The sequence below is a fragment of the Larus michahellis genome, chromosome 7 (assembly GCF_964199755.1).
Source record: "Larus michahellis chromosome 7, bLarMic1.1, whole genome shotgun sequence".
Classification (NCBI taxonomy): Eukaryota; Metazoa; Chordata; class Aves; order Charadriiformes; family Laridae; genus Larus; species Larus michahellis.
In genome coordinates this window covers 17,106,362-18,247,288 of record NC_133902.1, presented here as the reverse complement: position 1 = coordinate 18,247,288, position 1,140,927 = coordinate 17,106,362, and the positions used below count along the sequence as shown (strand labels likewise).

The 1,140,927-nt window shown below is 45.0% G+C and overlaps 8 protein-coding genes and 1 long non-coding RNA gene across 33 annotated transcripts; 5 read left to right on the top strand and 4 right to left on the bottom strand.

Moving 5' to 3' along the window:
- Window positions 1-74,464: 74,464 nt before the first annotated feature.
- On the bottom strand, window positions 74,465-86,196 carry COPS8 (COP9 signalosome subunit 8). The gene is made up of 8 exons (XM_074595449.1): window positions 86,022-86,196; window positions 83,242-83,312; window positions 81,683-81,731; window positions 80,051-80,183; window positions 78,986-79,093; window positions 78,462-78,524; window positions 77,245-77,286; window positions 74,465-75,927 (listed from the first exon to the last, which is right to left on the bottom strand). The coding sequence occupies exons 1-8, from the start codon at window positions 86,097-86,099 to the stop codon at window positions 75,848-75,850; spliced, it is 624 nt and encodes a 207-aa protein (XP_074451550.1). The 5' UTR covers window positions 86,100-86,196; the 3' UTR covers window positions 74,465-75,847.
- Window positions 86,197-211,942: 125,746 nt separating this feature from the next.
- On the bottom strand, window positions 211,943-235,536 carry ACKR3 (atypical chemokine receptor 3). Of its 3 annotated transcripts, XR_012588419.1 has the most exons (6): window positions 234,717-235,536; window positions 226,391-230,511; window positions 224,696-224,775; window positions 222,952-223,060; window positions 221,510-221,655; window positions 211,943-212,153 (listed from the first exon to the last, which is right to left on the bottom strand). XR_012588419.1 is itself a non-coding variant. In XM_074595451.1 (2 exons), the coding sequence occupies exon 2, from the start codon at window positions 230,482-230,484 to the stop codon at window positions 229,390-229,392; it is 1,095 nt and encodes a 364-aa protein (XP_074451552.1). In that variant the 5' UTR covers window positions 230,485-230,511; window positions 234,717-235,536; the 3' UTR covers window positions 226,342-229,389. The 3 variants fall into 3 exon arrangements, 1 of the variants encoding a protein (XP_074451552.1); XR_012588420.1 differs by lacking the exons at window positions 211,943-212,153; window positions 221,510-221,655; window positions 222,952-223,060 and adding an exon at window positions 226,155-226,245 and having other exon boundaries at window positions 224,727-224,775; XM_074595451.1 differs by lacking the exons at window positions 211,943-212,153; window positions 221,510-221,655; window positions 222,952-223,060; window positions 224,696-224,775 and having other exon boundaries at window positions 226,342-230,511.
- A 38,949-nt stretch (window positions 235,537-274,485) lies between these two features.
- Window positions 274,486-384,660, top strand: DRC11 (dynein regulatory complex subunit 11). 2 transcript variants are annotated; one of them, XM_074595003.1, is made up of 19 exons: window positions 274,486-275,533; window positions 287,004-287,328; window positions 290,908-291,021; window positions 292,325-292,513; window positions 293,247-293,318; window positions 304,775-304,962; window positions 330,176-330,260; window positions 337,723-337,842; window positions 342,682-342,757; window positions 346,760-346,866; window positions 347,076-347,171; window positions 354,268-354,329; window positions 357,134-357,216; window positions 360,060-360,167; window positions 363,607-363,806; window positions 372,938-373,021; window positions 375,918-376,095; window positions 379,389-379,627; window positions 384,082-384,660. In XM_074595003.1, the coding sequence occupies exons 1-19, from the start codon at window positions 275,523-275,525 to the stop codon at window positions 384,193-384,195; spliced, it is 2,451 nt and encodes an 816-aa protein (XP_074451104.1). In that variant the 5' UTR covers window positions 274,486-275,522; the 3' UTR covers window positions 384,196-384,660. The 2 variants fall into 2 exon arrangements, with proteins under 2 accessions (XP_074451104.1, XP_074451105.1); XM_074595004.1 differs by lacking the exon at window positions 372,938-373,021 and having other exon boundaries at window positions 384,082-384,619.
- LOC141746467 (uncharacterized) lies at window positions 324,755-392,266 on the bottom strand. Its single transcript, XR_012588368.1, has 5 exons — window positions 392,143-392,266; window positions 332,987-333,073; window positions 327,798-327,946; window positions 327,391-327,577; window positions 324,755-326,176 (listed from the first exon to the last, which is right to left on the bottom strand). It is a non-coding gene; the product is annotated as an uncharacterized LOC141746467 (long non-coding RNA).
- Window positions 392,267-397,139: 4,873 nt separating this feature from the next.
- ASB18 (ankyrin repeat and SOCS box containing 18) lies at window positions 397,140-413,148 on the top strand. 2 transcript variants are annotated; one of them, XM_074594569.1, is made up of 6 exons: window positions 397,140-397,277; window positions 400,599-401,137; window positions 402,068-402,335; window positions 410,589-411,087; window positions 411,743-411,856; window positions 412,711-413,148. In XM_074594569.1, the coding sequence occupies exons 2-6, from the start codon at window positions 400,897-400,899 to the stop codon at window positions 412,891-412,893; spliced, it is 1,305 nt and encodes a 434-aa protein (XP_074450670.1). In that variant the 5' UTR covers window positions 397,140-397,277; window positions 400,599-400,896; the 3' UTR covers window positions 412,894-413,148. The 2 variants fall into 2 exon arrangements, with proteins under 2 accessions (XP_074450670.1, XP_074450669.1); XM_074594568.1 differs by having other exon boundaries at window positions 412,708-413,148.
- An 8,284-nt stretch (window positions 413,149-421,432) lies between these two features.
- GBX2 (gastrulation brain homeobox 2) lies at window positions 421,433-423,098 on the top strand. The gene is made up of 2 exons (XM_074594534.1): window positions 421,433-422,045; window positions 422,425-423,098. The coding sequence occupies exons 1-2, from the start codon at window positions 421,535-421,537 to the stop codon at window positions 422,946-422,948; spliced, it is 1,035 nt and encodes a 344-aa protein (XP_074450635.1). The 5' UTR covers window positions 421,433-421,534; the 3' UTR covers window positions 422,949-423,098.
- A 20,947-nt stretch (window positions 423,099-444,045) lies between these two features.
- AGAP1 (ArfGAP with GTPase domain, ankyrin repeat and PH domain 1) lies at window positions 444,046-829,308 on the bottom strand. Of its 18 annotated transcripts, XM_074595878.1 has the most exons (21): window positions 746,310-747,632; window positions 714,677-714,735; window positions 709,219-709,306; window positions 708,502-708,513; window positions 690,701-690,786; window positions 687,313-687,348; window positions 686,381-686,522; window positions 682,390-682,524; window positions 655,346-655,473; window positions 644,077-644,232; window positions 638,996-639,088; window positions 597,028-597,132; window positions 581,508-581,676; window positions 564,381-564,542; window positions 544,937-545,098; window positions 503,307-503,384; window positions 492,714-492,868; window positions 490,357-490,447; window positions 483,925-484,147; window positions 446,630-446,885; window positions 444,046-445,614 (listed from the first exon to the last, which is right to left on the bottom strand). In XM_074595878.1, the coding sequence occupies exons 1-21, from the start codon at window positions 747,487-747,489 to the stop codon at window positions 445,411-445,413; spliced, it is 3,720 nt and encodes a 1,239-aa protein (XP_074451979.1). In that variant the 5' UTR covers window positions 747,490-747,632; the 3' UTR covers window positions 444,046-445,410. The 18 variants fall into 18 exon arrangements, with proteins under 18 accessions (XP_074451979.1, XP_074451991.1, XP_074451990.1 ...); XM_074595890.1 differs by lacking the exons at window positions 687,313-687,348; window positions 746,310-747,632 and adding an exon at window positions 829,072-829,308; XM_074595889.1 differs by lacking the exons at window positions 708,502-708,513; window positions 746,310-747,632 and adding an exon at window positions 829,072-829,308.
- Window positions 829,309-829,909: 601 nt separating this feature from the next.
- TRPM8 (transient receptor potential cation channel subfamily M member 8) lies at window positions 829,910-983,089 on the top strand. 3 transcript variants are annotated; one of them, XM_074594834.1, is made up of 29 exons: window positions 829,910-830,235; window positions 831,050-831,151; window positions 884,530-884,644; window positions 901,460-901,610; window positions 937,447-937,551; window positions 939,170-939,243; window positions 942,096-942,252; window positions 946,689-946,866; window positions 947,224-947,396; window positions 948,531-948,705; window positions 949,747-949,814; window positions 950,381-950,578; window positions 953,037-953,139; window positions 953,946-954,064; window positions 954,410-954,700; window positions 955,851-955,946; window positions 960,124-960,253; window positions 962,747-962,892; window positions 963,637-963,749; window positions 964,220-964,436; window positions 968,032-968,123; window positions 968,383-968,524; window positions 969,979-970,150; window positions 970,390-970,567; window positions 973,357-973,547; window positions 975,846-975,945; window positions 977,244-977,277; window positions 979,209-979,295; window positions 981,217-983,089. In XM_074594834.1, the coding sequence occupies exons 4-28, from the start codon at window positions 901,545-901,547 to the stop codon at window positions 979,257-979,259; spliced, it is 3,369 nt and encodes a 1,122-aa protein (XP_074450935.1). In that variant the 5' UTR covers window positions 829,910-830,235; window positions 831,050-831,151; window positions 884,530-884,644; window positions 901,460-901,544; the 3' UTR covers window positions 979,260-979,295; window positions 981,217-983,089. The 3 variants fall into 3 exon arrangements, with proteins under 3 accessions (XP_074450935.1, XP_074450936.1, XP_074450937.1); XM_074594835.1 differs by lacking the exon at window positions 884,530-884,644 and having other exon boundaries at window positions 969,979-970,154; window positions 970,394-970,567; XM_074594836.1 differs by lacking the exons at window positions 884,530-884,644; window positions 948,531-948,705; window positions 953,037-953,139; ... (14 more) ...; window positions 979,209-979,295; window positions 981,217-983,089 and having other exon boundaries at window positions 950,381-950,519.
- Window positions 983,090-994,862: 11,773 nt separating this feature from the next.
- SPP2 (secreted phosphoprotein 2) lies at window positions 994,863-1,008,500 on the top strand. Of its 2 annotated transcripts, none has more exons than XM_074594562.1 (7): window positions 994,863-995,021; window positions 995,126-995,250; window positions 996,608-996,730; window positions 998,305-998,415; window positions 1,000,474-1,000,528; window positions 1,000,763-1,000,870; window positions 1,008,092-1,008,500. In XM_074594562.1, the coding sequence occupies exons 1-6, from the start codon at window positions 994,973-994,975 to the stop codon at window positions 1,000,858-1,000,860; spliced, it is 561 nt and encodes a 186-aa protein (XP_074450663.1). In that variant the 5' UTR covers window positions 994,863-994,972; the 3' UTR covers window positions 1,000,861-1,000,870; window positions 1,008,092-1,008,500. The 2 variants fall into 2 exon arrangements, with proteins under 2 accessions (XP_074450663.1, XP_074450664.1); XM_074594563.1 differs by having other exon boundaries at window positions 994,864-995,021; window positions 1,008,088-1,008,228.
- The last annotated feature ends 132,427 nt before the right edge of the window (window positions 1,008,501-1,140,927 follow it).

Sequence of the window (1,140,927 nt, the reverse complement as noted above, 5' to 3'; positions counted from 1 at the left end):
GTTCATTGCTGCACGTGATCCACAGGGCTCCAAGAGGCTCACCCTGACTTGTCCATGTGCAGATTCCTCGTGGCAAAGGGAGTGAGCAGGGCTGCTCTGGGCTTCGTCCCCGTGGGGATTTACATTTTCAGGTGGCCCGGCTTTTATGCCATTCCCGGCACGTGGAGCAGCCTAGCTCCCAAAATTTCCCATCAGTACCAAGTCACTTGCTCCGGGCTTGGAGGTGGCAGGGACATGGTTTCACTGGGCACAAGCTGAGCCCTGGCAGCCATGCTCGGGAAGCTGTGCTGTGGATTTGGCCCCTTCTCCGAGCATGCCGCAAGGGCTTCGTTAAAAAAGAGGGTAATGGGTAACTTTTATTTATTTATCTGTCATTATAATTGGCTCTTGCAATGGCTGTGGACACTGCGGAGGACAGAGCAGCCTGCCCTGCAGTTCACCGTGCACAGAGACATGCTGAAGACCCCTTTTTTTGCCCTCACGGGATAAAAGTTGCAGCTAGGTTAAAGCGACCCGCAAACCACCCTTCCCTCCGCCCTCCCACCCCTTTGCAGCATGGCAGAGGTTCTTCCCAATGTCAGTGCCGCCTCCGTTTCCCGGGAAAGCCGCTTTCCATGGACCGTGCAGCGCTCTGGGATGCGAAGGCGCAGCCCGGGCTTTCACAGTATGCCGGGGGGAGCAGCGGCTTGGGAAGGGGCCCCCCCGCTCCCCTCCATCCCCGGGGCGTTGCAGTCGCCTCTCCCGAGCCTTTTAAGGAAGCACGTTACGCCCCGGGCCCCTGGCCAGCGGCCGCGCAGGATTACACATGGAAGTCATCTGCAGCTGGGAGCGCATCTGCCAGCGTGGCTGCGGGACCAGACCGGGAGTAAAAATAGCTCAGCCCCGGCCCGGCAAAGCCCCAAGCAGTGCGTTCCGCTCCTGGCTGCTGATGGTTAGCCCCGACATCCCCACCCTGCAGCTCTTGGGGTGGCCTTCGCCATCTCCCACCACCATTTATTAGCGCCCCCCCCCCACGCTGCAGATTTGGCTAGCATCCCTCCAGTCGCCAAGCCCCCTGTGTTAGGGGAGGGGGCTGCTCCCCTACTGTGTTTTTTTGGTAGACAAATTAGATCTGGATAAATAGTTCCCATCCCTTTGTGAAACCATTTCTTAGCAGCATCCTAAAAGAAATACAGACACTCTGGTAATGAACTCAAGAACGGACGGGATGGATGTGCTGTAATCCAGAGGACGCAGTCCTTTAAGCTGGATTTCTGATGCAGGCTTCCCATCTAAATCTCCTGCATCAAAAATGCCCACGGCTCCGTCTTCCATCCCGGCCTGAGAGCCAGACAGCAAAGACATAAAAGCTGGACTGAAACCTAGCATTTCCCCATCAGCTGAGGGCACATAGCGAAATAAAAGAGCTTCACTGGAACCAAAGTATCCTGGTGACGACCTGTTCGGTGGCCTAATGCTGTTTAGAAAGTCTCTCCATCTTTCGGCATAAGCCCCGAGCGAGCTGCTGGAGGACGTGGAGAGCCTGATGCTCTCAAACCCTCAGGCTGTGGCCCAAAAAGGACTCGCCTGCCTGAAAGCTTGCTTTCTTGAGGCACATCAGCCTAATAAAAGACACTCTCACCCCCTACAAACTACATCTCTCATTGCCAGACCACAACAGCTACATCACTTCTACTAATGGCCAAGACGTCTTGTAAAAAGGTTCAGTGTCAGTGGAGAGGGTAACCTGACGTCCTCTCCCTACCCTGACTTCGCATCTTCTTCTGGATAGGCTTGGCCACACGTTTTAGCCTAACTCTCCTGCGGGATTCATGCCCTGAGGCACCCCGAAGGGACACTATGAAGGTCTGACCATCGATATAGACTGTAGGGGTGGGATGTGTCTAGGTGTGATGTGTCATTTCAGAAACCCTCAGGCACCAGTTACACGGTGCATGTGGGATCTCCTTAACCTTTATCGCTTCAAACTCCATGCAGACACTGTCGACCACCACTGAGCACCTTGACTTGCAGCAGGGGCTTGCGTTCAGGCAACCAGGACCCACTCCTAAATGGGGGTGTGGATGGAGGAGGGGATGTAGGCCTTTGTGGCTTCCTCTGGGCTACTTACTGTGAAGGCTCACAGGTAAAATAAGGGCTGGTGGCTCTGCTAACTGCGACAGAGTTAGCATTAGGACTTGAAGACAAATCATTAAATCCAAGACTCGCTTGGACTTTATGTGGATCTCCAAGGCAGGGTCATCCTGACCTTGTCAGCTCTACAAAGGTTCGCCTAACCTGTTCACAGAAAACTCCAGAGATTCAGGGCAATTCTATAATTGCCCTACAGGGTGATAGTGGGCAGTCCCTGGGACAAACTATTACCTGGCTTTCGCCATTGCCAGTCTCAGGTCTCCCTGGCTCTAATTGAAAGCCAGAGACTTTTGGATGAACATGCTGCCCTTGGATGCAGACAAGCTACGAGTCCACTGGTGAAAACCACAGGGTTCAACACCAGAGCAGAGACATAACCTTTTATGATACTGATGGTATCGTAAAAACGAGGAGTAGGACATGTAGCAAACTCAAGCATCGCAGCCAGGCCCTTAAAGTTAGGATAGCACCAGCATTTAATGCTCGGTTACGTTCTCTTCATGCTGTAGCTTCGCATTTAATCATAGCCTTCTTGGGAAACCTTTACAAGGAGAGGCAAAGTGGCTCTGACACATTTTATTAGCCAGTATTACATTTATTACATCAGTAAAAGAAGTCAGTCTAAAAGCATATAGATGTACACGTGTACCTGCCTGGCTCCTTTCAGTTAAAGTGGGTTTTCCAGCGACGCAAAGCCAAAGCAAGGCCCTACACCACCAGTGTTGACATTGCAAGGTCAAGAGTTTAAGGAAAAGGATGTCTTCCGCACCAGGCGTTCCTGGAAATTAGGACTGAATCCAAGTGCTTCAGCATAGATGCAGATAAACTTGAAGCAGCTGAGCCTGGCGAAAAGGATTTTCAGATAATTGAGACATAAGCGTGGGCATTTCCTCGGCCACGGGTCTTCTGCGCGGCCACCACCCTACCCTTGGTCCCTTCATGCATCAGCCTGATGCTTGTGAGATGGAAATAATACATCTCCCAACCCTAAAATCATTAAACCTCTGAGTAACAAGGAGCTGATAAGCTGAGATGAGGGGATTTGGAAGACGCTAGATTTTGTAGGTCCTCATTTGCTTTCTGCCCATGTCTTACAGCCCCTGCACGCCCATAAGCTCTTTGGGGCAGGGTGGTCACTGCCGGGGAGCAGCATCTCGCAGGGAGCTCACCGCAAGCTGCTGGCGTGCCTGCGACCAAGACCAGCATCCCGGATGGCTTTAAATCCCGAGATAATTTCAAACCCATGATAATTTCTCAGCCCTTGCCACCCACCCAGAGCCCCGTCCCAGCAGCCGGGGACAGCTCACAACATGGCAGCAGGCAGCTGGCTGGAACGGCGGCCTTTCCGAAAGCAAACCCCACGGCTAAATTGGACGTGGCGGGGTAAACAGCCCCAGCAAATAGCTGGGACTGGGCTCCAGCTGCAGGATGATTTACGAGATGGCAGGAGCGGGTCTTTTCTTTGGTTAAACAGAGCAGATCCGAACCAGATGTCTAACCTTTATCTCGACTGCTGCGGAGACAGAGGAGCAGACAGGGGAAAGAGAAAGACATTCGAGTTTCCATTAGCTGCCGCTCCGCTGTCTTCCAAAGTCAGCTCATAAAGAAAAATGAACACCATTAGCCAGGAAACTTTGCTTTGGTGAACTATATGTTTTGTTTCGACCTTCGCTGCTATAGCGACCGTGCTGAAATAAAAGTGCAGCGGGCTGTGATGACCTCACCCTCTTACTCTATTAAAAGCTGGTATTATAGAGATAGGACCTGGGGAGATCATTGAAGATTTACACATAGGCTTGGCTGTGGTCTCCGGGAAAGAGAGGATGGGGAAGGGCAAGCACAGAGGGAATGAGGGCAGGAGGTTGAGGCACCCATCTCTTGGGATTTTTCCCACCCAGTGAGACAAGTGGGAGAGAGACGGGCCCTGCCTTGTGTTCCCAGGGAAGGGGCGACTTTTGGCCACCCGTGATGAAAAGCTCTTGGGAAGGTTGTGCCGACGGGGGGACCACACGGGGTGGTTTCACAGCCCGGTGCAAGCAATGGGGATTTCCAGAGGGAGAGCCTGAGGCATGCACTCTCCAAGCTCAGCGCCTCCACAGGCCGGGGAATACCCTGGGAATAACATCCAGCTCTCTAACCCGCTGAAACCGGCTTCCGAACCTGGTGTTAAAGCATCCCAGTGCGCTGCTGGGAATCTCAGCGGAGGTGCGAGTGTCTCAACGTTAGGACATCCTAGTGGGAAAAGACCAAATAAGTTGTCACTCTTAAAGAAAAGGTAGAAAATATTTAAGCCTGTAGGCAATTAATACTTATTATGTAGCTTATAATGGGGATCTGCGAAATTGTGAGCGCGCTCAATGAACTGAAGTGGACCTGAAAGGCCTGAAAAAAGGTTGCTAGGGACAAAAGCAGTAGTTTGTTAGTTCTAAAATACTTGTCTAGTTTTCCAGCGGTGATTAATTCTGCAGATGGGGAGGTTGCGTCGGAGGTTAATGAAAAAAAATGAGCATTGCATTAGATTGACTGGAATATTGCAGACAGCATGACACAGCCTGCTTTGGAAAGAATTGGACCGCTGTGGCCGCTCTTCTACAGCGTACGTGTTGCAGGCTCCCCGGCCCAGCTCGTTGCTGCTTCCCCGCTCCAGCCCTTTGAGCATCCTCGTCTTTACCGATGGTTTAACTGCAGCGCACGTAAAACCTCGGGTGACAGCATTACCGCTTACTCTCTAGCAGCTAAAAGTTTAAATGAGCGCCATTTGGAAAGGCAAGTTCAATATGCTCACTCATTGCTCACACTTTTTCCCCTGGAAATCTGGCAATTTTTGTGGCAAGAATGGTTTTCTAAGTAAAAGATGATCAGTGGTTTAAAAGAGGCATTTTTTTTTTTGCAGTGGGAGGATTAAGTACAGCGAGCCTGACATTTCCCATTAACCCAAGGCTCTGCTGCTCTCGTGGCGTTGCATTTTGCCCCGGTTCATTTTTTATTTTTTTTTTAAGGCCTGCTAGAAACAAAAAATGAGTTTGGAAAAGCCAGTGGGCTTGACCCCCTGCTCCTTCCCTGGGCGGGTGTCCTTGCTCCTGCTGGGGTCCCTGCGGGGCTCACTGGGTGAAACGTCCAGCTCCCCAGGCTCCTGGGCTGGCGGCGCTCGGAGTTACGCAGGGGTGGATTTTGGACGGACCTGCCAAGAGTTTGACACACAGCAAAAAAGTTGCCAGACCCCAAAGCCATTTCCAAAATAATTACTCAAAAACCCCATCAAGCCCGGTTAAGTTCTTCGTTTTCGCTGCGCTTTCTTGCTCTCTGTCCCTCATCCCTCTTCTGTGGGATGCGGGACCAGGGGCAAAAGCTCTGCAACGCTCCCGGTGCCGTCCCCCCCCCAGCCAGCAATGGATGCGGGTGGTCCCAGACTGGCTCCTGACTGAGCTTAGCTGTTTTATTTAATGCTATTTCTCCCCCAGGATGGAAGAAGCCACGGGAGAAGGGCAAAGGGGCACCTCCAGGAGCAGTCTGGAAGCTGGACTCCTTCACACCCGAGGCAGAGCAGGTTGTAGGTGTCGATCTGGGACTAAAAGCAGCAAACTGTCCAAAGGGGAACCTAAAAATGCAAATGTTACCCTGAAAAACATCAGTGGACAAGCCCACAGGGTCTCAGGGAACACTAACAGCTTTTTACACCGTGGTATAACACAGACTATGCGCAGCTTGGGAACCTCAGAGCCTGTGGTAGGTGCATTAGGTGATACCTGCGTGTTGCCTATAACCTTAGGAAACACGTGCTAATTCTCCCAGCAAGGAGAATTATAATTCTCCTCCCAAGGGAGGCTTTTTATTGAAACAGGCCAAGTCAGAGCATCCTCTCAATGCAGCCCGAGGAGCCCCTTTTTGCCCACTTCCCAGCAGGACAGGGCGGATCAGCCGGGTTTAGCAGCCAAGTGCAAAAGGCTTCTTAGGGCTAGAAAAATATCTGTCATTTGGAAGAGCTTACCGAGCTCTGAAGTGCTTGGAATTGAAGCCAGCTTAATCCTGAAAGTGGGAGGTGAGTAAGGAAGCCAGGGAATCGGGGATGGGGGTTAAGCCCAGATTAAAGAGCCTGATTTGAGGGTTACCTCCCATTTGTAGTATTTTTTCCCCAACGTGACCAAAGCTGTATCTACTGCGTTTTTCTGCCTGCAACACCAGCCAGCCCCAGCTGCCTTGGAAAGGGGTGTGAGGACAGGGAGACAGATGGGGACCCTTTCCACATTGGGCTTGCAGCACCATTGGGCTTGTGACCATCACTGGCAGATCTCCATTTAACACCCCAGAGGGTGGATTTCCCCCAGTTCGGTGCCATTCATAGGTTTCTCAATCCCTCTAAGGTGTCCCTGGTCCGTTTGGCCCGATCCATCTGAAGCCCCCAGGGGTTGAGACCTCAGTTTTGGCCACTGGCATTTGAGCATCGCTCGGTTAGGAAGCAGCACGCTGAAAAACGGCACCTCATTTCCACCCCTCTGCTGCTGCTGCTGCTGCTGCAACAGGCAGTTGCTGGAATGCTGCCTCCTTTTTTTGGGAATAAAAAGGCATTTTTTTGTTTGCAGTCCGGAGCCAAGCTCATTGCAAAAGAGCAGGCTGTACTCCGATCAGCCCCGCGCATCGTCCCTACAGCTGTGTTCCGTCGCGGGGCCATCTAATGCTGGTGGTCACGTAAAGACGGGAAGGAGAAAATCCCCCTTGCAAATTTTCTTTGACAGCCTGTGCCTGTAAGTGGGAAGGCTCAGCCCTCTTCCAAGGGGGCTCAAGGATTCACTAAACCAGTGCCGTGCTGATTCCCGAGGTCTTCCCTCCTCACAGGTGTGGGCTCAAACCTTTTCCTAGAGGAGTTTCCCTGTGCAGGGACAGGTCCCAAGTTGGGACCCTGTGCTCTCTTGATGGGACATCCCACCGGGCTGTGAGAGGCTGCGTGTGATGAGTTCCCCAGCTTTGGCAGCAGCCGGGGAGGAGCTGGCACAAGGGGCGGCAGCCACGCACCGCCAAAATCCGCTACCTCCCATGAGCTCTCGTCACACCTTCGCTCCTTTGGCGTTTCTCAACCGCACAAGGAAATCACCTGCACATTTGGAAGCTGGGGACAGCATCTCCTGCCTGGCAGGGACCAGCAGGGCTGGTTCAAGCCGACCATGCTGTGCATGGCAAGGAGAGGTCCAAGCCCCCTTTCCAAGCTCCCAGCTTGCCAGGGGCATAAAAGTAGTTAGGAAAACTTGGCACAGCGGCAAATGCTTAAGTCTACCCGCAGTTCTGGTTTAACATGGGTTGACCAAGACTTTTACAGGTGCAGAGCAGAGAGGATGAGTAGAAAAGCTTTGTTTCTGCAGAAGAGCCATCTCCTAAACTGCTGCCTCCTCCTCCCCAGCCCCAGCTCCCTTCATGTCTGTCTGCACCAGAAATCTCAGGAATTTCCACTGCACCGCTCTCAGGAAATCTCTGCATTTTTCACAGACGTGTCTACGAAGGGACACCGATTGCACAAGACGGTCTGAGCACTGGGGAAGGGAGAGTCCAGAAAAAAGAAAAAAAAAACCCCAAGCAACAACTCTGCTCGGAAAAAGCAGTCAGAAGGTTGAAGCACATCCAGACCACTGCTCTGGAAATCAAGCTGAAAAATCTTGTGACATCAGGCTCTCTCAGGAGGCCACTGCTATTTCCCAGCTGTAAAGCCCTGGGAATGTCGCTAGCGGCCCATGGTGGACTTTGGAAGAGCTAGGAAGACGATGCCATGGTGCCCAAGGAGTGTCCTGCAGCGAGCTTCCCATGGAATGCCATCACAAGACTCCAGCAGCACAGTATTACAGAGCACAAAGGACAAATAATTCTGCATTGGGAGAATTAATGCTTCACAGCGTTAATTTGCTCTGAAGGTCCAACACCTGGAAGCTGAACAAGCGCAGGGCTGGACAGAGAAGGAGAGGGCATCTTCCCGGCCTCCTCCTGGTCATTTCTTTGCTTCAAAGAGTCTCTTTGTCTTCAAAGATAAAGTCCCAATGCTTGCGAACAACAGGGGATTACACTTCTTAGAGCATTTGGAAATAAAACCAGAGCAGGTTTGTATTGCACAGAGACAAGGGTTGCCCACAGGTCTTACAGATGTGAAGCAAGAGATAGAGGAGAGAGACGGTCAAGCGGAAAGGGAGCTGAGAAGGTGTTTTCTTTGCCTTTTTTACATACGTGTTTCTGTGCATCACTACATCTGTGCTTGGGGCAATCTCCCTCTTGCTCAAAGGAGTGCAATTTGCATTTTTTAAAGCAAGCACACACTTGTTCCAAGAAGTGTTGCTGAAAGTTTATGGATATGTTGGAAAGTCACTTGGCAATTGATTGACATGGTTATCCCAAGGGAGAAAGTGCAACCTCCAATTTGTCACTGATCATATCCCCTAGGAATAACACCCAGTTGTCTCATTTCAGAGGCTGGCAACAGGAAAAATGAAATTTAACATTAAAATATACAGGAGAGGTTTGGCCGGCCTGCTGAGCAGCTGGGGAAGTTGGATACACCATGGAAATGAGTGATAGGATGGAAATGGAGGAGAACACAATCAGCCAAGAAAGCAAGAAGCCTGGGCCTCAAAGGGTGTCCAGCTTTTATGGTGTACATCACATCCCCCTACAAGCCATTCCGCTGCTGCCTAATCCCCTTACTCCTGTGAGATGCTCTGCACCTCTACAAACTGCTGGGACCCCTCATTTCCCACTGCTGTCCCTGGGAGTCATGGTGGCTTGGCCACCTCAGACCTTGGTGGCCAGGAGGTCCTCCTTAAACATAAGGAGCTGCCCAACTCCTCCCTGGTTTGATTTTTTTGGATTTTTTGGTTTTTTTTTTTTTAATTTTTGATGATGAGAGAGTCTTTGGGCAGGAGTGCTTGTTTGCCAAGTTAAAAGCAGCTTATAGAGGAGAGCACCGTTTGCAAACAGCCAGGGCAGTGCCGACACACCAGAGCTGTTTGCTTCCCTGGGGTCCCCCTTTCACACCCCACTGTCAGCCCACCCTTCCCTCTTTTCGGTGGCTACCATCACTTCTCCGTGCTGGCAATTTCATGCCACCCTGTTGCCATCAGCCTGGCAGGACTTGCAGGGGTTTACATCTTGCTCAACACCCTCCCACGGGCTTGACCTCCTCGCAATGGGATGGGCTTGAGGCAGAGCCCAGGGCCCATCACCCCGGCCTTGGGGCAGCCAGCCCCACTCCCCTCTGTGGGGTGCAGCGATGCTTTTCCCTTGCGTTCCTGCATCCAGCTGCCAGGACCAACCCCACGCTCAGACCCTGTCTGACTTTTGCAATTCTTTCCCAGCCCCACAAGCACTTGGTTGCCTGGATATGCCCCTCGCCTGTCGTGGCTCTGACGGCACACAGTAGCCCGGTGCTCGCCGGGCTGGGGCCGGACCCCGACCGCGGCCAGCACCGGGCTGAGCCGCAGCTGAGCATCATCTCACTGCCTCCCACGCAGATCCGGGACCCAGCAGCGAGCCGCATTAGCTCATTGCTGGGGTGCTGCCAGCCTGACTGAGGAGGGAAGGGAAAGAGAGCAAAGGCAGCCCAAGAAAAAAAGAAGACTAAAAAGAATGAGGGAAGGGAAAAAACCAAGAGAAAAGGAAAAAGGAAAAAGGAATATATATGTATAAAAAAATAAAAGAAAAAAGCAAAATAAAAAAAAAAGAAAAAAGAAAAAAGGAAAAAGAAAAAAGGAAAAGAAAAAAGAAAAAAGGAAAAAGAAAAAAGAAAAAAGAAAAAAGAAAAAAGAAAAAAGAAAAAAGAAAAAAGAAAAGAGAAAAAAATGAAAAAAAAAAAGAAAAGAGAAAAAAAAAGAAAAAAAAAGAAAAAAGAAAAAATTGAGGCCAAATCCACATGGGTCTACAGCAACTCACAGAGGGGACAAGGGGTGGGATGGGGACCAGGGCAGGGCACCAAGCCAAAGAAGTCCCTCGCCTGCTGAAATCAGCTTCCTCATCCAGCCCAGAAATAAGGGAAAAATTCATATGAACTTCAATGCCTTTTGAGGCCATATGAAGTTCTTTGAGCCCTGAGTGTATTTAACATACGTACGAGCAGGTAACTCTGCCTCTCTGCACCAGAGAGGGGCAAGGGGGGTGAGCGTGAGGCCCGCGGCGGGGGGACGACCGTGTCAGCATGCACTCAGACAATGAGGGATGCAAGTAAATAACTCACTGTTTGGAAAAGTAACTGTTTTTAAAGACCCTGCCTGGCCGGTCTCCTCTCTGAGCTGGTTAAGACAGGAGGATGATTTGCGGCCATGAATCCCTGCATGAGATTTTGGATGAAGTCCCTTGTTGACGTTATGGCCACTGTCTCTTGCTCTAAGGGCCAGGCTGGTGGAAAAAAAAAAAAAAGGAGAATTTGATAAACAACAGCAACAGATTTAGTATTTGTGCGACTACGATCGTATTCTCTGGCTCCTGCATGACCGCAACTACCACGTGGAGACAGGGTCCCCACGGAAAGCCTATGGGGTGGCTTGTCCCCTGCTGCTCCACATCCCAGGCAGTCCATCCAGTGAAAAATACCATTATCTGTTTTTCAGAAAAACTGAACAGATTCTGCAGAAACGTGCTTCAGCCACAAACGAACTCCTTTACCAAAACGCCATGTATCCTCATTGCTCTGTTTGTGTGCAACAGCTGTTCCTCTCATCATCTTGTACGATGGCCATGTTTGGTGCCCCCGTTCATGACCTGCTTCCCCACGTCAGCTATGACATGGCCTGATGGAAGAGGCATCATTTATTTTCGCACATCGCCCATCACCTATACCTTGGGTACTCCGCTGCCCCTCATTGTGTAATAGATCACTGATCAAGCCTCTTAACCACCCTCTGGGAATCACAAAAGCATCTGTAAGGCAGGATTTCACTTGTAGTGTCCAAGTGGGAGCCAGCTCAGAGGACACCCATAGGCTGGCTCGTCCTCAGGGGGTGGAGGTGGGTTGTATGCCGAGACCCAGCAAACTGTGCAAACAAAATCGATGATGCCAACACGGGGTGAGTAAGAAAATCCATCTCTTGCGTAGCTACGGCCGTCCCACCCGTGCTGTGATTTTCTGGAAGTGATTTTATTAGCAAGGCAAAGGCAGGGAAGGAGCCTTTCCTCCTGATGGCGAACCCTGCCCCACTAATCTCTTGAAAATGTGCAAAAAGTGAGAGAGGTTCAAGACTGTTTTAAGCTGTTTCTCATTAGCGTGGGAACCAGTGGCGTGCCGCGGGGAGCTCGGAGCAGAGCAGGGGGGCTGCTTCTCCGGGCATCACCCAAGGGGATGCTGCCCTGCCCCAAAACAGGGTGTGCAGTGCACCCACCAGGATGGGGCTTTCCATCCTCCTGCAGTAGCGACCCTTCTCGTTGCAGCTTCCTCCCCATGCCTTGGGGTCCGGTAGAGACACCCCAACCTCGCAGCTTCTCACTAAAGGCTGGAGGTGGAATATCGGATTTATGGGCAGCTCGTCACCGCCACACTGCCACCTGAAGCCCCTCTGATGCGCCACCACCGGGGCCAAACCCTGTGCGCAGCCAAGGGTCAGGGCAGGACACCCACAAGAAGAGATGGGAGGGTAGGAATGTGAAGAAGGGAGTGCAGCAGAGATGTTTGGGAAGAGCAAAAAAAGGAGGAACGAGAATCCTGATGTGAGAGCATCAGCCAGCTACTGACCGAGGAAGGGAGCTGCGTGGCCGAGCGCATCAGCCCGTTTGCGATGGGCCCAGAGGTGGCAGCAGCCCGGCTGCCGGGGACACGCACAGCCAGGTGGCAATCTGCTGGAAAAAGCCTTGTTTCTGATGCAGAAAAAGACGTGATGACCTCATGCATCTCTTCCAGCCCTCGGTTTTAGGGCACCAGCACACATTTCCTATTAAAAATGTAAGCCTAATCCTCCTAACGATGAGTACCAGGTACTGCAACCCAGGGAATTATCACTTTCGCTCCCGCACTCACCCCATGCTTGCAGGAGTTCAAAAAAATCACTTCTCCTGCATCAAAATCAAGGACAAACCCCAACGAAGAGCATGGAAAGGCCTTTCCTCCTTTTTATTCCCAGTCCATGTGTAAAACCAGTAAATTACTGTCTGTATAGGACTGGAGATTAATTAGACTGCAATTTAATTGCAGCAGGGGAGTTTTAGGTTAGTTATGAGCAGAGGCAGCCGCTTTGCTGCCGTGTATACGGTCCCACATTACACCAACGGGCTCCAGGGATGCTGGCCTTCCCTCCTGGGGACCACGTGTGGCATCTATAGATATATAAGAGAAACCAGGACTTGTCTGTCTGCCGAGCCACCTTCAGAGACCAGGACCAGGCCTTTTACCAGCTTGCTGGAAATAAGGAGCGAGCCAAAGCACACAGTCAGGAGATGCCGAGGGCTGCACTAGCATCTCCTAAACCTTTCATAGCCCAGAGCCCGAGGGCAGGCACAACCCTCAGGCTCTGGCTGCAGCAAAGGGCGCGTGAACTTGTCGCAGTTTTATGCATCAAGCTTCAAGGTCCACCAGAATGAAACCAGGCTGTGAGCCTAAAATAATCTATTTCCCTCTTTGACAGCCGGCAGTGGGAGAAGAGCACCCACTTGCACAGCCCATGGGGCTGTGGCAGACAGAGAACCCCCTGTCCTTGGTGAAGAGCCCTTTCCCTGACAAACCAGCCACTGTGCAATGCAATTAGCCATAATTAGCAGGCTACAGGCCAGTGGCAGGATGTTTGCACTGCAAGTCACTGTGCCAGCGGCACCTCTTTGCCAACGGGGCCGGCTGCCCTTTTGCAGCTCCCCTCTGCTGCCAGTTTATTTTTGTGCTCAGATGTCCTGGGGTTGGGGAGCTTTGAAAAATAATTGTTTTACTCTTTAGGATCATAAACTGATGTTGAAAAGCTGGAGAGTAAGACTCACCCAACTCTTACTGACACAATCCTACTCAGGGTAAATTATATCCTTTTTTTGGTCTAATTTTAACAACCTTCCTAGGAATCAGAAGGCAGAAACAGTTCAACAGTTCAAGTTCCAGTGAGCGCAGCAGCTTCAGGGACTGAGATCTTCCCATGCCCAGACACCTGCCCCGCTCTGGGGCCAGAAATCCTGCAGGTTTCGGCTCCCGTGCAGCCCTATATATGCAGAGATCAAGTAGTAGGAGTGCCATCTGCTGACAGTGGAGATTATATAGTTTATATACAGACTATATATATCTGTACATTAATCCCTCCTCTCCTGAGGTCATCTCACCTGTCTCCGAGGTCAGACGTCCACCGTGTCCATCCAGCACGTGGTAGTGCTTAGGGAACCACTGCTAGCGATGGTGATGGTGGTCCTCACCCTCCTGGCAGGAGAGGACAACATCGGCTGCTCTGATTTTGGACCCATCTGCAAAGCAAGGGGAGGAAAAGCGGTAGAATGGGATGGTTTTTTGGAGGGGAACCACCATACCACAAGCAGCTCTTGCTAATACACTCGGTTGGTGGTAGCACATTTTCAGGGCCTTTCATTTGTAGCTGGTGGCTTTGTATTTTTTTGATAGAGACAGGCTGAGTTAGTTATCCTCTGGAGAGGCTCAAGGACTCACAAGGCATCACTGAAAACCCACCAGCATCTCCCCACAGAATGGGGAGAGTGAGGCCTTGGTGGGGTGGGAGCAAGAGGAGGAGCTCTCTGTTTAAAACGGAAAAATATTTTATGACCCCTTCTTGTAAGGCTGGCTTCTCCTGGAGGCTCACCATGCGAACCTTTACTGCCACCTTACAGCTTTTACGGGTTGAATTTACAGAGGGAAACAGCAGAAGCAAAGACCCAGCCTGATTTGATCCCAATCACGGCGTGGTCCTTGCAGGGCTCTGGGCAGCTGGGGAAGCTTTCGGGTGTCCAAATGCTGGAAAAGGGATGAGAGCTCGGGAGGGAGGAAACCTCCTCGCAGCCCAGGTGGGGCCAATGCAGCCCCAGACGGATTCGGACCCCCATAAATCACGAGCGGGAAGACCCTCCCTGGCCAGCCCCGCAAGGACAGACAGGAGATGCCTTTTTCCAGGGCAGCCCCAAGCCACTTCGCTCTGAAAAAAGGAAAATATACCAGGTTTGACTCCAAGTGATTCAGATGGCTACTGCTTATTTTACCCAGTAGTCTTGCTTTCCTGGCCACAAGCTGCTTCCAAGAAGCTATTTGCAAAAATGACATAAGGTCTTTTTTTTTTTTTTAACTCACACTGCACTCATACCCACCCCAGTCTTTTACCAAGCTGCTAAACAAGCACGCTGGATGCCCACCACAGCCCTACCGACGTGGCTAATCCTCAGGAAACAGTAAAAACAAGCCAATAACCCACCCGGCACCCTCAGCCCTTGGCTGTGCCGTTTTCCAGAAACTCAGGGCTTGCTGCTGACTGATCTAAGGCAGAATTTCTAGTAATTTCCTCCAATTAGTATCTTTTTCCTTTACTTCATTTACACTGCTTTCTGCAGAAAGCTTTACTGTAGCGTGCGGTTTCTCATGTTTTACAGGGACGGCCAAACACCTCCTTGCAACAGCGACCGACCGCCCAAACTGGGCTTAAAGAAACTCAGTGCTTTCTAGTAAAACCTTAATCTAGGAATACCTTAATATGGGAAAAACTTCGAGCTTTACTTTTACTTTGCCCCCTCTGTTTTCCTGGGGACTTTGCCATATGGAGAGAGAGGGCAGAGCCCTTCACTCCTCTGAAATCCCTCTTCCACCTCCCAGCTGCGCAGGGGTTGACTGCTGGGCTGAAAACGTGTCCTCAAAAGCTTCCTTATTTGGCTGCTTTCCCTGTCTTTTTTTTTTTTTTTTTTTTTTTTCAGCAGAAATGTCCAGGCGATATTTCGCAGCAAAATAAAAGCCAGGCGTGAGAGCCCCAACTTTCCTGGCAGCCGCTCGGGCGTGAAGCTGGCAGGTAACCGCATGCTGCTGGGCTGCACTGGAAAAAACGTCCCTGTCCCACTTCTGAACTGATTCAAAGCTGAAAACCATAATCCTCCCTCCCTAACCCTCTGGACAGGAGAAAACAAGTCTTTTCTACATAGCGGCTTAAAGGCAAAAAAATTAGTGAAAGCCTAAACACCCCACTTTTACTTCTCACAGGGGCAGGAAAAAGCCCATACCCCGAGGAGGGGGGTGATGCTGAGCTTGCTGGCAGCAAGGTTTCCCAGTTCCTTCCCCACCATGGCTGCGGATAAGCAGGAAAACCCCAGCACCCAGCGCGCCAGGGATGGATTATCAAGGCCAGGCTGACGGATGAAGGAGCCAAAGCCATTCCTGCTAACTTTCTTAATTTTTAAAAAAGTTCAGGCTTGCCCAAACCCACCCTTTTTGGAGGTTTCATCCCCTTGGTGGGGTTGGCAAATGCAACCAGCCACCCCGCTGAGAGCCTTTTTGAAAGGGCGCAGGGGGAGAGATGGGCCTACAACACGAAAACTTGTCCACAGAGATCTCTACAACATGAAAACTTGCCCACAGGCTGACTCTGGAATGTCCCAAGGAAGGAGAAAAAGCAGAGAGCTGGCATGTGGGCAAAAGGCACCAAAATGAATGTGGTTGGGAAGTTGAGAGATCCGCACCCCTGGCAGCCGCCAGGTTTCCTACAGCTCGCGCTGGCGGCAGGGAAACACGGCTTCTTTGGGAAAAAGCATCTGCAATAACGTGCCGTGCTGGGGGACCGCGAGGGGACTTCAGAAACTGTCACCACTGGTCTCAACATCACCCTACATACACACCTCCCTTCCCACCGATACAAAAGGTCCTGTTTCGTACCGCTGCAAAATTGGTTGGGAAAGACTTAAGCTTGCTGAGCCCAACTTTAATGTTATCAGGTGCGTAACAGAGCCCAACAGTCCTGCAAAGTTCTTTACAATTCATTAAAATCCTTGGAGGAGGAGCCACGTGGGTGCCGCTCAGTTCCACGGTCGCCATTGAACAAAACACAAAGGAATCTCCTTTGCGCTCAGGAACAGCTCCATTCTGGCATGGAAATACCACAGGGGATAAGCGGTCCATTAAAAAAAAATGAAAATTAAATAAAAGTCAGCTTGCTAGATGCTTAGGAGAGTTCACTCCTCGTACCTTGCACCCTGCACTCAGCCCACGCACACTGCCCCGGTGATGCTGGAGCTTCCTTGGTGGTCCACAGCCCTCCACGGGGATTTGGGTCCTCCAAATGTGGGGAACATTCCCCTCAGACACAGGAACAACGGGGAAATGTGCGCCGGACGGCCAGGCCAATCACTGAGAAGCCAGCCTGCTGTTTGCTGTGTATTTTTGTTGCTGAAAGGAGTAGCTGGTGTCCCCATCCCAGTACGAACCTGGTGATAAGCCAAGGAGCGAAGTTTGCAAAGGAAAACTTTTAATTATTTAATCCAGTTCTTTAATATTCTGAAAACGAACAGGGGCTGCCAAATCAAACAGAATTAAAACGCTGGCCCGAATGGAAAGGGAAAAGTTAGGTGAATTTTTTGATTTATATGCTGGCTGAAAACCTCTCCCTAGAGATGCCTGTCCTTTCAGGCTTTAACAGTTTGTCTCACCGAGTGAAGACAATAACGACAGCGCTCACGTGTTGGGATTCTTCGTGTTTCCCTTTGCCTCCCTGCTGGCGCAGGATGCCACAACCCTTGCTCACGCTGGTGGCAGAGGATTAGTCCCTTCTGCACAGAGAGGAAACAAAAAGAGAAGAAAAAGAGCAAAAAAGCAAGATTTCCAGGTCCAGATTGATCTAAGCATGCAGCATCTCCTCCACGCGGCTCTGAACCTCCGCTTAGACCCGCACAGGCAGCCTCTGCGTTCTTGGCAGAAGAGGATGCTCTTCTCTCCTCATCTGTCATGAGGCTTTCGGAGAGGCGTAAAAATCCCTGCCTTGTGCTTTGTCACCCTCCACCACCCCAGTGCAGTGCTGCCATGTCAGGTCCTTGTTTTAAAGCACTAGTACCTTATGTACTAACTGCTTTTACTGCACTTTATGGTTCAATTACATTTTTCATAGAATCATAGGATGGTTAGAGTTGGAAGGGACCTTAAAGATCATCCAGTCCCACCCCCCTGCCCTGGGCAGGGACACCTCCCACCAGACCAGGTTGCTCCAAGCCCCGTCCAACCTGGCCTTGAACCCCTCCAGGGATGGTGCAGCCACAGCTCCTCTGGGCAACCTGGGCCAGTCTCTCACCACCCTCACAGGAGAGAATTTCTTCCTAATATCTAATCTAAATCTCCCCTCTTTCAGTTTAAAATCATAACCCCTTGTCCTATCGCTCCACTCCCTGATCCAGAGTCCCTCCCCATCTCTCCTGTAGCCCCCCTTTAGGTACTGGAAGGCTGCTATAAGGTCTCCCCGGAGCCTTCTCTTCTCCAGGCTGAACTTCTTTTTCTCACTTCTTTTTCTTTTGAGATCAATTATTTTAAGTGGCTGATTTGCCTGGTACAAAATATTCAGAAAAAAAACCCACAAACAAAACCCAACCCAAAACAAAAAGAAAAACAATTCTTCCATTTATATATTTACTTTTTGGCCAGATACTTCCAGTCTTGCAAAATAAGTTTCAGACAATTTGGGTGGGGACTACTTGCTGTTACGGCTTCATGCAGCCTCGAGCGCGCACAGGGTCGTCCTGCCCGGTGGCTGCCAGGGCCACAGGACCAACACAAACCCTGCCCTCTGTCAACGAGGTGGAAGAGTTGACATGGCTTGATCATGGTGAGAACAGACAGCTACATAACTCCTTCAAACGAGTGACAGCCAGGTAGACACCAAAAGGGAAAACCAAGGTGTAGGAGGTGGATGGTGAGAGGCATAATTTGCCTGTGTCCAGAGCAGGAGCACGATACTGCTGATGGTGCGATGACCATCTAAGCAAGAAATCTTCCCCCAGTTCAGCTTCCATGGCCTAAGGGATTGGTAGCAGAGAGCAAGCTGCCCAGTGAGGCAGGGCATGAGCTAGAAGTGGGGTGACATGGGTTTTCTGGGTGCCTATTCAGGACCAGCTTGCTCGACTAAGATGAGAGGAGGTGACGCTTGGCCCCTCACCATTTTGCCCTTTCTTCCAGCAAAGCCAGGGAGCTTTCTGCAGCGTTTGCTGCAGCCTGAGCTGAGCTCAGCTGGAGCCAAGCCATGGGAGAGGTGTGACCTGGTTTAACATGAAAGCCCCGGGATGGCATTTTTACAAGCCTTCCATCGGTTTGTAGGAAAACATGAAGAAATGGCAGAGGGGACGGACAGCAGGTCCTGGGTCGGCGCCAAGGACTGCTAGCATGCACCACACGTTCCTCCAGCCATCTCCAAAAGGATTTTGGAAAGAGTTCAGGGGAACTCAGTCCTAGGAAGGCCGTCGGTGGTGGTACTTGTAAGCGAGGACACACTCGTGTCAGTGCCCCAGCATTCCCCAGCACCCCTCTCAGGGCACAGGAAAGCAATCAGCTCACCTTCTCTGAGGGTGACCTAACCCACGTGTGCGCATCAGTGGGGAGAAAACACAGCAGGGCATTTTTTTTTTTTAATTTTGCAGCTGGGCTAAGTCCATCACAAGGGTGCAAGCACCGACTTCGATTTTTGGAGGAGGACTGTGTCTTTGTCCTCCAGGTGGGTTTCCGCACTGGGTTTGAGGTGCTCCAGTACTGCCCACCAAACAGCAGCTCCCCAGGTCCCTCCTGGGACAGAAAAGGAAACGAGGTACAGTGAGTGAAATTATACCCAAGGCCAAACCCACCCTCGTTAACAGAAGCACAAATAAGAAGCCAGCTTCACTGACAGCCTTGAGACATGCCTTTGCTAATTACTGTAAGGGAGAGTGACTACTACCAGTGCCTCTAGCACGCTCCGTGGTTTCTCAAAAGAGTGTGTATAAGTACTGTATTTTTAAAATAGATATATATATTTCTATATAGTATCTTGGTCAGCTATCTCTAGAGTCACTAAGTAATGCCGAAGTGAGGTATCTACATTGTTATCTCCATGATTTCACTGTCAATATCAGCCTTTTCTTAAGTTTCAGGTTGCTGCTGAAGTCTCCCAAGGCCGCACGGTCATAGACACCAGCTGGGAGCTCCTGGACAAGCTGTTCCTCTTGGACCCAGTTCACAGAGTTTGTTGAGCAAACGGCTCCAAGATAACACCCAGCTGACCTGGGCAGCTTAAGGATAACAGACGTTTCCCCGAGTCCTTAAACAACCGCCCATCTGCACCTCTTGGGGCTCCCACCCTCCAGCACTGGGCCAGCCGGGGCTGGTGGACCAGGGGAGAGGTTTCTGGGCCAGCCGAGGAAAAAGGCTGCAAATACCCTTTGCATTTGCCCTTTGCTCTTGCTGCTACTTCTGCCCAATACCAGAAAGTGCCAAAAAGAAACAGCCTTCGCTTGAATTTTGCCCAAGGCTGCTTGTTTTCTTCTGCAGTCTGACGTGCAAAGAGGTCTCCTATTGCAGATGTGATTCTTCAGCATTTTTCTCAGCCCCTGAACGTCTCACACGATTGCGCTGGCACCAAAGCCAGAAAAGTTTAGTCACGGCCCATGTCCCTCCTGTGCCAAGGAAGACAGAAATGAAAACAACCACATTTGAAGTTAGTTGATGGACTGAATCCCAGCCCAGAACTAAGGAGTTAGAGAGGCGCTTACCCTGGGAATTCACCCTAGGCAAGAAAGCATCAGCCACATGGTCACCTTCTCAGGTAAATAAAAGGACCCTCCAATTCCAAAAAACTTAAGCTTTCAGGCCAAGGAGAGAACAGAAAAAACCCACGAAGCGAGGACTTTGAAAAGAAGTTTCTGTTATCAAGTATTCCCCAAGCAAGTGAGAGCTGAGCTCTACCTCAAGGAAATGGAAACCATCCTCCTTCCCCACAGCAGCCAACGCTGGAGCCCCCTGCTCGCCTGCCATCGCCTTGCCATCGCCCCTTGGGAAGCTCTGGCTGCAGCCCTTCCAAAAAAAAGATAAGCCAAACCTCAAAAGGTTCCTTAAAAGTCAGAATTTCTACAGAAAAATTTGTGTCATCTTTATTTCACTTGTTCCCGTGGGTTTTAGGGGTTTCATACTGAGGCATACCTGTGAGTCCTTCCCCAGGAGGGCTGGAGACTCCCCACAAGCTGGGATTTCAGGGCAGACCGTGGACCTGCGAGCTGTATATTAAAAGTGGGCAGCTCCACAATCCTGGTGGCCACTGTGGCTTTCATTCTCGTTTTTCCTATTTCTGAAAGAAAAAAATAAAGCAAAGAAAAACAACAACCCAAACCCATTAAACACTTCCCTTGTTTTTAAAGCAGAAGTTCCTAGTTTGACTCCTGACACCATCTGAACTGGCTGCCCCATCCCTGAAGGGGTTCAAGGCCAGGTTGGACGGGGCTTTGAGCAACCTGGTCTGGTGGGAGGTGTCCCTGCCCAGGGCAGGGGGTTGGAACTGGATGATCTTTAAGGTCCCTTCCAACCCGAACCGTTCTGTGATTCTATGATTCAGAGGGTGCTGAAGTGAAGTCCACCATGGAGCAAGGGCAGCTGAAATTTAGGCCTCCCCTACGCTAACCCTCACTCCTCCGCCCCCATACCCAGCTTCACGGGGTCTTTGTGCCGGAAGATCTGGCTGCAAACGTCCATTGCATGAATCAAGGCAAGACTTTGCCCCTTTTTTCTGCCAAACCACACTGACTAAAAGTGTGTGTACGTATCTACACCTAGAGACACATAACGTGTTGATCCACAGACTAACTTCAGCAATCAGGGGTGGATGTGTATGAATGACTCCAGTGGTTTCTTTTTCTGGAACAAATATCCCTGTTCCTGATCCCTGATCTTAAAATAAGTGGAAGAAGAATGTGAAAGCAGCCATCCTGACATCCCTGCGGCGGATGCGGCTGCTCGCCTGCACCCCGCTAGCAGCAGCCTGACCTGGATTAGATCCGGATCTCTTCCGATTTGCTTGTATTTTGCTCACACATTCAGGACAGGAGCAAATGAGGACCATGCACTGTGCAAGAGAACGATGAAGCTCTGGTTTAGTTGCACAGCCATGCCTGACACCCCAGTGGGGACACCTTCGTGGAAGCGTGACACGTAGCTTTGGCTGTGCTGGTGCCAGATTTGGTTCTGAAACCAGGCTATGGAAGGAAGCTGTGGACTGGGTGCAATTTTCATCAATTCTGTAGAAAAACAGATTTTTGCAGACCTTCTTTGAAGGTTTTGAAGGTCTCCACTGAACCATGTAGAGGTTCAGCCTCTAAGAGATGTAAGAGGCAGGTGATACAAAGCTGGGAGCTGGGATGACAAACACATATGAAACGCCAAGTTGAGCTAGACGGAAGGGGCAAACCAGTGAAACTCCACATGATGCATCACAAAAGAGATGAGTTTTGCCAGAAGGCTCCAGAAAGCTGAGGCAACAGGTCTGCAGATACCACCATCAAGGAGCTTTTGTGAAGAAAATGCGCGGGCGAGAAAATTCTGGAGATGAAGGGCTGGGCAAAGCCATAATGGCGTGAACAATCGTGGAGAGAAGTTAACTACAAAATAAGAGCTTGCATTGGTCAAATGGCTAAATTATGGGCAACTTCATGTGGAAGGACAAGCAATTCAAGTCCCTAGTCCTTAAATGGATAAAAATGCTCAGATACATTGGAAGCTACATCAGGACAAATGCCGTCCACAAGCTCTGGCAAGGCAGTAACTGCACGATTGATAGATAGCTGTGGGCCAGGCACTCTGCAAGCTTCAAGAACATCTGGAAGGAACTAGTGTCCAGAGCTACTGCTAAACAAATACGCTATTTGGCTAAATATCTTATCCATGAATACCTTCATGATACAATCCTGCTGCAGTCATCTAAGGGAAAAACAAGAGGTAAAAACTGTGATAGCAAAACACAATGGGCACCTTGGGCTTTGCGTTGCTCAGGTTGCCCAAAGCCTCAGGGCAGGCCTAAAAATGGTGAGAACAGTTAAAACTAAAACCAAAGACGACCTGAAATCTTAGGATCCCAAGCAGAGAGAGAGACTAGCTGCTCCCCTGGCCTTGACAGATCATTCCCAGGGTGAGGAGTCCCATAATATATTTGGGTTTCCTCCACCCACCACTCATTTTCCCCACGTTGCACAGATGGACCCTTGACTGCTCTTCACTGTTGAAGAACAGCCTTTTGCTGCTAAACTGTGCAAGTAAACTCCCTGTATAGGATTTTCCAAGTTCCCGTTTTAATTTGTTGTGCTAACAACATGCCCGAAACATTCAAGACTCAGGGAATATCAAAGCGACATGAGCAGCGACAGACTAACCGGCAGAGGTTGGATCCCAGAGAACAGTAGCTTCTTTTCAAGAAAGATACGCTATTTAGGTTAAAGTCCATTTATTGGCAGTTACAGTTAAACTAGGGATTTTATAGGGTGCAAAGTCCCCCGTTACTTGTCAGACCTATGGCAAATAGTGCTGTTCTCCTTCCGTCGAGCACCACGGGGGCCGGCAGCGGCGAGGGATATACTGCAGTCACTACCATCCGCTTGCGGATCTTGCCCCCGAGAGCAGTCCTCAGCCAGGAACAACATATGGGGATATTTCCATTTTAGGAAGCGAGCTGTTATTTCACTTCTTCTGGCCCACATTGATTTATGGAATTTGATACTGATGAGGGACAGAGCCCTTGCACAACACGCTCTACTGTCTACAGCACTTTCAGTTTTCAGCAGATCTCCCTGTCTCCTTTGCTGGGAGTGGTTACAAACCGAAAGGCAGATGCAAGGACTGGCTGCAGAACAATCTTCTTCATAGTTAGAGTGAACAATTATCGTGAAGACATGAAATATTGCTTTGAATCGTTTACTAGATGGTAAGCGAAATGGGTTTGATCTGAGCTGCACGACATATCATCTAAGCAAGAAATCACAAAGCACTGCAGACAGAAATGATGCCTCAACGAGGACGCAAAGCCCCACCTGTCCCACTAAAGGCTGAGGCTGTAAATAACACAAGGGCAGCTGCTCAAAGGTACAAGAACCAGGTAAACCACGTGTATGACCAATCCAGGTCAGCCTGGCCCCCTGCGTCTTCACCTCATTGAGGAGACAACCAGATCATTTTTCCCAGATATTCCATTTCTGCTTTGCAATGCTTCTGCAGCGAGGCTACCGCAGGGCCGCACACAACTTGCCACCATGCAGAAGCCCCCAGCCAGCCTTCCCGAATGAGGGTGCTGCGGCTCTGCTCTATGGTCAAACCCCTGCACAGAGTCTCAACAGGGCCATAAGGAAAGGGGGACTGTGACAAGGGTTTCTCCTTGCAGAAACTCACCAAAACCCTGGCTCCACGCTAACAGCTGGGCCCAGATAATACTAGACCAATAAATCATCCCCCTGAGGCAACGTATCTGGCGGAGCTTTCCTACCACAGGGGATTAAACCCAGGGCTGCCCCAACACCACCAGCGCCTGGCCGCCCCACCAGCAAGAGCTTCCAAAGGAGGCACCTCTGTGAAGAGTGGTAGCAACAGGACACGTGATGGGATGAAACCATTGGAGAAGTATTGCTCTTCTTCCCCTCAACGGGGAAGGAAAGATTGCTGCATCACCAGAAACGGTCCAGCAAAGGATGTGGCTTCTGGGCCACTGGGACCACAAAGCATCTGAAAACTTGTCTATCACCTTCCGCGCTGATGGGCAGGTCGCCATAATGAGCTCCAGAGAGCTGGGGTTCAGCCGCAGGCCTATAAGGAGGGAAGAAGAAAGGGCTGAAACCTTAGGGATCGGGGCTGTTTTGAGGTAGGACATACCGCACTTGGCTCAAAGCACGCTCAAGATAGCAGCTTGGATTTCTCCTTGAATGCATTAACGTGCAGAGCGGAAATATCTGGCGTTCAGCTGGGACAACATACAGCACAGCTGGGGACCCTGGAGGAATCTGAGGCTTTCTGAACTTCTACAAACACTTCCTCCTTCTTTTTTGTTTTGTTTTTTTTTTTTTTTCCCTTTTCTTTTTTCCTAAAAAGTGTTTCTTTTCCCAGGGAGAGATATTAAGTTCATGATGTAATAACTGTGGTGAGGGCTGTACGTTAAGTAAATAGGGATGCGCAGTCACGGAAATATGAAAAATTATGGGAAAAGTATCTTTGTTAAAATTAGCCTACTCTCACTCAGCGTTATAGAGAATCAATCTTTAAATCCAATCTCTGCCTTCAGGTACACGCAACATTAACCAAAACTTGCAAGCATCATTCGTATGTGACCAGATAATCGTACCTGCCTTAAAAAAATAAGTTTTACATGCTTTACGCTATTCTGGTCCTGCATTAAAGCACGAGCCAGCTGCTCAGCAGCTGGGCTGGCTACTACCAACCCACAGAGGTACCAGGGAAGTAATGTCACTTTGTCCTGGCTTGACAGCAAAGAGACCCATAAGAGGGGAATATATTTGCGCTTCTGAGACTTCTCACAGATATAACCGAGTCTTTGCAATGTAACTGAAGACTTCTAAGTCTGTAGTTTCTCCAGGGGAGAAACCTGTGCTCACCGGGGAGCCTCTACCTGTGCTTCCCCCCAAGATGGGACTAGGGGTGTCCTGTGTCCCTAGATGCTCGTTTTCCAGGCGGCCACCCCAGCAGTGGCCGTTTTCTTTCCACCCTCACCCACTAAGATCAGGAGCCTGAAAAGAGCCTGGGCGAGCTCCTGATGCTTTTTACTTCTCTGTGCATTGTGCTAGACTGAGCTGAAGCTACGGTTCAATATTTCTCAACAGTTTTTTAACACGCTATCTAGTGACTTGCTAAGAAAGCGCACCAAACTCCTTTGAAAAGGGAAATTAAGATCCCGCGAAGATCCTAGAAGTTAAGCACCCACCTAAGGGAGGCATGCAGGACTCTGTGGCTGATGGAAAGAGAGAGAAGCAGCCGCATAGGGTGAGTCAGTCTGTCCAAAAGTTAGGTGGGAGGGATGTATATTTGAGCCAGCCTGCTGTTCTCTTGGAATACAAACCCCGCTTTGCAATTTTTTTACATTTTATCCCAGCAATACAGTCATTTCCAAATTACTTTTGCCCTTTTTTTGCAACATGTCCAATGTCTTTGGGAGCCTTCTGGAAGAAAGGGCCTCTATCCACGTAGGCCATGAGTCATTTGGAGGAAAGGGAATCCCCTTGGACCTGGAGATGTAACTGGTTCACAGGGCTGCTCCTAAGTCTGAGAGAGCTGTAGGTGTCCGCGGTCACAGAATTCCACACAAGGGACTGGGAATGGTCACCAGTTAGGTCCTGAGCCAAACCAGGGCAAGATTTTTGCTCAGTGAGTCTGACGACCACGTCCGTTAGCCAAGGGAAGAATTTGACATGAATGCCACCAGGATGTGGCGACATTTAAATTTAATTATTTAAATATCCCTGGAGATATTTAAAAGACTGGTAGACATGGAGCTTAGCAACATGGTCTAGTGGTGGGTTTTTGTCAGAGTTAGGTTGATGGTTGGACTCTATGATCTGAAAGGTCCCTTCCAACCTGGGCAATTCTACGATTCTATGTCGCCATGGAAATTGCTCGCAAAAGGCACAGAGCCAATGGAGTGTCAAGAAGAGAGTCCCCACAGAGTATATCCCACATACTGTCTTCCCATCAGCAAGTATTCATTGGACATTTAACAGGCTGGGGCGAGCTCAGGTTTTCCCATATGCTCCTTTTCATCCCTGAAAGAATACCGCAGGCTTCTCTTAATTCAGTCTCCCTTGGCAGGAATTATAAGTTCAGGTTACACGGAAATAGTGGGACTGAGGTTTCAGGGCACACAGAAGCTCACACACAATACGTATTTTGCCAGGCTGACAGCCCACGCAGTTGACACAGTGCCTGTGTCAAGATATTTTAATTAGATACAAGACTTTGAGAGAAAGCCAAATTTGGTGAGGTGTGCTTTTTTTTCTTGCTTCAGTTCTCCCATTTCTGGAGGCCCGAAAAACCTGCAAGGTCAGTTCTAGACATTAGGAGGAGGGCAGGGAAGTGGCAGGGAGCAGCGAGGATTACAGGACCGCTCTGGGTTTGTGGCTACATGAAAAACATTTTTGCCAAGAGAGGAGCACACCTCGCCCTCAGCGCTAGTGGTCCCCACACTGACAAGCAGCTCAAGGCTATTGAATGGCAAGAGGTGGAAAGACAAACCGCAGGGCTGGGTGGGCCATGTAGAAATGGAATTTTCATACACAGTCATCATCTTTACCTCTGGTTTCCCCTACTAATGAAAACAAGGTTGTAACAGCATCAGCAAACGGCTTTCCACAACATGTTGCATTAAGAGGGAGTGGGCCAGGTCATTGGTGTTGGGGACAGAGAGGTTCCCTTGTGTGCAGCTCTCCTCATCAGCTAAGGCAGATGTGCATCTTGGTGGCACCAATCTGAAACGGGCACAAACTTGAACATAGGGAGTTCCATCTAAACATGAGGAGGAACTTCTTTACCCTGAGGGTGGCAGAGCCCTGGCACAGGCTGCCCAGAGAGGTGGTGGAGTCTCCATCTCTGGAGACATCCCAAACCCATCTGGACACGTTCCTGTGCCACGTGCTCTGGGTGACCCTGCTCTGGCAGGGGGTTGGACTGGACTATCTCCAGAGGTCCCTTCCAGCCCCGACCATTCTGTGATTCTGTGAAACTAAGACATAGATACAGCTGGTGAAAACCTTGCAGAAGGGAAGCCAGCCCAGTAGGGTCAAGTCCTACCAGCTACCAAACGTACATGGCAGACGTCCCAAAGGCAGGCAGCACCTCCTCCAGATAAGAACCTCACGCTTGTGACTCCCACATTAAAGGTCTGGGGCACAAGTTTTCTGCAAGACGCAAGGCATCTTGCATGCTGGCATTATCTCAGTTACGTGAAGGGGAGGATGGAACATCAGCTAAAAGCACTGGGCCGTGTGCAAAAGAGAGCGTTATCATGGATTTCTCTCTGCGGGGGGAGCAACAAAAATGCAGCAGTTTTTAGAAACAGAGGTTCCTTAGAGAAAGATAGCCGTGGCCAGCTGCCATGCCGTGTAAACCCTTGCACATCACCAACACCTCTTCCTCAGATTAAATACCTCGGGCTCCATTCAGAAGTGATGTATGAACCTAAGACACAATAAATACGGTCTAGGACTGATGTATTGACTGACATTCAGCTCTGCATGAAGCCACAGGTGCCACATAAGATACCTGCATACTCTCTCAAAAGGCTGCCAGGTGAAGCTAGACAGGTTTCAGGAAGAATCAATTTTTATCAGCTGAAATTCTCTTAAATTCACTGAATTTTCCTACAGTCCAAATAAGGGAGCTTGCATTACCGCAAGGACTGTCCAATCTAAGTTTTTATTACATGATAAACAATGACAATTCATTTTGCATTACAAATATTTCTGCTACTGACATGCTAAAAATGCTGTCATGAGTCTACAGGAGACTAAAGGTTTAAATATACTGGGGTTTGGGGTTTATTTCTTTTGATGGAAAAGTATATAAAAAAAATTAGGAGCTGTCCCTGGATACATTTGGGAGCACTGGAAAGATGTGGGTAAGCGTCTTTATGCAAGCCACTAGCATGAGGTAATCCCTTCCGGTTCAAAGAGCAGTCTCCAAAGTTAAAGCTAGCGTTTTTGTCAAGATAAATTCCTCTTGGCTTTGAATAGGAGCTCCAAAGGGACCGAGAGGTCTATTTACTCACGTCACTTGACCTCTTGTTTCTCCCAAGTTTCATTAACAGTATCCCGCTTCGATGGATTTGCTTTGAACAGCACATCAAAAGTGTTGTTAGTGTAGGAGTTAGAACTATATTTGGTTGCAGAACCTTGCAACAGGAATTGTTGTGGTTTTTTTTTTCCTAGAAAGCTCACACGGAATGCTAAAAAAAAAATACGTAAAGAATGGAGCTGGCCTGACCCAAACATTTGGTAGGTGAGACTTGAACGAAGCAGACCCCTGGCAAGCCGCATGCTACCATGATATCTTAACAGACTGTTTATTCTAAGCCTGGGTAACTTTAACATGATGAAAGGCTGGAGGCTGGGCTGCATTTCTCATCGTGTAAACCAAATTAAAGGCAAACACTTTCCTGAGATCTTTTACTCTAGCATTTGCTTTACACTGTAGCATCTAACATTTCTGAACAAAGGCAAGACATCACAAAGCGTAAACGTCAGGCTGAAATGTCCCCAGGCTCCTGGATTTCCATGAAAATCTGGAATTTAAACTGGGAAAGCCTGAGGCAGGCTTCCTTGAATAAAGGAATAGCTGTTTAAAAGGCAACTAGAACACTTTGAAAGCTGTAAACCCGACAAATCATGCTGCAGGGTAGTCTGTCTCCAATCACCCTGTGTGTAAATCTGTCCTCAAGCACTAGCAGGGCTGTTTGTCAACTAATTCCTTCCACAGGACTGTAGGCACGTCTGCTGAGGGAGCAGGAGTTACTCACTTCAAGCTAGACTCCACTGAACCAAAATTTCTACTCTGGCATACCACAAATATTGCAACCCCGACCCTCGTGTTGCAACCTCACTGGCCAATCCTCCCCATTTCATCCAGTTTCACCCAGATGGAGTTAAAAAAAAAAAAGTTTGCTGGCAGTGAAATCCTTTGGATGAACTGGAGTAGAGGCTGTCCATATGGTGCAAAGATGCACTTATCTACCTGAGTAGGACCATCAAAACACAATAATCTGTTTAAGCACTTTTATTCCTCCCAAGTTTGGCTTTTAAGTTTGAACAATCCTGGTAAGCCACTAATTCTGAGCAAGTTTGAAAGGATGCACGTATTAACCATCACTCTTGGGATAACCCTCAGAAAATAAGAATTTTGGATGGAATGAAGCTGTTAAGAAAACAATTTTACACAGGATCATATGGATCGATTCCTTGTGATGCTACAGCTGAAGGCATCACAAGTTGCAAGAGGAGGAGGAAAACTTCTGTTTCGTCGAGGACGCAGCAAAGTTTTAAACAACAGCACAGAGTGGTTGCTCCTGAAAGAGCTTCACAAAGTCTCTCACTACAGAAGGTTGGGATCTGGAGAAACCATCGGCAAGACAGAATGGGAAACACAGGTAGCAGCTGGTGGGGCTCCTGCTGCTGTGTGGGAGACCTGGGACCAGCATTCATGGTTTCGTCTCCCCCTCATTCCCCGCACAACCTTTGGAAAATAATTCTCTCCATTCCCAAATTCCCCGGACGTAAAATAGGAGGATTAGCAATATCTCTCTTGGCTACTTTATGTAATTACAGTAGGCAGGGACTCTTTGACTCTGTATGGTATCTAACCTCAGGGTCAGTTAAAGCCCCTGGGTGCTGTTGCAATTTAGGTACATTTAATAATCGATACGAAAGCGGTAACATTAAATTACTGCAGGTTCTTATTGCCAGACCATATGGATCATGAAATAGGTTGATAAAGGGACTCTCGCACTAGTGAAATGAAGGCATCCTTATCTCTGCAAAGAGAATTACACACAGGAGGGCTGGCAGGTGTAATTTTTGTTCTCTGGAAAGCCCCAATATTTTTGTATAAGCTCCAGATGGAATAAGGAAATTAAATAAAAATTGCATTGTGGAAATTTGTCAGTGAATTGCTTCAATAACCCCAGAAATATCAGTATAGTTTGGGTTTAGTAATGTTATCAGAAAAAAATCAGCATAAAACATCTCCTTTTCAAAATAGTTTGTTGCAATAACAGTAAAAAAATAGAACACACTATTCTATTAACATACTATAGAAATAACATGGTATACAGCATACTGAATTCATATTCTAATAAAAGGATCTCCCTCAAGAAGGCAAAGTGGGACATAAAAGTGAAACCTACGGCAGCCTAGGAAAACTAAGCTCCCTTTCTTGGCTGCAAATGAAACACCCAGACATTTTTTATCACGAGCCTTTTTGCCTCCCACTTGAGTCAGACTCCTAATAATTGCTTCAGGAGTCCAGCCTGGTCCTGCCTGTCCCAGAGAAGTCAACAGCTGCCTTGAGACAGATGTTGATGGCCAGTTGCAAAACCAAGCGAGCAGAGCACATCTCAGCCTGCCCCCGAGCACTCCCAGCTGCCCGGTGGGCAGCGGGTGGCTTGGACACGAGCGCCTGGCAGCCACACTAAGTGGCCTTGCCCCATAGAAGCACATCTTTAAGGCTTCAAAGGGTGATTAGGTCCACGGGACCCCACGTGCTCCTGGTAGAGCCCTGCTTCCCATCTGGAGGTGAGCTCTTCCTAACCTCCAAAACACTACCCTAAGGGACAGGGTGAGTATCCCAAAACAGAGTCATTCCACTGGCTTTGGGTCAGATTTGCAGAGAGCAAATTAAATCGAAGGCAAGCCCTCGAGCATTTCATGGAAAGATTCCCACTGGCTTCAGCAGGCTTTCATTTGGCTTTTCGGGCTACAGCCCAAAACACCAAGTTTTCCAGATAAGAGATGGGTTTGAACAACAAGATAACACCTGGGAGATCCTTGGCTGCAAGCAGAGGCAGCCCTGTCCCTTGGCTGAGCAAGGAGCTGGGCGGCACCCCTGTGTGGCACACCAAGGAAGAGGTAATGCAGATAACTCCATTGGTTTTGTCTTTGTCATGCAAATACACATCATCTCCCTAAAGTGCTCAACAGCTTGAAACAGCTGTGCAGCTTCCTAAGGCAAAACTGCTGGAAGCCACTCCACTGTAATATTTCATAAAATACTACACCCTGGTCTGTTCTCTTGCATACATATGTATATTATTTATTTGCCCTACACATCGTACACCGCCGAAGTATTTTCTATTTCCTGGAAGTCATTAATGACCTCAGAGAATAACAGATGGTCTTGAGCCTTGCTTGTTAAAAGAAACAAAAAAAAAAAAAAAAAAGAAGCAAAGTTTGCAAAACCTGGAGCCCTATGGCTGACTCTGCTAGTGGGAGCCCAGCGGTCCAGAGGGACCCAGCTGCTCGGCGTATGCACAGCCTGTCCCAAGGCACGCTGTGGGCTGAGACACAACCTTCAGGGACCTCCCTCTCTGAGCAGAGATTGACTCAATGGTTTTTTGGTGTTTTTTTTTTTTTTTTTTTTTTTACAAAGGTTTTTTCGGCTAATTTGTGCTGTGCGGCAACGCTATTCAGACATACATTGGCTAGAAGCTGCTGTGTTCCTCTCCAGCTCAGGCAATGGATCTGCGTGAAGTCCAGGGTTGCTTCACACTTTGACTGGCACAACGCGTGCTGTGCTTTCACACTTGGACAATTTAGAGTCAAAATCTTGTCGTCTTGACCCGGTGCAACTGCTGTGATAGGAAACCTGAAGGGGAAGAACTGGCTGACCCTGAGCAGAGAGAGGAGGACATGTGCTCATTCTCTCATTAAAAAAAAAAAATGTCCACAGGAGCAGGTACAGCCAGGCCCAGGCCCTCCAGGAGATGTACACAAGCATAAGAAGGAACAACCTCTGCTTTAGAGAGCTAACAACCCAAACAGCTAAAAAGAAAAGTACTATCCTATTTAATTGCTGGAGAATTGAGACGGAGAAGGGTTTAAAAGACAGGCTTAACATCACGTGGAAAATCCTCTGGCAGGGCAATGATCTGAACTCACTGTCCTGAAAGAAACCCAGCGTCCCATCCCAACCCTTCACGCTATCTCTCTGCCTGACCCCCAGCACAACTCCCGCACCGGATCCGTCCTGCTAAGGGTGCCAGCAACGCTGGGGAAACATTTTCCTGCTGGAGAAGAAAACAAAGGGTGGGGTGAGATGAGACTGACTACGAGGGAATTGGGGATTATTATTATCATTGTGGGGAGTCAGACTTTCGTTTGGTCTCCTTCCATTTTCAGCTTTGCAGATGGAGGAGAAACTACAGCTATCACCACTGAAAGTTTTCCCTGGCACTTCGGTTCTTGCCCTGACTCTGACCCCTCGTAGAAGCAGAGTTGGGAAGTAGAAGCAGCTGCGAGCAGCACAGCCGGGCGGCTTCCTTTGCTGCAGCCTGACAGCCCTCAGAGGCTACGTGCCTCCCTCCCACTGTACAACTGATACAGGACCCGGCTGACAAGGATGCAGCCATCCTCAGTCCTACCTTTTAGAGCAGATGAGCTCCTTTTCACCTCACTAAAACCCTTCTTGGAGGGCCAGCTCCATTCAAGAAGGCACCTCAAAGCCTTCTTCAGCATCCACACTTGACCAATCCTCCTGTTCCTTTTCAGGGTTTCAAATTTGAAGCAGCCCCTTTGTTTCTACCTCTCATTTCTTTCATAAGCGGTAAGTTTCTTGAGGGCAACAGACCATCCCTTTGACCTTGCTCACGTAACACTGGGGGCTGTGGCCGCTATCACTGCACAAATAATTCAAGGGATTTCACAACAGAGCCAACGCCTGTTCCCCCAGAAACAGTCCGGCAGGACAGCAGTGCCTGTCAGAGTTCGCTGGTTGTTAGGATTGCCATAACATTTTTAAGGCCTCTTTTACATCAGGGATGTCACATGTATTCAATCATCTCCCAGTAGCCACCCCCAGTTCTCCCAACAGCTGCACAGAGAGGAAAATACCCACAGCCATGAGTCAAGCAGCAATAACAGTTGAAAGATCCCAAAGTCTAATTTTCTCTGTTGTTTGGGGCTTTTTCCCAAGCCTGCTGACTCTTTGCAATGACCTAAAAGGTCAGGGATTGGGCAAATGCAACCAGGCAGGGACTGCATCCCCACGGACTGCTGAAAAGCATCGGTCTGAAAGGTGAACGTGGTAGGGCAGGGTGGACTGTGCAAGCTCCTCTGAAAACCCTCCCTTTTAAGTTAGTTCCTCTCATGCTGCTTTTTCTGCTTCTTGCTCTCGCCAATCGGTCCGTGAATGGGGTTTGTTACCAACATACCAAAACTTGCTTGGTCAGAGTGCACCTGTTTACTGCCAGGGGCTGGAGCCCACCCCTCCTACTGAACACAGCTGAGCTGGCAGGAAGGGAGCTTGCTCAGGCATGGCCACCCCGTGGTCTCTGCCGCTGCTCAGCACACTTCATGTTGTTTGCTGCTGACTTGCTCCTCACCATCAAACACTGCAGCGTTGGCTCAGGCTGCTCACTCACCTCCTTCACTCCAAGGAGCAGCCTCTGCCTCTGGTGCGGGGCTTCCAGCAGGCAGGCAGTCTGTTCCAGCAGCCCCTCAAACTCCCAGGGCCACCTCTGTTTTCTGTAAAACCAGCTGCTTTCTCCAAAAGCCAGGATTTCCTAAAAGGGAGGAGCAGAAGGGCAAAGAGGTGAAATTCTGTTTACAGTTAACTCCATCCCTCTCCGCCTGCAGTCAGGGCTGAGCTTTTCTCTGCTTCCCCCAGGCTTTGCAGAGCAGATCCTGGCAGTGTCTGCCCTACACCGGGGTGGGGTTTGGTTTGTTGGGGGGGGGTGGCGGGGTTTCTATATATATTTTTTTTTTTAGAATAGGAAAAGCCCTCTCACAGCCTTTCACTGGTGATGCTTGTCTAGCATGGTCCACTCAGAAAGCCAACTGAGGGCACACAAGCAAAAAAAGATAAGAGTAAGAAGCTGGATGCAAGAGGCAGGTCCTGCGGAGCATGGAGATCTCGCATAAGGAGCCGCAGGGAGGTCAGCTCTCGATGAGAGGGGAGCCTGCCTTTGGCAATGACATTAAAGACCATCCTCAGGAGAGGTGATTTCAGCTCCTGGCTCTGACGCCGGCCTCCTGCCTGACTTGGCCAACTCACTTAATCTTCCCCCTCCAATGGCAGCAATATTTCTTTTGCTTTGTCTTGTCTATATATATCACAAGATTTTTGGAGGAAGGGTAGGCTTAGGCATGTGATTTCTGGGCTTTGATGAACCACGGCTCTGATTTCCCGGAGCTGCTGGGTACGATCCTAATGTCTGCCTTGCTGGCAAACTGTAAATGCCCCTTCAGCCCAAAGAGGATCCTGGCTCTGCTTAGGGTTTTTTTAAAAACCAATTAGTTATTACAAACGTGTCTCAGCTATTAGCACATCATTAATCAACATATCACAAATACAGCAGCTTTTTTTTTGCTATTTCAGGCCCCTCTCCAAGAGACTATTCTAATTGTTGATGACTACTTCGCCCATATTTTTGTGATACGCTTTCTCATTGTGTGTTTTTTGGATGCAGTTTTCTCACCTCACAAAAAATTTTTTTTTTCAGGATAAGAAAATGCATTTTTATTAGAATGGAATTTATGTATATCAGGGAAGGGTTTTTTTCCCAGGTCCAGGAAACAACATTTCCTAGTTAGATAGAAAGAGCACAGCCCAGCATATGCAGTGCTAACATGAGGAGCCCCAGACTAAATTTTGATTCATGCATCTAATGAGACAGAGCAGCACTTTAAAGAAGTCTTCCCAGACTCCACAAAGTGTTGGGATCAACTAGGGTATTGACTCTTATGAATGCCATTCCCTCTGCCCCCATCCTCATTTGGAAGAAAAACAAAACCTTCCAGGAATATTTCTGAGATGACTATTATTATCACGATGTATAAAAACTGTTCAAGAGGCAAAACACCATTTAGTGTTTGCTAGCCTTGATTATAACAGTGCAATCAAGGTACCATTGCCACTACTGCAAGCCAAAGGGTGCGCCCTCTCTGCAGAGTAGCTATTAGCATCTCTTCCATGGGAGATGATGGCCATCATGCTCAGACTTGGGCAGCAAAGGGAATTAAAGTAGCTGTAAGGAGGAGTTCAGCTCTGTCTTCTCATTCTCCCAGCTATGGCTGCTGCTCCAGTTTCACAGAGCAGCCACAGTGTGAGGTATATATAGGAGGCCTGTTTCACAGCCAGTTTTCCCCACCTGCCTGTTGCATCTTCCCTTTACATTACATTTCAAGCAGGAGGCCTGGAGTCCTGGCCTCAGTTTCTTTAGTTCAGCTGTGGGAAGGAAAGATGAGGATCTTGTTGATAAATGCGACCTTACACCAAGAAAATACTGCACCGTTGTCTTTGGATAGAGACTTTTGGCTCAGGGGTTTTTAAGCAATTGCTATCCTAATTTTTCAGCTTTCTCCTCCACTTCAGTGTTCAATATCTCATGGTTAATTTCAGCCATGACCTAAAAAAGAAAAGGAACTACATTCATTCTTTTTGTATTTCTTTCCCTGCTCCTGAGCCAGCAGGCAAAGCTTTATGAGCTTACATTTTTCCCCCTCACCTCCCTTGTGCCCTGAAGTTTGCAATAAGCATTTGCCTCAGGATTTCATGCACTCAGCCCACGAGAGGTGCTTGGTCTCTTACGCTATGAGGATGATGCTGTCCAGGTCTGCACACTGTGATTCCCAAGAAGAGCGAAGCCAAGAATTGCATCTCAGCTGCTGATAGGCGATCAGTTCCCATCAGCCTTCCAGAGGGTGATTCAAGGCTTGAAAACTGACACCGAGAGCCAATGGCTCAAGACAGACAGGAAACACAACCGTTTCTATTTCACAAAGAGAACGCTCCTGAGACAGGCTGGGATGAGGAGGAGGAGGAGGGAAGGGCCTTTCCAAGACTCTACCGTGGAAAATGAGGAACCTTTGGTGTTAACAGGGCTGCCTTTTGCCTCCTTCCCCCTCAATTTCTGCAGGTCCTTTTAATAGAGATGAACCTAAATCACAGACAACACAGCCGAAGGCTCTCTGCTGGTTTTGCTGCCCTTATGTTTCCGTTTCCATCACCATAATAATCCCAAGGAAATCCAGATTAGCACCTTTTCAGCAACGTATATATTTATAACAGGACCCTTGAGACACAACGCTGCTTCTGCCGTAAAAGCAAAGGTCAGCTTAAGCACAGTTAATTCTATTGACTGGAAGGGAGTAACAGCACTTATTTTTGTTCGCTGGCAATAGCTAACCCTTTAAATGATATCAGATGGGCATGAGTCAACAGCATCGCCTTGAGTAATGTGCCGCTCAGACTGCCTATAAATAGATTTTACTTTCCCTCTTTCATGTAAAGCTAGCTCCTACAACTGCTAACACACAGCCAAGGGGTCTGCTGGGGACAGACACAAAGACACCTGGACCAAGGTATTGAAGTACCTGCATCCCCTCTAATCTCGTCCTGCCAGAGGGGCCACTAAAAATACAGTAGCCACCAAGCTGCTTTAGCTCTCATTACGGCTGGGTGGTGCAGGAGCAGAGAACAGCAGCCAAATTCTTCATATCTCCTTAGTCTCTGCTGAAAAAAAGCTCCAAAGCAGATGATAATTAAGCCCTTAGTATTTCCAATAGATTTAAAATATGGCTATTTTTACCAGACGGACATGCAGAGCCAGGAACACACACTGCACACAGACAGGGAGCGGCCGCGCTATTCTGCCTGCTTAGGCAGCTGCGGTCTTTACAGTGGTACATCTGGGAGGGGGAGAACTTAAATAAAAGTTAGCTTTAACAGGGTTTTTACTCAAACTTCAGTGTTTTGCCAAGCCAGGTGATATTGAGGATACTGAATTATTATTGAGGAAAAAGCTGCATTACCTCTTTCTGAGAGGACACAACAGTTTCTAATTAGGACTCAAGGAACAGGCCCTAGGAGCCGTGAAATTGAAGTTCAGTCTTTCTCCGAGAACTGGACCCAGTCAAACATGCCTAATGGCCCTCTGAGCTCGCCAGCAGCAAAGAGGCAATATAGCACCATACCCTACTGCCTGTCATTCCTCAAGCCAATGGAGAAGGCACCCATAGGCAGGCGAGTCGGCCTGGGGTGAATTCTGGTAGGAATTCTAACCCAGCAACCACTTACTGTCTTACTTTTCAAACAATCACATCACCTTCTGCCCCTCTCCTTCACCACCATCTGCACGATCTATCTACGTTACGAACTTTTTGGGCAGGAACCGCTGCCTTCATCTGCCTGTTCAGGGCTTATTACAGCAAGCCTCAGTCTTACGTACTGTCATTATACAGAACAGAACTTGAAAATCCCAATCTCTTGATTAAAAGAAATAAGAGAAACATAACCTACCCAGTTCATTTTGTTCAAGTGTTAGCTCTACAGCACAACAACACAGATTTCAGGGCCAGGATTGTTACTGGTGATTAATTTTAGCAGAAACCTGTTTCCCCGAAGACTAATGTCACTATCTCTACTTTACGGCAGAGGCCACTCACAAGTAGTCCTGATACTTCAAGACTAAGTTTCATTTAACCCAAAGTGTCACATTCACATACCTGAAAAGTTCATAATCTTTTGTTCAGATTATTTCTTTTATACCTGTTTTACAGGACAGAGGCAGGAGCATTCAGGCAAGTTCTCAAGAGCTCTCTTCTCCCACATCGTGTGCCGAAATGAATGGGGAAAATTTTATGTTTATTTAGGATCTCTTGTTGGGATTTTCTTTCTAGTCTTTAAAGAGAATTCAGGATGGTGAATGCTGAAATCTTGGCTTCATCGGTGGGATTTTACAAAACTCCTATTGTTGCTCTAACCCTGACCCACGGAAATGAAGATTATTCACCACTTATTTCAAGAGAAGTGGAGTTCATAGGGTAAGTGCTTTGGAAAAATCACATCTTATGTCTCACAGCTGCTAAGAGTTTATGAAAATCTTGTCCCCCATTGCAGGCCATACATAAAAGATGAGACATTTGGAAAAATGTCCCACAGAACTCGGGAACGATGATAAGAAAGAGACTGAGACCACACGATTAGGTTAGAAACTGCTCATTCCTCATCACATGTTGAGAGTAATGAAGGTCTAGCTCACACCACAGTGCACAGAATAGAAGCCGTCAGAGGATTAACAGGATATGATTTTGCAACATGCAACAACAAAAAAAAATTCCCAGTAAGTGAGCCAGCAGAAATCAATCTTTGTGTCAAATACTGTATGTACTGGGGCAGGGTGACCAACTCTGCTGGGAGTCTAAGTTTGGTGACCGAGTCATCTCTCTCTCAACCTGTTGAATGGGATCCAAAGGTCTTCCCACTTGGTTTGACAGAAATAGATACACAGAACAAGATTGCAAGGCAAATTTCCTTCCACTGCAGCTCAGCCAGGGCCAGGTTGCACCACAGAATATAAATCAGTCACAATTTAGAGTCTGTCAGATACGGTCATATTTCTTTACCTTTGTGCTTTTTTCCTGGCCACAAGACTGAGTCTGAAAGGCATTTAAGGTTTTCTCCATTAGTCAAAGATTTCAGCAAGTATCTGAGACCTGCACAAGGGTGAGTGGCAGCTCAGTGAAATCCAGCTCTCGGAGGGTTGTGCATACGCCATACAGTCAATTTGTGCATACAGAGTAGACCTGAGCTTCTCACGCAAGAAGTAGACTCATCGCTGCCTGAATATGCTGGGAAATCCCAGAGCAAACAGCGGCCACCCTAGGAAGGGGAAGCCCCACGTTGCTGGAGATCATCCGGTCCAGCACATAAGGGATTACACAAAAACAGCCAAGAAATCCCCAGGGAAGAGTGGTTGGCAGAAAATTTCTCACTATTGTCAGCCCTAAGAACAGAGCTGAAATGAATGAGCATAGTCTGCTCATGCAAAAATGTAATGTAACATCGGTCATGCAATAAGGGTGCTCTGAGACGCTGTGGATAGCACGTGAGCTCCCACCTGGGCCAGATCACCCCAGCCCACTATAAGATAGGGTCTCCTGCAATTCAGTGTGACGTTCTTCTTGTCCTCCACGCTTAGATACTTCCCACTACAGCCTTGACACTAGGCCCTGCGTGTCCTTCAGTTATAAATTCAGAGACTACGGCCAGAAGGAAGCATCACATTACCGCAACCAAACACTGGTTTTAATCCAGTTATCCTTCATCAAGCCTATCTTCCACTCTTATTCTAAACTCCACAAGGGGTGAAGAATCTACCATTTGGTGAAAAGTAAAAGAAAAAGCTATACACAGTCCAAAGAGTCAAACGCAAAAGAAAAGTCAGTAGAAATATCTTCTTGTTTTACTCCAGAACTCAATCTCCATCTTTCCAGAATATTAAATGCACAATTACTTTGGAAGCTGGTAATGACTGACTCAGACCCACAGTCGATCACAGACCTAAAGAAAGGCAGGGCAACATGTCATTCAAGAACCTAAGCAGAGGAGAAAGCCTAAAGGAAGAGGTGGGAGGCAGCCTGTATAAAGAGGCGGATAGACACAGCTTCTGGGGCACGGAGCTGAAGAGAGTTGCAGATTTCTGACAAGGAAACTGTTTGTTTCTTTTGAGATCATAGCAACAGGACATCATGAACACAGCATGTAAGTAAATCATGATTTTTCCAAGGAATACCTCTTTCTAAATAATGTAATCTATTTCTCCTCCTAATGGAAAAAGAGCAATTCAATCCTGCCAGGCCAGAGGGACAACAATATCCTCATCCAGCACATCTTCTGTTTTTCCAAAAGCATTTCCCAGCTTTAATTCCAAGGTGGTGAGTCCTCTCAACCAGATAGCAGCCTACTCACATAAATCACAGATAAGGAGGTGACTTCCCCCTAAGCCTAGGTTAAGACGGGGATTTCAAGAGACTGGGAACTCTCCTCCAGTCGTTGGCTGGCTTCAGTTTCAGGCACAGATCATTGGAACGCATCCCAGGTTACTTCCCATCTTGTAATAAGGAATGCATTTCTACTCTTTGACCACCTCTTCTCCTTGCAGAGCACAACGGAAGATCGTTACACCATTTTATATGTGGATCGCAAGAAACTGAAACACTTCAAACCTGTGTGCTACTTGTATAACTCACAGAAAACACGGCCTTCTCCAACTCTATCAGCAAAGTGGGGAAATAATTGCTCCATGAAAGCATTTTGTCCTACTAATTAGTTCCTTCACTGACTGGCAATTTCAGCACTGGCTCAAGAGAAACAAAAGCGGAGACTAGCCCTAGAACCAAAGATGAGTTGGTGTAAACTGGTACCATTTTGTTGCTATCAGTCTCTCTCTACTGCTTATTGAGGGTCTTGCTCATTGTGCTGAATCCAGTGAATGCAGGGAACGTGAGGTGTCACCAGCTATCCTGAAGCAGGCCGACAGCAGAAGACTTCCTAACATGAAGAACAAAGTCACTATCTATGATATGACTATGGTCACACTCCTGTATGTTTCTGTTCACGTTCCTCCTTTCTTTTCCATCTTCTTCTGGCCTTGCAAACAGAAAGAAATAAATGGTTTTTTCATTTTATCATTTCAAATAGTTTACTTCAAGGGTTTCTTTGGAAATACTTGCAGAGGTGTGATTCCCACTACAGACTAAGCTGCTGTGACCCTTTTATGTGGGAAAACTGAATGAAAGTCACATTAATCAGAAGCTTAATTGAACTCTTTTGCTCAGCCTGGAAATATACACTCTCCTAAGGGTATCTGTAATATCTGAAAAATTTTAGGGCAGAGACATAGTAGTAAAAAAGCATGGAAGAACCTGGAGATAGACAGATTCAAGTAGTTCCTGGGTTGGTAATTGCTGAAGGGCAGGAGAAAGTAAGGGGGAAATACCACATATACCAACCTTGAGCTTCATCTTTCTCAAGCATCCACTGCTGTAGTCTTGATGTTGAGCAAGATGAACCTTTGGAACCATCTAATGCAGCTAACCTTATCAGAGTGGGTATCACCAGATCTGCAAGTATTATAAGATATCAGACTAAGAAGAACAGCTAAAAACATTATTGATAATTTTATAGGAAACAGACCAGGGAAAGGGGATGAGTAATTGATACACCACACTGGTGTTTTGCAGCAATAGAGATACACAGCAACAGAGCCAGGGTGAAGCTCTTCATCCTTGGGCAATGCATAGTAAATGGTGCCTCAGGTTTTATTACTATTATTTGACTTTTCCTTTTGCAATTTAGAAGCGATTTAAAACACTGAGAAGTGAGTGGCAAATGAATCAGGCCTGTACAGATGTGCTGCCCAGTGTCTTCCCAAGGATTCTGATGTCTGCGAAAGGGCAGGGGGGAGGAGTTTTTCCTTTAAATTAACTCCCAAGGCGCTCTAATTTTTCCAGAGATGAAGACTGTAAGATAAAGGAGGGGGTTAAAAAGATGAGGGCATTTCAGAGCACTGGAAATTTTTTTAATTTTTCTGAAAAAATAAACCAAGACCAACAAAAACTTTTTATTTCATTTTACAAACATACTCCCACTTGGCAGTTAAGGAACTAATGCCAATGAAGTCAAACGTGAGAGATGCATTGCAAACTCAGGGTCACGCGTACCGTTTACTCTGTTTCTTTGCTCCCTGACATGCCACGATGTTGTTTTAAGTGCACACTGGACAGACATCGCTCTCTAGTTGATTTGTTTGATACACACGATGGTTGTGAATCAATGGCAGAAGTAGCAATCAGGTACTGAAAAGTGCCTACAATTAACATTCACAACTTAGCATCCCTGAAGCGATGCAATCTTAACAGTACACTTAAATTCAACAATATCAGTTTGATTCTTACCTTATCTTCCATCCAAATCCAATAAATACATAGTTTAGTGGAGTAAGCCTGGGTGATTATCTTAAAAAAGATACTTCAAAAAGTTTTTGGTTGAGGGTTTCCATACTGTATCCAGATGCTTTCATGACTTCATAAACATTGACAAAAATATGCATCCAGCCTCATCTCTGAATGCCCTGTTCTTAACAAAACAAAAACGTTAGGAAAGCATCTTAAAGGAAATTTTGTCTGTTCTTGGAATATAAACAGAGGAACCTTTTTTGTTTTAGGTTTCAAACTTCAGATCCTGAAAAATAGAATAGACATTTCTCAGTAGATAAAAAAACCCCTATTTTTCTAACAAAGCATACTGATAAGAATGCGTTCAGAAAAGCCAGAAATATTTAGGACTTTAACAGCTGCAGTTGCTTTGGGAAGCTAATTCCTTTGAGCCTGTTTGTTCATAAACACAGCAACTTGCCACAAACTCTCATTCTTGTATTCAAATGATTTGGAAAAAAATCCGTATGCTATCCGTTTCAATGTGTCCTTTGCTATTTAGGTACCATCCGAGAAAAAAAAAAGTGACACTCGAGTGTACAAAAATAACTGCAGCAAGCACAAACCTTACAGCAGCAGGTTGAAATGACCGACCGGCATTGCTATTCAGGATAAATTATTTTAAAAGAGGAAGGCAGGGTTCAGTTGTAAAGAACTTCAGAAGTCTAAGACGAAAAGTGTATCTCTAAGGTGGGAATGCGCTCAATGAGGAACTCATCCTTTAACTCTCATCCACAGCATTACTCTAGCAGGATGTTCAAACTTATGCCTAACCTTAAATATAAACAGCGTCATTGGGCACAAGGCCTCCCCTCTGCCCTGCCTAAATGTCTTCTTAAACTCAAAGGAAAGCTTCACTGTGAGGAATTCTCCTATCGCCCTGCCAGCCAGGTGACTCTGCCCAGGGAAAAGGAAGTCTGCTCCAGGCTTTTACAGCATCCACATCCAGTTCCTCCACCACGCTTTCACCATGTGAAAGCTCAGCACTAACATTGGACGATACCTAGTAACTGCAGGCGCCCTCTTTTTTTGGCTCAGGAACCAGCCTTGTTAATTTGGTCTGCTCTTATTCAGCATTCCCATTGCCAGTGCAAGGCCAGGGAAGAAGCGCCTTAGCTTTTCCTGCAAGCATTATTCAGAGGCTCATCGGTGTCTGAGTCATAGCTGGTTTGGGACTGGTCTGTTTGTGACTAGTCACTGGAATCTGGTGGGAGGCTATATTTAATAGCACCCTTCACTCCAGAGAAACAGGGAGCCAGAGAATCTTTAAGGACCACAGATGCATTATAAACTCTTTCCACAACCACAGAAATGTAGCCAGCAAGAAGACAGCCAAATTAGCAAAAGAGCATATATTTAGGCAGGAGGACCGTACTGTTGTACCCCCCTTCTGTACCACGAGCAGAGCTTTAGCCAAGCATCACATCTCCTGGCCAGCCTCCACGGTAGCACTGCTACCCTCTTGCTGTGGGACCACTTAAAAAAGACCCTGCAAGCACGGGGCATCCCCACTGAATTTAGTTCAGACTTACTAGTATGAGACACGATCAGATCAGCATCTGAATGGATGTAGAATACGTGCCACTGCTCTGTCCCCAAAACACAACACACACGTAGAGACCCCTACCTCAGTGCTTTGGTGAACTAAATAAAGGGAAAGAAAGCAAGAACAAGTGAAGAGTGTGCTGTCAGGATAAGGTCAGGACCAAACATCAGAACTGAAACAAAAAGCCTAAAAAAAATAACAGCCATGAAACTGTATATAGAAGTCACACACGCACATGGGCTCTACTTGTGCTTTTCCAGCTTCCCTTTCTCCCTGCCCACCAGCAAACAGCTTTGCTAAACAAGTAAGGGTCTTGTAGCAAACTCAATTAATGCTAAATCTCTGCTTTCCTCTGGCACTGTCACCAGCTTCTCCCAAGCCATTCCAAGCTAAACAGATGAGAATTATTGTCTGTTCACGATCCAGTTTTCCCATCTGAAAGAGGAGGATAACTGTTAACTTTTTGCTCCACCGGGGCCAATGGAGACATAGCTATTCATGCTTGGAGATGCTTGGACGTAAGACAGGTTGGCCCCCAGCCAAGGGTTGCTGCAGTCAAAGGAAGACTTCACTGGAGTTCAGGGGACCCAGTGCCTTTAGACCTAAACACGAGAAAAAGATCGGCATCAGCAGTGACACATCATAGTAACTTGATGTCACAGAAGAGACATCTCCCAATGATGAAGCCTGTTCAATATTTTAAACAAATTTGAAATGTGTTTAGTCTGGAAGTGATTACTTTGCTTATTCGGATGCATTTGATGTTTGCCCCCACACTGCAAATATGGTCAGCTGGCCCAGTTCCAACCAAGGAAAAAGACCACAGCACCATAACCAAAAGTGCATGACATAAGACTGAATACTACCTCCACACCATAATTAAAATACCACAATTTAAACTGCGGAGCCGATGTTTTATGGTGGCTAGGACAAGCGTGATACATGTTCTCCATTTTCAAATACTGCGATGTTTCAGGGTACATGGGAAAGCAGATGTTTTTAATAGTCTGAACCTTTAAAGAAGCTTATTCTTCCAAACTAACTACATGCAGTCAGGAGTGAGACATTGCTGCAGGAACGGGTCAAAATGTTCCATCTGTCCTTATTCCAGTGGAAAATGTTTATTCTGACCAAAATAGATATTTTTACATTAAGAATGACTTTTCTCCAAAGCAGCCAGATTATCAATTAGATGCAATTAAATTTCTATTCACTTGGGGTTTGTTTCAATTTGTTAAATCTAAAGGTTTTCAAATAAAAGTTCTGAGAAAAACATATCTAGGGGAAAAAATTACTTAAAGCCTACATTCCTTGTGAGGACTTTGCCCTTTTTGCATATCTGACTACAATATGAAGCTGTATATCCCTATGGATATGTTTATCCCTCAACTTTTAATGCTGCGGTTACTTCATACTATGCCTCCTTCCTTCTGCCACCCTTACTTAGGCAGAGTAAGTCCCTGGATGATGCTCAGCTATTCACCGCCTGTAGCATTACCCAAGGTGGCAAAACCAGTCCCAGATGTAAGAGGATCCCACAGACCTCCTGTGTACTAACTTAAATCTGTTTGAGAGCGTCACCGTATGCATCCACTGACACGGAGGACCTTTCTTTGTGTGCAGACTGGAAAAAGCAGTGGACAGGTTGAATCTGAGGAAAAAAAAAAGAAATAAAAAATATCTGAGTGCAATGTTTTCTCTACGGCCTTACATAAAGGCTTGCTTTCTTTTCCAGGCTGCTATGGAGTACGGAATAGAGACTGACAAAGAGCCTCATGGCACAAAGGTCACACAGAGCTGCAGGCATATGGCCCTCAGCTGACTGCATGTCAACGTCATACATGAAAACACGTTGCTCAGACATCAGTCCTACAAACAGCTGGGACAGGTTCAAGCAAACGTAAGGCTACCCAAGAGGGCATGCAGAACAGGGAAGAAAGAGAGCAAAAGCAACCCCAAAAGCAAAAATGGAGAGTATCAACCACCAAGGAAAGAAATTGCAGAGGACCATTATGAGCAACGATCTCAGGAAGCACAGTTTTACAGGCAGGACCACAAGCATTTGACACAGGAAAGCTTTCAAAATAAATGTGGTGTGGGTTTAGACCAGAAGCTGTAAAGCACAGTTGCCCTGATCATCTTACACTATTAAGAGAGAAGGAAAAGATGTCTGTTAAAAGTATTGCTCCTTCTCATCACTCAGAGGATGCAGGCTGCGCTGATGACCCTCCCCTCCTGCTGTGTAGAGAAGGCAGCGACCCCTCTAGTTAAGCCAACCAAATCATCTCAAGAGCAAGCAACCAGGAAACAATTCCCAAATAACAAGTTAGGGCCTCACAGATCTCTGTCCATATCTTCTACCATGTCAGACCACTAAGACACCCACCCCCTGCTCCCTCTGCCAGCCAAAAGCCTTACCGGGTGAAGATGCTTACATACTGCTTGGTCTGATATCTTCCTCAAGATCCAGTTTTTCACTGGAGGGAGTTTAAGCACACATGGTAGGAGCACACAGTAAGTGCCAGGCGACAGGCTATGAAGGGGGCAGGCAGGCAGGCTGCTCTCTGTGCTTCTCATTCAAACCTATAGATTTAGTATGAAGTCCCTTTGCTGGAGCAGGAGCTGGGACTGAGCCCTCCCTTCAGACCAGGCGGGCATTCAGGGCGCAGGGCTGAGCTCTCCCTGCTTCTTGCACGCAGCAAACGTTGGGCTGGAAGAGCTAGACCTGCTCTGCCGTCTGTCTGGGCAGGCTCCTAGCAAGGGAAGGGTTTGAGCGGCAAAGGCCAAATGTTCATCTCCATCACTTAATAAGCTAACCACCATGGGAGGATGCTGCCTTCTGTTACGTGGATTTGTGAGGAACCTCAGCGACAAGGTAAATCCCGTGCTCTGGGCTTCCCTTATTGGATCCAGTGAGAGATGGAGACAGGTTGTGGAGGTCTGGGATGTCTTCTGCTGCAGCTACATCCAAAACCTTAAAAACTGTCCTCCTTTCCTAGCAGCAGCCAAGTTGGGCACATGCCACACCAGATGCAAGAGTTATCATGTTACAAGAGGCAAAACACTGCAATTAATTCATGTTTCTGACGTGAGGCAGCTCCTAAAGAGGGGGACTTGAGGATCTCAGTTTTGTGTTCAGCCACCTGAGACTGTGGTCTAAATATTGCAAGCTGCTTACCGGTGAGCACAGCGCTCCTATGAATTCCAGCTCAGCCACACTCGGGAGGTGGGTTTTCCAGGCATTTGTAGGAGCTGCACAGCTAAAATGACAGGACATTCATACTCAGAAGTGCTGAGAGGACTACGCATTGAATTAGGACTCATGGGGGCACTACCAGGTTACAGAGATGGCAGGATGAGAGCGGTGGGCGCTAACAGAGAGCAAATCCCATTTATTCCCTTCCACAGGTTCCCACTAAGCTATCCAGTGACACACATGAGATAAGTGCTTCATTCATCAGAGCAGCAGCTCAGCTCCTTGGTTTCCTTAGGCCAGAGGTTTTCATCCGGAGCAAACCACAGCTGGGTTGCACAGGCAGAGAGCAAGCAGCATGTGGCCCTCAGGGGCAATCTGCATGTGAGCAAGACAGACATCAGCAAGGCCTCTGCCTCCCCAACCTCAAGAAAGATGCAATTGCATCATGTGAAATCCTTTTAAATGCGTTCCCTTGCTTTCCTTTGCAGTGACAGCAAGGAGGGAGGAACTGGCAGGATCCCTGTCTCCCAGCTGCACACTCCTAATCCAGCTGAATTTTTTTCCATCCTGATTCCCGGAAATATTTGCTGTGGAAGAAGCCAAGCCTTTTACTGCTTCCAACACCAGAGATGCTTCTGCATCATCCATTTTCTCCCAGCTGTTTGAGCTCATGACCAGTCAGACCATAAGCAATACTGGACAAGTGAGCGAGGTCCCTTGATTGAGCACAGGCTGCCGCCTCCATCCCAGGTACTTTGGCCTTGCCCTCCCTCTTCTCCGCTCAACTCCTGCCTTTCTCTTTTGGGTACCTCTTTCAAATCCCAAGCATCAGCCAAACTGCTCGGAGTTTCCTAATAAAGCCCTGTCTTTCCTGGAAAGCCCCAGTCGGTCTCCAGCTCAGAAATACGCTTCCCTCACCCTGCCCATAGCACACCAGCGTGGGGAAGCATCACCTCACTCTTGGACAGTCAGAATGGCACAGCAAGACCTTTTCCTCAGCAACCACATGTGCTATTGGAGGTAAACTGGGTGCTACCATAGGCAAAAGTGTCTTTGAACTGTGTCCATCAGCCCTGCTTGGTTTCAAGAGAGATGATACACACCAGGGATGTGGCACTGGGACAGGGACAAGTGACAGAGTCACCTTGTAACTCAGGCTATGAGCAACCGGCTGAGCAAATGCAAAGGTAGATAGACCCTCAGGAGATGTGGGCTCTCCTCCACTTTATCACTTGCCTGATGAAAGAGCTTACAGAGGAATCAACTCCTTTCTCAGGGCTTCTCTTTCCTCCTCTCTTTTGTTGGCACTTCTCATCTCTTTAGCCATCTTTGAGCCAAGACCTGGTTCTCACGGGAAGCAAGACCTTCAGTGATTTAAGAGAGCTGTCCTCCCAGATCTTTCCATAGCAAAGATGGCACAAAAGAGAGAACATCTGCTCCTCAGGCACTGATCTATCCAGCCCAGCATATGAAGAGTTCTCTTGGGCAAATGGACCAGTCTTCCCAACCTGCTGATGTTCCATCGACTAGGAAATAGCACCAGTTACTTTGGAGAAGGAACTGGAGTTCCTGGGGAATGACACTCGCTGCTGCTCTACCAGAAAGCAGCAACCTCCCTGCAGCAAAACAAAGCAAGCAACCACTGTTCTCACCTTGTCAGCTTGGTGCTCAGTACAGTGAGGCCTTAACATCTAGCGAGGCAACAAAAGACAACATGACAGACAAACTCTTGCCTACATGATCCAAAAACCAGGAAAACAGACCAGTTTCCCCATCTCCCAGCTACTCACCCTCATTTGAAATGAAACCCTAAGTGCCAAGTCGCATTTTCCAGCCCTGCAAACATTTTCCTTAGCTAACCAAATAATAACGGTATGAATTCTTTTTCTCCATCCCACCCCACTCCTGAATTCCCACTTCACAGCTCATCAGGTCTGGTGCTAATTAGAGCAGACTGTGAAGCTCACTACATCTGTGCAAAATGGCAGGGGTGGACAGACACATGATACAAGCATTGCGAAACCTCCAGGTCCCAAAGAACTGACCCATATGATGCTGCCTGCTTCTTCAGTCACTTCTTTTGGAGGAAGTGTGTGGTATTTATCTTCCCATGAAGCTTACTAAGAAGTAAAAACAAAACAACAACAACCTCAATCATTTTGAGGAGGAAGAGGGGTTATTTTGTTCGAAGGCCTTTCATTAATAATCCCCTTAATAACAGGTTTTATTTGTTTGTAAATGTTCCCTTTCACTCAGTCATTTGATGGCATCCTTGGCAGCAGCAGCCCATAATTCTTCATAGCATGCGCTTATGTCTACTGTTCGAAGCAGACCTAATTAAAGCAAGGCTTGTGGTTGAGGCTCTAGCATTTAGTTCAGTGCACAAAAAGGAAAGGAGGGCATCAGTCTTTAAAGTAACAGTATTTTATTAGTATGGCAGCTCACCGAGACACAGAAAAATCCTAAAAGATTGTGTCACCCATTTTGCAAAGTACTTACTCTTCCTAGAGCCCCCCTGGCAAAATGCATGTCACCCTCTTGAGTGCTGGACCCAAACTCACCCTAAAACCTTCCTATCCGTTCAGATCTGCATCCACGTCCACTCTTCCATCAAAGAATCCTAAGCACTGAAACAACTGCAAATTTATGCTGGGAAGTAAATATTACAGTATCTCTTTTAGAGGTAGATAAACAGGGTAATAAATAGAGCTGACTACTGGATTAATCCAGTTTAATAATTACTGGATTAATCCAGATTAATAAATCCAGTGATTACCGGAAAAAGAGCAGTGTGTTTCTGGGAATCATACCTGAAGCTCTTTCTATCATATCGCAGTTTGGGTAGAGAGGAAAAGTGTGCCTTTCTACCTGGATCCCGCTGACCTCACTGCGATGCACTGAAACCAGTGAACTGCATCTTCTGCACCAGTCAGTTCGGTGCTTGGACTCTCTCTCTGGTCTTCCAAAGCCACAGTGGAAACTTCATGGTGCAAACAAGGTTGGAAGGTGTAAGACATTGGACCAGCTCCTGAAGTCCCTTCTGTTCTCTTGGCTTTGCTACCTAGGAGGCTTCTGGAGAACAGTGCCATTAATTAGATTGATATTCCCAGGAAAAATTTGAGTAGGAGGCCTGGCAAGTAAGTTTTCAGTCTCCCTGTGATTCATGAGGAAACCAGACAAGGAATGTCTCCATCAGCAGACAAATGTGCTAGGCTTAGTGGCACCAATAATGGTGACATATTTCTTTACTAACTACCAGTTAATTACTGCAACAGCCTCAGTACAGAACAAGAGTGACTTCTAGTGCAGTCCAGGGATATGGCAAGGGTTATTATTGCTTGGCATTATCCTTACATGTGTTTGACTTCATCGCTCCGTGATGCCTAATGGAAATTAGATATGGTCTGAACTGCAAAGTGCCTGTAGAAGCGCTGGGGATGTTGCTGCCCTGGTGAAAGCCAAAGCCTAGTCATGTTCCATCTTACACATACAGAAAGCCAGGGCATCCAAGGTAACTTCATGAAGACACAGCACACATGGCTGCTTGTGGCAGCAGTAAACTGGATTTCCTAACTCAAGAGCTAATTCAACCTCTGCAGAGAGCAGTCTTTTCAATTACAGTGGCAGATACAGACCGCAGTCTGGGTTTGCTTAATTACCAGTTTAAAAGCTGAGAGCGCTGCCTGTGCCGATATTCCTTGCCTGATATTCCTGAATGAGGCTAAAGCAGCTCCTCTCCATCCCACCTCACTTCAGACCTGCCCTGGCACCACGGGCAGGAACCAAAGACAGCCTGGCACCTCCTGCACCCCATGATCCCAAGCTGTCCCCTGGCAAGTGACAACCTCACAGGGAGCACAACCAAGCCAACCTGTATGCAGAAGAGATGTTAGCAGTCCTGCCCAGGAGGCCCTGCTGCATCCAGGAAGGCTGGTAACACCACTGCTTCCACAACCCAGGACCCACTGCAATTCCCTATGCTAAAGGAGAGCATAAATATTTTCTGAAATCAAAGTGAGAATTAATAAACACAAAGAACCCACCTGTGGCTCAGGAAGCCTCCCAAATTGCTGGAGATTTGGAGAATATCTGGTTGAAGCGTTGCTCCACACACACTTCATTTTTATGCACTCTCCAGATCTCTATCCCCAGACCATGCTAGGAACAAGATGCCAAGTCACGCAGATCTGTGATCTGACCCAGCAGAGCCATTCTTACGTTCTTAAATGTAGAACAATTTCCGCTTTCTCCTACTATTGGTTCACACTAATTTTGCTTTGCCATTTTCAAGTCTGGCTGACGGACTTCACACACAGCCTTTGCAATGGAGTACTTTAATCTAGCTCTGCCCAAGCTGCGATCTGCAGAGCTTCCATTGATATCCCACTGCTGGTACCCAGACAGGACCATGTCACCAGCTCACCAGGAAACCATGGGACACTATGTGGGATTCAAGGTCTCGGTGTTTTCGAGCCTTGCCAGGTGCAGGGACGAGGAAGAGCGAGACCCAGGAATTTGATCTGCACTGGCCAGCAGGGTTATTTCATACCATGAACATCACATCCAATATAAATTAGAAAATTTTCCAAGGAGTTCTCTCTCTCCCTTGATGGCAGAGGTCCAGAGAACTCCTTGCCCTGGTGCCGGAGCCCTGAGCTCTTCCCTTCCTCCCGAAGCCCCAGCGCTCGCAGTGTCCCACATTTGCTGTCCCCTGCTGGGAGTGCACGGCTTCCTGCTGAGGGAATGGGATGAGTATAATCCTGTATATTTTATGTTGGTATCAGGATCAATATCGGTTCTTTAGTATTATTGTTAATTATTTAGTCTTATGCTATTAAAACTATTTATATTTCAACACTTGTGTTTCCTTGGTTTTCCCCGATTGCCCTTCACAGGTGGCGAAGGGTCATTGGGTGATAGTGTAATTGTCTAAACAACAATAAGTTGTTCCAGGTTTCTCAAACCATGACAACAGACTGCTCCCACAGCATGCATCAAGTGTCACACAGGGTCCTGCTTCTCCCTATTGCCCAACGGCAATCTGGGGGAAAGTTAGACAGATGATGGCAACCTGGTTGGTCTAAAAACTTTAAGAACCCTAGTCCCATCATCCCCAGCACCACCATTCAGAGCCCTGTTCTCTCTGCCTGCATGCTTACAGTCTTACACTGCCTTTGACTAACGGCAAGAAAAACAAACCCTCAGCATGCTTCTACTCAAGGTGTTTTATATAAAACAGTAGACAGAGAGGAACAGAAGAGAATAAAATTGGGAGATCAGAGAAAAAAAAAAAAGAACTGGTTAATACAGTTCCTACTTTCATGCTACCATGATGTTAGCTGAAAACTGCTGGCAAGTGAAACCAAGAGGGATGTATCTCAGCTGAAAAGCGTATATTCACTGGGAAGCAGAACACATAAGTTGACCATAACTGCACACGGCTGTCCCGTTTTTACAAGATCAAATTCTTTCCCGCGCACGTAGCAGCCTTTAAAGAATCACAGTCCACCACGTCACCCAGGAGGCACAGTGCCAGATGTCTTCCTTGTGGCCGCGCTTTTAACAAACAGAGCCCCCCAAAACAATTGGATGGAATGAAAATGTCACAGTCACTGCGGGTAAAACTCTGGGTGCATGGATGTCAGCTTCACTTCTGTGAACCAGGATTTTCCCAGGGAGATTATCACATCACCCTCATCTAGGGATCCAATGCTGCCAGCCAGAATCTCTCTCCAATCACTTAACCGAAAAAGACCACTCCAGAAACCTGCCCTACGCGCTCCAGTTTGCCCCAGAGCCAGGAACCTTTCCCCACACCGGCCTGAAGTACCTTGGGTACCTGAGGATAAGCGACAGGAAAGTTTGATCAAGTTCTGATACTCAAGAGTATTCAAAGCATGGCAGCATTTTCTGGGACATTTCTAGCCAAAAAGTTAAAAACAGTAGAAAAAACACAAAGCACCGAGCCTTCAGCACACTGGTGTCTTCAGTCTTGAGTATATAGTATCCGCCAGCTGATTAGAATGACTGAATGGGGCTTTGAACTTTAACTGCTCCCCAATGCAAATACACCTTGACATATCTTCTCCCTTCAAAAAACATTCTTTGAATAACAGTTGGGTTGCATGCAAGGCAGAAACGCATTTTTTTTTAGGGGCATAAGAGTTATTTAGGAATATTTCACTAAGACATTGGAGCAAATAGAGACCTCGCTAAAAATGAAAATATTCATAGGAAAGAGTTATTCCAGATGAGTCTTCAGTTTCAAATTTCTCAAGATGTTTTGCTGTAACATTTTTCAAGTGAAAAGTGCCAAGTTTAGAGCCCGAAATGGCTTCATTTAAAACAATGTTTCTTTCTTCTACAGATTTTTTTTTTCCAAGCTCAGCTGTTGAGGCTGAACTGAAGTGTAAGAAATTTTTCATGTCCTCAACAGGTCCAATAACATACTTTTCTCCCTTTTTATTAGAGGTGTGATTTCTACCCCCTCGGATTCCAAATGGAAAAAGAATTACAGCTCATCTTTTTTCATTCCTATTAAAAAAACCTCTTCCCCGCCCAGGCACAGTGAAAAGGGGGAAAAAAAAAACCAACAAACCCCAGTTTGTATTAGGTGTGTTTGTACCTCTGTTTCCCGGATAAAAAAAAAAAAAGAGTGTCTGCTGCTTTCTAATTCAAGTGCCCGAGATGAATGACTTCACCTAGAGCAGTGGAGCACGTTCACCTTGGGGAGCAGAGTGGGTTTAAAGATTTAAGACAATGGCTAACGAATGGCTGGTTTGGTTTAGAGATTCCCCCATGGCCTTGTTGAGTCCCAGGAAGCCTCCAGCAATTGTTGCAAGACAGACTCAAAGCTTTTCCTGCAACAGTAATAAGTAATGGCATCACATCCCACACCCACCGTAAGTACTTGCTGTACGTTCCAGGCTGCTGCCAAGGCCACGACTCTGTTTTTCCTGCCTCTTTAGTTCTTGGGCAAAGTTACTTTTCAAATCTGCACACAATGTTCAGCTTAATCTCTCAGAGTTTATATAGACTTTAACACAGAGGGATTTCTCATTGCCACTGGAAAGAGTGAATCTCCCCTCGTTCCCTGGAAGAGGAAAAACTGTCAGGGCAGATACTCTAAGCTAGCTTTCTTTTCATATCACACAGAGAAAACAAAGCACCTCCAAAACTGCCTTACAGTGATGACGACCAAGTCTCTGGAGACATGGGTTTTATTTCTAGCTCTGCCACAGATACCTGATGTGAGATTCTTGAAGACTTGACTCTGGCTGAACCAACTCTTTAAAGCCTGACTAGCCCATCACACTAAATAAAGCCGTGAGTAAAATAAAACGCTACTCAGTGGTTGAGAAAAAAATCAGAACCACCTCCTGAAATTCTCTGTATCTCAGTCCTGAACAAAATAAGCATCTTGACTCTGTTTTCTAATACTGAATTTCTTTCCAAAACAAGTGTTCCTAATCCTTCGTACTAGCCAAACTTGTCAATGGTTTATCATTGAGGTAGGGAGAAGAAGCTGGCTCTCACCGTGGCCAAGATTCAACCCAGCTAACCACAGGCATTAAGCTCCACTCCCAGTTTGCTCAAGCTCATGACATGGTTAATGAAGAGACAGACATCATGGTAAGCATGGTAGTTCAGATGTTGATATAACTGAGTCACCCCCTTTCTGTAACCTGAACGCCCTGGAGACTACTAAGCAGGACCATAAACAAAATAACCACCCCCTTGGGGGCCAAGGTCAACTTTTTATCCATCAATCACCAGAAGGCCACACTAACCAGACTCTAAGCTCAGAGGGGTTGGCTCCCTGCTGTGTTTTATTAAAGACCTGAACACAAGCAGAGTGCAAGGAGTGCCTGAAGCCTCAGCCAGACCCAACACAGCTAAAATTTCCATGGAAAGCTTTAGCTTGAGGGAGGGGAGCAGGGTGGAGGTAATAGTATCAGTCACTTATTTAGTGACAAACTCCTGCCTGGCATTGCCTCCTCAAAGCATGAGCCAGCTGCTGTCACTCCTACCAGTCTTCAACATCATCAACCAACTGAAGTGGCCCTATTCATATTTGAGCAATACTTATTTTAGCTAGCAGATTCAGCCCTGGGAATCTCTCTGAGGACAAGATATGCCTAGTGGGAATTAGTCAGTTGATGCCCATCCCTTTCACTGGGTATACAAATACCAACTCAGAGTACAGGGCAAATAATCCTTCCATTACATCTACAAAGATTAACAGGCAAGATGACCATCCTTATTTAACGGATACAGGAAGAAAAAAAGGACCATGGCAAGAACACCACCTTTACCCCTTTACCACCCCAACACATGGTAGAAAGGGCTATCAACACCTATACCTTCATGTTAACATTGCAACAATACGGTTGTTTCCATCACTTCACACCAGGAAGAAACACACAGTCTTTTCCTTTCCAGGCTCTGCTAATATCATAAGACCACAGGAGCTTCGGGTGTTGCCTGACACTCACACCCAGGTCCTTCAAATGCTCTGTGCCAGTAACACCACCATTACCTGACTTTTCTCTACACAGTGAGCTCATAAATAGTTATGGAGAGAACCGATTTTCTGAAGCTGAGCTTCCAGACCATGAAATATCAAGGGTTCAGACTGGTGCTATGTTCTGACATTGTCCCTGTGCCAGAATACGATTCACGTCTGGCCCAGCAGAAGGGTTAAGATCCACCTTTGTAGCTTCAGGCTTGGTGTTTCCAGATTGTGGGTCTCCATGCGTGTTGCCTCCACCCTGGATCTTGTACCGGCTCCCTCAAATCTCAGCCTACTTGCCTACTGCATGCTATACAGTCTCGCTTCTGATAGTCAGTTCTGTGCAGACCAAGGAAGCACTTTCCTCTCAGACCCATCCTATCTTTAAGAAACACAGATTTTAACCACTCACAGCAGTAGTACAGACACAATACCATCAGTTTCACCAAGTATGATTTTTCCAGTGTCTAAGAGTTCAGCCAAATGATTGAATGGGTCCTGTCTGGCATCGACACACATGAATCTTAAAATCAAGCCATTTTAGAGTGTCTTACACCAGTCAGCATGTGCTTTAAGGTGCTTAAAATAGGCCATACTGCAACAAATCCTTGCCACTAGCTAAAGACCCAAAGGAAATATCATTTCCGGCTTACCATCAAATATACATCTGATGAAGGATTAGCTTTTCAGCTAATTCTAGCTGAGCAGAAAGCTAGCAGAGCTGAGAAAGCTTCTCAAAACATCCAGTTAAATTGATAGTGTTTCTTGTCAAGCTGCAAGATATTCCTACGGCCAAATTGATGGGTAACTCAGTTCTCTTTCTGCTGTCATCCTGGTGCTGGTGATAGCAGCTGACAGCAAGAATAGAAGAGAGCAAAAGTTACTAAGGAAACTTAAATGTCTGATGCAGGTACCCATGGCTTCAGGTCAGCCATCTTCTCAGAGAAGCCCCAGAGCCTCTCATCTCCTTTATGCACAACAGCCTACAGGATGGAAAAGATTCTCCAGTAAAGGTGGTATCTGGTGTGAGTAAGGGTGAAAGTATTTTGGCTGGGAATTAGTGTCATGGGAGTTGTGATTCATGAAATGCTTCCCTTCCACAGCAGTTCCCCACCTTGCAAAGAGCAAACAGTTGGCGCTTGGGAGCAGAAACTCAGTAGCGAGGCATTTGGCAGAAGCATTTCTGGAGCAAGTACCAAGGCTTTGAGCTGCTGTCAGCCAGAGCGTCTCCTCAGAGCAACTCTGATGGAGCATCACCAGGAACAAAACAGCATTTCCTGAAGCTATTACATAGGAAGACACAAAATTCACCCAGCCCTTGATCCAAAAGGGCATAAAATGCAGAAGGATTACGCTTTCTCTCTAGTTCCAAATAATATCCCCATTATAGATATGCTGAATGGTCCCAAGGAACAAATTCAATAGTAGCTGGGTCTGACAGATCACAACCATTAAAAAACTAGAGTGCAAACTGAGCTGTAGCAGCCCAGGATTTATTTCTCACTGACATCACGGGCTACTGTAGCTGTACATGCCCTCGGGGCAAGACTGGAAATGATCTTTCCCAAGTGCACTGGTGCTTGTCCAGACCTCAGTTTTCCTGCTAGGGAAAGCATATACAAGGGGGATGCTGAATGTGCTCCACACAGAGCCTAAATTTTAAATGCTGGAAAGCTCACATCAGGGCCATCCCATCTGCCTGAACTTCAGCCCAGGTATTTTCCTCTTGTGTAGACAACTTGAGGATAAGCACATCAATATTTTAATGATATTCTGAGCAATATACAACATCACTGAATGTTTAGAATTGGCACAGAGAACAATAAACCAACAAGACCCTGCACAATCACCATTGTCAAATTTTGCAACACGTAATATTTTATTCAAGATCCTGCTCTGGCAGTCATTTTACAAGAAGAAATAGTTTAGCAGTTACAGTTCAGGAAGGCCTTGTGAATGGGAACTAACAAGCTCTAGAAGATTTAGAAACAGAAAATGTAGAAAGAGGAATTTTGCTTTACTTTTTCAGTCTTTGACTTCTTCAGTCTGACTTATAGTTGCTAAACCACTAGGGACCAACGATACTTAGTTAAGAGCTTGTCTGATTAGAAAAGTGTCAAAGGCAGTGTCAAAGTTAAAGTATCAGGAGTCAGATTTAATTGTTCCTAAGGGGAAACTTCAAGACTAGGAAGAAAAAAAAAAAGAGTTCCTCATTAACTGTGGAATTATCCCATTAAATATCAGTAACTGTGTAGAGCAGATGATGAAGTAGTGAAACCAAGCAGTTTGAATCAGGAATGATAACATGATATGCACTACTTGCACAATTTGAAATGGAGTCAGTTCTCAAAGGCTAGTCAAATACAGACCAGTCATAAGTACAATGTTCCCTTGCTTGCCTTTGGAAGGAAATACGTATCTGCTGCTCTATAAAGGAACAAGATTTCTGCAAATCAAGAGTTCACATCGATGCACAAATACTAAGTTCCATTTTCCTGAGCCACTGGCAAAAGGACTGACCTTCCATGCCCAAATTAACGTTTCCCCTACTGTGCGCTCTTACAGGCTAGCACACAAGTGGAAAAGCCCCAGACCCAGGGTCAAAACCAGAACCCACAGATTTATTTGGGGAACTTACAGTTCCTGTCACCGTGAAATTATCTGGGAACCAATTAAACCACTCCTGCAAGGCTCTGTTGCACAGAGTGAAGCTGCACAGCTTCTGCTGCAACAAAGACGGGTCTAAGAAGGGAATGGCCCTGCTCTCTCCTGAGCCATGAAGCTATGAATTGTTGAGGCAATCTTCCTTCTTAGTGTTCTGGCAAAGCAAGTGCAAGAGCATCAGATGTGTCCTGAGCACAGGGCACTCCTGTGCCTGGCACTACTCTTAGCCAAAAACATTACTAATGCAAGCGTGCTGAGCAACCACAAGCCTGTGCTGGTATTGATTCAGGGATGGGCAGATGCTGGGGGAAGCTTTCATCTACATCCATGCAGGGTGGAAAGAGCAACAAAAATGTCGTAAGAGCAGGGAAGATCGAACAGGAGTAAAAGTATTTAGATTATTCATAGCTTCTATTTTTTGCCTCCATTTGTAGTTAAGCTGCTAAAGCCAAAATAAAAATGTCATAAAAAAGACCCTATAGACTTTAGCATCTGCCCTTCTCTTTCCTCACAAGCACTAACAAAAGGCTTTGCTGAATAATAAAGTAGTTATGTACAAAATAGAGCTAAAACGCCACGATGACCATTGCTGGAAATACAGCAGATAGATCTAAATGTGTCCCAGGGAATTTGAGGTTGGTTGAGAGACCAGAGAGGGGATGGAGGTGAAGCCCTCCCTTCTCCTCCTCTTGTCATTAGGAAATCCATGGGACATGGGAGACCTCAGATACAAACTCCTCCTCAACCTGATATAAACCTAAACTTCAAGTTGGATCTTGTGTGTCCTAGAAGGGCTGTTCACACATCTGATATTCTGGCCCGGGGCTCTCTTTCTACAGCTCCTGGTCCTATACAATAGAAAAATCCATAAACAGCTATCAGAACAAGATTTGGAAGCTCCCACACCCCAGGATCATATTTAACTAGTAGGTTAAAGAGAGCAGTGGCACCTTCTTTCATGAATTATGGGCTTTGTTTTTAGCTAAGCGTACTCTCAAAATGGCTAAGCGATCTACTTTAACTGTCATGGGAAGAATTAATTTCCATTCAGACACCATACAAAACTTCCCCAGCTTCATTTACACTACCTGCTCCTCATGACCAACAGCTTTGCTCACAGTCACAAGCCAGCTGAGCTTTATTGTTGCCCAATAGGAACATAAATAGGACCATTAAAATAAATCCCTTTGCCCTGCCCCATTTCCTCAGCTGTTCGTATGCCACAGGAAGGGCTAGAAGAAAGCAAGCTTGTCAGTGAATTCATCAGGAAATGGGCCTAATAAGAGTGTCACAGTCACTGGTAATCAACATTAGGGGTAGAAGGTTTCATTCTCTCTCTTCTGAAAGGCACTGGGGAGATGCCTCACAGTGGACTGGTGTTGCAAGGTTATCAGTTTCTCTTCAAACTGAGGGGCAGAGCTTCTCACTGCTACAGAAGCCAAGCAGATTGTACACCCAGAGCCAAACACCACACACTCATGGATTTTTCCCCATGCTGAAACCCAAGAGTTTGAAGGAGCCGGTAGGGCTCCTAGAAATAGAAAGCTTTGACCTACCTTGGAAAACTTGGCTGTGTGCTTTACAGTACAGTCCCTGCCCATGTTTGTGAGGACACTTAAGGTCATGAATGAAAAGCTTCAGTGCACATTTCTGTTCAATTCTGCAAGGAAGGAAACAGCAATATTTAAAGCAGACTTGTCATAAGGGTATCGTGCAATCCCTTTGACAATCCCACCAGGGCAGAGTACTTCCCATGGTGTAAGGTGTACAGAATATTCAGTATATGAACATCCTGACCAAAGGATTGCCACAATTCCGTGATCACAAAACTACTCCTCCGTGTGTGTCTCCAAGTTAGAGTGCCTCATGCTGTAAGTGGGTTGAAATTTTAAGTGGTAGCAGATGTTGGCAGCGTGCTCCAGACCTTTGTTTCATGGATTCCCAGATAACTGCTGCTTTTGTGCTAGTCCTTCTCTAGTAATAACAATAATTAAGTGCCATTTATATAAGGTCTTTCATTCAACAGTCCCAAAGCACTCAATAAATTTAACAAACCATTAATACTCAACAGATGTATCACTTTACATTTTTTAAAGAGGCTGCATGCATCTCAAGTAATCCCCCACATTCCCGCAAATGGTAGGTACGATAATTACTACCTTCAGTTTGCAGACAGAGAAGCAGAATTAGGGAATGCCAAAGGCCACAGCGCACTCTGCTAATAACAAAGGGATTTAAACAGCTCCTGGCTCTTTGCTCTGTTCCCACTGCAAGCAGGAAATCACCCTGTCTCCAGAAATTCACACGCACTGATAACTTCAGCGTTCTATCCAGAATGCTGAACTGAAAAGCAAGGATGCATTCCCAGAGCACATGAAAAACACACTGGTTAAAGCGAGTCAAGTCCAATCAAAGCAACAAGAATTTTTTCATTGGCACAACTTAACTAGCTAGAATTAAATTTAGTGGCTCAGGCAGGACATTGGAGAGAAATCCAATTGTCACCAAGTAACTACGATGGTGTTACAGCATCGGTGGATAAGGGGAGAGCAACAGACATCACCTGCATTTGACACTGTCCTGCATGTCCTTGCCTCTAAATTGGAGAAACATGGATTTGACGGATGGGCCACTCAGTGGATAAGAAACTCAAAGAGTTGAGGTCAATGGCTCAATGTCCAAGTGGTGAGCAGTGACAAGTGGTGCTCCCCAGGGGTCAGTACTCAGACCAGTACTATTTAGCATCTTTGTCGGCAACACGGACAGTGGGATTGAGTGCACCCTCTGCAAGTTTGCTGACACCCAAGCTGTTTGGAGCAGTCGACACGCTGGAGGGAAAGGATGCCATCCAGAGGGACCTGGACAGGCTTCAGAGGTGGGCCCATACAAACCTCATGAAGTTCAACAAGGCCTGCATATAGGTCAGGGTGCAAGTAGCAGCAATTCCTTCAGCTGCGTCTGAGCCCAAACAAAGCAAAACATTTATTTGATCTTTTCAGATTCCATTTGCCTTTTACTCATACTATGCTGCTTCTACCAATGGCAGTTCAAGCTCTATCACACAATTGGAATTATAATGCATTTGTTCGTATTTCAGGCAAAAAAGTAGTATTTGCAGAAATTTCAGATAGTTTGAGACTATTGCTCATCTGTAGTCACAGTCACACAAACTAACTTAACTGTGTGTCTCAGTTCATAATTGGAATAATTTTTTGTTTTGCCTTTACCTACTTACAAAAAAAGCTGCAGACCTAAAACCACATTGAAATCACTTAGTAACTCACCATGCAATAAAACCTGTGCACCTTATGCTGGACACAGAAAGTGAGAATGCTCACATCTTCTCCTAAGCTTCCTTTCCTCTAATTATCTGATATTACTTCTCCTGTTGATATGTTACGCTCTTGCTCTGCACCTGAAACAGGAATTAAAAGTGGGAACCATGGCTATTAGAAGTGCTTCCTCCTCTACTTTCTACCAAGCATACCTTGGACAACTGATCAGCAATGCAACCAGCTGCCAATATAACCAAATGGAGACATTGCCAAGCTCTTCTCAGCTGAAATAAAATAACAGCAAATAAGTAACACGGATTGTATTTAGAAAGTCACAAGACCAGCGCTTGGCCCTGGCTGGAGGTGAGGGAGAAGGCCCATCCAAGGTGACGCCCAATTCTTTTCAGCTGAAATAAATTGAATTTCTACCAAGGGGAGCCAGGTTTCATAACCTATCATAGGGAAAGCGTTCACTGGACAGATTGTGTGAGTGCATAAAGGAGGTTAGACTGGGGCCCGTTTTTTTCACCACGCAGAAATGTAACAGCTTTTTATTTCGTTTTATGACTCAGTGTTCCCAACGGAAAGAGCACACACATCATGGGTTTGGCACTCTGCACCACTCAATTTCCTACCAGCCCCATCTTGCAACGAATCCAACACAGCCATTTCTTTAACCTCTTCAAAGAAGGGTTTGTGGCAGCGGCTGTCTCCAGGAGCAGGAGGGGTACAAGGCAGAGATGTGTCAGAGGAAGACTGCTCTCTACTTGCAGTCCGTGCAGCATAAACCACCACTGTAAGAAAAACAAATGAGCCCAAGAGACAGTTGGGGGAAACTAGAGAAAGGTCCCCTCCTGGCATGAGTCAACGCAGCTCCGAAATAGTTGAAAGAGCTATTCTGTTTTGCATAGGGTAAAAAGTGTCCACCATAACCTATTACAGCTCTTCTCCCCACTGATTCATTCCCCAACATGCCACAGGTAATCAAAGTCAGCATGCAGGCTACAGTCAGACTTGCCTCTCTACCTGAACACAAGCACACCCTAGAGTTTCAAACAAGAGGTTGCCTTTCACATTTCTTTGTGTGTTGCAAACACAGCAGAGTATCCCTGAGCTGCTAAACTGGGAGGGTTCCTATTTGGTCCATAGTGTGCACCTGGGAGGGTTGCAAAACTGCAAAAATCCTCATGACTTCGTAAAAAAAAAAAAAAAAGAAAGAACATCAAAGGAACCAGCTCTAAACCAAATCTCAAACTTAATGCAAGCTTTTGCTGAGTTAATAATCTTGCCAAGAGATTTTTGGATCCATACTGTCTTACTTCTTTCAAATTATAAGATTCTTTCCCAGGATCTCTTGGCTAAATCTGTCTCACCTATCATCTCAGGTGCATCCTTCCATAGGGTCCAGTGAGGGGGGAAGAAATGCGGGGGAAGTGCTCTAAAATATGGGATTTCTTAACATGTCCTTCCACCCCTTCTTTCCCCTAGTCACATACTTACACTGTGAATATACTACTAAGTGTCACAGCTCATCCTCAAAGTCCCAATTTCTTTCGATCTATAGATCTGACCACTCCAACACATGCGTGACCCTACAAAAGTTGCAGTGGCAGGGGCTGGTATCAGCTCCGCCAAACACAGGAGAATACAAACAGCTAAAAAGCCATTAGCTTTCAAACATGCACATTGAAGGGTCAGAGCAGCACGTCCAATTCTATTACAAATGCTACAGGGACAAGAAGCTGAGTTGTTCAGGGTTTGCCAACTGCATCTGTGACATACGAGGAGAGTCCTCTAATAACTCTGAGCAGGAAGACTTTTCTTGGAGTAAAGAGGGTTTTTTCTTAAGTTACCCCACCCACTGCATGACTGCTGCCCAAGAAGGCTATTGTTGGGAAAAACATCATTTGCCACTGTGCTGGACATGACACAAAAGGGAAGAAAGTGGTCTTGTGGTGTGCTGTTAAATTGATCAGACTCTAAATATGCCAGTATTTCTGGAGTTCAGCCTCCCCCACTTAATATTCTTGGTGCCTATATCTGGGAAAGTTACTCATTTAGTAGAGCTTCAGTTCTATACTAAATGCATGAAGACAAAGTTAGAGGCAAAGGAGAAAGCAGCACCGCCATCTCCCTCCTATGAAAGATACTGAAAAAGAGAGAAATAAATTTGAATGAAGGTTAAACATGTCCATACCTTTTTTTCTTCCCCCTTTCCCTCTGCTGTTTTCTATGCTTTAGGTTATCTTGTTCTCAGTGGCTTCCAAGCAGAGCCCGCAAAGTTCCTTACCACAGTTCTCTTGCCATCTGGCCAGATGTGTTCTCTAAACATTGTGCTAAACTCAAGGTAGGAATCCTTGCCCTCTCTGAAGCCAGTGGGTGATTTCCCATGGGCTTCAGTGGGAACAGGACTCCATCTCTTGTCTCACACGTTCTAGAAGATGTATTCTTCCTCCTATCTAGTTGGGTCTCAAAATATAAGTGGTGAAGCCAACTCTCAATTCCTATTCTCTTCCCAAAAAGAGAGGCACAATAAAACATATCTACGACAAACATCACAGCATAATTTTTCTAAAGTGTTGATGCTGGGTTTCCAAATAGCTAAATATTAATTCCTTACTTCTTGTCTAAGAATAGTATTTGTTTTATATCCATGCATAAATCAGGACAGTGCCCCTTACACTCACCTTGACTGTGTTGATGAAGGTTGTTTTTTTTTTAAAAAAAAAAACAAAACAACCAAATAACTTTGAGCTAAGCATTCTTGATTTTAGTTTATAATAGCCTAGATCACTGTAAAAGAGTCTGGAGAGGATCCATGTTTCTAATGGGACACATCTTACAAAAGTCTGGGAACTCTTAACCACAGGAAAAATGACAAGGCTTCAGAATGACTCATTGCCGATATTTGTGAAGATGTTGGAAGAAACCGGGTAACAAAGACTAATCATTTTAATGCACTTTCCCCCTCTTTTGTAGATTCCCATCTACTCTGCCTCACTTTCTGAAGACCTCAACACACACAGAAGTGCACTTTTTTGCTTGTAGACGGGCCGCATAACTAGGACTTGTGCCCCTATCACTCCTTTTCTTTATCAGGGTGATACTCTGAAAAGTCAAAGCAACCTTGGTCACCTGGGGAGCTGAGGATGCCCACCCATCTGGCACAGGCATTGCAGCCAAGATTCCAGGACAGGCACTAGGGCACACTTGGGGTCACAGCTTACGAGCAGGCCTTCCTCTTTGAACGCTTTCAAAGATAACCTCTTCCTAGATGATAGTGCACTCCCACCATAATTGTGTCTTTCTGGCCTCAAGACACAGGCACAGCAACCTATGGAACAGCTGAAAAGCAGGACACTGAAGCCAGACTTGGCAGCCACCTACCCAGAGCGCATTGGCTTGAGATCCACATTCCCTCCAGCTACCCCCCAGTGAATCCACAACCACCCTGCAATACGAGCGTCTGGCAGCTTTGCATACTTTCCCACTCAGGGGCGTACCGAGTTAAAGCTTTAGGTAAATGCTGGAAATGAGAAAGGATGTTTTTCAGTGCTGATGGATACAGAGGAGCAGGCACAAGCGCAGAGTCAGATATGAACATTATCAGCTGGTCTTCAAAGCTTTCTTTGGGGATGCTGCTAACAGGGAAACACCTTGCCCTCAAAAGAATTCACCAGACATCCTGCAACACTCCCTGAGGCTTTCCCACCTTCTTCAGACGGATCAGCTACTGCAGTGACCTTCCTACAGTCTGGTATTCTGAGTACTAACTATGGAAGGTGGATAAATTAAATAAACTGGAAATTCTTCCTAAATGGCTTTTTCTTGAGACTATAAGAACATTTTTGCAAATGCTGCAGAATCATGTTCTAGTGAAGAATCAGTTATGGCTTCATTAAAAGCTCTTCGGATACCAACAAAGACCTGAAACTTACATAAGTACAAGTAACAGTAAAAAATTTTTAAAAGGGAAAAAACTTTTAAGCTTGACCAGACTCCCATATCCTTCCTAGCTTGTCAGCTCTGGAGCAGTGTCTTATAAGGGAAAGTAAAGCAGTGAAGCTGCTCATAAAAAAATAATAATTGTGGTAACAATTTATACCTTCTACAAAAAAACCAGGGAAATTATTAATTTCCCAGTGGACTAAACCAAGTCTTGAGAATCCGATCACTTGTCACTTTTAGCAAGGAGAAAACGCCAAGAGTGGAACCAAGTTTCAGAGTCAATATTACTGCTCATCTTTGCAGCAGCTGGAAGAAAAAAAAATCCATTTTATTTGCCACAGCAGAGCCCAGAGGGCCCTTGATTTGAACTGTTAATTAGTCAGTTCTACTAACCTCCTCCACATTGTTAAAATCTTGTGTCTTGATCCAAGTCAACTTCCACTCAAGTCAGAAGACTCGTAACTGACTACAGTGGGAACTGGATGAAACTCTTAAGAGATAAACTGAACAGGAAATGGTTTTTAAAGAGAGACCTCTTGCCCCCAAGGCGAGACAGTCCTAGGAAACTACAGAAACACATTGTTCTTTTTCAGCCTTTTGCTGAAGCCAAAAGATTTAAAACAAACATGGATCTAGGACAGCAAAGGAAAAGACTTCCATTCCTCCCACAGACATTAGCTCAGTTGAAATATCCTACTGACTTTTTGCTATCACTGCAGAGTATTTCCAGCTTCAGCTAATAGTACAGAAGAAATGAAAACTTGTATTTTGCAGCATGTCTGGGAATGAAATCCCTAATGCTCTATGTGAATCAGTTATTCACAAAAGGGGTTTCAAACTTCCCAAATATTCACTTGGCACTTGCATTACATTGTGGGGAATTACATTCACTTCAGAAACATTGAAAGACTTTAGGCTTATGAGAACAAAAAATGGAAGGTTTCCATCAATAGTGACAACAAAATCTCAAAGTGAACATTCAGGGATCTCTCAACGTGGAAGTAAAAGCCACGTGAGCATGCAGATCTGAGAACACAAGTCCTTCCCATTTCTCAATGCATGTTCAATATACTAACGCTGAACAAGGTGAGCACATGAAGGTGCCCCCCGAAGAAGTCCAGAAAGATTGCATATTAGCTTTACTGATCTGAATCTCCCAAAGTCTGTAATAAACTCTCACAGGACCTTGCCTTACTATCTGCACAGGAACAGAGAGAATCTGAACAAATGACATTTCCCTATGGTATCACAGAGGAGAAAATTCTCTCTATAGAACTAGGTTGCTCTGAATGTAGCCAATATAGGTCTTGTTTTTATAAATTAATTGCATTCCTGGATCACACTATAATGCACTGATTTGCTGTTCAGTCTTTTTCTACACAACAGCATGTTTTCACTTCTCATTCGAGGCCACATTTCTCCTCTATTGCCTCAAGCTGGGCACGGTTTTCTTTTACACCAACATCTCTTCTTTTAGTGTGAACACACAGGCTGCAGGATGGAAGAGGACTCAAAGATCTGGCTGCCCCTCAGATTTCTCACAGGGAAGAATAAGTCAGGTCCTTGTGGTAAACTCACCATCATCCAACCGAGGGTTCAGAACTGACTTCTTACCTAGACAAGTATCTGGGTGCCTGTTCTCCACTGAGCTGAACATAACTCCTCCAAGACAGGCTGCTTGAGTAACAGGCAGAATTTTGAACAATACATAAAATTCACTCCCTCCCTGTCTATAAGTACACAGACTCTCTTGTCATGTTTTTCCTTTTCAGGTTCACCAACTGTACCATGACTTTTCTCCTTTAGCAGCATCCAGATGGAAACAATGTACTCCCTACCACCATGAAATTTCTTCTGATTCTAATCTTGTTATCTTGGCTCTTATACAGTGGAGCTGCTCCAGAAAAAGTCCTGTCAGTTTGCAACTCCCACTCATGCCTTTTCTGCACATCCTTTCCATACACTTCTGCATATCCAGGACCTAACAAGATTAGAAAAGGGTCTGCTGCAGTGCTTATACTCAAATTAGGGTCACCCAGCACGTTCTGTCAAGAAAGAGAGTCCAAAAAGGGAGAGCAATACTCCCTGAAAGCTTGTCTTCACAGATACTTAGCAAGAGAGATTTTAGCTGCTGATAGCAATCCTCCCAGTCCACGCAAAAATTACTGCTTGTGTGAAAGCTACCACAGAACCTTCTCCTGTGTCCTGCTCATACGTTAAGCAGGAATAAGCACTAGACTCGATGGCAAAAAATGGGGTCTAACTGGCTACTGGCTGCAACAATCAAAAAAACCCCAACTTTGATCATTAGCAGGAAGGGGAAAATGAGACATGAGTGTACATTCACACTTCCACAAGCACACAGATCTGCTAAGACTATATTCAGAAACATCCAGCATAAACCAGTACTTGAGATCAAACGTAGAGCGTGACCTTCTGAAAAATCCAACAGTATCTCTAGACCTTCTGTCCCCATCATGAACATCTGCAGTTCAACAACTGCAGAGAATCTAAACTTCATTCCACCTCTCCTTCCCTCATGCTTCAATTCTTACTCCTTCAAAAAAGGAAGCGGGTGGTAATAAATAAACTTTGCAAGCCACGGTTTGCATCACTCTGCCACACCATGCTGTACACACCTTGCCTCATCATAGCCTAAAAATAACCCATCCCCACACTGCAAAGTTTGTATATGTACTCTGCAAATTCAAGGAAACATTGCTTAAAGGTGATGTTGATTCAAGAGAAAGCCTCAGGTTCCCTTGAGAGAGCAGCAGACCAGCTGATGTTATTTATAGCACTTAGTTGGCACATGTCTGCAACCTCCTGCAAATCAAGAAAGGGGATACCCTCTGTGCAAGGTGTCCCACAGAAAGACATGAGAGAGCAGTTAAGGCACATAACTCAACATCCATTTGCTTCATGCACACAGCCAGACTCTCCAGTGCCACCTGGGAGTGATCCATCAAAGCAGGTGGTTAACCACTCCACAGCTAGCCCTTGTGTGAGGAGGAAATAGCATGTTCTCACCATCTAAAAAAAATGGGCAAGGGTAAAAACCTCAAGAAGGTACTAAGAAAGCTACTGGTAACACCACCTGTCACTTCACTGGGGCCTGTGGATTTATTTGCAGACCATACAGGCTCACAACCTACTAGAATGCTGATTTTTTTCCTTTCCCCCAGGCTTTGCAGTGACAGGCACTGACCCAAGGGCGATTTGAAAGGACACCATTTAGTGCAACCCTACCAGGTTTTATTTCTCAGCCAAGAAGAACATGAGCTTTTTCAGGTTTTTTTTTTTTTGCAACAAGTGCTGAAAATCATCCATCTTTCAGATTCACAAATTCAGACTGAAGTTTTGAAATTCAGGCTGCGTTTTGAAAGTCTTGGCAGAATTATGGCACTTGGGCAGGTCAGGAAGATGACAAGAGCTACCTGTTTTGCATTATTTTAACTCCCAAACCAAACAAAACTTGGCAGTGTTTGGTTTGCAGACTTTTTTCAATCACTAATTATATTAACAAAAAAAAAGCTCTCAAGGGATGAAAGTTTACTTACTGTTACAAAAGCACTCCAAACCGAAACAAGTATATTGCAAAAGCATTAATCTTCTCTCTCTGGTACAAAGGTATCTGACTAGCCAATAAAGCTCTCATCTTCTTCCCTGGCTGGTAATTAATACTGCTGATAGAAAAAGAAACATCATTAGATATTCATTGTGCACTCCATAGCCAAAGCTGTGCAAAACTATAGGTGCTGCCTTCAACTGAATCAAATTTCAGCCTGAGCCTCCCACCTTCCAGAGATCAGCAAAGCAAGTCTCCTTCCCCAGGACAGAGACTTCCTACAAACTGCTCAAATGCTCAGGGTAATAAAGCTACCTTCATTGTCATCCTCCTCTTCCATGCTGGTTGGCTGCTTTCAGTGTCTTCTGAACTCAAAGTTGGGGCCAAGGTGCTAGTTAGGAGATACTGCAGTGATTATACACGTGTCTTTGGGTAGACAAACACCACTGACTAAACTTTGGGGAAAATTAAACTATCCAGTAACATCATAAGGTGAATATGTCTCTCCCTCTGTAGGTAGCAAGGATGATTCTGAACTGAAACACAGATTAAACCCACCTGTCAACAGCCTTATCTGTGTTAATAACTCTCCAAGATTTATTCTCCAAATCAGAGTCCTAAAAACTTTCACTCACTTCTAGTACTGCTGGTGGTCTTAGCAGCTTTTCTGGCACACGACTAAAGGCAGCAAGGCAAATCCCATTCTTGCTGAACGAGAAACAAGTTTCCCCTCAAAGTTCTGAAAGAGCACAATCACCTCCTCACTTAATCCTACCTCAGGCAACTTCAGACCATCAACTAGTTGACAGTCTAGTTTCAAAATCACACATCATCTACCCAGCCCGCAGGCCGTTCCTGCTGCAAATCTCCAAGCTAGCCTTTGTACATGAGAAAAATAAAACTCTCCTCTCTCTTCTGTTCCCAAAGGTGTGCTCACCTCCAGCATCCAAAGAATTCTCACCACAATCAATTAAAAGCTCAGCTGTGCTCTGTTAAATCCTTAAACCAGCTGAGACCTGGACAGGCAGCCAAAGAGGAGGAAAGAATGAGTCTAGATAACCCCCCCAAGATGATTAGAAGATGGTGATTAAGGCTGTCCCACAGAAATCAACTATTGCAAAATCAAGTAACAACTGGAGACTCAACACGTGGTTTGTATGAGTCACTGAGCAGCAGGGAAAATGATCAAAATTTTTTGGCATATCAGACAATCCTACCCACTCCCAATTTCACTCCCACATGCTTCCTCACTTTTTATAAAATATTAATTGGAACCTAAGTAGCCCAGGAGTCAACTGCATTCTGCTAGACACTAGATACTGCACACACAGATTATAACAGAGACACTCCAAACCTTTGGATGGTATCCAAGCAATTCACTTTGACCTAAATTTTCCTCTCCAAATACCCAAAGTAGCACACAAAAGGTTCTCACACAGACTGTACTTGAAGTTACACAAACTAGTCCACAGTAATGAGACCAGGCTGGGAATTTAAACCAAGACAAGACCTTCAGCACAGATACAGACTGTTAACAGAAGGAGGATCTTCCCTCATAATTAGACATTTTTCTTGTAATCAAATCAGCTAGTATTTTAATACAAAAGTAGAATTTGCTCTTCAGGACCTCATGGGAGCATTTACTAATCCTGAGCTTTACTCACCAGATGTTAGAGGGCCATGAACCTGTGAAGGCTGTGGGAGGCAAAGTGCTGAGCTAAGATGTGCCACGCAAATCAGGGAACACTCATGTCCTTTGGGTCTCAGTGATCTAAACTAAGCTTTTCATCCACTGACTTCTTGGACATATGGCAAGATGATTCTTTTTGCCTAAAATTTAGAAAATAACCTCCATTCTGCTTAGAAAACAAAGTTCTCAGATCTGACAGAATATAAGTGCACACTTCATTATATACAACAACGCAATTAGAAACTCGTATTTCAGTACCAGTTCTTTCAGCATTATATGGAAAAATTCACAGGCCTTTTTACCAATGTCGCCCAAGTAAAACGTCAAACAATGCTTGAAGGACACTAAAAGACGAGAGAACAAACATACTACCTGTGAGAAAGGGACTTGAAAGTTAGGAACATATGAAATACTACACTGGCTCAGAACAAAGGTCAATGTAGTCCAATAACCTGCCTACCATGGTGGTAACTGGAGATGGCATTTAAGCCTGGCTCTTCTCAATTATCCTTTCTTTCCTTAAGACTCCTCCAGCATCCACTAAAACAAGGATATTAGAAGGCACAGTGCCTATTCTTTCTATTATCTATTTACAGACCTGTTACCTGTGATTTTGTAATCCCTTTGAGAGTACCCAGATATGCTCTGCCTCTACCTTATTCTGCAGTAACAAGTTCCAGAGGCTTATGACATGCAATACAGAAGTACACTCCTTCATCTGCTTTAAACCAACGTCCAACCTCTAGAACTACGGCATCTGCCAAATGAGCTTTGCATTCAGCTTATCCACTGCCTTGGCAGAACACCCATTTACTTTGTTTCCATTGCTTCTGATGTATATTCTGAATTAAGAGAAATAAACCTAGGCTTTGATTTTAGCTTTCGTAAGTGGATTGCGGGAAACCTGCCAATCTACAATCTCTTTACTACATTACAAAAAAGTTCCAATAGATTACATATGAGAAGATGAGCATTTAAGTGCATTGGAACGGATTTGTGATGTCATTCATTTTGGAGGCCCCGCAAGATAGTTATGGTGAGAGGAAAGAAGCTAACAAGATGTACAAAGCACAGTGGTTTGCATGGTGTGCCTGTTGCTACTGTTGCCAGTCACCTGAATAAACTCAGGCCACTGGAGGAGTAATAAGCACCAGGCTGAGCTGATGCCCTTTTCACCCTTAGAAGGAGCTTCTCAAATGCTCAGAAACTGGACTGGCCAGTTTCTGCACATACTTTATAGACTAGTAATGCAGAAAAACCTCCACTGGGTTTCAGAACGAATCCAGATTACGAAAACAAGAAGAATATTATCTAAGCATGGTATCTGCACTAGGATTGATCAAAATGCATTACAACAATAACAGCACCGTTCTCCTGCAAAGCCCGGTGAGGTGTTTTTCCACAAATGCATTCTGCTTTCATTTCCTTAACTGAGTTACTGACAGCTCTGCTCAGATCCTGGAAAAACCACTAGGTTTTGTTCTTAAAGCCTATTCATGGTTTCCATCAGGATCTTCGTTAAGGAAGCACACTCTACTGTTCTGCCTCCAGATAGTTTCTCCTTTTTCACCTTTGAGCTGAAAAAGCTTTCCTCTACAGAGACTGAAACTGCAGGTAGACGAGCATCACTGACCTATATAGGAGATACTAATAAAATGCAAATAAACAATGTTCAATTACATGTGGGATGCAGACGAAAATGGAAAACACAAAACTGAAATGGAATTTCTTTTTTTCAAATCCTTCATGAACATCTGCTCCCAACTGAATTCTTAATGGTTTCTTAACCCAAAGGTCCTCCCACTCCAGCACTGTTCCAGCACTGCGGACGGAAAAGCATTTGGAAGAACTCCCAAAACACACACCAGTTGCTTCAATTAAAAAGGCAAATATGACCACAAAAATACTTCCTCTTTGTCAAGTTGAAAGCACAGGGTTAAAGCAGCCCAGGTTAAGTATTCAAATGCCGAAAGATCTCACTTTAGGAAGTAATTTACATAATCTGTTTACCAGGAGAGGGCTCTGGACAGGGAAGCAGAGAGCTATGCTGCTTGCCAGAGCAGTGAAAGTGTCAATTGCAATCCTTTAACACAGATCATGTCTAACAAATGGACTGACATTTCCTCTCAGTAGAATTTTGGTTATTGACCCCTTTGAGACTGCAATATTTTAGCACAAGATAGGCCCAAGCCAAGGGAGAAACAAACTTTTCTACAAATATGTCTGATTTTGGCTTTTGTAATGCCATGTGTCACAAAGTTATTTACACTTTTCCATAACATCAAAGTACACTTAACTGAAGACCATAATACGAATTAGAGCAACCCTAAAAATATCTACCATAGTGAGACTACTCACTGCCATCACGAGATTTCTCTGACCTTCTGTATCAAGCTCAGCTTACATCTTTGCTTGCTAGGTTAACCTCTATGGACAGATTTCTCCCTACATTTCAGAGGCTAGTTAAGTCTTCTTCATCTAACTAAAACTATGCTATACAATAACATCTGTCTTTCTACCTAGTGACCGTCTGCTGATACAGAAAAGCTGCATTTGTCTTCAGCCATTAAATCCAACTGTGAATTTCACCAGTGACCTGCTGTAACTCCAAACTTTTTGATCCAGTATTTTTAAACTTAAGCACATCATTTCATAGTACTTTGAGATGGCTCTCCTTCCCATTTTGAGCATCCATGGCACAGTGCAGTACAGGAACCAAATCAATCATGACAACGTATCACAAAATCTCCACAAAGAACTACAATAAACTTGCCACTGGCTGTAAGTTTCCTATTTATAGGTACTGTGAACCAGCCGATAGCCTGGTGCAGGATAAAATCATTCACTAATTTTAAGAACACATTAGAAAAGTAAAAATTTTACTTCATTAGCTCACTACACGCCAAACAAGTCCATTCAAGGCCTCATGACAGTTATTAACATCCCTCAAAGCCATTTATATTAAGCTGTATCATTGGCAGTAGATTAAGACCTATTAATTTCAAATATCAATACAGCAACTTGTCCCATTTGCCTTTCCCAGACATGAAGCACAGCATTCCATTTGGCTGGAATACCCCTACTTCTCCAGCATTTAAGACCTCTAGCTCCTTTACCAAGTCTAAAACTCAGCCTGCCACCTCACCTGCTCATTTAAAACCTAAAAAAACCAAGCTGAGTGTCTAGACAGGGGAACCAGGCAATGTTTTCATTAGTAAAAAGGAGAAATACTAAAACTACATAGAAGAGTATTTGAGGAAGTGAGGTTTGGCTTTGTAAGCTGCTTCAAATCTACTAACTTTTTCCATAAAGAATCAACAAGTGTGGATTAAGTGGTCTACTTCATATACAACAGATTATTTCCAAAACTGCACAAACTACTAGACTGAAGGGGAAAGGACTGGCTAAGGGTAAGTAGCAGGTAGTCAGTTTTTACAGTGGAGGAGGCTATCATAAATTACCATAATACCTGTTGTGTTCAACATTGATAGAGTTCATGTTAGCAAAGCAACAATGCCAAGATTGTAAAGTTACTCAAGAAGTCAAAAGCAAATCTGATTATGAAGACCAGACAGAAGCATCTTAAAGTACTGAAATCTCACTTTGTTTCACTGCCCATTTGTTACCCATGCATGCCCTGCACTAACCAGAGGGGAAAACCCTGACTAAGGACATGCAATAATGCATACCGATCTAGTTATCACTGCTGCTGAAAGATCCCCAAGTCACTGTCATTACTACACTGAGAAAAGGGCAATGCTCAAGAGGTGTTAGAACAAAGGCAATCTTAGAAAGGATCAGGAACAAATAGAAAATATTCTGCTGCTGTTACAAGCCACACTATGTCCACTACATGACTAGTAAGAATGGCAAGAAGCAGCCCATCTGAAAAAGGGTATTTGTGAAGCAGAAGCCATGATAAGGAGCAATGAAGATGAAAGATCTGAAATAGCTCAGATTCCAAAGAAGCACAAACAAAAGTCTGGCTGGGAGCACAGTACTCAAGGCAAGTTAGGAGTTAATGCCATACTCAAAGGCGAAAGCCAGCTTAAATTTCACAGCAGACCAGAGATCTCAACATTATGAGCTTGTCAGAACTGGACAGAGAAGAGTCAAACTTACCACATTTGACATAGATTTGATACTGACACAGATTACCAGTGCCCACATTGCTCCTCTATGACCATTAAGTGCAAATGGTTAGTAATCCTTTAATCATGTCTAATTTTCATTGCTGCAAGCAGAGTTGTCCCTGCATGCTACAAACAACTGCAGAGTTGCACAATACATACACAAAAGGGGAAATTTTCACTTAGCTCTTCAAGTACTTTACACCTTTGAATATTTTAAAAGGCATCTGAAGGCTACCAGTGTTTCTTTTAATATAAAACCATACAATTGCTGCACACAAAGCTGTTCAAAAACCCCTGTCTAAGCATAATGTATTGCAGTAACCTTTAACTAGCTCTATCCAAGCTAGACCAACAAGAATTCATTAAAACACTAGCCAAACGAGAACTGTAATCTAAGGAAAATTAAAAAATCAAGTACACAAGGTCAGTGTAAACATGTTCTTTAATATCACTGAAGATAAATTTAGAAATCCAAGTCTTAGGTGGGTTTCAAATAAATAATCATTTTGATTAAGTGTTTACATACAAAAGGAGCTCTCAAAGCAGCAGTGCACAGTTTATAATTCCTCCCTGCTAACACACCCCCAACAAGAGAATGTACAGTAGGTAGTGCACACTGGAAAAAACAATCACAACATACGGCACGTCTGCCATCTTCGATGAAACCACTGAATATGATATTGAAAAGGGAGGGGAGAAGCAAATGAAGGCATGCACTGCCCTTTAAAGCACCACTATCTTCCCATAGCCTTTTTACCAGCGTAACACAAATAAGACTGGGAATACAAGTCATCTTTCTGCTTCTAAAATCCACTCTCAGCTCAAAAGACTAACACAGCAGTGCTCTGATACAGAAAATGTATTCCTCAAACTGACACTGCAGCATAACCTGTTGTGCCCAGCCCAATCGGTCTCTACTCAGGGATACCTATGCTAATTTTTAAATTCCCCTCCAATAACTGCAGAGGTAATCCAGAAAGCTTAAAGACAGGTAAGAGTTGCTGTTCCTTGTAGATCCTGGCCCAAGGTACTGAAAAGAACCAAGACATAACAGGCCTCAAGAAGGTGTATATTTACCCAGCAAAGTGTCTGGTGTCTTACATCACTCAAATACAACCTTCCAAAAGTAAAAATTCCTCCTTAAAGTGAAGATTTGGCTTTCTTAAATGAATCCAATTATTCTGCCGTAAAAATATGCCCGATGTGAAATTTCTCACATCAAAACAAGATTTAACAATCCGGAAAGACCAATAAGAAAAAAGATCAATTATAAATATGTCACAAATATACTTGCAAAAGAGTTATTGTAAATTGTTTTCTTCTTAAGTTATGTTTCAAAATATTTTCTCTCTGCAGGTACAGGTAGGGCAGTCTTCCACTCTTTGTACTTTAGTTCCACATGCAATCCACCTGTGATAAGCACAGCGGTACTCACCACAGAAGCACATAACCTTCTAGCATAAACTCCTCAACACGGTTAACCTGCTTCATTATTCATTTTTTTCTTCTCTATTTCTAATATACCTGAAAAAAGTTCTGCCTCTCTGTTATGAGTCAATAAAAAAAACTTGCTATGTAATACTGCTGTGTACCTACTGAATAAATATTACAGGAGTTAAAGGACTGTTTCAGTTGCTAGCTTGGCTTTGGCAAAACATGAATTGGGATAACATACACTGTATATTTCACACATTTGAGTAGGAGATGCTGCAATATTTAACAGATAATGAAATAAAATAAATCTTAGACTTCTAAAACTGTCAGTACACAGGATTCCCAAGTTGTTCTGAATACAGGAGCAGGATAATCAATTTTCAAGGAAAGCCACATAGTCAGTCAATCTGGCCAACTGCTGTTCATTTGGAATTGGTGGAACCGGAGCAGGTTCTACAAAGATAAAACAAAAGCATCATTAATGAAACTAAGAAAAAAATGCATTCGCAATACCACCCATCACAACAGTAAGGAAGAAATTAAATGCATGAGACTGTTTAACAGTCTTATGGGGGCATATCTTAACTGTATCCCCTACCTGTGCAGCTTTAGTTGACATTACTTTTTTGTTATCTGCAACATTAAGTAAAAACAAAGATAACTAACAAGTTCCAGTTGTTAGCAGCCTCCATGTATTTGTTTTTTTCTTTAACTATACCAGAGCCTGAATAATGAAGACTGACAGTACTTCCACTTGACAAAAAAGGCTCCTGGAGCTCTGCAGTTGCTCCTTTCTTTACAAGTTGCCATACTGAAGATACCAAATAAATCTACTGTGTTATCTGATTAACAAAACACAGCAAAGTACTGCACGGGTCGAAGGAGAATGCAGTGCACATTCAGATCCTTATATAAATGCCAGCTAACCTGAGATTACAGTTAAAGAATAGGTTGGAAGACAAGTGACTAAAGCCAGGGAGGTAAGTTGGGAATTAAAAATCAGAAATAAAAAATAGCAGGAAAACTGGCATTTATTCCCCCTGAAGAGCTAGCAGATTAGCATGCAGGATACAGTTAAAGTAGACACGCTGCTTAGGACTGCAAGTATGTGACAGAGGAGGCTGACAATGAAAAGAACGTTTTCAAAAAGCAAGACCCTGGCTCTTGAAACTGGCTTGGAATTAAATCTGTAAATTTAAGACGCTTTTGGCAACTGTGTTAGACACAGCAACCCACCAATTCAGATGTGCTGTCACCATGTTGTGAACAGTAGAGACAATAGCGTTTTGAGAATCAGCACGACATAACACATTACATCTCAACCCATAGTTGAGCTCTGAGGAAAACCAATTGCCTTCTGCTACAGGGAAGACTTCAGAACTCCCACATCACACAAAAGCAACAAAACCTACTCCGAGTTGCTTTGTGAAGAAATTGCCCGTAAGTCAGAAGTTTTCATCAAAATCCTTTTTGGTGTACGGGGCCTGCCTACCCCTGCTTTGGAATCCGCTCCCTTCTTTACCTATAGAAGTAGAAATCTCGGGCACTCCTTAAAATATGAGCTGAAGATTGGATAGAGGGAGAAATATATTTACTTAGCAGCTGATTGGGGTTTGTTTGGGTTGGTGGTTTGTTGGGGTTTTTTTGAGTGGAAATGACAACATTCATCTAAGACCCAATTCCTATTTTGTGGTGCTGGTGAAATTGTGTTCATTGTAATCATGCAAGTTTTAGAAACATGCAAGTAGACTACATATACACAGGAAGTACCTGATGAAGGAATAAATCTGTTAAAGGAAGCTTCCAGCACACCTGAAGGAAGAACACAACAGAAGTTAGCCCAGTGGACCAATTTTAAGCAGTTCTATACATCAAGCCAAAACTAGATAAAAAGGTAATTTAAATTAAGGCTGTTGATTTACTTGTTTTACTTCATAGCTAAAAAGCAGAACACTCAAGGCTTAGCTGGTTAGACACAGCTTCAAAATAGATTCCAACCTCCTGCCTCTTTCTTTTGCCTCTAAAATAGTTCTTGCACTCACTTTTGGAAAAGAACCACATGTAATCAACTCTCAGCACTTGTAAGCACTGCATATTTTGCAACCAGTTCATGAAAAAACTGATCATATGCAAAAGCTCAGGACTGCAGTTGGTTATGTGACCCTGAAGGATAAATTTCAACACCTTGCCTGGCAAATGTTTATTATAATGTTCTGGGCTCTGAACACCTAAAAATTCTGCCCATACAAACAGTGTATTTTTTTAGCCTAATAGATGCTGCCCTTTTAGATATACTGTGATTCGGCTCCTTCTTCCAGAGCTGCACTGTGCAGTTTAAGAGCAATCATTTCATCTCTGCCTTCACAGTTCAATATTTATTTTTGCCTCAGCCAGCCATAGATACTTCTTTAGCAAAAAAAACCCAAACAAAACCTGCAAGTATTTCTGCGGGATGAGCTTTGCGGGAACAGATATTCTGTTATAAACACCATGACAGTGAAGAAAAGATCCAGTAGAATAAATTTTAAAGAGGAAAGGAAATTATACCAATAACGAGCTCCTCAGAACATAAGGATCCACTAGATCCTTGCCCAAAGAAGTTCTACATCTGAAAAAATTTCAGGTTCAAAATGGTATATTTTTACTCATCTTTATTAGATTAAGACATGTCATTTGAGGTCATCCAACTTATGTTCCGCTGACTCAGAGCCAGCAGCAGAGGAGGAGCAGGAGAAATCAGAGCACATCCTGCCTGCTCTTGTTTAAAAAAGTTAATTTGAGGATATAGTTTAACCCAGACTACTTGTAACCCCAAACCAAACCCACTACTTCATATTTCCTATAAACATCCCACGTTTTACACTGGCAACCTGACACCCCCAAAAAATATCTCAAAGAATATTGTGCAAAATTTTCATTAAAAACCTAACACTTAATTAATACAAAATGCTAAACTTAATGTCTAATGAAATAACAGCTCCACCTACCTGGCTTTTTAGGCATTACCATCCGAGTTGAAAAGTCCGCTTGCCAGCCCTGTTCTAATACACCTGAAAAGGCATTTTTTACATTTGTAAGAACAAATACCTTATATGATTGCTAGAAATGCAAAATAAAGACTCACATTAAGAACAGCAGAAAAGCATCTCAGTACAGTGCCTATATGGCACATCTCACTTATTTCTTGAAAGCATTTAGACATTTAGTTTGATAAACAAGCTCATGAAAGTAATAATAGCTGACAAAACTGGGTTAACCCACTACCTTCAGTCTTCCCTCATTGTGGCATTGCTTTAACACTTCTATATATATAAGGGGAGGATAACCAATGGTAACTAGTGACAAATAATAAAATTAAACACTTATCCAGAACCAAGATATTTTTCTCTATTCACTGCCTCGTTACTTCTTTATAATAGTCTCAGAATTTGTATACATGTGTATTTACTATCACAGCTCTCTGATCGCAATCATCTGTAAAAAAGCTATTCAGTGAATAAATGCAAAGTACCTTTCACAGCTTCTTCTACAGGAAGCCCGACAAAGGCTGCAAAATCATCTGCAACTATTGAGGTATAAGCCTGAGAAACCAGTCCAAAGGCTCGTCTCCTAGTTGCATCTAAGATGAGATAAACACTGTAAGCAGACAGTTAACTAATCTCCATAACTAGGAAATCAGAGAAAATTTTTCCAATTCTAACACATTTGCAAAATCACTACCACACTTAAAGTTAGCACTTTAGAAGTTCCCCCTCCCTTCCCACAATTTACTGAAGTACCACAGTCAGCAGCCAGAGACAACACCTTGCTTTATGCAAGGACAAAATTTCTCAGAGACCACATTTAACTTCCAAATCTAGTTTGCAGCACCTTGGGCACTACCACCAGTATGTAAACCAGTTTAGGAAACTCTGCTTCTGATAGCATTCTCCATTTGCAATAAGCTTGTGTGTCAAATAGTTCAGAATCAGAAAAAAAATAACAAAAAAGTCAATTAGTCCACATGTGCTTTGATACCAAGGTGTCTGCAAATCAGTTGTTTCTAAAGCTACACAGAATTTTTTATTGCAAAATACTTTGGAAGGCTGTTTAGCAGTCTGTGCTGCCCTCTAGTAGTAAGACTGCATGTAACTGTTGCACTGTCTATAAAACATTTGTCTAAATCCACATTTAAGAGAAAAACCTTCTCATAAGTGTCACAAGGTTCTGAAATGCCATGCCCAGTTCCCTAGATTACTGGTTAGAATCTGATAAAAATGGATAACTAATGGTCTATTTCGCTATTACAGAACAAAATATACAGTGTAAGAAATTCCAATATGAAAGAATATACAATCACACACACGATCCTAATAAAAACAGTTTAGTTTGTTTCCACAAGTTATCATAATAAGCTTTTTATTTACACCTGAAATCCTTTAAGTAAAACCTACAAAAACTTAGCAACAATCTTCCTGACGACTTCTGATTTTTCATAATAAGTAGTCATTTGTCTACTTGTCTATTTGTGTTTGAGCAAACAAATAATTTAAGGCAACTTATAATTCCATGCTACCTGTAGGAGTTCAATTTGTACCTCTAAGTGCTTCCATGATTGGTTGAATAGTCTCAGACCACTGATGCGCACTGATTGTTGTATAGATTCCTGGAAAGTCTCTTTGCCAGATTCTTTGTCCTACTGACCAAACTGCACCAAGTTCAGCATTTGCCTGTTGTGACAAAAAAACCCCAACCCAGTTAATCCAGAATGGTGTATTTTCTACAGTGACCATTCTGTATAAACCCATCTCCACTCCCCTCCTCTTCCCATTGCGAGAGTATATCACAATACCTGTAATGATGAACAGACAAGCATTGGGAAATTTAGTTCTAGCAGGTGTCACTGCTGCAAACTCCCTAATCCATCCTCTGCCTAAACTTTATCACCCACATATGCGAAGTCTGCTCACATGCCAGTTACACCAATCCAGGCGGATATACCAGCTAAAACAATCATGGAGGATAGTTTGCACGCAGGCTGGAGTTGCAAAAGGACAGGTACAGCTTATTTTCTGCTTAGAGAAATGCTTGCCTCTTCAGTAGAGGCTTTATAAAGTGCAGAGGCTGTTTGCACAGTGCAGGCAATTTTCAACTTGAAATTCTGTCTTGCAATCTTGATAATAGGTCACACTTAATATGGTGCCATACTCACTACAACTCCTCTCCCATGACTGGCTTTAAGGGCTACTTCTACTGTGTTACACATTGTCATTTGGTCAACTGGACCCCAGAACCGCCTGTCAGAATAGCAACCGAGCACGAAACTAGGTAATAAAGTTAATATTTTCAGTTGTAATGAGAACTAACTTTTTTCTGAAGTTAAGACTCACACTAATTATTACTTGACTCAATTAGTACAAGATTCATCAACAAATACACGTAAGAAAATACTATGCTTTGAGGTGTAACCTTCCCAAAGTCAGTCATGTAATAATTTTCCTCCACCAAGAATTGACACTTCACTTGAAATGCAAGTTGCACCAAAAAAAGCCAATTATATAAAAGCCTAGAATATTGGTGTGCAACAAATAGAGCAGGTTTCAGAGAAAGTCCAAGTAAAATTCAGTCCAGATGACTGTTGAATCAAAAAAATTATTTCAGGACCACCTTAGAGATCCCCATCTTGACCATAAGGTTTCTTAATACAAGACTACAGAACAATTGTTTCCTTGTAAAATACATGATCTCAAACTAAAAAATTAACAACAGTAAAGTCTGGAAGAAATTCTGGTATTGTATTTACCTAAAACCTCAAAATGCATATTTGATCCAAATGCAGTGCAAAACAAACTGCCTTCGGAAAGTTAATCAGTCTGAAGGTGTATCATATCTGAAACGTGATTTTTCACTGCACAAGGTATTCTGCACCCTCCTGTGGAATGTGGCCCCATCCCAGAATCAGATCCATTGCCTTCCTCCATCTCACTACCCTTTATCATGAGGCTTTCTACTGGAAAGTCCTGCACCAGATTATTTGGGAAGGAAGAGAGGGAGCAGATGAGCAGTTAGGGAGATCTTAAAAACCAGTGTGCCATCTGCTGGGCAAGCAGTTCACAGCACACAACTGAGCCCAAGACTACTCACCAAACAGAATCCTTGGGGGAAAAAGTCATTTGCAAGCTAATATCTAACCAGTTTAGTATCAAATTACATTTTACAAAGCACTTACAGATTTGATAGCAGGAGGGATTCTTTTCCAAAGATATCGTGCATTGTTCCTAAAAAAATTAAATTAAAATACTTCTCAGTAACTCAATGTTTGCCACAAGACGACACCAAAAGCTTTGTTCGGATGCTATAATTAACAATCTCAGTGCTTTAAAATATTCCTTCTATGCCTACTGAAGTAGAAAGCCAGTTACTCTCAAGCAGACAACATGACATAATAAAACAAAATAGTTCATTAACTGCCTCATTTAACAATAGTTTAGAAGAGGTTTTTCATTTGTCTACCCTAGGCAGCATTTCACAAAAGTTAGTTTTGCAGTTTTATTTTTGGAATAGCTGCATCTTTGATGAACGCATGTACAAGTAACAACTTTTCATACCATCAGTAGTCATTTACACCAGTGGTCTCCAAATTTTGATCATGCCCTTCTAGCAGAAAAACACTTTTGAGCATGCACCCCCAGTACACGCATATGTATTTACAAATTAGATACATGTACTACTGTATTAATATATATGTACATTACAAAGCATACAAATACAGAAGTTTTAAAGGATTAAATAAACACTATTTAGAGATATTTTTATTTTACTTATTAATAGCATAAAAATACTTTCTTCATGCGCCTATGCCCCTCTTCGCATTTCAAAGATTTAGCCTGTTTTGAGCATGTTCTTCCCAGCTTTCTCACAGACATTCTGAAGAATTGGACATATTGAAATATTTAGTCATTGATCTTTAGAGCACAGAAGTCTAAAACCGAAATGGTTACAAATTCTCAAAGATTTAAAATGACAAATAGAGAAAAAGATTCATTGCTTTTCATTAAAGCACAATTCTAAAACTCCACGTTCATTTAAACCAAGGTTATGCACATTAAACCTAATACTCAGTACCGGTGTTCAGGGAATCTGCTCTGAAAGAATATACATCTACAATGCAAGGAAACGCTCAAATCTTTGAATCCCCACACCAATGTTTAATTTGTTTTGATAACCAAACACAGCAGTGTCATTTTTCTACCATCAATTTCTCAATAAAATCCTAAACATAGCAAATCAAGTCCACACAGGGACATGGTAGTAATCCACCAGATCAAACTCAAAGGATTGCTGCTTCATGCAGATTTAGCTCATTCAAGCCAACAGCATCCCTCATTTTTAACAGGGACAGTTTAGAACTATCCTGGTGTAATTTAAACATATGGAGCAGCATGCAATCTAACTCAAAACAAAGGCAGCCTTGAAAAATCAAAACACTGAAGTGTTCAACACTTTCCAAAGGAGTACATTTCACTACTTCAGGAACTTTCTTCCTAAAGCCAATCCGCCTCCCTACCATTCAAAAGGGTGGGCAAGAGCAAACAAAGGAGAATAATTTTCCTGATAGAGCAAGGGGTGAAAGAGACTTCATTCTGTGAATTTCTTTTTAAAAACATAGCATTGTCTATGTGCATTTTGTTAGTCACACATCCAATTACTAATATTCTGAAAACTACAGCTCAAGCTACTAATGACAAATTCAGTATATGAAGTTAAAAATGAATACAAAATACTTACATGTCATTATGCAACAGATATAAAGCTAGAAGTTGGCCATAAACAAGGGGTGTTGCAATTCCTCCAGGGGCCTGAAAAGTAGTACAAATAATTTGGTTACCTATTTTAAGAGTAAGGTATTTTAACAAAATCCACCAGGTAGCCAAGTTTAATGAAATCTGAATAGTCCAAGACAGCTGATGTTTTTCACATCACATAATAGGTCTGGACAAATTGTCAGAATTGCAATGTTACATTAATACAGTTGTATCTTACGATGAAGAATTAACTTGCACGTGCCAGGTGTTTTACTCAGAATACTTAGTTTGTTTTGCTGCATGAATAAAGTAAGGTTACATCTTTAATCACTGTAATGTTCTAGCTTATGCTCATGGAAGTGGTAACCATCTTGCTTCATAGTTCCTCACAAGCAACTGGGTTTAGGCACCCATGACTTCATCTACCTTTAGATGAACTTCAGCTCAATTCAGGGCACTGCACTAGAGTAAAATTTCTTTGCTCATTTTTTAAAAATCCAAAGTAAGATTTGACACTTGCAACATTTCAGCAGACCTCAGAAATCATACAAGTAGGGAAAAAAAGATTTATGATACAGTTATAAAATTTTGAAAGTCTATAATCATTTAAAAGCTGAAAAGATTTCCAATAAGGTTTTAGAAATTTATCAAAGACTAGTGCTGCAAGCACTCACAGGAAGCCAATTATGCAGCTATTTGATTTAATTACATGTGTGATTTATAGGCTCATCTAAGCCAAAAGCAGGTGATTAGGTGTGTCATCAAGCAGACACAATTGTTCCAGCTATTTTTACTGTTTCCACTGCTCATCACCTGTGTACAGATAGAACAATTTCTGCAACTGTTCTTTCGATCATGCCCACTAAAACAAAGCCAGGTCCATTAATACCTCCTGCTTAAACTGTTTAAGTTCACCTTTGGTGCTTCTCTGTACTAAATAAAACAAAAATCATTAGTTTATCTGACAGAAGACTAGTGGAACAGAAAGGAAAGCTAACCACCACCAAAACAACTACGTTTACAATCTACAGTCTTACTGAAGGAGGCTCTATGGCTGCATCTAAAAAAAAAAGTCAGCCTACATATCAACTCATGACCTGAAACACAAAGGCTATCAGGAGACTTTAGCATGCCTACAAAAATCTTGATGTGGATGTAGACACACACAGCGAATAACTTACTGGCTTTGTCAAAGCATCTGGGAACAGTTTGCCAGGAGTGCATCTGTTGCCATTGAGTAGGAGACTCTGCTGACAGACACAGCAGAAACCCTGAGCAAAGCGCAGTCTAAACTCAGTGGCTTTATAACAGCCCCCAGGGGCCCATCGAGGTTCAACACCACACACTCTGCAGCAGGGAAGTGAGGAGGATACATTAAACTTCCTCAGATGGCCACCGAAACAAAGCCTAAAGCCTCCTGAGCTCTGTCACCATCACTGAGAACTCAGCCTGACACAACCCTCCCATTGCTCCGCAGAAGCCAAAAAGACAGACAGAGACATTACAAGTCAGGTTCAAACCACATATCAATCACTGTTTTGAAACTTATTAATCTGAATGGGAAAAAAGGTAAATCTATTTACAGAAATACAGTGTATAAGAACCAATGTTCCCTCATAGGATGCCATTCAGTGACTTAACGCATACTGTGGTTAGGGGAGTAAGACCATCTCATAACTTTTAAATATTCTTCTACACATTCCTCTACTCATCTAATACACATTAGCAGTAAATACTGTACACATGTGCTCCTCTAAAGGATGGGAACATACCTTCAAAGGGAGTACTAAATTGCTCCCAGCAGGAAGGGCTAGCCACACTCAACTCTCCCACATGTTACAATGGCACTCTTTGCTCCCCAGGGAGCCCTTCCATTTAAGGTTTATATTTTCCACTGCAAAGCAGCACAGTTTGTCAACACCAAAGTTCTGTTATGGCAAGTGATGACACACTGGAACAGCCCTCTCCCTTCAGTTGCTAGCGTAGAAAGATCTAAAAATCAGAATTGCTGAAGAGCACACAGAAGAGGAAAATTCAAAATTCGCTCTTACTTCAAATGGCTACAGTGGAATCCGTGAGCTTCACATTTAGAAAAGCACTGGAAACTCTGCAAGACGAGAAAGGGTCTACGGACCCAGGAAGAGCCTTTAGCACTAACGTGGTGCTACTTGGATTTACCACAGGCTGGAGTCTGGCACACGAGCAGTGCATGCAGTCAGAATCAAAAACCCATCGAGCAATAGAATTTAAAACGGCACAGAGGAAGCTTCCAGTGTGTGCTCCCACAACCAGCGCACCACTGATTTAAGAGTAATCCAGTGCCCCACTCTTCTTTTCAAAACCTTATTTTTCTCAACTACGTGAAACACATGGAGACATACGAACTTCTCTCTCTCACATGCTCTCCTGCACAAAGGCCCTAAAATGCAGTCATTTATTTGTCCGCAGCTTCAGAAGTTTCTGAAAAGCCTTTTGGCGGGCGTTTGCACAAGCGGCAGGTTTAAACACCGAACCCTCATCAACACAAAGAGGGGCAGAGTGCCACGAACCTCCTTCCGTGCAGGACCAGATCAGACCCTCATAACACCACTCTCAGGCGACAGCACAACCCACACCGCACCCGGCTGCGCCAGGAGACGCTTGGGCCCAAACCCACCGGCGCTGCGGGGCGGCACCGAGCCCCGAGGCCGCGCCGGAGCACACGGTGCCTCAGCCAGGCCCCCGGCACCACCGGGCCCGCCCCCGCAGCGCGCCCCGTGTTACCTCAAGCTCCTGGGTCTCGCACTGCTCCAAGAGCTTCTTGAAGCTGAAGGAGTTCTCTGCCATCACCGCCACGGGCATCTTCCCCTCACGGCGCCCCGCTGCCGCCGCACAGAACCGCCTCCGCTCAGGAGGCGGCCGCGCCGTGACTCACTTCCGACCCGAGCAGCGCGCACTTCCGCCCGCGGCTAAATTACACGAGCCGCTCTAGCCCCGCTCTTTTTATGCTCTGGAGGACTGCGGGGCGGGGATAGAGGGCGGACGGGCCGGGGGGGCGTGACCAAGATTGGGGGGCGTGGTCATGTGGGGTGGGGGCGTGGTCACGATCGCGGCGCGCCTTGAAGGGGGGGGCTCCGGGCAGCACATGGGTCAGACCCGCATTTTTTAAAGGAAAAGGTAGATTATACCTTTTTTCCCTCCCATCATTTGCGTGTGTTTGTGTGTAATACACAGATTTATGTTTAGTTTTTTTATTTGTATACCTCGTATATTGTGTCAGGTTTGAGGTAAATACACTACATCCTTTTATTACGCATTACGTGTACAATATCATACAGCATCTATATGCATGCATAGATCCTATAAAATAGTATAACTGCCAAAATTGCACACAATATACTAAAATGGCATATAACAGCATGACTGCGGTTTCATAGGTAGGACACCCCTCCACCATGGTCTTTCCCTGGCTCCGGTGCCCATCCCCAGCAAGGTCCCATCTGTGGGGACAGTATCGGGACCCCCTCCAGTACGGCCCACTTTGCCCCAGAATCGGTCTCAGGAGCCATAGTTATGACTTCATGGGTTTTGTTTTTTTTACTTATTTATGCCTGAAGGACAGGGCTTGAAGACTTTTGCAGCATGGAGCACAGCCCGGTTGGAGGCATGAAATTGTGGAAAATGGCAGGATTGTCACCAGATCTTTGAAACTACTGGGTCCACAGATGGAAACTCTTATTTTTTAGGGTAAAATTAACTCAGAGGCGTCATTTTCTGCACACCCTTGCTTTCCAATACGATGAATTTGCTTTCCACTGTCATCCGCAGGCCCATATCCCTTGAACAAAGCCTGACCCCAGCGTTTCCCTGCCTCATTCCATCCCTAGCACTACCACAAACACCATCCCCAAAGTTATTTATTCTTCATATTTGGCTGGGGACCCCCTCCAGCCCTTTGCAAGACAGTTTCCCCCATCCCAGCTGTGCTCAAGAGCTGAACCACCTCGATGCACAATTAGGGTGCCCTGTGCAAGCCTGACCCAGCGGTGGCAGGGATGTCCAGCGGCGCTCCCCATGCTTTTGGGTTGAAAAAAGGAAAGAACAGGGATGCTTTGCCATAAGGGAAGGCTGGTGTTAAGCTTGGCCCCTTTGCTGGGGAGCCTCCATGCTCTGGGAGAGGTCTTGGCTATGGGAAAGTAAAAATAACGTGTGTTGTGTTTGCTTCGGGATTCGCCCGGAGGAGAGCTTCTTGGCGGAGGGCTCCAGGCGATGGCACTGCTGCTCCACCAGCTCAGGCACCACTTTTCCCAGCAACTGACCTCACATCCCACTCCGATCCCTGCCGGCCACATCGATCCCAATGGCTCTTTGTTGCTCCCAGCTCCCTGCCAGCATCACTTTGACATTCGGCCATCTGAGAGGAACATTGTCTTCACCTTTTGCTCCCGTTCCCAATTCCCTGGTGCTTTTCGGGAGGTGAGGGCAGGGAGCAAAGTGGGCGGCAGCTTGTGATGGTTCCAGCCGGACACCTTCCCTTAGGACCAGCGGGGTTGGGGTCAGAGCATCCTGGATTGCCACCATGGAGCACGTTGATTTGGGAAGGCTTCATTTCGTTTCAGGTTAAAAAAAAAAACCACAGTAAAAATGGAGGAGATGAGAGGTTTCCGCGAGAGGGCACTAGCTCCAAGAGAAAGTGTCTAAAAAGTCCAGGGAAACTGGAGCGGGAGCTGTGGCTGCCGCCAAACGTCCCACCATCCCTTTCATGCGAGAAACTTTCCATTTGGGGGCAGTTAGGCTTTTTAAAATATTTTTATTTGCAGGATTTCATTAAGCTTTTGGGACAATGAAGGAAGTGTTGCTTTCCAGTTTGGTTAGCTGAGCCTCCCAAAGCCACCAGGACCTCTCTGGAAGCAATGCCTTGGCGTCGGGGCAGCCGGAAAAGCTGTTTCCTCTCTATTTTTTTTTATTCTTCCCTCCCTCCCTTCCATCTGTCTCTGCTCACCTTAACATCCCAAGGGACGTCCCCCTGCAAGCTCTGGGGTGCTGCGCTCACCTTGCTCCCTGCATGCTCCGGCTCGGCCAGCGTAATGCACCAAACCGAGCCACACACCAGAAAAATCCCACTACTGATAGAAAATTGCTCTGTGCTGCCAACTTCAGTGCCCTGAGTCGGCTTATCATGGGATTTTATTTCACCCCTGTGAGAGCTGGGGATGCTGCCACAGCAGCGTGGCAGGTTCTTCAGACCCCTTCCCCGCCCCATAAGCGAAGAGGAAATCCAGCATCATGGCTGGAAGGTCAACCCTTGAGCAAGATGCTCTAACAACCGACCTCCCTTGCCTTCCTGTCTTGACCAACACGGTTTTGCTCAGCCCTGGGGAAGGGGCTGGTTGCAGAGGGCTTTAACCGGCGTCTCGGCGGTGGGCCAGGAGATGCCATCTGCCAGGGATGTCCAAAGAGCCCAAATATTTGCTTTGCAAGGGGCTGTGGCTGGGTAATAGGGGAGCAAGGCCCCGGGTCCCCGCTGGCACAAGGTGAGGTGGCACGGCCATACCTGGAGGGGTGTCACCAGAGGGTGGGTTTCACCGTTAGGAGCTAAATTCATTAAGAACATTAGAACACTGAGGTCTGCATTTTGGTCACGGGCCGAGAAGACCCAGTGTACATTAATTCTGACTTCCAGAAGCCCAGACTTTTCAGCATAAAGACTTAAATTACAACAAACCCAGCCCTTTGCAAATAAGGAAACTCGCGGGTGTATAGGCAAACTATGGCAGCTCCATCCCATCCCATCCCATCTCATCCCGCGAAGGGCTCTCCCTTTGCATGGCCTTGCAAAGCCTGGAGCACAGCAGGCTTCGGGACCAGAAAGCTTAAATAAAAACACCACACCAGCACCACAACATCGTTTTATCACCCCCTCCCGAATAAATTTCCTGCGGATAAGAGAAGAGCCCTTCACAAGCGGAAATCTTCAAGCCACGTGGGTCAGGCTGATGTCCCGTTGCCCTGCCGGCACTGCTTTTATTCCATGGAGAATGGCTTCTGTTGAAGTTTCCTGAAAAATTATGAATTCAGCCCAAACCTGCCCCTTTTCCATGCACATGCTGCATCCTCCCTCTCTTTTTCCCCCCTTTCCAAAGCTGTTTAAGACTCTGATAATATTTCCAGGGAGAAAACATGCCAGAAGGGAATATGTTTCTTTTCGCTTGCTTTACGCTTTTTGCATCACCAAACTAAAATACAGCAGATCTGTTGCATTTCCAGGATTATTCTAAATCTGGGAGGTTTGGATGCTGTTCCTGGGATTGTCCAGAGCTAGTGCAGGATGAGCTTGACCCCTGTACGGTGGCATCATCCAACACCTCAGGGCAGTGAAGAAGAACAGCTGAGCTAGCATCCCAGGAAATTCTTTATTTTATTCAGGAGTTTCTCTTCAATTCAGTCACCAAAAGGAAGAGGCCGCACTCAGAAAACAGCCGAGCACACTGGAAAATCTGGCCGCTTGGTAAAGCGAAGCACGTTAAATTAACAGGAAAACTCCTTGGCTTGAAAGGATCTCGATTTTTCTTTGGCCCAGGGGCTTGAAAAGCACTTTATGACATGGCTGCCAGCTGTTGCAGAAGTGTCAATTTAATGTGATTTTTCTTCAGCTCCTGGTGACAATGGCATGAAAATCTCAGCAATTCGCTTGTGCCTCGTGTGAATTTGAAGGCGGCAAGGAGATAGATTCCAGTTCTGCCGTCCTGGAATGTCCCAACAAGCCATCGGCTGTTTTCAAAGTCATTTTCAAAGCAATACCAAGGCATTTCCAAGAAAGATTAGCGGAGATGTTGTGACAAGGATTTATTTTCCCGGTCATTTCCATGTGCTGCCTGTGATCTGGAGGTACCCTCTGGAAAGATGATTACAAGAGGTTTCCCTTTCTCGTTGGCTTCAAAAGCTTTGCAGGGGAACAAAAGAATCAAGATGGGGAAAATAAGATGTAAAGCGGTGATATGGAACAATAGGAAAGTTAATTTAATATGAAAGTTAAAGAAAACGGTGGTAAAGGGTCAAGTTGAACCTCTCCACACCCTTCCCGGTCCCCTTGGTACCCTGATTTATATTAGCTCTGCCTGATCTGAGCAAAGTGTGTATCTAAATACGTTATTTCCTTCCACGACATCAAAGCTCGTTTTACACCAGCCATCAAAGGGGACAAACGCCTCATTTTTGGGAGTTGCCCCCAGCAGAAAGGAAATGGCGAGTGGCAGATGGGAAATTATCATTTCTTTTTCCGAAACAATTTTATCTTTTTTTTTTTTTTATCATTTCATTTTGATAGGGGCGTTGGTTCTGGCTCCAATAAACAAGAAGCTGGCTGGGAATGATTTTTTTTTGTTGTTTTTTTTTTTTTTTGCATACCTCATCCTTGGTTTTTCAAGTCCAACCTGAGGTCTCAGTTATATGGTGGGATAACTGAAGGAAAATCCCTAAACTGGGGAGGCTGGGGAGCTGGGAGGAAGCACAGTGACTGGTGTGAGGGTTATCCATCCAGGTGTCCGTGCCTATGCAGGCTGTGTGTCCTTCTGCTGCTGCTCCGGAGCAAATCTCCCCCTGTGCTGAGATCTGGGGGTCGGCTGAGCCCCATTCTGCCCACCCTGAGCACCTCCATCTACCTCCTCTTGTTTTTCTCGGGAATAAGCGAGAGCGATGGCTTCTACCAGCAGCTCTGGAGGCAAAGACTGCCCTTTCTTAACCTGCCAAGAGGAAAAGAGACCCTGTGTGTATTTAACCTAAACTTTGTTTTTATGACTTTCTAGGCATGTCTATGCATTTTCCTGGTTTTCTTTTGTTCTGTGGGATCCTCAGCCAAGTTTCTGTCCCCTCCCTGGCTCCTGGGCCAGCAGTTCTCGTTCTCCACATATTTTAATCCTCTACAGTGAAGACCTTTGGTATCTTTGAGTAACAGAACAGCTCTTCTCCTTGCTGTGTCTCCCACCCCACTGCTCCCTTGCTTGGAAATCCCTGAAATCCCCCAGATTTGGGGGTATAAAAGGGAGGGGATCCCTGATGGGTGTTTGGGGGGGTCAAGCATCCAGCATGGGACATTGAGGGGGATGGAGTGGGAGGATCCCAGGTCAAGCATAGGGTGTTTGGGGGATGGAATGGAGGGTCCCTGGTCTAATAGAGGGCACGTGGGGGACGGAGCCAGGGGGGTCCCTGGTCCAACACAGAGTGTAGGAGGTTATGAATTGATGTGGGGGGGCTGCCCCTGGTGCAGTAGGGAGAATTTGGGGGATGGAGCATCCTTGTGCAGCAGCCCCTCAGCAGGCTGCCGCCACTCTCCAACCAATGCCCATATCAACAGGATGGGACGCAGGTCTCAGGGCTCCTGCTCGCACTGTGAGCTCAGAGGCTTCCTCGGGGATCCATGGCCTCCTTTGGCCTCCCAGCTTGTGCTGAGGCCGGCTGGGGACGCATCTCTGCCCCACGCTGCCCCATGGCATCGGCCGCCTGTGAGGTGGGATGAGCCTCCCGTGGCAGGGAGGGAGATGCTTCTGTAGAAACCCCTCTGCCCAGCTCGGCACACCCCATCTTAACAGGAGCATGATGCATTGCCGTGTCTCCTGGGGCACGCTTTTAAATCTGTTAATCCCCTGTAATCGCACACGTGTTACAAAACACCTGTTCCCTCCGCAAAGCCACCGGGATACCCGGCAAGAGTTTGGGTGAGTGTAATACAAGATACGATTAGAAAGGCGGGCTTTGATCTCCGGGAGGTAAGGAGTTCAGGCAGCTGTGCCGAAACCTCTCCTGCAGTCACTCTTCTACTTCGGTAACATCCTAACAAAGAAGATCTTGTGTCCGTGGCGCCTCATTACGGTCCTTCTTCCCAGCCCGCGGCCACCTGTCCTTCCCCGCCGCCAAAGCCTGCTGCCTTCGGGGTCCCTTCCCCATCGCTGCTCGCGGAGGGGCGCGAATCGGATTTCACGGCCCCGACGCTTGCTGAGAGCTGCTGGGCTTTGCTCTCCGTGACTCAAAGTCCGCCCTGCAATGGCCCCTTTGTTCCCGCAGCCCTGCCTGCCAACAGCTGGGTTCTCCATCCAGCTGTGCTGGGATGCGGGCGAGGGAGCGGGGAGGCAGCCAGGATGTGGGTCACTGCCCGGGACACCCTGTGCACATCCCCGGCGACCCCAATGGAGGGATGTGTCCCATTCTGCGTGGGGAGAAGAGCTCCCGCTCCATCCCATCCACATTCCACTCAAGGATGCTGTCAGCTAAAGAGCTGGCCCAGAAGAGATCAAGGGTTAAAGCTTCTTCTGATGAGGTGCTTCTGTGAGACTGGAAGAGGATATGTGTGGCTTGTTTGCTCTTTGATTTCCAAAGGTCAGCTCAAATCTGAGTCCTGTTTGCAGGATCAAAAAGCCAGAAATGGCACCACGATGTCCAGGGGCTGTAGAAATAGTTAGATCAGACCCTGGGTAGCTTTGGGTATGAAAGGAGCAAGAGTGAGATGCTGACACCTTGCTGCACCCAGCAGTTTGCTGTCCATTTCCACTGACAGCAGCGTGGAATGGAATGGAAAAAGCAGCTGGACACACTGTCCAGCTTTTCCCTCTAAGCCTTTCCAAGGTTATATAGTTATATTGCAGCCCCCTGGGCACTTAACCCCCCAAAACACCCCAGGCTGTCACCACAGGGGCCTGAGGCAGACCCTACCTTGCAGCTGGGCCACCATGGGAACCATGCATCACACCAAAGACTTCTTATTCCCCAATTAACTATGCCATCTCTGCATCCAAGGATGCAGCGTCCTGGGCTACAAGCGGCTGCTCTTTCCAAGCCTGTGGCAAGAAACAGAGCAGAAATTAAAGCCATATTTAGGGTGTCTACAGCTGGCGTGCTGGTGGCCCAACTTCTGTTCTGCAAGCTGAGAGCAGGAGAGGGACATGGCTGGACAAGATTTTTCACCCAAAGAGACTTTCTCTGGCTTTACACCAGCATTGGTAAAGCAGAATTTAGCTTTGGGGGAAGGTTGTGACTCCCTGTGTTGACTTCCAACCTGAGCCAGTCCTGCTGGTGGCCACTGTGTTCCCCAAGGAGCCAGGGAATGGCAGCCCAAAGCCAAGCCCAGGTGACCAGGCAGCCTTTAGGAGAAGACATGCTTGTGTCTCCCTGTGCCTGTCCTGGAAAGCCTGAGCTTTCTTCTCTGCATCAGCGATACACCTGGGGCTGTTAAACCTTGAATAACTGAAGTGCTAGAGATTGCATCGCTGCGGAAAGTCTTGCCTTGGCAGGAGCACAAAACGCAGCCCTGCAGGTCCCGTCCATCCCTAATTTCCACGGGTCTTTGTCAGCAGGACAGCGAGGGGAAGTACTTCTTAAAACAAGGACAGGGGGCGGGGGGGAAACCCAAAACCCTTCTGGTCTTTTGCCATGTAGTTCCCATAAACGCTGGAATAAGGTGGGTCTGAAAAGGAAGAGAGATAGCTATAAAACAAGAGGAGGGGGAAAAAAAACTTGGGAAAAGAGATTAGGTATGCCACACGGAATAAATATTTCACAGTGCAGGCAGGCATGCCCAAGGCTTTTGGTTCGAGCCCCTGTGACAGAGAGGTCACTTCCCATCACTGGGTGGCTTCCTGCACTGGGAGGAGAGTCCTGAAGGGCAGAGATTGGAGGTTGTTTTTTTGGTTTGTGTGTGTGTATGGTTGGGCTCGATGATTTCAAAGGTCCTTTCCAACTATGAAGATTCTATGATTCTATGATTCTGTGAGAGGATGTCCCCAGCGCTCCCCTCCCGTCTCGCACAGGACACATCCCTGCGCTCTGCAACAGCAAGGTCTTGAAGAGCCCACATGCCTTGAAGACCATAATTTTGCAGCATCTTTGCTTCGAGCCCGGACAGTGCGTGGTAGGAAGTTCTCCTTCTGTTCCCCACCATCTGCGCCAGTTTGGAGAGGGTCCCGACCCATTTCCTTGGTCGTGGGGGTCTATCACCTCCATGGGGATGTGGGATGGGGATCAGACCTGCCACGCTGTGTGTCTCCAAAGGCACAGGGGAAGGGTTGCTGCCAACAGACCCATGCAGCCCACCACCACTGTCCCACATGGCTCAGGCTTTGCTCAGATAGTCCCTAAAGTTTGCTTCAGGCAGTGCTTCCCAGGTGAAAAAACAAAACCCTTTCTCTTTTTTTTTTTTTTCCCCCCCTTTGCTTTTCATGGAAAAACCCAGAAGAAAGGGAATCCAAGAAGGAAAAAGACACCTTCCACTCATGGGGAAAAAAACATGTTTCTTACCATGACTCAACGTGATTTTCACTGGGTGCCTGGTGCAGAAGAAGGGTGGGATCTCCTCCCCGTGCGTCCTGGCTGCCTGCTCCTGGCTGGCTGCGGGAGGAGAGCAAAAGTTTTTCATTAGAGAAGTTTGGGATTTATAACAAACGGCGTACACTTTTGTAAACATTTTGTATCTCAAGGAGGCCAAACGCGCTCTGGGAGAGGTTTTGTTTTGATGAAAAGCAAGTCTTCCACCAACCACAGCGGACCTTTGCCTGTTAAAAGGGATGGGGAGGGGGGGTGCAAGCAAAAAATGCCCCTGAGCCACCCTGCTCTTTGGGGCCGTGTTTTGTGTGCTGAGCGGAGAATTTTTCCTTGTTCTCTGCAATATCCTGTGTCAGGCGAGTGCAAATCTCCCCCTTGGAGCTGAAAAGTCTGCGGATGTACCTTTGTCTGTGACACGATCGGGTATTATTCTTTATTAATTTCTCCTGTGTAGGACAGGCTGGCCAGCTGCTCCCAGGCGAGATCATGATTTTTTTGTGTAAAATTATGTTTTCTCAGGAAAGAAAAGATGAAGAGCGAAAGGAAAAGGTGCGGACATAGAGACCACGAGCTGGGCAGACCCTGTGCCAGGGGACGCGCGCCGAGACCAAAGCCACCTTGGCAGGGCTGGAGATGCGTCTCTACAAGTCACTGCTGGCACCTTGGAAGCATCCCTTGATGCAGGAGCATCCTTGATGCCAGGGATGTGGGACCATCCACCCATGACGTTTTTTCAACATCTTATGCTTTTTGCAGGATTTTCATGCTGGGATTGGATGTGCAAAAAAAAATAAAAAATAAATAAATATCAGGGGACGTGGACCAAGCTAGGCATCTCCAGAGCCCACCCGTTCTGCGCTGTGGTGCCAGTGAGCACCAGTCTCCGAGCAAACTACCCATGTCCCAAAGTAATAGTGTCGCCGTCAAGGTGGTCAACGCAGAGGACGCCCGCCGGGTGCGGTGGGATGCGGGAGGGATGTCTGGCGGAGCAGAGGATGGTGTCTGCAGCCTGTGCTGGGGAGGGGGGAACCGCTACTGCCCGCTGCAACTGTGCCTCATCTCCGGCCACCGCAGCGCAGGGCTCTGAAGCAGGCAAAAAACTTCTCTAAAATAAGTCATTTGAGGAGTGTAAAACCCGAGCCTTAAAGAGGAGGCTGAGCCCGAATAAGCGCAATTCACATATGGACTAAGCATCGTCAGATGCAGCTATGAACTAAGCATCGTTAGATGCCGATGGGGAGCAAAGAGATTAAAAAGGAGGTTAAATATAGGTCTTTAAGGTTGGGTTTCTCATCACTAGACAGACATGAGCTCGCTAGTGCTGCAGGACGACACCCCACAGGAGCCATTTGTAGAGAGCTGGCAACGGGGGCAGTGAGCTGCAGCCGGTGTAATCCCCCTTATAAATCTGCCTCCATATCAGAAACGATAAAGCTGGACATAGCCAGCTGGAAAAAAATCCCTGTAGCGTTGAGTAAAAGTTCACCAGGCAATTAGCATCGCTCATACATGTTATCCGCGCTAATACAGCCCGGTCTGGGACGAAACAGGCTCCTGTCATCACCACCCTTTGATGGAGGGGAAACTGAGGCACGGCCACCGGCTCAGCTTGGGCCAAAGTCAGGACTTGACTTTTCTTAATAATTTCCTAATGATGGGAGGACATGGGTACAGGATTCTGGGAATACCGACCCCGGTCCTGCTCTCTGCTTCTTGCTGTTAACAGCCCCTTTTACACCAGTAACGTAACAGCAGTGTAGGGAGACGGGCTTTTAGCACAGGCTGGGCCATCAAATTTAAAAGGAATATAATAATCAATGAAGGAAAGTCAGTTGTTTAAAAGACTGGAGCAATATCAGTCAGCATTGAAATGATTTTCTACAAAAAAAGAGACACGCACGTTCCATAAATGAGGAACTGGAAGAGTTTATGACAATAACAGCATCAAGAGTATAATTGTTTGATCGATTTTCCTCAAATGGTTTCCAGACTAATGACTGAAGCAGGAGACCAATAAACAAGATCTCTACATTCAGCTTTGATTTCTGCCTCCGAGCTGGCACTTAACGTCGCAGGAGCCCTGCAGAAAAACCTGACTTCCAGAAACGCTCCGTGCGAAAGCATGTCTGCCCTTGGAAAAAACAGCAAACTCCATCTGAGCTTCTGCTTTGTCGCAGAAGACATCTCCCAGGCATCAGCAGGGACAGCTGAGGAATGAAATCCTTTCTTCACCTGCCAAACACTGCAAACAGGATTACCTTCCGATGCAAGCATTTCTGTTGAGGGTTTGGGGTATTTTTTTGGCTTTTAAGAGCTTCCAGAGAGCAATGCCCGTGGAAAAATAGCCACTCGAAATGAAACAGAAAGTTATTCTGTTTCCCCTCCTTTCTATAATCTTAGCAAATCATTGCTAAACTACCAAATTCCCAGCTTCTCTGGACGTCACTGTTGCTGGGAAAGGCTTTCCCTGTGTTAGTCTGTGTTTTGCCGCTCTGACGCGGCTTGGCCTGGCAACGCCATACCCATCGTACCTTAATTCTGACAAAGCCTGTTGGAGGTGACAACGAAGCCGTCACCGCTAAAGCTGTGAGCCCTCTCCCGATGGGGATTCTTTCTGCACCTCCCACCCACCCCACTCTCCTCCCTCCTCACCCCCTTCCCTTCACAGTTACTGGCACTCAAATGCTCTCAACGGGGAATTTCTTCATCAAAACTGTGTCCAAAACTAGGCCGAAAGCGTCCTTCCCAGGGGGCTGGGGGTGCTGCACAGCAGGGAGGACCAGCCCCACAGCTGCTCGGGATGGGAACCTCTGGGAGCTCTTCTCGGGGGGGGATATTTTGGGATGCATCCAGCATCTCCGTACTTCACTTACCTATTTAATTTAGGCTGCGGAGCTATTTATTCTGTAAGAACACTCCACTTTTATTAGCCATTTATTTACAGGACGTGGCATTCCCCATGCACATGACCTGTTGGCGAGTAGAAAAGGAGGCTATTTATTTCGGAGCCGTGTCCGATTTACACTCACCACTGAGCAGGGACACATAAAAAGGCTGGCAAGCGGAGCAGAGCCGGCCCATGGGCTCTAAGAACATGGCTATTATAATGTCCTCGGCATCCCTCCCCTCTAAACCTGCGCCCTGGATGGGCAAGAAGGACGCGGTTTGGGAGCAGAGATGCTTTAGGGGGATCATTTTGTAATGTATGTCCCATGGGCGGGAGCTGGCTGGGAGGCATAGAGCCGGTGACCCTGCACCACCGGTCCCCATCACGTCGCTTCCCACAGGGTGCTCAAAGCTGGGGGAGAAGATACACCGGCACGTCTTGCTGATGGACATCCCTCGGGAGGGATCTGGCTGCAGGCACATGGGAAACACTGGCTCAGGGATGGGAAAGGAGGGTCGACCCTGTGGTTCAGGTTTCTTTGGCACCATGGGATGTCGAATTTCCTCGCCATGCCTCAGTTTCCCCCTCTGCCAAGCAAAACGGTCCTGCTTTTCACAGAGCCCTACAGACGAAAAGACACGACGCAAACGCTCACCAAACGCTCAGCAGCGCCATCGGCTCCAGCAGAAACTCGCTGCTGCTTCATCCCTTTCGCAAATACTCGTCATTTCGCTCTATGAGGACAAAACGAAGATTTAGGAATTGTTTCGCAGGATGCATCTCCCTCCGTGGCACCCCGAAGTGCTCTTAGGGAACCCTGAAACACCAAACATCTGGGCACAGCAACAGATAACAAGAACCAACAGTATGTTCATTGTTTCGCAGCCTTTTATAATCCATCCAATGGGTTTTAAATAAACTGGATGGAAAATAATGGAAATTTCAGGCCCTGGAACCCATTATTCCTGCGTGCCAAGCCCGATGCTGCTAAATGCAACGAGGACCCTGAAGTTAATGAAATTCCTGCCTCAACAAACTTTTATCATGCTGTTTGGTAAAATGACTTGTGCATCATAAAAGCAACATCACTCAAGCTGTTAAAATGTCTTCTGCGGAAAGTAAGGCAAAGGAGCAGGAGGAATATATTTGTTAAATTGCATATAACCGGTAATATATATTTAAAATCTATCTTTATTAGGTTACTGGACGTTGTTGAGTTTAAAGCACGGGGGCGAACTGATCAGCTGCTGTGCCAGCAACTGGAGTCTCCCATCTGAATGGGAGGCTGAAAAATTTTAACTGATTTTCATACAAAATATCCATCCATCACCCCACCGCGCCTGGAAAGGCTCCATTGCCAGAGCAGCTTTCTGTAAAAAAGAAAATGTTTCATTGACAGTCGAATGAATAAATAACCGAATCACTCCAAAGCCCCCAAAGGAGTGTTTTGGGTTTTTTTTTTTTTGAAGAACGCATTTTAGATGACAGGATCCGCCTCGTTTCTAAAATTCCTAATAATCTTCCCACTCTGACCAAAGATCTGTTCTGCACGAGAGGAGCTTTGCAGAGAAAAAAAAAAAAAAACAGCCGGCCCTAATTAAATTCTCCTTTGTCCTGATGAAGCACATTTCTAGAGCTGGGTTTTCAAAGCCCTTGTATCTGCTCCAGTTTCCCTCCAAACGGCTGGAAAACACACTCCGAGGGCTGGCGAGTCCTGATTGCTCCTTGGAAGCCCTCACAGGTGATACATACTGATTATTGACATCCCATCCTGCTCTTGCCCAGGGGACACGCGGGACCATTTTATCCTTTTTCTGCTGGACAGGAGTTGGAAAATCGGGGAGCGTTAATTTTAAAGCCCGGTTTATTCCGCCTCTCCACCCCATCCCCCCGTTAAAGTTTTTTAAAGAATTTAGCTGGAATTTATTTTCAAGGTCACTTATGCACAGTGCCTGTGAGTAATCTACCCTGGCTGGATAACTTTGGGTGTCATTTATCATTTCCCCTCTTCTTTTATTTATAGAGCTGATTATAGAAGTGCGTCCAGAGCCAAGGGCTCCCTCGAAGTCCATGAAGTTGTGCCAGTTTACACCCGCAGAGGAGGCGAGGGACGCGTTTTCAGAAGGACTCGTTGACACAAGGAGCCTTCTCCTGCAGGGAAAGGGCACAGCAGGAGGTGGACAACGTCCAGCATCAGCTGGCGTTGAGGACGTGCCTAAGCTTTAATGAAGCGCAGGGCATTTAGACCTGTGCCCGTGCGCGTTTTGAATATGGGTGAGCCCACGCACTCCTGGATCTGGGCTCAGAAGAGGTGTAAAGGCACTTACTGCATGGGCAACATTGAGATGAGGGTGCCCAGGAACCTGGAGATGGTGCCAGAAACTGTCATCTCCCTGACGTTTTTTCTGTCAGGGTCCTGGCAAGCTCGAGGGCACCTGGGATAAGTGGTGGGAGGTTATTTTATGTGGGATGAGGTAAAGAGATTTCTAGATTTCAGGCTGGGATAGACACCCCCACCCCTTAGCAAACGCCCCCAGAACGTGGCTGTTGCCCATGCCTCTCCCTTCCCTGTGAAACCGCTGCATTTCTTGGGAAGAAAACCATTTCCCCTGGAGAACGCTGGTCTGCTGTATTACTCTGTAGTAACTAAGGCACGGGAGGTATGTTGGACTGGAGTTTTAAGGGAGGTTCCTTGGAAGAAATCAGTTTTTCTCCTTCTGCTCTGCTGACATAAACCTGGAGGGCTTGCTGTGTTTTCTCTCTCATCATTGGAGTTGTCACTTCCAAGGCCACGCCTTGGAAGATACCAGCGCTGCACAGTTCCAAACCCAGCTCCCTCCCACCTACGGGTTATTTGGGCCTCCATGTGCCCCAGCAATGCCCCGTTAGTCTTTGCGCCCATCCTACAGCTCAAAAAATATGAGCTGTGGAATGGAGGCAGATGGAAAAACACCAGCAGGAGGGTGGTCAGTTGATGTCTTTAACACCTGCAGAGGCTTCTGCCTGGAGGATGGGTGGAGGGATGAACACCTCGTGCCGTTCCCAGGTGGAGGGGAGGATGGAGCGTGCCTGAGATCACGACACGGCCGTCTCCCGACAAGTCCTGCTCCCCACGCAGTTGTCTCTCCAACACATCATAATTTTTGCCACGGGCTTAAGCCACAGGCAGGTCTTTTTACAGTCTTCTCCATCACCTCTGAAACTACCTGAGGCTGATATTGAGCAGCTCTCTTCTCTTTAGAGAATAATCTTAAAAGGCAGAAGGAGGTCTCCCAGATGATGGGAGATCATCATCTCCCAGATGATGACTGTCCAAAAAAAAAAAGAGAAGAGAACAAGCTGGGCAGATGCCTCCCCCAGCACTTCCAGAAGAGACTGCTGTTGTGGGCGGTGGCAATCATGGGAAGTGTCTGCAGCCCAGGGGCTGCTCTGATGGGACCGACAACAGCCCTGATGCAAAGCCGATGGGCAGCTCACCCACCCCACATCCACCATGCATCAAAACCTCATTTGCCTTGAATGAGCCCGTCAAGGTGCTTGTTTTAGCAGCGGACCAGTGGTGACTCGGTTCACTCTTCCATGGGCTTGGCATGGTTGCCTGTTCCTCCAGGTTTGCCAGCAAGGTTAAGGGTTTATTAAGTCTTTGGGAGCTCAGCCTGCAGAAAAGTGCTGTGTTGGAGTCCATCCAAGCCTGAGACTGGTTTAGAGAGGGGTCAGAAATCCCCAGGAGAGAAGGTGAGAAGATGGGTATGTGTTTACATATCAACGAAAAAGCGTCATTGATGCTGCCTCTCCCCATTGCTGTGAGTTGTTGGTCTCCTCTGAACTGCATCAGGCCCCAGGCACGACAGGAATGCTTCGGCTTGCACCAGCAGTTGGATGTTTTGACCCTGATGTCAGCTCCGCTTTGCTGCTGGGTCCCTGGTGTAAAGGCAGAGCGTGGCCAAGGGGGGCTGAGCTCACTTGCATCCTGTCAACCCGAGGCCAGGCAGCCAAGCGAAGGAACCGATCACCTTGTTTTCCAGCTCTGTGGGTGAGGGGACTGCCTGCAACGGAGGGCTGTGACGGCTGACACCGATGCCTCTGAGTGGCTGCCCCCAGGAAAGCTGCCAAGAGCTCAGCTGAGGAAAATGTGCGCTCCATCTCAGTTTGAGAAAACGAGGGATTTAGACTCTGTGTTCAATAGGAGTGAGAAGCCCTCGCCTCACACCTCAATCCAGCACCTTCTTCATCAGGGAAGAGGGAGAAAATGTAGTCCTTAGCAGGGCTGACGCACCAGCTCCTTTTGGGGATGGATGGACGGATGGACGTACCCTAATCACCTACTGTGCATCCTCCTGCTAGTCTGGCTGTCCATGCCAATGTGGGCACCTCTGGGCATACCCACATAGCGCTCAAGTCCTGCTGAGGAGTACCCTGGGGGCGTCAATGTCCCAGGTGTCCCCTCCTTACACTGGGGAGGGGTCCTGCTGCCTCAAGACCTGTCCTACCGCTTACTGGTGCCAAGGGAAAACGTTTCCCCTCCTCTAGGTCATTGGTACCACCTGAGTCCACCTTAAACACTTAAACACACGTAGGTATAAAATCTCACAAAGCAGACAGCTGAGCACAAAACGGATATGCAGTTGCAAAAATACCTCCACAACCATATGCAAAAAAAAAAAATTAAAAAAAAAAATCAGCTTATTCCTGAAACCTTTCTCCACCCCCAGCTCCCTCCTGAGTCACACCTACCTGTCCCTGAGCGCTGCCTGCCTGAACCAACCCCATACCTGGGTTCTGCTTGATGCTTCTCCTCAGAACTTTTTGGAAATAAATAAAGCCTGGAGCCCTCTCCTGCCATTTCCCTTCTCATCCAGGGCCGTGCCTGTACCGGAAAGGCAAATGGAACCCCTTTTTGTGTGGCTGGCTCTCCTGGGCTGCGCAGAACTGACTTTCAGCCCCAGCCATCAGACACACTGCAGCAAAGGAACTGACTCTGTAGGACTTTGCAGGCTGTAGTCTCACGAGGGGTAGTTTTGCCTTGTTCCCTCTTAAAACCAGCGAGCACACGTAGCATTCAATGAAACAGATGGCTGGCTCGGCGCTCAGACCACTCCGTCCTCACCATCACCTCCCGGCAAGTCGGCTTGCAGCAGTGTTGGGGGTTCGTAACCTCGCAGATGGTCTGGGTAAATGAGGTATAGGGAAGGAGGAGAGATGGATGGAGGAATGGAGGGAAGGATGGGGTAAACGCTCCAGGTCCTCCCTGCCTCACATTTGGTGGCCAAGTGTTCCGTACTTCGTGAATCTGAAGGGAAAAAAAGGCTTCATCTTGCAAGGATTTACAGGTGAAGCAACCAGCCACCACATTACAGCTTCATTTTATGTGAAGCCAAGAGTTTCAGCTGGGATGTTTCACACCTGCAGTGAAAGTCATCGGTGTCCAAACACTGGAAGAGTCTCCAGAGAGGGCAGAGGAGGGGGTGAAGGTAATTTCGGTGGTCCTGGAGAGCATCAGGTTCATGGATGGGGACATCCTCCGGTTTTCTCCTCTGTTCTCTCCTTGCTGTTGACCTTGTTCTTCCGCAGCCGGCACATCCAACTGCAGCCGCGCAAAGATCCATCCTCAGGCCAGATGTCCAGGGCTTCCCAACCTGACCCTCGGCTGTGCTGGACTGGCTCCATGCTGGCCCCAGGGCAGGTGTGTTAAGACAAAACCACTGACCCTGCGGTCCCCCCAGGCTCCGGCAGGCAGGACCCGGTGTTCCCCGAACAGCGTGTTCTCTGGGTCGGGGTCATCCCTGGCTTGTCCCAGTCTGGCTCAGATTCACGAGGCAGGTCCAGAAATAGGGGCCAGCACGGGAAGCAGCTGAGCAGGCTTGTTTCCAGACCGGTGCAGCTGGGGAAAGTTTATTTTGCTAGGATGCTACTGTCCCAGGGTTATTACAGGCACACTTGGTGCATTAGCCCCTATTTTAGCCACGCTGGGGAAATGCAGAATGGGCCAAACAACATGGCGAAGCTGGAGGAAATGCTTTTTTTTTCTTCTCCCACTAAGTGAGCCTCAAAAAGATGTGCCACCCCATCGCACCGAGGGCTGCTGCATCTTAGACTCATCACCCCCACATCCCTGCCACCAGCACTGATCCCAGCACCCCGAGCAGTGGATTCCAGGGGCTTGTGCGTGGATGGCTTGGCCCTGTGTCCCCGGGAAGGGGCAGCCCCATGAGCGCTGCATGGGGAAACTCATGGCAGCAGCCTCCCTGGGTGGGATTTCAGCCCCTGGCACCAGCGTGTACCAGCCCGTGATTAAAATCATGCATCAGGCTTTAATTAACGTCACTCGATCCCAGCAGGCTCCGGCGCATCAGGAAATAGCATGCCCTCCCTTCCTATCCCCTTCCAACCCAGTGATTTACAGTGGGGCTGTGCAAAACACAATCCACCCTGGGAAACCCCTTCACCGGTCGCAGCATCCCCCGGGGCTCGCAGCTGACCCCAGGGGTGGGCTGAGACCTTGCAGAGGCTTTGCACTTGTGACACTGGCAGGGAGACGAATTTGTTTGCTTGGGGCTGCCTTATCTGCTACAGGCAGCAGGAAGCTCCCGGTGCCGGGGCCGCAACGGTGCATCGTGAACCCGCAAGGTCATCTTTTTTCTGTGGTTTTAATGACTGTGTTGGGATATGCTGGACTGGCTCTCCCTTAACCCAGCCTTTTGCAAAAATCTACTTTTTTTTTTGAATCAAGATTTTGTTAGTGGCGTATATTTATAAACCCTGTGCATAGGGCTGATGCTGCCGGAGAAACCCTTGGTTCTCCCCTCAAATATGCTTGTACAAACCCTTGGCTACCTTATTAACTGTGAAAAAGGTCAATAACAGAGAGCCCAACAGGCTAGACAGACGCCTTCTCTGATAACTCCTGTATTATTTGTGTTTTAATCAGCCTATTTACCAAGTCAAGCACCTCCTACAGCCTACCCTGGGGTAACACCAGGAGTATAACCCCTTATCTCCATGCAAGACACACTTTCAATCCTTATTTCTTGAGCACCTTCTAGTCCGTGTGTTCTCCTGCCCTCCACAGTCCTGTAGCTTTTGTATTAGCTAAGGGCTGGACAAAGCCCATCCAAGCAGGTTTAAAACGCCACGGCTCAGATCTAGAAGCAAAATATCATATGAGGCCAGACACTGCAGGAGCAGATCTTCAGATGATGGATACCCTTGAACCAGGGGGGTGATGCAGGCAGACAAGCAGATAGATAATAATATTTACCGAGCCACAAACCTTTGAGAGGAAGAAAATACATGCTGGGTGCCACAATACATCTTAGGCTGCCCACGTTGTGCAAGGAGCGCCAACTCCCCTGCGAAAGCGGCGGCTGTAACCACGAGACAGCAGCCGCTCACCCATCATTTCAAAGGGCGAGCCTAAGAAAAGCCCCTCAGGTAAATACATCCACCGCCAGAAATGGGTAGCTGGATACATGCAAATACATGCCGGGATTAAAGGTAAGTCTAGATATAATAGTTTCATAAATCGCTTTGTTTTCTTGTTCTTGCCGCCCTCTCCGTGTTCCATTCATTGCCTTGTTCTCTTCTCTGCCTGCAGTGCCTAATGCAATGGGGCTGCGGCGCTGCCCTTGCCAACACAATAATTAGGAATACACAACACGATAATTAGGAAGCCTTTTCTTTGGTAAGAATTTGGAAATATTAAGTATTTTACCATTGCTGTTTCAGTGCATAACATTCCCTTTTTGACTACATTCCTTCAAGCGCTGCGGGTGGGTGGGAGACAGCATCTGTCCCCAGCCTCCGATCCAGCTGCGGTGGCTGATACAACATCCCGGTCCTGTCCTCGCTGCATGGAAAAAGGGATTGCAGGAACTCGCCGGGGCCCAGCTCCAAATGTAACTTTGGAAACAACTTGAGAAACTCCTGTAAATGAAATTCAGGGAAGAGGGCTGCGTCTGAGTCAGCCCTGGCAGAGAGGAATCTACCTCTGAATGGGGCTTTTCCCTTGTGTTTTCCTTCTGGCATCCTTCTAATATGACAGCAATTAAAAGCCCTGAAAAATGGATGGAAACAATTTGGAAGAGGTCTCTATTAGATTTGCTCCCATTAGCACTGCAGGCTATTTTTTCAGCTGCTAATTGACAGCTGCCTTCCATATGCAGTGTCAAAAAATAAAAGCCCTGAGGCACTACACCAGGGTAATTTTAACGGGGGCCGTCTCGTCAGGCAAGCGAAGGAGCACAAGAAGAGAGACAGCCACACGAGCCCACCATGGCCAAGCTGATGTCAGAAAGCTCCGGTCTGGGGCATGCCATGCCTTGGCAAAGCAGTGAGTTGGGGTGTGAATGAGGACTTGGGACACCCCAGGTCCTCCCACCTCCTGTGGGGACCACGCCCGGGGACATCGTGTGCGTCCACAGCAAAGAAGGGATACCCTCAGCACCCAGAGGGTTTTGGAGCCTGCATATTCAACAGCTGCCACAAACACTCCAAGCATGGCTCCAGGTGTTTGCCTGGCTGCCTTGGGGCCGTCAGGGCAAATTTTATCATGGTGACAAGGGCCACGACTACTCTCTGGACTTGCCCTTCCTTGGGAAAGCCACGGAAGCCCTCCAAAGCCAAAGGTTTCCACAGAGAAAGAAGCATCAGGAGCAATTGCTGCATCTGGGCAAGTCCTTTGGGTTCCTCTGATCTTGAAGCAGTGGGTCCTCGCCTGTCCCCATCACCTCATGGCCATGAAACCTCCCCCTGCTCACTGGAAGGGCCAAAAGAATGCCCACCCAGCAGCGCCATATGGTAAGTAGATAGCACCGCTGAAGCAGACCCAGGTTTTTTTGGTCACCTGGAAAGAGCAGTGAAATCCTTGCGCCGAAAGTCGGAGGCAGCCAGAAACACACTTTTAGCAAGAGCGATGTGAATGGAAGCCTGCGTTACTAAGCGCTGCCACCATTTCTCCATAAGATGAACGAGGAGAGAAAATGGATCAGCCCTTCCTGGCATGCCTTTTGCCTGCTGGTGTGCTCTCTGAGGGTGTCATGGATGCTCGTTGCTGCTCCGAGAAAAACGTAAGACCACACTGAACGTAGCCAAGAGATGAATCGCCACACATTTTTGTCAAGGATGCTTACTTTGCACTGAAAATCCACATAGATGGGTTAGCCAGCAGAGCTGGAACTGAAAGGGAGACAGAGGTGCCTGGATGGATGTCCAGACTCTGGAACGCCATGCAATGAGTGCGTGGGTAGTAGTGCGAGATGTTTGCCCGGTAGATTTACACAGCAACAGCCTTGGAAGTGACTGAAAAGCCAGGAAATGGGAAAAAATGATGGTATGCCAAGGTGGGCATTCCACTCCATTGTTTAAACCAATCATTCATGAACTGTTGTTTTTGCTTTAGCAAGGCTTCTCTGGCACTCAACCCACACTTACTGCTTACTGAGAGTATTTACTTATTCCATTTTCTTTTTTTTTTTTTTTTTTTTTAAGAAAAGCCTGCCGATATTCCCAAATTTCAGCATGGGAGCTCAAACTGAGTGTCTCAGACACAAGAGGATCCTGGATAGTGGAACTTGTACTTCCTTCCTTGGGGCATGGGTAGCCCAACCGTTGGACACGCTCCATGAGGACGCCTCTGTGTCTGGCTGATATCCCCTCAGCTGGAAACATTGCCTTGGCTTTTCTTCTGGCTGAGCTGCAAAGGTCAACAGTGGTAGGACCAGGGAGGGAAAAGCCAGCCGGAGACAGCACTAATCTAGCCCAGCTCTGGTGACGCCTGAGGAGATATGTCAGGTCAGTCTGTCTTTTCTTCAGAATGAAATGAGATTGGTATGGGAAATGCATGCTGAAACACTCTGGCCCGGTGTTAAATAGCTGCTTTCACCTGCGCCTTTGATCTTTGGGAAATTACAGGTCTGACCATAGCTGTTAGCTCCGTTAAGCAAATGCCAGCATCACCACATGTCTTTTATTTCCCCTTTGAGCACTCTAGGTCACCTCCAAAAGGGGAGGATTCTGTCCCCAGGCTATGGTGTGACCCTCCCAGTGTCCAAGTCACAGCACCATCACTTGTCCCAGTCCTCTCCAGATGAGGGATGGGATGACTAAAGGCAGATGAGCACCTGGAGATGCAGACAGACATGGACAGTGCACCAGAGAACACCAAGCACCTAAGTCATTGCTTCCTCCCCAGCCAACACATCCCAGGCAAATTCCCTCCTGGATAAGTAATGCCTTCAGTTGCTGGTAGAAGATTATTTTTTTTTCCTCCCACCAGAAACTACAGTGCCACCAACACAGAAAATCAAGTCGCTCAACACTTGGGCATCTACAATCAGGCTTTTCTCATCCACTTGGAGTGATGTGGGTTAGTTTTCAGGCTCTGGCTTGCAGGCGCTGAGCACTCCCTTCTTTTGGCCTGTCAGCACCGATATCCGCAACCTTTGCCAGTGGGTGGGAAGAGCCCATCAGCCCAGTACGTGGAGCTGCTATGATTTACGGAGAGCCCGCTGAGTGTAGATCTCACGTCATTTCAAGTAGGAATATTTTTATTTTTTTTTTTACTGTTGCTCCACATTGTAAATTTTTCTTCGCATGACATAATTAACAGCATTGCCTCACGCAGGCAAGGTGATTTACAGGCGCGGAAATAGCTGCAGTAAGGTCATCGCTGGGGAATTCGAGGAGAGGCAGCGCGGGGGCAGGAGAGCAGCCTGGACCACGCAGGTGGGTGGCTGCCCACATGCTGCCCCAAACATCCACAATTTAGGGCTCCGACCCACAGCCCAGTGAGGAGAGGGCTCGCAAGACATCGATATGGCCTCTGCCACCTTGACATATTATTTTACGGTAGTTGTCAGACGGAGAGACTATTACATTAAAGAAAATCATTCCTTGGGCATAAGGGAACAACAAAGGTTTTCCCAAAACCGAGGGCAGTTATCCGAAACATAAATAACCACTAAGTCTGTTGATGGCTCTGTTGCTATTAAAGAGAAATATGTAAGAGATCAAATTCTGCAACTAACTTAGCTAATAGTCGGCTGCGTCGCTGACATCTATACAAAAGTCCACCCCTAAATAAGTGGGCTTCAGAGCTGACTGGGAGTTCTCCACTGAAAATAGCTCTTTCAGGCAGACAAACACAATTTCTGCAGAGTTTTCTGCGGGAAACCATTTTGGAGAATCCATTTTCCCTCAGGAGCAAAGAACAAGGAACCCCACAAGCCAAGCAACGGCTAACTTCAGTTCAGTTTTCTTGGGATTAAAGCCCCACGGTTTGTGAAGCTGAACCAAGGTGCTAAGTTTCACCCATTCTGCATTAACCACAATCCGCAAAAGTTTTGCAGTGGTGCCATCCATGAGCTGCTATGCAGGCTGGGTTCATTTCCCCTGATGATTTCCATAGCTCTGTTTACCTGGGGTGCTTGGGAATTAGAACAACTATTGTGTATCCCTGGAATCTGAGGTAGAGAGGATATTTAGTCAGGTTTGCAAGCCCCTCACTGCTACAGCCTGGAGATATAAAGGAGCCCATTAAACCCCGAGCAATGGCCCTGAGGGTCCCAATTTCCTAATTGCTAAATGATACAGAATGACAAAAGACGCAAAGAACGATAAACCATGGGAGTGTGGGACACAGACTGTTTTATTGCATTTAACTAGACCCACAGCCTTGAGAAGACTCGGTAGCTCAGTTGATGGCAACACTGTGAGAATCATACACTAGTCCCACAGGCTGCCAAGTAGGAAATTACTGTTATTTTAAAAGATACAAGCAACCAGTAACAAGAAGGAGAACCACAAGACAGTGTTTTCCCAAATACGAGTAGCCTCATTCAATGCACAACAGAGCGCATGGGATGTCATCTCTGTGTGCTTGTATAGATGGATTAGCTAAATGGATCTAGGACATCAGTTCTTGGTCATCTGCATGTACTGGTGTAGCTTCCCGCACGGACACTTTTATCCTGGTATACAAATACCTATTTTCACGCAGATGATCTCAGTTTGGAGGAGTTTAAAATAGATGTCTATTCCTATCCTGGAATGAGCATTCCCCTTGTGGGACTCCACTCATAGGATCAGTTTGGGGTATCTACCAGCATAACAGAGAAGAGAGGTCTACTTTTGGTGAGGAAAATATGCTACACTGATTCATAGCCCAGGGAGCACCCATGGGTGCCCAGCACCAATATAAAGTAAGATGGCTGTTCTAGTTGCCCCTTGTTTCCCCATCATCCTCTACAAAATCAAGCTCAGGTCAGCACCTGACCTATCGGTCACTCAGGTTGAACTCTTTAAAACACAGAAAAAGTGCTCTCCTTTTAATTTATACCCCTAATGTGAGAAACAGAAGTGCTGCACACTCTTTGGAAGAGACCACTCCATTAACGGCATTTGCTGAAGAAGCAAACAGAGAGCAGTTTTTGTCAAGAGCAGCTTTTTCCATCCATGTGAAAAGAAACCTCACCAACTACTAGCCCACAGCACAGGCTGCCTGCTCAGTACTAACTAGCAATAAGCAGTCTATACATTAACAGCCTCCAGCCACCCCCAGGAGTCCCACCACCCTAGGCATGCCCTGTAAGGACTCTAAAAGCTCTGTCAGTGGAAAAGTACCCTCATCTGGCCAAGCTCCAGCTCAGGACCCTGCCTAGCATTTTTTGAGGGTTGGACTAGATGACCTTTAAAGGTCCCTTCCAACCCAACACATTCTATGATTTTTTGGTGAAGCAAATGGGAGAAAATACAGTAGAGAATCAGTGCTCTGAGCTTGCCCTCCCTACCTCCATCTGCACACACACATCCTTCCACCCATCCATGCTTAATCACTCAACCCTCCTGCCTCCCCAGCCAGACTTTTATAGGCAGCTGCTGCTGCCTAATTGTCTCTGCCCAGCCCTGCCTTCACGCAGAGCACCTGGGTGAGGTGCAGCTGTAATAGGGTTTGCTGAATCAAATGCCCACCCAAAAGCTCTGCTGTAATGAGTTCCATTAGGGGTGTATGTCTATCTAGCTACCGCCGGTCTCCCAGGGGCTCATTTGTCAGTCTTATGCTCAAACACGCTCACAACTGTCTTGCTGGTGCTTTTGCCGCTGTGTTCTGCTGCATGAAACAAAGTCCTTCCATGGCCACTAAGAGACTGGCCAGCTGGAGAGATGAAGCAAGGATGGGGGTCCTCATGCTGAGGCCACAGCCACACCAGTGTCACTGACCCACTGGATTTGCTGCATCTACTGTCACTGTGAAATGCATCTACTGTCACTGGGAGAATGGTATTTTTCCCTTAATAAATAATAATTCAACAGCCATGAGACTGTCTTGGTGCTCTGAAAACCTGGACTTCCCCTTTGGGTCTCTATCCTGCTTCCCTCTATGCCTGTCCTCCCATATAGCTCTCTTGACCTGTGGTCTTTGCGTTGGCCACACTCAGTTCTGCAGAGAGGTTGTGAGCTGGTGCCACCCCTGTGTTGGGTTAACGTGATCAAACATAGAGCCACAATAGGGGTTGATTAGGACCAGGATCATCCTATTTTCCACCCCAGCTGCTCATTCCGACATGCTCCCCCGCAAGCAGCTGCTCAAAAAGCAATAACAGAAATCCTCCCATCTTTCCTATGAGTCAAGCAGTGATCACTACCGCGTTGTAAACTCGCATCTTCCAACAGCCAGCAGAGAGACATCAGACCTGAACTCTTCATGGCGATAGATCAGAAAGGGGTTTGGAGCTCTTTGTTTCTCAAGCGTGATGACAATGTTTTTATTCGTTATCCCTCAGACTTTGGGGATTAGGTCTAGGAAGGCTAACACACCAGACTTCTCAGGCAGGGGAGTTTGAAAGGATGACTTCATTGGGCTTTTTGTAATTCTCAGACCATGAAGCTTTGCAAGACATGCCATGGCATTTGCAACAGCACATGGTAATTGGGTGTAGCCTGAAGATTTCGCTAGCACTCGCTTAGCGCAGCTAGCATTAGTCAGTGCTGCCAGTGTGTGAATAAGTCTTGTAGCCTTGGCTTATGTTTCTGCAGAAACCATCTATTATCAAATCGCTGGAGCTGCATGGTTAGCTCTGCTTGTACAGATTTCCTCTCTAACTGGGAAATGTGGGGGAGGAGGAGAACTGGAAGGTAACCCCTACTTCCCTGCGTTTTCAAACTTCCTTATAGAAAAAGCAGAATTTCCCAAGACAGACATTCCTGACCGGGAAAGTGAGGATTTCCCATGGAAATTTCCACGAGAAAGTCCCTAGTTTTCTGCTGTGTGTTAATGGAAAAGCTGTTGTGTAAGAGAATGTTACGTTTTATCCGGTTCAGGTAGGTCAATGGGCAGCGAGAGAATGACTGGGCTCTGTCTGCGACTCCGCTGTTGGGTGACCTTGGAGAACCACTACCATGTTGCGTTCCCATCTGCGAGATGGGGATAAGAAAGTGTCATACAAGAGATCACTAGGTTATTAATAGAGGCCTCTGGCTGGGGTTTCGAAACAGCCCAAGGGGTTGAGAAGCCCGTTTATTCTCTACAGTTCAAAGCAGGCAAGTGACTCAGATTTCCTTGACGCTTTTGAACATGAGAGTTAGGAAAAAGCGCTCTCAAAAGCATTTGTCTTGAGGGAAGCAAGTGTACGAATATGTGACTTTCTTTTTTCCAAATACAAATGAGAGCAAATTACAAATGAAGCCGAAATGTTTGGTTTGGTTTGACTTTAATGCTAAAAAACATCAGATAGAAATCTGAGCATCAACTGCTCGGCATATTATAGTCATGGTAGAAAAACAGCCAATGCAGTGGTCAAAAGGAAACACTTTGACTCTATGGGATGGAAATGTTTCCATAATTTCCTGTTGAAACTGTAGGTGAAATTGATACATTCTCACAAAATGTTTGGATTTCATTAAATTGCCATTTTTGGCCAGATTCAATAGTAGCAGCAGCAGCGTGGGTTTGGCTTAAACATCTAATAGATATAGAGGAGTTTCTCCAGCACTGCTATAAATTACTTCCTTGGTTGACGGGTAAAACCCTGGTTAGAAAGTGGGTGACAAACAGGACACGGGAAGGTCATGGCGGGATCTTGGGTGGGATCAGGACTGGAGCAGGGCAGGAGCCTGGGCAGGGACCAGGGGAACTCCAACGGATGGCACCCCGTGCAAGGGGCCACGATCTGGGATGGGATACTCTAATTCACATTTATAACTATGCATTTAATTCAGGTCAGCTAAAATCCAGAAGGAGCAGAGGGTGTGCAACATGCAGTAGCAAAGCGACGCAAAGAAGGAGGTTGCAGCTTGGGGAAGGAGACGCAAACAAAGCAAAAGGAACGTCAACATTTCTTGGCATTTTATCTGTACCCTGAAAATATTCGATCCCATGTAGGGGCAGGGGAATGGGCTGTATAATCTTCCTTTCCAGCTCTATTTTTAATGGCGAAATGGATACATCTTTTTTTTTTCCCCATTGTGACTTTTACAAAACCTGATATGGCTCTATGACTTCATTAAAAAGACATTTGGAAACAAACAAATGAAAGACTTGACCAAAATCTCTGTAAGCTGATTTTTCTTCCTGGAAAGTTTTCATTTTGACAAAGGGGAGTTTACCACGGGGAAAAAGAAAAAATAATCATTCCCTTGGAAAGCGTTCAACCACTTCCTGTTTTCCTCGTCCCTGTGCTTACTGCAATCTCAGACGCAGCAGCAACACCACGCTGAGATGCCAGGATTGTACTTTCAAGTCACTGCTGTGTTGACCCCTTACCCTACCCGTAGACCCACGTCCCTGCTGCCCCAGCTGCGAAGACGGTCTTTAACCTCGCCTGGGTGCAATAACACTTCACCCACGTTGTCATGCGTGTGTTCAGCAGATGGGCTGATGCTTCCTAATCGAAACCCCACGGCTAAATGGAATTCAAGGTAAACATTTTCTTCCAGCCAGAACGGGCAGCGGTGATAATTGGTTCTCGCCTGAGATCATTTTTCTTCTGCAGGCCATTGGGTTGATGTATACTGGAAACCCTAAAAAAAAAAAGAGGAGAGAGAAGAGGAGACCAAGAGTCCAGTTGCTAGCATTAGAGAAGCCAAACTGGGATGGATTACTTTCACTTGGATGCAACATAATTAAAAGGAATTTGTGAAAGAGAGACACACGGGGAAATTCCTAACAACATAAAAGGGAGGAAGGGACGGCTCATAAAAGAGTGATTCCCTCTGTTTTTTTTGGCAGCCCAGCCAAGCTCCCTAAACGCAAGGTTGTAAAAGGACTCCACGCTGAGCAGAAGACAATAACAAGCAGGTGTTATGGAAAATGACCCGTCCCTGAGCAAACAGATTTGATATCCCTGCCATCTCACTGCATCCTTCGTCTGCTTCTTAAATCTGTTTTCAATGAGCAGATGCAGCCTTCACCTCGCGTCCAACAAACGTGGTGCTCAGCTGCTGTGTTTCTGCAGCAGAGCTTGTGTCTCAGTGCCTGCACCGCTGGGCACTACACCATGGATGTCTACCCACCACGGCTTGGCCAAGGTGCCCACTGCCTGGGACATCCAACCAGCAGTCCATGCTCCAGGCAAGGGAAGCTTTGCATCTGAGCCTGCACCAAAACCGGTAACTTATATCCAAAAAAAAGGATGGGTCAAGCATGAATTCCCCAGCGCTCATAAACACCTCAAAGCATATAAGGATTTACATCATTACATTTTAAAGGGGCCGTATGAGCACCAAAAAAATCAGAAATAATATTTTCCTGCCCCGTGCCAATGTAAAGTGAGTTCAAAAATGCTGGGGTTTCTCCTATGAGGAGGCAGCTGACCTCAGGTAGAGGTTGGTTTGGAACACGCAAAATGCGAAACTAGTCACGGGCTTAATTTTACTAAACTCAAGTTTTGAGGTGCCCGATGCTCCAGTTTGATTTTTACTCTTCGACTCAGTAGCACTGTGAAACATAATTCAGCATTCATCAAGAAATAAAGAAAGGCGGAGGGGGCAGTTTTGCATCTGCAAAACTCAGTTATATTCAGTCATAGTAGTGAATGGAAATCTTCATAATCTAATTCAGTTTTTTCTTATTCTTGAGTTTCCGTGTTTTTAAGCAAAAATACCAAAAATGTAACTGCAATTGGAATCCAGAAAAGGAACACCAGCCAAAATTAGCAAGTTCGGCTCGGATTCAGGATGCTACTCTCTTTTCCAACGGTTTCTCCTGAAAACCACAAATTAGCACGACATGACTCAAAAACACGCTCCTCAGCCAGGATCTCAGTGGAAGCAATGTTCGTTCAGCCTGGGGGTGAGCTTTGCAGCCGAGCAGCCCAGTGGGCTGATTCCGAGTGCCTCCAGTCCCAGAGGTCGGGGATTTTTGCTTCCAGCTTTTCCCCTCCCCTGTGCCGGCTCTTCCTATCCGCTTAGGGCAATAACCTAAGCCAGAAGGATAAATCTTCCCCCCTCTTCCTTCGCTTGCTCTGGCGCTGTGTTTTGTTCCACTGCTGCACAGACAAGTCAAAAAAATAAAATAAATATTTTTGTTATTTTTATTGCATCTGCAGATTTGAAGAGTTCCCATGCTTTTGGGATGTTCTTGTGTGCCACTGAGATCCCAGGAAAAGTGGCCAAAGCCTTTCAACTGGATGAGAAGCCCTCAGTTGGAGGCACCGGCACAGCTATTTTAAATGGGAGTTATGTGACATACGAGTGGAATTTCCCTGGAAAAAAATGGGGTTTAATGGAAAAAAAGTGTGTGGGAGGGGGGAAGGGCTTGAATAAACCCTGCTTTGCTCTAGGACTGGATTTCTCAGGAGGTCCCAGGACTGCCCTAAGCCTGCTGCAATGGGTGTCAGCCCAACTATCATCAGCATCGCTGGGCACAGAGTCAAGCCAAGGCTGAATGCTTCACTTCTCATTTTTCTGGGTTGGGTTTCCATCCACTTCCTACTCAGCCTGGGCTGCTCATTGTTTTCCTGCTGTCCGCGGAGGATTTCTCATACATGTGCAACATCCCTTGTTCTACAGCTGAGCCGCAGAAATAATAACATGAAACAAAAAATCCACCAAGCACTAAACCCAACAGCGAAGCACTTCCTGGAGAAATTTGCTGGCCGGCTGAAATCAAAACATTCTCCCAAGGTGGGATGATGAAACTTTGACAGAGCCCAGGCAGGTCCCTGCCCAAATGGCCTGGTGGCACCTGCCCAGCAGCCAAGAGGGGGAGATGCCAGCTCTGATCCTGGGGACGCTACACGTCACGAGCTCCATGTCTGCCCACCCAAGGAGATCCAGGGACTGCACCAGATCCGGGCACTGCAAAGCAACTTAAACTCTTTTTTAACTACCGTGCTCCAAAGGCTCGTTCTGGTTTAGGTTCAGCGGCAAAGCGGGTTGTTTTGGCCGCGATCCCCTTTCGAGTTCAGTTTCCGTTTACGGGGGAAAACCCCAGCGGTTCACTCTGCATTTGCGCAGACTCGTTGCATTGATTTCGGTTTCGGCGTAGGCAGGAAAACCTGGCAAAGCAGAGGTGAAGACGGATGCCTGGGTATTCCCCACCACCACCGCGCCACGCTCATAACCCGTCCTGTCTCAGGTGCTGTTGCAGGAAACAGCCCTAATACTGCCTACGTGTATTTGACACAGAGGCTTAGATCGCACTGAAGTCAGGTTTAAGCGTGTGCTTAAATGCACTTGAGTGAAAGCAGCAACAACAAAAAGATATTGCACAAGGACTACGCACTCCAGGCACTGTCAGTTGTGGGAATTCGTGTGCTGACAAAGGTTAAACAGATGGAAAATAAACCATCAGGCCATTGAATCTAGAACAAAACAATGAAAGCACCTAGAAAACAGAGCAAGAAAGAATTTGGACAGAAACAGCAATGTTAATTGCAGTCAGCTTGGCTAAAGCACCTAGATGTAATGAATTATTATTATTATTATTTTTTCTTGTAAAAAGCACCCAGTGTTCTGAATTTGCTTTTACCTGAAAAGGGTAAGAGTCGTTCACAGGTTTAAAGCAATGAGATGGTTTCACTGTGGCTAATCTTTTGAAAAAAAAAACATGGAAAATATTGTTCAAATAAACGAAAAGGCTATAGCGAACCTTCAGACAAAGCTGAAACGAATCTGTCAGGCACGGACTCTTTGGCCCCAAGAACTCACGGAAACAAGGAAATTTGGAGTTTGGAGCAAAAGTTGAGTTATTAGCCCAAGGTAAGTGCTTAATGGGTGCTAAATATACATGTCAGCGAAAGACATACAAACTGAAAGTGGCACCACTTCTTAGCCATTATGTAGGGCAGGAATAGCCATAAATGAGGTCTATCAAGCTGCCCTTTGGGACAGATTCACGACATAAACCCAGCAAACTGGAGTCATGATCCCACCATTTTTCCTGCTCCTGCCTCCCCTCCGTCCCCCTGCACCCACCGCCACCAGGCCAGCCCTGCCCTGCACCCACCCACTTCTGGCGGCTTCTCCGCTCCTCCCCTTCTGTGTTTTAAGAGGGGTGAGGGATGGCTAGAAACACCCGCCGTCCTCTAGTCGAATATCCCAGCTGCCGTGACGCCAGCTCCTTCGAACTGTGGTTTATTTCTGGAGGAGGACAGGGGATGCCTGGGTCGCAGTGTTTAAAGGGGAGCTGCCAACCAGCCTTTCGTTTCGGTTCGCTTTGCCCGTTAGACTAAACAGGTTAGGGCTCGGCTGAAAGTCATCGCCCGTGCCAGGTGATTTATCATCCTCCACAGAGCCTGGGGAGCACAGGGCCCCCCAGCACAAGCCCGGCTCCCATTTGAAGCCTCGCGCAGGGTAAGGGGTAGAAGGACCTCAGGCGCTGTTTATTTTGGATGTCATGTAACAGTAATAAATAAGGCCAAGAGGCAGCACGTGTTCGCACTGAGTCAGCTTTGGACGCCAGCAAAACAGATGATCTCAGAGCTGGGGGGGACCTGACTGGGGTGGCTCCGCTGGTTTCTGTGGGGTGGGACATCACGGCAGCCCGCCAAGACCCTGCCCGCCGCAGCCATGGCCACAACCTCCAGCCCCATAAAATCCAGTGGCAAAAGCCTGGCAGGTAACGGGGTCAAACACAGGTGGGAGGGTGCTGGATTTTGGGACACCGAGTCCTGCCTGCTGCTGTCTTATGTCTTTTCCGCATTTGATTTTCAATGTCGACTGATGGACGTGGTGAAAATCCCGTCACCTGCGGGCAATTCCCGAGCCAGGATGCCCTCACAGTTCAGGGAAGGACTTTTCAGCCTTCCGGCCCTTGAGATGTTCACTTTGAGGATGAGAGACCGTACTACCAGCCCCTTTGAAACAGAAAGGGGTATGGGACCTAAAAAAGGAAAAAACAACATTTACAGGCAGAAAATTATGATAGCGAAAATTTTCCAGCAGCATTTTGATGGGAAGTGCCCAGCTGCTTCCATTTCCAGTTCAGCCTTTTGCTAAAATGTGGTATCTCAAACTGCCTGAGATTTCAAGATGATCAGGGCTAGCAAAGTGCTGATTATTAATTATAGTGAGCAAGCTGGGAAACAGATCTGCCCAAAAGGGGGTTTTCCAGCACAGTTTTGAAACCGATTTTCAAGCTCTTTCAAAACTTGTGCAAATTTTCAAATAAGAGAATTGAAAAACAGACTATTTGCCATTGAAGAAACTACAGCGAGCCATCAAACGAGAGGGGCTGGGAGGCTGAGGGCAGGGAGAGGGTCGCACCGAGCATCGCTTGTCCACCTGCGCGAGTACACGGCACATTGAGCTTTGCCAGCTTGTCACAGAAACATTATCTTGCTGGCAGGGAAAGTCTCCAAAGAATTGTTTCCTCCCCAAAACACAAAGCTGTCGCTCCTGGGAAATGGTATGGAAAAGCCTCCCCTGTGCATTTTTTTCCTCTCTCTCTCTTTTTTTTTTTTTTTTTTTTTTTTGAAAGATGTCGGTGAGGAGTAGCATTACTCATCCTGGGTAACTTAACACAGAAGGGACACATTGGAAAGAGGAGAAGAGCGCATCTGGCTGGGCGGGGGGGAGGGAACCACAAAACACCCACCCCTCCACCCTGGCTGCCTTTGCTGCACGGGAAACCTCCCTCTCTTTTTCAGAAAACCCTATTTACAAGCCCGGTGTGGGATGTCGCACGTAATTTATTACGCTTACACGAAGGAAGGGGAGCGGAAAGGAGCCCGCCAGCACGTTGTCATCGCAGTGGGGATGAACCCCTCGCCATCTACGCTATGACACGTTGTCTTGCCTGCGACCATGGGGCTGGGATGCCCCAGGCAGTGCATCATGTGCACGCTGTGCGTGGGGCAGAGCTGGGGGCACGCGGAGCCCGGGGGTGACAGACAATCCCACATCAGCGATGGGGAGCCAGTGGCATCGTCTTCCCGTGGTGTGGTTCCACATCACGCGATGCCAGGTGCAAGGCAAGACAGAGACCAAAACCCACCTCACGCTCTCGCTACGTCTTCCCTTTTTTTCCCCCCCTTGAATAGAATTTTGGCATTATTGCAGTTCTCCTACTAGAGGGAGAGCCTTTCCAGATGTGCTTAAATTTAAAAACATGAGCTGAGAGCCTGAACTTTTAATTTATGGAGGGGTTTTTACCAATTAAATTAGCCTGTATTTTCCTGCTCTTCCCTCCAGGCTGAGGACCCCCAGTGTCAGGCTCTGCGTAAACTGCGTCTGAGCGGCTGTAAGCTCAGGGAAGGAGAGCAGGCAGCCATCCTGACAGCCAAGGGAAGTAAAGGGTGAGAGAAGGGCAACGTCATCCTGGCTCGGAGCTGGGGGGATTAGCAGCTGGGTGGGATTCAAGAGCGAGCTTTGGTGTGCAGGTAGCGACTTGCCTCTCCTGTACGCGCCCGGGGTGGCTGCGGTCCCATGTCACCCCGAGGGGATAATGCTGGGATGCTTTTCAAAGGTTGCAGGGTGGGGAGACAGGTAATTCAGGGCCGTGGAGCTGACAGGGAGCCATGCGAGCTTCAAGTGCTGGAGCAGCGTGTCTTAAGCCGGCTGCTGAGAAACAGCATCCCTGCCTGCTTCCCTCGCTCTTCCCCAGAGCTTAAGCCATTTGGGGATCCCTCTGTCAAAAGGGACCACTGCAGCAGAGAGACACAGAGGCAGCCACTTGGCCAGAAAAAGTGACTGTGACATGGTTGTGTGCTCACCCTGGCTTATGCTTGCTAGCGGAGGGAACAAGAGTTTGCACCACGTATGTTACAGGCTTTTTGGTCACTAAAGTAGGGGTTCCACATGTTGGCTGAATTAAAGCATCACGGCTGTGCTCCTATCGCTTTCCTTTCAAGGTCTGCAAAGGTGCCCAGGCTGCAACGCTGATCTGAGCCCAGCTCTCCTGAAGTCTGCTGTGGCGGCTCCAATTTACCTTCTCATTCTCCATCCGCCCCATGAAACCACTCCTCGGAGCAGCCCTGCGGTCACCACTGCCCCAGACCAGCTGCCTCACGTCTCTCTGGGCTCACATCTCACTTAGCCATGTCACCCCCCATGTTCGGTCTTCTTGGGAGCGGTCACCCAAACATGCACCCAGCCACCATGTCCACTAAAGGACATTTTGTAATCGGTGATCATAGAATCATAGAATCTTCATGGTTGGAAAGGACCTTTGAGATCATCGAGTCCAATCAAACAACCTACAATCTCTGCCACTAGAGCATGCCCTGAAGTGCCACATCTAGACGTTTCTTAAATACCTCTAGGGATGGTGGCTCAACCACCTCCCTGGGCAGGCTGTTCCAGTGCCTGACCACTCTTTCAGTAAAGTCATTCTTCTTAATATCTAAACTAAACCTCCCCTGCCCCAACTTCAGACCATTTCCTCTGGTCCTGCCATTATTCGACTGGGAGAAGAGGCCAACACCCACCTCTCTACAACCTCCTTTCAGGTAGTTGTAGAGGGCAATGATGTCTCCCCTCAGCCTCCTCTTCTCCAAGCTAAACATGCCCAGCTCCCTCGGCCTCTCCTCATATGACTTGGTCTCCAGAACAAAGCTCAGCACTGAACCACTGATGGTGACCAGCCCTGGAGCCTCTCCTTGCCTTGCAGACAAAGTGGCCGCAGCAAGCAGAGCAAGGCATGCATGGGAACCGGCAGAGGCAAGGGAAGAATGCATACAGACCTTTCATCTTTGGAGAGGCTGAATTTCCTCCTTACCCTTAACTTGGCCCCTGAGCCGTTTTGATGGAGACTGCCATCACAAACAATGTGCTCTGTTTTCCTGACCAGGATCTGAGTGAGAGTCGAAATCCCCTTCATTAGCAGGCTAGGTTTTCTCCTCCTGTTTTCAGGAAACAAAAAAGAACTCCAAGGGCAGGCCATGACAAACTGAGTCTCCTCCATCTCTCTTCCAAATCCTCCAGAGATATTATTTCATTCTCATCGTGATACAGAAATAATATTTATCTCAGCTGCAGCCAATATACAGCATCTGTAGCGTGGTGCGTGTGTGCGTCTCTCACACATCTGGATGCCTGGGATGACAGAGATGAGCTCAAATATGGCCCTGTAACATGAGTCTAGCAGGAACTGCTGGCCATCACCCAAGGTAAATGGCCGGTACTGTCCATACGTGGAGCGAAGGCGGTGGTCAGCCGCTCATCTAACTACGCTCACACCACGCTTGCCAAAGCAAACTGGCTGCTTTGACCCCCGACTGAGATTCCCAGCACTACCCTCTTCATGCAAGCCACAGAAAATCTTGAATTATCCCGAAATACAAATAAAGTCTGTGAGCTGGGAAAGCCCCAAGGAAGCCTGCTCCATGCTTGAACATTGGACAGTTGTAGCCCGGTTTGGACACTTCCTGAAGGTACTCGTATTTCCTATCGTAGATTTGAAAAGAACAAAATCCTTAAGATGGGAAATGCTACACAACTCTACAAACGTGGTTTTTCTAGGAAATGAGAGGTTGGGTTGGGGGAAGAAATGACATATCGTAGGCTACCAGTGACAGTCAATACTGTTCTCTTCTGAAAGTTTTCTACCGGGAAATGATGATCTGTGGAGCTACCTTGCTTTTTGAGAGCATTGTGTCAGTACTGATTGATTTTATCGGAGTTTACAGGCTTGATTTTTATCCAAGTATTTTGTCTTTTTCATTTAAGTTTTGCATAAGCCTACATAATTCAAATTAACAGAAAAAAAATCAATTCAGTTTTATCAGTGAATGATTTTTTTTCGCATTAAAAAAAAATCACTTTGTGGGCAGATTTGATAGTCCGTTTTGACAGGGAAGGGAAACAAATTTTCCTTCAAATTCCTTTTCAAATTACGAAAATTTTCATACAAGACAACATCTGGTTCCCACATGCATCTGATTTTTACCACGATGAAGCCTTCAGTATGGTGTCTCTTCATATCACACAAGATTAATTCAAATTGGCTTGGATGGGAACGGTCCATGAAGGCTAAGAGCTAGATGAGAGAAAAAGCAAAAAGGCAACCAGCGGAGTATACTGTTGGCAGAGCTGGGGGATTCCATTGGGAGGTCAGTGTTAGGTCTGATAGTTTTTTACATCTCTATTAATAACATGAAAATGCAACACAATATACTAGCAAACAAGGAAAAAAAGAGGAAAAAAAAAAAAGGCTAGAGAAGACAATAGCAAAAAAAAAATTGTATTTCCATGACGTCACCGGTTAGACGACACCTGAAATAGGACAGTCCTTTCTGGGCACCCAACACTATAATCTGGAGGGAGTTTGTAGAAGAGCGACAGAGACGGTGGAGACGGAGGTGTTGAACTTGGCTCAAGGAAGGGCTGGACAGACTAACAGGCTATGAGCGCTTAAAGAAAATAAACACCCAGGGAGAAATCCTGACCTGTCGAAGCTGATGTCAAGGCTTTCATTGACTCCAGTGGAGGCAGGATTTCACACTGCAGAGGAATTATTTAGTGGTGGAGAAGGCCACATGCAGGAACCATGGGATGAAAATAGAGGAGGCAGACTGCAAGTTCAATATCAAGGGAAAACAAGGCAAGAGATTTCAATTTTGTTTAAAGGCAGCAAAATCCAGAGTGCCAGCTAACTGATGCAGAAAGAGCCAATTGTAGTTTTGTAACCCTCTAATTAAAACAAGGTTAAATAAAACTAGTGTTACACATTCAGCTCTGACAAGAGGGGAAAATTGGATGCTAACAAAAGCGACGCTACACCCCCTGCAGCCAAACTCCCAACTGTAGCAAGAGACAGCATCTCCTCAGTTCAAGCACAGATGGTTTTATATGGGAAATGTAAATAAGATGTTACCATCTGGTTAATAAAACATGCATCTAAGCTAGATTTGACTACATGTTCCCAGATGTTAACATTTTAAAATACTTTTTTTTTTAAATACATTTTTTAAGGTTTTCATCCAGAATGCCCATGGAGGAAGAATTCCCATTGACATAAAAATTGTTGAACAGAACCACAAAATGCCCTATCTGTCTGTCCTATAAATTATGAATTTATAATAAATCTCATTGCTATCTGTGCAGAAATATAACTGTGCTCTACTGCCAGAATGTATAGTACACTGCTCAATATCTGATGAAATCTAGAGGCTATTGGAGAAGCTGGCTTCCGAAATGTATAGCATATGTAAAAAATAAGGCATAAGACAAGTTATTTTTGGAAAATGGTAACTTTGCTGGAAAAGTCTACTTTGGAGATGGAATCTATTTGTGCATTTGAGTTGAGATTGTCAACCACTTGTTTGTTATAAAGGGAAACACATTCTTCATGAAGTGGAAACACTGTTGGTTATTTTTTCAAAAGTCTTTTTTCTTCCCAAACTGAAATACTATTAAAATAAAACACAAAAGGACTAACTGACCCTACCATGAAAGGAAAATGGTTTACTCCAGGTTGCACAGAAAGTTTTGAGTGACTTACTTGAAGGAAAGGTTTTTGTCTTTCTCCTTTTCTTGCAAAGGAACCAAGGAATTTCCAGTTTGGCTTGGCCACCTACCCAGGTGGTCCACTACATCCATCTCTCCAGTGAATGCTAGCTTCAGCTCTGCCAACACCTCCTACAGTGCTCCCCATCAACAGAGGGTTTTACTCAAGATTAACATTAGAATAAATGACTGAGATGGACGATAGGAAACCATTTAGAGCAAGGAAAATGGGCATAGCCCAAAACCCTTTCAAGTCAGAGGATAGAGTCCAAGTGATTGCAGGGGTTAAATACAGCCCCGACCCCCCACTCTTACCACACCGGCATACTAGCTGTTGGAGTCTGCTGCCAATTTTTATCTTTATAAAGGGGCTGAGTTAGCAGGAGGACTGCCAGAATGCAAAAGAAGGTAAGATAGCATCGCTCAAAGTCTCTGCGTGCATGCAAAGAGGAAGCACACTTCAGCAACAATATTAAGAACCTGCCAATTTCACATGAGATAAATAAGCAGAGTTACCCTCCTATTTGTGTGTTTTGGAGGTAGCTTTAGCGCTACACATTATCAGCGTTGTCTGTTATAAATCTCTTCCCATCTTACTCAAGCTTTGTACAACTGGGGTTTTTTAATCATCTTTCCAACCACCATGAGGGGCAAAGCTGTGGAACAGCAGCTTGTCTCCTCTGTGTGTCTCATTGACCCTCGCTGAAAATGAAGCAACAATAATTTGGCTGTCCGGGTGGAGAAAGCACGGGGAAGGTAGGACGTTTCTCCTGAGGACCACACAGGAGGTTTTTAGCAGGGTGTGATTCGATCCACCACGTGGGCCACCACAATCTGTTTGTCTCCCTGGAGGTGTAAAGTTTATTACCATGAGACTGTGTTACCAGAATAGGACAACAATCAGATGCTTCTGAAGACTCTCGCAGAAAGGCACAAGGGATCAACGCTGTGTATTTATCATATTGGTAAAAATATCCTCCAGTTTTATTTGTTTTTAAACAAACATTTTTAAAGCTAAGAATAGCACACTGGCACCATTCTACTGCTTTTAGCTATAAGCTCTTCACCGTGTTCGAGAGGCACTTGTGAGGGTCTCAGACCTCATGATCAAGTCCAACCTCATGGTTGGACTAGATGACCTTTAAAGGTCCCTTTCAACCCAAACCATTCTATGATTCCAGGAGGTGGTCAAAGGTTGGACGCAGCGTCTCCAGGCAGACCTTGGAGAGCTCCCACGAAACCATGGCGCTCCGGTGCCGGAGACGGCATTCCAATTCTCCCCTTCCAATAAAAATCTCTATTTAGACATTGGAACATCAAGAGGAGATCTCTAAATAACCCAACAGTTCCATCCTTCCAGCTGGGTGCACAGCTTGTTGAGAACAGTGGGAAAGAACCCAGTGGGCGCCTTGAAGCACAGGTAGTGGCCAATTCAAGTCCATCAAACATCAGGATCCGCATATCTGGCTGGACATTGAGAACCACTGCACTGTCACTGGCCCTCCTTGAACTAGGTGAAACCCTACTGAGGGCTTGCTGCTTTTGATCACTCTGGATATTTAAAGCTAAATTACGAGGGGAAAAACCCCAAAACTTTACTCTTGCTTTCCTGGTAAAGTAGATGAAAACTTTTTTCAAGACCAAACTGCTCTTTGAGTCATTGTACCTTTGCAGAAAGATTTTATCTTTCGCTTTAATTTTTACAGTTGTTACACTTTTTCTTTTTTTTTTTTTTAAAAGGAAGCTGCAAACATTTGCTGACATGAACCACACTTGGTTTGTGCCTTTTCAAGTACCAAAAAAGTTCCATTGCAGGCACTCTTTGAAATGTTTCCCTTTTTCCTGCATGCTCTTTAAGGTTATGTCAAGTTTTCTCATTAGAAGTAAGAGGTGATTTCTTATCAGCTGCCTGGCATGATGTAATGTTTGCATTACGTAGCATGATGGATATTACATTTTATCTAAGTTCTCAAAACCGTGACAGGAAGGATGGGGGCCAAGGGACTGGCATTATCACGGGGCAGTCTTCCTGCCTTGGTCAATGGTAACTTCTTTAGTTTTCTCCAAAAGAACAACTTTTTTGTTTTAGTAACTCAGCTGCACAGGAACCATGGCACAGATACCCATTTAGGATGCCTTTTACCCCAAAACACAAAGAAATCAGCCTGTTCTAATGAGGGGAATTGCTTTACTCTCATTGCAACTCTCTTTTAACAGTTACCAAGTTCATTTTCCTTTTCATCCCCATATGTCTCCCCAGAACATTGCCCCACCCAGTGCCCCTTTTGCCTCCAAAGCCAGCTCACTTGAGATGGGGGAACGTGGCTGGCTGCACTGAGTGTGCCACCAGTGCCACCCCTCTGCTTACCTTCTCACCAAGACCTACCAGGACCACAGATCTTTACAGTCCTCTGCAAGGTCATCCTCCAGAGCTGTTTTTTGCAGGGAGGTGGTGAGGGAGGAGATGACCTCAAGCATTTTCTTGTTTCTTTCCCATTCCTCCAGCAAATGGTCTCCAGACTCTATCTGGCAGGGTGTGAGCAGAAAGTCCTCGTGAAGCAACTCAGGCAACGCCAGAGCACGTATGGAAAAAAAAAACCTGGAGCTCTGTGCAGAAGAGGAAAGGCATGGAAAAATCGAAGTGAAAACCTCCACTCCCAACTGCTGAAGCTCCGTGTGCTAGCAAAGACTATGGACGCCTGTGCCCAAAAGGAAAGGACATGGGCAACCACCTCCAGCTGGGGAGGGAAGGGAGGGTTTGTAGAGCATTACTTGGTGCAGGGGGACAAAAGGAGACCTGCTCTTTGGCGTGGTGGCCAGTCATGGCATGCCTGGTCCCCTGATGCGCTTGCAGGGAATGATGACAGTTTTCAGTGGGATGGGCTGGGTCTTAAATAGCCTCTCGTGGGGCTGCAAGTCAAGACTATGGGGCCTTCTGCTAAATTTATGGGATTAACATCTCAGGTGTAGACAAGCTACAGCGGAAAGGGTGAATCTGAAAAAACAATTAGGGGGGGAAATGGGCTGCTCTTTCCTTAATTAGGGGGTGTGTGAGAGCTCCCCTCTCCCATAAAAACAATGGTTACTAATGCAGGCACTTGCCAACTCCACTCCCCGCTCTGTTCTGGTGCTGGGTGTGAGCTGGCAGTGTTGTGGTGCGTGGAAAAAAGGGAGTTTTGCCACATGTTCAGGGTGGCCCAGCACATTGCACAGAGCCTTGCCTAAAGGTCCGTGCTGGGAAGCAACGGTGGGTTGGGCATGTCGGGGCAAGCAGCCCTCCAGATGCCCAGGGCATGTCGGACATCACTGTGGGAGGCCGGTCATTCAAGCACCCACCACCACCTGGCATCACACGACCACCGTGGTGCAACGGCAAAAGCTGTAATTAACATGGACAACGGCTGAACCCCGTTCCTGCAACGCAACCTGTGGATCCTCAGTGGCAATACACGAGTCACACATGGTGACTGTGCACCACCTCAGTTTCCTAGAGGAGTTCAAACCAGCCCCCAAGTGTTATTTTAGCACGGTTTCTTGTGTATAAATATTTAGAAAATGCTTGCTTTGAATACCCATTTTTTTAAAAAAATAATAATTAAATAACCCTCCAAACCCCACTACCGCTTATTGCATCTTTAGCACAATATTTTCTTAACCTTTCCAATCTTCAACCCTGGGGCTTTCACGAGCTGAGCAAACCTCTCTCCTCCCAACACGCCAGCCTGCCTGTTCCCCTTCTGCAGAGCAGCAGACTCCTTGCCTGGCGGCTAATGAAGTTACATTAGGAATGTAGGAATATCAAGATTCAGGAGCAAAAGGAGGTGGAGGGAGGAAAAGAAGCTTTTCAAACTCATAGCCCTATCACAAGCATTTGGTTTTCCTCCACAGGGGTCACTGGGAGAAGGAAAAATTTCATAGATGGTTTACTGACATGCAGCATATTTGACTTGCAAGGGCTGGGACCTTGGGCAGGATTGAAATGCTGCTCTGGGTGCCCTGGGCAGAGGACACCCTGTTTTCTGTAACTCTGACAGTTATCAGCCAGCTCTGTGATGATGTCCAGTGGGCTGGACATCATAACAGAAGGGCTATGGGGTCATTTCTTTTTATCCTTGTGTCTGGGCCATCACAGAAGCGGCATCACACCAACACCAGAACACCCAAATGTCAGCCCGGAAGGCAGCGGAAAAAGCATCTGAAATGCTCAAGCTCAGTGATGAAGGTACCATCTCTGGCTGGAGAATGCTGCAGTGAGGACCTTTTGGGAGGCTCTCAGGACGTGGATATAGCATTACCTATGCGACGACCAGAGGCGGACAAAGGTTCCCTTGGGGACCAGAGAAGGTTGTCTTCCCTTTTCCTCCTGGGTGGCTACCATCCCTGACCTGGGACTCTAGTTCTTCCCAAACTGACCACGCTCCTAGCTCATCCAGGGCAGCAGGGCTTCAGCCTGTCACCAGTGAGCCTTGACACCTGAAACCGAATCAGCCCGTTTTTGAAGTCTTCTTATTACTTGGGATAATATAACTCATTTGATGTCCGTAGCATTTGCCCCTTTTTGTTCTTAAAATCGTCTGGTTAGTGAATCCCAAGATAGAGCTGTCAGTCTGCCCCCGGCCATCTCTGCTGCTGCACATGAATGGGGACAGACTCATTTTGAAGTGTTCCTGGGGTAAGGGTGACCTACTTTCATGGCTGCGGTACAGTTCATTACGAATTCCTAATGATCTCATTGTTCCATTAAATGAAGGTTGCCACCTGTCCCGAAGACTTTAGATCAAGCTGGGATTAACATATCTGCTGACCCATTTCTCCTTTTTGTAGGACGCAGCCCCATGATCGATAGGGTTTTTTTTCAGACCATCCAGGGTTGAACCTTAGCAGTGTTGGGTCTGATCCGCAGGGGATGCCGAGCAGCAGGGCTCCTGCTGGTGCTGGGCACTGCCGAAAATCCTGCCCAGCCGATTTGGGCATCAGATTCCACCTGCCTAGATCCCACCAGAAAAAAAAAAAAAAAAAAAGAAGTCGAACCCTATCAATAATTTACTATGGCAGAAAGAAAAAAAAAAAGGAGAAGGGAATTGCCAAGGCTGCATCTAGGGCAAATTAAATTCTTCCAATTTAAGAGAGAGTCTATAAGAGACTCTATTAAGGACCTGGAGGCTGCCTGCAGTTTTTCCTCCAGGCAGTCATCCCTACTGCAATATTATGGTAACAAAAAAGCCCAGCTTAGCACCCAGCAGCCATCCTGCCTTGCGGGCGTTCACGGGGATGCTCGTTCCGCAGGCTGTCCTGGGGCAGGCAGCCCCCCTTGGCCTCCCCGGGGACGAAACCCAGCGGCCAAGAGGGCTGGAGATGGCAGGTTGGAAGCAGAAGCCATGCTGCACGAAGAATAAAACAAATAAAGAAAGAAAGAGAGAGGACTAAATTCCCATGGACAGGCTCAGCGAGCGCATTGCAGCCAAATGACCTCAAGTGCACCGCTTGCTTCTCCTGCTCGCAGAAGGCAGTACAGCTGCATTTTTCATAAATAGGAACACCCTAGCTTGATGTTTTTTAAAGCTGTCTAGACAGTAGAGCAAGACCTTATTTCAAGTCACATAATCACTTTCCCATTTTTCTTTGCAGCAGAGGACGTTTTCCAAGATTAGATAGAAGCTGGTGGAGCAACATGTTATTAACCTTGGGTGTGCCTCCCTGCTTTAGGCTCTCCTTGTCCGAGCTGGAGGTGCCTTTCTGTCTGATCACGTCTCCCCTTTATTCCTGCCTTCCCCCCCCCCCGCCCCGACAAAAAAGCTGCTTCTTGCCCTAGCTCGCAAAACTGAGATAAAATTACATGTGGGTTGCAGGCAACTGGCAGCACGGCGGGTGCTCTGGTAAAACGCCAGCTCCCTTTAGCAGAAGGCAAATGTTATTTTGTGCTTCCCAACACGGCACTGATGCCTCCACCTGAAAATAGCATTAGAGGGGGGAAAAAAAAAAAAAAAAAAAGCTTTGGCCTGACCACCACCGGGCCAGCACACCCCAGGATGTTGGAAGGAGGCGGTCAAAGCTGCTAAATAGGAGAGACGGTGGAAAAAAAGCCCTTCTGGGGAAGGATGCTCTCACCGGAGTCACATCCCTCCCACATGCTTTGCATCGTGCAGCCTGCGCCTTCCAGGGCTGACCGTCCCTGGGCATTTTTCTGGGCATTTCTCAAGCCTTTTCCTTTTCCGTCTTCCAACTGCAACCCATTCCCATGGAACAGGGAAGGCAAATAAAATATGCGTGTGTCGTTTGACTGCAGCACGCGGCCTCACCCAGCAGCAACAGCGCGTCCCCATTGCCTGCGGATAAGGAGCCACCCTGGAGATGTTGCATCGGGCACTTTTGCTGCAGAAGATGCTCCTCTAGGGCCAAGGATGAGGCTTTCTGAGTGTGAATGGCATGATACGGGAGTGCGATTAGCATCGTGTACCCGACACGGACCATTTTTTGCTGTGGTGACATGCAGCGATCTGTGTTCAGGTTATCCAGGTGAAGCAGAGTCCAGCCCGGCTCGTTACATTGAGTTATGTCAGCAAAAGCTGAAGACAAATAGACCATCGCAAATGAGATTATTTCAGTTTAGAGAGTGGGGATGAGAGGTTTGCCGCCCTGCCAGAGAAGCCCCGGGTGGGTGGAATACAAAGTTAGTGGTTTTGGGGGAGTCAGGGAGGTGTTTATAGCCGAAGCGAAGGGCGCGTTGCTTTGCTGATGTTACAAGAGCGATGCTGACCCTCTCCCTGAGCCCTGCATACGTAGGGTCACCCATCAGAGGCAAAACAAGCGGACTGGGAGAAGGAGGCTGCTCTCCTCCCCACCTCTCTACAGGATTGCCACGTCTCCCACCGGCTGCTAAAGTGATTAGCCACGCACAGTAGCAAGCCCGGGCAGGGATTTCTCTTTTTTGCTTGCTTAGCATTTTGCTTTAAAGGATGCAGAACCTGACTTTGGGAATAATTTCATCTGAAGAGTATCCGGTATTTCTCTGCTCCCTACAGTAAGCAGTTAAAATCGTCCAGGGGAGCTGCCTTTCCTTAAACAAATTCTCTGCTGCTGTGCAGCAAGTGAATACACGAGCTGCCTAATATTAATGCTCTACTCCACAATTTACATATCAAGTGCTTTAATGAATTGTTTTCAGTATCATTGTCCCTACCATGAATAAACTTAAAAGTAATGGATTTGCAATTCATAAAAGTTTAATTACAATAGTTTGTCATTTTATTATTTGCAATTATTACCATAAAGGTAATAAAAATTGCAGGATGTCACAACTGAATACAAATCCCTAATCAGAAGCAATCAACTCCTGCTGTAACCTTGAACAAGGGTGATTTTATTAATGCAACAATTCTGGAGCCCAAGCCACTGCCTTGCACGTGGCGGCTGTGGCATCCTCGGCCCTGGCCGGGGCCACATAGTGCTTTGGATGATCGTGGCAGGATCCTCTTGTCCCAGCCCTTGGGTGGCCCTGGCCATTCCTCCCCTTTGAATCTCTTTCTCCACAAGCTTGACTGTGGACTGACTAAAGATGCATTCACCCACCACCTGTATATTCCCCTTTGTTTGGGCACATTGATCTACTAAAGCAGTTATCTACCATAATCCTTATTTAATTATTAGCTATCATTTCTTCCAGGTCCTTTGGATGAGTTTTGCATTTCTACTAAGTTTAAAACTCTGCATTACATCCTAATTTCTGCGTCATACTCTTCTAATATTTAATTTTCAAACAACACTTTTTAGTATTACAAAAGGTCATTCCTAAACCACCCCAGTATTCCAGCTCTGACTTGGTGACCCCTGCAGCAGAAGTCCTTTTGCTCTGCAGTATGAGGGATAAAAGGAGAAGGGTTAAATTTTATCTGTGTTTGCTACTGCTGTCCCCATGACTTTCCAGGCCTCGCAATACTCATGTTCACATGCAGTTAATTCTTCCCACTTGAGGGAACAAGATACGCGTTTCCTCATCCCTGCATCTTGATAGGCTCCAATCATACCCACGACTCCCTGGCATATTTCCTTCGGCTTGGCCCGGTATCTTAAAAAAAAAAACATCTTTTAGAGTGGTTTTCCACTGGCCAGTCTCAAGATATCTTCAAAAGGCATGAGAACTGCACCCAGAGCAGCAATTAGGCTGTAATTAAGCAGAGACTTTCCCAGTGAATGGCCCCGAGGGTCTATATTCCTGATGTGGGAGGGGGTCTTCAGGTTGGCTTGTCCCATCCTGCTAAATTTAGCCCTTTTCACCATCCTTTGCCAATCTTTTCCACAGCCCAAGCCCTCAGTCGGGTTTTGTTCTTTGAAGTCCATTAATTGGTTGGGAACAAGTCATTCCATTTTTAGCTTCATTTCCTAGGGAAAGTGTATGTGCATTTGCCTGTCCTCTCTTAATGATTTCTGAATGTATTGGCCAACTTCACGCAAAGCCCAACAGAAGGAGAGAGGTCTCGTTGCCACTCTGTGCCTGAGTTACACAAAAAACAGGCAGCTGGGGGGAGGCAAAAAAACCCCATTTGATGTCCCCAAGTCAAGTGGATGACTCTCACAAGGCCTGAGAAACCCAACACTCCTACGGACCCCAGGCAGACCACAAGCCTTCAAGCCATCATATTTCAAACGCAAAAAGTTTCTGCTGCTTCTGGTTGGGAACTCAGCCACCACTTCATAAATCAACACCCCTTCTATCGCATTTGCTCTGCCAGCAGACAGTTTGATGTGAAACAATACAGTCCTGGAGGCGTCAGCTTCCTTGGGTTATCTTAGGGGAAGGCTAACATCACAGATCCGCTGTGACAGTGGTATTTTCAAGCTCCTCACCTCCAACTGAAATTCCCTTCCACGACACCTTCCGAGGTCTAAATACCCACTATTTTTAAGCTGTGATACAACAGCATTTTCAAAGAGCTTAAGATCTCTTATATCTTAGCACCTTCACCTTAGAGAGGTTTGCAGATACGTTCAGCTTCAGGCACGCAATCTTTCAAATGCCTTAGCATGAGCTGAGGCTTAAACGTGTACATAAAACCTGCAGGATCAGGGGCTAAAGTTAGGTGAAGGGTAGAAAACAAGCCCACCATAGTCCCGGGGTATTTGCATTTCTCGTAAACATGCTTGCAAAACCACTTAGCAAATGAACGTTAATTGTTCTGCAGAAATCCCTCCCTGTTCAAAGGAGAAAGGAGGGGGGAAGCCGTTGGTAGATGTTGCCAATTTTTCCTTTGACCCCCCAAATGAAATTCAGGTGATCTCATCCCACACTGATCAGCAGAGACCAAGTAAGAAAATAAAAAGGAAATTACTTCATCTTAACAGCCTATTAACTGATGTTAAGCGATAAAAAACAAAAAAGAAAAGCTCTGTTTGACAGTAAAAATCCATGTGACAAGACCCAAGAACACCAGAACAAGCTCGGTATGGCTGGAGCTGTCAAAGGTACGTAACTGCAAACCTTTAAACCAATTTAAGTGCCTTCGGTTGGGTTTGCGAGACAATTACGCCCCGAACAAACATTTACATGAAAAAGGCTGCGGGGGCCTCCGCTTTTGTTGCTTTTCCAGCCCAAGGCTGGCAGAGTATTTTACACCCACTGCAGCTGCTGGGGTAGCAGAAATAGATAAAATTCGACAAATTAACACAGCATATTCCAAACAAAGAAAGAGACCTTTGAACTTCAGCCTTGCGGCTGCAAGGATGCTGACCCAAGCCTAACGCATAGCGATGCTCTGGCTTTTAGACCCGTCCCCACCACTGCATCTGGTCTCGTTGAGGAGAAATGCAGCAGCGATGGTGTTTGAGAGGCCAGGAGCGGGGATGGGTTTGAGCATTATCCTTACCCGGGGTCAAAAGCAGAACGAGCCTCAAAACTGAAGCGCATTTCTTGGGATTCAGGGATTATCGAGATGATTCAGAAACCCTCATTCCAGAAACGCCTGAACTCCAGTACTTTTGCAGTTGTTTCAGGCGTGCTCCTGCAGAGCAAAGTGATTATGCTGCATAAAAGCAAACTGAAATTATTATCGTAAGCCAAGGCATACGCAAGAACAAGGAGTGACTTTGGGGAGAGTTCAGGCATTAACTCTTGAACTTGGTTTGACCTTCTGACTGCCTGGACCGGTGACTCTCAAAGCAGTCAAGGCTGAGGATGAACATCCCTCCAGCTCTCCTTTTCTCTCCCAGATCCTTCCTACAAGCTCTCCTCCATTTTTTAAAGCCTTCCTTGGTGAAGTTGACTTCTGCCTTTCTTTTGCTTTGCCCAACAGCCCCACATCAGACATTCTTAAGGTGGAACCTCTCCCTCCCTCATTTTTCCAGAGTTTTTTGTGTCTGCAACATATTAGTTAATCCATTGTCCAAGCCATAACCTTGGCTCTTATTTTGGAACAAACAGGAACTGGGGTGGCTTGACAGCTCTACTGCTTTCTTCTCTCCGGACTTAGACTTTCATAAATGACCCTGTCAAAGCTACGCCTTGCAATGCCACAATGCTAATTGTTTGCAGTATGGATTGATGACACCGTATTAAAACCACTTGGCAGGGACAAGGTTTGATTTTTTGGTGTTCAGATGAACAGCAGCGTGGATGCTTCAGCAGAGAGTGCATCACTTGGCCTGCCCCCACGTCTGGCCACCAGCACTTCCACAAGCCAACGTCTCTGTGGTTAAGTGCTTAGCATCATCTCAGGGCATCCTGGAAAATGCAAACTGTTCTTCCTGAGACAAACCCTCTGTTTCAGACCTTCTTCTTTATATGGAAATACTCATCAAGTTCCTTAAAATACGAACAAACAGGAAATTCTTTATATGCCACTAAAATAGAGTCAAAATCCTCACTAGATTGACACAAAGGTAAACAAAACATGGACTATGTAAAAAAAATATTACTGCAGTTCTCATCAAATAACTCAATTTTTTAAAAGTAAAATAGATTCATCTTTCTGTATTTCGCCCTTCATCGCTGCAACAAAAGCATTGCCAAACTTTGTGGCAATTCTTATTTTCAAGAAAGGGACCCATATGACAATCTCTTCTTATTTTTTTTAAAAGCAAGTTTTGCGACCATTCCCTTTCTGTAACATCTTCGGTTCATCACCTATGTCATTCAGTTTCCAGACATTAAAACCAAAAAGAGGAGCCGTAAGCACATAACCCACTCCTGGTGATTCTTGCACAGGGAAGGTGCACCCGGGAGGGACTGCACAACTCATGTGCAGGTGGAGGAGACAGATCGTCTGCAGAGATGGGAAGGGTCTGGGGAGCGTCTACCTCCACATGTCCCATTACGTCTCTCAGCACTAAACACTTGCAGCACATGCTGGTCATGCTGTGGGGTCTGGAGAGGTTCATGCAATAAGGGCTCTGCTGAGGGTTAGTAAATACAGAGCAACTACCAGATCCAGAGCAGCTGTTTTTGTGGGCTAACACCTTAAAAGCAACATCACTCCTTCACAGTCATCCCCACAAGTCCTACCAACCTTGGCAGGGGTAGCGTAGATTTGGGCTGGGTGTTTCTGAGAGCCTTTGCATCACCATAATCCCACAAAGACTCTCTTCTTTCTTTTTGTAAAGTCTCCTCTGCCAAAACTACGTGAGGTTTTCGCTTTCTTTCAGTAGGGAATTCGAAGACCTGTGCAGATTCCCTCGTGCTGTGCCGGGAGAGGGGAGCGATGACTGACTGATACAACTTTCTCCCATCAAGAGCACCAAAGGAGGTACCGAAAGTATCTGTCTTCTGGAAGAAGGTTAATTACAGAAGCTCGGCTTGCACACAGGGGTCCCACCAGTCAGCACAAGATAAGCAGCTTTGGGAGTATAAATTATTATAGATGATAAGGCAGAATTTCCCCTTAAACAGCTTTGTACATATGTTCCTAAGATTGACTCCAGAGATGCCTGTCATCAGATGTCAAACAAGAAGCTACAAAACTGACGGAGAATTAATTTATTCTATTTTTTTCTTGTAAGCGTATGACACTTTCTCCCTTGTTTAGATTAGCGGAGTGACTTCAGAGCCTAACAAGATGTGGCGAGATGATGGGACCTGGGATTCAGAACTGATGGGTATCACCTGTACTTGATCGCAGCAGGAGGCAAGAGCTCCGCCACTCCATCATGTCTGCAGGAATGGGGACTGGTTTTAGCCCTAGAAATAAGAGAAATTACAGGCGCCAATTGCTACAGTTCTTGTTGTGACCATCTCTTCTGCGAGCGGTGTATAAACAGGAAACCACGGCTGCATGGCAGGGAACGGACACAATACTGGTGAATACTGATAGAAATCAGGTCATATTGACATCCTTTGTTTAGTCACTGCTTTGTTAGCACTGTTTATCCTTAGCATCTTGGCCACATGTTTGGAAAAACTCCCACTTTGCCATCCATCTACTGCCCTTTTGTCCCCCCAAAACCGTGCCACTGTAAACCCCTTGCCTCTAACCATCCCCAGTAGCGGCTCCTTCAGACCCAGACCTAAGGGGATGCGTGCTTTTGGGGTACAAACTGACTTACTCCACTCTTCCAGGAAGGTTTCTTTCCAATTTCCGGGAGCTTGCTATTAGCTTTTTGCCTGCAAGCGGGAATTTTTCTCCTACCAAGTAGCCAAATCTATTTTAAGCAATGGACCTACATGAAATGCAGCCCACCGCAGAACAAAGCCACAACTGTGCATTGCACAGCAAGGATCAGCCTACATGTGGCTGTTGGCTCTTTATCTCTACCTGGTAGTTAATTCCAAGCCTGAATTCATCCTGCTGGCATGAGGAGTTTACACGCGTTATAAATTTATTCTAACATTATTAACACGCCAGCATCTGCACTATTGCAAACGTGATTCATTCACGATGTTCTGTATTTTACAGCAGCAGTTCAGCTGTTCCTAAACACTTTCCTCCCCACTCCAGATATGCCGGAAATATCAAGGTAGCGTTCCCACCGCCATCTCTGGGACATCAGAAATAGATGACACGAGAAGACCCTTGAATTCCTGCATTCGTGTTTTAGGGATTTCTTTACCCAGCTGGCTCCACAGCAGGTCACAGGCTTCTGCCGGCGGCTCCTTTGGCCTTAGAGGAGGAAGGCTGTTGCAAAAGCCAAAACTTTTGAGATGAGAGGAGAAAGATTTCAGGTGGAAACTCTTATTATTACACCCCCATTTTTACCTGCTAAGGAGCTGCTTCTTCACCCCCAGACTTCTGCTGTATCACATTAGCTCTTAGTCTTTACAATTGTTGCAGTTTCAAGAACCCACAACAATTTATTGTCGTTTAGACAATTGCCCTATCACCCGATGACCCCTCCCCACCTGGGAAGGGGAAACAGGAAAAAACAAGGAAACCCGAGGGCTGTAATATAAACAGATTCAATAGAACGATACAAAATTATTAACATTAATAATAGTAAAGAGCCAATATTGATCCCGATACCAATATAAAATACACAGGAATATACTCATCCCATTCCCTCAGCAGGAAGCCGTGCACTCCCAGCAGGGGACAGCAAATGTGGGACACTGCGAGCGCTGCGGCTTTGGGAGGAAGGGAAGGGCTCAGGGCTCCGGCATCAGGGCAAGGAGTTCTCTGGACCTCCGCCATCAAGGGAGAGAGAGAACTCCTCGGAAAACTTTCTAATTTATATTGGATGTGACATTCATGGTATGAAATAACCCTGTTGGCCAGCTTGGGTCAAGTGCCCGGGTCTCGCTCCATCTCGTCCCCGCACCTGGTGAGACCTTGAAACCTGCATACCATAGCTGGCTAGAAAGTAAGTATTTTTACAAATTCAGACACTAAAGTCTTCTAAAAATGCGGTTTTCCCTAGCATTAGAAGAGACCTTACTGAAAAGTAAAATTACCGAAAGACAAATTAATCCCGTGTTGCTCAAACCAGGACAACAATCTAATTGGATTCATTTTTAAGCATTGCCTGTCAAGGGAGTTTTTATTAACCACACCGCATGAGGAGTTTAACCTTTACTGGGGGTTAGCTGTCTGCTGAATTCCTCCCTGCAAATCATCCCCTCTCCTCTGCATTTACGATGAGTCAACCGGGCTCAGCCCTGAGGATCTGCCCAGCCCTGGGGACCTGCTGTTGGACCCTCTACAGATGGGCAACATGTTGAACGTTGGTACCCAAAGTCACCGATCGCGTGAGCAGGACCTACACACAGTTATTGACCGGGGTCACAGAGACCAGCCCCATAGCAGAGAGTTTGGGAATAAGCAGCTCAATGCCTCAGGGGTCACAGGGTGAGGAAGAGGATGAAGGCTGGGAGGCATTTTGTTGGTCAATGACCTACTACAATTAGTGAGCTGGGTCAGTAGGCATACGCAGAGAAAGGCTTTGTTCAGGGGAATTAGTGCCTGGGGAAGCCTCTATCTCTGCCTCCCCATGTATAATACCGGGACATTAACCGGCCATGGCATGGTAGCATGAACACCTTGCAGGGCTTCTTGGTGGGCTTTTAAAACAAGAACCATCAAGGTTTGGAAAATGAGTGCTAAGACCTTTGGCATTCAAAAAGATAGAAGCCATCTCAAGCTTGAGGGCTTAACAACGTGGGAAATACCCTACTGGTCTCTGCCAGCCCAAGGACCCACCTTGCCCAATGCTCAGTCTCCCATGGCAATAGGAGATGCTGGTTTGGGTGGTCCATGAGCCCCAGCCTCTCTCTGCTGCCCTTCCCCTCGGACGCCTCCAGCAACCCCAGCTCCTGCGTGCGTCCCTCAAGGAAGCAATGTTCCCCCATTCGCTTTTCCTGCAGCCATCACGATTTTGCAAGCCTCCGTCATCCCCTCCAGCCTGAGCAGCCCCAACATTTCCAGTCCCTCCTGGGAGGGCTCCGTTCCCTCTGTTGTTTTGGCTGCCCATCCTGGTCCCCTGCTCTACCTCCACTGCCCTCCTCAAGATACCAATACACATCCCCCCGCTTTATTTTAACCCCGAACCAACAGTGTGGGGCAGGGTCTTTCCTGTTCTCATGGGCAACCACACAGTTAAAAATCTTACAGATGATCGGAGCAGTCAGACGTTATCGCTACAAATTTCGTCAGCCCCACGCTCCTCAATAAGGGGAAAACTCTGGCTTGAGCTGCAGCCGTAAAAAAAGGTCTACTAAAGATATAGGGTGCATTTGGTTTTGTGCTCCTTCAAGGCCGTGCTGGCAAGAGCAGCTCTGCAGATGCTCGGGTGTTCCCAGCTGCATCCCAGCTGAACCGGTGTGAACTTGGGAAACCGAGCTCAACTGGGGCCATGTCCAGCCTCCGCCCCGAGCATCTCAAAAGGTTAAGAAGGGCCATACCACCGCGTGGGGCAGGGTTTCATCCTGTCCTCAATTTGCTGGTGGGATACGAAAGGAATTTTTTCCTATTTCTCTGCCAGGCAGGAAAAAAAAATTACTTTGTTGTTGTTTATACTAGACGGGATTAAAGTTTTCAATATTAGTTATATTTAGATGTCTTTCAGACCTAGACTGAGGGAAGCATTATGCATGGTTTTTGCTCTGTTTATCCTTCGCTCCGTTCCCTCGCTTTTATTGTTCTTCCAGTTTATTCCTCTTCCAATTTAGGTTACGTTTCCCGAGGACCAGGGCATAACCCCAGATTTCCCAGAGAAACCAGCACCTCTCAGCAGCAGCGAGCAGTTTTGCGGCTCCAACCAGACCACCTCGGCTGTGCCCAAAGCGAAGTGCATCCTCACGGCAGAAGCATTATTGCCAGCAATCAGCCAGGCAGAGACGGGGCAAATCGCTCTTTCCTGAATCCCAGCCCAAATGACCCCTTAAAATGGATAATTCATCCCCAGATAAAGGCATCTATCCACGTGAGCACGATGCCCCTTGTTCCTCCCCCAGAAAGGGGCTCGCGACACTGCAGGGCTGGGACCAACGGTGCAGCACAGCCCTGGCTTCTCCAGGGACTGAGGAATTTTTGTTCCTCTTCCCCCGCTGAACTTCTTGGGGAGGAAAGGATGCCGATCATCCCCGCAGTGAAGGACTTGCGAGCAAAGCCCAGGCTGCAACATATTCTCGTAAAACCTTCCCAAAGATGAGCATGTGAACCATCACTTTATAGACAGGGCGGACGGGAGAGTAGTTTACATCCAGTGCTCATTTTCCAGTAAATCATTCCCTTCAATCGAGCTGAAAACCCTTTTTTCTTTTTTTTCTTTTTTCAAACGTGTCCTCTACAGTTTCCCAGAGCAGACGCGTGCTTCGGTGCGCTCTTCCTTCACCCTCCCTCACAAGCGAGGCAGGACGGAGTGCCTGATACCCGATCTCTCAGCTGTGCCCTGGCTAATGGAAAAAAGCTGCTTGCTTGGAGCTGCTCTGATTTATTCCGCAATAATCTCTCTGACGGGGAGTTTTTGACCTCCCCAAAGAGGCTCCATTAAAACCGAGCCTGGTAGTTGGGTAGGGACAGGTAGTTATTTCCTCCTGATGGCGACTGTTGTGCACAGTAACATACCATTTCTGCACATCATCTTCAGCTTAAACGTAAAGGCAGACATTGGGGTGGAAACTTTCACATTCACAGAATGGTTTGGGTTGGAAGGGACCTTAAAGATCATGTAGTTCCAATCCCCTGCCCTGGGCAGGGACACCTCCCACCAGACCAGGTTGCTCAAAGCCCCGTCCAACCTGGCCTTGAACCCCTCCAGGGATGGGGCATCTACAGCTTCTCTGGGCAACCGGTTCCAGTGTCTTACTACCCTCGCAGTAAAGAATTTTTTCCTGATATCCAATCTAAATCTCCCCTCTTTCAATTGGAGGCCGTTGCCCCATGTCTTATCACTACACTCTCTGATAAAGAGTCCTTCCCCATCTCTCCTGTAGGCCCCCTTTAGGGACTGGAATGCCGCTATAAGGTCTCCCCGGAGCCTTCTCTTCTCCAGGCTGAACAACCCCAACTCTCTCAGCCTGTCCTCACAGCAGAGGGGCTCCAGCCCTCACATCATCTTCGTGGCCCTCCTCTGGACCCGTTCCAACAGGTCCATGTCCTTCTTGTGGTGAGGGCTCCAGAGCTGGACGCAGTACTCCAGGTGGGGTCTCACCAGAGCAAAGCAGAGGGGCAGAATCCCCTCCCTCGACCCGCTGGCCACGCTTCTTGTGATGCAGCCCAGGATGTGGTTGGCTTTCTGGGCTGCAAGTGCGCATCGCCGGCTCATGTTGAGCTTCTCGTCCACCAGCACCCCCAAGTCCTTCTCCTCAGGGCTGCTCTCAAGCCATTAACTTCTCAAGCCATTCACTTCTCAAAGTCTGCTCGAGAACCTGCCGTTTGCTTTAGCTCAAAACCCCGGGCGCGGATCCTGGCAGAGCCCCTGCGGGTGTTTAATTTGAAGAGCGCAGCTCATCCGTCCCCTCAGCACTGAGCTTGTGCAGAGCCGCACGGAGGAGCAGGATGCAAAAGGCACTTAGACTCCAGCTAAGCCTGACCTATCCCTTCTGGCCACGGGAAACTCAGGAACAGATGTTTGGTGCCGGGATTTTTCTCCCAAAATATCTCCGGTGTTTAATTCACACGTTACGGGTTTGCTATTGCTGCGTAGAGCACGAAGGGGAGCACGCTATGAGGCTGCGGGGAGGTGAAGAAGGTATCTAACAGCCTTCCTCCTCTTTTTAAAGATGACTCAAGACAAGTTTTTGGTTTTGCAAGTGATGGGCAATTTTTCAAATGCATTCGCTGTGACCTCCTTGGAAGTCTTTGTTATCTTCCACATTTAAAGCCATGTCCTTATAGTCTGAACAGCCACGTGTTGAGCGTTTACAGAGAGGGGTGCCTATCTCACTAGCCCAAATGATGTCACTGGGTAAAATAACCAGGTGAGGTTTCAAACACAAAAGTCCTTCTGCAGCTCTTACGTCCAACTGTTTGCCCAAAGATCACTGGAGCGTTTGGGTTGAAGGTTTGGTCTTTTTTCCCCTTCAAGCTTTAAGCTGCTCGCAGCGATTAAGTGATTTCAGACTTGGTAAGGCAAGATTTTTTGCTCGCAGTTTGTTGTCACGTTCAAAGGAGGCTCTGCTGCAGCAAACATGGCAAACTTTAAGACCTCCCTGCTTGCTGCATCCCCTGATTTATTGTGTCGGTGCAGAAGCCCACCTCTAAGATGGCACAGAAATATTAAGGTGTGTGGCTGGTTTTGCTCCTTTTTGACCCAGAAGGGAAAACTGGCTGCATGCGCTAACAGCTATGGAACGAAGCCAGACTATTCAATCAGAAGACAAACGATGTGCAGGAAATCTCTTAGGTGACCAAATATTTACTGCACCAATGAAACTCCCAAAAAAAGAGTTCCCACTCCAAAATACTTGAAGATATTTTTCCCAATTTTTCTCTACATAGTCAAAAAGCGTCCGCCGGGAAGACCTCGCAGAGCTGCAGCTGTGTTCCCCGCCCGCCGAACGGCTAGGAGCATCCTCCGGACATGGACAGCGAGGCACAAAGAGGTGCAGGACCCCACGCTTCTCCTCCAAACCTGTCCCCCAAGGACAGGGGAATCTCACAGCCCTAGTTGGGTTTTTAATCTTTTGTTTTGGGGTTTTTTTTATGTAAATAAATCAATGCTAAAAATAACTCGGGGTTGGGTAGAGCCTTGCTGCACCTCTCCATTAGGGCTGGAGGAGCACCAGTGGGGTGGTGGGGAGCTTGGCCATCCTCCTCCCCCGTGCAGGCGGTCTCTTCCCAAAGTGCGAATCTATGAGGGTTGTTTTCCCAAGCATTGCAAAAAGCCAGGTTTTGTTTGGGTTTTTTTTTACACCCCACAGCTCTCTGATTAGAAGAATAATGCTGACAGAGCGAGGAGTGACCGGTGTCTGTCTCTGAACAGCTTTTGGCTCCGTTTAAAGCCCCCATGGAGCTACAGATGTGCTTTAACCTCCACAGCAAAGGCACCCATCCTGCTGCCACCTCGGCTGCCCGGCTTGTCAGGCAGTCGGTGACTGTCCCCAGCGTGGCTCAGGCCCCTTGCGGCCATGCCGGCCACCGATGCAGCATGCGTCCTCGACCCGCCTTCACTCTCATTTTGGATGGGAGAGAGGTCGTGGGTATTTTACCAACCGAATTCCTTGTGGGCCGGCCAAACTGTCTGCAATTACAGCATTTTCGCAGGGCATAAAAAAAACCATTTTCTGCCAAACCCTGGGGAGCTCAGAACGCTGGCCCTGCCCGGGGAAGGGGGTGGGGGGGGGTGGAGCTGCAATGTTTCCTGCCCTCCCCTGGCCAGGGGGCTGCTTTTTTTGACGGCTGGCCGCCAGAGAAGGCTGGCTCGACAGCCTTTGCATGCTGTATTTTCCACACGGAGCTGAGCCGCCGGGGATGGAGCCAGGGGGACGCCAGGGCTACACCCAAATGCCCACAGGAGGGACGGGGCTGCAGCAGCTGGATGAGTTGCCATCTGCTTTCGTGCCCTTCGCTGCTCCCTGCAAAAGCTTTTGTCAGCCTGACATGCAGCGGGGTGGGGGGCACAGGCAGCTGCCAGCACGCACCGGGGCTCCGCTGAGGCTTGGAAACTTGCAAAGAGTGTTTGAGGCTTGACGGCCAAAGGCAAGAAAAATAGAGGCTGGGTTGTTTTTTTCCCTTCCTGGCTGCTCCCATCGGACAGCCGGTCATTGCTAGCTCCTTCCCCTGGTTCCATCCCCATGGACGGTCTCAGGCTGGCAGCTGCTGCAGGGGACGTGATGCTCTGCCTGCTCTGAGGTGCCCGGGTGGCATTTGCTTCAGGACGGGGCCCTGAGTCTTCAGCAGCCTTCAAGATCCCAAAGCCACAGCATCTCGAACTCCCACCAGAGTGCCCAGACACCCACGACCCGGCTTCACATCCCCCCCCGCTGGACCCTGCAAGCAGGAGGAGTCCGGCACAGCCAGCCAAAATGCTTGGACCCAAAAAGCAACTAAATACCCCCCGGGGCCAGTGCAGCTATGCCAGGAATGCTCCGGTGGGCTGCCAGCCAAAAACGTGAACTCCTCCGGCAATGCAGCGCTGGATAGTTTGAATCGGGTGTTTTGCTTCTTCCATCACAATTCCTTTTTTTTTTCTGGCCTGGGTTCCGCTCCTCGGTAGTCCAAGCATGCTCATCCCTTGTTTGCAGTTCCTATACGTGTGTGATGGACCTGTATTTCCATCGATCAAAACGAGAATAAAATAGAGTTCAAGAGCTTGCACTGTGCAGGTGGGTAAATGCAAAGCAGAGAGCAAGGGAAAGCTCGGCGCTCCTTGGTGCGACTGTAGGTATGGGACCCTACAGCCAAAGCCTTCAGAGCCCGGGGAAACGTGGGCTTTGGGAACAGAAATAGAAGAGAACAGAAAGCTAAACCCTTAGCTCCGAGGACCTGAGCCCAAAGGTGGCACCCCGAGTGCCATCGGGGGCAAATTCCTGAGGGAATTCACATCGGCCCCACCACGGGACTGCATAGGACCAAGCCCTGGCTGTACATCTCACCCCACAGCAAGGGAGGAGATACCACTTAAGGTCACATACGGATGCAGGGATTAATACCCTGATCTCCCTCCATCCCGACAGAAAATCCATCCCGCCAGAAAGCAGCACAGCCCTGCTGCCACCATGCCAACCTGAGGTATTCCGTTAAGTTTGTCCCCACCAAAAAAATGCTGCATTTCAAAGCAAATCCTCCTGCCAGCATCTCTATACAGTATCAAGCACTGATGCCGTTTAACAACCCCCTCCCTTTTCTTGACATTCTCTTAAACCGCACTGCTAAATTAAGCGAACCCGCTGCCCAGCGTATGTTATTTCTCATCTTTTTCTCCTCTCGTCCCAACCGCTGCCACTATCATCCCTCAAAGGGACCAAGCACAAATAATTCAGCCTCTGCCACTTGGGCTGGTTTTAATCAAAGGATTTGCTGGGTTTCTACTGCGTGGGACACCTCGTTAACAACTTCACACCCTTATGAAAGGGGGGGAAAAAAAATAAAGAAAAAAGTGGTGTTATCCATTTCAGCATCGCTGAGCTTAATGCTGGTACCCAGCGTTTTGCGCCAGGGTCTCCTCTCCCGGGACAATTCTGATTTAGGTGGGGAACAAAACAACAACAAGATTAAAAAAAAAAAAAAAAAAAGGCATTGCTGGGTTGAAAGGGCTTAGAGATCGGTAGGAGCGTATTCGTCAGAAAGGAGATTAGAGCCTAATGAAATTTGGCATTGTGCGTGTGTCTGTTTCTGTCTTTTTTTTTTTTTTTGGAGGGGGGGGCGGGGAGTGTCTTTGTAAAAAGCCAGGCTTATTAAAATGCAGGGAGAACGCCACACAAAAGACATTTCTTAGGGTCCAAAGGCGCACTTATTAATGCGGAGGTTTTTGTGCAGAGCGTGCCAGTTTGGGGAGATTTTGGGTATTGTTTGGGGAGAAGAAAGCAAGCCCCACTGATCATTTTCTTTCCCAGTTTTAATCACAGCAGCTGAAGCAAGCAGGTGCTGCGATTCAGAGCCCACAGAAAAGGGCAGGAGACGGCGGGGTGAGGAGGGGCGGGAAGGGAAACGTCACGGGGAAAAACTCATCTGCGTGAGGGATTTTTACTATTTTGGCTCGTTAAATTGCAGCGCAGGCATATTGTGGTCACGCTCCTCGTTTCCTCCGTGAGGATGGTGAGTAGCTGCCGGGGCAGCGTTGCACGGGCGCACCACCACAAGTCAAAGCCCGCTTCAGCTGCAACCGGTTTGCATCCATAGCCAGAGGTTCTAACCAAGACATGCCTTTTCCCACGTGTGCCTCTGATGATGCCAAGCTGTTGGCATGGAGGAAAACAAGGGGCTGTGGACAAGATACTGGTGTGGAGCACGACTCTGATTTCTTCCGTTCGTTTTTCAACACGCGCTGGGGTCTACGCCCTGCTGCGGCAAGCGTGCGTGGTCAGCATCTGCAGCAGAGTAGCTGCATTGGGAGGGTTTACCTTAACAGGGTCTTGGCACCGGGAAAACATGATGATGGCATGATGCACATGGAGCTTTTGCACGGCCGTTGAGGCCTGAGCGACTACAACAGCGATGACGGCCCAAGCACATTGGCATGGGCCAGGGGAAAAGGAGGAGAGGCACAGATTTGCCCCTGTCCTAAAGAGGACCTCGGTACACCTGCGAGAAAAAGTTTACATAGTCACTCCCTCTTGGCGAAACAACCACAAGGGGAGGTTGTGCAAGGGATTGGGACTCCACCAAGTCCTTGCCTGCAAGAGGGGAAAGACTTGAAGGTCTCCGCGAGGCACTTTTAGCACTTCCCATGACTCTCAACCCAAAGGGGAAAACCCACATCTACCTCAGGTTGGGAAACCTGCCCGAGGCTCCCACTAACAAGTGCTTCTCCAGCCTGACTTGTTTGCTGTCGGCTGCAAAGCCCTTGGGAGTGTTTACTCAAGAAGAGCAGCAGTAGGAGTTTCTACTCACTATCTTTTGACACTGACAACAGAGCTGGGTCCACCCAGCTGGCTCTTTTTCCACACTGCTTGCACGTTTCCACCTGCTACGCTATGAAAACGATGAGAAAAATCTCATGTGTTTTCTTATGAGATTTTTCTTTTGAGAAAATGTGGGAACCGGTCCCATGCTGCCTCAGCCAAGAGAAGAGCAGTAAGTACCGAGAAGGACACAAACAGAGGATGGAACAGCAAGCCCTGGGAACTGACCAGCACAGAGAACCGATGGAAAAGCATCCTGGAGAGGCACAGCTGCAAACTCCCTTGGTACGGATTTTTCTCTTTATATTTGATCTAATTTCATTGCAACAAAAACCAGAACTGACGCTCAGGATAAAATACCATGAGCTACCTCTGTTATTGAATAATTCACACGAATTATAATTCTATACAGTATGCGATGACTGTGTAGAAACACAACAAGTAGTGACAATAAAATTCACTGTAAGCTCGTTACACAACATCACTCGACTTGTTCTGCAGAGCCCCAGAGACAGTCACAGTGCGTCCGCAGCAATGCCATCCCGTTAAGATATAACAAATTCATGGGTTATATTCACTTATGTCTCCAGACTGTTCTGCCAACGTCATCGCTTGGAGGTGCAGGAGCACAGGCAGAGCAGACCATGGCAAATGCCTTTGCTTGTTTTCTAAATAAACCTGCCATCAGCCACCCGTCACTGCCAGCCCAACAAGGCACCCCACGCGCAAGGGAAGCAGAAAGCTGAGGCCAGGCTAAAATTGTTTAGTGAGTCTGATTGTTTTCACCTCTGCTCGGAAGATATTTTAATGGAAATCAGATGGACTGAGTCGGGATAGGACCTCAGCTCAGAGATGCAAGAGCTTCTCCCCCCGGGGCTGACAGCAGCTCCAGACCTCACAAAATCTTTATTGTTACTGTACTCTTCATATTGCAGCCCTGCTCAAGTGCCCCCCTAAAGCTGAGGTCCCCAGTTTGTACCAAATTGCGCAAGCACATAGAAAGGCATGTTCCCTGACAGCTTGCGTACAAGAAACACTTGGATGGATCAACATTTATATGATAATAGCATAAAAAAATACCTGGGATAGTTCGTCCCTCGTCATGCTGGATGCAGTAAAGGAGGGACGTCTTGGTCAGACCCATGGCCAGAAGCAAACAGGGAAAGGAGCTTCAACGTTAAGGACCATCTTTGACTTACTTTCATACAGGCAGAAGGAGGATCAGCTGCCTGGCAAAAGCCATGTGTCATCCTGGGAGGATGTCTCCCACCCCAAAGCACGTGGAGCTCAGGGGTTATGCCTAACGGTCAATGAAAAGATTGAGGTTTTAGCAATGGTGTATGATTTGCATGGGGTTCATCTGCTTTTTGAAGGTCACCTTTTCTAGGTTTTGTTCAGCACCGCTAATGGAGGGTCTTTGCAAAAGTTAACGGGCTGCCAGAAGGCTCTGGACAAAACCATGAGGACCAGCAATATTGTGGCTGGTCCGAGTAACTCAGGCTCTGGTAAGTCACAGAAAAAGGCTAGAGATGATAATGTTGAATATCAGCCAACCTAAAATGGATATATATTTATATATATGGAAGAGAAATGCGTATATTCATATATATATGTATATAAATAAAATCACAAACCAGTGGAACTCATTGCCACAACATAACAGATGTTTAGATTTCATCCATGTTCAAAGAAAGGGTGGATATTTAAAGGTAGGAGCTACGTCATCCCAGTTAGGGATTTCTCCACACTTCAAGGAGCACATCAAGCTCCGTCCGTCTAAAGGCAGGAGAAAATGTTATTCCCTAATAGCTGCCGTGGGGATTATTTCCACCTTCTCCTTGAGGCTGCCAGGTGGTGTCTGTGGGAAGCCAGACCAGGTGGACTACAGCCACTTGACGGCCCTGTCCAGATGCACTTCTGGGTTGCTTTCAGGCCCCAAGCCCATCCTCGGCTCCAACTGCCCACGTTATCTGGCCCCATAGCCCACCAGATGGTGCTCTCGGTATTAGTTAATATCAAGTTAATCCACGCCTTTTCCTTCTGCACAGAATCTCCAGCACAGGTCGGGTGTGGAGAAAAACCACCAAGAGCAACAGATTTTTGCATTTTCCTAGAGCACCAGCCAGATCCCATGGCTTTGTCTGAGACGTAACGTGATCCAAAAACCAGAAACAGGTTTTTGAAGCATCTGGAGGTGATGGTGCGTTACGGTGCTAGTGTACACCTTCAAGCCCAAACTCAATGCGTGGCCCTTTGGCCGTACCATGGTGTTGAGCCAAAACAGTGGGTGAGATGGGAGAAGCAAAGTCAACGGGGAATGTGAGTGTGCCCCAACACTCAGGACAACCGTACCACATACCAATGGACCTGTGAGCCCATTGGAAACCCTCTGGTGCATCATTTCTCGAAGGCCTCCTCCACAGGACCAGATTCTTGAGCTTTTCAGGAGTGATACCCCACAGCCAAGAAAGCTGTCTGGGACGTTGGCAGACTTTGATATTTCTGCTTGCCAGAGATACGAAACATTTTCTATTTTAGGGTAAATGTTGTAATAGCAGGGAGAGGCTGCGCACAGGGCCATTGAGGGGTATCCATCAGCCAACATGATCACCTTGCACCGACATCCACCAGCTGTGAGTTTTGATGAATTCCGAGGTCCCTTTCAGCCTTAGTTTCTCCCCAGTTTTCTACAAGAGGAACATCTGCCCTTTGCAGACTGCGATGCTCATAATTATATCAGGTCTGGAGAACTGGGCTAATATTGTAGGGTTGATCCTGAGGCTGTTTCTTTGGCCCAACAGGATGGACTGTTTTCCTTCCGTGTTTCCAGCTTAACAAGGCTCTCTTTAATTTCTCCTTAATAAAACTTGGGGCAAAGGGGAACATTTAATGTGCAGTTAAATAAAAACCAGAAAGCATACCATACTGGCTGACTTCCTAAAAACTAAGCGCATTTTCTACAGTCATCCATGGGACATCAGCAGCAAAATAAAACCTAAAGCACAGAAGCCTGACCACTAAGCAAACCGGCAGCTAACTCTATGGCTTTTGTTTTTTACTGGTAATGTATTTTTATCGCTGAGAAGCCGGAAAAGGGAGAGCATTAAAGGTTGCCTGCGCGGGTACACGGGAGCGCTCTAGCCATTTACGCCCATAATGAGTTTTGTTGCCTCTGAGCAGAGCACAGGTAATAACAGATCATAAAGTGGGTTTACCACCCGAATTGCCAGTCTCTGAAGGTTACTAAAAGCCCATTCAAATGAGCACGGTCAGATCTTCCTGGCTGTTTTGAAATGACCGCTTTCTTAATGGTTGAGTGGAAACCTCTGTTTCTCCCTTCATTGAAACGGCTGAAAACCAGGAGTGGAGCAAACGGAGCCAACCTGGTTTTGGCCGGGAGAAGAGCCTGGCCAAAATCACTGAAATTTGTCTGATGATGCTAATTGTTTACTTCATCCAGAGCTGTCCCATCAGCTTGTTAACTCGTTATAAAACTTCCCTGTTTTATGAAAACTGCTTATAAAGCGTCTCCACATTGGATAAGGTTAATCCAGCCCTGGCATTTTTTTTTCAAGTGTCATGCCCTGGAAAATCCTCCAGGGCTCAGGGACCCTTGCCAGGTGGAAAGAGCCACCACTGTGTCCCAAGGGCTGAACCTTCCTGTGGCAAAGGGCCCCCCAGGGAGTGGGGCTGATGGAGGCTCTGGGGATAAAGAGGCCCCACTCCCCTTGCTCCCCACTGCAGGAAATTGCCCAGAAGAGCCATGGGTTGATTATGTCTAGTGAAAAAAAAAAAAAATCCATCTTTCCTTTTCTTTTAGGATATGCAGTGGTGCTGGAGATGTCTCCAACAGCCTTTATTACAGAAACCCTCTGATTATAGCACTTTTCCAACCCAAAAGGGCCCGAGAAGGTGGGAAATGCTCTGTAAAAGAAATAAAAGCCTACGACACATTCTGCTGTGGTTTCAGTGCCATGTTTTGCTGCCCCTCCATGGGATGTGGAGAACATCCCTTCCTAGCCTACCTTCCCCCATCCCCCTGAGCTGGCATCACTGTCCCTGGCAAAGGAATCACCTTCAAACATCCACTGAGACCAAAAACTGCTCTTTCTGCTCAGCCTGGAGCAGAGGTTCTCCTCTTTGACCCAGCCACTGAGAGAGGGGGAAGGATTTGCACTGATTTGGTGGGTGTCCTGGCATGGCCGTGGATGCCACAGATTGCTTCGCCTCGGGGTTTGTCTACTCCTTCGTAGAAAAGCAGGGCACATCCCCACCCAAGGGAAAGCAATATCACTGCGGCAAAGTTGACGCATCAATGTTTTGCTTCAAAATTTAGCCCCTGAGCGGCAAAGTGCCGGGGATGCAATTGCTTAGGTGTGAGGTGTATGAAGCTCCTTGCAGACTCATTAATAATATTAAGAAACAAAATAAATCTGCTTGCATCAGTCTATCTTTGGTTCTTGCATTAACAGAGAGCTAGGAAGGCTACATGGTCCTAAGACATTGCCAGAAGGGTGTATGCAGCATTTGTCCTGAGGGACGATGTGCAGCTAGTTAAGAACAAGATGTTAAAAACACCAAGACATCAATGAGATTAAGGGCTCAAGCTTGGACTTGCCCCAAAGGATGGTGCCCTGGGCTTTAGACCACCTCTGCAGCATCCCATAGCGGTCTTGATGCGGGGCAGAGTTTGTGCTTCCGTGCATTTTATTTAAGAACCATTTCGCCTTTTGGAGAGCCCAACTCCATCTTGTGCAGATGCTTTTTCATTTACAGCCAAAAAGAGGAAAAAAAAAAAAAGCTGCATTTCAATTGTTCATTTAGCGCTTTGATTTCTCTCCATTTTCCTTGCCTTTGTCTGTGTGGGAACGCGCATTTGTGGGAACGCAAAATATATTTTAATGTTTTCTGCAGTTGTTTAGTGGGTCCCCTTCTGAAGCCTTATGGACCACCATGGGTTGAGAAACTGGGGTAGAAGATCCAGAGAGACAGCCTCATGCAAATCCAGTGTCATCCCTTTGAAGTCCTTGGGGCTTCCATGGCAGCCAGAAGTAATTAGTAAGAGAAAGGGATTGTAAGAGCCGTGCTGGCTCGCCATCAGCACTTCCCGCTGACTTTGAATAAAGCAGAGCTGAGCCAATACCGAGCACTGTTGGAATTACGACACCAAATGTCTAACCTATTTACCGAGCACGCTGTGGGCCTTGGAGACAGCCCTCTGCAGCAGGACTTGCACCGTCAACCTCGCATCGCATTAGTACCAAAATTATTTAGCCAAAATACACCAGACGTTCAAGGTGCTGTGGCTGAACTAGTTCCACTGTCCCTCCTATGCCGCTGTCCCATCCACTCAGGGGTGGCTGTAGGCTCTCATTTCCTTAGCAGCCCAAGTTCAAAGAAGACCAGCACAGCTACCAGCGCAACCAAGAATTACCAAGTGACTTAATGCAGCTCCTAGATTTGCAGAGAGAGCCAGCACCAGATAATCAAGATGCTCCTTCTTACCTTACTGAACCTCTCGATCTGTCGAGTGCTCCCTCTGCCGCGGGGTGCTGAGCCTCGCCAACCAGGACCGCTCCTCCCTCTTGATTCACGCAGTGTCTTCTGCCGTATGATTTGGTATTTCTGCTTGCCATTTTCTCCCCACTCTATAAAGCGAGGTGGGTAAAGTTAAAGACATTCGACCTACTGCTTAACTAGCCAGCTCGCCCCCGCCTTCCCCATTAACGGATGCTCCCCGCAGTTGGAGATATCACCTTCCCAAAGATGCTTCATGCACCTGGGAAAACCCCTCCTCCACAGCTGAACTGAGATCAGGTCTGTAAGGTGGCTGGAGGAGATGACTTTGGGGATATTTTGGAAGAGAAGAAGGAAAAGAATTTTAAATTTGCAGCCTGGAAAGGTACACGTGCTCTTCCTGCTTTTTCCCTTCTAGGCCTGGCTTTGAGAACCATGTTCCTATACCATGTTCTTCTGCTATCTTGCCTTTTTTCTCCCCTCTTGCTCCCTCTTTCCCTCCTTTCTTCCCCATTATCTCTTAGCAAAGTTACCGTTTTTCATGGCAAAGACTGTGGGCATCACCAAGGTGAGAAGGGACCTCGAGAAGTCTCCTGCTCCAACCTCCTGCTCAAAGCAGGGCCAGCCTCAAAGCCAGATCCCAAGTTTTGTATGTGCTAATGAACCCTGCACTATCAAGATGAGCACAGATGCAACAGCAAGCTCTGTCCCTGCTAAAATTCCCAGAGCAGTTTTTCCACAGTAAATTCTGATTTATCCAAAATAATTTGACTTGGGGGAGAATTTTGATTTTGAAGGAGCTGCGTAGCAAAATCTCAGAAACATTTAAGTTTGAAACCAAAAGCTTCATTTCAGCTTTTTCATGTTGGTTATTCCACCCTTTCCTTTCATTCTGAGACCCGTGTTTTGTATCACTTTACCTGGTGTTTAGACTGAAACCAAATGGCCTGCTTCAATAAGGTCGCTCCCATGTTTCCGACTCTACATTTCCCAACAACCTCTGCTCAGTAGAAAAAACTTTGACTTTTCTTCCTGATCTGCAACAAAAGCAAACAGAAAATTGTCAGAAAATTTCATTCCCTGCAACGGGAATTCGACTTTCTGGATGGCTTTCGTTGCTGTCAAGCAGAAGGGTGGCTGGCTGAGACAGCTCGTGAAAGCTTTGGAAGTTCATACAAAGGCTCGAAGCTGGCAACGCGTCCCCCGATCCTTGCATCGACTGCCAATATCGTGTGGATGGGATTTCTCAGGGTCCCCTCAAAGAGCTGAATATATGGCTCCCAAGATGCCTGAGGTCTCTAGTTCTGCTAGGCTCCTTTTGAAGACTCCTAGCCCTTTTTTTTTTTTTTTTTTTTTAAATTCTGCTTTAGATAACCAGCGTGGGCCTCTCGCTCATGGGAAGCATTGTTAACGTGTCATCTCCCACCAAGTGAAGCGAAGAAAGGGGGAAAAAAGCCACATGAAGATATTAAAACAAGAAACTGGAATGTCTACAAGCTGCTTGGAGAGTTAGTTCTTAATTCACATATCCCTATTTACTATTGAAAATGGCTATTTAGCTATTTATGGCATTGTGAGCAATCACTCTTGGATTCCGCTTAGCCTCAGATGGGTGGTTGGCCCACGTGTCTCGTGCTGTACTGAAGTAGGAGGGGGAAATAAAAAAAGAGAAGGTATAGAAGTGAACAAGCCTTTTTGGATGGCCACATCTGGTCCCCATGTGTAAGCCCAGCCTTGTGGAAAGCCTGCTGACAGAGAAAAGCTGCATACTACGGTTCTAGACAAGCTTCTTTTATAGATTTATATATATACATACACATCATTTTTACATATATATATGTGTGTGTGTATATATATATATAAAGATATATATTAAACAAGAAAGAGCTTTCAACATTTTCTTTTCTGAGGCATGCGGAGCATGCTTGGCCAGATGCAGGCCGCTGGGCAGCACCCATTAATTGCGGAACAAGGATGCTATTCCCTGTGTGCTGCTGGGTGGCAAGAGGCTGGGGAGAGGGGAGTGGAGGAGACCCCTCAGTTTGGCATGGAAGGACCTGGGGCAGAAAGCAGAATGACTGATGTGAAGTCTTAGATAAGGTTATGTGAAATTCCTAATCTGCGTCCCTTCACGGAGCACAGGTCCTGAGGACGGGGGAGATAAACGCTTTGCCAGCCAGACAGACCCTGCCCTGATGCCCAAAAAGCAGAGCTGGTGCCACTCTCCAGTCTGTCCCACTCCGTTCCCATGGAAAAGGGACACCTGAAGATGCTTCCACTTAGTTTCACAAACACTGTCAGCATTCATGCACCTCCTTCTTTAACTCAAATCCTCCAATTCATTTGTCATTTTCCCCATATTTACTTTTCAGCCATCTCACGCTCATCAGCTGGGGATACCCATGCCACCAGCTGTGAGTCCATTTTTTTAAGGTCACTTTAATGCTGACACCCCTTTCCTTAACAAGGGAAGCCATCTCTATCTCCATGGCAGAGTTGGTGTCTTCTTTCCTTAGCACCCCAGGACCCCCATCATGACTGTGGCAGAACAAATGATACTGCTGAGATGTTATGGCTAATCAGCAGGCCTTCTTTAACCTAGTATTAATTTGGACAGCAAACAAAATAAACAGGAACAAAACCGACTTGTCTCCTCGCTCCAAATATGCGTCTCCCAAGGAGCCCATGCTCAATATGGTATTAAGAAGGGAGCAAGCCATGAAAGCACAAGCACTGCCGATGACCTGGTGCTTTGCTGAATTAGGGCCAACATCCTCCTAATATTAAATCCTTGTCAGAGGAGAGACCGTTGCTGCAACTGAAATACAGTTGGATGGGATAAACTGGAGCACGAAACGGGCATGTGAAGGAGCACTTTCCCTTTGTGAGGCCGTAGATTTGTTCATTGGAAGGCCAAAAGGCATCTACATATTTCCGTAAATTCGAATTTTTGTGGCAGTCAGAGGGGAGATGAGGGGTGTAGCAGGATAAAGCACTCATTTCCCTTTCTGCTTTCGTGTTGGAAATGGGTGTCTGATGTCCCTGCGCCTTTCTGAACCCTCGTCCTCAGGAGACATTCCGCATGTCCACATCCAGTGACCCCTGCAGCAGAGAGAATTAATCCTCCCTGCCAGGCAAAGGCACACAGCAAAACCCAATAAACCAGCCCTGAGCTAGCAATTACATTTGGAAGTACACATCAAGCACCGAGCCAAGTGATCTCAAGTGATGGAGCAGCCTGCAGCCCCCAGGGCAGCTGACTCAGGAGCTATTTACACTCACACTATCAAAAACATTTCATCTCATCCCCCAGTTCTCCATGTGCCGGGGCATGGAGGGGGCTCTCAGCCCTCCCCGTGCAGGGAGCGGCTCCTATGGCTGCCATGAATCCTCACCCCAGCCTTCGGGGAGAGCTATAAGCATCAGCTTGTGTTTCCCCGCTGCCATGCAACAGAATACACTTGGGTGCCTGCTACCCTGGGAGATATTTTTTGGTGGGATGGGGATGCCACAGCCCAGCTGCTGCCCTTTCCAAGGGCAGGGATCTCACCAATCTCCTGTTTTCCAAACCCAAAATGGGATGGGTGGAAAGATGTGCCAACTTCTTGCAAGCCCAGGAGACAAATTGGAATATACTGAGATTCTCACGAGGGAAAGAGGATGGGCAGAGAGTAGAAGAGGGGCTGGCAGTTGGAGAATTTTTTAAAAATAGTGGAATTAGTGGAAAATATTAAAGATAAAACCACCACCCACTTCCTTCCACAGACAGCAGAGAAGACTTTCTTCTCCATCTATCACATTAGCAGCATCTTGGGGCAAAATCCCTTGAGGACCAGGTCTGAACAGGCTGGTTTGTGATGTGCCTGGTGACTTGCTCTGGCGTGGCCATGCTTGCCTTATGTTTGCATGCACCGAAGGGTCGGCCTGCCTGCAAGGCATTTTCTCCATCCCCGGCAGCTCTTTCATGCTCCCGAGCTAGTCTGCTACGGAAACTACGTCAGGAATTCACATCAGCGAGGGTGATGCAGGCTTACCCATCATCTGCTTTTTCGGGAGAACCTTGCTCACGGTACCTCTTTGTGCCATATTGGAGCAAAAGGGCCCAGGACTGATAACTGACCTGCTTTTCTCTGCTGGAAAAAGACTGTCACATCTTCCCGTGAAAAACTTCCCCCTTTGAACCCCCGATTTAAACCAGAAACCTTTTCCCCTCCTGCTTTTTTCAAGGACCTGAAGATGATCTTTCAATAAGGTAATGATAAATACCAACGAGTCTCGAATATTTGCATTAGAAGCTGCCGTTTGTTGTAGAAACAAAGAAAAAAAAAATCCCAATGCGTGCTCAAAGCCTGCAATTTCCCCCTAGCAAGCCTCAGGTTGCTTTTCAATTTTTTTTTATTTTTTTTTTTGAAGTTTTACAAGTCAAATCCGTCTAGTCTGAAATACCGTATGTTTGCAGCATCTACCGATATTGGACATGCTGGTTAAATAAGCCTGCCCATACTTGTGAATGAGCAACACGTATTAATTGCTTCTGGATTTTTCCAGGGACAGGAGCACGGTTCCACAAGGGCATTAAAGCAAACATTTCCCAAGTGATTTATCTTTTTTATGCTACAGAACACCAAGTAAACAACCAAAAAACCTGTTGTTAAGAAGTTACGTAAGTATTACATTTTCTTTTCTTTAGATCGGGCCATAACTCTTGCAGCAGGGGGAAATTTCTGTGGCTAAAAATGATAATGAGAACCAGGGTTGGAATAAATTGTCCTTACACCCTAGAGACGGGTGTTTGCAGCGTGGTGTGGACCCTTGGGTTGGGAGTGGAGGGCTTCTTTGGGAGTTCAAAGGAGATGATCTTTGTTCATATACAAATTTCTTTGCATTTCCAAAGAACACACAGAACCTTTCCCACTTTCCTCTAGAAGTAAATTTGACTCGGATGAAAGCAGAAGCAATTGGATTAGGCAAAATGTACATTGGAGTTGAAAAGATGTCAGGTTTCCCCCCCTGCTCTACGCTACGCACAAATCTGGAAATCGGCAGTTTGCAAGATAGAGAAATTCCTGGGGGTCATCCAAAATAAAAGTCATTTTCCCATTATAAGTGAACTGAAACTAGAGCTGCAAATCCAACCCTCTTAAAAACTGAGCTGCGGTTTGGATGAGATGCCTTGAATCTGGATCAGTTGACTCCTATTTTCATGTGGAAACCCAAATCAGACCAGTCTCATAACACTGTTTTCAGATGTGGTTGAAAAACTCATAGAAGAGACAGATCTTCCAATGTTTTCCTGCTTGCATAATGGCTTCAAGTCTTGGTTTGAGACAAAACCCATGAGTACCGCTAGCAAAATCTGTCAGCATCAAGTCTAGGACCATTTTTCAATGAAGTTACGAGCCTGAACCCAAATCCTTTATGAAACCTAATTCCCAACCAAACTACACCACAGCAACTTTCCATAGCTTTCTTGGAGGCTAGCTCAAGCATCCTTTTGGAAAGATGGTTTTGGAGGCAAGCATTTCCTTCATTTGCTTGGCTCTCCTTCCAGTAACTGCTGTTAATGTTCCCGTCTGTTTTGCAAGCTGCAAAACCTTTCCCATTTGCAAACTGAGGAAGTTTTAATTACTCCCATAATTTTGCCTGGAAGGGAAGAGCCAACCCATTGGGGGTTGGACTAGATGATCTCCAGAGGTCCCTTCCAACCCTATGATTCTATATTCATCAGATAATGAGAGCAATTGGTCTGAGTACCGTACTCCCAAATACACAAGCCAGGGTATGATCTTGAAAAATAAACCTAAAGCACTATTTGGATTATAAGAATGTGTATTAAAACAAAAGAAAATTTACTTCGGAGCCTTCTCTTCAGCTTTGGATCTTGCATACCCTTAGGGATGTCTATACTACTCCATTACATCTTCTTCCTCCATCCCCAGCCCCTATCTGTGCAACAAGGACCTTTGCCAAACAAGACTTCTAGCTATATCTGAAGGATAAGGCACCCAAAGCTATAGTACATTCAAATAGAGATTGGAAATCATTTCCTTACAGGAAGGAGCTACCCTGGTTTGTCTTCCTGTCCTTTTGATTATACAACTCCGATTAGGGATAGTCAGGAAATTACATCATCTTCAGAAAAATAAAAAAAAAAAAAAAATTAAAAAAAAAAGAAAGAAAATAGAAGAATAATCAAGGAAAAGGAATTTTTTTCATTTCCTGCCAAAAACAATCCCATGACTTTTTTGAGGTTTCAAAGGCCCGGTTACATTTCTTTCTTTTTGTTTGGTTTTTTTTTTTTTTAAAGATTTACCATAACAAATGCCACTTTGCACATGCTCCTTGTTTTTAAACAAAACATGGGTCACTATAAGAATCCGCGTACATTTCCTTCCAACTTAATATTTTGATATTGAAGACAGATGGATACTGATGGAGCCATCAAAAGCCAACAACCGCCCCATGATCTAGAGTAGATCCTGAGCATTGTTGAGAGGACTAACTTGGCTCTGTATATTTATCACCGGCATCAAAAGGCTCTAAAGAGGGATCTGGACAGGCTGGATGGAGGGGCCAAGGCCAATGGTATGAGGTTCAACAAGGCCAAGTGCCAAGTCCTGCACTTGGGTCACACCAACCCCATGAATGCTACAGGCTTGGGGCAGAGTGGCTGGAGAGCTGCCTGGTGGAAAAGGACCTGGGGGTGTTGGTTGACAGCTGGCTGAATATGAGCCAGCAGTGTGCCCAGGTGGCCAAGAAGGCCAGCAGCATCCTGGCCTGTGTCAGGAACAGTGTGGCCAGCAGGACTGGGGCAGTGATGGTCCCCCTGTACTGGGCACTGGTGAGGCCCCACCTCGAGTGCTGTGTCCTCACCACAAAAAAAGACACTGAGGTGCTGGAGTGTGTCCAGAGAAGATCAACAGAGCTGGTGAGGGGTCTGGAGCACAAGTCTTGTGAGGAGCAGCCAAGAGAACTGAGGTCATTGCGCCTGGAAAAAAGGAGGCTGAGGGGAGACCTTATCACTGTCTACAGCTGCATGAAAGGAGGGTGCAGCAAGGTGGGGGTCTGTCTCTTCTACCAAGTAACAAGCAATAGGACAAGAAGAAATGGACTCAAGTTGCACCAGGGGAGGTTTAGACTGGATATTAGAAAAAATATCTTCACTGAAAGGGTTATCAAGCATTGGAACAAGCTGCCCAGGGAAGTGGTTGAGTCACCATCCCTGGAGGTATTGAAAAGACATGCAGGTGTGGTGCTGAGGGACGAGGTTTAATGGTAACTTGGCAGTGCTAGGTTAACTGTTGGACTTTATGACCTTAAAGGTCTCTTCCAACCAAAACGATTCTATGATTCTACGATTCTAAGTTATTATGTGACAGGCTATACCACGCTCAGTTTAACTCGACCTGAATGGTCTTAGCACTACCGATTTCTTGCACTTTACACATATATACGATTTTGCTGTTGTACCATTGTGGTGAAAAAGCAAGTCAGTTGTGTGCTTCTGCCAGCCACATCTCTCAGCTCTCCATCACCCACATGTAATAATTTGCAGCCATCACTTCATAGGCCCTTGAAATCTGCTCAGAGATGGTCACCCAAATCCTTCCTCCTTCTGAGTACGGCACAGGCAACCCTGGCTCCAGTTTTCAGGGCTGAAACTGCAGTGAGGCAGGACAAGCCCCCTGCAGAAAGCGAAATGAGGGCGAGACATCAGCACTGAGTTGGCAAAGGAATAAATCTTCCTTTCAGAGATAATCAGATCAGTCTCATCTGACGATACAAAGCCAAGGACGGCACGTGCAAAGTTGGCTGCACATGGGACAACCAGGGGACTGGAAACACGGTGAGGCTCGTACACAGCCCCCATTTTAACAGGAGAACAGAGCGCAGTATAATTTCCCAATGGGATGATACACAGTGTTTGCCTTCAGACCTTTCCCTCCAGGAAGTAATATTTCATATATCATAGACCTGGTTACATCCAGCCTTAAGTACAGGCACCATCACATCACAGGAATTCATGCCTGATGCGCAGCTGGCAAAAGGGATGCTTTTACCCTCAAAGACCAAAACCTCTCTTATGGAGGATAGGCACAACATTGGTGGAAAAAAAATTAAAGTATATCCAAAATTTCTGGCGACTCAATCACTTTTCTATGCGTAGGGTAATGAATTTCTCTGACATAAACCACAACTCCCTTTAAGAGTAAGGCATCGCTTTCATTGCATTTTACACTTGAAAAATATGCAACCAAAACCTTTGATGTTGCTGCTACTTTGCCCTTTCTAACTGGAGGAATGCAGCCTGAGCATCCACGTCCTATGGAAGAGGGATGCCCCATCTCATAGCTTGTTTCCAGTTCTACAGCAGCAGACATCCTGCTGCCTTTGGCCCGGGGGCCGTACGCTGCCATGGCTCACCTGCCAGCCCCCCCTCCCCAGGACCAGCCCCTCGGTGCCCAGCCACCCTTGATGCTTGGCTCCTGAGCTAGGCCGGTCCTTTTCAATGCACCAATGCATCATTTGCCATGTCCTGACACTACCAGGTCTGCACGCAAAACATCTAAGCTGTCTTTTAAGAGTTCAGCCCTAGGAGAGGCTTACATCCCAAAAATCTTGGCAAGTAGAGGCTAGATTTCCATATCCATCAGAAACTATTTTGGCTGCCTCATGGGGAGGGCAGAAGACTATCCTGCAACCCCTCATGGACCACAGAGACGTGCTCCTGCGAAGGCCTGGGCACCATCCGTCCTAACATCGTCACCCAAGAACAGCCGGAGTACTGACATACGCTCATAAAACATTTCTTGCTTTTCTACTTTAAACATTTGATTTAATGTTATATATAAGTATTATCTAAGATTCCACCCCTCCCTCTGAGTAACATCAGGTGTCCTGTAAAATATACAACCTGGTAGACAGCAGTGGTTTCTTGACCTTCTCTGCACCACTAACTGTTTCACAAACCTGACCAAGGCACCTCTTATTCTGCTCCTCACTAAATTAAACAGCCCGAATCTGTTTAACCACCTCCTCCTCCTTCACCTGTGGAAGATTTTCCAAGCTCCTCGTCATTTCTCCTCCCTTTGCTGGCCTGGCAGTTACATTTCCCTCTGGCTTGGGCACAGGAGAGATCCTCAAGGTGATGGTGCTCCTGTCAATTTATAGGATGTCATCCAGATACCCTCAGGATCGCTCTCCGACTCTCAAAGTAGTCAAACACCTCCTGGGACAGGAGCCAGGCACCATGACTCAGTGCAGCATCTGGGAATAACCAGGGCTAGTGTCACAAGTTATTTCAGGAAAGCATATTGCCACTTGGAGAGCGTAAAGCTGAACATGTCTGCCACAGAAGGAAGAGCTGAAAGAGTTAAACCTGCCTCTAGGATTGTCATTTTGGGGTTTAGAGTTAAAGGTTGATGGGGAAATTACCACCTCACTTAAGTCCTCTGCCACAGATATCACAGACCCCAGTTTCCCCCATTTTGTGTATCCTCAGGACATATTAATGGTGCTCATCTCGGTCCTACAGCTGGAATTGAAATGTCACTTCTGGAAGATCAACAACACAGCACCAATGCACTTGGCAGCCTTCACGCGGTCCTGGCAGCTCCTGGCACACGGGGACATTCAGGGACTTCAGTTGCACAAAAAGGATGGGTTTGGCAACCCTTACACCCCCAGTGGCTCCTCTGTCGGAAGTACTTTGCCATGCGGCATCCCTATAGCGGAGGAAGAATAATATTTTCCTCTTCCACGCTGATTTTCTCTGGTTTTCCAATAAGAAAACAAAGCAGTTTATTTAAAAAAAAAAAAAATTAATGAAACCAAAAGCAAAATGATTTTGCTTTTCTCACAAATCCCCCTTCCCCTTTTTCCGGTGGGGAGATGGAAAATTATAGGGGAGGTGGAAGGAAAATAAGGAAAAAGTGTTATTTAGAATAATACTTTTACTGCATGAAAACCTGGAAAAAACCCCAACTTAATCAAAAAGAGCTGAATTGCCATGCCTCTCCTGGGGTCAACTCATCCCTCTAAGCCTCTCACCCTGCAGTGATCCAGAGATTTGCATGCCTGGTCACGCTGCAGCCTTCGGGCTTTCCTGAAGTACAACGGTTTAAACCAGAGGCAGAGGTTGCGGACAGAGGAAGGGGAGGAAAGAGCAAATTGGATCCCTCCAAAGATAAATACCACCTTGTGGAAACTCGCATGGCTGTAAGCCTCTCGCAGCTCATTGCTCCAGTGCAAATGAGCTGGTGGTCTCCATCCAACGGTGGGCAAACATCCAACCCCGTCCCAAAACGACAGCAGCTGTCGAACGTCCTAGCAGCGTCTGCTGGACAGGGAGAGCACCCGGAGATGGGACACATGCACAAGCCCTCTCCATCCCTGAGGGAGGGCAGAGGAATCCAGTGCTATTTTGGTGGTGCACAGTAGCCCACAGCGTGATGAAGATGGTCCCTGGATGCACGCCAGCCGTTCCCTTGACAAACTGCTGGCTTTCTTTAAAGGGTAACAGAGCTTCCCAAGAGAAGCGCATGCAAAAGAAATTAAGGACTGAGTCCAGGACCAGGCAGGATCTAATCAGCCCAGCTTAAATTCTGATGTCACATCCAATTGGCCTTCATCCCAAGTTGGGATGTGCAACTCAATCAAGCCGAGGTCCAGCACACCAGCGGGGTGGGCTGTTCCACCTCAGACAAGGCAACACCCCCAAGACGACACCAGCAGTGGACAGACTAGCATTGCCTATGACTCTTGGGCCAAGCCGGTGATAGCTGCTGCATCCAACCATGAGACAACACTGAGCAACTGAAGTGATTTTTCCAACCTGTCGCCAACCTATTTCTCAGTGTACAGGGATTTCCTTAACTTTTCACGCATATGGAGATTTTATTTTTCCCTTCTTTTTCAATTACATGTTTCATTAACCGCCTGCACCTCCTGATTTGCTGATGACTAGCTGAGGTTTCCAGACCGAAGAGGGAAATAAAGCAATGATCTATTACCATTTACAGCTGCCATGGGATGATGCAAAACTTAATCAGTTGTTTGTAAAGCGCTTTCAGTAGCAGGGAAAAAAATGGAAAAAATAGCGATCCCTTGCTAAAGATAATTTCCAACCCATCTCCCTCTCAATTCTCTTTTAAAGAAATGTCTAGGGAAGCAGAAGTCCTCAAAGTGCGTCCCACTGATGACAGCTCTAGGCTCTCTGCTAGAGAGGGCTCCCAAATTCCTTCCAGCAATGCCATTGCTGCTGGCCCTTCCCACTGGTCACTAGACCATGGGGTCACGTTTCTTCTGGCCACACACAACCCTACTGCAGGCAAAAGCTACCCTTGAGGACCAGAAGATCTCCCTCTGGCTTTGCCCAGCAGTGAAGCATGAGCCATCATGGGCTCTCAGCAAGACATGGTGTTATCTGCATCAGAGACCATGCTCCGAAGTCAATCCCTTTGGCCTTGCTTTGCTTTGCCTCAGGCTCAGAAGTCCTCTTTGGTCATCTCTGCCCATGACAGATGGGTTTAGTCAGCACTCCTCGGATGGGCTTTTTGAGGACAAAGCTGTCATCCCCATCCAATAAGATTTGTTGACCAGACGCAATCTGGTCAGTCCAATCCAACTAGTCCAATAAGATTTGTTGACCTGATGCAATCCTGCCAGGACTGACAGCTCCGCGTAGCTCTTCCTCCAAGAGAGGGATGGCAGATAGATACGGATGTCTGAACTGTGCGAAGAGCAGCTTCAGCTCACTGTCAGCCATCACCGCTGTCCCAGCAGCGTTAGAAGAATTTGGCTTGCACGTTCCTCCCTGATAATACCTCTCCGCTCCCTGACTCAGCCACGTTAATTGTGTACAACGTCTTAAAGACCACCCAGCTTGAGCTGCAGAACATTCAGCAATGGATAAAAATAACAATTGCATTGAGTGAGGCTACACTCCTTGCCAAAAAGATTAGCAGTGGGAAAATTCCTCCTTTAGGGAGCTCTGCAGCCAAGGACCAGCCCGTAGGGTTCATGACCGACAGCATGCCCCATGTACGCTTAACAGCTATGGGTAAAATGTGGGAAGAATTACAAGTCTAGTGACTTCCCCTAAATCTTGCTTTTGTCCTCATTCCTAAAAGGGAGAGTGTGGTCAGGTCAGTGATGCTGGCAGGACGGTAGGCAACCGGCACCGAGGTTCATTTATCAAAGACATTATAGAGGGAGCTGGTGACAGTAACGGGAAGGCTCTACCAACTGGACCATCAACTTTTCCTTCAGTCCATTTGTTGTTAAAATTAAAGAAAACAAATCAAACTGTGAGGATATTAGAGAAGGAGGAAGAATCACTTCATTTGTTTGTCAGATTTCCACTGAGCATCTCCGAGGATGGGTCCGTAGGTAGCCACTCCAATGTGCCAGTGAAGAGCGTGTTGTATAATGAAGAGCCATGAAAAGGCAGGAATCAAACCATGGATTACCGAGAAAAATATTCCCTGGGGGCGAGATGAATACTGACCCCCCCTTTGAGTATTTTTTATCTTTGCAGAAATGCAAAGAAAGGAAAAATAGCCCTGAGACTTTTGTTAGATACAAGTGAATTAACTTGTCGCTGTGCTGATAGACACTGCTGTAGTAACCAGAAAGGTTGGCACGATCTTATCTGTCACCTAAAAAGATGAATTAGAGACCTAATACCTCTGCTAGCTTTGAATACGTGAAAGTCTGTTAAAAAAAGCTTCTCTTCCTCAGTTATCTCAAAGTCCGGCACCGTTGAGTCCAGCCTGTTTAGAGAAGGTATTTGAAAGTCAGTTGTTCTGATGTTTGTAACTTTAACAATCCTGTTAAAGGAAGGATTTGGTGTGGGCACAGAGAAGCTTGTCCTCTACAGATCCGATTGACAACTGTTAAAAATTCCCTGTGGGGCTTAAATGATCTGTCCATTCTCCAGCCCTTTCCAACACTTGCCCTCAAAATAATTCAGGAAAGCCTATTACACGGCCTTATGCCTGCTTTGGCTGGAAAGAGCACTTCTACATTGGACCACAGAGGACATTGCACTTCATGCACAGAATTGGATTTCTCTGGCTGCCTTTCATCCTTCAAATCTAATCAGAGGTTACTTGGCTAATTTTACAGCGCAGTGTGGACGCCACCTTTATGTTACTTTAAAAAGAAAAGGACACGTCACATCAGAAACACAGCAAGGCCTTGCAGAACTTTTAGCCTAAGATGCAGAAGCCCACGCATGCATAAACTGCTCATGGTTTTCATTTGTTTTCTGCTTTTCATAGTTAATAGAGTTCCCTTTCCCCACGTCCATCCAGTTTCTAATCACTGCTATAACCGACGCCTTGACACCTTGTGAAGGAACAGCGAAATGTTGGGACAGGACAGCAGGCAACAGTAATATTTAACGATTAAAATAATTTCTCTGAACCTCAGACTATAAGGAACCTGCCAAAAATTCTTCCAAGTTAGTTAAGAATTACATGGGATGACAACTGTGTCTAGATAACCATGACAAAAAAAGCCCCTAAACACCTTCCAAATTAATTAATAAGTTCCTCCTCGCCCCGACCCCCCCATCACACCCCAAGCCTTTTACTAAGAGCCCAGGGCCCAGATTTCCTGGTTTTGATTGATTTTACTTAATCACAGAACTCGTTAGTCCCTAGCAAGCACCCCAAATTAATGGGGCTGCTGCATCATGCTTCACCTCCTTTGAATTCCACGTATGGGATGCAGTGCTGGTGCCACGCACCAGATGTTTCCAGTGCCTTTTGAAAAGAAATGCATCTTTTCTTTTATTGGACACCCTGGCAAGAGAGAGCCCATGTGGAACGTAAACTCTGTGTGCAGAGATATATATTTTCTCTCACTGTTTATAAACACATAGAGCCAAGTTCTTCTCCCACTGGGGTTATATGAGCCCAGAATTTATCAACGTTGTAGAATATACTCCTGCTCTACACTGAAGCGAGCGAGCAAATCGCTTGCAGGAGAGGAGAAAAAAAAATAGATTAGGCAAGCAATTGCTGCTTTGCATATAGGTTTGAATACACATAGAACACAATATTTAGATTGCTTGCAATAAACAAACTTTCCTTGGTACCCACAAGAGCAAACCTCAGACCCTCCTCTCCCCCAGCAGTAAGGGAGGCTGCTCAGACATGAAAAATGCCCTTGGCAACACCTCGATGTGGCATCTGCTTAGACATCCCTGAGCCAGCCTCAAATTTTCTTTGCCAAAAGAGCAGGGCCAGGGTGTCGCAAACCATATGCCCACATTCCTACAGAGGTCTTGCTGGCTTCTCACCAGCTTGCTCTTGTTCTCCAAGCTCCCTTTCCTTGCTGCTTCTCCTGCCTTGCTCTGCTCCATCCCACCTTTGCTGCCCCACAGGACCACAGGCTGGTCCCACGAGCCACCGAAGGCAGATTGCCTGGCTGAGCCTAACTTCTCCCACCCAACTGCCGTCCCAGCCTTCGGCACCTGCAAAATCACCCCGTGATTCTAATCGAAGCAGTCATGGGGTTTCTGTTCATGGGCTGAAAAGCACAAAATCAAAGTACATTAATTAGATAGTTGGCGTGCATATGGATGAGGTAATAAGGATGATTAGCATCGCATGTCCTTACATCACATTAGAGAAGCCACTGATATTTTGACATCAAAAAATTTATGATACTTGCAAGGCTGAGCTCTGAGAACGATGCATTTTCTGGCCCCAGTACCGCTGTTATTGTTGAAATTACATGAGCGCACTGGTAACAGAATAAAGCATTCTATATATACAGATGTTTACACACACTCGTATTCATAGATGTACTCACACACATATAGGAGGGGATAGATAAATATCTGTAGTTCACAAACGAGCAGTTTTAGGAAACCGCACGACACAAGGGAAGATTTTGTTTAGAGAACAGTTTCCCCCTTCCTCCCTCCAAGACAAGATCTCTAACATCTGCCACCCATCGTCTTCCAGCCAAGCCAAAGGGGTCACGAGCACAAAACAGACACCACACAGAAAGGACGAGTTTTGGTATGGTATTTGCATGATTTCAGATGGGTGAGGAGCGCTAACCGTGCGCATCCCCTGCAGCTTCTGCCTGCCAGGGCTGCAGAGGTCTGGCGGGGTGCTGCTTCCCTGCTACATTGAATTAAAGGGCTGGGGATACCTCTCACAGCCAAAACTGGCTAGAGGTAAGTTTAATCGCCAACCCTGGACCTCCCTCACTCCATCCTCAGGCACCATTTCACAACTGTATCCAAATATGGGTGGAGATGCCTCACTCCTCTTATCCATTTTTTAATACTCTCATAGGGGGGATCTGGATTCATCAAGCTTAATAAAGCTCAACATGTTTAGAGAAGCAGAGGGGGGACAGAAAAAAAGGTAGATAAATATACCTAGATATATACACACACAAATAAAATCCCAGAGTGAGGAGGAAGGGAAAAGCCGTACTACAGCGAAGGAGCCCTGCTAGCACAAGACGTGGGTGCACGTGTTGCCAGGAGCAGGGGAAGACTGAAACATGCAGCTCACAAATGTTAGCACAACTACGGCCGGGACAGCATCCCTCCAGGAGCAGGCAGAAAAAAAAACTCATCTGCTTTAATGGTGGAACCAGACCAAATTGGTTTCTGAAAGGGCTCCTGGCAGGGAGAACGTGGAGAGGGTCTCCACGGCCCGGGGACTCACCTTGAGCTCTGACTCAGGGCCAGAGAAGCCCCACAGTCAAGTGCCACGTTGGAGCATCCACCACCACCACTCTCGAGGGACATCTCCTGGAGCAGCATGGATGCAAGGCTCCTTCACGTCACCTGTGCTGGGGTCCCTGGCCCATTCATTTATTATTTGCAAGGCAGCATTTGAAAAGCACCCAACAGACAGCGCCCAGCAGAGCCTTTTGATGCTTGCAGGACCTTAATGCTGGAAGAGCTTGAGCGGCTCCTTGTGAACTGACTGCTCCAGACTGCTCATAGCTGGGGGATGCAGGGCTGAAGCAGTTCAGCACGGGGCCGGGGAGGGGGTTAGGCAGTAGAACCACCAACCCCCATCTAAGCCTTTTCCCCTGCAAATGGTTCTGGTAATGCATCCCCCACTGGATGCCTGCATAGGTACGGGTGATTCACCCAGGGGCAGCAACAGTCTGAATGTCTCATTATCCGGTGGCTTCTGCTGCTGCACAACAGGGTAAGTGGATGGCCATCAGTCAGAGGGAGAGGGCCACCACCAGAAGCAGAGATTACAGTAGCAAAGGCGGGTACGCGCTGCGCCCCGAGAAGGGGAGAGCCATCACAGCTTGACTTCAAGCCCAACCGCTCCTTCAGGAGATTAGATCCTCACCGCAGCAGGAAAAGATTGATGTCAAACATCTTCCCCTGCTCTGGGATATTCCTTTAGGAAGGTGGTGCCAAGCCACATGGAAGCACACCCTTCCTTCACGTTAAACCACAGGGAACAGCATCCAGCACGGCTGCTCAGAAATCTCTGCAGGGGCTGAGCGGCAATCCAAACCGTGAATCATACGTGCTTAGCAAATTCCTATCGTAAGCGTCTGGCAGCTTAACTTACACTGGGCTTCTGCAGAACGAGAAGTGCGTGCCATTTTTCCTAGGAATAAAAATCAAACAAGGCCTCCTTCTTCCTTCCATTATCCCTTTGAGGGGAGTTTGAGATTTCTCTTTCTGTTCCAGGCTGTCTGGAGGCATATGATGGGACAAAAATGTGGGGATTAAAAAAAAAAAAAAACCCAACCAACCCACCCTGTCTGTACTCATGATACTCCTCCTTCGCAGCTGACCCTCTCGATCCCAGCCCAAGACCCATCTTCCTTTTAGCCCAAGAGAACCATCGCAATGAAGTTGCATTGAGTGGTCAATTAAAAAGCGCAGACCAGAAGATGAGCTGAACACGGTAGCTGCTGCCACAACCGTCTTGTTTTTAAGGCTTATTATTCTTTCGTGCATTCTCACAGCTCTTCACAAGAGCCCAGAAAGGACAGGGAAATTATCCCACAATACATTGGGCTGTGCCACGAGTCCTCGGTGTCAAATATATGCACCAGGGACAGGGTGGGTGCTGCTGTCTGAGGGTTATTTTGCAGCATGCTTGCTCTCATAAGTTAGCCAAACTAGTGTAAATTATCAGCGAGCTGTGCTCGGGGGCACTGCCAAGCACCCCCAGAGACATGAAAAGAGCAAACTTGCTGTGAAAGCCAGCCAGAAAGCTTCTGCAGGAGAAGTTTTCTGACTTAAGAAGCATAAAATCAAAATCCTTCCCTGGATAATATCCTTTTTGTTTAAGGGGGGAAATAGTCCTGAAACTGCAAAGTTTTTTCTGTTGGAAAACTTGAATAGCTGAGCCCTGGGAGATGGTTGAGCTCAATTTCCACAGCCATCAGGAGGAAGGTGAAGCTGAAATACTCCATCCAGGAAAGGCCCTTGGGAAAACAAAACCTATTTGTTCATTGCCAATTTTCCTCCTCTTTCTTTATGAGAGGGAAGGGACCTTCTTGAGGCAATCATCCACATGGGGAGCAGGGCCCTTTTTTTTTGTCCTACTCAGCTCCACCTGCCACCAGTCTACACACCCATGCACAACATCCTTTCCCTGCCGACACAGGAGCTGCACCCATTTAGCCCCATTTCTGTGTCACACAAAGACCCCTTTCCTGCAGGTCCAAGTGCCCGATGGAGACCGCAAGCCCAGCGAGGCAACCTTCCCCCGTGTAATTGTCATAACCCTCCTCGTTCACAGAATCACAGAATCTTCATGGTTGGAAAGGGCCTTTAAGATCATCGAGTCCAATCAAACAACCTACAATCTCTGCCACTAGAGCATGCCCTGAAGTGCCAAATCTAGACGTTTCTTAAATACCTCTAGGGATGGTGACTCAACCACCTCCCTGGGCAGGCTGTTCCAGTGCCTGACCACTCTTTCAGTAAAGTCATTCTTCCTAGTGTCTAACCTAAACCTCCCCTGCCCCAACTTCAGACCATTTCCTCTGGTCCTGTCATTATTCACCTGGGAGAAGAGGCCAGCACCCACCTCTCTACAACCTCCTTTCAGGTAGTTGTAGAGGGCAATGAGGTCTCCCCTCAGCCTCCTCTTCTTCTAAGCCTCTGACCACGCTGCAGCAACAGTGGAGAGGGAAAAAGAGCTGGAACAACGCGATTAGCTCCCTCGCACTCAAGAAAAGCCTTTGGGGGAGGCCAGGAGCTGCAGAGCATTGAGGTACCTGGCCACCAGAGATATGTCCGCACTAGATGCAGGATCTAGGGATCTTTTTCCATGGGATGAAGCAAACAGCACCACACAAATACATGGCAGTTAAAAATTAATAAATAAACATATAAACTCTCTTTCCAGACCAGCTCAGGGTGGGGCTGGAGATGTTCCTCTCCCAGTTAAAGCAAGGGATGTGGGGAAGAACCCGCATCCCTTTTGTATGAAGCCAAGCACCGTACATGATGCTGTTGACACAAAACTCTTATCTGCACATCGCAAATGCCCCAAAGCTAAACATGCCTCCAGGACAGATGGACTTCTCACCCCCTAATCCCCAAAAAACCAGGAACAGAAGTGCAGGTGCCATGGAGGGAGGAAGCAGAGCAAGGGAAACGAGCAGGGACCACCGCATACCCAGAAGGATTTGCCCCACCAAAGCGCGTACACAGCAAACAGACTGGGACTCAGCCCGAGCACCGTTTGCTCAGCGACACCGGCTGTAGATTTGGGGCAGCCTTCTCAAAGGACACACGACCGCGGGTCCTGCCCGGGCTCTACTCCCCTTTGAAGCCAGCAGGACTTTTGCCAGCAACGCAAAGAGCGGCAGGCTCCAGAGACGGGCTTCTCATCCCGACACTCGGAGCTGCTTTAACTCACAAACACAGAAGAAGAAAAAAAAAAAAAAAAGAAGAAGAAGAAAAAAATTCAGTGTTTTTGTTGGATCCCTTTTTTGCCAGGTTAGTGAGTTAAATCAGGGTCCGACAAGCACTGAAGCGAGCACTAGATAAACAGAGGAAGTGCAGGACTAGAGCAAGGATGATAAAAAAGGGAAGCCTCCGTGGTTTTTTTAAGGCAGTGCATTGTTAGATTGCCTCCAGCTACCTCCCAAACGCAACCCCTGGGAGCCTAGAAAGAACCGAGGAGAAGAAGAGGGAAGCCACACACGGATTGGTACAAAACTTGGAGTCATCCACTGTATTTCAGCACATCGTAAGGCGTGGCACATCAACACAAAGATAGGAAACCAACCAGCAAGGACGAGGCGAATTGTTAAAACTACTGGCAAGCATAGAAAGGGACAAGTTTTTCAACGTTTTGCCTTGAAAGCAGTGGGAGAACAGACCACTCCAGGATGGTAAGAAACAGCCAGCTGCTTCTTGAACCACCACCCATTAAATGCAAGGATTAAGAAAGAAAGGAAAGAGAACAAAATACAGCCTGCCCAAGGATCAAGTTCTGGGTTGGGCGGCCTAAGAGCTTGATAAAGCCAGCTAGGAGAGACAGCCCGCACAGATGCATTCACAAAAGAAGTGGCTGTCTGGAACCATTGCATTTGGCCTCAAGATCCAAATTCCAGCCCAAAACTCTGCCTGTGGGAGGAAGAAAGCAGCCAGCCAAAAGCAGAAGATAGAAGGCTCTTTGCATTTTTCAGGTTGACCCCCAGAAACAGAACATCGGAAACCCTAAAATGCCCCTCTCAAAACATCCCCAGACACCTACTCACATGTTACAGAGAGCTGATATCTGATGATCATGATGGAGGTGGTCTTGCACAGGCTCCTGGACCAGGGAGGGAGTGAGGAGTCCAACAGCTACTCCTCTTCCAGGTTCTGGCACCCACACACATGACAGCTAAGCATAAAATAAGTCTTCGTGAGGGGGGTGTAGACAAGATCCTCTCTTGTAGTGCTTTCCCGTGAACAAAAATTGCTAAGCCGTATTCAAAGCATCAGCCACGATATTTGGGGTGGGTGGAACAGGAGAGACGCAAAATAAAAATGACTGAGAAACGGGGAAATAACTTCAAAAATAAAGCAGAAAAAGCATAAGAAAAATGTTCTCACACCAGATGGAGCAGGTTGTGTCTCCTCCCTGGCTCCCTTTGCTTTCACCAGGTGCGTCAACTTATCACAAACAGGGGGTGGTGAAGGACAGGCCCACATCTGCCTTTCCTGCTGACTTGGTGATTTTGTAAATCTCTCTCTTCCCTCTCCAGACAGTGCAAATCCAACATTTTCAGTCTCCAACTGCCTGCTTTCCACCATTGTACCTACCTCCACCACACTCCTCCTCAGATGCAGGGGCAAGAAGCACCCTCAGTGTTCAAGACATAGCAGCACCAAAGCTTTATTTTTTGGTAAATGGCACTCTGTCTTGCTCTCCATCACCCTCCTCTGGGAGATTAAAGATCTTAAAACACCTGGGCCCAACACCTGGGACCTCATTGCCTTTGCTACTTCTGAGCATCCCTTGGACCAACACCTCCTGACCTAGGTCTTGGATACCACCAGGACCCAATCCAGAAAGGCATCTTTTCTTGTTGGTTTTAGGACTGTACAGGTTCCTCCTATTTCTAAAAGATCCCTGGTTCCTAACACAGCAATAGCCTTCCCTCTATGCTGAGCTCAGGCTTACCTTCCACGCATACGTAGAACCATCCTATGTGCAGGTGATCAGACACACCATGGGCTGGACAATAAATAGGGTGGCCCTCGCTGTGTCAGGCCTTTCTGCCTGGCTCCTGAGTCGTGGATGTTTTCTTTCTATAGCTAATTAGCGTGGCTTCCCCTCTAATGAAGATTACGGCTGTCTTTCCCTTCTCTATGGGGCTTTGAGCAACCTGGGCTGCTGGGAGGTGTCCCTGCCCAGGGCAGGGGGGTTGGAACCAGATGATCTTTAAGGTCCCTTCCAACCCGAACCATTCTACGATTCCATGCTTACTAACCCAAGCGGGAAAAAGCGAGGTGTAGCCTAGCTGAACCAAGGATAGCTGAGACAGCACAGACAGAGACGGGAAGAGCAAGAACCAAGCTCAGCTGTGGTCCTCAGTAGAATCATAGAATGTGTTGGGTTGGAAGGGACCTTTAAAGGTCATCTAGTCCCATACTAACGCAAACAGCCATAAAATCCTCCTTCTCCTCCCTTGCTATCCCCATTGTCAGGCTTCCTGCTGGCCCAGCTCCTGCCCTATATCCTCTCCTGAGCCAGCTCCACCCTACTGTTAGGAAAAAGTCCCATCTTGCTTAGGCCCATTGCTCCCCTTGAAGGAGCAGCCCCATAGTGAACACCCAGAGCTGCCCCAGCCCCCTGCAGCTACTGGCCATGCCAGGCAAAGCCCATTCCCTTGGGGCAGCTCTAACAGCCACGTGTGTTTTGCGTTAAGGTCGGGGGATGTTTCCAGTAAGTAATGCCCACGCGGTCTCCCGAGTACCACAATCGGAGATGAATTGCAACAAGTCGTCACACATTTTGTACTGCTGATAGCAAGATTCGGTCCTTAATTTAACTGCATGTCCCCTTGGAAGCTCGGAGGCAGGGTACGACCACACTTCCCAGCCTTTCCTCAGGAGTCTTGAAGTACCGCGTAAGAAAGAACTTCATTGCTGCCATTTCAGCAACTGGGGAAACTGAGGCACGGGAGGTGATGTGACTGTTCCCGCTCATCCAGCTGGCCCATGGCGGAGAATCCATCTCCCTGCAGTTATGGTCCAATCTGAGACCCACAAGGCCAGGCACGGGGTCATTTTCCGTTCACTACCCAGCGTGAACATCCCATGGGGGAGACCTGCTCTGAGCAGACTGCCCCCAATCAAGCCACGAGGATTCCTCTTTGGCAGATGTTCCTGCGGGGAGGATTTATTGGATTTTGCAATGTCTACAAGGCCGAGAGAGGCTGAAAACTTCTATTCCAGATTTAAGGGAAAAGAGATATACTTCAGTTAAGATTAAGAGGAAAAAAAAGAAATAGTTAGAAAGCTCTTCATCAACATTTGACATAGGGGATGTAGCAGAACGATTTTGGCTCCCAACAGCAAAGTGCCTGTTGACAGCCAGGGGAACCATGTGTTCAGCTAGCACCAGGACATATTTTTGGAGGGTGAAACCCTCTCCTTTAGACCCCTACTCGACCCTTATTCCATCCATCTTTGCCTTTGAGAGGAAGATGCTGAGCTTTGCAAGCATGGGCCGCCATCCAGAGCAGGCCTGAAGATACCGAACAGCAGCCACCTCGTGCCTCCTCACCCTGGAAATAATCTCTCTGCTGCAACCTTAGGGATTTAAATTCTAATTCCTCAGGAGACACCTCCTGCCCGGCACCTGGTTGGCACAGTTTGGTTTGTACCAGCGTGCACCCGCTACCCTCTAGAAGGTCCCAAGGTCCGTGTGCCACACATCAGCCCCTGAATCGCATTGCCCTGGGTGCGAGCCGAGCACAGGGAGTTAATAGATGGGATTTTCCAGGGTGTTCCCACACGAGCCGGGCAGCAGCAGGCATGGCTGCCCTCCCATCTCCCGGCACCACTCTACATGGAGAGGTTCAACGCAGGCGAGTTGCATTTCATCCGGAAGAAAGGTGGAAAGCTAAACATCTCCCCCCTTTGTAGAGAGATACACAACCCTGGTGTTCCTGTTTATAAAACTGCAATCAGTGCAAGCGCAAATTAGGCAGAATCGGTCAAGAAGAGGAAATTGCCATCAGAATTTCTTCTTTTTTATTTTTTTAAACAAAAAAAAAAAAAAAGAAAGAAAGCAAAAGCAATTTAAAACCGCTCTGGCTGCTGAGCTTTCATAAAAGCTTTCCAAGCCTGCATTTCTGTGTTGCATGTCACCATGGAAGACACCCGAGACGTAGTGAATTCCCCCAAGTTAATTTGAATTATGCCACAAACCAGATGTGTCCTTCGGTGCACGGAGAACCTTTTTTTCTCCCATTTCAAAACGACTGCTGCCGCATCCCGTCAGCTCTTATTATCCCACCGCATCGTCTGACGTGACATAACGAGTCATGACACCCTCGTATATCGCCAGGAGAGACAGTAGCAACCCCAGTCGAGTTGGGAAGAGCAGTTACAGCACTGTTACATTGTTGGAGCAGGTTTGATGGGAAACGGGAGCTGCCGTCTTGAAGGTATTTGGGAAAGGAGAGATTCCCCCCTCCGCAACAATTAAGACTCACAATCAGGCAGTGTGCAGGAATGAAGGTGGAATTAATCGGTGAATCATATGGAATTTCACCCTCTGGGCTCAGCTCTCAACTTGTGGGAAAAGACACAGATTTAATCAGACGCTTTGAGAGCAGGAAGAAATCATTAGAAACACCCAGCCTGGCCTCCTGCGTTAGAGCGGGTTGTGCTTTTCACCCAGAAATTCCTCAATCAAGTCCAATAACCCAAGGCAGAGGAGGAATCTGCCACTGCATGATGGATATAAGCTTGAGACAAAGCTGAGAAAAAACACACAGGATGCTTTAGACATCTATTCCAACGGTTAAAACCCGCTGATCTTCAAAAAGCACTAATCTAATACCCATTTTACGACTTCAGCTTGCAGTCATTGTACCTGGCTGGGTCTTCTGCTTGGTTGAGGACATGTCTACAGCCAAAGCTTGGTGACATGCCGGCGGCTGATCCAGATGCCGCGAGTGCAGAACCATCCAGGGACGTTTTCCAAGCACCGTATGGCTAGAAGCAGCACCGCTCCCTTCTACAATGTCCTCTGAGATCTTTCCACCTCCCAGTGGTGGTTCAAGGGCCTCAACACGCTAAATTGCCACCAACCATGCTTTTCTCCGTTCTTTCCCTGGGTGTCCTTAGAGACCGGTTACAAACGTGTTGCATTCGGTGCTTTTGCCATCTCCGATCGCCGCATTTCCAACATTCTCTGTGCCTCCAAATAACCTATTCAACTGTATCATCACATTTCTCCTTCCCACTCCTGTTGCGCTGAGTGTAGATAACCATGACCACAGGGAAACGTGCCCTTCGGCGTGACCTAATGTTGATTTAACCAATTCTCCCCCGTTAGAGTCTAGAGAGCCTCCGCATAAGCCCGTATCTCTCCATTTCTGCTATTACCGTGACTCGAACTAACCCTGAGTACACAAAGGTACATTTGCACACCCACACTTGCGGGGCAGCAACGCACAGGGTCACGTCTGATTTCTTCCCTTTAGGTAAAGCTGCTGTAAGAAGAGCTCAGTGCCGAGCTGTAAGGTAAATTTTCCAGATGCGAGTCATTCTCTGCATCGTGTACTGGGGAAAAAGTCCAATTTTACAGCACTTCTGGTAAAGGAATGCAGAGAATGTGTCGTAAACACTCCCCCCATCAAATAGGTGGTAAATTGAGCCACGAATGTTTGAAACACTGTACTTCGGAGAACTGGTGGGAATGGTTTGAAGTTATGAGGCTGCTCTTTCAGTCAAATTGTTTGTTCTTTCCAGTCCTCAATTTCTTTTTGTTGTATTTGAGATCAGGAAGTTTTTTCTCTGCCCGATTCTCCATGCTGGTTACTCATAAGAAGGCTACCAGACTTGCTAAGCAAGAAAAAAATTGTGCCTATAGAAATACATATTTTGTCATTGGCTCCTCTAGGAAATCACAGCCCAAACCATGCCCAGGGGCTGCACTGGAGAGCCCCATCCTGCCTGTCAGATGGAAGAGGAGTGTTTTCCCACCTTCAGAAGATCTTTATCCACAAACAGACAAACAAACAAACCCCCCCGCCACCTTTCTTCCCCTAGCGAAAATATTTTAACTATCCCAGATAAAAAAGCCAAGCTTGACAAGGCATTACATGTGCTTTTCATGAATTTTTGCAGGAGGCGGTTTCTGGACTGACTTGAGGAATGCACTTAGCATGCTGTTTCCCCTATGTAAAAACACTGAATTAGCATTTCTCCCTGTGATTCTCAGCATGATAATGCTACGCGCAGAACAATACAGGAAAAGTAAAAAAAAAAAAAAAAAACACCAACATAAAAAAGGCTCTCGTAAAATTGCACAGCGTTTGGTTTTCTTTCCTTAATCCCTTGGCTTCATCGGTTGTTCTGTCTGCTGATAGGAACAAGGGTCTCCTCCACAGCGCTCTTCTGCTTATCAAAAATCTCTGCTCTCCAAGACGCGGGTGGCAAAGGTGGCCCTCAGCCAGCTGAAAACAACGATCCCAAAGGATCTGGAGATGCTATCCCTGCTCGGTTTGTGCCGTTATCAGGCATGGGGTGGGCAAGAGGAAGACGGGACACCCCCTTTGACCTTATGGGCAAGCAGACCAAAGGAGTGCAAGGCGGCATTAACGAAAGGAACACCAGCATTTGATGCTTTTATGAGAGGCCAAAGAATGTCTGCTGGGGAGCCAGTCTTCGGGGTCCATCTAGTTATTCCTTAAGAGCATTTTAATTCGTAGCTGGTTCTGCTCTTGTTTAGCAGCTGGCGTCTAATTTATGGAGCAATGTTTCTTTAAGACTGGCATTAAAGTGCAGAAGTAACAATGTCGGGTTAAGAAGGTTAGGCATTATGTCCAGATTAGTATTATCAGATGACCCGAAGCAAGGGTTATATTAAAAAATGCCTTAATTAAAAAATACAGGTCAGAACCAGTTTAAGCTCCAAACCTCCGGTTATATTCACTAATTAGAAGGCTCGGGCACATGCCTCAGAGTGATGGATGAGCCGTATCCGCCTCATGGCATCACATGAAGGGATGGGACACGGCTCCCCAGGCGCGGGGCTCGGGCAAGATTGCACGTTTTCTTCATTTCAATTCACCTCTCTCTCTCTTTTTTTTTTTTTTTTTCCTTTCCACAGAAATTAATACACCGCAGGCATTCGGGAACCAGAAATCGGTGGGGCACTAACTCCTTTTGGTTGCTTCACTCTCAACTTCAACTTATGCACTGAAGCCATGCCAGCTGTTTTCTCAAGAAAAGCAGAGGGAGCCCATAGTTCAACATGTTGTTAACTTACTGCCAAACCTCCAAAGCGCTTACGCAGGAGTCAGATGTATTTTCCTTCCTCGGCCCAAGCAGAAGAGTTTCGTACCCTGGAGGATGACCTACGCCTCTGCAGGGTGTTCTCAAGGTCTTCAGCTTTGCTCTGATAGAAGTCTACGTCTTGTGCCCAGGAAGGGTTTGCTAGGAGACAGCCCACAAGCAGCCACATCTAAAGTGCGTGAGTTGAGCAATCCTGAGTGAGAGGCAGGTCTTCAGCCTCCATCCCAATGAACATCTCCTGATTTTCACCAGACAGCAGGAGAAGACACAATGCTGACCGTCTCCACCCCATTCACGGATGCGGATGCCCCTCCCTGGTTGAGATGCAGGTTGTGAGTTTGTGGTCAGGACACAGGTTTTACCCTGGTCTCCTTGGGACCACCACACACATACAAGACCCACGCCAGAATCGCCAAGGACAGTCTTGGGCCCTATGTAACCCCACACTCGAAATCCAGAAGATTTCACCGGGTGCTTTCAGGTGAAACCAAACCTCTTCTCACCAACACCATTGCAATTCCTTGTCAGAAGAGAGGGATCCCTCCCCATGAACCTCACCAGAGCGGTCCTGCTTGAAATGTCCGCCTGGCAATTGGACAAAACTGCTTTTTCACTAAAAAAAAAAAAAAAAAAATCTCATCGTTTGTATGACAGAGTTAGAAAAGGCCATGGGGAGGTGTCAGGGGACAGGGCGAGCACCTGAGCAAACCTGCCCTGGGAGGTGAGAGAGACCTACAAGAGACCTCTCCTAAAAGGAGAGAAAGCAAACCGCTCACCAGGCTCTGCCCTAACCCCTGCAGGTTTTCCCTTTCACTTTAAGACTTCAGCTGCCAGAAACCAGATTGTGCCCTCAGTAAGAAGCTTCTAAAAAAAAAACAAAACACAAAACAAAACAAACCCTTCCTTTTTTCTTTTTTCAATACAGCATATTATAACCTACAGCAAATTCAAATAACTTGCATGTTTCATTTGTTTATCTGCTGCCCTAAGTAGAGATGCTTCTATATGGCTTATAATTCCTTTGGGAAAGCCAATTGGTAATCTGATAGAGCGCGCCATAAATGGGAGACGGGCTGCCAATTTAGAGAAAAAAAAAACAAAACATTTCCTCGCAAAAAAAAAAAAGGTTCATTACTCAGTTATTTCAGCATGCAAGCGAATTCAGCGAGCGCTCGGTAGGTATTTCACATAAAATGGGAAAGGGAATTGTCACAGCGACAATTGATTTGTTTGGTATTAGTTCTGCTGCGCTCTGTCGGTGTGCTTCTCCATTAAGGGCCGTTATTGCTGTGCTCCTGTTTCATTTACGTAATGAAAACAGAGGAGTTGTCAAGGCCCGCGTGGCGAGGCACCTCATCCCTTTTCAAGTTGTAGGAGGAGAAAGCAAGGTGGTCTTCATCCCACTACCTTGTCAGTCTGGCCAGGGCCCACCTCAATTGACAACAGCACACCTTTATTAGGCAGAGCATCAGGAGGCACCAAGCAACCAACCCTAAATTCCTCCTGCCCACCATTTCCATCATCCTCGCTCATGCAACACAAGGAATAACCCCGTAAACATCTCTGCATTCACTGGCGGTGGCAGAAATGACCCGGAGCCCCCACGGTGAGATTAACAGCCAAGCACCACAAGATCTGTAGGGCAAAGAACATCTCCATCAGTAGCAATTTGTACGGCCCCTCACACCGTCAGGCCTCCGGCTTGACAGATATTACATTTCTTTGTAATCCCCATTCCTTTAGTAATCCCCATGGGTCCCAGCCCATGCCTGGGGAGCTCTACATGCAAGTGCTCATGCGTGACGGAAGAAGAATTGTGTTTGGTGAGAGCTGGTGACAGCTGAATGCGTTAGGAGATCATTGAGTCAACGGCACCTTCCAGCCAACGCGGTCATAAAGCTCCAGCATCCCAAAAAGCTGCAGAGGAAAGAAACAAAGAGCCAACATCTCCTTTTGGAGAGCATCGTCTGGGTGTTCGGTTCTTTCCCAAGACACCAGAGCATGCACAGAGGATCAAAGCAGGCTTTCCTCTATCCCAGATTTATTGCTGGAGAAGACATCTCCTAGGAAGCCTGCGGGGTTTCTGGTTCTCATCTCCTCCTCCCTGCAGCTGCGGCATCGCTCAGCGCCACAAATTGCATAAATCAGCAGTAGCGGCCGGGAGATGAAAGCATAAATTGGCCGTCAGAGAAGTTATTGACACCAAAGGGCACTTCCACCAGGCACCCTGCAACCTCCCGTTCATCAGGAGGCAGATGGAAGGGGTGTACGTCAAGGCGAAAGTCTGACCTTGGGACTCAGGTTGCACTGACGGCGGGTCCAACTGATGCGGGCGCCCGCGGCTCAGAGGGAAAGATCCGTCAGCCCCATCTGCTTCCTGCTGGCTGAGGTTTGGTTTTAGTGAACCCACCATTTAATCACCTGGAATCCCATTCCCATCTCGCAGAGCCCAGCGATTCATGCGCCACCGGAGCTGGAGCAGGACGGTGGTGCTTTGCAGTGAGGCTGGTGAGGGGAAACCACGGAGAGACTCAGAATTTAGGGAGATGCCAAGAAATCTCAAGTGCCTTGTCTGAGACCTAGCGAGGATGGGGGAGAGGGGGAGAACCTCTAAGTGCAGAGCACTGAGCCCTTTAATTCAAAACTCTGCTTTGGTACTTGTATCTTAAAATCTTCTGCTCTTGACTTGTGGATGAAAAACCCAGCTTTCTCAGTAAAAAGGGGAAAAAAAAAATATCTTTCTAAACTTCCTCTTTAAAAGCAGTGAACTGAAAAGGAAGAACCCAGACATATTTACATCTAAAACTCTGGGATTTTAAACACTGCTCCTGAGCTAAGTGTTGGGAGACTTGGAGAGTCCCCCAGGGGGAAGCTGACTCCCGAGGCTTCAACGCCTCGGCTTTAGCACACTGCAAATTAATAAAAAAAGACAACAAGCCAAACGGATTTGAAATAACCCTGAACCCCAAAGGGGGGTTTCCAAGAGCTTCACTAGAGCGTTTGCATTCAAACGGCCACCCAAGGGAGCAGCAGGACTGGCATCACCCGATACCTGCACCAGAGCCCCAGCTTTTCCCCAGGGCAGAAGACCTCCAGCTTTTCCCCTCTCTCATATCTTGCTTCTTTTCACATCACACTTCAGGCTTTCCTGGGACCACTTCTCCACCCTACCAACAGACAGGAGGAATGTGGCGCACCAGGTTTGTTTGGATAAAGCAAGAAGGGGGGCGGGGGGGGGGATTACTGTTAGCTTCCTAATGGAAAACTGGCACCGCTGTGAGCTCTTAGATTGGTACGAGGTTCTGTAAATAAAAATTGGACACGTGAGGGGGAAGCCTCCGAATTCCCCAAACAGAGCTAATTACCGATACTCCAGGAAGAGTGATTAGGCAGGATGCCAAGCCCTAGCTAACGTTTTCCAAAAATAACTAAGCCAAAAGTCCATAAACGTCAGAGTTTTCCAGCACAGAAACTACGGCCCACGTATTCTCTGACAATAAGCGAGGAGCAAGCCTAGCAAAGCCTTAAGCGATGGTGGGACTCATGCCACTGACTTTGGTGGTCCCGGGAGCCAGCCCCAAGGAGGTGTTTACGTGGCCTGTGTTAGAGCTAAAGCAAGCCACCTTTTGCCTGATGCCCTCTGGCAAATATTTTCCTGCTGGTGAAAAGCAAAACAGGAGAGAGAAGGGCTGAAAGGAGCTAAAGGTGAAGTTCAGCCTGCTGCTGCTGCATCCCCTGACCCTGTAAGCCAGACCTTTCGCACACCAACAGGGAAACCGAGCGGAGAGGGTTAAACCCTCGCTCATCGAGCCCACCATAGAGGCAAGGTGATGCTGGCAACTGCTCTTCCCGCACTCCAACTACTACTGAGCTACTTGTCTAAGGGTTGCTGAGGTAGCGCCTCTACTACCCCGCAGCGACTCTTTCTTTCCAGAGGTATCTCTCTCTCGCCAGCAGCACTGTCTGCTCTGCATAGCAGGGGATTTCGTAGGGAACAAAGATAAATGCAACTCTAAAACTACTTTTAAAACCTGCCAGAAACAGGGAAAGAGATGGGAAGAGTTTCCTATCCCTTAACCCCTTTTTGGGGTCCGGGTGCTGCCGCCACACAGTGGGGCAGTCGCTGCCCAGAGGGCGGGGGTGGTGGGAGACCGCAGAGGACAGAGGTGGAGAAACACGAGTGGATGCTACGGCTCCTCTTACAGACATGCATGGCATCGGTCAAGGTGACTGCTTCAGAGGTTTTCTTCCTAAAGACGACGACTGCCGAGGTTTTCCTCCTCTGCCTGCAGACAGTCGGTTCCTGCTGCCCCACAGCTGGCGGCGCAGTGAGGTGGCAGCATTTGGGGCACAACGTACGCAGCTAGGTCAATAAAGATCTGTGACGTGCCGCGTTTGAAATTTGCAGGTGTGTTTCTCGCCGAGCCTGACCTTGTTTGGGCCGTCGCTCAGCAGAGATGAAACTCAGGACACAAAGTGGCTCAAGGTTTTTGCTTGGAGATGCAGAGTCGTCTATGTGAAAACATTTACAAAGCTCCATGCTTTCCCCTGAACAACCTCAGGAGGCGCGTCAAGTGATCGCACTGAAGGTTTAGCACAGTTCCTATATAAATTGTGTTCTTCCAATGGAACAGTTTTACTTTCCAAAGTGATAAACCATAATCTCATTAGCTCGGCTTCTTCAGCAACGCAGAGTAACCCCTATCTGATTGGCAAAAGGAGGCAGGGATTCAGAAAGCAAGCTTGCATTCTCATTTAAAGCATGGGCAGTATGTTTGTCAGCCTTCTCCTGTTCCAACGAGACATTAGTATGTACAATATGTGCTCTGGAACTAGTTTGGTCTAATGCTCTTCATTGTTTATCTTTCAGCGTTGCAGCTTTTAAACCAGTATGGCATTAGCCCAGGGAGGGAAACGCAAAGCCGGCTCACTCTGAGTAAGTTATAAGAGCCACAAGCTTTGGTTACATGTGACGGCACTTCCAGAAGCAAGTCCTGCACCCAGACAGGTCCAGGAGAAGAGCACACAGCAGCCTGGGATGGGTTTCCATCGCCAGTGACAATACAGTACGTTAGTGGAGAGAACCGATGTGAAGTAAAGAAGTCCCTTCCCAGAATCATCATTATTTTTTTAAGGAAGCATCTCAAAAAAAAAACAGCTGACAGCATTTCACAGATTTTTCCCAGCTTTGCAGTACCAAAGTTTCAAGTGAAGTCGTCCAAAAGTCTCATTATCAATAATTTAAACTTTCTGTTAAAAAAAATAATTGCAGTTGCAATTTAGTTTGACATTAAGTACTTCTAAGAAACTCTCTTCAAATTATACCTATTTCAAACCCTGGGGGGAAAAAAAAAACCCGGAACTCGAAGTTTTGAAGTCAGATTTGAATTCAAATTATTCTCCTTTTCATATGGAGAAAATACTGGTGATTGATGCAGGATTTCAAACGCTTGGCAATGAGACATTTATGAGGTGAAGTGCAGACAAATACAAAGAAAAGTCTGCTTTTAAAAATCCATTTTTAACACATAAGAACAGCACCATAAAATAAATGTAATGGCACTCAACCAGCAAAGGGGGTTCCAAAGGACATAAGATATAGAGGCAGAGCTTGGAAGAAATAAAGAGAGAGCTGGTGTTTACCTGGAAAAGAAGGATATGCATTACCAACTGCCTGTTAATCTCTGTTTTCCTCTTTTTTGGGGGGGAGGATTACCCAACTGCAGGATTTCTCCAGTTTTCCTCGCTTCCACATCACTGCCATGCCGTGGGACTGCAGACCAGAGCCACCCCCGAATAACTCCCTAAATCACCCCCGAATAATTCCCGAAGTTCACCTGCAGAGAGCTGGAACACATGAATTACCTCTCTATTTAATAAGACAATAGGTCTGCTGAGATATTCAGCCTGGCGTGAAGTTGTATTAGTAAAATCTGGAGTTAGAAGAGGGTATGGCATGTGGCAGGCGCCACAGAATTTGCTAGCCCATCCTCGCTTGTTCACCACAGGGAACACCGGGAGCATTTCCAGAGCAACACAGAATATGCACCGGTTTAGGGTTTTATTAAACGCTTTCCCCTTTAGTAAAGTTTGCAGATTTTCTGCCTCTGCAACCTCCAAAATCTGGCATCCTGGGAAAAAGTCAAACGCAAGGCTCGTCAAGGTGGGCTGGTGTGATCCAAAGAAATGCAAATTAGCCCTAGAGACTGCCAGAAATTGCTCAGCAGACCCTCTGGGTTGGCGGGCACATTGAGGAGACCCCCCACCCCGAGCTCCCCTGCATGGCCAACAACGAGCCCTAGGTTCGGGGAGGGTAATGCAGAGCAGGCAGAGACCCAAGCGCTGCCCTGGCTTCCAGCTGCAGAGACCCGCTGGACGGCCCCACCGATGGAGCTGATGCGCCATCTCCCAGGGCTCCATCACTGCTTTTTCCTGCCAAAAGATGATGGCCAGGAAGAAGAGAGCCTTCAGATGTCCTTGGACAAAAAGCTAGGACAGGCTCCCAGGGAATTTGCCAAGCGGCGAGATATTTTCTTTCTCCAGAGTCCAACTAGCTTGTTGCCAACAAAGGAGAGGCAAATTGCTGAAAGGAATCAAAAATACCTCAAAGACTATCAAGCCCCTGAAGCCTTCTGTCTTCAGAAAGATGTCCTGCTCCCACCTACACCACCCCACTGTCTCCGCGGGCTGTGTGTGACTCCATTGATCCAGGGTACATACTGGATGGTGGTAGCAGGGCTTTTCAGTCCTCCTCTACCAGGTGACACCCTAGAGGAAAGCAGTTTCTGTCCTTCTTTCTTCTGTTTTCTTCCCCTCTTCCTTTAAGCCTTTCCTCCAGAACCACAGCAACTTTACCGAAAGAACAGCAATACCAGAGCAGTGGAAAGGAGGCAAAGCCCCACATGAAGTTCCTCTCCCACTTTCATACCAAGTCAACCTAATTTTTTGGGGGATGGCTTCCAAAAAGGCCCTCAAATTGATTTTTCAACTTCATTTGCAAAGCTAACGACTTCACAGAATCATAGAATCTTCATGGTTGGAAAGGACCTTTGAGATCATCAAGTCCAACCATACATGCACACACACACACACAAAAAAAAACCAAAAAACAAACCAAAGAAACCCAACAACCTACAATCTCCGCCCTTCAGAGCATACCCTGAAGTGCCACATCTAGACGTTTCTTAAATACCTCTAGGGATGGTGGCTCAACCACCTCCCTGGGCAGGCTGTTCCAGTGCCTGACCACTCTTTCAGTAAAGTCATTCTTCCTAGTGTCTAACCTAAACCTCCCCTGCCCCAACTTCAGACCATTTCCTCTGGTCCTGCCATTATTCACCTGGGAGAAGAGGCCAGCACCCACCTCTCTACAACCTCCTTTCAGGTAGTTGTAGAGGGCCATGAGGTCTCCCCTCAGCCTCCTCTTCTCCAAGCTAAACATGCCCAGCTCCCTCAGCCTCTCCTCATGTGACCTGGTCTTCAGACCCCTCACCAGCCTGGTAGCTCTCCTCTGGACACGCTCCAGCACTTCAATGTCCCTCTTGTACAGAGGGGCCCAGAACTGAACACAGTACTCGAGGTGAGGCCTCACCAGTGCCGAGTACAGAGGCTCGGTCACTTCCCTACTCCTGCTGGGCCATGCTATTCCTCATACAAGCCAGAATGCTGTTGGCCTTCTTGGCCAGCTGGGCACACTGTTGGCTCATGTTAAGCCGGCTGTCCACTAACACTCCCAGGTCCTTTTCTGCCGGGCAGCTTTCCAGCCACTCTGCCCCAAGCCTGTACCGTTGCTTGGGGTTGTTGTGACCGAAATGCAGGACCCGGCACTCGGCCTTATTAAACCTCATACAGTTGGCCTTGGCCCATCAATCCAGCCTGTCCAGGTCCCTCCGTAGAGCCTTCCTACCCTCAGCAGATCAACACTCCCACCTAGTTTGGTGTCATCTGCAAACTTACTGAGGGTGCACTCAATCCCCTCATCCAGATCATTGATAAAGATATTAAACAAAACTGGCCCCAAGACTGAGCCCTGAGGGACACCACTGGTGACCGGCTGCCAAGAGGATTTCACCCCATTAATCACAACTCTCTGGGCACGGCCATCCAGCCAGTTTTTAACCCAGCAAAGAGCACACTTGTCTATGCCATGATTCCAATCAAAGGATGGAGACGAGCACTGCTGGCTGGTGGGGGAGCCAGTGGGTGGCTGCACACCTGCAATACCCTCCACCCACTATCACCTCCCCACCAGTTACTGGAGCTGATAGAGAAACCCAGCCAAACAGATAATTCCTCAGCTCAGGTGCAAATCAGCACACAAATTGCACCAATTCAGGTAAACAAGGAGTCACAACTTCAACCACGGCAACCTCTGCAGTTGCACATCTTCAGCTACAGCAGCCCCAGCGACACGACCGCTTGCCGTCCTGTTTCAGTACAGAGCATTTTCAGTAAAAACCATGACCTACCAAAATAAATTACTTCAGCCTAAGCACAAGTGCAGAACTATCCCAGGCTTTGTCATCGGGTCCGTTCCAGTCACTGCCCCTGGGTAAGCTGGTGCGAGCCCTGCGGCTGGGCAGAGCTGGTGGCAGCCACCCGGGCAGGAGAAGCCAGGGCTGATCTCATTGACCAACACACTGGGCACCAGATGGTTTAACATCCATCTCAGACCAGCTTCTGGACAAGTTTTTGCTGGAGATGGGTGCAGGGAAAGAAAATTACTAAGAGTTGCAAGATTACAAGTTACAAGGCCTTGTAAGACGTGCAGATCCACAGTCCCTGATTTTGTGTTTCACTCCATCGCTACAGCTTTGGACTGCATGGAACATCCATCAGCTGAGATGGTGGCTCCTCCATTGGCCCTGCAATGAAACTTATTTGCCTTTAAAAAAGAACAACAGCAAAAATGTCAAAAGCAACTATTGACACCAGATGTCATTTGGACCTAATGGACAGACTACACAGAGCTAGTGGAGGGGAACTGTACACGACATTAAACAGGTTGCTGGGTTTCCAACATCATCTGCGGTGTTTTGAAAGGCAAGCAACATTTCTCAGGATCACAGCACAGTTTCACTAGAGCTACATCCTCAGCAGACACAAATCAGACCTCTGCCGAAGTCAGTGGCACTGCACCCACTTTTTCCAGCCGCGGGATCTGGCCCCCAAATTTTCTGTCTCAGCATCCTGCGATCCTGACGGGACTCTACTTCTTCCAAGACAATCCGAGTCTTGGCACGAATGCCCCTCTGCTCAAGCAAAAACACTCCCGTGTTGTAATTTTCCATCCATAATTACCAAGAGATTAAATTCCTTCATTGCGAACAACTGTGATTGCTCCCTTAAGACTCCTCCATGCACTGATGTGCGTGCTTTCCGAGACGGGGAGAGGGAAGAGCAGGGGAAAGGAGAGGAGCAAAAAGGCTGAAAAAGAAAATCTAAGCAAAGCATTGATTTGCTTTTTGGAATTGGGTTGCAGTAACCTGATGGATTGTCCGAAATTGGTATATTCCTTGGCTCAAGAACAACTGGCCCAGTGGAGGAAGGTGATATCAAAGCCACGTTTTCCAGCAAGCAAGACAGCTACTCTCCATTCAGCTTTCTGCAAGCCACGAGCTTTATTTGGAGGCTCAGCTAGCACAAAGCAGCGCCCTTTCACTCACGGATCCAGCCTGCCTGACAGTCAAATAGACTTTTTAGAGGTGGACCATAGAATCGCCCAGGTTGGAAGGGTCCTTTCAGATCATCGAGTCCAACCATCAATGTTAACTCTGACAAACCCATCACTAAACCATATCTCTAAGCACTGTGTCTGCCCGGCTTTCAAATACCTCCAGGGATGGTGCCTCAACCATCCTGTCCCAACCTGACCAGATGCTTCTGGTCAAGTAGCCCAGTGGGAAAGGTCATGAAAAAGTTGCTCTTTATCCTGCTGCCCTCCCCTGCCAACAAGCGCATTTGAAGGCACAACGGGCTGAGCTTCCTTCCCACAGCCCTCCCCTGGATGGTTGCCTCCAGCCTGAGCTCTGAGGCAAATCAAGGCCATTTACCAATGTTTGGGGGGGGGGGGTGTTTAATCTTTTTTTTGCTAATAGCAGTGCAGATTGGAGCGTGAATTACAGCCAGCAGTAATAATGAACTCACAAGATAACGCCCCCGGGGAGAGAGCAAGGAAATTCAGGGCCAGGATACAGAAGCTCTCACCGGGCAGATGGAAGGCTTGCTAACGAAGGGTTTTACGGCAGGGGACAGTTTGGATTCAAGCAGACTGACACATCGAGCCTTTTACGTTTCATACAAATTTTTTTTCCAGGCTTTCTACAGGCAATTCTTGCCAGAATTTTTCGGACTCCACTTGGCGGAGAAGTGTTTAATCAGCATTCATCCTCTTCACAGGGCTGTCTCTGAGGGAACAGATTCAGGCTCGCAATAGCAAGTGGTAATTTTGGCTGCTTAATCAGGGTTGATTCATTTTAACAGTCTGCTTAACAATAGATACCATGTGGCCAGGACCAAAGAAGTTTCATGGTCTTTACTGAGATTTAAAGGAGGTGTGAAATGCTTTAAAAATGCATCATTACTGCCGGAGCGATAAAAGCTTCATTGCCCTAATGAGGAAAAGGATTGGCCCAAGTTCCAGAGACATTATTGCTTTTCTCTGTAAGGTCGCTCCGTGTCGCCGGATTCCTGAATTTCTGTTATAAAGTTGCAGAGGAAAAGACTGAAAGCTCCAGATCCTGGAGTCAAGTGATCATGTGCGTCATTCAGACTCTTCTGAACTTCTGCGCCACCTGGGAAGGAGAAGTTTAGACCTTTCTCTCAGCCTCGGAGCATGACCTCTGTAAGGAGGTTCAACTAAGGGAATTACCAGTCTCTGTAAGACAGACACCTCTTGGTCCTCCCAACCCTTTAGTCAATACTCAGATGGACAAAGTGTTATGCACTGGATCTTAGCTTTGATACAGTATTATTCTTGCATTGCTCTGGAATTTTTAAATTATTTTTTTTTGACAAACAACCACTATAGCATGTCTTATCTCACATTACAAAGTATGACAGATGTGTTTTCTGTAATGCATTTTGCAATTCAGAATTGCAGACAGTCAAGGAAAAGGTTTTGAGATGAGAGAGTAATAAAATAATTTTGCATTCCTAAATCAATGCGTGTGCTGGTTTTAAATTACATTTAAAAAACTGATCTTTACTCCAATAGTAAAGTGGGCTATTATATGAGTAACTGAAGGTCCAAGACCAGAGCTGGCTCAGGTATTGGGTTTCCAAACCACAGTAATGCCAACATTTTTGGAAAACAATGTCATCTTTGGTCCAGCTAAAAAGAACAGAACTCCGGCATTTCTAGACATGAAATCCCACTGCAGGAAGTTGCTTCTGAGACAACAAAATACCACTTTTTTTTTCCAAATCATGTAGGATTGTCCCCTCTGACATCCTTAGCCACTGCTGACCTAAACTGGCCTAAGAGACAGTTACAAAACTGACAACTCACGTTCTTGTGAATGACTGCTGCAGGTTATTCGTGGGATTTCTGGTCCAAAAGGCAGCTGTTTCTTCAAGCTGTGGAGCTTAGCTTGGCTGGGAGACACTTGACTCAGGACATCACATCCCAGGGCATTGCCTGTGACGTTCAGACCTGGAAAGTCCAGCGATGCTCGGCCCCAGGGCAGCATGCAACAAAGCTGCCTGAAAGCTGAAGACCCCAAGGAGCAGCAGTTCTCCTCCTATTTCTCCTTCATGGAAGCAGCAGTCTAAAAGCTTTGATCATTGGCAATGGCTTTAAACTAGAGCAGGGCAGGTTTAGATTAGACGTGAGGAAGAAGTTCTTTACACTGAGGGTGGTGAGACACTGGCCCAGATTGCCCAGAGAGGTGGTGGAGGCCCCATCCCTGGAGACATTCAAGGCCAGGCTTGATGAGGCTCTGAGCGATCTGATCTAGTTGAAGATGTCCCTGCTCGCTGCAGGTAGGTGGGACTAGGTGGCCTTTAAATGTCCCTTCCAACCCAACACATTCTATGATTCTATGATTACCTGCATGACACAAGGACAAAACCTGGAACATTTATCAGAGCATCATTTAGGTCTGAACTTCCCAGCCCTCTTTAAGGTTAGCAACAAACACCAAAAACCTTGGTGAGAGAGCTGAACTTGAAATCCCTAGTGCTCATCCAACTACAGTCATTCAAGTGTTTTATGCATAAAATCAGCGTGGCTCCAAAGGCACAAACTGTAACCAGGTCAGTCCCCCTCCACCGAGGGGTTTGTCTCAGTACAGTCCAGCTGTTGCACTTACGTGCACATATTTTCCATCATTTCTTAGAAAATGTGGGCAGAGTGCAAGCGTGTGTGTCAAGAGAGGAAAAGAGGACAAAGGAAAGGAGGAACCCCATCTCCACAAAATCACTGATTAAAATTGCTCCCAAGTTCCCGTTTCCTCCACAAACAAAACAGCTTGCAAAAGTCCAAGCTGGGGTGGATAAAATATCAGCCACGTGCCTGACTTACAGCACTGGGACTGAGGTTTGGGCACCACTTCAAGACTTTCCCCTAGGAGTCTATCCAAACTCTCTTTGCTTCTGATGTGGAATAATTTGGAAGTGTTTTTAGGCTGCCGGCTGGGATAACACAAGGGCTATTGTAAACACACATGCAGCCGATCAGCACCAAACCCACACAAATATGGTCTTTACACACATAAGTAACTAGTTCATACTCCTTTTGAAAAAAATAAAAATAAATGATTGAAATGTTGAATTAAAGACAAAGACAGAATCACTGAGCAGGTCTTAAGAAAAACAGTGCTCATTTATGGGAAGGGTTATGTTTCACCATTTTAATAAATGAAATGCACTTAAATGCAGGCCACTAGATTTAAAGAGCTACAGATAACACACAGCCCTAACCAGCTATCATCCGAGCACGTGCAGTGAAGCAAGACCATAATTTCCACGGATGCTCTTTCAAAAATACTGCTGCTAGCCAAGAAGGTTTGGAAATGTAAGAGAACGTAACCAGATCACGGAGACCTGCACAGATTCAGAAATAACCTCCTTAAGATACGTAACCCAGCCAGGAGCTCTAACCCTGCATAACTGCTGTTTGCCTGACCTCTGCTTTGGGTGGAGAAGAAAAGAATTGCTCTTTCAGAGTCATGGCTGTCTGGGATACTTTGGGTTTTCTGCTCTACAGTGGCCAGGAAGAAATTCATCTCACCTCTGAGACGTGCCCCAGCTGGCTTGAATGTAGAATGGCCTTTTGGACCTGTCCCAGCTTTCAAGGCAGGATGATGGGAGCCTAAAAATGGGCATCTTCATAGGTGGCCTCAAGGGAAGCCATAGCCAGATATTGGCACCACTCAGGCAGGGCCACAATAGGAGATGGAGCATCCCCTCCAAGATAGAGCATCTCCTCTGAGAGGTGTGATGTGACAGAGGTTGACACACCTCTCATCGAGGCTGCTATCTACTAGGGAGCTGCTTTTCTTGCAAGGAGCAGAGTCTCTCCATACCTAGGCCCAGAAGGACTAAATATCTCCAGGCATTTCTGGAGATGCACCAGGCATTTCTGTCCACCATGCCAAGCCTAGACTGGGATTTAAAGACAACAACAGCAAACCAGCCTGTCAAGTTTATAGATGTTGAGTGTTTACGTCTTGCCGCTGGATGGATTTTGAGCAGAACCATTCCACACGTTGGTGGGGAGAGCAATCCTCGGGAGAGGGAAGAGGGGAAACAAGATAGCAGAAAGATTTCTCTGCAGTAATAAATCCGTCTTGATAATAATGGAGCTGCGTACAACTGTGTTGTGACTGCACCATCTGCAAACAATATTTCCCTGTAGGAGGCCGCTGGAAATTGAAGTAACATTCCATGTGGAGAGGCATACTTTCTTTGCTCTTCCACCACCAGCACTACTTTGACCAACCTTGTACTTGAAGCAATGCTTAAAATAAACAAATAAAGGGAGTCATTCAGCCCTTGCATCGGTCTTTGGTATCTGCTGTAATCATAAAGCTTATGGGTTGGACCTCACTTAACAGGCCAGAAGGACTGATTAGAGCCCTCTGAAGGAGAAATCTTGTGATTCCTGCTCCAAGCTAGGCTGGTTTTGCAGGAAATAGCACTAGGTTGACACTGTCTTCTTAGAACAGCTTTGTTGTAAACTTGATCCAAAGCCTGTTGAAGACTCTGATTAGACTGCCTCCTCTGGGCAAAGCAATGTCATCAACTTCTGGCCCATTCATGGGGCTGGTCTGATCCACTTCCCAAACCAGAAGACTGGTGCCAAGATCCCACAGCATCCCACACCACCAACTACTGTAGAAAGGAAGAGAAATTCCTGATGTTAAGCACATCTAAAAGAACATGCAGAAAAGGGTGTAAAACAATTAGAACACCTAATAAAGCACTGAGGGAAGTTGAGAGCATAAATTTTACATGAGTTCATCATGCACAATGCTTAGTTTAATTTAATCAAGATAGCAACCAAAGTGTGATCCTCCACAACAGAATCCTTCCTCTAATCTTTGTCTTCGACCTTGCCTGAAAGGCTTTGCTTAAGCAGTCAAGACTGTAGGTTGAGACAAAAAAAGTCTGAGTTGCCCTTTGTTTGGTGACCAGTCAGGGTCACACATATACAGGAGGACTGAGAAGAATTCAAGATAGAATCAAGCGGCAGAGAGTCTCCCAAAGCTTTTCTAGCAGCAGGGAAAAGCGACTAAGGAGAAGAAGTCCAGTTTGCAAGGCTTGCGTGCATTCAGCTTCAGGCAGCTGAAGGTTCACCCACTGCAGGGTGACAGGAGCCTTCTGCCTGTACTGATATGGGTTACTCTGTTAATACCACACAAATGCATTAAATCACATTTAAAAAGGAATTTACCTACCCAGCTCCACCACAGAGAAGCCCTCCCTGTTTTGAGCTGTCCTGACAACCATGTCAGATGACTTCAGGCACTACTTTTATCCAGAACAAGTTCACATGTTGCGTATGAAGCCATCAGGATCTTGCTTTTAGCTCCCCAGATTCACCATTTCACAGTAAAGCCTCTAACCTGAACCAGGAACGAGTTTAAATTTGAACCTCCTTTAAACTTAAGCTCCTGTCCTGAGCCAAGGTGTGGGGTGCAGGTACTGGCATATCTCCGGCCACGTTCCCAGTCAACAGTAGGTCTTCAGGACAGAGCTGTTGGGCTTGGTTTCTTCATGCTGTGACACATAGCACCGCTGAGAAGACAACTCCTGCAAGAAAACTAGCTCCAAACTGGGAGCAGAAGAGACATCAGGGTGGCCACAAGGGTCTTGCTTTGATCAGCAATTTGCTAAACCATTTGCAGTGCACAATCACTTTCCAAGGAGAACCTGTGTCGGGCAGAACAGAGGATCCGAGGACCTTCAGGGCAGCATGACAACTGCTCTAGAAAGGGGAAAGAAAGCCAAAGACTGACAAGAAACACATAGGCTGCTGTGCTGGGAGAAGCAGCAGGAGGCGATGATCACTGCAGGGCCCATATTCATTTGGACTTATAAATAGATACATTAAGGAGACTCTCTCCAGACTTCAGTAACTTTTTTTTTTCCATGTGAGAAACATTAGGAGTACATGGTCTGCAAAGTCATTATCACCATCCACAGGAAGATAAGGACCATTAACCCAACTCAAGGCTCAGGACAGTTGAGCATTGTAGAAGCATCCTTCACCAAGCCAAGGTTTAGAGGCAGTGGGAAGGAGGGGGGCCAGGGTTCATGCACATCCTTTGAAGGGTTGATTAGCAAAACAGCTGAGAATACTCTCAAGGCTGGAATAAATTAAGACACACATTTTCTTGAGATGACTGGGATGCTCTGTAATTTTATGACATCCAAAGTGCTAAGAAAAGCAAGGTGGTACTAAGATCGCATTGCTATTCATGTGTTAAAGGTCAAAGAGTTGCAAAAAGGTCAGTTTTGCAGGTTATGAACATCTGCAGCAGTTATGATCAAAATGCATGCAATATCTAAAGCTCTCCTTATGGTTAAGTAACAAGAACGAACTATGGTAATGATGTAATACGCAACTTATAGCACCCATCGATACCAACTTAGCACATGAATCAGTGTCTGGTGCTATAGATACATTGCAGCATACAAATAAGACCTCACTATTTGCATAGCCCATTAAGCCTTGTCTAGCCTCGGATGGGGGGAGATGGTGCACTGTGTTGGTTAGCATGACCTAGAAACTTAGCTAGAAGTCTAAGAAGGCCTTCAGACGACTCAATGTTTTGTTTGTCTTAAGGTCATTAGAGGTGTCACCTAAAGAGCCTCCTTCCCACCTCCTCTTCTTCCCACCTGCGTGAAGCTGTACTACAGTGAAATGCCAGATGAGCAGTGAGATGGAAACCACCTCACCAAAGGTCAGAATTTAGAGAACAGAGGAGGAATTCCTATAAGCTCTTATGGCAAGAAGATGAAAAAAACATATTTCTAATTTCTTTCAGAGCTGCCTCTTCTTGACAATGAACAGCAGAGCTGACAGTCAGGTTCCTGCTATTCCCAGCAGCCACCCAGTTACTCACAGACAGCTCAAAAGCCACAGATAGGAGACAGAAATGGATGCGGTTTCACTCTCTTTTTCCTGTAATGATCATTTTACAGGATCTCAGCTCCATTTTCCCCCTCCTCCATTTCTGCCGGTGGAAGCACTGGTGGTGAGGACACACTAACCCTGCTTCAGCGAAGCTGAGCTCTGGCTGAGGTCACTCCCAGCTGGAACAAGCGATCCTGGAACGCCAGATGCAAGTCCGAGGAAAAGAAAAGCAGCACTCCTGCTCCTTACTCTGCCACAGACTTCTTGTGGGACCTTGGGCATGTCACTTAGGGGAGAAGGTGGCAAAGTCAGGTTAGGTGTGTGCTGAAAAGAGTTTTTTGCGGGTTGGGTTTTTTTTTGAAGCCGCGATTTTGCACAACCTCTCCAGTCACTTCTAGTGCACGTTCAGCGCACTTTCAGCTGGAAATTTCAACCTGCAAAAATCACTCTATATCAAAGTTGGGAAATTCCCAGTCAGCTCTAATTAACTTGATAATTCCAATATGACGGGGTGTGGCTGCATGAACTTCATTTTAGACAAAAGCAGATGTGCTTCCACATCAGACACCATGTCCTCTGAGATACACAGAAATTCCCCCTGCCCTTTTCCAGCTTCCTTCGTGGCGCTTTGGATCCCAAGACCTCAGGCCAGCTGCGGATGACAAGTCCTAACCCCACTGCCAGGTCCTTGCACAACACGAAAGGGAGGGAACTCTACCAGTAGGAATTCAGCTAAAAACCTTAGCTTGGAGAGAAAAAAATAGAAAAAAAAAAAAAAGAGATCTGCCTAAGGGAAAAGCATCTGGTGTGGTAGCAGGGTGGAAAGCACAACTCTTCAAACTGCCAGCGCATATTTTTCACTGCAAGTCAGTGCAAAGTGAAACACCCAGGAAGCAAGAGGCCAGAACCCCAGTCAGAAACATTTTCACAAGATATCATCAGAAATCCATAGTCTCGGCACACCAGAGGTGCGTTCCTTCCCACTTCAGAGTAAGGCATTGCCTGTTGTATAGGAAAGAGTAAGCTGAATAAAGCCAGCTTGACTTGCGTATGGGCCAGGATTTCAAGAGCTGGATCAGAAACTGGTAGGAGCTACACGACAGCCCTGTAGCTAAACCCCGCGTTTTGAGCACATCAGCCTAGGCTCTTCAACGTGAAGACACTCAACTATTCAGCCAGCATTTTGTCCCATGTCGTGATGACAGCACGAGCTGTTCCCAACACTGGAATACCTCCACAGTTATTAGCAGCTAATAATCCAAGCATTTCTGGGCTTATCATCAGAGTATCTGAGGCTCTTTCAAGGGTTCAGAAGTATTGAAAAGTTTGGTTTGCTTTAGCTTTGGAAATTCCAAACCGGAAATCTGTGTGGCTTGATCCTGGACACTCCTTGTCAGGAGACATGGTGCTGGGCTCTCCAAAGAGAAATCATGACCCAGAGGGCAGCCGCCTTGTAGTGCCCAGGGAGAGGCAAGTGCTCCAGGTGGTGGGAGGAGAGGTGCTGGTTGCTTTCCTTGCCCATCAGTCTTGCCATCTTTTTTTTGCACAGTAGCCTAGATTCAGAGGTGGAGTTGTGGTGGGGATCTTTCAGGCTGGGGAACAAAAGGCAAGTGGCCCAGGTTGCCTGTTCCCTAGGGCAAGTGTTTCAACACAAGTCCTTACAAGGGAAGAGGGAGCGCACATCATGTCCTGCATCCTGTCCTGGTTCCGGTGGGGATAGGGTTAATTTTTCCTGGTATTCCATGCCATGTGAGCCACGCCCACCCTGAGCTGCCGGGGGAGGGGGCAGGAAGTTGCTGCTTAAAAGCGGGCTGGGGCGTCCCGGGTCGGGCCGGCGAGCGGCGGGGAGCGGCGGTTCCGTAATCGTGTTTGTATATTCCCCTATCCGTGTTGTTGTTGTTGTTTGCCTGTTCCCTTTGCTGTTCTGTTAAACTGCCTTTGTCTCAACCCAAGAGTCTTGCCTTTTCTTACGATTCTTCCTGTATTAGGAAGGCGCGAGCGAGCGGCACGTGGTTCTTTGTTGCCATCTGAGGCTAAACCACGACAGTCCTTTTTGGCTCCCAACGTGGGGCTCGAAGGGTTGAGATAACGACAGAATCCAACTAGAACGTGGAAAAAACGGGTTTGGGTTTTTTTTGTATGCATTTATTTTATTAGGTAAATAGTCACTGGTCATCATGTTGCTTGGTTTGTTCTCATGGCTGTGTTACATAAATTCCTATATGGCTTATGTACTCCCTGCGATGCTGTTTACCATGTCTGGAAGAGGGATGAGGATTATCATTCTGCTGTCCTGTGCGATATCTGTTTATGATATGATAACATCACTGTTCAGACGGCTATTTTGGGGTGTTTATGTGGTTTTGCTGTCCTGTCCGTACATTGGACACCGTCTCTCAGAATTTGTTAATAATTTCCCCAGCCCTTTTGCCTCCCTTTTCTCCTTCGGGTCAGGTATGACAGCTTTTGAGAATTTTGAATATCCTTGGGATACTCAAACCAGCGTGTTCCTAGTACTATGTCTCCTGAATACGTTCCAGGTCTTGTTTAGGGTTAAGCGACTATTTAAGACTACCACCCGGAGATCTGCTCCGAGGCTGGATAGTCAGGGGTGGCATGGCATGTGGGAGACCATGGGCAGGTACCTAGAGAACTACTCACCTCCAATGGTCTGGGACTTCACCCCTGAACAATTACAGGACCCTGATAAAAGTGGTAGAATATTTGAAGGGAAAATGCTGTGGCTATTCTAGAGAGGCACAACTCACCGCGCTGTGCTGGGCCCTGGCCAGTATCTACCAGGCACTGCTCAGAATTATGCAGCACCCTCAAGGGGAAGAGATGGAAACCAGACCGGCAGCCACTGCGGCTGCTGCAGCCCCTGCATCAGCCACTGCGGCTGCTGCAGCCACTGCGTCAGCCACTGCGGCTGCTGCAGCCACTGCGTCAGCCACTGCGGCTACTGCAACCCCTGCGGCAGCCACTATAGCTACTGCAATCCTTGCGACAGACACTGCGGCTACTGCAACCCCTGTGGTAGCCACTGCAGTTACTTCAACCCCCATAGCAGCCACTGCCACTGAACCAGGGAACCAACCCGTGCCGGTATCAGTTGCCCCCATACAGAAGAAGAAGTACACAAAGAAATCAGTTCGCTTAGTAAGAGATGATGATGAACCAGGGTCATCGCGAGAGCAGGAGGAAGAGGCAGAACCAGAGATAATTACTCGATCCCTATCCTTGAGTGAGCTGCAGGATACGTGAAAAGATTTCAGCCGACTTTCAGGCGAGCACATTGTCACCTGGCTGCTCCGGTGCTGGGATAACGGGGCCAGTAGCCTGGAATTAGAGGGTAGGGAGGCCAGGCAGCTGGGATCCCTGTCTAGGGAAGGCGGCATTGACAAGGCGATTGGGAAAAAGACCCAAGCCCTCAGCCTCTGGAAACGACTCCTGTCAGGCATGAGGGAGAGGTACCCCTTCAGTGAGGATGTTGTATGTCAGCCAAGCAAGTGGACTACCATGGAAAGAGGTATCCAGTACCTGGGAGAATTAGCCGTGCGGGAGATGATTTATTATGACTTGGACAATGCAGACTTACCCACAGACCCTGATGAGGTGCGATGCACAAGGCCCATGTGGCGGAAGTTTGTACGGAGCGCACCATCGTCATATGCCAACTCCCTGGCAGTAATGGAATGGAAAGGTGAAGAGGGACCAACGGTGGATGAGGTAGCTGGCCGGCTCCGGCAATATGAAGAAAGTCTCTCTTCCCCCCTTGTCTCAGCTGTGGAGAAACTGTCGCGGAAGGTCCAGCAACTTGAAGAGAATATGTCCTACTCCCCACCTGCATGGGCCAGCGTCTCAGCTATTAGAAGCAGGCATTTCCCCACTCAAGAGAGAGAGTACAGAGGGTACACACCACGAGGCACCTTGTGGTTCTACCTGCGGGACCACGGAGAGGACATGAGGAAGTGGGATGGACAACCTACTTCGATCCTGCGGACACGGGTACAGGAGTTGCAAGGAAGGACAACCACAAAAGGGGATCCCTCCAGGAAAAGTGCCGCCCCAGTTTCCAGTGGGCCGTTCCCCAGACAAAGCAGAAGGCCTGATCTTGCTTCTGATCCTCTTGAAGGAACTTCCGAGTCATTTATGCAAGAAGTGAGTAATGGATACTATGACGAGTATTAGGGGGGCCCTGCCTCCGTCCAGGTGGAGGAAAGGGACAACCGGGTTTATTGGACGGTGTGGATTCGATGGCCTGGCACGTCAGACCCACAGGAGTATAAGGCTCTAGTGGACACGGGTGCGCAGTGTACTTTAATACCATCAAGCTATAGAGGGGCAGAACCCATTTGTATTTCTGGGGTGACAGGGGGATCCCAAGAGTTGACTGTACTGGAGGCAGAAGTGAGCCTAACTGGGAATGAGTGGCAAAAGCATCCCATTGTGACTGGCCCAGAGGCTCCATGCATCCTTGGTATAGATTACCTCAGGAGAGGGTATTTTAAGGACCCAAAAGGGTACCGCTGGGCCTTTGGCGTAGCTGCTTTGGAGACAGAGGAAGTTAAACAGTTGTCTACCTTGCCTGGTCTCTCGGAGGATTCTTCTGTTGTGGGGTTGTTGAGGGTCGAAGAACAACAGGTGCCAATTGCTACCACAACGGTGCATTGGCGGCAGTATCACACTAACCGAGACTCTCTGATTCCCATCCATGAGCTGATTCGTCAACTAGAGGTTCAAGGAGTGATCAGCAAGACTCGCTCACCCTTTAACAGTCCCATATGGCCGGTGCAAAAATCTAATGGAGAGTGGAGGCTAACTGTAGACTATCGTGGTCTGAATGAAGTCACGCCACCGCTGAGTGCTTCCGTGCCGGACATGCTAGAACTCCAGTACGAACTGGAGTCCAAGGCAGCCAAGTGGTATGCCACGATTGATATAGCGAATGCATTCTCCTCAATCCCTTTGGCAGCAGAGTGCAGGCCACAGTTTGCTTTCACTTGGAGGGGCGTCCAATACACCTGGAATCGACTGCCCCAGGGGTGGAAACACAGCCCCACCATTTGCCATGGACTGATCCAGACTGCACTGGAACAGGGTGAAGCTCCAGAACATCTGCAGTACATTGATGACATCATTGTATGGGGAAACACAGCAGAAGAAGTTTTTGAGAAAGGGAGTAAAATAGTCTGAATCCTTCTGAACGCTGGTTTTGCTATAAAGCGAAGTAAGGTCAAGGGACCTGCGCAGGAGATCCAGTTTTTAGGAATAAAATGGCAAGATGGACGCCGTCAGATTCCAATGGATGTGATCAACAAAATAGCAGCTATGTCTCCACCAACTAGTAAAAAGGAAACACAAGCTTTCTTAGGCATTGTGGGTTTTTGGAGAATGCATATCCCAGATTACAGTCTAATTGTAAGCCCTCTGTATCAAGTAACCCGGAAGAAGAATGATTTTAAATGGGGTCCTGAGCAACGACAAGCTTTTGAACAAATCAAACAGGAAATAGTCCATGCAGTGGCCCTGGGGCCAGTCCAGGCAGGACAAGATGTTAAAAATGTGCTCTACACCGCAGCCGGGGAGAACGGCCCTACCTGGAGCCTCTGGCAGAAAGCACCAGGAGAGACTCGAGGTCGACCCCTAGGGTTTTGGAGTCGGGGATACAGAGGATCCGAAGCCCACTACACTCCAACAGAAAAAGAGATATTGGCAGCATATGAAGGGGTTCGAGCTGCTTCGGAAGTGCTTGGTACAGAAGCACAGCTCCTCTTAGCACCTCGACTGCCAGTGCTGGGTTGGATGTTCAAAGAAAGGGTCCCCACCACACATCATGCAACCGATGCTACATGGAGTAAGTGGATTGCACTGATCACACAGCGAACTCGAATGGGAAACCCCAGTCGCCCAGGAATTCTGGAAGTGATCATGGACTGGCCAGAAGGCAAGGATTTCGGAATGTCACCAGAGGAGGAGGTGATGCGTGCAGAAGAGGCCCCACCATATAATAAACTGCCAGAAAATGAGAAGAAATATGCCTTGTTCACTGATGGGTCCTGCCGTATTGTGGGAAAGCATCGAAAGTGGAAGGCTGCTGTGTGGAGTCCTACACGACGGGTTGCAGAAGCCAGTGAAGGACAAGGTGAATCGAGCCAGTTTGCAGAGGTGAAAGCCATTCAGCTGGCCTTGGACATTGCTGAGCGAGAAAAATGGCCAGTACTTTATCTCTACACTGACTCATGGATGGTGGCAAATGCTCTGTGGGGGTGGTTACAGCAGTGGAAGCAGGGCAACTGGCAGCGCAGAGGCAAACCCATCTGGGCTGCTGACCTATGGCAAGATATTGCTGCCCAGATAGAGAATCTGGTTGTGAAAGTACGCCATGTAGATGCCCACGTACCGAAGAATCGGGCCACGGAGGAACATCAGAACAACCAGCAGGTGGATCGGGCCGCTAGGATTGAAGTGGCTCAGGTGGATCTGGACTGGCAACATAAGGGTGACCTATTCATAGCTCGGTGGGCCCATGACTCCTCAGGCCATCAAGGAAGAGATGCGACATATAGATGGGCTCGTGACCGAGGGGTGGACTTGACCATGGACACTATTGCACAGGTCATCCATGAATGTGAGACATGCGCTGCGATCAAAGAAGCCAAGCGTTTGAAGCCTCTTTGGTATGGAGGACGATGGCTGAAATACAAATATGGGGAGGCCTGGCAGATTGATTATATCACACTGCCACAAACCCGTCAAGGCAAGCGCTATGTGCTCACAATGGTGGAAGCAACCACTGGATGGCTGGAAACATACCCTGTGCCCCATGCCACTGCCCGGAACACTATCCTGGGCCTTGAAAAGCAAGTCCTGTGGCGACATGGTACCCCAGAGAGAATTGCGTCGGACAACGGGACTCATTTCCGAAACAGCCTCATAGACACCTGGGCCAAAGAGCATGGTATCGAGTGGGTGTATCACATCCCCTATCACGCACCAGCCTCTGGGAAGATAGAACGATACAATGGACTGTTAAAAACTACACTGAGAGCAATGGGTGGTGGGACTTTCAAACACTGGGATACACATTTAGCAAAAGCTACCTGGCTAGTTAACACCAGGGGATCTAACAATCGGGCTGGCCCTGCCCAATCAAAACTTCCACGTACTGTAGAAGGGGATAAAGTCCCCGTAGTGCACATGAAGAATATGCTAGGGAAGACAGTCTGGGTTAGTCCTGCCTCAGGCAAAGGCAAACCCATCCGTGGGATTGCTTTTGCCCAAGGACCTGGGTGCACTTGGTGGGTGATGCGGCAGGATGGGGAATTCCGATGTGTACCTCATGGGGATCTGATTTTGGGCGAGAATAGCCAATGAATCAGATTGTGTGTTGTTAATTGCTAAGTAACACTGTCACTGTATGTCCTCATTGCTATAATTGCTATCAGTTGTACTACAAGTAAGGCACAGGGATGATGGGATAAGAACTGATCTCAGCAGCTGGCGCCCAGCAGTTTCCTCAAGATCTACATCTTCAGCCCACGGACTGCGTGCATGAGCCACACCAGGTGCACCAGTCACAAGCTCCGAAAAATACAGCATGCAACAGACCAGCACCACCCAGCATCTCACCTGCCCCGAGAGACTGTTCTAACAGATGGAGCCCAAAGCCATGGATTAAAAGAACTCAACGGACACTTTGGAGGGATGGCCCATAAACTAAGGGCATTATATGTGTGTATATATATATAACAGGGGAAAGTGGTGGCAATTCATTGGAACCTGCTGGGCATGGCATAGATGGTATGGAATAAGGGGTGGATAATGTCCTGGTTCCGGTGGGGATAGGGTTAATTTTTCCTGGTATTCCATGCCATGTGAGCCACGCCCACCCTGAGCTGCCGGGGGAGGGGGCAGGAAGTTGCTGCTTAAAAGCGGGCTGGGGCGTCCCGGGTCGGGCCGGCGAGCGGCGGGGAGCGGCGGTTCCGTAATCGTGTTTGTATATTCCCCTATCCGTGTTGTTGTTGTTGTTTGCCTGTTCCCTTTGCTGTTCTGTTAAACTGCCTTTGTCTCAACCCAAGAGTCTTGCCTTTTCTTACGATTCTTCCTGTATTAGGAAGGCGCGAGCGAGCGGCACGTGGTTCTTTGTTGCCGTCTGAGGCTAAACCACGACAATCCACATCCATGGCCAATGGATGGAGCCACAGCTGGATTTACAAGGAGGTCCCATCTTACACTGGAGAAGCTGAGCCTTCAAACCAAGACATGCAGGTACCTGAGTTCTGGTAAGAGCATGGCCAGCAGGTCGAGGGAGATGATTCTTCCCCTCTACTCCACTCTTGTGAGACCCCACCTGGAGTACTGCATCCAGTTCTGGAGCCCCTACTACAAGAGAGATATGAACGTGCTGGAGCATGTCCAGAGAAGGGCCACGAGGATGATCAGAGAGCTGGAGCGCCTCTCGTATGAGGACAGTCTGAGGGAGTTGGGGTTGTTCAGTCTGGAGAAAAGAAGGCTCTGAGGAGACATTATTGTGGCCTACCAGTATCTTAAGGGGGCCTACAAGAAAGCTGGGGAGGGACTTTTTAGGATGTCGGGTAATGGTAGGACTAGAGGGAATGGATTAAAACTAGAGATGGGACGATTCAAATTGGACATTAGGAAGAAGTTCTTCACCATGAGGGTGGTGAGACACTGGAACAGGTTGCCCAGAGAGGTGGTGGAAGCCCCATCCCTGGAAGTTTTTACTGCCAGGCTGGATGGGGCTTGGTGCAACCTGATCTAGTGGGAGGTGTCCCTGCCCATGGCAGGGGGGTTGGAACTAGGTGATCTTTAAGGTCCCTTCCAACCCTAACAATTCTATGATTCTATGATTCTCTGTCCTGATCATCCTCAGACAGTAGATAGACTACAAGATGTTGAGACCAACACAGAGGCAGAACCTTAAACCACCCTAAAGACTCCAAGTTCAACCAGGTTGAGGAGAGGTACTGACAGCATCAACTGGGAGGTGAGTAGGGAGGCCTGGGCAGTTTCCACTTTGGACTTTGGACCCTCATTTCCTGAGGCTGTCTCTAGAGAGGATCTGTGCTGAATCACAGTGTCTTGCAGACAGTACACTGAAGCCACTACTTTGGTGGTGGTTTCATCTGAAATGCTTGCCAGCGCTGCTAGAGAATAAAACAGCTCAATGGTTACCTGCCACCTGGCCCAGCTCCAAAGGGGTACAAGTCATCAACTGCCATGGGATGGAAAGCGAGGGTCCTCCGTTGCAGCCTGTCCCGCAGAACTAGAGCTGAGCACCAAAGCCATTCATAACACTTGTCTCCATATTGCAGTTATCGTCCTAGAGCTCACACACATCTGGAAAAGAAAAAAAAAAAAAACAACAAAACAAGAAACATACTGCACTGAACAAGATGCCTTTGACCTGAGTCACCGAGTGGGACGCAGAGTTAAAAACAGTCATTTGGAGACAAGGTGAAAGGCGTTAGGCCAAGGAATTGTGCAACGAACAAAACAAAACAAAATAAAAAAAAGAAAATCACACCCCACCGGGGAAGCTGCCTGCTTCAAGGAACCCCACAAATAAGAACCGGCCACGATAGCTCAGCTATCTCTCAACATCCCCGTAACCTGCAGAGCCAAGACATATAAGCATGCTGGGATCTCCTGGAAGAAATTTCAAGGCTCAGCGGTGAATATAAATCATGTCTTAACGCACTTACACTTAAAGGTCTCCAAAGCAGTTCTCGGTATTGCAGCACAGCCCTCTCCCGTTAGCTTTCCAGTGGGATACATGCATATCGGAGGCTTGGAAATGTAATCACAGTGCATCCCTTAATCGCCACGAGGGTCTTCAAAAGGTAGCCAGATTGGAAGGTGAAAAGTCAGCTTGCCATCACTTGTAGAGACGGCATTTCTATGAGCTGCTGTTGGGCTACGACACCAAGCCGCGCTTAGCAGTAGATCACAGCTATGGGATACTTTCTACCTATAAAAAAAAAACAACAAAAAACAAAAAAAAACCTGTTGCGTTTATTTGGTTTTTTGGGTTTTTTTTCACATATTAGTCTTAAAAAACTTAGTTCTTCACTTCAGGGCAAATGAAAGATATTGAATCAAAAGCATTTTAAACTTTTCTCCCAAGAGTCCCCCAAAAGCCTTCAATAGTGTCAACAGAAATAGCTTTTGGGTTGGTTGTTTTTTTATTATTTTTTTTTCCCCTTAGTCCAGCTAAACAACAAACACTTCAACTTTTCTTTAATCCGCATTTCTTCTTTGGCAAAGTTGCATGGTCCTCAAGCAGGTGTTCTTACCAACTAACACAGGGACATATTGGCACGCTCTCCAGCTCAGCAGACTTCGAATCCTTGATATTAATAAGGTTTTTCAGACACTATCTGCTTTTTTTAGGTATTTCTCTCATCCCTAGGGGACTCTTATTTGTCCTCTGACTCTGGCAGAACAAGTCCTACCGCCTGTAGATTTATATGGAGGTACATCAAGTTCTCTTTCCACGGAGGGCTCCAGTACTTAGGACTGTATAATCAATTCCACATCGAGATTTGTGAAAAAAAATAATATGTTCTTTGACAGAGCCTTCCACAGAAGGATTTTTAAACTGCTTCCAAGTAGTTATTAAAAAAAAAAAAAAGAAAAAGAAAAAAAAAGAAAAAATAATTTATGCAAATAATGAAGTGTTAACAGCTCTCGTGATATTTGGCGCGTTTCCCAAAGCCACAGCTCACAGTGGTTCACACGAGAATCCGAGTGATTATGTGTGCCCCTGAGCCTCGCGTTTGCAAAAAAGAACATTTCAACAGCCCCAGAAACAGGTTGAACGAAACATTTACAAGGAATCACACAGGTATCGGTGAGCTTGCCTTGGAATGAGAGGAATCTGCTGCATGGGGTCTCTGGAGCCTATTCTAGGACTATTTTCTCCAATCCTTTTTAAGTCTGTGTTTCCGAGAGTTAAAACCTCACTGGTTTTAGCCAAAATCTCATTTTATTTAAGGCATGAAGGGAATGATATTTATCATCCAAACAAAGGAGCCAGTTCTCTTTCTTTCCTGCTCCCATTTTTGTCTTCTGCCTCTAGACCAGAGCGTCCCTTCCCTGTGCTAATTAATAGATGGATAAAGGCTCACCTTGAGGTTGAGAGTTTTATAGAAAAATTAATTACAGATCCTGACTTTACAATTACCAATTGAGATGCTGACATTATCTGCCACAAGACCCCTCCAGGCTTTACCTGGCTAGAAAGAAGCTTGCAACGTGCCGAGAGATGACTTTGAAGGCTAGATTGAAAGCTGATCTCTAGAGAAGGTGTAAGAGCATAGGAAGGGCCACCAAAGACCTCCGTAATGATGACCCATAGCTGGGGGACATCAACAGGTCAGAAGGAGACAGAAACAATAATAGGTCAGATACATCATAACGTGCTTGCCAAAATTTAAGAGTATGGAGACTAAGACCATAAGAAGATAGTGAATCTACTGCACTGACAACGTGACATTCAGCATCTGTTGAGGGTGCTGAGTAGCTGTAAGTCTATTAAACAGGCTGAGACTGAGAGCGATTGGAAGAAGATGCAAGATCACAGCAGAGAGAAAAGCTCTCCTTACACAAGGCATCTGAAAACGCCAATATGCAAACTGTGTTGCATGTTCTCAGCTCAGCCTTTGGACCCAGCAATACGGGGTGGCTTAAGAAGATCAAGACCACTTGCGTACTTACATCTCCAACCTGCAAACGCTTACATCACGCTTTGGTATTTGCTGAGTTGGTGCCTCACGCTCCCTATTCCATAAATCCTCTTCCCTTTCAGGCTCAAGTGATGGAAAACGCTCTCTGAGCACACAAAATACTCACTGAAGTCAAAGGGGAACTTCAGTTCGAGAAGTACAGCAGAAAGTCACAGTCTGGAGAATGCAAAGGACTCCTCATTTATAAAACCAAACTTTTAATAACCAGGAGACCGAGACAGAAATGTCATATTGGCGCTGCGCAGCCGGGGTTGCGTGGACGGATCCGCGTGGGTTTTACCAGCACCCTGGGAGCTTGCGCTGCCGCTTTCCTTGCACCGCCGCTTTCCTTGCACCACGTGTACAGCCCGTGACACACGTGGGGTCCATTCTCTGTATGCAGCTTTGGGCACATGCGTAACTTAGAAAGCAGTTTAAAGTCAACGCCTCACCTATAGAGGTTTATATAGCCAGACAAACACTGCAGTTCATAACCTGGTACTAATTGTCCCCCATGCCCAAGGTGCTCAGAGCAATTAGGAGCACATCTCCCAGCTTTAAGAGGAACCATTCATTAAGGATGAGTTCGTCCATTGTAGAAAGAGCTGCATTTCTCAATGTATGCAAGGCCTTGCCAGCCAATTCTATAAATCAACTTGTTGGAAAAAATCACCAGGAAAAAAAAAAAGCAATTAAGTGTCATGTCAGCAACATATCAATGCAAATGGGAATTCCTCACACCATTTACTCCCAAGGCATTTTTACAGTCCTTATTAGAGGCACTGTTTTGCTGTGGATAAATCCTTTAAAATTGTCTTTCAAAAACCCTATAAGATTTAAAAAAAAAAGAAAAAAAAAGTTCCTGAGTGACTGTCACAGGGAAACAAAGCAAGAAAAGAAGAGGAAACAGCGAGTTGTGGACCACCGTTGGTGGGCACTTGAATAGGAGCCCTGTGCTTGACACCACCGCCACTTTGAACAAAACCAAAGTCAAACAGCTATTTGTCAAGGGGTACAAATGCACACAAGTGGTGAGAACCTGGCCCTGCTGTAAAAACGTGTCAGGGACTTTTCTGTAGGGCTGTGCCGAGCCCCCTGATGGATCGTTGTACACGGAGGACAGCATTGTGAGCAGCAATAATAAGACATCTGGTCCGTTCTCTTTCTGAAAGAATATTTTGGCTCGGCTGAAACCACGTGAGCAGCTCCTCGTACAATGCCCAGACGCAGCGTCTCATCGCCACTGATCCGCAGTGCCGGGTCCGTCCTCCCCTGCACCCGGCAGCATCCCTCCAATCTCAGCCCCGCGAGCCCGGCTCTGCGAGACGCAGCCGGAATCCAGCGTGCCCTTCGCATCCCTCCGTATAGACGGCTGCAAAAGCACCGCCATTGCCTCATCCACCGTGGCCTCCATCACCCCACCACATCCCTTCTTGTAGGTCTTGCCAATTCCCCTCGCGTGGCCACACAACGATGAGCTGGAAGAAGAGATAGGCATCGGTACCAGCTATTTCCACCCACAGAATTTCCCCAGCAAAGGGCACAACCTCTAAACAAGAAGGGTTTCTCAGGCACGATGCTCAGGACACCACGTCCAAGCTGACACACACACACACACCACCTTAATGCAGCACAGCCCCTCTGCGTTAAACCCGCCTCGCGGGCGCAGGACCACAATGCAGCATCCTCTCCCCAGCCGGAGAGGGAAGGACGTGCAGCAGGACCTGAGGATTTTAGCAAGCTACCGGAGCAAACCTGCTTCCCATCCTCCACAGGTAAACCAGCAGCTCCCGGGAAGCCATCCACTTTCCTTCCCACGTGTGGGCAGGACCCAAGGCGGCCAAGCTCACAGGCACAGCCCCAGGGAAGTGGGCATAAATTATAAAGCCTAATTTATGCAAAAAGCACAAAGTTTCTACAGAGTGTTTCAGTTCTGAGCACATTTTACTTAAAAAAAAAAAAAAAAAAAACAACCTGGAAAAAAAAGGGACTTAACGCACTTCAGCAAACCTCTCGCGACGCCCTGTGCCCTACAAGCGACGAGGGGAGCTGGGAGCTGACTCAAGACATAAAGAAAATAAGCGAGATAGAAGAAAAGAAAGGAACAGCAAAGCGGAGGAAGTAAAAAGAAGGATGTCTCTGTGCTTCACGTATTTCAAAACAGAGGCCCCGCTTTCCAAATAACGTTTCACTGGGGGAGGGAGGGGGAGGAGAGGATAGGCTGGTTTTCATTTCATTTTCACTTTGAAAACACCATTTTTCCCCACGTCCACTGAAGTGCAAATTTCCACCGAAGCCATTGAAAAAGAGAGCATGCCTCGGAGCCGAAGTTTTCAAAAACCCACATCTGTTTGAATTTATAAAGCCATGGTTGAGAAAGCTCCCAGAAGCCCCTGGCTGAAGGAGCCGCGAACTGCGTTTCCCAAGCCCAGCATCCGAAAACAGGGGGCACTAGCACCCAGGACCCACCGGCTGAGACAAGGGCTGTGGAGATGACACGGAGACCAATTTCTTCTGCTCCAGCCTTTGGCATGGACCACGCCAGTGCTGGGAGGAGAGATAAGGAGCGGCAGCAGCTGGGTGTGTGGAAGGGTGATAAATGGGGTGCGTGGTCATGCAGCCCCCGCGCTCCCAGCACTGACCACAAACACCTCCACAGCTCCTGGCTCGTCTGGAGAACACGAGCCTGCCCATCTTTTCATCCTTTTGTAAGGAGCTGAGCAGCGCAGGCAGCCGCAGGCAGGACGTGGGTTTAATATTAAATGGAAGATGGACGTCGCTCATCGCTGCGCCTTTCCAGGCCATGCCAGTCCCCGGCTCGGCACCCAGGGGCAGGCAGATGCCTTTGTACAAATGGCTCGTGGGGTCCAAATTTGGCGGCGGCGGCGGCAGCCTCCCCCCTGCCTGGCTGGCAGTTGGCACTGGCAGTGCTGTGCGCCCTGAGATGCTACGCGCACAGAGAGCCCTCACCTCACAGCTGCGAGGGGCCGGGAGGGGAAGGACATGGCAGCTGATGGCAGGGATCCCCGGGGGAAGCAGGTGCCCCCTTCCCGACGGCTGGGTGGGAACACTGGCACCCAGCGCCAACAGTGCCTCTGCAGAGACGTGACCTGCTGGCTGGGTGCCCGTTGCCAGCATCTGGTGCCCTGACAAAGGATCCATGCATCCCCGGCAGCTGAGGGAGCTCAGCCCTGGTGCACTCCATGAGGCTCCTTCTCCCTCTGAGAAAAGCTAACAGGAGGAACACAAACCATCGCACCCGCACGGTAGCCACAGAATCATACAATGGTTCGGGTTGGAAGGGACCTTAAAGATCATCTAGTTCCAACCCCCCTGCCCTGGGCAGGGACACCTCCCACCAGCCCAGGTTGCTCAAAGCCCCATCCAACCTGGCCTTGAACCCCTCCAGGGATGGGGCAGCCACAGCTTCTCTGGGCAACCTGTTCCACTGCCTCACTACCCTCACGGCAAAGAATTTCTTCCTAATATCGAATCTAAATCTCCCCTCTTTCAGTGTAAAACCCTTCCCCCTTGTCCCATGGCTCCCCTCCCTTATCCAGAGTCCCTCCCCAACTTTTCTGGAGCTCCTTTAGGGACTGGCAGGGGCTCTAAGGTCTCCTCGGAGCCTTCTCTTCTCCAGGCTGAACAACCCCAACTCTCTCAGCCTGTCCTCACAGCAGAGGAGCTCCAGCCCTCTCATCATCTTCATGGCCCTCCTCTGGACCCATTCCAACAGGTCAGTGTCACCTTCTTAGAAAGCCCTTTGCTGCAGAGCCCATTGCTTGAGTTGTCTGCTCCTACAGGATTTCTTCTCTGGGGGCTTCTCTCCCCCCAGCCACGCGCACCCATCCCCCTTGCAGCCATGTGGCCAGCGCTCCAGGTGTATGATATTTTGCATCCCCAGCTCTGCCTCTTCCCAGAGGGCTCTGGCGGTGGAGCTGGCCAGCTTCCTGACACCCCAGATCTGCTTCTGGAGGAGATGTCCCAGCCACCAAGCTGTCTCCTGCCACTGCGTGGTCCTACCCTACGACCTGTGCCCCCTCCTTTCTGAAGACTCTCCTACTCTGTCTGCAATGGGACAAGGACAAGCAGACCCTCCCAACTCCCGCCAACTCCACTGCAGCTTACCTTCTGGCTCAGCAGCATTCCCATCATCAGCTGTGGAGACCACTGTCCCAGAGTCCTCCCAGCCTGTAAAAGCGTGTATTTGGGGTAACATGGCCACCAGACCCCAATTAGGTGGCATTAGAGCTCAGTAGCTGGTCAACACACTGCTCCTTTCCTGGAAATTTTAAGGTCCATGGGTTTTGCAGTGCACAAAGGAGTCCTTTGACGTTCAGCTGAATGTATCTAACCGAGCCTACAGAGCAAACACACCATGGTCTTTAAAGGCATCCAAAATGGCTCCTAATTTTCTGCTAGAAAGACCTGAAGAGGACAGTAATGCCTGTCCCAGTCCAGTCTGATGAGGGTTTCCAAAATACAACGCTGTTCAGAGTTGAATAAAGGCAAAGGGTCTGAGGCACTTCTGGTGAACAGCTACCAAGGAGAGACGTGACACTGCCTTTCTGCTTTCTTGCTTTCTTTCACCATGGGAGCATCTCACTGCCATCCTTTCAGTGCCAACATGGAGAAGGGGGACAGTGTGGCCAGCAGCACTGGGGCAGTGATGGTCCTCCTGTACTGGGCACTGGTGAGGCCCCACCTCGAATGCTGTGTCCAGTTTTGGGCCCCTCACCACAAAAAAGACACTGAGGTGCTGGAGCGTGTCCAGAGAAGGGCAATGGAGCTGGTGAGGGGTCTGGAGCACGAGTCTTGTGAGGAGCAGCTGAGGGAGCTGAGGGTGTTCAGCCTGGAGAAGAGGAGGCTGAGGGGAGACCTCCTTGCTCTCTGCAACTCTCTGAAAGGAGGGGGGTAGCCACGGGGTGTCGGTCTCTTCTCCCAAGGAACGGGCAGTAGGACAAGAGGAAATGGCCTCAAGTTGTGCCAGGGGAGGTTTAGACTGGATATTAGGAAAAATTTTAAACTGAAAGGGTCATTGGAACAGGCTGCCCAGGGAAGGGGTTGAGGCACCATCCCTGGAGGTATTTAAAAGCCAGGCAGACACAGTGCTTAGAGATATGCTTTAGTGACAGGTTTGTCAGAGTTACGTTGATGGTTGGACTCGATGATCTGAAAGATCCCTTCCAACCTGGGCAATTCTGTGATTCTATGCCATTACAGACCTCCCTCCCAAGCGAGCAGAGGCAGAAAGCTAAGGGGGAGGCTAGCACAGGATCCTAACTTCTGGTGAGAGGCACCCCCCAAGCTTTGGATGTTATTTAATTCATTATTTTTTCTCCAGAAGAATGAATGGGGACCAGAGAATGGGCTCACACACTGATTGCCTGCACCATTCAATTCCTAATGCTCCCCAGTTCCGTTCAGACCATTAACCCACCTTCTTTGCAAGCATGGGTAGACCCTATTAATCCATTTTGCTGAATTATGTGACTCCCACATCACACTCAGATTTCCCTGTGCCCTCTCTTTCCTTCTCAGCATCACCCAGTGCCTCTGGTCTCCCCGTTTGCTCTTCGCCAGGTGCCAAGAAGGGCCTACAAAGTGCTTTTTGGGGTTTTTTATTGCACAAAGCTCCTTGCAGCCGCTGCGCAGCAAGCTCAACATGCTGGGCTGAGCAATCTCCAATTTCCCAAAGCCATGCCCTTGGAACCAGATGGCAAGCCAAAGTTTTCTCTGACAGGCAAAGGAATCAGAACTGACGTGACTGGAAAAACCAAGCTCAATTCCTCTTGGCAGGATATTAATTTAGAAATCTCTGGTGTCATCACCCCAGTTCGCAATGAATTTGGATCCAAGCTTTCCTAGTGCCAGACAACACAGAGGTTTGACAGAGAAGGTAATTGGAGGAAATGGCTTTGCAATCTCGCTATTGTGCTGGCAAGATCTAGCTCTCCTAAAGAACTAGGCTTGCTTCCTGGCACGGCCGATTCATCACCCTTTATTTGTCCCCAGTGCCTCTTCACTTTGCCCAGCAGGGACCGCACAGACCCTTCAAAGCAGCATCAGAGGTCTGGGGGGGCATCCAGGCTTTCTCCCATCCTGGTGAGCGACAGCAATAGGGTCAGGAGCCCTGCAGGGTCCACGACTCCAAGTGTTTCAGGGGCAGGGCGAAGAGCAGGCTGGAGCAAGTCTCGTGGCCTCCACACCCCTTGGGGATCACGCACACCATGCAGATGGAGCCAAGCTCTGCCGGCGGTGTGGGCTTGTGCCACGCCAGTGGCAGGAACAAGGAAGATGGGGGACGTTCAGGTGGGAGCAATCCCTCCCAGAGAGTCCCAGGGCCTCCGTCCACTCCACATCAATAAGCAGGAGGGTGGGGAAAACCCTGAACTGGAGCAGAGTTTGGACCAAAGCTTGTAATCGCATCCTTAGTGACATCCCAAAGCAGCACATACCACAGAAAAAAAGAGAGTGCCCTCTGTGGGGTTACCTGTCAGATACAGGTCCCAGTCGTTGGATCATCCATTCTTATCCTTCTTCTTTAAAAGGTACCGTAGATACCGGCTGCAGTAGAGAAAAAAAAAAAATAAGCATCGAAGGACAAAAGAGTCTGCCTTGGTCCCACCGGAAAGAGAGGAAAAAGGGGAAACAGGGTGAAGAGGTTCCAATCCAAAACGCATTCTGCGCTGAGCAAAGCTGAGCAGCACTCGTTGAGAAATGCTCATGTACGCAGATCCCAGATCATCATACGCAGCATTTTTCTACTCTAATAGCAACAACCACTTTGTTGACCCGCACATGCATGCCATCCCACTAATCACTGTGTTTTTCTAACTGCCAGTATCTAGACTGGATGGTGAGCTGCTCTGGATGGACGTCAGACCAGGACGTCTGAGATCTGATCATTCTGGGGGCTATGGCAACGTGAAACCCTATACCTGCTAGCTCTGCGGATCCCACCCATGGCCTGACGTCCGCTTCGGGAGCCCTATTAAAATGAGCTCTTGCCCTTCAGAAGGTTCCTCTCTATTTAAAGAAACAACTGGGAGGATGGAGCATAGCAGCAGCCTAACATACCCTGGGATCTGCATATATCTTTTAGCTCCACGACCTGATTCCCTGACGAAGCTAGCACCAGCACACAGAGCCAGGGATTTTATGGAGGAGGAGGGGAAGAGCTCAATTATTTTTCTTCATCTGCTAGCAAAAAAAAAATATTAGGATAGTAAACAGCTAGCAATCACACAGGAATGCCTGGGAGAGCTCTTACCTACTGGCACGCAGATCTCTCATCTGGAATTCATTTATTCATGTTCACTATTGATGATATTAAACTACAGAGGTGGTTGGGGAAGGACCCATTCAAAAGAGACCTGAAGGTATTGAAGAGACCGTTCTCCACTGCCAATGTCTCCTCGGGAAATAACGTAACCGAACCCGCAGACTAATGTTTCAGAAGAAGAAATGCCTTTTTCAGCAGCACCAGCACCACCTGGAAATCCAGCGTTATCAAACAGATACGGCTCCCACCCCTCCGAAAGGCAGGACGCTTCTGCCTCCTGTGTGCAAATTCATTAGCGTCATCAGAAATAGAAGGCACGTCTGTTACACCTCGAGTCTCAAAGGTCCAAATTTATCCATGGGATCAACCAAGATGAGCTAGTGATGCCGTGTCTGGTTCTGCAGCTGGTAGTGGCCCATCGCACTTGGCGTTACCACAGAACACCTTCAGTGGGATGAATCCTGTGGGTTTCTAAACCTCCTGGAGGAAAGACTGCAGGGAAGAACGGCGTGTTTGCCCAGTGGGTTTTATTGTGCATCCCATTTTGCTGCTAATTCCCTCAGAAAGCTTTCCTAGCGCAGAGGGTCACCTGCATCTTGTTTAATTACGCTCAGTTACTTAAACTGCAAGAGAAAACCCGCTTTGGCTATCATCATCTTGAGATATGAAGAAATTCCATCGCCTGGTGGAAAATGTAGATCTAATTTGTCTATTCCCCTGAAGTGCCGTCTCATCTGTCTTGCAATGAGTCATACGTAGGTATGTACCGTCATTCGCTCAGCTTATCCTGACCGTGGTTCCTCCAGGGTCTGACAGGCAGAAGATACGCTGCCTGCCTCTTATTTTGGGGGTGTTAAGTGGAAGGTCTGGCGGGAAAGCAGATGCCTCCGGGCAGCCCCGCAGGGTTCTCCACCACAGTTTTCTCCAGGCAGCTCCAGGGCCGAGACTCGGGCCCAGCGCTGCTCCGGGAAGGGACCACACAGACTCAGGTTGAAGGGGAAAAAAAACCGCCCACGACAATCATGGAAGTCTCAGGGCAAGTAAATTACTGTTAATTGTGAGATATTTGATTGCAAGAAGCACCAGATGGCCAGCCATCTGGTTTTTATTATAAAATTAAACAAGATTAACCCAAACAGGATTTCCTCAGCATTCTTCTCTGACTGGCTCACAAATACATCTTTAACACCTATGCTACAGATACAGCACAATCAGAAGCTCTTCCTGCCTTTCCCTAATCTACTTGGGCTAAATACTCTGCTGAGTAATGCCCTTCCGCATGAAGATTTCCAGGGGGTGGATTAATTAAGAGATGAGAGAACCAGGAAAGTTCAAACAGAAGTAAAGTAACCCCAACAGAACCCTTTTACCCTGCTACAATGCCAAACCCGGGTTTGAATGGAACAAACAGGAGAAGATGTCGCCAAGGGCAATGAGTTGCCAGAGGCAACCACAGCTGGGGTACCAACCTCTCCTGCCACCCAGTCAGTGCTGGGAGGAAAAGGGACAGAATAGCAAAAGATGGGGAGAGTGGCCAGAGCCCTCATCCTCCGTTCGTCTCCTCTCCAAGGCAGCAAGACCCTCCAACCTCCCGTCGTTCTTCTCCCCAGCTTGGTCCCCCTCCATCACCATCCCTACGGCAGGAATGGCAAAACCTCTCTCCCTAAGACTAGCTCAATCCTGTGAGGCACCGCGGGCAGCTTGGCGCACAAACTCGTCCCACCTGCAGCGAGGTGGCAGCACGCTCCTGGCTGGCGAGGGCGTGCTGACATGTCCGTGTAAGCCCGTGGCTCGGGTGCTACACACACAGCATCACGTCGCTGCTCAAAAAACATCTCTCTCTGTTGTGCCTCTACAAGCTCAGGCGTTTTCTTTGCCTTTCTACACATATGCCTACAAACTTCAGGAATTCCCTCCTTGCCTCAGTATCCTCTGCATCACCAAAACACCGCTCCCGCCTTTGTCCCAGGAAAGGTAGCTCTGCAGAAGCTCATTTTTGCTTTGTATCATTAGTGAAAACGCTGTTTTTTGCAGGCTTTGACCACTCTTTGCGCCAAGATGTATGCATACAGAGACCGAGCCCAGCAGAAATCAGCTCAGAGACGTTTTGCCTAGCAAGTCAGGCTTGCAGGACCCGCTAATTTTAGCCCTCGGCTACCAAACCTGCCCTGGGAGTTTGGCTGCGTCTCACGCTCTCCCTGGAAGCTGGGCTGCCACCAAAAAGGCCTTTCCAAGCCCACTCCGTTACCCCGTGCACAGGAACAGTGGTACGTGATGGGATGGGATCTCAAAGCTGGCCTCTGTCCCTCCGCAAGCTTTTCTCATGCAGATTACGCGCGTCTTCGTTTGTGGAAGCTAATCAGTGGTGAATTGAACACAAAGGCTGTTCCAGGGGAGACGTCCCCTTGCATCATTCCCCGGCGTAAATCCCCAGGATATTGTGCATCCAGAAACTATCAATAATACCCCACTCCCACCCTCCTCTCTTATCACGTACAGGCAGACAATCCGTTGGGAGAGGTTAATTGCACATCGGCCGACAGACAACAGCCCAGGGCTTTCACTCATGTAAACATGATTTTTTTTTTTTTTTTTTTTCATTTAGCTTTGAATATCTTCACTTTCAGGGCTACTCCAGAGAGAAAAATACCCTGGGCATCTTTTTGGGATGGTAGCCAGCCAGCTCACTGCACCCCAGGCTGTTTTCCCCCCTACTGCTGCTACCAGTGGCTGGGAAACACCTGATTCCAGCTTGCTCCCCTTCACAGGGTGACACAGCTCCTCGAGGGACATATCCCACAGCCACTGCCCCTTTGGATCTTCTCCAAAGGCGAGAAGTACAGCTGGGTTTTGCCTGGCTACTCACCTGCGATCAGGAGGCCAGCTTCCTTCTGGGCAAGCTCATGGTTTGCATCTGGACTCAGCTCTGGCCAAATACAGCAGACCTGGAAATACGGCCTGACTCCCACCCCGTTCACTTCTAACCTTGCATTTGACTGATTCATGGTCATTTCGCACGCTAAGACACACGTGTGCTGCAGGATCACTGCGGTTTGGGATGGAGTCCCTAATAAGCAACGGTTTGACTCCACAACACCAAGGACAATGAACCTGAAAGGCAGATGCTGACGGAGCTGATCTTCCCACTTGCAAACGCTGGATGGCCTGGCTCAGTAGCCATTAGAAAAAGGGGCAGAGAGAGAGGAACCATCCTCTCCTTCCCAAACTGCAGGTCCCAAGGCTGGAGGTGGCCCAGCAGTCCAAGCTGCCCATCATCTGTTACCCTTGGGTGCTCCTTCCCCGACAGCCACACCAGTTCTTCTCCTTCCCAGAAACACAGGCTGCCTCCCGGGCTGCTGCAGGACCTGCTGCCTGAATGAAGCCAACTCCATCCTTCTAGTGGGCATCCCCAGTGCCTTTGGGATGATGGACTGCCCCAGGCACACCCCAGTGTGATTAGCTTGTCCAGATTTTTATGTGTTCTGGAAACCATATAACTTCTTCTATTTTGTGATATGGCTTGTCTTTAAAAAGAAAAAAAAAAAAAGTCTCAAACACAATAAAAGCATGAACTACAAACTGATCATGTTTCCAGCCAGTTCACTGCTTCTTTTCATCCTACTAGAAGCCACCAGAATGGAGATCAAGTTCCCCTCAATAACAGGCCATCCATCTCTTCCAGGCCAAAGCCCTCGGGCTCACACAAACACAAATGTAAGGACAGTTCTGTCCCGTATCCCTGGGTGCAGAGGGAGACGTTGGCGAGATAAAATACGGTTCACGTATAGGCATATTCAGGAAAGTAACTTGAAAAGCTCTAATACGTCTTCTCTCCTTTTCCCCCCTTGCCTTTTCCACAAGAGAGAGCCAGACCAAATGTGGAGCAAATTATTTGATTTTCCGCGGTCTTATTCTCAGAGAGGACCGTTTCGCTCTGAGCTGCTATTTCTCCAGGAGAACTTGGTCCGAGGCAGACAGCTCAGGTGGAAAACTCCAGGCCCAATAGGCAAAGGCTGACAAAGGTATATGTAACCGAGAAGACCATCCTATCATAAACCAGAGCAAAGAATTACTATAGAAGCAGCACTATACTACAGACTTACAAAGCACAGCTTAAAAAGCCAGCTTTTAGATGAAGGGAACAGATGCTCTGAGAAAAGCCCTGTGCAAAATGTTTCCTTCGCCAAAAGAGTAAAAGGAAACCCACTTTAGCTGAAGAATCAGCTTTTAAAGGCAATCCCCGGTAAATGAGGTATAAAACTGAATTCGGAGCATCTCCACTACTTCCTTGTCTTTCCAGCAGAGCATCCGCTGGGCTGGGCTTTCGCTGACAATCACCCCTCCACAGCCAGCTGGGGAGATGCCCCAAGAGGTAGAAGCACACAAAAAATAATTAAAAAAAAAAAAGCAGTTAAAAAAAAAAAAGTGACAACCTTTTTAAACATGATTTATCCACGCTGGGTACTTCTCTAACTAACCAGATGCTTCCAAATATCTGGCACTAGAGAAAAACCTATAATTTTACCCCATGATATATTACTAACATGTATTAGACTTGCACAGAAACAACTGGCTGCTGTTGCAGCCAGGAAACAGAGGGGAAAAAAATACATGGATTACACTATAAAACAAAAGAGATTTCAAATAGATACAGTATTATCTCAGAGGAGTTTTATAAAAAGCCGGTTGAGTCTGTCTAACGTGGATTGGAAGGAGGATGCATGCAACCCTGGCTCTCATGAGCTGCCAGGGGAATGCGCTTCCAGGGATGCTTTCCACCAAGAGAAGAGACCTTTGCGTCTCGGTAAGGAACTGAGTAATGGAATATGGATGGGAAGCCCCTGCCCAAGCAGGGATCATCTACCAAGGGGATTTCAGACAGAGGCACATAAGAATTGGACTCCACCAGATCACAGGTTGCTGCCAATAACAGGCAGATAACTCCTGCAACATCTCACAGCGTTTGATAGCGTGGGGACCACAGTGCCTGTCTTTTATCAGCTGGCTATACGTGATGCACAGATACATACCACTGGAAAAAACCAGATATGCTTTTAGCCCAAAGAATGGCTTGTCTGTTTTTTCCCCCAAATCTATCGACTCATCTAACAAGAGAGATGGCTTCCTACAAACCTCGCCTGAGTTGTGGGAGCACTGCAGGCAGCAAGACCAGCAGTGCACCAGGGAGGGACCTGGCTTGAAACGCACGTCGCCCTTGTTCCCACAGCGGAATGGCTACAAAACGGCTTTTACAAAGCATCCTCACTTGTGCGTGTTTGTGAAGGGGCCCAGAGAAATGACCCTCAAGAGGATGCGACCTGCAAGGGTAAGGGAAGAAATGAGCAGAGGACTCGGTGGTCGCTACCAGCCCTGCTGTTAGGATTTCAGGTGACAGCTCGTGCAGAGATAGGACAGGATCCTGCTCCCAGCCATCTGCGTGCAAGGCAGAGATAAGGCCCCTGGGACTGGTGGAAAAGCAGGACACGAATCGGCCCCAGGTTTGCAGGAGGAGGTGAAGATGACCACACGAAGCAGAGGAAAAGCACAGTCAAGCCAATCCAGCAGAACACGCCTGGAGTTTTATCTATCCCGATGAATGCAGCACTGGTCATGAAGCAGATGCTGCTACAAGAGAAGGATGCAAAACCCTACCGCTTCCCCGTGGACTCCAAACCGCCCCCCCCATCTTCACCCCTGCGAATGAACAACAAGAGCAATGAAACAGAGAGACAAAAAAACCTCCAGCAACACTTCAGCTGACTCCAAATCAGAACTGAATGTGTTTCTGGTTATGATGGCAGCTTAACTTACATCATACAGCAGCAAAGGGCAAAAACCGTCCCTCACCTGTGAACCGCAGGTCCTGGAAACAGTCAGCAGCTTGGCTGTTCCCCCATCAGTTATCTCCAACCGCCTCCTTCTACAAGGCACGGGATGATGGGAACCTTGTTTTGAACCTCTCTCCCTTGCTGTCTTACTCAACTTCCATAAACTTCAGCTGTCAATGGAAGGGGGGAAGGTGGTGTAATTGGCCAACAGCGACTCCCTGCAGGAAGGTTTTATGTGCGTTACACAAATCTGATGACTTGCGGTTCATGGAAAGTTCCCGTTTCCATCACCGTGCAAGCTGAGACAGTTTTAGCTCCTAAGCGATGGGGACGTAACCCAATGCCTTGTAAAGTGGAAGTGGTTGGTCACTCACGCGAGGAAAGGAGGAGGGATTTGTGAGAGCCCAGGTAGGATTTCTGGTACTGCATGCCATCCACCCCCAGGACTAGATCGATATTAGTAAAAATATATGGTATAGTGTATACATACACACAGTACAAATAGTATAAAGACGCCAATTTCATTAAGTTCTAGCAGTCTGATTTATTGATGACCACATAATTCTTCTTAGTAACGACTTCTGCTGACCTAGTATATCAGACTGAGACCTCATTATGCCAACCCCACAACAAGCCTCAGGAGAGCTTGCTGTACTTTTGCATCAGGCCCCAACTTTCGGAACAGCCAAAGATTACAAGAGGGCACAGGGAACCCCTTGAAGGCCCCAGGGAACCCCTTGAAGGCCCCAGGGTCTGATCTTACAAGTCAGAATTAGCTGAGCAGAGATCAGTTCCCATTTGTCAATGACATCCCATTGGATTCAGCCAGGCCAAGATTTCTTGCCCTGGATGGCAGCCATAAGCACAGAAGCACCACCTGTAACTCAGGAGTGGGCATCCCTTGACGGAGACGATGTGCCGCCGATGTACGGGATGTCCCATTATTCACAGGAGCCATCTCTGCGTTGGAATAACACTCAACACATGGAAGCGGATCAGAAGATGCACGGCCAAAGAGAAGGACCCTTCAAGGCAGGGCTGCTTTCCTGCCAATGCTAAATCACCAAAACTTGACTCATAATCCCAAGCTTCCTTTCATATTTTGCGTAACAGCAACTCATCTTTGGGTCTATACCATCTCCAAAGGCATCTTTGCCTGTGTAGACTTTCCTTACATGCCACGCAGACAGCTCAAATGGGAAAAAAACCTCCCTTTCCCCCAAACACCTCTCCCAGGTCCAACACCCACCTCAAGCAACAAGCTGCTGGTCTCATAGAGCAGGAGGGAATCAAGAAGCCTCGTACAAGGCCAAGAGGCATCTGGGACTTTCTCACTGACATAAGATAAAAGAGGTGCCATCAAGAACAACGGCAAATTGCAGGGAGAAGGTTATATGTACAGAAGCGCTTACCCACCCACGCAGGTAAATCCCATTTACTTCCACCAAACGACCTGGACCAGACTTTCCAGCCACATAAAGGAGTATAACCCACCGATGCTGACGGACAATGGCAATTTATACCTGAAGATGCTCTTAACCCTTACACAAACAGCACCTGCGGCTGAATCCAGTTTGAAGAATGGGGTTTCAGCTTTAAAAGAGCAAATCTACCCAAGTAAAGTGAGAGACTTCTGCAAGCCTAGGATATCAGAGGAGTCGCGGAGCTGAACCTGTCTCAGGGTCTGGTTTTTGTTCTTTATTAATCATTTTCACGGGCCTTTGCACTTTTGGATTCCAGCCTGACTGGAAGCAGCAAACACTGGAAACCTCGCAAAGCTTTCCAAGTGTGAAACCCCCCCCACCCCCTGGAGAACGTTTAATGCACTTCAGATTTGCATCCAGACTTTCAGGGGCTGAGCCAAGCAGTCATCCCTCTCCGACACTCAGGATGTTCACCTGTCGGAGAGTTTCCAACCTGAAATACGGGCTTTCATCCTGAAGCATCTTTTGCAGAAGCAGGACCAAGAGATGACGGGGTGCAAAGGAGCGATGGGGCTGACAGGTAGAGCCGAGATGGTGCCCAGAGAACAGCTCGTGACAGCGAGCCGTCGGGGCCACTGATCCTTTTCGCGCTACACACCCACTTTTCCTCCTTTCCCAGAGCTCTCCTAGGCTCCATCACCCTCATCCCGTAACTAGATTGAACAAACAATGCCTGCTGTCGGCCTCCACCGACATGACTCTCAGGCGAGGTTTAGAATGCCTCAAGCGATGCCAAAATCAAACGCGGCCGAGACATTGAGAGCAAAGCTGCCTCTTAGCCAAGAGAGCTGGAGCGCGCAGAGGGAAGAGCCTCCCTCCCTCTCTCTCTTTGCTATTTTATTCTCCAGACTTACAATGAGGTCTATTCTCTCCTGGAAAGAGGAATCCAAAACACTCCAGCTTTTTATTGATTCACTGCAAAAGGGAAGGTATAGATTCTCCTCTGCCCGCCAACTTCCCATTAAAGCAGCCACCTCGAGCCCATGATGAACCGGTCGAGCTGAACCAAGAGGAAGCAGCGGCCGGTGGCTCTCAGGAGCTTGCAGAATCGGTGTTTCCAACTGACCGCCTCCCTCGCTCCTTCGAACCCGTCAACCAAAAACACCACATTCACCCAGCCAGATGGGATGGGAAATGAGAAGAAAAACTTTCTCTCCCTCACCACTCTTCTTTATAAAGCTGCCACCCCCGCCGCCCACCAAAGCAACAGGGCAACCCTTGAAATTCAAGCCAGCCATTGGAACAAGTTGGCTGGGTTAGAGACAAGAGCTCTGGACAATGTCTCCGAGGGCTCAGCATCCTCCGCAGAGCACAGGATTCCCGTACCTTTCATCCCGCATTGGTTTTAGTGTGAGGCCATGTGGAGAAAGAGAGCCAGGAGGGTGCGTGGCCACTCTGCAGAGGGCCCACGGGCTGCTTCGTGGAGTCATGTCCTGTGTTCAGGTGGTGTGGTCTCAGACATTTTACCAGTCCTTGACGAAAAGAGGCAAAAATGATTAAAATGCCCGCTGGAGGAGGTTTGTATGGCCGTCATGGATAACACCAAACTGACCAAATCCACTTTGCCCCAGTCGTTACCCAGGACAGCGAGAGGCAGTGAGGGTGCGATGGGGTGCCTGGAGGAAGGGAGATGCCAGCTCGCCAGTCGAGAGACCAGCAATCTGATTTTCCTTCCCTCTCACACCTTCTGCTCTCTGGAAACAGCATCCCCCAGACCTAAAGCAAAGCCTCCTGCGGCAGCGTCTGTTCAGGAAGCACCCATGGGATGCCTCAGTCCCAGGCTGGGACTCCCCGCCAACCCGTGCGCTGGCAAGTGCTGGGACCAGCAGGACTCCCCCGTCTCTTCCTGCACCCTCAGCAAGTTTGCCGATGACACAAAGCTGGCGGGGTGGCTGACACACTGGAAGGCTGTGCTGCCATACAGAGAGACCTGGACAGATTGGAGAGTTGGGCAAAGAGGAACCTTATGAAATTCAATAAGGGCAAGTGTAGGGTGCTGCACCTGGGGAGGAACAACCCCCCGCACCAGGACAGGTTGGGGGCTGACCTGCTGGAGAGCATCTCGGTGGAAAGGGTCCTGGGAGTCCTGGTGGACAACAGGATGACTGTGAGCCAGCAATGTGCCCTTGTGGCCAAAAAGGCCAATGGCATCCTGGGGGGCATCAAGAAGAGTGTGGCCAGCAGGTCGCAGGAGGTCATCCTCCCCCTCTACTCTGCCTTGGTGAGGCCGCACCTGGAGTACTGTGTCCAGTTCTGGGCTCCCCAGTTCAAGAGGGACAGGGAACTGCTGGAGAGGGGACAGCAAAGGGCTACCAAGATGATGAGGGGAACTCAAACACCTCTCTTATGAGGAAAGGCTGAGGGATGTGGGTCTCTTCAGCCTGGAAAAAAGACGGCTGAGGGGGGACCTTATCAACACTTATAAATACTGAAAGGGTGGGTGTCAGGAGGATGGGGCCAGGCTCTTTTCAGTGGTGCCCAGCGACAGGACAAGAGGTAACGGGCACAAACTTGAACATAGGGAGTTCCGTCTCAACGTGAGGAGGAGCTTCTTTCCTGTGAGGGTGGCAGAGCCCTGGCACAGGCTGCCCAGAGAGGTGGTGGAGTCTCCGTCTCTGGAGACATTCCAAACCTGCCTGGAGGTGTTCCTGTGCCACCTGCTCTGGGTGACCCTGCTCTGGCAGGGGGTTGGACTAGATGATCTCCAGAGGTCCCTGCCAACCCTATGGTTCTATGATTTCTATGATCTTGAAGCCCACCTTACCCACCTTCAGCAGCATTGGGACGTGAGCTCCGTGGGCCAGGCACCGCCTCCGGCTGTGTTTGCACAGTCCAGCTCTGTGGGTTCACTCTCCTGGGGCTCCCACAAGCCAAGTCCTAAATAATGAAGATATTCCAGTGTTGTGTGTTCGTTGGACTAAGACCCACGGTGTCGCCCCAATGGATACGGAGTCGATGGGAACGGACCCTGGCAAGCTGGTGCCGATGGAGCTCTAACCCTGAGATGCAGATAGAGCCACCCTGATGCTCGATGACCATGACTTTTTACCTTATTGTGTATCCCCATTCCCCGCTGCAGAAGACATAAATGTGCCTGTAGGTGGCCCAGAAACACTGACTTATTAAAAAGAAAAAAAGAAAGGCGGAGGGGGAGGTGGAGGGGGGGGAGGGGGTGGAGAATGAATGCAGCGTCTGTCACCCTTTTGCAGAATTGTTATTTTTTTTCTGTGTAGTTGGTGCTTGTTTTCCAAAGATTTACATTTTTGTGTGTGCGTCATTCGCTTTTCATGCATTTTTGAGACCCTGGAGCTTAGAAATTCAAAACACTTGTCAGTCACATCAATCCTTCTGGACAAAACAGAGCTGCCACTTGGATGGGTAAAAAAAAAAAAACACAACAAAACACAACAAACAAAACACACTTTTCTATCAAGCTGTGACTCGGTCACCCTACTCAACGCAAGCAGGACAACGTTTTAGAAAAAGCAAAAAAGAAAGATCTGAATTTTCATACTCGTCGGTGGAACTAAATTGATTAAGGCCATTTCCTAGGTAGGTTTGAAATCTTCTGCAACAATTTTTTGAAAAGAAAAAGAAAAGTGTCCCCCTGCCCCCCCAAAAAAGGGAAAAGCCACTACTGCAAAAACATTAAATCTGCTTGGGTAACTCAGAATATATGTTGGCAAGGCAACATATCTCAGCTTGAACAGTAAACCTGCTATGTCAGAGGCTCTGTAACATATGAAAGAGACTTGGGTTTCAATATATCATGCTGAATTTACTTCTTTTCAGCCTTTCACGGCGAAGTATTTGATGTCTATCCTTTCACTGTTGCAATCGATAGGGTGACCTTACTCGCAAGTTTCCTGACCTTTGCTGTTGTCGGTATTGTTCTGTTAAAATGTAATTTAACTCTTTTTCTTTAGTCTGGCAATAGCACTGTACACACAGCAAACATGACAGGAGTTTGATTTCCCTCCCCCGCCCCCCCGCCAAACTAGAGGCGAGAGGTAAAAACATCCATCATCAGAGTTGGCTTAAAAACAGATGATGTCAAGAAGCAAACAACATACAACGGCGCAGAACCTCTGCTGAAGTGGAGCGATTGAGCTGCACCGATTTCATACTTCACATCGGCGCTGAGCCCCCTGGCACCTGCAGAGGGTCGAGTTGGTTTCCCAGTACTTTCCTGTAAAGACAGAGACCTTCTTGCTATCGTAAATAACCAGAAAGGCCTTATTCTGATGCTCTTGCTCCAGTGCTCAAGAGCATCCTGCTCCAGTGCCATGGTATGTCCACTTTCTGAGCAAGCCGTAAGAGGGAAAGCACCAAAACCTGCCTTCCATGAGCTGTCCCTCCCATCGTGATGCTGTGAGGACGGAAGTACTTGTGTGGTAAACCCCACAGCAGACCAACTTCAGCCGGGCTCCTACTTTTGGGTGGAAAGAGCTTAGCTCGCTGTGGGACCCCTCCGGAGAAGGCTAATTCACCCCTAGTTCATCCCTGACATACCTTTTTCTTTCCTTTTTTCCTGCCCGTGGGGAGCAACTCCTTGTCACCTTATTTTCGATTCCAGCACCAGCTTCTACCACCTTGGGAAAAGACAGAAAAGACAGACAACTCAGGCATTGTGGCGGGGATTGAACCTGAAACATTCTCCCCATCGGATTGAGTGGTCTCCCTGGATTTACAGCATCACTGGGATGGCGGTATCTCTTTGGTACTGTGAGGTTGTAACGTTTCCAGGATAGAGACCTTTAGCTAAGGTCTTGCGCCGGTTCCACGTAATCCCGCAAAACCAAGCAGATCAAAACCTACACGGAAAAAGCGAACTGTTTTCAAACGGCAACTCCCAGAATGGAAGGAGACGGATTTTTCTCGTGACAGCGGGTGTTAGAAGAGTCAGCCACGTGCTTTAGGGTTACAGCTGGATTATCCATCACAGCATCTTGGTGAGCCTGGTTTGAATCGTATTATAAGCCTGCAACTCAAGTACTTTTGCAAAAGCAAACTCACATCATTATTATCTGTTGCATTGCTATTATTACGTCTTTGCGTTATGGCTGTACATGGGTATTACCCTGCATTAGTAACGCAGATGCACACATCCGCACTCACACCCGTACATTTGCACAGGATTATGGCTATAATCCCTCGTCCTACTTATAAAAAAGCCCTATAAATCCCGGATAGCTCTCTTGAAATCAGCAGCATTATCCTACTGTAAATCCGGGGGGCAAATCAGAGCTCAGCTGCTCTTCACCATAACGGAGCGGGGAGGCCAAAAGCAAACCCTGGGCTCCGCACACATCGGTTCCCCCCAAAACCCACTCCCGTCGCGTCATGCCCTGCTCAGCCCCACAACCCATCAGAGTCCCACTTCTCAAAGCACCAGCCCAACTCTTCTCATCGAGAAGCTCTCCAAAGCAGATGAAGAGCTGGCTTTGGCAGCGCTGCGGCTGCCACGTGCTTAAATATTGCTCACAGCTGAGTTATTTCTTGCTTCTTAGGAACTTTAAATGGCTTTTATGCTCAGTGAACTCGTGAAAAGCTAGTATCTAAAGTCAGCAGCATTGAAACGACGAATTAGCCAAAGCAGAAACAGGCCAGTTAGGCGTTTCTTACAATACATTATCTAGATGGTTGCCAGAGGAGCTGATTTAAAGTCACTGTGCTACACCTGAATGTCGTTTATGGCTCATAAAAGGAAATCTGTGTTTAAGTAACAATAAAGCAGGACTGCACTTTCTGTATTTAAAAAAAAAAAATTCAAAAAAAAAAAATCCTTTCTCAGGGAGCAGATGTATTTTTATTTGCTCGGTGCCTGCCTCCGAGGCACGCGGAGTCTGACAGCACTGGGATGCTTTCCGCCATAAAGCCCATGAGTTAATCAGCACGACTCACTCCAACATGGATTATGTGCAATTTTTCACTCATTTTTCCACCGAGGCCTTTACGTAGGGAATTTTACCTCCTTCCAAAGGGAGGACCCAAACGTCCATGTACACTTGTAAGTGCCAGAGGAACAAGGGAGACGCCAGTCCTGCCCCAAAGCCACAGCCCTGCAGCGGGAAGAAGCAGGGACCCTTCATTAATGCCCCCAGGCTCCAGGGCTGGGACATTTGGCCAAACAAGGTGACAGCAGCTATCACATCAATCACTGTAAGTCACAGTCACATCTACCTGCGGACATGTATTTTCACTCACCTGTTATCTGCTGATAAAGTCCCTCATACCGGATTCCAGGGGGTCCAAGCCCACTTTTTTGGTATCGGTGCAACCACCAGCTGGGGTACTGTGTCACACACAGCCGTGACAAAAGCCTCCTAGAAGATACACATTTTTTTTTTTTTCTATTTTACCTCTGCCAAAGTCTGATTTTTGAGAATTTTCTGCAGGAAAACAAGCCCTAATGAGAAATACGCAACAACAGACAGACTCTGTCCTTCTGTCCCTCTGCCCTCCACCAGTTTCCCCATCATCTGTCCTCTACCACCCTGCTCCCAGCGTCATGGCCACCTTGGGGCAACCCACCTCCACGCAAATAGTGACCATCCCTGGAGAGACCTCCTTATAGAATCACAGAATGGTTCAGGTCGGAAGTGACCATAAAGATCATCTAGTTCCAACCCTCCTGCCATGGGCAGGGAACCTCATGCACCCTTCCCAAGCCCCAGTGCTGCTGGCGTGGTAGGGGGCTGCCTCCCAGCTCCATCTGTCCTTTCAGGGACCAAGGAGACAAGGTGGGTGCTCAGCCCTACATCTTTCCACCCGAGGGGCTGGGAAGGACCCACAGCACATGCAATGCTGCAGCTGCTGACGGTGAGGGTGGCGGTGGCAACCTTTACCTGCTCTCTCAGTCTGACCCCACTTTTGGAAAAGGCGCTGTCCCACCGCAATTCACCTCCACAAGGAGGAGGCCTGGAGACTTTATCAGCCCAGTCTCCGCAGCAGGTCTGCAGGACCTCCCGAACACTCAGCACCCCCGGGATATCTCCAGGGCTGACGCTGCGCTGCAAACACCGAACTGCAGAGAGAGAAAAAAAAAAAAAAAAAGAATAATCTGTGAGCTTCTGCCAACTCAAACCTTCAAACCAGCTACAGCGTTGCAGGAAGACATCGTACTGCCTGAGACAGGACCTGAACTGAAATAGTTACGCCGCTATAAACTGAGAAATACCCTGCAGGGATACGGGAGAGGGATGCCAGTGCCATAAGAAAGGCTTATGGGAATCTCAAAATACCCATCTCTTATAAGAAACGTCTGCACAAAAGGCTGTATTTGTGTAGCGATGTCGTGACAGTCATGGTGGCAGCCCTTCTCCACAACCGGCTCCTCCATTTGGGGATGGACCAGTGCTTTTTCAGAAACACCAAGGTCCAAGTAGGGGATGACAGACCTTGCAGCACTAGCAAACATCTGTTGATAGGATCATCTTTGCCAAGGCAGTAATGTAACACGGAGAAAGAACCAAAATAGTCATTAGAAAATTTTTAGGCTGTTGGGATGTCAGAGGGATGAGGGCATGCTTTGATTTAACAGGAATTTAAGCGTAGCCTTCACAGCAAAGCAGTTTGCACTGCGCCAGAGCTGCAAAACACGCAAACCAGCAACAGCAAGTCAGCGTTGGTTGTGAGACATCATTAATTTAACATCGGTTACCTTGTCCTGAGACAAAGATGACCACAATTCAAGTGCTTCACCGCCTTAAAGATGATCAACTTCATACGTCCCGCGGTGGCTGAATCTTGCCCCACACACTTTGGCAGCACGGCATTGCGAATTCAACATGAGCCATAACAAAGAGAAGAAGAGATAAAAAGGGATTTAACGCTGTCAGGACTGCTAACCCCCAAATTCCATCACAAGCAAAAAGGGCAGCGGACTGAACCTGGATTAGTCCAAATATCCGCTCCATCTGCGTACTTCCATATTTTTCTTCCACGTGTTTATTCCTAAGCTACAGACGCAGCCTTTCGACACTCCCAACAGCTTTCACCTTATAAATCCATCAGCTTTACCTTCCCAAACGGCACAGCCTTCCGCAGAACCGCTCCTCCCACCCCTTCCCCTCTCACCACACACCGCTGCTCTCTCGCATTCCTCCATTCAATGCCTTCTGCCCACCCCCAACAAACACCAGGAAAATACAGATCGACCTGTTTGCTCCTGCACCAAAGGAGAGAAGTCAGCTTTGGGATTTCTTCTTTTTGGCTTTTTTTCTTCCCTCCCCTGAGGAAGAGGACGACAGCTGCAAGTCAAACCACTGGGAGGCGCAGATTTATTTTTTTTTTTTCCCCAGATCTTTATTTTACAAAAATAACTTACAAATAGAGACAACTCTCAGAAGTAAGATCATTCATTCTGTGCAGAAGGATACAGCTGTGTGAAGTACGGGCGCAGGAGTTAACAACTCTTACAATACTGTTCATTTTAACATGATGGTAACTATATTACAGTACATACATTTCATGCTCCAGACACGTGGGTATGACCGCCACAGAAAGCTACGGGCGATAAAGTGTGCCAGCCAGGGAGGATGCACCTAAGAGATCATTTCCATTCTGCTATTTATCGTCATCCTCTTACCTACGATAGTTTAAACCGCACGGCAATCTAACATTCCGAATACAGCACTCTGGATACACTCATCAGCAATAGACTTCAAATACACGATAAAAATATATTTAACTTTCAAATACAATTGTATAAGGTACACCAAGAGCCAGAAAATAGAGTCTCGAGCTTTTAAATACAACACACTATATATATATAACATATACAAGGAGACAAGAGGGAATCTACACGTGGAAGAAAAAGCTTATCCTGGAAATGCAGGTTATCTGTGGTACACAATGGCTTTGTCTGCTAGGAAGTCATTGCCATTTGCATAGCGTTGTCGAGAAGTCCAGAGCGGGCCAGGAGGAGATCAAACAAAACACACCAAACAAAAGGCTTAATTTTGGTACCACTTCCATTTTGCACCTGATTCTACTCTTAAATTACAGTTTGCTATTTCTTTTTTTTTTGTAGGCTTGAATTCATGCCCCGTTTGTAAGAAGCACAGGGAAAGGGGGGGTAAAAAAAACCAACCAAACAAAAAAAACCAAAACAAAACAAAAAAAAAAAAACACAAAAAAACCCCAAACCAACACGCAAAAAACAAAGGTCAGAGAGTCAAGGAGGTTTCTTTCTGGGGTTGCAGTCATTTGGCATTTTGCTCCAGAGCAGAGTATTCTGCTTCTGACACTCTGGAAGCATCAATAAGTTTAGTGAGACCAGTTTTGGCAGAGTACTTGAAAATAAAGGCCTTCATGAGCTCGTATCTGTAGTTGCGGTTAATGAAGCTGTACAGGATGGGGTTGACGCAGCAATGGACTAGAGAGAAACACTGAGTGATGTGAAGAGTGGCATATAAGAAGTTCTCCATCTGACAACTGAAAGGTATGAAATGAAGGCTATAGAAGATGTCAAGCAGGACAGCTACATGGTAGGGTAGCCAGCAGACGAGAAACACGACAACGTAGGAGAAAATGATCTTCCCGTTGCTTTTCCTCTCTTGGTCACTGGAGGAGGAGATGGTCTTCGCAAGGAGGAAATAAAAGAGGGCGATGATTGGAAAAGGGATAAGAAAGCCCAGCACGACAGAGATGAGCTCCATGCCGATCAACCACTCTTTGAAGCTCTCCTCCGGATAGACGGGGCGGCAATAGGTTTCGTTGTTGGAAGAGACCGTCTTGAGATAATACGTGTCTGGGAGAGATGCAGAGAAGGCAAGAAGCCACACTAAGATGCAGATGCAGCGACGGATTATCTTCTTCTTGCGATTGCTGGAATTGGTGAAATAGGCAACTGAGAGGTAGCGGTCCACACTCATGCATGCCAGGAAGAAGATGCTGCCGTACAAGTTGATGGAAAATATAAGGTGAGTTATCTTGCACATGATTTCTCCCATGTGCCACTGGTTATGCTGGACAAGGGAGACAACCCACACTGGAAGGGTGATAACGACACACAGATCAGCGATAGCCAAATTAAAGATGTAGAGGTGGGTTTCATAGCCAGTCATTTTGGCTTGGAGGTTGACCCACACCACAACCGAGTTGGCCACCAGCCCTATGACAAAGATGAAAATGTAGAAGAAGGACAGGGTGTATAGAAGGGCGCTCTTGTTGAGCGTGCCAGGGCATGTTGTCGCATCAACTGTGATACAGTCACCGTTGTTACACGTCCAGTTGATTTCCGTCAAGTTGGCTGTTTCCAGAAAATCGAGGATAGAAGTCAAATCAAGTGCGCTCATGTTCGCTCAGTTTGGAGTTCGAGTGACCTACAGGCAAAACAGGATCAAAATAAACAACCTAAGTTAACAGAGACATTTCTGCCGTCATCTTCATACCACAAAGCACATGCAGGACAAGCTGGTTTAGTAATGACCTATTCTCGTAAGGCACTTCCCATTAAAGTGAACTGTGAAGTAAAATAACCAAAACAGACACATAGCAAAACTCATCTGGTCGACAAAAGAAGAACGGCACTAGCTTTTTGTGCGATTTCTTTTTTTTTTTTTTTTTCTTTGCAGCTCACATCTGACATCATCAGGTTGGCTATCGTCCCCGGGTGTGAAATCTGCAAAGTACACCGCGGCCAAATAAACGTCAGGCGACTAAATCTGTCCTCTCCAGCATAAATGATGATACTATCGCTTTCAGCAGGGGAATCTTTAAGCCATTTTATCTGCACTCCCTCAAGTGTAGTAGAATTGATCCGGCTGATACACGGTACTGTAAAACATTTACCACAAGCTCTGGTCAGCATCTTGTCAAGCCCAGCTCCAGCTGCATCAAGCAGAAACTGGGAACTAAGGGGCTTTGTACCCTCTTCCAATTTTAAATTTAAATCCTGCTCTTTCCTCCCCCCCTTCCCTTGAATTCTATTTTACAAAGCATCCCCTGCGTTTAACGATTATCACGTAGCTTTGAGAAAAGAGAAAAGAAGTCAGAGCTTGACCACTGAGATTTGCTGGGCTTAAGTTTGCCTTTTAGGAGAGTGCTTTGATTTACAAAACACTCCCCCATCACAGCTGGCTCCACAACTGCTTCCTCCCCACCCTTTTGCTTTTCTACATCTACTTTTCTTGCCTCTTCAGCGCCTTCTTCCATTGGCAGGCAGCGGACAAAGCGAGGGGCTCCTCATTAACTTCCTCGCCAGCAGAAGGAAGGGCTCCAGCAGACCCACACGGCTTACGCAAAACCCAAAGCTGGGCTGCTGATTACCATTGTGCTTTTGGGGCAGCATAAGAACGCTGCCTCCCCTGGTGGGACTCTCCCATCCCACAGGGCCAACAGTACCACCCACGGTAGTAGCCAGCTGCCTTGGCCCGTGACTGCCACACTTTGGCCAAGCAAGTTTCAGAGCTCCGTGTCTGCAGGCTCCAATTTGGGGCACACCAAAATAAAGATGGAGAGGTGGGTTTCCAAGAGATGGACCCCATCTCATTTCACCATGGCTTCACTTGAGCCGGAGCATCAGGTGAGCCAGGCAGCCTACCTGTGGTCCCCCATCATGGACACTTCTAGCATCCTGAACAGGGGCCACCTTGCTCCTCCCCACGTCCTCAGCCCCTGCAGTGAGCAGAACCCCCTGATGCCACCCTGGGCCTGAAAGTAATGCCAGCATGAGCGAGCAAAGGGGCGAAAGACTCACGTGGCCACCTGTACCTCTAAACATCCTCATCCCCACCGAAGGACCTCCTGGCAGTGCTTATGGGAGCGCGGAGGGGATGGTGAGCAGGGAAGAGCTCAGACACACTCCGGTGCTGAGCATCCTCTTCTCGCCCCACTCCCCAAAAACGGACTTTGGTTGACATGGCACCTCTCACTCCTCCACCTGCATAATTGGCTCTTTCCAAACCTCCCACCTCCCGGGGACACAGGCTACGGAAGAGAAGGGAGATAAGGGGGGAGATTACAGGGGAGAACTACAGGCACTATTGTCCCAGCAGAGGAGATGCCAGTGGCACTAACAATGAGGGGGGCCATGCACACATCCAGCAGAGATCAAATCTCTCCACAAACAGGGCCCCAATTGGCCCTGCGAGGAGGTCTAGCCTATCGCTTCAAACTACGCAGCCTTCCAGGCTTTCATCCTGCTGGCCTGCTGAAAGATAGAGTTAAGATTCAGACCAAATTAAGCACAGATTTTGCTCAAACGCTGGCTAAAGAGGGAAACGAGACAGCAGCAGCTTTCTGTCTTGGGTTAGACGAATCCCCGTCTTGAGCTCAGGAGAGCAGAGGATGATTTAACGCATGTCTACGCAGGGCAGAAGGGCTGATCCTGCCCCCCGCAGAGGGTAACAGGCCACCCTCAAACTGCTTGTCCCGCCCGGCTGGTGCGGGCAGCAGGGATGCACACTGCCCAGGATGCTCGCTTCGACCCAGGGCTGCAAGCGGGAGGGAGGGACGGGTCTCCTGCTAGACCTCATCCAAGGTCCCACCACTACATCCCCAGCACAAACGCTTTTCAAGGCTTCTCAAGCACAGGGAGAAGCAGCACCGTCCCTAAGTCCCTGTCTCACAAGACCCCACAGCAACTAAAGCAAACTCCCTAAAAGCCACAAAACTCCCAGCTCCGTGGCAGGAGACCTGCTGGTATTTGTGGACAGCGAGGGGAGCAGAGCAGGAGGGCTAACCCCGTAACGCCCCACAGAAGTAGCACAGGTGGATCTGGACATCTTCTGGGAAGGCACATGGTCCAAGAAGGGGAGTGGGCTCATTGTGCATCTCAAGACCCCAACTCAAACCAGGACGGGGCTGTGACCACCCACTGCCAAGCCCCCAGCACATCCCCTGACGGAGAAGAAACTCAGAGCTGGCTGCAGGGTGTTGGATCCCCAGTGCCCACAGAGAGACAGCAATGCTGGGGACATCAGAGCCACCAGCCTAGGACAGCAGCTAGCAGAGGGCACCACCATCCCAGCTGCTCACTCACAACCACCCTGGGGACCTTAATGAAGGCAAAACGATGCTCAGCCCCAGTCTCAGCCTGCCTCCGCTCCAAGAGCGGGTCTGCTGCATGCACGTGCATCCCTCTCTCTGGGGCCACCCACATGCCTGTGCGCTCTCACATCCCCAGCGCGGTAATAAAAACGTGAAACCGATATGGCCTCCCAGGCTCCGAGCCCTGCTGGGGAGGACGGTTATATTCAGAGATTACAGCCGGGCTCTCCATAGTCTGGGATTAGCTGCTGTAACCCGAGCTCCGATTCCCACCCAGATTAACTGGGAGGTGTGGAGGGAACCCACCAGATAAACTCAATAAAGCCACTCTGTGCTCCTAAAAAAGAAAAAATACCTTTAGCGCTCTCTGCAGACAGCACATCATCTTAAAAACTTGTGAAGGCAGTTGGAACTGCATTTTGTGTCCACTGCACTGCAAAACTCTTGCACGCCATCACCCCTTCTCCTGGCAGGCACATGTGCTGCGGCCAGTCCCTGCTAGTTCACAGGAGTTACGCCATAAAGGAAAGAAGATGTGCCCGAAATCCTGCTCCAAGCACCCAGAGATGTCCCCGGAGCCGATGCCGCCTGCAGGACTGCACCCTCCCCATCCCACATCCCGTCCGGGACCCGCTACAGGCTATGGAAAAGTAAACAGGCACGAGCAGCCCTGCCTCAGAGGGCAGCCTAGCTCCGCGTGGCAGCATTTGAGCCCTCGACACTTTTGGGAACTTCTCGGCACCCCTTCTTCCACCCAGAGCACCTCCCAGCCCAGTCCTGCCTGCACTCAAGACCTGCGGGCAAACTGGGCTTTGGCCTTCCCGAGTGGAGAAGGATATGAGTTACGGCAGGAAAAGCCAGGATAGATGGTTGGGTTGTCACCTACACACCTTCACCTTTCCCATGTCAAAGGTTCCCCAGCACGGGGAGGTGGGCAGCACAGCCCCTTCCAAGCCATTTGGCCAGGGCAGGAGGACACCCAAGCCCTCAAGGGGTTTTGCAAGACTAAGCCTGCCGCATTTAAACTCTATTCTGCAGTTCTAAGTCGAAAAAAAAAAATAATAATTAGGGAAACAAGCGTCCAGCACAGCTCTGGATGGCACCCAGGTAGGCGGGGGAACAGAGCGCCCAGAAGCGAGCAGTGCTCGGTGCCGTGATGCTGCAGCGGCCCAAAGCAGGTGACTCCGAAGCCCCAGACCCCCCCAGCACGCCACCGAAGCCCGCCACGGCGCCGTGTGCCAGCCCGCGAACCCGGCCAGGGGAAAACCCGGCAGGCGGGGGGAAGAGGCGGCTCCCCCACCATCACCCCCGGAGCGAGCCCGAGCGGGGCCGGGATGCGGCGGGGACGGCGAGGGGCTCGGCCCGAGGCTGCGGCGGCCGCACGCTCCCTCCTCCCGCCGCTGTCACCCCGCACGGCCCGGGGATAGAGGAGGGACACACACACGCACGCACGGACGGACGGACGGACGGACAGACGGATGCACCCCCCGCCCCTCCAGCCCCGGCCGGGGGGAAGTTCGGCTTCCCCAGCCCTTACCTCCCGCTGCCTGGACACCGAGCGCTGGCGGAGCAACTGAGCGCGGGCGGCCGCAGCCGCACCCCCTATATCGGCGGCGGGGGACCGCCCATCGGGGGCGGCACCGGCACCGCCCGGCCCGGCCCCCGCCGGGGAGGGAGAGGCGACGGGGCGCCTCGCTGTACCCCGGGAGGGGGCGTGGAACATGCTGGGGGTCTTCCTTAATGATAACGGGAGAGAGGGTTGGGGGGTAGAGAGGCTCAGGCAGGCGGGTGCAGGAGAGAGGGAAAGGGGGGTGACACCAGGACGGGGGAAAAAAAAGAGGAAAAAACAGAAAGGAAGGAAAAAACGCAGGAAAAAACGCAGGAAAAGAAAAAAGAGAAAAGAGAGGAAAGAGAAAAGAGAGGAAAGAAGAAAAAAGGCGGTGTGTGGGAGTACGGAAGGGGGAAAAAAAAAGGAGAAAGAGAGGAGAAATAATTTTAAAAGCAAGAGGGAAAAAAAAAAAGCAGGTTTCTAGGTGGTTTCTGTTTTGTTTTTTTTTCCTGCACCACTGTAAAACATCGAGAAGACAAGGCAAGGGGAGGCAGCGGGTTCTTACCTCTGCGCCCTCACACCTAGGGCAAGACAAAACTAATGCTAAGGAAAAGTGACAGGAAGCCAGAAACTCATGAAGTAAGACTGAAAATCCACTCCTTTATGCTCCTCCTCAGCACAGGAAAATCAGGGGATTAAAATGGCCTGTGGAGAGGAAAGGGGTAGGTCTGTATTCATCTCCGGCGCGGTCAGCCTGTCTGTCCATCCTGCAGAAGATGCTGGGATTTGATGACAACCTACCTGCCGCACAGCACAACTTGCTGGAGCCTGACCACGGCGCTGACAGCTCGGAGGGACCTGAGGCACGTACCGCCAGGCTGCTCCCAAAACACCGGATAACCCAGAGCAGGGGCCTGGCTCCCCCCTGCCCAAAGTGTGCCGCGGGAGCACACACTGACACGTTTAGCTCTGAGAGCCTAAATCACCTTGCCATTACCGAGCCACTGTCCACCCAGGAGAAATGGGCTTCCTGGCACATTTGAACCGGCACTTTTTGGAAGGGTGTTTTAGCACTTGCAACCTGAGGTCTTCACACCCCCCCCCGAGAAAGCATATATTTTGTTTTCCCAAAGATGCTTAATCCTATTTCCACAGGCAATTAAAAGCTTGCATTAAAAACCTGCTGGCAAATGCAGGCTTAAAAAGAGAACATGGTTTTTTCCATGAAAGCACCTAGCGCAAGTTCTCAAGCTTAAAGCAAGTCAGGGATGTGGCAAAACAAGACATTTTATTTCTGTGGCAGAAGGGACCTGTTTAAAAAGAGCAAGGGCGTGGGTTAAAAGGACTCCCAGCTGCCAGCAGAGCAGTCTTAATTATTTAAAAAAAAGAGATTCCTGTTTTAACTGTGCTCCATTTCTCAGCCTTAGTTCTGCCCCCATCAAGGAGCGGAGTCAAATGTGTCAAATTTACACCCCTGCAGGTGAAGGCACAATTAGCTTCAGCTTTTCTGCCAGCAAAGAGAAGATTCAGCTGCAGGTATTACAACTCCTGCAGTGAAACTCACCCAGTGCTCACCCTGTCCTGCCTCCCAGATCCCCAGAGATGCCCCATGGATCCCCAGAGACCTCCAACATCTCCCAGCAGACACTGCACTGGGGTGTCCTGGGGAGCACGTGGCAAAGAAATGCGCTGGAGAAAGGCCCCACCTGTTGGGCATTTGGTGGTGCCTCGGTCCCCACCAAGACCTGAGCTGCCACCGGCTCAAAATGCCACCCTGCAGCAAGACCAAGCCACCTTGGACCATGCCATCCACCACCACCTTGCTCGCAACACTGCTGGGTGTTTAGGTGCCAGGGAAGGAGAAGAGAGAGACGAATCTCCTGCCATCCCTCGGATGGAGAGGGCGAGACGTAAGGTACCTTGTCCCCCCTTCCTGCCCCCTGTTCTCCCTGGATGAGGTCCTCCAAGTTTTACAGCTGTTGGTGAGCAAAGAGTTTCAGCATCCGCTTGAATTCCGAGCGCTTGCCCAAGTCTGTGGACGCTGGCGGAATTGAAGCACAATGAGTTCAGACAACGACAGGATTAGGTTTAAAAATAAGCATGTACTGAAGCACTTGGCTAAACTGGGCTCTGAAAATCCTCGGGAACAAAAAAATAAATAAAAATAAAGGCACTCTAGCAGAACTCCAAAGTCACTTAGCCAAAAAAGCAAGCGGAGTGGTTTTTCCTTACTTGGTGTGCCAGAAAATAACAGCAAGTAGTACAATCTCTTCCACAGCTCTCCAAAAATACTGGCCAACATCTGCAACCACAAAGCTGCCGTCTGTCCAGGAGTCGCAGGCAACCTCCCCTCTCCTGCATTCGCTCAGAGCAGAGCCCTCCCTGCCCTCTCCAGGTTCCTCCCTCCAGTTATCTTTTCACAGCAAGCACGTTCCTCACGCAGGAGAGATGGAGCCCGTTCCCTTTCCCTTATGAAAGCCAGATTTTGCTCGGCGTTCATGGATGAAACGCTCAGGCGGTAAGCAAAACAACACAGTCTTGAAAAAAAACCTGCACGATATGAAATCACCTCCCTAAAACGCAGCAAGCAGAACTGGGGAGAAGCTGGGCACCCCAGATAAGATCAGCAGAAGGTGGAGATGCTACCTACTTGCCATGATTAGTTGGCATCTGCTGCCAGTCCAAGCAGGTGTCCCAAGAGATGTGATTGGAACAGGTTGCCCAGAGAAGCTGTGGCTGCCCCATCCCTGGAGGGGTTCAAGGCCAGGTTGGATGGGGCTTGGAGCAACCTGGTCTGGTGGGAGGTGTCCCTGCCCAGGGCAGGGGGGTTGGAACTAGGTGATCTTTAAGGTCCCTTCCAATCCAAACCATTCTATGATCTTCAGACAGTCCAGCAACTAGAAACTCCTTGTAGATGCAGCTCCCCAGGCAGGGCGATCCATTGCTCATTGAAAATGAGTCGTCTCCAGTTATTTAGGAAATAAAAAGGGGAAAGCAAAGCTCCGCAGCTCTTTGCGCTGCTACAGAGGAGTCTGTGGCAACGTGCCGGGGAGAGACCGCTCACCTTCACGGGGCACCGGATTGGCCTCGCTGGGTTTTTCTTGGGGTGCTTCCATGACGAGCCTCTGCTTCCCCCAGACCACGGGAGGCCCCTCGCAAGGTCACAGCTCCACATGCTCAGCGCGGCAGATAAACACACCTAAGGGCGAGCTCTGACCCGCGGAGATAGGTACGGCAGGAGGGGCAGGCACAGCGTGTTGAGCAAAACGCAGCACTGAGACAGATTATTGTTTTAACTGCTTATCCAATTGTTTTGCATTTATATTTTGTTTCACTGCCCAAACTACAGCAATATATTTATTTTTTTTTCTCCCAACAGCACAGGTTTTTACTAACAGGGGCGGGGCAGGGGGGAATAGGGAATTTCTCACAGTCCCCGCAGCCTCTCCCTGCTGGCATCAGCAACATGGGCTGAAAGCATCCTTGTTTTCTCTTAAGGCTTTCCTTTCCAACTGGGAGGCAGATGGAAGCTAACACCCAGCCCTGTCAACTCAAGTCAATTAAAGAAAAAAAAAAAAAGGCAAGTTCACAGCTTTAAATGCTAGAAAGTTTTTTTGGGGGGAGTGGTGAGAGGGAAAGCCAATAAGGCAAAGTGCATATATGCGTTGGGTGGGGGAGCATTTCAATACCGCAGCAAATATCAAAAAGGGACAAAGGGAAACATTTCTCCATTGCACAAGAGAGGATTTGCAATTTGCAAGCAGCAAGAGCCAGGCAGGAGCAGCATCACCGCGCGGGTGTCCAAAAGCAACAGCCTCACGCGCAGGCGGAGAACGACGCGCCGGCCAGGAGCGCAAACACCCACATCGAGATGATGAAGCCAGGGAGAGCCCTGAAGGAAATCAGGCTGTGATCCGTGAAGTGTACACCAAGGTAAAAAAGAGCTTCCTGCAGTCCTGGGAGCCAGCGCCAGCGGGCTGCTGGACGAAAAGGCAGCGCTCGTTTCCTCCCTCTTCCAAGACAGCTAGTTCTCTGTCCTCTCCCGGTCACGTTCCTCGCCGCATATGTTGGATGATGGATGGAGGAACAAGCCACCGGACTAACAAAAGGAATAAATAGATGACTACATCAGGAGTCACCTCTGAAATCGCAGGCAGAAAGGAAACAAGCAGTGAAATTTCCAGCAGGCAGCAACAGCGGTCCTGCCCAGCTTCACTTCCCCTACCAACAGAAAACAATCAAGTCATGTAATGCCAAGCCATGCCGTAAGCCGCGTAAGCAGCCCCCGGCAGCCGTCAGGAAAGCCACAGGGCTGGTCTTCTGTCCAGCTCCGTCCTGTCTGGTTCGGAAGAGACACAAGATGAGGAAAAACCAAGGGCAAGAGAGCAAGGAGAAGTACCCTCCTCGCTCCTGCACCGTGGAAAGGCACTACTCCTGCTTGCAGCAGCACGGGAAAGGCACTCATACTCGTAGGCAGCTCCAAGGAGACCAATGTCCTCCTCTGCAGAAGGACAGAGCGAGCCAGAGGTGCCCTGACCTGCAGGAGCTGCCATAGCTTGAGAGGGTGGGAAAGCCAAGGTGAGGGGCATGGGAGCAGCGCCGGGTGGGATGCTGAGCCCGCCCTGGGATGCCGTGCTCGCACACGGCGTTACCCTGTTTTACAGCTAGGGAAACGCTGGCAGAAGGAGGCTGACCTCTTAAAACCGGAGAGCAAAGGAAGAGATGTGCTGGCAAAGGCTATCAGGGTGACCACAACCCATCCTAGGGCAAGGCTGACACTTCCCCTAGCCCAGCCTAAGCCACTAAACCAAGCAATAAAAGAGAAATCGCAGTGCAGGACATCCTTTTCTCCTCTGTACCACCCACCTGTTTAGTTTAAAGGTTCATGAGATATTTTGTTATTTACTTCTTTATTTTTCAGAAAGCCCCCTTTGGCCTGTTTTCCGTCTATGGAGCTCCAAAGCTGTATTTTCAACTTTACCACCACAACAATAAGGACCAAATTTAAAAGGAAGATTTTAGTGCAGAAAAGCTGAGCTCCTTGGGATGTCACAGGCCTCCGGCATCTGTGGTTTGAAGCCTGAAAGCTGAAAGCCTGGTGAAAACCTGCCGGTAGAGATCTGTGTTTTCCAGGCAGACTGTCCAGCCCGGGGACGCTGCCGTCAGCGTTCACCTCCTGACAAGTGATGGTGAACAGTGCTGATTCAGAGAGACAACGCAAAGCACACAGCGCTTCACGTGGGTCTCCACCAACTGGGCCACCCAGGATTTTAACCATTCTTTGTCTTTTTCCCCCCAAAGACACAGCAGGAGAGAGGTTAAAGTTCCCGTCCAGCCCCCCAGCAGCACGCTTTCTGTCAGTCCCGGTGGGGACCACAGCCATTGTCCCCAGCGAGCTTCCCAAAAGCCAAGCACCAGTATGGCACGCATCCCAGCAGGATCCGCTGAGGAGAGGGCTGGCAGAGCAATCAATTTACCATTTTCAAGGCGACGAGAGCTTTTAGGAGAAATCAATTGGTGGTGTAATTAGGAATATTACCCATGTAGCTAATAATTATTGAAGATGGCTTTCTCCTTCACAGTTCATTTCCATCTTACCCTTCCACTAAATAAAGGTGTTACCTATGGATGTTATTTGCGGCTTCATATTCTACTGTCATAGGCATTATTGCCGTTTATTTGAGAGCGTGCTGGAGTGTGACCACAAGGAAGATAAAATAGGACCCTGAGCCAGAAATCCTGCCTGGAGCAACTAAGCAGCCAGCAGCGAAGATTCTTCAGAGGCATTGAACATAATGGTCAGAGGCATAAACACTCCTCATAAACTTCTCTCCGCACAGCGCTGTCTCGAATTAGCAAGGTGACATTAATGCGTCGGGGGGGTAGGTTTTGACAGAAGCCATGCTACGGAAAGCTGGGCTCTAACTTTGCATCAGCAGCAAGCGTTACAAGTGGCACACCGGGGACAGGAGAAGGAAGAAGGAATTTTGAATTAGGATGATGGGATCCCACCATCCCCCCCCAGCCTTCACTTGCTTTCATGGGAAAGAGTCCTGCTAGGTGTAAAACGACTAAATACTACACGCCGGTAAGAAATAAAAAATTCATTAAATCATAAATCTTTTGGAAAGGGGATCTACTGGGGAGATTATATTCACTTTTCATGGACATATTAATTCAACGGTGGCATATCATATTGTTCTCTGTGGGGGAAAAAGACATATTGTTTTAAAGTATGATATTTAGAGCAGTCCTTTAGGAAGGAAAGCAAATATAATCTTGGCAAGGAACACTGACTGCATGAGCACTGAGTAAGGGACATTAAAAGCAGGGCCCAAGTCCCAGCTGCTGAAAGTCAGCGTGGCTTGACTGGAGTTGTTGGAGCTAAGCCCATGCTTGGGAGCTGAGAACCAAGGTCACCTCCATTTAGCTGCAGCTCCTTGCAAATGTTAAGTAAATGAACACAAAGGGTAATTCTTTGCTGGGTCCGTTGTGAACACTTGCTGTTTGCCCGCTAGCAAACACCAACAGTAGGTGAGAAGACAAAGACATTACAGCTGCATTCAGTCTGAAGTTCATTAGTTGGGAGCTACCTGGCCATCTCCTCCTGGATTGCTTCTGGCTCAGCAGTGGGAATTGCTGAGCTCTCCTGGCTGTCAGGCCAGCCAGACACTGGACATCCAGCTGCAAAACACAGGCTCACCAAAGCCCTCCTTTGGCTGCTGCCCAATTGTCCTGGTGTCACGACACCAGACTAGACTCCCTACGTGCTCGGTCCCTGTTCTCCAGGAGGCTCCAGTCCTACTGTGGAACATGCCCAGAAGCACCTGCAGCAGACTGACACCTATCTCTTGCCTAAATTGCAATCAGATCGAGGCCAACAAACACCCTCCTCCCTTGAGGGACCATATCTGACAGACGTTTGAGGAGCACCCTGCACACAGCCAGCCACAGCATATGGACGAGGTCTCCTCACAACAGACAGCTTCCACACAATGCTGGGGTGGGATTGGTCTCACAGCCCCCTTTCACAGCTGTGGTCATACTGCACCTTTGGCTTCCCACCTCTCTCCGGACCCCACAAATCTTGTATTCCTTTGAAATGGGCAAATCCTTCCATACTTTCTCCATCCATACCTTTTGCATGGTGGTCAGCGCAGCCCCACGGGTGATGTAGGTTTGCATCTCCTCCAGCTTGGCTCCAGGCATGGAGGACACTGGGATGGGACTCCCGCCCACTTGCATGTTCTCCACACGCTCATCCCCATGCACAAGTCCCCAATGAGCCCCGCTGTCTCCTGGAGCGTATCTCCCCTCATGAGGAGGCTGTAGATCACAGACAAAACCACATGCAGACCTGAGCTCAGATCAACTTCACATAGCACCATAAGCACAAACCCAGCTATCCCCAGCAATGCTGTTCTGCTATGGGAAGATCTTCAGCAAACATACCAGCTACTGTACAGTAACCGTTCATGACCACGTCTTTCCTCTGTGATAACTCACCGTCCAAAATAGCTTATTCCAGAGGAAGAAGGGGAGAAGACACCTTAAGTTTACCGCACAAGATAACAGCGACTGCTGAGCAGCTGTTGCGCCGTAATACAATTCACACCAGTTTGAACATGTCGCGCTCTTAACCAGCTCAGGCACAGATAACTCAACTTGGCCCACCAGAAAAGACGGGATTTGCTTATCACCTGAATCACACAGGACACTTTGCACAAGAAAGTACACACATGCAAACATCGGCTGGACTTCTCACTTTTCTCCTTCCTTTTTGCCAGCCCAGCTATCTCCCTGAAAACTTTCCCATCCATTCCAATGAGGTGTGAAATTTGAAGCATCATTGCTCCCAACGACAAAAGTGCACACAGAAGTGTTCCAAGGTAATTAAAGGGCTAGATGAAATAAAAAGGGCTGATGCAACATTAACCATGAACAGTCAAAACAACAAAGTCAGCGCACACAAACCACAGAGATTCTTAATGCAACATTAAGTCAGTTGTACGTTATTTACGTATTTGCCAGAAATGTATTCAACTACCTGCTTGAGATAAAAAACACTAATAAGGCTGTGTTTTTCTCCATACCTGGGCCAGGTTCCCAGTTGAGACAAGCAGTTTATACTAGCCAAACGCTTGGACAATTTTAGTTTCTGTAGAAACCCTTGTTGCTGGGGTCCTTAACATTGGCTTTAGGTGCAAGGCACGTTGGCGGCAGCTCACGGCCCAATACTGTAGGAAGCCAGAGAGGTCTTAGACTACTCAAATTATCCAATGCTAGCACAAGAAGGAGGCAGCCTGTGCTTTAGCTTCTGTCCAGGGCCCCTGGAAAGTTAATCCTATCCGATTACACTACTTCTTTTTTTTCCACAGAAGAAATAAACAGTCTTTTGTACTAAACATAAGGCTGCCTTCTTTTGAAGGAAGATTTATCATCCAGGATAAATTCATGAGTTCATTCCATTTTTGTCCCAAGTCTTCAAAGCAGTGGTTTTACTTCGTGATGCAATATCAGTTGGTTCTGCCTCTGTGCCAGGCAGTCCCCACAAGACATTCCACTTTTCCTTCAAAAAAATTTAAAAAAAGAGTATGAATGCAGTATGAATTGCTTAAAGCCTGCACACCAAATTCCACACGCGCATGTTAGAGCCATGCAAACACGTACGTAAGGAGCTGAGACCAGCTTCCCCTTAGGCCGCAAACACCAGGAATGCAATCGATGACATTGGTCAATGAGGAGGAGTGACCGGTGCGTGACAAAATCTGCTGTGAGTTGCCCCAGGAGAGGGCCCGTCTCTGATTTAAGAAGGATGGCTCGGTTGCCTTCCCCACACCAACAGGGACTCCCGTTGTGCTGAGCTGAAACCTTGACTCATTACAATGTCACTCTGTCTTTGGATGCGATATCCTGTGAGGGAATCTTCTGGGAACGTATTTTGGTTCAGACTTGGGTCAAGGAGAGTTGACTTGACCTGAAAATAAATCCAGGCAATTTCAAGCTGAAGAGCTATTGACTACTGTTTGCAATACAATAAAGTGAGATCAAACTCGGCTGAAACCCAGGGTTAACATAAATCCAAGGAGAAAGGGGAACAAGAAAATTCATTCACCACCGTGACAAAGGGGACATTTTTTGCACTGGCAGAATTCAGAGCAGGGACTGAAATTGCTTCCCCAGCAGCATTTTTAGCGTCCCATATGGTAAGTGTGTGCTGTTTAGCTGTGCTGATACCTTCAACAGACTGGCAGTAAGATAAGAGGTACACGACTACATGTGTGTGAAAAAGGTTTTGTGGGCTTTTTTTATTTTTTTTCCCCTTTTTTAACGTCACTAGATGGAGTTCCTCCGCTCGCACACAGGGCAGCTTTTGTGAGAGGTATTTTATATGGATCCCCAAGGAAAGATCTCGGCGGACGGGCTCTGAGCACTATTGTGTGCACGTGTGCATAGTAACTCTCAGCAACTTTTGGTTTACAGTCCAGGAGAAAAACTGGTTGTACTTGCTGCAGCTCCAAGATGAAATCCTGCTCCTGGCTCATGCTAAGGGGAGTTGTACCATTAACTTCACTGAAGCTAGCCTTTCTCCTTTTCCAGGAGCTGCTTTTTTAATGTTTGTTGGATAAAGCAATTTTTCAACCAGCTGATGCTTCCTAGGTCTGTACTGCAGGGAACCTGAGAGATGCTCCCTCTCCATGCTGCAATGTAACCTCAGAAAAAAAGTAGAACATCATAGAATGGTTCAGGTTAGAAGGGACCTTAAAGATCATCTAGTTCCACCCCCCTGCCCTGGGCAGGGACACCTCCCACCAGCCCAGGTTGCTCCAAGCCCCATCCAACCTGACCTTGAACCCCTCCAGGGATGGGGCAGCCACAGCTTCTCTGGGCAACCTGGGCCAGGGGCTCACCACCCTCACAGAAAAGAATTTCTTCCTAATATCTAATCTAAGTCTCCCCTCTTTCAGTTTAAAACTGTTACCCCTCATCCTATGGCCTCAGTCCCTGATACAGAGTCCCTCCCCAGCTTTCCTGTAGGCCCCCTTCCTTCCCAGACCTCAGATCCAGAAGCAGCAGTTTGACTCACCAGCCCTTTGCCCAGACCTATAACACATTACCAGGACACCCACTCAATAAATTTTCCAGCTTCTCAAGGTGGCTGAAGTTGCTGGTTGTCCAGCAAACGCTTGGTAGGATCCTCTTCCAGGGCCAGGGAAGATGCAGAGCAGCTCAGCTCATTGCAGCCCAGAGATGCACGGGGCTGTGCCCAGGACTCCTGGCAACATGGACAGGGCAGGAGCTTCACCGGGGACACATCAACCCAGACAAGTCTGACCAGGGTAGCTGCTTATAGGACACAAAGCCAATCTCTGTGGTAAGACACGAGCGCCACATTCCATATCAGAGTGCAACTATTTCTAAACACAGCCCAGGGAAAGCTGCATTATTTATTTTTATTTCGCTAAACCCCATTTTATTAACTAACTTGCGCTGTAATGTAGATGATCCCTTTGCTTACGGAATAAATGATGCTGCTTCTTCCCATCTCCCACTGTGATTGCACGATTCCTGGTCAGATTGTAAAATGTCTGATCTAAGAATGTATAAACTCCACTAAACAAAGCTGCAATAGAAAGTTGAATAATAAGTCAAGACTCCAACCTCTCCAGGAATAAAAAAAAAAGGTGGGTTTGACAAAGTAACATGCTGAGAGAGCCTGGGAATGTTTCAGATGAAATAAAGTATTTTAAGAGGGACTCAATATTCAGACTCAGCATTTCACATCTGCACCCTTTAAAACTGTCAGGAACGTCACCCCCCGACTCAAGTGAAATGTTTGCAAATTGGGATTCTTCTGCCACCGTGCAAAAATTAACACTTGCAATTAGCAGTACCACAGCCCTGCTCGCGCTTTTGCTCCAGAAACACGTTGCACATGAATATTCACAGCCAACCAACACCATTTAACAGTAGCTTTCTAGTACAGACGTTCCCAACACACATCCCTCCTCCAGACTGGGAATGAGAGAAGAAAGGCAGGTATCGGTCTCCCTACAGCAGGTAGGTGCCCAGCCACTGGTCATCTCAGGGAGCTCAGGGATGATCTCTTCTCATCTAACCAGCAGTGCAGTGGGGATTGCTCTGCTAAGGAGAGATCTAGGGATTAAGGGGTTATATACATAGAAGCACAAGTATTTTTCACTAGGCACATCTTTCCTTCACAAAAAATATCCATCATCACAGCAGCTCTGCTTCTCAGCCCCTATCTTCCCCAAGACATACGTTTGCAGAACCAACTTAACCCTCCTTTTTAACAGTCTGCTCCATCTACAACAGCAAAAACATGAGGAAAAGCGATCCTGGAGATTTTTCACCCAGCAGCAGAGGTCACAGCGAGGAGGGGACCTGCGAAGTCATTTATCCATCACCTGCCCCTTCTCAGCTCAGGTATCGAGTGCGCTGCAGTCAAAGCATCTGAGCCCTTTCTGCACGGCATGACAGCTAGCTCCAATAAAACTATTCAGAAGAGCGGGAGAATTATTGATTTTAAGATCATAACAGGAGAAGTTAAGTGGTTCTTTTAATGCAACAAACAGTCTCCAACTTAAAGCTGCAGCCATTTCTACTTCATCTCTCCTGACCAGTGTAATTAAGCTTGAAGTAGAGGAAGCAGGACAAGAAGTGCAAAGGAGAAGAGGTTGGAAAAAACCCCAGTACTACCTCACAGGTAGTCACATTTCCAAGCGAACGAAGAAACCCCTCGTGAAGCAGTGAAAGCCAAGCATTCCCTCTTAAAAACATAAAAACTTATGAGCTCAGTTAGAAGCCTTCCCAGTGCACACTGACATGCTACCAACCAGACAGACCAGAGACTCTGCCTGGAGCTTTAAAAACACAAGTAAAATATCATCCCTTGGTGCTGTTTCATCCCCAAACCAGTCCGAAACCATGCACAGAATCTAACGGGGGGTGTTACATATGATTTACTGGGGAGCTAAAGAAGCCAGCTCGCTCCACCCTTTGCAGACAGGATGGCCCATCCTCTCCTCCTTCTGCAGGACCTTTGATTTCCAGGGTCTGCTCCATCACCTTTCAGCCGCACCAAGTTCGCGAGGCAGAAAAGGAAAAGAAAAGTAATTGCTTTGCAAGTGTGATATTACTGGCACTTGTCAAAGAGAAAAAGCAGATTCCCTGAGGCTCCTTTCCACTCTCTAAACAGCCAAAAAGTTGTCCTCCACCAGAACAGCTTTCAAATGAAAGGCCAGAAAGAAATTTGGAGCTGATCTCAAGCCCATCAGTGTAAATCAGTGGAACCCTTGCTGTCCTCAAGGAAGCCAGGAGAGCGGAAAGCAGAGAACCATGCTCCTCCGAGTTTAAAATATCTACTTAAAACTGCAAGCCAGGAAGGTGAACAAAAAAATAAGGCTTGAAAGGAGAGGGTGGCTATTTAAGGGATGGAAAGAAAGATTATATTGACAGGGTCATGGGATAAATTTAACATGTTGTATCTGAAACAAACTGAGAACCGATTAGGCACCCAAAATGAAACAAATACCTAAGCCATTTATTAACTCCCACTTATGGCATTAGAGGAAATTCAGTTTTAAAAGCAAGTTGCAGATAGCTCTGGAAAATGCCTTCTCACTTTGCAGATAATTCTATAAGGAGGAATCAGGCACTAAATTTCTCACCAGCAGTTGTTTTGCTTGGCTGCCTTAAAAAGCAAACAAACAAACAAACAAAAACCCCACCAACGCCTTGCATTGCCTAATGGAAACTTCAGGCTAGCCCTAGAAAATTCCCTGGCCCACCAATAGAGATGGTGGGGAGTTTTCCAACAGGCGAGCTTTGGATAGGAAAAAAGAGTTTTCTGCAGGAAAAAAAAAAAAAAAAAAAAAAAAAAGAAGTTGAGTTTCATGGAAATATTTGAGTTTTCCAGAAGGACAAAAAATTGAAGGAATGAGGACTTAATTTTCAGGCAAGGTTAAGTCATCATTTGGTCTAGATCAACTGCTACTCCCCACCCTTTGCGGGTGAAGCTTTCTGCTGGAGCTCCATTAACATGATTCATCCAGCTCTCCCCCAGGAGAGACATTGCTTCATTGGCATCCCTCCTGTATCTTGAGAAACACAGGCCGGCCAGAGGAGAACGGAGGCAGCTGCTCCAGGCAGATTGCTTTTTTTCTTGCACAGGCCCATCATGTTTCTTGCACGGAAACAGGAGGAGTTAATCATGTTCTTGACACGCAAAAGAAGAGAATAATTTGGGTTTTTAAGCCAGGCTGCAATGATGAGAGTTAAGATGCTGATGTCAACTACAGCAGTGTAATCAGTACACACCCACAACTGGCTCCCGAAGCAAGGGAGGGTTATTTATGAATTATTACATGAAGCCAGGAGACAAGAGCTGCGAGCAACAGGATTGCCACCAGTCCAGCTGCAATTTCTGCTGGTTGGTCTAAATCCGCTGGATCCCCAAACAAGCTATTAATGGCCAGATGGATGAAAGGAGGGTCAGAAGGCACTTCCAATAGGTCTGCAAGATCTTCATCGAGCAGTTAATTGTGCAAGGCACGAGGCCCACACATCAAGGATGACTGGTCTTGCGAAACAGACATTACACACGCTTTTGGGGCTTTTTTCCAAGGCAGGCATTTTGGTTTATTCTTCAAGATTTGAAGTATTTATTAGCATAGACAGGTGTTTGGTTACCAGGGACAGCCAGGCACGGAGAGGCAAACATCTGGAGACCAGGACCAGTCGCTTCAGAACAACTTCTTGAGCAAGTGAGGACACGCTGGGAGGTCATAAGCAAAACGAGAATGAATTCAGGGCAGTCACCGGGACTCATAATTGGTCTCACAAGCGTGCACAGTATGTTTGCACAGAGCAAAAGGTACTGCTTACTGCTTTTGTGCTGTAACTATCAATAAGGCTTTGTGGTTGCCCAGGAGTTCAGGGCAGGTCAACATGCCACAAACAATTCCTTCGCTACAGAGATCAATGTTCTGCCATGACTGGTAGTTACTTTATGCCCTGAGCGATACAACCACTACGAGGTTCTGCATCAGCTAATATAAGCAGACGGGAGGGTGCTGATGGTATCTCAACTCCTCAAGATTTGTTTTGTCAACGGACCGCTGTGCCCTGCCTTACCTACAAGAATTTGCTGGCATTCAGTAAGCACGCCTGGAGGAGCAGTAAACTAGAAATCCCAACATCAGGCCAGAAATAAAGACTGTTCCTCTCTGTTTTCCGTACTGAACAGCAATCATTTGGCCTTCCCACTCAGGAAAAACATAGCCTTGCAAGATTTCAACTAGCCTTTCTTTACATCCCTGTAACAAATCCACACAGATTAACGCGGAACTTCAACAGGGGAAGGCAGCCAGTTTAAGTGGCTTTGAGTGTTTTCAAGGTCATTACGGTTAAAAGCTACATAATACAGATGATAAGGAGCACTGAGAAAAGCAAAGTGGCACTTTAGAGAAAGGGTTGAAGACAAAACAACACATCTGACGCTCTGATTCAAAGCCTCAATGGTCAACAGCCTTATGGTCAGTAATTTGGGGAGCTGTTAGACAGGACTGCTGAACTTTGAGACTCTTGCGCAGTCAAGTCCCTTCAGGTGCCTGTCATTTTAGAAGCCAACAGAGCACCCTTCCAGCAAATTTCATGCTGGGCTGCTCTCAAATAATGGAAAACAAAGCCATTTATTTACTCTCAAAAATTATCTGGGATGACATAAACCTACGCTCATCAGCAAAAGGCAACTGTAGCCTTTCATCCCTTGCATACTTTTGGGTCACTGAGGTCTTCTCCGAGCCACACCTGGAACTTCACACTTGGGACAGTCAACTTTTGACATCCTTTAGGACCTGATGCTACCAGCTCAACGTGAAACAGCCCATCAAGTACTTAATCAGAAAGAGGATAAAACAATGTTACTAAGAGTCAAAACACGGAAAAGGTAATACAAATTATTGTCTGAGCCACCCAAGGTTAGACCCAGACAAACACACTCTTTGGTGTGTTTTTGCTGACTGTAAAGCTGTATAGTTCTAAAATGCAGCTGATCTCGTCCACAGAGAATGACACACTCTGAGAAAAGAAATTGCTCGCCAAGCCTTGCAGGCAAAAAACTGAGCTGCTCATTGCTTCTGTGGCTGAGAGTCCCACCAGCAGCAGCTGTGCTCGGCAGACAGTCCTCTCTGCAGAGACAGCCCTCTCCGCAGAGACAGTCCTCTCCGCAGAGCCCTCCACTTCTCAGAGGAGCGGCAGGGCCATTAAATCTTTCACCTGTACCTTGTCACCAGGGCACATATTAGGCCACATAAGCACAGATGCTAATTGGTCTTAACAGTTTGGCTTGTGCCTGCCTAGACTCTTACCAGGTCAGACAGCAGCTTGCTTCAGAGCACGAGCCACAACGCATCAAGGAGAGATTCCAGCGGGGACCCCAGGAAGAGGATCCAGGATGCAAAATTACCAAGTTTGTAACCTTTTTAGGAGCTTCAGTGGCAGACACTTGCCACACAAGTTCAGGAAAATTTTAAATCTATTATTTTTATATTTCTTTTCTTCTTCCCACAGATGACACAAGGGTTTTCATGCAAGCCTGGTACATGTCAGTGCCATTTGTAAGGACCCTCATTTCTGGGTATTTACAAATGTTTTGTTGCATAGCTGAAAAACACAAGAAGAAATACATTACAAAGCATCTTGAATGATCATGCAGTCCCATGAGGCATTTAAGATACTTATACGAATAATTTACAACTGCATTATAAAATCCCTTGTCCTTTAAAATGATGCTGATGCTGCAGAAAAGTATAAATCAATACAGCAGAGGGCTGTTACTTAGGGTTTATGAGCGTGCTATGATGTCCAAGTTACACGTGGGGGTTGCATGCCTAACAAACCAGCTAGGTTCTTCCCCTCCGTGGGCTTTAGGCTGTCAAATCAAATGCAGAAATAGCTTCAAAAAGGGTTCAGAAGATGTAGGCGCACTCCAAGAACCTGAGAAATTGTGCCTGCTGCTCTTACAGACACAAAGCCATCTGAACTACTGAGGAGCAGGAAAGCTTTAACACATGGAGGGTTACAGCTCCCGATGACACAGAGCTATTGGCAGCTGCCCAACTCATTATGCCCAGCCATCCTTTGAAGGTTATCGTTTTGTGAAACAGAAATCAATACCCCACACGCTGCTACAAGCTAGGCCAGGGGGTCAATGACATGATATCCCCGGCAAAGCCAAGACTGAAGCGATATGTCGGCAGCCGCGGGTATAGCCAGGTCCTCCTGGGCGCAGGGTAACGCGCAGGTAGGAAGCGCGGCGTCGGCTGATCCTGCAATCCGGAGCGAAGGAGGGGAGCCTCCAGGCCACTCCGCAGATCTGGCTAGCATCAGAGAGCCCGGATTGCGGTGCCTGCGGGCTAGCAAAGGCAGATGCTGCTGACGGGTATCTGCAATAGCCCTGCGTGGCCTGACAACATCAGCCTGGAGCCAGATCGATGACTCCTACAAGCACTACCCCCACTCAGAAACAACATCATCTTAATACAAGAACGCTCCTTTATCATGAAAATATCATTACAAGTTGCAAAGGAAATGCACCTTTAAGTGAAGCGTTTTAACATTGATCAATGAATCTGTGTTAGCAATGGATGGAGAAAAAAAAAAAAGCTTTAACCACATCCGACACGATCACTGTTGTCTAAGTCTTTGGATCTCTTTGTTGCCCAATCAAGACACTATGCTGACCCGCTGGGCTCATACCCCTCAATGCCGGAGGCTGGCTCCAGCCGCTTTTCCTCACTGTCTAAAAAATTATCACAGGAGACTTCATGCAATTAGGCCTCAAAAATGGGGATGTCAGTCCTCCAGGGGAACTAAGCCTGCCTCATGAAAGTTACTTCAGCCTTTGCTTTCGCTGCACAAGGTGGTTTTTTTTTTTACCCTGAGGATTTATATCAAAGCAAGACACTAGTCAAGGTGCGCCAAGCCACTGTAGTTTTTACCTCTTTGTAGCTTGTCAAGGTGAATGTCAGTGGAAAAAAAAAAATCTCAGAGGTGACCAGGCACAGAGATGGCCATCTAAAGTTACCTCCGTACAAGAAAAATAAAAAACCCACCCCTATGTTTTTAGTAAAAGCAAACCTGGTCTCTCTCAGCGACAGGACTCCATTTAGAAATCAGCAACGGGAGCGTAATGAGCTGCACAAAGCCAGCCATCTCACACCTCGCCATTTCTCCCCGCGGACCGAAACCTCTCTCAGGATCCACTGCTTTTTACGACCTGGCTGAACACTGCCCGGCCCAGGGACACTGTACCTTTCAGCCACCATTTGAATTTTCCTCTTAGCTGTCCTGCTGGACATTTTTTTTTTTTTCTTTAAGGCGATATTTCTCAGGGTAGCTCTAGCGTCTTATGGGATTCAAGGTACCCGCTGCAAACTGCTGATCCTGCACACAAGAAATAACAGGGAGAGGATGTACAGGGATAATATTTGTACTGAGTGTATGTTTTTCAAGAGCGTACTTAAAAACCAGCTGTGTAAGCAAAGCGAGTTAGAAGTATCTCTGGTGAAGCCCAGCTCTGCCGCACGTGGGCTGGAGGTCAGCTCGAGAACAAGGTGGATGGTGGACGAGGGAAGTTTAAGGCCCTGGATTGCGCGTTCATTTTTCCTGACCCTCTCCGATCTGTGCAATCTCTCAGCTTAGCTCCTTGCAGAACAAACAAAATAAAAAGGCTGCAGTGACACAACAGCTTTAAAAAAACCAAACACCGAATCCAGGCTGCTCCTTCTGGCACATTCGACCTACCTGGACAGGAACTAGTGCCCCAGCAAGATGCACCGTCTGAAGCGAGATGATGCTTCCACTTACGCAGCCACCTCTTACTCAGCCCATGTTGAAATCCCAAGACTGACAAGATTAGGCAGAGGAGACGCCAGTTTTCACTTCACCACTCCCCTTCACATCTTCCTCTGAAGTCTAAGGTTTGTAACTTGGCCAGAACATATCTTGCATTCCCTCCAGTCATGAAAACCAGCAGCAAATTGAGAGATGGAGTAGAATCGAGGTTTTCTAAAAGAATTAGCTTTGTAAAGCTTTCAAAAGCTGCAGCTGGATAGATCCAAGCCATTCCTAAAGAAATCACCTGGAAGGCAGACAGTCCCATCTAGAGAAAAAACTACACGTTGCATTTTGGATGGGCTGGGCTCCCATGGCATATATTTCACAGGCAATTTATGCCTACACAACAGCTGTTCACCTAGAGCATCCATCACCCCTCCAACTACCCAGGCATGCCAGAAAACATGGTCCAATCCCTCCCTTTTTCCTCCCGGATATGGCATTTATTCTGAACTGAGAACAAAAGAAAAACTAAGTCTCTATCAGCTTGAACGACTGCAGGGTTTCGCTGTGGAGGTTTTATCCACAACATTTCTTAAACATCTTCGCTCAGCAAAACAGGGCTGGTGTTTTAACTTCTTATTGCGCTTTAAATTTTTATTGCGTCTCTGAAATGGAGACACTGTAAAAAAAAAGCTAGTCTTAATTCATTTCTTCCCTAACTCTGTGTTTAGGGGAAACTATAGAAAGAACTAAAATAAAAATTTACAGATAAAAACCGTATTTAGCTTTACACAGGAGTAAAGCTCTCCATTGCTGGACAACTGTTTTTGACCCTGATGTTGCCCTACTGTGGCTGATCTCAAAAATATCCGCAAAATTTTCCTTTCGTTTTTAGTCAGGTGCCAGTGATACAGAGGATACCAACATTTGTAAAATACCAACATTTGTAAAATCTCCATCCTTTCTGGCCCTCACCAACATGCAGAAATTGTCAGAAAACAAGAAAGAAAATGAGAAATTGATTCTTGGCTGAACTACAATTAAGTTGTAGCTTTCCCTGAACTTCCAGAGCTTTATTACATAGATTTTATTTGATGAGATCAATTATACGGTACGCTGGAGATAAGTTAGTGAATTAGCTTTTCTTACGCTAACGCCTATCACTTCAGGGTGGGTTTTGCCTGGCAGAGAAGACGGGGAGAAGGTGTGGTATTTAAGGTGATTCATTTAGGCAGGAATGTGCCCCCTTATTCTAGGACAGGAAGATGGCTGCAGGGAGGCTTCTGCAGACGCGAGCAGAGGGCAGAGCTCCTCGCGACCATCACCCGTGGCATCCGGACACAACTCCCTGCCCAATCTAACAGCAGCAGTGCTCATTTGCTAATGGATTTTTCCAAAGGCCAGAAGTTTTTTTTGCCATTTTCAACACTGGAGGGGATGGAAAGATGTCGACTTCTTCTGGAGCTTTAGGTTGGGTTTTTTTCTTGGGCTGACTTTCGGCTGACTATTTAGTTCTATTACTACCAGTTCTACTTCATAGTGATTCAGAATAATACAACCAGCACTAGAATACTGGAAAAGTGCATGACAGAGCCAGAAAATCTGCTTGTGCAAGTAGAGACGAATTGCCTTCCTCTTTTCTAAAAATGGTTCAGCCACCTTTATGGAGCATCTAGTGCTAAAAAAAAGAAAGGACAAATTTTCAGATGCTATTAATCTATCTCATCTTGAGATCCTTGGGAACTAATCCTCTCTGGACAGGACAGAGAGCCTTACAGTACTCATTTGACACCGGACAAATCAAAGGCAAGTCCAAAGACTTCACCTGATTTCAGAAAGGGACGATTATCTGCTAACGAACCTTGCTGCAAAGCACTCAGTCGCACTGAGCTGGACACAAAGCTCAGCAAGCACAACGCCACTGGCACTAGGAAAGAATGGTGCTACCTTTCCTTTAAACTTAATTACACAGAGAGCACTAATAAACGAGACCAGGGAGAGCAGCTCTCTCATACCCCATCCTGCAAAACGCCGCGTACTCTGATCCCGATCCAGCAAACACACAGGTCAAACAGCTTTCTCATGCCATTGGCATTGGGTAAAGTGATGGCCACCATGCATAACATATTGCAGGATGATGTTGATGGTGACTAAGTCCCCGAAACACTAAATCTATTAGAGGGGCTGGTGGTCCATGCTCAGCTTGCTGGAATCAATACACAGAAAGCCTTTAAAATGAAAAGAAATCGCTCAAGTGTCCTGTTGCAAACTTGAGTTTTTGGAAGCTTCCTGCGCCGCTTGATAAAGCAATAACATTTCCAGAAAAACAGAAAGCAAATGAGCAAAGTCAAAACCAAGGTTTTGTTTGCTTTAGCAAAGGAACCAACCCCCAGGAGTGAAACATTATCCTGTGCCTCTAACAGTCTGGATTCCTGTCTTCACCTTGCTCCTAGACTTTCCTCCACCAAGGCTGGCTCTGTCTGTCCCTGGAGAGTCCTCCTCCAGCCACATGAAAGGCTTTTCACACCCCTCCATGGCACCAGCCTTTAATACAGCCTGCAAGTCAGACTTATGTTTAGTTCCCTTCCTGCTAGATCCGAGCTCAGGCCGCTGAGCTTTAAGCCTCCAACACAGACACAGAGCCTAAATGTACCGTGGAGAGATCTGGAAAGAGAGGCACTTAGGGCTTTCGTAAACGGAGATTTACTTAATTTGAAACTCAACATCAGATTTCTGCTGTACCTAAAGTAAATACTACCCGTTAATGGAGGAAACATGGGTTTGGGTTTGTTGGGTTTTTTGGAGCTTTTTTTCATAAAAATAAACACACAAGACATTTAAAAGCTACAACCCTTAGCTTTCTAAGCATCGCTTCTAATAAATTGTACATTTACCCATTTCCAGGCATGGAAATGCATCAGATTGCAAAAAAAAAAAAAAAAAAAAAAAAAGAAAAAGGCTGTTCAGGAACTATGCAGCCTTTTTCTCCAGCTTCGTAGAAATGATGCTGGGTTCAGACTGCCCAAAGTGAGACACACACGAGGGAAGGTCCCTGCAGCTCAGCACCACGTAAGTCCCTGTGTCAAGCAAGCTCATACTTACCCCTGCTGTACTGCTGGGGTATGTGTAAGTAGATGAACCAGACCAAGCAGGATGGAGGGAGCAAGCCTGAGAAGACAGTGGAAATTTAAAAAATAAAAATAAATTAAAAAATCAAAGCTTCCTGACTGGGTTCCCAGCTGATATCAAATACCAGCACCAGCTGGTTGCTAGTGGATATATTCCATATGAAAACGAGAGGTCTGGTTTCTGTAATTCACAGCAAAAGCGCACGGGCTAAGCCCCACACATGCAACGACTTTGGGGAAAGCATTTGCGAGGCAAGCTGACTCTTCTTTCCACACGCCAGCGAGGGACACCCGCTTATCACCAGCACTTCTGCACTAGCCAAGGGCAGTGCACCACGGGACATGGTGCCAGAGGCTGGTGCCCGAAGACAGGGAGCCGGCGCCCACGTTTCTCTGACAGCAGAAAGTAATACCAATACCCATGGACTGCACCCATTCGCAAGTGTAATAACCTCATTTTACCCTCTGTGGCAAGACTTCCTCATGCATTTCACCTTCCCAGACTTCCCCGCCATCTACAATAGCACTTCTTACAGGTCCCACATCCATGACCTTTCCGTTGTCCTGCTCCCCCCACCTGTATATGTGAATGCCACCTGTAAAAGAAAGCCTCCATCAGATCTCCCTGACCTATCTGCACCACACAAAAATGCCTCATGCTGCCGTTAGACATGCTTGAATTAGCAAGGAAATGAAAACAGGCCACAGGAAAGAAGTGGGCTGGGGGAAAAGATGGAGATGTAATGCCAAGCAACCAATGTCAAGTCACGACTGGCCACATCCCATTAGCCATGTTCGAGGGTATCTCCCATCGAAATAGCACCTCTGTAGCAAAGGAAGAATCCTGCATGCCCAGTCCTGCAGCACTTTGGGCTCTTTTGTTGGGCACAGACTCCTTCAAGGCATTGTCAGCCAGTGGCTACACGTCCCATGGCTCCGCGGCTCCACTGCTTCGCACCAGGAGAAACCACCGAAGGTTCAGTAAAAGCCTGTAAAATCAACGCTTTCAAAGATGCTTTACAAAGTTACTATGCAATTCTGGGAAAGGAGTTCAGATAGGAATTAATGAATTTTGTTTGGTATTAAAAAATTGGAAAGTTCTGATAAAAGTCATGAAAATTCCAGGAGGGACGATGACCCCAAAAAACTGTTTCCAAAACAAGCTTGTTTTCCCCATTGCTAGTTCTAGCACAAACACCAGGAAAGATTCCAGCACTGATACAAGTAACTCTCTTATCCACCTCAAAAAAATGGCTGAAAGGGAGAATATAAGTTCATTTTCTTTTCTTCTAGTATCTCCTCAGCCTCCTTTTGTGCTTGAGGATCTCAGGAGACAGGGCAGAGGCGAAGAGAACATCGATAACCCCCTTTGAAGGTTGAGTAAATTGAGGCATTGAACGGTTTCTGATTTACCCAAGCAGAACCATAATCCCTACTTATTTGCATGTGAAACACCATCTCCCAAATTAACCTAGCAGTTGAAAATACGGTTCTGTGGCGGGCAGGGGAGACCTGTCATTTAGTATATGTATATCTATATTTCCTATCTCAAGGGGGTATAAAACTATTACCAACACTCATTACGCCCATTTCATTAATGTATTTTTAATACTGCGATGTAGTTTAGTATTTTTTTCATCATTAATGCTCTTAATAGCCCATCTCCTCCAAGCACCCCCTTCAGAAGAACACAAGCTGCAGAAGTGAAAACCCCAGCTGGAAGAGCTGGGATCCTGAACATGCAGGTTGGGCTGCAACAGCAGCTCTGCAGCCATCCAAAAGAAAAAGAAAAAAAAATTAAGTCTTTGGCTCTTCGTAGGTTAATTAACTGAGAAATGAGGAGGACTTCCTTCCCAGGACGGACTATTTGCTCCCCACCACATAAACTGGAAGGGTCTCTTATGTTAGAGGACCTTCTATCAGTTGTTCCTAAGTTTTCCAGATCTGACCACGCTGCCATACTGTAATGTATCCAAGTAATATGGAAAGAAATAAAGCGACCACCTCTAAAATAGCTCCACAGATTATAACCCTGGGAGGAGACGCTCAATAAACAGTAAAGGTCAGATTTAAATCCACAAACATAATGAAACGCGCAGTTAGAGATGAAACTCCCTCCTTAACAGACTGGACCAAATTCAACCCTGCTACAAACCACCCAGCAGATGAACCTGGCCCAGCCATGGCTCAGATCTCCAGCCATAATGAAAGCTTGTCCATGGTTTGAACCCAGCAACAATTAACCTTGACAGGGGGAGATAAGATTCAAGTTCCAAAGAACAGAAAGTTTACTGGGTTTTTTTGTGCTTTCATGAGGCTTTGATTATTATTTTAATGCAGTTGTTTGCGGTTTAATTTCCTTTTTTTTTTTTTCCCTTCTCCTTAATGGTCACATTGAAAAGATAACAGTCTGTGCACTCATGGCAGAAGCCAAAGGATGGCTGAAGTCCAGCCTACCTCCACCCCACCACGCTCATCTGATATGCTTCCAGAGAAGGGGGAAATCAGACAAATAGATGCTGTGGATAGTTTAGGACTGACTCGCCTCAGACTTTTTGGAAAAGGGAGAACTCCTCATTAGGCTAAAAGGAAAGCCAAAAGTAGTTATGAGAACTCTCTTTTAGGGGACTAAAATAAGAAGCCAACAGATCTTTACATACTTCCCAGCAGGAAGCCTACAGTCATCCGTAACACTGCTGATAGCCCTCCATGCTTGGCAAGACTCCCACTCAACCATCTGGAGCTCATCCATTGAGGTGCAACTTTGAGGAAGGAGACCGAGTGCCTGGCAGAGGTGTTCACATCACAGCTGGGAAGAGGGTTTTGGCTCCCAAGCTTCCGCACAGTTTTACTTGACGGCAACTGAGGGTACATCTCTTCTGCAGATGGTGCAACTGCAGATGATGGCGCAGGCAGTCCCAAGCTAACTTTAAGCTAACTAGCAGAGTCGCCGCTGACAGCGGCAGTGGAGTTCAGCATGTGCATCGAAACCCTCCTGAGAGACTAAGCAAGTAGTTGGGCCGTTCGCCCAAGCGGCTGCTTCTACTTTTATGGGTACCAAAGCTAGTTAAAGCCAGTTCACCTCATGTCTCCAGGAGCCACAAAGCCACCGCAGCTCCTGCATCATAGAGAAATACCTGCATCACTTCTGTTCTCACCAGCTGACGTTTTGATCTTGCTGATGTCTTCAGCAGAGCACCATCCGACTGAGGGCCAGGAGTTTGCTCTGCACCTCTGTCTCTCCTTTGAAGATAGCAGCAATATTCACCCTCCTCGAGGGCTGTTAATGAGAGCGTGTTCTCTAGTTAGGGGGAAGTACGGCTCTGAAGCCTCTACCAGAGCTGTTCCAGACAATGCAGCCACGGGAGGTCTTTAAATAAGAGGAAAGAATCAAAGATGGGGAGTGACCTGGTCAAATCAGCTGGGGAAGAAGATGTAGGGGGGAGGTGGGAGAGAGCAAGCGCACTGGAAGCATTGTGGTTTTCTTCCCATGTCCTTGGATGGCAAATAGCAGTGGCATAAGAGTTCACAAGTGCTCTCAATATTGGCAAATATCACATAGAAGGGCTTGCCATCTCCGTTGCTAGAAAATGTGCCATCAGCATAAGAGAAAATCAAATTACAAGGTAATACAGTGCATATCTATATGCTATTTATAGCCTCTCCCAACACACATACACGCATTTGTGTCCCCACGGTACTTTCTTCTCTGCACTTAAAACCCCTGCTTTGCATTTACACAGCATGTACTGAAACCAGCCATTAAGTTAAACACGTAGACTTTGCTTCTCTTGTCCTAAAGTTAACTTGGAGGACACCTTGCTGGAGGTGAGGTGAGCAGTGGGGGAAAAAAAAGGAGAGGAATGAGAAAGGGACATGCTTTTTGCCATGAAGCCACCACTAGAGCATGTAACAGCCACCCACTGCAGCAAAAGATTGCCTAGGTTGAGCTGTTCCTCCCCAGCACACACCTCCATGTTAAGATGAAGCTGCCGTATCCTCCCTTCCAGCCCATACCTCCTCCCCATGGAAGCCCTCAAAGATGCAACTCACCCACCTTCAAGTAAGGCTTAGTCCTCGCTTACCCGCAGCAGCTCCTCAAGACTTCTTCCCTGTACTTTTAGGCATTTTATTCTTTGCTGGCATGCTGTAGGCACACCCAGTTCTCTCCTTAAAGCTTCTGCAGCTCTCCCGCCTCATGCTAGGAGTGACCACTTACTCTTTGATGACCACATTTGGCCAGAACCTGGGAAACTCTTTCTCCCAGGGCTGTAACAAGGCTTTTAAAGCATACTACTTTCCCTGAGACCACTAGCCAAAGTTAAAGCAGAGCCTTGTTTTCTAAATATCAATCCTACAAGGATCTGCTACTACAATTATATGAGCTGGCAGAGGAGACTGGCAGGGGAGAGGAGGGCAAGACCCAGGGATGCACTTGGCCAAGCCCTGCAGAACAGATGCACCTACAGACAGAACTCAGCCTCCTCCCAGAGCCCAAAAACGGCACCAAACCCACAGCTGCATCGTGTCTTATTTCATATTTTCAGCCGCTAGATCAAAGGACAAAGGCACAAGGGCACAGTAGTAGTTGGCAGTCTGACCTGCCCCAGATTTTTTGAACCTGAAAAGCTACTGCAAGGGCTTTAGGAAAAAGAAACCCTCCCAATAACACAGAAGAGACAGGTTTTAATATTTCGTGCATCGTGGTCTGGCTCACAGCAGGTCACCAACCTTGGACAAAACCTGGTTAGAGGGGAAAAGCCTTTCTAGTGGCCCAGGAGCCTATAAAAAGGAGGAAAAAATGGGGCATCACACCTGCAGGAAAACAAGACACACTAACAAACCGACGGCACGCAGCTCCCAAAACATAAACGAGCCATGGGCAGACTTGATTTTTATGAAGAAATCGGTAATGGTTTAGTACAGACCTAAAGAAGTAGCTCCTGGGGCCAAACCACCAAACCAGGACTACTTAAATATACCACAGCTTGTGAAACCTTGCAGAGCAGCACTCAGACCTGCTGCTGAGCACGGGATGATTCAGCCTCTGCCACATCCTCCTCTTTACAGCTTTAAAGTGCCATCCGAGCACAGCTTTTTTCCTGCTGCTTGATGCTTTCAGATCCTTGACCTGGTAACAATATCACATCTGTTAGCTATTATCAGAGGAGGAGAAAGGCTCTCCCCTCCTCACTTCCCCCCCATACGCAAGCCGGCGTGAACCCAGCGCGGCATGGTGTTGTGTCTGTGAGAGCTGAAAGCCGTCAAGCTCTAATTCAAACAAATCAGATCTAATCACCCTTATCACAAGGGCGATAAAACCAGCAAAACTGAGAGGCTACAAAAACACAAGCCAGGGAGATATGAAGCAATGGTCACAGAAAGCCAACACCTCTGAAGAGCTGTTTTCCCATAGAGATCTCACCCCACAGAGGACATCAGATCACAGTGGGGCATTGCTGAAGATCAGTGTCTGTGCAGGTTCTCTGCCATCTTTTGCAGACCTAAAAAACATTATTTCCCAAACTCTGCTGCTGGAAGAGGGGAATGAGATACAGAGGGCTGTGTTCCAGAATCTCCTATGGCTTCCACATTTTGGACAAAGCAGTCACAAAACCACTATGGATGGATGGACACCACGCTGGCCAGATGCTTAATAGGTGCGATGATGTCCAAACAAAACACAGGGACAGATCCAGGTGCTACAGAGGTGACCACAAGTCTTATGTTGCTTGCATACCTCCCCAGCCCAGAGCTGGACCCTGGCACAGGCACACAGCTGGAGACGACGGTTTTCTGAGACCGAGACCCCACTTTAGAGGGCAATACCGTCCTGGATGTTCAGATAAGCACAGTGGGGCTGTAAGCGTCAATCCTATACCTGCATGGAACAGTATCTCACAGCTGGTTCTCCTTTGCCTGGTCAGCAAGCCATCACCAACCCCTGATCCCAAATCCGCCAGCTCAATGGCACCGTACCGTAATAGGAACAGTCCTTGGCTGGTTTCCTGCCTTGGGCTGCCCATACTTTCTGAACCAGGCTTGTGATGAGTTTTTTCTGGTTAAGGTCAGCTCCAGAGGAACCACCTGGAGTCCTTGGCCAGCTAAAGGAGAACCTCTGCCCTCGTATGACTCACGTTCCCACTGCAATAGAGCCTGAGAAGCGTTTAAGGGAAGAGCACTTTGCAGGATGAGCAGTACGCAGATGGACAGGGAACTTCCGACACACGCACCCCGTTAACTGTCTGTTAGTCATGACAGCCGCCAAGCCCTGACCTCCCTCTGGCAGGCATGACGCAAAACAAAGCTCCACTCACCAACTTCAACACTAGCAGCGAATGTCACGCAGCAACGGAAAAATAAGGGCTGGAAAAGACCTCAGGAGGTCACCTAGTCCAGCTCTGTGCCCCGTGGAAGAGTCAGCGCTGCATTATCCCCATCAGGCACACGTCTAACCTATTCTGAAAGGCCTCTGGTGATAAAAGCAACATATTCTAGGCTTTTGCTATTTTTATCATGATCTTGAGCACTACTTGAAGAATGGAGGGCACAGAGGGGAATAGCTGCGTAATAGCTGAACACTGCATTACAAAAATTTTGCAGGACCGGGGCCGGGGGGGAGAAGCTGCTGAATAGATACAGATATCTCAGCCATACATCAGTGCAAAGGTAAGGACTGGACCACCAGCAAGGTAACAAGGGCGTGAGAGTGGAGTGTTCTCAACCGATCTGGCCAGGCCACCTGGCAGGGTTGTAACATCTGGTACAGCCAGCAGGGACCGACCCTCCTTCGCCGTGCAACATGCAGGTACAGACCTCTGCACTGCCCACATCCCGCAACTGCTGCCTCCCACAGAAGCTGGCCTGACATCTTTCTTGAGGATTAAAAAAAAATCCAGATAAATAAAAAAAAAAAAAAGCCGTGTTCTCAGCTGCACGGGAGAGGGTGTCTCAGCAAAATGAAGGTCTGGGCATATTTACACACACATGCAGACTGTTGAAAAGAACAGGGGAAACGCTTTGCACAAAATCCCATTAGCAAATAACGGGATTTCTGGGAGCACCATCTGTGCACCACATTGAACACTTGCCCCAGAGCATAGAGGCTAAAGCACGTTGCATATAGAAACCCAGACAAAAGAATATACAATAATACACAAAGGCAGGGAGAGCACATATAGGATGGGGAAAAAGCCAGAAGAGACGTTTTCCTCCCCATCCTCACAATACCCGAATCCCATTCTCTCCACAGCCTCCCCACAGCGGTTCCTGAGGCATCTCACGTCCCTTCTGTGCCCACTGTCAGGCCCCATGATGTTGCCGCAGAAGGGGAAAAAGCCTTGTCATGAATGAGAATCAGCTGGCAAACCAAAACCGTCCAGTGCGAAGTGACGCAGAGGTCTAATATCAAAAATTTTTCTTTTCCTCAAGTGTTTTCCAAGGAGGTCTCCCATACTTCTAAGCCAAGAGGTTACCCGGAAAAGGCTCTGTCTCATCTGTGAGCTCCTTTCAGCTCCAACTCAGCAGAAAGGGCCCTGGGAAAAGTCCAGGAGCAGCCACGCTGGGGTAACTCTGAAACAAAACAAGAGAAGATTTCATGTTGTGTTGGGTTTGTTTTGCTCTCTAAAATCCACTCACTTTACAAATCAGCAGCTTGAATGAGCCATCGCCAGTGACTCTCAAGCACCCCTTCTCCTTCGCACTTCCAAATGTCTCCCTCTTTGTCCGCCCTCCCAAGGGCTCTTCAACAGCATCCTCCAAAACAGCTATTACAGCAATTACTGCAATTAATTGATTTGCATATCCCCAAAGCCCCATCATTAGTGCAACACAGCCAAGCGTGTTAGTGTTTAATAATATCAATCAACAATTATTCATAACATCCCGCCTTGGCAGACCTAAATATAGAGACAAGCATTCATGCGAAAACAAAAAGGAGAGGGAAAAAAAAAAAAAGCAGCTAAACAAAAGAATTAATTTAGAACAGAATTAGGATCATAGAAACTAGACAGACAAGAGACAAGGTCAGATGTCTCGCTCCCAGCTCATGTATGACTCTCCAAACCTGCCTGCTTTCAGTTACTTAGCTAGCTGCAACTAAATAAATTGATTTTCTCCTTGCAGTAAATAGCCAGCGAGCCGCAATAAGCATTTACGCGGTGGGGCAGAAACAACAAGAGACAACTTTCACAGCCTGCTGGCCCTGGTTCAGAAAAGCACTTCAGCAAAAGCTCGAGAGGGTCTCCATTCAGGACAATGCTTAAGCACACGCTGAAATTTAAGTACGTGCTTAAATCCTGCAGCTCCTCAGGCCAGGCGCTAGTATAAGGGAAAAGGCTGCTATCCAGTTTTCCAGGCATTTTTAGCAACACGAGTTGCACCTCTTAGGGACCATATGCTCTCACTAACCTCTGGATTTGAAGCCAAAGCCCATTTGCTTAACGTGTGAGCCCTTCACGATGCAAGCGGTCCTCTCGTGCTGGGAGAGGAGAGCACATCGCACCAACACCGGAGCCCGGAGGTACCATCTCCACGGAAATAGTGTACAACACCACAAGCCAATGGAAAAACTAGCATCAAGGCTGCTCTTTATCAGCTGCCAAGCAAAATTCAGGTGTTCGGCTCCTCCACTGGTGTAAACTGATGGACTGCAGCAGGCACCAAAGGCAACGACTTAGTCTGCACCACTGGAGGAGCTGGCATGACCATGGTGATACAAAGCCACAGCCTTGATGCAAGTCACAGCTCTTCACCAAGCTGATGGAGTCCAGTTCTGACACCATATCTTATTTACTAAACAAATTAAGGCACGAGAGGCTCAACAGTGCTTCCCGCTCTCGAAGATGCGGCCGTGGGGCAGTAATGTCTTCAGCCTTCATCACTCACTACATCCCAACCATTTGGCAGTACCCCAGGCTGTGGCTTCAAAGCCATCTTAATCTTCCTTCATCCTCATCCAGTGCCCCCCGAGGTCCCACAGATATCACAAACAGTCCAGATATCACAGAGGGCGGCAGGAAGGACAGACTTTCCAGCTCTGTCAAGAGCTGTCCCTCCATGCGTGGGTGTGAGGAAGGAGCAGCTCTGCCCTTGCGTCTCACCCTCCGGCACTGAGACAAGCTCTCCAGGATACATTTCCCTCTGCTTTAGCTCCACCGATCCCACACCTGCGCTAGAGCTACATCCCAACACCGCAAGTCACAGAATCACAGAATTGCCCAGGTTGGAAGGGTCCTTTCAGATCATCGAGTCCAACCATCAATGTAACTCTGACAAACCCATCACTAAACCGTATCTCTAAGCACTGTGTGTGCCTGGCTTTTAAATACTTCCAGGGATGGTGCCTCAACCACTGCCCTGGGCAGCCTCTTCCAAGGCTTGACAACCCTTTCGGTGTAAACATTTTTCCTAATATCCAGTCTAAACCTCCCCTGACGCAACTTGAGGCCGTTTCCTCTTGTCCTACTGCCTGTTCCTTGGGAGAAGAGACCGACCCCCCCTGGCTACCCCCTCCTTTAAGGGAGTTGCAGAGAGCGAGAAGGTCTCCCCTCAGCCTCCTCTTCTCCAGGCTGAACATCCCCAGCTCCTTCAGCCACCCCTCATGAGACTTGTGCTCCAGACCCCTCACCAGCTTCATCACACCAGCTTAAGAAGGAGGACACGCTGCTTCCCAGCTCAGCGCCCAGGGCTCGTGCTAAGAGCAACCACCAGCTACCGACTGCAGACTAAAGCTTTTTTTATACTGCCCGCAGCCTGCACCCCTAACTGGAAACTCATCCGGCATGAAATCTCCTATTCCCATTTTTTTCATACCCCTCCCTGCCTCCATCAGTGCTGATGCTGGGGGAGATGTTGGGCCTTGATGGTAGGAAGGAATAAAATGCGATGCCTCGTTAGCAGCATTCTAAATAGAAAAAGAAATAAATAAGGTTTAAAAGCCCCCTTGCCTTTTGTTGGCCTTCCAACTTCCCCTACCGCCTGTTAACCACACACAACCCCCCGGGAGGTGTGCCCAAGAAATGAACTGCCAAAATCATGAGCAGGAAGCAAGGCAAACTACAATTGCAGTAAACCACTTCAAAAAGGCTTGGGTTTTGCTCAGAATCGCCTGAAAGGAAACTTGCCGCTCACGGATGTTCATCCTTCATCTTTCGCCCATTTTAAAAGAAACACCAGGCTGATTGTATCTGTTTTGTCTTGGGCAAAAAGGGTTACTGGAAGGCAGGGTCTCAAAGCAAAACATAAATAGGAAATATAAACGCTTCCTTAAAACCCTATTTGGTTTGTTTGTGAAAATGCCCAGCAGTTTTCACTGCCTCCTAAGAGCAATTGATACATTTTAGGGGAAAAGTAAGACATTTGTAGCCACAATGCTATTTTGCAGAATAGCATGGAAGGGAAAATCCAAAACAACTAAGTGCAGAACTGCTGAAGCCTAGACAGAGGTTCGCCTGGGGCAAACATCTTCTAACTGCTGTAATTACCGTGAAAGGTCATCAAGGACACCTCCCTGTGCAAGCTAGAAAAAGTCATGTAAGCATTTCATGTGGTTAGCGCAGTTTTTTTAGTAAATGAAGCAAACCTCTGACATTGAGCCATAGGAGATGATATCAGCAAACAGGCATTTTTCTCAGAAAGGCCATGCATGAGAAAGCTGAGGACATTAAGCACCTTCCAGCTCCTTGCTATCTTGCTTTTAAACACGGCCATTAAAAACAAAGTTCAAACCAACCAAAACGCTGGGTAAAAAGGAGATGCTGCACACACCGGACTTCTCAATGACAGAGCCGCATCCTGAAAGGAGTGCAAAAAGAGTTCGGTCTGCAAATATAATTAGATTTAGGAGCCAAATTCCTCCTGGGTGCTGGCTATTGAGAGGTTATCGTGTCCCACCTCCAGCCCGGGAGGGTCCCCTTGCATCCTGTGCCCCAGTAAAGGTCGTCTCGTACCAGCTCTCCTGCCTGTGGTGGCTATGGGCTGGTAACCTCCAACAGCCAGGTAACGACACACAGGCTACGTGCCGCTTGCTCGGTGGTCCAGAGACAGGGTGTGCTCCTCTCACACGCGGACGTCGACACATGCCAACATGCTGCTCTGCATTGCTTTTTTGTGTGTGGCTTAATTAAAGGCAGATGCAAAGGGCGGTTCGCACGAATATTGATCCTTCGGTGTTTGCCTCCTTGGGCCCCCTCCCGAACAGCCTGTGGGTCCCTCCACAGCCTCACCCAAGAGGTGGGGCAGTGTTCTCTCTCCTAGGACACTCCTAACAGACCAGGGGGGGCAGGAGGACACATGGGATGCTCTGAGCAAGGAGTCCTTCAAACCCTGCCCTGCACAACATCTAGGGGTGCCAAGGGGCAGGCCACATCTGTTCAGCAGGATGAAGCCACAGCACACACAGGTCTGGCCACCTGATTTCACCTGTCTCAGGCAAAAATGCATATTTTGGGGCTGGACTGCTTCCTTTACAGTTTCAGATCTCATTTTCAGAGGTGGGGGAAGAAAGCCTTTGATCCATTAAATACCTTTGTAAGGTACTCACTGTTGGCATCCGACTCTCTCAGCAAGATAAATATACAGTAATTTAGGTTGGAAGGGACCTTTGGAGGCCATCTGGTTCAATCCCCAGCTCAAAGCAGCAGTAAATAAATCGCAGCACGTCTCCTCTGCTCATGCAGCCAAAGGCACAGGTGGGGAACGCAAGAGGAGCAGGGAAGTATGCAAGAGACCTCAATACAATAAAAATCTCTCTTGCTCTGAATGACACCCTGGAAAACAAGTCTCCTGTCTGAGAAGAGGCTGCTAAACCACACCTTGCCCTGACTGACCACCTCAACTCTCTAACCTCTCGCTCCAGAGCCTTGGAGGGTCTCCTCTCCCCAAAAAGCAGGTTTTAGCCCTCAAGTCCCGACCAAAGAAACATTCAGGTGTGTAGAAGGCGCATAACTGACCTGTATCTGCAGAAACAAGTGTACTTGGTGCCTTTGGTCTCAATTTTACCCCTTTCTTCCAAGGGCTGATGGCATTATTGCGCACCTTGTAACGCAGTCCTGTCCTGGCAAGGGTCTACCCTGACTTCATTTACCCCACAAAGCCAACCTGGGAAGAGCTGTAACTGCAGTCTCAAAGGTGTTACACCACCATATGCTAGCATCAGATACAGAAAATGTTGCAAAGCCTCTGCTTAACTGAGCAAATTCACCTGGTTTGTGCTTTGATCTTGATGCAGGAAGCAGAAAAACCCCGTGCTACCTTTCTCCAACTCAGGCAAAACCTTTCCCCGTGGTCGCTCCCAGCTACAACCCCACAATAGTTATGAGCTGTTTTTTCTCTGGCTTTTTTATTTCATCTCATCATACCAAAAGCAGAGACAGGCCTGGAAACTAAATTACAGCCACCGGTTTCATTCATAAATTTGGCTGCATCCTTGCAAAGTGAGCTGTTGTTGTTATTTCTCACCATTTACCACCTCAAAGCCAGAGAGCATTGTTTTTATTGCTATTGTGAGAACAAGAGCAGGGGGAAAAAAAATAATCTTGAGCTTCCTTTCCCCTCCCAATCAAATATAATGGAGAAAAAAAAAAAAACAGGGCGGATGTCAGATCCTCAAGGATTTTTTTTTTTTTTTTTTGAGCTATCTACAGGAGCTCAGCCTGGTGCTGCAGGTTTCTGAGTCTGAATTTTATCAATGGGCTGCGTTGGGTCCGTTTGAAAGGACAGCAGGTGTTCGAACAATGAACCCAGGCTGCCTCTACATCTGGGCTACAAAAGGCATCACGGTGTTTACAAGAAACAGGATAATCAAGAAAACATCCTGCCGCAGGCACCTAAAAAACTACAGCCCCTTGTTATTCATTTTTTCTCTCACACTGCACTGTTTATTTATAGCACGAGAAGTTGAACCAGGAGGAGGAAAAAAGAAAAACCAAAGTTTCACACTCATTTCCACGCAGAAGTGACGCATGTGCAACGCAGAAGGGACGGGACAGCCAGGCGCTTGGCTCGTATTGTTCCTTCGGCTCTAGGTGGGACATTATTAACCCTTGAGCTCTTGCTGTAACTAATGAATTAGCTGGACATAAGTTGTTGGTTTTACTTCATTCACGCAACCGTATCGGTTGAACCTAACTCATCCTGGGACACTCTAGATGGACATCGAGTCCTCACATACTGGATATAATGTCCCTAGAGCCTAAACACAAAGAGATGGGCAATTATGGAAGAGGAATCACGTAAATTGCTTATGCATCTTAGCTTTCAGCACTTAAGGTTGGATTCTGGTGGACAGCAGAGTAAGAGGCTCTTCCAGAGCTTAGAGAAGACACAGAGGGTCCTCTCCCCAGATACCCTCTGGAGAAACCTCTTTCCCTCCACAGGCAGCCCTGGCTGCCCAGTCTTTGGGGTCACAGAAGTGAATACACAGTATATCAAGCATGTTTGCAGAACCAGATTGCCACCAAATTTCAGCTGCTGATGGATTACGGCTCCCTACAAAATCACTGTATTTGGAGCTTACTTACTTACTGCTGACATTTTACTCTGCTTCTTTTAACTTTTCAGCACAAACGAAGTAGGATGCATCCAATTTAGTAAGAGGCTTTTTTTTTTTTAAATCAAAATAGTTTTCATTGAAGATGCAGATGCACCAAAACAGAACCTCTGGAACATTTCTCACCATCCTCAAGAACGACTTGGGAAGCTCCAAGATATCTCCCCCTTCCAGACTAACATTTCGTAACTCAGGTCATCCTTATGTCCAGTAAAGTTAAGTATTCCCTCCCCTCATATCTTCCCTTTCCTGCTTTAATAGTTTTCCTTCTGGAAGCCTCCAAAACACACCAGCTAGACCCCCCCCACAGAAACCTGGGGAAATGAGAGCTGAGCTGCTCAGCCACTCGAGGAGTTTGACTTCCTTGCTTCTGAGTTGAATCAAAGAGGATTAACTCAACAGGTGCTTTACTGGAGAGTGGGAGGGAAAACAAAACAGAACACAATGAAACAACAGCCTACGTGCACGAATAGCAGATGAATTCCTCCTCTTCTGGACGATGAACTGCCAAAGCAGCTGGCTAACATCCCCTTCTCCTTTAGGCCAAAGTCACTCTCAGCTGCTAACTTTAAAAGACATCAAGTCCCGGAGCTCAAACACTTCCCTTCAATCAGACAGTGGGTCTCAAAGAGGATCTTCCTGATCCAGACCCGACCCCTGAAGTGTTGAGCTGCCTCCCCTACCCCTTACTCTACCCTGGTCATCCTCAGAAACTCCAGCTCCCCAGCTGGAGAGCAAAGGACCTTCCAACAGCCTCTCCATCTCACTCATTGACTAGGATGGCTGAAGCCAAGACTGCTGCTTTGTAAATTCAGATATAGCCCCACAGCTATTTTTTCCATGAAAAGAAAGACATCAAACAGCGCAGGTATAAACTGACCACAAAGACCAGCACCTTCATCCCCCTCCTGCTGTGGGAAGTGAGTGGCACTTTGCCGTTCTGAGTTCGCACCAACCCAGGACTCCCCAGCATGTTGGTCCCACCAAACCTCCTGCCCGTTTACCACGGCATGAGACGTGGGGGCTTAGGTCAGCGAAAATCCCACCCCAATTGAAAGGAGCAGCTAGCGGCTTATGTTGTGCAGCATTTTCTTGTTTCCTTAAAAACGTGAGATTTTTTTAAGTTTTTGGAGTTTAATGTGCACACATAGCCAGTATTAACAGTCAAACTTTCTGTCGTTTTTCTATCAAAATCATAAGAGAGAAGCATCTACAACATTCTAAATTGCTGACTGCTGAGCCTATAAAGTGAGTAAATGGTTAGAGTATCTGTATATCTTTAACGAACTGAAATGGGTCTGTCCAGAAGTGCCATTTCACATGCGATATTGAATACATCTTCACATTACACAACCAAAAGAAATGCTACTTATTTCCAATATTTGCTTTGCAGAATAATATAGAAGCGACCTTTGCCCTCCTAAGTGACTAAAGCTTGACACAGTATTTGTGTTCATTTATTAAAAATTTGCTAGCTGAAGCCAAACGTTCAAGCCAACCGGTTTTCTAAAGCCTCTGCTAACAAATTGCTTGGATAATTGCCAGAAGCCCGAGCCCGATCCCTTTTTCTATTTCTTTCTCGCCAAAAAAAAAACATCTGGTACACGGTAATTGTCAATCTGTATCAACTGCTAGATTTATGCTGATAGGCATCTTTAAGAACAGCATCCTAGATAATTAAATAGCTGAACACCGACGTACAATTGTCAATACAGAATAAAATCAATACGCTCCCCCATGCTTCCTAATGATAGAGAGCTGATGCTATTTGAACCGTCTTCTTTTGAAAGCTTTAATTTTATCGAACAACATTATTTCAGGAGACATGATTTGGGGTTTTACTTTTTAACAAAGAGAGAAGTGGAGTGTGGCATGGCATTTAATATCTGGCTGAGATTTAAAACGCACGCTCCTTATGAAGTATGACATTTTATACCTGAAACCACAGGAACATTTCCCACATTTAAGTGATAGAGGGAAAATTCTTCAAATTAGATTTGAACTTTATACCTTCTAATTCTGCTCCAGTCCTCCTCCTCCATGTACCACGCTCAGGCCTGATGAACACACTGGTGCTGTATCAAAGTCTAATAGACCCGACTACCGACAAATCCCCTTCACTTAGCCTTGAAGTAAGCAGCAAACCTCCTGTAGATCCGGTAGTAAATGTTAACTGGCAAAATAGCTCAGCGACTGATGGCAAGGCTAAATGAACTGGTCAGTGCAGCCCAGCTGACAGAGCCGTCCCTCCTGGGTGTCAGCACAAGCTGGAAGCCAGCACTGAAGCCACAAGGCAAATCTAAGTCCCCAAGCTTGCACAGAAGGGCCACCCAGAACTCCTTTATGCACTTTAAAACCAAACACCTATCTGCAAGCAAGTCCTGAGCAACATCTCCCCAGGCTTGCGCATCAGAGATCCTACTTCTCCCTTTCCTGGACTCACAGGTCTGATGTGCAACTCAATTGTGACCAGGTCCCCATCTGGGGACAGCTGCTCTGCTCTAAGTGCTGTCACAGCCACTGTCCCTTGCGGGAGAGCTCCTCTGCCAAGCCCTCCAGGATAAGCGGGACACCAGCACTCCAGGGTAGGGCTACAGAGCGAGGTGGTTTTTCAGCACGAGACACCCAGCAAAATGCACCCTCCTGGCACTTCAGGACCTCAGCTTTGCCCAGCTCATTAGTGGCATGCAAACAGGCCCTTCCACAATCCCTCGTGTGGGCAAAAGATGCCTCACGGAGCACATCACATCTTACACCCCAGGGAGATGCAGCACAGATATCTCCCATGGCAAAACAAGCAACAGGATCCTTGAATCCCAAGCAGTGGCCCAAACCTCAGTTCATCCATCCCACGTGATGGAGAAACCCCTGACCCACAGCCTCTCTCTTTGGGGCAGCAACATGCCGAAAAAACCAAAACCACTCCTCTTTCCGTCCTCTGCCTTGAGGGACAATCCAGACCTTTGTAATGCTTTGAAATATGAGTTGCAAAGGCAGAACATTTTTCCTATTATGTTCCTTGCTTTACTTAAGCCCCTACTCAATAAGAGACAGGTGCACTAAGCTCTTTGCCAGGGACCTGCATTCAGAGGAACAAGGTCCTCCAGTTTTATATGTTATCCCCTTCTAAGCTCACTAGTCGCCTCTTAAGCTCGTAATAAAAGACTTTTTTGAAAGATGATGGCACCTAGTTTCCAAGGCAGCAGAACTTTTAAGCTCATGTTTGCAAGAGCCTAAGGAATTAGGGATGCCAAAAGGAACACACTGTATAAAACCCATCACCTATTCCTGCTGGATAGATTAAATTACACAGTTTTATTTTTTAATGCAACATGATCTGGACAAGGAAGTTGCTATCAATGCTATTAAAAAAAAGTACAATATGTGGAATAACAACTACAAATCCCTTTAATCTCTGGTGGTACCTAGAGATCTCAGATGGTTTGGTGCCCGTAGGGATTATCGGAGACACGTGATCCTGGACTGGAAAGACTGAGATGCTCCACAGTATGGACTGACCATCAATGGTCTTGCTGGACCTCAGCTGCAAATCAGGCTGTGGTGCTCCAGGGTAAGAGACAGATAAAGGAAAGAAAGCTGGAGACGGGGACAGAGAGCAGCTGTGCCAAACCCAAAGCGGAGATGCATCCACAGCAGAAAATCCATCACAGTGCAGTCCTTTGAGGAAAGCAGTGGCCGAATAGCCCAGGCAGTCCTGCCTCATCTCACTTCAAATTACCTGTAAGCTCGAGGATTCAACTAGAAACCTACAGCAAACCAGAACATCTCACACTCCCCTGTTTCTCTGTTTATAAATATCTATTTTTTTTAGGCTAATCCAATTACTTATTCTCAGTCGTATGCTACTCCCATTTCAGCTACAAACAGGCTCCTTTCCCATAAAAAAAAAAGTATCAACTCTGCTTATTTCATAATTTATTTTACTGCGTGACTTTTCCCAGCAATGCAACTCATTATTTTTTTTCAAGTTCCCTACAAACTGATGAAAATAAAAAGCCCCTCAGCTCGTGCACAGGCTCCCTGCACGTTCTCACACACATCACTTTTTATGGTTTAATTTCCCATTTTTAAAAGGAAGATGTTTACTTTCCTCCAACTTTTTTTTTTTGGGGGGGGGCGAGGGGTGGAAAAGGCGCAATGGACATTACTTCATCTTTAATACAGTTTCCGGCACAATAAAGGCCATCCTTTGCATTGCAACACTGAGGTGCTAACAGGGGGCAATAAATTCAGATTAATAATTAACATCCATATCACATCAAGCAATCTTGTTACTCTCATTTCAATTGCTTCAGAAAGCTTCCTACTTTTTCGTCTCAAACACACACAATGGGTTGCTTAGCTATTAATTTTAGAAGCTATTTTTGAGCGATGCACTGCAGAATAAAAGAACTGAAGTAATTTTCTATTCTGACTCCAATTCCTGAATTTAATTCTTGAATTACAAGCATTACTCCCCTTCTCTTGGAGATTTGGGAGCAGTATCTTGAGGTCCATGGGAAAAGGCATATTGCTTAGGGGTTACAGCCAAATCGGTCCTTAAAACCACACGCACCGATGGAGACAGAACTGCTGTGCCTCTGTGGGTAAAACTCTTGGCTGAAAAAAACCCAATAGTTCATCAAAAAAAAGTGATGTACAAATGCCCGCATTAATGGAAACAATAAATGTGAGGTTCCCATCCGAGCTGTGAAGGCTCTGTTAAGGTATTAAATAAGAACAAAACACAAGTTTTGTTAGTTACTGCTTTTGAGACCCTCCAACCTGTAGATGGATGAGAAACAGGCACCGAAAAGAAGCAGGCAAATTTCTGATGCAAGCTGCACCAGCACAAAGAACCACTTTCGTATTAACACAGTGAATTACAAGCTGATTTTACACCATTTTCTGACACACACACACCCCCCCAAAGAAATAGTAAGTACTCAAACACCACCGATCCAATACACCAAAAGAAATCATGCGATGGGCGCAGCCATCATATGGCTCGAAAAATAATACACCTTAGATGCTTTTTATTACGGTCTTGATTGATTCTTCAAGGTTCACATTTTCAAGCTTTTCCTCCAAAACCATGGGGGCTAGGAACTCTATTTCAAAAACTTGATAGCCAAGAGTCTCACCTAATTATATGAGCCGGAGCTTCAAGGGGCTGGGGGCGGGGGGGAAGCAAAGGAACGCAGGCACCCAGAGATTTATGGCAAAAAATGCAAACACTGGCAAAACATTCATTGTCCCAAACTTCTTGCTTTTTCCCTTCCCTACCCGCTCTGTGGAGGAGTGCATTTTTTTCCCCCAAAAAAAAAAAGTGTGATGCACTGTAATCCTGTCTCATTAGCTTTGATTTTTCCCCTTTTAAAGTAGCCTTTTAGTGTTCTGCCACGGATGCTTCTCGCTCCGCACACAAACAATAAATTAAAACAATTATTTTCAAAAACTCCTGCTTCGCTGCCAGCTAGACATCACTTACAAGGAGGTGAAACTGCTGCATCGCCCTCGAAGCCAGCCTCCAACCAAACCAGCGCTCAGAAGTTACCAGTGTGATTTTACCGGCTGCATCACAACATGCTCGCATTTCCCCCATTACTGATTTTTTTTCCAGTTTAAAAGAAAAAAATAAAAAGAAGCAAAAAAAAAAAAAAAAGAAGAGCAAATCCTGTGATGAAGTGCCAATAGGTGGGATGGATACAGACCTTGGCGTACGGATGTACCCGCTTTGGGGATGCAACTGGTGGTGGAAATACAACACACAAGGCAGGTTTCCAGCTGTCGAGAGGGGAAAAAAATAAGAATAAACTGGTTTTTAAGAGGTAAGGGAATGGAAAACCACAAGAAATTTGCTTCGCTAGGTACTCGGGGAAAGAAAAGAGAAAAGAAAAAATAGAGGGGAAAATGTGAACACAATCGGGACAACAACTTGGAAGGAAAAGGAGAACAGAACAAAATGAAGGAGAATACAACAAAATAAAGGAAAATAACCTGCTTTCCCCCAGGACACCTCCTGAGGCAGTCCCGGGCAGCGGAACAGGCCCGTCCCGCCCCCTCCCTCCCCGTCTCCGCGGTAACGGCGGGGCGGCGCAGGGTGCCCGGTTGCCCGGGCCGCGGACAAGCTGTCGCCAGCCGGGGCAGGGCGGGCCGGGCCGGGCCGGGCCGGCTCCGGGATCGGTGTCGGGGCGCCGTGCCGGGCGGGGGAGAACCAGCCCCGCGGCGGCGGAGCGGCCCCGAGGCACCATGTCTCAGGCGTGAGTAGCGCGGCGCGCGGGGGCCAGGCCGGGCGAGGGGCCGCGGGTGCCTGGGAGAAAACACCGTTTAAGGGGGTAAAAAAAACAAAACAAAACAAACCGCCCCATCCCCTTCCAGAGGAAAACACCTGCCGGGACAAGGGCGGTGTGAGCGGTTCCGGCGGGGCTGGGCCCCTGGCGCGAGGCCCGGGCGCCCCCCGCCGCCGGGGCAGGCCGCGCCGCTGGGGCTGAGGCGGGCGCTGAGGGGAGGGCGCAGGCCAGCTCACCTCAGCGCGGGTTAGGCCGTATTAATATTATTCCTACTCAGACACCACGCCCTGTTCTGCTTAAAAAAAAAAAAAAAAAAAAAAATTACTTCTCCCTCTCTGGCAGACCAAAATTTGCACATACTGGGGTTGGGTTTTTTTCCCTGTAATGAACTCCTCATGCTTTCAGCACAATACAAAGCTTTAAAAGTTTGTTTGCAATAAGCAGACACTGATGATGGCAGTGGATCAAAGTGCCTGCAAGGAGCCGTACTCGCTCCTCCAGAAATACTACCAAGACACCGAGGCCCTATGTTAGGAAAGTGTTATTACTGCAAAGTTGGGAACCAAACTCAGAGTGTCTCCTTAACCTTATCATAGAATCATTTAGGTTGGAAAAGACCCTTGGGGTCATCAAGTCCAACCATCAACCCCACTCCATGAAGCTCTCCCCTACATCATATCCCCTAACACCACATCTAAACGAGTCTTAAACACATTCAGGGATGGTGACTCCACCACCTCCCTGGGCAGCCTATTCCAGTGTCTGACCACTCTTTCTGTGAAACATGTTTTCCTAAACGTCCAGCCTAAACCTACCCTGCTGCAGCTTGAACCCATTCCCTCTTGTTCTATCACTAATTACCTGTGAGAAGAGACCAGCACCAACCTCTCTACAGTGTCCTTTCAAGTAGCTGTAGAGAGTGATGAGGTCTCCCCTCAGCCTCTTCCTCCTCAAACTAAACAGTCCCAGCTCCTTCAATCGCTCCTCATAAGATTTATTCTCCAGGCCGTTCACCAGCTTCGTTGCCCTCCTCTGCACTCACTCCAGCACTTCGATATCTCTCTCATATTGAGGTGCCCAGAACTGGACACAATACTCAAGGTGTGGCCCCACCAGTGCTGAGTACAGGGGGACAAACACCTCCCTACTTCTGCTGGTCACACTATTTCTAATACAAGCCAGGATGCCATTGGCTTTCTTGGCCACCTGGGCACACTGCTGGCTCATGTTCAGCCGTGTGTCAATTAGAACCCCCAGGTCCTTTTCCACCAGGCAGCTCTCCAGCCACACTGCCCCAAGCCTGTAGCGATGCATGGGGTTGTTGTGGCCCAAGTGCAGGATCCGACACTTGGCCTTGTTGAAGCTCATTCCATTAGCATTGGCCCATCGATCCAGTCTATTTATCCCTCAGTATTTTGCTGTTTGCTGCCTCCAGGTCCAGCAGTACAAAACCCCAGGGCACAGCCAACCCAGTTTGGGGCAGTTCTTGTTCCCAGTTCTGATGGGGAATGCTCAAGTTCACTAAAATAATAATACATTGGTGGGGAAAGAAGAGAAAAAAAACAACCCTCAGGCAGTAATTGCTGTCTGTTGCTGCTCCTCTCCTGCTCTGACCTAGTCAAACCTGACAATATCCACACTGCTGCCCGAGCACAGCCTCTGCTGGCTTTTTACCCATGGTCTTCTCCTCTACCATCAGTGGTACCAGCCTCAAAGCCTCCTGCTTTGGTGTCCTCTTCCCAAACTCCAGCTCTTTGCCAGGTAAAACCCCTCCGACTCTCAAACATCCTTCCAGCCTTGGAACTAGAGCAGCTCTCCTCAGCACTTCCACGTTGGGTCTGCCCTAGCCTAGCCTCCTGCCACCTGCCTCAATGCATTTGCGGTCCCAGCCAGATGCCACCGCTTTCCAGCCAGGCAGCTTCCTTTTCCTGGCTGCTTGGCTCAGGAGAGAAGGATGACCTGAGAGGAATAAAGAAGATGTCACCAAGAGCACAGCAGAGACTGTCTGGGGGCTCTGCCCAAGGACACAGACCCACCACAGCTTCCAGCAGCTGTAAATTTGAGGAAGGCTTGGTTAGGTCCCAGGGTAATCCAGTGCAGGGCTTAGTTTATAGCAGCACTCATTGTGCCTTATGCTGGCATGGTGACACAGTTAAGGGAAGTTCACAAAGTAATAGATAGTTATGTAAATTGTGTTGTTTAAAAGGAAAAAAAAACCTACCAAAAAAACCGAATCTCACAAAAGTGGTGTTTAACCTCTTCCCAAGAGAGTTAACGCAGCATCTGTCATTCCTACTGAGTGTGTGGATCACGGCTGCTGTTATTTGAGCTAGATTCACACTAACGGAATTGAGTACAGTTGGAAAATACTTCTGCCTCAACTGTTTGGCGTAACTAAGTTTAATTTTAATAGGGATGGGGCTCTTTAGCATTTCCTATAGCATTGCCAGCATTGAACAGCAAACCCGTATAAACATGATACACATCTCCACGCCGCGTGACAAAAAATAGACAGTTCCGGTTCCAAACAAAGGTAGTGATGCTGGTAAGGGACTCCAGTCTGACGTTGATGCTGCTTGGCTCACTTAACTATAATCACTCTGTAGCTGTGCACAGCACGACATTTATAGCTAGGCTAATCTGGTCCTTCAGAAACACAAATCTGAATACACTAAAGTTCACCAGCCACTGCATCTGTAGAGCTCGAGTTAAGCAATGTGCTGGATAGTTTTGTTTGCTGTATTCCACACCTCAGTCAGCGCACCAAGTTTTCTGGACAGTTTGTGCTTTTTTTTTTTTTATTGCCCCAGCAACTGGATTCAGGTTATCACCTGAGAATCTCAGCATCCCTTTTAAAAACTAAATATTTTTTTAAAACCCCAGAAAAATAAGTGAAGCAAAAATGCTTCCAAACCATCAGGAAAATAAAAAGTACTGAATTCTTACCTAAATATACACAGCCTGAAAGGTTTAATTTCATGATTTTTAAACGGTTGGGGGCTGACAGTGCCGGCAAATCTTTAAAAAATAATTATCTTAATGTTTACTGTTCAAAGCCTAGTGTGTTCCTCCGCAGCACAGGCCTGAGTTGCAATCGACGCCCATAGTTATGAAATAGGAGCTCGCTTTCCTTTTGTCCTAGGCTATCTTGTTTTGCAAGGTACAGCTGAGTTGGTTCTCAAGTAAGTTACTAAAGCTGCTGTTACCTGATTGTATGTAGTGAGGTTATCCTGCCTGCGTACCGCAAATCGTGCTAAATGAAAAGTATTTTAAAAGCTAATTTAATATGCTAATTTAAAAGCATATGACAAAAATGCCATATAGCAGACTGCCTCACTTGAAGGCAGTGAAACAAAGAGATGATAATGCATGGGGTTTATAAGATAGAACTTTAGTACTTCGGGCAAAAATATTTTAGGGGACACCCTTATTTGTCTGTGAAGGGGGATGTCTGCCCATCTTGCCGAGGCACATGGAGGATAGACTCCATCCTACAAAGAGGTAGGCACATCAATAAGTCCCCGCCGAGTCTATAATACTGACTTCTCAATACTGTACAGTCACATCCTGTGTACTGTATAGAAGCGCTACACAGCACAGAGCTTTTTTTGAGCTTGAGGTAAACAGCTGCTTTTTAGACATCTGGAAGAACAGCTGCTACACACATACACAGAGAAAAACGGCAGTCGGACGTGCTAGCCCTGCTAAGCGTGTGCACAGGGCACTCGTCTTGCATCCACCCCGAGTCAGAGTGGTCAGACCAGCAGCGTTTGCAGCGCAGTCACACTGCACACAATTTATGTGGCTGGGATTTCAGTATTTCCATGAGTTTATGAGGCCCGTTCACCATCCTCAAGGCCCCGCGATTTTAACGGAGGTGTTGTCTACAGCTCAAGGAGGTATTTTACTCCACCACTTTAGTAAGCTCTGTATCAGGAGAGAGACAGGACGCTCAGAAAGCGCTCAGCTACATTCTCTTAGGGTCAGTAAGATCCAGCAGCCAGCCGAAAGAAAGGTTGCTTGTCCAGACGTGCTCGCCATTTTCCAAGGACAGCTGCAGTGCTCACGAGAGAACGTGCCCATTACATTTGCTCTCGAGTTGATTAACAAGTGCTGAACGTATCGCACTTCCTAAAGTACTCAAACCCCGGCATTTGCATACAGATGTACGTTTTGTTCCAGACATTGAACAGGAGATTTACATAGAAGTTTTTGCATTTATGTTTTCCTGCTGCGTTTCCTCCTCTTTTATGAATTTGTTTACCATTTACTTGACCTGTAGAACCTTGACCAATAATTTCTTAACTTGCCCTAGTCCAGACACTTTCAAAGCTCAGTCTTAGCACTGCTACCATTTGTACCAGGTTTTAATCAGCTACAAGACATTTGCCGCTGCCACCAAGGAGCTTTAAACAATCAAAAAGCTTTAAAATTTAATCTCATGTCACAAATAGAACTTATATTAAGTCAGTGGTTAAATATTAATCTAAGACAAGCGTCTCCCCCTCTGCTTCTGACAGAAACAACCAATGGAGAGCTATATATTTTACATTACATCCACAACGCTCAGTTGAAGAACATTAAGGTTGCAAACCCAAAATGTAAGAAAATCTCAGTGCAACTTTTAATCCCCTCTTCTCTCCCCCACTTTACTGCATTACGATGCAGTTTCTTATGTTGTGATCACATCTTATTTTCTTCCCATGGGGCCCCAGCCTCATTCAGCGATTGGGCTGTTCTTGAATATTTCTTTTTATCCCCTCATTCAGCGTGTGGCCCCAGGCCATATTCTTCAAATTCCATCCAAACGCCACAATTATTAGCTTCCTCCTGGGCATTCCTAGCATGTTCTCTCTCATACATCTCCCAAGCATTCACAGATTCATCTTTGCCCCTCTTTTTCCACCCCTGGTGAGCATTAGCGTGTCATCCTGCTTATGTTAAAGCAGGAAAACAGAGACAGAATCAAAATGATCACGACTAAGACTCAAAGCTGCAACTCCCTCCTGGTGCCTCATCCTTAATGAGCAGGTAGGGAAAGATCTCGCGCATTGCTCGTACATTGTCTCCTTTGGGAAAAAGCATGGTCAGTGGAAATATCCCAGAAGCCCTTGTGCTAGAAAACAGTTTAAGAAAGGAGGCTACAGTTTTCAAGAAACTGAGTAGACCGTGTTAACTTTGCTCTTAAAGCCTCCTGATCGGAGCAGAGGCAGAGCAGGACCCAGATGCAGCATTTGCCCTTTATGCATGCAGCTGGATGGGAGATTGCTCTTTCCTTTTCTAAGGAAGAAAGGGGGGAAAAAAAAAAAAAAAAAAAGAAAATGACACACATAGGATGGTTAATGCTGAAATAAACTTCATTACCACACCCAGTAACGCATGGTGTAGGCAAATGCTGCTTGGAGCTTGAGTAGGTAGGGTCTTCTCAGCCCTGGCCTATTTCTGGCTATCCATCTCTCACTAAAGAGCTCACTACAGTGTCTGCTGCAGCAATGCTACACAGTAATGGAATGCAAGTTCCCAAAGCTCTCCTTCCCCGTCCTTTCGTGCTTCCCTGGCCAGGAGGAAAAGAGCTTGCAAAGGAGAGGAGCCTGCTCTTCTCCTCCTGACCTCAAAACAAGAGGGCAGCCTCCAGCCCAGGCAGGAGCTGCAGGCCGACAGAGAGAAGGATGGCCTCTGGAGCATGTGACAGCAAAGTTCAGCCTAGAATAATGTCTCCCCCCACCTTAATCACCTCCCAATGGCCTTCTGTCAGTAAACAGTTATTTTTCTAATCAGATGTGTGAGTTTGGCTAGAGCGGGTGCTTGAGCCTTGCTGAGTTGTGGTGGTGGCACTGCTGCTTAGTGGCCTTTCCTCACCTTCCATGCAGTTTCCCATTACATTTATGCCATAAAAATCTTTTAGCCCCTATTCTCTTTCTGTCATAGTACCAAAGAGCGCAACTGGAGATGACAGGAGCATAGAGCTGTTGATGTTAACAATGGCAGCGGGCTGTATATTTTCCTTCCCCATCACAACCAAAGCTTATTGCTGTTTACCCTTTATTTTCCCCAAATGCTTCAAACTCCGTAAAACATCACAGCTAGAGCAAACGTGCTTAAGGGAAGTCAACTGGCAGCCTTACATTCACCACCAGCTAAGTTTGGCAAAATTATAAGCCTAATCTTACTTAATGAGCAAGGCAGGCCTGACCAAGCTCAGACCCACAAGTCAGGCTAAAGGCTTTTAAAACAGGAATTGATTCAGACAAACTCATGGTCAAATTTGGTCAATAAGGCCACCCGGATCTCTGTTTCTGTCTGCACCTCTCCACCCCTAGAAAAATTTTGTCTGTAATAAGACAAAAGAAAAGAGAGGGCTGCTCATATAATATATTTAGTCCTGCAACCTCTGCGCAATACCTGAGCAGGTTGTAGTGGGGGAACAGGTAACTGCTGACCTGAAGAAGCCAGCAGTCACTTTAAGTCTGGTGATTTTTACAAAGAGAGAAGGAAGAAAAGAAAAGCAGCAGCATTTGTGCAAGCCCCTTTTCCTCTCAGGGCCTCACTTTCCCCTCCCAACCTTTGTCTCTTGTTTCTTTATTTTGCAGAGGCTGCAGGGCAGGGTTTCCCGCCCCCATGTTTGCCCAGAGCTTAGCACAATGGCTGACCTGTCAAGCCCCGAGTATCTAGAGGAGACCCTGAGGACTGGCCCCTGCACACACTTCCGTGTCGCTAGACCCACGTCTCAGTCTCCTCTTGTCTGCTCCGTGACCGTTGGCATGATCTGCGCAGTGGAGAATTACGTGCTGGGCTCCTTGTGCCCTCCTCTAGCGCACAGATCCCTGGCGTGGCCCAGCTCCGCACCCCCTCGCTCCCACAAGCCCTGCTGGTGCTTCCTCCATTCCCTGGTAGATGGCCCAAGCCAGCCCAATCTCACCTTCTGAGAAAGAAGAAACGCAGGTAGTTTGCAGTGGCAGCGTAGATGCTTCAGAAATGTTTTAAAAACACACACCATTTAGTGCTCATTTAATCGAACGGTAGTTTCCATATTAGGTGGAGAGAGCTGGGCCAAGTCAGAGTCAAATGTTTTCCCTTCCATCTCTTTACACATGCCCATCCATCCAAAAAAAAAAACCCAAAAAAAACAGTAGGGCCTGTGCAGTACTACACTCTTCATTTACATGGTTGGCGTGTGAAAGTGTGAGATATTTCTGTCCTCTGAGGACAGCCCAGAAAAACCAGGCATCAAAGAAGCCTGAGTTCAACCCATATACAAATCCAGAGACAGACACAGTTTGGAATGCAAACTGCGCCATGTCCTGGAATAACAGAAATAGTGTTCCCTTTGGCAGCTAAGTAAAAACACCAAGACACTTCAGGGGAAAAAAGAAAAACCACACACACACAAAGGTAACCCCACTGATGCCAGAATTCCACTAGGGGCTCAAGAGTGGTCTGAGGGACAGTTTGCATGCTCAGCACAAATCCTTCCAAGAAGGGCATGCTGGAGTCCCAAAACCAGTTCAACACAAGTAAGGCAGGCTAACCTCAGCTGTACTCAAAACCAACACATTTTTCTAAGCATAAAAAGAGATGGGTCAAGCAAACATGCAGAGTTAGAGGGCCCTAGAATATTAAAATGACGCAATGCATAATTTGGCAGGATTTTAAACATCTCTTTATAACTTGATTAGAAAAACGTATTTCTAAGCTTCACTCTAAATAAACAGATCCGTCTTTATTTTGAGCAATGAAAGCGAGATTCAAACTAGAAGTCGTGCTATGGCAAGAGAGTCATCTTAAGCCCTTGTTCTAGGCTCTGTTTCTACTTTGTGGGAGCAAAGAGAAGATAACATCACTTAGGAGGTAAAGCCTTGACCTTCCCTCCAAGCTGTAGGTTGCCAGAAAGCACTCTGGGGGCTCTGGAGTTAAGTCACTTCATGTGGTTTTTTCCTCATCCCATTACAACATTGCTTATTTTCCCCATAACAGTCCTATTTTGTAGTTGCTATGACAATTTGCAGCATTACTTATACTGCTTTACACATGCAGAGATCGAGACAGGCTTCTTTCTTTTCCAGGATTTAATAATCTTACGCCTTGAGTAGGAAAATTATGCTCAGTCCTGCTGGTTATCTGCACTAATAGGCTAGTTAGATGCTCTAATCCAGTCTAATTCTGATGCGATATCATCCTCGGGCACAGATACAGCTCACAACCTACCCTTTACAGAACAGGATCAAACCTACCAGATGAACCAGTAACAGTAAATAAAAAGCCAGCGCGCTCAAGGCTGCATTGTACTCCCCCTTCGGTGCGTGGAAGCAGTTTTGAGGGATTTTACAACTTAATGCAAAGGGAAACTGAGCAAATAGGCAAAAATTCAAATAGGGACTTAGGGGTCGCATGCTGTCTGATTAACAGGCAAGGAGAGTCTGTCCTGTCCTTTGCTTTTAACACGTAACCTTGAAGACATGCGTTACTCCTTCTGACTCCCTTGAACACGTTTCTCTCCAAAGCTGAAAGGCTCCTTGGGATTATACCAGCTCTGCCAAGTCCTCCAGAAAGGGCTATAAACACCAAGCACATCTGATCCCATTTGGATGCTAGTAAGACCTGAAATGATTATTTTAACCCTGTTTTGGGGAGGGAAAACAAATGGCTGGGCATGTGTCCTCTAGTTTTTAATCAGGGTGAACCAAAGAAACACTCAAATCACATTTCTGCTTGCACTGTCCAATTATCAAGTGTCTGCTCATCCCCATCACATCTAATAAACTGAACCACTAGGGCCAGGTCCCCCCAAGGTGTCAGTCACCCTGACCGCAAGAGGTACACAGGAGCTGCCAGCTCTTCACAGCTGAAAATTTAGCAGTTCTACATCAAACTTTTCCTTCAATACTTCATTTTCCAGTGGGCCCGTCCCTTCTTTTGCCCTCAGTGACGCAGAACATCACTGCTGCAAAAGCTAAAAACATACCATAATATCTGTAGTCTTAACATCTGACCCACAGCAACGTGCTTGCAATCATCTTAATGCTTATCTGATAAACTAATGCTTTATGGAAGCAATTATGTTCCATTATATTGCCTTCATATTAACGTACTCTGAAGGGCTAGAGCACTTTGTCCCCCTCCTCCCTCAAAAAGTCATTCAAAATATAAAAAGAAACTGGATATGAGCTGGCTCAGCAGGAAGAACCACTTGACATTCCTCAGTCAGAGGAGGCAGAAAGGGAGGTTATTGTAAATTGGAGTGGACAATCGTGGAGTCGGTTCTCATCGCGGTACGATGTGTTGTCTCCATGCAATAACCTGCATTCGAAATGCTCTAGCCCGAGGATACCCGCTGTTCGTAAATCAGCGGTACGGTTGTGGGGACAACCTACGGGGCTAGGCTTCCTCAAAGATTTATAACCTCCCGGCTCCCCAATGGTCTGCAAGCGGGCACAGCTAAGTCAGTACAATACCGCCTTGTTTCCTTCTGTGCTGGAAAGCCCCACGAACCTCACACCAGCGTATGTTCTTCCATGTCCTGACTTCAGAGGAAGCGCACAAAACTCCCATTGATCCACCAGCCAGAGCCGTTAGGGTCAAAGCTAATACTGCTCTTGTTTGCCCCAGTCTTCTCCACTCTGCTGCTTTTATTTTGTTTATCTCCTGCACCTGGGTTAATTGCTGCAATTGAGTGATTTGGGTGGTGCAATGGGATGTAAAAGAAGTAGGAAAAAAAGGAAGGGGAAGGACCTGGGTGGGCTGCAGAGGCATTAGGAAAAGCAAGGCCAGCTGCATCCTGCAGAAACTCATATCAGCTGAAAAGTATACTATGCACTTTTAAAAGTTAATGGTGCAAATTCAATGGCAGGGTTCAGATTGTAGGTGTTTTTGCTGACTGCTGCAGGGAGTCCCGGCAGCATCCTGGACCTGCAGCACACACCCGGTGCTCAGGGCGCTTGTGGGCTGGAGTTTGTCCTCTCCACCCCACTGCTGCACAAGCCCTGAGTCATTCTGTACTCCGAGATTGGGAATGATAAGATCAGCTGACAGAGGTCCGATTTAGGCATTTATTATCAAGCATGAGCAACATTAACAGCTGCCCTGTTTTCTTATTAGAATTAATACATAAGCACTCCCTCAATGCTGCTCAGACCAGCAAGAGGTCTGCTCTGAAAGCTCATCTGATGCTGGCAGGGCCTTTTACTGCCTTCATCCTTCTTTGAGAGGCTCTAGGAACAGCAAGCAAGGGCAAGGTTGAGTCTAGATTGCACCATTGAGGCCAGCGGCCTTTATTTCTAGATCTAAGAAACAAGTGTCAGCTTTCCCTGTTACCTCAGCCCACTGTTTCCCCCTCCTTCTAGAAACCTGACAACATGAATCAAGAAACTGTTTTTCTTCCAGCATAACTGAGTCTCAGCGCCAAAGAAATTTCTGAGCTCTGCTGGTAGAGAAGCATTTTCAGAGACGTAAGATTTTTTGACGCCTGTCACTCCCAAGAGAGAGTCTCCACCAGCAAACAGAGGTTACAAAGTAGAACAAGACCTAAAAGGGTTTTTTGCTACCACAGTTGTTAGCACCCTTCAGTGACAAACCTCTTCTCTGAATAGAAACCTCATTGCCCAGAGTCCGTTTCTGGTTCCTTTAGGATGATTTCCCATGATGTTCTGCACTGATCTGCTTTTACCATGAAACACCACTGACAGCCAGTCCACGCTCACATCAGAGCTCCACCTATTCCTACCAAAGCTACCAAGTAAGGAGCAGTATCACTTCTGGAAATGCAGCTGGCCTTAGGTGACATCTTCCATGTCACATGGTCCCCTAGCCACTAGACCAGACATTGAGCAATTGCTTGGAGTGCAGCAGCAGTTGCTTCTATAGAAATAAATTAAATTCTTTTCCTCGCTTCACATCCAAAATAGTGCCCACAGCTACACTTTAGCACTGGTGCCAATATAGCCCTTACCCTACAATTAGCTCTGAGCAATCACGCAGAAAGGCAGAAAAGCAATGCACACTCTAGAAACATCAGCTGGTCCTCATCTCAAACACAGAGAGACCCTCACCCCTCATAAGGGCTTTGGGGGGAAGCATCTTTTCTATTAAACCATCTTCTCAATTAGCACAATTGAATGAAACTCGTGGCGCTGGTGGGGGTTGTAGCTTCAAGCGTTTGAAGGATGCTTCAGGCATATTAAGGATGAAGTTGAAAAGTTTTTAACTTTAAAACTTCCATTAATGAAACAGCATTTTAAGATTCCTATTGTTAAAACAATCAAAAAGAGAATCTTTTGCTAATGGTTTTTGAAATACATTGTAGTTAAAAATCCCTGTATAAATACAATGGCTCACATTTCCAGGGTTGCTTTTTTGAGAAATCCACACACATAGAGCCCTGGCATCGTTGTGTGCTAACTCTTGCTTTCATGTCAGGTTAACATTGTCTCCTCTTTTCAATTAGTACTTACAATAAGATGTGGACAGATGCCCAGAAAGACCTCGACATCCAGCTCCGGAGAGAAAGAGAAGAGTTCCTCCAGCCAGAGAAGGACCGTGTGAAAGCATTCAAGACATTAGCTGTTTCCTACATCAAATACATGCAAATCTTCCGTAACTTGGAGACGGCCCATGACCAACTCCTTCACCAGCAGAAACGGACAGTGATTCGGCAAGTGCTAGAAGGCGTGATTGGCCGGATCCTGGAGATGAAAAAAGAGATGGTGGAGCTGGAGAACTCAGAGTTTCATTACATCGATAATATCCTGGAAGATCTAAAGCTTCTCCCTGTAGGTCTACCTCTATTACGAGCAAATTCATAGAAAGTTTGCCTACCCTGTATTTTAAGGACTGTCACATTTACTTGCAGTCTGTGAAGGTCCACCAAGTAATTATGCTTCCTGCATGTTCACTAGTGTACCGGGCGATCAGTAATTATGGCATTTTTATTAAAAATCAGAGTATATTTGATCTATGATGAGCATTAGATATTGGTCCAAGATTTTAAAAGCTGATCTGCTTGATCAATATGTTGCATTTCTGCATCTCCATAGCAGCACATGCTCTGTGGACCTCTCCCTTGCACATATCTTAAAATGAAGCTATATTAACTTAGACAGCTTCACTGTTAATGACAGCAGTTTTACTCCTCTTCATTTTAGTGTGGGATTAGACAGAAGATGGGCAAGTGATAACAAAGGTACAGTCCACTTCAGTCTGCCCCATGCATCACTGTGAATCAGCCTGGCCTCAGGCCTCTTCCGGAGATTACAAGTAATGCTAAAAGTTGCATAGTCTGGTCTGCTAGTTTGTAGTACTACTAAAATAAGAAATCTGCGACAAGTGTCATATTGTAAAGGAGACAGGAGCTGGGAGCATATTCATCGTCCAGGGTTCAGGTCTGCCTGGTGTAAAAGCAGCCCCCTGACAGAGAGCCCACTGAACCCGAGGGATGTGGCAGTAAGGCAAAGTCTTGAAGCTGTGCTCTAAAAGCAATATGAAAAATTAGCTGCGAAAAAGGTGGTTACTTCTCTCGCAGACAGCTCCACCTATTGTCAAATTTAGGTACCGCTGCTAACAGCTTTTCCAAAGAAAAAAGAGTTGGAGCTTAAATTACTGCTGTTTTCAGGATCCCAGTTATAACGTGAGATAAATTGCCTAATGTCATTAGAGCATCGTTCTGAGATTTGTAAACATGTTTCTGTTTGCAATTGCATGTGTATCTCACTGTGAAAATTTGGGATAGTAATTGCCATGAATTTTCACTAGCTCTTTACCTTCGCCGTTAATCGCGGCAGATTTTAAATAATGTGAGAAGGCATACTGGGGAATATAAACATATCTCCAGGAAAACTGATCCTTAAGTCATCTTTTGAAATCATGAAGCACTGCTGTTCTAATGATGTATCAGTAAATCCACCTGCGGCAAAAAGTTGGCAAGTCTAAAAAACCATGCCTGGCGGCTATTTAAAAAAAAAAAAAAAAAAAGCATAAACTAAAATTCCTGCACCACACCTTAATTTTAAGAAGGCATGACATACCAACCTATTAAAACAAAAAGTTATGAAGACATTCTAGGCTTTTTTTCAAAGAAAATATTATTTTCCATAGTAGACAGAAATACAGATTTCTGGGTTTTTTTTTCCTAAAATAATCACATATTCCCAGTTACAAAAAAATATTACTGGACAGTACTTGACAAATAACTTCTATTTCTTAAAGAATCTGCCCAGATAGGATAGCCCTTTCTTTCACTGTATTATCATGGGCTAAAATTTAGCATGATTGCAGGTAGAGAACACAACAGAGTAGTTTCATTTTATACCTCGTGCAATGATAGTGTGTGCTTTTTACTATGTCACTGTAAGGCCAAGCTTCATCTTTTTTTAGTTCTGTGCTGCCTGTTTTTGTACAGTTGCCTTCCAACACTCAGTCGCTCCATTTCCTGGGGTAATTGTAAAGGTATTTGGATACACAAATCCCATGTAGAGCTGGGAGTGGCTAAAAGGCTGCAAATTTGACTTGAGGGTAAACATCACAAACCTAACTTTTCAGTGCTGGGCCCCAAGAAGAGATTATGAAGAGAAGTAGTCCCCCTACTTCCCACTCCCTCCAGTCCCAGTAGTACAGCTTTGATCAGTAAAAGTCACAGCCCAGAATCACTTGTAACTAAAGCTCAGGTTGGACATCAGGCATACCATCCCTGCCTTGACTGACTCACTGCTGCCTGACAGCTTAAAGGTCTCATCCTGTGCAAAGGTGTCCAGACAAACCGCTTGATTTCTGAAACCTAAAGACAGCCAGATTTGTAATCCATCCTAGAGCGATTTGCACTCTTAAAGTACGATATATAATCATTTCCATCAACAGTCAAGGATGTTAGAAGGTGCAAACAGGGAGCTTAACAAGACAAATACTTAGAAATTTTAGCAGACCGGACCCCTGCATTGATAAAATCACTAGGGATAAACACAGTCCTGCCTGGAAGCTTTCTTATGCTGCTGTAATAGAGATGTCTCGGTCTGCACAGTGTGCAAGCGAGGGAATTAGTAACGAAATCTTTAAGCTGGCAGATCACAGGGGCTGTTTTCATTGGCCACAGCCTTCCTTGCAAATTCTTGCTCTAGGTATTAGAAGGCCTTCGGGCTCGCAAGCAGCACATATACCATGCGCCTGTGTCAAGGCAGGAGCAGTGCTGCTTCTTTACGGCCAGCCCTTTTCTTCTCGGTATCTCTCCACACTAAAGTTGGCGTTGAGGCTGCAAAGGATCGAGTCAAAGATCTCCCTGAGCAGGTCAAAGCCCACCAGTTTCCATAGCAGACAGAACAGAGAGCACTGATAGCGCAGCATCAAGTCTTGTACCTGGCTTAGGCTCCTTGGGCAAATGGATGCGTGTCCATATATAACTGGGGACAAATTATCGTATAACCAGACTGTGCAACTCCTCGTGAGTAGCACAACAGGCTAATTCTACTGCCTGTCTCCACCGGTCCCTCCGGGTGAGCCATTCACTTGAGGAAATACTCTAGATGTTCCTGAAACAGTACATAAGGAACGTGGCACCAGTATGAACCAGACCTATGAAGACACATTCCCCTCCCCAAAGAAATATACTTACCAGTAATTATTCTTGGAGAATTGTCTCCAGTCTTCAATACAATGCGAAGAACAGGTTATGCCACTCCACAGCATGTTAACTTTCGGGGCGTGTTTTTTTGTCTGCCCATCTGTGTCTTTTTTCATTTCTCGACGAGTAAAATTCTACAGGAGAAGAACTGGTAGAAATGTCAATCAGTTACATCTTTTTAACAACGGAAACAAGTAAAGACGGCCACTTCTTATCGTGCCTGATTTTGAGAAGTCACCGAGATACCACAGTCACAGGCAGTGACAGTTTGTCTACCTGTAGAAATAGCTGTAGATGAACAGAACTGTGCTTCGGTTCCTTGTAACGGTTAAGGAAAAATGCAAGAGAACAGACCTATTTTTCATGTTGATTAAAAAAAAAAAAAAACGGGATGATCACACAACCAGAGGTATTCAATTCAGTGGAAATCATGCTCAAATTTCCAGCAACCCTGCCAAATATTTTAACAGTTTGATAATATAATTGAGCTGTTATAAAAAGAAAGATTTCTGGGCTGCCGTGGTTCAGAAACCGGGTTGATTTATTTGTTTTTGTTGAATTAGGCCTTAAGTAATTGCAAAGTAACAGCTCAGCAGCTGTTACAGAGGTCAGATTCCCCAACACTCCAAAATAGTCAACAATCCCAGTCCAATTTTATTGCTTTGTAAAGGTGTTCAATTAGTAACTAATGTGATTTTAACGCAGTTCTAAAAAAGCATCTCATGACTATTTCTTCCTCTAGGAAGAGGTAGAAGTACCTATACCAAGGTATTTCATTAAAGAAAAGCTGGAAGTCCTGCAGCAGAGGGAGAAAATCCTTGATCAGATTTTGCTCGATGCTGGATTGCAAACAGAGGTAAGCATACAGCATACCTATGTAACAGCGTGCCTAACTTTTTAAGTTTATAGCCACACGTCTGAACGCATGAGCCACTGAAGTGAAAAGCATTTTTATAGCAGTTCAGAAGTAAAATTCTGTTTACACATAAGGCACAAATAGAAAGTAAGATTAATTTTTCCTGTGTAACAATATCCAGTCACATCTCGAGTCTGGTTAAGACCGAAATGAATCGACTCTGCTTTATGTGTGTGTGAGAGTGTCAGAGAAAGGGCAGCACTTTGGCCAGGTTTAGTAGGTGCTTTATTGGTCCAGCTAACTCTCATCACATCATTAGTCCTACTGAAATCAAGTCGGGCTTAAGTTTTACTGAACCAGGATTCTGAACCAGGAATGGGCAAAACTCCGAGTTCAGGTCAGCACAACTGTTAGTATTCAGTTGTTTATAACCTCTGAACAGCGACTGCAGTCTCTTCTGTGCAGCTATAGAGCTGCAGCTGCTAGGAGGAGTAGAAAACTGAGTTTTGGCAGAGCAAAAGTCATTACAGAGAAGTACGTGAGCACTCCAGTGAAGACTGTTCTGGATTTGATATACTTTTGACTTTTGGGAAATGGTGCAATGCCTACAAGCAGCCATTGCTAACCTCCCGGAATAAACAACTGTGCCCACACATCTAGCTGACTTGGATTCATAGATGTTATAGCCATAAGAGACAGCCTGCATCAGACCACTTAGTCAAACCGCTGCGCTGTCCCAACCATTGAAATCTCCACCAGTAACTGTGCTGGTGGGGGAAGTCTGTGTATTGATTGATCCAACAAAGCAGTGGTGGGAAGGCTCCAGGGAAAAAAGCCAGCACCAGTCAGTCAGAGGCAGCCTGCGGAGACAGAGCACAGGCTCTCTGCTAGACTACTTCCATGGGCAGCTGCAGTCCTCTTGGCCTCCACAGTAAAGCTCTGGGAAATTCTCTGCTCTTCTTACAGTGTGATGTTGATCTGTGGAGATCCTCTGTTTCAGCACATGATACCTTGAAGCCTTTTTGTTTCCCCACATCAGGTTTTCCTTGTCACACATCAGCGCACCACGTTCACTTTCTTCTAAAGGTCCTCAGAAAAACATCTCTCAAGATACCAAACTTCCAAGATACTGCAAGATAGCACTGAGACAGAAGTCTCTGCTGTTTCAGACAGGGACTTTTTTGCCTTAGAAAGTTTCTGCAAGAAGTTCATTCGTTGTTTCATTTGCTGAGGTAGGCAATTAACAACACACAGAACTCTAATGCTTTGCTTTGTCCATTCCTTTTTGGCCGTGCTGTTGAAGAAACCTGTCAAGGCTATGACATTTGAAGAAGCCATTAAAATAATCCAGGTTGCAGAACGAGCTCGCCAAGGCCGGTGTCGAGCAGCATTCATGAAGCAAATTTACCATGAAAAGAAGAGAGAAAGACAAACTAAGCATGAGGTCCAAACAGGTCCAAGTCCAGATGATGCTGCCACTTGCATTCAAAAGGTGAAATCTCTGATTTAACAACACTTCTGGTAGAAACAAATAACAATGTTTTGTTCAGAAGGACAGCAGTAGACAGAAACACAGCTTATGGGATGGGAAGCGTTGTGAAATGACAGCTTTCAGGGTGTCTAGCAAGGTGAAATACATCATTTAAACCACTTAACAACATGAGACAGGACCCTAGATGCGAGATCAATGGAAGCAGTCCTGCACTGGCGATGTGGGATGACTTTATAACCTACATGTTGTTTTTCCATTCTGATTTTTATGACCTCAGTTGCTCTTTCTGGCATCCCTCTGGAATCCAGTGCATGTCAGGGAATTCATGCCTTTTTCTGTGATCTCCGGGGAAAGAGTTCATTCCATATCTTGTAAAGATAAGAAAGGGAGATCACTGCTAAATTCCAGAAAAAGTCCTTACACATGAATAATTCAGATAATTCAGCCTGAGAACAGGAGCTCGGTCTAAATTTTAAGTCTAAACACCTTTTGAACCCGGCTGATGTTGTATTTAGAAGCTAGATATACCAGTATGAGGGGATAACAGACTTCAGAATGGTTTTTTTTAAAAAAAAAAAAAAAAAAAGTAGCAGATGGCAACCTGTTAAAGAGTAATAGTTTCAATTGTATATTGTGCCTTTCCTTCCTCTATTTGTTTTTTCCTGTGTCTGCCACAGTAAAGGAAGCTGTAACAAGGCCCATTTATCTCATTAGAGTTTTGTTTACAATTCAGGTTTGGCGTGGATACATCCAGCGCAAGAAAACAGAGAAAATGAGAGAAGAGGAGATGATATTTCTGGGGATGGTAAGTAGTGCTGCCTAAAGAATATAAAATGCCACAGTCTGTTTGTTCCTCAGACTTTTGCAATTTAGCAGAAGATGAGAAATTAATTTCTAAGGTTCTTCCTATTTTAAAAGGAGTCCCTAAGGAATACAGAACTACACTGAAATGATAGATGGCACAAAAGTAGCACAATTTGTCTTATGCTGCATGCATGTGTGCTGTATATACATAGCCCAATGCATATGGCAGATGTGGAAACAGGCGGTGTAGAATTTGCCCCAGGTTCTAGGGAATTTGACCCAGGCGTGACAGAGCAAGGAAATTTTATTTTTTTAATTCATAATTCCAAGACGCTTGAGCTGCCTTATTCCCGAAGTAGAATTAAAAGCAGCAAAGTCGTCTTCTCCCACCCCTTTGCAAACCAGTGTGTATGTATGTCAAGAGCAGGGAAAAGGGACATTAAAACTGCCATATTAATAAATCGATATTTCCATAAGTCCACATGGAAAGAAGCAAAATATTCCTCACATCATACTGAAAAAGTACAGGGAAGTGAACAGCTGTCAACAGTCAGTTAGATTGCATGAAGTGAAAGACAAAAATGAAAGCACGCCTTCCAGAAGAAGGGCTGCTTTCCTTCCATAATCGGAGAAGGTACATCTCCTCCCACCGACATCTTCCTTCCTGGCAAGAAGATAAACTCTTTACAGCTGACATTTTCTTTGGCCACCACCAATCCTTTAGGTGCCTTCATTAGGCATTTAATGGGCATCAAGCCTCACAGCTCTCTTCAACTCCAGCTACAGTAGTGCAGCCCTTGCACCAATTTCTAGTAAAGCTGCTCTAAAGCACCGCATTACAGAAACATTCATTGCCGCTCTGTGTTTGGTAGGTTTATTAATACCTCCATGTTCTGCAGTTCTCAAATGATATTTTATAAACTAACCATTTAATTTTGAATTAAAACGTGCTTTCTGCTTCTCCCAGACAATCTGGATGATTTTCTTACCCAGTAAAGGGATTGTCCTTAGCTATGTTACAGGTTTGTGAAAACTAATTGTGCCTATGGCATACACCTGACAAACGTGCATCATCAGTTAAGAGTGATCTTAAAATCTTTTCTTTAGGAAATAACATGTACATTTACCGAAGTTTTGCCATGTTAAACACAGATAACCCCTTACGGATTATTGTCTTTAATTTCTGCTCGTCATTAACAGTAAATGTAGCCAGCATAGCTAAACAGAGCTTTGGGTGATGATTCTGCCTCTGTTTAAGACAAAGAAAATTCCCAGAGTGAACCTGAAATAGTGAATATTTGGGATGTACTGAAAATGAATTAGAAATTATACCTTTAGCAAAACAAAGGATCGTTTCCTACCAAATCCCAAGACATTTTCTGTCGAGTCTTAGAACTAGAGTTTTAGGAAGGAAATCTAAGTCTGGTGTCAGTTATTGGAGGGTTCACAGCCAAGCGCTCTTTTCATGATGGCTGATGGTAGGAGTAACTGATAACTAGGATGTAAATAGCCTAGTTTATGGGGAGGAAATCCATATGATCATAGGGATGAAGGGAATTAAAACCAAACACATGTAGCATATTCGTTCCTGACCTGCATTTAGGAGCAAGAGAATTGATGTTTGCAACTCTGCACTTGGAGTCATTACTCTCTATCAAGTATATAATCAAAGGATGTAGGGGAAAAAATTGGTATCTCTAAATAAAAAAAATCTGTTTGTCTTGCTAGTGTTTTTATATTCCCCATTTGTGGTTCCCTTTTACTTTTCATCCTGCCTTCCCTTCCATGGTCTCCAAAGGAAGCGAGTGGCAAGCAGGCATTGGTTCACACTGATAGATAGGCTGTGAGCTCCAAAGGTCAAGTCCCTTTGATGTATGATCATGTCAGCCCTCTAAAAAATGACCACAGATCTTCATGTGTAAATATGTTGAATTTGCTTTTCTAATGCTGCACGACTTAGATAAATTAGAAGACCTAGCCATCCATTACTCCAAGTCCATCCCAAAGGAGACTTGGCTTTTACTGCAATAAATATAATTTCTCTTACGATTATAGGTATTTTAAAAATGTCTATGTTATTTTCATATGAAGACTGCTTTGCGAAAAGAGTTAGGCCATTTGAAGTCTGAATAATGTGGGGTTTTTTGAAAAATTCCGTTATGTTGGCCTAAAAAAATATGGAAGTATGTGCAACAAAGACCAGGAATTGTCCAGTCTTTTACTTAATCCAGTATTATTTTCTTTACTGTCTGCTTACTTCAGAAAAATTTATATATCTTTTCTGGAATTTGATTCTGTTTCATCTTTTGCTTGATGACAGAGTAGAAGCCTATGTTCCAGAGATTTTTCTTGGCTCAAAAATAAAGGCTCGTTATTATTATTATTATTTATTAAAGCTTAATTGCAGAAACAGCATGATTCCCTCAGCACATGTTTTTCTAAATCTCCAATAAATCACAATTTGTAATACCGCTTTAATTTGTAAAGAGAAGCGAGCCTCACTAAGAGCACATATATCTTGATAACTGTATCCTGGCCTGTTTCCTGATCTTCCTCACATTGCTGCCACAATGCTGTTTACCACCGGCTCCAGCGTGACCACCAGAACCAACGTTCCAGGCATAGTTCTGTGTTTAAGCCACACCGACCACACTGGTGTTGCCGAAAAAAAAAAAAAAGAAAGAAAAATCACATTAATTTGTCTTGAAAACATGCATGTACAGCCCAAACAAACCTGTCTCTTCTTGCTCCGACTATTTTACCGTTACAGCCCAATTATAATGTACCATCTTTCCAGTTTTTAAACTGGTGCATAATTCCACTTGTCTGTTTCTGACGTTTACAAGTTCCCTGTCATTAAACACCACAGTTAGAGGCTGTGTGAACAGGTTTTTGGCAACTGCTTTGTCTCAGGGTGGTGCAAAACAGCCCAAGTCTAATAATGGATCCACACTCATTGCTCTTACCAGCAGACTCTCCTAACAGGGTAGAGCCCGCAGGAAGTTATGCTTAAAATCTCAGAACACAGGCTACTGGCAAGAGGAAAAGCCGTTTTTACATAAAATGTTAGGATAAACAGTTTGCAATCAGACTGATTTATGGAAGGGTAGGCAAGAGCCTAGGAACAAGGAATACAAAAAGAAAAGGCAAAATCCATCCCAATTTAGGGGCTCAGCCTACTGTTGAAACTTTGAGGCAGGAGTATTATGAAGTCCTGGACATCCCCTTGCTCATGTTTTCTCTTAACGAGCCCAAGTAATCAATCCCATTGGAGCCAAGCGCTCTCCATGCCTAAGCAATTTATAGGGCTGAGCCCTGTATGCTTTGGACATGTACACACGTAAATGCCTTCTTGTCTCACGGATACATGTATTGATTTACAGTTACACACCCCTAACACTCTTCTATTCCATATTTTCAGCCCTTACCAAAGAGCAAGTGGCACAAAACATGCTGATCTATGATTTTCTCATATAATATTTCCACCATTCTTCCTTATTCTGTATCCTTTTCACATGAAAGGATATATGCGGTTTTAAATAAAAAGCTCTTCTCTCCTTCTTACCTCTTTTAAACATACCCTAATTTAGGCATGTTGTCTCGGATAATGCTTTTATTTATATCTGAGAAAACAGTCTGGCAAACATTCCTTGTTCTTTGAATTCCTGATAAATATAATTCATTTCATCCAGTCAGGAAAAAAAAAAAATTAGCATTTCCCAGAATAGCCTTCTGTGTAAACATTATAGGTTATGGCTAAATAAATATTATATGGGAATTAACAAACCACAAAATCCATAAGTAAGTGAAATTTAAAATATTTCTTCGGCTCTTGAAAGTGGTTAATTACAGTAGTGGTACACACCAGGCCTGTTTTTATCAAGCATAAGATTAAAATGACTTTTGTTTTACGTACAGCCTAAATGACGTTTAGATGTCAGCACAAAGTTATAGGTTATTTCACCCAGCATCCATATACATCTAAACAGCGATATCTAATCTGTCCTGTTTTCCATAGAAATCTTAAACTTGCTTATTCTTGAAATAGACACTGGGAAGCGAGAAGCCTGCTAAATAATTCGGCTTTCATTGGCTGGAGTCACACTAACAATGCCTTTCAGAGTCCAAAACGCATTTGCCATTTTTAGCAGAAGCTTGACATCATGCCCAGGTATAATATTGGAAATAAACATAACCAATATTATATAAACTTATATGGTCATGAATATAAATGTTTTCTTCACTTCAAATGTTCTTTCTCTTATCTTATTAAAAAGTTTGCATGTCAATATTTATATATATGTAGATACATAATATAAATCTATAAAACAGCCATTTTCAATATTTTTCTAACAAGGCCTCTTACTACAAATGCTTTGTTTGAGTGCATATGACAATTACTTTAATTGGCAAAGCCATTGAAGTGAATCATATAGTAGGGAAGCTTTAATGAATGCAATATATTTTGCTTAGTTGTTCCTTTTTTGTGCCTAATTTAGCGATTCAGCCATATAATTGATGTGGCTATCACCATTTGTGTACCATGGAACCTATACGAATACAATCTGCGTAAGAGAAGAGACCTCTTAAAAATACATTCTTCCTGCAGCCAGAGAAAAGTACATCGAGGAAATGAGAAAGCAAGGGCATAGCTAACTCCTATATTAAACTTTCAAAGAGAATTTGGATCACTGTTTAAAATTCAGTGGAATAATAGTCATGAGTAAAGAACAGGACCTCAGTTACTTAAGTGGTAAATTCCTTTATTCTACTAGTAAGGAGTTACTTGGCTGTGTAGTCTAAACTTTAAAAAAAAAAAAAAAAAAGAAAGAAAAAAAACCTCACTTTCACTCCTTGTGAAAATAAGTGACCACCAAAAATACTTACTTTGCTTACAAAATAAAGCCCTTCAGAGAAGCAAACTATACTGTTTCTGAAAGTAAGCAATCTACAGCAAAATGCTACGCAACCAGTATGTCTATTGACACATTACAATTTAGGACAATCTTGTCTGTAGCAGAACACGCACCGAAGAAGTCCCATAAAACCATTCAGTGTGTGTTTCAGCTGTGCTGTTTCAGGTCTAAGCAAAGAAGCTGTCCTAAATTAAGTACCCGTAATAAAAGCTGCAGTAAATCTACCTTTCAGGCATAATACGAACGTTAGCCTTAAAACGCCAAGTAAAAATGAAATGCGTTTATTTCATTGAAATGAAGACTATCTTTCCTTGTAAGCGTAGTCGTAATGGAACAATTGAAGAGCAGTTAGTTCCACAGCGTGGGGCCTCCTATATGTAGAACTGTAGCCTTAAGCATGCTCAGCCAGCCTGCACACCTCTAAGTGTTTTATAATGAACAATAAAGCAGTCTGCGTCGGAAAGAGCTGTTGAGCTGACTAAGCAGAAAGGCAGGCTTTTCAAGCTAGGAAAGAGCAATCCGTGCAATCGAGTTCCTATGTCGAAAAGGGAAAACGTACAGAGACTTCCATGGCGTTGGCTTACCGGGGAGGTGGAGGCAACTCCTTCCTTCCTTCTGCTGGTGGGTCTTCCGCTGTCACGAAACCTAAATTCCCTTTGGGGAGGGCAGGGGGAGGAGGAGTAAAGAACAGAAGACTCAAACAGTGCTCTCATCAGCGTACTTCTGACTGATGAGTTGGAATAAAATTCTCTTTTAGACAAATGTCCATTTTGCCTTATTAATTTAAACAAGGATTTTAAAGACAAAGCCCATCAAGCATTAGATAAGCATTTTAAGTTAATGGACCATGTAGTCCTATTTTCCCACAAACTCAGGAATCTTCATGTTGTGTCCTATTTTTACAGCAACATCAATTATTAATATGTATACTTTTGCTGACAGAGGACCACACTAAAAATGTGAGTTTCGTTATCCAGTTCTGGGTCATTAACTGTGAAAAGCTTGTAAATATAATGGTTTATTCACATGGGAAGCCTTCATTAAGATGCATTATTTTACAACTGATGGGGCAGCATTGCATTATCAAGTTCACTGTCTCCATCTAATATTTGTAATTTGTTTCTAAATGAGTTGCTGTTTGTAGGGCAAGTTAACAAATTTGAATTTCACGTGGCCAAAGAAATTTCTTAAAGATGGGAAAATGCTTCTCCCCCCAAGGAAAAGCTATTTATTAGCGTCTTACTGTAGAATGCCTCCCTTTGATTCAGAAGCAGAAACATTAGCGGCGCTGAGAGAAGTCATGTTAGAAATAAATTGGCTTTTGTCTTCCTTAACGTGCACATTAAGTATAGGGGGCTATAAAAGCAGCAGTCATCATATCGTCTCAGCGTAACTCTTTGGAGCTCCAGAACAAACATGTGGACACATGGAAAGTTGATCCGCAATCCTGGAAGGCACAGGTCAAAGGCTGGCCACCAGGGAGGTGTTCGAAACCAACCTCTCACACTGTCTGTCTGTCTCGGCAACCTTTCTACTATTTCACTACCTATTTTCTCTTGTGTTGTCGGGTGACCAAAGTTCAGACTTACTTTGTTCTGAAGTCTACTCCTTGACAAGAGAGCACAAACTCCACCTGGGCTGTCATATAGGCTCTGTCCCTGTTTGAAGACCCAAGAGTGCTTGAAGATTAATCTGAGATGCCAGGTTTTGCAGTTGCCTCCTCGCTGCAAAGGCAGGGTTAGGAATGGCTTGAACTCTGAAGCTGGTGAGGTTTAGGATGACATATACTTTTATGTTTAGGACAAGAACACTGGAGAAAATAAAGCAAATTAACACACTGGCTTTCTTAAATTGCAAAGCTAGAAGCAGCACTATTCTCTAATCCGGATTACCTTTGCTCTTCAAAGCTGCCTTCTTTTTTTTTTCCTAGAGGTGTTGCAGTAGTCTAAAAGAATTCATACCATCCATTGTGTGCCTGAGAATTCCATTTTCTTTCCTCAGTTGGAGTCTTTTTTTCTTTTTTATTTGACAAAAGAAGAAAAGCATTTTCTATGAAAATGCATCAGAAATGCACAGCAAATGGTAGGGAACTAACACTGACGGCCAAAACAATGGCACAATTACATCATCTGGACATTTTGGTGTATCTCTTCAGCACCTCCTGCTGCTGAAGCATCTATTTTTGGGGTAAGTTGCTAAATTCACTTCCACACTCAAATTTTACATAGTTCATCTTCTTATTCCATACCTGTACTTTACCAACCGATTCCTTTCCTTAATCATTCATACCCTTAAATACGCTTGGATTAGTTCTTACAGACCAGGGAAGCAGTTTTTAAGATAGCCTCCATTTTACTTAGCCTGTGTACACCTAAGTTCTTTTGATGTTTCCTCATCCCTGCTTTTCCTCAAGTTCAATTTCTTTTTTTTGACATAACTGCATCGATTTCAGAGTAACAGAATGGAAAGCCGGCCCAAGTTGTACATCCACCCATACTGTTTTACTGAGACAACCATAGCATGATTTCCTCACTGTCGTTCACCGCTTGCCACCTCCTCCTCCTCCTCCTCCGCCTGAACAGAAGCCAGCCTTCAGTTCCTGACACACATTGGCCTCCTGGTCTTCACTCATAAACAGGACACGATGCGTATGTTCCACATTAGTCGGCCACGAATCCTTCAGGACTCATTTATCACAGCCAGCTCTGCTCTTTGTTTCGCGTTCTCCCTCGCCCATCGGAGCTGGAGCCTGTTATTGCCAAAGTTTGCACTACAGGAGGAGCCCCTGGTTTGGCAACTGTCCGTCCACCACCAGGCTGGCTTCAAAGGATGTCATTTGTTATTAACGTATCTCTCTGCTGCTCATCACAACAGCTTACCTGGCAGCGCCGACTCCCGCTCAGATAAATTATCTTTTTGTACCTGCCATGTCCATCCATCTTTTGGGCTCCTCTCCAACACCTACCCTCCTCCCCAGCTTATCTGGCCATCTAGGTGTGAGCCAGCCCTGCTTTCCCAGTGATGGAAGCAGTCAGGCAACAGCACATCTCACATCAGCAACGGCTTTTTCTTTCATGTAAATAAACCCTTTTCCACGTACCTTATTTTAGAAAATATTAATATTAAAATATTAATCCCATTAAAATATTAATGAGCATACAGTCTTACCATCTTTCCCTTCCTCTTTCATTCCTTTCTTTAGGGGGTTAGCGAAGGGGGGTAACTGGACTCTCATTGGTAGAAGTGGCTCCTGTTTCTTTTGTTTTCTTGCAGTAGAACACTCTTTGGAAAAAAAAAAAAAAGGGAAAAAAAGGTCAAAATACAACAGACCTTCTTTTCATAAGCTGTTCTACAAGGTTATGTTTGTATGTCAGCCTTAGGGCTTTGCGTGCAGCTCATAGACTAGTATCAGCAGGTATATTGGTAACTGTATGATGCTCAGAACGGTAGCTGCACAAATATTTACTCAGGGCTCGGCTGGATTTTGCAGACCAGAGCACGTTCTGTAGCCCTGTTGTCATCAGCACCTGAGCCACCTGGTTTAGAGCTACCTGGGCTGTGTCCACACCACTTTCACAACTCCAGACTTGAGGGTAGATATGGTCTGTATTAATTCACTTAGAGATAAGAATTTTCTGCTTATGGGCTTGCTCACGTGGGCATGTTCTTTCCAGTTCAAATAGTTCTTACCTCATCTGGCTTTGGTACTGATGAGATACACGCTGGTATATCACGGCGATGAGTTGCTGGTCATCAAACGCTCCCTTGGGGCTCAGTGGAGAGCAGTTCAGAGGGGAAGCTGAGCAGAGGAAAGGTTCAGAGACGGCAAAGAGGAGCTCTCCTGTCTGCTGCTGCAGGGGCCATCCTGCTCTCCATGTTGTTCTGGTCCCACACCTGCCCACCCCTTCCCTTGCTATGGCTCTGGGCCTCAGTTGCCTCCTTGGCTGGCTTGCGGACCTCGTTACACTGAGAGAGAATTAACCCAGGGGAGATAAAAGGGATTATTTTCCGCTTCTTAGAGAGCTGTACTGGTTCACCACATTGTCAGGTGAGTGCCAGAGACTGTGCAGGAGAAGGGAGGAACCACACGTCCAGCAGTTAGGGCAGAGGGGGAACTGCCCCTTCCCAGCACCAAAAGCTGTTCATCTGGTGAGCCATCTCATGGCATTTCACCCTTAAATGTTTAGATGTGTGCTGTAGAGGAGGCTATCTTTCTCCATCGGCTGCAAATTAGCATCACTAAAGCTGGAGATATCATTGTGCCGAGGCTTGACTATTGCTTCTGTCACTGCCCAAAGGAGACAGGATGGGAGAACTGCTGCCCACCCAGCAAGACACCATCAGCATTCACCGCAGCTACCTCTGCTCATGGAAATACTCATTCGGTCCCTTTCTTCTGCTCCCAGATTTCTTTCCCTTATCTTCTCACCTATCTTCAGCAAGAAATGTTGGAAAACATGTTTCTAAATGAAACAGCCCTTCCCCTGGCGAGGACCTAGTTAAGAAATCTCGTAGGTTGTCCTCTCAGTGGCTGTTCAGGCTGTGCTATGGCAGTACACAAAGACATGGAAGAGCCATGCTAGCTCTAGCTGGCTCGTCTCTTCGTAAGCAGCCCTGCTCCCCATACCTCTAGGCAGCAGCACTCCGATGGGAACTTCTCAGAAAAGCGATCCCTTGAGCATCGTTGTAGTGAAGCAAAAGTTGAGTGGGAAACCGCCCGAGGGAAGCGGGTCTTGTTTCTGGATCTCAGTCTGGGAAGCAAGCCTCGTGGGTCCTCCTCGGGGTTCCACGTGAGCCCAGAGAAAGCATCATCACATCTGGCTATTCTGAGGTTCGTTTCGTATTAGTAAGGCAGACAGCGGTGAAATCCAGGTGAAATACAAATAAATAGCATTAATATTAGTCATGCCGTACTTAAAAATATGTGCTGGTGAAGAATTGGAAACGCTTCAGGGGAAACTGAAACATGAGTGAAGGTAACATCTCAGGGGGAAAGGCAACATTTTGGGTCAGATATTCAGGAAGAGAGCACGTCCAGCCGCCTTTTGAAAGCACGCTGCTCTTCTTATTTCCTCCTGAATATTTTCTCACTGGTGGCCTTGACCAATTCCTTTTGCATACTGCGAGTCACACATGGCAGATGCGGGGAAGGCAGTAAATTGCGTTCCTGAACAGGGCCTCTGCACTTACTTTGGATACCGTGCAGTCCCGCTGTGTGCTTTCTGAAACCAAATTTGCTTGGCACTTGTGAGTGATTTTTGGAACCTGGTGGAAGCATGGAAAAACACCGAATAACAGCTCTTAAATATAAGCTGGCCAGACCTTTGGTCGAAGCTTTTTTGTCTTTGTGGGAGACCTCTGGAATTAGGACTTGGAGCACACTAGAAAATACGTCACCGGAGCAAGGAGAACGTATTACTAAATTATTCTGAGATGTGCCGGTTTAAGCACAATTTCTGTACGTTCTGAAGGTGGAAGGACAGAGCGGAATAGTACTGGCCTTTTTCCTAGGCTTGTATTCACATGTGCTGCCACCTATATGTCAGATAGGCACTAACTTCGAAGAGTATAACACCATACCACAAAAACAGATAATCAAATTTTCTCCTGTTCTCCATTCTTAAATTTGACATACGCTATCAGATAATACAATCACTACTTCTCAAGGATGTGGAGAATATTTTGTTCGAGAATTTCAAAAAAACCACAGCTAATTTACAAGTTAATTTTTAAAATATACTTTTCTCTACACTTAGGAGGTAGTAGTAGCTCGTAAAACACCGGGAACATCTTAACTTTATCAGCCGTTGCAAGCTAAAAAATGCAAAGTTTCAGACCACCCACACAGATGGTATTTTTCATGCTTCTGTATTTGCATACCAGAAAGACTTTCATTTTTCTCTCTCAAAGTACACATGTAAAATCAATCACAAAGCAGAAATCACTGTAAGACTTTAAACCGTCTTGCCAAGGTTATCAAATCATGGGAAACTTGGGGAGCTATGATTTTTATTGCACTGTTTGGGGGTTTGTTTATTCTTTTTTTTGCTGCTGTTGTTCCTCGAGGGAAGTCAATTTCCTAAAGGAATATGACCAGCTGCAACAAAATACCAGGAAACCACTGACCAAGTAGTGCATATAAAAATTTAAGTGAACAAATTAAAAACAATACTGGCTAATTAAAAAGTACCAATGGGAAGTCCAAACATTTGAAAATTCAATTAAAAAATCTCTGGCACCCTTCTGACATGGATAAAGTTGGCATTTGCAGAACAGCAGCTTTCTCACCTGTCTCATTGAGATCCCAGGATCCCACGCTGGAAGGGTTGTTTTTGTACATTGCAATGTTGTTAATTAATACTGAAACACTAACAATAGACCATTGTGTGCATCCAGGCACTTTTTATGAGCACAGGGTTTTTTTTCCTGGCTTCCTGCAAATAAATTAAGGCTTAAGCTTGGATTCACTGTCAACCTGGCATTCCAGTTTATATTAAGTTTCTTTTAATTTGTACCTTTTGTTTTCTCCTCTTGTTTTCAGAGCCTACCTCCTCATTTAAGGGCAACGAGTATTTCGCAGATGCACACTGGGCAAGTAAATGCCCTGCAAGGTGAGGTCCCGGCAAGACACGAGGAGGTATCCATCAAGGACAAGCTGAGAGAAACAGAGGGACGCGATATCAAGGAAACTCTCCAAGATCAGATCGGGCAGTGTTTCATCGAGTGCCGGTGAGCAGAGATAAGCACTTGCCCCTCAGTAAGTCCGTTTGCCCCAAGGAGCCTGATTTTGCAGTTCTTACGAATTGCAAAAATCCATTTTACAGTGGTGATGCCAGTCCCAGCTGCAGAACCAGCTCTGCACCAGTTGCAGAACTAAGGTCCTGAGCAGCAGGACTCCTAAACGGGGGGGGGAAACCAGAATAGTACATCGCTCCTTGCACAGTCCAGCAGGGCTCAGAGGTCACCTTGAACAACTGACTGCGGAATCAGGTCCACAGACACTGAAGTGGAGATACGTTCAGATTGCATGTTAGCTTGGGGTTTGGCTTTATCCTTATAAGAGGCATACTTAAAGTTTAGGAACAGTGACTTTTTTTGTCCCTGTCTGAATGCATAAGGTTTAAAGAGAGAGAACGCAATCTTCCGTGAGGTAGAAGTATAATTATTTGCTGTAGCAAATCACATCACGTCACTGGTACTGCAGTCCAGGTGCCTGCTGCTGGTGTTATCCAGCAGCTGATATGAATCTGAAGCGCTTGAGGCCTGACCTTCAAGACGCTCCCCTAAATGTCATTTCACTTAAGCAGTGCTGCCGATCTCAGTAAAACGTGACGTCTCAGCACAGTTGAGCACATACTTAACATGTTTTTAAAATCAGTCTGACACCTATAGTTCTTTCAGGAAGTTTACTTTAGCTGAAGACATTTTGAGACTGGCAGTTTTAGTAGGGCAATACTGTCAAGCCTTGTACTAAGGAATATAGACTGGTTTTATGATATAGGTAATTTTTTCCAGGATTTACCCCATCCAGTGGGTTTGTATGGAAAAGTAAATTGGGAAGCAGCACTCAAAAGTTCCAGGATTTAGCAGCAAGGTTTGAGCTGCTCTGCAGAAAACTGCTCTGCAAAAACAATTCCAGTGGTTTTGTGCCTTGAGCTGCTCAGTGGTGTTACAGGGCTCACGTTTGTCTGGTGGACTAGTGTCACGTCCATTAATCGTTCAGTCTTTTTTCAGCGTGCTGGACCTGCCTTCAGCATGCAGTTTCCATTTGGAAATACAAATGCATTGTGATGAAGTCCTGCTCTATTTATTCCCTGACTACTTTAATCGGGTTTTGGTAGCTATATGACAGTGTAGTGTTTGTTAAAAAAAAAAAAAAAAAAAAGCAACCATAAAAATAGCAGTCTCACAGGTCTACCACGATCTGTTTCTCTTCTTTCTTGTACTTTTGCGTCTTATAACCACTCAAGACTCTGGTCTATTTTTACCCCATCTAGCTCTCCTTTAGAAAAAACTGCTGGTTTTACAAACCTCGGTTATTACAAAGCACTTCCCCGTTCCCTAAATCAACCCCGTTCCTAGGGCCGGGGCTGCACACTTCTTGAGCTGCCATTTCCTGCCGCTCCCCGCAACTCCCAGCGTGTTCAGAGGTACAGAAAGATCTTGTTTCCTTTGCTTAATATTACTCATCTAACAGTAATTCTCTAACATAGGTCAATCGTGTCCAATTAACTTGGCTCTAGAGCTTGAGGAGAACTAGCTGAAATACTGTGTGAACCAATAATGATGTTTCTTTAGGAGATTAGCAGAGAACAGTCAATTTCCTAGAGAATAAGGCTGAGCCATAAACCTCTTCAAAGACAGTTACGAGATATTATTAAAAGTAAAATCCATTCCACGGAGACGCTTAACAGCAGAGCCAACCAAGAGCCTGACCAAGCCAACGCATCATTTGGAGGAAGCCAAAGCCATCGTTCGATCAAGGGAGTTGGAGAGGAATGGCTGAACAAGCAGTTCATCAAAACCCTTGCTACCTAATGTATAAGCAACCTCGGTCTCACGTATCTATGAAACGCTCTGCAGATGTAAGGTGGAGTGTAAGTGCTGAGCTTTCTTATTCAGTTGCCCTTACAAGTGAAATGGGACCTTGTTGCTACGTTTATATCCCAGATGCGCCCAGGGGCCCAACTGGAAGTGAGACTTCAAGGCTATAGGCAGCCACAGTCAGTATCCCAGCATGTAAACATGTGATTAAACAAGTTCTAAGGAATTCTTTAGCTAACCTTTAAGTTGTCTGGTCTAGTCAGGCTCAGTAGTATTGAACTCATCTAGACTTGAGAATTAACAAAGATTAAAGCAGATGTTTGAATATAAGCACCACATTAACTGACCTTGGATTGATTTTCCTGAGCAAGTGATTGTATTAAATGGGACTACGATATACCCACACACAGTTAATTGACGACACTACTGCTTGTAGGCAAGCCTTTAGTCAGACACGTTCTGCTGCAGCCAAGAGACTGAGAAAACAGCTCCCCTCCAACCTTGTAGAATAACCACAGACAGAGCTGCTTCTCCACCCACCCATCTGAAACAATCTGACATTTTAAAAAAAAAAATTAACCAAAAAGCAGTTCTAAGCTAAATCAGACCATTCTGATAGAGCACAGTTAAAGAAACGCTGCGTGTGCGGGGTCACCACTGAAGGCAGAGGGACAGGCTGCGGGCAGAGCAGTGTGTTTGACCACACTCCCCGTCGCTCTCTGCTTGTAAATTAACTGCCCAGCATCATCTCTACAAATCAGTAAGGCGCATTTTGGCCGTGACTAGACAGATCATTGGTAAAAGCCATTCTGGTGACTTAGCATAGCGGTAGATAAAATTCCGTCCCCAGTGAAGCCAGTGAGAAAGCTGCCATCAGCTTCAGCAAAGGCTGGACATCACCCGCGATTTTCCACTTCATATGAATCTGCCTGAGTGATGCAGTGATTTACGGGACCAAGAGGAGTCAAAGCGAGCTGCCTGACGTCCTGCTCTTCGCAGGAGGCCTCTATTTAAGCGACCGAAATAATTTTCACCACAGACGTATTCACTTGCATCCAAAATACGTAAAAAAAAAAAAAAGTCAGCAAGTTTCTACACACGGGGAGCACATGTGTCACACAGAGCCAAGCTTTCCATGTGGCGCATGTCAGAAATGCTGCAGAACTATCAGGAGCTGTGTCCTTGTGTCCTGCAGAACAGTGGCTAGGTCTGAAGTATCAAGGCTTACATTAATTATTACCTGCCAGGATATATTTTGGCTCTCCACTAAGCCCATCTACAAAATCAACGGCTAAATGTAGTTTATAAATTATTCTTTAACTAGGCTTTTTGACAGAGTTTACCGTTTTCCATAGTCTATTAAATAAACAGATAGCTAAAGGGGAGCAAAGATTCTTTTGAATAATTTTTACTGTATCTACCCAAAAAAAAAATAATAAACCCAAACTTCTATACTTTATCCTTCAATTGGAAAAGGATGTGATAGGAAATACAATTAGCAGGTATTGTCTTTCAGCACAGCTGCTATTAGATTACAAAAGCACTGAGCATGTATTAAATTTCTCCACTTGTAGGAACTGCTATAAATATTTACCACTTTCTTTGCACCAGGGAATAGGCATAGCTTCAGTCATTTCAAAGCCCCAGACAGCTTCTCATCAAGATAGGTTGTAAAAAAAACAAAATAAAGGAAAAACCCAAAGGAATAGATTAAATGAAAACGTACCGGTTGTTTATAGTAATCCCACGGCAGAAAAGACAAAATGTTTTTGATAGAACACTATGCATTTTGCAGCCTTACCATCCATCATTCTGTTTATCTGTATTGACTTATACAGAGCTGTTCTGATTGAGCTTGCAAATTATTCACATAAAGCTTTCTAGATTTCTATTTGGCCTTGTCCCTGGGCACCATACTAGAAAAGAAAGATAATTTTTTTTAAAGCTTTTTTAAAAAGGCATCATGCAGTGTACCTACAGGCCTCCCTTTTTTTTTCAAGGCAGCTCTATAATTCATAGAGCAGGAGTACAAGTGTTGCAAAATTAACAGCTGCTGTGATTATATACATCTGAGTCTGGATTTTAATCCTGTGACTCCCACAGATTCCATCCGTTATATTAACAACAGCGTTCCATATTAAAATATAGCAATTGCATAGCTGGGGGCTTAGTTTCAATTTCCTGTACTATTCCAGACCAGAAACATTTTTTCTCTGATTTCACGTTTAGGGTTTTTTGCGCTGCATATGCAAAATCTGTCATCGTCGTCTTCTCCGCTCTCTACCCACTGTACCCACCAACAGTTCCCAAATCATGAATCTTCCTTGGAGTCATCCCTAAAATAAATTTTAAAAAGGGGTGGGGAGAAAAGGGGAGAAGGATCCCCTTGTTATACAGAAAAAGAGAGTAGTATCTGCGTGTAACAAAAGTCTTCCCTGACAGAAATCAATACAAAGGATAAGAAATCAAGATGAGGTTTTTATTACCAGAGATAGCCTCAAGAATCGCAGGGGAGAGTCTGATACACAGGCTTTACTGTAATGCATCTTATGCCCTCTAGCTGTAACAAATTATGCTGTGAATTTCTTGGAGGATTTATATGCTGCCGCTCAGTGCTCTGGGGAGCATTTCATCAGTGGCATTGCTGACCTAATAACAGGGGATCTAAGTAATAGCAACTTTTATGTACGTTATGTGTTATTCCCACAGATTTGGGGATTGGTTTTCTGGAGGGAGGAGGAGGCGAGGGGTAAATGTGCTTTCATAATAGGTTTACACTTTACTGATTAGCTTTGAATGATCTTCTCGCGCTGCCTGCTGACTCGAGTACTGTCAGGAAAAGAATTGGCCAAGCTTCATGGTGAGTGAATGAGACTCCTTCTTGAAGCCGGGGGGGCTCCTGCACTTTATTTATTCATTTTGAACATTCCTGACAGCCAGCCCAGGCTTTGATGCAGAGGAAAGGAGAAAGAAATAGGAAGTGAGCGTGTTATATTTCCCTTTTTCACCAGACTGTTTTGTTGAGCTGAGTTTACTGCCAATAGGCCCGTTCAGGAGGCTCCCTAGGTAGCGGGGGGTGGGGAAGGAGGAGGCAGGAGGAAGATGAATGGGGAGAGAGGTTTTGCTCTGAAACTCCGCAGAATAGGGAAAGTATTCATTTGTGTCAGGCACTGCCTGTATTACATTTCACACTCTGTACACACTGCTTTTTATGAAGTTAACGTTAACGTGTGTGAAAGCTGCCAGGCAATCCATCAGCAACTGAAGTCTTGCCAACAGGACAGAGACAGATGACGCCTCAGCGGTGCCGAGCACCGACACCCCCTCCCCGTCCCGCCCCAGCTCTGCTTCGCAGGAATCCTTGCTTTAAGTCCATCCGGACTCGTGTCGTTTTTCAGTCCTGTCTCGCTCGCTGTACGTGCCCTCAACCCGCCAGAAGCACCTTCCAGGTAACCAGGGCGTATGGATTGAGGTCTCTACACAGTATGGCAACAGTTCACAAAACAGCTGATAGGAAAAATTCTTAATAACCAGTTCTAGGGCAATGAATGTCTATGGCAGACAGTCCTCTTAAAGAGCGAGCTCCAGGCTGGAAATCCTTGGAACACAATGAACCAGAGACATCACCAGCCCCTTAATCACAGTCCTCGTTCCATACGATTCCCCATTACTCTGGAAAATGCATTCCCTTCTTCCCGACACCCCTGCAAGGGCATTTCTCCTGTAGGAACCTACCTGAAAAAATGCCTCTCTGGTATCTGGTACTTTATATTCAGCCAGGAGTTACTGCCCACAGGAGTCATTTATAGATGGGTGATGAACCGCTCTCTTCCACCTAATCCGCATTGTCATTACTTGTTTTCCCTGTCATCATTAAAGGCTTGTCATATGCTCACAAGCTACTCGTATGCGACATTCCACTACGGGAGCCAAAATTACCAGACAGAAGCACCTGTGAGCTCAACGTAGAAATCAGGATATTCTGCAAACAGGGATAAATGAGGAGTTGTCTGCTAATTCCACCAGATAAGGAAGAGCCGAACTAAATTAGAAGGAGGTCTGTATCTGCACCACCTTTTTCTCCTGTCCTTACCTGTTCACTGGAGTCGAATGTATCTTCTCCTACCCGCTTGTATTTTGCGCACTGAAAGCCTACACAAACTAAATGCTTTAGGAAATAACATAAAATTAGTAGAAGCTTCTTCTGCATCACATTCTGCAGCCAGGCTGGGTCGGGTAGATTCTGAGTCTTGTCATTTTTCCTCAGGAGAGAAAAGGCAAGCTCTGAATTGTGGAGACAAAGTTCCGAAAGAGGATGGCACAGGCTTGGGCGTCCTCCTCTGCCCGGACACTTTGTCTTCCTGCAAAACCACAGAAATATTAATAGGTACAGTGAGCGGGCACCTTTGATGAATATTGGCTAATTAGCAAGACTTATATGTTGTTCTTTCATCAGTCCTGCTGTAAAGAAGAAAGCAAGCTCAGGAAGAGCTGAAAAATAGTATTTTTTTTTTTTTTAAAAAAAAAAAAAAAAAAAGACAGAAAGCCAAAATATCTCTTCCACAAAGGGGTTATTCCCATTGGTCTCTAAATCAACTGACACAGAATAGTTGGCATTTCACATTGGGACAAGACCTGTCTTTTACAAAGCTTCCAAGAAAGCGATAGAAGAGACGTCTGGTTTTTCTATCAGTAGTTTCACCTCTGCTTTTTTTTTGTGACAGAGCTAACAACTTCAGCTTTTGCAAAGGCAGTAATCTCTGTATCATAACAATTAGTGCTGGTACAAAGTGCTCTCTGAATGCCGTTCTCCCGTGCCAAAAGGCCATTCTGCAGGAACAGCTTCCATTTAACATCCGTCTTCCTGAACGTGGCTCAGCCCGCTCCCAGATGTTTGACTGTACCTCATGTAGACAGTCAAAACTAGCTTCAGTATCCAACTGGAACACACCACAGCCGTGACAGCACAATGCTCTTGACAGCAAAACCTGTCCAGGGCCCTGCATAAATCTTCTGACAGCTAAACCACGCTGAGCTCCTCGCTGCAAGCAGCCGTGCCACTGAGTCTGAGCTGGTTAGTTTAAAGTGCATCTGTGGGAACTAAAATCCTGCCTTTGGGCTCCTGGGTGAGACAACCTCTAAGACTGATTAATTAACATAATTAGGAGCTGTAAACATTAATGGGTAATGTTCAGGCCTTTCCTAACACATTCTTAAAGCTTCCACTGAGTAGTTATCTATTGACTAATTTTGGCAGACATCTTTAGGGCTGGAGGGAGCAAGGGAATGGAATGCAAATGCATTGCTGGCTTACCGGAGGAGTACCAGAGCAAACAACCCACTGGGTTTCTTTGAACAGAGGGAAAATAAGTTATCATAAACAAGAGGATTGTTTGTGTATGGTGGGGAGGAGTGGAGCCCACAGTTCTGCAACCTGTTTTCCTATTGATTGCAATCAACTGTCTAGCTTTGACAGCCATTTAAAAAAAGCAACCAAACAAACAAAATACCCCACAAACCTTCAGGCCTCCTTCCTTGCTTATGGAACACCACTTAGAATCATACAATCTGTTGGATTGGAAGGGACCTTTAAAGGTCATCTGGTCCAACCCCCCTGCAGTAAGCAGGGACATTGTCCTCTTTCAAAAGAGTGAACCCCTCTAATTCCAAAGGAGGGACAACTGTTATTAACTCCATCTGCAGTTAATCTACTTTATAAGGTGTCCGTGGATTTACAGGAGGTAGGGGACACCTCTGGAAGCTTCTGTGCAGTGCCAGAAGTTGCCTACTTCAGTGCATGCTCAAATTTACGAGTGTGCTGACATTAATGGAGGCGGCTTGATGGCTTTTGGGGGGATCAGCCGGAAGCCCCTGTGTTCATATATTTCTCATACTTGGTGAAACACAGATAAATCTTGGTGGCGGGTATCTGAAACAGTAAGACCAGTTGAACCCTGGTGTCAGGCCTCCGGAGAGGCATTGATAACATCACTAGTTCTGCTTTCTAAATCACCACAAGCTCTGAAATATGTTGCCTTTCCAGTTTTGTAAGGCTCCTTGAATTTACACTTCAATTTGTGATTGCCGCTTCTGTAACAGGATTAAAAATGTATGCAAAGGACTCTGCTGCTGATGTTTAGTTTTGCTCACTGAACTATCAAAAGTTTGAAATAATTACAGAACAAAAAGAAGATTCTTAAAATATCTCCAGTGCAAATCAAGATTCCCAAGGGGTTTGTCAACATAATTCATCCTCGTGAACTATGATTTCATCACCAAGTTCACCAGCGCTGCACATCAGCACATCTTCACCAGCTTTCCAAATGCTACTATTCCCTTCCAGCAAACTTGCTGAAGGTGCACTCAGTCCCACTGTCCACCTCACCGACAAAGATGTTAAACAGCGCCGGTCCCCGTACCAACCCCTGAGTTGTACAGAAAAATATAGTAGCTGCTTTTCTGATGAAAGACTCAAGCATAGGCTTTCTGCCTGTGATGGGGCTTTTCCTCAGCCTCATCTCGCAGGAATGTTCAGAACTTCAAGTATCTGCAAGCCCATATTCATCTGTTCATCAGGCGTGATTTGCATCGCACACCTCTTGCCGTGCTTGCATGCAAATTATGCATTAGCCGCATTAAAAGCTCGTTCAGATCTGAACAGTCGCACATTAGCAAAGCCATAATGAGCATGGTTCTTCTTCAAACCAGTCTTTCCTCCTCCACTCTTCTCCTCAACCTGCTTGCTTCTAAATTACTTTGCCCAGAAAGACTTAACCTTTTCCCCACCCCATTTCCAGTCCCGGTTTCTGTCTCTGCAGTTTTCAACTGTAAAGCTCTGACCACTCTGGTGACTGTAGACCAAAGGCAAGTTGCAACTTCTTTTTCTAAATCTTGGGAGCAAAAGGGCAGATCCAATTAGACATTCTCTTTTATTTAGCATAAGCAAAATTAGGAAATCAGGAAAAACCTGAATCACACGAGCCAGTATTTTCAAACCTATTTATCCTAAGTTGAATATGGAACATCTAAACTTTCAGCCCAAATGGTTAATACCTTGACAAACCTGTGATCCACTGAGAAACAGAGCTTTGTAATGGATAGCGTCAAGCCGTGACACCGGGGAAGTGCTAAAACCAGAACTGGAAAATGAGCACAGCTGGGTTGGTGCTGTCAAGCCCTGCCCAGTGCACTGCAGAGCGTGCACAGCTGCTCACAAAAGACAAGAGCCAGGATAAGGTTAATCATGAGAGGTTAGAATGCAAGAGGAACCACAGCCAGCAGATACATGAAGACACGTGAGAGACATTCCCCATGAAGCCCCAGATAAGGCAGCAACAGATGAGAGGAAGCAGGTCTTGCACCACCTCCCCCCCAGTGCTGCCAGTGACTGGGCTTTCTGAGTGCCATTTTAGGTGCATAACTTTTTCAAATATTTGATTGGGATCCATAGCCTCCCCATTACAGGCCAGTTTCAGCAAGTTAGGCAGTGTGGGGTGGAGACAGCCATAGGTGCAGTTCTGCATGGACAAACAGGACGCCTCTCTATTCTCTCACTCTCATGCTTGAGAGCACAGTATAACATAGGAGTAAAACGGATGCAGTGAGCAAGGCCAAAGCAATCAAGGAATCATTTATGTTGGAAAGACCGTTAAGATCATCAAGTCTGAGCAGAAGAGCCTCAGTGCGTGAATTTGGTGGTACAGCTGCTCTTCAGCAAGGAAAAATAAGAGGACCTTGTCTTAGTACAGAACAAGTTGTGCTCTGTGCTGTCCTGCTTGTCATTTCGAGCCCCGTTCTTACAGACGTGCTCATCCTGAGCTCTGTTCTGTAGGATGACTTCCCGACTTCGTTTGCTTTTTACTTTTTGTAGCACTACAACAGTAACACTGACAAATTTTTGTTAGATCCCCTTTTCTGCCTTCCTGAAATGGCTGAAAGTGACCCACAGCCCATTGACCTTGAGTCCAAGCCTCCTGCTTAGCATTAAAGCTCCTAAAAATATTCACTCCTTTAGATGTCTAGAAGTCTGGAATCAGCTTAAATAAATAGCATTACTCGGAGTCGGTCCCACTTGCAAAGAAGAAAAAAAAAAAATCTTATAACTAATTAGTTCATTTTCCTAAAGTACTCATACCCATCTATAGTAATACTTAGGAATTAAAAGTCTGAAAATGCTAAGTGTTACCAGCATAATGCAACCAACCCCCCACCGATATTCACTCAAGGACACTTCCCAAACATGCGATTTATTTGTTGTCATAGATACTTACACAGACACAAACATCAATTACATTCAGGGACTCAGACTTGCCAGCAGCTTATTATAATACAGCTCTACATGTTTTAAAGACTGAATTGGGGTTTTTTTCCTGGAAAATCCTGCAGTAGTGTGCCCTATTCAATGGGTGTGGGTTAGGTTGCGGTTCTCCCACACAGCACTTTCTTTATTCCCTTCCCTAGCAGAGTCCTAATGCAGCAGACGGGATTTCTGAAGGCAGGAACAGACAAATGGGGTGTTTAACGTTGGTAGCTAGGCCTTGATTTTCACCTCGGAGATGGTTTCTGTTCCAGTAATCCAGCTCGAAACGTACCTTGGCCCAGTGGGGTCCGCTGTGCCATCTGATCTATTCTTGGTTTGGCCAGCATAGCATAGTCCTAATCAATAAGAAAGGAAGAATGGAATGAATCCCAAGGGAAAGAGGAGGAGACCCAGCCCAGCTATTTTTTTCTCCCCACTGTGACAGGGAGAGGTATCTTCTCCAGCAAGTTAATACAGAGCAGGCAGAAGAACCAATTTTCCCACTTCCCCATTTCCAACAGCAGAGTGAATGAAGATCTGCTGGGATACAGGAACAAGAAACAGACAGAGAAAAAAGAAACTGAAGTCCCACTGGTGCCTGGCGGAAGGACAGAGAGGCACTGAAGAGTCAGTGCCTGGCACAGGAGAAGTGTTTGAGGGATATTCTGGGAAGAGAAAGACTAAGGAAAAGCTTAGAAGTTAAGGAGAATAAAAAGGAACATGAAGAACAGAGCAGTGGCTCCCAAGCTACAGCCCTTGCTCCACAGAACGATCTCTTTGGAGAAGCAAGCAGAGGAGGTAGAAAAGACATTTTCAGCCTTGGCTCTGTAGAACGCAAAGAAGAAAGGAGGCAAGTAGGGAAAAATGAAACATGGCGCAGACCGACACAAGCGGAGCAAAGGGGTAGCAGAACCAGTCATGAGGAGCCAGAGAGGCAGAATCAGAAGAGGGATGAAAGAGGCACATAACTGGAAAAAACCGTCCTATAAGTTACCAATTTGAAAAACAGGGACAGTTAGAACCAATGACTCATAGAAAATATTAAGCGTGTCCCAAAGAGCAGTCCTCAAAGGTGTATGCCAGCAAGCAAGCTCAGGTAGATACATGAAAAACGACTTGATTGTCAGGATGCCAGATTTGACCATGGACATGATGAAGGCATGCAAGTGATGGCTGAGAATGAGGTTGTGAATAACAGCCTCTTATTCTTTCTTGCAAGAGAAAAGGGATATGTTTAATTCTGAAATACAGTTGTTTCACTGTTTTCACTGGCAGTGGGTTTTTTGGAGTTTACGTACTGGGGAGTGTAGCAGCAGAGCACTGAGGCTGATGCAGGGCATTGTGGCTTCAACGTGCCGGCATGTTTATTTAACAGACTGTTGACAAATCACTTAAGCGCTGAATTTCAAGTGAATTCCACACCCAGGAGACCTGCATCATCTGGCGTAGAAAATCCAGGCTTACACTGAAAATTGGTGTAGTATCTACCAAACCGCTGAGAGAGCTTCCCCTCCAGTCTCATTTCTCCTGGCCCTCCCTCACCTGTACCTTGGACAAAACAGCTCATCTCTTCTTGAGTCAAATGTCAAATACACAATTAGACTCAGCTGCCATAAGGTACCACTAAGGTTGAGAGCTCAGCTTCAGTGAAAGTAGGTTCTTAGGTGGTTAATAAAACATCCAGAGGCGTTTAAATAGAATGAGTTTATGCCCTTCAATGGGGGGCAGAAGTCAAATTCCAGTATGGGGAAACAGAAATGATGAGGAGTCGAGGGGGAAGGAGGACACAGGCAGCAGAAGCAGGTTATAGAATCACAGAATGGTTAGAGTTGGAAGGGACCTTAAAGATCATCTGGTCCAACCCCCCTGCCCTGGGCAGGGACACCTCCCACCAGACCAGGTTGCTCCAAGCCCCGTCCAACCTGGCCTTGAACCCCTCCAGGGATGGGGCAGCCACAGCCTCCCTGGGCAACCCGTTCCAGTGCCTCACCACCCTCACAGGAAAGAATTTTTTCCTAATATCCAATCTAAATCTACCCACCTTCAGTTTGAAACCGTTACCCCTTATCGTCACCAGCCTCTATATCTCCATAGTGGACTAGCTGGTACATGTGAAGGGTGCATGAGGCAAGGCAATTTTTTTCCATTGATTATTTCCCTTGAGAGGACCCACAGTATCCCTTTGCTAGGTGGGCGGCATGCCGCGTGGTTTGGCGAGCATCTAGGTAAACTCCTCCCAATGCTAAGTTAGCGTTAAAGTTGGTCCATCCAACTCCTATATTGGATTGAATCTTGACTTAACACTGAAAAGGTTTGAAGGTAGTATTTCTGTGGGCAGAACAAGAACTTGCCTGAAACCTGAGTCTCATCCACTCCATCCAGAGTCAATATGTTTCAGTTTTACTGAGAATTTCAGCGCAGGGGAGATTAGTCCGACTCCATCAAGCAGGTTGTTTTTATTATCCAGGTCAGGGTCCGGGGCTTTTAAGTCATGCTGCATTTCAGCCCTGTGCAGATACAACAGGAAATCTAATTATTTATAGTAATTCACTTTAAACGCACCCACCTAATAGCATCACAAGCTAGCTGTGTTTTGTCTGCTGTGTCAGGCATCACTAGGACTCATGCAAGAGCAGTATGAAGAGTTACCATCCCGGGTTGAATAAGAGACATTTAACAGTGCGTATGAAAGAGGTTGCTAGCTCTCCTTAGGCTCTACTTGCACAAAATAACTGTATCGACATAGTACCATTCAGTAAGATACCATACCAAATACACTATTGTTTGACTTGGGCAAAGAGCATAGAACCATAAAAGAGCTGGTTCAGTATTTACCGGGATATTTATGTAATACCAGGAAACTGCATTATCCTTAACTAAAACCCATTCAGGTGCTCCCCTTTTCTCTTCTTAGAGTGTCTGACTGACCCAGTAGGCTTGGAAAGGAAGTTTACTCTCTTGTTTTGTATTCCCCATCACACAGGGAGACTGGCTCTTTCCTGCAGATTTTTCTGGAAAGCATCTAATCCAGCAAACAGTTTTGAAGAAGCTGGTTTAAAGCGTGGCTATAAGTTAAAGGCTGCAGTCTGTGTAGCTGCAGGAGTCCTCAAAGTATTCCAAGTCAAAATACAATTGCTCTGAGGGAGCAAATTCCAGAGCCGGAGCTCTGCCATCTTTCGTATTGCATACATGTGCTTCCCATCATTGGCTCAGCTCTGATAGCCGCTGCAGAGGGGGTAACGCTATGCCCAAAATATTGTTTCACCTTCATTCTCTTCTGGGAAATCATGTATAACGCATAGTTTTATTCTTTATGTATTGCAAGGTTTGCAATTGCGGGAGGCCTAGGAACTAGCAGGAGCGAAGGTGGGAGCAATTGATTGTAGTCTCTCCCATGTATATGCCTATATTTCATTCCTGTCCAAACCTAATCTTTACGTTCTTTGCCCCGGGGAGCTCCGCTATCCTATAATAAGGCCATTCCAGACAACTGATCCTCTATACAAGCCCAAGAAGCAATATCTCCAGTACTGAAAAAAATACAAAAGAGCCCTAAGATTTACCAAGCGCGTAAACCTGCCCTTCAAGTCTCAACCTTCTAATTGCACTTCCCACACCCATTTACCTGTTATGGCACTTCTGGTAGAAGGAAATTACTGATGTTTGGGCACTTTGCTTCTACCAAGAGTGGGCTGCAGGTCCAGTTCCAAATTCCCAGAGGACAATCCCATACCTGTCACAGGCTCTCCAGCCAGGTGTCCGCCTCTTCTGCCACGTGTACAGCAACTTTCTGCAGCACCAGCCTCATCTAGCAAAGATATGCTCAAAAAGCACCTTATTAAGCCATCATGTAAACAAACAATAATAAAACCCCCTCCATTTTATGCTTATAATTGATTACATTTGATGCATCTCAGGTGGGTAGCACATGAGGAAGAATTTAGTCATTTCGAGAGGCAGTGCCAAAGTTCTACAAAAGACGTTTGATTCTTTACCAGTTGCTAAGACGGTGCACATTTTCAGCCAATTTAAGGCGACTATAGAATACACACACGAGACATACACCAAACAGGTACAAAAATAATGCACTCCAGCTTTTCTTTCACAAAACTAAAAGGTGAGGGTTAATGAACTTGGCACCTCAAGGCATTACAATGTGTTTCTTGGACTGCAGAGATGACTGGGTTTTTCAATTAACACTGTTGATAAATGGATGCTCTTAATACCAGCCTGAGACTGGCTTCTAATTGAGCTCATCTAGAGTGTCTTCTCCTTGTCTTTTTTCTTACACTTTTTTAAATTGCCAAAGCAGAGATCCTAAATTATTTTTCTTGCTACTGAGCTATGTGGTTATTAACATTGACCATCTCTTAACTTTATATTCGGGTTCTCTGCACTGTTCTTCAGTATAAGCCTCTGTTTTTTTCCTGGTTTTACAGTCTGCGTACACCTGATTGTGATTTATTCAAATAAGGCTGCCCAAGCCAGTTGGGATGAACACTGAAAAATCAAGCACTGTGACTGCTTTCATATGCATGAAATTGACTCGGATTTACCATTAAAATCGTTCATTTAAACACTCACGCAAACCACAGAGAACCGGGTCTCTTGAAGGGGACAAGAACCTTCGCAGCAGTGAAATACAGAGCGGCCTGTTTGGTTGCTGCCTTTAAAACTTAGGAACAAACTATGTGCTTCTCATTCCCCGCTGAAGTTTTTCTTCAGCACAAGTGCTTTTCAAGGAAGTGCAGTTTTAGCTACAGGTAGTGCCAATTAGCACAGCGCTACGATAGCCGTCTTGAGCGAAGTAGCGAGTCACTCTCCCAAGCAGTAATGCGATGCCTGACAGATGCTGATTACACATTGTCCTTTGCAAACGCTTAAAGTCAAATCATGGGCAGGCAGCAGGTCGGAGACACAATGATCCATGAATGGGACAGCCATGATATAGTGGTTGAAGAGGACAGTACGCACATACAGATCATTTTCATCCAGGGAGGCGAAAAACAAGGCAAGTTGAAATTATGCCAGACCAGACGGTATTTCTGCATTGGTACCAGAGACGTGAGACAGACTTAGAGATCGAGCTACTGAAACGTGTCTGATGCCACCTTCGCTATCACCTCAGATTTACCCATCTTCTTCACGCCGAAGTGATGCAAAGATACCAGAATAAAACCAGATAGAGAACGAGATAAATAAAGAACCAGATAAAAATCACATCGTTTTACCACGCCTACATTCAGGTAGGCTGGCTTGTTTTAACCACTAACACAAAAGGCTACGGATTACTCTTCCGTGCTGTATTTATTCCAGTATTTAAATAAGCGTAGACCAAAGCACAAAGCTCCTCTGTTCATTTGCAGCCTCTTAGTCCCCAATTTTCCGGACAGATATAAAGGGTGCATGTGCTGGGAGTTTGACATGCCCCAAGCGCGTTGAATTTATTATGCACACACTCAACTACCCATCCACCATAGGAGCAATAGGTTCAGGGAGAGCGCAGTCGTTTCAGAGAGTTTTTAGTCAGCTAGTACAGCTGATACCCTTGAAATACTTCAAGTACCTTTCACAGTCAGGTGGTGGCAGAAGAAATACAGCATATGCAAAACTATTTCAGAGCAAGGAGGAGGGCAAAGTCCTGAGAGAGCTTGGGTGCAAGTGGCACTTTTCCAGGTGGGCGACCCGTCTGCGGCACCATTTCTTAACCCTCCCCAAAGCTTTATCTTCAGGTCAAAGTGACAGGCCATGGCAAAACAACATCGAGCAGCCATGCCCAGCTTATAGCCTTTTTTCCCCTTCCATAGAGGTGCGTTTTGTTTCACTAACACCTCAACTTCTAAGAAGCAAAAAGCGATTGCTCAAATTTCTCATAAACAAATCCAATAAGACAAAATGCTCTCTATACTCCGTTTCACTCCAAATCCCAAAGAAACTTGTGATGTTGGAGGGCAAGTTATTTCTTTTGGCTGGCCTTGCTACAAAAAAAAAAATCACATGCTTCATTTTCCTCTTTACAGAATTCATATTGTGTTAATAAAGTAGTGTTGATTCCCTCTGGCTGACTCTGCAGGAAAGCTATTCTCACAAAGCTTCTAGTCTGAGTTAAAGTAATCTTGCTTAAAACTGGCCATAATAGTTTCAGTCTCCTAAGTTTAATACTAAGCACAGGAAATATTGCCAATTTGAGTCAGGATTTGGCAATTCTGTGAGGGCAGGATAAGCTGACCAAAGGTAAGGAATTCAGTAAATGCAAGGGGAATTTGACCTGGCGTTTCTTTGAGCCAGCTTCTGTATTGTTGACCTCGCTCTAAAGAGAATGGAAAGACAGAAGAAAACCAAAACAGATGAGAGTTTAATGAGAGTTCCGCGCTCCAAAGTACTCATTACTCCATCAGCCAAGTCCCCCAGACCGTGGTGCTGGGCCCTGAGGGGAGTTCTTCCTCCGCAGGAAGGATTGGCTCAACCCACTCTTCCTTACCGCCATCGCATTCCTCAAAATGCTGTAGACAGTCAACAGGAAGCTGACACTGGAAACAAGCCTGGGGACAGTCTGACTGTGAAAGAGGGAGGAGCAGCCTTTCACCTTTTGAGCCAGCCCCTCGAGGAAGACGGCCTGCTTCACAGCTCGGGGAAACAGGGGATGATGAACGAGTCCAAAAGAAAAGGACAGGCACCAAAAGAAGTGTAGACCTCAAAAAGAAAACATGGGTGCAGCGTTGGATGTCAGTATCTGCTCTGTAGCTCTCAGAGAAGCAAAAAGGCAGGATTTCTGGTTTTCTCAGACCTGTTTCTGATAAGTAAGGTTTTCATAGAATCATAGATTCTTCACGGTTGGAAAGGACCTTTGAGATCATCGAGTCCAACCAAACAACCTACAATCTCTGCCCTTCAGAGCATGCCCTGAAATGCCAAATCTAGACGTTTCTTAAATACCTCTAGGGATGGTGACTCAGCCACCTCCCTGGGCAGGCTGTTCCAGTGCCTGACCACTCTTTCAGTAAAGTCATTCTTCCTAGTGTCTAACCTAAACCTCCCCTGCCCCAACTTCAGACCATTTCCTCTGGTCCTGTCATTATTCACCTGGGAGAAGAGGCCAACACCCACCTCTCTACAACCTCCTTTCAGGTAGTTGTAGAGGGCAATGAGGTCTCCCCTCAGCCTCCTCTTCTCCAAGCTAAACATGCCCAGCTCCCTCAGCCTCTCCTCATATGACCTGGTCTTCAGACCCCTCACCAGCCTGGTAGCTCTCCTCTGGACACGCTCCAGCACTTCAATGTCCCTCTTGTACAGAAGGGCCCAGAACTGAACACAGTACTCGAGGTGAGGCCTCACCAGTGCTGAGTACAGAGGCTCGGTCACTTCCCTACTCCTGCTGGGCCATGCTATTCCTCATACAAGCCAGAATTCTGTTGGCCTTCTTGGCCACCTGGGCACACAGGTTTTACCCTAACACAAGCACATGCAGTCAAATTTAATGAATTCCTTACTAACAAAGCAGTTAGTGGTGGGCCTGGCAAGGCCAACAACTAGAGACTGCTGTGTGACACCATGACGTGCCCTGCTTCTAGCTCAGAAACCATCCCCTCCAAGGGCAGGGATGGTCCCATCCCATGTCCTCGGTTCCACCAAGAGATGCCTTCACTGTTACTGCAGAGAGCCTCACACCAGGCTTGCCAGCAGCTCTGCCCAAGACTGTTCTGCATTGCAGGAGTCAAGGCAAAAAAAACCCTAATAAACCTTCATAGAATGGTTTGGGTTGGAAGGGACCTTAAAGCTCATCTAGTTCCACCCCCCTGCCCTGGGCAGGGACACCTCCCACCAGACCAGGTTGCTCCAAGCCCCGTCCAACCTGGCCTTGAACCCCTCCAGGGATGGGGCAGCCACAGCTTCTCTGGGCAACCTTAGAGGACTCTGTTTTCCAGTCCCTTTCATCTTCCATTTCCATGCCATGCTGGGTAAATTTAATACTCATCTTTTCTAGGTTTGTCTAAGCTTTCCGTATGGGTTGGACGTTATTAGCTCTTGCAAAGGGCTTCAGTTACATAGGTCAGGATGAGATTTCTCCCAATCCTGAGTTAATTCAGATTTGAGCTCTGAGGAAACTTTTGGCAATAGTTTTGTGGGTATGGAGGAACATGCAAAATCAGAGCACCAGAACATTTTGTGAGTGTGGATATTGCCAAATTTTTGTTCTCATTTTTCCTCTTTTTTTTTTTTAATTTAAGCTAATATTGGAACTGTAAAATAAATCTTTTTGTTTCTCCTCGGCATTATTCATGCCCATATCACCTTTTATTTTCATTCAAAAACTTAGCTGTAATTTGCAGTGTTACCTTCCCGTGTCTCTGATTCAATTCAAGGAGAAAAGCCTATTGGCATTTTAAACCAGGAATAATTTGTCAGAATTTTGAAGGTACCAATCAGTCAAAAAATCCTTTTTCCTCCTTTTCCCCTATGGTTTACAGCAGGATAACCAGGAATACTGGCAGAGGAAGTTCATGCCCAAGCCTGTCTGAAGGGGAACAGAGATTCCCTTTTTTCCATTATACTAATTACCTATTGCTATCTTTAAAATAGTAGGAGGATCCTTGAAAAGATAAAACAACTTCATGACAAAGCATAACAGACTGTTTCTCTGTAAGAACTCAAGAAGCTTAAGAACAACTGTACTGGGTCAGCCAAAGGTCCACCTTTCCTGGCCAATAATACTACGTGTAATAAAACTATCAGAGAGAATTACCACATTTAGGTCTGTCCCCTCCAACAACTGTTCCCAACAATTATTTGGCTTTGAAGCTCACTTCTACCATTTCAGATCTAAGGCGGGCACTGGGTACCCAAAAGACCGTCTGTTGTTTCTAATTATGATAGTTACGGTAATAAAGGGTATCACCTTTCCCCACAAGCCTTTCACACTCATTCCTACCATGGGAATGTTTCTTCTTGCACACTGTTGGCCTCACAGCACTTTATCTTAAATTTTTAAAGCCAAATATTTATGCAGAACAATAAAGTTTCCAATCCTCCAAACACTTCTCCCTGCAAGTCACTCCACTGAATCACTTCCATGCACAACGATCACACATACAAGGAAACACTCGGAGGATCAGGACCTTAGATAAAACACAAGTTGTAATATGGTTGTGTCCAAAACCATTAAAGATGACAAGAAGCCTGTGGAAATTCATCTTGCTTTATAAGTCATACTGTATTTGCGTGTAGGTTATTTTTTTCTGGAAGTGATTTTCAAAGAACTAATGAAAGGACACACACAAAAGGAAAGAAAATGCCGCACCAGAGACACCTAAAATAAACCAAGACTGCTCTTTAAGTAGTTTGAGAGAACCCATATCGGGTGGGATTACAGAAATAGGCAAGAACTACAAAACAACGAGGGGTTTATTTCTTTAGAGGGTTGCCCCCACCCTTTGGGTTTGTTCCTTTTCTGTGCAGAACACTCTGCTGTCCCTCCGCCTGGAGCATACAGCCATCATTCATGCCTTTTCTTCTGCACACAGCCCACATCCTTTCTTGCCCTGAAAAGAGTTAAACGCTCTTTTTCCTCCAAAGAGCAATTTTTTATTTTTCCTGACAAGGCCTTTTATGCAATTAGCTAGAGAAGCCATGGCCAAAAAAGAAAGAATAACACATGTAAAATCATGCCAGAGAACAGAGTAGGTAGTAACTTGTTGAGTCTATTACCAGACAAAACGTTTAAATCAATGGTGTGTTCTCATAAATCAACAGCCACATTTAGTCTTAACTATAACCATCCCCGAGCAACATGGAATAGAGAGAAAACACTTAAGAAACAAATGGTGATGCTCCTGAAATGAGATGGGGAGGAAGCAGCCGATGAGACAAGTACAGTGGAGGGTCATCTCCCAGCCAAGGAATTTATTTTGTAGGTCAGAATTGAGGTGCCACAGCCTTCAGGGCTGAGTAGAGACTTCAGCAGAGACTGCCAATCACACCAACTCATACCAAGTTCTGGTCGTGATTTGGAGATGTTAAAGAACCACCCGAACCTAGTTAAAACTTGGACGTTTCTGTGGGTTGTGCGCTAAAACAAAAATTGAGGCTAGAAGAGCCAGAACTATGTTACACGTTCAGAGACAAAAGGGTTTGCATTGCAGACCATAAAGGATCATTCCTCTTCAATTACACTTGACAGATCTAAGTTACTATAAGAGGAATAGGTTTGGAAAAGGGGAGAGCAGTAAGAGGGAACCAGAGAACAGGATGTAAACTTGAGAAACAGTGCAAAAATCTCATCAGATCCTTTTCTTTCTTAGCTGGGAGTGGAAGATCGTCTCTTTTCACTCCTCCATCTTTGTTCATCCCCTTACTCTTCCAGTTGAGCTGGTTTGATTCAGATTTAAGGGCCCCCATTCATTCCAATTAGATGGCTTTTCCCGGTGACAGGATTTCACTGCTTTCCAGAAAAGTAATGGATTTCTCACACACCACAGTTTCTAAAAAGCTTCCTTCTTCAGCAATGTCCTCTGCAACACAGAAACATTTAGCAGTTCTGTTAAAGCAGTGGCTCCGACCCAAAGAAAGGTTATTTTGCCTACCGCCAACTCTGGCCCTCGTCAGTTGGATTTGCAGCGGTGCAAGCAAAGCTCCCAAACACCTCTTTCTGTTCGGTGGCCTGTGACTACGCAACAGGGAGCCCCCAAGAACCATCCTCAGCTCCTCGCCTGCAGACTAGGAAGCAGCAGGCTCTGGGGGCCTTAGTCTGTAAGGGCTTCCCCAGGCTCCTGCTGAAGTTTGTCTCAGAAGGTAGAGGTTTCTTCCTACCCCTACCCTTCCGTCTCACCTCATTTGCTTCTGTGCAGCCACCGAGTCGAGTCCTACCCAAGCAGCCATACTTTTACAGATGTCATTTGTTCATTTAGGCAGACGGTTTTACTAGAAGTGCATCCTCCATATGAAATCCAACAGAATTTGCTTCTGCTTTTGCTTGCAGTCCTTAACACATTGTCAGCACTCCCACTGAAGGCATCGTGTTGAAAATAAGAGTTGCTTCTTCCAATTCCGGCATTTGCACATTTTTATGAGATGCTGGAAAAGCACAGTTGGATATTTTTTCCCCTGCAAACGTTGAGACAATAATAAGTAACAGATTCATTGAGTTTTGACTTGCCTTGCAACCAGGTGTTTCTGACATGTACCATGTCTCACAAATATATTACACGCTCCAGTATTCTTCTTATCAAGAGCTTAAGCTTTTTACATTCTCCTCTCCCCATCAACATGCAACAAGACTTTCAGACGTTCCTGAGCACCAGTTTAGTTTTTGCATAGTGCTTTCAGCGACGTGCAGAGAAAGCACCAGGGTGTGTGAACTTTGTGGGTGATCTGTCAGCTAGATATAGTGACTCGTGTGTAAAGAAAGCGTCATGGTACTATGAGTAACAAAAATAAATGCTGGGCAGATTAGAGAAAATGTAGACCAAGTAGTTTTCTTTTTTCCCACAACCAAGAAAGCAATCTAAATAACTAACACCAGTCTGAAATTCATGCCCAGTGATCTCTAATGAGCTAGGGTTACAGTGAATGTATTTGCAAGTCAACTTTTGGAGTCAACGAAAGACACAGGTGCAGGTATAATGCTCTTCTACTCCCCAGTTAATTTTCAGGCTAGTTGGTGACTATGGAACCTCTGCAGCTCCACCTTCTGTAAGTCTCAGTTTACAGCGTGGTTGTGCCATTAGTGCCACACGCTTGGAACCAAGGATTTCCACCACAAAGCTCTCCTCTACACTCTCAGCAAAACGAAACAGCACGCTAGGCTCCAGTTTGGAGCAAGTCTTTACATCATCTGCATTAATTTTCTTTTAGTATTATTGCCTTAGAACTGGCTCTAATCATGAATACTTCATTGTTTCTAAGAAGTTTCAAAAGGAAAGGTCGGTTTAAAATTATTTGAACAAGTTTGAACTGTAAAGCAAGCTCAGAATCATTCTACATGTTTGGAAGATCCTCCTAAACTCAAGAGCTGTTCCCTGTTCAACATGGGACATACCTCATGGAACCCTCTTGAGCCACAGATGATGCAGTGCATATCTGATGGAACAAAGATATAGGAATACCCTTGGCTGCTTGCGGAGTGTGTGCTGGCTGCTCATTTTATCCTGATGTTTTGTCATTATCAACAGCTATAAAGCAAGCTTATACAAAACAGTTTAGGTCCAGTGGAATCCAAATTAGCATCTTACAACAAATGTATGAGGCAGCCCTTTGTGATGCCTCCGAGTAGAATGCTGCCAAAAAGTGAATGAGGAATGAAAATTGAGATTCATTACCTTTGAAATGGACTTTTGACCAGGAAGATCAATGACTGCATTTTTCTGTGCAGATTTACAGGCCAAACGAATCCCTGGTTTAACCTCTGAACTCAGAGGGTTTCATAAAGAGAGGAATTTGTCTAGAAGGGTCATGCATATGCACGCTTTCCAGGCATTACAAGATTGAAAATGCAGTCATTTAAACCTAGAAGAGAAAGAGGAAAACCCACATGAGGTCAGATAAGGAAATGAGACTTATGAATACTGCTCCCTGACCATCCGTCAGCGATTGATACGCTAAACAACAGCACACACGAAAGGATGAAGTACAGAAAGAAAAAAACAGATGCCCCCGAAGAATTAGCTCGACTGAAACGTGTGGTAGCTGTCTGCTCTCAGGGTCACTGATGGCCATGGGAACTTACATTCTGCATTGCCCTCGACCAACGATCCAGTCCCCGGACACTGACTGGTTAGTAAATGGCTGACACTTTTCTTCCACTTGTGCAAAGAGATCGGCATTACCTCCTCTTCACCTCAGGCTATTTTTCAACATAAGCGCTTGTTGTAGCTCCTACAAAAAGATGGGATAAGCCACGTCATCCCAAACAGCTGCAGAAGAATCACACAGAAAACACAGATTATAAACAGACTGGAACCCAATTCCAAATTTGAGAATTTGATAAAATTTCTACAGCACTCAAATATACACTCATCATATGCATATCCAAAGCGTAAATATTTCCATCTCGAAGCACTGTAAATGATTTAAAAGTGAAAAGCTAGTACAAACACCAAATGTAACACTAATACATATGGAAAGCTGGCAGCGATACTGCATTCAGTGGGCGGTGGACTCCAAACCAATTCTTCACCCGCAGTGTATATTGCCTTTCCTTCCTCCCAGCTGGCATTAGTAAAGTAGGAACAGACTTCGTATCAGATTTTGAGAAATTTGTTGCTGTAAGCCAGACTTGTAGCAGCATTTAAAACAAGATTGCATTTAACATAAAATTGAGCTATTTTCTGGCTGTGTGTAAAAAATGAAATATGATCTATCATTAAATAAACTAGAGGATGCGGGTTTCTGAGGCCAAAACACCATTCTTGCTAGATTTAAAAGAAAACACACTAAAAATGCATCATGATTTCAGATGGGATAGAGTTAACTTTCTTACTAGCAGCTGGTATAGTGCTATGTTTTGGTTTGGGGATGAAAACAGTGTTAGTAAAACACCGATGTTTTTAGTTGTTGCTAAGCAGTCAAGGCCTCCTCTGCTCCTCACACCACCCCGCCAGCGAGTGCACTGGGGGTGCACAAGAAGCTGGGAGGGGACACAGCGGAGACAGCTGACCAAAGGGATATTCCATGCCATATGATGTCATGCCCAGCATATAAAGCTGGGGGAAGAAGAAGGAAGTGGGGGAGATGTTTGGAGTTACGGAGTTTGTCTTCCCAAGTAACCATTACACATGGGGAGCCCTGTTTTCCTGGAGATGGCTGAACATCTGCCTGCCCATGAGAAGCAGTGAATGAATTCCTCATTTTGCTCAACCTATTAAACTGTCTTTGTCTCAACCCATGAGTTTTTTCTCACTTTTGCTTTTCCAATTCTCTCCCCCACCCCAACTGGGGTGTGCAAGCAAGCAGCTGGGTGGTTCTAGCTGCTGGCTGGGGTTAAACCACGACACAATGACATCCCTTTGTTCACGCAGACTGGTTTCTGGGAACGCAGTGACCAAAGTGTCGCATCTGTTTGCATACAGAACTAGTAATTGTTGAGCATGCAAGTCAGAGCTTACAATCAGAGAAATTATTTGTTTGTTTACTCTTTTGTAATTTGTATTACATTAATACTAACTGGGGATCCAAGCCGCGCACATGATACTATAGAAACGTAACTGATGCTCTGTTCCAAGGTTCTCAGTTTAAAATTGAGCCTGCTGCTTAACAGTAGACTCAGAAAATCCCTTACGGTACCAGTTGTTTTAAAAAATATGAAAGCAATTTTTATGAATCACATTGACCTTTCCGAGCTATTTTCTTACCAAGGGAAATTTCATTTAGAGGGAAGGTTACCATTCTGTTTGAAAGTAGCACAAGTATTTTTCTGCAGTATCAGAATTTTATTTGGAACAGAAAATCTTCCTGATACTACCAAACAAAACAGAAAAATCTTACAGATATAATCCAAAAAGCTACAAAAGTGAAATAAGTGAAAGAATCTTACCAATATTAATGGCCTTTGGACTGTAGTTATTATTTATATCTTTTAGTCTTTCTGAAAGGTCTGGAAGCACCCTATGTTATCTATACCATCCATGATACCTTACCACAAAGCCCTTAATTCCCCACTCCCCAGCTTCCGCCGCCACCCAATTGTGCAAGTACATTGGAATATTTTGAGAGTGGAGATCCTCAAACAAAACACAATCTGGAATTTGTAGACCAAAAACTGATTTAATTTTTTTTTTTTTTAATGATGAATGTTGAAAGCAGAGACCAGAGCTATAAACATAAACTCTTTAAACTAAGTCTCTCGGCTATGAAGTGATATACGGTCTTAAGAAATTCCTTAAGAACTTTCAGTGTTTGACAGGCCACAGGACAAGAGACAGGCTGGCAACTGTTTTAATTAATTAATTTCATGGACAAAAAGCCACTGTCATAGGAAGCGATCCAGCTCTCTGTTTTTGTATAGCAGGTAAAGGAGGGTATGCTTTCCCACCGTCTAACATCTTTGTCAACCAGATGAAAAATTATGGATTTTAATTCCTTTTCTATCTTTTGTTTCTCACACAGGCATATCCTAGGCAAGTTTCCTGACTATCCTACTAAAGAGGCAGGCGGTTCAATGGCTATTCTTTCCCAAAAAACTCCAGAGCAGGTACTGTCACTCCTCTAATGAGAAAGATTAATGGGATTGGGCAAGGAATTGTCCCAAAACATGTCTGTTTATTTAAGTAGCAATTTTTAATAAAAATGGCCTCTAGAACTCCAGGAGCCTTGTGGTTAAAGAGCTTTTTTGCTGCAAGTGAAAGGATTGTTTTCTTCCAAGGTAAACCACAAAACTCACATACCAAAATTTGTTCCTTTTCAGGATGCACATCTACTTAGTTGTGGCAGAAGGTGCTCAGGCATGCAAGTTATGGACAGATAAATATCCAAGGGAGCTCAAAAGAAAGACCTCAGCTACAAAGAGTTTGTCTCCTGTCACAAAATCCACGTAGTTAGGCCGGTGCTAGCTACTATTAGAAATATATATTAAATGGTTTAAAGAACCTTGGTTTAAAATAGGCATCCAGAGCTACCCCAGAGGCTGAAATAGTGTGTTTGTATTCAGTATCAGCACAGTCTAGCAATAATTAGTTTAGCTTAAGCAGAGAAGAGCGTCTATGCAGGCAGGCCTACATCTTGAGTTACTGCCAAGGGTCCATTAAGTCAGCTTAAACAAGGGGCACGTTCAAGTGAAGGAAGTATTTTAGTTTATCTTATGTATTTTTGTAGTGAACTCATGTTTTCCTGGTAAAATCCCTCTTCTGGCTTCTCTGGCTAATAATCTCTTCCTCCGATCGTCTGGGTGTCATATAGAGAAGGCGATTAAAGCCTGTTGAAGCCGGGAAGGCAGTGGTTGGCACTCGGAGCCAATTCCACTCTCCACAATGATCTTAGCAGGATGATGAGTCTGTTGAGGGAAATGATAAACAGGAAGCCCTGCACATGGGAGCAGGATTTGGCCCCTGAGTGAACCAGGCGTGATGGCTACCTGTGGGTTAGAAAAACTAAACTGTCAAAAAATGACCTCTGTGGTCCTTAAAGCTCCCCTGTTGAGACAGACTGTTGTGTTCATTAGCTGCCTGCGACTGATATCTACCACAGGTATGGTAAAACAATATTTTGGATTCAGGCCTTCCCAGAATCATAGGGCAAAGCTCAGGGCATGCCAGCAGCATCTGTGGTGTTTGAGGGGATGCAAATATAAACCTGCCCAGCATAAAGCACAATACTCTCATCATTAGTTATTTTGCTTACAAAACACGCAAGAAAACTGCTACGAATAGCTCTCCATGCCTCACGGAACTCCGGGCATGCTCCTGGTTTTAGCCAAGTTCAGAGTAGGCTAAGGTCAACCCCACCAGCCTCTGTATCTAAGCCACGATGTTGTTCAGTCCCAGACAGAGTGAAGGGGACCCGTTGGTTAAGTTTTCAGCTTCTAAAGTAGAAACACATGGCAGAGTCAAAAGAAGGCTTTGTTGGCTGCTCCAAGCAGCAGGGGAGCCACCCAGCAAGTACAGCGTATTGCTGGAGCAGGCTTCAGGGGGCTTTAGGCTAATTAGATCTGCTACCAACAAGGATAAACACAACTCAGAAAGAAAACATTACAAGAAATTATACAGAGCAAAACTGGATAAGGTAGTAGATTCTAGAGAAATATATTCTTCCTGTCGTCCTCCCATCTTTGAATTCCTACCTTCCGCTATTTTGCTGTCTTTCCTGGGCATCTGCTTTTTCTTTGCATTAAAAAAATAAATAGATAAATAAAGGAAGCCAAAAGTATAGTACCTGGAAGGAAAAAAATGTAGCTATTTTCCTTGCAGATCTTCACTAGCAATTATCTGATTTCCAAAGATTTTCAGGCCCATTTTTTTCCTCCCATTTTAGCCAGCACAACCAAGAGCAAAATGTTTTTTCCCATAACCTTAACAGATAACTTTGGCAAAAGAAAGTTCAGTACATTCGTGATTTTACCTGAATGTCAGACAAGTAAAGTATTTTTTGTTCATCTGAGTCAGCCTGCATATTAAAAATCCCTAAGGCAACTGGTTTTGTTCCACACTGGTCTACTGGGCAACATAGTGAATGAAATCCTGGCCCCATTGAAGTTAATGGGAGTTTTGTCCTTGACTTCAGGGAAGACGAGATTTCACCTCTTGTATGTATTAGCTTCTGTGAATGGGTTGGTTACTCCCAAGTTAAACTCCATGAAAAATCCAGACCGAACTGTATTTAAAAAGTGAGCATTTTATAAGACTTAGGTAAAGACACTTTGGGGAAAATAAAATACAAATTAATCACTTCACGAACCATTGCTGCATTATTATATATTCTATATTTCTTTAGCCTGTGACAACTCTGACCTTACTTGACTTTGTAATGGAGCTGGCCTTCCGCACAAACTGCTTTCATGACTTTTGACAAATACCTTTCAAAAAGGTATGCCAAAGAGATCCCAAAGCAAAGTACTCGGTGGTTTAGCCAGAAAAATATGTACTGTCTCTTGACTGGAAAGAAGCTTTTCTCTACTTTAAATACTCTTCAAGAGAAATTTAAGATTCTGAGACATCAGTGTAATCTCCCTGCATCTGTTCCAGATGTCTATCCCTAATGGTTTTTTATGTTTGGCTCCGGAGATAATCATCAGATGTGACAATTTTTAGCTTTGCCCTTATACTGCTGCCAACAAAATTACGATCTCTTCCTGTAGTTCATTAAGACTCATCACCATGAAAATAAACCAAGAGAGTTGCCATTTAGCAGACACATTCCCCCTCTCCCAACTCCCCCTCACTTCCAATAGTAAGTAACTTGTCGGAAAAAAATATGCTTACTTACCAAGATTTTGGTGGTACATTCAATTGCTGCGTGGAGGTCAAAGTCATTTCCACATTACTGTAATCGCAGCATCTGATCCAGCAGCATCTAGAGAAGGGGTGAGAAAAAGTATGCGTTAGCTGTCGTGCAGACATATGCTCCTGGATCCTCCCTTGGCACTCTGCGCAATGCTATGCTGCTAATTAGCGTTCATTATTACCAACAGCTAAAGATCCCCACGAATCCCAGAAATCTGTTTGATTGTGAATGGAGGTGCAAGAGATTCCCAGTAGTTAGTTAATATTTAATTAACATCCCTGACTATATCCCAGGTAGGGACAGTAAAATGCTATTATGTGATCAAGTACTTCAATATTCACACACGCCCCCAAATACCTTACTTATTTTTACCAAATGAATGTATCACAAATAACTTTAAAGTGTCAGAGGAAGTCTCAAAAAGCTCTAGAGTTGTACTTTTTTGTATCCAGCATTTTGCAAACATACTTTTATCCCACCAACAAATACACCACATGTACTTTTCAGTAATAGAAGTAGATGCCTACAGTTATGTTGACCTTTATTTCCTGTGTTCCACACTACCGTGGATGCTCGTTTTAGAAATTACCAGGCTGGATTTTCACAAGTGCTAAACACACAGTACCATCAGCTGGAGCTGGGCACCTCAAAGCCTTAAAATGTCTTGATTATTTCAAGTTAACCATGCAGGAGGTTGGAAATGGTACTCAGTCTCTGTTAAGATACAAAATGGGCAGATGCGTTCACCTCCAGATGATTCACTGCAATGAAGTCATACAGCAGGTAGACTCCTAGTCCAGCAGCTCTACCACCCATCTTACCTTAAAAAAAAAAAAACCCAAGCCTACACCGAGCGAAACCAACAGATTTTTCATAAACACATTCAACGGAGACTAAGGTTTTGAAGTGCTTGCCAGAAAACAAACTGAAGAGTGAAGGAGTTTAACTGGCGAGTTAAACTACATTTGGGCAACATCTGCCTGATGAAAAAAAAACCTAGATTGTGTATCAATCATGGACTGAAATTCACGACGCTCAATTAAAGCCAACCCTAAGATTTTGCAAGATCCTATATAAAGCTATGAAATCCTACCTAACATTTTGAATTCAATTCCTGCAAGAAACAGCTCACTCAGGTCATTTTTAACGGCTTAAGCTTTGCTTGCAGGTGCACACCCCAAGAGTAAACAACACTCAGAAATGCTTTGCCCAAGAACACTACATTGTTAAAAGCTACACAAATGGATTTGCCTGCAAGAAGGAATGAATCCAGAACACTGCTCCTCAGCTAGCTCGATGGGACAGAGCCCCAGGCCCGCCAGGATGAAAATAACCTCTCCAACTGACAAAAAAATAACATCACCTTACAGGAATAAACCAGCTTATAGGAAGAGGTGTAATTAAGTGTCTTCAAGTTAGGGGGAAGCATGTTTACAGCATACAGCGTGTTATGTACAAGTGACACAAATGTGCAGTCCAACGTTTGGCATGCTGCTCTGGGACACTGGGATGGCACCTCTTCCCATCACAGTCCTGTTTTCTTGAAGAAACATGGATTTTATTTTTTTTTTGATCTTAGATTTCAAAATAGCTTCTTCCTGTAGAGTTAATACTCAAAGAGAGCATTTTCTCTCCAGGAACACGAGGCTGGGGGCGTATAAAGTGTTTCTGTTTAAAATGGTTTTAGAGACAGATTTACAAGATTCTGAGGCTGTCTCTCACCTGCTGCAGCTGGAGATCCAGAATTCCCAAACTTGCTCTATTCTTACATTTCTTTTATGCCCTCACCTCCAATACATACAAAAAAGTTCAAGTAAGGTCTTCTTTCAAGGGATGAGGGAAGGGCTTATTCTTGAGGAAGAACGTTTACCTCAAGCATTGGCTTGCCTGAGCCAGCACCAAGCTTTCTGTGGCTGAGGACCATAGGACAGGAGTGAGAGTCCTACCATCGACTGTGGATTCTCCTATACTTGACTCATGAACAAACATCAGGCATCTCCATTCATGGGCTGCACTCAGTTTGAGTTCCCCTCCCTTTCCCAAAAAAAAGGGGGGGGATTTGCACTGCAAGAGTTTGGAAACGCACTTGAAATGATGTAGAACAGGAAGAAAAAAAAAAAAAATCAATTTGACTTTCGTGGTATATCAGTTAGAGGGAAATGTCTATTCTTCAGTAACACTTTCTTCCAAGGCTGAAGAGTTGGCACCAGCACGACAGGAGTCCTACAGCATGACTAGAAAAAAAGGAGACTAAAATTCATGTATTCTTACTGAGGCATGTTTTCTTCCCCAATATTAAGAGTTTTCTAAGTGCTTTCAGAATCACTTCAAAAAGAGGCAACCTAGCAAAGAAAAGGGCAGAAGGGCAGTCTAAAATAATTTAGGAAGACATCTGCTTTTATTTCCACTACGAAGTTTCTTCGGGGGGGGGGGGGGGGGGGGGGGAAACTGTATTATGATGTGGGTGAATTGCTTAGTATCTCAAACTAACCTTTACTTGCCCTTCCCTTTCTTTCCTCTTCTTATGTCAGATTCTTCAGGCATCTTCTTTTAGCTGGAGGGGAAATTGTTCTGTATAGAACAGTACAAACTATTTGAGGTTAGATACACAGCCAGCTTCACCCCGGCTCCTGGTCCTCTGCAATTTCAGAGCTGCTTAGAGCAGAGGTGAAAGCAGAGCTGGAGAAGCCACGCCGAAGGAGTAGAGAGGAGAAGGTGTATCTGACACGGAAAAGGAAATATTATATTTGCTCTGTCACTCTCTTTTGGGAAGCAGAGAGCCACCTCAGAAAAGTCGGGCTCCACACACTGATGGCATTGCCAGCCGCGTGGCTTTGGAGCATTTCACCAAAACTGCTTGGCATTGCGGACTACATATACGTTTGGCCAAGGCATCCAGGAGAGAGACTGTAGGGGTGTTATTTGGATGTGGGCAACCTCTGCCTGCAGTCACCGTGCATGTTTCTAGACTTGGCTTTTTGCGTTGCTGTGCATGGCACTCGGCGCTAACTGCAGGCACCGCTTTCCTCTGTTTCCTATGGGAGTAGTTACTTCAAAACTTAGCACCATAGCTATACTGCAGCTCTGAAAATAGTAGACACAAACATTTTTTTCTTGCCACCTTACAAAACTGATGAAGGCAGGGCAGAAGGATAAGGACAATTTGACAGTTCAGTCCCATTAGAGCAGGTTCACGAGAACAGAAACTCTATATAACCCCTTTCAGTACCATTCATCTCTATAAAGACATGAAAGTAAATAATTCCAGTGTAAATAAAGTAAATAAAACCCATGAAAGTAAATAAATCCAGAGGCTGGATATACTTAAAATATCACCAGTAGAACTCAAAAAAAGACTGCTTAAAACCTTTTGTCAGCAGCATGTGTGCTTGCATTTATCGTGCTGGATAAACTCAGCCCTGGAGACGCTGGAAATGGTTAGGGTTACCCTTTGGTGGGCAGTCAGAGCCCCGGGTGGAGGTGACAAGGCTGGATTTCTAGCAGGGTACTCGCGCTACAGTGGGGGATACACTTTGAGTAGCTCTGTTGGTTTTGGATACACCAAGCCTGCTGGGACACTAAAAACCTATTTTGAACTCTAGTCAATCTGTGAATCTATCCCAGGGAATGCAATGCTTCACTGCTTATCACCGCAAGCTATGACTGAATGGTGCTTGGTGTTTAAATTACCATATTTAATTAAATGTGAGATACTGAAATGCTTGGGGAAATCTACTAATGAAATCTCACTAGCTGCAAAGTATAGCCCTCATCATCATTCCCTTTCCACTGTCCAATCTTCAACGCATTAAAAGGCATTCTTTAGAAAACAAGTATTTTTACTGTTACAGGAAACATGTCTTACAGTCGGAAATTTTTTGTTTTCTGCTTTTTCATGGTACTGCCAATATTAACGGTCTATTCATAAACTCCAGCAGCCACAGATTTTCTGATTTACGCTCATCTTACAAAAGAACACGATGAAAGTTGCCTTGGAACAAGAGAATGGTAGAAGCAGCGAATTTCACTCTCCACCTTTTTTGCATAATAAATGGCCAGGAACTAAAGTTACAGAAATTGATGTACCTGTGCCCAGTTATCAGCTGCTATTGGCTTGCAGGGATAAAGATGCCGGGCAATCCACGTATATCTATCAGAGTTTGTCACAATATCTCTACTGAATCTCTCTCACCCACTAGAACAATTTCGGTCTTTAGCCACATATTGAAATTAGACGTGCCCCAGGGCATGCTCTCAAAAAATCCATCTCTATAAAATCAATCTGCCTTGGAAACACTAGGACAAATTCATAATCTGAGTCCAAGTCCAGAGGGAACTTTAAGTTGTACGTCATTAGGATATTGTGCATCTACGTGGTTTCAGGAATTTGTCTGACTCCATAAAAGCCCTAGCAGCTTGGGACAGAAGTCATCTCTTTTCCGAGGATATACTGGGATAGTCAGCACCTATGTTAAAGTTTGCAGGGAGGAGTGCCCTGAGCACAAATTAAAAGGACTTCTCTGTAACGGTCAGCCACTCCAGAACTCAGAGGGCTACCAAGCAATGTGTTGTGGGTATTGTGTTTCCCCAATATTGGAAAGCTGAAAGCAAGGGAGGAAAAATACATGCTGCTTCATAACTCTTACAGCACATGTCTAACGCACCTTGCACGTGAAAATATTTGACCAGCTTTTCGCATTCCTTTCCGTCTCTTTCAGGTTGCTGCAGAACTGGCTCTCAAAAAAGAGATGGCTTTGCAGAAAAAAGCCCAAAAGGAGAAAAAAGAAAAAGAGAAGGAAAAAACAAAAGGAAAAACGCCACAGAAAACTGGAAAGAAAGTAAGTCTTCCTGCAGTGAAAGCCATTAGTTTATGAAAACAGAGCCAAACTCCAGCCTATTCAGCCATGTGTGGGCAGAGGCTATTAATTTACATTAGACTGGTCACAAGGCTTCAGGCTTGGGTTCAGAAAACAGAAGAACTGGCTGAGGCCAATCCCTCTCAGCCTTTCCATTACCTTGAGGTGATTCTGGGGAACTGAATTTTACCTTTCGTATTTTAGGAATGACCATTTGCATGGCCATGACTCAGCTCAGTGGGAAGAGCTGATGTAGGTGCGGGACTGCCAGAGCCAGAGATGAGTGGAAAAAATACACTTTATGGCTTTGACATTGTTGCCAAGACAGCATGCGTGCACTTTGCAAAGCACCATTGCTTTTTTTGTGTGTGTGTGTGCAGACAACAAAATGGTGCCCAGATGTCTAACCAAGCATTTCCCCTTTTCGTGTTGGGTACAGAGAAGTTAGTTACTGCCATCCCTTCCCATAAGAACTAGGAAATGAGGACCTTAGTCTCAGTCCAGTACCTGCATCAGAACTTGCATGTCTTTCAAACTAACTTAGAAGTACAGTTCCATATAGGCCAACTGCTTCTTTTGTACCGCAAGCCGATATTTTGTAAGCCTGTAAACAGCAGTCGTGCATTTTCGGTCCACATTCTTTGGCTGTGAACTCTTTGCTTCAAGTCACAGCGGCCACCCACCTAACGTATGATATATTCCCTGAAGTCTTTGATATACTAAAGGGCTGGTTTCACAGGAGGTATGCTTCCACATTATTTCAGGAGCAGCTTCGTTGAGGAAAACACCTGTGAAACAGAGCAGCGACCAAAGGGCACCTTTAAAAGCGAGCTATGCAACAAAAAAAATGTAGGCTTTTGCTGAAGTGGCAACTTTTGTTTCTCATTTACTTTATCGTATAAACAAAGTTGAAACAATATATAGTTTTTTTAATAAGGGTCATTAATCTCTCAGCAAGTATGTGGAGGAGAGGGGTGAGTTTTCTGGGGCAAAACTTACTCCTCACTGCAAGTTTTACACAAATTAATTTTCATTCCTAACCCTGGAACAACCATATAACAAAAAAGATGCTTTTCTTGGACAACATCCATCAACCTGGCCAAAGCTCTCCTAACAGCTAGCAGGGAACCTAAACTACACGAACTTAGGAAGCATCAGTCTATCTAATTTGGAGGTAGATATCTAAGTGTTAACTTATAACTTAGATAGCATCTTTGCCAGATAAAACCACTGTTTGGGTCGTATGAAACAAAGTTTGGGGTTTCGGGAAGGGTTGCGTTTTTCTCCCTTCATAAATCAAGAGGCGCAGCAGGCTGAAGGAGCAGCAACCCAAAATGTGTTTTCCAAGCTCTTTAAGCCTGATCTCGCATTGCCAACTTGGAAGGGCAGGGGCTGCTTCTGTGCAAACAGGACGGTTTTTTAAGTTCTGGTGACACGTGTCTTCAGACAGCCGTTTGCCGTCAGGGTGACACTGTCACAGGGTGTGTTATCACAGCATTAAGTGAAGGCATCATACTGCCTTGATAGTGATTACTGGTACCACACCTCCTTGTATCTTAGCAGCAGAGCCAACCTGGAGGAGCAAGAGGAGAACGAGGAGCTCGATGCCTGCAGACCTAAGCCAAATAATACTGATACCAACTTGTTTGTTGTCCGTAAGACTTCTAGTAACGGGTCTCAGTGCTGAGTTCAGCTCTGTAGGACCACTTCAGGGTGTGACCCCTTAAATCAGCACTTGCACTGAAGAACTCCATGGGAAAGATCAGATAAAGTACCTGTACGAAGGCAATAGCTTAGAAAAGCTTTTGACATCAGAGACTTTAAAGTCTCTTGTCATTCACATTTATAGAACCCTGTAACATCTCGGACAGCCCAGTTCCTTTGGAGGGCATTCACGAGGGTGTCCTCTAATGGTTTTCTCCTTCTCCTGTCCTTGCTCCTTCCCAACTCAGCGGGCCCAGAATAACGCCCTGGGATGCCTCTGGTCTCACACAGACAATGGAAAAGGCTGTTCCAGATACTTCAGTCTAAGTCAAAGTGAGATGCTAATGTTCAGGCTCCCTAAAAACATCAGACTCAACATGAGCTTTTGAAACTGGATGGCAACTCACCTATCGGCTTAAAAGCCTGACTTTCCCAGGATAAATTTGATTCCTTGTTGGTTTTGCACATTTCACTAGATAAGAACCAACAATACCAAAAAATTAATCTCAATCCCCTCGCAGCCTCTGCAAGGTTGTTTTGAAATGGGGTGAAATAACAGTATAGAGCTCTGGGGCTTTATGACTTCACGTCGTTCTCATCTCTTCAGCCATCACAAGTCCTGTCAAGTAAAATTCTGAGCCATTATATCAGGTTCTCTATGGTTCATTGAGAAAGAACAAAGGAAACATTCTCTCCAAGGTTATAATACTGACAGGGGAAAAAAATAGTATCTAAGACCAGCTGAGAAGTATTTGGAAAAGTTCTAACAGCAGGACTCTTATTAAAATAAGTATAGCCTATAAGTCATAGTGATGCAGGCAGAAAAAAAAAGCCCTGCTCCTAACTTCAGCTCTTAAAGAAAACAAAAGTTTGATCCCAGAAGGAAATTTAAATATTTCTGAAAAAGCCTGATAGCAATCTTTAAAAAGGCATATTTTGTATCAAAGCAACTTCGTTTTCTTTTCTCTGTAAGGTGCTGATTTGGTTTCCCATTGGGCACCTAAGGGGGGAAAAAAGAAAACAAACCAACAAAACCGTTTAGCGCTGTACGATCCCTCTTTTCAATAGCAGAACACGTTAGACCAGTCTGGTCTGCTTCACCCAGCGCCGTGCTGCAACCTGTCTCGCTTCCCAGACACACAAACAAGGCTGCGCATCCCTAGATTTCACCCCGAAGCGTTAAACAGCGAGAAGCATTTTACCCCCAGCGAAACCCATTAGCAAAAAACAAAACAAAACAAAACAAAACCCTACCTCCATCGCAAAAGCGCACACTGGAATCAATTCAAAATTTTCCCTGCTGCTGCATGAGAATCACCCGGTGTGGGGCTAGGCTTTGGAAAGCTTCAGAAATATATTCAAAGTGTTATTTCCATATCTCTGCTTAAATTCAAAACGTATATTGTTGGTTCCAGGTGTCTTAGTGCTTATCTCTGCTTAGATTCAGCCGTGTATTGTTGGTTCAAGGTGTCTTAGCATACTTGAACAAGCGTGGAATCAATCAACTGAACGTAGAAAAATACATCAACTGACTTCAAAGGAAAAGAAATTCTTTACATTAACTCTTAACGCTGTTAATAGAGGCAAGAGGGAATACAGAACAGCATTCTGCAACCGCCCTTTAAACAGCGGTTTGGATTAAAATCAATGAAACTGACACAACGCTATTATTTACATCAGTGTATAAAAATCATTGAAGCTAGTAATTAATATGATTTATTGGCTTATTTGTAACAATAAAAGAAACATTAATATGTCCTATGCTATTAAGAGGCTAAAAATGAATAACCCGTTTTTAGGCTGTTCTGGGGTGGGTTCTTTTTTCTGCCTGTGTTTCTAAATAGTTAGCAATTATCAGTATTTCCTCTTAAAACGTCACGATTTGATCATTTTCTATAAAATATCACGGGAGATTGTTAAAAGGAATGTATTCTGCCTACTGCAAAAGATGCAAGGATGAATTTCAAAGCGCCGCACCCTGCAAAAATTGAGGATGCATTAGAGTAACTGGGAATTTGAGTTCTGGGTGTCAAATCCACCAACACTCGCTTATGCTTAACCAAAAAGGTTCTTAATGTTTGGTGAAGAAACTCCTGAACCTTTCAAATATATCTATAGAGCATAGAGGAGAAGTGATAAACGTATTGAGGTTTCGCATATCCTTCTGGGCCCAAACTTTAATTACTGTAATAACACTCTAATGAAAAATAAATACTCAATACTTCACATGACCTGGCCAAAACTGTATCTGCTGATAGCAGGTATGCAACGGCACCTAACTACGGAGGCATATTTAGGGGGTTTGTTTCATTTTGGGTGATTCCAGAAGCTGTGCTTTCTATCTCACTGATAACTGGTGACTTACAGACTACACACTGGTTAGCAAAGCCTTCTACAACTTGTGCCGTCTCGCATAAATCCACATTCACCTCCTCCCCAAACAGTCAGCTAATTTCTCACTAATAACTACTACCTTACTGACATTTTGAGGGCTTAACGACTGACACAACATGAAGAAACTGTCATTATTTTCTGACACAGTTTTTCCATCAGAAATACTGGTTCAATGAGATTAAATTCTTTCAGGACCACGCCAATGTTCCGTTTACTTTACACGGGAAAATGTCAGAGTGCCTTGATAAAGTTGAAACAAAATATTTTGTTGTGCAAGGTACACAAAGATGACTATTTTTCTTTCTGATTACAAATTAAAATGAGGTTTCAACATCTTGGAATTATCCCCAAGTTGGGAATTCCTTTTGAGTGTGGGGGAAAAACAACAGAATAAGAGCAACTGAAAAAACAGCAAGGTGATTTCATTTACATGTTGCAAGTCTCCTACCTATATTACATGTCAGAACAAGGTTAATTCTTGTAATCTTAGTAGTTCAGCTGATGAACTGACACCCTCTCTTCACTACAGAAGGTAAAAATTCCTTATAGCCTGCTAGGAATATTTTACTTGTTGAATCAACGCTGTCTGATTCCTCAAATTAAAACGAATCTTTAAAAATCCAAGGAAAATTATGACACTTACATACTTGCAAAGTTTCTACATCTTAATAATTCTAATTTTTCTTTTCACCCACACCCTGCTTCCCCACCTCCCCAATCTAGGAAGAGGAGGAAGGCTGGAAAATGGCTCCCAGTAATTTCCTTTCAATAATGGAGGAAGGAAACAGTCAATACAAAGGTCAGTAGAAAAAGATAACAATTACAGCTGGAATGTTCTTCCAGTTCAGCTTAATCTGAATACCATTTCTATAAGGTCAAGCTGGGCAGCTGCCCAAACTACAGAACATTAGAGAAATGAGGACATTAGGTGAAATGGTATTTAGGAAAGGGGTCTCTCAGTACCTTCAAGTCTTAGGATTCTCTCAAAATCATCAAGCTAATCATACAGGAAGGTACATTTCCATGAGTGAAAGTGGCCAAACTGGAACAAAGTGCTTAGATGTACATGCAGGGCCTTCCTTGGATTTTCTGAGGGCAATAAAAATGACATCTGAATAGCAAATAACTCAAAAGCATTATACTATAGATCAGAATCAATTTTTTCACTTTCCTGTAACTCTTTATCCTCTCTTCCTCTCACTCATGGAAAGCATCCACAGCTTCATTCTCCTACAGTCTACAGCTAAAGAAATTATTTTTGATTACATGTTTCAGTAGGAGGGTCATCTTTTCAAGCAGGGCCATGAGAAATGCTGCTGGAATATGAATATACTTGCTTTAGTCAAAGCATGTGGAACTTAACAAACATAATTCAAACTTATAGCTAGGAGACTGGTGGTTTTTTCCCTTTGAGAAAGCATCCAAAACCAGGGATTTTTCAAGTTTAAAAAGCGGTTTGCACAAAAGGACATCTTCCTCTTTTCCATCTCTCTTCTGCCCTCTCCTCTGCGCTTGATACCTTCGTCTGGCTCCTAAACACTTGCCTTCCGCGTGCTCCCTCGATGCACGAGGGCGTCAGCGATCCCTTCTGCTGGAGGTGAGCATGGAAGTCAGGCACTGGCTGAAATGGGGAGGAGAACCTCTCCCATGAGCTACAAGCAAACAGCACGATAGGACTCCAAAGGTCAGATAAGCCAAACTGAAGTCCTCCGTTGCAAAAGTGTGCCTGATCAAAGCTTTCAGGGGTGATTTTTCCCCTATTTTATGCAGATTGTCTTCTGAAAGAATTATTAAAAATATCTTTTCTGCTCCCCGCTCTGCAGAGTTAGTGGCTTGCTAAAATTCTTCATACGAACAATCTCCATTATTTTCTAAAACAACCTCTAAAACACTTACTTTATATACCATTGTTGGAAACGGCCAGTTTCTGCGTGACATCTACTTTTACACACGTGGAGCAAATGTGAGCAGTCTGAATCATTACCTCCATCTTCCCGGTGTTTATTTTTGCAGTACCCTGTGCTGTAAGGCATTAATGTGCTATTTTCCCCCCATTATACAGATGGCCAGTTGATATTTGACTTGCTCGGTGTTGCAGAGCCTATTTGAATTCAACCCAAATACCCCACGGCCCAAACTTTAAGGTGTGGCGATATTACGGATTTTTAACCAGGCATCAAAAGGTTCCAATCTTTTTGCCAGGAGGTTGAAAGTAGCCATTTTAAGAAAAGCCTCATGCTTCAGATAAATATATTTCAATCATTAGTCACAAGCTGTTCTCTGAAGTTCAGGGATGTTGGAACGACCTACTAGTCTGCGGAGTGAAAACCAATACCGCAGAGATGGTGCTGTTAGCAGTCCCATTAGTGGAACTGGGCTGTCTTTTGAGTCCGCAGCTAGGGGTATGCATATGAAATAATCCAAAGATAAGCATGCACTATTTTAGAAGAGGTGATATAAATTGCACTGCGTACACACACACACGCAAAAAATAGCTCCCGTAGCTGGATGACCCTGTCTGTAACAAAATACCAGGCTCTTTTGACCAGCCAGTGAAAACATAACATCCTTACCCTCCTGACCTTAACTTTAAAAATAACTCTGAAATATTTTGTTGATCTATAAAAGAACAACATAGCATCTAACACCTATGAGTTATTGATCTCTTTTCTAAAATTAGGGACCTTTAACCTAGCGGCTAATAGAGCACTCGGAAAACTCATTGCCAGGTAATATCAGAGGCAGCTGCCTAATCTGCAGGGACTGTCGCTGGTTTGCCTGCAGTGGATATTAACTGCTAATCAATTTACAAAATGATAATAAACAATTATGAAAACAGAATTAAAAAAAATCTATGGATTTCTCTATGAAAAAATAAATATCTAAAACCTAGTACTCCTGTGAAAACATAGCGCTTTCAACCTGTTGACCCAAGTCAGGAAAGTGTTTAAAAATTCACATAACTCCCATGTAACAGACCCTTTCCCCAAGGCTGGAATTCCAGGCTGGTAACCCTGGAGGAGGTACCTTTTAACTAGGGCAAATCAGCTTTCCCTCTTGAAATATTACATGACATCTGTCATGCCATCTGATGACCTGCAAGTAATTTAAAGAAATTAACGCCTATGCCTTTGTGTTTCTTTCCTCATTACCAAAAAAATCCACTTTCCTTCTCCATCTCTACCCATTTGCAGTTAGGAAATTAAGACTACTCACCTGCAAAAACTATTCCCTATGTGTAAAGCCACAAATACTCTGCACGTAATTGGACTCTGAAAATTCATAGGGGACGGAAATAGCAACCAGTGTTACATTAACTGGACTAAAACTTGAATGATGTCCTGTGGGTACTGTGAAAACCTCCCTGAATTTATAGTGCCTCAGAAATGGCAGCGGGTAGAGAAAAGAGTACCCTGTACAAAACAGATCCGTAAAGGAACCTGTGCCTTAAAGTGGAAAGCTGTCATTTTCAATCATCTGGAAATTGAATTAGCACATACTGCTGGAGATTAGCTGTCATTTATAAAGATACTATCATGGCTCGAAATGCAAGACGTGAATTGTCTTCCTTCAAACGAGCTCAAAAAATGTAGAGAGAAGAGAGGCATTTCCATTAAAACGGTACCTTTTGCTAATAACGGAGAATTCAAATAAGCACTGAGCTTGCCAGACTTCATTTACCTTTATTTCTAAAGAGCAAATTGCAGTTTTCCACAACAAAAATAAAGTAGCTAATGATCCTGAGGTGCAGTTATTTATTATAAGCGGCGTGGTTTAGGTTTTTTGTTGGGTTTTTTTTGGTTTTGGGGTTGGGGTTTTTTGTTGGTTTTTTTGTTTGTTTGGGGTTTTTTTTTGATCATCAGTTTGCATAAGCTTGCTTTGTTCCTGGAGTTAGGTCTCCTTATTACTTACCCTGTGCACAGCACTAAGAAATAAAGGTGCTATGTCAGGTGGGCCTTGTCCCTCTTTGGAAAAGACTTCAGCTGCTTCTCAATTACTGCACCAAGCTTAAAACTCCCCAGAGAGTTAAAACTCTGTGTCCCTTGTGAGTTGGATGCAGGTTGTTGCTGTCAGACTCCCTGTCCTCTCACTCCCATTTCCATGGGCTCCATTTATGCCTATTCCAGTGCTCCTGGCCCATATTTCAGCCTCAGGCTAATTACTACAAAGGCTAACTAGCAAGCTTACAGCAGCTTTAACTTAGCATTAGATAACTGAGCAGGAGAGAACAAGGAAAATTCCTGGTTTTAAATTAAACACCTTCCTTTGGTCCCCAAGCTTTCATTATGCCAGCCAAGAGTCATGCATACAGAGCACGTTTCTAAGGACAGGAGTCATCTTTGACTTCTTCACGGTAAAGATTTAAGCACGATGCTGTTGAAGCAGTGAGGAAGAGAATGCCAACATCAGGCGCGATGTGGTTTGGCCGATACTGTACTACCTGCTCTTGAAGGCGAACGCCACTCCGGGCCTTCAGCTTTACAGCCCAAAAACGACAACCTCGATATCCCATTATCCTCCTGAAATCTCATACCAATTTATGGCCCAAGGCAAAAAAAAAAAAAAAAACAAAAAAACAAAAACAAAAAGTAGTAAAAGAAGTTAACCTCACGATTTACGGATCCTAACACAACAGGGCTCTGAACTTGGTAAGGGTCCATAGAGCCTGCTACTTTCATACACATAATAATTTAATAAAGGCTGCCTACAACTACCTATTTTTTGCCTCTACAAGCAGTTGGAGAAACCGATGGCTTCTGTAACTTTTCCCCCCTTTTTTTCCCTTTCTTTTGGATAACAGCCGTTTGGCAGAACAGAGATGAGGGATGGGATTTTCTCCAGGATCATGACCCGGAGCTGATCAAAGAGGAGAAACGGGAAGAAGTGGAGGAAGAGATCAGAGTGCAGGTGTGCTTACAATAGTAAGAGGACACTAATAACGTGCCTTGCCTGGGTATATTTCTCTACAGCTGTAAGAACTGGCCCTGGCATAGACCTTACCTCCTTCCAGAGTCCCTACTGTCTGTTTTTTGCTTTAACCCTTGTTTAGCTGAACATTTGTCTCAAGCGTGGTGGCAGAACAGAAGACTTAGATTCAACTGTGTTTGTCCGGGTAGGTTGATGAATTGATGCAACAGAAACTGGAGAATCTCAAACTGGCTGTGGATGGAGAGAAGAGCAACAAACAGAAAAAAGGAAGAAAGAGTGAAAAGGTAAGAGCAGCAAGTTGGGAGAATTCAAGGTGAATCTCCCATTTTCTGCCCAGATACAGCAGTATTCACTGCAAACCCTAGTCTCACAGATACCCATATGAAAACATCCGCCCTTAAACATTTACTGACTCTCAAGTCAGAAGCATTTAAAAAAAAAAAAAAAGAAGCATTTAAAAAAAAAAAAAAAAACTATTCACCTGTGGCTTTTTTCAGGGCCTTTTCCCTTTAGCTGTTGTTATTCCTTAACCTTTATAAAAATTGCTTAGGAGAAGTTGAACTATTCCAGAGATAAATCATTACAAGATAGATCCGATTTTCCAAGAAGGATACGCGCTCCTTTGAAAACCTGTGATCCAATCAAACAGGAAAATCCAAGCAACCCCTCTCTAAGGTGACAGGTTCAGGCTAATGCAGTCTTCCAAGGCAGGCATGGATCTGGCTGCCAGTAAGTTTTCCAGCTGATGGCTGTTTTCCTACCAGATGAGGGCTGGTTAATGTGTTTCAAAACTGTACACCAAAAAAAAAAAAAACCAAACCCCAAAATTCACTTTGAATATTTTCATGTAACCTTTCATTTATCTCTAACACATAGATCATGGCCAGCCAGGCCACATTAATTATGTTACTACTTACTATTGAAGGGTTTGGAAACTCGCAATTGAGGCAAGTTTCTTTAGGCACATAAAATAGGTTAAAGACATACAATACTTTTAATGTGTGTTACCCAGTGAAACACAGCACATGTCGTGTTCACATGTAGTTCCACAGCAGTACCATATGCAGAGTTCCTTACCCAAGCATTTAAACTACAGATCACATCAGTGCAAAATAACTCGGAGCTTACAGACCCTACCGTTCAATCAGCAGATCCACTGAAAATCCTCAGGGCAAAATAGCCAGCCCTAATCTCATCTTGGATTTCATCTCTATAATCCTTTTAGCGTGCAAATACTTGCTGTTGCTGTGCTTCTGCTCAAATTATCTTTGAAAGTGCTCTTTTCACCTGACAAACGTGCGGGGGCAATTTAATAATGCAAGACTGGCGCGACTCTGAAAACCGATACCAATTGGATTGCTAAATCTGTTTCAAAAATAGGGAGGCTTAAGATACACAGACAAAATATGGCAACAGTCTTCCCAAAGTTGTGATGGGCAGATGCAGTTAGATCAGCTGGCAGAACTGCTTCAAAATGTCCCACTGGAATTATAAAGCTTTGTGTTAGGGGTTGGGTTGGATCCCCCCCACCCCACCCTGGCTTCAGTGATAACGTTGGAATGGTTTTGGGTGGAGGGAGGTTATTTAACTTTTGTTTTCCCAAGTTGTGCCAGTAGCCTGAGAGAATGGCGGGGAGGGGAGAAGGGGGGAAAGAAGTACTAATTAAATAATACAAGTTCCCTAAAGATTTTATCTGATAGGGAGGAAAAAAAAAGAAAACCACACAGTTCTATTTTAGGGGTGGGGAGTGGAAGAAGATACACAGTTTTAGTCAAAACACATTTTCCCTGGGCAAGCCTATTTGAAGTGTTCAATTGGCATTGGCAAAGCCTTTTTCTAATTAGTATTTGCATAAATATCTCAGTCCATAAACCAACGCAGCGCATGCATACCTGAGCACACAGACTTCAGATCTGCTTTATGAAAATCTGGCCAATATAACAAGAATAATATGAGCTGGAAAGTTTTGGAAGCAGCTCATTAATTTGTTATTCAGAAAAAAAAAATAATCCTCTAGTTTTTCAAGGCCATATCCTAGGTCCCGTACGTCTACCCCCAACTACACAACGTGAAATAACAGTGGGTTTGGGTCCTCACTGTAGGCATGATCATGTTTGGACCACGATGTAAAACTTTTTGCCCAAAAAGAGATATTCTGCAAAGAAAAGCATTCTCGGGAGGATTCAACATCAGAGAAATCCAACCTTTTTCTGCACTCCGGCAGTGGGAATGGGCAGCAAGGGTAATTCCTCTAAGTGAACTCTTACAAGTGGAATTTTCAGTCTAGGGGCAGAATGTCTAGGGGTGTCTAGGGCACCCCTAATTCACGATGCCGCATTTGGCCGCCCCCAGTAGAACTAGGGCTTTTTTTGTTGTCAGGGAACAGTCACTACCCAGAGGTGTACAGGATAGATGTCCTCTGCGTTTTCCAGCACACCTTAGGATAAGTGGTTTACAACTTAAAAAAAAAAAAACCTCTGTCGAGTCTGTATTTAAAAAAATAAATAAATAAATCTGCCTGATCCACAGGAAATAATTTCAGTTTGAAATCCTTTTTGGAAGTCCTTTTTGTGGGGAATCCAGCAAGGATATTTTAGAATTGGACTCTAAAAGGAAAGCATAAGGAAGCTAATTGCTCCCTCCCAGTCAGTGTTTGAGGTGTCTCAGGTCTCAGATAAACAAAATTTAACAACTCCAGGCGTATGTGTAGGCCACTCCTTTATTTCCATGCACTGACTTTCTAGGCTGAACTTTATCACTGGCTCCCAGACCTTCAAATACCACTTAATACTAAAAGCTGACACTTAACCCTATCAAGAATTACTTTTCCTGCCCCTAAGATAAAGCGCCCTTTTGCCACCTTTGCGGAAAAATCATTTTGGGTGGAAGGACAAATTGCTTTTCACATTACAAATGGGTCTCCAGACCATTAGGCTAGTCTGGAAATCCTTAAACTGATTAGATTGCACGTAGTGTGCAACAAGCCACACTTCTGTCATTTGAGGCATAAATCCTGTGCCTCTATTTGTGTTGGAAGCATCTCACCCCACAGATTGTCCCACTTATTATTTGTCTTTGTGGTCCAGCATTAAGTATAGAGCGCAAGCGTCCTCGTTAAGAGACACACTGTGCTGGGCTCTGATTGCTCCAGATAGCTCCTGCTCCGATGACTGTCAGAGGAGAGGGGATAAGGATACAACAGAAACAAAGGAACGTGGTTCAGCTCTGCTGTAAATTGTCTTTTTCTTCACTACGCACAGTGGCAGCTGGTCATCTGCCCAGCCACGGATCAGCACGCTGGGATTGTAAGCGCCTGTGTAAAAGCAGGCTGAGGAAAGACCTGAAGGGAGGTTGCCTCCTAGTGAAGGATATGGCATTGATGCCTAGGAAGGCTGGCAAAGAGAAGTCAGAAGGTCTAAGTCCCCACCCAGCCTCAAGGAGCCTGTTATAAAGTACCTGAAGTACTAGCTAGCGTTTTCCAAAGTATTTGATTTCTAAAAAGTTGGTGTCGCTCTTGTGCCAGCACAAACTTTTTAGTGAAATGCTGTGAGTCCATCCCTTTCTGCTGACAGCCCAAGCTTCTGATTTGGGCGGCTCAACAGAACCCACCAGCTTTACAAGTATTTCTTCTAGATGGATGCCACGTACCCAATGGGCTTCGCAGCCAAAGGTGCTTCTCTTGGGAGTCTGTAGCCAAGTAAACCACCACAGACTTGGCTCTTTAAACTGGCTTTACACCCAACATAAGAGCTGACAGGTCAGCTCTCTGCAGTTACTGACCTGGAAGTTACATTTGAGTGTTTATCAGAGTGCTTTTTATCGGGCCCATTGTGCTGCGTTTCCTGCTCTGCTCCCCCAAGGGTTTGTTTCCCATCCAACTGCAGGTAAAGCAACCATTGCAAGTGAACGCCCCCACACATACACAAAGGCATGGCCAGAATTCAGAAAAAAAAAACAGAAAGAGGTGACATGGGAACCTAAACACGTAAAAGTTGCTTCTGAAATAGGCCTTACTAGCATCTCAACGTGGCTTTAGATACCCCTTTTTGATGCAGCCAGGCAGAAGTAAAGAAAAGCGCGAGAGGTTAACTATAGCAACGGCTACGACAAGAATATGGACATCAGTCAAAGACTCTGTAAGAACAAAGCCATAGTGAATAAGGCCAGGAGACAGGCTGGGCCAGAACTGAGGAAAGGCTGGGTTTGAGGACAGCAATTCACAATCCCAGTTGGATTTTCTGTAGTTGATGGAGATTAGCGCCCAGAGCTCTCAGCCAGCTGTGGGGGGTGGAACCTCTTTGGTTGATGTAGCTAAATCCAACAGGGATTACAGATCAGAGCCCCTCATTCAGCAAGAGCTTAATAATCAGCGGAAACATCTTTCTCTAAGGACTTTTTCAGTATGAGTATGAGAAGCTGCTCTCTCTATCTTGGTATTGCCAGAAAAGACTTCTCGACTCTGGAGCAAATCTGCCCTTGCTCAGACTCCCATCCAAGCATCACACATGATCCAAGGAGTCCCCTCAAACACTTCAGACTGCTGCTTATACACTGTCATTTCCCTTAAACCCCAGGAATACTTTCCTGTTGTTACTTTCCACATACTTGGTGGCAGAAGCTGGAGACAGCCGATGGCAGCAGGACTTGTATCGTCACAGCCAAAGAGTGACGCAGATCCTGCAGTTCCAACATGGAACGGTTCCCTCAATGAGATGTTTTGGCTACCCTCTCCCTTCTGGTGCCAGAGATGACTCTCTGGCTCTGGAATCTGCTCTCAAATCAGGTCCGTGTTTGCTCATAGCAACCTCTGAGCTACTCCAACCATTTCCATGAGCCTACACGGTAAGACAAGATACCACGCTGAGAACAGAAGGTCGTCTTCTGTCATCTGCCAGCTAATAACTGATGCAGTTCACTACATGTGACTTACCAAAGCAGAAAATAGCCGAGTAAATGGATGGCTACACAGAAGCTAGACTGACATTTCAGAGATAGAAAGAAGGAGATTTCCATTATAAGTGATGAGCGTGTTCACATTCATTAAACATTATAATTTTCTAAATAAAAGCAGTTCCCAGTAAGACATTTTGGAGAAAAGCCATTGTCTACAATTCATATTTCCCCTTATCGCATCTCAGTGTTTGCCAAATTTCCCATAAATGCTGATGTTAATTAGGAAAACACATTTTCCCCTTGCATAGTTCATTTTTGGTTTGCTGTTGAGTTTTTTATTGGTGAAGCTGCCTTGAGGACAATACCAGTTGGCCAATAAATTCAACATATGCTTAGTGTCTTTACATAGGTAGAAATGTGCTTTTCTTCCCAGTCAGACCCCATGATATGTAATTTCTAGCTTGTTGGAAGAAAGGTTAAAGAGATAAAGCTGGAGGAACACCAGAAAAACTGCTGACAGTCTCAGTATTTCCTCGGCTGTTAAAACAGCATGGCATATGCTTTGTTCTTCCCATTCCTTTTCTTTAAAGCAAAACCCCACTGGCGCATTCTAACAAGTATTTGCTGCCAAGCTTATTTATGTAAAGAAACCTGAGGTGTAGTTTTGCAGAAACGGAGTTGTTTGCATTATTCTAATCCAAGACTTAAAACCATCACCTTTTCCCAGATAGCATATCCATATAGCTCTGGGTTTAATTTACGTTTTCATCTAGATTCTCTTTGTTGCATTGTAAACACTAACAGGTGATTGAACCATAGGTTATTTACATTGCAAGCGTCCCCCAAAACTTTAAATTGATACATTTCTGAATATTGCTGATCCACTCTAGGAAAAAAACAGCATTTTCCAGCTAATTAGATAGGATTATTTTTTTTCCTCTCTACAGACCTCTGCAAAAGTATTCACTATTAAAAAAAATAAAGTAAACGATTGTATTCCCAAGAAAGCGAACATAAACTTTTGGAAAGAATAAGCTGTCTTTATCAGCTGAACTTTTAAGCACATGCCTAAATTTAAGCCATTTGAGGAAGTGCCATGGTACATAAATGCCGCTTCAGTTCCACTGAACTAATTCCGAAGTGCTTTGCAGAACTTGAGTATGGACACCAGTGGTGGGCACTAACATGGATTAATTATGCGCTTTCCACTACTAATTATCCCTAACCATATTTATGGCTTGTGAGCTGTAATTAATGGAGAGGCTTGACATTACTTATTCACATCTTTCTTATTTATGTTTTCCATGGGTTTTTTGCAGTACGTAAGAGAAACTAGTCACCCAAGTCATAAAATCTTCCCATAGTGAAAGCGTGGTGAAAAATATCGAGAGAAGAGTGGGTCAGTGTTTTTCTGACCTCTTCAAGCTTCTCCCCCGAGGCATTAGGAAAGAAAATCTGATGGATAAGAGATTAGCCAGAGAACTCAGGAGGGTTGGTTTTGGGTTCTGGTCCAGCTGTAAGCACCCTGCAGGACCTCAGGGAATCACAGAATGGTTTGGGTTGGAAGGCACCTTAAAGGCCATCTAGTTCCAACCCCCTGCCCTGGACAGGGACACCTCCCACCAGACCGGGTTGCTCAAAGCCCCATCCAACCCGGTCTCGAAGGGAAGCTGCTTGTATATTTTACCCCAAAGTTAAAACAACAACAAAAAAAAATCCCAAACAAAGCAGCACGAACAGCTTATGGAGCAGCTACTTGGACTCCACACCTTTTTACTTCCTGCTTCCCTCTTGGGTAAGGGCAATACCCACTCAAACCACAGAGTCGTGCTCCAAAAGGGAAGGAGAGAAGAGTTTTCTCTTGGGGCAAATGACTCCGGGATTCTTTTGTATGCAATCTCTACTGGAAGGAGCAGGCTGCCCAGAGAGGTGGTGGAGTCTCTGTCTCTGGAGACATTCCAAACCCGCCTGGACGCGTTCCTGTGCCACCTGCTCTGGGTGACCCAGATGATCTCCAGAGGTCCCTTCCAGCCCCGACCATTCTGTGATTGCTTTGAAATACGATGCTCTGGGCAGTCATTGAGAAGGTGACAGACGCAGATGATGTATACAAGCTCCCCGAGCAGCTAGATTCTAGAAGGAAGCAACACCCACTGGGTTCCTCCATGCCAAGTACAGTTCAAGAACACCTGCCACAGGATCTGCCCGAGATTCCTGGGCCGGACACAGCTCCTCAAGCCCAGGGTGCTCCACCTCTCTCATGCCTTAGTGAGGCACTTATAGATGGGAACATCTCCTGTGCTTTTATAAAGGGGAACATAACGTCCTTCCCTCAGGGCATTCAAGGATATGATTGTTTTCCCCTTTGGGTTCCTTCAGTAACAAGGGCCACATTCAAACGCTGAAACATTTTCTCTTCTGGCCCTCACTTTGCTTCAGTACACTGTATTAATGTCACTAATTCCAGCTTGTTTTTGCGGTCCTCAGAAAAAAAAGACAACCACGAGGAAAAAGACATCCGAGATGGAGGAAGATTTAACTCCTGACAGGTAAAGAGAGGCCCTGTTTACTTGAGATTCGGACAATGAGAGGCTGCATCCTCTTTGCGTTAGATATGCTGCCAACCCTTTCAGTTTTTAATTACACAAGGAGCATCTCAACATTGCTATGCTTACTAGCATCAGGAGCCCTACTATAAATAAAACCTCTTTATTAACAGCTATAAACATCCATAAAGTGCCTAGACGATAAAAAAAATATATATCTTTCACAAACTTGACGCGCATACACTTTAGCTAAAAAAAAAAAAAAACTTTTTTTGGCATTCCCAGTGAAGATTACAACCTTCCCACTGCCCCTCCCCGACTGATGGCTTCACGGCACCACAAATTACAGGGCTACAAAGCACTGCTTTAATGGTACACAGCACAGACCTCGGTTTTCCCCCCCACCATCTTCTACACCGCATACAAATTAAGATCACCATTCTGCAACAACACACCACTGGAGCCGGTCTCCATCAACTTCAGCCAGGTTAATTCCAGTATGCAAGGTTAAACACACGGAACATTTCGGCAGGGTGTCGTCCCTGTTTGCCATCCTCTCCGCAGGTGCAGGAGCACCTGGCAGTTTTGTTGACTGTCAGATTTTCCATCCCAGCTGAAGCCTGATAAAGCAGGCTGCAGACAGGCCCCTGGACTCCATAAATCACCCTTTACGTCTTAGGTAAAACATACATGTCATTAAATCAGTCTCATTTATCAATAAGAGTTCTGGCAGGTCTGGCAATTTGTGTATCCTTGCTCTTTTAAGCACCCTTATTTTATTTGGAGAATTTGAGAAGGGTTCTTCTTTTAACGTTACGTTTTCAGTACGCTCATGATGCATTCACTGATAATCCAGCTGTTTTTCACCTGTGCACATAACGCAGACATCTACGCAGAGATATCACTGCCGAGACCTGCCAACCCAGCAACAGGGCAGGGCAGGAGCAGACCCAGCATGAAGACACACACACACGCTCCATCACTGCAGGAGGAAACATATGGGATTCACCCCACAAACCCATTCGTATAGGACACACACAGCAAGACCCGGACTAGATCACCTGGGTGCTAGCACTACACAACCAGTCGATGATCTCTTTACCTGCTTTAAAATAAAAAAGCTCGCCAAGCGCATATCTGAAATAAACACGTCATGGATGGCAACAGAGCATGGCCTCTTCTGCAAGAGCAGTACCAAAGTCCAACAACTGTGCATATATTCTGTGCTTTCAAAATTATCTTGCACATACCTGCTGCTTATAAACAAACTTAATATGACATACGGCCACTTAAGAACACAAGCTTTTTAGTAGCTGGCGTTTAATCAGAGCTTATGTGGCATTTTGGCCCCAATGCTTTGCTCTTCCCTGCTGAGCGGGGAAGGAGGAAACATTTCAGAAATAACCAAGAGGAGCTCAGGTTCATCTCATTTTTGACATGGTGGAGGGGGCACAGGAGGCTTTAGTCAGCAGAGACTGATCACATCACACTAACTTGGAGGAGACTCAGGGCATGCATCATTAAAAGCTTGCGCAGTAAAAATAAGACAGGAAAAGCAGAAGTCATGCTCCCAACAGATCTGTCAAGTTAGTCCCATTCTACCTTCTGCTTGTTTTATGATGCATGCTCCAACATAAAATCACTGAGAATGAAAGCAAGAGTCAGAGTGACAAAGTTAACGTTGTTGAGGGCGCGTTAAATTTTGTATTTCTTTATTACTACTCTTATATTAATTGTGCCACTAACACTGCATAAACATAAAACTTCCCAGCTGAAATGGAAAAGGGCTGCAGACCTCAAATTATATATATTGTTTTATTAGCCAGCTGAGAGTTACTATTAAATATTGTTATTGTGGCGGTACCAGAATGTTCCAATTAAGATAGGTAACAAAGACAAAAAAACCCGTCAGATATTGAAGGAGAAGGATGTGAAAAGTGCACAAACAGTGAAAGACCTAAAAGGTTCAAATCAATATTGTTTACATGAACAATATAAGAATAGTTTCCAACAGGCTTATTCATTTTGTGTAATTCTCAAAGCAGTGTCAATCTGTAGAACCTGGTGCCAAAAGTGTCATTGAAATTGATATTTAGATAGAACTGCAAAAGAGAGACTAAGGAGAACATCTCCTTAGGTCTCCAGTAGAACATCTCCAATAGAAAACTGGATACAAGCGTATTAAATCCTCAATTATTGGGAACTATTTCCAACCACTCATGCAGATAGGAAGAAACCGTTCCACCAGAGAAGTTATGCCACAGTTTCCACTGCGGTTTTCCCCCTGTCTTCCTTTGGCCAGCATCACCCTGAGACTGCAGTAGATGGACCACTGGTTGCTCCGAGTCGTTTCCAGTATGTTCCTGATGAGATGAGGCTGTCTATTGCAAACAGAATAAATTCCAGGAAGAATTAATGAGTTACTACTAATTGGAGAGCTAAGTGACTAGGTATAGTAGTGTTAGGGTTGCTATTATTGTATAATTTAAAAATAATTTCCCAGTAATTTGTATTAATGAATGAGTCTATTACCCAAGTCATAACTGATCTTGCATCACCTGGAAATGGGTGATGGAACTCATGTGAGAGGGAGCCACGCGGCCTGTGAGGCAACAAAAAAGATTCCTTGCCATAACGCAGAAAACTGTACTCATATTGATGGAGATGATCACCTTTACTTCTGAGCTACAAAACACATTTATAAAGCTGAGGAAGCATAAATAACTCTGAAGCTAGTTCGGTTATTGAAGGACTAAGCTTTTACTTACGGTTCCCTAGAATTTCTGACTGATGTCTCTTGCCCATAGGACCATCGATTCCCTGTACAAAGAACTAGTGGAAGAAGGATTATTAATAAAAGCCAAGACTGTGAATCTCTCTGATTATATTGGTAAAGTACACATTTTACAGCTAATATTGGGTTTAGTCTCACCAAACCTCCCAGCCATTCAATATTCACTGACCCCTATTTCCAGTCAAGAATGAGTTAAAAGAGTAATTACACTTTCAGGACTTTCCGACTTTAGTATCTAAAGCCACCTATGCAGATGAAGTCTGTTTCTGCAGGGTGCTTAGCACCTTTCACTTCTGCTGCTGAAACCAGGACCTGCTTGCAGAGCTTAGCTCCAAGCACTAACACCTGGAAGCCTTGCATGTTTTGGGGCATCACAAGCCACTCGTAGGTGGAACCAGGACATCCTTTAAGGAGCGCTGGCCAGGCACAGGCAAGACAGTGCAAGTCTGTCAGACTAAGGGTCATAATCCATCCAGAATATTTCCCAGACAACAGCAAAAATCATACCTTCAGCGTTTGTTCATTCAGCAGAGAAGACTCACCCCCTTACCTTCACCTCCCTGACTGCCCCTGAACTTTGAGGCATGTCTGGCCCTTGGTTTGAGTAAGATGTACCTCTGCCAAGTTCTGCATTTCACAGTCCTCTTGCCCAGTTTCTGTTACCTGCAGCTGCAGACGCGCTTGCCCGTGCTCCACACAGAGCAAAAAATCCCCTACTATGCAGGCTGCACAGGGGTCTGACCTCTCCAAAAGCATTTAGTGACACACAGCGAAATCACAGCAACCTTAGCAGTAAAAAACCCCAAAATTCAGTCCTTTCAGAGGCCACCATTATTTGAACTTACAGCCATCCAGAAATCACAATGCCACTGGCTGTTAGTGTAGTATGTAGCTGAGCCAGAAAAGCTGGATTCTCATACATCACCTCTAAATGCCACGTTGATAAAAACTCTTAGAAGCACCAATTACTGCCTTCAGAGTCTTTGGCCGCTCTGTTGAAGGCTGAATTAACAAGTATTCCATCCATTTTATGCTCAATAACGATCGCAAAGTAAAGCAATGGAAGATTTTCATTATTCCTTCATTCACCCAAACAGTACCATCAAGGTCACTTTTGTCCAACAAACAATTCCCTACCCCAGATGTTTTGAAAGCCCATCTTAGCCAGCAGATAACAATTACCAGCTGGTAACGTCAAACTTGGAAGCAGACTGAGATTGCTTTGGGCCATCTTCCCTTGACCCTGAAGTTTGAAGCCTTGGCTCCTCTGCAGCCGAGAACAACACAAGGGCTGCTCCAAATTACACAGGGAATATTCACGTCCCAGCAGCAGGTGATTTTAGGCACAAAAGCGCACGGTCTGGTGATATTCTCACCTGGCTGCCTACACCCGTGCCAGGTCGCCCGTGTGTCCCAGCACAGCCATGCAGACCAGGCAGCTAGGAGGTGGCCCAGACTGTCAAAGCCAGCTCTTCCGCACTCAAAACCCACTCATGCTTCTTGAGCAACCACAACAAGACACAGAAGGCGTTTAAAATTGGCCTACGATTCGGACCTAACTTTTTCTTTTTTTTTAAAAAATACCAAAAAACCTCCCCTTTTAAGGACGCAGTCAAAGCCTGCAGAAAAAATAAGCCACCTGCTCCGCACTTACAGGGCTGAAGTCCAAGGAAGGTCACTCACTCCTGGTTCCTGGGGAAAGGACAAAGGAGTGGAATTGCGCTACACAGCGAGTAAAGGCACCAAAACGTCCCCCCTCTATGACAAACCGACATCACTGAACTAATTTTCTTGGTGACCTTATCTAAATTAGTCAGAGAATATCCACTGTGATTTATGTTCAGTTGCAATTAAACCCTTTGATGCCTTCTAATTAAATCTGTGAAGATTAATTCCTATCCAGGTTTTTTTTTTTTTTGATTTCTCCTTAAATAAAAGATAAAACCTGAAATGAATTTTATTCTTCAGAGGGGAGGGGACAGTTGCACCAGGGCTTGTCTGCCTTTTTGCCCCCAGATTACAGCTCCACTTTCTCTCTAATTTACCTCTGCTCCAGGGAGCTCTAGCGCTCTCCCTTTTTATCTCCAACAAAACGTAATATACTATTATTTTTTCCATAGTATTCACCGTAACGACGTGTATTTTGTGCTAAAAAATAATCATTGGCTACGTTGTCACAACTAGTTTTCTTGCTGGTGGCCCATCCTTCTGGATCTTTGTTCCCTAATGCGTCTCGTATATGGGCTTTGACAGGGCAAGCAACGCGATTATGGCTCTGTAACAAGAGCTGAGGCAAGATTAGATTGTTTCAGTTCGTTTCAGGGATTTTTTTGTTTTAGTTTTCTTGGGTTGTTTTGTGGAGGGTGTTTTTGAACAAAAAAAAAAAAAAAAAAGGTGAACTGCAAAGCATAGGAGCCCCACCAAATTAAGTGACACGCTTAAACGTCTAACATAGCGAGAAGGTGAGATGTGATGCAGCCAGGGGAAACGCTTGTTAAAATATCTTTTCCCCCTTTCTTAAACCCTTTTGATAGAGCACGGTTCACTGGGATTCCAGCCCTGCAAAAAAAAAAAAAAAAAAAAATCGCAAATCTAAAAATCCTTTGCCAGCAACGTGATTTATGGTGCTACTAATGATTCTTCTCCACAAAGTTTCTTTAAAAGGTTACTCAAGAGCGACTGCTCTGCTGAACGCCTTCTGCAGGCTGGAAGGGAAAGTCCATGGTGTGTTTTAACTTCATTTTCCTTTGCAGTTCACCTTTCCGATTTCTCCGGGCCGCATTCCACAGCAGTATTGCCCCGTTTGAGCCCCCCTTCCCTTGCTGGTTTGCTGAGAGCGTGTTGCATTGGTATTCTCTGGTAGTTTTTCCATTGCTTGAGTTATGCATTTTATAACAATGCAGTGTCACATTTATTAAGAACGTGCTTCCTCCCCACAGGCGAGTACAGCTATCTGGGGACCACACTTCGTCAGGTAGATGTAGAGCCAATGCCCTCTCTGGCAGATGTCAGGCAGCTAATAGCGCTGTATGGAATATTGCCATTAGGTAAGAGCACAGCAAAAAATTACTAGAGGGCAGAATACAACAGCTTTGCTTCCTGTCACTAACCTGCATTTTTACTGGCTTTGACAGGGCTTGATTAATCGTAATCTAAAGCATTTTGCAGTCTAATTGTTTTTCAATTAAGCCTTCTGAGTGAAGACCGTATCATTTTAATAGTGCATAAAGGAGCTTGCACATGCTATTGTCAGGTATTGCATTTCCATGCCGTCTCTGTTTGCATGTTAACAGTTTGTGAATGGCAGCACATAAAAGGAAATCACTTGGGAAAGATAATAGCTAAAACAAGCTCCAGTGATCAAAATTAATCAAGTTAAGGGAAGGGCTAAGGTTGCAATTTACCTTTTACAAGCTGGCTAATGTTACTCAGTACTAAACAACGCAATTTAAGGAATTAGTCTGAATACATTTTGTACATCAGAGAGAACACTTTTTAAATGCCCTTGCAGTTTTAGTGCCAGACTTAGCCAATATCCAACAAGGCTTTGCTGGGTCAGGTTGTTTGCTTTGAATATAAAATCTACCCCATATTTTACTTGGGAACGGCTCAAAGCCAAACTCTAAAGATTGCAAGAAGTGCCTGTCTCAAGGGCTTCTACTCATACTTGCCTTGCACCCTGTTCCATTCCCAGTTAAATTTCAGGGAGCTTTTAACTAGGCATCTTCTCCCCCAGGCTGTGTCACTGCCTGCTCATCCCCTTTATAGGGCAAAATAGCCAATGTCTCCCTGCCTCCCGTTCTGGCAAACGGAGCAGAGATGACACAGAGCTTCTGCTTTTCCCTGCCTTCCAGAAAGACGGGTGCTCAGGCTGTTCTGTACATGCATACTCTTGGGGCTCTCCTCGGGCATTTCCTGGCTGCCCCTATCCCCAAAGCAGGCTCGGTGTGTTGGAGAAAGCTTGGTGCAGAAGTCTTGCTTCGTTTGGGTGTCAGGAAGAGAAGAGTGCTCATCTGGAAGAGTCGGGGTGACAAACAGGATGCCAGCAGCACCCCTGCCTTCCACCTAGACGGGTCTTCCCATCTGAAACACTCTCGGCTGGTTTTTGGATAAACCCTCTGGGGCTGGCTGTGAGTCTGACCACAATCAGCTGAAGAGAGCTCAGCACTTATCCCTGTCTGCAGTGACCGCAACGCGGTATTCCGCATCCAACTCCTCCAGTGTTGTGTTTTAACACCATCTAATCTAATGAAATCAAGCCCTGAGACACCCCCCAAGGCAAGAGGAAAGGGAACCCATAAATTTTCTGCCATTTATACAATTGGTTAAAAATCCAATGCAGGGAGAAGAGACCCTAGACTAGTTAAACAAACAGAATACATTTGCAATCACAGTTTGAAAAATGCCTTTGAGTAAAAGGAAAGAAAAAAAAAAAAAAGGTCAGTCTTACATGAGCCAGAAAAAGGCAGAGGAATGGTTTCGTCTTTTGGGTGATATGTTATGGATGACATTTTACTTAATTGGTCTTAGAACTATTTAATCATCATATAATTGTGTATCTGTAGAAGGGAAAGTTTTTCCTCAAAATAGTCACCTGATGGCAAGGAAAGCTCCAGCTTAAATGGCATGGAGAAAATTATAAGTAGCTGAAAGGAGAAATAACAGTAGAAGACATACTTCATTCTTTAACCACAGAGGAGTCTGCTGCTCCCCTCATAATAAATCTATGTGTAATAGTAATAGATTGGTATGGAACGACCAAATATTAATAAAGCCTGGGTGGCTGACAACTTCACTACATCCTGCACAGTGCTGAGATAATGGCATTCATCTTAGCACTCAGTGCGTTGTCATTTGTTTAGGCCGTTAAACCATTAGGACACAGATAGGCAGCCTGATTGGATTTGTTTTTAAATACCATCCTTGAGGGACCAAGCTGTCCCTCTTAACCTGGAGAGCTTTTCCAGGCTAAGCCACAGCCCATCACCTTTGGGGCCAGTTTCCCCCACTTTGGGGCCAGTCCCATAGTCTGATAGATACCAGTCTCAAAGACCTTCAGAAGTACTGGATGCTCACACAGGTTTTCAAATCTGACTTTATAACAGCCACCACGACTGGCATAGGATGTTTTTAGGCATCAAGGCAGCAATGTTACCGGCCTACTGGTGGGGATGGATAAAGCATTTGACATTTCCTGATACTTCCATCTCCAGAGCTTCACCTGTACCTAATTCATACAGCAACAGACCCGCAGGGAAGACAAGTTCTATCACCATCAACCACCTCAGTCTCTCTCTGTGGCTCTTCTTTCACAACACGGGCATTTCTGCTCGGCTTTCCTCAGGTGATGGCACATATTTCTTACAGCTCGTAATGAATTTACCTGGAGCAGCCAGAGAGACAGATTTAGAAGTGCTGAGCAGTCATCGCTGCTGGCAGAGCAAGCAAAGCATAGCAACCCTGGCATTTGCTCACCCAAATAAAATGAAGCAAACGGAAAAGGATCCACTCTTCTCCTAGCGGATATATCGTACCTGCTCTGCAATATGCATCTGCCACATTCCCGACTGGGGAATGACATTGACTCCTCTGTACATGAGCTAACACTCAGCAGCCACACGTAGAGGGGATATCAGCAGTGCAGTGAAGGATTTTGGAGCAGAGCTAGCCTAAAGCGACAACAGTCGGTCTCTCCAGCGCTCACTGAACAGCAGTAACATTTAAGAGGAAAAATTACCCCAAAAGGGAAGTGCAGGCAGAAGTTAAAGGAGAGAAAACAAAACACATGGTAACATCTGGTTTCAAAATCACTGACAAACACAGCTCCAACAAATAGTCCCATTAGTTTGTTTTCTTTAAAGATGGGGAAGCTGGAAAGTAGCATTTCGGACAGCAGGAGGAAGGAATTCTGCTAGACCTACGTGCAACATGAGTCTATGCCCTTGTCCTGTTGCAGAAAGCGAGGACCAGCTCTGACAACAAATGGAAACGCTAAGGCCACGGGTACATCTCTAACTATTCAGCCTGAGAGCTGAGGGAGGATGTTAACAACTGACAGGAACTGGAGGCAAGCGTCCCTCTGCAAAGCGCCAAGCTTGTCTGCACACATAGCCACCGGCAGCAGTTGCCTTTCAGTGCTCTTATCTTGTGTTCGTCCTCGAAAATTTAGCGATAAATTACTTTTCTTTTAGTTAGATTTAGATTTTAGATATCTTTGGACATAGATTTAGAGCTGAAGTTTGCCCACCCACCAGAAGGTGCAAGTAAGGGTGGTTGAGTTTTGCTGCAAACAGGGATGTTAACTTGGATGTGCTACGGCCACAGCTCTGGTTGTACAGAATTGAACTCAAGAGCACTTATGCCATATTAAGGAAACAATGAATTCATGTTATAAATTATTTACAGCGAAGAAAAAAAAGAATCGTTCCATTACCTTTACGGCAGACTTAAATGAAAGCAATAATACTGCCTTATGACTTTTTCCAGGTTCCCAAATAGTCCATGAGAAGGCTCCTGTGGCGAAAGCCTTGTTACTAGCTGGACCCGCTGGTGTTGGAAAGAAAATGCTGGTCCATGCCATCTGCACAGAAACAGGAGCCAACCTCTTCGACTTATCTGCTTCCAACATCGCTGGGAAATATCCAGGCAAGAGTGGCCTGCAAATGATGCTTCACATGGTTCTCAAGGTACTGTGGTTTGTGTACTTCTTTCTCTACAAAGTTTCTTCAGGTCTTCACATCTTTTGAATTGCAGTTCCTCCATAGCAAGGAACATACACACCAGTCATATGAGGGCAAAGCTGCCCAAGGTCCAAAGGACCGCCAACCCTAATTTGAAATTCCCCTCCCTGCTTTCAAGTTTTCCAAACCTCTTGTTGGCAGCCTGGCGTGTGCAGCGCTGCAGAGGATTTAATGCCCTTCAAGAAATCACTCGTAGTAGCCATATTTTTCATATTAACATTTATGCGAGCTTTGTGTTACCTTGAATATGGAAAGCATAATAGATAAAGAAAATTCTGTTCTCTGTTTATATGCACATCAGTCAGGAATGCTTGCCATGCAGCATTTAATCAAATACTAGACTGGGGGTGGTCAAAAATTTCCTCTCTGGGACTGTTACCGTAAACCAACTCTCCCCTATACTGCTCTGTGTTTACCTATCAGCAAGCTTTTCAAAAGAGGGAATCCTAGTTCAGGATTACATTAGCAGAAATGTATGAGAAGTCTGGAAATGAAAGAAGGCATATGAACTGTGAAGAACATATCCCAAATCCTCTTTAGGAAAAAGACACCATCCTGGCAGGATTTGTTCCACATTTTAAGTCCTCAGCATTTCTGCTAAGGAAGGAAGCTGGTAAACATTTCCAGACAAAATACTCTTAGAAAGAAAAAACACAGGACATGCACTAGAAAAAGCCAAATACAATATTTTTCCAGTGCCAGAGGCCTACTAAAAGACTGAATTCAAACTGGCCTTCCCTGGGATTTATCAGATGTATTTTTATTAAACCCAGTATTACAGCAGGTTTTGTGACAGGTGCCTCCATCCCCAGAAAAGACAGGTTTCACAGTTAAAAGCAAAGCAATCCCCGAGGGCCCCATTTCTCGCTGGTCAGAGCGGTGCCTAAGGAAGAGCAACGGTGCTGTGATCCTGCCCCTTTGATGCCGTGACACTAACGCTGGCTCTAGCACTCCCCGACGCAAGCTAGTGCCATTAGACTGAGCTACTACTCCCTCTCCTCTGCACATTTCACCCTTTTCCACTTAGTTTCTCTGCCCTCATCAATAGCAAAGTACGTGCCCGGCTGCAGGCACAGTGCACAGACCAGCCTTTCCGTCATTGAGTCCCTGCTAAGGCCTTTAAACACAGGAGAAAGGAAGGCAGCCTTTTTACTCCTAAAGAAGGTTCCAGCTGAAAACATTAAGGTTTTTTTTTATGTATACATGCAGATATATATATATCATACATACAATAACTGAAACGTATGTAAAACGTGTGTATATCTATGCACATTAGATCTGTAAGTATACATACATCCATTATAGATATATGTACATAAGTCTAGATATAGGTATATAAAAAGCCTTACATTTTTCCACATTACTTAAGAACAAATGGAAACATTACCCAGCACCTCCCCCAAAACGATGGGGAGCCGTCCAAACTTACATCTCTACTGTAGCTTTTACAAAAGCAGCAATGACATTTCGGTGAACCTCCGCGAGGTACCGGGATGGAAGTTGCTCACAGTCAATCACATGGAGCAAGGGGGTCTCCAGGCACTTGCTTATCAAAAGCTGACTTGTTCCAACTGCAACAGCAGCGCTGCTTCAAACTCAGCTCCTCTAACAACACAGCAAACAGCACAGTGTCTCTTTCCACGGGATGTATCACCTGCATGCTCATTTCTCTGCAAATTCATAGTGACATAGCACATCCTGTCTTGGCATCGTTCAAATCAACTACGTTCAATTTCCATTCCTAATTCCTTTGGTTGTTCCACCTTTCCCTGCCACCTTCTTTCCCCATAGCTGAGTCCAATCCGCTGATGATTTCAACTCAGATTCTGTAAATTCTCAGAGCCAGGCTGGAAGCAATCCTCCATCCACACAGGCTCTCACCTCTGCAGTTACAATCATAGAATCATAGGGTTGGAAGGGACCTCTGGAGATCAGTTAGTCCAACCCCCTGCCAGAGCAGGTGGCACAGGAACATGTCCAGGCAGGTTTGGAATGTCTCCAGAGATGGAGACTCCACCACCTCTCTGGGCAGCCTGTGCCAGGGCTCTGCCACCCTCACAGGAAAGAAGTTCCTCCTCATGTTGAGGTGGAACTTCCTATGGTCAAGTTTGTGCCCATTGCCTCTTGTCCTGTCCCCGGGCCCCACTGAAAAGAGCCTGGCCTCATCCTCCTGACAATCCTTTTTTTTTTTTTTTCGGTCTTAACAATGCCAAATGCATCTCATTTTCCCTGTCTCCGGCATCTCTCAAGTCCCGGACACAGCCATCCGCTCCATTTGTCCTGTCACCTCCATGTCCTCCTGCTGCTTTACAACATCCAATGCTCCCATCCTGTATTATAGTCTTGCCCCCAGGATGGAGTCGCTCTGTGCAACAGCACGAAGAGGTCCAGGCTGCTGCCCACCAACCAGACAACAGCTTTGCAGGAAAGGACTGCGGCTTCTTAAGGACAGTAAGTGGAACACGAGTCAACAGTGTGTCCGTGCAGCAAAAGGTCAGCCAAATACTGAGCAAGAGGATAGCTAACTGCTTAAAGTGGTTAATTATTCCTTGCTATTTGACACTTACGAGACCACAACTGAACACTGTGTCCAGTATTGGGCTACCCTGTTACGAGACAGGCTTTGACAAGCAAGCAGGTCCAGCAGGGAGCCATGAAGATACGGGGGCTGGAACGCATGAGATCAGCTGAAACAACTGGATTTGTTGTTCAGCTTAAGACAAGGCTGGAGTGAGAGGGAGTCAAACGGCTGTTTTCGGGGGCTTTATGGGATAATACAGAGAAGAGAGGGCCAGGCTTTTCCCAGAGGTGCACAGCGATAGGACAAGAGTCAACGGACACGAGTCACAGCAAGAGAACCGGTTCATATGTTAGGGAAAAAGTTCCACAAGGAATCAAAGGATAAGGAGTCTTTCACTTCCTAATTTACAGGAATCTACTGTTACCCAAGCTGAAGCAAACACAAGGGCAATACACATTGAAAACAAATTCCTTGACAAGAGGAAGCTGAACGCTGGTATTTGCCCAAAAAAAGTTTATTTTTCACCACGGTAAAAAGTCTGGTGTAAACATATTTGGATTATTGTAAGACTACAATACGCGGTGGCACATCCAGCAGGCAAGCCCTGGAAGCAAATGGTATCTTGCATCTGACATGTAGTATTTAATATTCACGGCTCTCGGTGTACTGGCTGACACACCACAGCACACCTTGATAGAGGGCGTTGCATGCAGATGATCCCTGAAAGATTCACCGCATCTCCATAGTCAGACACTTCTGGTCATGTGTTTGGGGTTTTTTTGTTGTTGTTTTGGTTTTTGGGTTTTTTTGCAAACAGCAACCGTGGCTGCTTTCAAGCAAGGTTTCTACCCCGGCTTTCCAAAAGTACCTTTATAGAGAGTTAGTCAAGCAGAATAGAGACCTTCCACTCACAGCTGGAAGTGAATGACAGGAAACACGACAGTTCTTTTTCTGTTATCTTATGATCCACGTAACCATCGTTAAACACCAAGATTTAGTAAATAAGAATTAACGGTGCTCTGTGATAAAGGTGAAGTAACCTTGCACTTCCGATTACCTATCACATCTGCAAAAAACGGAGTTCCTCTAATGAAAGGAAACTCTGGAGAGCATAAAATGACCATTAGGAAACTTTCCGTCCATAACTGAGTGTTGGCTGCTGGCAGTTTTGTGGGAGACACCCTAAACAAGTGAATAGCATTGGAAAAAATGAAGCTTTAATTTGTTTCAGATGTAAGAGCCAAATTCTTTTTTTTTTTTCCCCTCCCTTATTTCAGGGAGGAGGACTTGCAAGAGACATACCAGCCCTCACCCAAAAGAGAGGCTTGTGTGTTACTCGGAACAGGCATTTTAAATGTCATACGGAGGAAATGACTTCTCCTACCAGAACAGGAAAACACCGACATTTCAATCTCCCTACTCAAAGGAAATGGAAGGAAGATTAATATCAAATAAGAACGCTATTGAAAGAAGCTGCAAACACCAAGCCCAAGCACTTGAGTTCTCCAAAGAGACACAGCAAAGCCTGCCAGGTCAGCTCTGCTTTGGAGTGGAAAGAGAGGATCTGTCTCTAATAGAGAAGCACTTCTCAGCAGTCCCCAAAAGAAAACTCATCCTTCAAGCGTGAACCAGAACATGCTGGAATATGCCAATTAAGCCACATTTTCCATGTATTGAGCCAGCCTGAACTCAGTGGAGCTCTCTGCCAGCCCGTACCAACCGATGGCTTGGCTCTCCCGTCTTCCCTTTAAGGCGCATAACACGGCAGCAGCACCACAGCTTATAGAAAAGATGCAAAGAAAGGGAGCAAGGGATGCGTAGAAACAAAAGCAAATCCAGAAAGGATTGAGGAGAGTGACACAGAGGTGCAAAAAAAAAAAAAAAAAAAAAAAAAAAAAAAGCAGGTAGTTCCCTAAGGCTTAACTCCAAGGCAATAAAAGTGACAAGTGCTGGCCTTCCATTAGCAACCACAAGGCAGCCATCGGGTTAATCACTACCAGAGCAAGACAGCCCCTCTCGGCTCCTTTCCCAGGGCCACGGCAGCACACACAGAAAGCACATTGTACAAAAAGCCACACATGGAAAAACGTTATTAGCGCAACACTGACCAGGCTAAAAGGTTGGGAAAGAGGTGGCCAGGAGGAAATACCAGCAGAGGAGTCGTATACGTGTATCAACAGCTCGGTGTGTGCTGTGCAGCTGTCTCTGCCGAACCAGGAGTTTTACAGAGCAGCAAGCTGCAGAAATATTTCAACGCTATCGCTGTTAGGAGGCTCTGTTATCAAGCTATTTGATTTTTTAGTTGCAAGTGACTATAAAAGTGTTCCACCAAAAAATGAACACAATGAAATTTAAGATTAAATTATAATCCCAGCGTTTAGCAGCAACATAATTTTGAAGTCCATTTAATTAATTTTTTTCCACTGAATCAGGTTCATTTATTCATAACCATTGCTGCATTATCCCTTCAGGCAGGTCAATTTTCTGGCAGCCTGAAGAACCAGGTACAGTTTACCCTAGTACATTGACAGAAATCTCTATGTATTTCACATTTCCGTGCCACACAGAACTCTTCCTTTACAGTTGAACTTCAGGAAGAGCACAGTCACCCTTTCTTCCAGGCATGCCAGAGCCAGTCTTTTCTCTTGGTGCAGTTCACCTGCCAGAAGCCTAGACCCTTGCAGTGTTAGATACCACCAGTGCTCAAAAATACAGGGTTACTTTTGCCACAAAGCAGCTTTACACTGCGTAATGTCAAAAAAAAAAAAAACAAACAAAGCACATGAGATGCATCCTGTTAGAAGGCAGCATCTATACTTCTTTTCTGTCTTACAAACCAGAACACAGCGGCATCATCACTGTAGCACTGGAACATTTGCCTGGTGAGACTCCCACAGATAAGGTCTCATCACAGGTTTCAGCATCTTGCTGCTTTGGAGCATTTCTGTGAATATAAGCTACAGAGGAACGAGTAGTTTTCGGCAACAAATTGAGCTTCCAGAAAATCGTACTCTGGGGCCTTTTAAAATCCATCAAATCCTTCAAGTTTGGAGGAGCCTCGTGGACATGTCCCCTTGCAAGAATCAGGGTTGCGTATTTTCACGTGCAGCAATTGAACTGTTACAACTCCGGCTTCTCCAGTTTGAAAAGTTTAACCCAAGGCTTTCCAAAATGCTGTTTGATCTTTGATCAACGGCGATAGGCAGCGGCACGAGAAGGCTTTTCCCCCGCCAAGGATTTTCCTGAAGAGCAAATCAAGGATGAGAGCGCTTTTTTCCCAGTGCAGGCGGCTGGTGGCTGGCTGCGGTATTAGAAGGGTTAAGGAGCCATCTGCTGGCAGCTCCCACAAATTGTTAAATGCAGCAAAGCTAATAAAATTTCAATTACAAATTAATTATGTACCGTGCATTTAATTATCCATGGATTCAAACTGTCCATGGATAATTCAAATGAAGCACTTCCACGAGGGATATACAGTCTGCTACGGATCTGCCAACAATTTAAATTAGATGCCGATGGATTCTGGGTGTCTGATCCGTCTTCATAAAAAAGAAACAGCCGGGCCCAAACACAACGTGTTGAATTGGGTCGTATTGCTGCGTATCGACACCAGAAAAATACACAGAGGCCACTTTATACGTTTAGATCATTGCCTCAAAACAGAAAGCTTTCTTTTAGGAGAAAGTTTCTCTTTAAGAAAGAGACAGAACTGAGGTTATTCGTTGTATTTCCACTTATTCAGTGGGGAAATAAAAGGGACAAAAAAGATGACACATGTGACAACAGTGAGCATTCTTCCTTAAGAGTTAAAAGGAAAGTATAGTCTGATTTAAAAATTTAGGCTCTGTTTCAGAGGGCTGCTAACCACAGAAGTCATCTCTCGGCCAAATGGGGCAGATCCGCACCTCCCTGACTGCGGTGGCCCCAATGAAAGGGCAACATGGTTCTCTTTGAAGTACACAAGCAGAGTTTAGTCATTTCCAACAGCTTTTATAGGCTCTGTAACCTCCCCCACCCTTATTCCCCACCCCTGTCGCATCCCACTGCGGCATCCGGCACCCAGGTATGGAGAATATCTTGCAGGACAGCTATGCGGCCCCTCAGACATCGTACTGCTGCATTCCCCACACAAAGCAAAAATACCAGAAGGGGACTGTTCTCCTTAGGAAGCAAACCCACAGCACCTCTTTGCATTCACATTAGCACATGCGTTAGCAGAGAAGCAACCCTTGCCAGCAGCTCAGACATTAACAAGGTCGTAAACACAAGCAAAGTGGGGAGAAAGCACCACAATAACAGCAGATCCCACAGTGGCAGAGCCTTTCAGGGCAGTAATGCACGCACACAGGGGCTGTAAACTTGAGTAGGCAGCGTGCCACCAGCCCAGACTTCACTCGGGGGAAAGGCAGGCTTCAAGGCCAACTGTTTTCCCAGTGCCTCATCTCCTTCCTGCCATCCTCTCCAGGCACGCACAGAGCGGGAGTGAAAAATGGTTGTTAGCTTGTGTTTCAGAAGGTAAAAGTCACCACCAGAAACGTCAGAAAGCCCCAGCTGATAATCCATTCATTAGCGGTGCCAAGTTCGGTGAGGGTCTCTGAGTCAGAGTTTCCATACATCACAGCAGATTCCGTAGTGAGCGAACGAAACGCAAACGCCATTCTTTAAGAAGCCGTAGGTTTCTTTTAGCAACTTAAACTACACCTATATTTTTTTTCCCCAGTCTTAGTTTTTTGGGTTTTTTTGGTTTGGTTTTTTTTTTGCCTTTTTTTTTTTTTTTTTTTTTTTTTTTTTTTACAAAGAATGTCAGTTGTCCTATCTCTGCTTTGCAGAACATCCAGGAGCTAACTGAATTCACCTGCGAGGGCCGATCGGCAGGACTGACTGGCACTTTCTGCAGGTGTCCGAGCCCTGGACCAGGAGGACACTCAGCAGAAAGTCCCCCAGGCTAAGGCTGCCGCGCAGCTCCTTTCAATGAAAACCACAAACTCGCCCTCTCAAGTGTACCTTGGCAGAGAGTGCGCAGGCTTATAGAAGATGCCAAACATACCTCTGAAAATAGATAAAGTGGCAGATATTATTGCTGTACAGTTATAATTTGTCCTTTCGTTCCCGCTTGCATACTCAATACACCGCTGGACCGAGAAGTTACCCCTTAAGGTGCACATTCACAAAACTGCCTAGGTCCTCACATCAGTTTCTGCAAGATTTTCATACTGTCTTTCATGATACGATGTTTTCCTTTTTTAAATCCCCATTATTAATGCTAAACATTTGAGTTCCTGCCTTCCAACAAAGGAAAAAGCTCATTTTTCCTTAACGAAACCGTTCTGAACTTGGAGGTACCACTTGACATAGTCTAGGACTGACAAGTTACCACAAATAGAGTGTCACATACCGAAGGTGGCATTGTTTCCACTTCACCCCATCGGCAGCACAGCAGAGTAAACAAGTTTAACAGCCCTCACCTACTATTCTTTTCCCTCCCATCTCCCGTCCATTTTTACAGCACAGACACACACGTGTGCTTGGTGTTTTCAAAATGGGCCCATAAAAATGAACTTTGATGGTTTGAAGAAAAGCGTTCATGACTTTTTTTTCCTTCATGACTTAATTCTTCCTGCACTGGCTGTCAATCAGACACTGAGCTTATGAGATGCACGCAACCTATCGATTTGGTAAGCTCCCTCCCTGAAAGCAGCGGTTTCAGTAGCAAGGGGAACAGGATAGAAGAACGCTCGCGCTCTCTCTCATTGCCCGTTGACTCCGCCAGCCATGACTTTTGTTGCTGAGCAAACGAGCACGGCTCTGAGAGCCGCTGGGAAGTGATTAAAATTTGGCAGCAGAACGTCTAAACCACCGGCGTTTCTATAGCAATAGGGAGAGTGCAAGATGTGAAAAAGCCTGTAGCATTGCTGCCATCCTGCTGTGAACCAGAGGTATAGTGCCTCCGACTTTGGAGCTGGAAAGACCATTTGTATAGACACACGCACCCCCCCCTTCAAATTTAACAGGTTCTATTTTAATTTGGGGGCTAACTGCAGATTGAACGCTGTTTTGTAAGCCAGAAGATTGCATATCAGCCTATGTTGCTTAAAGATTAGTACCCTCGTTGCCTCTCTCTGTCTTGCCTCTCTCCCCATCTCTTTTGCCCCCCAAAAAAACAGGGAGGGATCCCCCAGGCAGGGCAGCCAGCCTAAAGCTGCCAGGGGTCTATCATTTGCCATTGAACTCCAAGGCCAGGCTTCCTTTTGCAGAACTGCAACTGAATTTGGGCTGAGAAATGCAACATAAAGCAGCGTAGCAGTCGAAGTGATCCCGTTTGGGTTAGGTTCTTAATGTTAGATCCTTACTGAGAAACGGTTTGATTTGCCGAGACTGCTGAGCAGAGCCAGTGCTAGCCATGAGTGCTGAGCATTTCTGGAAAAAAAAAAATAATAAACCAGGCTAATTTTAACTGCTGAAATATGGATTCAAAAAGCATAACTATGAGCACCCAGCTATGAAATTGTAGCCATTTTAATCAACTTCTTGCCTCCTCTCCCCCATTTTCTCTTAGGTGGCTAAGCAGCTGCAGCCTTCAGTCGTGTGGATTGGAGACACAGAAAAAATATTTTCTAAAGCAGTGCAGAAAGCTGAAGTAGTGAGTTGCTCCTTTTTTATTCCAGTACAGATAATTTCTCCTATTGCATTACATCCGAGACAAAGGGACAAGTGTATTTCTTAGCTTAGCACATACCTGTATGACCAGACCTGCCAAAGCTTGCTTGATAATAGCTTGTCTCACTAACATTTTTGTCTTTTAAGAGAGTCTTGTGACTTCTTAAGAGCCCCCAAGAGGTCACATTTCTCTCCTATACACCTATACTTACTTTACTTAAAAACAGTCCAATCACTGCTCATCAATGCACTGAAAAGTAGAAGAGAATAATGGGGAATTTCAAAATGCAAGGCAAGAAACTAAAAGTTAAGATGAGCTTAAATTGTTCAGCTCTATTAATTTGAGAAATTGGATGGAGCCAGAGTGAGCAATAAAGTAACAAGGATAAATTTCCACTGTGAAAACAAAGAGCCTATGTTAAATAGTTATGTTTACAGATTATTTTCTTTGGGCTTCCAGAAGTCCTATTGCCGTTGCTTCCATTCCTTCCTCCCTTGTGCAGCTTCCCCGCTAGAAAGAAAATTAAAACACTGCCCAATAGGCACAGCGACTCAACCACCGCAGCAGCCAGCAATTCACACAAAATCCTGATTAGATTCCCGCCGCTTTCAAAATATTTTACCCTTAGAACTCCATGTGAAAAATTAAACCTTTTTTTTGTTTTAAGGCAAGTCCCATACATTTAGACTGGGGGATGAACACAAGCCCATATTTTGGAAGTCCAATGAAGCGTCACCTTGGATGAGGCTGTTACTTCTGTGAGGGCTGCAAGAGCTGATGGGTGTGCAGTGGTTGATGCCCTCTAGTGGTCCCCACACCGAAAGGGAGCCTTTCCCTTTGGCTCAAATTTTGACATCGAGTGCAGATGGGAATTAAAATTAAGCCTAGGGGCCAAAGATTGCCTGGAGTACTCTTTTTTTGTCTCCTTTGATAGCCACCGGTGTGGAAAAAATTTCTCCTCCTGCCCACCTCATAGGTGGGGGTATCACCCCTGCTATCGCACCCCGAGACCTGCAGGGATTTAACAAAAGGTCTCTTGTGTTCTGGGTGGGAGTGGATGGCTCCAGGCTTGAAATCACTCATGTCCAAGCCAGTTCACAGCATAACCAACGTTTGGAGCCAGAGAGCATGAAACAGGAGGGACAGGCAGTGGTAAATGGCAGTCTGGGGAGCCTTCCACTAGAATTTTGGAGAAGATGAGCTAAGCTCAGCCCATACAAGCCAAAGTGAGTGGAAATCACTTTGCTCATCCCAGTGTGACATTTATGGCACCATGACTGAGAACCTGGTACCAAAAAACCTTAAATTCTTCAAATACCCTCTAGAAAAGTAGTCTGGCTTTGTCCTCCCCAAAGGATGCACAGCAGTCAAATAGCAACTACGTTATGGTGAACCCAGTTGCCAAGGTTCAGTTCAGCCACTCACAGTTAAACAGACAGGGGTCACCTTCACAATTCACCCCACTTTTCTCCAGCTCAGGTCCACATGATGGCTGAAATCATAGCTTGGCCCTTCAACAGCCCTTCTTACTACTGACACATTTCTTTCAAAGTGGAGGAGATATTATTAGCTTTCAGGACATATCCCTGAAATGTGCACGCTATGGACACTCCTGTTTCACAAGAGTAACAGGAGCTGCTGACACATAAACGCCACTCTGGCTTAGTAGGCTTAACACAAGTGGAGCGTTTGGCTTGGTCTCTGATACTGGTTCAATCATTTAAAATTTTAAAATTAAGATTCCTACATGCTAAGCAATGAACACAACGAAGCTCAGGTTTCTCAGGTTGATGCTTCTTATATAGTAAAAAACAAAAAAAGGTAATAAATAAATTACAAGGTGATCTAGAGAGTAAAGTTTTCAAGTGAGTGTTAGTGACTTGGATGTTAAGTCTCAATCCTTTCTGAAAAGAGGGTTCCAAGTCATTAGACTTCTGATACGCTGTCCTAACTCAGTTATTCACTTACAGCTTTGTTAACAGTCGAGTGACACCACAACAATTTGATTAAGCTTCTCCAACCAATATTCACCTGAACAATATTCTGGCCCAGGTTGCCCAGAGAAGCTGTGGCTGCCCCATCCCTGAAGGTGTTCAAGGCCAGGCTGGACGGGGCTTGGAGCAACCTGGTCTGGTGGGAGGTGTCCCTGCCCAGGGCAGGGGGGTGGAACTAGATGATCTTTAAGGTCCCTTCCAACCCAAACCATTCCATGATTATCAAACATAACTATCCAGTAACAGGTTTTGCTTGATACTCATCTGTTCTGTAAACAGTAGTTAAACATTTGTTCTAAAGTCATATAGTAAATTATTACAATGAAATGAATCCTGAGTTCAAAGAGCTTGTGTTCTCAGGTTAGAGCCTCAGCAGGCTAGAAGTCACAGCAAAAACTAAGGGAGTGTATTTCTCACATTTAAACCATGGGTGGGAGTTGGTAGATCATAACCTCCGAAAGCTGGGAGGATCACATACGTGGTTACATGCCCTGGCAATTTTTCTATCTGCTAAGGTCCACCAGGTACACAGGTCCAAGCAATAATTCTCCTTGAACTGGAAATCAGGATTTCGTCCTTTAAATGAGTTGTTTCCGTCCTGCTTTTCAGTAACAGGACAGGCAAATTCAATAGTGAAAGGCACTAGCACAAACCCACAAATACATAAGCAGAAATCAAGTGTTTATCTGACTTGCAGAAGACAGAGGCTTTCTACTTTGGTTGAGCATCTAGTCTGCTCGTCCTAAATGTAACTCGCCTACTAAAAAAATGCACAAAATCCTGTGGTATATAGTGTATCTGCATATAACTTCACCTCATTAACTCGAAACTGTCAGCATCGATAAAAGCTCTTTCCTCCTTGTATTTACATGTCCACACTGAAGGTGAACCCAAAACGACTGGAAAAGATGCTCCCTAAATTCCTTAAGGCTTTGAAAGCGCAGGACAGAGTGCTGCTAGTGGGAACCACCAACCGTCCCTTCGATGCTAACCTTAAGCCTTTCTGCAAAGTCTACCAAAAAATCATCCTGATTCCTAGGCCTGACTACGCTTCAAGATTTGGCAAGTATTTCAAGCGATTCTGTTGATTACTACGGTTTAAAATCCAGGCTCATTGTCTGATTATCCTCAGAGCTGCCTTTAACCTCAGTTCATATGCCAGGTGTGAATTTTCAATTGATTTCTGTAGCGCCTAAATTTTCAATTCCTGAAAGCTTAGGTAGTACTGATACAGGCTACCCCAAAGATCAGATAATAAAAGCGGAAGTTAGGAGGGAGCATTTAAAATACTGTTCTGCGGTGATTAGCATTTCTTTGCGAGTTATTTAGCGTGCACCAAGTTTATCCCAAGGTGTTTTTTCACTGTAGGAAGTATAAGATCCTACTTCAATACACACTTTCTATTTTCAGCTTCTCTTTTGACACAAGGGTTCTGAATTTCTGTTATTCCTATCCTATTCGGAAACAATACACTTTGGGCATCTCCATAAACAGAACCATGTCTTGGGGACTGAGTTTTGTCACGATCAAATTCCATTTTTGTCTTACAGATCATGAGAAATTGTAGAAGCATCCACAATCTCGCATGTCTAGTTTATCAAGTGGCAATAGACAAGCCCTCCCAAAGTCTGACAAATTCATCAAGGACCCCGTATGCTGGGTCAAAGCTTGTAACAAAAAACCCGCTATCTTTTATTAGATCAATTTACACGGGTAGAAGAGGGGCAAACTTTCAGGCATGCAAGTTTGTTTTCAGATTTGAACCACCTTGAAGTCTGCAGGAGCTCAACATTGACTAGGAAGAAACGCTCCAAATTAAGCTTAATAATGTGAATGAATTACTGCAGAAAAAAACCCAGTAGTTTGGCAACACCCTTCAGAAGCAGCTGGTAGAAGAGCTTTTGTTCCCAGAGGTATAATCATTTTTCCCGTGGTTTTATCCCAGCCATCATGTGGTTTAGTACACTTTTCTGGGTACTAAGGAGTCTGGACATGGTGACTCATAAGCAGAAGGGCTGTTTTGGTTCAATCTAAAGAGAATGTGGAAAAAAAGGGTTTGGCTATTCAGAATGGCATCAAACACTGAGTTAGGACTCTTACTGGTGCGCTTCTCCTACCATGAATATCCCTATTGATCACCACATCAAGGAAAACAGACTCCCTTCATCCTACTGATCTCTGGTGGATCGTGTCCCAGCAGATTACAGAAGAGAAGCCACCTCACTACAGAGGCCTCACTACAGTTGTCCCCTTAATACGGCATTGCTCCGCATAGTCACCTTATTACAAAATCACGCAACTGTATCATGAAGTCCAGTGCCTTTCACGGAGGCAGCCAAGGTACTGAGATGATGCACATTCGGGCAAGCTCAAGCCAGGTTTTGACTGCCTAGCACATTGTAAATCTCTCCCGCATTCAATAATTTTCATAGTGTGGATGGGAAATGGCCTCTAAGCAAGCAAACATGTGTTTCATGTTATGTTACAGCTCTGATAAATTGCTAACCGATAAGGGACATGAATACGACCTAGAGAAAGGAGGTGATAGCAGCTGAATTTAGCTGCGTTCACTCCTGGGGATTGAACTGTCGCATTCTGGGATTCTCACCACTAATTTGGAGTTTAAAAAAAGCCAGCTGAAGGGGTTTCAACTGCAAACCTAAGAATGTCCCAAAAAGTTAATTCTTGACCTTTTTAAAGTAGATTAAACTTGTAGCTTTACTTCTTTGACATTGCCCCATTTGAGACGGTGCCTGGCTAGTTCTTCAGCTCCAACCTTCCCTGAAGTTCAATGGAAATACGATCTTTACAGTATAGGGCGCTCACCTTCCAATCTTCACAATTTTCAGTGCCTGACACCCAATTTGAGACCTAAAGAAACTTGTTTTGACAGAAAAGCCATGACATAAATATTCATAGCCACAGCGCACAGCTCCCTGTCTGCCACAACACTTCCTTTTGTTACAAACCAGAATATTCCAATCTATGCACAATGGAAACAGTAAATATACAGTGGAAATCATTAAACTGGAACATTCACAATCCTATACTGGTTTCTTGCTATTAATCACCCAGCAAGTCAGTACCTCATATTATGCATGATCCCACCTGTAGCGGCAGCTGTGGCACGCAATTCATGGCTGTGCAGAATTGGTGCTCGCTGTTGTGTGCATCAGTTCCTCTTTTATGAATTAGTGATTCAGCCAGTAATCATTGAGCATAGGTATATATTTCAATTGGAAGATCACAATGTGCCTGAGTGAAAAATGTAGTACAATGTCGTCAATAGTTACGGGCACAAGTCCATAGTATCAACACTGTAATCGAAGGCAGAATAAGGCAGGTTTTCTCCGGTATGTGACTGCCCCAACATCCAGTACCATTAACTTCCCACCCAATGTTTTCATACTACATATGAGCATTCAAACACATGATACTCAAATCTCAAATTGTCTGTCTCATTTGTGAATCTTTTTAATCTCTACGCATAATACTTCCTATTTTTTCCAAATGTTTTCATATACAGCTTTAAAGGAAAGCGTGGTGAGATGGTATGAAAGTTTTACTAAGTTTCTCCGAGACAGAGCCAAAGTGAGCATGGCAGGGGGGCTGGAACCAGATGATCTTTAGGATCCCTTCCAACCCAAACCGTTCTATGATTTCCATAGGATAAAACAAAAGATGTTATTACTCCTAGTAATTTTTTTTTGGAAGGAAAAACCCAGCCATTTCACAAACAGTAAGAAAACCTCCATGTCACAGAGGTTCAGAGCTCAGAGATACAAAGAGGTTCACCATTTAACTAACAAGCAAGATACCAAGCACAGAAATTTACACCTGGCCTTTGCAACATGTGCCTGCATAGTTGGAAGCCTTTGGCTTGCAAACCAGACATTGAGTCCCCATAGCAGCCCTCGGTTCAGCAGGAGTAACCTGTGGTCAGGGTCACCGAAATAAAACCAGGCTGTTAATATAGCTACTTAACTCTACACAGCCAAATGGGAATATTCTGGACAAGTTCTCTTTCTGTGTACATGCACAGGGATTTTTAAGTAGTTCTGCCCATTTTTACACACATACCCACCTGACATTATGTGTCCATTATGACTTTCTGAAAAGTACTGACTGGTAGCCAACAAACGATCACTAATGGTTTAAGAACAGATGTGTCTAAAGGCCTCTATGCTACAAATCTGTAGATGAAAGAAAAGGCAAACAAGAAAAATTTGAATCTTGGCTTTCCTGACTGATATCCCCTATTTTCCCCTTTCAATTTCCAAATGCAAAAATACTTCTCCTGCTTTCCTCAATGTATGTCTTTGGTGTTCTCTCTTTTTCTGGGTCCTGCCGGACAGTGCTGTGGAAACACATCATCCTGCAGAATGGTGGAGCCATCACCGACTTGCTGAACATAAGCTGCCTAGCAAAGGTGTCTGATGGTTTCACCCAGGGACAGATTGTCCAGGCGGTTCAGGCTGTGCTGAGCGAGCTACGCCTCCAGCAGATGACCAGGAAGCCACTGAGGACTGCTGAGTTCGTGACTGCTCTGGCCAGAGAGGACCCAGTGTACAAAGAGGAGGAAGAAACATTTAAGGTGACATTAAGAGCTATGTTAACTGGCTGTCTTTCATCCTCCCCTGCCATGTCCTTGTCCAGGCACATTTGATCTAGAGACCTGCTAATTCCGCTGATGGGTTGGCACATCACTATTTGAATGATGATGTATGGCTTGACAGCGCTGAACACCCATCTCCCCCATTTTGGGATGTTTGGCAGCCCGGGCTACTGGTCAGCAGGACGTGCCAGGCAAACGGTCATTATGCCAGGCAGCGGCTCCACACGGGCAGCACGCCTAGCACACTGCTGTCCTGAACTACTGCCTGCACCCGGCTCCTCTTCAACAGGGTGGGCCTTGACACGCACAGATCAATTACGCAGGTGCCATTAGTACAATGCATTGGTCCTTCTTCTTTCAGAGCTGTATTACAGCCTGGCTGTATTATCTTGGGAAGGCAAATAACCTGGACACGCGAGGTCTGCGGGGTGTTCCACGTAGGCATCAAGTTCCAAGTCCTTATTTTAAATTAATTCTAAAAAGAATTTTCTCATGACAGTTTTCATCTCAGGGTTTTTAAAAAAAAAAAAGAAAAATAGTTTCTGCCTCAAACTCCATCCCTCTCCTCTATAGCCCCAGGGGCTATAAAATCCTGAAGGCAAACCCTAGGAGTTTGAGGTGCGTTACATGTACCTCAAATACACATGGATCACCCTGCAAACTACTACTTTTTCCACATGTAGCTCAGTAATAATTACTCTTTCTTTCCCTAGACTAGAATTATCTTCATATAATGGTTAATTGCGCTTTCGCTGTATTGCTTTTGGTTTTCCCATCGATGGGAATGGTTTACCAGGCTTAAGTACAGGTCTACAGTTTATTTACTGTAGTTACTTCAGCGTAGCTTAGGGACAGCTGAACTGGACTTGAACTAGCTAGTTGAGTGCAATGCTACAGCTTAGCGGCACTACCACCCCAGAAAAGAGGTACAACATTTGACTGAGGCAATTTCAAGCCGACTAAATGCTAGTATAAGCCTGGGCCACCGAACAGGAAAACCCTGCTGTGTACCAAAGAGCCCACGCCAGGGCCTCCAAATGGGATGGGACTTCTGTAACTGAAGCCAAGAGACCCCAAAAGAGCTTTCTCCGTCCCGTACTCCCCCAACTTCTACCCAGACCCGCTTATAAACCGTCCAGTTCCCCTGGCTGAAAGGTTTCCTTTCCGTTCTGCTCTTTGAATCCCCTCCGGTTTGGAATCCCCGCAGCGCCTCACACAATAAACAGGATGCGGTTTCTAACAACTTTGTCCAAGTCTTCTTCCACTGCTAACCTAATGATAGCGCATATTTCTCCCAGCCCTGTTGAATACTTTCCAATATCCATTTAGAGCCATTTGGCTCACTCAATATACGCAGCATTTGTGATATTTGGCAAATTACTCTTCTTTTTCCTCATGCTTCCTATCTAAACCAATATCTTTCCTCAGGGAAAGTTTAATGGTTCAGTGTTGCAGCAAAGAAAAAAAAATTATAACTCCCAGCTCCAAGTAGTAATCCATTTGTACCCTGAAATGTGAGAGCTAGTATTTAGTGCAAGTTTAGCTTGAAAGTATTATTCCACTTACTATAAGTGTGCCTGTTTTGTACAGCACAAAGTATGCAGGCAGCACTTCAGTTTGGACACGGCTAAAGCGAGACTGTCCTCGGCATCCCATGGCAATCGCATCCTTGCGTTAATTACAGCCCTGAAGAAAGTATTTCCTTTTATCCTTTTTAAATTTGTTTCCCTGAAACGTCGTGGAACCTTGCCCCAGCGCCTGTAATACGGCACAGGGGAAGAGGATTGTCAAAATGGCCTTGTGCATTCATTGACTCCAGTACGTCCATCTCTCCTCGCACAGAAGCCCCTCTTCCTGAGCCTCTAATCATCGCCATCGCTGGGCCGTTTCTGTTGGCTTGGCTTTGTCCTTTTTGAAGTGGAGCGGGTAAAACGCGGTATTCAAAGTGAAGATTAGCACTGTGATGAATCTTTGATTTCTATTCACTGGAAACATGAATCTCCCTGTTTGACATTCATATTCCGCCAGTGTTCCAAAAGGCATATAAATAATGCAAAATTTGTGATAATGTGATTTCTTCATGCAATTTACTCAAATTTCTGCCCCAATTATACATCCACATTTTTGAAATTATAAATTATTGCACCAGTGTGATTGATACAAATCCTTACCCAGCGATAACGGCAGTCCTAGAGGAGCAAAGGGCAGTCCAAGTAGCACACTAGCTCTGCCAGGCAACGACTGGTACAAAATACTTATAATAATGTGTAAGAAAACCCATACCAAAGGCCGTGGACATCATTCCTCCAACAAGAAAACATTTTCACTCTCATCAGTCACTTAACTGTCGGTAACTTACATCCCCAGTTCAGATGCTGGTCCATTAGTGATAAATCTATGTTTATTTTAACCATATCTGAGGAGCCGACTTCATTAGTCCCACACAGCAGTTACACTAGCTAAAGGGTCAAGAGCAGCCCTTATCACATGCCAACGGGCAGGTTAATTTTCTGCATTGAAATATATCCACAAAGAAACGGGAAGAGAAGAAGAGGAGGCACCACGAGTCGCTTGGCTCCTCCTGCCACATGCAGCAGAACCCTTTATCAGCCTCTCAGAGTGGGCAGTGAAGTGACCTCCCCAGTCCATACCCACCAAACACCACTTTCCACCCTACCAAGCTCCCCACAAGCTGTTGGCAGGGTTTTGTTATTCTTTCCATCTCCCACTTAAGGTCTGGAGAACGTTATAACTAAGACAACAAACCTTGGAGGGGAAATAGGATTTCTATGGCCTCGTGGCCTATCAGGCATGGAGACATCGCTTGATCACTGGCTACTGCTGGGGAAACCAATTCCTCCCCGAGCCAAGAATCATAACCACCACCTTGTCCTTCTTATCCCGCTCAAGTGAAGGACCAGAAACAGCCATCTCCAGACCTCTTCCTGCCCCATCCTCTCCCAGCCACAGGAGAACCCATAGCTTCGCCTGAGACTATCTTTAGAACAGCAAAATTCAATTGCCCAGGCCACTGCACCGGGACCCCAGGGATTGCTCCCAAACACCTCCCGTGACACCATCCCGATGTGGATGCACGACATTTTAATCAGTGGAGTCCATGTTCTTGGAGGAGGTGTGCTCGGCTAATTCAGGCAATTAGAGATCCCAGTGGCGGGGCCGCCCAGCAGCCAGCTGGACATTTGACAGCTGTCAGACTTCATTTACCTGATGACAGTATTTAATCTCCAAGACAAGAGATCCCAATAGGGTGCCTGTCATCAGCCCCTTTCAGGGACCCAGAGGAAGCCTTTTAAGCAGCATGACACTAAGAAGGACCACGTGGGGCCGGGAGAGGAACATCAAGGGCTGTTCTTCCCTATACACTTCCAATACCTCTTCTCCCAACTACTTCTCTTGCTACTGCCTGTCTGTAACACATACTAGGAAACTGGACAAGGCAAATTCCCAGGGGCAGCCTTACTGGGCTCAAGCTGGAGGCAGCATTTTTGGATGGATTATATGGACAAAGTCAGACTTTCCAGGGTACTGCATCGGTAGGAAGGTTGAAGGTGACTGGGGCCCGAGTGAAGGGCAGAGGAGACACAGTCGTGGCATTAAATAGTGGTCTGTGGTCAGAGGAAAGACATTCATTCCTGGGGCAGCGCATGGATGAATACAGTCGAGAAGGAAGGCATTTTATCAATCATGTCAACACCTAGCGGCATTTTAATCTCTGGTGTGGGCAGGAGTTTGTTCATAAAGGTTCCTGCACGTACATATGGGGAAAGACTAATTCCTACACACCACTAACTTTAAAGCATTGCCTCTTCCTTCACTTTACATTATTTTCACATGGCCTAGAACCGCCTCGTTGACATTACGGTCCAGGAGCTTGGCAAGTTTGCAGAGCAACTACACCAAAAAAAAAAATCATTTACAAGCCACAGGACTGTGAACAGGCATCTGAAAGCAATAAACAGGTTTTTAATGTACGGGGTTTGTTTTGCTTCTTAAGCTCTCTCATTGAAATAAAAAACTGTCTGGATTGATTTGCAGAGCCCCGAGAAGTATATGCTTTGTCTGTTGCCAAGTTTCAGACCAGAGGAAGTTTTGACAAGAGCTATATACCTCGGAAATAGGGTTGATCGTAGAAGTTCTAACATTTCCATAACTATAGCAACACAAACGGCCCAGCTAAGTATTCCTGTTAATGAGACACACTTCAAGCAAGCAATTGCTATACTTCTTGTTATAATAATGTTCTCAAGAGATCTGAGGATTACATTTCTGCTTCTCCACAAGCCAGCCAGGATTTAAGATTTTTTTTTTTTAAGAAATGCTCCATTGTACTAGTAAAAAGTTTCTGAAGTGATCTTCCTTTTTTTTTATTAAACTTTTATTAACACACACACGCTTTCTTTTTGATTCTCCAGGCTTGGTATGCCAAGACACCACTGGGTAAAACGCGACTCAGAGCACTGGCGGGCAGCGACAAAGCAGGAAAAGGGAAAACAAAAGGCGGCACTAAAGGAAAAAAGAAAAACTAACTCCCTCAAGAATTTTGCAGCTGGCAACATCGGTTGCAGCCCTGCTGCACTGAAAGGGGGGAGGTGGTGAGAGAGCAGACACTTCAGAATAATGCACCCCGAGTTACAGCCTTTTCAGGAAAGAGAATCCCTTTCTGAAAGAATTTTAAGAAGTTAAAAAGTCAGATGAGACATCAATGTGACATGTAGCTCTCAGAGGATGAAGAGTTAATGACCACTGACTTGCTCAAGCATTATTTATTCTACGAGGTTCTGGGGGGCAGAGAGGTTCATTACTCAGGACTGTAACATGCCATCAACTTTTAGGCTATACTCATTTATTTCAGCGAGTAACTCTCCTTAAAAATTGATGTCACATTAATGTCTTTCATTACTTTAATATCCTATATGCTTTATAAAACTAACTGCTTTATATATCTGTAAGTCTAACGTGTTAACAGGTCTCAATAAAACTATTACAGCTATAAAGACTGCTTTTTAATTGGGATGGATTATAAGACACTTAATGCAATCTACCACAAGCTGAATATTTACACAGCCACATGAGGACCGGCGCTGGTTCACCTTTTGATGCCTCATCATGGACGAATTCACGTATGTGGACATTAGCAGAAAACATTAATAAGCACAAAAGCAAAGTGGTCAGGTAAAGTTCGTTTTGGTGGATGCCCCAAAAAAAATAATCTATTTTTCAATAGAAAACGATGCTCAACTACCTTATTTGCATAAATAGAAATATATCTGTTGCTTAAAAAGAACCCAAACATCTGTAGCAGAACAGCGGCTGTAATGGCATTCTGGAACAGGCCTGTTGAGCTTTCTTCAACAGTTGTTTCATGCTGTGTTAAACCCAATTCACCAAGACCTGCTTCAGCTTCTTCTAAACCCAGTTCTGCAAGTCCTGTTTGCAAGTCCAGGTGACAATCAGCCCCGTCACATCCAGAGCTCAGGCATGAAGCTGTATACAGACAGAGCCTGTAGTATCACAGCAGCTATTTCCATGGGCTTGAGAAGCAAAACGTGAAGCTGTGTTGGCCCAATATCCACATACCACAAGTAGCAAGTGCAGGGAACCAAACCTTCTCAGAAACACGATGAGTCTAGTAATCCGTGATAGCATTTCAGTTGATGGGCAATCTTGTTTGCTCACAAATCAGCAATTTTAGGGGCAAGATATTTATAAGCAGTGGTTAGAACACCCTAAAGCTTTGGGACATCCTACGCGATACCGATGGAGCCGGCACCACCTTTATGGCAAGTGCAGGATCTCATTCACTGGGATCTTCTACAAACAAGAGCCACAAATACCTGTTTTCACCTCTAACTGCAGCACACCTATGTTGACTTGACAACAAGTAACTCACAATACCTATTTAACTGGAAATACAGGGTGTACCGTCCCCGGGGAGTCGAAGGACCTCTCTACCACCACTACAGCCAGGCTGGGAGGTGCGAGGAGGGCTGCATTGCTGTAGGAACGTGCTGAGGTTTCCTCCAGCACGGACCAGGTCCACCTGCCTTTGGGCGAGGGCAGGCTGAGGGCAGTACATCACACCTGCACCACATAATACTCTGACAGTTACAACTCTGAGCATAGTTCTGGGTCAGAGCAGCTACTCCCTGCTTACTAAGATCTTCTCGATACGTCTTCCAGGTAAAAGGGAATGATCGCATTCTAAACACTTCCATATCTCGGTACTATACACCCCAGCCCCTTGCTTCCCCTGCTAGAACAGTGTCATTTAATCAAAAATATGATGCCAAGTGCCTTCTGGAAAATGTGCTCTTACCCAGACAGCAAGTACGCGACATGTTTTAGGACAGAAACTCTACAGAAAGACAAAAGCCCACCCCAAAAAGCTGCTTGAGAAGGTGCTCTAACAAAGCTTGCTGGGAAAGGGATGATGTTGACCTGCCCTTAAGAAGAAATCCACTGGAAAAAGATGCTCCTGAAAATAGCAAAGTCTGGAGGGAAAAAAAAAAAAAAGGCCAGAAAAGATTCCCACAGGCAACTACCTGCACAGAAAGCAATTCAAGGAATCCCATCACTGAGCACAGCAGAGGGAACTGGATGGCTCTCGTTAATAAAGTGAATTTTCTTCTTGAGGGAAGAATGAGCTGCCATGCTATTGAGCCACCCCAGCCCGGGGCCACCGAGCCACCACTTGGTTTTTGTGGTCCTCTTTGGTGCCATTTTGCTGTCCGGTACAGGGCTCCCCTAGACTTCAGCCTTCCAAGCTTGAGGCTGCATCTCCAGCCCTGCCAAGGGGATCCAAACGGCAGGAGAGGAAGTGCTCGCTACATCTCCTCCATGCAACACCGCAGGACGTTTTCCGGTGTGCACAATTCCTTCCCCCAGCCATCCCAGCAGGAATCCGGCTGCTGGAGCCTCGTCACAACCCGCACAAGGGACCCCATGAGTACGAGCTGCTAGCCCCCGGGCTTAATCATTTGCAGAGCAGCTACAAACTTTGGCTTTCCTTTCTTTCCAGAGGCTCGCCTGCTGCAGGCTGCTGGCTTCACAAATTTGGCAGCACCTCCTAATTAAGAGAGGGGTAAAAAGAAAAAGGTACTGTACAACTCCATCCCCTGCGAGAAGAGCCAGACGCTCTCAAAGAAGCGGCAGGGTTTGTGTTAAAAGCCTTATCGCAGCTCTCGTCTGCAAGAAAACTAATTTGGATAATTCTGTCCTTAATCTTGCCGACAGTGGAATACTCCTCTCCACAACAGGTTTGACAGCAGAACGTGATGTGATGAAAGGACCGCATTTAGGTGGGACGTAAGCAAGCCCATTAACTCATATTTCAGCAGGTTCAGTGCAATCTCAATAGCAGAGGAACACACTGACTGACAACATCCATCTCCGGGGCACGACTCTGACCCCACACAGGAAGGATGCATGAACTTCTAACCATCCCAGGTGCGCTTGGCAGGGCAGAAACCTGCAGTTCTTCCTCCAGTATTCACCAGTTTGTAGGGGAAAAAAAAAGCACTGGGGCAATTTAGTCTCTAGATGTAGCTTGCGATGGTGGCTGCATTTTTTTTTCCCCCCATGGGGATGTGGAAGCCACAGCTGGTGTATCTACAAACAGCTCTGTGGGCAGGGGGGTGGTGACAAGGAGGCGATAAAGCAGACAAACTCTGCCCTGCGTCGTGCCAAGCCCTTGCTCCCCTTTAGGGAGTCTTCTTCGCAGGATGGGGAGGGAAGAATGAGGAGCAATTCTGATGCTATTTAATTATTATTATTACAGGAAGCGTGGCTACTTGAAAAATGAAGCCGGTGCATCAAGCAGAGCCAACACGCGGTAATTTCGGTGTCAATAGCTCAACTATTCAATTAAGTGGCCCTGGCTGGATCTCCAATGCCCATCCCACTGTGAGGCTAATAGTGCTCTCCCAAGGAACGCCGCTAGAGATCCTCTACCCGGCCTGGGCAGAGCATCGCTACCCACAGATCCTTCACCACAGGAGGATGGGGCGGGGGGGAACCAAAGAAAAAAAGGAAAAGAAGGTTGTGGCTTTGCTGGCTTAGCAACAGCCACAGGGCAATTGCACTCTGCTTTCCGGCCAGAGCAAGCCCAAAATCTGGGATGGAGGGAGGAAAATCCCCTTTGCTACCCCCTGTCCCCTACTTAGGCTTCCAGCATGAGGTGAGTTTTGGGGGATGGCAGGGAGGGGTGCCAGGCCGCTTTGCTTCCTGGCCTGGTGGTGAGAGGTAATCCAGAAGTACCACCAAAGCTGAGAAAAGAAGCTGTCGTGCTCATTTATATATGTAAGTGATCTAGAGAATTATCGGCTAAATTATTTAAATGTCCCATTACTATTAAATTACTGGGCATTCATTGTAAGAACAGTCATAATACAGTAACTAATTTGGTATTAATGTGAATGTCAGCGTTTCATTGCAGTTATTTTGCACTTCATCATAAGATAATTTACCAATAAATTAATTGGCTTAATTGCTTCCTCCAAACCCAGGAGAACTACATATGACGTGACTTTTAAAAAGTGTTCATGCTCACTCCCCATCTTTCTCCTTTAACCACACCAAGTGGGACCAACGCCACCCACCCCCGCCTTGAAACACTTGGGGAGGAACAGCTGAGAAAGAGGGAACAAAGTGTGACTTCACTCTCCCAGAGGCAATAAAGTCTTGGCATAACCCTGCCCTGTGGATTTTAACATGCTTTAAATATAGCCCCTGAGGCTTGGAGCAGGTGCCCAGGTTTCGGTGCCAGCTTCGCAGGGTCCTGGGTGGTGAGGAAGGAGCCCAGCCCCAGCACCCAACCTCCATCCAGGACAGGGGAAGCACCTGGGAGCCATTCTTGCCCTCCTCCCTTTTGCACAAATTCCCCACATCCCCTTTGCCTCCCCAGGGTACCAATAACCCCCACTGCCCATCAGCTGGGTCTCAGCCAAACGAGCCAGAGCAGAGACTCAGGCTGCAGCTGACAGACCTGATCCAGTTGGAAATAAGCTGCTACCAGTTTTCCACAAGGCAAAAAAGTGCCATAACCGGGATTTCAGGTGTGTAGCGGATACCCTGCCTCAGGTGAGACGTCTACCAATTCTCTACCAACGCTATCAATAAGCCTAAGAATCATAGAATGGTTCGGGTTGGAAGGGACATTAAAGATCATCCAGTCCCACCCCCCTGCCCTGGGCAGGGACACCTCCCACCAGCCCAGGTTGCTCCAAGCCCCGTACAACCTGGCCTTGAACCCCTCCAGGGATGGGGCAGCCACAGCTTCTCTGGGCAACCTGGGCCAGGGGCTCACCACCCTCACAGCAAAGAACTTCTTCCTAATATCCAATCTAAATCTTCCCTCCTTCAGTTTGAAACCGTTAAGAAACACAAGCAGGTTACCATAGCGCTTGGAATAGGATGAAAAAGAAACCAAAACTGAGTGGAGCCTTAAGTCAGGAGGCATCAGCTCCACGCTGTTCTACGGCACCCACCAAGCACCCCAGGGAAGACCCCCCCCAGTCCCATCCCTGTCGGCATCCATGCCGCAGACACCTCTACCTGCCGGCAGCGAGCTCTCGGGGATGCAGCCCACCCAGGGCAGCCCCGGTCCCACGCAGCCAGGCAGGAGGGCTGCATCCTCCCAGCAGGGGGAAACCGCCCTCGCTGGGTAAAAGGCAGCGGCCACCATGAAGTCAGGCTTTCGCAGTGTGCCTTGGGTATTATTAGGTCCCCGGCTTACGTCAAGCGCTCAGGTTATGCCGCTGTGGCCAAAGCCCTTGAATCAGACGCTGTTAACTCCTGTTGAAAGCGGTGCCAGCCCTTGTCTCTGATCCCTGCCAATTTTACATGAGCTATTTCGCCTCGCTAAGCCTGCACGGACTGATTGAGAGATAGGGTTACTGGGAGTGCCGCTGCCTTCCCAAAAAAAAAAAATTTTTTTTCTTTTTTCAACTGCTACCAAAGCTCTCTGACAACCACAGCGAGTCTCCCAGAGCTTCCACATCTCCCCTCCCCAGGAGCTTAGGAAAAGTTTATTACTGTTTTCTTCTCCAGGAGATGGGAAAAAAGCTCCGTCAAGAGCCCAGTGGGTAAGGACGGCTATTTCCCCTCCCCGCCAGTTTCTTGTTTTAAATGGTTTTCAATAAATTTAACAGGGCTCTTTTTGCAAAGCACTGGGAACAGATTGCACCAGACCCAGCAGTTTGGCATGTGCTCCTCCACCACCGGGGAAAGATCAGCCCAACTGCAAAATGCTGCTAAATCTGTATTTATGATGATCTAGCCCGATCCTGGGCAGCCTGCATCACACCAGGCTGGCAAACGGTCCGAATCCAGGTGGGAATGGCCCAAGGGAATACATCTCCTCCCAGCACGCCCTGGCCAGAGACAAGTCCCAACTACCCTGTGCCTGTTGTAGCTTATTGTTTAAGTTACCATCAGAATTATAAGAAAAAAAAAAAAAAAAACAAAAAAACAAAAAACCCATGACATTTCTCAGCAACCCCCCCCAAATCTTGTAATACAAAGTGAAGCTGACTGTTCTATTAACTCCCATCCTGCATCAGCAATTTTCTAAAGTGTGGAAACGTTATAATTGACTTTTCTGCTAGTAGCAAAATGTCATTTTTTCTTAATACTTCCTAAGTCAGTAATGCATTTCAAAAGCCTCCAATGCCACCACCACAACAGGGCTTACAAATTAGCACATTTTTAGCTTTTCATTAAATACAATACCAAAAAAAAAAAGTCTCATCGTATTAGGGTTTCTCTCCTCATTATTGAAAGTACTGTGACTTTGGAACTTCGCGCAGCAAATTATAATGCACTCAGCCTGGGTCCATTGTAAATCAGGGCTTCAAAAAAGGTGTCACGTAGTCGGGCCCTCTTTAAGCACTGGAAATATTGGAGTCTATTTGAAAACGCCTCATGTAGTCTCTCACTAGCCTTGCAAATCATCACAGCACCGGGTAGAGCTTCCTTTTATTTTTTTTGCCTCACGGCATCAAGCCGTTTCTATTCCGACCAGAAAAAGAGGATTATTTCTTGCTGGGATTTTGGAAAAAAAAAAAAAAAAACACACAAAACCTACACCTAAGATAACAAGCTGCATAAAATCCCCAAATCATTTAGGGCTCTTGTTCAGCTTTGCACGGCATCCGTGGGGCTGTCCTCTCCAAAGGAGAGGGGGCTTCTCCGGCAAACAAACGCCAGCCCATTTTGCGCACAGTTGCCTCCTACAAGCCCTGGTTGGCCTTTGGTGTTACAGCCTTCAGCTGGAGTCCCCTTTCTTGGCAGGGGGGAATAATAGGAATTGTGCCAGCATAGGAGCAGGGAGAAGCTCACACCCCACTCCTGGATCCCCCCTCGAGCAGGTGCTGACCCAGGGCAGGGCATGGCCAGGCTCTGCTCCCAGCAGCCTTGAGGCCACAGGATGGGAAGCGCAAACTCCGCACCCTTTCCCCTTTTCCTAGTCCTCTGAAAAGATTACTGTGTCCAGTTCTGGGCACCTGGTTCAAGAGGGACAGGGAACTGCTGGAGAGGGGACAGCAAAGGGCTACCAAGATGATGAGGGGAACTCGAACGCCTCTCTTATGAGGAAAGGCTGAGGGATTTGGGTCTCTTCAGCCTGGAAAAAAGACGGCCGAGGGGGGACCTTATCAACACTTATAAATACTGAAAGGGTGGGTGTCAGGAGGATGGGGCCAGGCTCTTTTCAGTGGTGCCCAGCGACAGGACAAGAGGTAACGGGCACAAACTTGAACATAGGGAGTTCCACCTAAACATGAGGAGGAGCTTCTTTCCTGTGAGGGTGGCAGAGCCCTGGCACAGGCTGCCCAGAGAGGTGGTGGAGTCTCCGTCTCTGGAGACATTCCAAACCCGCCTGGACACGTTCCTGTGCCACTTGCTCTGGGTGACCCTGCTCTGGCAGGGGGTTGGGCTAGATGATCTCCAGAGGTCCCTGACAACCCCGACCATTCTGTGATTCTGTGTAAACGCATCCCTAGTCTCCTCTGCACAGTTTCAGATGATGCCAGTACTGCACGGTTTCCCATTCATGGGATGCTCCTCTCCTTGAAAACATCTGTGCTTTAAGTTGCTCCAACTAGCAAGAAAATCATCACTAGCAAGACAACTAAGCGCACACAGCAGCAAAGGGAAAGAGGGGCATGAAATAAGGCTTTTCAGGCAGGCAGCTGCAAGCCAGCAGCAAAAGGCATCCCCTAATGTCCTCTTCCAACTTCCTACTTCAGTCATCTACCCTGCTTCGGTCCCCCCAACAGGAAAAAGGCAACCAGCAGCAACAGAAGGCAAGGATGAAGGCCAACACTGGGAAGGGCTGAAGGACATCTCACAGCACAGGCAAGAGAAGCACTGAAGCCCAAAATAAGCAACAGAGAGCAAGGAACTGGAAGGAGGAGGATCTGCAGAAGAGAGCTAGAAACCAGCATCATGAAAAAAATCAAACACAAGGAACTCACCTTCTCTCCCTTGAAGGATCACAGCTTCCATATGGATGTAGTTAGCGTAGGGTTACCACAAAGGAAAAAAAACTGTAAATGCTGCTTTGTCCATTGTTGCCCAAGAAACCATCTAAAGTCCTCATCCAACCAACAAACCCTGAAGACCTCCGGGGCTGAGGCTTTTATCTGGCTCGGTGGATCCCCTGCAAATGGGAAACCCAGATCACCTGCTGCCCTCACAGCAGGAGAAACTCCTCAGCTGCTGCAATGGGCCATTAGCAAAGCCAAGGGCAGGTTATAAACCTGGGGACTTCACCTGGTTCTCCTCTACCTTTTTCTCTAGCAGGTGTCCAGCATGAGATCTCGGCATTCACGTGAGGCTGTCACAGCATCTCAGTTGGGTCTGGTGCTGGGTAGAGCCTTTTCTAGAAGCTTCCTTCCAAAGGGCACTTTGGGAGCAAAAATCATTTTGATGATAGCAGTGAAGCAGGCAGGTCCTGAGGGCATGGGAGAAGGGGGTGTGAGGATCTCCACAAGGTCCTTGCTACCCCATTGACCTGCTCATGAAAAGAAGGAAAGGCCCTGTGAAGAATGGCCACGCGTGGAGTGGGGATAGATATAGGTGTGAGTACAGGACCTCTTCCACCTGCAGTCCCTCCTCCTCCCCCATGCTGTGGGTTTCCATCCCTCTCCACCCAACCTCTGTCCTGCACTGGAGCCACAGCACAGTCTGGTGGGCAGGGGCTGATCTTGGACCACTTGTGGGGTTTCCCAGTTCTCCCAAATGAAAGCAGCGCAGGTCTGGGATGAAATCAGGCTGCTCCAGCCACCTCCATCAGCTTTTTCATCCATGTTTCAGAAAGTCCTCCTTACAGAAGAGGACCAGAGGTGCTGGCTTTCAATTCCAGGCACTTCATTATTTGTCCCAGCTCCTGGTATCCTGAGTCATATGAGGAGAAGCCACCACAGCTGCCCATACAAGGGCTCCTTAACGGAGTGGGGCTTTTGCTTTCTAAGTAAAAATAAGATCAAACTCCAGGAAGAAAAAAAAAGATGGAGTGGAAAGAGAATGGGCTGAAACAAGAGGAAAAACACCAAGAGAGACTATGTGGAGAGCAAGAGGAAATCTAGGCATCAGCCATTCAGACCAAGACAGTGTGATTGGCCAAGCCCTAGTGAAAGCTTGACAAGAGGTTAAAGGCTGGGTGCGATCCTGTCCTCTCATTAGGAGTAATTGGAGTGGTGAATAGACTGGAGGATTAGGAGGAGGAGATGGAAATCATGCAAATGAGCCCTTTGGCCAGCAAAGCCAATAGCCCCACTCCACACAAGGTTCGGCAAGGTTACACCCATAATTGCTCTAATTAAAGGTGTGCTCAGATGGCTCCCAAAAAACCTGTCACAGCAGAGCCCTTCAGGAGGGAAATTATAGGCAGGGAGAAATGCTAAAATGCACCAGGCCAGCCTGAAATTTGGGGTCTCGTCATCAGTGATTCAGGGCCCGATGGAAGCCTGTGGTGGCCCCCCCATCCCACCACCCACGTCAGCCTAAAAACACCCAGCAGAGAGCGACTCCTCGGGGTGGGTTGGAGGGGCCGTGCGTACTGGCACAATGTGGTGCCACTTTACGGCCCAAAAACCTGCCCCATCTTTACATCATCTTCCCCAGCCCACCCAGGAGATGCCGCCAGCCCTGAGCCCCTCAAGCGGGGTCCTGCCCTGAGCCAGCATTTCATTTTTAGGCTTACAAAGCCACCCCTGCTCCATCATCAAGATAAAGCTCCCAGTTCTGGGATGTCCCTGACCCGCTAGTGACGTGCCACCCCCCTCTCCCCCAGCAATGCATCCCACTAACGAAGCCCCTCGCAGGGGGATTTCAGGAGCAGCCCAAAGCCCCAGCCCCCTGCATCGCCTGCCCGAGCCACCCTCCACGTTCAGCGGGGAAACTCCTCAGCACGGCGGCTGGAGGAGGGCAGGGGATGCAGGGGGCCACGAGCTGACAGCTCGCCCTGCCAGCATGACGGATGGTCCAGGTGCCACGGACGGGCCCCAAGAACCGGCTGCCTCATCCCGCCGTGTCAGCAACCTGTAATTTCCGAGGCGGCGTTTCTAGCCTGTACCCCACAAGTGATGGGAAGATTGCGTGCGGGGGGGAAAGGCAGGAATGGAGGCAGAGCCGAGCAGGCAAACCAGATGGCTCTCTCGTTAAAGTGCAGCTGCGCCAAGGAGAGGTCGTAGCCGTAATGAATCGGGCCGAGTCCCCACTAATTAACGCTGACAAGCAAAGTTCAGATGTGTCCACCGGTAAGGAATAAATCAATCCCCCAGAAATGGATACAGCCAATGAGGGATAGTGGAGTTTGTTCTTCTGTGTCCCAGAGGGCACGCAATTATCTCCATAACTTTCTAGTTAGGGTGCACTTGGGAAACACATCTTCCGATCCATAAATACCTTCTTTCCACAAATACATGACACTTTCAGGTGTCAAAAGCTAATTTTGCTCAGGAGCAAAACAGCACAGGAAGGCACGAAAGCGAGAGAAGGGCTTGTGGAAGCTCGTGGTGCCATCCAGCTCCTCTGTTTCTTCCCACCGTAGCCTTTTGGCAAAGAAAAGCCTGTTGGATGGCAGAGATGCTCCTGGTGGGGCTTTGGCTAGGAAACAGGGCAAATCTCGTTCAGTTTTCATGAGTCTGGGGAAAAGGACTGGGTTGGAGTCCTGAGGTAGCCAGCGCTGGATCCCCACCCTATATCATTTCTAAGTCCCTTTTTAGGTGGTCAGCCTGCGAGCAGCGGTGTTGACACATGGCACGTCGCACCCCTGGTGTCTCCTTATCCAGGGAGGGGGTCCTGCCTTACAGACCCTACAAGGAGCCTCTAACCCCCTCCACCTTCCTCCTTGCCCTTTCCTCCTCCTCCTCTGCAATCGCACCCTCTCTCCTCCTCCCCAGGACCACCCCCCCCAGGGATGCCATGCTGGGACCCACAGGGCACCTGGCAAGTTGGGGGGGGGGGGGGGGGGTCACCCACCTTGCCCCCCCTGCCCCAGCAGCCGTGGGAGAGCACTGGCTAAAGCGAGAGCAATCCCGTGCTGCAGGGACGCTGGACCTTCCCCTGCCCCAGCTCACCCGGCAAAAACACCCCCATTTTTCAAGGTGCGCAGAGCCGTCGCCGCCCTGTGCTGCCCTACCAGCCGCTTCGGCAAAACAGGGTGTTTGCTTTGCTCTTCCATCCCACCCCGTTACACAGGATGATGTTATTTCACGTGCCTCCTTCCCTCCTCTTTTGGCAGCCGACCCAGGCAAGCTGAAAATGAAAATGATGCTCTGGTCCCATTAAACTGACGGTGGAGCCCAGTCCCCTGCTGAATCCAGAGCTTTTGAAACTGTAATCGCAGGAACAAACTTTTTTTACCCCCCCACCCAAGCTCTTGAGAGATGCCTCTTGCCTCATCTGAGAGACGGTGTCGAGGTTGGTGGCACCTCCTGGGCAAGTCACCACTGCACACAACGTTCACAAAAGAAAACTGCTTTTCAGAGCAGGGTTTGTTGTGCAGGTTTCTTTTCAGCATCTCCTTCACCACTGGCTGCTCCTCTGCTCCTAAATCCTCCGAGGTTAACCAGAGCAGGGCTGGCGGGGGGGTTATCGCCTCCCTATGCAGGCAGATGCTTCGATTGCAGCCTTGGGGCGCCAAAGTTTGAGGCGGGCATTAAAAAAAAAGAGGTGTTATGCAGCAAAACCAGCTTTCACGCGGAGAGGGACCAGCCTTTGCGCTGCTCACATAGACATTTGGCCATCTGCCTTGTGAGGAATTGCGGTAATAAGAGAAAGAGAAGGCAGGGAGGAACTCAAGCCCCTGCCACATCCCCAAATCTAAGGCCAACCAAGCTGAAAGCTTTGCATCCTGCATCCGCTCATCCCACTCACCCAGAGCCTTTCGCAGCCCAGGGTGGTACAGGCATCACCTCCTGTAGAGATGCTCGGTACCTCCCTTTGCCAAAGTGGCTCTAATATTTTAAGGTAGAGCCGGGGAGGGGGATGGGGGGGCGGGAAATAAATACACAACCCTTACAACTCACAAACCAACAACCTCAGGGGCGGTTTCTAAAAATAAGCCGGTCTCCTTGCTGCCAGAGACGAGCGGCGAGCGCGCCGGGCAGCTGCTAATTAGTAAATGCCATCACCCAGCCTCATACTGTACGGGGGCCACGTGACGGAGGGGCAGCCGGAGACGGTTTTCCAGGCTGGCACCCGGCGTGACATTTCACCAGCGCATTACTGAGGGGTTAAATAATTGGTAGGGCTCCCCTTCGCCTTTAAAAGAGGATGCGCACCAGGACTGAATTCCCAGGGGATAATTAACACAGCTGCAATTCTCCCGCGAGGGGAGGGGAGGTGGAAAGGGAAGCTGAGTATTTTTAGTTAAGCTAAGAGCTGTAGTTTTTTTTATTCCTATAATTGGTGGGAGAAGGGGGGGACGAAGGAAAGCACTGCACAGTTAGGAAAACTGGAGAGGGTATTTTTTTTTTTTAATTGAATCAAATTATTTATGTTTGGCAAAGAAGGCTGGCAAATGAGGCCACTATAAACCAGCATAGCACAGAATTCCTTTCCGTATTATATAGAGCTGTTAAAGGGAAATGTTTCGGCACTATTTAAATATTATCTAATTTCCAATAAAAACCGGACAAAATCAATGCAGCCTCAGGACAAGTTTATATTTCACTGGGTGGCAGTTTTTAAAGGAGATCTGGTCCAGCGGCGGCTGCTCGGCTGGCTCTGCTCATGCAATTGCAGCCTCAAAAGTTTTTTTGGGGGGGTGCAAAGCATTATCCCCCCCCCACACCTCCACGGCACACCAGGGCGGGGGGGGGCACGTTAATCCTGCATCTGACCCCCTTGCTCAGCCACCAGCCGCATAACTGGGCAGCGCTGTCACATGGAAGGGGGGAGGTATGGGGGGTGGGGGGGGAGAGTGCTGGAAATATAAACGTAGGGACGTTTTGGCAACAGGTTGGCTGTTTGCAAGGTGACACCTGGCTCGGAGAGAGGAGCTCAAACCTCCCACCCCGCGCTGCCCGGCCGGGGATGGTGGCCTGGGGACAAGAGCAAACGTCGCCCTGGAGAGCCACCCTCACGCCGCCGTCCCTCCAAGGTAGGCTTGGGCAGCCCATGGTTTATCTCCTGGCGTGGTGGGCTCTCCATCCCGCCTGCCCACCCCCTGGTCCCCCAACTGTGGGCACAGCATCCCCTCCCCACGGCGCCGAGGGGGACACGGCCGTTGCCCCATCGCAGGGAGCTCTGCCACTCGGCCAGCTCGTTTTAATTATTTTGGGGGGTAAAGGATGTGGGGTGAGGGGGAGTTGGTGCAAGCTTTAAGTCAGTCAGGCATTGCCATCCACACTCGAAAGCAGCTGGAGGAGGCAGAGCCGCAGGCTGCCAGCCCTCGGGCTCCTTCATCACACTGGAAATTTCCCTGGGAAAAAAAGAAAAAGAAAAGAAAACGTAAAAATAAAAATAAATAACAGCGTTCCCCGCTGCCGGAGGGCGGCTGTAAATCACAGCGATGGCACCGGGAGCTCTCAGCACAGACACATCTGGACGCGCTGGACTTTTTTAAGGCAGGCTCCCGGGGTTTTTTGAGCTGGCAGGGCAAGTTATTACGGGCTGAAATCTCCCCGGTGCGAGGACTAAGTTGTTATGCGGCAGCTCAACCTGGGGAATGAGCTCGCGCTGAAGTCATTTTGCTTCTGCGTATCCTGCTCTTCCGTGTGCCAGCAACGAGTTTTCCTCGTAATGTGAAGCCAGCGCAGACAATTTAAGTCATTATTAATAGATACACTTGATCTGAGGAAGTAAAATGCTTAATGTTTTGTTAAATGAGGTGTACTCTGCAAACAGTCGGATGCGGGGAGAAGGTTAAGACACTACCCCCGCGTTAGAGATTAATGAGTGCGAGGGTACTGCTAATGAAGTGCTCGTCCTCGCCAGCACCTAGGGCCCGAGCCTGCGGAGGAACATCTCTGCTCAAGTAAGGACACATAAGGACCATCCCAGGTTTAATTGGCTGCAGGATCAGTCCCTTGGATCCTCGAGGCGCGGGGACTGGGATGCTCGAGGTGACATGCCCAAGGCTGTGGCAGTGGCAGAGCAAAGGTGGGAGGGGGGTTGGTGGGTCCCAGCCTCCCCCCAGCACCCAAAATCTCTGCCCGAAGGTGACAGGTAGTTTATAAGCAGTCAAAACCCCCTGTTCTCCTTCTAAACACAAGCAGGGACTTCTCCCCCTCTCCTGGCCAGCCCCAGGATTCTCCACAGGGGTCCTGGCTGCCAGCTCCTCTCGGCAGTAAATCACTCCCGCCTGGACGGCTGCGTTTCCCTTCAAACCATGGGAATATTGTTTCATCCTGACATCACTTTCCACTCATCGGTGGAAAAAGCACTTGACTTGGCTGGCAGGAGCTCAGGCGCTTATATATCTGTGCCACTCAGCTACAGGAGGACTTCTTCTTCCTGCTCTTGCTGGCCCTGGCTATTTTTAACCCTCTCCTTCAGCAACGCTGTTAATCCTGTCATTACCGCGACCCGAGAAAGCGAGTGTCGTATGCAAATAGGCACTGATTAAAAGGCTCAGGAGAAGGGGTCACAGGGTATTTCAACACGCTCTCCACAGCGGTTTAACGCCACACGCATACACACACACCCCCGTTGCAAAATTAGTCCCCGTCTGATGGAGAAGGTCTAGACTCCCCACTAAATATACCCGGCTGCCGGGGAGGGGGGGTGGTCTGTGCCACAGGAAGGCCATCCCCTGGGTGGGAGCGAGGGCACATGGAGGCAGGCTTCCTCCAACGCCACCGCAAAAATGTTTCAGGATGGCTAACAAGCGGAGGGGGAAAGGGAGCCAGGGGCTGTGAAAACACCACCCACCACAAGTCCCTGGGGAAAACAATCCCAGCCTGTGCCTCTCCCTGGGGCTCCACGCCTCCTCCTGTGCCAGCCGAGGGACCCCAGGGGATAACGAGGCCATTTTTCATCCCAAAACAATGCTTTTAGGAGGTCGTTCAGTGGATACCAGAAGGGCGAAGGGAGCAGAACAGGAACAAGTGGTAAAAGAAGAGAGAAAGGTGATGGGAGCTGGAGGTTCACACCAACTGAGCAGTTGTAGGCAGCCAGCCAGGTGGGAAGGCCACCCTTGAGTACGGCAGGAGAAGCAAAACAGGAAAGACCACATAAATTGACCCTAAATTGGCTCCCGCTGCAGCTGCTCATCAACAGGGACCTCAAGGAAGGGGGTCCTTTACACAAGGACTCCAAGTTAGACCTCCCCCAGCTCAGTGCAACCCCATCCTGGATGGACACACCGTGGCATTTTTTGTGGCTCCACGCTTTCCCCCATGGCCTCCAGGGCCAGGTGGTTGGATGTCATAGAATCATAGAGTAGAATCCTAGAATGTGTTGGGTTGGAAGGGACCTTTAAAGGCCATCTAGTCCAACCCCCCTGCAGTGAGCAGGGACACCTTTAACTAGATCAGGTTGCTCAGAACCTCATCAAGCCTGGCCCTGAAGATCTCCAGGGATGGGGTTAGGGAAGCAGCCGTGCTGAGAAACCTCAGCTGGCTCTTGCAATACAGATGTGTTGGCACAAGGATGCTCATGGTCACCTGCAGAAGCCCAGCAAGGTCCCCGCTTGCAGGGGGCTATGGAGAAGGTCCCAAACTTCTTCCAGGCCCAGGATGACTCCACATGGAGGGAGCCACGAAGTGTTCCAGCAATGCCTCCACAACTGGTCGCTTCGATATAGTTTAACACCTTCCCGAGATCTGCTTTGATCACGTTCTATTCCCCGGGGAGGTGGGGTGGGAGGGCTGGCAGGCAGCGGGAGTTGTGTCACCCAGAGCCTGGGGCTGGTGGCAAAGCCACCAAGTCACGAGACGAGGAGGTTTAATTCTCGTCCCCGCGGACTTCACCCGTGACCTTGAGGAAAGGAGCCACAGGCCCGGGGGCAGCGGGAGCCAGGGACGCTCCGCTGACATCCCTCCCTGTGCTTAAATGGCAGCAGAGGCCGAGCGCTTTCTCTCTCCTATACAAGGCAGCAGCGGTGAGAGTGGCCACGCCCCCCACCCCCGCCAAAGCCCCAGGACTGGGGGGGGGGGGGGGGAGGGGGGGGGGTTGTACCTCGCTGGCCTTTGCCAAGTGCTTTGCATCCCTGCGGGGATGTGCCAGCATGCCAGCCTGCGTCTTGTTGGCCGCTGGCACGCTGCCCAGATTTTTCCATAGGGCAGCCACGAGACTGGAAACAGGTATGAGCCCATTAAAGGGAAAAAAAAAAAAAAAATAAAAATACCATGCTAGGCAGAGAAAAAAAAACAAAAACAAAACAAAAAACATTTTCTCGGAGCACACAACTATGATTATACGGGGTCGGGCAGATGGGAGCTGACTAAATAATTTATTTTTTTTTCTTCCTTTTTTACAGCTCCTGAATTCTAGGCACTGTTTCCCTCCCAGCCTAAACACCCGTATCCCAAGCTGCTGCCTGCAATTAAATCAGCAATTTAATCCAGGAGGTGCTGCAGCAACACAGCCCGCTGACCGATTGACCCTCATTGTATCGTGTGCCTGTTATCACCTGACCCCTCCGAGTTATAAATACAACAACAATAGAGCCTTAACTGGATTATAATTAGACAATGAGCCCAGGAGGATGGAAACAATGAACTATAAAAGCCCGTCGATCCTCCCAGCTAGGACCTACGCACACGGGAAGCACTGGAATGGGTGAATTACCGGGACCTGTAACAGAAAAGCTACAGATTTCCCCCAAATTGGATTCGGCGCATCCTCTAACGGCTCACGCTCCCGCCACCAAGTATTACACAGCCCTGGTCACGGGAGACCTGAGGAGCCTCGAGATCCTGACTGACCGATACTATCAAGATGTCAACCTGGTTTTTGAGATCAATAAAAATGAGCTGGAGTGGCAGGTGAAAAGCCAAGCCTCTTATGGACTCTCAGGTACTTCTCCTTTAAAGGCCAGTCCAGAAAAATTTAAAAAAAAAAAAATCCAGGTATTTACTAACCCTAAAAACAGAGAGGTGCGGTGCATTTAAGCGCCTAACGCTGCTTTTATAGAGGCTGTTCCTGAGGCGGCTGGTTGCTGGTTAGCTGCCTGTGCCCTGCAGACTTAGGCATAAGCATTCAGAACTTTCTTTTAGTATTTTCTCCTCTTCTGCACATACTAACCCACCGGAGGGGCAGGGAAGTTTAAGAAATGCATGTCCACATGGTTTTTCCAGGTTGGGATGGGGCACTCCATGACTTAGGCATGCTTGCAAGAGGGCTTGTAGCCCAAATTCCCCGTGCAGGGGCTCAGAAAGAGCAGCCTGGTCCTATCTGGCAGGAAGGAGACGCTCCCAGGGTAGCGGTACCTGGTTCCTCCCGACCCCAGCCAGATGGGTACCGCAGCCCCAGATGCTCAGCAGGCACTGTGCATCTGTGGATAGCCCCAGAGCTGCCGGGAAATGTCCTTTCCTTTGCTCCAGCCAAATCCAAACCTAACGCATCCCACGCTCAGCCTGGTGCAGGTGGGGAATTCACGAGCTGCCTTTTAGCTCCTGCCAGCAAGGTCTTGCACGCAGGGTCTCCTGTGCAGCTGGTTGTGGGTAAGGTATTGGTTTACCCACCTCGTGCCATCTGAAATTCTGCTCCTGGATGTTGACTCAGTGGGGTAGTTTTTCTTCCCGTCTTGCCAACAGCGCTCAGAGCAGCCACCAGCTGTAACCGGGCTCTTCGAAATACCTAGAGATGCCAGGGAGCTAAAAGAAAAACATGGAAGAAGCAGTGTCTTGATGTGATTTATTGTCAAGGCTGGCGCAGAGGGGACGGCAACCCAGCGGGTCAGCCCCAGGCATCAGCCCCGCTCCCTCCTCCTCTTCCTCCCTGCAGGGCTGTGGTCGCTGGAGTACAAGCAGGAGTTGACCACCCCGCTCTGCCTCGCCGCCCGCTGGGGTCACACCGCCTGCCTGCGCCATCTCCTCCGCCGACGGGCCGACCCCGACCTGGCGCCGGGGGGGCGTGGGCCCCTGCACGAAGCCTGCCTGGGGGGTCACACCGACTGCGTGGAGCTGCTGCTGAAGCACAAGGCTGATCCCAACCTGCGGAGCGACGAGGGCCTGGCCCCGCTGCACCTCTGCACCACCCAAGACTCCCTGGGGTAAGGACAGTGTCCCCCATCAGCATGCTCCCGCCCCCCGCCCCTCAGCTGATAACCTCCCTCCGCATCCCCTGCACGCAGAACCCAGCGCTTTTGCTTCTGTGGGGTGCAAAAATTATGCCACGATCCCTGGCAAGGCTTCCCACATACTCCCACATCTCCCGGCTGTATCAGCTGCCGCGGCACATGCAGCACAGATCAAAAAGGGACATTTTGGTGCCAGGAACGTTGCACAGCCCAGGTCTCCTTCCCATGGACAGGAGCAACGCAGCCCAGCTCCACATGCTTTTCCTTCCTCCCCTTTTGTGATGATTTATCCCAAAAATCACTATGTCCCACATCCCAGGTCCAGCGCACTTTCCCCCAGGAGATGCTGAGGATGGGTCCAGTCACGGGCCACACAGGTCACCCCAACCTCCTGCACCCCTCAGCCCATGCTGACCCCATCTGCAAGGGATGCCAGTGCCCATAAGGTCTCCCACTCCTCCTAAAATCCCAGCCCCAGGGCTGTAACGAAGGGATGAAGTCTGCGGGATGGGGAGCGATCCTCCAACCTCCTCAACACCCCCCCAACACACAAGCCACATACAGGTCCACCTTGGTTTATAGTTGGAGCTAAGGCTCGGCCACGGGCATCTGCTCCCTTCTCACCTTGGATCAGCATCACGCAGAGATGAGTATAAACATTGCCTCGAAAAATAAGCTTTTCATGCACACGTGTAGGATTTTAAGTGCCTAAATCATTAGACTTAAGGAACTGGGTTTTTGCTGTTTGGGTTTTTTTGCAGTTTTGGGGTGGGTTTTTTTTTGTTTTTTAAATAAGGAGATCAGCCCCTTGATATCCTGATGAAACTGCGTAGGGCCGTAGCGAATTTCATCACCTGCCAGCTTCAGCAAAAAGCCACCCTGGCTTCAATCCTCTCCCCTTTGGGCAGGCAGCAAGCTGAACTAGGAGTAGGTGGTGAAGGCAAGGCTCCCATTACGGATCCGACGTGCCGTGGGCCAGCAGTCAGGGAAAGGGCCCTGCAAAAGAATAGCAGCTAAAGACGAAAAGGTTCGCAGGCGTAAATATCTTGAGCCCGGCTTATAAATACAAGTCTCTGCAAGATGGCAAAAAGAAAAAAAAAATTAAGTATCAATCAAATTCTCTTCCAGCCAAAAATCTAGGAATTAATCAAACGCATCCTTGGTGCAATGAGGGTTGGAAGGAGAGGGATGAGTAAGGGAGGGTGCTACCAGCAGCCCTCATCATTAATTTTTTTTTTTTTTTTTTTAAAATTCCTTCACCTGAGCTCCCTTTTGACCTTAAAGCCTTCAGTCTCCAAACCCCAAGCCATCCTAAAAGCCACAGGGAGGTATTTTAGGCTTCACTCTCGCCCCATAGAGATGGGGCACGGAAACCAACCTGGTGCATGGAGAGGACCCCATGGCCCACAGAGGTCCAGGTGTCCTGGTTTTGACCAAGTGCTTCCCAGCGTGGGGGGGAAAAAAGTGTTATATATATTTATATTAAAATTAAGCCACCGTCACCAATTTACATGTTATTTCTCCCAGAAGGATGGAGGGAGATGGCAGGTGAGCCAGCAAACTGCGACGCGGGGATCAGACAGATGCAATGTGGAAACAGCTGAGTTATAAGCCCTTGAATATTGGGGCTTTATAATGGAAATGCTGAGAGACCCTTAACTACGCTACCTGGCGCTACGGGGGCTTCTACAATAACTAAGCCAACTCCCTTGAAAGATCAAAAATTAATAGACATTTCAGACAGGTTTTGAGGTTTCGACCACTGCTTTTCAATCGCAAAGACTTTGCTAAAGTTAGAGACTGAGGAGGTCAAGCTTTAGGTAACACAAACATTTCCTCTTTGATTAGGGGGAGACTACTTTACCTTGCCTTTTTTTTTTTATTATTTTATTTTTTTTTTCATTGAGTAGTAGATTTTAGGTCATCCTTAATTTTTTACTGACAATAAAGAGCAGGTCATTGACCTACATAGAGAGCTATTTTATTTTTCTCCCTCTCGATAACAATGGCCAGAACACCTATGTGCCGGGTTCTTCTGTATTCCTATATACTCGGCAATTCACCATGGGGGCAGGACTTAAAACCTTTGAGCCTCTCAGTGACTGGGATAAAAAAAAATTATCTGGGCTTCCTTCCAGCCATTTGAGCTTCAGAATCCATGAGATTTCAACAAAAAGGATATCAGAGCTTTAATCTAGGAGCTTTTTGAAGAGATGGGAAAAAAAAAAGTTCCAGTAAAGTTCAGTCTTACCTTCTTCACTTTAGGAGCTGTTCATGCCAACGTCGGCCTATTTAGTAGAGTTCCTCTCCTTGACCTCTTTTTTACAGCAGAGATAATTAACATGGTGGGGTAAGATGAGTCTCTAAATTCACTGCACTCTCTCCCTGGCGCTCTCCTGTTTCCCTCTTAAAGCCGGGATGATTAAAGGAGTTTGCCTTTATTGGCACCCCGAAAAAAAAAAAATAAAAATAATTGAGGGGGAGAGGAAGAGTTTCAACTCTCCCGGCGGTGGCGGGGGGAAGAGCAGGCATGGGGCGGTGGGAAGGCACATCGTGGGGATGCGGGACGCAGCCCCCGCCTCCCATCGCGGTGCCCGCAGCAGAAGGGATGGCGGACGCTACTGCGTTTGTGGAGTCCTCCTCCTTCAGATCTGCGAGTCAGAAAAAGCTCTCTGAAGATGGCAGGTTTCCCATGCAACGAGGTAGAGCTTGCCTGGAGAGAAATCCCCCAGGGCTCGCCTTCCCCGGCCTTCCATGGATGGAAGAGGGCTTAGTCAAGCTAAGGGATGAGAAAAGAAGATGTTACCCCTGCCTCTGCGCAACTTCGGCTTATGGCTGAGTGATACCCTTGCATTCATGTCTTCAAGCTTTCTCTGCACCCTGGGAGCCCGAAACTGGAGTTGTCTTCTGGCTCCCACCCTCCAGCTCTGAGGGATGGGAGGTAGACGGTGAGGTGAGGCAATGCAGGAGGAGACTCGGTGTCCAAGGGGGCTCCGTGCAAGAAACGACGGGGTAGGGAGCAGCCAGCTCGAGAAGACAGGACAGATTTTCCTTAGGGGGTGTTGGATGAGGATAGCTCATCGGGGGAGGAATTAGCAGAAAAAAGAAGCAAAGCAGGAAGGCAGGTACCTAAAAAGGCAACGCTCTCAAGATAGCAAGGCTCCCAAATGCCAGGGAGATGGGCATTAAGCCACCATTGGTGGATCCAGCCCCTACAGCTATTCCAGCATCGGCCCAGGCACGCTGTACTTTTGGCTGCGGGAAGGAAGCGTTACTACAAATAAAAAAAGACCACGGATTTTAAAAGCCAGCATTTAGCATCATCTGGTGCTAAGCCTCATCCTCTGCTCTATTTAGTGTTGCTAAAATACAAAACTCGGAGCCTTTGGAGCCATCATTTTGGGAAGTCGTCCCCCCCCGCACCAGGGAAGACCAGCTCCTTAATGGGTCCTGAGCGAGAAATAGAGAGGACAAAAGCAGACAGAGCATAAAACAAGGCCTGACCCTGCTCTTTGGAGAAGCTGCTTCCCAAGTTGGAAGTTGCCAAAACGAGGGCTCAGACAGCCGTGTATCCACAGCTCAGGAATCCTTGGGGTGCAGAGAGTGATGCTCCTGGGCCGGTGGTCACCCTGCGGCAACAGAGCTGTCCCCACGCCGGCACAACCAGCCCCCACCACGACCAACCCTCGGCACTGACATTGCCACGGTTCACCTCTGGGCTTGTGATTTTCATCTTTTAAAGAAAAACAGGCTTCGTTTCTCCTTCTTTCAGGAAATTAATAAGAATAACCCTTGCACTCAGAGCCAGGCTTGGGAAATGCTGGGGTTTCCCCCCCCCCCCCGCCCCTTATCGAGATCAATCCTGCAATAAATCACAGACAGATCGGAAGACGGTCACTCAGATGCCACGAAAAACAACCAAGCGAAGGATGGGAAAGCCTCACTCCAGCCCCAGGGAGGGGATAAAAACACAAACAGGAGATTTCTTCCTTAAGAAAACTGAGTGCCTGAGCAGGATTTTGGGACAGGAATTTTCCTCCAGCCTCTGCTGCCCTAACCTCCTGCTCCTCCTGCTGGTTATTCATCACATCCCAGTTCAAGCTAAATCCCACTTTCCCAGCCTGGGCATTTTTCATCCCAAGCTGAGCAGCATCCCGCCGGGACGCTGGCAGCCGTGGCCAGCGGGAGTTGTCCTGGCAGTGGGAGGGCAGAGGAGGGCAACGGGCACATCCTGACCGACGTAGCACTGACGTCCGCCCCGAATATATTGATGGGCGAAGAAGGAAAAAAGAAACAACCCAAATCACTTTATCCCACTTATTTGAGCCAGGATCCCAGTGCAAGGCGAACTTGTGGTACTAACACCAGTTATCACAAATCAGTGAGACTTTGACCTAATGAGTGACTTGCCCAAGCAAGGGGACATTCAGGTTTCTTATCCATCATGCTCAAATGAGTTAGGAAGAGCTTGGAAGTGAGTTTGAACCAGTCAAAATTTGGCTTAGCTGTGCGCCAGGGTGGCTTTTGAGGACTTGGCTCCAGGGGTATCACTGCTGCCGGTGAGCTGCTTGGCCAGGTCAATGGGACCAGGCTGGATGGAAAACAAACTGGTTTGCTTTGCCACCCTGCGTCTGAATTTCTGCTGAACTAAACGCCCAGCTCCTTGCGATATTCCCAGAAAATCGGAGAGAAGCCCTCAAAAAATAACAAGGGCTAGCCGACCCTTTTTTAACAGGAATTTAGTCTGATCTGATGGTGAACAACAGGGCATTGATAAAAAAAAAAAAAACAAAAAACACCACACACACAGCAAGAAGCCATAAATGCTGGCAAAGTGTTGGAGTGTATGAGTTCATCGGCAGAGATTAGAAACTAAAATAAGAGCATGTAGCCAGGGAATATGAGCGGCATCTACCCAGTGCCTGCTGGTGCCCCGTACATCCAAACAGGAGCCGCATGCTCCTCACGGGGGCCCACCATTTCCATTAACTGGAGCAGATCACCCCTTATTTATAGCTCCTCATTAACACTCCCTCTTTGCCGAGGGAGGAGCATCCAGGGCGGGGAAACTCAATATAAACCGTCTTGGGTTTCTTCCAACAAATTAGCCATTGAACTTGGTAACAAGTGAGAATTACCCTCCAGCAAAACAGCATCTGGGAAGGGTGGCGTTACCATACTGGTATCTCTAGAAGAATATTTGGGATGTCTAGCAGGAGGCCAAGAGGAACTGAACTCCCACCCTGCTCTGGGTAGGGGAAAAATCCCATGGCAGAGCGAGGATGCTGGGCTGGAGGGCCTGGGCTCATCTCTTGGCTTTGCTGGGCAACCCATGATGTACCTACCACCCTTTGACTGGAAATCAAGGGCAGGGGAATATTCCCTCTCGCTTGCCCATGCGGATGTAAACCTTCAGCCCGAGCTACCTGGATGCACAGCGCTTGCCAAAACCGGCACAGTGCTTATGCTCAGGGTCTCTAGGCACAGCCGCCTCCCTCTGTTGCCTGGGAAGGGGCAGAGATGCTTGAAACATGATCTATAAAAAGAAGAAAAAAAAAAAAAAGGGGGGGGGGGGGATATTTTTCTCCTGGACTGGGCTGCTGCATGTTTTGCATCCAAGTCAGAAATATATTTTTTTCCATTTTTCCCTGCAGAATGATCCCTTGGGTTGCCCCAAATACTTTGTTTTAGGGTGCCAGAGCTAACTGTGACCTCCAGATTAAGCTAACCTAGAGAGGTCCCAAGAGAGTCATTATAATTAGGGCTACAAACGCTGCCAAGGGCGGACAAGACCAGTAAACACGACCGAGGCGCAGTGTGATTTTCTTCAGCAACAGACTCCCTGCAACAAAGTTTTACCCACCAGCAAGCACCAAAAAAAAAAAAAAAAAACAAACAACAAAACCCACCTCAGCAAGATAAGCCATTGCTTGAGAAAGAGATTCAACATGTTTTAGAGCAAAAAGGGAACTGCAGAGGAAGAATCTGAGGGTTTGGGGGCTGGCACAACCCCACGCTCAATCCGCTCACCCACAAGCGCGTCCCCAGGGTAAGCCTCCAGCGAGGTCCAGTGTGAGCTGGCAGCATCTAGGAACGTTAGACCTGCAAAGGCTGCAGAAATAGCCTGTCCCCACAGATCCTGCAGGGTTGTTGGGGTTTTTTTGTTTGTTTGTTTTTTTTTCCCCTGGCAAACTCAGGCTTGATACGCACGGGAAAAGCGGCCTGAGGAGGTATTTGCAGACATTCACTGCCAAGGACGGTGAATGTCTCACCAGCTCCTACCAAATCTTAGAGGAGGTGATGCTGCAGGTCTAGAAAGATACAAGTAGATTATTATTATTATTACTACTGCTATTTTCTTATTATTATTTTCCCTACATATATTAGCATTCATCTGGGCCAGGAAAAACCAGCAACGCCCTGGCACCATCCTTCCTCCTCTTCTTCCCCATCCCTCCTGCGGAAGGGATCAGGCTGGGACCCCGCTCCCCCACAGCTCCCCCTCACTTTGCTTCTGTATCAGCCCAGAACCTCTCGCAGGGCTCTGGGTGATACCCGAGCTAACAGAAAAGCTTATTAGAGGAAAATAAAACAGGCAGGGGTTTAAAGGTTGATAAACCTCCCTAGACTCCAGCCAGCCACTGCTCAGGTTTCCTGAAGGACCACGCTTCCCACCTCCCCAGCAGCCTCTCTTAGGAAACACGAGCTTGCCATGTTTTCAAGGTCTTGCTGGGACAGCACGTGGGGCTGTCCCCCCTCCAAAAAATAACTCGTCCGCGCCACAACGGTGAGCTCAGCCCCACACACTGACCCGGCCACCACCAGCCCTGCCCAGCCAGTGACATTGAGCCGTGAGACAGGCCCCGGCAGCTCCCGGCGGGAGATGGAGCAGTCACTTTGATTCATTCAGACTGGCTGATCACATCCGTTTACTCACATACGGACCAAAAAAAAAAAAAAAACCAACACCAAACAAACCACAAACATGTAACAAACCCATCAGGGCATACCAGGCATCTTTAACCCCTGTCTGCTGTCAGAAGGATGCAGGTGAAAAGCTCTGATGGGAACTGGTGTTCCTGCTCCACAGCAGCCACGACCCCTCTCTGCAGCCATGCGCAGTGATGCGAGGGGGGAAGGAGAGGTAGAAGCAATGATTTGGGATGGGAAGGATTGCTTACTTTGATTTATTCCTCCTGGGAAGTGCAGGTGCTGCCGCTCCATCCTTACTGGGTGCCAAACAACACGGCAAGACTTTGCAGTTTCTGCAGACCTTAACGATCTGCAAAAGTGTTTCTTTTCAAGACAGGTGGAAAACACGATCCTTCAGTCCTCTCTGGGGTAGGAGCCCAATGCAGGCGTTTGAGTCCCTTAAGGGGAGAAGAGGAATCCATTTTTACACCCAAGCAAACCCACGCCAAGCTCTTCTGCTGCACAGAGGCGCTACCAAGGGTTTCCCTCCGTGTCAGCTCAGCCCCAGCAGAGATTAAGGTGGAGGCAGTGGTTTGGGATGTTTTCAGCTGTGAAACTCTTGGATGTCAGCCAAGGGGTGGGATTGTGTAGATCATCTCCATAACACCCCAGGGCTGCGGCCATGCCGGGAGATGAAACTGCAGCTGACAGATTGATGGCAGGAAGGGGTCCCTCACCCTAAAATCAATGGCATGAACGGACCAATCACTCTGTGTGTCCTCATCATGGCTAGATGCGTCCTGCAACCCTCACCTGGCCAGGAGAGACCTGGCAGGTATGGCTAACCACAGGTACCCGTCCCAGTGCTGCCCAACAATTTGTACAGCTGCGACAAGGATCACCATTCCCTGGTGGGTCCAGGATGGTCAAGGTGGCCGAAGATGGTCAAGGTCAATCAAGGTAGTCAAGCATGGTCAAAGATGACCATTCATGAATGATGATGGTCAAGGTAGTCAAGGATGATCAGGGATGACCATTGATGAATGATGCTGGTCAAGAGCAAGAGAGTGACATTGCCCAAAGCACTACTGCCATGGTGGGCACCAGAGCACAAAGTCACCCTCCTCAGCCTCTGCTGCTCCTTCCCAAAACTCTTGAGTGCCACAACTCCCATGGGAGCCCAGCTGCAGCCTGATCCCCATCCTCACCCCATTCCATCTCCCACCCCATTGTCCCCTGTGGCTCCCACTCCAGCCCATGCCCCCCAAAAGCCATCCAGGCGGTGCACCCCCAAGCCTCCCCGTCTCTTTGCAGATGCGCCAAGCTCCTGCTGAGACACAGGGCCATCGTTGACCTGCCCAGTGAGGACGGGGGGGAGACGGCACTGCACGTGGCAGCCAGGCATTGCCTCTATGACCATGCCCGTCTCTACTTGCGGCATGGGGCGTGCGTCGACGCGCGCAGCGCACGGGAGGAGACGGCCCTCGGCATCCTCTGCGGGCAGGCGCCGGACACTGGCGAGGTCTGCCTGCAGTTTTGCCGGCTGCTGGCTGCCCACGGCGCCAACATCGATGCCCGGGATGAGACACGGAGGAGCCCCTTGCACAAGGCGTGCGGGGCCGCTAACGCCAGCCTGGCAGGCTTCCTCCTGCGGCGCGGGGCCGATGTCAACGCCATCGACTACAATGGCGTCTCCCCGCTGGGCTGCGCCCTGCAAAGCGCCGCCTTCAAGAAGGAGCTGCGGCCCCACCTCGCAATCCAGCTGCTGCTCAACCACGGCTCCCAGAAGATATGGCCCCCCGCCTTCGTCAAGGTACCGACCCCAAAACAGCCCCTGCGCACCCCCTCACACCTGGGATTTTGCAATTGGGGTTGGGATGCTTCGGGAAATAAAAAGCCGAGGGGTTGGGAGGGTTTGGGAGAGCCTCCCAATCCGGGCAGGGAGAGGGGACCGTGGCATCAGGGTTGGTGATGCTGCTGGGAATGATGGAAATGAAAACACCCGTGGGGAAAAGCAGGCAGGGCTAAGGACGGGATGCAGCTAGAACAGGTGGAGAGGACCGGCAAGGAGGATTTTTCTCCTGTCTGGGGATGTCAATGACAGGCTTGGTACATCAGCCATCAGTGCAGCCGCCTTATGGCTCTGCGTTTCATTGATTTTACATCAAACAATAAAGAAAATATTATCCTGGCTTAGCACGCACGAGGCAAAAATGTAAATAAGAAGCAAGGGCCACATCCAGAGGAAGATGTGTCACAGCAAGGCAGGTCTTCCCACCACTTCACAGATGGAGAATGATCTCCAAAGCGTGCCAGGACAAACCCTTCACCTGCCTTGTACCAACACGGGACCGTCCCAGCCTGGACCGTGGTGGGGTGGGACGAGCCTCAGCTGCAGCAGGTGGATGCTCGGCCCCTCTGGAACATGCACCTCAGTCTGAACCCCCCCTCCTGTCACCCACATCTAGGTGCTGAAGTCCTGCGCGGCCGTGCCAGAGATCATTGAAGTCCTCTTCAATTCCTACTCGCAAATCCACATCTCCGAGAAGTGGGCTGAGGCCGTGCCAGAGGAGGTGTTTCAGGTGAGACAGCGCTGGTGTTTTGGCAGGGATGGATGAGCCTCAAGGAGGGGATTTTACCCACTGAGCTGCCTTTTTTTTTTTTTCCACATCCAAACTTCATTTGGGGTGGGGGGGGTGGGGGGGGGAAATGAATAGTCCTCAAAGCACCGCCGCGCGCTCAATTCATCTCAGCAGCTTTGCATCCCTTTATCTCCATCAACACCCCGTTCCTGCCCCTGGCCTGCAATCCCAGCATCTGGAAGTGACCCGGGAGCCAGCCCACTGCCCGGTGGGAGCCCACACCACTAATTGTGGTTTTAAAAGGCTTGTCCCCAGCCGTGAGACAGGTAGAGCCAGCCTGCTCTTGAGTGAGCTCGGGTGGCTGCCTTGGCCCCGCAGGTTAGCTGGGCTGTGAGGGAGGATGGCTGCTGAAACGCAAATAAAGCTCTTCAGCACGTTCTAGGGGATGGGAGAAATGATTTTTATTCCCAGCCAGGATAAGGCTGAGGCTGCACAGACCAATCCTGCTTTGTTTCCCCCTCTTAGAAACAAGCAGGTCTCTTCCACGGCGGCTTGAATGCTTTCTGCAGGGATGCTGGGAGCGAAAGCATCGTCCCCAAACGCTGCCTGCAGTGGGGCTGGGCTCCTTCTCGTGTGCTTCCACAGGAGAGTTCCTCACCCAGCCTTTGCTAGCGGGAGCCGCCGTTGTGCACGGATCCCTAACCCACAGGCAAACATCGCTGAGGGGTTTCTTACCTCCTCCCCTTAGATATTGATCTCCAAAGTCTCTCTGGCTTGTTTGGCTTAATCAGGAGCTAAATAACCAAAACCACCTGATGCTCATGTGTTTTCTCTCCCCCCTCTCTTTGCAGCAGCACCAGCTATTCTACGAGTCCTTTTTCCAGCTGGCGGGCACAGCCCGGTCCCTGCAACATTTATGCCGCTCCACCATTCGGAAAAAGTTTGGCAGCAAATGCCACTGCCTTATCCCCTTGCTGCCGGTGCCCAAGCCTTTGCACGATTACCTGCTGCTAAAGCCCGAAGGAGTCGTGCTTTGAAGGGCCAAGAGGAGCCCACCGAGGTCTGTCGTCTCGTCCCCCCTCCCCCGTACCTCGTCCTCCCTCGGTGCAGCACCAGCAGCATCCATTTCTGTCAGCTGAGCGAAGGAGCGCCGGTTTTCATGATAGATGGTTGTTTTTCAGGGATTTATAACGTAACTAAAATGTGCTTTCGGCTGTAACTTTGTATAGATTTTTTTCTAATTGTGTTTTAAATAGATTATAAAGAGTAATAAAATGATTAGTAGCTGTTAACGGCGTGCTGCGGATATGAATACTATTCATTATAAAGGATGTCTACAAAGCAGCGGGGCTCCTCAGGTGTGCAAAGGCGAGCACGCACAGCAGATGACTAAAATCAGCCCACGTGGGCATCAAATCCCTTGGGATAGATCTCCCTTGAGTGGCACGAGCAGAACTGGGACCAGAGGTGCATCGTGGCCACTGCTAACAGAATGCAGTGTCCCGTGGCGTTAATACAGACTGTAAAATAGAGCAAAAATCTTTTTTTTTTTTTTTTTTGATGTAGAAGCCACCAAGAAAGAGCTGGAGGGCGTGATACAGCCCCCTATTTCACCTGGCTCCCCGGGGCCCAAGGGATGCACCAGCACCTCCCGTACCCACGGTGCCCACCGCTGCTCCCAGGATGGCACGCGGAGGGGCTGGAAAGCCCAGTGGCCACCCAAAGTGGAGGAGTTTGGGCTTTCGTTTCACACGTTGACTCGGCAAAAGGTACTGGGAGGAGCAGGGATTTGTTTTCCCAGACCCTCAGGCTCCCCAAATTAATTTCTGTTGAGCCAAAGCAAGCGCGTGCATGTGCCCCTTAGAAGAGCAGCTGTCCTCGTGCTCTCAGCCCTGCCACAGCGCTCGCCAAATCGTCCCACTGCTTAATTACACTCACTGTTTAAAAACGTATGTATAAATAAAGCAACCTTTTTTGCATGTTTGACTGGACTTGGCGCCAGCACCCGACATGACTGTGGGTTACACCGCTGATGTGCGCAGGGTGCAGGCGGCGCCCCTGGCTCCCACAGCCAGTGCCCATGGAGCAGGGAGCTTGGAAATGGGGAGGAAAAGGAAATTCCATCCCCCTCCCAGCTTCCACCTGCTGCTTCCGCAGCTTCCCTCGCCCTTTAAGATGTTCGAGGACGTTGCCGAGCCCCCTGTGTTCCCCATCTTTGGTGCCTGAGCCCTGTCCCGCAATGGGAATGCCGCATGGTAAAGCCCCATGCCAAATCTCCACGACAGCTTGAGACCTGGCACTTCGTGACTTTAGTGGCTGTTTTCCTTTACGGTTTGTTTCAGTGGTCAGAGCCGGAGGGGGGTGGGAATCGAAGGGGATTTAGTAAAAAAACACGTCCTGGCTGAGCCACTGAGTGTTTGAACCAGACAAATATAAATTTTGGTGCCTCTAACGAGTTTTTCATCTTTTGTGCGGTCCCGGAGCGGGAAGAATGATGCGTTTTACATCCGTATTGGGCAAGTTTGCATGGAGATAGAGTCCCACCAGGTGATCGCAGCCTCCCCCCAAATCCGTGACCTCGGCTGGCCATCCTGCAGCTACTGTTTGGGGGAAAAAGATGCATATCAAAGAGGCGGGGCGGGGGGGAAGCAGGTCTGTGCCAGGGAACGTGGGGCAGGGGGGTGGCAGGGGCTGCGGGGAAGGATGGAAGGGCGGTGGGAGGGCTGAACGGCGGCGGACACGACGCCCCGCGGCCAGCAGGGGGCGCCCTGGGCACGGCAGCCGCGGCGGGGCCGTCGGGGGGAGCCCGCCGGTACCCCCGGGATGCGGCGGGGAGCGGCGGCACCGGCCGCCCACGCCGGGAGCCGGGGGCGGCGCGGGGAACACATAGCCCAAAAAAAAAAAAAAAAAAAAAAAAAAAAAAAAAAAAAAAAAAAAAAAAAAACCAAGAAAAAAACGGGGAAAAAGGTTTAAAAAATTACTTTTAGGGGTTTGGGTTTTTTTTTTTCTCCCCCCCTCGGTTTAAGCCATTCTGCCGGCGGCGGTGGGAGCGCAGCGGGCGCGGGTGGGAGATGATGTTTGGGGTTGTTAAGTTTGGCGGGCGGGCAAAGCATCCTTTGGGTATACAAACACACACACATATATATATATGTTTTAATTTTTTCCTCCTGCCGGCGCCTTGTTTTGATGCAGATATTATGGGAAAGGATCATTTTTATTATTTTTTTCTTTTTTTTCTCCATCAGCTTAAGACGGGAGGTCACATTAACTTATAATACGGAGACACATAAAAATGCGATTATGCCTGCTAAACAGAACACAGTAGGCTGCTAGTTAAGACAATGAGATTTCCAGGAAGCGATGCATAAATTCTTCAAAAAATGACACATTTTTCACGTTTCATTCCAATTAAATTACTGAGGCAGCTAACACAGCGCTGCGCACACCATACATTTGGGTGAAATGAAGGCTTTTCTGCTCTTTTTTTTTTTTTTTTTTTTTTTTTGGTAAATCTATCTGGATGCGCGTGTTTTATGAAAGGCGGTTAATATTAAGCTGCTATTAAGGAAAAAATGTCAGAGACCTTCGCTCCTCGCCTTTTTTTCTTGTGGCGGGGCTGGTCCGTCTCGGTTTTCCACCCTGCAGCAATAAAACGCCGATTGTCCTGGCCGGCAGCGGCTGCAAAATAATTTCCAAATAATAGAAATTACCCGCCCTGATGCACACACGTCTCTGTTTGCAAGGAGCTGGTTAAACAGCCGGGGCTGGGGAGAATTAAGGAGCGTGTCCCCCCCCCAAAAAAAAAAGGCTTTGCCGACCCGTCGGGTGTTTTCCCACCCGGGGTCCCTCCGTCGCCGCCGGAGCCGCCGCCGCGGGCAGGATCGGGCCCCCCCGGGGCGGCTGCGGGGACAGAGGTGATGTTGAAGGAGGGAGTGGGGGCGGGGGTTGGTGTCCCGGTGGGAAGCCGGGCTTGCTCCCCACAACCTGCTTGGTGCATGAAAAGAGGCTCATCAGGGTGATAATCAAGCCCCCGAAGTGGCCCCGGTAATGAAATAGCATTTGATTATTATTATTTAAAAAAAAAAAAAAAAAAAAAAAAAAGGAGAGAGGGAGGCATCGCGCAGGCTGCGCTGAGGCGGGCGATCCGCAGAGCAATACAAATCAGAAATGAGATTTTTGAAGTCCTAATGAACCTGATTGCATGAACATTTATAATCCCCCATGGCTTTAAATGAAATCAGATATAATCAGGAGCTATGGGGAAAGGGAGTGTTTACAGGCAGAGATTGGGAAGTGCTGCTGTATTAGTAAAGATGCAGTTCCTTCTATTGATGTCTAAAATGATGGATAATGTGAGAATGGCAAATATACTATTTGTCTAATGGCTCTGCAATTAAATTCCCCTGTAAATGACCCATGCCTCATTTCATCCTAATCTATGGAATTTTGATTGAATTCGTCAGCTCTAATTGAAAAATACTGCACTTTAATGTCTGCAGTGCAGTTTCAGGACCGCGCTGGTTTTAATGAGACGGTGCCCCTCTGACCTGGGAATATTTTAGACTTTTATTCGGGATTTTGAAACTGGCGGATTTCTCAACTATATTCCAAGAAAAGCCGTGAATGGGAATGCATGTGCGTGTGGGTTTTCCAGTGCTAGAGCTAATCTCTCCATACCGATGCATTTTATTAAGGTCTCCTTAAATGCTCTTAAAATATTTGGACTCAGGTTATTTAAATACATATGAATTTAAAAGAAAGAAAGAAAGAAAGAAAAAGATCGCCTATTTCCCGTGATCCGAACGAATTTCGGGATATGAACTGGGATTACCGATGCCAAATTTCTTTCTCCCTTTTTTTTTTTTTTTTTAACCGGCACGGCGTTATTTCTACCCTTTTGCCTTCCTTTTTTTCTAACCTTAAGATTCCGAACACCTTCAAGTTTGTTAAAAAAAAGAAAAAAAAAAAGAAAAACAAAAACGGGGGGGGAAAACACGGGGGGGGAAAAAACAAACGAACCAAAAAACCAGCACATCTGCCGTGCATGGGGTGGAAGTTGAGGGGAGAGGATTTCCCCCCCCCCGCCCCCCCGGGAGCCGCGACCGAGCCGAGGCGGCGGGGATGCTCCCGGGGCGGGGGGGCAGCCGCCCGGCAGCCCCCGCTCCCTGCCGGAGCCGGGTTCCCAGCCTGAAACGAGTTCAAACGGGAACACGCGAAGGAGTTAATGGGATTAAGAGGCGAATGAGGGTTTGGGGGGGTTATTCCCTGCTTGGAAACCCAAGGGGGCAGCGGGGGTAGGGGGGGGGAAGGTGTTTCGCGGGGTTGCAGCGGGGGGCGGCGGGTCGCATCCCGCGGCGGGCGCCCTCCCCTCTGCGCCCCTCCGCGCCCGGCCAGCGCGCCTCGCCGAGGGACGGATCCTGCTCCCGCCTCCTTCTCCCCGCTAAATCCCAGCTCCTGCAGCCCCAAAACGCCGAAATAAATCCACAGCCACGCAGAAAACTGCCCCCCCACTCCCTCCCCCCCTCCCGGCCGAGCCCTTAGCTGCAGGGGTGGCTGGGGTGCAGCACGGAGAGCCCCGGCTGCAGTTTTGGAGTCCAGCACCCACACCGAATCGCTGCACCGTGGAGTACACACTGATTTTTCGGGGGGGGGGTAGTTTTGCTCATGGTCTCCCCTCTTGCCCACCCCCGCCTCCCTAGAAAGAAAAGCACTTCAAAAGCACAGTCGGGTGAGCTGCTTTCGGTGACGTTTCCCATGCAATTAAAATTTCCCCAGCGAAGGCAGAGGGTCTTGCATGAATTACCTCGCCGGGGTCTCCATAAGCCTGAGTTTTGCTTTTGATAAAGTCATTGGTTTTATCACGAGCTGCAAAAAATACCTGTCCCCCACCCCGGCCCCGACCCCTCCTCGGTGGCCCAGCAGCCTCAGGCACCAGCAGCGGCGCATATCCTGCCCCAAATAACACATCCCCCCCAACACAGCTGCCCCGGTGCCCGGTGGGAGGATGGAGACGAGTCCGTGTGCCCCCTGGAAACCCACAGCACAGCTCCCTACAAACAGGCTAGAGGCATCTTCAGCCCCCTCGCCGGGTGCGCGGGGAGGATGGAGCTGCCATCCCGTGAGGAGGGATGCTCTGACCTCTGCCGCCCTACGGACTCAGGCCCGGAAGGCTTTGAGCACCTCCCGGTTTTCCTCTTCTTCCACAGCTCCCATGTTTCACTTCTTTGCTCCAAAAAACCTGTACCTTCTCTCTACCAGGATTTGGGGGAAAAGCCCATGGTTTATTTAGCACGGTCTCTCCAGCCAGCTGGAGTTGCCTCAAAATCTGCCTGGTTCAAACACGCCTCCATATATTTGATGCTCCTTTCCTGGGAAAGGGTTTTTTTGGGTGCAAAACCTTCCAGAACCCACCTGCTCTTCAGCAATCCCTACTCTGAGCGATGCAGGAGCCTCCTCGAGCAGGATTTTGGTGCCACATTTTGAGCTGGGGCCACGCAGGACCAGGTCTGCACACACACTACGGCCCAGGGGGGGAAAGGTCTTCTGCCCCCCCCCACCCCCAGCCAAGTGAAATACTGATTTCTGCCATCTACTCAGATTTAGACCCCCTGGGAAAGGCCGTGTCCCGCTGGTGGTGGGGGTCCCTCTGTGGGGCGTGGGGGTGGCTGGCCGGGCTCCCCTGCCTGCCCTGCCTGCCCTGCCTGCCCCTTCGCCTCCCTCCCGCCTGTTACACTTCCCAGGCACAATCACGCTCCGGTTGCTTCTCCAACAATCAGAGATCGCCGACGTTTTTCTCCGGGAGAAAAATCAGCTAATTATGTGCCGAACAAAAAGCCTATTCTTGTCTGAAATAATACTCCTGTCTTGCAAAGGCACTTGTTTGTGGGCAAATTTTGAAGAGGGCTGACAATAAAAACAGCTGCAGGAGCTGGGTGTTGGTACACATTTCCATGCCCTGCCAGATTACCATGCCTAATTATCTCCCCTTTCCGCAATCTAACGCAGTTTCCTGAAAAGAGATGATTCCTGCACACACCCCAACCCCCCCTGCACTCCTCCTTTTCTATTTAAACGAAAGCTTTGCTTCTCCGCAAGGATTTCCAGCCCGCTCTTGTTGGTTTTGGAAGGAGCAGGGATGCTGCTCATTTTGGGGGGCTGGAGGGTTTTTAGCTCGTCTCCATCCGCCATGGTGGGAAGAAGCGGGAGGCAGGAGAGGGGTCACAACCTGAGGATGCCTGCTGGATCACAGGGGGGGGGGGGAAAGGAAAAAAACCAAACCAAACCAAACTAAAACTGGAGAGAAACAACCACGCGTGCGGCTACGGTGCATCCATGGGGGAGATGAAAACCTCACCAGCGCTGTGCTGGGAAAAATCCTGAGCGCCGCGCTCCCGCACATATGGTGGCCTCCGCAAGACGGAGCTGGGACATATGGAAATGAGCTGTATAAGTAAACTTTTCCCAGTCCCTTGAAGTCAGAGATGGGCCCCAAAAGTGTCTGTGTGTGCGCACACACACACATACCCCTGTTCTCCCCTCCCCGTCCCCAGGAGCAGCTGCTTCGATGGCGATCCACCCTGTCCCATTTGCCACATCGCTGGGAAAAATTTCCTCCAGCAAATAAAACAGCACTGGGGGAGGGGGGAGGGGGGGGCTGGAACAACGACACTCCCAAAATTCATGTCCTGGGTGACCAATGGGGATCTGTATCCCAAAAGCTGCACGGAGCCAGGGATGGGCAGCTCTAGCCATGAAGGACTGGCCAGCGATACTGCGCCGAGGCCCAAAAGCAATAACGCCCCCCCCCAATACTTTCTGCCAAGAAAAGAACGGTTTCAGATGTTGGCTGGAAATGTGGAAGGATAAACTGACCCAGATATCCGGGAATGGGGCGGGGGGCAGTTCCCAGCCCCCCATTTGGAGAAGCCACCGAGATTCAGTGCTGGGAATTAGCAGTGAATGGATTTTTTTTGGGGGGGTGGGTACTGAATGGGTGCTGAAAATGCCATTTGCTTGAGGGTTGGGTGGGAGGTCGTGACCCACCAGGGGACAAACCCCAGTGGGCACACTCTGGGTGGGGGTAAAAGCCCCCCACTGCTTTAAGAGGGGGGTGTTCCTTGGGATGTGCCACTGTGCCAATGCTTGAGGGACCACCATCACCCCTTGCCTTGCCCCCATGTGCCCTCCAAGGTTTTTGGGGGCCTGGAGGGTGGCCAACCAAGAGGCGTAGGATTTGGAGGACAGAGCGTGGCTCTCCCCATCCTTGGCACCCACCAGACCCTGTCCTCTTGGGGTGCACAGACCCCCCCCCCTCCCCTGGCCTGACATCTGCTGTCCTTCCCCTGAAAATAGGAGCATCAATTAGCTAGAAACGAGTGGCAGTCATTTAGAACTTCCCAAGTGGGCAGGCCAGGCGGGAGCGGGATCTCCCGCCGATCCCTGGATTTGAGGGGGACCCCCCTCAGCCAAAAGCCACTTTTAGTCGGTGTTTGTGCCCAAAAGCCCCCCAGAACTGAGCCCAGAGGCGCAGCCAGCGCCATTGTCCCAGGAAGGCTTCAACTTCCCAAAGGCAGGAGGGATCCCACCCCCAGCCAACCCCCCTCCTCTTTTTTTTTTTTTGCATTTAATTTTATTTTCCAAACCACTTGATCTTTGCTTGGGAACCTCCATTAATTGCCTGGGTTTGCCTCTTCGCCTGGTCCCTTTATCATTATTTATGGCCTTTGAAATTGTGTAAAGTTCCCTTGACGTTCAATTTACAAGTTTGGGGGCTTTTTTTTTTTTTTTGTCTTTTTCCCTTTTTTTTTTCCCCCTTTTTTTTTTTGTTCTAGCTTTTGTCCTTGCCAAAGACATCGTGTTGGAAAAGGCTTTGAGCCGGCCAACATGAGAGGCTCGCCGGAGAAAAGGGAGCAGCCCTCCATCGCTTTTAATTCCGCCGTGTTGCTGAATGGCTCTTTTACATAATTGCAGAAGCAATTTCAAAGCCAAGCCAGGGGCTGACTTTACCCAGAACCACATGGAGCCTATTTGGGGGCCTTTCAAAAAAAAAAAAAAAAAAAAAAGGTGGGGGGGAAGAGTGAATAAAATAGGGGTTTTTTTTTAAAAAAAAGGTGGGGGGGGTCAGTGCTTTGCAGGCACCAAATTGGTGTGTCTGATGGGGAATGTCACACGCCCTGGGGGAGTGAGGGACCCCACGGAGGGGTCCCACGCAGGGCCCAGAGGGGGGGTAGTGGGCGCTGAGGCGTGGGCCGCCCCGTCCGGCGGCCGGAGGCGGTGAATGGGGAGGGAGGGGGGGGTGAGAGGAGGAGCTGGGGGCGTGGTCTCACCGCTCGGCCCCGCCCCGCCGTCCTCCCGTCCAATAGCAGGCGGCCGCGGCGGCCACGTGGGGCGGGCCGGGTTCCCAGCCGGGCAAAATGTGAATGGGCGCGGGCGAGCGCGGGCGGGCAGAGCGGCGCGGCGGCGGCGGGCGGGCTCCGCGGGGGCGCACGGCGGCGGCGGCGGGCGGCGGGCAGCGGGCAGCAGCAGCCGCCCCGATGTGCGGGCGGCGGCGGTGGGCCGCGGCCCCGCTCCGCCCCGGCTCTGCCCCACGCGTGGGGGCTGCGCGACTCTGAGGAGGAGGAGGAGGAGGAGGAGGAGGAGGAGGAGGAAGGTGGTCGCTGCTGCCGCCGCCGCTCCGGCATGAGCGCGGCTTTCCAGCCCTCGCTGATGATGATGCAGCGCCCGCTGGGAAGCAGCACGGCCTTCAGCATCGACTCGCTCATCGGCAGCCCCCCGCCGCCCGCCCCCGGCCACTTCGTCTACACCGGCTACCCCATGTTTATGCCCTACCGACCCGTGGTGCTGCCGCCGCCCCCCCCGCCGCCCCCGGCGCTGCCGCAGGGCGCCCTGCAGCCGGCGCTGCCCCCCGCGCATCCCCACCACCACCAGCTCCCCAGCCTGCCCACGGGTTTCTGCTCCAGCCTGGCTCAGGGCATGGCCCTCACCTCCACCCTCATGGCCACGCTTCCCGGCACCTTCCCCGCCTCTCCCCAGCACCAGGAGGCCGCCAGGAAGTTCGCACCCCCGGGGAACTTCGATAAAGCCGAGGGGATGCCCCCGGACGGCGGCGGCGACGACGGCAAAGCCTTCCTGGGGAAGGACGGAGCCCTCCTGCCCTTCCCCGCCGCCGACGCCGTCCAGGCCTCCCTCGGTGAGTGAGCGCCGGAGCCGGCGCGGGGGAGCGGGGTCCCGCTGCCCGCTGCGCGCATCACCCCGCGGCGGGGCGGGATGGGAGGGGGTCGGGGGAAGGGGCGGCCCCGGCGGCGGGGGACCCGCGGGAGGAGGCAGGGTTGTCCCTCGGGAGCCGGTGGCCGCAACACCGAGGAGAAGGGAGGTTTCCAACCCCTGTCGCTTAAAAAAAAAAAAAAAAAAAATTTAAAAAATTAATAAAATCAACCCAACTGAAAAACACGCGTCAAAAAACCCAAACTCAACAATTTTCGGGTGATGGACCTGTGGGCCGGGGGGGCGCGGTGGCCGGGGGACGGAGGCTACCAAATGCTAACGAAAGGCCTCTGCTTCGCTTCCAGCCGGGGCTCTCCGGGGCCAGGGGAAGGAGGATACCAAAGCAGAAGAGGATGCGAAAGGCAAAGAGGAAAGTTTCTCCATGGACAGCGATCTAGACTATAGCTCGGACGACAACATCCCCGGCCAGGCGGCTCACAAGGAAGAGGACTCTGGCAACGCTCTGGAGGAAAACCCCCAAAACCCCCCCAATTCCACCAACACCACGTCCACGGGCAAAAACCGGCGGAGGCGAACAGCCTTCACCAGCGAGCAGCTGCTGGAGCTGGAAAAGGAATTTCACTGCAAAAAGTACCTGTCTCTGACGGAGAGGTCCCAGATCGCTCACGCCCTCAAACTCAGCGAGGTGCAGGTGAAAATCTGGTTCCAGAACAGACGAGCTAAATGGAAACGGGTCAAGGCGGGCAACGCCAACTCCAAGACAGGGGAGCCCTCCCGAAACCCTAAGATCGTGGTACCCATCCCGGTGCACGTCAGCAGGTTTGCGATCAGGAGTCAGCATCAGCAGCTGGAGCAAGCCCGACCCTGATCTCTCCCTACGCTCAGAACCACAAGTTTTTGAGGGAAAAGTTTCCGAAACGGGGTTTAAAAGCAACCCACCAGAAAAAAAAAATGAAGCAAAAAAAAAAAAACCAAAACCCCAAAACCACCAGAACCCAAACAAACCTAAAGCAAACAATCTCCAACAAGAAAAGGAAATCCCACCTGAGCACACGGCAAATCCCCACCACGAGTGAACTTTCAAGTGAAACTTTCCACTTAACCGAGTCAAGTGAGAGTCTGCGAAGGAAAGAGGCTTGGAAACTGTTTTGGTTCGGAGCAGGAATATCAAACCCTGGAAAAGACACACAGATATTTATTATTACGCTGCCCTCACTTTGTACATACCCGTGCTGTCTTGGCTGCGATGGGGACCACAGATGCGGTACAGTGTCGGCGTCGGATCCAGCAGCGATTTACCCGTGTCCCCCCCCCACCCCCGCAACCGGCAGAGACATCCCCAGCGAAACCCGCAGCGCGCCTTTAGCCATCTTTTGGGTTTTGTTTCTTAACGGGGGCGACAGGTAAAAAAAAAAAAAAAAAAGACGAGAGAACAAAACCGAAAGAAAACTAAGAGTTTCATTTCATGCCTTTTTTATTGTTTGATTTTATTTCCGATGGCTGAGTGGCAAGCACTGGGGGACGATTTTTTAAATATATTTTTTGCCTGGCTTTCTGTCGATTTGGTTTGCCTATTCTACCAAGCCATGTTTAAAAGAGAGAGGGGGGGGGAAAATAAGCACGATCTTCTCTATTGTGTTTAATTTATTTCAATGTAGCTTATTTCCTTATAAGTTATGAAATTTAAAAGCAAACTAAGTCTTGTGAATAAAAACCGACAAAGAAACAAAAAAGACAAAAAAAAAAAAAAGCCCTCCAGCCCCCGGCTGTTCTGTCCAGAATTTGGCGTGGAGCTGATTTTTCCTTTCCCCTCCTGCGCTGCCGGAGCGGAGCGATGCTGCTCTCGCCTTTTTGCGAAGCCACATTTATTGTCGGGGAGTGGGGAGGGGGGAGAAGGGCAAAAAGTTTCCTTTCTTTTTTTCTTATATTTTTTTTCTTCTTTTTTTTTTTTTTTTTTTTTTTGGCGGGGTGGGGCGGCTGGAAAAAGGGGCTTTTTGGGTGAATAAAGGTGGATAGCCTCGAAAGAGAGGGGGCGAAACAGCCTTGCTTCCCCCGGGCAGCCGGCTGGCTCCCCGCACCGTGCTTTGAGGGGTACAACCGCTCTCCCCCCAGGCCGGCGGCCAGCCCCCGCCCCCAGCGCAGCCGGGGTGGGGGCCCTTCGGCGGGGCGGGGGGCTGGAGCCGGAGGGTCCCGTGTTGCCCCCCCCCCCGCATCCTTTTAATCCCGTTTTGGTTGTTTTTCGGTTTTTTTTTTTCCATTTTACGCATCCCGGTTGCATTCGTGCCGGTGAAACCGTATCATCGGCGGCGGCGGCTATTTGGAATTAAAAAGCTTTAATTTCTCGAGGAAAACGAGGTACTGGAGGGGTGCGTCTGTTAAAATTAAATGGGGGGGGGGGGCATTCAAGGGAGCGATTCTCTCCCGAGGTAACGGCGGGGCTCCCGGGGCAGGCTCCGGTGAGTAGATCAAGGCTTGGCGGTAGTCACATCATTTATAGCCCAATTAATAATTTATTTATTAGTAGTATTATTATTTTGTAACGCCGGGATGGGAGGGGGTGCTGGCGGCGGCTCCGGGGGATATCCCTGCTCCCGTCTCCCCCCAGCGGCTCCCCCCAAACGACCTGGCCCCGGGGTCGCTGCCGGCCCCACGGGCAGCCACGGACTCGGGGCGGGGGGGGAACCCACGGGTAATTCCAGGCTTTTCGGCAGCCGCCGCCACCGCCCGCTCCTTTGCCTCGTTAAAAAAAAATATTTATTATTATTGTTAATAAAAATTTTTGGTTTCGTTTCCGCGCGGGAGGGAGCGGGGAGCCGGGACACGCGTGGGGCAGCCCCGCCCGGGCCGTGTCCCCCCCCCCCACCGCCTCGGGTGTCCCAGCGCTGCTCCTCTTCGGAGCAGTTTCCTTTTTTTTTTTTTTTTAAATAATAATAATTTATTTTGGTTTGGTTTTGGTGCAAAAGGGATGCTGCTTGGAAAGCACGGCAACCCACAGCCGGCTCGGGCGAGCGGCAGCCCGGCTGTACCCCCACCCTCCCAACCCCGACGCGGGGGGGTGTCTGTCTGTGTGTGTTGTATTTTAGGGAGGAGCAGCTGCTCCTCACCCCTGTGTCGCCCCCCCCACCTCAGGGCACCCCTCCCTCTACAAGCCAGCATCTGCCCCAGGCGCAGGAAAGTTATTTGCTCGGCGGGTTGGGGTCCCCCACCGCTCCCCCCCAACCAGGAGCGGGGCTTTGGGGCTGGAGGGGGGGAGCCCCGGGCCGGGGACCGGCGGAGAAGGAGATAAACAAGCGAGGGGGTTGATAGCTGTCATCATCACCATCATCATGGCTTTCATTTGGCTGCCTAATGAGTCAGATCACAGGCAGAGAGAAAAATTGTCAATCGCCCAGGCTCTAATGAATTTTTTTGCAAATTGTAATCAAGCCAGGCCGTCTCAGCTCGCTGATTAATGAGACCCAGGAGGCCCGGCCAGCACCTCAGCTTTTTATTCCATCCCGTCCTCCCTGCACTAAATTAACAGCAACTTGTCTGAGCTTCAAATTAACTCCCAATGATTAATTCTGATGGGGGGGTCTGAAGAATAGCTCGTCCTAATAGGCACTGGCCTCTGATGCTGTTTGAAATTAATACACTTCCCCTTTGGCTGCCGGCTTTAATCCAAGGTTGGGTTTTGACATCACTATATTTGTTGTTACAATAAATTCCTCTTACATCTGCAGATCAAATAATTGCACTGCTCGGGGAGCGCAGCGGGAATGCCGGCCCGCTTCGCAGCAGCCCAAAGTCGGAGGGGAAGGAAAGCTGCCCGCTCCTCGCTGCCTCGCCTCCAGCCTGCCTTAGGAAACCCCCTTTTTTGAATGTATATATATAAATGTATAGATTTTTTTTTTTTTTAAGCGCCCAGTCACTGGGATGCGGTGGCCGGAGGAGGCCACCCGTCTCCGGCGGGGCGAGGAGCACGCTGCCTCCCTCACTCTTAAATAAGACATCACAGCTTTTAAATCCTCCCCCCAACCCCTCACCCCTTTGCTCCCCGCCCTTTACCGCCTATGCCGCAGCGACCGGGCAAACTCACCGCATGCCAGGGCTGCCGCAGGGACCGGCCAAACTCAGCGCATGGCAGAGCAGGGGGCGGCATCGGGGCGGGGGGGGAACCCCAGCTGCGGCCCCCACTTCCTCAGAGGCAGCAGTTCTGCCTTCCGCCTTGTTTCTGTTTGTATTGACTTAATTGGTTTAATTATTTCAGCTGGGACTGGCCGGGCTCGGCTTTGTGCCTTTTACCTGCCCCTCCTGCCCCCGGGGATGCGGCTGCCCCGCTGACAAGGACCCCTTTGTGCCCGGGCTGGCGGTACTGGACCCCCACCGCCACCCCCCCTCCGTTGGGGTTATCCCCTGTGATATCAGGGGCACCCCCACCAAGCATCCCCCAGAGAGGGGCTGACCCCAATATCTGGAGAGATGGGCGAGGGGGTCCCTACCCCTGCCAGGAATAACCCCACCCCCCCCCAAAGGACTGAGCATCTTCCCCATTCCCCAGTGGGCACAAGTTACCCCCTGCAAGAGACACCCACCCACCCCTGCGGGCTTGCTGTCCTACAGGGTGGGCTTCCACGGGGCCGTATGGATCTCCACGTGCGGGGAGGCAAGCGATGAGGCCGGTAAGCAGCCGCCAATGCAAATTCCCGCCGTCACCGTCATAAAGCACCCGGCACCCTGACACACAAAAGCAACACCATATGTACGAAGACAACTTGTATGAATTATAAATTGCATCATAAAAATTGATTGCCTATCCCAACCCTTCGGAAACACACGATGGGGGGTGGGGGGACGCGAAGGAAGTGGGGGAAACCCACCCCCTGCGCCCCGAACCGGCCGCCCCACGGCAGAAGGGGATGCTTTGCCGAGCTACCCCGCGTCCCTCATGGGTGCGAGGTCCCTTCCCGTCCCCCTCCCCACTGCCGCGGGATGCTCACCCGCCCCTCGCTTGCTCTTTTCTCCCTCCTGCTACGCCCGGCCCATAGAGAGCCTTAATCTATTTATTTCAAGCCACTTCATCCTCTCTCCCGCTTTTGTCCCAGCCCCAGCCTCTGGCTTTGTGGCAGGACCACTGAGGTTTTAAAAGCCCCTTCCCCTATAGTTTGAGGTCTCCTTGGCTGCCTGAATTACAATGGCTAAAACAGGATTACACTGACCTGATCCCATTAAACTCGCCAATCGATCTGTGCCGCCCTCCCTCTGCCTCGGCAAACTTACTCGCCCAACTTTCCCGGGGGCTCAGCCTAAGAGGAGAAGCAAGAGGCCGCCTTTCCAAGCAGGCCTGATGGATGAAGGAGGGATGGAAGCTTATTTTCTTATTGGGTTTTTTTCCTGTTGTTGTTTTTGTTGGTGTTTTTTTGCGGACCCACGTGGATTTTAAACCTCGGCTTTTAGCTCCTAGCTTCTCGGCCCCAAAGAATAAACGTGGCGTTTTCTTGGTCTCCCAAGTGCTCTGACTCCCGGCCCCGGCAGGAGATGAAGTCATATAGATAAATCGTATAGAAAAGGGCGTTTTAGCTGGAAGAGAAACGATTCTCTCCCCTTTTGGTAAGGGCAACCCTGAAGATGCTTGTTGTGGGGCGTGCGGGCTCCTGCTCCTCCTTCTGCAAACTTCCCGGTGCGGAGAAAACCTTTGGGAATAAACAACCTCAGCCTCTCGCTGCAATGCCAAGTGAGCCGGACCGAAGCCCGGTACCCGCTGGGGCTGCGACCCCCAATGCGGCCAGTCGAGCATCTCCTCGCCGATGCCCCTTTTCCCTCTGCATCGTGGGCAGGGCTGACCCCGCGGCAAGCCCTTCCTCCCCTTTCGTTCATAAAAGGAGGGGAGGAAGAGGAGGCGCAGACCCGGCAGAACGACGTTTTCCTCGTCAGCGGCTAAACGGACCTCAAATCGGCGGCGTTATTCACTGCCAGGGGGATGCTCGGCATCGCCTCAGTGCTAGGGCATGCCACCATCTGCAGAGGAACGGGCGCCTGGAATTAATCCCCTGCCGTCCCCCGGGAAAATAATCACAAGGCAGGGGAATAATCTAAAAATGGCAGTAAAATATGGGGTGTTTACGCTGACCTGCCAGGATGACTGAATTAGTGGCAAGGGGCCTGAATTAGTGGCAAAGGGCCTATCGCCGACTCTGGGGGAGCAGTTTTAATGCTCAAATCCTATTAATTAACAGAACGAAAGACAAACCGGGGACTCCCATTTATAATTTTCTAGGAGCATGTTATCAACAGCGAGGAGCTGGAGCTCACGGGGTGAATCTGTGTTGCCAAATGTCTGGAGCTCTTCCCTCTTCACACCCCCAAGCTGCTCTAGGGGTACCGATATCCCAAAACCGGCCACCCAAAAAGGGTAATTAGCAGTGATTTTTTTAAAATTTTTTTTTTTTTTAAAGGGTAACGTATCCTGATGCTGTCTGGGGTGACCAAAACTGCATCTGCCCAGGTCTAAATAGAAATCTTTGCTTTCTTCCTTCCGCGTGCGGTCTTGTTCAAGATGTCAATTCTTGCTGCAAAAGCGTCTGAACTCAGAAACGATGCAGGAAAATGTGGGTATGGCCCCAAAAACCACCTTGAGGGACGTCTGCCTCCCTTGCCGGCATTCCCAGAACAGCCAAAAGAAGCCACGGGCACGGTTAGAAGATTAAATAATGGGTTGGGGTTTTTTTTGCTGGCAACCTTGACTCAAAGTTGCCAGGCTGACTTCTCCAGGCAATGACAACGTCTCTACCCGAAGCCCTCTCGCGCGCATCCCTGAAGCATCCTTAGGGCATGTCCCATCTCCCCAGATTTGGCAGCTGGGGGCGGGTAACGCACCACGTGAAATACAAACCCCCTGCATTAAAAATTACCAGGTCACCCTCTTGCCAAATTTCAAAGGCCTGCCCCAATGCTGGAAAGCACCTAAGAGTTTTTAAGTAGTAGTAACTGTTGTGGTTTGGTTTTGGTTTTTTTTTCCTCCACTGCTTGGAAAAAAAAAAAAAAAAAAAAAGCATCTTTTTCTCAGTGTTTTTTGCCCAAAACATCATGAGGATTCAGGTTGAAATTTCCGCACACGCCCCACCCCCCCCAACACCCAGGACAGACCCCCAGTGTGCAGCAACACACCCCAAATCATTAAAACTCTGGCGCAGCCCTGACGGCACGGACCAGTGCGACCAGTTACCCAGCCCAACTGGCACCAGTAACAGCAGCTTTCTGGTCCTCCCCCCCAGCCGCCATCCACGTCTTTGCACAGAGAGGTAGCAGAGACCTTCCGCGAACCATCGCCGCCTGTAGATATGCCACCGAGCGCCGAACATTTACAAATAGCCTGTTCATCGCTAAGAAGCCACTTGGGCTTTTATGAACGTCGTTATGGCCGTGATCTAATAGTATCTATCAAAAACATTGCCTTTCTGAATTAAGGTAATGGTCATTTTTAAGACACACATCTGTATTTTTTTTTAAACAGATGCTTGGCTCCTAAGCCCACAACTGCTATTTCTCCCCCTCCCCAATTATTTTCATATTTCCCCATTTCCAAAGTGGCAATAAGTTCCCGCGGAAGAAGGGTAATAGGAAGTCTCTCTCTAAGAGAAATTGTTAATTTGGGATTTATAAAGGACTTTCCTTAATGAATAATAGTTGAGATCAATCTGTCTTCCTGCCTCATTCTGCAAAGTAACATTTGTAAAGTAAGGTGATCCCAATTATTCCCTCTAATAACCCTCTCCAGCAGGAGATTTCAGCGCCACAGCCATGAAACTCGCCCGCCTGCTTTCGCTCCCCCCGGGCGCCGCCAGCATCGTCTGCGGCAGGGCTGTCTGCACCCATCCAGCTCACCGTTCCCTTTCTCCCTGGCCCGTGTGGGCCGGCTTCATCACCCAAAAACCCCCGGGCCAGGATGCCCTGCAGCCCTCTGAGGAAGGTGCTCCATTCGGATCCTCCCCAGTCCCACCGCAGACATTGCCACTGGCTGCTTTTGGGAGGTCCCACGCTGGGATCGTCACCCCTAGTCTCCAGGGTGCCAGGGTCCGGAGGGGGTCTGCAGCCCCTCAAAACGCCTGATGGTCTGACACCCACCCACCTCCTGCCTTATCAGAGAGGGCTGATTGAGAAATGACTCGATTATTGCTGGTAAGCACTTTCGCGGGGAGAAAACACTGGCACTAAATCACCAGGAGGATGGCAGTGCGAGAATCGATGCCAGACAAACTCAAATTTGTTTTTTTTTTTCTTCTTTTTTTTTTTTTTTTGCTTAAAATATGGAGGGCCATTAAAAATCAGAGCCACCTAACAAGGTGTGGGGGCTCTCCAGCCCTCGGGGTCCTCAGCTCGGGGCTGGATGCCTTTGGGGCAGAGGTGCTTTCGCCAAGTGCAGGTTTTTGCCACAGCAAGTACCTTCCCTGGCTGTTTTGCCCCATCTCCCCTTCCATCCCGCCTTCCTTCCCTTTGGTTCCTCCCTAAGGCGGGGGATGAAGGTGTGGAAATCCCGCTCCCTTTCTTCCTTTGCTTGGTGCCATCCCACAGGCATGTCCCCATCCCACATCCACAGACTGGTGGGACTTCTGGGGGGACAGGAGCTGAGGGAAGGGACCTTTTCACCGTGCTTTAATTAGCGAGTCCAGCTCCCCAGCACTCGGGAGAGAGACAGGCTCTGCCACAGCACCAGCACATCCCCTTTCTCCTCGTCTCCTCTCAAGAGACATCCCGTATCAGCCCGGAGACGCTCCAGCAAACCCAGGGAACACTAACGCCGCTTTCCTGCTAATTCCAGGGGAAAAGCAAAATCCAGCAAAATTCCCCTAGATTTTTGAAAAGCAAAATAAAATTCTCTTTTGTGTCACCTCCACACAGCTGGAAGCAACTGAGAAGCACGAGTTGCAAGAGGCTTGCTCCAGGTCACCTTCAAAAGGGGTGACCCAGGGACGACACTGCATTTGGACGCCTCGTCCACGCCGCAAGAACTATTTTAGGTGTCTGAGCTCTGTTACTCTGCCGGCGTGCAAAGGGCAGAACGTGTCCCTTCCCTACCCTTGCCTGCAAGCAGCATCCTCCTGACGGGCCAGAGCTGGTCTGAACTGGGCACGGCGCTCGGACCCCCCCTCTCAGCCCGCAGGGAGGGGATGCTGCAGGTACACCCTACCCGCACCCGAGCTTGGCCGCTCCGCGGGCTAATTTTGCCAGCTCCCAGTGCTAGAAATGGTGAAATCCTGACATTATTTATTTGTTCACCTGGCACAAACCTCAGCACTTGCCGGTATTAACTGGCCAGGCTGATTAGTGGCAGCCATCAGCCAATAAATAAATTGGAACCATCTCCAGACCTGATTAGCTTGCTAATTAAGCTCAGTTACAGGGAAATCTGCAGTCAATCAGCCCGGCCATTACCAGTTGGATCTGCAGAGCGGGAGCTGTAGATGCTGCATCTCTGGCGAGGAGGAGGAGGAGGCGGGGAGCCTGCTGGGGGTGGGAAGGAAGGGGGTACCAAAATCCGCTTTTCCTGAGCATCGTTGATGCTCGTCTGTCTGGGGAAATTCTCATAGCCTTCTGTGCCCCCACACTTGCCCGGGCTTCTTCCCTGGTGCTGTTGGGGTGGCGCAGGGGGGAATTGCCTTCTTCTGCCTCGGTCGCCGAGCTGCTTGGCAGCACAATCCCTTTCCAGGCCACAAACTCCCAGAAACTGCAGAATGCCTCCAAACACAGCCCGTTCGGAAGGGTAAACACAGGGATGGGTGGGAAGGGGGTATAATTTTTTTTTTTTTTTTCCCATGGCAGTGTGCAGCTCTGACACCTCAACTCCACCTCCCGGCCCTTCCTTCCCGCACCCAGCTGGCGTTTTGGGGACCCACACCAAAATGCTTGATGGACATCTTCATCCCGGCACAGAGGCCAAGGACTCTCCGTGGTTTCTTCTTGCCTGCAAGTAGATGAAAGCCCTCCTGTACAGCCCAAAGCAGAGGCAGGATTTCAAGACACGTACCCATCCATTGCTGTCAGCGTTGCAGGCGTTTTGGCGTTCAGGGGCCCCCATCTTGGCAGCTGCCGATGGGCATCAGGCATTTGCTTGTCTCTCTACCGTGTCCTTCCTCCAGCTCTGGCAACTTGAGGTTGGTTGGGATGCCAGCCCTCGCTTCATCAGATGGAAATACCTGGCCTCTGATTTCCGCTAATCCGGCGAAACGATATGAATTGTTTGCTCCCGCGCCAAAGTGACAATAAATGATTATTTTCTACTGCAAACGGTGAGCAGGCGGTTCTCTTCCAACTGAGTAACAAGCAGCCCTCGGTGTCGGCAGCACCGATGCCGAGCCATTTCTTAAAAGTCTTGAGCGAGCCCCAGGCACATTACGTTCCCTCGGAGCCCGACATTAATTCCCTGAGCAATGGGAATGCCCTGCAGATGGTTTTGCGGCTCCGAATCCCTCCATCGCTCCTGCCCCATGGCACAGCACCTCTTTTTTTTTTTCTTCCGCTGCTTTAGCTCCTCTCATCCTCTCTTTGGCAAATGCAAGGAGTCTCTCTGGCTTAAAAACAAACAGATCTGGAAGTCGGGGAGCAGAGATCGGTGGGGGCAGAATGCAAATAAATAAGTGCTAATTGCTGGCAGTGGCGCTGCGTGTCGAGCGCTGTTATTGTGACCGCATTTATTGGCCAATTAAGGGCTTTACTGGACGTTAGGCGAGATAAACGACCGCCTGGTGGGTTTCCCGGTCCCGCCGTAGGTTTGTGGTTTTCCTACTGCACATTTAGTGGTTTCAACAGGAGTAACCGCGTTTCCCTAACGTGCTCTCCCAGTAACCCCTGTAGTCTCTGCTCTCTCTTTACAGTTGGACTCGATGATCTTAAAGGTCTTTTCCAACCTAAACGATTCTCCAAAGTCATATTCTGGGCATCGCTGGGGTGGGAATTGCAATGCTATAGGAATACTTCAGTGGGGAAAAACCACATTGCCTGCTTCTCCCTGCAAGCATCACCCACCTCAGATCCATCATTGAAATAGTGAAAAAAGGGCAAAATGATGAGCTCGAAGGCAGGTGATGCTGGGCTCAGAAGAGCTTTGTGTGGAACATGCTGCTCCCCAGCCCAGATTTCTTCTGGGTTTTTCACAGTCAGGGTAACATCAAGTTTCTGAGCAGCATCTCTGGACACTGATTCCACCTCCTGCCACCAAGTCATTGAGCAACTCTGGGCATGAGCGACATGTGCCACCCTCGGGAAGGGCGCTCAGGAAGATAAATTGGGCCAAGTCACTCCAAACCAGGGGGTCCCACTGCCACCCTTCCTCCCTTAGGTCCTGCAAAGGGAGGGAGGAGGAAGATGGTGGTGGTTCTTCACCACCACTGCGGCTCAGCTGAGGAACTGCTTAACGCAGGATGGTGTAGATGCTCAGAGCTTTCAAGACATTCAGGGGATCAGCCAAATTGATGGAAGAGAAATCCACTGAGGATTACTAACCTCGCTGAAAACAGGTGGCTTGGAAGTCCCTGGGATTTTAAACAGCTAGAGGTTGGGGAAATACATAGCAGAAGCCCCATATAATCTGATTTGACACTCTCCTTCAGCATTGGCTTTTGGCCACAGGTGGAAAAAAGTTGTTGGTGTGGGTGAATCTTTGACCCGTCTCTTTAAGGCTGCTCTTACCTGATATTCATGAAACATAAAATGTTTTCGTTCACAAAAACAGCTGAATTTGGATGAGCTGTTTACCAGGGAGGGTCAGGCCCACCCTACCATGGCATTGCACGTGACTGCTGTGTGTGCTGTCCTCAGCTGTCTCACCCCAACACTCCCGTCATACCAGTTTGGATTTGTGTTCAAGAATAAGTAAGAAACAGCAAAACTACCAAGGGGATATTCTGAATGAGGGCTAAAAGCATGACGTGCCTATGAAGCAAGCGTCTGCTGGGCTCTGGAGCAGGTTTCTTGAGCTGGTGCTCCCAGCATCCATCAAAGCAAAACCTTTGTAGGCAAGGGTGGCAACACACAGTGAGGCCTTATGGCACGGCAACAGTCCAGTGTTTACAGTAATTTCTTTTTTCTTAAAAAAAAAAAAAGTGAAAAAAAAGAAAAAAGGAAAAAAAAGGAAAAAAGGCAAAAAGGAAAAAGGGAAAAAGGGAAAAAAAAGAAAAAAGGGGTAAAAAGGGGAAAAAAGGGGAAAAAAGGGGAAAAAAAGAAAAAAGGAAAAAAGGAAAAAAAAGGAAAAAGGGAAAAAGGGAAAAAGGGAAAAAAAAGAAAAAAGGGGTAAAAAGGGGAAAAAAGGGGAAAAAAGGGGAAAAAAGAAAAAAGGAAAAAAGGAAAAAAAAGGAAAAAAGAAAAAAGGAAAAAAAGGAAAAAAGGAAAAAAAAGGAAAAGGAAAAAAAGGAAAAAAGAAAAAAGGAAAAAAAGGAAAAAAAGGAAAAAAGGAAAAAAGGAAAAAAGGAAAAAAGGAAAAAAGGAAAAAAGGAAAAAAAGGAAAAAAGGAAAAAAAAGGAAAAAAAGAAAAAAAAAGGAAAAAAAAAGGAAAAAAAAAGGAAAAAAAAAAGGAAAAAAAGGGCACTTTTCCCTACTCTTATTATGGGAATCAATAGTTTTCCTTCAGAATCTCTTTCTGACCCCTGGTGCTTTGCAGTAGGGTATTTTCTTTTCTTCCCTGGCAACCGCACATGCCGCCAGCTGAGAGCATTTCAGGGGTACACAGGGGTGGGCTTGGGGTAGGTGAGAAATGTGGGAATGAAAGATATCCTTAAAGCTGCTCCCCCGTCCCTGGCACCAGGTTCTTCCAGGAGAAGCCAGAGATCTTCAGAGGGTTGTCAAAGAGAAAGAGAGCGGCCAGCCATGCCCATCACAAAATCATACCCCATGCCCCTTTAGGAGGGCAAAAGAGGGGAAGAGATGGATGATTCCTAAAAAAAAAAAAAACCAAAACCAAAAACACTACTATAGCTTTACACCCAGAGGGAATCCAAAACAAGTTCTCCCCCCATTTGAAAGTTCACATTTCAAATGCAGAAGGGGGGAACACAAAGCACCCACCTCCTGCTTTGGCGCTGGTTGGACGCATGATGGGGTTAAACAGGGGTGGGAAAACCTTGCAAGAAGGCAGGCGTACAACTGCTGCATGACAAAACAGTGATGCAGACCCCCAAAAAAGAAAAAAAAATAAAATCGACTAACCGTCCTGTAGTTTTTCATCCCCCACAGTGCTGCTACAGCCTCCCTGGAACACTTGGAGAACCAAAGAGCAGAAAAGGAAACGGAAAACCTCCCCCAAGCCCAAGACAAATCCCTATCAGACAGGACAGAACCAACAGCTTCCTGCAGCTGGAAGACCTGATGGGATGGGTGATAACCTGAGGAATGAACAAATTTAGGCCAAGGCACAAGCAGACACAAAAGATAAAACAAAAAAAACCAAACCCAAACCCAATTCCACACTCTGGGCAGCCCAGCTCAGTCTGTGAAGACGCAAGCTCACCTTTTAATCTTGGCCAGGTCTTCTCTTGAGCAAAATCCCGCTGCAAGCAAGGTCTCCGGTCCAGCGATGCGTCAGAGAGCCCATCCGTCATGGTATCGGTTTTGACCGTGCTGCCCTTTGGTACCAGCCCATGCACCACGTTGGGAGCACATCCAGGAAAAGAGACACCCCCAATCTGCTGCTTCTCCACTGCTTACCTATGGCTGTCATACCCCCCTCTTTGCGCCTCTTTTCAAGAGAAATTCCCCATTTTTTTCACCTCTTCATAGCTCTACTCATTTCTGAATATCCCTAATTTCTCCACGTCTTTTACGCGGTGGGACAAGCATCGCTGGCCAAACCGCAGCATTGGCTGTCTCGCTCCACGGTGCTCTTACAGATCTTAAAATCTACGATTTCTTTCTTCATCCCATGGCACGTCATTTAAGTCATCTCCCTTCTTTTCCCCCTTAATGCATGTTCACTGAATTTTATCCGCTATTCTCTATGTACCCACCCCTTACGTAGTTTTTCCGTAGCCATCGCTATGACTAACCGTATCGCCAGCCCCTGGAGACACGCTGGCAGGGACCCCTTTGCCATGTGGCTAATTACCAGGCTGCTCAGGTGAACCCCCATCACCTCTTGCTTCCCCCTCCATCCCATCTCTCCACTTTCCGCACCAGGGCAATATTTCGTCTACTCCTTGGCCCTACTTAGATTCCTGATTTCTTCTCGTGACATGCTCGGGCCAAGACCTTTCAAACCATAAATAAACGTCAATCAGTTGCTCGTTGTTCAATGCTTTAAACAACTTGTTCAGAGACACCTAATAAAGAGCCACGACTTTCGTTCAATACCACACCATATCATGACCTTAAAGATGTTTTATTATTCTTATTTTAAATGATCATTTCAACCAATTTAGCGGATACAGATGTAACCGTTACTGGCCTAATTCCTTGGATCTCCTCCAGAGACTCTTAAAGCCGAGGTGCAACATTTACTACTCTCTCTTCCTCGGGGAGAATAACTGTTTTTAATGAAAGCTCGCATATTTTTGCTGGGAGATCTGTCATTCAGTTCATAATCACTTTCAGAACTCTTAGATATACACCATTACGGTCCGGTTGACTTATTGCTTTTTAATTTATCAATTTGCACCATTACTGGCTCTTCTGACATCCCAGGTCTCGGATAATACTTCATCTTTATTACTGGCAAAGAGTGACAGTATCTCATCATTAACACGAGAAGAAAGTGGGGCCAGGGCAGGTGTATCTCAAGAACACGGCAACGAAGACCCAAGCAAAGAAGCAAGCTGCGACAAACAAGTTTTCTTGTCTTTATTAGAAAGAGACCTATACAATATAGCAGCCTCTCTCTGCAGTACTTTACAACTTTTTTTTCCTTTTTTTTTTTTTTAATTATTCAGAATACTGTACAGCTGACACACAAAAAAAAATCTCAACGTGGAGAGAGAGGAAAGGGAAACATAATACAAACTGGCATACTTAATCAAACCAAAATCATATGAAACAACAAGCAAAGTGAAATGTTTGTCAATCGGTTTAATTACAGTACAAACAACATAAATAAAGCATCATTGAATCATTGTAAAACCAACTCGCTGAATGAGGTAATATAAAAACAACAACAAAAAGACGTTTTCTTTTTTAATAATTTCCACACTGTCTTGTCATCATTTATACATTACTATTTACAGAAACAGACAGCCCTTCCCCCCTCCCCCCCGCCAAACTTGCTATAAAGCCTGCCATGTGCTAGGTATCTTCTGCCTCTACCCCAAACACAGGTCTCAGGTGTCCCTACTCACCTGGGCTCCCTTTCTCCCCATCCCGACCAGAAAGACAAACATCACGAAGCAGAAAACCTGAAAGGCTTTGAGGGCTTAAACGTGGCCAAACGTAAAATCTAGCCTTTGCAGGCGGTCACAGGGTATTAAGGAATAAGAGAAAGAAAGAGCGTACCCATCTGCTTCCACAGTGATGACACAGACGACACTTCCCAAAATAGAGGGGCCGGCTAGATTGAACCTCAAATCACAACCTTGCTGAAACCAGGGGCCAAACTCGGACCTGAGAGGGGTCAGGATACAGCCCACCCGCGCCCAACTCTGCCGCCCAAAAGCTGTTTTGCCTCGCACTTGGCAAAGCGTTTGGTCTACGCTCAAACCCCGCTGAAGTCGAGAGGTTTAAGGCAGCAGGAGCTGCAGACCCAGGCCCCTGCCATCCCAAACCAGAGTCCAAAGGCGATTCGTGACACAAAACAAGTCCCTGGTGTTTTAAAAGCCACTCCTCTCCCAAATTCCCCTTCGGTTTGTGCACCCACCTATGTAAGCCATCTACAAGTGGAAGATGCTCTTGACATTAAAATAGCAAAAGAGAGCTGGACCGAATGCGTGCGGTCCCCTGGAAACTTGGCATTTCCATGGAGCACAGGGCCGTGCTTTCTAAGGACGGTACATCCTATTTTCCCCCCCGCAATCGCCAAAACGAGCTCTGTAGATTCAACGCTCCTTGGATACATCAGAAAAAACGCTTGGAGGGGTTTTCAACAGCATTCCAAAGAAATTACTTTGTCACAGGCGCAAGAAGGGGAAACTGGAGATCCTCCCACCATCTGCGTGCACCCAACCATGTTTCCGACCATACCTTGCCTAGCTCAGCTCCAGCAAACATCCCTCTCGCCCTGCCAGGCTTGCCCTCTCCCTGCTGATTTCCCCTGGTAGGACTATAAACCGAAAGGAAGGGTAGAAACACCTCTTCGTCACATCTTCCTGGACTACTCGGTACACACAAAGCCTTAGCTGAGGTTTGGGGCTCCCTCACGGCAATATCTTGGGGCCAGAGTTTAATGGCCAAGAACACATGGAGGGAGGGACGAGGAGCTGCTCTCGGGAAGGGACCCACCTTGAGAACGCTCTTCAGAAACATCTCACCACTGTCATCCCCAACGGCCCCGCGAACAGCATCAGGAGCCAAAGCGTCACTGAATCAGCTACAGGAGGGCAGCCCGTTGGTTCCACATTTAAATTCAGCCAGTGAGCTGAGTTTCAAGCACAATTATATTAAAAAAAGGGCCTCTGAGCAGCAAGTCCCCTGTCCTTTCCACCTTCAGCACCTCCTTCCCCAGCGTTTCCCATGATAACACCTCCAGGGCTGGATTTCTTCTCTCAAGCAAGAGGCTACTTCAGTCCCAGTGGAGAAGTTAAAGGTTTTCTGAAGTTAAGAGCTGGGACGGCTCCCCTGAGCCGCCGTAAGCCTGTACATTGTATTCCCGCATCTCTCCATCCTTGAGCCCCATCCTGAGCCTGTCTCCCGCACTCTTGGAAATGTCTGGTCTTACTCAAGTGGGAAACTCGCCCATTTAGAAACATCTAACCGAACATCTGGCTCTAGCTATTGATTTTGATTAATGCGTAAATGTGCGCGCGTACATTCCCACAATTACATACAATTGTATGTAGAGCATATATGCATATATAAGCACACGTATGCACACCAAATGCAAAGCGCGTGTAGTGACCTCCATGTGATACACCGCCTTTACCTTTGGACTCAAACCACCTTGACTGCACTTCACCCACCAATTCAACCCAACTCAACCCCCGGACCTGGGAACTAGTTGCCAAATAACAACCCACCTTCAGCACCAAAACCCTTCCTTGGTCCTGCATGAGCTCGGGGCTTGCCTTCAGCACAGACCAGACCCTAGAGCAAGCTGACTGCTGTGAAGGGTTTTACTCCCTGTACCTTGTCATTCAAGGGGACCAGGAAAGTGTTTTCGGCTACTTCAGTTCTCAGAAACAAAAAAACCCCACCATTCGGTTCTGGAAAACAGGGCATACACAAAAGAGCTGATGGTGCATTCACTGCCAGCAAGCAACATGGTCATCCCAAATGCATGCCATTAGACCTCTGTAAGCTTCCCCCCACCCCCCGCCCCCCCCTCCCCTCCCTTCACATTTTGTACATAACACACAGGTAAAAATTACTAGCTCTGAAGCACTGCAAAATTGTCAATCCTTAGTACTGGAAGCTAAACACACATCCAGAAAGTTCATGGTCAAGAGAAAGCTGAAGCTCTGCCCGTCAACAGAACCAACCGCTACCGCTTGAGTATGCCACAGGGATTTGGGAGATAGGTGGACATACAGAGATGAAGAGGCTAAAATTGCTGAAATGCACAAAGACATTTTTATTTCATCTGCCCACAAGCAAAAGTTCCCCCCCAAACATTCAGGGAACGATTTTGTAAAAGATGGGAGTTAATTCACCCACGTATTGCTGCCACCTAAAATGAAACACGGGGACCAAGAGGACCAGAAGCATATGCCTAGTGATTTGGGGCTTAAGATGTCTCTAAAAAAATTAAAAAAGCAAACCAACCTTTTATGTTCAGAAACATGCAAACCTCCTCTCAAAACATGAACTATTCATAGCTCCTGAAAATCTTGGCCAAACCCCTTCAAACCTCCCTTTAAAACGTGAGACAGATTCAGTCAACTCATGGTAAACTCTCAGGAGATAAGACCACCCGATATTTACTTTAAAAACTGGCCCATGCTAAACAACAAAACCAAACCTAGAATGTCATAACACAACAAATCTACCTACCTACAGCTTTGGATATTTTCCTCTATTAACCTCTATATTTTTTCAAACAGGAGATTATTCTCTAATAAAACCATTCAAACCAACCTTCTTTCTGCCGCTTAGAATTTAAGACGTCAAAACTCATTGCAGAACCTTTTTAATTGGGGGTAGTTTAGTGTTTTTCTACCTTGAAAAGAACTTTAACGTGGAGGTGGGTTTTTTTTTTTGTTTTGTTTGGTTTTTTTGCTAGGCAGCAAACATAAGAACATCCAAAACCGGCTTTCTATGCAATAAATTTTACCCACAAATCACCAAGAATGGAAGGAGATGTTGAACTGAGGATCCAAGACTAATAGCCAGAGATCCCATGTACGCATCCCTGTAGCAGCCACTGGAGGGGGAAACGTAGATGCCGGATGATGAGATGGGAATGAGCAAGTTGTCTCCTATCCAGCCAAACTGCCCCAACGTTTGGTCCCCAACGCTGTCCTCCTTTACCTTGAGTCCCTCCAGCCACCGTGACCATTTGTTCCCTGTTAAGGTGCAAACGCGGCTCCCCGAGACGTTTGGAAAAGGCCCCTTCGGGACCCCCTTGTGAAATCTGTGCTTGTCTCCACTATTACTACTTTACACTAGAAACTACAAATTACTTCATTTTTCCCGATCTCCATACAAATATAAAAGATGAAGCTATCCAAACCCCAACAATCTAATTATACTACATTACAGTGCCAGAGATCATTTCTAATCCCGTATCTGTATTCCCACCTCTACTCCTCTCCCTACGTTACTCAGCTTCCTCTGGCCAGGGGAAATCTCCAAGTGCAGCTATAGCTTTTTTTGCCTAACACACATAATTTAAGGAAACGGGGAAAAGACGGCAAATTAAACAATATTAATGTTTACACAGTTATTATAGACTATGCCCAAATGCTTAAAAAATCCTCTCTACTTTCCTGGAGCTTGCCCAGCTTTCTGAGCAGCACCTAGCCCAGAATATATCAAGATTCTCCAAAACCAGCTTTTCTTCTGCCCCCTTTTAGCAATGAAATTGGAAATCTGGTAATGAGAGCCCTTGGCCAAATCTCTGCACTGTCAGGACCCTGAATTTTCCCAAGCTTAGATCTTCTTTCTTCATGAACAGCGAGGAGAAGTAAACCCCCCTCAACTCCTGGAATATCAAGGGTCAGATCCCAGGTCTGACGCATCCGACTCGTCCCCACCATTCAACAACAGCAGTTAGCTTAAAATAAATAGAAGGAAGTGCTGATGTTAATAGCAAAGGCCGACTTGCTTCTAGTGTTTTAGTTATCATGGATAAAGTGCAACAGTAGGGGGATTTAAAACTATCTGGTGTGATGAAAAGGGTTAAATGAGGGACAAAGAAAATCACAGCCGCAGACTCCATTTTTGGAGAAAACAGCTTTAGCTAACATGTTTCTGCTAGGATTTCTTATTGACTGGATCTCAATTTGTTTTTAATTTGCTCATAACATGCTCAAAGGGCATAAACAGCCTGGCAAGTGGGTTCCATAAAAGCAACGAGAGGGGCTAAACGCGAGATGAAGAACAGAAAACGGATGGGTTAACAGAGCAAAAGCAAGGGGAACGATTCCTGCAGGTTTTCCAAGTGTCAGTATATATTGCCTGTTCCTGCACCTGGACGGCTTCAAGAACATCCTTTGCAAAGTGCAAACACATCCCCTGAAAAGCACGCAGAGCCCGGAAACCTCGGCTCACAACGCCAAGCCCTGCTGGGCTCTAGCCATTAAAGAACATCCTCCATCCTCACTCTCAGCCGTGGTGGGAAGGGGTTTCCCCGGCTCTGCCTCACCATGCCAGAAGGGGGATGGAGTCTATGCTAGCCCCACTTCCGTGCTCAGGAGGTGCCACGCAACTTCTCACAGCCATCCTACCAAACCCACGTAAAAAGGGTATGCTGTAATTCTGCACCCCAAGAGGCTAGGACCCTCGGTGTCTGTTCTCCTGCGGCTGGAGCATCACCAGCTGTAGTGCCAGAGAAGGTCTCTCCTGACTTGGAGAGACGGCGCCAGGTGACCTCCTCTCTTTCAAAGGGATCGCCACTGTGTGCACGACCCGGTATCCTCCCCGCAGACTCCCAAACACTTGGGGGAATTCATCACATAGTCTATGCCACTTCAACATAGGTACCGCCAACGCTTACGTCTCCAAGGGAAAAAAGCACTACGTTTAGGTTAAAAGCAATTGTGTTACAGCCTAATTAAAGTATGAGGTTATTAGTTGGCAAACCCGGATATATAATTTTTCCTATAATACAGTGGAGTTTCCTCCCCTAAAAACATTCTGTAGTTTTTTTCAATGTTCACCTTCAGAAAATTTTTTATGAAAGGAGTGTATATTTCTTCTACCCGAAATCTGCATGACAGCCTGGTTGCCCTTGTTTCTCAAACATCACTCTCAGCTTTGTAAGAGGAAGGTGGCCCAAAGAGGGCATTCAATTATGTACAGAAAATATTTTCAATTAGGAAAAAAAAAAAAAAAAAAGCTCGTAAATGGAATACACATTGAGAACTTAACGGTGGCAAACGTGCCTACCACATATTTGAAACAGTGGACTTAGTTTTCGGATAAAAATGCCCTTGACGCTCCCAGGGGAACAGCAGGCAGCTATAGCACCTCTGGGACCACGAGCCGCGATTCCTGAATCCCTGCTGTGTCCCGCTCCCCCCCCCCGCCCCGGGTAGGGGTGCAAAGCTTGTAAGCACCAAGACAGAGTGGGCTTCACAGCATCCCCTTCAGCTGCACGTGAGACGGGTTGTCCCGTTGCGGAAGGACCACCCGTCAGTACCAAAGATCAGGAAGCTGCACGGGAATGATGGAGAAATAGCAATTCTAAACAGACACCCTTCCTCGACTTAAAAAAATAAAAAAATAAAATAAAATTTAAAATTATCCCAGTACGAAGAGAATCAGCTGTAGCCTTACTCTGACGCAGCCAGCTTAGGCTGGTTGAAGAAAGATTCCCTCCCCCCCACATAGTCAAAGGTCTATACAGTAACAAAGTACAAAACAAGAACACCACCGAATAGGAAAAGCTGGTCAATATTCTCGCGCTTCCACCTTGAGGCTCACTTTCCTTCCACAATTTGATGATTTTACATCAAAACCATAATTTTCCGATTTTTTTTTTCCTTAAGATAATCAGATTCTGTTCTTTTTCCTTCACGTTTTGTCCACATAGAGTTTTCTTTAGCAATGGCTACGCTCCTGCCATTTGTGTGCCAAATGAAATCCAGAGCCCCAAGGAAGAGCACCACCGAAGGCTTGGGAAATACGTATGAGCAGGTAGATTTGCAAATTACTATGCGGTGTGCACCTCACTGCCTTCACATAATTGCTCCTTTGCCATTGAATTCAGTTGAGTTTTCAACTTGCTCCGTGATATACCCTTCCCCCGCTTCACATTGCCATATGCCACTTAAAAAAAAAAAAAAAAAAAAAAAAAAAAATATCACTTTTCCGCCTGCCAAAAACCGTACAAGCCTGCGTCCCTGCGCCAGAATCCTATCGCCTTGAAAACAGGAGAAGCTGGGATCTGCCCGGTAATACCAAAATAATCAAATCGAGTATTAAAACTTGGAATTCAAATGAACTGTCCAGGCTACTTTCACAAGCCATTTTTCTTCCCGAAAGCAGCCAAGTTGGGAGTCAAGCGCAGCCATGTCCTGCCCGCCACGGTGAAGGCTATCAATTCTGAACTTAATCAAATCTGATCTTCCCCCAGCCAGGCTAGGGCTTTTTGTCTTGGCTTGTGAAAGCTTTGTGTCTTCTGGAGTAAAATATATTTACAGCGCTGAGAAACAGCCTCTTTTGCCTTTCTAAAAGGTCTTGTACATTTTTTTTTTTTTCCGTGCCAAACGTGCCACAATCTCCTTCTGATATGTTCCTCAAAGGCTTGTGATGGAAACAAGAGTTCACTGCTGGGAATATTTTCAGCATACAATGATCTGTAACCCACAGATCCTAACTAGTTGCACATTATTTAGTTCACATCCATTATAGTTTATAAATTAACAGAGATGTCATTTTCTGTACAAAAAAAAAAAAAATCGATGCATATTTACGTTTTTTTTTTATTCAAATAGATTTTACATACATATAATCTAGAGACACAATACAAAAATCTGTATAAGTTAGGCAATGCATCACAGGAGTGACCAAAAACTCAACACATTTACCTTGGCAAAATGACAGAATCTATTTCTGCTGGCTGAAAAAAATATTAGCCTTTAATGCATTTATTAATTTCACTAAACCTACTTGAAATGTTTTTCCTTAGCGGTATTCATTATTCCTTTTTGTGTTTCATAGTTACTCTTATTTATTTTTTCCATTTTGTTTTTACACCAAGGAGACTGCAGTCAAATAACACTCAGCAACTCATTTCCTCTCTTTGGACTGAAAAATTAAACAGATACTAAATTATGACAGTGAATTTAGAAAGGAGGGCTCCAAGGGGTTGAAAGAACATGTCTGAGATAATATGATGCTTCTAAGAATATTGCAATCACATCCAAGCAATCACCGAAGCGTGCCATGTAACTACCTCCTCAGCTAATATGCTTTTTTCTCCGTGATGACTAATCATGTTCTATTAAACAGCGGTAATGCTGGAAGAACTCAACTATACAAGTGTAATGAAGCCAGTATTCTCCCCGGACAGATTAGCTACAACTGATTTGACACATACCATCATAGGAGCTTCAAACCTGACAAACTCTGTGCTTGCTTCTGATTTATGCCGTCAAGCTCTTCAGAGAAGAGAATGAAATCCAGGCGTCGCGTTTGGTAGAGGTGAAATGTACTGATGTGCTTAACTGTCAGTTATGGAAAGTCACCATCTCTCCTTCCTTCTTCTCTCGCTCGCCTCTCCCTCCGCCCCTTCCCTCCGCACTCGGGGAGCCTGCGTCCCCCCCGCCGGGGACGACCGCTCTCCCATGGTCCTGGTGCCACGCGCGGCGTGTCCTGCTCAACCCACGCGCTCTCGCCCGCTTGTTTCCATCACTTGAGAGCTGTCACTCAAACAACTGCTTTCCCTGCAGCCCCTTTTGCTCCTTCTCATCCCCTTGTGCCGTTTCTGGATGGGACAGGGATGTACCAAAGGGAAAAGGGAAAAGGAGAGTTACCAGACTCACAGAGCAGAACTGTGATGGGGATGGAGGAATATGAGGCTGCGGATGTAATTCAGGTCAGCGAATACATGAGTGAGCTCCTCAGATGATGGTGGGCATCCTTCCGCTGCTGTTGTTCCGGTTATTGTTCTTCCTGGACAAGTTTGGAGTGGCCATGAGGACGAAGCGCTCATCGGGGCAGCCATACTGGAGGAGAACGTCAATGCACTCCTGGCTGGAGGCCTGCCGGGCGTAGGCCAATGCTGTGTTTCCATGGGCATCACGTGCCATCACATCGACGCCATACTATGGAAAGAAGAGATGTGTTGTTGGAAGCTGCGGTGCCAACAGAGCATTAAACTGGAGGGAGCAGACTGGGGACAGACTGGTTTGAATGTGACTGAGGATGGGGAGAGGGAGAAGAGAGCAGGCAGGACACCAGCCTGACAACATGAGCAGTACCGAGTCACATGGGCTCCTCTGTACAAGAGGGACATTGAAGTGCTGGAGCGTGTCCAGAGGAGAGCTACCAGGCTCATGAGGGGTCTGGAGACCAGGTCACATGAGGAGAGGCTGAGGGAGCTGGGCATGTTTAGCTTGGAGAAGAGGAGGCTGAGGGGAGACTTCATTGTCCTCTACAAATTCCTGAAAGGAGGGTGTAGAGAGGTGGGTGTTGGCCTCTTCTCCCAGGTGAATAATGACAGGACCAGAGGGAATGGTCTGAAGTTGGGGCAGGGGAGGTTTAGATTAGATATCAGGAAGAATGACTTTACTGAAAGAGTGGTCAGGCACTGGAACAGCCTGCCCAGGGAGGTGGCTGAGTCACCATCCCTAGAGGTATTTAAGAAACGTCTAGATTTGGCACTTCAGGGCATGCTCTAGTGGCAGAGATCGTGGGTTGGTTGGTTGTGTTTTTTTTTTTTTTTGGTGTGTGTATGGTTGGACTCGATGATCAAAATGGTCCTTTCCAACCATGAAGATTCTATGATTCTATGACATATGTAAATGTTTCTACAGGGAGAGGCTCATGTGTGGAACAGAATTTGCCATGTCGGTGTTTCAAACAGGTGCTAGGGAAACCTCTCCTTCCTCATTTCCTACGCTCTCCTTTACTTTCCATCGACTAGGAGCAGACAGGCAGAAATACACTTTTTTATCACATTGCTCTTTTGAGAGCACGCAATGAGGAACACCTAGACTTGGGACACCAGCAAAGGCTTTGTGGAACTCGCAAGTAGGAGGTTTGGGACATCCTGCTGAAGGACACAGCCAAGCGAAAGCCAACCCACTCAGCCCCCTTGCCTGGGCACCAAGTACTTACCCAAATCAAGAGCTGCACTAATACCACATTTCCTTTCCTGCATGCCAAGTGGAGGGCAGTACGCCCATCACCGTCTCCGCAGGTCTCGTTCACCTCTTCCCGGGTCCCATGGGCAAGGAGCAGGATGACTGTCCGCAAGTCCTCCTCAGCTGTAGCCCTCAGTAGATGCTGGCCCAGAGAAAGCTCCAGGCACTGCAGCGGGGCAAGGAAGAGCTTCTGCTCGTATTTCGCACGTATCCAGCGCTCTTTTTCTTCCCTAGAGAAGTCAAAGGAGATAATGTCACACTGACATGGTTTCACAGCCTCTAAATGGCGGCATTTTGGCTATCGGTGTGCTAACAAACAGTGGTTAACCAAAAAGAAAATTATTCTCCCTTCAAATTTTTGGCAAGAAAGACCCCGTAGAAACAGTTCATCCAAACCTTATCTTTGCAGTGATATTTGCGTCACCCGTCTCATCATTACCGAGCCTTATTATTGCAATGTCTGAGATCCCCCACGGCAGACGCCGTGAGCGTGGAGTCGTAAGATCACAACAGCCAGGAGGTCTTAAACCCCCCTGGACTTCCCTGAGGGCTGGCAGGAGGTCAGTGCAAGAGCCTTCACCATTGTGAAGACCAAAGACAAATCAGGCAGCCTGGTTCCACGTTAGGGTTAAGGTGGGCTGCAAAATACATCACAGAAAATGCACCAAATTTCTGTATCTAAGACCAAAAGTGACCAAACACCTGGGCTTCCATTTTCAGGTGGGAGCCTTGCTTGCAGGGGTGCCTTTTCCTTCTGCAAGCGGAGCAAGGCTTCCAATGCAAAAGGCATATGGACGGTTCCTCTGTTTGTTTTTCCAAAACACAAACCACCAAAACAATACTTTGAAGCGCCATTTCCTCCTGATACGTCAAAGAACTATCAAAAGCTTCCTGGATGCTATTAGGTTACGGGATAACAAGGACTACAAACAAGTCTCTCAACTCTCCATTAAAAAAATTACCATACAATTATGTGATCTAAGAGATCTAGCCCTAGACAAAGTCCCATTTAGAGGTACCTCAGGTGATCTGTCCAGCCTGTGAAAACCATATACATCACCTAAGCCAGGCGACTCGTTACTGGTGACAGATCTTCTCCCCTGGAGTACAAAAGGCAAAGCTCTGTTTACGCCTTTCAGCCCTGTTTACACTACTCCCAGTAATCTAGTGTCAGGTTAGCCCTAATCTGTTTTTAAATACTTATGTAAACAGATCCTTCCAACAGCAAATCTGGATTAGTTTTGCATCATTTCCTGGTACATGTGGAGTGACCTTGCTTTGACCTCCCTGGATGCTTTCAGGCCCGGCTTCCCAAAGCATCCGCTTCTCTGCCCCACCGCAATCTACCTTACAAACAGGTCCACCAGGGCTTTTTTTTTTTTGCCTTTTTTTTTTTTTTCCCCCTCCCCAGAGAAAAAAAGTGCAAACAGAAAATTAACACAAAGAGCGCTTCCTTTAAATCAAACCTCTGAATGACTCTGGCGAGCTAAAAGACACACCAAAAAGCCCCACATTTGGGGAGATGCAAATTAACCTTTGATGGCAGGATCTGATAAACAGAGTATCATTTCATGTATTCCAGATGGAGAGGAGGAAGAAAAAGACTTCTGATACTACTGCATCTTTAATTCGTGGTTTTTGCATTTGTATTTTTTTAAGGTAAAAAAACCCCAAACCAAAACCAGTGCCATGAGGAGGATAAAGTAACACATATGCAATTATTTACAATAAAATGGGCATTCTTGTCACACTGCAACAGTTCCTAGCTCCAGTATCCATCTAGAGTACCTTCAAGAAATTTTAGCAAACATTTAATGTTTTTCAAACGCTTATAGAGGTATTGAGAGTATAACCAATATATCCAGTACGTGTTTAAAACGTGGCAGACTGAAAAATGAAGTGATTCAACCTGCGCTGTTTTACAACAGAGGCACCCATCAGGGCTTAGGGAATTTATTTCTCATACGCCCATACGTCCTAAAGGCAAAATACACCTCAGACACATAACTAATAACATTTTTTTAGACTAGTCAAGAGTCTGCAAATGAATTTCCCCTCTCCCCCAGACCATCTCTTGAGCGATAGTAACTTTTGGCTCCCATCAGAGCAGTGGTTGCTGCAAACACCGTCACTTAAGCAGAAGTGCCTTTCTGTTTAGAAATCTACCCGGTTTACACAAGTCTCCTTCCACTCCTAATTAATCTCAAACCTTAATAATAATAAAATGGTATGTAGCAAAACAGAGATGGTAAGCGCCAAGTTCAGGCGGTGGCTTTCAGAGCTTTAGGCTGCCGGTTTACAAATTCATCAGCACGAATTTCCCATGTGTCACGGGAGCAGCACAAAGGCAGGTCAGACTAGGCAAGGCCGCAAGAGAGCGGGACAGACACTAACGACCCAGTCCTGCTCGGGTTTATCCTACTGTCTCAAAGGGCTGAGAAAAGAACAGAAAACCCCTTTGAAAAATAAATCTAACAGGGAGGGGAACACACTGCCACCTGCATCAGTGATGGAGAGGATGCACATGGTCATAGAATGGTTCGGGTTGGAAGGGACATTAAAGATCACCCAGTGCCACCCCCTGCCCTGGGCAGGGACACCTCCCACCAGCCCAGGTTGCTCCAAGCCCCGTCCAACCTGGCCTTGAAACCCTCCAGGGATGGGGCAGCCACAGCTTCTCTGGGCAACCTGGGCCAGGGGCTCACCACCCTCACAGCAAAGAACTTCTTCCTGAGATCTAATCTAAATCTACCCTCCTTCAGTTTGAAACCATTACCCCTCGTCCTATTGCTACACTCCCTGACAAAGAGTCCCTCCCATGGGGTCCCCATAAGGTCCTTCCTGAAAGCACTCTCTTGCAGTATGATCAGGTAACCCGTAAATGCTCGGCATTAATGCTGACGGTATGCTCTGGCCAGGAATCATCCCTTCACCGGAGGAGATCTGCTGGAGAGCCGGGCAGCAGGTAAGAAGATGTTGTGTCCCTCAGGAGACGCTCAGCGGCACGGCTGGCCAGAGCAGGGCCCTGCAGCCAGCAGCAGGCTGTGCCACTGGGCTACGTTCACCTAAAAATCCAACCTTCGCACGTGGTTATTTTACCTCACTTCAGTTTCCCTTTCCAGAAAGCCCACCTTATTTTTCTTGACCGCGCAAGGCACCAAATGACTTGATTCATTAAGGCCCAATTCTACCTTTGGAATCACATTAAGGGTCGTGGTGGGAACAGAGCAAACGCTTTATACAAAAATAAATGTGTTTTAAAAGCCTCAGACATTTGGGGGCAGCACGTCACTGACATCGACTATCAAATGAGATTTAGATCTTATTCAGCTGTACAAACTGGGCACAAGAAAGATACGTCATTCGCATTTTCTGGCAGAAAACAAAACTTTATCATGGAGGTAGGAGGAAAAGCGTGCTCGCCCATGTCTCACAGACAGCCACAATGTAGAGGGACTGTTTTTGAACGAGTACCTAGAAAGCCAACGTCCATGGACATCCTCCCTCCACCTCCAGCACAAACCACTTCATTTTGAATGGGAAGCCCCGTGAGCTCCACCGCTCACATTCATCTTAGAAATCCCGACAACAAGACATAAATACTGTAATTGTTGCTCTGATGCCCCAATTTCACTTCTGGGATCCACAGCTTGTCTTGCTTGAGGTTTCATTTCCCCCAAGGAAGGCCAGTCCAAGAGCAGAGTTGTCAGCAGTAGATCACTTAACCTCATTGCCGTTCCCTGGAGGACCACTGTTCACATCCCCTGTTAGCTAATGAGCTAAAAAATGAATTATTGGAGCGGTCAGCAATAAGCAGGAAGAGGAGGCACAGTGTTTCATTTCAGCCAGCGCTGACATACCTTTAAATAAATCAACTGAATAAGAGTACGAGGAAATGTGAGGGAGAGCAACTAATCAGGAGAAAGACGCCGAACCAATCCCTAAAAATAAAGGAAATGTACATCGGCTAGTAAATATTTCCCTTGTTTGCTTCCCTTAGCTGTAATCCTGGTAACTTCCACTCTAAATGACCCCCTCACCACCAGAGACTTTCAAGACAAGCTAAAACAAGACTCTTTTACTGAACTTTTAAAATCCAGCAGAGTCCTTTTCTCAGGACCAGATTAAAGTGAGTGTTAAAGGAGAGGCTACATCATCATGTGCTCATACAGTCCCGTTACGATACGGTCTTTTTAAAAGCCGGGTAGACATAGCGCTTAGAGATACGGTTTAGTGATCGTTTTTGTCAGAGTTACATTGATGGTTGGACTCGGTGATCTGAAAGGTCCCTTCCAACCTCGGTGATTCTATGATTCTATACCTAATGCTAGAGAATGTGTGAGCTGCCTCTTCCTCAGATCTACTAAAATGACTTCTCTCTTCTTCAGTGACCATGCTAGCTGCTATTTTTTCAACGCATGTGCATAACGGACTAATAGATTATAAAGAAACTTAAGAGTTTCTTTATAATCCTAAATAAAATTGAGAGAAAGCAAAAAATAGAGGTATAAGATCAGACTTTCTTTGAGCCTCTTATCTCTGAAGCTGTGCATTCAAAGCCAGACTGCTGATCCAAACTTCACACAAACAATACATACACATATATTTAGCCCTTATACAAGGGCCAAATACAACGGAGTAAGATGGCAAAATACCCTGTGGTACCAGGAGAGGAATAAGCCACTAAGCCTTGGACAAAAAATACCACCAAGCTCTTTGCTCTTGCAGGAGTCTCCATCACTAGTGAACGCTAAGCACACACACTGGTGTGAATAACAAAATCTCTGCCACGGCAGTGGTACCCTACATAGGTAAAAGGTTATTAGAAACAGATGAAAATTTCAGTTCTCAGTTTATTTTGATCTAATTAGGTGCTTGCTTCTCAAGATAATGTCCAATTATTTAAATTACTCTGCCAGCCACATCACATTGTTATTATCTGGAAACATAAATACTGGGCACTGTAAGGGGGGAGGGCTAACTAGGTAGCATGACAGAATATAAAAAGCACATTTGCTTAGAGCACGGCTTCGCTCCAGGAGCTACGCTGCGTTCTCCACTTGAGGGTTTGCACCAGAGATGCTCATTTAGGAGCCCATGTCCTACAGAGCTCAGCCCCGTAGAGTGCATCGTGTGGCTCTCCCACCTCGGTTAAACGTGTGGGGTTTTACACTGGACAAATCCAAGCAGGAACCACGTCCCGCTGGTATCGACTCTCCATCCTACCCCTCCTCGACTCTCCATCCTACTCCTCCTCGCTCCTGCCCACCCTGCCTTCAATTTCCTTTGCCTCTCACATATACTTGGCAGAGAGGCATGCAAGGCAAACACGAAAAGGATATGCAGGGTGGAAATAAAAGCCATGTTCACACGGCGACTCAGAATTGATTGTGGAGGCAACAGCATGTGGATGGAGAGACTGAGAACTTGCCATCAAATTCAACAGCTCCAGCGCAAGAGCAGCTCTGTTCTTAGCAAAGTGATAACAAGGATGACAAAAATGTTGTGTCACTTGCTTGTTCTCTGAAATGACTCACCGTTTGTTAAAAGGCTCTATGAAATTTTGAAAGGTTGCATTAAAAACATAATGGACAGCAGGTATTTACCACGGCAGAGCACTGATTTCCTGCAATCAGAAATACTGAACAGGTTTGGTACCGGCATTTTGAAGTTTTAACCTTCACGCTTCTGACAACACTAAAAAGCTCTTGAAATTTTTTATCTTTTCTTCTCTCTTGCTAAAGAAAATAATTCTCTAACTGTGGAGGCCTCTAAATGGTCTCTCTAGTGTTGCCATGCACGTGCTGTGCCCATGTGTTGCCATTTCTGGTTGCTCACTGAAGTACAACCATTTAACGCAGTAGTAACCTGGCCAGCTCAGCAAGAGCACTGCCAAATTTTCTCTCCTGTTGGCCAGCTGACAAGGTTAATGTGTCTCTTCCAAGAAAATTAAATAAATCTAAGCCCCGTACCTCCCAAACTCCTGGAGAGTCCCAGAATGTGTCATTAGCTTTGTGGTCCAGCATGCAAGAAGCATGCATCACCTAATGACCAGCGCTGGGCAGCTGGTTGTGCCAGGGTTTGCCATTTAAACAAACCCCTTTGCGATGACCCGGCGTTTATCCGATAAACCGCATGGCTTTGGATAGAGTCGGCCATGCGACGTTGGGATGGGTGAAAGAGAAACATCGGGGTGGGGGGAGAGACAGGACTGAAATGTTGGGAAAGGTTCACGATGTTTTTAATTGCAACTGGCAAAGGGGGGAGAAGAAGAGAAGGCGAGAAGAAAGGGCTAGCAGCAAGGAATTTCCAAAGTGTCTTCCTGCCCCAAGCAAAGCAGGAACTGGGAGGAGAGGCATGGAAGAGGAGCTGGGAACAATATGCTGAGAAAACACAGGGGCTTCCTCTCTCTGCAGGAGAAGACCCCACTCTATTGCAAAGTAAGTGCTTAGCAGTTGACTGCTTCCTAGCATGCATGCCTTCTCTCCCCAGCTGCGTTGCTAAGGGGGAAGGCGCACAAGCCCACCGGGGATATATAAGTCCCCGGCAAACAAGAGGGCTCCAGACAGCAAACAAAGACCGATGGGCATTTATTCCTTAATTATGAAAAGCTTTTAAGGAACAGGCCACTGTAAATCCCGCCTGCCGAGGAAAAGGAGGCAAAGGACCAAGATTTATGTGCGCTGGGGCAAAGAGGAAATAAATATCTCCCTGGCTCCTGATCAATATTATGAGTATTTTGCCAACCTACAGGGTGTTTTATGAGCTGTAAGGACAGAAAGGGATCATTAATAATTAAATAAAGTCAACCTATTAAGCTTATTACTTCTTAGAAGTTAAACATCCCTGACGGACGAAGGGCAGCCCTATAGGAAAGTTGCAGATAAGCCAACCTGCATCTTGTCCTGGCCTCTGCACCAGGGCTCTCCAGGTGAGCAGCGCAGTAACCCAGCTGGGAAATTATTTAATTACTGTCTTTGCCGGGGGAAGTTATCTGGCTGACGACAAAGTTCAACCCGCTGTCAAACCTGCCAAGTTTTGTCCATCAGCCAGGAGGGGCAGAGGGAGACAATCCAGTGCTGTAGAAATATTCCGAATTCAAGATACTTCTCCTACCACCAGACCTATTCAAGCAACCAAGACAAAATATCGGCCCCAAAAGACAGGAATAAAGTCGGTTTCCCATCAGAAGCATGCCCAAAGCCCCTCGCACCGTCAGGGAGCTGTTTTCTGAAGCCCACAGGTCAGGATCTTCTCCACCATTAGCTCTACTACTACATTTTTCAGTTTTCCTTTTATACCTGTGTGTATAAGGAGGAAAAAAAAAAAAAAAAGCCCTACTGAGCATGACGGACAGAGATCGCTCATACGTGCAAAGCTGAATGTGCTTCTCAAATTAATCACGTCTTGCATGACACTTACCGGTATAATCGTAATTTGGATTCAGCGGAGCTTCTCCACTTTCTTTGCCCTCTCTTCTGACAGCATCCCCTGACACAGGGCTCCAAAATAGCTGTTATTGCTGCACATCTAGGTTAGCCTTCCAGTCATGCCACAAAGTAACCAGCAGCTCTCCCTTAGGTGTTAAGACACCTGCAGGATTTATTACTGCACAACATTAATTACCAGCCTGGCCGAGACATCAAGGTTTACGGATTTCAGGCTTTTTTAGATAAATATCCTGCAATTGTGGGCCCTGATATATCACATAGAATTGCAGCAAACTTATGTTCTCATTGCACAGCATTCAATCTAATAATTTTTAAGGTATACTGGATAAAATATATCACATCTGAGGTTGATGCTGTATAAAGTTAAGCAAAAGCTACGTGACGTACAACGGTAGGGAATACTGCAGATACTGAGAAAAGGCTTATTAAGTTGAGAATAAAGAACGTAAGTGTGACAACTGTAAGCCCGGCAAGCTGGTTAAGTCTTTTCTCAACACAAATCCGAGCTTTTTTTTGTTCCGTGCAACTATGTGAAATGAAAAGAGTCCCTAGAGATTTAACAAAAAGCCTGAAGAATGCCACAAATTGTACTTTCCCCCCCCAAAAGCCCCGGAATTTTTTTTAAACAGCATTGCCAGCAATGTTTAGGAGGAAAAAAACCCGAACAATGGTGAACTCTACGGATTTTTAACACTTAGCTTGGTGAAAACAATTAAAAAAGCACTGTGAACAGCGGAGGAAGATGGGTTTCTGTTAAGATGTGCAAGGAGAGACCTTATGAGAATCTGGAATACAACAGCCATGAATCAGTGCTCCCTTCCACCCACCCTCTGCTGACCAACAGAAGAACTACTGAGTTCACGATCCCATTCCTTTGACCTAGATATTGATGTACAAGCATATACACATCCATGGAAAATTTAAATCACTGTGCTGGCTACCAAAAACCAAGGCTAATAAGTGAGTTATCAAGGTGTGGTTCTACGTACAGCCATGGATGGCTTCCATTTTTTGGGTAGTCAACCTCAACACTCGGGCATACTACAAATATAACCCAAAAAAAGCCAAAGGTTGCTCTACAACGGCTGCATGAAAATGTTAAAAGCCAAGGAGTATATTTGCTTCTTGCTTGTTTTCAGTAATACAGATACATATACACGCAGAGTACAGTAACTGCAAACATGCACCTAATGCATTTCATTATTCACGTGTAACCGTATTTAACCTGATGCCTTAAGTGTATAAATCAAATTGCACCGTGCCAGTACCTAAACACTGGAAATTTCAGTTTACAGTCTGACATACAGTCACTCAGTTTAGAAGATTCCATTAACTTGCAATTTGTTAACACTAATTTTCTCCTATAGGAAGGCTATACTTAACGCAATGTTATTTTAAATATAGCTCAAGAAATCATTACATACCTTCTTCCCCCCTTCTAAGGAAAAAATATGAAAAGTGCATTTGAAATCAATTTTCACACAAAACATGGAAGTAGTTTTGAACTGATAACGGAGCTAAAAATGAAACGTGTTGTGGAAATGAAGGTAGTCTGTTATTTTGGTTATTTATGTTTTAAAATCTGTTTCTTTTCACCCCAAACCAGGCTCGTGCTTTCATATTCATATTAGAGGAAGCTCTTGTACAGTATTCAAAGGCAGCGGTGGGGAGAAGTGACATACAAATATTTCAATGCATAAATCTCAATAATCTGTGCCAGGTGAGAGACGGAGCGAGGTCGCCAAGTGAGGTTCCCACAGACCCTGAGTAATGTGGCATGTAACAGGGACGTCCATCAGCGCCGCGCTTCCCGGCAGCTCCTCCCGCGCTGCCACTATCACAGCGCATTAAGGATACCATAACAGTCGCTGATGTGATCTGCTTTGGAACATATCACATCATAAACAGATGAGAGAAGAGAAATGGAGCTTTTCCTCTGCTCATCACGCTGTAAAGTCAAGAAGCAGCATAACTATGAGTGCACCAATGCCTTATAAATAATGAGAGAGGGGGGGAAAAACCCTCCCAGGTCTACCCAAAGGGCTGACAAACTTGCGGCGTAGAAATTAAAGAGATCTCAAATGAGAGCTTCCTTAGCACAGAAAGGTGGCTTCGATGATCCAAAATGGAAAAAATACGTTGAGGGCTGCAGAAGGGGAACGCAATCCTTACCCGAGGATCAGGCACTGGAAGAGGACAGTCTAATTGTAACACTTCATAAAGACCTTAAAAGAATTTTCTTGACAATTTTGATCCTTTTGTTACCAATAACTCCTGAGCAAGCCTATAGTTTGGTTTGCAAGGAACAACAAAAGCCCTTTCAGGGGGCTTTAATATTACCTTAATTCCAGCAGAAGCAATAAGGTGATACTCTGGAGTATTTGGAAAAAAACACCCCAACATTACACTGAATTTATATAAGACATAAAAGAGAAAATACAAGTAATAAACATTGTATTTGAGCATAGACTGTGAAGAAAAACACATTTGGAGCGGCAAGCAAATAAAAACAAATGCCCGCTCCGCGCGAGTCAGCAGTGGAAGGCAGGGATGTTTGCAGCAGCAGGTTTCGAGGGCTGGGAAGGACCTGGACCATCCCTGCGGGCAGCATTTCTGTGACCCACCTTCTTCAGATGCTTACAGGGACCTCTCCGCTGTCCAACTCTCCCCTCACCTTCCAACGTCTCCTCATCGGCAATTCCAATATATCCCCTACCCTCGTCTTCCTCTTCGACACATCTTCCCTTCTCCACCAACACACCTTTGCCTGTTCCACTACACGACCTCTAATGGTTAATTCTTCAGCTGCTTTGGTCACCTCTTCCATCTCACTGATGCTAAGGACTCTACAGAAATTGGGAACGCCATCAGACTCTTCCATTAGTTGCATTTTTTTAATGACTATTTCCATTTAGTAAAAACGATGCCTGTCTTGGCAAGTTAGATCTCCTGAGGTATTTCCTCCATTCCGCAAGTGATGAGACTTCCCTCTACCTCAGTTTTAGTGGGCTGCAGGTGTTTGATCCCCTTCTGAAACCACAAACGATAATGAGTTTAAAAAAGGCTGATGGTAGATCAGCTCGCATTTCTGAAAAAGCAAAGGAGGTGAAGAATTAACTTGAGTAACTAAGACTAAAAAAAGAAACAGACTTGAGGGAACCTCAGCAGTCGACATCTCCAGAAATCCATGAGGTTTCCTCTGTACCTAAGAAATGAAACCTCCGCGTTGGTTTTTTGTTTGCGTATTTTCAACAACGGGACACACCACATTGCGGTTGCCCAAACGTGCCACAAAAGGTGAGATCAGGAACGGACTCAGCTTTCAAAAGACACTTGAGTGCTGAAGTACTTCAGAAGCATTTCTAATTGCGCACCTCTGCCTATTAATCACTTGCAAACCTTTAGGCTTTTATGATTTACAAGCCATACGGTTGGTGCTTAACAGTGGGAAACCCGCATAAAACCTGACAGCAAAGAAAATCCGTACCGGAGACACCTGCCAAAAGTGACAGCAAGTTCCACTTGGAAAGCACCTCAGGAGAGAAGTGTCCAGAGATTTAAAAGCCCCGTGCCAGAATTAAAGAATTAAAGCCTCTTGCCCAAGTGCTCCCAGTGCATAAGTGCCCCCCCTCTTTCAGCTACTTCCCTGCAAATCTCTCTTCAGGACACATTTGGAAATTATTTAAAAAAGATAAAATATCCCTAATCTGTTACCAATTAGAAGAAACATGTGAATATTATTTTCTAATTTGTGACTCAATCTTAAAAGCAAAGTCACTGAAATAATTACATCGGCTCCTGAATATTTCTATTGTGCTCCTGAAAAAAAAAAAAAATAAATTGTGGGTATGTCCTCTTCTGCCCGATGTGCCCCAGGGCTGAATGGATCAATAAGGACATCAAAGCCCTGAACGCCAACTGCCAAAAAATTTGTAATTTCTGGTTTGTGGCAGCTGCAGCCCAAGGGCTGCCAAACTGATTAGTTACCTCCTAATGGTCTTTGCGCAACTCGGGTTTGTGGCAAGGAGGTGGGAAGGAGGAAGAAACCAAGGAGGAGAAGAGTTGAACAGCAAACACACGGTGCTCAAGTTGTCCACCACAGAAGTGACCGATTTCCAGCCGTCTGTTGAGGTACAAGCTCTAAGCCGGGATTTATTAGAGCGGCGATGTAGACTTCTTTTTAAAACCCAGACGCGGTGCCACTTGAGTGACTAACTCCTGAAAACTGGTAATTTCCTGGTGGTTAGCAGGAGAAGGTCCGCCAATGGGAAAGCAGAAGCTGCTAATAAATTTATAGTGCGTTATATGCCAATTAGACCCCTTCAGCCCTTCAAGTGGCAGTGCCACCAATCAGGTTATCATTCCACAAATGCACTCTTTAGAGCTGATCTCATCACAAATCAATCCTGCATTTAAAGTGCAATTCTCATTAGTATTACCCGGAATGCACTTGTGAAATAATGCACGCGGGGATTTTTCTTCTCCCCTTTAAGTGTCCTTCCCCAATGCCTTGTGCACAGCTATTTACTTCTCATACACAGTCACGTCTGAACTTCAAATGGTAAATAATCATTTTGAATACCACATTAATTCTGCATCGAACCAGATTTATTACGCACGTCATACTTGAGAGTTTCACCGTCATTCACAAGCCAGCCGCGAATCTCCCAGTTAAATTACATCCTTGTATCTGACCACGCACCATGCAATATTCTATCAATACCGTGACTCAGAGCACGTCCCTCAGATTCCCACCCCGTGACATCCCCAAGTGCTAAGACACCCGACGCTGCTCATTTGGGCATTCAGAGAAAGGGAAAATACAGAAGCAGAGAGAAATAAATAGTCCGTATGGTTTACCGTCTTCTGCGTACGTACAGGTTTACATTAAAGCTCTGCTCACGGCTTAAATCACATCTTGGTTATTATAGTCTGTGTTTTGGATGCGCTGCAAAGCAAGTTTGCCTTCCTTTGCTGCTGATCAAGGCTAGAAACAGATTTTAGTTTCAGCTTTGTAGCCTATGGCAGTCCAAAGATGCCTCCTGGTCAGGAGCGCAAGGCAACCTGACTCACTCGTAATGCGTTTCCCTTTTCTTTTCCTTCTCAAACTAGGTTCAGTCCTTGGTGAAGCGCACCCAGAAACCTGACCCAACCCTAGGTGGCCTCCGCATATTTCAATTTAAAATTACTTCAAATTTATTCTGATTGAGCTAAATGCTTTGTGATTTGCTCTTGTCAGCTGCCACAGCACGAGCATGGGTAGCAGACAAACGTTGTTACGACTGTAGTTGCTTTGGCTCTGAGCGCTATGAGATGTGCTCATGAGGGCTCGGGAAAAGCATCACAGGATCTTCTGAGCTCGTGACAAGAACAAACCACCATCTTCTTTCATGGCGCTTTGTCCTCCTCCTCCTCCACTGGGAGTGTAGAGCATCAGGAAGGGCCACGGCAGCCAGCGCTGGAAGCTCACCTTGCTGCACCTCCTCGATAGACGTAACATCCATGTTATGTAGATGTAAGGAACAGGAACTCTCCAAGGCAAGAATTACCAAAGCAACCTTCATTCCCCTGCTCCCTCTCATGCGCAGCCAGGTAAGCTCATCGATAGTCACGGTAGGACCAATTTTTACTTGCAAAAAGGCCCCTGCCCCCATTCATTTTAAATTTTGTGGAGGCTCTTCACAAAAAATAAAAAGACCCTTAAGAAAAGCAATGCGTGATGCCCCAGCCTTGGGCTGTCACCTGCATCTTATTTCTACTTAACCTCTTAAATAACATTGGAATTCACTTTGTCCCCTGATGGGTGCTGTAATGAGAACCACCTGTCAATCACGGCTCCATTAGCCTGGACAGACTTTCACTTCCTGAAACAATTTATTGGATTCCCAGAAGCGAATGGACCTTCTTCCTTTTGAGCCGGGTCTTTTGGGGGGAGCTATTCAGCGGGAGCGGGTCTCCCTTCTGTTCCTGCTGAGCGGTCATTGTTTCCCCCGTTTGCTCATGAAAACGGTTTCCTGAGTTGACCCACCTCTTCTTGTCCCGGGCAGGCCGAGTGTTTGCCAAAAACTTCTTTCGACTGCTCAGTTCACCGGCGCTATACAAAACCCACCAGCTGTTTCCAGCCACCGGGGCAGGGCAAAAAAACCCATCGTACTGTTAACCCCTTCCCAACAAAAACCCTCTGCAGAGGGAGGTCTGCTTGGGTTGGGTGGTTGGTTGCCCCATGCATGGAGCTAGAGGGGCACGAGCCTGTCATCCTTACGGCAGATGAGCGGGACTCCAAAGTAGCTCCTTCTTACTTAGGAAAGAAATATCCGCTCTCATTTAGCGTGAAAACTAAACATATAATTTTGTTTTCCTCTTCCTTTCTCTTGGTTACACTCAAATTGCAGTTCAGAGAAAAAATCTTACTAATAGAGGCTAAAACCATTTTTGTTGAAATATTATCTTTAAAGTAGTATTTTCATTTCCCCGAATGTGTGCAGTCCTTATGAGGTTCATTTGCAATGCGCCTATCTGTTTTGATGAGATAATAAAATGTATTTTATTTTAAAATATTTCCACTTTCTCCCAAAGGAATTTAAATGGTCAGTTAATCTTTCTGCTTCGGAACAACTCACTGAGTAAATAAGAGGGCTCAAGGTTATATAAAACCGCTGTCTTTTTTCGTTCTAACACTGGTCTTGAAGACTAAAATACAACTGTACCTGAGCATCAGCTGTATGCCCTTTTAGTAAAAATCAGTTTAACTTTTAGCCTAGCAAAGAAAAAATGGAAACAATATGATAGTTATCTCTAGCCTTCTGTGATTCTCAAGTCAGTAGTAAATGGGGGGACTTGTTAGTGCCACAGTGATCCAATCAGGATGAAATTATGCAGTCATGTAAGAAATAATATCTATTAGGCTAATTTAATCAACGAATACTTTACAGATGAATTAGAATGCAGAATCCAATTATTTCAAACATTTGGACTGTCAGGCACTGTGTTTTTGAAGCGGTGGAAGGGGAGAAAAGGAAGGTTTAAGGATCCTTTCAAGACGAGGGTGGCTGGGCTGTATTTATAGCAGGAGAGCTTCTAACAGCAGAAAAGTGACAACTACAATCAGCACCTTCCGCGGCTCAGAGGGCTCGCGCCCAGGCGATTCTAATCTAACCCCTCTCCGTGGCTCCTGGGGCACCTTCCTCCGGGATATTGCTATGGACAGCTTGATTTGCTATTTTCAGTGGCTGATAATTACCGTCTCAAGTCTTGATAATTTCCCCCTTGCCAGTCACCCTTTTAAAAGAAGGCTTGCACCCTAATTACAATAGGTCTGGTTTTATTTCGAAGAGAAGATGTTCCCCTGGATTGGTGCAAAATACCCCGGTGCTGCGTCAGTTGCACGTGGTATTTATTCCCCTTGAAAAGTAAAAGCTTGCTCTACGACGCCAAGCGAAAGGAAGTGGTGTAACACGTAATTACTACTAGAAGGGGAAATTAGTTTAAAATGCACCTTGACTCAAATAGGAGAGGACAGAAGAACTGAGGGCTGCGCGTACACACTCATCATATCCTTGATCCAGCGCGACTCAACATCTACTCCGCTGCGGCTTTGCCAGATCACAAGAGGATCATAATGCTCACCAGAAAACCATCATTCCTTCACCAGGGAGGTTTTTGGTTTGGGTCCTTGGACACAGGAAACCTCACCTCCACAGCCTCTCCGTGGAGAATCTGCTCCTGAATCCACTGGAATTAGCATTTCATAGAGAAATACAGCAGCCACCCGCTGCCTGAGAAGCGCCTGTGAGAAGTGTCATCACCTTTCATAGTTCAAGGTGGGCTCAAGTCCCCCAGCACTTCTCAAGAATCAGTGAAACACCTTACGCACACATCTACGCCAGCCAGTCCTCATCACGTGGGGCCTGCCCATTGGATTTACTATCAGAGCAGTTGTTTCACGAACTGAAGATGGCAAATGAGTATGCTTTGCTCAAGTCTACAGGATAAAAATTACTTCCCCCCCTGCCCCATTAAGACAGGCTACTCCTGAAAGCTATTACTAGATTGTACAGAAGAAAACAAGGCTACAAGAAAGCGATGAAGTCTTTAACTATCTCCTGGACTACATGATCACAGAATTGCCCAGGTTGGAAGGGACCTTTCAGATCATCTGAGTCCAACCATCAACCTAATTGACAAAAACCATCACTAAACCACGTCGCTAAGCTCCACGTCTACCCGGCTTTTAAATCCCTCCAGGGATGGTGCCTCAACCACTTCCCTGGGCAGCCTGTTCCAACGCTTAATAACCCTTTCAGTGTAAACATTTTTCCTAATATCCAGTCTAACCCTCCCCTGGTGCAACGTGAGGCTGTTCCCTTTTGTCCCGTCGCCTGTTCCTTCAGAGAAGAGACCGACCCCCCCTGGCTACCCCCTCCTTTCAGGGAGTTGTAGGAAGTGATAAGGTCTCAAAAGCGCTGAAAGAGCTTCATACTGCAGCTTAAGCTAAAAAAACCGCATGGCATGCTGTTGGCTTATATATTTCTTTTGACTATTTGCGCAATATCAGGAAGGATACAGAAAACCCCGTGCCTGTTGCAGAATGTAGATGCCCCATTGCTCTCTAAGTTCTGTGCTGCAATTCCCAACATACCTGTGATCCAAACATTTTTCTGCCCTGTCATCTGGAGCGGTTAATGGACTCTCTCATTGACTGGCTCTTGCTTATTTAAACATTTAATGCTCTTCTGATGCCCAAATTATGCCTGTTTCATGTGATGGATTAGCCCAGAATACAGCAGTGACAATTTTCTGCAATCTGTGGAATATCAAATTTTGATTACTACAGGAGGAAAAAAGTAAAGTTATAAGTAAACAGTTTTGATTGATAAGGAACAGAGGAATGCTTAATGCGGTGGTTCATCGGAAACCTTGATGAATGCCTGGCAGGACTATGATGAGTCTACACAGAAGACATACAATAGCTCTGGGAAGATTTAAGGTATTTATTGCTCAAATAAAACAAAACCAAGTGAGATGAGTAGGTGAAGCAGCACAGGGTGATGGCAAGCTGCTGATCAAGACCAAGTGCAATTCTAATTTTTGCAGAGCAAAAACAAACTAATTTTCCAGCTAGAACACTGATGAAAACATAGAACACTGATGGTTATTTTAGGAATTTCAGATGCTGCCTGCCTTCAACAAGCAACTGAGGATCATTCCAGATTCAGGTCTTCATAGCAGATTACCTTCTAGTTAACGCTGGCAGTTGTTCTACTTTTGCGCGGTAAATTATTTCGCAGTACCTTTTTAAGATAAAGATGTAAGATCCCCACGGGCCTCGCTCCTTCCAGTGGCAGCATTTCCAGCTATGAAACTACCAACTTCAAGCTGAGAAAGGTTTTCCAAAAAGAGCGTTCCTAGCATGGTGATCCGGCTGCTACCTGCTGAAGTTTGTCTGCATTGATGTCTAGTAGAAGTACTAACTCTCGCTCCAAAGCAAGGTGCAGAGCTTCTCTGAAGAGACAGGCTGCTTTCTTATCAATTACAAATCTCTCTTATTCAGGGCTTCGATGGTGATAACATGTCAACAATCTTCCCTGGCTTCTTGTGATGGTAAAAGCAGATGTGACCCTTCCACTCCGAAAACAGTTGCTGAACTGCATCTGTGTGAAAATCCCTAAAGCTCTCCCTGACTGTGAGCAAGGAGGGGACTCTATTGAAAGCATCTTCCCAAAACAGTTCAGACTAAGGGGAATCTTCTGAGAGATACAAGGAAGAAAAAAAAGCCACCAGTGAAGAGTATGATGCATTTGAAGGGAGGGTTGCATCAGAAGCACCTTCTCCTCCTCCAGAAAAGGAAGCTTACCTGGGTCCGCAGTGCTGTTTTGCTATTAAAAAAGGGACAGTTATAGTTACATGGTGAAGAGAACCAAGTTTTTATTTTCAGTTTACTACTACTGGTGGAGTTGATGGATGTTTTGGACAGAAGAGTCTGAAAGGAGGCTTTTGTGACCCGAGATGATTAAAACAGTTGTTTTGAGCAGAGTTTGTCTCTTCTGAAAAGAAGTGGGGGAAGACTCCAACTAATCCATCAGCGATGTACCGCTGGCAGACAGATGCGCTGATTAGAAATGACAGCTTTGCAACAGGTCCAAAATCAAAGTGCAGTAAAACTAGCGAGCTGTCATATGTTGTTGAAAAAGCTGTCGGAGAGCTACAACTATCCTGGCGATTTTCAGCTTTTCTAGCTCACCTACTCCCAAGAACTAATACGTGTGATGGGAACACCAGGGGCTTTGCTGGCACTCCAAGGAGGATAAAGAAGACGCTGGTATAAAACGAAGGACGCTTACAACTGTATTTGCAGGCTGACAACGCAGTGGCTTTGGAGGACGCATTGCCATTTCACATGCAGAGTAGAACCCAACAGCAGGCTCTGTTATTGCTGACAATCAAAACACACCATGCGAGAGGTGAGACTATGGATCTCTTGTCTTCCCTGCAAAACGCTTGGACTTTCCAGGGCTATTAGGCTGGGCCATCACACATCCCGAGTCACTTGCGCTCCGCTGATAATGTTCAGGATGAGATTCTTAAGCTGTAAGTAATCAACTTATTTTGTTTACTATAAAAGGTTGTCCCACCCTCAAAAAAATAATAATTAGTGGTTATTCTGAGATCCAAACAATGTGATGAACTTAGCTGGTTATTTCATATGGATTTTATAGTGAAAAAAGATGTTCCTATTATTGATGTGATATGGCAATTAAAATGGATGTTTTAATTTCTTGTCTGCGTTAGGCAATTTTGTATTTTCCATCTGACAAAAGCCCAGCAGCTCCCACAAACAGTCAGAAAGAGGTCTATCAAGGCATTTATTTTTTTTTTTTTTTAGCTCCCAGATCAGCTCAGAAAGGATGGACCACTGAGAACTGCCAGGTCAGACCCTAAATTGCATCTCAGTGGAGAACTGATCCTAGTCCTGCCTCGCCAAACCAGACCCATGCCCGGTGAGCTGAGTGCCGTCAGTCCCAGCAATCCCGCCGTTTGCTTGCAGTCCTTCTTTTGGGAATCGCTTCCGCTTCTGAGGAATACAATACCTGGCAGCTACCTCGAATCCTGCCTGGATGCTTTGAAAAAAGCTATTGCTCCCTTAGAGATCAAGTGGGCAGCAGCCCCTTAACAGGAACTGGTCTATGAGCTACCACCACATGTCTAATTAATGACCCTGCCGGTCGCAGCTGGAAGAGCTGAGCTGGGGGTGATTAATTAAATTAGCTGGCAGAGGAAATTACAGTGGAAAAGCCAAAGTTTGATTGCTCCATAATTAACCGCAGTGCAAATAATATCTGCATCTATAACTTCCAGCGATGAGATCAGAAGCCAATTGAATTTGGCACTGATTGAAGCTGTAAATATCCTGTGGTGAAAAATGATAGGTTTGTTCTGAAGGGAAAACTTACAGAAATGGACATCCAGCGGATGCAAGAGGGGAGCAGGGGACACAGGAGGAAAGAGCATTGGAATTAGATCTTGATTTCAGCTGATTTCTGTACCCTTCTGGAGTGACGGAGGACTCGACAGAGAACAGGAAGAAATATTTTAAAAATCAGCTATAGCTGCTGAGTGCTGAGCGAGTCCTTATCAGAGATCCAGGGAATCTAGAAAGGAAAGGTCACCTAGATCATTCGGTCCCTTGCCTTGTTCCCCATCATGTGGTTACTAGTGGTGGGACTCATTGCTTTCCCTGGGAGATGCCTGCACAGCTTAAGGCAACCCAGTCCAAACACATCCTCTCAATTTCATCCTCGACTCCTAGAAGCACTTCCTTGAACGACAAGAACCTATTTTTCGAAGGAGCGTATCGCCTCCAAATGCCTGTGAACCCCTTCATTCTCCTCCCCTCCCAACTATTATCATTTCATTAACCCCCTTTAAGCACTTCCTTCCAAAAATACTCACTGCAGACCTGAAATCTCTCTTATCACTCTTCTCTGAAATTCCCTTTCTATTTTGGCAAATTATGGTCATGACATGCACTCACCTCAATCCCAAAATGAAGCCGAATTACTGTGAGTCTTATCCCACTTTCACTGCTGATGTAGTTTGGGCTTAAAGGAAGCTCAGATATTTAACTAAAGCCTGAGATGGACACCCCCCCACACCCCCCTGCGCAAATGAGCCAAGTTTTATTTACGTGCTTTGCAAACTCCTGCCCAATGTACTCTTGGATAAAAACTACACACCTCAGACTACACCGTACTTATCAAGGTTGCATTAAAAACCCATAATCAAATATGCTAAGGCCAGCAAGAATTGGACGTTAGTAAAAGGCCCCCAGATTAAACTACAAACCCTGAGGAAACCTCGAAGCCAGCACTTCCAATGAGAGCTGGTTGCTGGGTTCGGGCCAGGTGGCATAATTCAATCTACTGCTTTTCTGCAGAAAACTCAGGCTCTGTCTACACCAGCAAATAAACAGGTGCAATAGAAACAGATGTGTAGGCTGAAGCAGGTGGTGCCAAGGACCTTATGTATTAATGATTCCGGCACATTACCTTTAATTGACTGAGCCTCATCCTTTGAATCAAACATTCCCAACCGTACAAGAGGGTCAAAGCACCGTGAGTTGGACCCTTATGTTCAAAGCAGGGTCTGGAGCACATTGGGTGCACGTGGAGCTTCTAGTTGGGTTTCTCCAAAAGGGGATCTCATTTGCGTGCACCAAGACCATCCTGTGAACCAAACTAGTGCCTTCTCCTGCTCCAGACCAAAACACTCATGTAGATATTGGCACCTACTTCCCCATCCAACCCTCCTCACCGAGTCTGTTGCCTTGCACTGAGTGGTACAAATGGGCCCACGCAAAAGCGTATCAGCATATCGCAATTCCTCTATCTGCATGAAAACAAAAGCGCGATATTGATTGTAAACACAGAAGTCCTGCTCTGCTTTGTCATTTCTTTTTAATGGATCTGAGAGCCCAGACCGACCATAAAAAGTCTGAGAAGACCTCTCAAAGTACATTTATAAACAGCACAGTTATTGATTGCTGTCAAAGAAAATAGGCACATTCAAATTTACAAGCTAACCTGCCCACATACACACTCATAAGCTGTCCATTAAATACTGCTCGACAAATTATTCTCGTGATTAACAGAGGAGCCAGGCAGTGCATCCCATTCCCCTCCTCAGAAACACATAGTCCTGTTCTTGCTTGGCGAGCTTCAACTCTGGTGCATTATACACCTTTCTGTAAGGCAAGAAGCTCTGTCTGTTATTTGTCAAAGTTATTTGTCTCAAATCTGAGGAACAATAAAACCAGCTTCTTTTTTTTTTTTTACTACTATATGACTCTTGTGCTGTCAATATTGTTTTTAGCTTTACCCTGAAAACCTTCCCTGTAGACTGGGTTGATTCCTCTATGTCCCACTACAGCAGCGGCATGGTCTGCCACCCCTCGATTGCTCCCCCAGGGTATCCCATGCACTTGCCCCTTAATATAGTATCACGTTTGATGTTGGTCATTTTTTTTAAGAGTATTTTCCTTTCTCTGCTGAAACATCCTTTCTGAAGTTCACAGTAAAATTTACACCGTGACATCTCATGTTCTCTCTCCCTTATTCCACATTTTAACACATACAATGGTATCCAATGATCTGTCCGGCTCCACAAAAATGCAAATGTGACAACAAAAGCCAGCTAAAACATCGGAGTTGGACGTATACTAATTTCACAAGTCCCAAAACTTTATCAGAAGAGTCACTTTCTGTATAGTCTCTTCTCTCGTTCGATTTCAAGCATTCCCATCACACGTCGCCCTCCTCTGGACCCTCTCCAACAGGTCCATGTCCTTCTTGTGTTGAGGACTCCAAAGCTGGACCCAGTACTCCGGGTGGGGTCTCACCAGAGCAGAAGGGAAGAATCACCTCCCTCGCCCGGCTGGCCACACTTTTGATGGAGCCCAGCAGGTGGTTGGCTTTCTGGGCTGCAAAGATGCATTGCTGGCTCATGTTGAGCTTCTCAACAATGAACACCCCAAAGTCCTTCTCCTCAGGGCTGCTCTCAAGCCATTCTCCACCCAGCCTGTGTTTGTGCTTGAGATTGTCCCGACCCACTTGCAGGACCCTGCACTTGACCTGGTTGAATTTCATGAGGTTGGCATGGGCCCATCCCTCAAGCCTGTCAAGGTCCCTCTGGATGACATTCCTTCCCTCCAGCGTGTCGACCACACCACACAGCTTGGTGTAGTCAGCAAACACTGAGGGTGCACTCAAACCCACTGTCCATGTTGCCGACAAAGATGTTAAAAAGCACCGGTCCCAGTACTGACCCCTGAGGAAGGCCACTCATCACCACTTGTATTGAGTCATTGACCGTAACCCTTTGAATGCGGCCATCCAGCCAGTTCTTTATCCACCGAGTGGTCCATCCATCAAATCCATGTTTCTCCAATTTAGAGATAAGGATGTCATGCAGGACAGCATCAAACACTGCATAAGTCCAGGTAGATGACGCCAATTTGCTCTTTCCTTATACACCAACCCTGTAACCCCGTCATAGAAGGTCACCAAATTTGTCAGGCATGACTTGCCCTCGGTGAAGCCATGTTGGCTATCACCAATTACCTCCTTATTTCCCATGTGCCTTAGCAGAGTTTCCAGGAGGATCTGTTCTGTGACCTTGCCAGGCACAGAGGTGAGACTGACCTGTAGTTCCTTGGGTCTTCCTTTTTTCCCTTTTTGAAAACGGGGGTCATGTTTCCCCTTTCCCAGTCAGTGGGAACTTCACCTGATCGCTCTGACTTTTCAAATATAATGGAAAGTGGCTTAGCAACTTCATCCGCCAGTTCCCTCAGGACCCATGGATGGATTTCATCAGGTCCCACAGACTTGCGTACCTTCAGGTTCCTTAGATGGTCAAAATGTTGGTGACTTATTTGTAACAGAACTGCCATTGGTCATACAAAATAGATAGTTTTCATTTCAAAGGGACCTTATGCAGCTGAGTTTATCTAGCCTCCACATACATTTCACAGAGGCACCAGCAAACCCGTGTCCCAGCCACACACTGCTGTACCGGTCCCAGGGCTGACCTGCGTGGGGTGCCACAGGCAAGGGGCTTCACGAAGACTGGGTTTCGAAAGGACATGAATTAAGAGAGAAATTCCACAACTTAATTACGAAATGTTCCCCTTCCCCAATTTTAAATTCTCCGTTGGCTTTAATTAACTTGCCCTAGAGCAATATGCCAAGCAATGAGGTTGGCGAACGCTTAAAAGTATAAAGCAAGTTGCCTCTGCACGGCTCCTATCCTGCTCACATCTGAAGTTATGGGATATTACCTTTTTCGCTCCCTCTCTTTTTTTTTTTTTCCTGTTTTTTATTAATGTGGTTCTTTAACATGTAAACTCAGCGATATTTTACAGCCTGGCTCCATGGAGAAAGCCCTGTATCTGTCTGCAAAATGCTAGTGCCAGTGGATTTCTATTTAAATAAGAAAGCAAACAAGAAAAGATCCAACCAAACCGTAACTGAACGTAGGACTTGCTTTACAGGAGGGAATAGCTATTATTTCCAGACATGACCTGATAAGCTGAACGATTTCACCGTGTGTCTAAAAAGGGCCCAATCCTTAGCTAGAACATGGGCAGCTCTTTGACTATCACAACCCATTAACGCGCTACAGATCACGGTCTACACCTCTCCAGTTGGGAAACCTGTTCTCTTCTATAGTTTGCAATGGAGATTACTGGCCAGCCCTACCGAAGGCAGCAGTGCTCAACCCCTTCTAGGCTCACAAATACCTGACTAGTCGAACAGCAAGGAAAGGCTCTGCGCAATAATCCTGGGCACCCCATGCACAGGCAGAGGGTTGGACATTTCCCAGAGACCGCGGGTTAATCTGCATCCATGCAAATCACTCGCAGTGTGCCTGCAGCACGGGCAACTCCAGTAAATCCTTGTCTTCCCCCAAGGGTCACCAGCCAAAGCAGCCAGACCTACACCGATACTCTCCCGCTAGCGATGGTGTCCCCAGCAGCCAGCTGAAACCACGGCTGGGTGCACGTGTACCAGCCAAAACTGCAGTTCTGCCACCTTCTCAGAATTGCAACTGCGATAATGTTTCCAAGCCATTAAAACTTCTGTTCTTCCTTGACTGGAGGCCTGAACAAATAACTTATTTCTGTAGCTGCTTTTTTTTTTTTTTTTTTTACCCTCTTTTTTGCCTTAATGCAACAGGCCAATCCAAGCAACCTCTGGTATCTCTTTATGACTGGTCTGAGCTGCATGAGTTGCACAAATGGCCAAAGATGATCTGACCTGGAAAGACTGAGACAGGAGCACATGCACATAATCAGCAAAGGATTAGAGCTGCACATTTTTGCTTCTTGAGACAAGAAAAGAAAAAAGTCAACTTCTGGATATTATCTCAAGCTGGAAGCTGAAGATATCCTTCACTTTCATCACACAGTCACACAATCCTATTCTTTCCACATGTGGAGTAGTCTTGAAAGTGTTAATTGAGGTCGTAATAAATTGTGCATGCACCTGGGTTTTCCAAGTCTGGCTGGTGCTGTTGGGAAGTGAAAATACAACAAAACCGTTCCTTACAAATTCTGATCTGGATGAAACCAGGAAAAATTTAAATCTTTGGGGGAAAAAGAAAAGTTAGCTGGGAGATTTCTAGGCCATGACATAATCATCTGTTCAGCATGAAGACTTTTTGAAGCATATCCCATCCGTACCTTTTGAGGCTTACCAATTATTAAGAGATGGCTTCTTCTCACTACCGTACGTCTCTGCAGACTCGCACAAAAAAATGCTTCAGCGACAGGACTTTGCACTGTCTGCACAATCTAGTTAATAGGCACAGTAAGGCATTTCATTTCACTCTAATTCCTACCCTCTAAAGGCTCCGATTTGTCACCTGTGTTCACCTCAACACACTTTAGCCTGCTATTTAATTACTTTAAAGCCGGAGTGATGATGGTCTTATTTCTTCTGGTCACTTTTCTCTTTCAGGGGTTCGCTGCTGGCTCCCCCACCAGCACCCGCACATCTGAAAATCCAGCAGTAAGCGCATTGCCTCTGACAAACGGATAATATTCGAGAGCCGTGGGGAAACTGCATTTGGGCTGATGTGTATATCAAGTTTCAGTCCAGTCAAAAGCCAGCACCATCTTTTCACTGCTGCCCTTTTCATTTAGTTATCTTACTGAAGTCTTATCTCCCCAGTCCCTTGCCATAGGCTACCAGCTTCCTGCAGAGCCAGAAACAAAGCTCAGTCTTAAACAAAGGAAAAAAAGGGAAAAAAAACACAAAAGAGAGAAAGTTGGTCACAGTTACTGTTATGGAGCCCTGCAGGTTCTGTAGCCACGACCAAAGCAAAGACATGCTGCTGCTTCTGTACCTAGTGTCACCGGCCAGCAAAGCCACCAGTAGCACGGCAAGGCACTGCCTTTTTTAAAAAGTACTGTTAAGCGTCACCGCTGCTGGTTTTAGGCATTCTCTTTTCCCTGCTATACCACAAGCTCAAACAAAGTGATCCGCCATCCAAACAACCTCCAAAGGCTGAAACGGTCAAAACCAATGCGGGAGGGTGAAAGAACGGAACTACCGCCGTCGCTAGTGACCGCTACCGAAAGCTTGTTGCCTGTGCAACACAGCCACCCCGTAACGTCCCATCCCAGTTAAGCCCAGAAAAAGGTGACGGGAGGACCACCTTCCCATGCTCTCAGCCTACCCAGCAACGGCCTGGCCCCATAGTCAACCACAACTGACTTCTATCTCTTAACAGCAGAAAACACGTGTAGAAATGTTAAAAATAATTTATATAATAAAGCTTCAGCAGCACAAACTGGCTTTAGAGTAACTGCTCTTATGCCACGGATAGCAACCAATTTGAATTTTATGTTTAGTTAAAACAACTTCATGTTCGATGAGACCTGACATCCAGAGAGACAGCCATGACCTTAGGGCAGGAGAAATGAAAACTACAGGTTAAACGCCAAGTACACAGAAAAGCTTCAAATAAAAATAAAATGTTCTACATAAGATCTCTTTTAACAAAATATATATATTTTTAATATGCCGGTTATTTCCTTTGCCAGCTAAACAGCTCTGTTGAGTTCCTCAGCAACAGCAAGCGCTTGACTTACAGTACTCTCCGAAGCTGAATGCATCGCACAGATAAGCCTTCGGATCTGACCCGAGGGACCTCGTAATAGCTTTTTTATTTCGGCCTTTTTATTACTACAAGTTTCAGCTGCACAAACGTCTGAATTTCGATAGCAACACAAGTGTTAAATGCTTTTCCTTTCAGAAATAACTGATTAAGTAGCGAGTATTAAAGACGGCGAGGGCAAAGATCGCTTTGGTAAGGCTGCCCAATGCTTTATACAGTAAATTTCATTTTTTGGTTGTTTTTAGCTTGCCATATTTAAGATGAAACTCTCCATATTTATTCCTCAGGTGTTGTGGAGTAGCAGACATGCGCGCATACGTTGAGCGTCGTGGAACTTAATTTCAGCGTAAATGATTAAAAAATGGGTTCAAGTAAGCCTAGCTGATGTAAACGTACTCTCCTGGAAAATGTTCTATCGCAAAGTTCAATCATTTCTGTGTTTTTAGACAAGGAGTTGCTCCTGAAGTGACAGAAGTATCTGTTGTCCTCCCAGTAAAAACCCATTCGATTTGACAGACGCTAACTCCTGAAAATAAGGAGCACACGAGCATAAATCCAGTTTCTGGTGGTGTTTCAGGTTTTTTCTTAATACTCGTCTTAATACTCTTGCCCCATCTCAGAGTTCTGACTGTGAAGCTGCACTAGACTGTGCTCCTAATCCAGGTATTTCATCCTAGGCAGCTAAAACAAGCACCATGACTAACACCTCACAACGAGTGTGGTTTCAATCTCCAGTTCATGCAGCAAACTCCAAGCTTGGCAAGGCAGCAACTTTTATTTTCTTAAAAATATATCCAGAGAAAATGTACTCCAGAGTCCCCCTGTTATCTGCTTCACAGCTCTCCACCACCAATCTGTACTTTGATCCAAATGAGCAATAGCAACGTGCCCTAGCTGTGGGCTGCTGCGGGAATGGCTGATCTAGTTAAAGATGTCCCTGCTTAATGAAGGGGGCTTGGACTAGACGGCCTTTAAAGGTCCTTTCCAACCCAACACATTCTATGTGCCTCCATCTGCCCCCTTGCCCCTGACCATGAACTCCCACCGCTTCCTTTACTCTGATACAGTGCTGCCACAGGGCGGAAGGGACCTGTTTGTCGAACCAAAAAAACCCTAATGCACCAAAACTATAGATTTTGACGGGATCCTTGAGCTGATATGACAAGTCACGCTTGAATGATTACGGGGGAAAAGACAGAAACATGCGGTTGTCGGCGGAGGGAGAAGATGGATGGCACATAAACCACCCTACCCAAGCCTGATGCCACTTTCTCAGTAAAAGGCTTCCAAATCTCTTGAAGACCCTAGAGAAAACTATCTTATACTTGGTCGTCTTCACACTTCGGCAGAATTGTTAACCATCATCCTGGTCTGGGTTCTGGACTGAAATACGGCATTTGCTTATGGACCTGTCTCTTTGCAGGTTTGCAATGATTCTGGGCAGCAGTTAGATGGGTGGGAGGCTACTGTCACCAAGGATGGGAAGTGTCACTGTCACATAGGTATTGTTGTCCGTCTTTTGTTATGGCTGAATTTGCTGTGGCATGTGATTGAGTCACATTTCTATTTTCTTTCTAAATGTTTATAAAGGTATCAAGGAATTTTCTGGGGAAAGACTAGCCCACAGCGGCTGGCATCTGATTTTACATGGTACTCGCCTTTGGCCATTAGCTTGATCTAAGTTGTATTTTCCCCTCAATTTATAAATACAATGTCCAATTTTTTCTCATTTGAAATTAATCTCTTTGTTCTAATTAGCTCCTCCATTCCCCTCTTGTAGTACCACAGTTAAACATTGGCCCAAGTAGTTTCTAATAAAAGCAGTGATGCTTCTCTCTCTATCAGTAAGTTCTGCGTTGACCTTTTCAAGTAGCTTATGGCCAAGCAGATGTGAAGACACTTTGGTTTTCAAATCTGAGATGCTGTCTAGCTCTGCTGGGTGTTTGGGAGAGAACTAATACGAAACAAGAAATAATCAATCCATACCTAAACCAAAAGTTAAGCTTGGAGCCAAGACCCTACACTGTTTTGAGACCTTTAGAACAGGCACTCAGCCAACAGACTGGTTCTTATTCCAGTAAACAAAACAAATTAAGCAATTTTTCTGATAGCTGATTATTTACTTACGAATACTATTTTCCCAATATATCTCCCCCACCGTCTCGCTCATCACTGTCCATACAACAGAAAGAAATCCTCCTTGCTTGGGTCCTGAACTCGAAATCCTGGATTTCCCAAAGTGTAACAGCTCATTGACTTCTTCTTTAGGTGCTTTTCAGTGTGGTAGCCAAATACACAGGAAAATAGAACCAAAAATTGTCAAGAATCTCAGCAGAACAAAGGTACCTTGAGTTGACTGTACCTCCAAGGTAAAACATTTCAGTCTCTTATCACCTGTCCTACTGCAGAAACCTCAAGAGGCAAGATGTCCTCAAGCAGCATTTTTGCTTTTTAATGTTTTGTTTTTTTTTTTTTTTTTTTTTAACTTGTAAGCTTAATAAACTCAAGGATGTCTTTCTTAAGTCTGCTGGGTGTATTCAGAGGGGGCTTCTCATTTTTTTAATCAACACTGAAAAATACCTTCAAAAACAACGGGAGAGTGTTTTTAACAATTCCTGGGGATAACGTTACAGGGTAAAAACACCAAATGTCTCAAGACTTGTAAGCTGATAAAATATGGACTGTTGTCTTCCTCTTTCTTTGTCTTCTATTTCAAGGCCCCTTGAAGGCCCTTCCCCTCTTTCTATCTTTAGTTCAGTATTCAAAGCTTGACCATTGCCTCCAGCCCACTACTCTGATCTTCATTTTTGTATTGTCCCCATACCCATAAAATCTGGGTTTGAGGAAGGATCTTAGCGTCTTAGCGAGGAGGTATCTTAGGTAGCAGGTATCGAAACAAGGCCAAAACATGCTGCTCTCCTCTCTCCTCTTCAAAAACGTTTTTCAAAGGACAAACAACAAATGGGTGTATATCTGACATGTGAGAGACATCAGGAAAAATGAGAAAAAAGACAAAAGCAATGAGAATTTCGTTGGCTCTTCTCTCCAAAAACTCTATAGATGACACCAGCAATATTTGGGCGAACTCTCCAGATTGTAGGTGGTAAACAAGATGAAAAGGACATACTGGAAACCGAGTGTAACTGGAAATCGCCGCTGACCACGGGCTATACGGGTCCATAACATACTACGTCGCAGTGCCCACATAGCGTGTGTTTGTTCCATGGAAGGTACGAACGCAGAGAGCAATGTGTCACGTCTATACGCATATACAAATTAAATATTCAGAAGATTTAATAAAAGGTGTACCTATGCTATTTAGATTAAAAATAAAAACATCCAACCACTGTGGTTTTTATACCTCTGCTTTTTAACAAAAGCTCTAATGCATGGCAGGAGACAGAAACACTTCTCCTTTGCAGGTTTCCTCTTTCCCAGGCAATGAGGAGAATAACAATAACAATAATAATAACAACTGCAAACTAGGCTTCTGTTTACAAAGTGGTTGAGTTTTTATCACAGATTTGCACAAAAGAAACGTGCAATTGAACCAGGAAGCATTTTATCTAAAGCGCTCATTAACTTGGACAACCGGTCTTGAGGGGGGTTTATTTTGTTGTTGTTTGTTTTTTTGTTTTTATTTTTAATCATCCAGGCATCTCCCATGCCACCAGTGTTTTACTGGATCAGCTCCTGGATGACAAGGTCTGCCAAGCAGCTACAGGGACAATAAACTACGTCATACTCCTACTACTAACCTTCATCTTTGGAGTATTTCATTTGAGCTTCTGAGGCCTCCAAATGGTGAAATCTGACCAGCCGTCACCCAAGCTGCCATTGCATTTGCCTCACTTAGTTATTCTTATTAGATGCATTTCCTGGAAGCTACTGGTAAGTGACAAATTTTATTTTTTTTTATTTTTAAGATTTAATTTTAAAACAATTACAATTACTCTAATCTGAAACCATGCAATCTCGCATGTCAGAATCGGTTCATTTCTACAGCTGTACGGGGAAAGGTTTTAGTTTACTGGCAGCAATGAATCAGTCTTTTTATTTACGTGTGTGTTTCCACACGCAATACTGTTGTAACTAATAATTTATACATTTCCCTCATTATCTTTATGAAATATCTGCTGTCCAAAACAGAGCTAATATAACTCCAGCTCACAGGGAGATGTGCTGCTCAGGGTAGATCAGCCACCAGAAAGACTGAGAGTGAGTTACGACTCTGAGGGTTTGTTGGTGGTTGTGGGTTTTTTTCCCCCCTCTCCTTTTAATGAATTCCTTCCCAAAGTCTCCCCTGTTCACAGGACTTGCTGAAAGATCTTAAGTCAAATCTTAAGTCCCCCAGCAGCTGTTGGTTCGGCAGAAGCCCAGCTGTCTAAACTTTATTGGCAGTAAATGTCATTCTTGCACACAAACTGCATGCCTGGAAAACCCAAAGGCACATCTTGGGCTATCACATCCCATCACGTTCCCCGACGAGATGTGAAAACCAAAATGGAAAACGTCAACAAACTCCGGCCGCGGCGAGGAGCGGGGCATGCCCGCTGACAAGCGTGCCGCAATGACAGAAATGGACTTGGAGTTGCAATTAGTGGCACTGTCATTTTCGGGCGCTCCTGCCAATTAATTAAGCCTGTCAAATGGAAAAACAGCGGCATTCACATGATAATTTATATCGGGAGAGACTAGCCCAGCAAAGCTGCCGCTGCAGCCAACAAAATTCCCTCCGAGCGCTTAAAAAAAATAATAAAAATATAAAGAAGTAGAAGCGGGGAGGGGGGGGGAGAAAGAAAGTTAAACTGTCCTTGTTATAATTGTTAACTCTGATCGCTCAAGTAGAAGACGGGCTGATTAAAACTCCAAACGAGCCCCTAGCTCGCTTAAATCTCAGAGTCCGGAATGATAGAATCAGAGGAGTTTATTCATACCATTAAGCCCCAGAGAACTTAATTGAAAGAAGAGCATAGCCTGGACCTTGACAAGCGGGAGGTCACAGTAATTGCTGCCGGACATATTTAACATTAAGATAATCAGGCCATTAATTACCCTTTGGATCATTAAATCAGCCAGTTGCAAAATGAAATTTCTGCCTCTATTACTCACTTGAGAGACCACAGGGGTGGCTTTTAATTTATCAGTGAGCTTGAGATACAAAGGACCAGGCTCGGGGAGGAAGGAAAGGGGGAGAAAAGGGGGGGGTTTGCTTCAGCAGAGGCAGGAATATCAATCCGCCATGCTTGGTGATCGTGGCAAATTAACTAGGTAAGATAACCTCGGCTTCTAAAGGCAGAAGCTGGGGGTATGTAAATAGATGAGGGCAGACAGGGAGATCAGAGCCTGCACACCACTTAGCAGGATAATAAAGGAAATCATCCTTGATTATCAGTGCTAATTTGGACACTGCCGGTAGCTTGTTATGCGTGTTCTGAGTAGCATTTAATTAATTCAATTGCTTGTTAATGAGGGAAGTGACATGTGGGGAGCAGATGCCACCCAACTGCAGATGGGTTCTGGTCATCCCTTCACAATAAAATCTTTTTTTTTTTTTTTTTTTTTATTATTATTTATTTTTAAAAACACCCTTCCCCCACCCCTGAAATAGGAAAGGTGTCAAGCACGGAGGAGCACTGAAAAGGCACAAAACACTGACCTCATCAGGCCAAGAACTGCTAAGAAACCAGACCTGACAATTGCGGATAGAGAGGTCCCGATGTTCCCCCAGGCCCCATTTGTAACGCCGCGGCCTTATGCCAGGAATCGGAGACCAACAGGACTATAACAGCAATCCGATGGCCAAAAGGAACGAGAAATGAGAGAGAGATGAAATGGAGCATCCTTACAAGATTCAGGATACGATACCGGGATCTTAACTACTCTGTTTCCCTGGGCTTTCCCTTTATCTGTGCTGTCCATAATGAAGGAATAATTATTTTTACCCCAAAAAAAAAAAGAAGGTATGGTTTAATATTTTTCAGCATAAGTGGACGCTAGCCTGGAAATGGCACGCCAGGCTTCAGCTTTGGATTGTAAGTGTCTGCTAAATATAGTCGAGCTGCATAATGTTTTTTCTGACACCATTAAATTCAGTTCATTAGTGAGCGAGGGATCAAACTGGATCTTACATCGTAAGGTGAAAGTCAATTCCCAACACCGCCGGCTCCCAACTCCAGACTTCTCAGACAGCGCGAAGAACCTCTCTATTTTCTTATAATCTTTGGTAACCAGAATAAACAGGGGGACTGCTTTGCAAACGGACTACCCGAGCACAACTGCAGTGGATGCTCCAACCTCCAAGCTCCACTTAAAGAGCTGCTGCTTGGGGATGCCTTGGCAGAGCTTAAAACTACGCCTGAGCTTCTACTAACCACTCATCCCTCGCTTTAAAAATACACTTTTAATGGAGTTGGAGGTTCTTCCTATTTATGAATATTCTCAAAAAGGCGCCAAAATGACGCCTTTTAATGTTTTTAAGGTTAAGGTAACTTTAAGGTTTGCACATAGCTAATGCAAATATTCAGCATCACTTGAGCAGAACAAAAAACATGGCTGGGATGGTGCCTGGATATGATGCTGCCCTCCCTTCTCTTGGCCATACGCTTCCAGCTGGTGGAGGCAGTCTTGTTGCTGGCACATCCATCCCAGCACTCCCAGCGAGACAGAGGTGGAGACCTTGGGAGCTCAGAGAAAGAGGGTGAGGGCCAAGGAGCAGATAATCACCTCCTGGAATGGGCAGAGGGATAGTGGCAGCTCATCTCATTTGGAAAAGGCCAACAACGTCTTAGGAAGTCGATGGTGGCAAGCAAGTCTGCAAACCAGAAGCCACGTGGGCAAGAGTAGTATGTGGAGAATGCAAAACACGTGAGGTGTGTCCAGAAGAAAGCTGAAGATCTGTTAAGTCTAAGTACCAGTGCAAAAGGCCCAGGCAAAACATGGCGCAGACTTCCCAAGCTGGTTTCACCGCATCTCTGACATTCCTCCATGGAGCGGTTCTGCTCCTGCCCCACCAGGCTACTCCTGTGTCGCACCACTCCGAATCAATGTTTTAAGAGTGTGCTTAAGTAGTATCAATAGCAATTAGAAGGGAAAATCCTGATCTCATCCCCAGACCCAGTTAATTGTCGCAACATTGATTTACTCTAATTTGACTTCTCACTCCAAATTAAACCCGCATTACTGAAGGAGGGACCTCAGGCAAACTCTCCCCACTCAATGCCTCCCCTCCAAGACAATAAATTTAATACTGAATGCACTTGGAAAAAAAAAAAAACGGCAGTTGTTGCAGGATCCATACTGAAAGATCTTTTTCCTTCCCCCCCCCTTTTTTTTTTCCTTACTGTGAGTAATTAAAAGATGCTTTTCTTGACTAATGATCCCCCTGTTTAGAAATGGGAAGTCGATACTCCTTCACCAGCAATCAGCTTCAATTTGTCACAGGGCTCCCGAAGTTTGAGCGGCGGTTCTCAGGGCTGCTGGTAATTGCTGGAACCAATTACCAGCCTTCCAAAGCTGACCTAATCATGGACCCACAGACACCACCGTTCAGAGGCCAGCTGGTCTCCCTTCCTTTCCACATGCGCGTATTCGCCCACACTTGGGTTTTCTGCCGCTTCGCCAACTTTTTGTGCTCACCGGGAGCTTGTGTTTATTCCTCTTTCCTCCCCGTAATCACACCAACACCCTCAGCCTGAACTTTGCCTCACACCACCGCTTTGCTCTACGCCGCTTCCTCAGGGATCCCATTGCACCTGTGCTCCCATAGCTTGCGCTGCCTTCCAGTTTCATGCTAGAGGCCATCCAAGGTATTGCCTTTGATCCAGAGGCGCCGGATGACCTGGAGATCTGCTTATTTTATAAGCAGCTTCTCAGACTTGATGAGACTTGGCATGTGTTAACGTTAGAGGACATACCTGGGCAATAGATCCTTGACAAAAGCAACAGGAGTAATGCCTTTTGCTACAAAACCCTCAGGCTTTGAGTTCACACCCGCCAATCTGAGAGCCTTTCTGACCCTCAAAATATGTTTTCAGGTTTATCTTTCCCCATGAGTTTCTCGGAGAAAGAGTTTTTAAGAGAATCTGAGTGGACTAGGAAAGGGCAGTATGGTATGTTTGATGTGGCTTAAGCGTGGTATCAGTTCAACTTATTTTTGAATGTATAAAATTAAAAATGGGAGCTGTACTCACAGCCTGGATTGGCTCTATTCTTATAAAGATTGGTGACGTTTTCCCAAGTAAGACTCCTTAATTATGCCATGGCCTGCATCAGCCATTTGGCAATCCCTCCTGCAAAACGCTGGGTCTCCCTGGGTCTCTCCACCCTTCCCTCTACTCAACAGAAACACATGGGAAGCCACTGCAGTAATTCAGTGATCAGTGCAGACTTCTCCCAAGCTGAAGGGACTCCTTTTGAAGCCATGTCAAGACTTCCAGGCTCCTTTTAGCCCAGCACGTCAATGCTCCTTGAACCTCCCAACCCAAGATTCAGTCTTTGTGGAACAGTCAATAATACTTTTTTTTTTGCCCCATAAAGCCTATGGGTTTCCACTGATGGCTTCATCTCCAACAGAAAGATGCAATATGAAATGGTGAAACCCATGTATGTCTCATCCCCTCTACAAAAGTCTATTAACGGAAGGTCCATAATTGTGCTGACAACTTTTGGGGCTTTGCGGGAGACGAAAGAGTTAAGAGACATGCCTATCATAACGAAAGACATGAGAAGACTGTATTTGTCTAAGGTCTTTCACTGCTGCTTGGTTAAGAAATGGTTAAGAAATCTGTTCTTGTGTTTCCAACACTTCGCTTGCAGGAACCACGTGAAGGTCCGAGCAAACATGTGGAAAGCCACGGAGGATGAATTAATGAGTATATTTAGTGGAACTGAAGATGGCAGTGCTACACGAGACAGATGGAGTAAGTGGAGCTGCGAGCGAGCTGCGAGAAGGGAACGGGGATATGAACAAATTCAGGAGAAACTTGGAGGAAAACATGGGAGTACTGTCCTCTCCCATCTGATGGGGTTTTGGTGAGAACTCATTAAAGCAGGAGCACACTGAATGCACAAACCTCTGCATATAGCAGCTCTCAGACTCCAACTGACCCGTTGGAGCAGGGACAGTCCCACAACACAAGCTACCAGCTCTCTTCCCCTTCAGGAGAAGTTTTGCTGAATGATTCTTTCTTCCCTGATCTCCAAATATCCTTGGACTCCCTCCATCCCTCCTCCACCAGCACTCCAAATCTCAGCTCCGCAGTCATCTTTCTACTTGCTTCTTTCTTGCCTCTTCCCCCTTCAGTCCCTCAACAACAACAGAAGGGGGGTTTGTTTAACCCCATTTCAGGTCCTTTGTAGTTGCTTCTGATAGGATTCCTCATGCAAAACTTCAAACAGCAGCGAGATATCTAAAGAACCTGAAAATATTTCTTGCCACATCTTGGACAGAAGGATTATGATCCTAGTAGAGACCAAAGTAAAGCACAAAAGGAGGCACACACTTTAAAAAAGCAGACCTTTCAGATATTTATGTGAAAAATATCCCTTCAGTCCCCACTGCAAACAATGGAAAAAACGGGAGTAACACACCAAGATTACAATTTCTTTGTGGGAAAGTTTTCACCTAATCTTAATTCTATTTTTTCTAACAGCTCTTCCATCACGTAAGTGTGCGCTCAGACACATGGATGGAAATGCATATGTAAAACATGAATCTTTATACCTTTTGTTCAAAAATGTTAGATTCCAGGAAAAAAAGTGCAATTATGTCACTGACAAACATCAACAGCTGAATATAAACACAAAGATGCACAGAAACAAAGAAGAATTAAAATAAGCTCTGAGCATGAAATACGAAGAGAACAAAGTTAATTTTCTAGAAGTAAAACTCACTTCCAAACATAAAAACCTGAATAATTTAATTAAAATGGATGGCTCTTTTTTCATCACAGTCACACGTATTTTAGATTTTTCATTGTAATATCTTTATTATATGTATATTAAAATAATATTTAAAAAAAAATCCAATTGAGAGCATGCCTTTTCCTTTTAAAAGTATTTAGTATTGAGGTATGTCTACAGCTCACCTCAGTAGTAAGGAGCAACATGTATTTGTTACTTGCAACAATATAAGATCTCTGGATTACTAATGACTGAAAGGCAGCAATAAGTTGATTTCAATCTACCCGATGAAATCATTCTGTTAGCTGTCTAATAATATACATCTACAGAGCAGACATACAGCTTACGTATGAACAAAATCTCTGCGTAGGTCTCCCCGAACATTTTTATACGCATAGTCATTCATCTAAGTAGCCTGATTAATGTACTGGCTTCATTCTCGAAGATGAACCAAAGGTGGCACCACAAATTCATTTTTCAGTGCTAACGAAATAATGCAATAAGAAACAGTTGATTTTATTACAGACAAGAGTACAAACCTCCTCCTACACCCTAGGGAGGCGGCCCAGGTATGTGCTCCCAGGTTATATTTCACTTGATCTGGTACTGGGAAAAGCAGGATCCAGAAACACGCATAAACAAAATCAGCACATAATTCCCTCAGATTCCTCTCATACGCAGGAGGCAAACAGTGAGAGATAAGGCTTCACCATGCCGTTTGCTGCCTGGGGACCGACCCGGTGCTCGGATGCCGGCCGCTCCCCTGGAGCTCACTCTAAGACAATTATAACGCACTTCTGAAGATGACTTCAAAGACTGGCCCAGCTGGGCAAGGTAGTCCAGAAGGTTCTTCTGCTGCCTGAACCTCCCCTGCTGAAATACAGTCTGCCAGAGGTCATTCTGCTCCTCGCAAGCCAACACCTTAGTTATAACTATTATCACTTGCATTTTCTATTTTCAGAACATCTTCCTCCTTTGACACTGATCAGGTAAATTAAGTATAAAAAACTTTTGGCTTTTGGTAGACCACCACATCGCATAATGAAGATTTTCACTGTGCTTAGCGATGACTGGTGGGTGAAATACTGTTCTCTCAGGAAAAACATTCCCCCATCAACTTACGCCTTCAGATATATCACACAGAAAAAAAAAAAGCAAGTCCACAGTGAGCAGGACCTTTCAACATCCTTGATGAGAACCCAAAGACTTGACGGCCAGGTACAAATTCCTGGGTGAGCCTGAACTACTGAAGGCAGATTATGAATCACCAACTGATAGTCCAAGAGCCAGGAACTTTGTGTCTTCCCGAAACAAAGAGACACATTACAGTATAATTCAGATTGAGGAACAACCAGGCAGGAGGTTTCAATCTCCCGCTGTTTTGTCGGTCAGTCAATCGAACAAAAAAAAAAAAAATTAAAAAAATTGTAGAGCTGCTAAGGAAACCTTCACAAGAGTGAAAAAGTAACGGGGTCACTCAACTTTCGACACCTGCACCCCCCCCTTTAACACACCTTCTTCCTGGGCATGCAGTGTAGATATAGATAGATTAATTTTTATAAGGCCTACTCCAAGGAAGAATTTTAAAAGTCCATATTGTAAAACACTGTCACGCCCTACCACCTCTGACTGCAACGTCAAAATGAAGATTTATGTGCTCATAGCTTCCAGCCTTGGCCACAGGCAGCGTCACATCCTGCTTGCCCGCTCGCCCATGGTGAGACAGAGTGGGAAAGCCTACCTTGTGGAGTCTGACGAAGGTTTCATGTGGCCTTGGCTGCTCTCCTCCCAGACGCTGTTTGCCAGCTCGTTCCCGATAGAAGACATCACCTTGATGAGCTCTATGGGCCAGTCATCCAGGTCAAGCGAGCGGACCCGGGAGAGGTGTGTGCCAAGGTTGCGGTGTATACCTGAGCATTCGATACATATGAGGGCTCCCAGATTCAAGCTGGCCCAGTCGGGGTCTACAGAAAAAGGGACACAAGCAATTAGTACAACGAAAAACCTAACAAAACTTTCTAGTTAATATTTGTGGATAAAGATTAGGGCCCCAGGGGGGAAAAAATGCAGGCGTCCCGTTCAAAAGCGCAGTTGGAAGGTCTCACAGAAGGGTCAATTTTGCCCCGTGGAGATGCTAACACTCCTGAGAAACCCTCAAGGAGTTAAAAAAAAAAAAAAAAAAAAATATTGTGGAGGGGGGAGTCACAAAAGACGCATCATTCCACCTTCAGTCAAAACAAAAACATGAATTAGAGAGAAAAGAAGAAACAAAGAAAATATAACCGCAGTGGCAGGCAGCTGACGAGGAAGTAGTGGAGAAAGCCCCTCCTTGGGAATGCAGAGCCACTCATAGCCAATTACAGGGGAAAAAGGAGGAAAAAAAAAAAAAGGGCGACTAGATACAATGTCTCTGTTGCTAACTATATCAACTGCCTTAATAACCATCTATATCATCACCTACATATGGCTTTTACATCTAACACACTATGGGGTATGTTTTCATCTCTGAGATCAGGGAGATAAGTACTCAGATGAAAATGCGATACTCTGAACAGTTCCGGTTTTAGTGTACGAGCCAGAAGGATTCCACTGACACACACACACACACACAAATAACCCTGCAAACGATAAGGCTGTGCCAAACCTGACAAAAGCCGGGAAATTCAAAGTCATCTCCCAAGATGCTCACGTTTTTTTGTCGCTGTCCCGTGTTTTTTAAATCTGGATTTTTATGAGTCTCCCTCTTTCCAACAAACACTCATTTTAACAAATGCAATGAAAGGCATATGGGAGGAATTTTTGGTGGCTTTTTTTTCTACCCCCTGCTGTCAGATCTTTTCTTCTCGCCTTACCCTGGGCCTCCCAAAGAACTAGTAGGCTATTGCGAAAGCCAAGCAGGAAAATGGTGATTAATCGAGAGGGCAGGCAATTTTTATTCAAATCTAAATAAAATTTAAAGCCGACAGAAAATGATTTTCCAGTGTCCCCTTCTATTCGGGGAGATTTCATCCAGAGATTCATACCTACTTTATGTAACCCAAACCCAGAAAGTTATTTTTGGCAGGTGAAATACACGGAAACAAAAAGTTTCCTAGTTCTTTGCCACGTCACATTTGATCAAAAAATATGAAAGGAAAGCAGATAATATTAATTGCAAAGTCCCACATTTCACTGAAGGCACTGACTGACATTTTTCAGTCGGTCGTTAGAAATCTAAAAATATCCCCAACAAGAAAAATCCCCCACGTAATTTCACTTGAGCAGAAAAACACATCTTTTGTTTAAAAAGTTCTTGTCCGTACCAAGTCTTATACTAGGAATATACAGCATTTCAGATCTCCAAAAAATAAGGTGAGATGAAACTCCTTCCATGCTTTCCAAGTCCTTGGTAAAACAACCATACCAAACTCATTTCCTGCATTTTTCTTCAGGTCCCCTTCATCAGTGGTGAGACACTTTCAGTGTCTTGCCAGTGGGGGAACCAGTAGTATATTTGAAACTCACTAAAAATCCCCAAATACCAATTTGTCAGTAAAAGCTTAAACAGGGCAGATAATAATTTAAAATTTGCAAACTGTGCCTTGGAATGAAATCTCTGTTCACGACCTGCAAAGGCCAGGGTCATCTTCACAAAAATAAGAAGTGCAAAGAGCTCAAAGAAGCGTGAGCAAAAATACTGATTAATATTTTCCCAATTATTCTAACAGAACCGATGTTAAGAATCTGACCTCCCTACCAAATACCTCTGCGTAACTTGAAGCCTAACTGAATAAATTTTGTAAATATTCACTGACTTCCAACTGACAGTGCTGGCGCAATTGAAGGTGTCCACCAAAGCGATAACCAAGAAGTTACATGGAATTTTGTCAAGGTGGCATTTTAAAATTCAGTAGTCTGATAACACACGGCTGAGTTGGAAGGTGGCAAACTAGGAAAGGCAAGTGTCGAACTTACTATAGACATCCAGTGAAAAAAAATAGACTTAGTAACCACTGGATAATGCGGAGCAATACAAGGCTCAATAAGGAGCTTGGACAAGTGCCATTGTTCGATGGATTCTGGGAAAAAACCTGACATGACACCACTGATGACATCTGTTTTAGTGTATGCACGTGAAAAATTGTTCTCAAAAGGAGGTACAGTATATGACAGAAGTCCCTACCCACCGATAATAAAGGCAAGTTGCTCACAGATGGCCCGGATTTCAATTCGTTGCTCCTACCTGCATCTTCCTCTTCTCATATGTAGTTGAGCGCTTTTTAAATCTCAAGCCTGAAATTCGTTACGACTGATTTCTACTGAGAAGAACCGCACGTGCTTAGTAAGCCAGAACTATTCAAGCTGGTTTTTCTTCCTTTTCCTTTTTTTTTTCAGATGATCAAAAATCAGCTCACTTTTCCTGCTGATGCTAAGAGTAATTCTGAATGGGAGGATGCTCAGAATACTTACAAGCATGTGGTAGGCTCTTCTCCATAATGCATAGACCCAAATTTGATGGTAAAAGAAGGAAAAAGCCCATTCAATGCAGCTATAGGTGCTATAAAGCTAGTTTCCTTTCTGTGTTTTACTTACAACTTGTTAAACAAAATATGACCTTTTAAACATCACTGAACAGTCCCAGATTACAATTTTCAACTGCCCATATTCTTAAAGGTGCTTTGCTCTCTCCTTCTCTAATAACCTCCTCCCCACTTTGCCTTGCACCTCCATCAGATCGATCATTTGAAGGTGAAAGCTCTTGGAAGAGATCTTTTAGGGGAATAAGCCCTCCTTGCCATCTCCTTCATCGCTTTGGACGTGAGGTTGCTGGTGAAAGGCAACCATGGCAAATCACGCTAAGTCCTGATGAGTTCAGCACGTGCAAGGCAGTGCTGGGCTGAGTGGGAGGAGCAGAAAAGCCAGAGAAAGAAGGAGATGCAGGGGGTGAAGACACCTTGCAAGGAGTTGCAGCAAAAGAGAGAAAAGTTTACATCCTTTCTGTTCCTTAAAAGTTTGGTTTTTTTTTTTCCTATTCTGAACATAAAATTGAATCTTGTGATGGGTCTGATAGGCTTCTCAGGGCCACCCAAACTCTTACTTCAATGTTTGGCTCTCAAATATAAAATGCACCATAGCCAGTTATTAGACGCCTGGACTGGAAAACTCACGATGAGATTCTCTCTCTAAGCCCTCCCTGTTTTCTCCTACAACGGAAAAGACCTGATATTCCATGCTCTCCAGATATCTTGAAAAAGTGACATGTATTTCTCCTCTCATCTGCTCTTTAAGGGGTGAGACTGGAAGAGCTAAAATCCTTCGGGGGCAGGAATTTGTCTGGGTTTGCCTAATGCAATTTCATCATCTTCAGTGCCTTCTCCAGACAGAAGTCAGCACTGGGACTTCAACGCTCTGGGAAAAGGCAACATCAGTTTCCATCTGAAACATGAAATAAGACCTTCTCAGGCAAAAACTCCAGCACCTAAAGAGCCTCGTCTACTGCTCTGCGATGGGACGCTTAAAAAAAGGACTTAAAAACTTAAGTCTGAGACTTCCAACGGGCCAGAAGGCTGGTGGCACACAGATGCTGCTGGTACCACTGCTGCTGATTAACATACAACAAGGCAGAAATCCCCTGGTGAAACAAAGTGCTGTGATGAAGTGCTAAAAAGGCAAAGAGCTCCAGAAAGAGGAAGAATGAGACTTCTGAAGTGGAAGATTGATGGCTTTTGAATAGAGCGGAGGGACAGCAACATCTCATATTCCTTTGCTCCCAAACATCTGGCTTTGTGAAGATGCAAACTACGTAAGCTTTCCAAAGGAGTGCTGGTGTTTGTGATGCTAAACGCTCTGGGGGTAAGGACTTGCCCATGCAAGGCAGAAAGGGAGAGAAGGAAATAAAGCAAAGCCTGGCAGAAAAAGCAGCAGGCTGAGGCTCACCTCACGTGCATGTTTACATTTTAAGATACATTGCTTTGGAAATACAGCAAATTTTTCAAAAGAAAAGACAGGGGCCTGAAAATTAGGAAGGCCAAATGGCAAGAAGAGTCAAAGAAGGTTTAAATCAACTACAAGAATACAAACAATTAAGGTTCCAGCTGAGATTCCCAAATCAACCCCCCTGTCCCCCAAAATGCTACACAACGAAGCGCTGAGTGTTGCCAAAAAGGGCAGTCCCACTCTGCCCTCTCAGCAACATGTTCTTGGCACATCCCTTCTGCTGGCACCGTGCACGCGTGGCCAGCTTGACCCATGAAGCAATCTGGATGAAAAACAACCTGGCTGATGGAGGGGGAGAAAAAAAGCGCTGCTTTCTTGCAAAATCATTTTCCTGATGAAACATCTAGCTTGGCTGCATAAATACTGGGGTATGTGCAAGACCGGGGAGAGAAACACACACCTTAGGGACGGCGTGGGCTCCGGAACGGATCATGGATCCATTGAAAGGACACGGGTGGGTGTGGGAAGTTGTCTGCAGGGATTGCGCCTTCCCACTCTGCCTGGGTGACCACAGAGGGACTGGGAAAATGCCACCCACGGGCCTACAGACAGACTGGAGCAGAAATCAGTAATGCTCCCACGGCAGTCTGCTCACAGACGGCAGCCAGGACTTCAAATGAGCTAAATATACATCTAGGTCACTTGAAGACTCCATCCTTCTCATATACAGCACGGCATGTTATATGCCTTTTACTTGAACTGTATCAAATCTGAATGACTACCAGGTCAATATGAAAGAACAGTAACAAATAAGAGACGCTTTGGGCTGCATATGGTAAAATACCAGCCAAAACAACATTTTTCCTGGTTTATCACCTGCTGGATTACTAGCCAGTGGAACGTAAAGACCTTAATTTATTCATGGTTCTATTATTTCTCTCTGTCTGTGAAAAGTCCCTGTGAAATCTCTCTTTGGGATGTCCCTCCAGCAGGTCAACAAGGTGGTTTGACAGCATCCCAGTCCTGGGGCTCAAAGCCCAGTCCAGCCAGGGCTCCCAATCCCAAACAGGGCAGCTGCCTTTGCTCTTGATCCACCTCCTACGGACGGAATACGAATATCTGACAGTTTTCAAAAGAAGCAATTAAAACCAGTCTGCATGTGAAGCACATTTTGACAGTACAAAAAAACCTTTTTGATTTTAAATGGCTCTTAATGCGCCTTCCCTTCCCCTTCATGCCTTCCAAGGAGGAGGCAGGGGATGACAGGTTGGTTTGGCGGGTGACTGAATGAAGAAGATTGCTAAATACACAGATAGCAAATTAGTCATGCAAAAGCACTTGAACTTCCAAACGAACATTCATTTTAAAGTTAACTGGTATGTTAGAATGGCTTAGACCAGTAGCCAAAATCCTGAACAGCAAGTCTTAAAAAAAAAAAATTATACCCAAAGAAAAATAAATGAATATTTTTCCATTTTAAGCACATATAAAAAAATCACAGGAAAAGTTCTGACTTTCAAATATCAAAGAAATAAAAATGCACGAGTTCTCTCAATCCTTCTGCTTCTACAACTAATTGCTTAGAGCAAGAGTACTTCCTTTTTGTGGCTTTGTTGCAAACCCCTGGAACTAAAGAGCACCAGAATAATGACCTCAGCCGGGGTTAGTGAGGTGAACCACAGCTCAAAGTATTCTCGAGAACACTTTTCTGAACACTAAGTATATGTTTTAAAAAAATAAAAAAAAAGGGAAAGAAACACAAAGAGGAGGAAAAAAAAAAATCCCAAATCAGTTTTCTAGTATCCCGATATAATGAGCAATGACTTTGGTTTCTTCTGACAAGTAACCCTAAAAAAACCAAACCAAAAAAACACCAATCAAGGTCTACCTCTTTGAAAATATTACCATGGCAAATGTGCCCTCTCCAGGCAAAACGGGAGGAAAACAGAAATAACTGATGTCAAACTTCTTCATTTTCTTCAAAGGAAAGTAAAGAAATGCTGACATTTGAAGCAACATGAGAAACAACAAGGGGAAAAAATAGGATGCATCTTTCACAGCATATATTAAGTATGAATTAACCTAAGTCTGATTAAGCAAACTCCATAACGAAGAATAAATGTTCAAACAACATATGGAACGTAACACGGAAAAAGACAAAGCCCATGGTGGGCGTTCACCTGAGTCTCGGCCAAGAAGTAGTCTTGGCCAAGAAGGAGAAGAGGTCAACTTTCTGAAGCCAAGCGGCCGTACTTACTCTGTGCTTCACAGTCCACGCAGTGGGAATTGCCTCTGATGTTCCTTATGGACTGAAGGGCCATGGCCTCGTTCTGACTCGTCAGACGGGACTGCATAGATTTAAAGAAATGCATAAGCAACAAATAAAAACCCAATAAAAAGGGTTAGATGATACAACTGTCAGCTGAACGAACGACAAAACCCAAAGCTCAGACCAAGGTTGAATGAACTTGATCAAGGGACCCAAGTCCTTGGTTTGCCTCTCAAGAAATGGTGATCCTTTGGCGTCTCCAAGTACTGCACATCCATGCCAGGCAAGCAGGGACTCCTCTTTCCTCCCATGTTTCTGACAGGTGAGGATTTCTCCCAGGGCTCTCTCCACCCTGCCCAGGAGCTCCCAGTGTTTTGGTAACTCTTGTGCAGAGGAAAACCAAGCTTCAAAATGAACCCTGCTATTCACAAGTAAAGTGGTCACAGTGTAGGTTTACTTCTTAAGATAAATTAGATAAGAATATTATTTTATAAAATCAATTTATTTTATTGATGTTTATGCTTTTGCTAATGAAGACTAAGGGGTGGTTTGCAAAAGCACCTGAAACCTTTTTATCATCAAAAGGTCAGACTTAACCAGAAGGCTCTCCATGATGACCTGCCAATGACCTCTACTCGGACCTGGAGAGATTGTCACAATGTGCAAGTCGTTCAGCTCTACCCAACTAAGAAAGCTGTGAGCTGTACCAAATAACGGACTCTTCCCAATGAATTGACTTAAGCACGATAAGGATCTGGTCTTAAGTATGGCCACGAGGAGATAAGCGCTCCTGATCTATCAGTAGGACATCTACTAAACCTGCCCAACCAACTACACTTTGCTATTCCAGCTAGTTCTTCTGACGTGTTTTGAGACCTCAGTAATACTTGAGACAAAAAAACAACTGAGTTGAACATATCACCCGAAAAGCTCCTCATGCACACATGATCTTATCAACAGATTCTCTCTGTCAAAAGAGTATTTAATATGCACAAAGGCCAATCGTCTCTGTGGGTCCTGCACAGTAAATACTACCAGCCGTTCTTTATCCTCTTTTGTATTAGCATTTTTATATAGGTGTTAGCGTACAAATTTCCTCTATTGAGCTCCCTTAACATACATCCATGAAAGCCAAAAAAGCCGTATAAGGAGTCACTTTTCTCTCAGAAATATATATAAGGAAATAAATACATTTTTTAAACAAAATGGGAAGTGAATTATATTATGATGACGATAATTACTGGTGTCTGATCTGCTCTGGTAGATCAGGGCAATGGAAGCAAGCATTCATTTCAAAATATGAGTCTCCTCCTTGCATTATAAAATCATTAAAGACATCTGTTAGGTGCAAAATGTTAAAAGGATCTATAGGTCTGAACAATTACTCCTCGCTTCTCTCCCTCCGCTACCACTCGACACCTTGCTCTCTAGTAGTGAAGTGTCTGCAAACACAGAGACTCAAGAAGCAGAAGTTCTCTTGCCCTTCCAAAAAGAAGCAACAGCTGAAAAAGTCTCAGGTTTTAATCATTTATTTATTTATTTAGACAGGAAAAGAGAACAAATTACTTCTGTTGTCATATGAAAGCATTGCAAAGTAGAAGGCCTGGGCCTCTTAGACAACATTCATCTTCCCCCAAAGGGCTTTGATGAACTGTTCCTGGGTTTGCTTTCTGTTATATTAGTTAAGGCAGAGAACCATAAAAAATTAATTCAGTAGAATTAAAAAATGTTGTTCATATGCTTTGTAAAGCAGACACGAAAGCAATAGCTTAATTTTGATTTCTGCGATCTGTATTGCTTCATCACGGCAGAATGCTACCGCATATTTACGGTTAGTCCAACCTGAACATTTAGTTAAATTTTGCCATGCAGGAGCTCAGTAGATTTAACTAGAGATTTGACTAGTAACTACGCTGCCTCCTGTGTATTTTTTGCGTCTGCCTCCACTCTTCTCCAAGACAGGCTTTTCCTCAAGGGCTTTCTGCAGACTCACCTGAAATAAACCTAATCTGCAGCAGGGACTACACTACGCAGCTGCTCAGTAGGGAGAGTCCATGACCTAGCCCCAAGTTTCAGTCGGAATTTTAAGAGCAATACCGAAGGCAAAACAGATAATCCAGGAGCTCCATCAATTCAATTGCTGTAAAAAATAAACTGCGAAACAGGCTACAGCACCAGCTGGCTTGAAATACTGATACACATGCAGCTCTAACGCTGCTCTGTCGTACGCGTAAGACATGCGCGTCTCCAGGAGCACAGGTTTAAAATTCAGGGTTCTGGATTTTGCTTTCACCTCAATGATCATCCACCTGTTCCTTCTTTCAGTATTACTCCGTGTGCCATACCTTGTTCTTGCTGCTCTCACACGACTGTAAACTGGCCAAGATCTGACTCTCTATGGCTTGCACCCATGCATCTCTTTCTTCGTATGTGGTAGCTTCGAAGTGCCAAGTCTGGCCAGTGAGAGAGACAATGATAAACTCAAAGTTTTCTTCTTGTTCTGAAAAAAACCCAAACAAACATGCAACAGGAAGAAGTGTTAAGTTTAAGGATATCAGTAGCTAGGCTCAAACAGTCCTGTTAGATGAGCATTTCTGCAACGTCACAAGCAAACGCAGGTCCGGACGTTTGAGTTTTAAGGTTAGACATATCCAATGTTAGATATATCCAGCTACCCCGTGGCTGCACAATGCATCAGGAAACAACTTGCGGATCTGCTGCTTTTTCTCTCCGAATGTTAGGCGGAGAAATTACTCTTCTGGGTACGTATTAAGTTCCTGTGCACATTGGTGAGTTGGGTATCGAGTCTATACCTTTCTTGAACACTAAGTGGCTAACAAGCGTTACTTAGATTGAAACCTGAGGTGCTAAGAGCTACATCATATAAAAATCAAAGATTGTCACAAAATAACTTAAAAGATGAATGGACTATGAAGAGCTGACAATACAGAAAATGTGACAATTTACCCTCTTCCTTCAAGCAGTTGTTTACACACACAGATATATTAAAAGTGGGTGCCTACATTTTCTTGTCTACAACATAAATACACTGGGTTACAATACAGGATAAAAATCAGTTCAGCCTATTCAATATTCACGTTTGACACGGGAGATGAGAAAATGATCTGAGAAGCTAGCAGAAAGGGTCAACGAAATATCCTTCGGGCTAACTAGAGTATAAGGACAAGTAGTCAGGCCAGAGGACTGCAGCATATGAAAATACCAGCAGAACTGAACTAAACGGACACATAATCTTACTACACATGGGACACCAAAGCCAAATTAAAAAAAAAAAAAATAAAAAAAAAATATCAGGGAAGCTGAAACAGAGCGAGTGGAATTGGGAAGGGCAGGCACGAAGCATGAAAGGAAGAGAATAATAGAGCACAAAGTTCTGGTGAACATCAGCCATAATGGGCTTTAGAAACAGCATTTACATTCGCTTGTCTGCTAATGACTTACTATATATTCAGAGCCATGAAGTTCCTGCATTACCTTGTCATCCATAAGCATGCAAAGATAAGCGACAAATCCAGCACTAGCTTTAAAGATAGTCCTGTTACTCACTGGAAGTCATTTTCTCAACCTGCGGGACAACTGGTTTTCTTTGATAAACTCCACGCTAGTGAGGGGCCAGTGCCTTAGGCTGCTTTAATGATGTCTCAAAAAATAGCAGAAGGTTACTTTGCACCTTGAGGTGGGAATAAACATGGAGGTGAAGGTTATTTCCAGGTGCATGAGCTGCATGAAGCAGCAGTTTTATTAAAAAAACATAGCGTGTGGGCTAAGTGGGAAAACAAAGATAAGAGAAATGATGCAACTGTACAGCTATAACTACTTTTCGCTTTCGCAACACTGTGTTAAAAACGAACAAGTCGACTCATTATCCAAAACGCTATGATTAAATCACGAAAAAACCCCACATTTATCAAACGGAGCTTTCAAGAGTTTGAGGAAGATGTAAAGAGGAACTACCAGCAGGTCGAGAGAGGTCATCCTCCCCCTCTGCCCTGCCCTGGTGAGGCCGCACCTGGAGTACTGTGTCCAGTTCTGGGCTCCCCGGTTCAAGAGGGACAGGGAACTGCTGGAGAGGGGACAGCAAAGGGCTACCAAGATGATGAGGGGAACTCAAACACCTCTCTTATGAAGAAAGGCTGAGGGATTTGGGTCTCTTCAGTATGGAAAAGACGGCTGAGGGGGGACCTTATCAACACTTATAAATACTGAAAGGGTGGGTGTCAGGAGGATGGGGCCAGGCTCTTTTCAGTGGTGCCCGGGGACAGGACAAGAGGTAATGGGCACAAACTTGAGCATAGGAAGTTCCACCTAAACATGAGGAGGAACTTCTTTCCTTTGTGGGTGGCAGAGCCCTGGCACAGGCTGCCCAGAGAGGTGGTGGAGTCTCTGTCTCCGGAGACATTCCAAACCCGCCTGGACGCGTTCCTGTGCCACCTGCTGTGGGTGACCCTGCTCTGGCAGGGGGTTGGACACGACGATCTCCAGAGGTCCCTGCCAACCCTATGATTCTACGATTCTACTCGACGATAAAGGAAATGATGCTCAGTCCTGTGTGCTGTCTCCCACAAGACAACACAGTTGTGGGCTGCTACTCCAGTAGAAGTGGTATGGCATATGGTCAGTGGGGAGGGTACACGCATGTCCAGTTATGCATATGTTGATGAAAACAGGGAAGGAAGGTGAAGGAAGAGAACGTGAAAAACCAAATCCCACCTGAAGCAGCCCCCTGTAGAGTCCAATTTAGGAAATTCATCCTTCTTAGGCTTTTCAGTGGCTTCTAAGTGATAAAAGTTTGTACTCTTGAAGTCTTACTAAAGGAAGATTTCCAAGTGCTGGTCATTACATGTTCAGAAAATCCGTCTAGGTGAATTACTCGGGGTACGTGGTACTGAGATACGTGTATTGTTACAACGTGCAGTAACACAAAGGCCCTTTTCAGCCCTGCTCCGTTTTCTGCACCTCATGCCCTTCTCCACTCACAGCCCTGCTCCAGGCTGCATCCATTTTTCCCTGCACATTTCTCCCCCCTGACCATACACCCTACCGCTCTGACATAAGCCGAAGGCTTGGGATAAGCCGAAGGAGTTGGCTATCAGAGAAAAGGGTCAGTTTGCCACCTTGAGTTAAAACTTCCCCACACCTCCTTCTCAGGCAGGGAGGAGGCCTTGCAGGGATGCGAAGACACAGAAGAGCACGACGAGAGACTTCTCCAGCACACGCGGAGGGCTGACTTCTCAACACCTAACACCTCAACAAGTATATGTGGTATATAACTAATACTCAACAAGTGTATACGGCGTATCTTTAGAGAGTCTCTCTGCACTAATCCTGAACCAGTTCACACCTGCATTTAAATACTGGGTGACTTTCCAGACTGACAATTCCAGACCTTAAAAGAAATATACAGAATCAAGATGCAGCATCAGTGAGTCCTCCTGTCTGCCGTTAGTCCTTATCATAGACATGAAGCTGGTTTGCCCAAGAAGGGCTTATGAGAAAAACTCAGCAATTCAGCCAGCGTACCCTTTAAAAGCGAGGCTGAAATACTGTCCTTGCAGCAGTACCTCTGCAAGCTTTGTTTTCCAGAAACACTACACAAAGTTGTTCCCCTGCTTACGGGAGACCTATGGCAGAGGACACAAACCCAGCTATTCGGGCGACCGGAGACCAATTCAGGAAACACCTCCAGCCATTTCCCCGTGGCCGCTCTTTTATACACCAAGTCTCCTCTTCCCAAAGGAGAGCCTCCCGCTTTTCATCTCCTGACCTTTTCTGCTGTGACCAGCTGACACCGTGACAAAAGCCGTAAAGACCTCGCACAGCCTTTGTGGCTCGGGATAGCAAAGTCCAAGTAAGATGCCGGTGAGTCTGTCCTGGTACAGCCCTGCCGCGGGTTACGAGGGCTGCAGGGTGTCTTAAGGCTGGGCTGGAAAGACATTTTCAGTTCATCAGTCAATTAGCCGAAAACTTGTTCCTCGCTGGTGATACGTTAAGAACATACAAGTTTGCACTCTCTTATATCCACTGAAGCTTCAGGTTTACTCCCTAAAAAACTCAGATGAAAAGCAACTGTGCCAGTTGAAGATGTGTTCAATAATACAGTTTCTGCTTAAACACACCGAATTTTTTTCGTAGGCACAAGTGTGAAACAAAGGCAGCAACAGCCTGCTCCACATCACCCACAGGGCAGTGCCTACAAAAGATGAGTAGCAAATGCCTACATCCTTAATCACCGCATACACGAACAGGAAAATCCGGGCAGCAGAATGAAAATGTTCAGTTTGACTCTTCGGAAAAATTATAGGTTGTGCTATTTAAATCCCTGGGAGCCCAATCACAAAATTTTATTAAACAGTTTCCCATGTTTAACAGTTATTCATAGAAAGGTCCACTATAATAGTATTTTAGCACCATCAACCTGTCGAAATCAACCTGCCCAATTACTCCAAACTACATTAATAACACCGGATATTACACTAATTGTGTCCAGTTTCTATGCAGACGAGGTCCTGTGGGGCTAATTTTGCATCCTCAGGGGTAAGCAACTCAGCCATCAACCTGATTTCACTAGGAATCCCTCCTCATTACACAAGTCCAGGCTGTCAAACTTTTTTTTTTTTTTTTTTAAAAAAAGGTTAATGGGACAACCAGTCATCAATTATTTCCTGGAAGGCCAGCAGACAAAGGGTTAAAGTGTGAAGAACCAGCTGCAACTGTTTTCCATTTGGAAGTTATTATCAACAGGAGATGTCTAAAATGTTGGTGGTGGTTTTTTTGTTTTTTTTTTTTTTTTTAAGTGGGAAGGGGTGGCTAGGATGGGAAATGAGCTGAAATTATAAGATTACGATGATACGGAACCTAAAGCATAAGTGATTTTTAGGAAAATCACCACACCACTTTCAAGAAGCTACACGGTTATCACTGTTTATGCTGCATATACCATTTTCACCAATATCTTTTCATAGCAAAATTACTGCATTTAACCCAAATTAACATTTATTTTGCTCTGCCAAAGGACAGACATTGCTACAGCCCACCCACTTACGGAAAACAAAATATACAATTTCTTAGAAGCAAAGGATTGTGCAAGGGAAAACAAACATTTAGGCATGGTCTGACTGCATTCCCGTACCAATGCCTGTGTTTATGGTCTGTAACAGAGATCAGACTTAGAGAACTACACTGAAAATAACTACAGGATACAATTAGTCTGTAACTCGTTCCAGAGAACTCAACTAAGTCTACTAAAATGTAGGGAAAACATATGTCCAGAAGCAGTTACGCCTCTTGGCATCCTGTAAGAGCGGGTCTAAATGGTGTGCATATATCACTTTGCTCACAATTTCCACTTCCCACGTGTTTGAGCTGCTTGAGAGCAGCCCTGAGGAGAAGGACTTGGGGATGCTGGTGGACGAGAAGCTCAACATGAGCCGGCGATGCGCACTTGCAGCCCAGAAAGCCAACCACATCCTGGGCTGCATCACAAGAAGCGTGGCCAGCGGGTCGAGGGAGGGGATTCTGCCCCTCTGCTCTGCTCTGGTGAGACCCCACCTGGAGTACTGCGTCCAGCTCTGGAGCCCTCACCACAAGAAGGACATGGACCTGTTGGAACGGGTCCAGAGGAGGGACACGAAGATGATGAGAGGGCTGGAGCCCCTCTGCTGTGAGGACAGGCTGAGAGAGTTGGGGTTGTTCAGCCTGGAGAAGAGAAGACTCCAGGGAGACCTTATGGCGGCCTTCCAGTACCTAAAGCGGGCCTACAGGAGGGATGGGGAGGGACTCTTTATCAGGGAGTGTAGTGATAGGACATGGGGTAACAACCTCCAATTGAAAGAGCGTAGATTTAGATTGGATATCAGGAAGAAGTTCTTTACTGTGAGGGTGGTGAGGCACTGGAACCGGTTGCCCAGAGAAGCTGTGACTGCCCCATCCCTGGAGGGGTTCAAGGCCAGGTTGGACGGGGCTTGGAGCAACCTGGGCTGGTGGAAGGTATCCCTGCCCAGGGCAGGGGGGTTGGAACCGGATGATCTTTAAGGTCCCTTCCAACCTGAACCATTCTGTGATTCTGTTTTATTCTCAATATTAAGAATTGCATAAATAGCCACCGACATCTTGCACCGATGGTGGGTAACCACAAGCACAGTTTGAAGTCAACAGAAGACAGGGGTCCCTCTCCGCCAGGCACTCTACGGTCAGAAATTACACCCGTCCCTAAAGTTTGCTTTTAAACAAACAAACAAAAAGTCTATTTTTCCATGGGTATGAAAACAAGGACTTGCCAGGCTTAAGGCATTTCTCATAGGCATAAGGCATAGAGGAATATTTTGCCAGAATCAGAAATAAAACTGGATCTTCTGACTTCCAAGCCAACCAGCCTCTTTCACTAAATGCCAGATTGTGCATTTGCATCTTTGCCCAACATAGTTGCCATCACAGGATCCTGATGCCGCTGCTAATTAACAGTAACTCACTGTGCTCGCCTGGTGGATGATGCCACTCACACAGGAAACACCTTCCAGAAACAAGAAGTCAAGTGCAGAACCAAAAGATTCTCAATGATGTATTTCAAACACCCCTAAAGCACCTTCAAGAGTTGAGGTTACGGCTTGAAACCTAGTCAAGCCTGCCTCAAGTAACGCTGAGACCTATTTAAACTCCCTTTTTATCACGCTCTCTCCTCCCTCTCGCAAAAATCGCTTCTGCTCAAGCACTTTTCCTTAATAACCCTTCATCTTGTCAAAAGGATGAGGATGAAAAACTGCTGAGGTGCCCTAGCAATCAACATTAGATGTTTACAATATAAAATTTGTTTACAACGAAGACGTGCATTATTTACATACTATATAATGTTAACTATCATTACCTTTTGCCATTTGGTGTAAATTATCCCTGTAAGTTGGAAGATAAGTATGTTTATTAGCAGCCTCAATTAAGGAAATATTTGTGCCATGTCCCACTGGGCATGGCTATGCTAATACTTCTCTCCCCTTTCCAAACCCAGTGTCTAAATCTAATTAGTTTTGAAAATCAACCCTATCAGGACAATATAGCTCTGCTATCGGTTGCCCACAGCTCTTGATAAAGGTTGTTTTCCACTGGAAGAATTTTTCAGCCGTACCGTTTTATATCGCTACCCGTGAGTGACAAACTGGTGATGAAAGGCCGGTTTCTAGCTCAAGGGAGTAAGCTCCCCCTGCCATATGTACTTGTTTTATTTGGATGTCAAGCCAACACGGCTTGAAGAAATCCATGAAGTCATTTTTACATTCAGTTCATACTCTACCTGAGTCTAGACTCGCATTAGGTGTTTCCTAACGTGTCTTGAGCCTGCGGTTTACTTTTTAAATGATACGCGTTTCAAAGCTGAAGAGTTTGCTTAACCGAGAGGTGGTGCGAAGCTGAGTCTACTGGGCAGAGCTTATCTTGGGTGCTCTGAAGAGCCTCCCCCCTCCAACCGCCACTGTTAGCAAAACGAACTTTCTGCACAGGCACAATGGCAGCAACGACATTGCTAACTTTTAATCAAAAGGTAGTTTGGGAGTTAATGAATACGCAGAAGAGAAGTTTTCCATGAGAGCCTGGCAACTCAGATGCAGCCCTCATCAGCACCTCACATACGTAACCACAAAGAGTGGAAAAATCAGGAATTAATTTCTTTACGCATGTTAAACCAAAGCATGCAGAGCGCAGCCATTTAATTTCATAAAGACACTCCTTTCTGCTGTGCTGCAAAATGTGTGGATATAGGAAAAATAATTCTGTATTTTAACAATAATGCTATGACAGCAGGCACAAGCGACTCCAGCTTGTCTTAAAATCACAGCGGGGTCTGTTTTAAGTATAACACGCTGATATTACATCCTTTTCCCCTGGAGAACCAAAGGATTGCTTAAAGCCTGGCCACCTGCACTAAGGAGCACGTGGGGCTTTTGCATTTGTCAGTGGCTCCCTTCAGAAAAAACTCCACAACATTTGAAAACTAAGACTTTTAGGCAAACTCTAAAATTAAAGAAAGTCAAATTTCTTGCAACTGTAGAATCATAGAATGTGTTGGGTTGGAAGGGACCTCTAAAGGCCATCTAGTCCAACCCCCCTGCAGTGAGCAGGGACATCCTCAACTAGATCGGGTTGCTCAGGGCCTCAGCAAACTTGGCCTTGTTAGTGTCTCCAGGGATCGGGCCTCCACCACCTCTCTGGGCAACCTGTTCCAGTGTCTCACCACCCTCATTGTAAAGAATTTCATCCTAATGTCTAATCTAAACCTACCCAATCATACAAAACTGATGAAGGAACAGCAGCGGACATATAGTTGTACAATGTCCTGCTTCTCTCTGCCCATGGAAGTTGGGGTGATCTTACACCCGGGCCACCTTGGCGTAGATTCTGCCCTTCCTCGCTCCTCTGTGATGAGGACAGACACAGCAGTAACACAGTAATTTTGGTATCAAATAGCCAAGAGAGCGGAGCCACGTTCAGGGAGGACTCTGAGCATTGCATAGTGCACAGCAAAAGGTGGCCCCGCGTAAGCATGGGAGACCCACCACGCAGGAGGACCATCCATACACCTGCTGCTGCCAGGCTGCTACAAAAGACTGAGCTGCGGATTTCTCCCTCTTAATTGGATTTTGCTAAACATAAATAAATAACAGGACCAGTGTTAAAAATTCTCAAAGAGGCTGCTTTCTAGATCAAGCTTTCAAAAAACCGGAGTGTACACAATGGGAATCTTTCTGGTCTGTAAAAAGGTGTACGTGCAATTGAGCAAACATGCGCTAAAGACTAAAGCAGATTTGTTATTCTGGACTGTCATTTCCTATCACCGTTCTCCTCTTTGAAGGCATAATTATCTAAACATGTGGCTTTTAATACTTACAATGCTCATTAACTCGACATTTGCATGTCTCGCCATCCCAGCTTCCACACAAAGGCTCAAGGTACCAGCTCAAAGATGCAAAGTTATGGAGAACATTGAACTTTGTTCAAGTTTTTTGTGGGGATACTTCCAAAAAAAAAAAAAAAAAAAAAGATACATTTGCCTAATTTCAGAATTCCGTTTGGATGATACGTCTCAAAACTCTTTGGACCATGGCCATCAGGAACATGTTCCCATACAGTTACCCAAGGTGCCTTTGATAGCCAGTTTGATCAGTAAGATAAAAGAGTCCTCAAACTAGGCAGGCCCTAAAAAAATTAAGTCTTTATCTGTAAAACACAAGGGAATTCTTTATACTTGTCTCCCTGTTGCAATTTAATAACAGGTAGAGATATAAAATCACAAGATTCTCAAGCAGTAAACCTGTAACAACAAACATGCCTCCACACGGATTGGAAGAAAAACCTGGCTAGGAAACAAAAAACAGCAAATACATACAAAATTACAAATCATTTAAAAGTATCTAGTTAGTTTCCTATTAAATTGAAAAAAAAAAAGAAACCTGCACTTGTTCATGTCCAACAACCATTTTCTCTCATTTCATATTTCACACTTCATACTTGAAAAGGTAACAAAAGGCTCAAAATAGACGGTTTCGCAACTATTACTCTAAAAGGCAATAATTTTTGCATTTACACTGCGAAATAAAACAAAATTATAATTAAAAAAAGCTTCCTTAACAAGCTGCAGTAAAATCACACTTTTTCTTTCCTACGTACACTTTGTTTGGCAGCCAGAGCGAGGCATCCGACAGCAATACAGCAGTAATTGTGCAAAAAAAGGACGGTGATATAAATCACCAAAGGTTAATGATCAGGATGTGAACAGAGGGACTTGTTTACAGAAATAGCATGCAATTTAAAATTTACAAGAGATTTAATGCCACCGCTTGGCAATCACTAAAATCAACAGCCCAGAAAACAGTGACATTATGAAAAATATTACAGTTATAATCATTCCAAAATAAGTCAATTAGTGTTAGGGCATGCGCTTGCGATTACTTGACCCATTTGGTTCGCGCTTAAGTGAAGAAAAAAAAAAAAAATCCCCCCCCTTTTATACTGAGATTACTGAGTTGTGACCTATTTTGCATTCCCTGTTTCTTACAGCATCCCTCTTACATGCTGCTGGAGACGGTGGAGGGTTTTTGCCCCCCACCCTCTCCTTGCCTGGCTTCCAAGTAATTCTGACCTTTGACATTTGTAAAAATAAAAAAAAAAAAAAAAAAGAAGGAAGTTTATAATTGTGTTGTTCAAATGAAGGCGGAGGGGGGGAAAAAAATATAAATATAAAAAATTCAATGTGCTATTATACAAAAGCCGTGACGGCTGTCTTCGGTGGAAAAAAAGCAATGTAAGTCAATTTGTGAACTTTGGCACCAGGTGACCTTTAGAAATACAACAATATACAGAATTTACAAGCAAGAGTAGCACATGCAAATGACCCGGCACTGTCTCGCCTTTGGATTAGAGCTGCAAAGAGCATTATGGAGAAGGCTTGCACAAAACAAATTAAGACTGTTACTTAAATGTCACGGCACACTATTGTATTTGGCTACAGATCATTACACCTGATACTAACACTTTTAAAAACTGTAATAACTTGGGAAATATTACATTGAGTGCCCACATGGAGAAAGGGAAAATATATATATCTCTATAAAAAAATAAATAAAAGAAGAAAATGGGTTCCTGAAGTAATTTAAACATCACCAATCCACGACTAGAGGGAAAGGTCAAAATTTAAGTAAGCTGAAAGGAACATGAATGGCAAAATAAAACGCACAAACAAAAAGATGAAAAGACCAACTGGAATGACTCTGCAAACACGAGATGAAAGCACGCATGCTTTGGGCAAATTTGATTTCCGTGCCCACACCAGGGAAGGGAGAGAGACTCGAGGAGGATGATTTTTGGAAAAACAGGTTAAAAAAAAAAAGGGGGGGGTAAGAAAGGAGGTGTTCATCTAAAACGGGTGGGTTTGTTACCTTCGGTGTTGGTGCTGCTGCTGCTGTATATATTTCGCAGGCTACCAACACGGTTTAGTTTCCAAGCTTTGCGTTTGGCTGCGTCCAGAGAGCAGAAGGGGAAGAGAAAAAAAACAGAGAATAGAATAAAAATAAAGAAAAAGGAGGGTGGGGGTGGGGGTGGGGGGGAATCAATGAAAAAAGGGGAGAAAAGAAACATCAAAATAGCATGTGAAGTAAAATACAAGCAACGAGCCTGTTAACACGTGAAGAGCTACGCACAGAAAACGCACACAGGACTATACAGCCTCTCCAATCCACAGACGATACGGAAAGCCTCTTATCAAGAGGGATATTTTTTTAAGTCTCTACAACATGACACAATCTGACAAGATTAAACGGATCGGCTATTGGAATAGACAAAAACAGAGCAGTAGAAGTAAGGAGGTATTCGTACAGAGGCTACACGGCTAGACAAAACAGCTACTGTAAAATGCGACTTAATTAATAACAAAACACAGCCAGGCAAGAGCTCCTTTTCCTCCAAAAGCCCATATTGATCACCTGTAGCTCACCTTTAGCACACCTTTAAAACATTGTTTCACATCATCCCCTGTAAAAAGTTGAGGTGATGGTGTAAAGGCCTTAAATCGTTAAAACAGCGTGTTATTTGTAGCACTGAGCTCAGAGGCATTACTTAATTATTTCGCAGAGTGTCAAGTAGACATGGATGCAAATGATGTCTGTGGTCCTCCCCTCCTCCCCCAGGCAAATCACTGCAAAATCAAAGTGTTTGTTTGGAAAGTGAAAAAAAAAAAAAAAGTATATTCTTTATGTAAGAGGCAACACCCTCGCTTTATTAGAATTGCGCCAAACTTCCAGATTCTGAGCTCCCAGCCGCCGTTTTACAATTAGCAGAAAATATTGCTGAAAAGCACTCCATTCCCGTGCTCATTAGGAGAGAGCACATTTTCATGTTGTTTAAAATCGCCGTGTTTTGCCTCCAGAGCGAATTCACAGCGTGAGAAGCAGGTTCAATCAACAAAATGTTTAGCCTGAGTTTCACCGGGCGGGAACCACATGGAACATCCCAGTATGCCATGACACTGCTGGCACCCACCAGCAACTTCCAGCGAAATAACAGAGACGTCCCCTCTCCTTTACCCACAGACATCCCCACAGCCGAGGAGGAAACCGCGTATCTGCTAAGAGTGGTATCTCTACAGGTTTTCCAAGCCTACCTAGTCAAGAAATAATGATGCAGCACTGCCTGGCGTGCAACTATTTTGTAAAATCTGTTCTACGAGCTCAAGGAAGGGATCACTGGGGTCAGGGACGAGTGGAAGAGCACCCAGACCTCCTTCTCAGCCACCATTCTTAGCAGGTGAGCCAGCCCTCCTGCCCGCTGACAGTGGAAAGCCTTGAGTTTGGGCCTGAGACTTCTAAAAAGGACATTATCGCTTACGTTAATTACGATTCATTTCTAAGATGTGTATGAAAACCCAGCAGTCTTCCACTCCCGTTCAGCTTGGAGTACATTATGAAGAAACTCATACAGTCAAACTGGGGTAAGACCATCCTCCCTCTCACCACAGGTACTCCTTACCCTTTAGGATGCCACGAACATTGCAAAACACAGCGAGTGCTGCAATGCAACCATTTACAAATTTTTCTTTCTATATTTACGAGAGAACTTTTTTAACGACCCACGAAACTCAGACCAAACGGCTGCCTCCACAGAACAGGAACAATGATGCGAAGTCATTCCAATCTTTAACAAAAAAGCTCATTTTTCAGCTAAAGAGCTAAGGCTGGAAGAGAAATGCCTAAACACCCTAGACTGTTAAGCTATATACTGCTTTAATAAAGTCATCCACAGGCTTTAATGCCATATACTCGAAGGGAAAATGGAGGGATGGTTATCAGAGTGACATTCTTTAGAATGCATCGCGCTGAAATTAAAATAGATAACGTCATCTGGAAGGCTACGTTAGATCTAACTAACAATTAAAGTTTATCAAATCTAAAAATATCTTAACTGTGTGCATCCTTCAAGATGAAAAAATCTTCAGTTTTACAACATGTTTAACAGGTACCAGCAAACTAGACAGGCACAATTTTCCAGCAGAAAACTTGTTTTTCCGGAAAAAAATTTACATATAAATAGGCAAAATCGAGGTTTGGCAACCCTCGGAAAGGAAAGACTCTCTCCAGTACATAAAGACCCTTTCCCAGTCTCTTTTCATTTGTCACACTTTAATGGCACGTTAGAGTACGGCCGTATGAGCAGGAAGTGAACTCGCAGCCTGGTTTTCTATTAACCTATTGATGAAATAATCCATTTTAATGTGTTACGTGTCATGCCTTTTCCTTCTCTTTAAACAAATGGACTTTCTTCCCAGTGATGCTGAGGTCCTGATACATCCAAGTGTGTCCTTTAGCATCGATTAGGCTCCAGCCTGCTTCCTCGTGGTGCTGCGCTGTCTTTGAGGATTCCAGAACGTTATCATCAGCAGGGTTTGGGCAGTGCCAAGCGCGGCCTCCACGCGGTGACTAATGTGTGTGCGAACACCAGGGCCCAGCTCAGCCATCCTACCCCGCCAGCCTTCAAAATTACATACTATCTATATATTCTTGTTACCTATCAACACGGCCTTAACAGGCACTGGAGGCCACTACTTGCCTGGCTTGTCTTTGACTTACGTCCCAGGATATTCAACCCCATCCAGTCTGGCTTCACTTGCTGGTTCAAAAGTTAATTCAATAAAAGCTCTTGTTGCCAACTCTGGATATCTACATTTATATATATATATATAGTACAGATCCACTTAAACAAACAAATAAACCCCAACTGGTTTCCAAAAAAAAGCTGTTAAGAAATACTTACTTTGTTATTTAACAGCAACAAATCTCCTTAATTAGAAAGATCTTTAAGGGAGACTGAAGTATTTTCTGGAAGCCTGTTTTCTTCAGAAAAGACACCAAGAAGCATCTCTAACTAGAGATACTAACCTCTCTGAAATGTCAAATATCTGTAACAAAGTTAATTATTTCCCAGAAGACACTGGATATTTAATTTAGCTTGTACTGAAATGGCAACTAGTATTCTGTCTAGTGTGTTGTGCTACCACGGTCTGAATGACTAATGTATTTTAATAATGTTTCAAGAAAATCTTTTATTAAGAGTGACACTTGCCCTGATCTCTGGCTTCACCGTCAACAGAAAACCAACATCTTGGAGCAATCAAAGCTGTCCCCCCATCCCCACCAGTATGTAGACATGGAGTAGCAGCACAGTTTCTGTTCTTATCCAAGGTCGTTAACTCCAGAAATTTAGATTGCCAAGATTAAACTCCTATTTTTGCCGGGCAAATTAATTTGTGCATCCTGACACTCTACCCTGACTGGAACAAGAAGTTATTATCTGTCACCCACCAGCACGGAGTTCGGCTTTTAACAACTCTGCAAAACAATGCCAGGATTGTTGCAACCTTTGACTTGGCACAAGCCATTGTCCGGCTGTTCCTCCCAGTAGTGACCATGGGAAGAAATCACAAAGCACCCAACCCTGAAACTTTGACTCTCGGAGCCCAAGATGTGGTTTTTTTAAGAGGAAGGGTTAAAATGATTTCTTGAGTTCTTGAAAGGAAGCTGCCCTTTATGATGCTGATAAATATTTTTCAGTGCACGCACTCTATAAAATCATCGAACGGTTTAGGTTGGAAGGAACCTTAAAGACCGTCTAGTTAAATCAGGCTATCACACCAGTGGTCTGTCATTTCAGAGGGGGTTGTGTTACCCCTGACAGCTGTCAAGTGCTCTTCAGTATTTCTTGTGCATAACATTGTATGAAAGCCAGTTCAAACTCCACATAACCCTCATTCCAGCCCCAAAACCATCGTGCTGATTCACTGAGTCCTGCTCAACAAAGCCCTGCCGTTTTGGGGAAGCAGCAAGGCGCACTCCTCACACCTATCCCTCTGCAAACATAACTTGAAGAGCCCTGAAATGGGGCAAGTTGTGTTTCCAGGAGCCATAAATCCCTTCCCCTCCCGACTCTGCTGCCATCTGCCAACAGTGCCAGACAAACGCCCTGCCACGGAAGGGTGCGGAGATGCGCCCACCTCACGCATTACGGGCACCAGGAAACAGTCCGTAGACAGGGTGATTTCTAAAACCATTGGGCAAAAGTGAATAATTAAAGACAAACTGCAGGCAAAGGAGTGTTGAAGCTCACCAAGCAAAGTCCTGGACATCTAGCTACCTAAAAATTGCTAATGGCGTAGCTTCCACTACAGGAAGTTGATCTTGATTCAATAAACTCATCTTTCCAGAAAACAGGCTTTGACCTCTTCTGGAGTTAAGGCAAACAAGGTTCCCATTCTCCTTTTTGTTCCAAAAGAACTTTTCCTGCTTGCTTGTTCTTAAAATATATTACTCCCACCAACCTGCCCTTCTGCTTCACCAACCGCACGAGAAGCTCACGCTTCCAGATCTACATCTTGGCCCTTTAAAAATCCATACAAGCCTGGAAGGGTCAGCAGTGTTTACTACTGTGGCTTTCCTCTGAAGAGCCTTACCCAACTGCTTAAATCAAACACGGCTCAGAACACTTGTGGTTTGACATGAAGAAACGCTACAGACTGGTCATTGCAAACGGGGAGAGGATCTGTGGCTGTGGAGCACATAGAGCATGAGCGTCGTGAAGGTCCTTGCCATGACTCTGTAGGTACCGACTGGACTCACTGTGCTGGACCCAGAGGCAATTCCACTCTGCTATTTCAATTTTCTATGTCCTTTTCTGCAATTTTTCAGTTTGTAAGGCAGGGACTGTAACGCGCACAGTCCGAAGTGGAAGCTACACAGGTTATTTAATGGCTGTACAAGTCTTTGAACATCCAAACACCATTGAAAGAGAGCACTAAAACCTGAATCCAAACAGAAGGTACTTAAATCTAGTGGGAGATGATTACATGTTAGGTCTCTTGTCCATTACAATAAAACGGTGGTAACGGCTTGCCGTTTCAGCTGAAGCTCTGTGAGACCATCCAGCAGGACTGGGGGATGCAGGCAAGCCTCTCAATACTCTGCTTTCTGAGCTGAACTATAGTCATTTAGCATGTATGCTGTATGTAAAATAAGCTTGCTTGTATGTTTTAAATGTCTACATCTTAAAGTGAGAGCAGGTAAGTGGGTGCACGAAGAAGAAAACTAGGCTTCGGTACAGCCTTTTGTTAAGATACGGAGTAACTGGGAATCAATTAAACTTAATGACTCCCAATTACCACATATCTTTGTATTTGTTCAGGCAGTAACTTTGCATCTGTGACCAACCCCTTGCAGACAGAATTTCTGTGTTTGCTTTCTTTAATAGGGATGCTATTCATTCGGTGTTAATGGATCTCCTTTTCCTGTCTAGTTTTGATTAGTTCGTCATTGTACTAAATATGTTTGCCACCACTACAATCACATACCATTATTTCTAAAAGTAACAGATGTTTTTAGAAAGCACACTTACCCATGTGTGAGCTGAGGATATATCTGTTTGGTACCTGTGAAGTTCTCAAAGGATGCTTAAGATACTATATTTGACCAACCACCAGATTAACCCCCTTTGACTTGCGCAAATTCAGTTCTTTATACACTTTGATAAGCAGAAATAGGCTTTTATTCTTAGGAGGGTCTTAATATCTACGGTCTCGCCCTAAAAATCTTCCTCCACGGCTGTACTGAGGAACTACGGATGTGTTAATGTCACCTCTGGTCTCCATGTGACAGAGTTCTTTGTTGATTAGATAAATAGTCTTCAGATAGCTGATTAAAAAATGATGTAGCCGTTCGGTTGTGTGTCCAAGCCTTGTCAGCCATGTTGGATGTTAAAGTGTGCATGAATTACATCCCTAGAGTGTGCTGAACAGTGCTGATTAAATGAGGCACGCCACAGCCCTCAGCATCAATTATCAGAAATAATAGGATCTTTTCACCTACGCTGGAGGAAGGGGGCTGGGGATGGAGTCGGCATGCCACTTGCTTTGCAGAACATCTCATCATCATCCGCACAAAATAAATAACGCTGTCCATTCACCTAAGGACGTTTGTTTATTTATTCTTATTGTGCAACAATTAAAGACCGAGAAGATATATGAGGGAAAACCTTCTCCCATAGCATAGGCCAGGGGAACATTTGTCATATAATATCTGTGCAACATCGATCTAGAAAAAATAGGGGTACATAAGATCCGGATGACAGGCAAACTCGAGCATCAGAGGGATGTTTAAGGATAAACTCTGGGACCACCTAGTTGCCACCCCACTGCGGAAAGGATTTCACCCTTCAGCCCTCCTGCTCTTTTTCAACTCGCTCTGTATTACACATGGTTTCATCAGGGGCTGTAAAATGGCAGACCGGGGATTTTTTTCTTTCTCTATGGTCAGCAGAACAGCGATTTGCTCTAAAGGCCCATGCTCTTCCATAGGAGGCTTGAAATTATTTCATTAAGATGCCACTCAGGAGATTCTTACACGATGTAAATCTGTTTCTGTGATTGTGGAAGGGTTTGATGCTGTCTGTTTTATGCTACATGGAAGCAGCAATGGCAAAAACTCCTCAAAAACGGTTAAAAAGGAAAAAAAGAGTAAGCATATCAATATATGAAATTTTAAAAGTAAAATAATCTGTATGCATTGTGCTCCTAGATGTGACCAACACTAGATTTTAAAATAAAAAAACCCCAAAGTGCAAGGGTGTCATAAATATGTGCACTGCTTTTCTATAATTCCTATCAAATGTATGCAGCTTATCTATGAAACCAGGTTTCCATAGTAAAACATCTTTAAACACTTGAATGCGACTCTAAAATTTCCAAACATTTCTGTTTAGTGTATTGGTGTTAACAGGACGTATATCCCAACAGACCAAAAAAAAAAATGGAGCCGAAATACAAAAGATTTAACCGCTGCCAGTTATTCCATATGGTAACAGCCCCTAGTACATCCTTTTTGGTCACCAGAATACTCAGAAAAAGAAGAACATCAAAGGAAATGAGTAAAAGTGCTGAGTAACAAAAGTTGCCCAGCCCAAACCCAAGTAAAACAGTATGCCTGATAAAAAAAACCCACCACCAAACCTCCCCTCCGAAACTGAAATCCTTTCCAGTGCTCTATTTTAAACCCACAAAACATTCTAAAAGTAATACTTCAAATCACATTAATAGTTAATTACATTTGGCTTAGATTCAGGTTTGCACATTTCAAATGAGGGAAAAAAAAATAAATGAAAACACATTCATACTTCTACTCGTGACAGGGAAAAAAGTTCCTTTAATTAAGGATTTCTAAAAAATGTTTTTAATTCTTTCCCCGTCCCCCCCCCGTAAGATTTCTACATCAGGACTTTTGCAGTAGGTAAAGGACCCACTGAACTATTTCGGTGCATTTCCAATACGCTATAAACATACAAGATTCAGATCGACAAAAGTAAATGTTAATTGGAAACATTTTTCTCAGTTTTTCATTATCTGAAGCAGAAAATTATGGGTCTTTTAAACACACACAAAAATCCTTTTCAACCACCTAGAAAAATTGTCTTTTAATAAAAGCTTTAAATTATACTATCATATTTCAAAGGCAACGAACAGTTAAAGCAGCTAATCAAAGGTATAATTATTTAATGACTACTACTCATGCTATCTAACAGGGCAGTAATTGCTTGGCTGTGATCACTAGACCACCAGCTTCAATACTGGAAAACAAGTACTTTCCTTGTAGCATTTGATCGACCGATTTCTAAGGTTAGTTTCTCCAATCGGGTTGACTTCACCAGGCTGGCTGAGTTATTACGGAATTAGGGAATCAGTTTGTCACCCTGCCTCCACTTTTTTGTACACGTTCATACTGAAAAAAAAAACAACCCCAAAACTGCGGAGGAAAACAAAATATTTCCCTGACAAAATGCAATTTGTCAAAATCATCATTGATTTTTTTTTTTCCCCCCTTTTAATGCCGCATCACAGTTTTCCGTAAACCCCAGCTGACCCCACTCTAGCAATTCAAATGTAAAAAACACTCAAAATGTGCTTATTGAAAATTACATTTTTATTTTAATTGCATTTTAATATTTATTGTCCATATTAATCTACTCCAGATAGATGGAGCGAAATGTAAGCAGACCTTCTGACTCTGTTCCATTGTTTATATCATGCCTTTTACAACTGGAAATATGAGAAAAATAACCTAGCGTCATCATGTATTAATTACCAGAGCTACCCAGAAGCTAAGCAAGCGTACGTTGCACGTTGGCTTATTTTTTGGTTTAGTAACACAGCACTTAAGGAAAAGCGGCGTCTGTCATTATATCTGAGCATCAAATGCTAAATATGAACTACTGCTATTATACTTCTTTTGTGGTACTAACTTTCTTTTTTTCCTACACAATTAGATTTGATACAAGATATTGGGCCCTCTGGAATTTCAAAGATATTTGAATTCCTATCCAATTATCTAGTCAACATCTTGATTTCAAGATCAGTCTCGTGCTTGTAATTAATATCATTGGAGCTCAAGTAACACCCCCACCTGGGACGCCGCTCTCAAAACCAGCCATGGCAAGGAAGCCACCCGTCTCAACTCAACAACTTGCAGCCAAATATGACTCCAGGATGAAAAGGGACACTGACGGAGACCTGTTCATACCGCTACATCTGGCTGAAATGACATTTGTGACAACAAACCCTTGTGACATCCAAACCACTTGGGCTTTGAGATCCTTATTGACATGGATACCATTATATAATGTAAAATGCACCACCACTAAAACCAACCCAATGTATTTCACAGAATCACAGAATGGCAGGGGCTGGAAGGGACCTCTGGAGATCATCTAGCCCAACCCCCTGCCAGAGCAGGGTCACCCACAGCAGGTGGCACAGGAACGCGTCCAGGCGGGTTTGGAATGTCTCCGGAGACAGAGACTCCACCACCTCTCTGGGCCGCCTGTGCCAGGGCTCTGCCACCCACAAAGGAAAGAAGTTCCTCCTCATGTTTAGGTGGAACTTCCTATGCTCAAGTTTGTGCCCGTTACCTCTTGTCCTGTCCCCGGGCACCACTGAAAAGAGCCTGGCCCCATCCTCCTGACACCCACCCTTTCAGTATTTATAAGTGTTGATAAGGTCCCCCCTCAGCTGTCTTTTTTCCATACTGAAGAGACCCAAATCCCTCAGCCTTTCCTCATAAGAGAGATGTTCTAGTCCCCTCATCATCTTGGTAGAGAGCAGGAAAAAGCATTGCGTGGGACAGCTGAAAAGGAAACAGAGCATGGGGGAAGCCTCTGGGACACGGAGAGGAAGATCAGAGGAGCCAGGAGTGGGACATACGGGGGGGACACATGTTATTCACCATCAGCCTATCTTCTTTCTGCTGTTCAGACACAGTATCGACTCAGTGAAGAGACAACGCTTTCTCGCTTACCCTACGGAGAACCACTACTTTTATGGCAGGATGGATTTATTCTGGTTTCGGACCATCAGTTTCATCTATGGATAGGGAGACGACAATCTTGCCCGTTATAGGCTGATAAACAAGGAGCATTTAAATCCATTAACCAAAGACGCATTGTTCTGCACCCTTCTCTGAACAAAAAGCAGCCACATTTTGTTGATAGCATGAGCAATTACTGTCAAGAAAACAGTTACAAAACAGCAAAAAGAGCCGTTTCTGCTCAAAGGAGTTATATTCTCACTGTTCACTTGTAAAAGACATATTCAGTGCAGGCATCTTCAAATTTCCCAAGTATTTGGCCATGGCTTTTTCATGAAATTTCTTTTCCAATGTATATTAGGTGTCAGAGAGGAAATACCGCAACCTAAAAATAAAATATACTACAATAAAGTAGTATCATTGGGCTGAATTAAAGCCAAAAAGAGCACCACGTTTGTTTCCTCACGTGGGAGACAAACCGTAACTTGTCTGAAGATAAAAAATCTTTCTGTACGAAGCAGGACGGGAAGGCGCTCTCTGCGCTGATCGATGTGCTGCACAGCAACTCCTGTCAAGGTACCGTAGGAGAAACAAGCCAGCACTGAGCCAGTATGCAGGCAGCAGGGAATACCGATATTTATGTAATTCTCGCAGTTCTCATTTCCTTGAGATTTTTTGTAGATACAGGTAATGAAGAGTTAGATTTTTTTCCAGAGACCTGGGCATACTGCTTATCTTGGATTTATTTTGTTCAGCATTCAAGAAAATTATCTGAAAATGATACGGGAGACTTCCCACTACCCTCATCGTTATCAAAGGAGGTATATGAGTAGTCTATAGAAGTCTTTTAAGATAGCATAAAGCTGGATTAAGCATTAGAGTCAGTTTGTTAGTTGAGCTTTTACTTATTCTGAAATTTAAAACAATTATAAATTTGAATAGAAATCAGAATTTCCATTCCTACCATCTCCCATTTTTTCCTCACGTATTTAATCCATACCATCCACAACTCATATACCTCCTTTGATAACAACGGGGGTAGCGGGAAGTCTCCCTTATCATTTTCAGATAATTTTATTAAATGCTGAACAAAATAAATCCAAGATAAGCAGTATGCCCGGGTCTTTGGAAAAATCGAACTCTTCATCACCTGTGAAAGGTAAGTTTACACTATGCGAATAAAAACTTGAATAAAAAGCACAGCTGCATAAGATTTCACAAGCAGTTTCCTCTTCTGAAAAAGCCACCGTTGTCCAGATCAGCTCCCAAGGATCATTAGATAATAAAACCGCAAAGCGCAGGCAAGATACCTCCACTAGAAGATCCAAACCTCGCTCGACAATGCAAGCCAGCTGAAGTTGTGCAAAAGAACACCTTGTGCTACACCATTTTCGTAAAGGTGATCTATAAGGCATCTTAGAAATAGGCTTATTTGAAGCGTTTCCATCCTTTGCAAAAATCCGCCCTGTGATCCGGGCTCATTAGCAGTTTGCCCTCCAGCAGGGTGAGCAGCGACAGGCAGGGCTGAGGAGCACGCACGCACAGACCGCTTCTGTTTCTTCTTGGGGAATCATGTCCATATGTGAGCAGACACAGCCCTACTTTCCACTGGAGCTATATATAACATGAACTCTTCCTTAACTTTCATCACTTGTAAAAATAAGCATGAGACAATCCGCCAGTATTAGGTGTTTAATAGCTTAGTGCATTATTCTGCTTGTGGTGCAACTTGCCATGTTAGCATAGGGATTCCTCACTGGAGAGATTCCACTTGGAGAGATTTATTGTTCCAAGGTCTTTACGTAAACTACTAAGCCATCTGTAATTATTATTTCTCTATAAACCTGAACACTCGTGCTGAAACAGGAAGGTCACCATCTCCCCGTTCGCTTGAGCTTCTACATCAGCCTGCACCGACACAGTTAGAAGACGACTTTTGGTTCCTTCCCCTGGCTTCATCAGAAAATACAGACCCACAGACGTCGGGTCTTACATTGCAAGGAGGACAACCTGAGGCACAGAGGGTTTTGTTGTGGCTATGAACTGAGTAGAAGTTTGTACCTAGTAGCACACCCACAACACCTGCACTTAGGCATGCTCTCAGTAAATCTATTAATTTGCACTACAGGATGCCCCAAAGCTTGAAAAATTAAATAGCTAGCTCAAAGCTCCTAGCTCAAAGAAGGCAATGGGACCAAGAACGTTGTCCTTTCGTAAGTAGTTTACAGATTAACCAACCTAACTTCCAAAACTCACTGCTCAACCAATGGATATTACAGGGACCTACGATGGAGCGTGAAGGTCTCCATCTCTTTGGGCAGGTAGTCTTAACCCAGGTCTTCTCCTACAGAGAATGGAAGGAAGTATTAAGACTCTTCCACTTGAAATTTACGGTGGGAATAGAAAACTTCTTTCCAACGTCAGATTCAGCATTTTGTCTCTTCTCCGTAGGCTGCATCTGGATTTCAATGGGCTTCACATGCAGGAAGCTACTGTTATCCATGTTTGCATTGGATGGGGCTCCTCAAATTTACGGAAAGTTGTTCATTTGAATGCAACCAGTGAAAAATGCAAAAATTATAAGTTGAAGACATTCTGGATGTGCTATTACCCAACATCCGCCCAGATACCATTCTGGACAAATCCAATGAGATCAGGGTTAACTTCTGCGTCTGCTCTTGCATAAAGGTTATCATTCCTGTAATCTGACTTTTTTCAAAAGCTGCGGCTGCAGAAACTCCCTTGGGAGATACTGAGATTAGCTTTAGAGTGAAGAAGTTGGAAAAAGGAGGATGCGATTTTATATTTGCATGTTTTAAATACTGCCCATTTTGTCAGGGCATACACAAACACCACATGGCTGCGTGATAAAGCAAAACCGGGAGGCTGAACAAATTAAGAGACTCATGTCTAAGTGGCGCTGCCTTTCACCTCCCAGTAAAACACTGAGTAACAACTGCGTTTGGCCCGGAAAGATAAATATTAAATCTTGCATTTACATCAGATGCTAGTGTCAAAGGCTTCCTTCCTAGCCAAAGCTCCGAGTTGTTAACTACTAAATGGCTAAATGACAATGGCTGTTACTAATCGCTTATTGAATAATGAAAGTGACACAACTGATAAAAGGTTTCAATCCTGGAAAAAAATGATTTATAGTATTTCACTCTACTGGCACTGTTATTTGTATGACAAATGGTTGGACAGACACCAGTTAATCTCTGCACACCTCCAACTCAGATGTGGCAGCTTCTGCCGGAGCAGCCAAATAATCAAGAACAGCTAACAATACAGCCACGCTGTCGTCAGGGGCTGAATGCTGGTATTTTATCAAGGCTGATCCCCAAATCAATTTACGCAATGGATTTTTTTTTTTTTTTCCCAGTGGGGGGAGGGAGACCATGGCGAGAAAGAGGAGGAGTATCATAAAAATGGGAAGCCGCAGCTTGCAGCTAGGTAGATTAGCCACGCTCCTCTAGCGCAGAAATGAAATCATCAATACAACTAAGGCATTAATGATTTCAGAAAGCGCAGTATAGTTTATAGATTTTTCTTGACGGCAAAATCTGAACTGCAGCATCATACAGAGCTGTCAAAACGTTGTAGCGTAATATCAAACAGCCTGCTGCGTACCACAAATCCCATTTTCCCCTCAGATGGGAGAGAAGGATGGGGCTGCTTTTTAGGCAGTATGAGACAGGATTCCCCCCCCCCCCCCCCCCCCTTCCTTGAAGAATGAATAAAGCTTTATATTTATACGCAGTCCATCAATAGTAGCTTTATCTCATTGGTTGTATCGGTATCATCCTACTTCCCGCAGAAGTCAAACGTGTTTTATCAAGCCAGTCTTTCAAAAGCAGCAAACCCCTCAGAGCGCTAAAGCTTCCTGGAATCTGCCTTCTCTTGCACTATTTTTTAACTTTGCACCCAAAAGTTTTAATTTTTCATATTAAAAAAAAAGATGCCTACTTCTATTTAATGAGGAAAATCAGCTTAATGAAAGAAAAAAAACAAACAAAAAAAACACGCAGAGGGAGAATAAAAGCATTCCAATTTTGCCAGTTGAACAAAGTGACAGATAAAGATTTTTATGTTCACACAACGCAGCTGGACGTACTTTGTTATAGCTCACACCTTGCAAACGATTAACTAAAACCCCAACAAAACCCCATTAGGCTTAAAAGTAGTTTCACATCCAGTAGCAGTAGTAAGATGATAACTTACTTCCTTATCCCATTTTGTTGTTAAAAAAGCGAAATATAAAATAATCAGCATATTACAAGCCACCTAAGCCACAATAAAAACCAGCTTTTATATCGGTGACAAAGGGTCGAGGAGTCCCATCATATTTCTAACGGTTGCACAACACTTGAAGTGTGTGCACTTAGATTACAGCCTACACAGACAACTCAAGTTTTCACTTGATTATCTACTATTTGCAAATATAAAGTAGTGCAGCCTTTTGCAAAGGTGCAAAGATTTTTAGGCTGTCGGAGACCTACAGTAATGTATTTTGATCACCTGCACTCAACCGATGAAAGAGAAGAACATTTTAACAAACAGATGTTGAGGTTGACACAAGGCAGATGCCGGCGTGGCAAAAGTGAATCACAAAGACTGGATACTGCGATGGGTCTTCAAAGCGAAGAGCTTTGGTAGCCGAGATATAGCAGAGGAGGCCATTGGGAAGGACGCCAAGTGAAGGGTGACCCAGGAAAAGCGACAGGCTGAGGGACTGATCGTTGTAGTAGCACCTAGATGGAGCTGAATGGGTACCAGAGTCATCAAGGTCAGGAAAAAAGATGCTGTAGCGATTGAGATACAAGGTGGTGAAAGAGGTCTGAGTCAAGAGATGAAGCCCAGACCACATGCTTCAGTGACACATGAAGAGCTAAAGATGGCATTTTTCTCGGTCGTAGTGACACGGAAGGGACCTAGCAATGAGGAGTTCAAGGTAGGTGGTTAGGCACACGAGGAGATGTGCACCCAGTGGTGAGTTTGGATAGAGAATACGAAGTCCCACACAGATGAATCTGCCTGAGTTGGCCACAGAAGGGCAAAAGCTCCGTTTGCATGTGCACTTGTGAGACTGTTCAAAGGAGAGGAAGAGAAGAGGATCTGACGCAAAAAGAATTTTCTTCAGAAGGCCTAAAAGATCCCTGGAGAGGTAAAAATCTTAAAGGCCACGCCCCTGCTAACAGAAGAAACGAGGATGGAGAATGGAAATAACAACTTCTTTTTAAGTTCATGTTATCAGGCAGGACTAACTCAATATATTTGCTCTTGAAAGCTATTTATGATAATGTAGCATTAAAAATTGCTCAGCTTTTTATCACTTGACAATCTCCTGTAACAGATTTAGACAACTCTGTTACCTACTCTGCCAACGGAAATTATTTTCTGATCATATCACATATCATCCTTCCCACTATTTTGCACAGGATCAATATGAGGTTAAATAATGTATAGATTCTTCAGGATCCCTTCCCTCTTTTCAGCTACAAGCATAATATCCATTTTATTCCAGTTCTCTGAAACATTCTCACTGCTACAAGAACCCTTCAAGATTATATGACAGTTTGTTAGAAAGTTCTCAAGCCAACTCTGTAGTTGGCTTAAAAAATCAGCTAATCTGGTTGTGCAGATATTAATATTATTATTAATAATAATAACAACAACAACCATCACCACCACCTAAATAAACAAACACTGTAGGTGATGTTTAGCTGCTGCTTAGCTGTTTAGAAGAAGTACAAATTTAAGGTAAGGTGAATTCTTATTCTTTCCAATGATAGAAAATTTCTTGCTTTTCCTTTTTGAAATCAGGATTCGTTATTATAGTCTTCTGTCAAGCATGAGGTTGTATCATGGCTAGAATTTATTTGTTGCTGATAAATTTAAGAAATTCCTCTTTCATCAACCTTTTAGACCTCATGTTCTACAGACCGTCAATTCCTTCTAACACCTTTAATTTCCTTTATCAACAATTTACATTTTCTATCTACTAATTCGTATTCACTGTCATCACCTTTGCTATCCTTTCCATTGACATTTTCTTAAATTGTTTCCTCCACTTCCACTCTTACTCATAACGCTTATTAAATTACAAGCATCCTTTCCAGTGGAGAACCATAGGTCTTTTGCACCTCATCTCTCCCAAACATTTTCAGATTATTCACATAATTATGTTTAACCTCTCCTCCCACACAAACTCTCTTATCATTGTTCACGGTGGTAGAAAATAAGCCTAAAAAAGGCTGGAGTTTGTGTACACATATATCTGTATTAAGAGAACTGCGCTGTGTTTGTTCAAGGCAGAGGAACTAGGCTTGTCTTGTACTGTACAATCTCAACTTCAAGCACATGCCTTATTGCCCAGGTGGAGTGGGACTAACGACATTTAATTATTTACTCTGCATCTCTCCGGCATCGTAAGGTATTAGCACGACCCTGCTGTATTCTTCTAAATCCATCAATCAGCTCTCTAAAAGAAAGCAGAGGCTCTCACCCTTCCACGTGGAGTTAATGTGCAGGTAGCCGCAATAATTGATGGCACAGAAAAACCATGACACATAATAGTATGAGATTACTGACAAAACACTGCGCAATCAAATATAATAAAGGTTGATGGACTAGCAGATTCTTTCTTTTATTGGGCACGTCTGCGTGCACGCACAAGTTAAGGACTGCTTGCTTGGCGGGCAAGATCAAATGGGTTTGGTAAAGAAACTAAATAAGAAAAAACAAGCAAAAGCAAGCTGCTATCATAGCTACTAGCCTGCTCGCAAGAAAATCAGAGCTATCAACCAGAGACTGATCGGCTGAGTTCCCTCCAGAGCGATAAAACACATTTTCCCCAGGTAAGCCGTAACGTCACCGAGAGGGTACAAAACTCTTAAAAATGCTGTAACCAATACAGTCAGCTTTTCCTTCTTGAAATGGGAATACACTGGATGTACTGAAAAATCGTGAGTAATTGATTTAAGCTCTCAGGTCAGTATATCTGGTAAACGGGAGAACCTCACCCTATTGATTGATCTCGTGTAGACCTGGCTGGAAAGCAGTTTCAGCCAAAAAGTGGAGGGGAAATAATGAAACCTGTCCACAGAGACATACAGCTGAGATATAAACAGGGATTTAAAGGGAAGTTTTCCTTGTAAATCTCTCAGCATTTCCACAGTTCTCATTTCGACCCAGTCCATTCCTTCCACCCCCTTGCAAAAGTGGCTGGACTTCTGACTTGTATTACCATTACGGATGCTGCACGGTATCTGGCAGTATGTTCTACTTGCAGATAAAAATCTCCACCTCCTCTCTCCCCAAAGCTTTTTAAGAGAAAAAACAAAACGGGGGGGTTAAAAGAAAAAATAAATTAATTTCAGATTTGTCTATCAAAATTGCTTCAGCGTAGCGTATTGGTTGATGTGTTAAGACAGACGTACAATGCTCCGAAAAATGAATACCTGGTAGGGACTAAGAGCTAAGGGGTGACAATTCCTAGATGCTGAACGTGGCACTGCCCTTGAAATGACAAAACCCCTCTGTACCTCACAGGGTCTCCGTGACCTACTTCACTCGGGAAGGATAACTGGAATGAACAAGAATCCTCTCTTCTTAACATGCCACAGAGTTAAGTTTCTTGTATATTCAATGTCTTCCTACAAGCAGGACCAAAGCACAGAACAATTTTCACAAGCAGAGCCTCAAAGAGACCAATGCGCCGGCTCCTGCGTTGCTCAGAAAATAATTTTGGATTTTATTCCGGCTCTGTTCGGGCTCTGGGGGACAGTTTATGTCAGTCTTTTCTTCTTTTTTCAAAAGTATTGTAGGTTAAACTTTAGGCCTAACAACCTTGACAGCGTCCCTTTACATTTTTTTATACGAGCCATTGAGTAGCATTACGACAAATTGTGGGAACTGATGATATGTAACAAGAACATCTCCTCCAGTCAAAGGCTGTGGAGGAAATAAAAAGCCTGAAAGAAATATTTCTGGCAAAAAAAAGAAACTTCTTCCTTAGTATAAGGAATTGTAGATGGTGAAATACTTCAATTAGCCATTAAACAGGGTTTCCATGTACGATGACTGTATTCACTTGAGACAGCATGTAGAAGACACAAACTCTTCTTTTGCTTGTGGAGCTAAACAGACAACATGTGAAAAGCTTTGAAAATCATCTTATTTCGAAGCAAAGTTGCCATTACGTAGTATTTTCTGTACTACTTGGCTATCATTCTTCGTTATGGAAATAATCTGTAGGAAATTGATATTTCTATGGGAGTCAACCTGCCTTTATCGTCTGAAAGCAACAGTCTGCTGGCTGTGACGTCAACTGGCTGGTGAAGAAGCTGTTGGGATATCTTGCAGACAGAGATGCGGTAGCGTTCTTTATTAATAGATTATTTACAAATATTTTCTAAGCGTCATCAGCTGTTTGCCTGGGAATAGCTTTATAATAACATTCATGAGATAAAGAAAAAACCTATGAACTACATTGATATTTTTATTACTAAAGGCAGCAGATAATAATCGATACAGTTAAGAAAAAAAAGTAAAACCGTACTTCCAATCTCCTCCATATCTATTTTTTCATGTCACAATAGCTCTGAACACACCCTGTACTCTCTAGTTGGTAATAAACCAGAGCACTGCACTTAAAACCTTTGGTATATTATTGTTTTGCAGGAGCAGATCTTGACGTAGACCTGCTCTGAGGAACTTCAGCCATAGCTCACAATCACGCCTCTAGAAAACAGAGGAAGTCACTAATTACGAAGCTAATTTTTACCCAAACCTTAGTCATCTTCAGAGTCCAAACACCATCTCCCATAACAGTTCTCATGTTTAAGATGACTGGCTAAACGATACAACTTTAGAGGTAAACATCAAATTTACAGGTAAACACCTGCTCCACTAGCCCACCATTAGACACATTTTTTTTTTAAATTTTTATGTTTTTAAGATCACGACGTAAGTCAAAGCCTGAGTCTTCTCCTTCACAGTGAACAACCTCCCCACCATTCCAGTACATCCCACTACTCCATGGGACACTACCAGTCTGTTACCAAAGTTTACCTTCTCGCTTCACATCAGAGATCAAAAGGTTATCTATAAGCAATGGTGACCTAATTATTAATATGAATTTTTCCCAGGCAAACTGGTATCTAACTGTACACAGAGAGTCTGAGAGATAAAGAATATAGTTGACAAATCCCTAAAAATTAATCGATTTTCACATCCTCCTTATTATCACTATGGTTCCTCACACCAGATTCTTTAAGTAATCTGGCAAGTATTAACTTACATTTTACCTTATTATCAAATACATTAAGCACATATTAATCTATGAATTATTACAATTAGGTTTGTTCTAATTTAATTAAACACCCAGGCCTCTTAAGTATTCTATGAAAGTCAGGCATGTTGCCTGGCAAGAGGGGATTTTCTGAAAACAGTTCTTCAGGAATCCTTGGTGATATTTTGAAGATCTTGCTTGTGGACTATCTACCATCCATGGGTGCTTAGTTTTAGGACGAAGATGTACACGTTTGTTATTTACAGTATTTCAGTGGAATCTCTCATTTCATGCTCCAGCTACAGAAATACTTTGTATTTAAACAGACTTCAACTCTCACAGCATTGTTTCTAAAAATTCCCTTCAAAATAGTCTTCAATCTCCATAATTACCTCTACTATTTTATATACGGTTCCTACAGGTGCCTATTTGATAAGACGGTATGTCACATAGTCTGTTGTGAAGCCCCAAGAGCACAGTTAAATAAGAAAGAGGAGAAAATATAAGTATCTTTGGGGCAAGCTACGTTATGCAAGGGACTCTCCAGCAAGACTTTCTTGCAAAGAAATTTGAAAGGATACAGATGGGCTCAAACAGAAAACGGTAGTGGAAACAGACGTGATAGAAAGGGACAAAAGAGCAAAGTGTCATGAATTTTCCTGCAGTGTGTTGAAATTCAGAATCACAGAATGGTTTGGGTTACAAGGGACCTTCAAGGTTCATCTAGTCCAAACCCCCCACACCATGGGCAGGGACACCTCCCACTAGACCAGGCTGCTCAAAGCCCCGTCCAATCTGACCTTGAAAACTTCCAGGGATGGGGCAGCCACAGCTTCTCTGGGCAACCTGTTCAGTGCCTCACCACCCTCAACGTGAAGAAATTCTTCCTTGTATCCAATCTGAAACTGTCCTCTGTCAGTTTAAAACTGTCATCCCTTTTCACGTCAATGCAGGGCCTGGCTAAAAAAAAAAATTAAAAAAAATATCTCTATCTTTCTTATGAGCTCCCTTTGTACATCATTCATCTAGAGGTAAAAGGAATATGCAATGAGCACCAGCGCAAGGAAAATGAAACTTCCGCAGACACCGTTCTGGTTCAGATGGTTTCGACAAGCAAAACATGTTTACTACCTGGAGAAAGCTGAGGTTATCGCTACAGAGATGTATCAGGATGGCATTTCACTATGGGGAGAGAGTAAAGCACCCCGAGCTATAGGCCACAGGCCATACCCCTTATGTTACCGAATTATATCACAAACGATGCTGAAATGTCAACTCCACGGGCAGAATATTTCCCCGTGACAAACTGAAGTCTTTAACTTGTAGCTGGAGTACGAAGATCCACGTGTAAAATTTCCCAGCCTGTCTTACAGCGATGGCTGGTTCTTCCGCTTGTGTAAAATTTTATTAGAAACACCCACCCACGTTCCTCTGATGACTGCAGACAACACACGGCAACAATGCACTGTAAGCCTAGCATAATGAGTTATTGGAAATGTAGAATATGCTGGTAACTTCACATTCAAAATACTTTGCTTTAGTAATTTGAAACTCAGCACATCCCTTAACCAAATAAGACCCAAATAAAGAGTACCAAGAGAAAAAAAAATGTTATAAGTCAATTAACACTGCTGGCTGTGAGATATCTCCAGAAACTGCAGAAATATTTAAAACACCCCCCCCCCCCAGTAATGAGTAGAAAGACGTGTATTAGTCACTGGGTAAGTATTCTATAATTTCCTTCACTAAATCCACCTTTCTACGCTCAGACTGCTGCGACATTCATGTGATAAACAGCATGTCTCACCATAAAATTTGAATTGGTTTCTTTTTTTTTTTAAAAAGTTATTTATAACTGACCATTCATAGCCCGCTGACTGGCTGCCATCCAACCAAAAAGTAATTACGCGTGCGACAATGATGATATTAAGCCCAATGCAGTAGGATTGCTTCCAATTTTAAGGTTAAGTAAATCATGAACTGTACTTTTATGTATAAATATGTTGGTTAAAGCATTCCGTTTGTCTGGAAATGGTCTAGATCAGTTTGGTGTTTTGTTTACCACGACAAAGTATTACCTTGGCTGAAAAGCACTGGTGTTTATGATAATCACAAACCAGTCACCATCACTAACAATTTTCAAATGATGATTTAAAAACTAAAATGTCCTTCCCCCCCCCGCCCCGGCCCTTGAAATACTAGCTTGCGTGACAATTCCACACTGTGCACGCAGCCACTGAAGTCCCCAGAGGAGGAGCTTGGGAAAGGAGAAATAAAAGGGAGCTGAAACAGTCTTCGAGGGAGCTGCCAATTCCTTGTCAAATGAAGCAGAGTCAGAAATCCTCCAGCCTAGCTTCGTAATCCATCACCACAAACTGCAGCACTTCCTCCCCAGATTAAAAAGATGGATTCAAAGCACTGGGGAAGGAGGTGCAAAGGAAGCCAAAGTCAAGTCAATGCCATATCGGTTTGAAAACCCCAGTGAAGATGACGCCTGTGTGGTAGCAGAGCTGACAAGCACCAAACAACACCTTTTCAGACGTACCCTGGAAACTGAAGTCTACCAGGTGAGAATCATATTCTATTAAACATTATTTAAAAAAAAAACCCCATAAATATTGGCCACATTTCAGCATCCCATTCAAGTGGAAAATTTGCCACGATACGTCTGAGCTTCCCAGGAGTTGTTGACGTCACTGCACACATGACGCTGTTAAATACGTTATGAGATGCTTGCAAGGTACCTTCTGTTACTAAGGAATGTGTTCCATCATCGTCTCCTCCCAGCCCTTAGATAAATAACCCTTCGGGGAAAGCATGTACTCCCATAGCTAGAGTTGGTAGCAGGCTCAAACAACTGAGTCCACCAACTGAAGACAGTCAAAGATGTAGAATTTCTCCCCCTTAAAAGTTTATCTTTCTAAGGCCTTTATCCCATAGCAAGGTTTGAAGACACTAGGATCTCTCTGCTGCCGTGCCTGCTGTCTGCGGATTGGATTTGGGAAGTAGAAAGTCTGTTGCCGTACCGCTAGAGAAAGATGAGCTTTCCATGTTCGCAGACAAGGAATGACACATGTTGGTTTAAATCCATCTAAACAGACAGATTCTCAGGACTATCACAGACTTGTAAAGCCTGATTAGCAAATGCCAAGGATGGAGATCCTCAAGTCCCCAGATGCACTTGAAAGACTGTTGTGGTAACATTAAAACCATTAACTAGCGTGACGTTTACCAGGTTCTGATCTACATCCCTGTGAAACAGCTCCTGTTGGAGAAAGGAACCTCCTCAATGGAGACAAATTCGGAAAATTAGGAGCTGACCACAAACCTTCTCATTTATTACAACAGGAACACTCGAGGCTTGGTTTAAAACCTCACCAAGGAAGAAGCATTGAGGCCCCCCCAGCCCAAAGAACTCGCTTCTCGGTGCAGGCTGCATACGGCAATCCTGGCTCTGGTACAGGGATCAAACACACACATTTAGAGGTTTGTCTTCCAAGGGAGAAGGAAAAAATAAGATTCTCCCTTGTGGGCTGCCTAGAAGTTGTAAAACAATACTACAAAATGAAGCACATAAATCCCCCTAAACTTAGACATGGAATTTCAGACAATAGACCCAAAATCATTGGAAGAAAAACCAACAAGTCTGTTTCAAAGAGCAAAAAGACTGCCTATTTTTTTTTTCTCTTAAGACTGGTTTGGCCCCTAAATGGGAAGTGAAAATTGATCTTAAAATACAGAAAAAATAATAAAAAAAAAAAACCAAAGCTGCTTTTTAAGGGGTGGGACTGGTCAGCATAGGATTAGTTTTAGGGGAAACAAAAAAACCAAACAACAAACCCCAATCCAATCAAAAGGGAAGCAGCAGAAGAGGGGTAGGATCCATAAGGAAGGTTTCACTTGCAAGTTTAAGGAGCAACTGAGCTTTTGTTCAGATTTCGCCTGTTTAAGCAACCCTGTAAATTCCATTGGACCTCGGAATGGAGCAGTCCCACAAGGGAGACGTTTAGTGGTGGAAACACCTTCAGAAAAGGCTGAAAGCCTGCAATGTCTTTTTGCAGGACTGCTTTATTATTTCAGCCGGCAGTAGGCAGGTAGAGCAGAATTATACTGACAAGCGGAAATAAAAATTTGGGGTGCCACTAGAATATTTTGACCGCATCATTTCATTGCCAGTCACAGCATATTCCAGGAACACAAGCTCTTCATCTGACACGTGGCTAATACACTGTCATACTTCAACCTACTATAAAGTCTGACTCCCATCTCTCCAAACCACACACGCATCCAAAAATTATATATTGTACGATATTCAGATGTGAGACACAAGATGGGTGGTACTGAAACAAGAAGCATCACTTATGATTAAATATTTTCTTATATGGAGCTCTGAGTTCGATATGCATGCCTTTAACGATCATCTGCTCATTTTAGGAGGCATGTGAATTAAGAAAGATGTGATGTTTTTATAGGCTAGAAATTAACAGAAGCCTAATCAGACAAGAGAATCTAAACTAAGAACCCAGCTACCGACCCTTTGCTTCTTTTAAAGCAGGCAGATTTATCCTCATTACGGCATGAAAACAGCGCCCACTCTGCTTGGTAACGTCATCTTGGTACCACTTGCAGATAAACCTAACGCTTGCTGGAACAGGTGCCAAAAAAGACGTGCTCCTGCAGCCTGAAGGTTAAACTGGATTAATTTGGAAAACCTGAAAATTGATACGCCGTAATTTAACACGTGCTCAACATGCGTGCTCAGCAGGAACTGAAAATAAAATACCTTAAATATTATCAAACGTTACATCATTAAATATAAATTAGATGGAAACAGGGGAAAGCTAAAAATTGACGAGGAGTTCAGCTACTCTAAATGGCTAATACATCCATTTTTCACCTGAAGCCCTCTCCAATACAGTTTTGCCATTAAGCAAAAACCTAAAGAAAGGTAATCAATTCCAACTAAAAAGCACTTCTCCCGGAATGACTGCACTTCAAACCCCTGGCTGGCTGCCAGCCCCCCCAGACAACAGCTATCAATGTTTCTGACTATCACAGGAGCACAAGGGGCCATGCATAATTGACTAGAAGATGGGCTAAAACTGTGCCCAATCAGTGTGTGATCAAAAACGCGTGGAATATTCAGCGCCACTTGATTACATGGAGGCACGTCCTTTCGCTCTCCTCATGAAATCTCTTCAAGGTCCAGAGTACTGTAATAAGATCATTACTGTCAAGCGGTACGAATCGCAGGCAATGAGTCTTGGGATAGGAAGTCATACTTCACAAGCTCCTCTGGTCTTTTTTTTTTTTTTTTTTCTCTTCTCTCCCCCCCTTTTTTTTTTTTGTATTTTACTGCATGTTGAGGCAGCAAGGCGACGAGGTGACAGATAATGATCACATCACTGTGTGGCAACTAGAAAGGCACTTTTAAGAAAGAGCACAGAGAAATCAGCTTAAGAGAAACTCAAACATTTTTTTTGGGGGGCTTTTTTTTTTCCCCCTCAAAAATTAAATAGAATTAAACTGTGCAGTATTCTCCTTTCATGAATTGTGATTTAATGTCATTGAATTTAATCATTTGATAGATTTTCATATTATACCAAAGCCTATTGCCTCACAGACAAATGGCCAATTTTCTCCACCTCGTGCTCACAAAAGAAACCTTTATTAATTTCTTTTTTTTTTTTCCTTCTTTTTTTAAGGGGGGGAAGTGGTGGAAAACGTCAATTACGAGGCCTGTTCAAGTTTTCTTTTTACCTACTCATTTTGCTGGTGTTGCACACTACATATAATGTATAACATCTATCACAAGTAAGCTACCCGTAAAGAGAAAGGTGGAGGGAATGAAAACAGGAGATTAAAGCACAGAGTATAAAACAAACATGCAGCAAGCTCACCACTGAAATCTCACGCACAGCACGTGTATCTGCAGGAGAGACTTCAGATGGGAAGATACCAAGTATCTGCTCACTGAATTTGACAGCTAATTTAAGGCAACTATTTGATGAAAACTTGGCAAAACAACACAGGTTTGAAATGACTGAGTGGTCAGGATTTGGAACGAAAAAAGAGGTCTACATCACTCCTACAGGGTTGTCTTGTACATGCCTGACAAGAATACCACAGAGCATCAAAACTGCTCTTGCTCCAGAGCTGCATTTTTCAAATGGAGAAGGCTGCTATGATGGGACAAGAGCCTGCTCCTTAAAGCGAAAGAAAAGTCAGCTTAGTTAAGAACGTGCATCAGCACCTGCATCTACGGGCACCTGCATCTACAGGCACCTGCATCTACAGGCACCTGCATCTACGGGCACCTGCATCTACGGGCACCTGCATCTACGTAAGATTAAATCCCATACTGTGGTTCTCTCACCCTGGCATTTCAGTATCAAGAACTCCACCCTCTTCTTATATTCGTTGCTCACCTTTTCAAACGCATACTGTTCAGAGACTCCTCCTCAGGGCAAGATGAGGATCCACGCTTCACAGCATGTCATGCTGCACTAACACGGACTCTCGTGGGCTCCATCACCAGGCAAGAACCCAAAGCTCACAGCTCTGGCCAACACACGTTGCTGATATTGTGACTGGTGGTCGAAGAAACATTGAAACATCACGCCCAGTTCAGCCTTACCTACCCTTTGAAAGTCACCGTATGATGAGACTAACATCCATTAGTGTACAGAAATGCGAAACAACACCTAAAACTGTCAGTCTATCTTCTCTTTGGAAGAACCAAAATAACAAAGCGAAAACGAGAGGAGAGAAGAATTGCCATCTCTTCAGGGAAAACAACGTGAAATTGCTCAGGCTTTTGCACTTTGTGCACTTCTCTTAAAGAAAAATTCTGGGGAGCAATATATACATATTCAACAACTTGTTTAGTAAAATTATTCACATACATTGTCACCTTCCCCAGTTTTGGTTTGGACCTGCTTTATAAAAGGTGCCACAAATATTCTGACAATGAAACACAATGGAAAGGGCAAAAATACTTCTTGATCTATAGGTTGTTATTAAATCCTAGAGCCTAAGAAAGAGGCAAAAAAATCCCACCAGCATTAGAAGGGAGGGGAGGAAGTATTTGGCTGCAACTGCAAAAGTGTGAAGAGTTTATCTGTGTGCAGTAAAACCAGCAACTTCCCCAAACCTGTAATGCCTACAGGGTAGGAAAGAGGGCATCAGACTGCTGATGCTGGGCAAATCCTGTATGTGCAGATTCTTGAATTGGAATCAGCTGGAAATGTCATCTTCACTCTCACTTCCCTGTAAGCAGACAGCATTAGGTACACCTGAATTCACAAACTTTCTCAAATGAGACTTTCTACATCTCTCTTGCTAATTGCCATGTCCGGAATACCTTTATTTGGAGAGTGGAGGGGGTTGGACCAGATGACCTTTAAAGGTCCCTTCCAACCCAACACATTCTGTGATTCTATGACAACCTGCAAAGCTGTGCATTTGGGAAACATCACCACTTGTTTCACCTGGATTTAAAAGCAGATGAGGTTTCACTGCCCACTGAGGTTCTTCAGACCTGGAGCAAGGAGGCCAATTACGCGAGGAGTATTTTCCGACACTATACCCATGTTGCTTCTTAGCCCTAAGAATGCATTGAGTAGCAGCATATATTCTTCAGGGCTTACCCATAATTGACTAAAATGGAGGGTTCTGCAATTAAGAAAACCCAACTAACTTGTTATTTCTACATTCAGTTCTGTGTGTATACCTCTTGACTACGAGTTCTTTTTAGCATAATGCCAAGAGCATGTTTTATAACCCTAGGGCAGATCAGATCTATTGACACATTCCCCCTCGAATTCCAGCTTTGAGCTATCCATGGCAAACCTCCACAATCAAGCCGTTGTCACTAATCTCACGTTACACATTATGAATAACAAAAGCACGCCTGTAATCAACAGGCATCCCATCAACCTTCCCCTCAAAGCTGCCCTGTGCCTCCTAAGGCCAGCGTCACTTGAACAAGGCATGCTGTAGACAAGCAGGGCATACGAAGAGCCACAACAGGTTGGGGCATGAGGTACACCCTGCCTGCTTGCTTTCATCAGCAACTAGTGGGAGATGCCTACAAAAAGATGGACAGCAACAGATACTGCAACATGTGCCCTGCTATGCCTTCCAGAAGAGTCCATGGTTGGGGGACTTCTTGGGAGAGGCTGCAAACTTTATTTTGAGAGACCTTCATGGATTTTTCTTCTTCATATTTGTCTAATCTAGTGCTTCTGTTTTAGCTGCTTAAGATATTCTGAAGGGAGTTACTTATGACTTTGTCCTGGTTCCGGTGGGGATAGAGTTAACTTTTCCTGGTATTCCATGCCATGTGAGCCACGCCCACCCTGAGCTGCCGGGGGAGGGGGCAGGAAGTTGCTGCTTAAAAGCGGGCTGGGGCGTCCCGGGTCCGGCCGGTCGGCGAGCGGCGGGGAACGGCGGTCCCGTAATCGCGTTTGTATATTCCCCTGTCCGTGTTGTTGTTGTTTGCCTGTTCCCTTTGCTGTTCTGTTAAACTGCCTTTGTCCCAACCCAAGGGTCTTGCCTTTTCTTACGATCCTTCCTGTGTTAGGAAGGCACGTGCGAGCGGCACGTGGTTCTTTGTTGCCATCTGAGGCTAAACCACGACAGTCCTTTTTGGCGCCCAACGTGGGGCTTGAAGGGTTGAGATAACGACAGAATCCAATTAGAACGTGGAAAAAACGGTTTTGTGTTTTTTTTTTCTTGTATGCATTTATTTTATTAGGTAAGTAGTCACTGGTCATCATGTTGCTTGGTTTGTTCTCATGGCTGTGTTACATAAATTCCTATATGGCTTATGTACTCCCTGTGATGCTGTTTACCATGTCTGGAAGAGGGATGAGGATTATCATTCTGCTGTCCTGTGCGATATCTGTTTATGATATGATAACATCACTGTTCAGACGGTTATTTTGGGGTGTTTATGTGGTTTTGTTGTCCTGTCCGTACATTGGACACCGTCTCTCAGAATTTGTTAATAATTTCCCCAGCCCTTTTGCCTCCCTTTTCTCCTTCGGGTCAGGTATGACAGCTTTTGAGAATCTTGAATATCCTTGGGATACTCAAACTAGTGTGTTCCTAGTGCTATGTCTCCTGAATACGTTCCAGGTCTTGTTTAGGGTTAAGCGACTATTTAAGACTACCACCCGGAGATCTGCTCCGAGGCTGGATAGTCAGGGGTGGCATGGCATGTGGGAGAGCATGGGCAGGTACCTAGAGAACTACTCGCCTCCAATGGTCTGGGACTTCACCCCTGAACAATTACAGGACCCTGATAAAAGTGGTAGAATATTTGAAGGGAAAATGCTGTGGCTATTCTAGAGAGGCACAACTCACCGCGCTGTGCTGGGCCCTGGCCAGTATCTACCAGGCACTGCTCAGAATTATGCAGCACCCTCAAGGGGAAGAGATGGAAACCAGACCGGCGGCCCCTGCGGCTGCTGCAGCCCCTGCGGCGGCCCCTGCGGCTGCTGCAGCCCCTGCGGCGGCCCCTGCAGCTGCTGCAGCCCCTGCGGCGGCCCCTGCAGCTGCTGCAGCCCCTGCGGCGGCCCCTGCAGCTGCTGCAGCCCCTGCGGCGGACACTGCGGCTACTGCAACCCCCGTGGTAGCCACTGCCACTGAACCAGAGAACCAACCCGTGCCGGTATCAGTTGCCCCCATACAGAAGAAGAAGTACACAAAGAAATCAGTTCGCTTAGTAAGAGATGATGATGAACCAGGGCCATCACGAGAGCAGGAGGAAGAGGCAGAACCAGAGATAATTACTCGATCCCTATCCTTGAGTGAGCTGCGGGATATGCGAAAAGATTTCAGCCGACTTTCAGGCGAGCACATTGTCACCTGGCTGCTCCGGTGCTGGGATAATGGGGCCAGTAGCCTGGAATTAGAGGGTAGGGAGGCCAGGCAGCTGGGATCCCTGTCTAGGGAAGGCGGCATTGACAAGGCGATTGGGAAAAAGACCCAAGCCCTCAGCCTCTGGAAACGACTCCTGTTAGGCGTGAGGGAGAGGTACCCCTTCAGTGAGGATGTTGTATGTCAGCCAAGCAAGTGGACTACCATGGAAAGAGGTATCCAGTACCTGAGAGAATTAGCCGTGCGGGAGATGATTTATTATGACTTGGACAATGCCGACTTACCCACAGACCCTGATGAGGTGCGATGCACAAGGCCCATGTGGCGGAAGTTTGTACGGAGCGCACCATCGTCATATGCCAACTCCCTGGCAGTAATGGAATGGAAAGGTGAAGAGGGACCAACGGTGGATGAGGTAGCTGGCCGGCTCCGGCGATATGAAGAAAGTCTCTCTTCCCCCCTTGTCTCAGCTGTGGAGAAACTGTCGCGGAAGGTCCAGCAACTTGAAGAGAATATGTTCTACTCCCCACCTGCACGGGCCAGCATCTCAGCTATTAGAAGCAGGCATTTCCCCACTCAAGAGAGAGAGTACAGAGGGTACACACCACGAGGCACCCTGTGGTTCTACCTGCGGGACCACGGAGAGGACATGAGGAAGTGGGATGGACGACCTACTTCGATCCTGCGGACACGGGTACAGGAGTTGCAAGGAAGGACAACCACAAAAGGGGATCCCTCCAGGAAAAGTGCCGCCCCAGTTTCCAGTGGGCCGTTCCCCAGACAAAGCAGAAGGCCTGATCTTGCTTCTGATCCTCTTGAAGGAACTTCCAAGTCATTTATGCAAGAAGTGAGTAATGGATACTATGACGAGTATTAGGGGGGCCCTGCCTCCGGCCAGGTGGAGGAAAGGGACAACCGGGTTTATTGGACGGTGTGGATTCGATGGCCTGGCACATCAGACCCACAGGAGTATAAGGCTCTAGTGGACACGGGTGCGCAGTGTACTTTAATACCATCAAGCTATAGAGGGGCAGAACCCATTCGTATTTCTGGGGTGACAGGGGGATCCCAAGAGTTGACTGTACTGGAGGCAGAAGTGAGCCTAACTGGGAATGAGTGGCAAAAGCATCCCATTGTGACTGGCCCAGAGGCTCCATGCATCCTTGGTATAGATTACCTCAGGAGAGGGTATTTTAAGGACCCAAAAGGGTACCGCTGGGCCTTTGGCATAGCTGCTTTGGAGACAGAGGAAGTTAAACAGTTGTCTGCCTTGCCTGGTCTCTCGGAGGATTCTTCTGTTGTGGGGTTGTTGAGGGTCAAAGAACAGCAGGTGCCGATTGCTACCACAACGGTGCATCGGCGGCAGTATCGCACTAACCGAGACTCTCTGATTCCCATCCATGAGCTGATTCGTCAACTAGAGGTTCAAGGAGTGATCAGCAAGACTCGCTCACCCTTTAACAGTCCCATATGGCCGGTGCAAAAATCTAATGGAGAGTGGAGGCTAACTGTAGACTATCGTGGTCTGAATGAAGTCACGCCACCGCTGAGTGCTGCCGTGCCGGACATGCTAGAACTCCAGTACGAACTGGAGTCCAAGGCAGCCAAGTGGTATGCCACGATTGATATAGCGAATGCATTCTTCTCAATCCCTTTGGCAGCAGAGTGCAGGCCACAGTTTGCTTTCACTTGGAGGGGCGTCCAATACACCTGGAATCGACTGCCCCAGGGGTGGAAACACAGCCCCACCATTTGCCATGGACTGATCCAGACTGCACTGGAACAGGGTGAAGCTCCAGAACATCTGCAGTACATTGATGACATCATTGTATGGGGAAACACAGCAGAAGAAGTTTTTGAGAAAGGGAGTAAAATAGTCCAAATCCTTCTGAACGCTGGTTTTGCTATAAAGCGAAGTAAGGTCAAGGGACCTGCGCAGGAGATCCAGTTTTTAGGAATAAAATGGCAAGATGGACGCCGTCAGATTCCAATGGATGTGATCAACAAAATAGCAGCTATGTCTCCACCAACTAGTAAAAAGGAAACACAGGCTTTCCTAGGTATTGTGGGTTTTTGGAGAATGCATATCCCAGATTACAGTCAAATTGTAAGCCCTCTGTATCAAGTAACCCGGAAGAAGAATGATTTTAAATGGGGTCCTGAGCAACGACAAGCTTTTGAACAAATCAAACAGGAAATAGTCCATGCAGTGGCCCTGGGGCCAGTCCGGGCAGGACAAGATGTTAAAAATGTGCTCTATACCGCAGCCGGGGAGAACGGCCCTACCTGGAGCCTCTGGCAGAAAGCACCAGGGGAGACTCGAGGTCGACCCCTAGGGTTTTGGAGTCGTGGATACAGAGGATCCGAAGCCCGCTACACTCCAACAGAAAAAGAGATATTGGCAGCATATGAGGGGGTTCGAGCTGCTTCGGAAGTAGTTGGTACAGAAGCACAGCTCCTCTTAGCACCTCGACTGCCAGTGCTGGGTTGGATGTTCAAAGAAAGGGTCCCCACCACACATCATGCAACCGATGCTACATGGAGTAAGTGGATTGCACTGATCACGCAGCGAACTCGAATGGGAAACCCCAGTCGCCCAGGAATTCTGGAAGTGATCATGGACTGGCCAGAAGGCAAGGATTTCGGAATGTCACCAGAGGAGGAGGTGACGCGTGCAGAAGAGGCCCCACCATATAATAAACTGCCAGAAAATGAGAAGAAATATGCCCTGTTCACTGATGGGTCCTGCCGTATTGTGGGAAAGCATCGAAAGTGGAAGGCTGCTGTGTGGAGTCCTACACGACAGGTTGCAGAAGCCAGTGAGGGACAGGGTGAATCGAGCCAGTTTGCAGAGGTGAAGGCTATTCAGCTGGCTTTGGACATTGCTGAGCGAGAAAAATGGCCAGTACTTTATCTCTACACTGACTCATGGATGGTGGCAAATGCTCTGTGGGGGTGGTTACAGCAGTGGAAGCAGGGCAACTGGCAGCGCAGAGGCAAACCCATCTGGGCTGCTGAACTGTGGAAAGATATTGCTGCCCGGATAGAGAATCTGGTTGTGAAAGTACGCCATGTAGATGCCCATGTACCGAAGAATCGGGCCACGGAGGAACATCAGAACAACCAGCAGGTGGATCGGGCCGCTAGGATTGAAGTGGCTCAAGTGGATCTGGACTGGCAACGTAAGGGTGAACTATTCATAGCTCGGTGGGCCCATGACTCCTCAGGCCATCAAGGGAGAGATGCGACATATAGATGGGCTCGTGACCGAGGGGTGGACTTGACCATGGACACTATTGCACAGGTCATCCATGAATGTGAGACATGCGCTGCGATCAAACAAGCCAAGCGTGTGAAGCCTCTTTGGTATGGAGGGCGATGGCTGAAATACAAATATGGGGAGGCCTGGCAGATTGATTATATCACACTGCCACAAACCCGTCAAGGCAAGCGCTATGTGCTCACAATGGTGGAAGCAACCACTGGATGGCTGGAAACATACCCTGTGCCCCATGCCACTGCCCGGAACACTATCCTGGGCCTTGAGAAGCAAGTCCTGTGGCGACATGGTACCCCAGAGAGAATTGAGTCGGACAACGGGACTCATTTCCGAAACAGCCTCATAGACACCTGGGCCAAAGAGCATGGTATCGAGTGGGTGTATCACATCCCCTATCACGCACCAGCCTCTGGGAAGATAGAACGATACAATGGACTGTTAAAAACTACACTGAGAGCAATGGGTGGTGGGACTTTCAAACACTGGGATACACATTTAGCAAAAGCTACCTGGCTAGTTAACACCAGGGGATCTAACAATCGGGCTGGCCCTGCCCAATCGAAACTTCCACGTACTGTAGAAGGGGATAAAGTCCCCGTAGTGCATATGAAGAATATGCTAGGGAAGACAGTCTGGGTTAGTCCTGCCTCAGGCAAAGGCAAACCCATCCGTGGGATTGCTTTTGCCCAAGGACCTGGGTGCACTTGGTGGGTAATGCGGCAGGATGGGGAAGTCCGATGTGTACCTCATGGGGGTCTGATTTTGGGCGAGAATAGCCAATGAATCAGATTGTGTGCTGTTAATTACTAAGTAACACTGTCACTGTATGTCCTCATTACTATAATTGCTATCAGTTATACTACGAGTAAGGCACAGGGGTGATGGGATAAGAACTGACCTCAGCAGCTGGCGCCCAGCAGTTTCCTCAAGATCTACATCTTCAGCCCACGGACTGCGTGCAGGAGCCACACCGGGTGCACCAGTCACAAGCTCCGAAAAATACAGCATGCAACAGACCAGCACCACCCAGCATCTCACCTGCCCTGAGAGACTGTTCTAACAAATGGAGCCCAAAGCCGTGGATTAAAAGAACTCAACGGACACTTTGGAGGGATGACCCATAAACTAAGGGCATTATATGTGTGTATATATATATATATATATATAACAGGGGAAAGTGGTGGCAATTTATTGGAACCTGCTGGGCATGGCATAGATGGTATGGAATAAGGGGTGGATAATGTCCTGGTTCCGGTGGGGATAGAGTTAACTTTTCCTGGTATTCCATGCCATGTGAGCCACGCCCACCCTGAGCTGCCGGGGGAGGGGGCAGGAAGTTGCTGCTTAAAAGCGGGCTGGGGCGTCCCGGGTCCGGCCGGTCGGCGAGCGGCGGGGTCCGGCCGGTCGGCGAGCGGCGGGGAGCGGCGGTCCCGTAATCGCGTTTGTATATTCCCCTGTCCGTGTTGTTGTTGTTTGCCTGTTCCCTTTGCTGTTCTGTTAAACTGCCTTTGTCCCAACCCAAGGGTCTTGCCTTTTCTTACGATCCTTCCTGTGTTAGGAAGGCACGTGCGAGCGGCACGTGGTTCTTTGTTGCCATCTGAGGCTAAACCACGACAGACTTCTACTCTTTAAAGGCAGCTTCTTCCCAATGTACCACCTCTGTAGCTCAGTTCCAATAAACTGATGAGTCCAAGTACAGAGAAAGCTGAGGACAAGACATCCTTCAAAAACTAAGTCTTCCTCCTACACCAAAACATCCTGTTCATTTAAATTGTGACACCTTGACTCAAGAGTTCAGTTATGTGGGGAACAGGAGAACAAAGTTATACTTAACACAATGACTTTATTTCCATCTTTTCATTTATTATAGCTTCATAATATATAATAATCTCATTTTATTTTTAAGATATTTTAATTTAGGTATATAAATTCATAATGAAATTATGCAGTCTTATGCTCTGGAAAAACTGGCAGGAACTTTCAAAGTAGACACTCTTACTTAAGTAACAAAAAGGAACTAACTTCTCTAGCAAGATTAATATCTTACAAGTACTTCTTGCCATCTTGTAAACATCATCTTGTGAACATTAGGAACCTTTTTCATAATCAGGATCTCTGTCTCGGGATGACAGAATAGTTCTATGGATACTAATTACCTGAAGCCACTAAAATGCTGAGGTGCCACTTGTTTTCATTCAATTATAAAGCTACTGAAAACTTCTTCCTTTTCCAAAAAAAACAGGCCAAATCACAGCGCAGCACTTGTACCGAGGATACACAAGCAGTCACAACACAGAGCACTTAATGTACTAAGAATGGGACCACTTTTCAGAGAAATGTAGGGGGGGGAGGGGGGGAAGTGTTCTCTTTCTCTAGCTATCCAGATGTGCCCCTGTGTACAACCACCACCAATTCATCCTGGGACTCATCCTTTCCAGAATCCCCTTTCCTGTTGACCACCACTGCGACACTTTTCCTTTCAACCAGGTAGGAGGAACCTGCAGCCTCTTCTGACCCTGAGCTAACAGTGGTTTTAAAGAGAAGAAGGAATCTTTCAACTTGTTTAGCCTGCAATGAAGTAGGTTAAAACAATAGATGAGCTTCACCTCCCTTGTCTTTTACTCCTCAGCATCAACATAAATGTCTTTCAGCAGCAAACCTTTCATGTCAGATCGGCTGTGACGACTGAGGCTGAAGGTTTCCCAACAAGTGACCTTGGCCTCGGTTGAAAGTAAGTCTCTGAAGGTTCAGTCTCGATTTTATTAATTTCTGCCCTCCTGTTTCTCAGGTGTACAGCGATCGGCCTGTACTCTAGCTCCTACGAAGCAGTGAATAAGTTACCAATGATCAGTGGAATTACAACCAAAGAGTGTTTTGACACTGAATAGGTGGTAACCTCTGAGACACTTGCAGTATGCTTAAATCAAAACAAGCATTCGGCATTACAGACAACAAATACGGTCACGTACTGTTGGTTGTTTTTTTTTTTTTTAAGTTCTCATGCAGACAGAAGAAAACACAGCTAGATATTTTGCTCGCTTTTGTTTCATTTTTAATGTCAACTAAGACCTGTGCTTTTTTTATTTTATTTTGTTTTTAAGAGATTTTTACCCACAAAGCAGCTAGAGCAGAGAATAGCCGGATCAGGCAAGGTCTACGACTCTTCCGACATAATCCACAAAATAAGCATGCAGATACTTATCAAACCACGCTCCTAAAAATCTTACTAAAAGCAAGCTTGTTAAACTCCAGATTTAGTGACGATTAGCAAAACAAAGCTTGGGTTTTTTTTGTGTGCAGCATGAAATTCAGCAAAATGCTATTTGCTGAAATTTCTGGAATGTTTCATGCACAAGAGGACTACACAAATGACGTTATGATGAAAAAATTGTATACGAAAATAATTCAGCAGTAGCCCTAAATGAATTACAAAACCCCAACGCCCCTAGCTATCCGCTTATACTGCAAACTCTTGCGGTTCCAAATAAATGCTTCTTTTCTTCATTCAACACGGTGGTCAAAATGCCACTTTTGTATCAATCACACTTTAAATACTGCTGAACATTTTTTAAAACTATGGAACATTTACTTCCTAAAATTTCCGGCACTTCAGAGACCAGAAATAGAAAGAAAACCTGCTCTCACTAAACCGTCCATATCACAGGATGCACAGAAATACCGTACGACAGGATGGAAACACACTCCTCTTCTGTATGACACGGGTCTGCATTTGATTTTTTGATATTATATTTTTTTTATTTTAGCGGGGAAAAAGCTTAGGATATTTCTTTAAGGAGAGTATAACCGCAAAAAAAAAAAAACAAAACTGGGTACGGAAATAATTCAGGAAGAACTGGTTACTACTACAACTGGAACTACCGAGTTATCTCCAGACAAGATTACCAGGAATAACTTTAGTGGAGTTCCTACATGGGCAACATCTATTTGCCTGTACAACCACAGGAGTAGTATTAATTACCCTGTAACGGACTGGAAAGAGCTTTTACTTGAACAAGTTTTGGTGGCAGCTTAGTTCTGTGCATTACTTCAAGCAACACAACCCATACAGGGACCTTGACATCTAATAGATTTGATTCCAAAGGTTACAAACTCCTTAATAGGGGAGTAGTTTTGCCCTTGCTGCAGCTGCAGGTCAAGGTATTGGATTTCACATCTTCTTTGCCCAGAAAAGGGAACGACAATGCTGTGACTTTTTGTGCTGGAAAGGTTTCTGAACACAGTGTCCTCTGACAATGTTTGAAGGTTTCTTGCAGACCACAAAAAGACAAAAAAAGAAAAAAAAAAAAAAAGAGAAAAAAGAGCACCAAGTGAAAGTACCTTCCTTCATCATGGTGCTTAATTCAATGTATTATCAATAAGTACTAGCTATTAGCATCAACAATGTCAAGTCCATCTTTCAAATGAAGAAGCTACTCTCCCACCATCGCTATAGCTCATTGCTTGCATCTGTTTCATGGAACAGGCTTCAGAGGTGTTTCCACCAAATTTCCAAAATTCCCAACTAACTCTGTCTTTTTTTTTTTTTATACATGGCTAGAGAAATTTCTTTTTTTTTTTTTTTAGCTCAGTCTGGCGACAGCACACTTACTAGAACTACGCACCTAAGGAAACGTATATTAAAATTGTCTGCAGCAGACTGTGTACGGAGCCGTGTTACATGCGTGCCGTGTACAAGCACGTTTAAGTCACTTCAGGGAATAACGCCAGCAGGTAAATCACGGCGACACTTGAGGGATTAGACTAAGGAAAGCTTAGGGTGAGAACATGCAGGTAAAACGCACACCAATTTTTTCATGCATCATACACTGCACATCCAGTTAACAGATGTATTGCTTCCAATTTACACAAAATATCCCATTTTCAGGTATCATACAGATTCCAGAGACCAATACTAAGAACTGCATTTCCCTAATTCGCTTTGTCATTCTGGTTTTGGGATGGCTGAAAAGGGCCAAGAAGTCTTGGGAATAAACTGGCTTTCTGCACATTGTCCCACCCTCCTCAACTCGAGTTCCCACGGAGCTGAGAAACCAGATGAAAGCAGTGTAATTTTTGCTTATTGCTAAAAGCATAAGTGAGAAGTCTGACTAAACTCTGTTCTTCCATCCGCAGAAAACAAACTTATTTTCATTTCAAACTTAACTATAGCTCATCTTCCACGCTCCCTGAGACTGGGAACAGAAGAATGACTTTCGGTGTTATAAAACATGCACGTGAAGAACACAAGCTTTTGAAATACCTGTACCAGTTCACCCCAGGAAAATAAAAAAAGAATACCATTTCTCAGTAAACGGGGGTTCATCCTTAGCTACAAGCCAGAAAACGTACACCTAGAGTTGGGGGCTAGACTGCACAGATCAGAAGAGTACGGGGAAAAGCAATTACTTTACAAGGGGCAGAGAACAAATATCTTTGTGGTAAGAAAACAGTTCTAAAAAGTAACGTAAAAGGTCCTTCCTCATCCTTCAAAAGGTCTTTAGAAACCAGCGATGAGAAGAAGGTGGAATGCAGACCTGCACAGAAAAAACAGAGTTTGGAAAGTCTACCAAGTCGCTAATCGCATTTATTACTCCCTCATCAATTCCTGTTTCCCAGCTCCATCTGTGTGAATGGGAACATGCTTATTTTGCCTCCGCTGATAAGAGAGAAGATAAATGAAGAGCGCTCTGCCTGCAGCCGCCTTGCATCTCCCTGACCGAAGGAGCCGACTCGCCCATCTACATGGACGCAGTGGGACCAGCCCTATGGCAGACAGCAACGTTGTCCCCGTTGGCCAGAGCTCCGAGTCGATGAAACACTTGCAGAGCACGGATGATCTAGATTTGATGCTGAAAAACAGCCATACCTTGGGCTTTCTATAGCTCCTAAAACCTCAGAGATGGATTGAGGGCAGGAAGGTTCAAGCTGGCATAGCCATGAAGCTTTAAAACCGTCTAACGAGTAAGAAAAATAAACACTGGGAACAGTATTTCTGTGAAAAGTATTTCCAAGAAAGCTTTTTAATTTTTCCACTTGTTTTCAAGCTGAAAAACCTTCCTATTATCACTAGCTGTTCCACTAACTGCAGCAGCACAAGGGTACCAAAACAGACTGGGCTCTGAGCAGCTATTCCTCTTTGAAACACAGCACTGTGTAATCCTGCTCCGAGCAAGTTTAGACAGCATGGTGGGAAAAACACTGCTGGTTGCTGGCACCTTGCCTAATGTGAGCATTCCTGCTGTTACCCTCAAAACCACTGAGAAATTTTTTCAGTGACAAGTTCTGTACAGAGAACTAAAAAAAACAAAAGAACTTCTCTCTGGGTTTCACTGCACTGGAAAAATTTCACAAGAATCTCATTTTCCAAAATAGGAACGGAATTACAATTTTCATCCAGCGGCAGCACAGTTGCTTTAGTATTTTTGTTGCTGCAAACATTGTCTCGGAAAACCCACAGAAAGATAAACCAAGTAAGATGAAAGAGTCAATCCCGGAAAGAGAGGGCTGTGCATGTGCAGATAGTGTGGAGAAAGAAGCAGCAGCATGACCTTTATGGAAGGGCATAGAAGAGATGAGCATCAGTCCTTGGAATTAGTGAATCACCCTGGGCTCACTAGTGTCCATCACCGTGGTATCTGAATACTTGGGCAGAGGTCACTGATCAAAGCAGGCACGTTCAAGGGACAAAAAAAAAAAAAAAAAAAAAGACAGCAAAGTGCAGTAAAAATGCTAAGAGTTTGCTGAAGACCAGATTTAAACCTCATTGAACACCTAAGCTTTGCTACAGACAAAAATGAAGGAACCCAGAATTTCTGACTGAAAGCTGACGCTTGAAATGTGGCCAGACCCAAAGGAAGGCATTACAAAATCCAGAATTACCCAAATCATTTAACTCTGATCTATTGTAACTGCCTGAGAACAACTACTGCAGGAGGATCCTCCTCCTCCTCTTCACAGTGAGCTCAGTATTTCCAGAAAGAAGGAAGACATGGTTCTCCCACAATTATCACCACAGTCTTCTGTAGCTCATTTTCAATAAAGTCACCTGCTGTATCTCAAACACTTGATCAAAGTTGCCAAGGCAAAGCATGCATCTCTCAGAACATCTTCCTTCTACTGTTTAATTTGGATTTGCGGTCTTCAAAACTGCAGTAATCTTCTGAGGGTTTAAATCTACGCTTGTGGCAAGTGTGGAGGAAGAAAAATCAAAAAGGAAATCTTTTAGGTCATTGGACAGATTTGTAGCCAAGCGCTGAGGAACAAGGAAATAAGCCTTTTCCTGAGGAAAGGCTGAATTATTGAACTGAAAACCGCTTTGAATTGCAAGACAGATGTAAAAACACTACATTCAACTGCTTGGAGAAAAACCCTTAGGAGCCTGAAGCATCTCAGACACACAGCAGACTGGCTTGTGACATGGGTTGTCCCGGGACTGAAGTTATTCCCATCATTCAGCATCACAGAGAGATGAACACTACCTGCCTGGTCGACCGTGCATGCTTTATGCATACCGAATGTAACTTCTGGCTCGCACCAACACAAATACCAGAAAACACAGACAAAGGTTGCAAGTCCTAACCGTCAGCCACCTCCTCCCAACCTTGCCCAGTAAGATTAGTTGCCTGCTGCAGGATGCCCAGGGTTCCTCTCACACATGGCAAGAGCGCTGCGTAGAAAACTGCAATTCTATTCGTGTGGCCAATCACCGTTTTTCACTGCGTTGTGCTTTAAAAGTGATGTTACAAAACTAAAGAATTTAACAGCTGCTGCGGCCCACCCAAGACACAACTGTGAGCCCCAAGCCAGAAAAGAGTGCCCATCTCAGAAGGCGTGTAAGAAGAGGCAGGTCAAAGAAAGCTGATGGGCTAATGTAGAGATACTGTAAGACTGCAAAAGCAAGTGTTGGCACTCACTATGCTTATAAGACTCCCTGTGTATTACTTAGCTGCTGCTTACCACCCAGCTGTTGCCCTTGCGGAAGCATATTTATCCCATTGATATGAGAGGGGACATTTTGTCGAGTTATCGCAAAAGGATTTCAGACTAGCATGTTACAATGCTGGAAGACAAGGAGAAGAGCAAGAGAAAAACAGAAGGATGAAGGAGCCCGTACTCCCCACTCCAATCAGAACAGGGATTTCAGGAGCAAGATGCACAAAACTGCAGATCCCCCATTGCTCGCTGCGGGTCAGAAGTCTGCGCCTGCAGACCAGGACCACACAGGCTCCAGCTCCAGTGACTTGTGAAAATAATCTCCCCAGGAGAAAGAAAACATACACGTATTAACCACTTAGAAAGAGATTTTCAAAGGCTCTTGATATCCAGCTGGTCTTGATTCACGTTGACTTCAACAAAATAATCTTGGACCAATGGTGAGCACTCTGAAAAATCCCTTCTATAACTTGCCATTGAGGTATGAAAATAAGTGGTGTAAAAGGGACTGTTAAAAAAAAAAAAAAGACAAATTAAAAATGAAAGGTTAAAATAAAATTTGGCTTCAGGCCATAAACTAGGGGGAAACTAACAGTAAAGATAGTTAAATGACTGGAAAGAGAACGCAACAGGAGCCATTATGAAAAAAAGCTGATAGCTTTTAAAAAAGGATTTGTATAGATAGCTGGGGAAATAAATTCCGTATGTGATAGAAGTGCAATTGAGAAATTAAATAAATGGAAAATAAGGATGACTAAGTAGTAGTTAACATGCCCCTTCTCAGTTGTATACTATTATCACATCTATTTTTAATGTCTCTTCAGCTGTCTGCAATTGTCACGCTTTTTTCAGAACTTGTTCCAACGCTCTTTGATACTGAATTAGCTGTTTTTCACTCTTCGATGCTTACAACCGCATCTTTTTCTTACTCAACACTCCCCCTTTTCCCACAATGTTATTCCATTGTCTCCGTTTTTCATCTCTCCTTGTATGTTGACTCCCCAGTTTCTGAGCCTTCCAACTACCCTTGTTCATCTTTTTTCTGGAGCTCTTTTGGTTGAATCCTAGCATGTTTCTTTTCTTCTTTTCTAAAGATACAAGCATGTTTTATATCATATCTGGCTACTGTACACATTGTTACCCCTTCAGAAGGGCATTGAACAGCTATAGCACTGTTCATGTTGGAAAGAGTAAGCTAAACTATGGGAAAAAAGAAGTTCTTTTTGGCTTTTGCTTTCTGGTTTTTAAAAAAGAACCCAAACATTTAAACTCTCCCCTTTTCCTTTTTATCCTCAAATAACACAATCTTTCCATGAGCAGCTGAATATTCAAACAATAACAGGCATCAGAAGTGTCCGTGATTCTAGAGCTCAGGATGTGTCTAAGGAGGAGCAATAACGCAAGATTTAATAATACTGAAAAAACACAAAAGTTGTAAGGCGATGTATGGGCTCCTGAGTGAACCTGACTTTTTCTTTCTTTTTAACCTTACAAGTAGGCCCGTTCCTTAGCGTTATAGCCAATGATGCTCCATATTAACTTGGGGACACTTTTTTATTTATTAAAAAAAGCAGTTCTAAACACGTTTCAGATAGTCGAATTCACCATTGTGCGATGCCTCAGACCATTCAGCTTCATCATTAAAAGATCAGCCTTTAATTTCTCTACTTTAGCACAATTCTCTTTACCTTCTGTATGCAAAGCCAACGGTGAGGTTGAGTTGTATTTTACAACGGTCTTTGGAATGTTATTTTCAAAATTTGGACTTCCACCACAGAGTAAGCTTACCTTCAGCTGTGCCCGAAATACCATCAGCTTTGAAATTGCTCGTACTTTTCTTCCTGCGGTGCTTCTTTCTGTTGGCGTGAGGTGAAGGAGGTGGATCGAGTTTGGGGCTCGTCGTACTGGATATACTTGGGCTTGAACACACAGAATCTCCTAATCCAGTATCTGCGGTTTTGGAGGAAAAAATAAAAAACAGAAGGAAAAATAAAAATACTGCATAATTTAAATTAATGACTGCTAGAATCCAAGATATAACCCACTGCTCGCCGTTAGCAGCTGACTTCTAGAGCTTATTGACTTCCAAAGGCTACAGAGAACTTCCTAACAATACCCATTACTTTTTCAAAAAGGTACAAAAAAGCAACTTGGCTGAAGTTCTGATTCAAGCCCTATTAAATCACCAGGACTCTGCATCAATTTTAGAAGCGGGTCAGCTTGAATGCACTTTATTACTTCCATTTGCTGCTTCTTACAAAGATCTTACTGATCCTCAAATTAACTCAAGTAATGCTAGGACATTTTAATACATAATGGCACAGAGATACCCCAGCATCCTCTGAATACTATCTGCCTTCCTTAATATTAGAGACAGACGCACAGAAAAGGTGGTGATGGCAATAAAGGTGGGAAAACAAGGTAACAAACGTATGCCTGGTACAATTAATATCGTGTGATAAAGCGTCACTTACTACCTGCTCCCAACGAAAAAAATAATCCCATGTTTTGTGTGTTTAGTTTCCCACTGTACTAGGTATGGTAGCATAACACGTAACAATTTTAAGAACTAATGACAGAGTCATTTTCTACCCTCTCCTACCAATTAGCTCGCTCAACCAAATCAAAATCAAAGGTTGATGACACCCCTCTCTCATAAGCAGAGACCCACAGTCTATTCCCCAGTCCATGTAATGGCCGGTAATACATAAATGCCTTCTCCTTGAGTAGTTCTTCTCTTTGAATAGTTCTTCTCTTTTTAAGTCAAAAAACACTTAACAGCAATATTTAAGAGAAGTTTAGCAAATGAGGACGTACTTGAAATTTTAACTCTCCATCTGGGTCCTTTCACATAGCAAATGCTCAAGTAACCTCAATTGAGTACTCTTCCCCAAGGTTGGTAATACAATTTTAGTTTAATGGCAACCAATCTTTTGGGTATGATCAGTGCTAAATGCATTCATTGGTTTGGTTTTGATTATAAAATTTAGCATACCATCCTGCACTTAAATTAAAGTGCTTGCTGTCACGTAAAGCGAAGCTGTTTCCAGAACCTGTGTGAGACACCATATTGCCCTTAAATACAATACCAAAAGTGTTCTTATGATGAATTAATATGTTAGAAAATTATAAAGCCAAAGACTATGTAAAAAGTAGCTTTTGATTTTTTGAATAGTTAAATCGCCATACAACCACCTATTTGATAAAGAAACCCTTATTTTGGTTTTTTTTGGTTTTTTTTTTTTTTCTGATAAAGTTTACTTACTAATTACCCGCTAAGCACGGTTGTGCTGCAAGGTATTAGTGGGGGATAAATTATGTAGCTAATTGCCTGGCAATAAAGACTAAATCAAAGATAAGCTTTATATTAAGGATTTTTGTTCTTTTCCCTATGTTCCCTGTTTTGAAACCAATCATCAGATATTTAACCCCAAAAGGCAACCATGGAAACATATTTACTGTATATCTCTATAGGAGTATTTTAAGTATCTGACCCAGCAATGCTCAAAGCGGCTATCCTGCAAGGGTTTGCTGTCTCTCCAGGTGAAGAGGAAGGCAAACCCTGAAGAGAATCCATGCCAGGGCTCAGCATGCTCTTGGTAAAGGGGACACGGGCAGCTGTGACTCCCCTGACGCTGGAAGAAGAGAAGATGCCAAAGAGGATGCCAGCAGCAGAGAGGCATGGCCAAGGATGCAAGTTGGTTAATGCTAGCCCTAAATATTTACCCTCCTGTTGGAGACTTAAGAAGGTTTCCAACGTTGGGTACTCAAAAAGAAGAAAAAAAACCAACAACAAATCCCACAAAAAAAATCCTCCTTTGCGGCAACAACATGAAAACTGGTGTGTTGAGACAGGCCAGCCGCAGCCACAGTGCCCAGCAAGGAAGGGGCCTGGCTGTGGGGGCAAGGTCTGCCACGGGGCACCAAAAATGCATCTAATTGATTTTCACTTGCTTGCAAAAATCCAGAAAACTCATAAAAATATAATGGAGAAATCCCAGAGAGCACACCAGTCAGGCAGGCTTGCTCAGATCTAACACAATTTCTCAAAATGCTTCACTTTTTCCCCTCAGAAAATATGAGGCAAGTGGCATACGGACAGGCCTCATCCTCATCCTTCACTTCAGAAAGAATTATCCTATTTTACTCAAAGGGAGAAAAAAACAAAAATCAGGAAAAACCAGCTCTACCACCCTCTCCCATGCCTCTCAAAAAGCTTGTTTTCAAATATTCGCGATGCCACAACGCGTGCCGAAGCGCTCCGGTCCCCAAGGTGGGCGTAGGAGGGCTGCGTTCGTGGCCACATGCAACTCCAGCACCAACCACGATGCCCCGGATCCGTAAAATGGTGAAGAAACCACACCCTGATGCAAAACCACCGAATATATTTTTCAGTGGGATCCCTGTTACAAAAGGTTAAGGTAGACCTGTACGCTCACTGTGGCTTAGTCTAATTTCTAGGCTATAAATTGCACCAACAGAACCTGCTCACGAGCTCTGAAAAATGAGGAACGTACAGTTCAACTACTCACGTCGTAGAGCTGAAGAATTAACCTCCCTACGGTAACTCCTTGTGATCCGCAGCCCTTTCCAGGTAATAACCTGCTGTCCTTGGGTCAAACAGCTCTGAAGCGAAAAGCCCGAAGCTTTCCCTCCCCCTCAACCAGAAAAGAAACGCGAGTGGCTTGTAAACGGGTGCGGAGCTGATATTGTTGGTGTATTAATGCCCCGTATTCCCAGTTTCGGAGACCACCCTTTGAAGATGGAAGTTATTTAACATTCTCCCGGTTTAAAATATGAGCAATCAAAAGGCGCCAGGCTTACACGCTGTGCTTTCCCATTTCCCACTACTTCTCTTGCCTGACAAGGTATTCTTCAAATTGAAAAGAGGGCTCCTGAAAGCCCGGCTTCGGAAAACTGTAAATGAGTTCAGGCTTCAGCCCACTGAATGCAATTTCATACTCCTGACTGAATACAAATAATGCATTTTATTTTGTATCAATTACCACGCCTGAGAACAGACGACCACTGCTGGCGCTATTAAATATATAAAAATAAAAAAAAAAAAAAAAAAAAAGGCAAGGAAAAAGGCACGCCAAATTAAAAAAGCAAGCGCCTCATTACTCCACATCTAAACCAGCTTTGACAGAGGCACTGGAACTCATAAGACGCGTTTCACTGGGTTGGGATGGGCTGTTTTGCAGCCATCCCGCGCGTTCAATGTCAGCCATTAGTTCTTCCCAATCGGGCATCAATGTTCAACGCACACCCGAAAAAATATATAATACTAGTAATAATAATAACAATCTGCAGTCTCTCCGAGCTTCAATACTTGAAGTATGAGTCAAAGAAGCAGTTTCACTTTTCACTCGGGAAGCTGACAAGCATGACTAGAGGGGGAATAAAATAACATTCAGTTCGCATAAATATCAAGCGGGCTGCTTGAGACTGATGGGCCAGGAATGTATTCTTAGCCATCATTCTGGCAGACAGGCCCAAGGACACTCATAACTTATTTTACAATCATTTAGTTTCAGCTCAAGTGGAAAACGTGACAACTTATCTCTGCTGACAAGATGCCATATCGAACCTTACAATTAACTCTCCCACGATTATCTGCCCAGCCCATCATTAGCTTTGCAGTTTTTGATTGACGGTACAGGCAGCTTTCCTTGATGATGCTCATCATTTGCAGGGTGTATATCTATATCATACAACATTAAGGACAAAACTCTCCCCTTGCCACGTAGCTGGGGTTGTCCTGACCAGCACATCCTCTGTTCTGCAACTGCTGGGCCACGTTTCTAAGGGATGTACGGCAACACGCTACTGAAAAATGTCATCTTCTCCTCCAAAACAGAGCATCACCATGCTCCAGCCTACGCCTGCTGCTGACTGCAATGTACAGAAGTGAGCTAGAAATGCCCATGCCCTCTCCCAGCAAACCGCCAGCCTTCCTCCCTGCCCTCTCTCCCCACTGTAATTATTAACTCCACTCAGCTGGAAGTGAGAGCTGACACGAGCCGCGTCCTTGTGGTTTACCTCTGCATGCTCACGAGGCGTTAAGGAGGACGCCATGAATTTCACGTGTGCGTTCGGTGACTTTCCGTACCGCCGAGAAAACGTTCTTTCTGATCGAAAGCTGAGTTTTCTAGTTTTGCAGGGTCGTGAAATAACGCCAATCTTATACCAAGGGGTAGGAGAGCTTCTGTGCAAACAAAGCGGAGGCGCTCATTCCAGAAAAAGTAGTAAAATAGTCAATTCGGAGTACATTGAGGGTAAGTTTATGTTTATGCAAGTTATTTGAGGCCATTTTAAAATATGCAGTAGCTCATGCTATGCTCAGGAGCAACAAGAGACACGTGGTAACCAAACCCCTTAAGTTATCAAGAGATGGGATATTAAAAAAAACCCCAATCGCTCTGCTGTTTGAGAAGTGGTATTTCTCTGTAGGTGCACGACACGTGGGGTAAGACAAAGGTTCTGCTCATTCAAGCCTGACCCTCCTTTGCTAGAAATTACAAAACAAAACAAAAAAGCCAATGCAGCTTTTATTTTCCAGAAAGCAAGTCCCATGTCTGCCTCTCCCCTAGATGCCTTTTGTAATTACAGTCATAATAGAAACTCCTTTCAATTATGACGAATTCTGGTAGGAGAAACAAGAGGCGGAAGGGAAGAAGGATGCTGCCTACAACTACAACCCAGAATTACGAGACCAAACATTAAATGAAAAAAGAAAGCAACCAATCTTTCTCAGAAGAGTCTCGAGGGCCGTGCTGTTGTACTGTGCTTTATTTGCCATTTGAAACAGTTACGTTTGATATCCTCTCGCAGTATTATACGATGTTTGTAAAACCTAACATTCTGCACAAATCTCGCTTATCTCTTTATAGGCTTGTTATTTGGAAGCTGCATGCGCTCCAGAAATGGATCTCACAGACAACTCCATTTGTGCCCTCTGAGGACATCACGAGAGCCCTCCTGGATCTGAGAAGGGTAAGGAACCCAACTCAAACCCAGCCTGTGCTTCCTTGGTGCCCCCAGCAGAGGACACGGCTGACGTGCATCCTAAACTCCCAAGCATCTGCTCAGAGAGCGTCTGAGATTCGGATTGAAGCCATTTCTCCTTCCCCCCTTGCAGTGCCTGCACAGCAGAGCTGCAGGAGACACCAAGACAGGAATCAAGGAGGCAAAGAAAAGGAGGGACAATAAGCAGGTACAAGTGTCCCATGCCAGGGTAAAAGGGCTGGGGGTGCAAAAAGATGAGGAAAGGAGGCAACATATAAGGTACGGCAATAGCACAGCACAAAGGCTGAGACACAAAAATCTGAGAGCAGAGCTTCATCTTTGGCCCACGGTTCCTATTCTCTCTCATACACACAGAACCCTCTCTCCTGGGTAACCATTTGCAGCGGAAACAAGGATATTCTGACCTCTTCTATCTTCGCGTCTTTTGATTTATTTCATATTTTTGTCAAATCACCTATTTACAAAAACTTGAAACGAACTCAACAGGTGACGCTATTCTCCACAGACCAAAGTCGAGCTTGATCTGGTTTACATTTTTCTTGCATCTTCTTGTTAAAATTTTCCAACAGGCTTTCAAAGTGAAATTAGACTTTTTTGTCAAGCCCAGCTCCCCAACGCGGCCTTATTCTCAAGTAGCTGGAGATTGATTAATTTGGGTTTTTGATTTGCCGAAGTGACAAGAAGTCAGACGTTACAAAAGCGGGACCAGTGAATGGGATCAATTAAAGAGCAGAAGCAGCAACACAATTAATAGCACCAGGTTCAAGGGGGAAAAGAAAGCGCTGATGACGAAAACAACAGCAACAGCTCTGACTGCAGCAGGAATCTTTGCCGCGACCCAAGGAAGGCTGAATCCAAAGAGGGTGTTTCAGAACTTTTACTATGCCATTAGCGTTGAAATGAAATAAGGCAAAGATGTCGGTAGCTGGTGGACTGAATAATAAAAAAATAGCTGGACACTTTCATCTTCTACACATGTGTTTTAAATAGAGGTGAAAAAAGCAATCCTTTTATTTAAGCAGGGGAAGCAATAGACTAAAACCATCTGTAGTTGTATTTCAGACCCATTTCCCCGAGCTGAGATTTTTCTGGCTGTGAAATCCAATGCTCTACAGCTTCCCTTTACAGCTATTACCATAAACGTTCTATCAAGGTCTTTATATTCCTCCTCTGCCTCAAACCGAAGTTAAAGGGATGCTGCAATTGCACAATGACTGCAGAAGGCTGGAGTCAGGCACGGACGTACAGGACTGGCATTAAAATCCTGTCAAAACTGCAGCTTGGCAGAAGTCTGCGGATAATAAACACTCGTGAGTAGGGGAGACGAGGTTGCGTGAGATTACAGCCTACAGAAAAAAAAAAAACAAACCAAGAACAGGCAAATACTTTTTAAGTACACAGAGCTCATACCTTTGGTAGGAATTAGGCGCATCCGGTCATCGTTTAGCTGAATTCAGCTTGGACACGCAAGCTATCGAGGGCTTAAATTAACCTGCTGCACTGAACGAAATTAAAAGGAAGCTCTGAGCAGAACTGGGGGACGGAGATGAAAGAGCCTCAGGAGTATTCGCTTTCCACGGCGCCTGCCATTTTTCCAGCCTTGTGCCTAGAGCCTGTAAATCACAAAAGCTATCCTGTCATGTACAGAAAGCCCCACTGAATGCCCAAGTTACTGCCTCCCTTCCTTTAATAGCAATTTCAATTAAATACGAAAAACAAAGCTTCCTTCTTGACAAAAAAAGATCTCCCGGCTTTTGGAGGGTCTGGCTTTTGATAGGTGGTAGCACGCCTCAAGCAAAGCGGACCTGAAGGCACGTTTGGCCTGACAGGATCGTTTCCACTCGGCAGCCTAATAAGCCACTTTGTGACAAGCGAGGGACATCATCCCCAGACCCACGAAAGAAAGCCAGGCTCATGACAGTAAAGCACAGATATCGGAAGGACCGTCTTCAATGACTTCAGAGACAGTAAGACCCTCGTTACCATCTCCCTTAACCAAAGGAAAGACAAAGTTACCTCTAGCTCATTTCCCACTAACAGGCAATGTCTGCCCCATCTTAAAGGAAGCATGAAAGCAAAAATGCAACACAGTGTTTGAAAAAGCCCCCACTAAAGTACACTGCTCACTAAATTTTCCCTCCTAAGGAGCAAAATATTACGGTGCTAGAGAAACACCATCCTGCTCCCCAGAAATCAGAGTATTGCTAGCAAGGAAAAGAAGCAACCCTGTCCTGTCCCATCAACTCCCTTTCAAAGCCATCCTATGAAGTAAGCTCCTTGCACCACAGAAGGAATTTACCATCTTTTCCTAAGAGACCCTCCTGTGTTGCCACTCAGGTGACAAGCATCAGCAGTAAGGACTAACTGTATTTTAGAGGAACAGCAAGCCTCAGAACAGGAACAAGACACTAGGTCTTTCCCTCTGTACATCTTGCCTAAAGCAGGTTCAGGTCAGGGGCAGAGATATTATAAACCTCTCCCCAGGTTAACGTAGTTTGCTAATTTATCTTATCTTGCGTTACACAGATGCATCTTTGTGCTTGCCTCCTTTGTACCGTGCGCTAAATATGCCCTGTGGAAAGACCAACAATGACAATTTGTTTGAATACATAAGGACAACAAACCAGAAAGAGATGCAAGCCTTAGATGGTGCAGGATGCCACCACATCCCAAGGCAAACTAGCTTCATGGCTCCCACCGAGCAGACCTACAGTCTAGATGTATAAGGGATGTCTCTAATTCTTCTGGCATAACGCTTTCACTGGGCAGCATCAGATCTGTTAAGAAGATGTGATTCTTACGTGGTGTCACCCTGAATTGCTACAAACAGGGTGTACAATGCTATGGGCGTTGCTTCTCCTGGCCATCAACTGTATACAAAACGGAGAGGGGAGGAATATTACAAAAGGCAGCTGGTTATGGGGATTAATTTCAGGTATCTAGTTCTTAGGGACCCCATGAGGCAGAAAGAAGATGGATGGTCCTTTCGAAGTCAAACCGTACAGCGGTGGAATGGTTTCAGGGCAGCATCTCTTGGTTTCTTTCCAGGTCATGCGTTGGTTAGTCTATCTGCCGCTTTTGAAGCCAGGTAGATAATCAGACACCTCAAGAATAGTTACCAGCTGCAGCACACTGTTCCCAGTGAACCCATCAAGATGATCCCAAGTAATGGCGATTTGCAGAAAAATAAACACTTGCAGCATGTCTAAAAGACATCTTGGATGAACAAGCTACACCATGATCAAGTACACACAATATTGTGTGACGAACACTATTTTATATCCTTGGTCTAAATGATACGTGTAATAAATTCACCTCAATTATACAGAGTGGGTGAGAGCTCCACCCTGATCTAACAATCAGCATTGTCTTCTAATTGCAAAAAAACCTCATTTCACAATATTTTGCTTTGAAATAGAGCCTTCAGGTCTCGAGGCACTTGGAAAATAATGAACCCGTGCCTTACTGAATCATTTCCTACTAAAATATTTACCTTGTATTTCAAGATAGGCAAAAGAAGACAGAAAGGAAGAACTGACTCTCTTCAAAGAAATGCTCAGAGGCAGAGATAGCGCCACGTCTCTTGTCTCTACTCTTGTACTTTAACCTTCAGTCTGTATAACCTGTGGATAACTTCAAGCATCAAACCCACTCACTGGTAATTGAGAAGAGGTTAGGAAACTCTCCACTGTTAGCCCGCAAGACTTCAGTGACAAGCCCTAATATCAGTGTTCTGGAAAAAAATAGAGAGACTTTCACTATTAACACTTTACAATTAAAGCTGTATAGCAAACAGGCAGTTAAGTGCATCACGCGAGGTGGGAAATGGCTAAGGCTTTGCTGGTAACGTATGCCACGAGCAGCAGTGTCAGAAAGGGAAAGAAATAATGGAAGCAACAGCAAAGATACTCTTAATCAAAGGGAAACCCGAACATTTTCCTATTGCAGAAACCTATAGCCAAAAAGTAAAGCTTTTAACATAAAGCTATGTCTTTGCTGCCTTTTATAGATGTCAGGTGACATACTGGCATTGACAAACTTTTTTTTCTTCCTTAACTTCTAAATGTAATCAAGCACTCTTCCTAGCTCTTACCAGCTCTTCTACGGGTTTAGATAACCCAAGTCAGGACCCTCCTTTTGCCCTCACAAAACCCACGCATCGGAAAAGCCACTCGCCTAGAGCAACTCGCGAACTGGATACTCCTCATCGACCCGGACCGCAGGTGGCACACGCGATCACCGAATTAAGGGATGATATCAACTGTAACAAATGAAGGGCCCAGAGACTTGAAAGGAGATGCTTTTCCACCTGCAGGAAGGCCAGGTCTCTGCGCTTCAGCTGTCCCCCAACAATCGGCAGGTTGTGAAGGAGCTGCGTATTGGATTTAACACAGAAGCTTCTTTCACTCCTTGAACCGCAGATGCTGTGAAGAAGCTTTGAAGCGTTGGATTCCATAGGTAACGTATACACAACATTCCTCTGCCCCACGCTCTGTGATCTGGGCTGGAAAGAAACTGAGCCTGCAAACAGACAGGCTTGATGAGACAACTGCTCTCCTCTTAACTGGAACAGAAACTTCATTAAGCCGGAGAAGAAATAAAAGCATCGTGTGTGTTTAAATGTTAAACAAGAAATCTAATTATTACAGGCATCTATTTGAACTACCAAAGTATGGACATATGATGACAAAATTCTGAAATCAGGAATTACTCCAATGGTAGCTATACAGTAACTTTTCGCTTTCTCAATTTTATGTTTAAAACTTTACTAAACTTTATCTGAATTTAAAATGTAGACTATTATTATATAAATTTAGATAAAAAGATTAAGAAAAACACAAGTGTACTGATCTGGGAAGTTTACTAATTTCCCTGCCTAAGTCTTACTGATAAAGTCCTTAAATATGGAATGCATTGGGCTTGTTAAATTTTTAAGTCATGTTACTTGAATTAGCAGAGTTTATAGCATGCCACGCTATGCCCTTGCAGTATTATGTCTTTCCTGGATGTTTACTTGAAAATGTGTCTCTCAATTTATATTACTCTCTGTAAACAAGATTTTATTTTTCAAAGTTCATAAACTCCTGTAGGACACTGTGTGAATCCGGCTCATGGACTTATTTCCTTGCAATTGTAATTTATCAAGATACGTCACTCCTGAATACATACAGGCATCCTCTCATCACATGCAGCTCTTCGGCTTTAAATAGCTAGTGCCAGAAGATTCGTCCTTCTGCTGCTGCTGCTGCACGCAGTCAACGTGTTCATGTCTCGGCCACTATTTAAGCTTTTTAAGACCACAGGTCACATTTATTCCTGAGATACCAGGAAAAACAGTCACAGCTGATCCTCTATCTCACACTATCTAGCGGCAAGACCAGCCAAGAAACATCACAGCAAAACTCATTCCAAACTGCAACCATTTAAGATTACAGCAATCTTAGACTACAAACACACAAAACCCCCAAACCAATAACCCTTTGAAAGACTAAACGATCTTTTTATATAAATGAGGTTACAGGATGGTGTCCCTGATAAAGAGTTTGCTTTGTACGGGGGCGCAATCACCTTCAATATTAACCCTTCCATTCTGACAGATACTAATATAGAAAGAGAACAGAATTTATATTTTACAGACTTCTAAGTGCAGTATCTGTCAAACGTCGAGCACCTGAGCTACAGGGAACCAGCTTGCAGCTGAAGTTAGACAAGGAGACAGCTGTGGAGATATATATATATATATATTTTAAAACACAACCTGGAGTTAAAAGCACCCCTGTTTCTAGTGATATCGGTGCTGTGTATCTGCTTTCCATACTTGATAAGCACGGATTTTCTGCAGTGGTTGAATACCACGAGTGGGGTACCGCTCCCCACTAACCCTGCACCCAGAAGGTCAGGAATGAGGAACGTCTCCCAGACACAAGCTTGCAGACCTGATAAAGGGAACATTGACTATTCTCACTATCCTGTCAGGCTAAAGTTTATGCTCCATAATAAAAATAAAGTGCTTTGGTCTGAGGTGTTCCGTTTTGGTTTTTTTTTCCCCATTTTCTTGTGAGTGGGGACAAATGGAGAAGGTGTGACAACTAAACCCACCTACAGGCAGAAAAGGCACTGATTTATTGAACATTGCTAGACAATCAAGTCAGATTAATCAACATCAGTAACCACACAAAAAACCCAACAACTTTTTTCTCCCTGATTATAAGGAACGTGCCATACGCTTTCCTATTCAGTTTAAATTTTAAGCAAAATTAAATGCAAAATACCCGTTTAGGCATCCGTAAGTTAACATCAGGAAAAACCAAAGCTTTATAGTTACACTCAAAAAGTTAATTTAGTCACATAAACAATTTATTGACAGACATTTGGCACTTCAGGCTGTGAACAAGATTAAGATGAGCATGAGGCTGCCAGTGTCAAATTATCCGAAGATGAAAACTCTTGCTGTTTTGGAATCAAGCTCAGGATTTAATTGCTGAATGCAACAATTCTTTATATTTTAATCGGGGGGAGGGAGGAGGCAGAAAGAAGAGGATCTCAAAGAAGAAAAGCAGATGGGTTTCTGGAGAGCTGCAGAATTGTAAAAATCCATATAATATAGTGCAGGATCTAAACAGCAGGACTAAGTAATCCAGCAAAGTTGCACATAAATGCCCACGTACCAAGTATCTTCCTTAAACCAACATCACGATGCAGCTCAGTTTAAGCCTCAAAGGCTTATTGGTACAATTTCCCCCTCCCACCACGGACACAGAAACAGAAAAACCGCTTTCATATCTTCCATTCTTTTAACTCGTCATGAAGCAACGCGCTCCCCAATGGATGCAGACTCCAGTTGGACCAAATGGCAATGGCTCATCTACAGTTTGACGTTCACTGAGCTGCAACCCACAGCGTGGATGGCCCGGTGAAAGGCAGACTGAAAGTTGTAAGCAAACCATCAGTGTCTGAACCACTATTCGCAGATGTAGCAAACTAAAGGGGTTTTGCCCCTTGATTACTTTTTTTTTTTTTTAGCATGGCACATGGGGCAGAATTTCAGGAACACACAGAATCACAGAATGGTTAGAGCTGGAAGGGACCTTAAAGATCACCTAGTTCCAACCCCCTGCCGGGCAGGGACACCTCCCACCAGACCAGGTTCCTCCAAGCCCCGTCCAGCCTGGCCTTGAACCCCTCCCGGGATGGGGCAACCACAGCTTCTCTGGGCAACCTGGGCCAGGGGCTCACCACCCTCACAGTAAAGAACTTCTTCCTGATATCCGATCTAAATCTCCCCTCTTCCAGTTTGAGACTGTTACCCCTCATCCTATCACTACACTCCCTGATTCAGAGTCCCTCCCCATCTCTCCTGTAGGCCCCCTTTAGGTACTGGAAGGCCACTATAAGGTCTCCTTGGAGCCTTCTCTTCTCCAGGCTCAGTGCCCTCCTGTATGACAGGACAGGTTTTCCCCCATCATTTTGGCAACACGTACCTAGAGAACACAAGGTAAGAGCCTCTATTTTGTGAATCTGGTAGGAATCTCCCCAAGAAAAGCAACCTTACCTTCCCATTCAATTGAGATTCTTATGGTCTACAGAACAGAATGGGTAAGCATTGGGTCCTGCTACTTCTGGATGCTAACACATTCCTACAAGAACCACCCATTTAGTTTAACACTCTGAAACCCTTTTCAGAGAATTTATCCTTATGCCAACACCATTTTGGAGAAGAAAGCTCAGCGAAAAAACAAATGGGATGTCTGCCCACATCTCAGAAACTTTACGTTTCCCCTCTCCATCTGCCTTCAATCTCAGGTAGGGCACAGGCAACATGACGCTCTCCTGACTAATGCTCAAGCTGTCAGACAATAATCAGATTTCCTTGCCGACCTCCTCTTTCTAGCTGAGGACTGAAATGATATGGCTTCCTCCTCCTTTAAAAAGTTCTAGAAACCAGTATGAAACACCACCACTTCTAGGGTCTTATTTAAATATCAGACTGTCTTTGGTATCTTCCTCTTCATCACGCTGCAATGGAAAAATGATGAATGACACAACTATGAGAATAGTAATACTGAACATCTAGCTGCAAATGTCTTGTCTCAACCTCACATACTTTATGGTAAGAACCCAGAAGAAGACAGGCAACGCTCAGAGAGAATGCAACTTGCACAAGGGAAAACTGCTGAAATGATAGTCTAAATGAGGTGGTGCTGGCAGATTGCTTAGGCAATTTGGCAAATTCCGTTAATTGTGAAAATATGATAACGATATTCCTGTCCTTTTACTCAAGAAAGAGGAGCAGCAACACACAATTTTCTTTGAAACCAAGGATGAAGTTCAAGACCAACTTACTATTATAAGGAACTTATTGGTCTTGCAAGGCACAGCAAGCATTCTGCCCTGCAAGCCTTACAATATTTTGGGGAGCCATAGGTTGCAAAACTGCATTTCCCCCCTGTATAAATTAAAATCGATTTGAAATGTGAAGTCCTGCAGGGCAGTTCTTGCTGCGCAGCATTAGCCACAAGGAAGATGCTACAGCAATTCTGAGAAAATACCCGTTTCCTGTTCCCTTTCTTCACAGAGTAAAGGCACAGACACTACACTGGTGGGAGTCCAGCTACCTAGGACATTGTCGCATAGGAATTTTTAATATTTCTGATTGACCAGGCTACTTCAGCTAAGAGCTCATCAAAAACGCCCACTAAATTTTAATCCTGGAAGTTTTGGAGTGTGCAACCTTGTGCTGAAGGAGGAGCATTTTCCAGAAATTGCTAAAAAGTAGTACTTCATAAGCCAAGTTTCCTCAAGGTATGGCAGGCTGTTCAGAAAGCAAAGTTGTTGTTAGCAGAGTTTACCCTGACAAAGTTTCCCTCTGGAAGCATTTGCCAGAAGCAACTTGTCTGTTGATCACAAAAGGGTGTGAAAAATGCAGGAATATTCCCTTTTCCTTCCTATTTGTAAAGACAATGTGAACTGCTTGCACACATACTGTCTTATACGTGGCAAATTTTAAAATATTAAATATTAGTAACTGCAGGAAACCCTAGAGTAGCTCTAGAACAGCCAGGAAAAAAAAAAAAAAAAGAAGAAAATGACTTTATATTTGATTTTCAGTAATTACTTCCTTCTTTAAAAAGGAGGAAAAAGCTCTTCCAACCCAGACCATCTATGTACACTTAACACAAATAATTCTGAAATTCTATAAATCTATTTAAAATTATATAATTTATCCTAGTCAAGAACTCGCCTATTGAATTCAAACAACTCTGAGCAATGTTTTCTGGGTCACTTTTGAAATGGAAGTGTTATGAAAGCAAGTTGAACCATGTTTTTTTTTCAAGGTATGGCACAGGACTGCACCATTGAATTACTCCAAGTGCTTACGATGAGAAAAGTAAGGCAAGTTGGAAGGTCTGCGTTCCTATAAACACTCCGATGTCCTCCCATACCCCACAGCACGGTGAGAACTCAATTTCACATTAATAAACCTTAACACCAAACTGTTAGGAACTCAAAAGACACCAGGTATTACAACTTACATAAATTACAGCCAAGATCAAATGGCCCGTACAAGCAATTGTACAGTGATAAAGCCTAAGTGGATGATATTTAAACAGATATTTGATTTACTGCAGAATTTTATACCACGCTAGAATTCAAATGACAATTTACAAGTCCAGAGGCAAGAAATCCCTGTCCCATGCAAACTACTGTTTGCAGCACTGTTTCAGAAGAGCTGTATTTTATAACTTTAAGAAAGAAATTCTTCCCTCTGATATGCTCAGGACAGAGTCTGAGAAGCCAAACTATAAAACCTGACATTTAAAAAGAGAATGAACAAGCTACTTCTTCATCCCCAGGTAGGAAATAACATCCTCAGCCTTCTGTGAGCTAAGCCTCCTGAACCTAATTTTTGCAATCTAATACACCTAGCCGTGATTTCTTCCATTAAAAAAAAAATGCTCCGATGCTAAGTTTGAGGGTATGTTTCTCAAGCTCTTTAGAGACGTACAAATTGTGAAGACTGTAGAACAGACAACACCATCTCTTATTAATGGCAGCAGCTCCACTAGCTAATACGAATCTGTTTTCCATCGGAAAAAACTGCATTCTGTACTCAAGTTTGAGATGCCTCACAACAGTTCTCCCGGCCAACTTTTCCTCGATTCCTCGAAACAGTCCTGCCTTTTCCCAGCCAAGAAAATTTGCAGAAGAAAAAGAACGTACGGAATAAAATAAGAGGCGAATTTGCAGAGGAGGAACGGTGCAGATTCACATTCTTGAACCAAACTAACACCTGGACAGGATACGAATGGCTCCCCTGAGACCGGACAACCCCCTTATTCCCCAGCAGTGAGCAACTATAGATAATTCTGGGTGGCGGGGGGGGAAAAAAAAATCCATCAAGGAAAATATTTATCAAAAAAAAAAAATAATTGCAGACTTCCAGTGTTCCAATGCGATCCAGGAAAACCTCTTGGCCAATAGTGGCAGCAACAGTAATTGTTCTAAATCTATCAATAAAGCTAAGCTGGTCCTTCATTGACTGCAAACACCAATTTCTTTCATGGAGGATTGTAAGTTGATGTTCATGGTTTCTCTACCACCATTAGGGTGATAAACAGTTTAAACTACACCAGGATCTGACATGTAGATCAATTCTGGGTCCATAAAGAATCTACACAAGAGGTTCCCGGACAGGGATTTACTGCCCCCAGTTTTTATTCTCTCTCTTGCTGCAAAAATGACTTCTGTCAAGTACTTACAAGACTAAGGAAAAAAAAAAGTAAAAAGAATTAATTTTTCATGTGCTGCTGGAACAGCCGTTTTAAATTTCTGAGTTTTTAAGGCAAATATGTTATTGCATTTAAAATTATGCTGAACAGTGGGTGGTATTTAGCTAAATAGTGAGCCAGTTGCATGATCTGCTCACTATCAAGCAGGCAGCAATTTGAAACACTGAACTAAGCTGCCTGGATTTTCTCCGAGGGCAGTCACAGGCTTCATGTTACCAGTGCCAAATTATATTAGACATTTAATTTTAAACCTCAGGTACTTAAATGTAAAACCTTACAACAGTAATAGTCATAAAGCAGTGGGGCATTCCATTTCAGAGAATGGATTTTTCTATTTTTCCCCTTTAATTTAACCAGCACCTCCTGTTTTGTGGCTCTGCCCACTACAAAGTAATTTATCTAATTAGGAGATGTTCACAGCTGCTTGAAAGACAGAAGCCCCAGGAAACCAAAGGTCTGGTTCGGAAGACTTTGAAAAGTTCTCCAGAGCCACACAAAGTATTAATTTAATGTGAAAAAAAGGTGCAGAGAAAAATTGAATCCCAATATGTTATTTTGTCTACAATAAAACCATGTGACAATAAGCAGGCATATTCTCCAGTACATTGGCATTTGAATTCCAAAAGATGCTTAGCTTCTCGCCATACCTGCTGCTTTCACAGTATTATCTTTTTATGACTAAAATTCAAAAATCTTTTAATGGAGGAAAAAACCCCTGAAATTAAAGAGAGTTTTTCATGCGTCAACTTACCGGCGTAAAGGACACATCTATGAGCTTATCGGAAGATGATACACCGATAGCAATGAATTATTCTTGAGGCTTTGTAGCAGTTTTATCGCGATACTTCTGTTTCTGCTGACCCTTAGTTGCCTAAAACTCACCATTAGTCCAATTTTTCCCATGTATTTATAAAAAAAAAAGCTTTTTTTTTTTTTTTTTTTTTAAGTTAGAACCTCTGCAAGAAATTATTTGAGTCAGGCTTATCCAGAAGTACCCACCAGTCACGTGCATTTTTCGAACACATATTTCATAGGTAATTCTAGCTGTCGTCTCTTTTGATCCAGAAGTAATCGCATATGAATGTCAAGTCAAAAAAAGGTATCGCACATACTTGGAGTACAGAGTTCACGTAGGAGAAAAGGTTCCCTTCGCCAGGAATTTGAACCTAGCTGAAGTGCAGCATCCGGAGCAAAAGACGAGTCCAGCAAACATCTCAAAACCAGAAAGCGCGTTACGAAGTAAAAGGGAAGGGAGAAGGCAGGAATTTAGGTTACATTTCTACTTTTCCACATAGTAATTACTTGCCATTTTTAGGAAGTCTTGAATTCTGCATTTTGAAGATTTTCCTCTACTGCAGCCTCAGTTGTCACCTCTGGCACTAAGGAGCAAGGGGGTGGCATCTGCTCCCCTGTCCATAGGTATGTCAGGTGTCAAGGACCAGAGGCTACATCTTGGTTTTTACTTGCCTTTCTTCTAGTGCAAACAATATTCTCCAACTTTTCTTTAAAAAGCTACAGTACAAAAGAAAGGCGCGAAAAGCTGAAACTTTGATACAGCCTTTTAAAAGGGAAGTAGAATTGGGGTGGATTAAAATGATGAAGCAGCTTGGGAAAAAGAAAGAGAAATAAATTGCCTTACTGTGAAACCAGTTCAGTCTAAAGGAATTTGTGTAGGGCAGTCGTTGCCCTAAAAGCCTAACCAGTTTCCAAAGGAAGGGGTGAGCTGGGTTGACACAGAAGAGAACAGCGCTGAAGCATTTTATCATGCTGTTTAGCAGTATCTCTGGCTCTCACCATGGCTGAAATAAAGGATGCTTGCTTAAAAAAATTCTCGGTCAAAAATCTGTACCATTTTGTTGCAAGTATCACGCTCCTGAAGATGCTGCCCACAAATTTAGAGCTCCAGAAATGTATGTGCTTCAGGCACTATGAACTTGAGAGCTAACGGCACTCAGAGCCAAGCTGACCAAGATTTTAAACTCTCTGTTCTCATAAAGTGGCACTGAAACTGTCCAAGCTTTTTAAAAACACAGAGACAGCATCAGAGCTATATACTCAATTCAAACCCTATGCAGATGCCTACATACATAGACATATATATATGAAAGGAGGGTGTAGAGGGGGGGTCGGTCTCTTCTCCCAGGTAACAGGCAATGGGACAAGAGGAAACGGCCTTAAGTTGCACCAGGGGAGGTTTAGACTGGATATTAGGAAGAATTGTTACACGGAAAGGGTTATAAAGCATTGGAACAGGCTGCCCAGGGAAGTGGTTGAGGCACCATCCCTGGAGGGATTTAAAAGACGGACAGACGTGGTGCTCAGAGATATGGTTTAGTGATGGGTTTTGTCAGAGTTACATTGACAGTTGGACCGGATGATCTGAAAGTACCCTTCCAACCTGGGCAATTCCATGATTCTATGAGATGTATATATATACTTACACATATGGGACATGTGAAATAGTTTTCATACTCTTCTAATTCTCACTACCTTAGGGATAGCCATCAGAAACAGCTTTCTTCCCTCCTTCTCCTATCCTACTCACATTTCTCCCCGTTATCCATACTCTCAATTTCTTCTCAGTTCATTCTTCTCTTTCACACACTCATCGACCTTTCCCCTTCTGTTTCATGAAATTTCCACGGTTTCTCCTCGTGCCTATTAAACCCCATGCTCCTGGACACGTGTGCTTCACTGGTATGAGCGATCTCCTCAGCGCACCACAACAGAAACACCCGAGTCCCAGGGCAACCACTATGGCTGCTCCAAGGATGCTCTCGTTTGGGTAGGCAGCAGGTCGGCTGTAGGTGAAGAGCCCTGTCTATCTCCATCCTTCCCAGGCACTCTTTCGAGGCCAGAGGCACCATTTTGTTACTGAATATCACACATGCCCTTTAAAAACAACAACCCCTCTCTCACTCTCACAATCTGATCACTGCAAAACACCATCTGGAACAGCGTTTGCTCCTTTTCATACTGTTAAACACTCCACAGAGACAACACTACGACTACGCCAGTGCTGTGCATACATTAAAGCAAGAGCACAGACGAGAAAGGACATGCTGATAAAAAGATGTGAAGGATAATTTACTGCCAATACCCACCACGCAGAGTAAGGAAATAAGAATATGAAGTGAACAACCTACGTTACATACCTGAAATTAAAATTAAGCAGTATTAGAATTACATTATCTCTCTTCCTGCTGAAAAAGGATTGTATTGATCTGTTCTCTTTTATCTAATTCCTCCTTTTTCTCTCAGATGCTGGAAGCTTGGCTTCCCACAGAGTATCTGGGTGAACATCAGGTCTTTTTTTTTTTTTTTTTTTCTCCTTCTCTTTTTAGAAAATGCAAACCACCAAACTCCCCCTTCACCCCAAAGCAGGTAACCCCTCCCAGCTCCAGGTTTCTTACCACTGCTAATGCCAGAGTTTGCAATGACTGTTGCCTCACTCCACTGATCTGCACTGGAGACCGAGTAAGAGCGCTGATGCATACCATCCGGACGACTGTTGAAGGAGACTAGACTGATCCCACTTGCCATCTGAGACACAGATGTGCTAGTAGTCACGTTCCCTAGACATAAATGGAAAACAAATTGTGTCAATAGAGAAGACAAAGTTGATTTGCATGAAGATGGATGGGGTGCATCTTTACAGAGCAGAAAACGAGATTACTTAACCAACACAAAAACCTCCCTGAAACTCCGAAGACAACCGTCCTGTGACCAGTTTGGGGCACCAAAGATTTCAGTAGGCCACTCAAACCCAGCTAGGAACTTCTGACAAAAGAGCCTAAATTTTCAAGATGTCAGCTCATTCTGTCCATTTGCCTTCCGGAAATCCACAATCCTGCAACCAGTCACGTTTCGTAGAGGTTCGCCACTTGTTACAGGTAGAGCACAAAAGACAGACTGTGCACAGAAAATACATTTATTCCTGAAAACCACTGTTTACACAAGCAACCGGGATGAGACAACTAAGCCAACTCAGAGAGTTTAGAACAGTCTCCCTCTAAATAATATTTCACATAAGTATGTCCCCAAGTGAAGTCAAATACATAGTGATGGGGAGGCAAATAACTACCAGCATTGCAAGACCAAGCAAAAAACTTACTCAGATTTTTTAATCTTAAAACAGTATCATGACACAAAGCACGCACTAGAGGCTTGTTCCATTGATTGCAAATATCATTCCTGTGTCTCGTCCCACAGCAACACACCCTTCACAACTCTAACTGAAGGCCTACAACACAAAAGGTGAGATACAAAGAATAGCCTTTACCCAGTAAACACGAGAAATAATTTTAGTATTTTCATGATTGTTGAGGTCTAGAACAATAAAATGCTGGGAGGTGTGTGCGAGGGGGAGCAATAGGGACAGGTTTCTCACCATAAAACAGCAGAAGCGTAATCTGGTTGAATAAATTTTTGAGTCAGAACAATTAACATCTTTCCAGAAACTCACGTTTCTCATGGTCTTACTCACAACTCGATACGGGCCAAAGGGTGCTCTACGGTTTTGGTTTCTCAGCACGTTTTACTCCTTTCCTACCACAGGACTTGCACATTATAAAGATACAAATATTGCACAATGCTAGTTTCATTCCTCACGGCAGGCTTTCCAAAGGTACCCCACAAATCTTCTATGGATTTAATAATACTCTGAAAACACACGTAAAGGGAAGGAAACAGACACGATTTTATAAAATACCCTAACACTTCGCATTTCCATTGCACCTTCTACTGATGAGTTCAGAAAAATTAATGAATTAATTTTCAATGCTCCTGTGAGGTTGTTAATTATCTGCTATCATTTCCCCCATTTTTCAGAGGTTAAATGACCCAGGGCCACAAAGGAAGATTGTGGCAGACTTGAAAATAAAACCCAGATCTCCTGACTCCCAGTTCTATCATTATGTCTTTTCCCAGAGCAGCCTTTGGGAATACAGCAGAGCTTAGTGAACTACTTTGTGTTTATTAGAGTTGGCATAATTGTCCCTTTCTCTCCTCCCCTTTCCCAAGACTAAATCTCGTCTTTAGTCCTTAACACAGATCTGTCACTACAGCATCTGTCCATCTGAGTCTTGAATGCACTTACTCAGTCTCAAGAACTTCTGTTTGGCAATCTCTACTTTGTAGACATGAAATACGTACAGAAAAACTAATTTGCTCAATTATGCAAAGTCTGAGGTGGATTTTGGAACCATGTTGGGACCTCTCAAGGCAGTGCTTTAGCTACTAGCACATAATTTCTCTCTAATCACCTTCCCTGGGCAACCCTTTTGTCCAAAGGATTCCATATATAGAGCATCATCCACCAAACTGTTGAAAAAAATTATGCCTTGAACAACTGGTCCGCTTCAGGACATTGTGTGCTTGACCCCCATCAACCGAGAGCAATTTGCTAATACCAATGTTTTAGCACCTTCTGAAGACATATTCCAAAGAAATGTTCAGCAAAGAAATCAGGCCTACAGAAACGAAGGTACAAAGCAGAGGATCAAATTATAGCTCAGTATTTTAAAGTCACAATAGAAAATGGAAACACTAGGTGACAGTATGTATTTTGAGGTCTCATAAGAAATACCTCCTTTGACATGAATTTCTGTGACGCCGCTGATGCTCACTTTGAAACAACCAGCGGGGGTTTCCTCTGGTTTTCACAATCCAGAAAAACTATGAACATTAACAAGTTATTTTGATGATACACCAAATTAAAGGGAGTGGCTGACATGAATGACAGAGCTTAAGACCAAATGGGCTCTAGAAACTTGAGATTCAGGCCAATATAAACACCATGTGGTTCAACAAGGAGAAGTCCTAACCTCTGCTCCTGGGGCAGAACAACCCAGTGTAGTAGCCGACGCTGGGGACCAGTTGGTTGAGTAGCAGCATTTCTGTGAAGAACTCAAGAGTCAACAATGGATGTCACAACGTGTGTTAACACTGTACCCAACACAAACCACAAGCTGAGCACACCATGATGGGCATCTGAAACACTGTACTCAGTTCCGGGTCCCCCACTGCAAGAGGACTGTTGGGAAATGGGAAAAGAGCCAGCAAAGAACCGCCAAGATGGTTAAAGGTCTTATACACATGGCCCATGAGTGCTGAGGGAGCTGGGCTGGTTCAGTCTGGTGAACAAGAGGACAATGGATGATCTAATAACTGCCTATAGCTACCAGAAGGACATTTATAAAGATGAGGGAGCCAAAAGCTTTTTAGTTGTAGATGATATAAAACAGCAGCCGCGCTACAGCTTGGCAAGTTCACATGCAGTACTGGAAGAGGTGACCAAAAGAGGCTGGGGGACCTCCATTCTCTCACATTTCCAAAGCTTAGCTACACAAAGACACAGCTGAACTTACCCAACGCTGGTGACAATCCTGCTTCTTCAAGCAGGAGGGTGGCACAGATGATCTCCAGAGGTCCCCTTCAACCAACGTTTCCAGGGGTCTCCGAATTACTAAACAGGCTTTCTCTTTTTCCTTCCATCCCAAAGGAAAACAAGACAACCTTTCTGAACTCAGAAGCTGCTCCGCATTCCCATTTGATTCCAAACATTTTCAACAATTTGCACTTTGACACATCTTAAGCAGCAAAATGGCTGCAGTCCCTTTGACTGCAACATGAGTTGCACCCACAGGATAAGAGATACCTACAGGTCCTTTAGATCTGCATTGTTTTTAAAAGAACTTACAGAAAAGTTACCAACTTTTTTCTGGTCTTGTTTCTGATTTTGCTTATTAGCCTTTAACTTCGCAGATCAACTTTACAAAATCGAACTTACAGGTGACAATTACACAGCAGATTAATCCAAACTCTTTTGTTTTGCTTTGTTTGTGCTGTGGAATCTTTTCGGGTATCCTAAGTTGGGCATCCTAAGATTGTTAGTGGTAAACGGTTTTGGAAACAACTAATTTTTTCACAAGGACCTAACCCTGCCAAGACCCAAGAGCAAAGCCACAAAAGCGCACTTTTAGCCCGTAGCCATCTTTCACACTGCACCTAGTAAAGTGGGAAGCTACACATGATGAACTCCTGCAAGAGCGTCTTCGTCACGAAGATCACGAAGGAGAAAACTGGTACATGAAAGCCGAGATGGAGCATTTCCTAGGTATCATGGGAAAACAGAAACAATTACTGGACACCTTCACCTGGATGACATATCCCCATTACTCTGTGCCAGGTTGCTGAATTACAGAGAGCAGCCATATTTGTATGTTGCCACCTTCCACCTAGTTCACGAATTTTTGAACAAAAGTCTCCGGTCACATTCTAACCATGATGCAAAACGAAAAATTTAATAGGACGCCCAACATAATATCAAGAGTTCTACATCACCATGTCAGCACCAAAAGCTTTATGTTCACCTTAGTGCCATTATTCACAAACTCCACACCCCCCATTATGACATCAGCCTGTTGAGGAAGTGATTTATTCAGCAAATCAAATAGGAATTTTTCTTTCACTTCACATTTCTGAAAGGCGTGGGCTGCCAGCAACAAACAGGTGCCAAGTCCCATCGTCTAGTACTTTACTGATGAATGAGGCAACCCAGCTCCCCTCTGTCTTTTATACTGCCATAGTTTGGCAACTCCGCTACCTGCAACCCTTGTGATAACATTCATCCAAGGTTAAATTCCACTTTGTTCACGTGCTGTATGATTTTCATGATATATCAGACCACGCAAGCCAGAACTCACGGGTAGACATCAGAAGGGCTGGACTACAGAAAGCAGTGTGCCCTTTCCTCTCCCCCTCCTGAACATGTTCTGCTCTAGCACAAACTTGTTACTTACCACCTTATTTGAAAATCGTTATTTCCCAACCCATCGCTCATTTTTCAGTTTCATGTGTTCCATTCAGGACATGTATTCCACCACCCAAGTAGGCGCTAATGCTGTCACAGCAAAACAAGGACCGCTGGAAGTCAGCTGCTGTCCTTGCACACTTTGTACACTGCACAAAGCTTCTACAAAACAGTCCTGTATTTTTTTCCCCCATCTATAACAGGCAAACCTCAACGCAAACCTCCACAAAGCAACTGTCCTTTATTTTTGCTCGAGGATAAAGCCTCAACAGCAGAAATCACCTCGGCCTGTAGCAGACAAGCAAGAGAGAGTTAAAAAGAGGAGGCCGGCAATACTCATCGAAAAGTAAGCCCGGCTTGTTGGGTTGTGATGCCTTGATGCGTTCTGCATCCGTTGCCTCCCCCATGTGTACATGTATACGTACATACGTGTATATATATCTCTATATCGATATATATCTCAACATTAACAAGAAATCCATGGTCAGCTACCCGGCCCATTCTGGAGCTGTGAAAGAGCGCCTCTTCAAATACATCATATATGCATCAGCTGGTTGCTTAAGTTGATTAGCAGGGGGCAGTTAAATTACTATGCTAATCCATGTATTCTCAGCACTGTTTCCTTGATATGGATATGTGTATATGCTTACTGGGAAGCCTTGATTAGTTCAAGCTTCAATGTGTCAAAGGCTCCAGATTCTTTCCAAAGAATAATTTTAGCTGTACTCACATCCCTAAAGTGTGGGAGCTGATTTGAAAAGGTACTTACCTCTACCATATGCTATTTTTCTTTAAACAATTTGCATTTCAAAGTGAATATGGCATTTATATTTGAATGAATATCAGTATGTTGCCAGAACCGGTCTCAAATGAGCAAAAAAAGATGCTGGTCTCCTATTGAACAAAAATGTTTTCATCTACCAAAGGAGCATCAAAGGAAGAGTTCCTCTTTCTAGCTCTAGACAGCTTTATTAAAACTATCTTTTCTGATATTATAAAATACCCCGTTATGATCGCGCTTACAAAACGTTCAAACAATTAAGCTTTACAAAAACCATCCAAATTAAGATTCAAGGTAATTTCCAGGTTTGGTCAACGCTCAGCAGAAGAGCCTTTGAGAAAAGTGAGCACGCTCCCACAAAGTCCAATTTATATCTCCATCTATTCAGTGTAAATAGCCACCGGCAGCAAAGAGCAAGTAAAGACAAGAGACTCGGCACAAGAGGAATTAAGCAGAGGAGCGCGGGCCTGCGTGGATGGATGGAGATATGCATTAAGAGGCTGATAGAAACACACGCGCTGGGGGCAGAACGTGTCTCCCCTTCCTACGCGCAGAGGGACTCTCTCTGCTCTTCAGACTCAGTTGTTTCAGATTTACAAAACAGCATACCAAAAACGCCAGGCCAGATTGCAATACTTGGAAACATTATAAAAACAACCAAGATTTATCGAAAGTTTTAATAAAATATGCAATAAATAAAGCGCAACAGAAATGTTATCTTACATGTACGCAGTAACCCGCCCAACCAAAATAATAAACTATTTAGGGTTTTTGTCATGTTACTCTTGCAGCAGAAGAGTAGGGTGGACAGCATTTTAGCAATTCCTCTTTTGCTGTATTTTAACTTAACAAAAATAATACAGCGCCTCATCACTGGGCAGCACAGGCTATTTTAGCAGACGCATCGCCTCAACCTAAGCTTTCACCAATGATGGTACCCATTAATTACAAATGCAGAATGAATATAATTCACACCTATACCCTAAAAAGTGGGATATAAGTGACTTAAATCCATGGAGGTGGTCGCCGTTTCCTGCTGCAGAGAGAGCTGTGATTTTTCCCAAACAAATCGGTTACAAGAAGTTTTATATTCAGGAGTGCAACTAATATAGTGTTGAATTTATGAGACAAGGAGACACTGCAAGAGTCGTGAAGCAGAACTATATTTTTCCATGAAGCAGCAGCGTATGACACCCGCAGAGAGCGGCTGCACAGAAGCACAGAAAGACCGAATCAGATGAACTACAGCCTACCGCTCTGCTTTCACCACGGCCACGTTTTATTTGTGTTAGGCTCTTCATGTTCACGACAAGTTTCTCTTCCAAAAAAAGAAATAAACCTCTGAAGGCCAGAGGGCTGCGCTCACCAGCTGTTAGAACTAATGAAAAATGCATTAGAGTTGTGGGTCAGGAAATCCTGACTCTTGATATCAGAGGGTTAATTGTTTCAAATCATGTTGGGTCAATTTCTGTTGCTGGAATACTGCCTATTCTTGAAATGTCCTCTAATTCAGCAAAAGGCACTGTTAGATCGGCTGTTGGTCGCCTGCTCAAAACCCATACCCAGCCCCGCTCCCTGAAGTTCCTTCAGACATTAGGGTGCAAAAGGGAAGTGAAAAAGGCCACTTTGGTAGCTGTAAAAAGCCAACAAGCGTTCTCTTCCCCGTTCTTCAATTCTGCATTATGTTTATGAATTAATTCCCAGAGTCGTGCAGAAATCTTCCCAGTGGACGAAACTTTCCTAAGAAGTGGATAACCACCCAAGCAGTGCCACTTGCTGCCTTCTGCTTTGCCAATATGAATGTTGGGACAACTCCTGCTTTAGCTGAGGAAAATTCAGGAACGGCGCTTCTGGGTTCCGTCAGTGTTCTGCTTCAGATCCCAGCATCCATCTTTTACAGATGCATCCCCCTTCCCTTGCCAACTCTGGAGATCACGCCCTGCATTGAAACGTGGGAAAACTGCTACTCGCAGCTCCTTGCTTCTCCAAGTGAGTAACGTCCGCATGGGAAAGGAAGGTACTGCCCAGGTCTCAGGGCACTGTCTGGCCACATTCTTGGGAAGATGAGCTGTGGGACCAGGGCTGGAGAGCTCCAACTTCCATAACCAGGTTCTTGAATGCTTTTATTAACAGGGGAAAACCTACTACAGTATTACTACGGATTCTGTTTCGATCTGACAGCAGTGTGCAAATAGCACATCATTCCTGCCTTGGGCTTATCAGGGACCTGAATAACTTGAGGTTACTTGTACATGGACAAGAAAGAGTGAGACAACAGTCTCTTTCCAAAACACACCGATTCCAGTATTGCAATTCTCCTTCAATACACTGACAATCATTTTCAATACTGTAGCAGACAACTCGCTTTGGGTTTAACTGATTTTTATGTTTTTCTTCAGAAGCATTTATTATCTGAACAAATTTCCTGAAGATAAGCAGCTATTAATGGAGGAAGACCTTCCATCTCGCAGCCTGGCAGGCAGCCTCTGCGAACCGAGCGTGATTAGTAGTGTACAAAGCGAGAAGGGTCAATACTAATGAACAAACAAGGCAATGCCAAGAAATATCCTGGCAGTGAAGGACACGGTGCTGGGAGTATAACAAGAAAAGCTATTATTCTCAGAGCGGGCCAAACCAACACAGCAAGTGTGGAGGAAAATCAAGTCATCAGAGGAGACATCTCTCCCAAAAGAAAGTTAAACCCAAGATCTTCACCAAGGGCTTCTGCTCCAGATCCTGGACTATTTATTCTGCTGGGATCAAAGCATGCTTTCCTTTCCCAGTAGGCATATTACTATTTTTCCAGTAGTTTTAACGAATAACAGCAATAAATAATGTATCCTCCACCTTCTGGCCAAGACCTCATTGAGGTTACCTGCTTGTTGAGGGACTGCATCTTTAAGACCCAGAGGTGACCATTTTACACCGGCAAATGCTTTACTTTGTCCTGTTGTTATTTGGCTATGAATCCTATTAACAGTTGTGAATTTAGCTTTGCAAAAAAAATAACAGTGCAAAATCAACTAATTCCGTGGTATTATGCCGCTCGCATGTCAAGCAATGCATGTGTAGGGGCCTGAGGCAAAAGATATAAAATGCTTCCTAATCCCTTTGACTGTCTGTGGAAGTTAATATGAAATTGGAAAGAGGGTGGGAGGGGGGGGGTCTTACCTGTGCGCTGGATCCACAACAAAACCCGGTAAGATTAACCGACCTAACTTTGGGAGCGTTCCGCCAGCCGACAAACCTCCCCAAACCCTGCGAGCTGCAACCAGAGCCTCTTCGGGATGGGGCAGGACGACTGCCGGCATTCAAACATCCTCCAGACTCTTAACAAAATGGAACAAAGAAACTTTATTTTTGAAAAAGACACAATAGATACGAATGCGAGATGACTTTTTTTTTTTTTTAAATAGCTATTGCCACTGTAACAGCAGCTAAGTGAATGCATGTCTGCAGTGTGAGCAGTTTTGATAAACAGCCACTGCGGGCCACACAACGGGGATAATGTATCCTTAAGTACTGCCAATGAGCTGCCATTCTGCACAGCCAATTACTTCTGTGCGTCTGTCACTCAAAGGAAAAATGACTGAGCCCATTAGATCAAACCTTTGTCACTGTTCCTAATGCACTCTTAGGCCTCATTAATCTGAGGGAGCAGCAACACAGCCGCCGGTGCCTCATTGCCTCCCCCACAACAGGCCCACGTGAATCTTCTCATCTCTCCCCCAAGTGCACCACGTTAATCAAGCTCTCCTTATTACCCCGGTCCCTGTCACGGCGGAGAGCGCTCTCTCTCTTAAATGCTCTCATTATGGTCCATCTTTAGAGCCGGCTGAGTGGGGAGAAAAAAAAAAAAAAAAAAAAGAGGGAAAAAAAAAAGAAAAAAAAGAGCCAGAGAAAGAGAAGAGGAAAAAGCAAGTCCGATCACATTAATATTCATGACAATAATTAGTATTCTAGGTCACTGAATATTCATGCTATTAGTTTGGTTTTTTATGGGTTTGCTGGATGTCCTGATTGCTGGAGTGTGGAGGAAAACAGCATGGTTGGGACTTTAGATGTCAACGGCAGTTCAATACTCAAAACACATTTGTGAATTTTTTTTCCCTTTTGGTAAATCAGCTTCAACCCTCCTGATGGCTTTAATATTTTAAAATCACTGGGGGAAAAAGAACGAGCAATTTTGCAAAGGTCTTAACATCCAACCGGTTAGTATAACAACGTGTAACCGTCAAAACTCGGTGAGATCGCATCGGGTGGACAAGACAGATCTGTGATTTTATTCAGGATACGGCGCAACGCAGGCATGAAAATCAACCCGAGTGAAACAGGCACAGGCTGAGCAGCAACGACTGCATCTTGTCCGGCATCTACAGTCATCTGCCTGAAGCTTCACAACACATTTCTAACCCTTTATCTACCCTAATTGTCACTAGAGATGGGCACCATTTGCCCACTGTTAAGAAAGAATCATAAGACAGTTCATTGTTTCCTTCTTTCCCTAAAGAGAACATCAAGCAAACTCTTTTTTTCCCTTTCAATATTTAACAAATGCAGGGTTTTTTTTATCAAATATTTATTTCATTAGCACTAATATTTGCCTTGCTCCTTTTTTCTCCAATACTAAGGAATATAGGGTACTAACAGTGCAAGTTTATTTCTCTCTAGTTATGGAAAGGGCAAATTCTTCTCCAAAGGAACTGGAGAAGACTACTTTGAGGGATCACCCTCTAGTGGGATGAAAGGAAGATCTCCCAACATGCTTAAAATTGGGCTTTTTTTTTTCCCCCCTTCAAAACGAGCAAACTGACAACTTCTTCCGTTCGGTACAGCTGTATATCACTGAACTAACAGCAAACCCAACCAAATGGAAAATTGACTTGGGTGATTAATGACAAAAGTAAGTCACAAACTTGCGTTTGTGATCTGTGGCAAAACTGTAAACCCCACGCTCAAGTTGAAGCATGGAAAATGCTTCCTGTTAAGTCAAGTCACCTCACGTACCACATCAGGCTACAAAATTAGTAGCAAGTAACTACCAACTACGAACTTCTGGCCTCGTGGGAGCTCCACCAGATAAAATATGGCACTGTCAAGTCACACACTGCTCCAGTACGCAACCTCAGTCACCTATGAAGGAGGAGTTCAGAGCAGATTCAAGAATTTAGGACTCAGTTCTGCATTTCTTTGCGAAGGCACCCAAGATCTATAGGCTTTGGAGCAATTGCCTATGCTAGCAAGCTCTTGGCTTGCTACACGTTTTTACTGATTGTCAGCCTGATCATAACATCTAAATCCTCACAGTAACCTCCAATTAAAAAAAGATTATGACATGATCTATACAAATATCGATGGATTCAGCCTAGTTTGGATCGAGACTTGAATTGACAATGCATCACAACAGAGGAGTGATCCCACCCGCGGGTTTCCATCAGTGTTTCCCCTCCTGCGCGCGACACGCCGCACTTCGGAGGGTGCTGGCCCTCAGTACCGCACTCTGCGGCTGTTAATTTAGATACTGCCGAAAATGGCTACCCAATGTGACAGGTAGGGCTGTAGATGTAAGGTAGGCTTAAAAGGTAAAAAAACCAATGCAATGGTTTAAGAACAGAATTATTAGACAGGTACTACAATCTAAAGACACCGTGTCAGAAATCTTACTTCGAAGGTATACCCATCTAATTGAAACATCAACTCTCTACCTTTTTAAAAGGAAAACCTGGAAGACAGTCCATTCCAACTCAGCCTGATTCCGAGCACTTCAGTGTAAAATAAGATTACTTAACGACCACTGTGTTGATTTGATAGATGATCACAATTAGTAACAGATAGAAAACTCACATTTATAAAAATGTGAAGATGCGATTCTTATAACATGTCTGAAGTGTCACACAGAGTTAGTGGATAACAACCTTTAGCATACTTAACGATGGCTATGTAGCTAACACATTTTAGGATACTTCACATACTGTACAGTCACTATTGTAAGTAAATTTAATAGCACCAAATTATTTAAATGAAGTGTTAATCAGGAAACAATTTCTCTCTACACTATAAGCTATTTTTAGATGTGAACTTTCTACATCAGTGGCTCTTGCTGCAGCTCAGGCTTTGGGTTGTTTGTAGAGGAGAAGAAATAAATGACTCCTGGGAGAGATTTCAGGAATAAGTTCACCTTCAGGTCACCGGCTCATATCCAACCCAACTCGGGAGTAATTGAAACCCGGACCCACTCCTGCTCCAAAGTCAGCAAGAACTGAGTCAGCTTCTAAAAGGCGCAGAGACTTGGCCAGTGGCTGATTTACAGGACTGCTGGCCCTTACAACATTGTCGCAATAGGCTACCAACTATTAGATAAAGTTGGAACCAAGCAAGTCCACAAGTTACCCTTCTCTGAAGTACTTCCAAGTGAGACAGATCAACAGAATGATGTTCACCGCCACGTAAATTTGATTTAAATTTACGTTACTCAAGCATCATGCAACAACTTTGATTTCAGATAACACAAAAGCAACATAGCTGCAGATTAAAGGGAACGAACTTCCATTTACCCCAACCAGAAGTTGCTACCGAGTTAGCGCACTAGTACGAGCACCCTTCATAAAGCCACAAAGATCTGTTATTTAAAGCCTTCACAGAACAAAACCAAAACAACCCCCCCACCCCTCTCTATTGCCTGGGAGAAGCAGCCACATGGAATCCCAGTTCTTACGTGATAAACCCCAAACTGCACCTCCGAGAACCTAAAAAAGCCCAGAGACCAGCTTTCACTTTTAAAGTGTCATGGCAAAACTTCTAGTGAGAGAAAAACCAACCTCTTTCCAGGCAGGGTGTCTGTCTTTGCAAAAGAAGAACCAGCTTTACCTTCTACTTGTTTGTCTGTTTTCTGACAGGGCACAGAAAATACTCCTCTCTCACACGGCTGTTTCACTTCTAGCTTGGCTCCTGTCCTACCATGACTATACACATCAAGGGAAAAGTCTTTTTTCCCAGCTCTTGCACCCACGTGTAAACTGAGCAGGAAAGAGTCACCTTGGGTTTTTTTCTTCATAAATTCTCATATAGGTCTTTTTATTATTATTATTTATTTTTAACACCTCTGAAATGGAAACTCCCAAGAAGGACTGGAACTTCTTGGCTTTTGTTCTTAAGATGATTATTTCCCAAAGATGTCTGCTTCCAGCTGTTTGGGATGTAAACCCATTTACAGATTGGCATAGCTGTCACTGAGAGATGGTTATTAGGTGTCGGCTTACCAAACAGCCTTTAAAAACAGAAAAACAATCTTGTTCAGACAAGGAGGAGTGCCACAAAGCACGTCTAAATTCAACGCCCCGGGAACAACATGCTTTTAAACTTTTCCTTCTGCATGTGACATCTACATCCATTTGATCTAACAGACAAAACTTTCACTTAACCGTTTGCCTGTTATAAATCATATTACCAAATAACTGAGTATACTCCTCTTGAATTCAGGACATCTCCTTAATTAGCCTAATTCCTTCTATTCTTCTCATAGCAACACTACGGGAAGTGCCTTGGGCAAGATCTTTACAGGGCTTAAACGTGCAGGAGAAAGACACTGAACGTGTTTGATGCAAGTGATCACTTAGGTCCAAGAAGGCCTTAGACAGGGAAGCTGATGAGGAGGCGGTAGAGCTCAGGCTGCCCTATTGCCTCACAGAACGCGGTGGGGATTGGAAGAGATGAACGAAGCTCTGAGCTCTCTTACGTGTGTAGCGTTATGTCTTCTAGCAGCAAGCACTGCCTCGCGGAGACATGAGGCACCAGTGATCATCCCTGCAGAAATCAAATGGGAGCTAGCAGATCAAAGCTATCCCCGAAGCATCTCTCGGGAGATGACTGCTCCTACTCCCTGAGCCAAGCCATCCCAAATCTGCCCCCATGCTGTCCCTCACACCTACGCCGCAGGGTGCCAATCTCTGAGACAGTATCCTCATGGAATGTATTTTACGTCCCACCAGTTGACAGGCAAGAGCCTTTGCCTTTACCTCCTTATCAGACCAGATGATGCGCTGGCACCTACCCAAAATACAAGAAATTCCACTAAGAGACAGAGAAATCTGCTGGGCACTCCTGAAAGACTGAACTTAAAACACAGAATCATTGAATGGTTAGAGTTGGAAGGGACCTTAGAGACCACTTAGTTCCAACCCCCTGCCATGGCAAGGGACACCTCCTGCGTGTCAGTTAGAGGCAATCAGACAGACATCAAGTACATGTATTTATGGGCAAAGTTGGCACTGAAATCCATATTTAAGGGGCATTTCCTGAACAGTGTTTAATAATAGACCACTGATGACTTCAAATGGATAGCACTATTTGACAACACAAAATGCATTGACTTTTTTTGTTTCATGTTTGAATGAAAATAAGTTCAGACATTTCTAGGAACACAAGTTAGTGGAAAATGGGTAATCTCAGCTGAGAAATGCTTTTAGTGGGCCTGTGCTATCACCATGTATAAGCAAAGACAACAATTCTATTTCCAGGGGCAATCTTAAGCATGACATTTTAATTCAGCTGTGGTATTCTTTTAGTATCTTAGCTTTTTCACTAAATTGTATGCAATTTCATAACAGCAGAAGGAAAATGAGTCTGTTCCTGACCACATCAAACAATTAAATTAAATACCGCCCTCATTCCTAAGCATGGAGAATATTACTGCAGGTACCAAGTCTGCACTGACAAGAAGCACGGAAGAACAGAAACCACCACTGTTTTGAGTAAGAGATAACGTGTGAAGCAGTAAGAATGTAGTGTATTTGCATGCTTAAAAATAAAAATAACAAGCGCTGATTTTTCCTGTGCTTGGTCCAAACTTCCTCCATACAGTGGGTCCGTGTACAGAAACCTCCCAATGAAAACATAGTAACAGACAATTTCAGCCTTGCGATCAATTTTAAAGCATTGCTCAAGATGAAGACATTTCGCCAGCGCTAACAACAGAAAAAAAAAAAAGCTCTGGGACAGCACCACAGACTGCAAGGGATAATTTCCAAATGTTTTTAGTTGCATGACAGGCGACTGCAGAGATACCCGAAGTCCTCCCAGCACTCCACAAGCTGAGCGCTGAGTCCCTACGGGTCTCCCATCCAACAGAACCTGCGACCTTCTGCCTAAAATCCACTGGCAATATACTTGACCACATGAAAGCTCGGATTGACAAGCCAGACACAGCTTGTGACAATATCTTTTCTAAAATATTAGGGGAGTATTAGCAGCTCTTCAGTTCTACCTGACCACAAGAGTATTGAGAGTGATGCATGGACTGATGCACAGCTGAGCTGCTGACAGTTATTTCCCAGACTCAGTCTGTCCTACTACTATTTTTTTCATTTTTCTTTTTTTTTTTTAATTTTTTTTTTTAAAGTAATGCTTTAGTGATTAGCAGTTCCTTCTTTTATTTGTTTTTAACTGAGTAACCACTGGTTGGATCAACCAGCTTTCTAAAAAAAGCTCCTCCGTCCTGCTGCTGCCGGTCATTCTGTCCACTAACGCGATACCGGACAGACCTCAAATGTGGCCTTTTAAGTAAGAAAGAGTTAATGAAGGCAGCTTCTTCAGAAGAAACAAATTCTGTGCAGAAAAACCCCAAAGAATAGCTGATAATGCATTGAATGTACCAACCTGAATTCCAGAAGCAAAGGAAAATACCACAGCGGGCCTCGCGTGCTGCGTATGCATCTGAACTAATGAAATACAACCTTACAGAGACGTGCGTGTCCTCACTGACCCTCCTCTCACGCCAAAACCTTAGCCATCCCCCTTCTATATCCTCTGACACCCAAGGTGGGCACCAGAGAGCGGGTAGCACAGTACAAACAGGTTGGCCGGCTGCAGTGCAGGACATAAAGTTGTTCAGTCCAGCCTGTCTTCACCTGCTCCCCCCAGCAAGTTATGAAGATGCTTCAAATCTGTTCTGCTTCCAGCCAGCTGTAGGGGTAACATAATTAAGACATCAATCCTTGCTTTATCTATGGGAGGAGTGCCATGCAAAGATAAGCAGGTCAAGAACTTGCTTAAAATTAAAGAAGGATCAGCGTAGCGTCCCAGCTGCAAGAGAGGGAAAATGAAGGTATTCAAGTGGGCAATGACAGAGAAATCAGGTAAAACTTCCCTTGGATACAACTCTTTTATACAGTAGAGGGCATTAATTACTTTAAGACTTAACCACAGTAGATCTCTTAAGCTGTGCTAACCAGACATCAACAACAGAAGTCTTTCAGTATTTCTAGGCAACACGATAAAGACGCCAAGAGAGAGGACAGAATCTCCAACTGCTCCCACCATGCTATTTGAAAAACGCCATCTAAAAGTAGAGCTGTTTTCCAGCATTTGCACTTTCTAGCACAATTAGCTTTTCTCTTTTAAAACAACCGCTGTGCAATAAAACCTTGGGCTAGCCAGGATACCTGGCAATCTAAGCCTATGCCAAAACCTGTACATTCCATGCTATGAACTTTATATTACTATATTATTATGTACCTCTGAATATCTTTTCAGAAAGGTACTTCTCTGGAGCAATCAAGTAATTTTTGCCTATGTTCAAATGTCTTAAAAGCAGAAATCTCTTACTTAAGTGTCTTACTGCTGGTTTATTGACTCAGTTCAGCACTTTTCTTCCCTGTATTACGGAATAGGTTGAAAACCAAAACCACTGTCTGCGCCTGGTCATCTAAATTAAATAGCAAAGTGGAAAAAACCAACCATGAATAATTTTCTCCTACGAGCTCTTCCAGTGACAATGCCAGCTCTGTGCCTCTCGAGGGGTAGGTTACAACTTGAAAAAGAGTCTGATAAAATCATAGTTTCAGACATTTCAGGTCCCCAGCCAACCTAATATAACGTGCCACACAAGACCTCCAAGGACGTCTGCTCACTGGCACCACTGTAAAGCCAAAAGGTGCTTTTTTTTTTTTCCTTTCTTTTTTCTTCTTTCAAACGTTGAACTCAACGAGCAGCATCCGCAGCTGGAAGGAAAATCCTTCTCCCTCTTCCCCTAACACAGGGGATTGCACATCGCAAAAACACAGGGAATTACATCTTGACTCGAAGCATAAGAAAACTGTTGCCGGCCAAGAGAAGGCTCTTGAATAGCAGGGTGACCCGAGTTCCTTCTTGTGGTCACTCATCCTGCCTCTGTATTGCGTACTGCACAGGAACAAAAGTCTGTTTGGATGGTTTTGTTGGCACATGCTGGAAGTGTCTATGCTGCTCATAAACGCAAAGACACTCGGCACTTTATGGATGTCATCCCAAACATGCTGACAAAACTTCCATACCAACACTATACCATTATGAGGTTTGTATAAGCTGTGCGTTTTACAAGATAAATAGTCTTCAATGTTCTTCCTTAATGCAATTTTTAAAATCCACTTAGCTGTATGGACAACTACTTCAGCAAACAATAAACTTCTTTGTTTAGAGCTCACAAGGAGCTATAAACGACTTCCATAAACGAACTAAAATAGCTTTCTACAGAAGAATCTTGCTGTTGGAAAGTTCAAAATTATGCTTCCTTCTAAAGGTGGAAAGAAGTGCTGTGGATCCCACCAGGAAGCCACAAAAAGCCCTTTCAAATGATACATCTCCTGTTTTTCCAAAACATTAGATCTAACAGATGAGTCGTAAGGCAGCATCAATTCTTCACATATGTTAATTTCTATGAAATTACGTAAGGTTTTGGCAAGTATAAGGCCGCAAATATAAAAAGACAGACATTGAAGGTTACTCAGAAACTTAGAATCTCTCATGGAGGACAGATCAGCAGTTAGGGCTTAAAAAGTTACACATCAGTGGTTATTTGGATTTGTAAATTATTAATAGATGTCATCCCCATCCCAGCAGTACATGACAACTACCTACAGACACTAGAAACGTCGTCTTTCCCTTTTTTTCCCTAGCATGGTATTCTCTTACCTGAATTGGGCGAGATGTGTAAACTGCTCATGTCCTTGGAGAGGCCGTTTGTTTTGGGGCTGGAAATGGGTGCACAAGCTGACGTAGCTCGGGGTGGCCTCTTCCCGGGGACTTTCACAGTGGTTCTCAGCAAGTCGATTTCTTTGCCGTGAACGTTCTGCATATAGTCCTGGTGAGAGGGAAAAAAAAAACCAAACCCAAACCCAACATCAAACAGTAGTTCTGTAAGCAATAGAACTATTGAAACCTGGTTTCATAAGACTCTTGCCCGACATCATCTGCCAGCACCCACTACGTGGTTTTCCCCATCCTTCCATTTTCTTGATAATTCCTTCCACACCTCTCGCTACAAATACTCCCAAAAGTCTGGAGCTTTCTAATATCAGTTAGTTTCCAGTTCTAATACCAGTAGTTTCCAACTACCAGTTGAGTAAGAGGCAATTCTTAATGTGGCTGGTTCTGAGCCAGATCACAGAATGGTCAGGGCTGGAAGGGACCTCTGCAGATCACTCAGTCCAACCCCCTGCCAGAGAAGGGTCACCCAGAGCAGGTGGCACAGGAACATGTCCAGGCGGGTTTGGAATGTCTCCAGAGACGGAGACTCCACCACCTCTCTGGGCAGCCTGTGCCAGGGCTCTGCCACCCACAAAGGAAAGAAGTTCCTCCTCATGTTTAGGTGGAACTTCCTATGCTCAAGTTTGTGCCCATTACCTCTTGTCCTGTGCCCAGGCCCCACTGAAAAGAGCCTGGCCCCATCCTCCTGACACCCACCCTTTCAGTATTTATAAGCATTGATAAGGTCCCCCCTCAGCCGTCTTTTTTCCATACTGAAGAGACCCAAATCCCTCAGCCTTTCCTCATAAGAGAGGTGTTCCAGTCCCCTAACCACCTTTGTAGCCCTTGCAGGAGTAGGGTAGCAGTTCACCAGGGAGGAGGTCCCAAACAGAAGGAGAAGACAAGGCTGACTGTCCCTCGTGAGCACCTATGGCTTCTCCCTGCCAATGTTTTATGCACTTATCTCTTTCTCCCTCAAATTTGGCTGAAACTGGCCAGCTGGCACAAAAGTTATGAAAGGCCACTGACTGGTTAAGGTTTCTGCAATTACAACATTGTTTCCTTAGAACATGATCCTTCATGTTTGATTCAGACTGGACGTTAGGAAGAAGTTCTTCACCATGAGGGTGGTGAGACACGGGAACAGGTTGCCCAGAGAGGTGCTGGAAGCCCCATCCCTGGAAGTTTTTAAGGCCAGGCTGGACGGGGCTCTGAGCGACCTGATCTAGTGGGAGGTGTCTCTGCCCATGGCAGGGGGGTTGGAACTAGATGACCTTTAAAGATCCCTTCAAACCCGAACCATTCTATAACTCTATGATTCCTCCAGTCACAGAAAAATTCACAGAAGGAAACAAATTTATGCAAATTGTGTCTGATTAGAGTAAACACACTAAAAGCTGTAAGACAGAAGTGGAAAAGACTTTTCCTAATTCTTGTTTGGAAAGCCCACAAAGAGAAAATGAGCAGACAACCCCAGTCAGCCATGGAAAGACAGCGAGTGGTCAGCTGGCTGGAGCCAAGCCACTGCTTCCCGAGAAATCCATGAGAAATTCCTCAAACTGTAAATAGCTTCTGGAAAAACAGGCTCTTGAGATTCTGCTTTCCAGCTTCAAAGGCATTCCCTAGATTGTCTGTGGGCTTCTCCAGATGACAACAGAAAAGCAAATAGACATGGATGTCTTTATCAGAGGGCAAATAACAACTCATTAAGGCGAGACAGCCACTGAGGCTGCAATCCTGGGGTGCATCAGAAGAAATATCTCCAGTAGCGACGGCGAATGTTAAAGCCAGTACACAAAACATCAAAGTCGTCACCTCCTGGTACACATGATTGTGGTTACTCATGTGCCAGAAAAAAAAAAAATTGAAACTATGAGGATGCTAAAAGAAATGAACAGACTATATTTTATGAGAAGATGTGCAAGGCGGGTACCAGAGGACAGCAAAGTAAAGAGTGAAAAGAGGTAAGAGCGCTACACAAAAATACACCCGGGTATACGTAGCCCAAGAGGAAAACAGCAATTTGAACTAAAGACTGGGCGAGATCTGGGCTTAAACTGTTGAGTTAAGCGGGAAACCAAGGGAATGGTATTCTTGAGCGATCTTCTATGCGGAGCAGCTGGGGCACAATATCTAGTTGCTTTTCAGATAGAACTTGACCAACTTAAGAGAGGCCTGCATGATGCTGTGGATGTCTGCAGGAGCAAAGACCGCCAGCCAAGACATAACTCCCAGTTGCCCAAGCATCCAGGGCAAGATTTAGCCAGGTTACAAGGTGTTATATGAAAAACTACCAATATTTAACTAGGTTGGTTCCAAGTCTGCAGCATATAGACCTATACACTACCAGAGCATTTATCTCACAAGGAAATACCCGAATGGACCAAAAGCATACCCGAGGTCTACATCACTGCTGCCACAATGTGGGGAGCAATCAGCTCCCTCATAGAAATCCTTCCACCTTTGACGGTTTTTACAATGCAAACTATATATTCCGCTCAAAAATCTACTACCGGGCCAGCATTCATTTCCTCACAGCTAACAGTAATCTGTGATAAACCCCCAAAACTAAACCATCAAACCAGCTTATTTTTCCCTACCTGTTTACAAATTATTAACAGTAAAAAAGGGGGGGGTCTGAACAGTTCACGTGGTGAGGACACAGAGCTCTGCTGCCAAAAGAGACAAAGGCGATCCATTAATAAAAATTCATTCACTCGGTGTTAGATAGAAACGAACACACCAGTTTCATCCATAAATTATCAAGTTGGCATAACTTTCTTGTTCAGTGGCAGTTCTTCACAAATTAAAATACAATAAGCAGAACATAATTGAGCATTTATTGCTTATGGGCTCTAAAATGAAGCTTTAATCAGATAGTGACTAAACCTCAGCATGTACTCTTTTTTTTTTTAATAGACACATTTTATTTAACGTACAACAACCAGCATACTCCCACTTAAATCTGAGGAGGCGGTGTTTATTCCAAATTCTTCAGATGAATAGTGTGTACAATTTCCCTGCTACCTTGCCAACTTGGGAGACGTGACAGGGCATTATTAAAGCCCTTTTAATTCAGAGTAAACCAGGCTTAGGTGAGCTATAAACCATTTGGGAGAGCAAGTGAATGCTGGTGAACAGGAAATAAATGCGCTGTAGCCATACCGTTATTATACGAGAGTGTCCAAACACAACAGATGCCATGTAGGTATTAATGTCAGCTTAAATATTTATAGGGATATATCAAATGTAAATAATAAAGCCTCTTTCACTGTGTGCAGGATGCATAGCGATAATCTCTGCATTTCCCCAAGGAGGAGAGGCAAGCACCAAGTTTCCAGTCGGCGGAGCATCCGCCCCCACGCGCGCTCCTTCAGATCTGCACTTTGGGGAATAAAAGTTAAAACTACAAAATAGTGTCGCGGCTTCAGAAGCACAACGGAGGGTTTGATCAGATTAGAACAGATGAGGGTCTCGCTGTCATCTGGAATATGCTGTGTTAAAGAGAAGACAGCAAGCCTGATTTTGATATGCAAATGTTACAGATATAACTCCCCTAGATGTTAGTTGTAGAAAATGCTGATCCGAGAAAAAAGGGGAAAAAACCCTTTAACAAGGCATGAGGGTAATTCAAAGCCAAGTACTTTTAAACAGCACTTAACAAGTCCCTAGAGCCCACTCAACAGTGGGCCACCCCAGAAGTGCCATCTTCTGCCCCTCAACAGCTTGAAAAAGTAGTAATTGCAAATCCATTTGCATTTTTCTTCTCAACTTGTCCATGTTCATCATTCGGCAACGCAGAGGGAAGGAAAAAAAAAAAAAGCAAGCAGTAAAGGAAAGGGAACCCTCCCCAAACGTGAGGATAAGAGGAGAAGCCAGCCCCCCCCAACGCCCCGCACCCCTGCGCTTGCACCTTCGCCATCACTTGTTTTTTACATTTCACTCCTAATTATGTTGCATCTATTGCCATACACTTAATTAGCTGCATTAATGTGATTTCTTTTCACATAGTCAAGCAATTAAGAGCTATGATTGAGTTTCATTCAATTAGCCTCAACAAACATGCTAATTGATGTCCCAGATGCAAATGAGGTGCAATGAGAGAAACCTGCTAGCAATTGAGAGTTGTGGTGGGGAGACCCACAGCTCCCAGCCTGCCGACAGCAGCGCAGCTGAACGTGGCTCCCACCTTCCGAGGTGGCGGGAGGGGTGGTGGGGGGAAACAAGCCATTAGTGCCTTGGTTGTCCCAAACAGATCCCTACAGGAATAACGGGCAGCGCTGAATCAAATCAAATCAACGTCATCTCCAATCCTCACGACGAACGAGCCAGGGAAGAGCGCAGTGTTTTCCTGCAGCCGGGTAGGCATTGCAGACCCTGCCGACGCCACGGTTTCTTCAGCTAAGGACTATAAAAGGTCTCCATCTAATCTCCAAGCTCGTGAAATACCACGCAGGCAATGGCCCGCAGTTATCAGTAACTGGCATCTTAATCTTAGTCAGCTGTGGGGCAATGCTGCCTCTTCAAGTTAAGGCCAGAACGCATCAATCAATCAATAATCCCTAAAAATAAGCTTGCTATATTGATTCTCATTGCTTTTAATCCTGAGGTTACCGTTAGCGGTTTGCTCAAATATAGTGCTGCTGAGGTGTTAATTTGACTACTCGAGGCCATTGACCATTATCTAGAGGACTAAATAAACTGTTAAAATACCAGCGAAAATCATAAAAGCTACATTGACTGAAGACGACACAAAATAGTATTTGACAGCACCACAAAATGAATTGCCTTGAGTAAGAAAGAAACGATGTGCCATGACACAGAATAATGTAAAGTAAGATTACTTTAGTTCTGCTCTTAATACAGCTCTCTGTTTACAGCAGCAGAAATTAATTTAACCAATTAACTGAACAGAAGCCTTTCAGACATGCAAATTGAGCAAATGAGTACGATGTGGTTTTCTAAACAGACGTACCAAAAAGAAACTGCTATTTTGGGGGGCTCCTTTTGTTTTGATCCTCAGCAGTTGTTAACCTTGCTGCCATACATCACAATGGCTTCTGATTGCCCTCAAAGCCAGAGAAGACACCCCACCAAGGGCCACAAGCCCAACCTAGGCTACATGATGCCTCCAGCCAGTTGCCTACTTTCTCCCAACTGAGAAGACTGAAGACAACAGCCAAACATCTCTTCTTCCACAGCCATGGTTAGCCCTGCCTCCCGCCTGGCCCCTTTTTCAGGGGTGGAAGGGCATAGGGGTCAGATTGAGGGAAAGGCAGAAGAACGTGCTGGCTGCTGCTTCCACAAAGCTGTGACTCCAACTCACATCATCCAAGTCTACCACAGTTACCTCAAACACTTCGCTGACGGACCACAGAGCACGCGGCAGCACGGATCCTTCCTAGAAGGATGCTCAAGTTAAAGACATGGCTCATGTTAGGTGTGTAACGCTGTGGATCTCAAAAACATTATAGAGTTTGAGGATTTCTCTACTACAAGTGACTGTCATCTTTGTCATGCCCAAAGAAATGCCTTTCTGCTACCTAGGTCGTATTTAAAGAACATAGTATTTCATTATCAGCGTATTAAGGAAGAACATCCATATGAACGCTAAATTACCAAATATAATAATTATCAGTTAGTATCCTAAGAGCTAAATCCCCCATACTTTTCCGTATGGCTGCCTGCATTCAAATCCCTTTGTCCTGAAGGTAGGTCTTTGCCTCTTGATTTGCACAATTGCAAAATATTTTCCAAGGTAAGAGAAAACAAGCCCGTGAAGAACGCGAGCTGAACCGCCATACTCAGCCAGGTTTCCACCACGCCGAAGCACCCAAGCGGGCAGGTTCGGGCAGCCTGCCCGTGCAGGCAAGTTCAGGTCTGCTCTGGCAGCAACAGAAGATGGAATCGGAGTCTTTCTGATTGAACTCGCTTTGGACTGTCCTTCTGTCCCAGGACTGTGGTGAAAAGGATAGCGTTGCAACCTAGTCGTCTTGTCCAAGAAACCTCACCAAGGAGATGGAAGGATCAAACTGTAGAAGAAAACCACCAAGGTCTCCTGTGGCTGGGCTCAATTGGACTGTGGATAGAACTACCTAGCACAGAAATTCCCTTCACTGGAGTTAATTTTTTATATCATGGCACTTGGTGAATGGGACTCAAAGCTCACATCCAACTCTCTCATTTCAGGATTGCCATGTATCATAAAATTAACATACAAAAAAGTAATATTCTCTCTCCTAGAAAGCCACCCCATGGATTTCTTCCACCACGTACCTCTCCCACTGCCTCCCTTTTCCAACACACAACATACCAAACAAGACAGACTGAGAGAACAATGCCCTTTTCCATGTCTTTAATGGTACACAAGTACAAACGTCTTTTTTTCTTATCTTGACCTATTAAAATCTCTCAGATGAAGCCTGTTTTTCCAACACTAGGAATCGGTTTGGGCCCAGGATCCTTCCCAGATCTGCCTCCAGTTTACACTGAACTTCCAAGAAAAACACCTTCATTTTGTACCAGTTTTTCCCCACTGTTCAATCGGACAAAACACTCCTAAGGCTTAGTTTACTGAGGTTCATACAGCGTTTCCTGATCTGAGGTGAAATAAATATTATTATGGAAAAGAAGGTTTATGGTCACACCTCTGGATGACATTTGAAAGACTGTGGGTGGCATGTTTTCTGAAACACAATTCCAATTTTGCGAGCTGACCCTACTGGACCCACTAAAACCTATTGTTCTCCCTCAGCAACAACTGCTTCTGAAAAAACAAAACCCAATCCCCTTCCCTCCAAACCAGACCAAAACCCCCGGCAGACCGGTAAATGGATGGAGCCTTGACTTTTGTGCTTTTACATGGCAGTCAGACATTTTTATTGCAAAACGCCGTCTGGAAAAGATGCAAAACAAAATTGCTAAACTACAAAAAGAAAAAAAGGGAAGGGGTGGGGGGGTGGGAAGAGAGAAAAAAACCAAACCACAAAAGGCCCCCTTCCCTTTGCTTATTGAGTTCAAAGGCATAACATGCAGCACCCTGCAGCAAATGGGAAGCTACACTAATTTTAAAGCCATAAAACGCTATAAAGTGCCCTGCGGGGCAGGACTACACTGAAGCTAGTTGCACCTAAATAAGACATGGTTCATTTACTTCGCAGCTTAGCCTAATGTAATCATCAGCGGATTTCTAGCCTAGAGTTGTAACAGGCAAATAGCCGATACTGCGGAGGCGACACTCCCAGCCATTGAGGGGCCTCAGCTAGATTGCTGTTGATTAGAAAATTTTTCAGTTTTGACAAGCACTTAATGAACATAAATCGCTCCTTGATTGGTTTCCATTTGGGGCCACAGGCACACCTAAGAAGAAACAAAAGTCTCCAACTCCTCTCCCCCCTCCATCTTCCCGGGAAGGACCTCGGCAACAAACCTACCATCAGGTTATGAGCCACAGTGGAATATATTCATCAAATGTTCCTGTTAAATTAGCCATCCTCCCCTCTCGCATATAAATATGGGCATAATATCATCCGGCTTCATAATATATAGTTAATCTTAAGAAAAGCAATGATATGTTATTTTCAGAGGAGCACATAGAACGAAAATGCATTCTGGAAAACGCTGATCACCCTAAAGCACTCTGTCCTGGCAAAAAGAAGGTCATCTCGAATCTGTTTTATTCACATTGGGAATCAAGAACATTAAATTTCAGTAATAAAAAGCACTGACTCTATCTATGCTATGGTGTTAATCGGTTCGATCAGCGGGGCAGGGGAGGAAGTTAGGGCAACGCTTTCAATACAAAAGTAGTTTCACAAAATGTTGCGTTTTTTAAATGGATGACTCATTTTCAGAAAATTCTTCCATCTGCACTTCACTTCTCATTCAGACTTTGTAACAAGAACCACTGCAAAAGACAAATCAGAGTTTTACCATCCTGAGTAATTTATGAAGCATTTATATCCACAGCAGTTAGCTCTGCTGGACAGGAAGCTCTAATTTTATAAAACCCCGTGATTAATTAATAGCTTGGCTTTTGCCATTTAAATTGCAACTCATTCTGATACCAAAAACTTTCCCTGCCTTTTTGAAGAGGGGGTAGACACAACACTGAAATGTGTGTTTGCTGCTCCTTAACGCATGCTGCAAGTTTGCACGGCTCTGCAATAGCAGTGTCACGTTCATCACAATATCCCAACGCTAATGACGTGATAAATCTTGTCATGCCCTCCGAAATGAATAGACTTGAAACAAAAAACCACTTCACGTTCGCCTTGTCTGTGCATTTGGCGACCTGCGAGTATCTGTAATAAGTCACAGAGGTGACTGTAAGAAGTTACTGGGGATCATCATCTTCCCCGTCGACTGGGATTCCACATTGGAGGAGGATTTCAGAGGGTGGCTTGCTGACCATCAGTCACCACAGTCCGATTTTGCGCTAAGCAGAACTGATGCAACGGCACTTTCAAGCAAGCATATTTCTAGTTTGAAAAGCCACAAAGCCAGGGGGTGGAAAATAATTTGCCCTGACAGCTATCCCAAATGATAGATCTCACTTAAGGACTGCAAACACATTTTAGCTTCTATTTTCCCCATCTGTTTTGGAGTTTTTCTCCCAAACTGAGCTTCACTCCATTACATCTTTAAGATAATAAAGAAGTTTTCCGGGAAGCTATGAAGTGAATGAGTGATCTCTACAGCTATACTACTTTATAAAAGCCTCTTTTGCTTTTAAAACATCATAGGTTATGTTTTATTTTTGGTATCTTTACCGAAAAAACGTTAACAGCAGCATGATTAACTCTTATTTTTTCCAAAAAGGTCAGTTATACTCTACCCTAGAAGCAAATTTACAGTGAAACACGCTAGAATTAAGAAAGGAAAGCTCTGGGAAATTTAACTCAATGCTGTCAGAAAGGAGAATGTTGCTCTGAACCCGGCTTTGATGAAAAGGCTTCCAGGAAGAGCTTGGTTGTGGTGAGTGGAAGAAACACAGCATCAACTCATCGGTTGTAATAAGCAATTATATATATATATGTAACTGTTCTTATCAATTTTTCTTTCTTAACCAATGTTTTAGGCGTATCAATAGATGCAATAACTATAATAAAGACTTAACTTGCTTCAGACAGATTTATCTTCATCACCACTCAGACTGTGTCCTCAGTTTTGCTCTGTAGAATTTGCTTTGATGGCTACTCTTTCAGGAGGTAGAGATATGTCTAATGTGAAAAAGCAACATATGCGTATCCTTTTGGCAGCTGAAATACATATTTACCGAGGCCTGATTTGAGCTGTTCCTAGGAAAGGCCAACTAGAAGGGCCTGCAGAGCCAGCCAATATCCAGCTTTACATTCCTTCAAAGGAAAAACAAGGATAAAAAAAAAAAAAAAAGGACATACACAATGGTATTTTAGAAATATATAAGAGCATGAATATTTCTATTACCGCAACACAAACAACACACTTCGGAGCTATTAAACAGCCTGAGGTAACACAACCCTGGAAACAAGGCTGAACCCAAACGATGTCTGTAGGCAGCGATTCATAAACATGAAGGCGAGCGCTGCTCCCTCGGATGGAGCAGCACCCAGCTCCGCCGCCAGACAACCCCGCTGCCGACGGGCCATGCACACAGATGCCAGGGAGCCCAGCCAGCACCGCGTTCTCTTAAAAATGAGCAAAGATGGAACACTTTACATGCAAGCATGCTTGCCCTTTTCAAATTATTCACGAAAATCGTAAGAACTAATAACGGTAAAAAATCTCAACTACAGCTCTAAGAAAACTGCTGCATATTACAGGACCTGAGAAAAGTGCATGGATCTGCCATACTTCCAGCTACCAACATACAGGGCGTTTTCAACAGCCCTCCCTTGCTCACCAAGTCTGCTTTCCCCATAGGAAACAGCCAAGCAAGAAAGTTCAACTGAAATCCTAGTCCCCCCCCGTCCCAAGTCTTGAAGAGTTTTATAAGCTCACAAATTAGGCCTGTTTTGTGGAGAAGAACATTTTGTCCATAGAACGGTTTGGGTTGGAAGGGACCTTAAAGATCATCTAGTTCCACCCCCCTGCCCTGGGCAGGGACACCTCCCACCAGCCCAGGTTGCTCCAAGCCCCGTCCAACCTGGCCTTGAACCCCTCCAGGGATGGGGCAGCCACAGCTTCTCTGGGCAACCTGGGCTAGGGGCTCACCACCCTCACAGGAAAGAATTTCTTCCTAGTATCTAATCTAAATCTCCCCTCTTTCAGTTTAAAACTGTTACACCTTGGTCCTATCGCTACACTCCCTGATTCAGAGTCCCTCCCCACCTCTCCTGTAGGCCTCCTTTAGGTACTGGATGGCCACTGTAAGGTCTCCCTGGAGTCTTCTCTTCTCCAGGCTCAACAACCCCAACTCTCTCAGCCTGTCCTCACAGTAGAGGGGCTCCAGCCCTCTCATCATCCTCATGTCCCTCCACTGGACCTGTTCCAACAGGTCCATGTTCTCTTTATGTTGGGGGCCCCAGAGCTGCACGCTGTACTCCAGGTGGGGTCTCACCAGAGCAGAGTAGAGGGGCAGAATCCCCTCCCTCAACCTGCTGGCCATGCTCCTTTTGATGCAGCCCAGGGTGTGGGGGGTTTCCGGGCTGCAAGCATGCATTGCTGGCTCATGTCAAGCATCTCATCCACCAACACCCCCAAGTCCTTCTCCTCAGGGCTGCTCTCAATCCATTCTCCACCCAACCTGTATTTGTGCTCGGGATTGCCCCAACCCAGGTGCAGGACCTTGCACTTGGCCTTGTCGAACCTCATGAGGTTGGCATGGGCCCACCTCTGAAGCTTGTCCAGGTCTCTCTGGATGACATTCCTTCCCTCCAGCACGTTGACTGCACCACCCAGCTTGGTGTCACTAGCAAACTTGCTGAGGGTGCACTCAATCCCACTGTCCATGTTGCTGACAAAGACGTTAAACAGCGCTGCTCCCAGTACTGAACCCTGATGAACGCCACTAGTCACTGGTTTCCACTTGGACATTGTGTTGAAGTTCTTGCACAAAGTTTCGCCTAGTGTTGGATATGACTCCTTAGGCTGAAATTTTGGGCTTTTTTAAGAAATACGTTCAGTTTGCTTGAGGATAGAACAAAAAACATTGCTAATGCTCCTTTTGATCTAGCTCACGTAGGCTGCTCACCCAGCCAGCACTATTTTTAAGAAAGAGTTTTGAAACTGCAGCTCGTGTCAGATGAACTGGGCGGACCAGCTGAATCCACACACTTCTCAAGGGGAAAAAGGTAAGTTTACCCCCCAATCACTGCTACAATCCTAGACACCTCAAAGCGGGTTATCAAACCAGATCAGTGAGGATGGGAGGCAAGGTTAAAGAGCAGCAATACCGCAATACAGACCTCAGCAAGCAACAATCAACCTTGTTGTGTAGGTACATGGGATTTACACACCATGCATGTTCTAGATGGGCACCAGAGCTTCCTTCTCATGTATTTAAGAAGCTGCTCTTCCCCCCTGAGGTGCCACAGCACTGTGCTTTTACTTGAAATCAAATCTAGAACAGATTAAATATAAAAGGGGGGAAAAAGTGCCCTTCCTTAAACAAACTGGGTTTGGCTTTTTTTTTTTTTCTTCTTTTTTTCCCCCCCTTCTTTTCATAAACGAGGGGCAGCGATGATGATGGGGATACAAGAGCAGCAAATGGACATCCACAGCTAAAGCTTTGTCACCTACTGACTCGTGGCATGATGGCAACCTTCTGGCAGAGAGAGAGTGGTGAAACATCATCAGCTATTCATCAGGGTAAGGCTTAGATAAAGCAGCAGCATGTAATGCTGCCCAGCAGGTATCCTGGTGAATACATTTCGGGAGCCCTCGCACATGGCATTCTGCCATTAAAAGCCAAGAGATGCCTAGACAAATTCCCCCGGGTCCCTTTGGGGAGGCTGACACTGAATTTGTCGGCCAGAATTTTAGTCATCCACTCAACGGCTATACTCCAGAAGCGTAAGATGAATAGGTAGCTATGGTGAACTTTGAAGCCTGCAGGTCAAAGTTCTCTCTCATTATCCCCACCATTTTCTATTGGCATAGCTCCTCAGCATCCCAAGGGACGGGAAGGTTTGAGGCTCTTGAAAAAAACTGACATGACCAAGTCAGAAAACAGTAGGGTGCTTATGTACATATATTTTTCTTTCCTCATTTTTCTCTTCCCCCACTTTTGTGAAAAGAAGGAATATGAATTTAGCTATTGTGTCAAACGTCAACCTGGTGGCATTAGTAGTTACTCATTTAGCTGGCACAATACAGCAGTCATTTCAACCCGCTGCCCTGCCAAACAGGCCTGACCCTTCCAGGGCTACCTCCTCTGTAAAACAGGTACTAATTTGATTTTCACTCCCCACCCCAAAACCCTTTCATTTTGTAGCCCACTCTTTCAAGGAGGATGACAGTACTGATTTCTGCGATACAGACACGTTCTCTACATAAAAAACACCGCCTTCGCGTCTGAGCTGCTGCTGAACGCATCTGGCAGACAACTGATCCGCTTCTGCCCAAATTCTCAAGCAGTATTTAACGCAGTGCTCCCTAGCAGCCATTAAATATTATAAAATAGGTTCTTCCAATGCAGGTGTTATGTTCTGACTCACACTGCAGTCTGGAAAGAGCAAATTATCTTCTAAATTCACTACTTCTTGCCACCACCAGAGGCCAGCCCACCTTTCCCTTCCCAAAATTACAACTGCAAAATTTGGGATAACCAAAATGAGCTGCATAATTTGAGACAACCCAAATCTAGCTAACGGGTCAGATTAGAGTCAGGCTTTTTTCAAGTTTAGGAAACTGACTTTAGATGGTTAACAAAAGTTATTTTCTTCAAGGCTACTTAATGGGAATGTTGGTAGGAATAAGGAATATATGAAATTATCCAAAATAGCAAGGCAACATTAAAAATTTATCAGTTTCTTTGGCTTGCTGTGAAAAAGGCAACAAGCAGTTACGGATAAACAAAAACCGGCAAAATCAAACCAGAAACACATTATCAGAGTCCCACGTGGGGGAAAACCCGTTCACTTGGCAATACCCAAGAGGAAATTCTGGCTTTCCCGCTTTCCTGCCTACAAAGTTTGGCACAAACCGCGCTGGGAGTGCAATGGACGTAAAATATCTGTCCTGCCTCTTCCACTGTGGTTTGCACAGGGCAGAAAAGATGCTACTCATATACTATTGCCTGATGGGATGAAGAATGATCCGCAGAGTATATTAACAATGGTTAATTGACAATAAGTAGTCCATCGACAGTGTGGAAACGTACTGCAGAAGCAGCACAGTGATTCTTTGAAGGCCGAAGGCAATAGAAATAAGGCATTAAACCAGCATAATTTGCAAGAGGAATCACATCATGGTAAGATTTTAACACGAATACGCAGAACCCTAGATGTTCCTGGAGAGTGGATTCAAGTAAAGGTGTCTCAAGAAGCCCCTGAATGAGTCCGACATTTTCCCCAGCAGCTTCTTGTCAGCTAGGAGCTGAGTATGGTCCCTCACCACCACCTACCCACAGACAGCCAAGAGAAAAGAGGTACGTTACAAACCTCTCCGATCTACACAAGGAAGGCTGAGCAAATGGAAACAGGGAGCCGTGTACCTTTTTCTTGTGGGTGAGGGGTGGGGGGACACACGGTGGGGGATAGAGGGAAACAATTACAGGCTAGTAATTACTTCTTCTTTAAATGGATTCTCTCTAATCTCCAATGGATTTACCTCTAATCTCAAAGTAATTACCTTTAATCTCAATGGATTCTCACTCTGGGGAAGACTAAGCAGCTCCAGGGAAGCCTACAGAGAAGGAGTACTCCATTGTCTGGAAGAGGCAATGAAAAACTAACACGTGCACAGCAACCACCAGGAACAATAGAACACTTTTACAAAGCGAGGAAGGGACCCAGGCGCAGACAATGGCAGCTCGCCTCCTGCTTGCTTGATGACCCAGAGTTGGCCAACACAATCTGAGGGAAACTCGTGTGGGAGCTCCATGGGGGCTGCCTCAGATGCTTACCTTCTGTGAGCAATACCAATATATGATTCAGGTGTTTCGGGACTACTTCACGGCAGAATTCCCCAAATTTAAAGGCCCTAAAAGTGGCCAAAGAAGAGAGACAGACTTGTACAGTTTCACAAAAAGGAACAGTGAAAACCTTGCTCCAAAACACAAGGGCTGAGGGACAAGATTTCTGATGGAAAGCAGCAATGCCTTGAAGCTAGCTGTCATCTAACTTACTAAATAATTTTTAAGAGGCATGGACGTACCATCAGAAACTACAGCAAAGCATTATTAGGGCAGGATCTGAGACTATGAAATCTTGTGTCAAGCCAGAGAAAGGGCTAATGTTCAGCAGATAGGGAACAGCAAGCTGGTGCAAGCACAGCATCAGTGTGGCCACGCTCCTTAGACATCACCCACTTTAAGCTGAAGTTTCCTGCCAGATCCACGTGCAGGTCTTTAAGCTCCAGAGCACATCTACAGAAATGCATCTGATTGAAACCTTGATTTTCATTCCTTAAAAATTGCCCTAGAGCTCAAAATGACACCAAAAGGTTCGGAAACAACTGGCCCTAAAATGTTCCAACTGGCAACCCTCTGATTTTCATATGGGATACAATGCTAAAATATAAGACCAGATACAATTCCAAAGATCTCGGTGAGGCACATACTATTTTTTTTCTGTATTTTACTGTATTACAGAGCAAGCAAAAGAGCTGGAAATCCCCTGGGATTTTTAAGATGTAAAGTCTCCATGTTGGCTCTGTCCTTTGAACTGCTCTGGCATGGAACGAGCTCTGACAAATCTCACCTTTCCTCCTGCTGGCGTGGCCAGGGCAGATGGGGTAGGCTAGTTCTGAGTCAGATCACCGTGCTCCTTCCACCCCCAAAACTGTACCTAGGGATTGGGCTACACATACACAGAGAGGGACAGACAGGATCCCTGGGCAGAGACAATAATCAATGGCACGTATTTTAATAGCTACACCATTTTCAAAAGGCTGTTCAGAATTACTTCTGAATAAACCATAACCGCTGCACACTGACAAATACCAGAAACTCTCTTCACTCTTTACTACATCTAGGATGCTTTTTTTCTTATAAAATGTTTCTGTAGTTTTTTTAATCCTGGGATCAACAAGAATTCCATAAAAGCATCAGCACAAAACAAAAGTTTAAACCGTTTGAGCTGCCTCTTGGGACGCAAGGGGGCCCTGTCGCAGGGTTTTCAAAGGAGCTTGACTGTACTTATAGACTTGCACCAGGTAATTTTATTTCAGATTATGCCTTTTTGAGAGGGAGAGGAATGAAAAGGGAGAGAGAGGAGTTTCTCGAGCAAAGAGGGCTCAACTAAAACGCGTCAGGAAGAACTCGCTAACGCTGCTCCATCAGGGCCTAACGTTGGTGAACGTAGAGACAGCACGGTGTACTTACATGTAAACTAGGATGGTAGGTCAGCACACCGTTGTCGCACAACGTCACGTATTTCTTCTTCCACTCTTTATTCAACGACTTGCCACTTCGCTTTAGCAGCATACCCTGGCAGAGGAAAAAAGAAAACAGGTGAAATAGTCTTTTGCCAACACACAATTATTTAAGACGCAGAAAGAGGTAACTATAATTGCCAACATTTTTAGACATGCTTTCTCCTGCAAGTTACTCATTTTCCCCTGTTTCTCCCATGATGCACCTTTTCTCCATCAGCAGCTTCGGTGCTTGCAATTTAGGAGGAAATCTCCAAGTGCAGCTTTCATAAAGCAAGTCACGTAAACAGAAAAGACCACATCAGCACTGGCTTTGTCCACCAGGTAGAGAAAACCCTTTTGTACTGAATTTCAGGCCTCAGGAAAGCACGTTTTAATGTGACATAGAGTAAGGTTAGCCATATGCACTGCTAGTTGATAAGGACACCATGCTCAGTGCATTTCCCAACCCTCTAAAATAAATGATGAGCCCTAGATTGAGTGAGGACCCTACTGTGGGGCTTGTGCTCCCTTCGGCTTGTTCCTGGTGACTCCTGGTTGTCCAGGCTCAGCCTCTCCACCAGCAGGGAAGAGCGTATGTCTATGTTCTCATTCCCTTTTCAGAAAGGTGACACCGCAATGGAAATCCTCCTAGCTATTCATAGAATGGTTTCGGTTGGAAGGGACCTTAAAGATCATCTAGTTCCAACCCCCTGCCCTGGGCAGGGACACCTCCCACCAGACCAGGTTGCTCCAAGTCCTGCCCAGCCTGGCCTTGAACCCCTCCAGGGATGGGGCAGCCACAGCTTCTCTAGGCAACCTGGGCCAGGGGCTCACCACCCCCACAGTCAAGAATTTCTTCCTAATATCTAATCTAAATCTCCCCTCTTTCAGGTTAAAACCATTATCCCTCATCCTATCATTACACTCCCTGATCCAGAGTCCCTTCCCATCTCTCCTGTAGGCCCCCTTTAGGTACTGGAAGGCCACTGTAAGGTCTCCCCAGAGCCTTCTCTTCTCCAGGCTGAACAACCCCAACTCTCTCAGCCTCTCATTCCAACAAAAGAGACACCAATTCCAGGCAAGAGCAGCAAAATGGAAACCGGGCAACTACAAAGTTTTCCCAATAAATTCTGGATGATTCAATGAAAGAGGTATGATCAGAGAGGAAGGGAGGTGGACAAGGCAACCCACCTTTCCACAAATTGTATTCAACCTAAGCATCAGTGATGAATGCTAACAACCAACAGCTGAGATAAGTCATCATCGTGTTTGAATGGACAAGGAGCACTACTGCATATTAACCTGGTCCCAGCTTAAAAATAGAAAGTCACTTAGAAAAGCAAAATATAACATGCTGTAGCACACTGGAGGTGGTAAATCAAGCCATGCTGTAGCAATGCACCTCCCTAGAAAATTTTAATTTCTAAAACCAAGTCAGAAGGTAGTTCCTAATGAATTCACACGGTACTTCGGTTAATGAGAGTCTTACTGAAATGTCCCAGTGGAGACACTATGTACAGTACCTACCACGGGGACTCACAGCATCCACAGATCAAGTTCAGATAAAAGCGGACACTTAAATTCATTTCATTAAATCATAGCCAGGAATCTAAACCAATACAAACTTCAGTGCTCTAATTCCCGTGAGTTTTTCCATTCTCATTTTCCATGAAACTTAAAAAAAAATATATGGGAGAACGTAACATAGAAAGATGTACTATCAAACATGGTGCTTCCAACTCCCACATAGTTGCTTTTGTGGATTAAAACCTTGAAAGCAAGTTATGCTATCTGTTTTCCCATTAAACCCGCAGCTTTATAAAGCGATCCCTCTGCAGACCCAATCCCAAAGCCAGGACGGGACAAAAGGCAGTTCTGCGCGAGTAAAAGTCATCCAGAGCTAGGCAAATTTTTTTCTCCCTCCATTCCAGATGTTCTAACTTTCGGCTGAAGTCCCTCGCCGACAATCCACGCCAACTAACAACTCTCCTTTTGCAAGCAGCGATGATCCCAGCGGAAAAGCCAAGTTCACAACCGCCTGTTCCTGGACACACGCTTTGAATAAAAAACTTCAGAGAACAACCCTTCATGATTCAAAGCAATCTGCGGATGGGACCGTAAAGAAAAGCTTGTGTTGGATGACTGAATTACACAGCGGTACAAACTCCCGAACTTTCTGACCCTCTGGAGGTCAGATTTCTGTTTTTTGTGCTGTTCCTTGCTACAACTCAAACTTTTACAAGAGAGAATGGGGTTTCTGAAATGCTTTCTTACAAAAGCTTCTCTGAGTGCGAGGCACACATCCCAATTACCGTCTTCCAGCGGTTAGAGACGTTGTTTTTTTCTATTAAAAAATGAAAGCTTATTTCTGCCTTTGACTTGTGTGTTTGTCTATAGTAGGTGATCTGTGGCTTCACCTTTCCAATCTTTCATACTTCACCTGCAGCACGTTCGCCCGCATTTAGGGGGGCCCAATACTAGTTATCGCTGTGCTGTGGGCATCAAAAATTACTGTTTCCCTGCACTGGTTTGTACTTCAGACCTTTTAATGGGGAAAAAGCCGTAAGGATCACAACGGTGATCTCCTCTTCCCCACCTTGTCTTTTTTTGAAGTTTTAAAGAAAGTAATATATATATATTTAATACCTATTTAACTGTCCCTTTTCTATACAAAAACCACGTCATTACTTACATAATTTTCAATTCACAGCAATTATCAAGTCAAATAACACTAAACCCCCACTACTTTCATGATTTTTACTACGTAGAGCTTTTGCTACTATCTAGGTGTGAATTATGGAATCCTATTTTTGGATCTAAATGAAGAAAATGATTCAAAATGGGGTTTCACCTTGCTTTTAAAATGGAATTGTGTGCTTTCATGTAGAACAATAATACTCAGCCTTAAATACATACCGTCTACTGATTTGTGCCTAACTAACAAAGATTTCCCACTCCATTTTCTTTAGGCACTACCTTTGGCAAAAAAAGAAATTTTTGTATTACGGGAGAATTAAAAATATCTTCCAGTACCCGCAGAGGAAGCTGCTCTGAATACAAGGATCTAACTTAAAGTGTTATGAAGCAGAGAAGCCCATAGAAACCACACGGTTTTTCCTCAAGGCCAAAGACCGCCACTTTGTCTGCGGTAATTATATAGAACGGTCTGGAGAAATGCTCTTAGTATCAGAGTTTAGATCAGTTATAAATGCACTTCAACATTAACTAAACTTAAAAAAAAATAAAAATGGCCCAGATATGACAAGAAATGTTACTTAAAAAAAAAAGAAAAAGCCCTTCACTTCAGTCGCATTATGTCTACATTTAAGTCACATCAGATACTCTGCCTAGGAAACGAGATACGTGGGTTCCCGCTGACCTTTGGTACCTCCAAGGCAATTTAGAGGTAGGTTGGGCATGTCTCCAGTCACGGCCAAAGAGGCCCCCACGTACGCACAGCACATCGGAAAAATCACATTTAGTCTCCAAGCTATGCAGTAAGGAACTAAGTAAATCAACTTCCACTTCAAAATTCTGATTTCTTTTGCCGAAATAATCGCCGTCTCAAATTATTATTAATCAGATAACATTATTTCTCCTAATTCGTATAAAATCTTTCATCGTTACAGTCTTCCATCTGCAATTATAGCCCTGCAGTTCAGCGTAACTGACCCAAAGCCTCCAGATTCAACACTAAGAATTTAACACCTCCAATTTGCTCACGGACGGTGAAGAATTTCACACTTCAAATTAAATTTTTTTACCACCTTCCCTCCAAAATTGCGATTCTGTGTCTAACGGAGGAACGCTTCTCCTCCCAGACCGCGCTGGCTGGACTTTCAATGAGCCAGAGGAAAAAGGCTTCAACCGGAGCGCACCGACTGCGCTCCCCGGGTTTTGCTCGAGGAACTGCGTCACCGTACAAAGCGAACGGAGGAACCATCTGTACGTACCGCAAGCTCTTTATTAGTAATGTGTATGCTACGTCTAGTCCCAGGAGGTCATTGCAAGCCAAAAGCAATGTTAAGTGTACAAGCTTTAAATAACTTACAAAGTTAATGTAATGAATGTAAGTGTTATCTGAAATCCATCACTCAGTGGCTTGCTGTAGCCTCAAGCTGTGATAAAACACCACTCATAAATTTATATTAAAACTCTGTTCAATAGCAATTATTTACCAACAAAGATTTATTGATTGCATTTGCTGTTAGAGACTGGGGCCCTAACTGAGTCAATCAGCTTCTGTTGTTGAGCTTCAGGGCACCAGGAGAAGTTACAGACTGCCATCAGGCTCTGCATCCCAATCATTACTGTGAGAGCAGCTAATGAAAAGCCACCCGGGCAGGATTGATTGGATTTAAGGTAAAAAAACCCACCCCAACACCGGTCGAGGGACCACTAGGTATAATACACACAGTTCATCTGAATACACAATAATCGGCTAAATCTCCCGCTCCAGATGTCTTCCCGTGAGCTACAAACCTTGCTTGCTTAAGCAAATGAAGACAAATGAGGAAACAATTATGAATTTGTTTTATGGAAATATTTCAGGTTTTAAGCGGCAAATTATCAGCATTTAAAAAAGTGACCTCTTAAAGTTGCTTCGAAGATGCTGGCAGGTGAGCCACCTTAATTTTTCAGGCCGTCCGGAGAGATGGCAGCAGCACAGACTTCCACACTTCCCCCAAATAAATGTCATCAAAACGCACATGCTGATGACCATCGAGAGATGTCTACAGCCACCGCTCGGCCCGCAGAATTAATACCGTGTGTGGAGCAACATACTTTGCATACCCCATTGTGCTCCATTTCAATTTGCTCACTTTCCTGTCTACTTTGGATTTTCCAGGGGCCGCAAGATAGAAAGGTTTTCACAAACCAGACAACACCAGTGATCACAGCTTAACTGAACGCACTTTTTTTTTTTGCATTTGCTCCAGCTGTGGCACTTGACTTTTTGTGTTGCTTTTTTTTTTGGTTGTTGTTGTTGTGTTGGGTTTTGTCATCGTTGTTTCTTTTAATACCGTTTGGTACATTTGACTTTTCTTGGCATGCCAAGAAAAAACGGTAGAGCCCTTGAAGTCAGCAGAGCTGAGACTGGACTTTCTGGAAAAGGAAACACGGTACTTTGCTTTCTATTTTCTTTCAGAAGCTTACACCACTGCCACGGCTGAGGTACTGGCGTCGTGCAAGCTTGTTTTTTTTCTTTCCCTCTCTAATTTTTGGCCAACCCCATACTGTTACTCTGATGTTGTTTTGACAGAATGAAATATGTAATCTCACACTTAATCATTAACAGCATAAATTCTTCATTTTACACTCAGGTCTTTAGTTCTCCTAACTATGATTAGCAGCGCTGTGAGTCTCCTCCAGCTCTATCATTGGCATCCCGTGCACAATGGAAAACTCACGCTTGCCAGAAACATCCCTCCCTCAAATAACTGCAATGGCAAGCATTCGTAGTCAGGATCACAAACTAACTGTTACATATGAATTCTGGTCAATAAAACATTTGCTTCTTTTATACCTATTAATATGGTGGAAGAAATGCCGGTACGTCCTCCAGGTTTGCATGACTAGCCAGTTCTAGGTAGCCTGGCTGGCAGCACTGCGACTAGTCTAGCTTATCCTAATAACAAACAAGAGATTAATTCTTAATTCGTATTTTTTACTTCCATAATATTTAACCGTAACAGGTTCCTAGTCTCAAAGTCCATCCTTCCAGCATATGGTAGACACCAGCTCAAACTATTTCACCTACAAAGAACACCTGCATGCTCTAGGAAGCTTATGGTTGTCACTGCTCCCTCTTCAACTATTAATTTGAGTGGACACCAAAGCATGCAACTAATCCTCTAGGGAATAAACTGCTGAAGATGCCCAATGTATTTGGAACCCTTCTGTACAAAAGTAACTTGTTTTCCTGATCTCTCAATTATTTTTTTTTCCCCTGGAATTTAAGGGAACGCTACTTTGTCTTTTGGACAATTAGCTATGAAGCTGTTTAACTTTTTACAGTTGGACACCTGTAGTAAACACCTGATGACGATACAAAACTGGGTGGAATGGCTGACGCACCAGAAGGCAGTGCTGCCGTTCAGCGAGACCTGGACAGGCTGGAGACTTGGGCAGAGAACCCAATGAAGTTCAACAAAGGCAAACATCAGGTCCTGCACCTAAGGAGGAATAACTCCCTGCGCCAGTACAGGTTAGGGGCTGACCTGCTGGAGAGCAGCTCTGTGGAAAGGGACCTGGGAGTCCTGGTGGACAACAGGATGCCCATGAGCCAGCAATGTGCCCTCATGGCCAAGAAGGCCAGTGGCATCCTGGGGGGCATCAAGAAGACCGTGGCCAGCAGGTTGAGGGAGGTGTCATCCTCCCCCTCTGCTCTGCCCTGGTGAGGCCACATCTGGAGTGCTGTGTCCAGTTCTGGGCTCCCCGGTTCAAGAGGGACAGGGAACTGCTGGAGAGCGTCCAGCAGAGGCTACAAAGATGATCAAGGGACTGGAGCACCTCTCTTATGAGGAAAAGCTGAGAGACCTGCGTCTTTTTAGCCTGGAGAAGAGAAGACGGAAAGGGGATCTCATCAATGCTCATCAGTATCTAAAGGGCGAGCATCGAAAGGATGGGGCCAGACTCTTCTCAGTGGAGCCCAGTAAAAGGACAAGAGGTAATGGGCACAAACTTGAACATAAGGAGTTCCACCTAAACATGAGGAGGAACTTCTTTCCTTTGAGGGTGGCAGAGCCCTGGCACAGGCTGCCCAGAGAGGTGGTGGAGTCTCTGTCTCTGGAGACATTCCAAACCCACCTGGACATGTTCCTGTGCCACCTGCTCTGGGTGACCCTGCTCCAGCAGGGGGGTTGGACTGGATGATCTCCAGAGGTCCCTTCCAACCCCGACCATTCTGTGATTCTGTGGTCTCTTACAGCAATACTGCACAACTGGGGACCTACTGAACCACAAAACAAAGACAAGAAAGTGGAGTTCCTCCAAAGAGATCTAAAACCAGGAGACCTCATATGTTCTCAAACTTCAGTATTGAACAATAACATTGCAAAAAACCCTTAGAAGACCCTGTATATTCTTATCGCAGCCAGGCACACAGGAAAAATTCCACATGCCTTTCTTAAAAAGAGGCACTACAGCAGTAGCAGAGTTTTGCTACAAAGATGCTTCCCCATCGAAGAAACTATTTGAATTTATGTTATGTACCAGCTTTAGGAGGAAACAAAATCAGAACATCGAACCCAATTCTCTTAACATTCCTTAAACACAAGGCAGTGCAGCAGGTAATTACACCATGAACGGCTACCTACTGCTGAGGCTGATCAGCCACTATTTCCATCTCGAGCGGAAGAAAAGAGAAGCTCTAAGATCTGACTTGGAGCAAAAGATAATAGCTTTCCTAAAACCTGAAGGACAATCAACCCACAACCCATTACTTTCCAAGCTCTTTGCACACAGGCTATTAAAAAAAGAGATAAATTAGAAAGCTTTACTAAAAAAAAATAAATATCCCAATGCTGATTAAGCAAGTCTTACAGTTCATTGTAGCACCAGCAATGAAGATTGCCACCTCCAACGACGAATGGCTACTGAATTCCTGCAAGCAACCTCAGTACTAAAGACATGGTAAATGAGAAGAACAAACTTCGTGCTCACTGCTGTTCTGTTTTTATTTTTAATGACTGCCTCAACAATTCAGCCTCCAGATTTTGACCTTACCTGCCAACTGCGGGTAATGCACAAGTTCCTCTGATACACCGCAAATAATTTTAAGCAAGTTTTCACAACTCCCCAGCTTGCAGCTGCAGTTTTTTTAAAAGGCAGGCTACATATTTCCAACATGGCATGGACAAGGATTCCTTAGGATCCTTAGTATTCCTTAGGTTCCTTAGGATTCCTTAGGCTCCTAGTAGCATAGGAACCTACTAACCTTACTTAGAAGCATGATACGGTTGAGAAGAGAAAAGTGCGCTGCAGTTTGGGGACTAGAGAACAGTAAGCCATCATCTAGCGCATCACATTCACCCGCCTAATGAGCAACTTTCTTAAGAGGCAAAAAGATGACCACGCAAGAGCAGTCGCTCTAGTGTCCAGAGAAGAATTTGAATGGAAAGCTCTAGACTCAGCCCTGCTGCAGTACGCAGGATGGGGCAACAAACTGACCGCTCTGGCAGAGCACTGCAAGTCCAAAGCCACACCCATCTGGAGAAGGACCAGGATAACACTCCAGAGCCCCAAACAGGCAGGTCAAAAGACAATGCGATACACGTAGCTAAAGGATGGAGATGCTCAGCAAAGTAGGAGACTTTGTGAGTACTCCTTCGATCGGCGGCTTTGTGAAAGGGGCACTCTTTTGTTAGCCCTCGTTTACATTTATTTCTAAAATTAGACTTTATAAAATCAAGAGCACATTGCATACTCTAGTTATCTACATGCCCCTTCTATAGAGTTTGATATTCACGTGTGTTACAAAATGCAATTACGTATTTAAAGGAATAGCACATTGCTCGCTCTAAACCTCATTTACCACTCTGAACAAGGCACAGCACCTAGCAACTCACAATGTTTTTCTGCCTTACAGTAGTTCCTGCCTCTGTTGCCTTCCGAGGTTTGTTCCACTTACCCTGGACTGTTTAAAAAAAAAAAAAAAATAATCACAGCCCTTAATAATCTCAAGTAGTCGGTTTATTAACCCCTTGGCATTGGCAGTTGTGGTTTCCCTGACACCATCGTCAGCGCTAATGCAAAATGCACTGCGATGCAAATCATTATCTTAGCGTCGGGAGAAAGCAGACGGCTGATGCCAAGGGGTCTAAGGCAGCAGTGGACGAGCCGGCAGCGCTCGCCTGGGTTTGAACTCTTACCTCTCGCTGCGGCTCTGGCAGCACGCGCTGCGCTCTAACTACGCTGCCTGCAAATGAAGTTAGCGTCCACACCAATCAGCCCGGTGAAACACTGCCGCTTAGACTAAAATTAAAAGGAAAAATAACGTTGGGAAACTGATTCTGTGCAAGCAAACACGACTGCATGGCACGGTTAATTTGGAAGAGGCTCTAAGAGCGGAAATATTTGCGGCAGTAGAAACAGTTGTAGGGTCAGGCATGAAAATAGAAGAAACAAAACATTTATTTCCCTTAAGAAATAAACTGAGTGTTGGGGGGGGGGGGGGGATGATGATATAAAAAAGGAAGCATTGTGCAGACATTACTACCTCTAAGTAGACGATACAGCTCTCGTTATAGTGGTGCTCCATTTCCTGAACCCTGAAATTCTCTTTATCATATTTTATATAAAATAGGGATTTGGGGAGGGGGGGTTCATGGGAGAAAAGCCATGAAAAGCTTAAAACCCAATTTTAACTTTCTATCCTGATACTATAGTGTTTCCATAGAAACATCAGGAAGACCACTTAAGAGCAGCTTTTTTTTTTTTTTGTAGCCATGTTTGGCACCATACCCCTCCCCCGGACAACCTATTATTTCACAAATGGATGCTTTTTGCAGCTTGTTCTGTGCAGGCTCCGATGAAGGGGGGAAAGAAAAAGAATACTGGATCTTTAACCAGTTCCCTTGTGGCCCCCTCCCTTTTTTGTTGGTAATATTTCTGTCATTCTGCCAGGGTGTATGGTACAAAGGGTTACACTTTAATTGAGCTGTCAGCATCTCCAACAATCCTATAAAACTCCGATTATGCACGGCGGGGTTAGTGACACACTTGTTATTGTGGATGCCCTATTTGCTAAACCCGAGCCCCCCCCTCGCAGGTCACATAACCCACGCGACCTTCCTGTCATTAGCCGCGTCTATTCCTACCTCACTGCTGTGAAAATCACACGAGCGAAGGCTTCAAAGCCCTTGCCAGGACTGAATTCGACCAGGAGCTAATCACCCACAAATCCAGCTCAAATGGCAATAATTGGCTAAACTGCTCACCTCTCCAGAGCTCAGCAGTAATTTGGGATAATAAAGAAAAGAATTATTCAGCTAACTGCCCTGAAATGTATGCTTTGTGACCGACACACTTCACATTTTAATAATGATGGACACAAAATCCAATTTAATACAGCATCTACTGAATAACAAAACCAAGAACACTGGCAGGAAAAAAAAAAAAGTATGTGTGGGGTTTTTTTTTTTTTAAACTGCGTTCCATATTATTGTGCAGAAAAGATTCACACTTCGTGTTGTGAAATTTTGGGACCAAAAAGGTCTTCATGAGCAACCCTCAGAAACTCTGCGCTACAATGGGATTTTTATTATTTTTTTTATTATTTTTTTAATCAAAAGGAGTGTCCTGCATTAAAAAAAAATAATGTCACTGAACAGTTATACCTCTCGTTCTTAATCCTTTGTAGGGGTAAGATAACGAAAATATTTTTTTTTCTTCTACTGTAGAAGAGTACCTTCTTCGTGATTCTCGTTTACAGTATTTCCCAATTGCCTCATTTTTCTTTACTTTTACCCCTTGTCCTCTGGTCACAGGATCGTTGGCATCAATGACCCCACTACGCACACTTGCTGGGTAGGTAGCGACACTCCCTGCACTGCTTCCTGATGTGAGGAGCCTCCCAGGACACACTGCAAAGATGCTCCGTCACTCTTCCTTCCACCCACCCCATTCTCCTTCCTCAAATCTCTGCTAAGACCATGAAAAAAAAATGTACAAAATATATATATATGTAGACCCACATGTGTGTATACAAATACAGGCACAATAACTGCGTGCTCTATCTTGTCCTAGTGTATATACCCGAGATGTCCAGTTCATTCAGAGGAACGGGAATGACGATGACAACCTTTCAGAGATGGAGTTCATGTATGCTGGGCAACTAGTATCCTCTCATCATTAGGGCAGGGAAAAAAAGTAAGGAACCTAATGAGAAAACACTCCTTCACCCTGTTCAACCAACTCACCTTACCTTCTAAGGGAAATTGCGCATACTGAATTAGCATCTTCCAGACATAGAGCTGCTTCAGGTATTGAAATGTTATGAAAGGTACCACTCGGCGAGTGACATGTCTCTGCACACCAGGCACATTTTCTTGCCGGCCTAACAGCAAGAGGTACGTACAGATGGATTTTACAGGAAGATGTGTCAATGTCACCGCCTGTCAACTGCCAAAAAGACACAAAAATCAAGAGGCAGCCATTGTGCTTAGTTTGGAGAGGGATCAGAAGTACTACATTGGTCTCAAGAAATTAGTTTAGAAATGCTTTGTATCTCATTTAAGGCATTCATATACCTGTGGTTTTATAAGAAGGTGAATCAGAAAGAGCAGTCGCACGAGCAGATATGTTAATGGGCTAAAATGGTTTACCCATTAAAATGGTTGAGTCTAACATGACATAACATAAGCCAGATCCTATTTCCTGAAGTTCACACAACCATATTTCATGTTCTTAAAGCTGCAGAAGATGGGAAAAAACATTTAAGTCCTAACCGTATTTCTTGTATTACCTGATCGTTACAACAAGGATCACTTTGGAAAGCATATATTAATATAGTTGTAACATAAATATACACTTTGTTTTCCTGAGAATAGACTCTCTGATACAGCTTTTTTATGTTTTACGAAGAGAAGAAAAACTGTAGGCACTACTCCAACTCCATGCTGAGATGGCACCTGAGCTGGTAACACGGAGGCCACCATGCTGTTCCAAGAGGACACAAGGAAGAGTAAAGCCACCATCTTGTGACACCTGAGATGTAATATATACTCTGAAGACCACAGCCCATTCTGGGCATGATGAACTGCCAACTAGAGCCCACATTCAAGAAAACACCTTGAAGCACTTGATGCACTTGCTTTTATCTTAAGCAAGGAGGAAAATATTTTGATAAATGTAGAAAATGTCCAGGCAACTGTACGAAGAGACAGCTATGACCACAGCCCTTTGTTATGCACTTGACATCTGAGTAGACACTGAGCTAAACAGTTTAGAAAAAATGATGACATATTTACTAGGAGCACCAGAGACACGTCTTCTTAAATAATCCCTTTTCAGAACATACGCAATTAGCTTTTTTTCTTGCAAGCAAATCTGTACTTTACCATCTGAAAACAAAATCAATCTGACTTCAGCTTGAAATATATAAAATGTGTAGCTATTCAACCCAAAACCTCCTAGCACTGGTCAAGAGCCACGACTCAAGTTGCACTCTTTGGTACTTTGAGTGAAGAAATGCATTTTACTGGGTGTAAAGTTTCCCTCAAAAAACCCAACACGCAACCTTAGATGACTTCCGCTGATCAACAGGTCTCTAGGAGAAGAGAGAAAACAAGGGTCTGTGGGTTTTCGCCTTTGTCAAAGACCAACTCAACGCCTCGTGGAGAAGAAAGGAACCTCCCCAGTTCCCAGAAGTAACCTACAGCATCAGCTGGGGCAGCAAAGGAGACTGGCACCTCTCTTTAGCACAAACTTGTAATTAATGTTTCTGAAGCCTCCTCATTGCCTACTCTACACTATATATTTGATGACTCTTCCATATCAATGTAACTCCACGGGTACAATGCCTCCCTGAATCCCAGTGAAAACCTATCCAAGGCCATTTCCAGGGATTTAAAGGTACAAGCTAAAGACAACTTTCAAATACAGGTTTATTACACTGTGTTCTTAAATTGTTACCGCAAGAAGGCAAAGCTACTTCTGTCATTAACAGAAGTAACACATTTTTACTGTGATAGGTGTTATAGAAATTACAGTTAAAATATGAGACACTCTGCCAGTGTCAGTCATTTGAAAGAACTTTCCTGACAAATTATAAATCAATGCTTTTGGCAAGGATATTCATAGGATTCCTCTAGCCTTCCTTATTACTTCATAGGCTAGACAACCCAAAATGTATTTAAGATGCCTCAAACCGGTAATTCTGAGAAAAACGGCTAGTTTTGTCTGGGCCTGCTTTGCCTTATACATGGCATACACTCCTCTCCCCCACTTACCAAGCTTAGCATTAATCAGTGCAATTTCAAAATAAAGGATTGTGCATATTGTGTCAGCAAGTTAAAAACTGTAATATTGTTTTAACGTTAAAATCACTCCAGATACAATACTTCCTATGTAGTATATTTCATGGCTCATTTGATACAACAGATATTAAGTGTCAGTCAACAATTAACTACTGACACCTTTTTTTTTTTAAATTTTTTTAAACCAAGAAGATTGAGCAGAAAAGCTAAGATTTATTAGATGGATGCTAATTCAATGTCACTAGTTTATTTTCTTCCTATACAGTATCCATTCTTGAGAATGATAGGGTCACTTAATCTGCATTTCAGCTGAATTGAAATTCAGATTTGAGCCATACAGCACATCTTTTAGTCAAAAAATGCTGTAAGTGCATCAGTTTAAAAGATCATTTAAACCGTTAATTGTTTTTCACTTACCATATAAGATCATTCCCAAACATACCCATTTAAGTGAACATTTAAATGGCGTTTCGTATACAGCACTTGCTCTATTTATACTGATAGGAAAACAGCGCATCAGAGGATACTAACATCTGGAGCCATTTGCCGGTTTTCTGCAACGAACCCACCAGCCTTCCCTTACGCTTCCAGCCTGGCTGTACCTGCAGTTTCACGGTCCTTCTGCTTCAAAGCCTGGACACAAGACGAACCGCCTCACCTCCTACTTTCTGAACCAACCGAAGGACATTTTTATTGTCATAAGAGAAAGACCAAGGTGACAATGGAAGATCTCCTCCCACCTCTCTACCCACTCAGAAGCACGTTACAGCGCACTTGGGATGCAAACCCAAGCCATCACGTGGATGTAAACCCGAGCTTTATTTTACATTTCACAAGGCATTTCCATCTATCAGAAGCCTTAAGAATCAGGAAGCAAATAATACATTTTTGGATCACTGGCTCGTACTCAAATGATGCCAGAAAAGGCACTACCTGGAGCAGTCTGGCCCACAAGCCCAGAAGAGTATAATTAACACAAGATGTTGGAATGAAGGTGACAGTGACTAAATTCTCTTGGAAACATCTACCCCTAGAAATGGCTGGTATCCAAGGAGGTGACAAAGTGTGGTGTTCCAGAAAGAGTACTCCATTAGTAAAAGCACGCAGCTAGACCACGGTCCACTTTAGGCATTTCCGGTAGCATCCGATTTTTCCCCGTGAAGCCGGGCTCAGCTCTTTACGCGCAATGAGTAACACAGCACACCGACTGCTTTGTCATACCTCTGGTAATTCAATGCACCGGTCACTCAGCATTTTAATGTTTTACAATACTCAGTAGCAACAGCAGGCATAGCAAAGGCTGATACGCAGTGCTATATATTTCTAGGAATGAAGACTTATGTCTGAAGGAGTCATCCCAGGACTTTCTAAAGCAGAAAACCAAAAGATCTTTCCAGAGACAAAGATATTCGCTCCCCCCAAAATCAAGCAGAGATACACAAAGTACCTTTTTCTTTAAGGGTAGTCTTTCACACATGTTGCTCACTCAATTTGAAGCATATACGCAACATCATTAATATTTTAGTTGAACAGGCAACAGAAGAATACCACACAAGCAAGCTGCTCTCCTCCAGAGGCTATTAGTGTTTTATGCGAGAGTATCTGAGAACCAACCAGCTTGCAGGCGACACAGAAGAACACTATGTTCACAAAAGGTAATTTATAAAGATCATTTACGGATTTCTGTGTGCAGTTACTTGGCTGTAGACTCGCTGTGTTACAACACGTTGGAGGCAATCTCCCTCACAAAAATATAATCCACTATTTAGCTGTGTAACCAGCCACGGACAAGACGAAAGAACTAATTTTTAGCCCCCTTTACCAACTTTCTATAGATAAAGAACGTGTTTGCAAAGACCGAAAAAAAATTATATAAATAAAAATGCAAGGTACCCAGAGTGCGGCTAATGGGATTTGACGCTGGCTTTAATTTTAATGAAGAAAGTTGCCAGTAGCAACAAAACTGTCAGCAGCAGCCAAGCACCATTAATAAAGACCCAGACAACATTAGTGGCACGGCAACAGTACAAAAGGTTCCCCCCGGTTCATGCTGTGCTAAATTGGCTGCCCAATTTTTCTTAAGCGTCCATACTATTTAGAAGACAATTTATTAATTTTTGTCATCCATTGTCAGTTGACAGGCCATCATTTTGCATCCCGAATTTGAGATGAAAACTAATTGAAAAGACTGGCAGTATTTATGAGGGGTATTATTTGTCAATTATGGCTGATGATGATACTTGGTGCTACCAACTTTAATACCCCCATGCTCGGGTGTGTCACTCAGACTTTTTTCTGTCATTTCCGTGTTAGTTCTACAAAAGCGACAAAAAGCAATGAGCAAATCAATTTCGAAAATTTGTTAAGGAAGAAGGGCCCATCAATCCCCGCATTGAAATCACCCAAGTGGGGAAAAAAGCACCGATGTCACCCAGGAAATAACAGGAAATAACAGCTTTCTCTCAAAGACACCTTCCAGGAAAAAACCCCACTCTCTTTGTTTCCTATAAACAGAACAGATTAGCAAATATGTCATCATCTAAATTATCCCTGCAACATTTATCCAGGCTGCCTACTGCAAGGACAGAAGGGTTTGCTATCTTATTCCTCCCCTTAACCTGCTTCTTTGCAAGTCGGAATGCCTCAAAGGCACTCAAATTCCTAACTGCAAAGGGTAAATCTTAAGTCCAGTCATTCCAACTTTGCCTCTTATCACATCAAGTTTGTTACTTAAAAAAAAAATAAATTTAAAAAGCTTTCACCATTTGACAGCTTCCGTCACCATCCCTCACATCTCTCAGGAGAACGCCCTGTAAAACGGTACCGTAATTTGAGCGTTTAAAAAGCAAAACAAAACAGTATGGACCTAATCGTGTATCCTAGAGATTTAAAAACAAAAAATTAGTACCCTGGAAGAGCAGAAATCTGACTACCACAGGCGATACATCATACCCTTCTAGGACAGCAGGAGCGCTCGCTCGCTGAACTGCCTGAAATGCCGTGGCATTAGCTGCTATCAGTACCAGTGCTGGCTTATAATCTCTAAAGGATGTTTATTTGCATTCTTTTTTGCATGACTCTTGCCTAGACTTTCAGAAAAATTCTATCTTACATACTCACAGACACTTAAGACAATGGTGATACTGTTATCAGCAAATAGCATTAAAAAAAAAAAAACCAACAGGAAAATCACAGCTTTGAAAACAGCAAAGAAAATTAGGTTACTCCACCCATCTCTAGGCCCTGTTTTCTGTGTTTTGACTTAAGTGTATCACCCCAGCGCTCCTGGGACACAGCGCCACGTGCGACACCGATGCACAGCAGATGTCAGGACTGTGGACGCACACAGGACCTAACCATCTAACTCCACCTTCAATTTTGCAGCAAGCGTATTAGTGAAGTGCCACAGCACCACGACGAGACATTTTTGGGTACTGGCATAATGAAAAAAAATCAACCGGTATTCCCCGTGACTCCAGCAAAATAATGAAGTTATTATGCTGTTGACAGTAGAACCAAGAATTTGATTCATTTGACCAAAGGCTGTGGCTGGTGGCTGAGTCTGTAAGAGCGAGGTACCTCCCAGCTGCAGCCTGCTGCTTCAGACATCGCCCTCTGATCTTCCTGGAGATGTTACTGTTTTCCAGGTTTTGAAGGGCTACAAAATTTACATTATCTCTTTCCTCCACACTTCTCTAGTTAGTATAAGTAAATCTCAGTATTGATTTAAAGCGTGGACATTCTTTAACATGTCCTGTAACATACTCCACTTGTTTCTGAGGATTTGACCATCTGAAGATGACAGCAAAGACCTCATTTAAACATTCCTTTACTAACAAAGCGTGTCATTTTCCTTTACCAACAGCAACTCAAAAAGCCTGAAATTGATCTACTATAGTAGATCTACCATACACAGAATTTTCTCTAATACCTGTAGTACGATTGGTATTAGAGAAGAAAATGTGTCCGGTTTTAAAGAAAAAAAACTTGAAACCACAACTACATTAATATGTAGTTTATTATTAGTCCTATATATATGATTTATTAGTTTTTATATATGTAATATACATACACGATACACTGTTAGTAAAAAAAAATAAATCCAGTGAAAACTAAACAGGAAGAATGTTCTTGTATCATAAAACTAACCAAGTAAGCACTAGTCCAGTCCAGACTAAATCCATCCTATTAATCCACACCCATTTTCCAGAAGACAATGTCAACTTTGCCTTAAAAAAAAATTGTTCAGGGATAGCATTTCCCATCACCTTACATTTCAGACTCAAATTTAAAGGAAAAGCTTTTTTCCCCCCACTGTTTCCTAGAATTAAAAGTAATGTGCACTTAGCTATCCTTCTGCATGAGACAGTGTAATACAAGGTTGATATTCATTTGAAGTACAAATTCGCAACCTGGAGAAAAATTTGGCACAGTTCTTACATTACAGAGATGATCATTATCATCTTTTCTTCCACCGTATTCATGCTTGGTCTCTCTCACATATATAACACAACTAAGTGCCTCTTTGGGGGATGTGAAGGCTGTTTGCTCCCTTCCATTCACTTTGCGACGCAAGATTCAAACCCAGCCCTTCTGACTCACAACCAAGATCTGCATGTAGGAAAATCCACGCGTGTTGCACGGGGCTCCCCTAGCTGCATTAAAAGAGGGCAGAAAGATTGCTGATCACCAGCAGAGAGGTTTTTTTCATCACAGAATTAGCGAAATGGGGCTGGAGAGCTTGGTGAAGGTACTCCCAGTATCCCACTGGCAACCCTGTCTCCATATACTACATACAGTCGAAGAACTAAATACGTAGGTTTTGTGGTGGTGGGGCTGTTAGGGCTCATGTACAGAGACTATTTTGTGTTCAGACTTCCTTGGATACTTGTATTTTTCTCTTATCTGTGCCTTATTGAAAAGTGCCAGCAAGTTGCCTCCATGAAGCCCTTCAGAATGGCAGCGGTATTCCCATCAGAAACGAGCAGAACCTGCCATGTCGCAGGACTCCGCTAGAGAAGAAAGGTCTTCTTACTAGGCTACCATAGATTCACTCTTCTCAGAAGCGATCCTCCAGCAATCCCTTCTTCCTGTTTTAACTATTTTAAAAGAAGCTAAATTCACTGAAATACAAACATGTATGTCACGAGTGTTCCAGAAGCATCAATGTCAGCAATGTATAAAACATGACTTTGCTCACTAGATTACCTGAACACCCCCAAGATTTATAGAATCAGAACAACACACGTTGGAAAGACCTCTGGAGGTCATCCAGTCCAGCCCTCTGCTCAGAGCCAGGCCAACATGTATCAGGTTCAGGGCCTTGTCCAGTTGACTTTGGAGAAATCCATCTCCAAGTCATCCTTGGAGCCATCTCCAAGGATGGAGATTTCACAGCCCCTTTGGATATCTGCTCCAATATATGAACAACCTCTTGGTGGAGGAAAAAAAAAAAAATAAAAATTTCTGCATCTCCAATTGGAATTTCCCCTGTCACAACTCACGTCCAAACACAAGTCACAGAACTGCTTCCTTTACTCCTCCATTCGATGAAGCAGTTGGCAGTGAGGTACATGAAAACTTGCTTTCCCGTGCCTGGATAAAGTACACACCTCGCAAAACTGAAGAGCTTCACAAACCATAAGCAAAAGAGCACAGCAGCTGTGGGGGTCTTCGACAATCGCTAAACTATTATTCCAAAACAGAACAGGTTTGTTCTGCCATCAGTAATGTCTTTTCTGCACTTAAACTATCACCTCAAATGGAGGTTAACTAATATATTACTGATTTAACTTTCAGTAAGAGCCTAGAAACGTGTGGATGTGCCCAGGGAAGCTTCTGCTGCTTGAGTCCAGAAAGAATTGAAGCCAAACTAAAAATGCACATTGCTGTTGAAGTGACAAGGAAAAAGGAAAGCTTCACCAGCCTACTCGGAAATCAAGGAGACCACAGAAGAATAATGCTTTATACAGTTTCAGAAAGTATCAACATTTTCTTGCATCAAGAGACTTAGTTGTGTTTTCTAGTGCTAACGCTCACGTTAAGGAGAAACGGCGCTCATCTAAAGCCTGAAGTCAATACTGTAAGACAAGGGAGTCTTCATCTCCAATTCAAAAACTCCAGCTGAAGAGAAAACCCACAGAACTTGTTTCTGAAAATTTCTCTCCTCCAGCAGGTAAACCTGCCTGAAAACCCCCAGCTCAATGCCACAAGCCCACTGTAAACACAGCAAGAAAGCTCCTGTTCTCCAATGCATCCATAAAAGAACACTGTTTTGATGGAGGATAAATTCGACGTCCAAATGCCCTTAATCTAGCTCAACGGGTGGAAAGACTAGACACTTTTTACAATCTTGATCCTTTTAAGATACGTGTCTAAAGTTTCTGCCCCCACTGCAAGCAGGCTAGTTCAACCTACAATATAAAGGAGATAAGGTCACCAAAAGAAACAGTGTAAAATCTAATTTATTTCCTCGGTATTGTCGAGGAGAATTGCACAGCAGAAGAAATTAAGGGTTCTTTGTAAGCATCCTAACTTTCTGGAGAAATGCACCATTTCTTTTACTAAATCTACCTTTTTAACCTCTTTGTTGCAAAGTGTCAGCGGCGTATCAGCGCCGGGGAGAGCGACTAACACACAGAAGCTGCTCTGCGAGCTATCGGGAGTCCAATCTGGAGTTCACCTACATGTTAACTCCTACCGCTAATTCATCATCCCAGCACCCGACAGCTAGGCTGATTGTGAGCCTTACAGGACAATAAGGGTCTCGGCTGACCACCAAAAACCAGCCCAAGGGAGGAGGGGTTGATGGGCACAGACCTGGAGAAGGCCTAAGATAAGTGCTGGCTGTCAGTGCAAGGACAAAGAAGGGCAGGCCCTGGGGAGAGAAAGGAGATAAAAAAAAAAATACCTCGACAACTGCTTTATCTGATGAGGGTTATGGCTAATTAATTATAAACTCAATTACCTAACCCTTACTTCAGCAGTCTCTATTCATTAAGAGATAAAACCTGACTGACTGCGAACTTTCTCTTGCACACATGCACGCACAGCACGCTTACTTCGGATTTGCACACTTTAGCACACAATTTCTTAAAAAAGATCTCCAAAAACCTTCGTACCTGTCAACTTTGTGCTTGCAGGATGGAAGATTTCTCCTTTTTTTCCCCCTACCACCCAAAGCACCCTCTGTTGCACAATGGGAGGGCCAGGCCTCCATGCTGTGCATTGGCATTTAAAAGCAAAAACCAGACATTAAACAATAGACATTATGGACATCAAAGCCCCTCTTCACAGCCAAGTTTCTGCCTCCATGGGCTTCTGATCTAGTTCACATTTTCAATTGAGCTTTTAATTTTGGGTGCTAAAAGTTTGGCAGTGTGGCTCACCGGCATCAACTAAACATTATTCTTCCAAAGTTCGAAGGCAGCCAGCAAAAAGGAATTGCATTAAGGAATGAACTCTAAAAACCCTTAGCCAAGCTAACACTTGCTAATAATCCAAACTGAATTTTGCATGTAACGTATTAAAGATGTCTGTTTTATCGCTATTCAGATTCCACTTGCATTCCTGTGGTGCTTGGCCTCTCCTCCAGCGTAAGTTCTTGCCCCCTTGCGTCGCGCCTGACACGAGCTCAAACAGCCTTGCAGAATCAATCCTGGCCATTAAAAGAAGGCTCCTCTTAATCTCTTTCCAAAGACTGCAGACCTGTCTCGCTCTCCCCTTTTGAATACACGGATATTCTCAAATCCCTGTTTCACTCTGGTTGCCCTCTGCTCTAGCTTTTCCATTTCTACAGGATAATGTTTTTTATATATACATATATATTTTATTTTTTTTTATACGGGGGTGTAAAATGTGCGTGTGTGTATCTATATATGAAACGACACGGTGATCACGCTCACATGATATTTCACATCATCTCAGAACTTTTTTAAAGAACAATTTCTTCCAATATGTAGAATGAAGTAACCCAACTTTGTGCCTGTTTCTTACATTACGGCCTATTTCAGATCACCGTAAAGTATATTTATGGTATGGCATTATGGTTCAGTCAAGATGTGCAGCCTTTTAGGTCAATTTTTCATACTTTGTATTACAACCAATGAAATAAGAACAAAACAGTAAAATGATCAGGCCAGCCAACACACATTATGCAAGCTCTTCACTGCAAAGATGTAATTATGTGACAGTATTTGAAACTAATATTTTGGTCTTGGTTATTACCTTATTAAAAAGGATTTATTTTGCTAATACTTATGGCTTGGGACTTGAACGATGTAGTCCGATGGTTCATTTCACTCCCATGATGCTTACTTATTTTTCTGAAACTTGTTCCTGCATCTGGTTCCCTTCCTTGCTGATACCTGACCGAGAGCTGCAGTATATACCAAGCTTGCTCAGTTCAATCTTTAGAGAATTTCCTAAGAAGATGAAGTCTATCATTATACAAACTTACAACATGTATCTTTTCACTCCATAATTTAAAAACTTCAGTTCGACTTGTATGTCTAATGACCTTAAAAGCATATCACATGGACAAATTCAACTGTAACTAAAGGCTGTCTGCTTTGATAGAGCCTTTAAAAATTTGAGAAGAAAAATTCTTGAACACCATAATTACATTAATTAGCCACGTCAACTTTGGCTATCTTTTAGATAAAGCGTCAGACAATAACACAGCCTTCTTTCCATCCTGAGCTTCTATGTCTATTATGAATATCAATTCCATACTTTCCCTCACCATAACCAATTTTAAATCCAATTATTATGTTAGTATTTCATATTACTTCCTTGCTCCCCTTCTGCATTAAGTTGAAAAGCTTACGCCATGCTTTTATGGCCAGGTACTTTCCCCTGCAATATGTACATCTTTCTTTTGGGGCAACAGTTTTAAAGCTTGTCATATGAATACTACACTTGATCAGCTCCTTGCGATTCTTTTTAACTTCCAGTCTTTTTCACTTGATGGCATATAGCACATTTCAAGAACACGCGTGTCTGAATACTCTGTATTGTCTCTACTCTCTTTGACCAGCAATTCTGACCATATTCCACAATGTTCCATTAACAAGCCAACCCATTCTCTTCAGCTCTCACTTAATTCTTCACCCATAAATGCTATTACAGGTGATTATATATATATTGAATAAAAATACAGAGTTTTCTGCTTGTATTCTGGAAGATAAAAAAAGGTATGCGTTAAGGTTTATTGCAAGTTATGTATCTGACGTTGCCTCGGTAGCTGACATCTCTGGTCAAATCTGAAACTCAAGCTGTTACAAAAGGGAGATACACCCATCATCTTGCTTTTCTTTCCCAGAAATGTTACAGAATCATGAAATCCCTACTCAGCAGAAGGCAAAGGAATGAGCACGTGCTAAGCGACAAAAAACCAGAACATCTCACTTGCTTCTAAGCTCCCTTCCATCACAATTCTTCCTCTTTTCTGGGGCCCTAAACTCTTCCCTGTTTCTGTACATACGTCTCCAGTCCTCGAACCCAGTTGCGTTCTGACTTCACTTTTCACTAGCACGCGAGAAGTTAATTGTTCCCTCTTTAGTCAGTTTTACAAGTTGTCGCGAATACTGACCATTTTAAGTCTCTTTCCCCATACATATTCACTTTATATAGTCCTATAACTTTTTATCTGAAGGAAGATGATTGTACTTTCAACAAATTATGGCTTAAAAAACCCCAAGAAACAGGAACAGAAACAGTAAAAAAATCCAATGCCATTTTCCATCAACAATTTCACTCAGCTATTTAACTTAAAATTATAAACTATGCTTGAAACAACCACGCACTCTGCAATACTCTTCTCTCAATTGCCTTCCCATCACACTAACAGTGTTAGGTAAAAAGGAAGACTTCTCCCATTCATCAATAGAGGAGTTATTCATCCGAAGTTTATTATCTCAGGTAATTCGATCAATACACTTCACCTTTATAGTACAGTTGTCCTTGTGAGCAAAGCATTTTGCGTTTTATAGTGAGATGGTTATTATGAAGGCTATTCATAGGGAAATTCTCTGCAGTTAAAAGTTTTTCCAATTAACTACATTTAACATCATTTAAGCCATAAAATGGTGGTTACATTTCACATCATGTTGTCTAAGCGTGGCAGTGCTTAGAAAGCAGTTAGCGCACATTTGGCAAATACACCAACCAATACTTTGGAAGGGAAAGCAAGAAAACCCTGCCAGCAAACAGAAAGACCCTTTCAATACAAAGTCACGAATATGCACAAAAAAAAGCATGCGTCTGAAGAAACCCTTTACAAAATTGCCAAGAACAGCCTCAAAGTTTCCACAACCCCAGGAATGCTCCTCGGTATCAATTCTTCTTTTCCCTTTGTGCAACGCGTCAGCACACTTTCATCATGTTTATTTGTGAGTATTCGTATTTCTTTTCAATTGTGGTGTTTGCGTAATTGAACTATGAATTTCCAATGAATTAGGGCACGTAAGAACAAATTGTCTGCTGTCCTCTGGGATGAAGATCTCTGAAATCTACTATCCTCACTCTGTATCTGAGGTTTGTAACACTCCTGAGCTGCCTTCTCCATTGCTGGCATTCAGCAATAGGCATCACAAAAGACGAGGAAAAATTCTTCGAAACAGACGCAAAAGAAGGAATTCTCTTAGATCAGCTATTCTAAGGAGAGAAACCTCGAAAAACTTGCTCAAAAATAAAAAATTATTATTCCTTGTGAGACATACTCAGAACAAACTAGTTCATTAAAGTCGTATCAGCACTTGTAATTGGCCCTTGTTGGCCAATAGAAGGAGACATTTGCAACTTTCCCCAGGAAATTATATTCTAAATCCTTCATGAGGTGGACCTTGTCCTTTTCTGAGGAAACTTGATAGCAGTCTTTAGTATTCACTGGCATAATTAGGACTGCAGTTAATTTCATTAAATTCTCTTGCTGCTAAATGAAGCAGATTATGAGACATCTTTTATTGCAAGGCATGAAATTACAGCCTGTCAGCTGCCAATGGTAGAGTAAAACTAATGAATTACAGGGTAAATAACACCAGAATTAACCAGCCAATTTAACATAGCAGAGAACAAAGTCATTTTTACTTAGAGCTCTGGCGAACGCCATCACCACCGGGATGCCTTTCAGCTGAAAGGGAACCAATTCAAAGAGCCTCAAAATTAAATAACCAGGGGGAAAAAAAAAAAAAAAAAATCACATTTAGCACACAGCAATGTTAAAAAGCCAATGCTGCCAATAAGTTATTAGAAATCGGTCAGGTTAGTAGATATCACATTGCTAAAATGTTTAAATCATGGTCTTTCCAAGTAGTTTGTGCTAATGTATTATTCTTTACACACCCCAAGAAAAAGGGCAGACACGCATTAATTTGTTACTATTATAACTAGTTTAATGGTGACAGCTCTTCACAGAGAGTACTAAACACAATCCCCATTAATGAGGGATAGATACACTATGGATAGACAATTAAAGAAAATGGAAAGCCAATAGAACTAACCAGTCCATTTCCTATGCCTGTCCTTCCAAACCTCTAACGCAAGACACAGAGGGTGCCTCCTCTCTGCATGGCACCCCAGGCTAGGGAGGGCAGGCTGGGTGCTCTTCCGAACTCTGACCAGGAGCTTCCAGAAGGTCTGGGGGTCACCAAGATGATGAGGGGACTGGAACACCTCTCTTATGAGGAAAGGCTGAGGGATTTGGGTCTCTTCAGCCTGGAAAAAAGACGGCTGAGGGGGGACCTTATCAACACTTATAAATACTGAAAGGGTGGGTGTCAGGAGGATGGGGCCAGGCTCTTTTCAGTGGTGCCCAGCAACAGGACAAGGGGTAACGGGCACAAACTTGAGCATAGGAAGTTCCACCTAAACATGAGGAGGAACTTCTTTCCTTTGAGGGTGGCAGAGCCCTGGCACAGGCTGCCCAGAGAGGTGGTGGAGTCTCCATCTCTGGAGACATTCCAAACCCGCCTGGACGCGTTCCTGTGCCACCTGCTGTGGGTGACCCTGCTCTGGCAGGGGGTTGGGCTAGATGATCTCCAGAGGTCCCTTCCAACCCCCACCATTCTGTGATTCTGTTACTCTTCCTAACAGCCTTATGAAGCCCGTAGGGCTGTTAGACACGTGCACAGTAGAAAAAAACCAAGAGACGCTGTTCATCTCCCCCCGCAAATTAAATTTAGAATTCCAAATGTAAACGGCATTACCTATAAACCCTAGAACAACTAAAAGCAAACAAAAAAAGAAAAACTACACAACAGCATTTGTTGGCCAGCAAAACTGCCTACTGACTGATGACCCATTGTCAGAAAAAAAAAAAGAATTTCTACATCAAACAGATGCTAATGCTAATAAAATTGTGCACCTACTGCTACTTCTTCTGTAATACAAAGCATACAAACACCTGTGCCATCAAATTATTCAAAACCATGGAAGTAGCTGCAGGATCTTACAAAATAGCTGCGCTAAGGACAGCAGCGTACTTCATGTACCACTTACTGAAATTTGGTTTTAAAATGAGTGAATAAGCACACCTTATCTGGCAGTAAGAGTTTTCCACTGCCTGGGTCAGCATAATCTTCTTCAGGATTTTAGATTTAAAAAATTATCCTTATGCGTGTCCCAGTGTTGGAGCGGGAGAAGGCGAGAGCAACTGCCAAGGAAAGCAAACCAGGCACGCAAACACCGTCAGGTTATAGAAGGGTAAAACTGCTGGGCCATCGCTGACGTGTAAGAGCTCTTTGGGACTAGGACACTGGCACCATCCAGAAAGTTCGGAGAAGAAATCACCTACGCAAAAAAGCATTCCGGCAAAAAAAAATAAAAACTTCAACCAAACCTGACTTTAGAAGTTATAATCCTGGAATTAAGACAGGCCTGCATCAGTCGTGAATTCAGAAATGAGATTTCTCTGGCAGATTCTCCAAGCACACATAAAGACCCCCTGCTCCCTGAAGCTTTTATCTAGCATAACCGAACTCACTGAACCCCTTTGCTCAGTCCAGCATGTTAGCATTTCTATGAACTGGTCTTGCACTGGGAATTAGCCCTAACCCACGCAGGTGTTCTACACTCTAGGCAGAGGGACACTGACTCTCTTAAGTCCCTCTTTGTTTGCCCTCCACAGTTTCAAATTACCATTGTATGTATTTTAGGCAATTATTTTAACACCACCAGAACTATTCCGGATGTCTTGCCTTCCAGATTTCAACAGTGGAAAGATCAGCGCTCTGACAGCGTGCACGCATCAACTCCAATGCGTGTTACTGAAATCTATAGGCTGAAACCTCTTAAGCCTCTTGAATCGGAAACAGCCCAGAGGCATTGACAAGGTGCCGAAGCAGCAGAGCACCAGAGGCACCGATGCATTGCTTCAAGCTAGCAATCGATCACCATGCTTCATGCTTAAAGACATCAGCACCTTAAGAACCAGATGCCTGGGACTGAAGTGCCACTTTCTGAAAGACACTCAAGATTTTTCACGTTACTGACAATGGCACCTGTTTGTTATTCTCACTTCCCATCTCCTTCACAGGCTTTGTTCAATATTTGCTCTCCTTCCTCTTACCTGTTTTAATACAGATTTTGCTTCTCACCTGCCTTCTCAAAGCACCAAACAATTTTCCATTTGAGTTCTGCCCCTCCAATTCTGTTATCCATCGCATTGGCAACTCTTTCCCCTCTTCTCTTACCTTTAAAGCCCCTTACTTTTGTCTGCCTCCTCATCTTCTGCAGAAGCAGGAAGCCTGCAGTCTTCGTGCCCCATAAACATGCGAGAAACCTCTTGCTTCATAACATCACATCGACATTAAGAAGCGTCACTTAATTTGAAGTGTGACTTAATCTGTTTCAAGACTTACTTACAGAAATCACCGTGCTGCAAGATTAAAGCACTAAGAGTGATCATGCACGTATTATTTCTCAGCTGCGAATACCGTATTGCCGTGAATTACAAATTGACAGCAACATTTGCTGTACAAAGGGCCAATTCAGAAAGTACTCTGAAGAAGTTCTTCGCCTTGCCATTAGCTTCAACAAAACCAACATGTCAATCTTCAAAACGCTGAGTACACTTCAGCAACGGGCGGACGCATGTGCTCTCTTACTGCAGCAGAAAGGGTTCGTGTGGCTCATCTGCCAGACATGGCACTGGAAATCTGAAAATCCACATACTTCAGGAGACCGAGCTCACAAAAAAAAAATAAGTATGCACATATATTTTCAGCATCAGACTTGTTTATTTTATACGAAGCACGCCAACAATACATATTTCTATACTTACTCAGTCTGCGCCCTGAGAATAATTTGTTTTTACCCACTTTGCTCAAAGCTCACTACTTTACTTTTAGTCTAGCATTTACAGGGCATCCCCCCTCCCCACAAAAAGTTTTGTTGTTTTTAGTTTGGCCATGAAACATCCTGTAAAATTTCGATTCCTAAAGTGATGATACCTGCCTTCTTAACCAGTCTCTACTCTTCTCTGTTCCAAAGTATTGCTTGTTTTCAGACAGAATTTCCAAACAATTCAACTACTTTCTTTGCTCTTTTAATTGATTTTTTTTCTTTCCAATACCTCCTGCACTCCAAGACTTCTTAATTTTTCCTCCCTAAAATATTCACACGAGAAGAGAACATTAAATGTTAACCTAGCTACTTGATTTGTAGCGGTTCTCCAGTTCTCTACCCAACCATTTAAATACTGTCATTCATAATAGGGTGATATACTGTACTATAAACCCTTTCGCAAATGGTACGTCTTGGTATTTTTCTTTTGTGACAAAGAATCATATTACTTATAAAGAGGAAAGAAACATCCTCAGTGCTCAGACTTACCTACAGAACCTCACTGTCTCAACAGTGCGTGTCCCCCCCCTTTTTTAAAAGAAAGGCAATCCCCTCCCTTTTTTAAAGAAAAACCAAGTCACTAAGCTTATATTGTTTCCTTATGGAGAAATTATACAGTCTGTGAGCCCCCAAAGTCCCAAAGCTTTCTTCGTCTCCTCCTTATCACCCCATACCTGTGCACACGCTTCTTGGAGCACAGCGGCAACGCTCCTTTTTCCTGGCAAACACTGTAGATTCCTATGTATAATTACAACTGTTCTGTCGTAGCTTAGCTAAACCATCTGTAATTAGCCATCTAATCTTGTAAGCGGTGATCTGATACGGGAACTTGCATCACTGCTGCTAACGTGCCCCGATTACCACGATGGCCAGTGGAAAACACCTTTAGCCAGAGCCACAGAGGTGGGATTCTCTCCCCAGCGCTGCCTTGAACCCTTCGCCTAATCAGTGTGTGTCTCTAATGAGCTTGTCTGCATCGTATGACTCTCAAATGGCCCATGTGTCATTCCCAACGCTCAACTTGGATCTCCGTTACGCTGCGATGCAATGGCTTTTCCCCCTCAAAGCGTACCCACCCCTTGCATTCACTTCTCACATAGAAACCCAAGTCCAACTCAAAGGCACTTGTCACCTCCAGGTCTATCTCAGCAAGAGTAGGAGAGAGAAACCAGACACGGGTTTCGGGAGGAAAGCCGCCCAAATCAGGGGCGGCTTACCACAAACCTGGCTGCAATGGTGAGTGTCTGCTCTAAACACACGCATGGGTTCCTGTCACTGGGGGTCATTGGAGAAGCATCTTGGTGAGATACCATAAGCATATAAAGGCAGAATACCATCCAAACTTGGGTTAAACCAGCAAAAGTTTGGGCACCTGGGGTTTAGCTCAGGTTAGCCTGACTTCACCTCCCATTCTGGTTTATTCTACCACATTGCCTTTGTTTTCATGGTTATTTTAAACAAGGATGAAAATATGCTTTTTAAAGCAGACACATTGCACTGGTAAGAGAAAGAACCTAGTGCTTTGTCAAGAGTTTGCTGTCAATGGTGAAAACGGAGGAACAAGGAAAAGTCTGGCATGTGCAAGTAGTTAGGACAGACCAGGACGATTTGGCTTCTATTAAGTGAACAGCATCTTTTTCATTGAGTCACCAACTCCAACCCCTCTCCCCTTTCAGATGAGCCTCTCTCGACTGATGTTTCAGCTTTATCCCCATGTATTTGCTCGCGGTTCCAATGCGACCGTTAATGGCACTGCTGAATGGCACCAGCCCTAGATCCGAACAAAGCTCCGTCCTCCTTCCAGCCAGCTCAGACCGTGCTCTGGCTTTAGCTTTTGTTTACGATCTTACAGACCATTTTCAATCCACACCGCAGTTTTTAGCCAAACACATTTGGATAAACTCTCAATGAAGGCATAGCGAGGCAGTATCAAAATGCTTTACTAAGATCCAAATATTTTACATCTGTTATGTTTGCCTCATGCACTTATTTTGAAATTCTATCAAAAAAGCAATTAAGTTTTTCTGGCAAGTTTTAGTCTATATAAACCACTCAGTATTCCTCACAGTCATATTAAGCTGCTCAGAAAAACCGAAATTCTGCAGCTGTGTGCTTGCATTTATTTAATCTCCCTAATACTAGTTACAAGGCTCGTTTCAAGCTTTACAGCTCTAGGACAACTGTAAGTGAAATATATCTTTGTCATCTAATCAGATCACTCATCTCCAATTTATTGTAACATGAAGGATCCTTCATAATAAACACAACATTCAATTATATGATTTTTCTCCTTGTTCTAACGCATGCAAAATAAACTAAGATTTTATTTTATTTAAGAATTGCACTACTGAATATTCCCTTTCAATTAAAAAATATTTAAGTGCCAACATCTGGTCTGGCTGCTGAGACTGCTCTAAAGACTTGTTGATAATTACGGCAGTCAGAAGGTTTTTGAAGAATAAAAGTAGGATTACAGAAAATAGTGTTTTCACAGAAGTGCAAGGATTTCCATAGTGGGAATTCTGAAGATCAACAACAAAACAGTCTGAATACCTACATTTCCTACCTACATACAGTCAAGAGAACCTACATTTCAAAGCCACCCTGCTCCCGCCCAAGCAATATCCCTTCTTCATGCCATTTACTATTTTTTATTTGCAATTGCTACTTATACTCTGGATAAATGCTTGCTCACACATCTTAAATACTAACAGCGCCAATGCTTTTTTTTTTAAAAAAACAAACAAGAAACAAGGGATGTTGGGCCAACACCCTTGATTCAGATTCACATGCAATTACCACACAATTAAAAGGTAGCAAAAGAATTATTATTATATTTAGAATGTCCAAAGTTTGCCTCGTTCAAAAAATTAGGCTAAAGGGCTTTAAATGCGTGCTGTTCAGTTTACTCTTTTGATTGCTTTACCACTATGTAAATCAATTTGTTAATGTTCCTTACAAAATGCATGAGCCAGTTATACTGACAAACACACAAAGCTCATTCGTAATTAGCAGTTAATTAGTAAGAAGGAACAGATGCTGTTAGAGTTTCAGCAGGCGAACAGGTTCTGTAAACAATGCTTATAAATCTAAATGAATTTATTAACCACAATGCAACTGTCAACATTTTGCTGGCAACCATACAAATATGGTGGAATCCCCCAAACATCTTTACAACATATTAATAATCATTGTGTCAACCGACGTCTATCAGGCAGTCTCACTTGCTAACTGTCATAAGCTTTCTACTTAATCTTGTTATGTCACTTCTCCGGCCTAATTCCTCATGCCCTCAGAGGAAGAGCTCCAGTCACCAAAGTTGGGCCAGATGCACACGGACTCACCTCCAACACACAGCGGCCCCTCGAAACAAAGGCGTTTGTGCAAGAGGGATGTTTGTTTTGCGCCGAGACCTGGAACGAGCTTCCCCAAACTGAAAACCAACCGGCAATATGCACAGCTCTGACAGCACATCTCGGTCCGGAGAGAGCCTGCCGTCATCTCCTTTGCAATCATTATCGCTCGATGAGAGATCGCTACTATGAAGGCATCTCCAGCTCTCATCCACTAAAAACAACTAAAGGACAATTATTTCCACTCTCCATTTATAAAACCACGCACTCAATAAGCCACCAAGTGCCGCCATTGGGGTTTTTTTTCAATTATCTCGGTAGCTGTAGATGGCTCAAATAAAAAGAATGCCTCTCCTAAGCATTTTCTAGATGCAACTATTAAAGCAGTACCTAGACACAACCACCTTGAGTTAAAGGCTCTTGGCCAGGGGCCAGTTCTTAGCCTAAGGGCAACAGCGAAGATGCCTTAGTGACCTCATTGCTGTCAATCTCTGCATGCCACATTGAGATGCCGCCTTGATATATTACACCATTTCAGCACTGGAAAATTCTAATAAATTTTTTAAAGTCGTATTATGGCTTGCTTTATTGATGTTCTACTTTATACCTACATTGCTTTCGATCATTCCCTCCTCCTCTCCCTCAAAGCATTCTGACACCTCTTCGCCATGTTCTGTACTCACTTTCAACGTGCAGCTCCAGGATTTGCAATACACAGGCACACAGAGCAGGATGAGAACACCCCAAGTGGATTAAATTCTCCAAAGCTTCACTGGAGAGACCGCTTGGCTTGCTTTCTGCAAGCTCCAGTCCTACTTGCTGCACCATTACAGGGACCAAAAGCACAGAGGTTGGGGGAACCCATTCTCTGCTGGCATCAAGCACGGGGCGAAAGAAGATGAGGATATTCATGGTAAAGCGTCAAAAAACACCCAAATACTCTCTCCCTTCTCTTACGAACACAGTGCTTGAAAAGAGATCCCTGACTGGTCTATCCTATGAAAAGAGCAGATGCTCTTTTCATACAAACATGGTCAGGTAGATTTTTTTGCCTTTTAAAAAAAAATAAATTATTGTTTATATAAGATAAGCTCCTGCCTTACTATTTCTGTAGATGATAGAACTTCTGGCACTCTCCTCCTCCCTCTTCCCACAGTCTCTCAAAGGATGCTTAAGCTGATGAACATTCCATTCCAAACACAAGCTGAAATACCTCCTTTTGAATCTTAATGATGTGCAAGAGCTATAATCGCACCTGATGTGGCAGCTAGGAAATCACTAGCTACTAGTCAAACCCAGACGTTTCTCCTCATTTCTTTTAAGAAACAAGAGTGTAACATTTGGATAGGATTAAAGAGGATGAACTTGAACACCTCTTACTGGCAATCATAAGCAGTCTACAAACTCTTACAGCGTTAACATGGATATCAAAACATTAAGCAAACAAAAAGCTTTCGTATTTTTTCTTCAGGTTGTTTTATACTATTACCTTCCACTGTTGCCCTAAAAGGCAATGCTCTCCTTTTGCTCACTTTGGAGGTTGTGTCATACAGACAAAGAGAATGTTATTTTTGAAACCTGCCAAAATCGACACTAATAAACATTTACATACCTTTCTTCATCAAGTAAAATTCAGTAAAAAATAGCATACTATGTTTACTATCTAACGAGTTGTATCACTAAGATAAATTTTTGATCTGGGAAGAGTTATGATCTAGTCACCCTGAAATGAAACTGGTTAATTCGTTCACAAACCACCACCTTGTTTCGATTACAAGGACCAGAGGCTCTTGTTGGCTTCAGCAATAGTTGTAGCTTCTTCAACTCAGTCATACACAGTCCAAAAAGCAAATGCTGGAAAAGTTATTTCTCTGAAAAGTTATTTCTCTGAAAAGTTATTAATATTTCATTTATAAATCTTTCGAGCTTTGAAAGTAACATACAAGTCAGTCTAAACTTAAATTTTAGGAAAATAGCATTGCCGTAAGGTCCCTAGAACTCTTGCCCATCACCTCAACAGCCTTCCAAGCATTAATTGGAAGTAGACAAAATGACACCTTTAAATATGTCTGTGGAGCAGCTGTAGGCTGCTCACCTTGGTCTCATAGCGTGCTTGGGACTATCACTCCACAACGTAGCAGGCATTTAGAGATAAAATAAGGGCAATTTATAAGACAGGAGACAGAAAGCTCGTATTTCAGGGACTCTCAAAAACTAGGAAGAGACCAACTAAAAGAAACGCGGTAGAAATTCAATCCTTATACACCAGAGACCCAAATTCCAGCTTTCTCCTGCAACCCTGAGACACATCAGGAAGGCAAACCAGTAGAACCCAGAATGCGGGAGGAAGCAGATGACCCGGTGGGACAGACTGACAGGCAGAGAGGGAAGAAAGAAGAATTGTCTCAGTCCGAGATGCTGAGGCTCCTGCCCAGGCCTGCCTGCTTCGGCTAAGGGCCAGGCTGTAACGCCTGCAGCTTGCAGGGTTAAACCCCGCACACCCACTGAACCACACCGTACTCTCATCTCCTTCCACTGTTCGGAACCAGAGAGGTACAAATTAAAGTAAGCTTCCTGAAACTGGTGGGGAAAAAAAAAATAATAGTCCATTAAATCCAGAAACTTTTAAATGCTATTTTTTATGCCAAATACTTAGGACTACTGCGTTTCTCGGGATGGTATCTGAAAATCACCAACAGTAAAACACACAAAAACAGCTCTCGCAGTCAAACGAAACATTATTCCAGGCAGGTACATGGAGCTGTAGCCGTTCCTTTGATGTAAGGGCACATTTGATCTAATTGGAAAAAATATTTCAAGTGCACTGGGAATAGTCACTGTTAACTGAATGCAACAACAAAAAAGGAAAAAAGAGCATGCAGACCCGAGGGAATTACCAAATCAATTAACAACTAATTCAGGAACTAATTTCTGTATTGCCTCTTAGCACAAAACTGTATCTTTAATTTCTCCTGCAATAAGCATCACCATGATAGTCCTAACACACTCTGACGCTTTAAATGAGTTTACAAGTATCTCTTTTTGATTGGCTATATAACATTATTTCTTCACAGTTCAATGCAACCACAGCCAAGCGCTCTGAAATATTTAATTATACTGGTAGCTACCAGTTAACAATTTACAGAACCACAGCGAGTACAAAACATTTTATAACTAGTAATCAGCTAATTAAAAACACGGCAAAATGTGTATATTCTGATTATAAACAATTGCGGAGGAATTACACAGAAGATTTCAGCACTAAGAGCATTTGGCTAAAAACCATACCCTCGTGTTTGTACAAGCAGATCTGGACACTGATTACTGTGATTAGGCAGAAGTGTGACAGAGGAAATTACACCTCATGCTAGATATAAATAAATAAAACTATGTCATCTGCCAGTTCTTTGTTAGTGGCATCGTTTCTGTGTTTTGGAAAGCTGCTCTCTGGAGACACGGATACTGGCTTGCTAACAACTCTTTAGAAGCCTTAAACGAACATCAATAAATAAAACCCAAAAGCTGTCGTAGTTGTGGTGAACGCTTTGGCGTTGAAGATGGAGTGGTTGGTGTCTGTGTGTCACTGAAACGGGTGTTGGGTGCCGGAGCTCTGCAGGTAGTGCCTGTGCAGAAGGGTGCGTTACGTACAGAAGAGCCACATGTAACCAAGGCAAGTAAATCCTGGAGCTGTGTGTGCCCTTCCAGGTGTTTTCTGCCGTCCTTCTTTTGGTCATTACACGCATTACCCATTTTTTACTCCATAACGTAAGTGGATTTTGTATGGGGGTGGAAGAAATAAGGGCTAGCGCTCGGCAGCGGGTGGCAGGGTCTGCTAACACTGCAGCGTCGTGTGTCCGTCCTGCTCGTGCCGTGCTGTTTTCTTTCGCCCTGTCAAGCCGTATGAATTAACCAAGAATAGACGCTAAGATGGTTGCTTATTTGTTCTCTCTTTTTGGTAGACTCCAAGTAAACATTTACATTCAGGAAACCTGCTGCAAAAAGCATTTGTTGTTCTCGGGTCTGACACTTGCCCGAAGCATTACAGTGCTCTTCTGCCAGTGAGGAGGACTAAGGACATCAGTTTGACTGACTAGACGTGGCAGACGATCTCTTTTCACAACCTATTTCCAAGACACTGCCATACTCGCTGCAATGCTCTAACAGCTGCGCAGACAGCCCTGGGTATTTTAGGGGAAAAATAGATTTCAGGTACGGTGATCTCGCTCGTTCAATGGGAAGGACCAAGATAACACGGTGGTGTGTGTTATTCCACACAAGAATCACGTAACCGTGACCGTACATGTAAACGCCCCATCTAGAGCTAAAAATTAGTGAAGGAAAAGGTTAGGAAGAAGAAAACCACTAGTCAAGCAGCTGCACCTGTAGGGGACTGAAGGGAAGGAGGCATCTGAGCAGCATGGGGTAGGAGGCAGGCAGGGGGTCAGGAAGATAACATGGGGCAAACAAGGTTACAAAACGAAAACGCTGGAAATTTAGTGATCAGAAATAAGGGAAGAAAGGCAAACGGGCAGCCTAAGCTTGGACATGCTGAAGGAAGAAAGGAAGGAAAAGGGCTAGTACCAGAAGATCCTGCCTCACCCTACGGGTCTCCTTGCCCTCCACAGTACCGATGGCCGCCGCAAAGCGTTCTTTGGTGGGGCTGGAAGAGGCACGAGGTCACTAGCAAAGCTTCTCCCCAGACACACATCAAGAGCGAATGCTAAAACTAAGTCTAATAAAAACAAAGTTTGAGACAAGCTACATCAAAGTCCTTCTCTTTTATTTGAAAGGCGCTTCCTAAAGCCCTCAGGCCAGGGGCTGCCATGCAGGTGTTGACAATCTAAGCGAGGAGTGCCCAGGTGAGACCAGGATGGGGAAAAAAAATAGTAATTGAGAAATACAGCAATTCCCAATTTCCCAGAGATTCTTTCCACAGAGCAGCACAAAGTGGCAGAAGAGTTCACTAGGCAAAAACCCTTAACTAAACAAAAATTCTGTATTTTGGCGTTATGGACGTCAAAAATAGCAAAGATTTTTTCCCCTGAATAGGAAGTTTTTGACAAATTGCTTAACTTACATTCTTCTAATGCTAGGACAATTGGGAAAGGATTGAAAACTGACAACGCAATGGCCAGGCTTGAAACAAAAAAGTTAATAGGAAATTCTTAGCGATACACGATTTTTTTAAAGTTACTTTAAAAAAATTGCTGATAAGGGATCGTAAGTTGCAACACAACTTCTCAAATATTTCAGAAGCTACTTAACCAAGCTGACTTTTTTTCATGCAGAGTTTCACATTTGTTGAAAGCATTTTCCAATAGTTATCTTTGCCAAGTTTAATGGTATTTTTTATAAAATTCAGATGTATGTTGTGAAGTTCCAGTTTTGTTTATGCCCATTTGAAGGAAAAACTTGTGCCTCCAGGAACCAAACTCTTCTTCACGAAAAGCAAATCAGTGATGCCACCCCCATTTGGTGACAAAGCCTTTATCCTAGCCCTGACCTGAAATATATTTGCCATTCTTAGTTCAGTTAAAAAAAAAAAAAAGACAAAAAAGACAAAAAAAGACAAAATACCTAAATTCAGTAAGATTATTTTAATGTACTGAAATACGTCAAACTGGTAGGCAAAGAAGGTCATTTGAAATATCACCGAAAACTAAAGCCTGAATAAGATATTCAACTTTCTCCATTAACACAGCCATTTGCAAACTGAGAGAAGCGAATGGATTCTGAAGTTCACCTTTGCAAGTCATGGATGGCAAATTTTTCACTATGTCATCAGTGCAACATTAACCATTAGAACATTTATTTTTTAATCCAGACTTCAAGTTTGCTATTCCTAAATGATGCAGGAGTCTGGGGACACGAGAGGTGCAGCACCTCCCAGGGTAAGCCATGGGTTGTGGCAACCCGTCCAAATCTATTTTGACCAGTTTTTGGTAGAAGAACAGTCAAGGTTATATAGTTGGACTATAGAATAATATGAACATCTGTGATTAAGTGCAAATGGCAAATAGAAGGAGGTCTGAAAGCTGAAAATCAAGGCCAGCTCTTATGTATTTATTTACACTCTAATCTGGGGGGGATATGGGTAGGAGAGGAAGAAAAAAAAAAAAAAAAAGCGAGCACACAGCTGCCATCCCAAAAACAGACCTCCCATCTGCCACCCACGATTTGCATGTCACCTTCTCCAGGCTCATTTGTACTTCATTAACTGCCATTGACTTAACAAGATTTATGCAAATGACACCATAGGAGCTCGCTAACTCCCACTGCAATCAAGTGATTATGTATGTACAATTCTCCACAGCAATGAAAAATTAATACATGACAAGCCCACTCACCGCTGAGCTGAGCGTCTTGCTTTTATTTTTCTTGTTGTGGGTTGTTTTTGTTTTTTTTTTTTTTTTTATTTGAATATGCCCTACAAGATTTTAGCAAGACCACAGAAAAGAAAGTAATCTTCCCAAAATGCTGCAAAAAAACCTCCCTGTCCTAGAAAGTGTGCCACTCTAAACTGGACAGCCTAATACACGCTTCAAAATACGCACTCAAGCGACCAGGAACACATCTTCGTTTTCAGAATAAATGTTTTTGCACGGAGGACAGTCCAAACGGAGTAAGCCATTCACCCCGACTTGGCTTTAAGAGTAGTATTAGCATGGCTACAGAATATTTCTAGTTTAAGCACCTCTTTCTCAGAAGTACAGAACTTTCTATGGATTTGAACTTTGGGCTAATATTGTTCCAGACGTTTTTCTGACTCCATTTGATTAGCCGAAGATATTTAAATAGCACGTAAGTGAGACTGCAGAAAGAGCAATTACGTTAAAACCCAATCATTTTAAAGTTAGATTGTAACATGTAACAAAGCAAAAGCCAAGAACCTCTGCAGTCTCCTATAATGCCCTCCAAAACATTAGAGGCATTAAACATGGGATCTTACCATTCTTTCACATTTTTTTTTTCTTTTTGGAAAATTACAGCACCCACAGCTCTCAAAGGATGCTAAAAGCACAGGATTTAAGGCATGCTGGTACTGCTACGCATGCAAAAGGTTTCTGTACCTCCCCGGGAAATTGGCCTTCCCAAAATTTCACTCACTTTAGAGTATTTTGGCAGAAGTTAGCAGTCACGTTTTAAAAACACACCTGCTTTTCATTGCCTACATTTTGGGTTTCTGCTGGGCTAAAGAAGGTTCATCAGAACCGTTTTATATGGCTTAGCCCAGTAAAACCATATTTAGCACTGCAGTGAAAAGTGATTTTTAACATTTGGAAAGGACAGGAAGAGTAAGAACATTAAATTAACTCTTTTCGACCAGACTGCTCTGAGTTAAGGATAAAGCCCTGAATGAGTGAGGTGTTTCCTTGGAAGGAAATACGCCACTTACAATTTTACCTATTTTTCCCAAACTCTCAGGGATTCAGGGACCAAGAACACAAATTCAGGAGCAGGTTACAACTCTTGGCATCTTTTGACCAAAAACCGTACCAAACTCTAGTAGCTGTGTAGGTCGGTATTCGGGTCCCAGAAAGGACGTAATAGAGAATTAGAAGCGACTCTTCATGCCACAAGATGTATATGCGCATTTAGAGAGAAATCAGGAAAGGAATTAAATGCCCCTACAAAACCCCACTCCTCTACCAGTGTAAACCATCTCCAAATATACAAAAGCATCACTTTGACAACAGACATCAACCACAGTTGGTTAAACAGCTGGAATATGGACCTGGTTCTTATGAAACAATTGTAGTTGAGATGAATGACAAACTCCTCGCCATCACATTTTCTACACTTCCTAGAGAGCTGATTTTTTTCACACGTTTATCCTGTGCTCTCCCCACCACACACAAACTTGACTAATATCAGCTCTTCCTCCCCCCTTTCACGAGTGCCTCTAGTGCTGGAAGAGATTTCATTTTTTTTCCTCAAAACCAGAACATTTCTGATCTCCAATTAACTTGTTTTGGTTTTAGTTGTGTTTTGGTATTTTTATTTCTAAATTGTTGTTGTTTTGGGTTTTTTTTTGTTTTGATTTGGTTTGAAGTTGGGAAATAGTATTTCTGATTTTTGGGAGACCCTCAGTAGATAAGAACGACCCACAGGCATCATAAAATACCCTGGATAAATAAGCCATTGATTCCAACACCTGAATAGTAAGGCTTTTCTTTTTTCTATTTGCTTTTTTGTAATTACCTTTTCTTCAAGTAGCAGTGGACTGAGAACACAAAGTCCACTGTATGTGAATCTCAACCGTAACATATTATTTTTTTTTTCTGGTTAAATCTGCGAATAAGCTCACCCAACCCAACTGACGCACTGGTCTACCAGTATGAGCTTGGACTTCTACCTTGCACCAGAAGCACAGCCTTGCCAGAAGCCCTTTTAAAGTATTGCTGCCACACACATAGAATGAAGACCAACGGAGAATAAAACAAAGTATTGATAAGAGATATTAAAAAGGCCTGGTCGCTGCATACTTTTGGAGATGTACCAATAGAAGAGTACGTGCATGAAGCCAGCAAAGGCATTTTGCTCAAGAGCAGCTTAAAGAAGTTGGAAAACGTTTCACATAACCGGAGGTTACTCCTGATCCTGGCATGGGGTAGTGCAGCAATCTGCCTTTCGGACCAATAGGAGGATGAGCATTGGAAAACACGGCAAAAAAAAGATGAAGAGTCTTTTAATGAAATAATAAGCTGGCTCTCCCACAGCAACACCATGAATACTACAATCTGCATTCGACTTCCTCAAAAGACTTCTCTTTCTGTTCCCTGGCCGCTTCTCACAGAAGCATACCCTGATGGAAGGGGTGTCTCATTGCAAGAAGGCACAGTAGCATGATATACTGAAGTGTTTAGCTCAAAAAGTTCCTTTTCACATCCCTCTGCCTTATTCACAGTTAATGCGTAAAATAAGAGAATTCCAGCAGGAATTTCTGCTGCCTCAGAGAAACATCCAAGTATCTGGCACCGATAGAGCCCACCAACAACAGCAATTTAACTGGGTGCCACCTCTCCTGATAGGAGCCCTCCGTCTAATTAGTGGGTAGACAAAAACCCATCCCGCTGGTCAAACTTCAGGAGCCATTTTTCTGCTTGAAACCGTGTAGTTTGTAATCAAGCACCACTTCAAGCTAATGTATGTTTTTTAACAGTAACGAAACATTGTCAGTATGAATTATACATCGTATTTCAATTTTTAGTTAACTGTTCCCACGTCAAAAAGTATTTTGTCCTATTCCATCTTCTTTTGCTTCAATTGCTAGGTGATGCTGGTCTCCTACGCTTTACTGAAGACCATCTCTAAAGCAGAACGACAGACCAGTATGATGTGAAATACCACTGGTAGCAGCCATCCTACAACACTCCATGCCACTCAACCTCCCTCTCCCTAGCACCCTTCCAAAACCCCGATGAATAGGACGGATCTGCTGACTACAGACCTGCTCAATATTTGCTGATAATTGCTTGCGTGTGACAAAATGAAATTACCATAATTGGGATTAATAACAAAAAGTACACGTTCCCCAAAGATTGGTCACACTCAGTATACAAGCGGGGCTTGCAGGGAGAATTTTTCAATACAGAAATTCAAGAGATGGTAGGAGATATTTCATTATAACATGGTATATCTTACAATACTCTTCCTACAGGTGCATTTTTAATCAACCTAATTTCATACAACAGCATTTTAGAAAAGAACAGTAGGTATGCCTTGAATAAATATTGAAAAGTATACTCCTCAGTTTTTCATTCTCAGCTGCATTCGCAGACACTTCTGTTTAATTAGCATTACCCAAAAGAATTTCGGCCGGTCTAACCCATCTCATACCATACAAAAGCTGTAGAAAAAAAAATTGTGTCTTGTTTTAAATGCCTGGAATCTCCTCCCCTGAACGCAGAGCCAAATACTGAGCGCTTATCTGGTTTCAAACTGCTCTTCTGAATTGCAGTGTGTTTGATTAAAATTTTTCTACTAGAGATTCACAGACACCGCAGCACTTCTGCTGCCTGATGGTCCCAAAAGCTCTTTTTAACTGCCTTTAAGAAAGAAAAGCCCTGCAAATACTTAAGGGTACAGAACCATCTCCCCCTCACTCCTCAAAAGAAAAAAAAAACACAACCAAAACCCAACCCCCCCCCCAAACACGTAAACCCACCCGCAAAGAACAGACCTGGGGCTACCTGGAGAGATGAACCATGGACTAAGGAAAGATGAGAAGCGGCAAGTGACCCTCTGGAGGGCAGGAAAGCCACCAAACGAAACAGGAAACAACTGCGTGGGAAGAAAATAAGCTCCCTTCCCTCGGCACTTCGGCTATCTCCAGCAAAGTGACTCACACAACAGTAAATACTTGCAAACACTATCACAGAGACTATTTGTAAGCATCCCGTACGAACGCCTAGTGTGGTGTTCTCAACTGTATGAATTCAGTGTAATTTAATTTGAGAAAGTAAATGATCTCATTCACCTAAATACTTCGCATCAGATGCTGGCATTGCTTTTGCCTTTCAAAGGAGTGTTCACAGCTACAATTTAGCATTGAGTTTCCGGGCTAATGAAAGCGCATCTAGGCTAGTAAAACAGACCAAAACAAATCCTTGAATTCAAGTCCTGTTGTGTAATGAGGAAGTTTAATTAAGGCCACACATTACAGCTGTAAATGTTCTCTTATATAATAAGGTCTAAATGAAACTGAACCTAATCAAAGTTACAATTCCTTCATTAGCAAATTACAAACAAGAGCGCACAGCTGACACACCGGCTATGATTATCACAACTAATTGCCTCGTTGTTACAAACCAGCCCGAAACTGCGTTCAGATGTCCGTCTGCAGTAGCAAATTAGGGCCACATCAGGCTATTTCTGCGATCACAAGGGGCTCTTGTAGAGCGATCTGATTTACCCCGCCGACTGCCAGCACACGGCCCAATCAAAGCCCTCTCTACAAAGGCAGCTTTGAAGCCAGCACAGCCTAGAAACCCGCTCCATATGCAGGCCGGCAGACTGCACTTCATTAGGCCTGTTGTCACATTTTCCCTCTTCTTATTCTAATGATCCTATTTTAATACACATAGGAACCTCTCCTAATTGATGTCAAGTGAGTGACTTCCACATTCATCACCGGAGCACATCAAACGCGTCTTGGCGCATGGGCCCCGCCATCAGAGTGCTTAAGACCCGAGGTGTGTCTCCAACTACCGAAAGCAAAAAAAAAAAAAAGGGCAAAAAAAAAGTATTTCAGCATTACCTGTTTAATTGGGATTGCGCGACCGCTTCCAATGCTATCTGTTCTGCTCTCCAGGACCTTCTTCTCTTTGTCTGGGTCACTCCCTTTCCGAGACTGCAGAGCAAAAAGAAAGTTTGTGCTCCATTAAATGTAGCAGTTCACACAGAGGATGCTTTTTTTTTTCCTATTTTTTTTTAAAAGCAATTTTACGAAAAAAAAAAAAGTATTTTGCCACATAAATATAGACTCAAAAGGTGCAGGTGAGAACCTACAAAAGTACCCAACCATCCAAAACTCTGAATACTAAAATACCACCTCTAATTTTCAACCATCCACTTGTTTGAAACGACATTTGGGTGTAAAGAGTTAGAGTTTCACTGCCTGAAGACCCAACAAATCAGAGGACACGTTTCTGAAGTCTCCAATAATAGCTTCAAAGAGGAATGAAGGTTCCAGCTTCTCATTAAAAAAAAATAAATTGATACACACATGCATACATTTAACTTCCATCTGTGTCGGTTTTAGAATTGATATCAACCACTTAGAAATGCGATTTTATGATGCTGGTTTTGATCATGTTGACTTTAACTTGTTATTTTTTTTCTACTTTTGGATGGTCAGAAAGTGGGAATCGCAAGAAAAGGTAGTGAGTGAGGCTGAAAAAAAGTTATCTGAACACAATGAAGAAAAATCAGCATGAGGAAAATTTAACCAATGTTTAAAACCTGAATTGCCTGATCTTGGCTTTCTATAATGCTAGAACTGCCCCAGGAGTAAGCTCCCAGTGCTCACTTCATGACTTTATAAAGTTATATAGTAATTTTAAGAAGTTATCGAGATTCCAGTCCATTATTGTGAAAGAACGCACGAGCATAATGATTGTGACAGATTTATTTTATTACGAAAAGAAGACCTGAGAGTCGTCCTCCTTAATAACTGAACTGACAAGTGACAACTTCACTCCATTACTTTTCAATAGGAACATTACTCACACAATATCGAAAATGGGAAAACATTTTCATGTGCTTTTCAAATCAGAGATGATATATGAAACGAATACATTTGCCATGTCCGGCACCACAATGGGAAGTTAATGAAAACCAGAGCGACACAAGATCCCGCTTTTCATTTGCGGTAGAAAGAGATGTTTGAAAGACACTGAAATTAGGAGACCGATTAGGATTGCGGATAGCTAATATCCATTTTCCACATTATATGAAGGGGAGGAAGGAAGAAAAATAAAATAAAAAAAAATAATCCCCAAAGCAGTTGCTTTCAGGCGCGAGAGGAGGGAAGGGGAGGGAGAAAACCCACGGAGGAGGACTTCAAGCAACACCATTCTAAGGAACACATTTACCCAGCAGGGATCCCGTGCTGCTTTCCCCACTCCGCCGGGAGCGGGCTCCTATCACTAGTTACTATGGTTCGGGGCAATGGAATGACGTGCCAGGGAATTAAACAAAGAATAAATGAAAGCAAGCAAAACAAGTGGGAGGGATGAAATCCAATGTTCAGGATAACTATTGTTCCCCATCCTTCAAAACAGATTTCTGAATCTGAAAGTGCCACTTCCCAATAATACAAGGCAAAACAATGCTTCAATGGTGCAAAGTGCCCGTAAGTGACATTTTAAAGAAACTCAGTGAGGGTAGCCAAATCCTGGGGAGGGAAGTTGTCAACTTGAATGTTTCTTTTTTTTATGTGACTTTTTTAAAGAAAGGATCCCGCTTCTGAAAAGCAAGCTAAATATCTATGCACTATTTCTCATTTTTATTTTTAAATCACCATGTCTTCCATTCCGTAAAAGTAACTGCATCTGGAAATAGGTGCATCTGCATAGAGAAGGGAAACATCCATATGCAAAATGTTGTCAAATACCAAAAGTATAGAAATGTAGAAATTTCTGCTAGGCAAATTCTATTCTAGCTTCTAGAATAGACTAAATTTTCAAGGGGAGAATCTTAGCAGCCTCTGCTATTTATAAAGACAAATCGTGCAGTGAAACAGAGATATATTCCGATCTTTTATGCTTTTGTACCTATGACACAGGCAATGCATCTTTCATCCTATAGCATAAAAAAAATAGACTCTAAACCATACTGGATCAACATTTGCTAGGACTTTTTCTGATGTCACGACAACACGTGAAGTCGTTCTATTTAAAACTTCTTCAAGCGAACCAGAAGTCCAAAAAAATTTAAAACACCTGCATGAATATAATTTGACTCATTTCTCCTTTTTATTGGAAGTCATACGCAGACTTACGTCAACTTGAAACCTTCACCAAGTTAGGTCTGTGAAATAAGTTTTAGTCCCAGAAGGATACAGCACCCGGGTCTGGGCACAACCAGAATCCCGGATCAGCACTCCAGAGAGTCCCGAAAGTAACAACGCTGATCTCTTAATAGTAGAGACTGAGACAGAGTTCATCTTAACTTTTTAAAAAAAGTCTTGCTTGCAATTCTGCAAAGATTTAAGATGGGCAATAACGAACATGGGAAAGGAGATGCACCTCACGGTACCCGAAGTTCATTCACCCCGTTTGGGATTGAACACGGTTACAGGCAGAGTTCTTTGCTGAAGTGACCCTCACACCCACCTGAAATCCCCACCTGCGCTACACACTGTTTGTTAGTCGCCCCTGTTAAAACACTGCACAAAACAAAGGACATTTAGCCTTCCGCTAATATTTGATCTATTTTCTTAAGTAGAAAGTCAGCTATTGCACCAAGAGCTTTACAGCAAATATTAATATTCAGAGTAAAAAAGATCAGACACTGCGTTTTATGCACTTAAACATGAACATGCTTAGAATTCCCAACCCTATTCCAACTCAAAAGCTGTAATCAATTTTAAAAAAATTCACAGCTGTTCTCAACTTAATTTTCTTCCAACGCTAAAAGAGCTTAATGTAGGAAACTGAACATATTACCTATGCTAGATAACAAGGGGTAATTTGCAATTAAACAGAAATATTTATTTTAATATTTATTTATTTTGCAATTAAACAGAAAGATTCTGTAAGGGATAAAGGCATAAACAAGTAACAGGCTGGGAAAGAAGCACAGCAAGAAACTCTGAGCTAAACAGTAACATATTTTGATTAAGCACTCTCTTCGTAACTAGACAGAAAATACTTGACATCTATTTATTCAATTAAATAATTCCAGGTTATAACTTGGCCGCTACGGCGTGAAACCCGGGTTATAGCAGGGTCAGTGTTAAATACCTCAGGACACGGGTTACAGGGCGACTCATTACACAGCATTCAATACGCCCAGATTTTAAAAGACTGAACTAATTCTGAAAAGTCAAATTTTTATTTTTTTATTTTCCAAAGAACTTGTTTTCCCCCCAATTTTCCCTCAGTTACTAGACATTAAGACAGCAATCGACATCCTTTCATATTAGCAAATCTGGTTCTTACTATGCTATTCTCACAAACCAGAGCTTTACGTTTCCAGCAAACACAGCTGACAACGTTCTTCTCAAGCCTTTTCCCATGATCGTAGATGGTATATGTTTCTCTTTATTCACTTTCTCAAATTTACACCAACTCCAATTGAAAACATCCACAATTTCCCAAACGTCAACACCATCTATACAGCCCTTACAGCATTTTATGCATCCTTCAGACCAGAAGTGGTCGGCGAATGGTTTTAAGGGATGCTGTAGCGTCTTGGCTCTATTTCCAGAGGTATTACTCTGCTGGCAGTTTCTGGGCTGACACTGACACCTAGTGGGACTGGTAACTCCTGAGTATATCCAAACAGCAGCCAGTATTCCCACCAAGAGGAGGAAATCCACACGATTGCTATAAAATATCAGTGTCAAAATTGGCAACATTTTCACCTACCGCTCATTTTCGCACGCTTTGTTGTTTTGCACCCAAACGTTTGCACCTAAACCCAAATGCAAGGTTTTCATTCCTTTGTAGGAGTTTGAAGACCTACAGTTTTTAAATCAAAATATCACTGTCGAGGTGGGCACATGGAATACGAGCCCTTGGGACTCTGTGCTGTCACTCTGCACTCAAAAACGATGATAGAACTTTCCACTTGCTAAAGGCTGAGAGGTCATATTTTATTCAGATACAAGGAAATGGTTTCACCCTTTTTGTATGTGGTTCCCTGGATACAACAAAGGAGCGAGCTGGCTTTGGGAAGTGAACGTGACATCACCTTTGAAATAAAAAAAAATATAAACTTTTTAAGATGACAGGGAAGATGGGGCTTTCTAAACGCAACTGACATGGAGCTACAATTACCAAAGGACTTATATGGGAGCCCACAGGGATTCTATGTTTGCTATAAAGCATGTCAAGAGCGTCAAAAAACTGCTTAGAGAACCACAATTACGCACACAATACAATCCCAAAGCTTTCGGCAAGACTGCTAAACTAAGGAAATGATCACTCAAGGCTTCATTATCATTTCCCAAACTACTTATGCATAACAACGACCCATCATATTGGACCACTCAAGCTTTCTATTTAGTACGGGGTTTTTTTTGCCTCTCAATGAAGCAAAAACCAGATGGTTTGGGAAGGAAAAAAAATATCTTTATCATCTCCATCATCTCTTTTAACCCTGGAAATGAAAAGTGAGTTGAGACTGTACAGTAATAAAAGTAGTAAAGTAATAAAAGGTTTGCAGTACCACACGGTATTCCCCTGGTAGACCCTGAGACCTCTCTACAAACACAGGAGACTCGAGAAGGAAGCCTCGAGTCAGCAGTATTATTGAGAATAAGGGCAGGAGCAGGGAGCAGAGGCCCAGCTTTCTCTTCAATTTCTGCCAAACCAGGGAATCTAGACAGGTCTGAGAATTAAAGTCAGACAAAGGCTCCAGAATTCAACCGCGGATTCATTTGTTTCACTGCAATTCCCAGTAGGATAACTTCACTGTATTTAGTTTCTCTTTAAGTTCTTGAACAGAACAGCACCACGGTAACTCTAAGATGGTTTAGTTTTCAAGCCTATAGATTCATCTCAACAATTCTGTCTGGATTAGACCAGCTGAACTCAACAGGTCTGAAGTTCAGGCCGTCACCACAGAGCACTATGTAAAACACAGCAATGGTCTCCTCCTTGGCTCACTCACCGTGAAGAGGTTGGATCGGCGCTTGGACTGTTTACGGACAGGAGTTGGTGTGTTGGCAGTGGGAGGAACATCAATCCGTAGCTCCTTCTGGCTGGTGCTTGGAGTTGATGGGACAGAGGAGGAATAATCACTTAAACTCCCTCCTCCATTACTGGTCTGCAAGGATTAAAGTTAGTTTTAAACAGTGATACACTGCTTTCAAGAAATTACAATCCACAGCTGTATCTGATTTAGTCCTGATATGCGAGAACAGCAGCCTAGGCTCAGGCACACAGCGGGACTGCTCTACTGCCACTTTTCCACACGTTTCTATTCCAAGCTCTTCAATATTTTCCCTGCCATTATTTTTCGAAAACTTAGACAGTTCTGTTGATATGGCAAGGCACATTTTCATTCTACACAATATAATCTTAACTGGATATAAACAGTTTCATTTATTTTACTAGTATAAAAGTAAGCAAAACACTGGGGCAAGGCTAAATTCTCTTTTTCTACTTTGAAACTGCTAAACAAAATTCTGCCTTAAGCCTCAAAAAAATACCTAGTGCCATAGAACTGCATTGCTAGGCTTAATCCTAGTCTGGAGACATTAGTTCACTGAAGCCTAATCAAGAAAACTAAAATAATTCAATGGTATAAAATGGCTACCAACGCATTTGCTGAAGCCATTGGTACAGAGATTCAGAACTTTAAAGGAAGACATTCCAATTTATCCAAAGTAGCCAAAAATGTAAACTTACATCACAGCCTTGTAAGAAATAAAGCAGTCACTCAGCCTATAAAACAATGAATTGTGGCAACGAGTTACTGATAGCGGGAAGGTAAGGAAAATGGACAGAATGGAAAGAACCAAAAAATGATTAAGACCAAAGTCTTGATTTCTTTTTTCTTCTTTCTAATTACTACACACAACACAAATGAGTACTAAGATCATCATTAAAAAGGATGTGGAAGTAGCCTAGAAGGACAAAAGTAGAGATTTTTTTCCTATCAGATACAAATATACCCTTTGAGGATACACTGTATACGCTGATGGAGGACCAAGGCATGGAAAAAAGGTGGAAAATTCTGCACGCTGCAGATGAAAAGCTCAGAAGAGCAGCAGCAGGTGAAGGGTCTGGGCAGCAGCTTACAGGTAACTTCGGAGGGGGGAAATGAAGGTCTGAGAAGCACACGAAAGGGTGAAAGAACATCTTTAAAGCAGCCAAGTTTCCAACAAGAAGTGAGGAAAGAGGGTATTTCCAGGATGCCTGAGGAGAAGAATTCTCCCACGACGCTTAACGCGTGACTTGGTCTCATCTTAATTGCTGTAGGTAGGAATTCACCGGGTGAAGCTGGTAAAGAAAAGCAGGGATTCCAGTGCCTACTCCTCAGCGTCACTCCTACAAGAGTGACGGATCTTACTCAAACTCAAAGCTGCCATGCAGGGAAGGCACCAGCAGTGTGACAGGACTCCTCACGCACTCCTTGGAGGTCAGGGTATGGACCGGGATTTTCAAATTGCAAGCAGTCAAGATGAAGGCTCTGAAGGAGCACCAAGTATGAGACAATCCTTGATATCATCCAGTTGAAGTCTCTTTTAATCTTTTTTTTTTTTTTTTTTTTTTTTTTAAAAATTCAAGAAGCAAAGGATATAAAGGAAGAGGCATGAGACAAGCAGCTCATGTTTGGGCTGAAGGGCCACTCAATCCAGGAATGCCACTCTGAGAGTCACTCTTTCTCTGTAAATGACAACATGCTCCTCATCTCATTCCTGTGTGACAGGATAGGACTGACAACACAGAAAAGGAGCTTTTCAATGGAGAAAGTTCTCCTCTTCCCCTCTTTAAATAAAGATATATCCATATATATAAAGGACACTGAATTTCATCTTCCCTTCATTCTGATGGAATTGGAGAAGTGTGGCTTGTGAGGAAGCCAGAGGTAAGGATTCTCAAAGCAACAGAGGATCTTGAGAGAATTTTTCTACATTTTCAGGTGCCCAGAGGAAGCAGCAAGCGGAATTTGGAGAGAGCCCAAGCTGCATGAAACAAAGGAGATGAAAGAACGAGAGCTGAAACGATCATTTTTAGTGTCCTAAAAGAGAATGGTAACACCAGAGACAGGAGTAGGACAACCTGGGAAGAACTGACCTTAATTTACCCCTCATTCACTTTCCCTTTCTCTATGGCATCTTGCTAAGACACCAAGTACCACGAACAACACACAGGAGAGTAAATGACCTGCAGGAAGACGCACACCAAACCCGTGGAAGTCAGAGATTACCTCTCCAAAGAAACACAGAGAGTCCTGCATGAAAAAAAAAAGTAATGAAAAAACAACCTGTAACTAGGACACAAAGTAATCGCCAAAAGTTTGACGAAGTTCAAACAGCCGAAGACTTTGAAAATGAGTACTCAAAGCACTGAATGTGTGAGAGATGAGGAAGGTGGTACGGAAGCCTTAAAACATGTCTGACAACAGAAGGTGGAGGAGGAGGACATCTGAATGCTCATCAACCGTACAACAGCATTGGAGGAAGAGACCAAAGACACTGGTGGCAAGGAATGGTTTTCAGACTAGAGTGGTGAGGGACCTACTTCCCACTCTGCCATGAATCAACCAAACTGGGGTGAGAGAAATGAGGGAGAAGGAAATCTAAGGAAGCAACCATTAATGGGAAGAAGGCACTGAACACATTGAAGATTAAAGCCATACAGCTGCAAGGCTCACCCGAGGAGAAAGAAAAAAAAAAGATGACAAGAAAGAATGAAGACGGTGGAGAAAAGAAGAAAAATCACAACAGGGTTATGCCTCAAAACATTCAGAAGCCTCTTCTACAGGAAGGCCAGGAAAGAGGCAAGAAGGAAGGATTCAGATGTTGTACACTGATGACAGGATTTGCACCACGAACTGCAGAAAATAAAAGGATGAAGCTATGTATGTTTCATAGTATTGATCAATTTGATAACTATGCACCTCTACCTTTTTCTTTTTTAAACTCCACTTTTTTTTTTTTTTTAAACTCCAAATAACAGATTTCTACCCTAAGGGCCTATTTCCCAGACAGAGCACATAAAGGATTCCCTAAAATTTACCTTTTGAATCTTTCGTCATCTTATAGCATCTTTTTAGTTTTTGCAGTGAGGCACTGTCTCCTGGGTTTTTAAGTGATTTATTTTCCAGGAGTGAGTAACTCCTGAAGGAAAACACACACATGTTGGGCATTCTAGTCCCCAAAGACAACATTCCTTTACAGACAGCTTCTACAAAAGAAGTCCTGCAGGCAATGTTTCTCTTCCCACATACTAACCCCACTGGATTTCCAACTTTGTTAATAAAATTCTGAGGTGGTTTCAAAATAAGCCATGTCAAATCCGCTGGCTGGAAAAAAAAATATTAATCTATTGCAATAAAAGACTTAAAAGTGGAAAACTTCAAGGCTTCCACAGAATAAAAGCATGGCTACCAACACTGAACAAGCTCCAACTCCGACTGAGGGGGCCAATAATTTGCAAACACAGAAAACTACACGGCTGCTCTGAAGCACCTCCACAGACAGAATGGGTTTGACAAGAAAAAGCTCAGATGTGACTTCCAAGTTACAGCCTGCCCAGACAGTAGCAATGAAAAAATGCAACCAGACAAGCACTTGCAAACCGTATTCCTGGTAACATCTGAACCTAACGTACTGATGAAGGAAGGAAAAGGTGGGGAGTGGTCTCTGTCGGGTTGTTTGCTTGTACCGAATAGAAGTCTAGGGACCTTGCCCTATTAAGATTGTAAAGAGCAATCTCCTGCCATCAGTATGTACGCATTTAATAAGAAGTTCATTGGAGTGAGGTACAGAATTTAGGACACATGACAATAACTATAATTCACAGAACTGAACGTTTGTCCCAAGTCATAAAAATCAAGTCAGCAAATCTGAAGAACAATGTTCCTTACAGCACATGTAACCCAACACGTATTGAATATAAACCCATTTGCTGACTATAGACAAATTTGTGGCAGTCAAACCCAATCAAATAAGCACTCTAATACCCACTGGGACATTGCACAGCTTCACATTACCTTTTCAATCAAGTTTTTCCACTAAGCTGCTCTCAAGAGTTGGACAGACCCGAGACGTCAGCATAAAGGGCCAGTTCTGTGAGTCACTGCTCCATCCAGAGTCATGGCAACAGGAACAGAGGTCAATCAAATGACTCTAGGTAGGGAAACTATTAGCCCCAGTAGAACCATTTACACTGCTACATCCCTGTTTGGCTTTCTCAGGTGACAGATTTTCCCCTTCTCATTAAGGCAGCGTGCCCATTCTGAAACGCGCTCGGCTTCTGGACATAGACAGTACAACCTTGAATTTCCTTCCTGCTAGGAAGATACACAGCCTGACGGTGGTCAGTGAACTTCAGCCCATTGCTACACAAAACCCTGGAAGTCTTTAATTTCGGTGATATGTTATTTCTAGAACAGACTTTCTGTGAACAGCCAATACTTCGTTTACAGAAATGTATACCTTTAGTATCTATATGGGCTTCTAGCTTTGTTGCCACATAGACTGATGCTGTAAAAAAACCCCTCAGGGTCACAGCAGCAAGCACAAATTTAGCAGAATATTGTCACTACACTGTTACCAGACCAGAAGAAGGCAGACGAAGCTATCAACCTGCCATAACTTGACCAAATAGGACCATTCAATACCTCAAAGGCAGACACTACTGCCAGTGAAAGCGTGAAAGCCTGTAATGAGATTCCTGCTGGTACAACATGAAAAAAATAAAACTTTGTACACAACGTCCACAATTCCGTGCAGAAAAAGGATCAAAACCCACACTTTCAAAGCTCTTATGTATTTCAGATTTCCTTAGTAAACAAACCGGTGAGTAATTTACCTGGCATGACAGGAGCTCAGCAGTGACCTGCATTAAGAAAAGGTTGGATTTGTCCTCATATTTGCGAGGGGCATGCTCCTGACTGGCCCAATACACAAAGGCAGCAAAATATTCACCTTATATAAATTATCTGGTATTGACAAATGATTCATAAAGCTTACGCAATCAAGCCAAACCACCGAATGAGAGCATCGGAAGAAAAAAGCTGGAATTTTTCTTCATGACAAGTAACCTGATTCAAACCGAATCGATGTTTTTTTCTGTTCTCTGGGTATACCAGGAGCCTTCCAGAAAAAAAAAAAAATCACATCTAACCACTGCTTGAGAAGAAAATGAAGGCAGCAGGTCTTACTTCTAAAACAGGCAAGAGATTGCCAGAGCTTCAGCGAGCCTGGGAACAGTTGGAATAAAACAAGCCTTGATCAAAAGCGCAGACTACATACCCTACGACAGAACGCATTTGGTATATCTGCACCTTCTGTTCTTGAGAAAAACAGGGAAAAGCATATTTCTGTAGAAACACAGAAGCCTCATGGAAAATCCTTTAGTCGGGGCGCATTTTTCTTTGCCCACTTGCGTACAGTTTCTCTTCTGAAAGTCACATTATTTCAGTCTTTCATCTGAAAACACTATAGGTGGGAGTCCAATTTATCCAAGGGATTTTGGTGATATACAGCCACACATCCGAAGATAGATCAAGGAGGAAACCAGTCCTTGCCTTAGCAAAAGCCAGAAAACTTTGAGCGTGCTGCTGTGGAATACAAATTTGACAGCTGATTTCAAACCTAGGTCCAGATAAATGACTCTGGAGATGTCAGCAAGTCTATCCCTCCCCATTATGACCAAATTGTCTTGTAATAATTGTATTATTTCCCTGTATTTAGCAGTTTAGCCTCACCCTTTGGGACATATTAGAACTTGTCCGTCTTGGGAGCTTTTGTCTTTTCTCATTGCAACAGCAAGGTAGAGGAAAGAGCAGATCTGTCCTCTCAGAAAGACCAAAGAGCACCAAGAGAATCTGAAGACAACACCTGAAGATAAAGTAAGCTAGCACATAAAAAAAAAAAGAGTCACCTCGGTGAAATAGCATTTAGTTAAGCAAAAGTGACAACAGGCTTCAGTGTTACAGTGGCAGCAACTGTGTTGTAAACTGGAAAATCTAAGAAGATCAAGTCTGAGTCTGAAGAACTTAGAAAGGAAAAGGTAACACTGGGCGTAACAAAAACTAATCAGGAACGTAACTGCCACCCTGTGAAGGTAAAGAAAGGAAGAAAAAGCACACCTAGAGATGCACTGAGTTTTAACATTTGAGTCCCGGAGAACGCACTTCCATATACATGTGTGCTGCGTGGAAAACTATGCACGCAAATGAAGGGGAATACGTACACACATATATACACACACACACACACACACATAAAAAACCACTTTTTTCAAATAAATGTTAGAGATTACTTAGAAATAACCCTGTAAATACAAAAGGATTATGATGTATGTTGCAACAGTATTAAATATTGTTTTCATTTCTCTTGCAGCTTCTGGTTCGCAATTACATGACAAAGCAGAAGGAAAAGCTAGTTAAGCTCTTCTTTATTCAAGTGCCCAAAATACTACAACAGAGTATTTCATCCCAAATGACCCCCGCTATAAATAAGATAATTGTACCCTACTATTTAGTGCTTATCCATAATCAGGTCTCATATACAGTATAATAATGGATGATTAAGCTGACTGCACTTTTAATACTTTAATTTACATATTTAGACAAACATGCTGTAGTAAAAACTTTATGGAGGCATAGCGCAAGCGTAAATAATGCGTCTTTATAGATTTGCAGCAGGTAGCAGGGAGCAAGCTTGTGTGCTAGCCATGCCTGAGCTGCAGTTTAGTAAAAATCCACGTGAAGCTCCACAGCTTTCTCAGGAATAATGCAAATCTCCTAGGAGAGTGACACTGCTGAGCAGGAAACACATTTCTGTGCACTGCAGTCCATATGTGTAATGATTTTACGGATGACTTTACACAGCAGCACTCAGTACTCGCTCAGGTAATATTTTTAAACTCAGAGCACGGAAGGTGTGGTGTCTAAGGCCCCTCTGTCACGGTGGAGTATATGTAGTACAGGTAGACATAGAAAAGCGCAGGCACGCACGGCAAGGACATGGTGCCATCTCAATCCCCTGTCACAGCAGAACGGAAACAGCTTAATTCCAGGGGAGAGAGCAAGTGTGGAAATACATGCAGACTATAGATTTCAAGGAAGTGTAGTCACTGGTAAATAAGCTTTTCATTTTGCCTTCAAAACTGGAGTCCACAAGTAAGCTCACACTGCTAGGGACCCCGAGCTGCCACCTCCACATCATCAATTTGTCTGAAGAGGGGCCCAAAGTCTTTCACACAAACAGCAACTACGGGTATCGTGCCACGTGATTTTCAGATGTTTTCACAACCGCGTAAACTTAAAAACAGACACACCTCCAGGTAGCTACCCAACAGGCTATCCAGTACAGGGCTATTTCACACGGACTTCTGATGCATCTCGAGCTCGGGTGGAATGTACTGAGGACCAGAGGTGGTGCCCACCTGAGCAGCCTCATGGTTTTCGGAACAAGATGATCCCCCCTTCCAGAGTCAGGGCAGAGAAAAGAGCCCTTTGGAACTGCTGGATATTAGCACTATTCATGTAGCTTAAGTATCTTAAACTGTATCGCAAAAATGCCTTCCTGGTATGCCAGATGGAAAGGACGAGCAAATTCCATCAGTGCACGAACGAGTAGGGAAAGGGAATGCCTATATGGTTTTGTGATGTAAGGGAAACTCATGCTCTTTTGAAATAAGATTCAACATGGTCTACAAGCATATCATGTGTAGAAAGACTGGCAAGAGGTGGGGTAGAGGGAAAGGAAAGGTGGCATAGAGATGGGGAGGATGCAAGATACTGGTCCGTAATCTCCTCAGTGTGCATTTCTTGTTGATGGCCAAAGTAAAAAGACCTATCCTGAGATACCCTGTGGCCGATAAGAGGCCTTCAATACACTAAACATCATTTCTTCCTCTCAAAACAACCCAGTCTACTCTCTTGAAGCATTCAGAAAAACCAGAAGGTGATCTGCTGACTGAAGTACTTCTCAATGCATCAGACAGATCAATTCTTTCCTAGCAGAATACAAGCAATATTGCACCATCCTTCTTGTTGACACGGTATACAATTGTTCTGTCCATCATGAATTGTGAATGATATCCTTGGGTTTGAGAATAAAATTCTTTGCATGCATTCTGTGCTGCCCTGAAAGCCAACATATGTCTGTGAAGTACTTGCAGCAAGGGTTATTGACTCTGGCTATTCAAAGGTTTCCAAGTAAAACCCTCACCTCGACTGACATACTTGTATTATAAACAAAAAGTCAGAGAAGGAACACAGAAGGAGCACCTGCTGCAAACACAAGTGGATTTCGTCATTGGAATAGGAAGCATCTCATTCTGTGAACCAGGTCTCTGGAAATACGTTAAGTGCATGAGTGGAATGTAGACATATCTGAAAGCATTTTCTAGACGGGGATGACTGGACATGAGTACAGGTATGCACGCAAACACACAAACAAGTCTTTCACTGTTTGAATACTGAAACTACCGGGTGGAGAAGCCCTTGTTGGTATTAAAACGTAGAATTTCCCCCAAGGTATGCTAAGGACTAGACTGGGTAAGGTGACACTTTTCTTTGTTTCTTTTTTCCTTTCTCTAAAGCCTAAGCTCTTGACTGCAGAGTCATCTGAGGAGTTTGCAGGAGTTAGATCACCAGTGGTCCAACCAGAGAAGGAACAATATCTCACTCTCTCTGAAGTTATCTGTGTAACCACTACTTCTGAAGGCTTTCACTCCTGTAGAGAATGCAAGTGGCAGGGCACTGTAATAACAACATTTTTGATTCGTGGAGGAAATCTTCAATGAAACATCATTATGTCAAAAGAGATGTTCTAAAGGGCAAGACACCAGCCAGTCTTCCAGCCAAGATCAGAGATGGTAAATCTTCCCCCAGATCATCTTAAACTTGGAATTGCAGTTGCAAAGTTCTTTTAAGTCTAGGATAAGGATTCAGCTTCCTTTCCTTAAACAAGGTCATACTGCCTTTAAGTGTAGCACAAAGGCGATAAAACATGAAACAGATTTATGGCCTATACTCTTAGGCATGACATCAGTCTCGGAAAACAGACATCTTTGACTGGTATTGCAATTGCCCCGTTAGATAATTATGCCAGCTGGTAAAGGAAGAACATTATTTCACGTTTACTGAAACAGACTGTAAGGATCCTTATCAGAAAAGCTACCTTGGTCTTGATTTTCCTAAACAGTCCTTATCACTGGCAAGAAGTTTGCTGTGTAGGTGAAGTACTGGTCTCGAATTCAGTATTTGTTGCTGGCTTACAAACTGGACTTGTGCAGGAAACTGGTGAGAACCTAGATGTTTGATGTTTTTTAATCAAACAAGCTTCATTAACAAGAAGGGTGACCTCAACTGCTTTAAGACAATGCAGAACAGAGATGCAGCTGGCTAAGACTGGGTTGTGCAAAGCACCATCTATCCTCCTTAGAAAGTCTTAAAAAACTATACATTCATCAAGAGACTGAGTAAACTAGATCATTCTTGGATCCATGAGTAAGATCAGTGCTGGAAATGGCGCTATTTGTTCTCCACATTTCTGTGACAGCACGTTTCCTCTTTCATCACTGAATAGGATGGGTCTCAGGTAGCCCCTACAGACAGCATAATTCCTCTCTAAAAGAATGAACATACACAACTGCCTGGAGGAAATTGTTTGGAACAAAAACTTTTCATACAGAAGGTCAGTTCCAAGCACTTATGGCAACAACCTGGTCAGAGAGAGAGTGGCTGAGAAAACTTGGTGAATGTCACATACGACAAGAAAGGGGAGAACCTCTTCCATATGAGGAACTTGTACTTCATCAGAAGAGTCATGGACCTTAGCACCTGCTTTAGAAAAGGGGATCTGAACTTCAGCATTTTCTTTTGGTGTAATCAGCAGAAGTAAGAGTCATAATCTGAGGTTGGTATCTGGGCCCAGCTCAAGGCAGAACATCCCACAGCAAAGAACTCTAAGATCATACTGGTATCTGCATCTTTAGAGTTAACCCAATGGTGGAAGTTTTGTCGAGGGCATAGAAAGAGCCGTTCACTATGAGCAAAGAACTACAGCCTTCATCCTGTGGTATAAATCTAACCAGAGGGCTTTCAGAACATGTCAAATGGAAGAAAAAAAGCCACCACCACCACCAAACTTTCCCCCAAAGACAGAACACTTCTTCACTACACTGCTTTCTATCAAAAAGCAGACATTCTCAGTGTGGGAGAAAGGTCCATAGATAAAACAAAACCTCACACGGGTGGCTCAAGACTGCAACGTAACCTTAGGAAGACATTATTGGCACGTTATTGAGTTTAAACTGAAAAACACACCAGGAAAGCTGGTGGTTATCAGACTATTCAGACTGCTATAGTGGAAATTAGGCCACAGTTCTGGCCACAGATTGTCAGGGTCAACGTGACGGTCCTGTATGTCCATCTGCCAAGAGTGAGAGCACAGAGCCGGACTACAATCTGCCTGGCTGCAGAGGTCTTGGATCTGAATGACAGAGCTTATATGCATCCTAACTGTGAATGTATGCAAAGATTACCACTTGGCACTACAAAACAAAGATACCGAGGAAGGGTATCACAAGGGAAATAAAGGAGAGTGTATTAATGTATGTGGGTAAAAAAAAAGTGTAAGTTAGGAAATGCTGGTATTAACCGTGTTTCCAAAAATACCATCAAGGCCACCAGCCTTTCCTGCCATACATTAAGGTAGTGTTTTATTTTTACACACAGTATCTACAAGTCAATAGCAACATATATGGCTATGTCATTAATGGGAATCATTTCAATTGAGCATAACAGAGACAGGCAATTACAACTGCGCGCAGTGCTCACAAATGTAAAATTCTAGCATGCTAACCACTGAGATACACCAGCTATTATCGCTCAGCACACAACTGAATGAGAACAATAACCAAAAACACAGTGAGGTAATTTTAAAACACAGTACAGCAAATCCCGCTATCGTAACAATTGATCTACTTAGAACAGCATGCTGCTGGGCATAAATCAGTATGATCAAAGATGCTTTTATAGCCAAACTATTTTACTGCAGCAGTTTCTTGAAACAAAGTCAAGCCAATGAAAAAGAAAAAAAAATTTGCTTCAAACTACAGATCACTGATACCTTTCAAAAAATGCCAACTACCTATCATGCTGCAAAAAGAGCACTGGCATTAAACACATTAGATGAAAAGCAACCTATCCGTTCCTTTTTCAAGCAAGCATTCATTGTAGTCTGTACCTGACTGATATGTACGGCAGAAACCTGGGCAGAACACACGGATGAGTGGCTCGGAGAGTTTGGTAGAGATTTGCAGGGTCCAATCGACAGTTGCTGTTTCTTCCTCGTTGCAACGATCTTCTGAGCAACTAAAGAAAAACAAAACATAGAGGCAGGTAAGCTAAGCACTGGAAAACATGGCACGTCGAAAATACAAGAACGCACAAAACACAAAATAGGGGTTTCCATTGCCAAAGCTTGCTCCAAAAATTCATTGTAATATATCCAATTAAGGTGACAGATGCTGGTGTTTCACAATAAGCTCCACGTGAGACTCCAGCTCTGTTCTCCACATGGATGAAATCACCCTGGAACTCTCTCTCCACCAGAGAAGCATCCAAGTAGAAGGGGAAAAGTCAGGTGTGCAAATTACAAAAAACAATACCAAGGATGCTGTAACAAGTCTGTGCTTGTAATATCACATTAACAAAGTTTATGGTAGTACACATTTTCCATTCTTCTTTGGGATGTTCTCCTGGCAGAGAGAAGATAAATATAAACCACACTTGACTAACAATCAAGTTCAAGTGCATCTCAGTGCTATTTACTGGTATGACCCTGGAAGGTGTCCTACATCAGAGAGTGAAGAAAAGTGGCACTTAGGAAACAGAGGCAGGGATCAGAGTCATTAACATCTCTACATGCAGCTTAGCAGACTCAAAATAAAAAACAGAAACAGAGCTGATCTGAAATGCAGCACCCTCCACACCTCTCCTGTATATTTTCCATTTCAAAAAGTCAAACTATTTCAGACATTTGTTCGGTGATACACTGGAATTTCAGTTCATTCCGCTGTTCAGCTTTGGAGACAGCTCTTTTTAGGTCATAAATACCTAAAAATAAAATCCTTTACACTACATTTGTTGCCTACCTTTTGGGTCACAAACTAAAAAGTAAACAAAATTGCAGTTTTCAGAAACAGAGACTAGCAGAGTGGCTAATCAAAAATACCACTAATTAAATTTAGCTTCCTTGCATGCAGTAATCTTCATGAAGTGAAGCACTTCATGCAACTTGTGCGAAGGAGTCTGTCGTCACTTGCACCGTGTCTACCAAAACCAGTGAGGCAGAACGGCAACAATTATCGGCATCTACTTAAAAAGTCACACAGAAACTTGTAATAATCGGACTAACAGCATTCAGTCTGTCTTATTCAGAAAATATAAAAAGATTTTATGTAAATTCCAAGATTATTTTTTCCTCAATACATTATAACACAGGCAGAGAAACTGCAGCAGAGTAAGCATACAATTTCTCCTCAAATGAATGGAATTTTAATAACTACCTGGTCTGTGGCTTATGTTTTTCATGTAAATGAATGATGGCATAACCATGATTTAGTGAGAATACATTGTATAAAAAATGGCTCCTATATACGAAGAAGCAGCTTCATTAGTTACATCCCACCTCCAATAGGCCTCTTATCATCCTGAAAGGATGGTATCAATTAATTTATCTTTCCCTGGCATATTGATCATAACCTTCATCAGCTAATCATGTTTAAATTACAGAGGAATATTGTAGCACTCTGTCATTTCAGACCCATTGGTTTATTGATCTGGAGCCTGGAAAGCCATACATTAAAATATTTTAACACGCATTAGTGAATGCAGAGAGCAAACCGAAGGTCAGATTTTAACATATGCACACGGATTTGTCTTCATCATATGTGGTAAAGACCTAAATTAAGACCAAAACTGAATTAAAACCACACATGAACGAAAACTACCTTTTCAGCAAAAGCTTCCACACTCACATTGAAGAGGTAATTAGTCAAGGAAAATATTTACCTCCTTCCTTCAATCTGAATATCGGTGTGCTTGTAGCATCACGTTAACATACGTCATTCAATCTGGCCAAATTATCACTCTCGGAAGACACGAGGCAAAAAATCTGAAGAGTCTGAACTCACCTACTCAAACGCACAACCTGAATGCTAACTAAGTACTACAAAAGCAGAACCTAAAAAAATAAATAAATTTTAAAGAGGGAAAAAAAAGGCAAAAACTGTTACTCTAGAAATACACGGATTAGCATGTTAACTAGAATTTTGAAGAGTAATCCACAAAGCAGCTAGGAACTAAACCTTACCCAAAGCAGCACAAAGGGTAATTTATTCTGCGCATTGTAAAAATAGTAAAATTGCAGCAGAAGATCTAACACTACCTCCTTAAAATTGTGCTACAAATCCTAGAATAGGCCGTTCTTACCCTCAAATTTCTTATCTCTTCCGTCTGTTAGAAAAACGATGTGCCCCCTAACGGAAATCCCCTTCTGAGCTGCCAAACCTTCCCAATTCCCCCTCCGTTTCAGCAACCAGTCCAATATCCCCTCCCGGAGCACGATTCCTCCCGCCTCTCCCCGCTCTTCATTAGGCAACCGGCTCTCCTTTGAGACACCAAACAGTTTTTGCTTCTTTCATTGCAGTCGCATAGCCATCACTCCATAATTAGATCGCATTCAATATTCAAGTGCTCAGGGCTACTTGCCCTTGGATACGATGGTGATACGAGCTTCAGAAGTACCTAAAGGAGTACCCTGACCCTTCAAAGTTTGCAACATATGAAAGACGTGACTGATCATCTGTGGGGCAATCGCTGGACTGTCAAAAGACCTACTGTGCTCTTTCTAAAGCTACCTTGAGAGAAGAGATGAAACCTAAATCTTGCCCATCAGAAGTCAATAAAAGGGGTTCAGCACACATCTCCTCAGCAGTGTGCTGCTGCAAATTCACATTTTCCACATCTTCTGTTTCCGAGAAGAAAGCCCTGAAATACACAAAACTTAAAATGGCTGGCACTGAAAACCCCACAGATCTGCTGACTCCCGCTGCTGACATCTTCAGACACAGTAGTTAAGGAGGAAAAAAACACAGTTAAATGGTTGTGTAGCAAGAGAGAAATACACCATAATTATAAGGACTAACACCAGATCCAGAGGACAGCCATGCCATATCGCTCGTTCAGCCCCCAAACCCGTTTCTGTTACTACATCTTTGTTAGGATGCAAAGCGACGACTCGTTAGTCGTTTAGGAGCAGTAGGAAAAATCCTTAAACCAACATATTTTATTTCCGAAACTACAACTATACACAGGTTCACACTGGATGTATGAGCAACTTTGTCAGAGTATTCCTAGATTAGAATATGTCCACAAATGCGAATTATTTTTTTCCAAAAGGCAGTACCACCACTAGGCAGCTGAGTGGGTAGGTGGGATCTCTGCTGAAAAACATACAGCGAGAAATATTGCTTTTCAAGAATGCTGGATGTAAGCTCTGACCATAGGTAAATATCATTTTGCTGTTGAGAGAAGCCAACTAGTGGATGTCATTAACCAATTTAAGACTATTCCGAGTCAAAAACCTTCAGATTAATATCGAAGTGTCTGTAATTGAAATGTCAGTCCAGAGAAAGTTATACAATTAAAACAAATGTTCTTCTAGAAATGTGAATAGAGAACACAAGAAAGCAGAAATATTTTTGCCCTATAGCTTTCAGGTTCCACCTCATCCAAAAGATGATTCAGTCCTTTTGAATTTAATGTGAATATACTTGCTAAGGTCTTTCTCTAAAACAGATGAATACCGACTTAATCTACGTGGCGGATATAAACAATAATCAAGATAGCGACAAGCATTTCAACTACCTTTAAAAATCAATTGCATTCTCTTTACTTTTATATATTCAATTAAGCTATCAATTTCTGAGAGATTCTTATTGTAACCATCTATCTGTAGTATGAAAAGCTAAACAAAGTTTATTTGCAAAGTCAAGAACTCTTCTACAAATACACAGGGGTATGCCAAGGATATTTAGAGTCGTAAACCAGAAGAATCGACGTTTAGCAAATATTTGGTCTTTGGGGAAGACTGATGCTAACTTCTAATACATTTAAACTTAATTTCACAAGCCGGAATGACTAGAAGCTATATTTTGCTTTAAGGCCTTGTTAATTAAAAGCATGTGAAATTCCCAGTCTGAAAGATGAATAAAACGTCCAAGTTTGGAGAGAAAGCTCTTGACTTGAATGCCTCTCCTTCCATGCCTGACCTAGCTCGCCAAAACAAAATTAACCTTCCCACCCCCTGCCACTTTCATCTGTAACGCTACTTTTTTGTTAGTCAAAGCACTCGTTGGGAAGCAGCCCCTACTACTAACTTCTGTCTGGGTTGTTTCTTGGAAGGACAGTGGCACTAGGGAGGAAAACTCAGCATTCCGGCGGTCTCTGAGCTGCCAAGCAAGGTTTTGGCACTCCAGCACAGCAGCTCTGCCTTGCAAACCGCCACCGCTCCCATTTGCACATAGAAATAAGTTACCCGTGCACTAATTTCCCCCTGCAAAGTTCTCCTATTCTGCCCTCGACAGCGTGGGGCTCAGTACCAGAGGACTAAATCCACTCGCAGGAGGAAGAGCGGGTCACCTCCTCTCCCCGAAACCCAGAGCTGTGCCTCCGTAATGAACCCGGCTCCTCTTTGTGCTCCGTTTGGGAGCTAATCACCATTAGAAATACTGTTGCCAGAGTAACTGCTCTGACAAGAGTTGTCTTTCCTTGGTTCAAAGGGCTGTTCATCACATGTCAACTCCTCGTGCAGTGCCCAGGCTGCTTCGACTGGGGCAGCCGGGTCTCTAAAATCTCATTAGCACAGCTTAATTCAAGTATAAAGACAAGAAAGGCAGAGGCCTGGGGGGAAAATACTCCTTACAAGAAGTTCAAGACACAAGGTAAGACTGTCTCATCTAGCCCCACACCTATTAAAACTGAAAATACAAAGGTACCTCTGCCTCGCACAATAGATGCATTTAGGGAAGCCTCATCTGGCCCAAGACCTGATCAGTTTTAATACAGGTCCTGGAAAACGGATCAATGACCTGATCGCTGCTCTCTTTCCCAAAAGGCAGTGAATGGAGTTACCGCTGCGCCCTTTAATGGGGCTTTTTACCAAGAAACACTTGAAATAATAGAAGGGAAGACTCCAGGCATATAATACCTGTAACATCTGGCAATATTTCTCTTCTCAGTTATCACCAGTACAAGAGGATTGCGTATTCAGAAGATGCACACGGTCTTCCTGAATTACTGCTAATTTAAATCAAAATTGGTTTCTCATAAAAACGTGTGTAAGATAATTTATCTTTGCTATGTGTCCAAGTATGAGTGAACACCAGGTTCAGTTAAAACCTGCCAATTTGTGCAAAAGATGGGAATGCAACTCCCATCTAAATTTTCTTCCACTTACTGACAGACAGAAAATAGCTTTCAGCCGAAGTCAGAATGCTCACGGCTGGCTAAAAAACAACAGAAGGGACAAATACTCATGAATACCTATTTTAATGCTGGGGAGAAAAAAAAATTAATCTGAAAGTTTACACAAAGATTACCTTTCAACTTGAAACATCACCTCCTACGCTCACAGATCACTTTGAGTGCCGAACAACACAGTATCTTTGCAGAAAGTCTCTGTTCAACTCACATCACCCATTAGTGATTAGATCTGTTTTAAATTAAACTCAAGTGCTCTCGATAGAAGGAACGCCCAGACCTCTGAATATGAATGTTGACTTTGTCAAATTCTACAGCAATTTTTTGCAAACTTGTGGTTTGGAGTAACCTTCACGACGATTATTGATCTGATGCTTTTGCAGACCATCAAGAGAGATCTCTGCCTACAAAAGGCACAGAATATTAACCTTGCTGCAACTGCTGCCAAACAAGACTCTTGATGAGATCATGATTTATAAGGAAGTCTGAGCAATACGCATGCTATACTGCATCTTCGGGAAGGGCATGCTCTTACTCTACGGTCAAAGGCCATAGTGATGCTTTTAAGTGAGAAAATTAACGTTTCATCAAAGGCTTACGTAAGAAACCTGATCCTGATTAATTGATAAAAATGGTGAAAAATGAATTTTACATGAGCACAGGGTCAAAATACTTGCTCAGTGCCTAAAATTGCAAGGAAAGGAAAGAGCTTCAGAAACATCCCAAAATTTGTCACCCTTCATTTTCGGACCGCAGGCTTGAGGACAACTGTGAGCTTGGCCATCCAGCGTGACCCCGCACCGCTGGGCACCCGCGCCCTCCCCAGCCGGGCACCTGCTTTTCTTAGAAGATGCATCATCCCGAGGTTGCAGTTATTCAGGCGCATCCCAGTGTCTGCGCGTACAGCGGCCAGAGCATCTCTGCCAGCTGGCCTGAACAACGTGCAGGACACCACACACTCTTTGCATGTTTGACACCTTGAACTTTTCCTGCCTCCTTCCATTCCACGGACTAATCCTTGCTTTTAAAAAGTATTTTACAGTATCAGTAGCGGGCACCAGCCTTTACTGCTGTAATTCCTATAGAACAGAGAAACTGATACAGCAGAAAACATCTCCAGCCAACAATACGAATCACAGGGCACAAATACCACTAGACAGACCTTAACTAATACACATCTAAGCCCTGGTCCCTAAAAAAATCCCAGTAACCTCAACAGAACCTGGAAAGGGAAAGTAGAAGCAGCATAACTAGAATAACTGACACCTCAACAAAATCACGGTTCATCAGATGAACAAATATAATTTGTTTCTGCCCATAAGCCCTGTTGAGGGTTTGTTTCATGCGAAAAGCCCTGCCTAAGGAAAACACGCTGTGGGAAGTTACCATATATAGCAGCTTACATTTTTACGGCAACTGCATTTTAGCTTAATATTCCACGTTTACAATAAGTAAGTGTTCAATAAAAACAAATTTATTCCACAATTACATATTACAGGCAAAGCAGTAATAATTACAAGAGCAAGCACTAACCACAAACGTTTTTGAATGGGAAACACTAATGGAAGTACCCACTATTAAAACCATTGTGCCCATTTTAAATTCAAGCCATTTTTTTAGGCTAAACTACTTTTATACTTCTCCCTTTAAAAGGAGAGCTTGGCATACCACATGCCAGCTGTAATGCAGAAATAAGTGCTAGACTCCTATAGTCTTTGGGCTTGGATATAGTCATTTCTCAAGCTAATTTCTAGGGGGATAAAAAAAGCCAGTATGTATCTGTGTGCGTCCTAAATGTGTTGCCAATAAAAATTCTCTGTTCCCCTCACTTCTCACATAGTTAAATACTGAGCTTCCGCATCACTCTTGAAATCACAGTAACACCGGATACTGCTTCCCAGAACCTGTTAAAAGATGTGTTAACTCGGTAATGCTAAATAAACCCACTTAGTTTTCTAAGTTAGAGAGAAGCTATCACTCCTACACTATGCAAGTAAAATTACGCAAATAAATTAATCTTCTAGAAGCGTCGCTATACTGTATGCCTGTTGTCACAAGTTTCTAAGAAGTAAAATCCTTCATTAGCTGGGAGTGAATACTATATACTGATAAGGATGACTGTCTTTTCTGATTACACGTGGTCTTCCTTGGGATATCTAAAGCTAAAATGTAGACACAAGCTTATTTAAGATGACTCCAGGGAGAGTTTCAAATTTGCTCCCAAGTTTTAATATAGGATCCAATTCTTACCTGAATTCCCTTTGTCTTATTATGTTAAAACAAATTTATCTTCATTTCTGTTTCCATTACCTTGTAGGGCTGTTAATTTGCTAGAAAATAAATTAAGCTATAGTGTGATTGCTCCTAATACTTGGGGGATTTAAATGCTGACCGTAATAAACAGTTACCTTCAGGGTGGAACAAAGTCAAGGCTACTCATGTTAATTTTGGAATGAAAAAAATTGCCAGGACAGCCAAGTACACAGCTATGAAGCTAGAGACAGAACCCCCACAAAACATGAACAAAGCAGGATACGCAATGCTATACACCTGTATTACTCTTCACCTTCCCTAACGTGGGATGGTTAAAACTTCAAGCTGTACACAATTGTTCGATAGATCCATTTACATTCTCCCGGGAACGATGGGCTAATAGGCTGCTCAGCAGCAAGTCTACTTGTAGCAGAGCGGGCTCTTCGAACTCACCCTGGCTGGAGTTAATCAACAGAAGAAATGAATACACTGAACATAACATACATTACAAAGAACAGTTGGTAGCTTTATTATATTGTCATTTTATTGTATTCTTACACAGGCTCCTCAAAAAAGCTTGAAGTTGCATCTTATTACTAAAATGCACAATTCTTTCACCCTACGAAAACAATTCTGTAACTCCTCACATACAGATAGTTTCAAGAGCTATAAGGCTATTCCATAACACCCGTCAATAGGAAATCCATGTATGAACACAGGAATTTTATACTGAAAAATACTGTTTCACCATCACCACAGTTAACAATCAAGCTCAGCTACAACAGGCTGGTTCAGTGTTAATGTTTCTAAAAGACTTTAACAAAATTCTCCTTAAAGTAAATTTAAAACCACACTTTAGTGGTACTGTTTTCGTGATGCCTTCATTGAAATACACATTTCAGCTCTGGTTCTCAGAAGTAACAACTGTTCTTGTTTTACTAGATACAAAAATACAGTTATAAATAAGGCTCAGTATTAAATATCTCTAATCAATGCCAATATGTATTTTTTCCTCCACAGGTAACTATGATGAACACTGCATATCACTTATTTCCAACTTGGATGCAAATCACTGTCTCCGAAGATTAGGTAAGCAAGTATGTCAATAAATCCGCTAGACAACCTGGAAAGCATCTGGCATCTAAGGAAATTTAAAATACAAACCTATGCTTTCTTCACTACTCAAGCCACGTTGCAAGTAGAAGCACATGGCTTGAGGACTGATAAGGCAAACACTGTGTCAGACGTACAGGTAAAGACTTCTGCAACATGGATTTACCGAACCAGGAAATCATGAAGTTCTGCTGATCTTTCCGTCACAACAGAATCAAGTCATACACCCTGTTACTTCCCACACAAAGGCACAATTTTAAACACAAAAGTTAGAAATGTTCAAACAAGGAAAATAAACAAAACCAAAAACCAAACAGAAAACAGCCCATTCAAATACAATAACAAATTGATGTGTTTCATAAAATCCCCATAAATAAAATAATTGGGGTTTTAGCCATCCTTTAAGAACAAAATTCTTAAGCATAGTATTGTTGTATGTTATTTGATTCTATCTCAAAACACAGAATTATTTATTAATCAATATTAATCATGTCAAAACATAGAATTAACTAACATACTACAATACCATGCTTAAGAATTTTACCCCCCGGCAAGCAATTTCACATCTACATTTTGAAGCAACTTCATGGCAAGACCATTTTGTAGGGCACGTTATTGAATTAAAGGTTTCATAGACAATATTTATACTTTCTAAAGACTTAGGCACATACAATAAGCTCCCTAACAGCACACAAAATGACAGAAAGCTTCTGGTTACATTAGTGAGAATCAGACATATCCGTCATTGTAGAAAGAAATAAACTTATTCCCATTTACTAAACCAAATTCACCTTAGCTTACGCCTCATTCAGAGAGTTCTATTAATTCACCTGTGAAGTAAAGGTTTTGTTACCAAAAAGAAAGGGCCTTTCATCAGAACAATCAATGATTTATTTTTTTTGAACTTCCCTAAAAATCCAAAGTCTCTGAGCCCAGAGGTGGCACCGTGCCTATAGCACATCTGGTCCCCAAACAAGGGCTGTGTCCCCAGTGTAGCAGAGTGAAAAAAAATGTAATTTGTGAATAGAAATTATGTATCTTCAAATTCTGAAGTATTGTGGCAGTCCTAAAACTAGCTTGTTTGTAAGCCAGGCGGAGTCTGGATGCTCTAAGGGCAGGGTTTAGCACTCCCTCCACAGCTCTCTCTAGAGCCAGTGACCACCGCAACCATGGATGGCCCAATCTACTGTTTTGCCCCAACTCAAGATGGTCCACAAACTTTGGACATAAACTCCCTTTCCAGCCAGAATTGGCAGAAAGCAGACAGAAACTAATCTCTGAAGTTGCAAGGTGATGCGGCTGGACGAGAGAATGAAAACCAGAATGCGGTTTAAGGGCACTCCAAACACAAGCTACACTGTCCACCTTTCTGATGTTCTGCTAATGGATCTTGTGGAAAACTACCTCATTTTATTTAGTGTTTAAATATCCAGTCTTATGCTCTGTTACATCTAGGTATTAACTACTTACCCAATGAATACTCAAGACTTTGCACTGGTATTCTGCGGCAATTTTGTAAAAATTCATTTTCATTCAAATTCATGCAAAAAACCACTTCAAAATTCATTTTCAGGCAGTATGTATTTGAAATAATCCATGGAGGTGGCTCTGCCGCTGAGATGTTGGTTCTCTTTTGTTTCCATGTTTTTAATACCAAACTTCACACAGGCAGAGAAGCTGTAATGCATATGTTTAATCAGACCCGGCATTTTTGACTCCTAAACTAAATTGTTATTTTCAATCCTGCTTTCCAATAGTATCGCACTGTCCCTACCACTGTGTGATGCCAGCCTGATGGTATTGCACCAAACTGCAGCTTGATTAATAAAACCATAGAATTGAAGGCATGCTTCAGTTCTGTAGCAGTGGATTAAAATTAACAGAGAACTATCTCTGTCTTCTCCTGCCTTCCTGGCCCATCTGGTAGACAGAGTCATACAGCAGGCCAAACAATACAGAGCAGACAATTTATATGTGGAAGAGTCATCCATGCTTTCATTGTCAAAATAAAAGAATTTGAGGTACTTTTAAAACACTCAGACTTCATGATTATGATGCTCATGCAGCTGCACCCAAAGGTGACAATCTCCTGTGTAAAAGCGAGTTACAATGTAAGAACATACACACTGTGCAAAGCAAGACCAACACTAACACTCCAGCAATAGCCAAAAGATGCACAAATACATCAACCCTTCTGGAGCCCAAGTTATGTACATTTTTCACCATTAAAATTAAGAAACACAGCAATGTTGTTTTACTTCAAAGAAAAACCTTCCTCAAAACAAACGAGCAAGGGTCTAAACAAGATTAAATAAAACACCTCAGTTGATGAGCTCGTTGTCCACTGAGCCATCAAAATCCACCTCTCGGACACACTAATTCCCATTAGAAGAATCGTTAAGCTTATTGTTACCAAGACTGCTGCTTCACTCGCAGGTGAAATAAATACCATTCCAAAAACGATCTCCACAAATCCAACAGCAGATATAAAGTCATCTATTGTATTACTAAAGGTTAAATAATTCTTCATTTGTTTTTGTGGCTTTTATGCATGCTCAGCTGTCATAGAAGGAGTAACCCGCCAGAGTCGAAGCATCATACAGCGTTTAACATAAATCTCACAAAACATAAGCCCCCCTTTGCACTTTAATCATTTGCTAACAGTTACAATAAGATTGTATTAAAAATTTAAACTGCCCTACTTAACGCAATTTACCTTCGAAGGTCCATTTCCAGAGAATGAATTCCAATGATATAAATGTCGAACACTTGATCAGATTTATTGCACCGAAGAATATTTCTCTTGATACAGATCTGACGAGTGGAAGCTAATGGCTTTAGTTTTATTACTTTTTAAGCACTTAATGGGAAAATTTAGACATTTTCACAAGACTAAGCTCCAGCAAGAATGGTACATTTACAGAATGACAGCACAGAAGAAAGCTGTGCAATCTCTTTAGAGATGGTCGGTTCAACGGTGTTATTAATAGAGAGATTAACGTAAAGTATTTATCCAGATGATCTGTCACACAATAGTTAATCCCGAGCACCCCTCTGCTAAACAGGGACAGGGAAGATACGCCAAAACTGCTGACTACAGGCAAGTTTCCATACTGAATTGGGGCCAAAACACACAATCTTGGGGGGAAGACAGCTGAGGTCACCCTGAGATTGTAAAATAAGGAGTTAAGTGATACTGCTGTAGGTACAAATTAGTCAGCTCCTACAGGTAATTAGGGGACACACACTAGTTACCCAAGGACTAGCAAATTACCAAGAAAACCTACCCACTTCCCACCTTTCCATACCAACCATGTTTTCCAGAAACATGCAAAGTCCTTGTGAAATACTACAAAGCAATAGTTTTGCTTGTCCAAGAAATTTTTTTTTTTTTTTTTACTGAAAGACAGCTGAGAGTCTTCAGATTTCAATTAACATCTAGGTACTTATCCAATCAATCATCAAGTGCTATAAATTTGCTATATTTCTCATTAGTTACACTATTGCATGGCTTAAATCTAAACATACCTTTCCGTGAGACTGTAAATTGCGATGCATAAGACACAAGCAACGGTGTCAGCCATCAGAAGAGGCATAAATGATGAGAGCAAGTCAATTATATGCATGCTAAACTGAAGATGATTTACTCCTCACAATTTTTTTTTTATAAAAAAGTATCACCAACAGAAGCACCACTAACACACTACATCTCTTCAAGTTTGCATATATGACTTGAAACCAGTAATGACCTGTCTTTATTAATATTAACAAGGTTTATGCACAAAATCCAATCTTCTATGGAAAAAGATATTTCTTCAGCATCTGCCAGTAATGTTCCTTCATTAAGTGCAGATAGGTGAAGGTTTGGTTTTCTTCAAGCTCTGAAGTTAAAAGTGGTTTTGTGACTCTGAAAACCATCTGCAGCCTTTCCAAAGGGCACGCACGTGGCGAGACACTCCAGAAGGTACTTAATATTTTGCGCGCCTAGAAATCCTGGGGTCTATTATGCCGAAGCCAAAAGCATGTGCATTCATACATTTAGTAACAAAACTATTGGCTTTTTAGTCTTATACCAGCTTTTTAATAATTCTTCTGAATTAATGCTCTCACAGCGCTCATGCTCTGAGTGAGGCATGGCCTTCTCTGCAGTTGATACCAGCCCCTCAAAGCCTGGCCGAAAGCAGAGAATCCCTTGACTGAAAACAACTCCTAGATACTACTTTTAAATTCCAAGATAAACAACATTTGTTTCACAACCAAAGCCCAAGCAATTCACAAACAAATGGCAAATACGTCACCACCACATGAAAACACATTTCCATTTTCCTACCACATCTGCTTCATGCCTAGTTAGATTAATTGTTGATTTTAAATCCACTGACAAGGGACCACACTGGCTTCCCCAGAAGGCAGGACAACTCCTGCCCACATAGGAGCACTACGGCTGCAGGTGCCGTCAGCTCTGTCTGGTGCCCACGGCCACAGCAGCACCCTCACCTCGCCAGGTACGGCTGGGTCTCACCCCAACGTCATAAGGACAGAGATGACTTGTCTTTCTCGGAAGAAGCTCTACTGGAAATTAAGGCTTCGGTTGCGCACAGATGTGTAAGGTACAAAAGAAATTTAAAAACGGAAACTTTCATTCAAGGGCTATAAATAAACAGCCAAAAAAAAAAAAAAAATCAAAGAAAACCAGACAACAGCAAACTGAGAGACAAAGCACAGGGCCCGGCTACTCCACGCTAGTTACCAATTATTAGCAGATAATTAAGTGAAGTCAGATGTACTGTCAGGGTACCCATCAAGAAACCTCTTCTCACCCCACCTGGGTGGGGGCTGCCCTGCCAAATCACGGATGCTTGGCAGTTCAAATGAGCAAGAAAAAGCTCTTCCTGGCAAAATTTTTATGCCACACTTGAAAATTTAATCATCTCTTCCTTACATATCCCCCACATTTTTAAATCCAATACCGGTGGTGACCAGAGTATTGCTATGACATTTGCAGTCCCACAAGCACAGACACTGGCAAGAAAAGGGAGGACCAAATAACACAAACCAGCTGTCAGCATCAAAGCAGGCAGCGACATCCAAGAAAACACAGCACAGGTATTTTAACCCCAAAACTCTCAAAATGCTTTCTGAACCCCGGGCACATCCAGGGAGCAACCAGTTGACACCAAACAAATTTGCTGGAGTCCCCAGTTTTCATAATCCCTTAATAAAACTAGTTGAGCGACTGTGCCCAACAGTCACAATTAATAGTCGGGATAATTTTCGTAACACGGTCCCATTCATCTGATAACTAACTTTCCAGCTTACTTCTTAAAACAAAATAGACCATGCATTGCTAAAAAAAAGTCTACATAGATCACAGGAAAATTATTACCTCTGGAATGACAAAATTAATGAAATGCCAAAATACGTAAAGAGAAGCTATTCAAAAAGTAGTTTCATATTTTACAGACTTATGTCTTTGAGTTGTACAGTACAATACGATGCTGTATTTTCAGGTTCCCCCAAAATACTACTAGATCCTTGTTGCGTGAAAAGGGGCAAAGCAGTTTTGGCAGAAGATAAACCCCCTTGCGTTCTAACACTCCTCACCGAGGTGGGAGGCTAGGTGCGGCTAGGTTTAAATTCTGAGTGATGCCCAATTCAGCACTATCAGTCCAGTCGCGTTTAATATGTATTAAACTATTACGATTTGGATACACTAATAGTGGACTGCACCTTCAGTCTAGTCGTGCTCATGAACCACTCTCGAGTCTTTGGTCGTGTTCAGTGAGAAACCAAAACTACTAGCTACTTAAAAAAGTGCAGTTTATTTAAACAACAGATATATAGGTTCTTAGGATTGCCAGTGATAAACACACTGTCTGCAAAGCACGTGCAAATGAAAGTATTGTTACATATACAAAACGCGTGACAAAGTTATAAATGATACAGCCTGGCTCTAAATGTAGAAAAGAGATTCTCTAGAGAAATTTCTAAGTTTCCCGAGAAAGCACTCGGTATAATCTAAGTCTTACCCCAAGGCGTCCCTATGGGGGGGAAGAGAGGCTCAGCCCGGCGACTGATCCCCAGAAGTCAGTGATGTAATTCTTTGCGATAGTGTCTTCCCTGGGTATCCCCCCTCTCTCGGGCTATTTTTATACTATTTGTTATCTTCAAGGTGGAGTTTGAGTGACTTTAGTCATACATACTTTTATCATGAGTGGTGTAAATTTTTCTCGCTTCACAATTAAAGGTATAGTTTATGAGAAATTCAGGGCGCAGACTCAAGAAGGAGTGGTCGCACCTTGGAGGTGGGTAGCCTTCAGGATGGAGGTGTGTTTTGGTATTATAATGACATTATAATGAGCAAAGTTCGCACAAAGGACAGCATTTCATCAAAATTTGACAAAATGTTGGCTCTGAGCATCTAGCGGGCAGCTAATTGGCAGCTTATCTGTTTCATGGTATCATCCCATTCCCATATCCGCTATACATCATAAGGTAAAGCCGCGGAATAATTGCATCCCGTCCCGTACCTCATGTAGCTTATCAGGGAACCACAGATGTTGTGTCCTTCATGCCAGTTGCGGCTATTTTCTACCTCAGAAGCCTCTTGATTTTATACTTTTCCTTAATGTGTGAACAATGCTGTACTTTTGTATTCTTTAGCCAATTTAGTATTTATTCCACAATCCTACAATGGACATAGTGTGGCCACGTTGCTTTGGGTATGTGTGCATGCACAACTCAACTAAGGAAAAGAAAGAGAGGTTCATATAAGCAAACAAAATATACATTAAAGGTTGCTCTACCCCAAGAATCTAAGTGTCATTAAAGTAACCATATGAACAGGACAACAAGCTGCCATTAACTATCCAGTTCAAGGGATATTTTGATCCTTGGCAAAGGATTTGGGATGCCCAGATGCCAAGAGCTATGCCAGCCCAATGCTGCATCCAGTTAAGGTACATATCCCTCAACGAGCTTCTCAAAACACTCCACCTGACCGTCCACCCACAGTCTTAGTGACTACCAGTAAATAAAGTTACCTGTTAAGCAACTCAGTGTTTAAGACTGGTCACCACACAGGGCAATCCCACCTTCTCTAAAAACCAAAGTGAGTGGCTTTCCAGATAAAATTCACTGTGCATTTACTATTGATGGAAATCACATTACAACAAAAGATTGGTGCTTTCTTTTTTATGAAGTGGGAAGAGGCAAAAGTTCCACCTTCAATGGTCACAAGTTTCCTTCTGCAACACCAGGGACTTACCACTGCATGTGACCTCATCAGACCAAGCTTCAATTTTAAACTTAAATTGTATGCAATTAGTTTAAGGATTCTCTACTCTAGAGAATGAGAAAAACGCATGTATTTTGAACTCAGGAACAGCCCTGGATGTCTTCTGGCATAGGAATTCAGAAGATCAATGCCAATACTTATTGTGTTTTACTACACACCCCCCCCCCCTACATTCAGGCAGGCCTTTAAACTCTGAAGACACAAGTGCTAATCCCAGCACAGCAAACAGTTTCAATAGGATTTGCATATGCAAAAGGATTTGTTGAAAGGGAACGATTTGCAATGCATTTCAGAAATGGCTTTTGAAGAACAATCTATGCTAATAATAAACTTTAATGTTTAAAATGTGTTTGTTACACAACAGAGAACATTACAAAAGGATTATGTTTATTACACCAGTTCTAAATGTTTGATAGCTCAGACAAAAGCATCCCTTTATTATAAGAGGAAAAAGCGAGCTATTCTCTTTAATAAATGTTACTAAATACACTGCAAACACACACAGGAATGGACAAAACTGTAGAAGCTAAGAGACAGCAATGTAAAATCAGCATTTTGACAGAGTTTTTCATTTAACAACTCAGATGAAAGAGCTTTGGTATGCTGTATGCCAAAAATAACAAATACGTAAGAGCAACAGTGACTCTTCTGGAAGCTCAAGGGATGGCAGGAAGCACCAGGGCCCGACGCACCAGCAGAACAGCGCACGCCACGGCCCCTCCCAAGGTGAAGTCCAAGCTCCTCATGAGGCTCCCCAGGCTCAGGATCGCCCCCCGCCTTTGTTCTGACAGCCCCTACTTTCCAACCTGAGCACAGGTTTTTGTTTTCCTGCTCTGAGCAGGCTGGTGTTATTCTCACAGTTTTATAGCAAGGGGCAGGGGGAATTTTCCCTTTTGTCTGGAGACAAGGCACCTTGCCTGTTAGCTCTTATTCTTTCATCCAGCAATGCTAAGCCAGCAAAGTCATTTTGTACCAAAAATTTTGAAGTTAAATCCACAAAAGACAGGTAAAACCAACGACCAAGAGACAACATATAAGGGACAACTAAAGAAATCAAGCTTTAGACATTTTGCACTGCCCTCTGTATTTGAGGGCTTGTTGGACCGGCTGTATAGAACACACGCTGTAAGGCAGCAGATGGGATGTTAACATGTTTTAAGATTTGTCAATAAAAAAAAATTTTGGGGAAAAAAAAATCAGATTAAGCAATCATGCCATAATAAAGAGCACAGCAGTAGGAAGAGCAATAAAGACCTCCTGGCAAGCCAGACTACACCCCAAAAAGCAGCATATAAGACACAGTTTAGACAGGCCTCTTAGAAGTAAAACAGATGCAAGTAAGAAAAGGGTTGTCGCTGGAATAAAGAAAGTGTAAACTGGCACTTTAAGGAGCTCATGCTCTGCTGAAGCCCTTTTTGGCCCTTCTCTAACCTTGTGGTCAGCTCCGCCACCCTCCATTACAGCATCATTAGCAACTGCAAAAGCAGGGCTAAAGAACCAACTCGCTAACAGATATTACCAAGCACTATTTTTTTTTTTTTTTTTTTTAAAATCCTCGCATTTGGATACATCCCCAGCAATTGAGCCCTGTTAGCAGCCCCGCTGTTACCATGTTACTCACTATGCAATCAGTTTGCTGTTCAGGTCACTTGGCTCGAAAAGAATCGCAGAAATTGCCACTGCTCTTTTCCAGCTCCTGTCACCAGCTCCACCAGGAACTGCAGCATGATAAAATTTAGCAAAGGGATGTTTTTCCATAATTCAACCTCTGCCAAGCTGACAGGACATCTGACTTATTTCTAGTCTGTTTTTTCTTTTTTTCTGTGCGGAGAAGACTCTGCAAGATGCAAGACAATTTAGCAGCAGCACTACTTTCCCAAGATACTAAACATAACAGCAACAAAACACTCAACGCAGACTGTAAAATGACAAAGCAGAAATAGATTAGAAATTAAAATTGCAGCACAAAAAACCTGAAAGCATGCCATTTATTCAGAGGGGCTTCTATCTACAATATGGTGCATTTTAAAAAAGCAGTACTTGATTACGATAGATTGGAAATGATACTTAACAAAAAACGAGAGCAGATACTGTCATCTTTTCAGATACACTTACCAAACTGAACACAACCTCCATTCCTGGAGAAAGAACAATCGCATTCTTTCAGATTAGTGCCTATATCCACATCAGCACACAGAACTATAATTTAATTTATGGCTACAGTACAGACATTACTGACACATACATGTTCAACAGTAATTTTTAATATTTAGTGGAGGACAAATTAATGTGTACGATGGGACAGTAACAAAAATCACATTTTATTCATGGTACTGGATGCATAAGCAGGTGTGGCAGGACACATCCAGAAACAAAATCTCCAAGTTTACAACACCAGCTGCAGATAAGGCAGAGATTTTAAGAAGTAAGAAAATTTTCAAACTTTCTGCCTCTTCCAGAATTTGTTTTCACTTCAGCTTTTGGTGTTAATGGAAAACAATTCCTAATTGCTTGCAAGACACTCCACAAATGTGCTTATAACATTTTACCTCTGAAATACAGTTTACATGATCCTCTAAAAGGCGCTGCTGATGCCTCTCACTCTCAGGACTATTGCCAATAAAAGCAATTGACCACCAAACAACTGATACTTCCTGCCCCGGAGTTTTTCTTGAAGTTTGCGTTAAGGGATATAAACCTACCGGAGCAATTCTGAACCTTCAGTATTGGAAATCTTATTCTTTCACATTTTGATGAAATGTATCAACGTTCTTGTTTCCATTTAGTGAAGAATTTTTGCACACAATGTTTCTCCAGGAAGTGCTCGATTCGTAAAGCTCAGTTTGAGACTTTCTATATGACACTGACTTCAGATATTGAATAATTTCCTCCTACCGACTAACGTGGGACCCTCCCATAACAACGTAAAGTCTGATGTATGGTACCGGAACTGGTGGAGAACACCCCATCTAAGGGTATGTGTCTGAAAGATTAAACGGAAATCAGTTAAGTCCGGGGAGAAATTCTGTAGAGACATAAAAGGAGCCACTACAAAACCACCAATTAAGCTAAATTCTTGTTTCCAGAACTGCACAAACGAAATAAGATTATTTATTGACGGTGCTTAAGAGTTATGGCCAGGTAAGAGTAAGGGCAAAGTTTCATAACATTGAGTTTAGAATAAAACATATGCAGAAACAAACTTTGCAAGACAAGACGGATCAGATTTGTGTATTTATGTATTTTTTTTTCTACTGACTTTCACTACTAAATGCTTAGAATTTTCTGATTCAGTTATACATAGCACAGAAGAAAATTGTCTAAAGACTGTTTATAAAATATATTAACACCTGTTTAAAGTTTGCTGTCTTCCCCAAGCAATGCAAAACAGGAAAAGAAAGAATACCACGTGGAGGTATTCAAGTAAAGAATTTCCCCAAGTAGGGAATTACCCCTCCCGTGCACGGCTATGGTGAGGTGCCGGGGAGACGGACAGCAGAGAGCCATATCCTCCAGCAAGCGAGAGGTCTTGGAAAGGGCTGTTCCACTGCGTTCGGACCTAAAGTCCTACTACCGTGAAAGGATATGGGTTGTTCTGGTTGATTTATTTATTTATTTATTTATTAAATTGGGAAGTACACAAGGCACCTAAAAAAGAAAAAAACAGCTTCTCCCGCATGCAATGAAGAAAAATTGACATTTTGAAACCTTTTTCGAACACTAACAGCTTAAATGTCACTGACGGTCAAACTTAAGAGCAAGGATGAGGTGTAGAAATACTGCCCACCAGCGTCAGGAAGGGGGCTGGTGGCAGGGCCGGGCCTCGGCTGGCAGGGCCGGGCCTCGGCTGACAGGCCCGTTCCTCACACCCGGGCTGCTGCCCACGCAGGGAGGCAAAACCCAACCCTCCCACCGCTTCGGATAACCTGATGCCCCGTGAAACTCGGGGCACACAGACAGGCTGCCGGCAGCCCCTCTGGCCGGCTAACGACGAGCGGCACGAACGGAATTACCGAGCTTGCTGGCCCAAGCACTCAGCCTGGAAGAGGCCGGCCGCCAGCCGGGCCCTCGCGCACGGGCCTTTCGCGGAGGAACGGGGCTGGCGGCGGGCAGGAGCAGCCGGGGAAAGTCTCCACGTCCCCGGCGAGGAGGGAAGGGCGGTGGGGGGGTGTTTCGCAGCCCCGGGGAGGCGGCGGGATGGGCCGGGAGGGGCCTGTCAGGCCCGGGGCTACCTCAGCCCCCCGGCCGCGGCCCCCGGGGGGAGGCCGGGGGGCAGGCACCGCCCCCGACACCGGCCGGCCCTGCCTTCCATGCTTTGTTTGCACTGAAACGTTAGATAAAAGCCTTAATTTTATCCTCATTTAAACACCGATTGGTGCTTAGAGTGAACGGGGGCAGAGGGTTTGTTGCTCCAGGCTAAGCCATAGTATTAAGGACAAAAATTACACCCCCTTTATTCCTCCTGCTTAAAAAATTAAGGAATATACAAATATCTAGATATAACAAACCAAAGATTTGTTTCCCCAGTATTGATGCAGCACGGAGGAGCTTGTCAAAGTTTCGCCAGGCTGATCCAGACCATCTTTGACCAGCCTAAGGGACGAGTAACCACAGCAGCACATTGCTGGGGGTGCTGTACCGCAGGCCCCAGTGCGCTCCAAAAAGTCACCCAAATACAGGTAATTCCAGGAGAAATTCCAGAGGACCTGCTCCCCAGCCCTGCAACCCACTGCCCCAGCCTCCCGCTCCCAAACAGAAGCAGCCCTCGGGCCACATCTAGTGCAAGAGTGAATGTTGCCTCCTCTTCCTAAAATAGCTGTCAGCAGAATAGCACTGAGACTTTATTTACTTCCCATTAGACTGATTAACATTTCCTAACGAAAACACATCTATAAAAGCTGACTTGATAATACTGATAGCAAGTGACAGCCTTTCCCCGCTATCCGCCTGTACAAGGATTAATTTGTCATCTTCCATCCCTTAATGGAGAATTTGTACTTCAAGGTTCCCCTTTTAGAGTTGTTCAACACAACATTAGAAATATTATTTGGATTTGCAAATAAAAGATTTCTGGTAAATGTTCACACACAACAGACACAATCAATAACAAAAGATTAGTTTAATTTTCAAATAAAACCCCCACAAAAAACAGCACAACATCACAGACAAAGGTCCAATCTGTGAGGGAGCAACGGCCTCTAACTCCTGCCTCAATATTCACAGGTTTATTGGTATTCTGGGCATTTTTATTTCAAAATTTGTGTGTTACAGCCATCCATACAAGGTAAAACCTCCCAATTCTGTGTTTTGATGACATATATGTGACAGACACATATATCCTACAGCCTGCAGAACAGAACGGTGTATTTGAGCTTTCACCTTCTCCCTTGTTTAGGATGCATGCCAAAGCACTAAAACCCAAACCTGAACCCCAAATAAACACCAGCCCTAACCAACGCGTTTTTCTTAAGACAGACATGGCAGCAACAATGCCATCCATGCTGAGACAAGTAAGTTGCATCAAAAATCTTCCACCAAGTGTATCTTCACAGGATGTGATTTGTCTGACAGGACCTTAACTGGAAGCCTCTAAATCTTGATGTTGCAGAAATCCCTTCCCAACAGGGTTCATCAGAACATACATATATACATATATACACACAGAGACACAAATACATACGTGTGTATATATACACAAGACAAAAAAAGAAATACAGTTCTATGCATTCCTACTAGCCACACAAACACGTCAGACTGCAAGCCCTTGAGGTTGGAAATTAAGAAATTTTAAAGTTATAGTACTATAAGATGACTAACCAGTGGGTTTACATCATTTTGCCTTACACATAGAGGGTTAGAGTAGTAATGACAGCAACATAAAGGATCTCCACACTGAAAGTTTGTGTTGAACGATGTAAATACCTTCTACTTTGATCACTAGCAGGTATACAACCAAAGTGCAGCGCTAAGCTACTGTAACAGGCTCAACTCAATCGAAATCAGATCCAAACCCTTTTGTTTCACACCCAGTGACGCAAGCTATATTGATGGTAAAATTTTATCTTCTAAATATTTGAACATTTGCTTCTCCCCTGCGATGTCAGAAAATTGCACAGCACACAGTTAAATGGGTCAAAGAAAATCTGAACATAAAGCAGGGAAAGATGTGCAATTATGAATACATCATGAACAAAAATAAAAGTCATTCTTATGCATTAATGGTACATCAAGCTAATTCAATAAGGCTAAAATCATTAAAAAGGCATCCTGGGGCAGTACACAGTCATTACAATACTGTGCTGACAAGAAATATTAAAATAATCATTTCCGATGTCATTGATAAAATCCATTCTGATAAGCAGGAACTCCCCCCCCTTCTTAACTGGGAAATCTGAAGTAAAATGGATCTTATTAGCATTTGATTTATTTTTAAAAACATAATTCCCTTGTCCAACAATTCCCAATTCCAAATATCAAAAGCTACAAAGAATTTACTATCCTCCATCATTGGGCACATTATTAAGCTAATCCCCTGGAACCTGGAAGTTTTCTTTTTAATTTCAGACTGAATTTCAGGGCCTGCTCGTGCAGCTCTGACTTCAAGCAGCATCAGAGATAGTCCCAAGCGGGAAAACGCTGAAAGTTAAAAACAGCCCTCTAAAATGTTCAAAATCCTGCATCACTTCAGAGTATAAACTTTTACACAAAACAGCTGATCGTCACATCACAGGGTGCCTGAATACTTACCGCACTTAGGAAATTACAAGCTCTATCCTACTACAAATTAAACAGTTGAATTTGTAAATTATTATTAGGGTATCAGAAAACAAGTGATTCATCATATGCACGTTCCAAAGGACTACGAATAACCATCCTGACAACTACTGCTTACAAATTACAGTTTTCAGTTTCTCAAAGCATTAAAAACCAGTTATTTAAAAATACATAGATGTGCATTAACTACACATCAGCCTTCATAAAAAGTTTCTGCACACAGAAGTGAAATATTATTGTAAAGCAGTTCGTATTACAAAATAAGAACCTACGGACTCAATGATCTTCAAGGTCTTTTCCAACCTAAATGACTCTCTGGTTCTATACTCTGTTACAATCAATAGTGAGCTTATCAACTGTAATCAAGCATTGTAAACAATGTATTTGTGTTGTAAACAATTGTGTTGTAAACAATGTATTTGAAGTTAAATTATTCTACCACTCAACTGCGGGGAAAATAGGAAATGAGTCACAACAGACAACCACTAACAGAGTTCAGTGGATGCTTGCAGGGGAAAAATTAGAAATTTACTTTCTAATGTGCGCACAATGAAGGAGTAAAAGACCCTTCAATGCCACTTCCAATTTCTTCCTCAGAAAGGTAGGTCTACATCACATCAAGGCAGAAAACAGAAACAAGAAACTAGATTTTAGAGAAATCTTGTAAAACGGCACCCTTTGCGACAAACTAATAATTGGTATGTTAAAGAAAAGTCTGCTCTAACTTGGACTGGTAAGAGGGGCTTAGACAATGGAAGTTTACAGACAGTTTCAGGTTTACCAACTCACTGGCAATTTGAAGTTCCTGAAAAACAGAAGGGGGAGAGGAAGAACAGGGTACATTTGGACATTTGGACCATAAATTATGTATGTAAATCCCAGCTGATGCAAACCACTGCACAGTGTTTGACTTGACTAAAATAAAGAGTGTGCAATGGGAGCATTAGCATGACTAAACCAAACCTAATCTCACCTATTGCGTCCACTGCAATATCCACATTAAAAAAACCAACCAAACAAACAACCCCCCCTGCCCCCAAACAAAACAACACCTAAGCAACAAACCACCCATAGCAATCAACATTATTCTAAAAATTTAAAACAAGTGAAGCATTCAAAGTTACCATCCAAGAAAAGCTGTGGGACCTTGGCTGACATACTGAAATACCCTCGCAGACCTACCAAAGCAAACACTTGGAGCATCTAAACACCAAGCATTACCTACCCTGGAATATAACAAATAGTGATTAAATCCCGTACCTAAATACCAAGAACAGGTACCCATCCAGCTGGGAGCAAAGTCTAAAACCAATTTCAATACACAAAAAGCTGTCTTAATAGGTATAATAGCTCCATGTCTTGCATCCAGCTACTAACTTGTTCAACAACTATTTTTCCTCAGCAACACACAATAAAAAAAAAAAAAACCTTTCTTGCCCATTCACCTATTAATGAAATGCAATAATTGGTCTGTACCCCTTTCAAGTTTGCTGAAAAATGCAGTTAATTCCTGAAGGCTGCTGGCACTGACTCGAGGTTTCCTCAAAATAGGAAGAAATGCTTAAGAGTATATTATGTGAACACCTCTACTTCGCCTGTTCCTCCTCCCCTCAGCCCTTCTTTTCCTTGCTCATTGACAATATTTACATCAAGAAGTGTTTTTTTCAAGTCACACTAGACTTTCTGATGTTGGATAATTGGCTCCATTTATTTTGGAGAGGATCTGAATGCAAAGAGAAGTTATTAACCAATGCTGTGTGCTGTTGAGCAAGCAGGGATGAAAGTCCATTGAGGGGGGCCGAAGAGGCAGTCCCTCAAAAGGTTATATTGCAGAATTCACTTGCATTTAAAAAAGCAAAAATACTAAACTATGGGTGTGGGGTCCAAGTCATGCAACCAGGCAGACGTTTGGCTCCCTTGTTGAAGAAGGGGCCTGACTCCTTTAGCATAAGATGAGGAAGAGCCACTCCAGTTTAAGAGCAGCTTCAGAGAAGATGCGACACTTGGCAGAAGCCAACAAGGTAACGGACTGCCTGCACGCAGACTCACAGAGCACTAACATGTTCTACAGTTGCAACAGCAAGTCACAAGCCATTACGTTACATCAGGTGTGGTTATATACATTTTATATTCCATGCCTATCAACACACAAAGAATTTGGAACGGAATTGCAGCACATGTGCAAAACTTCCGTACATTTCATCACACAAGCTTTAATTTCCTATTGAATACAATTTCACAAAAGAAGTAACATATTTTTTGCTGAAAAAGTAAAAGAAGCGAAGTAATTGTCATTAGTCAAAGGCTTTCACACTATTAGTGGTCATTAAAGCAATGGTGATATAGCCAGCCCCTACAGTGCTTCCCACCATCCCACTCATCTCCCACTAAGTCAGCCTGCTGACGTACATTACAATGATATTTCACATCCTTTTTCTGAAGGAAGGATAATTTAGAAATTTTCTTCACACTTCTGCACTTCTACCCCTTGCCTTTCAAAGGTCTGCCTATAGACTATATGAACCCTCTGGAGAAGCCACTAAAACCGCTCTTCAGCCTACATTCAACCCAAACGTCCTAGAGTTGCACAAACCAAGCATCATTTAATCAAGCGCTCCCTGTTAACAATGTGCGCTGTTCATTCACACCCCCTCACATAATGGGCTTAAAAAGTTGCTTTGTTTCTGGCTGAAATAAACAGCAAAAATTATCAGGAATTGGATTTAGGCCCAGACGTGTCTGGCGACTGTAACACACTTATACAGAAGCATTCTTAATCCTATTAGTTGGCAAATGTTAAATAGCTGGTTGACTGCCGTGTAGGAAAAACAAAACCTTGATATTTCTTAAACACACACTCTTTCTAAGTTCTTTCTACTTACTGCTGAAATTTAGCGGAGAGACAAATACGCTTCCTGGAAGCTTAACAAGTTTATCACACTACCTTTGTGCCAAAAGACTTCTCTCTCAAAAGTGTGGGGGGAGAAAAGTAGACTGTCAAAGACCCACAAACACCATGACTTGGAATATAGAATTAGAAATCTAACTATAGCTAGCATTCAAAAATAAATGTACTAACAAAAAACCCTAATGGTTCTTTGAAACTCGTATTCAAAACGGAAAAATCCAGGCAGTGAAAACAGTGATTTCTGCAACTTGTTCAAGCGGAAACAGTGAGCAAAGCGCAAAGATGCGGCTTCAAATGCATTCCTCTGAAATCCTACAAACAGGATGGTAGGACTGGAATTACACCTACCGCAGGGCACGTCAGTATTTTCCATTTAAGAACTTGAATGTTTTGCTTTCCTTTTTTAATTTTTAATTTTTTTTTTTGTACATACAGATGTGACACTGTCTCACATTACCACAGACAGCACAGGTCTTTGCTGTGAAAAATGAAAAGCTGGCAACAAAAAAATAAAACAAACCCAGAACTAAGGAGCTCTGAGAAGTATTTCAACATAATTAAGAAGGTTTTTACATGCAGAAGAACCACTGTGAGGAAAAGCGGACGCGTTCAGCCACTGGACAACCCTGATTAGAAGGGAAGACAGCAAAGCCCCAAGACACCTGGCTGAATTTCCACTAGAGGGTGCACGAAGCCCATCTCATCCAGCACAGACAAGCAAGCAGCCCTTCTCCAGGCACGCAACTTCTTCCATGGGGGAGCTGATCCAAAATAGTTACACATGGTCAGAAAGCACTTTTTTTTTTTTTGAGATGATACACAATGATCCCAAATGATCCCCAAACTAGAACGTTGCTGCTAATGATGTTTTAAATCACCCTTAAGCAGCCAACTTCACTTCTACACCTGTACATAAGACTCCCAACCTCTAACGCTCCATGAACGCCGTGTGTTACTTCTCATGATTACTCTGTCGCTGTTTTCTCCATTTATTCTGCATCTCTCAAGTGTGGAAGACAATTTTCAACCACTTTGCACAAATTGCCTCTCTGTGTCTCCATGAGCACTAAATCAAAACTAAGAAAATTTTGCTGAATTAAACTGAGCAAAGAAATCTGAAAAATAAATGAATACTAAAATCAAGTAGCTTAAGATACTCTAGCCTAAAAGTGCTGATAGGGAACACAACACCATGCACGTGCCATGTTCAGCCTAATGAGCCCTCTAGTTCACTTAAGGCAGTATTAGAAAATAAATCCCTAAAAACGAGCATCGTCTTTAACTAAACATGAGTAAATACTTGCACAACAAGTACCTGAGCTATCAGACGCTGGTCATTCTTTAGAAAACCAGCTACAGGACTGTGTGATATGCTAGATAAAAAAAAAGTCATTTTTACCGTCTTGGAAGACTCTCTCCACATTGAGCCCGTAAGTAGCACAAGTTTCGTAGTAAGTGCATCTCTTGAGATCATTTGATAACTTTCTCGCTCTGGCATCGTCTATGACACGCGGATTACTGGAACTTATAGCATCTACAGCAATGGCAGGGGAAAAAAAAAAAACAATACATGTTTAAATATAATTTGAAAACAACATCTTATACTTACCAGTACCGTCCCAGTGAATTTAAGCACAAACCCCGAGACTTTCAGAATTTGTAGAAATTGGTACATTTTCTGGGGTACACGTCAATTCCAATTTTATACTTTGTTGATAAACTCACCAGCATACTGATTAATTCGAAAAAACAGGAAGAAAACTAAAATGCTTTTTTGTCACCTTAAAAATATGTTTAAGTTGCTAACTGTGAAATATACACAACCCCCTAAAAGAACATGAGCTTTGATGTAAAACATACTTAGAAAAACAAATGGCTGATGATTATAAACATCTCAAATGATTTTTAGAACTCCTATAAATATCAGCAGTGGCTTACAAGTGACCCGCACCTGTAGAGCATGAAGCACGGAATGTGACCTGTTTGTAAGAACAAGAACATTTTCCGTAGAGAAATGGGACACGGGCAGAAACAGTACCAGGTGTTACCCTAACACTCAGGGAAAGCATTAGATTTACACAAGAGATGCTTTCCTTAAAAAACCACCAACAAAAAAACCAATAAAAAACCCCTAGCCAACACTAAGACCAGGGCAGGGGTGGTGGGTAAAGATAAGAAATAACAAAGCTGTACAGGACTGCAATTATCACGCAGCTGGAAAAAAAAAATAAATAAATCTAGAGTCTGGCTTTTTCCCTCAGTTCCTCATGTGTGCTTTTTTTTTGGTCCTTCCCATTTTCTAGGCTAGTTCTCTCAGCGTTTTGCGTAGGCAGAGGCAGCCAACAGTGTGCCAGCGAGGCCGGGCTGGAAGCAAAAAGCACTCTGCTGAAGCCTAACCCCGAACCCTCAGCACACACTGTGCCTCCGTCCAGGCAGACACTCACCAGTTTAATGTAAAACAGAGATTTTTCATATATTTACAGTTTGCACTGCTGACCTTTCAAAGTCACAGCCAAGACTGGATTGAGAAACTCATCGTAAACGACTCTCTCAAACCTTGATTTAAATGCACCCATGAGACATTGTGTGAACACACTGCAAAAGCCAATAAAAATTCTATTTTTCTAAACAAATAATGATACTTTGTACCTCTCTGAAAGAGCTACTTTTCATGTATGCTTTTTAACTTCAATTTCTAGACTCTGAGCTGAAAAAGACTTTACATCAGGGAAAAAAAAATAAATCATGCTAACCAATGAAAAAGTTTCTTCATTGCTGCTCCATCGTAGCGAAGAACTCTACAAAGGTTACACAGTTTGACTATTTATAAGTGATAATACTCTGAACAAATCTTAAAAAGCAACTTTTTTTTTCCCCCCAGGAGTATCACAGTAATCTTTAGCTGTGGCAAAAAAAGTTCTAAGGGGAGACAGCAGCACAACCTGTCCTACAAAACTCTGCAGCTACCACCTTGCCACCACAACAGGCACCAATGCCAGCATTTAGAGCTGCTCAAAGTTTTCCTAAAAATCTGCTATTTTCTGTGGCAGCAAAACTGCCTTCGTTCTTTGGAAAAGCAGCCTGACTTTAATGTGAGCATGAAGCCAGTGACTACTGCAGTGCTGTACTTGAGGCTCACTTCTGGGCATGACATGTCCACCACTCGACTGATGTTATCACTAACTCCTCACAAGGTCTAATTAATAAAACCAGAGCAGTTATTTGGAGAGCTAACAGCAGAGGGTGGTGAGCCCCTGGCCCAGGTTGCCCAGAGAAGCTGTGGCTGCCCCATCCCTGGAGGGGTTCAAGGCCAGGTTGGACGGGGCTTGGAGCAACCTGGGCTGGTGGGAGGTGTCCCTGCCCAGGGCAGGGGGGTTGGAACTGGATGATCTTTAAGGTCCCTTCCAACCCGAACCATTCTATGATTCTATATTTTTTTTAATCAGCAGAGGGCGCTGAAAACATTTAACCAGAAAGGAATGGCTCAGCAAATGCATGGCTTCAAGAAGTTTGGCTTCTGAAGCAAATTCAGCGCTAGAGCCCGGTCCACCACCCACAGGAGAACAACAAGGCAGGGGAAGCATCAGGCGAGTGCTAACATTTTCGGAGAGACTTCGTTTCGCAGCTCATTTCAAGAATACCAGTGAAAACCAACAAGCTGGATGTCAAGCAGCTATATTTCAAATATGATTTTAGCAGGTGTATTTATATATTTCATCTTACTGCACTGTTTGACAGTCAGGGAACCAAATAGCTTTGTTTTCTTCTGATGCTTACTCCCAGAATTAGCAGTGTTTCCACCTTTAGTCATATTTAAATAAATAAATCAGTGCTGCAACAGAAAATGAACTTTGAGAAACAAATTCCTCTCTAGTAGAAAGCAGGATGAGATGGAAAGCCATACCCCAAAGTGTCAGAAGAGCAGAAAGGGAAGCACTTCACAGAAACGTTTACCTCTCCTTTTTCAACTCCAGTTTTAAGTTGGCAGCATGGCCCTTCAAAGCAGTTTCTTTTCTGCTTTTTGGCTGTAGTTTCTGCTATCCTAGGACTTTTTGTGTACCTACTTCCCTTTTCATTTTTTATCATCTGTTTCCGCCTAAATCCCAGTTGCAATTTCTCCTTCCCTGCTGCCCACACTTCCCCTGCCTTCACGTGGTGTCACAGCTCTGCAGGCAGACAGGGGAAGCAAATTGCTCTCTGACCACAAGCCTGACAAAAGATTAAGCTGAGAAAGCAGTGAAAAGCTTCAACATCACCAAAATACCAATGGCATACGATAACAGGGAATATGTCCAAAATAAAATCTACAAGAGGAACTCACGACGCTTGCATTGCCCTTCTAATGTGGTGCAGAAATATGTTGAGAGCAACGCTTCAGTATGGAGACACTCACAAAAATGTCTGTACTGTGCTTCCAGAACAGCAGCTCTGTAAGTGTAAGAAGTCTGAAGTCCGGCACCTATGCAGAAACTCCTCATTTTTGGTAAGAGTTATCACAGGAGGAGCGTCTACATGGTTAGATGCAAAGCAGCCTCAGCTCTTGGGTGTCTACTCCATGCAGCAAACCAACCACAGTGTGGCCAACTGCTGAAACATTAATGCGAGGCACTGGCAAAACAAGGAAGGGAATACCCAAAAGACAGCTCACATGCGAAAAAACCTGAAATATTGCTGGCTCCTTTCCCTTCCCACATTTGCCCACAGGATAGCTGCAGCTAGCTGCTGCTCCAGGAGGGGGTCCGGACAAACAGAACAGGGAGGGCGGGCTGTTTCAGGAGGCTAAAAGCTACATTTCCATCTGGTTTGAAGAACGTTATACCTGAGAGACTGCACAAGGGCATGGTTCAGTTCTGTTTGTTCACCCTGTGTTGAAGGTTTTTGAACCCTGATGCGTCTACCTCCTTGGAACGCCACGGTATTGATCAGTTCTAGACTGCCAAGCTGAAGGAGACCAGTCTCACCTCAGAACTTCATTACACAACTGATTCACCTGCCCAAATTCAACACCACCATCTCCCTGCCGATGCAGAAAACCACCAAGACTGGCAAGAATATTTTTGTTAAATCATCATTCTGAATCATCATTGCTGAAGTCCGACACTCCCTGTCCCAAGAGTCCAGCGTGGACATTTGTGTCTCCCATCTCAAACCAGCCCTCCCTACACCACGGCCCTGTAGCCAAGGAAGCCCAGATGGCCACTACCAGCCAAGGAAGCCCGGATGGCAAACCACCACCCTACTGATGAACTGCTGGTTTATCCACAAGCTCTCCTCATCAGATGAGCAGCAGTGCTGATGCAAGAGAGGGGAAAGGACAGGACATGGCTTTGCCAGCTTGGAACAGGCGATACAGTCACAGAAATACACTTGTAAGTGAAGACTGCACTTACCCTGGGTTCCCACTAGTACCATTGGAATTTCACTAGTGTTGCGATAGTTAGCCATGCGGCTGTAGTAGTGGTAAACAGTCTGGAAGCTAATTTCATCTTCCAAGCTGAAGACAAATATAACAGCATCCACCCACATGGCAAACTGCAGAATAAAAACGGAAAAGCACACTGTGAGAAAAGCAGTAAAGAGGGAAAAAAAGAGAGAAACGTTTTTACCTTACTTGGAGGGAAATACACTTCAGAAAAACTTTAAGTACAATAACCAAGGCCTTAAAAGGGGCATATCATTACTAAAATGATGAATCAACATTCATCGCTCTGCAAGTGATGGGGATCTGAGATAGAGAGAGATTTTTCCCCCACGCTCACAACTGCATCTCTTTGTCGCTGGTATATGGTATTACAAGCCCAACTACCATCAGGGCTCATTGGTTTTGATTCACAGAAACAGAAAAATTTGCAGCCTCAGATTTCTGAATTTGTGAATTATAAGTGAAAAACACTTCTGTAAGTACCTAAACGCTTTATTTAGTGTGTTATTTCCCCACCCTGTGCTTTACACGCATGCCTGTTGATGTTAATGCCAGGACAAGTATTAACGGTTGTGCTTGTACAAGCTTTGCTAGTAATTCTCACATCTTGATTGGCATCCAAAAACATGAATTTCAAATTTCCAATTCTTCACTACACAGACACCGTAACTGAGCAAACAGTACTGAAGGTCTCATTCAGTTTTCAGCGTGAAAGCAAACTGTTCTCTCCCGGCATCAGTAATCTGCTACAAAACATGCACACACACGTGCCAACACAAGGTGCTGCTCAGGGGACCGTGCAAGTGAAAGAGTTTTAGCTCAGAAGTGCATTGTTTAAACACATTGAACATAACAGTAAACGTAGACAGGACATCAAAAAAAGACTGAAGTTAAGCTTACCTCACTGCCTTTATTTTTCCCTAAGTGACTCCATTCCTACCCAAATTTAGAGCAAGTTTCAGCCATTGATATTCAGACATTTTATTTTATTACTACTACAATATGCCAGGTAGGCTGGGGACACACCGAACATTCAAAGAGCCGCAAGAAGATTCATTTGGGAAACATTTCTATGCGTTTTGCTGAGTTTTACAAGACTAGCCTAGATTTGTAAGGTCTTCCTTCAGCCCCCCCAACTCCTGCAGTTCTGCTTCTGCTATTGCAGTATTTAAACTGCGTCACTCCCTAGTTTGTGGATTCACACGATCTCAGCTTTTATGAAGGAATCCCAAGCTGACATATACAAAGGGAAGAAAAAAGAGCCGGCAGTATGAAGTTACGTACTGAAAGTTGCTGAGCTCATTACATTTTCCTTTTTCAGACATAAGAGCTAGTAGTACTTCTTGCCTATTTTTCATACAGCCTATTAGCTAATTAATTTAAGTTACTGCATGTATTTATGACTGTATTGGACTTGAAACCAAATGCACCTCTTACGGTTACAGCGTAAAAATAGCCAAAAATGTTTTGAGGTTTTCAAGACAGTCATAAGGACAATCATCTAGATGTTAAGAACAGGACTGTCTGCACACAGCATGGTTACTGCCAGCATAAAGTCAGCTACCACACTATTAAATTTGAACTATTCAAACCAGAAGATCTAACCAAAGGAAGCACGGATGGCGTCATTATTGTGGACTTGGTTTGGGGTCATCTTATAAAATGGTTCTCGCTGACTGGACTCAGCGGCAGCATCATGCCAAGAATTTTTCCTTACAGCTACAACATCCTTAAAGCATCAGTTTGGAAGGTAAAAGTCTCTCTACATTTTCGTAATGTTTCATCAGTGTGCAGCAGCAGCCTTCTAATGAAGATTATTAAAAAAATCCAGAGCATGGTTATTCAATGTGGTGTCCTCCAGACACAAAACATTCCCAGTAATTTCTTACTTTCTTTTTATATTAACAGAAGCTTAGGCTTTGTGGATACCAGACCCGTGATATTAAAAAACAAAGGAATTTTGGAAAACACGCAGAAGGTCTGGAAACCCAGGATTGTCTTATCCACACCACTACAGAGAACAGCTTGAAACAAGGAGAGCTCAGCGGCTGATACACAAATCCATTTTCAGACTTACTACTGTGACTGAGCAGATCTGTTTGTTCCAGGTAAGTCCAAACAGAACCAAACCATATGCAAAAGTTCTAAATTTAAAAAAATAGCAGGGACAGCTCATTACAGCTCAGTTATGTTAACCGAGTTTTCAATAGGAGGCCACTACGTTTGTTACAGATCACGTCAAGAGTGAAATCAAACCTGGTGAGCAAAAGAAATGGTCAATATTCACAAACTTAAGACAGTGGCAAGAGTGAAGCAGCATCAGCTGGTGCATCTCACCACCTTCTTGTTCTACGAAACGAGCTATTTTTTAATTATTTTAATTTCCTGACAGTCTTATGTTAGACAAGAGGGATCATAGCTCCAGAAAGTGAGTTTTCGGGTGGGTTCATTTTCCTTCCCTTCCTGCCAAAAAAAAAAAAAAGGGGGACGGTGAACCGAGCCCCCAGCTGCAGCCGCCTTTGCACCAAAGCGAAGACGACACCAACTGGGCAAACTCTCCCTGACCCCACGCCGCCCCAGGAAGACCCCAGTTCAGCTTGTTACTTATTGAAGTCGTCATTCTATCCCGACTATCCACAAAAATATACTGTGCTGTTGCAAAAAGCAGAACCGCAACCCTTTCTATATCATAAGCAGATAGTGGGAAGTAAACTTTTTGCTTTTCATAATATTGTGCTATTTTCATTATAGAGTTAGAAATATTCATGAACCCAGGAGTAAAATTTAATCTGTTTATTAATTCCTGGAATAAAAAGATCTTTAATATAACACGCAACTTGAAATTATAACCCAAAAATCCCAAAATATTTTACATGTGAAACACATCTCCCAAAAGATGAAATAGTACTAAAACTTTAAACTTTTCCATACTCGTTATTTGCTGAAGAACAAATCTCAGCCACAATAGTAACTAAACCCCCCAAATTTACCTAGCATAGATCAAAAGCAAAACACTTTGTCTGTTCATCAGCCTGCAGTTGGTTCAAATGAACTCTGCAAAACCAATTCTTCAGATAAAAAAAAAAATATTTAGATTGCTGTGTGTACCTTTACAACTCCAGTATTTATGTTTTTCTACAAGCGAATGTTCTCTAAGCATGGAAATTGTTGTGTACCACAGCCAAATTATTCACAGCCTAAAACAGAGCACTTCTTTTAGGCCCACGCCTCACAGGGCTGCAGATGTGTCAGCGACACTAATTTTTTGTTTTTATTTTAACTTCCTTCCAGGATGTCTCTCTCGGTCTCCGCTTCCTCCACCTCCTTTCTCTTCTCCTTTATCCACAGCACCTTCCCCCACGCTCAAATCCTCCTGCAGCTCACGAGCGATAGTGGAGCATTGAAACACAAGCTGCTGCTGCTGGCACCGCTCCCGTTCAGCTGTTTGGCGACAGCACAGTTCCTGCTGCTAAATTTTTATTTATTTATTTACTTGAAGCTGATCCACCACTGAAGAGCCAAGCAAAGCAAGGCCAGCGGCAGCCAACACACTTGGGAAAAGCCCCAAGCGCTCAGGTAAGAAGAGGTAGAGGGGAGACAAGGAGGACGCCTGAAGACAAGGACACTGCCTGCGGACAGGCTGGCAGAGTCGGTGGCGATTTAAGCATCCCCTAAGCAAATGCTTCACTTCATGTCACTCAAAAGAGAGTGAGAGAGTTAAGCACACCAAATCACAAATGTCTTCTCAGAGGCAAATCCCGATGAGTCACCTCCTACAAGACAAGGAGGTAACACAGCGTATGCAGAAACCGAGTCAGAAACCCCAGAACTCAGTGGTGCCCAACTGGAACTCGCAAAGTTGAATCTTAAATGGCACAGGGAGCAAAACATGGAAGCAACGGGGAACACAAAGATTTGTACGCAAGTACGCGTATCATTGTGCATACACGTAATTTGTATTTTAACAATTTAGAGATTCACACTCAGAAGAAAACTTACAGCTGTAACATGCAACTTTGCCACCACTGGAAGCATGTTGATTAGGCATTCAAGTGTAAGTTAACCGTATATCTGTCCTTCCTACACAGTTTCACATTGTAATTGAAATCCCAAATATTTTCTAAACCGAGTATTTTTCACCCGAGGGCGATGTAATACATTTTCCCAGCAGAAAGATGAGAAGGACCCAGGAAAAGAACAAAACCAAACCAGTTCTCTTTAAGGAAGGTTTTTTAAGAGAAAGGAAACTGGTGTTAAGCTGGTGAAGCTCTATATATGCAATGCTCACCTGTGCCTCTGGAGGGCCCCCTTCATCTCTGATCAGCAGCAGATAGCTTTGTCCATCAACTACTATCTCCTTCTTGAATCTCCCACCTGTCACACAAAATAACTCATTAGAGAACAGAAAAGGCAAAAAATACAATAGAAAAAGGCTTCGCTTGTGGAAACAAAGGTGCCCTTAAGATCTTTCGCAAATTATTGAACTACTGGGAATATAAGTTAAGTTCATATGCATAAAAATTACATACGGAAATTAAGTCACATACTTTAAAAATAAGGATCATGTGGAAAAAGCCAATTGCATTACAAACACTAATTCCCACGCAAGGTGTACTTGGTTTTGATACATATAGTTAAAAGACAGTCACCTTTGTTCTACACAATGGTGAGAAATGTATCTCTTAAGGCAAACATGGGACAACTGCGTACAAACAACATCACGTGTTAGAACAAAAATAAATTTCTTGTGTGAATTAGCATTTCCTCAAGAGAAGCCCAGTTCTTCCAGCACACATGTAATGTTATGAAAATGATACTTCTATATTCACAAACCACAGTTAGGGGAAAATACTAGACACATGTTAGACAAAAAAAACTACAATGGTGGTACCTCTGTACAGATGTACTAAGCTAACAGAGAATGTTGTGCCACGTACTAGCAGAATGAATTCAAGACCTGTTTTGGAGATCTAGATAAAAAGAGCAGAGTCGCAGCCTTCAGCCAACTTCTGTTCCCGACCCTATTATTTTCAGGGAGATGGAGAATACTGAGTGCTTGTGGAGACCAAAGAGCTGGCACCAAACCAAAGAAACCAAACGGGGGGCTGCAGCTGCACCGTTACCCTCTCTCTCCCCTAGCCTGATGGGGACCTCAAGCATCACCCAAGGGCAGAACTGGGATTGCTTTCCTTTGGGGTTAAGCATATTTTAGGTATCCTGCTGTGTGTCAGGACAGACTTCAGATAATGACAAATCACATTTAGGGTTTCTGGTGTGACCAAGCCTAAGCCAGGATTAGCAAACTTGGGTTGCATTTGGGCTCCTCTCCTGGAAGCAAAAGCACCCTTATCTCCCCCCACCTAACCCACAAAGGCCCCAAGGCCTCCATGCTCAGCATCCTCCAACCGCCTCACATCTGAATTTACCAGACTAAGATAAAACATATCTACCGACACACACTAAACTTCTGTCTTCACCCTCTTTTTTTTTTTTTTTAAATGGGAATTATTTCCAATTTGAACCCTATTTCCCAGCTACACTTCAAAACTTGTCATACTATCAAAATCAATGCATTTAAACGCGTGATAGGCGAGCGAACAACTCTGACTGGGTCTCCAAAGAAGCTCTCTAAGCAACTAAGTCAGCACGTACACGCTAACGCTGATCCTCAAAACATTTGCACAAAAATTGCTAGCCTTAGGGAAACAACAAACTGGCTTAGGCCCACCATTCCCCCAGTCCAACCGTTACAGCAGGCTGTAAATCAAGATCACTCAGTAGTTCAGCTCTGTGCAATACTGAAGCGTGTTTAAACGTATTTCATGTTTAAGAGAAGCCATAACAACAGGGTAATTTTGTTTGTGGTTTTGTTGTTGTTTTTTGTGTTGGCTTTTTGGTTTTGGGGGGTTTGGTTGGTTTTTTTCGTAATTTATTTTCTTTATCACCCTACCCTATTACAAGCAGGTTAGCAGTACCCGACATGCAACAATCAATACTGTTGCATTTCTGGTTGTTTCATTGCACAGGAGTAGTACAGGAGCTATGTATAATTTTTCATTATCTTGCTCACAAACTGTATTTCAATTTTGCCTCTGAACATCAAGTGGGAGATAAATATATATCATTAGTGAACTTGAAAAGAATAATCAAAACCAAGCATAAAATTTTGAAAGAACTAGTGTCAGGTCTCAGGAACTGGATTTCTATTTAAGCAGATCATTATTGCTATATGTCGTCAATTAATTGTATACGCTTCATAATGAAGTGTTAAATAAGAATAATTACTTAATATACAGACCTCTCGAGGGGCTCTTTAAAGCTGTAAGTAACAATGGAAATGCGGTATATGTGTGATCGAAGAGTGAAAGTTCTGTGTAATTGCCATTTTCTATTTCCTCCTTTTAAACACTGAAAGTTCACACAGCTCATTATAAAATACCATCAACTCAACATATTTAAGAGCCAACTCATTATTCCCTCTCGCAAATAGGATGCCTTGCAAGTCTTGCTATATCTTCCAACCATCCTCAGAGGCATAAAGAAGGTACAGACAAGGTGAAATACAAAACTTCAGTAAAGAATTGAAGAAAAAGAGATAAAATCCATGGACGTAGTATTAAAATGTATATACACAGATCATAAATGTGCACACTACGAGATTTATTCTGGAGAGTTACTTCACGGTCAGTAAAGATTTTGTTTGCGAGGAGGTTTGAGAAGTGTATCATATTTAACAAATACAGTAAAATTATTCAACATCTCTCTTCCTATGTGAATCACGTTAGGTGACCAGCTTGTATACCTGTTCCTTGTCTTCCCCAAAACCACTGTGCACGGAGCTCAGTCCAATGACAATGGACTTTTATTTCCATTATTGAAATCCAGTCTTGACATCCTGTACCACTTGACGGTCTGTCATGCTGCAAGAGCAGTGCTGCAGTCAACAAGCACACAGTCAATTTAAATCTATTCAAGTGGCTTCTTTACCCTTAAAAGCTGAGCGTGCTCATTATCTAGAACACGCACGAGTTCCTTGCACACCCTCATGCATTTATTTATTTTTGTTTGGGTTTAGCTATTTCATGATAAATCATTTAAATCTAATAACCTCCCTAACCAAAATACTTAAAAGAATGCCCCGCATTCCCAGTCTGTAGTATTTCAGATCAAATCTGAAGATCCAGAAATGTAACAGCAGACTCACGCTCATCCCCCAAACATGAAATATTTTATGCAAATTAGAGATCAAATTAGGATGCATTGCTATTAACTTAGGTTTCTACACCACTAAAGAGCCCTCATCATGAGCACAGCACAACACTAGGTACTACACAGGACAGAGACTGAGAAAACCTACCTCAATATCAAGAATTTACACAACCAAAAGTATAAACACTAAAGAATATGCAGACTTCCGCGAGCGTTTGAAAGCAAGGCAATGTGGTTTTCCTGCAGATATCTCTGGTCATAAGATTACGACAAACAACAGACTGATTCTGCCTTTGACTTGGTGAGCCCTGATGTGACCCATCTCCAGGCCAGGCCGGTAAAAGCAGTGCGAGGGCAGTGATTTGGGGATGGTTCGGCTTGGACAGCACCGCACTAGTAATTATTTTTAAAAGATATACATCTTTGGAGTTTGTAAAGCATCACAGGGCCACCAGGAGAGAGGAATTCACCAGATGAGCCACTTCGAATATTGAACTATCACAACCTGTCAGGATGTCAAGAAGTCTCCCACGGCTACAAAACACCACTGTATTTTTCTAAATATCTGTATATGTGATGAAGCCACAAAACAGCATCTAAACTGATGACACCGAAAACAAAGAAATGACCTTCTTAATTTAAAGAACGAGCTCAAAAAAACCTGCAGCACTAGTCCCAAGGGAGGTAGCTAGCTTTGTTCTAGTCCCATCAGTATTATGACACACGCAGCTTTTTAATGAGGGAATTTCTCAACTCCCACATGTACCTGCCAAAGGAGGTCACTGAAAGAGAAAGGCTGGCAGCCTGGACCATGCCGCTGAGGGACGGAGTGATCGCTCCTGCTATGTTCTAACAGGCACCTCAAAGCACAATGATGCAAGAGCCAACAGCTGAACGACACTCACTTGCAGCCCCAATCCCATCTCTAAAGCCCTATGAAAGACGCGCCAGTGAACGCCTAAATAACTCTCTACAGCCAGACAGATGGAGCTGGAAACTGTTTTCATGAAATATCACAGCCAATTTATAAAAACAAATCATTGAGACTGTGCGAAAGCTTTAATTAGGGAGGACTTTAGTATGTGGTTTATTTATTTTCTGTAAAACTCTGTATTTTCTCTAAAACGCTGCATTATTCCCAGCTTTCCAGGGCAAGATCGTTATCAAGTCACACAGACTCATTTTCAGGCACGTACAAAATTTCGCATAAGGCAGCAAATATTAACTCCTGCATACGAACCACACACAACACCCACCAGAAGAGAGAGGGGTGCTTCTGATGCAACCCATAAAACCACCCAGTCTCTTATGTGCATTAGGCCAGATTCCAACTATAAAACGCTCCAGATAAAGTTACAGCTTTGATCAATATAAAGCCAAATAAATTCTATCCATCAGCGATTTACAACCACGGCTAAAGACCCAGCACCAGTCAGAATACCAGGCTGAGGGAATCAACAAAAGCTTCCTAATCTCATTTCTATGCACGTCATTCCACACACGTTAGGGCTTTGCATCAGCTGTAGGAAGAAACTGTCCTTCAGTAAAAATTGATACTAATTTTAAATACCGCATATGTTTGTCATCCAAGGTGAAAGCTTTATATTACAAAGGGAATTCCATGGATGAAGGTTTTCACCCGGCTATGAAAGCCTGGCTGCCTCTTCCTCTAGCTGATGGCTGTTTCACTGCGTAATTGCTCACCGAAGCAACCGCTGATTTTCATACTGTATCCCCAGGCTTGACCGCATTCGCCAGGCTCTTTATTCAAGCAAATTGCCACGGGGATGAAGTTATTTGGCCATATGAGAAAGATAAATTTGGGGGGCTGGCCACACGACAAACCCACGTGGCAGCTGAATGTCTACCACTGCCGTGGGGGCAGGGCAGGCAGGAGAGACAGAAGATAAGAGTGAAGCAGCGTGTAAAAGCCTCTATTTTATATTCCCAATGGCATGTGAATTTTGACAACGGTGGTCAGTTGTCTTACGAACGCAGATTCTCTCCTTTTTTTCCCCATAAGATAGAAAAGACAGTGACAAGAAACCAGCTCCTCTTCAGGGAAACACGTTAAAAAGTCATTTATTCCCTTCGTTCATACATACGTCATTTCAGGACCAAATATATGAAAATTGTTGGTTAAGCTCAGAAGAAAAGAAATACTTGCAAGATCTTCTGCAACTACGCAGAAGCACTAAAGAATGATGACTGCAACAGCCCAGTAAACCAATGCCAGCGTTGCAGTTCATTGTTACCCCAAGCTTTTATTGAAATAAACTACTTTTAAAACGTTTTTCTCAGCATTTTCCAAGAAAGCGTATTATTACACAAGAAGTGTGAAAACTAAATTTTCACCAAACCAAGTTGTGCTCAGTGCCTGATGTCAATTCACATTGGTATTAGCAGCAGAGAAGCTATCACAAGCTAATCATTCAGCCACACGTAAATTAGCTTTGGGGTATTTCCTTAATGCAAATATTGTGCTAAACAATGCTTCAGAAACCAAATGTGGTTGAGTGTGTAACCACAGAAGTGCAAAGATTGGGGAACCATTGCAATTGCCCAAGACTACAGCCGCAAGCACATAACTGCAACAACTTCCCGACAAAGTACTCGGGTAAAAAAAACCCAAAACCCAACAAAGCAACCTAGACTGAGCTTTCCAAAACCCACCATCTGCTTCTCTCAACAGGTTTATGGTATATTTTAGGAAATACATGGATCAAACCACGGGCTAGAATATTAGAGTTCTCTTTGAAGCATCAAGCCATACCCAACTAAAGCAAGGTACACCCACGGGCACCACGTATGATGTAAAGTTATTATATCATATAGATAACCTTACTACAAAGAATCATAGAATGGTTAGAGTTGGAAGGGACCTTAAAGATCATCTAGTTCCAACCCCCCTGCCCTGGGCAGGGACACCTCCCACCAGACCAGGTTGCTCCAAGCCCCGTCCAACCTGGCCTTGAACCCCTCCAGGGATGGGGCAGCCACAGCTTCTCTGGGCAACCTGTTCCACTGCCTCACCACCCTCACAGCAAAGAATTTCTTCCTAATATCTAATCTAAATCTCCCCTCTTTCAGTTTAAAACCCATTACCCCCCGTCCTATCACCACACTCCCTGATAGAGTCCCTCCCCATCTCTCCTGTAGGCCCCCTTTAGGGACTGGAAGAGGCTCTAAGGTCTCCCCGGAGCCTTCTCTTCTCCAGGCTGAACACCCCCATCTCCCTCAGCCTGTCCTCACAGCAGAGGGGCTCCAGCCCTCTCATCGTCCTCGTGTCCCTCCTCTGGACCCGCTCCAACAGGTCCATGTCCTTCCTGTGGTGAGGGCTCCAGAGCTGGATGCAGTACTCCAGGTGGGGTCTCACCAGAGCGGAGCAGAGGGAAAAACTGGCAAAGAAGCAGTAATATATGATCTTGTAATTTTATGAAAGAAGGTTTAGAGGTCTTTACTGCTGGAATTTTAGTAGCAGCTGCAATGACATTCAACAACTTAATTTTGATATACATTCATTGACATCTTTGCAGTGCTTCTACAGAAGTTCAGATCTCATGGGCCCACAAAACCTGATAGCAATTTCAATGGAGAACAACTGAATTTTAAGCGTTCGGGAAAATACAGCTTACGTTTTAAAAAAACATTAACTACCCAAGTTGCATAGAATCAGAGACCATAATTAATGTTTAGATAGAAAATGGGGGGCAGGGGTGCATCACCTTGAGGATATATCAAGGCAGTGATGTTGAATGACATTTCTGCTTTTGGTCCCATTTCCAAGTAGTATAAAATCGTTTCACAAAGAGTAGAGGAGTCCTGAACAGCCTGACCGAGACTGTGAATTTAGCAAATAAGGAGCAGCCATCAGAGGGGGACGTCCTGCTGCAACCCCCCCTTGGCTCAACACCAGCCAACCGGAATGAAACACACAGCAGTTGCTTCCATTTACTTCAAGCAGTTGCAGGCATCTAAAGAAAACAAAAAATTGCGGTGTTTCACAGACCAGTCTGGAAAGACCATTTATTTGAGCCAACCACACGTTACTACACACAAATGCAGTTATTAGACATTTGGGTGCAGGGAAGAAATACTTCCACGGCAGATGCTCTCTCTGTTAGAAGAGCTGGGTGAAAGGGAAAGGAGAAGCCAGAAGTGCAGTAAGGAGGCTGAGACTCCCATCCGAGATAATATTTCAGACAGAAGGAGAAGGAAACGATGGATTAAACACCAAGTAAATGAGTAAAAAAAGAGCCAGGCTCAGAACAATTATTTCTTCACTACAAGGAGACGGGAGTTGAAGAGTAGTACATGTTATATTTTTCCTATAAAGCTTTTGACGGTCAGTGGAATACGGCTTGTAAACCAATTAGAGAAGCCCAGTCCTAATAAAATTACTGTAACGTGAGTGCAGAGGGAGAGGTAAGCCACACTTAGTACTCATAAAATGATTCATCTTTAAAAAAGCATGATATTAATGCAAGTTTCTGCAGGAGTTTCAAGCCTCATGTAAGTATTTTATTAATAACCCAGAAGATGGAAGTAACAGGCTATGCAATTTCTAGATAATGAAGCAGGAGGGATGGCAATTATATTAGAAAATTTGATTGTACTTCAACATGACCATAACAAGTTAGAAAAACAGAGTGGAAAAAAACAAAAGCAGAATCATAAGGACAAATGAAGAGCCTTCCACCTAAGCAGGTCCAACCAGCTGTGGAAACGCGGGGTAGGATGGCAAAGCCACCCATGGCAGCTGTGAATTTCTGTGGAGTGCAGACAGGCAGAAAGCTCATCCCAGCCCTCCTGTCGCCAGCAGCTCCCAGAGCCTCAGCCACGGCTCCCTGCATTGCTCTGGGTAGCGCATTACACCAAAGATAAGGACTGAATTAAAAGTACTTGTAAGCACTCGGGGGGGGGTGTGTGTGGGGTGTGGAATCTGCCCAGAAAATACGCAGTAAGAAAAATAATTGTGGTTATTTAAGAGAACAGACTAGAAAGAGACAACGGGTGAGCATTCTTACTAAGAAATAATCTGCTGATCCCATTTTAGGGCAAGGAAAGAACATTTACAATTTTTTCAGTTCCTATTTTATTACAATCCCAGATAAACAGGCAAAAGCATCAAGTGGAAGCGGACATACAAAGGTGTGAGCGTTGAGATCTGCAGTCCAGCAGCAAACCTGACGAGGAGAACTGGGATTCTGGAAAGCATGCACCCCCAATGGGCATTTTAAAACAGTTTGCCTTCAGAGCATTTAAAATCTTGTATGATTTCAGTCTCCTGGCTGGAAGCATCCCTGCACCTCAGAGTACCCGGTTTATCACATAATTAGTATTTGATTAGCTGTTTGACAAACCAGAGACTCGACTCTCTGAAACTTGTCTGGTTTAGGGACTTGTACTTCATTTCCCTTTTCTGCAGAAGCCAGAGAGGCAGCACCACTCTCTCAAAGACGGCTTAAAAACGTGGTTAGGTAACCCTGAAGTAAGAGACACAGCAGAAATAGTACCATAGTACCATACAGACCTTAGCATTTAACATTCTAGACAAAAGAATTCATATTTAAAGCAGCACACTGATTTTTCGCGCACACACCAGAATTAGATCTGCCACTTCACACTTGCCTGGAAAGAATCTGTAGTTGTCTTTCCTCCTAAGAAAGGCACAACACCAACCCATATGTGAGTTGTACATATGATAAATAGGTTGGAGATTTTAATACTGTTCAAGGTTCTAGTGTGAATTTGCAAAATTCTGACGCATTTTCCACAAAGCGATAAAGCACCCGTGCCCTGCACGCAAGCGCTCACATCTCCCCAATTACACCACAAACAAACTATTAGACACCCATCAATTCAACATGATGAATTAACACGTTTTCCTCTGACATCTCCTGCACATAAATATACAAAAATTGTTGGCACTGAGCAAATAAAAGCTGAATACATTACCCGTGGTGAGTATGCCCTTTTTCATGGTTCATTCATGTGAGGAAGTATTTCTGACAGTTTAAACGGGAGGAAAATAACCAGTAGGAACCTCCTCCTCTGCCAGTCACCCAGATCCCTTGTGTTCACCCCAACCTCCCAAGTGCCAGGAGCCTCCTGGAACCACACTCACTGCAGCCAAACCTGCAGGACTTTTGCTGTACACTGAATCCTGCCACTACAATTCGAAAGTATTTTAAGATTCCCGCGCTGCTTCTTTTGTTCCTTGTATTTAGCGTTCTCTCCAGCAGCGTAATCTCTTCACTTAGCACAGCTTTATTTAAATTTCATCAGGGCACAACTATCAACATCAGACGTTCGAGCTTAATCAGACAGTAAAACTCTTCAGATGAACATGCTCAAGTATTTTAAAAGCTATGCCTTATTAAGTATTAAAATGGAAGAGGGGAAAAAAAAAAGGTATTTCAACATTTATAGGGCTGTGACCAGTATCCCCTGCTCCCGAGCCCCGGCCAGCAGAACTAACTCCATTTGATAAGGCGAACGGCCATACATAGTGCTGTCCTCCTCCTGCCGAGGACCCATCTGACCCCACTGTGTCAGGTGAGAAGGGCCTACAATTGAATTCATGGTTCGAGTTCTACTAATAAGATAGGAAATCTATATGTAGGGTGTAGGGTGCTGCACCTGGGGAGGAATAACCCCCCGCACCAGGACAGGTTGGGGGCTGACCTGCTGGAGAGCAGCTCCATGGAAAGAGACCTGGGAGTCCTGGTGGACAACAGGATGACCACGAGCCAGCAATGTGCCCTTGTGGCCAAAAAGGCCAATGGCATCCTGGGGGGCATCAAGAAGAGTGTGGCCAGCAGGTCGAGGGAGGTCATCCTCCCCCTCTACTCTGCCTTGGTGAGGCCGCACCTGGAGTACTGGGTCCAGTTCTGGGCACCTGGTTCAAGAGGGACAGGGAACTGCTGGAGAGGGGACAGCAAAGGGCTACCAAGATGATGAGGGGAACTCAAACACCTCTCTTATGAAGAAAGGCTGAGGGATGTGGGTCTCTTCAGTCTGGAAAAAAGACGGCCGAGGGGGGACCTTATCAACACTTATAAATACTGAAAGGGTGGGTGTCAGGAGGATGGGGCCAGGCTCTTTTCAGTGGTGCCCAGCGACAGGACAAGAGGTAATGGGCACAAACTTGAGCATAGGAAGTTCCACCTAAACATGAGGAGGAACTTCTTTCCTTTGTGGGTGGCAGAGCCCTGGCACAGGCTGCCCAGAGAGGTGGTGGAGTCTCCATCTCTGGAGACATTCCAAACCCGCCTGGACGCGTTCCTGTGCCACCTGCTCTGGGTGACCCTGCTCTGGCAGGGGGTTGGACTGGGTGATCTCCAGAGGTCCCTTCCAACCCTATGATTCTATGAAATCAGGCATATATCATAGTGCTTTTTTAATATTACTTTTTGTTTGTTTGTTTATTTTATAGCCAGCAGGTGCAGCCAGCTGCTTACACACATCAGACACACTAATTGTATATACACTACAAGTCTAATTTTAAAAACCTATTTTTATCAAGGCAGCTGGAGACAAACAAAACCCAAACAGCAGCAAACAACTACTCTGGGAAGGATGTGATACTACTTTAGTACCCTCCTACCTGTTTCCATCCCCAGCCCTTTCAAGTTTAACAAGTTTACGCCCCAAAACACCACTTTCCAAACAAAGTTCCTTACAAAAAGTTAACCCCTTTGACTTGAAATACCATCGCTCTTTTTTACTGCGGTTCCTTCAAAATCAGTTTATCACACATTTCGTCTTCCATACACTACCTCGGGTTCAGCCAAATAGTCACACAGCTTCTACCTCTCAAACTAACAGATAAATCACCTCCTGTCAACATCTGCTCAAAACTTCTGTAAGTTCTACATGACAAGCTTCCAACAAGATTTCACAGATCTTAACATACCTGCCAACAAACCCTAAAACGCAGAACTGAGATAAGCCAAAAGCTTAACTCCTATAAGCACAGATTTCAGGCTTTTTATTCTTTCCCTTCTTTTTCTTTTTTTTTTTAAATATCTCTTTGCTTTTTATACTTAGTTTATAGCCAGCTTCTATAATATCTGTCCTTTCATTACAGTATTACATTACAAATAGTAACTCTGAAGTTAAAATTGGACTTAGCTAGCTGTGATTATACTATAATCTGTCTGAATACACACAAATATCATACTGAGATCTGCTAAGGAAACCCAGACAAAGCAACCAGCATAATTTATTTTTTTTTAAATTACCTCCCAAAACATTCCAATTCAAATATGAGAACAGAAGGGTCACTACATAATAGCATACTGTATCTTAAGGGGTAGGAAAATCTATTTTCCATCTGTATTTTGTATTTCACTGAACACCTTTCCTATCAGTGTCACTCAGAACTAAGGGGGAGTGGGAGGGAGAAAAGATAATAACAATACTAAAGTAAATTACAAGTTTTTTTCAGATGGATGTTACCTAATGCCAAGTGGCAGCCCTACAAATACACATGAGAAGTTTTAAAATTAGCAACACTGAGGAAAACAGGCTGCCTTTATAAAAGTCTCCCTCGGAAGGAAAGCCAGACCGTGAGTCGGGACCACTCTCTCCCTCCATCCCTTTTCCCTCCTTTCCCCATAACACGCAATGCTGATGGAGCAGGGTCAGCTCCGTGCCTGCGGAATGACCTGCCTTTGCAGCAGGGTGGAGAAGGCGGAGCACGGTCAATCAATTAGTCAAGATCTAATCTTGCCATCCTGCAAGGTGGAAGGCCCTTGGCATTCCTAAAATGGGTAGAAAACGTAGTGACAGCCTGCGCTATAGCAGAAAATAAAAAAAAAAACAACCCAAACTGTTGAGAATTAAACATATTGGGAATAAAAACAACTAACTACTATGGCCTACTTTCTGGTATAACTTCCCAAAACAACAAAAGATTAAACGGAAGGCAACCCCCCATACATAAGAAATAAAATACAAGCTGAAAAAGAAACATGTTCAAACAACATACTAAAATTCTGCTTTAAGATCGAGAGCTAAACATTGGGCTATGCCTCAAATACATCCAGAAGTAACATTTGAAAAAATATAGTGGAAGGCAGGGCCCTTCTTCCAGCAGCAGCCACTCCAAACCAGCTTCTGACTCAACAGCAGCAGAAAGCAAAGAGCGCTGGAGATCTAAGAGCCTAAAGTTGTAACAGCAGCTAGAAATTGGAATTGCAGTTTTTTTACCTGGGACACAGCCTTCAGAGGAGCCTGTTACGAGAAGGGCACAAATCCCGCAGGCATTATTTGTCAAAACCCTTGAGTATCTGAGGTGCGATGCGTTCAAAAGACATCATCTTAAAGATCAGTCGACCCTCAAGGCACACAGCTGAAAAGGTACATCCTTCTAGGGAACCGCTTTTTCAGCGCCTTCTCCCCAGGAAAAGAGCAAAGGCTTAACTTCTTCCTTTAATTAACATACTTCCTTATTTGTGCAAGACTTTAAACAGTAGCCAACTCGACGGCTAGAACAGAGAGGTTTTCAAAGAATTTGCGAAACCACACAGCCCGTCTCGGGGGGCCAAGGCGAGGGAAGGGCTGGAGAGGGGAGATTGCAGAATATATAAACACACTCTTTTATGCTAAGCCCGAAAGGCTCCAAAAGCCCAAGAGAGCCAAATGCAGCAACACTTTAAAATGATCAAAAGAGACAAGCGTTATCTCCTATCTGGATGTCAGCATGAAATGCCAAATAAAAATAATCACCTGATGGTATTATAATGAAACAGAAGACAAAGAACTGAAAAGAGGTAATTTTGAAACACATGTCTAAAGTCATCAGTGTCTCCTGCACACAACGCAGTGTCTGTCTGCGTTTTTACAGGCAAAAAAAAAAAAAAAGTGCTCTGATGGCTTCAGCTGCCCCCCAAAGTCCTGTGCAAAGCTTCTGAAACACTGCACCCAGGATTTGAATTTAACATGGAAAAATTTCAGCTTCCCCACATTTTGTGGCCTGAGCACCCAAATGGGGACTCTAAGATTAATGTTGCTTTTTTGAACTCGTACGGACTTGGAATTCTTGCAAAATCTCCCCATATAAGATACATGTAAATTTTTTTACACGTATGATGATGATTTTATGGAATTCTGAGATATCATGAGTGAAAAAGCATGGAAGTTTCTCTTTAGGAAAAGCAAGCAAGTGCATATTCAGAGGACAGATTTCTCTGCTCTTTGTTTACATTTCAGCCAGCTTGAGAACAGACTGTGAACAGAACACACAGATTAGTCTGGGACACATCCTCTTTTTACTCATGAAAGATAAAATTTGGTTGTTTAGTAAACATGTCCTCCAGATCCCTACATATTTGAAAAGAATTAACTAGATAAAAACAGCTAATGGCTTCTGTGAAGACATCTACAGCCGTCGGAACCTATTTGTTACCAGAAGGAAGAATCACATCTTTACCTGGCACATGAATCGCGGGAAGAAGGGGACAACCACTGTCACAGCAGAGGCTTTCCAATTCTGCTGTAGCTCCCGCGTTCTCTTCAACCTGAAACACCAATCTGTGATCCCCATCTCACTATGGAATCTCCTAAAACACGGTATTCCTTTCCTTGTCTGAACACTTAAGATTCTTCTTTGCTTACATTGTGTTAAATTTTTTTTTTCCCCCCAAGCTCCATTCTTTATTTCATCACAGAGTCCAGCAACTGAAGCATTGGGCCTTTTCCATGAATGAAGCCAACTGGAAGGTTATCTAGGTTAATAGATCATGTCTGAATTTTTTTTTTGTATACGTATTTTATAAGAGTCTATGGCCAGAGAAAAATCTCATGAGGGGATGCTGAACAACAGCAGCTGAAATTTTGAAGTCGTCTTTCTCAATCCTCCTTGCATAATTACACTCTGCTGAAGTAACATGATATGGAAAGAGTTATAGATGTTAATTGAAAACCATGGACATCCATCCCCCAATGTGAAATTTCTACACGTTTTGATAACAGGCTAGCAACTTACTGCCATTACATTCCTCCTCCTTTAAAAGGAAAGGCTGAAGGTGACACTTTGTTGAGTATTTTAATAATAAATGTTAAGTTTCTATGACTATTCCTGTTATTCAAGTGATACACTGTTCGTTGCAGGTACCGAACACAGTTATTCGGTGAAGGTTGCTATCGTATAAAATAATTTTTAGGTCAAGTTTGGAAAGAAAGTAAATGATCCCAGCTTTCTGGAAAACACATAAAGGCTTTATTCTATACCTCTTACCGGGGGAATATATTTATTGTAGTCCTTAACACAGAAGAGGCCTCTAACTGAAATTAAGTGGTAATTGAAATGCGATGGGTCTTACCCTTCAGGGACAGACTAAGGGTTCCTTCCAGTGTGCTAGAACTCTGCTGAGCTCGGAGCTCACCTGGGATGCAGCAGAGGCTGCCCCAAAACCCTAAGTGCTAAAGAAATCACTTCACCCCACTCACAGCGCAGCCTGGTCACAGCCACAACACCCCACCTGCAATAAAACACCCAATGCAATGGCTTCCAACACCTTCTACCAATGAGAAAAAGAACTCAAATGGGCTATAACTACAAAAAGAAAACAGGAAAGAAAAAACCGAAGGCAACTGAATAAGCTTATATCATATAAGCAATAAAAAAATACATAGATAAAAAAACAGAGTTAAAAAAAGGTACCTATTAGCTCTTAGGAAGCTCTCTAAGAGCTTCCATTGCCTGTCTTTTATACTCTGTACTACAAGGGAAGTCTAAGCATTATTAACCTAGAAAGCAAGGAATAGACAGTATTGCAAAGATTCACATACTACATTTTCATTTATATTATATTCATAAGTTCTTCCACACACAGATACATGAACTCTCCACCGACTGCAACAGCTACTTGCTGGCGCTGGACTGCCTTTATGTTTTTGAGAGCACAGAAATGTTTTACTCTTCCAGGGGGAAAAAAAAAAAAAAAAAAAGAAAAAAAAGATCTTAAATATAACCCAACGTTTAGTTCTTAACCTACTTAAAACATTTGTGTCCCGTTTGAATGCCAAATTAGAGCATATTGCCACTAGATAATCATCAATTCTGAGAAAACTAGCAGCAAAAAAGGTAATTTCCAGTTTCAGCAGCGAAGTTATGCTTTAAGTTACTTTAAAGCCAGACTCATATGCATACATCATACTGGAGACCAGCACCCTTAAAACTTTTTCAAAAATTACCGAAGATACAACCAAAACAGTTGCTGTGCCTCCTGCACTGGCTTTCTCCCTTCGGTCGTACTGCTCTTGTCCTCACTCGCATTTCAACTACTCTGCAGCTTCAAATTTAAGGGGATTTTGTTAACGTGACCTCATCTCCCCTTCCTGGTTTTCTTCAACAGAAGATATACTGGGCAGATTCAGCAGTTCACGTTCACGTGAGCTGTCTGTTCTAGCATCTCACTTTGCTGTGGCAGTGGGGCAGGAGAGAAAAAACCCTTCCTTTTTCCTCATCCCAGATGAGACACCTTGGACCACAGCTTACCTGCTTTTTTTATTAGGCTCACTGGAAAAAAAAAAACCTGAAATAATCATGATATGAATTAGGGTGTTCACAAACGTACCAGAGATGTGCAAAAGTCATGTTTCATGCCTCTGTGGCTTTTTGGAAAAAAAAATTCCCAAAGAGTAACAGAATACTCCTGACACTATTCCTGTAAACTTCAATTCACCTTGGTCTGCAAAGTACTTGGTCTCAAATTCTACACGCACCACGTTTCCTTTGGTTCCTACAGGTAGAATTAAATTTTAGACAGGTGAAAAAAGATACCAGGTTGCATGCATCTCACTTGTTCTTTCAGCTATGTAAAACACCCAGCACGCTGTTGAGTAGCCGTTTTCATTCCAATCACTTGGAAGGTTCTTAGAAGATCACAAATCACTAAAGTACCCTATTTCCCATCACTTCCTTGTTGTATCATTACAGAAAAATATTGCAAGTCCCAGACTACTGAAATTCCCACTTGTTACAGGGCAATACATCACTGCTTTTCTTACATCAAAACGCAACTGATTTGAAAATGTGTCACAGGAGTACAGCTATGTGCATGTAAAATATGGAAAGGAAGAGCCTAAAAGTCAATTTTCTCCCCAAGACAAACTTATTCGATGAAAAAAGTTTTTCATCTCACAATCACACTAGACACTAGAATTAATTCCGAAGAGAAACAGAAGTTGGGCCAGACAATGACAGAAAGCTGCTTTATACTTTAATGCTATACAATTCCTCCTCTTGGTGGGGAGGTGGATCAGGCAGCAAGAGAAGTGTCTTGTCTTAAAGAAAAGAGCTGAAGGAAACATGAAACAATCTTTATATACTTAAGATTCATTTACTGGAATGCTGAAGCTACCCTAAAGGTCTACAGGAGCTCTGGCACTTGTCTAATTCAGGGCAGGTTTCATGGTAATTGTAGTAATTTAGAAGGCAAGGGATGGCAGAAATAGCAGTCCTTGATGGTAATCACCGTTTTCACATGAAGTATGCATCCATCATTTTACCAATTAGATAATAATTATATGATGCCTGATAAATTTTGCTGTTAGTAAGCCATTAAAAGTCAATAAACTTTGGTTTTTCTTAAACAGTCAAGCAGCTGAGACCTTAACACCTGATATACGTACTACTTTTTACCAATTAAACAATGTGGAACATTTAAAAACCTCAAAAAAGGAAAAGAGGAAGATCCACACGCGTCTCCAACATAAAGGCTTACACCTAACCTCAATTTATCAAAAACTATATTCCCATGCAGAATGTAAAAATCAGAAGTCCCGCACCACAATGCGACAGAACCTTCTGCACTGCTGCTGTATTTTCTATAGAGTGGACTTCTGCTGGGATGAGAAAGAAATAAAACACTAACAAATCACTACTATGTATGTTCACTACGCAGAATTCATATGGGTTGAATTTCCTTTAATACTAACTTGATTGGAAATCTTGACCCTATCCCTTACAAGGTGAATTAGAGCTCTTAATTATTCCAGTTTTTCTACTGTTAATGAAATGGAATGGTGTCATTAGTGAGGCTTGTCAGCTACACTTACGTGCAAAGAAATGACTTGACACTGCTTTTGTCACCTAATCCTTTCAGGAAAAACACTCTGAACATCACTCAAGCACTGTAAATAAAAATCCTTGAAGACAAAGAGGACAGATGGCAACGTTCTCAAGGACTGCCATCTGAAATATTCATAGTTTGGGAGGAGAGGCCTGTTAAATCTGTGAACAATCAATACATTTGAATCTTACAAGAAAAAAAACCTAAAATTTTCAGTTCATGGAATGAGGAAAGAGGTCTGTAGAGATGCTCATATTTGCTGAAGACTTGTTGTATTCAGTGGATCTCCATCCTACATAACCATTTCTCACTACCAGCATCCAAAAGCAGCAGGCACAAACGTGACCTACACCCAGTTGTGTTTCAAGGCTCAATTACCACCCCCCCACCAGTACTAGCTACAAAGCAGCAAAAACATTTAAGGCAAGCTTATACCCTGGAAGACTTCACTGTTACTGCAATTTCACAAGAAAAAGCCTCGTCCATCCCTCCCTTTCCCTCTCCTCCCAATTTAACTACAATTTGAGACTGTTAAAATGTCAAGTATACTATGCTTAATAGCTTCCGTTGGTAAGAGTTAATTTGAAACAAATGTTATCGTAGATGCATGAAGCTACAAACTATTGCTGAAAAGACAACTACAGCAAGAGACAAAAACAGTGAGATGTACTAAAGACTTGAAATCAAAAGGAAACAAATCAAAATGATACACAAAACAAGGGGAAAACGCTATAGTACAGAAACTGCCGTCTCTCTCTTCAAAACAAGAGCTGCCATGAAGACAATGTATAGTTACCTGCATCCATATCTGCAAAGAATGGAACAGCCAGTAAGGAAAAGAAGGAACCAGAAATTCAGTGTCTCAGAGTTGGATTTAAAAATTCATAAGGAGAATAAATACAAAAAAAAAATAATCAAAAAAGTATTTAGTGTAAGATACACCTCTATAAGGTACTACGATATTTTTGATTTCAAGCTATAAACTTGGATTAATGTTAAACACTACAATGTATTCAGGTAGAAATTAATTTTCTATGGAGTGAGAACATTTTTTTTAAAAAAACTTCAAGACCAAAGATTTAATACATTAAACAAGGAACAAGTTACATCTTTAGTTTAGGCTTTGAAGTTTTTTATTCTCCCAACAACACAAAGCAAAGGGCCCGATTCTACAGAAATCCAGTACTAGATACAGCAACTGGGGCTTTCAGCGGCCAAAGAGAAAGCAGCAGCACTACTGAGAGCAGTCACTCCGTACAGGAACAGACGTTTCCCATATGGACACATAACGGATGCCGAAGTATTTAAGGATGCTACGCAGTTATGGAATAGGTACAATTAGACTCATCATATACTTATCTCAGTCTGGAGAATGTTAAAGCAAAAATCTCCATGGACATTGAAACAGTAAATCAGATTCTTTACTGATTCATTTCTGCATGATTATAAATGAATAAAGATGTAGTTTGTGGGGGAAATAAAAAAAAATAGTGAAATTTGCATATCCACATACCTTCAGGTGATTCCTCTTGGACATACGTGCCAGTCAGGTACCGGTGTACCAGTGCAGACTTGCCACTCGCCAGGTTACCCACAATCCCCTGGGGGGGAGACAAAGGAAAAAGTTAAACTCCAGTTAGTCTCCACAAAAGTAAAATCTTAATGCAGAAATAACTTCTCCGCACTCGAGGAGAAAGCCCACACAATAAAAACACTCTGAAATACATCAACAGATAAAGCATCTGCCAAAAAGTTAAGGCTACAGGAGAGCATATACATAACAAAACTTATGAACCCAAACCAGTTTCTGTTAGTGGCACTCCTTTATTATCTCACCACTAGCGCTAAGTGGGAACATCAGGCAATATATAAGACTGCAGGGAAGAAGCCCGAAGCTCAGAGCAAGCTTGTCACCTCTTCAGCGAAAAATATAAAAACATCACTAAATTCTCATACCCCTCAGTAGGCCATCCGCCATGTGATTCACACTGACTCGCGACTTAAGCGCCCACGTGAGATAGATATAGAGAGGTATATCTATATATATATAGCCACAGGCAGATAGATCTTGGCATGTCAATGATGACTCGAAGTCCCTTTACCAATGCCCAAACATCTGCAGCATTGGGAACATCTGACAGTCAAACAGAAGCACGCGTGATTTTTCTGTTAAGCTGATTAGCTAGCATTTGTCTTTAAAAACCCAGGCAGAAGTAGCAGAATGCAGACCATCACCAAAACAGTTTTCTTCCCAGAGGTGCTCAAATGCCAAAGACTTGGAGATTTGCCTTTTTTGTTGCTTTAGAAGGGGTGCAAGGGAGTTGTGAAGGCTGCGTTACTCCACCATACCAACCAAGCCATCCCTTTCAAGTCACAGCTTTGTGTTGCCGGCCAAGACAAGCCCTGCTGATTTGTGCCCAGGCCCGACCATCAACCAAAAGCAGACAGGGATGGAACAAGCAGGATCCAAGCCTGGCTGCCTGCCCTGCTCTGCACAGTCCAGGGGACAGGAGCCTTGGAGAACATACCTTCTCCATATTTTAAATAATTGTCTTTTTTTCTTGCTCAGTTGTCATCTGCTGATTCAGATCATCCTGTTGAACACAACTCTGAGGACATTCTGCTTGCTCCATTTTTGGGGGAGGAGACGGGAACTTATTTTGTCCTTTAAACAAACCTAAGCCTACTCTGTTCTTACATGTTTATCTTGACCCTAACCAAAAGGTTCAGAACATAAGATCCCTGGAGACAGAATGAACTTTGCTGATCCCAGTTTGCCAAACGACAGAGGCAGCACGAACAAGTCACACATTAATAGGCATTCTCTACTCCATTTTGGTAATCCTAATCGGTGAGCAACTATCCTCCTTACCAAAAATTACTTAAACCAACACAGTGGTGCCACCTTACACTAATCTAATGACAGTTTTGGAGTCGGGGGGTGGGAGGAATGGGGACCAAAACTGTTATTTATCCTTTACAATGCAGCACACCCTTCAATTAAGACAAGGGTAACTGTGCTGCAGAGGATGCCCACTTTATCTCTCCAGATGATGTGCAAGAACAGCTCAGATAAAGCAGCAACTCAAATGGAGAGCAAATGGAAGGAAGTCTTGCATCCCCCTCCAGCCCCTGCCACAGCACGGGCTTTAAGTGTGATGAACAGCGTGGGCTACAGGGAAGGAAAAAGGAAAAACCCCAAAACATAACTCAAAAGTAATAGCAAACAAGACAAAAACATGACCTAAACTGGGGGTGTGTGCAGGGCAGAAACGGCAGGGGAAAAAAAAGGCACCAGATCTTATGATAAAAGCATAAACACAATCAGTTTTGTGTTGTAATACTAATGTTAACTTCTCAAAAATCGTAAGAACCGAAAGCAAGGTTCCTCAAGCCTGGCTATGAAAATCTACATTTGTGGCATGGCTTTATTTCTTCCCTAGACAACTACTTCAGAAAGCATTCAGGAGACATTCACCTCCTCATCCTCTTCTCATCTGGGAAGACAGAGGATTCCTTAGGCTCTCACCTCAGTGCCCGCGTCTGAAGAGACAAGGCAGCCATCTCTTTTCTACCAGATATGAAACCAGTACGTGAAATTAAAATTTAGCAGAATCAGCCTTCTATTATTCAGTGCAGTGCTTGGCATTAGTGCTCCGGATCTCTGCACGCTATTAACCTCTGAAAACTAGGAGCAATAAACTTTACACTGGAAAAATCTGACTTCTACGACAGTTACTCTCTTAGTAAGGATTAATGCTTGTTTTAAGGATGATCCCTCACGGTATGACAAACATGCCAGCATGTTTTCAAAGCAGTCATATTCCTGTCATATTTTATGTACAAACAGTCTGAGTCATTTCTATTTATTTACGGACACATAGGAAATGCACGAAGTTATGACAAGCATGTCACGGAACAAAAATACCACCACAACCCAGTTCAGAAATGAGAAAATTCAGCTAACAAGGCTGCAACGCAAGGCTGTGTCAGTTATGACTTGTGCAACACTGAATCATTTATTTGCATGTGCCAGATAAAATAAATCCAAACAACTATGCCCACATCCTACTAAAGCCTGTTTGTAAAAATGCATAAATGTATTGATGGTATTTGGCATTTTAAAGCTATCCAGCACAGAAGCCTGACTGTGCTTTGCATATTTTTTTGGAACAAATTAAAGCTATTTTGTCCAAAAAGATCTCATATTTATTCTGTCTAACACATCCTTATTTTACATTTGGATAAAGGGGATCCAGGAACACCACCATCGTTCAGGAAAGGGACTGGTCTCACCCAGCTGGCCGAGCACGCTCTTGACCTTGAGAAAAGTATCAACATCCATAAGTAAAACTCTGTGGTAGTATCTGATCAGCAGAAATAAATATCCTTCTGAAAACTGGAAAGAAATCAAGCCCAATGTTGTATTGCTAAAAAAGGAGGCAAAGACTGCTATTCTTTCCTCAAAAGTACGTTGAAAAATACATCCGTTGGCTTTTCTTTCGTGCAAGGCTGCGCGCTGTTGCTGCTCTCCCACAGTCCATTTCTATTCCCCTTAAACTTCTGTAGAGCCCAAGGGTATAACAACAGCCGCTATCAAAATCCAACAACCACCTCAATTTAAGAACCTCCCAGCCTCTCCAGAGAAGACAATCTCCCCCAGCATGCTAATAACCACCTTCTCCTGAAGAGTGCAGCCCACTCGAGCAGCTAAAGCTGGGGCTCCTTCATAACCTTGCAATGTTAAGCCTCACCTCCCCACCTGCACTGCTGCACTGCGCAGCCCCGGCGGGGAAACACCCCACGCTCCTCACGCTTCTGACACGGCCACAAGCTAGAGCAATGCACCCACCGTCACCCTTCGTGGTGACTCTGATGATAGCGCTGTGGCAGAAGAGGCAGGTTTGGCTTTTAACATGGCCCTTTCCTTCCTCGGCCATAGGGGAGAGCCGAGGATGAGGCTGGAAGCAGAGGAAGGACACAGAGACGACACACTGCACCAATGCCTTCCCAAGGGCAGACAGACAGGAAAGGCAGAGTGGATTTCAGATGGAGTTCCTAATTCGCCCTTTCTGCTGGAGCACAAGTTCACAGCCCCAGCTGGTGCTGCTAGCTTCAACAATTTGCAGTGGTATAATCAAATTATTATTTTTGTAATGGTAAGAGTTCTGCTTTTATCCAGGATTATACCAACTGAAGCCTTAGACAGCCCGTGCATACTGACCACTCAAAATCAATTCTCTACAGCAGCTGCTCAGCAGAAGTTTATTTTCCTACCGCTCGTTCACACTACAGCGGGGGCAAGATACTCAAGGGAAAGCATCACATAACGCAGCCATGGAAGCACAGACATACCTGTAACCCCAAGCCCATCGACTAACGCTCTGCAGTCATTTGTGTTCTGTATTATAACACATAATTGCAGCTTTGGTCTCACCTGCAAGTTTATTGCTGAGTGTTGTGAATTGGTAGGGCTAAGAGAAGGAGAAGGGATGAACACAGAAACCCTCTCTAGATCCCCCACAGCATACGCTAGCTAATACCAGAGTGGACGGGACTCACATCCAACCAACACCTTCCAGTCCTGAATTCTCAGTATTTTCTCGTGCAAGCTATTTTGAAAGATAATTTGCCTTCCAAATTACACGATCACTTAAACTGAATCACAGAATGGTCGGGGTTGGAAGGGACCTCTGGAGATCACCTAGTCCAACATCCCTGCCAGAGCAGGGCCACCCAGAGCAGGTCACACAGGATCGCAACCAGGCGGAATATGGTGACTCCCTGCAGGCCCTTCTTGTATTATATAGTTACATCTACTGACTATCATATTTCTCTTTTCCTTACCTTGTGCATTGCTGAAATCAAAACAGAAGCATAACTGCAGCCGTGAGGAAGCTGCTTCAATTAAAATGTCATTCTCTCTCAGTGCATTTATTGTGTTAAGTGACCTGTGCTTTCTTTCCCCTCCGTAAACACTATTATCAGCTCGGATTTGGAAAGAGACATTTACCACATGAGAAATGGGCTAGTGAAGCAAGGCCCCAGCTGCCCACTCCTAAACTCGGATGGTTTTGCCCGATTCACTTTGCCGCTCAACAAACAGGTGCTGGGATCGGAGCAGCTCGCCCAGGTACAGCTGGAGAACAGGAGCTGAGCACAGACGGTGTTACCCAGTTCTGTATCTTGTGTACCGCGGTCGTTTTGTAGGGTTTGAGAAACTGACGGTGTTTAATTAAACCCGGACTCCCATGTGGTAAGCTTCACAGTGATCTGGCCTCAACAACTCTGTGCCACCAGCTTGACAAGCTGCCGTTTTGGTATCCACTCTGAGGAGGTATCCACTCCTCCAGCCTCCACATTCACAACGTTTAAAAAGAACAAACATGGGAAATTCCCCCCATCTGTCTCTGTGTTATTTTTGCCTTTTCTTCCACCTATAGGGAAAATGGCTCAGCCAATGGAAAGGTTATTGTAAGCAGCTATTAAATCACCGCTCGTTCTTATAATAAAACGTAGTTTTTGATTCACTAATGAATCTTCAAAACATTCTTTTTTTTATTCAGTATAAATTCTGTTAAATTCTCCTAAGAGAAGGGAGACAGATATTTGGTTCTTGAAGAAACTGTGAAAAGTTACTAAGGTGAGAAAGAAGGCGTTTTACATATCGCCTGCTAACTGTCCCTTCCCCTCTTACAGAAGCGTAAGGCTTCCCAACTCAGAAGGCCACCCAAGGAAGCTGGCTCATGTAGCCAAACAAGCAGAAAAAGCAACAAAACAGATCTTTGAAGCATGATTATAAAAATAGAAGACACAAACTCCATAAAGATAGTTTTGTTGAAGAAAAATGCTTTACTTTTTAAAATTGCTTTGCATATTCCCCCCGCCCCCAACAGTAGATTTAATGAAGCTTACAAGATTTTTTTACTTGTGCATAACATTTTCAAAGATACAAGTAAATATAAACTCACCACTTTCAGTTCTGGTACAGACCGGCTTAGTGTCCATTCCTGGCTATTTACGAAGGCATCTGCAAAAGTGGACAACATTCACAAAATCAGTATAATGACATTTAATGGTCTGTCGCACAGAATTTCATGCTAAGACTTTGGATACATGAGATCAAAAGTCACACCCAGACTGACAGTTCAACGTGAAAAACACTAGGAGCTTGGATAAATTATACAAAAACGCAAGAATACCAGAAATTAACATTCCGCAGAACGGATGCGCTCTCTGCAGCAAGTTTAGCTGTATCATCTCCACTGGCATTAGCAAACTCAAACTAACTCCAGTCCTTCTGGGTTGTGAAAGGACTCTTCCAGTCTCTACACGGCTAAACTGCTGCCCATCCACCACAATACATTTCTTCTCTACAAGAAAAGCCTCGGACAGCTCATCGAACAATGCAATTGCCACCATCAGCAGTAACTTCTCTGCCCAGGTAAACAAGAATATTTGTTTGCCTGTTCTAAAAACATGCTATTTTTTACTGCACATCATACTTAATGTCACCAACTGCAACTAGCAGTGTCAGTGGTAACATCCCTGCCCAGAGAGAATATCTGCTTATTCTAGAAACACGCTATTTTTCAGTAGCACAATCTAGATGGAAATAAACCACAGTGCCACCTACTAAGAAATTAAATAAAAACTTTCTAGGGGCAGAAGGAGGTTGATTTCTGGAAAACTAGTGAGTTAAGTTCATCATTGCTCCCAACAGAAATGGAGTCCCTTAGGGCTGCAGCCAGGCCCAACCTCATGGACAATTCCACACCAAAAAAATAGAAATAAGGGTCCATTTTTCTACCTCCAAAAACATTTATCATTTTGTTCCTTCTGTAAAGATCTAGTCAACTGAAAGCAAACAGATAATAGCGTTTCCATTACAAATCCAAGCAGCATTATTCCGAACCCTCATTTAACCCTCCCCAAAACCACGCAAACCAGATGAATGGCTGCATATCGCACGCACAGAATGCTCCTATCAAGCAGATCAGATACAACTCCACAGTAATTAAACAGCACTGAAGAAGTTCCAGTGTCACAATCAACTCCTAATGTTATAGAAAATAACAGGGCAGAAGTTACACCTGACCACATTGTCCATAACCAAACAAAGGTTTTGCAAGCCATTGCTTCCCCTCCGATACACCAGTCAGGAAAGGAGATGGCTATTTCATTTTATCTTTTGATCTAGAGAATAAATAAATCAGAAGCAATTTCCTACCCCAGATGGTACCCTCACTAACTTAAGAAACCATCAACTTGTAAGCAAGCTTTCCCAGTGCTCAACTAAAACCAATCTCAAAGCAAACTTGTGTTTTGCATTGCACCTCTGTTCCCCACTAAATATATTACTTTTGCTAAATATTACATAGTAGCCATGAATTTGGAAGCCTTCTCCATTTTTATTTAACACATCTCTCTCATTTCAGCTACGAACAGAAGCTTGTGTGTACTGGTGGGATACTAGCCCATCCCTGGAGGGGTTCAAGGCCAGGCTGGACGGGGCTTGGAGCAACCTGGTCTGGTGGGAGGTGTCCCTGCCCAGGGCAGGGGGATTGGAACTAGATGATCTTTAAGGTCCCTTCCAACTCTAACCATTCTACGATAAATGTATTTATATGAAAACACTTTGAAAAGAGTAAGTATTTGGGTATATTACAATCTTGAGCTGCCTCCCACTCACTCAGTGGAAGGAGAAGGGAAAACAAAGGCTCAGATTAAGATGCTCTGAAGACTTGGGTTAACCTTTTGCTATTCCAGCTGCAAGAGAAGACATGATGGTCACTAGGCTCTTGTTGCATGACCTGAAGAAGTCCAATTTGATCAACACCTGAAGTCCCAGGTTTATGTCTATATTGGATGGGGCTGTGCACCAGTTAAAACAAGTGCCTCGTGTTAGTCAGGCCTGACCACAAAGCAGCACACAAAAAATTTTTCCACAACCCAATGCTTGTTAATTCTGGTTTACCTAGTAAAGGTTTAAGAAAGGAGATCTCCAAGCTCATCTCCAGATTCTCAGGTATCGAGGAAAATCATTAGTCTCAGGCAAGTATTATGCCTGACTGGCGGGGTGTGTATGTGTGAAAAAAAAACAAACATAAGAACTCTCTATTAACGTCAACAAGCTTCAATAAAAAGAAAGAAGTATTGGATCGTATCACCACAGAATATTAAAAAAAAAAGACAAGTGAGCAGATCACTATTACAGACTTGGAGAACTGCAAAAAAAAAAAAATCTACCATTTAGACTCACAAGGGTAACAAGAACATCAGAAGCCCTGTCACTTTTTTTTTGTAAATAACCTTAAATATTATTTTGTAAGATCTCTCCATTTTAAAAGCAGAAATCAGATAGGAGAGGCAATAAAAGGTAAACTTCCAGAAAGCCAAGAGGCAAAAGACAAAGCAGAAAGGTGGCAGCTGGCCAGAGGCAGAGCGATGCAGCCCAAGGGCATGGATTTATTCAACCTGCTCGGTCCTTCCTTCCTTGAACTGCCTCAAGAACCCACATGATGACTTTCCAAAAGAAAGTGTCTCAGGCAACCAGTACCCTCAATATGGGAAATACACACATTTTAATTCTGATCAGCTACAGGATAAAAGAAATATAATAACGCTAACTTGACATGGTGCTGGTATCCTTGACACAGCTGCCTTCTCCTTTTTGTTAAGTACCTGGTTATTGCTACATATGGGAGCTTTGAGTGTCCAAAATAGTTGAGAATATTTGAAGTACCATTTTATTGCAAAAATATGCCTGTTAAAAAAAAAAAAGCTTGACCTTAACCCAACTAATTTCAGCTGAAATTTCGCGATACTATTTGCAGTTAAATTACAGAAGGTAATTGCCCTTTAAAAAAAAGGCAAAACAAACCAACAAACTTCTATTAGGAGATCTACAAGTTAATCTTCCCTCCCCAGTATAATTTACACTGGCATGTTTACAAGGAATAATGACAGTTAAAAACAGAACATGTCAAGAAACAACATCTGGTCTCTTTAGCAAGAAGAGGTTAATGTACCATCATTTGTATGGACGTTGAAGCGCCCAGCTAACCAATTTAGTTCTAGTACAAATACATCAGAAAGAAGTGATTTATTCCAAGTTAATCCCAAAACCCAATGGAAGTTAAGGTGAAAAGGTCAAATACTTGCAGATAGAACATGACAAACAAGCTTGGGGATTTGCCTATTTTTATTTTTTTTTTTAATAAAGAAAACTTAACTTATAGCTACAGCGTGACTGTGAAACATTGGACGCATCAGACTGCAGCCTGCAAAGCACAAATTGAGTAGTCCACAAACAGATTCTGCTGAAGAAACAAAAACCCCACTACCGCATGTTGATTTAAACATATTGGAAGAGATTTGCATAATAAATAGAACCACATGTATGAAGCTGATCAACTGGAGTCTTGTTTGCATTACTTTCTGGCTTTGGAATTCAAGTGAACTCAACCTTCACATCTAACTACAGACTATACATATGAAAGGACTGACTTTTGTCAATAATTAATCACAGTTGTACATCCTGTTCATTTAACTTCTGCATCAATGATCAAAAGCTTCAAATATGGATGGTGTCAATCATTTATTTTTAAAATGTGCACCAAGACAGGTTAGGTTGTGTTTTACTCACCAAGTTTACTTTTCCACAAAAAGGCCTTCATTTTTTCATATTTCTTTTTCCCTTTTTTCTTTTTTTTCCCTTTTCTATTTTTCCCCGTCAATTTCTACCACTACATTCAGAGTTTCTCAGTTCCACTTACACATCATTACACCCAAGCACAAACTACAATAAGATTCTTGACTATTTTAAAAACCTCAGTTGAGTAACCCATTGGTTCCAGTATTAAAAATCAGGCATATGTGCTATTTTGGTTCCCCGTTAACACAACATTGTGGTGAAATCTTGGGACTCGATGGCCGTTTTTGGTGAGATCCATGTACTCGATGGCATAGCACAGCAGCCAACTTCCAAGACGGTCTGACTGACTATTTCACCCCTGTATACACAAGTCCTGCTTGGAATAACTTTCCAAATAGAAAGACAAATTTCCTTCTTCAAAAAAGGTAACAACCACTAAAAACTAAATAAATATTAACAAAAAGTGCTATTGAGAGACAACAGGTTCAAGGTTAATTCAACCGCCCATGATTCAGAAGAGGGGAGGGAAGTCACATAAAAACCTTACAGGTTCCATAGAAATTACAGAAATAACCCCAGGAAAAGTCTGTCTTAGGTGTTCAGCAGCCTGTTTCATCCCATATTTGATTTTTAATGCTGGAGGCCCTCCGCTAACCTAAATGAACTCCATTTACCGCCGTGGGCAACAGCAGCAAGAAAGCTAATAAGACCACCGAGTAAATACTTTTAACTGGGGACAATTAGATTTATACCACCCTCGCCATCCTTTGGGTCCCGCTTGCTTAAAAAAATCCACACAAGCCGACGAAGTCTGCCTGATGAGTAACACTTTGGGAGACCCAAAGCTGCCCCAATATGATCACAGCAGTCCACAGCCCACCGTCAGCAGTGCCAGCACAGGAGCTGCTGCTCCGTTCCTTGTACTGCACCCGTCCTGGCTCCACTAACCTTGTTTTGTCCTTTATTGTCACCAAAGTATCTCACCCTTGACTAGCAATTTAATCTGAAGCCTGAAAAGCTCACAGATTTCTCTTTGTCCGATTGAGATGAAAACCTAATGGCAAACCTGTCCAAAAGGAGGGATGAGCGAAGACGGGGCAGATGTCTCTGCAGTATGACATGAAAAGACTTAAATCTTCCATGATTCTTGGAAAGCTTCTTAGTAAGAGCTTCCCTGAGGCTATCCCAAAGTCCCTTTGCTGTCCTTTTAAATGAGGAAAAGCTATAAATAAAAAAAAAGCAAAGCCAAGGGATTTCTCTGGAAACCCTTAGCAAAAGATGCTTTTCTTTTTGATAAGAACAGGAGCCCTGAACCATGCGTGAATGAAGTTAAAGTACCAATAACTGCATCACACCCTGATCCCCCCCCTCAATAATTTCTGCATTACAAGCAATACTTAGCGTTACTTCCTTCTTTGAAATAAAAACCTGAGAGCGACCAGGCACAGAAAATATTCCTACAAGCTCCCACTCGCCCACAGAGATGCAGATAAAACCACACATCTCTCTCATGGAACCATATCAAAGGAGCACTTTCAGAACGTACTTCCCAAAGCTCATGTGCTGATTTTCTCAGCAAAGAGGGAAACGTGCAACTTTTGGGTTGAGACTTGCGATACTAATAAACCACGCATTTTTCAGAGGAGGGGTAATCTCTCAGCATACATCCTCTCCAACTCAGCTCCCAGCTTTTCAAGTCAAAGCCCCAACTCAATTCCAACACAGTATAGCAGAAAAACACTCTGACATGCTTATTTTTAAGCTTTGCATAAAATATTATTTGGAAGAGTGTGTCATGTTCCAAAAGGCCCTTTTTATATATTAATTTTCTCATTCATCTTGTACTTGCTTTAAAAAAATCAGGCAGATTTGATATTGATCCTCTCTGCTTATATGTTCAGTTCTGTATACCAACAACAATTACAAAGCAGTAACAAATAAAATTTTTAGAAAACCATCCACATCAGTATGAGGAAAAGTTAAGTTTTTTCCCCTCTCTACTCACTCAGTTTGATAGAATTATAGATTATACGGCTTTCCCCTTACACCACATAGAAATTACTGCTGCAACTACCAAACTCCAAACATTTCCCTTTTTCTCCAAGTTGTAGAAGTGTCATTTCTTCTTCTTACGCAGTTTAACCCAAAATCAGATTTGCAGCATGGCCCTGACATCCCTTCTCTAAACTTGGGCTGGGAACTCCATCCAGGCTCTGGTTAGAGCACTGGGAAGTTACGTCCCATCACATACGATGCCGTTAACGTGCCGTAACGTTAACGATCACACACATTTCGTTAACAGGATTAATACACGCATTGCAGAATAAGTCACAAAAATTGCCACAAAGCAATTCAATTACAACCCTAAAACAAGAGGGATTTTTGTGAGCTGTCAGTTTAAAAGACTCCTCCATTCCTCCCAGTGTTCTCAGAAAGGATAAAAGTCCCACAAGCCCTTACAGTTCCAGCATAAATGTTTGATATTGGTCAGATTTATCGCTGGCAAGACCTACTTGCTAATTGTAAGAGGGAAACATGCTCTAAGCCTGGCTTCTTTAAGGCACCAGATGAAAATCATTAGAGTCACACATACATTTGACAGCTGAAAAACCATGCCCCGTTACTGAGAACTATGTTAAATAGATATTTAGGTCAAACCCAAAATCTATTTTCCAATAGCAACTGGCAGCTGCAAGAGCGTTATCCTTTGTGCTGCCATGGAAACAAAAGGAGGACCAGTGATGGAAAGCGCTATATAAACCGTACCAGTCAACGAGTCAGTCTTTCCTAAAATACGCTTCTGGGCTTGGGAATTTAAAAAGCCTTTCCCTGTAACCCCGTCACTTTGGTTTTCTCTTGAATTTTTAAATTGTTGAAATTGAAAAGTATTTTGTTGTTGCTAATATTCACACTCCCCCCCCCCCCCCCCATCTGTCTTATTACCTACAGCTATATTTCACCTCATTGAATGCACAGCCTTTGGGTTATTTCAAAGACCTTATATCTCTTTAGCTCCCACGGCTGGAAGAAGTCCCATGCTTCCTACAACAGGACTGAGAGGATGTATGTTTCCAAGAATACTCCCCAAACCAGTTTCATTTTTGAAGTTTTACACCTAACATCACCAAAATATTTGCTTTGTCCTTAAATATAACATAGCTCCAAAGCAAGATAGTCATCTTAACACATATCCCCCCCAAAAAAAATACCCAAACCAAACCAAAAACAAACAAACAAGATATTTTTCCTTGTAAACAACTTACAGCCTAAATAAATGACATAATCAACATGAAAAAAACTTCACATTCCCTGTATTTTCACAGTGGGTCAGGTTCCGGAGCTGACACACAGTTAGTTTAAGAAAAATTAAAATCCCACAGATAAAACCACTGTTTACTCTTGAGGCAACTCTACCATCAGAGAGGAGAACTGCACTTCTAAGAGGGATGTCCTGAGCGAGGACGATCGGGATTACAACTTCATTCTAAGAAAATGCACATTCCTTAATACTCAGCGGCAACCCTAGGAGAAATGTGACACTGAAAAACACTGGCCCCTTTTTACAACAGATCACTGATGACCACAATAAGAAGTTGAAAGGAATATAAAAAGCTGAAAAAGAGACAAATGAAAGCATCATTGTATTAAAACTGTTCCCTGCCCCAGTAAAACCGCGAAAGTAAATGATCGCTTTGAAACTAAGAATACCTTAACAGCTTTTTTTTTTTTAGTCTTATGAGTTTGGGGTTTTTTTTAAGTTTTATCAATTTTTATTTTTAAAATGAAATGTGCTACCAAAAAGACCCTCACCAACAAGCACAACAGAAAAACCATCCCTGCCAAAGTGGATTCATACAAGCCAGCCACCCTCCACCAAGCTGACTGTGCCACCCCATCTATCCCACCCATCCCATACATCCCACCCCCCCCCTCGCCTCTCCCGAGCCTTTTCTTTCCCCAAGCACGTGCACTGGGCAAAGCCAGAGATATCAGTGCTCTCGTGTTCAACACAGGAGGGGAATAAAACGCATCCTTAGCTTAAATTGTTTCTACAGTTACGTCAGCTAGAGCAATCCTATCAAATACACGCGGCTAAGATCTACCACGCTGCTTCATGCTCTCACAAGAAGAGAAGCACCAGAAAGCAGCACTGCTCACTTACTGGGGCTCTGGGCTGTCCTGATGCCTCAAGTTACATCTGTGTCCTGCGATGAAATAATATATTTTTTTCCAGGCAATACACAATATTTCCGTAAGAGCCTCCAAAGCCTTAGAGAATGCAGCTGAATGAGTAACCATAGTAGTACTGGGCTCCAGGAGGAAAAAGAAGCCGCTGGAGATGAAGCGTATGGTAATGCGTTGGGTCTCACTAGAAAGCAGGTCAGTGTCAAAGGTGAGGTCTGTTTTATACCATTCTCTTGTCTCAAGGGCAGGGTAGTGCCAGCACAGGAAAGATTACCCCAAATGTAACTAAGTGAAAAACCTGGTGATGAGATTTTGAGCTGTAACAAGCCATGCTCAAAACATCAAGGGAGTGACGTGCTTCTTACAAACTGCTGAATAGCAGTGGTGAAAATACAGGACAAAACCCACATTGTAGCAAAGGTGTTCGAAGCATCCAAAACAAGACACTTCAAAAATCATAGCCTACGTTGTCTGTCTTGACTACAGGCACAAACAAGGAATTAGCCTTTCTTATTCAAATCTGAATGTTAATGAGAAGCCCCCCTACAATGCATCAAAGATGAAGAGGGACAGCTTATACAGTTGCCAAAATAAGAATCAATGTCAAAGTATAAATTAAAAAAGACGAAGTGGGGGAAATAAGAACGTTCTAAGTGAATATAGAAAAAGATTTTATCTGGCAAGCCAGAAAGAAGAAAATCACAACAAGGACGCACACAAAAAAAATAAAATTACTGAGACACATTGCTTGGCAGGCTGAAAAGACTTCCACTTTTCAGATAGATAAGAATGGCTCTAACTCAAAAACAAAGCAAAAAATAAACAAGGGGAACTTGGCGACTACTTGGTAGAGGAGAAAATAGATATTTTTATAGGTAAAACAGCAACAATACTAAATGAAAACCAAGTATGCAGTGAATAAGTCAGCCTACTCAGGATTTCCACCCCTGGGATTCCACAGAAGAGATTATACCGGGGCAACATCTGAGCATCACCAAAATCATCACCCTAAGCAGTACAACGTGAAGCAGGTAGCTTTACCTTTGGAGGGGGGAGAGGGGGGAAGGCATAGGACGAAGGAAATAAAGTCAAGCTTAATAAAACAGTGACAAAAGCACAAACTCTTAAGAGTGGCAAACACCAAAACCCAGACCAATAATTCACCTGCCTTCCTATTCCGGCCCAGGTCAGCAGCAGACAAGAACGGACAAGGTGCTATCACACACCTTGCCCCTGCTCTCCCCCAGTTTAGCTCAACGTGCAGTTCAGATACAAGCAACCTCTTCATATAAATACAGTCCTTCACGTATTTTATCCATCAGCTAATAGCTGTGCCTCTCTGCTAAGGACTGACACTCCCAAGGTCCTACAGGGACTCACAGCTCAATTATCTTTTGGATTATAACGAAAGAAAAAAAAAAAAAATTTGGCTGTTTTTTTAATCTGCCTCTTACTAGTTTCGCAAGACACTGCTTAATTCTTGCGTAAGAAGGGATGATCAAGAGTGATTCCATCTTTAACCCTGCTCCTCTCCCACAATGATCCCTCTTGCCTTCCCCTTCCCAGGCTGCACACTCTGCTTAGCTGGACTGGTTCTTACCTGACCAAACATATTACCTTGCTAATGCACCTTCTTGTTCTCCTATACTTATTTCCAGATGCGAGGACCACAGTCGCCCCCCCCACCGCCTCCAGAGATGGGCACACTATGCCCTTTTAATGGAGGCATGACAACGTGCTCTGTTTTCTGTTCTTAACGCTCTTTGCTTTAAGCCCTGCAGAGCACTTCATTCACGATTTCCACAAAGCTCTTACGGATGCCAGGATCGGATCTCTGCCGAGTCTTAAAGCTCATCCAGAGCTGCGAAACATGAGTTCGGACTGCCTTCTCCCTGTGCCGACTCTCTGCACTCAAGCCACATTACGTTTAATCTGCCGGTACATTAGCCCCTAAACCGTCACGAGATTTCTCCACAACTCCGCACAACCAGCTCCAATTCTTTTTAATACCTTGAACGGACAGTAAATTGTCACCTTATGTCATCCCCTTCCCCAGGGCACTTATCAATATTTTAACCAGAAGAGGCTGCAGCACAAATTCCTCTAAGACTTGCTGCTGGGTTGTTGTTTTTTTTTCAAAGGTAAAAATCAACTATTTATTCCTATACGTTATTTCCTACTTTTTAAAGAGTTATACACACAAGAGGACCCTCCCTCTTATCTGCTGGCAGCTCAGCTTGAGTCTCCAGCGAGAGCAACTCTTTCAGTCCTCAAAATAAACACATTTCCCTTGTCCTCCCCCGACGAACTCCAGTAAACATGAGCTGTGACTTCCCCCACAACAGCCAAGTCCACCCTTCCCCAATCCATCATTTATCCATTCACCCATCCATAGGGTTTACGCTCAGTTTCTCAGCTCGGTGGTTGCATGCTGTGTGACTAATGGAGAGAGAGGCAAATTCTACTCCCCCATCACACCCCCGCAGCCCCAATGAAGTCAATGCGGTCAAGATAGGTGTGATCCAGTAACTCCGCTTGCAAACCAAGGCTCTTCTACATGCCTGGTTACCAAAACGCTCTTCCCTTTCAAGTAACCCGCAAGCAAGGGGTGCTAAACAAGACCGTGAAGCGAGCGATGGTGCGACCAAGGAAGCCTTATTCTTCTGCAGGGGTATCAACGGTGTTTCTGAACCATCTGGTGCAGCCACAGCATGCAGATGCAAAAATACGCAGTTTCAAAGTTCAATCACTTAAAAATTGACTTATGGCCCAGCTTCCCTGCTTGTCAACCAAAATCCACGCTCTGGCATCATACAATCATCGAGTTACTTTCTCGGTTCTTTAAATTGCGGCTACAGAAAATGGGTCCAGCGTGTTTGTACAGAAGTACATCTAGAAAAACATTTTGCCTCTCCACAAGGGAAATTATGACTTGTTTATGCAACACATTTCTGAAAACATTTTTTAGAACTCGAGTCATGTCTCTGAGATTGCTATGCTGGTTGTCAAAACAGAGCCTTTTTTTCCCCGACTATACCATATGTAATACTAAGTCCACTTTCCCTAACTTGATATCACCCATGCAAGATTTGGAGATGATTAGTGGAAAATATACAAATGAGACGCTGTTCTTCAGAGAACAGCACAGCAGGAGTAATCTGATGTTTCTATATTTATTAGCCTGATGCACATCTAACTTGTTTAAACAAGGCTTTTGTCAAACGTCAAAAAAAATGTTAATGCAATCCAAGGCATGCTCTCAAAGGGAATTAATGCTGAGCTGGAACCAATGCAAAAGCCTTAGTTACAGCAACAAGGAAACAGTGAAAAGGGGCCCCTTTTTATTCCAATTGCAAATAGATCCCCTAAGATAGAAAGATTTACTTCCTAACAGCTGAGACAGAGAACCTAGAGCAGGAAATTGGGGTGAGGGCAGGTACTGGAAAGACCCAGTTTGTGTCTGCTCAGCAGACCGTCTCCCTGAGCTGTGGGACAAGGAAAGGGATGGGCAGGTTTCCTGGGATGCTCCCCGGTGCCCTCCATTCTCCTTCCCCGCGACTGCCCGGGGACCCCCACGCTCAGCTTCAGCAGCGCACGTTGAAGCAGTGCAGATACTCACCTCAAATGCTCCTTCAGGTGCCCAATTAGTTTTTATTTTCTTGTAATGAGGATAACGCCCACTTACTCAATTTCATTACCATTTTGCCTGAGAGACTGTGAAGCCAGCAAAACATTAAACCACCGTGAAAACATCAAAGCATCATTAAAAAACTGTGTCTTAACACACTGCACAGCTGAGCAAGAGACAGGGTCCGGAAGCAGAGAGAAAGCAAAGAGGGAAGGACTCAGTGCCGCCATTCTCTTTCGCCTTAAAACTGTTTATAATATAACAGTTAAAAAAGGTAATATGTGACTAAACGCGCCATTAGAAAAGCGGCTTCCTTCCCCAGCTTCCTATTTAAAAAGCACCTGCTAGTACAAGGCACTTCAGAACAACAGCAGAGCTATACAAGTAGGAACTATTTATTTTGGAAACTCAGAACATTTGTCAGATGAACTTTAGACTCAGTGACTAACTGTAACACAAAGCCTTTTTCAACTTCCACTCGCAGATAAAACTGCGAAGTTTGCAGGGAGCTGAAGGCAAGCAAATCAATCATTACGATCCCAGGATCTGCAACCATCCGCTACCACTCCTTCGCCTTCTCCTCCCGGGCAGCCTGTGTCGCGCCTCATCCAGCGCTCTGGACCAGCACCAAGAGAATCTGGCAGAAAAAAGATGCTGCAAACCACACGTCGGCTCATGTTAAGTTAAACTTTTTCCAAAGCTCAACGGTTACTGCAAAGTTTGAAAGGTCTGATGTGTCACATCACTTCTGCGAGAGGAGATGGAAAGAATGATTACCATCATTACTACATTGATTATCACCATCACACAAGTCACGTTCCCACATCACATGAAGAATTTAGTGCAATACCTTGAAGTGCTGGGACCTAAATCAAGGCAGAACCAGACATGCCTCTGAGGCCACCATGATAATTTTATCGGAAGCAAAAAAATCCAGGCTATACACTAATATGAATTTAGTGATACTTCTCCATTTGAAGTTTATAAAGCTGAATTTTCAGCTTTGCTAGAACTGGTAATACTACTTTTATTTTATTTTTTAAAAAACGTTCACCCAGGAATAAAATTGTTCCTCGGTCTTTGCAAAAATCTTGCCCTCTGGCTATATTCTCATTTGTGTTTCCTGGGTGAAGCCAAGAAACTCAAGTATGTTTTCAGAGCTTCATCAGGTTCCCATCACCTGAGGCACATACTTTAAACTCAAATGGATGTACTAGAAATGGTATCTTTAAAGAAGCCCATGCAGAGTCCAGGAATCAGAAAACAATTTAGCTGCACCTAAGAGACCTACACCTCCTTCCTTACAAACCCGCTCTAATGCTTTTCGTACCCACTATTTACAACGTGCAAGCAAGCCCTGTTAAAAGGAGAAATTAGAAAAAGAATCAGTTTTTGCAAAAGTCCTCTTGCTGCATCTTCGCGCTGTTCTGGCTTGACCTGTGACATGTTGTACCAAGCCACGATGTAAACTGACCCCTTGCTAAACCCCTGCATCCAAACGCTTAAGAAATAACTCTTCATATTCTCTTCCCTGTTAATACTATAATGTCCTGTTGCCTCTTCACAAGCTGAGAAAAGAAAGCTGGAGGCCAGTTATCCTATCACAGCTTTTATTCTTTCTCACCTTCGTACCGCTTCCTTAGGTAAACTCAACCGTATTAGTGACTGAAATTCATTATGAGAATTTTTTTTTTTTTATGTTTGGAAAAAACCTGAAAGTCAAAAAAACACATAAAGATCTAAAGCATACTTCAAAGCTAACAAGAAGGGTGTCAGCCTCTACTCTAGCAACAACACTAGTGCATACTCTTAAAAAAAAAAAATAATTAACACAATCAAGTGCAGCCTTAGACCCGTAATAAAACACAGCCATTTGGAAGCAGTACAATGGAAAAACAGAAATCAAACAGCTACAGTCTACGTATCTCAACAAAATCACTCAAAAAGCAGCAGCAGAACACGCTACACTAAAAGCGCGCTTCCAGCGTCTTGGAAGCCATCAGAGGGACCAGCTCTACGTGAAGCTGTTCTGTGGGAGCCTTCAGACGGCTGCAGCGCTACCTGACACACTGCAAGCTTCATCTTCAGGGTGCAAAACCGGCAATTTCTCCTTTTTTTCCATTTGGGGACTTCCCCTCTGATTTGGCAAAACAAGGCTGTGCTATGAAAATCCCCTGGTCTCTCCACATCGCCCCCTGCTAGACAGGAGCACCAGGAGAGGGGAAACCCAAGGGCAACATGCACCAGCCAGCCAGATCTCAAATATTTTGACAATCCTGTTTCTCAGGGACAGAATATCAAGGCCGGGTTCAGCATATTTACCCGATCGATGCATGCTCATTATTTGGAGTTAGAACAAGCTTGACAATTTCTGTCCAGCCTTCCACGGTGCTACCAAAAGCTGAACCTGAACAAAGAAGGGGGAACTCAAACCATCTTTGGGATAGCATCTAGGGAGACAACATGTGGTTAGCACATCAAGTCAGCTATTAGTGCAGATCAAAACAATTTTTGGCTGCTCCTTCCCATTTAAAGCGTTTTATTTTTTCCCAGGCAAAAGCAGGACGAGCACAGTGCACACTGCAGCTGCTGACAACAGCTGTAGCCGGCCCTGTCGCAGCTACACCATTATCTTTTATTTTTTTTTAAGCTACAGTGCATAAGAGTTCACATCCCAAATTGAAAACAAAGCAAACCCCAAAATAAACTCCACTGTCTTACTAATTAAAGGGACTCGTTCCTTCAGCAAGGCTGACATAAACCACTGCCGCTGGGTTAAGAACATAATTTTAGCACTCCGTCCTTCCAACGTTTTTACAGAGACTGTGTGTGCAAGCGACTAGCCATGTAGCATCATTAAAAGCTCTCTCTAGGAAGTGGGTTTTCACGTAGCTTTATTTGACATGCCACAGGAAGTTTGCATAAACGAGATCTCCACGATACAGGAATTTCTTCCTGCAGCATCCAGGTTTCCATTCCCAGTACAGCAGCCAGTAGACGCTGGCAGTTGCCTTCGAGGTGCCTTGCCACACTGGGTCAGGCACAGACACCCTGTGGTAAGAAACTTTAAGGAGCACAACTGGGTATTACTGATCAGGTCATACCTCGCAGAGAAGAGAGCTGGAAAAGCAATGCGCCTCCTGCTCGGCATATTCTATCTAGAGAAATCCAAAGCTAGTTTAATACAGAAGTCTTCAAATTAAGCAGATGGGCCTGTTAAACATACATGCAGGAGAATAATGGGACAGGCCTTTGCCTCTGCTTGTAACTCGAAAAATGACATATCCCCAGGAGTGAAATCTCCCCATTCTACACAATTGTAATGTTCTTCTATGCTTATGGATAAATAAAATATTTTATACCCTAAATACCAACAACAACCAGCCAAGAAAACCCAATTCACTTTATAATAGGTGGTTTGGGTAAGTGATTCACAACACTTGAAATACAACTCTCCAGACCATTTAATATAAGGTAGAGGTAACGCAATATGTATCAGCTGGCTCCAATTAACACTTCACCTTTATCACTTGCAAAAGTATTTCCTTGTGGGCTGAGAACCACCCATTACTCATGCCTCTGCTGACTCACAGAAATATTAAACAGCCTTTAAGAGGTGGTGTTCCACCACATTATGCAAATTACTGCCAACTCATGAAGAAAGGGAGACCATAGTTAACATTCAGGATTTGACAAGATACATCTATCCAAGTATATAAAGGAATAGCCACTATAAAATCAGAATTAACAGCTTTAGGAGCTTGTACTTACTTATGTTAAAACGCAGTTCTTCCAGTTAGCAAAATATGCACTAAAAAGGGCAAAAGAATATGGTTTTCAGATAATCCATATTGTCCACCTCACCCTTCCTCTTATTCAGATAATAAGACGAGTACCTCACGACAATTTGTTCAACCTTATCTGCCTCGGTGCCAGCCTCCAGTGCAAGTGCATAATATTTACGTATCATTGGGACTGGCCAGTGCACTGGGGCTGCAGGTTATCAGGAAACCTAATGGAATAGTAAGAATATGAAATGATGCTGCCCTTTCCTCTGGTAGAAGCTGCAGAATCAATATAATGCTAAGAAAAAGGTGAAAATCCACATAGCGGTTTTACGCAGGATCATATTGCTCGGTTGCATTAAACATTAAATGCTGAACACCAGCCTGGTGTTTTTATAAAAGAACCAGACAGCAGAGATTTACAAACTCGAAACATCACCTTCCACCCTCAGGCACTCCCATCACCACTGCCCCAGAAGCAGCCTGCAGCAGATGCCTTCAGGCCTCGTAAATGCTGCCTCCATGCCGGCCAGATGCTTCTCGTAAGATAATTTTAATTAAACCTGCTCATCATTGCAGCTGACATAGATGTTCAGGGTGCCCTGTTCTATCCCATCCACTCTGTATAGGTATCAGTAATTGTTTGCATCTCAGTTTCTAAGCAGCTAAGCAAGGTGTGTATATAGTCGGACATTCTTGTCAGGTATAACAGTTTGAGTGATTATCATCATTGGAAATCATGCCGAGAACACATTGGGGGTGGGGGGTGGGGAATCATTTTATTACCTGGCTTTGGGCTGGTATTGTCTTTGGGTATCATAATACACAACAAGAAAGAACAAAATTATCTAGCAAAGAGATTAACAATGCACAGCCAGCATTGCAGTAGAAATCAGCATCATCTGAAAAAAAGAAAAGAGAGCCCCACAGGCTGCCTTTCCCATGAGAGATGTTTTTTTTTTTTTCCTGAAAGCTCATGCACTACCTGCAGAAACTAAAGCAGCAAACTCAGTCCTGCCAGCTGACAAACAAACAGAAGGATGGTCTTGGGGGGGATGTCTCACACCATGATTTTATAATCATCCCGACATACGCATAATTCACATCAATCAGCAGCACCTGTGACTACCGCATTGATTCACTCAATCCACTTTTAAATAATTCAAATAGTTAAACTTTTCGCCCATTAAAAAAAAATAATTAACAAATAACCAGCAGGCAGTCACAGCAGGCTTTCAGAGAGCTAGTGAATGAAGAAGTCTCTGTCCCGACAAGTCTCTATGAAGGAAAAGTCTGAGATAAACGCAATGAGTAAGAAACCCACTACGGATTTCAGGCTGAAAACTGTGCCACTGAAGTAAACATCTACTCAAGATTATATCTAACACCTGGAAAATCAAAAAATCTCTGATCATTTTAAGTACTGTACCATCGCACCTTAAAGTATCTATTACTGGCCTGTTCACAAGGTTTTGATCTACTATTCGGGTAATCCCAAACTTTACCACCTATGTAGATAACCTCTTTCACAAAGCCTGGCCCTCCATCCTTCCCAAGTATTCATCATCCGCTGTGCTAATTCACACCAGCAACAAAGCTTATTTTCTCTCAACTACTTACTAGATTTACCTGAACGAGCTAAGAGCCAAGAACTTTAAATACAAAAAAATCACTCTACTTCCCTACTTTCAGACTTCATCATCGCCTGCTGCCCATTAGCCCCCAACCTGCTTCACTGAGGAAGGGGAGCTGAAGTTCTGATTTATTATTATTTAAAAAAAAAAAAAAAAAAAAAAAAAAGACAGACACACACACACCTCCCACTCACCAGCTTGCATTTAATCTAAAAGCTATCGCAAAAGGGAGAAGCAAAAAGTACTACCACTCTAGCGCATTTGTCACACCGGATGCCACCTTCAAAATTCATTTACCTCTCTCCCCAAAGTATAAAATATTGTAGAAGTCTCACGAGTAGTGAAGCTAAGAGAAATATGAGCGGAAGCTATCAGAAAGTAAGATGAGGGGGGAAAAAAACCAAGAAAACAATGTAAAAAGGCCATCCTGCCGCTTATCCAACCAGACAACTATCTTCCTGTGCATCCCAAAGGATGCTACACAAAAAATGTACCTCCAGAATGACTGGGGAGCTAGGCAGCTGCAGCCCAAAAGCAGTACATAAATACCACTAAAGTAGAGGGCATTTTCATCTAGAGAAAAAGCAAGCTTATGAAAGTTGAAGGGCAAATTGACACAGGAAGATATACGGTCCATCTGCAGTCATGCACCTTATCTTTCATATTAAATAGAAAAGTCACTGTAATACTTACTGATCTTTTTCTAAGAAGAAATCCACAACTAATTGTGCTCACTGATGTCAAAAGGAACTGCTGGGAATCACATTTTTAAAAATGGACAGCTGACATCACCCAATTCAAATTGGGAAAGTAAAAGGTTAGATTAGAAATGACAAGATCTTCTGCAGAAGCGTAAAACAATATAAATATATTGATATAGACATGGTATTTGAAAGTTGGCATCTTAGCCTGTTAACGCAGTACAGACATAAAAAGTAAGCATTATGTTAAGTATTGAAGTTAATATGAAAACATTTGCCAACTAGATCCACAGAAAGTCAGTCATCTATTCCAGAATACGAACAAGACTTCTACCACCATTACAGACTCACATTAAACCAAACACTCACACTAAACATGCTCTAACACTGCAGTAAAAAAGTCTGAATACCCTATGCCAAAAACCATAGGGAGACTGAGCCCCTCAAGCTATGTTAAAGGAGACTTTTTATCAAAAGAGCAATACCTAAACCTGAGCGAAGCTACTCCAAACCACAAAAATCCCCCACCTCCCCCTAAATATAAAATCAACAATAAAGGAGAAATATGATGCCATTCTTTCAAAGCTCCTTCAGCACAGGATGTTTTTGCCTTGCAGCAATGCGAAGGCTGTTGAAGTTCTTTGCAGTAATTTCCAAATTATTTCCAGAAGTGATTTATAACATGCCCAGGGACAAAAGCTACAAACACTAGAAGAGTCTACTGAAAATTTGAACTTTGTGTTTTGTTTTTCACATATGCTGCCCGAATGGCAGGGCTAGAACATGCCGAATGTGCACACAACTCCAGTCAGATGTCCAGTATGTCAATAAGACCTGAAGTGGGCTGCCAACCTCCTGCAGGTTCAGAAACCACACTTCAGCTGAATAACAACCCAACTGCTGCAATTCCCAAAGAATACCCTATACTTAAATAATCTCTCGCTGTATAGAAAGTTAGCTTCTAGCTCAAAAATCTGCCATAGGAATTAAGTGACACACTCATTCCTGAAGATTCAGGTGACCAGAAACTCATAGACTTCACAAGCTATGCTGTGATTCAAACTGCATTTACATTAATTGTCTCCATTTCAGGTATTAGTTACAGTGTCCCAGAGACACTCCTTAAAAGTATTCCCAGCATCTCTCACAGAAGTGCTAAAAAAAATGCCAAACAACCTGTAAAGCCCCAAACCTCCTTGAGGCTCAAGGTTTCAAGCTCAAGTCATCTACTGGAAAAAAACAAGACATCACAATTTTAAAAGATGAGTGCTAAAAGACTGCTTATTTCAACGCCCATGAATCTTCAGCTAATTTTATTGGTTCCGCAATCATATTTTCCTAGGTTTGGCGTGTCGGGTGCATATTTTGCTAGACAAACATTACGAAGAAATGATGGTGGTAAAACTGAGTATAAGTGATTTCACGATCTGGAGTTTAACCGGAGCTTTTATAACTCAAAAATTCCCTGCCTCCCAAACCCAAAAAGAGAGTGCACCGACTCCAAAACCATATCACAGATCTCACTAGCCTGACACAACCCTAAGATCATTAAATATGCACAGGAATGTGGTTGAAAGAAAGACACTGCAACCAGACTTCACATTTTTTAATATATGAATTTATGATAGAAAAATTGGCGTATAAAATATATTATATGTAAATAAGTTACACATAACGCTCCTCAAAAATGCTAAGCCATGGAAAAAGGGAATTTTAAAATAAACCTCCTCTGTGATTGGCAGAAAAGGATAAAGAGCTGACACATAGGCTAAATTTTAGTGGTCTGAGCACAAGCGTAGCCTTGGTACACGAGGGAAGACCCTTGTGGAAGTTACATGAAACTCCTGGAGCTCTCATCGCACTCATGGCTTGTTCGTCAGGTATTTGTCCGAGGTAGTACTATGAATGACTGAGAAAATAAACAGAATTCCATTTTTACCAACCTAAAGGGGGAAAAGATTCCATTTTTTCCAATGGAAAAAGAATTCCATTTTTACTAACCTAAGGTGGGCGGAGAGAAGGGGGAAGGTAAGGTTTTGCTGTGATTTCTGTTCAGTTTTTACTGCAGAGTTCTGCAAGAACCATTTCCAGCATCCTCCCCCGAGGATCGAGGGCGTTGCCAGAGCTGTTTGTCATGCTGGTACTACAGTGGAGGACAAGGGACAGCACATGTAAACAGAAAAGGCCAGCAGTGTTTGTGATGACTGCAGCGACACATTCCTAGGATTATTCCACAAGAAAGGAACTCGGATTGGATCCAGAAAGAAAAGAACTTTTTTTACTTTGAGTCTGAACCCTGTAACCCTGCTGTAATGGAGTGCATGCACTACGCAAGAACAGGGGTACTGGGAATTTTACGTACTGAATGATTCCGCAAAACTCACTCAGGTTTCACTGGGTAACACAGCGCTCCCTCTTGTAGACAGAGTGAAGGAACAGTTAAATTCCTCTTTTGTGTTTTTTTTCCCCCCCAAAATGCATCAGCGGCAGCCATGTGAGCGGGCTGGCAAAGGAGACTGCAGCAGAGATGGGAGCAGACTGGGCTGGAAAAGCCAGTACAGAATAAGAGACAGTCCTACACACACACGCTTCAAAAACTACCAGCAAAACTCTTGCAGCAAAACCACGCAAGCAGTGGAGTATTCTGGGACAGGGATACGACCTTTGGAGAAAACTAGAACCAAAGAAACACTGGTTTAAATCTCGTGGAAACAGGATTATGCACATTGTTCTAAGTCAGCAGTATGTAGCAACCAGCTCCATCAGCCGCTACCGAACGCCATCAAGTCCCCAACATCAAACTGTTTTCATCAGTGGTATTTTCACACAAAATAGGTACTGTGTCTCCTCCATACTTTATCTGTGCTATATATGGGCAACGTTACATTGACTACAGTTGATGTCTCAACCTGGGGCCCCTAAAAATACAAACCAGCATGCATGCTCAAAACACACTCGATTTCTTCTTTATTTGGGGATGGAAAGGGATTTGTTATCAGTCAATTCCTTACATACTTTGCGAGGGTAGAGGTTAAGGCAAGCTGTGACAGGAACATACTCTGTAAGTATAAAGAAGCCTCGTCCCAACACCCCTTCTTAGAGGAAAGAAGGGATGTGGTGTTACTGCAGAAAACCTTGATGCACACTGTCTATGCTTCTGCCAAAGTAACTGCCAGGAGTGACTAAGAACAGTCTCCTTCAATGCGCTTATTTCTTTAAGTCACATGAATAAAAGGATTCCCTAGGTGAAGGCCCACAATGTGCCCACGTGCACACTGAGGACCTGCAGGGATTTCAGAGTTAAGTTCGAATGATATAGTGTGCTTACTAACACATATGACTGAAAGTACATAATCCACAAGCACAATGGAACCTCCGTTTTGATGGGAAAAGGCATATAATCATAGGAGAGAGCTAACATAGTATCGCTTAACGGTTACCTAGAGTAAAACTGTAATTAACACAGCAACTAAATCCCACTTCAGTCTCTTATTCTACATGCAGGTTTCTGTTTCTCCTACCAAACTAATTCCAGAAAAATCCTACTTCCCAGGTGCTCCCGTGAACCACCAGGAGCCCTCAGGACAGTGAGTAACAATCACATTCGTTCTGCAGATGTTGCAGTGGTTGTGTGAAGCAGAGGCAGATGTTGGAAGACAGACAGTTGCACCACCTGGCTCAGCAGCACTATCACCTTCTTCCTCCCACCGACAGGGATTAACAGCCAAGCCAAGGAATTGGGCTGGGAATGAATTTCTGTAGCAAGGGAGCAGAAGAAAAGGGCTAATGAAAAGAACAAATAGGCTTCCTAGTCTCCAGGTAAAAATCATCACCTCATTCTTTGTAGACCTTCAGACTTGATTCAGAACTTAAAAAAAAAAAAAAAAAAAAAAAAATCAAGTATTGGTATTTCACTGCACCCAAATCGGGAACAGTTTCAAATGCATCAGATGAAAACTGCCCATAAATAGCTCTGGTAAGAAAGTTTCTCTTCCTTCAACAAAGCAACTGGTGCAGATAATAAAAATACCAGTGCTGCTCTGATTGACACTTATGTGGAAGATTCGGGGGAAAAAAAAAAATCATGAGTGGTACTGGCATCCCACTCACCTACCCAGGAGGACCTGGATCAGGAATGCTTCACATGCAAGAAGCATCTATGCACATCAAGAAGCATCTGTTTGAAAGATGACCACTTCTGCAAGGTGTACCTATGGCAAATGACAAAAACAGACCTGTACTTTAACCCCCACTGTCCTTAAAGGTGATTTGTTTCTGCTAGTAAGGTGCAAGATTGGGTAGGGCATTTTGAGCTATAAACTGTTCTTACGCAGACTGAGAGAACCAATAAAAAGATCTCTTTATTTTAGCTTAACCACTGAAGTATAACTTGGCAATCACAGCAGGAATACACAGAACTGAGGACAAGGCAACACAGCACAACCACCTCACGACAGAAAACAGCATGTCTGTCCAGGACCTCTGATATCTAAACCACAGTCAAATTGAATGACACCACTTGTCAAACTAGAAACTATACAGTTTTACAGCATCGTTAACAAAACAGCAACCATTGTGCTTGTATTTCACAGGCACGACTAAACTGAGAAAAAGGTTTAGATTCCATGACAGTAAATTCATTTATTTATTTAAAATTTGGGAACAACTCAAAATGCTTTTCAGAAAAAGTTCTTCGATTCCATCAGTTCTGTTTACTGGAGGAAGATGGCAAAGTTACAACAAGTCTTAAGATGACTGCAGTGCACTATGATCAGCCTCTGCTTATCATGAAGTCTCCTCCCTGCTTCAGCTTTAAAGTTCAAAGGGCTGGAGGTCAACTGCATTAGCAGGTCATTCACTCGCACACAGAAATCAGAAGACACATTTAAAAGTCTCTGCTGCTGCAGACCTTCCACAAACCCAAGGTGCCTGACTGAAGAGGTAAAGCAGGTGGTAATACTAAAAGGTGGCAATAATCTCAGGAACACTTAAGTCTGAACATAAAGCAAACCAACTACATGATTTTGCTTTTCACTCCCCACCCATTATGTTCACAAAGACCAGGAGATAAGAAGGGGTGAGAAAAGGGAAGGATTCCCACAACCAAGTTTTCAACCCAGCTAAACGCACTCACAGTATTTCCATGCCCACGGTACGGTACATACATACAGTAATAGTCAAGCCTGCTTACACATCTTTATACATAGTCAAGGCGCCAAACATAGATCTCCCTTATCTGATCTCAGCCTACTCTTTTCATAGCCTATCATTCTCAAACAACTTCACAACAACTTCACCTTGAGTCACCCAGGAAGCTCTGCAGGTATCTAAACTGAAAATCAAGAATTCCTTCAGCGAACTCCATGTCCCCTCCCAGAGGGCCCCATCCCCACCTAACCCAGCACCTGGAGTTCACCTCTTCATTCACCACAACATTATCATGCCAAACACCATCATCTGCACTAAGCACTGACTTTTCAGCTAACTTAAAAACATCTAAGACTTTCTTAGACCTAAGATGTGCCCAGGTATTTTTAAGAGATTAAAACTGAATTCAAGAATAAATGTTATTTTGCCCAGAACTGCTTACACCCAATGGCATTTAGCTAATGCCCAGGTTAGCCCATGCCTTGAGAAATGCAGGCCGTGCTAGCCATCAAGAAGAAAGCCACAAGGGCCAAGCACTGAGAAGAGCCAGCATTATCCTTGTTGAAAGACAGTTCCCGTGCTGCATGGCTTCCTTGCATTAAATACAGATCACACGAAGAGCACTGAAAACTAACCACTTCTCTCCTTTCCAAGCTTCTGCTTTCCCACCAGTACCCAAAACGATGAGATATTGTTATTGATTTGATTTCTGGAAGGCTGGTGCCACCTTTGACAGCCACCTGGAACATACACCTGAACAGAGACAGCATTCTGCAACAACACTGTACACGTGAGCTGAAAGAGGCTGTTCGCTCCTGTGGACTTTTAAAACATGCTTTCAAAATATCTTTTTCAGAAAAAATACTTTAGCATTATCTTCTTTCTTTGACATTCAGCAAACAATCCTGCCATGCAGAACTCCACACGGAAACAAAGACTTCTCTAGTGCTCTGCCACTCGCCTTAACTCTTGAATATCACAAGCCTGCCCAACACAACACTGAAAATCCGAAGAACTTCATCGCCAACAGGACAAAATCAAAAATAACATGTTCTCCTGAGGATAGAAATGAGCCTCTTTTTATTAACAACGTACTGTAATGGAGATACAGGACAGACAAAGAGGAGGGGGCCAAGAGGATACACAGAGCAAAAAGGATACCAGTGACAGCCAGTAAAGATCTGCCGTACTGGACTGCAAGGGAGGGCAGCCTGAGCAAGGAAACCAACAATCTGCTGCTGAGGATGTGGCAAAGTGGGTGATTTTTCAACTCAAGCGAGGTTAGAAAAAAATATCAAATTCCTCTCAAAGTCCTGGGCACAATTCCCTAGAAGCTGTGAAGAGCAATGCACATTCAATTTTAACAGCTTTAATTACTAAAACTACAGAAGAGTTAAATCTCATATCTTGCATGAGTACAGAATAAGATTATTTTCCCCCTGCAGGACACAGAGATTGAGACAGAAAAGTCGTTGCCTTGCCAACATAAATATTTCTGTATCGCTGAACAGAAGAGCTTCTGAATTAGGACGTTGCATAAGGAGCAGTGAGGTCAACATCCCAGTTTCCCAGGCAGTCTACCCTTGATACAAATGCAATCACATCCCTGGAAGAGCAGGAGATGTTTCGGGCGGTATGTCATTCTTACGCTCATCCCTAAGAAGGCTTTGGTTTTCGGGAGCTACAGGGAGAGCGTCATCTCGGCAAGAATGTTCCATAACAGCAACACCAGCAGTGCTAAGGGGCACCGATTTTTTGGGGTTCAACCTAAAAAAAGAAGCGCCACTTAATAGTGAGAGTAAGTAGTAACTCATTAATTCCACATCCAGACAGAGATGAAAAACAATGCTCTCAAGAGCCAAATAACATACGCGCCCACAGAAAGCAGCAGAGGAACTACGGAGCACGTGCATCTTGACAGATGCATTATACAGCCTTACAAATACAACTGCACTAAGTGGTTTAGCACCCACTTTTTATAATAGTCTTCCCTTTTGTTTAATACATAAGCACTGCCAGTAAGTGACTCCCTGCAAGGGGAATAAGACGAAGAAAAATAAACTCATCAGTGTTACAGAATCCTCTCCTCAAAAACCACACGTGTATATGTATATACACACTAAGTCCAACACAAGTAAACCAGTATTTTTAGGAATCCAGAGTCTCTATCAAATCAGCCAGACAAGCCAACTGACAAATACCTGCAAACAAATAAAGAGGTATTATAAATAACTTGGAAGTGCCAGAGTTGGCAGCAGTCAGCACAGTATTTGAGCTCCCCTTCGTATGCAAGTTGCAAAACATCAGCATCTAACACTTCCAAGAAGGAAAGATCTGCGATGGGTCTTCATTCACAAAATGGAAGCACAGCTCTTAAGCATTCAAACCACACTGCATTTTGGGTGCTGCGATGAACCTTTCCAAGAAACTTCCACGTTATTTCTTAATAAGCACCTCCAAGCCTGAAATTAACTTCACCAAGCTGAGATACATCATGAAGTCATCTAAAACTAAAAGTTGTTTGATGTTAACTAGAACTGACATTGCTGAATTTTTGTATTTCATGTAATAGTTCTCTCTATAAGCTAGTGAAAATAAAGTTACAAATAATGGGTCTCGGGTAATTTGCAAATAGCGTCTCCCATATCAATTAGATATAACTTCGTATACCGCCCAAGTGGAGTATTTACAACCAGGAAATACAGACGTGCCTGCCTCATAAATCACAATTACTGTATCTGACATTACGGCTGGATCCTATGGGGGTTCCTCATAAAGCCCCTTCTGTAATGTCTTAAAATGCTTAGAGATTTACTCAGTGTTACAACTTCAGACAAGTGACCTTTACATCTCTGTGTAAACCAAGCAACCTCAAAGTAAGGAAGCCAAAACATATGAAGACAAGTACTAACCATGAAGTTAAATTTTAACTTAAGTGAACAAATATTCCTTCACATTAGCCTGATCAAGATTTTCAAGACTATTAACCAATGCAGAAACGAACACGACTAAACTCATGACAAATGCGTGCAAACCCATTACAGCTGTTACTGAAGATCAACAGCTGGAGCACGGAAAGCCGTGTCTCCCTGCCTGGCTTGCCTTCTTATCCCCACCAAAGAAAACCTCAAAAAATAACAAAGGCCACCATTTCAGTTTTATTAATGTCTTCTGTGATTAGTAAAAAAAAAATTGCAGGAAGCTACATCACACTGTGTGCTTATTATCTTGATGGTATTTGTGGCCTCTTTTGCTGTAAGAAAACATTTGGTACTATTTTGTCAATAAAGCAGAAGTATTTGTCAAACACTGTCATTATATACCAGTCTGAAACATCAAAATCATCAAACACCCTATTTTAAACTTCCATCAAGATAATAGCTTTATGTTGGACGCTTTTCATGAACAGAATAGATGATAGTTTCTCAAGTTCAATATACTGACATTTCTTTTTCCTCACACATGAAAAAGCCCATTCTGTATTTTTTGGCAGAAACAGCCTTTCACTGTGTGTTTACTGCAGTTGCCTAGGGGAAATGGCAACACCAATTATCAAAAGCAACACTATTACATTAATAGTTTGCATTAATGCCTTTTTTTTTTTTAACCCTACGCAGCTCAAAGTGAAAATGAACGTGCAAGCATTTGAAAGAGATTTGCCCTCACCCACCACTTTCCAAATCTCTTTCTAAGGCTCTAACCATGCCAAAGAAAACAACGGTTACATGCTATTTCAGCTATCATCTTACACAAATCATTTGGTAACTGGATAGTTGTACTTCGGCAATCAGTATTAAACTACCAGTGGCCATCAGCACAGTAAGATCAAAATTAGCTCCGCTCTGCAGAAAAGAGCCAAAGCGTTCACTCAAAATACACCCAAGTGATTCTTCAGTGGCGATCTAAGAAGCCAAGATCTGAAAGCATCGCTACTACCAAGCTTACACTGCGTGGCATGCAACATACTGCTTTGAAACTATTATTTTGTCCAATGAAGCAATTAAAAGTTCTGGCTGCTTAACTACTAAAGAGAGCAAGGGTTCAGCAGCTGGTACAAGTGATTCCATTTTCTAGGGCAAAACGATCATTACGTCCAGTAAAGAACTGCTAACAGCTGAAGGAGCAAAGTTCGAAGTTCTCCTCTATTCGCAGCAGCTCTGAGCAACTCAAACCCTTCCTTCGGCCTGGGAAAAGAGCTCCCACATGCTACCCCACATACAGATTCCACTTCTGAAAAACAAGCCAAATTCTCGGTCATTAATTGGAGACTCACTAGGATTAGGAAACAGTTCCAGAGTAACCTTATCCTTCTTGCCACACTGAGCACCCTCCAATCCAGGGCAAGTAAATACCATGCTTCAAATGTTCTTTTCCTTGTGCAAGTTGCGTTTTGGTCATCTACATGAGCTTCATTAGGTCAACACACTTTTACCTACAGCGGTAAACCAAGCAACGGGCAGATCTCTGCCAAATGAAGAAGTATGCTAATTTAATTTACAGAGCTTGGTTTGCGAGGGAATGGTGACGAATGCCCGTACGACACTTTTACACAAGTATTCAGCAATCCGTCCCAAGAAAGTTACCCACTACTGCCATCAGGTATTCAACTGCCAAGTTAATAGAGAGCAACATTAAAATTCTACATTTCTTTTCAATTTCACCAGAAAAAACAAAGACCATGACCACTAGCATCTGGCATACACTTCAATATTGTGCAAACTTTAATCCATCTCATTCTCTAATTCAGCCAGTGACCTTAATACCAGTTCAGTTCTTAATCATCTGGTTCTATCAGTGCAGCTGGCATTCGTTTTGCTTGACACAAGACCTACCCAATAAATAATAAAAACCCTCTTAGACAATGCTTGACAATGCTTAACCCCAATTGCAATCTATTTATCTGCTAGATTTTGTTTTCATAACAATGCCTAGACAACACTCACTCACAATAACTGAAACAGCTAGAAGAGTCCTAGAAGTTTTAGTCCATTAAAAAAGGGACTCTCCAGTGTTGAAAAATAGTATTCTTATACCAGCACATCATCAAAAACCTTCAGCCAAGAGACAGGGAACAATGCGGGACTAGTTCCAATATATTTGCACCACGTTGCCCAAATTTCACGTGCTCCAAAGCTTCGCCTGATCACCCAACACGAGCGCACAGAAAGTTTACTGGGCTGGCGTTGGAAATGTCAGCAGCGTAATGCACCAGGGCAATAAGCAAGAGATGACACAGAACTAACAAGAATTATCTCAAGTGAAGCTTTGCAAGAAAAGACCAGAGGCCTCCAACAGAGATCACCTGTCAGCTTCCTTCTACTTCCCATCACCACAAACTGCAGAGAGTTTGAGATAAGAGCTTAAAACTAATTCCTCTAAAACCTCAGGGGGGAAAAAACCTCAAAAGAGCAGTTTATAATGATACTCCTTTTGATAGTCTACAATTTTGATTCACACATCTGCTTAATATATCCTGAAGAGGGGTTATTCAAACAAAGTTATCTCAAAACAAAAGCACAAAGTCAGAACCCCTGAAAAAGAAACTGCCATTTTAAAACCCCACTGCCCTGGAGCCATCCTTCTCCTCCAGAGCAGCAAGAGTTCCTCTCATTATGAAAGAACCATGAAGACTTCAAGGGGAAAAAACAAAACAAAACAACAATAACAAAAAAAAACCCAAACAAACAAACAAACCCAAAACTCCAGGAACAACATTTTCCTTGACAAGTTCTCCATAATAGTTTTAAGGCAAAAATAGCTTCTCTTGTTTCTCTGACTTGAAGTTGACGAAAATTTCTCTTTTTCTCTTTTTTTTTTTCCTTTGGGAGTAGTGGTGGTGAGTATGTAAAGACTTTTCTTGCTTCAAATAAATGAATTTACAGGTTGAACACCATGACATAAGACTCTTAAAATCAGGGACAAGTGAACTTCAAAACCAATCATTTGATATTTAGATAGAAGAATACTCCAAGATTAGAATAGCAGCATTAGTACAGCATTAGCCTACCGTATAAAAAAAAAAATTTCAAAACGGACAAAAACACTTACATGTTTTCAACACAAAGCTAGCCGTGAAGGTGGCAGCTTGCTAACATCACCTCCGTAGTCCAGAAAACATCACATTAACACGTTGCAATCCTCATGAAAAAGCAGAGACCATGAACAACATCCAAAAGATGGGCACCAGCTTGGCTGGCTGACAGACCACTTCATCTTCCCCACCCATGCCTTCAGTTTTTCCTCTTTTCTTTCCTACAAGCTACCTTTTAAATTTGGCCAACACTTAAGTCACCTGGAAGCAGTAGTTCCCCTTTGCTGGGAAGTAGGTGTTTGAACCTCCCCCCCACTGCTAAGGAAAGCTTTGGGAATCGTTGCTTACATGGGACTTGAGGCCAACGATGCCACAGCAAATGGGGTTTTGCAAGTAGAAAACGAAAATGCTTGATGCCCAAAGACTGCTTACTGACACCGTGAAGAATAATTCCCCCCCCCAAAAATCAACCTTTACCCACTTCACAGCATAATTAATAGTAACATCAAAAACATATAGATTTAAATATTCTTCTTTGCTTTAAAAAAAAAAAAATCTGTAACTTCAGCTTGTTCAAAAGTATATTACCCGACTAAGGTAGTTAGGAACAGTTTTTCGAGAAACAGAACGCAAGCAGATATTGTGACATCTGGGCAATTATTTCAAGTTGAAAACGCCAACAAGTACGACATTTGAAACGTCTACTTTCTGTACAGACCTTAGGCAGGCCTTGTATAGAAAGTACAAAGTCAATAACTCAGGCACAGCACCAAACACACAGAATATCAATGGCACGCGTGAAACAAGTTTAAAGTAGTAAAACTTCTTTTTTCCTACTGGTTACACAGGGGGAAAAAAACCAAACGCTAAAATCAAGATTGGACCTGTGTCTCCATCATTACTCTAAAACGTATGCACAGGACTGTCAAGAGGATACAATTTCACATCAACCAGAAGAGGCAAGAGACAAGTCTTGGCTGAACAGCAGCTCATTCCAATCTCGAAGTACTAAAATATATTTGGCATGCTAATCATAACATCCCATTAAACTTTTTCTTCCTAAGAAATATAATAGGAGAAATTAAAGACAAATTCATTTAAACTTAGCTTTCTGGAGGACAGCAATAAGCAACAGCTGAAACTGTGCACGAGCTTTTTCTGATAGCAAAAGCCTTAACTTCTCTGGAAAAAAGCAGAAAGCGGCAGAGCATGCCAGACCCGCTAACCCATAACACAAGCCTGCAACACTGCTACCAACCTGTAACCACATGGCTGGTCCCAACACGCATTTTTTTTCTCTGGAAAACAAGACCCAAAGCTTACTTTCACCAGATAAATGTGACACTGGCACATACAAGGAAAGCTGCCCCAGAACATCTTAATGCTGCATATCAACGGTTACTGATTAACTGAAATCTTCAACTTATCCTGGGCTGAAAGGACTGTGCTCCAACTATATGACTGTACGTTGTTAAAACAGAGTAATAGTTTAAGTGTATTGGCACAGGACAGGCATAAATAGTTGTATGAAGTAACTCTCTGTTGTGGTTACCTCAAACTTTAACCAAGGTCAGACCACAATTTCCGTCAAGATTATTATAAGCCCACATGAATGCCTCTACATCAATAAAATACTACAATCCTCAGTTACTAGGTTTAAATATTTGGCTTTGCTCCTTGTGCCTCAAACTCTGGGCATACTCCACTCACAGCAGGACTCCTGGATCTGTAACAGGCTGGTAGCACCACGAAGCAGCTCCTACTCTTGCTTCCCCACAATAAACCTGCCCATCCCAATTCTACATCATCCTTTGCTGTACCTGTGGGCTAGCAGAAAGCTTAAGCTTTCTAATCGAGAGCTGTATTTGCAGAAAAGCAGCACTTTACAGATCACTTGCCACTTTGATAAGTACTTAGTGCTCAAAGGACGCTATAATTACTGGTTAAATGTTTCATCACAGATACCTGTTAAAGAGTTGAAACGAGCAGCTAGGAAGAAAGCACACTGTCTTACAGTGAAGCTCCACAACCAGCATTTCTGGTTTAACGATACTGTGATCCTTTCACATCCTCACAGAAAGCGGCTAGTCAGCTCTTGACTTCCATCCCACAGTAAGGTTAATTTTCAAGTTTTTCTTGTATCCTAGGGATTCACAAACCCCAGAACTTTCCAATCTGTTTTCCATTGAGAATTAGCAACACTTTGGCTAGTTAAAGATTTGTACACACCTATAAACACAACTCAAAGAGCACGGTTTCTGAATTTGTTCTGTTTTTAAAAAATATCAAACTCTGTTGAAATTCTTTTGTTCCTAAGAGGTTTAGGATTTACAATACATCTACATCATCAGTATTTACCTACTCCTCTAAAGCAAGCAGCCACATTTCTGAGCACCGTAACTCATCTTTAGGATTACAAGTGTCTTTCCAAAAGGGGAAAGTCCTAGTGTTGCGCAGCACTGGGCCACCCAGTGACCTATATACAGCAGCACTGTAGTTCACCTTCTACTCCATAATTAAACGAGCTACACTTGCATCACTCAGCTGCCATGGAATGCATAATCAACCAACCCAGAGAGCGCTTTTTGGTTCAGGAGGTACAGAGCCTAACCTGCCCCCATCAGAGCTGCTAGGCGATGCACCTGACAAGAAAGCTCTAGCACACACTTTAAAGTGTGCCTTATCCCCTACTGCATACAGCCATCATATATCCCACTGCAGCATCTCCCTCTCCTCACGCATAAAGGCCCACCAGCCCTTATCACGGATTCAGAGCTTTGGAGCAAATACCCCCCCACACGCACACACACCCCCAGATAAGAGAAGGAAGGGCACCTTTGTGGGGGGACCCATTGATGCTCTCGGAGCTAGACTGCATGTCCACGGTGGCTCTCCTGAGGCTGCTAAAATAAGCCCTGGACCTGGAGAAGCTGCTGCGGGGGGAGCGCCCGTGGGGGCTGCCGAAGAGGGCGGAGGTGCCGTCCTTGCGGGCGAAGATGCCGCTGAAGAAGCGCAGCAGCCGGTGCTCGTGGGCGGCGGCGGCGGGGCCCTCCCGCCCCAGCCGCTCGGAGAGACGCTGCAGGTCGCTGTTATCCAGAGTCCGGTTCTTGCTCTTGCTCCGCTCCCAGCGCTCCAGCTGGGAGAGCGGGTCCGCCTGGCTCAGCACCTCGCCCACGTCCAGCGTATTGCGCTTCTCCGGGGGGACGACGGGGACGGCGGCGGGCGGCGAGCCCTGCGGCCCGGCCTCCTGGCTCGGCGGCGGCCCGGGGAGGCAGCCGGAGCTGCTGTGCCGCCTCACCCGGCCCAGCGCCCGCATCCGCGGCAGCTCCCCCCCGCCGCCGCTCCAGTGCCTGAAGCTGAAGCTCCGCCGCAGCAGGCCCGGCTGCCGCCAGGGGCTCTGCCCCCGCTCCCCCGCCTGCGGGGCCTCGCCCGAGCGGCCTGACGGCGGGCCGCGGGCCCCCGGACCCCCATCCTCCTCCTCCTCCTCCTCGGGGGAGGCTGCGGCTTCAGCCCCGCCACAGGTGGCAGCCGGCTCCTCGCCGCTCGCCTCCGGGGAAGGGCTGCCCCGTGGCCCCCCGAGGGCGAGCTCGGCGGGGAAGGGCTGCCCCGCTCGCCGCGGCACCTTGAGGCGGCCCAGCTCCAGCTGCCCGGTGCTGAGGGTCCTGAAGTTGCGGAATCCGCAGGGGCTGGGGACTCGGTCCCGCTCCTCGCCCTCCTCCGCCTCGCCCTCCTCCTCCTCCACCAGCAGCAGCCCGGCCCTGGTGAGGCTGGAGGAGCCCGGCGCTCGGCTGCCCCCGCGCCGCCCGCGGCGGGGCAGCTCCGGGCCGGGATGGCCGCTCTCCGGCCCCAGCAGCTCCTTCTTCACCATGGTCACAGAGATGCGGTAGACGGTTTTCCTCTGGGGGGTCCCCCGCTGCATCCTCTCCGGAGAAGAGGCGGCGGCGGCCGGCGGCTCGCTGCTGTCCAGAAGGTACATGTCCCCCCCCGCCGCTCTCCTCCCCTCAGGCAGCAGCATCCAGCCCGGGCATCACAGCGCGCCCGCCGCCGGAGATGGAGGTGCCGGAGAGACGTGGCTTTCTGGAACCGCCAATCGGAATATGCAGAACCACAAACCACCGCAACCCAATGGGGGGGAAAGAAAAAAAAAAAAACCCTCCCGTGTGTCACACCCCGCTCGGGGAGTCACTCGGCTGCGGCGGGGTTAGGCGGCAGCTCCGCTCCGGCATCGCTGCCCGCCGGCGGACGGCGTCCATGTCAGCGCCATCCAACCCTGCCGGCCCCTTCCCGAGACACCCCGGAACGCTTTAAATCCATGCGGCGACCGCACGCATCCTCCTGCGGATCTCGAAATGCATCGCCGGGGAGAAGCACGGTCCGGTATTCAAGGGATTAGAGCAGAAGCAGCCTTCAATTTCATTGTTTACAGCCAGCCTGCACGTTTGCGGATCTTGCGTCTTTTTTTTTTTCCCCCTCCCCTCCGCCGGGTAAATCCGATTAATATCCGTCCTCAGGACAGCAGAGAGGGCGGGCAGCGTTCAGCCCGGCAACCCGCTGCCCGGGCTGGGCTGGACGGGGGCCCGCTTGGAAACGAAAACGCCGCCGTTCGCAAGCGCAGCGGGGGCAGGAGCGGCCGGCCCCGAGGCGCACGCCCCTGGGCGGGCAGCGCGGCGGCGGGGAGGGGAGGGCGGGCAGCGCCGGGCCGCGGCAGCCCGGGCTTCCCCAAGCGCCGGACTGGAGTCCCGCCCGCCCCGGAGCGGGAGGAAAGCGGCGCGGCACGATGCAGAGGGTCTTCCTCCCAGGTGAGTCCAAGCAGTTTTCTCTCGATTTCCGTCTTCCAAATCGAGCCTCCGAAGGGGAGCAGTGCAGTTACGCCTCACACTTCCCTGCCAACAGCCCCAGGATGGACCCAGGCCCATGAAGGGCACGGGCACACATCACCCATGAGTTTTGGCCAAGACATCACACCTGAGCTCAGCCTTCCATGCATCCCAGGGCTGTGAATCCAGGCTGAAGTGAGGGCAGTGCCGCCTTCTTGACAACAAAGAGTCACAATTCCCAGAATATAATAATTCCCATTATTTTTCATCTATGACAACTGTAATTGTCCTTAATAAATGTTAACCATAACACTTCACACAATTAAAAAGCCACATTGCTACCTGGTTAGTCATGCAAAAAACTGACCTGCCATACCCTCCCCAGCCATTGGTTTGACTCTTCTGCAAAGCTGGGAGACAGTGTGACACACACCTTTCACACCCAGCTTGCCAGTTCTCTAGCAGTCCAGATCAGGAATGCTGAAATCATTAACAACCAATAGGTGTCCCTGTTAAAAAAGTCATTAGTAAGCCATGGTGACAGACACCAGAAATTAAACAATACTGGGAATAAGGTTTCTAGGTCCCATGCACAATATGCTTTTTAAAGTCAAGCTTCAAAAACTACCTCCAACTGCCTTGCACGTCCCTTCCAACTCTGCAGTCAAACATCTTTTGCCAATGCCAGTAAGGTTCAAAACCAGTAAACATGTAAAAAGGAAGGAAAGTGAAAGTATAACTCAAACAGAAAAGCAGCCCAAAGATCTCAAGGCAATTCACTCCCAGGATACCTCCAAAAACCTGGCAGAAGAGAGCAGAGATGGCAAAAGCTTCTACTTGGGTGCTCCCCCAGGCAAGTATCACAGTTGCAGACCACAGACACAGGTGGCATGAGCTGGGCAGGACCTGCCATCAGGAGCACTTCCAGGTGGGAGGTTGTATTCTCACCCCAGGTGCACCCAAGAATAAAGGGTGTGCTGGGTTCCAGCTACCATCAACATTACTTTATTGACAACACTGGGATCCTACAACACATGCTGCAGGCCAATTACCAGCTGGAACACAATTAATTGCTGATTTAACCCACTTGTCCAGGTATGACAGATGCTGTTGTCTCTACCCCTGAATAATTAACATTTATTATTCATCTTTGCTCTATTCATCACTGAATAGATTTGTACATCAGATACCTGATCAAGACCAGCCCTAGCAAAAAAAGTCTTAAGAACAACCCAACATGAGCGCACTCCACCAGCAGAAAAGTTTCCAGTTCCTTCTAAATGCTTGTTCACTACCATAGTACAATAATAAGGTTTTTCTATTTCTCTGACATTCAAAAGAACATTTCCAATAGGTATTTCTAAATGGGACGGAGGGCAGAACCTGTAATGAAAAACGGGTCTAATAAAGAGGAAAAAGAGGGATACAAAGAAAAAAGAGGGATACAAGGAAAAAAAAAAGAGGGATACAAGGAAAAAAAAAAGAGGGATACAAGGAAAAAAAAAAGAGGGATACAAGGAAAAAAAAAACAAACAAAAAAGATACACTCTTGCAGCGTGTCGCACCGACTTTCCGGACCTGCCGATCGCATCCCCCAGCCGGATCCGTGCCGCACTTTCCAGCGCGCCGCTCCGGGAGAGCGGGCTCCTCACCCGGAGTGGAACCAGCCATTTTTCATCCGCCCGGGCTGACAGACCCCTTCAGAGGAACCACTTTTCAGCGCAGACAAATACCCGGCGCATTCCTTCAACCCTCTCCGGAGCACACACACACACACCCCCCAGCTCCCCGCACTCCTCCCGGCGGCGGGGCCGCTCCGCACCGCTCCCCGCCTTCGGGGCCCGGCCCCTGGTCCCTGCGGTGCGGTCACGCCGCGGGTGGAAATTGTCACGTTGGTCATGGGTGCGGGATGCTGCAACGGCTCTTCTACAGGTAGTAAGTCGTGCTGGGAGGTGGCTCTGCTGCTCCAGCTCATCACAACCGGCCACCCTGCAGCGTCCTGTGAGACTCCTCGTCAATAAGGCTTCTTGTCACAGCCCAGAGACCATCACCTGCGGGTCCTCTCGTCTCTCCCCACCGCCGGACAGAGAAACTGCACTAGCCTTCAGAAATCTGACATTACTTGGCCATACAATATCAGGTTATCTCAGAGCAGTAGCTTAATTCACAGAACAAGGGATTTCATGTTTAATATTCTGGAAGAGCTCCAAAATTACCACAGAGGCCTATGCAATACCTCAACTCATGGGATTCTGCCCGTAGCCCACGCAGAGCATGGCGTCGCTGCGCCCACCCCAGTCAGGCTGAGACCCAGCAGCAGCACATTCCCTCCTGCAATTAGCACAGATCCGGTCCCAGAACAGAAGTCCCTCAGGCCCTGGGACAAGAGCAGCCAGAAGTCACAGCAGCCAACCCAAACAACTCATTTGGCTTCGAGCCTACGCCTTGTGTCCTGAAGGGCCCTTGGCTGCAGCTCCCGGTTACCTTTTATTCCGCAGGCTGCTGGAAGCGCGGAGCATGAGGCACATGCCCAATAAATATGGGGCTTCACCAACAGGGCCTGATGACACAAGAGTATATATATACACCCCTCATTTATCCCACCTAACTCAAAAATTGCTAATTGCCATACTACCTTCTGCCACGTACCCGAAGTACCTCCAAAATAACTGTGCTTGACAAAGTCTCATTGTCTCTCCATGATATTCACACTGAAAAGCAGTTGCCAAGCAAATCCCCCATTCCACGTAGCCATTAAAGGGTCATATTTGCCACTTTTCATTCTACTGCCAAGGTCAAGCCTATTTACACTACATTGAAGACCTCCACCGCCAACAAAACCAAATTCCAGTGCACCTCTAGCAGCAACGTAAATCCATTTGAATATATGGAATGTAATATTTTGATTTTTCACACAAGAAGCTCACTCACATCACAACATTGCCAGCAAACTAGCAAAACCCAGCCTGATGACTTAAAATGCATCAACATGTTCCATTCAAGAGAAGCACTCTACTATAATTTAGTCTCACGATTTTCAGCAATAAATCCCAATGATTTATTTAAATCAAGACAGTGAAACACAGGTAACATGAGTGCCTGAAATCTTTAAAATGCTTCAAGCAACCTTCACGTGGATTTCTGCCTCACACAGCCTGCTTTACTGCAAAACCGCAGTGCTGCAGTACCAGCTGCATCTGTAGCTAGACACTGGGCACTGCTAAAGGGAAGCCAACAAGTTAAATACTCCAGATTAAAAAAAAAAAAAAAAGATGAAAACTAAAATGATCAGGAAAAGTGCAGAAAGAGCCCTGTGAATACAGCATTCATTGCTTCCCACTCTGAATGATGTTCTTGAGTTTCACAGCATTGCTGACCAGGTCACCAGCACACAGCACTGACTGCTGAACATCAACAACTGGACAACTTCTAGTCATTCAAATATTCACTGCTCTCATTGTCTTTTATTTTTTTTTTTTAAAGAAAAACAGACCTAAATTTAATGGTTTTGCACACTGCAGGTTAGACTCTAAACACACAGTATCATTTCAAGTAGTTGTTCCTTTAACAAATTGATTGTGGAAGATGAAATTAGGTCACCTGAACAATTCTTACAGTAATTCAGACATGATTTCACTTTTCTCTTCTAGAGATACAGTGCTCCATCTGCTGTTTGTCATTACAGATCAGTGTCCAACGAGGAAACAAGAGAAGGCATCTGGACGAGAACAACATTGTGCTGGAGGGTACCAGCAATACGGAGACCAAACTCGAGGTCTCTCTCAAGCCACAGGGTTTGTATTAAGCCCACTGATCTGTGTTCTTCTGTCACTATGCACTTGTCCATTAAAACAGGCCTGAATTCCACTGTAGGCAATTCTTTACTAAGATGAAGAACAGAGACATCTCATAACAATACAGAGAATAGGAGCTACCAGCAAGAAGTCAGCATTTGCTATCAATAATGGTCTTACTGTCAGCACAATGAAATCAGATTTCTGTCCTAAAAACAATGGATGCTGACCAGGAAAGGGAATAAGGGTGATGGGATGTGCAGTAAAAATGCAACTCGATAATTTGTCTCTCTCTCACCAGGAGAGAAATAAGATGTTTGCACGTCTGTATTTAAGGGAAAGCGAGGTTGCAGTAAGCCCACTCGAAGCCCTTAAGAGTTAAATATGCCTCCCATCCATTGCAGAATCTCCGAGGGGGTTCACAGGATACCAGGCATCAGCTTCACCTGGTTAACTGCGTCGGGAAAAGCCAATACAGAACCACCATACAGCTTTATAAAAGCTCTTACATACTTGCAAGAAACATCCTAGAAAGCTACCCCTGTTCTTAGGCAAAGGTCTCGGCATCTGAACAGAAACTCTCCCAACTGCAACAGCAGTTCCTCAGGAAAATTCAGGGCGCTTCCAAGCTTCAAACGGTTGTCATCGCCACTCCAGGAAGGTGACATGTCTTATTGCCAGGGCTATGCTGCCATATGGGAAAACACCATCTACAATACTTTTCCTAATTTTTAAGTGCGGATTTTATTGCCTATTTATGCACCTGATAGCCTAAAAGGCTCATACTTCATAAGAATGTAATATAAACCCAATAATGAAATATCTTTCACTCATACCCATTTATTAAAGATGAGTGAAGGGGAAATGGGAAAAATAAGAGAGTTAAATCAATTAGGATTTTTTTTTACCATAATGCATGCTAAAGATGTTGTTCTAAAAAAAATTAGCTTATCAGACACCTTCAACCAAATTCCAAATTGCATATAGTTTCTGATGCTCAAGCGTGGCAGATTTCATCACTGCAATTTACTTAAAAGAACAGAATAAAAAAGGGGAAAGGGGAAAAGGGGGGAAAGCCCAAAAAGTCTTCAGGTTTTCTGCATGACTAAGATTATCCTTCCAATTTCTGCCCTCAATCTGCTGGAGCCATTACCACTACTATAGTTTGCCTATCCATCTGCTTCTCTTCAGCTTAAAAACAAAACAAAATACCTGACTGCAGCTGGATTTCTATTGAATAAAACAGGATAGTCCTAAGTTATCTTCTCACTAAACAAACAGGCATCCAGAGAATTAAGTCCACAAGATTCATCTTCCCATTTTATGTAAAGTGTTTTTTTTCAGATGACATCCTCTGACAGAAGAGTTGCAGCCTTTTGCTGCTACAGAACTTAATTGAAGCAGCAGAGCAGACAAAAATAAAATGAACCGTAGAAACTGCATTATTTCCTTCATTAATACTTTAAGCTAAGACATGAAAGCCTGCAGTACGCCTGCCCTGATAGCTACACGGTGAATCTTCACAGTGGTAAATCTGCCCGGTGAAGACAGCACAATTAACTTGGTTTGTAATTCCATCACTCCCCCCAAAGCCTTTGGTACGGAATGGCCAGTATTAAAACCGCCCCCATTTTGTGCTCTGCTGTACCCCGGCATTTTGGGTACGTGGGTAGCAAAAGCTCAAACACGTCTGTCAGCAAAGTCCAGTAAAAGGCTGTAGGTGAAGCAGACTATTGTAGAAAGCCAAACCAAATCATTATGGTACCTCATATACAAATATTAAATGTTAAAACTGAGACAGCAGGCAGTAATGCTATAAATCATCCTCCTCCTCAGGCGCCCAGAGCTGCTAGAAGTCACCCTGCCCCTGCCTGCGCTGTTACCTGTGGTTTCATCTGCTCTTCTGGGGAAGGGAACAAGTGTTAACACTCTTGGCAGCCCTGCCATCAATTGGCCACTCGATCCCAAAAGTTGGCTTCCACTTTAATCGAAGTTTTTATCCCAGTTGTCAACATCTATCATCTATCCATCAAGATAACTTTAGAAACATGAATTCTGTAACTTTAATTTGCTGCTAAGTAGGCTGCCAATATAACCTGCTTGCTAGTCTTTTGGTTGCCTAAACCAGAACACGTCAGGCACCGAAAAGCAGCAGCAAGGCACTGCGGCCATGGGACAGATGTTCAGAAAAGGATCATCTGGAACACCCTGAAAGGACTGCTGCTGTCACCTGGCTGCCCTTTCTGCTACTGGTAGGCAAAGCTTCCGAGAATAAAGTAGAAGGTAGCTCACCTTTCTACACATGCAGTGCTCCCGTAGGGGCTATTAACTATAACCAAAGCTCATATGCACTTTGGAATCTCATTTTAAATACATGGCTAATAAATAATCAAGTCATGCATGCCTCGATAAGAACCAGTATAAGTTTCCAAAAATCCTAACCTCATTCTGGATATTATTAATTTTTCCTAAAAGGTAGGTGCTTTTCAACTCAGACTATCATACATTTTCTTTAATATTTTACTGTAAATATTCTGAAAGGCAGCATAAAAACATACTTTCAGTCCCTCAAACTCAGGATTGCAACTTTTGGTTATTATATATGGTGTTTCGGTATCTCACAAAGCAGGAAGATTTCCTGCTGCCTGCCAGCTACCCAGCGTTACTCATTTTCAGGCAGGCCGCTTTCCACCTCAAATCATTTACACACTTGAAGAGACTGCACTGCAGTGCGGAAAACAAGGCATCAGAACTCTGGAAACCACTTCTGGCTGAACTTCCATATCACAAATATTAGAAGTATGTGAATTTGTCATTAACAACCATCTAGTTGAGTATTTAAAGTCACATTACAATCTCCATGAAGCCTAGCCAGCCTCCTTCAGTGCCATGAATTCAGAGGCTTACGTTTTTATGGAAGTGTTCTACTCAAAGCATGAACTTTAAATCATCAGTGTAAGAAAAGAATATGCTACGACACCTGTTATTGACACAGCCATCTATTAACCGAGCAGCCTAAGAGCTAGCGGGTATGCTTTTTACAAAAATGTTAGAAGTTTTAACCAGGTATGCAACATTTCTCTGCAAAATTAAGTGTCATAACATGTAGCATATGTTTGTCTTCAGATTTTTGTATCCAAGAAAATGAAGAAAGCAAAGAACAGGAATATAATGGGGAGTATAGTCTGGTCTCACCTATAGGTAGATAACAGACAAACTCTCAGCTATTGTATTTGTAATATGGGTATCGTCCTGCATACAGCTGATGTCAGTTTGTGGTGCATTTACAACTTTACATCACCTTTTACAATTTTAGAAAGGGAGTGCTGTTTTTTGACTCAAACATAAGACTCCTCCAGAACCCTCTCTCTCTATATATAATCTCTACAGATATATACCTACACACCATATATATTGTGTATTTTATATGCATATATCAAGTGCATCTGCTTGCTAAGCCTCTTTGTACCGAATTACAGAAGCATGCCTTCTGATTCCGTACAAAAGCAGATTGATGGAAGCCGCTCAGAGCTCTAGCCCTCCAGTTACTGTATTCACTAAGCCACCTACATATTACAGAAGACTTGCATTAAAAGTCTGCGTAATGCCATTCTGTAACTAAACAAATTGTGACATTTGTAGAAGCTTTTAACATCTGCTGAAACTTTTTAAAGCTTCTGTTTTCAAAAATGTAATACAGTACCAAAGATAATGTAATGTGCTGTGGACTTGAGTAGCAGTGTTTTCAAGCCATCCTGGAGCTAACAAGACAAAAAGATTTAGCAGATACAAAGACCGTGGTTCTGGGTAGGTGCTGAGAACTACAGACCAACCCAAGGGGCACTGAAGCATGTTAACAGAGTGGTAAAGTGAACTATGTAAATGAGCCAACCCAAACAGGTTCAACTCATGAGCAACTTGCTGAAGTCTTTATTTACCCAGCAGCTACATCCACACACCTACCTTTAGCTTCACAGCTCTGCCACTTCTGCACCTCTAGCCTGCTTCTGCCCTTCATAAATTATATCAAACAAGCTTTTTTCTTGTCCACCACAGCGCCTTTTCCTTTGGCTTCAGCAAGTTACACAATATCGTACAAGTATTTGTGTCAAGCACAGGCTTACTTACGTGTGTGCTCCACACACAGCCATCAAAGAGAATGGAACTACTACCAGGCATTTGGAAGAAGGAAAAGAAGGTGGAGAAGGGAAGGCTAGAATTAGACCAGAAAATAATTCTTGAAAAATCCACCCGGTGAGGGATAAGAGTTGCTTGTATGTACAAGCTAGCTAATAATAGGCCCGAGAGCCTGTCAGAGTTGACTCGTCAAAAGTAATGCAGGACACGGGAAGTTTAAAGCCAACGGGTAGGAGCATGGAGAAAACCCTCTGGCTAGCTTTGGCTAACACAGGGCCATGCACCAGGCACCCTAGGAGAGCACAGGCATACCACCGCCACGTTCTTCCCAGCCCTGCTCTTACCAAGGGGCTGCTGATAGCACTTACTGATAGCAGGCTCGCTGCCGCTTTCTCTCAGCCCACGTTCTCGCTCACAGTCCACTGCCCTCCTCTATTGGTCTTCTCAGCAGCGCAGCAAGGTTAGAGGTGAGAAACAAATCCAGTTACAAGCACCTCCACGCACTCCAATAATCTCCTCTGACACAACAGACCGGGTATGACGCACCACTGAGACAGATTTTTCCGTAACTCTTAAAGAGGCTATGGGACCGATTCTGCACACCTTTTTTGAGGCGTTTAAATACCACAATACAGTGGAAAATTTTCAAGTCCTTATGACACTGAAGGTGCAACAGTGTGAGGCAGTAATCAAGGAAGCTGGAGGGGCTTGGCTGTTTTCTTCCACATTTGCAGAACCATTAGGCAGGTGATGGGTGGCAGGAGGCAGAGACCTGAAACAAGTTCACATCAGCTGCAAAAAGCTATTAAATACCAGCTTTCAGCTTATTAAATTCTGCTTTCAACAGAATTCTATATGTTCAGTCTGTCTTTAAGTAATAGCCAAAGATACTGCTTGAGCACAAGATTAAAACCTGAAGACCAGTATTTTCCACTGACGAAAGACATTTCTTACAGTAACCTTTAAATATATGCATTTGTCTCAATGCAGTTAGACAGTACACAAATTCTCCCTTACGGATATACCATTTCACATACCATTTTTCACACCACATTGCCAGTAAGATGCATTACGACAGATGACCTGGCTGTTAACTGAAGACATACCAAGTAGTTTGAACCTAGAAGACTCATCTTTTACCACTTCAGAAGACCTGCCTGAAACAGAAGCACTTATTAATTCAGAGACCATCAGGAAATGCAGCTCTATCTATGAATTTTGATTAGACTAGTTCTGAAAGGATAAGCTAATTCCTGAAGCCAACCCTTTCACCATACACAAGACTACAGAACTATAGTGCCATTTCCTCCCTGTCCTCCACTTCTGCTCTTGTCCTCCCCCATTATTCAAATAGTTTCCATGCCATTTCATTAACAGGATAAAAAAATTAACATAATTTTCTAACACGCATAAAAAAGGGGGGTGGGGGGGTTGGAAAATTCACTTCCTTGCTTTTGCTGTTTTAGCTCCAAAGCTAAGCAAGCCCAGCTGCTCAGGAAATACCATTGTAATGAACACATTATTGAACATGGAAGAATCAATCGAGATTTCTGTCAAAAATTTCACATGCTGCAAACAGGCCAGCAATCAAGTGGCTCTTACAAAATACTTCTCAGCCACGTTTAACTGCTTCATCTTTCAAAATTCAGGCACGTGATCAAAATTACTTTAAAAAAAAATCACACATAAAAAAATGAATGGGAGTAATTTCAGTAGGAAGCCAGGAGCTACTTTTCATTACTAACACCTGACATAAAAGCAGTATCTAGAAAACAGTAGTGTTATTTCAAACGAGGAAAAAAGTTGTAGCTAAAAATTACTTCCTTTCAAATAGCAAAGCCTATTCAATTTGCGACTGGTTTAATCTTGGATTCTCTTTACCAACACGTTTGTTGACAACACACAAAAGGCATTAACTATTTTAGAGGGCAACTTCAACCTATTTTGTTATAAATACCTTAATACTACAGAGGTTTCTCTTATTCAGCTGACAGTGATGAACAGTTTTATGGTGCCAAAGTTCCTGCAGCTGCTCGGGGCTCTCCACTACAGCTACGATGAAGAAACTTCCCAGAACACATATGCTTTTTATCTGGAAATTTTTTAACTCAATGTCACAAACACTTCCATCAGTCTTAAGATGAGAAAGCCAAGGGTAAATATAGCATCTACAGCTACCTAATGGCAAGGCAGAAGACAGAATAGGACTTTTCTTGGAGCTGCACACCAAAAGCACAAGGCACAGAAAGCAGCACAGCTGGCAGCAAGTGAAATACCAATTAGATACTCAGAGAAAAGAAAAAAACAAAAACACAACAAACCAAAGCCTGAGACCACACTTCACCATCATGGTAGCCATAGATCAGAACAGATTGGTGAGACAAGTTGTGAAGCCTCCATGCTTCAAGGTGGCTCTGCTTTTCATGGGGGCTAGACCCAGGAACTCCAGAGGTTCCTTCCCAACTGCTTCCATTCTGTAACTAAAATACCAGGTTTCACACATCCCAATGCAACAGATTGGCTTGCTTATGGTTTCACTTGTGATTTTCATAATGCTATGCCACTCTGAGGGAAACATCTCTAGCAAGTCTGTTCTTCCTTGCATGAGCAGATGGAACGTAACTGCCTATTCAGCTCCTTTTCCACACAAGTCATTGGGATTCTTACTAATTTCCCCAGAAGAGCCTTTTGGTGACCTCCAAAATCCAACAGTTCAGGTCTTGCAACACAAAGGAGGATACTGTGAAACTGAAGTTGTTCTTGCAAGTTATATATTCCTCCATTACTAAGCTGAAATAACAACATTTTGCTGTGTTTTCTATTTTTCTCTCAACTGTGTTGACCATATTGCATTATCATCTCATGGAATACACTTCTAGGATATTTTATTTTACAGTATTTGAAGTTTTTAATTTGTTTAGTATCTGATATCTTGTGTGGTTAGTTACTCAACCATTCCTAGCAAAGGTGCCACCTCCTTCAAAAACTATATACTTCCACAGGAAAAACCAGTGCATCATGAAAAATGAGCAACCAACCCACAGAGTACAGTATATTGAACAGAGAAGTACCCTCAAGCACCTGCCCTTTTCTCTCCTCACCCCAGCATCAAGATAGAAAGTTCTCCATGAGAACAAGAGAATACCACAGAACCTTTGCTGTCCTCTATTGCTCCATTGATCCCAGAAACTGTTTGCTTATACGGTGTTTTCTACAAGCCATCACAATAACTTCACATTGATATAGGCATATAGATACACTGCACTACACATTGACATCTCCTCCAGTTGCTCGTGAGATGTTAAACTCCTAAATTCACACAAACACTAAGTTAGCAGTTGGTGATTTTTTTCTTTCATGGAACAAGTGTTTAAAATCACTTATCTATTTTCTAATCACAGAAGCCTGATGAACTAACAGGTGCTTTAAGAACAGCTTATTAAGGGGCAGTTTCTATACATATTCTAAGATATTTGTATCCCTCAGAATACAATAAAAGCAAAGTCTCTACAGGGACCATTGAAAAGCCTCGTAAGAAGCAGAGTATCTGACATCCGGACACGGAAGTCAAATAATTACTTAATTATTTCACGGCTTGAGAAGCTGAGAAAACATTGGCTTTTCTGTTATTATTAGTGCTTTGATGTTTAGGAATCAAAGGTGAATTTTAAGTGAGATCCAGAACACTACAACAATAGGAGAAACACTACGGAAACACTGGCACGCATACGTTTATCCACCAAAAATCTTACATACTGAATTGCTCTCATGTCAGAAAGCCACCCTGGGCTACGACAAGCACACGTGCCGGTAAGAGATAACAAATGCCAATTAAGCAAAGAATCTTTAGTAGTTATTACGACCAGGTAGGGTATGACCACTCAGAAGTTATTTCATTTAAAGGTCTTCAATTTCTTAAAGAAGGGTAACACAGACAAATGATTCAGAGACGTCATCTTCTACATTTTCACTCAAATGGAGAGACCGTGATTAATACAGCGCAACGGAGAGCATCTTCACCTTCACCCACAACAGCTTGTTTTATCAATGGTACCACAAGGAAAGCTTAAGAGATGCGCAGATAGCTCTGCATTATCATCTTTGGATATTTCAGCACAAAATTCATCAACTATGCATTTTCAGAGTTTTATTCAGGACAGAGCTCAGCAGTTCTTGTTTTCAAATAATTTATGTAATACACTTGACCATAGGGAGCATAGCTCAAGCTATATACTTTTGCTACTACAAGAGTACTTTACTACTGCTGTATAACAGTTTTGTTATGGTAAGCACAAAGAGAAACAAAGCCATTCCATGACATAATTCTCTGTGTGCAAACACAAGTTTGCAAATTCATCCAGCAAGGTCAAGCACTCAGAAGAGTTCAAGTTGTACAGCACATTCCTCATCAGGTCAGGGAGAACGCACCCTGGCTCCCGGTTCTCAACTTCTGCAGGCACGCAGCACGCTGCAGCCTTGGAAGTCACTCACCTGGAGTTACACGTCCATTCCAACACCAGTCACACCAGCCTACCCCAGCGTCACATTAAGTATCAGTAATAAAACCGCTAGTTTGGGCTGCTTAGGTATTCTTTTAAACTGACTTCTCTGTAGAAGAAATCATTGCTTTTAACATAATTTCTTTTTTTCAAGTTAGAAATACTTAACTCATCACTATTTCTTTGAAAAGTAGATTTGATTTATAGAATTCCTAAATTTTGCTACATAAACTGAAATACACCTGGAATGGTTCTCACACTGCTGCCTGTAAAGCTGATGACACAAATCCTTCAGTGAAAAAATGGTGCCATATCCACACTCTGTCTTTTTGTCCTCAAACTATGATCTTCAGGCTTACTTCCTTCATCACAACTGTCACCTGTAACACTCAGACGGCATTTGTCCTAAATGAATCTTCTAAAGCTACACGGAGACTAGCTTAAACAAGGAAACAACCTGTACTAAGGCAGCTTCTAGCTATCAACAATGTGATCAGAAGGAGGATGGAAGCTCAATTTAAGCAAGAATTTTGACTCTGCTAGAGCATTTTGATATTCAGTGTATTTTCTTTGTCCTTACTCTGAAAATTTTGTAGAAGCTTCATGTATCAATCCAGCCAACAAGGTTAAGGTAAGTTGTGCACAATTTGAAATGAAGTGCCAGCCTTATACAGATATTTGTCCTTCCTGTACCTGTGCCTGATCAGATACAATGCCCCCTTTTCCTTTATCCCTAAAGACACAGCCAGGAAAGGTACAACTCAATCTGACAAAAAAAAAAAGAAAAGGGGAAATCAATTCCAGCAAATTCTCCAGAAACGCAGGTATGTTCATCCTGATTTAGTTAGCGTCTAAGTACTGAAGGATGCCTCAACTCCCAGTGAATGCCTGGTTATTCTGTCTTACCTGTTGGTTGCACAGCATTTTTGCCAAGCTCGTTCCTACTTTCTAGAGGACGGAGTCATACAGAACCAGCCTTCAACCAGCAATGGAAGATTATGTTAATAACTGAGGTCTACAAAATGCTTGGGTTTTCTCTTGCAGAACTATATCGTACTTTCCTACAATGAGTAACAACTGAACAGATTTACCACAGGTCATGCTAATCCTGTCTCAGCACTTTTTCAGGCCAGGACCTCATTAGTGATCCTCACAGGTCATCTGGGAACATTCAGAGCTTGGACATCTACTAAACCAGATAGTGCAGCCAGTAAGTAACAGATGCTGCAACGCAAAGGCAAAGAAGTCACACCAGGTACTACAGCATCCACACACCCAGAAATCTAACAGGGCACATCTCAGTACTTCTTATTCTGGGCTGTTAGCAGAGAGCTTAATCAACTAAAAAGAGATCCCAGGATTCAAAAGCAAGACTCCTTAGACAAATAAGGTTCACATGCAGCCGAAAGGAGGAAATATGCTAAGAGCCAGAGTTCAGCGCTGGACAGACACACCTTTTAATTATCACCAACTCTAAAACAAACTTAGAGCATATGCACTAGCCAGATTTCTGTGTTTTGTTTTGTATTGACTTTGACGTCAAGCTATTCCTAGCATTAGCAACTTCCATATCTAACTTTAGCAATACAGGGAAGTGCATCTTTTTTTCCTCTGATTCCAAAACATTCAAGTTTCATCCCACATCACCCTAAGCTACCATTTATATTTAGTGATGCCAGTAAGCATTCTGACCTCTAGTAAAAGGCTAGCCATCTAGCCAGCTATTATTCATTAGCTTCCCAAAGCACTGCCCCCAATGTATATTTGAAGATTGGGTCATCCAAATTGTTGCATGAAGATGATGCTGCCTGTGCATCCTTCCATTTAACTGGCAGTCATATAACAGATAGGGGTTTGAGTAAATTCCTCGTAAAAACAAGGAATTCCTGAAACCTTAAGCACTCTGCTGCTCCTAATTTGAACTATTCTTTTAACTTGAAGTCACAGCAGTTTCTAATGGTCCAGATTACTTAGCAGAAATTAACTTTTGTCTTAGAGTCTCTGAAGTTACGACCTTGGCATAGAACAAGCTTTGTGAACTGGTGTCCTGAAGATTCTGAGAAGCACAAAAAAATAAAGTGAACACAGGTTTCAAAACTGAAGATTAAAAGTCTGCTTTTAAATTAAGATTAGTCATAACAGATGAAAGCTGAAAATAAAATGCATTTGCCTTTCTGAGGAGAGAGAATGTAATATGTCAGAAATTCATTCAAAAAATTCAAGTCTCATCCACCTTGAAAAACAATGAATGGCTGTATTTTTCCTTCCCTTCTTATCAGGAAAGGATTTTCAAGTATGCCCCTTCAACTTCTGTTATGGCTTTTATGTCCAAGTTAAATAGTTTGCTCTTGGCATTTGTGAAATCAAATACCAACAGCTAATGAAATTTTTAATTGGATTATTTACACCCTCTTGATCCTAATGACAATTTTGTAGAAATGTTAAATCACACACACTTGCACTACGATTCTCCTTTTTTTTTTTTTAATTGTACTGCAAAAGCTCTCAGAGTTACACCTTACAATAACATAACTAGACAGTCAGAAGTTTAGCAGATACACATTAAACATCATTTCACCAAGGAATGACAGAAGACAAGAGTCCCAGTGAATGCTCAGTATCTACTTCTGAACCAAGTACGCAGCGTAGCTACTCTCCATGTCTTATAGTCACCCACGCGCTAAGCTCAAACTGCACAGCCCATCTCCATTAATACTTAATAGGTTAATGCAGTTTTATTAATATGCTCACTATGTAAAGCAATTTTAATAATAGATACTGTAAAATGTGTTAGAAGTAATTCCATTACAGCAACTTGAGATTCAACACAGTCAAGGCTGCCTGTGCACTTCTTATCCAAGGCATACGAACTAAGACAGGAGGGGAATAACGCAAACCGGGGCTGCTTCGCGTTGGGGTTGACGGAGTGCACGCAAACAGTTGCTTAAGGCAACCAAGTTGCGAGCTGTAAGTTCTTTTAATGCTTATTCAATACTTTACGATCATCCTGTGACAGGGAATTGTATGAGAATTTAGACAAATATTATTAAGTCCCAGATTCAGGTTGTACACACAGCCAGAATGGGCAAGCACTGGATAAAACTTCCCCATTTCCCACCCTAACTTTAAACATCTGAAAAAAAAGTAGCCTTCAGAAAAGGATTTCTGAGAAGGAAAAAAAAAAAAATCACCACTGTTCACCAGTTCATTGAAAAGTAGATGAATCAAGTAAGCTGAAGATTTGTCAGTTTCTTGCATTTGGGAACTTTTAAGATACTTTATTTCAATTAACTTGTAACATTATGACTTGTATAATCAGAACACTTTTGCATAATGTTTTAATTAAGACACAAATGCCATAACAAAGGTTATCAGGTAGAGGTATATTTAAAAGCACATTTTACCTGTGAAAAACCCTTCTTTATTCAAACTATGAAGTGATCTGAAATTCAGTGAATTTGGGGAATTATTTAATAAAGTAGAAGACATGGATCTGCTGAAAAAATACCGACTTCCAGAACACACACTGTTTGCTGAGCAATTAGTATATATAATTTGGACCTCACCAGTAGAAAAATTAAAAAAGCAAATAGCAAGAAAGCCCTCAAATCTGATAGCCTTTAGTTAACCATTATCCACGGAAGTAATTTTTATTTTGTCTGCTAGCTCCTTTGTAAAGAATCACCAGATTGATGGTGGCCGTTTAGCTAAGAAGTGCACACTTGAAGTGGAAAGCTGGAAAAGGATGACTTAAAGATATCTTGGCAAAGAAAGTGATTCACAAAGGTGACTACTGCCTTACTTGCCACCTTTTGTCCAGGTAATACAAAGCAATATATTACATGTCTGAAACATTCACTCTGAATCAGTGTTCGTAGACTTCTAATCTGGAATACCTGTCCTTATGGCAACAGACGTAGCCCATACTGCCAAAGACTGTAAACGGGTTCGTGAGGTTTGCAGCTTTTTGGTGGGCTTAGAGTTTTGGGGTAGGTTTGGGGTTAGTTGATTTTTTTAATTATTTTTTTTTTCTTTTGGTTGGTTGGGGTTTTTGTGTCCATGTTTTGGTTTTGAGGTTCTGTTTGTTTGTTTTTTTCTAATATTGTGGGTAGGAAAGAAGTAGTAATTCAATTCAAAACTACCTGACAGCAACGCAAAAGCACACATCCCTGTCTTGAAAAACCTGTCCCTTTTCATTGTTCACTGAAACTGGGAAGCTAATAACATGAGGAATTTACTTAGGAGAGAAAGACTGCAATTGCTGTCCCACTAAACTAGCCCATCAAAGAGAAAGGCAAAGAGTTCAAACTGGTTTTAGGATTTTTTTAAAAAGTTATGACAATTCTAGTTTTATGTATTCATCTTCAGCAATACAGTAGTAAGAAAACTCTGAATGATGTCATTCTGTCCAAAAAGAAGCAGCAGGAATACAGAAGACTACTGCACCTTGGGAAGAAGTACTCAAGTGCAAAACTCATTTACCCACATTATGGTTTCTCTGGTAGTTTCTTCAACAGCCACAGTGTGCTTAATGTGAAGAACCTGAAGTAAACCTATCTTTGCAATTAATATCAAAGAATATCATTACATGCTCACAAGTGGGTGAGAACACCAAGAGGAACTGGCTTATCTAAAATTCGGATTTTACACCCAGGTTAGTGACTGCAGTTCCTCTGAGTAGACACCGGCTGAACTGGCTAAAGGGCACAAAACCCACGACTGATTCATCAGAATTCACAAAGCTACTGGTGAGGTTACCCAAACCACACAACGCATCTGCCATCTTAACATGAATTTGGTTGGAAGTAGAGGGTGGAAATCACACTGAAGGCAGGCAGTGACCTGCCACAGGTGAGGAGGCAAGGACCTGAGTGTAGGGGGTAGAAGGACCAGGGCCAGCCAGCTAGTTCACTTTCACGACATCAGCAGAATCAAAGCAGCTCTGTGCTGCAGGACAGCTACTCCACTCAGAAACAGATGTGGAGACTAATCCATCAGGTAAAGGCCAATGTATCAGGTGGGCAAAGACTGGCCCTCAGAAACAAAGAGGCAGTAACAAATCAGCAGACCTTCCACCACAGTCAAAAGACAACTAGCAGCCTGTTTTCCCAATGCTTTCTAATACAGCTTCTGCAAAATGTTTTACTGAATTTGGAGGGTCTCTGCTTCAAAAATCATAAATAGATGTGTGGGGTTATAGTCACACACAGAGCACCAAGACTTCGCTTTCACCATGTCACCTGTCACCTTTTACACTTAGTTGACAGCCACAGCTTTTCCTGGAGCAACTGGGGAGAACACATGTGATCGCAGTAGCAGAAAAGGCTGTGCAATCACCAGGCAATCTTTCTTTCCTTGCCTCCAGCTGCTCTCACAGGAGATTAGGATCACATTCAAAGAAGCCAGGAAAACAGAGACAGCTACCTTAGCAATCCTTTAGTGCCAAAGACTACAGCTCAGACCCAGTCCCCAGCAACTTACACAAAAACCTTACTGACTGCTCACCTGGGCCAACTGGACCTAATGGGGTGGTGATTCCTTTTCGAATCTCAGTTTTCATGTATATTCTTGTTTATGCACGGGAGGTAAAACAATACGACAGAAAACCTACCTGAAGAAGCTTTCTGCTTTGCTGCCTTGCAAAACACCAGGGGTGGGGGGAGAGCAGAGAGGAAGGCTAGAGAATGGAGAAGACTTCCAAAAAGTTATGTCAAACATGAGAAATGTTTTTTTCCAGCTGCAGGACACAAACAAGATACATTTTACACAAGTTTTAAAACACTTGGTCTAGCCTTTGAGCGGGAGGCTGGACCAGATGACCTCCTGCAATCTCTTCTAACCCAAATTTTCCTATGATGCTATGATGTATAGGTGAAGGTTTTAAAACTGTCAAATAGAATTTGCCTTTTTTAAGTTTCATATCAAATGAAAACCCCTAAAAAAAGGAAATCTGAATATTTATATAGTAAAAGGAAAACTAACTTGTATCTGCCCCCTTCTTAACATTCTGTATGGTATAACAAATGGTACGATGCTCCACTGGAGAAAAAAAAAAATCAGCCACTCATCAGATGCTTTCGAAGTACACACAAACCTCGAAAGATCACCTTGGATTTCAGAGTCCAGACCGCCTGTATGCATTTGGTTATCTTATCCAAGGAAAGGGAATACCTGACTACTTCAACGCTCACATTACATAGAAACAGCAGTAGTTTGCTAGCATACTATCTTATTTTGCTCCCCTTGCTTCATCCCCTTCATGTTCGAAGACAAACTGCATTTCACTTTTTCCCCACTAGCTGTTCTGCAATCAAAGACTTAGATGAAAGCTACTCAAAAATGTTTTCTCCCCTGCTTCTGGATCATCATGTTAAATTTTCCTATACTGAAGTTCATTGCCTCTTACAGCAAAGAGATTGCTGTACTATGAAATATCTTCTCAACCAACTCTGTGGTTACTATCCTAGTTCTTGCTACCAAAGTACAAGGGATACTCTGTTACCGAATCACTAAGGCTGAATCCAGTTCCCTTGCATCTACAATTGATGCCTTTTAAAAAAAACACAAAAAAACCCCCTCAGCCACCCTTCTCTTCAGTAAATTCAAGAATACGTGCATCACAACAGATGACCAAATCCTAGAGAATAAAGCAATTCAAGAGAGATTTGCACCCCTCCTAACAAGCACACATATCTGACGAAGGTTTAAGCTTAAGAAAACAAAAGAAAAGGACTACTCATAACATATTAATGTTACATGAAAAAAATCTCTTTAAAGCCATGGTGATGTTGTAACAATGCCTCCTAATGTAAGTAATCAAAAATGATTAAGCTTAAATTGTATTTTATTTTGGAGTATCATTTACAGAAGAGAAGAACCATGTTCAGAATAACATTCTTAACAAAAGACACTGGACCGTCTTCTTCAAATATTTTGAAGCAAAAACAAACAACTGCTCAGTACCAGAACTAAAGAGGCTTTACATCAAACACTAGATACTACTGTGTGGAATTAGAGGTCATTCCGTCATACGCGCTCCATGTGAAAGGCTGCTAAGTTGAGTTCCCATTGCCTCCCAGCCAGAAGAGTGCTGAGAAAGGACAAGGAACTTACCCTTACGTTTGGAAGAGCAATATTGAGTGTTTTAGCTACAGGTAATGTTCTACCCTGAAGCCTTTCCAATTTGCATGGAGGTGCTTCTCCCTTCCTCTCGCTCCCCCCTTCCCAAAAGCTTCTCTCTGGCCCTTCAAGATTGAAGCTGAAATTACATTTGTGCATGATCTCTCCCCATTTTCCCCCTGACAACCCAAGTGTTAAGGCAGCAGCTCTAGAGCAGGGACACCACACCTGTCTTTGATTTAACATGTAACATTAGGTATTCCTTCCTGCCTAAAAAAGCAAGCTACCTCTTTTAGCCCCTATTTTTTATTTGCCTATAAAAATTCCTAATTACTTAGCTACACTATTTTCTGCTGAGAAAACCAGTTATTACTGCTAAAAGATGTGGGCACTCTCACAAAATGTACTAGCTTGCTCAATCACTAAGCTAATGTAACTACATGAAAGATTAATCCTATGATAAAACACAGTTTCAAGTGCATCACGCAAGATGCAATTGCAAGACACAACACTTCCTTCCATTGACAAAATTAGTAAGCCTGACCTACGGATCACCAAGTCTTTTACTTCAGAGACTGTCAAGCCTGCTTGCATCTCTGCAGCAAGTTATATGACAGTTTTTCTTAACTACTTTTTCAAGTACTTTAAGTAAAACACAAATTGTCAATCAACAGCCCTGCCTTTTCAGCTTCTTAATTACAATTAGAAATTTGTACACGTTCTTATATAATTTGGGGCAGGGAGGAAGGCTCATGCACCCTGTCAAGTAAAAGCTAATTAACAATTGCTGTAGAATTGTGATGGACACTTAAAATATCTAACACAGGTATTTAGACAGGTAACTTTAAAAAATGTTTTCCTGCAGCTAACAATAAGCTTTAAGATCATTTCAGAATATTCTGAAATTAACAACAAGATACCCAAAAGCTCAAGGTCATGCTAAAAGTTTGCACTCCTGTGAATCACCCCGCTACTCAACACTGAGCATCAGCTGTCAGATTTAACACAGCAGCCAATAATGCTTTTCTGCTGGGGTCGTGTAGAAAGTTTAATGCAACTGGAACTTGCTACTCAGACCAAGTAACATGCAACTTCACCTCCCACTCCAAACGTGCTGACATGGATTAAGCAGACTCTACAAGCAGAAATACATTTAAAATTCTTGATTGGTTTCTGCTACATGCAAGATGTTTCTCCTTTTAGAAGCTGAGTATTAAGTCATGCTAGCTTGCCACCCAAAATATTAAAGACCCTGGCTTAAGAACAAGCTGCATACATCTTGTCTCCTCTGCTCTTCCCAGTCAGACACTCAGAGAAAACTTGAGGCTGGACAGGACCTCTGAAGATCACCTACTCTAGTCCACTGCTCAATACAGGTCCAATTACAGCAGGTTGCTCAGTCCCATGTTCCCTCAAGTTTTAAATATCTCAAGGGATGGAGATCCCCCAACTTCTCTCATCAACTTGTTCCAATATTTGACCATCCTCGTGGTCAAAAAGTTTCTCCTTACATCTACTCAGAATCTCCCACTTCCCAACTTGTCTGTTGCCTGTTGTCCTATCGTCGTGCACCTCTGAGAAGAGTATGACACCTTCTTCTCTATATGCTCCTATTCAGCTTATTGCCCATCCCAGATCTCACCAACTTGGCTATACGGGTACGGTAGGAGATCATGTCAAAGGCCTTCCTAAAACCCAGGTATACAACGTACACTGCTCTGCTGTTGGCCACAGAGCCAACCATGTGATCATAAAAGGCAACTAGGCAAGGCACAATTTTCTCTTGGTAAACTCGCCCTGGCTGTTCCCATTCACCTTCTTGTCTTTCATCTGCTCAGAAATGGCTTCCAGGAGAATTTAGTCCATAAGCATACCAAGAACTGAAGTCAGGCTGACAATCCTATCATTCCCTGGGTTTCCCCTTTCATGTTTTCAAGAAGAGTGCAGCGTTCACCTTTCTTCTGTCACCAGGAGCTTCCCCAATTGCCATGATCTTTCAAAGATGACAGAAAGTAGCTTTGTGATTACATGGGCCAGTTCTCAGCATCCTCAGATGCATCTTTTTTGACCAGATATCAACTGGTGGAGTACCTTCATAATACTATTGAATTCAATTTTGCTCTTGCTAAGTAAACAAGCATTCTTGGGTTTGGTAGTGGAATTTCAGGAACCGAAACTACTCTCAAACTGACTACATCTACATTTTAGGGAGCTTACAGAACTAGAGGCAAAATAAGAAGTGACTGATCTAGATATTTGCATTCTGTCAATTGTTTTACACATACAAAGAGCTTTCTCTTCACACAAGCCTCAGAATGACCCACTGATAGAGTAAAAGCCGATGCTCACATCCGGCATTTTCATGTACTGAAAATGCATATTCATGCATATGAAACTCTTAATTCATGAAGATTTTATGCAGGTACTTAAAGACACCTAACAAAACATTCATTGCTCATTTCAAGAGCTCATGCCTTTTCCAATACATACAGTCCCTAGCTTAAAATATTATTGAATATGTATATTCCTTCTTTGCAGCAAATTATAATCTTGCTTATCTATTGCTTTAGGTATTTATATTCACCATGTAAAGAAAAAATCTCCAGCAGTTTCACATGTATTCATTATTTAACTGTTAGGCAAATGTAATGCTAAAGGTTAATCTTGAGACAGGGAACAGATGTTCAGTCAAAAGGAATTTTTTCTCAAGAGGAGATACCCAGGAAGTTTGTCTTTCCAAACTGCTCCAGCCCACAAAATTTCCCACCACACTTATCCAACTGGGAAAAATTATGAATCAGCCTCCAATTTAACTGTGTATGTAGCAGAAATACCAACTTTGAGGACTTTAGCACATAACATTATAAAGCACTTACGTGAGTATCACACTAAGCATACACGCTTTCTGTTGACAGCATAATTCTTGTCATACACTTCAAAATAAATTTTCATTAGTCTAAAATCTAAGCCATTTTTTTAAGTTTAAAAAAGAAAGTTTTTTAAGCTTAAACGATAAACAGAGCACTCTGGCTTCTAAACAGCACAACATTTCACAGGTAAGTTAAACACCTTAGATAAGCTTGCTAAGTGTGGAAGAAGGCCTTCACAAAAGGAAGGGGTAGTATTTTTTTCTTACCTAGTTACATGTTTACAGCTGGAGTATCCAACCAAACAACATCAGCCAGAAGTTCCAAAGGCATTTAGAATTCATAGGAATCCTCTTTACACCGCTCACAGAACAGCTGAGGTCAGAAGGAATGTCTCCAGATAACTAGTCCAAAGCCCCTGCCGAAGCAGGGTCACACAGAGCAGGTTGCCCAGGACTGTGTCCAGTTGGGGTTTGAACATCCTCACAGGCAGAGACTCCAAAACCTCTCAGGGCAGCCTGTTTCAGTATTTGACCACTGCCGTGGCCAAAAAGTGTTTTCTTGTGTTCAGATGGAATTTCACGTGTTTCAGTTGTGCGTTTTGTCCCATCAGGAGACACTAAAGAGCCTGCCTCCCTCTTCTTCATTCCCTCCCATCAGGTACTTAGACACATTGATACGATCATCCCAAAACCTTCTCTTCTCCAGGCTAAGCAGTCCCAGCTCCCTCAGCCTCTCATCATATGAGAGATGCTCTAGTCCTTTGATCGTCTTTTGCTTCTGCGCTGGATTTGCTCTAGTAAATCCATGTCTTTCTTGTATAGGGAGCCCAGAATTAGTGGTAGTACTCCAGATGCAGCCTCACCAGTACTGGATAGAAAGGAAGGATCACCTCCCTCTGCTTCCTTCTGAAAAGGAATGAAATTGTGCCTTTCACTTCTTACAACCATGGCAATCATTAGGAATAAGTAATTTAAGGCTGAAGCTAGGTTAAGTACTGCCTTATCATGGTCTACTACGTATGTTTCTCATGTCTAGCAGAACTTTTGTTTATGCTGAACTTAGCCTCTTGTACTTGCCAGATCTTGTTTCATTCGGCATGAGAAATTAAAAAATGCTTAGGTAAATCCACAATAACATAACATCATCATAACACACATTGCTAGCTCGCAAACCCTACGAAGTTACCTCTGGCTCAAGTTTAGCATTTTCCAATTGCCAAGATGAACTACATATCAATGTATCTTGTTTGGCAAGCGTCCAACCGCAGTTGCAAATAGCCATTTCAGTTACTCGCGATAGCGGAAGGCCATCTTTCAAAGTGAGGATAAAACATCTATCCCCCAAGAGAAGAGGATTAGATATTTATTTAGGGTTTCTCATCTTATAGCCAGATCCTACTAATGATAGGATGGCCTCTAAAACAGTTCTAAATCCCTTTGTGGCTCTAACATGTTCTGTCTTTAAGATATTTTGCAACAGAACAGAAGAGCTCCTCACCAAGCCACTGTGCACAGAAAGAGGAGCTGAAGAACACCACAAACACCTTTTTTTCCAGCCTGTGCTGGAAAGATGAAGTTACTGATGTTCTCAGTAGAAATAGTCTATTAAATAATTGGCATTTAAGTGTTTAGGCAGAAGTATGACAGAAACATAAACCACTTCTAGCATGTTTACTACTAACTACTACCTAACATCTGTACTTTTTTTTTTTAAGGGGAAAAGGGGAAGCCTGTAGCATTGGACAGCTTCTACATAGGACTTCCCTGCTAATGCACTGCGTTTTGTGGACAACCACCGCCAGCCTTATACAGGCTTGGACATATATTAACACTGTTAACAGCATTATCACTGTAAGGAAAAATCTACCCAAGAGCTTCAGTTGCATTTTGTTTTTTCTAGACTGTTTTTAAGCCAAAGCATTGCAATTGGACGCTATAGAAAGCCACGGGCAGCAGGACATGACATGACTTGTTTCAAGCATTTAGAGAAACGCCTTATTGATATAATATCAGGAAGCAGCAGCATCATACTAAGGAGAGATGACCTTACTCACCTGGCAGAGAAGTATGTTTCAGTAGCCTAGTGAGTACCTTAAGGTTGCTGATAATAATAAAATGATCAGCAAAGATAGCAAAACATACCAACTGAACCACAATTCAAAGTGTAAATCTTGTACCTTAACATAGCTAAATAAACCTGATCAAATATTTAGTTTGGAAAAGCACAAGAACATGTTTCACGTTTCTCTGAAAGAGACGACACTTGAAAAGGCATAGCCCTTTCAGAGCTTCGCACAAGAAGATACTTGCACATCTACAAATATTACAGGAATTTTCAGTTCAGTGTCTTCCCAAACAGACAGACCATAAAGGACATACCCATACTACAAACATAGCGACACCAAACCATGCTCGTCTACCATGCAATTCATTGTGGGAAATATTTATTTCCCACACTTGATAGGCACAAAAAAGCCTCTCACCAAGTAGCTGCTTCAACTGAAGCATTTATTTTCTTCAAATTGGTAGTATATCTGCCAAGACAAAAAAATTGTCATTTTTATATTTTCCAATTTATGTATCAGAAACTCTGTAACAGCAAAAAGATTGCTTTCACTGATAGCAATTGATACCACTGATACTATGATTGCTTGTTTGCTTCTCCAGCCAAGCTGTAAGATAGATACAACCGTTCAGTTAAAGCTGTAAAAGTCTATTTCCCAACTGTCGTGGTTTAGCCTCAGATGGCAACAAAGAACCACGTGCCGCTCGCACGTGCCTTCCTAATACAGGAAGGATCGTAAGAAAAGGCAAGACTCTTGGGTTGAGACAAAGGCAGTTTAACAGGACAGTAAAGGGAACAGGCAAACAACAACAACAACACGGATAGGGGAATATACAAACGCGATTATGGAACCGCCGCTCCCCGCTGCTCGCCGACCGGCCGGACCCAGGACACCCCAGCCCGCTTTTAAGCAGCAACTTCCTGCCCCCTCCCCCGGCAGCTCAGGGTGGGCATGGCTCACATGGCATGGAATACCAGGAAAAATTAACCCTATCCCCACCGGAACCAGGACATTATCCACCCCTTATTCCATACCATCTACGCCATGCCCAGCAGGTTCCAATGAATTGCCACCACTTTCCCCTGTTATATATATATACACACATATAATGCCCTTAGTTTATGGGTCATCCCTCCAAAGCGTCCATTGAGTTCTTTTAATCCACGGCTTTGGGCTCCATTTGTTAGAACAGTCTCTCAGGGCAGGTGAGATGCTGGGTGGTGCTGGTCTGTTGCATGCTGTATTTTTCGGAGCTTGTGACTGGTGCACCTGGTGTGGCTCATGCACGCAGTCCGTGGGCTGAAGATGTAGATCTTGAGGAAACTGCTGGGCACCAGCTGCTGAGGTCAGTTCTTATCCCATCATCCCTGTGCCTTACTTGTAGTACAACTGATAGCAATTATAGCAATGAGGACATACAGTGACAGTGTTACTTAGTAATTAACAGCACACAATCTGATTCATTGGCTATTCTCACCCAAAATCAGATCCCCGTGAGGTACACATCGGAATTCCCCATCCTGCCGCATCACCCACCAAGTGCACCCAGGTCCTTGGGCAAAAGCAATCCCACGGATGGGTTTGCCTTTGCCTGAGGCAGGACTAACCCAGACTGTCTTCCCTAGCATATTCTTCATGTGCACTACGGGGACTTTATCCCCTTCTACAGTATGTGGAAGTTTTGATTGGGCAGGGCCAGCCCGATTGTTAGATCCCCTGGTGTTAACTAGCCAGGTAGCTTTTGCTAAATCTGTATCCCAGTGTTTGAAAGTCCCACCACCCATTGCTCTCAGTGTAGTTTTTAACAGTCCATTGTATCGTTCTATCTTCCCAGAGGCTGGTGCGTGATAGGGGATGTGATACACCCACTCGATACCATGCTCTTTGGCCCAGGTGTCTATGAGGCTGTTTTGGAAATGAGTCCCGTTGTCCGACTCAATTCTCTCTGGGGTACCATGTCGCCACAGGACTTGCTTTTCAAGGCCCAGGATAGTGTTCTGGGCAGTGGCATGGGGCACAGGGTATGTTTCCAGCCATCCAGTGGTTGCTTCCACCATTGTGAGCACATAGCGCTTGCCTTGACGGGTTTGTGGCAGCGTGATATAATCAATCTGCCAGGCCTCCCCATATTTGTATTTCAGCCATCGCCCTCCATACCAAAGAGGCTTCAAACGCTTGGCTTCTTTGATCGCAGCGCATGTCTCACATTCATGGATGACCTGTGCAATAGTGTCCATGGTCAAGTCCACCCCTAGGTCACGAGCCCATCTATATGTCGCATCTCTCCCTTGATGGCCTGAGGAGTCATGGGCCCACCGAGCTATGAATAGGTCACCCTTACGTTGCCAGTACAGATCCACCTGAGCCACTTCAATCCTAGCGGCCCGATCCACCTGCTGGTTGTTCTGATGTTCCTCCGTGGCCCGATTCTTCGGTACATGGGCATCTACATGGCGTACTTTCACAACCAGATTCTCTATCCGGGCAGCAATATCTTGCCATAGGTCAGCAGCCCAGATGGGTTTGCCTCTGCGCTGCCAGTTGCCCTGCTTCCACTGCTGTAACCACCCCCACAGAGCATTTGCCACCATCCATGAGTCAGTGTAGAGATAAAGTACTGGCCATTTTTCTCGCTCAGCAATGTCCAAAGCCAGCTGAATAGCCTTCACCTCTGCAAACTGGCTCGATTCACCCTGTCCCTCACTGGCTTCTGCAACCCGTCGTGTAGGACTCCACACAGCAGCCTTCCACTTTCGATGCTTTCCCACAATACGGCAGGACCCATCAGTGAACAGGGCATATTTCTTCTCATTTTCTGGCAGTTTATTATATGGTGGGGCCTCTTCTGCACGCGTCACCTCCTCCTCTGGTGACATTCCAAAATCCTTGCCTTCTGGCCAGTCCATGATCACTTCCAGAATTCCTGGGCGACTGGGGTTTCCCATTCGAGTTCGCTGCGTGATCAGTGCAATCCACTTACTCCATGTAGCATCGGTTGCATGATGTGTGGTGGGGACCCTTTCTTTGAACATCCAACCCAGCACTGGCAGTCGAGGTGCTAAGAGGAGCTGTGCTTCTGTACCAAGCACTTCCGAAGCAGCTCGAACCCCTTCATATGCTGCCAATATCTCTTTTTCTGTTGGAGTGTAGCGGGCTTCGGATCCTCTGTATCCCCGACTCCAAAACCCTAGGGGTCGACCTCGAGTCTCCCCTGGTGCTTTCTTCCAGAGGCTCCAGGTAGGGCCGTTCTCCCCGGCTGCGGTATAGAGCACATTTTTAACATCTTGTCCTGCACGGACAGGCCCCAGGGCCACTGCATGGACTATTTCCTGTTTGATTTGTTCGAAAGCTTGTCGTTGCTCAGGACCCCATTTAAAGTCATTCTTCTTCCGGGTTACTTGATACAGAGGGCTTACAATTAGACTGTAATCGGGGATATGCATTCTCCAAAAACCCACAATACCTAAGAAAGCTTGTGTTTCCTTTTTACTAGTTGGTGGAGACATAGCTGCTATTTTGTTGATCACATCCATTGGAATCTGACGGCGTCCATCTTGCCATTTTATTCCTAAAAACTGGATCTCCTGCGCAGGTCCCTTGACCTTACTTCGCTTTATAGCAAAACCAGCGTTCAGAAGGATTTGGACTATTTTACTCCCTTTCTCAAAAACTTCTTCTGCTGTGTTTCCCCATACAATGATGTCATCAATGTACTGCAGATGTTCTGGAGCTTCACCCTGTTCCAGTGCAGTCTGGATCAGTCCATGGCAAATGGTGGGGCTGTGTTTCCACCCCTGGGGCAGTCGATTCCAGGTGTATTGGACGCCCCTCCAAGTGAAAGCAAACTGTGGCCTGCACTCTGCTGCCAAAGGGATTGAGGAGAATGCATTCGCTATATCAATCGTGGCATACCACTTGGCTGCCTTGGACTCCAGTTCGTACTGGAGTTCTAGCATGTCCGGCACGGCAGCACTCAGCGGTGGCGTGACTTCATTCAGACCACGATAGTCTACAGTTAGCCTCCACTCTCCATTAGATTTTTGCACCGGCCATATGGGACTGTTAAAGGGTAAGCGAGTCTTGCTGATCACTCCTTGAACCTCTAGTTGACGAATCAGCTCATGGATGGGAATCAGAGAGTCTCGGTTAGTGCGATACTGCCGCTGATGCACCGTTGTGGTAGCAATCGGCACCTGTTGTTCTTTGACCCTCAACAACCCCACAACAGAAGAATCCTCCGAGAGACCAGGCAAGGCAGACAACTGTTTAACTTCCTCTGTCTCCAAAGCAGCTATGCCAAAGGCCCAGCGGTACCCTTTTGGGTCCTTAAAATACCCTCTCCTGAGGTAATCTATACCAAGGATGCATGGAGCCTCTGGGCCAGTCACAATGGGATGCTTTTGCCACTCATTCCCAGTTAGGCTCACTTCTGCCTCCAGTACAGTCAACTCTTGGGATCCCCCTGTCACCCCAGAAATACAAATGGGTTCTGCCCCTCTATAGCTTGATGGTATTAAAGTACACTGCGCACCCGTGTCCACTAGAGCCTTATACTCCTGTGGGTCTGACGTGCCAGGCCATCGAATCCACACCGTCCAATAAACCCAGTTGTCCCTTTCCTCCACCTGGCCGGAGGCAGGGCCCCCCTAATACTCGTCATAGTATCCATTACTCACTTCTTGCATAAATGACTTGGAAGTTCCTTCAAGAGGATCAGAAGCAAGATCAGGCCTTCTGCTTTGTCTGGGGAACGGCCCACTGGAAACTGGGGCGGCACTTTTCCTGGAGGGATCCCCTTTTGTGGTTGTCCTTCCTTGCAACTCCTGTACCCGTGTCCGCAGGATCGAAGTAGGTTGTCCATCCCACTTCCTCATGTCCTCTCCGTGGTCACGCAGGTAGAACCACAGGGTGCCTCGTGGTGTGTACCCTCAGTACTCCCTCTCTGGAGTGGGGAAATGCCTGCTTCTAATAGCTGAGATGCTGGCCCATGCAGGTGGGGAGTAGGACATATTCTCTTCAAGTTGCTGGACCTTCCGCGACAGTTTCTCCACAGCTGAGACAAGGGGGGAAGAGAGACTTTCTTCATATCGCCGGAGCCGGCCAGCTACCTCATCCACCGTTGGTCCCTCTTCACCTTTCCATTCCATTACTGCCAGGGAGTTGGCATATGACGATGGTGCGCTCCGTACAAACTTCCGCCACATGGGCCTTGTGCATCGCACCTCATCAGGGTCTGTGGGTAAGTCTGCATTGTCCAAGTCATAATAAATCATCTCCCGCACGGCTAATTCTCCCAGGTACTGGATACCTCTTTCCATGGTAGTCCACTTGCTTGGCTGACATACAACATCCTCACTGAAGGGGTACCTCTCCCTCATGCCTGACAGGAGTCGTTTCCAGAGGCTGAGGGCTTGGGTCTTCTTCCCAATTGCCTTGTCAATGCCGCCTTCCCTAGACAGGGATCCCAGCTGCCTGGCCTCCCTACCCTCTAATTCCAGGCTACTGGCCCCGTTATCCCAGCACCGGAGCAGCCAGGTGACAATGTGCTCGCCTGAAAGTCGGCTGAAATCTTTTCGCATATCCCGCAGCTCACTCAAGGATAGGGATCGAGTAATTATCTCTGGTTCTGCCTCCTCCTCCTGCTCTCGTGATGGCCCTGGTTCATCATCATCTCTTACTAAGCGAACTGATTTCTTTGTGTACTTCTTCTTCTGTATGGGGGCAACTGATACCGGCACGGGTTGGTTCCCTGGTTCAGTGGCAGTGGCCGCCGCAGGGGTTGCAGTAGCCGCAGGGGCCGCCGCAGGGGTTGCAGTAGCCGCAGGGGCCGCCGCAGGGGTTGCAGTAGCCGCAGGGGCCGCCGCAGGGGTTGCAGTAGCCGCAGGGGCCGCCGCAGGGGTTGCAGTAGCCGCAGGGGCCGCCGCAGGGGTTGCAGTAGCCGCAGGGGCCGCCGCAGGGGTTGCAGTAGCCGCAGGGGCCGCCGCAGGGGTTGCAGTAGCCGCAGGGGCCGCCGCAGGGGTTGCAGTAGCCGCAGGGGCCGCCGGTCTGGTTTCCATCTCTTCCCCTTGAGGGTGCTGCATAATTCTGAGCAGTGCCTGGTAGATACTGGCCAGGGCCCAGCACAGCGCGGTGAGTTGTGCCTCTCTAGAATAGCCACAGCATTTTCCCTTCAAATATTCTACCACTTTTATCAGGGTCCTGTAATTGTTCAGGGGTGAAGTCCCAGACCATTGGAGGTGAGTAGTTCTCTAGGTACCTGCCCATGTTCTCCCACATGCCATGCCACCCCTGACTATCCAGCCTCGGAGCAGATCTCCGGGTGGTAGTCTTAAATAGTCGCTTAACCCTAAACAAGACCTGGAACGTATTCAGGAGACATAGTACTAGGAACACGCTAGTTTGAGTATCCCAAGGATATTCAAGATTCTCAAAAGCTGTCATACCTGACCCGAAGGAGAAAAGGGAGGCAAAAGGGCTGGGGAAATTATTAACAAATTCTGAGAGACGGTGTCCAATGTACGGACAGGACAGCAAAACCACATAAACACCCCAAAATAGCTGTCTGAACAGTGATGTTATCATATCATAAACAGATATCGCACAGGACAGCAGAATGATAATCCTCATCCCTCTTCCAGACATGGTAAACAGCATCGCAGGGAGTACATAAGCCATATAGGAATTTATGTAACACAGCCATGAGAACAAACCAAGCAACATGATGACCAGTGACTATTTACCTAATAAAATAAATGCATACAAGAGAAAAAAAACCCAAACCCGTTTTTTCCACGTTCTAGTTGGATTCTGTCGTTATCTCAACCCTTCAAGCCCCACGTTGGGCGCCAAAAAGGACTGTCGTGGTTTAGCCTCAGACAGCAACAAAGAACCACGTGCCGCTCGCACGTGCCTTCCTAATACAGGAAGGATCGTAAGAAAAGGCAAGACTCTTGGGTTGAAACAAAGGCAGTTTAACAGGACAGTAAAGGGAACAGGCAAACAACAACAACAACACGGATAGGGGAATATACAAACGCGATTATGGAACCGCCGCTCGCCGACCGGCCGGACCCAGGACACCCCAGCCCACTTTTAAGCAGCAACTTCCTGCCCCCTCCCCCGGCAGCTCAGGGTGGGCGTGGCTCACATGGCATGGAATACCAGGAAAAGTTAACCCTATCCCCACCAGAACCAGGACACCAACAGACTCACGAACTACCTCATCATGGCAACACCCATACATCTATTTCCCTGTGTTCATCACAGTAATACCCATTAAGCCATCTTCCCTAAGTTCGTTACAGCCATGTACTATCATCTGACCCTCATTTCTTTTGCAATATTGCATGATATAACCCAGCATCCTAAGGACTTTCTTCAAGTGCATATACTTAGTCACACATACAACGGAATATTTCTAGTCTTAGGTGATTTTTTCCAAACAAGGCAGGAAAAGTGATCTGTATTTCATTTCGTATGATCAGCCTTTCAAGGCAGGTCTTTACAATACCAGAACACCGCAGGTAATTGAGATTCTCCTTCAGTTCAAACGTTGCTACAGCGAACACGAGGGACAGGAAAGATACACTGACATGCCTGCTAGAATACGAAAGAGCGGTATGACCTTCCCATCTAATAATATTTTCTATGTGTATTTTGTAACAGGATTCCACATCTCCGTATCCACAGCTATGGAGTTCAGACAAATACATCAGCTACCTAAAGTTACTTCTTAAGTTCCTCATCTGTCAATCAAACAGAAACCAATTCTACATTTCCTTATGTACGCTGAAGTCCAGAAGCACTCGTTTCTTTTTCAGGTATTTTCACTATTTTCAGCTAAATTAATTTTTTGTTTTCCTGTCTTTCCTGCCAGCCAGAAGCCTGTTTGTCCACAGTGCATTTCTGCAGGGAACATTTGTGGCTTCCCCTCCCCGTAACTAAATTATTTTAATTCTCTTGGTGAAGCTCGGTGGAACAGCTTCCCACTTTGTTCATAATATCTAGACAGAAGAGAAATGGTCGCCCAGCATGACGATTTTTTTCATGACCTTCAACCCCACTGTACTAAGCTTTCTAAAGTATTTGCAGAAGAAGAAAAACTGCAGGAAAAGCATCCTTTTCCATCATTCTTTCTTAAAGATATAAAATCCACAAAATGTTGAAGTGCCAAAAAAAAAAAGACTATTTTTTTTAAATACATTCCAGTATCCCAAACAAAGGCTCTTTTTGCCAGCCACAAGGGACAAAAGTGACACTCTTTCATTGTCTATGGGAAAGACAACTGAATTTGATGTATGTTGATAAACACTGAACAGGAATAAAAAGCTTGCAGAAAGCCAAACACTTGCTGGAAGGCAAATCTGAGGATCTGTCAGCCAAAATAAATATTAACATGTGCCCACAGAGCCACACAGATTCCAAGATCAGGTGCTGAAGAATGGATAAGAGTCCCAGATATTCCTACATCAATTTGAGAGAAAAATTCATAGGTGCAAGTTAAATGCCAGGATTTCAAGTGTTCTGCATAGCAAAGGCCATCTAAGTGTTAAAATTAAGTGGCAAAACACAAGCCCAGTAAATTCCAAGTACAGTTGCTTCAGCCAACATGACACAGCTAGCACTGTTAAACCAAAAACCTGATAAATTGATTTTCTTACTGTTTACTGTAGAGAAGTACCACCCTGATGAGAAATAAGAGGAGGAAGGTATCTGGAGCAATCGCAAACCAGAGCAACACGTAGTTCTGCTTCAGACATTTAATTACCAAAGCACGGGTCTGGAAAAACAAGCAGGAGAGCTGCCTGTTGGAAGACCTGGGGTCAGCCTGCACTGGGGGGAGGGAGGGCCAAGAAGGGAAGGAAGCAAAACAGGCGACTGATAAGATCGGACTCCTGCGCCCAAGAATCTGAAGCGACTCCAGCATTCAGCCTAATAAAGAACATCTTTAAAAGCGATACTGAACATCTATGGAGAGAGAGCAAGCGCAAAGGTTCATCCCAGAGGTCACACTACAAAACTGGCCTTAAACTCTGCTCCTGAAAGGAATGTAAATTAATGTTCTTATTCCGCTGCCTACTGCTAAGACTGAAGGTGCCTTCTGAGGCTTCACTGGCAACGTGACAAGGTACGGTTAGGATTCATTTTTCAGCAGCAGTTTGAGCAAGCAGTAAATAGACCCACTTCATCTTCTGAAACCCATTTACGACATTGAAAAGTACAGGAACATACGATTTCAAAAATCAAAAGCAACATCATAATCCAGTGAGCTTGTCTGTCTCGAAGGATTTCATCTTTGTGGAGGACCTAGTAAAAGGATAGGACTCTTGAAATGAAGAGAGCTGCCACTGCTTCTCTAACAAGCTTGGAAAAGAGTCCATCCCTCTCCTCCGGAGTGACACAGGGCTGCGCAAAACAGCAAGACCAAGCAGCTGGCAGGAATGGTTGCAACAGAACAAAAATAAGTGCCTTCACTTTCCTAAACACATCAGCAGCTTTTCTGAGAGATGTGAACAAAGGTATTAAGTCCCATTACCTTTTTGAAGTCAATGTTTTCTGATGTGGAACAGTTTAGAAAATCATTCTAACTAGAAACAAGTCAGAAGACTTACTCCCAATTTAGCAGTTTTGATAACAAAGCCAGGTCTCTTCACCTTGTCTTCTGCTTTAAGTTTATTGTTTGATGTTTAGTTAGACATTTCTCAGCAATCCATAAGTAAAAACAATCATCCCTTTGAAACTTGTTTAGGGTAACTTTGTAATTTCAGCCAGGTATCTCAGTACTCTGAGGTCTACTGAACATTTTCCATTTCTTTACTATATAATTAGACCTCCAGTATGCTATGAATTTTTACCTTGTCCCAATTGTTTTACTTTAGACACCACCACTTCATTTTGTCCGCATTCCATACCTTACACTAGTTTAACTTGGTAAATGACATTCTTTGCAAAAAGTGTCCCTGCTTAAAACACAAGCTTCACAAACTCAATGCATATCCACCATGTCAGACAAAAATGTTGAGGAAGGGAAGGGTGGCTCCCCCAGGCATGTGTTATGCCCTTAAATCCACTAAGAACAGTACACTTCAATTCAAATAAAAATACTAAACTGTAAAATATCTGCAGAAATGATGGCACAAACTCAGGAAGAAGTGCCAACAAGCAATGAAGAACTAGTAGAGGGAGAGGTGCAGAGCTAGGGGCAGAACTGGGAATCACATCTTGCCTCTCGCCAAAATTCTGCATTTTCCAATAACCCAGCCTAGGTAAGTCATAAGTCTGTGTCATGAAATCTAGTGTTTGTAGAGCTATCCTCAAATAAGCAGAAAATAGAAAATCGCTATTCTTTAATAGAAGTAGTAGTGACCTAAAAGAAAAGCCAATGTACAAAGATTTTGCTTGTAATTATTCCCTGTGCTCAAGAAAGTAATTCACAGTTTACGCAGTTGTTATTCATGCCATACTTGCTCCTGTGCTGAACATATTTTAGGAAGCACAACAATAACTGTATAAACAGGCAGTATTTTAGTTGCATAATATTTAAAATTACACTTTTTTTTGCTTTTGTATAGCATTAAAACTGAAAGAAGATTGCCTTTACATGTAAGGGATCTAGGAATCCACAGAACCCACGACACAGCCAGAAGGCAAATGCTTTTAAGAAGTAGGTCACTCCTGCTGCTTCAAAATTATTTACAATCCCCAAACAACATGTTATAAACACAGCTAGCATTAGTGTTGTAGGCATTATGGTCAAACCAAGCACATACACTTAAAGATAGGAAATAAAATGTTGCTTTTCAGAAGTCACTCTCAAATGATACATACTGACTTCAAACAGCCACCTTAAAACCACACTGCACTAATGCAATAGCAATTAACGGTACATTTAGGCAAAATGTAACTTAAGAGGTACAACTCTCAAAAGTATGCTACACAAAACACCTAGGAGCATTCCACGAGAATTTGGACTTGTACTTTGGAAAGCAGACATTTGGACTCATGAAAAGTTTGTCGCTTTTTGCCGTTTTCTAGACAAGAAAAAACCAATTACTTCCAAACTTCTGATCCACAGTAGCCCACATGTTTTTTACCAGGTCCCCATTAGCATCAGCTCTTCTGGAATATCAACAGCAGCATTTGAAAGACTAAGCCTTCACCACAACACATTGCTCTCAATTTTCTCATAGCTGTGTACAAATCATCATTTACAGACAACCATCATACACCAGAGAGCAAAAAACAGAAGTTGTAAAAGCCAGTCCTTCACAAAGCTGATATTTAGACTACTACACCTGAAATAACACTGTAGCACAATATTCAGCTTTACTTGGAGTCCAACTCCTCCCTCCCTGTTTTCCACATCAGAGTACGCTTTGAGCAGATACACTCTCTAAACCTACAAATTGAGGTCAACTCACAAAAGAAACGTGACTTCCTAATATTTCATTCAGCTGGCAAATTAAAATGCTTCTGCAGCTGTAATAGCCTTTGGACCTCGGTCATATATATGCTTTCACTTCCCAGCTAAAAACTATTATCGTCTTTCCAGGATACGGTACCATCAACAAGGAAAAAACATGTCACCAGTACCATTTATCCTAAATAGGATGTGGATGTTGGTTTACCTAGAATGACCTTTCATACCACACTCAGCTAGGCACCAGATGGGATTTAAATATGACATTCCCCCCATCCTAATACTACTTAAGCATTTCCCACTGGGATATAATGGATGAATTAGTACCTGCTACAGAACAAAGGAAATGCGGTTCAGACCAATTCCTTCCTGAAATGATTTTAAGTGTAAAAAAAACCCCTATGGTCATGCAGAAAACAACATACAATAGAGTCACTCCACAGAAATCGTTAAAACCAAAATCCCTCATTACTTCAAACAGTGATATTAATGTGGAATTAAAACTGTATGGGTAGCAACAACACGTTTTTCATTTTACATACACATTTTCTTACAGGTATGCCAAGGTACCTGAATAATTAGTAACTTTCCTAAACCTGGCTTGGTCCAATAGTTGGCTATGATCTGCAAAGCGGGGGACTTCAGGATTCCTACCAAATGCCAGTCCTGTCTGTTCAGTTGAATAAAAATCACCACAAACTTGCAGAGTCCAAAAGCTTACTCTCAGTGCCAAGAACTCCAAATTTGTTGGCTACAGCTCTTACTACTTGCCACAGAAAATAAATTAAAAGCTACCTTGTGGTTTGGAAGGTCAGCAAGGCGGACTACAGGTACCTCAGAAATAAAACATGAGACCCAAATCACAACAGAACATTGCGGGGTTTTGTTGTGGGTTTTTTGTTCGTTTTTGTTTGCTTGTTTTAAATTACTACTGTCTATGACCTTATCAAAAGGAAAAAGACTTTCAAGGGAGACAAAGATCAACTAAAATACCACAGTTAGAAAATCCATGCCCTTTTACTATAGAGGTAAAGATTCATTGACAGGATGCATCTTGGACATGTTCTGACACGAATATCCACCCAGCATGAAGTCACAATGGAATAATATATGCCCCCAAAATGAATCCTGAAGAGGCAGGTCAGGAGGAAGGCAACGATGACTTCCAGTCAATTGCACCAGTGGATAAAACAAGGACTGGATCAGCTTCTTATCAAGTCAACCATTACTTTAGCCATATCCTCATCTTCTTTCAGCTTGTCAGAAGTCAAACTCCGCCAGGTGCTCAGGAACATGTTCAGGACAACATATTGCCTAGGGAGGCTGTCCATGGAGCAAAAGTGGCCAGAAGTCAAGTCTATATTCAAGTAGCTATATTTTAAGTTACATTAACAAAATTCAAGCCAGCTTCTATCACAGTCTTGATAATTTTTGGTTTTGAAAATCTTAAGATTTGTTCAGCTCCAAGGTCATGTGTATATTCCATAGGGCGCCTGCTCTGTAAGCACAGCTGTACGTTCAATTTAAAGACCACTTCCAAGTGCCTAGAATGTTTTTTTTTTCAGCCTTAGCTAAAATACCAAGGTATTCAATTATCACTTATCTCTTAGGAGTAAAATTTATTTTCACCGCTAACTGAGACAGAAACCAGTTTCTTAAAATGCATCCATCAATTTTTAAAGTTACAGTTCTTCTGAGAGTGAGAGCATGAGCTGAGAGGGGCTTTTTTTTTTTAGTGGTGAAGGCATGTTAAAATAGACATAAAAAGCCTGGCATATTAGAAAGCCAGGTGTCCAATTTTTTCCCTTAATGGCTGGAGGCAAAGAGGAAAAATAGCTTTGACCCACTTCTGCAGAAACCCATATGACCACTGCACGTTAAGCACACATGAAAGCAGAATGCATTCCTATTCTGTTAATTCATTCTCTGCAGAAAACAGCTGAAACTAAGGGATTTTTAATTCTCTTCACTTGCCATATACGGTCACAAAAGTTATCTCTGGTAAAAAAATATTTTAAATTAATATTATCATTTTCAGACAAAAAATTACCATAACCTAGGTCTTACTGGAAAAGCTTGGCAGGAATAAAAAATAAAATCACAATTCTCTTTCAAGAATCATAGGTAAAATCCTCACTGTAACAGCAGGGCCTGTATCATTCCCACCAGGGTTACTTTGCTGCAAAAGCAACACTTAGAGTGCATAATCATCAGCATACATACGGAATACTGATAACTGCTCTTGAGAATATGGAAGCTCATCAGGATAACAGAATTACAAGAATAAAGGCGGGTTATTTACATATTTTGAGCTATCCCTTACACATCGAGCTTTATCTTTATTCTTAAAGCAACCCAGCCTCCAGCACATTTTTTTCTAACACAGCAAAACCAAGAAGCTACCCACATGCAAGCAACACGGGATATTTCCACATTCAAGAAAAATATTACATCTTTTTATAGAATAGATAAATCTGACATATCAAGCATACATTCAATTTTTCTCTGTCAAGTTGCAGATGTTGAGGAGAGTCCTGTCAAATACCTTGCGTTTGTAACAAACCCATTCTTCTTCTCTCCATCTTAGAAGACTTAGGAGCCTTATCCTTGCTTTCGAGGTCAAACACCAGACCTGGTTTCCCCACACTGACCTCAGCTGACTTGAAGCCTCAGCAGTTACAGACAACTGATCAAAAACTCCACACCTTGATTTAAAATGATGACCAAACCACCTGGGTTCACCTCCTGTTCTGTGTGTCTTATATATATTGCACTATTACTTACAAACACTACTGTCCTGGAAGTATACTGCCATAAATTAGACTTTTAAGGAGAGCCAAGAGCAAGTGAAAGGACAAGAGAGAGAAGAGCAACCAGAAAAATCACTGTAAGCACCATAACAACCTGTAAGGAAGAGTTATTGTGAACTGCCCTTCCACACACACTCAAGTTTAGTGCTCCAAACAGATACGTATGCATCAGCATTAAACAAAATGCGGACAGACATGAATGTGACTAACAGCAGAGGAGACGCACAGAGTCACAAGAGTTCCTAGCAGATCACTTTTCACCTTTCTGTTATCGGGGAAGCACAGCCAAGTGCACAAAGCACATGATAATTATTTAACAGAAGTTAAAAAAATATCTTTCTTGCCCACTATGTGGTGTACATTTTAAACATTCTGGAAGAGAAAAAACGCATGAACCTCATCTTTAATATCCTCAAGCAGATTCATACACAGAAGACTGACAAGCCAAGCATCATGAGCAGCAGATGGGATAAGGTTCAGCAGAAACCACAGCCATATGCTAATTTGCTATTAATTACAGAAGCTGTCAGGACTACTGCAGTACTATACACTAAGAGAGAGTGTCAGTTAAAAACACCCATTAAGGACCATTTTTGACTAATAACAGCTTTTGATAAAAATATAACATTTTTGGTGACCAAAACAATAGGGTGGGGGACCTCCAGTGATTAAGTTTGCCTTCGCACACAGAGAATATGAGTTTGTGATTGGAAAGAGATGTGCAAGGCATCAGCTCAAAGGCTAAACCCAGTCCTTTTTGGTTTAGGGTAGAACATTTGCCATGACACGCTCCCAATTAATCCTTCCTTGTATCAGCCTCCTTTATGATGGTTTTAGACTGCTGACTTGAAAGCTCAGGAGTATCAACAGATCTTGAACAAACATTGTTACTCATCTCTTCGCTTGCACACAAGTTGGCAAGAAAAACATGCCAATAGGCGAAAACTAAAGCTTACTTCTCAGTTTCTTACCTCAACATCCTATCAGTTGTGGAACTTAACACAAATTACTTAATTTGTCCTGCCAAAGTTTGCCTAAAGGGAGGAACAAAGCTAATCAAAGCTCCACATTCCTAAAAAGTTTAATGAGTATGTAAATAGATGCAAGTTTTTTCCATCAACACTTTCATGACCTTCTCAAAACAGAGAAAGGCCAACACCTCTCCATGTATCTATCAACTTTCCTCCCCTTCAAAGACAATTTCAATTTCCAACAGATTTTCTAAGGAGCAGGTTGTCAATAAAAGCATAATTTAGATTTATATCCCTACCTATGTCACTTCCTAGAGATTTTAACCCAGGGGTAGTAGTCATTTGTCCTTCCAAGTCTTATCAGCCAGAGCTGCTCAAAGCTGAGACAGACAGGGAAAAGAGATGTCAAGGAAGTATAGAAGCAACTAGGAAACTTAAGGAATTTCCTTCCCCTCAACACACAAATCCTTAGCTGCTAACTAAGTACTTGTCAGTGTGAATGACTAACAGCAAAGAATATTTCATATATCATCTGGAAAGAGCCAAGCCCCTGAGATCTCATTATCAGAACCAAGTGCCCCAGCTGACATGAATTATTTACTACAAACCAGTGCTTTTGATGATGCACATGCATTATATGCTGAAGGTGCATCTGTGCCCCAGTTTTAAAACAACCATGTGGAAACAAAGCCAGAAACTGAGCTAAAATATAACATTCATTCCACAGGAGGACAAGATGATGCTCTTGGCTGATAAGATGAAGTTTACCTATCACATGTGATAGTACACAGATGTTTTCAATACAACCTGAAGGTAAATGATAATAGGCTGGAGAATACATGCATTTTCTTTCCTTTGCTTTTGACAAACTGACAGAAAATAAAATTCTTGGTCTTAATCACATGTACCCAAAGCACAAGGTAATCTATTTCATTTATCTGAGTGACATTACACAGGGAGACACAGAGACATCAAAATACACTCATTCTTGTTACACTCCACTGTTTTAGGCCTGTTTTTATCCTCTACAGTGCGCTTTCAGAAGAAAATCTACTAGCCATCTCAGACACACGCTGACAGCTTATGGACTGCAGCATCAAAGCTCTGACAGTGGGACTTGCCCCATCTCTTCTTCTTCCTCCATCAGAAAGCAGCCATACATAAGCAGGTGAACTCACCACTGTTTCATTAAAACAAACAAAATGAAACCTTACTTATTTCTCTAAGACCATACTATAGATTCAGATTCATTTACTATTTCATTTCATTAACATCACCAAAGTCAACAGATGTCTTCATACAGCACGTTCGTGCCTATAACAGCCATCAAGGTGACTGCTAAACAGGAATATGGTATCTTCCATTTTAATATTAAATCCAGTCTTAAGTTTACACAGAATCATTAATTTAACAGAATTTAGAATATTTGTAACACTAGTCTGAAAAACAATCCAACTATGTATTAATACAACAGTCATTCCTTAATGGAAAATGAGCAATAATTGTCACATCAATACTGGGATGCTCATTCCCATCTCTTCGCTAGGCTGATTTAAGATATCACAAGTTAGTTTTCACACATGTGAGTTGACTGAGAAACTTTCTGAAATTACAGCACTAAGTAAAAGAAATTAGAACCACCCCCTAGCCACAGGACAGTATTTCTTCCATCAAAACCTAGGGCTTGGAGGCAAATACACTTTCAGACAATTTGTAACGTTTACTTTGTCTTTTCAAAAGCTTTCATTTGTGCAACACAAAACATTTGCTCCTATACAAGGAACTCCTCTTCATTCTACTGCAAGTCTTTATTCCCTTGTTTAGTAAACACCACACTGACCTGAAGGTAGAGAAGTTCACGCACACATGTAATAAATAGAAAGAGCAGCTCAGCTCCCAACACCCACTTTCAAGCACAACTCCACACCGTGAAGAGTTCAGATCCATTCACTGCAAACATTTAAATTTGTTCCCTTTGCTCTTTACAGCAAATACCTAGAGTTTTTTGGAGGGGCCAGAGGGAGGGAGGAGGAAAGGGAAGCCAGCATTGGTCATGCTGTGGCTTAACCAAGTGGACCAGTAGGAACACCTGTTCATAGAACCTCTTCAGAACTCCTTATCAACCTGGAGATATTTACAACCAAAACACAGCATGGAGCAATTACCAAGCCAACAAGGAATAGAAACTTGTCCTCTGGGGATCTGTAAGCATTCTACATTGTTAATTTTAACCACCAAACTAGACATCTCACAGGGGATCTTTTAAAAGCAATGGGATTTCATGTCCACAAGCCGTTCTGAAAACCTATCTATAAGCTGAGAGCAGCCAAAGAGAAATAGGATATACCCAGAGAACAACACCTCAGGTTACCTCCTGTTTGCAGTGAGCACAGGAGAATAATATTGGCACCTGAGAACAAACCAGTACTGACTTCTGCTATCTTACTTTCTAGGTTTACGGTGTTAAGATTTATTTTTCCCTAAATTACACAAAACTACATTAATACATCAAATAAAGAACATTAGTTTGTAAACATAAGCAAAATAACATTTTTAAGACTGCTGGTGCAAACGCAAAATACTCCTATGTCCCTGCTCTGCTACTAAATACATCTAAAATTAGTCATGCACTTGAGAAATGCTAGTGAGACAACTCTTTCCTATTCTTGCCCTCCGTAAAGCCTGCCTTCTTCCAAATCTTCACGTTCCCACCATTTACGTCCTCGAGCCCCTCCCCAAAATACCAGCTTTCTTCTAAAAGCACCGTGCCAAAGACATTTTTCCTTTCAGATTTTTACATTACATCCTCTCTTGCAACAGTCACCAGTTGTCTTCTACGGGCTTTCTCCCCCAAAACAACGGAGAAAGGACCCTGCACATTCAGTTAACAATCCTCGCATACACAAGGTTTTAAAATCTGTGGATTTGGAAGGTACATTGCCACAACTGTTCTCGTGTAATGCACTGCCTGTTGCTCTCCCAGCTCCGCAGGCGAGAGAAAGGAACTATTGAGCTCAGCTCTTGCATCTGTACTCGGCTGCATCTTTACAGTTAACTACTACCCTTGTCTGAATGAAAGAGTATGGCTTTAAAATTCAAGTGACCATTTCAATGAGCTTCTCAGCACTATTGAGCAGTGATGAGAAATATAACTTCTTCCCAAGCTTAGTCGGCCCCAGATTAATGGCCAACACACCTCGCATTTCTAATCTATCACTGCAAATTTGCAAAGAGATTTTAACAAGTATTACAGAAACAGAATTCTTATAGATAAAATTACTGTTCATAGGAAGTTTGAAAAGCTGGAATAAGCACAAGACATAAATTAAGATTATTTTGACTACAACAAAATTCACAACCAAAAGAGATATAGAATGAGGCAAGTCGGACACAAGTCCTCCCTTTAGCTGAGCTGTCAGCATGAGCTCAGAAACAGATACAGGCATCAAGCATGCACGAAGATGTCAATTATTAGAGCCCAAAGATAAACCAAATTCAAGGTGTCCCTTTCACATAATCGAGGACTACTTTTTTCCTAGCAGCATTAAACCCACCTACCCTAAACATAACACCTGAATTGACAAAACACAGAAAAAGTTGACCTAATAAAATAAAGCAATGCTACTTTGCAATCAGAATTTCTACGCCATGCCTTGCATGCTAACACTTCCAGTCCAAATTATGTGGTTTAGGAAGCTCCCATGGATTAAGCTCTATTACTGCGTGCACAACCCAATACAACACTAAAGAGAAAAGACTTGGCACAGAAGACTTGAGAATGCATTATTGTTTTTATAGCAATACCGTTCTTCTGTTTCCAACATTTAGGCTTATTTTATTTAGCTTCTCCAGTGCCGACTCAAACCTCTACCTTGAGAAGCTGCTTGGGGCATCCAGGATCTAAGTGACTTCCACACACCCATCCTGTAATTCTTTCCTTTACTAGGTGTGAACTCTGGACATTTTAATATTACTTTCACATTAAACAAGCCATAGAAGACATTCTCGACTACCAATACATTTACTCGCTCTAGACAGTTTTGGTACAGCAACCCAAGATACCCACAGAACATGAGCATTAACACCCTGACATAGACAGAAGCAGGCTGAGAAGCATCCTTAAGTCAGAATTACACATTTTGCTGCTGAGTGAGTTACTTGCGCAAACTAGTGACTCCAGACGCTGTTTCCGTATCAGCAAGCACTCCTTTCAGGGCGTTGTTTTCCACGTGCCCTTGCAGAAACAAGCATCTAGAGAGTCTGCAGTTTTCACTGCTGTGAAACAGGGGGGCAGGAGAAATACAGATTCATACCCACTTTTTTCCTAAGCATCAACTGCTTATATTAAAGTCACTTATTCCACACCCAGTGTATAATTGCCATAAACCAGTTCATTTTCAGTAGTAACTTTCCACAAGGCCATATGACAGTCAATTTATGGCAAGTTCTACTTTTGCATATAAGGAAAAAAAGAGTTAGTGCCAACGCCTATGAAATTTGTGACAGTTCTAGGGAAGTGACATTTTCTTAGACATTAGCTTTTTCTTTCCAAAAAAAATAAAAAAGTAACTCTGAACTCATGCTCATACATATCTCACTAAGTAAAAATGGCCTGGGAATGTTGAAACATATTGCTGTCTTGCTATCTGAAATCTCTAAACTTGGATTGTTGTTTGTTTTGTTTTCATAGGGTATTTTTTGGTTTGTTGTTTGGGTTTTTCTGTTTTGTTTTTTTCCCCCTGCTACTTTTGTTGGGTTTTTTTAAGACTTGGCCTGTAAGGTATAAATGTCAGTCATATGTTCCATAACTCTTCTCATGGAAACAGTTTTGAAAGTTGGAGAGCAGGGATCTGAGTTCTCTCTCCCAAAGCATTAACTGAGCATGAGGCTGAAGTTCTGCAACAGATACTTACTTAATACCATTACTTCTGACACCTCTTGGTAATTTTCTAATTAAAATGGGTAGCTGAGAGATCAAGTCTCATCTTATGCAGTGGCAAGATAAGGTGAGTGAGGAATAACCTCAGGGATCCAAATCAAAAGCTATCACTGCAGCACGTAAAAGGGCTATTATGCATCAAGCTGTCTTAACGCCCTTTGAAAGCCTTCACAAAACTAGAATTGTTCAATTACAGAGCTGATTGCAAGTATTTCTTTAAATGTAAAGCATCTATGGCAACTGCAACATGCAAATTTAATTTACAAGGTCATCCTCAAAACTGACTTAAAGACTAACACTCTTTAATAAAATGGCAGCGCTATGCTGCCGTAATTGCTATCATCTGCTAGATTAATAATGTCTACGTATCAGAGAAAGGGGGTCATACTTTGAAGGTTCTGAAGTCCACAAGAAGATTTTATACTGTAAACAAGTCTGAGTCTTGTCCCACGAGACTGACCTTCGCACAACTCAGACACGCACCCGACGAGCCTGGATTCAGCTAAACCAGTTTCCTTCCTTCATCTAATTTTAAAAAGGAGGACGAAATGTCATAAACCAAAAGGCACACTAAAAAAACTGCTGTAAGATAATCAATTCTCATCAAGACTAATGCTGTCAGAAAAGCCCCAAAAAACTTACGGAACCCTTACTACCTTCATAAACCATGAAGAAAAAGAAGAAAATCTGGGAAAACCCACATAATACAGGAATACTTACACAGCAGCTTTTTCAGTTCGAGCCCTATCAAAATCAGGCCTTCTTAATTTCTCCTGCACGTGTCATGAAATGCAAAAACAAACTACCAGTTCTCATTTCTGCTACATATCACTTAGCTTTTAGTCCATCTTCAAAGGACTAGAGAACCTAGTTTCACTTATATATCTCATTACCTCCATCTACTGGTAAGAGCTGCTGCTTGTTAAAAAAAAGCCATCTATTTCACATATTTAACCATTTTTTAATTTTTTTTTTTTTAATTTCAGAAATATTGATAATGAAAGAAGTAAGAGGGGAGAATACAAGCAATTCAATTCAAAATACCTTAAGGTACAGACAAGCTGATAACACCTCACACCACCATTTTCTGGTGTCTGGAATTTATTCACCCCTACCAGTATATGAAATGTAACTCTGGGTTGAAACTTAACAGCAGGAGTCAGCAAGACATATGTTCGCTTATTTGTTTCCAGTTTAATAGTCAATTTAAGAGATCAATGTGATTTAACATTAAGCTTCACAGCCTCTGCTAGTAAGAAATTAGACATGTTTCTCCCCGTGTAGTATCACTGATATCTCAGTTCCTTTATAAAGAGGAACACACGGACCATTAGCCTTCAAAATTCTTACAACTTGTTTTCCATAGTAATCCACATATAGCTTATGCTACTGAAATTACTCAGAACTTAATTCTTTTAATTCTGGATGCTACATTTCCTAAACTGATGAACAAAACACACATTAGAAGAAACAAATCATGCTAACCTGCTAATGGAATCACAGAATCACAAAATGGTTCGTGTTGGAAGGGACATTAAAGATCATCCAGTTCCAACCCCCCTGCCCTGGGCAGGGACACCTCCCACCAGACCAGGTTGCTCCAAGCCCCATCCAACCTGGCCTTGAACCCCTCCAGGGATGGGGCAGCCACAGCTTCCCTGGGCAACCTGGGCCAGGGGCTCACCACCCTCACACAGTAAAGAATTTCTTCCTAATAGCTAATCTAAATCTCCCCTCTTTCAGTTTAAAACCATTACCCACCATCTTATCTTATCACTACACTCCCACATAAAGAGTCCCTCCCCATCTCTCCTGTAGGCCCCCTTTAGGTACTGGAAGGCTGCTATAAGGTCTCCCCGGAGCCTCCTCTTCTCCAGCCTTCTCCATATCCCAGGAATCCCCTTTCAAACCCCTTCCCTTTGACCAGGATACTTCAGTAGTATTATATTGGAAATAACTAGTCAACGTAGCTACTTGTCAGCACTGCTAGTTACATTTGGCAGTTCCATTACTGGTCACTGAAGTGATAGACAATTTCACAACCACGACATAAGAATATGCCATTGTATTTTTATTTATTTTTTAATAATTTGCAAGCAAGTATCAACATACTTATTTATTCCGCATAATTCAAAACGCGGGTTAGATTAGAAACTGCTGTTCACAGTGCCTTCCTAACTATATTGAGTAATTCCACCTGTTCCTAAACATGTGTTATGACAGACAGCTAAGCAAAGCTTTAAATTTTCAATTTGGAGCACTGGCTATGAATATGCTTACTACAGCAAGTGCTACCTCTAAGCAGCAATAGCTTTTATTTCAAAAAATTCGTAGCATCTGTCACGGACTAGCACAAACATACAAGCTCTCCAGAGGCCGCCACACCTTGCAGCCGTACGTCAGCACACAGCCTCTATTCCTTCACGCAGCTACAAGGCACTCGGCCACACTTCTCCTTCAAACCAGTTCTTTAAGAGTCAAAAGAAGTTAACAAGAAACTAAATAACCCACTACAAGTCAGTCACATAAATATTTTTAATACTAAATGAGCCTGGTAGTCTCCAAAATCTTGCTTCCCCTACATGAATTTTCATTAGATGTGATCTTCATATATGCCTGGAAGCTTTCCTTACCTTCATCTGTATTTTTTATAGTATTAGCTTTTTAAAGACATTACATCTATTCGTTCTAATGAAAAAAAAGCATGCTTTTTTTTTTTCCAGATACTTTTATGTAATTTATTCTAATCCTCCCCATACCCAATTCTCATAGTTGTCAGTAACCAGAAGGGGGCAACATTTTAAATAGTATGTGAAAAACAATACCAATTTCATCAATTGTCAAGCTACTTGACATACTCCTCCCAAGTAAAAATTACCATGTTGTCTCAAAGCTCCTCACTTGTAATATTAAAAGGAAAATTTCTATTTCCTCTTTCTACTTACAGATCCCAGAATTTCAATGAGTGATTTGATCATAAAACTTCTTGTAAGCAGTGAATTAAGTATTTCACCACCAGCACGTCAGTGCACTGCTATGATGCTTCAGTCCAAGAACAGCAACTGTTCTGTAGAAACACGACTGCTAGCTTGGAGGAAATGACTGCATTCATTATTTCATGCACTGAATTTAAGTTCAAAAATGAGACCTTTTCTGAAGCATCTCGGATTCTTTATTTACCATACTGACTTCCTAAATTAGATTCAGTTAGCACAGCTGCCCCAGAATGAGATTAACTTTTCATGTAACACGCTTAACTTTCACACTGAAGTCAAAATCATGATCCACTTAAGACAAGGGAAATGCAAAGCCTTTCCATCTCACAATAAATAAAATTGAATTAGTTGTTCTTTGAAATGCAGCAATTCTTTGATCAGTCCATTTCATTGATCCACAAGCAGAGCCACAAAATCCTCTATGAGACTTGCTGCTATGGAGCGAACTATGTTTAAAAAAATAACGCTGTGGAGAACCAAGGCAAAATCTAGTCTCATTGAAATTCTAGTTCACTCATTGAATATTTCACTTTTAATTCCAAAAAAACATGATAAATGGTAACACAGAGTTTGAAATGAACCATGCACACTGGAGACATTTGAAGGAAAGAACACTGTTGTTAAAAGTCTGATTATTTTTAGCTGCTCCTCAACTCCTGACACCACTTACACCTGAGAACGAACGTATGCCTATGAGCTTGTTCATACAGTGCTAAGCTTGATCAAATCGGCTAACTTTGACCTATCGAAAAAAAAAGCCCAGCTTTGGGTTTCAAGCTGGCATGCCTGCGCAGCACCATTCAGGGTGGTGCTAGCTATGACAAAGCACACAGCAAAGCAGGGGGTGAAGCAAACTATTCATTGCTCGAGGCTCACTGTAAACCTGCAGCCAAGAGAAAACTGTTTCATCACCTGGAATTGGCACCTTTTCTAACCAGGTATCTGAAGGCATTCGGCAAGTATGACTAACACTTGCCCGGTAATAGCATGATAAATACTTTGAACTTGGATTGATCTGGGCATGAGGATGCAAGAACGTGATGCTTGGCATTTTGATACTGTATCAGAATCCTTCAAGATTTTTAGCCCAGTTTTCATGAGAACTAGGCGCTTGTTACATATTTAAGTCAGGCTTCTTTCTTTAAAGTCTCCATAATTTACAGATGCATTGAGTTTTAAAACCCAATAAAATATTTTTAAGGTGTGCTGCAAAAAGCAAATCTCACTTCATAACCGAGGAGATTCACTCAGAATAAAAAAAAATAAATTCAAAATTTCAGAACAGAAAAGTAGACCATTTTTCTAGAACTCAAAGTTTTTAGCTTCCGTAGCATCGAAAAAAATGTCAAAAATTAAGTCACAGGAACTGAAGCGGGAAGGCCACACTGATTTCCTAATGCTGGTTTAGATGCTCTGGTCCTAGTCTCATCTCTCACAACTAATCCAGTAGGAAATTCCAAAGACAAACTGTCCTTTTATAGCGTGGCATTATGCCAACCTATCAATACCAAGAGCTGGGAACATGAAGTTTCACATTTTTTCCAGTATGTCTGGATAAGCCCCCCCTCAAGGCCAATTAATTAGGCAGCTCTTTTAAGGAATAAAAGGCCATGAACCAAAGAGATCCAAGATCAAACAGCTAAGTTTTGTATTTGTATGATCCCTCTCAGATGTTTTGCCAGAATTGTACTTCCTGCGAAAAGCTGCTTTAAGCAAAACATTTGCACAGACTTAAAGCTTAGAAGGCATGGCAAATGCTTTTAAGCAAAAGGTTTAAGTTTAACTTACCCTAAAAAAAAATAAATACATAATTATTTCTACAATCATATATTAATTGTCTGCTGAACTGTAATTATTCATTTTTAGCATAAGTAGCATCTCAGACATAGGTACAAGGAGTATTTGCCTTACTTCAGCCACTGCTCAACAGCTTCATTATTGAGGTACCTGACTCCCCAGCACATGAAGAAGAATAAAGAGTATGTCATCCTTATTTACGTCCCACCTTGGGCTTCTCCTGCAATCACCACTCTTGCTATAATCAAAAAAGCAGTTCTATAAATACCATGTCAGATATCAATCTTGATAAATAGAGGCTTTCACTAATTTGAAAATAATTTTGTACCTTCATTCCTCTACCAGGATTGTTGTTCGTTTATTAAAACAAAGTACTGGCATTGCTATCATCTTCTGGTACTTTCAACAAAGAGACAGTCATAATTAATTTAAAATAAAAGTCTACTAATAGTTAGCAGTTGTTTTGATCATCACTAAAAGGTATAAAACAAATACTAAGAAATTAATTTATCTAGTGAAGCTTACCATAAAAATATGAATTAGTTTATCACAAAACTCAGCATCTCCAGTTTAGGTCAGCTCTCATAATACCATCTTCACTGGTTATAAGCTCACAGCTGGGTCAACACACACATTACAGACTAGAGCTTGGAAAGGGCAACAGATACTGCCTGTTTAAGCACTATTCCTTTAAGTTTCTGACTAAATCCTGGCTTCACCACTACAAACTCTCAGGGCAACCTAAAGTGCTATTTTATAGTATTTTAGGCATGGACCGTCTCACAGGTTCTTTAGTGTACATTGTCCTTATAAGCACATACTTTTTTCCCCAAAAGCACACACTTGGCATATTGAGAGTTCATGACCAGAACACAGATGGATTTTTCACCTGTTTTACAAAGCACATATCTTATTTATAAAACCCTTTTGCCTGCTGTATAGTGTACCCACTCTTCCGACCGGAGAAAATTAACTCTCAGGGTATAGTAATTTAGAAGAGAGTATTGTAATTTACATTTAGCTGTGTTCTTAATTAGATGACACACCAAAAAATAGATGTTGAAGGCCTAAAGCCAGTATAAAGGGTTATGGGCTTCCCATCCTCTTGATATCCATTAGCAAATTACATTCTTCAATACCATCTTCCTGGAAGAAGACCTTAACCTCACTTGCCAGTTATCTTTGGAGTTTCACCTAAGCATTCTTCTGCTTCTGTCACCAGCATTATTGGTATTATAGTTCCTCATGCACAAACCAATTCTGCATTTACTAACATACCAATGATTACCGCAAATTAACTTGCTACATCCCTATTTATAGAAGGTCATACTTGATACCAGAATGATAAGACTCCACAAAATTCAACTGAATGCATTAGCCTTGTGCTCACTTTCTTAGCTATAATTAGTATGTGTCTTGATAGTGGCAGTGGTAAATACTGTTTAGGTAAAAATTCTCAAACGAACATAATTCTTCCCCATATAAGAGATTATTCACAAGACAAATCAATATTTCACCTCCAGAGATCATAAACAACATCTATGCCTTCTCTTCTGCAAGGGTACAACCTACTAATCAAGAATGATCTGCCCGCAGCACAATATTCATCTTGCTACTCTGTTCTACCAACAGACACCACTCACAAATATTGTCCAGTTAAAGAAAAAAAAAAATCCAGCATGATCATCTACTTGCCAACCTCCTTATAACAAGATACATATATATATATATCATGAATGTTGCTAATCACAGTATAAACAATCCTGCTCCACACCTAAGTGCTAAGTTTCATCTATATTCACACAAGCTATGAGATTTTTCATTTTTTTAAGACATAAAGCATGATTATTAAAAACACTTTGACAAACTGGAATGTTCTTTCCCTCATTAAAGAGCTCCCTCTCTTTAGTGTACTGCAAAATTCCCAGCACACAAGTACTTTTAGTTAATCATTGAAGTCCCTGCGCAAAAATGAAATGCTCCAATTATTCTGAATAGCCTGAGCATTCAAAAGTTTATCAAAATTTCTCTTTTCTGTTTCCAGAGCCAGGATGCTTTTAGCAGCTTGACGACATTACTTTGATACAGCAGAGTTCATAAAAATCCCAGTTCATTTGTAACTCTACTACTTACTTTTGAGACCAAACATTAGGTCTGCCTCTTAAACCCTCTTCTAGCAAGCATCTATCACCTACATAATAGGAAACAAATGAACAAACCCCACTCTATAAAACAGATATTTCAGTTCCTATCACCTAAACTTCTGAAAGTTAGGAAAAATCCTTAAAAGAAGTTGTTATCCATCTCCTAAACCACGCTGTTGAACTTACTCATCATGAAGATCGCTAAGTCACAAGAAGCAAGCAGGCACCAGCGCTGCCGGAGAGCTATATTGACAAGAAGCTGATGAATATCCAGAAGATATCTCAGGGCCTTTTATAAAAGCTGATATTGGATCGCATTATCTAGCTGCGCTACCAAACCCAGTAAGCAGTATCAGCATGTATTTATATTTACCAAGAGCCCAGCAAGGAACTGTTAACAGCATGAGAGTGTCAATGGGTTTAGTCCTACTTTTTTTTCTTATGTTATTAACCATACACAACTCACACATTGCTTTGACTGGCACCAAGCACAGCCAAATTAATACTGTGCAGAAGTTAATCAGTGCTTACTGCCAATAGTAGAAAAATACAACAGTTTGAGTTGTGGATTTATCTGGGGGTTTTCTGTTGTTGCTGCTACTGTTGTTTTTTTTAAAAAAGTAACAGTTTCCATATTTTTGTCTCCACGAAAATATAACTTGAAGCAAAAGCATGAAATTTTGTATGTTATCAGACCCCTCAGCAGACAGCAAGCACTGTTCATGATCACTGCCCTAGCATTTACTTCCACCAGCTGCTGCTGGGATAACAACAGTATGCACGAGGCTTACAACTCCCAGAAAATGGAATTTCTTTATGTGAATACTCCATAAAGGAAAAAAAAAATTAAAGTTAAGACCTTCAAAAACAGAGCTCTTTTTTTTGTTACACATACAAATGGAGTTTATTCATCATTAATGACAAACCTTCTAGCACATGTTCGTTATTATTCACTAATTTAAGCATTCAGAAAAATCTTCAGACATCATTGAGTCTTAACTACTTCTACTATATTTAGAACTGCAGATATTTTCCATATAAAAGATTTTGAAAAAGAAGCTGAGACTTTAACATCACTGCAAGATTGCCTCTGCTGCATAAGGAATAGTGAAATCACAGCACAGAAGGAGAGAAGTTCTGCCAGATGACTTTTTTGTTTTGTTGTTTTCTAACTAGGTAATGACAAAGTATGAGGATATTAGACTAAGTCAAAGTTGCTTAGACCACACAAGTAACATCAGGAACTTAAATCTTCACTACAAATACTAAGACTCTGCTATTGACAATTATTTAACCTGCTAAACCTCATTTTTAAAAATATTCCTTTGTGACAGAATCACTGGAATACACAAAATCGAACTGGGGGGACAGACCAAAATGAGGATTTCACTTTTTTCTTCAAGTACTTCAGAAAAAGTATTCTACCCGTACATTAACATACTTTTCTCCTAGCACAGTACCCTGAAAGCACACAATTTTAAGCCTGCTAAGTTAAATCAGACTAGGTAGGTCAGGTACAGACCAAGAGTTTAAACTCTTCTCCATCTAGTTCCACAAGTGATCCAACTGCCAGACTGTACCACTTAAATTAACAAGGATTATTTATTGCCCCCCCCCCAGTAGATCAGAACTTGACTACAATCATTTACAATTTGAGTAACTTCTGTCAAGTACTGACATACTACCTGGGGCAATGGGGCTTCAAGCAGCCTGGTCTAGTGGGAGGTGTCCCTGCCCATAGGACAGGGACTAGGCATTGGAACTAGACAATATTTAAAATCATTTAGGTTGGAAAAGACCCTTGGGATCATCGAGTCCAACCATCAATTCCACTCTACAAAGTTCTCCATTTAAGGTCCCTTCCAACCCAAACCATTCAACGATTCTATTTCAGCTCTACCAGGAGAAGCAGCTGCTATCATTACAGCTATGCCATGAATCAGTACACTTAGCTTACAAGTATTTGTTACAGAATACCTTTACCTGAACCACTCTAATAACGCTCAGCTGACATTACCAGAGCCTGGCATGATGAGAAACAACCTATTTCCATTAGTGTCCATGACTATGGACAACTGGTTCTCAGCACTGGAGAGCTGACATCAGCTACATAATTAAGACTAATAAGATTTTAAGTAGTTTAAAGTTGGGACATACAGTGCCATATACTTAGCTAGTATATCACAGCCACATGAAGTGCCAGAGATCTACATTCCCTACAACTAAAACTCTGTTGCATCTTCTGGCTACAGTATATGAAAGATACACCCAAATATGGTATAAAAAAACCCAAAACAAACAGCTTTGAGAAGCAAGGATTTCACGTTGTAAATTTAGTATTTTTCTCAGTCACACTGGAAAAAAAACAAACCACCTATGAACAAACAGCTCTTTAGAAACATTTCAGCATAGCGCATTTTCTCCTTTTAGAAAACCTTATCACAAAAATGTCTTCAGGAAGCTTCTATAGCTCATTATATCACAGAAGTCTGACTGTTTACTAAGTAGTTTTCACAATATGAGGAGGAGAAGTCAACTGTCAATAAACCTCCCATTGTTGTAGAGTAAGGAAAGCAGAGGTAAAACATGTCAACCAGGAAGCTCACGGGATCCACAGACTGAAAACAAGTTCATGTTTTCATGATTTTCTCAAACTGAAAGCATAATGTTTTGAAGCCTGTTACAGACTCAGTACTCAATTTTGCTTGCGTCTACTTGCATTTAAAGTCTTTTTGTATATGTAACTCACACTGCAGTGGTACTCAGATTTTTGCTAAAGACTAAAATAACTTCGTTGGCAATAAGAATCTTCATAGCATCAGGCAGTGAATCTGTACCTTACCTACGCGTTTATTCCAGACATAAGCAAAACAAGCATCCTGGGAGAACACGATTCAGTTTCAGATCCCTACAAATTATCTACTGATACAGAGCTAACAGACCTGAGAAGAAAATATCTTAAGTAAATCTGTAACAGAAGATTTAGTCGCTCGATAGCTATATTGTAATAGGAAGATAAGGAATCAGTGTAATCTCTTTTACTCATGCCCTCTCCAAATCAGACTCACAGAAATAGAGCAGGTCATGAATTTTTCTGTACAGAGAATTGTACAAGCCCATTAAATATTAAAAAGCACTGCAGATGTCTGCAGTCCTTTCTAAAAGCTTTTTTCAGACAAGCAAAGAGGACACATGAATTAAATTAACTGTTTCCAAACATTCCACTTCCCCAAACCTTTCTTCAGATCTTTTTAACTGAAAATGAGTCTGTTCCTCCAGGGCTTTCAGTCCAGAGCTCCTTTATAGCTATTAACGGAGCGTTTGCTTATCAAGGCTTTCAAAAGACTTCATAGAAACCTACAGCTTTCTGCACAACTGTAAGCAATAGTTGTGTCTCACTGAAGCTTTGCAGAAAGCCTCTAACTCCAGACTGCACATCAGCCACATATTCAGGTTATCACTTCCACAAGCAAAAACTTAAATACAAACATAAAATTACATGCACTACATAAAGAGCCTCTTAAAGTTATCAGGAATGCATATGAATCACTTGAACTTATTGAATTACTGTATCTACTTTACAATACACTTAATGGATTATCTTCTATTAAATCCCTTTCTGCCAAACACATCTCCATTTTAGATGTGGCACCAGCTGAATACCAACAGAGAGGACTGAAATTTATTCAGATATAGCCGCAAGGTACTCTGAATAATTCTGAAAAGATGGAACTTGTGTTACAAGCAATCCTTCATTAGTGCACTACTTTAGAAACAGGCATCTTATGACTGATTGCTAATAGGAAACGTGCTCAAAGACATTATTTTCAGAACAACAAATGTACTGAAGCTAGAAAATATCATACCTATATTTGACTTGTCATCTTCAAGTTCCTTTGCAACGAATAACATCCTTCCCAAGAAAAGAAGAATTCAGCTTGTGCACTACCTATATGCACATATACTGGTTCAAACACATCGTCAAGACTTTAAATGAACTTGTCCGAGAAGTACGGAGCTCTTCAAGGTTGCAACTTCAGCCATCCAAAGATACGCAGCTCCTTTTACATTAAACCAGGCAATAATTTTCTCCTCTTGCATAACAGGAAGAATTCGCAGTTACCACTGCTTCCACCCACTGCCTTGACCGTGAAGAACAGCCTGCCGTTGCCCTGCAGCCTCACTGCATGCCCACACTCAGCTCTCCGATGAGCTGACCTAAGAGGCTACCAGATCAACACTTTCAGATCATGGCTCCTCAGAGGCTTCTGAAAATAGAACACCAGCTGCTATTGGAATCCATGTGCTCAATATCCAGCACCACTGATCAAGTCCCAGGTATAAGACCTCCTATTTACTTAATCCAACAGCCAGACAGATTTATAATGCTCTCGGTATCTGCTGGTGAAAGGCTGCCTGATAACAATTTAGTTCTTAGTCTAAGAATCAAGGTAAAAAAAACCAAACACCTTTTTTTAGCATAACATTGCATGTCAGTTGTCACTACCTCAGGCTTTAGAAGTAAGGGAGCTGTTTCAGGCTTCAAGAAGCAGCCAAGCACAGTAAAAAAGTGCAGACCCCATTCAAATTTTACCAGCACTACTGCGAAAGACCATTACGAATGCACAGTCCTCACACTGACTTTACACATAATTGTCATTGACACTTTTGCATCTAACACCACAAATTTGTTATGAATTGAATCAGTTTTCAATTACGCAGATTATCACCACAGCTGTGAATATACCTTCTTCGGAACTTTACTCTTGGACTGTGACCTACTATTATCTTGCACTATCATAGAAATTTAATCTGTCAAACAATCCAGTACAAAGTCCATGTAGTTATATCCGCTTAAGTACAAATCCACACTTGGCAATAAGCCCTCAACAGGTACTTTTGTTCATATGTCGGTCAAGTTTCATTCAAGTAATTACAGCCTGTTTCTCACTGGGCAGCTACCGATATTTGCAGAGTCTCAAATTTCTGAAGACCTAACAGGCAAGCCTAGCCTGGGACTTCCAGTTTTATGAACAGCAAATTCAAGCAAGTACATAAAGTCAGCACCACTGAGGCTTGCTATGGATTAGCCAGCCTATACTAACTGCAATAGGGATGTTTCATTAACATTCACCACTAAGTGGTTTTGCTACAAGACGCAGACAAAGCTAACTCATTTTATGATTTGCAAGTTTTTCCACTTCTACCACCTGTACTTTGTCTTCCCTAGATGGAGAGTACTTCATCACTACTTCCATCTTTCTAGTTTTAGTCCTCACTCCTACACGTGCCTCAGATGATTTAAACTGGAACAGAGAGGAACAGAAACAGAGTACACCAACTAAAAAATGGTAGAGGCACAATATCAGCTAAAGCAGAAGGCATACTCTTTCTTACAAAAAAAAAAAATATATCTCTTACCTAGGTCCCTTCTTTTATTCCTTTCTCCATCTAATTCTTAGCATGATTCTCATGCAAATCTCAGCTCAATTTAAAATGTGCATGTATCATACTGTAAGAACTAGTTCTGCAGTACACCGCAAGAAGTAAAACTTGACCTCAGTTATAGCCTATGTGCTATTACAAATAAGTGATCTGCCCGTTTTAAGTCAGAAAAATGAACAGAGATCCCACAGAATTTAGTCTTCGGTTTAATCCCTCCTCAGATTACAAATGCCCCACAGACTCTTTTCCAACATAACCAACATTACTCAATAGCACACTATGTCTGACTTGCAATCTCCATTTACAATATTTTTTAAGATATACTAACCAGAAATACGCTTATCCCTTTCCATGAATTTCTGAAGCTTTAAGTACAAAACACCTGTAATAATTTTACATGTCTTAGGTAAATCAGATGAAACCAAATAAGCCAATTTATAAAAGAAAATAAGCTCAACACAGCTCTTCAGTCTTTTTCCTCTTGTTCAGTTTCTACTTATCTTGGTGTTAACAGTTCAAGTTTGGCTTTTTAGTTTCTGTAGTACGAGAGTCATGTCAGGAGGTTTATAGATTCAGAGATACTATTTACTTCCAGTTGAAAATATGTTCAAAATGCTGTGTTTTCACCCATTTTCGGATTTTCAATTTACTCCCAAATTATGACCACTTGGTTAATTTTCAATCCTTTAGCAAGTATAACCTAATCAGTGTATTGCTTAATAAATCTTAAGCAGTCATAACCAAACACATAAGATTTTGAGTTTTATAATTATCTGAAGTCAAGGTCTATCTAGGTCTAAACATTCTAAATATACGTTTTTTTCAGTTATATACATTGCTTAAGTAAACCACTCATGCCTTTCCAAGTATGAGACAGTGATTTCTTAGCATTAGTTATCAGTTAAGGAAGTTAATTCCTACTTGCTGGAGTCGTCTTAGAGCTGATTGTTAGAGCATTACATTATTAGGCAACTCAATGGAATTAAGTCCTCATCAGTGCTTAAAAGGCTTTTTTATTATTATAATCTGATAAATGTAATTCAACTATTACTTAGCATCGGGTACTGACTGCTTTGTTATTTGGTGGTTTGGTTGATGCAGCTGGGGGTTGGTTTGTTTAAGCTACAGGAAAAAACCTGCAGGGCTAATCCTTTAGCAACAGTTTCAGTTCTTCTACATATCCCCATCCTTACAGCAAAGCTTTCTTTTCAATTATTCATACACAAGATATGACAAACAATTTTGGATCATCTATTTCAAGATTTAAATTATCTTTTACGTATTAACTGTGTTCCTGCAACTCAAACAGCACAGAGCTCCTAGTTCACGCAAACAAGGCAGCTGCACTTGGCTGGTTCAGGCCCAAAGGTCAGGCTGAATTAAACCACGGGCTTCTTTGGAGATACACTCTGCAAGTGCATTTGGAGCCACTGTCTCCAATCTGCACTTCCCACAGATGCCTTGAATGGGAGGTAAACCACAAAATGCACAGTCATGAACTGAGCAGCTTATCCTCAAAATACTTCAGGTTTTAAGAATGACCTAAACCAACTATACCGGCAAAAATGAGCCAACTTCAGAACAACCCCCTCCATCAACAGTTGTATTTACATCAGCAATTTGTTTAAAAACAAGCATCAGACATTCTTCCATAGGATTTTTATTAATCTCAGCGAAGGTTTAATAATTGCTAGCCCGATTCTGTCATTCCTGAAAAAAAAAAAAAAAACAAATAAACAAACCCAGTCAAATCCCAATTAGTTCCAGCTCTCCTGCTATCTTGACTTTTTACATTTCACTTCAGTTACTCAAAGTCAATATAAATTCTTTCCACTGCACAGTTACTAGGCCAAAGTCAAAATGCTTTTCTTCCTGCTCAGCCACAACAGCTTGCTCTTCAACCCTTTCCCAGAAATCTAATTAAGTAATTCTCATAACAACTGCTCAGAGTGCAAGATCCACTTTGCAATATTTATTATTTCAGTTATTATCTTGCAATAGTTACAACCAAGTAAGCATCTGACAAAGGCCTAAAAAGTATCATTTTTCCTTAAAACCTTCTCTAAGCTACTCAGTCACAATTGATCTTAGCCGTGACTCAACAGTGAAGAAATTCTGCAGATCCACAACCTGATATAATAAAAATTAGCTCCAAATCGTAGCCCGCAGCAAAGTAAGATTGATCCCTGCCTCTGATCTGCGTACAGACCGTGGTTCATAGGCACCTCGGTTTTCTAAACAAGATTCTGAAGGTGTCCAACTTAGTTATGGCTTTGAATGGTAAAGCCTGGTGAACTTGTGTAGGGTTATGGTTCAGCTGACAAATAAATGACTTACTGTTCAATACTATCCATCCTGCTAAGTCCACTAAGCAAATCAAACTGAACCACAGTTCCAGTTCTGAATGAAATACTTCCACCAGAAAACATTTCTTTTTTCTGTTTACAGACAAGCATCAGACCTACTAGCTTGCTAAACATTTCTAGGAAATAATGTAGTATTTTACAGATTTGTTTGTAAAGATAATCAACTGCAAGTCATTACAGGATCAAGCATTTGATCAGACTTAAGCATTCAATATGCACTGCCTCAAATACTCACTCTCTATTTATTTACAAATAGACAATGATAATTGCCTGTTCTCCTTCACAGACAGGAATTAAGAAAAAAAAAGATTCTGAACAGCTAGATTTTTTTTTTCCAGGTAACTTAAGGAAAGGTTACCTTATTTGACAAATAGTGAGTATTATCAGAGGCAGTTGCCCACCACTGCAGACCTCGCTTAGAGGAGCGGCACCCTGTGGTACCTACCCTTTCCTTGCACAGCTTCAGCTGCCACTCAGATCCTGTTTAAGCCAGGAGAAACATTTACATTTCAGCTTATATCATTATGAAAACGATCTGATTTTGGAGACTTCCTGAGAGTAGCCTGACTACCCTGTTTCTAGTGCCTACTCAGGCAGCAAGTTTCTCTTTATCTTTTCAAGATAAAGACTGTGAGAGCATTTTCTCCACTTCTTCAGCTGAAAGCCAGCTGAAGGATTGTGTTGAGGTTCTTTTTTTTTTTTCCTCCCCACAAAGGCTTTACTGCTCAGTCTATAGATGGAGGTGAAGAATTCTAGTCATGACTCCCACAGCAAACACGGTGTCTAACAAAAGCACAGCACAGAGAGTGCTGTTAAGGCTGTTGCAAACAGAATTATCAGGATGATCAAACCTTAGAAGCCAAGGAGCAGTGGAGACAAACTCTTGATTGCTTTAAATATCAAGATCAATAAGTTTCTATAAGAAACTGACTGCGGTGTCTGTGGCAACTGAAGATCTGAATCACCAGACCACTTCAAGCGAAAGCTTTAGATGAGCTGAGTACACTGGGGATGACCACATTACGTGTCTGACCCACAGCACTTCCCGTTATCAACGCCACACAGATACACACGCCAGAGGAGATGGTCACCTGTTTTTGTATCCCTGAGCCATTCTTGGCCTTTGATGGAGAGATCAAACCTTGAATGCACAGCTGGTCATTCACTGTGGGACAGCAGTATACAGGTTTACTCTGGTGACATCTCCAGCTAACGGATTTAACAGAACTAAAAGAAACCCAAACACACTCAAAAACCACCATGTTATTAGTCTTTCACCGAACACCCTGTCTTGTTCTCACCCTTTCAAATTACCCAGTTGCGCATCAGTGGCTCTGTTCTTTACATCAATCATTGTCAGTCTGAAATAAGCCTCCATTACCAAAAAAGTAAAGGGGAAGTTGTACTCTAAATGCCACATAAAACCTGGGCTTCTATCAAGAAAATTAAGCAAACAAAAGTTATACTAATTTCTCCTACATTTTCATCTGGATGCCAACACAAGAGTTCACTGTTGACATGCTGAACCCTTGTCCCACAGGATTAGAACTTGTATTTGATACACATTCAGGCATAGCTACATTGCCTGAAGTTCGCACAGCCTGTGCGGTTACTTGAAACTGCCCAGGAACCTGAGTGCAAGTCAGTCTGGAATTCCTAAGCTTCAGCCGTGACAGAATTAGACACAAGAACTTCTGCATAATGCCATAATTTTTTTATATATATATTTTTATTTTTTTATTATTTTTTTTTTTTTACACATCTTTCAGGGAGTGAAAAGTCCCTTTATTTTCAATTTTAGTGAGTATGCAGCTACTACAGGCATTTCAAGAATACATGTTTAAAATTAGCAGGAGCACTTAATAGTATGCATTTTTAAAAGGCCAGCACTCCCTAGTAATAAGACGGAATGTATTTTCATTGAGCCTCACCTAGAACTGAAGCTCCAAGTCATCTGGAAGATGCTTTAATTTAACAGAGAAAAGCGTTCTTTACTGAACTGCTAGGGAGTGCTATTAGTTTCTAACAGCGCTCATCATTAAAGATGCACACAAACTGACAAAGTTACTCCAGTGAGACTTTCATAATACTGTTTATCAAAGCAGCAGACACGGTGTTCTACTCATACCTCTTGGGTGTTATTTGGCCATTTTTTCCATTTCCAGAAGGTACTAAAGCAAAAAGTACCAATGAGAGCTACAAAATCTCATTTAACAGTTTCTGCAAATCTTGGGCCTGTTTTTAGAACCAGTACAGATCATCAGATCTGTTTTTAGAACCAGTACAGCCACACCGGCTATCAAAAAAAAATTACACAACTTAACTAATGGCTACTTGGAAAAAAAGTCAATAATGTTTTATAAACAGATTTGTCTCAAGCATCCATCATGTTCCAAACGACACAAATGCTGTCAGAGAAAATTTCCTCCTGCTTGCATACTCTGAATATCCAACAGTAACATGTTAGTCAGAAATCAGGTTAACTTGTATTTGGCAACATCGTGTCATCTGAACCCTGCATATTTGGAAAAGACAGTAAATGATGCTTCCAAGCAGTAGGTCTAGTTTTACTGCAAGTAGAACAGCAAAGAAAACTCACTGATGTGCCCTATGGACGGTGGATTGTGCTCACAAGCACTTAAACTTGCAAAGTCCCATACATTTCAGTAAATCAGCAGAAATCAGCCCAAAACTAGTCACCTCCACGTTCTAGATGACGATTATCTTTTACTTATTGCCTGCAGCCATAATTACCTTTAAGTGATACCCACTTTTACTGAACCAACCACCACTTAAACAAGAAAATTCACACTAACTGGAATTGCTTCCCTCCAACATTTCTCCTAGCACAGACCGATTCAGACATTTTCTGCAGTTCTGTTGCTTTGAGAACTAGATGTTTATTTCTCAGGCGATATCATTCCATATATTTTCCTTCCTTTCAGTTTATATTTGGAACAAATTCAAGATATTCAAGACAGCTTAATTACTAATAAAAGAAAGGTTCCAATTACCTTAAAAATACAGGTTAAAACGTACAGGGGATTGTTCAGGGCTGTTGAGAATCCTTCACTAAAGCTTAGTAACTTGTGAAACAAATTTAACTTGTATTGAAAACCTGAAAATATAAATATAAAATATAAAATCCTGTGTTATTCACTGAAACACAGAATTACGTTTCTTTAAAGGTCAAGATTTAGGTTTTTGAACAGGCTTACTGCTCTAACTAGACTATATCTACAGTCATCAGTTATCAGACTACCAAAACACTTCAGTATCAGGTCAGCTAGGAAAAAGGAAGCATTAAGACAACATGAGAAGGTTCATCTACTCTGGCCCCTTAGCTTATTTTTTCATTCAATAAAATTACCTGACAAATGTTTCCTTGGAAAGCGTATGTTGGCAGAATTCTCATCTCTACAGCACCACATGGTCTCCCACACTCACTGACAGAAGGCAGCAGTTACAGAACAGCCTGGTTTTGTAGTACAAACAGACAAGGGGAAAAGGGACTGAATGCAAGTACAGTATTTGGTACTCAGGCACTCAGACTTTGGGATAAATAAGCATTTTTCCAGAAAATGTCAACTGTCCAAGGCAAAATTCAACTGAATGTTTTGGCCAACATTTGTTCCTTTAAGTGCTGCAAGTATCTCAACATTAACAAATTGCCACCATCACCTATTAATTAAAAGATTACTTACATTATACCATACAAAGTAGTCAACACCAAGCAGCATTAGCATAAGATGACAATTTGACTTTAGGAATGTGCTTCTCACTTCATTCAAGCCTAGGACACAGCACACATTTACCAAGTTTTAGGAATCCTTCATTCTTCAATACAGTGCCTGTCGAGCTTAAAACAACTGCCCCTTTTGTACTCCCCATCTTTTAAAGGTGCCCTTTCCCAACTCACAAGGCCCTAACAACTTGATCATCCTCCAAAAAAGAAACAGCTGCAGATAGTCAAGGTCCATCAAAAGATTAGAGTGATTATGGCTTAGAAGTACTGACGACAAGACTTCCTTTCCTTAGTATCTGCAGACATCAACAGATACTTAAGAAAGCCGCAGACACTCAAGTTAGCAGTAACTACAACTGTGCCTCACTCTGTTCAGCTCAAAATCCTAAACATCCAGCCAGCATAAATACTGTGCTATATCATCTTTCAGCACTTTTTTGTATGAGAAATTTCTTCTTGCTGAAACAAAAATTGTGTTTAGCTGCCTGACTTGCATGCAATACAGCTCTAACGGTATTTTAATTTGCACATAGCAAATGAAAAACAATCATAAGGATGATGCATCATAGCCTTTTGGCAAGATTAATTAAAACCTTAGACTGTTGATTATACAAGCAACTCCAGTTCAACATATTTATGATCAGCTGCAGATAAAGAGAACACATACCTGCCAGAGAAACAGGTTCAAGTCATTAGAAGTTATTTTACAGCCTACCACTCAGTTCAGTTGCAATAGCTTCTGGGCAGCCCTCTGCTACCTTGCCGCTGTTGCTTCAGGAAAACAAGGTTCAGGTGCAGGCCAGCAACCCACTGAGCAGGATCAACAGCCCCCTGACACACCAACAACCTGTCCCAGACCTTGAGTGCAGTCTCGCATCCATTCCTTTAACAGCTCTGAAGCTCATCTGAGTCTTAAGGGAGCTTATTCAGCTTGCTATCATAGTAAACACTTATTTTTCCACTGAGCTGGTTTCTGAAGGGCTAGAACCTGTGAGAGGGAGCTGGTGGGGTGGAAGGATCCTCCTCTTTTAGCAACAGCAAGTTAATCCTTACAGGCTGATCCACTCTTAAGCCATACTCTCAGAAGACAGTGAAGATCTACATCGCTTTTAAGCAAGTTTATACTTTGTTGCTCTGCCTTACCAAAAGCCTCTCACATTCCTAGTATTATTTTCAGCTAAATCTGAACTGGGAATTAAGCAGCGCATCACTTCAATTTGAATTCAAGTTAAGTGGAAATTCTAATAATTCTAAGGCACAAAGGAGCACAGAAATATAACCCTCAGGTTTCAAACTTAGCTTGCCTGACTAACATGAAGAGGCTTTACCCCGTGGGATTTTTTAAGAGAATTTTAAAAAGAAAAGTTCCCCCCCCCAAGACTACCATAGTGCTGCAGCAATTTTATTCATTATTAATCAGGCCTCATCTGCTCAATACATCATTTCCATAAGATTAGCAATCGGCCACATGTTACAACATGGCAGCAAATACTGTATCCTTCTCTCAACACAAAGCTTTCACCTCCTAAAGAGTAAACACAGAGCATAACTTGGAATGGCTTGTTTCTTTTTATGCAAGTCAGTTTAGCCACTGGATGGAAAAACACCATGTTGCAGTAACCTTCATATGTAAACATGAAAAATTCTTTCTTTCACTTAGAAATTTTGAGTTCTTTACTCAGTTTCACCTTGATTTGAAAGCAGTAGAAGTCCAGAGAAGAAAATGCCTAGAAGGGTATAGAGAAGAATGCTTAAACTAGTCTTCTGCAGGCGGTTTGGCTTACAGAAGGAACCAGTGAATGAAGAACACGGCACAACCGGCATCTTTACAGCGGTGCTCTCTAGGAGGAGGACAGAACCACAGGGAACCAGGCTTCATCAGTTCTGCCACTCCACAAACCTAAAAACATGACGTTACTACTTGACTCATGCTGAAACCATCTGGTTTAGGCTAATTTGTTTCACTAAATAGGATCAGAAGGAGATTTGATTTGGAATCTTAATTATTTCAATCTTACATCACAATTTGTCATTGGTAAGGCACTTTACATATTCCTTCTTACAAATACTCCCCTGTCACATTTCACTTGAATGCAAAATAAGTAAAAGCAACTTGATTTACTGTCACTGGTGGTTTCAGGAAATTAATACACTACTTTTTTTAAACACTTAAAAATAACTGCAAATTCATACATTTCCTGACAAGGGTAGTTGTAGTTAAAAAACAGCTTTTAAATCAGATGCTCATTATGACACAGTATATATAAACGTCTAAATACAGAAGTCAGTCCTGAGGTTGGCACTCATGGAGACCAGAAGCAGAACCAGGTCCAGCAAAGCCCTGCATAACGTCCAGGCAGACAAAAGCAGTAATCCAGAAGCCTTCAGAATTCTCTAAAGGTTTGTCATTTTAGTTTATACCTCAAAGACTCCATGGAACAGCTGCTGGTCTTTTGAGTATTATGAGAATTTTGCTTCTTTTTATTTCCAAAAGCCTGCAACCACCTGCAAAGCTTGCTAGAGTAAAACCAATGTACACAGAGTCCTCTGTATTCTAGCCATCACCTACATTCCAATGTCCCGTTTGTCCTGCTTGAAGGCAAACGCTAAGAAAACAAATTATTATTTCCAGTTAGGAAACTGCTAACTATCCCATACTTCAAGTGTATATAGCTATCTTGACCATTAAAATCAATATTTACAGCTTCATAGAAATTACTTTCAAACTGTTACAGTTAAAAAATAAATCCTGCACTCTCTCCCCAAGTGATGATTTTGCATCTCACATTTTTCATGAGCATCCAAGTTTCTATTTGTCCACCTTTCCAAGGAGAAGATTAAACCTAATACAGTTTTCTCGTACCCAACTCTCCATCACGAGATCTTGGAGGGTTTTTCTGGCATCCTGTAGTTTTCTCCACGCAGTGTCCCCAGTGAAACCTGTATCTTAGTCACTGTCTGGGGAATATGTTCCCCTGAGGTCAATAAATATCCTCTCTCTGCTGACACACCTAGCTATGAACAGCTTTTTTTATTGACTTGATTAATCAGTTAACAGAGGCAAACAACAGACTGAGACTGAAGAAACTCACATAGTTTATATTTATGTTTGTTACCATTTTTTCAAAACGAAACTGTTCCAGAATTCACAGGAACATACATCTCAAAATTCATTACATTTAAAACTACAGTACTTTCTACACATTGGTGCCAGCTTCAGCCTAGTTAGCTAGGTGTTAGCAACACTGACAGCATGCAACGTCACCACTGGGTAACCATCCTGCACACAGACCCTTAATGACCTTAATGACACAGACCCCACAGCCTGCACTGAGACCTCTGCGTCAGCACTCACATTTGCATCCAAGCTAAATAGTTGCATGCCAACTCCAATATTCATACACACACCCTCCAAGTCACAACCAACATGTAGACAATGGCAAAGAAGTGGCTTTTACAAGGCATTGCTTTCTCTAATACATTACAACAGACACACAATTAATGCTTCTCCCCCCCCCCGCCCCAAGCTGTATCCAAATCTTTTTCAGTAACTCGTGGAGTAAACTAGATTTAGTACCTCTGATTTATTACAGCAAGTACAACAGCATCTGGAGCCACCTACTGAGAATTATTACATATAACTAAACAAAAATATCCAAGTCAGGAAGAACATAGATTTATACAGCTATCTTCATACCTGTTTGTAGTAGGTTTGTTTTTTGTTTTTTATATTACAGCCTCACTGATAATGTTTTGAAAAGGTCTAATCCCACTTGTAATTGGATCTATTTACCAGTATTTCATTTACCTAACATGTCATCACTGAACAGCTTTTATCAAATATCACCAGTTACCTAGCAAGCAAAATTCCCATCCGCTGAGTAGAAAAATAATATGAAAGCCATATAAGAACAGCTGCAGAATGTCAGATAATCCAGGAGAAACGTACAAACGCTGGACAGGAAGAGAGGTTCCTCTGATAGCACCTTTCACTGAAATTAAGGACTACCAGACAACTTCTAAACGCCTCCCTTTGGTGTCGCTTTCTGCCAAGATGATGATACTTGTATTAGAGTTTCTGGTAACTAGCTCAGATTGAGAAGCTACCCTATTTACACACTAATTTAAAAAAAAAAAATCCAAAACAGCACCAGTAACCTATCTTGCTCTTTACAAATCCTGACAAAATTGATTTTTCCCATTTATCTACTATCTTTTAAAAAGTTATTGTACTGGCCTAGATAGCAACTCAAGGGATATTTACTTGAGCTTTAATTTGAATAGCATGTCATTACCTAACATCAAGTAATCCCTACAGGGACATACTTGTACTTTTTAGGTCAGTGCGGTATTTTGCCTCTCGCTGTTGACGGCATACGTCCAGGTTACAGTCAAACACCAGTATTTAAACGCCTTTTTTTCCCCCTCCAAATTGACTAATTTCTTTCAGCTGTCACTACAGTAGTCTCCTTTCAGTGCTCATTGACTTCTCACAGCAAGTCTCAAATTAGAAAACTTCATACTCATTAAAGTGTCTAAATCACCTTGGAATATTAAGTTCAAGGTAGACTAACGTGCATTTTGTCAAACACTCATCTGTCAGGAACTTTAATTTAACATGTGAAGATATTTTGATTTCACCGTAACACACATTAACTGACAGACCTGCAGTTACAGATGAGATTCTGCCCAGCACCCCCGTTCACACAGACGGCAGCCCATACAATTCTCCTGCAGAACTGAAGAACCAACTATTACTCAGCTCTCCTCAAACAGATCTTCCCCTATTTAAGTGAAGAAAAACACAATCTCTTTATACTCCTGCATTCCATAATCTAACATTAAGATTTCCCCCATCAACCCAGAAATACAAAAGCTTTGCAGCTTACATTACAGTTGATTAGTTTGCTTAGGAAATAAAATACCTAATATATGTTTCTTTTACCAGAATCAGAGACTGTCAACATACCCTATTATCTTAACACCATTGCATGAATTAGCCCCAATTTTATTCTTATGATTTATCCACTGCAGTTTCTGCTGCACTGACTGGTATGTATGCATGAACACCAATTCAAATGAGGCATGTCCTTTGTCACCCAAAACTGCACAATCAATATCATACATATCCTACCCTTACCATACAGACAATGGTAATGATCCAGTTGAAGGGGGGGGGGGGGGGACCGTACTCTGGAAAAGTATTTTCTAGAAGTTGTTTAAACACCACAAAGAACAACAATGAGACTACATTAAAGCCACTGAAGCTTCCCTGAAACATTACAGCAACTATAATGGACCAATATTTAGATTAGGCACTTAGAAGCAAAAGAGGAACCTCCAGTTGTTAATGTTTGTGTGCTGACCAGTTTTCAAAAAATATGTAATGCTCCATTTTAAAAGCATTTGTCAGATAATTTGGAGAGGATTAGCAAGTGAGCAATTAGTACACACAGTTCACATCAACTACCACATCAATTAGCATCGTAAATCAGACCAGCAACCTTCTAACTGAATTCACTCCATTACGCAGGAAGCAAGATGTTCCAGTAAGCAAAATATCCCCGAAGTACTGTCTTTTTATAAGCCATGTAGGTCTCCTGACTTCAGCTAAAATACTAGCTTTAAAATGCATTAAGCAGTTATCAAGGCAGATGTCCGCTGTAAATATTTGTCTTTCTAACCTGGCTAGCATTGTTACCCTGATGACTAACACGCATCCCTTCCTTCTCAGAGTTTACGCACCTATGTATTCAGTGCATCTTTTGCCTCCAGCAAGTTGCGTCCTTTTAGCCAGCTCCACCCTACTTAAATTTAATTTTTCAATAGAAGTCAATAGCAACATCCTTCCACCCTTAAACTAATGTATAGTTATATATCTAGGTGCCTTTAAACGTCACAGTCTCATAGCAGTGAAGTATTTTTGAAGCTTAATTAATGCAGGTTAAAATTAGAATCTTACTTGGCATGAGAAAAGTAATGAAATGGGACTAAATAGATGAGTTGCCACAGGGTACAGGAATAGTTTTCCACAGCATGTTTCTATTCCTTCCTGCTTTCATTTACCCATCTCCAAGGGTAAACCTACAGATTCACGTTCAAGTAACAGAACTGCCATAGAAAAGTGATAAATGACTATAGGAAAGTCCCACATGCAGCAAGGCTGCAGCTATACATTTTCTTCATAGTCAGAGCAGACCAGTAGCTCTGGTGTTGTCAATTTTTAGTTTCATACAATGCAAAGCAGCTACCTTTCACTGCCACCATCCTGTGGAGAGGGATCAGAAGCTTGCCCAGAGACCCACAGAAGTCTTCCAATCCCAAGCTGAAACAGCAATCTGAAACAAATTTTCTAGGAGCAATGTATTTTGATGGAAAGCTATCACACAGCTTTATTTTCGGTACAAAAAGAAGAAAGAAAACAATCCTATTAAGACTTTAGGGTGTACTGGAAGTACTAGCAAAGCTTTACTATAAAAGCATTTTTAAACTCTACTACATGATTGATTTTCTGTTCATGAAAGCAAAGGAACATTATTTTATTTCACTGTCATTATTTATTAGTTTTGATAGCTGACACTTGTACCCTTGGCAATACAACCAGTAGCACTTTCTAGCCAGAAACAGAGATGGCGTAATAAAAAAAAAATGGCTTTAACTGCTTTATCCGAATTCTCACTATCAGATGCCCTTATCTATTAAGATTTTCCAAGCTGTCATTCTAGTTTTAGTGCTAAACAATTAAGTTATCCAAATAAGAGATATATAACCCATCTTTCGCTGAAGAATTTGGTATCTGTTCTAGAACATGCCTCCAACAGTAGCTAGAGGAGCAGGTATGAAGCTGTATGCCAATTTAGCGATCATGCACAGCTCCTATGTCTCACTTTTACCTATTTCTTGCCAGGCTCAATCTGTCACGTTCTTCCAAAAGCATGCTACCTTTGCCTGAACATAGAAGTCTACCAAATCTACAGGTGATCGTGACAAGCATAATGACCACAACAGTATACTGCGACAGAAGTATCAGTTATTATTTAAACCTTTACATATCATGAAGCACTGAGTCACTAAAGCCTAACTCATACCTTTACATTAAGTTTACAAGAGACAACAATATTCAAATATAAGAATCCAATAATTACTAGTACTATCCACTGTCAGCTCTTCATACTATTTCAACATTACTAAAGGCTTAGCTTTCAAGAGACCTTTTGTATCCCGGCACAGGAAGCTTGACGTTTTGAAAACAATAAAGGTAATTCAGTAGGCCAAGTTCACAACAAGAAATGCTGTAGGTTCCTACTGTTATAGTTGGATTTCTGCTTCTCCTCACTGAACTAGCCTGTTACACCAGTGTGTTCATGAACTTTATTATCCCAGCCCAGAGGCAGTGCAGTTTTGCTCGGAGATGCCGTCTAACTATTCCAGGCCTTAAGGCTTGCACTCCACCTCACAAGCCCACAGAGAGGAACAGGCTCTGACAGCGCAGAATACAGAAGCATATTAATGACTTTATTCCTGTGCTAGACGGCCATTTCAGTATCTTAAGATCACTGGGTTCATTTGTATCAGACTCTGATGAGAACACAGGTGATCCTACACTCAAACGCAACTACTTTCATGTGCCATTAGTGGGAGATGACATCTACTGTCCAGTATCATGCCGCAGTTACCCTAAGAACTACTATTCTGCGTACAAGCTGTTTTTCAATAACAAAACACTCCAAAGTGCAAATTAAGTGTATTCAGATAGGCAGCTGAAATTCAACATCTAATGTGTCTTCCTGCTACGCTCGCTCTCCAGGTTTGTACAGATTCATATACCAGCCACCTCCTTAAGGTCCAGTGACACCTTTCTTGGGTTACCGACCAAGTAATGCAAAAAGTCTTCCTTTTGGTTCACAACTGGTTAACTCAGATACAGATGCATTTGCAAAGTTAAGTGATATACATTTAAATGACTGCTGTCTGGGCAGGAGTGCCATGCCTTTAGCATATTTCCTCTAGAGAACACAGTTGCTGTGATACCTAAAAGACAGGCTTCCTGGCTGCTCTCCTGAGCATGGAAAGTTGAAGCAGTAAGATAATGGAAATCACACATTCGTACACTACTCTATCTGTTTAATGAAGTAATAAGAGTAAGTTACATGGTGCTACAAAATCCTGCAAAAGTGACAATCTTGCTGTATCCTCCTCCTGGTTATGTTACTGAAAAATACAGTTGCAAAGTATAAACATAGTGGTATAAATTAGTAAAAAATTTACAAACAGGAAGAACTTCATCTGCAACTTTACTTGAATAGATAACATTAGGACTACCAAGTTCAAGTCAAAGTGGATTTTCCCACGGGTTTGTTGCAGATGGAGCGATGCACTTCACTCGCAGGAGAGAAGCAGCATCAAATATAATTTTTATTGATATAAACCAGCAATTTAACAAAGTTTGATAATACATGTAACAGATTTGATGGTAAGGTGCACTTGGTTATTCACTGCATAGAAGACAGACAAAACTGCCAGGGAGACCCTCCTGCTGAATCATGAGGTTCAGAAAGGACCCCCTTGCTTTCTGAACTCCTTCTCAGAGGGGAGTCTAGGTGCGGATGGATCCAGTCCTAATCCCAGACATGGTCAATGGTTTATGCCTAAAGGATTATATGTGCACAATAAATTTTCAAAGTTTAGCATGCTATTAGCCACTTACTGAGGATCTGTTGCAGCAAGGAATCGCTTAACCTCAAGGAGTAACCTTGAGAGGTGTCCCTACTCAAGGGGAGATCCTGGTGTGCAGCCCGCTGCCGTGCAGGAGAGCTCCAAGGGCTCTTGGGCTGTTCACTGTTTATAGGGGTAAGATGATTGACTTATAGTCATGTTTACATATCGACCACAGTACCCGTACTGTGGTTAGGTGGATGTATTGATTAAGTTAGCCCTTGGCTATTGCATTGTTGTCTGTCTCCCCAGAATCCACTTTGAGCTGGATGCTGCCATCACGCAGATGCGCCCATTATGGCCCCCACAGGTGGTTATCACTTGGGCAGGGTTACAGGAGATAAAGGTCAGGTTGAGGCAGGGAGAGCACACCATCACAAGGTTTCAAGTTAAGTTGTGTCAACCATTGATTTGGTTTAGGCTGCAAACAGTCTTCAACCCCTTCAAAATGATGAGGAAAAAAAAAAGATTAAAAATTTGCATCTGAACCTGCTCATAAATAAATACAAATACAAAGCAATACAGATAAAGCTATAGATTCAATTCCAGTACTCTTAAGAGTCACTTTGCTTGTCCCTATTTTTCTGAAGTACAGAAGGGGAAATTACCAAACAAAATAGCTGTCTAATCATTAGGTTTACATTCATTATCCAGCTATGTAAACAAATAAAGCTACTAAACAAGACACTGAAATTACACATCTCATACACATCAACCCTGTATTTTCAGTACTTGCTTCCTTAAGTGGTTAACTGAAGCTTACTTATGCACCAGGAAAAGAAAAATGAAAACACAAGTCATTCACTGGCTTTGAAATGCACTGCCATCTTAACACCCTTTCACTTGTACCATTATACAGGCTCCAAATATATTAGTCAGAATCCTGAAATGGCATTAATGAGGTTGAATATGCACATACTGGTTAAGTAACACATCTGCTTCCATCCACTTTAAAAAAAAAAAAAATGACACTAAACAGTTCCAGAGGGCTTTGGAATTGCCAGCTGCCCACAACGGACTGGCTACCAACAAGGGAGGTTTCATGGTACGAGGACAAGTGAGAATACAAAAGAGAAGTTCAGCCCCAGTTCCCCCTCCATATAGGTGACTTGAAGTACAAACAGTGCTTAAAGGTAGTCAAGGACAAAACCTAATATTACAGAAAACAAGTCTCTTATTCCCACAGATGTTAGGATTATCAAAACTATTCAATACAATAGTTTCTCTCTCAGACAAAGGGAACTTTATCCACTGTAGATTACTAGAGTAATCTTTTTAGATTTTTTCCACAAATGATGTAAAGCTATGTGTATGAAGGTCAGAAAGAATACTCCTAATAGAAAATAACAATTGCAGAAACAGATGTTTGAAATGCACTGTCAGCAGAAGGTCACACAGTTGAGATGCAACTGAGCTCTCCATTTCAGCTACCAGTGTTTTTGGAGCTTACATTACCTTTTCTTCAAAGATTTGCCAAAAATATCAACACTGCCATTTACCTTGCTTATGGGTAAGGACAAACCAATTCCCCAATTATGATGCAGTAGAGAACGGTGTATGTCTGAGGATAAATTCTTCATCTGCTTGGCACTATTCCCAATCTCCATCGTTCTCCCAAAAAAGCATGGTTTTTAATTTAACTTATAACTGTCATACTACACTATGTTTGTAAGTGCATCCCTTCATATTTGCAATTAATGAAATACATCGTATTCCCACATCAGTTTTCACTACGTGATCCAAGATTCAAACCACTTTCTTCAGATGGTAAAGTTAAGACTAAGACTACGGATACCTCAAATGGCAGACAACATACCTTATTAGAAAATAAATCTTGTGAAGACACTTCACTTGAGCACCTGTTATCTTCAGGAAACAGCAATATCCATTTTGGCCTTAGCAAAGTACAGTGCAGAACATAAACACTGCAACCAACTTTACAAGGTGTGTTTCCCTTTCCCAAGTGCCTGAGATCAGCCAAAGTGAATTAAATGTCCAATCTGCTGCAGTGCTGAATGCCCCCTCTTCTTAGGGTGTAAGACTCATTTGCCAATTTAAATAGAAATAAAAACAGTGATCTGTATACACAGCAGCATGAACTCTTATTTCAGCATTACTGCATGCTGCTTTAAACTAATCCCCCAAAGCAAATGGTTGGAGAAGCCTGGCACATTCCCTGAAAAACCTAAAGCCTCACAACACATTTGTTCCAACAACATCAGTTGATCCACAGCATGTCTCCTTCTTTGCCTCAGGAAAAACAGTATCCTCAGAAGTTAATGGTTTAAGGCTTTCCTCTCAATTTGTAACTTTTATGCACTCAGTGAAAAGCATCTGATGTTTAATCATGCAGCTTTTGCTGAGAATAGCAATCATGCAAATAACTTAAAGCTAAAAAGCATAGTCACTTTGACTTGGAATACAACAGTCCGGTAACTTTAAGACACAACCATCAGACCAAACTTTAACTCACAATGCAAGTGAAGTATTTGAATTTTCTTTGTTACTCATATGAGGTCTAATACCTTCTGCATTAAAAAGAAACGTCTTTCCATTTTGATGCTACCCACCAAAACTACAACATATGTACTGTGTTTCATCAGTTTGTCCACATTGGAGGTCTACAGAGAGCAAGACAGAATCACAGCATAAAAATGGTAACTTTTAGCCAGGTTAACAAGTTAACACAGGTTAACTCGGTACACAAAGTCGCAGATGCACAACCAGGAGAAAAGGGCCGTAAGGGACTTGTTCCAAACTCATTGCACTGGCTCTAAAAAGCAGAGATCACTACCCAAGTCAACGCATATTGTGTATATGCAAGCTCAGAATTTACCTAGATGCCCTTATACACTAGGTATAAAGAATGTGTTCAGACTCCCTACATCTGAATCACACAAATTTAATCCCCCAGCAAATAAACAAAAAAAGTACATTCCCAGCATGCTCTATAGTTGCCCTCTCTCCCAGAAACAAGAAGGCTGTTTGGAGAATCAGTTTTATAATTTCAAATCATATAGCTTGATCCACAGTTCAAAAAGGCAGAATGATAACAAAAGCTTGAATAGGATGATTGCTATTAACATTTCAAGATGCAATTGTCATATGCAATACTTAGGTTTTTTTCAGCTTTGTTCATTTATGCCTAAATACCTGAACTATACCACCATTCTTTTCATGTATTGAAATAATACAACATGTACCCAAACTCCACTCCTCAAGAGCTTGACTTAATTATTTCTTTGGATGGAGGTCTCCAGATGCTGGATCTCTTAAGTCTGTTTCAACAAAATAGCTAAGTAAAAGGATTGACTGGTATTCAAATACTTTTCAGAGTGATTATCGTTGTTTCCAAGTTGCAGTTTGATATAATTCTTTGACACAGACACAGTACTACATCAACTTTTGCTCCTTGTCATGAGCTATTTGTACATCTGCAGGAAGGCTCACATTATTAAGAGGCCAATATATAGCAGTGATTCATTCTCATCTTATCACTAAGCTGACAAGTTAAAGAAAAGTCAACTAATAACGATATTCTTTCCATTAGTATGAACACATCGAGTGCACCCTCAGTAAGACTGCAGACAACACCAAGTTGGGCAGGAGTATTGATCTGCTGTAGGGTAGGATGGCTCTGCAGAGGGAACTGGACAGGCTGGATCAACGGGCCAAGGCCAATGGCATGAAGTTCAACAAGGCCAAGTGCTGGGTCCTGCACTTGGGTCACACCAACCCCATGAATGCTACAGGCTTGGGGCAGAGTGGCTGGAGAGCTACCTGGTGGAAAAGGACCTGGGGGTGTTGGTTGACAGCCGGCTGAATGCGAGCCAGCAGTGTGCCCAGGTGGCCAAGAAAGCCAGCAGTATCCTGGCCTGCGTCAGGAACAGTATGGTGAGCTGGACTAGGGTAGTGACTGTCCCCCTGTACTCGGTGCTGGTGAGGCCCCACCTTGGGTACTGTGTCCAGTTTTGGACCCCTCACGACAAAAAAAAAAGACATTGAGGTGCTGGAGCGTGTCCAGAGAAGGGCAACAGAGCTGGTGAGGGGTCTGGAGCACGAGTCTTGTGAGGAGCAGCTGAGGGAGCTGAGGGTGTTCAGCCTGAAGGAAGGGAGGCTGAGGGGAGACCTTATCACTCTACAACTACCTGAAAGGAGGTTGTGGAGATGTCGGGGTCGATCTTTTCTGACAAGTAACAGGCAGTAGGACAAGAGGAAACGGTCTTAAGTTGCACCAGGGGAGGTTTAGGTTGGACACTAGGAAAAATTTTTTACACTGAAAGGGTTATTAAGCCTTGGAACAGGCTGCTCAGGGAAGTGGTTGAGTCACCATCCCTGGAGGTATTTAAAAGAAGTGTAAATATGGTGCTGAGGGACATGGTTTCATGGTGGACTTGGCAGTGTTAGGTTAACAATTGGACTTTATGATCTTAAAGGTTTTTTCCAACCTAAATGATTCTATAATAGGGAGCCAAAGATGGTTGATCATTGATGTGCCTGCCACTTTTCTATCATCAGGTAGGAGAGAACAGGTACATTAAGCAGAAAAAAACAGCCATACTCATATGTCACAACAGCAAGCAATGCTTTTACAGTGCATTCATTTTTCAACTCATTTATCTCAGATTTCAGTAGCAACAGAAGCATTAAAATACTATTGCTACCTCAACCCCAAAATTGCTATAAGATAGCATTTCCTCCGCAACATACCTGATACCAGCATTTAAGGAGCTGCAAAGTTAGACGGCTCCACGAAAAGAATGGCCACAACAGGTAATAACACCAAAGTGGAGTCCTGCATCAGTTAATGACAGATGCCTCTAACACACATGCACTTCAAGAGTTCTAGCTCCATCCTAAATTACTTTATTTTCAAGAAACGGTACTTTTAGAAGTGAGTGAAGAAAAAAATAAAGCATGGTTTATCTTCTACCATTTTCTCCCACTACTCCCCCCATGCATCAGGATCTTTGCACTGCCCTGAACAAGTTAATTTCCAAGTGTACAGATCTCATATTTTCTCTAAGACTTAGATTATATTTGAAGTCCCAGGACTGAAGAAAAATACTTAATAAACGTAAGTTAGCACAGAAATCACAAGATGCACTGAAACACAGCAATTCATAACTGAATAATATCTGGTATTGCATCCATAAAAATCAAAGCAACAACCTCCTCTTACATTAAAAAAAAAAAAAATCAGAAATCCTATTCATTTAGAGAGGGAAATCCTAAAAAAAAAAGCACAGACTACAGGGAAAAATCTTCAAATGACTTGCGAGGCACACTGAAGCCAGTATCTTAAGCCTCAGCATTAAGGTTTTGTTTTACTAGTAGAGGACTCAAGATATTCCCCACCCTCACCAGTTTGGAAAAATCTGCTCAAACGCCATAGTGAAGGGGAATCTGTTTTGATGGGCTTGCCACTGTGTACAAGGATAGCAGACTATTTCAGATGTTTAACACTTGCTGCATTAGTATCTGTTAGTACTAAGTATATTAGCAAAAGTGCTTTTACAGACTATCAGCCAAGATGACATTGACACTGTTAAGTTGTTTTAAATTCCTTTCATGAAGAAATTAAATTTTCAGGCCGCTCAGCTTTCTTTCCCTGGTTTTGCATCATTCTTGAAGTTTTATAAGAATATAAAGTTAGTCTCAGTCCAGATGATAGAAACTGGAAGCGACACATTCAGCTGTTACCTACCCTTACTTATCTACGTGCACACCTTAAGACCATCGTACCTTGAAACCCCAAAATGTTTCCAGCAATTTAAAGACTGCTGAATCAATTCATGTTTTCTTCTCCCCGTTCTAAGCACACGACATACTTGATACAAGAACTGTTTAATACTGATGAAGTACTGATGCAGCTACTGGTGGAGCTGAGCTCACAAACCACTGAACGCGTGAAGACAGTTCGTACTACACATTTAAGCGCCACCTGTCATCATCTAAAATCGTTTGGCTACTTAGTATGAATTTCATACAAAGAACACAGAATGGAAGTGCATACTTTTAAACTGTTGACTTTGCAACTCTGAAATGCAAGAACCTGAATGTAATCCATTTTTAGCATTTTTATCCAGTGAGGGAAAAACTGATGAACTAATACCACACAGACCTGTTTTAGCCAGTATCACATCTAACTTAGAACAATACAAGGAAAGAAAGCTGTGCAAGAAGTAACAATGTGGCAATTTGGGACCCAATTCAGGAATGTTTAGCAGTTGCTCTCTTAGGATTAGATACAACTCATACTTGAATGTAAACAATTGCTGCTGATGAAAGGCCAGTGTTAATTTTACATTATTTCAACAATCATTGGTATAGCAAGTGTGTCCAGACACTGCTATAATAGAACTCAGAACCTAAAAAGAAAGGCTTACATTGCCAATAAAATCCGAAATGTTGGGAAGACAGTGCCACTCTATAGTGAAAAGAAAATTGTGAGAATAAATAATAGCATCTCCACTTCACTGAAATAAGTGTCGAGTCGCTTTAGATTCCAACTATGTTCTCCTCCAGATCTGGCAAACCTCTCTAGAGCAGGAAAGTATCATTTGAGCTGTTCAAGGAGCACACATTGGTTGGAGTTACGGTTTAAAGTAGCCTGAACTAATGAGACTATATTCTTTTCTTTTAAAGGGTATGGTTCTCCTTCCGCTGGAAGGAACTATTTCACCAAGCAGTTACTTAATGTTTTCTCACGCCAGTCACATGCCAACCACACCACCATTCCTCGCTGTCAGTGAAAAAGCCGAGTACCCTGAACTCAAAAGGTTTTGTGATTTGGGGAGTACCATTGTAACACTGAACTCTTTGCAGCAAAATTGGACTGCAACAGCCACAAAACAAATGACTACTTCTAAGTTCTAGCTGCAATATGGCATTACCGAATAGGTTTAAAAACTGGTGTCAGTGAGAAGTAGTTAGGTAAAGGAGGTTTACCAAAAATAAAACCTGGTAGAGTTGTAATATGAAGGAGCGAGGTGTTATTTTTTTAAGTATATGCAATTTCTAATATTTAAGAGTTAGTTGAGCCCTCAGAACAGAAAAGACTTAAAACATACACTTTTTCTAGATAAATCTTTCCAATGAATCAGATCTACTGGTTTCATGACTCAGTGTCCACTGCAAGTTAAACAGCAAATTGTCTATGAAAATTTTACTCATCAGCTCTGCTTTTGAAACACATTTGCAGGCTGCTATTTTGGTTTTAAAGTCTTCGTGACTGACAAAGGAACTAAGCTACAGTTCGGCAACACAAATTATCAATACATGAAAAGACTAACACAAGTCACATGCTATGAAGATAATTACATACAGCGCTTCACGTCCTCCTCCCACTTCAACACAAACTGTCTGCATCACCATATCCCAAGCATCTTATTCAAGAATTACATTTATACCACATAAATATGTATTAATTACCAGTTAAAAAAAAACAAAACAAAGAGCCTTCTGATGAAGCCATCATCTATCCTGCAGAAATCCAAACACCAGTAGCACTGAGAAAGGAACAGTGGTGCCTGTGCCATACCCTTCCCACAATATATACTAATAAATTTCCATCTTTTCAGTGAAAGAGGAGAGCAAAGGGGAAGGACTCCCAGGAGGGTACAATCCAGACTCCAAGAAGCCGACAACCATGCACCATAATTTCAATAGACTCACGCAACAGAGAACATGCAAAAAACTCTACCTCATACTCAGTCGGATGGAGAGACTTAGCTGGGGACTGCGTTCTTTAATAAGTGACAGGCACTGCCAATCTCAGTGACTCGCTACACAAGACACTAAAGAGGGGTTTTTTGCCCCCTGCCCATAAAATGCTAGCAGTATTAAACATTACGTCTGTCTATTCAAGCTGCATTGCTTAAGAGTCAGATTAATAAAGCAGTCTTTCAAATAACAATCTCAATAGCAGCTTCTCCGTCAGGACTTTTTTATTACGTATAATTTAAGGACAGGACAGGCCAACAACACAAGATGGTTTGAAGCAGCTCTCTATTTCAGCTGCTGTACATCATACTCCGCTAGCTTGAATCCCTTCCAAAATAGTGGCACACTACTTCAATTTCAAAAGCACACAACACAAAACTTAGAAAGTTATCATGAAAAATAACTCGAAAATTTCTTCTTAAAACACACGTTCTTGGGCAACACTGTTTGCTCTTTTTAACTCCAGTGGCAGTCAAGAAAAATATCTTCAGCGTTCCCAATACAGACAAATTTTCCTTATTTTGCACATCCTAAGCAATTTAGAGTCTCTGCAGTGCTCCTTCAGGGACAGATGCATATAAATCTAAGCTTAGAAGACTGTTATCTCCATCTTGCCTTCAAACCTGTTTTTACACTGCTGCACAGACAGACTACCGCTCCCTAATCCACTTGTACGTCTTGTTTACCCACTTCACGCCACCAAAACTGAACCCGTACTTTAAGCGTGACTCCATCAGAAACTGCACCGAGCACCCAAGGAAAAAAAAATAAAAATCTTATTTTCTCCGAACCACTCCGCAGGCAAAGCGAGCATCGCCCTCCCTACCTTAACACAGCCCCAACAAGCCTGCTGCTCTCTGCCTGCAAGGAGCACAGGAGCAAAACAACTTCTCCCCGCAGCGCCCGCTGCCCCCTTCTCCAGCCGGGCTCCCGACAAATTCGCCTCTTGCCTGGCTGCAAGGGAAACCCGCACCGAGGGGGCCGCCGGAGCGGAGGAACCCATGGGGACCGCGCCAGCGCGCACGCACCCCACACAAACACCCCCAAAAAAGCCTGCCACGGGGGGTGGTGGAGGGAGGGAAGGCAGCCAGAGGGGCGCAGCTGCCCCCAGTAAGCCCGCCAACGCCCCGCACGCAGGGCCACGGGCTTGCGGGAGGGGACAAGGGGCGAACCGGGCGCACCCCCGCCGCCTGCCCCTCTCTCCCCGCTGCCGGCTCGGCTCACCTTCGATGGCGATGACATGCTCGCGGATCTGGTTCTGCAGCACCGGCTCTTCCACCCGCTCCAGCAGCTCGTAGATGGAGTAGATGTTGGGGTGCACCGACTCGAAGCGCTGGATCTCGGCCCGGATGGCTGCCGAGTTGGCCAGCTGCTGCTGGTAGTTCATGGCGCGGCCGCTCCCCTCCTCCGCCGCCTTCGCCCGCTCCGGCCCGGCGCCTTCCCCCCTCCCCTCCCCGCACCGAGACCCCCGCGCAGGCCGGCGGGCGGCGGGGGGAGGCGGGGCGCGCAGCGGGGGGGCGAGTCCCGGCCGCCCGCCTCACTCACCGGACCCCCCCCCGCCGCCCGCTCCGCGCCGGGCCGGGCCGGCAACAGCCCTTCGCCTCCCAGCCCACAAGGGGCGCCGCCGCCGCCGCCGTTCTCCGCCCGCTGTCACTTCACCGCAGCGGCGGGGCAGGGCAAACCGGCCGCCCCCGGCCCCATGGAGGGCGGCAGCGCGGCGGGCGCCGCTGAGCTCCCGGCCGGCCCCGGCCCCCGCAACTCCGCGGCGGCGGCCGGTCCCGCCGCCCCCCGCGCGCGCCGGCAACTAACGGCCGCGGCCCCTCCTCAGCCTCGCGCTCCCGGCCCGGCGGCGCACGCGGCCCCGCTCCCCCCGGGACGAACCCCCTGCCGCACGCTCACCCCACTCCCCCTCTACGTCCTTCTCCTCTGCCCGCTTCACGCTCACGCCGGCCACGCCCCCGGGTTACGTCACCGCGCAGGCCGCCCCGCCCTCGCCGGCGCCGTGCCCGCCGAGGGGCACGCTGGGAAGTGTAGTCCAGGCGCGCTGAGGGAGCGCGGGGGTCGCGCGCGGCGGCGGCTGGGCTGGTGGTTCCTTCGCCTGCCCTCAGGGCGCGTCTCCCTTCAGCCGCTTTCGCCGGGGGCCTGGAACGTCCTGCTCGCCCCGCCGGTGGCCCCCGTGCGCCCAGCAGCCGCTCGCCCCCCGCAGGCAAGCGGAGGAAGACCCCCGGTCCCGGGGGCAGGCCGCGGCGCGGGCAGGCCGGCGCCCTCAGGGCCTGGTGGCAGGCGGGCCGCAGGGGCCGCTGGCCAAGCCCCGCAGAGTGCGCCCGATCATGGCCCGGTGGTCCCCCCGCACGGCCACTGGACTCCTGGAAAGGATCAAACTTGGAGGTTTGTCCATAAAGTTCTCTATGCAAATTACTTACAGCTGTAAGGGTTGCAATAGCTGTGTCGGTGCTTACAAGGCAGTAACCGGTGCAAGTCTTCACAAAATTATAGCTGCATCTCATTGTACATCATCGAGCGTGTAAAGTACCGCATTGCCCTGAACGCTGTGTCACGACCCCAACGGAAGACACAGCAGTGTTGAAAAAAACAGCATTCTCAGTCAAAAAGCCTGGAATAGTCAGGAATATCTCACTCTAGATAAATTATGGCATAGTGAAGTGTTGCTATCATTACCATAAACAACTGTTATTAACAATATCATTTGCAAGCCAGCTATATGCATAGTTCAGAATTCACCTCGATGAACCCTTTTTTAGGATCAATGTTTTACGGATTTAAACTCCAGAGCTGTAAAATGTGGAGCAAACTTTCATCCACAAAACAATTCAGCATAAGGACACCTTGGTAAGGAACAGCCTAAGCTTTTTGAAACATTAATGCATTTATCAAATTTCATTGATCTATATTTAAAAAAATCAAACTTATTTGTTTTGTTTTGTTTTGTTTATTCTTTAAGTACATCTAGGGGTGTAAGTGGTGCATATCATGTGATATCCAGGGTGGAAATAGCTGTTCTTCTACTGTAACTGAATTCTTAACCTGAATGGCTTAAGAGAAAAAAAGCTTGGTGAGCTTGGTGGCAAGAGGAAGAATGGGAGTATCATAAAAAGCAGTGCTGAATTGTATCATGAGCAATAGCACTCAGTGTCATAGCAGGCATTTGTTCTCTGGCTTATCTACTAATGCTGTGTTGCAGGTCTTCCTTGTAAACCCGCAATGACCTGACAGAGCTGAATGAAGTCTGCAGAGAGATCCTTCAGTTAATGGCCATGGCACTTCTTCTACCAGTCACCTCTAAGTGAGTTCTGTCACACAATACATGAGCTATTATGCCTGAAGAAAGCAGTTGCTACCAATTTATGCATTACACATGCTACCTGATGTTTAAATAGTCCCAGTAACACTTGGGTATTAAGCTTCTTGATGTGATGGCTCACACCAAAAAACAAAGTATAGCAGCGACAAAGGAAGCTGTGATATGAGATTGAGTTTTTGGATACTCCTGAACGTGTTACTTGAAGAACAGATGTATCTAGTTAACAGCAAATAGCCTTCACTCTCACATGAATATAAAATAAATGGTCTTTATGTCCATAACCAGCAAAGGGGACAGGGATGGGGCTGAGGGACCTCTGGAGCCTGACCTCCCTATCTGGGTCAGTGCCTGTGAATTCTACCAGAAATACTTCTGAGGATGTTATCTGCAGATGGGAGCATGATGGGGACACAGCGGCAGGGAAGGAGGGTATGACACGGTAGCTTGTCACCACATCCCCAGGGTGTCAGCAGTGTGGGGTGGTCTCGGTGGTGACTTCCCCTGTCCCCTTGCAGGTGGGGAGGTTGCAACCAGTAAAAGTGAGCTGATTGTTTCAGCTAACAAAGGGAGGTTATTTTTCCCTAGGTAGTCACTTACTGCAAATCTTCCCATTCCAGTCATCAGATAGGGAAGTCTTTAATTCAAGCTGAGGGACTAAAGCTTTCTCAGCACTCATTGCTGTCTACTGCAAGACTTGTCTTCTGCTCATTTGAACAGTTGAAGGGGGAGAAGGCAAATATGGTCAGATACCTGTGTCATCTTCCCTCTTCCTTCTCAACAGGAATTGGTACCATTTTTATTAGCTTTCTTGGTTTTATTTTCTAATGCTAGTAGGAAACTCTTGAGCAGACCACAAAAATGCAAGAATAATATAGTCCCTGCTTTTGCTAGTGAGCGCCACTCAGGGTATTAATGAAGATAAAAACTTGTGAAATGTAAGAGGATTTTTGCTTTCATTTACCTTAAACTGTTTGAATAAGCTAATGGTATGTAGAAAGCTAGTAAATGAAAGCTATGGTTCTCCTCTTTTTCTCCCACTATCCTGATCTCAAGCAGAAGCATTACCTCACATTACTTATCTTTCCAGAAAATGCTAAAGCAAGCAGCAGAGCAAAGAGTTAGGCAATAGCCTCTGTTTTATGTGGGGCTGATTGTTTCCACTGCTCCTGTATGCATTGTATTCTTCCAGCTCTACAATTCATGGCAGGCTAAGATGTGGAAAACAACCCCCAGAGTGGTCTCAATTGTAAATGAATGCAACTACTACACACAAATAATTGGAGCATTAAAACCCTGTGTTAATATAAAGCCTTTCTGTAATACTCTGATCCATAGACCTTCTGTGAAGCCTTTGCTACCCCCGTTTTTTTTCTACATAATGGCTTGCGTATAAGCTTTGTAAAATTCAAACAAAACATAAGCTACTGTTGCAGCTTACGTAGATTTCTCATGTAAGCAGACCATAAGAATAAGTAGCACTTTCCTATGCTTGCAGCTGAGATTAGCCTGAAATGCTGCTTGTGGTGTGCAGAGCGATGCTGGATACATCTCTTTGCTATTAAACTCTGCTCTAGAGTCTGGCGTCTGAAGTGCTCTGTCATCCTTTAATGAGAATTGGCAAAGCAAATTACTTTGTCACCACTGCTATGAGCATTAGCGAATCTAGATTTGTTTTTCTTTGGTCTGGTACATGGCTAGCTTGGGCACTTTACAGCTTTTCTGGTTCTGCTTTCGTCAAAAGCGAGATGACCACTGAAATCAGTGCCTATCCCTGAGTCTGGGGAGGTCATGAGACTCAGAAAATTTTTACCAGTATGGAAAGGCTGATGGGCTTTAAGTAAAGCATACAGAGTGGTCCTGGCCCCAGTGTAGGTTAGCCTTCTGTCACTGGTTTTCCTTTCTGAGGGTGAAAGCTGTCCACGGGTGAAGCTTCCCACTGCACCATGCTCCCATGCAGTTGGTTCTGTGTTTAGGTCTTTAACAAATTTCCATCTGTGCCAGCCTTCTACTCCTCCTCTCCATCTGGCAAATCCACTCATTGCCGTGACTACAGAAAGCTAAATCGGATGGTTTCGTTCTGATTTCGGTACCTTATTCCTTGAAGGTATTCAGTAACTGGAAAGCAGCATTGAATCAACTTCTCAAACAGCTCTGGCTCCTATCAGATGACTGTGCTTATCCACTTCATGCTATTCCTTGTCTGTCTGCCATGGCCTAACTCTCCAGAAAGTGTAGGAAAGAATTTTGAGGATATGCAATTGATGAACTTTGGCTTAAGGCGTATAGACAATTAAATTTTGGTTTTGGAACTGAACCCAAAAGTGCCAGTAAAGACAAGCAGCAGAGTCTGACCTTAATGGAAGTACGATTGTAGAAAAGATCTAGAGAGAAGTTGCAGGCGAGGCTCACAATCCATTAAGCTGATGTTTAAATACAGATCTTGGAAAGGGAGAAATCTCATAGAATTTCATTTAAACACACATTGTTACCCTCCTCTAATGTTATGTTATGACATGGTGGAGCATGCTTTCCTGACTGCTGAAATGGGAATTGGGCAGGACTAGCTTTTAGATACTAAACTGGTAGTTGAAATGTTGATTGGCGGGAAAAGAAAAAAAAAAAGAGTTGAAGCATCCTATCCTGATTTGTGACAAGATTTAATATAAATACACTTAAATACCACAGAGAGCAAGACACAGGGGCTCATTTGCAGACCTGGCAGAAAGGAGATTAACTGAGAAAACTGAGAACATAAGAACTCCTGTACCGTCCAAGAGAAGTGATAAGAGAAGTCTAGCTGATAGTTGTAAGCAACATTTCACTTAACTTGGACTGTTTCAGTGTCTCTTCATGATCTTAAATCCTGGCTGTTCGTGTGATTACTGCTGGTATGGACAGTGTTTTGTTTAATATGCAGGGTGTGTCTGGAAAAATACAGGAGATAGAATGTTAGAGATGCATCTTTGTGCCTACTAATACTGACATCGCCATAAAGACTGAAATCAAACCCATCTGGAAAACAGATATGGAAAGATCAGATTTTCCTGAATTATCTTTGTCATGTTCTGCAGTGAAATGTCGGTATAAAAATTAAATAGGTTAAGCTTCCTCTGGTAACAAATTGGGATGAAATTCTGTTATTTTACTGGGTAAGGATTTGGGTCAGTCAGTTACTATTACAGACTGATTAGATTGCTCAAGAGGCTTTGAAACAAATGTAACTAATGAATTAACCTCATTCACAGAGTGTGAAATCTGTTCTAGGAGAAATGCCAACTAGTTCTAACAATACTAATTATGGAGTAGTGACAACAAGTGGTTGTCAAATCTGTAGTTTATTCCTCAGTGTTCCTGTCATAACTGGGAAAATGTCGTTCTGTACCAAATCTGCTTGTAAAAAGGTGGGAAGGCAAAAGCAACCTGCATTTCTGAAGGTGCAAGCACAGATCAAATTGCTTGCAAGGTCAAATTATCCTACTTTAAGTCTTCTACTCAGAAGTGAACTACATACTAGCACTCTGCTGCAGAGAACTGTATGTGTTCACTCTATGGGGAAAGGCATCCCAGAGTCATCTCTTGATTTTAGCCCCAGGGACTTGTATTTTCAATAACCTGAAATTTTTTGAAATGTTAAAATGAACCATCACTTAAACTGCTCAAGTTTTGGCTCCTTGTTAATCTAAGTTTCACTGTAAAACCATTCACAGTATTTACAGGTTGGCATAACTATTATCTTCATTAAACGAAAGACGTTGTTCAGATCTGGAGCTGTGCTGTAGCTTTGCTCAGGCTGATAATAGTCTGTGTTCTAGTTTTAAAACAGGGACTTAAAATATTCACAGTGAAAATAAATGGCTTCTTCAGATGAAGAAAGAAGATGGTTTTAAGTCCTAAGTTCTACTCATGCTGTCCAAAGCTTAGACAGCTTCATTTCAGCAGAGACTTGAATCATATGCAGTAAAAAAAAACTTGTTCAATTGCAGGTTGTGGGATATTGGTACCCCTGAGTCAGGGCTCAGCTAACATCCTGAATTTTATACCAGGGCGAGTCCAGTGACAGCCTCATATGCCACTACCTAGATACTCAGCACTTTATTGAGCTCTTATGCTGGCTAAATATGATTACACTGAAAGTGTCTCTAAGCTTGTTGATGTTGTCACTTTCTTGACAGAGAATCAATATTTGATTTACCGCATAATTCCATGTTAAGCTCGGATCTCACTTCAGCTGTGCTATGCTGACAGGGATGTTTAAACGTCCTGTATGCTGACATTTAAACGTCAGGGAAAACTGTAGACTCAGTTGTTACCTTTGAACTTTTAGACACGTGCTTTTGATTTAATGCAGAAAAAACACAGGAGAAGTCACTCTAGATTAGTTCAAACTAATCTTTTAGAACAATTACCTTAAGCTAGAACATCCAGCGATAAGGAATGAAGAAACAGGATAAAAAAATGATATAGTAAGTCAAGACAACTAAGTCTGATGAAATTGTGACCTGGATGCTATGCTACAAGGATCTGTAGGTGACTATCAAGGAAGATCATGATCTTAGGACTGTCATAGTGAGTTGTACTTGTTGCTGAGAAACTAAGCATGCTCCATTAGTGAAGGTCAAAAGAGCAGTATGGATCTTCCTGGTCTGAGGGAGGTAGTGATCTACCCTTGGTCTTCCCTGTCCCCCTCCGGAAAAGCAAGGTATCAAAGGAGTCTTCACAGACTTTGTGCTGCCACAAAGGTTCCCTTCAATCCGAAGGCAAGACAGAAATCAGAACCATGCGTCTCTTGCTGGTGAAGATCCCACATGACTTATTGTAAGAGTATGACATTGTGCAAGTGGCTAAGCAAACATTCCCTAATATGGATCCTAGGTGACAGATTGCACTTGAAATATACATCTGCAGAACGTAACTATGTAGCTCAGCATTGTCTGGTAAGAATCCCAGAATCATAGAATGGCTTAAGTTGGAAGGGACCTTAAAGATCATCTCATTCCAATCCCCCGGCCATGGGCAGGGACACCTCCCCCTAGACGAGGTTGCTCAAATTTGGTGTTATGGGGAGAGGTGTGAGCCTTTACTAATTAACGAAGGAATGCAAAAGAACATGAAAACAAAGCTGAGGATGGTAGTCAGGGTTGGTCATGGTACTTTCCTACATTTCAGATGAGAATTCTTATTCTTTTTGCCCTTGACACTTGTGTGTGCCATGGCAGAGAAAGTGCTGCCTGTGAACAATAACATCAGAAAAACTGCCAACAGTAGACTGTAGCTTGAGAAGGGAGTAGCAGATGCTTGACTGTAGCTGTGCAATATGCTGCCTGGCCAAGGAGAACAGTGCTGTCAGGTAACACCAAATTCTGTGGGAAGACATGGTGGGTGTGTAGAATTTCTCACTTTAATGCTTGTGCTTTCAGGATGGCTATGGACTCCCCGCAGCAACATCTGGAGTCCAGCCCTGCTGCTTGTTACAAACAGGTCTGGCTGTGTACCAAAGACTGATGGTGTTTATTGTGTATGTATTTGACATCAGCATAACTTGAAATTGCCTTTTTTTGCAACTTGGCCTCCAAAATATTTACCTGGCATAGTAACTCCAGCCCTTTGGCTTTCCCATGTGAGAAATTCTCCCATGGGATGACTTGCATACTGTAGCAGCACAGTTGGCCCCTCGTCCCCAGTGGACAGTATTTCTGAACACTGCACTGTGTCAGAAAAGGGTCCCTGAAAGGCAGTCATCTAGGACATGGTCACCACAGAAGCTGGTGGGATTTACTGTGTGTCTGTGTTAGTTCTTTGAGCTTCTTAACAGCTCACAGATAACAACTCACATTTTTGCAGCTCCAGGAGTGTCATGACAGAAACAGAGCTCCAATGGCCTGCTTGCACTGTGGTGCGGTCTGTGGAAAGATCCCAGGAAGAATTCCCTGGAAAGGGTCTGGTACTCACTGCTTTTATGCATCACCTTGTATGCCCCCTTGCTGCAGCTTCCTTCATAAAGATGTAATAAAATCCCATGGGCTTTTTGTCTAGAGACAAGGAAGGACTCCTGGCACATTTCCACTGTCACATTTTGCTTATGGTTTGACCAGGTTTGTCTGACCTAGTTCTGTTCTGTTCATAAACTGGGCTTAATGGTGAAGTCCTGGAAATGTTCCCAGCTGCTAAAGCCAGGCTATTCCCTCAGCAGCAATTAATTGCAGTTCAAAAGCCCTTCACCAGCTATGTATCATAACATTAACATAAAAAAAACCCATGCTCTCTGTGATTCTAAGCTTTGAACAAGCTTCTTATGGTGGTGAGACTTATATTCAATATCACAAGGGCACCACGGGACCCTGCTCATCAGTTGCTTGCTGCTAAATACATACTGAACTGGAAAATCTCTTTCCCATGTACCCATTACAGAACTATTATCATAGAATAAAATGGAGCTTTGGATTGTTTTTACTGAGCTGGGTGTGATTTTTCATTCCAGTGTAACTTTCCATCATTTGCAAAAAAGAATTTGGGAGTAAGTATAATAAATTGAAACTTGATACCAAATAATAATTTGAATACCCTGGAGAGCGCTTAACAATTAAAGATAGGGAGAATCAACCAAATACTTGAACTCTGTCTCAGTATGACGTTTAGTACACACATAGAGAGAGCAGGAGACTACTGTAAAACCTATTGATTCTACTGCTTTATAAAAAGCGAGAGGTTTGAATTCGCCTGGAACAAATATTCACGTGCTTAAATTAGCTACTGACTATGTGAATTGTAGAAGAACCTCCTTCTGGCATTGCAGTTGCTGTGGTGGTTCCTTTGAGATTTCCTAGACCTGAACTGTGTCAGCTGCACTTGCTTCCAGCTTACTGAGAAGCGTGGAGCTGATGCCACGAGCTGGTACAGAGTTCAAACTGGGAGCTGCTGGGTGCCTGCCCTGGTGAGGAAGGGTTTTCTGAAATGTTTCTGTCTGAGGGGGGTCAGTTGCACCTAGTCAAGGTGCACAACCTGAGGTATATGTTTGATATCACTCAATCAACATAGTTTCCGGCAAAGGCCAGAACTCCTGTGTAAAGAGCGCTTCTTCGCATGGATGGAAGTGACTAGGATGGAAGTGACTACTTTAGAAGTTACAATGAATCCTCCCTTCCATAATTTATATCCCCTTCTTCAAAACAAATCGCATTATTTATTTTATGTGCAGTTCTAGCCTCTCAGCAGCATCACTTGTTGCTCATTAGCACATTAGCTCACATTGAAGCAAGCTGGAAGATGAGATTTTAAAGCCTAAGGTTACAAAAGATTAACACAGCTTTTGTGTTGAGAGGGTCTGATCCGTAAACCTGCAGCCTTCCATTGCGGAGTGCTCAGAGGCACCAGAAATGGATCCTTCAGCAGAGAAGCCTTGCGTAAAGGGAGTTGTCTTACTAATGGTCTGCTCGTAGGGAAGGCAAATAATACAGATGAGCTTGCTAGTGTGCTTAGGAGGGGAAGGAATACATTGTGCTTGGGTTGTATTGCATGTTAAAGGAAGACAAACTCTCTGGAAGTGAAAAGGAATGGAAGAGTTTGAAAAATAAGTAGGATCAGGACCTTAAGAAACTGTTAGCAATCAAAAACACTGCCATCAGCTCTACACTGAAAAGGGAAGCTTCCAAAAGCTGGACGTTGATAATAGATGCTGTTTCTGTAACTGCCACAGTAATCAGCTGAAGACTGATGTCAGGGCTCAGATGTATTTTGTCTGCTGGAAAACATTTCCTCTACTTTGTAGAGGCTGCTTAGATCCCTTCTGCTGCCCTTGAGTTATTCACAATGTTTGCCTTAGCTTTTCTGACACCTGGAGAGGGAAGGGCTGGTCCGCTTTGCCAACATCTGAAGGCGGACAGTGTGTTAAAAGGAGAGGTCAAGTATGGTTCAGTAGCTTTCAAAAGATGTCATGGGTATTTTAAGCACAACACTTCATTTATAATCAAAAGACTGAATTGTGACACCCTTCAAAGAAAGCTAAGTTGTTACTTTTAGGACAGGTCCTGTGGCACTGTCACGTCCCTGAAAGTAGTTCCAAAACTACCACGTATCTGCAGCATGGAGTGGGTTGCTTTCAAAGCATACAAAGCTGAAACACCTCAAAGTTTAGCCTCATCTTATCCTGTCTATAGTTTCAACTTGTGTCACTACTTTGAAATACAAGATAAAATGTAGACTTAGGTCTCCTTGAACTCAGCCGACTTGAGGAAACTACAGACATGATGGACCTGCATTTTGCAGGCAGGGGGCCAGTATGCAGACGTGTCTCTACCCTTTGTCCTTAGTTCAATACAGAATGCAACAGACTGCTATTGACCCAGATCTCAAGGGTCAAAAAACAGGGGAGTTTTGGCACTAGTTTTCCGAATAATGGGATTGAGGAAGTTAGATGAAAGTATGTCATGGATTCTGACTTGCTCCTTTTCAATCATCTGAGCTGTCACAAGTATGACTGCCTCATTATCTTTGGGCCCTCAGCTGAATTTTAATGACCTGTGTGGGAAGTGTTTAAAGCTACCACTACAGACTCCTCAGTGCTCCAGACAAGGCTGCAAAGTCTTGGTTGCAACAGAAAGATTTAAAGTAGTGTTAAGCTATATGTCAGCTGGGATAGAGTACTCTGGAAGCCGAGATAGACTATTGCAGCAGTGGTTAATTTCTTAGACTGGAAAATGGGATAGAAAACTCATTCCTCATACAGCTGACAAACACATGTGTGCATCTGCTGGAGCTATGCATGCTAAATAGACCTGGAATTGCTATTGCCTTGCAGAACATGGAATCTGGATGGAGAATGGTTATCTAACATGAAATACTTGGCAGAAGTCTCAAAAGATAATTTCAGCTCTATACTTAGTTCTTTAAGACAAATAGGCTTAACTAGAAGCTAATACTTTTGTTAGAAGTATCATGCTCAAAAGGATAAAAATAGTACTGTTTTTTAGGAATAGCATAGGTCCTGTAGGTGCAAGTCATGGCCTATTTGCATAAACAGAAGTAAAATCTCAAGCAAGGGCTTCAGGATGCTGGTTATCAATGACAAGCTAAATTACATATATCAAGAACTTTGCTTCATGGCTCTCACATCTAAATCATAGAATACCAGGTTGGAAGGGACCTCAAGGATCATCTGGTTCAACCTTTCTTGGCAAAAGCACAGTCTAGATAAGATGGCCCAACACCCTCTTCAGCTGGATCTTAAAAGCATCTAATGATGGGGAATGCACCACCTCCCTAGGGAGATTATTCCAATGGCTGATTGCCCTTATTGTGAAAAATTTTCCTCTTGTGTCCAATCGTAATCTTCCCAGAATTAACTTGTATCCATTACCCCTCACCTTTTCCATGTGACTCCTTGTAAAATGGGAGTCTCCATCTTCTTTGTAGCCAGCTTTTAAATATTGGAACATGGTGATAAGGTCTCCCTTAAGCCTTCTTTTCTCAAGGCTGAACAAACCCAGTTCTCTCAGCCTTTCCTCATATGGCAGGCTTCCCAGGCTTTTGATCACCTTTGTGGCTCTTCTCAGGACTCTCTGCAGCCTGTCTACACCTTTTTGTACATGTCCTGGTTTGGGGTGAAGCAGAGCCAACCTTCTGATCAGTGAGAGAGGCTCTTACCTACACTTGTTGCTGTAGCAGCCAGGGTCAGCTGACCTGGGTTTTTACCCTGTGGAGGGGTCACACCTGTGGGGTGGAGTGGACAGGACAGGTGACCCAAACTGACCAATCGGGTGTTCCGTCCCATCTGCCATGCTCAGTATAAAAGCTGAGGGACCAAAAGGGTCAGGTTGTCTTTTCTCTAGTGGGCTTCTCTCTAAGGGATCTTCTTCTTTGGATCTTCTCTAGTGGGCTCTTTTTCCTCAATGACTGATGTCTGAGGAGGACCCCGTCAGCTCATCTGCCTTTTGATCCTGGTCAGTGTGTTCCAGTTCCTGTTTGTCACTGAGTCCAGCCTGGAACTTTCAGTGCCTCCCAGTGACATATCCCTGGGAGCTTGATATGGGTTTGTGTATATTTATATATAATGTATCTATTTCATAACTTCCTCAATTTATTATTAATATTTCATTAAAGTAGCTTTTGTTTTTCTAAACTCATAAATCTCTTTATCTCTCTTCTTCCTCCTCTTGAAGTAAGAGGTGTGGGAAAGCATCTGTTGTCTTGTCACTGGTCAACCTGGCCCAAACCATGACAGTATAGCAGGGACCAAAACTGAACGTAGTATTGCAGGTGTGGCCTGACAAGTGCTGAGTGGAGTGGGATAATGACTTCTCTGTCTCTGCTGGTGATGGTCTTGTAGATGCAACCCAGCATCCTGTTGGCTTTCTTTGCTGCAGCAGCACACTGTTCAGTCATATTGAGCTTGTTGTATACCAGGATTCTCAGGTCCCTTTCCACAGATCTGCTTCCCAGCCAAAGTAGATCAAAGTCTGCGCTGCACTCCTGGATTATGTTTTCCCAGGTGCAAGACCTTAAATTTGTCCTTGTTGAACTTCCTAAGGTTAGCCCGCTCTTCCAGCCTATCCAGGTCTTCCTGTAGGGTGGTTCTCCGTTCCAAAGTGTCCACTTCCCCACTCAGTTTGGTGTCATCAGCAAACTTTTTCAGGGTATGCTTGATCCCATCATCCACATCACTTATGAAGATATTAAACAGCATTGAGCTCAGTATTGATCCCTAGGGAACCCCACTTGTGACAGGCTGATAGTTTGAAAAGGAGTTATTTACTACTGCCCTCTGAGCGCAGCCCATCAGCCTGTTCCCCACCCACTGCACAGACTGTTTGTCTAGACTGTAACACATCAGTTTCTCTAGGACGTGGCTGTGGGAAACTGTTGAAAGCCTTGGAGGAATCCAGGTAGACAATGTCCACTGCTCGCTCCTCATCAGCCAAACAGGTTACTTTGTTGCAGAAGGCAATCAGGTTTGTCAAGCATGATTTGCCTGTGGTGAATCTGTGCTGGCTTTTCCCAGTCATGTGCTTCATTTGACTTGTGATGGCCCCCAGGTGGTTTTGTTCCATAACTTTCACAGGGACCGAAGTAAGACTGGTAGGCCTATAATTTCCTGGATCCTCCTTTAAGCCCTTCTTGTAGATGGGGGTGACATTAGCCTTCTTCCAGGCTTCTGGGATGTCCCCCAGTCTGCACGACTTTTCAAAAATTATGGAGAGCAGCCTTGCAACAATGCCCTTAGCACCCATGGGTGGATATTGTCAGGGCCTATTGATTTGTAGGAGTCAATCTCCTGTAATAGTTCATATACCAGCTTTTCCCTCACTGTTGGTGGGCCTGTGTTTGCATCGACCTGTATTTTTGTTCCTGAGGCTTGGGGCCCAACAGTGCTCATAAAGACAGAGGTGAAGAAAGTGTTGAGAACCTCTGCCTTTTCAGCATTGTTGGTGACTAATTCACTCTCCTGTTTAACAGCAGCCCAATATATTCCTTCTGTTTCTGCTTGTTGGTTATGTACCTGAAGAACCCTTTCTTGTAGTTTTTGAAATCTCTGGCCAGTTTCAATTGGAGCTGAGCTTCTGCTTTTCTCACTGCATCTCTGCGCACCCTGGCAATGCCCTTGTAGTTCTCAATGGGTATTTGTCCACTTTTCCATGTCTGGTATGCTTCTCTTTAGTTTTTGAGCAGACTCAGAAGCTTGCAGTTAAGCCAAGGCGGTCTCCTGCTCTGTCAACTTTCCTTAGCTTTAAAGGGGATGAACTGGTTTTGTCCTTCCAGGAGAGTGTTCTTGAAAAACTCCCAGCACCTGCAAGCTCCTTTATCCTCCATGGAAGCTTCCCATGGAATCCCTCCCAGCTGAGCTCTGAGCGAGCTGAAGATGGCTCTTCAAAAATCTAAAATATTTGTCTTTGTGCTAACCTTCAGCATGCTCAGCAGGATCCCACACTCCACAATATTGTGATCACTGCAGCTAAGGGTATCACTAACCAAGATATTACAAAGCAGGTTTTCTTAGTTTGTGAGTAGCAGGTCCAGCAGTGCCTTGTTCCTGGTTGGCACATGTAACATTTGTATGAAGAAGCAGTCCTCCACACATTCCAGGAGCTTGATGGATGACATGTGAGCTGCTGTATTGTTCTTCCAACAAATATCTGGGTAGTTGAAGTCATCCATAAGAACCAGGTTCTGTTGACCTGAAGCTTGTTGAAGTGACCCACATAATGCTTCATTGGCCTCTTCATCTTGGTTTGGAGGTTGGTAGCTGATGCCTACTGTAAGATCCCCCTTGTAACTTGTAATAAATTTTTGACTTCAGTTAAGAATGTACTCTAAGGATTAGATTACCTGCTGGTAAACTTGGTTGACTGATGCCAATCTGAATAACTTATGTAGATGTAAACAATTGATTTCATGGCCTGAGACTCCACCTTTGAGGGACAGGGGTCAAAGTTCTAGCTGGGGTGGGTGTAGTGGATCAGTGGTCTCTTGGGTTGTAAAGCTGAGGGGGCACACTGTTGTGCAAATATGCTGGTTACTGCTCTAGGAGCCGGGTTAGTCACCAAGGATCACTGTAAGTTATCGAGGTCTGCTAGTGGATAGAAAAACCATGAAGAGCACAGATTCAGTAGTGATTATGATTGCATGCTAGTTCTGCACTCTTTGAGAAAATCAACTGTTCCTGGTAGAGTGAAGGACCTAGTCTTTTCTCTAGGGTTATGGCTGGAATCCATCCGATGTTACAATACTCACGGCAGCCTGTTCTTTCTTGGGTGCCTAATCTCAAGCAGAAAGGATGAAGCAGTAACTGTGCCTCAGATCTTGTGGAAACAATACCAAGAGGAAGTGTGCCTCTAAGTGAAAATGGGTAAACAGCTAGGAAGGACAGAGTAAAGTGAAGCAACTTCATAACCAAACTAGCATTACAGCATTGCGGAGAAATACAGGGAAGTGAAGATTCACTTCCCAGTAAGATTACCCTCTGTAACAGTCAATTCGTTTACTATGACAAGGCTGAGCAGTCTTAGAGTGACTTGGAGCTTCCCCTATCACAGTAACCAAAACAAAGATGTAACAGAGTTGTTGGTTCCTCTAAACAGTCTGCATAGAAAACTTTCAAAGGGATTTTTCAATGCATAGCAGTAGGGGCAATCTCCACTGCCTCTGATATTAGAAGCAAAACCAGAATCAACTTGGAAGCGTAGTATTTAGTGGGAAATGGGGCAGTTAAATACAAGGATTGATCACATTTGTCCGATGGCTATCTTTGTAACAGGGCTGATAAAAGGCAATCAGTAACACTCTGTTTCTGCAGGAGACTCTGGGGACAGTGTGTGACCACCTTCTGGTTGAGACCCTGTACCTGCTCTGGAGAGACATTTGAAAATTGATCCAACATTCTGGTTGAGTGTTTAGATGTCTGTGGGAAGCATTCAGAGCAAAACAGATGTGAAAGCTATGTAATAGATGGGTCAGTTCTGGACCTGTGAGGACAGGACTTGGCACATGTGAACTTGCAGTGTTCCAGCTTCAACTGCATTACACACCTTATGGATCACCTGGCACACAAATGCACCGAGAAAGGAGTCTGGCCTGTTGTGGCCACTGGCACACAGCACTGGGCTAGTGTTTGCCTTTGGAAGTTGAGTTGTCTTCTTTTGCTAGACACCTGTGTGACGGTAAGTAAATTTTTTTCTGTGTGAAAAGGGAATACTGAAACCGCTTGTAAAATGTTTCAAAATGTAATGAGAGCCAAATCTGACATGTCTGTCAGGGAGAAGTGCATCTGTCTTGTTGCTGAACTGTATAGGTTGCAGGGATAGTCAGGTTAAATGTCATCATATCTGATCTATATTGAAACATATGTCAAGGGTGTGAGCAATACAAGGAATGAAACTTGGGGTATTTTCCAAGTGGGAGATACCAGCAGGTTTGCATCCTGCTTCCACCCCAATCTCCTGGGACAGATTGTCAGGAAATAATTAATCAAATGCTTGCTTGGATATGTTTAAAGGTCTCAACATTTGAATTGTATGGCACATGGGTGTTGTAAATAAGCATAATCTGAAAGAAGAAAATGAACTGTGAATTTGCTAAAAGTGCTCTAAGCTTCTCTCAGCTGCTTCTAATTACCTGTGTAACAGCAATAGAAACAGGGTACTGTTGCAAAGAAAATTGGCCCAGCAATTGTCAGATTGTGTCAAATACTGAGTATAATATAAAAGAAGGTGCTAAAGAAGTGCAAGATGGGGAATAGTTCAGTATGTGCATGGTTGAGCAGGTCTTTTTGGCCCTGAAGGGGTTAATTCTCCAATAAGAAGTTACTGGCTGTCTGGCAACAGAGGTTGACAGGTATCTTGTGGGGTTTTTGTGACTAATGCTAGAGTTAAAGTAATGGTCAATTTTTAGTCCTGCTTTTATCCATGATGCAATAAACTGTAATAAAATTATGAATTTGTCAGGGATCTCGGATGTTATTGATTATCTGAAAAAGTGTAATAATCTGGCATAATGCATATGATGGAAGAGCACCTTTTGTGTCTTGTCAGGCTCTTTCCATCCCTTTAACCTACTGTTTGAAGTCAGAAGATGCTGGAGTTCATCAGTCCCAGCAAAAGCTTGGGGTGTCTAGTCAGCAGGCTGCCTTCTGAAGAGTCCTGATGATGATATTAACTTCAGCATTTGTCTGTTTGGAATATACCATTAAAATGTGTTAAAAGTTGACTGGATCGGTTCTAGACAAGCTAATGATGAACTCTTGCAAGCAAACAGTTATCTCTGTGAATTAGACTTTAGACTTCAGCTCTCAATGGAAAGAAAGAGAACATCCCAGCTCTTGCTCTGGGGCAAACAGTTTCTCTTGTCTCATGTAAACTGCTTGCACACTGCAGTCTGGTGTACAATATTCTTGCAAAGATAAAAAAAGAAATAAAATAACTAGAGAAACTATTTAGGAGTTCCACATCCTTAGGTGCTTTTTTATGGGTACGTTTTCTTGCAAGAAAGTCTGTTGTGAGGACACAATTTTAGGCCTGAAAACAATGGATTTGGAAAATACTGAAACTTTGCCAGAGAAAGCTTTCTCTAAAGGTGGCGTAAACTTAGTCAGCGAAGGTTCTAGTTGGATTTAACTTCAGGCATTATATTGTATCTGCTTAGCACTGGCAGTTGTACTGCTATAGCCTGAGTATTTCCTGCAAACTGCTGGAGAAAGCCCAGTGTTTTGCTAGAAATGAAAAGGTGCACTTGGTTCATGTTGGCACTAGTTAAGTGGCTGACGAAATATGAACATATACTATTCTTAATTAATCTGTCAACTTTTCATCTTGCCCAGGGTAGAGCTATCAGGGCCCTGAGGGTACTAACAGTCCTCAGTGGCTTTGACCAGCCTCACCTAGGGCCTCCTCTCCCGCACTCCTGGTTATGGACACAGGAGTCTGTTCAAGCTCAGTCCAGGGCCTTCACTTCCTTCCTGAGCTCCACTGGTGGAGTGCTGGTCTCCAGCTCCGCCATGTCTATGCCAAGGCCCATAGCTGGCCATGGACCCTGGTGATCTTGACCCCAACATATTGATTGACTTTCTTGCTTGACCTTGGGCCTGTCGTATCACTATGGACCTGCCCGGTGGTCACTAGGCTGTGTCTGATGCTGGTTACCATCATTGGACCCCACCCTGACCTATGGCTTGACTTCCCAGCTTGGCCTGAGACCTGCCTCATTGCCACAAATGAGTCTGGCCATTTGGACTAGTTGGTGCCCCCTGGTAAGAGCCTGGCAGGACCGCACTAGGAAAAACCCATTCCATGGCAGGGATTATTCTGTTTTTCAAATCTGGCTCAATACACTTCCCTGTTAAAGCTCTATGGCACGTGTAAACCAAGAAACTAGCCTGGCTAATTTTCAGTGCTTTCAGTGAAGAGCTTGGTGATGTCAGTGAAATTTGTCACCATATTTCTTTTAGCTTGTTCCAAATCACTTGTTGGAGGCCAGGGAAGTGAGGACTGAGGCTGGGTAGTTGAACCACTACAGTTGCAGCCATGCTGTGTAGTAGACAGGAAAACAGCAGAAGCAATTCAGTGTGGTGACCTCCTGTATTTACCTGCTCTTAATTTTCATGTGTAATGAGCTCTCTTCAGATGACTTAGTTTTCTGAAATGAGCTTTTCGTTAGTTCTATGGAAACATGAGCTCTGTGGCAACCAAGCACAAAAATGGAATTGAACAAAACATTATGCATAAATCCATAGTACATGTGTAGAGCAGGAATGGAAAGAGCTCGGAAGGGTAAGTGAAGCTATAGACCTGCTTCTAATGTTTGGGGGTTTTTTGGTTTGGGGTTTTTTTTTTGTTTAAGTTTGGACTTCTTAGGTAAATTACTAAATACAAAAAAATCATATCTGAGCTGAAGCTGGTGGGGGAGGGGGAGTCATGATGTGATTCCTTTTATATTCTTCACTAGGCAACTTCTTTTGGCTGTACCGAAATAGGCTGTTAGACTGAATTAACCTTTTCTGTGGTCAGGCAAGGTGGTTAGTGATGCAGTGAAATACTGCTGGGAACTTCTAAGGGGTTATAAGATAGTGACTATCTCTCAGTCTTAGTGTTAGGTTGGGTGTGTATTGACTTGGGTTGGTCAAGGAAATGGACAGCAATGCCTGTTTAAAACTTGGTAACATGCAGCTTGCCATCGTATGGATGTACTCATTTTCTGAAAACAGAACTCTAACCACATCCAAATAGAAAAGTATGTACTAGATAAAAAATATACACTAAGTCTCTATCACTCTGATAAACTCATTCTGGCTGATTAAGCACATAATGACATTTGACTGACCTTGTCGGCTGGAGGGGTGAATGGATAAAATAACTGAACTTTCAGTCTCTGACTGAACATATTTCATATGCTGGGTAGGAGGTCAGTATGACTCATCCTTTCCATTTGCTGGATGGCCCGGTATTTGTAGAGAAAAATCTGTCCTTCTGTTGAATGCTTCCAGGGATGTAATGATTCTTCGTACTTGAATCCACTACAGGTGCCTTTCCAAAGTGATACCCAGTTTCTGTAAAGCTGCTGCACCTTAGCATGGCTCTCTGAAAGCAATTAAATATTGATAAGTGATTGAATATTGCAGTTTGGTCCTAAAGAACAAGGATTCCCTCGTACCACAAGGCCAGTAGCTGACTGCATTCCATAGCATGCCATGGGCCTCTGCTGCTTGAGAGTGCACCTATCTGGATCCTACTGTCCAGATAATGGAGCTGCTTCTAGAAGGTACCGTAACTTGCTCCTGATCTAAATAACGCTGCCCTGAATGTGGAAAGCAGTGTGTGCCTTTTGTGCTTAACTAAACTCTGCGTCTCATTTAATGAGACTGCCCTATACCAGGCTTGAAGAAGGCAGCAGGCTCAGCACAGGTCTAATGCTGTCCAAGTAACAGCAGACTCTGAGAAGAAAGAGTAATCAGCTCTTACTGCCTCACTGAGAGTGTGGCTCAGTTTAATAACCTGCTTCTAAAAAAAGGTCCCTGAGGAAACAGTATGCTGTACATGAAGATCTCTATAGGAGTTTAATTAGGTGGTGCCCTTTGAGAAACACACTTGCTTGTTCTCAAGTCTCTTTAAGAACTGGGCCTCTAGTTCCTAATTGTCTTGTTCTTTTTGAGTGGGACAGCTCAATAATTATGATCTGAGCTGGGTGAACGAATGCAGTAGAGTGATGTTCTTAAATGCGATCAGCCACCCGTTGCTCTGACAAAAAGTGTGATAGTGTAACAACACAGCCTTGCAGGAGCTCGACATGAATGTAAGAATGCTGCAAAATATTCGCAGAAGTTTGCCAGGAATTAATCAAGTTAGCTCTACCTTGTAAGATGATATAGGTCCTCCACGCTCCAGCTGAAGCTTTAAGTGATTTCTAAATGAGCATGACGTTAAGTGAGCAGAAACCTAATCAGTAATTGATAGATCTAGTTGCATGTCCCTGTCACCACAGTCTCCGATACGCAGACCAGATTGAGCCACTGAGCCCTTAGTGCAGCTTCTAAGTAGCTTTAACTGTACTACAGCGATGTTAGAGGCCTCATTATGCTAACAGCTATGAAAGTTGAACCCCCAAAGTGAGAAAGTAGTGCGATAATAAAGTAAAATTTATCCAGCACCCTGGCCATTATTAGCTCTCATAGGAAGGCTAAATGCAAAAAGAAGATGGAGGATTACTGTATGCCAATGGCTAATCTTTTGTTGTTGTTGTTGTTCCAGTTGTCTAGACAGCTAGACAAATGCCAGGTTAATTTTTCAAGACACTGACTGCAAGATGCTTTAACACTTCATCCTTTATCATGAGTGCAATCTACCCAGATTGTCTGGCAGTTATTGATCCTATATCCAACAGACTAGAAGGTTTTTCAAGGTTATATCACTTGGTAAAGTAAAAAATATCCCTGTCGAAGCTTATAGTGAGTTTGGTATATTTCGAAGTTGATGAATGAAATATAAAGGTGGCTGAGGTTGTGAAGATAATATAGAAGCAATGAAACCCTTGAACGACTGGTCTGAATGACAGCTGTATGTCCAGATCTCCTTGTACTAATATAAGTGTTCTGGGATTTAAAAGTGAAGCAGAAGGGGAGTTCAGAATAATTGTAATACTCAAGATTAAGGTATAGGCATACTACATTTGAAGTGAGAGTATAGAGAAACATGGGTATATTCTCATAGCTGTGCAACTTAACTCTCTCACCCTTCTCCCTCCCAATTCTGCTGTTGATGTCAATCTTCTCCAATCTGGTACAAGATGAAGTGTTTTCTAGGTGTGAGAGCAAACACCAGACTTCACCAATATGTTTCTCTGTGCTTTTGTGTCTGTTGCTTTGATGCCCTGCTGCAGCTAGCGAAGGCTGTAGTTCTATTTCTGGTCTTAGTTTCTGCCTCTGATAGGCTCCACCAAGCCTGGACTGGAGTCATAGTATGTGAAATTCATAAGGTGGCTGCTGGGGAAAGCCTTTTCAGGACAAAAAACGCACTGTAGTCCATGCTGCTTTGTATGACCGTGTTGTGTTTGGACTGAACAATGGCATTTGGCACAATATCATCGAGCAGGAGGCAATGGCACTGTAGACATATGATGGATAACAAGCTTGTGGCCCAGAGCAGTTGCTTGCATTAGACCTATGGAAATTCATACAGTGTATGATTAACACTTGCTATCAAGCAGAATCTTAAAAAGCTGCTCACAAAGAGGGAAGGAAAGCTTATAACGGTTCATAATGATAGCTCTTACAGAGAACTCGCTATCCGGCACTTCATATGAAGCCATCTGCCACAGTGAGAGAGCACAATGGAGCCGCATCATAATTCTTAAGTGGGGCATGACCTGCAATGTAGCAGATAGAAACCTGGGAGTGACGTTCCTTTGATGTGGCTGGGATTGTCACCCCCATGGAGTCCATATGCAAAATTTAAATGTGCTCTGTCAGTGGTTTGTTGCCAAACCTTGGGGTGTAACAGCTGAAACTGCTTCATGGCTTACTGCAGAAGCAGAAAAGATGCTTCCCTAGCAGCTGCCATGAGTCCCAGACTGTATTCTGTGCCCGTGCCCTTTCTAGAATTAATGAGGAAGACTTAGATGTGATACATTATTGCATCTTGAACATTAGAGATCTGACTGGCACCAGAAGACTTCCCCCTTGGGTAGTTCATCTATGTAGGGAAGCAATAAAGCACAGACTTCTACGCATTCAGTAGCATAAATAATGACAGCACCCAGGTTTGGTACTAGAGGGAGCACCAGTTATGGTTTGTTGAAGCATCAAATTGGAAGATGGAACTGGATACTGTGTGCTGGAAATAATTAGCTGATTGGCTGTTACGCTATACTTGAAATTTGTTTTCACTGTTCAAGCAAAACCACTCTGCTACCCTTACACAAAAAGAAAACAAGTACATTTGTGCAGAGAAAGTAACCCTGAATATAACTTTATTAGCATAGAGCAGTACAAGCATAGGAACATAGTAGCGTGACCTGAATGAAATGACATGGTGAGCTGAAAATCTTTTTTCAGTAATCTTTTCTGCAGCCAATGCTCATTAGTGTTCCAGCATAGTCTAGTCTATATATGTTTCCATTTAAATTTTCTATCAATCTCCTCACGTAAGCTCAACACTAAGTGTCTTTTATGTGAGATGCCAGCTGACTCCAGTAGTCAGTGGTCACATCTCTATTACTTTAAGTTCAGCCATGCCATACAATCCTTCAGCCTCTGACCCTTTTGCTTACTTCCATTCTCTTTAGGGTGCCTAGTTTGCGTTTTCGCTTGAGTTTTGACTGCTGTTGTGTTTCTTGAACTGCAATAATAGCTATGTGCTGGAAAGGCTGACTTGTGCAGCTGTGCTTTTTCAGTAGGGGGGACTTACTTGCTTTGGGACACCCCAGAAGTTCTTTTCTAAATAATCAGTGAATAGAGAATATCCCAAGTAGAAGTCTGTCCTGGCTTCAGTGACAGCCAGGAGTTTACTCATGTTGTATGAAGTAATATTTCTTCTCAGGCATCAGGAAACAGCTTTATCTTCTGTAAAGATACTTGAGAGATGTGAGCAGGGAGTCTAATCTATGGGAATGCTATGGTGGTAGTCAACACAGCTTAAATCTGGCTAGCAGTCCTGTCTCATAACCACATGACTAGTTTCCTTCCCTTTTTAAGATGGATTAGCAAGTAAAACTACTAAGGGCGTATTCAAGCACTCGAAACTTTCTGAGGAATGACTGTGTTTCAAGAGCACATCTGTTATACACATTGGTGGGCCAGTCTGTGCAATTGCCTTTTTCTTCTGGATTTTGGCAGTACCCATTTCTAACAAATTTAGTTGGCAATGCACATGCCAGCTTCAGTCTCGTTGTACACCAAAAGAGCGATTCATGGCAACTGGTTATTTAGTCACAACTTCACTCAAACATTCTTGATTGCAGTAAAAAGACACTTTTTGAATGAAATGAACTGAGTTTTGGTGGACTTAGGAATTGAAGCACAAAATTCTGTCTCTTCCAGCCTTTTCCCCCTGAAATCCTGACTATTGTCTTTTTAATTGTCTCAGAATCAGTGACTCCTCTCTGAATGGGACCGTCACAGCTGACAACCCTGCCCGTGAAATCTCTTCACTGCTTTTCAAATATTTCTAATTCATTTCCCACAACCATATGGTTGTCATGAGGATTTAACCTCTATTCTCAGTGGGGCTTTCATTTCCACCGGTAGATGAGACGCTTGCCATGTACTATCCTGGCAAATACAACCGCCACAGACTTGTTACGTTATCAGAAAAGATTCAAGGTGCTTTCCAAGAAATAAAATGACTATAAGGCTAGAGCATGTGCAAAAATGCAAAAAAAGTATGCATGGCTTCTGGCAAAACCAGTAAGATTCTTGGTTTTGATAAATGATGGAAACTACTACGTAATTTTGGTAATGATGGTTCAAATGTAGGAAGTCAAATGCATGATAGTTCCCTGGGTCTATTGCTATCTAGTTTCTTCTCATTTTTAAAAGGCAGTGTAATAATGCTGCTCTGAGCAATGTGGCAATAGCTAAGCTTTAGCCATCATATCAGAGGCCTGAGGCAGAGATAAGTCACTTAATATTGTTATCTCATCAGGCATATGTTTGTTATGTGACCCTCACATTGGGAGAGCCCTTCTTCCAAATTTGCATTATCCCACCCTGACTGATGAGTTCATAGCTGATGTGAGGAAGGGAAATGGCATTCTGCCAAAGTGCAAATAATTTCGTAAGTCAGCTCCGCCCATATTTTCTTTCACTGTTTCACACCAACTTCCTGGAATACTCAGCTTCATGTGCTGGTTTTCAGGTCAGACTAAGACCAACTGTCGGTGTTAAGTGCTGCATGTACAGGAAAGGAATATTCTAGTAGTGGTAGTTGTGGTGGCAGCAGGTTTCTAAGAATACATTACATAGTAGGCGTGTTGTACCATTGATGTCTTCTCTGAGCTCTGTAAATAGTGGACTGAACTATTATAGGCAGCTACTCCCCCACAAAGCTAGTACTGGTTAGGGAAAAGCACTACTAATTTAGTTTCTGTGTGATACGGTTTCTTTAATGTTTGAAGTCAGTGAGCTTTACAAAGTTCTGGGCGTGGTATTTTGCAGCTAGATTCAAATACATAGGGCAAAATAAATGTATTATTGAAACTCAAATTTAAGAACAAGCAAACCAAACTGATTAGACTGAAAAAAAAATTCTCTCCGATGGCACAATGTATTTTGTGCTGATTCCATTAAGGATTTTATGACTTTAGATATGGCTAAGCATAATGCTTTTACATGGAGGAACAGCATGATGGATGATGATTTTTAGAAGTGAAATAGCAGTGCTGCTCTTCATCTGCACTTGGAGTTGCTTACCAGCTTTTCTCTTGAGACTTAATTAGAAAGAATATACTGTCCATCTTCATACAGAAATAACGGCATACTAGAAACGTCGGTTTGCTTTGATGTTACTGATTGGTGCTTAAAAAGCAGATGTATCCAGGTATCCCACTTTTATTTAATATGACTGATTATCATAAATACTGTTACTTTCTTATAACTCATGAATCTCAGCATTATGGCCCTGGGAAGCTGCAGCAGACACAGCCTCAGGTTATGGACTTGGAAAGACAACATACCCGAAACAACAAGTTGTTCAGTGTTGTCCGTCATCACAAAGAAATTCCTCTTCCCACTCCTTCCTGTTGCCTTCTGGATGGGATATGATCTTGTGAGCTTGTGGGTTGTTGGCTCCTCGTGACAGTGCTGAGTTTTCCAACTCCCCGTATGCTATGATACAATCATATACACACGTATCGTGGCACCAAGCAAAATAATAAAATTGTGGCCAAGGTGGCAATTTCCTTCCAAGGTGAAGATGCTGATGACTTTGCAAAGCATGTTTTAGGAAGCACGATGTGAGCTTTGCCACCCCTGTTCCCTTGATCCTCAGGGCTACCCGAGCATTGAAGTGACGTCAGAATGCAGCATGCTGTCTGCATGCAGATTCTTCTTCAGAGGAGTAAAACTTGGGACTTGAAGAAGGCCCAAGTATGAGTCTGTGAGGTGCAAGGATTATGTGTGTTAACATTAAGGGAGCAACAAGCAGGAGAAGTAGGTGAGGGAGAGAATATGAGTTAATATACAGTAAAGCAGCCAGAGCAGAACAGGTGAGGACGTTGGAAGTGAGGCAGGCAGCTTGTCACCTGGTATGTCCCCATGCTGGATGAGAACTGCCTCTGCAAGCATGCTGCCCTGGCAGTGAGTGAACTCACCTGCAGCAGGCTGAGTCTCAGTCCTGGCTGCGACACTGGCAGGGAACTTCTCTCTTTCCTGGTGTCTGCTGTAGCTGTGCAGACCGCAAACTTTTTATGGCAATATTCCACTACTTTCACATAATCCAGGAGTTTGAACCCTGTTTGGCCTTAGAGCAATTAAGATAAATAAGCTAATAAAGCTAAGGATAGATGTGATGGAACTGCAATGAAAAAAAAAAGCTTTAACTTTTAACTTTGATTGAAATGTATTTGTAGGACAAGTTATTTGCAGATTAGCTTCAGTATGAGTGTTGTATTTCTTTAGTGAGTGAAGCCTTCGCTTGACTGCAAGAAAACCATAGCTTTGTATCTCTTCTATAATAACCGTTAAATATATAGCTGGTACATATGCATCAGTGAAGCATCAAAGCCAGCTCAGCAGCAAATTGGTGACTGTTTCTGTTGCTGAAAAGGCTGGAAGTCTGCTCATTCTTATAAGACGCCTGTTTTATATTTCTGCTAAACCAGTATCAAAAACCTGTTTTCTAGTTGTCCGCTATTTGGGATGATTCTGCTTCTGAAAGTTTAATCTTAACTAAGTGACTGTTTCTGGAATATACGTATGTTTGTTTGAAATAAACATCAGGTAAGAGCAAGAAAGACTCGATCCATCAGACACAGAATTATGAATAGTGGTTCATGCTTTGAATATCAGGAGGTCATATCAGGAAGTCTTCAACTAGTTATTTCTTTGGACAAAAGTTGTAAGAAACTGCCATTTCAGTTGTGGTAGTACCTCTGTTAATACTATATAGATCATGAAAATGTTGACTAATTATCCTTGTAGGTGTATCTGCAGAAAAACACAGCTAAAACATATATCAATAATGATGAATTTCTTGCAGTTGCGCGTAAAACATTTATTTCTCTATCTTATGTTAAAACCACTTCAAAATCAGACTTTTCTTGTCCTCTCTTTCCCAGGCAACAGTTTCAATCAGCTCTACTAACAGGAGTCTTCTTTTGCTGGTGTTACAGGAAATAGAACTTAATGGCCTCCAAGCAAGTAATGGAAGAGTATTTCCCATAATAAACCCTAGGTCATCGCCAATATTTACTATATACTGCTGGCATTTAGGACAGGTGAGGTTTTTTGGCCATTGTAGTAAACAAGATTTAGAATATTTTGGGAATAACAGAGACATGGCCTCACAGCTTGGTAATTGCTAATAGGAGACTACCTTCCCTTCTCTAAGCTCCTGGAGGGGATTCCCACTCAAAGCTGTTGCAGCCAGATAATTTGTACATCTTCCAATCTACTGCTCATCCATTGTCTAAGAAATTATTTGAAAGAAGATACACCGTCTATGTCCCAGTTTTCCCTGCTGCATTTTAAGTGCTACTAGCAAACAGGAATGTGGTAAACTGTTTATTTGAACTTCATATTACAAGTTCAGGTCCGTGGAGTTGGAGCAGGTTTGCCTTGGGAGCAGAACTAATATTTTTCAGTCCTGAGCATTCACTAAATCCTTCCTCTGTATTCCTGACTGACTGTGACATTTGGAGTGTAAAAGCACAGTCATATCTGCTCAAATCTTTTCAGCTCCATCTAGTATAATTGCCAAATTGAATCTTGTGATAACTTAAGTGCTTGATTTATTGAAGCCAGCCTGTGAGATTTCTAATAAAGTTGCATAACGCTAGGCTGCTGTACAAAGCCTGGTATCTGCAATTACATGAGAACATCTCTTTTCCTGTAGGAGAGGTGGTTGTAGTGACATTTGAAACGTGGCCTGTGGGAACACTGCTGGCTAAAAAGGAGCAGCTGATTTTTTGTTATTCTGGGAGACTGAGCATATGGTGAAGCACAAGGCCAAACAAGTTTCTCCTTGTGCTTTGCCAACTTGTCTCTTAGTATTCCCTGCAGTCTTTTCTCCCCCCTTGGCAGGCACAAGTTTTGCATGCCTCTTTTCCAACTTATTATATATAGAGGTAAGAAATTGCTTTTCCCTATAAACCTTGCTTCATCAAACATGCTAGGAAGTTACGGCCCAGTAGCCATACGGGCAGTCTAATACCTGTATTACAAATGGGTGGATGCCTTTCTTTTCACTCCTTGCACTGCACTTGGTCGAACCTATTCCTGTATTCTTCCACAATATTATCAACTGCGGTGTCCAAATTATCTTCACAAAGTACTAGTACCAGCCTCTGCTCCACTGTTTCCTCTCTGTCGTATGGTAGTTTGAGCTCAAAGAGGAAGACAGCATTTGTTCTAGCATAAAATTAATTGGTTCTTAAAAAGCAAGGAGAACTGATTTGAGCTTTGATTAGAGCCAAGACCCTTCAACAGAAACTGTTTGCTACAGAAGCCTTTATATTTCCTTGGCATTAACTTTATCTGGAAAGTTGGATCTGGCTGACAATGAATTATTCTGTTGCAATTCTGTGAGACTGAAGCATGACACAAGCTTATTAGGCAAATCCTATGAAATCAAGAACATGGGAAAGTCTAAAAAAGAGGAAATACAGTGGTGTAGCATTGTGTTGGTAATTTATTTGATCAGATTTTCAGGCACTGAATTAATATTTTGTGGTGGAGAACTGATACTTCCAGTGGAGACCTCAATCACTTAACTGTGTTTAGGTGCATTATGCTGATGCTAGGTGCTCTGCGCAAGGCAAATCTCAAATCTCCAGGCAAATATGCACTTTCGGATGCTTGTCTCCACAGCTGCCATGTCTTTAATCTCCAGTGCAAATGGCTTGCTCAGTTTTCTAATAGTACGGCTCAAACATACTAATAATTTGGGTTTGGGACAGCATGGCTACTGCCCTTCTCCTTTTAGTTACAGTACCACGGATGCTTTACAAGACAAATCATTTGCGACTCTGAAAAATTAAAACAAATGCTTGAAAGAATCAAGGTGTGCAGTCTGTATCTAGTGTTTCATACGCTGTGCAGATAAGAAGCGTCTCTCTCTTGAGCTGGATGCCTGTTGCATTAGCACAGGAAGCTCAACACTGTGAGCAGAAACTCTGTCAGCCCAGCTCTGAAGCTATGCAGCTCATGAAGTGTGTATCGAGCTGAAGGCAGCAAAAAATTGTGCAGCTTCTTTGAGGTCAATGATTGATTAAAAAAAAAAAACCCAAGAGAAGATCAAGCCAGAGGGGTCTATCTGACAGTAATAGCACCACTGGTTCCACACTGATTAGCCTGATTTTACTTAAATTTAGGTATCAATTGTGACTAATGCAATGGATTTGGGCAATAGCTTGCCATTGCTTTCATGTTTCATACTTCTAACTGGAATATAGTACACTGTGTGTCTGAGCCTAGCAACATCCTATTAGAAATGCATACAAGAAATTAATTATTCAAGCTTGTTATGGTAAGCCTTAAATTTGTTGCAGCCCAGGATTGTAAAAGAAAAGCTTTATAAGCTTTTAAAAGCTTTCCTTGGTGGAAAGTAGATGTTTTCATATCTGTAGATTTTATAAAAAATTTTTCCAGGAATAATGCCTTGCTTGTCTTGCGTTGCACTACTGGCATTCTGCTTTTGTCCTTGACATGAGCAGCAAGGCACAGTCCTGTTAAACACCACCTCCATCCTGATCAAAAGCTTACAGGATCCCGATTCTATAAAAATGGTTAGGAATCCAACCTCTCTCAGCATGCTGTTGCCATCTAAAACTGAGATCAAATACTTCTCTCAAGTTATTTTCTTGCATTCCGACTGTGTAATTTTGGGCTCAGAAGGAACTTAAAAATATATCTAACCAAATAGCATTGTCCAGTTTTCTTCTTATCTGTTTCAACAGGACAGTCTGATTAGTTTTCTGTATGGTTTTGCTTCTTTCACACTTTAAAATATAACACATTGCAAAGTTTCCTTCCCTCTCTCACAGGATAAGCTAAATGGGCACTTCTGTTCTGCAGAATGTGAACCCATCAGGTCGTGCATGGGACAGACGCAGTCACTAGCACGTCACATGTAATGTACCAGTCTAAGTTCTCAGCATAAATGAGGCATAATATCTTTTAGTGGCTATACTGTGTACCAAAAGTACTTTGGTTTCAGGAAGGTTAAACCTAAAATGTGTTTGGTCCCTCTTAGAATCTGAGTGGGCCCTTAAATAGACATAAATCAGTCCATTTGCAGAGCTGAAAAATGGCCTCTTGGGTACTCTACCCTCCGATGCAGAGATGTATATGGAAAAGCCATGAAAAATAGGTTTTGTAGCCATACCTGATACTTTGGAGGTTGTGATAATGCCCCAAGCAATGGAATAGCAATTCCAGCAGCTAACTGGAGAGAAAGTGTGAGTTTGCACTGAACTTCTGGTGGAGACAGACTCTGTGTCTGGAGCTACTTGGGGCTACTACGTCTATAATAGGGCTAAGTAACATTCAAGGTGAAAAATCATTACATCTAAAACAGCCGATACCATATGTATTAGCAAATAAAAGCTATCATGTAATGTGAACTTTGAGAGAAATGCTTTTATAAGTAAGAATTCTGCTTTAGCTTGTCAGGCTAACTTGCACCACCTAACTTACTGAACAGATTTAAAGAATCTAAAGTCTCTTGTTTCACCGATTCCTACAGCAAGTAGTCTGAATACTTTGCCAGTATACAGTGGGCATTAAAAAGACTCAAGTATGAAATCTTCTGGCATTATTACAGAAGTCAAATCTGAACTAACTACTGCACACATTGTCTCCTTCCTGGGAGGAAACAGAAGTGCCACACTAAAATGGTGTGGTACCTTAGAAATTCCTAGAGTTAAGAACATAGGGATGGCCCACTGGTTAAATCAAGGGTTGTGCAGCTCAATATGATATTGGCCAGCTGGGAATTATAAAGAAGACTATAAGGATAGGAAAAAGAAAAAAGTTCTTCATAAAGAGAGTGGTCAAAGCTTTAAACAGGTTTCTGAGAGAGGCTGTGAAATTTCCATCCTTGGAGATCCTCAGAGTTCAAACTAGATACTGAGCAATCTGATCTAACTTTGAAATAAGCCTGGTTTTGGGCAAGGAGTGAAGGTCCTTGGACCAGGTGGCCTCCAAAGCTCCTTTCTGCCCTAAAGTAACCTATGATTGTCATATTCCTAATCTCTAGTTATCTGTGGCAGGTGGGGCTTCCTGAACCAGATCTGTGTTTAGTAGCCCTTCATGTTTCAATTCTCTTCTGTGAATTTGTCCACGGTCTTTATTGAATATCTATAAACTTCTATTACCCACAACATTTTGGAGCAAAGTGTTCTACAGCTTGTGTGTGCTGCTAGCTGCTGCCTTCAGTTTGCATTGAAAGTGCTTGTTTCCTGTAATGCCTTCTACCTCCTGTGTTGTAAAATACGATAAATGTCACGTGATTTTATAGACAACTAGCATGTTCCCTATCCTTCCTACTTTATAGGAAGAAAAAGCTGGTCCTCGGGCAGAGATGTATGATTCTACTTACTGTCCTCAGAGGCCTGGCGCGCTACAAATAGCCATGGAGGCAGACTGCATGCTTGGGTTGTGCAGCCCAAAAGTAACTTGGTGTTCTTGCCTGTATGAATAGCATGGCTTGTCCTTGCTCCAACTGAATGGTTTAAAACATGCCATGGATGACAATAGCTCTCTTCAGTTGGCCAGACCCTCAGGTAAAATGTCCAGAGCTTGTTTATCTTGCATCTTAATTACCCTGTGAGACATATTGTGCAGTTGTTTCCCTGATTATATCTGGTCTCCTGAAGACTTTAAAGTTGTGTGACAAAGGTTGTGTCACGGACCAAATGTATTCCTTGGGTGAATGCCCAGGAAGCCAAGTCTGGCACATCCTGCCCTTTATTGGCATGAAGAAATTGAGAAGTTAATGTGAGGAATTGTCTTTTATGCAAGAGACACAGGAATATTCATCCAATATCCATATAAACTAAAAGCTAGTATTCTGATTCATCCTCTGTATGTGAAAGGAGAAAATCAAAAGATGGCTTGTGCTGGCTTTGTTTTCCTCATGCAGTCAGTGCTGGAGCTGGGCATGGCATTAGCAGACCTGCTAATAAAATATTCCATAACAGCCAGAGCAGCTCATGCTTAATGGAAAAACATGAAATGTTCCATTGGGAAACAATTGCTCTTTATGCAAGATGCATTTCTTCTCTCTCCCTTTTGTTCAAGGAATCTTACTTGGAACAAAAAAATGCTTGTCCCTTCAGACGTCCTCTGTTCATGCTGCTTACTCCCCAAACCAGAATCATAATCCCTTGTTTGGACGGAATAATCAGTAACACAAATATCAGTTGAGATAGCACAGACAGATTATAGCTTCCAGCAGGACAAGGGAGGATGGGTCAAGCTTTAAATACCTCTGCCTTTATGCAACTGTTTTTCCTAAGGATAAAGCAAGGGGAATATAAACAAGAATTCTTTAGGCAGATGGCCTTTAGTAACCTCTCCACGAGGCATCGGCAGCTTGTAAATAACAAGTGGTCCAGAGGGCAAGCCCTGACTGAAAGGGCTTTCCAGACCTGGGTGCAGAAAGCCTTGTTCCACAGCTCGGCAGGGGGATGCTATTGGAAAACAATGTAATGGGGGCGGGGGGGAGGAAAAAAAGGTAGATAATTAACAGTAAAGACTGAAAGCCAATGCAGAAGATAAAATTCTTGCCAAGTTTTAAACCGTAGTTGACAGCTGACTCTTACAGCTATTTAGTGCAATGGTGGTTAACTTGGGAAGATGGAGGATGCTTTTAGAAGTCATAAACTGTAGGTTGCTTCATTTTCTTGTTTGATGCGGCACGGAGCTATCCTGCTCTTGGTGTAGGTCACGCTTCTGTTTCCTTAAGGGCTTGGCTAAACTTGTGAGAAAAAGGGGAAGTTTGACCTTTTGTGATTTAAGTATCAGGTGCAATGTAATTTGTGACAAGCACCTGTTTCTAATCCAGATCCATAAATCGATCCTTGAGAGTCCCTACAAATCTAGCCCATTTCCCTGGCAAATTTCTCCTTATATATGCTTCAGACTTTGCATGACTGAGCTTAGAAATTGAGATTGAAATCCTTTCCTGATACATAGTTTCAAGAATTGTCATTTTCCAAACTAAGGTAGGGGATGCTCTCAAGCTGTACAAATTGGAATGTGAAGCAACAGTATGAATAAAAACTTCAGAGAAATCTTTAAAGATTTCTCTTACACCGTACTGGAACTGGTACATCTCAAAAGTGGCTCACCTCAGTTACTATCCATTCATTTAACAATCTGGTTGGCTGCTATCCATGTATATTTATATAAGGCATATAGAAAGACTTTCTAGGCTGTGAGAAGTCTAGAGGTAGAGGAGATAATATGGAGAGGAGGGGTTTGGTTAAGATGAAGAGTATTGAAACAGTGTGGACAGAGGTCTGGAAATGCTTATTCAGCCAGCAGCAGATGTGGATGCAAAGCAAGGAACTTGCCCAAATGTCTGCTTTGGGTGGGATCATCACACGTTAATATTTTTTTTTTGTATCCTCAGATTCCTAGCTGGAAAAGGACATTGTTTGAGACTTCCCAGTGTCTTCATTATCTAGCAGTTGTGTAAGCCAGTATTTTTGGTTACTTGTGCAGCAAACACTGCAGATAAAATTAATTCCTAGATCTTACTGAGACTTTCATCTCCTAACGCTAGCATAGTAGTCATTGATGGATTTAGTCAGAGGCTGGGAATAAATAACATAAGCTGCTTGATTTTACTTGTGCTATCAGACAACTATTTATGTAGGATGTTTGAGGGCCTTTTACTGCATAGGATTTGGAGACAGCTATTGCCTCTGTAATATTGGATCTGAGATGTTGCGTGCAGAGCTGTGAATCACAGCTAACCATTTCAGGTACTTAAATTGGGTAGGAAAACTGTAGCTAAGTGATCATTGCCCTCTTGGAATGATTGTCACTGGAGGAGAATTAAATGTACAAATGCATGCAGAGTTAGATGACCATTTTTGCAAAGTGTTTCTGTACTTGGTTGAAAAACTGTAGTGGGTAAAGATACTTATTTTCCCAGAAAAACACAATAATAATGAAAAAGACAGGTTTGACTGCATTAACCTGACTCATTGTGAGATGTAATTCTAAACTAACCTTTACCTTTAGCATGCCACAGTAAAAACCGGACACTTGGGGAAGAGATTATGATAAATGAATTAGGAAAACTGTCTGGCAAAGCTTTTTCCACCTTTTACCAACACACATGTAAATTGTGTAGGCTACATGCCCAGTGTGGGTGTAAGGCTTAGTTATGATTCAGCTAAATGGAATGTAAATGAAGTCTCCTATAATGAAATGAGTGGGAACATTTTGGACTTTCATTAACTTAATACTGTGGAAAAGATAATTCAAAGAGCTGCTTCTAGCTCCTGAAAGATAGTTTTCAAAAACCTGATTAGAGACAGAAAGAATTGGGGCTTTTGTTGAACTTAAACCTTCGATGAGAAATGTCTGTAAAATCCTCTTATCCTTGGTGCCAAGCATGATCTGAGAAGTGAAATCTTGAGTGTCTGAAAGGCATAGACAAATTGAATTTAACACGGAAAGGTTGCCAATAGCTGGAGTTAGGCACTGTCTCTGAACTGAAGAGCTATTGGAAGTGGTAGTAATTTTTAGTAAAACCAGTATTCAAGTAATGACACTTCAATAGCTTCAGCCAAGGGCCAAAAAGAATAGATAACAAAGTGGGATGGTGTCAGTTAACTACAAATCAGTTGGGCTAACTACCACCCTCGTAGTTCTGAACCAGCGAGCAGGAATTTAGCCATGAGCTTTACCCAAAGCCAACAACAGGACATTTGTTAGATGTGTACTTCGACATGCTTCTAAAAATGGCCTCATGCTGCAGGTGGTCGTGCGGTTGCCCATAACTGCACTTGATGAGATTTTAGAAAAAAAAAACATCTTTTGAAGCTGAGACAGTCAACTCTACTGTCCCCCACTGTTTTTTGAACTGCAATTTGTATGCTCAGCAGGTAGGATAACGCAAACAAGACAGTACATCATGTGAGGAGTGATTGTGTAGTCCAAATTAAATTGTAGCACCTCCAAATTTGTAGTATATACTTAAGATAGATTTGCTGAAAGAATCACCATAAGACATCAGGATAATCATGTCTGTTATACCACCAATTGGATGCTGATGAGGAGAGCATGTAAAGTTGATATAAATATAATTGTAGGTGACATGAAGAGGCACGTGAGCCTAAGGTAATTTTGTAGAGCCAATCCAGAGTAGTGTTGAAAATTAGCTGTTCCAATAGCAGATTGTTTGCACAGACCTTTTTTCCTGGAGGAGGAAAAGCTGGTTGTGTTGAAAGATGACAGGGCAGGTTAGGGGCCGGAGGACAAGCTGTGGCCAATTTCAGGGATGTAGCTGCCAAGGCACCTGCCCTGTGCACAAGTGCTACAAGCCTGGGCAATGACAGAAGAGTACAGACCATGGCAGGGTGTGCAAGATGAAGGAGCTGTTGCACAGGAGGCGCAACCAACAGCGAAGCAGCCGTAGGGCTGTAACAGCTACTGGAGCAGAGCAACATGCCATGTGCAAACTCCTTGGGGGCAACGAGGAACACGGTGACAGCAGCAGGAAGGCACTTTGAAATTAAATGAGAAGACAGTCCTCCACAAAGAGAGTACAGGGTAAATGCTGCCTTGTGGGTTCTCTGTTGTGCTCACAAAAATACACAACGATATGCAAACATAGGCAGTACTCAACACCTGTGATCTTGAAAGAACTTAAATACGTGAAAGGTAGAGGCCTTACAGGGAACAGAGGTCTTGGCAGTCTCTGTGTTTGTATTACGATACAGGCATGAGCCATTAGCTAAGGTTGTAGAATCTGGCCTTCACTTCATGAAAGCCTGAAAAAATAATTATGCCCTTTCCTTGGTGGGTAATAGCTCAACAAAGCAGTAGATTACAGTGTGCTGCTGACTATCCTAGCTGTGATTTACTCTCCTGCAGCATTTCAGTATGCTCCTGGTTGTCAGCCTTGGGACTGGCTAATGCATTTACACTCTGAGTATTCATGTCTTAAAGCTCATGATATGGCATGTGTCCTATTTAACAGGAGTGAAGATGCCTGAAAATTAGCCTGATATCTGGAAGTCTGTCCTTATGTTTAGGCACTAGTAGACTGTACTAAAGTGCTGCTTAATCGAACTGAAGTGATCAAATTAAAATTCTGTGGCACTGGCATTTCTGAACTAAAATTTAGAAGTCACAGACAGAGCTGGCTGGAAAAAGCCCAGCTGACTAGAAACAGAGTCTGGGACAAGACAGAGTCGAGGTTGTTTCCTTGATCTGAGAAAATGGCCAAGCCACAGCTGCTAGTCTTGTCTGGAGCAGACAGCTGTAGGAAACATTTTGCTGTGCAGCAAAAGGGCAAATATTAGGATGCCGTAAGACCCACTCGTAGTTTGGCTTGCATAGCTGAACCCTGCGTTCAGCTCTTGCCCTCCCCTTGTACCAGGACTATTCTTAGGGGTGAAGCAAGAGCAGAATTTACCCTGCTGGCAAGCAACCATGAAACTCCTGGTTTTATACTTGAATGATAAAGTACTCATTAATATTATACTACAGTTCCTGCACAGAGACTGTCACCTAACACCTACATGGCAACAAGAACAACAGGACTGGGTCTCAGTGCCAACCTTCAGCAAGTTAAGTGGATTAAAGAAATAAGCATGAACAAAAAATACTGCTAGGTGTAGCTCTCCAGTAGGAGATGTGACTTTGAACAGTAGTTAGATAGAGAGGGGAAGTGATGGCCTGCTCTGCTTTTGGCTTGCAACATAAGAAAATAAATCTTAGGCTCTCGTGGGTTGTGCCTATGTCAAAAAATTAAAAGGATTTAATCTGGACTACCATAAACTAAACTTGCTCAAGGGATCATCGCTGTGTTGATGCAAGAGAACACCTTTGAGGAAGAAATCATTTTGATGCAAATAATGCTGTGATTCACAAGTGTCTTTTAAAAATAAAATGTTGATGTGCAGCTCTAGTGCTGGGTAACCACACGGAAGCAAAAATATCTCAGCATAGGATCTGCCACTCCAGTGATCCCAATCGGTGAGCATTCATACACTTCAGCAGAGCGCTGCTGGGAAACGGATCTGGGCAGGCAGTAGATAGAGGGATTGAGGATAAATCCACAACTCTCGTTACCTTAGTACCCATAGAATAAAATCTTATGTCCTTAAAAGAAATTATTTTTTCTTCAAAACCAGTGGTAGATCAGCAAAACGTTAACACTTACGAAGAGTATGAAGCTTTAGACATGCTCATGACATAATATATGTTGCTTGTCTTGTGGTCTTTTTCTTTTTTTTTTCTTGTTTTTTTTTTTTGGCACTAGAATAAGGTCGTAACGTTCAAAACTGCCCCAATGTTGTCTTCCTGTGGATTTCTGAGAGCAGCCGGATCTGGAGGTTAAACAATTGCAGCTTTTGAAAAGAGAATGGGTTGGGAGCACCAGTATCATGATGCACAGCCGGAAAAGAATTTTTTAAACAAAAAGATCTGTTAATGAATTCTGACTATTTATAGCTCTGTGAGCTTTCCTGCAGAGTTTATCTCCATGGGAAGTTATTAGCTCAAAAGTGAGCTTAGTCACAAGCCGCTTATAGGGAATATTTCTATTTATAATATCCACATTTCAGTAGTGGGTGCTTCTACGACATGATTATTTACTAGTTGAGGTGTCCAGTACTGCTCAGGCCAAAATTTATTCCTTTAGAGGTAACTGTCTTAATGGGGAAAGAGCTATGCATCCGTGACAGGTAGAGGAACACATGCTATGTGACGGTGGGATGGAAGCAGAGAGAGAGATGTTGAGCCCTATTGCTTGCCCAGTAACCCTGTATTTACACTGACCAGCAAAACAGGGGTTCCCATGGCAAAAGGAGTGGAATAATGGGAAATGTATCAGTGCTAATGTTGTGCATGTTATTTTTTCATCCATTTACTGCTTTATCTGATTGGTGGTTTCTGAAGCAAATATGCCTTTTGCAGTGCAGGGTGAATGGGGTGTACATATGTCAGCACAGTAGAACAGCTTGGAGCATGAACTGATATTAAGGCCATTCATGCGTGTGGTAATTTGTTTTATAATAGCAGCAGAAAGCCTGCTTATGCATCGGTGAGAGGCAGCAGCCTGCTAGCCATCAGGGAATTAAAATACGATTGTTGATTGGGTATGCTAATAAATATGAGCTTACGCCCAGATGGATTTTATTGGGTGTATGGCCGTGCAGAACTTCCTTGTTCATTGCCACTGCCACGCTGCTGAGACATGAATCTTTGACCTGTTTTTGCAAGCATCTTTCTGCAGCAAGTTGTGTCTGAAGAAGCTGTACCCCTTTCCCGCAGTTGGATCTCTTGGTGTGCATCTGGCTATGGTGCTGCTGCTGGAATGCACCCATGCTGGCCTGCAAGTGGCAGCTGCAGCTCAGCTGATGTGGTGGTTTACGCTATTCGGAGCTATTCAGGGTCTGATAATGCCCTTCAGGGACTGGCAAAGGGGGAGGGAGGAGAGAAAGTGAGAAATGAGGAAAATGAAGGATTGAGCCTGAGCAGCATTTGTGAATAAATAAAACTTGATTCTTCCATCTGAATTCTGGTTTTAGCACCCCACTCCTATGTTCCTTCTGTGGGCTTTTTTTTAGGTTTCTCAGTGACGTTTGACTTAGAGGAAGGCCTTAAGATCAAGCATTGCCTCAGTGACATGCTGCCCTTCTAGAGCAGCTTTCAGTACCAGCATATCAAGAAAGTTGAGCTTTTAGTTTGAGCACCCGTAGTATTCATTGCTGTTTTACTGAATGGAAGAAGTTACTTGGTTTTTTTTTCACAAGGTGCAATGTTAGTATTTGTGACTTTCTAGTCACTGCAGGTCATGACCAAGAGGGTTTCAACTAGATTGACTTTAACTATAGCAGAAGAGTAAAAGTGAAATTGAAATGTTGAAGCCCATTATGGAAAATGGGGAATGTAGATGTAGGTTTGTGTAGCATTGCTGTGAGGTCAGATGATGTCAGTGTGTGAGTGTGCTGTCAGTGGCAATGTGCTAGAGTTCCCTTGCCAGAAGAAAAACCTGGGCTACAGCCAGGACAAGCTGGGAACCCAGTTGAAGCCCAGCACAAGCAGTACTCTTAACCAAAGGGGAGCAGTCCCACAGGGGCTAAACGCTGCCACAGAGCCAGGTGCCAAAACAGGCTCTGGCCAAAGCCCAAGGCTTTGGATGGTGATGGACCAGGGATGGAGTCCAACCAGGGGGTCAGGAGCATATGGGGCCAGACACAGAGCTGGAGACAAGCTATCTGTGTGCTGGAGAGAGGTGCACGTACTGTGTAGCTCAGGCCAGGACCAGGCACACAAGGATGAGCTGAAGTGGAGCCCCTGGGCCATGGGCAGGGGTGCAGGTCTATACCCCCTGTGCAGGGCAATTAGGGCCTATTGGTACCCTCATGGCACTGGTAGATTATCAACAGAAACCCTTCTGCCTGAAGCTGAAGTCAAAAACCACGGTGGACTTCAGCTTCAGGTGGAAGGGTATCTGTTGATAAGGTTTAGGATGTTATTACATCATTCATTATTGTCAAAATAAAGACGATTTACTGTGTGTCCTTTTTTCCTCTCATACAGGGAGCTATAAACACCGCCTCAGCTGTCTGCATTCCGACAGTTTATCACTCAGTGCTTAGACTGCCTTAGCAACTGCAGAATCAATGAAGATTGCAATATCAGGCTCCCCTGAAATCCAGCTCCTAGCAGCCTCTGTCTACTGTGGTTAAAGCCATTAGTTGACCTCCTTTACCAAAAACTCCATAATGCCACTCATTTACTGTCACTGGGTGTTATTAACTGTTGCTCAAGACCCTAAGGGTGTATTTTTCTTTTATTAAATATGCTAAATGGCATTCTAGACAGCCCTTCGGGAAGCTGAGGTTGACTTGAGTTCTTGGTTGGTGAGGCAGCACTGTGATTCATAAAACCACAGCAGTTCAGCTAAAGCCTACCCTGCAGTGTCTGAGCTTTATGCCATCAAATCTCTCAAAATGTGGTTCATGAACCTGAAATACTCCGATGCTAACACCTCCATTTGAAGTGGGTTTCACTGAAATCTTCAGAAAAGTCTGCAAACCCCGTTGCCAGATTGCTGGGCTGTAAAGCATCCGTTTTTGACAGATTTATTTTGGTTTTGACGTAGACTGAAGACTATGTGCTACCTTAAATATTTGTGAGAATGAACAGAGAATCAGTCTTATTGTACCAAGAGGGAGAACTGGAGCTGCAGAGGACTTTACAGCTACAAGGTCAGCTGGAAGCACAGGCTGCCACTAACAAGCCTTGTCAAGGCAGACCTTTTATGTGATGCCTCTACTGATGGGTCCTTGACTCCACACAAAACAAGATCTGCTAAACCATTGCTTTGATGGTCAGCCTGAGAAATGAGACTCCTAACTTTCATTTCTCTACTTGATGTTGCTCCTGATGATGCTTCTTTCTTTTCAGACCAGAAGAAACTTGCTACCATAGGAATGTGTGTTCCCAATCTCCATCTCCATATCCTAAATGCGGGGAGAAGTCTGCCAATCCACAAAAAACATGCTGTGTCAACCCTGATAATGAAGAGGCAACAGCTCCAAACAAAACAAGGCGGTGACAAATTTTTAATGCCATTATAAACCACTTTTTGAAATGAAGCATGTCAGTGCCTTATGTGGAAAACTAAAATGATGCAACTCAGGAGCTGGCAGTATTTCATAGTTTTTTTACACTCATTTCATGGAACTGGCTTTATTTCTAGTTGCACGTCCAGGTTTTTACCCCTCGGCCTTGCTGGTGTCTCACATTGACATCAGCAGAAGGCTTCATCCAATGCATTTGTCTTTATACTGATACTTTTTATAGAATTGGGCTGCTTGCCACTCAAGGAAATTGTAGTTTCAGAGGAGTTCAAGTGGTTCCTTGGTATAATTCATTCCCTGAGAAGATTAAGAAAAGCTTAAATCTGGCAGCATGACTGCTTTGCCTGTAAGAAGCAATGGGTATTTCTTACCTAATCTGACAAAAGAAAACTAAGACTCATTTGGGTTTTAATGAAAAACAGAATGTCACTAAATATAAATCCAAACTTCAGCTGTCTTCTGCAGAGGAGAGACATCTTAGTGTAACCTTTAGATAGCTACCATTCTTTGTCCTGTTTAACCCTCAGCTAAACAGAGCAGGACTGTATAAGCATGCAGAAGAACGGCAGCAATATTTATTTCCTCTGAGGAGGAAGCTATGAAATGTTCCCTTGCTGAATCACAGTTAAGATGTGTGTGGAGGAGCCTGGGGCAGGAAACATCAGACAATTCATAATTTGGTTTTCCAAGAGAACTTAAAAGCTTTAAGTGAAAGCAGATGTACGCTAGCTTCCGAGACCTGTCCTGTCAAAGCCTCCGGAGACTGCTGACCCTTTCATTTGAGCTATGCACGAGTTGTGCAAAGCCCATTGTGCAAAGCAGGGGGAGTTGTGCAAAGCAGGAGGAGTTAGGGCACATATGTCAAGTGCTCCTCTCTTGCACGCTGTTACTTGTCAACAGAGGAATATCTATATGGCTAAAGGGCAACTACTTGGTTATCAGTCAATCTAAAGGAGCAGACTTGTACTAACAGCTGATGTTTTGTATCTGTTACCAAGTATGAATTAAAAATCTGGTTATAAATGCCTGAGAGGTTAAGTAACTTGTTAGCTTTATGTTATTGAATGCTTGATATTACAGACAATCAGATGCCTCCAGAAATAGCAGTACTGAAATTCTACTTGTCCAAATCTTATCAGATGCACTGAAAGGAAAAAAATATTCTTCTCAGCTTTTCCATGATTTTATGTGCTTTTGCTCCTTTTTTGGTTGGAAGTGGAAATTTAGTCAGAGGTTTGTCCCCTTTTTACCTGCAGAAGTTGTTCAGCTTTTAAGTGCTCTGGAAGAAAACAGCGTATGCTGCAACAGGGCGCTGCCTGAGCCTTTCACCAATATTTTGAGGAAGCAAGGTAATTGTTTGCTTAGCTGACGGCTTAAGGAATGGAGTTGGGCTCTCCAAAAGCCAAAGTAACACTTCAGGTGGTAATGTCAAACTCATAAAATTGGATCTTAACTATTTATAGGCTGGAAGAAAACAGTAGAGAAATAATATTTTCAACTAGAAGGGGACTGAGTTGATGTTTCAATCTGAGCTTTTATCTAAGCATGCACAGAAGTTAAACTGGACAAAGAATATGAATAAAACCTGTTTTGTGGGTGCCAATAAAATTAGTCACTAACTAAAGACTGCTTGCTTCTTCCAGCCAAATCATTGGGGTCAAGATCCTTCCTCCACCTCTGTGGCAGAGGATGGGTGCTGGTTGAAGTCAGTGTGTGTTTTACCCCGATGGCAGCGCTTTTCACAAATGCATGAGCTGGTATAAGAAGTTTACCCTACTTGGACTTAGCAGCATAAACCTTTAGTACCCTTTTGTAATCCTGGCTGTGCAGCTTTGACCCATATGGCTATCCTAGTGGGGGTACTTGAAAAAATGAGAAGCTTGTGAGTAAATGTAGTATGAACCCCTGAAGTGCATGCATAGTTCCTCAAGGGTTAACATGTGAGTCCCTTGCAGTACTTTGTTTGAATAGTTTTCTTGGCAGAAGTGACTATCAGTACACCAGGTTTGGAAGTATTGATTTAACCGCAGAACTGTTATCTTGAAGTTTTTAAAGACCTAGCCTCCTGTCTCCCACTCTCTGATCCTTACATAAAGGCAGGCTTTCCTGTGAGCCAGCTGAGAACTAAGCCCCAGAACTGCTTTGTAGAGGCACTTCTTTCTCTGAGCAGGACTCGCATGTGTTCATGGCTAAGGATTTGCATTTGCTCCGCTCTCAATCTCCAAGGATCTCAACTCAACTTTTCGAGTCTTAGTTGCAGATTTGTAGTCTGAGGGAAGGTCAGTGTGGAGAATTTCATCCTCAAAAGGGAAAGCTGACATGAAAATGTCACTTCAGCGAAGAGAAGAAAAGCTTTAAGTAAGTGTTTCTCAATTATCAGTAATAACCTTTGAAGTGAAAAGCTGCATAGCTAAGGATTCTATACTCAAAGGTCTCAAAATGATCTGCAGCTGGGAAAACGTATGGAGACATCTTAAGCCTATCAGTTTTCTCACAATCATAGCTTATTGACAGCAAGACAAAGCCATACTCTGTTGTGCTTACATGATGATCCATTGCCACCACCTCTTTGTGTGGGTTTGTACTTACCGGTATTCTTGCACAGCAGCTTCCTTTTCTTTTGCCTGCAAAGACCTCTTTCTGCGACGGTGTGCATACACCACTGGTGGGGAGTGTTTAAACATTTTGAGTTGGAGACTGAGCCACAGCTCCAAGGGCCACATCACAGAACAGAGACAAATGCATGCCTGACCTAAGAGTGAAGTGAAATGGTTCTGCTCTGGGAATCACTTCAGCATGGGACCAGGCCTTATTCAAGTCTTGACTGCTTCACTGTTTAAAAAAAAAAAAATAGTGCACTAAACTTGGCTGAAGTGTAACTGTGAAAAGTTGAGCTATTTCACTGGAGTGCTTAGGACAGCGCACTACAAACTTCGTAACTTTCATAACTCATGTTTTGTCCCTTCCCTCTGCAGAGGGGAAATTTACTGATGTACATATTCTCTTTTTTTTTTTTTCCATCAAGATAACAGAATCAAGCAGTTTGTAGACTGTGCAGGAAAAGAGTAACTAACTTGTTTGTTGGACTTTATTTTCAAATAGTCTGATAGCTAAGTACTCCTAGGTACCGTGAGTTGATGAATACTTGATATGTAAATGTGATCAATTTGGCATAAGCTTATGCATAATTCTGCATAAGCTCCAGCATTTGCACAACTGCAAGTGACACTACTGCCATATAGGACAAAGCTGTGCCAAAGGTTGGGACATTGTGTGCGATTTGACTGGCTGCAGCTGGCGAGCTTCCAGCCTCGCAGGCATCAGTGGCTTCAACCAGGGGGATAGTAAGCATAAGCAAATAAGAATGTTTGTCCTAAGTTTGAAGTAGTTTGAGCTTGTGGCCTGGGAAGAGGAAAAAGTCTTTTATTGTTAATTCAGATTGCATAAGGGACCCTATAAAAACTGACGTCAGTTAAAGTAACATATCAAACTGTCATGATCTGCATTGAAGGCAGGCACCCACTGAACACACAGTACTGCTGGCTGCTGCTGTATCATGCAAGGCTTTTTGTTATAGCACAAGCTCCCTGAATGGCGCTCAAAGAAGCTGCTGAGCCAGGAACAATTCAGGTTAAGGTGACCCTAATGTCACAGTTCATATTCCCAATGTTTAGGCTATTTTTATCTCGTTACCCATCTGTGCAAAGTGCGTGGCTTTCTAGGTGTACTTGTGTGACGTGCTCTGGCAACGTGGTTTATCAGTCCAGTATATTAACTGCATGAGTCTGTACAGCCTATGCTGGCTGACACAAATAACAGTTCAAAAGCTGTTCGTGTGTTTGACCTGACTGGCGATGAGGCAGGTGTAGGTGTTGAGGGCCTGTTGGCAGTTAAATAACTGGCTCACTGCATAAATTGGTGAAAATACGTAGATTCTTGAGGAGTCATTTAGGCTTATAGTAACTGTTGATAGCTTGCTCGCTTGAAGTTGCTATATGTGATTTCAAAAAATGTTAAATAAGTATTTTCTTATTTGTGTGGTGCGAAAATGTTGCTTTTACTCAGAGGAAAAGAACATGCACAACAGCTAGGAAAAGCTGAAGTTTGCTTTCCAATACTTAGTCCCTGCTGCAGGAGGATGAAGAAGACAACACTTACATGTGTACCTTCTTGGTACAGTTTGAGAATCCCTTGGTATTGTTCACCTCATGGCAAAACTAAGGCAGAAATGTGTGCTGGGAAGCTCTCTGAATGCCTGGTGGGAGAGGAAATGCTGTTTGCTACTGCCTGAATTAATCAACTTGCAGTATCCCCAGCTTTGAGTTTTCCAGGTTGATGTGGATATTACCCTTTCAAAAGGGAAATGTGTACAGGGAAGGAGGAATGTGGTGGAGGATGATGACAGCAAATAGGATATGTTAGGTCACTGCTGCCCTCTAAAAAGGAGGATAGCTAGGCTACGTGGCTTCTCTAAGACAATACAGGACCAAGAGTGTGCATTGCAGCTGGGAGAACATGAAAGGCTGCGGCAATCAAGTGTAAAGGTCTTTCTGGAAGCAAATGACTTAGCCATGCTCTAAGCTGAGATGGTTTTCTCTCTAGAACTTTTGCTTTTACAATTCAGCGCTTAAAGTGCAAGAAACAGTGAAGTACAACTTTCTAATGCAAGTCTGCGCATCCTGGGAATGTGTATAAAGGATTGCCTTTGTGGATTTCCAGTGAAAATACTTCTAGGGACTTGAACCATCCAAGCAAATCTTCCGAGTCAGCTGAGGGGCTAAAGTCCCATAGTACTGTATGGTGCAGCATGCAGAGAAAGGTTTTTGCCAAGAATAAAACAGGGAACAGAAGAATAAAAGTATTGTTCTTGCTCTCAAGACAGACTATCCAGGATCTCAAACACGAACCAAGAGTGGGAGGTGCAAAAGTGAAGTTACCATCCCACTAACAAAGTGGAATGGATGGTAAATGGAGGGAAGATCCCAAAAGGAGACCGAACCGAGTGCTCAGGTTGGACTGCAACCTTATCAGCAAGTTTTTGCTTCTGTCTCTTCAGGAAGGACTTGAATCAGGAGGTATTAATGACTCTGAAAACAGATAGAAAGGGCATACTGCGATTTTGGTGTCTGGGAAGTGGGAGGAAAGAATAGGTAGTTGCTAGTAGTGACGTAGGATAACTAGCATTGCAGTGAGCAGATCAGGTTTAAAGGGTAGACTTTCCTTTTTGAACAATAGTTGATTATTTTCATTGCATATCAGTTACAATTCCATTTCAATGAGGAGGGTCTGGAACATGTCCCCTTACTGCTTGCTCTATGCAGCTCCAGGGCAGGTGAGCTAGTTGGTAAGAGCACACTAATAAGCCACTTGACTGACAGAAGTATCTAGAAAAATCAGTTTAGGCTTCCATGGAAAAGACGTTGATGGTATGGAAGGCAGCAGAAAGACGAGGCGTAGCTGGAGGAGAAGCGCAGGCAGAAACTCATCTGTATGAGGATAATGGACAGGGCCCCAAGCAGCAGGACAGATTTCCTGTAACATGGACTTCTGTTCCTGCTATTTAATGTTACATGCAGATTTGTATGCTTCATGGCCAAGAGATCTGAATTTTTTGAACAGGACGACATGACTATAAAGCAGTTTGAGAGACAGAGGTTAGAAGGCAGGTCAGACCAGGTCATGGGTAAAATCTGAAGACAAACTGAGATTCAGCGGAGGAGAGTTCGAGAAGGAAGAATGACCAACAGGAAATGAAGCTACAACAATAAACCTTATCCTGAAAAATGCCAGATTGTTTTTCATTCCAGTAGGAATATCTGTCTTGGTTCTCAGGGTAGGACTCCATTTGGTGGGATAGTAAAGAAACAACTAGTTCTCTGGGGAGAACGTGATGTGCCAGATGTCCAGATGCTGGGTGAAGTGCTGTGCTCTTCCTGCTGAAGTCAGATTTAAAATACATGAAATTCAGATTTCTTGAACTAAAGATATGGAATGATATATGACTCCTACGGACCAGCTGAAAACATGTGCACTGTCCTGTGCACTGAACTAGGGCTAGAGTCCAGTCCCCATTGCACCAACACTTCTGCAGCTCCCTGGCTGGGTTACAGTGTGTTTTCACTGTGGTCCCATTTCTGCAACTTTCTCCACTGAATGAGAGGTGTGATGGACAGAACAGAGTCTGCTTCACGCAAAGGTGAATTGTCCACCAGCTGTGAACTATCCATATGTACTTACACCTATAGTAGGAGATCTACCTTGCAGTTCTTTTGAAAGAATGGGAGAAATTGTTCCCCTTTTCAAATCCTGGGCAATCCTTTTTCAAATCCTCTGGCAGTTAGCTTTGACTTAGAAGGTCATTGTATTTCTTGGTAGGTGACGATCTTTTTGTTTCAAAAAGATTATCTGGAGGAGAAGGGGAGATGGATCAAGCCTCCATTGCCCATTTGTTGTTGTCAGCAATGTAACAAGAGGAAATCTGAGCTTTCAGACTGACAAATAATTTAACTATCTAGGCTTTAGAAGGAAGGCTGCTTGGTTTGTTTTACCAGCTATCTCTATATTTGAAATTTAAACCATCACGTGACAGCACTTTTACAGAAATTTAAGTAATTTCTTTTTGCTTCCCAGTCTTGTCTCATGACTTTATAGCCTTTGCAGTTGTGGAGTGCCATTGGGAGGATTAAGTCATGATTTGCCAATCTTTGACACAAACTAAAATATATGCAAAGGCTTTGGGGCCTGAGACAGGATATCATGCCAGGACATGCCAAAGAAGCTCTAGGAAGATGGAAATGCTTGTGGGTTTATTAAGAAATGTAAGGAATGTGGAGTATTTCACTTCAATAAATGTCAGTCTCTAGCTTCCAGCTCACTACTGCTGAGACAATTTCCTCTTACTTGAGGAGAAATCTGGAAGGATAACAACCAAGCTAGAAAATGTTGGCTATCAGCCTCTGTCATGAACTGGAGGAAAATAACATACCAATGCTTTTTTCTTTCCAGTAATTCCATCATCTTCGAGATATTGGCAAAGGAGCAGAAATCTGGTTAGTAGTAGAAAATAAAGGCACCTTAACCTTTCAGAGGCTAAAGTTCACCCTGAATAACAAGGTAGCACATATTGCCATGGGGTGCTTACTACACAGAAGGTCAACAGCAAAATAGTCAGAAAAGGGCCAAAACTCTGCAAATGCAATTTATAAGCAGCTTCAGCAGAAGAACTGGGGCCTAAATGTTTGGAGGAGAGAGGAAGGGTATAGGGGGAAGAAGGAGAGAGGCAGAGGGATGGCACTGAAGCATCAGATAAGCTGAACTCCTTCCCCATTGATATTTGCAGCAACAATGATGAGTACTTTGTCCTGAAGCAGTTGTGTCAACCCAATAGAAACTTCCCTAGGTCAGAGTGTCCTTCCCCAGCAACTCACTGGGAAGCTTTCTGTAGTCATCCATGACCAGAATTGAGTCCCGTCATCTGTTTTCACTGCTTACTTATTGCTGGCTCTTGCCAGCAATATCTACTATATGCCTACCTGACTAGTGAATGGGAATGTGCCTCCATAGTCACCACATGTTGCAGAAGTAGCTGCCCAACGTGAATGCTTGGGGGTTTTGGCCTTCATTGCAGTCAACTGGAATTTGCAGCTCTGTGGCCAAACGGTACCCACACAGTGAAGGACATTTTAATACCAAATCCATGAACAAATCAATTTACTGCAGTAAGCTACTTAGGGGGCCCATCTGGTAGCTGCTAATTTACAGACTGGGCCATCTGCCACTATCACAAGCAGAGAAGACTAGAAAAGTTACCCAACATAGCCAACAGTTTAGCTTTGTTTTCTTTTTTTTTTTTTTTCCTCAATGCTGTGTTTTGTTTCACTGCTAACTGAAAGCATCGGCAGTGGTTTCTGTTCTGAAATCCAGTTTTCTCAAACCTTGGATAATCTTGTGTGGCTGGAAGACACTGCTGCTGTGACTCAGCAGTCATCCCTGGGTATGTTTATGCAGCATTCAAGCTGCTGACAGCAGGGTGGTTTGGGAAGCTGTGTTTCTGCCCCGCGCCTGCATATTTTAGCTTGGTGTGACAGGATATGTGGAAAACGTATTTTAAATATACGTTATTAATGCCTTACTCCTCTTGAGTTGCAGACTGCCTTCTGCTCTAGTGAAAATGAAGAGAGAAGGCTGTGCGATATAGAGAGCAAATCTGTTAAGAGCTGCATATTTGTTCTCCGAGTTGTTTTTGAACATGTGTGGGGAGTGGGAGATGAAGGTAGGTTGCAAATTCTTAAGTAAAGGTCATCTCTGAACAGTGATGTTTCCTTACAAAATGTGCCATGTCAATGCGGGGTCAGTTAAGTACTGCTGGTGCGCAGGAGGCCGTGACAACCTTAGAGCACAGCTACCCGTGTCTGGACTAGGATGTGTTCCCTGGTTCCATGGCATGCCGCTGTTGTGTTCCATGAGGTGGGCAGCACTTGCTTGTGTCTTCCTTCAAATGAGAATGCAAACCAGCCACCAGCTTCTACTGTAAGAGTGTTAGCACTTCTCTGATGTTGTGCCTGTGCATTCTGAATGCTTGATTAAGGCCAGTTTAATTTCTTCTCTTACTGTGTGGCATCCGTCTCCATGAATGCTCATGTGCTCTAATTGGGCACTCTCCCCTGCATGAGTGAGCTAGTGGTTGCTTTTGTTGAAGGTCTACGTGACTAGGTCTCGTCATCTGCTCTTAGTAGATGCCAAGTCTCAGAGTACTTATAACTCGGATACAGTTTTCTGTTTGAAGATGATGTGGTGAAGCTGAGCTACATGTCTTATTACAGTAGAGAATTCCAACTAGGAAAAGCCTTACCCTGAATACAGTTTTCCTTTGAGAATATATTTATGTGCCCTTCAAAAAGGGTTGGAATTTAATCCGTGCTTGTTTTGTGCTAACTGGATGATGTTTTAAGCTCTGGCAACCTGAGCAGTAGAAGTGGTGGCATATAGGATTTACATATTCTTCAACTGTTAGCTGTACAGATGGTGAAAACCGAATGAGCGCAATAGACCCAACACTGATCTTCTGAAGGTTCGACCCCGACAACTCCTTTGGGCTTCCCTGGATTAAGATGGAAGGTCATCCTAAAAGGGGAAAAACTCAACAATAACAAAGCCCTGCAAAACCAGCTTTTTTGTTGACAAGGCAAGGACACAAAGAGTTTCCTTACTTCAGGAGACTAATGGTATTCTGCCTACGGGGACAAAGGCTTTCTGCTGGAAGTTTGGGGCTGCAATTGCTTTTTCATCTGAGCATGCTTTTCCTCACTTACTGTGATTGAACGTGTTATCCTTAGGGGGCACATTAATTGAATTTTCTATCAGACTCTGCTTTAAGAACTGGGAGGACCCAGAGGAAAGATTACCAATAGGGGTCCTGTGGCTAATGTGATTAAAAATTATTTGGCTGCCGAAGAGAGAATGTTGTTGTTCTCCATTGTATTTCTCTGCAACGAGATAACACTGATGCTGCTACGGAAGTGACAGGTCATACATGTTTAATTTGAACGGCTATAAAAAGAAACTTGCAGCAGGACTGCTTATAGGGAATTTAATAAATAAAAGTTATTATCAGAGCTGAGTATAATCCCAAGGATATCTCTTCATGTGCTCTTCTTGGAACCCAATCAAAAAATTAAGCTAGGAAGTTGTTGTATTAAGAGCAGATTAGATCTGAAAGGCAGAATTATCTTTTTTTATGATGGAATTTGGGTGCTGAGCACTGATCTGTTTTGTCCTCACAAAGCCTGTATGTCAATACCGCTAGGCTGTTTTACAGCTGGGGAACTACAGGCTCAAATGAAATAACCAGCCCAAGGTTACCCTAGGTCTCTTTGTAATGGTGGTGGTGGGTGCTGTGCCCATTAAGCTCTCATTAGCTCTTGGTACTTCCCTGTTGGAATCATAATGAGCATAGTGCCTATTTGTGTGATTGGAAAGATCCCTCAGGTGCAGCTGTTTGGGTTAACACAGCTATGAGGACACAAGCTCTGCCCCAGCTGTGTCTCATTTCTCAGAAGGCTATAAATAGGGCTGAAATGTTACATGCTGCTATAGTAGGGGATAGGCAGGGGCACGAAGAGAGGAAGGGTGAAGCCACTGGCCCTCAAACCTACACATGACTTTCTGATGTCCTGGTCTACCTCCTGTACTACACAGGAGTCTGAGGATGGGTTTCATGTGCCTGCTGTCCTAGGATACTCCTGGAAGGCCTCCCTGGCCAGATGCTGGGCTCCCTCAGTCTCTGTGCTGTTGGGAGAACTGAAGAGCTCCAGGGTTTTGTGATGATCCACAGACCTTGCTCGAAGATGCTTTAATGTTTCTGATTTAGACCTGAATGTGAAGACAGGTATGCATCCCACTGTAAGCCTGAGTGCTGTAAGATTACAAGATACCTTTTAGGGGTTTAGTCTGTTTTATTGAAGTCCGTGGTTTGTTTTTGCCAGCTTGGTCAGGAATGCACTCCTGAGAGAGGCACCGCACCTCCTGCAGTGTTCGAACCTGAGGAAATCGGCCACAGCACCAGGAGCTGTGATTTCCTTCTCCTGTGATTCTACAGCTCTTTCACTACTCTCAGTGTGGCACTGCTGAAATGATAAACACCTGCTGCAAATTAGTCTCAAATATTTATTTAAGCAGTGCACTAAGGCAAAGAGTTGAATGTTAGATACCACAGTGGACTCTCCATCTCTGAAAGTAAGTTGAATAGTTACCCAGATCTTGTAGCTTTGCAACGTGTGTAATTTGGAAATGCTAGTGAGAGGTGCTTCAGCCTTATTTGTGCGGGTTCTGCTGGCATTCTGTAATGAGAATGGACCAATGTAAGTTCCTTATGTTTCTTGGTCTGGAAGATACTCCATGGGCGAACAAAGTTCCTTTGTCTTTTGAATAAGTTAAGCGCTGACTTATTTTTGTGATTATTGCTTTCCTTATTGTAAGTTTCTTTGCTCAGTAAAATTTCAGGTGTGTCTTTAATCCATGTTTTTCACCTATAATTTCAAAGCTTTGTTTCCTTGTTTTATGGAGGAAGTAAAATCTTCACATGCGTAAAGGATCCTGAAAAGTCTTGAGCAGAGATGTATGCAAACCATGCATACACAGGGGGCATGCATACATAGGGAGTTATACACAGTGAGGGGAAAGATCCTTGCAAGAGGTGAAATGTACCTTTAAAAACCGTTTAAGAAAACAAGTAATTTCCTCGTGCTGTGTCTAGGCCCCTCTGTTTTTTGAGAATTATTGCTGCCTGTCTGTCGCCACCCCTGTGTGTTTCAGCTTGTAAAATAATCATGTAGGAATTTAAGGGATTGGCAGCGCAATAATCTAACAAATTCTAGTAATACATTGTCTGTTGTCTTTGAGTTGGCCATCAGTTTCTTACTTTGCTGGGTCCTTTGATGCAGAGAAGAACAAAGTGCCAGCTGGCAATGCTTGGTTTTCAGGTACTTGGAATGTCCCATTAGAGCTTTCCTTTTTCTTGCCTTAGGAAGTAGGTTTAAGTTAGTCCAACAAAGAAGTCCAGGATCTTCCTGAGGCTAAAAACTTAGTTGGACTTGGACTGCTGTGAATAGAAATGGACATCTGAGAGGCAAGAATGTGTGCAATGGGTAATAGATAATCTCTCTGGTAAACAGATGGATGAGACTGAAGTACTCATACCTAGGTGAGAAGTGTTTTGTCTGTTCAAAGGCTGGATTAGCGGTGAAAGGCTGTGCTTCTTTTAAGATGAAGCAAGGGGAAATTCAAGAGTCAACTGGGTATGAAAGAGGAAACTGGTGTGAGACTTGGGGTGGTACATAAGATGTGAAAATCTGCAGTAATTTCCTATCTTCCTCCATTTGCACTGGTTTCAAATGCCAGTGTGAGAGGTAGGGCGTTAAGCGTTGGCAATCGCTTGTTGTCTCTGAACTGGACACTTTGAGACACTCAGTGTGCCTGTCTAGAGGCTGTAGTATTGTTATCTTATTACTGCTGCCTATTGTAGAGCTGGGCAGGAATGAGTAGAGAACAGGGCTCAGCTGAAGAGAGCCAACTTGGGAAGCTATGACTCCATTTGTCAGATAATTTTTTTAGAAATAAATCTGTTATGACACGGCTTTTCCAGGCTCCTAAATACAGACATTTCTTGGGGGTGCCAAGTCTTTGTTTTTCAGAGGCTGTGAGCAATGAGCTCTTAACTGCAGTTACGTTTAGAGATTGGAGAACATTTCCCCCAAGCTCGGTAGAAAAATGTCATACATAGCAAAATAACTTATTTTAGGGTTGATGTAAATCTTGAAATGAAATAGTTCAACCTAATCAAGCAATGCGATGTTTTAATAAAGCTGCCAAGAAAGAAGTAAGGACTGTTGTTGTGTTCATTATTGCATAAAGTAAATCTTTCAAGCTCCGTGCAGGAACAGGGACAGAACAGAAGGCAAGCTGACTTTCCTATTCCTAGGCTCAACAATCTATCAAGGCTTTAAGACTGGCTGCTGCTTGCAGTGTGAGAAAAGGTGGTCCTTCCATCCTTTCCCAGCAAGATAACATTGTCATGCCCCTAAAGGGACAGTTTTAGCTCTACTGGTATGAATTTGAGTGGGAGTCTGTGTATAGAGGTTTAACTTTGTCCTTGTTGGGGGCATTCATATGACACTTAACCTATTTTCTGCAAAATAATTCCCCTCGCTGCCCCTCTTGCCAGGGCTTCCTACAGAAGCTTTACGTACAGCTAAGCCTCTGGCTGGTGTTGGTCTGAAACTACTCTTCACCCCCCCTACCTGAAAAGGGATGTGTTTTGATACCATGATATCTTCAGTAGCTTTGAGCCCAAAGATGTCTATGCTTATGGTCTCTTGATTGGTGAACGAGCTTGATAAATGCTGATGGCATTTACCCCTTTCACATGGCTTGCTTATCCAGATGCCTTGTAGCAATGGAGGCACTTGTGCTGTGCATAATGGTATATAAGAAAAGGTAAATCCATGTTCCAGAGATGAGCAACAGTGTGAAAGGACTTCCCTTGAGTGAAGGAGGAGGTGGAGGAGAGCTGGCCCCAGAACCAATTCTGGGAGAAAAAGCTGCTTCAGAGCAGAGGGGGAGTTTAGCCCAAATGGGAAAGGACATGGGCTGCAAAACTGCCTGGCTGGTTCCCAGGACATCAGCTGTTAAGGGATGCAGCGCGGATGTCTGTGCAGTTGTGACCTGGATATCTGCTTGCACTGGCTCAAGCAGCCTGGGGAAGTGCCATGGAAGAGCCCTGGAGTGTGAGGCCCAGGTGCAGCTGGTGCTTCAGTTCTGCACGGGAAGAGCTGCCTGTTGGCAGGGCCAGCAAAGTGCAACCTGTGTCTAGACTTGCACCCAGACAGGAGCAGCTGTGGTCAGTACAATGGCATGGGCTATGCTTGGGCTCAGTAAGATTTGAGTGAGTTGTTTCAGGTACTTCGACACTGCATTTTGCATGTTTTGTACTTTTCAGGTGGCATGAGTGCTTCTCTGCAGGTTCCTCTGTTCTGCTGCTCCATGTGATAGAATCATAGGGTTGGAAGGGACCTCTGGAGATCATCTAGTCCAACCCCCCTGCCAGAGCAGGGTCACCTAGAGCAGGTTACACAGGAACATGTCCAGGTGGGTTTTGAATGTCTCCAGAGTTGGAGACTCCACCACCTCTCTGGGCAGCCTGTTCCAGTGCTCTGCCACCCTCAGGGTAAAGAAGTTCCTCCTCATGTTTAGGTGGAACTTCCTATGTTCAAGTTTGTGCCCATTGCCTCTTGTCCTGTCCCCGGGCACCATTGAAAAGAGCCTGGCCCCATCCTCCTGACACCCATCCTTTAAGTATTTATAAGTGTTGATAAGGTCACCCCTCAGACGTCTTTTTTCCAGACTGAAGAGACCCAAATCCCTCAGCCTTTCTTTTTTCTGAAGAGACCCAAATCCCTCAGCCTTTCTTTTTTCTGAAAAGACACAAATCCCTCAGCCTTTCTTCATAAGAGAGGTGTTCCAGTCCCCTCATCATCTTCATAGCCCTTTGCTGTCCCCTCTCCAGCAGTTCCCTGTCCCTCTTGAACCGGGGAGCCCAGAACTGGACACAGCACTCCAGGTGCGGCCTCACCAGGGCAGGGCAGAGGGGGAGGATGACCTCCCTCCACCTGCTGGCCACACTCTTCTTGATGCACCCCAGGATGCCGTTGGCCTTCTTGGCCACAAGGACACATTGCTGGCTCATGGTCATCCTGTTGTCCACCAGGACTCCCAGGTCTCTTTCCATGGAGCTGCTCTCCAGCAGGTCAGCCCCCAACCTGTACTGCTGCATGGGGTTATTCGTCCCCACGTGCAGCACCCTACACTTGCCCTTGTTGAATTTCATAAAGTTTCTCTCTGCCCAACTCTCCAGCCTGTCCAGGTCTCTCTGTATGGTGGCACAGCCTTCTGGTGTGTCAGCCACCCAGCAGTTCACAGAAACTTGCAGTATTATCTAGTTTTGGTTTTCAGCAATAAATTGAAGCGTGCCAAGGTCAACACTGGCCCTGATAACATCAGTGTTAGTTTCTGGATGCAATTAATAGTTTGGATTTGTGATGCTTTCCTAAGAGTTGTGAAGAGCAATCACCTTTGGCAGGTCGATGTTGTCAGGCCTTTGGCTTGGTCACACACTAGGAGGGGAGGCATCTGTCAGTAGGAAAAGAAGATTGCTTTTTGTCTATATATTGAATATGATTATTTCTTCAATTATTAAACTTTTGCTTAGCTTGGGGTTTTCTGATGTAATATTAGTTCAATTTTTGTGTTTTTAAACTTTTCCCAGGGAACTTTGAAGTGTGGTTTAAAACCAAATCTGATTTTATTTTTTTCCACTCAGCTGTCAGTCAGTTGACTACATTTTGTTGACTACATGATGAATGCCTTTAATTTCAACTCCCAATAAAAAGCGATTTTTTTTGTGTGCTGTCGCTGTTCAGCTTTTAAAAAGGAGCTTAGTGAGCTCTACTGACTCAAGGTATGCACTGACTTGTGTGAGAATGCAGCACTTTACTTGCCTGACTATGGTCAAGGCTACTAGTCAGGACTTGTAGGCTAAGATTTATGAAATAAAACCAAAACCTCTGGAAGTACTGGATGGTCTCCCCTGCGTTAGGCAATTAAGGAAGTTGCAATTAAGTCAGGAGGTAAGTTTGCTTGCTGTGACGCCTGGTATATATCCATTATTGCTTAACTGAAGAACCATGAACCAGCCACAGGTAGCATTTAGAAAGAAACAGGAGTGGAAAAGGATCTGTCCTTCAGACATGTCAAATCTTCATTCTTCAAACAAGGGCGTATTAGTGGCTAGCATCTTTTCTGAACCATAGCCATTTCATCAGAATTCTTTCTTACAGGCAGAGCCAATGTGCAACACCATCTCTGCTGTTGCCCACACATGAGTGTCCAAAGCTGAACCAGATGCTGCTCAAGGCAAGCTGACTTATCTGTTTCCCCCGGCTCCTCAGGGAGGTATGTATTTGAGCTCTGAGAAATGCACATCAAAAGCTGCAGACAATCAGCATTCCTGTCCAGTGAGAAGATAAACTCCATGTAATTGCTATTTCCAGTTACAGAGAGGACTGGGCGAGGGTTTGGGTGAGATTTGCCAGCTGCTCCCTGGTCAGTGAATGAAGGAGGCATGGGCTGCAGAAGTATTCCCTGCACAAACTAGAATCCATCCCTGGTCCTAGCTTGGGCTACTTTAGTGCCTACTATGAATGTAGTGTGAATCCCACTCAGATGGAGGACTGAAGATGAAATCACACCACAGTAGCCTTCAGGAGGGTGTATGTACGCTGTAGAACGTTCAGCAGGCTTCTGTGAGTAAAGCTGCCAGCGCTGCCTGACGTGTCTCTCCCTGCTGCAGACCTGGGTACCATCTGCAAGTGAGCAGCTATCCGTGGGGCAGCAGGTCCAAGCAGGAGCTCTTTGCCTATGGCTTGGAGTACAGCAGGGAAAAGTGGTGCGAGTCCTGGTGGGCTGAGGACTGTAACTTCAGTTCTTCTTGCTGATACGTGTCCTAGCAAGTGCTTATTAGCTGTTACATAGAAGTTGGCACGGTTTGTGTATTTACAGCTTTTGATTGCATTTCAGATGAAGAGCTTTAATGGTAGAGTCCACTATCTCAAAACTGCCAATTGAAAGCAGTGTTATATTTAGCTGTTTTTTATTACTAGCAACTTCAGCAGTTGAAATTGGACCTTGGGGCTTCAAAGCAGCTGCTCGGTTAAGGAAGCATTGCTGAATAAAAGCTCCCTGCTCCGCTACCCTCCCCCTGCTTTTCTACACTACCAGCTGTGTCAGCCCAGCAGCAAGGATGGGAAGTTGGCCTTGAAGTGAATCTAAGAGGAAAGAGAGTGAGAAGAGGAGAGGTGGAGTTAGCCGGCTAAATGCAATAGCAGCCCGCAGTGTGGGAAGATGAGAAAGCAGAAGCAAAGAGATTGATGCTTGAATCTCTGTGTGGGTGAGCTCTGCGGAGCAAGGGCTGAATAGAGGGGAGGACCAAGGAGTTTAAAGACTGAACACACTCAGTGAAAAGGCAGGGATTACACTCCCTTTTCTTTCTGGAATAACAATCAAAGGAAGAAGGTAAGGGGGGCAAAGAGGAAGTGAATAAAATCAGTGCCAAATTCCAGTTAAAATATGAGCCTTTAACAAACAAGGGACTGTGAAACGGGAAGACACCCTAAAATCTTTTTGGTGTAATGCAGGAAGCAAAGAACAATAAACAGGCATGTGAGAATACTGTAGGCATGATACTTCTATTTCACTATATTCTTATTTTGGTTGTGTAACGCTGTGCTCTAAGCCGTTGCTGGCAATACTTGTTTTAAGCCTTAGTGCAGCCTGAATGTTATGGTCTTTCACAGTAAGAAAGTAACCGTCAAATACACTTTTATTTTTTTCTTTGTTAACTCTTTGTTTGTAAGATGAGACTAGCAGAAAGCTGGAGACAATAGGATGACATTTACTTTCTATAGCACTCCTGGATTCAATAGAGAAGAGTGTGGCTTTTAGCCAAGTCTAACACATGCAAGTTGAATTCCACAGATTTTAGGCAGCTTAAGGTAAATAAATCAGAATCTTAAATGCACGGAGTAAAAGTAGTCAGTCTCAAAGGTCACTCTGAATTGCTGCAAGTGGCTTGATTTGCAGCTTGGACGACGTCTTGGAGGGAGCTGGAAGTATATACAAAAGTAAACAAAATCAGGGGAAAACCCTGTTCATACCTTCTAGGGTAATGCAATAGCTAGTCTGCAGTCCCATTTTGTCAGAAGTGCTGCTGCTATATATGTAATCAGTGCCCTGCAATTGCTAATGGCTCTTACCTTTCAGCAAGAGAGTATTCCTCCGCTTTTGAACTAGAAGAAGGTGGAGGCCAAAAGTGGCTTGTTCAGCTTTTCCATGGTGGTTGAAGTAGGTACTTAATGTGGGGTCCTGTGCCCCAGCCAGCATTTTACCACAAAGACATTTTTTTAATCTGAGATCTGCGAGGCTGGTAATAGGGCTTGGGGTTGGGTGGTAGTTTGAAGAGGGTGGTCAGAGGAACAGGACCATTTTCTTGCTATGCTGCAGAGCAGCTGTGAGCGCAGCCCCTCCAGTCCAGCCGTATCTACCCTTGGTTACCAAACCCACAACTGTTTTGGTAGTCCTGGGTAACCACAGTGCTTTGCTTACCCTTTCTTTCCTTTGGCAATGGTAACAGACCAGTGACTCGCTAGAAAAAACACAAAACTTTCTTCTAAGGATTTTCAGAATTTAGTGTGCCCCCAAATTATTTTGTTCTGCCAGCCAAGTACTGCTAAGCTGTTAATAGGAAAGGGGTAAACCTCGCTGTTCCTCTTTTGCTCATTTTTACTGAGGAGCGGAGAAAGACAAGGTTGGTGTTTAGAAGTCAAAAGTACTGGGTTCTTAAACTAAGCAGTGTTTGTGAAGCTGCTGATTATCCCATTGTTTTGGAAGAAGGGTCCTGGCTTTTCAGCTGTCCCTTAGTCTACAAACGATCTGAGAAGGCTGGAAGAGCTGGTCCTGGGAGCTTGACTCCAGACCCATGAAGCTGCCAGCTGGAGAACAGTGAGGAGCATGTATATGGGGCTCTGCACGACCAAGACAACACCGTTCCTTAGTCTAGCTGCAGCTTTGTATTTTTTCCCTTTTCGACGATGAGCTCTACTTTCAGAAAAACTTGCTATTTATCATGATTTCTCTGTTTGGGCGGGCGGTAGACACAATAAGCCCACACAAATACTACTCTCTTCTTGCCTCTTGAAGCCTGTGTATAATAGGTCGCTAGGAGTATGGCAACTCAGCCATAAGAGCAGGTTTCAACATACTGGAATTGTAGGCTTATTTTCAATGTGGCTGGCTGAAAAGCAGAACAGCTTGTTTTCTGCTTCGTCTTCTGGCAGAATGCCAGGCTCCCCCAGCTTCCTGCTGTGGTTGTGGTGGCTTTCTGAATGATAGAATAAATCAACTTTTTTTTTTTTTCCTTCTTCTTCTTCCTAGCTCTCCCTTGAGGGGACTCATGAAAGCCCCGCTCTCTGAAAGGTGCGTTGGAAGCCTCAAAATGCATAAAAGTATCAAAGCGTGATGTGAGAGAATAATCTACATAATCTGATTTTTGGTTTATCTGGGCTTTTTGTACAGAAAAGGCTGTGTATGACATGTTCTTTGCCAAAATCTGGACTGTGACCTTGTCTTTCACCCCTTTTTCTGTTTATTTAGCGTGTAACAAATGTCTCTCTTTTTTGGCCTAACTGGCATGCAAAAAACAAGATGAGAATTCATAGTGATTCTTCAAGTTGCAGAGGCCCAAAATAAATGTGATTAATTGATTTTTAAAACAACGGAGTATCCTTGCTAGCAAAGAGGTACCAAATGAGAAATAGGGAATAAATCAGGTTGCCTGATGAGGTTTCAGGAGTCGGTGGATCAGATGAGTCTGGATTGGATGTTTGTGAGGTTTCTTGTGGCTTTGTATTTCTATGATGCCATAAAAATCAAACACGAGTAGGCTGGGTGGAGCATGCAGGTGATAATGGACATTGGCAGGCTTGGCAGATTTTTTAAAAAAAGAAGATTGTGATGGATGAGGCTTTATGATACGTGGACCGGAGGCCAAGGATATCCTTGTACCAAGGGTACAAGGAAACATATTCTTTTCACAGTGGTCCTGATAATGCTGGGTAGGACAGAGTGAAGTGCTGCCTCTTCTAGAGGTATCAGTAGCAAGGAGGTACATTTTATCCTGGAGGATTTGAAATTTTATGCAATCCAGTGAGTTGCAGCTGAGACCGGGACTCACATTTACTTGCCCATGAGGTCTCAAAAAGCAGATGCTGAGAAGGTGAAAAAGTGATTCTGAGAAAGGCAGGGTTTTGCAGCCTTTGAGATTATTTAAAAAAAAAACAACAATGGTGTAAATGGGCACAAAATTTAGGATGCAACAATGTTTTATGCCATCTGTGACCTATTAGGTGATGACACTGATGAGAACAACTAGCTTATTGTCTCAGCCTAGGGAAGGGTAAATCCACATTCATACATCTGTGCTTTGCTGTAGCTTTTCTTAGGTTGGATCCTAGAAGCCTTTGAGGGAGCAACGAATGAATGATTCCTCTAGCTGAACGAGTCTGTGAAAATGTGGCTTTTTCCAGGAACAGCAGCCAACCCTCTCTAGCCGTAACAGCATATGACTGTAAGGTCAGCTTTGAAGTTCACCAGTTGCTGCAGCTTCTCCAAAGAGGTTAAAATGCTTCTGTAATAGAAGCGACCTGAGAAATGGGGTTCATTACTCCATTCCCCCACCTCCTGGCTGGTGCTTGGAGTCTGAGACGTTTAAATGAGTTGTCCTAAATGGAGTCCTTAAATTCTTCAGTGCCTCTGATGCCAATGTGGGAGAGCTCAGCTGTGGTTCCCAAACCAGTTTCGTGTCCCCAGCTAACAGATCCTCACAGTTTGAGCCATCTTTGGCTCCAGGAGCTACTGAGCGGCAGTGAGCGCTGCACACCCTTTCCCATGCCTTCCCCTCTCCTCTGACTGCTGGTGGGATAGGTATGTTATTGGTAGCTGTTCACCTTGTCTGTGGTTTACTTTTCAGGCCACTTTATTTGCCAAAGCTCTGCCAAGATGTATAGAAATTTAGCCAGCTGCAGCTCACCTTTGCAAGCTTTTGCTTCAGCTGAAAAAATGCATTTACTCCTCAGCTCTCCCAAGCTGAATGTTTTCTTCAGAAATGTGGAACAAGTCCTACTTCTGGCTGAAGTCTGTGTTAGTCTGTTATAGAAATTAGGCATCTGCCCAAAAGTCTGCCGTGGGGCAAAACCTACTTCTTGCCGTTAAAGCTTATAACAAATGAGATTGGTAGGTAAGTCCACGACCACCTGGGCCCCTGGTGCTACAAACACTGTGCAGCTGGCTCATGTGGACATCAAAATCCTGAACGAGTTCAGTTTCCCCTGAACTAGTCTGCTGTTTTAGAAGTGACCTACTTGAAAATACATCCAGTAATGTAATTATCATCAGGAAACAACTCACCTTCTGTTGCTTAATTACATTTTTCGTGTATACTTAGTCCATTTAAAAGGCACTGTGTTGGATGGCACACTGGGTTTCCCCTTAATTACTGTTGTATGGTAATTGCCATGTAATTACACTGTTATGAATATAATGTGCAAGTATTATTGTGGGACAGTGATTTATGGAATGTAAGCGTATTTAGTATTTAAAAAGTCTTATAGATGTTCTTCACACAGGATTGCTAAGCTGTTTAATGACAGCAGTCTTTCACTGCTATCCAGTGTTTTAAAAATTGTTTTAATTTTCCTGTTTAAGGTCTCCTGTAACAATACTGCTTCATCACCCAGTCAATATTTTGGAAATTACACTGGCTGGTTGTGGTGAGGTATTTAATGATACTCATCATGCTTGCAAAATAAAAAAAAATTTGCTCGTGCAGAAATAAATCAAGCATACTAATAAACAGGTTGAAGGACTTGAGAGGCTCTGGTGCGGACCTCAGGCGGCAGGAGGTGCCTCGACCTTTCTCCAGAGGCAGGGATAGGGAGCACACCTACCCAGATGGAGGACTCCTGCAGGAGGTGGTGTGGAGGCTGCGTAGCATCAGGGAGGCTGAGAAGGAGGTACACAGCGGGTTCCAAGCGCAATCTGCAGTGAGCCCACAGCCAAACAACCAAAAACTCCCCCACCGGCACACGCAGAAGTGTGCGTGTGTGAAACAATAATGCAGGAGAATGGAAGCTTGCAAGGGCAAGGACCAGAAGTAGGAAGAGGCTTCCCCCGAAGCCTGAGGTGCCCTTGAGAATCGCCTCACCACTCTGCAGAGTGAAGAGGAAAGACCCGTTATACCAGGAGAGAGACTGGAGCTGAGTAAGGCAGCGCGATCTGCTCCCCGTATGACAACCAGCGCAACTAAGAAAAGGCGATGGCTGATCGTAGTAGGCGACTCTCTTCTGAGAGGTACGGAGGCACCCATTTGCCAACCTGATGCACTCTCTAGAGAGGTGTGCTGCTCATTGGGGGCTCGTGTCAGGGATGTCACCGAGGGACTACCAGGCCTCGTACAGTCCACTGACGATTATCCTCTGCTGCTGTTTCATGTGGGCACCAGTGATACCGCCAGGAGCAGCCTGAGGAGTATCAAGAAGGATTACAGAGCCCTTGGAGCAGCAGTAAAGGACTCTGAGGCGCAGGTAGTTTTTTCCTCAGTCCTCCTGCTCAAAGGGAAGGACTCAAGCTCGTGAATAGGGCTTTAAACTAAAGTTGCTGGAGGAGGGGAACCTCAAAACATTCCACTCCTACCAGTGACAGCAATAGATGCTCAGAGCCCGGAGAAGGATCAGACGTCAGCAGGAGAGCACCTGGAGTGCAGCACAAAGGAATTCCAACTAGTAAGCCAGCTTCATTGGGGGCACAACTTAAATGCCTCTGTACAAACATATGTAGCATGGGGAATAAACAAGAGGAGTAAGAGACGTGCACGTGCCTGCAGGGCTATCCCAACAAAGATGAAGTCAGGCAAAAATGCCAGGAGGCCTGCACAGATGAACAAGGAACTCTAGCACAAACACAAAAAGGAGGCCTACAGAGCGTGGAAGCAAGGACATTTAGCCCGGGAGGAATACAGAGAAAGTGTCTGACCGGCCAGGGATCAGGTTAGAGCAAGCTAAAGCCCGGATAGAGTTTAATCTGTCCAGGGACATCAAGGGCAACAAGAAAAGCTTCTATAGGTATGTCAGTGATAAAAGGAAGATTAGGGAAAATGCAAGCCCTCTCTAGAATGTAATGGCAGACCTGGACACCCGGGATATGGAGAGGGCTGAGGTACTTAATGACACTTTTGCCTTGGTCTTCACTGGCAAGAGGTCTAGCCACACCGCCTAAGTCACAGAAGGCAAAGGCAGTGACTGGGAGAATGAATAAACCACCCACTGTAGGAGAAGATCTGGTTTGAGACTGTTTAAGGAACCTGAAGGTGCACAAATCCATGGGACCTGATGAGATGCATCCATATGGGTCCTGAGGGAACTGGTGGATGAAGTTGCCAAGCCTCTATCCATCATATTTGAGAAGTCATGGCAATCTGGTGAGGTTCCTGCTGACTTGAAAAGGGGAAACATTACCCCCATTTTTAAAAAGAGAAAAAAGGAAGACCTGGGGAACTACAGGCCAGTCAGTGTCACCACTCTGCTCAGAATGATCATGGAGCAGATCCTCCTGGAAAATGTGCTAAGGCACATGGAAAATAAGAAGGTGACAGGCTGAGAGAGTTGGGGTTCTTCAGCCTGAAGAAGTGAAGGCTCTGGGGAGACCTTATAGCAGCCTTCCAGTATCTGAAGGGAGCCTATAGGAAAGTTGCAGAGGGACTTTTTACAAGGGCATGTAGTGGTAGGATAAGGGGTAATGGCTTCAAACTGGAAGAGGAGAGCTTTAGATATCAGGAAGAAAGTTTTCACAATGAGGGTGGTGAGCCCCTGGCCCAGGTGGCCCAGGTTGCCCAGAGAAGCTGTGGCTGACCCATCCCTGGAGGTGTTCAAGGCCAGGTTGGATGGGGCTTGGAGCAACCTGGCCTGTTGGGAGGTGTCCCTGCCCAGGGTAGGGGGGTTTGGAACTAGGTGATCTTTAAGGTTCCTTCCAATTCTAACCATTCTATAATTCTATGTGCGCATGCAGCCCAGAAAGCTGGCTGTATCCTGGGCCGCATCAAAAGAAGCGTGGCCAGCAAGTTGAGGGAGGTGATTCTGCCCCTCTACTCTGATGATTTTTGAGGACCTTTGCAACCCAAACCATTTTATGACTTCTAGTAGGAATATTTTGGTACTGATGTGTGCTTCAAGGTGCTTAGTTGTATGTTGGTTAAAAAAAGGACTGATTAGTAATCCCATTCCTAAAAGGGTATAGGTTCAGTTAAATGTTAGCACCTCTCCTGTGTGCACAGGAGTAGTGACTCTTTATGTAATCCTTTCCTTCTGTTAGCTTACATGGTATCTTTGGCAGGGCACTCTTGAAAATTAAATTTACCATAAAAGGACAAAGTACCTCTTGGAGATTACCTTTGTATGAATTAGTGTCATAAGTAGGTGGTGACCCCAAAGGAGCAACAGAAAAGGCCTTGAATCCTTTACTGTAACAGATGCACTTGGCCTTGTGGCATCGGAACCTGTTAGGTACAGATGTGATGTGGATTAAAAGCTAGCAATGGTGTGCTGTGTAATGCTAGTAATGAGTGTGCTGAGCAGCGTAGCATCCAGTTGCTTGCAGATGGAGATGTGGAAGCATAACAATTTGTGCATCTCTAATCCTAACCTTGGCTCAAGATTTAAAGAAGGTGTTCGTGGTGAGTTGGTTTTTTGTTTTGTTTTGTTTTTCCTCCAGGATCCTTACTATGCGACTCCCCTCCTGTTAACACGCTTTGAACATCTGCCCTATTTTACTGTGTTTCTGGTGACGGGATCACCTGTTTTCTTGCATACTTTTTTCAGCATCTCTTTGGCAGGATGCCAATCGGTACAGATGTGGAGTCAGATGGGATCTTTATTTATTTCAGTTTATGTGGTTATATACGGTCATCTCCTGTTTGCATACACATTAATATGATAGATCCATAGAATGGTTTGGGTTGGAAAGGACCTTAAAATTCATCCAGTCCCACCCCCTGCCCTGGGCAGGGACACCTCCCACTAGACCAGGCTGCTCAAAGCCCGGTCCAACTTGGCCTTGAACACCTCCAGGGATGGGGCAGCCACAGCTTCTCCCATCCTGCAGTCCCGTGCTTCCCTGTACCTGGGAGAAGGAAGAACATGAGCAGTCCAGCAGTGGCAATGCAAGACCAGCAAGGTTCTTCAGAGGACAGGATATCAGACAGTTTTAATGCAACACAAAAGGAAAGGTATTACAGAAAATAGGGAAGACTGAAACAGTGATGCTTGCCCTTGCTGACCTGGTGATTGCAGAGGAAACTACAGCCCCAGAGATCCATGGCTGATGGAAGAAGTTGCAAAGAGGAGAGGCACCCATTTGGCAAGACCTTTTGCAGCAAGTACTATATGATGACTGTAAATTGCCAGGGGAAGGCTTACTGAGCAGCGTGATTCCTAGAATTAAGATTATTTTAATCTTTCTGGATTTCTGTGGTACATCTTGTGCAAATGAAAGTTGTACCAGGAAAAATAAATCTCCAGTTCTGTGGTTGTGCTAATGCTCAAATGCTACTCTTACCATATAGTCCCAAATTTAGCAAAAGTGAAGCGACTGGACAAAACTCAACTTTATTCTGGTTACTTCTAATGCAATCAAGCATGATGAGATTAAGTATAATTAAACCATGGAGGCAAACACATTTTTATCCTGAACTAAATTTTTATGTGGGCTTTGGTTCACTGCTGTGCACAAAGAGTGAAGCTGGCTGTGAAGGGGACACAGTTCATCACAAACAGATGCAGTTGCTTTGACATGCCACATGGTGAGGGCCATGGCTTTGCTGAAACTTGGCCAGACAGCTGCATCACTTGCTTTTCTGCAAATATGCAATTAATATGACTCTTCATAAGCCCTCATGTAGTTGCACCACTGTTTTTACAGGTTTTTATTCACTACTCGGGCACCAGGCAGATAATGATATGCAAGTCCCATGCGCATTGTCCGGGCAGCTGCACACAGCTGTGTGCTTATCTGGAGCAGGGTAGACTATAGTAAGGGATCCTTGGTCACTATTTTTCTGCCTCTTACCCTTGTCTACCTAGCCTTACCCAGGCTAGCTACTGTTTTGCATCTTTGCTGTACCCTGATTTTGTCTCTTGTTGGAAATGAGACAGCAAGGTTTAAATAATTTTATGCTTTCCCTTTAACTTTTTTTTTTTTTAATTGAGTCTTGTCTTTCTTCGTCTCTGGGATTCTGCCCCAGGACACACACGCACAGCTTATCTGTTGTTTCTGGCACAGAGCAGCCTCCACAGCTTGCTAAGCCAACACCTCTTGTACAAGTTTTGTGGAAGAGAGGAACTGAGCCTTGTAGGATGCTGAGCTGCCAGTATAGCCAAGTATTGCCCCCAAGGCTGGGGAAGTAGGTGCTTTTGTATGTTTAGCCAAACCACTCCCTTGTGCAATGTGCTTCCCTTTGAGGACAAGAGCAGGTGATCCCTTACAGATATAGGAGCAATGCCCGTTTCGTTAATATACTGATGTATCAGCTACTTTATGTGCTCAGTTATATTTATGCAGTATCACTGCCCCTCTCCTGGGCAGAGCAGAATAAAACCCCAGAGTGGCTGTTGCTTCTAGTACATCTTACTTTTTAAGGCCTTTAGCAAACCGCCTTGCCTGGGGAGAACAGCTTTCTTGCAAGCTGTTCATCAAGCAGAATACCTGCTGTCTCCATTTCTGGCTGGAACATAATTCTCACCTGTGGTGGATTAACCTTGGCTGGCCACCAGGCACCTAAAAAGCCATTCTCTCACTCCCTCTCCTCAGCATGACAGGGGAAAAAATAAGATGAAAAAGCTTGTGGGTCTAGAAAAGGACAGGGAGATCATTCACCAATTAGTCATGGGCAAAACAGACTTGACTTGGGGAAGATTAATTTATCGCAAATTAAAAATAGAGTAGCATAGTAAGAAACAAAAAAAACAAAACTAAAACCATGCCCCACCCCGGCCCCCCTTCAGAAGCTATGGGGAAACAGTTTTGGTTTTTTTCTTCTTTTTTTCCCTTTATTAACAATCAGAAAACATGAGGCTCTCCCCTAAGACCTGAATAAACCACTAATCTCCGCATCCAATATTTTACTTCTCTTCTACCACTGATGCCAAGCTAGTAGTCTAAAGAGTGTAAAATGCTGCTAAGAAGGCTCATTTACACTCACTGGCATCTGCATTGGTCACAATTAGCTATGGCTGTATACCATAAGTGACTAAAATGACATCTTTAAGGCAAAGAGCACTTCGAGCTTCTACTGGCACAAGCACCTTGCACCTCTAGTTCTATGTACTCCTATCCGACAAGCGATTGTCTCTTCTGTACTCATCTTTGTAGACTGTATGTTCTGCCAGTAGCGGGACAGTCATGGATTCTCTAATGACTGTTTTCTGTGCTGTGATTATGTCAGTTTGTGTAGGAGGGGCAGAAAATAGCAGCTATTTAGCATGAGATGATCCATTCAGCTGCAGTGTCAAGAAGTCTTAGTGGTGGGCTCAAATTGATGAAAAAGGCTGTTTTCACAGAGATGAAACGGGTGGGAAGAGGGGGTAGATAGCATTTTCCAAATAATCATGTGTCTGTTCCCACTGGAAACTGAAAACTTTGTTTAAATAGCATCCCTCCCCAAACATATTTGCTGTCGTAAATACCGTGCTATGAAAAGTAATGCCTTCAGAGATGAGTGTGATTGCAGGGACTTGACTGTTCTGGTCATCTGTCCTTAAGCAAGACTCTAGCCTGTGGTGCTCGTTGCTGCTAGCCCTGATCTGCTGTTTACAGTATGATCTCAATCTTCTGTTATGGAAATAAAAATAAAGATGAGAGGAGCAAGAAAGAAACAGCTGTTGGCTTTACGCTTGTGCTCGTTTTGATCCTTGCATCCCGCTGTTCGTTATGATTCAACCCCCTGCCTCCAATACAAGTATCAAGCTTTCTCAAATCCACTTACACAGGTTATTTCAATAAACTTTCCACACAGTTTGTAAATATTTGTTAATGTTGGTGTGAACCTATTGAGCTAGAGCTTTTTTTACCTCTCCTCCTCTTAATTGTACGTTATGGTTTCTGGTTGCTGTAGTTTATATCAGTGTAATAGTATGCAACCGTAGAATTGCACCTTTCCAACCTTGTGAAATTATTCTTGCATGTCTTCCGTGTGGTAAGTGATGCAGTTCTATCTCCCCAGTCACGAGGTTGCCTATCTGGCTTGATTGCTTCCTTAGTATCTAAAAGTTCCTACAATATCCTTTTAGGAAGATGATGGTTGTCCAGTATGCCACGCCTTAAGTATCTAACCCTTGGAAATTGAGTGTGATTGCTTCACAGTGAAATAATCAGGGACAATAAGGCTCCATGTGGAATTTGGCAGCAGACAAACAGGGGTGGCTTGATTCTCATGGATGTCCTAGGCCTGTCCTTACCCGCTGTATTTGCAGCGGAGACGCTACCTTCTACAAGTCCTCCCTAATTGTTTCACTGTGGTCTGGAATGACTTTTTCACATCCATGTTTGCACAAAGTTATCTACCTGTGGGGTGAAGAGCACCTTTCCGAGTCAGGTCGCTGTCTCTTTGTGTGTCTCTTTATTTCCTGGTGTGTGCTCTGTGATGCTCACAACGGATTTGTCTATCTGCATCTCTGCAGCAAAGAGGATGCACTTCAGAACTTAACTTTCATGGTACTTGGTGCTATGAAATTTTTTACTGCGTGGTCATTTTTCCAGGAAGTGTAGAGAGGATTGATTTGGCCCAGAGCTCCTTTGGCAGCTACGGAGTATCCTTGCGTCAGCTCATCCTATGGGAGATTCAGCCAGAGAGAACAACCTGGCCTTGCTTCTACTGCAATTGCTGCTTTTGCTTGATAGAAAATACTGTATAGAAAATAAACTTCATTTTGAGCATCCAAAAAGCCCCCTTCATATTTGGGATACAGGTATGTCTATCAGCTCTGATGCCATCTCCTTTCCAGTCCCAAATATTAAAATTAAGTGCGACAAATAGGTCATGTGCGACAAATAGGTCATGTACAGCTGAATCAAACAGTTTTTTGTACGCTTTTAGTGTGAATTGAAGTTGTGCCCCTATGAAACTTTTAGCTAGGTTTTGTATTGCTCCCCCTCTCACTCCCTTCCAGTTATTTGCAATTCGTATGGCACCCAGCCAATGAGCCTGCAAGTGTTACTCAGAAATCACTGAAATACTAAAAGAGAGCTTGGCTATCTATTTTGCCCCCAAACTGTTTCTGTTCTGTGAGCTCAGAACAGAAGCTGCTGATTGAGTGAATTTGAAAACTAGGTCTTGCCACATTCACAGGGATTTGCTCCCTGGAGGTGAGTTGGTTTTGAAGCAGGATGCATGTGTGTTTGACACTAAAATATGGTAGTTTTGTTGTTTGTTTCCCCTTGCCTTCAAAAATAATTAGTTTAAACCTTCTTGGGAAGCATTGATGATTTAGTTCAACTGAGCAGGGCTTTTTTCAGGCTGGCAGAAAACAAAAATCTTGACGATAACTCTTTGTTGATGACATGCCTGCAGAAAAATAATTATCTGAAGCAGTTCAACATTTGAGGTTAATGCAGCTCAATTAGGCTTCTGGTATTATTTTTTTTTCTTTATCCAAGAATGAGAAAGATCTTTTAACAAAATAGATCTTTTAACGAAAAGCGTTATTGTTAAGCTGTATATCTAGACAAGTGATTTATATAAAAAAAACTAACAAACAAAAACAAACTACAGAATTTATGAGCTGATGTATAGGATTTGTCAGCAAAAGTAGGTGCACTTTAATGGAATTTCACAGCATGCAGTCATTGTACTTCCGGGTTGGACTGGGTCGGACTGTGTACTGGACCAGGGATTTGAAGCAAGACTGTCTCGAGCAGGACCATCTCTCACAGGTCTGGTTCAGTGGGCTCTGAGCAGCACCATTAGTGCTCCGTGCTCGTATCTGTGCAACGAGCAATATAAACCCAACAAGAGAAGCTGCTCCATTGTACTACACCCTGAATGACAGCCTTCTAGTAGGTTTTATTTTAAATAGCCAATCTAATGTAGCTTACCTGACAGTGTGATACCAGGCATATCAGTTAATTGGCTCGAACAAGCTATTTCAGTAAATAGATATGAGCATTTTATTTAAATACAAGTTGCGAGTATTGATCAAACCTATACAGTCTGCACAGTAGTCTCATTAGAATTGTATTCATTTAAGTGGATTTTAAATCAGAATCATCAGATCAGCAGGAAAAGCTGAGGCTTTCACTGTTCAGCAGCATAAACACTACTAAACTATATCAGCTTCCCCTGTTAGGTTGTAATTATTTGATTATTTTGTGCCTTTTTTTTTTTTATTTTAATCCGTGTGGGTTGTTCACTTGAACTTGTGGCCACAAGTTTGTGAACCCTTATGGTCTGTTGTGAGTGCATGGTCTTTGGGGATTTTGCTGTTTTTTTCTCATAATGTAAACCCTAGGTTGGTGAACAGCTAACACGGGAAACTGCAGTGGGAGTGCTGTGTGTTGAAGTGGTGAGGTGTGAATGTCCTCATCTCGATGTATATACGCTGAGTTTGAGGTCAGAATGCTCGCTGTAAAGCCAAGGGAGGTGGACTGGGAACTCATGCCCCCGGCTGCAGAGGTAGGGGCACTGACTAACCCTGCCTGCCTAGCTCTCCTCTTCCAGCACAGCGTTGCTTGAGGATTTAAACATACATCTGATATTTGAAGAGATCTTGTTTCAACGATGTCTGGGCCAAGTTAGACAAAGGTACTTCTGCAGCCCAGCATGTGTAGTTAAAGCAGGAAGCTTAAACATGCTGAAGTAGAAGGGACTTGAAATGTTTTTACTCTTGCCTACAGAGACAGTTTAAATAGAACCAGGATCTAGTAATGTGCTTCACTTAGAGCTGTACGTTCGCAGCTGTAAGGAGTATGACGCTTGTGGCTTATTACAGACTGTCCAAAAAGCTCTGGACTGTCTAAAAAGGAAGTTCTCTCAGCCAATGCCTCTGCGAGTGCCTTCCTTGCAGTGTGTATCCTAAGCAGCTGGAAGGCTACACCATCAAGAAACTCTACAGTAATGAAGCATGGATATTTCAGCCTTGGAAAACCGTGAGAAGGGAGATCCTGCTGCCAACTAGACAAGCTGAGTTGTTTGGCCAGAGTGGTGTGCATCTGGTGAAACATCTAACAATCTGTTGAGCGTGTCCTCCAAAAGGCTAAGAATAAAATAGAAGATTAGAAAGAAATCCAAGTGGTTTCTCATATAGATTTGTTGTGACTTTCATTCCTGGGATTTAAAAGGAAAAATGTAATTGAATTTCCAAGGAAGGCAGAGCATTAGGGAAGCAAAGGAAGCCTATCTGGGAGCATCTACTCTGGTGTAGATAAGGGGATACTGGAGGCAATACAGGTGAAGACACAAAGGGGTTAGTTCTCTTTCAGTACTAGTTAAATAGCCTTGAATCAGGATTTGGAACCTAGAGGATAAGCATTTTTCTAGGTGGGAATTATTGTTTTGGACCGGAAAGCTTAGACTGATCTCAGTGGAGAAGAAAACATCTGAAGAACTTTCTGAAATGGCTTCTGGCTGTGCTTCATTGGCAGGTTCATTCAAGCAGCAGGCATGTTGGCATAGGTGATGATGACTTGCTCCTCCTCAAGGCAGGCATCTGACACAGTTTACCAAAAGCATTGAAAAGAATGGCTAAAATAGCAGGGACTCAGTGAAGGGAAACAGAGATAATGGCAACTGTGTGAAGCAAACAAAGTAAGAACAAGCACAGACTGATCCGCATGAGGAATTCAGGCCTGCCTGCCTGGCACTGGGGTGTGATGGTATGTGAGCAAACAGATGCCCAGGATGCGTTGGGCTCTGTTACTATCTCAGCAGAGCCAGGCTCCGAAGATGTGACCCACTGACAGAGATGGCAATGTTGAATAGCTCTGAGCCGAAAAGCTCCCCTTTCCGTACTGAAAGACTGTCTTCTGCTGGGAACATTCTCTGCCTCTTAACTTTGGTGGGGTAAACGACATAGGAAGCTTCGTGATCCCAGGAAAGCGCAAGTACTCTGTAGATGTAGGCTCTTGCAGCTTGAGTCTAAGCTACCAAGCAAGTTAAGAGGAGGATGCCAATGACTTGCCAGGTAGTAGAAAATGAGGGTAGAAATTAAATGGCAGATTTGATGCACCTGGAGGGGCCTAGGCTTCAGAGGCACCAGTGCAGTATGCTGTGTCTTGCCCTGTGGAAGAAACTCTCTGGAGGGATGGCTAACAGTACAGATTTAAATTCCCATTTCTACAGACGCACAGCTGGTACCAAATCTGGGCTTAAAAGCATCTTTTTTGAAAGCTTATTCTTGGAATATGTTAAAACTCTTAGCGTTTCCAAAGCAGACAAGAGATCATCCGTGCAAATACAACTTCTTTGAGACAGAGCTGTGCTTTTGGAATGGAGCATCACAGGAAGTACCAGGCTGCACTCTAGCTGGAGTGGCAGTTCCCCTTAAGCTGCAATCCTTTTTATCTTCCTTCAGTCCTCACTCAAGCCTATCTGTAGTATGTTGCTGTAGTTTACAAAAATAGACTTGCTTCCTCCATTCTTAAGTACGATGAGTCTGCTGACAGCGGTGTTGTCAGCTGGTTTGTAGTTGGGCTTTGTTAAACCAAGGTGCTAATACCCTTTGATTCATCTGTTTGACTACAGTGAAAGGCTTAAAAGGGCGGGCTCCAAGGCTCTGCACTGGATTTGTTTGTAAATGTAGACACTTAATGGTGAAAAAAGGTATGCCATCACTTCAAAGCCTAAAGAGGAGTATCTAAACCTGTGCCCTCGGCACTTTCAAACCATAATTAAGAGTTCAGGCATGTTTGGCTGAGGAAGCTTGTTAGCTTGACAGAGGAGGGGGATTCTTTTCCCTGTAATGTAAAAGATTGAGCCCTAATTACCTAGCTGAACATTTGGTGTCGCTCATGCTGAGTGACTGAGTGCAGCGGCTGAACATATAATTTCACTTTGGGGGATGATTGTAATCGCTTGGCCAGTGAAGTACCTGATCTCGTCACGTTTTGCTGCAGGGAGCCATTCAAGTCCTGGAGATCCCGATGTCTTTTCTGCAGCGTGGGAAGGAAATGAAAAGAAAACAGCAAAACTGCTTCTTTCATGCATTCCTGGGCTGTGCTTGCTACTGCAGTATCCCAGCGCCATCCCAGCAACGTGTTAGGTGATGTGAGTAACATCTGTCACATGCTGTTTGTTCTTTCATCCTCCTCCCAGGGGTGAGTGCTGTGCAGTGGCCTTGCTTCAAATGTACATGCCTTCATACGTTTGTTAAAATGTATGTTCACCCAGAAGACAAAGCTGCTGTCAGAACTGCCATGGGTGTATTGAATGGTGATGCCGTTTACTGGAGGAGGATAGTTTTGTGGCTAACAGAATTGAATTTTGTTTAGATTTGGTCTGTAGTGCAGAGGAGAATTCAGCCTGCCAGAGAAGGAGGGGTGTATAGTTGGGTTTATAGTTAAAGAGCTATTCTAAGAAGATGTGGGGGTGGCTGAAGAAATCACATTGAAGTGGGGCTCTATTTCACTCTAGTGATTGAAAGTCCTTCTTTTGTTGCCTGCTGTCAGATGTACTTTGACAAGCTTTGCACTGAATCTGTTGGAGCCATCCCTGGCACATCCCCTCGTGCTTCACAACCATTACATTAGTGGGATGGGAAGATATTAAGGCAAATCCCTGCTAGGCTGGCAGGTTGCCTGACAGCTGACCCAAGCCAGAAGAAGCACTGCTCTGGGGATTTAATTGGCTTGTTGCACCAGAGTAGGCTGTCAGGCGAGATCGATCACTGTGAGCGAGAGAGTTCAGCAGTTCACCCTGTAAGATCGTCTCACGAAGGCATGCTAACGCAGCCTCGCTCTGCGCTCCCTTCAGGAGCTAAAACACTTCCTGGGAAGAGTGCCTTAAGAAGCAATCCGGAGTTTTGGGCCCATCAGCCTCAGTGTGTGGAGATGGTGGCAGCAAGGACCAGGGTTTCTCAGATGGAAATGGTGATTTCGTCTAAGTGTGACTGCCTCTGGCAACTAAAAGGCTTTAAATTAGGGATGGTCTGAGGCAATTCCTTTATACTAATTCCTCCACTGAGGCAATTCCTCCACTACAGCTCAAACTAAAGAAGCTCTAACTGAAGCATGCTGAGGTTGAAAAACTTGTGTCAGTGGTACCAGTATTCATTTGGAAAGCTTGGGGATTAAATATAAAAGAAATGGCAAGAGTAGACTGTCTTCACTTAAAAAAGACCCTGAATGTGTAAAGGATGTAAAAGGAAGTGGATGATGCCTGTCTTGCTGTACTGGGTCTGGATGGGATGGAGTTAATTTTCTTCGCAGCAGCCTCTATGGTGCTGTGTTTTGGATTTGTGACTAATGCAGTTATAATAACACAGCAGCATTTTGACTATGGCTGAGCAGTGCTTGCACGGTGTTGAGGCTTTCTTTTTCCCACTCTGCACCCACCGGCAAGTAGGCTGGGATGGGCAAGAAATTGGAAGGGGAGACAGCCACAACATCTGACCTGAACAAACTAAAGGGATATTCCATGCTGCATGATGTTGTGCTTAGCAATAAAAGCTAAAGGGAAGTAGGAGGAAGGGGGATGTTCGTGGTTATTGCCTTCCCAAGTTAAGTTACATGTGCTGGGGCCCTGCTTCCCGGGAAGCAGCTAAACATCTGCCTGCTGACAGGGAGTAATGAATAAATTCCGTATTTTGTTTTCCTTGAGCACGCAGCATTTGCTTCACCTGATACACGGTATCTCCATACAAGAGTAATCGCAGACTGGTTGAGGTAGGAAGGGACCTTTGGAGGTCATCTTGTCCAACCCGCCTGGGCTTCCTCTGTTGGTGAACTCTGGGTTCCCATCTCCGGACAGAAGCTGCTTGTCAGGCTGCTGTGCTGGGTTTTCCCAAAACAGCTGTGCTAATTAGACTAGTGCCAGGTTTCTTTCATTTCTTAGAAGATCTGTTTCCTTGGTAAAACAAATGAAGCTGGAAGTGTTTTGAGCAGTTGTTTTTCTTAATATTTTATTTTTACAGGTAAAACTCGATTTTATAGAGAGCGACATGCAACCTTGCATCTAAGAATCTATATAGTTCTGTATCGCTTGCTTCATATGAGAGAAAAATAGAGTCAGAATTACCTGCTGTACATCCCTTCAGCTGTTTTTAGTTGTGTTAATAAACATCTGCCAGAGTCTGACCTCGGATGCAAGCTAAATTTTTCTGTGCAAATGTTTGCTGTAAACAACATACTTGTTATCAGGGAAGTTAAAAAGAGGTGTGCTGGATACTGAAGGGAATGAACATTTGCCAAAAGATAAACACACAGCAGTATCTGCTTTCCATTCCTAGACTAAGGGAAAATCTCACTGCTGCAACAAAACATTAGCTGTATGAGCTAGTACACGTGAATTATTTGAGGCAGTGTGTATATAGGGGGGTGTGTGGTTCTGAATTTATAGTATTGTCAGCATTCTGCTTCTAGGGGTTTGTTTATTTTTTTAAGGCTTGGTTTGGTATGCTGTCTACAGCAACCAAGAGCATCTTGCAGAATTCAAAAATCCTTAGTTAAACGCAGCTGCAGTGAAGCCTTAACGCAACTTTTTTCTGACAGTAAAAAAGAGGTTCGAGCAGGAAGGAGAGTAAGAAGAAGAGATTGCCTCATGGGAGAATTTGTATGAGGGGTGGAGTGTCTGGGGAGGACTGGCATAGCCACCTGAAAGGAAAGAGCAGCCCCAGGGCTGGAAGGTTGAATCTGTTCATTTTTTTCTTTAATTTGGGGAAGCAGGAATTGCTACGGTGGCTGGGCCAGCATTAGACACTGGACAGTGCCAGGGAGACCTTTGTGGGGCAAAAGACGATAGATGGGACATCCGACATCGTGGGACATCTGTCTGTAGCTCACATTATAAATGGGAGTCTCAAAACTGAGGGTTAGGCCACACTCATGGTCTCTTACTGTAGGAGGATGGACTCATCTTTTAGTGCAAAGAAATCCCTTGATTTAAGCAATTTTCGTCAAAAATACAGGGAGAATATATATACTTTCAGGTACATGTTTTTACAAAGTTGGTATCAGTTGGGTCTTTGTAGACGGTTTTGGTGGAGAGGAGCGGGTGTTTTGAAACTTTGAAATTGGATCAGCTAATCGGTCTTGATACGGCACTGGAAATGTGTAAAACAAAGTGTAATTTGAGTTGAGATTACTGAAGGTGCTTAAAAGTGAAGCAGTTTGCTAACTGTTTCAGGTCTTTGCTCAGAGCAGGAACTGAGAGATTGCTAGCACCAGCAGCGTGTGTGGTGTTCTGCCTCTTGCTTGCTCATGTCTGGTTACATTTTTTTCACTTGCAGGAAAAGCAGCCCAGCAAATTAGAAACACTCAGTAGGCATTATGCTGCTCTTCATTATGTAGGAGCACAGACACTATTCACAACAGTAACAGGAAAACTACCAAAGCAAATGCAGCAGACTAAAATGCCAAATTAAGGTCTCAGCTCTTGAATGTAACTAAATTTGCAAGTTGATACTGCACACTGTAAGCGTGGGGGTCCGCATTTCCCTGAATAGTCCCCTAGCTTTATCTGCCTGCAATTCTAGGATGAAAACTGTATTTGCAAGTGCGTGCATACATGAGCTAGAGGTCACGGGTATAATTAGACTCTGCACTGAGATTTGGTGGCATGCTTCTGGATTTCTCTTCTCCCCCAAGGAGAATGTGAATTGCTTCTGTTGCACCCGACCTGTGCAGAAGCGGATGCACACATCGCTGTCACAGTGTGACTCTGGCTTTGTAAATTATACGTCTTGTGGCTGTAAATTGGTCCGGGCTCCTGGAGTTGCCCTCTGTCAGACTGTTCATGCGGCTTACCGAGGTTCACAGCCTTGAGATGTCAGGAGGGGAGGGCCAACAGACTGCTCCTGAATTGGCAGAGCGTGAGACCCAAGAGTTAATGAGAAAGCAATACCTTTGCATAAGCCATTTGGACCATCTCTCTGATTTGTGCTTTTGTTCTTCCTGTAGCACCTGGGTTATTACTTACTACATGTTACTTAAAGCCTAGCAGGTGTTAGAGCTTTTAATCCTAGAGCAAGGTCTCAGTGTGTCCTTGCTATTGTCTGTCAAGGATTATTTGGTTTATGGCATGACGGTAGCCACTTTTACACTTCTCACTGTAGGATCATGGCACTGGTCAATTTTCTCATTCGCTGATATAGGCTCTGTTTTCATTTTGTGGCTGAGGTCCATAGCAGAGAGTATTGCCTGGACATAGTCCTGGAGGACATTTATTTTCATGATAGCAGTGCCTGCCAGGATTTCTTAACGTGAGGGCTCTGCAGTGGAACGTACTTTCTGCATTACGTATCCATAATAAGACTTAAAGTATGAATGAAGCAGGACTTTAATCGCTAAAATGTCTCATGGCAAGCTAATGGGAGAACACGTGTTAGAATTGAGGTGCCCATGTCTCTGGCATGCAGCTGGGCACAGGCGCCAAGACTTTTTGAATGGAAAGCATGAAGCAACTTGTTCTCATTTGAAGAAATTAACTCTGATAATCCTGAATGCCTAGATTGCTTTCCTGTAGGTACCACGGTATATGTATCATTACTGACCCCTGCGGGCTTTGGATGCGGTGGATCTAATCCAGGTAAATGAAGCTGGCATGAGGTGGTAGTTCAAATCCTGAAAAATGAGATTTGTCTTAAATGCAAGTGAAAAGGTAGATATAGCTTGCTCATGTTTTAGTTAAGTGGGAATATACATCTATATATTTCTGAGTTATGTATGAAAAAGAATTAAGTGACCAGTGTAAAGAATGCAATAATGCAGGCTAGGAATGACAGCTAACTTTACTGCCTGGCTGGTCCTTACAATTCCAGGAAATATTTGCAAGTGTATCTCTGGCTACTGTCAGGGAACCTGTGCGAAGGTTGATATAGGTGAGATTCATTTTTTTTTTGCTGGGTTTGGTCTTGAATGGCATGCATTTTGCGTGCAATTACTCGTTCAGCTGACTGGGGCTCTGGATTATTTTGTGCTGATTGTGCAAGTCTTCCTTTGTCAGAGAGGAGCTCCGTGCCCAGGTATGCGTGAGAGGATTCCCCCTGAAAAGGCGGCTTTATTTTTAGAGTCGGAAACAGTATGAATTGCTTGAGTGGTCCATCTTTGGGACTGAGATGCCCGAAGTCTCTCAGACGGTAACTGCACACCTACTTAATCCTCCCGCGCTGGCCAGGAAATGCTGATTCAGAGAGACCCAATTCAATGGTGTCTCATGATGAAAGTGGCTTTGCCTCTGATTACACAGAATAGGGTGAACTGACCTTGTGTGACTGAAGAAGCCCCTAACGTTGGGTGTAGGCTTCTGGCTCCAAGATCTGGTTTTGTTTTTATCTCAGGCTGTTAGGCTCCTAATTTGAGTAGCTGTAACATCAGTTTCAAAGAAAGTAGGTGTGACTGGCATCTGGTTTTTCTGTTTTGTCCTCTGATAATGTCATATTACCATTGAATTTTCAAAATACTCCTAGGAAAATAACATGGCTGTGTATACTTAAATTTTGTTCCTCCTTCTGGAATAAAAAAATTAAAAACCTGAAAATCCCTCACCATGAAGGACCTCACAGGAAAGCTCTGCAGAAATCCCTTTTGTCCTTCAGAAGTGGAAGTGGACTGGAAAGTACCTAGTTTTAAATTTGAAGGGAGAGCACTAAACAGAAAGACATGACTATTATTATTAAGGTTCTTTCCATGTATTTTTTTCCCCACATAGTTATTGCTATCCCTGCTCTACATGCGTGGAAACTCCCTCGTATTAAAGAAGTGCTGATGGGAGGCAGGCGTCAAACTGCTTTTTGTGCTTTGGAAAAGCATCTCTATCAGGGCACTTGTTAGACTAGCTCAGAGACAATCGTGTTGTGTTTTCAAAGCCCTGTATATGACCATAAGGCCTGGTATTTCAAGAAGCGCTTTCTTGTGGGGTAAACTGGGAGAGTTAAAGGGACTGAGTAATAGCTCTGTAGGGACGCAGGGCATTTATTGCTCAAGCCACAGCTGCCTGTAGAACAAAGTTAAACCTTTCTTCATCCTGAGTTTCCTACAGGAAAAAAAAATCATGCTTTTTTGGCACCCATATGTCTGTTATATTGCCTTTTTTCCCCACTTGGAGGGTGTGTTTGTCATTGCTACTCCTAGTTCAGCATGAATGGTTTTGTGCAGCTCTTCAGGAAGACCACATAGTATTAAGAAATACGAATCTCCCAGGCCCTTGTAAGTGTGTGAACCGTCAATATCCAGGAGGTGAAGCAAGTTGGGAAACCCTAACTGCTTTCCTTATCTGACTCCCTGGGCAGGCTTCCCGAAACCTCTCTGGAATAGCTTCTGAGCTGAAAGAGATAGACTTCTAGCAGTTGCTGCGAGCTTTGTGTTTTCCTTGGTGGATAACAGATTCGGGAGGGAGGAGGCTGAAGTTGTTGTAAGTTTTTGTGGCTGCTGGGGAAGATCCAGTGGGATATCTCCCCTCACAGAAATGATACCCAGTGGTGAGATGGAAGCTGGAGCTTTCTGAACAGATGCCTCCTGCAGGTTATGTGGAGCTGCTTTGGCAAAGCCATGGACTTCCTCATTTTAGCGCAAATGAATTGCTCTGCATTTAGCTTGTTTCCTTCTCTTCTACTTTGCTTATCCTCAGACAGCGTCCTGGGGAGTGCTTCTAGGTAGGGCAGCTGTGTGTACAGCTCAGATGTGGGCATGCCCCCCTGCTAGACGTGATGTAGCACGGCAGGGCTAGTGATTGCCTGGGACTGAACACGGGAGCTCTCAGCTGGAGTGGCTCACTGTAATTGGTTTCATATGAAGCTCTTATTTTCCCCCAGTGGCTCTTCAGCTGGGAGGAAGAGACCGGTTTTCTGCTGACATAACGTCTGTGTGGTGTCATGCTTGTCAGCTGTTAGCTCCACCGCTGGTTCATATATTTAAGCTCATGGGGTTTTTTTTCTTAAAAGCAAGCGGAGCAGTTGAGGGTGACGGTGTAGTATTGCTTCATGTGTGTTTGCTGTAGCTGGCTTTACAGAAAACCCTGTTGCTTAGTTATCTGTGATTGAGGCAATGCTTTCCTTGCTTTCCAAGGGTGAGACCTGCCAGCGTTTCTGCTGGCAACCTGGATTAAAGCTGGAACTTCAGCCAGCAATGCTCCCTATCCACAGCATCTTGCTTTAGTCCAGTTAGTTTAGGTAACCGTGCAAGTGCCAAAGTTTATAGCAAATTCAGGCAGGTCCCAACTGAAGTTGCTTCTCATTCTTGTGCAAGACAGAGACCCCCAGAGAGATCAGTCATATATGTACGTGCTGTATTTGGCTCTGGTCAGACATCCCCAAAGCAAACTCCTGACTGTATGAACTTTCTGCTTTGACCATTATTTTTTTTCTGTAACTTCTGAGCTTGCAAAATATATGTTCTAATAGCGTTGGCCTTAAATACCCTTTTATAAAGACGTGTTACCTCTGTATAGATAACTATATGTTGCTCTTTATAAAAGTGACACAAGAAACATGCACCTTGGGCAGGAGGGACACTCCTTTCTATTTTGGTCAACCTTACTGGATCTTTTCCTTAGCTTACAGCACTTTTTGAGAAAAGATTTTCAATAACTAGGAAAAGATTGGCTCTATTCTTCTAGGACTGAATGTGCCAGAGGACAAAAATAGCTGTCATTAATATTGCAAATGCGTTTTTTGCCAGAGGGTGGCAGTGTGAAAGGGTTTGCATTTACTGTTCTGGGAAGGGGAATGCCTTTTGTCTCAGCTGGGGAAGAAAAATGCCATCTGCTTAACAGACGAGTTAGCACATGAACCCAAATAGCTCCACCTTCAGCCAAATCAGATGTTGAACAAATCAGAAAAATAAGGTTTTGGGCTTGTGGGTTAAATTGAATTAAGCTTAACGACTGCCAAACCAGTGACCTTCCCTGACACAGAGTGCTATCTTTGAAGGCAAAATAATCCACACAAGAAATTCTAGTTTTTGTTACAATAAAAAGTGTATGTGTTTGGGGGGGAGACAGCTAAACGTATGTAAGACGGTCAAGCTTTTGGAACTGTAACTAAAGCACTTAATTTAAATAACGCTCTTCAAAGAGTTCAAGTAGAAAATCTGCGGTCCTCTTATTGTAGTAATTCATAAGGAAACAATAACGCAAAATACATGTTTTTCCTATTTAAATGTGTTCCATCGGGTTGTGTTGGTACAACCTTTAGAATATTTATCAAAATATTCATTGCCTGCTTCTCCATTCAGCTCGTAAAACTGGCATATATCTAGGCAAGAGAGACTGAAATATGTATTCAATCTGCTCTTATTACCAAATACAGTGTTTTTATTCTGCCTGTGAGGCGTTGATCTAGTACTGACATATGCTGCCATGTGCAGAGCGAACAACCCCAGCCAGTTTTCTTATAGCAAATAAGGAACTGTGTACTCCAGCATGCTGTAGGAGCTCCAGCTGTTGGCCAGACCCCCTTAATTGCTCTTACGTGGGCCCAGGGGAAATTTGGACTAACAGGCTGCCAGGGCTGGGTGTTTATCTGGCTGTCACAGATGCATCAGCTTTGGAGCCTTTCCTCTCCGGGCTGTGAGGAGGCCCACAGGGATGCAGGTAACAGGGTCTATGGAAAGCCCCAGACAAAGTGAGGAGATGGACCATCCAGGGGTCCAGACAGGAGCAGCAGGAGTTGGGGCTGTAGGCAGGCAGGGTTACAGCAAGGGTCCAAGGGGTCACCTGAGAGATGGGGCCAGAGGTAGGGCTGGACACAGGCTCACCTACCATATAGCTCAGGCCAAGACCGAGTGCCCGGGGCTGAGCTGAAAGGGAGCCCCTGGGCCATGGGCAGGACTTCAGGTACAGGCCCCTGTGAGGCTGCTCAGGGCAATTAAGGCCTATTGGTACTGTCAAGGTCATAGAATGGTTTGGGTTGGCAGGGACCTTAAAGATCATCTAGTTCCAGCTCCCTGCCATGGGTAGGGACACCTCCCGCTAGACCAGGTTGCTCAGAGCCCCATCCAGCCTGGTCTTGTAGTGGTTCTGCACTCAGCCAACCTCTTCCTTTCAATGGCATCTTCATTGATTTTACCCTATGCTGATACTGCCTGTAAAGCTTGCTGCTCCCCAGGCTTAGAAGAATGGGAAGTGGTTTTGCAGATAAATATTGATTAGGCAATGAAGTCCTGGTTTCCGACTTTCCACATTCAGGCGTGGTTCTCAGTATCACTTGGAAAATCAAGGACAAAATATAACAGGGAGCCTTTTCTGTTGCCTACAAAGGTCAGCACCCCTGTTTAAGGAAGTCCGAGATTTCTCTGAGTTTAACTGTGTTTTGACAGTAGATAGTCTTTTGAGGGCAAAGCTCATCAACTGAAGGTGCCGTTGTGTTGTTTATCATGGATAGGACTCTCAGATGAAGATAATGACTGCAGAAATAAATCCAGGTTTACTGAGTGAATTGTACTATGTAATTTGGCATCTGTCAGCTGAGTCCTGGCCTAAAGTTCACTTCCTTGGCTACCTTCTCATCTAATCCTTAGCTGGTCATCTCTTATAATTGGATCTAACAGAATACACAAAATCCAGAGTCGGGACAAAATTCCAGGCTGACAATAGATCACAGAAGTCTCTTCTCAAACACTGGTGGTTGGCTGTGTATCTTCTGCCAAGTTTATTGTGCTGGGGACTTCTGACGCTTCCCATGTGATGTACCGCAATCTTAATGCCCTGAGTTGAGACACCTTAAAAGCAACAGTAAGCTTTCTCAGAACTCAGCTGGGCTTTGTGCTCATGAATAAAATATTTCCTTCCTTGTTTTATTTATGTGTTTTCTGTGCCGAGACATGAGTGGTGACAGACGCAAAATCAGGAGACTGTTCTGTGAAATAAAATAAGGTTTTATTTCTATGGCTGTCAAAATGTTTGGTGTCCACACTGGACTGAAATTATGCACCCGTTGTAGCAGAAAACATCCGTTGCGTGCAGGGCTGTGCAAGTGGTGAGACGCAATGTTCAGGTCAAGCTTCATCACTTTCTAGTCTTTTGTGGATTGAGTTGGAGTGGAGCTTTCTGTTGCCATTTGGACTTGTCTTTTCTGTCCTTTCTCTTGCATGTGGCCCATGGGGTCCACTGAAAGACACGCAGAGGCCTCTGGAATGCTAGTCAGGCAGGGGCGAAAAGCTTCTTGCCTGGACTGGAGCACTGCCATTCCCCACCAAGGAAAACACCCTCACTGGAGGAGGATTGGGTTAGAGAGCACTTAAACTGGACATACATAAATCAATGGGGCTTGAAGGGGTGCACCCACAAGTGCTGAGGCTGATGTCATTGTGAGGCCAGTCTTGGTTGCCTTTAGAAGGTCATGGTGACTGGGAGAGGTTCCTGAGGACTGGAAAAGAGTAATCATCACTCCCATCTTCAGGAAGGAGGATCCTTGGGTAGGTGATGGAATTAATTCTGGAAACCATTTCTAGGCACAAGAAGGACAAGAAAGTGATTGGGAGTAGTCTGCCTGTGTTTATGAAGGGGAAATTGTGTTTTACCAATCTGATAGCTTTCCATAATGGGGTGACAAGGTGGTGGACGAGGGGAGAGCAGTGAGTAGTGGTTACCTCAACTTTAGTAAAGCCTTTGGCAGTGTCTCCCACAACATCCTCATAGGCAGGCTGCTGAAGTACAGGTTCTCTACATGGCCAGTGAGGTAGATGGAAAACTGGCTGAATGGCCAGGCCCAGAGGGTGATGATCACTGGCACAAAGTCCAGCTGGAGGCTAGTCATTACTGGGGTACTCCAGGGATGGACACTGGGTCCTGTACTTCTCAGCAGTGTCATTAATTACCCAGATGATGGGACACAGCATATCCTCAGACATTTGCAGACAACAAAAAACTGGGAGGAATGACCAGTGTACCAGATGGGTTTGCTGCCGTTCAGAGGGACCTTGACAGGCTGGAGAATTCGGCAGAGAGGAATCTCAGAAGTTCAACAAAAGGAAATGCAAAGATTCTCACTGCTCTGATCTGGGTTTCCTTGTTCTCATTACTCTTGCAGAGCAAAGAGCTCATTTGGCTCTTTGATGAGCATGACCTCTGAAGTCCATCACATCAAGAAGGAGGCTCCACCCAGTCATATCAGAGTGGTGAAATTAGGCATAGAAACATCTCATCTACATCCCCTGTGGTTAGAAACAACCCCAATACAGGAAATATGTTTAAAGGTAATATGTGAAAAATGTGTGTGTCTTCTCCCCAGATTTTCTAGAAAGGTTAAAAGGGGCTGGCACCTTGCAGGGAATGAGGTGCAAGATATGCAGCAGTGCAGTGTTTTGCTTTCAAAGTGTGGTCTAGAAAAGGACCCCAAAACAACAAATTCTATGCATGGTGGCAGGGCCATGGAGTGTGGGAAAGGCTTTTAAAAGAAGGCTAGAGCAACTGCAGTCACAGCGGAGAAGGGTCATCTTCTTCACTGTTGGCCTCTTTTGTGCCTTTGCGGGCAGCAGAACACTTGGATCCAAAGTGGTTTTGTTGTGTGTTTTGAACAGACTTTCTGCAGCGATCCTGCATGTGGAGGAGTTAGCAATCCGTGTAACGGTTAACCTGCATCTGCCCAGGCCTGTGCCGCCCTATGCTGCACACGCAGCATGGCCTTCAAGCCTGTGTTGTCCTCTGCAGATCCCTTGGCCACGTTGTGATTGCTCCCTCCTTGTAAGAGAGGCGCCTACAGGCAGCTGCTACCTGCTACTGGCAATTACACCTTCTGCGTGGCCTTGCCTTTATCTCGCGGTACAGCAAGAAGCTCTTACGTGCCTGTCGTTTGTTTGACTGAAGAAACAATGATTGGAGTTGTTTTCTTGTAAGAAAGTTTTACACTAGCTCAAATAACCAAAATGGGGGAATATTTTCTATGGATGGGGCCTGCTTAGCATTCAGCACATGGGTTGGAGGCCTGTTTGATGCTCCACCATCTGCAGTTCTCAGGATGTAAAGGGACATATGATTACCTGTACTATTCTCTCCTTATAGTGGTAGCTCTAATAACTAACTTCTTTAATGATACCTTGCAGATCTAGCCCCTGACAATTCATTTTAACGTTAAAGCAAAAATCCCCAAAACACCATGTTCCCGTGGGGGAATTAGCTTCATTATAATGCATCCCTGCTAGAATTGTATTTAAAACTTACATAATGAAAGAGTACCAACAACCTGGATATGGAATTAATGCCTAATATTATACCACCAAAATGACTGTCAAATGAATATATCAATACTGCAAGAGTCTTAATATGTTTCTCCTTTTGTTGTATTTGCCAAAATTTGAGTAAGCCTTTTGCAGAGCTAAATAATGACTCTTAAGTACAAAGCAGCTTGACCAAACATATAAATTCCAGTTAGCATACCGCTTGGCCATTCTGTTGCTCCTGTAGAATAGCTCCTTAAATGTATATATGCTTTGCAGTCGGGGCATTTAAAAACAACAACAAAAAAAATCCAACCCCCAAACAAACAAAAGAAAACCCCAAACACCCAAGCAAGCCAAAAACCAAACACACAAAAAAAATCAAAACCAACAAGCAAACAAACACACCCCACAACAGGCTGTGTTTTTAAGGGATGCTGCTCATTGGAGTTTGCTCCGTGTTTGGGGAAATGAGGTTGACAGTCTCCAATCGCATGTACACGCAAGGATTTCCACAGCAAGAGTTTCACATCACGCATTCTGTATCCATACCATTACTGCGGTGTCTGAGCCACCCATCATTCAGGTAATGTAAACACAGCCGCGGGTTTCCCTGCGTGGTTATTATTGCTGTAGGTGACGTTTGCCGAGTGTCCGTGCTCACAATGCTCCTCACTGGGATTCTCCTCTTACTTGTGGGACATCTAGTGGCAGAAAGGAGATTGGTGTCTTGGAAATCAAAATGGTATTTAGAAAAGGGATACCTGTTTAAAAATAGGGCACTGAAACCTTATTTCTGCCTGCATCTTGATTTATAAGGTTGAAAGAATTGTGTGGGTTTTAAACGATATTTGAACAGAGTTTTGGCTCTTAGTCACAAAAGCAGTTTGTGAGGAGTCAGCAAGGACAAACTGCAACTTGCTTTTGTTAGTGCCGCTCTGTTGAGAAATAGCTTCAAGACTTGCTGAAACAATTTTACTGCAATAAGATTTTTCTTTGTTCCAGCTTAGCTCTGTCGCGTTTATGACACCCAACTGCTCCTTCCAGAAGGCATTTATACCTTTTATTTATTATCTGGTGTATCCTGCTGTTGGCCATGAGGGTCTAAGAGCAGATGTGGGGCTTCTCAGCGGCCTGAGCAGGCTGTGCGTGACTGCGTGGCTGTAAATGGTGTGGGAATGCAGGTGAGGGGCAGGAAAAGCTCTTCTGTTCACAAGCCTCGCTATACCTGCAGAATATTCAACGTATTGCTGGATAGCCTCTGCTGGAAATACTCTGCAGAAAGAAGCCCAGGCTTTTAATGGGTAAGACAAGAGGTGGGACAGCTCCCTTTTCTCTTCTGTCTCCTCTCTCCAGGCCTGGGAGGGGTGTAGTGCAGGCCAAATAATGGACACAAGAGGTGTCTTCTAAAAGACAGCAGCCCTGGGTTCTGCATGGCAGTGAGCTTGCACAGCAAGAAGTTTCCTGGGCATCGTTTGGCTGCTCCACTTCTTTCTAATGGCTCTGTAAGAATAATTGCGTAAACAGTGGAATGTTCTTCCTTTTTTTTTTCCTCTCTCTCCCTCTCTCTCCCTCTCCTCTTCTCTTTTTTTCTCTTTTTTTTCTTTCTTTCTTAACTCTTTACCCTTCTTAGCAAAGCTCATGCAAACCATCTTCTTTGATGGAGTTGAAAGGGCTAATCTGAACTTCAGTAATAGCCTTGGATATTTCACAGCAGAACCAGATCTGTAGAATAATATAAGTGCCTTTAAATCTCTGCTTTAATGGTGTGGTTTTTATCACCTTTCTAGTACATGACCTGTTTGAGGGTTTTTTCTTTTTTTCCATTATGTTCTGTAGCCTTAAGGGCACAGAATCCATTTAGAAAGCAAATTGATATTCCTCTGACCCTAAGTTTTGGGGCTTTATGTAACCGGGCCCTAATGGAAAGATTAGCTGAAAATTCTCTGAGCATTTCTGTGCTCTACCGGTAGGTCTCTGCACTTCAAATTCTGAAGAAGGTCACGACTCTTCCCCTTGCAACCAGCACATGCCAGATAACACCACTGACTGTGGGCTGATGTGCAGGTAGATGCTAGGCAGCCTCTTTGGAGAGGATGGAAGATCTGGGAGCCCAGTGACGCTCTCTTGTTTAACCCCAGTAGGCATCCAAGCACCACACAGACACACGCTCCCTCTCTCCCCCAGCAGAATGGGGAACAAAATAGGAAGGGAAGATTCCCCTTCTTTTTCTTGGCTGAGCATGATGCTACATGGCATGAACTGTCCCTTTGGGTAGTTCAGGTCAGTTGTCCTGGTTGTGTCCCCTCCTAATTTATTGTGCATATCCAGCCTGCTCATTGAGTTGGAAAAAGAGAAAGCCTTGATGCTGTGCAAGCGCTGCTCAGCAGCATCCAAAACACCATTGCGTTGTCAACACTGATGTAGTCACAAATTCAGATGACAGCACCATATGGGCTGCTATGATGGAAATTAACTCCGTCCCAGTCAGACCCAGTGCAGGTTCTGAGGCGATCCAGCCACTCCAGCTCACTCAGCAGAGCTAGTCTCACTGGTTGCTAACCTGTGCAGGAACAAGGTGGAATGTGCTGGAGCCGTGCAAGGCAGAGGTGTCCATGTGTGAAGCTGTCTGTCTCTAGCTTGATAGTCAAAGGTATTTGCCGCCCAAGAGAAGTTGTGGCAATAATTGGGTCCATTCTTGTTACTCTTTTCCAGTTCTATAGAGTGGACTTGGAGAAAGCAATTGCGGGACATGAGCAGAGGTTGTCTGAGGGGAAAGGGAGGGAACTGCATGTAGGAAAGAGGTGGCACCTGTGAGGCGGCAGGCTCGTAGGAGCAGGATGGCTGGGGTCTGGTGGGAGCAGTGCCAGGCAATACTACCTCACTAGGGGTCTTCCTGATGCTTGCACAGTTTGGTGATCCATGCTCAGCTGGGGAACTACATAGGGAATAGCAGCTTTTTTCATCCTGGTGGTAAAATGTTGGCTTGCGATCGGTGTAATCGGTGGTGGTGAAAAGGTGTGTGTGCAGCATACTGTCTCTGCGTGGCCCGGACCTGATGCAGCACAGCTATTGTGCTCCGTGACTGGCTGGCAAGCTTGTGTGCCCTCTGTTGTGAGATGTGAGCTCCAGACTGCATGGCTGTGGTGCACCCTACAAATCATCTGCTGTTATTTCCAGATGGTGTGAAGTTCTACAGGCCCTGCTTGGGAACCCAAGGAGGGAGGGAATTTTCTGTGTGTTGTTCTGAACCTTTACGGTCCCATACCAGGACAGATGGACTTGAATTCACATTTGTCACATACAAACGTGAACCACACAGTACTGTCACATCTTCTGACAAAAGGAGGGAATGCTTTTCATGGAGACCCCTTTGGACCAAGTATTTTTTCCTTTATAAGTGAAATGTTGCCTCTGTGTTATCCCTAGTAAAACTAGGATAAAAGACAACTTTCTGTCTACGCAGAGGGGTTGGCTTGTCTTCTGCTTTCATATTTCAGAGGCAATTGCCTGGATAAAGTAGCATCCCTCTTGCACGGAGGTCTTGTCCAAGACCTCCATGGACTTCTCTACAAAAGTATTTGCTAGGAGTCTCTTGTAGATCTCCATAGCTGCCAGGTTGTCCATCTTTCAGTAGCCATCTTTCTACAGAGAGGAAATCTCCTGCAGTCTGTCAGGTTGCACTTTTTCCTGTCCTTGAAGCTTTCAGGCCTGCTCCTTGTACTTTCCGTAGGCTGTTCTTTCTTTTTCAAAGTCCATCAAAAGGCTTCATCAAACTGCTTCTTGGTGCCTTTCAGATCCTTCTTATAGTGGTCTTTTGCTCTTTGCTTGTGAGATCGTGGACATTCAAGGTGAGTTTGGACTCAAGTTGTCACGTAGAGACTATCATCATCTCTCTTTTTTTGTGCTTAGATAATCCCTTCCCCTCAATAGTTCATCAGTCTGAATGGATAATAGCCCACGACTGCACCTCCCCGTTATGATGGTGCACCAATAACTGGTAGCAGTGGATGGTGGGTTCAGGTTCTGCAAGTGACTCTGGTATGGCACATCTCTGGTAGTTGAAATGCTAAAGTTTAAGATGTGTTGTGCCCCTCTGAACATCCTCCCATTGTCAATGTGCTGATATCCAGGAACATCTGTAAGTCTGCGTGTTGTATTCCTCACACATGGTGCTGTTCCGTATTTTAAGACTGTGCAAACTAGAGTTATGAAGCCTTGTTTGAAAATGAGCTCAGGATGCGTATGTATTGGGAAAGCCTGTATGAGTGACATAATAATGTCAACAGTGGTTTTTGAGTGGGGAACCTTAGGAGCTTACCAGTACTAGTTATGCATATTTCTGCTAGCAGCATCTCTTTGCCATCTGACAGCATTCAGTATGAAGTCGCATTTGAAGTGCGGTTCTGACTAGCAGCTCTTGTTTGGTCTGATGAATCTTCTTCAAAAATGGAGTCTAGTCCCATGAAACCTTAAGCACCCTCCTCATGTTGCTACTGTGTCGCTGTCTCTTACGCAGCTGATTTGCTCGTGCCTCGGGTTTGTGCAAGACTGTGAAGGTAGACAGAGGAGAAAGCACTGTGATAGAGGCTGCAATGGACTCATCGGGTGTTTTGTTGCTTGATTAGAGAGGTATCGTTAATAACTGAAGTGACTTCCTAGGGTAAAAGTGGTAGCTGAGCTGACTAGCATGTTTTTTATTGATATGCCTGATCTTGCTTGTGTTACAAAACTCAGCCAAATGTTTCTGAACAACAACTTCCATGGTTGAGTTCTTAAATTTTGTCATAGTAACTGGACTGGTTTTGCCAGTCGTCCATATGACAGGTCATATCACACAAAAATAACTAGAATCCAGGATAAGTAAGGTAACTTGTCTTTACACAACTCTGGCAACTGGTGGAGATAAGTGCGTATCTACCGAGAGGCTATCCCATGCACGAGCACGCTAAGGGCTGGCTCAAGAAACCTCTGGTCTAGAGAACAGAAGGGTTTAATGCAATAGCATACATTTATTTTGGCTGTAAGGATGGTGTTGTTGGGAATCTGGTCAGATTTACAGTTCTGATGTCTGGGACAAGTCTGTAGAGCAGCTTATGGGCTCCCTGAGAGGAGGAACCAGTCTTTCTGGCCCTGGAAATCTGAACTCCTATGAAGAGAAATGCCTGCCTCTCCCATTTCTCTTCTGCCAGGATGTCTTTTTTCCCCGCATTCATGCTGATTCACCCCCATGTATATGTACACTTGTTCCTGGTTTTCCTCCATTGCCCCTAAAATGGTGACAATTCGAAAGGGAGCTTCCGTGACTGACAGCAGGAGAAGCAGTACCACAAGGAAGGGGGATGTTGGAGCTGACTGCTGGGAAGGGAGCAGGGTGGCACGCATGGAGTGGATTTGGATAACAAAAAAGGTCAGCAGAGCTGCTGCTGTGCTGAAAACTTGCTTTAGAGATGGACTTGATTTTCAGATACCAAGTGTTAAGCTGGTCCTTTCACCATTTAACCTCACCTTCCATGTGATGGAAAATTACTGCCCTCATGTTCTCTCTTTGTCCTGTTGTAATACTCTCAGAGAGATGCTTATCCATGCTGTTAATGTGTAGTAATGGGATTGCTATTTTAAAAATCAATACAAATATCACACTAAAAAAGAAGGGCTTATGGATTAGTCTGTCAAGAGCTGTTTTAATAGATCTCTCTGACATTTGAGACACTTTCCCCAAAAGTACTCTTTCAGTTTCAAATTACTTTTTAAATGTTGCTGGTTGCAGATTCCAGGCTAACTAATACAAGTTGTTAGAGTGAAAACCTTTCTCTGCAGTTTCAGAGAAGCTGGAAATCATAAACGTTTTCATTATTTTTTCAATTGATCAAGAATGTATCCTCTCACAAATTAGGGAGCGGCAGCTCCAAACACATGCTTTATTTTTGTGGTTTCAGCCATCTGGTAGACCGGAGAAGCTGGAAAGTTGAAGATGATGCGAAAGTTTAGAACAAGTCTTTCTAATATTGCCACTTGCAGTGTGAAAAGCTGAATGATGCTGATTTGATTGAGACTCTTTTTGAGATGCAAAAAATTGCTAGCAGATGGTATATGCGTTTATAATCTAGGTATCTGAAGTCACTTTAATATGCTTTTTATATTTTAACAGTATTTCTACCCTTCTCATTTCCTTCCGTCCACAGCTCTGTGTGGAATGCTTCAATGATCCTTGTCTGTTAGTGTACTCGTAGCCTTTCTTCTTCTATGATTCCCAAAGGCCTATTAATTACCAATAATTGCAGTCATTCATCAAATTCAGGGCCATGTCTTTGGGGTGTGTACGTTCTGCTGAGAGTCTGGGACCAACAATTGTTACCAGTGCCAATAGCTTGAAGACTTGCAAATCTTTGAAAAATTACTGCTATTATAGCTCGCTCCAAGGCTTAGCTCAGAGAAGTACAAGAGTTCGTACCTGCAAGAGTTTGATTCAGGGGTACGTTTGACTTGGCTCCATCTTAACACCTGCTGCAGTTTCCACTTTGTAAGCGGGGAGGAACTAGTGCAATTAGTCCCTTCCCCGTAGAGCCCACAGCATCAGTGGCGAGCAAGTGGATAATTGGAGGGAAGGAGGAAGGGAAGGTAATAGACTCACTGCTGCAGCTGGGTGGTTCTTCACTCCTTTGGAGATTCTCCATTGTGAGACTGGACAGAAGGTTTTGCTTGTTTATGGCCACCTTTGACCTGTCGCAGGTAGAAATAAGTTTCACTAGGGACTGCCAGGGTTGTCGGTGCCTTGGTGAATCAGGAGACTCCAGTGAGAGGCTGGGTGGTTGCTGCACTTCCATACAGCTAGCAGATTTTGTAATACTCTCAGTTACCTTTGGAGGTTGAATAAATGGAACCATCCTGCTGTTTTATGTGCTCAGATTATTTTTATCTATGCAACGTATCAGAATGTTTTGTCCTTAATTCAGCATTTTGTGGAGGGTTGCTATAAAGCTCTGTTTGCCATAGGGTCTGTGTGGAATGGCTACCTGATCTAGGCTTTCCCAAATCATCTATAACGCCCAATTATATGCTTTATCTTTAAAAAGTCTTCACAGCACTCAGCCTGAACCAGACAAAGACCACTTTGAGGTCCTCAGACTTTAATCAATGTGGAACTCGATGTTCAGACTTTGTGTAGTGGTGGTGAGGATCACAAAGATGGGGTGTTTGGTGGTAATTGCAGCGAAACAGCCCAAGAATAACTTTGGCCTTAAGTGTCCTCAGGGCAATGGGAGTGTGACACAGCTGGGTGTAATGGCAGGAATCCATTGAACCTTGGAAAATTTTGCAATCTTTGAAAGATTTGCAATTGTAAAAAGGGTCCATCTTAATACCCTTACTCTGATTCAGAAATAGTTGTATATTAGTTCAGAACCCGTATTATGTAATTTCACAGTTCTTGATATTTGCTATGTATTAGAAAGCGCAGGATTCTGCAGAATTTGGTAAACGCCCATTTAAAAAAATCTCTCTCACTTAAAGAGCCCAGAGAACTTCAGCCTTGTCCTATCTACATTTAAAAGTATTTTTTAGTTCACAGATTTACAGTAGGATTTAATGGCCTGGAAGGTAACTAAATGAAATGGTTTACTTACCTACAGGCCAAGTGTGCCCTCGGGCAGACCAAGGATGGGCCTAAAGGTCTAAATGCTTGGTACTGCAAGCAGGGAGGTTAATCCCAGCAAACGTCTTCCCCCTGTGTTTTGTTTTTAGTCATTGCCTGTTCCTCTCTGCCGGTTTTCTGACTCTCCTCACTCACACTGGTCCCCCCCAGTAGCTGTTTTTTGGGACATGCATCATTCTTGCTTCACGCTGATCCTGCTGGATGTGGTGCCTGTGGTTTCGGGCCAGCCCGTCACTTAGTGGGACTGGTGAGGTTAGTCTTTCCCCCTTTACCGATTCCCCCACCCTCTTGGCAAAAATACTATTGCCCCACGTAGTGGTGGATCCCATCTCTCCCATGCAGAAGCTGATCTGCAGATAGTGTCCTGTGGTCATAACCACCAAAACCAACACCAGCCAACACCATCTCTGCAAACAATTGTTGACCAGCATATCAGTGCCCCCCTCCACACGCCCTTTCTCCTCACCAGCAGGACTGAGAACAGCACCTGCATCCCCATGTCCCTGACTGCTGCCCCTAGAACTCTGTAGTCATTCAGGTGGCCCAGATCCGTAGCTTGAAAGCACATTTGTCTCCTGTTCAACTTTGAAGGTGGTGAACCTTTTCTGTTAAAGCCTGTTCTAGTTGTAGAAGTAGTTGCAACGATAAGACCAGGAGAGCATCGAAGGGAACTGCATTGCCCCTGAAAACATAGCAGACAAGCGACCGTGGGGTTTTTTTTAACTGTGGGGATATTTGCCTGATATCTGCCTTTTTTCAGTGCTGTTGATCGCCCTAAGATGATACCTTCTTCAAGTATTGTGTAATTTCTTTACTCAGGGAACGCTTCCAGCTGGGACCAAGGTTGACAGGAGCATAGAATCATAAGATGGTTTCATAGAATCAGAGAATGGTTAGAGTTGGAAGGGACCTTAAAGATCATCTGGTTCCAAACCCCTGCCCTGGGCAGGGACACCTCCCACCAGACCAGGTTGCTCCAAGCCCCGTCCAACCTGGCCTTGAACCCCTCCAGGGATGGGGCAGCCACAGCTTCTCTGGGCAAGCTGGGCCAGGGGCTCACCACCCTCACAGTAAAGAATTTCTTCCTAATAGCCAACCTAAATCTACTCTCTTCCAGTTTGAAGCCATTACCCCTTATCCTACCACTACATGCCCTTGTGAAAAGTCCCTCTCCAGCTTTCCTGTAGGCCCCCTTCAGATACTGGAAAGCTGCTATAAGGTCTCCCCAGAGCCTTCCCTTCTCCAGGCTGAACAACCCCAACTCTCTCAGCCTGTCCTCATAGGAGAGGAGCTCTAACCCTTTGATCATCTGCGTGGCCCTCCTCTGGACCCACTCCAACAGGTCCATGTCCTTGTTTTTAGGGTCCCCAGAGCTGGATGCTGTACTCCAGGTGGGGTCTCTTGAGAAGCCAGAGAGCTGCTCCTAGCTTTGCTTCAGGTTAGGGATACACCAGGATAGATACAGCACTGAAAAAATATAGCACCACGCTATATAGCACGGGCTTAAACTTGCTCTCCTTAATAGGAAACTTCCAGTCCTGGGACTCTGAGTCATCTTTAAGCTTGTGCGTGTAGCGTATTGGAGAAAGAATGAGTGAATGCTTTCTACTGCTGACTTACTGAAGATGTACTGGAAGAAAGGCAAGTGTGACCAGACTTGGAGAAATGTGTACTCATTATGCAATACCAGTGCATTCTAAAGAGTCATTTATTGTCAGAATTGATGGTATCTGTTCAGACTAGGGAGAGTAGCAGGGATGTTTCTGGTCCTCTTTTTGCTGCTGGTTGTGACTGCAGCTAGAGACTCTGTTTTTGGTGAAAGTGATGCTTTGTATTCTTCTCCACTCCTGCATGTGAAGTCCAGGGGATGTCTCAGAAGCACCAGTGTCTACAGAAGCAGCTCTCCAGAAGTGTAATACAGACAGGTTGTGCACTTCACCTTTGTGCCTGACCTTATACTTGTGCTGTTCTTGCCCTTGAAGTCTGTCAAAGCCACCCACCTCCCCAGACACCAAGCTCCCTATGGTCTTTGGAAAACAATTAAATGTACAAGTGAGTGGATCAAATTCATGGTTTACTCTAAAACACTTATCTTTCATTATGATGCTGCATGATGGACATAAAATCAAATTTATAAAGTACATCTAAAACGAACAGACTGCTAAGTGTTTTTAAGCACATAGGCTTGACAGCGGCAGCTGATTAATAATTAAAATAATGGTCAATGAAAGAAATATACCTTTGCTAATCTATAATTACTTGGAACTGTCTTCATGCATTTTCCATGAGAGTCTTTTCCTTGTAAGACTCAAAAAGTATATTTAGTGTTTGTTTGCTTTCAACTATGGTTTTCAGCGGATATTGACTGAAACAGCGTCTTAATCAGTCTGACCTCAGCCTCCAGGGGATTTTTTTTCCATTGACTGTATTTCTTCCTCCTCACTTCTCCCTGTGTGCTGAAATTCTTGTCAGAGCTGCGAGCTCTGTCTATTAATGTTGCCTTTAGTGCTTCTTATTTAAGAATCTTTTTAGCTCAAAACTTTTCTGAACGTTCCCGTCCTGGTGGGCAGTTCTTGCTGGCTTTGACCGGAGCTAAATTTCTTGGAAGCAGTTTCCTCCCATCCTCCTGCTTTTCTCAAACTGACTTTCCAGCAGCAGCTGTGCTGAGAACAAAATACTAAGTAGTGCAAAGCATTTTAGAGGGCTCAGGGAGTCAGGTCTTCTGTGTTAAGACCACTCAAACTGAATAACTCAGCCAGGTTTTCCCACCTCAAGCCTGGACTTGGCTTTTTTTTTTTTCTGTGGACTTAGAATGGGTCCTTGTGTTCTGTTTGTCTTCCCTGCATTCCCTGCCACCTACTTTGTCATTACTTCCTATTTCAGCACGTTTGATTGAATCCAGCTTTTCTATTGCAAAACATAAAGGTATCCTTGGCCTAATGTCATTCTCTCTCTGCTGTGCATATCAGTCTCAGGTTGACTATAAATCCAGCTTCTTGCTCCTGTTGTCTGTCTGATTATGGGAATCCTAGAGCATCTCAGGGCAAGTTACAGCTTCCCACAAAATGTACCATGGAATCGTGTTACAGGAGGGCTTGAGAAGCATGCAAGTTAGGATTCTTCCAGACAGTGGCTGAATTGAGAAAAAATGAATAAGAAATACCAGTGTCTTTGACAGTCCCACTCTTTTACAACAGCTGCATTTGCACCTGGTCTCTTTCCAACAGGCACTGCAGGCTGGTAAGTGAATTTGGCCTGTGCTGTTGGAGCAATAGTCCAGTATCTTCTGCCAGAAGTGCATTTTTCACAAAGTTGGGGAAATCTAAATTTATCACTCTAGATGAAGGACATGGACCTGTTGGAGCGGTGCCAGAGGAGGCCGCAAAGATGCTCCGAGGGTTGGAGCACCTCTCCTGTGAAGACTGACTGAGAGAGTTGGGGTTGTTCAGCCTGGAGAAGAGAAGGCTCCGGGGAGACCTTAGAGCCCCTTCCAGTCCCTAAAGGGGGCCTACAGGAAAGCTGGGGAGGGGCTGTTTGCAAGGGCATGTAGCGATAGGATGAGGGGCAATGGTTTAAACTAGAGCAGGGCAGGTTTAGATCAGACATTAGGAAGAAGTTCTTTACACTGAGGGTGGTGAGACACTGGCCCAGGTTGCCCAGAGAGGTGGTGGAGGCCCCATCCCTGGAGACATTCAAGGCCAGGCTGGATGAGGCTCTGAGCAACCTGATCTAGTTGAAGATGTCCCTGCTCACTGCAAGGGGGTGGGACTAGGTGACCTTAAAGGTCCCTTCCAACCCAACACATTATATGATTCTGTGACCTGCATTTCCAACCACACTTAGCAGCTGAACAATTCTCCTGGCACTTTTCTTATATTTCCTCCATAGAATTGGTGATCGCTGTCCCTTTTTGTTCCGTGGCAGCGGAAAACAGAAACAGAAAGCAATAGGACTTGGACAAGTTATCTCTGGACAACATGTCACCTGGTCAGAGGCTGCTAATAGGCAGGACGTTCCCAAAAGCTGCAAAGTTTGTATACAGGTGAGCTAGTGGTATGTAATTACCTGACTGCATGCTTTTGGTCCGCTCTCTGGTAAATCCTTTTCTAGGTTAATAAAATGTCATTAGCTGCATCTAGGGGTGAAAAGACCTGGGGGACAAAAAGCTGAATATGTCGACAGCGTTCCCTGGCAGCAAGAGGGGCCAACAACATCCTGGGCTGTATTGGCAAGAATATGCCAGCAAAGTGATCTTTCCTCTCTATTCAGCATTTTTGAGATCACATCTGGAGTGCTGTGTCCAGTTTGAGGATCATAGCTACAAAAAAGACCTGGACATACTGGAGTCAAAGTAGAGGCCACCAAGGCAGCTGGGGCTTGAGCACCTAATGCACGAGGAGAAGTTGAGATGAGAAGGTGCAGGGGATCTTAATGGTATCTGTAACTGCCTAACATGGGAGCGTGTAGAGAAAATGGATCCCGACTTCTCTGAGATGTGCAAGAATAGGGCAATGAACACAAGTTGGAACAAAGGGAATTGCAAGTAGATAGCAGAAAAAAAAATATCAGTCTGAGAGTGGTCAAACACTAGAAGAAGAGTCTTGAGAGGTTGTGAGATTTATGCTCTTTGAGATGCTGAGCTACGTGCAGTTCAGTTCTGGTTTACCTGGACCTCTAGAGGTACCTTCCCAACTATGCAACTCTGAATGTGCACTCACAGCCCAGAAGGCCAACCATATCTTGGGCTACATCAAAAGAAGTGTGGCCAGCAGAGCGAGGGAGGTGATTTTTGTCCCTCTACTCTGCCCTCGTGAGACCCCACCTGGAGCACTGTGTCCAGCTCTGGAGTCCTCAGCACAGGAAAGACGCGGACCTGTTGGGGCAAGTCCAGAGGAGGGCCACAAAGATGATCAAAGGGCTGGAGCACCTCTGCTGTGAGGACAGGCTGAGAGAGTTGGGGTTGTTCAGCCTGGAAAGGAGAAGGCTCTGGGGACACCTTATAGCGGCCTTCCAGTACCTAAAGGGGGCTTAAAAGAAAGATGGGGACAAACTTTTTAGTAGGGCCTGTTGTGATAGGTCAGTGGTTTTAAACTAAAAGAGGGTAGATTTAGAGTAGGAGTAGAAGGAAGAAATTTTTTACAATGAGGGTGGTGACACACTGGCCCAGGTTGCCCAGAGAGGTGGTAATTGCCCCATCCCTGGAAACATTCAAGGTCAGGTTGGACGGGGCTCAAAGCAACTCGGTCTAGTTGAAGATGTCCCTGCTCATTGCAGGGGGCTTGGAGTAGACCGTTAAAGATCCCTTCTAACCCAAACTATTCTATGATTTCCATGGATTAAAGGCATTTTACCTAAGATATTGTATTTGGATATTTGATGAAGTGTACCTTTTATAGGGAGGAATAATCAGATGCCCGCTGCTGATGCACGCTGTTATCTGCATAGTGGTGTGAAATTTGAATAGTTGTACAATGTTTGCATGTGACACCCAGTTTCCAGAGAATGGAGACTGAAATAGTCACAAGCATATGTTCGTTTCGACTGAATATGATTAGATGAATTTGACAGCATATTTTAGTAATATGTCTCTGTAAAAACAGATTTACTTCTTCATGGAGCAGTTTCTTTAGATTAAATTAAAATATGTGAAAGTTTTTTCTTCAGCATTACCACTTGTCTTTGTGCCATATAGCTTTAATTTATTTATACAGTCTCAGTGCATGCAAAATAGGCATATGCATATTATGCATAAAAAAAGCCTCAAAATAGAAAATAATATTGTTTAGGATGTCTCAGTTATGAACTTTACAACGGCGAGTAATACCAGTTATTACTACAGATAATTTTCTGAATCTTGCAACAATGTTACAGGGACCCTTAAAAAAAATTAATAAACTTGATTATTTTTTTTTTAAACATTCTGGGTATATTCAGATATACTTTATTATTGAAGTATGTGTGCTTCCTTTTAAAGAAGGTGGTTTTGAGGAAGTTTAGTTTTGATGTGAACGCGAAGAGAATTTATTACTGCTTTCAATTTTCTGGTTTTTAGTTTTGAAAGCTTTCATTGCTGAGTCCATATCTTAAAGAACTGCTGTGTAAGCGCAGTTGACTTCCCTGTGGTAGTCATCGACTGGATTATTCTGGATTAATGCACATTTTTGTTTTGATGCTAGTTAAAGTCAAAGAAATTCCTGTAGCTGTAGCAAAGCTAGGCTTGTGAGCCTACTGCATTGAAACTGGTGGGAGTGAGCCTTCAATTGACTAGTGTTTTTGAGGTTGGGGGCTTGCTTGTTCGGGCTTTTTTTTGGTGTCTTTTTTTTTTTTTTTTAGCTGATCTGAAGTGTATTAAGCTCTTCCTTTCCTCTCCTCTCTTCTCATTTTTGAGGACTGATGAACACTTTCTCAGAACATTTCCATCAAATTAAGTGCATAAAAGCCTGAGGTGCACAATTGCTAGTCACTCTATAAACATTCATAAGCTGAAAATTACATAATTATTTTTGGTGGATTTCTTTTATTTTTAAGGCTTTTACAGAAAGAATCTGACAGTGTTCTGTTCATATCTATTAATATTTCACACCAAAATGCACTTCTAAAGCTTTCTGGGCTAACATGCGTATCAGAATGATTTCACCCATTGTTCTCCAAATGCAATGCCCTCTCACTCTTAAAGTAAATACAAGTATCTGCATTTAGGAATCTAAATTGTTAAAAAGGATTTAAAATGCTTCTGAAACAGCAAGATAGGTAATAAGAGAGAGTAGGACCACAGCTTTCTGCTGTCATAACCGAGCTGTCGAGGTCCCATAACATCAGGTCTGTGTCTGTCCCCTTTAAGTGAGACTAACTGGACACTCAGATCGATAACAGGGACTTCTAATAGATTTGGACTCTGTCAATAATCCCTTTTTGAGCGGTTCGAATACCTATAATTGCCAAAATATTGCCGTTTTGCACTAGGTTATGTTCTCTTTAGTGTGCCATTTAGCGTGTCATTGTAGACTTGATAGAATGTTCTGTTACATACCTTGGGAAAGCAAATGGCTAGAAAACCCAAAATTGCTTTCAGTAATTAATATTGAATCCTTATGACTTGAGCAGCCAGCCAGAAATATGCCATTCTACAAGGTTTTCCATTCAAAATGAGTACGAATCATTGGAGCTGGGTATCTTTTATGAAACTTCATTTATCTCCAGCAGTGTACCTGCTTTCCTCAATACGGGAAGAAATGAGTAACGAGAAAATGTTGCCTGTTCACAGAACCAGGCCTTTTGAGCAGTTTTCTCCACAGAAAAGTGCTCTTTAGGCTTTTGCAAGATTCTTAAAGACCCAAACCCCAAAGGAGCTCTGTTATCTGTGTTTTTGTTGCCAGCGTTGTGCTGTAATGGGACTTATCACACCTATGCTTCAGGTGGGACTCTGGTATAGTTTGAATAATTTCATTGACCTTTCTTGGAATGAAGATACCTTCTGCGGATGCTCATTTGGCTGAGCTTTACTATAACCCAGAAGTTAAGCCAACAAATTGTCTGTATCATCTGAAAGGGAAGAGACTTACTGTAGGGGTTGGTAGGTGCATCCTAGTGGTCCGCACCCACCGCAATAGGGGTCAGATCTCTTTTTCTTTGCTAAAAAAAGTGTGGGGGGGAAGTCTGTCCTCGTCCTTTGGATTGGTTTGTAGAGCTTCCTCTGCTTTATCTTAATGCTTTTGTGGGGTGCCTGTTGCTAGAATATTGACCTCCCATCCATGTAGCAGCTTCAGGTGTTTTCTTTAGCCAGAGTTGGGAGATGGTTAAAGACACAAACAGGGAACTTCTCACCTTCACTGAGAATATCTGGGCATTTAAGGAGCCAGGTGAGGTAGAGAGACAAAGGGCATGGAGTTGAAATGGCAGATAATTATCTTTATTTATTCCCAGGTTTGTTGTGCTCATGCTAATTACTATCAAGGTGCTTTTAAGGATGAGAAGTGCTAAAGTATTATCTCACGGTTAACATATAATAATTTTCATTGCTTCCGCCCCCCCCTCCTCTTCTAACACTGTTGAGAAATGCAGTATCTGAGCTGGAAACATGATGAAACAGTTTTGTTCTTCCCAGCGGTTATGAATCCAAAATCGCAACACAAAAAGGGTAAGAAGCCATACAAGCTGTTACCCCTGCTCAAGGTGAGTTTCTGTAGTTCAGATAAAAAGCAGAAAAGTGGGTTGTTATAGCAATAAAAGGGGGTACACAAAAAAAGGGCTACATACCCCCCCAGTAAAAGGGGGTAAAAGAAGGCAGGTCATACACAGTAAACGAGCTTCTGTGTGCAACCGCACCAGCATCTGTTTCCTGCTCAGCAACAGGAACAGTGTTAACAGCGTGTAGCCAAAGCAAAATAAATCCAGAGGGATTTCTGTGATAGAAATGTTCTTTGTGAATTTCCATGTAAGACATTGTTTTAGCATCCATATTTAGTAAGAACCCTGTCTGTTCGACGACAGTATTTGACATTTTGTTCTCTCTGGTGATCCATCGGGAGAGCATAGACTAGGGAAGGATGGTGATTAGCACTCAACAGAGTAAGTATTTCACATTTTTTTGCCCATTTGATCCACTGTGTTTTGATAGTGCTGCAAAACCCACCTGCAGTTTTGCTTGAGCTCTTCTCAGAGTTTCAGGTGGGAGCAGTTGACCCAAGAATACTTTCACCCACTGAATTCTGTGGTGGCCATGCTGTGAAACCCCATGTAGAAACCTCCACTAAGTTATTATCTTTAAACAGTGTGCTAATAACGTGCGGCTCAAAGCTTAGCCCAAACAACCTTGTTCCTAAAAAAGAATTTCATGGACAGGAACGGTGATTTTAATGCTGTCAGCCCATGGCTGTCTAATTGGCATGAAAACCTTTACTCCATCGTGTGGTGAAGTGAGACTAGTTAAAAAAAAAAAAAAAAAACAAAACCAAAACAAAAAAACCCAAACAAACTTTACAAGAGAATTAATATATTTGTTAACTTCGCAGGTGCACTATCAGTTCTGCCTTCACCACTAAAAAGCCCCTCTCTTAAGCTCTCATAAATCCTGGGATAGAAAGTGATTTATTGCCAGCCACTGAAATGAACCCTTAGTGCCTGGCTTTCTCCACAGCGGAGGCTGCAGGGTTCAGAAAATTCCGGTAGCTCTTCAGGCACTATTTGCCTTAAATCTGCTCTCTTGCGTTATACTTTATTTTTTAAAAGGATCATAAGGTTCATTCATGTGCAGAAGCATCGTTCTTCCTTACAGTCTCTTCCCTGCTGTCAGCACAATGGAAAATGTTTTCATATCTATGTGAATTTCCACTTCTCAGTAATACAAGTGCTTGCTGTATTTTGATTCCTGCATAGATAATGACATTGCTGGTCTGAGTGCTGATCCTGAGTGTGAAGGCTCTTAATTCATTGATCATAGAAACATAGTTCTTTGGCCAGAGTCTGAAAAAGAATCCGAAGTAACACCTATGGTTCACAAATACCTCAATTTAATCCAAAACTGGCGTTACAGACTTTCTGTGAATTAGGAAAGCGCAAATTCTGTGGAGTTTGTCAAAATCTCCCTGAAATCTCTCCGGTGGAGAAGCTCACTGACTGCGGTTTTTTGGTGGTTATCCAGTTATATGTCCTAGCCCACAGGCTGCACACTGGGAACAGATTCCTCTGTGCATCATTCCCTCTATTTGGCTTCCAAGGAGAGAAAAGCCTGGAGCTGGGTGAGTGGAGAGAGCCCGGTGTATGTCAGCAGGTTCTTTGGTCTGGATGCTCTTGGATCACACTTCAGATGCACTTGCAGAGTCTGGAGACACTCCTCATTACCAGGAAAGAGCACTGTGAGCTTTTGACCACCAACAGAAACTCAAAACACTTCAGCTTGTTTTTAATGGTTGTGTTTTCAATGGCAGATCTTTAATTACAGCACTTGCTTGTTTTGTCTTGAGTCTGTTGAACAGCATGGCCTTTTTCCCTCTGCTGCTCTTGGATTGCTTGTGGATCCAGAGCTGGATGCATGTTCTCCTTCCGTGCTCATTCTCTGCAGTGCAAAGTCAAATAGGATTGTGGGGCAGTGCTTGAGCTGGCAGGGTGGTGACATCTGTCCAAAGTGAGTGATGAGCAGGATGGAGAAGGTTCTCCCGCAGTACACCAGACAGCTCTGGTTTCTGCAAGGAGGGTGGCCTGGGAACAATCTGGATCTCCAGGGAGTCGTCATGAATTTCACAGTGATAGAAATGACATTTACCAAAGTGAATAGTTTTAAGTGAAAGGCAGAAAGAAACCAGATTACTTTACACCAATGAGTGTCAGACAAAAAATTAAGGAATCGTTGAGTCAAAATACCAGTTGTAAAATCTTCTGTCGTACTCACCAGTGTGTCAACAACCTTGTAGTAAGTTAGATTAATAGGTGTTGATTTTTAGAACTATTTCATTATCTTTGATACATTAAAAACTAATTACTTATTCCCACAGGCATTTTCTTGTACTTCTGGCTTTTTAACGCTGCCATTAATGGCGTACATTCAGCTGCAGTATCGTTATTGGTTTCGACAGTACGTTGGCAACAGGTGGGACAGGAGCATTGCTGTTCTCTTACAAATAACCCGTGACTGTTACTTCCTGTGTCCTGCTGCAATTATCCCTGCCTTCGTTATGGGTGAATAATCCTGCTGTTGCTCGCTCCTGTGCATTCTCTCTTCCTGCGTGCCCTCCCTTAAAAGGAAAGCATGACACAGATAAAAAAGGTGGGGCTTTGCCAGCTGAAGTACATCAAAACCTTCCTCTTTGAGTAATGATTTCAGTAGGATTGCTGGAGCATATCCTGGAGACTTTGGTAAGTGCTCCACAGTGGGTAGGTGATTAGGCATTGGCTTTTCTGTACTTAAGAGTGTATACTTCTAATATGCTGAAATTGAATCTGGAGTTTGACAACATCCTTTTCTTTTTGGAAGCTTTCACATAAAACCAGTTGCTATGATTATGTTAATGCAAATAGTGGTTAGATTTATCTGAAACCTTTCTGAGAATGGAAGCTAGTTTTGCTTTTTCAGTTGCAGATGAGTTTTTAAAAGCCTATTTATTAAAGTGTCTTTAGAACTAGTTATTTTTTGTCACCTTTTTTTTTTAATTAGTCACTTCTAGGCTGAAGATTTCCTTGGAATATGCTCCTTCAAATGCTGTGGAAGTCATAGTAATAGTCTTATATTTAGAGGATTATTCTGATATTTATCTAATGGTATTACTCTCAAAATGTATTAGTTTAAGAAGGTTATGCTTTTTAGTCTGTGCTTTAAAAATGTCTTCCTATATATTTAATCAGCTGGAAATGTGATGGAAAATGAACTGCGTTTGCCTGATACGTAGATTGCAGCTGTGTCACATCTTTGAAAGTATGTAAGATTGCTGGTATTTCTAACACTCATGGAGTTAATGAGCTTCACTCACAAATATCAGCTAAGCACTGAGGTACCAATGCAGCTTTTAAAACCTAAATTTAAAAATAAGTCCAAGGTTTTCAGGGTTCCTTTGCATTCTCGCTAACTTTTTCAATCTGCTTGCAGCATGTTCATTTTTATCAATTATTTACAATTGCAGTGAGACAAACTTGAAATCCTTTAGTTTGTTGAATGAATAATTTACTGCCCTTGTTTCCATTTAATCTTCTCTCTCTGTACAGCTATGTCCATAGTCACTTTTCCGGTGTTAACTTACTAAACAAATCAACAAGTAAAACTGCCAATAAATATGTCGCATAGATCCAGACCAAAATGTATTTCCCCCGTGGAACTTTTATCTTGAATTACAGCTTTAAAAACATCTTTACATCAAGCATCAATCGCATGAAATAAGAATTGCTTACTGGGTTATTAGGAAATATGTCTCCAATGCACAGATGCCAGTCTTACTCAGTTAAATAAGTGATGGGGGGGGGGGGGTTGTGTTTGCTTTATTTTAAAGAATGTGATGTTTTTAGGGACAAACTCTCTTAGTCATCATTGTGTTGACTGTTACCAAAGTTAACACGTCACAAGAGGGGGATGATTGCTTTGTGGCTGTAGCCATATAAATTCCTCTGGCATCGCGTCTTTGTGGAAGAGGAACTGCTAGAGCTTTGATAGTTGCTTCTCTGCTTCTAGCTCATGCCTGGAAACCATCCTTGAGCTGGGTAATACATGCAAAGCTTGTGTGCTGTCTGGGGAGGGAAGGAGGAATCCTAAAATGTTCAGGGTGCTGAGTGAAACCTGCCCTAACCCCAACACTAAGGTCAGCTGTCTTCCTGTAGCTTGTCCTGTTTGGAACCACAATGTGAGAGCTACCAGTCTTTTGTTGGAGGACTTCTTGTTTCCCAGGCCCTTCTTGATCTGCTCTGAAGTCAAGGTCATGCAGGGAAGGAGGCCATTACCTGCAGGACCCTGGACTTGTTTGGAGGGTTTGCGAAAAGCCAGGGGGGCCCATAGATGGACAACGGATGGTGCCGTACTTAGGGAAGGTAAAGTCAGACTATAAAGCCAGAACCACTGTGTTTGGTCTTGCATCTGTCAGTACATGAGTGATGCTGGGCAAGTCCTTAAATGATTCACAGGTGGTTCTTTGGACCTCACTTAATGGATACCTAGCACGAGGCTCCACTGGCCCTGAAATGGTCTTGGGAAGTTAATGAGCAGAAATGATCATTTGACTGCTTTTGGCAAGTTTCTAGTGCTTGATACTCCTTTAATGGAGCTCTGGGCTATGGTAATCAAGTGCTGCTTCAACAGCCCTTCCCATTCAGCCAGCAGAGACAGGAGGTCAGCGGTGCAGGGACACACACGAGACTCTCAGGTTCACAAGCACGTGCACATTTGCAGATCCTTTCAGCACTGGCATGGCCCCTTTGTCTGCCCAGCACCCCTACCCAGATAGTTAAGAAATAATTTATTAAGAAGCTAGGAGAGACTGCAGTGATCAGGCGCAGGGCTCAGACAGATAAGTGCACACAGCGGCCCCATTTCACACACAAAGGGTCTTTTTTATACCCCTTTCAGCCTATTCCTCCTGTGTTCCTCCCCATCTGCCTTCCCCTCCTCAGCTGGCAGAGTTCCACCCACCCTTCTCCAACATCCTTCAACCTCAGGTTTGCATCCTTATTGGCAGCAAAGTCCCAGTTTGCATGAAATTTCTTGCTAACCCACCAATTACTGTGACTGACAAGGTGTTTTTTCTTGTCTTTGTCTCCATGATGTTTGCTTGCCAGGTTTGCACCTCTGTATATTTTGTGTATGACTTCCCCTTTTTCCTTAGTATCCCATTTGACAAACCTGCCCCATCAGATAACCTCGCTGGAATAAACATTCCCACATTCCACATACCCTTATCAATTAGTGTGGTTGAGAGGTTTGGGTCTCATCACTCCTTCCCTTACTTGCCTGTCAGTCAGGTTTTCCTCGCTCTTTGTTCTTGTTTATGGCTTCCTCCTTTTCTTATCCTTTTTTGCATGGAAAAGGCCCTTGAGCAGACACCCTTAGAGAAAAAGATGCTTTCTCCTTCCACAGACCCTTGCAGTTCCTGTGCTAATAAAGCCATGCTTCTCTTCTGGAGATCTGAAGCAGGGCATGACCGGACCAGTAGCCTCTTTGGAGGTCGGTTTCTTCTGGTGTTTTGTCGTTATGAGCTGTTGTAGTAAGTTTGCTACAAAGTCTTTTCCTGAATCTGGCTCAAAGCTTGCTGGATTTCTGTCCTTGCTCTGAAGATGGGAAGTCTTGGAGTTATTAACACAAAGGAGATGAAGAGCTTCGAAGCAGGAGTGTGCCATTTTCTTCTGCAGCTTCTCCTTGAGAAACAGCGTGGCACTTTTCTGCAGTACTGAAAGAGGAAATAAATTGGTCTGAGGCAGATCCACTGTCTGAAACCTTGAGCAAGTGGGTATAGCCTGACGTTTATCTGCAGTTGAAGAGAGTTCCCATGCGGAAGGCTTGGGCCAGCAAAACTGGAGCTCTCAGTGGCACGAATTTTGAGAAGTCGCTGTTGGATCAGCATTTCGAAGTTGAAATTTGAGGGAGAGATTGTGATAGGAGTTGAAGGACTTCTCCATGGAGTACTTCCTCTCTAGTAAGTTCAGAAGAGATGTGAAGAGATTATACACTGTTGGGTTTCGGAAGAAAAGGTTGGGTTTTGTTGTTGTTATGAATCCTCGTGGTGGGGGTGTGTGGAAGGTGGTGTGGTGCTTAGAGGCTCAGGTGCTTGTGGAGTCCGTGTGAAATGTAACGAAACGGCCAGACCACGTACCAGGTTTTCAGGTTTGTGCCTGAATTGTGATATTAAATGATTCTCACACGGCATGCAGGCTAGCTCAGTGTTGTCTTGGGAGGCCTGAGATGAGATTTTTAACTGTTTGGGTTTATGTTTTGCAGAGGATGTATCGCCTTCCTTCTTTTTCTTGGAGGGATCCATGCATTTGGAATAGGATCTCTCTGCAATGATAATGCCAGCCCTGTTTGAAACACTGTGCTCTTGGCTGTTCTTGGAGAGAGGGGCATTGCTGTTCCCTCATTAAACCCGTTTGTTCCTCCAAGGTTTTGGTGATTGCCAGATTTCCATAGGTACCGGTTCTACGTGGTCAAATTAAAACCTGTGCCTGAGTTGAGCACAGGTACCTTTTTAAGCATCTTACTTTCATAAATCAGCGCAGAATAAATGAGACTTAAACAACTTCAAAAGCTGGGGACAACTGCACTGTGCCAATTACTCAGGTTGCAATTTGATGAAATGTGCTTTCCAGCCTTTTGTTGTGCTTAAATCATTCCTGTTCCACGCAGAGGTGTGAATGAGGCAGAGGGCTTTTTCCGCACTCTTCCGTCACCTAACAGTGATAAAGAGAGTGACTGAGATCCCAGGCATGCCGAAGAATTTGGGGAAAGTGGCTGTGTAAACAACACTGAGTCAATCATGCTCCCCCTCAACATGAAATGTTTTCCAAAGTATCTTTAAAATAAGCGTGAAGTATAAATATACATGTTTTTGTGGAAACTTGCCTTTTCTTTCCTGCTTTGGGAGTTGCTCACATCACCCTCCTTGGTTCTATTTATGACTGCAGCTTCCCACTGCCTGTGCCATTCCTACTTTGGTGAGTGCTCCAAGTAAATTGCCAGGTTTTAGGTCTCAGAAATGATATATTTACACAGGGATGCTTCATCAGAGCTGGAGAATTCGTGTTCCTGTGTCTGGGAGCGATGCTTTTTGCCATATAGTGGCAGTATCACCTAAGAGGCAAGCCCGGTGGGCAGGGCGAGAGGAAAAGGCAGGAGAGAAGACAGCGTTGGAAGGAGAAGTAGAATTTGAGATCACCACGTTAGCTGGCTGCCAGCCTTCCTTTCAGGAAAAGACCAATATTATTTTGCAAAGTAAAGGGAATTGAAGTATGTGCTCTTAGAATAAATAGGTTTGGGCTTTTTTTGTGTGCCTTGGTGCAAATGAAGTGATGCTCCTTCAAAGACAGTGAGGTCAATACAGGTATCTGCTCTAGAAGGCAACTGAAGTGTGTTTGCTTCCAAGGGTGACTTGTTAACTTGTGGATCCAACAAGCTTTAAATCCACTTACTCTTTGGGTGGCACGTGTTAACTGTCCTGGTCACAGGAGTGGACAGAGACCTGAGGGATCGATGTTCAGGTGCTGCATCTACTCTAAGCGTCTGGCATACTGACAGACCAGCTGCTTCTTACACTGAAGTTTGTTTTCTCTGATTGAAATGTTTCTTCTTAATATCCCCTTTAATTTGTAAATACACTGGATTAAACACTGAATAGCACAATAGCACACCCATCAGAGATGGGAAGGGAAAGAATTAAGTGAATTGAATGGGATGGCATATTAGGTATGTTCCTTTCTCAAAGCATGTTGACTTGGATTTCTTTTTGGAGTGGGGAAAGAAAGACCAAAGTATCTTTATGGTATGAAATAAAAGAAAACAAATTCTCTGAATGTTAGTTTTTGCATTTTAGGAATTAATACGCTTCCTGATTCTTTATGCTGGATTCGAATAACCCCTCCCTTGCCTTCCTAGGGCACTAAGTGTCCTTGCTGGTTTTTATCTAGTGAAAGAAATGACCATTGCTCCTTGGTCTCCCCCTCTGCTGTGCTCTTCCAGGTTTCCATGGGCACCATGCGACACCGAAGAAATGGCAATTTTGAGAGTTCCAGACTCCTCTATTCCAGCATGTCTCGCAGCATAGATGTGTCCTCCAGTGATGCTGTGAGTATCTGGTTCATCCTTGATCAGCTTGGGTGTTGTCTTGGGAGTGGGGCCCGGGGGTTATGAATTAGGTCATGTCGGGAGAAGGATGATTGATTTGTCCGTTCTCCTTTAAGAAGTTTCCCTTCAAGCAGGAGCAGTGCTTTGTTGACTTGGGGAAGAATCTAAGGATGTATTGCATTCCTTTTGATCCCTGTAACTCTATTGTACATTCTTAGTCACTTCTCCTTTAAAATCCTTTTTCACGTTTCAGTTAGAGACAAATCCTTTGTCTCCATAAAGAACCCCAACCTCTTCATGAAACTTGATGGCAAAGGCAGACAACATATAATTATGTTAAACATCCCTTGAAAAGCCTCAATCATTTGCTGATCACCGGCATTGTCTGGCAGATTCCTTGCTTCTGATGGGCTTGCAAGAGGCCTGATGACTACTTCTTAGGTCTTTAGCAAGTGGTTCCCCCTCCTTTTTATTTTTTTGGTCTTGCATCATTGTGGCTTTTACTGGCTAAATACATTCTCTTCTATTTTCTTTGTTTTGGGTATTATAGTCCTTTTTAAAGAATGCGTTTCCACTTGGAATAACTTCCTCTAACTGCTTTTTAAATACAAGTGTTCTGTCAAAATGGTAAATTTAACTATAGCTGTATGTCTTGTCTTTTCATCCCAAACTAAATCTTGGCTTGCAAATCCAAGCTGTGTTTAAAAACAAACAGAAAACCCAAACCTTCGAACCTTTATCAGCAAGGGAGAAACGTTTTTTGCTTTCCTAGCTTGCAGAGGCAGATTAGGAGTGAATTTGCGGCTCCCAGGTTTTAAAGCTTTGCCTACACTTACGGAGTTTCAAGGTTAATATGAGAGTTAATGGTTAAACGAGCTGGGGAGACCTGGCATTCCACTGAGCTCACATAAAGCATGACTTTAGTTGTTCAGGTCTCCTGCTAGGGTCTTTTTAAGTTGAATTAAAATAGCCCCTACCCAAGGGGACGCTAATGGTTTTTGTTTGGTTTTTTGTTTGTTTGTTTGTTTTTTGTTTGGTTTTTTTCCCCCCTTGGGAAGTAACAGTGTTTGCCATAATCTATTAAGCAGTATCTAGACCAGAGTTAACCACTGTTTGAAAAATCTTGTCAGTGCTGCAAGTTATTTGGAAACAGGGCAACACATGCAAATAGAAATGCTCCGTAGTCTACAGCTAACCACGTCATGCCACTGAATTCAAGTAACATGTTTTCTATGTGGGTCTTTTGGATTAAAAGCTGAAATTAAAATAGGCTTTCCAGCCACGCTTGGGATATCAAATCAGTTTTGCTGTTCAAAAATTTTTTTTTTTTGGAGGGGAAGGCCATACCTTTTGCCTCTTTAGTATAGATTGTATTTGACAGATATAAAAATATTGTTATCACATGGTTTTTGGCATGCCTATTTGTGATTGTTAGTAGTCTTTTGTGTCCAGTCAGCTCCCATCAGTGCTTTCTAGTTGCTGCCCACCATCCACTTTGAGAAAGCAGACTTACAAATTTGCACCAGTTTTCTTTGTGTTTAAACTGGCCATGCCGTTACTGAGGTTTCTGCTGGTTTATAAGTTACCAGAAGTAAACGTGTTTTAAATTATTTTCAAGGATTTGGTCAACTTCATCCAAGAAAACTTTAAGAAGAGAGAATGTGTCTTTTTTACAAAAGACACCAAGTCAGTGTAAGCAGCCGTTTTTCTCTTGTTTTCCAGGTGGGGGGGCTGGGAGCTGAGGGTATTTCTGCCTGCTAAGCCATGTGGCAGGGGTTCAGCACGGAGCAAGCTTTTTTTTTTGGTTTGTTAATAGTGTGAATCTAGCAGCGCAACCTCACCTCAGTCTCGCTTGTACAGCTCCTTTCGTTATCACTGCTTGGTTGGCTTCTTTGCATGTGCTTGGGGTATTCTGCAGTCGTCGTCAGAAAAGCGGGAAGTCGGATGGTCGGACAGGCACCTGGAGTGCTTCTCCCAGCTCTAGAACAGTGGTCTCGGGACTATTTTGATTGCACACACCATCAGTATAAACATTTTGAGCATACCCTCCAGTATGTGTTTATTTACAAATTGTATATATCTACTACTGTACTTAATATTGTGTACATTATAATACATACACAAAAATATCAATAACAAAGGATGAGATAAAGATTAAATAAACGCTATTCTTTATTTATTTCTTTACTTATTTTAAAGTTTATTTAATGCATCCCCCACTTTGGAGACCACTGCTCTAGACTGTTTCATGTAAAAACTGCAAATACATCAGTTTGAGTTACTCCACAAATAACTTGATGCAAAAGCAGGGGCCTGACCTTCATGTTAAGTCTCTCAGCAGCTCAGGTAAAGGGCTTTAATACAAGTTCCCTATTTGAAGCATAATTGTGGCAGCGTATAGATGCTTTTAGGGATGCAGTACCAGCACTGGTATTGGTGTATAACAATGTAAGTATGTATCAGAGCTTCGCCTAATTTAAATTTTCCTTTTAAACCCAAATCACAAGTTCCACGCACAAGCCTTTACAGCAGAGAGATACAGCCAGTAGGTTTTGCTTAGGCTGATGTTCTCTTAAGACAGGACTTTATACTTGCTCCGTATTCAGGCCCAAGTACTTATGCAATGTAAGTTTGAGGACTGTAACATTGCTTTTGCTTTTTTGGTTTTGAGGTGTTTTGTAGGGTTTTTTTTGTAATCTCAAGAGAAAAGTGATCAAACTAATGCAGCTGCAGAAGTCCTAATATAGAGCTCCGAGGGCTCTCAGAAACTCCATTCTCCTCTGAAACTGGGAGGAAAAATGCCTTGGAGAGAGAAAGGGAGGAAAATTAGTCTTATTTCATAGAGTCTTACTTAGGGTCCTCTTCGGCCATCTAAAATGGGATGTCTGGCAAAGGACCAGCAGAGGATGGTTCTGGTTCTTATCAGCTTCTCTTCCTACAAGCCTACTGGGAAAGGCTTGCAAGTGATAGTTTATAACTTGCTGGGATTTTTTTGTCTATCTATTTGTAAGGTAAGCTGGTTTTATTTGTAAGCTACAGTGGAGTAGAAGAAACTGTATAAGTTTTCTCTCCTTCAGAGAGGCATGCTGTGACTTACCTTTACAGCAATCTTCAGAGGAGAGCATTACTCAATCTTATGTTTGCAGTCTGCAAGCTAGCTATAAATGTCACTGTAAGCCCACAAATTAGTGTCCTCATGTTTTTCAGCCTTTTGGGCTGATGCATTATTTTCCTCTCTCTGTATTCCCAAGTTGCACAGTGCTGTTAATAGCATTGTTCCTCTTGCTTTGTCTCCTCATCTGCTTTTTTTTGTGCTGCTAGCTAGCAAAATTAACATTGTGCAAGTGTTTACCTGGGGTTGCTTGTTACCTTAGACTGTAGGGGCCACACTTCCTCCCTCCTATTGCTGTTGTTGGTGCTTACTGGGCTGGGCTGACTGCAGTTGTCAGTCGACCCTCTCTTTTCATAAGCAAGGACCCTTTCTCCATGCCCTCTGAGGAAGCAGGGATATAGGCTCTGCATAAGGTTTCACGGTCTGTGTTATAGCTTTTCCTAGGAAAAGAGTTCTCCTAGCATTCTCAACTTGTCCTGCGCAACCAAAGTGCGAATTCTTCCTCCCCTTGATGCAATTTCAGTGTTGTTGAGGAGGGTGTTGGGAGTGACTGCACACCATGCCGTGCAGCGGACAGGGGTGGTAGTGGGGGAAGTGTGCTGGGAACGCAGCAAACTGCCTGCAAAGCCTGCTCAGAAACCAGGTGTCCGTTCCCTCTTGATGTGATTGTCTTAGGCGTGCGTAGACACCAGTTAGGCCCTGGGTTCGTATGGAAAGTGATTACACTTAGTAATCATCTTAGTGAATTCTTCATATCTGGTTGAGAGCACAAAAAGGGAAAGAAACTGTTCGTACACATCAGGTTAGCAGCAGATGGGGTCACTTCTGGTGGTGTCCGATGCCGAGTTCTGGTGCATTTTCTTCATTGCACAGTTATAGATTTTCAAATTAAGCTGCTGATGATCTAACTTGGTATGTGATAATGAAAGAGGTCACATAGGTAAGGCCCATCCAGAAGTGTCAAGCTCATCTCTCAGCACAGACTGGTTCCTGAGATGTACTCCACTCCATTGCCCAGTGCTAGACAGAAGCAGATTGCAGGAGTAGGAAGCATGCTTAGGTACTGGTCTCAGCTGAGAGTTGGTTCCTCTTAGCTGTTAATTTGTCCCTTAGCAAATCCAAGTAGAGTCCCATGCACAACTGGTTCCGTAGCTCTGCCTGCTGCTTGGCTTCTTGGGTTTGTATGACCCTGCTCCAAGGCTTCGCACATGATGTGACTGCTATGGTGGGCACCCTCTATTCTACTGGCTCCAGGTTTGCTGCAAAATAACACTTCTTGGAAATGTCCTGACTGAGCAGCAGTTTTGAAGGTGGTTTCCTCTGTGAAAAAAAAAAACCAAAACTGTCTCTTGGTAATAAACATATCTGAGCTTACTTTTCTGTGCCCAGGATGATAACGGTGGGGTTTTGTGCCTATTCCCTTTTCTTTCAGGGGCAACTTGTGTAAGTGTGGATACCCTGAAAATCAGCACATAGAGGGCACTCAGATTAATACCAATGAAAAATGGAATTACAAGAAGCACACTAGGGAGCTTCCTACTGATGCCTTTGGGGACATCCAGTTTGAAAACATGGGAAAAAAAGGAAAGGTGAGTGATTGTATTAAGGGTATTCATCAGGCCCCTGTTGGATGCACCATATTCAGAGTCCTGGATACAAGGCCAGTGGAAGTCCCTGAAAAGCAGGGAAGGTGAAGCTAAAGTCGGTTTTATTCTAATGGGAGTGGAAGGAGTTAGGCTACAAAGGAGACATGCTGGTTTCTCAAGTCCTGACAATAGGTAACAAAGAATAATTTCTTCTGTGCTATTTATTTCATAGGCTAATGATGGGAGTGAAAAGATATTATGTGTTTCCAGGCATGGCAGAAGAATGAGTGAATGAGGGTGATGCTCAATTATTATTTTTCTTTTTTCATGTAGCTAGTTTTATTGTAACTGCCCTGTAATGCAATTCTGAAGGTCTTGGGCTAGTAGGATATAATTTAAAATAGATCTGTGATGTCTCTCACCGGGACTCTGCACCCTGGCTATGTCAGAGTGCAGTTACAATGGCCATTTTGTGGTCCATACTGAAATGTTGCGTTTTAGTGGTGAACCCAACCTAATAAGCTCAAGTGCCTGAATGATCGAGCTCCTGATAAACATGCTTTGCTCTTGACTATCTGACTTTAACACCAAGACAAGGCTGTGTGGACAGTGGACAACTCTTGGGACAGGAGCGCGTGTAACATGCTTTGCCTTTGAAGGTGCAGCAGGATCCATGAGGTGATAACAATAGGCATTTCATATCTGTAGGGATGTAAGACCTTTCTTTGGAGGATCTGAACTCTTCCATACAGAAGCTGCATGTACCTGCTTGCTACTCCATAAAATCATCATTCATGCTTTCTAATGGCTTTAATGTGGCACAACACATCATCCAACGCTTGCCTGCGGAGCCAGCTGACCTGTATCCCCCCCCTCCCTGTGATGCAGATCATCACAGTCTGTGGATGTGCAGTGCTTCTTTCCGTGAAGTCGTATCTTAGGCCTTGGACCAGACACTCTGAAGGATGTTGTGGGATGTTGGAATGGGGCTTGTGTGCCTGCACCCTGAAAGAGTAATTTTACTTGGAAGGGTTCTCCAGAGTTTTCTAGCCAAAACTCTTGCTCAAAGCATATCCACAAAGATCAGCTTGCTCAGGCCCATAACCAATTGAATATTGAGTATTTCCCAGGGTGGAGAGCCTACAACGGTGTTAAATTCAATGGGGATCTAAGATAACAGTGGAACTTACAAGGTTTTACTCTGTTTGTGTTTGGTTTTGTTTTTTTTTTTTTCCCTGTGTTTTTCCTTCATGTGGGGCAGTAGAGGGGTGGAAAGAAGAAAATAGGTGATGTCACTATTTCTGATGATTTGGACCGATACTGTGTGAAGGAGTCGTATGTGGCTGAGCTCATCTGCCTCTTCAAAATGACTGGTATTTACCTCCAGTGCAGCTTTCTTGAGACAATCAAAATAAATGAGGAAAATCAGAGCATGCTATGTAAATTAATTGGGTTTTTTTTTATACAAAGTAGCAGAAATGAGGCATTTGGGTGGAAAGTAAGATTGGAGGTTTTGAATAATGCTTGAACAGATCCAAGTACTTCACGTATTTTTTGATACGCGTATTTTAGCTTCATACTACTGTGTTGTCAGCTGCTTTGTACTTTTAGTGAAAGAAGAAATTATTAGCTCTGTTGCAAAATTTCTGAGTTCTTAAGGCTTAAATGTTCTTTCCTCCTGTTGTGTCCCCCTTCCCACCTTAGAAATTGGTTTGTGTGTCCTTAGTTGTTTCGTGAGGACTCTCAGGGCCACTGTACGTGTTTCAGAGCATTCTTGTCTCAAATACTGTAAGTCTGCTGATCCATCTCATTCAGCATGTTGGCTAGAGTTATGTCTCTATTCCACATATTCCATATCCCCACATATTCCATATCTCATTCCCTATGTTGCAAGGCAAGCACCTGCTGGTCTTAAAACATCGCAAAATGTTTTCTCTTGATCTTGTGCACAGTGTGGAGAACTTCAAACCCAAGATAACCTAAGAGTTTCAGACTATTATCAATAAGGGATGGGAAGTTTTATACCCTGCGTTGTACTTTTTAGGATGGATGAGTCTTAAAAGTCCTGAGTAGAAATATTAGATGTGAACAGACCAATAAAATCTCCACATTTAAGTCCTGCTTGCACACTCTTATTTTTGTGATGTGGCTCAGATTCTGTAACATCCAAGGACGTTTCAGTTGCTGTATTTTATGTTCTGGTAGCCCTCAATCTGAAAAAAATCCTTCTTTGAATACCTTTCTGAGCAAGCTACTGGAATACACTTGGCATCACTTGTGTTTGAGGGTGATGGTTGCGATGCACCAGCCGGCTGTACCAGGAGATGGCATCGTTGTACCTCGGAGAAAGGAAGTGACTGAACGAGGGATTCACCCGCTAGATACAGCCTGCACAGGACTCTTGCTGGTACACTCAATGTATAGACGAAAAACAACAGGTTATTCAACTGGAAACCTTAATTGTTGATGGAACGAAGGTAGTCATACAGATAGAAGGTACTTTGCATGTCAGTGGGGTTTAGGAGAAATGCCTTCTAACTGCAGAGCTAACTGTAGTTGGCTTACTGGTTCTGTGGAGCAGTTAATGTTTCTGGCAGGCTCCCCTCTCCTATGGGAGACCCTCTTCTGAAAAACACCCAAGGCTTCATGTGGCTGATGTTTCTGAGAGCAGAAGCTGTGGGAGTCCCTTAGCTCTCCTGTGTAGCTGCTGGAGCCTGCTGGACATCCTCTGTGATGTACTGTTCTGGGCCAGGTGCAATAAGTACTCCTGGGAACCTGTGCTGGGACAGTTGATTATGTTCTTTAGTGTGAGTTAAATAGCTCTCAAAGTTAAGACATTTCCTCCTCAAACTCTAATCCCTTGGTTTTGCTCTCCTGAAAATACTGGGCAATCTATACCAAATCCACTATGATTCAGGTCCAAGTGACTTCTTTTCATCCCTTGGTATGGCTTATATAGTGATGACTTATTTAGCGTCTATCATGCGAAGCTACTAACAGTGATGAAATTGCAAAGGGGCTTTTGAATACCTTAGCTAAAAAAGCCAAAGAGCCTTTTACGTAAATGGAGACATAGTAAGTCTACCTGACACCAATTTATCTATCTAGTGTACTTTATGGTATCCTCATACAGCGTTCAAGCTTTACCACAAATTTGATAAAATTGTTTTGTGTTATACCTAAAATGCTGTTACACTGTTATGGGTGCATGTTATCATAGGGACACCATACACATGGAGCCTGGAATTTATAGGTAGTCAAATTAAGGCTTTAATAGTGTAATCAAAATACAACTGTAATTATTATTATTTCACTTATAACAATGCTACCACTAATCCACAATCCAAGATACAGATTGTTTTGTTACAGTTAAAATTAGATTATACCGTAAACTTCCTTGGTGTTGTGTTCATCCTTCCAATGTTCCTCTGAATCCCAGTGTCAGTGCTCTTGTCTTCTTCCAGTGGAAGGACGGTTTGGAGGCTTTATTTGACTCCTGAGGTCTTTGAAGGGACGATTTCAGTACTGATCAAGAGGATCCCATCCACCTTGGCCCTGGTGTGCTTGGAGTTCCTTCTGTAGATTTCTCTCCACAGACACAGACAGTCTGCTTATGCTCTTTCTTTTCAGTGGTTCTGAATTATACAGTTCTTTTGGTTGTATTTGTTATTTCTAAAAATAATATTCTAAAAATAATTTTACCTGATTCCCAAGGTTGCACTCAAACAGTGACCATTATTGGCAATAGTGATTTGTTTTTACAGACTGGGACCTCTGTCGATTGGTGTCTGCATTCTTCCATGCCACCTTCTGTTCTGGTCATAAATTGTTCAATGCCCACAGAATTTGTTACTGTTATAACCTGTAGCAAATCAAACTTAGACAATAGTTATTACACTGCTAGACAATGGCTGTCACAACTATACTCAGCTCAGGACAAAGAGATCCCGAGAATCTGCGCTCTCAGTTCAGTACAAAGCCTGTGGACTTTTACTAGTAATGTCAAAATTTTCTGGGGATACACAGTTTAGCTTCTGCCAAATTTACGATGTACGAGGCAGAACGTGGTAGTGCAGCCTGAGCACTGCATTACCCCCTGACCCCACTGACCAAGCTGCTGGAGATGCTGGTTGCGGTTTTGGGCTGAACCTGAAAACGGTGGAGATGGGACATCTAAAGGCCAGCAGTTATGTCCTTCACTCTGCTGCTCTGACACTACCACTTTTGTTCTGCTCCCTTTAAGACTGTGCCTTATCTCCAGACCTGAGCACTGATCTGTCGAGAGAGGAGATCACCTTGCAAGTCCTAGTAATGGATGTCTGGTTGTAGGGGTTGCAATAAGGGTGTACATTAGAGAAGAAAATGCAATTCCTGGTCTGTTCCCAGCTGTCACTATTTATCTCTTGCTTATTTGTTTCTCCTCTTTTCTCTCACCCAAGTACATCCGTTTGTCATGCGACACAGACTCCGAAACACTCTATGATCTCATGACCCAGCACTGGCACCTGAAAACCCCTAACCTTGTCATCTCTGTCACTGGGGGCGCAAAGAACTTTGCACTCAAGCCCCGGATGCGCAAGATATTCAGCAGACTGATCTATATTGCCCAGTCCAAAGGTAGGGACCTGCAAATGTGTCTGTATTATTTTATTGCTGCGTGATACTGTTGAAGAGGTAGTAGCTTAAAGGGTCAGCAGGGAAGCAGAGCATTTAGTTTGGTTTCGCTTGGCTGGTGCACATGGGGCAAATGTAATCTAACAGTTTGGAAGTAACAGGGTGGAGAGCTAGTCATTGGGATGCCTATGATAACGTAAGGTACATTGGGCAGCACATCTTTTGTGTTTCAGTAAAGAATAAACGCCTCTTCTGAGGTAAGGTCTTGAGAGGGGATTGGGTTGTGGGATCCTAAAGGTAATGCATTAGGAGGGTGGGTATTCCACTACATCCTCCCAGGTTATTGGATGTTGTCCGCAGGGGCCTGGATTTTTACAGGAGGCACGCATTACGGGCTGATGAAGTACATTGGGGAAGTGGTCAGAGACAACACCATCAGTCGGAGCTCGGAGGAGAACGTGGTGGCTATTGGCATAGCAGCCTGGGGCATGATTTCCAACCGAGAAAGTCTGATTCGCAGTGGTGATAATGAGGTAAGAAACGTGTACGGCTTGGTGGGGAAACAAAGGGGAGGCTCGGCTGTCAATTATACAGATTATGTCCCCGACTGACTGCTGCTCTCAGAAATAACAATATCTGTGCTAGGCTGATGCTCTCAGCCATGTGATGACTGAGTTGAGTGGTCAGTCAAGCTCTGCTTGTATGTCTGGCAAAGCAGACCTCAGCAGAATGCTTTCTGGTGTAATGTTTGTGTAGAAGCACATCTCTCTACTTACCCTGACCTACTGTGTCCTAAGCTACTCAGCCTGGTCCCAGTGTCTCTTCAGTGTGCGTAGCAGTGAGATGAAACACCAGGTGCTCTTCCCAGAACAGGAGGGAATTAAAGCGTTCTCATGTCCAAGATGGTTGCACGCATCAGACCTGCTGGAGAGGATTTCAGCTGTGGCTTTAGCATGTCTGTGTGGAAGTTCAGCTGCTCTAATTTCATGTTTTAGGAATATCCTCTTCCGTGGTTATTCTAGCAGTAGCCCATAGTGGGAATTCCCGTGAGCTAAGACATGTACCTGCTGCTGCTGTTACGGATCTTGCTCATCGATACTATTGTCCTATCTGTTAGATACCCTTGTCTTTTGTCCACTAGATGTTACAGAAAATGTCTAAAAAACCATCCTGGTAGATAAATAAAAGCAGTTTAGTTTCCTGAGGGCTCTGAAGAAGTTGAGAATTGAACTAGATGATCTCAAGAGGTCCCTTCCAACCGAAAAATATCTGTGATTCTGTGAGGTGTTGAAAGTAAGTTTGCCACAGATTTAATGTTTCTTGTGGCTGAGGGAAGCGTGCATTGCTTAACAGGATCTCTGAAGGAAATAGCTTCCACTGTTTCATTGGTTGAGGTGAAGTTATAAGAGGATAGTCTCAAATTAGGCCGCTCTTGTAAAGAAAAGTTTTCTCTGCGAATATTTATGCTGTGCTCATGTATGGGGTTTCTCTCGCTGGTTTGTTGCTGTTGAGACTGCCATGAGCACTATCGTGGGTCAGTAAATCCAGCCTCCTAACTAATGAAGAATAGTTGATGGCTAGGGGTTCAGTTGCCACCAATCTGTCTTTGAAGGCTTGTGCATGCTCTGCCCTTGGATCTCTGTTGAACGATGCACTTGTACTTTTAGGGGTACTACTTGGCCCACTACATAATGGATGATCTCAAGAGAGACCCCCTCTATTGCCTGGATAATAATCATACCCACCTCTTACTGGTTGATAATGGCACCCATGGGCACCCGACGATAGAGGCAAAAGTACGAACTCAGTTAGAAAAGTACATTTCAGAACTGGTTATCCCAGGTAGGTGTGGGTGTCAGGTTGCAGACCTCCTTTTCCTTAGTCCTTGCATGCTTTGGGTCTGTTTCACAGTGATTTTCTGGGAACAAAAAGGTAGCGAGAGCATCCCTTGGATGCTGAGCTGGAAGGGATGTATTAACTGCATCGCATCTTGAGCACTTTCAGGAACAACAAGGCTTCTTCAGAGCGATAACCCTCCCCTCATCTTCCTTTCTGTATGTGACAATAGTCCTTCATGAGACACAGCAAATGAATGTTTCGGCCACACAGCCCTTCCCTCCCTTCCTGCTGGGCTATCTGTTGGAAGCAGACCCTTCTATGTACCTCCCACCTGGCACTGAATTCCAGGTAGCTGAAACACAGCTACACAGGAGCTGGAATTAGGCTTTTTCCAACATATTAATTTGTGAGGTTGATTGATACACCTGAAACCTGCTCCTAAATCATTTGTCTTTCAGCTCCTTCTTTATGAAAAAGGTAAAAATCAAAAGCCTTCATCAGGAAATTCATAGTTAAAGAGTTTGGGTTTTTTTTACTGTTAACCTCAGCTGAAGTGTACTTGCTGTCAGTCATGATGAAGCACCCAGAATCATTAGGAAACTTGGTATGTCTCTTAAACAGTAGCTCCTAGATTTTCAGAATTTTTATCTTTCCTTTACAATTGAAAATCTGAAGAGAGAGGTTCTGAACCTTCAACTTGTGATGAGAACCTTGCACCTAGACTCAGAATGGTCAAAGCAGAGGGTAAAGAGAATAAAATCACATATTTTGGGGGACTTTGGAGCTAGTAAAAATTATGATTGTGAGCAGGAAAAAGCATGTGGTGGAGAAGAATGTCTGAAGCCAGCTATGCAGAATGTTGGGCAAAAATGAGTTTTCATTAAAAACAGGAAAAGCTGTTAATAGATTTGGCAAAATCAACAGTAAACTAGTGTCTGCATGAACTGCTTGAAAATTCTTTCATTGTAGTCAGGAAAAATAAGTTGTTCAAAGTGCATTAATGGGTTGAATCTTTTTCCCTTTTTCTTTTGGCATGTTTCACAGAGTCTAATTATGGTGGAAAGATTCCAATTGTGTGTTTTGCCCAAGGTGGAGGGAAAGAGACTTTAAAAGTAAGTTTATTTCTTTTATTTCCAGGAGCAATAAAAGGGACTTAGCTCTAATATTTAAGACAATGTGTCAAGAGGATGGGGTCTGGCTCTTCTCAGTGGTGCCCGGTGACAGGACAAGGGGCAATGGGCACAAGCTAGAACACAGGAAATTCCATCTCAACATGAGGAGAAACTTGTTTATTTTCAGGGTGGCAGAGCCCTGGCACAGGCTGCCCAGAGAGGTGGTGGAATCTCCGTCTCTGGAGACATTCCAAACCCGCCTGGACGCGTTCCTGTGCCACCTGCTCTGGGTGACCCTGCTCTGGCAGGGGGTTGGACTGGGTGATCTCCAGAGGTCCCCTCCAACCCCCACCATTCTGTGATTCTGTGATTGGATGAATGCTGTTTTAAAGAGTTGTCATTGGTATGGTATCAGTAGGTAGTAATACAAATACTACTCTGGACCATGGGTTTCCATTTTACTCGCCTAAGTCAAACCTAAAATCTTTCGACTTTCTTACTGAACAGTAGGCTCTAATAACACAGTCATGCTTCAAGTGATTGCCTCTCCTTCTTTGGCTCCCTAGTCTATCAATGTGGCCATCAAGAGTAAGATTCCCTGTGTTGTGGTGGAAGGCTCTGGCCGGATCGCTGATGTTATTGCTAGCTTGATGGAGGCAGAAGGCACTCTTGCTTCTTCATGTGTCAAGGAGAGCTTGCTTAGGTACCTGCCTCGCACCATTTCAAGGCTCTCGGAAGAGGAGACTGAAAGCTGGATCAAATGGGTAAGTGTGTGCTACTGCGGGGATCTAGCAAGGCTGAAAGTGGGAGAATGGTAGAGGAAACAGGAGCAACTAGTGATTTACAGATCAGGGACGTTGCTCTCTGGTGATACCTCTAGGCTGTACAGGGCTCCTTGCCATGACGTACCCATGGGAATTCAAAAAAGAGAAACTCCAAACTCTCGTGACTTATAGGGATTGGAACAAAAGGGGTTGGGGAATTTTAGTCTTTTGGAAAGGCAGCTCATGACTAGGCACAGGAGAGCTAAGGCCAGATGTTTTGTAACTGTCTGCTCCCTGGATGCTTGCAATTCCTCAGGTGCACTGGCTGCTGGATGTGTCTCTTAGCCGATGTGCTGCTTCGTGTTGCAGTTCCCTTATGTACTTTGTGAAGGTGGAGAAATTGGATATTTGATGAATCATGCTTCACACTGCTAAATCCTGCTGAATTGCTCAGAGACTAAAGGGTTATCACTGCTAGACTTTCAAATTGTAGTGATTCTACTTCAGGAGTCTCTCATTTGTTCCAAAATTTCTTTTCTTTCTTCCTGCATCCCTTAAGATATTGTGCAGGACAGATTTCCCTTACAGACAAGGAGTGGGATGTTTAGGACTAGAGGCCTATTTGGTCAGTATTTTGCCCCAGCAGCATCCCTGCACCATCTCCATTGGGACTCTGTTAGCGTTGACTTACTAGTACTGCGTACATGGGATGCAGTTGAAGGTACAACACTGTACATACACCAGTACATTCTTCTTTTGCTTTTCTTTGCCTCCTTGACCAGAGGTAGAGCCTTCAGGATGCAGTCAGCATTGTGACCCCATATGTAACTGTTTATTACAAGATTGGTTTTTGGAGGCTGGGGAAGTAAGGAGAGCATTTGCTGTCTTGGGTTGCGTGGGTCAGTCTCAGGAAACTCTAGTAACTCTCTGGTTACCTAACCTTCAGATGGACCTGATTTTAGATATACTTCTGTTTTTAAGAGGGACAGAAGAAAATGGAGCTCCAGAAAAATCTTAAGGTTCTGATATTTTTCAGAAGTCCTAGTTCTAACAACGCTTCAGCTCACTGAACAATCCATTAACTGGAGCTAATTGACTTTCTCAATTAATTGCCCAATGCTTTATCCCAGGGTCTGATTCTGTTTTCATCTCTTGGTTAATTATCTCCTACCCACACTCGCAGTGGGGAGCAGAGAGTGGGGAGTAATTGCATGTTCAAACCTCAGTCGACATTCATAATGTGGAATGGAAAATGTTATGTTGCTTCCTGTACACTTAAAGCTCCTTCTCTCAGCTTTCTGCCCCTCTTTAAGTTTTTTTTAATTTTTTTTGTTTGGGTTTTGTTTGTTTGTTTGTTTTTGTTTGTTTGTGTTTTTTTTTTTCCATGAATCATAGAATCATAGGGTTGGAAGGGACCTCTGGAGATGTACCATTGCAAGTTGTTTGCAGGCTCTGGAGAGGAATTCAGACACTCGAACTTTTGAGTGTATTTTCTTTGCTGTAAGCCAAACAAAGCTTCTGGTATTGAAGTTTAAGGAGCTCTTGTTTCTCGTAAGGCCTGACTCAAAACTCGTGGTCAGAGCTTGGCAGAGTAAGTACATGGGACAATCTGCAAGTTCCGGTGGGCAACCTGCTCCACTTGACCCTGTTTTGAGCAGCGGGCTTGGACTATATAGCTCTCCAGAGCTATATTCCAACCTCATCAATTGTCTACTTCTGTAATAAGCTTACAGGAAAAAGGGTAGGAATAGGGCATGGCCTTTTGCAGAAATGAGTCTGAACTTGTACTTTGGGCCTGGGGGCTGTGGCATCGAAACCTGAAGAGGAAGAACTTCCCTCTGAGCAGACTGTGAACCTCTGGTTTCCAGATGGAGCTCTGCACTCGGGAGTGCGGAGCTGCTGAAGGGAGTTTTCCCTGTTTGGTCACCTGGCCACGGTCTTCACAATTTCTACTGAGCTGCCTTGGAGTGTACCTCATCCTTCAGTCAAGAACGGCTAATATTGTTTGTTTTCGTGTGCTAGAATGAAAATAACTTTATAAGGCTTGGTTATGTGAGAGAGGATCTGTTTTTGACAAAGCACAAGGAGGTAGATACTGTTCTCTAATAAACTGCTAGATGTTTGTTGAAACTTGCGCTGTCACAATCTGTTTTTTTTCTTTATGAATAATTTCTAGTTACTGAGATTATATCTTTTTGGTTATGATGTTCTGCATAGGGGGAATCGGTTATTTGCTATATGTTCAGAGGATAATTAATCTTGTACTTTGGTGACTTTAAAATAAATCTCATTATCTACCTCTCTCTGGACTTGATTAAATTTTGACTGTATGTGGAAATAGGACTGATGAGAAGCAGCTTTGCTACGATGTGACGGGAAATCTCTTTTAAACATGCTCTAGGAGATCAACTACTAAACAGCCTAGATTGCTTTGAAATTGAACTTTTCCTTTTTGTAGATCAAAGAAGTCCTTGAGAACCCACATTTACTGACAGTTATCAAAATAGAAGAAGCTGGAGATGAAATTGTGAGCAATGCCATTTCTTTTGCTCTGTACAAAGGCAAGTAATTGTTTTTCTGTGTTGTGGTTTGTTTTTTTTTTTAATAGTTGGAAAAAGATGTCTAGCTATTTTCTAGAGCAGCCTTCCCTAGAGCAGTGCCATTGCTCTAGAGTTTAAGCTTCTGCCACAGTGTGGAGCTTGTCTTCATCTGCAGTGGTGTGGACAGCCTACAGCTGCATTGTGGGATCTGTTAGTGTAGGTGAGATCAAAACTCAGTTCAGATAATCAGGAAGACGTTCTGCAGAGCTTTGGGGATGCTGGGATAACATCTCTGAAAGTAGCACGCAAGTATGGAACACAACAGGGAGTCAGTCAGGAGGCCGAGCAACCCCAGTGGCTTGCTACTGTGAGTAATTCAGAACCTGGGCTCTCCACTAATCCAGCAGAGCAAGAACCATTACTCAGTGAAGGTGGTTGGGCAGACCTCATCTTCCTGTCTGCGCACGGAGAAAGCCCATGAATATTACAGCTTCTCATGACGCTTCTTATATTGGGCTCCATGAGGAATCCTGCAGAATTTCTTACATGTAGCGTGTGCTGGACACTGAAGAGCCTTAAGGACGCTGTGCTGATTTTGGTTGATGTGGTGCTCCTAGCAGCTTGTTTGTGGCCTATGTTGGACCATAAATATATTTCTAAGCCTCCAGCATCCTCTAAAACCCAACCAGAAAGATGCACGTGAGTCTGGGGAAAGACACTTGATAGGGATCTTGTCAGGTAGAGTGTGACAAACAGAGACAAATAAGCATGCCAAGAAGCTCTTTTGTCTCTGGTCTTTTACCTAGAGGATTGTTCCTCTTCTGCAGCTTTCAGCACCAATGAACATGACAAAGATAACTGGAATGGACAGCTGAAGCTGCTGCTGGAGTGGAACCAGTTGGACCTGGCCAATGATGAGATCTTCACCAATGACCGAAACTGGGAGGTAGAGACCACTTCTGTCTGAGTACAGTGACACAGGACAGGGGAGTAGTGGGAAGAGAGACATTGTAACAGCAGCCACTATCGTGGCACCCCAACCTCTATGATGATAAGTAAGAGCGTCTATTCCTCCTTGCACTGACATCACGGATTGCAAAGGTTATCTGCCCATGCCAGAATAACTCTAGGCCATTGAAAACAGGCAATTACATACAGAAAAATCTGATTCTGATGAAAATGTGGCAGCATGAAGGAAAACATGGCAGTTAGCCACATGTGGTAGCCACCTTTAGGTAAGATTTACGTGTCTCATGTGCTCCCTAATATTTGCTTTTCCATTTCTTCCTAGTCTTCTGACCTGCAGGACGTCATGTTCACAGCCCTTGTGAAAGACAGGCCCAAATTTGTCCGTCTCTTCCTGGAAAATGGCTTGAATCTGAGGAAATTCCTTACGACAGAGGTCCTTAGAGAACTGTACACGAACAACTTCAGCAGTCTGGTGTTCAAGAACCTACAGATCGCAAAGAACTCCTATAACGATGCACTCCTCACATTTGTGTGGAAAATGGTTGAAGATTTCCGAAGAGGGCTCAAAAGAGATGACAAAAATAGCAAGGATGAGATGGAGATACATCTTTCAGTAAGTGATGAACAATTTCATTCCACTGTTTGTCCCCTGAAAGGAAAAAAAAAAAAACAAAAAATATGTTTTGTTTCTGTTACAGCAGGATTTGCTTTAATAGTCTCAGCCATGTTTTACACTTAACATACTGTCCCACTTTACAAATGCACGTAAGGGTCATTTAACTACAAGAAAAATGGGTGAGTTTATTTGGGTGTTGAGTTAAAATATTTTCTATTAGAGCAAACAACGCTCTAGTTATGCTTGTAATTTATTCCAGTATGACTTTAGAGTCCGGTACAGAGGTGCCAGCGGAACATGAGGAATTTGGACTCTCATATTTTGGTACAGACTCTTGTATCTTAAACCTTACTTGTTGCAAAGGTGTCAAGCACCTTCTGGACTTTATTGCATTTCATTGTCAGGTAGAACCAGACTTAGTTATTACAGCACAGTAGGTCCAATCATCAGATACAGATCCAATTTTCAGAACTGGAGCTTGGGCATCTGATAGGAAACTTTTGAAATCAGTTGTTGAATTCAGAGATGCAATGCAACAACACGTGCAGCGTTTGGGGGAAGCTTGGTTTGAAAATGCTGGTTAGCTTTGAGAGTTTCCACCAAAGCTTGTGGTTCTTTAAAGTTTTGTTGCTCAGGAGTCATTTTGTGGTGGCTTTGCAATCCCCAGCTGCTAATTGCTTTAATGCAAAGAAGATGGTGGTATAGAAATTCCTCTCTGATTAAGTTTTTGTGAAGTTCAGGGTCTTGCTTAAACACAAAAGGCATATTGGTATAAAGTTAGTGTTCCTTTTAGAGGATGTTAAACTGTGTTACCCAAACACAAAGTCAAGCTGTGAATGAGGCTATGTGAACTGTGCGTGGCTTAAAGCAGAAAGTGACTTTGAACCAAATGTCCTGTAATGGCCACTTCAGGAAAAACAGGGAGGATGATTCTTCCACACCGAATAGGAAAATATAAGGCTTTAATATAAATATAAACTAACTTACGTTAGTGTGTGACAAGTGCCACATAGCCGAGAGAGAAGATTGGTGGGCTGTCTGTAAAAGGAATGAAATATGAAAACAGGAGAGTGGCAGGCTAGGGTGTGTTCCAGTTGACAACACTTCAGAGAGCTTCAGTCTGAGGAGTTGTTGCTCTTTCTTTCAGGATGAGTGTCCTATCACAAGGCATCCATTGCAAGCTCTGTTTATTTGGTCAGTTCTTCAGAACAAGAAAGAGTTGTCTAAAGTCATTTGGGAGCAAGTAAGTTGAATTCTCCTTTATTCCTCTTTGCAAACAGCACAGTGGTGTTCCTTGCCTTTGGTTTGTAGGTAGGCCTTTGAAGACTCTGGATCCATCTTCAAACACAAAACCCCAAAGATAATTGCTAGATGGCTCTGTAAGTAGGTTTAATATTATCCATTTTGTGTTTGGGTGTGGATTTCATACTTTCCTTTCCTAATATCATGTGTGAGTCAGCAGTCCAGCTAGCATTTACCTGTAGCTGTATGTTCTCGTCTATGCTCATCATTGCAATCACGAATGAGGAAATTAACAGGAAGAGGCATCAGGTCAACTCATGGCTCTGGGACTGGTGTTATCGGCAGGGCTTTGGGTTTTTTGATCATAGGCTGCTATATGAGTCACCTGACCTGCTGGTGGCAGATGGGATGCACCTGTCCCAGAAGGGGAAAAGAATTTTGGGGCAGGAGTTAGCAAGGCTCGTTGACTTTAAACTAGATATGAGGGGGGAAGGGGAGATAACGGGGCCCGTCAGGAATAAACCCAAGGAAGGCATGCCAGGGCTTGAAGGATGGTTGACTAGCGAGGACTCTCACTCTGCCATTTCATTTGAGAGAAGGGACAGACATTTAGAAATCATGGAAGCACCTGAGAGGGGTCTGGTAGGAAATGGGGCCCACACTCACAAAAAGGTGTTGGAATCGTTAGCACATCTGAAGTGCATCTATACCAATGCACGCAGTACACACAACAAACAGGGGGAGCTTGAAGCCATGATGCACCAGGGAAACTACGACATAGTGGCTATCACAGAAACATGGTGGGATGCCTCACATGACTGGAGTGCCACAATTGATGGCTACAAGCTCTTCAGGAGGGACAGACAGGAAAGGAGAGGTGGTGGAGTGGCCCTGTTTATGTTAGAGCATGCTATGAGAGCTCGGAAATCAAGTATACTGGTGATGGGGTGGAGAGTGTTTGGATTAGGTTAAGGGCCGATAAAGCTGATATTGCTGTGGGAGTCTGCTATAGACCTCCCAACCAAAGCAGTGAGGCGGATGAAGCTTTCTATAAGCAGCTAGGGGAAACCTCGTGGTCACTTGCCATTGTTCTTGTGGGGGACTTTAACCTCCTGGATATCTGCTGGGAATACAACACAGCAGAGAGGGAACAATCCAGGAGGTTCCTGGAATGTGTGGAAGATAACTTCCTCACACAGCTGGTAAGTGAGCCGATGAGGGAAGGTGCCCTTCTGGACCTGCTTCTTGTGAACAGGGAAGAACTTGTGGGGGAAGTAGAGGCTGGTGGCTTCTAGGGCACAGTGATCATGGGATGATCGAATTTCGGCTTCTTGGAGAAACAAGGAGAGGGGTTAGTAAAGCTGCCACCTTAGACTTCCGGAGGGCAAACTTTGACCTGTTCAGAAGACTGCTGGACAAAATCCCTTGGGAGGCTGCCCTGAAGGATATAGGAGCCCAGGAAGGCTGGACATACTTCAAGAGAGAAGTCTTAAAGGCACAGGAGGAGGCTGTCCCCCTATGCCAAAAAACAAGTAGGTGGGGAAGGAGACCGGCCTGGCTCAATAGGGACCTTTGGCTGGACCTCAAGAACAAAAGGAGAGTCTATGACATTTGGAAGAGGGGGCAGGTCTCTCATGAAGCCTATAAGGATATAGCGAAGCTTTGCAGGGAGAAAATTAGGAGAGCCAAAGCGCAGCTAGAGCTCAACCTAGCTACAGCTGTTAAGGATAACAAAAAATGTTTCTATAAATTCATTAACAACAGAAGGAGGATTAGGGAAAATCTCCCTCCCTTATCGGATGCAGAGGGAAACATAGTCACAAAGGATGAGGAAAAGGCTGAGGTGCTCAATGCCTACTTTGCCTCAGTCTTTAGCAGTGGAACTAGCTGTTCCCTGGGCCCCCAGCCTCATGAGCTGGGAGACAGGGAGGGGAAGCTGAATGAGGTCATCACAATCAAAGAGGAAGTGATCAGTGACCTGCTACACCACTTGGATGCGCACAAGTCTATGGGACCGGATGAGTTACATCCAAGAGTGCTGAAAGAGTTGGCAGACGTGCTCGCCAAGCCACTTTCCATTATCTACCTGAAGTCATGGCTAACTGGGGAGGTCCCAATGGACTGGAGGGTAGCAAATGTAGCACCAATCTACAAAAAAGGCAGAAAGGAGGATCCGGGAAACTATAGGCCTGTCAGTCTGACCTCGGGGCAGGGAAGGTCATGGAGCAGATCATCTTGAGTGCCATTACAAGTCATATAATGGACAAGCAGGGGATCAGGCCTAGTCAGCATGGGTTTATGAAAGGCAGGTCCTGCCTGACAAACCTGATCTCCTTCTATGACAAGATGACCCGATTGCTGGATGAGGGAAAGGCTGTGGACATTGTCTACCTAGGCTTTTGAAAAGCATTTGACACTGTCCCCCATAGAATTCTCATGGAAAAACTGGCGGCTCATGGCCTGGATGAGCATACGATCTGCTGGATCAAGGACTGGCTGGATGGGCGGTCCCAAAGAGTGGTGGTCAATAGAGTTAAATCCAGCTGGCGACCGGTCGCAAGTGGTGTCCCTCAGGGCTCGGTGTTGGGACCATTTCTGTTTAACATCTTTATTGATGACCTTGATAAGGACATAGAGTGTATCATCAGCAAGTTTGCAGATGACACGAAGCTAAGCAGGAGTGTTGATCCGCATGAGGATAGGGAGGCTCTACAGAGAGACTTGGATAGATTGGACCGATGGGCCAATGCTAATGGAATGTGCTTCAACAAGGCCAAGTGCCGGGTCCTGCACTTGGCGTACAACAACACCATGCATCGCTACAGGCTTGGGGAAGTGTGGCTGGAGAGCTGCCTGGTGGAAAAGGACCTGGGGGTTCTAATAGACGAGCGGCTGAACATGAGCCCGCAGTGTGCCCAGGTGGCCAAGAAAGCCAATGGCATCCTGGCTTGTATTAGAAATAGTGTGACCAGCAGAAGTAGGGAGGTGATTGTCCCCCTGTACTCCGCGCTGGTGAGGCCACACCTTGAGAATTGTGTCCAGTTCTGGGCACCTCAATATGAGAGAGATATCGAAGTGCTGGCGTGAGTGCAGAGGAGGGCAACGAAGCTGGTGAACGGCCTGGAGAATAAATCTTATGAGGAGCGATTGAAGGAGCTGGGACTGTTTAGTTTGAGGAGGAGGAGGCTGAGGGGAGACCTCATCACTCTCTACAGCTACTTGAAAGGACACTGTAGAGAGGTTGGTGCTGGTCTCTTCTCACAGGTAATTAGTGATAGAACAAGAGGGAATGGGTTCAAGCTGCAGCAGGGTAGGTTTAGGCTGGACGTTTAGGAAAACATGTTTCACAGAAAGAGTGGTCAGACACTGGAATAGGCTGCCCAGGGAGGTGGTGGAGTCACCATCCCTGAATGTGTTTAAGACTCGTTTAGATGTGGTGTTAGGGGATATGGTGTAAGGGAGAACTTTGTAGACTGGAGTTGATGGTTGGACTCAATGATCCCAAGGGTCTTTTCCAACCTAAATGATTCTATGCTCAAGCTTGGGCGCTGCATTCCCACCCATTCCACAATATGGATGTGTTCTGATCCCAGGTATTTGATTGAAATCCATTTCTAATTTTGATTAGACAGAACATTTAGTGATGATTATATCAAATACATAATTCACAGGCTGTAAATGCAGGGCTAATGTAAGCAAAGCTAATGAATATTTCTGCTTATGTTGGTCTTCGTGTCTGAAACAGAGTGCCTCTTGGTCTGCACATTGGTCTGCACTTCCGGAACATTCCCTGTGCGTGTAGATGTTTTGAATGGAATGAACTGACATAGTTTGGCCAGTTCAGGGTTCGCCCAACTAACTGATCCAGACTGGTTTCCACACCAGTGGAAATGGTAGTGTAGCTTGTGATGGAGCAGACCCTCTTGTTGTGAATCTTCAGCCAGAGATGCAAAACTGATCTGTAGCTATTAAACACAAAACTTTTTGGACTTGTCACGAAGTTGTTGTCACAGAATACACTGATGGTTACCACTCGTTTTGAGGAACTGGATCTTCGTTTGCCAGTCTTGACTGGGAACTGAGCAGCTGGAAAAAAGGGGGATAATTTTTAAAGAACCTATCACATTCTCTTTGCAGAGGGCTTTGCATGACTCGTCTCTCTCTCTCTCTCTCTCTAGACCAGAGGTTGCACTTTGGCAGCCCTTGGGGCCAGTAAGCTCCTGAAAAGCATGGCAAAGGTGAAGAATGATATAAATGCTGCTGGTGAGTCTGAGGAACTCGCTAATGAGTATGAGACAAGAGCAGTAGGTAAGTGCCTTCTCTAAGTCCTTTAGAATTTTAATAGAAGGGGTCAGGAAATTGTTTCCTTTCTTGGAACATTACTCATTTTAATGATCTCCAGGTCTGATGCGTAGCAATGATTGCATAGTGAGGTTTTTATTTTGTGCGGAAAAACAAACTGATAACCCTGCTGGTTTTATTCAGCAAATGGCAAGGCAATTCATTGAATTTGCCTGAAATGCTGCCCAGAAATTCAGCCTGATTTATAAACAAGAGAAATGACATCTCAAAAGGAAGCAGAAAGAAAGCTTTATTTAGAAAACTAGATATCCACGTTAAATGCTTCCGTTTACTGTTAAAATGTGTTTTTACTTCTGGAAGTCTTTTCCACACCATCTGTTCCCAGTAGAAACTGTGTCCTGTCTAAACAGTTTGGCTCCAAAAGTGGGTGTTGGGGGTGTGCGTGGGGGTTGATAGGGAATTTCTTTCATTGGGAAGAAAAGCTACCTAGCTCTAATGGCAAGGCTGAAGAAGGGTGCCCAGAAATAGCAAGAACAGAGAATAAGAGAAGCTTTCTGCCTGAGTGCTGGTAATATTCAGGTAAAGAAAAGCCATCCTTCAAATTTGGAGGAGTACTTTTGGGGCCTGAGAATAAATTGCAGGTAAAAAGTGGGTTGAATTCCTAAATTCTGAAGCGCAAAATCCTTATTCTAAGGTAATATGCAATACTGTCTCCCATTGAGAATGCATATCTAGTTCAGATTTTCTTTTTTTCTTTTGTATGACCTTCAGTTTCTCCGTTTGAAATGATTGTCATTGATTCAGAATTGAGCCCTGCATCTCATGGGCTGGAGTGACCAATAATTTCTTACTTAATGAGGGTAATGGGTGACAGGAGAGCAGGGGAATGGTCTTTTTTTTTTTTTTTTTTTTAAGGACTTCCTGTTCATGAGCAATCACGCTAACGTTTCCTCAGTGTCTAGTTATCCTGCAGATTATTCAGGGAAACATGCAAGTGAAAGCCAGCACAGTTGGCACATACTAGAGCAGGGATTCATTTGTGGTACCCATAATGAAGCTTACCTGTGGTGCACCCTGTGGAGCCGGACCTTGGTCCTAAACTTGGAAGGAAGTATATGTTACGGCCGCGTTCTCTTGCCTGGTGCAGCAAACAGTGGATCTGTAACTGCATTCTGCCCAGCAATCTGTTGTCATCACCATAAGTCAGATTAGGTGACAGTTAAGGTGGAATAACCCTGCAGGCCAAATAGGGAATCATAGAAATGTTGCTGGAAAGGGCTTTTGGAGGCCTCTAGTCCACTCTTCTCATGGAGGTGGTGTTACCATCAGGACTCAATCAGTTCAGTCATGGCTTCGGTTAGCCAAATCTCGAAAATCTCTACAGATGGATATTGTTTTATTGCTCCTAAAAGCAGACCATGACTGTTCTTTTTCTTGGGCTCGTTGATTGACCTGGGCTCTTGGATTTTCTTGGGCTCTTGGATTGACCTGTTGAACTTGAGCCTTATTTTTGCGTGTATATGGGCAAAGGTATTTCACTCTCCACTAAGAAGTGGCACAAGGCCACACTGAAAATATCTTGCTTGTTGCCAGAAAGTACTCCTCCTTCCCAAAGTGAAAACTGCTTAAATAGACTTTCTTAAAGGTATCTATGTCCCTCAGGCCTCATTATTTAGCAAGACACTGAGACGTAAACAGGTCTCATTGAAGTCGGTCTGTCAAGATCTGTGCGTATGGCAGTGTATGTGGTAATACCAGCTGAAAGTATTGCTGTACACGTGCATCCTTGCTGTTATGGTAACAGCTGTTTGGGAAATGCCTGGGAAAACATGCCGTTGAAGAGCTTCTAGTGAAGCCTGGTGTGTTTGATAAGAGGCTGGATCGTTCTTAAGGGCAGTTGTGCACTGTCGCAGGTACACCAACAGAACCGCCTTCAAGTGAGAAACGTCCAGAGCTGGAAAGAGAAATAATTTCTCACTCTATGCACAAAAATCTAGAGGCAGAATAAGATGCTCATAGCTCTTCTAAAACAACTACGTTTTCAAGGCATTTCCCAGTGAAAAAGCATCAGATTCTGCCCTTGTTGTTCAGCTCTGCTGCTAATGTGGGACTGCTATGACTGTGTCATTAGATCAGCGCTAAATGAATGAAAAGAAGATGAAACAAGCAGATCCACTGAGTCATTTGAGTAGCAGAAGTTAATATTTTTTTACTCAGTTTTTTAGTGCAGAACTCAACTTAATGGTATCTCTGTGTGAGCTGATTTAATATTACAGTTTTCATCCAGACATGAATTCTGTATAAAAGCTTAATGCTTGCAAGTGGGGCTGTAAAGCAATGCGCACGTTGTTTTGCCATGCTGAAAATGTGGAAAGAGTTCTTGTGTCTGCATGCTTTAATATTATAAACTTTGGAAGTCGGTGAAGACAATTGAACCCAAGTAGGTGGGAAATGGAGTCTGAAGTTGGAGCCCAGTGTGGGGCTGCTGTTTTCTTCCAGAGCTGTTCACCGAGTGCTACAGCAATGACGAAGATCTGGCTGAGCAGCTGCTGACCTATTCCTGTGAAGCCTGGGGAGGGAGCAATTGTCTGGAACTAGCAGTGGAAGCTAAAGACCAGCAGTTCATCGCACAGCCAGGGGTGCAGGTAATGTCAGTGGAAAGAAAGTGCACAGTTTGCTCTAACTCTTGTGATCTGAGTAGCTTAAAAATGAATATTATTGCGGTGAAAATGCTACATCCTCGTGAACAGCCGGTGAAAGGCCAATACTCAGACACTGTCCTTGCGGAAGTGGGAGCCTCCGGGCAAGGTTTCCCAGCCATGTGAACACTGATCTTTGTGTGGCCGCACCAAAGCTGTGTCCTGCAGCACGCTCACAGAACCAGCGTCTGTAGTGCTGTGAAACGCATCCCAGGGAGCACTGACTGCTGCTAGTAGGGGATGGGAGTGTGGCTCCTCTTCTTGAAATAGGAGGTGGCTGATTTGTGCACAAATGCTAAGTCAAGAGGGGAAGATTTGATTTACAGCTGTAAATCAGAATGAGCTAGATGATAAAGACTGCCTGAACTGACTTCTCCCTCGGTGCAACTCCATGTATGCACTGTGTGGATGTACTGCCCAGCACAAAGTGCCTTCTAAATCAGGTCAAGTCCTGTTCAGTCTCATTTTAAACTCCTTATCACGTAGACTGGAGGATCGCCAGACTAAGGAACCAGCACACTGTTACTGGTTCAGAAAGCTTTCTGTATTGTTGAAATGGGAATCCCAGTTATTTTGATTGAAATCTCAAAGTTTTGGTGCTTTTTTACTGAATCAAATGTCCTCTAATAGCATTCCAAAGTTATTTTGTTGCTGTTAGAACAAACGAGGATATTTTCTTCTTCCCTGCAGAATTTCCTTTCCAAGCAGTGGTATGGAGAGATTTCAAGAGATACTAAGAACTGGAAGATTTTACTGTGTCTGTTCTTTTTCCCTTTAATAGGCTGTGGTTTCATCTCATTCAGGTAATCAACTGGCTTCTTATTAGCAGAAGCAAAAAGCGAGTCAACTAATCATAGAATCATAGGGCAATTCAGACAGGAAGAGGCCTCTGGAGATCATCCAGACCAACTCCCTGCTCAAAGCAGGGTCAGCTAGAGCAGGTTGCCCAGGACTGTGTCCAGTTGGGTTTTGAGTATCTCCAAGGATGGAGACTCCTCAGCCACTCTGGGGAACCTGTTCCAGTGTTCAACCACTCTCAAATAAAGACATTTAATGGCTGAATGAGCCTATGACAGATCATGTCCTTGCTCTGATCTGGAGTTAAGATGTGTCAACTGCGTGTCTGAAGTCAGGGGATGCAGAACAGCATTACCTTTAAAATAACGTCCTGTGCTAGACTGCACCTTTGTCATTTTCACATTAATGAAGAGCACAAATGTTTCCAGGTATAAAAGCTATGCTTAGAGACCTTTTCCCTCTTTCAATTCCTCAGGAAAAAGCCTGTGGAGAAGAGCAAGAAACTCTTCTTGTATTATGTGTCTTTCTTCACCTCCCCCTTTGTGGTCTTCTCCTGGACCGTCATCTTCTACATCGCTTTCCTGTTGCTCTTTGCCTACGTGTTGCTTATGGATTTCCAGAAGGAACCTACTGTGCTGGAGATGATCCTTTATGTGCTGGTCTTCATTCTTCTTTGTGATGAAGTGAGACAAGTAGGCAGCGCTTGCAAACCAAAAATGTTTAGTGCTAGATTAAAAGCCTTATGGTTTTTCCCCTGCTAGTAGCGAAAGGCAGTGCAAGCTGCTTTTAAGTTACTGGGGAGCCACTTCTTGAGAGAGATGTTCAGGCAACTCAAGGCACAGTTAATTTTTTTTTTGTTTCCCCCCGATGTTTAATTGCTCTTTGTTCCCCAATAGCTGCAGTGTCCATGCACCAAGTGGGATGTGTATTGACTTTGAGGCTGTGTGGATAAGCTAATGCCAGTGAAGATATTTCTCAGGAGCGCTTGACTTGGATTGCCAAAGCAGTTGAGAACAGGAGCTTAGAATTAACACATTTATCTGGGTGTATACCCCTAGATCAAGTGATTCCTGCCTCTCTTCTCCACATCCTGCCCCTCCTTTTTTTTTTTTTTTTAACCAATGAGCGACATATCATTATGTATTTCTGTTTATCTTTTAATCATAAATGCAGTTTTTGTTAGTTTCACGTAGTCCCAAGGACCAACTTTGTACTGCCTGCATGGCTGGTGCTGCTGTAGGAACCGCGTGCAGGACTGCCTTTATAGCCAGCGGCATAGTAGATACTCTTCTCACTTCATATGTAAGGGGGCACGTGAAACATGTTGGTTTTCAGGCAAGCTGGTCTCTACCAGTCAGTGTTCAGAATAGTGGGGAGAAGCTGGGGAAACTGGAAGAGAAAGGGGTGTGTGGTTTCAGTGCGGTGTCGCTTTCTGATTGCACTGGAAGGTGTTAAGTCTCCACGTGAGTGTTTGTGGGTGATCTGCCGGATCAGACCACCCTGAAATAACATTTCTTACTTGAGCTCAAATGGCATTACCGAATGTTGATGTTACTGTGCTTAACTTGCTGTGTGATCTTTTTCCTTTTTAATAGTCAAGGTGGTACCCTGTTTAAGGCAACTTTACTTGCTAAGGAAAATGGGGGAAAAAGTAAAAGACTCTGTTGCAATGAAAACACTAATGGAGTGTCTGTTTCTGCTGATTTAGGTTCTGGTGTCTCTGGACCTGACCTTGTACTTCCCATGTGTACCCAGCAAAAGTCCTGGGGAAAGCCTTAGGGACAGAAACTTTTTTCCCCTACCAATGTCACTATTTCTCACTACCCTGAGCAGGTAGAACAGCTTCAGATCCCAGTAATCCCATTAATGGCTGCTGGCTGTACCAATTTGATGGTGAGAGTGGAGGCAGCTAAACCAGAGAGTTTATCTAAGATTTAAAGTTATCTTAAAGTCACTGTCCTGGCTTCAAACCTATTTTGCTAAGGAGCAGAATGCAGAGCAGTGTCCCAATCATCTCAGTTTCTCAGGAAACTTTCTCCCTGGCTTCCTCCAAGATAGATTGTATGTGTATTTGTCTAACTCTGCGGTCAAAATAGTATTTGTGTCCCTCATATTGGGGAAAAAAAAAAAAAAAAAAGAGGTATGTCTCAGATTTTGTTTTCATATCAAAGGAAAAGTAAGAGTAGCGTTGCCCACGGCCCTGCTGTAGCTGCTGCAGTCAGATAACTAGTTTTGGGGAGAAATCAGCCCTCTGATTAGAGTGTGGTGTGTCGGAGGAAGTGCCAGCTACCAGACATTGTTCCAAATTTAAAGCAGGTTGTTTCACCGTTCAGCAGAACTGAACTGTATCTGAAGTGTAAGCCTCGGGCTCAGCCCTGTTTTCACTTCTGATGGTCCTAGAGATTTTTAACTAGCCGGACCTACTTTTTCATATCCCGTTTAGAGCTGTCATGGCAATAGTGAAATTGGAGATGCCTTTTTCCTGCTATCTTCTTAGCCACATGGATGTAGCCTCCAGCCAGGTGAGTGGGTAGACTCGTGGGGTGTGCAGGAAAGCCCCGTTTTCTCAAATGGAGAGGGAATCCGGATGGAACCTTGGTGCACTCTTACCAGTGGGAACAGCTTGATATTTGAAGGACTGAACTGCACTGCAGTCTCGGTTGTTCCCACTTGTTTATACACATCTGCCTGTTTTCTCTCTGTTTCTGCTTAACACCAAAACCTATTTCCTTTCTCCATCCACAATTGTGCCCTTAATAGAAGAGGCATCAGGCTTAAACCTGCTGCATTCCATACAGCTGTAGTGCAGTGATACACTTATTGCTTTGTGAAAGACGTTTGGACCATATGCATCTAGCTTTTCCCATAAAACTGCTTCACTGTCATGTATAGCAAGACAACTTACGTTTGATACAGGGAGTTACTAGACAGAGACAACCCGATGTCATGGGTGTCAGACATGCTGTCCCCACTCAGTGCTCCACCTTTGGTACCTCAAGTAGTAAGAAAAATGTGTGCGGGTCCCAAGATGCTGAAACAGAAATAGTGTCTGGTAGTATCTTGAGCCTGACACCCTGGTAGCTGCCACAACTGTCCATCTTTAGCGATGCATCCCATCACGTGAAGAAAATGCAACAATTGTTCAACTGGTATAGTACAGTGGATCTTCTGCATTTAGAAGAAAACTCCCATTAATGCCTGTTTCCCCTAAAAGTACTGAGAGCAGAATTGCCTTCCTTGGATATGCCAGTTACAGAGAGCGTACTGATCAGTGGTTACTAAGCTTTGATTATTTCAATGAAGATTAAAAAGAATTATGATCAGGGACTCAGTCTATTGCTTCAGGCCTGGCAGAGGTTTCTCCTGGTTAAGCTGCTTGTCCTAATGAGTCACCTCTGGATTGGATCCAGAAGTTGGTTCTTGCACAGACGTTGGATCCAGGGTGCAGTACTGCCTGGGAACGGGCAAAGATTCTCACTAGACTTGCAATTCAGAAATAGAGCGCCAGGTAATTAAAAGAATAAATTAAATCTGCATCTTTGATCAAAAGCATGTGCGTGTAGCCAGGGACAGATTACTGAATCAGCTCTGTGAAGAAAGAGAAGCCAGAATACTTCAGCTGCCCCGAAACAGTGACCCTCCTGCCTCTCCCAGTGTTTCATCTGCTCTTGAGGAGTCACACCAAGACTCCTCTGACGCGTTTGGCAGCAGTTCTGCCGGACCATACCATGATCTGCCCTGAGGTCCCCTGGCAGCATGTGTATACACGCGTGAGCACTAAGTACCTCATCTCGGCTCTTGTCAGGGCTGTTCTTCCCCATGCACAAGCACCCGTGTGGTTGGGTTACGCCCTTTGAGCACAGGAACCTGTATTCTGGTGCAATCGCTGTGTCACCGATGTGCTTAACTGGTCCCAGTGCAAGAGCATTAGCTTAGGACATCTGGACTGCAGGAGAAAAATCTGTTCAGGAGCTCTAAACACAGAAAATCTTGACCTACGGTCCTTTTAGAAGTTAACGGTAAAAACATGTTGCCAGTAATTTCTGGCATTGCTGGATATATTTAAACCTCTCTTTTGGGGGAAATTAAAAGCAGTCTGAACTCTGGTGTACCTATTACGTGTGACAAAATATTAACTGGGCAAGGAAACAATCCTTACTGCTGCAGTGGGTGGAATATTTACCATGAGGCCATCCAGTGGGGAGAGGGGAGGGGAGGATGGATGAGCTCCCCATGTTACTGGCCAGTGCTGTGTGGTGGTTACTTTCTGCTCTTTTTCCTTCCCAGTGGTACATGAATGGCAGTAAGTATTTCTCAGATCTGTGGAATGTTATGGATACGCTAGCAATCTTCTACTTCATAGCAGGGATTGTGTTCAGGTGAGTAGTGTCTTTTCTTGTGGCCACATTAAGGCTTTGCTTCCTCCCGGGGTTTTGACTACAGCCTGTACTGGGATTTTTGGGAAACGACATGTTCGTGAAACGCCCTGAAATACTGCCAAGTCTTGACTCTAAATCTGTAAAAGCAAATAAAGAAATAAAATAAAGTGATTAGGGAACATCTTTCAGTGTATTTTTACCAGACTTCTGCATGCTTTACCCAATGCTTCTCTTCATTTTCTTTTACTGTCTCCATCAGGCTTCACTCATCTGATGAAAGCTCTTGGTATTCTGGGAGAGTCATTTTCTGTTTGGACTACATAGTTTTTACTCTGAGGCTGATCCATATTTTCACAGTTAGCAGGAATCTAGGACCCAAAATAATTATGCTGCAGAGGATGGTAAGATTCTGGCAGCTATTCAAGAAGAGTCTAAATAAATGATGTGACGCCTTTCCCCGCCCCCCCTCCCCCCCGCCAAAAGTGAAAATCACCACTGTTCTGATGATGGCAGCAAGTTCTCTCCTTCTCTTAAATCTGCTAAACAGGATTAATTGAGATTTAAATTGGACCTAATTAAGAGCAGGGCCTTTTTCTTTCCCTCTGCACAGGGACAGAGAATAAAGATCAGGCGGAAGAACAGAAGAGGAAATTTGCTTCCTGGTAGCTCTTGTCTTACATGTCTCAAATGTTTCAGTGGTTTATTCCATCCCTCTTGTCGCTCACATGAGCGTTCCCCAAACGAGATGATGATAAATGGTAGAGGAGGGTGATTTCTGTCTTCCACTGCATCGGTCACACACGTAACTGGAGAAGCGGGTGGTGAGGAGCCTCTCGTGGAGTGGCTGGGCTAATTCTGTCCTTTGTAGCTGGAGGGGATGTTTGGTAGCAGACTGGGAAAGGTAATAGGAAGACAGTGGGATTCCGTATAATACAGATGTGGCTTACTGTGGGTGTGGGAATGAGGAGCACTGGTGAGCTGGAGTAGGTCTGCTTGAATTTGTGCCTGTCACCTGGAGCTGACCTTGTACATGGAATTGAAAAACCATCTGTGTGGTGACAATGGGAGTAACAGCGTAGTCTGCAGCTGCTTACCCAGAAAGCCTTTCTTTTGCCATGTACTGCTGCTGCAAAGCTGAAGTCTAGAGATGACCTGGTCCTAGATCACCTTATGATGTGTAAGCAGCAACACAGGATTGTTTCCTGTACATCTTTCTCTTGTTTGTCCTTCTTCAAAAGAGATGGCTTTTGAGTAAGTCTAATAATAAAGATGCCTGGGGCTAGTGGAAGAGCAGATGTTGGTGGAGGTGGGTCTGCAACAAACAGAGAAGCTCAGCTGGGACATTACCAGTCTTCAGTAACCTGTATAGTGTTAAGAGCTAGACATTCATGAAACTGTTAGCTGGAGTGTCTAGACTATGAATGCTGGTTTGAAGCCACCCAAAGTGGCATTTTCAGAAGTGGTGGCCGTTTTTACCTGACGCTCGGCTGCAGGGTTTGCAGCTACAGTTGTTGCATAAATAGTCTTTGCATGTGGAACTTGCTTCTGTGGGTGGAGCCTGTCTGATGCCAGGGGGACATCCTGTATTCTGAAATGTGCCTTGCTTTTATGGTTGCATAAACATTTTTGAAGTTCCCTGAGTGGGAATGGTGAATTATTTGTGTATGCGTGTTGGTGACGGTAAATTTATGGAGCAGTGATCTGAAAACTTGCATTGGAATGGTGCTAACTTGTGTGGGCTTTTCTAATATTTGTTCTCCTCCCTAATATCAAATCAGGGAGAAAAGAAGCCACGTGTGGCTTGCAACAGGCACACAGTGGGGCACTAAGACGTTTGCTTGTTGTCCTTTTTCAGATGATAGATGTCTTCTTCTTCCTGTTTCTCTTTGCTGTGTGGATGGTGGCCTTTGGTGTGGCCAGGCAAGGCATCCTGAGGAAGAACGAGCACCGCTGGGAGTGGATATTTCGATCCGTCATCTATGAGCCATACCTGGCTATGTTTGGCCAGTATCCTGATGATGTTGACGGTACCTATTTTCTGTGGGAAGCTCTCCTGGGCGGGTGGAACGCTCTGTTCATTCAGTGGTTGTGCAGTCCTGTGTTGACCCCTTTCCTCCAAGCAGCGACAATGCAAGTTTTATGTCTTATGGGGGGGCGAGGAAGGAGGAGGCCACTCATATTGTGGTCGGTAGCAGTAATTGGGGCTGTACTCAACAGAAAAAGCGGGAGAGGGCTCACTGTTTGCTCTCTACTCTCGCCCTCTGAGGTACCACCTACAACTTTGACCGCTGTACCTTTTCCGGCAATGAGTCCAAGCCCTTATGCGTGGAGCTGGATGCCAACAACCAACCTCGCTTCCCAGAGTGGATTACCATTCCACTTGTCTGTATTTACATGCTCTCAACTAACATCCTCCTTGTGAATCTGCTGGTGGCCATGTTTGGGTATGTAATAAATCCATAGCCCTCTGGGAGAGGCAATGAAGTTCTGGAAAACGGTGTGAAGTCAGGCCTTGGAGTCTGCTTGTATCTTTTGCAGAGGAATTGCTGGGAGTAGTCTGGACAGAGTTCCCAACTTGAAAGAGACCTCTCAGTTGAAGGGTGGTGTGGGAAGGTGAACAAAGGCATTTCTCCATTTCTTGCAGCAGACTGATCAAAACTGGTACAATGTGCCAGGGATGGATTGCTGCCTGTCCTTTTACTACTTCTCTAAGCATCCTTTGCACAGTGGGCTTAGCGCAAACCCCTGTGGTTCACACGGCGCATGATAGCTGGGTCAGTGCCTTACCAAGTGTGAGTTGCTGTACAGCTGACCTTGCCTAGAATGAATAAATGAGTTACTATCACTGTCTTTTTATAACAGTTACTATCACCGTCTTTTTATAACGCTATGGTTTTATTAACCAGAACAGCTGGGTGATGATGATGTGTGTGTTACTGCTCTGGTGGGCCTGCTATTTATTGTTCTGACTTATACCACAGGCAATGGGCTGCATCTCCCTGGGACATACAAAAGGACTTTGTCTTGAAAAATGCCATCATCTCTGTTTTTATATGGCAATTTATCTGTCTGTGGGTCTACCAGTCAGGAGGTCTATTCTGGTATCTTGTGAAGTGTTAGACCATGCAGATGGATCAGACACCTGAAATGTGGTGCTGGTAACAGCTGACTGTATCACATAGCCAGCACTGATTTGCCAAATAAAAACGGTTGCTGTTGCACACGTTATCAAATATACATGGGCTGCATTGGGACCAGCAAGAGAAAAAACATATGTGGTCCACAGGGAAAAGTTTCCTCAGCTTCTTCCAGAAGTCTTTGGTGTTTACATTGCAAGCTCTGACAGAGACTTGAGTTAAAAATGGGAAGTCCTTGTATCAGACTTGTGGAATGTGGTGCCCTCCTGTCTCACTTCTGACTTGTGAATACAGTTGGATTGGTGCTGTGGCTCTCTTCTCATTCCCAGGCCTGCTTACTTTCTGCTTTACATTCCCTTGCAGCACAAAAAAAATATACTTACAACCCCATGGCATCATTCTTGAGGTCCTCTCTGTTTATTTTTGTGTGTTTTGATAGTACCTCGGCAGTGACAGGCTTGGCAGGAATTTGCTTTGGCAACAAGAGTATTTACAAGAAGCACAAAGGACTCTTGGTTTGCCTCAAGAGGATCTCCCTTCCGAATGCCAGTACAGCTTTTGTCTGGCCTGAGATGAGATGTATTAATGTGATGAGTTGAGAACCCCTTCAGCTTTGGGATCTGCTCCCCCCTCAGCTCTAAACCTTTCTCCCCGTGCTCATCTGGACTCCAAAGACAAGTCAGAAATGTGATTTTTGGCGAGGCAGCTAGGACTGGTACAGCATATCTGGTTTTTGTACATGTATTTTCCTAACCTGCACAGGACCTGGGGACAGAAGACAATGCTTATACTGCCTAGAAAGGGTGAAATCAATTCACGTTAATAAAGGAAAGCACAGCAATAAGCCAGCTCTATCCTAGAAGCCTTTGATATTTGTTAAAATGCATATTTTAACAGCATCTAGCAATAAAAGTTCTCGTTTATCCAGTTATGCCAGTAAAAACCTAGTTTTTGCCAGCTCAGCTTATTTTGTGGAAGGAACCGGCATGCATTCTCTAACGACACTCTCAGAGCTTTGCATGGTTCATTTTAACAATAGACCGAACAACGTAATCAAGCGTGAGCACTGGATTGTACTGCGCTCAGGAAGCCCGGTGGGCAAACAGCAGTCCCAGGTGTTTTTTTTTCTTCATGCGGTTAGAAATGTGTGAATCTGTGATGGCTCGTCCTAAGCCCAGTCTGTACGTAGTATTTGTCAGTCTTTAATAACGGTGATGTCTGTTAGTTACCAGTCCAATCAATGTCTCTATATGTTGTAATTACAATTATATATTAATTTTAATTACAATTATATATTAATTTTAACAACAGAGAACCCAACTTTTTCTTTGCATCCGGTATGCATTAGCTGAAAAGGGTGAATATTACATTTTTAGAGACTTCTGAAATTCAGGATTGTATTTATCTTCTAAAACAAAAGGTAATTTCCAACAGGTGAAGGTTTTAGCTTAACTTGTGTAAGGGTCCGTTAGGATATCAACACAGGCGTTTTGGAAGGATGCATCTGGCACTTAATGTCAGCAGCGGAAGGTCAGGCAGTCTGTGGGCTGTTTGCTCTTGTGGTTGTTGCTTTGCTGGGTTCAAACAGTGCTTAGTACAGCAGGTTTGATCCATGCCTGGAGCATTCTTAATGCCTCTACTACAAGTCTCAGGAGCTTCTCATTTTTTGTAAATGTTCTATTTTTAGGGTGGTTTTTTTTTGTTTTTTTCTTAGAAAGAAGTTAGCTGATGAATTAATGAGACACAGTGTCTTGCAAAGAAACATCCTGTTCTCATGTGTCTAGGCTGGAAGAAAGTTGCTTAGAGCTAAGGTAGTGGAAGTATGTGAAGTGTTTTCTCTCTGTTCCTGTTTTTTCCAGTTTATTTGTAACTTCAGGGCTGTTTTTTTTTTTCCTACTGTCTTAGTTCTGTTTTCAAATTTCTCTAAAAAGGAGGACAAACTCAATAACCTCCTAATCAGTAAAAAATACCATCTGCAGGATGACTTTACAAAAACATGCCCTGGTATAATAAAGAGAAAAGCGGTCTTACTTGGCTCTGATGGAGGCCTTTGAATAACTAACGCTGTATGTATTTTCTCTTTCTTCGCCTATTAGTTACACTGTTGGATCAGTCCAAGAGAACAACGACCAGGTGTGGAAGTTCCAGCGTTACTTCTTGGTCCAAGAATACTGCAGTCGCTTGACTATCCCCTTCCCTTTTGTCATCTTTGCCTACATATTCATGGCGCTAAGGAAATGTTTCAAATGCTGCTGTAAGAAAGAAAGTAAAGAGCCATCTATTTGTTGTGAGTTGGATTATTCCTTACTGCCTAAAAGTCAGCTCTGTGGCAGGTGCATTGCAACTCTTCTATGGCATACTGTGCTTAAACCAGGCAGTTAGTGTTTTGGTGGGAAATTTTCAAGGGTGGTGTAGACCTTGGAGGAGGAGGAGGTTGTACTGGAAATGAGGAGCAGCTCATTCATGTTCTCTATCGAATGCAAATCCACTACGTTGCTGGAAATCTCTTCGGTAAGATTCAAATCAAAGCCTCTGGCTGCTTTGCAGCCATAATCTTCCTTCAGGGCTTAAGGTGCGCTCTCTCTGGGATATGGGGAATTATGCTCCTAACTTCTTATGCTAAAACTCCAACTGAGCATTGTTGTGATCTCCACCCCCAGTAGCTTTGGGTTTGGTGTGGTGAGAGAGCATTTGTGTTCTACAGTGAGACCTGCTCTACTTGAGTACTCTGCAGAGTTATCCAGTGATTTCTTGTCCAAGCCATTTCAAGGCAAAATTACCTCATGTATGTATGTAAATCAATTAAGTCTTCAAATTAATCCTATCAGTTTAGGGCTGCGTGTGCTGCTTCCTAGCTGTGAAGGTTTTGTGGTTTTTTGGGGTTTTTTTTTGTTTTTTGGGGTTTTTTTTTTGCATTAGAGCACTGAATAAATTCATCCAGAACCTGCAGCATCTGAAAGTCATCTTCATGGTTTGCATGAAAAATGTAAACCATCCCATTTGTCATTAGCACCTGATAGTGCATCCCTCCTGCACTGCTCCCAAGTGGCAGAGATCCCTGACCTTGCACGCTCTGAATGGTTAGGTGAATTGTATAAGAGGTGGTCTTAGTCTCTGCTTGCCGCTCTACCTTCTGGAGCTGCATTTCTTTCTATCCTTCCGTTGCAGTCTCCCAGCTAATACAGCTAGGAGCTGCTAGGGCAGCCTAGCAGAGCACAATCTTCTCTTCAGAGGCTCTTCTGCCTGCTGGTGAGTGACTGAAAGAGAATGAGAGTCTCCTGGCCCTCTGGGCATGGCCAAATGGACAACCTGCCTCAAAAACTCAGGAGTGGCTGAGTCAGTCCTTTAGCTATTTCCCCATTATTTACTCTGTCAGAGGGCACAGATATGAATTGTTTTAACAAGCTTTTTTTCCCCCGACAAATGGAGTGTTTTTTCTTTTTTTTTTTTTTTCATGGCCATTCAGAAGCAGATGAGAGAGGATAAGTTGAGTTAATTGACAGACTTACTCCCATCTATCAGCGACCTGACTGATGCCCTGCGGCACAGGCTAGATTTGTTATTAGTTTAGGAGAAAGATGCCTGCTTTGGGGTATAAAATTCCTTAGCACTGACTAAATCCTTTTGGCTGTCCAAATCATTGTTTGGTTTCCTTGCTGGGGAGGCAGTTTAACTGTAGATATTTCTGCCCAAGTGATGCGCGGTTGATGTTGCAGTTCTAAAAGCAAATGGAAGAATTAATTTAGGCCAGAATATCATTGTAGTTGAGCTGGTGACAGGAACCGGGAACTGCACAGAGAAAGCTCGCTAATGTGTTGTCTATTGCAAAATCCTGGCTTCCCCACTTAATTCCTGGAAATGGTTGGGATTTGGGTGCTTAAATGCCTGTTGGTATCTGGGGCTGTGTTGGTATCAGAGGAGCACTGGGTGGAGGAAATAGGACTTCAGTCATTTGCCAGCTATGGGTTCGTGCTGTCCTGTTGGAACAGGATAAAATGCAGAAATATTGTCCTGGAGGACTTTGACTCCAAGTGGTTTGCTCTGTGTCACTCCTTAATTTACAGCATCAGCAGGCAATGCCTTTTAGAGAAGACAATGCTTCATCGTTTTGAAAGGTTTTAGTTCAATGATAAGTCATACAACATGGTTCTTAATACGTGTTACTCTTAATGATCCAATATGGGATAATGTATAAACAAAGGGAAAGCTTAAACCCAGACAGGAACTTTCTGGAACGTCCTATGCCTGTTGAAGTGTCTGCCATTTATTTTACAAAGCATTTGTGTTAACCAAGATAGAAAAAAAATAATCCAGAAAGACTTTTGGAGTTTGTGGGAGTTTTTGTTCATATTTTCTTTTTTTAACCAACTCTGGTTGCCAGGGGCATACAGTAAAATGCATTAATGTCGTGTTTAGCAGAGCTGTGTCACAGGTGGGAAGTGGGGCTGCGAAGGATCTGGATGCGGAGAGAGGAATCAGTAGCTTCAGATTGCAAGCACTAACCCAGCCTTTTTCCATCTTAGCATTGGAAAGCCAAATTAACTGAATGTAGTGTTGTTGCTTTTTTTTCACATGCATTTTCCAGGCTCAAAAAATGAGGACAATGAAATTCTGGCATGGGAAGCTGTCATGAAGGAAAACTACCTTGTCAAAATCAATACCAAAGCAAATGATTCATCAGAAGAGTACGTCTGACTTTCTTTGTCTTCACTCTCTTAACTTTCTGTTGAGTATTTTTAGTGAAGGCAAGTTTTCAGCAGCTCTATATGTTTACAAACTAATGAGTAGATAAATAAACTCAGCATAAATGGGCCTTTTCTTTTTAAGTAGAATGATGGGGTTTTGTCAGCTGCTGCAGACTGCCTTCAGAAATAATTGATTAGGCTGGTAAAACGCTAATGGCAATATTGCAAGGGTTATAATGGCATATTACGCACACCGTAGCTGGGTAGACGTATTAAACACGCTTGTTCCAAATGTCTGTCACGGTATTTCTCAAATGATTTAACCTTTCTGCACTCGAATATTTCTGTTTTACCACCAGAGGAGAAAATGTTATCTTCCTATACTGTTTTGAGGTCTCATCATGGAGAGCAGTGCTATAGCTGACTAGTTTTGTAACATTATGCAGTTATCGGAGAATATTTAGTATTAGATCTGAAATATCAAGCATTCCCCTGGCATCAATCTATACAGAGGTCTGTACTTAATAGAATGAGTAGGAAAGACCTCTGGAGAGGGAAGGATGCTGTTTGGAATGGTAGTATTTGAAGGTTGATGTCTTGGACTACTCTTCTCTGACTGCCAGATCATGACACTTTAGCTTTGGCATCTGTCTCAGTGTTTTCAGAGTAATAGGATAAGAGGAAAGAGAAATATAAAGAAAGCTAGAAAACAGCAACAGTAACCTGCTGTGTATGATAGCTTCATTTTGTAGCTAGCTTCCAGCAGCTTGAGTATTTCCCCAAATGAAATGTAAGGGAAGAGCTGATAAAAATGGGTGGGAAAGACCAGACTCATCCATGCCCTTTTGCCCCTGCTGTGGACATTGCTGTCCACAAGTAAGTGTTTATGTTAAGACTACCCAGAGGCATTCAGCATCAGATAAAAAGACAAACAAATGCAAAAAAATAGCTTTTATAGTGGAAGCAGAAGAGTCTTGACAAGGCAAATGGAATAGCACGGTAATTCATATGATAGCTAATATACTTGCAATAAAAACAATGCCAAGCCACCTGCAGCCCTGCCTTCTTGGAAGGATTAAAGGCTTGGTCTTCCCAAGCAGGGGTGTCTGCAGACAATCTGTTTTGTAACTGACCTCTGGCTGTAGTCGCCTTAGCTCCACTCTTTGGCCAAAGATGAGGACTGGATCTCTTAGCCCCAGATAAACTTCTGCAAAGCAGTTCTGCACAGTTTTGCAAATGTGGGAGGGGGGCTAGACAGGACTTTTCTGCTGGACTCAATGCTCGCTTTCTGTTTTCAGGATGGCGCATCGATTTAGACAACTGGATTCAAAGGTACTTGTGTTTCAGGCTTCTCAGGGGGATGTGCCTCTGTCTGGTAAAGCAGGCAGTGGTCCACAAGGAAAATGAGCGTCGCCAAGAGTCACGTGTAATCTTTGTCACTATTGCCAGGACCCCATTTTAATTGAGCTTTTTTAATGTGCTCCTTTGCACTTTTGATTCCGTATGTAGCTTCATATTGTGCTGGAAAATGAAGTAGAAAGATTCTTGCTTAGCACTGAAGAAGTGTTTCTCAGTATTCCTTATTGGAATGAATAGAAGTAAAAATAACTTCTCTCTTATAAAACTTCAATATTCTGCTGTGTAACAGGCCCATGAAACGCCAATGGGAAGAAGGGGCATTACACACTTATGGTATACCCTTCTCAAACACATGTCCTGTCAAGTTTAGCTTCTAGTACTGAAGGCATGAGGTAATTAATCCTGGGTTTTGTCTTTTCTTGTCTAGCCTCTGTTTATAAAATTAAGTGGCAGTTCAGATATATTGTGGCAAGCCTTCAGATAACACAGGCGATACCTGATGGGTAAACAAAGGGTGCTCCATACATAGTGCAGGGTAGGAAGACCTTTAATTATGATTAAAATCAGCAAATCCCATCTGATTCACAGAAACATCCTGTGCTGAAGCAATATAAAGCTGCTGATCTACTAGAGAGCACATCATGATCAGAATTGTCATACAAGTATACTTTTTGACTGTGGCACTGAAAAGACCTTTACAGTGGGTGTTTTTTTGAGGGCTTGATTGAATTATGTATTTTGCCTGTGAAGTGGGGAGCTGCATTGGTGTGAAGAGCAGACTTTTTAGAAGTCCAAGGGTGAAAAGGCCCACATATACTTCAGAAGGTTTCTTTTCATTGCTGTCAGATAATATAGATTACCAAATAATAGCTTGCTTTCAAGACTGAAATGGAAATGGTGAGCGACCAAGTATGTGTCTAGTGATGCTCCTCTTGAAACTGAAAGGAAACACGATAGCCTTAATTCTCTACCGAAAAGTAATACCCAAATTGTACCTCTTATTGTCTGAGAGAATAACTTACAGCAAGCTGTTTTGTCTGTTCCTGCCTTCAGCTTTAATGTCAGAAATGTACCAAGGCCAGTGCTTAGGAGTAGTGCCTTTCAGAGCAAGGCATTCCAGGGATATCTCACTGGCTCTCACTTCAGACGATGTCCCAAAAACATCTGAGGATGTAACTGAGTCCTAGGCATGAGCCTTGATCATGGGGGAAACTTTTCTTTAAACACGATGCGGAATAATAGAGTTCAGATATGGCATGGGGAAGGTTTGAAGGCAGCTCCGTGTGTCAGAATGAATGCTCCGCAAAACTCCACTGATCTGCAATCTCCGCTTTGAAGGAGCGCAAGGGATGGAGTATCGATGGGACCTTGTAGCTGTCATGATGCCTGCTTGTTAACTAGGTGAAATACATATGCATTGGGGCTCACTGCATTAATTGCATTGACGAAAACTGTAATTGCAAGTGTCCTTTCAAGCACTGTTGCATTTGGTATACTATTTGGAGAGGCAACGACTCGTTACTCATATTACTTATTAGAATTGCTTTCCTGTGAAAAGCAATATTAACACTGCTTCATTTGCCACCACAGTGTGACTACGGAATACAAAAAGCAGTCAGTTATTGCTTTCAAAGTGGTGGCTGGCATCCGCAGGGGAGCCAGGGAGGGAGGAGTTCACATAAAGGGGTTTATACCTGTTGTTGCTGATGTTGTATGGAATTTTCTAGGGTATGTTCTAGGGTATTTCAAGGTACTTACTACTGCTTGCTTGTTTTGTTCTCTTCCTTTCCCCTCATCCCAAGCTGCCATCATCTGTTGGAATAACATTGACTTGAATAATTAGATTGACTTCATATATAAACAAAGATTTTTTTTTTTTATTTTTTTTTTTTTTAATTCTTAAGCTCTCTGATTTGAAAGGCCTTCTGAAAGAGATTTCCAGCAAAATCAAATGAAGGCAGCTGAAACCCAAGAGCAGCTACCTGAGCAGGGTAAGCCCTCTTTAAATCCGTTCCCCAACTTGAATAAGTTATCAGCATCTGTGATGTTAAATTGGTATGTCTTTGGAAGAAGAGTTAGTATTAATTATTGATGCTTGTATTGATGTCGTCTAATATTTGGAAAGAAATAAGAGCTCAGTTCTGTTCTGCGTTTGTTTTTTCTGAAAAATATAATTTTCCATCTGGCGTTTCTGACGATTTTTGGCATCGTTTAAAATATCTTATTTTGCTCCCTTGCCTTTGAAAAACTGGGAATAACCCAAGGTTATTTTAGTTGTCTTTGTGCTGGAGACCCTCTGGAAAATTAGGAGTTTCTGTGCTGTATCCTTCACAGCCCGTTCATTTTAACTCTGAAGAACGTAAACACCACATAGAAAAGACAGAATTGTTTATTTTCCCATTTCCAAAGTGGGGCATTATGGCAGATCACTGTAGCCTTCCTGTGTCCTGTACAATAAACTGTAGAATGAGGAGTTGACCCAAAGTCTCCACAGCTGCAGTTTAGTGTCAAGTCATGAGCTCTGGGTCCTTTTTCAGCAAGTTTTGCGGAAGAACTCGATTGGAGCCACAGGTTCCAGTGGGATGTGAAAGCCAGGCAGAATATTGATGGACGCAGTGAACTCCTGTCTTCTTTAAAGACAGCAGGTTTAGAAGTGTAACTGTCGACGAGGACAATCTGGAATGACTCGATCAGCCTGAACATTAGAGCCCGGCTCTTTCCCGCATAGAGGGGATTTTCTGCAAGACGATTTATACCTGTGCCAAACCTTCTTGAATCAGTTGTCTCACCATTTTTTTAGGGATAACTCCATATTCACTTGACCTGAAGTTCAGTTGAGTTATGAATGATTTGCAAGTACCTAATAAAATCTACAAAGATTGCTAGTTACTGGGCTTTTTCTTACATGCAGTGAACTCCAAGTCATCTAGAGAATAAGCTGTAGAATAATGGAACTCTGAAGGTCATCTAGTCTCTCCCCACTCGGAACAGCGCTGGCTTAGATCAAAGGTAGCTGCAGTTGGGCTGAAAAATAGGTTGCAATTCAGTAAGAACGAATGCAAATTTTACAGTTACCTGGGAATTACCGGCTCCACAGGCACAAAATGGGGGGAAATGTGATGAGACAGCAGTTCTACAGAAAAGCGTCTGAAATGGAATATTAAATAGGTGGGGTTTTGTTGCCTGTGAGAGGTATGAAGTAGTCCTCCTGATGCTTCTAGTGAATGAATCCTCTGTTGGGTACAGCATCCAGTGTTAGCACTGAGCTTCGAGGGTGATGATGGAATGGCTGGAGAGTGTTCGGAACAGTGACAAGAGGAACTGCAGGTCTTACCAACATAATCTGTAGAAAGGAGCGAATGAGTTATGGTTAGCTAGCCTGGGAAAGAAGATACCTGTTTATGATGGAGGTTGCGGAAAAGACCTCTCATTATTACGTAATGAGTGCCTCGGGAAAATGGAGTCCCTTCCCAATTTATGCCTGGTAAACTGTCTAGGTGGCATCCCGGTTGTGATCAAACTGTTTTGCACGTGAGCTGTCCTGACTCTGAAGCTGAGCCTTGGCAGTCCACAGCACTAACGTCACGGTGCGAACAGAGAGGTTAGTGTCTCACAGGAAGCAGATGTGTGTATTACGCTATCTCATCTGAAAGGGAGCGCTTTAAATCTTCACTGACCGTCTTCGATACGAGATGCTGGATTGGCCCTTGCCGGTACTTCGCATGCAGGTGTTTCTTTTGCTTTCACTTCCTGACGACTAGTTCCACTAAGGCACCACGGTCTGGATGGCTCCTCGATCCCAAGTGTGGCACAAGACATCCGATTTGCTGAGCTGGTATCACGAGGATGGAAGCAAAATGCTGAGGTAGGCTTGGGAGCTCTGCTCTAAAATTTTTTCTTTTGCTCACGCAGGTACCGATTCATCAGGAATAATTTCTCAGAGCTGGCAGTAACGACCAAGCAAATGGTAACTGATCCACCCGCGTGTCAGTGTCTCAGCAGGAGTAACTAGGATTTTTTTTTTTTTCCCTTTTTTATTTTTTTTGCTTGCTTTTTGCAAGATGGTGGTAAAACATTAAGACGACTGTTTATCTCCTGGCAGGACTCCCATGTTACCCAAGCTCTCCTTTTTCCTCATTTCCCCTGATGTTCAATGGCAGCAATTAGTCCTTGTCAGCTGCTGTTAAAAAGCACTCCTAATTCCAAGAGTTCTACTGCTGCTGCCAAAATCACTTTGCTTTTCAATTTCACTCAAAGGGGGCCTGTTCATGGGTTTCCCTTATCCACTAATTGCTTGTCTTAATGAATCAATCTCCCTTCCCTCTCCTTCGTGTAGTAGCCAGATCTAGCTTGTTACTTGCATGGTCTGTCTGTCAGACCTGCTGAAGTCTGTAATGTTGGCATGCCAAAATACGATACATTTCAGCGTCGTCCCCTGGAAGAAAGGCAACCTTTAGTCCAACCCTGTACCCACATCTCAGACTGTACATGAACAGTGTGGACTTTTTCCCGCTCTACCTGGAACTGTGCAGCAATGCAGAAGCTCAACTATTGCAACCCTGCATGGAAGAGACTTAATTCATCTAGAAAGTATTTCCAAAAGCCTGGTGTGCGATCTTTGTTTCTTTAGTGATAAGTTGTATACTTGGAGCGTTGCAATTAATTTAATTTTTTCAAATGTCTGTTTGCAGAAGTTTGCATTTTGAATTGGAGAAGAGATTGTTGGCCAGCTTTAAATATTGTGATGCTTCCTATGGTGAGGTTGCTATTTCTGCTTTCTGTCTAAAGTAACAGCTGAATCTTGTGGCATTTTCTGTGGTAGAACCAGGTGCGTTACCGACTGACGGGAAACCACTATGAATGGCATTTATTTACCTTGCAAAGCATTGTATCCATCTTCCTCCCCAGCGCCTAGGAAAGATCTCCCAAGATGTTTGATTTTGAAGGTTTAGGTATTTTCCTTTTGCCGGCAATGGCTATCATAGTCCATACGCTTTACCATGACTTGCAGCTAGGCTGAGAGCTGTCGGGCAGAATATGTGGGTGCTTACGTGGGTGCCACAGGAGGTTTCCGGACAAGTAGTTGGGTAGGTGGAGAGGGACTTTCTGCTGAAGCAGAACACTCCCCAGGTGGAAATACAGCCATCTGCTGCCTGGCTAGAAACCAGCGCCTGTGCGCAGACCTGCCTCTGTGCAAAAGAGCATGTTCCAGTCCATGTCTGCTGTGAAAACGTGTTGGTGCAAGATGGTGAAGGTGAAGACAGGACAAGACCGTTTCGGTGTTTGTTTCAGTACAGGGATATGAAGCGCTGTTGTATGTGGGGAATGTATCTACAGCTGGGTGAGGTGCAGCTTTACTGACTGAGGAGGCCAGCACATGAATGCATCGTTTACCAGAGCTGCTGCTCTCCTTGTCTTGGTAGCTGAAAATGGAATAGTTTTACAGGGAAAACTGTAATGACGCATTATCAGAAAGGTTACCGCTCTTTCCTTGCTGCTTCCCATTACCTAACTTTACCCTATGCCATTATTACACGATCCTGGGGGATATAGAGTACCAATAGCAGTGCTGTTTGTTTATGTGTGGAAATACTTGTGTTTTCCTGTTAAAACATTTATAAAGGACTAGGCTTTCAATGACTTCCATGGCACTTAGCTTGCATCGTAAATTATTGAGATAAGTTTCCTTTCTAGAAATTATTTTTTCCAATGTCATTTGTATGCCTTGAATGTGAAAATTATGCTTTAGTTCATTCGTATATAAACCCTGCAGTGTATTGTCAGGAGCCCTAGTGATCTGTTCTCTTGCAAAATGGTGAATGTAACTTAGAACCATGTTCTAAAAGTCACAAACCGGGAGTCTGTCCCTGCCCACTGCTGCAGCCCATGGCTGCCAGCCTGCACCCCACACACGCTCCATCCCTCAGGCTCTTCTCCAGGCTTCTCTCGTTCCTCCAGCCCGGGGGTGCCAATGGAGCCCCAGCCCAGCTGGGGGCTGCCAGGTGGCACTGCAGCTTCCCGGGGAGCACCCAGCCCTCTGCATCCTCCAAACCCCGGCACCAGCGTCACGGGTGTCCTGGCAGGAGAGGCCAGTCCTGGGTGCAGGGACCGCCCGGCCAAGGGGGAGAGTCTGTGCCAACCCTTCCCTCTATCCCCTTGCGCTCTCTCCAGCTGGCAGAGAACAGCAGCAGAGCAGACGAGTACCTGACCAGTCCCTGCTGTACCTGCAGAGCCCCCAGGAGTCCATGTGAGAGGTGTCCATCAGGTTCATTGGTGACCCCCAACCCCCGGGGGTCCCTCCCAGCCCCACTGCTGCTGGGCACCAGCAGCAGCATTGGGCCCAGTGGCTGTGGATCCCTGACTACCCGATGCGGGGCCAGGGTGGCCACGGGGCTCCCTGTTGCGCTCTCCCACCCCTGCCCTTGGGTGTCACACTGGGGGAATGTCCTGGGCTCAGTCCTGCTATGGGGAGAAGGGTGCGTGGGCAGGGCTGGCGTGCCGGAGATGTGCCACTGTGGCCAGCAGGATTTGTGATGGGCTGTGTGTTCCTAGGGCTTGCTGGGCGGCACGTGAGGGGACTGCAGGAGAAGCTCCAGGTCATCTACGAGGGTGAGTGAGGGCAGCGGGGACTGGCAGGGAGCAGGAAAGACCCTGGGCACGGAGCTGCATTTCTCGCCCCTGCTGGGGAGGGCTCTGCTCCCTCGGCAGCGTGGGCAGAGCAGAGAGACGTTTCAGCGGCATAAGGTATTTGTGGTTACCACCTTCTGGCTGACCCGTTGGCCCCTGCTCGCTCCTGGCTGTGGAAGGGCTGTGTGGGGTGACCGTGGCAGGAGGGGTTCCTTGGGTCCCAGCAGCCCTGGGCTCTGACCAGCTCTGTTCTGTGCCCTGGCCCTTCAAGGCACGAAGGACAGCACCAGCTGCTCCGTTCCAAACCTGGCAGCTCAGTGTTCGTCCTAAGAGCTGCAGTGAAAAGTTCTTCCGGATTCAGGCCAGCAGTGCTCCAAGAGCAGTTCCAGAGGACATGGAGGAGGAGAAGACTTTCTCTCCCATGCACCAGCTTTCTGGCTGCTGGATCTCTGCGCAGAGCTGATCCCAGGCACAGGTGAGCGTGCAGGGAAGGCTGGGTGGCTCCTGGCCTCTCCGTGCCTGCAGCACGGCTCCAGCCCTCAGATCCTGCCATCCCCTCTGCCTGCTCCCAGCTCATCCCTCCCCTTGGCCTTCCGCAGATAAACAGTCCTGCTTCTTCACCTTCACTGCACGTCTTTTTGTGGAAACGAAACGATGGAAAAACCTGGGCCCTGGTCCTGCCTTTCTTTTGCCCTGTGAGCAGAGACTGAGAAGAACAACAGCAGTTCGCAGTGGAAAGGTCCTGCGGTAGGGTCAGTCCCTTTTCTGAAGGTCCTGTCACCTTCACAGACGCAAGAGGATCTTTCTCCGTCTGGCCTGGATCTCAACGCTGCAGAGGAGAAAGCTGGCAAGGGATTCTAGGAGAATGGCCTTTGACAGGGGCAGATGGGTTGAGGTGCTGAGGAAGGGAATGCTGGCCTTGGAGAAGGCGGTATGGATGGAGGAGGCTGGGAGCTCTTGCGTTCTCCCTGCAGCCGAGAGACCAAGTTTAACCACAGTCCATCCCAAGCACCTGCCAACAGGCTCCGTGACCCGCCTTTCAGCTGAGGTCTGAGCAGGAGCATCTCTGTCCAGCCGAGACCCCCAAAGCAAGGGGGGCACACAACCCCCATCTCAACAAAAGAAATCCTGCCAGGTGAAATGACTGCTTTGTTGTCAGTGAATTATTTAACGTTAAATACACTGTTGCGGTGGGTGGCTAGCTCCTGGGACACGGTCAGTTCCATATAGCAGTGAGAGCTGTGAATTAAAGGCCTTTTACCCACACATGCATATCTTGTCTTAAATAGGCTTTTTTTTTTAATCTATGGCAGTATGCGTTTGCCTGGCTTCTGCTGCTGTGCCCCAAGAGGGGATGGATTTATCCTGCTTTTTGCTTCCTTTACACACTAATCTAAGCTGGGGATGCATCAATGTATGTCATGATATTCTAACGCCTGATCTCTCTAGGCCTGTGCTGCCTCTTCTGTGCGGATGGAGATGGTTGCAGACAGATGGAGAGTTAGTCACAGCCTCTTCCTTGGTGGAAGCTGCTCTGGCCCGGAGCCAGCCCAGAGCTGAGATGCATGGGCCATGCACCTTGGAGGCTCCTTCTCTGTGTGGCACCAGCTGATCTCAACGTGTCCCTGGCCTTGGAAAAGGTTGGAATGTTTGGTTCCCAAAGCTTCCTGCTAATTGGCCCTTCCTGAGTATCTTGGAGACAGTGAGGTAGGCATTTTTGGCAGCTGTCACTGGACATTAGTGGACCTTAAAAAATCATGTTCTTGAGCAAGCACAGCTCGGACGTCCTGAAAGCAGCTGAATGCTGTTTGCTCTTCTCTGTTGACATGTGAGGGTTTGTCTGGTTTTGGGATGACACTAGACTGTTGTGGGTATGCGAGGGGGTACTACCTGCACACAGGTTGGCCTTTAGGTAGCCAGTCCTGTCACCCTGGGTCCCAGCAAAATGTCCTAGCAGTCCGGCACCCACGTGTGGATGCTGGTCAAGACTGGTCTGTCCTGGAAATTGAGACGGCTGATTTTAAGCTTGCATGGGTACCTACATGTCAAGCACAATGATGTTCCTTCAAATATCCTTCTGGATATACCTGTCCTGCTGGGTCTCCCCATACCTGACAGATGCCTTCCACATCTTGTGGTACAAGTTGCTTTCCTGTGGAAATGTCCTACATCTGTCCCCAGGGCTGGGGGCGCTGGCATGGGATGGAGAACCACAGGGATGGGTGGGTACATCGTGGCCCACTGTTTTTAGTCCAGGCTCCTGGAGGAGCGGGCAATGCCTGAGGCTGTGCCCCTCTATCCGGAGGGACGTGTGTGCTGCTGGAGCCTGCCGTAGGAATCTTGGCACGAAAGCGGTGTCTGGGTGTTGTAAATAAGCTAGTCTGTATTTCCTTACATGTTTTTGCCCCTGGCTGTCTCCTGCCTTTCCATTATTAATTTGATTTAAAACATTGATATGATACTGTCTCAAGGCAACTTTGTGTCGAGTTATTTTCCTAAATCCCCGGTGTAAACTCTTCCTTTGTGCCATTCCTACTATTTCTTTATGTAGGGCGTTAATGTATTTCCAATAACAACGTTGTAAACCTGTCATCTGAGAAACATGTAAGTCTAATAATCTCCCTGTTAATTTATGATATGAGTTTTCTGCTATCAGGAGATCTTTCTAGTGAAAAGGAATATTAACGAGATCATATAAAATGTTTTGGTGTTTTTTTTTAAGAGGTATTTACTTTGCTTAAAAGAATGTAGATTTGCTCTTTCATGGTAAATAGCTGATAAACATTGTATTTCATCTGCAACGTGGGCTTGGTCTGGGAGACACTAAAATGACATACAGTTAAAGATATTGGCTCAAGCAAGGATATATGAATTAAGTGGAGGATGAACGTGTTCTGCTTGCCTAGGCTGGTGACTGGTATGCAGGTATTGTGGCAAAGGATTTAAGTAATTTAGAAAGTAATCACAGGCCATAATTACACCTTGATTGCAATAAATTGGCTTTCTCTGAAATCTTGGATACATAAATACAGGATGGCTTTAGCAGGAGCAAAACTGTAGGACGAGGTTATAACAACGTGGCCGTATTTGCTGCAGCAGAACCGCTGGAGGTGAAGCGTCTCGGTTTCTACGGCGTGCCCCGTTTGGGCTGGAGCGCACCCAGTCACTAAAAGAGAGGGCTAATTTGTAATGAATAATTCGTTTGCAAAAGTCATCTCTCTTTCCTTTTCTCTTCACAAAATAGCGAGCAAATAGACATTATTTCCAAGAGGTTTTGTTTGGATATTAAAAGCCGGGGGGTTTTTTTGTTTGTTTTGTGACTGGTATCGGTGTAGAATTTGAGCTACAAAGTACTTAGGGCGTTTGTGTGGTGTTTTGTACTTGGCTCATACACGTGTGCCGATGGGGTCCTAGTGTTTATGCTGGAGTCTAACTGTAAAATTTAATCTCTATAAATACTTGCTGATGGGCTTAGACTGGGAGCACTTGATAGCTGACTCCCACAAACGTCATCTTCAGGGAAACTTGACTACGCAAAACGTTCCTGCCTTGCTGGAGCCCTGCTTGTATAGAATGAGTTGCTTTGGATAACTTTCGCTCTAAGACCTGGGACAATGTATTTCCCCTACGGCCTTGCCTCCTGCAGTTTGGGAATCTTCACTTAAAAGCAAGAAAAAACCCAAAAGCTTGCTGCAAGCCCTTAAAATGGTCAGCAAGACATAAACTTCAACTATAAAATCCACAAATCCAAAGACTGCAATCTCCACCTATTCTATAATTTTCTACAATCTTTTGGCTTTCTGGGGTTTGATGCACAAATACTTGAATGCTGAGAATCGCTGCTGTTGGTGATGACTTTGATGCTGTTCCAGGCCCTGAAGACTCAAAAGGCAGAGGAACTCCAACACTACAAAAATGTTGAATCAGGGAGTACTTAATGATGCAGAAAATGCTTCAGGAGCACCACTTGGGTCACTGTTGGAGGTGGCTTACCCATGTTAAAGTATATCTTTGTGCTTTCTGCTAGTGCCATGTGATTGCATTTTGCTAGCGTGAACGTCCTTAGGATATTTGTTCTTGTGGTCAGTACATCAGGAAAAGTAAATGTGTTTGGCTTTTTTTTTTTTTAATTAGAGATTTGTCTGCTAAATGCAGCCACTCAGGAGACAGAGGCAGCATCACACAGCTGGTGATGGATTGTAATATGTGGCTTCCTTCAGCAGAAGAGAGAGCCTCTGGCTCTGTCAGTGCCTGTTCTACTGCCTATGGACTGTCTAATGTTGGGACCAGGAACTTGCACCAATTCCAGGGCCTCCAGTGGCAAGAAAGATGTTGAACTTGTGATTGAGCAGTTGGTGTTATGGCTATATAAGGCTAAATTGGAGTCTTAACCTCCTCTGGTGCTCTGATGTTTGCACAGCAGCTGAGAGCTTGAGTAGAATCAGAGTTTTGCTCTCAGCTTGGGGAAGAATTGGACTAATCCACATTTACCTTTTCCCCCATAGATTTGGAGCTTACTTGAAAACAACAGCTGGTTAAAGCTGCATTTTGCAGTCTCACAGAACTAGGAATAGGAGTTTCCAATGGGATGTGGTATGTCTGTTGAGCCTTTATAAGTTCATATATTTGGAGCTCGCGCCTCTACAGCCCAGCCTCAGACACTTGGTCCATTTCAGCATCTGAAAGTCTTTGTGGTTTCACGTGCGCCCTGAGACTTTTGAATCCCTTCCTAAATGCCCGGATGCTGCCGTGCAGGACATGAGACAGAACAGTGCCTGGAACAGCCTGTTTGGCTAATTCTTGGGTTTGCTGCTCATGACTGAAGTAATTATCTAAAATATATGCTGATTTAAAGCTTAAGCTCACTGCCAGTGACTTCTTATCTAATGTCTAAAACCTTCTGTAACTGCTCACAGACTCTAAAAACTGGAAATGAAAATGTCAGCTTTGATATTTAAGAATCCTTGAAATTGGGACTTCTGATTTTTCTTGTTGTGGATCTTAACATCTGTGGGAAATTACAAAAATATTCTAATTTTTTTTTTTGTTACTGAGAGGAAGATTGGAACTTGAAGCAATAACTTCTTTTAAAATTAATTCCTGCTAAAAATTCATGACTTGTTCCTCTGAATGTGCACCTTCTCATGACTTGTAGCCGGAAACAACCCTTTGCGCGTTGAATTACAGAGATGCTGAGGGCTATGGTTGACAACAACGTTAAAAGGACACGCTGGTAATGTGACTGAATACCAGAAAGGCTCAGGCTACTTCAGCAGTGCAAGCCACTTTCAACAGATGCCAGCATGAGGCCCACAAGAGACAGGGCACGACACTGGTGACTGTATTTGGCAGTCATTGGCTTCAGAAGTGGAAAGCGAATGTCTTACCGGATTTCACCGAGGGTTTCAAGTTTTACCAGGGCTTGATTTGACCGGTGATTGCAAGTAACTTTCACTAAGAATGCGAAAGGATGTAACAGCAGAACTCTCTGAGAAAGCACCCTAGAGATAGGGAGAAAACCTTGAAAATTATCAGTATGGTCAGCAAAAGATTTTAAAGAAAAAAAAAAGTATTAAAAGAGATATAGCCCTTTGGCTTTTCAGGCAACAATTTTTGCATTGGAGGTAATGTTTGCCTTGCATCAGCTACAAAGTTGTGCCAGTGACCCTGCAAGAGCTATTACTGCTGACCTGGCAGGCACCGGTAATATAAATATTTAAAGTTTCAAAGGCTCAAAGTAATGAAGTGAGACCTCTGAGATTCTGCTGCAGCCGCTGATGTTTCAGAACTGTTGTGCAGTGTGCGTTATTGAGGTTTTGTTTGCTGTAACGTGTGCTTTCTGTTGCTTCACGCTCAAAGTCCACTGCTAGCAACAGCAGTAGAAACTGTGTGGGTTTAGGTTGTGTCCATTAGTCCAGCATGTATGGTGTGCCTCAGGAGCGCAGTGCAGAAGGAGTTAGGCATTGCCTCTATGTGCTTACTGAAATGTTTCCTTTAATCTTTGTAAAATTACTGTTAAGACATGAGTTCAATTGGTTTTCAGTTGTAGAACAACTCAGTGAGTTCTCCTGGAGCATCAGCAACCCTCGTGGACTATGAAACTGCCACGGTATAAACTCCAGACTTGCAAAATGCACTTGGTTTCATCCTTAATACTGTGTGGGAAGCTGAGGTGTGGCTGTATTCACTTGTCTTCACTTTACTTTCCTTTTGACCACCGAATCTTCGAGTGCTTTACAGCAGAAAGCTCTATGTGGGGTTGAGAAAGGCAGCCAGCATGGCAGATGGTACCATCTTATGAGAGCAATTGGAGAAATTGGAAGAACAAAGAGTTATTCTCCGTCCCAGGTGGTCAAGGGCTGGAGAACATTCAGCAGCTCCTGGGCAGTGTCTGTATGATCGAATGCTGCTTTCTCAAGGGACATGCAGACAAGGTCCAAAGGGAATCAAAGCTGAGTCTCTGTTGGCATCTATGAACTATGGATCAGGTCCCAACCTCTGTTAGTCTGAGCAAAATCTAGAAGCCTTTCTCCTACCTCTTTCAGCTGACGTCAATACAACTTTTAGTCTTCTGCATACCTGAGGAAGAAGTTATCCATGGAGAAGAACTTTTAGGGAGCCTTTTTGTTTTGCCAATGCCATGCTGCGAGAGCGAAGGGGAGTGTGTGGGGAGAACACGTTGTTTTGAATTTAGTTGGGTTTTCTTTTATCTGAAGGGGCATCATTAACTTTCATCTGCCATCGGAATGGCCAGGAAACAAGGGATCAGGAATAGCTGTCTGAGATGCTGTTTAGACTGTTTTCAGAGTACAGACACGTGATGATGCTGGACGATTTACATTTTAAATGAAAACGCATCTTGTAATTACCAAAATTTCACTCACAAAGAGAAATTACTGTTCTCCCAGTTGTCTGGGAACAGAGCTGACTTGATTGCTGGGAGTGAAAGTGGTCTGAAAATAGTTATCTAACAGAAGCTCTTTAATTTCCTCTTTTCTTAAATGGCGCGTGTCTGTTTGCTGTGTGGATTAAATTGGATACAACCCCTTCCCTCTGCCCCAAGGTGCTTGGCACCTGGAACTTGCTGGTAGTTTAGTTTAGTCTTTAATTTGTGAAGAGTCTTCCTCCATCTTGCCCCCTCTCAAGTTTCAAGAAGTTTTGCATTTTTTGGGGGGGTTTAACTATAGTCTTTGTCCTTTCTAAAAAGATGTGTATTTATGTGCCTGTATGTTTTTTCTGTCTGCTCTGCAAGCCCTCTCTAAAAGTCTTCTCAAGATTCTTCAGTCTGGCTAATTGAGGAAAAAAAGTATGTTATCCTGATCAGAGACATTGTGAGCTCCGTTGCTGCTGCAACCAGAAGCCTTCATAAAGCTGCAGACTAAACCCGTGGCTTCTCCCCAGTGCTGCATGGTGGCTGGGTCATCTTCCCGTGAAAGCCTGTGTAATTCCTGGGGATGTGGAAGCAGCAGCAGTAGGGCAGCATGCAATGTGTTAGAAACACACAGTGTCTCATTTTTCACACCACCTCCATTTTGATCTGCCTTTTTTTGGTTTGAGGCAAAAGCTTCCGTCACTTCTCCATGTGCCACGTCACCGCTCACCACAATGGCTTGTAGGACCTAGTAATTTGCGGCAGGGTCCTTCTTGGCAAATGCCAGCAGCTGGTCTCTAGAAGAAGGGAAGGATGCTCTGCTCTTTCAAGAGCACGTAGTCCTTGGTCTGCGTGGCCACACCTGTTGTTTCCTTAGCATAGATCAAACAACAACTTTCTGTTTTCAATACGCCAATAACTGAACAGTCTCTAGGCCTCAGAAATTTGACCTTCTGCAAAGTATTGAATTTCAGGTTGAATTCCAGTTGCTCTTCACAAATTTAGTGGCGTTTCCTAACCTGATGCATCAGTTACAGTCTCCAGTGTGGAGACAATGTGGTGGAAACCTCCCACTTCCCCAGAACTGCAGAACTCGGGGCACTTTGAGTCTGAAACTGTAAAATTGCTTCCACGGCTTAAATCTAAAAGCAGAGGTTTCCCAAGAATGCTTCTTTTCCACCCCCTGCCCCAAAGAAAAATACCCCATCCTCCTGTGGCTGTGCCTGGCCTGTGAGCACTAGGCAGGTGGTATCTGTGGAGATGTGAAGGTACCTGTGAGTGGGGACAATGTTGTGCTCTGCTCATACTTGCCTTTTCCTCCCACCAGCACGTGCCCGAGTCTGTTTTCTTCACAGACTTTCCCTTCTCCCTGTTTCCATCCTGCCCACCCTCAACCCAAACGCGCGCCTCTGACATGGACAGTGAATGGAACCAGTTTTGCTGTAACATGAATCTGCTGGAGTGTGTCATGTATCCGCGGAGAGATAGGAGAAATATTTACCAAGTTCATTATGGAGTTAATGAGGCGGGATTCAGAGAGGTGGAATAGCAAACATCTCTGTTCTCTGGATGCCGCAATGCAAAGCCAGACCTCTGCAGGGGAACTTTAATTTCATTAAACAATTTTATTTTCAAGCCCCACTCAGCATTACTAGAATCCTGCTGGCAGCATTTCCTAGTAGCGACTCTAAGAGGAAAATCTTCAAACCCTGTTCAATACTAAAAATTACTACTGGACTGGCTACAATGCTGTGGCTCGGCGGTTAGGAATAAATTTTACATATTCAGGTTCTGGTGGAATATTAATCGTTTCCCGCATGCAAGAAGGCAGACGGTTCCTTTTCTAGGGATGAAGGTGAAAGGTAAACATTATCCAAACTACCACAGCAAGTTGGTGGTGAAGTGTGCTGGAAAACAATATGGACCTTGGGGCTCTGAATGCCAAGTTCTTTCTGTGGAAATGGTTTGAGCGATCTCATTCTTGTGTTTTGTTACCTCAGCAGCAGCACGACTGATTGCAGAGAAACCACCTTGGGAGCGGGTCAAACAGTCTATCAGAAGGTTTCCTCCTTGGTCTGAGGGAGCGTGGTCTTGGCTCTGGTTGCAGAAAAGTTGGGCATAGTGCAACAGACTCTGTTCTTGAGAATCTCCAGCTCGGTTTAAATCCTCTGAGTTGTGGTGCTCTGGTATTGCTGTAGCCACAGAAGAATATAACTGGCCTCCTCACAGCACAGACGGCAGTTAAGGAGAACTGGGAAGCAAGAAGGGCAGATGCTGCTGCAGGTGAGTGTGTCCAAGAGCCCGGAGAGAGTGTCTTCAGCTGCAGTGAAAAAGGAGAGTGAATGTACAGAAGAGACTCTGGCTTTTGACTGGGCAAAGTTTCAATCAGCATTTTTGATCATGTTCCCAATGCTGAAATACAAGTTGGCCTGCAAAAAATGCCCACCCCTTTTTGGAATATGCACCCACATCCACCTCTCTCAAAGCCATCCCTTGGGTGGATGGCGCACACGTGGTGTGGCACTGGCCAGTAACGTGGCCCCGGCGAGGTTCCTGTTTGGCGCTGCGTCTGCTGGTCCCCCCCAGGCACGGCTTGTTCCTGGCAGAGTCTCTGTGCTCACGTGCAGCTCTACTGACTGGCACAGGAACTCTTTCCTGGGGCGTTCCATGGCTTAACAGGCTCCTTGTCTAGGATCTCGCAGCAACAATGGGGGATGAATCCAGTGACCGTGAAGGCCACACCTCGGCAGTTGTGTCTGTTGTGTCTTAGAAGTGCATTGCCTTTTTGGGTCTTTGCCTCAAAGTACTTGCAGTGTGAGTGATGCTTGCCCGACTCCATCTGTCACACGAGGAGTCAAACCCCCCAGTGTGTGGCCTTGAGATTGGATGCCATCCTGCAAGCTGACAACACAACAACCAGAAGCAATTTTATCCTCCTCCTTATTAAACCTGAGCCCTGGTACTTTGCATTCTCCTGTGTCTTTCCTTGAGTGCTTGTCATTTGGGAAGCTCTTAAAGTGATCCTGTGCCACATAATTCAAGTGGAACTGTGATTTGAAGGTTAATGGAGGAATTTCACACACGGGATCCTCAAAATGGACATGGTTAGACACATCTCTGCCTTGTGAACGGTCAGCGATGGGCAAACTTGTTTGAAGGTAGCCATTGCCCTCCCAACTTCCCTGCACAACCTTTAATGCGCTTAAAAGCCAGGTGCGTCTCTGAATCTTGCTAGAAGTGTTCCAGTGGCTCTGTGGTGAGGTAGTTGTGGTAGAGTGATAAGATACGTTGCCCGTATCTGGAAACCAAGACTAGCAAGCAGCTTCAGTTAGCTAAGTGCTGAGGTCTCGTGTCTAGCTCATCCCTGTAATTCCTTATGGTGTTTTCAGTATTGAAGTCAGGCCATAATTTTTCAAAAAGCCCATTAATTTCTGTGCTGAAACTGAAGCCTGAGCATCAGGGGGATCTGACAGGGTCAGGATCTGACAATGTCCCCAGCCACTCGCTTGTTTGGTTAGCTGGGCTCAGGCTCGGCAAGAGTCAAAGCAACATGGGAGCTCTTCTGGCACGTACCAAATAACAGAGGTCCCAGGAGCTTGTACGGAAAATGGACCTGGGGTGTCCCAAGGGTCAGCCATGTGCCTGGGAAGCTTCTGTTGGATGCTCTGGCCTGCAGGGTGGTGGTGTCAGACAGGCCCATGTGGGTGGATTCCCATTGTGTGCTGGGGAATCATTCCCTCCTTGGGGAACATCAGCTTGTAAGTGCCGCCAGTTGCTGCTGAGACACGGAGGTGCTGGGCCCGGTGCTAAGGGAAGAGTTGACTCACCAGCTTTAAATGGGCAACTAATGGCTAAAAGTGAACAAAATAACTAGGTTCTAACTTTGGCTATGGAGATAACAGGAATTTAGTCCTCCCTTTTAGTCGCACTCTTGGGAAAAAGGCACTGCAGCCCATCTCTTATCAGAGAACTACTGCTAAATGGCGAAAAGCTGACAGCAAATATTTACTCGCAGATCAATTCTGTTTAAAGTGCAATGTTTGTAGCAGAGCTTGGACACAGGAAGGTCAGGTGTAGGATCAAGGCTGCATTTATATAAAGACAGAGGAATATGCACTGGAAATCGTCACTTAGAAAGGGAAAAAAACAGAGGATTTTGAAAGGCACGCTATGAGGATCCTAATTTTTGTCCTCACACTGAGCGTTTTCTCGTGTTCAGGTAAGTTGCTCAGAATGGAACCATGTCCTCTTTGTTACAGTGGTTTAGGAGGAAAAAGTACAAGACAACAATGAACTTCTAATGGAACTGTGCCTCCGTCTCAGGGTTTCAAGTGTACGACTATGACGTCCCTGTCACAGAAGAGGCTCTCAATGCTTCCATTGCAAGGATCAATTCTCAGTCATGGGGGACAAACCTGTATGGTGTTGTCAGGAGCCATGTCGCAAGAGTAAGTGCACGGACAACAGAGACCCTTACCTGAAATATGCTTTGCTGGGATGGAAAACTCTTTTTCACCCAACCCTGGAAACCCAGATTTAGTTGGGGTTTTCTGATGCTGCTTGGAAGAGGGTGGGTTTGGGGCATTATCTGAAGTTATGGCTTTAGGAACCTAAATATTTCTTGTATGTTGGTTTGTAATGAAAAATATTCTATGAGTTCAAAATTCTCACCCCTAAAATAGAAATTTTTAAGGGATGTCTTGTAAGATTTTGTTCAGAACTGGCATTTTTAAATATCTCCAGGTCACTGCTTTGCTTGGGGCATAAAGTAACCTCATTCATCTGGATGTCTCAGCTGAACGTCCACACATGCCACCACAAACACATTCAGGATTCTTTCTCCAGTCTGTTTTTATGTCATCTGTCTCTATGCACCAACTCTGGTTTGAGTCTGCTAGTGTCTAAATGCAGGCAGGAAACCTGTATCTGTTTTAATTTGTGTTGCTAGGAATGATATTAGATACCCAGAGTTAAAGCTTCCTAATTTAAAGTTAGCCTGTCCATGTTCCTGAACATCTTCAGAACCATTATGTTTCTATAGGTGGCATGTATCAAGTCTTCTGCAAGAATGAATGACAAGATGACTTTTGGATTGATCTAGTTTGGGAAAAAAAAGTACTTGAAAGCAGTGGGGATTTGGTGTTTGTTGGGTTTTTTTGTGTTTGTTTTCTTTTCTTTTTTTAGTCTTCCATTTTGAGCTAAAACATTGATTAGACTATGAGAAGGAGAAAAGAAAATCCTAATGTGTCAACAAAAGCAACCAAACTCTAAAGCTTGCAATGGTGCATGCACACTACCCATTGAAGCACCTGAGCTGACAAGGAGCGAGTCTATAAACTGCATTAATTCAATTGCTTGCAGTCGTGTGATTTACTTTCCAAGTCATGTATTTGCAATAGACTTCCCAGCAGTCTAGATATCCAAAGCAGAGCTGTTAGGACGCTGGTTCCCGCAGAAGAGGGAGTAGCATGCAGGGGTAATGCTATGCTTATCTACCTTGGACATCCATAGTCCCCCCCAGCTGACTCTGAGCAGTAGGAGGATCCCGCAGTGGCTGTAAGGTTTCAAGTGAAACCCCCGTGGAAAGCTGTTCTGCGTTGCTGTTGCCAAATCTGCCTGAGGGAGTGACTCCTGAGCACAATAAAACAGCCTTTCTCACACTCAGCAATCTGCTCTAATTTGGGCGCTGACCCATAATGCCCTTATGTCTTGCCTCTGCTTGGCAAAGAAGCAAGGCTGCCGTGTAGTGGGCATAGAATAACGAGAGGCACTAATTATATGTTGTGGTGACCTTCCTTTTACCAGGTTGACATGTGGAACAGCGACACTTATAGACTAGAGCTACGGTTCAGCATTCGTGAAACTGTGTGCACGAAAGCTTCGGGGCGAGACCCGTTCACGTGCGACTTCAAAATAGGGCCTTTCGTGGTAAGTGCCTCTGGTGTGAATGGGAACCTCTTGCTCCATGCAGGACGTTCTCAGGACACGTTGAAACACTACCGGTGCTGAAGAATGATGATTGGCGCTTCTTAAAAGAAAACCAAACCCAAGTACAACCTACGGCATGGAGTGGGTGTTAGGTGGGAAGGGTCAGTGCTGGGAAGCTCTTCTGCCTGGTCAGTGGGGATTACAGGAAGTGCTGTGAACTGACAAGGAGATGCACGTCTTGGAGCAGCATGTAGTGAAAGCGTCTGTGTGCTTTGGGACCAAATCCTAGAAGGAAAGTGTGTCTTCTTTTCTAAGATAAGAGTGTGGAAAAACTGATGTTTGACCTGCTTTTGCCTGTCATTCATCCAGGCACCATATAAAGGCTTATCTTCCTATGTAGTGCAGTTCCCACTCTCTGATGACAGTGCTAATCTTTTTCAGATTTTCAACTTTATTTTCAGCCTGAAATAGACACGGATCGGGCTCTTGATACAGCTTTTTCTGCACTCTGATTTTTGAATGACCAGCTTTGGTGTAAATACATCATCTTTGAATCTGGACTTACCTGTGCACAGATATTTTTGCCAAAACATGGCTTCCATTGCAAGCTCCTAAGTGATTGTGTCCTAACTGCTTGCACGAATCTTACAAAGCATGTGGAGTAGCTCTTGAGTTGGTGTGTGCAATGACGCCACGCTGTGTGTCAGACTTCCACAGAGATTATCTCTGCTTCTCTGTGCTGCTCCAGGCTGAGCCCTTCTTGCCTCTTTTCCCATGTGAATGCTGCGCAAACTTATCTGTACTTCCTGGGAGCGGACTTTACGGAAGAGGAGGGATTCTGGGAAGGCATTCAACAGATGGCACAAAGGCTTTCCTCATAGCTTATGTGTCATACTGCTACCTCAGGAGGTAGTTTACCCCATGAAGAGGGGGGTAAACATCTCTTCGAGTATCACTACTCTTGCAGTAAGTAGTTTGTGTGCGCATGCAGATGGGACAACACGGAATTGATGGTTGTTGCTAGATTTTCCTTCAAAATGCGAGGGTTGGCTGCTGCAAAGTTATCACTGTGTCCTAAACAGACACCGTCCCTCCTCTTTTCTTCTTGGGGCTATATGGCATGAAAGATAGTGTGAGGATCTCTGTTTACCAAACTTGGATGGCAGGTTTTGCTGGAGCATCTGACAAGTCATAGAGATAACTTCTTTAGTTTAACTTCTAGAGCTGGAGCTGCTCTCAGAATAGCCCTGCACAGCTCTTTGTTTGTGCAGATTCCATGAAATTCCACACACATGAAAAGGATTTCGAGATTTTCTTCTGCCTCTAGCAGGCTCAAGACTTCATACAGCTAATACGCAATTGTGGAGCAATTAACATGTGTAGTTATATGCTGCCAGAATATATCGGTTCGGCCACAGTCTGCTCCAATAATTTGTTAGCTGTAGAGTCTTGCTTGCTTTGGAATTTGTTTTTAAAATACTTCTACAGGTTCCCTCCCCCCAGTGCAATTCCCACAAGAGGGTTTGCACTGTAGCTTTGCTGTCTGAGATTTGCTCTGTTTTGATCTGTTACAGCCAACCGCTTTCTGCAGAAGTTTTGTGGATGTCTCCGGTGAGCTGATCTCAAACGTTATTGTGCGGTGCCATCGTGGCACATCCAGCTCCGAATCGATGAGCAGTGAGGAGGTAAGGAAGGGGAAAACTGATTTCTGCTGCCTGGGGGAGCAAAAATTCTGCTTATCCTCTTTTAAGAAGTCAGGTGCATATGTGCGAACTGCAAGTCCTGTTGCAGTTGGAGGTTTTCATCAGAAAACTGAACGTGGTTCGAAATCCAGCTGTCTCCTGTAATGCTTCACTTTCCATCAGCTGAGAGGTTTGACCTTGCCTGATGGATGCCAGGGGAGAGTGTGAATCTCCGCGGCAGTCTGGCACATCCACCAGCTCCGACACTCTTTCTTCATTGATGTATAGAGTATGTGCCTGGAGCGCAGTGATTGGCGTATCTTAGACAGAAACAAATACCGATGACTCTGGCTCTGTTGCCAAACCCAGCCCTCAGCTGAGCATGTAATCACAGTAGAGCTGAAGAACATTTGCTCTACTGAGATTTGTGTTCCCTTTTTAAGCCCTTACTTGGTTTTTAAGGTGTGATTAAATGCTGACCCAACCTGTGAATTCCTGCTAGCTGTTTTCCAATCATGCCAGCGTCCACTTTTTCTGTGAACTGACGCTTGAACCTGGGTGCCTGCACTTACAACACAGACCTACGGTGGCTGTTGTGCTTGTGGGAGGTGTCCCTGCCCACGGCGGCGGGGTTGGAACTACATGACCTTTAAGGTCCCTTCCAACCCGAACTATTCTGTGATTCAGGGAACATAGTTTCACAAGCAAGGTGCCAGAGGATAGGGGCAGCTTTTATTTTTGGAAAGTGCAAGTGACTAAATGAATAGCTTGAAGCAAATAGGATTCTGTGTAACCTTCTCTTGGTTTGAATTCCCAAATAAGCTTGTAATATTTTTTTGTTGTTGTTGTTTTGGTTCAGAATCTCTATTCAGCGCTAGCTAGTGAATGCACCAATGGAAGTCTTGGTTTGCAGGACAGAAAGACTGCATGGGAAGTACTGAAATACGTAACAAAGTCTTGGATGTTCAGTCTGTGGGTTAAGCATAACTCTTGTTTAATAGGGTACTTGGTATAAACACTTGCATTTAAAAGCAGACATCTTCCTTCAAGTCATCTTTAACCATCCCTTAAAATTCAGTACTGCTGCCAACGTTCCTGTTGGGGAATATATTTCCTGCAATGTTGTGCTGGTTTTGGCTGGGGTAGAGTTAATTTTATTCATAGTAGCTAGTATGGGGCTATGTTTTGGATTTGTGCTGGAAGCAGCGTTGATAACGCAGGGATGTTTTAGTTAATCCTGAGCAGGGTTTACACCCAGCCGAGGCCTTTTCTGCTCCTCACACTGCCCCACCAGTAAGTGGGCTGGGAGTGCACAGAAAGTCAGGAGGAGACAGAGCTGGGACAGCTGACCCCGAGTGACCAAAGGGTTATTCCATACCATATGGCATCATGCTCAGCATATAACTGACCGAGCGGCTGTGCGGTGCTCAATTGCCAGCTGGGGTTAAACCATCACAAATGTTAATAAGGGAAAAATGCCAAAGGGAATTATTGCAACTGAAAAGGGAAGTATTTCTGTCTGCAGAGGGCTGCAGCAAGTGCACGGTGGCTCTTGCTCTAGATCTGTAACTCAGCTCAAGGCATCTCAGCCTGATTCACTGTGGATGGTGTCGCTGTAGCTCCCGTAGTGCTGGTGGCGCTTGGACAGGAGAAGGAGTTGTGACTGGCTGAGGCTGGGATCATATTACTGTGATAGAGAGAAAAAAAAGAAGAGTATAGAGAGCTTTTAAAAGAGTAATTTGGGATAAATGAGTCACAGAGGTGCCCTGTGTGACTGCAACACACTAACTCTGCTCTCCAGGCTCTGCTCTCCTGGCTGTATCTGCACTACAGTAAGTTCAGGTATTAAGTATGAAAGATGTTGACCCGAGAGCCTACCTGCAACTGCAGACTTCCTTAGCAACATCGCTGCTTTGCAATACTGTCAGCACTAATCTTGTTTTCAGAGAAGTTACTAATGAAGTTTGGAATTACTTCAGTGATCACATAGTACCTGAGAAAATGAAGGAGAGGTGGACTTCTGGACAGATGAGCTTTTAAAGAAACCTCTTTATTTTACAGATGATGCGTATGCCGATAATGAACCCCAACAGGAGAGGCAGCAGTCACAGAGAAGGTAAGCGTTTCTGCCATGCTGGACTGTTCTGACACGTTAGTTTGCTTTTTGGGTCATCTGCTTGGGCCACCTGAAAGTCATCTGTCTGAGGAAGAAGATTTCCAGATTTGTTCTTTTACCATCAGTGCTTGTGTGCATCCTTGAGGTTTTCCTAATGTTGTGCAGAATGCTGAACAAACATGTATTTGAAAGCATAGAACACTCATGTATGTCTCCACTTCTTTTTTTTAAAAGATGTATTTGGTCCTGAAGCCTTCCGTTCAAGGGGAAGAGGCAGCAGCCGTGGAGAATGGCATAAACCCAGCTATTTCAACTCTGACAGGATTGAATAATATGGATTGGGTGAGTACAATTCAACGTGTAGAATGCACCCTAGCTCTGCAGGTTTTGTGGCAGGATGGGAAAGTGAGTGTTCAGGATAAAGGGCCTCTTTGGGAATGTGCTTCTTGGCTGTGAGCATGTTAAAAGCTGTTCTACTGTGGGCATTTGTGGGATTTGCTTATGGGTAAATTCAGTGACAGAGTACAAACAGCACTATCAACACCCTCAACAAATGGTGATGGGGTGGCAACCTCTGGTGCCTAAGGGAGGGCTCGCAGAACAAGGGCCTCACCAATTGTCAAGGCAGCAGAAGACGTTTTTGATTTTCCTCTTGTTGCTTCCTTCCTAGGAAGAATTCCCAACTACAGAGCTCACGGCTTTCACTCACTCTTGAGTAGTCCATCCCATACGCTCATGTAAACACCAATGTCCTGGTGGACAGGTAGTGTGAACAGCGTGCAAGAAAATCAGTCTGCTGGCCTGAGTTTAGCACAGGGCTCAAGGCTTGAGCTGCAGCTCTGCCTTTTTGCCTCCATCTCTCTTGGCTGGCAGAGACCTGTTTCCGACAAACGTTTTGTGGGTACTTTGGACCTTCTCCAAATTGGTCGCCCCTAGCAAGGGTGTATCGCTTGGCTGTGGGATCTTGAGCATGCCTGGCCTGTGTATTGGCAAAGACACAGATGAGTTGTTCAATGCCCCAGATGTTCAGCAAGTCACCCACCGTCTTTGTTCTGGTGCTCTCCTCCCACCCATGACTTGTTGTGCTATTTATACTGCAAACTCTTGGAGGAATGGCTGTGTCTTTGTGCCGAATCTAATGCAACAGGGCCCCGAGGCCACACAGTTTAGTGAACCAAAAATTAATGCAGTAGTAAGGTTTCTGGGAGAACCAAGATGCAGTTTACCCAGGCCAAGCATTTGTGGCAGAGAAGTTGTGAAGGAGATGTTTGGAGGTCAATTAATGGGGAATAATAATGAAAGGCACTCATGATTCTTTGGAGCTGGCGAGGCCTATACTACACAAACCACCTTTGCTGACCTACTTCTGAGGTTCTATGTGGGAACAGCTTTGTGCTGCTGATATTTTACCTGCTGTCTTATGGAGTTAGTCTAAAGGGAAGTGGTTTTGAAAGAGTTCTAGCAACACAGGCTGGAGATCATTCTTTGGCATGCTAAACAGTTTTAAAGTAGTTGGGAAAGGAAGAGGTAATTAATAATTATTACTATTTATTATTATTACTTATATACTTATGATATATAATATTATATAAGTATATATATAATATATATACCTAAAACAATATAATTAATTATTATAATTAATAATTATTACTAATATTATTAAAAAATAATTCTGCGCTACGTCACAGAATCATAGAATGGTTTGGGTTGGAAGGTCTTTGTGATTAAAAATGTTTCGCAGGCTGGCTTGGGTACGTGTCATTAGCAGGTCTCTGTCCCTGTGAAGAGTACCAGAACTGAATGCTCCGTGTGTGTAGCTCAATTCAGGCCTGCTGCATTGGAACCAAGACGGTTTTAGATGTAATTTAGCACCGATGACTCACCAGAAACTAACACATGTTACTCATAAGCATATCCGTGGTAAGCCTATATGTGATGAAGGAGACATACCCCCTACTCTCACAGAAATTAGATATGAAAGGAAAACCCAGTCATTCTGCTAGGTCAGCTCTTTGTTGGTAAAAATTATTTCATTACATCCATATGCTATTTTAGTTAATCCATGAGCCAGTAAAGGTGATAGGCTCTTTTAATCACTGCCTTTGCTCTTATAGGAATCTAACTTTTTCTAAATATCTTTGAACTTCCTTGAGCATATTGCAGTGGCATTCTGGTGTGCGCTCTGTGTCCTTCTGGGTAGCTTTAACCAAGGATATAGTCTGGAGAGACTGAGGCTTACTGGAGAGTAGCATAAGGTTGATTTTCTGTTCCAGGCAAGAGAGGCAAAAATTTTGGAAATGCCTGGTCATGGTTGGCTTCTGAGAACCAAACTGTCTCAGTCTGGATGGGTGAATATGGGTTGAACTCTCTTCAGCCAGTCTTCCAGAAAAGTTGTGGGGAAGGAGATCTGTGTGCTCAGTATGGGGAGACATCCTTTTCTTTGCATTTGGAAAATGCCAGGTATCTTAAATTAATTCTTTGGCTCTCAAGAGGAGTTATTCCCATTAGGCAGTAATCACAAATGTTTTGTGTTCCTGTACCTAACGTCTAACAGATCTCTAAACCAGAAGCAAGCTGTAAAATCTTCTGGAAAGAGAACATGAAACAAATAGGGACAAATTTATGATTCGTGGTATCCTGTGCAGTTTGAGTTTTAATATTTTCTGCTTACTCTTGAAGATAGGTTGTAAGTGCCATTTACGGAGCTGGGTTTCATACCAGCGTCCTAGGTTTTGGACATTTCAGAGGCAGGTACATCAGGAGATTAAGGGAGACTTTCAAACCCGCTCAAAACTCCTTGTTTCTCTTGTTTTTATTGATTTGACTTCTTATTAGCTGTGAAGTCTGGAGAGAAGTCTTACGTCTCAATTTCACTTGTATCCAGAATTAGAGGGTTTCATCCGTGGGTTTAATTTGGAGCTACACGTATCCAAATTATTTCATGTGTTTGAGGCCAAGGAAAGTTATTCATGGCTTTTTTTCCCTGTCTTTTGGCACCGGCGTGATCATGGCTGGCATTATTACAAGCCATACTGTGATGGCAGTGTTTGGTGGGGCATGGGAAATATGTGCTGTGTTTTGAGATGGCAGGAGCTCAGCTGGCTTAGCTTAGCTGGGAATATTTTGGGGGAGGCTGGGGAAACAGCAATTTATTAACAGAAGACTTTCATCTCTTATTCAAAGAACCTGTTGTTGACAGGCAAAGCTAGACAAGTTCAGGTAAGAAATGAATACGATTTTTTTTTTTTTTTTACGCAACAGTATGGGTAACTGCTGCAAAAATTACTAAGGCAAGTGGCTGACAGAGTTTTTCATGCTGGATTTTACATTTTCTGCACTAGATCTTCATATCTTTTTTGTTACAGGAATTATTTCAGGGGAATCCTGTGCCTGACTCTATGTAAGAAGCTAGGCTAAATGATCTCACTGGTACTTTGTGGCTCTTTTTACATATTAGAATGTGCTAAATATTCAAGAGGAAGAAGATCAGTGCAATTGTTATATAAAGAACTTTTTAAAGTCGGCAGTCTTCAGACCCACGGGTCTGCTGGTGCCTGCAGGAGTTAGCAAACTGCATATGAAAGAACCACATCAACGATTAATGAGCTTACTTCGGTGACAAGCCCTAATCAGATTTTCTGGATTTATTTCCTAGCGCATCTCTGGAACTGGGGAGATTGTAAAATTCACATGTCATGCTGCGGACTGGTCTTTCCAACAAATAGCTCAGGCACGTGAGCAAGTGACAGCAGGAGAGCCAGCTGCTGTGCCACAGCTGATCGCCGGTTAACAGCCTCAGCCTGCAACAAGTGTTAAGGTCATTAATTAGCTTAGCCTGCCAGGTATGTGCAGGGCTTGTTGGCGCTGTGTCAGTTGCCAGTGTCAGCAAAGGGCATGTCAGCGAGGCAGTCAATCCCCCATTGAAACCCTTCGCAGGATGGATTCCTGCTCTGAAAGGAGGCCACGTAGCGCGCACACGATATGACAGGCTTTTTGAGTGTGCGCAGGTATGTGGAACTATGGGTTCCATTAGGCTGGAGTCTGCTTGATAGTGTTTGTGGCTCTGAATTGCAAAGAGGAGCCTAAAAAATGGCTCAAACTCACCTAACAGTTGAATCCCAGAAAGCAAAAGAAAAGGGCCCCAGCGCTCTGCTCTTCCAAAATCAACTGCCTAAGGCAGTTGTCTTTTGTGCAGGGTGGAGTGCGACCTATGACTTATGAGGGGAGTCTCAGCAGCAGTGCTTCGTTTCCTTGAACAGGAAAATTAAGAGGAAAGTTCCTGTCTTTGCTTGCAATATACATGTAGACTGTGAACACTGATTTTTCTCTTACAGTCATTAATCATGCAAGGAAAGTGTTTTTTAACAGACAATCAGATTTCTTCTGCATCAAGCCCAGGGGTTGTGATTTCCTCCTCAAGTTTTCTACATTTTCTCAAAATGACCCTCTGGCTGAGTTCTCACCTGGCATAGCTTGCTGCTGGTGGGAACGCGGTGAAGGCAGTTGTCACAAGCTGATTAGCAGCCTTGCAGAAGTGAATAGACTGGCATCCTTGAATGTTAGGGTGGGGGGGTTTTCAATGGAAGAATAACTGGCAACATTGGGCTTCTGCCTATAAAAAGCAGTCTGGGGAGTGTGAGCAAACTGAGCCTGCAGCAGCAGGTCGCGTGAGAAGGGCACTTCTTCAAAGGAGGAGAGTTCCACTGGTGTTCCATCTGCGCAGGTCAGGGGCGCTCGTTCTACCTGACCCTCAGGGCAGAATGGTGGGCATTCGGAGAGCAAAGGCTGCAGCTCGGGCCTGGGGGTCTGCACCACCCACCCCAGCGGTGGCTGATGCCTCACCCAGACAGAGCTGCTGAAGGGAGAGGCTCTGGTGCGGACCTCAGGCTGCAGGAGGTGCCTCGACCTTTCTCCACAGGCAGGGATAGGGAGCACACCTGCCCAGGTGGAGGACTCCTGCAGGAGGTGGTGTGGAGGCTGCGTAGCATCAGGGAGGCTGAGAAGGAGGTACACAGCGGGTTCCAAGCGCAATCTGCAGTGAGCCCACAGCCAAACAACCAAAAACTCCCCCACCGGCACACGCAGAAGTGTGCGTGTGTGAAACAATAATGCAGGAGAATGGAAGCTTGCAAGGGCAAGGACCAGAAGTAGGAAGAGGCTTCCCCCGAAGCCTGAGGTGCCCTTGAGAATCGCCTTACCACTCTGCAGAGTGAAGAGGAAAGACCCGTTATACCAGGAGAGAGACTGGAGCTGAGTAAGGCAGCGCGATCTGCTCCCCGTATGACAACCAGCGCAACTAAGAAAAGGCGATGGCTGATCGTAGTAGGCGACTCTCTTCTGAGAGGTACGGAGGCACCCATTTGCCAACCTGATGCACTCTCTAGAGAGGTGTGCTGCTCATTGGGGGCTCGTGTCAGGGATGTCACCGAGGGACTACCAGGCCTCGTACAGTCCACTGATGATTAATCCTCTGCGGTTGTTTCTCGAGGGGTAACAGTTTTAAACTGAAAGAGGGTAGATTTAGATTAGATATTAGGAAGAAATTCTTTACTGTGAGAGTGGTGAGCCCCTGGCCCAGGTTGCCCAGAGAAGCTGTGGCTGCCCCATCCCTGGAGGGGTTCAAGGCCAGGTTGGACGGGGCTTGGAGCAACCTGGGCTGGTGGGAGGTGTCCCTGCACAGGGCAGGGGGGTGGGACTGGATGATCTTTAAGGTCCCTTCCAACTCTAATCATTTTATTATTCTCATACCCAAGAAATCCAGGATCCAACTTTCAGAGTGAAATGGATGCTTGTTTGTCTGTCTTCTATGAAAATAATAATAGAACAGGGTGCATAATCCTCCTGGGTCATGGAAAGAAGAGCTTTTATCCCCAGTTGTCCTCATTAAGAAGCTGCTTGATTTTACTTCCAGTTTTGTATTCTCATAGCTTCATATAATCTGTTTCTGTTTTTTCCTCTCCGTTCACTCACCCCACTTTCCGCAGTTCTCAGAAAGCAGCCTATCGCATTCTGGGGAAAGAAGTGAAGCATTTGGGGAGAAGGAAAATCCCTGCAGAATGGGATCTGCTGCTTAGTGCATGAGCTCCATATCGGATCAGCTTTGAGAGGAGAGCTGGAGCAATTTATCGCTTAGGCAACGTGCGGGAAATGACAGGCTGCCGTTATATTCCTCCTGCCTTGGAGCCTGTCTGTTGTAGCTAAGTCCTTGGTGTCACCTGACATCTGTGACATGCTGTAGCAGGGAAGACAGCACTCTTTCATCTGTTCAGAGGTGAAGGACCGAAATTCAAACAGACCCAGGCAGGACTTTTCTTGATGCTGAGGTCAGAGCGTGGTGCGGAGATGAAGCAGAGGTGTTAGAGCAGAGAGGAGAATCGCTGTGACGATCCCTTGTTGCTATTCTGAATGGCAGCGATTTTTGCCTTGCCCTTTGGCCCACCTTTTCTGGATCTGTTTTGAAGGATTAGACTCACTGCTGCACTAAGGAAATTGTTCCTGCATCTAGAGGATGCAGAGCTTGGATGATTCCTTAGCCTTCACTCTGTGTTTTAAGGCCTGATTGCAAGCCCCTTCATCTACTTCCTGGAGAAAACCAGCAGGACTTCACTGCAGGAACACAAGAACACGCAGGGCTCTTGGCTGTCTTCCAGCCTACTGCTCAATGTTACATTTTCCAAGCATTGGAAATTTAGAAATTAGCTTGTCAAAGAATCATGCAGGTTAGAAGAAACCTCTGGAAGCTCAACCCCAGCTCAAAGCAGGGCCAGGTTCATGAGGCTGCGTAGCCGAGGTTTGAATATCCTGGGATATAGATCCTCATCCTCTCTCTGGGCTCTAGGTTCAGTGTTGGAGCACTCTGGTGCAAGATTTTTCCTTAAACTGAGCTGGAATTTCCCATATTCCCACTTGTTCCTGTTTCTTCTCTTGTCACTTGGTCCACAGCGATGAGCATAGCGGCTGGTCCTGGTACTTTGGCTCTCATCCCCCATCTCCAGGGCTGGGCAGGACCCGGGTGCTCCTGGACAAGCCACTCTCAGGGGGTTGCTATGTCTGTGACTACCACGTCTTTCTGGCACAAATCTATCCCTAAAATTTTACGAACAAAATTGTCTTACAGAAAAATTTCAGGTTGCCATGGTGACAAACTTGCTGAAGATATGGTGTAGGCTACAGACTCCTGAAGAAGCAGTCACATGTTCGCTTGGAAAAACATATCTCAAATTTCTTGTGCATATTGTACCTCTTTATGCAGCTACATTTCTCAGAAGACCGTCCACCAGCTTATAGCCTCAACCATCTCTGCTTTTGAGACTTTGCAATATGCGCTGATTTGTTAATTAGCAATCGACATGACACTTGTGTACACGGGAAGGGTTTTGCATATGCAGGTTTCTTTTTACAGATTCCTCATGGCGTGGTTCTAACGCTAAACAAATTAATAAGCAGCTCAGTGAAGCTGAATAATTTTTTTCCGAGGTCATGGATGTTTGGCTAGTCCTGCGAAGTATGAGACAAATTTTGAGCTATGACTTTTCTCCTCCCTCCCTTTTTTTAAGGTAGATTGCAGAATGAGAAGAATCATGGTTCAAAGACCCAGTATGTGAAGAAAGAACCTGATGCCATTTCCTTTTCTTTTGCCTGGAAAACTGTTCTGTAATGAAGTGACAGTCTTGAACTCACTTTCTGCTGTGATGTCAAATGACCCTCGGATGAGCTTATGAGATGCTAGCTGCCTGCGCTTGTCAGTCGATAGCTGCCTTTGGTGTGTTAGAGCTCACTGGGAGGAGCCTCAGACACCTAACTGTGTCCAGTATGTGTTGTACCACCTCATAACGATGCTATTAAAGGATCATTATTCCATCTGTTTGTTCTGCCTTGGTCTCTGGTTGCTTGTAATTTTCTGTAATGCTTGTAGCTGATTACTGAGTCATTCAAAGTAATAAAGGCACTTAATTCCTTTTTCTCTGAAGTGCAGCAGTTGTGGACTAGGTGTCTTGCTACAACTCCAAAGGTGTGAGTTTTAACCCACCAGTAATCTACCTTTAATGGGTACTTGACCACTAATGGGAGGGGGGGGCGAGGAGCTGAGGGGTACTGATGACGGTGATTGTCAGGTACTAATGGCTTTCGGAACCAGGCCAGATTAGAACAGACCTTTGATGTGTTCTTCTGGGAAACAGGTCTTTTTAGTCTTGTCCTTTTGTCTCCATCCCATGCAAGAGAGTCCTGGTCCTGTCCCTGTCCCCTGCCCCCGCAGCCCTTTGGGAAGGGAAAGGTTACTGTGCAGTTTTTTGGGGGGAGTGGAGTTATATTTGGGATTATTTTTTTTTAAGGCTTTACCACCAAGTTTGCTCTATGGTTATCTATCATGCTGATGATGGCTTTGTGCCGAACTGGATTGAAGTAACGGGGGAATTTTCTGAGACAGAAATGGTAAAATTAGTTGGCTGTGTGGTGGAATGCAGCAGTGCTATTTAGTGCCGAAGAAGACGTGGACATAATAAAGCTATCTCCTTTAGGAAAAAGTATCAGCTGGGTTTTAAGATCTATTTCCCTCCCTGTTTGCTCCCACCGCACAGTGCGCTGTCTTGGTTTGCAGTTTTGCTGCTGCACTCCCTAGGACTCGGCTGTCTGTCTTGGCAAGTGTCGGTCATGGCAGCTGCAGAATTGATCGTTGGCTCCCTATCAGTTATGCAACTGTCCCTCCTTTCCAAATCAAGGGATTTTTCTCTCTAAAGCAACTCTGCCAACCAGTTTTACTCTCAGTTAATTTTCCTTACTGATTGCAGCAAGGTAGTCCCTGATTTGTAGGGATTTCTGTCTCATAAATGTGACAACACATAGTCAGAGGAGCCCTCGATGGTTACCCATAGCAGCAGCAGGGAGTAGAAGGAAGTGGAAGGTGCCAAAAAGGTGTAGAGTAGAGGTTCAGCAGAGGAAGGGCTGTTTTCCTTTCTCATGGTGGCTTTGCTTTGCCTGTGTCACCGGGATTGGGAACATCACCCCTTCCTTTGTTGTGAATGCACACTCTTGGCCCCAGGTGTACTTGCGTAATCTGTTGCGTAACCTGCTTCTCTGCTGCTGTCATTTTTGCTAAGCATCTTCTTCCTAATTGAGGTGACCTCACACCTTTGTGCTGATTTTAGGTAGAACCGTGACTCTTCATTTAAAAGCTGGTGGAAAGAACCAGCTTAGCAGCTCTCTGAAACTTCTGAGCTCAAGTGATTGTGGCCTTTGTCTTCTCGTGTAGACATGTATGTCCCCCTGTCCTAGGCAAAGGCGAGCAGAACTTCCTGGGCTGTTCCTCTGAGACCATACTTTTGTCTTCTGGAAGGGATGAGGTGGATTCACACATGAACAAGTTTTGTCTGTGCGTGTGCTCTTCCCTATTTCACTCTTGCTTTTCCCAGTTCCCAACAGGCAGTTTGCTTGGCCTAAAACCAGTCATATTTCACTGGATGAGAGTCGTGGCAGGCCTCTGCACCAGCAGAATAGGAGGGGGAGCATGTTTGCTACAAAATCCTTGTATCGTGGCTCTGTATGTCAGGGAAAAGAGGCAGAAGAGACCACTGAGTTTGATAGTGGGTCTTTGAAGACCTGGAGTAGAAAACTTGTCTTTGAGCTCAGGGCTGGCTAGCCTATGCTGGAACGATGAACAAAGCCTGTCCCTCGCTCTTTCTGGTGCAGCGTGTTTGGGAAAATAACCATCTGTAAGCAAACAATGGTGGAGCACCACTTTCCTTTAGGAAGCTACTTTCAGCATCATTACTTTACCTTATCTGTCCTCTGCGGACAGAAGTTCAGTGTCAGGGATTTCCGTCACTCGTGGGATACACTGCCAGTACATTGTCACTGGCGATGTGTGGACATTTAGAAAAAAAATCTTACTACTGTCAGAGAATGAAAATTGGAGTTGCCTCTGACCTCCAGACTTGACCCGTTTATAGAAAAGGTCTTCTGATCTCTTAGCATTGCTAACACGGGTGTCCCATGAGCCAAAACTCAGAAGGCAGGACTTTGCAGTCGCATCCTTTGGGAACAAGGGCAGGAGCTCGTCTGCAGGCAAGCACCATTGTAGCACGTGCATGGGCTGTAGCATCTCCTTTTGTAGACATAATAAAAACAATGAAAGGCCAGCCCTCTCCAGTATACATGGGACACCTATATGTGCACTTCTCTAAAAGAAGCAAAGAAAACGCTTTTATTTCCCTCAGCAAAATGGATTACGGGTACTTTAAGCTTCTTGCTGCATGTAATGCAAATACCTTCGCACCTAGAAGCTGATGTGGTATCTGCTGTGCAGATGTTTATCTGGCACTGGGGAGTAATGTTTTCTTTGTCCGCGTTACTCAAGTCTTTCGTGGTCTCAAATCGTCGACTCAAGCACTTGTTGCTCCAACATACCAATGATGGTTGCTACAGATGTTCCCTTCCAACTCCCATGTCTGAGAGTTTGGTCTGAAATAGCACAACTGCGGCCAACAGCAAATCTCTCCTTGCTGTGACTGAAGCCTGAAATCCTTCCCGGGGTCCTGGTTCTCTCTCTATTCAGCCACATCCTCATGCGTGTTGACTCCCAGCCTGCAAGTACACTGGTAGGCTCCAAAACTGCCTCCCTCGGTGGGACCAAGCTCAAGTGGAGAACTTCATCCTCAAGCCCTTTTTGCCCCCTGCACCAAGAAATATTTTGACTTGTCCGTTTGCATGCCATGTTCAGCGTGGCCACCCTCCCCAAGTTGTTACTAAGGGATAACGAGGGTGTTACACTGGAGTTCGTTAGGTAATACCGCCTTTCTTCTATGTTGTACAAGGGATATCAGCGTTCCATGCAGAATGCATTGGCATAGAAAGGAGGAATGTTGCAAAGACCAGGATGCAGAGCAAAGTACGGGGAGGAGGAGGCAGGCTCCGTGTAAGCAGACCACTAGTTTTGGTGGTGGATTTCGCTTGGAGAGTGAAGGTTTATGCAGCAGCAGGGACAGGGAGGGAGCTTCCCCCAATTGCTTAGAGACGCTACTTGCGGTGGAAGGAATGTGCAGAGTAGAAATTCTCCCCTTGTAGACTTTGAGGTTGTTCAGAAACTCCGAGGCAGCAAAAAATGGAGCTATGTCTGAAGGGAGACAGCAAAACCATGTGGTATTAGACTGGGCCTTGCTGTGTGCAGGGAGTTTATGACAGTGACCATGAAATGATAGAGTTTTCAATTCTGCGAGAAGCAAGGAGAGGGGTCAGCAGAACTGCTACCTTGGACTTCCGGAGGGCGGACTGTGGGCTTTTCAGGAGCCTGGTTGACAAAGTCCCCTGGGAGGCAGTCCTCCAGGGCAAAGGAGCCCAGGAAGCCTGGATGATTTTCAAGAAGGAAGTCTTAAAGGCGCAGGAGCAGGCTGTCCCCATGTGCCAGAAGACAAGCCGTCGGGGAAAAAGGCCGGCCTGGCTAAACAGGGAGCTAGTGTTGCAACTTCGGGAAAAAAAGAGGATCTATGGCCTCTGGAAGGAAGGGCAGGCCACTCAAGACGACTACAAAGAGGTAGTTAAGCTATGTAGGGAAAAAATCAGGAGGGCCAAAGCCCAGCTGGAGCTAAACCTGGCTTCTGTTGTCAAGGACAACAAAAAAAGCTTCTATAAATATATTAGCAATAGGAAGAGGACTAAGGATTATCTCTGTCCTCTAGTAGATGGGGCCGGCAACATAGTGACCAAGGATGAGGAAAGGGCTGAGGTACTTAATGAAGTCTTTGCCTCAGTCTTCAGCAGTAGGACCAGTTGTTCCCTGAGCACCCAGACCCCTGAACTAGAAGACAGGGATGGGGAGCAGAATGAAGCCCCTCTAATCCAAAGGGAAATGGTGAGGGACCTGCTTCAGCACCTGGAGGTGCACAAATCTATGGGGCCGGATGGGATCCACCCAAGGGTATTGAAAGAGCTGGCGGAGGTGCTCGCCAGGCCACTTGGTATCATTTATGAGCAGTCCTGGACAACCGGGGAGGTCCCAGCTGACTGGAGGTTAGCAAATGTGACACCCATCCACAAGAAGGGCCGGAAGGAGGATCCGGGGAACTACAGGCCAGTCAGTCTGACCTTGGTGCCTGGGAAGGTCATGGAACAGATCCTCCTCAGTGCAATTACACGGCACATGCAGGAGAACAGGGTGATCAGGCCCAGTCAGCATGGGTTTGTGAAGGGCAGGTCATGCCTATCAAACCTAATATCCTTCTATGATAAGGTGACCCACTTAGTGGATGAGGGAAAAGCTGTGGATGTTATCTACTTGGATTTTTGCAAAGCTTTTGACACTGTTTCCCACAGCATTCTCCTGGAGAAACTGGCTGCTCATGGCCTGGACAGGTGTACTCTTCGCTGGGTAAAAAACTGGCTGGATGGCCGTGCCCAGAGAGTGGTGGTAAATGGAGTTAAATCCAGTTGGTGTCCAGTCACAAGTGGTGTCCCCCAGGGCTCGGTGCTGGGGCCGGTTCTCTTTAATATCTTTATCAATGATCTGGATGAAGGGATTGAATGCACCCTCAGTAAGTTCGCAGATGACACTAAACTGGGCGGGCGTGTTGATCTGCTTGAGGGTAGGTTGGCTCTGCAGAGGGATCTGGACAGGCTGGACCGATGGGCTGAGACCAATGGTATGAGGTTCAACAAGGCCAAATGCCGGGTCCTGCACTTGGGTCACAACAACCCCATGCAGCGCTACAGGATTGGGGCAGAATGGCTTGAAAGCAGCTCGACAGAAAAGGACTTGGGAGTGTTGGTTGACAGCCGGCTGAATATGAGCCAGCAGTGTGCCCAGGTGGCCAAGAAGGCCAACAGCATCCTAGCCTGTATCAGGAATAGTGTGGTGAGCCGGACTAGGGAAGTGATCATCCCCCTGTACTCGGCACTGGTGAGGCCCCACCTCGAGTACTGCGTTCAGTTTTGGGCCCCTCGCTACAAGAGGGACATTGAGGTGTTGGAGCGTGTCCAGAGAAGGGCTACAAAGCTGGTGAGGGGCCTGGAGGACAAACCTTATGAAGAACGACTGAGGGAGCTGGGGTTCTTTAGCCTGGAAAAGAGGAGGCTGAGGGGAGACCTTATCACCCTCTACAACTACCTGAAAGGAGGTTGTAGAGAGATGGGGGCTGACCTCTTCTCCCTGGTGACAAGTGATAGGACGAGGGGAAACGGGTTCAAGTTACGTCAGGGGAGGTTTAGATTAGATATTAGGAGACATTTTTTCACTGAAAGGGTTATTAAACATTGGAATAGGCTGCCCAGGGAGGTGGTGGATTCACCATCTCTGGAGGTGTTTAAAAAAAGGGTAGATGGGGCACTGAGGGACATGGTTTAGAAGTGGCTCTTGTCAGGGTAGGCTAAAGGTTGGACTCGATGATCTTAAAGGTCCCTTCCAACCTCAACAATTCTATGATTCTATGACTGTTTCTTTGAGCCTTGCCTCACCAGAAGGTGAAAATGTGGTCGCCCTTTCAATGCAGAGCATCAGCAGCAGTTGTAGGATGAGGAAAGAAGTGAGGACTTATGTTGATTTGGACTTGTACAATAGTTTGGAGAATGAGTAGGAGTAACTGCAGCTGCCGGCTGAGGCAGTGTCAGGAGATCCGTCCCTGCACACAGCGAGCATGTCCTACGCAGACCTCCAGCACCTCAGTTTGTCCCTGTGGAAGGAGGGAAACTGCTGGTATTTTACTCTCTATGAAAAGGTAGTAAAACCTTCATTCATGGTAGAATCAACCCTTTGATATGCATTTTCTCTTTTTCTTTGTACACGCTGACAGTGTCTGAGCAGGAGTTCTCATGGTGTGGTGTGGTAGGGATGAAGGACAACACCATACAGTGATGTTGCGGAAAAACTGGGCTCAGTTCCCTTCTTGCCCTTTGGTCAACCCTTGGGGAAACATGTCGGTACTTGGGCTCCAGGGCGCCACAGCATTTCTTATCCCAGGCCCTCTCTTTGCCATCATGCCATAGATGCTCAGCGATAATTGCTGCGTGCAGTGCTTGACATTTGCTATGGTTTGTGCCACCATGGGAAGTGTGCTGGTACGTTGGTAGCCCCAGAGCAATTCTGTTCACTTGGGTTAGCTGGGAATGGGTAGAATTACCAGCAACTAAGAGGGGTTCAGTGCTACCTGAAACTAGCCCAAGAAATTTCTCAAAGGGTAGAGATCATCTCGAGTGAAAGCTGGATGGAGCCCGGCCCATGTTAGAAAGAAGGTTATTGCTCATCCTGAAGGAATGTGGAGGTTTCCTGACATACGCTCTACTGTCAGCAACCTAATCTCAGGTGGGTGACAAACCAGACAGACCCCTGGATGATCTCTCTGAAATGAAGGATAGGCTTTAATTGCCAAGCTCATGTCCTGGTTCAGAGTAGTGAGATGCTGGGATCAGGACCTGAGCGTTTTCCAGTCTTGACTCTAGCGTAGAAAGTGCAGTTGTCAGTGTGTCAACACGGAGGGTTGGGAGGGTCTTAAGGAGATGCAGCTGTGCTAAGGATGGAGCGCATCCCTCATGGCAGAACTAGTCAGGAGCTCACGCTGAGTGTCAGCATTGCTGCTAAGGCTGTTTGTGAGCGTGGCTGGCGGCTTCTGCTCCTGCCCTCCCACCGGTGGTGATACCCACTAGGTGTCAGAATTGAATAAATGCAAGGCTGGCACAGGAGAGACAGCATCCCAGTTTTCAAATAATTCTGATTTCCCCCCTCGCCCCCCTTCTGATTTCTGGCCTGCACTGTGATAAAGTGACCTCTGGGGAAGGAGGATCTGTTTGTTTAGATGGTGATGAGAACAAGGGAGGAGGAGGATAGATGACGGACACAAAAAATCCAGGCCAGGTTAGAGTGCTTGTTTTGCATGTGGGATCCCAGAGCTTAAATTCTGCTCCAGGCACAAAGATGGCTTTGCTTTTTACTTCTGAGGACAGTAGACTTTTCCCTTTGCTGTGCGACAAATGTATCCTTTTTGATAAAATGACTTTTAATCAAAGTTCCCAGCTGTCCCTTGCCTTGGACTACAGGCTGAAAGGTGCCTTTGGTAAGAGGAAAGCTAGACCAATGCTGGTTGCAGAGAGGATTTAATTTTATAGTTGAAGTTTTCTACCTGTTCCTCTCACCTCTGCTCCTAGCTCCCATCTCTTCTCTTGTTCGAGAGCTCAGCTCATTCACTGCAGCTGATTAACGTTAGCAAGGGCATCATTAATGGCTCTAAAGATTAGGTACACTAATTAATGCTTGCACAACCATGAAGACATTTGCTGCTGTCTGATGCTTCACAGCTGCCACTGCATTTTCTCCTTTCAGACCTTCTGCTGGCCTTAAAATCCTCTTTTTTTTCCTCTTCTCAGGACAAATTGTTGCCTCAGTCTCAGGGTGTAGTGGGGAGTCCCTGATGGAAACAGAGCAACAGCAGGTCACTGGAGCTTCAGACCCATTTTCTTGAATGAGTGTCTGTGCATGTTGCTGGTGGGATTTGGTGGTTCAGCACTCAGGGCGGCCATGTGAACACCGAAGAAGGTCTCCCAGATGGCTTTTGGCCAAGGACACACGTTCTTGTAGTTTTCTTCCTGTGGCATTGGTGGTAGAGAAAGCTCATTCTCCTTTATGATGTTCTCACATGCCCTGCTGGCTGATGGTCTCCATCAAGGGTAGGTCAAAACATCTGTCAGGGAAGGAAGCACTATGTTGAGTGACTTGTTGAATGTGTATCAAAACATCTTCAGTAAAGACAAAAAGACGGGTCATTGTTGTATGTGACTATCCTGAAGGGAGCAGAGGGCCCAATATACAGACCGGACACAGTTCTCAGGGCAGTCTGTTGCCTCCCTGGGGCCCAGGTTAAAGTTACAAAAAGAAAACTCCCTTCCCTGGTAAACGCTTCAGATTACTACCCACTACTGATTTTTCAGGCAGGCAGCAATGAACTGATAACAAGAAACCTAAGGGCGATTAAGAGAGACTTTCAGGCCTTGAGACGACTGGTTAAGGGGTCAGGAGCGCAAGTTGTGTTCTCTTCTGTCATTCCAGTTGCAGGGAAGGATGAGGGAAGCAACAAGAAGAGCCACCAGATCAAGACCTGGCTCTGAGCTGGTGTCGGTGGAGTGCTGTGTCCAGTTTTGGGCCCCTCACTGCAGGAAAGACATTTTGATTCTGGAGCATGTCCAGAGAAGGACAATGGAGCTGGTGAAGGGTCTGGAGCACAAGTCTCATGAGGAGTGGCTGAGGGAGCTGGGGGTGTTCAGCATGGAGAAAAGGAGGCTGAGGGGAGACTTTCTCACTCTCTGCAACTCCCTTAAAGGAGGGGGTAGCCGGGGGGGTCGGTCTCTTCTCCTAAGCAGTAGGACAAGAGGAAACAGCCTCAAGTTGCACCAGCGGAGGTTTAGATTAAAAATTAGGGAAAATTTTCACACTGAAAGGGTTGTCAAGCATTGGAACAGGCTGCCCAGGGAAATGGTGGAATCGCTGTCCCTGGAGGTATTTAAAAGACATGTAGATGTGGTGCTGAGGGACATGGTTTAGTGATGGTTTTTGTCAGAGTTATGCTGATGGTTGGACTTGATGATCTGAAAGGTCCCTTCCAACCTAGACAATTCAATGATTCTATGCTTGTCCTGGCTTTACCTGATTCTTCTCTTCCCAGAATATGGTATTTTCTTCCTACTTACCTTGGGTTTTCTTCACACTGTCTCTGTGTCACTTTCTTGGTGAAGCAAGAACTTCCCATTAGTGATCTTCACTGTACTTAAGACTCCAGTCCTGACTGTTACCACTTCTGACTGAGCTGTGAGTCTGAATCTTTAGCAGCAGCAGCCAAATGAAACACTTTTCCTACCATGAGGAAGAAGCAAAACAGGAGGCAGTCCTTTACTGAGAGGCTGTGATGCTAATGGTATTAGGAGAACACTTTCATTCCTTTTTTTCCTCAGTTTGTTGCTCTAGTCCTGTTTGATTCCTCAAGCACAAAAGCGCTCGGGGACCTATCAGATTAATTGACCATGGAGTACCTTGGCATGTGCCCCTCCCCATCATCCAAATATTGCTTGTTTTTCAGAGTTTGATGCTGAAGCCAGATCCAGTGGTGTGCGTCCGCCTTCATTGTCAGTGTGGCACTTGATGCAAAGACCAGCCCCGGATTTCTTCCACAGCTTCAATCCAGGTAGCATCGGATGGCTGATAGCGCACTTGGCAATCCTCCACGTGGCAAAGGCTTCTGAAAAAGAGGTGATGATGGGTCTATGGGCATTGCTTGTTCTCTGTGACAAGCAGGGAGTCTATGCTAGAAAACCAGTAATAGACCAGTGCTAGAGAGGGAAGCTTAAAACATGGGTCTTGACTTTTCAAGAACGCCAGGCTCCCAGAAGAGGTCAAGATGTTCATTGCAGATTAAATTGGAGGGAGGTGAAGCTGAAACAAACAGAGAGCAAGAAGAAAATTGGGATTTCTTGTTGCCTCCGGAGACTAAACTGGTTTAGCGCTTTAGCTATCTGCGAGTCTTGGAGTTGAAGAAGGAGACCACTGGGAAAATTGCGGAACCTGGCAGGACCCCAGGGATTACAGGCCATGATTAATGAGAACTTGAAAAGAATCTTATGTGCTTTTTGAGACCGAATCTTTTTTCTGAGCAATGGGGAGGTGCTGCTGCTGATGGAGCCTCCTGAGCTGGAATAAATAACAGAGAAAAAAAGTAACAGCCTCCCTAAGTGAAGACTGTTAATTTCAATGAAAAAAAAAGCCTATAATATAATAAAAAATAGGCACTATGCAGTGGACTGGGGCCCAGAAACATTTAAAACTGGAAATTATAGCAGTAAGCTTCGTGTCCGCACCAAGCTTGTAAATTGAAATGATCTTGGAAGTATACTTGGAGTATAGCAAGATAGTGAAGTCTTGCCAGTGCTCTTTCTGCGTCGGAAAGCCCAGAAGTGTTTGGGATGCATCAGGAAAGTAGAATAGAGGCCTGACTGAGACTTCCCAAAAGCCTTCTGACAGGCCTTCCTAAAGAGAATATCAGAGAAATGAAATAGGCATGATACAAGGTGAAGAAGCTCAAAAACCGATACAGCCCAAAAACTGGCATGGGCAAAAAAGTGAGTGGCTGCGGTGAATAGTTTTGTTGAGAGTCTGAGGCTGCGGTGAATAGTTTTGTTGGTGCGCTTACAAGCATCATGCTTCTAGAAAAGGGCTACGTGACACCTGTGGGCTACTGGGGTGGGGCAGCGAAGGCCCAGCCATTTTTTCCGTGTATGTTTTAAAGGCCTTTAATTTTTTTTCGTGTTTCGATATTGAAGGCAGTCTTGTTCAACAGTGAGAAATCTCCATTAAGCAGGTTTGCCAGGTACTTAGTGAGATCTAAAGGGGGAAAAAAACAGAAGTCACTGGGACAGTCTCTGATGCAGGGGCTACTAAGGAATATTCTGTACCTTTCCTGCTTAGTGGAATGGTCTTGTGGAGTATTTTGAGGGGAAGAAGCACTGAATATAGGAAACACTAGAACGGATTGCAAGAGCCTTTGACTTGTTTGGTTTTTTAAGCTGGTTAAAAATTCTTGGTTTATTAATTGTGAACTTTTTATCATCTTGGAAGGAACTGAAATAAACACCTGTCCCTGGAATTGTTTAAGCTTCTTGAGCTCCTAAAAGTTTTTAAAGGATTCATGAATCCTGAGTTTTCTGGAACACCCAGTATCAAAAGATAATCCAGGCCCCACACCATCTTTCCTAGCAGAAAGAAAATGTTGCAAATAGATGAGGTTATTGCATTAAGGAATACTGTCACAAGAACAGGAGCTGCGTTTGAAGCCTACCTCTTTCAAAGGGTCTGTGCGTCTGCAATGTGTTCAGTGAACCCGAAAAAAGCCTTTTCTTCATAAAGCTCACGTGCCAAAGCCCGCAAAGATACCTACTGAAGTGGGGGTGTTTGGGGAAAAAGACCAGAAGTGAATGGTTGGGTGCTGTTGCCGTTCGCCCGTGGTTTAAAAGAGTGTCACGGATTTAGTTCTTTCACTGAAAGAGGATGGAACAAAAACCTGCCGCTGAAATACTAGGCCTTGGCTTTCTGCCCCGGTTACATTACTAAATCTTCTTTAAAATGACTATTGATTATGACTATTTCATAATGAAATGATTATTTCATTGCTGTCTTCTGTTGCACAGCAGGCTATGTTCTGAGACTTCTGAATTTCTTATCCCTCTCTGGCTGAAACAACTCTGCAAAAAATTGCCAATAATCTCGTTTCCCTAAAAATCCTATTTCTAGGAGAGCTGACTATTTACTTACTCGGTGTGGTGCTCCGTGCCTGTCATCAGTTGACATTTGCGGTGTTGGCTCTGCTGGGGAAGAGCAACTTGGAGCAGAGGGCTGGAGTTCCACAGGGACATACCGGTAGGCTGGAGGCTGTCACGGTTTGAATGCAAATGCTGCTGGCAATGCAGGAGACTCCATCTGTTTTGTTTTCGTACCCAGGCTCTGATGGTGCTCTGGCCTTGCAGGAGCTTCAAAAGCCAATGTGCCCAAGAGCCTGGCTTGTAGGAGTGGAGTGTGATCTACGCAATGTGCGCCTCTGAGCAACCAGAGAAACTGCAGGACTTAAGTCTAGGGGAGACTGGAGTCTAGTCTAGAAATTGCAAGACTCGGGTCTAGACTCTTTGTCTAGGGTTCCCTTGATGCCCTTCCACGGCATAGAGTCCTGCTGTTAATTTAAGGATAAGGCATCTGTGAGACCCGGTGTCAGTGTTTTTCTTCCAGCCCTTAGCACTCTCGGATCTGCTGCCCTTTGTGTGCAATGGTGGAGCGAAGTGGTCTTGTTCCGTCTAGGAGCTGTCAGAACCAAGAGCCTATTTGGCAAAGGAGGGGGTTTCTTGTGCTTGTCCCTCCTCTCTCCTTTTCTCTAGAAGGAGAAACAGAAGAGATCTGTGGTTGCATGGAAGAGCTGCTTTTCAGTTCCCAACTAAAGGGGGGCATGAAGGCTTTCTTTGCCCATATGTGTGATTTGCCAAGAGTTGGAAATTTGCTCGTTCGCAGCCCATGAGATATGGCAGAGCTCAGTAAAGGCCATGCTGAAAGTCTTGTAAGCACTTTCTCTTGTCCTTCTCCAAATGTTTTACCTCTTACCTGCTGTCTCTGTGAGTGCAGCGCATGATGTGACTCCTGTGCTGATGGTGTCCTGAAAATACCCCTCCCCAGCCCCTAATGCGTTAAAAAATACTGCAGCTACTTGTCACGGAGTTGGTAAATTATGTTCTGAATGGCTGAGCCTAGCGGGGCCAATGCTTTTTGCCAGTTTCCCTTGCACAAATCCCATATAATGTAACCACAGGACATGCTGTTGCATGAAGATACAGTCAACAAATGCTCTGCAATTATTAGAAACCCGTAGATACTTGCTAGTGTGGAGTGCTGCCCAGTTTGAGGTTACTTGCTCTTTTGAGTCCACTTTTAGAGTAGAATTAAACAAGTCAGCCACCATCTGGTTCCAAGACACTGAGTTTAGCAAAAAACAATAATAAAAGTCTGGCTCCCCTCTTTTCTCCCCCCTCGTCCTGCTCGTCGCTGATCAGGGACAGCCAGTTCAAATGTGCAAGTAAAATGCGAGCTGAAAACATGAAAGGCAGGGAGACAAGGCAGCTCTGAAACTAGGTTAGAGATGAAACGAGCCTGAAATTTGGCAGCTGTAGGCAAGGCTGGGTGGCCCGAGGGAAATGACTCAAAATGATTGATGAAATAAATGATTAATGAAATGGTGTGATTAGCCTATGATGGGATTGTGTTACTGTTTGGATCCCAAAGACAGAAACTGAGAGGAGACATGTGGGTGTGAAGGATGTCCCAGAAGACAAGTAGATCCCTGAAGGCAACCTCATGTTGGCTTTATTGAACCCCATGAGGTCTAAAATACGCCACTTGCTACTACCCTGTTCAGGGGATTGACTCGTCATTTGGTATTGGGATTTAATATCTGTACAGCTACCTCTTCACGTTCAGGTGGCTCAAAAGGAAGGCATCTCATTTTATGCATTGGTATTTGCTTTTACCTTCACTGGCATCTTCTGAACACCTGGGCAAAGTAGGTCTTTTGGTGTATACTGGGTCTCCTGGGCTCCCAGCGTCTTTCTGGATAGGGGCAGTAGCAACCTTGGGGGTTCAGATCTCATTCTGCTTTTTCCTGGCAGATACTTACTTCAGCAAAGCAGAATGTTGGTGTGAGTTGTTCAAATAACAGCTAATCTGTCATGCTGATAGTTGTGTCGGTGTAGTCCAAATAAGAGATCAATCTATGTTTACACCCCCCGCCAGCTTCTCAGAGCTGGGAGAGTGGCTTGTGGGAACTCGTTGCATCTGCTGTTAGATTAATAGAGTCAGACTTCGGAATGACATAACTATGCCCTCAAGGGATTTTTTTGCCAGTTAAAAACACAAATACATCACTGTTGCTCAGGTCCAAATGTTTACAGTGCAGAATACTGCCAATCAAACTCATGTTCATTAGGAGTTAGCTTAAAGCACCAGTCTCTTTGGGCCCATCAGATGACTTCTTTATTTCCAGAACTGCAGACACATGCGTGGGCTTTCCATGGCTAGCGTGTCCTAACAAGTGGTTACCTCCTGCTGTACAAGCTTGTAGCAAAAAGCCACACCAGGAAGATGCCATTTCTGACAGAAATTGCAGCACCTTCTCACTATTTCATGCCAACTGGCTGGGATGGCTGGAGAGTAAATAGGCATGTGCATGTACACAATACACATATATGTATATATAGATATAAATGGGGCTGTCTTCAGTATCTAGAAGATTTTATTCTCTTCCTTCACTCTGCAGTTCTTCAGCTGTTGTCGATTAGGGGGACGCTGTTGTATAGAAACCATACTGTCTAGAAATGCCAGATTTCTTCACCTTTTCCTTTCTGACATAAGTGACGTCTTCAGCATGGCCTCGTACCAGAGGTGGTGTTCTGAGAAACACAGGTCTGGGTTCCGTTCCTGCTAGAGAGGGAGCTAGTTTTGCAGCCCTGTATTGCCTCCAAGAGTTCCCCAGGGAAAACCAGCTCTGTATGAAGGTCATTTTTCCCCCAAGGGCAATAAACTTACATGGGCTGGATTGTCAAAGGACTAAAAGTTGGATTTTTAAGTAATCCTGACTTTAGTCCTGGGTAGCTGTGCTGTAAAACCGGGGTATACTCAGCCTTTCCTACCTGTGCGGGCAGAGAACTCGTGGTGTTAGTTACTCGCTAGGCTAGATGTAAGTTCTGGTCTGACTTGGAGAAAGGTTAAGAAAAAACCAAGCATTTCTGTGTGTCTATCCTTTGCTCATTCTTTTCTTCTTAACAGCAAGACCATGTTTTGGGGAGTGCATGCTCTTTCAGAGGCTTGGATGGGACTCTTGGGCTGAGTGACATCACCGTTTAAATGCTGAGGTGGATTTTGGGTGCTTGTTAATTTGGTGAGCACGAAGTCACAAGGCAGTGAATTTGGCTGACCTCCTGCAAGGCATTGACATCAGGAGATAAGGACCTCTTATGAAACCATTGAGGGGTTACACAAGAGCTGTTCCCTTCTTTTGCTCCTGTTGTCAACAAGGCTGTTTGGGTGGCTCCTTTACAAAACTTTGTGGGATTTTTGTGAACAATTAGTCATAATGGTTTGCCTCTGAGGAAACGTGCTTTGACTCCTGCCATGTGCTTGGCTAAGTTATGGTTAAACACCAGTGGGGCGCTGCAGCTATGCCACTTTTTGGCTGAGCATCAAGGCACGCCTTCAAATGTCAAGTTTTTTTCCCATGTACACAATGTAAATCTTTTTTAAATGAAGGGATTAAAACAAGGAGGCAGAAATGAGATTACCTCGTGTAACCTGTGCTGTCCTTGATGCTGCAGAGGAGTTGTGTGACTTCCTTTGGTCCTCAGGAAAGCCAGACCATGCAGCCTTTCCTCTGCTGCAAGGGTGTCCCATGCTTAAATAACCAGGTAATTGCCTTCAACTGAAACCTCCAGGGGATGGAAAGCTACCAAGTGTCATGTCATCAAGACCAACCATCTAACGTTGGATTGCTGCTGAGTAGGCTGGAAAGCCCTTGAGACCAGGATCTCTGAGATTTGTCATCATCATGAGACAGAGAGAGAAAAGAGCTGTACAGTACCCAAGTGCACTGGTCTCTTCTTGGATGGTACTGGTAGAGATTTTGTGACACAAGGAAGCCACCTTTCTTGTTTTCCTAAAGGACTGCCTTCCTGTAAGGTCTTGGGAGCTGTCAATCTTAGGAGAAATGTCATAGCCCTATTTCTTGCTCTTGGACTCATCTGCAGCCATGCTGTGGCTTCTGCAAGGGCCCATCCTGCAGGCTCACGGGGATGCTGGGAATACGGAGGGTAACTCTCAGCGCCCTTCGTGCTCTTTTTCCTGCCCATCCTTCTGTTATTCTGCTGGATATGATGTGCACGTCTCAGGGCATTGGGAATCCTGACAGTTGCTGAATTCAGTTTCAAAAGCCAGACTGTACTTGTGATTTGAGGTTTCTTTGAGTAAAGTGAAGGATGAAAAAAAAATCACTTTTTTAAAAAGATAGGGTCTAAGAAGAAAATAGCGCAGAGCAAAGTGAAATGGCATACTGAAAGCGATTGACAGGGTGGTTTCATCAGCTCCTTGCTCTCACAGTAAGTATGTACTCTTTTTATCAAAAAAAAAAAGAAGCGCTTTCCCAAGTAAAAGGTATCTTCAGTGCAGCATGCTGCACCTTGTCTTCTCTTGGTTTAAGTGAAAGGCATTGTGTAAATGTCAGAAGAGTATCTCAAGGCTTGAAAAATCAACCGTCGTTGCTTTCACCTTAAGATGAAATAATATGCAGGAGGAGGGAGAGGATAGGACAGAACAAAAATTGAACTCCACGCCAAAAGCAGGCCTACCTCTGAAATCAGTGTGCTGATCGAGAGGTCCCTTTCTCTCCACAGGTGGCGGGTGGACCTTGGCCCAACCGCCAGGTGCCCTCTCAGATGCTCCTCCTCTGCAGGACAGGGGGAGAAAACAAGATGGAAAAGCTCATGGGTCAAGATAAAGACAGGGAGGTAACTTGCCAGTTACTGTCATGGGCAAAACAGACCCGCCTTGGGGGAAATGAATTAAATTTATTGCCAATTAAAATAGATTTGGAAAGTGAGAAACAAAGACAAAAGTTAAAAGAACACCTTCTCCCCACCCTCCCCAGCTCAACTTCACTCCTTCATTCCCGACTCTTCTACCTCCCCTGACCCCCGAGGGACTGGGGATGGTGGCAGTCAGCCCATAACAGCTCCTCTCTGCCGCTCCGTCCTCCTCACGCTTTTCCCTTGCTCCAGCATCAGTCCTTCCTGCAGGCTACTGTCCTTCAGGATATACTTGCCTCTATGTGGGCTCTCCATGGGCTTCAGTTCCTTCAGAAAATATCCCACTGCTCCGGTGTGGGCCCTCCGTGGGCTGCAGCGTGGACATCAGCTCCACCGTGGTCCTCTCCATGGTCTGCAGGGAAATACCTGCTCCCTTGTGGTCTCTCCATGGGCAGCACCTCTTATTACCTCCTTATTCTCTGGCCCTGGTGTTCACATGCTTTTTTTCCTGACTCCTTGCTGCGCTCTGACATTCTTATCCTGTTCTTAAGTGTGTTATCCCGGAGGCGCCACCAGCTTTGCCGATGGGCTCAGCTGTGTCCGGCGGTGGGTAAAGTGCCCTACCACTTACACCCAACACGCCGTATCTGCGATAATCGCTTCAGTGCAGGATTCCCCATTGCACCTGCGTCAGTGGTGGCCTCTCAGCCTCGCTGAACTGGTTTTGCACATCAGCCTCCGTTGCTTTGTTGATCCAGGCAATGTGCTTTTACAACTGCACTCTGTGCACTGAGCATCTCCTTGGTAGGGGGCAGAGGCATTAGAACGGCTACAACAGCGGGAACATGGTCTGAGACATCAGGAACCTGGGCTGCGGACAAATGAATTTGTTCTTAGGGCTTTACTAAGTCTAACGCAGGAAACAACGTTGACTTTCTCTTGTGAAATATTTGGGGTTCAATTGATAACTGTCCTACCTGAGGGTGTAATGAGATTTCCAAATTATTTAAAATTCTTCACTATTCATTCTGCCTTTGCAATGTAGTGTTTAATAAATCCTTTACAACGCTGAGAATTAAAGACCGCTTAATAGGTTGTCACTTCAAGTTTATGTTATTTTAGCATTTGCATAACTGCATTCATGATTTAGGCGCTTAACCCGAAGCCATCACAGAAGTTCTAGCTTCTTGGCTCACCCAGCAACAGAAAGCAAGGTTGCGGGTAGATTGCAAGGGTTGATTTTCCTGTGGGGTGGGCAGGAATGTTCTCCGTGCTGGTAAAAATAGGCTGCTTCTAGTTCAGCCAGGCTAGTATATCTGAAGCAAACTCAAGTCTGTGGTCCTCCCACTTCTCTTCTTTCCTGGCAGCTACTGCAGCAGCAACAGCTGCTTGTGGGCCTTTGCTGTACGAGCTGCTGCTTCAGTCCAGGCAGCTGAGATCTTGTTCCAGAACAGGAAAATCTGGGCTCAATTCATCATCTGTGTTAAATGCCCCCACGTCACATCGTAGTGAGTTGAGCTGGATGGCTCATTGAACAAAACCTCCAAGTCTCTGCGACTTGCCAGCACTTCAGTTGGGTATCTGGAGTAAAGAACCTTTTTACCCTCCTCCTGGTTTCGTTTTCCCTCAAGAGCTATCAATCAGCCATGTTTTCTCAGGAAAAAGTGTTTTAAGAACACAGTCTGCAATATGTGGGATGTAGACCTAGCTTTTTGTTTGGAAGGAGGTTTTTTTGATATGCCAGTGAGACAACTGGCTGAGGCTCCTTTCCCAAACAATTTGTAAACAGGTAGAGTAACCGCAGTGCCCTGACTGAAAATCAGAAAACGCATCGAGCAAAAACCAGGTGCACGCAGTACAAGATGCACGCTCCAAGCAACTCACATCGCACAAAGGCTCCAAAAGCATGTTCGGTAGCAGAAAAAACGATTTATAATTACTTCTTGATGGTGTCTGGATGAGGCAGTGGAGCGCTCAGTTTGACAGCAGTACTGCTGAAATATCGGGGAGTAGAATACCAGGAAAGCGCTGGAGGCAGAATGAGCTGGGAGTTTTCATAGCTGGGCTCCAAAAGAAGCTGAACTCCAAACAATGACGCAGTTTTACCTGTGCCTTGCAGAGCTCGCGATGCTTTCTGCCTGCCAAAAGATGATGAAAAAGGACCTTTGTTATGGAATGGATGTTAAGCTCCTGTTTATGCACATTTTCTCATCTGTAATTGTCCTGACATAGCCTTTGTAAGACACCTTCCAAATCTTAGAGAAGAACTTCTTCCCCAAACCCCTGACTACCTGGCCATGATCTTTAGAAGTATATAGCGCTCTGTTTCCCCTTGTCCCTGTTATCTCTTATCATGCTGCGTTGCTATTGATGTATCTAGCTTTATCTAAGTTATTCTAAAATCCACAGTAAACTTTTTTTTATTCAGTCCGTTGATGTGAATCTATAGGTACTTTTCTTACTGTAAGGCAGAGCCCTTAAACGCTTCATGTTCCTAGCTTATTTCCAGGAAGCAGCAGGTGTCCAGTCAGAAAAATACCACCGATAGAGCCTATTTGCAATCTTGTTTTCTGACAACTTTCCCACCTTTGAAATGTCTTTCTGAGAGCTCTTTTAAAACCAGTCCTTCTATTTTTGGAGGCACTTTAGTTTAATCTTGACCTCAAAATATCTGACTGAGCCAATATCAGATTCGATACTCTTCAAGTTGCGGGGTTGGTTTTTTTGCCATGTGGAAACTTGACACTTCCACTTTGCACCAGCTGTGATGAAGGAGATTTCTTAGGATTTCTGTCGGAAAATGCTCCCTGCTAATGTGTTAGGAGGATGGTAGCAGCTGCTGCAAATTGGCGGTGCCCCTGGAGGCTCCTGGAATTCAGACAGTAAGAGCAAAGCGAGACAAGAGAAGGTGAAGCCAGAGGTTGGAGGAATGTGGAGAATGAAATCAAATGAAGAACAAATGAATCGAATACCCTTTAGCCATGCCAAATGTAAACGAACACTCCGTATCGCTGGCATCCAACTAAAACATGAATGAGCTAATGAGATGCTGAAATTAATGCGGTGTGCAAGAATGCTGCTGATCCGGAGCCGCTCGCTGAGCAGGGATGGGAGGCAGGTGAAAGTTGAAGTGAGGTGACAGTTTCAGAAACAGCTCCCACTTTATCTTTTGAGCATGCTTGCAGAGCCTTTGCTGGATTCGAGGAGCTTGAAGCGTGTACCCTGTCTTGCACGTGTGTGTTTGCTGCCGTTTGTGTTCTCTGGTTTTAAATTATTCAGGCTGAATGGAATAGCAGCTCGTTAAATAAGAAGACTGCTAGAAAGCAAGACCTGTGCTTGGAAGGAGGCAGGGTGAGAGGACTGGCGGAGCCGTGTTGGCTCCTTAAAATGTCTTTGGTCCTAACCTTGATACAAGGACGTGGGGTGGAAATGTGACGGTCCAGGCTGCTCCCCTGGAGTCATCAGTGCCACTTCCACAGCAGGAACAGCGGCTGCTGCGGTGTTGCCACTCCTGCCTATCCAGATATGGTTCCTGTTTCTCTGAGAATGACTTAAGCAGACACTAAAATTTGACCCATGGCTCAGAAACTTGAGAAGCAGAGGAGCCTAAATGTGTATTTTTAACTTCCTCTGTGTTCATCAGAGTTAAAAGCCAAATGTTCTCCGCATAAAAGTGGAAGTTTTGTTGATTGCTTGAGTCAGAATTGGAGAAAAGGAACCTCTCTTCCCCTCATCCTTCCTTAACCATCAGTGACAGACCGTGATTGTAACAGTGTGAAGAGTGGCATTTACTGCTGCATTGCCAATCAGGGCTGCTAGGACTCACTGCCTCCAATATTTAGTTCGTACCAGGCTGTGACCCGAGAAGGTGTTTGCTGTGCTCACAGAAGGAGTTGGGCTACGTGCAGGGCGTCTGCTGACCTTGGTGGCACGTGGGTATGGGATGTGGCTTTGGAGATGCTGTGGAAGCCCTGTGTTTGGAAAACTGCCACTCACCATCTTGGTGAGAGTCAGTGGCAGATGGCAGTAAGCATCAGTTGCTGGTCTCCAACTGCACAGTAACAGCTTCTCTTATTTCTAGCCTTTTTCACACCAAATGTGTGCAGCGATGGATGGGTCTGGTGGCTGACCTAGTACAGCCCCCAGAAGTTTCCCACAGTAGTTACTTTCCTCCAAACTCTTCATAGCATTAACAGTCTGTTTAAATAGTGGCCATGTCTCAAACTTTTGGGGGTGGCTGATAGAGGCTGCTGTAAGTGTTGTGACTTCAGCAAACAGCTGGGACAGAGTTGGACTCAATGCAAAAATACCACTAGAGCTATCAAGCGTACAGGTTGTCTGTCTTCAGCAACCTTCAGGATTTTTCTGCCCTGAGATAAATTTTGTATCTTGTAGTATGAATCAGTTGTGTCTTTAAAAAAGCGAGCAAACCCACAAAATCTGAATCGTCGTTCTGCCTTCGGTTGTCTCCTGATAAGGCCCATATGAGTGGCTGTCGAACAGGGTGAAACATCACCTGCATCTACCAGCCCCTCTATTCAGTTCAGTTACGTTGGGAGGGAGGGGAAACTTCTCCTGGCAGGCACCTTCCTGTAAAGTGTTGAGATCATATGGAGAGTGACCGTGCATACATAAATTTCTGGCAATTCCTATTTCACCCTTTAATTAGCTTAGTTTCCAGAAGTGTTATGTACCAGTTAAAATTTACTTCTGCAAACCCAAACTTGTTTCCCTGTATGTAAGGGACTTCTGAATGCGAGTCGGTAATGCTGTTGTGCTGGCAGAGGTGCTGATTCCCTTGGACAAACCCAACGCCATCCTGTGCTGACGTTCCTGGCTCATGTCTGACTGCGAAGGACAAGTCAAGGCAAGCTCTAACAAGCTGTAATACCTGTCATTACGCTTATCTGGAAACGGTGTTGAGGAGTGACTGTCAAACATCCTGTTACACTTACAGTCCCAATTCCACTTCAGTTTTCTGAGAGCAAACCGCATTGTGTCACACGTAAATTCTCTATTTTGGGTTATGATGTGACTGCATGCTGATTTTCCAGTAAGTCACAGAAAAGTGGAAAAAAAGCTACCCTCAAGTTTTACACTTCAAACTTGACTAGTAGATCCAAACCCAAGGTCAGCTTTGCTGCCTGTCATTTTTCAGCCAAGGTGATAAAATGCAACTGGACAGGGATTTCAAAAGCTTTCTTTGCAGCAGCAATTGTGGGAACTTGGATTCTGCAGGACCCGAGTGCCGAGCAGCCTGGAAGGAGTCTTGAAATCACCTTTGATATGCTAGGGCTCCTCCGACGTGAAAGGTTGTAAAATCTTCCTGAGACATCATCAGTTCTTCCAAGAGGAGCTTGGCAAGCAGGCGGGAGGCTGTATGTCCTTGTCACCTTGCGTAGGCCGAAATAAATACCAGTGGGAGTTGCATGCTTAAGGTACAGATCCCCAAAGAGCATCAAACAAAAAGTCAACTCATGGTCTACAATCCTTTCCTATCTCGGAAAAGAGTTTGCTGAGTAGAAACCTCTGGATGACATGCCTAACTCCCGTCTTTCCCACAGTTTTCAGTAAGATTTCTGGAGATCCTTTCTCTCTCCTCCATTTCATTCAATATTGAGACCTTTGCCTCCTACGGTTGTCTTCTAGTGTGGTATCTTGCAAATGGTGGGAAGATGTTTTGTGTGTCTTGTGGGTGTTTTGGCAGACAGTAACCAGGGTTTTGACACAGTTTGCAGCAGGTTTCTGAGAGACATCCCTAAGCAAGGAACAAAACTCAGCATCCCTGGCACTCTTTGTGTCCGTTCAAGTTAATTTAGCACCAAAATGATATTATCTCCTGAGGACCTGGGCAGGATGAGATTAATGTGGCCACCTACCTGTGTACCTGGAGAATGGCCCTTCCATAATGTATGTAGCTAGAGATGGTTTTCTGTTTGCCAAATACTTGTGTAATGCTTGGACTTTCTACTCAAATTAGAGCTTTATATTAAGTACACTACGTATTAATTAACAGCAATAACCAATTGAGCTGTAAGAGAATTATTTTGCCCAGTAAGAAAATACTTTTCAGGAACTCTCAATTTTTGCATCAGCTGTAGCTTGCCCCTGGCTTTCCTGCTGCTTTCTTTCAAACTTGACAGCTATCAGTGGCTTTGTAGAGACTTTTTGCATACCAATGTTTGTTGTCACGCTTCTGCGATGATTGCTCCTCTGAGCTAATACAACCGAGCGCGTTCCCCGAAGGTCTTACTGAGACTTGGTCACGCAGCCTAGACCCTGTAGGTGTCGGGTATTTCAAACATGCATAAGCTATTGCCGTACTTCTGGACTATTTATTTCCTACTCGGCTGTCTGGTTTGTGGTGGTTTTTTCTCCTTTGTTCTCTTTTTTATTTATCTGGGGGGTTGTGAAATTCTCACTGGAAAAGTACAAGTGGAGAGCATAGCTGAATCCTAACTCTGCCCGTTGCTGGCTTGATATATGGGCTTGAACAAGTCATCTAACCTGGCTGGGTTTGAAGCTGGGTCAATGAATTGAAAAGCACTAATTGAAAGCATTGTGATTAGAAAAAAATATATCCTTGGGAGATTTTTCTGGACACTTCCTATATTTTAACAGCAATGGGATGTACGGTACCTTATAAGCATAACCGCAATAAATCCTAGATTGAAATTTAGAGGCACAACCTTTGTAATCTTACCAAAATAGCAGCCGGGAGCATTGCCGAGAGCTGTCTGTGAGGGAGGATGCGATGCGTGTCAGATCCTTGCTTCGAGCTGACAGCTCAGCTCCAGCCGTGTCTGCCTTTCCGTGCTGCTTCCTCCAGCGTCCAGCCTGGTGGCAACTCTGCTGAGGTTCCCCCCCAGTGCAGAGAAGCTGCCAAGTGGACATTTTATAGATTATTTATTAAAATGCTAGGAAGAGGATTTATAATTTTATAAAAAAAAAAATTAAAAATGCACTTTTCGAATGTCTTCCAGTAATACAGCTTACACCAAAGAAATTGAAATGCAAACTTGGAGCTCCATGGAAGCTTTTGAACTGCTAGGGACATCTGTCATTAGTGCCACGGGCAGGCTCTGGAACAGACAGCGCTGCTGACAGCAGAGAGGAGAAGTGGTGTCCGGACAGCATTAATCACAGTCTTTGGCAGGCTGGGTATTCCAAGCCAAGCACAGATGGCTGCCCATTCTGCCGTCGCTTCCCTCAAGTACGAACTTGCCATTATTTGTAGCTCAGTGCTATTTTGTGAATCTGTCTCACTTGAGCACATTTTGTGTCTTATGCTCTCAGCAGGCAAGGGCGGCCATAGTTCCCCTCTACGGTGACGCTGAACTGGCAGCTCCAATTTGATTCCCCACTGCACTTCTCTGCCACGTTGGGGTAGGATGTCTGTCCTTGTGGCTGGCATCTCATGCCATTTAAATGGCTTTTATTTGAAGGAGCTTCACTCAACAAGTAAAATAGCTCTCTTTCAGCTTGAGAAATGCTTCTTTATCGCCTTTCATCCCAATCAAAATATCACTGGGAACCTGATTAGGAGGAAACGTAATGCAGATCATCGATTAAAATATTCTTTAACAGCTTTGCATCTGGAAACGTTCCTTGAAATATCATTGTTCATTGGCAATTGACTAACAGAAATTCTTTACGTAGTCATTAACATACCTGACTGAAGCCTCTGTGATAATCAACAGCGTTAATGCTTTCATTAAGGGAAAAAAGGAGGCAAGTCAAATCTCTCAGCACATTTTCAGGGACTCTGTCTAACAGAAACGTAACTGGGAAGGTCATCAGCTCAGTTACCTAATCCGAACGGTGCTGCAACATCAGCTGGGCACTCAGAGCCTTCCTGCTGATAAAACATAAGTGGACAATGAAGATCTCAGCCACCTCCTCTGGGATTCCCACAGCATTGTTACCCAGGCCAGTTTTAATTCACTAGCACCTCTTGGGATAACACTTTATATCCTTTATTACTTCTGAGGACAAAGCAGTTTGTTTTAGCCTAACAGCTGCTCCTGAATCCTTTATTGATCCCTTTGTGAGATGCGATCCGTACTGGGTGCAGGTGTGCCCGGGAGCGGGCAGGGGGGCTGCAGGAGGTCCTCTGCAAAGGTCCCAGCTGTCTCCAATGGAGACCATCCCGTCAGCCACAGGTGGAGCAGCTCTGGGGAGATGCTATTTAAGCGAGGGCGAACACACCAGAGAGTAGCAAGGTGTGAGGAGAAAAGGTGAAGAGTAATTATTCTGAAAAAGCTAGTGTTAGCAGCCTATGTGTAAGGAACAAGGTCTCAGTGGAATAGCTTTAGTGCAGAATTTGTAGGTGCTGATTAAAGTGGCTGGTAACTTGTTTGGCTAAAACTACCCAAAGAGCATGTATGTATAGTATAGAGCGAGTAAGCTCTGTACTTGTGTGTTTGCAAAGTATCTGGTGTAAAGATGCTGTTCCATTGAGGATGATCCTCTTCATCACTATCAACATGCTGATCTCCTTTTGTAAAGGTAGGTCTGTGTGCGTGTGTGTATATATATATATATATGTCTCTGTGTGTGCATGTAAAATGAAATTAAATAGAGAGGGTTTGCTTGCTGATTAAAATCAGTGTCTATAAATAATTCTAATGTTAAGTGCTGCCTGTGCCCTGCAGAGCTGTTGGTTGATGATTTCTGTTAGTTCGTCACTTAAACAGGAGTCTTAAGAGGGAGTGTAACACTATGTTAGAGAGGTGGCTAATTTACTGTCCATAGCCCAGGGGAATATAGAGTGGTATTACATACAGTCCTTGTATTGAAGAGCAGCTGTGGCAGAATAGCAGAAAATATTCCTCCCGCTTCAAATCTGCGAAGGCTCAGTGACAAGTTTCGTGGTGGAGCCTGCTGGGACCCTGTCTTTCCGCAGTTGCTGCATGCGGTACCTCTGTGCAACCAGGAGGGCTCATTCCAGTGCTCCACATTCACATTTTGCCAAATTATGCCCTTCAGTACTTCTAGTTGCGATGATTACTCCCATAAGATACTTAAAGAACCTCAAGGATTCTCCCAACATTGTAATTGTTCTGGAAGAAATAACAGGCTACCTCCTGGAAAAGGAAGGGTGTGGGTTATTTTGTAGCATGTTATTTTTTCATTCAAAAGCATCGCTTTTGCAGGCGATTACACTGTGCTAGCAGAGCAAATTTCAGCAAGCAGTTGATAAAATTCATAATTAATGAGCTTTGGCTACCACAATGCTGATTCTGTTCAAATTAAGCTCACATTCCACGCTTGCTTTTCTAAATACTAATGAGTCTGCCATTAGTAGAATCAAATGTCATCTAGATGTATATAGCCTAGCAGGAAAGTACATTTTTCAGCTGTTTAGTACCTGTCCCAGTCTGTTTTCAGGGATATTTTGATTTTGGCCTTCTGGGCACAAAGTAGTAAGAAGAAAAACTTTCTCCTCTGTTCTATCTAAAATGCTGTCTGTAGGGCAAGACAAAATTTACCTAAAGCATGAAATGGATGGAGATGCCAATGTGAACTGGTTGTCTTGTTTGATATCAGCGTCTAGCTCCCATTGCTTTCCTCTCTCCTGGAGGACATATTGACGGACCTTTGCTGTGGCTTGGCTGGTGACATTTCTTTCCCAGCCAGATATCAGAGATCCTCATAGAAAGGAGGCGAGTAGTTTTGAAGAACCTTCACCATAAATGCCTTGCGGGACGTACCCACAGAAATACGAGGCTATTGACCTAAAAAGGGAAAGCCATGCAGTCCAGGAGACAGCAGAGAGAAGGAAACACCGCTTTCTATGCTGGAGTCAACAGTGGAGAGCATCACCCCTCCTCTTTCTGCTGTGCCTTGCAATGGGTGCCTCGGTAGTCACAGAATCACAGAAGACCAGATTGGAAGAGACCTCAAAGATTCCAGCCAATGTCACGAAAACATACATGGTCATTTAAATGCCGTAACTTCCATTTACCAGTAAGCTGAGGTGGGGTCAGGCCAGGACAGAGATACCCAGAAGATGCCTTCTCTTTAGCTTCTCCTCCCTGCCTCATTTTTAAAGTAGAAAGCTTTTTCCTTTGAAAAGGGGGAAAAAATAATAAAAGATTTGTTTTATGTATGTTTTTCACTGAAGGTTGCTCAAATTCAACCGGTTCTATTGTGGCTGTAAAAGAGCCATAAAATTTCATTACTGCTTTTCCACAGAAACCAATTCAAGCGTCCGAGGCTTAGTCTTGTGGTTTAAAGATCTCTCTCTAGAATTGCTCCGTGCCTCTTTTCGATCCCTCTGTGGCTGCCAGGTTCAGTTCACGCTTACTGAACTATTTCTGCTGGGACTGAAACCAATTAAAACTGCAAAGAGTTAGAGGTTCTGCTTTTGGATTAGCTCTAAATTCCGGCTTCACAGTCGTGAGCATCCCACTTTACAGGTTACTGTGAGGTTGGGTGTACTCTTTTGCATTCTGATTTATACAGAGACAGAAGAAGAGGGAGCTTTATTGCCATCTAATATTCTGTTTCTAGCTGAAGATCTGAAGGGCTGTTGTTTTTTGGGGTTGTGATTTTTTTTTTTTTTTTTTTTTTTTTTCCCCCCTGTGGTAGACACTGCTAAAGCATCATCTTTTGTTGATGCTTCCTGGTGAGGTCCAGCTTCGGGGCTCTGTTTGAGAGACTGAAATACTAGGCTGCAATTAGTCTTGCGTTTTCTCCAGGGAAATTTTTTAAACTGGGTTCCTGTGTCTGCAGATGGAGTTATTCTTTGTGTGAAATAAAGCAGTTTGTTTTAAGTATTTGCACTTGTTTCCCCATCTGAAATCCTTCCCTCTTTCTCTGATGTCTACAGCTGGTATCTAGTCACCCCTTGGTGACTGTGGTCATGTTGAGAAAATGGAGCGTCATCTGCTGGGGTTGCTGCAACGCTCGTGTTTCTGCATGACCTCAGGTGTACTGGTTGGGCATCTTTGCTGGAGATGTGGTCCTGCAAACCTGTGTGTGGCTACAGAAGTCTCCAGACTATCCCTGGCGGCCTAGGAGATCTTTGTGGATAGGCATTGTCTTTTTGGTGTAACTTGTTCTGACTGTAGAAACAGGGAGTGTTTAATACATATCTATAAACAGAGAATGTCAAAGCCCATACAGATACCGTAAGCCCAGAATTGCCTGTTTTGAGGTCTACTACTGCATTGAAGTCTGTCCCTGCTTGATCTCCAGTGGAATCAGAAGGCAGCAGCAGATGCCTCCATAGTGCTGGAACAGGATAATTTCCTTCTCGCTAGGAATACTGTGTAGGAAGGCTTTTACTTATTATTTATTTAGGGGTTGGTGGTAATGCGTTGTAGTCCTTGCCTTCCCTTCCCCAACTATAATGCAGGCACAGCAATTCACCGAGCCTGTCCACACTAGGGAACTGCGGGATGGACTATATGGGACACAGTAAATGGCACAAAGAAATCGTATTTCACTCGTATACTAGTGATTGCTCTTCATTAATAGCCCTTCAAAGAGCTTTAAACATAAGGTGACCATAAAAATAAGAAACAAAGCATTCAGTTTTAGCTCCTCTTTTTCCCTTTTGTGTTAAAGCTCTTAATATCAGATTCCTTTGAAAATATAACATCTCTTCAGGTGTGAGGCATTAGGAATAGTTCCCATAAATCTTCCACCTTTAGAGGATGCATGTACTGAAAACTGGAGTTTGAGAGAGAGTCGAGAATATTTCAAGACATTCTCTTGACAAATGATGTCTGCCAAGGGGGGGTGTGTGAAGTCCTGGACCCGTGAAGCTGGGTAAGATCCAGCACACCACTCCTTTGGTACATGTTGTGGTTTAGGCCAGACTGGCCACTGAGATGAAGGACAGATGCTCTCCCCGACCTCTCCCTTCAAGGAGAGGAGGGGGAGAGAGAAAGACTTATGAGTTTAGAAGAAAACTAAACTACTTTAATGAAAATATTACTAAAATAATAAAAAGAAAATAATGAAATATATATAATATATACAAAACTGTACCAAGCTCCCAGGATGAGGATTGCATCACCCGCAGGCACTGGGAAAGTCCCAGACTGGACTCAGCAATGGATGGGAAGTGGATTCCAGCTCTGGATTCAGGAATGTGTGTGTCAGGATCAAAGGCAGACAAAAAGACAGAGTCCTCCTTGGGCATCGGCCATTGAAGAGAAAAGGCTGACCCTTTGATCCCTCAGCTTTTATACTGAACATGATGGAGATGGAGTGGAATACTGTGTTGGTCAATTTTTGATCACCTGTCCTGTCCACTCCTCCCCCCAGGTGGGACCCCTCTACACTTTTCCACTTCCAACCCTCCACCAGGGCAAATAACAAAGTGAGCTGATCTTGGTTGTTATAGCAATAAGTATAAGCAGGAACCTCTCTGCGTACCATGCCTTGGCATAAATTATAAACATAGGTCTTACCACTCTGAGAGCGAATGGTTTCTGCACAACATGCTGTTGATTTCAGAGAGTTTAGTTAGAAGAGGCTTAGCTAAAAGGTGAAATTACTGCACAGAAAATTGATTCCTTTTTACCTCAAACCAGGACATTCCACCCCTTATTCCGTACCAATCATGTATAATGCTAAGAAAAAAGGAGAAAAAAACCGAAACCAAAAAAACCCAAACTCACACCAAAACAAAACTCCAGAACCAAATGTTTGTCAGGGGAGTGGGATATACTCATGTCCCGACTCTAATGATGTGACTGTTATCCATACAACTTGGTCACACTAAAACACTGCCTTAAAATACCTCTTCACCCTTTCCAGAGACTGCAATTTGAGTCAGCCTGTACGTTCTGCCTTGTCTTAAACTTGATCTCTGCACCAGGGATCGCTTCAGTTGCTGGCCGGTGCAATGAGGTCAACATGTTGATGTTTCCCCTCTCGAAACATCCTCCTCTCATGTCCCTGGGTGAGTAGTTATCTCCTCTGAAGCAGCAATGTGAGAGCAGCAGTGCCATGGTGGGACGGTTGCGAACCGCTTCATTTATCTGCTGAAGGCTTGATTAAACTCGAGAGGGCTCGGGTGAAACTGCTGCTTGTTCCCTCATGTAATTGCACAGCAAACTGCTCACCAGGAGCCTGGCCGCAGCCCTGGCCACTCTGTATTGCTCGGTTGCACAAGCAGAGGTTTGTGCCTAGGTATCCCGCGTGTGCTAAAAGCGAGCTGTCACCGCACGGCTGCGTTGCCTGACCCACGGTGAGGAGCATCTGTGCCCCTGCTCATTGCAGACAAGGCTTCTCACATCTCTGGGTGGCCTGTGGGCAACAGTGCAGCCCTTAAATCAGAATAGACCCTTCTGACATCCATAATCTGAATAAATATCTCCTCTTTGCCAGCTTCCCATTCTCCTGTTGCATTCCCCGGTGACTTGTGCTCTCACCGCCACCAAGAAAACAGATTTATTTTTGAACGTGTAGCTAAGCTGGCAGCAATGTAACACCTTTTCAGCTCTCGCTTGGTGTAACTGCAGGAATAAGTAACTGCTTTCTCTTTACCGCCCTAGGAATATTTGGGCTTCCTGTGACTTTTCAGTAGAATTTGATTTATAGGTAGTTGTAGCCATGCGTTGGTTGCATCTGACCCGAGGAGATTTTTTTTTACTGCTCTGGAGTGACAACTACAAAGGGAAATTGAAACCCCCAGTGTACAAGTCCCAGCTGATCCCTTGTCTCGGGCACAAGGGCAAGGCAGAAAGGTTTGTTTTTGTAGAGGAACTAGAGAGACCTTGATGGGCACAAGGGGGCCAGTGGCTTCAAAAAGTTGCAGCCCCAGCTGTTGCTCTGAAGGTAGCAAACCTTGAAACTTGCATTTTGAGAACAGATGAATGTTTGCTGGTTTTAGATACACTTGTTTTCCCTGCCCGTGGGAGGTGTAAGGCAACCTCTGCTTGAACTCCCGCCACTGCCTAAAACGTCTGTAGAAAACCATGCGCTTCCAGTTCAGAATTCTGGTTTTATACAAATGCTCTTGGGCACTTCTTGGTCCGTAACTCTTGCTGTTTCCTTGGGGTGAACTGTGGGAGAACACAGCCTCTGCTGAGGGGCTCTGCCTTCCTGCCGTTGCCTTTCAGACCAATTCCCGCAGGTTCGTGGCCACCTGTACAAGGGTTTGACCCGCGCCTTGGAGTGTGGGTAGGTCTGAGCTGGAGGTGTGTGGTCCCCTTTCTTAGAGTCGCACAGAGCCTGAGGATGCTGGCAAGGAGTCGCTGGGGTGTGAAGACCCTGAGCAAGAGTCTGGTGATGGCTGCCTGGGATGGAGAGGGGGGAGGCAGCGCCCTGAGAGGGGAATTAATGGCGTAAGCCTGGAAAGCCAGTGCTTCGCTGTGTCAGATGCCTCTGCCGGAGCCGTTCCATGTGGACCACCTCTGCTTGCTGAAACAGGAGACAACCTGCCCTTTTGACTACGTTTGCTAGCAGGTTTCTGGGATTTTTTTCCTTTTTTTTTTTTTTTTTTTTCTTTCTCTGGCTTCCTGTGTGGAAAATAATCCTTCTAACACACAGATGGCAGCTACCTTCGCAGAGGGGCAGGCGTGTGCAGAAGACTTTATTGTAGCTTTATTCATAGGACATGTGTATGTGTCACTTGCAGGGTGTTGCTCTCAGTATTATATTAAAAATAGCTACTGTGTTAAGCTTCTAATTCTCACCTTTTTGCTTGCGCTCCTAATTTTGGAGTCATTTGCGATTTATAGTGTAAAACTTCTCTGCAGTTGAGAACTACTCTAGCTTTCTATGAAATGTCTACAGCTTCCTTCTAAAATCGGTGTTTCCAGGAGCTGATAGTTAAAAACATGAAAAGACTTGACTTATTCTAAAACTGTCAGACCAGACACTGGACGTTTATCTCCTAGGTTGAAGGCTGGTGCCTAAAGAGTTAGTCTGGGGTGAATGGTGATGCTGTTGCTAGATAACAGGACGCTTGGATCATGAGTGGGAGTAGTGGCAAGATCCGCCAGTAGACTGTCAAACTGCTGAAAGTTGTCATTAGGAAAAAAAAATAATGTATTTTTTTGATCTTCTAGCCTTTCTCCCATTATTTTGTGTGACACCAGTGGCCTTCTGCCCAGAATGCTGCAGCATTTGGGTGTCCTGCATTTCTGGGCTGCCGGTCGGTGGGGAGAAGAGATGAAGCGGGAGGAAGAACAGAAATAGATAACAGAGTATTATTATTTGGGTTTTTTGAAGCAGTATAACACACACACACCCCCCTTCCTCCTGCATTTTTTCCCCACTTCATCTCGTGATTATTAGGAGCCTCCTGCCCCTGCCTTCCTTTCAACAGAAACTTGACTTACTCCCGTGAGAAAAAGAACCCCAAAACGCAAATGCCTCGGACCAAACTCATCATGTGGGAGATGCTGCTTCGACGCTGGACCCGTCAGACTACAGACCAGTCTACACATCCTTGGGGTGAAGTGTGAGTGTCAGCCGTGTGGGCAGTGATCAAGCTGACAGTACTCGGTCCGCGGCTGCCCTCAGCTTGGCATCTGCAGCAAGACCCCATGGTAACAGCATCTTGTATGTCCTGGCACGCTGCTTAGCTGGGGCCGTGACTTCTGCATACAGGAGCCAACAAGACACCCAGGAGCTGTTGCTGTGGCTATCATGTCAATGTATGCGTAAATTCTAGCATCGTTTTTACCATGAAGTTATTAATGGAAATCATCACCCTCATTTAGTAGCTGCCATCACTTAGTAGATTAACCTTTATCAAGCAACTTTGCTATGCCAGCTGCACGGCGAGTAATTACTTTTAATAGAATCTGCCCTTGATTTAAAGCCACAGGGGAAGCAATTAAATCTAACAAAGGCAAAAGCCATGACTTATAAATGAAGATGGATGGCTTTTGTTATCTGTTTCATAAATTTTATTGTGTACAAGTATTAGAAAATATTCAGTCGTCTCATGTTTGGGGGTTTTTAAAAATGTGATATTAGACGCTTTTACTCTAAGGATGAATTGAATGTCATCAGTGCTAGCTCTGGGACTTTGCTCAGAAATAGAGCTTAGAATCATTTACGCTCAAGTCACAAATGACTTGCAGGGGGCTTTGAACTTCAGCTGCCACTTGCTTCTCAAACCTTTGACACTGGTGTTCAGCATGAAGAGTATACTTAATGGATTCCTTGGATCACCTGATCTCTTCCCAATGTCTAGCTAATTAGGTAGCGTTTTGCTTTAAACCAAGATGCACCCTATACTGCTCCACATGTCTGTAGACTTTTTCAATTAAGATTGTACCAGTGAGAGAGTTGGTCAGTGTCTATCATATGTACCTGTGTGATGGCCCTGAGCATGTTAGTTTGCAAACAGTTCATGAGCAACAGCTGCCGTATGCACTTCTGTTCTAATGTTATGGTGATGTCCGAGCTCTTTGGGAGAAACAAAATCTGTCCTAGTTCTTTCTTTAAACAGCTACTGTGTTTGCCTGGAAAGCTGGTCATGGGTATGGGTTGGCATTGGGCCTGTTGAGAGATGGGCAAGAGAAGATTCTTTATTTATTTTATTAAACTGAAGTGGAATTGGATACACTGGTCTGCTGGGGAACGGTTTCTTCTGTGTGGGAGACGGAGATCGTAGTTGTAAGAGTCTTTGTGGGCTTGTATAATAAGGTGGATCTCTAGTGTCAGTCATGTTAACAAACTTGGCCAAAAGAAACTTCTTACACTGCTGGGTTTTTTTGAGGGCTCTTATAAGTTGATGCGTGGTTTGTGTTGGTTTTGGTTTGTTTTTTTTTTTTTTAGGTTTTCATGAGCGAGATGAAGGTCATGAAATGCATAGTCATCCAGATTGACGTGAAGGTCATGAAATGCGTAGTCATCCAGATTTCAGTGACTGGACAGTGGAAATCTGCTTGCGAGTAGGTGTGGACAGTCCCTGCATGTGGAGTGATCGTGGCGGTGGTATCTTGTCATGGCACTCATCATGCTGCAGCACCCACACCTAGCTGAGCCTCTTGTGTCTTTAGCTAAGATTGCTTGGCTGCAAGAGAATCCAAAAGGTTCAACAACATAGATCAGGCTGCCAAAACCAGTTCAAAACTGGGCTGTAACAGTATGGTAAGGACTGCATGGTGCTGGAATAACTCCTGGGGAGATCATGACAATGTTTTAGTGGGAGGTTCTGTAGGAACCTTTAGGAGAATGATTTTACCAGGAATCTTTGAAGTGGAAGGCATCCTGCTGTGGGGCAGGTAGGTCTTGGGTAGCATCGTGTTGTCCCTTACAGACCTTGATGTCAGAACCAAAAATACAAAAGTCCTTTTCTTCTTCAGTTTAACCCTGCCAGATTTGGTTTGGTTTAGGTGTAGATAGGGACACCTGTCCTGTCCAGACCTCCAGCCAGGCTTCTCTCCTTCCTCCACCAACCTACTGAGAAACAGCTGCTTAGCCAGCAGCACCCCTCTGCCTGCATGAGGACTTACCCTCAGCCCAATGTAAATGGTGTCCCCTAGATTTCTTACTGTCAACTATCTACGGAGAACTGGGGCTAAGGAAAAGGCTTCTTGGCAGCTCTTCCCAACAAGCATGTGCCAGGATCCTTTAGAAGACCTATGGAGCCATAGGGTTGCTTATGCAGAATGGGAAGATGTCTCCTAAGGCACAGTGCTAAGAGAACTCTATCTGCTGTGGGTAATGCAGCTAAGCTTTGCTCCAACGGTCCATTTCCAGGTGGCAAACTGAGTCTTGCTGCTGGTTTGAGTACAAACCACACAGCCAGCCTTCCAGTATTAGCTCAGGGCCTGTTGCCTGTTTATTTTGTTTCTTGGACCCATCTCAGGATGGGGAGCAGCTGAGTCCCTCGCGTGCTGTCTCTGAGCAGTGCTGTAGTTGCTCCGCTCTCTACCGCCTTGTCTCCAGCCTGCGGTGCCATCCCTTCGCTCCCTGCCTCTGTGATGGATGCTCAGTTACCAGGAACGCTGACTCTCCCGGGCATTACTGGAAATGCTTTGGCCAGAGGAAGGGTGGAATGTGCTTAGTAAACGGAGGCAGAAAAACAGTGGACTGCAGCCCAGGCTTTCTCATAGCTGTCGTCTGTGAAGAGGAATCCTCTTTGTTCTGGTGTGTCTGTCAGAGCAGCTTCTCTTCACTTTGCAATACATTGAAGCAGGGCTGTTTGGGCTCAGAGCCCTGACTTGGCTTTCTTCCTTCAGTTCAGCTAATATCTGCTTTGCAATCAAATATCTTTGCCTGAGACTTTGAAGTTTTGATTTCCTTTGAAAAGTGGAAGAAGCCAGTGGTTTCTGACAGGTGCAGATGAGCATAAACTGGCCCTGCTCTGCCATAAATCTCTCTGCTGATAGAAGTATCCTACTTCTTGGGGCTGCTTGGGGTCACTCCCCCAGTGCTTTCAGCCTTTATGAAGCTCTGGGGTGACTTCTGCGTTCCAAACGCTGCCCTTCAATGGCTGGTGTGCGGAAGCGCACATGCAGATTCGCAGCCTCTGCATCAACACGTTGCCCCCGGTGAACTGTCAGCACAAAATTGAGGACACCAGCCCTGAAAGAGGCAAATCCTTCATTGCTGAACAATGATGTTGAGTTGAGTTCCCAGGGCGGATTGGAAAGGCGGGTCTAGGGCTGAAGTGGTGTGCTGGGAGAGCCCCTCTCTGCCACTGAGTTTTCAGAAAGATTTGTGGAAGTCTTTAACATCTCACCGTTTCCTTTTTTTGGTTGCGTGGTTTGGGTTTTTTTTCCTCCAGTCTGTAAAAAAAGTGGGAGAAAGTACTTCCAATGATGGCTTCTTTATATAGTTTCACAGAGCTGAGCCTTCAGCATTGGGAGCTAGGGAAGAGTCCGGGAAGCAGGAGCTGGGAGCTTCCTCAGGGGCTGCTTTTGCTCTGAAAAGTAAACAGAACATCTCTGGGAAAAACTCAGGAGCCCCGGGTCCTTCCTGTGAGATGGCTAGTGTCCTGAGCAGCCTGTCCCAAGCCTCCACAGCCACGCTGTGTGCTGGGGAACGTGCGGACACCCCTGCGTGAACTACAAGGCAGAACGAAACCTTTGGTCTCTTTGAATTTCCACTGTGGCAGCAATGTTGTAAATCGCTGCCAAAGTACAAGGAGCCCCAGCTGTCCTAGGAAACCAGGAGTGTGAAGGTTGAGCTTGCCCAGGACAGGGGATGGAGGCAAGGTGACCACTGCAGGTATGGTGGCCTGCCCAAGCTCCTCTGCCATGCTCCTCTGTACTCTGGAAAGACCCTGGGAGCTGATTTTCAGTTAGTGCAGCTGATGCAGGAAAAAAACCCCAAACACCAAAGTGTGACAGTTGTTGGGAATGGAGCATCTCATTAAAGAGGAAATAGTTTCATCCTGTGCTAGGCAGCTTTGATTACTCTCCTGGGAGCTTTGCACCACCTCTCCTTTGCTGGCGGACCAAAACCGGGGTCTTCACTGACTGCGGCGTTTTCCTCACTTCGGACTGACCCTCACCCCGGAGATGCCGTATCGCTATTCCTTGGATTGGGTACAGGATATATGGCTATAACACGTCTCCTAGGACCGGTAAAAGTATATATTTGGCTATGACTCTCCTGGAGGAAGGGAGCAGGACTGAGCTGTGTATTACTTTGTCTCTGCCACAGAGCTGCTTGGGCTTTCTCTGCTGGTGGTTTAGTGCCTGTCCTTATTTTTTCATCCAGTGGTTTTATTCTCCTTTAGGGAGATTAATGGCAATGGAGAGGATGTTCTTTGACTGGTGGAGTCGGTTGCTTCAAATGCAAAAAAAAAAAAGGGGGGGGGGCATTTAAGGCTGCTTTAACCATCTTTTATAGAAAAGGGTATATACACATTTCTGAGCAGCTCTTGTCTGGCAGTGAGCAGCTGCCTGTGCACATGCAAGGCCCATTAAGATTCAGTGCTGCTTCAAAGCTTTCATTTAGTCTCAAAACAGACTTCGGAAAAGCAAGAGACGAAAAAAACAACTGTATTAAAAAAAGAAAAAAGAAAACAGCTTCCAAATTAGAATTGTTTGTTCCTCTCGGAAGGATGGGGAGCTGACTGTTGCCCTGCAGCCCTCCAGAGCATCGCTAATCCTCCTGCAAATCTGTCCTGCATTGGAGCCAGCCTCATAGATGGCTGCAAGGTGACTCGGTCTGCTGCTAAACTTCTTCTCTTCGATGTCGGGTTGAATGGCTTATGGCTTCCCCCCGCCCCTTACATTTCTACTTGGGGTGGAGCTCCAGGTGAACTTCACACCATGTGCTCTGCTAGCCTGAAAGGTGGGCGAGCCCGCTTAGTTGGGAGTGTGCATGTGTTTTTTAAAAGCAAAACAAACCAGCCCCCTGCAGAAAGGTGGATAAGCAAGAGAGAGGTGGCTGCTGGAACACCAGGTGATTTTGTGATTTGAAAACACAAAGCAGAGGAAGGACCCAGTGTCTCCGTGTTGGGTGGATGTTTAGTATGGAAGGGTTTGGAATCCAGTTACAGCCTGTCCACAAGTTCCTGACACCCAGGAAAGGCTTAAATGGTTATTTAGCTGCCACAAAAGAATGAGCTTTACCACGAACGTGTTAATAAAGATCTTTTCACTAGCAGAGGCAATATATTGACGTAAGAATACTGTATCTTATGTATACAGTGGAAATTAATCTGGATTAATTTGAGAAACTAAACGTGATTAAAGTCACTCTTTTGGAATCAGGGTAGCTCTTTATTTGATTTGGTTTAATTGGCTTACAGAGTCAAGTGGCTGTTCTGAAAAGGGTGTTCATACCCATGCTGTCTATGGAAGCATATGCTCGGAACAAGCCTTTCCTATCTGGCCTTTGGACTTGCCTGCGAACAGAGTAGTTATATTGGCAGTATTACACCATGTGAGTGAAGAGAATTGTCCTCCAGGCTTACTCCCACCTGGGATGCTGCGAGAGGTAAGCGCTGCAGATGACACCTTCCTCCGCAGCAGGAGTTTTCTCAGCACCCCAACGTGGAGAGGCCGTCTCCTCTACACCTGTGGTTTAATAAGTGAGGAACAAGGCTGCGACACTGTCAATGGCACAGAGAGGAGGGAAAGAGAATCCCTTGTTTATCTTCCCTTCTGCTGGGAGAACAAAGAGGCAAAAAAATGCTACTGCACGCTGGCATTTGCCCCGTGATCAAAAGCATTTCTGCATTTTTATAACCAGCCTCAGAGGATTTTTTTTGCTGTAAGAATCTCTGACGAGCCAGGGCTTCAGGATTCCCAAGGGGATTATGTGCACAAATGACAGTATTCCCTGGAGTAAATATTAAAGTAAACTGGAGTTCTGAAAAGGGTATAAGCCTTCATGTCTGGGGCTCTGTCACCTTTAACTACCCGTGCTTAAGCAGACTGCTGGGAACTCTCCCCCCACAGGCACCGGCCCCTTCGAGGAGAAGGGCTGGGACAGACTGTGGCTGCTGGTGGGGCTGGGGAGCACATGGGCTGCTTCTCCGAGCCCAGATGGCAGCGTCCGTGAGTCAGCACAGCCTGTACTGGGTCTCACCCTAAACGCTCATTTCCAGCCTGAAGGGATGGGGGTGCCTGCAGGTCAGAAGGGAAATGAGGGTGGCCCTGGTTTTGGAGCATATCAGCCATGGGGGTGGTCTCTCTTTTGTGTCCGAAAGGTGAGACTTGGCCTTCAGCATCAGCACGGCGGAGGCTGCTCGATGCTTTTCAGCAGCAACACTGAGTTTTGCTGCTCTAAGGCTGGATGAGCAGGCTGGCCCTGTCCCTCAAAGGGAGAGCAAGGCTCTGGAGACCCAAACTTGTGGCTCTTGCAGCTGCCCAAGGAGAGAAAGGTGTTTGCTGGAGCTGGAAGGGGCTGTTCCGAGTTGCGCGTCTTCAGTCTTTCTGCTCATCTGCTGCACCTGCAGCGATGCCCTTGTCTATGCCGCAGCTCTGAAAAAGCCCAGTAGTCCGGAGCAGGGACGGAGGCTTTCGGGCAACGTTTGCTGACGTCCTTCCTAACTCTCCTGCCGGCAGTCTGCTCTCATTTCCCTATAACAACTGCTGACAAGGGCAGTTTGCAGGATTTATGCTTCTGCTGACGTCAATCGCAACAGGTAGGCACCCAGACCTTGAGAACTGCTGTGGTGAAGACACCTTGGTAGGGATTGCAGGAAGCCGGGAAGCTGTTTTTATTCAAAGTCACTGAATGGAGCGGAGCATCGGAGACGCGGCTCTCTACTGAAAACCTTCTCCCCGAGGAGTGCCTGCCTGCAGGTCTTCTGCGTGCGGGGACAAAGCTTTGCTTTTAAAAATCAGCTCGATACAGTCCTGCCTCTGCTGCTGTGGGGCTGTTTTCATGCTGTTCCTCATTCTAAGTTACTTTGGGGTTTTTTCCCTCCTTTTTTTTCCCAGAAAAGCTTTAAATGGGTCTATATTTAGAACAGGCAGCATGCTGCCTGAAGACTTTCTGACAGCAAATAATGATGTTAATAGAGCTCCCTGATACATAGGAGGATTATTCCATTTCTAACGCTCTGCAGTTTGAAGCTCGAGGAGCGTTTGTGGGGTTTTTTTCCTTCCCTCAAGTGATGACGACCTCTTGGTGTAGGGTAACTGAATTTGAGTCAGACGGAGTCATCCTGAAGATGGGCTTGCTGCAAAATTAGCGGCGACACTAAAGCTGGGCAGCAATGGGGGATTTTAACCTTTAATTCTCCAGGTTCTTACCAGGCAGAAACCATGTTATTTCTCAGTGGTGGAGGTGGCTCTTTGCCACGAGCACTGAGCACTGCTTAGATTCCTCACCTGGCTGAGATGGAAAACAGGTGTTGTATGAAATGTTATGGAGGAGCAGGTTTCCTCCCTGTGGATGAAGCTCCTCTCCTTAACCAGCAGCCCACCAGGGGATGCGTTCCGGAGCTGTGGGCCGCTGTCTGCTGGATCTTGCTGTACGTGAGGGGTCTGTCTGCTCTCCTGGAGCAGAGCAGTGGTACTGTGCCCAGGAGCCTGTAGCTCCACAGGACGCTGCTTGAAAAGGCTCGTCTTTAGTTTCTCTCCTGCTGCCCCACGGAGTTCAGGGGAACGGCTGAAGGGCCACTTATGGCTGATTCCCCTTTCGTATCAAATGTAAGCGTTGACCCCTGGGGCTCTGGTTTGACCTTTTTATCTTTGCAGCCGCTGTCAGGGCTAAGGATTGCTGCCATGAATGGCTGTCCTGATGTCTCCTGTCAGCTCTCGCGGGAGCCCAGAGGAGCTGGTCTCCCTGGATGCACAAAGTGTGATGATGACCTTGTGCCCCTGTGCCTGTTCTGCTCAGTCTGTGTGGAAAGCTGCCTCCTTCCCCAGTTTTGACTTACAGCCATAGCCGATGAAAGTGGAGTCAATGTTTCTGGTTCTTAACAACTCCCAAATGAGCTGGTTCTCTACTGAAACTTCTCCTGTGGCAATGTAACTTCTTTTTCTGTCTTTTGTGGTCGTCACGCTGTGGCCAGACAGTTGCCGGTGCTCTCTGAGGACGGTTGGTTTGATTGATGATGCCAGCTCCTTGTTTCCAGGGATGATACAGCTTTAGTTCAGCTACGGGGCATCGCGAGCTGAATCTTGTAAGAGCTCTTTTCAGTGGCCTGTTAGCTGTCCGCTTTGCAAAGCACCGACTTAAATAGTTGTTGAGTCAGGCTGACGGCAGGCGCTTGTGAATGAAGGGAAGACAAAATCGATGCTTTAAAGAGGCGTTGCTGTACGTGAGATGCTTTCCCATGTTGTAATGTTTATCTGCTTGAGTGCATTATTACAGCTGTTGCTTTTTCAGCACGTGGGAAAGGTTGCAAAACATCTCTCTTCTCTGCCATGTGCTTTACTTTGTATCTGGAATAGGGAGATGCCATGGTGGGTAGAATTAACAGCATCAATTGTTGAATACTGTAGTTCTAACATTGCACCAATTAATGCATTTAAGAAGGTAGGATAAATATTAATTATAATACTTGGTCTGAAAGACTTGTAGAAGGACTGGGAAATCAATTGCATTCCTCTAAGGAGCTTTCTTGTTGAGAATTTTTTTCTTAATTCTTTCTAAATCTTGCTGTCTCACTGTGCTTGCGAAACTTCTGTTTCTTCTGCAGTGCTGTATCTCAAAGCGATTGCCCCATCAAACACCACAGTGGTGAGGATGGAGAGCAGTGAATTTCAGTGGGAAACTCTAACGTGCATTACATATGAAATGAAATAGTGAGGTTTTTAGATTGTCTTGATGGAGAAATGAATATGCAGCCAAAAACCATCTTGGGAGGGGGAAAGGTGTGGAATTTTCAGCTGCTGACACACGGATGAATTTGACTTACTGTGTAAAGACTGTGATAAAAGGACTCGCCTTTTAAAAGGGCCTTGTGCCCTTTCTGCATTAGTGGCAAAAGGCGTGAGGGTAACGGTGTATGCACTTGTAAGGAGCTGAGAGCCATGATGCTGATGATAAACTGTGAGGTTTAGGGATCTGTCTGTAGTATTCACAGGACAAGCAGGGTAACAGGGACAGTAATTCATGTTTCATTCTTTTTGGTAAGAGAGCCACAAAAAGCTGCTGCTGCCTCTTGAACTGCTGTTCTTTGTTGTCATGGGGAACTGCCCTCACCAAGGATGGATTTGAGTGTCTACCAGCAGTGCCTGTGAGCAGGAGCCATAAGAGGTGGTACAATGAACAAGGAGCCAGTAAGATCCCCAATAAAATGCCCAGGAGGTGTGTATGCCTGGGAAGCCTCCCTCTTGCATCCTTGCCTCTCTGCTGTGGCACCCACTGGGCTTGGCCAAGGCTCTGCCCTTCCCACTGGAGACCTTTCCACCTCCTGCCTCTTCCCTGAGGACCTGCCTCACCACCCCCGAGATGCTCAAAGGTGGGTGGGCTTTATCGCCTGAGGGCTTTCATGGAGGTGCTCTGTCTCACATGGCTTCTGTGTTGTTATTGAAGTCATTAGGGATATTCTACAATTAGCTGGAAGCTGATTGCATTGTGTGGTGAATGTCACTGTGATGAGATAATTAGAGAAAGCACCTCAAACTCATCAACAGAATGCTTCCTGACAGGCGTCCCATCTGAGGTGTATTGGATGTGCCTCTCGGTTTCAGGACATCTGTAACCTGCTTCCAGATATGCGATTAGACTGCTTACTCTAAGTAACAGTAAAAGAAAACCCTGTTCGGTACTCTTACATCTGAACTCGTGGGTCCAAAATAAAAATTGAGCTTGGGCGAGCAGGTTTATGTTTTCCCTGCTGGGGGTGCTTGCTTCTTCCCTGACCTTTCTCTCTGCAAACACTATTGAAAATAATTTTTTAGGGAATGGGTCAGGCCTTTCCCTGGGGAGATTGGAGGTGGATACAGTTGTGCAGCTCCGTGGTCTTCAGTCTGTCTCTGGCAGACTGGTGGTAGGAAATACTCTAAATACCGCCAGTCTGGCAGAGCAGCACCCAGGTGTGGTTGTCTCCGTCTTCCACCTGAAGCCACCCTGTGCTTCGAATGTTTTTGTTTTCCTTTTCATTCTCAACCCCTCCCTGCCCTGGTTTGCCTTTTTTGTTTGTGTGGGGTTTGTTTTTTTTTTTTAACCGCTTGCATGTTTTGTTAGTAATCAGATATCCTGAATTAGAGATCACAACAAGTTACGTATTTATTGTTTTCTCCTGGCTGCCCATGCTGCTGCTGTTGGTGCTCATGCTGCAGACCTGGTTGTTGCATGGGTGACGTCTTTAATCGTAGTTATTATGTACTCGAAAAGCTCTGTGCGCTGAATGAGTTGCCTTGGGCTTTTGAGTCTGCATGTCACAAGTCAGCTGCTAGTGACTGTGTGTTGGCATTTGAAAATAGTGTCTTCCTCGTGCTGTCCTACAGCCTTCTGCCTAGCGGTGGTGGGGTACTGTTTTCTTGAAAGGAGGCACAACACGTGGCTCTGCTGGTAAATTCTTCTAGCACGGTCTCCAACCTCAGTGTTATGTGGGGCTACCTTAAACCTCTGGGAGAAGTTCGTCCTGCAAGGAAAGACATTTTTGCGGTAATGGAGGCTGTGAGCGCAGAGTTTGAGAGCAACAGGTGATTGCAAGCAAGTCTCCCGAAGCCGAAGGAGAAGTTGCTGCCCTCACCCAGAAGTCATCACTCCTCTCTGACATGCAGTGGCCAACGTGTGACCATCCTTGCTTTCCATGCAAAGGAAAAGGTGTAATTTGCTGAGGTGTTTAAGCAAATCCTATTTCTTTTGCATTGTAACAATTTTATGGCAATTATACATATAATTACCTGGGGCAAATATTTTAAAGAGGCACTGTCGTTAATAGAGAAGCTCAGTCTTTGTGTCTAATAACATTATAGGTCACGTTTGGGAATAACCGCACCCCTGTTTCTTCTTTAAATGAATGAACATGATTTAGAGGCTGAACACTGCATGGCTTTGTAGAAAAACACTTGCTAAGCTTTCTGTGAGTAGACATCTTTGACAACGTTACTGAAATAGAATTTAAAAAAAACACTCTGGAGCGGAAAAGATAAGAGCACTTTAAACACACTTCTAGATGAAAGAAACGATCGTGCTCATAGACGACTTGCACAATACAAATTGGGTAGTAAGGGCATGTGAGGTAACTTTTTTCTGCAAGTCATTAAAGTAATAAACCTCCTTCATGTCATCGCCTCTCTATGTGAAGAGACAGTAGGTAGTCTTTCTGGAGATGAACAATGAAGCACCAAACATGTAGCTGCAGTAACAAGATAATGAGAGAGAACTGAAGAAAAAAGAAAAGTCTTTGCTGTTTTGTCTTCACTTTTTCTTGACTCAACTCTGAAGATTTTCAGGCCAGGAGGATGTCTAAGTTGCAGTTCTGAAGATGGAAAGGAATCCAGTCTGATCACTTGGACAACACATGCTGACAGGAGCTCTGCACCTTGTAATGTTTGCAGCAAGACAGGACAAGCGGTGAAGGTGGCTCGAGAGTGATTTAGACATCCGTTGTTCTTGGGAGATGGGCAAAGAAATTTTTCTCTGCTTGTGACAACCTCTGCCCTAGAATGATGTGGACAATATGGTCATGCCTGCTAGAAACATTCAAATGTGAGACAGGATATTTTGTCATGAATAATGTTTAATGTCACTGTCATATGGAAGGCTTTGAGTTCATAATTTTTGTAACAGCCCTATGACTGGGCAATATTTCGGTACTCTTCTGAAATAAAAGAGCAGAGTAACCAGCTCAACGCATCCTTAAAATGCAGCTAGGTTTAGTGTATTCTCTCCATGCACCTGCTGCACAGTCCACAAGAACATGGGTAAGCTTTGGAAAGCAGTGTCTTCCAGAGAGACGGCAGATAAGCCCAAATTACCCGTAGAAATTATCCTGATTGTCAATTGGACACTTTGATTTTAATGGGACATGTATTTTTAAGCTTTCCTTTGTCATTCCTGGTGCTTTCCAGAGTGTATCTTCAATTATTCCTTTACAAATGTGGAACCCAGCTACTAAGACCTGGGCTCAGTTTTCATGGGGATGCTCTTTTGTAGTTCATTCTTCTGGGAACCTGTGGCAACCTGGTCTTCAAAAGTCGTCTGCAAGACAGGGACTATGGGTCCTGGGAGATCCACACTCAGGCACTACTCTAAAACCTTAACTCACACTTCCCTGCTGCGGTATACTAGCTTGGTGAATCTATTAGCATTAGATAATTTTTTAAAAACATTTTTTTCTCTAATGTTCAGAGCTTTTGCTTTTTTCTTAAAACATTGATTCTTTAAGTTAATGTGGTTGTCCTTCATTCTCCAGCTTGTTTTGCTTGTGTTCACTTCTGTATCTTTAAATCAGATGCTAATAGTCTTTTTATAAAGTTGGAGTCTCTCTGAAGATCAGTGTTATTTAGAGATAAGATACTATCTGTTGATCACTTGACTGTTCGTATATTGAGTGGGCTGGTTTTTTTAGCTAAAGCCAGCATTTTTCTAAGAATATTCCTACTTGAATATAAGCATCAAAGGATTTCTGGTCAATGTGGAATTATTTAACTATGGCACAGTGTTATCTTGCTTGGATTGTTCTTAAACAAGCAAACGAGATTCACAGTGGAATCAGTTTGATGGTTAAAAAGATGGTATAGCACATGACAAGCTCACAAGCTGAAGTCCCGTGAACATGATGGGTTTCCCTGATCTGCCACCCTGGCTCTAATGAAAGCCTGGAAAGCAGGAGAGGAGGCAGCTGCACCAGTGCAAGTGCCCCACAGCTGTGCAGATTAACTGGGCTTGTTGGAAGTGCTTTACGATGCAGAGCTTGTCCCTGTATAGACCCGATTCAAACTGGATATATTGCACTCTAGGTAGTTTCTGTGACTAAAGTACAATGTAAATTCGGGTTTCGGTGGGTTTTTTCCCCACTGAAAGGTGGATAAAATGTAAAATTATTTTCTCTCTGCTGCACACAGGGGAGTCCAGCCCAGGGTTTATATCCAAGTTCTCTTTACGATTCATGCCCTGTATTCTGGGAATATCTGCTATTACCATTTTCTAGCACAGGCACCTCTTTTAAGGAGCATGGGCAGCTCAGACCGACTGGCTGTTGTCAAACTTCTCTCTGGAGGTTATGCTAGAGCATGTTGTAGACTCCAAGCAGTGGAAAATAAAGCATAGCTTTGAGATGACTTGCTCTGGTGTGGTTTTTCTTATCTCTATTTAGAAGTCATCAATACATATTTTTCCTAGTCTCGCATGTTTCTCCATTGAGCTTCCATCTGATGGCTTTTGCTGTGGCTTTGTATTGAGAAAATCCTCTGTATAATATTTCTGTCTCTTCTTCCCATCAATGTGTGCTCTGATCAGTTGCTCTTCCTTATGCCCCAATAGCTTTCAAAACCATTATCAAGTCAAAATTACCTAGAAAAGTTGTTTTCTCTAAGGCAGGAATGTCCTTCTGTTCTTGTGAATATAGGTTTCTGTGTAGAGGAGGAAAACCTTATCAAATAAGTCCATAGAGGGGAACTGTGGTGTGGGCTCACCAATGGCATGCACTTTCCTCCACAAAAAGCTACTGGGCTTGGGTATGCTCCAAGCATGAGAGACGTTAGGCAGACCCTCTTTAGATCTCTGGAGAATTCAACCAAGAGACTGAAATCCATCGCTACTAGTTTCTTGATAAGCTGAGGAGGAGGCTGAGGGAGATTTCTGTTAGCAGATAAGAGACCGCTGAAGAGCTGCAAGAATTTTAGGGGAATATGGAGCTGGAGCAGACTTGCAGAAGAGATGGCTTGCTAATTACTAGGCCACAATGAAGACTAAGATTAGGAGATTGTCGGGAGAACCTTCCTGCTGTTTTTTTCTCCAGGCAACAGATTGGGGGAAAGAAATTCAAAGAAGTTCAGAGGTTCTTAACTGGGGGCTGATGTGGCCAGAGAAGACACCTTTGTGATGGAGACCATCAACAGTTTCTGATGGAGACAGCAAGGAAGTGCTGGGAGATGGGGTTTGGAAAGGAAGGGTTACTTGAGACGTACCTCAGACCTGTCAGTGTTGGAGGGGGTTCTTTGTGGACTTTGTTGAAATGGCTGCTGGGGGTGCAAGAACTGGGAGTGTTTGTACGTGGTGTTCCAGGCTTGGGACTGTGAGGCTGTGGTGCTGAAAGTGAGGTTGGTTCCTAAAGACATTGCATGGCGTTTGAAAAAAAGACGGCCCCAAAGTAAGTAGAAAAACCCTGACTGTTCTTTGGAGGGTGCAGAGTGGCTATTCCCAGGGACGTCAGCCACGAGGAGGCAAGGTAGAAGGCAATGGCAATGCCTGTGTCTGCTCCCAAATGCGGAACAAATAATTAATCTCTGCGTTATCCTTGGCATGCCAGAAATAACATTGCTGTTGCAAGGATTCTTTAAGCTCTTGTGAAGTTGTCTGGATTTTGAATTATTTGAGTCCCCCTCCTTTCCCAATGAATATAAACTAGGAATGAAATAACTCATTTGCATCAAATACCTCTTTACTTGTCCTTCTCTTCATGAAGATTGCATGTTTCACGTCACTTATACTGGTCTTTCATCCCCAGGCTTTTTAAAACAGCAGTCTTCCTGGAATCATGATATTTGGGTTGTCTAGCACCTGGGGTTTTTTCCCCCCCCTTTTTTTTTTTGGAGGAAAAATATCCTCACTTTGACTTTTGTTAACTTCTCATAACTTTTTTCCCTTGGCTATACTCAAGTCCGAAATTTCCCCCTTTGAACACATAAGCTGGAATTTCATTAGTTTGGCATTTGCTTTGTCTGTGCATTAAAAGATTAGTGTGATTTGCTTGCACTGAAGCAAAGGCTGACTTTCAGTTCGGCTGTCTTTCCGTATTTCTCTGCCCAGACAAAGGTCCATGTCAGCATGGCTCTGCAGCGGGGGGGACAGCTTTAGAGGCTCTTTTGGTAAACTCTGAAAAAAATTTTTAGATACGACTTAGTCCCGGGGAGACTTTGGAAATGTCAGGATGAATCACTCAGACTGCTCCCCCGGTAAGGGTTTACTTTGCGTTTTGCAGAGAAGGAGCTTAATGACGCTCCCATCAGTTCCTGACCAGCCGGCGCTCGCTCTCCCTGCACGCTGGTGGAGAACGCGCTGGAGAGAACATCCCTCTGACCACCCCTTGTACAGATAAGGCCATTGCAGCGTACCCCTCCCCTTCCCAAACAGGTTATGAGCACTGACTTCTCTTATATATTCCCATCATGCAAATTCCTCCCAGGAGGCTTCGGTGATACCAACTAGGTCAAATTTATGCTTTGTAGATGGGCAGTTCCCATTTCTCTTGTTTATTGCCCAGGCTTCTCGCACTGGTGTAGAGGCAATTACAGGATTTTGTCTCGTCCCTTGGTGACTTGAATAATGTTGGTTTTGACATCTTGGTTTCTTTGTGCTAAATGACTTGTCATCTGTTGTCTCTTGTCTTCCTCCTTCCCCTCCCCACTTTCTCCTTTTATTCCTTGCTTCTCACTACTTAAAAACCTTCTTTCTTCCGTCACACAGCTTGGCAGTCTCCTAGAGGAGCCCGCAAACGCAGCCTGTCCTCCGCGACCCCGCACCTGCATGTCTTTGTGCAGGAGGAATTCCCAGCAGGTTGCTTGAACCTTCCTCCTGTTTTCTGCTGTTCAAATTACTTTGCAGGGCACTGTCTCGTGGGATGTGGTGACCCACGCTGACTTCAGCATTTTAAGCTGCTTTGACGAGAACTCCAACCAGATTTTGGTACGCGCTTATTGTAGAATCATAGAATGGTTTGGGTGGGAAAGGACTTTTAAGGGTCATCTAGTCCAACCCCCTGCAATGAACAGGGACATCTTCTACTGGATTCAGGGACATCTTGAACTTGACCAATACTAGAAGTTTTTCTGTTGCTCTTTACAACTTCCTCCTTTTTTTTTTTTTATTTTGCTGTTTGTAACTTAGTGGTTGAGATTTTTTTTTTTTTTTTTATACCTGAGCTGGCTTCTGACCCAAGTGAACTGCTACTTTTAAAAGCTTTCTCTGGATAAATCCTCTCTCTAAATGCATACAGGTAGTCAGAGCAGCCTTGATCTTAATGCACCACTGAATTATGACCAGAAACTAGGGCAGGCATAGAAATAGGAGCTCTTGCTTCAGCCAGGGAATGCAGAACTCAGTTGGCGGCTGCCTTGTTTGAATGCTGTACAGGTCTGAGCGCAGGGATGAGTAACCTGCTGACTGATGCCTGAAGGACGTTTTTTGGCCCCCCACTGTGACTACAGTTCAGTGATGGGCAGGGAGATACAGATAGCTTGGTTTTGCAGCTGGTTTCCATTTCAGGATGACATCCTGAAGTATGGAGAGAGCAGTTCAGGGGAGGGCAGATTTGTGAGAGAAGGAGTCGGATGGATTTGTGAATCCAAGGTGAAAGAGCCCAAAATAGCTGCTTTTAATGGGTAGATTTGTCTGGACACTGCCTGGAAGAGAAACACTGACAGCAACACCTCCTTATGGAGGTCCTGGCTCCAGAGCCCTCAGAAGGGGGAGACTATCTCAAGATCCATATGGGACACCTTGGTTTTGCTGTTTTTTATGTGGCAGGAATGCTTGTCAGGAGAGAAGGACCATTTTTGCTGCTACTTGACCTTTTCTTCCACTTGCTTTCCTCTCTGGGCCCACATTGCCTAGAGCCACCTGTGCTGCAGATTTCTAGGCTTTAGTTATCTCTGGTAGAAAACTGACTGAGATGGGACACAGGGGTAGTTATGTAGGTACTGAAAATCTTCCAGGCATCCCTCTTTCTCCCGAAGGATGCAAGATCTTAGTCCCAGTCTTGAGTTTTTAAATCCAGTCCTCCACTTCAGTGGGGAGAGCTGTTCTTCTACACCATAGAAAAGTCCGGTATAGCTGCTCCTGTTTCTCCCAAGAACTTGAAGTCAAGAGTCAGCCAGCGCTGCTCTAAGTCCAAGTGTCTGCTCAGTGGCATTGCTCTGATATTCCTTCCTTTCAAAGTAGCCATTTGTGAGAGATTAAGCCTTTGAAGGCCTCTCAAAGAATGGATTGGCTCCTTGACCAATGGATTGACCCCACCTGGAGTACTGTGTCCAGCTCTGGAGCCCTCAGCACAGGAAGGTCATGGACCTGTTGGAATAGGTCCAGAGGAGGGCCACGAAGATGATGAGAGGGCTGGAGCACCTCTCCTGTGAAGACAGGCTGAGAGAGTTGGGGTTGTTCAGCCTGGAGAAGAGAAGGCTCCGGGGAGACCTTAGAGCCTCTTTCAGTACCTGAAGGGGGCCTACAGGAAAGCTGGAGAGGGACTTTTCACAAGGGCATGTAGTGGTAGGATAAGGGGTAATGGCTTCAAACTGGAAGAGAGTAGATTTAGGTTGGCTATTAGGAAGAAATTCTTTACTGTGAGGGTGGTGAGCCCCTGGCCCAGCTTGCCCAGAGAAGCTGTGGCTGCCCCATCTCTGGAGGTGTTCAAGGCCAGGCTGGACGGGGCTTGGAGCAAGCTGGTCTGGTGGGAGGTGTCCCTGCCCAGGGCAGGGGGGTGGAACTAGATGATCTTTAAGGTCCCTTCCAACCCAAGCCATTCTATGGTTCATTGTAGGTATCGTAAATACTTAATGATTCAAGACCATGGCTCTCTTCAAGAGTGAACATAATTTTCATTTCTGCAAACCAATTCAGCCATTGGTGAGGCAATCAACCCAAAAGGAAAAAAGCTGTTGTTTTCCTCTCTGACTTTGACAGATGGTGCATATTAGTCCTTAGCTAATACAAAGCTTGTCAGCTGCCCTGGGGTCTCAACATCTGGGTGCAAATTTCAGATACATATTTCCAGTGAATAAATATAGGCACTTCCTGAACTGATTTCTTCTGAGATAGAAACAGAAATTTTAGGATGTCCCTCTCCAGATGGTCCACCATCACCTTTCTCACCAGTGGGAATTCCTATTCCATTCTGCAATTCCTAATCCTGAGCCATTCTTTTATGGCCCTGTGTCCATCACATGGCTAGAGTCAAGATTCTCCTTCATTGCTGCTTCCCTAGAGATTTCCCTGATGCTTTCCCAATCTTACTGACAGTGCTGTCACAGCCTGAAAAGGATGGATCTGGGGAAGAACCAACCAATCAAATGCAACCCCTTCTGTACCTTTAAAGTCTGTTTTCCCAGCGTGTGCTCTGGCAGATGATCGCTCAGAGTCTTTCTGGTGCAGAGATCTGGGGACATAAATTCCAGGCGGGCACATTTACTTCCCTCAGACCATGGTAATAGAGACATGATTCACACTTATAGCTTCGGGAAGAGACGTGCCTAGCATTGATCGCTTGGCACTCCTGCCTTTCTCCCATGAAGTCCTTGGGAAAACAAGGCTCCTTCCATGATGGGGGTAGCTTGTTTGGAAGTCCTGGGAGAGTGATCAGCCTGTGGAGGCTAACGAAGGCGTATGGAGTTCTCCTTGGCTGAATTCTTGTTCGCTGCTTGGAGAAAGTCACCTTTTTCAAGCCTGGCAAATATTTGCTGAGCTGTGTGTTAGATTTGAGGTAGGTGCTTTGCTTGCTCCATGCTCGTTATCGCTGTTGTGCATTTGCATTTGGTGTATGGGCTGTTCGTCGTGCAGTGTGGGGGGAGCAAAGCAAATCAGCTGGGGCTCCAGATGTGTTCCGGGTGCGTGGGGAGATGGGCAGAGCAGCAGTCCTTTGGGCCAGCCAGGTAACTGCTGAATATCACCTTGTTTTGTGCCCGCCCTGGTGCTTAGCTGCCGGGGAGGATGGAGAAGGTCCTATCCGGGGCTGGGCACTGCTCCAGGAACAGCACCAGGCTGCAGGACTGACAAGGCTGTGGTCCTGACTACTGAAAACTGGTACCATCCACAAGGCACCTCATAGCTAAAAGAGTCTGAGTGAACAAGCACGGTATAAACATGCTGCTTGTCTTAGCCATGCTTGAATAAATCCTTCCCTGACTTCCTGCTGACTCCACTTTTTCTCCATGCCTGCAAGTCCATACAGAGAAGAGACCAGAAGCACCCCATCCACGTGAAGTTGTCAGCTGTAATTGGCCATGAAAAACCATCTATCAGAGCCCAAGCTTCGTTAGCTCTCAGCTCACAAAACTTTTACGTGCCCTTACCTTGCCCTTTTGGCAGAGTTCCTGTTCCCAACAGAGATGGAGGAGTTGGGGCACTGAAACTGTCTGTGGTGATACCATTAGGATGGTACCACCAGTCTAAAAATAAATCAGTGGATTTGCAGAAAATCATGTGCTCCTTAAACATCCTTTTGAGTTTTTCTCCTTTTTTTTTTTTTTATTTCTCTTGTTGAGAAATTGTTTCTGCTGAGACCTTGGGAGGTGTTATAGCGGTGACCCGCAGGGGCAGGAAATTAAGCGTCCCACTGAGCAGCAGTTTCCAGGGCTAGTGCTTCAGTGTGTGTAGATGAGTACATCCCTCCTAGCTAGGGAGGCACAGGAGATGGGATCCCCTGATGTCTTGGGCTTTGGCTGTGCATGGCTAGGGAACCTGGACCTTGGATCAGAACTCTCTAGTCCTTTTTGCAGGTTACAAGGATATTGTACGGTGTTTTGACAGCCGAAGCAGCCCAGAAATAATGAGTTTGAAGCAATGTTTTCTCTTGTGTCTTCTGTCCGTTTGGTGAACAAGATGTATCATTTAGCAACCGAGAGCCAGGTCTGTTTGCTCAGGGCCATTGTTTGATCGGGGAGTGTGAGTGGAGATCTTTTCCTGGGGTCTCTTCCCAGGTTTTTCATACTGTTGACAGCTGAATATTATTTTCCCACGTGGCTTCAGACCAGCAGAGGACAAGCACCCAGAAAATGCGGCTCAGATTTCACTGGTGTAATCACTTGGATCACGATGCTTTTTCATTTTTTTGTGCTTCCATGATTGTGTTTCCAAAGGTTTGTTGGTTTGGGGTTTTTTTGTTTTGTTTTTTTTTTGGTTTTTTTTTTTCCTAGAGCTTTCTAGAAGATGATAAGATGTGCAGCTTTCCTGCTCCACAATTGCATTTCTGCCATCTTAATTTTTATTGTACACAGTAGTCATTTAGCAGTGTTTTCCATTTGAATGGCTGCAATTTTAACCTCATTTATTCTTTTTTATGAAAGTTCAGAGGTATCTTGTGGAAATCACTGCAAGAGAGCAGTGAGTTTCTGTCGCTCCATTTACATCCATTCATACATGGGTTTGCCTCCAGTCAATAACAAGAGTTGACAAGAACGGGAATATAAAACCTTGCTGGCCACAGCTGTATGGTAAATGCCTGTGGAATTAGAATAATAATAATAGGAAAAAATACAGGATCTGTGATTGCTGTGGTTCTTCCTGAGACTTTAACCTCACACGTCTGCCTGTCTTTTCATCATAACCCCTGTGACGTAAGACACGAGCCTAGGATTCTGCATGATTCCTGAGGAGAAGGGAAATGAACGACCAACTCCAGCACATGGAGTTTAGCTCCAGCCTGCAGGGCCTCATACCATCCAGAAGAGGCAACGGGGTCAAAAAACAGGGGAGCATCGTGTTTGTTGGGAACTAGGAAGCCTGCAGTGGAGCTGCTGGAGTAGCATGCGTTGGGCCAGGGTTGTACGTGTGCTCCTGAGTATGTGGGTGCTGCTTCAGGCCTTGGCAGATGACTGTGTCAGCAAAGTAGTGTGTGGGGTGAGGAGGATGGAGGGGATCTTCTCTGCCTTCCAAGGGATGGAGGTGAGGATGCTTACGGCTGAGGAAGTCAAAACTGTGTTTAGCTGCCTTGGTCTTATCTGTGCTTGGCATTACATGCAGATAATGAGGCAACAGGTGCAGACTGTACCCTACAAAGGTATATTTCCAGAAGAAAATGCGTGAAGAGGAATGGAGTTCTCAGGACATGTGAGGTAGCCACAGAATATCTCCAAAGGCAAAAGAAGCCCCTGATTTGTTATCTCACGGTCCAAGGACCACACTTCTCAGAAGGCAAGGACAAGCCTCTGATGAGCCTCTCTGATATGACTGCTGCAAAGTCAATTAAAATTTCCAAGTTCCAATAGCAATTCCCCTCCTTGGCTGCACTGGCTATTAACGTGGGGAAGAGGTGGTTATGGATGCTCCCTCAGGTGTCTCCGTGTCCTCATATTGCTCCCCCATGGCAGCAGAAGCCTGGCTGGTTGAGCAGCCACTGGAATGCTGGTGATGCTTGGCTTGTTCATAAGCAGTCCCCAGGGTGGTAATCTTGCATGCCGTACATCTCTCTTCTCCTCTCCTAACGACTGTACGTGACTGTACGAAGGGAAGAGGCTGGGGTTAAGCGTAGTGGGTGCAGGGAATGCCGAACATAAAGGGCAGCAAATCAACCAGGCGCATTCAGAAAGTCATTTGAAATTAAACCATTGTGCAAATTCCAGCCCTGAAATCTCCTAATTAGGAGCTCTGAATTATCTCAGTAGGATCACAATTAAAATATTCGAGATAACCAAGAAAGGAAGCATGTCTCCCCTTCCTCCTTCAGCATGTCTGACTTCTCTTTCCTTCATTGTAACATTTCAAAAGTGCTTTGTTCCTGAAACACAGGGCACTTGTTCCCAAAGGGAACATGCTTATATTTTGGTGTTCTCACAGGTTGTTTTGGTTAATTACAGAGAAGAGTTTCCCCAGCAGTTCTGTGTGGTTCAGAGGCCCATATGTACACATGCAGCTCTTTATTAATTAAGCACTGTACGCTTAATTCTGAGTGTCACTCTCAGAGAAAATAAAAATAAATGCAGCTATACCTGGGGGAAAGCGGCTGCAGCTTTGGCTGTAGCAGGGAAGTGCCAGGTTGTGGTTTAACTCCAGGTGTTGTGCAGAGCAGCCTATCGATGGTGACTCTGCTCCACGGCCGGGCTGCTTCTGGCTGAGCACTGGGGTTTTCGTACCGCGGGGTGTCCTTCGCTCCTGCAACCATCCGGCAGCCATGGCAGCCAGCAGAGCTTCCTCGCAGAAGCTTGGTACGAGCCTGTTTTCCGAGGGCAGCATGGGTGTTACATGGAAGAGGGGCTCTGGGGAGGATGGGGGGAATGGATTCATGCCTTCCAAAGCAGCAAGCTATATCCTGCTACTCCTCCTCTTTCAAATTAAAGATGGTGTCATACAGAGCCTGGGGAACAAGTTGAGCCAAAGTCACAGGGACTTGGCACATTTACATGGGATTATTTTTATTTTTTTTTTAGCCCTGCTCCCATCTGCTTTTGTCCCTGCTGTCAAATGCTGTGCACCGCGAGGCTGTCCCAGTCCATAGGCTTCTGTAGAGACCTTATGTCCTGCCTCTGGGACTGCAGTGCCTGGGCTGGTTCCGTGTGGATCCACAGTGTGTTAGGCTCAACTCTACTGGAAAGCACGTCAGCGGCTTTTGGAGCAGGCTGGCCTGTGAAATGCTGGAATTGTGCTCGCGCTGTGCTGCACCATGGCCGCTGCTCGTGGTGGGAGTTAGCCCTAAGCCCCTGACCTTGGGTGACAGCCGTCTGGCTCTGCGAAAAACTAGCTCGGGGAGAAAATGCCAGCAGATGGTGCTCAAGAACACGCACTAGCCAGTAGGTCTTGCCCTGTCCCTCCAACAGCCCTGTTTTCCTGGAAAGCTTTCCTCTTCCTAAGACTGCGTTTCTGGGGGACCGTGCAGAGAGCAGGAGACTCTCTTGCAATTCCATCCTTGCTAAGTTGCCTGCAGGCCAGCCCATGCTGGCCTTGCGGTGGGGATTGGAGCTGTGCCCCATCTGTTTGGGGGGATGTTCCTCTGCACATCCTTCCAGCTGCAGGAGCTCTCTTGCAAAGCCACGAGCATTGTGCTGCCCAGCTTCTGGTAACTCCTCCTGTGTCCTAAGAACTTTTGCCTGGTGGGAAAAAATCACTTGAAGCTTGGTTGTTTGGGGTTTTGGTTGGGTTTGTTTTTCTTTTTTGTTTTTTTTTTTTTTTTTGAGGAATGAAAAATAGGTTATGCTTGCAGAAGTGTGAGTCAGGCTGGCGTTGCAAACAAACCAGAGTTTGCAGGACTGCTTGCCTATCAGCAACCAGGATCAGCCCCAGCGCTGGGCCGTTTCCTGCTCTTACAAGTCTTTGAAGTCAGATCTTTGTCTCTGTCCTGGTGCAGGCTTCTGCTCTGACAGTCACACAAAAGATCAAAACTTCTAAGAGAGAAGAGAAGCAACTACGAAAACAGCAGAGTTTTTCTTCACAGAGAGAAGTGTGTACAGTAGCTCCGGTGTAGCCGTATCTATGCATATACTGCTTGAGAATGTCAGGCTATTTGTGTAATCGATAACTTCATGCAATAATTTTTGGTTTATGATCACTTATTTCATAATGTCATCCTTGCAGGGAATGATTTCACAGCAGATATTCTTCTGGGTTTTCTTGTGGGGAATATTAAGGCTTCCCCCCTCCCCCCCCCGCCTCCCCGTGCTGAGCCAGGACTCCCATCAAAGAGCAATGGCAAGAAGACCTTGCTGGAGCCGTTTAAAGGTTGGCAAGTCACAACTGAGTAGCGCCAGTCTGCAGCGTGCTCTGAACGCAGCTGAAGCAGCTCCAGCTGCTCCCTAGCAGGGTTTCAAAATGATGCTGAATGTAAGATGATCCATGTAACCACATTCATTTCTGGGGACAAATGTGGCATGCGTTTCTCTTACAAGTCTTTGTATTAATTTTAATGTTTTTGTCCCTGTGGGAAAGGGGCCACTGGGATCCTGGCCTTAGTTGTCTTCTGAGCAGCTTGCACAGAAGCAGGCGCCCGTGTTTGTGCGAACGAATGGGTCTGTACTGGCTCTTAACTGTTGTCCCTGGGGCCCGCAAGCTGCTGTTGGCTCTTCCATGTTCAAACTGTGGTGGATAACCAGGCAGCCTGCCTTGCTGGGTGCCCGCAGCCTGCTGCAGTGCAGTTTTGTGCTGGGAAACAGAGGGGGCGGCTTCTGTTTCAAACTGGTCTGCCGTTTGTTGGGGGATGTCATGGGCTACCGCTGCTTTGCTGAGACACATGATAGTTTTGTTGATTATCTGTTCAGTGTCGTCTCTGGCACTTTACAGTGAAACTATGTTTCCAGATTAGACCTGCCGTCACATATTTGTCATTTATCTGGGTTTAAGGAAAAGTTACCAAAGTGTTTTGAATGCTCAGCTTCATGCAAACAAGCTCTCCATCCCCAAAGTAGGGGAGACCTTCTAGCCTTACTCCAAGAGGAGATCTTCTGTCCTTAGTCCAGGGCTTTCCTCCTGTCCTTGTGGGCGATGTGACGTCTGAGGGTGCTTGGCACCCCTTCTCTGCAGTCTTGCCCCTCTTATGGTGGGATAACTCTGCCAGCTGCACAGACGGTAAGTTCTTTCCCAAGTGGTCCCTAGCCCTTGGAGGGATTGTAAAGTCTTCATCAGGGAAGTCGTTGCAATTTCCCCCTATTGGGGTGCTGCAGTTGTCTCTATGGGGCAGGGAGAGACATGTAAATGGGGGGCAGAGCCTGCGCATCAGCAATTTTGAAAGGCTAAAACGCAATGAATCTTTTTGTAGGGCAATGCTGGGGGGTAGCTTAATTGACATTTAACTGCACAGAGCTAAGGGTATGCGTACTACACCGTATTCTCCTGTATCAGTACTATTCGTCAGCTTTTGTGTCAACTATATTGTTTGCATTTCACAGTTGGCTTTGTAGGGCCGGGCTAAAGCCTCAGCTCATATCTCCTGTCCTACTTATGGCTGATTTCTCCAGATCAACTTACCTGTCCCCGCACAGAGGGCATGGTTAATTTCACCACCATAATGGCTGCTGGAACATCACTGTTCTTTCACCATCTGGAGTGGATTTGCCCCAGAGAGGGCCCTCTTCTTCAGCCATGAAGTGTGGTTGGGTAATGCCCAACCCCTTTGTGAGCCCCTTGAAGAGGGAATTATTCTTTCCTTGGCACCAGTGGGGATGGGAGGGAGCTGCATAACTCATGAAGTGAATTCCAGAGGCTGAAGTTAATTCCCAATATGAAATCTTTCCTCTTGCTTGGAAACCTTTGGTTCTCGTGGAATGTTTCGCCTGCGAAGGGCTGAATGCATCGCATGAACTTGAACGTACTTGATTCCACAAATCAGCACCCGCTCAATGAAGTCCCAGAATGAGCCTCTACACGTGTTTTATTTTAGGATGCAGAATAAGGGAGCCATTCAATTCAAGCTGATTTGCAAGGATAAACTGAAGTGGGAGAATAATACTGACTCAGCTCAGCGCTCCTCAGATGAATTCAGCACTTACCTCAATTAATGATTTAGCACAACCATTGAAAACATGGTAAATCAGATGTTGAAGAAAATTCCGATGTCCTGGTTGACTTCACCTCCAGGCATGAAGAGTCACTTATGCTTTTGAACAGTTTGTCTTTTTGTTGGTGGCAGGACATAACTACACTGGCTGGTGGATTGGCAAGTTGAACACATAAAGACTGAAGAGCCAGTGCATGTTTTTTCTTCTTAAGAACCCTATTCAAGATACAGCAGACCTGGTTCCACTTTTTCCATCTTGGCGATATGCCATTGCTGGGAACTGTATGCTCACAGAATATTTGAGATTGGAAGGGTCCTCCAGAGGTTATCTGGTCCAGTCCCCCTGCTTGAGCTGAGTCACACCAGGGGGAGTTGGGGAATTACCCCCTTTTGTAGACTGGTTTAAGTTGTGTCCAATTTGCTGCTTCTCAAGTGCATTGTTGAGGAGAGTGCGGGTGGCCTCAAGGGGGTGCTGGCCTTGGCCCGGAGATTGACACTGGTTCCTGGGGAGGGAAGTGAGGAGGAAACTGCTGCTGTCCTGGCAGGAGAGGGAATCTCGGCTCCAGGGGCTCTTCAGGAATGCGTGGTGGCGCAGGGAGGACGATAGCTGGCAGGGTGTTTGTGAAACTAGAGAAGAGCAGGGGGCTTGCATCCACCAAGGCATGGATCCGCAGTTGGGTCCTCAAGAGCTAGAGCTTCCTTCCCCAGGAGAAGCTAGTCTGCATTCCCCTTGGGGGGTAACAGATATATATCCATATATGTTTTAGGTTCCCAGTGAGTTGCAGCACTCTAGATGGCTGCACGCTGTAGCGTGTGTGCTGCTAGCCAGTCACGAGGAGGGTGATGTTTTATTTTCTGAGTTTCAAAGGGGGCTTATGCACTTGTGTATTCAAAATGAATAGTTCTGGCTGCTTTAAAGCAATTCTGTTCTTTCAGTGAGCAGTCTTCAGAGACAATTTTATTGTAGACAAGCCACTAGGGAAGCAGATGAAATGGTCTGGGGCTCAGTTACAAAGAGACCAGTCCTTCAGTTGCTGGTTCCTGCTCCCCTCCCGTATAGCCCCTTCCACAGGGAAATCCAACTTTCCTATGAAAGTAGCCGTGAGGTGTCAGAAACTGGTATCTGTGCCTTTTGAGGGATTTAAAGTGTCTGGGATGCGTCAGAGTCTGTCCTTGGAGCGGGGCTCCAAGGCTTGTTGGTACAAATGCACCATTACATTGCATCTGAACTGGGCAACTGGAGCTGCTGGGTGGTTTCCCTCTTGCAGGTTTCTAACGGTAGCTAATACAAGGGGTGCCCAGCCTGGTCAAAATGGTGGAGTCCTAAAGGCTGATGCCAAGTAACATTAGCATCTCTGAAAGCACCTCTGTGAGCTTGCATGCCCGCTGTTGGGAGTGAGGTGTGCTCTGCTGATGTATGGATATACCATAGCTGGAATATCTGCTCCTTTGGGGAAGCAATGCCAAGAGGAGAGTTGCCTCCGTTTTGCATGAGCTCCAGTCGTGGTGCTCCAATTCCCACTCCCACATTTTGGCCTGACCTTAAAAAGGAATGGCGTGTTGCCTCCTGATTGTGCATACAAGTATGACACGCGGTAGGGCTGTGGGATGGAGAGGCTTGTGCCTGCTGGCTCTTGCGAGGTGGATTTCGCTACCCGTGCCTCCAAGCAGATGCTGCAGCATTAGGTAGCAGACGGGGTTTGTGGGGGAAAAAAAAAAAAAAAAAAGGTCCAGATCTGATCTACTGTGGACATGCAGTATTTGACTCTTCTTGCTGTGCTGACAAATCTGACCGTATTTGGCCCATCTGGGCTGTCATGATCCATGAGTCAGGGTCACTGCTGTTGTGAAGCCTCCAGCCTGCGTGTTGGGGCGGTGACAGCCATGCCTCCTCGCTGCTCCTCTGGTGGCTCAGGTGGCAGGCACAGCTCTCCAGATACAGGGTCAGAGCCGGGAGCATCAGACACCATGTATTGGCATGAATTTTTCCCTGTCTACAGGTGTGTTGTGTGGGCAGCATCCCGTCTGGGCAAAATGGGTTTGCTTTCAATTCTGTGTGAGACACAGCCAACAGACCTGGTTGCCCACATCATGCAGATGCAGCAGGGCCACCTTTGCCAAAATAGTCCACAAGGAGATGGAAAACCTCAGGGTCTCACTTGGGCTGTTGGTGGCACAGGGTATGGGGCATTTGGAGATGGTTTGTATGCTCTTAGCAGCTACAAAGGAGGGTCCAGAGGGACGTTGTCCAGTCCCTCCACCCCTGGACACTTGTTTCGTGCTGTCTGCTCCAGCTAGTTTTACAGTCCCCCTTCTGTGGCCATGGCTGCCTGTATGGACACAGTGGGGATGCCATGACACAAGTGTCACCTGTCTCGTCTGAGCCATGGAAAGGTGTTGCCAAGCCAGGAGCTGAGCTCCGGTCGCTGGACTTTTATTTCAGGGTCCTTAAGCACAAGGCTGTTTTCTTTCCCTGAGAAACTTTTAAGCCAGCTCAAAAAGCAAGGATAAGCTCCCCAAAGTGGAGTGGCAAACAGAAGCCTGTCAGATCAGTATTTCTGCTTTTGATCGCTATTTCTTTTTTTTTTTTTTTTTTAAATTCTTTTGAATTACTGGCTGGAACGAAATCTAAGTAGAAAAGCCAACAGGAGAGCCCCATGGTTGTGTGGTTGGCTAGGCAGCAGTGCAGTCACCCTTGCTCACCCCATGCAGCAGCCTTCTTCAAGTGCCCCTGGGCTAGGCCGCGCACAAAAAAGGCAATTCTCATGCCAAGGGCAGTGCATTCCCTGTGTTCTTATGTTTTTGCATTTGTCTGAGAGAAAAACATTGTCTCTGCTCTGAGAAAATGAGTCCCAGCCTTCTTGCAGCATTTCATCCTCTGCAAGAGACAAGACTTTCTAGGCTCAGCCTGTGTGTTAGCAGCTGGGGTGGGAGGAACCCGTCTTGTTTCATTGCATAAAAGCTTGTACGTGCACGCTCTGAGACCTACCAAGTCTTGATGATTGCCCTCCTCTTATTCTGGATAACAAAATTCTCGTTCCTCACAACCTCTATGTGTGTAGGCGTAAGCCAGGACTACCTGTCGGGGCGGGGAAAAAACCCAAAGCCACAACTGCTCTGGATCGCTAGAGCTTCTCTTCTTCAGATGAGGACATCTTGTATGCATTATACTTCTGAGTTTCTGGACTGAGGTTGGTGAAAACAGTCTAGTTGGGTGTGTGAATAATTACATTTTCGGGGACATCTCGAGAGCACTCCAGTGCCTCTGACGTTCAACCTCTTCTATGCACTCGGTCTCTTTGTCACTGCAACATGGCACCTAGAAAGCCACATGTATACTGTGTCGTCCTTCATAAAATCTAGTTTCATTTGAAGCCAGAAGCAGAGGAGAGTTGAGTTTGTTAGAACGCAGGATCCCCATTAGCAGGCAGCAGGTGCTGAGGCAGTAACCTCCCCATCAGGACCTTCAGGTGAGTAAACCAAGATGCTCTACAGAAGGTGTGAAGATGTCTTCACCAAGGGCCACCCAACTCTGTGCTTCCCTTACCTGGCTCATGAGGTATAACCTGGTTTGCAAAACCCTCCTGACAGCAGATAAGAGCATCCATTATGTGTCTCTGTGCAGCTCAAAGCCTCTCTGGGAGCAGGGGATGTCGGTTATAGTTTGACAGCTAATACCATGGCTTCGTTAATGTGACACAGTGTAGAGGAAACACTGCGTTCAGATTCTGGCTCAAGTATGTAATGCACATTTGGAAAATGAATTGTGATTTATGACAGAGCCTGTACAACCCAGCATGACTGCACCGTTTGGCTGCCTGTGTACGTACTCATCTCCTAGGGTTTCTTTATAACTTCTCAATGTTTTATTACATGCTTCACGTTCCCCTGCTGAGCCTGTCAACCTGGAAATTAGACTCTGAGGGGGCTTAGCCAACCAGAGTCAATTGATGCCATTCCCAGCCCATTTCAAACAGTCTGCTGGTCACCACACGCTTTTACTACAGCCCTCATAAAATAGATCTGAGCTTGCAGCAGCCTTTGAGGAAGGGATGTCTCATCTGTTGTATGGAGGATCCCTTCCTTGGGCTTGGGGTTAGGCGAAGGAGCCCACCTCTGTGCGTTTGACCTGTCTGTGTTCACCATGAAGGCCAAGCTCCTTCAGACTCACATGCTTCTGTCTTGCTCTGTACCATGTCCTTGTTCTGGCAGGCGTGCTTGTCTTCTTATCCAGCCTGAAATACTCACGGGCCAACTTCTCCTAAGAGAGACCAGAAATCTGAGTCACCGCTTATGGGCTGAAGTGTGGAATTAAGTATCGCTTGTTTGATAAGCTTGCTCCCTATAATGAGAAAACATCCTGGTGTGTGAAAGGTGCCTTTGAAGCCTCAAGAGATTCTGGAGAGAGGAAAAATAGGGGGGAAAAAAATCTAATCCTAAATTTAATTGGCATTAAGAACTTGCCTTTTGTGTATTAAAATTCCGCGCCAGCGTGGTAGCCATGCTGGGATTATTGCAGGAACGAGTGAGAATTCCTGTGTGTTCAATTTGCCATCAGCCATGGATGTGTGTGTCAGTTCCCTCTAATTATACAGATCAGTAGTTTTCCGCAGGGATTGATCATATTTCAACACAAAGGCACTCAAAGTGCATTTATGACAATTTGCCCATAAACCGACGTGGCTTACTTTTACAGCAGAAGCACCATCAATTGAAGTAAATTTCTGCATGTCCTTGGGTCTCGCTGCACCCTCTGAGGAGGCAGCCACAGCTCCGAGAAGGCACGGGGGCAGCTTTGTTCCAAAGAAAACCTGGCTGTTGCCTTTCATGGGAAGTCAAGCCTACAGCCATAGCTCTTTGAACCTCTCCAATCTCTGCCACTGTCCTTGCCCAAGGCCCAGGTTTGGCCAGACGGCTTTTGTCTGTTGACTCCTGGAATCAACATCCTCTAGGCTGAGCCCAAGAAGTTTTCCCTTCCTCTTGAAATCTTCACCATTTTTGGGTTTTTTGTAAGTGTTTAAAGTTTCAGGTAAGTTAAGCGTACCTTTTCAGAAGTTTCGGGCAATTCTTTGTAGAGAGGCATGGATAAGGAGCGTACACTGTGAGTTCACCAGAGTTCATAAAACGTTTGCAATTCCCCAGTCATCACTGGAGTTAACGCTAATTCAGGATCCCAAAGCAGAGGCCAGGTTTTAAAAGCTTGTGTGTGCAAAAAATAGTACTTGTCTTTGATCATCATATCCACCATCTGACAGCTGAATTGTTTATCCAGTGGAAGAAAAGCTGTCATTTTTATAGCTAGCTTTGGCAAATGTGAACTCTGACTATAGACAGGGCAACCTTAAGGTATCAGGAATTTTGTTTCTGTGTAGTAAGTCAAGAGGAATTATGGAGATGAGTGGGTATTAAGACTGCACAGTGTAGAAGCAAGATGCGTAGGGACAGAAGAATATCTACAAATCGGAGTGATCTAGTATCTCAAAATAAAGCTAGCGCTTCCTTTACTCACACACCAGGATTTTATTGCAAGTTATTTTCCTCTACCTCTACCACAATTTTCTTTGCTCTCTCTGTGACATCTCCAGCTCCTGAGAAGCTTCAGGGATGAATTCACTATGATTTGGCATCCTTACCTTCAGAAGGATGCAGTGAGCCAGGATGTCCTATTTAATATGACCATATGAAGTTTGTTAACAATGGAAGTGTTTAAAGTTGGGTTTTTTTCAGGTGTAATTGGTTTCACAGGTAGAAAAGTACTCTTCAGATTTTATCATCTCGCAAAAATTTGACTCTTCCAGAAAATGAACGTGAGTTCAGGTAGGCAGTGTGAGACCCTTGGTCCTTGTTATTGCAGAACTCTTACTTCTCTTTTCTGGAATTTCATTTTGAATGGCAGTCTTTATGCGATGTCTCTGCAAGTGTAGATGTCTGTACAACTCCACTGTAAGACTGGGATTCTACATGTGCTTTAATATTTCATTAAGGACCAGGAGATGGGTTAAGGTAGAGCTGGTTAAGGCTTACACGGATTGGAACCTTGGCATCTGAGAGACAAAGCAGCGTGTCTGGCTGGCTCGTCTCTAGAGAAGAGGTAGATGAATGTGAGTGGCAGAGCCGATATGGAAAACGGGGAGGAAGAAGTAAAGACCTGTGCATGCAACTCCTGACCTGCTGGTGGAAGGGAGAGCTGGGCATACCATCTGCTGCCCAAGGAGGACCTACACCAGCATCCCTCGCTGTTACCATCAGTTGGCCAAGGAAGTGATGGGGCTGCAGCTTCTGCCTAGCTTTTGGGTTGCCCTAGGCATTTTGTGTGTGTGCTAGGCTGGAAGGAGAGGTCAGTTAGTGGTTCCCTTGCCCTATTTCCTGAAGAAGGTCAGTCTCTAGAGGCTTCCACTCCCTTGTGCAGCCTGGCATGTCTTTTTGAGGACTAAAGTGGTGTTTTGAGACTGTGTTTAGGATTACTGGCCTCAAAACCCTCTGAGATCTGAAAACATCAGTATTGTTCCCCAGAAAGGCAGACGCAGATGAATTGGGCAAAATGCCCTTACACTGTTCTGCCTTGCAGCATCATCCTTCTGACTTTACAGGCCTCTCCTGAGTAGGGATGTCTACAGATATTCATATACGAAGTTCTGCATCTTAGGGCTTCACGGGCTTTTCCTTTTACCAGACACAACAATGATGTATCAGTATCTAGGTAGGACCCCACATCACCTGTCTCGAGCACTGTTTGAACCACGGTGCTGTATTTCTTGCATGTGCCTGTCCTGCAGAAGATGATATGCTTTGGAGTTGTGCAAATGTGCTTAACCAGATATCTTTACCTTCCCTCTGCTGTAGAGCCTATAGCTTTGAACTCCACCCCCGGCTTACTTTGTGTGCCCAAGGAATACAGCTTCAATGAGTGGGATTACTCCAAGTTATGTTAATTTAGGCACAATTCCAGTGAGTGATACTCCTTGCATCAGTTTTACTGTATATTTTATCATGAAACACTGTGGGCTACACCCATTAAGCAGCACTCTGTGAAATACAGTATTTGAAGGTAGAGAAAGATCGTCTTAATTGAACATCTGTGTAGAAGGAGCTGCAGAAGCAGTTGTCTGCCAGTGGCTCTCATGCTGTCAGCAAGGAGAGAGGTCTGGTGTGCTGGACCTTAGCTAACGGCAGAGCCTGTCTGGGTTGAGTCCTGTCATCGTGAAGAGCTCCTGCATTGCTTTCTGCACATGACCCCAGTATGACACCCTGTATCTCTTTGTGCTGGCCTTGGGTCTTCTGGACCCCAATTGAGAGCACACGGCATTGTCATGAGATCCCTGAGATACCTCTGCCCTGCTCTACAGCATCTCCTCTTGACCCTCGCAGTCAGGTGCCCCACTCACTCATCCATCCCCCTGGGTCTGTCTCTGCCTACTAAAACAGGCTGACTCTGCCTCCTGGGTATCCCTTGGTCAAGCATAAACCCTTCTTGACTCCTGCTGTGAAAGCAGCCATCAACAGCAAGGACCTCTGCAGGGTCTTGCCGCTGCTCGCTCCAGTGTTGCTGCTCGGCACGAAACACTGGGGGACCTCTATTGCCTTTCTGCTCCAGCAGCTTCAAAGAAAAAGATCTTTGTGTTTGTGTCTCATGTCTTAATTTTAATGAAGGCATGTTTTTGCCCATGCTGCAGTCAGGAGACTAGCAAAGAGCAAGCACAATGAGCAAATGGGCCAGGTCCTCCCTCCCGGATTGCATTTAAGTGTAATAAATAAACAGAGGCTGTTAAATGCTTAACGCGCCAGAGAGCATCTTGCCAGCTTGGCTCCAGAGGAGGCCTTCCCTCCTGCAGGCCTGGGGAGTCAGCCGAGGGGACAGGAAAGTTTCACAGCAGTGTTCACAAAGCCTTGAATGCTAACAGCAGTGTCACTGCTGTGCTCAAATGCAGCTCTTGCTAATGAGATGGAGCCGCGCTTCCTCCAGACTGGTCTCTTTCTCTATGCCACAAATACATGATGCTGTTTGAGATTAATGACAAGGTCTGATCGGGGGCACTCGTGTCCCCACTGGGATGATGCATGGTCTAATCAAGCCTGTTCCTACTGAGGGTGACTCTGGTAAGCAAGCTCCCATCCAAGCACAGTTTCTAGGAAGTTAGTGCAAAATCTGAACTAACAGCAGCATTTTGTGACTTCTGAGTCACTCAAGGCATACTGAGAGAGCAAAACCCTCAGACGAAGAGCAGCAGGGTCATATTTTTCACTAAAAGACATTTACTTTCGCGAGGCTCTTCACCTGGCTTAAAACCAATTCAGCTAAGCTGATTTGTAAAACCAGGCAGAGTCACAATGCAGGCTGCCTTTTGGGAGGCTTTAAGGTAGACCCAGCCTTTCTGTGTGGAACTGTTTTCAAAACACGTGAAACCAGCCTGGACCAAAGCATGTTTTGGCGTTTTGCTTGTGAATTCTGATCTCTTATCAGTGCTTCAGTAGGATTAGCTAGTTTACTGCTAGACACTTACTGGCATAAACTTCTCGAGTAAGATGATCTGATGTTACAGCAGATCACTTACATTTTTACATCAAGTATTGAGCCGTGAAGAAGTGCCGCTCACTGATACATCCCATATTTGTGAGCTCTGGCATGAATGAGAGGGACAGTGGAATTGGGCCAACAGAGGGGAAAAGGTTAGGAGTAGAGGAGGGGGGCAATGCACATCAAGTAAAGTAAGGAAGTGGTTGCTCAACCTTATCTAACAGAAAGAGAGGAGGATGTCTATGGGCTTTGGCAGCATCAGCAATGGGCAAGTAATGTTGGAAAAAGTTCTGCAGATGAAGTTCTCTGCGGCTGGAGGCATGGCCTGGCTGGAAGCTTTCTGCCAGCACTTGCAAGAATTGGGTGTGTTGACTAAATTACGCTACTTCTGAGAACAGCTGAGGAATGTGCTCCAAAGTACGCATTTCTCACCCAAAGGAGGAGAAAACTCATCCAGCACAGTGATGGCACCACGGAGGGGCTGGTGGACACCAAGAGCAACCTCCAGGTCTGTTTCCAGCCAAAACAGGTGGCTTTGAAAAAGTGTCATTGTGGGGGAACAGTAAAACTGTTTAAGTGTGTCTCCTACCTACTAAAAAGTAGCAAAGCGTTTAACTAACCCTGCCATCCCATTGAAAGGTGTAGGGTGCTTTGTAATGAAAGTTAAAGCCCTATGGTCCTGTACTTTTAGTCGACATCTCTCAGTGCTTTCTTTGTGCAGCCACTGGCTTGCTTAATCCCTCTTATTTCTCCTGTGGCATATGGTATAGCCTGTTCAGTAATAGTATAACTGCTCTGCTTATTTAAGATGGATGGATACGTGCCAGCAATGGTGTATAATCCTTCCCCAACACCAAGCACATTGTCCCAGGCCATCCCCATCGGCACTAGGGAGTTGCTGTGTGAAGAGGAGGTGTGTGGTTTTCCTGCTTGTGAAAAGCAGAAGACGCATTTGCATCCTGGAGATTTTACTGAAGCCTGAAAGGGCTGCCTGGATATGTGCCAGGGCTTCCTGACCTGCCACAGGTTTGTTTGTCTTGAGGACACAGACTGAAATCCACATGTGGGCTCCTCTTCCTCCACATCCTCCTACTCGGGAACCCAGGGACATGATATGGGGGGAACAAGAACACTTTGTGGCTGGGGAAACCCCCTGCTCGGGTGCTTCCTAGTTCTCCCTGAGGAACCAGTCTCATGTTATGGATAGGGTGTGTTTCTGGAAACTGCAGGAGTAGGGCAAAGCTTGAGAAACTCGTTCGCATCTTCTGTAAAACAGGGATGCGCTGAGAGCTACTTCTGCATTGTGGTTCATGTTCAGCAGCATCTGGGAACCTACGGATAACTGGGCTCTGGAACTATAATGCTTTCTGAGCAGCTCTCTTGTGCTAAGGCATGTACAGGTGTAGCATGGATGCTCCTCCATGTGTATGGTTAGCAATAGTAGGTGTGAATTTTAGATGGTCCAAGGAGAGCTCAGACCTAGACGTTTCTTTTTCTTCTTGAAATAGCAGGTGAGCTGCTATCCTCACAGGCTGCAACAGTAGCTTGGAGGCAGCTCCTCGGGGACACGTCAAAGCCAAGAAAGCTTGTATTGAACAGTGGGCTATGTTCAGTGTGGGCATTTTGAGTAAAAAACACTTCAAATGTATCCATGTTTTTTGGTGCTAAAAAAAGACAAACAGATTAGCATCTCCTTGCCAGTTTAAAATTATGGACTTTGCACTGGGGACCAGACTGCCAGACCACCCTTTTCTATTTATTGCCCATAGCAATTTCCTTGGCCTTTAGGAAGCAAGGTGGCTAAGCTGAACATTGTAATTACTCTGGAGGTTACCGAGGCATTTTCTCCACTCTGCTGAAAACTGTTATGAAGCCTGTGCTGTAACTAAAGCTTCTTGCAAAAGCCAAGCCAAATAATACTTTGAGGTGTCTACCAGGCTTATGTATGAAGGTCAGCTATGAATTTTGTGCTTCAAAAAGAGCCAGGCTGCAATTAGTCATATGCGGCTCCATATCTTTTTTCTGCCTTCTTCCCACCCCTTTATTCCCAGAGTTGTTAGGCAGCTGCTGTTCCCATGTGATGGGAGTAGTCATGCCAAAAATATTTCCATTCTATTAGAGCTGTGATCTCTTCCTCATCCAAGCATGCCATCTATGATCTTAAAGGTCTTTTCCAACCTAAATGATTCTATGATTCTATTCAATGGTCCTTTATTTACCATTCACGCCAGATCTGGGAGCAACCCACCTTCTATATGTCGTGGAAGAAACCACCCCCTTTCTCCCACAGCTCTGAAAAGCTCTTCCCTGCTTTCATTGCTGCTCGAGTGTTGAAGGCTGCCGGCTCACATTCGGGAAAAAAGGCAGAGGTGGGGGAAATGGGCCACAGAGAAGGTCTGCTGAGTTCCACTTTCTCGGCAAATCCTTGAGAACATTTGTTTGCATGACTTTCCAGCCTTGCCTGGGCCTTTTACCTAAGCAACTCAGCTGCACGGAGACAGACCTCATCTTCCTCGCTAACCAATGTCCATCATCACCCGTGTGCTGAGCCCATCGTGTTGGTGAATGCACAAGCACTGATCATCCATCCTCCCCTCCACCCATCCGTCATCCACTTGACTGGGCTTGTGTGTGTGTGGCTTCTGGCTGCATGGCCTCATCTAATTCGTTTACCTGGCACTAAGCAAATAAGAGGCAGTAGGAACTTCCCCATGTCATTCTCCCCTAATCTTTGGTTCTCTTGCTATTCATCTCCTCCGCTGTCCCCCAGACTACTGCGTCTGTAAATTCAGGGGATGTTGATTCTGCTTGATGCCTTCTGCGCTTTAAAATGACGGGTGTTTTAGAGTGTCTTCAGAGTTGAAAATGTCCCACTGTTATGCCTGCAGAGCCACGCGTCTTTGGTGCTCTGTGTGAAAAAGCATGTCATCTGCCCTATAAATAACAAGCCAGTGAGGCATAAATCCAAGAAGGCAAACTGGCTGGAGCTGTAAGTGTGGTCAGTGGCACACACCAAATGTATCCCCAAATTACCGGGGTTAGGCTGGGAGTTGAAAAGGGTATGGAACATGTTACAGAGTGCACGCCTGACCTCTGCTACTAGATAGGAGGATCCCTTATCAAGGGTGGGAGTGTTGCATTGGTTCTGAAATGCATCCACAAATGGGTCTCAGTATTTGTAGCCTGCTCCGAGCTGCAACCAAATATACTGAATGCGATCCCTCAATAAAAAAGAGTTTCTCTAGCGCTATGCAGTGAGGGCTAAAGGGTTGAGCCAGCCCCAAGGTACCCGCAGCTGCGCCCCCACAGATGCTGAAATAGTGTATTAATAGTGGGGAAAGTGGAATTATCCCTTCTTGCAAAGCTTAATGTAGTTCTCTCCCCTCTGGTTGTTGATGGGGAGGAGAAGAGTTTGCCATAGCTCAGAGCCAAGCAGCAAAAGCATTTCTTTGATCCTCCAACAGGGCTGAGGAGAAGCCATGGTTGCGATGCTGTGTCCATGGCCAGAATATACGTTCTGCTTTCCATAGGTAATGCTGCAGCACAGATGCCTGTAGCAGGCAACGGGCTTGTGAATGCACCAAAGGCCCTCCTGAGAATGGGCTGTGTGTTCCAGGTGGAGATTTAGGAATGCAGCTGTTTATGGAGGCACTGCCCCTGAACCCCAAATTTATACCCCCTGACCACTGGGGAGTCAATATGGGAGTCTCCTTTTGATGTCCAGGGAGGAGGAGCTGCCATCACTGCTGAAATACAGGTCAGACTCTGCCTAAGCCTGGCGAGGAGGTGGCTGAAAGAGCAAGGTGGCTGCAGAGAACGTGAGCTGGGTCCAGCTTCTGTTGTCCAAAGCAAAAAGTTGCCTTCATCCTCAGCCAAAGGCAGCTCGTTCCCCTGCCTGCGGGCCTCATGGTGTTGATAACTTCCTGATGCTGGATGCAGAACGTGCAGGGCACATCTGCTCCGCTTCCTTGGGCGGGTGCATCAAAGCATGGGCTGCGCTGGGATAAATTAGTGGTGAGCGTGTGCATGCAATTAGATGCTCAGCAGTTCCTACAGGGAAGGGTTCAGCTTTCTCCCTACTGCAGGAGGACGGCTCTTCCTGCTGTGGTGGTGCTCTGCGTGCAGCTGCCATGGACATGGAGGGGAAAGCATTTTTGTTTGGGACGCCTTTGCTTTGCTGCTACAGAGCAGCAGCTTCTGAGATGCGTTTTGTGTGGTGATTTAATCCGTCAGGCAAAGAACAAAGTTAACCTAAAGGGGGAGGTTGGTGGGGAGGGGAGACCGCATCTCGTTAAAAGTCAGCTGGAAAAAACTGGCCAGGATGAGACACAAATTTTGCAGATCAGCTTAGTGTGTCATTTAGCCTGCTTGAAGCCAAAGCGTGGGCAAACATGTCTCTCAGCCACGGAGGGGACAAACAGTGCTATCGAATACGCAGAGCTGGGGTCCTCACGTGTGTTAACACTCCCAGCACCAGGCAGACCGACCTGGGGACTGTATCAGCTCTGCCTTCCCTGGCACTTGGCCCTCATCTTTGTGATGGTGGAGAGGGCAGGAGCCAGTGTGAACCCTCATTTAACAGCTTCCCTAAAACAGCTTCCAGAGAAGGGGTGAGACTTGTGCATGAGGGAGGGCGGGCGGGCAGAGTCCATTTCTGTCCTGCCATGTCACCTTCCCGCGGAGCCACGGTGGGAGCCAGCAGGACAAAGCTTCAGATGGCAGCTTGAATGCAAAGGTGATAGATCAAGGAGTGCAGGCTTCAAACAGAGACAGGAATTTTATTTTTTCACTATTTCAAAACCCTCTCTCCCACCTCCTTGCTGGGGATGTACACATGCAGCAGCGTGGGAAATCCAAGAGAGCTCTTCAGAGACACTTGCTGGCAGGGAATCTTGCGGACCAGTTCTCTCTGCCTTTCTAGAGTCCTCTTTAGTTACAGGCCCTCACCTTTTGTCCCCAGCTGTGCCCTAGCTCCTGCAGCCTGGGTTGTGAGCAGAGGTGGCATCCTGCAAATAGCTTGTGCTGTGCTTCCCTTTCACAAGCGGGAGACTGGTTGCCTGGTTGCAGGGACTCCGCTGACGCGTAAGCGAGCTCTGCAGCCATTGCTGTGTAGTGGAGAGATTTGCTCTCAGCGCCAACTGTGATTTCCCCTGGAAGAATCTAATGTTCATATTTTTTTTTAAAACGTATTTATTTTTTTTAAGAGTACAGCAGGCCAGAAAGGAGGGGAAAACACCCCGAACCCTAGGAATTCACAGCTCTGTAGTGAGGGTATCTTGCTCACAGTCTCACTAGAGGCCAGTGTGGGATATGGTTCCCTGGTGCTTACTACAGTTCTGGTGTCTGTGCTGGCTGGTGACCTCCAAGTGTAGTGTCCCCACACCCGGGAAAGCAGCAAGGCTCCACTCAAGCCCTTGAGCTTGGTTGGAAAGAGCCCTATGGTTAGAAAGAGTGTCCTAGGTTACTGGGTTGGAAGCAAGCATGTTTGACATCTAGATGGGACATCTTTTAGCTGGACCTTGGGTTATGAGGCCAACATCAGCAAGATGAAGTTGATGACAATTGCTGAGGTGTTAAACCATTGCATCTGACAAATTGCAGGGGCATTTTCTTCCTGCCATTCTCCCTGTGACCCCACCTCCTAAGAGGCCTTAGATGAAATTGCTCCAGCCTCAGCAGTGAAGTTTTAAGGGTTACCAGTCCTGGGGAGAGGAATGCAGGTGGCTTCTGATTCTTGGGACCTGGATCCATCACTGGTCTCCTAACTGACTTTGATCTTGTTAAGCTGCTGCTGTGGCTGAGCTCGCTTTCCTGGCTGATTTCTTTTCTAGGGTGTAGGCTCACTTTGAGATCTCTGGGTAAAAAGTGTATTTCTGTTATTCGTTTCTTGAAAACGTGAACTCACCGGCAAGGAGTAAGCTTGTGCATATGTACCGACTGCACTTCCATGGGGAGTTGGAGCCACCTGCTCTGCAGACCAGATTCAAAGCGTCCTCCCTGGCTCTCTGGAGGCAGCCAAAGTAGCAGAGAAGACCCCCCTCAGTGTCCCTCCGCTGCCAGCCCCTGGCACAGGAGAAAAATGCCACAATAAGTACCTGACGGGGGAACTGAAAACCCTTTCCCTGTATTAAACCCCTGTCTTTTAACAGTACTTGCCACTTTATCTTCCAGCTATGCAGGGAAAGGGAAACTACATTAAAAGGTGAAGCTACTGAAGAATGACATTTATACTAAGAGAGAAAAAGAAAATGACTCATTCACTAAAGCCTAAGGGCAAATTCAGTAGCTTCTGCATCTCAACCGGCTCTGTTGGTTGACTTTAAAAGAATCCTCTTGAACTCCCGCTCCCTTTTTCAATACCAATTGACTTGTTTCCTGGAAATCCGTGAGCAAATGCAGCCTTCCTGGCGTTGTGTATCCAGGACAATTGTTCGGTGAAAGTGTGTTTTACCTGCGCTTGGTGGGGTGGGATAGGTTGTTCTTCATCACCAGCCTTGAATGAGGCTGGAGCAACAGGGGAAAATAGTGACACTCAAACCTGTCTGTGCCACTCCAAGGAGTGACAGGTGTTATTTCTGGTACCGATATGGGGTTTTGGTTTTGTGGTGGTGTTTTTTTCCTTTATTTGTTTTTTTATTAAAGCTCTCCTACAAACTTTGAGATTTGCTTAAGAGAGTGAGCTAGAGTGAGCTAGAGATGGGATTCCTCCCTGCCCGCTGCCTTGTTCTTGAGCTGCAGAGTGAGTTGTGTTGATGCACAGACTGGCTTTGAATGAAGAGCTGGAATGACTTGCGTAGTTTTGAGATGCTGCCAATATCTCAGTGGCCACTGGGTTGGGACCTTTCAAGTAGCATTCTTTGCAATGAGGCCGGATGGCATAGTTTTATCCTGGATGCAAGGAACCACATTTAGTTCAGTGTAAGAAAAGGGCTGGGGGCACGCCCATCCTCTCTCAAGATGACTTAAGTCTCTATAGTCATGGAGCTCCTGCTTGATTTTTTCCATAGAAGCTTATTTGCTTGATGGCCAGGCCTGCAGAGCATATGGCAGTAGCTGGTCCCTATAAGTGGATTGAAAAATTAAGCTTATTACATTGGAAGTCGTCATCTGCATCTGAGTTTGGTGGTAGATTTGTGTTTTGGGCGAAAAGCAAAGCAGTTTAGGATCCCTTCCATTGTGCAGAGGAGATGAAGGCTGCTTGATCCCATGGGGAGAGGAGGCCTGCAGAAGCTCCAGAAGGAACAGTCTGAAAAAGCCAAACATTTTTTTAATGTTGCAAATGGAGTTCTTAGAGGAGTCATTCTGTAGAATGGCATATGTGGGATTATCGAGAAATGGAGGCAGGGAGTGAAGTGGGAGGTTGGTCTGGGATATCACATCTGCATGGTGTACTAATGATGGTCATTCCTTGCAGAACACAGCCGTTCCCCTTCTTGGACTGCCCTGGTTATAGACTGGCAGGAGGCAAGGCAGAGCTGTGTCACAGGGTCTGAAAGCTGATAATGAAAAGCAATTGGTTTCTGATGCAGAGAATAATACAGGGTGTTTGGATTTGGGATACAGATGATCCCTTGTGGTGCAAGACTGCATTTTTAAGTGTCACAGCAGCCACGTGGTGATGAAATATTTCCAGTTCAGAGATGCCTGCTCTCAGCTGGTGTAAATCAGCGTGGATTCCTCCAAGGCTGCGATGACTGATAACAACTTATGTCCTGGCTTACGGTTTGCGTCCCGCTTGCACGTGTCCAGGAAAAAATGAGTAACACTGGTTTTGAAAAACACGTTCCGCTGCCAGGGGTTCTTGTGCTGCTGAACAAGAGCAAGCAAGGTGTCTGGGTGACGTGTGTTCCCCATCTAACCCATAGAATGCTGGTGGCTGTGCCCCCCTGCACGGTGTCTGCTACTGTTCCATCTTGGTCCCTCATGCTTCGTTGAGCTGCAGGCTGGAGAAGTCTAGCCAAGCGGGTTGCTCTTGGGGCAGTGCTAAGCAAATGTGAATTGAAGACCAGCGGTGTTGTATTGAAATATTGTTATATTGAAAAACCTTCGTTTCATTGCCTGCTTGTAGAAAACACAAACCTCCCAGGCTGTGCTCCCCTCCAAGCCCCCTCTAGCCTCTCCCTATCCCTGCCCTCACCTCCCTCCGTCTGCTGAGGTGAAGCGACTATGCAGTAAATCTATTAATATTTTAATGCAGAAGGCCAAAGCTGCCCTCCACTAAAAAGTGTGGCCCAGAGAAGAGGTCATTTGTCTGCGGATAGTTAAATCAATACCTTGCTGAATCACTCTGCAAATTGAATCAGTTGCTGGGGAGAGGGAGCCCTGCGCAGCATTAGCTGTTGGGCTCTCTCAAGCCTCACTGATGCTAATGGCTTGGACCAGGCAGCACCAATCTACAACCGGTCTGCTCCTCCATGGGACACCCCGTGAGGATGAAAAGCCAGGAGAACCCCAAGCTCATGGTTTGTCCTGGAGCTGCACAACAGACAATGTCTCCACAGAATCACAGAATGGTCAGGGCTGGAAGGGACCTCTGGAGATCGTCTAGTCCAACCCCCTGCCAGAGCAGGGTCACCCAGAGCAAGTGGCACAGGAACGCGTCCAGGCGGGTTTGGAATGTCTCCAGAGATGGAGACTCCACCACCTCTCTGGGCAGCCTGTGCCAGGGCTCTGCCACCCTCAAAGGGAAGAAGTTCCTCCTCATGTTTAGGTGGAACTTCCTATGCTCAAGTTTGTGCCCGTTACCTCTTGTCCTGTCGCTGGGCACCACTGAAAAGAGCCTGGCCCCATCCTCCTGACACCCACCCTTTCAGTATTTATAAGTGTTGATAAGGTCCCCCCTCAGTCGTCGTTTTTCCAGGCTGAAGAGACTCAAATCCCTCAGCCTTTCCTCATAAGAGAGGTGTTCCAGTCCCCTCATCATCTTGGTAGCCCTTTGCTGTCCCCTCTCCAGCAGTTCCCTGTCCCTCTTGAACCAGGTGCCCAGAACTGGACCCAGTACTCCAGGTGCGGCCTCCCCAGGGCGGAGCAGATGGGGAGGATGACCTCTGCGACCTGCTGGCCACACTCTTCTTGATGCACCCCAGGATGTGTTGTTCCTCTCCAGCTCCTTGCTCTCCTACAAGAAAGGAAATCCTCCCTCCCTGATGGCTTCACACAGCTATGCAGCCCCTCTGGGACTGTACAAAGGGTCCTCTCCATCTTGGCCGTATTGCTTTCCCCCTTGGGGTCCCACAAGCACTGCTGCTGCGTGTGCGTTCAGCCTTCAGCAGGGCTGAGCCTGGCGCAGGCTCCCCTTGATACGTGGCATATTTCATTATCTCCAGGCTTTCAGGTTAACCTCTGGGCAGCCCTACAATGATGGGTCATCAGATTTTTAGCCCGCAGGTATTTCCAGACCGTTGTCTCCTTTAATCATAACTTGGCTGAGCAAGCCTTATTGAACTCTGTGAATCCCTTCACATAAATCAATCCCTCCAGACCCCAGTTGTGTGTTGTTAATCAGCTTTGAGCTTGCTCTGGTTTGTCAGCCTTTCTGGGAATGGCCTGCCACAAGCTCAATGCAATCCAGATGCAATTACCAGGGTCCTATAGAGAGGAAGGATTTCTTCGCCGTGCCACGGGCCGGGGTCTGTCTCTGCACAATTGTATCGGCCTTTTGTTTTTCTGCCATATTGCCTTGCTGTGTGACAGATCTGGGCTAATCCATCAATGAGTCATGCTCCATGTGGAGCAGAAGTAATGTTCAGAGGTGGCTCAAAGGAGAGGAGCGCTCTGCCTGGTACAGCTGAGCGGCAGACGGCGGGCAGCAAGGGTGGCCCTGGTTGTTGTTGCTGCCTCCAGATCCTGATGTGCAAGATTTGGGGCTGCATTCCTGCAGGTGGTTTGTGTGCTTGCTGGGTCTGGATCATGTGAAGGCTAAATTTCTGTTTGGATGAGTGCATTGCATGTGTGTGCTTGGGGGTGAGGTGTCAGCAACAGGAACTTGGTTTAATGACTTGTATGATACACGTGATCCAGCAATCTAAGGGTTGATATTGTCAAAGACTGGACTGAGACCTAAGCCCATCTGTAGGGAGCTGCCGTAAATGCAAGGCATACGCAACCCTCCTAGCAAGGCATGGGTGTAGGAATATGCCTATACACTGCACACGTTTCTTTTTTTTTAACACTATTTGCAGAGCCAACAGGGACCCAAACAAGGCTCATTGCTGGTCCACGTGGGGATGGTGGTGCTGGCATGCTATCTGTCTGTGAAGCCCCCGTGCTGCTGCGTGTGTGCGGGAGATGCTCTCGGCTCTGCCCCTTCCCTCAGGGCCTCCCCGTGCGCCTGAACATGAAGCATCTCCATGGGCAAGAGTCAAGGTTTGACTCATGAAGCCGGTGGAGGAGGAGAAGGAGCAATTCCCTCCCACCAGGTAGGACAAGGAGGGAGCACCTGGGTAAATAAATACCTTCTGGGGAGACCACAAAGGACAGATCAAAGTGGCTGGTGCAGGATAAACAAGGGACCTTGATCAGAGAAGGATAAGGCGTGCCAGATACCAGCTGAGAAGGGGCAGAGGGAGGAAAGAAGAGTTTGACAGGAGCAAAGATTTCTTTTAGGTAGTTTCTGAGTGTAAAAGGCGAAGCAGCCAAGTCACTGCCAGCATCTCGAGCTGGTGCTGCCTGCACACATGCAGTGTGATCTGCTCTACAGCCAGCACACTGATACACCTAGGTCCTTGGTCAGTCTGTGCTGGGCGGAAGGGAGCACACGTGTGGAGTGAAGCAGAGCTCCAGGTTATGGCAGCGTGGCCCACCAAGCGTAACTCATGCCCTGAACTCAGCTAAACTGGACTGATGGCAATGAAGGATGGTGGAGTCCCAAACCAGGCAGATGCTTTTCCTCTCTCTTGGAGAAAGAAGCTTCCTAGCATCTAATTAATTGTCATTGACTCTCCACGAACAATTATCAGTGGTGCAGAGGGCTGTTAACTTCGTCTCTGATCCAAGGCTTGTGGAAGCGAATACCAGCCTCTTCGTTCCCTTCAGCAGGCTGTGGGTCTGGCCGTCGAGATTGGAGCGTGAATTTAGCACCTGGAGCCATGGATCTTCCCACCATGCAACTAGATTTTGTAAATATAACCATTCATCTCGCTGTCATGTTTCACCCAACTGTTTACACTCCGGCCGTCTATGCTCCATTCTTGTTTCTTGATGATATCCTTTAAAAACAGGTAGTTTATCTCCACTGTTCTATTGCATCAGGAGTTTTATTTCTTGAACTAGTGAGTTTGCTTTCATCTGTCCCTTGTAACAAGACTCACTGCAGATCTGAAATCCCTCTCTCATCTCCCCACGCAAAAAATCTTCCCTTGCAGCCAGGCTGCATTTACTCTCCAGCTTAGTTCAGGCAGCAAGCCAAAAACTCCTCAATGAATTTGTTTTTCAGGAAAAAGTTCAGCAGTTTTGTTGTCCGGCTCCTGAAAATCCAAGTAAATCCTGTTCCCAAGGAAGCTGGGCTCGCAGAGGGTAGCGGAGAGGCATCTCTCACATCATCCTGCTTGTGCGCACGCGCAGGAGGTGAGCGAAAGATGGGGACATGGGGACATTTTGCAGTGCAGAGCTGATCCAGGGTGAGGAGCCCGCTGGGTCCCTCCTGAGTCTTCACTGCTGACTCTCTATCAGGGTTTCTCGCCCTCACTCTGCAAAACTGCACTGGATATCTCTGAGAAGAGGCTTTTTTCCTGGGCTATTCATCTTTCCTAACAGGTGACAGGTTTTTGAACTGCCTTCTGCAGCCTGGCTCCGTGTGTGCCCAGAGCCTGGAAGAGCCGGGCCAGGTGAGCTTATTGAAAGGCTAATTTCCATGTGGATTAAAGACCTGGAGCCCTGTGAATTCCTGAACTGAGCCCAACTGCCAGGTTGGGGGGGCACAGGGGATCTCAGGCCCTGCTGGTGACCATGATTTGTGCACTTTGTACAGAATCCCTTAAAACCAGACCTTAAAAATGTGTGTGCGTGTGGAGTGGGGCAGGTTTGGGGGGGATATTGCTTCTAGAGAAAAGAGTAACTTGTGTCAGTGTGTGTTTCTAAGCACAAGCTGATTCTTTCCCAGTCTTAGGAAGTACCTGGCTTCTGTGCTTTTGAATGAAACCAAGAACTTTCTGGGCTGAGCTAATCTCGAGGAGGAAATCCCTTTCCTACTGCAGGAGGTGACCCCAGGGGAAGATGGCGTGGCAAGGACATGAGCCAGCTGCCGCCTCGCCTGCCTGGGCAGCCCCTGCCTTCCCGGAGCTCGGAAGCACTCAGCCACTGCGTTGTCCACCGCGGAGACACTTCCCTTGCAGGCACGGCCGCGCTTTCAGGAGGACACCTGTCGGTGTGAGTCTCTGCTGTCTCCTCTGATCAGGCAGCTGAGGACAGGAGCTTGACGGAGACAGCCCGCTCGCAGGAGCAGCGGGAGCTCACGTTTGCTTTCAGGGCTGCAGCTCCCTGGGACGGTCCCGAGCTCTGCATATTTTGCAGCCCTGTCCCATACGGGTCTCGTCAACCTATAGACGGTGAACAAGAAAATCCATCCCCGCCATGGGGTGCCAAGGCAGTACAGGGGGCTATAGGTCTCTACCATAGGTTTGCTGGACCCATGCGGGTTGGGGAAGAGGTGGCTGATATCAACAGGGAAAAGACCTCACCATCTCCCTTGTTACCCTAACAAAGCCCATGCTCAGGGGAGCACAAACCCACCCTTTCCTGGGGTTGCTTCTTGTTGCTTTCCTCAATTTGTTCTTTGTTTTTTCATTCCTGGTCTGTAACACAGGCAAGAAAGGAGCTCACACTAGGGCCCCTGAAGGCAAGCAAGCTATTGTCCTTAAAACAAAAGAACTTTTCCTCAAATGTACCAGCAGCAACGTGAAGTGCCCAAGAGCCTTTACTTCATCCTGGACCAGGCTTCCTGATGTTTTCCAGGATGCTCGTCTGATCTTACAGCTCTGAAATTTAGGCTTCTAACTCTTGTTGATTCCCTCTAGCAAGGCTCGGAGTGGTTACCTGAGCAAGCCCTCAGGACCAGAAAATGTTTAGCTAGTGTCCCCTGTCTCTACTCCTCAAAAAAAGTGGTGCCACTGCATTTGACAGGGCTGAGGACCAGGACAGAGCAGGAAACCAGAGCTGGTGCAGCCCGTCTCCTCCATTCAGCAGGCAAGAAGTGTTCACGTCCAGAGCTCAGAGCGAACAGCACACCTCGAGCTGGAAGTGGGATCTGTGCTCACACGCTGCATGATTTAGGAACAGAAACACCAGGTGGATTATAGGGAAACATTGCAGGACTTCCCCTGACCTTCATCAGCGTCTTTAGAAGTCTCTATATTCCATTTTTTGGGCAGAGAAGAGCAGAAGGAAAGGAATGCCTCAAATCTGCAAACAGGTAAAAGACCCAGCAGAATGGTTTTTCCATACGCTGTCACCTCCTTAGCTTGTATCTTTGCTGTAGATATCACCCCCCTGTACCTCAGACTTGCCCATGGAGAAAACGGAGATGCTCAGATGCAGCACGCAGTTGTCTCATCCAAGCTGCGCTGCCACGGAGACCTGCTCCCTTGGGCCGTAGAAAGAGCTCAGCCTCAGAACTGCTCAAAGTCTCCTGGGACGGTCCAGAATCGGAACTGGAAATGAATGCAGATGCTGCCGCTGCCTGCTCATGTTATCCCAACAATCCCAAACTGAAGAGAGCTTTTTTTTTCCCTAGGAGGTATTGGCGTTCCTCCAAGAACCAGATGGAGCAGTAACACAGCTAGAACTGGGGAGGGGGAGGGGGGAGGAGGAAAATCTTTTAAGGAGCTGGCTTGAAAATAAGATCATGTAAAACAGCTGTTGCTTTGAGAAACACTTTTGTTGCTGATTCCAGAAAAGGACAGTATGGAGGCTGATGTAAAAAATCAGCCCGGAAGACCTGATGTGTTTAGACTGTACTTTGGAAGGTTAGCAGGTCAAATCTAGAGACACCGAGAAGTGTGTGATGGGGGTCTGTCTGCTGAGCAGCACAACAGCTTGCTGCCTGGCTTTCTTTGGGCCAGTTCGTGGGGGCTCAGAGAGGCAGCACCTTCACCTCTGAAGCCTTCAGCATTCAGGGTAGCAAATTTCTCGTGACAAGTCTTCCACAACTTGTTACCAGAGCCAACTCTTCTGCATATCAGTTCCCTGTGATGCAAATATGGGAAGACACATCATTAAGTAACCATTTATATAAGTGACCTGGCATGGGTTTGCCTTGCATTGAGATTTCACAGCTGTGAAAGCCCTGATGGCATCTTTGACCCATGGCCATTGACCTAGTTCTCTACTGCATTGCCCTATCTGAGTTCAACAGCCAGCGGTGGATGTTGCCTTGCCTGGTCCATATCGTTGTCCCACTGAGACGGGCAGGAACTCTGCCTCACATTTTCCGGTCAGGTATTTGCTTCTGTGGATTGCGTGGAGATGGAGGCCAGCATGACAGGCGTTGCACAAACAACATGAGACAGTCTGTGTCCCGGGGGACTCAGAATAAACTCAGCAAGTGTGCTCTCTGAAAGGCGTCCTGGGCACAGAATTCCCATTAACACCATCAAATGTGCTGCTGTTTAGTGCTTTGAAAACTGATCTCACTCTTAGGAGTGGTGTTGAGAGGGGGGGAGGGGAAAAATGTCAGGGGGAGGGAAAAAACGTCAGGGGGAGAGCAGAATTAGTGCATGCAGAGAGCCATTGCAACTCATCAAGGACAGGAGCCCAAGTGGCCTGGTTACACCAGTACTTTCTGAATTTGTGCCTCAGCTGCTGTTGCAGCAGCACACCAGAATTTATTTTCCTTTCTGTAACGTGCTGGTGTGTTTTATGCAGGACCTTCTATGTGGGCATGAAGAACATGCAGCAGGAAACTTCAGATTCAAGGCGACTCCTGGCCATGACGCTAGGAGGGACTTAGGCTTAGAGCAGACCCAAAGGATGTAGTTTTCCCCTTCGGGTGGATGGAACCACCCGGCAGATCACACGTACAGTGAGCAAAGCTAGAGCTCACAAGCACAACACGTAGCTTATGCAATTATGCTGTGATGGCCATTGGCACAGAAGCGTGGATTTATGTTCCGGCGAATGTCTAAAACAGCGAGTGTAGGAATTTGGTCTCCTTGGTGACAAAACCAACCAATGGAAAACATAAAAAAAAAAAGGAAGCTAAAATGGTCCATGGACCCTGCTTTTATTTTCAGAGTGGAGTACAGTGAATTAGCCTGTCTCTTATCTGCTTTTGTATCCGTGGCTGGATAGCAGAGGATGCCTGGCTTAACTGTTTGGCTGTTCACGATGGACAAGCATCCTTTAAAAAAAGAGGCCTCCAGTTTGCAGGGGAAAACGGCTGCCACTTGTGTAGGAGCATCGCCCTCCAGAGACATGCGAGCTGTTATAGCCCATGCTGATCCACAGAAAAAAGGGAGCTGCTCTCCTATGAAGACATCTGAGCCTCTCAGAGAAGAGACAGATCTTAAGATAGCAGAAGTCACCACCTCCCCAGCATGGTGCAGCCATCTAGGGTCAAGCCAGACCTGGCCATGGGCAGTCGAAGCAGAGAGCTAATGGCAAAACCGTGATTTTACTGAAAGGTGGTGGTCCCTTACCAGCACAGACTTTCGTGAATGGCAGCGAGGGGTCTTTGACATTTGCACACTGGTTGGGAGCATCTTATGGTGAGTGTTTGGCTCACGGTCCTGCTGGTTGGAGGTACAGGGTTTGAGAGCAAGGGGGACTTTTTACTACCTGCTAGGAGCAAAGTCATAGAGTCATAGAACGTGTTGGGTCGGAAGGGACCTTTAAAGGCCATCTAGTCCAACCCCCCTGCAGTAAGCAGGGACATCTTTAACTAGATCAGATTGCTCAGAGCCTCATCAAGCCTGGCCTTGGACAGTCCTCCAACAGCTGTGCGTTTCTGATATCCCAGACATGGGTTTTCCTTGGATCTGGTGTGCTCTTAGTTTAGAGGCTGCGACAGCCAGGATTACTCTGCTCAGTGCCTTCTGGAGGTGGCCTCATCTTCGGAGTGCTGCTGGGCTGAAAGCCACCTGTGTGCCCTGAGTGCAGCAACGCACCCTCAGCAAGTTTTCCTGCAAAACAAATGCCTTGACAACGCCAAATCAAAACATTTTTTGCTTCAGATCAACGGGCTAGAAAGAAAGATTAGGTTTCCCAGGTGCAAAGTTTCCCACAGAAAATATTGGAGCCCTGTTTTCTTTCCGATTAATCAATGTTGTGACCCTCTCCCTTCAAGTTATTCTAGTAATGCCCCCGGATCTTAATTAAGACTGAGCCCTGCAGCTCTTGGCATTGTGCAAACACATGGGAAGACTCCAGCCCTTCTCTAGAAAGCTTCTCATCTAGTTTGGTTTAGGCAAATGCATCCATTGAAACTTTTTTTTTTTTTTTTTTTACTTATTCAACAGTGCTACAATGGAGGCTTTCATCTCTACTTCTTGTGTGTATTCCAGTGTCATGCCCTCTGCTTTCAAAGGCTTAGGTTTGCCTTTAATTGTGTTGAGAGCCTTTGTCTCTAAGCCTTTAATAATGGATTTTTTCTCCTCTGCCAAAAGAAGAATTTTGTTTCTTTGCTGGCTTTTCTTCTAAAGCTAAAGTGACAGTTCCCTCTTCTCTGAGATTTACAAAGCTTATCTTTTAATTTTCAAGAGCCAAACACCAGGGTTGGGGGGGTGGGGGTGTGGGGGAAGGAAACGTCATCACGCCTTTTAAACACTGTCGCTAGGAGAAGGCTTAATGATCTAGAAATACATAAACTGCACGCTCTTGGGGTTGCTTCAATTTAGTTACACTAAACTGCCGCTCTTGGCAGACACCTGCCGAAGGATGGATCTGGGGGGGCCCAAGCCGTCACTTTCTTATGAGCCTTGCCCTGCTGAAGCCCCAGCTTTGCCATTCGGAGGGCAGGGGCACCCACCCACCGCCGCTGCCCCAACACCCGGGGCAGATCCTTGCCTGCTGCACTGTGCTGGGACCATCTCTCCTGTCCGAGACTCTAGATGCGTACAGAGAAAAAGTCATGCACTGGCATTTTTTTGGGGGGAAAAGGGTGGGATTTGAAAGTGCTCTGTGCTGGCTGTAGGTCACAGTCCCCTTAGACGGGATGCCATTCCCAGTGGAGGCTCCTAGCTCGGGTGTCTGTACTGGCGTTGATTGAGTGTGCTCATTCGCAGAGTAAAGCCCTTCCCGGGGTCAGGGCCGTGCTCTGCTTGCGGAGCTGCTCTTCAACAGGGCACAGAGGGGCTCCCCGTGCATTTTGTGCAATTTAGTGGCAGGATATGGAGGCAAGAGGCTGTCGGGCACTTTGCTTCCACGGAAGAAAGTAACCTGTGGTCAGCTTGAGAGATGACTGTGGTGTGTGACTTGAGCCTGTCTTCAAGTATTAGAAACCAGAAAGCAAAGACAGATCCCATGTTCCTTCTGCTCTAAACTCATCGTCGTGTCTCATGGCTTGGAGGATTTGCCTCAGCATTAGGGAGGATGTCCTGGGAGTGCAATCAAGGCCTTCTGGGATGAGGTGGAGCAAAGTGCTCTTCCAAGCTGTAAGTTCTTCTGCCCATGCCAGAGCGTGCCGGTTGTGCCGGAAACACAGGTCTGGAGAGAGGGTGACTTTCCACTGAGCAATAAATGGATTAAAGGGTTTCGTATGAATTGAACTCTGCTGATTTACCCTGTCTGAGGAGCTGGTGCTAGAGCAGGTCTTACTTTTGTGCTGGCCCATAGTAGAATTTGCTTGATGAGTTTTGCTTGGAGAGCAAAATTGGAGTTGGACAACTCAGAGCAGGAGGGAGTCATTTTGCAGCTAGTTCATGGTCGCTGTGATGGGAGAACTAGCCTTGAAATGAGTTACAGCGGAGAAGAGCTGAAAAATAGTATTTTCCAGATGGTGGGAAGCAATGCTGTTATGAAACTGGTGTTTGGGGCTGTCTCTGATATAAGCAAAGTTTCTGAGAAGCAGAAGGCTCCTCGGCTGTTGCCTGCACCGTGTTCCTGGAGACCCCTGCAGGATGTCCTTCCTTGCCTTGGCAGAAGTCCATCACGCCTCAGCCACCACGCATGAAGTGTTTCAGCCTCAACTGTGCAGCATTTTGTAATGAAACTGTTAAATCTGAAACCGTGATTGTCTCTGGAGCATGCTGTGGGGCTAAGCGTGGGGCACATCTTCATGCAGGGTGCAGCAAGGGCCATGTTTAACTGGAGCCCACCTGGTACTACCAGCACTACGTGCCCAGAAATCATAGAATTATAGAATCATAGGATAGTTTGGGTTGGAAGAGACCTTTAAATGTCATCTAGGCCAACATCCCCTGCAATGAGGAGGGACATCTTTAACTAGATCAGGTTGCTCAAAGCCTCATCAAGCCCGGCCTTGAATGTCTCCAGGGATGGGGCCTCCACCACCTCCACCACCTCTCTGGGTGACCTCTTCCAGGTTGATACACGCAGGTGTGCGCACTCGCACCCCTGCACACCCCCTGCCAGATCCACTCCCCCCTGCCTGCATCATATGGGAGGCTGAATCTTCAAAACCACAGTGTTCCCAGTCTCTCTCCATGCTTCTGATTTGAAAGAGGCACATAAGCACTTTCCCCTTCAACATCCCCCTGCAATGAAAAGGAAATCATTAAGACATTTTGCAGCAGGAGCCATGGGTTGTGATGCCAGGTATTGTGCACTTCGTTCCTCTGGGTGGCTGGTCCTCAGCCCTGGCAATGAAGGACTGGTGGAGCAGAGAGCCCAACTCCTTCTTGAAAGTATTAACCCAGGAATGGAGTTCTGGGCTGAACGCAGCGTCATGGAGGCTTCATGTCATGCACTGCTGGGCACAGCAGAAGGGAAACGGCTGCCTCCCGATGTGCAGCTTGTTTTAACACCATGCGTAGATGGTGAATGTATGTCTTGTTTCCTTCAGCACGACCTTGCGTCCGCTCCAAACTCAATCTAGGCTCTGATACTGCGGTGAGCAGCATGGCGTAAATCTTCAGGCAAACAGCTGAATATTGTAACCTCATTTGGTAAATGAGAAAAATAGGCTTCCCAGAAGACGCTTTTTGCTTTAGTTATTAAATAAATAGGAAAACAGCCTTCTGTCTAGCTGAGCTGGCAGCTTATGAAGAGATTCAAGTGAAACCAATGCGACCAGCTAGCTGTCAGGTTTCCAGCCTGTTTGTTCCTCCTCTGGAGCATCCTGGTGTGAGTCTGGGAGCTCTGCTCTGTGCAGGGTGTAGCAGGAACCAGAGGGACAGGCACTGCTGCTGAGGGCCCTGCTTGTCCTTGTATGGGCAAAATATGGTGGGATCTGCTGCCCACTGTCAGGAGTTGGGGCTTCCCACTGTCCAGGAGACCGCTGAAGGCACAAGTCACTTCCACTTAGACAGAGTTCATGGAAAAATGAACAAAAGTGTCACCTCCACATCCTCTGGCGAGAGGCTCTTCATGTCAGGAGCAAACAGGAGGAGAGCTGTCTGTAGGCAGAGGAGGCCACAGCTGGGACGTTCAAGATACAACCCAACATGTTGCCTCTGTAGGAGACAATGTGTCCCTGGGAGTTGGCTTTGATTTGGAAGGGCAGCCAGTGACGACAGACAAAGATGGGGGTGCTAGCAAGCCACAGGATGCCTGATACTCCTGCCAAATCCTTAATAGCTTTATTTGGGTGAGTTCAACTCTTTATTCCACTTCTTCCCTTTCCAAGTGAGAAGCATGGAGGAGCTACATGTCATACCTCGTGCTGTCTCTTTGGCTTCCCTGTAGCCGGGGGGGTATTCTTGCTGAGCTTGGCATGTTCACAATCACTGGGGTAGCAAACTGCACCTATGCCTCCAGGGGCACGGAGATGAGAGCCAGGGCATCTCATCCTCCCAACCACTGCCTTGTGCAGTACAATATCCCCTCTGTCCTAAAAAGGCTTCAGATTTTAATCCCAAAATAGACATTTCAACAAAATTCTGGGTTTTTTTAAAAAAACATCTGAAAGATGCTGCTTTCATTTCAGGCAGAGGGAACTCATTCTGAAACCTCAAGAGCTGCTGTGAAATGGGATCATCATCCGCCAGGGAGCTCCAGTGCCTATGTGCCTTACAGCAATCGTGACGAATTCTCATCCCAGCCTGGCATGTGAGTTACATGGTGCCACTCGTGAATACCGGGAAGTTTGCTGAAACCCTCATTTAGCAGCGCAGGCTGGGTTTGTAACTCTGTGATGACTCCATGGTGGTTTTAGGCTTGTGACTGTAAAAGCAGACAGCAATGTCTAGCAAATAACACACACTCCCAACAAGGCTCAGTTTGTTTTTTCTCGTCTTGCCAGGCACAAGTACTTTTTCTTCTTTTATTTATTTCCTTCTCCTTGCATCCTGTCTCATTTTGCATTTTGCTTCCATTCCCATGCACATAAAGGCCGGTACAAGACCAGCCAAATCTCTGGTCCTCTCCAGTGGAGGTTCCAGACCCAGACATTAAAGCTGCCTGAGCAAATCAGTAAGGGTTGCTCCTCTCCACTGTCATCTTTTCATACTTTTGGTGGGCTCCAGTAAGCTTGAAGCATCCCTTTTCCACTGGCCTGATCTCCAGACCCCCTTGTAGGTCAAATGAGGAGGAGAAGCAAGCTCTCCTCAGCAGATGGAGCAGGCGTTTGCTGCAGGGCCGGGGCAGGCAGACAGCACGGTGCCTCCCAAAACCAGCACCCTACCTCCTCCTGCCGAGCAGCTGACCAGACCAAATGTTGCATTGGAGCCAAGCAGCTCGTACTCATCCAGGCTTCCAGCTTAGAAAAATCTCACAGAGAACAAAACCATCAGAAACATGCAGCTGCTCTAATTCATACACTCTTTGATACACTCAGCTTCCCCAGTGTATTTTCTCTCTGGGCTTCCAGCGGAGACTGCAGAGAGCGAAGCAGCCTGACAGGACAGTTCCCAGATGGGGAACAATTTCATGGTAACCGAAGGCTCCTGATCCTTTCCCGCTTTGCCCTTTGGGCACAAACTTGAACATAGGGAGTTCCACCTAAACACGAGGAGGAACTTCTTTCCTTTGTGGGTGGCAGAGCCCTGGCACAGGCTGCCCAGAGAGGTGGTGGAGTCTCCGTCTCTGGAGACATTCCAAACCCGCCTGGACGCGTTCCTGTGCCTCCTGCTCTGTGTGACCCTGCTCTGGCAGGGGGTTGGACTAGATGGTCTCCAGAGGTCCCTTCCAACCCCGACCATTCTGTGATTCCCTGGTTGCTGGCGGTAGGCAGCAGAGGAGAGCCTGGAGGAAAAGCAGTCAGTCTTCAGGCATACAGCACGCGTGTTTTTCGCAGGAAGGTGCAGGCTCAAATGAATGCATAAGGAGTGAGGTGGCACTTTTTTGGAGCAGAAATCCTGAAATGCTAGTCTTGCAGGAACTGCATTTACCTGCTGCTGAGCTGTTCAGCATCCCCTGTCTGCTGGAGCAGCACAGCCTGTTCAGAGAGGGAGGTGTACAACTGCTAGAAAATGCTTGTCGTTGATGGGAATTGACATAATGCTATGGATTTAATGAAGCAGCATCCATCAGTGAAAGGAAAAAAGAAATGGAAGGGAATTGGAGGGGGGTTACTTTCTCTTTATTATTGTTTTTAAGGGAGGAAGAATTGTTTCGGCATTTTAATAGTTATTGACAGTCAGCTTAGTAGCAAAGCAAGATCTTAGCAATGTGCTGTAAGTTATTCTAGCAGGTAGGACTCGTTTTCCTGCCGTCTCCCTTTCTTCCACCTTTGCACAACAGCAAACTGTTCTTACAGCTTGCTCTTTTGTCACCATGAGTGTGGCCAGTGTGGGCAAGGACACCCCAATTTCAGGAGCCGGCGGAACCCCGCGCAGAGGAGCGGCTGGCCATCATTCAGGGACAGAGTGTGATGCTCCCTGTCTTGGGCATGGAGGCAGACCCTCATCTGCCAGCCTTGCTGTAGGCTTTTCACCCCAAAACACAAGCTATGTGATCACCTTTTAGGTGGGACTCAGAGATCTGAAGCTGGGACCCGCAGTCTTGTTTGAATGAATGTTAGCCTGTATGGCATCAAGAGAGATCAGAAAGCATCAGGCTGGCTTATGAGGGCAGCACCCCCCCTTGGCATAATCCATCCCCCTAGCTGCGCGTACGAATGCGAAGAGGAAATGTTATTTCTGTGGTGACGCATCCTTGAGAGCACCTAATCTGGATTTATTGAGGTCGTAAAACTGACTTAGCACTGCGGTACCTAGACTGTAGGATAAATAGAAGTCTTCTATTTATAATGCTGCCAATCTGGCACCACTCACAAGCACTAAAAACAAAACTTTTTGCAAAGCAAGTCGAATTAATGGGTGCTCTTTTTGCATTGTCTATGAACCAGACCCTGATCCTGTGGCACGCTGTGTGCTGTCGGCATTTGGCAGAAATTCTGCACAACGTTGCTGAAATGCCATCTCTTTGGAAGGCTGGGCAGTAACGTCCCCGTGGCAGTGGCTCCTCCTTTCCCTTTGGGTGGTGCCCACTTGTGGGCCCTCTGCAAGTCTGTGGCAGGAATTATTAGCCCTGATAATCAAACTACAAGTGAAGCCCAAGAAAAAAGGAGTTTGCTGTGCTGGAGCTGCCTAGTGCATACTTCTGGTCTGTCTGCATGGGGCTGGATTGATTCAAGGTAGCACAAGTCGCATCCATCTCTCCTGCTACGCTCACACAACATGTGTCTGTGTTACTAACATGGGCACCAGGTCCTCTTGCTCTGAGGCCCCAAAAGCAGAGGGAATGCGTCAGACACCGAGGCAGAGCCTGGACTGACGTGGCTGCTCATCAGAGCCAAGCAACCCTGGTCTCATCAGGCTTGTGCAGTCCACCATGTGGTAATCAGTGGCTGGGTACCCTAGGAGAGTGAACCCTAATTAACTTTTGAAGTGATCTGTTTAAGGTGCAAATTAACCCACCACGGATCTTCTTTCCCAGGACTGAAGTGAGCCTCACCTTCCAACTATATTGAGTTTGATACCAAACATATTTTTTAATATGAAATCCTAGTACTGTTTAACTCACATAAAATCTGGATTTCTAGTGGATACCATTTTCCCCCACTAGCCCACCTAGCACAGCAGAAGGGTCCCACACCTTGTTCTCTGCTTGTGTTATAAAGTTGAATAGCCTCCTAGCTTTCTTCTCTTTGATACGAAAGCAGAGACCTGGATTTTATCGTTAACATTGTTGTGGACAAGATCATAAGGCAGATACCTGCTGTTGTGATTGAACACCAGCCGGGCTTCCCTTACAATGTTTTCTGGTTTTGCATTTATTTTCAAAGCAAATCAGGCTCTTCTTTCCTGTGGATTCCAACTGAGGTCTACGAACACCACCCCGTTGGTTCTAGCTGCTCATTGCGTGGAGAGGCAGGAAGGGGGACTGGTGCCAAAGCTGGTCCTCCACCAGCTCTCCTCTCAACACGCCTGGCTTCAAGAAGTGACCTAAATGAGAAGAGCAGCTTCTTGCTGACCAGCTGCTAACCAGGGCTGCTAGGAACCCTGTGGTCACTTTGATGTCCTCCCGGCACAGACAAGAGTGTGGCGCTCAGCCCACACCAGCGCACTGTGTCGCTAATCGGGCTGGCAGGGCTATGTGGGAACGTCACCGTCATGCTGGGAGTGGATAGCGAGCCCTCGATGGGGGGTTCTGCCAGGGTCCTGGCACACAGGAGGAGTCCTGAGCATCAAAACCTCACATCTCACACTGACTGTGTTCAAAGGAGCATTTCTGGCTCCAAGAAGGGACTTTTTTCTCAAGTCATTTTTTCTTCCCATAGGAAACCTTTATGGCAGAGCCAGCACAGTCTGAGTTAAGGTGTGGGCATCAGGCCTGACGCAACATGGTGTGGAAGCAACAGACGTTGATGTTCCCTTAAACTCATGATCAGGTTTGTTGGCTGTTTCTTTTGGCTTTTTCTACCCGTGACTTCACTCAGTTTGGAGAGAGTAGGTGCCACAGACATAGGGGAAAAATCATTCCCAAGCCTCCTGTCCCAAATGGTACACACCAAGAGTACCATTAAGCATGATGGGGCTGAGAAGGATAAGAAGCAGCTGGCCCAAAGTGTTGCTTTACAGAACAGCTTAAGGGATGGTCAGGGGCTTGGAGGGTACCAGCAGCAACATGCCCACCTACCTAATGGCCCTGTGGAAGGTCACACAAAGCTAGGCCACCCTAAATCCAACGTGTAGCAGGTTGAAAAGGAGCTACAGCCCTGCAAAATGTTCCTAAGCTCTCCGGTGATCGTCTCTGGCCACCTGGGACACCATGTGGCTTCCCAAGCTACCCTGGGACACCATGTGGCTACCCAAAAGCTACCTAAGCCCTCAGCCTGGCCTGTTAGCAATGAGGTCCTGAGCCCTGGTTCACCCTGAGCAGCACATGCATGTGGGATGTTTTGCTGCCCAAATTACCTTCCCCAGCACCTGTGTCTTCCCATCTTAAAGCAATCGGAAAACAGGCACTGCAAAAACTTGCAAGCTGCACAGCAGCAAGTGCAGGCGAAGGGGGTTTTAAGAGCTTTAGTGTGGTGCTGTGACCAAATTTGTTTGGCTCTGGGTCCTCAGGGACACCAGATGAGCCTAAATATTGGTGGGGTTAATGCACACCCATAAAACCTGAGGTGAGATGAAGGCAGTGCTCTCAGGGGCTGCAGCCACCCATGAACGGAGCTGCCTGCAGAAGGTTGGAGCCCAGGGTGCGGGACAGCCCTTGCCAGGCAGGCAGGTGGCAGCTTGATGGCAATTGCACAGTTGGGCAGTCTTGGAGAAGAAAGCCAGAAGGCCAAGTCATTCCAGCACAGTAAGTGCAGTTAAGCACTGCCATATGGCTGCTTCTGCAGAGGAAGAAGCACACAGGGAGTGAGCCATCCCCACCACTTTTCCTTTAAAATGAACTTTGCAATTCTCCTCCTGCAAGTACTGGAAAAACTTCATGGCCTGTGGGGGGTCACCGGAGTTGGCAAAGTAATTTCAGAGAGCCCTAGGAAAATGAGCCACAGGGACTACAGGAATTCCCCGTGAATATTATCCAGTCTTTCGCTCTGCCCCAACTACATCTGGGAGGAGGCTGGTGGCAAAAGTGCAAAGCATTTCTAATGGTGGAGAAGCTGAGGTGGATCAGAGAAAAGGGAGAAAAAAACTTTATTAAGGATGGGGGGGAAACCCCCACCATGCCAGATGTGGAGGAGGGAGAGAAGAAGTGGCTGCTGCTGGCCAAAGAGTGTTTTGAGCTGGTAGAAACTATTGCAACCAGAAAAAAAATTATTTGAACAGGTCTATTTCCTGCAAGGTTTTTGCTACAAGTTGGGAGGAGAGTAGGCAAATGTTTTCCAGCAAGGGCAGGAAAGAAAATAGGAGGATTTTCTGCTTCCTTTAATAAATCCATGGCTTTTGTCCTCAGTGTTTCCATTAGCTAGCCTGTCTTAACCCTTGCAGCACCACTAACTGTGTTGGCATGGGGTTACCAACACAGACAGAAACCTGACTTGCTGACAAAAGTTTTCTTGAGTACATCTCTCTCTGCAGATGGAGAGCAAAAGGCAGCTCGCTCAGGGACTGAGCGAAAATAAGAGCCTGGAGAGCAAGAGGTTGGGGGAACAGCGGCTTTCTTAAGTGATTGATCCTCAGAGACCGTTTCTTAGCAGACAGGAGGAGAGCGTCTGGGGAAAGCTCTTTTGGAGGCAGAGCATCCTTCGCTGCAGTGGGCTCGGAAGAAAGGATGGGAGATGTACCAGAGAGACAGCTGGTGAGTGGGAGGAGGGAAGGTGCGGAGCTTTGCGGCAGGGCAGCAAGTAATGTGCATGTTTGCAGGCTGGGAATTTTGGGGGCTGAATGATGGAATTTGCTTCTTTGTAGCAACTGAGATTTCACTGGCAGTGGAAGATTTCTTCTCCCCCATACCAGGCCCCTTCCAGAACCAAACCCCAGCATTGCCAACAGCCCGTAGCTCATTGTCTACTTGTTTTTTCTTAAAACCTCAGCTCAGAAATCGTATAATTGCATGAGAATATCTGCTTTAGTCTTTTCAAAAGGGTCTTTTTTGAAAAGGTTTGACCCTGCTGGTCAAGAAAGAAGCTTTAAAACCATGCAAGACCAGAAGACAGAAGGAAACAAACAACTGTGAACAATTAAAAAACTCCTCCAATAAGCCAACCGTCTTTTGGGGACATTCATGATGCTTGAATGCAGGTGGCTGGCAGGATCGCAACTCCAAACCACAGCTGCTAGAGCTGTTGAAAGAAACATCACCATCTCAATCACTGCACACGAGCTGCGATAGTTAAAAGCTTGCCTCCAGTCCCCTTCCCCTTCCTCACTCCAAAACCCGCCATTCCTGGTGCCTGTAAAAATCGCCTTGTTTTATGTGAGCGTGGGAAGCAGCCAGCAGGCGCAGCCGGGCTTTGACAGCCTGTTTGCAGGGGGACAGCCCTCCTGATGATGGGGTGGTGAAGGCCACGAGCAGCTCCTAGAGAGCTCCCACTGCAGCCTCTGCCCCTTTGCTAGCATAATTCAGTGGGGTTGGGGATCTCACCGATCCCTCTTCTCATGGAGGAATGTACTAATTACCTACCCTATAAAAGCCATGGTAATAACTTTTTCACCCTCTGGGCTTTGCTTTCCTTCTGGCACACTGACAGTGTTTCATGGCAGCACATCCCTGCTTGGTTCCTTGTGGCTGCCGTGCTCCATGGCTCGTGCTCTGGGCTGTGCACAGGAGCCACACAAATGCCCATGTCTCCAGCTTGCCATCCCCAAGACTCACTCAGCAAATGCACCTTGCTGCTTGTGGTCCCTTCAAGCAGGCCACAGTGCCCAGGCAATGCTTTTTGTGCTGTAGCTTCAGCAGTCCGGCGCCCCTATCCTAGTATGGCCAGGGTTTCATCACTGGCATCATCACCTCCCAGCATCTCTGCCCTTGGCACTGTCCCCTGCCAGGTGCCTTTGCACTGCTGCAGCTCTCAAGGCAGGACTGGCATTCCCATGCAACAAGCTCTGCACCAAGCTCTCCCGCAGCACCACTTTGCATCACGCTCGCATGCAGTTTCCAAAACATGTAGCTCCGTGGCTGTCTTTTCCCTCTGGTATAATCATGGAGTCATAGAATGGTTTAGATTGGAAGGGACCTTAAAGATCATCTAGTTCCACCCCCCTGCCCTGGGCAGGGACACCTCCCACCAGCCCAGGTTGCTCCAAGCCCCGTCCAACCTGGCCTTGAACCCCTCCAGGGATGGGGCAGCCACAGCTTCTCTGGGCAACCTGGGCCAGTGTCTCACCACCCTCACAGTAAAGAATTTCTTCATAATATCTAATCTAGATCTACCCTCTTTCAGTTTGAAGCTGTTACGCTTTGTCCTATCACTACATGCCCTTGTAGTGCTTGTCTCCAAGCACTACAGATTTCTTGTAGCCCCCCTTCAGGTACTGGAAGGCTGCTATAAGGTCTCCCTGGAGCCTTCTCTTCTCTAGGCTGAATGACCCCAACTCCCTCAGCCTTTCTCCATAAGAGAGGTGCTCTAACCCTCTGATCATTTTCGTGGCCCTGATTTCATCATTTCTGAACACCTCTGAGGTGGAGCATCCCCTCTTGCAGCACGGGCTGGTGAGCAAGAGCATGCTTGGTGAAGGAGCTGTGGCAGGAGACAGGGGGGACACACAGTGTCTCACCGCTGGCTGCCAGCAGAAAGGCAAAGGCTGCATCCAGGCAGATAACAGAGGCCCAGACCAAAAGTGACAAGAGCAATGATTAATATGTGGGCACAGGCTGTGCGCGATCCCAGAAGAGAGACTTTTAAGAAATGCCTTAGTGGACGCTATGATGGATGGGAAAAAAACCACACAAACCAAAACCAAAACAACAACCTAGCAGGCTTCAAACCAATATTTGTGCTGCTAATTGCTTTTAAATTCCCACAGCATAATGAACATGTACATTTCCCTCACCTAGCACTCAGCTGAGAATTACTTACTTGAACACCCAGACGCGGGGGCTGAATACAAATGCTGTAGCTCGCCCGTGTGCTGCTCCCTGCAAACTCCGGTGTGGTGCTGGCTGCTGATGCTGCTGGGCATGACCACCCCTGTCTGTCCCACAGCCCACGGCCAACCCCCTGCCCACCTCCCTCTGCCACTCAGCGATGCTCCCGACCCTGTTTCCTGGTCTGCCAGCACGCTTACCCCACCCCAGGAGCAACTCCTGGCTTGTGCTGCAGACAGGGCATTGCTCAGCCCTCTCTGGATGTGCTTTTTTTATTGTAGGTGATTTCCACTGGAAATACATGCTCTTCTCCTGAGCCCGGTGCCTGGCCTCTGCAGCTGCTGTGGTAGCTCAGTAATTCCTTGGGCTTGCTAGGGATGTTTCTCAAACACCGCTGACCACTTGAAGTGGCTTCTCCTCTTCTCAGCAGCCCCAGTCTCTTCATGGCATATTTTCCTGGGTTTGCTGGCTCTCGAGTCTCCGCCTCTGGAGACATTCCAAACCTGCCTGGACGTGTTCCTGTGCCACCTGCTCTGGGTGACCCTGCCCTGGCAGGGGGTTGGACTGGGTGATCTCCAGAGGTCCCTTCCAGCCCTGACCATTCTGTGATTCTGTGAATCAAGCTGAGCTGGTGCAGAGACTCTCTCTGAAACTGTACCGTGCGGACGTGGACTGTTGTGGTCCTGTCAAAGGACTCAGTGGCTTTCTGTGCTGCTGACCGAGTCATTAGTGGCTATAATAATTATAGGGGAGCACTTGAACTTCAGGGGAGGCCTAACTGGATCTAAATTTGTGGGGTTGGGCAGGTTTCTTCCTCTTTTAAATGGTCATTAACGGTGTTTGGTTAAAGCAGTGGGAGAACTGCAATGAGTGGTTTGGTAGCTGGAGCGGGAGGTATCATTGTGTCTGCGTGTTTATGTCCTCCTCCGCTATGGACTGACCACCTCTGGTAGGACTCTTGGCAGAACCCAGCGCGTGTAAATGGTGCTGTTGGTAAATTGTCCATCTGGTGCTATATAGTGGAAAAAAAGAGCAAATGATGGAAGATATCTTTGAGTTTCCTGAAAGCGTGTATAACCTGCACGTGTTGGCTTGGTCAGGCTGGGGGGAGCATGGAGCTGTTGAGCCAAGCCAGAGAGGAGACAGGTGGCTACGGTGACCGGACTGCTTTAGTGAAGGCAGAAGAGCTACCTTTGGTTTTAGCACAGTAATTTGATGTGTGCTAGGGGCTGTTTCTTTGTCCTCACACACTGGCTCCAGATGGTTTTAATGCAGAGAGCTACTACATCACCCACTAAGCAAACAGAAGGGAGGAGGAAGGGATGGCAAACCAACCTGGCATGCAAGGTCGCAGAGGCTCAGCTGTGCTGGTGGCATGCAGCAAAGGTGTGGGCTTCTGCCCAGAGTCAAATCTCGGTTATGGGGGCAGCAGGGAAGCTCTCGGCTTGGTCATGTCCCCCATCAGAGCCCTGTGAACTCTGCACATAAAAGCAGTGTCAGGTTCTGGGATGATGGTCCCAAAAGGACCATCCAAGCAACACCTAAGGGAGTCCTTCCTTGCAAGGGAAGAGGTGCTTGGGTGCAGTATTTTTCTGAGCTACGTGTAGGACACGGAGCCCAGGCTCTCGCCTACACAAGGTTGGGGGGTTCAGTACCTCTCTGAGGTCCCCATCCCACTGGACCATGCAGTTCACAGAGCTGGGTCCTCCGGTAACGTGTTTTTCCTTGTGCTTTTTGCCCTCTGCTGAGGGAGAGCTTTGCTGCCATCTCTGCGTTGCAAAGAGGACTGAGTCAGTTTTGCCTTTTAAGAGGGAAGGTTGGGTTGCAGTCATCCCAAACACAGCCCTTTCTCCCCAAAACAGCTGGCGAGGCGGAGGGACCCACCCTGAGAGCGCTCCCTCCTGCCCTGGGTCCTGCTCTGCCATCCGTCATGAAGAGCCTTTAAAGTAATTGCTACACGGCTGCTTTGGCTGGGAACAGATGATGCCAAGCCAAAGGCTAGGCAGGCAATTTCACTTGGTGTTGTAATAAGGGCACCCCAGTGCCCGTGCTTTGCAGGTGTATTATTAATATTCACAACCTTAAAAAAATCGCTGCTCTGCCCCAGCTGCTCTTTGCTTGTAGGAGCCGTTTGAAATCCACGTTGCCTTTCTTTATAGCCTTTAGCCAGGCACCTTCTGTGAACTGGATCCTCTCCTACTTAAGACACAGAGCCAGCAAAACATCCTTGAAAACCCAAATGCTGGAAGCCGGCAGCGAAAGTTTCATTTTCTGACTTGCTGGGTAGGGGGTAGCAGAGTCTGCTCCTCTCCCTCTCCCAGACTGTTCCAGGTTTCCCCAGGTGACTTTGTTCCCCTTTCACTGGGAGGTTTCCGCCCGCTGTTGTGTGAGTGCTGCTCTCGTCCTGCAGGTCCGTCCTGCACGTCCAGGACATGGAAACTGAGGCAGAGGTGGGGACAGGGAGCAGGTCGCCATGCAAGCAGCAGCTGAGATGAATCCCTTCCCAGCAGATGACATGCTGGACTTAGGAGCTCTCCCTTCTCCGGTGGTGGCCGGGCATCCAAACACATGCTTGAGTGGCTTTCTTGTGAGTAACTCTGTCGTGAGCTGTGCAATCACAAGGATAGATCTCATAGATAATCTTCCTCCATGGTGGAAATATTCCACTTATTTTTATCCTCGTTTCCTGTCTGTTAGCCAGTTAATTATCCCTCGGAGGACTTTGTCTAAGTCTCTCTTGGGAAGGAAACTTGGCAAAAGCTGCCTGAATGTCCTTGTCCATTTAAATGAGAACAGAGGATTCAATTTTAGTACCTTCTGCAGAAAAAGTCTTTTTGTTTTGTGAGACTGTGTGGTTGTTTTTTTCCCCTGACTATGACAAGCTGCCAGTAGCAGAGCTTTCCTCTCTGGATCTTCTCTGCCGCGATGCACGTGCAAGCAGCCATCTCTGCAGAAGTGTGAAGAGGAGGTGCTTGTACTGCAGCATGTCCATGCATTAAATGGATGGACACCTGGGCTTGCTCCAAAGCTGCTTGTCATGCTCTGGGGCCGTCCTGCTGCGTCGAATCCCTCTGTTCTCCCAATCATCAGCCTCTTTCATGGAGGTCCTTGAGGAAGCATTTAAAAATGCAAACCATTTGTGTTGCCATAGCAACGGCTTTTCTGGAAATGGGGGAAAAAACCACGCATCCTCGGGAGGTCAGAGGCTCTTTGTGGGATGCGGTGGGTTTGCGGTGGGTGCTGGTAGTGGGAGCGCAGGTTGCAGCCTCTTGCTGCAGGTTCCTCGCTGCTGCTGTGGGGCTGCGTGGGAGACCCACTGCCAGCCCCGGTGCCTCCCGAGAGGAACCGCTCAGGCTTAACTTGCAGATACCTCTGGTATCGACCATCCCTCACCCTCCTGTAAGCCCAAGCTGTGGCTTCAGGTAAGCCCAAGCTGCAGCCAAAGGAGCTCTCCAGATGAACAAACACGACTTTGGAGTTTTCCAACAGGCTCAGAGTGAGTACAGGACTGCCATGTGAAAACATGGAGCGCAGTGGCTGCATCCTCCCCGCTGTCACCTGTCCCTTTGCCTTAGACTTGCAGGGACTGGGTCCCACGGTCCCCAGTTCTCCACTTGCAGATTGACCCTATTAACTCAGGAGAGGGACTCACTCAATATTCACCATGTTGTGCTTGGGATGAGGCATGGCAAATCTCTTGTTTAGCATTCCCATCATGACAGGAGAACCTATCCAACATACTGAAGCTGTAGAGTCAAGTAGGAACACAGGAAAGTGCTGGCAGCAAAACCACTGCAACCCTCACCACTTCCAAAACCACAGCTGGTGGATGGTAGAGACCAGCTGGATTAATCCCAAGCAGTTTGTGGATACTGTTTTCGTGCAAATACATAGGGAAAGTTGGGTTATCCTTTTAAGTTGCTGGTACCACAATGGAAGAAAGTGCTTCTAGAGCACAGTCACTCACTGTGTTCCCCAGCAGGCATGGTTTGGAGCTGCCAGATTTGCTGCAAGAGCACACATATGAATGGGGCCAGGCCTTTGACAGCCAAAGATGCCAAAGCTGTAGATTTCCTTCCATGCTGGAGTTGTGTGCTAGAAGGGATCAAGGCAGGAATGCGTGTTTCAACACTTACACAAGTCCATGCCAGATGAGACAGCTGCTTTGTAATACGTAACCTCTGCAGTCTCTGTGTCCTGAACTTGAATGGCCTCCTTGGATCAAGCCCCAGGAAAAAGCTGGCAAGGCTGGCAATGCACTACTGGAATTCCCCTCCTGTATCTTATTACTACCTGTACAAAATGCACAGAGGGGTTAGAGGAAAACCTCCTGGTCTGGGCATTACTTTAGTGCTTGAATGATCTCTGTTCATTTTCAAAACCCTTGTGCATGGCAGAGGAAGTTATTTTGTCTCTGAGGCACCTCAAATACAGACTTTTGGGGTTCTGTCCTCCATCCTGACTCTTCTGTATTGCTTCCTGAGAAGACACAGTCTTGTCCTAGTGCAGGTCGTCAGAACTTCCTGTAAAGCTAAGAAGGACATCAACCCTTGACTTCTAATTGATTTGGCTTCTGACTGTCATGTGGCTTCACCAGACATTTAATGCACCAAAGTTTGCCTAGGGCAACTCCTTCCCTGTCTCCAGAAATTATTTCCAGTGTTGTCTGACACCAAGGCACAGTTAGGCAAAGCTTGAAAGCCAACCAGGTGACTGCACCTTCACAGGTTACTGGGTGTAACTGGATCACAGCAGTAGGGTGTGCATGTGCTGCTAGTCTGTGGGATGCGTGAGGCAGAAAGTGCTCTTGGTCCTTCATCTGCATTGCCTTACGTAGAGCACAGCAATCATATATGTCCCATAAAGCTCACGCAAAGTGGTGCATGCATTTTTAAAGGGTCATCATCTTTCTTTCTTTTGTCTCTAATATGCTAAGTCAGCATGCATCTCTCCATCTAGCAGGAGGACCCGCTGAGAGCTGTGAGTGGTCAGTAAAGAGCAGTAAGTGATGCCTGAGGAAGGACCCAGCAGTGACCTTTTTGAGATACATACACGCTGTTGGGGTGACAGGGGTGTGACAGCATCCATTTCCCGTGACACATTCCTGGGAAATTACCTCTTAGCAAGAATGCAGAGGTCTTGCATTTGCTGGCTCTGGTGTGAAACCTCCAATTCTGCAATGTCCAGTCATGCTTCTCTCCCTCACCCCTTTCAAAGGAATGTCTGCGGTGGCCCCATGTGCTCACACGGTCGGGAGGAGGAGGACTTGCATCCAGCAAGTCTAGCACCTGTGTGCCGTTGATGGGTGGATAGTGTGAACTCTCCAACTGAGCACCTTGCTTAGCCTTGTTCTGCACTGTGTAGCTGCCTGTGGGCTTTACTCTATGTAGTTGTGATCAAATATGCCTCAATGATATGTCACTATTTCAGTCTTGGGGAGTTTGGGGTGGAAAATTCTGGTTCTGCAGAAATCAGTGGTGCTGTTGGCTTGTAAACAGTCAAGATCCTGCTTCGCTCCCTGAAACACATGACTCTCCTGTCCTTGCAAGACAAGGCTAGTTTTCCTGGAAACAGTAATCCATGTTATTTCTTATCCCTGATATCGCTAGCCTGAGCCAGATTTGTTTAGTTTTTGCTTCAGATTTTTAGCTGATCTTTGGACCTGTTCTAATTTGGACTAGGTGACATTGGCTCTGCCAGAGATGTTCTTCACACAAGAATGCGTCACTGGGCACTTGTGCCAAAGCAATGGGACCCATTAATTTCCTTTCCATTTATAGACCCCAGCTGCATGTTCATCTTTTAAAAGCAAGGAGCTCATTAACATAGAATTTTCTTTCTCAAATGTAGGAGCATCGCTGACTCCGACACATCCATGTACACAGAGTTGCTTCCACCCACCTCCACAGTCCACGCCATGGACAGTTGTCCTGTTTGAGACCCAGCCCCTTGTATCTAGCAACTCTGACCTACTGGAAGGACTCCTTAGATGGAAGGGCTGATTTTAGTCAAGGTGAGATATAACAATGTTTTGAGCTCACGTGAAGAGCTCAGCTGAACCTCTAAGTGATATTGCAAGCTTAAATAGACAAAGCCAAAGTAAGTTATCACCTTTTGTTGATAAGTGACTTTTTCTTTCTAATGAAGTGAGCAAGCCTGAGCATTACTACAGAAATTTCAAGTGGGTGGGAGAAAGGATGAAAAAGAGTCAACAGGATCTGTTCAGAAATGAACAGCACTGCTCAGGGGTTGATTTTGGAACCTGTCTTCATTAATGTCTTTCTTAATGAGCTAGGAACACATGGAGGAGTGCAGGGATCACTTCTGCAGATGAGACAGTTGAGAGCATTGCCAATGTGGAAGCGGATCTGAATGTCACACAGGAAGGATGGAGCGACCTCGGGGACTGTTAGAAGAAGCAGTGTGAGATATTGCAACTCAGGTAGTGTGTTTGCGTCTATTAATAAAACTTCTCCCATTTGCTAGACCCTCATCTATGTGAATTACCAGAGGAAGAGGAAGTGGGGTAGTAACTAATTGCAGGATGGCTATAGGCACTATAGGCGGATGTTGCTAGTGCAATCCTAAGAGATGTATTTAGCAGAGAGGGAAGTATTGCTGCCTCCCTGCAAGGCTCTGATTAGACCTTGTCCAGCATGTTGCTTATAGCTCAGGAAAAGCAAACCACCAGTAGAAGTGATGTGGAGGAGCAGGCAGTGGAAATCCTGGCTTGCAAGGGGACGCTAAACAATAGGATTGTGGAAATAGAAAACTGAATGTAGGTACAGTTCTGCCTCTCATCTGCCCCCCAACTTGCAAAGGTCATTGCATTAGGAGACTGCGCCACAGGACAGGTGAACACGGGCTGGGTATGGAGCAGGCATGGGCTGGGAACTCAGTAGTCTCTTTCCCATCCTCCTAGTGAGGACATTAATGTCGCCATGAAAGTGCTGTACCTGTGTACGGCTATTCCCATCCAGAAAAACTTCTGTCTTGGTGTAAAGGCGGGCCTAAGGCAGACTGAAGACTGACAAGAATGAGAAGATTGCATCTTCATGGTTTCACTTTACCAGCACAATGTCTGCACCTGCGTGCATGCACTTGTCTGACTGCATGTGTATCACCTCTAACAATCTCAGTTGGCTCCATTTCCAGCCTCTCTAAACCTGTAAAATCTCTGTTAGCTGCCTTCCCAGCTTGCCACACAGGAGCATCATTAAGGCTATCTAGGCAAGGCAATGATCCTACATGGCTTTTGTGGAGTAGTGTAATACTGGAGTAATTAACTCACACAACCTAATGTGAACGCTCGCAGTGCCAGAAGTAAGTGCCTTTGTGGTCTAATACCCTACCATCACTACACTGGTTAAATTGCTCTCTGTAGGAGGTTTGGGCTTGGGGCTGCTCAGCAGTAGCACCCTTTGCCTTTGGGAGGGCGCAGATATTTCACAGGGTGAGAGATGCACTCTCAGCCAGCTTGGGAATGGTGCCCTTGCAGCTCTGCAAGTCCTTCTGTCCCATGGGGTCTCCTGAACCCAGTCCAGGACATGCTGTAGCACAGGGCTCGCTCTGGATGTCAAGCCCTGAGGGCAGGTGACTTTCTGTAGCAAAGCAATGAGCTCTTTGGACCTAGAAGAACATACAGAGCACATCTTGGCTTTCCAGGGAGGCTGATCCACCCTGGAACAAGCCATCCTAACCGGCATTGCTCTTTGGCACCTCTTCAGAGCCCTTTGTGTTTAGCTCCCGTACCTCACCTGCAGCAACCAAGGTTAACACTGGCAAGGAGAGGCATCCTTGATGCATTTGTGAAACCCCTATAGGTAGGCGCTAGCTAATGAACCTATAAAGAAAGGTTTTTCTTGGTAAAGCTAAATCAACCCTTGCTGAGGGCCCACAAAGCGGAATCGTGGTTCCTGTCGCTTCTGAGTGGTTGGAGGGAAGATCTATTTTTTGCAACATGCAGGCACCAGATATTGTATTTGGTTCAAAGGTGGTTACATACATCTCTTTTATCCACTGGGGTTGCTAGCATAATCAAATATTCATTTACAGCACATGCTGGGAAATACAGGCATGATATAAAGTAATTCACCCCCGATGTGTACCATTTAATGTGATTATTCTTCAGAGTAATCAAGCCTCCTTTGCCTAAACTGAAGCGGGGTTTCAGGAACGCACCAAGCAGGCAGTTGGTTCAGGTGGCCAATGGATGGTGGGACCGTCGCAGCCATAAGTGGACGAGTAAGGTGTCTTGGATGAGGGACTTGGAGGAGGCTGAATGAGAGGTGATGCCCGCACAGGCAACAGCGACAGGCAGAGCTTTGCCCTCCTACGGATTTGGGAGGCTTAGGGAGAGGAGAAACTTAGTATGTCAGCACCTGGCTCCCTCTCTGCTGCAGATTTTAGGAAAAGGTTTAGTAGCAGCTTCTTCTGGAAGCGAGTGGGTGATGGCTGTCCTTAGAGATACGTGGCTAAATGGCACACTGCTCCAAGCCATGTGTTGATTGCTCTGCCTACGCTGGTGATGTAATCTGCCCAGGATGTATAGAGTGCTTGTACAGTCAAGAGGTCATGAGTTTTGTGAGGTCTCATGTTTCAGGTCCCAGAGACATAGGAGTAGAAAGAAGACTCCTGGCAATGGAAGTGACTGGATTCTATGTTTGGGATGACAGAGCTGTGCAGATGTGGTCAAACTGCACCCCAAGGCACGGGCATTACGTGAAAGCTGAATTTCCTAAGGGCTTCTTTGAGTGTGCTTGCTCTTCAGCCCACCTTCCAGCTATGGCTACCTTTCTCCTTGCCATGTTATCATGGGGAGGTAACATCACTGCTGCTTCTCTGCACAACTGTGTCCTCGAGTTCAGGCTCTCGCACCCTACAAACTGCTGTCAATGGCTTTTGTAGGCAGTTTTGGGATGAATGTGTGAGCCCTTGCTCTCCTCCAACGGCATGTGCTGGCATGAGTGGTGCTTTCCTGCAGCAGCTCCACTTCAGGTGACTTGATTATTCAGAAATAAAATGTTTCTTAAAGTGCCATCCCCCTGCAGAGAAGCTGACCAGCATCCCTGTGCATCCCTGCCTGAGCTGGGTGGGTGTGTCGTGTCTTCCCTGTCCTCAGGAATTGCGCAAGTCTCCCCCAGTTTCTGTGCCAAAAGTTGGCCTCCATCCACTTTCCAGCCCACTGCCTGCCTAATCCTTTCACATGAAGACTCCTCTCCCTGGTGCTGTGAGCAACAACAAGCACATAGAATCATAGAATCGTAGAATCATTCAGGTTGGAGAAGACCCTTGGGATCATCAAGTCCAACCATCAACCCTACTCTACAAAGTTCTCCCCTACACCATATCCCCTAACACCACACCCCCTAACACACAGGGTGCTGCGGTGCCCTGAGCCTTCAATAAGCTGATGGGTCTGGCATGTGGCAGAGCTATGGGCAGCACCGGGGTTTGGAGGAGACCACAAGGTCATGCAGGAAAAAAGCTGCTGTTTATGGGTGGGCGCCTTGTCGCCCACCATGACCCAGGCTGGCTCTGCCCTTCTCCTGTGCGACCTTGGCGCTGCTTCTCTCCTGTTTCCCTGCCAAAAGGGGAAGTGCCAGAGGGCAATGGAGGCAAAGAAGCAGGCTTGTGATGGTGACACATTTCTTCTTAGTCAGCAGCGATCCTCTCAGGTTGTGGACTGGCCGAGGGGATGAGCCTGTGCCTCTAAATATTTGCTGGGGAGGCAAGAAAGGGAGATTTTAGACAATGGCAGAGGGTGCTGGGGGGAGCTGGGAGCCAGACAGCCTCTGTGGGAGAGCAGGGATTAGGAGCGGGAGGACGATCCCAGGACAAGCACTGGCTGCCAGCTGTACGTACTCTGCGGGGTGGTGACTAATGCATTGCAAAGGACCCAGCAAGAGTCCGACCCCCAGCGTGAGCTCCTCTGTGGCCTCCCAGGCTTGTGGGCACAACAAAGCACGGAGAGGTAAGCGATACCCTCCATGTCCCTGGGACTTGGTAGTTACGTTTGCAGTCTTGGTTTCTTGGTCTCCTCAGTGCACATGCTGGACCATATCCCTAGCTGAGATTCCTTAGCAGCTGCAGGATCAATGTCACGGGCATTTCTGAGACCTATAGCTCATTTCTAGGCTTCCTGAAGTGCAAAACTCCTCTGTCAGGCAGTGCTCTCCAGGGACACCATCCCAAGTCAAATGGTTGTGGTAGGCGCTGGAGCAGGTGAGCAAAGCTGGAGGTGTCACTACAGGTCTGTGCTCTGATGCACCCCAGGAGCTATGCGGTGCTCCGGAAGGGCCCAGTGCTTGCACCCTGTGTGTCATTCACACAGCAGGTGAACGGGGTTCATTTGTGCCTTTCCAGATACTGATAACACATCCACGCTGAGCTTTGGGGTGGAATGTTTGGTGAGCTTAGTGGGAGTGGGTGGGGGGTGAATCATCTGTGTATTTCCTCTGGTGTCCACGCCACTTCTCTCCTGGGGCTTTCAGCACTGACCAATGAACTCTAATGAGTCTTTCCTCATCATTTTCTTCAGTGGGATCTCAGACTGTCTAAAGCCACTTCAACCTTAGTTGAGTTTTTGAGGGTGATGGAGGAGAGGAGGCAGTGGCAGATTACAAGTTGACTTGTACTGTCCCATGTCTCAGCCATGCTCATGCCTCTCGCCCAAGACCTTGCCTGAAGGAAACTGAGCCTCCAAAGAGGAGCATGGGGGGCTTGTGCCTTGTGGGATGGGAGAGAATTGTCTATCCCTCATAGTGACATGAGATTGCAGGACTACAATGGAGAGGACTCCACTCATCTCTGAATAAGGCTGCCTCCAACCTCAGATGAATGCTGAAATCGCAGTACGTGAGACAAGAACATGGCCAACACTACGGTCACATCTTGTCTGTCTTGTTCATCCTGCAACCCTTGCTGGGCTGCAAAGCAGGAAAAGCCTGTGCCAGATGCTTATAGCTCTCTGTTGCACTAGCCCTTGGGATTGCTGTCTCCAGGTTTTGGCTTCCAGTACAGCTTGGATTTTCTCCTGAGCAGACCTTATGTCTCTGCCTTGAGTTTGTCCAGCTGTTATCAACATTTGTGCTTCCTTGGTGACTCATGCCCTGTTCCCTAACCACATCCCCTTCTCTCTTGTTGCCCCCACCCACCACAACTGAGTCACTTGGCCTCCTGTCACAAGCCTGGAGCCTCTTTCTTCAGTCATGCAAGTAGACACTTCTAGCTTAGTCTGACGTAAGCTCCTCCTGACTTCCTTTTTTGAAGCAGGCTACCAAGTAGGAGCTTGCTGGCTATTAACAGGCTGGTCCTGACCTGCCTGCATTCAGTGCATGTTGCCTAGACCAGATATAGCCAGAATCTTTTGCTCCCTGTACGTGCAAAGGGAATACTTTAGTGCAGTTTTGACCTCTCTACCACACACCAGTTCCCCAGAGGGACCAGTCCTGCCCTAAGTGTTAAGTGGAGGTTACCCAATAGCCATGGGCAGCACTCCCAAGTTTTGGATGTCTTGGTAGATGTAAGACATGGCTCATGGAGGTGAGAGCTGAGAAATCTGGTGCTCAAAAGCCTTTCCCATCTTCTGACCCGCCAGTAGCCCATGGGGAGTGACGTTACAGTTTTATCCCAGGTCCTGGTAGCTGAAGAGCAGCTCAGCCTAGTTAACCACCAAGCCAGATCTTTTACAAGATTCACTTCGCAAGTGTCATGTCCATGCACAGTGTGAAATGCAGCCACCCCCGGCTTGCTTTGAAGGTCTGCCACACAGCTAGAAGGGTTCGGGTCTGTGGTAGACACAGACCACGCTGGTACTCAAGCTGGGTGTATATTGGTAGCTGTTTTCCTTAATGCTTCCCATCTATGGTCAGTGGCTCCATCAATCATGCTAAAGCTTTTGCTAGATGTTTTTTGTCAATGGGCAAATATACAGGGTTTTATTTACTATCTTCTGTTTATGCCAAAACTTGTTCACTTCTAACTTAACTTGCCCAGGACTGTAATTTTTATGAAGTGCAGATTCAGTGGGGAAGGAGCTGAATTCTCCAAATTCTACTTGCAGGTCTGATACAGTACCTGGCATCTTTCCTCGTGTCAGCATCATCAATTAAAGAGCATTTTCAGCTGCTCATGGAGGGCATTTTAGCACAAGGGGAATGCTGGAAATCGAGGTGCCTATTTCTTTGTGCCCGCTGATGAGAGAGCTGCTGCTGGGCGCTTTAATTTAAGGCTATCTCTGTCCCTCTCTGCCACATTAGATGAGACGACGATGTAATATTTCATCTTCCCAGTATCTTTGTAAAGCTATATGGTGTAACTTCCCAGGGTGGGAGGGCTACGTTCAAGATAAAAACATAAACTTGTCTGTACAGGAATGTTGTAATGGTATAAAACAGGGTGAATTTTCACATGGGTGCCACTGTGGTGACTGCCCTTGATTTGGGGTGAGATGCGCTGGCAAAAAGCAACCCCCAGGCCCTTTCCTTGGAGAAGGAGCATGGCGTGGGTGCAATACTGGGCTGTGAAAAACTGGATCAAACCCTGGGCTGTCTGCTTTAGTCATTCTGAGTGAGCAGACATGGCCACTGCCTCTCCTGAGGTCAGGCATGGTGGAGGAGGAAGATGGCTATCTGGTTGGCCGTGCTACTGAAGACTAAAATGTAATAATATTCCCCCTGCACACACTCCTCCCACTAAAATCTTTCAGACAAGCTTGGAAACCTTTGGATGTTTCTTGTAAAAACAGGGCTGTTGTTTTTCTGTTTGGCACCCGATGAGGTGGGCTGGCTCACTGCCCTTGTCCCCTCACTTCGGTGCTATAAAGCTTCCTGCAGGAAAGCTAGGCCCCCATCACCCACCCACCCTCCCCGGTGGCCCAGCTTGTCCCTGTGTGCTGGGAGCGCTGGTTAGGAGCACTGGACCTGGATGAATGCTTTGTTCTGTCCCTGATTTATGCCAGGAGAAAATCCTCCTGATGTAAACACCTTTCTACCGGGAAAGCCAGGCTAATTACCATGTCACTGCCTGATTTACTTGGTTCTGACACGCTCCCTTTGCTGCCTCCATTTTTCTCCCGCGACATTCATGTTTTGCTAGTCCACCTGTAGCTGTAACTTTTCCTCTCTCCCTCCTTGCCCTCCTTTGAGCTCTCATTTTATCTTTTCCATTCCCCTGCTGCATCTCACAGGCTTGTGATTTTACTTCCTGGACATTATCCCTGACAGCCTGCGGGTCTGGCATCTCCCTTGGACTAGAAGGGCTTTGCAGATGTTGTGCACAAGTTGGTATAAATACCTCCTCATCGCTGCCAGAAACCGCTAGACTGTCCCTCCTGCAGAAAAGGGAAGAAGAAATCCAGTGTTTTGGTTTCGTGCTGGAGGATGATCGTGCTGTATCCCTCTGAAAACCAGTTGTTTAGCTTCAGAAACTACATAAGATGACATAGGAGTGGGATTGTTCCAAAATTTTTGGAGATTCGATGGAAATGCAGTTGTGGTAAACCAGTCATAGCTTAGAAATGTCTTTTGTTTTACTGATGGGGTTTTTTTCCCTCTTTCTCCTCAGCTTCCCTTATAATTAGGTGCCGCAGGCTCAAAAGGCATGGCATGCTTGCAGCAGTTGCCTTCCCCAGGCACAGAGGACTGAGAGCTCAGGTCTCATGCCTGCTGCAGGCTACTGGGGCAGTTGCTGGCCTTCAGGCTGAACCTCACTGGCCACCCTGGCATGTAGGAAGACATGCCACATCCTTGTTACCATCAGGGGACAATACTCAGAAGTGAACATTAAGGTCCACTAAGTGCCCAAATCACCTCTGCCTTTTATGCCGTTTAGAGACCCAGCTCCTCTTGGTCTCAAAGTGAGTGAGTCACTCATGATTCATGCAAAGCCTGAAGCAGAGCAGGGGAATAAATCTGTTTCTCGTTCCCCCAGCTGGTGCCGTAACCTCTTCTGAACCCTCTCCTCACCTCATAGCATATCGTGTCTCTCATAGCAGAAGACGGTATATGGAGGAACGTGCTGGGGTGAAGATATCTCTAGGAGAGCAACAAGTCCAGCACCATGAGACTGGTAGCCCAGTGCTTTTCAGCCTGGCAGGCACACTGAGTGGGCGTGAAGGAAGGACCTGAATGCGGGGCATTTGGACAGGCAATAGCTGGAAATCCCACGCCCCTCACTTGTGCTTGCTTCAGGGCAGGAAGAAGGATGCGGAGAATAATTACAGCCCCGTGCTGCATGTCTCAGTGAGAAGGTGGACAATCTCAAGGCTGCCTGGGGTATACAGAGAGCCTTCTTTTGAGTTCAAAGGAGGGAGCAATGCAGTCTGCGACACATTGGAGCTGGGAGTAGCTGAGGCTACAGCTGAAGGCAGCCAGCTGTGGGCCGACACCTGTGGTACACAGCAGGAGTGGAGGAGTTTGCAGATGGGTCGTCTAGGAAAGCCAGAAACGCTGCAGCACACGCTGCAGCACGTGTGATGGTGGAGGAAGCAGAGAGAAGACCTTCACAGGAACAAAACTTGCTTGCGGGGCGAATGTGGGATTTTGGAGCTGGGAAATTCTTGCTGATCTGCTTCTGTTGTGTGTAACTGCACATGCAAGTTCTCTGTAAAAAAGGGAAACTGGTGGGAAGAACCCTGCCTGGTGGTTTGCAGACCAGCTCCAGGAGGCCTGGGTTTGGCTCGACCAACCGGTCATCGTTAGAATCTCTTCTTACCCAGGAGTGCCTTGGTTACTGTCAGTGGGAGTGTAAACACATTGAGATGTTTTCCTACAGATGTACTGGGCAGACCAAGCTTGCTTAGCTTCTGAGGTCAGGTCACTGCGTTCATCATGGTTGAGAGCCTCGGCTAAATCAGGGTAATTTTCTTCTCCCTGGGTTACGAAGCACCATGCTTCAACCTTTGCCTAAGTATTTTGGAAGTCCTTTGGGGAAAGCAGTGGCAAAGTGCACTGTAAATGATAGTGGTCCTTCAGGAGGACCCAGCAAGTTAGGGAGATGGCATGACAGTGACTTTTCCAGGATTTGTCCCAGAGTAGCAGGTGCTGGCTGTGCCTGGTGCTGATTTTCTCCTGCCTGGGGTGGTGGGGCCAGGCTGGGGCAGGGCTGGGTTGCCGGGGGGAGGTTGGTTCACCTATAGCCAAAGGGCATCACCACACCTGAGCCAAAAGAGTGTGGTGCCTTGCAGGCAGGAGAGCAGTGCTGGCCCCAGATTTATGAACCTTTATTCTTGTTTCTGTTTGCAAACCAGGAGCAGCTCTTAAAGCTGAGTTTTTCCAACCCTCTTCAGCTTCTGTTCCTGCCTGTTGTCTTCCTCCTCTGAAGACATTGGATGCTGGAGCTGCGCCGATCCCTCCCTGCAGGTCTGTTTGTGAGCAGAAGGGTGGGCTCTGTAGCAGGGAAATCCCTGTTTAACCACAGACAGGCAGTGCTGTGGGTGGGATTCCCCAAGGGGGCACAAAGAAAAGCTCCCTCCAGGCAGGGCTCCAGCTGCTCTCATCATGCAACAGGCTCAGAAGAAGGTTGGGGGACCAGCAACAAAATATGAAGTCTTTGGTCTGGGTGCAGCTTTCCAGCAGCCTTCAGCTTACGAGAAGAGGCAGGGAATTCCCCAGCACTGGGGATTTCCTTCAAATGAAGCTGCTGTAGGAAGCTGCCTGCAGAGGACCTTCCTCAGAGCTTGGGTGATGACCAGCTGGGGCAGGCATGGGACCTCCAGCAGCGGGACCACAGAGCCACGGCTCTGGGAAGTGATGTATCACTGATGTTCTGGGAGGCTCTTTCCTCTCCAGGGTAGCAGGATGGTTCATTGCACCTGCATTTGTTGCAGCCAGCAGTCCCTTCCCCCAGTTTGGTGGTACCACTGGGATAGTGACATCTCCTGGGGGCATTTCTATGGGGTGTGTCCTGTATAAGAAGCACCCAGCAGTGTATGACCAGGGACACTGGCCAGGATTCTTAGTGAGATGCCAGAACTGCTTTCTCCCCCTTCTCCCTTGGGGTTGGGAGTTCTTGCTGAGGCTTTGAGGAGCAGAATGGGATGCTCCAGCCCTGCCTTTCTCCCAGTGTCAGGACATTATGCAGGAGGAACTGTTTGCCAGCTTGATGCATCCCGTGCTCAGCTGGGGCTCCTGTACAAAGCTCCCTTTCACCTTGGAGCATTGGGGAAAAATAATGGGGCAGCAATTACTGGGGCGGGTGCAAGCTTGGGCCTGGAGATATGTGGCAGGGAGCCAATTATGGTTAATTAGGTGTGTTGCTGTTGGCTAGCCTGGACTTTTGCTGCTGTGCAGGAATTTGTTTGCACCAGGGGAGCTTTGTAGCTGGCTGAGCCCTGAGAGGCTGCTGGGAGCCACGGCCTGGGCGTGCTTGGGTCAGGGTCAAGCCAGAAAGGCTCAGACCAAAAACTACACGCCGATCCGATCCCACTCAGATTTCAGGCCAGGCTTAGCCTGCATGTTTTCCCTGGGACAGAGATGAGGCATCAGTCTGGGCTGCTTTCCTCTTTGGAGGGATGGGGTTATGCATCCCTGCCCTTACAGGCCGGTTCCCTCCTCCCCAGCTCTGCTTTTGCTCCACCCTGGACATGCATGGGCAACAAAGGGGACACTGAGGACCATGGCCAGTTGGGAGAGGGACTGATTGTGCTCCAAAGTGATGCCCACCCCACACCATCCCAGCTTGTCCTGCAGTGTATATGGGCATGCATGTGGGTGCTACTCCATTTCATAATCTGGGGGGCTCTTCGATGCTCCCCATGCCACTGATGAGATCCTGAGACTCTGGGGTTGCCCTCTGCTCATGGGATGGTGAAAGCAGGGTGCCAGGACCCCTTTATCAATGCAGGATGGGACCCAACCACCTGCAACACACTCCTTCGGCGGATCTCTGTCTTGGTCAACATTTTTACTCGGTTGAAAAATGGAAGGAGACCTGGAGCTTAGGTTTTCACTGCCACCTTCTGCCTCTGTGGGATAAAACCAGAGCTCCTGCCCTTCCCCTCCCCACCAGACAGCACCAGGTAGAGCTTTGTTGACAAATATGAGGGTGTACAGCCTGGGGGGAGTCCTAGCCCATGACTCCTGTGACTAAAACCCATGAGAAGGAAAAATAAGGCAGAGCAGGAGTGGAAAAGAACTGCATTGCCTTTCTGTGGCAGAGCAGGAGCAAGAGGGTCCAGGCTGCCAGCCCAGAGAGAGCAGCCAGACGCCCAGTGCCTCAGCCTGCTCAGGAAATGGTCTTTTCGTCAGGCAGCTCTACACAGCTCTAATTAAATTACGGGATTAGAGCCATCTCATTCCTCACTTATCTGGTGCCAAACGCTTGTTCCAAGAGAGTGCCCTTCATTAAAGGGAAAACTGCCCGCGCAGCGCTCTGCACGGGCTCATCAAGAGACTTGAGGCTGCCACAGAGTCACTCTTTGATTTCACTGCATTGCAGATGGGCTGTCTGGAGCGCTGTCATTCGTATGTGGCCTCCATCTTCCTCTGGCCCTCATCTGTGGGCCTTTCAGAAAGCTTTTGAGATGGGTAATCCTCCACTTGCTGCTCTTAGCTCTGTGCAAGTCTGCCCGGGGCCTGAGCACCGTATGAAGGGTCAGTTGGTGCAGAGCAGAAATTCAGAGTATGTTCTCACCCAAGGGTATGAAGAGGACCAAGGCCTTGCTGTGCAAGATGATCTGTAAATATCACGTCTGCAACCGATAGGAAGGGAGGAGAAGAGTGCACAGCGATCTAACCAGCCAGTGGAGCTGGAAACATGACTTTACCCTCTAGGAAGCACAGACAACCTTAAAAAAAATACATCACAGCAGCCATCAAAAGAGGAAGCCTTGAGATGCAAAACAGAGTTCCCTTGAATTTGCTTTGGTTGCGTGTAGTTACTGTTGATAGAAGGTAGGAATTTCCTGTCCTAGGGCAGACCTCTTGCTAGGCTGCGCTTGGTGATTAGAGATTTGGGCGGTTGCTCAGCTTACACCTTGGCACTGGCTTTTCTTCTGTTGCTTCACAGAGAAGTTGCCAGGGATACCTGGCACTGAAGGGAAGACTCCTCGCCTTCCACCATGAGTTATCGCGATGTTTTGGGGAGCTGGGTAACCTGCAGCTCAGTGAAGCAAGATGCCTTTGGCATGGCCCATGTGAAGAAAAGCATGGACTTGAACATAGGAAGTTCCACCTAAACATGAGGAGAAACTTCTTTCCTTTGAGGGTGGCAGAGCCCTGGCACAGGCTGCCCAGAGAGGTGGTGGAGTCTCCATCTCTGGAGACATTCCAAACCCACCTGGACATGTTCCTGTGCCACCTGCTCTGGGTGACCCTGCTCTGGCAGGGGGTTGGACTAGATGATCTCCAGAGGTCCCTTCCAACCCCCACCATTCTGTGATTCTGTGACTTTCCTACACAGTGATGCCTCTGAGCTCACTACTTATTAGGCACAAACATACCAGTAACTAAAGCTAACTTCTTTCACCACGAGGAGAAGTGTAGGTGACCAGATCATGAAGGCACCTCCTGTGCTGCAAAGCGTGATCCTGGTGAGGACTAATCGGAGGAACATTTTCCTATTGCTGCTGCACTGTGCACACAACCCAGATGGAGGGAAGGACCGCAGGCATCTTCCATCATGAGCAGTTGGCTCTTTCTTTGCAAGGCAGGCACCAAATTTCTCATGCCCTTTCCAATGTGGCATTTTCCCCTGCTGCTGACAGGACACAGCCATTTTGGCTGGGTCACTGGAGTAGGTAAAACTCAAGTTTCCCTTGCTCATTGTTCAGTGTGAAAGTCCATAAAAGGTCTTCTTGGTAGTGCTGCTGTCACAGGATCCATGGCATGAATTTAACCTCAGCTGTCTCCCCCATTCAATCACTGAGCTGCATAATTAGTCTTGGAGAAGTTGTTTTTTCCTGTCTTCTGCCTTCTTGGCTGGAGGCGTAGCATGTCTTACTTTTAATATGCTGCCTTCTCTCCTGGACAAGCTCTCGATCTCTCCTGCTTATGTAGAGTTAAGTAAAACGGAAAAAATCCTGCCTGAAAAGAAGCGTCTTCCCACAAACTGAGTTCATCCTCGGAGATAGTCAAACTGCAGCTGGACACAGCCATGAGCAGCTGGATCTGGCTGGACCTGCCCTGGGGAGCAGTTTGGACCAGTGGCCTCCGGAGGTCCTTTCAAATTAAATTACTCTGGTTCTGTGATTCCCGTGTCCTGCAGAGCCATGTTGCCCCCCTTTCTCCCCCCTCCCCTGCTCTGTTGGTCCTCAGCAATGACCCAATTAATGAGTGAACCCGCCAACCCTGGCGTGGGAAGGGGCATCCCCTAATGCTGCCAAGATCCTGATCCGCACACAGAGAGCAGGAGGGGGACCCTTCAAGCTTTGGAGCCAGGACCAAATATTTACCCTGTGTCACGGACAATTAAGGTATCTGAGCCAAAAGCAGAGTGGTGAGAGAAGCTGTTTGCTTTTCAAACCGGACCAGCAAGTGCATATCAAACTACCTGTATGCTGGATAATATTTAGCCATAAATCTTATTAACAGCGCTCTGCAGTAATGCAGATGTGAAGGAAGGGAAATAAAAGGAAACAAAATGAGGAGGGGATGGGTTTGGAATGATAAAGAAGAAAGGAGGTGAACCCTGGCTCATCACTTGGTTTGCAGCCGAAGGTTTTTATAGGAAGGGATTCAGCTCTGTGAGGAAATCAGCTGGAACAGGTCTGGCAGGATAGCTCTCCAAGTGAGAGCTCTTCTTGCAGAATACCAATGATTTGCATCCAAAATAAAGTGGCTGGAAGTAGCTATTTCAGGAGCTCTCCCTGCACTAGGGCAGGAGCGGGGAGGTGGAGGGAGCAGAATATAAAACAACACCTGCCTTGGAGAAGAGGAGCAAGCTGAAAGGTTTGAGGACAGATCTTCATGCTGGCTTGCCTTCATGTCGGAATAGCTGGGTTTTTTGTTTTTGTTTTTTTTTTTCATTTGCTGCTTTACTTGCTCTATTACCCTGCCTCTGATATGGGAACAGACTCCTCTCCCCATATCCCGAACGCAGATGGGTTTCTGACCCCCTTCGAAAGTGCACTGAGGAAGGCTCTGGGGAGGGCTGGGAGTGATGAGAAAGAGAAAAAAATACTGTTTGCAGAGGGCAGCCAGTTGGAAGCCGTCTGTGCCTGCACTGGGGCTCTCCAAGCCACACGGTCCCGTGCTGATGCTTTGTGCTCTTACTGCTGGTTGCCAGAAGTGATTAACTAGCAAAGGGAGTGAGGACAAAAGGCTAGCATGAATTACAGCCTCACAGGACGATGCCCTTCCATTCCCTTCCCCAGCCTGAAGGACTTGGTGCTGGCTTTATCTGGTGCCTGGGCCACCACCAGCCCCTGGCTGCACTGTGTCACTGGGAGATGCCACGCTGTGGGCTGCACAGCGTTGGTACCAGTTCCTGTGGCTGGCCGGCAGGCATCAGCATTACAGGCGTGCCCTGGTTTGCCATAGCACGGTTTCCAGCCTTTGTTGTTAATCTTGGCCAGAGATGCACCTGGCTTTTTTAAGGAGGAGCCGTGCTGGATGGTCTTATCTTCTCCGAGACAGGCACTGTGCCACGCGCTGAGGTGTCTTGCTGCCAGGAGCACCAGGTCCTGGCAAGGGCTGGGACAGTGCCACTTGCCCGGCTGGGAGCTTCCCGTCAGCCAGGCACTGTGGCAGCCTCCAGCCACCCCTCCTCACACGGCGGCTGCCGTATGTGCCTCTTCCCTCCCCTGGGCATGGGCTGGGGAGGTGAGAAATCGCACCTCGGGCATGCTGTTTCCCAAGGAGCGTGGGAGAAGATTTTGAAGACGGCAATGCAGCGCCCTGAGGCACGTTTCCAGCTCCCGACAATTGGCTTCCCAGCGATGCTGAATCCCCGGGCCCCAACCCTGCCGTTGCACCAACAGCACCAGCTTGGCCAAGAGCTGTGTGTGCTTGTGGCATGTGGGAGCAGCAAATGCAAACCTCCATCTCTTCTCTCCCCTCGCCTAAACAGGAACACCTCTCCTATGAAGAAAGGCTGAAGGATTTGGGTCTCTTCAGTCTGGAAAAAAGACGGCCGAGGGGGGACCTTATCAACACTTATAAATACTGAAAGGGTGGGTGTCAGGAGGATGGGGCCAGGCTCTTTTCAGTGGTGCCCGGGGACAGGACAAGAGGTAATGGGCACAAACTTGAGCATAGAAAGTTCCACCTAAACATGAGGAGGAACTTCTTTCCTTTGTGGGTGGCAGAGCCCTGGCACAGGCTGCCCAGAGAGGTGGTGGAGTCTCCGTCTCTGGAGACATTCCAAACCCGCCTGGACGCGTTCCTGTGCCACTTGCTCTGGGTGGCCCTGCTCTGGCAGGGGGTTGGACTAGATGATCTCCAGAGGTCCCTTCCAGCCCTGACCATTCTGTGATTCTGTGAAAAAGGGGTTGCAGAAAACTGCTGCAAAGCTCCTGCTTTGCAGGAGAACTGTCAGGACATGTCCATTCATGCCAGGAGAGGACGTGGACACGGCAGCCAGGAGTGTTTTAAACAATCCCAAGCGATGCCCAGATCCACACTGATCATCTGTTTCCTTCAGTACAGGGTATCAGTTTTCCAGGGCACTGGAAAACAGTGCCATATCAAGCCCTTTGGTTGTGGTTATCAGCTGGTGACAGGGGCTGGTGGCAGGAGAAAAGCCAGGATTTAAAAGCTGTGATCCAAACCCTGCTCTGCTGTTTGTTTCTGGGTCATGTCTGAGGCCACACAGAGCTTATTTTCAGAGTCTGGCTTCAAAGTAGCTGAAATCTGATGAATTTAGACCTGGGAGAGACAGAGATCACTGCTCCTACCCTGGAGGAATTTGGGAGAGGCAGCAGAGGAGAGAAGGCACTATATTTTTCTCTTGATTTTTCTTTTCAGATGTAGCGACATTTCACTGAAACATCAGCCTTTTTTTTTATTAGTGACTGCTAAAAAATATTTCAGAAAGCCTTCCTTGCCAGTGTGCTGTTCCTTTCGAAACCTTGCTGCTGCCTCAGCCAGGTGTGCAGGCTGCGTGTGACAAAGCAAAACCAAAGTCAAGCCTTCCAGATCTCCCAGAATAAACTGGCATGGCCCCAGCCAGCTCTTGGCTTGGTGGCCCAAGCTGCAAACGTGGCTGCCATGCATGAAAACATGCTGGACCGTCCATTGGGCTGCATTGCTGGTCCTTGCTAACAAAAAACCCTTGGGACTGGCAGCACTCAATATTTCTGTTGTGTGACCCTGTGTGCAGGCTGGAGTGAGGCACCAGCTTGGAAAATCAGCATGGCACCATGCAATTGCTGCTTGTTCCGTATGCAGAGGGTAAACACATTCTGCTTTCTTTGACCGATGCTGCAGTGGCCCATTGACTGGACCAACGCTGGGTGATGCGCCCATGTCGCTCCTGCTGGTGACATCTTTGCCTGGGATGTGCTCTCTGTGCAGACTGCGGATGCGGGGGGGGAGTGCCTGGCTCAGATGGCTGGAGAGAGATGCTTCTTCTGCTATTAAACCCCACCATCACAGCGCACCGGTCGCAGCACGTTAAATAGCGAGGTCACCTGGTCATCTCCTGCCGGGGACCTTGCTGGAGCACAGCCATCATGCAGATGTACACCTTGTAGCAATTTACTAGCTCTGTTTCAGCACACGGATAAATCTCTTTCTCATCTCCCTTCCCAGGGACAGCGGTGGCCACAGACATCGCTCCACCTTGCTTGTTCACCGGCTGCATTGCTCCGTGGCAAGGAGCTGTGGGGACGCCCTGGCTGGGGATGTGCACATGCAGGGACACCCTCCTCCAACCATCATGCTCTGGACAAATGGGCCAGGCTCCTCCTGTACTAGTTGTTTCTTCCTTGGGTAGGATATTTTCCCAACCTTGAGGGCTTGGAAGTTGACTGTGCTGAAAGTGCGGGTAAAGAGCAAGTTAGGAAAGCATCTTTTAAAGTGTTTTGTTGACACGTTTACCCTATTTTTGTCAAGCCTGAGGGAGCTGATATGCAACTGAAAACACTTTCAGTTGTTTTTAAGTTCCTCGAGGGCTGCTCTAGGACGGCATCTTCAGGAAAGCCGATCTGAATTGACTTCCAGATTAGAGTAATTAAACCAAATGAAGTCTTTGTGGGAAAGAGCTCCGGGATGAATGATGCACTCTGCTCAGGGTAATAGACCCAGGGCAGCTCTCACGCTGCGGTGGGGATACAATGATTTGCCACTGCCACCAAAAACTTCTCCCTCCTTTCCATTTGCCGTGAGGTAGCAGTGTGCACCTGGGACGTCCCCCGTCATGGTGACGTGCTTTCAGTGTACGCTCTAAGTTTGTGACTTCTACCTGTGCCTGCCTGGTCTCACTCAAAGTTACCGGTACCAATTTGATCCAGCTTACCTCACCTTGAATCACAGCTGTGTTCATCCTTCTTCAGCGTAGCCACATGGAGGTTGAATGCAATTTAACTAGGAATCCGCACATTTAATAGAGGCTAAGGTTTCTGGGACTCACGGTGCAGGACACCTTGCATCCGACGGCCACAGCCAGCAGCTGCACTTCTACAGCGCTTGTCTGCATGGGTTGAAATCTTGGTCCAGAGTCAAAACTCGCTCTCTGAGCAAGCCCGCTATTGCACATCTCTGGACTTGGGGCGAATTCATGGGCTTACATCCCAAGGACTGGGGAAAGGCAACAAAGAAATACTGAGCTGCGCAAGTTATGCTGCAATCATATAGCCAAGTCCCTTCAGAAGAGGTTTGCATCTCCTGTGTAAAACTTCTAAGGGGTCTGCAGACAGGTAAAAAACAGGCTTGCAGAGAGGATGAGGCATTTTGAGGCGGTATCTAGCTTTCCTCCAGCCCCAACCAGCTGTTCCTCCCATCCTGGTGCCTGCAGTGTATGAGTAAGCTCCTCTGCCCTCAAGAGCAGAGCTTGCAGGATGTTCAGAAGATCACTTCAGTGTCAGAAATTGTGGGGATTTGCTGTTACAGTGGATTTAAATGGCAAGTGGCTGAAATAGAACCAGATTGGTATCGCTGTCAATCTGTTATGGTCTGACTTCTAGATGGAGACAAGCGTTGTGTTGCATTTGGCTTGCAAGGAGATTCAGTGTTCTTCTGCACCCCTGAGGCAAGGGGTATGTGGTTGGGAGTGAGGTGGGATTTGGAGTCCTTCTGACACTCAAAACTTTGAATTGCTGGTTTCTTTATTCATCAAAAAGAGAAGCCAACTTTGCAATCTCAGAACTTCATGCAAGACAGGTCTGCAAGCTGACCCAGAGCAAAGCAAGGAGAAGAAAGTACAAAATGGGGCAAGAACTGCCAATTTCACAATTATCAAGAATATTTCTTGATGTTTGACTTGAAATATTCCCTAAGGACAGGGAAAAAGTCAAACCAAAGCAGTTATCACTCCTCTTTGACCTGGAAGTCACATGTTGCATCTCTCCTTGGGGATGTTTCTGTTCCTCTGACCTTTCAGAGTCAGTTCCTGACCTTTCTCAAAGTGGTCTTCAACCCCAAATGAGAGAAAAGGGGGCCTTCCCATCCCTCACTTCTTCTTCTTGCCTTTGCCACTGTTGCTTTCCCTCAGAAATTTTCATTGTTGCTGTGTTTAGTAAAGGCGTTTGCTTGTGTTTCGGTGCCATACACTGGAATCCTGGCCCACCAGGAGCTCTGATGCTCTGCTTTTATCAGTCCTCTGCACGCTTGATGTTCTTGGCCAAGTTGGCCAGAGCAATGCCTTGGGAAGAGACAGTGTGCAGAAGCTGAAAGTTCACTGCCTGCTAAGCGTTGGGCATCAGAGTGGGCTCTTGCTCCTAGATTAATCGTTGCCACTTTGTAAAGCCTGGAATTGACTTTTTTTAACAAAAGCAATGGCTGCAGTGGGTCAGACCCCAGTGCGGGGGAGCTGATCCTGTTGAACTGCTTTCCAGATGCTTCAGTCCAGGTCCTTTGGCCTCCTGAGGGTGTAGAAGCAAATAACCCAAACCCCTGCAATTCTGCTGTGGATAATCCACCTCTGGGAGTTGGGAGCAAGGCTGGTGGGCAATGTCCTGTTCACAGCCTGGCTGTAGCAATGGAGTTCAAGGAGGGTGTGTTTCTCCTCAGTGCATAAAGACCTCGTCAAGCACAAAACACCAGGGGATTCTTGATAAGCCTCCAAGCATCTAATGGGAGCAGCTATGAGCGGGGTCTGAGGGGAGGTGAAAGCAATGCCTGGTTCCTGCATGGCAGCCACGGACACCCTGGCATCATCTCAGGGTCCTTTCAGAGCCACCATCGTTCCCACGGACCTGAAAGGAAAGCTTTCAACATGCTCTGCTTGCAGGGGAGGTCAAAGAGGGGCAGGAGAAATAGTTTGGTGCATGGTTGTGCTGGCTTTGAAGCCTCTGGCTTTGCTGGAGGACTCTCAGTAGACCTCGTGGAGTGGTTTTGCAGGATGGAAAATGGATGCAGGCTAGAGGCAAAGCATTCTTCTTTCTTCTTCAGCTCTCTATTTTTTTAACCAAGCTCTGAAGCCCTCTCCTGACTACTCAGATTGCTGTTTTCTTGGGTTTGTTTTGTGGTACTTTCACTGCTGCTATTTTGGGGGGGAAATGTGATAAAGGGAAGAGGAAGGAAAGGTTTCTTTTTCTGTTCTTTTTTTTTTTTCTTAAAGCCAGAAATGAGAAAATGGAAAATATAAAAGAACACGAAAATGTCCCCATTCTTTCAAAATAGCTCCTCGATGATTTCCACTCTCAATTACAGATTTTGTGTCTCAAGAAAAAAAAAGAAAAAAAAAAAAAGGGAAAAAAAGGTAAGCTGTATATCTCCTGTAGAAATACAGGGGCATTTAGCTTTGTACACACTGGCTTGGGTACTGACCTAGAGACATGGGGAGACTTTCCTTTGACTTTGTCAGCTTTGAAAGACCCATTGTTCCTTAACAGCGATCTCGTTTGCTGACGTGCACATTTTGTGTGCATCTGTCAACGGGGGGGTGGTGGTGGGGAAATTATTGAAATGGGTAATAAAGGAGATGAAAACAATCCGTGCTGGTCTCTGGATAATAACCAGCTGACGTTAAGCCTAAGCCCAGCTGATAACAGTTAATAATAAATGGGCATTAATTAAAGCTAAATTACAGCGGAAGGTGCAGGCTTGGCTCTCAATCCAATTAAAGCCCTGTAATTCATAACGGAGAGAATCTGTCCAGCCTGTGAATAAATGATCAAAGGCTAGCAAAGTCAACAGTGGGGCTGTGTAATAGTTTAGATGATGCCTCGATAGGGAAGAGGCCAGAGGAGGATTAACAGATAACTGCGGCCAGACGGTTTGTTGGGTTTGTCATGCAGCACGCTGGCAAGAAACGTGGTGGTGCGCATGTGAGAGCCCAGAGCTGAACCATGGTGTGGCTTCAGAAGGTTTTGTGATGAGCCCAAAGGGAGGGTATGGATCTGATGGGAGAAAGATATCCATCGTGAGCCCCTCACTGTAACAACATGAGGAAAAGGGCCCAAGGGAAGCTGGTCAGGTCTCTGGATGGTGGGCACTAAGGGGGTTTAGACAAGTGTTGGTGACATGCCATTAAAAGATAACAAAGAACAAGCAAGGTGCTGATGGCTGTGGCCAAAAGCCTCCACTGCATCTCATGCCTTCGCTTATATTTACTTTGGCATTTAAGCAGGGTTGTGCCTGGAGGTGATTTCCACCTACACTTGTCCTTCAGCTCCCAAGCCAGGAGCAGCTCCAGTCCAAGCAGCCCCACAAAGGGAACCCAGCACAGAGCCAGGAGGAATAGCCAAGCCAGCAGGTTTTGAGGGCCTGGGAATTGTGAATGTAAAAGCGTGGCTTTACCAGGGCTGAAGGGGAGCACGTATACCTCCCCACCGCCTCTGGCCATGCCTGGGGCCAAGTTGGCTCCCAGCTCTTCCTGCAGTATAGCCACCCTAGGGAGTTTTGCACCACAGTGTTGTGAAGGATGCTGTGTTGTGCGTGAAGCAGAGGCAGATGACAGCTGCTTGCTTCATTGCCAGGAGCAAAACTGAGGCTGGTACAAGTTCAGACCTGACTGTCATGTGCCGTGTGTGTGAGGAGAGAGTGTCAGCAAGAGACACTGATGCCCTCAAAGTTGACAAGACCATTGACAAGGGAGCAGTTGCTCACTGGGAACTGAGGACATGATCCAGGAAGAAGCTGCAGGTGGAGCACAACATCACATCACCTCTGGCAGCACCAGCAGCACGGACAAACTGGGGCTAACAGGCCACGTGGAGGCTGAGGGTCAGGGACCAGTGAATGCTAGAAGTATTCATCTGAACCAACAGCCCTGGAGTATTCACACACTTGAAGGACAAAAGACTCAGTTTTAAACTTCATGGTGTTTAGAGAAGTTTTAGAATACTCCATCTTCCAAAAGCCACAGCAGCCCCACCTATAAGGAAAAATAAAACGCTTTGAAAGCTTGGGGTGTTTAAGGCACGCTCAGACCTTCAGATGTGTCCCACAAAAAATCTTCAAATGATTCATAGCATCAACGATACTCTGAAAATGCTTTTCTGGTCTAAAGAAACTTCAAATGTTTTCTGCCTGTTTCTCCTATGTCTTGTCTGCAGAGCAGCTGATCCAGATGTGCTCTTCGAGATTAAAGGGAATAAATGTGGGGGGTTTTGGTTTAATGTAATGAAGAGAATGTGGTTTTGCATTTTGGCTCAATACAGCTTCGCGTTACAAGTATCCACAGAGGTAATTCAGAAGGATTCTCTAGTTTAGACTTGCACCCTGTGTAATTACCCACCAGGTGTAGGCTGGTCCTTGTGGCACCCATGGAGGATGGCTGACAGAGCTGCGGCAGTGGGGCATGCTGGGACCAGATGAGTGCCAGCTTGCACCGACCCTGGTCGTGGGAGCCAGGGTAAAGAAGCTGGCAAAGTCTGGTCTCCTTTGCACAGCAGTGTCAGAAGCAGTCAGTTGCTGACTTGGAGCAGCGTTTCTTAAACAGCATGGCCCATGCTTTCCAGGCTGGCGTCTGCGTGTGCCTGCATGCAGAGCAGCCGTCTACAAAGGATGCTCCACACCATACCATGCTGGTGGGCAAGACCGGCTTTGCCACAGCATGGCCATGTTGCCTTCAAGAAGCAGCAAAGGGAACCTGAGTCCCCAGGTACTAATGCCGTCATGAGGAGTGAGCTGAGCCTGGAAATATTTTTATTATCTTATTCCAGGGAAATTCATATTTGCAGAGTCTTGATCTTTCCACGTTTCTAGGTGCCAGACCTGGTCGTGCTGACAGCAAAAGCAATTTTTGGAGGATGCTCAGTTGAGGCTTAACAGCCCTGGAAAGAAACCGAAATTCTTTAGTCCTCAGTAGCACAGTGGACTGAGCTCCCCCACAGTTCCCCCAATGGACTGGCACCTTCGGCACCCAGACCTGATGTGAACATCTCATGTTATGCTGAAGGCACTACTTAAAGACCATGCCTCTGCTTTGAATTTCCTTCAAACTGAAGCATCAATATTAAAGACTCCAGCATGATTACAGGGTCCTGTTGTGTAGGAAAAGGCCTTCAATCCATTTGGCTGCATGTGAGATGATTTCTTTCCCTTCCTGACCTCCAGAGATTATTCTGGAAAAACAATTCTCGAGATGCTATGGCAGGAGGAATAAAAATAGCCAAACAGATGAGCCAGTCTCTCTGACAGTACAAATACTTCCAAGTGCTTATAGTGCAGAGAAAATTAAGCCTGTAGCAGGAAACAAAGGGAATCCCTACACAAAAGAAGGAAATTTGGGAAGAATGACTTGTCTAGGAGAGGAAACTAGGTGCTGTGGCCTACTGTTAACGAGGCAAGTGGTGCTCAAAGCATCAACCCAATGTGCATGTGGTGCAGGGCACCAGGGCACGATGCCCCACTGCAGCTGGTAGTTCTTGGTGGAGGAATGCTGGGCTGCTGGGATCTCCCAGGGGGCTCAGAGACAGAGGCTCTGAGGACTTGAGTGCTCCATCTGAAGAATGGTGCGGGATGAAATTCAAAAGTGCCTCTAAGATGCCAACCTGGGAACTGCTCACACCTGAACGTCATCAAGATGATTTAGGAGGGAAGCCCAATTTAAGCTTCCTGTAGCCTCCTGTGGGTGCCTGCTATGTGATGCGATCCCCTTGTTGCAAAGAGCCCACAATAAGCAATTCTTCTGACCCATTTTGCCCTTCCATCCATCTCCCCTGTTGTGTTAGGAAAGCTGCCCTCCTTTCCCAGGGCTCCCTGCCCTCAGGAATTCCTGGGTAAGGGAGATGTGGGGCTTTGGCTCTGGCTTGAACAGATAGCTACCAAGATTGTGCTGGGGAATAGTTTGACCTGTTGGTGAATGAGGGCTCATACTTTAAAGATGACTTGGCTACGGCACTCTCAGGACTTTGGGGAAGTGAGGGAACAGATAAGAAAATAAGGAGGAGCTGAAAAAACAGGCGAGACTTGGAAAAGCTCTCACTATCGCTTCTACCTCTAGCAAAAGACTGGGCATCGTTGCTTGAGGCATGGCTGGAGAGAGATAGAAAAATAAGCCTCTAAGCCTCCTGTCATCTGCTCATCAGGTGGAACAAATTCATCAAGACACACCTCCCCTCCTCCACAGCCTATGCCTGACCTTATACCTTGCAGAGAGCAGCACCCCACAGGTTCAGTGGGTGTCACTCTCTTAGGCATAGACACTTCCCCGTGGCCTTGCACAGTGCTAGTGACCCATTATCAACTTGGCCACTGCCAACCCTTCCTCTCGGCATCCCTGCCTGTGCGCAGTGCTGGTATGAATCTATTTCAGCCCTACCCATCATAAGCTTGTTGCCACTCCTTCAGGCTGGACTTCGTTGCTTCAGCAGAGCCCTTCAGCACAAGTCAGATCAAGAGTCTCAGACCCTATCACCCTCCTGTACGTTGCCCTGTGGCAGATTCAAAGACCTTGGCCATGCATTGAGCAACCCTGGGATCTGTAATGCAGAGTTGCTGCGACGGTACGTGAAGGCTTGAGTCAGGTCATAGCAGGCTCCATGGCTCCAGTTCGGTGATGGATGGATATGCCATAACCCAGACTAGGGCTTATCTAGGCTATTTAGGTTATTCTAGGCATCTACGTTATCTCGGTATTCAGTATCCAGCCCTCTCCATGATCCTGGCTAGTGAACAACCGGTTTCAGCCCCATAGCCTTCAAACTTTAACTTTTAGCTGCTCCTTTTCTTCTCTCCGTCGCATGCTGCTTCTGCCCCAACACATCTCACTTGGTTTCACTACATTCACTGAGAAGTGGCGTAAGAGTTTCCTTTAGCCTGCCAAATGACCACAAAACCAGAGCACAGCATTCAGAGCGTTGTGTTTAACAGCTTATGAAAGCTGGGAGGCAGCCTGGTCTGTGGGGATGGGCTTTGAACAGAGAGGTGCAGTTGCCCTTGCAGCCAACGGTCCAGCTGGGACCAGTTGTTATCCTTACCAGCAGATCCCAGTCCCTAACTCGCTCGAATCTAGCTGAGGGGAAAAAAAGATGCGACACAGTGGGAGCCCATGGAGGAAGAGAGATGGACTTGTGATGCTGATTCCTCTCTTTTCTATTTTATGCATCCCAAAAAACATTTCCCCCGATCTTTTAGGGAGTGCATTCAGGCTGGGAAATGGCAGACAGGCTCGGGTAGTTGCTGCTCTTCAGTCTTTTAGAGGTAGAAGCCCTTTGTAGGCAGCATCTTCAAAGGGAGATGTTACCTCTTTTCAGACAGATGGCCTTCTGCCCCCAGGAGACCTTTCCCAAAGGGACAGGGGGCCCACTGTATGGTCACAGGCCAGGCAATGAGCATGAATACGTGATCTTGGAGCAGAGGCACCAAGGATGTCTGGGTCCATTTGGGTTTCGCCGCTGTGGTTGGATTCTTTGGTATCTCATAAGGAGTGATTCATCCTTGGGCCTTTCTTTGTGGCAGGGGTTTTTATAACAGCTTTCTCTGATGTATGAGAACTGAGTGAGTGATGAATCCTTCCCTCACTCAGGATATTTATAGCTTTCTTCTTTCTTCTTGAGCGAGTCACCTATTTTCGCAAGGCTCGTAGGCGCTTCATGTCAGTGAGACTTCAGCTCCTTGCCATATGTGAGGGAGACTGGCCAAAGGGTTCAGAAGTTTCTTGGGACTGGGATGTTGGACTGGCTGGTGGCATGTGGGGTCCTCATTGCACAAGCCTTGCATCTTAAGAAATCGAGCTAAAAGCCACGAGACTACACAGTTCACTCTTTATTTTTGGGGGCACCAAGGGTCACATTTCCCATCTGCTTCTCTGTAGACGAGCAGGCTAACATTTTGTTTCTCAGTTTGCACTGGAGCTGGGTTCTCAGTATTTTGCTGTGGAAGCTGGGATTATATTGGTGTCATCTCCTCCGGGGTGCATCGGCTCTGACCATACCAGGTGGGATGAGATCCAGAGCATCTGCTGTGGGTTTATTACAGCTCTCTTGCTTACACAGAATGGATGTGGACCAGCACTGATTTCTTTTCACTGAGGGCACAGAATAACTGCACTCTGGGAAAGCAAGTATTAGCTACCTGACTACGCCTGTGTCCCAAAAAAAACATGTGTCTGGATACCTGTTTTCACCTGGAGGGCTCAAGAAAGGGGAGCAGGTCACCAACTAAGTCGTCAAGATGTCCATCCATCTCCCCTAAGCTGCTGTTTTGGAGTCTCACATGCGGCACTGGAGCTGCAGGAATGAATGCTTGCACAATGGAGGTTTGAGCCTAAGGGAGGTTGCCTGTCTAAGCAGGAAAAAGAAATGACAGGTTTTAAAATACTTCATAGCCATTTGTAACTTTCTCCAAGGACAGTGGTGTGTCTTCTGCTTCACCAGTGAATACAGACCGCCATCTCCCATTATGGAAATAATATGAAATAAAATGCAATAGAACTGAGAGCAAAACAGTATTCTGAGGGCTTTTTCCACCTGTACCTAATCCGCTGCTTCTGTTTTTTTCCCAGCATTTTCCTTTTTTTTTTTTGTTTTTTTTTTTTACACTGCCAGAGGTAAAGTAGACGATTTAGCCCCCGGTGGATGCTTTTTGCTCACTTTACTGTGGCCAGGCTCACAGGTTTTCCCATCATTTCTCCCTCTGCGGATGCTGCCCCTGTGCTCTGCATCCCCCATCTCCAGGCTCGTCTGTGGTTCAGGTTGGCCTCCACATCCCCCATCCCTCTGCCTGCGGGGATGGAGGGGCTGCCTCGTACCATCCTCCGGCAGCTCTGTGCACTTGTGCCCTCCTCTTCCCACAGCCTGATTTATTGGGTTTATCTTTCCCTTTTACAGCAGCTGCCCTTCGTTGCGCCTGGTTGCAGTGAACTCTGGTCCCTGCATAGCTCGCATTCCTCAGGGGGGGCCGCAGGCCACCGGGAAGGGCTTTCTCCTTCCCTGGGCCATGCCAGATGAGATCAAGGGGGTCGCTCAGCCGTATCCATCCATGTTGGCACCCAGCCCTGTGCTTTCTGTGTCCCAAGTGCTTGCCCTGGACGAAGGCCAGGTGACCAGGGGATGATGTGGGTGTCCAGGGAGGATGCTCTGTCTTTGGACTAGTGCTCCACAGGGTAGAGAAAGCAACAGCGGGGTCCAGCCTGCCTCAGAAACTTGTCTGTCTCCCTCTGTGAAGCTGAGGAGATGCGGTGCTGGACCTCCCTGGGCCTGGCATGTGTAGGGAGAGTCCATCCTCCCGACACTGAAACAATAATCTTTGTTTTATCGGTCTCATCGGGTCTTCTCTTTCCCTTTTCAGCCCCTGTGCAAGATCTAAGCAGGAACAGCGATGCTGAAAATGGGGATCACACCATGCCAAGTGGTATGCCTGGCAGATACAGGGCTACTCAGACAACAGGGGGCTGGAGAACATCCTAAACTGCTGAGAGCCATAGTGCTTATCAAGCCGTGTTGGCAACTCTTGCCTGGTCAGGATCCTTCTCCCACCATACACAACAGGGGAGGTTAAACAAGCCACACTTCTGACATGCTCCCTTCAGCCACAGCTCGCCCCCAGTGTTACAAAAAGGAACTATTTTGGAGGTGGACCAGACCCAGTTCCCTTGGGGTTGAGGCCACATCCATCTAGCTGCCTCCTCTCCTCCCCTAGGGATGCACCGGCCACCCCTGCACCGAGCCGCCATGCAGCCCCTGCACCGCTGATTCCTGCATCCCCTGTGGCAGCAAGGATTATCCCTCCCCTGGCGTCTTCTGTCCGGCTCTGTGAGCTGAGGCACATCCCCATGGAGGGATCAACAAGGGTTCAGGCTGAAGGTGGGCCAGGGATGAATCAGCCCTGACCTGACCCTGCTTCCCCTTCCCTCCAACAATCCCAGCACAGAGGCCAGAGGCGGTGACTGATGGGCTGAGGGTGGGCAAGGAGGGAAGCTCATCTTTTTGTGTCGCCTCCAGGAACTGCACTTCACTCGGAGATAAGTCTCCCAGACGAGAGAGTGAAAAGGTCGCTGGAGGTTTAATTAAGGCCTGCAGGTGGAGGCAGAGCCCCCATCGCTCCCCAACACCCTGCTGCAATGCTTACAACCAGTGAGATAATCTGGTGAGCTGCTGGGGGCACAGGGACCCAAGGCTTTAGCTTTATTGCATCTTGGCTTTGTCATAGAATCATAGAATCGCCTAGGTTGGAAGGGACCTTTCAGATCATCGAGTCCAACCATCAGCCTAACTCTGACAAAAAACATCACTAAACCATATGTCTAAGCACTGTGTCTACACATCTTTTAAAAACAACTCACACTTTTACCCAAGATTAAGCTTTTGGGCCAAACCTGTGTCTGATGTCTCTGATGCCATGAATGAGCAGTCCATGTTTGTAGGTTGGCTGCGATGGATCTTACCAGACATTCTTCTAACATGGGTTTCCAGCCAGCCTCCCACACTCTGTGCTCTTTAAGGGCTTGGACTCCTTTTTTTCCTTTGAAAAGAGGAGAGCATGTGACATGATGTTTGACTCTGCAGTATTAATTTGGCACCTTTGGACTTTCATGGCTCTCTATCCCATCCTCAAGACAGGGATTGTAGTTACTTATTACAGACACAGTCTTGGGGTGCATCTCTTTGCATTCGAAAGCAGGGTGCCTGAGGGTAAGGACAAGAGCAAACTTTTGGGAGAGCTGGGTTTTACCTACAGCTGTGCCAGCGGCTTGTTGTTTGACTTGTGGGTGGAAAACCCCAGCCTTCTGGGGCTTGGTCACTGCAGTCATCCTCTGTTTTCTCTAGATGACTTCCCTAGCCTTACTCATGTAGGATGTCAGGAAGGCTTTGCATGCAACTTCTGCATAAATGGCCGTTAAAAGGGACAAAACCACTTCCAGCAGGCAGACTTAAACAAGTTAAAGTCTCCCAGAGAGGGTTAAAAAATCTCCTGTGCCATCTAGCAGGACAGCCAAATCCACAAAGACACATTGTGCCAGGGGCCAGAAGGGACTTGCCACATCCGATACTCGCTGTCCAGCCGGACGCTGGCAAAGGTCTGAGCCTCTGTATCTCCGTCCAGCACGTGGGTGCAGACGGGGGGGCCCGTGCCGCGGCTCATAGGAAAGCCAGGCAGTTCATTTTTCTGGAGAACAAGGCTGTGACTACAACAAAAAAAAGTGTGGGTAGAAGGGACTCCTTTAAATCCTCAGATTTAAATAAATAAATAAATAAAATAATGAGTCAGGCTGTTGCAAAATCCTCATAAGTTACTCATAAGTTACTTTTTAGGGTTGTTTTTGTTTCATGCTAAGTACTGGGTTCTTTTCATCTGCCATCTCACCCATGAGGCTGCACGTTCCTCTTTCCTTATGAAAAGTTACCCCCCCCCAGGACACGGAGCTTTTGCTAAACCTCTGAATACCACAAAGCTCCCGATAAAATTGCCAGGAGTGGCAATTGTGTAGATGAGCTGGTATTGCTTGGAAGGGGAGGGAAGCAGCAGAGTCCTGCAAAAGTCAGTGCTTTTGCACGTGTGGAGCCGAGATGCGTTCTGCAAAGCCGTGTAAACTCTTTGTGGCCAAAGATAATGTGTGCAGGAAAATGTCTGCATGGCCCAGAGAGAAAACACCCGCCCATAAAGATATTGCATTTTACCCACTGCAATTCTGGAAATCTTCGCTCCATGAATCAATCTATCTATCTCCTGTGCAGCTGGTCAGGAGAGGATCTTGCCAGAGGTTTGTAGGACAGGAATGTGACACGAAACATTTGAAATGCTGGAAATTAAATCTGAGGGTTTAGATTTTGCCTGAAACATTAGCATTTGAAATCACTGGCAGCCATGTTAGGAGGTGACCCAGACTACGTGACTGATACGCAGCGATGATTGATAGCAAACTGTATTGCCAAACCTTTCACTCCACGTAATTACAGATCTGCAAATACCCTGAAGTGATTAATTACTGCCTGACATGCTTTTGGAGATGATGTATGCTCAGGGAAACACATTCCCTCCCCCCAAAATCATTTTTCTTTCATAGGAAGGAGTTTTTTCTGGCTTTGTTTATAATCGGGGATGATGGAGTCAATATTATGAGAACACCGTCAATGGAGAGCTGTGGAACAGGTGTGATCATAGAATCATAGAATGTGTTGGGTTGGAAGGGACCTCTAAAGGCCATCTAGTCCAACCCCCCTGCAGTAAGCAGGGACACCTTTAACTAGATTGGGTTGCTCAGAGCCTCATCAAGCCTGGCCTTGAATGTCTCCAGGGATGGGGCCTCCACCACCTCCACCACCTCTCTGGGCAACCTGTTCCAGGTTGATACACGCAGACGTGCACACTCGCACCCCTGCCAGATCCACTCCTCCCTGCCTGCGCCCTGCCAGCACTGGGGACACGAGAGAGGAGCTCCTGAGAAGGGCTGGCTCTAAAGCTTGTCAGGCTTCCCAGACGGTGAGCCATTTCTGCCTTTGTTTTCTTTTAATTGAGCTAATTTTCCAAGGACACAAGAATAATCAGACTGATTCAAACACATCTCTGTTTTGGATGCTGATGCAATAACCCTTGTGATGGAGAGTGAAATGCCTCTCACCCCCTCTTGCCTGTCCTGTTGGTGGTGGGAAGAGGAATGATGGTGCATGACAGAGGGGCTAAAGGCTTCTCGGTAGTGTGAAGTGGTGTGTTTTCCAGTCCTCTGGCTGGAAGATCAGCTGCAGGCGTTTAAACACACCTGCAGCACGGTGGCACGGGCATTTTGTCAAAGCCCAAAAAGCTCTATTGGAATAAAGTCCCATGTGACTGGAGCAAGAAGCTTGACCGAGCCCTGATGCTCTCTCTAAATCTTCCTTTCTCATCTTGGGAATGGTTGCCATGTGGCTTTCCTATGTTTTAGCTGACGTGGCTCTTGATGCTGTAACCAGGGATTTTCTTGGTTTCACCCATACGAATTTAAGATTGCATTTTTTCCTCCTCCTCCCACCCTGCACTAAGATTGTGTCTGACGACCAGCATGGCCCGGAAAATATGATTGTGATTGATTTTGTTGCCTGGAGCCCATGTCGATTTCAGATTCTGCCAGTGTTTTGTTTTGTAAGTTGATTTTTTTTTAATTCTTCCCCCGTAAGACTTGCTGCTTTCCCTCAAAGAAGTCAGGCCTAGCCTGAGCTCTCTAGGCTTAAAACTGAATTTTTCGCTCTGTCCCACACTGTTCTTGTCTTGCAGAACTTGCTGGATCCAGCCCAGCTCAGGAACTTTGCTGCAGCCCAGCCAGGACTCTGCGAGGGTCCTGGGGTTTCATTGCCTGCTTTTATTTCCCCCTTCTCCTGATGACTGCTGGAAGCCACGTCTCAGCTGAGCTGAAAGAGAAGCACTGGAGTAGCGAAGGGACTCTCCTGTCCCTCCTGTCCTTGAGAGCCAGAGCTTGAGATGTCCCTCTTGAGCTGCTGTAAATGATCTTTCATGCCTTGATAGTCCCCAAGGAGGGGACGGCATCCCAAAGCAAGACCCTCGGCCATCAGGTCAACCCAAAAGTCGTCTGGAAAACTTAACACACAAACTCTGGAGCAAATCACTGGAAAATGTGCCTTCTGTGGCAGGTCAAAAGGAGGATAACAAGGGACCAAACCTGTAGGGGACAGGATTTCAGTGACTTGCTGTCTCCGTTACAGCTTGTACGTGTCTAGAGCTTGTTTGTGAGCAATTAATGCAGTCGTCTTAAGCAGAGCCATGGAGAGCATGATTTAAGTAGTTAATAGTAATTAAAGGCACATTATCTGCGGGCATGTTGTCCATGCCCATCCTGCACAGCCCTGTTGGCTGCCCTGCGCCAGCTTGCCCAAGTTGAGGGGAAGGAAACGGGGTGGGCTGTAAGCCATGCAACACTGTGGGCTCTGCTTGCCCTCTCCATCGTCCCTGCCATACGTCTGGGATGTCCCTGGGGAAGCCTCCCCACTGTCACCAGCCACCCAGAACAGGGCAGTGCCACGCAGCCATGGCAGGACTCTGCGCCCATCTGTGCCGGCCCCAGCAGCACCCAGGGAAGGAGAGAAGAGGCATCCATCCACCTGTGCAATGTGTGAGACTGACCCTATTTTGACAAGGTTGTGTCAAAATCAGAATGCGACTTTCCGCTAGTTTTAGCTCATACCTGCACCAAGCAACTTGATCAACTTAGCTAGGCACCACCTCCCTCTCTGTCCTGTTTCACTCAGTTAAGACATAACCCTTTGACATTTTTGCCATTAGTGTGGGGTCTGGCTAAAGGGGGGGATTTCAAGCAGGGACAGTAAACCAACCTCACTCCTATCCTGTCCCCAGCTCTGCTAATGACAGTTGTGGAGGATGGGGAGGAGAAAAGATCTCCGTGTGGGCTGGTTGGTTTTTCTGAGCGACCCAAAGCAAAGTCAAGACAGAACAAGAAAAAAAGCAACGTGGGGATGGAGTGAGAAATTCCAGTTTAGGCTTAATCTCTCTTTGCTTTGAAAAGAAACAGCTCAGGCCCTTTTGAGATGGAGAAAGAAAAAAAGAAAAGAAGTCTGTGCTTTTTAGAAATTTCCTTCCATTATTTTATGAATGAGTCTTGAAGCTACCAATATTCCGCTCACCAAAAAGGGCAACTTTTTAAGTGGATTTACCTTTTCAGCCCTGGTCCCCCTTGCCTTCAGCTATGTTTTGCCAGCAGGAATAGACTTTTCATGAACTGCCCTTAGCGATGTCCTGGGAGCTCACATCAAGAGGCGAGATGCACCGGAGTCTCTGTTTCCTACTTCCAAACACCTTCCCCTTCCTTTTCAACATTTCCCCCTGCTGCAAATAGTAGCCGAGCTGTAGATCTTCAATTATTTTTGTGCCTTTGCTCCATTTAAGCATTGCAGGACTTTATACAGAACCGAGAACCAAATCTCCCTCTCAAAGTTGCACCACACGGTGTTAAGGCTCCCAGGCATTTTCCTGCAGCCCCAAATCTCTTGACGTTTCATATATTAAATCTGTTTATTGAAGCTGTTCTTCTGCCATTACACTTTTTCACAAGCTGTATACTTTCCCTTGCTAGGGCTTCTCAAAAAAAAAAACAACAAAAAAACTATATACATGTCAGGATTTCTGGCTTATGACAGCACTACGAGGTTTCTTCAGGGTGAGACATTGCATTTGCAAGGCTGGTGCTGGAAGCTGGATTTCTGCGCTGTTCCAGGGGATCTGCCTAAAGAAAAGTTAGTCTAGGATATGCGAGGATGCAAAAGAATACAGGTTTGGGGTGAATTTTGGGAGAAGTGTCTTCCCCCCTTACCCCTGTTTAGCAATTGCATCCACGGTGGATTGCATTAAAGCAAAAAGGAGAGTTCTGCTGATGGAGACAGGGGAAGGTCCCCACGTAAATTAGTCCACCTGGGATAATCAGGAATAGCTATTCTGAGTAGGGCAAAGCCTCGGGAGCAGCACTGAGGGGAATGAAAATCAAACTCCTTTTTCCTGGTGCTCTCCCTCTCCTTATTATCTACACATAAATAATTCACATTCTTTGCAAGCCAAGTCTTGTCTTGACTGAAGGAGTTCAGATCATTAGAAACCCAACAATTTTCTGCATATTTCATAATAAAAGAAGCTCTAACGGGGCAGGAAGCTGGGAGGAGGGCAAAAAGGGGAAGGATTTCTTCTGCTGCAACTTCTGCTCTTG

Excerpts from the sequence above, each read along its gene's own strand:
- COPS8 (XM_074595449.1), bottom strand. The coding sequence starts at position 86,099 with ATGCCCGTGGCGGTGATGGCAGAGAACTCCTTCAGCTTCAAGAAGCTC. Across the intron at positions 79,094-80,050 it reads AATCATGGAAGCACTTAGAG|ATGCAACTAGGAGACGAGCC; the intron begins GTACAAATTGAA and ends ATCTCATCTTAG. Across the intron at positions 77,287-78,461 it reads GGTAATGCCTAAAAAGCCAG|GTGTGCTGGAAGCTTCCTTT; the intron begins GTAGGTGGAGCT and ends TTCTTCCTTCAG.
- ACKR3 (XM_074595451.1), bottom strand. The coding sequence starts at position 230,484 with ATGAGCGCACTTGATTTGACTTCTATCCTCGATTTTCTGGAAACAGCC.
- DRC11 (XM_074595003.1), top strand. Across the intron at positions 330,261-337,722 it reads CCCAAAAAACTCCAGAGCAG|GTTGCTGCAGAACTGGCTCT; the intron begins GTACTGTCACTC and ends CGTCTCTTTCAG. Across the intron at positions 354,330-357,133 it reads GAAGATTTAACTCCTGACAG|GACCATCGATTCCCTGTACA; the intron begins GTAAAGAGAGGC and ends TCTTGCCCATAG.
- ASB18 (XM_074594568.1), top strand. The coding sequence starts at position 400,897 with ATGGGTGAATTACCGGGACCTGTAACAGAAAAGCTACAGATTTCCCCC. Across the intron at positions 401,138-402,067 it reads AGCCTCTTATGGACTCTCAG|GGCTGTGGTCGCTGGAGTAC; the intron begins GTACTTCTCCTT and ends TCCTCCCTGCAG. Across the intron at positions 411,857-412,707 it reads TGCCAGAGGAGGTGTTTCAG|CAGCACCAGCTATTCTACGA; the intron begins GTGAGACAGCGC and ends CTCTCTTTGCAG.
- GBX2 (XM_074594534.1), top strand. The coding sequence starts at position 421,535 with ATGAGCGCGGCTTTCCAGCCCTCGCTGATGATGATGCAGCGCCCGCTG. Across the intron at positions 422,046-422,424 it reads CGCCGTCCAGGCCTCCCTCG|CCGGGGCTCTCCGGGGCCAG; the intron begins GTGAGTGAGCGC and ends CTTCGCTTCCAG.
- AGAP1 (XM_074595878.1), bottom strand. The coding sequence starts at position 747,489 with ATGCTGCTGCCTGAGGGGAGGAGAGCGGCGGGGGGGGACATGTACCTT. Across the intron at positions 503,385-544,936 it reads TATTTCGGGCACAGCTGAAG|CCAAACGCAAAGCTTGGAAA; the intron begins GTAAGCTTACTC and ends CTCTGGACGCAG. Across the intron at positions 492,869-503,306 it reads CAGCAGCACCAACACCGAAG|AACAAGAAGAAAACTTTGAG; the intron begins GTAACAAACCCA and ends GGTTTTTTTCAG.
- TRPM8 (XM_074594835.1), top strand. The coding sequence starts at position 901,545 with ATGCATTCCTGGGCTGTGCTTGCTACTGCAGTATCCCAGCGCCATCCC. Across the intron at positions 954,701-955,850 it reads AGATGGAGATACATCTTTCA|GATGAGTGTCCTATCACAAG; the intron begins GTAAGTGATGAA and ends TCTTTCTTTCAG. Across the intron at positions 964,437-968,031 it reads TTTGTGATGAAGTGAGACAA|TGGTACATGAATGGCAGTAA; the intron begins GTAGGCAGCGCT and ends TTTCCTTCCCAG.
- SPP2 (XM_074594562.1), top strand. The coding sequence starts at position 994,973 with ATGAGGATCCTAATTTTTGTCCTCACACTGAGCGTTTTCTCGTGTTCA. Across the intron at positions 995,022-995,125 it reads GAGCGTTTTCTCGTGTTCAG|GGTTTCAAGTGTACGACTAT; the intron begins GTAAGTTGCTCA and ends CCTCCGTCTCAG. Across the intron at positions 1,000,529-1,000,762 it reads AGGCAGCAGTCACAGAGAAG|ATGTATTTGGTCCTGAAGCC; the intron begins GTAAGCGTTTCT and ends TTTTTTTAAAAG.